Source organism: Lichenostomus cassidix, chromosome 10 (assembly GCF_008360975.1).
Source record: "Lichenostomus cassidix isolate B80296 chromosome 10, HeHo_3.0, whole genome shotgun sequence".
Classification (NCBI taxonomy): Eukaryota; Metazoa; Chordata; class Aves; order Passeriformes; family Meliphagidae; genus Lichenostomus; species Lichenostomus cassidix.
This window is the reverse complement of record NC_139491.1, coordinates 18,886,171-20,010,073: the sequence shown is the minus strand read 5'-3', so window position 1 is coordinate 20,010,073 and position 1,123,903 is coordinate 18,886,171. Positions and strand designations below refer to the sequence as shown.

At 49.0% G+C, this 1,123,903-nt stretch overlaps 33 protein-coding genes, 3 long non-coding RNA genes and 2 other non-coding genes across 115 annotated transcripts; 18 read left to right on the top strand and 20 right to left on the bottom strand.

Moving 5' to 3' along the window:
* Positions 1–949: 949 nt before the first annotated feature.
* NMB (neuromedin B) lies at positions 950–13,173 on the top strand. The gene is made up of 3 exons (XM_085071190.1): positions 950–9,428; positions 9,917–10,119; positions 12,892–13,173. The coding sequence occupies exons 1-3, from the start codon at positions 9,047–9,049 to the stop codon at positions 12,937–12,939; spliced, it is 633 nt and encodes a 210-aa protein (XP_084927316.1). The 5' UTR covers positions 950–9,046; the 3' UTR covers positions 12,940–13,173.
* Positions 13,174–21,503: 8,330 nt separating this feature from the next.
* On the top strand, positions 21,504–30,528 carry LOC146432951 (dual oxidase maturation factor 1-like). Of its 2 annotated transcripts, none has more exons than XM_085071188.1 (7): positions 21,504–23,067; positions 23,824–23,987; positions 24,883–24,940; positions 25,511–25,645; positions 25,789–26,002; positions 28,564–28,778; positions 29,410–30,528. In XM_085071188.1, the coding sequence occupies exons 1-7, from the start codon at positions 22,959–22,961 to the stop codon at positions 29,616–29,618; spliced, it is 1,104 nt and encodes a 367-aa protein (XP_084927314.1). In that variant the 5' UTR covers positions 21,504–22,958; the 3' UTR covers positions 29,619–30,528. The 2 variants fall into 2 exon arrangements, with proteins under 2 accessions (XP_084927314.1, XP_084927315.1); XM_085071189.1 differs by having other exon boundaries at positions 21,505–23,067; positions 23,833–23,987.
* Positions 30,529–33,769: 3,241 nt separating this feature from the next.
* Positions 33,770–41,357, bottom strand: DUOXA2 (dual oxidase maturation factor 2). The gene is made up of 8 exons (XM_085071171.1): positions 41,336–41,357; positions 40,177–40,252; positions 38,620–38,783; positions 38,421–38,478; positions 36,060–36,194; positions 35,669–35,882; positions 34,360–34,574; positions 33,770–33,963 (listed from the first exon to the last, which is right to left on the bottom strand). Exons 3-8 carry the CDS (start codon positions 38,764–38,766, stop codon positions 33,770–33,772), a joined length of 963 nt encoding a protein of 320 aa, XP_084927297.1. The 5' UTR covers positions 38,767–38,783; positions 40,177–40,252; positions 41,336–41,357.
* DUOX2 (dual oxidase 2) lies at positions 36,192–63,368 on the top strand. 4 transcript variants are annotated; one of them, XM_085071167.1, is made up of 34 exons: positions 36,192–36,573; positions 45,231–45,322; positions 46,070–46,153; positions 47,631–47,795; positions 48,441–48,628; positions 49,652–49,853; positions 50,399–50,565; positions 50,650–50,710; positions 50,832–50,928; positions 51,148–51,235; positions 51,580–51,682; positions 51,968–52,131; positions 52,599–52,765; positions 52,925–53,043; positions 53,505–53,642; positions 53,859–53,972; positions 54,568–54,773; positions 54,958–55,143; positions 55,562–55,787; positions 56,391–56,484; positions 56,670–56,845; positions 57,094–57,163; positions 57,604–57,699; positions 58,439–58,617; positions 59,435–59,665; positions 59,884–59,983; positions 60,099–60,148; positions 60,279–60,406; positions 60,605–60,758; positions 60,897–61,129; positions 61,283–61,441; positions 61,652–61,807; positions 61,922–62,050; positions 62,499–63,368. In XM_085071167.1, the coding sequence occupies exons 2-34, from the start codon at positions 45,259–45,261 to the stop codon at positions 62,619–62,621; spliced, it is 4,617 nt and encodes a 1,538-aa protein (XP_084927293.1). In that variant the 5' UTR covers positions 36,192–36,573; positions 45,231–45,258; the 3' UTR covers positions 62,622–63,368. The 4 variants fall into 4 exon arrangements, with proteins under 4 accessions (XP_084927293.1, XP_084927292.1, XP_084927294.1 ...); XM_085071166.1 differs by lacking the exon at positions 36,192–36,573 and adding an exon at positions 41,518–41,539; XM_085071168.1 differs by lacking the exon at positions 36,192–36,573 and adding an exon at positions 43,143–43,302 and having other exon boundaries at positions 54,571–54,773.
* An 859-nt stretch (positions 63,369–64,227) lies between these two features.
* On the bottom strand, positions 64,228–84,407 carry SORD (sorbitol dehydrogenase). The gene is made up of 9 exons (XM_085071170.1): positions 84,250–84,407; positions 80,779–80,812; positions 79,890–80,054; positions 77,564–77,723; positions 74,846–74,964; positions 74,536–74,601; positions 66,474–66,649; positions 66,094–66,215; positions 64,228–65,324 (listed from the first exon to the last, which is right to left on the bottom strand). The coding sequence occupies exons 1-9, from the start codon at positions 84,307–84,309 to the stop codon at positions 65,159–65,161; spliced, it is 1,068 nt and encodes a 355-aa protein (XP_084927296.1). The 5' UTR covers positions 84,310–84,407; the 3' UTR covers positions 64,228–65,158.
* Positions 84,408–97,964: 13,557 nt separating this feature from the next.
* On the bottom strand, positions 97,965–122,645 carry RBPMS2 (RNA binding protein, mRNA processing factor 2). Of its 4 annotated transcripts, none has more exons than XR_014854377.1 (10): positions 122,274–122,645; positions 118,585–118,774; positions 110,418–110,495; positions 109,744–109,782; positions 109,186–109,248; positions 108,214–108,364; positions 107,427–107,575; positions 104,549–104,716; positions 99,491–99,560; positions 97,965–99,239 (listed from the first exon to the last, which is right to left on the bottom strand). XR_014854377.1 is itself a non-coding variant. In XM_085071163.1 (9 exons), the coding sequence occupies exons 2-8, from the start codon at positions 118,687–118,689 to the stop codon at positions 99,498–99,500; spliced, it is 648 nt and encodes a 215-aa protein (XP_084927289.1). In that variant the 5' UTR covers positions 118,690–118,774; positions 122,274–122,644; the 3' UTR covers positions 97,965–99,239; positions 99,491–99,497. The 4 variants fall into 4 exon arrangements, 2 of the variants coding, with proteins under 2 accessions (XP_084927289.1, XP_084927291.1); XR_014854376.1 differs by having other exon boundaries at positions 104,554–104,716; XM_085071163.1 differs by lacking the exon at positions 104,549–104,716 and having other exon boundaries at positions 122,274–122,644.
* Positions 122,646–148,945: 26,300 nt separating this feature from the next.
* On the top strand, positions 148,946–161,712 carry OAZ2 (ornithine decarboxylase antizyme 2). The gene is given in 6 exon segments (XM_085071160.1): positions 148,946–149,088; positions 152,297–152,372; positions 152,374–152,454; positions 157,129–157,304; positions 159,106–159,191; positions 160,994–161,712. Coding segments are annotated over 6 exon segments (573 nt in total). The 5' UTR covers positions 148,946–149,068; the 3' UTR covers positions 161,128–161,712.
* ZNF609 (zinc finger protein 609) lies at positions 150,347–227,191 on the bottom strand. Of its 6 annotated transcripts, none has more exons than XM_085071157.1 (10): positions 227,053–227,191; positions 213,012–213,876; positions 177,241–177,466; positions 170,444–170,531; positions 167,713–170,071; positions 166,919–167,285; positions 166,584–166,759; positions 165,876–166,092; positions 165,665–165,743; positions 150,347–153,490 (listed from the first exon to the last, which is right to left on the bottom strand). In XM_085071157.1, exons 2-9 carry the CDS (start codon positions 213,756–213,758, stop codon positions 165,670–165,672), a joined length of 4,254 nt encoding a protein of 1,417 aa, XP_084927283.1. In that variant the 5' UTR covers positions 213,759–213,876; positions 227,053–227,191; the 3' UTR covers positions 150,347–153,490; positions 165,665–165,669. The 6 variants fall into 6 exon arrangements, with proteins under 6 accessions (XP_084927283.1, XP_084927277.1, XP_084927278.1 ...); XM_085071151.1 differs by having other exon boundaries at positions 165,674–165,743; XM_085071152.1 differs by having other exon boundaries at positions 165,674–165,743; positions 213,012–213,873; positions 227,053–227,189.
* Positions 227,192–230,380: 3,189 nt separating this feature from the next.
* TRIP4 (thyroid hormone receptor interactor 4) lies at positions 230,381–258,421 on the bottom strand. Of its 2 annotated transcripts, none has more exons than XM_085071158.1 (13): positions 258,222–258,421; positions 257,658–257,824; positions 257,311–257,447; positions 255,084–255,317; positions 254,212–254,290; positions 252,104–252,233; positions 251,589–251,804; positions 251,139–251,265; positions 250,258–250,445; positions 249,139–249,263; positions 248,671–248,762; positions 234,443–234,545; positions 230,381–230,622 (listed from the first exon to the last, which is right to left on the bottom strand). In XM_085071158.1, the coding sequence occupies exons 1-13, from the start codon at positions 258,407–258,409 to the stop codon at positions 230,555–230,557; spliced, it is 1,854 nt and encodes a 617-aa protein (XP_084927284.1). In that variant the 5' UTR covers positions 258,410–258,421; the 3' UTR covers positions 230,381–230,554. The 2 variants fall into 2 exon arrangements, with proteins under 2 accessions (XP_084927284.1, XP_084927285.1); XM_085071159.1 differs by having other exon boundaries at positions 258,137–258,266.
* PCLAF (PCNA clamp associated factor) lies at positions 258,403–260,932 on the top strand. 2 transcript variants are annotated; one of them, XM_085071162.1, is made up of 4 exons: positions 258,403–258,476; positions 258,924–259,001; positions 259,302–259,443; positions 260,513–260,932. In XM_085071162.1, exons 1-4 carry the CDS (start codon positions 258,473–258,475, stop codon positions 260,568–260,570), a joined length of 282 nt encoding a protein of 93 aa, XP_084927288.1. In that variant the 5' UTR covers positions 258,403–258,472; the 3' UTR covers positions 260,571–260,932. The 2 variants fall into 2 exon arrangements, with proteins under 2 accessions (XP_084927288.1, XP_084927287.1); XM_085071161.1 differs by lacking the exon at positions 258,403–258,476 and adding an exon at positions 258,623–258,782.
* A 5,830-nt stretch (positions 260,933–266,762) lies between these two features.
* On the top strand, positions 266,763–375,355 carry CSNK1G1 (casein kinase 1 gamma 1). Of its 9 annotated transcripts, none has more exons than XM_085071146.1 (17): positions 266,763–266,934; positions 272,891–272,924; positions 287,550–287,638; positions 310,677–311,092; positions 324,501–324,541; positions 328,658–328,727; positions 344,519–344,578; positions 346,514–346,665; positions 352,344–352,578; positions 354,883–354,968; positions 356,934–357,018; positions 358,839–358,987; positions 360,603–360,707; positions 364,275–364,382; positions 366,738–366,844; positions 369,101–369,124; positions 372,070–375,355. In XM_085071146.1, exons 4-17 carry the CDS (start codon positions 310,915–310,917, stop codon positions 372,122–372,124), a joined length of 1,455 nt encoding a protein of 484 aa, XP_084927272.1. In that variant the 5' UTR covers positions 266,763–266,934; positions 272,891–272,924; positions 287,550–287,638; positions 310,677–310,914; the 3' UTR covers positions 372,125–375,355. The 9 variants fall into 9 exon arrangements, with proteins under 9 accessions (XP_084927272.1, XP_084927269.1, XP_084927270.1 ...); XM_085071143.1 differs by having other exon boundaries at positions 287,550–287,657; XM_085071144.1 differs by lacking the exon at positions 272,891–272,924.
* LOC146432942 (small nucleolar RNA SNORD36) lies at positions 329,255–329,320 on the top strand. The gene has a single exon (XR_014854382.1). It is a non-coding gene; the product is annotated as a small nucleolar RNA SNORD36 (small nucleolar RNA).
* A 1,375-nt stretch (positions 375,356–376,730) lies between the features above and the next one.
* PPIB (peptidylprolyl isomerase B) lies at positions 376,731–378,742 on the top strand. The gene is made up of 5 exons (XM_085071137.1): positions 376,731–376,912; positions 377,377–377,490; positions 377,624–377,717; positions 378,115–378,299; positions 378,411–378,742. Exons 1-5 carry the CDS (start codon positions 376,757–376,759, stop codon positions 378,531–378,533), a joined length of 672 nt encoding a protein of 223 aa, XP_084927263.1. The 5' UTR covers positions 376,731–376,756; the 3' UTR covers positions 378,534–378,742.
* A 187-nt stretch (positions 378,743–378,929) lies between these two features.
* On the bottom strand, positions 378,930–383,359 carry SNX22 (sorting nexin 22). 3 transcript variants are annotated; one of them, XM_085071138.1, is made up of 6 exons: positions 383,032–383,343; positions 380,042–380,125; positions 379,847–379,951; positions 379,646–379,740; positions 379,450–379,526; positions 378,930–379,327 (listed from the first exon to the last, which is right to left on the bottom strand). In XM_085071138.1, the coding sequence occupies exons 1-6, from the start codon at positions 383,098–383,100 to the stop codon at positions 379,242–379,244; spliced, it is 516 nt and encodes a 171-aa protein (XP_084927264.1). In that variant the 5' UTR covers positions 383,101–383,343; the 3' UTR covers positions 378,930–379,241. The 3 variants fall into 3 exon arrangements, with proteins under 3 accessions (XP_084927264.1, XP_084927265.1, XP_084927267.1); XM_085071139.1 differs by having other exon boundaries at positions 379,450–379,523; positions 383,032–383,336; XM_085071141.1 differs by lacking the exons at positions 379,450–379,526; positions 379,646–379,740 and having other exon boundaries at positions 383,032–383,359.
* Positions 383,360–383,690: 331 nt separating this feature from the next.
* SNX1 (sorting nexin 1) lies at positions 383,691–396,022 on the bottom strand. Its single transcript, XM_085071136.1, has 15 exons — positions 395,851–396,022; positions 392,660–392,762; positions 391,656–391,792; positions 391,033–391,099; positions 389,945–389,988; positions 388,898–389,039; positions 388,342–388,420; positions 388,014–388,089; positions 387,188–387,301; positions 386,969–387,062; positions 385,841–386,046; positions 385,036–385,179; positions 384,613–384,693; positions 384,236–384,307; positions 383,691–384,110 (listed from the first exon to the last, which is right to left on the bottom strand). Exons 1-15 carry the CDS (start codon positions 395,980–395,982, stop codon positions 384,060–384,062), a joined length of 1,542 nt encoding a protein of 513 aa, XP_084927262.1. The 5' UTR covers positions 395,983–396,022; the 3' UTR covers positions 383,691–384,059.
* Positions 396,023–399,551: 3,529 nt separating this feature from the next.
* PATL2 (PAT1 homolog 2) lies at positions 399,552–406,250 on the bottom strand. 8 transcript variants are annotated; one of them, XM_085071125.1, is made up of 19 exons: positions 405,355–405,510; positions 404,784–404,886; positions 404,362–404,663; positions 404,172–404,240; positions 404,000–404,065; positions 403,433–403,600; positions 403,227–403,316; positions 402,858–403,012; positions 402,656–402,742; positions 402,447–402,585; positions 402,212–402,332; positions 402,033–402,130; positions 401,681–401,725; positions 401,378–401,526; positions 400,970–401,129; positions 400,550–400,690; positions 400,376–400,473; positions 400,131–400,280; positions 399,553–399,928 (listed from the first exon to the last, which is right to left on the bottom strand). In XM_085071125.1, the coding sequence occupies exons 1-19, from the start codon at positions 405,376–405,378 to the stop codon at positions 399,889–399,891; spliced, it is 2,205 nt and encodes a 734-aa protein (XP_084927251.1). In that variant the 5' UTR covers positions 405,379–405,510; the 3' UTR covers positions 399,553–399,888. The 8 variants fall into 8 exon arrangements, with proteins under 8 accessions (XP_084927253.1, XP_084927257.1, XP_084927259.1 ...); XM_085071129.1 differs by lacking the exon at positions 405,355–405,510 and adding an exon at positions 405,665–406,250 and having other exon boundaries at positions 399,554–399,928; XM_085071128.1 differs by having other exon boundaries at positions 399,554–399,928; positions 405,413–405,532.
* Positions 406,251–407,717: 1,467 nt separating this feature from the next.
* On the top strand, positions 407,718–410,295 carry B2M (beta-2-microglobulin). Its single transcript, XM_085071135.1, has 4 exons — positions 407,718–407,877; positions 408,037–408,315; positions 408,791–408,826; positions 410,041–410,295. Exons 1-3 carry the CDS (start codon positions 407,727–407,729, stop codon positions 408,802–408,804), a joined length of 444 nt encoding a protein of 147 aa, XP_084927261.1. The 5' UTR covers positions 407,718–407,726; the 3' UTR covers positions 408,805–408,826; positions 410,041–410,295.
* A 2,001-nt stretch (positions 410,296–412,296) lies between these two features.
* TERB2 (telomere repeat binding bouquet formation protein 2) lies at positions 412,297–418,210 on the top strand. The gene is made up of 7 exons (XM_085071134.1): positions 412,297–412,547; positions 412,959–413,040; positions 414,278–414,423; positions 415,295–415,353; positions 417,508–417,596; positions 417,696–417,784; positions 417,859–418,210. The coding sequence occupies exons 1-7, from the start codon at positions 412,484–412,486 to the stop codon at positions 417,999–418,001; spliced, it is 672 nt and encodes a 223-aa protein (XP_084927260.1). The 5' UTR covers positions 412,297–412,483; the 3' UTR covers positions 418,002–418,210.
* A 453-nt stretch (positions 418,211–418,663) lies between these two features.
* Positions 418,664–422,022, bottom strand: RPS17 (ribosomal protein S17). Its single transcript, XM_085070971.1, has 6 exons — positions 422,007–422,022; positions 421,227–421,552; positions 420,926–421,077; positions 420,374–420,479; positions 419,179–419,244; positions 418,664–418,788 (listed from the first exon to the last, which is right to left on the bottom strand). Exons 1-6 carry the CDS (start codon positions 422,020–422,022, stop codon positions 418,708–418,710), a joined length of 747 nt encoding a protein of 248 aa, XP_084927097.1. The 3' UTR covers positions 418,664–418,707.
* On the bottom strand, positions 420,654–420,786 carry LOC146432934 (small nucleolar RNA SNORA71). The gene has a single exon (XR_014854388.1). It is a non-coding gene; the product is annotated as a small nucleolar RNA SNORA71 (small nucleolar RNA).
* A 100-nt stretch (positions 422,023–422,122) lies between the features above and the next one.
* On the bottom strand, positions 422,123–461,100 carry CPEB1 (cytoplasmic polyadenylation element binding protein 1). Of its 5 annotated transcripts, none has more exons than XM_085071122.1 (12): positions 460,945–461,100; positions 455,185–455,362; positions 445,561–445,749; positions 430,663–430,877; positions 428,954–429,203; positions 428,559–428,672; positions 428,358–428,462; positions 427,417–427,553; positions 426,225–426,423; positions 424,669–424,763; positions 424,364–424,444; positions 422,123–423,609 (listed from the first exon to the last, which is right to left on the bottom strand). In XM_085071122.1, the coding sequence occupies exons 1-12, from the start codon at positions 460,957–460,959 to the stop codon at positions 423,499–423,501; spliced, it is 1,689 nt and encodes a 562-aa protein (XP_084927248.1). In that variant the 5' UTR covers positions 460,960–461,100; the 3' UTR covers positions 422,123–423,498. The 5 variants fall into 5 exon arrangements, with proteins under 5 accessions (XP_084927248.1, XP_084927249.1, XP_084927246.1 ...); XM_085071123.1 differs by having other exon boundaries at positions 428,373–428,462; XM_085071120.1 differs by lacking the exons at positions 455,185–455,362; positions 460,945–461,100 and adding an exon at positions 448,418–448,502 and having other exon boundaries at positions 428,373–428,462.
* Positions 461,101–464,440: 3,340 nt separating this feature from the next.
* On the bottom strand, positions 464,441–476,523 carry AP3B2 (adaptor related protein complex 3 subunit beta 2). 7 transcript variants are annotated; one of them, XM_085071114.1, is made up of 29 exons: positions 476,339–476,519; positions 474,046–474,295; positions 473,374–473,449; positions 473,188–473,262; positions 472,972–473,067; positions 472,725–472,885; positions 472,536–472,602; positions 471,797–471,979; positions 471,504–471,680; positions 471,172–471,269; positions 470,844–470,898; positions 470,625–470,696; positions 470,397–470,459; positions 470,043–470,175; positions 469,851–469,960; positions 469,600–469,776; positions 469,329–469,515; positions 469,109–469,227; positions 468,798–468,876; positions 468,272–468,470; positions 468,023–468,194; positions 467,884–467,938; positions 467,033–467,139; positions 466,672–466,903; positions 466,486–466,570; positions 465,951–466,048; positions 465,827–465,850; positions 465,141–465,279; positions 464,441–464,911 (listed from the first exon to the last, which is right to left on the bottom strand). In XM_085071114.1, exons 1-29 carry the CDS (start codon positions 476,385–476,387, stop codon positions 464,761–464,763), a joined length of 3,489 nt encoding a protein of 1,162 aa, XP_084927240.1. In that variant the 5' UTR covers positions 476,388–476,519; the 3' UTR covers positions 464,441–464,760. The 7 variants fall into 7 exon arrangements, with proteins under 7 accessions (XP_084927240.1, XP_084927238.1, XP_084927243.1 ...); XM_085071112.1 differs by having other exon boundaries at positions 468,765–468,876; positions 476,339–476,516; XM_085071117.1 differs by having other exon boundaries at positions 468,765–468,876; positions 474,046–474,123; positions 476,339–476,500.
* Positions 476,524–478,589: 2,066 nt separating this feature from the next.
* LOC146432930 (uncharacterized) lies at positions 478,590–480,352 on the bottom strand. 2 transcript variants are annotated; one of them, XM_085071111.1, is made up of 7 exons: positions 480,230–480,350; positions 480,064–480,081; positions 479,723–479,797; positions 479,572–479,589; positions 479,127–479,328; positions 478,815–479,047; positions 478,590–478,726 (listed from the first exon to the last, which is right to left on the bottom strand). In XM_085071111.1, exons 2-7 carry the CDS (start codon positions 480,079–480,081, stop codon positions 478,706–478,708), a joined length of 567 nt encoding a protein of 188 aa, XP_084927237.1. In that variant the 5' UTR covers positions 480,230–480,350; the 3' UTR covers positions 478,590–478,705. The 2 variants fall into 2 exon arrangements, with proteins under 2 accessions (XP_084927237.1, XP_084927236.1); XM_085071110.1 differs by having other exon boundaries at positions 479,723–480,081; positions 480,230–480,352.
* A 3,411-nt stretch (positions 480,353–483,763) lies between these two features.
* On the top strand, positions 483,764–487,486 carry NR2E3 (nuclear receptor subfamily 2 group E member 3). Its single transcript, XM_085070085.1, has 8 exons — positions 483,764–483,947; positions 485,031–485,181; positions 485,945–486,048; positions 486,132–486,386; positions 486,471–486,652; positions 486,866–487,097; positions 487,173–487,278; positions 487,354–487,486. The coding sequence occupies exons 1-8, from the start codon at positions 483,890–483,892 to the stop codon at positions 487,484–487,486; spliced, it is 1,221 nt and encodes a 406-aa protein (XP_084926211.1). The 5' UTR covers positions 483,764–483,889.
* A 1,866-nt stretch (positions 487,487–489,352) lies between these two features.
* On the bottom strand, positions 489,353–666,694 carry MYO9A (myosin IXA). 13 transcript variants are annotated; one of them, XM_085071095.1, is made up of 44 exons: positions 666,382–666,694; positions 634,296–635,217; positions 605,314–605,408; positions 601,040–601,102; positions 599,307–599,406; positions 596,587–596,643; positions 592,723–592,820; positions 590,873–590,999; positions 583,638–583,727; positions 561,456–561,572; positions 552,838–552,972; positions 539,848–539,969; positions 538,695–538,836; positions 537,789–537,984; positions 533,326–533,445; positions 528,857–528,932; positions 524,293–524,436; positions 523,599–523,638; positions 522,566–522,688; positions 519,215–519,295; positions 518,232–518,342; positions 517,136–517,258; positions 516,481–516,630; positions 515,948–516,258; positions 513,379–515,007; positions 512,066–512,147; positions 511,349–511,564; positions 506,412–506,524; positions 505,854–506,011; positions 505,239–505,465; positions 504,852–504,968; positions 504,181–504,369; positions 503,274–503,321; positions 502,499–502,610; positions 501,588–501,649; positions 499,510–499,702; positions 498,870–498,998; positions 498,446–498,551; positions 497,892–498,023; positions 496,590–496,713; positions 495,739–495,792; positions 493,491–493,693; positions 493,144–493,286; positions 489,353–492,726 (listed from the first exon to the last, which is right to left on the bottom strand). In XM_085071095.1, exons 2-44 carry the CDS (start codon positions 635,136–635,138, stop codon positions 492,245–492,247), a joined length of 7,983 nt encoding a protein of 2,660 aa, XP_084927221.1. In that variant the 5' UTR covers positions 635,139–635,217; positions 666,382–666,694; the 3' UTR covers positions 489,353–492,244. The 13 variants fall into 13 exon arrangements, with proteins under 13 accessions (XP_084927221.1, XP_084927224.1, XP_084927223.1 ...); XM_085071098.1 differs by having other exon boundaries at positions 505,239–505,462; XM_085071097.1 differs by having other exon boundaries at positions 511,349–511,561.
* Positions 666,695–666,793: 99 nt separating this feature from the next.
* On the top strand, positions 666,794–673,323 carry SENP8 (SUMO peptidase family member, NEDD8 specific). Of its 2 annotated transcripts, XM_085071094.1 has the most exons (3): positions 666,828–666,915; positions 667,446–667,523; positions 671,070–673,323. In XM_085071094.1, exon 3 carries the CDS (start codon positions 671,098–671,100, stop codon positions 671,734–671,736), a length of 639 nt encoding a protein of 212 aa, XP_084927220.1. In that variant the 5' UTR covers positions 666,828–666,915; positions 667,446–667,523; positions 671,070–671,097; the 3' UTR covers positions 671,737–673,323. The 2 variants fall into 2 exon arrangements, with proteins under 2 accessions (XP_084927219.1, XP_084927220.1); XM_085071093.1 differs by lacking the exon at positions 667,446–667,523 and having other exon boundaries at positions 666,794–666,915.
* A 1,373-nt stretch (positions 673,324–674,696) lies between these two features.
* GRAMD2A (GRAM domain containing 2A) lies at positions 674,697–686,458 on the bottom strand. Of its 5 annotated transcripts, none has more exons than XM_085071090.1 (13): positions 686,377–686,458; positions 685,423–685,749; positions 682,927–683,040; positions 682,197–682,254; positions 680,769–680,841; positions 680,584–680,687; positions 679,917–680,015; positions 678,930–679,001; positions 678,015–678,077; positions 676,775–676,931; positions 676,406–676,505; positions 676,205–676,312; positions 674,697–675,743 (listed from the first exon to the last, which is right to left on the bottom strand). In XM_085071090.1, exons 3-13 carry the CDS (start codon positions 683,028–683,030, stop codon positions 675,740–675,742), a joined length of 942 nt encoding a protein of 313 aa, XP_084927216.1. In that variant the 5' UTR covers positions 683,031–683,040; positions 685,423–685,749; positions 686,377–686,458; the 3' UTR covers positions 674,697–675,739. The 5 variants fall into 5 exon arrangements, with proteins under 5 accessions (XP_084927216.1, XP_084927218.1, XP_084927213.1 ...); XM_085071092.1 differs by lacking the exon at positions 686,377–686,458 and adding an exon at positions 685,916–686,313; XM_085071087.1 differs by lacking the exon at positions 685,423–685,749 and having other exon boundaries at positions 686,377–686,395.
* Positions 686,459–687,221: 763 nt separating this feature from the next.
* Positions 687,222–707,173, bottom strand: PKM (pyruvate kinase M1/2). 3 transcript variants are annotated; one of them, XM_085071084.1, is made up of 12 exons: positions 707,014–707,172; positions 701,853–701,912; positions 701,470–701,639; positions 701,009–701,100; positions 698,005–698,136; positions 697,628–697,814; positions 696,589–696,859; positions 696,183–696,333; positions 694,726–694,878; positions 691,424–691,590; positions 688,590–688,771; positions 687,222–688,026 (listed from the first exon to the last, which is right to left on the bottom strand). In XM_085071084.1, the coding sequence occupies exons 2-12, from the start codon at positions 701,891–701,893 to the stop codon at positions 687,920–687,922; spliced, it is 1,653 nt and encodes a 550-aa protein (XP_084927210.1). In that variant the 5' UTR covers positions 701,894–701,912; positions 707,014–707,172; the 3' UTR covers positions 687,222–687,919. The 3 variants fall into 3 exon arrangements, with proteins under 3 accessions (XP_084927210.1, XP_084927212.1, XP_084927209.1); XM_085071086.1 differs by lacking the exon at positions 701,853–701,912 and having other exon boundaries at positions 707,014–707,173; XM_085071083.1 differs by lacking the exons at positions 691,424–691,590; positions 707,014–707,172 and adding an exon at positions 690,821–690,987 and having other exon boundaries at positions 701,853–701,908.
* Positions 707,174–709,282: 2,109 nt separating this feature from the next.
* Positions 709,283–717,563, top strand: PARP6 (poly(ADP-ribose) polymerase family member 6). The gene is made up of 22 exons (XM_085070970.1): positions 709,283–709,384; positions 710,326–710,403; positions 710,524–710,618; positions 711,565–711,625; positions 711,756–711,846; positions 711,938–712,004; positions 712,231–712,380; positions 712,608–712,788; positions 713,586–713,639; positions 714,093–714,188; positions 714,274–714,366; positions 714,440–714,565; positions 714,663–714,728; positions 714,879–714,946; positions 715,166–715,214; positions 715,650–715,762; positions 715,856–715,928; positions 716,108–716,177; positions 716,547–716,626; positions 716,716–716,779; positions 716,931–717,015; positions 717,093–717,563. Exons 1-22 carry the CDS (start codon positions 709,283–709,285, stop codon positions 717,193–717,195), a joined length of 1,965 nt encoding a protein of 654 aa, XP_084927096.1. The 3' UTR covers positions 717,196–717,563.
* Positions 717,564–719,097: 1,534 nt separating this feature from the next.
* Positions 719,098–736,321, bottom strand: CELF6 (CUGBP Elav-like family member 6). Of its 7 annotated transcripts, none has more exons than XM_085071078.1 (13): positions 735,919–736,319; positions 732,307–732,389; positions 725,888–725,936; positions 724,300–724,425; positions 724,136–724,215; positions 723,531–723,674; positions 723,056–723,200; positions 722,825–722,974; positions 722,473–722,535; positions 721,619–721,699; positions 721,365–721,508; positions 720,455–720,604; positions 719,098–720,285 (listed from the first exon to the last, which is right to left on the bottom strand). In XM_085071078.1, exons 1-12 carry the CDS (start codon positions 736,166–736,168, stop codon positions 720,477–720,479), a joined length of 1,443 nt encoding a protein of 480 aa, XP_084927204.1. In that variant the 5' UTR covers positions 736,169–736,319; the 3' UTR covers positions 719,098–720,285; positions 720,455–720,476. The 7 variants fall into 7 exon arrangements, with proteins under 7 accessions (XP_084927204.1, XP_084927202.1, XP_084927203.1 ...); XM_085071076.1 differs by having other exon boundaries at positions 724,300–724,428; positions 735,919–736,317; XM_085071077.1 differs by having other exon boundaries at positions 721,619–721,696; positions 724,300–724,428; positions 735,919–736,317.
* Positions 736,322–739,099: 2,778 nt separating this feature from the next.
* Positions 739,100–748,407, bottom strand: HEXA (hexosaminidase subunit alpha). Its single transcript, XM_085071075.1, has 14 exons — positions 748,118–748,407; positions 745,257–745,355; positions 744,912–744,977; positions 744,707–744,753; positions 744,281–744,391; positions 743,701–743,802; positions 743,474–743,606; positions 742,668–742,848; positions 742,280–742,366; positions 741,879–741,951; positions 741,275–741,455; positions 741,094–741,184; positions 740,603–740,707; positions 739,100–740,131 (listed from the first exon to the last, which is right to left on the bottom strand). Exons 1-14 carry the CDS (start codon positions 748,380–748,382, stop codon positions 740,068–740,070), a joined length of 1,605 nt encoding a protein of 534 aa, XP_084927201.1. The 5' UTR covers positions 748,383–748,407; the 3' UTR covers positions 739,100–740,067.
* Positions 748,408–756,979: 8,572 nt separating this feature from the next.
* ARIH1 (ariadne RBR E3 ubiquitin protein ligase 1) lies at positions 756,980–807,855 on the top strand. Of its 2 annotated transcripts, XM_085071070.1 has the most exons (14): positions 756,983–757,483; positions 778,838–778,905; positions 784,788–784,932; positions 788,967–789,059; positions 789,693–789,748; positions 792,693–792,759; positions 793,458–793,564; positions 794,096–794,138; positions 795,232–795,303; positions 801,822–801,952; positions 802,051–802,108; positions 802,850–803,110; positions 803,561–803,673; positions 806,273–807,855. In XM_085071070.1, the coding sequence occupies exons 1-14, from the start codon at positions 757,124–757,126 to the stop codon at positions 806,355–806,357; spliced, it is 1,659 nt and encodes a 552-aa protein (XP_084927196.1). In that variant the 5' UTR covers positions 756,983–757,123; the 3' UTR covers positions 806,358–807,855. The 2 variants fall into 2 exon arrangements, with proteins under 2 accessions (XP_084927197.1, XP_084927196.1); XM_085071071.1 differs by lacking the exons at positions 801,822–801,952; positions 802,051–802,108 and having other exon boundaries at positions 756,980–757,483.
* A 930-nt stretch (positions 807,856–808,785) lies between these two features.
* BBS4 (Bardet-Biedl syndrome 4) lies at positions 808,786–843,718 on the top strand. 2 transcript variants are annotated; one of them, XM_085071069.1, is made up of 16 exons: positions 808,786–808,880; positions 810,708–810,759; positions 824,495–824,574; positions 827,227–827,290; positions 828,017–828,128; positions 828,686–828,758; positions 830,260–830,313; positions 831,662–831,789; positions 833,261–833,315; positions 834,758–834,826; positions 836,174–836,326; positions 836,459–836,630; positions 837,253–837,322; positions 840,017–840,158; positions 840,529–840,736; positions 842,272–843,718. In XM_085071069.1, exons 1-16 carry the CDS (start codon positions 808,857–808,859, stop codon positions 842,421–842,423), a joined length of 1,608 nt encoding a protein of 535 aa, XP_084927195.1. In that variant the 5' UTR covers positions 808,786–808,856; the 3' UTR covers positions 842,424–843,718. The 2 variants fall into 2 exon arrangements, with proteins under 2 accessions (XP_084927195.1, XP_084927194.1); XM_085071068.1 differs by lacking the exon at positions 808,786–808,880 and having other exon boundaries at positions 810,585–810,759.
* A 4,135-nt stretch (positions 843,719–847,853) lies between these two features.
* On the bottom strand, positions 847,854–856,038 carry ADPGK (ADP dependent glucokinase). Of its 2 annotated transcripts, none has more exons than XM_085071073.1 (7): positions 855,738–856,038; positions 852,858–853,083; positions 851,491–851,553; positions 851,114–851,234; positions 850,644–850,840; positions 849,917–850,015; positions 847,854–849,435 (listed from the first exon to the last, which is right to left on the bottom strand). In XM_085071073.1, the coding sequence occupies exons 1-7, from the start codon at positions 855,950–855,952 to the stop codon at positions 848,884–848,886; spliced, it is 1,473 nt and encodes a 490-aa protein (XP_084927199.1). In that variant the 5' UTR covers positions 855,953–856,038; the 3' UTR covers positions 847,854–848,883. The 2 variants fall into 2 exon arrangements, with proteins under 2 accessions (XP_084927199.1, XP_084927200.1); XM_085071074.1 differs by having other exon boundaries at positions 847,854–849,432.
* A 4,773-nt stretch (positions 856,039–860,811) lies between these two features.
* LOC146432918 (uncharacterized) lies at positions 860,812–903,049 on the top strand. Its single transcript, XR_014854374.1, has 11 exons — positions 860,812–861,320; positions 861,607–861,708; positions 867,056–867,219; positions 873,965–874,060; positions 876,031–876,149; positions 876,271–876,351; positions 876,470–876,591; positions 877,903–878,652; positions 881,940–882,192; positions 899,301–899,453; positions 899,789–903,049. It is a non-coding gene; the product is annotated as an uncharacterized LOC146432918 (long non-coding RNA).
* Positions 903,050–918,277: 15,228 nt separating this feature from the next.
* Positions 918,278–929,923, top strand: LOC146432917 (uncharacterized). Its single transcript, XR_014854373.1, has 2 exons — positions 918,278–924,672; positions 925,619–929,923. It is a non-coding gene; the product is annotated as an uncharacterized LOC146432917 (long non-coding RNA).
* Positions 929,924–954,222: 24,299 nt separating this feature from the next.
* LOC146432916 (uncharacterized) lies at positions 954,223–960,400 on the bottom strand. Of its 3 annotated transcripts, none has more exons than XR_014854371.1 (3): positions 959,602–960,400; positions 958,512–958,840; positions 954,223–955,192 (listed from the first exon to the last, which is right to left on the bottom strand). It is a non-coding gene; the product is annotated as an uncharacterized LOC146432916 (long non-coding RNA). The 3 variants fall into 3 exon arrangements; XR_014854372.1 differs by lacking the exon at positions 954,223–955,192 and having other exon boundaries at positions 957,124–958,840; positions 959,602–959,681; positions 959,940–960,400; XR_014854370.1 differs by lacking the exon at positions 954,223–955,192 and having other exon boundaries at positions 957,124–958,840.
* A 120-nt stretch (positions 960,401–960,520) lies between these two features.
* On the top strand, positions 960,521–1,121,561 carry NEO1 (neogenin 1). Of its 6 annotated transcripts, none has more exons than XM_085071061.1 (29): positions 960,522–960,879; positions 1,013,671–1,013,988; positions 1,029,353–1,029,634; positions 1,033,193–1,033,346; positions 1,040,242–1,040,378; positions 1,064,072–1,064,226; positions 1,065,005–1,065,125; positions 1,082,788–1,083,007; positions 1,088,255–1,088,409; positions 1,088,884–1,089,032; positions 1,089,904–1,090,042; positions 1,093,261–1,093,310; positions 1,093,716–1,093,860; positions 1,094,943–1,095,053; positions 1,097,650–1,097,844; positions 1,098,422–1,098,517; positions 1,099,516–1,099,739; positions 1,102,852–1,102,990; positions 1,105,518–1,105,625; positions 1,108,199–1,108,393; positions 1,109,005–1,109,037; positions 1,112,551–1,112,619; positions 1,113,345–1,113,492; positions 1,114,991–1,115,229; positions 1,115,728–1,115,820; positions 1,117,376–1,117,534; positions 1,118,518–1,118,751; positions 1,119,264–1,119,400; positions 1,120,797–1,121,561. In XM_085071061.1, the coding sequence occupies exons 1-29, from the start codon at positions 960,765–960,767 to the stop codon at positions 1,120,878–1,120,880; spliced, it is 4,404 nt and encodes a 1,467-aa protein (XP_084927187.1). In that variant the 5' UTR covers positions 960,522–960,764; the 3' UTR covers positions 1,120,881–1,121,561. The 6 variants fall into 6 exon arrangements, with proteins under 6 accessions (XP_084927192.1, XP_084927193.1, XP_084927187.1 ...); XM_085071065.1 differs by having other exon boundaries at positions 960,523–960,879; positions 1,082,848–1,083,007; XM_085071064.1 differs by having other exon boundaries at positions 960,523–960,879; positions 1,099,564–1,099,739.
* The last annotated feature ends 2,342 nt before the right edge of the window (positions 1,121,562–1,123,903 follow it).

Below are 1,123,903 nucleotides of genomic sequence, written 5' to 3'. Positions count from 1 at the left end.
GATGATTTAGCAGGATGCAATAATAAAAATTGCATTGTTTCGGGAAAGGGTTTCAGATCTCCAGCTGGCTATGTCTCACAGCTCACCTGAAAGCTACAGACTGCCCTGAGGTCTGGAATAAAAAACCCACTTGTCACCTTGTCCAGCAGCTGTTTTTTCTGAGCTTCTCATTCAGGCTTGTGATCCTGCTGGTGGAGGTGTGGTCAGAGAGGGCCCATGGAAGAGGTGCGAGGCAGTGATGCTGCAGTTTATCAGCTCTTCTCCATGTCTGCTCCAGGATTTCAGAGCAACAGGGATTGTTGCAGATGGTCACTGCAGCCACACACGTGGCTTGTGCAAAGCAAAAGCAGTCAGGAAAGCCAAGGACAAAAGCCAACGGTGTGTTTATGGCTGTTTGCAATTTCTTGCATATGTCCCTCTTAGGGTTTGTCAGGTCTCTCCCATCTCTGGAGGCAAATTGTGCCACTAGTTATGTCCATGGGACTATTTTGCTGGTTTTGGTGTTACCAGATGACTTGTTCCCTATATAGGATAAAGCAAAAATCACCTGTAGGGCACTGCAAAGAGTCTGCAAACAGGTCCAACTCCGAGCACTGAGTCTTAGGCCTGTGGCTCCTAGTAATCATAACTTCATAATAAAAATGGTAATAAAATCTGTGTGTCCTTCCCCCCGTGTTAGAGCCCTTGAGAGAAGAATGTGGTTAGAGTTTCTCTGTAATACTTGAGTTAAGGGTGGGATGTTCAGTCAAAAGTCAAACCCAAGCAGCGGTGAGAGAACACAGAATCTTCGAGAGCTGCCGTCACAGTGGAGCACCTTCCTGAGGGTTGGAGCAGCATTTCTGCCTTTGCAGCTCATGCTGAGCTTGAGTCTGTCTCTCCTTTGCCTTGAACTTAAACAGTTCTTGTGCATAAATGGGTTTTAGACTGAGGCTCACACAAAGGGCAACACCTCCCCATGAGCAATTGCTGGGAGTGCTGCTGCTCTCCGAGTCCTCTCCCTTTCACACCTCCAAAATTCTGAGCATGTGAAAGCAGTTCCTGTCACTGAGTTAACTTAACAAAATAAAAAAAAAAGGCTAAACCACAAAGGATTTTAGAGCAAGGATCAGCTCTCAAACTACTGAGACCCAGTCCTTTGGCAGGATGACATGTCCAGGAGCTGGCAGCTGGTGTTGGGAGTCCCTGGGCTGAGGGACACAGGGCCAAAGCGGGCTCTTGGAGGAGGTGCCCTGCCCTCAAATGGTGCTATGTGAATATGTTGAGCAGAAAGTGCTTAAAAAATGCAGCGTGGTTGGTGTGAGGGCTGACTGGAGCCTGCTGCAGCCCACCTTTGGGGGCTAGTTTCCAGGGCCTGCAGGTGCTTGAGGAACAGGAACAATTGCCCTAAACCAGGGGCTGCCATGTGGCATTTGGGGGTTCATCTCTTCAGCCCCTGTTCTGCCTGTTTTCCACTTTGTGCAGCTGAGAATGTGGTTCAGTTACCTGCAGTCATGCAGTGAGTAGCTTACTCTAATTACGGTGAAGATAAACAAGCACTCAACCCTCTCACAGCTCCAGCACCCACCATGTCCTGTGCCACCTCTGCCTCGCCTCCTGCATTCCAGCAACACCTTTCCTGCCACAGTAGGATGAGAGGGTGCTGGGGATGAGCCTGCACAGGCTGGAAACTGGAGATGTGGGGGCAGGATGACACAGAGTTATTGCTGGCTCCATCCCTGCCAGATTTATTCTGCTTTGCTGAGCAGAAAAGCCAGGGAGCAAGCAGGATCTCTGGCTGGTTGAGTGCTGATGCTGAGGTATTTGGGAGTGTTGCTGAGCTCCTGCAGAGTCAGGGGGGTTGATGGTAAAAATTGATGTGTTTGTGTTTTATTTCAGTTTTATGTTACTTTTTTTTTAAAGATGAATCTGTCAGGGCAGCTTCAGCAAAGCCAGTGACACTGGAGGCTTTGGAAATGGATGGAGATCTTTGTGTCAACACAGGAATGGGATTTACTTGTAAAGTATGTGGGTGTTGATAGGTCTGGTTTATAAAGGAGAAAAAAAATGAGGGAAAAAATCTGCCAGGGCTGATTGCTCCTGTCTCTGTCGTGGTTACAGCCAAACAGGGCAGGTTTTCTGGTAGCAATTCCCATGCTTAATTACTGTTCAGTCACATCTGCAGTTCAGGGCACAGATTCCTTCACGGGCAGGAGCTGTTTGATGGAGCAAAGCCTCTCTGGGGTGTCTGATTGCTGCTGGAATTCTAGTGGGTGATTTTTTTCATATCAAAGCTAAATACATAAGCAAGAACATGACGGCTGGGAGGTGAGCTGTGAGGGGTGACGTGCTGCAAGCTGGAGCTCCATGAGACAGAGGCTGGTTTTGTGTATTTATGATGCTTGAATGCGCAATTGTTGGTTAAACGGCAATGAGCATCATGGTGGTTCACCCAGATCTGTCGCTGCTTATTGCTTTGCAGGGGTTCACAGGGCTCAGATTTGTTAGATGGTCACTTCCCTGCTGTCTTTAATGAGATTGGGTAATTTCATGGTGATTTGCCTGCCCTTAAAATCAGAACAGGTCAACTGTATTTTTTCCAAGGAGCATCTGCAAGATGAAACCTGGTCCATGCATGGTTTGAAGACCACTGTCTGCTGGAGAAATGCACAACGCAAACCCAGCATGCAGCTCCCAGGATGTGTCAAAAATTGGCCAGGAGAGGAGACAGAGGAGGAAAGAAGGAAGAGAGGAGCGGTGCTTAGAGCATGTGCCTTGGGGATGGTTCCTGTGCCAGAGCAGGGGCAGAGCAAAGCAGCTGTTTGTGTGATCCACACAGTGTCAGTGACTCAGTGGCTGAAGGAGTGTCCTGGTTCCGTCCTCCAGGAAGGTGTGCCGGGGTGATGCCAGAAGGGCCCAGCCTGTGCCATTCCCACTGGGTCAGCAGCTCAGGGTGGGAGTTGATGTGTGGTGGGTGACTGATATGACCCTCTCATCACTGGGAGGAGATAAACAACAGCCACAGTGTGCTTTGAGCCAGTTGAACAGCCTCCTGCACGTTTTACCTCTTCCCAGCCTCATAATGCTTCTGTCCCTTTGTCATCTGCACCCAGATTCTCCCATGTTAGGAGCCACAGGTCTCTGCAGAGCTAGATACACCAGTCCAAGCATGTTGGATTCAGATGGGGCACAGGGGCTTTCCTTAGAAATCTGTCTTAGTGGCTCTATTTTGCCATAATTGGGTGGCTTTGCTGCTGGTTCCCAGTCTGCCCAGCTGTGAGAGCCCTTCTTCACATTTGCTCATCCCTGCTTATCCCTTTTACAGTTGCTGTAAAAGCCTACCAGCTCTGTCACACACAGTCCTGCTTCCCCATGGAGCAGGACCTGCCTCTATGTGCTGGCCCTGCTGGTTGAGCACATTGTGTGTTAAACCTGTTCCAGCTCATGGGGAAATTCATACGCTTGTTCAATTCTAGCAGGTCCTGTGAATGCCTGATCTAGCAGGGTTCCCTTAACCTTGAGGGAAATAAACATCTTCACAGAGACGAACAGTCTAAATAGGGATGGACTAGAAATCCACCCTCTGTGATTCAGGACATCTGTGATACAGGATGGAGCAGATGCTCTCAATCTAGTGCTCCTTCTGCCCAGCTCCTCATCTTTTGTCTATTTTTGCTCCTTCTGTTTAATAATTCAAAAACCCTTCCTGCATCTCTCTCCACTGAATGTCTTGGTATCATCTTTGTTTTGCAATGTCCCCTTCCCCCATAGAAACAGACCTGAAGGAAAAATAATATGGAGGAAATTAACTTCTCTGAGCCTCGATCACTCAAACTGGGATGTCAGATTTCTGCTGTATAATTCTGGCTGGGACACTTCTGAGGTGAGCCTGCAAGAAAATACGATTTTCTTCTCTAAGTCTTCTTGCAGAGCAGTTACTTGTAATATGTCCAGCAGGCGTGGAGTGAGAGGGAGACCTCAGGGAAAACCACAACTCATTTACAGCTTAAATGAAAATGAGTTGAAAACAAGATGTGCAAGATTTCAAATTTTATCTTTTATAAACAACAGCTATTGCCTGTGAACGAATGGTTGTAACAGAGGGATTTAATCTTTGTAAACAAGAGAAAAATGCATCAAAGTAGACCCTCAGGCATGTGGCAGGACCTGGCTGTGGAAAAGTGGTGAAGAAGAGGCTGAAGCACTTAACTGGTACTAAGAGTTTTATTGGCACTAGGAGCTCTGTGAAGGAAACAAATAGGGGCATTCAAGGCCTTTGCTCTTTGTATTTGTTTTTTATTAGAGCCATCAGTTTTGAGCACACATTTGCTTGCCCAGGTGGATATTTGCAGGGCTTGTGTCGCCTGAACTCCACAGCACGGAGTCTCTCACTGATGAGCCTGGCCACTTCTCTGGGAGATGCAGAGTCAATGCCAAAAGTACCAAAGCATGGAATCTCAGAATGATTGGGGCTGGAAGGGATGTTAAAGCCCATCCAGTCCTAGCCCCTGCTGCGGGTAGGGACACCTTCCACTAGGACCAGGTTGCTCCAAGCCATGTCTAACCTGGCCTTGGACACTTCCTGGGATGAGGCAGCCACAGCTGCTCTGGGCAACCTGTGCCAGGGCCTCACCACCCTCTCAGCCAAGAACCTCTTCCCAATATCCCATCTGACCCTGCCTTCTGGCAGTGGGTAGCCATTACCCCTTATCCTGTCCCTCCAGGCCCTTGTCCCAAGTACCTCTTCAGCTCTCTTGGAGCCACTTTGGGTACTGGCAAGGGCTCTGGTCTCCCCGGAGCCTTCTCTTCTCCAGGTGAACACCCCCAGCTTTCCCAATCTTGGCTCCAGAGCAGAGGGCCTCCAGCCCTCAGAGTATCTTTGTGGCCATGTTTGGACTTGCTCCAGCTGATCTGTGTCTTTCTTGTGCTGAGGGCCCCAGACCTGGATGCAAAGCAGAGAAAAAACAAAACGGACCTTGCTTGAATCAGGGTATTTCCAGGTTGGTCTATTAAATTTGTTAGCAAGGCCCTCTTGGCTGTGCAGTTTTTGCCTCCCTTTATTTTGCTTAGTTGCGGTCTCCTTTCTTTACCTGGTGAAATCCTGCTTCTTCTTTAGGTGTAGTTAGAGGATTTGCTACTAGTGGCTGTTTCACAGGTCTGTTACTGCTCATCTTATCTCTACATGGACAGGAGTTTGATAGACAACAGGACACAGGTGATAAGGAACAGGGCACCCTAAAAGCAGACTTGAAACTTATTGAAAGAATTCAGAGGCTTATGAACAAGGTGAGCCCACAGAGATCATCCACATGGATTTCCCAAAGGTATTTAGCAAGGTCCCGCAGCAAAGGCTCCTGAAGGAAGGAAGCAGCTCTGGAACAGGTGGTGAGATCCTTACAGGGGAAACTGTTTGCTAAAAGGTAAAGAACAAAATGGGGAAGGGAACAGAGAAGAGACTGGGTAATAAAAAAGATGAAATTTAAATGTACATAAATATAAAATGGTGCACAGGGGGAAAAACCAATTTTAACTCTATTTATAAAACAACGGGTTCCAAGTTAAGTGTTACCATCTGGAATGTCAGGGTTGTTACAAATTGTGCTGTGAAAATGTCAGTTCTGTGGTCGGTAGCCATCCAGAGTAAATGGTGTGTGGGGATTGCTGTGGGAAAACACAGCAAAACAACCCTTTCTCCCTCCAGCTGCAGGCATCTGGGAAAGCTAAAGATCCCTGGAACTTCGAGCTGGTTTGGGTGGGAAGGGGTGCTCCTGGAGGGGGGCTGTGCAGGGCTGCTTTCACCCAGCCCTGGAGGGTAAATCCCAGAGAGAGGGGAGGGGTAGTTCTGTGCAGACCCTCCTCTGCCTCGAGGATATAAACATCAGCAGCCTGCCATTTTCCAAGGAGTCACCTCTGGAGCCAACAGCCCCATCTCCTACATCACCTGTGGAAGTCGTTGTGCTGACCTCTGCCAGCAAAATTGATTTATAAAGTAGAATTTCTACAGCTTTTTTTGACGTACAAGCTGGGAAGATTACCTTGAAGGCTGGTAGCTGTTGGGAAAGTGAATCTCTGCTGAGCTGGAGAGAGCAAGTGGTGGAGGAGCACTGCAGTGTCAGTTCCTACCTGGAATGCTGAAAGTCCCATCGGGCTCCAGGTTGGGTGTCTTGCTCTGACTCACCAAAGTAGGACAAAGGCAGAGGCAGAAAATCTACCACAATTCCCATCAGGGTCTGGAGCTCAGGTCCTGGTGCCCTTCCCAAGTAGATCCTGGATGCCTGTTATTTTCCCGAAAATTAGGAGCAACATCACTTCTTTGTGAAGACAGGAAAATCCAGAGAAAACTTGGCGTCACTGTTGGTGTCAGTGGCTGGTATTTGCAAAGGCTGCTATGGAGAAAGGAATTGTTGTTTCCAGAGCCCTGCCTGGACCACAGCGCTGGTGCTGCTGCTGCTTAGTGAGTGCTGAGCTCAGGGTCCTTTCACCAGTTGTTTTCCAGTAAAGTCCCACTGGCTGCCCTGAATTGTGCTCCCCCTTCCAGCCTCCATCATGTCCCTGAGTAGCTGTTCCGTTGCTCTTTCCAGGCTTGAAATCAGGGTTATGGGCTCACATCTCCTACACACGTCGTGGTCAAGCCTCAATACTTAGCAATTAATCCGACATCTCTTTAGTTTCTGAGGGTTTACAGTGACACTGCAACAGGGCAGGAACTCCCTGATTTCCTTTTCCCAGCTTTTCCCAAGCTTGCTTAGCAGTGCCACTGGAATGGACAATACCTGTTCCTCTGCTTCCACCTTGGCTGAGGTAACATAAGCTGACAAAGAAGGAAGATGTGGGTCCGTTTGGTTGTGCATTTAATTAGAGCACTGCAAAAGCCTTCATCCTGTTTGAAACACTGCAGCTTCCCACTGCTCATCCCTTGTCCCTGGGGCTGCCTGTGAGGAGCACTGAAGTAGTGGCACTTAACCCTGTCACGCTTCAGTTGGTGCCGTAATTGCCCAGGCCTCTTTCCTCTGCCTTCTGTAATTGGGATCACTTTATCCCTGGCTTCATCCTCCCTAATCCTACAGGTAACCTTTCAGCTTGCTCTTCCCCACAGTGGAGGATTGCTGCTCGGCTTGCCAAAAAACACCCCTTCCCCAGGGATGAGAAGCCAGACTCAGCTGTGCTAGTACTAGGCAGCACCAGGATCTTCCTTCACATCCAGCACCTTCTCTGGGCCTCACATCCCCCCCCCCCTCCTCCTCCTCCTCCTCCTCCCCTTCCTGCATCCCATGCCTTCTCCAGACTCCCAAAATTTCTATTACTTTGGCCACCATGAGTGAATTTAAAACTGTTTTGAAGAAAAGGCTTGGGATAATGTCCATCCATTTCAAGCTGTGTTTTGTCAGTGCAATGGCAGTGCAGGACACTGGGACAGGGACACAGGCTGGAGGAAATAGAGAAGGGCCAGGGGTGTTTCTGTCTGTCCAGCTGTAGCACCAGCTGTAGCACTGTCATGTAGTCACTGGCAGGGGACACTGGAGTCCATGGTGGTCTCAGCCACCAGCACCATTGGGACGAGGGGCCTCAGGTCTCTCTCTGCTGACTCGATGGGGAAAATGAGGCTCCACAATGTGAATGTGAGTGTTGGAACTGCAGTGCTGCAAATGCCACATCTGGGTTGAGCACTGTATTCATGCACACCATGGCCCCCTAAAGGGTCACCTCCTCAAGTGGCAAGCCCAGCACTGCCTGCTTAGCCATTCTCCTGCTGAACACAGGGAAGGAGCATGGTGAGAGAGTGGAGTGAGAGCCCCCTTTTGAGTCCAGAACCTCCTGTGCACCTGGACACAAGGCTGGAAGAGGCAACTATCTTCCTGATGGGTGAGGGAGGAAAAGGCCCTGTCAATCACCATGGCACATCTCCGGGGCAGTAAGGGAGCCTATGCTGACCTGGCCACCCAAAGGACACTCACACAGTTTGGGAGGATGCCTGGCAACATAGGAACACTTTGGGATTTTTTTCTTTCAGTAAGCTTAGAACTGAGTTTGCAGTTTTGGGCTCAGACTCCCTGGTGCTGAAGGGGAATATGCCACCTCCAGCCCTGTTCTCCTGAACAGTAGCACATACTGAGAAGGGCATTGCTAATTAATTCCCTCTGCCACTTCCCAGGAGAACTGGATCGTCTTAGGCACTGCCTCCCCCACTGACCAGCGCCTCCTTACAAAGTCATGGAACTGTACATCCAGCAAAAGCTGTCAGGGCCTTTAGGACACTAACTGGCTTTCATGGGTCGCACCTGCATCATCCCTCTATCCCCTCGGATGCAGGAACCACTTGAGCTCAGTCCTGGGCTTGTGTCTGGTCTGTGCTGTGGGAGCTCAGCAGTGCCTGACTGAGTGACTGGCTTGACCTGGCCCCAGGCCCTCCTTGTCACTATGGACCTGCCAGGACTGTGTCTGACCATGGTCACCCTCCACCAGACCTCACCCCAGCTGGCTGTGGTCCAGACCCTGAGAGTATCCCTGTGTAAATGTGGAACCCAGAGGAATCCCTGTGAGCTACAGGCAACAGACAAGAAAAAACAGAGCATAACCTGTGTCTTGGAGCCCTCTGACCAAATGCTTCCAGTTTCACCTGGATTTCACTTCACTTGAGCCCTGGGTACACACAGTCTATGTTCCAGGCCCCCACTATCTGTGTCCCTGGCATGGCTGGGCACAGCTCCATCCCATTAATGGAAAAGGAGGAGCTCATGCAGAACTTGGTAATTCATGGGAGGTTTGGGTGTAGTCATCAGGAAAGAGTGGTCTGCAAAATCTCAAAGGGAGTGGAAGAGGTGAGAAGTGATACACGGCTCAGGTGCTCACCCTCTGCAGGGAGATTAAGTGGGATCGTCTGGTAGGCTGCTCTGGAAAGTGAAGGAGCTGGGCAGAGCTGGCAGGTCCTTAAGGACAGGATCCTCGGATTATCCATCCTGATAATCAGGTGCACACGTAGGTGTACTGGGAGATGGGTCTGAGTTTAAACTGGAAATGAAGCTTATGGCTGAGCTCCAGTGCAAAAAAGTGGCATGGAGAACGTGGAAGCATGGACGGGCCACGATGGAGAGATTTGGGAACGGGGATCAGACTTAGTGGTGAGTCTGTTACTGTCCACCTCAGTGGTGGGTCTGTCGCGTCTCCCGCGCCGCCCGGGTGCTGGGACGACACCCGATGGGCACAAGCGGAGGTTCGGGGTGTGTCAGCCCGGGGCGGGGCCGGGCGGGGTGTAGCGAGGTCCCGCCCCCGCTGGTATAAGCGGGAGGCAGCGGCGGCGGGCGCGGGTCCCGCGGTGGCCATGGCGGTGCGCTGCCTCTTGCTGCTGCTGTGCGGAGCCGCGCTGGGACCCGCCGTCCACCTCGACTTCGCCGAGCACCGCAGCCAGGCCGCCAAGATCAAGGTCAACCCCCGCGGCAACCTCTGGGCCACAGGTACCGGGCGGAGGGGGCACAGGGACACGCGGGATATGCGGGGCACGGCGACCTCCTGCCACCGCGAGCGTCCTGTGGCTGCCTGTGCGGAGCCCCCTGCTCTCCCGGGCCCCACGGTGGGAGGGAGATGTTGGCAGGACCACAGTGGGCAGGGGGACACCAGGGCAGGGGTAAAGCCACCTCCAACTGCATCCTCATGTGTTAGGTCCAGCATCCCCGAGCAGCAGGTCCAACATGCCCAGTAGACTGGCTTGTTCGGCATCGCTGGGTAGCAGGTTCACCATTCCTGGGCAGCATCCCTGTAACCCCAGAGATTCTGTCAGCAGAAACAGAGAGGGAAGTTTCCCAAAAATCCCAAGCAGAGTGAGGACCTGGGATTTCTGGGTTTCCCTTGACTCAGCTGGCTTGGCATTAGGTCACTTGGTGCTCCTTACTGATTTGTGCCTGTGCAGAACATCCCCCCAGACACACCATGTGTGATGTTGCAGGTCACTTCATGGGGAAGAAGAGCGTCACAGGCTCCCCACACCTGGAGTCTCCAGAGGAGCCTGCAGTGCCAATGGTCTTTGGTCCTTCTCTAAGAGCCTTGCTGGAGGACATGATGGAACTGCTGACCCGGGAGCTCCTGAAAATTTTCTTGCAGGAAAGGCTATTGGATGAGAACCAAGGGAAATACGACCTCACTGACCAGGTGAATATAGATTTAGATGGAGGGAGATGCTTAGAGCAGGGAGGCAGAGGAGCTGTGCTGGAGATGGGACCACCTGCACAGCTGCTAGAGGTGCATTCCCTCCTTCACCCTCCTTAAACCACTTCTTAAGACCAACCATAAAGGGACAGAGGAGAAGTATCTTGAGGCTTGTATCTAGCTGGGCAGTGACAAATAGTCCCAAGTGCTTGGGAAGGGTGTGAGGATGAGGAAGTAACATTGTGATGGAGCTGTGGCAGTAGTGATCTCCAGCCCAGCGGTTGTTAATAAGTATCTGGATCTTCCTCAGCCAGATACAGAAGAGGATGGTGGCCACTGTGATGAAGTGTCCCCTTTTCCAGGGACAGGGAAATCCTTTCTTCCTCTCATTTCTGCAGACAGAGACCAAGAGGGACACAGTGTGTGAGGGGAAGGACATCTGTCAAGCAAAGAGCTTTGGCGCTGTGTCACTGTGGTTGGGATCCCTCAAACCCTGCCCCCACACCCTTCCTCCAAGTACTGAGGACACAAAACCCTGCAGAGCAGGTTTGGGGGAGCAGGAAGGAGGCAGGAGCTCCACTGGTCCCACTGTGTATCAGTAGATCCTCAGCCTTCTCACTGTGGCTTTTACCTTGGAGCTCACTCAGCTCCTAGTGGAAAACCTGCCCCTGGGAGCAATGCACAGACACAGATCCTCAAGCAGGATGTGGAGATGCTCGGTCCAGAGATGGAATTGCTGCGTCCAGAGATGGAATTACTCAGCCTGTGTGGCTCTGCTTGTCTGTTTCCTCCTGCACAGTTCCCTGGTGTCTCACCCTTTTCAGTCACCACAGGAAGTAACTGGGAGTCTAAAAGAGATGAGATCCTGTCAGGTCAGTCCCACCTGTGCTGTCCCACTGAACCAGGAGCCTGAGGAGCTATCCAGTAACACTGTGCTCAGGTAAAGCTACGCCTGCCATCCAGGGTTAGGCAGGGCTTGCTCCTCTTTGCTTTTTTTGGGAAGGCACGGGTGGAACAGAGTTGCAGGGCTGGGAGCCTGAGTGCCACTGATTGTTCAAGCACCTTTCAGCAGATTAAGGTAAACTGAGGCTTCCTAGAGAGCTGTTCCCATCGGGTAGAGAGCTTTCCACAGTGAAAGCACCAGCCCACCCCACTCCCTGTGTAGTGTGCTGTGCTGCTGCAGTGTTAGCTTCTCGGATGCAGCTGGAAAGGACACAAGGGAGATTCTGGACCCTTCCCCATCCTCCCCGAGGAGACTTTGAGCAGAAGGGCACATGTTGAGAGGATGGGAGAGCTGGTAGATGTGCTGCCCTGCCTTGTTTGTGAATGTGTGCTGTGAGTTTGGTAAAAGTGCACCCTGGGGCTCTCTCCTGCGTAGGTCACTATTCATGTTGCAGATGTGCCTGTGCAGAGGCTGCCCCGAGTGCTGGTGCTGCGCCACAGGTTCCAGCTGGGTGCCAGAGCCCTGTCAGCCCTGCCAGTGCTCATTCCCAGTGCTTAGGGGCAGGTACTGACCAGACGTGGCACTGTGTACCAAAGCTCTGCTGCTGGAGGGCGATTTGGCTGTAGCTATGCTGGCCAGTGCCTGCCTCAGTGCCCAGTGCCTCTCTGGGGGAAGGTGGGATGCCCAGCACACGTGTGGCATCACAACTGAGCTTCTTGATGTGCAGCTGGCTCCTGCCCCTCACTTTCTCTTCCCAAAGCCTGAAGCCTGTTCTTGGCCAGTGCCCTGGTCTCCTTGGTTACCTTCCTGGGTGCTGTTTCTGGTTTTGCTTCTTGGACACCTCTGAGCACCTCATTTCCCCAACTCTTGCCCTCCTACTCTTTTCTTCCACCCATCCCTAGGGCATCCTCACCTCTGTGCTGCTGTGTATATTACAGAACTGCTTCTCCCCAGTGCCTCTGAGTGCTGCCCAGGTTATACTGTTGTGTGTAACTTTATTTTTTCTTGCTCTCATGGTTGACATGGAACAAGTCCAAATTCCTGCCACCCTGACAGCCTTCCCCCTCGGTGTGACTGTTGTTGGACACCAGGTGTAAGCACCCAGCCTGAACTGATCTGTGTGCTGTGTTCCCACCTTCATCACAGGCTTGTTCCTATCTCTGCCCTGTGAAACTCCCTGGCCATGCTCTGCTCAGGATCTGTCACTTCTATCTGAATTTTCCAGCTACTTGTGGCAGACAGGTCTTGGCTTTTAGCATCCTGGGACTTCAGAGTGCTGCCATGTCACTGTGTGTGACAAGGATTGGGCTGGCAGAAGAGGATCCTTCCCATCCTTTGTCATCTCCCTGGGTGTGTGGCATTAATTCTCCAGGATGCAGAAACCATGTGTGTGGAGTGGAACAGCTCCAGGGATGTGGGCAGAGCCCTTCTGCCTGAAGGCAGATGCTGCCCTGCATTACTCTGGGACTTGTGGGCAGTGCCCATCCCACAAATCCCTCTGTGACTCCTCCCTGCTGTGTTTTCTGTCTCTTTTTGCCTTCTCACATTCTCTGCTAAATCAGGCTCTCCCGTGGAGCTCAGCCCAGTGTCTGTTGCTTCACTGGGATGGTGATGTTTCCCTCTAACATCTGACAATCGTGGTTCAGCCATCAGAGCAGAGATGGAGGCTTCTGGCTCTGTCCTTCTTATGTGCTGTCCCAAGCCACCCCTGGAAGTGCCATCATGCTCCAGCATGGGATGTTTGTCTGATATGCCCTGTGGTACCTAGCAGGTGGTGATGGTGGTGGTTGTGTGCACAATCCAGTGTCTCATCATTGTGTCTTGTTTTGTAGGAGACAGGGCTTTTAACAAAGGTGCTGGAGAAGTACTTCTCAAACTGACAAGGTGCAGCTGGGGAGGATGAGGTCTGCAAGGTCGGCTGTTGAACCTGGTGAACAGAAGAGCATTGTCCTTGTGGGTTTCTATAGCAACATCACTTTTATTTATTCTTTCTGTAATATTGTTAATTGTGATGGTGTGTGTGAAAAGTGGAGCCTCCCTGTGTAGTTCCTGTATGTTTTGTGTTTTCTTGACATCTGATGTCCCCTGTGAATAAAACTGGCTCTTTGCACAGACTTTTCTGTGGGGGTGGGAAGGCAGACCCCCAGGGCTTGTGCAGGAAGAATAGGGAGTGGGAGCACCTTGGGGTAGGGTGAAGGGAAGCTCCCAGCTCTCAATAGCTCAGAGGGGTTGGATTCAGTCCCTGCAGCCTCTGCTCACTGAAGGAGATGCTGACATGACAAAACAGCACACTTGGGTGAGCTGATCACACCACTCACCACTGGAGCATCTTCATGACCCTCTTTGCTGGGGCTATTACCAGGAGAATTTTGTCCTGGCAGTAGTAGGATTTCTGGCTCAGTCAGAGTCCGGGCCTTGTGGCACTTCGGGGTTAACTGCCGGCTCGTTGGCCTTGATCATCAAACACTCAGTCTGATTTTGAGGCTGCTTTGGGATGATGACTTGGTGCACCCTCACCGCGTGCATGTAGTTAAACACTCAGGGGCAGAAGTGCAGCCCTGGGGACGCTCTGTTGTTCAGGGTGGCTGGAGGAGGAAGCTGGCTGAAATGGGTGATAGAACAGTCCCATGAGCAGATTCTGATTCTGCACCTTCTGAGAGTGCTGCTCACAGATGCACCCTATGGCTGCCAGACACTTCCAGGGATGGGGCAGCCACAGCTTCTCTGGCCAACCTGTGCCAGGACCTCACTACTGTCACAGGGAACAATTCCTTCCCAATATCCCATCTATCCCTGCCCTCTGGCAGTGAGAATCCATTCCTTGTGTCCTGTCATTCCAGCCCCTTGTCCCAAGTCCCTCTCCAGCTCTCTTGGAGCCCCTTTAGCGACTGGAAGGAGCTCTCAGGTTCCCCCTGAGCCTTCTCCCAGCTGCCCAATTGCTACTGCCTCAGCCTTTCCTCAGAGCATCTCCGTGGCCCTGGGGATGTTCCCAGGAAGAGCTAAACTGGACAGCAGAGCCCAGAGTGATGTCATAAATGAAACCATGAACTTTTACGCTCTGCTCCCCACAATTCTGATGATAAATTCAATATGATCTTTTGATCCCAGAGGAGCAGAGCCCTTCTCTGAAAAACTGGCACCTCAGAGCCAAGTCATACCAAGCCAAGGGATGATCCAGCATCTGAAGATGCTAGTAACTAGTAGAGGGATCAAAGCCATGGTAGGAGACCTACCTTCCCACCATGCTTCCTATCCCTTCAAGGATTGTTCAGATCCTGTGAAGCCTCTTCATCCTCACTGGAGCTGTTCCTTGCCTGCAGCCCCTGGGAAGAGCATCACCTTGAGCCTCCCAGGTTCTACAACCTGCTGATGAATCTGCCACCTGTAGCACCCCCTGTAGCTCTTGCCTTTGTGAGTCCTTAATGGTTTCCTACCCCATCAGCTTTGCTCAACAGGTTTCCCACTGTCCTGCAGTCATTCATGCAGAAATCCTTCCTCTAGCTTGTACTTTTTTCCCAGGCTGGCTTTTGTGAGCTGGGATGTGGGTGACCCCCAGCTCACCTTTTTATTAGCTGGAGCAAAGTGTTAGCTTAAAACTAATTATTAGCAAGAAAAATAATGACACTGTGGATTGTGTTTGACACTGGAGGAAACCAGATGCCCCTCAGCCATCAGTGTGAGGGACTGACAGGCTAATGGGGTTCCTGACCCAATGTGTCATAGGATCACCCTGTCAAGCTCACTGGAGGAGGAGCAACTTTCTGTCCATGAGACACCTCATTCTCCCACTGACCCAGCCAGAACCTATCCAGCTGCTTGTCTGCATGTCTGGTGTCTTGGTGATTGCTGCCATGGGCAGAACAGGTTCACTTTGGGGAATATAAGTTAATTTATTGTCAATTAATTTAAGTATTTGATTCAGGTTTTGGAAACAAACAAACCCCTCCAAGAATTTTCACACCTGGGGAAGGCACCTCCCCTCCCCTTTGCCAGGCACCTCTCCTCCTTCCTGTTGTCGCTGCAGGTGACACTCAGTCGCCTTGTGGAAGCAACAACTGAAAGCAAGAGAGATGTACCTGCTCTGTCATGGATGAGTTTTCCGCAGGCCGTGCCTTTCATGGCATTGGTCCATTGAAGGGGTGCATGTTCCACTGTGGAGCATCTCTTCATCCTCCTCCTCTGAACTGCTGCACAAACTGGAGCAACGTTGACTCCCCTGAGCCCTGAGTGTCCAGCACCTGCCTTGGACACCATCCTACAAGCACAGGAGGAAATTCTCAGCAGATCTCTAGTCCAGCCATTTACCCAAAGCAGGGTGAGCCCTGGGCTCAGACCAGGTTACTCAGGGCTTGAAAACCTCCATGTATGAAGACTGGGTCCACTGCTTGGCTGTTCCAGTGTTTCTCCCTCCCAGGCAAACAACTACTCCAGCCGTAAACCCCCATCCCCTCCTGAATTTAGATTACAAATTGAGAGGGTCAGGAAAGCTTTTGAGGAAGCTCACCATTTTTTGGCAATTTGCTGGCTCTGCCCTGTCATTCAGCTTTCTGACACTTACCTGCAGGCTCACAGCATGGACAGGCTTAGCACAATGTCCTGTCACTCACCAGGTCATGCTCTTTGTAAGGTTCCATGACCAAAGCTTTGAGCCCAGGCTTAGAAAATGAGCAGATTCTTCACTTTGAGTGTTTTCCCAGCTCTGTTTTTTTTTCCTGTTGCTTCTCTGGTTTGAGGATGACCCTCCATGCTGCTGCTGGGGCTCAAGTCCTTGCTCATAGCAGAACTTGCTGTTTCTTCACACCACAAGTGGAGATGCAACGAGACCCCTCAGGGTCACTGGGATGACTTCCCTGGAATGTTCAGACCTGTAACATGGATTCTTGAAAGCCCTGAGAACTCATGGACAGCTGTGACCGTTGCTATTCCTGGGCTTCCTCCACAACCTGAGGCCATGGCATGACACCAAGGATGGGAAAAGAATGTGAAGTGAGAAAAATGGACACAAGTCACCTTCACCATTGACATTTGTGTCTTCGGTTGTGGGACTGACTCAGAGTAGGAGCTGGCTCAGAGGGATGTCAGTAAAAGTCCACTGCCACCACTTGGTGTCATTGCTGTCGCAGGCTTAATGAAGTGTTCCCTGTCATTCTGACACAGGACACTCTCCTGCTGTGTCCTCCCAAAGACATCAGGCCCCAGGTTGGGGTCCTCTCTCCTCTGAGGTGCTTGGAGACTTCTCTTCCACAGGAGACCAACAAGCCAGGCAGTGAGGAAGGAAGGGAAAGAGGCAGAAAGGGAAGCAGGCTGCCATCAGGAAGCGAAATAGTCTCCTAAATTCCATTGCCATCCCCCATGTTTCCCCAGGGAAAGCTCTTCTTATCCTGATATGGACATCAAACCCTGACCTGACCAAGGTAAACCCAGACAGGACAGAGGCTGGGACAATCTGAGGAAGTGGGTGTCCAGAGCTTGTGTCTTGGTTTGAAAGACAGGCATCTGCTAAGGAAGGTGAAAACCTCCCTTGGAATAGAGAATATGATCCTCCTTCCCTCCTAATTATTGTAACTTTGAAATCAAGGGATTTCACGCAAAGATATGGGGAAAGGAATAACAGTTCTTTACTAGTATTTATAACGAAGCAAACAAGCAACAACAACAGTAGCAACAACAAGCAAAACCAGAAACCAAAACCCAGAACAGCCTCCTCTGGGCTGCCAGGCACCCTTCCCGTTGGTGCAGTTACGGTCACAGCCGGCAGGGGCGCTGTTGGCTCCTGGCCAGGCAGGGCAGGTGCGATGATTTCCCCGCGGCTGCAGGGGGCGCTGTGGCGCGAATTCAGTCGCGTCTCTCCCTCAAGCGAAGAATAGCGGGCGGGCTGGATGGGGGAGCGGGGTGCAGCAAGAACCTCGGAGCGGCGGCTGGGGTGGCAGGTCCTGGCTCGCCCGGGGTGGCGGGCAAGAGGTGGCAGAAACTCCGCAGCTGTGGCAGGAGCCGCAGTGTATCCCGGCAGGGGAGGGGTGCGGGGTTACAGTGTAACAGAAACAAGCCCGAGGCAGCGGCAGAAAAGCAGCCGGGGCAGGTTGCGGCAGCTGGGCTCCTCTGTAGCAGCTGCAGTACGCAGCCGGGGAGAGGTGCACTCCGGGAGGGGGAAGGGAGTTGGGGTCCTGGGTTTTCCCCTGAGGCACCCGAATGGATGGTGAAGGTCCTTCCCAGTCAACTTTTCCAACCTCAGTGATCCTGTGATTCTGTCATAAGGGCCTTTTTATCCATCTCACACTGGAGCAAAAGGTCTCCAGTTTCACTTGGAAATGGGAAGCGGCCAAACTTCCTGGACACACCAGCCTGTTCTCACTGCTCTGGTCTTTAGAGGAAACTGTTGTCACCCTGTTTCTCAGTCCACGAGAAATCCCAGCCTTCTGGGGTATGAAGTGACTCCGGTGTTGCTGGTCCCAAGTCAAATCTTCCCCCAAGGGATGTGCTCACCCTGGCCATGCTCTGGACTGGAGTGGGCTGTACTTCAGCAACTACAGCGTGGACACCGCAGAATATGGAGCCTTGAAATCCTGAGTGTTCTGCTGTGAATAACGTAGGGAAAGAGGCACAGGTACTTTGCTGTGTTGGCAGAATCACAGTTCCCCACCTGCCCAGTCCGGGAGGTCTCAGGGCTGTGTCTGACCCAAAGTCCTCTATGTGAACCTGCTCAGGAGATGTTCTTACAGCATATGTGCATCAAGTGCCGCTTCCTGGTACAAGAGACAGGGATCATACCGGTTACAGACCAACAAATTCTTTAATGAGCTTTTTTATAGAGTGGAAACAGCTCTAGATCAGCAGGGATAAAACCAGCCATGGGGTTGGATGAGAGCCTTCCGGCCACAGGATCCTCCCCATGGGACTCCCAAAATCATCAGGGCGCTGGAATGCAGTGAGAGATGGTCCAACACAATCTCACTGCCATTTTCAATTTGTTTCTATTAATTTTTAACTTCCATATGGGGCTAAGAAGCCAAGGACTACAACAGGAATAAAGTATTCATATATTTATTGGTTCTTCAGGCTCGTGGTGTATAAAATACAGTAAGAAGGATAACCTGACATAACACTGGGAAATTGCACTGGTTACAGCTTGTGGTCCCACTGTGCTGCAGAGGAACGTGTTGTAAACCAGCTCCTGCCATGTCCACCAGCCAACCTTTGGACTCCTTGTACAGTGTTGAGACTATGCCAGGAATTGTAGAGCTGCAGAATTGCCATGGAATTGATGAATTTTATAAAATATGTGTAGCTCAGTACCACCACATTGAGGTGTATTCCTACTGTGGGAAGCTAAACCAAGCAGTGATTCAGGCAAATCTTCCTGAAGGAGTAGACAGAGGTGGATACAGACCCCTTCCCACTCCAGGTAGGATATAGAAAGAGTGAACTTAGGACACTCCTTTCTTTCCATTTCCTGGTCTCACTGTTCCCACAGTCTTGTTGACATCCCCCATCCTCTCATGTGCCAAGGAGCACCTTTGCCTTCAGGAGTGAATCTGTACCTGTTCCAAGTACCCCCTCTCAAGCCAAAACCAGCAAAAACTTGTCCAGAGTGGGGGTACTGATAAGGGAGATACCAGCCTCCAGCATGGCCTCAGGAAGCAGCTCCAGCCTGGCTGTGCTGCTGGTGTGGGAGGCAGCAACCTGCTCCCGGACCTGGATCCAAGTGCCATAGGAAGGGATAAGGGAGCTCCCAGCAGGGAGAGAAGACTTGTGGGAATACTTACCTGGGACTTAGGACAAGGGGATCTCTGTTTCTTTTGCCTGGGAACATTTGTGTGGCAGCTCTAGACCGCAAAAGACCATATCCTTTCATGAAGGGCCAGTTTCCCAGCTCCCTGCCATGTGTCCTTTCCCTGGAAGGATGTGAGACATATACCCTGGAAGGTTTTAGGGAACTAGCTCTGCTATGGTGGGAGAAACAGGGCCTTCAGCCTTGTGTAAATGCTAGTGGGTGACTGCTGAACCAGTTCAACCCCTCACTCACAGCAGGACTGTCACCAACTGCAAGACACCATCCCAGGGTGATGTTTGGTGGGACAGGACCACTGGGTGGGACAAGCGCTGAACATCATCCATCAAAGCTCTTGTGCCACCCAGCTCTTGTGACACTCTATCTTGTGGTAGAGAGTGTGCATGGGAGACCTGGCCAACCCCAAATCTGCCTTGGAGATCTTCCACCACAGTGTTCACTCTGCTGATCCAAGATCTGGAAGCTCACACCCCACAGCAGATGGTGTGAAGGGATTCCAAGGCTGGCAGACAGATATAAGACAAAGGAGTTTCCATGGAAAAATGTTTATTGCTTAAAATTGGCCTCTAACGTAAGGGATTACAAGAGAAAGCTTCTCTCTAAGCTGCAGCCAGGAATGAACGTGCTAATTACCACACAGTGCATCATTAACAAGCCCCAGCAAAGACGGGAAAAGTTCAATTCTATGATGATTACATCAAACTGGCAGGAATGGCTGTTATCTGTGGGGACAGGGTTCCCCAAGTTGGGACAGTAAAATCCCTGATGGGATGCATCCCAAAGCTAATGCACTTCCTGAGACTCATGCCGGGGCAGAAGAGCTCTGTTGGATGAGGGAGACACTCTGGGATGAGCCTGGAGAGGCAGTGTGGGAGCTGGCAAATCCCTTTGCTCTCTGATGGAAACACCTGCAACATAGATGCAAGATGGGAAGTGACATCCTTCCCTTCTCCTCTCACCTCCCAGGGCTTCAGGTTATCAGTTTAGACTCTCGCATGATCCCTCCACATACCCCTGTTGCAGAGCTGAGCATCTTGGAAGGGGCACTTAGTGTCTGTGGACAGCAGAGAAGGGCTGGGCCTGCAGCCCCTCATCCAAGCTGGGCAGCCCCAGGAAAGAGCAGGGGAAAGAGTGGGACCTTCCTAGCCCCAGCCCCTTCCCCACCCAGACATAGGTTTTAGTGCCCATGGGGTCAAACACAGAGTCTCTTGAGTGGGATGGAAATATTTGGGAGGGCAATGGGACAGCTGGGTTTCTGTGCCCTGGCTCTCTGAGAACACATGGAACCTGTAACACTGGCAGGAACTGAAAAGGGCTATTTGGGACTGGAAGTAGAGATGATCAAGTACCCAAAACAAGATACTCTTCCTGTCATGTGCCGCAGAAGGTCCAGGCCATGTCCAGAGACTTGTCTCTTTCCTGCACGATGGCTCTTGGAAGGGGCAGAGGGCTGAACACTCAACACAATTTTGAGATGTGGATTCCCTTGAAGTGTGACTGAAACCTTTCCTGTTTCAGCTCCCACTGGGATGATGTGTGGCTCCTGCTGAGCTCTGCCTCCGTCTCCCAGCAGCCCTTTCTCTTGACCCTGAACTGTCTCCATCACAAGATATGAAACCCACTGCTATGTGTAGTGTAGCGTAGTAGAAGCAACACCTTCTCCTTCTCTCAAAATTTGTAACTTCCATATAGAGCTGGAAAAATAGATCTTTCTTGCAAATATATCTAGAGCCAAACCAAGGCCACAGCAAGCTCTCTGCTCATCAAGGTGGAACTGATCAGAGGGGTTCCCTCCTTCCTTCCTACTGTTCTTCCCTTCAAGCTGCTCCATCATGGGCCATTCAGCTGTGGCAAAGATTCCTGGGCAAGGATCCACAGGATTGGCTTCATCACATCAGAGCCTCAGCTCAACCCCACCATTGTCCCTATCAGGGAAGAGGATAGAGGGGTGATGGGGACAGCTATGAGGCAGGGGGACACCTGGACACAAGCACCCCATCTGTCTCTCTGAATCCAATGGGTCAGGCAGAAATCTTCCTGGTCCATCCCCAGAATCACCTCCCTGCCCAGGCATGTACCCACACCTCCACTGCACTTTGCAGTCCTGAGAGAGGCGGCTGATCAAACAGGCAGCTGATCCAGCCCTAAGAGAGTCGGCTGATCCAGCACTAAATGCCTGCTTGCACAAGAGGTGATGGGTGCTGCTCCCCTCTCCCCCACCTCCCTCCATTGACCTGGATCAGGTGACTCATCCCTATTCAAGCGATTCATCTTTCCTGAGGGAGTGAAGCAGAAGCTGCCCAAGGAAGAGGGCTGCCCCAGCAAGGGCAGGGTGCTGAGGGTGGGAGAAGACACTCCCTGGAAAATGTGTAATGTCCCCTGGAAACTGTGTGATGAAATACACACCTTTTCTACCTGCAGAAATAAACAGAAAATTTAAAATTCAAAATGGAGGGAAAACCATGAACACCCAGTTGTAATAATGGCTTCTTCCTAAATGCAGAGTGCTGGGTGAGGGGTTAATCAAGCAGTTTTCCCACACTTCCCAGGATATGATGTCATCAGTGCTCCAGGGCAGGAGAGCATCCTACTGCCACCATCACGCCCCATTTCCATCACTGCTTTGGGGAGATAAGGGAGCCAGAGAAGCTCTGGGAGTTCCCTTCATGTCCTTGCACACCAACTGTGTATTGCTAGGCACCTTCTTTAGAGAAGATGGGGAACTCCCTTCCCCTTGTTTTCATTTTTGGCAATAGGGTATCTCCTCAAAGGACATGTTAGTGATGCTCGTCTGAACAGCCCCAAACCACCATACCTCAATCTCTTCTGAAGGCAAACTCCAAATGTTGGTTTATCCAAGCCCGTGTAGGGCTCATCCCTCTCCTGCCTTTGCCAGCTCCAGGGAGTGCAATGGGGATGGTTTAGACCCTCATCCCCGCACATCACTTCACATGGTTGCATCTTCCCCATCTTGATTAATCTTATCCTGTCAGTTACCAGCCACCTCCTCAGTTATCCTCTCCCACACTGCAGGGAGAGGTGTTTCCACCCTTCCAACAGGACCAAAGCCCCACAGGTGTCCAAGTGATCACCCCTAAGGATCTGCTCCTTTTGCTGTGAAGTCTCCCTTTACTTTGCAGAGGCTGTCAGAGTTTGAGCTGGTGCCACATCCCCACAGCACATCTCTGTACACACATTCCTCAGCCACATCACCCTTGCCACCCTTTAATTTTTTTTAAAAAACCCCTGGGGAGGGTTTTAGTGTTCAGATTGGGTAGGACCAGTCTGGGACTTGAGGGGAAATGGCAAAATCTTTGCCCCCAAAATGCCTTTATTTCCTGCTGGGCCTGAGTGAAAACTTGTTTTTACCTCCCTCTGCCAAGGAGGTAGGCACCCAGCCAGCCCATTCACTAGGATGCAAAAAGAAATACCCAGTGGCTTTGCCAGTTTCAGAGGGAAGACCCCAAACACGGGTCAGGAGAGTATTTCTGCCACGCTGGTCCCTCTCAGCATCAATACAACCTTCTTCAGCTAACCAAAATGCCAAAGTACAAGAGCAAACCCCAAGAGCTTGAATTTCCTCAATTTCCATGCCATGGCCAGGTTACCAACCTGAGCATCTTCTGCATAATGGGGCTGGGAGCACCTTTAGAACTGTGCGTTTCTGCTGGTCCCCTGTGCCAGTCACTGTGTCACCTTGCCTAGTAACCTACAGCTGAGCCAGGACCTTCCCAGGGAAGCTCCCCCAAGGATGGAGTCAGGAGCAGGGTCAACGAGGAAGCCACGCAGCCACAGCGTGCACTCGATGATTTCAGCTGGGAGCCTTCACCAGGCAGTGCAGCCCTCTGCTCTCCACCACTAGGGTCCAGAGGAGCCTGGCAGCTCCAGGGGATTCGTGACGTATGGAACTGGACTTTTCACTGTTCTGAAGGAAAAGTCAAGGAGAAGAAGGCAAACCCTTTTTGTGTGCCAGCCTATGGCTGCCCTGCGTGCCCTGGGGCTCAGCAGAAGTGCCGGAGGGGCTGGCCGTTGTGGGTTAGCTTGGATGATCCAATCACCTTTGGAGGCGGGCACTCTAAAAAACACTGGGAGAAACACAGCCGTGGCTCCATGCCAGGCTGGCTCCTCGCCCGCAGCCCTGGGAGGAAGCGCGAGCACGCGGGCAAGCAACATCGCGGCGCACGCCGCAGCTCCCAGCCCGGGGCCGGCCGCAGCGGAGGTAGGCTCGGGGTGGGGAAGGGGATATGGGTGTTTCTGGTGCTGCTGCTGCCCTTATTCCGGGGGGATGCTGAGCAGCCCTTTCCTAGCGGCAAAGTTGATCAAGCGCTGTGGTAAAATCAAGATTTGGTCTCCCAAGCAGCGTCCCACTGTCACCCCACAGCTGGCTCGTGAGTGGTTGGCACACCGCTGCCACGGGCAGGCAGTTTCTCTGTCCTCTCCCGGTTATTCCCGTTTCCTTGGACGATGAGGAGTTAACTCCGTCGGGGGTCAGCGAGGAGCAGCCTGATGGGGCTCAGCCTGTGTTTGTGCAGTGATTCACCCAGAGCCCCGAGCACAGCGGGAGCCAGGCTGTTGGATGAAGAGCTGAACTAGGGAGGGTGGGAGCACAGGAAAACCTCCAGGGATGAAAAACAGGCAGAGGAGGGGAGTGAGCGGCTCAGCGGTGTTTGTGTGTCTTACTGTCCTTCTTTGAGGACAGTCTGAGCATTGCAGCAAATACCATGGTGGCTCCGACCCAGCTTTGCTGTGGGCTGTACCGTGGGAAGATGGAGAGCTCCCATGGGAGATGCCTCAGTGCATGCACAGTGTAGGATTGCAGTGTCCACAGGCACTGGGATGCACACACAGCCATGCCCAGGACAACTGGGCAGAGTTCTGGCAAGGGGGCAGGAGATGGTTCTGTGGAGAAGGCTGGGTGGGGTGGAAGTGTGGATGTGATTTTCTCTCCACTGTCTCTCTGGGTGCCAATTTCCAGTCCTTCCAGGCAGCAGGATGACACTGTGGAATGGCTCCTACCCTTTCTACCCTGGAGCCAATGCCTGCTTCCCCTTTGACACCAGCCGGGCTGTCATTGTCACTGTCTTCCTCTCCATGATGGTCATGTTCATCATCATCCTGCCAGGGATCCGGGGCAGGGGGGTAAGTGGAAGGGTAGAGGCAGTTCAGACCTTGGTTCCTGCCTATGCGTCCCACTTTCCTTCTCCTTCCCAGCCTCAATAACAGATTTGGTGAGCAAACCTGCCCACAGGTTCATGGCCAGGGCTCTAGGATTTCTAGAGAGCCATGGGGCTGAGCTCCAGCCCATCCCAACATGAAAACCCATCCCAGAGACACGAAACTCCACCACTCCAGATTTCTGAGGAAGCTAGATCTGAGCTTGGCTGGTTTTCTCTGTGAACAAGCCTGAATGTATTCACCGGAGTGGAACAGTAGGGTGAGGCTCAAAGATCTCACCCCACCTTCCCAGAAACCTCAATAAAAGAAGAAGGTGTGTACCGGGCATGTCCCAGCACTGCTCACTGGGCTCTGTGTCGCCAACAGATCCTGCTGTGACCCACGTCAGATGCTGATTGTGTGCCTGGTTTTGCAGCAGGGCTGGCTGAGGGGCTTCTGTCCCCCAGGGGACACTCTACAAATGCCCAGTCACTCCCTTTGTCTCCAGCTATGGCCAGCTGTCAAAACGTTCAAACACATGAGGTTTACATAAGTGTGGAAATTCCAGCTGAAGACTGTTAGTGAGAATGTCTCCACCCTCCTTCCTGAGAAAGAGATGTCACAGCTTTCTTCAATGGGTTGTTTTGATCTTCTTGCTCTGTCTGGGTCTCCCTGCTGCCTCCCCCCCACCACGGCAGGGATGCCCCGGCCACATGTGTCTCCCATGCCACCCACCCACAAAGCACATGGGGTGGCTCCCCAGGGGAGGGACAGGTCTGTTTCTCATCAGCTGATGTTTTTAAATTACATGCTTGGTGCTGAGGTTCCCATGGCAAAATCTGACTGAGACCTGCCCCTCCACTCTGCTCACCCTTTGCAGCGACTCTTCTGGTTCCTGCGGTTGGTGTTGGGACTCTTCGTGGGAGCAGTGGTCCTCAGTGAGTACTGGGATCCTGGGGGGAAGCCCATGGATGCCTAAGACATGGCGGAGAAAGGTGGGGGTGGGTGAATAGATCAGTCAAAGGCCAAGTCCAGCCTGTAGAATGAGTTCATGAGGAAGACAGGCACATGTCTTGTGTCTGGGACCTGGTTCCAGCAATTGGTGGAAGGTGCAGGCACCCATCTCTCTCCAGTCTGAAGACTGGTGGGCATATCGAGGGCAGTCACCAAAAGCCCACCACTAATTGTGAGAGGATTCAGACAAATTGGCAGGTGCTTAGATGAGCAGTGGTGCCCAGACAGTGCCCACACATCAGCCCCAATTACTCCAGGGTTCGGATCTGCACCAGGGCTGGGGAGAAACCAACCCAAGTGGGGCTTTCAGGGTCATGGGTTGGGGTTGATATCAGGGAAGAACCTACAGGACTTCTGCCCCTTGGAGCTCACAGCCCAGCCTTGACCATGGGATAAGGTAGGCAATGCTCAGACCATGGTGACCATCCTGGCAGATGCTTCCAGCACCAGTTGTCTTGCTGCCAGGGTGTAATTAACCCCTGAAGTCTTCACAGCTGTACAGTTCACCAGAGACTGGGAGACTGGCTGGGTGCAAGCAAACACCTCCTACAAGTCCTTCAGCCCTGTCCAGGTGAACGCGGACATTGGACTGCACATCGGCCTGGCTGGGGTGAACATCACACTCAGGGGTGAGTGCATATCCCCGCAGGAGTGGGCTGGGTGCAGGTTTGGCACCTGTGCACCTGGATACTGGGGCTGTGAGCTCCACACCAGGAAGCCTTGAAGCTGCCTCCAACGCTGAGAAATGTCCTTTGTCTTCATCACCCGGCAGGAAACCCAGTGAACCAGATCAGTGAGACCATCAACTACAATGAGCACTTTCCCTGGAACTTCGGAGCGGATTATGACCGCAGCTACAGCGAGGGGCTGGACAAGGGGCTGCCCAGCCCCATCCTCTATGTGGCAGAGAAGTTCAGCACACAGAGCCCCTGCGCCGTGCACAGGCAGTATCGCATTGCCGGCCACTATGCGTCCCTCACTCTGTGGTGAGTTACCGCAAGGGGTCAGCCCTGTCCTGCGCGGTGGGGAGCTGGAAAGAACCAGGGTCAGCAGAGGGAGCTTGATGGAGCCACCCTTGTTGCTGTAAGGCCATGCCAAAGCCTTGGCTTTCTGCAGAATCTGGGGTGCTTGTGCTTCCTGGCCTTTCATAGATTCAAAGAATTGTGGAATCACACAGTGATTTGGGTTGGAAGGGATCTTAAGGCTTCTGTTGCTCCAGCCTCCTGCTGTGGGAAGACACACCTTCCACTGTCCCAGGCTGCTCCAAGCCCTACCTAACCTGACCTGGAACATTTCCAGGAATGGGGCAGCCACATCTGCTCTGAGCAGCCTGTGCCAGGGCCTCACCATCCTCACAGGGAACAATTCCTTCTCAATATCCCATTTACCCCTGCCCTCTGGCAGTTTGAAGCCTTTCTCCTTTGTCCTGTTCCTCCATCCCTTGTCCCAAGTCCCTCTCCAGTTCTCTTGAAGCCCCTTTAGGCACTGGAAGGGGCTCTGAGGTCTCCCTGGAATATCCATTCCTTGCTGTACACCCCCAGCTCTCCCAGCCTGGCTCCAGAGCAGAGGGACTCCAGCCCTTGGAGCATCTTTTGTCCATGTCACCAGACTCCTCTTAAGTGCCCTCTGCCTTGATGTACAAAACTGCAGTCTGAGAAAAATTATTTTTCATTTGAGGGAAAACAGACTCAACTGTGGGGCTCACAGTTCGAGATCTCTCCCAGTATAAAGAGTCCCAGTCAAGACCTGCTGTGAAGGGTCTTCTTTTGCACATCCAAGTGGGCACAGGTCTGCCCGAGGGGAGCAGGCGGGACCATCAAGACGGTGCTCAGAACTCATCTCTTGGTGTGAAGCTGAGAGCTCTTTTGTGTGCTGTGATTGTGGAATCTCAGAGCACCCTCATGAGTCTCAGAGGTGGTGGGAAAGGCACTGCAGGGAAGAGTGAGCCTTGCAATTCCCCCATGCATGTAGACTCCAGGTCCCTGTACCCATCTTCTTTTTTATTTTCAGGAAAAGTAATTATCCCCACCCAAACATTCCTGTATTTCAAGGCAGAAATGTTCACAAAAACTTCTTTTTTGTTACTTTTTTTTTGAATCAGAATGATTTGTTAGGTCCACTTCCCCCGGGAGCTAAACCCAAGCCCCAAGCACAGGGTAGGACAGGCAGCTGGGTGCACTCCAGGTGCTGAATCAGGTGTGGGCACGGCTCATGGTGCACTTCTCCAAACAAGTGTCCCTTGATGCTATTGTCCCACTGAACACGTGGGAACTGCCTGGGGGTGGCCAGTAGCAGACAATCACAAGAATCAAGAAAAAAGTTACTTTGGAGGAACTGTTAAGATCCGATTATTAGAGAGATGCCTCTGTCCAAATTAATGTGCAAACAAGACCATATGCTGAAGTCAATAGTATGGATTTTATGTCACAGTAAATATGAGGTAGAAAAAGACAGAAAGAAATAGAGAAGGAAAGGGGGGAAGAGAGAAAGAGAGAGACAGACAGATTAAGTAAAAAGGTATGACCACCCGTGAAACCAGACAGTGTCCCATTGACCTTTTCTTCTGTTCTTCTCAGTGGTGGGGGTCCTATGAAACTCAGGGTTCAACTCAGGTTCAGGTTTAGGTGAGAACACCAGGTACCTTCCATGGGGGGGGTACACGACACTTTTACACTTTGTAACACTATGGATCTGTTGCAACACTGTGGATCAGGTGTATTTCTCCTGTGGAAGGGCTCAGAGTCTGGGGGTGCTTTGGGGGTCCTTGATGACCCCTTCTAAGACATAACCCCACCTCTCAAGCCAGCGTTGAGCCAGATCTCCTTCAGAAGGGATGAAAACCCTCAGACCAAGGTGTGAACAGGAACTGGAAAGTCCCGTGTGAAGGGAACCTTCCTAGGAAGGGAAGGGGAGTTCTCCAGCTGAGGCAGTTGTGTAAGGGAGGACATTGGCATGAGAGTTGGCCACCCTGACTCTCTACCCTGCTTCTTATCAGTCTTCTCCCTCATCTGGCTCAAAACCCAGACCTTCTGGGGTGGGTCGTCTGTCTTACGCGCATCAGAGGGTTTGCCACCACATGCCCCGAATCCCTCCTTCCCCCCTCATGGGGTTCAAACCTGGCACCAGCAAAGAACCTGCTGCCTCTGCAAATGGCCAAATGTTTGAGCTATGAAACATTAACACTTCAGTCTCTCACAGGAGCCTCCAGAGATTTCTACTCCAGTCCCACACCCAGGGCAGGGTTAATGCCAAAGCCATACTAAGGCGCTTGGGGACTTTGGGAAATTCAAGACTTAACGTTCCCAAGTGTGGAGATCCCTCTCCACTGCTGTGGTATCTGTCCCACAGCTCCACCATTTTTGACATTACAGAATTGTTTGGGTTGTAAGGGACCTCATTAGATCAGGTTGTCCAGCTACCTGCTGAAGCAAGGCCAGCTAGACCAAGTTGCCCAGGGCTTTATCCCTCCATTGGGATGGGGAGAGGAGACCCTGAGTAGATACTCTAAGCCTGATGTTTTTTGCTCTGTTTTGTGGTCCTTTTTCAGGCTGGCCTTTTGCACATGGCTCATTTCCATCCTGCTCTTCTCCATGTCCACCCTGCTCTATGGTGGCTACATGCTTCTGCTCACTGCTGCACTGATCCACCTCTCGCTGCTCTGCTTCCTCTCTGCGAGGAACTCCCTGAAGTGCCCCATCCAGTTCGGCCCAGTTTCCTTGAGAACAGACTATGGTGAATCCTTTTGGCTGACGTTAGCGACAGGTGAGTGCTCAGCTTGCTCCCAGGGCTTTTCTTCTCCATCTCTTCAGAGATGATGCCCCAACAGTGCCTCATCCCTTCTTTCTCCATGTCTGGTCACAGAAAATGATAATTCTGGGTTAGAAGATTTTAGATTAGAATTATCAAGTTTGGGGAGAAAAAGAGATGAACAGTCAAGAGATTTGAATGCCTGAATTTACCTGCTGGATAGAGATTCCCCCTGCCTTTCAGGACCTGCCCCACATCTGGGTAGCAATTGTTTCCTTTGATCAAACCAAAATTTTCCATGTTACAACATCCACCTCCAGGAATACCAACCCTTTTCCAGTAGCAGATGGTAATTAATTCCCCCTGGATACTCCTCTTTTTCAGGCCAAACAAGCCCAGGTCCTCCAGCCTTTCCCTGTCTGTGGTGGACTCCAGCCCCAGTTCTCTGCCCCAGTTCACTGACCTCTCTTTTTGTACTGGGGAGCCCAAAGTGATGCTAGAATTGAGATGGGGAAAGGCAAATCAACACCTTCCCTGACCTGCTGGGTGATGCCACATGTCCCTGGTGTCCAGCTGGGTCTGGATGGAGCTGGGACCCAGCAGGACTCCTCCAGTTGTGTCACTGTGTGTCCCTGTGCATTTGCAGGACTGCTGTGCCTGGTCCTGGGGCTGGGCATCATCATCCTCAACTCCGTGCAGCCAGAGAAGCTGAAGCTCATCTTTAGCCTAGACAAGAGCAGTGAAGAGGAAGTGTGGGACAAGTCCTGCCTGCCAGCTGAGCCCAGCTGCTCTGCGCAGGACATGCTCATGGTCTCCCTGGGCGAGCTCTGCCAGGTGACAGCCACCCACCTCTGAGGCACAGGGGTGGCAGGGTAAGGCCTGGAGATGCTGCTCCTGAAATCACCAGATCCATCAGGAGCCCAGGTGGGAAGAGACATGACAAGAGCCAGGTGATGAGAATATCCAAATCTGAAAAGATGTCTCTAATGCAACAGTTTGGGGTTTTTTCGCTTTTTTTTTTTTAACTTTTGTGGTGAAGAGAATCCACTCCCAATTCCTGACTGTCCAGTTCCAGGCACTGGGTTACTGCCCTGCCCCTCAGTCCATGCCAACAAACCCTGAGTGTTCCCCAGGATACAGAGATTAAATCAGAAGAAACTGGGGAGAAACCAAGAAACTGCAGACTCATAGATATGAACCAAAGGAGAAGTAGAGCCTCCACAACAGCCCACTCACCCTGCAGACCCTCAAAAAGTCGCCCCGCCCTTGGATGCTCTTCCCATCAGCATTCAGGAAGTGCAGATGGAGCTGCTGTCCCCAGGGTGCTCTGTACCCAGGACCTCCTCTTGATATGGGATGAAGAGCAGGATGGTAAGGAGGACCACGATTTAGTAGGATGCTGAAGGTACCAGACATGGGGGGAAGGAAGGAGAGGAGGAGGTGGGAACAGAGGTGCAACAGTGCCTTGGAGATGAGCTATAACCAATTAGGGAGAGGTGAGCAGCACCTCCAGTCTGGGTTCCTCCTGCTCAGCTGTGGAAATATTCATGTCAGGGGCAAGAGACATTGAAATTCTCCATGTCCAAGGCAGCCACCCACTCCTGACTGCTGGCAGTCAGCAGGACCCTTGCCCACACAGGAAGGGAGGACACACACTTCAGCTTTGCACCCCTTCACCTCTCTTAGAGTCACCAAGTTTTTTTCTGTTTTGTGCTCACTTCTTTTCCCTTCTGTCTCAGTAAAATAAGTTTGACCTAGTCTTTCACTTGTCTGTTGATAGAGGTGTTCCTCTGAGAACTGTTGCTGTGACATGGCAGCCACAGGGAGGGGATAAAGAAAAGGCAGAGCCTGTTTGTAGTCTAGAATGGGGCACCTGACCACAGCCAGCCAGTGCAGGGCAATGAAGTCTAGTCAGTGCGCCCTAAATAGGGTATTGGAATATCCCCAGCAAACAAGCAGAGGAAATATGGGAAGACTTTAGTTCTTGGCATGCCCCTGGGCATGTGGGAGGTTTGATGGGAGCAATCGCCAGCCTTGTGGAAAGGTTTGCAGAGGAACCACCATGGGCCAGGCCCTCAGGGGAGCTCAGGCCCTCAGTACAAGCTCAGCCGTGGCATGCTCTCCCATCCCATTCCAGTGGAAAGAACCTTCAGTGAGAACCGAGAGGACCCAATAGGGTTTGGAGCTGAACTCCTTAGGCTTGGGAGATCTCAGCCAGGATGTTCCCAATAACATCTATCAGGAGATGCTTCAACCTATGGATGGACTAGATCTAAAGTTCAACAAACCCCTTTGATTTAGTCAATTGAAAGTCAGGCCTCATAAACCTTTCCCTGATGTGTTCCTGCCTGGGGAGCAGGGCAGTGGTTGCCTGCCGGATTCCATGATGGGTGCCACCAGGGCAGGGGACCACAGTCCTTGCAGAGCCTCAGGCTGTGCTCCTTGAGATGCTCACAGTGTTTGTTCCATTGCTGGCATTAACTCCAGCTGGATGCCAGATTCTCTGGACACTGTGGGGACAGAGTCCACCTGGACAAGGAGCCAGGGATTTAGTGGTGATTATTTTACCTCTTGTTGTCCAGCAACAAGACCTGTCTGACCTAAGTCCAGACAGGAAACTGAGCTGGAAGCTGCAGTGGAGGGAGGAGGTGGGACTTGCTGCAGCACAATCCGGGGGCTGCTCAACCACAGCTTTTAAAGGGCAAGTGAAGTAGCTGCTGCGACCTAGTGAGGCAAAATAATCACTCCCAAGCAATGGCCCTTTGTGTGCCCCTCAGTGTGGTGCCAAAGGAAGAACTCCTCCACCTGGAAATGTTCTTGCAGGTGGCCAGTCCCCGTGGCACACCCAGTCCCATCTGTCCTGACCTGCCACTGCAGTGCATGAAGCATTCTTTGCATCCCCCATCATGTCACTGTTACAGCTCAGCTGGCCCCATACAAAAACTGCTGAAGAAATCCTGGCTATCATGTGCTTGCTAGGAAGCAGACAAGACACACAGAGATCTAGTGTCTTGGTGCTTCAAACAGATAAAATTTTATTTATGTTTTGTTTATTTGGGTTCATGGTTCTTTATGTCTGATATAAGAGGACAAAGTTTTCTTTCTGGTGAGGATGCTCTTGGGTGGGAATCATACCATAAAGCAGGAGATGAAGCTGGAGAGAGCCAGATGCAATGAACAAAAGGCTGGGAAACCCCCCAGCCTCTTGTGTCTTCAGGTCGTGGGATCTGTCCCACACCAGCTGCAAAATGTTGTGGGTGGCTGTACCATCTTCCCTTCAATGCCTTCAGACCTGATGTGTCAGGATGCAAGAAATTCTCAGGGAAGGATCGTCCTTTTCCTAAGGGACTTTTGGTGGTTTAATCCTACAGCTTTAGTCCCAGCACTCAGCTAGTTAAAAAGTCCTTTTGAGGCTCTCCTACCTCCTCACAGCTCCTCATGACAAAGATTTCTGAGTGGCTGACCTTGAAATGTGCCATCGAGACTTGTCCTTCCTTAGGAGCATCATCCCCATGGGAAGGATGCTGCTGCTGGGGGCTTGCCAGAAATGACCTTCAGATGTGCCCCGTGGCCCCTTCTTAGGAAACCAGACCCCCAAATATCTACAGTGGTTCAAAGGAGAGGGGTTTTAGTAAAGTTTTATTGAAAATAATTCCTGCACAGAACAAACCACATTAGTGACACACAAATATCTGACAGAAATGGGTAACTTAACAGCAAGGGTCTTTTCTGAGAAAGAAAAGTCAAATTTGGAATGAAAGTGCTCAGGTTTCCAGCATTCAGATATACAATCCCAGAATAGTTTGGGTTGGAAGGGACCTTAAGGCTCACCTCATTCCACCCCCTGCCATGGGCAGGGACACCTTCCACTAGACAAGGTTACTCTGTCCAACGTGGCCTGTAATGCTTCCAGGGATGGTGCAGCCACATCTTCTCTGGGCAACCTGTGCCAGGGCCTCACCATTCTCACAGGGAACAATTTCTTCCCAATATTCCATCTATCCCTGCCCTCTGGCAATGGGAAGCCATTCCCCTTGTCTGTCATTCCAGGGCCTTGTTTGAAGTCCCTCTCCAGCTCTCTTGGAGCTCCTTTAGGCACTGGAAGAGGCTCTGAGGTCTCCCCAGAGCCTTCTCTTCTACAGCTGAACACCCCCAGCTCTCCCAGCCTGGCTCCAGAGCAGAGGGGCTCCAGCCCTTGGACCATCTCCATGGCCTCCTCTGGACTCACTACAGCTCCGTGTCCTTCTGCTGGTGGACCCAGGGTTGGAGGGACAGATTCCCCTCCCTCCCCTGCTGCCCAGCCAGTCCAAGTGTGCTCCAGCTGGACAAGAATAACTTCATTCTTCAGTCTCCTTCCTTTCTTATGGCATCTTTTTGGCCTACACTAGGTTATAATTTTGTCTAATAAAGGCCAAATCTGAAAGTGAAAAGAATCACATCACCACATCCCCCACAGCAAACTCTGTGGTACAAAGACATACTCAGTCTGTTTCTGGAGCAGTTTTTTTTATTTCAGCTCCCGCAGCATCCAGCCTGCAGAAACTGGATCTGTATCTGGCTTTCCTGGATACACCAAAACCACAAAATGTCGTGTCTGGGAAAGAAATGAGCAGGTTTGGAGTGGCAGGCGGTCCCAGCGAGAAATGTCACTCATGAACTGTTTCGCAGTTTCAGTGGGAACAGACCATTGGAGAATCCCTGCACTGTGCCATGGCAGGGCATGGAGCAGGAAGGGCATTCCTCCTGGGACAGGGATCCCCAGGTGAGTGTGCAGCTCAAGTCTCTGGGGCTGTGAGCTGCTCCGATGGCAGCTGGCCAGCACAGCCTGCCCCTTGCAGAGGGCACCATCAGGGAGATACAGTCTGTGAAAATACATCCCAACAAGGTTCTACCCAATGCAGATTTCAAAGGCAGTTGGATGAGGAAATGGGTCTCTGGGGTCATCAGGAAGAGTTTGTGTTCTGCCCATTTGGATGCACCTTCAGGGAAGGAGTGAGAACTTTCCTCTAGACGCTGTTGATTTCAGAAGGCTGAGAAGGAGACAGGCCCTTGTGTACAAAATGAGGGTTGACGAACACCTCAGACATTTCCTGGTACCCCTCTGCTTTGTCCTCACGTAGATTAAAGAAAGCTTTCAGCAGGTCCAAATTGAGGTGGTGCATTGCAACAATGGTGATCCCAGCCACAAAACAGAGCAGGCCTGGAAACAAACATGCTCTCTGATTGGGTTCCTGTCACTCCAGCACTGTCCCCACCCCACCGCTCTCCTCGGATGGTCCTCTGCCAGAGAACAATGCCTTTGCTTATGGAAGGTGGCCTTCTATTGTATGAGCTGTTCTGAGCATCTTAGAACCCAGGCACAGGTCTGAAAACCCAAGCAAGTGATCCCAATGTCTTTGCACCTCAGGAACTATAAATCCCTCCACTGCCCTTGAGATGAGCATGGCGTTCCCTCTTTTCCTATCCCTCTCCTCATCTCTGCCAGGATCTGCTTTGCCAAGGCCGAGGCTCTGGGGAGCTGTACTTCCCACTTGGGAGGGAAGCACTGGGACTCTTGTACAGCCAGATGTGACCCGGGGCACCCTGATGTTCTTACCAATCGCCAGCATGAGCCAGAAAGATCCCCCATAGGCTACGTGCAGGGTCTTGGTCCCAATCTGGATCAGGCACATCGGGTTGTTCCTCACAGTGGAGAATGAAAGCAGTGAGAAGATCATGAAGGCTCCCGTGACCAGAAGCATGTATCCTCCATAAATGAGGACAGGCATAGAGAAGAGAATGTTGGAAATGATCCATGTGCAAAAGGCTACCCTGGACACAAGAGAAGACCAACAGACGAGTGGGTGTGAGTGCCATGGATCAGGATGCTCTATGTGAGGATTTCCATGTGGGAGGAGGAGTCTGGGCTCCAGAGAACACCGTATGAGGTGGAGAAGCTCTGTGGGCAGGCAGAAACAATTCCTAATCCCCAGGCTGAGCAAGCAGATATTCAAGGCTCACACTGCTGCACCCAGAAGGTAGAAACACAGATTTCTTCTTTGCATTGCTCAGCCCACAGACAATACCAGCCTCAAGGCATCTGCACCAGCCCACTCAGTGTCTCTGGACCATCCTAGTTCCCTGCCCTTCCACATGAGGGGCAGTGCAGACCCTGAGAGCAGCACCCAGACTGAGATAATGCAGGAGCAGGCAAAGGTCATTTGCAGTAGCTCTGCACTTGCTGAGGAGTTGGGCTACAGGGGAAGCTGTGGACCAGGAGCTCTTGCTCCATGGCATCACCAGGCTCCTTCCCTAGTTTCTGTGTCTCTACTGTCAAACACCAAGCCGGGAGAACTGCACTGCAATGGCCCTTGATGGCCAACATGTTTTGGAAGGGACCATCTCCTGACAGCTGGGGACCAGCTCTCCCCCAGCCCAAGTGGGCAGTAATGTATTTCTGACCTTGCCAAAGAGTCAAGATCAACTCCACATTAACAGCAGCAGCATCTTTTCCTCACCTGATCCCACTTCCAGGTACCAAATACACTCACGGGTGGGGTTGGAGAGTTCTTCATGTGTCCAAGGGTCTCTCTGGACAACCAAGGACAGCAGCTTCAACTCCATCCATGGTGTTGGACTTCTGCCATCATCACCACATCACAGCAAGGACCTGCACCATGTTCCTCTCTCCTGTTTCCAGCCCTGGTGGATTTGTCCAGCAGAGAGAACCAGGACTTCCTCTCTGCTCATCCCAAAGTGTCTACAGTGCCTGGCAGCGACCCTTCTATGCACACAGCTTCCCTTCTCGTAGGATGCAATCCCACCCATCTCAGAGGCCTAAGGGAAAGGCAGCTGAGCCCTTTGCATCCCTGCATCTCCTGTGCCTGCAACAGGACAGAAGGGCTCACAACGACAGGAGAGCTCACCAGAGCATGGCCGAGGCATAGTGGCCAGCAATGCGGTACTGCCTGTGCACGGCGCAGGGGCTCTGTGTGCTGAACTTCTCTGCCACGTAGAGGATGGGGCTGGGCAGCCCCTTGTCCAGCCCCTCGCTGTAGCTGCGGTCATAATCCGCTCCGAAGTTCCAGGGAAAGTGCTCATTGTAGTTGATGGTCTCACTGATCTGGCTCACTGGGTTTCCTGCAGGAGGGACATGCGGAGATCCTGCTGTGCCAGCACATGAGCACTGCCAGCCAGGAGCATGGGCACAGCAGGGTCCCAGGGGCCTCCAGATAGACCAAGGGCCCCTACACAGCAGCTGGAGGCCTCCTGAGGCCATGGTCACTCCAGAGCTCCAGATGGGGATGTCAGACTCACCCGTGAGTGTGATGTTCACCCCAGCCAGGCCGATGTGCAGTCCAATGTCCACGTTCACCTGGACGGGGCTGAAGGACTTGTAGGAGGTGTTTGCTTGCACCCAGCCAGTCTCCCAATCCCCTGTGAACTGGACAACTACCAGGAAAAAATAAAGCTGGGGTTAAAGCAGGGCCATGTTTCAGGCTTTGCTGTGCTCAAGGGGAGAATCAGGGTGAGTGGCAGCATTCCCACCATGGCAGTGGAAGGGAGTGTTAGGAGGGCAGGAGTGCTGACTCAGCCACCAGGACGTGCCCCAACCAGCTTCCACACCCTGCAGAGCTCAAGTGCTCCCCTTGCTAAGCATCCACTCCCTGGATCTGGGAGCAGCGGAGCTCAGATCCCCAGGGGTGAACATCATGACCTGATTTCTCCTTGGACATCCTCTCCAGGACATCCCTGCAACCTCCCCACCATGGCAAGCACCAGAGCACCCAGGGACAGGGCTCAGAAATGAGCCTGTTCGTCAGCCACAGGGGTAAGTCTTATTTCACACATTCAGCTCCCTAAATTGCACTATTAGAGAATAGTAAAAGTCATTGTCAAATGGAGATGGTGGAGAGGGGTGGGAAGTGCCATCACAGCTCAGACAGTCATTCCAGCTGGGAGAGAAAGAAAAATTTGAAGCATTTCTGGTATATGTTTTTTAGAACAAGGTATGCTTTTCTGAAGCACTTCCACTTTGCAGTGGGCTTCATTTTCCAGCAGAGAAAATAAAGCCAATGATTTGATCTTGAGCTGAGCAACACTTTCCTGAGAAAAAGTTCAGTTGCTGAATCCACTTGTGAGGGCACTGATCCAGTGGCAGCTCCACAGGAATGTTTTTTGGCTGCAGGGGTGAGTGTGCCCTGCTGCTCCCAGACAAACTCTGACTCTGGCTTCAGAACAATTCGTTCCTCCCGTGTGCCCAAGCAGTGCATGGCTGCAGCCTTGTCAGGGGGTGGTGCTGGATGGCTCTCCGGGACTGGACTGGATACAGCTGTGGAGTCAGCCCTGACCTCCACCCGTCTGTCACCTCCAGCCTGGCACCATGGTCTCAGGTGGCTCTGGTGGCATCTCCCAGAACCTGAACATCTCCAGGGTGGCAACTGCATGCTGGGGTGGTCCATGTATCCCGCAGCTGGTCCCAGCCTGGCCACTTACTTGTAGTGCCTGGTCAAATCAGGGCTGAATCTTTTATATTATCATTATCCCTCTCCCCTCATCATCCCTTTCTGAGCAGTCCTGTAATGCATCTTGTCCTTCACAGCTGGAGGGTTTCTTTAATTTAGGGTTAGGTCTGGTTTCTCTCACCCCCTGGCATCTTCTATCTGCTCAGTACATCTTTTCTTACCCATCCTGTTGCCCTGTCCAAGTTGGAAATCCCACTGCCTGGTTTTCACCATCAGTTACTACAGAAGATTTCCTAGTTTTTACTGAATTAAATCCGCTCCTTCATCTCCTCCAACAACATCTCCTCCAACTGCTCCTTGGGAGGTTTCCTCCTACTGCTGCAACCTCTGCCCTGCCTGTGTTTTATTCCAACCTGCTCCCTCCACATCACTGCAAGGCGCCTCACATCCTCCAAACATGCCTGGCTGCAGCCCCAGGCAGAACAAGAGGGCTCACACAGTGGGGGGAAATAATGGAAAATTGGTGAGGAGGGTTGTAAACAAACTCAACCAACGTGTAACTGGGGTGTAGAAAAACCCATAGATCACAGTAACCACTGTCTAGCTTTGTGTGTTGAAGAAGTGGAACACTTGTATTTAGACAGGTCAGAAGGAAGCACCTATTGAACAGGCTTGAGATCCTGCCCTGCTACAGGAAAGATCAAAGTACACCACTGAATTACATCTGCATGAATCCCTGAAATACAGGTGAAGACAGCAGGTTTGGTCATCCTCTGGCACGGACCAAGCCCTGTAGTGCCTGTCCCCTCCCTGTCTCTGCCCAGCGCTGCTTTGGGGATCCCCCAGAGGGCCAGGTAATGAAAATAAATCTGCTCTTTGCATTTCATCCATGCTTTTGAGGCTGTCACACACAAAGTCGGAGGATCATGGGGCTGTGCAGCCTGATGGAGCTTGGGCTGTTCGAGTTACAGCCAGCAAAGCTCACAGAAGTAACTATGGGCACCTCTGAGTGCCCTCAGCCCCTGCACCATGGATGGAAAAGTCGTTTTGGGATGCTGTGTGACTGCTTTGCAGAGCAGGGGTAAGGTAGACCCCCAATCAGCCTCCACCAAGCCACAGCTGTGACTCCCAGCTCACATTTCCCAGACACAGACCCTGCCCCAGGGTTTAATCCTGCCCCCTGGCTCATCCCCGAGGGCTGTGCAGCACTTACCGACAATCACCACTCCCACGAAGAGGCTGAGGAGAACACGGAGAGTCCAATACAACCTCTGCAGGGAAAGAGATGGGACATCAGGCAGGGAGGAATAGCCCCTCCTGCCAGGCTCTCCTCCTGCCTCACCCAGAGCTGCCTGGGAGGGTCCCAGCATCCAGAACATGGGAAGCAGCTGCCCATTCCCAGGGTCACGCACCGCCCGTCCACGGATGCCAGGGATGATGAGTAAGAAGCTGCAAGCCAGTGTCAGGAAGACCACGATGACTATGATGGTGTTGATGTTGAACACGGCAGCCTTCCTCTGCTGCGGGTAGAAGGGGTACACGCCATCAAAGAGAGTCATCCTGAACCTCCAGGAACCTGCGGGAGAGAACTGATCACAGTGGGGACCCTGTACTGCCCTGCCCAGATGCCTCCAGCCTGTGGTGGTTCAGCTCTGGAGCAACCAGCCGAGGGAGGTTCACCTAAAGAATCTCCAGAGGGATGAGGAAATGTGACACTGCAAGGAAACAGGTGGGTGAAATACTCCCCAGAGGAGAACATGCCACCCAAAAGCCCTCAGTGAGGAGAGGAGGGGCCTGGGGCAGGGCTCCAGCAGTCCAAGGGACTGTGGCAGCCCAAGGAACCACAAGCCCCTGTCCTGCTGCAGTGTGAGGAGCAGCCCCAGAGCAGGAACCTGTTGAGCAGCTCCTGCCCGGACGGAGCCAGGTCTTTCCCTCCAGCAGGTGCAGCCAGAACTTTCCACTTTGTGGTGCACCCTTAGGGGAAGTCCCCAAGCCAGTAACCATGGCAGAAACATTTTCCTTCAAAATTACAAGCAACCCCTGAAAACATGGATTTCACAGTAGCAAAATTATCCCCAGCCAAGGGCCACCAAGTGGAACAAAGGCCACTGTTCCCATTCGTGGCTATCTCCTCCAAAAAGCTTTTCCCCAGAAGTTGCTGATATGGTGAAGGAGGAGGAGGGAGGATTAGTCCTGTTGTTGGCCTGGAGGGGCCAGAAGCAGCCCCTAGTCCCAGGATGAGAGTCCAAAGAACATACAGACACTGTGAGCACACCTCAAAGATAAAGGAAGCTGAATTATATAGGATGACATGGTGTGTTATTCCCACACGTGAGTTCAAACTCCCTCTGACACTCCAGTTCTAGCAATTACACACCTTCTCCCTGTGCTCAGGTTAGATCTTTTCTACCAAAGCTGATTGCATGCTTAGTACTCTTGTTTTGCTTATTTAATAGCCTCTCTGCATGTAAGTACCCTGGGAAATTTACTGAAGTCAGGCAATGCCAAAGCTAATCTGACTCATGACTGAACATCATTTTACTCTGTCCCTGTACAGAGCAAGTGATTTTATTCTCATTTTCCAAAGACAGTATTAATCACATTTTTAGGTAAGATCCAACCCAGAGCAATTCAGCTGGTCCCAAATCCCTATAAGTGAGTGGGGATCACAGTAACTATCATAAACCAGTTTGCTTGGACAGCTGAATTGCTTTTCAATACATAAAGCAATATTTGATTTGAGAATAATTTCCTGTCCAGTAACCCAGACAATGACTGTGAAGAGTTTAATGGAGCATGGAATTTTACAATGGATCTGGACCTGACTCTATCTTTACTCTGCTCCAGACTAACAGAGCTGTCATGTGCTCTTACAAATCTTCTTCGGGGCTAATTTGCAATAACAGCTTTGGGTTATTTCCTTGGAAAGCCAAACCCGGAGAAGAGTAGCCTTCAAGTGTTATGATTACCTGGCAAGCAGGAGCTATAGCTGATTCCCGATGCTACCAAAGTCCAGCAAAAATGCCCACAAAACAGTCAGAGATGCTGGGGGAAAAAAAAAATTAACAGTTTAACCTAGGACAGATTAAATCTTAATGGCTTAAATTGAATTTGTTTCCTGGTATCTTTGTCCAAATTTCCTATGAGATAAAATGAAGCAAGGAAATATTTACAAGTCTACTTTCACCAAAACACAACTCTTCACAGCTTAAAAAAATAAAAACCAGAACATAACATGGAGAATGCTGCCTTGTTAAATCTAAATTTAACTTTCAACCAACACCAGGGGATGTTTGCATTTCTGTACACTTTGCAACTACTGGGACATGGTTTATAGAGAATTTCCAGGGAAACAATTCTTTCGCTGTCTGCCCATCTTTCTCCCTTGGTTGCCCTTCACATAAGACCAGCTCTTTGGCATTTTTGCGGCTTTCAAGTGGAAAAGTGGTGCCTACAGCTCATGGTAGGAGAAACTGAATTTGTTGCACCTTGGAAAGCATCCTCCATGCTGAAGCACTGCTGTGACCTTAGAGCCCTTGCAGTTTCCCTGTCACAGTGTATGGAGTGGGGAAAAACTTGAAACATCTTCAAGGAAGGATCAGCAGAATTCAGCATAAATAGAAAATATATCTTATGTTTAAAAATATTCTGGACTTCCAGGAGAGAAAGACAAAGGAGGCAGAAAATTTGCCCAAACCCCAGAAGTTTCTCCTTACAGAAACCCCATTTTCCTGCTCCAGGTTGAATCAAGGTACAAGAATTTTTTGGAAGTGTAAAGCCAAAAACTCCTGGTGGCAGAGCCAGTAGCAATCCTAGTTGGGTTGCTCAAGGCTGCAGGTTGGTATTATCCAAAGAAAAAAGAGAAATCCTGTCCCCTGGAAACTGAGCCATCAGAGCTGCAATTCGCAGATGGGGAAGGAGGGGCGAGGGGAGCAGCCTCGTCGCTCTTTACTGGCCCCGTAAGAGGGTGGAAAAGGAGAAACAGAGGGTTAACTCCACATGGGAAGCATCCTCCCCTCGCGGTCCCTGCCAGCCGGGACCCCCGGAGCGGGACGGGCAACGCCGGGGACGCTCGCAAAGAGAGGGCCCGGGGCGAGCGAGGGGCTGCCGCCCCCTCCCACCACCTACCTGCTGCTGCTGCTGCTGCTGCGGGGTGCTGCTGCGGGCTGCTGCTGCGGGCTGCTGCTGCGGGCTGCTGCTGCGGGCGGCGGCTCGGGCGTCGGCTCGGGCGGCTCCGTCCCGCACCGCGTTCTTATAGGCGGCGGCGGGCGCGGGCCGTATGTAACCCGCGGCACCGCCCGCCCTGCCGCACTCCCGCCGCGCCGCACGCAGGTGAGGCTGCTGCCGTAAGCGTGTCCCACCTGCGGGGGGACAGTCGTCACGGGGGACCGGGGACACGCGTGTCACCTCCTGCAGGGGGTGCCGATGGGGGATTGGGGACGCGTATGTCACTGCCTGTGAGGGGGGTTGGACACGCGTGTAGCCGTCTGCGTGGGGGCTCTAAGGAATCGAGGACACGCGTTTCACCGCCTGCGTGGGGAGATTCGGGGATGGACGACACTCTTGTCCTCCTGTCCCCGCTTGCGTGGAGAAAATGCAGATAGAAGGATTGGGGATATGTATGTCGCTGCTTGAGGGATCACTCGTGCTCCCCGTCGGAGGTGTGTCTGAGGGGTCGGGGCCACGCGTGTCCACACTTGGAAGGGTGTCTGAGGGACCGAGGCCACACGTGTCCCTGCCTGAGTGGGTGGGGTGCGTCCGCAGGGTCGGGGCCGTGCGTGTTCCAACTTGCATGGAAGCTGCGGAACCGGGAGCGCGCGTGATCCCCCTGCACCCGCAACAAGGCCGTGCACGTGTTACCTGCGGGAGGTTCGGCTGTCACTTGTGGGGGGGAAAGGGGCTGGTGCTGCTTCTCCTTTCTCCTGCTGTGAGGACACGTTGGGATGGGGCCGTGCCTGGGGAATGGAAGGGGTCAGGCCGTATCCCCATGTCAATGCCAGTCCTGAGGGCTGGGGGGCTCTGGGTGATGAATGAGGACGGTGGGATGGGGACGTGCATGTTCTCACCTGTAGGGTGCGGTGGAGCCACGCACATCCCTGCCGGCCAGGGAGCAGGCGCAGGACAGAGAATGTCCCTGCGTGGGTACATGACACCGAGGCACAGGCAGAGACTCCTCATGTCCCTCCAGGGGACAGAGTGCCTGCTATGCTCTGGAGCATTGGGGCATCTGGCCCCAGGGGGAAACTGGAGACACTCCTCGTCCCTGTGTGCAGGTTGTCCATGGAGTGTGCATACGTCTAGGATACTATGGGATCCCAGGCTGGGGAAATGTAGCCTGTTCTGAAATCCCAGGACTGACTGGTGGTTGGGGGAAGGCAGCAGCCCCCAGCTGTGTCCCACCAGCACTGGGAAGAGATAGAAATTAGCTGTGACTCACAAGGACCATAGGGATCAGCCTTCTGGAATGTCCTGGATCTGCTGTCCTTTATCTGTGTGACCACATTCTGCAGTGGGGCTGATGCTCTCTCAGGATGCTGGCATGTTCCACAGTCCCAGCTGACCTGTGGCTCTGGGAAGAGCCCAGGAAAATTTTGGATGCTGAATCCTTAGCTTTAGGGGAGCCAAACCTGCTAGGATCAGGTGGAACAGGAGATCCTTGCTTTGTGGGAAGATGTGTGTTCACCATTTTTGGAGGGGTGTGAAACTCCAGGCTTTGACAGGGCACAGGGATCTTCTCTGATGGGAGAAGAAAAAGCTGACAAGCCTAATTTCACTAGATGCAGAGGGAGACAATGACTTTTCAAAGGTGGCACAGGGAATCTTTGGAAAAGCAGAGTCTGGTGGACTCATCATTCCAATATACCTTCAAAGTTGGCAAGGCTGTGGAACTAACCCACACTTGCCAAACTTTCCCTCAGCAAGCTGCACCATGGGCTTTCAAGGTCAGTCTGTAAGAAAAGTTCCATTTTGGTGGGAAAGACCCTCAGGAGTCTGTGGTCCAACCTACTTTTTGGAGCAAGATCACCACTGTTACTATATCACATTGGTCATGATCCCAGGCTGGAAAACCTCCAGAATCTTGGATTGATAAGGCAGTAAGTGGATTTTAATTGCTGGGGCATGGAGAGATAAAGGGTTCCTGAGAACTGGCATCTCATCCCACATCTTGAAACAAGAGCAATTGCCATATCGGAGGAAAAGGGAGGTGTGCTCAGTGACAGAAGGAATTTTAAAACACTTGTTCTGCTGGAACTCTATGAGAAGAGCCGGGGGAAGGGGGACACGATCTGCGCTGTGGCTGTGGTGATGTTCTTTGAGCCTTGGCTTCACTCCATGCCTCCTGAGCCACTTCTGTGGCACCTTCAGACCTCACTCTGGATGGGGGTTGCAACTCTGTACATTTTGAGTGAGGACAAGATAAATCCAGCTGTGTCTCTGGGGTCTCGCTTCCTACAGCACAGGAGGTTGTGTGGACCTCTGTGCACAAGTCAACCCCACCGGCTGCCGATGCTCAGGGAGGGGGCTGTTTCAACATGGTGAGCTCTCAGGCAGGAGAGTCCCATGTGGTGATGGTGATAGGGCTCTGCCGCTCCTGCCAGAGGTCACAGCCATCTCCATGTGTCACCATTGGCCAAACTTCCATGTTCTTTGTATGGGGTGGTTCCTACCAGCTGCACAACCCAATTCTCACATCCATCAGACCATGCTAAGCACAGGGCTGTGGGATGGAAGGGATGTGGTATGGAAGAGCTGTTGTGATGGTGAAGGAGCATAGAAATGTCACTTCTTGAGACATAAATTATTTTCTAATGCAAAAGACCAAAAGTACAGGAATCTCTGGCAGAAGGACTGACCATTGGGTTACATGATCTACTCACAGCCTGGTGATGAGTATTTAAATTGATGAACGTGATTAATGTGACTGCAAATGATATTATTGAAGTCTCAAAGCACTTTGTTTGCCAAGGAGACAGTGCATTTAGCAACTCAAGTTTTGCAATTTGCTCCACTGGGAGTTACAGGTGACAAATCCCCACTGCAATTTCCAGTAAATCCAAAATAAAACCTACAGAGATATTGATAATGTGTAAGCCTTTCCAAACCCAGATTTTCTTTAAGTTTTAATTAAAATAATGAAAAAAATTAAAACCATCACTTTGAATGTGACAGAGCCGTATAGGAAAAGCTGAAACCTGTGCATTGCTGCATCCCTTGGAAGCACAGCTCTTCTTAAATAGTGCTGGTCTTTGGATACACACTGAAACAGCGACAAAGAGCCATATTTAGCAGAAAACCCTCTCTTGGAGGTAAATTCAGGTTTGGCATTTTTATGCATGGAAAGCCAGTGACTGTAAATCACTTCACTCTTCCGGGCTGGGGATCCCTCTCTTCTGCCAAGTGTTGCCTGGGATTTTAAAGGTTCAGCTCTCAGAGATGAAATCTGTCCTGGATCCAGGGCTTTTGTGGACAGGGGGGTGGTAAAGCATCATGAGAAAAGTTGGTCAGGAGGGATAGCCATCAGGTTAGCTCAGAGGGCATCAAGATGTCTTGTCTGCAGTACTTGCACAGTTTGGGATGTCTGACCTTGTGCTGAGGCTTTTCCATTGTGCTCACAGCTGGATTTTGCTTGAATGGGTCAATGCCAGAAAAATTTCCTGCTGAAATGTGCCTTTTTCTGTAATGAAGGGCTTTCAGTAACAGAGCTAGCATAATTGGATGATAAGCTGTGAGTCTATAGCTAGGATACCCCAAGGCAGGGCCACTGGTCCTGCTCTAGCAGGAAGGTATTCTCAGGTCAGCTGACACATCCTGACAGAACTTTCCCAAGGTGACAAGGTCTCACATGACCCCTGCCAACTTCCCACAGCCCAGACTGGGAGACAGTGCTGATGTGTGATGGCAGCAACGGGGTTTTACCCAGCAGCAGAAAGCACAAGAAAGAGCTGAGGTTTCGGTCTGTGCATATTCCCAGTGTCCGGGAGCAGCCAACCTCCAGCTCCCTCGCTCTCCTCTCTGTTTGCAGGTCCCTGCTTCCAAAGACCCAGTGGCTCATGCAACCTGCAGCAATGATGTTGAGTTTGGTTATGGTTCTGGTGGGGACATGGACCTTGGGGAGTAAGTGTGGTTTTGGGGAAGGGAACCCAAGGGGAGATCCTGGATGGTTGATGCCCCTCAGGGAAATTTCCTCTGACCCATAGAGCATCGTGTCAGAGCCACCTGATCTAGTGGAAGGTGTCTCTGCCCATGGCAGGGTAAATGGAACCAGGTTATGTTTATGGTCCCTTCCAACCCAAACCATTATATGATTCTATGATTCTATGATTCTATGATGCAGTTTGTGAGGAGATAAGAAAAAATTGGAGCAAAGTGCATGTTGATAGACTGCCCTACTGCAGCTGAGATGAGTACATAGCTTGTAAGCAGGAGCTGGAAGTCTTTGCTACTATTAGGAAAGTAAAAAGTGAAAGCAATAAAATTTAACCTGAAGGAAATAAGGCTGATGTTGACACTAAAGTGCAATTCCAGTGCCAAGGTCTTTCCTTGGCTCTCATGGACATTGTAGGAGTCAAAAGTAAGGAGAGGTTTCTGATTCAGTGAGAGAGAAGAAGAAAAGGAATGTCTTTTGGGATTAGACTGGTGGTGGCCACAAATTGGTCTGGGGACATCGGGATCACAAGCATGAATTCCTGATTTTAGCTAATATCCCTCAAAAGGAGTGCAAAACCTGTCTAAAAACTGCATATTTGGAAAGTTTAAGGAAGAATATGGGAAAATATCACAATATAAATATAATTCTCTAGTGGAGATGCTTGTTCCATGCTTTTTTCTTGCTGCTCATCAACTGGGTCTGGTCTCTTCCAGGAGCCCAGGAGAGCATCTCCTGGGAGGTCCAGCGCTATGACGGCTGGTACAACAATCTGCTGCATCACAGCTGTGGCTCTGTGGGTGAGTGCCAGGCCTTGGTATGGGAATGGTGGGATGGGGCAAGGTGAGCTGCCCTTTGGGCATCTGGCTTGCTTTGTGGCTGAGATAGAAACCTTTCTGACCTGAGCATGAACCAAGCAGGTGAGCAGACAATGCCACCTCCCATGGCCCTCAATGGTCCCTAGATGCACCTGAGAGCCATGTTAGAGCAGTGTGAAGGGGCCAGGCAGCCCATGTCTGGGCATTGCCACATTTAGCTGCTGCCCAGGCACAATCTGCAGGTCATGCTGATGTTGGATCAGTCCCAGAGCAAAGCTGTGCCTTTGTGAGATCACTCAGAATATCCAAGGCAAGAGGGACCCAGCTCTTTTCAATAGGTGTGTCGGTAGTGGTGAGGGATCCTAGAGCTGCAAAAAGCCATCTTTAGCCAAAATCAGCATGCAGTTTAACCAGGATTCAACACAAGGCTAGTGATGAAAGAGTTCAGGATGCTCCAGGCATGCTGGTCCAGGCATGCTGGACCTATTGATTTTCTGCCCTGTGCAGAGCTGATGTCATGTACTGTTTGGTACTGGGAGAGGCATTTGGAATTTCCCTCTGCCAGCGGTGAACAGCTTCCTCATGCCTACATCTGGTCCATGGGCTCAGCTCTAGGTGTTCCTGAGCCAGGGACCAGGGCAGATCAGGCAGGACCTTCAAAGTTTTCATTGGAGATTCTGAATCCTCATTTCTGGCAGCTCAGGTTGGTCACTGATGTGGTGACACAGTACAAGGTGCAGTCGCAGTTGCACAGTTTCCTCTGAGTCCAAATGGCTCTCCAACATGACATGTGTCACCAGCCCTGTGGTAACATCAATGCCTTCCAGGAAAATAGAGCTCTGGCAGACCAAGTCTTCTTCTTCTAGAGCAGAGAGATCAGACCTTAACTTTTGGAAAAGAATATATGAAACTAAGCCCCAGACTAAGACAAGAATTCAGGATTTCCCTCAGCTCTGGGGAGCTCCAGAAAATGGAGCCCACCACACTGGTGACAAGCCTTTCAAAATCAGTGAGAAATTACCTCCTGCCTCTGGCTTTTCAGTTTTGGGACCAGCAGTGTGTGCAAAGTAAGGGTGTTTCTCATTTTTGCACCTGTCTCGCTGCCTCTCTGGCTGCTCTTTGTCCTATTCCCTATGGTGCTGGCAAACACCACACTTGTTTAGGATGGCATAGTCAACATGGGGCAGCTTAACATCACTCCAGTCACCCACTGGAGCACCACCCCAGACCTCCAGGAGGCAACAGAGATGCACACAGACAAGAGAAGGACAACTGGAAGAGAGGAAGATGGAGGATCCCTCCTGGTTTTAAGAGGACTGATCCCAGTGTTGCATGTTCTTGGCCACTCTAAGAACCTATACCATCCTCTTGCTCTCTTCTGGGACCTGCACACACGTCCATGCATCCTGCTCTGGCTGTGCCTCCCACAGGACCCATTCCATGTTTTTTCATGCTGCAGGAGCCAGGCTGCTGCGTCTCCTGCCAGCCAACTACGCAGATGGCGTCTACCAGGCACTGCAGGAGCCCCGTGTGCCCAACGCTCGCCAGCTCAGCAACACGGTCGCACGAGGACCCTCGGGGCTGCCCTCCCGCAGGAACACAACAGTGCTGGCTGTCTTCTTTGGTAAGACCTGGGGCCTGACACTGACTTGAAAAATGGTGGTTTGGGTGGAAAAATGTTGGTTTCTCACACACCCAGGGCCATTCATCAGAGAGGTCCTCACCCAGCCCTCCACAATAGACCCACATGTGGATATCAGACCTACAAAACCTTGGGTACCACTGTACCACAGCACTTTCCAGCCAAGAGAGTTTGTGTGGATTTTCAGTGACCTTTGCCAGTTGAACCAAGTGCTGATATTTGTCATTTGGGAACTTCCTCATTTGTTTTAGCAGTGGCTTGCTAAACAAATGTTTTTGTTTTAGCATGGCAAAAACATGGAACAGATCTGATGAGAGCCATGCTGGGCTGAACTGCTGCAAGTCAGAGCAGATTTTTCTGTCTCTCAGGAGCTTAGTGGGGTCTTGGGTCTCCAGGCCCAGAGATGTCTGTCTCTGGGAAATCATAAAATTCCAGAATGATTGCGTTGGAACGGACCTCAACCGTCACCTTGTTCCATTAGGCCAGGTTTCTACAAGCCCTGTTCAACCAGGTCTTGATCACCCTTGCTGCATATGGTGATGCCCTCAGCCCACCCACAGCTGCCCACCCTCATGTCCTGCTGGGGACAGTCCTCCCAGTTGGTGACAGTGCTTCGGTCTCTGTCAGGTTTCCATGTGCTCTTGGACATCCTGGAGATGGAGAAACCCGGCTGCCCTGCTGAGTTCCTCAACATCTACATCCCATCTGGAGACCCAGTGTTTGACCCTGCTGGCACTGGAGATGTGGTCCTGCCCTTCCAGCGCATCCACTGGGCAGCAGAGACAGGACAGAGTCCCAACAACCCCAGGGAACAGGTAGGTGTGGTTTCTTCTGCTCTTTGTCTTTAGTCTAAATTCCTCTTCACCCACCATCAGGATCTGTAGCAGCCAAGAGAGTTTATAAAAATAAAATGAGAGCACCACTATTTCCCTAAAAAGATACGTCTCTCAAGTGTTTGAACCAATGAAATGAACCCATAGTAAACCTCCAAGTTTCACATTGAGCAACAGTAGTGGGTGCCCGAGGTCAAAGCATTTCCTGGTCAAAGAAAAGGTAATTAGGTCCGTTAATTATCATACACTGTTTTAGGCACTAACTCCTATCTTTAATAATGTATCACAAAGCTGAGCTGGCACTATGCTTCCCTGAATTTCAGTAATTTTGGAAAATTAAGCCAGGTTTTCCCTCAATTTCTCTGGATTTTACTGTGCTGCTTTGTGTTCCCTAGATTTTGTTCATGCTGGAGAGCTTCCCAGCCAAAATCACCAATGTGAAATAACCCCCAGAACCCTGTATGTGACAAACCCTGATGAGACCAGTTTAGCAAGTCATGTTTTTAGCAAAATTTAAAAGCTTAGAAAAATGGAAACTTCAGCATGTTTTCAGAATAAAAAAGGATGTTTTGAAGCAAACATTCGGCAGGGGAGATACTCAGCATGGTGCCAGGAGAGTGGGACTTCCTGCTGCAAGGTCAGAGGGGACAGCTCTGATGTTCCAGGTTTCCCCAGAGATGGGTTTAGTCCCCTTCCAGCCTACCTAAGGACTCACAGATATCTGTTTCTGGGCATAGTCAAAATAATTGGGGAAAAAACACCCCCAAATGTACTTTTAAAAAGCCTGGACCTGTTCTTCTCCTATACCTGGCACTAATTCTCAAAGTTTGTACAGACATTGTCTGTGTATTTATTTGCATTTTGAAAGCTCTGGTTAAAACATGGTTAAAACAGACCTCTTTGCAAGAACAGAAGAGACAGACTGGGGCTTTCCAGGCCTCTTTTTTACACCTTTCTGCTGAAATCCCAGCACCTGTTAATGCCTGTTCCCTGTGCCTGCCCTAGACCAACGAGGTGACGGGCTGGCTGGACGGCAGCTCCATCTATGGCCCATCGCACTCCTGGAGCGATGCCCTGAGAAGCTTCTCAGGGGGACAGCTGGCATCAGGGCCCAACAGGAACCTCCCAAGGCAGACAGATGGGAGGGTTCCCATGTGGAAGGCATTGGATCCATCCACGGGACAGGGTGGTCCCCAAGGGATCTATGGTAATGGTGGCAGTCCAATAGCTTTTCATCCTTGACTGGGAGCAGGGGGAGCAGGAGGTCCCTGGAGCTAAACCCAGAGTGGACCCCAGGAAAGGCTAAAGGGCAAGGGGTGGAGGGAGGCAGGACACATGGGTCAGGAGGGTGGTGGGAGAGCAGTCCATTTCCCAAGGGGGTGGAAGATTCAAGCCCCAGTGAAACCATCCCAGCAAGGGCACACCATGAACTCCGGAGGCCACATGCCCACAAGGCAACGTCAGAGACCAGCTCTGATCCCAGACAATCTCCTCTGGGGAAAAGGGCTGCTGCTGGTACAAACCTGCTCAGCTTGCTTTGAATTCCTCACCTGCCCAACCTTTGGTCCATGCTGAGGGCCTGGTGCTGATTCTCGCTCACTCAGGTTGCTGGTCTCCCTGGGGAGGAAGGAAAGGCAAAGGGACAAGGGGACACTGGGCTGTATCCACAGACCTGGATGTGCTCCTCCAGCCATGGGCAAAGCTAGACCCAGTGGTAACATCCCCCACTGATGGTCATGGTGGCTCTTGCAGACCTGGGGAGTGCCTGGGGGAACGAGAACCCCTTCCTGCAGGCTGAGACCATTGCCTGGTTTCGGTACCACAACCACCTGGCCACAGCACTGGCCCAGAAGCATCCTGCCTGGTCCGATGAGGATCTCTTCCAGCACACTCGCAAGAGGGTCATCGCCACTTTCCAGGTGAGGGATGGGACCCCCCAGTCCTGCTGGGACCCCCACCATCCTGCATGGCTCTGGCCCTGACTCAGCTTCCCTGTTTCCTAGAGCATCGTTCTGTATGAGTGGCTGCCAACCCTGCTGGGGACACAGGTCCCAGAGTACCAAGGTGAGGGGTAGGGAAGCAACTGAATGTTGGAAGCAGGGGTGGGGGGACCAGGGCAGCTGGTGGGTGGAGAAGGAGAGGGAGCTTGGCCCCTTTTCCCTCCAGCCTGGCTGCTGCCCCACAGGTTACCAGCAGCACCTGGACCCAAGCCTCTCGCCAGAGTTTGTAGCAGCTGCAGGGCAATTCCTGGCCACCATGGTGCCTCCAGGTGTTTACAAGAGGTAGGACCAGCCTGGCAGGACTGTGGGACTGCAGTGCCTGTGTCAGGAGAGGGGATGCCCGAGCTGTGTTGGTGCCTGGGGATGGTCTTTTTCCGATGGTCTTTTTTTGGATGGTCTCTGTCCCTTTTCCATGTCCTGCCATGGGCTGGGGCAGCCAAGCCTTGTCTTTGGGTAGCCCTGACTGGGGGCTATGGGTCTAATCCTCTTCTGTTGTTCCAGAGACACCAAGTGCCAGTTCCAGAATGTGTCTGGCTCCAGTGGCTCATTCCCAGCAGTGCGGCTCTGTAACAGCTACTGGAGCAGAGAGGTACGGGGGAAGGGAGCACAGGATGTTGCAGGCTGGCAAGGGGGCTTCATCCCTTGTTCTGTGTTATGGAGGACCCCACAGGGGTCTGAAAGGGAAATTGGGTGCAGAGCATGACAGCCAGGCCAGGGGTGAGAAATCCTCCCCATCCAGCATCCCCAGCCTTCAGCCGTGTCAGGCTCAGACCTCAAGTTTGAGCTGATGTAAAGAAAATGAGCCGGGAAGAAGTCCCCAGTTCCTCTACATCCAGGGTCTGCACCCCTGGGGGCACCAGTTTAGGGTTGTGGGGCTACCTCCCATCCTTGGTCATGTAAGAGGAATCACTTGGTCTTCCCATGTCCTCCCAGAGCTCTGGGCTGCAGCAGGCAGAAGATGTGGACAACCTCCTGCTGGGGATGGGCTCACAGATTGCAGAGCAGGAGGACAATATTGTGGTGGAAGATCTCCAAGGTCTGTACTGCAGCTGTGCCTTGGTGGGGTACTTCTACTCTTGAGGTGGGGGGGGGGGGGCAAAGAGGGGAAGGAGATCCCATTGCCTCCTCCAGGAACACCCAACCACATGCTTCAGCTTCAGCCTTATTAATGGAGGTGCAGAGAAGCTAACAGGACACACTAAGCGTGTCTGTGGGACCATTCTGGCAAACACATGGAGATGATCTCCATGTTTGGTATAGCTCATGGCGTGGTTCCTCCAGCTCTGCCTTGTCATCACCATGGCTTCACATCCACTCACAGATTACTGGTACGGGCCCCTGAAGTACTCCCGCACTGACTATGTGGCCAGCTGGGTTCAGCGTGGGAGAGACCTTGGCCTGCCAACCTATAACCAGGCCCGGGAGAGATTTGGGTTGAAACCTCTCCAAAACTGGTCAAACCTTGCCCCACACCTGGAGCCACAGGTAACAGGGAACTGGTCTAGGTAAGGAATGTGTGTGGGCCAAAGGATGATGGAACATTCCAGGCAGGAATTGAATTCTGCAGCATTGTAGGAAGAGGGAGATCAGTGCATGTCCTGCCCTGGCTGATTTTCATGCCTGCAGGGGGATAACTGTGTTATTTTCATTCTTGCGTTGGGGTAACTGTGTAATTACATGGCATGAATAAACCATCCTGCCCCAGTGCTAAACTCCTGTTCTACCAGGCACTCTGCTTCTCCTGCAGCTGAGATGCTCTGGGAGTGATGCTCAGTTGTTCAAGTTCAAACCATGAGCTTGAGGTTGTGTGGGGCTCAGCATCCTCCCAGCCCACAGATGTGTGATGCCTGGGAAATGCACATTCCTTACTCCTCCTAAGGCTTGCCAAGACTTTCTGATGCCCTGGCAGAATTCCCTGTGCTCACATATGTGCGATGGTGGTTTTTCACCAGGTCCTGCAGAAGGTCGCTGCCCTGTATGCCAACAATGTGGCTGGGCTGGAGCTGCTCCCGGGTGGCATGCTGGAGGCTGATGGCTCCCTCTTCTCTACCATCATCCTGGACCAGTTTGTGCGCCTGCGTGATGGTGACAGGTTTTGGTTTGAAAATACCAAGAATGGGTAAAGGCCTCTTCCCTATCTGGCAGCTGCTCTGCAAACCCCAGTAACACATGGAAACTGGGGCTGGAGGAAAAAGTATCCTCCAGCTTTCTCAGTTCCCTCCTGTTGCTGCTCAGTAGCACCTGGGGCCACCACTTGTCTCCACGTCCTTTTCCTCAGGCTGTTCACAGAGGAGGAAATCAGGGAGATCCGTAACACCACTTTTCATAGCGTTCTGACTGCCATCACCTATGCCAAATCCACAGACCTCCAGCCCCATGTGTTCATCTGGAGAGATGGTGAGTGCACTGTGTCCATTTACTGTAAGCATTTCATTTGGGTTACATTCCAGCCCTTGCAAAGTGTTTTTGTTTCCCTGGTGTGCATTCCTTTTAATCACACCAGGAGGACGCCCTAGATTTGGAACATCTGGATGAGCAGAGGCTCTGAGCCTCAGTTTGCTGGGGCCCAGGGTACCTCTTGCTCAGCCCATCCCGTCGGGAGAGGTGATAGTGCTGAACCTCCAGAGCACTTGAGTCCAGTTTTGTGCTTGGTTTGCAGTGGCAGGCAAAGGTTTACCCCAAACCCAAAGGCCTGTCCCCAAGATCTGGAGTTTAACACAAGCACCCAAATTTTGCAGTGCTCCCTGGGTCACTCAGCCATGAACCCCATCAGCATCTTAAAGCAGAGATTTCTGGGGGTGATGCAGGTGAGATGGGTACAAGGTCAAGGACACTCACAATCTATGCTATCCTTGCAGGGGACCCATGCCCCCAGCCCCAGCAGCTGACAGCTCAACACCTGGCCAACTGCACACCCATGATAGTGCTGGACTACTTTGCAGGCAGCGGCGCAGGCTTCGGGATCATCATTGTTGTCCTCTGCTGTCTGCCCTTGGGTTTGTCACTCTGTTTCTTAACCCCTCTCCTCTTCAACCTCTCCACCAGAGAAAGGGGCCGAGTGCCCATGGACAAAGAACCTCCCAGCAGGAGCTGCTGAGTCCTGGTCACTTCTGAGGTGCTTGAGCTGACAGGGTCCTTGGGCACCAGGAGGGAGCCAAAAGTGGGAAGGAGCTTTGTGATCTCTCATGCCTCCTTCTCCCATGTGTCCCCAGTGACTCTGTTCATTGCCTGGGTTGTTGCTGCATTCCGCAAGAGAGATTTCAAGAAGCTGCAGAGGAAGCAGGGCACCAGCGTGCGCAGGGAGGTGTCCAGCGAGACTGTACAAGGTGAGGTGGCACTATCAACCCTGTGATGGCATCTGGTGATGCTGCTGCAGTCAGGGATCAAGGCAGGGCTGGGCCTGGGGCTTATACCTAGATGGTATGTAAGGAGGAACTGTTTTTCCAGGAGCATAATCAAACAGGGGAACAGTGAGCCCAGAGAGTTTGGTAACCCATCCTATCCAAGACCTGACCAGAAAAAGTCTTGAGCAGACCGACCTGTGGCTGGTCCTACATTGGGCAGGAGGTTGGGAAAGAGACCCTTTCAACCTGAGTCTTTTCCAACTTGAGTCATCCTATGACCCTCTAATTCCAGTCCTCCCCAGAGCACACCTTGCCTGAAGGAAACCTGTGTAGAGTAATTTCACCAGTAGCTCCAGGACAGGAACTGTATCTCCTTGCTCTGGACACTGGAAAAATCCTACCTCCCTCCATAGTCTGTACTCCTCCTTTGTCCATGTGCTTGAGCTCTGCAGCTGGGAGATAATCATTATTCCTTTAAGATGTGACTGTGCACGAAATCACTCCCAAACTGCATCTCAGTGAAAGAGTTTTGGGATGAGTAGGAGCCTTTCCAGTTAAGTCCTGTGCTCTCTCCCAGCAGCCATGGAGTGGCATGGGCCCAAGACAGAAAACTCTCCTGTCTACATTCAACTCCAAAGTGACAAAGTGCTCAAAGTGCTGGATAGCAGAGGGTCTGTGCTCCGGAGCATCAACCTGAAAGCCCATCAAAGAGTGGAGGTGATCCTCTCCAACAACAAAGGGAACAAAGCTCTGCTCCTGAAGAGCCCCAAGGAGTACGACCTGGTGAGTACCATGGTGCTCATCTTCCCCTGGATCCTCCATAGTCCTCTGTGTCACTCAGCTGGAGGCACTGGGAGCAGTGTAAGTTCTTGAAGGGAGGTTGTGGCCTCCTGAGAACCACCAGGTCCAGCAAATACCATGGAGCTGAGTGTCTGATGATCACAGCTAGTCGGTGGGTCCTTTGCAGGTGCTGCTCTTCAGTGAGGAGGCTGGGAGGAGCATCTTTGTAGGGAAGCTACAAGACTATTTGAAGGAGAGCGGCTTTGACCTGCATCTGTCTGAGATGAAGGAGCAGAACCTGATGAAATGGGCAGTCACCCAGGAGCAGAGAAAACAAATTCTGGAGACTTTCTTCAGGCACCTGTTTGCTCAGGTGTGTAGAGGTGTAACAAACTCTGATGTGTGGGGGGAAGACATTTTTGATTAAGCAATGAATGTTGGGACTGGAGCTCTCTGTAAGAGCTGGTAAGCCACGCACAAGGAAGCTGCCCATACTTCCAGGACTGAGGGACATTTTCCTTTGCAGAAGACGAAGGGAGATTTGCTGCAGTGACACAAGTGTCTACGGTACCAGAGAGTTTTGGGTGCTGTAACAGGTCTCCAGAGTGATCAGTGGCACAGAGTGTGAAAAGTCAACATTGTGTAGAAGGGACATGGGAGTTTCCCATGGTATCTGCCATGAGTTTTGTGCCAAGGAGCCACCAGTCTTTGTGCAATAGGTCAGAAAGAAAACACCAGCCTTCTGCTCTGCTATCACTCACAGGATTTCTTTTGTGGGACACAACCTGCAGGTGCTGGAAATCGATAGATCTGATGCCGGGGAGCTCAGCTTTGAATCTTCGCAGAAGGCAAGGGAGTCTCTAACGTGTGAGCTGAGCAGGACTGAGTTTGCTGAAGCCCTGGGGCTCAAAGCCCACTCCATGTTTGTGGAGTCCATGTTCTCCCTGGCTGACAAAGATGGCAATGGCTACATCTCCTTCCGGGAATTCCTGGACATCTTGGTGGTCTTCATGAAAGGTGGGAGCTGGAGCTGGTTAATGCCTCCACCTGCTGCCCTTGGTCCTGTTTCTAGGCTCTGGCAGAGTGAAGGACAAGATTCACCCACTAGGTCAACCTGTAGGCACTGCTACTGCTTAAAATTCCCTTTATTCAGGACAGCTTCAACTTGGGTTATAGGGCATGACAATGCAATTGTGTTTTCTTGAAGATGATTCATGAGGGCAGCTGTTTTCCACCACCACAGATGTGTCTACCCTGTCTCCTGAAGGGACTATGCATCCTGTACTTGAGAGATCAAAGCAACTATGTCTGAGATTCTCCCTAAATGACCACTGGAAAGATGGATTCATAGGGGAGGTGTTGAATGACAGATTCAATCAAAACAACTCCTAGAAAACTCATTGCTGTGCAAAAGCACATTTTGACTTTCCAAAATAATGCACAGGAAAGAATGTGTATCTACCCAATATTTCACCTTGCACTTGAGAGTCAAGTGGAAGGGTGAGGTTTCACTGCTGCAGGTCCAGACCCTAAAAACAATGTACAAAAACATGTACAAAAACATGTTTGTTGATGAAAATAGGATATTGTTTTTACTTTGCCTCTCTCCCTCCCCACCAGGGTCCCCAGAGGAGAAGTCAAAGGTGATGTTCAGGATGTATGACATTGATGAGAATGGGTTCCTCTCCAAAGAGGAGTTTCTGAGGATGCTCAGGTACTCTTCCTCCTCTCTCCTAATGTTTTCACAATGTTTATTAGACATGTCTTCAGAAATAGCTCCCAGTTTCTGTGCCTCAGGCCCCAAGAAGCCATGGGCTCAACACTCGCAACCAAGAGTCAATTTCTCCCTGCATTATTTGAGAGATCAGCTGATGTTCCCATCTCTCCTGCTTGCTGCAGGTCCTTCATTGAGATCTCCAACAACTGCCTGTCAAGAGAACAGGCAGAGCAGGTGACTGAGTCCATGTTCCGGGCCTCGGGGTTTCAGGACAAGGATGAGCTGACATGGGAAAATTTCCACTACATGCTGCGGGACCACGACAGCGAGCTTCGGCTCACCCAGCTCTGTGTCAAAGGTCAGTGGGCACGAGCACTGGGTCACCCCAGGTCCTGCAAGGCTGGAAGCAACGGGCAGCACCCAATAAGGAACTCTCAAATCCTGGCCCATTCAATCTCCCTAACCCAACTGCAGTAATAGGGCATCAGCTGTTGCTTCATGTGTGACACGTTTGGGTCAGTTCAGAGCTTCTCCCTGCCCACAGGAGATTCCTAAACTTTGTCTTGCACACTCTGAAAGGCTGTTTGTCCTTTTGGCTCCTCAAAGGTGTCCCTGAGGTGTTCAAGCAAAACCTGCACAACTGTGTCTCCTTCATAAAAAAGAAAGAGCCAAAAGGGTAAGCTCCCCTCCTTAGTGTCACTGTTGCTATTCCTTCTCTTTCGGCCCTGGCTCACATCTATCCTTCACCCCAACCCTTCCAACAAATGGTCCCACCAGATGTTGGAACTCAGTGCTGGGGAAGGGGTGGGAGGTGCACACTGGGCACTGCAGTGGGACTGCCATCCTCTGCCCCAGGCACAGCCAGAGGGGAGGAACTGCCTCCTGCAGAGCCCTGTTGCATCCTCTGTGTGGAGATGGGAGTCCCGCCTTGCTTTTCAGAGGGAGGGGCTATTTTGGAGTGAATCCAGACCATGTGCAATTACAGTTAATGCAAGCGGGAAAGAGCTGGACATGTTCCCAGCTGAGCCTGAGATGGGAAGTGGAGAAAAAGGGAAAAGTTTGGCAAGAACTTCCAGCAAATAGAGCTTTGGGCTAGACATAGCTCTATTTCCACAGAACCATCTCAGACGAGAAGAAAGACCCAAATCTGGACCCTGTGAGTCACTACATGGAGCAAAAAGGGCAAGAACTGAGGAAGAGAGCAGGAAGAAAGTGAGTTGCCTCTCCAGGTGTGCCTCTGGGATTTGGGCTCAGCCTGCTTGCTGTTTCTCACATCTCCATGTCAGACAAGGTAGCCCTCCAGTCAAATGGCACTGCTCCAAGGAGGCACTCACTGACCAAGGAGCTACAGGAACAGACCCACCTTGGCAGGATGGTGCCGTACCTGGCTCTGGGTGATGTGTCTCTACAAAAAAAACAAATTAAGTGGCCAGCTCCAGAGGCTGGGATAGTGGTTTGTAGAGAGGGGTCTTGTCTGACAGTTCCTGTCTGTGCTCCTCTGCCCCTTGGGATGCTACTGGTTTGCCTGGGCTGCCTACAAGAGCTGCAGGAGAGAATTTGGTCCTCCCTGCTGTGGCAGCAACAAGTATTTCTTCAAGGAAGTAGTTCAGCCATTGTTATTGATAGCCAGAATATCTCAGTTTGCCTTAATTGCACCAATTAAGGAAATACCCCTTTTGTGGGATAATTTTTGACAGTGGAATATTACTGTGAAATTATATTTTACAGTTCTTATCTTATGGTTTCATTACTGAGTCACTGTATCCACATTTGTTAACAGTTTTTTAAGGCCTTGTAGAGCAGGCTGACCTGAGATCACCCTCTGGTGTGCTCTGCATCACTGATGTGCAGGGGTGATCGCGGTACTTTGGGAGACAGCCCAAAACTGGGCCCTCAGCCATTTCTTGCTGGGGAAACCTCGCAGTGACACCAGCACTCTTGTATTTGCTAGGGCAAACCAGTACCAGCTGCATCTGTACACAGAAGCACAACGGAAGAAGTACGAAAGGAACAGAGTTCACCAGAAGATCCAGGAGTTCAAGCGCTTTGTTGAGAATTACCGGCGCCACATTGTCTGTGTTGTCCTCTTCTCCGCTATCACCGCCGGCGTCTTCGCAGAGAGAGCCTACTGTGAGTGCCCACCCAGTCTTGCTGCAGGAGTTGTGGGCTGGTGCCTCAAAGCTGGTGGTTGCCTGGGGCATGATGGGGAATTGCCCAGCACAACTTCGGGCAACAGTTTTAGTCCTCCCCTGGAATGACCAAAGGATCACTGAGGTTGAAAGGGATCTCTGGAAGGGTCTGGTCCAGTGCCCTGCTCAGAGCAAGCCCACTTCCAAAGCTGAATGAGGCTGCTGAAGGTCTTGTCTAGAGAAGGTGTGAAGAGTTCCAAGGCTGGTGATTCAAACACCTTGCTGGGCCTGTGCTAGTTTTTGACCATCCTCCCTGTGAAGAGTTTTTATTTTACATCAAACCTGAACTTCCTACAGTGAAACTCATGCTCTTACCTCACATCCTTCCACTGTGTATCTCTGAAAAAGATTTGATCTGTGTGCCCATGAAATGGCTGCAGACAGCCAGCTTCCCTGACCTGTCTCCTCCAGCCTGAACAAGCCCTTTCCTTTGCCTTTCCCTCAGCCTTTCCCTTGCATGATGTCCTCCAGCTCCCACCCATCCTGGTGGTCTCCACTGGACTTGTTCCAGTTTATGGACACCTCTTATATTGGATTCTCCAGCTGAGGCCACAGTCCCAAGGTGCACATTCCCCAGTGGACATTCTTCTCCCTGGATCTCCTTGTCATCCAGCAGTTCTAGGGCCCTTTCCCCATGCAAACCCATCCCTGGTGTCCTCTTTTTGGAGGAACCATACAGGTGGCTGTCCCCTTGTTCCAGGAAGGGTCATGGCCCTCAGCACTGGGCAAGTGATACCCCCTCTGCTTTCTCTCCCCAGACTATGCCTTTGCATCCCCCAGCACTGGAATTGCACAGACCACCTTTGTGGGGATCATCATCTCCCGGGGATCAGCTGCCTCCATCTCCTTCATGTACTCCTACATCCTGCTTACTATGTGCCGCAACCTCATCACTGTCCTGCGGGAGACCTTCCTCAACCATTACATCCCCTTTGATGCCGCCGTTGACTTCCACCGCTGGATTGCTATGGCAGCCCTGATTTTCTCAGGTAGGTGGGCTGCTGGGGGATGTACCACCCACAAGAAGAAGACCCGCCCATCACACTATGGCAGGACCAGACAGAAGCCTAAAGACCTTGCAGAGACATAGATGCCTTGTACTACAGAAGAGGAGGAATCTCTGGGTCCCTGGGGACATCAGCAAAGTCTGACACATCTCCATCCACATCAAAGGATGCTTCTTTCACTGTGTTTTTGTCTCTTACAGTGCTCCACACTGCAGGTCACGTGGTGAACGTCTACATCTTCTCAGTCACACCTCTCAGTGTGCTGTCCTGCCTCTTCTCCAGTGTCTTTACAAATGATGGGTAGGTGGAATTGAAATCAGAGTCCAGACAGTGTCCTGGGCATGGAGACAAATGAAAATGGAAACCATGACTTCACTCTGGTCACTACATGGTGCAATCTCTTGTCCTTCTCCAGGTCACAGCTCCCACAGAAGTATTACTGGTGGTTCTTCCAGACTGTTCCAGGTGCAAACACCTAGCAGACAAACCTGCATGCCTGTGCCTAGGATGGGCAGCCCTCTGCCCTGTCCAGGTAGAACCCCTATGGGGCTGCCCTGTTCCCCACCACAGGGCTTCCCAACTCTTCCTCTCACAGGCATGACAGGAGTGCTGCTTCTCATGGTCCTTGCTGTGATGTACGTGTTTGCCACCCACCACTTCCGACGTGTCAGCTTTCAGGGCTTTTGGATCACTCACCACCTCTACATGCTACTCTACATCCTGGTAAAGGATTTGGGCTGGGAGGAAGGGAGGGATGGTGCTGATGCACTGCAAGCCTGTAGGTCAAGTCAGTGTAGCTGATGAGATGGAACTGCAGGGGTGGTCCCAAGGGAGATGGTGGCCCCAGTCCTGGCTCCCCATTGCTGTTGAGCTGCCACCAAATCACCCCTGGGGTGATGACTTGCCTTGCCCCCTGCCCAGGTCATCGTCCATGGCAGTTACGCATTGATCCAGCAGCCCCGTTTCTACATCTACTTCATCATCCCAGCTCTTATCTACAGTGCGGACAAGCTGCTCAGCCTAAGCAGGAAGAAGGTGGAGATCAGTGTGGTGAAAGCTGAGCTCCTGCCCTCAGGTACCACAACATCCCTGGCCACACAGCACCAGCCCAGCCCAGGCTCCCCGCAAGAGCATCAGGGGCTGCAGTGATGCAAGAACATCAACTCCTAAATATCTCCACCTTAACAGAGCCTCTGTTCCCATATCCCCACAGGTGTCACCCACCTGCAGTTCCAGCGGCCACAGGACTTTGACTACAAGTCCGGGCAGTGGGTGCGCATCGCATGCGTGGCCCTGGGCACCACTGAGTACCACCCCTTCACACTGACCTCGGCGCCACATGATGACACGTTGAGCCTGCACATCCGCGCCGTGGGGCCCTGGACCACCCGCCTGCGGGAGCTCTACTCTCCAGAGAGCCTGGCCCTCCTCGGCACACTGCCCAAGGTGAGCCCTGCGCATGATGTTACCCAAGGGGACATCTGAGCCTGAGAGCATCTCGGCAACTGGTTGTGCCAAGCCTGAGGCACTTCTCCAGCCCTGAGGGCAGCCAAAACCTGGGCAAGGAGAGCCTTCTGCTAACAGCTGACTCCCTTCCAGCTCTACCTGGATGGGCCATTTGGGGAAGGCCACCAGGAGTGGAACAAGTTTGAGGTGTCGGTGCTGGTGGGAGGAGGCATCGGGGTAACACCCTTCGCATCCATTCTTAAGGACTTGGTCTTCAAGTCATCCATAAACTCCAAGCTGCTGTGTAAGAAGGTAAGAGGAGGCATCTGAAAGACATGCTGTCCTGAGAGGTCGGACTCAATGATCTCAGAGGTCTTTTCCAACTAATTGATTCTGTGATTCCATGATTCTGAGATGCCCCCTGCTGCTGCTGGCCTCTTTGGGGGTAAAATCCTCTGTGGAGCCCATGGACATGCATAAGGATGCTGGCCCCACTTTGAGCCTCATCCTCGTTTGCCACAGATCTACTTCATCTGGGTGACACGCACACAGCGGCAGTTTGAGTGGCTGACGGACATCATCCGGGAGGTGGAAGAGTCCGACAAGAACAACTTGGTCTCCGTGCACATCTATATCACACAACTGGCTGAGAAGTTCGATCTGCGCACAACCATGCTGGTGAGCCTGGACACCCAATGGGGAGGATGCCAGGCCAGGCCAGGCCGGGCCATGCCATGATGGGCTGTGCAGGGCTATGCTGGGCCATCTGAGGTGGACTGATCTCTCTTTCAGTACATCTGTGAGCGGCACTTCCAGAAGGTGCTGAACAAAAGCCTGTTCACAGGGCTGCACTCCATCACCCACTTTGGGCGCCCTCCCTTTGTACCATTCTTCAATTCGCTGCAGGAGGTGCACCCTGAGGTCAGTGTCCAACTGGGGATGGGAGGAGGTGGACCCACTGGGCAGTGTGTAGGACTGGTCCCAACCTGTCCCTAAGGTGCTGGAGACATCAGTGGCATCTGCAGCAAGAACAGGGCAGAAGGGGAATGAATCCTGCTTTCCCTCTGCAGCCAGGCTGAGCTGCAAGAGTCAGCAATGCTCCATACCAACCAAGCTATACCAGCTCCCCTGCTATTGCAGGACCCCAGCTGCAACTACTCACCAGAGCTGGGGGCTTCCATCCTTCCTCCATTGCCCTGGCAGCTCTGTGGGGAGGTGACAACCTCCTCAAAGCCTTCAGAGGCTGAGATAGACTGCTCAGCCAGCATCCATGCCCAAAGCTGTCAGAGGGCAAGGGATCAAGGGGAGCTGGACTGTGGAGAAAACCAGGGCTGCAGAGTCTGACTCCTTTGGCTCCCTCCTTCCCCAGGTGCAGAAGATCGGAGTGTTCAGCTGTGGCCCGCCTGGGATGACAAAGAGCGTGGAACAGGCTTGCCGGCAGATGAACAAGAAGGACCAGACCTACTTTGCACATCACTATGAGAATTTCTGACCCTACCCCACACTGTTTCACCCTCTGGCTGCAGTTTGCATTGTTCCACCACAGCACCTGCCAGCAATGCTTCAGGTGGACATAGTCCCAGGCTCTTACCCACCACCATCCCCAGTGGAAAGCCATCCACAGCCGAGAGTAGGGATGCTGAGACCCACAGAGCTGAGACTGGTGGCCAGTAAAGCCTTGCCATCTAATCATCACGCCACATGGCCATGGCCCCAGTGTGAACCCCTGAGCCCAGGGCATCCTGCTACCATCCACACAACCCTGCAGTCCCACGCCCAGGGTCAGGCTGGTATTTCCCAATTCAGAAAACCCAATGTTTGAGTTAAGCCCAGCTCTGCCACCTTAATCCCCCAAGACAGAGCTTGTGCTCTGCTGAGGCACTCAAGGAATGTCTCTGACCAGCTTTGGGGAACAACTTGGTGCCTGCAAAACCTGAATTCACCGCACTTTATTCCAAGACCTGGGTGATGAACAGATGGGGTGAGGAGCCAGAGAGCTCCCCACCTTCCCTTTTGAAACAGCTTTCCTCACACGCTTCAGTGCTTGCTTGTTAACTTAACTCTCCAAGCCTTCCCTGGGTTTGCTTAGGGCCTTAGTTGTGTTTGCACTGGCTTCTTCCAGCAGTGTCACTGTCCTTCAGAAATCAGTTGTGCTTGTCTAAATAATGCCTGGCTTTGCATTGCTGCTGCTTTTGTAGGCTGCAGTTGAGCTTAAATAAAGGTGATTGAAGTATTAAAACGCTTTCTTGCCTCCTGTAGTTGGGTCTCAGTCACTTGGAGACTTGTAATACTTGTGGCATAGTGCTGGCCTTGCTTCTGGCAGAGAGCATTAACTCCAGCCACTGGGAAATAGGCTAAACTGGAGTGAATTTCCACTGCACTGATGACGTACATGTGGTCAGAGTTGGGGGATTACAGTCCCCAGGGTTGGGGGATTACACTGACTGTGTCCACCAGACCTATCACCCCCAGCAATCCCCCCACAGTGTCAATGCCCCCAGCAAGGCCTAATGAGGGAGCAGATCAGACAAGGAGCCCAACCAGGCTGAGCTGTGGGAATAAGTGGAATAATAGACCTTGGGATGCTAAACAGCCCCCCAAGAATACAGGGAGCAAGTTTCCATTTTCCAATAAGAACAGTCTTACAATGCTCACTGGTCCCCTAGCCATGCAAACAGGGATCCCCACAGGACAGGAGTAGGGATGGCCAGTGGATCCCCAGCCATGCCAATCACGATTGCCCCAGAACAGGAGTTGGGATGGCTAGTGAATTCCCAGCCATACCAACGGAGTTTGTCCCAGCATGGGAATGAGCTGAGCACATGTTTTGCCCACTTCTTGTGGCTACAGAAAGTTCCCCAGGGTTATGTCTCATCCCTGTAAAATTCAGCATGGACTTGGGGCCTTCCATCTCTGCCAGGATTAACTTGGCCATGTCTGGAATAAACACGAAATTTGATTTGCAAGCAGTTGGGTCATTTGAGATTTCTCAGTCCTGTCACTGCTGAGCTCACCCTGCAGCCTGGCGAGGCCTAGGTCTGGATAGTCCCCCACAAACCCCTCCAAGTCACCACTCCACACTTTAAGGGACACATCTGGAAGGTCTCAGGTAGCCAGCATTTATTGAGAAAAGTTCAGTACCAGCCCAAGGAAAGAACTGATCTCTCAGTACTAGAATTAACATGACTGTAATCAAACATCAGATTTTCTCCGCAACCTGGTACCTTGTTAGTACCTTGTTCATGGCTCACAAACTCAGCAGGAAGGTTTGATATTCCCAAATAATTATGATTTGTTCACAGTGCTAAAACCTTTGAGTGATGTTGTCCCCTCAGGTCTCATCTGTGCTCCCCTCCATGCCAAAAGCAGCTGTGCTCCCCAACAGCCCCTTCACAGGAGCCACATAAGGACAGGGCTCTCAGCACTCCCAGTTTCCCTGCTTGCAGTGGTCCCACGAGGACCAGCTGGGGGGGGTCACACAGCAGATGTGGTCCCAGCTGGCCTCCAAGTTTCACAAAAACCCCAGGTTCTGAGCTTTGCAAAGAGCGTGGAGAGAATAACACGAATGTGCCTGTGCTACCCATGGAGGGAGGATGGCCAGACTTTGTTCCACAGGCTGTGCAGTCCCTGAGCACCCATGAGGGAAGGTGCCACAGGAAGGGGGGATATTCACATAGTGCTATCTTACATCCAGGGAATCCTTGCCATGCAGGAAATGCTGCAGCCAGGGCAAAGTGGGGTGGGAAGGTAGAGTGCCAGCACCTCCACCCTTTGCTGTGCCACATGCTGGTGACACACTCCCCGACACAGAGATACCTGGCCAGGCTCTCCTGCATGTGGGGTCTGCAGAGAATAGCGACCAACTGTGCAAACCATCATGTCTAACCCAGCATTTTGATTCAAACTATTGGCTGTCCATTTGTAGTTACCTGTCAATGCTCTAATGGTGTATCCCGGTGCCATTCACCCTCATTATGTGTGATTCTCTAATTACAAGCAGCAGGGATGAGGGCTGGACACTGGGACAGCTCAGGGGCGCTGATCAGTGGGGTCACACTTCAGCATGACCTTGACCCCCTCACCCCTCCTGGTGGTCTCAAAGGCCTCCAGAGCCTTCTCCAGGGGAAAACGGTGTGTAACCAAGGGCTTGATGTTGATCCGCTTGGATGCGAGGAGAGCGATGGCCACAGGCCAACTGCAAGGGAAGCGGAGAGAATGGGATGAGAGCAGCCACTAGTTTGGAGTTTAAGGAAAGACCATGGAGCAGCGTGGATAATCACAGTTATTTCCTCAGCCCAGGGAAGTTTTGCCTGCAAAGAATCTTCTGCAGAGGGAATCTCAAGTGACTGGTATGGGAGATTGGACAAGCCAGCTGCTCTGGGCTGTTGAATGCTGAGAAGGCAGGCACTGCTACACAGACGAGCTGGGAGAGTAAGTAAAGACACAAGAAACAAGCAAAAATCGCAGGAAACAACTACTTTGGAAGCCCTGAATGAAAACCAAAACTGCCGTGCTTTGCTCTCCTCTCGCCTGGCCTCCTTGCCTCCGCATTGACCATGGTGGAGCTCAAACTCATAGACTCAGTGCAGGGAGAAAAAAGGAAAAGACTCAGTCAGCTCCCAGCCTCTTCTCTAGCACAGACTCTCTCAAATGGATTGCCTTGTCACTCCATTTAGAATCACAGAATCACTGAGGTTGAAAAAGACCTCCAAGATCATCAAGTCCAACTATGAATGTGCCAAGTTAGAGCAATAGGGATACAAAGGGAGGCAGCAGCTGATCTAGTTCCCAAACTGCCTACATAATAATACTTCTCATTGTAAGAAGGACCTTGCCAATATCCCATAAATCCTTTCTGAAGATCTACAGATTAAGCAAAGGTACTTGCTCCACTAGCAAGAAAGTAAAGCTCTGAAGAATTTTAACTTGGAGACACATCAGCCCCACCCCGCCCCGAGACTCACGTGTTGCAGTAGCGGAATATCCCGCGGATATCCACCTCCCGCACAGCAGCATTCACGATGGGCACTGTCACCATCTCAGGCCCCAGCCCCACCAGCACCAAGGTCCCACCAGAACGAGTGGCCTGGAAAGCAAACACACTACCAGGTTACACTTGTAACACAGTTATAGGAGAACATAGTTGCAGAAGCCTGTGCAGAGCCAGTTAAAAATAAAGCCACCCTTTGTGGCTGCAATGGACTACCTGAGGCACAGTAGAGAAGCCAGGGAGAGGCAGGATGAAATTGAGCACTATGGGAGTGAAATAGCTCGTTCACTGCAGCCCCCCAGAAAAAACGACCAACACCATCACTGGTCTGCCTTGGGAAGAAGAGGTACTCACATAAATTCCAGCCTGGATACAGGTTTGCACTCCTGTGCACTCCACAGTTATCTCAGGCATGCTGCCAAGCACACTTTCCACTTTGGAGGCCACCTCCTGCGGGGTCTCATTCTTCACCTGAATGGTGAAATCTGCCCCCACCTCCTTGGCTTTTTGCAGGCGAGAGGCAGATAAATCTGTAGAAAGAAAAGTGAGTCAAGAACTGGAGCATTACATGAAAGGGGAGGAAGAACCTGAACCTGGCATCTGCTCCCTGCATGCGTGCACAGGGTAGTGCACAACCAGTAGAGGTGATGGCTTACTCCTTGGCAGGCAGAGAGTGATCATAAAATCCTGGAATGGTTTGAGTTGAAAGGGACTAAAGCTCATCCCATTTCGTTCCCTGCCATGGGCAGGGACACCTTCCACTAGACAAGGTTGCTCTGTCCAGCCTCGAACTCTTCCAGAGATGGGGCTGCTCTGGACAACCTGTGCCAGGGCCTCATCAAACACACAGGGAAGAATTTCTTCCCAATATCCCATCTAACCCTGCCCTCTGGCAGTGGGAAGCCATTCTCCCTTGTTCTGTCCCTCAAGGCCCTTATTCCAAGTCCCTCTCCAGCTCTCATGGAGTCCCTTTAGGCACTGGAAGGGGCTCTAAGGTCTCCCTGGAGCCTTCTCCAGGTGAACACCCCCAGCTCTTCCAGCCTGGCTCCAGAGCAGAGGGGCTCCAGCTCTCCCCCTTTATTATCTTCATGTCCCTTCTTTGCACCTGCTTCAACAGGCCTACATCTTTCTTGCGCTAGGGACTCCAGATGATGATAATGACAAACAAATATAAACACCCTCAGCTGCAGAAGAGGCTGATGCACAAACCCATAAATGAAACCCATACGTTGCAGAACAATGTCCAAGTGAAGGAACAGTCACCACCTCTAGACTGCACAAGTGTCTTCTTGGCCTTCTAAGGCCATCAGTTCGTAGATCGCCCAATTTCTCTTTGGTACTGCAGGAACACTGAGAGTGTGTCAAGACAAACCAGAGGGCCAAGCTTAACTCCAAAGCATGCTGGAGAGATGCTGCAGGAAGGAACCAGATCAGGAACAACTGTGGCCAAGATTGGTTGTCCTGGTTGCTGACCCAACATAGCAAAGCGGAGGAACCTCAGCGCAGGCAAAGGCAAAAGGCAGCAGGAGTCCAGGATGGACAGGGCACCTACTCCAGTGTCAGCTGTGTACTACCTAATGCTGCCTCTGGCTGTGGCTGCACTGCCCAGTGTCTCTCTGGCAATGACTCTTTGATGAAGCAGCTTCACTAATTCCCACAGGACCTCATCCTCTGGTGAGAATGGACTGTAAGAAACCCCATTGCACACACTCAGCGAGTTAGCCTAGGGATGAGTCTACAGTGAGGCAAAACCCCACCACTCTTGTATTTTCCCTCCTTGGCTTTCCACATTATTTACTCCCACCCTCAAGGACACCTCTCGAAGGGCACAATCCACAGGCAAGGTTGCTCTGACCCTGCTCCTTGATGGCCCAGAAATCACCTGGCTATGGACAGCTACAAGAATTTTTTCCAACAGGAGACAACAGGCTTGGACAATCAGTAATGTGGCCATTTCACGTGTAACAGTACCAGATGAGAACAGACCATGAGCTCTCCGAGGGCTTTCTCAAGGAACCCTCAGCAGGTGCTTTCACCTGAGCAAACTGCAGAACGCATTAGTTGTCAACGCTTAGTGCGTCCCTGCTGTCACAGATCTGTCTTTTTCTTCCACCCTCCTTGTAGCAGCTCTAGAGGCTGCTGAGCATCTCTCAGACAGTTTCTGTCACAGATGAATGAGCAGGCAAGCCCATAAAGAAAAAAGGGAGTGGATCTGGTAATAGGGTGGACCTGAGACACCCTATTAACACAGAGCAACAAAGCTGGTAATGATAAGCATCTGTGAGGGCATGGGTGTACTCCTGTACTCTGTCCTGAGGGATTTTGTCAAGGCTGTAAATATCTCCTGAAGATGCACAGGGTGGTTTGTACCACAGAGCAACCTGCCCTGCTGGGTAGCTACGCTGCCTCTTCCACGTCCCCTGGAAGAAAATCCACGTATCCTCCTCCAGGCACCACTGGTGACCAGACCACCTCTGGTCTGTGAGATACCATCTGGAGATACAGAGGTGGACCGCTGAGAAGAAGAGTGGCATTTCCCAGGAATAAATCACCTCTTTTCCCTGCACTAAAGCAGTGGTCTATAGGGGTGTGCATGCTAGCACTGGAAAAGATGTAACAGCCAAAATTCCCTAGAGAGCAAGAAACCCACCAGGAACCCCTGAAGAAGCACTCCAAAGAAAACAAGGACCCAAACAAACAGAAATACCCACAGGGTAGTAGACCCCCGGAAAAAGAAATAAAAAGCAAAGGAAAGGAGACCACAGCAGAAAAAAAAAATTACATAGACCAAAAACAGAAAAGAAAAAAAAAATAAAGGTGGCAAGAAGTGTAAATGAGAAGCAGAGCAATGAAGTACAGGTTCTAAAACAAACCAGCAGCTGATGGCAATAATGTATGACATGGTAATTGTCTTCATTACTTCAGTGCTTAAGGGAAAGTTTCCTTTTGTAAAAGGTTGCAATTAATAAAGAGGTGTAGAAATATTATGTTGAAGTTGTGGTTTGGGCATTGGTCTGCCATGACAGTGTTTGGTACTGGTGTGTAGTGCTGGTACACAGGTAATGTTCCTCCTTCTTTTCCCTTAGCAGGTTTCCTAGAGAAGAAGTGCTCTAAAGGCTTTGAACTGCAAGACAGGCTGGCAGTGAGGTATGTGCACTCATACAGTGTCCTGTTATATGCAGGCAATATTTATTATCAAAATTATAAGGTTCTTTAAAAAAACGTGTGAGTGAATTAAGGTGCAAAGGAGACCCTATGACAGTCTGTAGTCTGAGTTTCATTTGGTAGTAAATATCAGAGAGAGAGAGAGAGAGAGAAGAAAACAGAGAGAGAAGAGTAGAAAGAGAGGTGGGGGGACAGAAAAGGACAGGGACAAAGCAATATCACCGCTCTGTGGGTCCCAGAGGTCCTGGGCTTGAAGACTCAGAAAACAATGTCTTTGCTAGAGGCACACACAGCAAAGAGGAAAACACCCCTCTCACCAGGGCACAGTCTTCAGAGAAGTCAGAGATGGGGTGGGGTGAAAGTATTGAGGGAAGAGGAGTAAGATAAGGCCAGTAAATATCGAGGGAAGAGGAGTAAGATAAGGTCAGTTCTCCAACACGAGCTGCTCTGACTCAGCCACAGTCCTGGGAGCAAGCCAGGCCAGAGGCTCTACCCTGCCCAACCCACAGAGAAAATGATGGCACTCACTAGCAGGGCAGGGGATGGACAGGCACTCACTGGCAAGGCAGGTGATGGACAAGCCCCCACAGGCAGCTGGAAGAGTTGGGATGCCAAGTGTGGGCACACCCACCAAGCTGAGCACCCAGGAGAGCTGTGGACAGTGTTTTGAGAAGGAGTAAAAATGGGTAATAAAATGCAGACAAAAGAGGAAAAGCCAAGGCTGAAGAGAAAGGGCAGCTCAACATGGGCTTGTTCCTGTGGCTGCAGGAGTCACATCTGTCCCTCCCAAGCTCTGGGCATTAGGCTCCAGGCCATGTGTGGGGTCATGCTCGACCCCAGCTGAGCTACACTCAGACACCTCCCATGCACCAAGAGCATGGCCAGGGGCTTTTTGAGGCACTTCAAGTGCTATGAAACACTTCTGCCCAGCATGGTTAGTGTCTCCCAAATCTCAGTGTATTGCAAGGAACCCACAGGGGCTCAACAGTGCTCTCAGCAATGACTAAATGCCTGTGAAGTTAGGTCTCACAACACCAGCTCAAAGCAGAAACAGCTGGATTCTGCCATTTTTAGCATCTGCTCAGTCACTAATATATTTTAAATTATAAAGATATATTATATATATGTATAATATATATAAATAGGTAAAGTATTATATAAATTATATTCTGTGTTTTACATATTTTATATATTTTACATATTTTATACTGTCTCTCTGTCAGAAATAATCCACAGGTAGTGTCCCAGAGTAACAGGGCAGGTAGTGCATTTCAAAGTGGTCACAAAAATCACTCTCAAGCAGCAAAAGACCCTACGCCTTTCCTGTAGCTGGCCTCTGGTTTGCTGGGAAGGAAGCCCTGGGCTGGGAAGCAAGCCCTGGGTCCAAGCAGCACATACAATGCAACAGCAACACTGTCAGGCCAGGGCTGCGATAAGATCTCAGTACACCTGAATCACCATGAAGATCTTACTGAAGGAGACAGATCTGCAGGTCACTGTTCAGAGCTCCAGACACTTGTGAGTCTTGTGAAGGATCAAGTCATTTGGTCTTTAAACCTTACAGTGGCTGAACTCCACACAGCTCTTGGGAAACTGGTCAATTATACAATTAAAGGCTTGCATCTTGCCTCTAGTCAGAAATTTGTTTTCACTTCCTGGCCACAGGAGCTAATTAAAGCTTTGGCTGCCAGAATAAGAACAGCCCTGTGTCTCTGCTTCCACAGAAGTTATCAAATTACCCTTAAGCTCCTCATGATGGTTTATGAACCAACTTAACAGGAAAACAAATACTCTTGATTATTCGCAGATTTTCTGTGTTGATCTTCTTTCTCAAAGGAGTTGAATTCTCCACAGTTACCCCCTCCCATAACATTGTTCCAGGATTTCTGGAGACATCAACACCCAGAACTTTGGATTCAGATAGAACATGGGGAATAATTTCCCTTAAGTAGGAATTACTAAGTGCACCTTTAGTGACAGCAAAGCAAGACAACCCAACATGAATGCTTAAACTGTCCCCTCACTTGCTGGGGAGGAAAGCTGACCTTTCACATGTATCTAAGGAGAAAAGCAGCTTTTTAGAGCAACAGCAAGGCAGAAGAACAGGGGGAGGTTGTCCATAAATATTAATCACACCCACTCAGGAGTGGAGTGGAGAAAGACATAGACCATTGGGAAGAGTAAATGAGGACCCATGAAACAAACTGATCTTCTCATCCAACTGAGTGCATTAAATACATCAAACACTCCAGGTGAGCCAAAGACAGAAGCTGTAGGAGGTGAGTTCTTGTGAAAAAGCTTTTCTAAATATTTCTATACCTGTGAGCAGTCAAAACAAACACAAATATTTAAAGCTGTAAGTGCTACACAGACAAAGCTCCTCACAGACAAACATATGATAAAAACTCGGGTCAATTAATTCAAATAATCTGGTAGCAAAGTACAAGAGGGCCTCTGTGGGCAGACAGGCGCCTCACAGGTGCTGGCTCCTAAAGCTGACACAAAAAGCAATTCCCTAAGACGGTCAGCAAAATCCCCAGTGGCAACGATCCAAACCAAACCCATTCCTCAGCTCATGTCACACACAAATATTTGACTTGGGACAGCACCTTCATGGGTGTCTCTGAGTACCTCAGCCAAATCCCTCTCATGTGGAAGACATCTACGAGTCAGAATCAGTACCTAGGCCAGCATGTAAAGATAAGAATGGGTAATTCCATGTATCCAAGCTTGCTGATACAAAAAAGGCACCAGGAACCTCCTGTGGCCCAGCACAGCCAGATCAGCTTGCCCAAGGTCCCCAACAGCAGCAGCTCCTGGTACTATAGGGAAAATACACGCAGACTGCAGCAGGAATGGGGGACAGGCTCAGACAGCTGCCTCAGCCCAACCAACCCCTGCCAGTGCACCAAGCTTTCCCCACCCAGGGAGCGGGTCACCCCCAGCCCCTGTACCAACCCAGCTGGGCACAAGGTTCCTCGTGCGTGATTCAGGAGGCAGAGCTGTTTTTCCTGCTACAGCAAACATCATCCTCAAATGACAAAACTTCACAAAATCTGAGGTGTGGACTGATCACATCCATCAAGCACACACACCTGTAGGGTGAGGCCAGCAGAGCTAAAAATGCCCTAGACTTGGCAGCAAAAGGATTAAGGGAGGAGAAGGCAATAATGCGCCTTGCGTTTTGACCTGAGCTACTACTGAAGGATGTTTCCGTGAAGGCTAGAGGGTGGGACCTGAATTTTATCTCTTGACCCAAAGATGGAAACACAGTAATGGAGAGGTCAAAAATACACCTGGCTCAAAGTATGGTAGGTGAGTATTAACCTTCTGAGAGGTCCAGATCCTTTAGGGCTCTGACATTAAAAAAAAATGTGCAAATTTGCAACAAACTGTGCTCAATGTCCAGTGGCACCTCTAACTGCTCCTCCTGGCCATCACCACTCAAAAAGGTCAAAGAGTCACAGTGGGAGCTGGAAGCATCACAGGTGGAAATTTCAACCAGAGAGCATGCAGAGATTACTCCAGCTTTCCATCCTTCTGGGCAAGCTAGAGAGAGAAAGCCTGAACCTTGGAGGAGAGGTGCAGGGAGCTGCGCTAGGTTAGCATGGCAAAAAAAGGTGGGAATGGAATGGCTCTCTCAAGAAACAACCTGAAGGGCAGCTGCAAAGGTGATAAAGATTCATTTCAGATCTTGCCTAAAGGGGAAATCTCCGCAAGTTAGTTTGTGAGTGGACCCTAGAAAAAGCTTCATCATTAAAAGGTGCAAACCTGGAGAAGATATCTAGAAAAGTGGGATCTCTTACCACAGAGGGTTTCCAGACACAGCTGGACAAGAACATTCCTGGAAGCAGCAGCTGGACTAGAAACGCCCAGGATACAGTTATGCAAGGAAAGTGCATTTCTGAAATGCAAGGACCCTGAAAAGGCTATTTCAGTCACTGAGGATAACTGGTGGAAAATGAAGCCCCCAGCAGGAGCAAAGAGAAGGCCAGAGAAAGATAAGTGGAGAAGCACAGTGTGGCTGCACACAACAAAAAGCATGCAAACACTGTCCAGGCCATCACCCAGCACTACCAGAGGACGAAATACCCTACTAAGATCAAACCTCCAAGAAAAGCCCTGAAGGGATATTAAAATACACTGTGTTGCCTAGACCCCTAGTGGTCTAGGGGAACACTAGAAGCAGATATAATCAAGGCCTAAGATTTAAGCACTATAGGGAACACAAAACCTGATTCTCAAGACTTGATCTATGAGCCAAAGGCAAACCACAAAATTAAGAGCCCAAAATTATGGGGGTAAAAACCCAAGTAAACAGCCAGTCACCAGAGGCACCAAGAGCAAGTGGAAGTTCTGGAACTCAGAACTGACATACAGATACATTGCCTCTTCTCAAAAGACCTGCACAAAGTCTGAATAAGGTCTCCAGGCTTCATCCACGGATAACTCATTAGCCTCTTTATTCTGGATTGTTCTCCTTGAAGCACTGTAGCTACTCCATCCACACAACCTGTCTTTGCTGGGCAGCAGAAGCTACAAGGCTAGTCCGCTAACCTCACAGAAAGATTGTAACTGCGTCTTCTCAGAGATCCTAATTAGGGCAGAGATTAAAGTCTTGTCCCAGGGAATAAGATGTTTGATAGGATTCCCTCCAGACAGGCACTTGCTACTACTCCAGTCACAGCCAGACTTTCCATTGTGCCTGGGCTGCCTTCCCCAGCAGTTACCTTGAAGGAGTAGTCTGGAACTAGTCAAAGTGCTGGAGCGTGTGCAGAGAAGGGAACAGAGCTGGGGAAGGGGCTGGAGCACTACGAGAGGCTGAGGGAGCTGGAGGGGGATTTGGCCTGGAGAAAAGGGGGTTCACAGGGGACCTTCTCACTCGCCACAACTCCCTGACAGAAGGGTATAGCCAGGTGGGGGTTGGGCTCTGCTCCCACGGAACAAGAGACAGGATGAGACGAAATGGTCTCAATCTGCGCCAAAGGAGGTTCAGGTTGGATATTAGGGAAAAATTTCCTCCCTGAAAGGGTGGTCAGGTACTGGAACAGGCTATCCAGGAAAGTGGTGGAATCACCATCTCTGGAATTGTTCAAAAAATATTTGGATGTGGCACTTATGGACATGGTTGGGCTTGGCAGTGCTGGGTTAATGGCTGGACTCAATCTAAGAGGTTTTTTCCAACCCTAATGATTCTATGATTCTGTATGGTGGGAAACAGGCACATTCTGAAAGGGCTCAAAGGACTTACCTGTAACTACCACAGCTGCTGCACCCATCATCTTAGCAACAATTACATTAACTAGGCCAATTGGTCCTGTGTATAAAGGAGAGAAAGAGAACATGTACCACTGCCAGGAAGCATCACCCCGCCTCTGAACATGCCCAGAGCTCAGCATGTTCCTGGCCAAATGAGGCTCTGGCAGCCCCAATGTCCCCCTCGGCACCTCCGTGGGCTCTGCCATGACCCACCCTTACAGCAGAGCCCAGAAGCAGAGCCTGAGCCTGTCCATCCTCTCCCAGGAGGCAGGAAACCCAAGGACTGACTATGATCACTGTACCAGAGCCAGACACAAAGACTTTGCTTCCCAGAGTGACTCCCGCTCTTTGGCAGGCATGGATTCCCACTGACAGGGGCTCAATAAGCGCTCCTTCTTCAAAGGTGACATTATCTGGAAGCCTGCAAGAATGGGACACAAGAAAAAGTAATCAATTACATTATTACTAAATTATAATTACTTAGTTTATCAGGAAAGCCATGATACTTGAAGACCAAACATAGATATAAACCACAGAGGCAAACACAGTCACCCTTGGTCAGAGAAATGCTGGGCTGAAACGTGCTTCAAGAGGTTTCATTGCTTCTTTTCCTCCTCTGAAGCAGCATCAAGTGTACCTGAAACATTTATCAGTGAGGTTTGCCCAAGCACCACACACAGGGACCCACAAACTTCCTCACATCAACTCTCCAGTACTTGGTGAGTCAACCCAAGGACTCCTTTGCCACTCATTCCCTTTGGAATAAATGCCCTACTTGCATATGTACCACCCTGAAGCTGCCCTATGGCTCACCCACCTGTGAGCTCCCAGACCACTCACCAGGGTTGAATCAGCTTTTAGAAAACATCTCACTGCCAAAGGCGATGCCACCAGGAAAGACAGTCAGATCCAGGTCTCCCTGTAACACCTAGGATCTCTTCCCCTGATGCACCAACTGTTTTAACCCATGGACTGGTCCCAGCACGCAGCCTCCCAGCAGTCAGGGACTATGTGTGCAGTAGGTATCAAACACATTTTGGACAGAAAGAGCACCATAATGCAGCCAACATAAGTAATGGAAAAAAGCAGAGGAATTGAAATCCTTCTGAACTGATGGAAGAAATAAATCCCAGCCTCACAACGCTGTCCACCAGTGAGCCACCAGTGTGGGCTCTCACACAGCTCTGGGAGCTGTGTCTGCCAGGAGAGTCTTTGTGACAGCACTGGGAAGTTCAAGGTCAGATTTCAGCCAGGCCAACGTAAAGCCAAAGAAATGGAAATTATGGTTGTGGGAAGACAGCTTAATATATCTGCATGTGCCTTATTTCCAGGGTGCTTTAAAGGTCTGAATCCAAGAGTTCAGTTGTCACAGAGTTTGGCATCACATTTGCTACTGCTGGGACAAGGCACTGCCCTGTCAATGGGGAGGGCAGCTTCACAGCAGGATCCCACCTCCGTCAAGTTACTCAGAGCACCCAACATGGAGTCTGTCCAGCAGCAGGACACAACGTAACTGGCTAAATGTACAAGAGCTCACCGACCTCAACCATCATCTGTTCTTAGCAAATCTGCACTGACAGAATGACTGCATGCCAGGGAATCTGCTCTACATGAGCCAGCCGCAGCACTGATTATCTGAAATTGGGAGCACCACATCCAGGCTTTGCAACCCAAGGCAATAAAATAAATAAACTAAAAATAAAATAAAATATACAGCCAAAGTTATATTTTCTCAAATTGGAGAAAAAAAGCAAAAGCTTGGAAGAAGCCAGCTACAAACCAGCCGCTTCCTCTCAAGCAAAAACTTGTGATGTTGTCAGAAAATGTTATTTTGATACACAGGAAATCAATGACAGTGGGTCTGGACAGTGAGATGTTACTCCCATCCAGAACAGCACCTCATCCTACAGCAGCTGCTTGGGATCTGCTTTGAAAGCTTCCTGCCTGAGGACTCTCAGGAGAAGAGCAGTCAAATGCCTCCTTCTGACTGATGTGATCCTGAACGCTTCCCCTGCAGACATCAAAGATCAATCTCAAGGACACTCCTGCTCATGGAACTACCAGCTACATACACACTGAAACAGAACAAGCTCCACAGGTAGCGCAGCCTCAGGGGGGCGCTACTTGGGCTATTTTTAACTCCTGGTTGAAGCCACTTAAGTGGGCATGTAACATTGCACCGGGTTTTTTCCAGGTCTTAAGAGTATTAGAGACCCTGGCATTGGCTGCCCAGAGAAGATGTGGCTGTCCCATCCCTGGAAGTGCTCAAGGACAGGCTGAATGGGGCTTGGAGGAGCCTGGTTTAATGGAAGGTGTCTGTGCCCATGGTAGGGGGTGGAATGGGTGAGCTTTAAGGTCCCTCCCAAACCAAACCCTTTTGGGATTCTACTATTTGCCACAGTGTTTAAGCACAGATTTGCTTCTAAGCAAATGTGTCAGTGCTGCCACAATTAATAACATAGTCAAGTTTGCTGAACTAGACATGAAAACAGATGTGTAATGCTGGCAGCTTAGTGGGGACACTCAGAGTCACATGAAAAAACATCTCAGCAGGGCCACTGCTTTCTGTTCCCGCTCTGCTGGAAGTGGGACAGAGAGAAGTGTCAGCAGTCATGCTGGTGTTTTCTGAAAAGCAGGAGCAAAACTCAGCTCAAAGAACCAGACAAAGACCTTCAGGCACCAGCCTAAGAAGGCAAGGATATAAAAAGACACGGGAAAGAAACCAGCAGCAGGGAACAAATGGGAAAAGGAAAATAATTAAAGGGTAAACCAGTGGTGACATTCCAGGAGACATGCAAGACATGTTTATGTCTGGCACTGAAGAGGATAAACTACGTCTGCCTGACAAACCCTTTGCAAAGTGGCGACCATCCAAGCTTAGGCATGTTATTTATGGAACAAAAAGCAATAAAACCTGTTGGGATCACATAAAGAGTACTCTAAAGGGCCAAGAGGTGATTGCTGCAGCTAATCTCCCCCCAGGAGGTGTATATTTCTCTGCGGAGGGAGCAGGGACTAACTTGTAGCAGTAGCTTGCATTGTGCTTGTAGAAGCGGCAGAGGTTCCCGTCGTCAGGGGGTGTTGCACAGAAGAAGATGGTCGGGGATAGGTTGTAGCGGCCAGTTTTGCAGAACTCATCCATTTCCCTCGGGACACCTGGCTCAATGGCCACACGGTCACCTGCCAGAGTGAAAGCAGACGGAGTGGGTCAGGGACAGGTTGGCACATAGGTAGGAGTAGCACCAAAAAACACAGAAACCCTGGTATCATAGAGAAAGGACGGACATGCGGAAGGTCTTGCTGCACACACCAGGCTGGTTCCCAATGCTCCCTCCCCTGCAGCCTCATCCCCAAGATCTTCCCAGGTACTTGAAAAGAGATGGTGTTTCAGAGGCACAGGCACAGATGGAAGCTCAGCCACACACACACCTCCCTCCAGCTGCCTTGCCCCAACCTCACCAGATGAAAGGGCAGCTCCCAGACAATCACACCATGACCAGGTATTTTGCTGTACCTGTAGTAATCAGAAGAGGAAATACTGAGGATGGAGCAGGTGAGCTCAGCTGGCCACCATGCAGCCAGCTGGAAAGCGCTGTTCCTTGGGAACCATAGAATCATGGAGGGATTTGTGTTGGAAGGGACGTTAAAACTCAGCTTGTTCCACCCCTGCTGTGGGCAGGGACAACTTCCACTAGACTGGGTAGTTCCAAGCCCTGTCCAACCCGGCACTGAACACTTCCAGGAATGGGGCAGCCACAACTTCTTCCAGGCAACCTGTGGCAGGGCCTCACCACCCTCACAGGGAAGGAAGCTTATGGTGCAGAACACCTAGGAGCCTGGCAGGATTTATCTGGGAACAGAGACAGCTTGGTGCTGGAAGGACATTTGCTGCAGGACAAAGAGCAATTATTTAATTGCAGTCACCAAGCAGGATGGACTAGAGAAAACAGTGTGAGCACAGAACAACTTGCAAGTACACAAGAACACAAAGCAGCACATTTACTTGGCAGAGGAAGCCAATAAGAGCCAAACCTCACAGCAAAGCTCTCCACCAACAAGCTTTCAGGCAGACATGGGAATAAGCAGAAGGATGGAAGTAAAGAGCCATCTAGGCCACTGCATCCCCTGAGCTGGCCAACAATGGGTGTCTGACAGGACAGAGGCAGGAAAAGCACATGCTGAACACTCTACCAGCCTCCCATTATACTCACCTGTGAGGCCTTCCAAGTTGCAGGTGGTTTGTTTGTATTTAGTAAGACTCAACAACTTCTCCTCCTTCCACCATGTGAACTATATGGTCTGCTGCATCTCAGGTGAATGCTGCAGCTCACTGTGCCTTGCTCTGGTGCTGGAGCAACCAGAGAACGGGCAATCTGTTCTCCCAGCCCTCCACAAGCTGTCTCTCCAGCTCCCAGCTCAAGTTCCTGACTTAGGCATTTGTCAAAGATGCTGCCCCACATCTCATTATCTCCTTGTCCTCCTCTGAAACTTTCTCACTTATGTTTAATATTCTTTTGGAAAGGAGGAGACCAGAACTGCATGCAGAGATCCAGATGTGCACTGACTCCCTCTGAGTCTCTGTCCCCTTCCTAACAGTGATTTGCATTTTCACCACTGCTGAGCCAATGCTCCCATGCACAGTGTCAGAACCAAACGTCTCACCCTTCAGCAGTGATGGTCAGCACAACATTTTAGATATAAAGCTGATTTTGTTTCTTCTGTCGTGGACATCACTTTGTGTTTGCCTGCATTGGATCTCACCTGCACTTTACTGGCATGCCTCAGTTCTCTCTGTAACTCTTGCTGGCTATCCCCCACATCCTCTCCACCCTGCCTAAGCCGGTCTCATCAGCAAACTTTTCAAAATTCCCTGTTCACTTCATTTTCTAGGACATTCATGTGCACAGCGAGCTGTGGAGGTCCCACTACAGAGCCTGGAGCAGTTGCTCCAGTGACCTCTGCACTGCCAGGATGCCATTTGCTCCTTCAAGAACACACACACAGAAGACACACTCACAGCAGGTCACTGGCAAGAGCTACAGATGTGGCATCTGAAGCTTTATCAAGCTTCCTTAAAAAGCACCTTGTACCAGCACACACTCTGCTCTGCATTAAAATATAGCCAGACCAGCTCAAGACATCCCAGGATAAAGCTACCTAAGGAATAGCATATACTAGTGGCCAAGCTGGGTGACTAATAGCAGTGCTCTCCTTTTTGAAGGAGAAGGTCACACTGTGAGTTCAGAACCTCAGATAAATTTATGTGACAGAAAAAAATGCAGGCCGTTATCAGCACATTCTCAGGAACTGATTAGGAGGAAAACAAACAGTTTTGATTCCAGATACCTGGTTTCAGATGAGTCACCCCTGAGCCCACTTTGACAACAGTCCCAGAAGCTTCATGTCCCAAAACCATGGGATCCTTGACAACAAAATCCCCAATTCGACCATGCTGCCAGTAGTGAACGTCAGAGCCGCAGATCCCAACAGAATGCATGCGCAGGAGGACCTCTGCCAGAAAAGGAGGGAAAGTTCCTTGTAGAGAAATTGACCTTCTTCGGCACCGTGAGAGCAGCACACGGGCTGTCCCTGGGCCCCAGAGCAAAGGCCAAGCCATTATCAACACATCCAAATTTGCTGGCATTCAATCAACACACCAGAATTGTGTCTGCATGTATTAGAGGAGTGCATGTATTCATGAACCATGTGCTTAAATGCAAAACTGTGCAATGATTCACAAAGTAAGACAATAAAATAATTAAAATAGGGTAAGACAAAAGCTAATGTCAGTTAAAAATATGGTCAACAAAATAATACAATTTAAGAGGGACATTATTATTGCTGGAGCAGGAATAAAATAGCAAGTCCATTTAATTTTTCCTTCTCCCTAAGCTATGATTTCAGCCCTGGAGAGTTAGTGAATCAAATTTCTATCAGCCCATCCTATTAATGTTTAGTCCTGCATAAGATCATCAACGCCCAAGAGACATTTACTGTGACATACACAAACTGATGTAACAGGAAGCAAAAAAAGCCAGATAAAGGGATTTATCTGTGACTGCTCCAGCTCTTATTTTCAGCTGGAAAAGCAACATCTGTTTCAGCCACACAACCTTTTTTTGGATAATTTTGTACTTCCTCAAAAATATTTTATAATACCAAGGGGCAGCAAAAGAGAATGAGATAACAAAGAGAGAAGTAAAGAAAGCAGACAGTCAGTCATCTGTAGACCTACCATTGTGACCTGGTTCTGGGATCGGACGGTTTTCCTATGGACAAAAGGAAAAAATAACATTTAGCTGCTTTTTCATATCCCTGGGTATATCTGTGGACACTCAGCCCAGGTTAGCTCAGGTCAATCCACAAGCAGATGAGGGTTTTGGTTCTGTCTGCTCCATGGGACACAGCTGTGCCACAGGGAGCCTGCTCCTAAGCTCCCCTCATTTTCCATGCTCAGCGGAGTAACACAGGCAGCTGTAGGAGTGAGCACAGTGCCAGTTTGTAAATCCACTCTCCAAATTATTTTGCAGAAAATTCCCTTACCCTGCCCAGGCAAGAGACACATACTAAATTTCCCTGCATTGGAGCAGCCCCAAGTTTCAGCTGAATCCTTCATCCCACTGGCTGACAAAAAAATCACCATCTGTAACCGGGAAGATTCTGAACCACCTGTTCTGTAAAGCCTTAATATTGCAGTGCTTATATTATTATTTATATAATACAATTTTTTTTTTTTTACTACATAATCGCAGAATAACAGCATCACAGAATGGTTTGGGTTGGAAAGGACCTTAAAGCTCATCTCACTCTACACCCTGCCATGGGCAGGGATACCTTTCCCTAGACCAGGCTGCTCCAAGCCCCATCCTTGAACACTTCCAGGGGTGGGACACCCACAGCTTCTCTAGGCAACCTGTGCCAGGGCCTCACCACCCTGTGCCAGTAATACACAATTTATACATAATATTCGTACATAATAATGTATACATCAAATATACATAATTATTTATAACTGATAACGTATACATTCACCTTCTCTTGTAATTGCCATGGCACGTCTTTATGGGATGAATTATGAAATCAGTTAGAATATCACCTTTCCACCCAAAAGGTCTGCAGGGCTTTTGCCTTCACAGAGCTCCCTCAGCTGCCTCAAAAGTCAAAGGAATAAATTTTTTGGGTTTTACAACATCAGGACTATACAATACCCACCCTGAGGATCATGTGTCTAAGAAAAGCACCCCAGAGCTTTTTTCCCAAAGCTCCCCAGTGCCAACAATAAATGCTTAAAAATTCATTTGCTACCCAAACTTTGAGGAGCACTGTTCTGCATTTTAACTATTTAAATCCCAGCATAGTCCTCAATTCCTACTTTGTACTTTAGCATTCTAAACATCATGAAAAGACAAACTCTGGAAACATGTTCTCATACAACTCAACCAACTGAAATCTTCCATGTTCAGACCTGAATCTGCAATTTTTCTGTGTGGGGGGTTTGTTTTGTTCCACTGAGGACACAGCCCAGAGCATTATTTCTAAAAGGGGTCAATCTAGATGTAACCTCTTCTACAGAAAATGCAATAAGCACAGGATCTGGTGACACATCAGAGGTACAGACCATCTCAGACTGAACAGAACAGTACATGGTTAGAGACAAAGCCAACTTCTAGCTGAAAATGTGTATGTGTGAAAAAAAAACCCAAACCACTTTTTTTTTTCCTCCCCCAGCCACAACAACTGTGCCAAAAAAACCCTGACATCTTGGTGACCAATTCTCCAGCCAGATTTGGAGTGACCGAAGTGGAGAACACCAAAGACATAAATTCTGCTTGTTGTCTGTTGTTCACTGATAAGTTCAGAAATGGTGACTGGTAAAGTAAACACAGCAAATATTTCCTGTGAAAGAAGACATGGAAAGTCAGGCCATGGTACAAGTATAAAATCAATAAATCCTTAATGGGCAGTGAAGAAAAGCCTGTGCAACTACCTAAGGACAAGAGAAGAGTCAACAAAAACAAAGCAAACACATTTTCACACAGCTCAGGGGTCACAGTGACTCTGCCCATGGGAAACATGTCCAAGAATCAAGAAAGGTGTGGGAATTACTGGAAGACGGCGTCACCCAGCTTTGGGTATCAATAACAGATAACAAGTTCAGAGTTCACTGCCGAGACTACTCCTGTGATCAGTAGGTCAATACAGTGATCACCATCCACATAATGAAGAAACTTCAGCAGAGCCCAGGAGGATCACACAAGCTGCTGACAGTGAGGCAGGAGGGCACTGGCAACCAGCTCTAAGGTCTCTAGCAGTACAAATATCCAAGGAAAACTCACACGTCCAGGTATAAACCAGTTTAGAGAAACAGCAACACAGCAACTCAGATGTGATGGAGCCAGTATCCACCTTCACAAGTCTCAGACATATTTCTAAATCACAGGGGTTTGGAAACATGTTCTTGAACTAGAGGGACCACCTCAATCCTCTAGCCATTTTGATTTCTTTTGTTATACAGGCAACATGTAGTAGCCTGTAGATTGTAGTGAAAGTGCAGTTGCGTCAAAGGTGCGTGGGAACCGCCTGGGAGCCACCAGGAGCCGCCCACATGGCACTGCTCAGGCTTTGGCAAGTGTTGCTTGAGCTGCGCAGGAATGGTAAAAAATCAACTGCTTTCCTGGTAATCATCCCCCAAACAAGGCATGCATCCAAGGTCTTTGTGTTCCCGAGAGCCCTCCTGCCAGGACTCTGTGTACAGAAACCTGCCTGCCAGTGTTTGCCCATGGAAATCTTCCTTCCCCCATTTGGCACTGGCCAAACTGGCAAACGTGGATCTTCAGCAGCACAGTGATGAATCAGTAGCCAGGAAGAGACAGCAGCCAGAGAGGCAGAATGAGCCTAAAGTACTAAAAAATTACAAAATAAAAGCCCCCCTTGTCCAGGAGGCTCCTCCAGCACCTGCTTCCCAAAACCTTCTGTCCTGTTGCTCACCTGGGCCCTGCCAGCCCAAAGAAGTAACAACCACCCTCCACCCCGTGTCCCTGGGAGAGCCTATCTCAGCTGTGAAAATGGCTAACTGGAAGGGAATGAGTTTCTGGGGATTCTGGATGTCACGGATAAGAGGTTTTCCACCCAAACGCAGCTGGCAAAGATCTCAACATTATCCCCTCCTGTGTCCCCTAAGGGCATTCTGCAGCTGAAACCTGCCCAAGGTTGGAAAACCAGAAAATGTACACGATAGGATACACAAAGTTGCCAGAAGCAGCTAAAAATAGGCTGTGCTTCTAATAACTGTTGCATTTTCCTACTTGGATGAATAAGTGTATAAATTTATTCCCCTTCTAAAAATGTTGCACCTCCCAGGCACACCGAGGGCTGGTGCCTTTTTCCCGCCCCCCCCACCTCGTCTGGGTCATTCCCTATAATGCCGTGAAGAGCCCGAAGCGGTTACCCCGCAGAGAGCGGATGGGAGGGCCCAGCCACGGGATACCCTCGAATTTGGGACCCCGCTCTCCCCAGGTCACCCCTCCTGCCATGGGGCAGCCGCGGCCCGTCCGCACTGCCAGCCAGGGGTCAGTTCAAGCTCCCCCAGAACCGGGTGGAACCGGGGGTGCCGGACACCCCCAGTGCCGCGGGCTCAACCCCAGGGCCCGTGGGAGCCGCCCCCGCCCAGCCGCTCCCGCCCGGCCCTGGCTCCTCCCGACCGTACCAGGCGCAACTCCCCGGCTCGGTGAACCACCACGGCCACGTTCTGCCCCGGCGTCGCCATGGCTCGGCTCGGCTCGGCTCGGCGCGGTGCGGCCCCGGGTCCAAGGGCCGCCGCCGGGGGGCCGCCCCTGCCCCGGCCCCCGCCCGCCCGCCGGACCCGGCACCGCCCCCCCGGCACCGAGCGGTCACGGCCGGTCGACCCCGGGCACGGCTGCAGCTCCAACTCTAGCGCCAGGCCTAGCTCCAGTTCCAGCCCCGACCCCGGCGCCAGGCCCAGTTCCAGCCCCAGGCCCAGTTCCAGCCCCAGGCCCATCTCTGAGCCCAGGTTCCCCAGCTCCAGGCCACAGCTCCAGCTCCAATTCCAGGCCTCAGCCCCTGCTCCCAGCATCAGCTCCAGCCCCAGCAGCAGACACAGCTCCAGGTCCCAACCCCAGCTCCAGCCCCAGCTCCAAGCTCTGGGTCCAGCCTCAGCTCCAGCTCCAATGCCTGCTCCAGCCCTGGCTCTAGGCCCAGTCTCAGCCTCAGCCCCTGCTCCAGCTCCAATCTCACCCCTGCTCCGGGCACAGCTCCAGACCCAGGTGCTGCTCGAGGCCCAGTCCCAGCCTCAGTCCCGGCTCCAGGCCACGCTGATAAGAACACTGCACCCTGCACTTCGACTAAGTGGTGTGTCGGCTTGCCTGATCGTGGCACTATTTGAATGTAATTATCTGAGCTGAAGAAATAGCTTATTGGGGAAAAAATGGAGATTTCAGGGGTTCTGGGTGGTGGGGAGAAGCAGTTTTCTGCTCAAATGGAATTGATTAACATCTCAAATAGATTGTTCTCTCCAGTGTCATTGAATCATGGAATATCCTGGGCTTTAAGGGATCATCAAGCCCAAGTCCTGGCCCTGCACAGGACACCCCAGCAATCCCACACTGTGCCTGAGAGCACTGTCCAAAAGCTCCTGGAGCTCTGACAGCCTTGGGGCTGTGACCATTCCCTGGGGAGCCTGTTTAGTCCCCAACCACCCTCTGGAGAAGAACCTTTCCCTGATATCTAGCCTAACCCACCCCCAACACAGCTCCAGCTGTTCCCCCGGGTCCTGTCATTGGTCACAAGAGAGAAGAGAATTCTAAGAACATTCTGCAGCTGAAAGCTTTCCAAGCTTGACTTCCTTAGAAAAATACAAAATACACAGGATTTATTATATAAAATTGCCAGAACCAGCTAAAAGTAGCCTGTGTTTCTAATATTATTTTGTCCTCCTCCTTGCATGGATAGATATATCTATGATTTTTTTTTCCCTAAACATGTTTCACAGCCCAGGCCTTCGGAGACTCCCATGGAGACTGATGCATTTTTTTTCCATTTTGGGGCCATTCCCTGGAAAATTCAGTGGAGTCAGAGTCAGCACCACCACTGTGGTTACTCTGAGCGCAGGGGAAAGAGTTCATGGGAAGCCATGACAAATCACCTTACTTAGTGTTTACATAGCAATGTAATTCCTGACACATCCATGGAAGCAGGAATATTTGCGTTTTATGGAAAGGTGGGGAACAGCTGTCTCTTCCTGGATATGCTTGTTTTCTCAAGGTGTCTGCTTGTGCCTTTCCTTTTTAGGGTGTATCTTCCTCCAGACTTGACTTGCCACTCAAATTATCTGCATGAGATTCACTGTGAAATCCTGCAGCTCTACCAGCATGGAGCAGCCTGACACCTGGGCTCCCTAAATCTGAAAAAATGCTGGAGCTGTGGACTGGGAGCTCCACTGGGAAGTCAGGGCTCTTGCTATGACACAAGTCCTTTGAGTTCTCATGTCAGTTTTGCTCCTCAAGTGCATTGCAGGGTGTTGAGGGCTCCACTGGGAGCTGTCACAGGAGTCATCTTCATCTCCTGCAGCACCAGATCCTGAGTTCCTGATAGAATCTCCTCCCCAGTATTGCTGATCTTCAGCTAAAATCCTGAATAAGCGGAGTTCCCTAGAATGAATCATGGCTAGGAATGCATGGGAAGCTGGCCATTCCTGTCTAACCTTATACCTCCTTCTCTCGAGAAATTTCTCCCAGGCTCAGTGTTTGCTCTGGATAATTTCTCTCCATTTGAACTCCTTACATTTCCTGGAGCACACGTGCAGACTGCATTGCCAAAGCCATGCCAGTTCCTTACAACCAGGGATTTCCTCTGTAGGTGTCACATAGACCAGACCAATGGCAGCTGTGTTGGGCAGCCCAGAAAAAAGTGTGTTTCAACCACCACGGGGTTTGTCCTGCTGTGAAAGTGGCTGCTGTACTCACCAGGGGATGCTCTGAGAACCAGCCTGGGCTGCTGCTGTTCCCTTGGGAGGGCAGGGTGGCAGGTTTAAAGTGCGGTGGTTCTCTCTTTGCTCTTCTGTCTCTTCTCAAGGTGCAGTCATGCCAACACAGCCCTATGGCTGTGGCCTCAGTTCCTGCCCTGCAGCAAGGATGAGTGAAGGAGGTTCCTTGCCAGCCTTTGACCAAAAAGTGACTTTTTGCTGGGGCAAGGGAACTGGTTCCTTCAGCTCTTCTGCTCCTCCCTGTCATGACTGCCAGCACTTTGCCTTCAGTTTTCTCCTCTTTCCCACGTCCTTTCTGAATCAGATTCACTTCACAATTCCATGTTTTCTCTGCCAGAGTTTGCTGCCTGTGCCTGCTGGGCCTGCTCTTCCTTCAGGACCACAAGGGCTTCACTAGCCACTACAAATCCTCCAAGATCCTCCTGTGAAAGGTGTTTTGAAGGCCTTGCTATGGTCCATTTCTCTTTGTTTGCATTGAGCACTGCCTGACAAGCCCTTTTGACTACCAACCAAAGACAAACCACACTTAGGACTCAGTCCTAATTAATTTCTCTTTCACCTGTGTGTGTGGGTGTCTGGTTTTCATTGGTGGGGTAGTTGTTCACGTTCCTCCAGGCACACAAGAGCAGTGCTGTGGGATTATGTCATGGCCATGGTGGCCTCGCTAGATAAAGAGGTGGATGCTTTGTTGACATAAAAGTAACTCAGTTGAAACTGAGTAGTCAAACTCAGTGTGTATTTTCCTTGTTTGCAAGTTATGAAACACCTCAGAACTAACTCATTGAGGAGACGCAGGGGATGCATCTGCATGTCTTGGAGGATGAACTCCCCAAAATAAAGAGCAGCATTGCAGGTTACACACCCACTGGTCCCAGTGGAGGGGGAGGACAGTGCTTAGGACCCTGGGCTCCCTGCAGTGATCCTTCTGCAGTCCCACAGCTGGGGCAGCCTTAGGGTGATGTTGTCCTGGGAACCCTGAGTGTAGCGGCCAAATAGCCACTGTAAGTTCACACGTCAGGGTAAGCCTCTGCCTGGTCCAAAATGCAACCAAAGGGTTGACTTCTCTGTAGCCTGGGCTAAATCTCTCCATCTCCATGACCTCTCCATCTCCAGGCACAGCTCAAGTGGGACTCACATTTGACGCAGCTGTTCCTATTCCCCTCCTGTCAGTTACCTTGTAAATGATTCTCATGTTTGCCTAGGAAGTGTTGTCACCCTTAACAGGGTCCCTCTGCAGCTTCTCCCACATCCCAACACTGCAATTCTATTTCTGACCAACTACATCAAAGTGTTTTCTCCCAAAATGATGCAGAAAATTCTAAGGTGCCTGTCCAAGATCTACCATCACCTTTGACAGAGTTGGAAAAATAAATCAATTAATTATTACAGTACTAAATGTGATAACTGTACTTCAACTGTAAAGCCACCATCCTGTGACTGCTTGATCTCACCTCTGAACCAAAGGGACCTGGAGTGGTAGGGCTGCATAAGGTAGTGACCTACCACCCAACCTATATTAGGATGAAGTTCAGTAATCCTGTGTAGCTCAAAGTGGGACAATTAGATTCTGAAAAAATAATCCAGTAATCCAATGGGAGGAGAAGGCCCTAGAAGCCTTTGTGGCTGCTGGTTGTACATTTTTACGTTATTATTCTCTTCTGGGTGAAGACTTGCATCCATCCCTTCACGTACATGCCACCACTCCCTCCACCTCTTCTATAAATGCCATGACTCCATCAGTCAGGTATTTACTAAACATGGAGTTATTTGCATACACAGATTTGTGATTTCCACAGAAGCCATCCTCAGCCCTGACTTCCTTGTCCACCCCAGCTCTCAGCTCTACCTGCTGATAAGGCATGACACCTTATATCATCCCATCAATTAATATTTAACACAACTGTCCCCAGGAAAACACCACTCAGGAAATCATTTTAAATGTCCTCATGAGACAAACGCTTAGGGACCAAGTGTCAGATTTGAGCATGAAGATGCATATGTTTCTCCTCCCTGGGAGAGGTGGCTGTTCCCTGCAGGACAACCACCCTGTCCCCAAGCTGAGGTGGGACAGGAGCCCGGTGGCTGACAGTCCCTCTGCACTGTGTGTTAGCCCCCAGAAATACAGCGCTCACAATCAAAGTCTTCTGCAAACAAGCTTTTTCTGAATGGCAGTGGTGGATCTGGGATAGGTGTTGATGTTTGACACCAGGGCAATGTATCCACCTATTTTTGTGTGTGCTTTCCTGGAAAATCCTGTAGCTGTGTGAGTCACCCTGGAGACTGGCAGGCTATGTCAGGGCAGGGTGCAGACTGCAAGAGTCACCCAGGAGTTTTGGTGGAGTTTGGGGTCAGGGTCATAACCCACAGAATCACTGCTTTGCTTTGTGATTAATTCCTACTCTGTGTGCCCACAAACAGCCCTTCTCCATTCTCTCAGGTATCTGGTTTAAAACTGCTTTACAATCAGCAAGATCTTCTTGATAATCTATTTTGAAGCCTCCCATTACTCTTCCTTCCTTGTTTTGACATTGCCACCCCAAGAGCAGGCAAATCCCACCCTTCCACATCCATGCACCAGCATCGTTCTCTTCGTGGTGTTGCTGTGCCCCCACGTGCCTGGTCTGATCCCTTTCTCTTTGAAGCACAATTGTAGTGATGTTACAGCCACTTTTCACTCAAGTGACTGCTAAAATTCCTCTGGCAACTTCATCGCCAGCCTCTATGGGAGCCAAGCACTGTCCCAGTTCCCCAGGCTCACAGACTGCATATTGTGGACTATCACCAGATGCATATTGGCAATGCTCTCAGACACGTGGGGAGATTCTTGGGTTGTCCTGTGCAGGGCCAAGAGTTGGACTTGATCCCTTCCAACTCAGGATATTCCAAGACTCCATGATTCTATGATCTACTTTTTGATTCAAATCAACAAAACAAGGCATTCAGGCCAAGCTTTGCTCTTAAAGGCCTCATTCACATAAGTGTCAGTGCTGGTGTAAAGTCTGTATTTGCTCTTCCCTAGAGGAACATTTTCAAAATTATCTAAAACAGGTGACCACTTTCTCCCACAAAGAGTTTACACATCTTTTAATAGTGACGAGAAATATCACAGTAGCAGAGATTGTAGAAAAGGAATAAAAGAGTGGGATGCAAGTGACAGAGAAAAGGGATATATGTAAATCAGTCCAAAATCCTTGGGAGGGGGAGGTAAGGAAGATGTACCTAGAAACACTCTCTGGACATGAGCATGTGTGTCCCTCTAGCCCCAGAATTTCCACTGAGCAGGTTGGGTTTGTCCATGTTTACCCAAAGGCTCTGCTTTGAGAAGCAGTGGGATTTCTGTGGACAAGTCAGGGCACCTCAAGGCACATCTCTAATTACAAAACAAAGACTGTCGAATCCTTTCTTGATACCAGTGGCATTTCTGAGGAGTGTCAATCCTAAAAATCTGTTACTGGGCATGACTGGGACCCCACACGGTTTGCTGGGCTGACATGGAGCTGGTTCCCCCCAGTCAAGTCCTCTGTTCTTTCTGGGAGGGTTTTGTAGAACAGCTTCTCCAAGGAAAGGAGAAAGGGAAAGGAAAAGTAGCATTCATCCTTGCTCCTCTGTCTCCGGGAGGAGATGTCTCTTCTCCTTGCATCTGTCTTTCATCATGGGCTCTGGAGATGCTGTTCCTTGCTACTCCTAGCAGTGTTCCACCTATTGGCTTTTCTTCTGGAGCTGTCCCAAAACGCTGCCTTGTGTCCTGCCTCATATACACAAAGCTATGCTGGGAGAAAGAGACATGAATTTAAGTGGAAGTCGTTACAAAAATACTATTTTCCACAGTCCACTGCACAAAGTATTTGATGTAGTGGCTGCGGGATGTTTTCACCCTGAACAGCTCAGCCCAACTCTCACCCTGATGGCTTTGATCAGTCTCTCTCCATCCTTGGAACTGCAAGATCTGATATTCATGTCTAAAACTTTCCCTGGAAAGGAAAAGTCCATAGTTCTGATTATTTCCACTGAGAAAAACATGAGAAAACCTTTTGTTTTTTCATTGTTCACCCCAAAGCACATTCTGTGAATGTCACCAGTGTTTGCTTCCACTTTCTAGCTCAAGAACCTTCTGTGCATGGCAGCTTTGCTCTGATCCCATACACAAACACACACTGCTGGGAGATCAGCTTTCTCTTCACCACAACATATTTGCTTTAGAAACCCAAGGTTTACTTACTGGCTTGGGATTTTTGTGTCTGTTTATAATAATCTTTTTTAAGAACGCAAACAGATTAAAAAGAAGTTGTTACCTTCCTTTTTTGTTTTATATAATGCTTTTTTTTTTTAATGGATGGGCATGAAGAGAGCACCAAGAAGTGCTCAAACACTCCAGCAATGTTTAAACCTTCTGGGAAACATTGTCTGCATTCAATATCATATATTTAATCCCTAAAACAGTTGCTATTTTTCATTCTAGCTAGAAAACTTATTTTTTTAAGCAAAAAATGTGGCCCGAGACACCAGCCTAGCCAGAGTTATTCCCCCTCCCATGTAACATCCCCTAAATTGCAATAAACAGGGAAAGCTTGAGGAGGAGGGAATTCTGGAGGTTTTCAAGGATGAAGAGACCCCTTCACCATTGCTCCATACTCTATCCAGTCACTCCACCAGTCTCATGGTGAAATTTTTTCCCTTGTATCCAATTGGAATTCCTCCCATTTCCCACCAAGGTTTCTCCCAACCCACAGGCCCTCTCCACCAGAAATGAAAAATAATAATATGAAACTGTTAAATGCTAAGAAAGGATTTTTAGCCTTCAATAAATGCTAATACCCTGGAACATTTGGATCTGTGGCAAGAACAAATTTTTCAGAATCTGTGCTTTTTTTAAAAAAAAACCAAGACAACAGGCACAGTGGTCCCTTGGATTTCCAGGTAAACCTTTTTTTGGTAAATAGTAAGGAAGTAGGTCCATGTCAAAGTGCTCAGTTCAAGCCAAGAAAGGGTCATTTTAAGGTGCATCTGTTGAAATCCAGTTACTGCATTTCAGGAGGACAGTGGCACACCAGGCTGATCCACATGAGAAATATTTCTCTCCAATTCCCAAAAAGTGCCCCTAAAGAGGCAACTACCTATAAGTGGCAACTTCCATGGAAAAAAATATTTTCTGGCTCATTCTCAGCCCACATCTAAGTGTTATACCAGAGGGGCAATCTAAAATAGGGGTATTTAATTAAACTTTAATCAAATCTTACCCTGTCTGGTCCTTGTCAGCCTTTTAATGTGCTTGGGGCACAAAGACAAGGCTGGAACAAGATCACAGAATTATGCAATCATTTAAGCTGGGAAGGGCCTCTGAAATCATCAAGTCCAATCGTTACCCCAACACTGCTATGTTCACCATTAAATCTTAGCCCCAAGTGCCACATCCACACACTTCTTGAACATTTCCAGGGATGGTGACTCCAACTACTTCCCTGGGCATCCTGTTCCTGTGTTTGACCATCCTTTCAATGAGGAGATTTTGCCTAATATCCAATCTAACCCTCCCCTGGTGTGACTTGAGGCCATTTCCTCTCATCCTGTCCCTTGTTCTCTGGGAGCAGAGCCCAAATCCCACCTGTCTGCACCCTCTCGTCAGGAAGCTGTGGAGAATGAGAAGGTCCCCACTGAGCCTCCTTTTCTCCAGGCTGAGCCCCTCAGCTCACTCAACTCTCCTGGTGCTCAAAACTCTTCCCCATATTTCCTCATTGCATCCAGGTGAGATTTGGGAAGCAGAGGAGCAGCTGCAGGTCTGGCAGGACAGCAGGAGAAGCTACAGGAGGCTTTTGTGATGTGGAAGGTGTTATCAGGTGTTTCTCACCCCATCAGTGGGGCCCTGCCGAGCCAAGCACACGGAAGTCACACTGAAGGCTGTTGACTTTGGCCAACGTTGGCTCCTGTGGCTCAGACTGTCTGCCTTGGCAGAACTTGTCCCCAAGGAAAGGTGTTGGGATCGGTTGGTTGGCATCCACCTGCGCCAGCAGACACCTTGGGAAATGCCACACAGGGCTACCCGCCAGTGCAGAGAACTCAGGGCGGGGGGGGCAGAGGGGCATTGGCGGAGACAAACCAACCCGTGGGCAGGGAGGAGGTGGCAAATATTTGGAACTAGGAAACCATAACACTTCTTTCCAAGGGAAGAATGATCCAGCACAGGCTGACACCAGGGACACTGGACACAGAGTAGTTGACAGCCTTTCCCAGACTTTTGCAAGGATCAGGTTCTTCTGCCAAAACCTTGCTCATGATCCCTAAGAGTGACAGATCCCTGGGAAACTCTAGCATATCCTGAGTGGCTCCAGTTGCGGGTAGGCAGGTCTTGCTGTCTTTACCACCAGAGAGGGAAAAGCACTTGTGGCTGTCCCATGAGAGGTACGATGCTGTCACCCATAGACCCCTTAGCAACCAACCCAGACCTCAGCTCAGCATGATGCCAAGGACAGTGATAGGACAAAGGGCCGAGGGAAGAGACAGGAAGACTTTGGTGGTGGGACCAGCCTGTTTCACCAGCCATTGGCTTTGATATGCTGGCACAAGTTGGCATCCTCCCTTTGCCTGCTAGAACACCTGTCCTGGCTGAGCAGCATGGAGACTTGGAACCCAGAAAAGATTAAGGAGCTCCCACTCACTCCTGGCACCCAGAGGAGAATGAAAGCCACAATGTGTCAGCCCCAATGAAGCCCAGCAGATGAAGCCCAGGGATGAAGCCCACTGGATGAAGCCCAGGAGATGAGGCATGCTCTGCCATGCATAGGAAACATGGGAAATGGAGGGAATGGGAGAGCTCTGGATTCCCATAGCAGAACAAACAACCTAGAAACTCCAACCCATATGCATCCCAGAGGAAAATCTGTGAGAATCACAGGAGGAGAAATCCTGATTTGAGAACAGAACATTTTGGATGTATTTGGAAACCATTCCAGGTTTTTATCAGGAGACGGTGTTCCCTTGTCCCAGGGCTTGCTGCAGCTCATTCTTCTCCGTCTCCTGCCTACACTGGGCTGTGACCTGCAAGTGCAGCAGTGGCCTCTGCTCCCTCCGGGCATCCCAGCTTGTCCCGGGCTAATTTCCCAGTGCCATCTGTTGTCTGTCCCGACAGATGGCACTGGGACAGATGGAGAAGGTGACAGTGGTGCTCCTGACACCCCCGCATGGTGATAGTGGTACTCCTGCCCATCTCAGGCTCACTGGCCAAAGGAGCTGCACAGGTTGCCAGTGTCTTGCTAGGGTGGCTCCCACCACCTGTGCTGGTAAAGAGCCGAGTGTGTCATGGCTGTGTCATCACAGAAGACATCACATTTCTTCTTCTTTTTGAGTAAAATGAGTAATACCAGGAGCTATGCATGGGAGAGGCACACAGAAGAGGGACAGCTCCAGCCTCAGGGGATTCCCAGGCTCAGCTGGAACAAGCCAGGACCGGCCTGAGTGGTGATAGTCCCACCACAGCAAGGTTGGACTACGGAGCAACACCACCACCACCACCCCACCCCATCCTGTCCCAGCACAAATTCAGTGTATTTTTGGTAATAACACTGTAGCTGACTGGAAAAATAAAAATATTTTCCTCTATTAACTCAATATAGAGATTCTTTGCCTGACTTGTTGCCACTCTCCCCATCCCAAGAAGAAGAACATGGATGTCAAAATCCATGCGTTTCCACCACTGTCCGGAGCTGCAAACTGCTGTTGAGCTCCTGCTAGAGGTGTCCTGGTTTCCTGTGCTCAGGTCTCGGATGCCACCTTCTGGCTTTCCCGCTAAACTGTGCACGCCGTGACAGCGCAGACCGGAAGCACCCTTCCCATCACACTACGCAAACAACGTCGTTAAAGCCTGACTGGTTCATAGCAGTTTTTGTTCTTTAAGGGTCTGACCCGATCCCATGTATCTTTGAATCGTGATGGAGGTACCTCCTGTAATTAATAACCCTCAGGATCCCATCGCAACAGCACCTTGACTCCCAAGGCACCTCTGGGATGACATCCATCACTTTGGAGGTGGGACCTGGCACCTCTCGCCTTTCCCTAACAGGTTCTTTTTTGGGGTGCATTTTGTTACATGATTCCTGTGCCATCCGTTGTTTATCACCTATGTCTCCATGGGGGATTGGGATGCCACTTCCAAGTCTCTACAGCCTTCTTGCTGGGTTGGGGAATAATTCAACAGACAGGTGTTTGGCAGGGGGAGAGCAGAGGTAGTTTTGGAGCTGTGAGAGTGTGGTGATATCTAATCAAAACTCCTGAGAGGGGGCACTGTGCAATAAGGAATTGTGAGGCAGCCAGGACACTGTCCCCTCCCTTCTTAGTGTCCAAGATTCTCTACCTCTTCCTGCCCTCCTGGTGATATTTCAGGCCTGGCTGTGCCTGCTTGTTCTCCTGCCAGCCCAACCTGCCTGTTCCAGAGGTGTTACCGAGTTTATCCATCATTATACAGCTTGGCCAGTCGTTTTATCTGGCCATATGCCATGGGCTGGGGGCCCACAGGTGCCTGATGCTCCCTGACCACAGCAGACCTGCTCCTCACCCTCACGGGGGTGGACAACACATATATGCCAGGGGAGTCCCAGCAACGCTGCATGAGCTGCAGCTTCTTGCCACAGCTCAAGTCCTGCATTCAGCTTTGGGCCACTTATGACACTGAGGGGCTGGAGCATGTCTAAGGAAGAGAATGGAGCTGGGGAAGGGTCTGGAGCACCAAGAGTGGCTGAGGGAGCTGGAGAGGTTCAGCCTGGAGAAAAGGAGGCTTGGGGGGACCCGCTCACTCTCCACAACTCCCTGATGGGAGGGGCCAACCAGGTGGGGGTTGAGCTCTTGCCCCAGGGAACAAAGGACAGGATGAGAGGAAAAAGCCCCAGTTTGTGCCCAGGGGAGGTTTAGGTTGAGTGTTGGGGAAAATGTTGTTCCCTGAAAGGGTGGTCAGGCATTGGAAGAGGCTGCCCAGCACAGTGGTGGAGTCACCATCCCTTGAACTGCTCAGAGATGTGGCGCTTGGGAATGTGGTTTAGTGGTGGACCTGGTAGTGCTGGGGAATGGAAGAATTTGATAGTCTTAGAGGGCTTTTCCAAACTAAATAATTCTGTGATTCTATAGTTCATGGAAATCAGCAGGGAGCAGTAGCTGCAAAATCCTGCTGCAGGATGGAGCTGGGGCTCTCTGAGACGTTTCTTCACGGTTGAGGCCATCGTTCTCTGCCTGGTGGACAAACAGTGATGTTTGTCATCAGTGATGTTCAAAATTATCTCCAGCCATGACAGGCTTTGGCCTGAGAGGACAGAAGAGGGAATGGTGGCAGCAGTGCTGGCAGAGACCAGCAGATGGGAGTTGCTGGGGTTTGGTCCTTTACAAAATCCATTTGTATTGTTCGTCATCACATTTTCTGGAGAAATGGGCAGAAGACACTGATCATCACCTGCACGACTGAGCTGCATGTGAGGACCCTTAACCATCAGCAAAGGTGTGTGGGATGTCAGCACGGTGGGAGGCTCCTGACTCGGAGACAGGAGCTCCTGTGACCAGCATATCCGGAGATGAATGCTGGTGTGAGATGACCTGAATCTTTTCCTACTTCTCTGGTTCCAGCAGGGATGGAGTTTTGGATCTGGCCCCCCTGACCGGTTGTGAACATGTCTAATCACCTCCAATGGGAGCAGCTTATCCAGCACAGCTGTTCAAGAGGCCCTTTTACATCACAAAAGCTGGATTTTCTATTCCCAAAGTGTTCCTTACCTCAATGCCCAGACCACACATCATGGCAAAGCACAGCACATGCGGGAGAAAACAGTCCAAAAGCTCAAAGATTTATCTTTTTTCCCACCTTCAAAACAAGGAAAAGGGGGGGAGTTTCCAGTAAAAAGTAAAATGAAAGCATGACAAAAGCAGCCTTTTTCCCCTATATTTTTTCCAGCCTCGGTGTCTTCTTCTCTATTCCCTGCTGGGTTTGTCCTTTGGCCACTGGCTGACAGGCAGCACAAGGACCAAAGGTGCCATGACCTGCACCCTTTCCCTGGTGATGCCAACAGCTTGTGTCCTGCACCCAGAGCTTCCCTGCACCTAGAGCTTCATCGTGCCTGGAGATGTGGATATTTTGGGGACATTCCCTGTCCCCAAATCACCTCCCAGAGCACCCAAATCACCCCCATGGGAGCAGCCAGCACAGCGCAGGGGCAGTGCACACACGGTCAGGCTAGGGCACCTGTGTGTCCACACGCCTGCACTGGCCTCGCTCCGGCCAGGGAAGGGATGCCCAGGGACCCTTGGAGCAGACGTGACCTACTTTAGCTCCAAGGCAAGCGGGTCCCAGTGTAAAAGCTTAATAGACCCAGGCGTAAATTATTCATGGCCTGGCCATGTTAATGCATGTGCTAAAGGCTTTTTAAAAAAAAAAAAAAATCTCCAGGAAAAAGTCTGCTCTATAATTTAAAGCCTTTCACCCTCCCATCAACAGGCCCTGCTGCTCTCTGGAGTGTTTCCACTCAGGTAAGCAGAGCTGCGAGATGAGGACAGACCCAGCAGGGAAGAGCCAACCCACTGAATCTGGTATTGGGGCAGGAGCCGAGATGCAGGCAAATGCCTGGATGGCAGGCAGTGGGAATCCCATGGGAAGGGGCTGGCAGCCCTGCTCTGGTGTAGGCAACCCACAGCAAGTCACTTCCTGGAGCAGCAGCACTTGCTCAAGTCCATTCCCAGGCACAGTGGCCAGCAGGGCTATTTTTAGACCTGCCTTTTGCTTTTTCTAATTTTTTTCCTTGCTTTCGCTCAGCGCTGCCCTCGAAGCCCTGGGGAGAGAAGAAAACACTGATCCCTGGTGGGGGGGAAGCTGGGTGGGAGGGCTCTGGAGTGCCCCAGTGCAGGGGTCAGCAAGCTGGGCCATGGAGACTCCTGAGGCACAGTGGGGAGAGCCTCTGGTCCCCACATGGAGATTCCCACCGGGACAACCACCCCCTGCCCCAGGACTGCAGTTCCCACAGCTACTTTAGCCAGTACAGATAAGGCCATAGAAAGGTTTGGGCAGCCCAGGCACCAGAGCAGGAGCTGGGTGGGGGCAGGGTGATTCTCCAGCCACAGAGAACATTTGCCTTCTATGGAGATCTCCTTCTGCATTGCTGGCACAGAGGAGAGGCCCTCAGCCTCTGCAGACACTGGGAGGGGGAACGAAAACACCCAAAAAAAAGCACAGGGCTGCCCTCTCAGAGGCCTCCAGCAGAGCTCAGCACCACCTGCAGGCCAGGACGTGTCCTTCTCCAGGGGGGGTAGGGAAAATCCCATCCCCCGGTCCTCAGCTGCATCCCAAACCATCCTCCCTCCTTCAAGCCTGGGAACGGGGACCAGGGAGGGGCCAAGCTGTACCTGAAGCATCCCACTCCCTTCCCCCAAGAAAACACACAAGACCACAGAAAAAGTCACAGCAGCCTCTGGGTATATATTTTGTCTTTTTTTTTTTGTTTTGGTTTCATTTCATATATTATCATCCAGTTTCACATTCTCATAGGATCAGCAATTATAGAGCAACTTATTCTCAAATCTTTTAATACAAGCAAGACAGCCATGGTCAGATAATACTTAAAGCACTTCAATACCAAGCAATAAGATGCTGAAACAAAAATTGCACAATTTCTTATTTACTATGCCTGACTGAATCTTAGGTACAGAAGACAACCCTTCTTTTTCAAGCTTTTAAACTAAACATTAACTTATTACAGGATTACAATTTCTCTTTAATAATAATAATAATTAATTGCACACAAACACACAAGAAATTCTTTATGATGCATAAATATTTCCTTATTACACATGGTACAAAAATACTCATACTTTTTTTTTTGTTCGGTATTCCCATAAGGATGGCTGATTATTTGGCAGGACTGGATGCTCTCCAATCAGAAGGACATGGGGGGGAAAAAAAAAGTTAGATATTTTACAGCTGTTCTATATATAGAAGTCTGACAGAGGAAAAAATAATATAATAACCCGACTTTAAAACCAGAGCAGAATGGATGAGAACAGAAACCCAGTGCATCGTACTTTGGAGAGAAAAAAAAAGAAAAAGAAAAAAGTAAAGTGTTTTTCAAATTTTTCTGGTCGTCCTGGGGAGGGGAGGGTGGAGGTGGGAGAAGGGGTGAGACAAGGACAGTTAGTATTTCTCAAAGCCAAGTCTTCACCGAAGCAAGAGGAAAACCTTGATGGATCAATCCATTGGGCCAAGACCTGTTACTAACGGTTATACAAACGCTAGAACAAACAAACTTACACTCACACAGACACAAGTTAAGTGTTTTAATTCATGCCAGAAAACATGCAAAACCCATTTTGCCTTTCGATTCCTTCAGCCGAGCTGCCCCCAGGGCGGGGCGAGCCCTGGGAAGCCCAGGACTGAGCCCCCCGGCTGGGTTTCGTGCAGCCAGATGGCGAAGCTCCGTCAGGGAGGAGGAGGTCCTGGGGATGGCTTGAGGGAGAGAGGGAGGGTGGAATGGATGGAGGCAGCGCACAGCCCATGGCTGGAACCGTGGTAGCTTCACAATGCAGGGAAGGGGGTGCTGGCAGCCCCGGGGGCAGCGCGGCGGGGCCGGGCGCGTTGCCGCTGGCCGCAAACCAAACCCAGAGGAGTCGGAGCAATCGTCCCTGGCATATCCCTCCGCGGAGAGGCAGGGAGGAGGAACACAAGCCGAGGAGAGACACTGCGAAGAGGAGCGTGGTGAACAGGGATAGCTGGAAGCTGGACCTGTGTCCTGAGCGTCTCCCACAGCACCCCCCCACCCCTTGGGGCTCGGAGTATCTCCCTGCTCCCATCACCCATCCTGCAAACCCAAACACATCCTTGGGTGGATGTGTGGGGCTGAGCCCAAGCTCCCATCCCTCCCCCCCACAGGGTCCGAAAGAAGAACAGAACAAAGACACAAAAGACCTGACTTCAAGAGTAATTACTTACTAATGAACTAACAAAACTGACGAGACTTCCATCCTTGCTGGGTAGCTTCGGAGGGAGGATACCAGCGCATCTGGAAAAGAAAGCCATGGCAGAGGTCCGTGACCCAGGATTTTCTCAACCCGAGCACAAACCTTCAGCTCCTTCAAGCCATATGCAAGGTTCACGGAGCAAAGATGTCTCCAGCATGAGAAAGGAGGCTCCAGGGTAAGCCCCAAATTCTACTTGAGTAGCTCCACCCTCAGCCAGCCAAAGAAAGCATCTCAAAGACCACACATTAAAACCAAACAACCTCTACAGGACATGTGTAGGGGAAGAAGCGGCTCATCCCCCACAGTAGAGGTCCACAGAGTTTTCCAAGCCCCAACCCTGCTACCAGGAGCAGCTCCAGGCAAACCAAACCATGGGAAGGACTTGGTAGAGCTGCAAACCAGCAAGACCTGGAGGCTTTCCTGGCGGGTGCTTGCTACCACATCCATTTCTCAGACCTGCTCCTTGCCAAGGAAGGGTCTGGATAGGGCCCTAACAAGAAAACAAGGGACAGTAACTGAACACTTTCTAGCCCCTTAGACAACATGTAGCCCCCCCAGCCCTGAACATGCAGATGATCCCATTTGGTCAGCAGGGCCAGTGCGTCCCCAGCTGGGCTGCATCAGCAGCTCTGGGCCTGAGAGCAGTGGGAGATGGGCTCATGCCACTTGACTGAGCATAGATCCAGCAGCTGGAGCAGCGACTGGAGCTTGGTCCTACTGCTGGAGCACAGCAGCCAACCCCACTCCTCCTCCCTAGCTGCCAGGAGGGAATAACGGCCTCAGTACATTCAGGGCTCTGGTGAACCAGCACAATGATGGATTTGGCTCTAAGATGGGGAGAAAAGCAGCAGAAAACCCCCTGGAGCCCCATGTGAGCCGTTCCCCGTATCCCATTCATCCTGGCACAGCTGTCCCCTCACCCAAACAAGCCTGGCTAGATGCTCCTCTCCTAAGGACGTGCAGAGATGTGTAGCAAACTGCCACAACCTCGGCACTGCTGCCTGCAGTGGCCAAGTCCTCCCTCACAGGCATGAGGGCTGCGATGCCAGGAACTGCAGCCACACGAGCTCAGGGCCTCCAGTCCCTCTCCAGGAGATTGTTCCTATAGGAAGGAGCCCTGCCAGTCTGCAGAAGCTCTGTCCTCACAGAAGCCTCTCATCAGCTCAGAGCAAGGCCAGTTTGGACATGACTTGGAGCAACCTGGTCTAGTGGAGGGTGTCCTTTTATGTGGCATGGGGGTGGAATGAGATTGGTTTAAGGTTCTTTCCAACTCAAACCGTTCCATGGTTCCACAATCTGCTGGACTCTTGCCAGACATCTTCACAAGGCAAATGGGTGCCACTAAATCAGCTTCCAGTTGGCCCTATACCTCACTCCATGGCACAGCAGTCACATGCACCCCAGTCAGTCCAGCCTGGGACAGAGGAAATCAAGGGCATGGACATTACCAAGACCCTCCTCCCCAGTGAGGGGTCCCATGTAGTGCCAGGACCAAAGTGCCACACACAGAATGTTTTCACTTCTCCTTTAGCCTGGGGGAGGGACCTTTGCTGCCCAGCCACGGCCACCACACTGTGCATAGATACCACCCAGGAAGGCTTGGAAAGGGCAGCAGCACCACTGACAACTTACAGGGCCACCACAGCAGCTGCCAGAGCAAGAACAGGGGTTTCTTGCTCCCCCACAAGCCCTGTCACCAGGAGGTGCTTGCTTAGCAGAGCCACATCTCCTCTCCAGCCATCCTCCCTGTCCAGTGTCTCTAACTCCACACCCCTCCCCTTGACAGCTGGAAACAGTTTTCTCCTACCCAGCAGCAATAGGAAAATCCCTCTTCATTCACAATGCTGAGTGCTTAAACCCGAGAGCTGCCTCCATCCCATGCAGGCTCAGCCAAGCAGCATGGCCAGGCCATATGTGAGACAGTACCACTCAGCCTGGTGGCCCTCCATTCTGTCCTCAGAACCACCTTCTGCCCTACCTGCACAGCCTCACTGTCTCCACTTTCAACAGAAATCTTGGTTTTCTATTAACACATGCACTGTTTGTAGCTCTCGCGCTAATAAACCATCACTGCAATGGACCATCCATCCTTGCCTTCCCTCCTGCAGATCTCCAATGCTCACACACCAAACCCACCCAGCCTGACCCACCGTGGCCCCACGGGCCACTAGGCCAACCCTGCATTCAGAGGTGTCAGCCTAAAGCCCAGCAGGAGCTCCTACAGAGGTGACAATCCTGGGTACAATCCAAGGCTCTGACTTGCCGGCAGAGTGAGGGAACAACCTGCTAGATCTTCCAGCCCACAGAAAGATTAAGGGCTTGATGGGATGAGGCAGGAACTCAAAGATGAGTTAAGGAGAGATGTTCCTTAAGCCAGCAGAAAGCCCTGGAAGCAGCAGATTGGAGGCAGCAGATAGCCAAGACAACACTCTCTAGGCACCTGCCAAAGCAGTTTTCTCTTCACACCCCTCAAAATACTACATCTGTGACAGGAGAAGCTGAGAACAAATGGAGATGTCCAGCACTGGGTGAGGAAAGCAGAGCAAGAGAGGCTTTTACTGGAAGAGACACAGTTGTTTCTGGAGAGGCATTAGCTCCCAGTTGGAAAGGAGTCTGGTCACATCACTGAAACATCTGCTCACAGGGACAAGGCAGCCACTGCTGGCTGACAGCAGCAGCCTCGTGCTGCTGCCTTCAACATCTGTCCCAGAAAACAGCTGGAGAGGAGAAATGTGTGCCTCTGCCTGCTACCTCCCAAAGGCCAAGAACCTCTTCCTTGCTGCAGCACAACACCAGCAGCTGCCTAATAATCACAATGAAATTATAAATGGGGCAGAGAAACACCCCATCAGAGCTTCACTCTCCTTGTTCAAAACCTCCTGTCTCTCCCCATTGCCCTCAGAATTTAGGTATCCAATTGCCCACCATCCTCGTGGAGAGCAATTCACTCAGAAGGAAAAAGAAGGGAAGCAAGGACCAAGTACACAGGTCCCTCCTCAGACCACTTTTGGCGTGGAGGACCTGCCTGTCCTCCTTAGTTACCTCTAGGTCTGTAGCCAGCCCCAGCAAATCTTGGAGCTCCAATCTATCTCTACAGCTGGAATGGTCCCCAGCGATCAAAGACCCCCAGTATAGGCAGGGACAAAGCACTCCTTTTTGCTCCCAGGAGCTGGTAGTATCCAACCAACATGTCCAAGAGCTGCATCTTGCTGTCAGCTGCTGAAGTGCAGAGCAGCATCTTCACTGGTGCTACTGAGATCCTCAGATCCTCCACCCAGTGGACCATGAGCACCTTGCAGGCAGTGCCGCGGGTCACCCAGTGCAAGCCCTGGGCAGCCACTGCTGGCAGCCAGCAAGAGCTGCTCTGCTCCAGCTAGAAACACAGCCCATGGGAATGTGACCCAGGCAGTCAAGGACAGGACAGGTGGCACAGACACCACCTCACCCACTGGTGTGTGTTGGACACACCCCCACCCTAGCAGCAGGCAGCGCACCCAGGCAGTGCCCCTCAGGAGGCTGGCATGGGGGGATGACGAAGTGTAGGACCAGAGCAGCTCAGCCCACCACCAGGAAAATCAGATGCAGTGGGATCGAACGTGTTCATCTCCCTAAGCAGCTCTGGTGAGGGAGAGCTGGAGGATCAGCACATCATCCCACACCAGGGTGAAGAGCACACGAGAGAAGACAGGCACTGATCCATCCTCTTGTTTAGGACCATCTTAACGGGCATGCATCCATCCATCAATCCAATGCCTTGTACCCCGATGGCTCAGCTGTGTCCCCAGCAGCACCATGTGGCCATGTTCTTATAAGCCAATCCTGCATCCATCCCCTGCTTCCCAGGGCAAGTCTTGCCCAGAGCAGAGTCCTGCACCCACAGGTGCTGCCACAGCTGGAAGCATTTCTTTGCAGAAGAGCTCTGGGAGCACGGATAGCCCTGGCATCCCCTGCTGCTGACTCAGAGTCTGGCTTAGAGGCACCCCAAAACCAGTGGTTTCACCTCAGAGATACAACGCAGCCCAACTCCATTCCACCAGCAGTGGATGAACCTGTCTACCAGGACCAAGCAGAACAAGAGAAGCTGTTGTCTCCATGCCTCTCTCAAGCTCTTCCCACCTTCCCAGAACGTCAGCTCTGCACATCTTCGCACCTCACAGTTTTCCAAGGGCAAAAGGCCGACCTGGGCCCTCACCTTTGGCGGCTTCTTTCCCCAACATCACTTCCACAGAGAGGAAAAAAGTCTGCTCAGAACCACTGCAGAGAGAACTGAACCAGAACTCGTTTCCTTCAGTGAAACATCAAGCAACCCCTTGCCAACCAGTCCCAGGCCCTTCCCACTCCCCAAGCTCCCAGTCTCCTATGCCACTCCCCTTTCTCCCAAGCTGCTGATTCCCTCCATTATGGCTCACACGACCTGTGTCCTGCCTGTGATTTCAGGTTGCAAGAGAGAAGCCAAGCTCCAGGTAGGAGCGGGCTCCATTTCCAGTAACTGGAGAGGAAAGAGGTAAGATTAGACCCACGATTAAGGACAGGGTCTGTCCTGGTATGCGATTCTGGAACAAAGTGACCGGCAAGTGCTGTTGTCTAAGGTGCCCACTAAAATTTAGTCGTGTGCTATCACTACCACATCACTCACCTCCCCCACCGTGTGCCAGGAGTGAGGTCAAGGTGTATTTCTGGTTGCCCTCAAAGGGTCAAGGTTGGGGAGAAACCAGGTTTCTTTCAGGCCGAGTGGCAGGGTGGTCTCTGCCCTGGCTCAACCGGGCTGCTCCCCTCCCACCGGCGGGGCCTGGCCGAGCCTGGCTCAGCTGGGAGGAGCTGATGTAAGATGGTGCCATGCTGTGTGCGCCATGTCATGTGCTGCCAAGTTGGAGATGTGGGTTAGAAAGAAGGCCTGGCATCTCATTCCCCAGGCTCGGGTGGGTGGGTAGCGTGAGGCCCATGCACTGGGTTGCCAAGGAGATATGGGCTACAGAGATGGGCAGAAGCTTGCAAATCCCATGGTGCACCTTGGAGGGGAGATGGTTACCTTACCAGTCTTTCCAGACGTGGCTGCCATCATGCTTAACACTTCTAGGAATGGAGCTGTAGTACAGCCACTCCACTAGCTGCAATAAGGCATCACTAGGGTGTCCCATCTCCAGGGACAGCTCTGAGCTTCGGGGCTAGCCTGCGCTGGCATCATGGCTGGAGTTCACTATGGACATCAAAGGAGGGATTTGAGAGAAGGTGGGAGGGAGGGAAGGCAGATGGGACAATCTTAAAGTCAGAGAAGTCCCCAGTGGGGCAGGGTCAGGGTGCAGTCACAGCTACAGTGGCCTGATGCCTGCCCAGAGCATCACGAGGGTGCCAGGAGCAGCAGCCATCAGTCTCGGCTGGCAGTGGCTTACCAAGGGTTCCTGAGGCCTGGCCAGCCTCTCACCACCTCCTGCCCCTGATTCCTCCTGCCAGCCCTTTGGGCAGCTCTTCAGGAGGCCAGGCCACCTCCTCTTCCCCCTTGCTGAACTCAGGGCTGCAAGAGTATGAGCCCCTCAGGTTTAAGTCTCTTGTGACAAGATCTTGGCTTAGCTACAGCCTCCAACTTCTTGCCTGCCTCAAGGCTGATCACTATGGAGCTGCTACAGCTCTGGCCATCCCCATGGATGCCCTCCAGCCAACACCAGTTTTGGGAGGAAGAACTTTGGCTGTTCTGGGGAATAATCCATGAGCCCACCACATGGGTGAGCAAGCCCCTCCCAATGAGGGCAGAGGGCTCAGCATACCAGGACTAAGGGAACAGTTTTTAGCCCTGTTTTTGAGCAAAAGTCACCTTCCCATCGAGCTCCACCCTCAGCTCTGCAAGGGACAGGGCTCCAGCCCAGAGCTGCCATCATGAGTAATGTTTAACCCCACTAAACTTTATTGGTAACATATCCTGTGCCAGGACATGCCCCTGCAGGGTCAGCACCAGCTCAGCACAGCCAGGAGTGGCTGGGACTGCCCCGTGGCCTCTTTGGAAAAGAGCTGGGTCTAGCCACAGCCTGGAAGGGCTGGCTTCCTAAGGCTTGGAGGCCCATCACCACCCATGGACCCTGTTGGGCAGGGAGCTCCTCAGGGTCTCATGGTGAGGCCAGACAACCTCTTTGGAAACCAGTAGCTCACCAGCTGGAAGGCAGGAACTAAAACCCCCAAGGAGAAAATATGTGGCTGGAGGCCTCCTTAATACCCTCCATTCTACAAGAGCAGAGTTTTCTCCCTGACCATGCACCATAAAGTTTTGGTGCCTAACCCTCACGCTCAGGGTCCCCATACAGTCACCCATGACCATCCTGGAAGAAACTGCAATAAAGGTTTCACCTCCCTCAGCCACCTCAGACAGGCTAGAGGGATTTTTTTCCTGGTCCTCCCTTCCAGGGACAATTCAAACTTCACCACCACCCTATACACACAAGGGGCAAGAAGACACCTCTCTCCTGGGCCACTGAGGAGCACACCACAGCCCTGTAGTTGTGGGCACCACCAATAACTTTTGGAAAATACCAGCAAGCACAACGTTCCCACTGAAGGACCAGCCTGGCTCTGGAGGTCCTTGGAAGAACATTTCAGTGCCGGTCCTGTCCTGAACCCCAATGTACTTCTCCCTACCCCATAGGAGTTTCAGCTCAACACCAGCTCACCTGGGGCTGGACAGGTGGCTGGAGAAGGACAAAAGCAGGAGAGGTCTGCTGGTGTGAGAGGGGCAGGACAGACGCCAGGAGCTGGCATCCACTCCACATGGCATTTGGGAAGCAAGCTTGGCTTGAAGCTAGGCAGTTACCATCACAAAGCTTGCGGGAAGCAAGACAGCCAACATAGCTCACTGCCAGCCAGGACAGCAAGGTGAGAGGACACAGCTCCTCTTCCTCTTCATTTAAGCAGAAAAGAGTAGGAGTCAACACCCTGCTTAGCAGGGCAGAGAGCAGAGGTAAAGCCCCAACGCTCAGTCCCACTGCCCCAGTCCCCTATGGCACCACTACAGAAGCAGAGACTGAAGCAGGCAGAGCACAGCTGGCTGGTAACACTGAGCAGGGCAGGGACAGGGGCTCCAGCTTCTCCTGGACAAGTGCTTCAAGCCAAGTGACTTAACTTGGAATTAGGGCACTGTTTCTCTTTTTTGGCTTCCCTCTTGCATGTCCATGGTTTCAAGGACTTTGTGTGGTCTCTGTACATTAAAGCATCCCAGTGTCAGACCAGTACAGGCATCCCTACATCCCCAGCTGTCAGCAAACAAACACTAGGACACCAGGCAGCTGGTTGCACCACCACTTGCACTTCCAGAGGCTTGTGCATGGAATGATCCTCCTCACTAGCCTGTATCCAGTGTGGCTAACATGCTGTTCCACCACAGTTCATCGCTCTGGCAAGGTTCTGGTCACTCATCTCCTGCAGGACACCTTCCTCCAGCTTTGGAAGTGTTTGAGTCACTCGGCCCAAGGAATCCCAGCTGAGCCCCTCACTTTAGCACAGAGCTAAGCCCACTGCTTTCACTGTGACTTGGGATGACATTTCATAGCTATGCTACTTGCTGGCAAAGAGTGTTTCCTCTCAGCAGTCCCTCAGTGTAGTTCTTTGGCCATGGGGAGCAACAGAGCCAGCCAGAAATTGAGCCCTGACTTTTTTCCAACCCCTGCCCCTCACAGGGACACAGGTTGGACCTGCATGGTTCGAAATCATCAGCCAGCTCTACCTGCTCTCGGCCACACAGACCCCCTCCCCCTGGGCTGGCTCGGGGCTGGGCCCCCCTGCCCTGCAGCCAGAAGCAGGCTCCGCCCAGGAGCCAAGGTGCAGAGGCCGGGATCGAACCAGCCAAGCGGAGACTGCGGGAACGAGCACTGTGGCGGGAAGAGAGGAGGGCCGAGACCCGGCACGGGAGGCGGGGAGCGACTCACCTGAGCGTGAAGAGCAGCGGCCGCAGCAGCGGCCGCCGGGTACGTGAAGGCGGCGTGGGGAATGGCAGGGGTCAGCTCCGTGGTGTACAGTGGGTAGGGAGCCCACGCTTCTGGGGACGCTGGGATGAGAGCTGCTCCAGTCAGGTCATCTAGATAGGAGGAGGAGATAAGAGGACAGCATCTCAGTAGCTGGCCCCAACAGCCTGTTTTGGGAACAGGCTCCAGACTCCCCACCCTAGGCTAAAGCTTTGCACTACCATCTTGGTGAGGTATAAAATCTGTGTGCACAGCTGCTCCTCGGGCCTCCCAAACCTACTAGGAACGTGTTGCATTACAGCCCCACGTGGGCTTTGGACAGACTGGTCCACACAGGCAGCCCAGGGCTGCTGCCACAGGATGCAGGACAGGGGATGGGGGGCTCAGAACCACGTTGCAAGTCACCCTGTGAGCCTCAGCAGGACTACTCACCCCACCAAGCTACACAGAGGGTGATGGCACAGAACTCATCATTTATGCTTCACAATTAGGGACAATTTAAAGGATTTATGGTATCAGTTGAGCTACCAAATCCAACTTTCCTGTCTCAACAATTCTGTGCTGGCCAGAAGCCTTAGCAGATGCCTGTTATTCTCCTATGGCTCCGACATCGTGCTGGCCTCCCTGCCCCAGGCAGATTTCAGGCAGAGCAGAGGTGAGTCTGGGTTCCTTTCTACCCTGGCAGCATTCCCAGGGTTGGGCATCTCCCAGGTTGGAGCTATGACCGCCAAGCTCCTCCCAGCATACTCACAGGGGTCCCGTGCAATGAAATGTGCACCCAAGGCAGGGTGGATGTTGGTGGGGTTCGGTGTGGCCATCAGCTTGCTCTTGGCCATCTTTGTGTTGGCTTTAGCAAACTCTAACCTCAAGGTCTGGGGGTTCTCAGGATCGAAGCGGATGCCCTGTCACAGGAGAGAGCACAGGAGTCTCAGAGGCAAAGCTCCAGTCCAAGAATGGGCTGTGGCTATTTGTGGAGCAAAGCCCAGCTGAGGAACCAAGGCCACCACACTGCAGTCATATGCCCAGATTTTTGTCACCTCACCGCAACACTCAAGCTCTCGTGCTTTTGTTTTGTTGTTTAGCTGGCCCAGGACCACTGCTTCCAACAGAAGGGACACAGTTCTGCTCCTTATGTGCAGTTCACCAACCACAATAGCAGACAGAGATAGCTACTATACCAACACAGGTCAGGAAGGATCTTCCAGCAGGAGCTGGGATAACCCTACCTATACTGGAGTTGGAACAACCCCCATCTGGGTGGGAGCTCCCATCTGTAGTGCTACTACATCTTCCGCCAGCCTGAGCAAACACATTAGCAGGTGTCATAAAGCCCAAGGCAAGGTCTACAGTGCAGCGGAACCAGACCTGCTAACCAGATCCCACCAACACTCCTGCAAGATGGTGATTATTTTGGGTGTCCCTTCCATGTTAACCATCCTCAAGACATTTTCTTGAGTCACAGCAGTTACCCACACTCTCAGAGGCCCTGGAGCTGTCCTCCAGTGGTCAAAAACCACATGGAGACAGCTTGCATCCATTTGCCCAGGCTGATGTCAGCCTTGAACAGCTCTCCTGCTTCCCTGGTGGAATGCTGCAGGACCCTTTTGTTTCCATAGTCGAGGCCACAGTTGGGAGACCCTGCCCATTCCCTGCCCTCAGCTCTGGATGCAGCAAGGTGTGTGGCACCCAGCCCCCTGAGTCCCTCAGCTCTTTGGGTACTCACATTCAAGGCATTCTTCGCTGCTTCAGCACCAGCACGGCTGTCGAAGGTCACAAAACCCACTGGCTAAAAGAAATAACAGTGATTTCAGTTTGGAAGTCTCTTCCAGCTCCTCCCCGCCACACCCCCCCCCCCGCCCCAGACAACCAGCAGAAGAGACCATCCAAAGCTGCAGTGGGGCTGCAAGCAGAGCTTGGGTTATTGGCCCAAGATTCCTTCTCTGCACCTGCTCCCACCACAAATGCTTTGGCATTCCTACATGTGGGGACAGCGCTCACCCTGACAGCCCCCAGAATGGGTACCCTTGCCTTGATCAGCATGGGAGTGGGGAAGGCTGATGGTTGCACAAGATTTGAGGCTGAAGCCTCAGATCTCACCCAGGGCAGCAAGAGAAGACACGGAGACATTCAGCACATGCTGGGTCAGTAAAACCCAGCAGTGTACCTGGTGTTGGCCCCAGACAGTGATTTACACAGTTAAAATGGGATTTTTCTCCTCTCCCCTCCTGGCATGTCCAGTCTTCTAGCAAAAGTCAAAAATACACAGGCTGGAAGGAGGTACCTGCTTTGAAGTCAGCTTGATCAGTGACCCTTCATAACCCTGCAGGAGGAAAGAGAGCAAGTCAGTGTCAGGCTCCTGAAGAGACCACACTACAACCAAGACACAACACGACAGCTCCAGGAGTTCCTGTAGCACCAAGCCCTCCATGAGGCAGGGGCTGCAGCAGGAACAAGGACAGTAACATTTCTTTCCCACCAGTGGAGAAGACTGGGGGCAGAGCAGGTATTTTAGCTGTCCATCCTGGCCCTTTGGGAAGGAATCGCATTTTCTAGCTCTTCATCCAGCTACAAAGATGAGCACCCTGCCCTGGCTAGTGCCTAGAGAAAGCAAAGCACCCACCCTTTGCTAGAGGAGTGCAGACAAGAAAATCCCCCTTCCCCAGAGACAGGTTATTAGAGAAGGATGGATAGTTTGGGGGATGAGGACACATCCTCAAGGAAGGGCTGGTCCAGCTGGGCAGCAGGGCTGACCAAGCAGGCTTCACCAAGCTGTGAGACAACACAATTCCAAAGGCAGGTTCCTGGGGAGGTTTCCCAGCTGAGCACAAGTCATAGGATCCCATGCTGGCTTCAGGTTCCCATGTCATCGCTACTTCCCCTGACAGGCCTTTGCTGCCAGATCATCCACAAAACAGTATCTTTCCCACCAAAAACCAGATTTGAAGACCTTCTTACCTTGAATGGTCGGAAGAGAAGGTAGAGCTCTCTGGGTTTGATATCCACAGGAAGGCCACTGACAAACAGTGTCCGTACCTAGGGGAGAGGCCAACCAGCTGTACTGATAAGAGATGTTTGGTGCCAAAGAAAGAGTACAGAGCACAGCTCAGAAGATTAAGTGCAGCAAGAACAGCACACCTTGGAGCAAAGGTCCACTAACCCTTCCCTGCATTAGAGGAGCATTGTCCGTGATAAAACACATCCAGCCCTTTAGTCTCTGCCTCAAATGATCAAGTCCTTTACTAAAACCCTGGCATCATGGCCTGGGTTGATCAAGGCATGGACACCAGCTCCTCAGTCTGACAGGACCTTGATGGCTAAACTGGAAAAGACCACCCACTGCCACAAGAACTAAGCTGGACGCATTCCAAAGGTCCAGAAGGGACCACTACAAACTCCAGCTCTCTCCAGCTCTTTCTACAGATCATGTACTAGATCTCCTCTCCTCAACCTACCTCGGCACTTTACTTCAGTCACCAATTCAAAGGCAACCCTCAATTTTGAGAAACACCTCACTGCCCCACTCGTAGCTTTTGATTTCTGCAACAGCCCTAGATAATTACTGCAGTAAGATTTTGGGTCTGCCTCAGCTCCTTCCCCAGCATACCTCAGACCCTTCAAAAGTTGCTTCCAAACCTGCTCTCAGAGCCATTGTTCTGTTGTGCCCAGCCAAGAGCAGCTATGCTGGGCCAAACCCCTTTGGCCTGCTGCTCTTCCCAGGCTGTTCAAGTCATGAACCAAGTTCAAACACACTCATGTCCAAGCAAAAGATACAGTGCCAGGGGAGGATTTCAATAGATAATCCATTAAAATTATAGATAATAGTTCACTTGAATAACTAGGAAGAAGAAAGTGCTGAAGGCTCATGGCCTTGGAGACCTCTGCTCAACAGTCAGACTACCATGAGCACCTTCTCCCTGCACACTGGCTGGCAGACAATTTCCATAGGAAGCAGCATGATGAAGCTGCAGAGACTTCTTGTAAATCAACACAGAGCTGAAAAGGGAAGTTACGCACAACAGAGGTCATGAAGATGCTTGTCATTATTAAAATGGAGCAGGAGCCCCATGCCAGAACTCATCTCCTGGCCTGCTTCCAGCATGGAGTGACCCCCATGTGCAGGGCAGAAGGACTGTGCTCCCACATTTTTGGTTTTGCTCAGCCATTTTCCCTTCCCATTATGGATACAGCCATAGTGGGCTGTATCCAAAACCTCTTTTGCCACCAAACTCAGCAGCATGTGCTTGCCCTGCTCCTGGGCTGGAGACAGACCTAGAAACACAGGAGCCCCTGCCTCCTGCAACTCTTTGGGGGCAGCCAGATCCACACTCCTCCACACAGGGGAGTTTCTCTCTTTTACAGATGAAAATTCACCTCCTTGAGCTCCGGCGCTCAGGACAGTCCTGGCAAGGAAGACAAACGCCCTTTTCATGGTAAAGCCCCCACAGGATGGACAGTGATTGCGAAAGACTTGGGGTGTTCCTGCTCTCTAGTGCATGCTGAGACTGTCCCCCACTAGTGTGAGGAGCCCTTCTCCAGCCCAGCACATCTCAAGAGCAGAGCCAGAGCATCTTTCCCATCCCCTGACCACTCAACATGGATGGCTCTACAACACGCTCTTGCTGTGCCCTGCCTTGGGAAGCAGGATGCTATGTGGAGCGCTCCAGAAACACTTTCAAAGGCCAGGCTCAGGCTGACAGGCTCCCCAACCATACCACCCCTCATGTGATGCTTCAAGACACCACTCCAAGGCCAACCCATGCCCAGACAGAGGGGACAATGCCACTATTTCTTGGCTTCCTGGCTGCCTCAAAGACCTCAGCGCTTGCACTTCAGCATCAGCTCCACAGAGCGCCTGCAGAGCATTCCCAGAAGGCCCACGGCCATCTCTTGCAGGGGAGGACTGCAGAGTGTGGTGGCACACATGTGCCTCAGCCATGTGAAAGCACCATCCCTTTTCAATATTTCAGGATCCGAGTACGCTCAGCCCCCAAGATGGATGTTTCTTCTGAGCAGATAGAAATCTGCATCGCTTTTGGGTCTCTAAATGGTCCTGTGATGTGTCTCTTCATAAGTCCTTGCGACAGGCGTGACAGGATGGAAGACGCGTGGTAGCTCAGGGAATGGGGAGTCGGAGCTGGAGCCCTCACAACAGCCTAAACAGAGCAAGGAAGGTGCCCAGGAAAGCTCTTTGTTGGGGTAACAGGCTCTCAGTGCCAGCCCCATATGATGCTGTCAAGGACAGGAGCAAGAAACCGTCTCTTGCTGGCCAAAAGCTTCCCTTGGCCTCCAAGTCCTGTTTGTCACCATCCACAGCATTGGAAAGGCATTGGAAAGACAAGCCACAGCACCCATCAAGGGCTGCCATTGCTCAAAAGCCTGGGCAATAATAAATGCCACCAACCAACCTCTTCAAAGAGGGTCTCAAGACATACTAATGAAGTCCCTACTCAGAAGAGCTTGTTGGAAGGGACAAGACCAGGTGGTTGGTTTTACAAGATCTCTGCAATTCAACACATCCATAAGTCACCTAGAGAAGGGTAAGGAAAATGGAAGACCAAGTTATTCAGAGAAGGGAGGGTGAGGCTGGTGAGAGACCTGAGCAATACTTTCAAGGGACAAAGTAAGCTAAGCCAGAGGGATATTACTTTCAAGACCAGGAATAAAGATAAGGAGATTTGAGTTATCCCACAGGAGAAAAGCAGGATGCAGCTCACCAGTCTGAGCCTCTTGTGCACTGCGGACAACTTTCCCCTGCTCTACAGAGAAGAAACTGTAGATGAGGGCAACAGGGTCTAGACAAGCATCTTGCAGTAGATTGACCAAACTGGGACTCTCCAGGCAGCCCGAGTCCTGCAGGCTTTGACCACCCAGAGTTGACAAATCCAGGCATCCAGCCCCTACATTCAACATGCCACAACAGGGTAGCTTCTGCTAAAATATATTTGCCCTACTTCAAGTCCCTGCCACCAAACACAGCTTCCCCAAAGTGCATCTAGAAAAGGCACAGGACTAAAAACACTAAACCAAACCAATAAAAACACCCTCAAAAATATCCATCCAGGGCTGGATCAGGAACTCCCTGGGCCAAACTGCATGTCTAGACATCCAGCAGGAGCAGATCTCCAGGAACACCATGTTTTTTTGCTCATTCTTAGGCTCTCCTGCCAGCCACTTAAGGGGAGATGCCAGGCGAGAGCAGCCTCATCCCACCCATGACTGATCCAAACTGGACATACAACACAGAGAGAAGCAGGACACAGAGCAGCTCTTGCCTAGAATAGCCCAGTAGGGTCACACTTCTGCAAGCCCTGCACAAAATATTCTCCCTTCCCCATCCCTGCCCCTCTGGGGATGCCCCCAGTCCAAACACCTGGCAGAGATGGAGGAGAGCCATGGAAAACAGGATTCATGTCAGGAGAGACAAGACCATCTAGGCCATATCTTAGAGAGGGAGGATCCCAACATAGCTTCCCACACAGGAGGAGGGAGCGACAAGGACAAACCACTTAGCCCTCGAGTTCTCAGTGTTAGTCCTTGAACAGCTGCATCTCCCCAAAGACATACACACCTTTGTGCCAGCCTAGCTATGAGCTTTGCAGGGAGGCGAAGGCTCCCTGCCGCAAGGGAGCCAAACAGCAGCTCCTGCCTTGTGCTGCTGCAGCCCCAGCACTGCCAGGAGACAGCACAGCATCCACAACTCCTGTCCACAGCTGCTTTGGAATAAGAGCTCTCAAAAGGGTGTTCTGAGGTGCCTGCAGCCCAAAAACAGTCAAGCTATGCTGGAAATGTCCAATGCAAGGCCACAGGTACCCAACCCCCTGTGAGGCTGCAGTGATTGGCAATTTTTTGTTAGAAGACTGCTCCGAATTCCTCCCACCCCCCCAACCTGGAGCCAGCAAGGCTGACCCTCACCTTTGGAGAGATTAGCCCTTTAACTACATCACCCACAGCACAGCTTGGGCTACTCCAGCCCCCCAGAACTGGCCTAGTCCCAGATCCATACTTCTGGCACATGGAACACACAAGCCTTTACCAGCAGTGGTTCAGAGATACCTGAGGACAAGCACAGCAGGAATGTGCTCTAATGCCTCCCCCACACTGTGCTGCAGGACATTCCCCCTCTCCCGGAAGCCAGTCCAGCTGCATGCCAGTTTTTCCTAGAAACAAGCCATTTCCCACTAGTTCACACCAATTTGTTCACTGAGCCTTATTCCTATGCCACTAGCCCGTGCCACCCTGCTGAAGACAGGGACTAGCTCTGCCACAGCATCCCAAAGGCACTTCCCACTCCTGGCAGCCACCCTGAGGTGCCAGGAGCTCGGGGACATGTACTACAGTTTTTCCCATGGGAGAGCATCCCATGGGGCGCCTCCCTGGCATCTGGGGCCACCAGCGAGGCTACAGGGGGACACAGAGCCCAGGTCCTGGCCATCATGATGCAGCCAGGGCCACTTGACGCGAGGCCGCTGGAATGCGGCGAGTCTGCGGCTGCCCTGGGAGCCAGGACTTATAAGGCACGGGAGCGGAATGGGGCGGCAAGCTTGCACAACAGGGCTGCGGGGAGAGGAACGCGCAGAGTCCAGCGGCGGGGCTGAAAAACGGGACATCCTGCTCTCGGTGTCCCACACGGGCCGCGGGGCTGCAGGGTCCTGCCACTGCAGCCCAGGGCTGCTTTGTTCCTCAGCACAAAGTCCCAGGAACCACAAGAGAGGGGAAATTGGGAGAGAGAGATGTGTGGTCTGTGTGAGGGACAGTTCAGCAGGAAAGCAGAGCAGCCTCCACACCACAGGGCAAAAATCCCGAGAGAAGGGGCTTGTAACAGGCTATTTCACTGCCCCATGCCTCAGATTCCCCTTCACTAATCAGCAGAGAGGTGGCAAGAGCTGGGGGCCTACTGCCATTCCAGCCCAAGCAGAGCTCCGATGGCCTCAGGCAGGGTCACACTAAGCCCCAGCAAAGGATCAGGCCAGGAACTGCTCCAACCAGGAAGCACCAGGCAGACACTCAGCTTCCCACTCTCTGGAAAGATGTTCACCCATCCCCAGAGGGAAAAGAGGGCCTTGAACCTCCCATAGCACTTGAAGCAAGGAGAGCTTCATGCATTTCCCTCCAAAAACAGCCTTTTACACAAAAGGCATCCAAGGACCAACATCCTGCTCGCCCAGAGGGAAGAAGGCTGACCACAAGCTAGCCCAAGTGTACCAGCATTTTGTCCCCAAGGCTGGGGTGTTTCACACCGCTCACACCCAAAGCAGCTCCTCCCCAGCACTGCTCTTCCCTCACATCAGGCAGGGGATGTCAACCGGGTTCAGCCATCCCTGTGGTCACGGGAGGGAGACACTCCAACAAGGGGGAAGCAGGGAGAGGCACCAGCCCAATTCTGGGGCAGCAGGAAGCTAATGGAAGCTGATAAGTCCAGGCACAACAGGACAGCACTCAAGAATAGCCCTTGGCCCTGGCAGAGGAAGCACTGCTAGTGTGGCTTTGCCATGGACACTTCCTCCTGCTATCAAGTCCTGTCACCCGTGTCTCTGCAGCATCTCATGGAAAGGGCAGCACCCAGATGAGTTTGGACCACAACAGGGGCTCAGAGCTGATGAAACATTTGGAAAGGTCAGCCTCACAATTCCCAAGACATTACTGTCCAACGGGGCAGCTCCCCAGCACATGGAGATGCTGGCTGAGCACTTCAGGATGCCATAATCACATTTCACCTTGCCCAAAAGCTAGAGGAGAACAGCACAAGTGACATAGCCAATGTGCTGAAGAACACTCACATCCACACTGGTCCTGCCCAGCCACCACGCTAAGCACTGGGCTCCAGAGACCCTCACCTGCCACCTTCTGATGTTGGGGACCTGCAAATAATTGTCACCATCAGCTGGAGCATGGACTTTACCTGCTATGAATCAGCTCTTTCTGCCCACACCCAGGCACCTATTCTGGCAGGAGACAGAGTTGAAACGAGCTCCTCCTCAGGGCAGAGGCTGGCAGGAGACATGGATCTGGAAGCAGGACCCTGACAAGAAATGTTCCCATCTCAGATCTTGCAGTGAGTACATCTCTATCTGCTTCACCACACCACACAATGATTCCTGGGCACTTTTCAGTCCTGTGCCTCCCAGGACACATCCAGAGATAGAGGAATTTCTCCTCAAAAGAACCCAATTCGGGGCAGCACACCAATGGCCATGCCCCAGCCCCATGTAGCAGGTCAGGTACCTCCACAGCCCAACAAGCAAGTACTCCACAAAACCCAGGTGATGGAGAGCTGAAAGCTCACAGCAGCTCTCCACTGTGGACACCAGTCATTAGTGTCACCCCCAACACAGGGATACCCTTGGGGACACCAGGAGGATGACAAGCACCCACAGGACTAAGCCAACATTGCATCAGTCCAGCTCTTGGCAAGACAGGGCCACTAGGCAGCAGGGAAGGACAGTGCTACCAAAATATGGACCAAAAATGGCAACCCTAACCCACAACACACCCTCTGGCTGCTCTCTTCCAACCCATAGCTCTTCATGCTGCACTTCAGGCCATGGTTACAGGTGACCCAGGGCAGTTACATGTTGAGGGAGACATTGGCCTCCTGCCCTTGGAAGCAGATGGGAAGGACACACATTCCCAGGCCAACAGCATCTGACCCATGGACACATACCAAGACTGACCCCACAGCAATGCAAGAACCTGTCACCACCTCCTGCAGAACAGGAGGGAAGGCACCATTCCAGACTGGGAGGTCAAACATTTCCACAGCCTCTCCTGAGCTGTGCAGCAGGGCTGGAAAACTACAAGGGTAAGACCACCCACTGGCCCTCAGGTTTCTAGCCACCCCAGCACACAATGACCCTATGGGGCAGTGGCGAGAGCATCCTTGCCAGGCCTGTAGCACCCACTTCTGTTATGCCAAGGACAGGGTCACCTGGTGCCACTACTCCCTTCTCATCAGATGTGCTGGGCTGGCTCAGGATCACCCCTCAGTATGGGCCAGGTTCAGCAGCTCCAATGCTGGGGCTGTGTCCCACTGCCCTTCCCCTCATCAGGTCCACCTTCACAGGGCTAGGCACACAGGAGAAACTTGGTTTCCACCATCCTACATGGTGCAGGAAGATGCTGAGTATTGTAGTGAGGTCTGCCCGCCTCACTTTACACTCATACCACAGTGAAACTTCAAGCTGAAGCCTCTATTTCAGGCAGAGCTCCAGAACCAGCAGCAGCATTGCTCATTGCTCCATAATCCATGATTTGGCGTGGCCAAGACCAGCAAACTCAAAGGATCTTTTCACTCCACAGCCTTCCACATCAGTTCCGGCAAGAGACACTCTTGAATTCCCACAGTGCCAGATTCTCAAGCAGAGCTATGAGGAAGACCAGCAAAGCCTGAACTACTCCTAGCTACCTCCCAGACATCTCCAAGGGCACCCTTCCTACTTTGGTGAGGGAAAAGCAGAGATCTAGCAAGGGAACCTTTGGGTTTGGCCCTTCGTAACTTCCACAGGCACCACCAAAAACCCCTTAATGCTGAGGCAAAGTAGGGAAAGGTCCGTTCAGCAATTCCTCAGATTAACCAAGGAGGAAGACTCATTTCGGAAGCTGGGTCTCATTTAATTAGCCCAGATGGCAGGAGGAAGAAGTTACCCCATCATGTGGACTAGTCGGAATGTCGACGAGTCAGGATGTCGATGTTCAGACTCGTGCCTAAGAAACTTGGATTTGAAAGAGCAAGAAAGGAAAAGGAAGCTCCTTCAGAGGGTGTTCACAGGTACCAGGACACAAGGAGATAAAGAGGAGATTCCCACATCCCTCCTTCTGTCAGAGCAACTTAGTGCTCAACTCAAGACCAAGAGGATGTCTGGGAACACACTAGTTCCCAGAACCTCTGTGTGTGTGGTGACTCCAGGGTGCCTGCTCAGCCAACAATCTGTCACTGACAGAAAGCTGCATCTAACACTTAGGGTACTTTTAGGATGCATGAAAACAGCTCTGAGGCACCATCCTGCTTCAGCCAGGACAAGTGCAAGAGGATTAGCAAGTGGGGACTGTAACTACCACAGCCTCACGTTCTTCAGTGCGAAGAGCAGCATCAGAGGAGACATTTGACTCCAGAACTTACACTAACCTTATTTATTTGCAGCCGGAGAGCTGGAATCCACACATGCACGAGGTATCTAGGTCCACTCAGGCAGAGATTACAGAAGTCAAGAGATGCCTGGCAGCAGTCCATGAAGCACTACAGACATCCAGCACATAACACAGCCCGCTCACCAGTGGCATTCCCAGGAAGTTCTGGCAGCCCTGGAGTGCAGCAGCTAAGAAAAAAGGGATGAAGGACTCGCTACTGAGGAGGTTGCCTGAAAGCCAAAAGCCTTCTGCCTCCCCAGCATGGAGTTTCCTAACCCACAGCCTTCTGTGGACCAACAGGGAAGATCACAGAATTACAGAACAGTTTGGGTTAAAAGGGGCCTTGAAGACATTCTCATTCCACCCCCTGCCATGGGCAGGGACACCTTCCACTAGACCAGGTTGCTCCAAGCCCCATCCAACCTGGCCCTGAGTGAGAACACTCCAGCTTCTCTGGGCAACCTGTGCCAGGGCCTCACCCCATCACATGGAAGGGTTTCTTCCTAAAATGATCCTCTCTGGCAAAGCTTAGCCAGGTCCTCACTTGGGCTCTGCCCACAACTTCACATTTAATGCTTTCCACCTTCAGCAGTCCAGGAAGCCCAAGCTCTACCTCAAGAGCAGCAGCCACTACCCATGGAGCTGCAAACAGGCCCTTGAGACCAGCCAAGAGGACACACGGGATAACAACAGACTTCAACTGCCTGGTTTGGGCATCTACACAGCCAGCTCCAGATTTCTCCCACTCTTAGTGGACCTACAGCTTCCCAGTGACTTCCTGGGAGAGCAAGGATGAATTTCAAGCATAGAACCAACATGTCTGCATCAGGCACTCCAGAGAGCAAGGTGAACTCGCAGGGTTTTATTGCAATACTCCCATGGACACAGCATGCAGTGTCCAAGAGAAGCACAAAAGCTCCTCCAGCTGCCAGAAAAAGCTCTGCCTGCCACAGGGGTGGGAGTGCAGCACCTAGGCAGCTGCCCATCCCACACTACCCCTCAGGACTGCCAGGACAGATGCTGTCACACAGATTGGCGGCTGCCTGGAAAATTAAACAGAAGATAGCAGCAAGCGGGGAGAGATCGCGTTTGGGGAGGTGTCTGGTGAAGAACAGCAGGGACTGACATTAGGCCCTGTTTGTTTAACATTCCCGTTAACGACCTCGAGAGGAGCAAGAGGCATTCCTGTCCTCCTCATGTCACCGGCCAGGAAGCGGCTGTGAGATCCAGGGGCTTGCAGATAAGATAAAGGGAAAGGCAGAATTTGGAAGCTTCACCCCACTGTATCTGGGGCACACAGTGCCCTTCTGTGAATGCTCAGAGAGGCAGCAAAGGAGGCACGTGGTGGGGGGGATGGAGGAGTGTTTGCAGCGCCAGGATCTGGTGGTGTTATCCATGCAGTGTGGGAAAATATTCCAGCACACCCTCCTGCATTTGTTGGGACTGAGGGATTCCACTTTGCACTGAATGTATTTACCACTCTGTATCAAGGGGAGCTCTGGGCAAGAATTTGGGCCCCCAGACCTTGCTGGGATCCTGAACACAAGGTCACTCCTTATGCCTCCATTAGTTTCTGCACTGAGGAACAGCTCCTGGTCAGCCAGGAGGAGGTACCGGAAAAACAAGCGTTCAGAGCAGGCTCAGTGTAGCCACCATGGAACCCAAACTCTACTCACCACCCACAGCACTATTTCTGGTGGATTTTGGTAGACAGACGACTTTCCAACAACAATCCCAGCTGAGACTAGGACATTAACCCCCCACCAGTCTCAGCTAACCAAAGCACTGAGTCCTTTGCTGCAGCCCTGGGTGCAGGGTGACAGACACAGCCAGCAAGGCCAGAGACCATCCAACAGGGTGGAGAGACCATCCCCCTCCCTGCATGCTCCTGGAGGCTGCACAGCAGAAAATTGGAGCTGCTTCCGTCCAACCCCTGCCCATTCCCCAGGGATGCCATCTTTAACGCAGTTTTCCAGCCATCAAGCTCTACTCCTGGGAGGACCAGCCTCTCCAGAGGTTGAGGATTTCCACGCTCCTCAAATGCTCTAGCACCCACTTTACCAAACAACCACCAGGCAGTGGGGAACAGACCGGCTCTGCCCCAGCACCAAAAGCTCATCCAACCACCACCTGTGAGGCACCAGCCCAACTGGAGCAATGCCACTGGGATGGGATGCGCCAAGCAGCATTGACCTCGGAGAGCTTTGCAGGCCAGTGAATAATTGGATCAAGAAGCCGCATTGAGTCTTCTGCGCACGCGTGTGCAGCCTGTGAAACCCCCAGGTACAAAACCTCCCTCCACTGGGAGTGACCCAGGGCCCCAGGTGCTCCAGCTCTCAACCCACCCACACCAGTGCAACCGCTGAGGCTGGGACATCCCACCAGCATCATTACATCCACATCCCATTTCATCATCACATCATCTATGCCCTGCTCCACGATGGGGACAGAATCGCTACAGCCACCACCTGCCAATCCATTCCACCCCATTACTCGGGTCCCCCTTGCCGGGGTTAAAGCCCAGGGGACCTGATGGCCCTGAGTCAGCTGGTGCACAGGGCCCATACAGCCCCGGTGGGTGGTGGAGCAAGCCAGGCGCCATGTTGCGGCGGCGCGAGCGCACGGAGGACAGCAAGGGGAGGGGACTGAGCACCTCCCCGATCCTGAGGGCCAGACACGGAGGACTGCAGCAAAACATTTCCAAGGCAGGGCATTTTCCAAGATGGAGGGCAGCTGCACTATGCCAATACCTGCTCAAGGGGTGCAGTGATGACATCAGCCAATGGCTCCGACAGCCAAAGTCCAAATGTGGAGGGCTGCAAACTCAGCTCTGGCATGTGGCTACAGACAACCGATGCTTACTAGCCTTCCCAGCCTGGAGTCCAGCAGCATCCAGACTCCGGCTTGCAATGGCATCCAGAAGAAGGGGACTGCTGACCGGGCAGCTCACAGTCCTCCAGCCCCAGCCGGGCTCCCAGCACACAGGGAGCAGGGCAGGGGCTCCTCCACTAGTAGCCCACACAGGCAGAACGGTGCTGGATCCAGGAGCCCTCCATCTGCAGGGACTTGGCGATAAGACACCATGCCCACAGGCACCGACTGCACTGGACGGAGCAAGGACCTGCCAGCCCCCTGCCCCACAGGGCTACAGGGGCCCAGGGCTAAGCACGGGACTCCCCCTGCCTGGCCCCAGCCTCTCCTCGGGACGGCTCGGGGACTCCAGCGCCGGCTCCCCGTCACCTCCGTACTCTGGTTCCCACAGCCCAGCCCCAGCTTCCCAGCCCTGGGCAGCCCCAGCACCCGGGCTCCGGTTCCCCGACGACCCGGGGGTTCAGCCCTGACGCCAGGTCCTCTGTTTCCCGAACAAGGCGCTGCGCTCCTTCCCGGCTTCCCCGACGTCCCGGTGCCGCCTCCGCAGTCCCCGACGCCGCTCTGCTTAATCCCCAAAACCCCAGACCCGGTTCCCCGACGCCGCCGCTCACCATCCGCCGTTTCCCGACACCCCAGCGCTCCATTCCCGCCACCCCGTCCCTAGTCCCGCTGCCGCTCCCAGTTCTCCGCCGCCGTCGCGACCCAGCCCCAGCCCCGTCCCCCTATCCCCAGCCACCCCGGAGTCCCAGTGCCGGCACCGCTCCCAGGTCCCCGCCGCACCGGTGTCCCATCTCCGATCCCCAGCCCGGCGCCCACCTCCTCCTCGACGGTGCCGCCGCCGTTGGTGTGCTCGGTGTCCTTGTTGAGGTTGCTCATGGTGCGGTGCTGGGGCGGGGGGGTGGTGCCGGTTGCTCCGGAGCTCCGCGGGACCGAGCCGGGGTGCCGGGGCCGCTGTGGTGCCGGTGTGCGGGGGCGGTGCGGGGCGGTGTGGGGCGGTGCGGCGCTACCCTCCCGGCTCACATGCGGCGTCCCGGGACGGCGCCGCTGTTAAGGGCCGGGCCGGGCTGGGCCGGGCCGGGCGGAGCGGGGCCGAGCGGAGCGCAACGAGCCGCAGCTGCGGGGCCGACGCGCCCCAGCCCCCGCTCCCGCCGCTCCCGGTGCCGCCGCCGCGCACCGAGCAGCGGGGCCGGGACCCGCCCGCCTGCCCCGCCCGGGGCCGCCCCCGGCCGCTACCGCCGCCAATCCCGGCCCGGCACGGCCCCCCGGGACCGTGGGGAGGTTTTTTGTGTTGTTGGGATCGAGTTATTTTAATTCTTTTTTTCCCCTCCTTTCCACGAAAAACTTTGTCAACTTTGATGAACTTTCGGGTTTCGACTTTCTTAAAGGGCCCGCCGGGCTCTGAGCCCGCGGTGGGACCGGGCCGTTCCCTCCGCGCATCCCCGGAGCGGGGAGACGTGGCTCACGCCCGCGGGCGTCCGAGAGCACCGGGACGGCACCTTTGTGACCCCCGTTGAGAGCCCCGAGCCTCAAGAACAGCAGCCCTGAGAGCTCAGGACGGGGATCCTGTAAATCCGGGACAGCGGCCCTGAACCTCCGGACAGCAGCGCCAAATCTGCCCCGACTGCAGTCCCCGGTCTGCTGGGGACAGCACCCTGGTTCTTCCTGCCAGGGCAGCCCCACATCCATCCTCACGGACATCGATGTGCGCCCGGTGCAGAGAGCCCTGTTCTTGGGCCTGGGAGGAGGAGCAGGGTTGAGTCATAGAATCATGGAATCCCAGAGTGGTTTGCGTGGAAAGGGACCTTACATTTCATCTCGTTCTATCCCCTGCCATGGGCAGGGACACTTTCCACTATGCCAGGTTGCTCCAAACCTCATCCAACCTGGCCCTGGAAATTTCTAGGGATGGGAAAGACTCAACTTTTCTGGGCATCCTGAGCCAGGGTCTCACCACCTTCATTATCCATCTCCTTTCCTTTCTCCCTGCCCATACAGGTGCCCAATTGGCCAAATCCTAAAGTACAGACCACGGCTGGATAACATGAACAGAAAATGGAATACATAGCCTGTTCCTCCACAGAGCATCCCAAACCTTGGAGGCAAAAGTGTAAAACCCCAAGAGTTGGTGTCGACCTGTTAAGTGGGAGATATCCAGGAATCTGAGCCCCATTATCTTAACCTGCGTTTCTTGTGCCTAGTCCTTGCTGCTTCCCCAGCACTGAGGACAGGTGAAAGAGGGGAGGCATCAGCCCTGCCCTGCCCTGGGGGGTCCCACAGCCTCCCCCCCCACCTCCCCACCTCCCCCCTCCCCTCCCAACACTGCAAAAGCCATGTGTGCTCCCTGTCCTCCATTGGCCCTGGCTGGAGACACCAGTGCTGTCCCTGTGCTGTCCCCGCTGCACTGAATGTCACTTCAAAATCAAACTGAGTCCACACCTGGCTCTGAGTGACTTTTTCCTTCCAGCAGAAGCTCAGGAATACATGGTTTTGCTCATGTGCATGTTGTGAAGAGGTGTGAGCCTGGCTGGGGGTAACCACAGCTGGTTTCCCACCACACCTGGGTCCACTGCCCCGTTCAAGCCCCAGACTCTGACTCCGTTTGCCACCTGGCTACACAGAGGCTGCCTGTGAAAATGTAACCCTAAACTCAGCCATCCTCATGCAGAAGCTTCATCCAGCACAACCTACAGCACTCCGGGTCTGGCACCAGAGAGGTAATACAGGGAACACCATCACTGAGATGGTGCCCACAATCAAGTGCATGTGGAGCCAAGTAGTTCCATCACAGGAGGGGTGTTGGAGGGGGTGAAACATGCTCCTGGGAGCATTGGCTTTATGTTTTCCTGCTTTCTGGATTATGGCTTTTAGCAGAAGCAGCTGTTTGCATGTGCCAGAGGGTTTGCGTACGGAGTCCTCACACAGACAGCAGCAAAGCAACCACTTCTTTTTCCAAGACTTTGTAATGAACCAATAAGCCAGAAAGCCTGATCCCTGCCAGGTCCTGCATGAGGGGAGAAAACTCTCACTTTTTGACTAAAATACCCAGTTTATTTCTTTTAAATGCTGTCATACAGAATTGTTTTTGAGAGACTTTTCATAGGCCAGCTCTAAGCAAGAGCCCCCCCCCAACCCACCCATGGAGTTCAGCACAGACAGGTCCAGATCAGAGCAAGGACTTTCTCCAGTCTTCAGGGATGCTGCCCTTCACTATAACTTTGTCCCCAAGGCTGGAGGACAGCCCCATGCAGCTGTGCAGGAATAACTCCCAGGAATAGTGTTGCCTGCCATGCCTCATAGATTTGAAGCAAGCCTGCCCCGATGAAGAGCAGGAATACTTGCTTCCTGTGCTACTTGAGCAAAAGCCAGCATAACCTCACAGCACTTTCTCTGTGTTTAGGTTTGGTGTTTCATTTTCTACAGACTTTGAGTGCAGAGCCTGAGGCAAGCACAGGAAGGCACAAAAGGGTGAAAGTCAGGAGCAGCAGCAGGTTTTCATCAGACCCCCAAGGAAGCCAAGCTGCACACACATGAACAGGAGACATTCTGCCTCTTCCAGAGCAGGAAAACCCTGGCCACATGTGGAAGAGTTTCTGTATCCATCACGCAATAATGGCAGGTCCACCACGTCACTGTTGCGATGATGGCCACAGCCTGTGGTTTATTTTGTAGCAAGTCCATGGCATTGGGCTGGAGATAAGAATTCTCCTTGCACACCCACCCCTTAGAGCTGTATGTTGTGGCAGCATCCCTACATCCCAGTATCTTGTGGCTCTTAGTCCGTTTGATATCTTCATAAACATCACACCCTGGCAGCCTCTCCCCTCCCAAAGCACTGCAGCCATGTGCATTAACACACGGAGCCCTTGATGGTCCAGCCAGCTGCATGGAGAGGGAATGTTTCCTCCCCTCAGGAATTTACAGGGATGAACAGAAGGTGGAACAAATGAAGCAGTCGCTGCTACCAGCTTGTGCAGGTGAGCCAGTCCAACAAAAAATGGTGATGTCTCTGCAGAGATTTTGGCTGAGGATTCCACTTCCATGTGGGGATGCTCAGGTTTAAGTGTGCGATCCAAGGCCCCACCAGCTGAAGCAGTGCAGGACCAAGCAACACTTTTGTTTGGACTTTGCTTACCCACATCTTACAGTGATGTATTTTTACACCAACATTTTTCCTCCTAAGGTATCTTCCACTCAACAGCACCTGGCTCCGCATTCTGGCCAAGGCCTGTACCAGAGCCTTGTCCTTGCCATAGCATGTCCACCGAGATGTGATGGTTAGAAGAGCAGAGGTGATGCTGTCGTCCATCCAGCATCCACCTACCTCTCCCACATCAATTCCTCATCAGGGTGGACAAGCTGACAGTGAACCCTGTGACAATGTCCCACACAAGCAGCCCCAAACATGCTGTCCTGCCTGCAAATGATGGGAACTGCAGAGCCTCACCACGGAAAAGGAGTAAAAGCTGTGAGGTGCTCACAACCAACAAGCAGGTCCTAGAAAGGGGGTTAACAAAGTGCTTGGGATAGAAACAGGTTGGAATCAGATAAGAAATGAGAGTGGAACTTCAAATGACAACCAGTGGGCACTCTTGTGTTTTCACAGTTTCTCAGCTTTGCATTATCCAAGGGCTCTTTCTCACTCTTGAACAAGCAGGTGACCAGCTCAGGACACTGGTTAAGGTGATAACGAGGGACATCTCTCTCCAGCTGGGCTCCTGCATTCTGCCCACTCATTTTGTGATCGCAGACCTCCTTCACCCACCTGCAGAGAGGTGATGAACTTTATTTTGGGCATCATGGTCATTGTCATAGGGGGTACTTTATGTTTCTGCCAAGCCCCTCAGAGGTGGTGCCACACTTTGGCTGAGGTGCTGGATTGTTTTTGCTGTTTCTCAATGCTTATCTGGGACAACAACTGAACCTTGGTGCTCATCCAAGGTTCATCCAACTGAACCTTGGTGCTCATCCAGGGCAAGGAGGACATTCCCATGCCACTTCCAACATTTCTGAGGTACAGAGAAGGGAGGATTTCCTCTGCTTGCCACTGGTGCCTATTTCTCTTCTCCCTGTCCTTATCCAGGAGGTTCCATGTCTCCCCAGACTGCTCTGCTGCTGCTGCTCTCCTCCATCTGTACATTCCAGCTGCTCTTGCCTCATGCTCTTAGTTTTTCTGGTTAATTATTCTGGGCTGGGATTTGCTATGCTGGCTGGAAAGAGGCTGCCAACCGTGGGACATGGAGGAGCCCCGATTTCCAAGCAAGCAGTGAGACCAGACCAGTGAAGGGCACATGCAAGATGAATGCTGGTATCACCAAAGACTCTTCACAGGGCCTCAGGTGAGTTCTCAGAGGCCATTCTGGCCACAGGAAGGTGAAGGCTTTGGGGCCGAGATGCTGCTTTTGGTATGGATCAGCACCCAATCATCTGGAGACTTGTTATAGCAAAGGTGGGAAGGGACCTCAAGACTCTTCCATCCAACATCCTGCAGAACTCTCACCAGCACTGGGTCAGGTTGGTCCTGCCTTGGTAACCTTTAAGGATGGATCAACCCCACCTCTCCAGGTGTCCATCCCAAGGTTGCACCATGCAGCAGGGAAGAAGTCTTCCTTAACACCTATCCTGACCCTCTCAAGCCACCATGTGTGGCTGCTGCCCCATGTTACATCATCAGCTGCCCCTATCAAGGAAAGTGTAACTGCACCATCTTTGTAACTACCCCTCTAAGAGAGGTAAGCTGCAAGTAGACCCCTGTTCAACCTCTTTTGGCCAGACTAACCCAGCCCTGTTCCTTGCTGACCCCTCACCAGCACATTCTGCCTTTCCCCCGGTCTGCACCTCTGCCTGACACAGAGTCCACCCAGCCATTCCTCCAGCCCTGCAGCCTCTTTTGGTTTATCTGCCTCCAAACAGCAGGGATGGCACTTGGCCAAGGCCAGGCTGAAGAGGAGCTCCAGCTCCCAGCAACAAATCCTTTCCATGGATTTGTTCCTTCCATTGGACCAAATGCCATGTGGCTACAACAGCCCTAAGCACCGCAAAGGGCAGAGAATAAAAGGTGTGACAGAAAAATTAGTACCAGAGACCACTGACATTTGGGTACTGAGTGACAGGATGCAGTTAGCCCCATCCTGGGAACTGTGCAAGACTTTGAGTGGTCCAGTGGGTGCAGGGCAGAGTGGTCCAGTGGGTGCCGCAGAGACAAGCGGCAGTGGAATTGCAGGGCTCATCTAGCATCACATGCCTGGAGTAGCTGCTTTGAGGACGACAGTGAGCACTTTCAAACTTTAATTCCTTTCTGTACGTCACTGCTCATCTTCTCCAGCTCTGTCTTCCCCCAGGAGGACAAGCTGAAGCTAACTGAGAGAGACAAGGGCTCAGAGGTGTGCACAAATGTTTGCTCAGACGCATCGGATTGCTGCAAAGCTGCTTTTATGGGCATTTCAGAGCGGCTCCTGACAGCACCGCCCAAGCCAAGCTCCACAGACGCTGCGGTGCCCCATGACGTGAACCCCCCGAGAGTGCTTCCAACCAAAAACGGGTGAGGAGAGCTTGTGTTTACACTATTTGAATAAAAAGATAGCACGAAACAGAAAAGTGTGTTTCGAGCCAGGAGTGGGAACAATAAACCCAAACGCTTTCTCTGATGGGTTGCAGATGCAGCATTGACAGCGATCTCCTGGTGGAAAAAGCACGGCTGCATGGAGAGATTTGCCACTTAGTCACCTAGGAAATGAAGACAGGACTTTAGTCTACCCCAAAACTCATACTTTTTTTGCCTAGAGGATGAAATACAGAAAAGGCAGTGCTCCTCCTTGCTTGTACAGCACTGAAACACTGCACTGTTATCTCTTTAGTTTCACAATTAATATGTCATTTGCACTGCTGGGCATATTAATTATGAAGGAATGAACCAGGGGGAATCCTTTATAAAGAATTTGTTAACTAAAGGCCCCAAAGCTAGCTCAGCCCCATGCACGGGATGGCCACAAACCTGGCTCTAGAACTCCTGCACTGAGCTGCTGCCCAAAGGGCATACATAGCTGATCCTTAACAGGACTTTTCAAAATGTGGGGGGCAGGCTGTCTCAGCTCCAAGTCGAGAAGATGTGCCCAGACCTGGTGGACACGTTGGAGCATTGGGGCTCTCCCTCTGTGTCCATCCCCTGCATCTCCTTCCACCACCATTCAGCCATGAGAGCAGCTGAAGCTGCCACCACCACAGTGCTCTTGTGGGCTAAAATTCTACTCATAGTGCAGCTGCACCTCACCAACAACAGGATCATTCTGTTGCCTCGTCCACAGAGGAGCTAGGAGCAGCCCAGGTTGCTGTGGTCCCATGCCAGCTGTAATGGAAGGATTTCTGCAGTTGAATCTGTCCCTCTTCGCTGGAGCCATGTCAGGAGCTGCCCCGCTGGCAGATGGAGAGGCTTAAGGCTCCCCACTCCCACTATCACTACCCCCATCAGCAGGCACAGCTCTGCTCCAGCACCTGGCACTCAGCACAAACAAAGTGGCACCAACAGTCTCCAGACCTGTCCCGGCAGCAGGGAGGAGGCAGAGCACCTCTGGCAAGTCCTGCCAGGCCAGATCCTGGCCCTTTCCCACTCTGCAACTGTTTGAGTGAGTTTTTGACCAGGTGCTCCATGAGTACATCGGCCAATGGGGGTGTGGAGCAGCAGGGACAGAACATGGCTTGACCCAGGGCACTGAGAGATGATCAGTGTCACTGGTGTCCTGAGCCCTCATGTGCGGTCCCACCCCCAGGATCTGGCCCAGGCCCCAGGGTGTCAGAAGAGCCAGCTTTGGATCCCTCAGCGACCAAGTAGAGGAGCCATGTCCCATCTTGCTCTCCAGAGACTCCTCTGACCATCAACAGGCCTCTGCAAGCCTCATTCTCTGCTAAATCATCTTCATCCCTAATTAACAGACATTGTGGATCATATAGAGGGGAGAAATGCTCCCAAAGTTTGCCATTAGCTATCTGGACTGCCGAAGAGGGCCACCCCTGTAAGGGAAGAGGTGGGCAGCTTCAAGCCATACCATGTGATACGTCCCCTGGTCACAGCAGAATGCACCAACCTGAACTCCCCAAGAGAAAGGCGTCTCATTTTCACCAAGGTTATTAATGTCCAGCCCCTCTGCACACTGGAGACCTTGTCAAACAAAACAAAAGGACTTGTTGTGGAGGAATCCTTGGCAACACGACCAACATACACATGACCTTCTGACTTGGAAAACAGATTGTCAAAAACCCAAGTAAGCGATCCCACCACACACAGTACAGCTCAGCTCCCCTGCTGCCAGCGTTGGCCTGGGATGCACCGCAGGTCCCAAAGCCTGCTGGAGCAAGCCAGAGAGCAGGAGGGGACATGTGGGATGAGCATCACTCCAGTCTGGATGTGACACTTTCTCTGTGGCAGCCACAAGCTCGGAAAAGCCCTTTATCAGCTCATTTATCATGTCCTTCCACAGGACGCTCCCAGCTCCCAGCTCCCATGGGTTCCCCTCAGGCAGCTCTCTGTACATGACACTGGGGTATATGTCCAGGGGTGCCCTCGAGGGTAGGGAAGAAGTCTTCTTTCAGCTTCCTGCCTCCTCCCTGCTGTTCTCCAGGCACTGAGCACCGTGGAGGACAGCCTGGGACACCTCCATTGTTAGATAACCTGTGTAATACTGCCCAGCACAGGGGAGATCCCAGCAAGGATGTGGCACAGAGTAGACTTCCTGCCAACTCCAGCCTCCCATCTCCTCTGGCCAAGCAGGACCCATGCCCTCCTTCTGCAGACGAAACTGCCTACCCAAAGGTGAAACCTGCCATGTAAAAGCCGCTGCCAGAACTCTGAAGGCTGCTCCTTAGTCATGTGAATAACAAGATGTCGCTGTTGAACAGCTAGCAGAGTAATGAAGGCACCAGTTCTCAGTGGCAAGAAGGAATGACCTTTATTGTTTTGATTTCATCACATATATAGAGTTCTCAAAAGTCACCCAGATTGGTCAGTCAGAAGCCTTCCCCCAGGCCTGATTGGCCAGGCCTGCACTGTCCAAGTTCTGGGACACTGTTCCAATAACATCCAAACTTTATTTATAAAACACAAGAAAAATTCTCATGGGAAAAACCTGTGCTAGCCACAGTAAGAAGGATTAGCAAGTCAGGGGAGGATGAGAGCTAAATGAAGCATTGCCTTGCAAGAAGCTGCTCCATATCCATCCTGCTTGTCTTTGGGCAGAGAAGCAAAGGTGGAGGGCAGTGCTGGGGCAGGCCAGGAATGGCAGCATGGCTCCACCATCCCTCCTGCCCTCCTTGGGCTTGGGGGTACAATGAAAGCTAATGTGCCACAGCAACACCCTTCCCAGTGCTGTTCCCACCTGGGGAATGCACACAGCTGAGGCTCCTGCATCACCTGCAGGGTTTTCAAGGACTCCTCAGCTTGACCACAGCCCGGAGTTCCCAACAGACACTCTTAGTGGCCTGTCTCCATCACCAGGGCACCCCAAGTCTCACCCCTTGGAGCTTCCAGCCTTGGCAGCAAACCAACACAATACATCTTCTCAATTTCCAATCCCAGCAAGGCCAGACTTGTTTAAACTCAGTTGTTTAGATGACTTGGCACATGTTGGACACCCAGCTCACGATGAAAGTTTGGCAAAGCCTGAAAACCAGGGAAAACAAAGAGTTTTATCATGGGAAGTGCTAGTCTCTGAGATGAGCTGTAATTACTTCTGTCTTGCTTCGACCACAGTGCATAAACACCGAGGACTGATGGCCCAAGGGCCAATTTTCTGGAGCTGATCACTTTGGCTGATGGGACAAGCTATGGTACAAAGCACCCATGTCCCTGCAAGTAACATGCTGGGCTTTCACCTGCAGCACCGGCATTTTCCCCCAAATCCCTACGAAACACCCATTGCATCACTGACCATCACCAGCACAAACTTCCCTGGAAAAATTCATTTTCATGCAGGAAATACAGCTTGGAAAATTCCAGCCTCAGTGGAGAATGACAAGCAAGGGGCTGTGATGGAAACTATTTTGCAACTTTAATTATTTTACCCCAAAGGTTGGCAGCTTGTAATCGCATTAGTCTCCTTGGGAACGCCTGCCCCACCAGAGCCCCTCTTGCCCTCTTATCACTCCCCCCAGGCCCTGAAAAGAGCTCCTGGGGAAGCTCGGGGGCCTGGTGAGCCCTCCGCATGCAGCCTGCCAGGCAGATCCCAGGAATGCCTGATTTATAGTGTTATGCCTCATTCTGTTTACGCCAGGCGAGTTATTTAAAACGAGAAGAGCGAGAGGAGCCCGGGTTTTGTTTAAAAGTCCAGCGAGGAGATTTGCCTTAAATAGTCAAGAGCTGAGGTTGGAGGGGAGGCCGCTCAGCAGCATGGACCTCCGGGATGGGAGTGGAGCTGGCACCCGTGGGGGGAGCTGGCTGGCTGCAGGAGAGGTGGCAGAAGCCTCCCGTTTAACACTGGGGAATTAAATCATCCTTGCAGCCCTGGCTTTGCGTGGACTGTGGCACCGGGGACATGGCTCACCTCCACAACATGAAACACAGTCTCAGAGGAGAAATGGCACCGGTCTCACAAGCCAGCATTCACTCTGAACCCTAGTGATGACAATCCAGAAAGCTGCTCCACGGCCAGAATTGGCACAGCTATCCCAAAGGAAGCTGTGCTTAGCCTGGCGCAGGCCCAGCTCTGAACCCTCTGGGCAGCCCCTGCCAGCTCTCGAGGCCTCCTCCTCGGGGCAAGACTCAATATCACACTGCTGGAAGGGCCTCCCTCAGGGGACTGACATGAGCTTGGTTTGCTTGGTGCTGAGCACAGATCTGATTGCTCTCTATAAATACATCCGGGGTCAACACCAGGGACGAAGAAGAACTATTTAAACTCAAGGGGGATGCTGGCAAAAACAAAAGGCTATATATAAACTTTCCATGATCAACGCCAGGCTGGAGGGAAGGTTTTAACTCCTGGAGCAGGGGGGTGGAGAAAGAGCCCCCCAAGGAGTGAGGTGAGGCAGTGGGATGGGGTCATACATGTTTAACTGTGCCCTCGGGGTGAGTAACCTCAGTTTCCCTCCATCCCCAAGACAAGTAAAACCAGCTGAGGAGCCAGCAACTGGCCTTGGCACCACAGGGAGAGCTTTCAGCCCTGTCCCAGGCAGGACAGCAAGGGGGAAGAAGCTCTTCAGATATTTTTCCACTTTCTTGACTTATTTGGTCAAAACTGCTGACAAATTAATCAGAATAATGAGTAACTCAGGTGCCTCAACATACTCAGCAGTGAGGGTCAACTGCTGAAAGGCCGAGCTGTTGTGCCAAGCCTGGCACCCTTTGCTATTCCCTGCATTGCTGCTAATGCCTGTATCCCACATAATCCTTATTCCTCCTGCCCATCCTGCACCCCGAAGTTCTGCATCCACTGTTAGCATATACATCATCTGCTAATCCTTAATCCTGGCAACCTTGCCCATCCCTGAACCTCTCTGATCCCTGCACCCCAAGGAGCTGTGATGTCTGCTCCCGGTGTACCCGCTGGATCCACCTGCTTTAAATACCAACAGTGGCTTGTGGCATCAGCATGGGTGAGAAACACTGTGTATGGGGAGGTGTTAGGGAGATGGTGAGGAGAAGGAACTACATGGCAGGGCAGGCTGGTGTCATGGCCCCAGGCTACAGGCAGGCTTGTGGGACACTAACCTGACTTTTTTGGAGCTTGTCTCAGATAGAACTGCAGCTGGGGCATCACCAGGCCCAGCAGAACCATTTGCAGGGTGGGGGATGAAATATTCAGAGAGGTTTAAAGCAATTCAGCGTCTTCCATGGAGCACTGATGTATATTTCAGAGGAATGGGTACCTGAAGGAGGGCTGGGAGCCAGCTCAGCATTCCAACAAACAGCCACCCAGTCACCACAGTGGCCATGGTGTGGTCTGGTGGGGATGCTGCTGGGGATCAACTGGGAGAAGCTTGTTAGAACAGTGGCCAAGGAGGACACCGCTTCTGGAGGTGTCCCATGTCTTCCTGTTCTGACCCCAGGGGCCTCTGCAACAGCAGTGAGGGCTTGTTCCCTTGCACAAATCCACGATAGCCATCCATTAGGTACCCCATGTCACTGCAAAGTGGCTTCCTGGCAAGCACCAAGGCAGACTCCATCTTACCAGCTCCTCCCACCTCCCCCCATCTTGCTTATCCCCTCCAAGCAGCATGGACACTTTGCTCCCACACTGTCACCCCACATGCTGGGCTTTCCATTATGGGAAATCCCTCTCCCCAGCCCAGTCCACACAATCTGTTCCTTTCCAGGCTGTACGAAGTGGAATCTGGCCACATGGATAGTGAAGTGTGGGCTCTAGCAAGACCCATAAACACTTGTCACTGTAAATTAAAGCAGAGCTGCCCATATCTGCCACTCTCCCAAATCCCCTAAGACACAGCCCTGAGAGCAGCCCCACTGCTGCTGGTTTTGCAATGACCAAGGGAGTGTGGGTAGTCATGTCCTGGGTGAAAAGTTCAGGTCCGAGCTGGGAGAGCCTCTGGAGTAAAGGCTGTGGGGTTTGGGATGCACTGCCCAAGGATGCACTGGCACCCCACTGTCCCCGGTCCAGCATGGAGCTGCAAGCCGCCATCAGACACGTGCCCTCTTTGCTCCCAGTGGAGTCAGTGCAGGGCAGGACTCCAGTGTACTGGTAAGGAGTTTTTAACTTCTGCTACATCAGGAATGGCAGGAGCAGGTCCAGGAGCCAGCAGAGCAGGGATGTGGCTGGCTGATGGGAAATTTTGGGGTAGCAGGAGGGAAGGCAGCAGGGCTGTCGGCACTGCTGCCACAGACTCAGCCAGCACTGGGGCCGCATTCCCCAGGGACAGATAAAAGCTACCGTAAAAGGGGAGACCTGTCACTCGAGTTGGCCTGGCTTGTCTCAGCACAGCAGGGAGAGTGGAGCACCACTCAGCAAGCGGGTGCCACTGCAGCTTCAGGGACTGAGGGCCACCTTATCGGCAGCATGCCATGGCCCCAGCACTCAGGGATTGTTGAGTGATGCCAGAGAAGGCACCAGCTTACCAGGCACCTATGAGCAGCCTCAGCTCTGTTCCCTGTGATGGCAATCTGCAGCCGTATGCCTAGCTGGAGCCATCACATCCCATGAAGCTCCACTGGCCTTCGGGTCTGCACACCATCCCTGTGCCACTGTAGCCCTTCGGTGGGAAGCTGGGATGGCTCCTGGGTGAGCACAGGGTTTTCAGGGGTACAGCCATGCTTGACTCCCTCCACCACTGTCTGCACACAAGAGAGAGGGAGCTCAGACAAAGGGAAGGCAGGAGAGACCAGCCCCCTCCAAAGGTATAAGAAATGAGACCTTCAGTGCTCCCACTGCAGAGCAGATCCAGCAGGAGCTGGGAGGAAGCCACCGGCTGCTGCAAATTTTGCTTATGATGAGCAAAACACTCAAGATCCATAAGCAGGAAGAGGCTCTGTCTTTGCACAGCCAAACTCCCCCGCTCGTGCCTTCTCCTTGAGGCCTCGGCAGCTCTAGGGTAGAAGGTTCCTTCCTGCTCACCCCTCCGCAAAGGGCAGGGTTCCTCCCCACAGCCAATTAGTGAGCTGGGGTCAGGGGTCAATGGGCTTCCCGAGTTCATGGCACTAATCTCCAAACTGCTGCCAAGTGGAGCCAGCACCAAGCAGAGCATACAGGGCAGTCCCCGTGGTCATCCTGGGACACTCTGGGGACAGCCAAGTTGTGTGTGTCCCCCAAGGTCTGCAAATTCCCCTCCTCATCACCCACTGCCAGATTTCCCCCTGCGCCGGGCTCCCTGCTTCATTCCTCCGTCGACCTGACAGCCTCCAGCTGCCGGCCCGGCCCCCACGCATCCCTCTGTGAAGCCTTTGCGGCTTCATCTTATCACTGGCAGGTTTGCAAGGGCTGAGGAGGAGTCCACATCTCTCCAGCCCCATCTCAGCACCACCACACTGACCTAGGCTGCCCCACTGCATGCCAGCCCCACTGCCAGCCTCATTGCCCAGCCCCACACAGCCCCATGCCAGCCCCATCCCCTTCCTCTGCAGGCCACGCTGCAGCGTGCCGGTGGCCACTATAAAATATTGATGGCACTGCATGGTAAATAAGCATTATGAATTTATGACTTGCTGAATTAAACAGGCCCTGTTTGGGCTGGCTGCTGTTCGGTGAGGCAGAAGGAACAGTGGCATTGCTGGCACACGCAGCAGCAAAGGCATGGCCCCACAGCCAACTGCGTTCAGACCCAAACCAAGCTCAGGCTTCGGGAACACCCAGAGCCCTGAAGTCCTGGAGAGCTTGCACCAGGCAAGGGTTCCTTCCCCTCCAGCAAGTGCCTCACCGCTCTCTGCATCTCAGCTCTCCCCAGGGCAGCTGGCGGTGCAAACTTCCCCCTCCTCGGAGCTGCAGGATCTCAGAGCAGAGAGAAGGGAGTGAATTGAGGCTTGGGTTCACTGGTTTAAACAATATTGAGTCCAGCATTACGATTATGTGAGTAACCAGGTTAATTAATAACGTAGTGACTGTTGCCTGATGCGGGAAAGAAGCACAAAATGATTCTGCTTGGCACAAAGGAAAACCCCCGGCAATGGGAAGGAGAGATGCCCAGCTCTGTTAGAAGAGGCTGTTTTCCCACAGCCAATCCAACATACTGGGTGCAAGGAGAGTCATAGACTGGTTTGGGTTGGGAGGGACCTTAAAACCCACCTCATTCCAACCCCCTGCCACAGGCAGGGACACCTTTCACTTGACCAGGTTGATTAGAAACCTGTCCAACCTGGCCTTGAACACTTACAGGGATAGGTGTGAGAGGGTGGCATGGCTTGACATCTGAGCCTGGCTGCCTCTCTGGAAGACATTTGGGTGTCCTTGTGAAGATCTTCACAAGAAGCGAGATGTAAGAACAGGATGGCAGGAAAAGAGATGGGATAAACACTGCAGCAGAGTGTAAGACATCACCTAAGGTGAGCCAGGGAGTAAGTGCTAAAGGAAAAGCCAGGAGATGGGATTTCCAGGACTGACACAAGAGGGAGCACAGGGAAATATAAAAGCAGTGAGAAAGGCTCCCTGCCAGCACCATTTCCCAAGGGAGCACCATACAGGGCTGGTCCTATGAGAGTATCATAGAATCACAGAATGGTTTGGCTTGGAAGAGACCTTCAAGATCATCTTGTTCCATCCCCCTGCCCGTGGTGGGACACTTTACACTAGACCAGGTCACTCTAAACTCCATCCAGCCTGACCTTGGATCAAGTCCAGAGAAGGAAATATTTTTGCCCATGCAAATATGGCCCTTTACACCTCCCTACCACATGACAGATTGGCCACTGGGACATTGCTATCATCATCTCCCCTGTGAGGTGGCAGCAGGATGTCACCAGGCCTGGCTGGTCCCCACGCTCAGCAGATGGGACCCCCACCCTCGCTGTTAACAAAGCAAATGATCTCCTCAACCCCTCCTTGGCATGCCAGGCTGGCACTGGCTCCCAGCACCAGGCACATACTTCAAGGACCAGCATGGCCAGGCCCTGGTGTGACACCACAAAGCCGCTATCCTGGAATTGCAAAGCACCCTGTGCTTGAGTGACCTGGTTCCCAAATCAGCCCTGGCATGTCTTCTCCAAACTCCTCTTCCTTAAGGGACAGCAGAGCCACCAAGGAGGATCGGCAAAGGAGCTGGCTGAGGTTGCATGGGTCACTGCTACTCCCTTCCCACCCCATCTTCCTGTCCCCATTGGGTGTTCAGGGCTCTGCCACCCAATGACAGTAGGAACCACAGACACTCCTGGCACACTTGGCTCATCACACATCAGGCAGAGCCAGCTGGGCTCTTTCACCACCACTTAATTTATCCCTGAAGACCCCCTCCCCGGTACAATCAGTTCCCATCACTGGGAACTGATGCTTCAGTCCCACCCCCGCAGTTCCCCCACTGATCCCCCCACCTCCTACACCAAGACAGAACATTCCCACATGCTCGCACATGAGCCGGCTGGGCTGCGAGCAGCCACGTTCACACGGGACAGCAGTGGGGCTGGACCCCTTGAGGATGCTCCAGGCTGACTACGAGGAAAGAGCCCACAGCCTTCAGCCCAGTGCCAGGGGGAACCTTGCTGTGCCCAGCACAAGCCAGCCCCACACACCACAATAGCATCAACTCCTATCCCCGGCTGGGCCAGGCGCCGCTGGGCATGTGATGGCAGACCAGGCACGGACTTGGTGGGACGGTGCCCTGTTCACACCAACAAGAGGGGGAAACCAAACATGGGATAAGACCTACCCACAGAAAGCCCAGCAGGGTCCTGACATCACCTCACACTCCCCCTGATGGAACCATGGAAGGTTTGGGGTGCTAAGGAGGCTGCAATTAATGCCATGATGTGTGTTCACATGCCAGACCTGGGGATGACACTGTGAGCTTAAGCCACATCACTCCCTCCCCACTGATGGCAGCTGGAAAAAGCCAAAGAGCAGACTCCATCTCTCTTGCTGGATCCACACCCAGAGAAGCCCAGGGAGCTTGAGCGTAAATTTATCGAGGTTCCAAGGCCACAGAAAAAGCTTATTCCTACATGGCTGCAGTATTAAAATCAGAGATATTGCTGGCCCAGCATTTGTCCAGTGAAGAGTCGTGGGAGCAGGAAATCCCAGCCAGCACAGGATGCAATGCTCAGAGCTCATCCTATTGGAAAGCACAACTGGAGCTCAAGAGGAAAACGCTCGTTGTGAAAGAGTGACCCCAACTGTTGTGATGAAAGGAAACCTCTGCTGGAAAGCTCAGCTGGGAACCTCTGCTGTCGCTCAGCTGTTTGATGCCAGACAGAGAGAGTCAAAATCTCTGGGTCAAAGCATGAAACCACTACAGGGAGACACAAGACAGGAACAGAAGTTACAGGGTATCATAGCGGAGTCTGCTCCCTGTCCTTCTCCAGCAGGAGTTTGCTGCAGGGGGAGTAAAGCATGCTGGTGAGAACCTGGTTCGGCACTAAAACATTGAGAAATATATTTGAGTCCCTAAAGCTCAGCTGGGATTTAAAGGCATTAAACTCTCCATTTTCTCTGCCGGCCGCACTGAGACATAGCACTGTGCCTGGTGTCACCTTCCTGGGACTGGGAACCCTCCTGGCCCACACCAGCCACCTGTGCCCCTAGAGAGTCACAGGAGTTGATAAGAACTCCAAAAAGGAGAATACAGTCACTAGTGGGAATGTAGGAGACAGAGGACCAAGGGAGGAACAAAAGACCAGGTAATGGATGAGGTGACAAGTGACACTGACAGGGGCTGCCTGGAGATGTGGCACAGCAGGAACCGAGTGGCTGCGGGGTGAAGATGAGGCCTGGGTTTGGTGCCATGGACCCTTCACCCCACAGTGCCAGGGAGATATGGAACAGCCTGGGAATGCCACAGAATATAACCCACCAATTGCCTGGAAATCCATCCCACACCTCACAGAGGCTGTGATCATTGTCCCGTGTCCCAAGGACCTATGAACAGGGCAACCACAGCTTTGGGTTTTTTCACTGCCACAAATAGAAATTTCTACAGGAAAAATTCTGTCTGCATCTTGGCATTGCTTCCCTGATCTGTTGTTGCTCCCTTTGACTTCCAAGCAATCCCATAATCCTGTCCCAAATAAACCACCTTCCTCGCATGCATCCAGCCCCACTGCAAGAGAGTGACCTGGAGATGCATAGAAAAAACAGCTGGAAGATGGTGGCTGACCTGAATATCTCATAAAAGCCCCATAGGGCCGTTGGTGGAAGCAGGCCCAGCAAAGCTGTGCTCGGGGACAAGGACAAAGCACTGCTGCACTCATGTTTCCAGGGCTTTTCCTTCAGGATCATGGCCCCAGCAAGTCCTGGGAGAGATCTGGAGGACAAGGAACTCCACAAAAATAGTCCTTTTTGATCAGTTGAAAGGGAAACTTGGCAAATAGTTTTTAAAATGCTTTAACAAAAATGCTGTCAGGGCTAAAAGGGACACTTTAATAATTCCCAAGCACTTGGAGGTTTTAGTGTTCAGAAGGGGCACCTCACTCAATAAAAAGGAGGAAAACACTAAAAGACATGTGAGGTGTTTCAGCAGGTCCATAACAACCTGCCCAGCTTCACGCAGCACCCAGTGCCTGCTAGGACGGGACATGGCGGGGGAGCGATGGCTGAGGAGGAAACAGGGTGAAGGGGGTGCTGGGCACCCACACTTTGGCAAGGGGCATGTGGGGTGCAATGGTGGAAACGCAAGGCTGGGCGGTGAGGGGCTGTGTGCCTGAGCTGGGGGTGTGTGTGCCCCATGCACCCCAGCTCCCTGCAATGTTCTGTACTTCCTCACCAGGGGAGCGGAGGCAGCATGCCGGGTGCTGCTCTTGGCTCCTGCAGCAGCTCAGCCTGCTGTCCTCGGGCTGGTTCCCACGACCTGCTGCACTTCCTGTGGCTGGCGGCTGCTAGATGGCTCCGGGATGTGGTGGCGGAAGCGCTGGAGGTGAAAGATTCGGGTGGAAGGAGAGGCTGAGAGCTGGCCCCAGCCTGGGAATGGCCTCCATGTGGCATTCCCCACGGCCATGACACTCAGGGTGGGATCTGCTGGCAGTCAGGAACTGCTCTGCCTGCCTCCAGTGGGTCCATGGATGCCCTGGGAGGCAGGGCTTGGGAAACTTGGTCCCCAGTGATTTCTGCTCCATGTCCAGCGCAAGGCTGCACCCTGAGCAGAGCCTTTACATGAGTTTGTAAAATGCTTAGGGTTGGCTCCAGCCCAAAACCACTTCTGCTTGCTCCTGACAGGCCGGCTGAAAGGGGGCACTCGAGGAGGTGGGTGTTGGTGCTCCTGGCCTTGCAGTGGTTCCCATCCCTTCTTCCAGAGATGCGCAGGAGAAGGCAGGGAGCAGTGGTGTCTCTCTGCTCATAGAGGCATCTATCTTAGGCATGTTCCACACCACCCATCACACACATGGCAGGGCAGAGCTATCCAAAAACCAAATTTGGGAATGCCCTCCATGTAGGTGTCTTGGGAAGTTTTTTATCAGTGTTTCAGAGCACTACAGATGCCAGACCATGAATCCCTGACTCAGCTCTTTGATGGGCATGTTCTCAAGTTTCTTCTTGCAAAACATTTAGACTTTTCCGGAGCTTAGGATCACTTGGAGGTTGGAATTGGAGCTCCAGGACAGCAGGCTGCCCCTGCACATGGTAACAACAGTTACAGCCCAGACTGCACCTGGTCTGGGTCTCCTGAAGGAGAGAGGTCTCTGGAAATCTGTTTAGTTATGGGCTCTTGAAGACAAAGGCTTCTCAGGGACACCTCCTGATGCCCAAATCACCAGGATGAATCCAGCTGGAGTGACCTGCAACACAAACGTGTTCCTGTCCCAAATCACAGGCAAAGCCATGCAGAGCCCTTTTCCTGTCTCCCTCTTGTTTCTTTCCTCTCCATTCTTTGAGCAAAGCTGTGTTCAAATAGCACTTCCGTGGAACAAGGAGAACTGCAAGGTAATCGGGATGAAAAGGTTTGGCATCTGGCTGTGTTCTTGAGCTGACAAACCCTCACCCTGTTTTCCACTGCTGTTATAACAACACTGGAAAACTACATTCAGAACACACCCCTGCCACGAGCCCTCCAGCCCAAGTGCCCATAGGAGACTGGGCAGGGGCTGCCCAACAGGCAGAGAAGCACAGAATGTCACTGCAAGTACCCACAAATGCTCATGGGAGCTCTGAGAATAGAAGATCCTCCCATCCCACCTCATGGGAACACACCTTCCCAGCTGTGTTCCCTGCTCCCAGGCAGAAACATACCCGCTCAGCATGCTGCAGATATGTGCCAACAACCCCCAAAAGGATTGCAGTCATCTTTGCGAGGTAAAAAACAAGTCATTCATAATCTATCATAACAGGAAACTGCATGAGAAACCCTGATTTTACTTTCTTTGTATCAGTTTGCCCCCAGAGTTCCATGTGAGGGGAGTTTTGAGATTTTGAGTCTTCTATGATGGTAGCGTAAACCTTTCTCTGTAAAAGAGCTCATGCCATTTTTCTCATTCTTCTCCCAAACTGCCCTCTCAAAATTAAACTTTCAGCTCCTCCAGAATCCAAACCTTTTCTCTGCCTCTGCATGCCCAAGCAGTGATTTCTTTGAGAGATTCAAATAAAGAATATAATTTTATAAGAGTAAATTAATTGCATCTTAAAAAAACCAAAACCAGAGTAACTTTGAATCACAAGGGAAAGGCATATTTGGTGGGTTTGAAACAGGAAAGGATTGTAAGTTTATATCAGATGAAGGAATTTAGCATATTGTGAATAAATATGTGATCTGCATCACTTGGAAAAATACCTGTTAGACCATAAAGCTCAAAATTCAAGGAGACAAGTGTGGCTAGCACAGGTCTTTCCCATGAGAATTTTCTCCTGTGTTTTATAAACAAAGATAAAGTTTGGATGTTATTAAAACAGTGTCTCGAGATTTGGACAGTTCAGGCCTGGCCAATCAGGCCTAGGGGGAGGTTTCTGACTGACCAATCTGGGTGACCTCTGAAAAGTCTATATAGGTTAGAATCAAAATAATAAAGCTCTCTTTTCTATGCCACGCTGAGAATCCAGGTCTTCTTCTCTGCTAGCGGCTCAACAGCGACAGACAAGCACCTACATACACACACATTCATAATAAAACTATCCAGAGGACAATTTTAACAGTATTTGGATATTATAAAGGAGCTCACCTCCAGAAAATGAGCAACCTGAGGAATAGCAGCACCTTGGCTTGTGGTTAACACACTGCAGCTGCTGACAGAAGCCAGAAGCTGGAGCAGGGCAGGCAGCTTTGCAGAAAAATTTTCTTCCATCAGCCCTTTGCCTCTGCTCACAAATGATGCGGAGGGCTAACACCCAGCCAGCCTTTGCAGGGAGCCCCCAGCGATTTCATTGAGCCTGCAAATTCCTGTGGGGCTTCGAAAACAGGAGCTTTATGAATCTGACTGCACCGGAACACAAACGTGCCTGGCAGATGTCTCACACATACAGAGCCACAGAAGAGAAGAATCCACACAGATCTGGGCATTTTGCAGGGACTGCATCCACAAACCCAGTTGGCAAAACCCATGTTTGCATGTGTGACATGGAAAGAGAGAAACAACACTACCTTTTTTCCAGAGGATGGAACAGAGGCATGATCATGCTCTAGAAATATCTGGATCTCTGAACCCTCTGAGTGATCCAGTGCAGTGAAACAGGCCTGGACACATTATTATGGGGGTGTAGAATTGAGAAAAACAAAATTATTAAAGCAAAAGGAGGTGTTTTGCCTGGACAGGTCCTTGAGCTTCTTGGCTCTTTGTTTCCAATGGCTTCACTGCCAGCACAGGAGGTGTCACCAGACAAGAGCTCTGCAGCCGGGGGTGAATCCTTGGCCCCAAACCACTGCCACTGCCTTGCAGTGTTCCCAAGACATGTCATAAATCTCTCTGGAGGACGGGACGAACCCCCTGTGTCAGATCCATGGGACCCGCTCCTTGGCTCAGTTGGCTTCAATCAAACACGTGGGGAGAGTGAGGCTTATGGTGCTGCTGGTGTCACCTCACCAGGGAGCACCCTCTGCTCAGGGAGCTTTGGGGCAGCACTTTAAGGATTTCAGATCTTCAGGGAGTCCAGATTTCCAGAATGGGATTCCAGAGATTTCTTATTTTATGTACAGCCATAGGTTAAGATGAATGATACAAAACAAGCTCCCCCAAGACACAGTTCTGAGTTCTTGACATGTGGAATTTCTAAGAAGCCTCACTCAGGTACTGTGAATGCCATATGCAGACACAAGGCTTTAATTTTTTTACTGTCCTCACAGTGTGCAGTCAGCTCATGGTCTTAAAAATACAACTCCAAGAGGCCTTTTGGATTTTTGGCTGGAGTAGCAGTGGCTCATCACCATGTGCCAACACACCTCTCAGTCTTTTCCACAACTCTTTCTCAGGAGTTCACGGGAACATTTCCCATAGTATTGACCACAGAAAACCAGCTTCTGTGCAAGTCCCACTACAGGAGGCAGCACACAGGCCCCATTTTGGCTAAGTTCAGGCAGCTTCATCAGAAACACCTCCAGCTCCATCCATCCCATCTTCACACAGTGCCTACAAGGAGCTAAGGCCAGACCTGTTTTTCTCCAAGGACAAGCAGCAGAGCTGCTCTTCCCATCTTACAGAGAGGTGAACAACACCTGCCATGTCAGTGTGTAATGAACAGGGAGCAAGGATGTGCCAGGAAAAATGAGCTCATTGCAAAAATAATTGAAAGGGATTTTAAAGGAATCAATACAAAGCCCTGGCTGGACTCAGATGTGCAAATGCCAGCAGCAAGGCACCTCCCCACCACCTGAGAGCTTTCCTGTATGCTCTTTTTTACCAATTAGTCCTTGATTTTTCCCCTTTTTTGTCTCTTCATGCCACCCACCAGACCCTGCACTGAGTATTCTGGAGTGTGTCCTACTCCATGAGCAGCCAAGGAAAAGAGCTCAGGGCACAGAGCAGCAGGGATGACACAGAGAAGCTACAGGCAGTGAAAACAGGGGCAGGGAATCACAGAAGTATTTATTTTGGCCAAGGAAGAAGTGACCTCCAGAGCAAACCCCAGCTCCCACAGATACTCCTCGCTGCCAGCTCAGCTGACACAGTCCAGAGCCGGGAGCTGCATGCCTGAACCTCACACCTACATGTTCCTGGCTTGTTGGAGGCTCTGTACTCCATGGATTACTTTCTCCATCACACCCCATTCCCAGGTTCTGTTGCACCGAATCACCACAGGTGGAGAATCTGCCTATTTTTTTCCAGTGTTTGCCAGTAAAACCCCTGCTTTCTTCTCCAGGGCAACCCATCCCAACACTCAGTGCTTGGAGGGACAGTCAGGGACTTGCTCTGGCATGTCTTGCACATGGCCATCTCATCATCCCAGCAGAGCCCTCTCCAAAGGCATTGGTGCTAGCCTACAGCATCCTTCTGGAGCACAGGGCTTATCAATGACACAAGTTTGTGACAGACCCCTCTCAGGGTGGGCCACTATGTCACATCACCAGCTCATACCCCTGACACCTCCAACTCCTCAGCCCACCCCAATACCCCCCAAATTCTGGCTGCATGGGAACACCTGTGCTTGGTACTGATGCACATCCCACTGGCATGAGGAGGGACAATGCCTCCTCAGAGCACAGCAGTGAGAATTCATCTCTTGTCATGATTTCTAAGTTTTCTTCTGCCCATTTCCTGGTTCCAGGCCTTGGACATTCCAGTTACCACCATTCTCTAAAACAAGATGTTCCCTGACCTCCTTTTCCCTCATCACTAATTCACATCGAGCAGGTTTCAGCTCAGCTCATGCATGAACTCTGCACTTGCACTGCTTAATGGCTAAAGAATGAATTCTAACAAAGCTCATTAAAAAAGAAAGCCACTGATGTCAGCAACGTGCCTTAAATCTAGCCCTCAGCTCCAGGCAGGTCTGCCAAGGAATCAACTCATCCTGCTGGAAATATGAAGGGAGAGCAGAAAATTATCAGTCCGATTTAGAAGGAACCTCTTTTGTCTTCACAGATGTGAAACAGATCGAAGATATGAGTGAGAGACACCAATCAGTTCGACTATTCAAACAATTAAAACCCACCTTGCAGATGGACACTCATGACACAATTCCAGATGCACAGATGGGCCAGTTTCAGGGATTTTATGCACAGCTCACCTCAAAACACAGGAAGCCAAAATCCCAGGAATGCTCCTGGTGCTGTTGTGGTTTTAACAGACACAGACATGTCAGCACAGGAATACCAAGCTGGCAGGAGGGCTGGGACTGAGGTATGAAAACAAAATTCCCTGAGAGCATTCATTTTTGGTTTTCCCTTAGGAAAACAAGATCCTCGTATTTATTTTTTAAAAAAGAAAAGAAAAGGAAAAAAAAAAAAGAAAGAAAAAAGCAGTCACAGAAGGAGGATGAAAAGGCACTGTTGAAAACTTAATTATATCCCCAGATATGTGTCCAACCCCAGAAAGTTCTGAATGTCACATTTCTAATTATGTTTTTAAATAACTACAGGGTATTAATTTCATTTAAAGCTACCAACCCTTTTCTCTCTTTGTGTGGAAACCTCTGGAACTGTTTTCCATTAGGCAACACTTTTAAGCACAGCCAGCTATGCAACGCTGCTGCAGGTACCAAAGAATTGTGTTTGTGGAATGTAGTGCCCATCACACACCCCAACACTGCCCACATTCCGCTGCACGGGGAGGGCACAGCCGACGGACAGACGTGCCGTACTCCCTGTGGTAACAGGCACAGGGAAGGGCTGCATCCCATTGCTTCTCTGCTACAACCCCCTCTGTAGCAGGGCTGTTTCCCTTATCTGAGCCGGCTGCGTCACCGCGAGGTCGGCAAGAGCCGTTGTGACTGCACGGCCACAGAGCCGCCGAGCCGGTGAACTCGCTCCTGGCGCTTTCTCACAGGCAGAGCCAGGACGGCAGCCAAGCGAAAGCACGGAACGAATGTTGGAGGGACAGTCTGTCCTGCAGGGACCCTACTTGCCTCCATGGCCCCGAACATCTGGGCAGTGTCTCTGCTGTCAGCCCTGTGCTCAAGAGGGCTGTGACAGGGTGATCTCGCCTTGGCCTCGCCTCTCTCCCATCTAGGAGCTTCCGTCCCGGCATCAGGCAGCTCCAAGGGGCTGGAGCCACCTGCACAGCCCCAGCCCATGAATGTCACCAGCTACAGGCACAGAGGGGCTCCGAGTCTCCATTCCCTATCTGGGGAAAAATTTACGACTTCTTTCCATAGTTTGTCTGCATGGAAAGTATTTTTAAGAGTGACACAGTTCACACTTAATCACAATAATTAAGGAGATGCTCAATTAGTGTTTGCAAACTTCCAAAATAGAGAGGTTGCAGATTGCATCTGTTCTGCACATAGAATTTGGGATAGTCAACCCCAGAACTCAGCGTGACAAAAAGTAAAGCTATCTGGAGGTGCCTGTCCTTCAGCAGACTAGCTGTGGCAAAAAGAAACTGTCCAAAAATATGGTGCAACAACATTTCTCACTGCCAAAATCCTGGGCAGGGTGATAAAACCCAGGGGCAGCAGGAAGGCCTTGCAGCACAGAGAGAATGGAGTGGTGCAAGGCCTTGCAGGGCAGGGGAAGAAAGAGCCAGAAGCACTGCAGGCAGTGCGGCCAGGTGACAGTGACAAGGAAGAGCACAGGCAGCACCTGAGTCCAAGCGAGGTGATTTTTGCTCTGTGAAATACTTGCCTGCCCGGGGGTGTGGGAGCTCAGGGACAGCGTGGAGCTGCCACAGCCCAGCTGTGCTCAGAATATCCACAGCAGCTCTGTGCAGGGAGCAGCCTCGCATGGCCAAGAAAGGCAAATAAAGAACCCACTGGCCTCCGCTGGCACCAGCACCACACAAACACCAACTACCCGGCCTGGCTGTCATGTCTAGCCTCATGTGGCAGCTCTGCCACTCCAAAACTGTGGTGGAAGGGCACATCTCAATGCCAAACCCCAGGCAGAGCAGGAATGATGAGCCCATTGCTCCCAGCAGGGTTCTTGGTGTTCTCTCCTCCACACATGGGGGACACTGAGGCACAGAACAAGCGACATGATGGGTGCTCCCAGGATTTGGCACTGACACAGGGGCTACCTGTCTCAAGGACAATGACCCTCTTTGGCTTCCATCCCCATGGCTTGTCAGGACACCTCTCAGAGTACCCAGCACCCTCCCCAAAAGAAGCTCATGGACAGACACCCAAACCAGCAGTGGCAAAGCGTTCGAGAGCTGTAAGCAGCACCAGACACTTTGTGCTTCACACACTCTCCTCCTCAGCACAGATGGGGACACAGAGTGACATGCAATAAAAAATAAAAACCCTTCCCAAGGGGATGCAAAAATAATACTATGTACATTCCAGCTTCCCGAACAACAATCGCCTGAGAAGCCGGCACTGTGGGAAAGTCTCAGCTTGCTTTTCCTGGGCATTATAAATAGAATCAGGGCTACAAGCAGGGCTGGAAATGTGGAGGATGGGGGAAAAGGCCATTTAATGGGCTCTGTTTGAACTTGGGCCCTGGCTGATGTCCAGCTTTCTGTAGAACAGCTGGTCCCTTCCTGCTGAGTGAGGGGCAGCACTGCTGCACTGGGAACCGGCAAGCCCCGGCCCAGGGCTGCCTGTGAGATCCCAGAGTTCCTGAGCCCACCAGGGCATCACACCTCAGGGTGCCGCAGGTGTCACTCAGGAGCCTACGCTGTCACGCACAGCTGCCTGTGCTACACCCAGGTGTGAGACCAGGTGGGTCAGTGTGAGATTCGCCAGGACTCCAACCCTGACGGACTCCAGAGCTTCTCTTCGAGAGGGCTGCTCAGTCCCTGACCCCATGTGAAGGCTCAGCACCCACCAAGCTCTCTGCAGAACTGAACCCCACAAGTTCTTCAATCTGCCTGGTTCTCCAGAAGCCTAATCTTTGTCTGTGTGACTGATTTTCCCTTGTGGATACACTGCTCACAAAAAGCCCCTGCAGAACCCTGCCATGGGCAGCTTCACATCCTGTTATCCATGTGTTCATTCTTTACTCCAGCTCCTACTTATCTGGGTTATGAGCCTATTGTATCCCAGGCTACATTTTATGCATCAGCAACATACTTTGAGCAGGATATAGAATCACGTGTCATGGAATGGTTTGGGTTGGAAGGGACCTTAAATCCCATCTAGTTGCAACCCCTCTGCCATGGGCAGGGACACCTCTCAGTAGACCAGGTTGCTTCAAGCCACACCTAACTCAGCTTTGAACACTTCGAGGGATGGGGCAGCCACAGATTTTCTGGACAACCTGTGGCAGGTGGTGACCTTCACACGGAGGAATCTCTTCCCAGCCTCTTATATCTACACCAATGGCTTCTTCTGTGTGGCTCCACCACAGCTGCTCATTCCTCCGCCCTGTTCCCAAACCTCTTCTCCCATCACCTCTGCCCCACTTCCTGACTGGGCCTTGTCACTTCCCGCAGCCCAGGGTGCTGGCATGGGGCTACCTGAGACCTGCCCCACAGAGGTCTGGGGGGAGAACCGGGAGCCCGAGGAGAATTGGGAGCATGACGGGAGGACTTGGGAGCCCATGGGGAGAACCAGGACCCAAGAGACAACCAGGAGTCCGAGGAGAGAAGCAGGAGCCTGGGGGGAAAACGGGCACCCTGGAGATAAACGGGAGCCCGAGGAGAGCCGGGAGTCTGAGAGGAAAACCGGGATCCTATGGACAACCGGGAGCCTCAGGCGCACTCTCCTCACCCCATCGGAGGCACAGAAGGCGCGCGCACGCGGCTCGCTGACGTCACCGGCGAAGGGCGGTGCGAGGCGACGGCGTTGCCGGGCGCGCGCCTTTGTTTGGGGCGGTGGATTCCCAGGCTGCCCGCGCGCCGGGGGGCGGGGCAGGGCGGGGGCGGGGCAGAGGCGGGGCCAGGCGCGCGCGAAGCGGGGGGCGTGTCCGCGCGCGGGCCCGCGGGGTCAGTCGGAGCGCGGCGCCGACCGGAGCGTGGAGGGGGCAGAGCCGGGTACCAGCGCAAGCAGCGACTGCAGCCGCACCGGAGCGAGCCCAGGATGATAAACACCCAGGACAGGTGCGCGGCGCGCTCATCGCCCTCCCTTGCTCCTCAGCGCAGCGGCAGCGGGTGGGCCCGGGGCGCGGACGGGCGCGCGGTGAGGCGGCGGTGAGGCCGCAGGGAGGCCGCGGGATGTGAGGAGGCCGCTCCGCCTTTCCCCCTTAAAATCCCCATCAAGGCGTCGCTTTGCCATGGAGGAATCCCCCGGCGGGTGGGTCTGGGCTCGTCGGCGTTTGAGCACCTCTCGCCGAGCAGCCCTCGCCGCGGCGGGGTCCGAGCACTCCCCCTCCGCACCTCTCCCTGCCTGGAGGAAGGTGGCTTTTCTAGGCAGGTTGGGTGTCAGCAGGCACGATCGTGTAAGATCTGTGTATTTTTCTAAGCTGACCGATTTATCTCGTGTGTCTGTTCCTTGTTTAGAGTCCCCCGAGTGTCATTTCCTGCGCCTCTGTCGCCGATAAGAACCCAGAGGATGCATACGAAGCAGCCTCGGTTCTTGGCCGCTGCCTGTGTGGGAGATGCTTGAGCTGTGCTGTGTTCATCAGATGGTTATTTACAATTTACTCCTCAAATTGGGCTCTTGGATATTTGTCTTGAAATAATAATATATGATGATATGATTATTATTATTATTATTATTATTATTTCGGGCCAAGTGCAGCTGCATCTCCAGAGCCTGTTTCGGGAAGGGGCAAAAGGGAAAACAAACAAAACAGTAATTTCTCCAGCGTCAGGGGAGCTCTGGGGATCCTTCCGTCTGGTCTAGGTGTTCAAAACAAATAAAACCCCCAAAACACAGAAAATGCACCGATTTCAGCCCCTGATGTGCTGGTCGTGGTCCCAGCCTGGGCTCCGTGTGCCAGGGCTGCTGAGGAGCAGCTGTGACTGGCTTCTGAAGTTGCCGAGCTGCCCTTTGCACTTCCCGAGAACAGGGCACGGGGTTGGGATCCCTGGGAGCGTAGTGAGTTAAAATTACACCCGCGGGATGAGAGCGTAACGCGGGGTTCCAGCTTCCCTTTCGGGCAGGGCTCAGCCTAGCAGCTTTTACTGAGGAGTTTCTCCAGGGAGAGGCCTTGGTGATCTAAATGCATCTTAATCTCAACCGAGCTGCAGGAAAACAGCTTCTCCAAGGAGGAGAGACGTCAGAAGGGAGCACAAGCCTAACTTTTAAGCTATAAACATGCCTCGGGGAGAGTTGCCGTTTGCACAAGGATGCATGAAGGGATCAGACGTTGTCGGGTGTTTGCATGAATTTCTTCCCATGGAGCTGAAGCACAGCTGGAGAAAGCAAAAGCTGTTTTAATCTGTGCCCCACACACTCTCTTCCCTAAAGGTGCTGCTCTCAGAACCCTGATCCTGAGGGGGATAGTGGTGGCGTGCAGAGACTCTGATTTTGGGGGGAATAGTGGAGATGTGCAGGTTTGGGCCAGGGATGTGCAGGCAGCAGCCGAAGGGGGCTGGTGTTTTGACTTCTGCATGTGCCAGAGGAAGTGAAACTGGGAAGCGTCTTGGGCTGCTTTGCATGAAATCTGCTTCTCTGGTTTTTTTTACCCACAACTCTACTTCATTATCCAGCTTCTCCATGCCTTGGCCACAAGTTGGAAAGAGCTATCAATAGTACATTGTTGGCTGGAGGGGTGAGGGAGGAGGGAAGGGAATAACAAAGCTACTAACAGCTTTCTGGGGGTGGGGACAGCACAAACTGCTTTGTCATCCTCTCGACATCCACTACTACTGAACACACACTGGCTCATTGATAGCCCCAGGCACACCAGGGAGCACAGAACGCTGGCTTTGCCCAACCTGGACACCTCCTGGTGTATTTAAACAGCCTTTTCTCCAAGAAGACCCGCTCTAGCACATGGGAATGCTGCCCCAGAGCCCTGTCTAGCAAACACGGGGAAGGGAACATGTGGAGGAAGAATATTAGTGTTTCCTGTAGAAAGATGATTTTGGTGGGCGGTGGTAAGCAGAGATCCATGGTGAATTCTGCCTTGTGCAATTTGTGACTTGTGTTTTTGGCACTCAGAATGCCAAATTTTACTAGGTTGTTTGCAGCTGGTACAGGCAAGTTGGATGGGGCTTGGAGCAGCCTGGGATAGTGGAAGATGTCCCTGCCCATAGCAGAGAGATTGCAACTAGATGGGCTTTTAGGTCCCTCCCAGCCCAAACCAGTGTGATTCCACGTTTCTAGGTGGCTCAGGTGGTTCTGACAGTGCAGCTCTGTACTTGGTGTTTGTATACTTAAGCCTGTCTGCCCCCTGGAGAGGGATTAGAGTGGAAAAACACTGCATTGGGAACAGCTCAAGTGAGAAGTTTCGGGACACACAATGAGTTGTTGGTACAGCTGCAGAATTTATCCACTTTAGCCTCATTCCTCACTCCATGCTCATGAAAACCCTCTCTCACCCTGTTGTTCTGGTGGTGCTTCCATAGCTTTGTGCCAGCATGTTTCCTAGTAGATGCACTGGGGAAGGACTCATTTCCTTGCATGGCTTTTGCAGGCTGTGCTAGAGGAACTTTGTTGGGCCTCAGCACAGAGCTTTTGTGTGCTGAGAGGAACCAAGGCTCCAGAAGTGAAATAATTTTCTCTGATGAGCTTCCTAAAAGCCGGAGCAGCTATTAAAGCCTGTGTCCAAAGTGATCCTGGAAGACTCCGTGTAGGTCTTCCAAACAAACTTGGAAACTGCAAGGGAAATGTGTTTTCTTGCTGTTCAACGTAGCTCTGTAGAGTGAATTTGTAATTATTAGGGTTAGGGTGGAGGATGCTTGCATGACGCTTCATGTGCGTGTGAAAACGTTGCCGTGGATGTTGTGGAGCACATTGAAGGCATCTGAAGAATGCGCCCTTTCACTCCTCCTGGGTTTGAAAACGTGAAACTTAAACCTTCTCCTCCTGGGCCTTGTTGATCTATTTGTAGATATTTGTCTCTAGAAAATGTGTTCTCGTCTGGTCATGTGTTCCCAGCCATCTGCTCCTGGCAGCCTTCCAGGCCTCCCTTATTAGCATGAGGTTGCTCAGCACTCTCTCTGGGTTCCTCGCTCCAGCCCCTCCTCCATTCCTAACAAAACACCACGAGTTCTGGTGCCACTGGGGCAGAGGGTGGTTTCGATGTTGCCATCTGGGAGAGAAGCAGGGATACGAATGAGTTGGGGTTTTGAGAAGCTGGAGCCTCCGAAAAATGATCTCTGCTAATATAACCTGGTATTCTCTCTCTTTTTCTTGCAGTAGTATTTTACCTTTGAGTAACTGTCCCCAGCTGCAGTGCTGCAGGCACATCGTTCCAGGGCCTCTGTGGTGCTCCTGATGCCCCTCACCCACTGTCGAAGATCCCCGGTGGGCGAGGGGGTAGCAGGGATCCTTCTCTTTCAGCCCTGATATATAAGGTGAGAAAGATATAACATCTAAACATTGACCTGTACCTGTGTTACAACTGTGTTCAGTTCCTTTCTCACACTGATGGGAAAAAACACTAAGAACTCCAAGATAATAAGTGGGAGAACAGGTAATTTTTCAGGGGCTGAGCTGCAGGCAGGGCTCTCCTGCTTAAATATCACCTGTTTATTAAGAAATGAGAGACCATTGTGCAGCAGATCATTCACCAGCCTGTCCCCAGGGGCCTGCTGCAGCTATTGTATGCAGAGTCTGCATTATCAAAACATGAAAGGGCTTCTGAAATGTCTGGCAGAAAGAGGAAGCAGAAAGGTGAAATGCAGCGAGGGAAGGGTTGATAAGCTCCTTCCTGTGCCCTGGTCTGGAAGGTGAAGCTGTCAGGGCCTGGGAGCTGCCTGAACCAAGGTGCAGATGGGAGAGACAGCCATCCAGCTTCCAGACATGGGTGTTTCTAGAGCATGAGCACAGGCAGGGCAAGATCAGGAAGGGTTTGTGTCTGCAGACTTGCAGCTCTCTCATTTTGTGTCCCTCTTCATTCCATGGGACCATTCCTTTTGAATGAGGAGACCTGGCTCCTCCTTTCTATAGAGTAATTGGCACTTGTGTGACTTGGCTTACATCTGTGTCCTTTCTAGGACAAGGGCTGCTCTTCAGATGAGGCAGCCTGAATTTATGCTCACCTTGCAGATCTGGCTGTTGAGCCAGGGGTGTTGTCATAGGTGTTAGACCTATGATTAGATTTTTAATTAACCTGTGGGTGGCACACAGACCTTACATAATGAAAAGATACAGACCCTTTTGGGCCACAGCTCCCAGAGTCTCCTCTTGGAGTTCCTGAGAAAATCACAGACTGGTTGCTTTCAGAGTTTCCCTTGGTGAATTTTTAGTACTTTTGTCACCTGCATCCCTTGCAAAATGTTGACCTCCAAGCCTCCAGTGACAAGGTCCGATCAGTTTAATGCTCGAGGTGAATTGTCACAGATATTTGGGGGGTGGTACAAACTCCAGAGAAGCAGCACAATGGGCTTCCTGTTACAGAAAGAAGGTACAAAAATAGATTAAAGAGGGCTCAGGACAAGTAATGGATCCCCTCTGGGTGGGAAATGGGACCTTGCGGCTGGAACGCCAGCCAGCTTTGCCAAGGCTTGTGTGTGCACCAGGACAGGCCCAGAGGCAGAAAATGGGCTCAGCATGGAGGAGGAAGGTGGAATCACGGTTTGGAGACTTTGGAGTGTTTGATTTCAATACAGCCTTGAACTTGCACAGATTTTGGCAGTGCTGTGTAGGCAGGGGGAGTGTCATCCAGATAGCTGCATCCCATAAATATGGATGGAATTCTTCATGGATTTATATTCTTTTTGCTTGACAAAACTAGCAGAATCTGTCAGAAAATCAGCCTCTTCTGTAACAATGAATCATGGAATTGTTTGTGTTGGAAAAACTGTCTAAAGCCATTGAGTCCAGCTGTTCCCCCAGCTCTGTCATGTTTACCGCTAACCCATGTCCCCAGGTGCCAAATCCACAGGGCTTTTAAATCCATCCAGAGATGGTGACTTGACCACTTCTCTGGGCAGCCTGTGTCAGGGCTGGACAACCCTTTTGGTGTAAACATTCTCTCTAATAACCAGCTTCCCCTGGCACAAGTTAAGGCCATTTTCTCTCATCCTATCCCTTGATCCCTGGGAGCAGAGCCTGACTCCCACCTGGCTGCACCCTCCTGTCTGGGAGTTGTGGAGACCCAGAAGGTCCCTGCTGAGCCTCCTTTTCGCCAGGATGAGCCCTCTCAGCTCCTCATCACACTTGTGCTCCAGACCCTTCCCCACCTCTGTTCCCTTCTCTGGACACACTCCAGCCCCTCAGTGTCTGTCCTGGAAGGAGAGGCCCAGAACTGACCCCAGGATTTGAGGTGTGTCAGTCCTCAGCAGGGTTTACAGGCTTCTGCCCCATCAGTCGCCTGCTCAGTCTGGCAGTGCTGTAGTTACAGCAGCATGAGCTTTTCAGCCAGCCGTCACCAGCATGACCTGGAAAGGCATCTGGATCTAAAAGCTTAAGTCCTTTTTCCAGCTGTATCAGCTGTTCCAGTCCAAGGGATGACCTTTCTGAACATGCCTGCCTCTGCTGGTGCACGCAGCACTCGGATACAACACTGCTATAAATTAGGACTAAATTAGGACTTTCTCTAAGTGTTGGCATTTTTGTGTTAAGAGACTTAAGGTTCAGCCCTCGAACCAGGGAGCTTTGCTGGAGCTTGGAATGCCACAATGACCGGTGCCAGTGCCGCGCAGCCAGGAAGTGCCCTGGCTGGCAAACTTGGCAGGAGGCTGCAGGTGTAGCACATGCCAGCAACTGGTGCTTCCGTGGCTTTCTTCAGCCACTTGGCCAGGGTGGATCATAACATCCTTACTTCTGACCCTGCCAACATGCAGGGCCTCTCCTCATCCTTCCCAGGACATCTGAGGAGTGGAGCTGTGCTGGAAAATCTTGTGTTCAGTGAACTGGAACCAAGGGGAAGTTGGTCCTTGTGGCGTTGCTTTGCTGAAATGGAGCCAAGGGCTGGGGACCCAGGAGTTTGGGCAGCTGGGTAAAAGAGTCTGGTGGCGGGGGGTTTTGTCCACAGGAACATGGCAGGGGGATTTTGTGTGGGGATTTTTCCAGGGTGAGCTAAAACCAAGAGTTTGTTGTGTAAACAGGATTTTGCTTTGAGCAGCTTCCAAAGAATTTTGGGCTGCTGCTGCTTCACATGAGCAGCCCGCAGAGTCCTTCTCTTCCCCTGCATCTCTGTTTGGATGGCTAGAAATGGTCAGCTGGCCCAGCCAGGCCGTGTAAATGTAATTCCCACTGAACCAGGGGAACTGGTTCTGTTAATCCCTGTGGTCGTGCTGCCTTTGGCTCCTGGGCTGTCACAGCAGGGTTTCAGTGGAGCAACCTCACTGGGTTTAGAGCACTGGACATAACTTCTGGTGACAAGGAAGTTCTGAACCAAATGGCTCTGAATGCTTTTCCCTCCCTATGGCAGTGCCAGTCTTCCCACCCAAAAGGCACACCTCCCATGTGTCAATCCCAGCCTGCTTTCCTTGCCTTCCTCTCCCTGGTTTTGGTTTTGTGAGCATGGGAAAAGCATCATCTGTGACCTTTTTTGGAGAGAGGGATGTTTTCTGGAACACAAACACTTTCTGCACTGAAAAAACAACTGTAAAGGCTCCCATAAAGTCACTGCTGAAGGATACGTACGTAACCCCCTTGGATTTGTTTTTATTAAGTACTTCTGTACTCAGCCCTGCCTCTCTGCTGGCTCCATCGCAGCCTGACCTCACTGGAACAGCTCTCAGTGCATTTCTTGGTGCACTCAGCCACTCAGACGTCCTTCAAATTGGATGAATAAACTTATTTCCTACAGGATATTTATTCTGGTGAAGTGTAACTTGTTTTTCAGCTCAGCTTTGTGGGCTTTCAATGAATTGCAGCTTCCTCTGCTCTACTTTCTGAGGCCAAGCAGCACCCAATTTGGACATGGTGTTACTTTGTCACCAATGGTAATGTTCTCAGTTGCTTCTCTGTCATACAATAGTCAGACCAAGGGACATCTATTTTAAGACACGAGGTAATAGGACTTAAAGCACTGGGCCAATGGCTTGAGGAGCCTGGAAAGGCTTGTAAGGAGCTGCTGCATTAAGCACCCTGTTAAAATATAATACCTGGAGGCTGGACAGCTGCTCACCCAATGAGCCGGTGGAGCGAACCACTGCCCACCTGCTGAGGTAGGAGGGACACTCTCCAGGTGCTCTCGTGACTCGGGAGCAGAGCAGACATGATGCTGGATATCTGCTTTACTTCTGCTTTTCAAAGCTGTGCAGGTGCCTGTGAATGCTAGGAACATGAACACACGAGTGTCACCAAGCACAAGGGACAATTTAGCTTCACTGCAATAACAGCTTTAATTCAGGGCTCTGCTGTTTCACTGGGGCTCTTTGCACTGAAATATGGAAGTAATTACTGGGCAAGCAGAGTGCGTGCAGGAGTTGTCTGAAGGAATGGAGCTTTAACCACGAATTGTTTTCTAGGAGCTGCTGAGCTGATCCCAAGCAATCTGCATGCTTGGCATTCTCATGGGGCAGCACTGGGGAGGGATGTGTGTGTTTGTGGTCTCTGGAGAAGACCTCCTCACAAGCTTCAGATCTGCTCTGGGATCTCCCTGTGCTCTGTGTTTCCCTCCTTACACCAGGAGGCAAACCATTGGTTATAAAATCTGGGAAAGCAATTTGTGGTCACTCCTGGAACAGAAAGGCTGTGTTGGGGATGGCAGAGGCACTGAAACTGGTTGGGCTGCGGCAGCAGAAGCTCGGCCAGTATGTTGGGTCCAATTGTGTTCTTGGAGGGGCAGTTCATGAATCACCACCAGATGTGGCTGGAGCCTGCAGTGAGGGAGTGGAGTCTTGTACTCAGAAATTTAATATTATGTCAATATGTAAAACTATATTCCCTTAACAGGAAGATATGGCTAGAAATCAATCTGTGGGCTGAGAACTGTGTGATGTGCTCCTGAGCCAGCAAAAGGGGAAGGGAAAAGCATAATCCCCTTCTCAGTAAAACCCTAAGACCGTTCCTTTGCATTTGCTCTCTCCAGTTGTCCCCTGGCTATTCAGGACTTCACATTTTTGTTTTCTCAGGATGAGAAGATCACTGTTAGCCAAGATGTCCCAGTGCACGAAGGGAAGCCTCACATTGTCCACTTCCAGTACAAGGTGACAGAGGTGAAGACCTCCTCCTGGGATGCAGTGCTATCAAACCAGAGCCTCTTTGTGGAAATCCCTGATGGATTATTAGCTGATGGAAGCAAAGAAGGGTAAGTTCTGGATCCCAAAGCTGCAGCTGTGGCTTCTGGGAGGCAGGACTTTGCTTACATGGGTGATTGTGGGTGGACGCTCCATCCCTGGAAGTGTTCCAGGCCAGGCTGGATGGGGTTTGGCACAACCTGGTCTAGTTGAAGGTGTCCTTGCACATGGCAGGGGTTGGAACGAGATGAGCTTTAAGGTCCCTTCAAACCCAGACCATCCTGGGATTCCATGCTGTGTGCAGGGAGAATGGGTTGTGCAATGGCAGCTCCATTCGTGGTTTGTGCACATTCTACTCCCTTGTCTACAGAGTCCCCCATAGGAATATTTCACCCCAGTGATAATCCAGATGAGTTACCATTTTTTGAGTCCCAATACTAATGAAAAGCAAATGAATGAGCAGAGTGAATCTCTGCATACTTTAGTATGAAAAGCCAACAAGCTTTTTTTTGATACTGTATTATTTTTTCATTTTATTTTTCTGCTGGCCACTTGGCCACGTTTTCCTTCTCTTTCAGGGAAGGAAAAAACCCTCCATCCTATTGATGCTCTCCTCGTGAATAGGTGGATCTGCTCTTGGAGTGCTGCTGCACTGGCACCAGGCTCTGCCAGGAGCTCTGATTTTTCACTTGGCAGAATCTGGTCATGTTTTGTCCAGACAGCTCTGCTCTGGGATGTTTGCGTAAACGCAGCTTCCAGAGCAGCTCCTTCCTGTCAACTGCTGTGCCAGAGGTCTCTGCTGCAGCATAGATGTGGCTTTGCTGGATTCCTCTGCAGAGCAATCAGCTCCTCCTAAACATCCAAGTAGGCTTCATCCCTCAGTGACACAAGCTAATTAAGGAAAAACCCATCGTAGGGCACCTTCAGAAAGTGGCAGTGTTGTTGCTGTCTCACACATGTCTCATTTGACTCTGAGTCCAGATAAATGTTTGTGTAAATTCTCTGGTTGGCCCGTAAATCTCTGAGCTCTCCGGGGAGTGAGTCCTGCCGGGAGGGGATTTATTTGCCAGTGTCATTATGACTTAAAGCACAGTTTTGTCAGGTTATTTTTAGCTGGGTGAAACAGCCAAGGAGAGGCCATAATTAAAGTAGTTCATTAACATATTAACAGGACCCTTGCAAATTTAATCTCCTGCACTGCGCTGACAGCTGGTTAATGAAATGTGGAGTGAAGGCCTGTTTGTCACTGCTCTGGCAGTGCCAGTGGTTACTAGTGACAGCAGCAGCTCCGTGTGCCACCCTGGAGGCTCACAGAGGGGTTAGTGCAGCACTGCTTCCAAGAGGTGGCAGAAGTAATCCAACTGGAAAGGCAGGAAGTGAGGATTTAGGGGGCAGCAGCTGTGCCATCCAGCTGATACGCTCAGGAAATGGCTTTGCCTGCACACACGTTGCCTAGGGATTGTTTGTTCTCCTTTTCTGCCTGCCATGAGCTCAGTTCTGGGTGGTTTTTTTTCCCAAAAGGCACAGAACTCCCAGATCCCCCATGTGCGTTGCAGGGGAACGCAGCCTGGCCGGGGAGCAGCTGCGATACTCCACTTCCTGCCCACGAAGGCTTCAGTCTCAAAGCACCACGGGTGGGGAGGGTGTTAGTGGCTGCAAGGACAGTGACTTGTGACACGGAGCAAGGACAGCTCTTGGATCTGCAGGGCAGGAAGCCCATTGTTTCAGCACCCATTGTTCACTGGAAGGGGGCTGTAAACATCTTTGTGCCCGAAAACATCCAAACAGTTGATAATTCAATAATGCTTAGGGGCTTCCTTGGGACAGAACTTCCCAGAGCTGATGTCCTTTTGTCTTCCCCCTCCTTGGCAGGTTGTCAGCACTGCTGGAGTTTGCTGAAGAAAAAATGAAAGTCAACTATGTCTTCATCTGCTTCAGAAAAAACCGAGAAGATCGAGGTGAGGGCTGGCCCTGCACTCGGGTTTGCTTCTGACATCCCACACAGTGCTGCTGAAGCTGTAGAGAAACTAGGAGGGCAAGACCCACAGGACCCTCCTAGTGTAGGGGTTGTTATGTGTATAATTCTTAGAGGAATCGTTTCCTGTGAAGGAAATAAGCCCTTTTTGGAGGGTAAGGGTGAGGGAGTCTTGTGGTTTCTCCAGCAGACCTGCTGAATGGGGTTTGGAGCAACCTGGTCTAGTGGAAGTTGTCCCTGCCCATGGCACTGGGGTGGAACTGGATGAGCTTTCAGTCCAAACCAGTCTGGGATTCCATGGTAAGATCTGCTTTGTTGTCCTGCCATTTAATACTCTGGTGCACCTGAATGCTCGTGAAAAAAAGCTGCTCCTGAATTATCTGGGGGGGTTTTCTCATCCAGAATGAGTTAATATTCCCCTTTTGGTGAGCAGTGAAGGCTCTGTCTGGCAGCAGGCTGCTGTGACATGGAAAGTGAAACCAGGGAGGAGTTATTAGATGGAAAACACACACTTAAAGCCTGTTGCTCTGAAATTCATCAGCTTTTTAAAGATCTCCTGGCACTTTTGTCCTTCCCAGGCTTACAGGTAATCCTGGCCCTGGCTCAAGATGCATATAGCTTCGGGGGCTGCATTAGGATCTAAAGATAGACGTGTTGGATGAGGGATTAGAGCCCAGGGGAGCTGGGGGAGGTACCAGGCTGGGGACGTGTCACTCTAAATCTCACCAGACTCAGGCTGTATCCTAGCAAGTAATTCCAGCCCCAAATCTATTTTTACTCTGCAGCTTCATGAGCTGCACTGGCTTCTCTGAAATGAAGGGCCTTAGTAGAGCTAAGCTGAGCTGGGCCCAGGAAGATGTCATCATCCCGTATTACCATGCCAAGAATAATTTCCAAATCAAGTCCTGGCTGTTATGTCACCATCCGCACTAGTTGCATAGCTGGCCCCTGTGGAGGCTGGGGACAGAGGACAGCCAATGGTTGTTTTAGGAGTTCTGGAGTGCTCCAAATCCGAGGTCCTTGTCTATGCAGCTGAAATTCAGTACTGCCAGGAAAATAGCTCCAGGAGCTTCTCTACATGGTCATTTTTTGTCCTGGAGCTGATCACTCAAGGGTGCCAGAGGGATGGGATGCTGCACTAGGGTGAGTGTCACAGATCACAGGGAAGCCATTGCTTCAGTGACACAGGCACAGCGTCATAGAACCGTATTTGACAGCCCCAAGGTGTAGGGGCTTCTGGGCTGGCCCCGCTCTGAATTCCCACATCTAACCCACAGTGGCTTTCCTGGGGTCCCACCCCGAGCTGTGCAGAGCTGTCTGGAGTTTTCACTGAGCTCCAGGACTTCTCTATGGAGACAGTAAATGTCTGCCTCATCCCTAAGCAGACTCCTCTTTGCTGCTGTCTGTCCCACTCTAGGCGCTCAAGGTATGCTGGGGCAGGATAAAACATGGGATGCCCACATGCATCCTGGGAAAGCAGGGATGTGCACTTGGTGCAGGCAGATAACCAACCATTGCTGTTTCTCACAGGGGACATAAACATTGCAGGAGAAACATGAACAAAGCTGCTCAGCTGCACAGCTAAAATCCCTTCATACTTAGGAGCACATTGCAATGAGCACAGGTGGAGACAAACCCCCCTTGTTGGAGATGGCTGTGTTTCTCTGCACGAGAAGCTCTGGATGCACTCACAGAGGGTGTCCCATGCACTTGGATATTCATGGCTCAAGGGAGAGGCAGGTAAAGAGGATTATTCCTGGTGGTAACAGATCTTCTCTTTGGTAGCTCCACTCTTGAAGACATTCAGCTTCCTGGGCTTTGAGATCGTGCGGCCTGGCCATCCTGCTGTCCCATCGCGGCCGGACGTGATGTTCATGGTGTACCCTCTGGATCAGAGCTCTTCCTCTGATGAAGAATAGCTGCCGAGGGGGACTCCACCGGGACCCCAACATGCTGTGGAGGGGAGAGAGGGTTCCACCTCCTTTCCTGAGGAAAGGGAAGCCAAGCTTCCATTGGACTGCAAGTGCATTTCTCATTGTTAGATTGGGCTGTGTATCCCGAGTTGACTCTCATTGAAACGCGTTGCCTAGAGAACTATCTATCACACATGTAATCATCACTAGGAAAAGGAAGATGTTTATGAACTGGCATAGGAGCTCTGGGGTCAGTACCACCTCCGGGACTCCTCCAAACCCGTGTCAGTGCCTCCTGCCCACCCGGCGTGGGCTCAGCTGGGACACAACCCATTCATTTCCCACTCAAGACTTTACAAACAGCCTGATTTGGTGTGGGGCTTGTGCAGGAGACGCTCAAGGTTATCCTTTAACACTACATTAAAACCCCCATGCGTCTCTGCTCCGATGCTGGTTTAACTGGTCTAACTTTTTTTTCTTTTTTGAAACTTACTGGTATTTCAGCTTTTGTTTTATGCAGTCTTAACCCTGTTCCATGTTCCCACTGCACTATCACAGCGTTCAATAAAAGGGGCATTCAGATGAACTTCACACACATAGGGCTGCTTATTTGTGAGGAACGGTTTCCTGGCCACCAAGTTGGTTGGGATGGTCCAAAGAACCAAGAAAAACTTGTGCCTTTAGCCTCCACCCTAGGATGGGTCCGGAGCAATGCTAAGCCCTTGCCTCTGCTCCTGCTCACCTTCCCACAGGGATGAGCTCAAGGCTTGAGATGCCACCAATGGCTGTATCCAAACCAAAGGGTTGTGTGGGGGCAAGGCGGTGGGATGCTCTCCCCATCCAGGGGCTTTTCTGGGAAGGGGCCACAGTGCCAGCAGTGGGGCACAGCTCAGCCCAGCCCTGTCCAATACTGAAGAAGGTGCCCTGTCCCTGTGCCATGGGACTGTATGTATCCTGGCTGGCTATCTGACAGGCTACAGGGAAGGGGGATGTGCCCCAGGGCTGTGACCTCAGCTCTTCCTAGCCTGGCTTCTTGGTTGTGGGATTGTCCCTGCTGCACTCTCACCCTTCAGCGGAGGATTCCGTTGGAAGCTGGACCTGAGTCATTCCATATCCACCATGGTCAGTCAGGGAGAGAGGCAGGGCTGGGATATGAGTGTGTGTGAATAAATTATCTTAAACTTCAGGTCTCTTTTGCCCTCCTTCCCTTCCATGAAACCAATGAGCCAAAGGGAGTTCTGCTCCCTCCACCAGGGCATTAGACCCTATATCAGCTTAAAATCAGAGCTGGGCTGTGCTGATGGACCTCTGACAGAGGAGCCTTCGGGAATGGGTGTTCCCTGGCTGAAACTGCTGAGCGCTGCTTCTGGCTTGAGAAGAGCCCAGTTTTGTCCCTTCTTGTAGCTGGAGCCTTCAGCCTCTCTGGCCTGAAACTAACAGGTGCTTCCTGGGTGTCCCTTGCATGCGCCAGGGGCCTGCTGGCACCCCATGGTGCTCCAGGCTGGCACATCCCAGGTGACAGCGTGGGAATCACGTTGCTCCTTCTTACTGGTAAAACTGAGTGGTAAAGTGAAGAATTCTGGTCACAGGAGCTGGAGTGAAGCTGATTTGAGCTCTTTATTGTGCTGGAACTATGAGCCGTGCCACTGCACGTGCTCTCTGACAATTCCAAATCCTCTCCTGCCCTGCCTCAAGTAAAAGTAGGCAAATATGGATTTCTCAGATCATCAAATGCTGTCAGAAACATCCTCTGGAGAACCTGGAAGGTGCCTCTGATGTCTCTGGGTGCTGCATCCCACAGAGATCACCTCTGGGGCGAAGCTGGAGGAGCCAAGCCCTGCCCTGTGGCCACCCTGCTGTTCAGTACCTCCTCTACCCTGGGGCCATGGTGTAGGGCAGGGCGTTGGTGCCCAGGGGTTCAAGCCTGGGGGGGTTCTGCCTCAAATTATCAGGTCTGAGTTCAGCTGCAGCACCAGCTGGAACCATCAGTGCTGGGGCAGGGGCAGAGGAGGGTAAGAAGCTTGGATTAGTGAGCACCAGGAGCCCTCTCAGATGACTGAGATGGGGGAACCCACTCTCCCACCCCCAAAAATCACTGGCCATGGCTTTCGGGGATAAAGGACCAGACCTGGGGGACCAGGAAGAAAAAGCCACCCTCACAGGTTTGTGATTGTCTCTTAAAAAGATTTATTCTCCCTCCTTGCCTAAATGTACAAAGGCAAGAAGAGTACAGTTTGTATATATATATATTTATATATATATATATATATAAAAAAACAAGGAACTTGGTAATAATGTACACTTTACAGAAGGGCAGAGTCAAGAAGACTGAAATGAAACCCAACACAGCAACGCCAATGGAAACGAGCTATGAACACCAAGGGTCTGACGCCAGGGCTGGGGGCAGCCCCGTAGGCAACAACTGGCCCAGAGAACCCAGGAAACGTCAAACCTCAAACCTATTCAGCATAAACCGTTGTTTCATTTAACACCTAAAGGGAGACTCAACTGGGACCCAACTGGGAAGGTGGGGAGCAGCCCCCTGACCCCCTCCAACTGCCAGCAAAGACTGAAGCACACCCCAACACCCCCAGGCACCTCCTCCACGCCCCTGGAGCCACTGTGGGCCCTGGCTGTGCTGGGAGCGAGGCTGTGCTGGGCTGGCCAAGGCTGGAGGTAGGAGCAGCCAGCAGGACGCTCCTCCACGGGTGGGACGTGGGGCTCTCCAAAGCACCCTGACTCCACCGGTCCCCAGCCCCGTGGCTGCACGTGGCTCCGTGACCAGCACAGGGTGGGTCCATCACCCACCCTGTCCCTGTGCTGTGTGCCAGGCCACACGGCCCTGTCTCCTTCCAAAGACAACGAAGAGTGGAAGAAAAATGAGTCAAACAACAAGAGCAGGCTGGGGTCACTGTGCTGCCAGCACCTGACCGGGGCCGAAAGCAGCCAGCGCCTCCTTTCCAACTGGGTACGGTGGGATGGGGGAGAAATGGGGGAAAGAAAACAAAACCCAAAACAACAGCTTTCAAACAATTGCTTTTTACAATATGTACAGAGCCCGGCGGGCAGAGCATCCCCGTACAGCGGCCCTCGGGGCCGGGTGCGACACAGACACACACAACCGAGACCGATGGCCCCCATGTCCCCCAGCCAGGCAGCAGGAGAGGCGAGGGGAGAGTGGGGGCGGCCTGGCCGCTGCGGGGCCGAGGTAGAGTGTCGGCCTGGGGAGAGCCATTCTGGGGCTGGGGGCAGAGGACCAGAAAGCCCCTGTCCTCAGAGCTGGGGGGCAGCTAGGGGTGGGGATAGTCTTCCTCCAGGACCTCATGACCCCAGCTCTGGCACAAGGCCGGAGAGGGGACCAGCACAACCCCACGTGCCTCTGGCAGAACCTAAGTGTGCTTGCTCTTCACTGTGCCCTGCCCGCAGCCTGGGGAAGCCACCATAAAAGCAAAAGGTGGATGAAAAGGGGAGCCACAGCCCCCCACAGCAGAATGTGCTGCCCCAGGGTTTGGGGGGCACTTGCCAGTGTAGTGGGGCAGAGGAAAGGCTGGGATTTGTAGAGTTGCAGCTCAGAAACCAACGCAAAAGCCACGGGCACAAGTTTCAGACAGGTCTGGACTGTGCATGGCCTGGGGGGCCCTGGCAGCCTGTGGCGTGACAGACACAGCCCCCAGCTCTGTGGCCTGCTGCCCCAAGCCCCATGGAGCCCCAGCTCCCAAGAGCTGACGCTGCTTTGCCAGGGCCAAGAGCTCCCCCAGCCCTGCTACAGCCATCGGCCATGCACTGGCAGCTCCTGCCCACAGGCACAGAGTGGTGGGTGCGGGACCAGATGAGGGACTGGGAGAGCCCCATGGCTGCTTCTGGGCAGGCTGACACCCACCCACCTGGCTCGCATCAGCCCCCAGACACCTACCAAGGCTCCATGAGCCAGCCTTTCCTTTCCTGAGACTGTGGCCCCACGGCAGGCTTGGCCCCGTGCTCCAAGTCCCCACCTGCTCCCAGTCCTGTCATGAAGCAGCAGCTCTCAGAGACACGGTGGGGTCCCAAATTCATCGAGAAACCTCAGTGCTTCTGTTTCCTCTTCATATGCACCAGGCAGGCAAGTCAATTCCACCCCGAGCACTGGTGCCCAGTAGAATAAATATTTCTGCAGGTACCAGCTTGCCCACTCACCAAAGAGGGGTGGGGGGGGAGTCAGTGTGTGTCCGACGGGGGAGGGGAGGGACGGGGGGGTGGGGGGGAGAAGACAGAGTCTGCCTCAGATCACGGCAGGAACGTCAAGCAGAACAATTAACACCATTCAACTGATGTCTAAAGGAGTCTCCAGCACTTCCCCATGTGAGCCAGTCACATGTCTTGTACAGCCCAGGCATCCTGGCGTGTCACATCCTGCCATGACCCAAGGGCAAGGGCAAGTCACTATGAGCCCCGGCTCCACAGGCAAACCCTAAACCCTCGAGGGCACCCGGTGAGCACCCATCCCAGCCACCTCTGGCCCAGCCCAGCTGCCCGAGGGAAGGTGCAGCAGGAGCAGAGCCCTTACCGTTCTCACCTCCGGGGAGGTGGGTATAGGGAGGGAGCAGAGCCTTGCTGGCTGGCAACAATGGCTGTGGAGGAGAGACCTGCAGGGGAGAAGTAGTGTCAGTAGCTGGCAGACAGGGCCAGGCACCTCGCCAGGGACAGTGCGAGGGTCCTGCAGCCAAAGGCAGGTGCAGCTAGCCCCCTGGCTCCCCCATGCCCAGCCGTGCTCTCACCTGTTGCATAGGGCAGGTTGTACTGCGCCGGCAGCAGCGAGTACCCGAGGTGGTGGTGGTGGTGATGCGTGGAGAGCAGGCGCTGGGAGGGTGACGTGCGAGGCCGGTCACTGCTCCTCTCCCCCGCGCCTGCTCCCCCGACGCTGCTGCAGCTCCCGCCGCCCCCCACCACCCCGCAGCCACCACGGTCCCGCTCCTGAGACGTCTTCTCGCTTATCTGGAGAGGGGAAAGCAGATACATGCTGAGGGATGCAACCAGCTACCCCGGGACACATATTGGGATTATATTTCCTCTGCCTTTGCCCAAAAGCCTCCCATGATGCTGACAGGAGGTGGTGGGATGGCCCAAGCCACGTGGAGGATGCAGGGCCTGTTTGAGGACAACTCTTTCCTAAGTGTGTCCAAGCTGCATCTCCCAGCTCAGCCTAGGACAAGCCATTGGATGGAGACAGCCCCCACATCCCACCTGCCAGCTCCAGGGCTGAGGACAAGTGTCACCTGGCTGCTGCAGGGCCTAGAGAAGCCCCAGTCCTGGGGCACAGGTTTGGCTGGTCCATCCCAAAGGATGGAATACTCCATGGCTGCAGGTCTCCCACAGCAGCAGAAACAGCAAAACCACACAGCCAAGTGGAGCTGCTCCCGCCTGGTAATACAATCCAGGGACTATCCCACAGAGCTGGGCAAAGCCAGCGCCCTCCTGACCCTCACCGTGGGTGATTTGCTCTTGTAGTGGCTGGCATGCTGTTGCAGGATGTCCAGGGCCTTGGACTCTGAGCTGGATTTACAGCTCACGCTGGGGCTGGCTCGGGACTTGTCACTGTCATCACTGCCAGACGCCTTGCTCCCATACGGAGAGAAGGAATAGCTGGAGGGTAGGTATGATCCTGGGGGGAGAAGAGCAGTCAGGGCACCTGGAGTATTCGGGCAGCACAGTGGGAGCATGTGGCTCTGAATGTGTGTGACAGGATGTCCTGCAGCCATCTCCCACCCTGGGAACAGGGACAGCTGGGAAGGGACACCTCTGGAAGCCTCTGGCTCCCTACCTGGGTAATTCTGCATCATGACGGTGGGCATAGCGCGGTAGCTGGGGTGGTTGGGGTCGTACGACTGGCTGTAGGAGTAGCCGTGCATGTAGGGGATGTAGGACTGATGCTGTGTGAGGGGTGAGGACACAGGGACATGGACGCTGGGCCTGGGGTCCTTCCCCACCATGCGAGCCTCCTCAGTGGGGGTCAGCTTGCACTCGGAGCTGGTGCTCTCCTTCCCGTCCTCCTTGGCTGAGGTGTCTTTGCTTCGATTTCTTTCTTCCTTCAACTTTCGGTCCCGCTCCTCTTTCCACCGCTCATCCTCTGTCTTGATGTCTGAGTACTTTGCTGGGTATACGTAGGTCCACATCCGGGGCTCAGCTTCCTACAAGAACAGCCAGCCATGAGAGCAGCTGCCTCCCCCTGGCCCTGCCTTTCCTAAACCCAGCCTGCATTTGGAGGAGGCTGGCGAACCCCACCCCCCTTCCCTGGGCCCTCCTTGGCTCACCCATGGCCTCTGCTTCCTGCAAGAAGAGCCAACCACCAGAGCAGCTGCCTCCCCCCAGCCTCACTTGTTTCAAACCCAGGCTGGGTTTGGAGGAGACCTGCAAACCCCACTCCCTTTCCCTGGGCTCTCCCTGGCTCATCCATGGCCTCACAGCCTTTTCTGGCCCCAAGGGAATCTCATGCAGTCCCAGCACAAGCAGAGGACAACACGTGTTCTCCAAGGTGATGGCCCCTGCAAAGCCCAGTGAGGGGCTTCCTCCAGGAGCAAACCCATGGCTGGGCTGGCAGACAGGGCAGGGCATTACCTGTCTATACCAGAGCACAGGGTCCACCTCTGCTTGCCGGCCACACTCGGAGCCAGCCTTCGTCTCAGCTGTCTCCTTCCCAAGGTGACCAGACTCACTCAGCTTCACCTTGAGCCCCTCAGCGACCTGGCTGCCAGACAGCTTGGATGAGTCCTCCAGCTTGGGGATGATGACAGATTTGGCCATATCAGGACCTCCCTGCTCTTTGGGCTTGCTCAGCCCTGACTTGACGAGGTCCGTGAGGCTTGGTGCTTTGGTCAGCGTTGGGGGCATGGGTGGCTTCTGCTTCCACTCCTCCTTGAGTGCTGCCTCCCTCTCTTTCAATCCCAGCTCTACCTTCTTCTCCAGCCCTCGCTGCTGCTGCTGCTGCTCAAGGCTCTGCCGCTGCTTCTGCTGCTCCTCGTACTGCTGGCGGTAGGCAGGGTTGGTGCTCAGCAGGTGAGCGTGGTAGCCCTGCTCATTGTAGCCATAAGGTGGCACGTAGGCATACTGGTTGTAGTAGAGGGACTGCATGTACATGTTGGGACGCTGTTGGATGACTGAGGGCTGCTGGCTGGAGCTGCTGCCAAGCTCTGTCTTCTTCTCTTCACAGCCTTCGCTCTTCACCTTCACCTCCGGGTTCTCCTGCTCCTCGTCCTTCTTCAGCTTCAAGGCTTGTGTCTCAGCCACAGACTGCCCGCTGGGATTCAGGGACCCCGGGCTGGCCTGGGGGTAGCCAGGGGAATAGTAAGTTTCAAAGCCTTGGTAGTAGGGAGACTCTTTGCTCTGTGGTTGTGGTGGGAAAAGAGCTTTTTTGGCACCTTCCTTGACCAGCTGCTCCGGATCCTTTCCCTTCACACTCTCCAACTTGCCCTCCCCATCCTCCCCAGCATCAGAGATGTCTGAATAAGCTGGGCTGTTGGTCTTCACCGAGCTGGCCTCTGCTCCATTCTGGGTGACTACGTGCAGTGGGGTAAGGGGCTGAGCTGGGTTGGTGTTCTCCAGCCTGCTGGCCCCACCGATGGAGGGGCTGGGCGCGTTGTCGCTGAAACTGTAGATTTTATCCGCCTCGGCCTTGATGCTGGCGAGCCGGCTCTGGTGGGGGTCAGATGAGCCGTTCAGCAGCCCCTCGCCTTTCATCCCCAGCTCACTGGATTCCCCCCGGAAAGGGCTCTTACCTTCCTCTGCTCTGCAGGCTTTGCCGGGAGTCAAAGGATTTTCCACCTCTTTGGGCTCTTTCTTCTTCTTGTCTTTCTTCTTCTTCTCCTTGGAAGGGGTGAGGGCAGGATTGACTGTGAAGGGCTCTCCCATCACCGTGGGCTTGGGCTGGATGGGCTTGAGCTGGGGGCTGCTGGGCATGGTCTGGACCACAGTTGTGGCAAGGCCACCAGAGGAGCCAGGGCTGGCTGTGGTAAGCGTGGCAGTCTGGAAGGTGTAAATCGGCTGTGGGGGGATGGCTGGTGCAATGGGTCTTGCAGACTTAAAGCTTTTGGAAGGGATCTTCTCCTGTTTAGCACCAGAGGCTTTCTTTGACTTGTCCTTATCAACACATCGCTTTTCTAGAGAGTCAAAGTCATCATTACTCATCTCATCCGCCACTGAGGGACCATCCTCAGAGCCATCATTGGACAGCGCACCTGGGTCTGTGTCCCCTTCCCCACCCACCTTCTTCTTGCAGGGAACCTTGGCGCTGAACTTGCTGGATGGAGAGGGGCTGTGGGGCTCCATCAAACGCACCTTGGGGGTGGCCGAGCGAGCGGGTGAGAGGGAGCCCTTCTGCGAGCTGGCAGCACCGTTGCAGTTCCCAGCATCGGCATGCAGGGAGGACTCCTCACCATATTCACTGTCCACATCTGCTTCCAGCTTGCTATCATCATCTGTGTGGGCGTGGGCCTGGTGGTACTTCAGTCCATTGATGTGCTTGTACTTCTTGTTACAGTTGGGGTGGGGACAGTCAATGAGGATGGGAGAGGGGCAGTTGCGATCCAGGACAGCTGGCTCCAACTTGACCACAGCAGGTGGCACCGTGGCTGAGCCCATCGAGTTTGTGCGGATGCGTTTGCTGCCCTTGGAGTCCTCTGAGCTAGAGTTCAGCTCCATGTCGGAGAGGGGTTTGCTCTTCCGCTTGGTGACGGAGGAGGGACTGGCCTTCACGTCCTCGGTGGCGCCACCAGGTGGGGGGCGGTGGTCCGAGGAGTTCTGGCTGCCCCGGCGCCCCTTGCTGTTGGCTCCTGCCCGGGTCTTGCTGCTGTTGCTGGTCCCTTTGGTCTCCGAGGCAGCAGCTGTCTCATTGACCGGCGTGTTGCTGTTGGGGCGCATGCGCTTGCCCCTGCCTCGGCCGTTGCGCATCTCCAGGTCACTAGTGGGAGAGTCACAGAACCTGCAGGGAGGAAAACACAGAGGTTTTAATGGAGAAATGGCTGTGCTGGGCTGTGCCTTGCCCAAGGCACAGTGGGGACTCCCTTACTCCCCTAACTACCATCCTTCAGACTTATCTCCCCCACTGACCAGTAAAGAGGAACCAGACGAGCTCCCCTGGGATGTGCTCAACCATCTCCAGTCCACAGGACAAGGGACATGTGACTGCACGGGCAAAGAGTCATGGGAGCAGTTGGGTTGGGCAAGGAGAAGATGCCAATCCCCGTGGCAGCCCTGCGGGCACACGGCAGCGTGTCCCAGGTGCCGTGGGAGTCGTACAGGGCTGGATTTGCCCTCAGCACTGAGAACCCACCGGAGCTCCCTGCCCACTTACCGGGGAGGTGCCCAGTCATGCTGCGTGCAGTCCAGCAACGTCCCCACGTATGTCTTGTTCCTCCAGGTGACATTGACCACCAGCATCCCTGCAAGGCAAGGGGAAAGGGTCCAACAGGGCTAGGTGTGACCCCACAGCACCAGGAACCTGCCCCTTGAGATAGGCAGGGGGAAGAGCTCAGCTCTAGGGCTGAAGGATGGTGGAAAAGGGGTCTTGGGCTCTCAGAAGAGGTGAGACATGGGGCTCAGGGCTGGAGGGGTAACAAGATGGGAGCTGGAGACTCCCAGCTCTTCCCTTCCTTGGGCATGGCTTATCTAACCTCTCTTCCTGTTCCCTACTTTCATGGGCATGTTAAAACCCAGTGACCCCCACAGGGCTGTGAGATTTCAGGGTGGGCCTGAAGATCCACATTGGCTCCATGTGTGCTCAGGTAGGGTAGGGAAGGTGATGTCTGGGGAAAAAGAGCTGGGAAGCCCCTGGGGGAAACACAGAAAGCCGCCAGCAAGGCTGTGGACCCCAAAGTGGAGCTGCAGACATCCCAGCAGGTCTACAAACCAGCATGGCCATGAACCTCATGACGTCCAGAAAAGGCTGTTACTGCCACTAGATGGCAAGCTGAGCCCAGCATTCCCACTCAGGCGACTGTCCCTGCCAGGAAAGCCCAATCCTGGTGGAATAACCCCATCACCCTGCGCCGCTTTGCTCCAGCACCTGCAGGGACATCCCTCTGCCTAGTATCTCCATCTGGAGAAGCGTCCATGGGGCTACATCCTCCCATCATGGAGCAAAGTCACTGGGTATTCAGAAAATTTTGGAGTTTCAGCTTTTCCACACTAATTCAGAAGAGAAACTGCCTGGCTCACACCCATGCCGAGGCTGTGGACTCTCAGCACCCCTTTTGCAAAGGCAGAGGGGTCTTCCACAGCATCCCTCAGTGTTGGGGTGTCTCCTCCCTGCCACAGACTGCTCTGATTTCTGCACAACTATAGCAGAGTCCATTGTGCCTGGCACATTTATCCAAGCAAGGTAAAACTTGGGAAATAGGAAATGCGTTTGCAAGGGTTGACGAGCACAGGGAGATATATGGCCCTTGAGATGGATGGAGCCGAGGGAGCCCGGAGCAGCTGTGCCTGAAGCATGTTTATAAATCTCAGCTCACATCCCCCGTTGTGCTGTGCCAGCAGCCAGCTGCAGGCTTCGGCACAGATAATACATGGAGTCGAGGCCAGACACGTGGGGCTCCTTCAGAAAGAGAAATGTAATGCAGATCTTCTCTTTCCCCTTTTCCTCGCAGAAAACTTTGGGAGCAGGTCATGGGAAGACAAGGTGCCAGCACATGGCCAAGAGCCACAACCGGCTCATCACAGTGAGCATGAGAGGCTGGGTCTTGCCTTCAAAGGAAGGTGCTGGGGACCTGCCTTAACACAGACATGACCAAGATGTGATGATGGAGACAACCTGAGGGAGAAACCAATTGCTGGGAGCCCATGGCCCCACGCATGAGAAGATTGATGGGAAGAGTGGGATGCTGGTTCCAGGCATGCCAAAGTGGGCTCATGGAGTGTGGTCTTATGCTTCTCCTAATGCATTGTTTTTTGGCAGGCAGGAGGAGCCTGTCCCCCTTTCTTTAAAACCCAAAGAAGCTCTTGGATGCATTCTGCATCCCAAACCATCCCCACCACTCCCAGGACACTTCTGGGGAGCTGCTGTGGGATGCTCCCAGGAGCTGCCCAAGGACCTGGCAGCCACTGAGGGACAAGCAGCACTAACCCAGACCCCATCCCTCCCGGTCCCTCTGCTCTCCCCACCAGTTCAATCCTTCTTTGAAGCCAGAGAAGACCACGTGTGCTGCTGGAATTTACCTGCACAACAAACCACCGGAGTCTCTTGTGCACTCCAGGGCCAGTGTGTGATATTAGAAAGAAAGAAAGGTGCTGGCATTTTTTCCTCCCTACCACCACAGTCACCAGAGAGAGATGAAAGAGGAAGGGGCAAAGCAAGCCAGCACCGTCCCTCCTTCCCTGTTGGAACGCCAGCCCTGCAACACACACCAGCCTATATTTAACCCACTGCAACCAATCATACCAAATCCCCTCCTAATCCTCCAGCAACAGCCCAGGACAATTTAAACCCCAGGATAGATCCTAAGCAGCTTTTTTCACCCACTGTGTGCCCCTCCTGCAGCAGGATGATGAGCAGGCACAGGCATGACAAGGGCAGCAGTGAGGAGGCAATGCCCTCGTGTCTCTGAGAATGGAGATGCTCTTGAACAGAAGGAATCCCACTTGGGTAAAGTCCATCCCACCTGTTTTCATGGGAAGGTGACATCTTTGAAGCTCTTAAGGAATTGATACCACACAAATCTGGGTGCAAACCACTCAGCATCCTGGTTACCAAGTGTCACATCAGACTTGTATCCTGCCCAGAAAAATTAAAGGTGAGCAACGGTACAGATTTGCCATCAAGGAAGGCAACGTACAAGAAAACCCCAGGAGTAGATGGCACAGAGGAAAATGCTGCTGTGGCACCAGGAGCCATTGTATTGAGGCACATTTCCTCATTTTCAAAGATTAATCACCCAAGCCCAACCAAGAACATGTCCATGAATTCCTCCTTAAGCTGCATCACTTCCAGGATTGCCCTCACTTGGGATGCCCCTTCTTCCATTTATTTCTTCCCCGGCTGCATCATCTTTGAGATAATCTTCGTCATTTCCCCTCCAGCTGCATCACTTTCAGGATGCTCCAGCTCTTCCATAAACCCTGCCCATGTCCAGAGATCCCACCTGATGCACAGTGCCCAGGCTTTGGGACACAATACTCAAAGTTGTTCATGGCCATCATGCTCCAGCCAGGAGACAGGGGACACCACGGGACCAGGGATGGCCAGCACGACGGTCACCTCATCCAGTGAGGAGAGATCACTCACCAATTACCATCATGGGCAAAAGAGACTCACGTTGGGGAAATTAATTTAATTTACTGCCAATCAAATCGCAGTAGGGTAATAAGAAATAAACCCACATGTTAGAACACTTTTTTGTGACATCTTCCCAGGCTCAGCATCATTCCTGATTTCTACACCTTTGCCCCCAAACAGCACAGGGGGATGGGGAATGGGGACTGCTTTTTCTCCACTACCTAAATATGTTATCCCAGAGGCACTGCCCTCACTGCTGATAGGCTCGGCCTTGGCTGACTCTGTCCAACATGGAGGAAGTTTCTCATGTCTCCTCTAAGAAAAGTCCCCTCTACCAAACCTTGCCAGGCAACATGAACACAGTTTCCCCAGCAGGGCCAGAGGGAGACAGGATCATCCCACCATACCATGCAGGGATGGATGCTCAGGATCATCCTATCATACCAGGCAGGGATCATACCAGGCAGGGATGGATGCTCATCAAAGACAGTTGGACTGTCTCTGACCATCCAACATGAGGCTTTCCAGGGACTGGAGCACACAGAAAGATCACTGCCCTGGACTCCAGGAGAGAAGGCTTTGGCATCTTCAGAGACCTGATTGACTGAGTGCCAGGGGATAGAGCCCTGGAGGGAAGTGAAACCCAAAGAAGCTGGCTGATATTCAAGTATCATCTCCAAATTCAGGAGCAATGCATCTCAACAAAGAGAAGTCAGGCAGAAATGCCAGGAGGCCTGATGGATTAACAAGGAGTTCTTGGAGAAACTCAAAGGAATCCTGCAGTCGGGGTAGCCCACAGCAGAGGGACTCAATGACTTGTTTGCCTTGATCTTCACCACTAGGTGCTCCAGTCACACCACCTGAGTCACAGGAGGCAAAGACAAGGTACTGGGAGAAGGAAGAACCACCTGCTGTAGGAGAAGTTCACGGTGTGCAAGCCCATGACACCTGATGAGATGCATTCACAGCTCCTGTGGAAACTGGCAGAGGAAGCATCTAAGCCACTACCCATTATATTTGAGGAGTCTTTGCTCTCACCGTCCCATCTTCTCCATTCTATCCCCATCTGTTGCCTTTTCCTCCTGCTCCAAGGAGCTGGAGGAAGGGATGTGGAGTGTGCTGACATTTTCCAGGTGCTGCCACACTGCCATCCTCATTGCTCAGAGGGTTTGTGCTTGTTTTGGCTCCCATCAGCACCAGCGTGGCACCATGACAGGGTGAGGAGGTGATGTGGTCCAAGCCAGGTGACACCAGCTGTACTGAGGGGGATGGAGGAGACCCAGCAGCTCATGAGGCAGCAGAGAGAGCAATGCTTCCCAGTGTGATCAGATCAATTAATAGTTCTTGGATCAGAATCACACCTAAGAGCACTAGGGGAGCTGCCAAGACAGCTGCTCCCCACCAAGTGTCCTGATTAAACACATCCCTGTGCAAACCAGGTTCAGCAAAGGGACAGTGTCACCAGCATGGCTGCAAGAGAGAATGAACAACGGCGTCCACCATCAGCTAGATCAGACCTAAGGCCAACACCAACCTGGAATGGTGGAGGAGAGGTTGGACCAAGAGCCCAGAGTCAGATCATTGGTGGTGGGAGCCCTCTGGGATGCCTTTGGCCAGAATCATGGATTCATGGCAGGTTTTCTAGTGGGGGATGAGGACAAAGTTGGTGTTCAAGGCAGGAGGGACATCATCAGGTTCCTCAGAGCTTCATGCTTCCATCTCAGATGAACTTGTCCTTCTTGTCCAACTTATCCTTCCAAGCATTGCCAGGCTTTGGCTTTAGAAGGTTTTCTCCATGATTTTGCAGCCCCATATGGAGAGGAGAAGGCTGGCTTTGGGGAGACCTTCGAGTCCCTACCAGTGCATAAAGGGGATCTAAAGAAAGGCTGAAGAGGGACTTTTTGCAAGGCCAAGAAGTGACAGGCCAAGGGCTAATGGCTTTAAGCCGAAAGAGGAGAGATTTAGATTGGATATTAGGAAAAATTCTGCTCTGTGAGGGTGGTGAGGCACTGGAACAGGTTGTCCAGAGAAGCTCTGGCTGCCCCATCCATAAAAGTGTTCAAGGCCAGGTTGGATGGGACTTGGAGCAACCTGGGATAGTGGAAGGTATCCCCACCCATGGCAGGGTGTGGAGTGAACTGGGCTTTAAGTTCCCTTCCAAACCAATTCATTCCTCAGTACTGTGATTCTAAACTTGATGCAAGCCAAGAGCTGCTCCACTGCCCTGGGTTCCTACTAAGCAGTCCAACGAGGCTGCTACATCCCAAGGGGCAAGGGGAGAGATGGATCCCTCCGGGTGAGGTGCTGAGATCCCTCTGGAGATCTTGAGGAGAGTCTTCAGGTGCTGGAAGCACTTCATCTGGCTTTGCAGACATGCCCTTTCTCCTCTGTATCCTTTGGGCAAGGGATGATCAGCTGGTAGATCAGTGCAGACCTTCCGCAGGTTTCCTTGGAGCAGATCCACCCCGCAGATCCCCTGGGATGCGCAGAGCAGGGCTCCTGAACTCTCCTGCTTTGTGTTTCCTTCTCACAGATTTTACAACATGTGACACCCTTCTGCCTTGGACAGCAGAAAAAACCACACAGCTCCCAGGTGCCTCAATCTGGGTGAATTTTTTCCATATGGAATGGACAGTTAAAGCAGAGGGCATAGGAGTGTGGAGGTCCCCATCCCAAGCTAGGCATCCCAATCTTCCCCAGCATGGTCCATCCACTGCTCTCTTCCCAAACAGCTCAGGTGCTATTTCTCAGGGGAACAATTTCAGTCCTCACACTGGGGGCTACTGCAGCACTCAATCCTGCGGCAACCACTGTTTCAAAACCAGTTTCCCAATAGGAAGAGAGAAAAGGCAAACTGGGCCCACCCCCACCTTCCCAAAGCATGGGATAAGAAGACCACCCCACTGGAAGCAGCTCATGGGAATGGAAGTTTCAGTTCAGCTTCCACCATAGATAATAAAGAGTCTCAATGAGGAGTGGCTGGGATAAATGCCAACGGCTTCATTCTACACACATAACAGAGATGAAGAGCGGGAGCAGATATCCAAGAGGAGTACATGGATACTTGGCTGAGGTGACCCATCAACCAGCCTCCACCACCACTGCTCTCTCTCACCTTTGTGCTTCTGGACTGTTTCTGCTTCCAGACACAAATACAAGGAGCTCACCCCGCCCCTCCCAAGGCAGAAACCTCCAGCATCCTACTGAGGCTGGAGGGAAGGCCAGGTTCCAGCACTCTCTGTGGGCTGCTGAGCCACCTATTCATCCCTGCATTCCTTGGCAGAGCCCCAAGAGCAACGAAAACCCATCAAACGACCTGGGAAAGCAAACCAAGCTGTGCACGGATGAGATGAGCTCCAGTGGAAAAAAAGGATTGCATTGGCTTGGCAAGAGAGCTGAGAGGCTGATCTCCCGCCGAGTCGATTTTGAGAGTTCCGCTGGGGTTTTTTAATCCAGCAGGAGATTTCTGCCGTCTCCCAGGGTTTGAGCGTTTTTGTGACAGACCTACAGGTTGCCAAGCAAAAATGAAGTCAACTCTGTTGAATTCCTGTGTTGGCTGGCACAGCCTTTTCCCTGGCACCTCCAGAACAAGTCAGCTCTTGTTGAAGGGCAGAGAAATGGCAGCTTAGATTTTTGCCTGCTGTCTGGGAAAGGGGATAACGCAATACATGGGGCTGACACGAGTATTGGCCCATTACTCTCTGTGCTGGTCAGATTATGGGCTGCTCCCACACGGCTCCTCTGTCCTGACCACCCAACTGGTGGCAGGAAAGCCCATGACATGCCAACAAATGACACAGCAGGGACATGAGAAGGAAGGGACTTGCCATAACTCCCCTGTGACACTGTCGGAGAGTGAAAAGCTTCGTGACACTCACCATCCTCTGTCTCTTGCCAAACAATGCCCTCCAGGTTCACGCTGGTCCCAGGCTCACAGGGGCCCAGGCACTCGGGCTCAGTGGCCAGGGCCACATCGCAGGTGTTCACCCCCACAGAGCGGGTGCGTACCATAATCTGCTCACACGGCGACGAGATATCATTGTTGACAACGGGGACAAGGAGGTGCAAGGGCAACACCGCAGGTGTCGAGACCGGAGACTCCATCTGTGGGGAAAAAGAAATATGTGGTCACCATCAGGAATGCTGTCAGGAACACAGAAGGGAGAACAAGTATCAACAGGCATTTTCATTCCTGGAGAACCTCAAGCTCAGAGCTGCTACCTTTGTTTCACATCCTGCACTCCATCAGAGGACAAGGATCTTGCAGGGCTCTCGCACCCTGGTGTGCCTGTACCCACATAACCTTGGGGAGCTCTGTAGTCACAGAGATCACACCCAAAAGTCCTTATGCAGGAGATACCTGTGCTCCTGCTTGAAAGAGCTTGTGCCAAGTTCCTTCCCTGACAGCTTCTGTAATCGCGCGTGGTGAGGATGCCTCTTGGCTATAGCTCAGATGTTAATGCAGCCAGTGACTTTGGACCCGATGGCTCACTAGAAGAGCTTCTGCTCAACTGGCAGGACAGGACAAACGAGTAGCAGACTCCCTCCAGTACCCACGGAAACCAACATCCTTCTCCTTCCAGATCTACCCTGTGACCACTTGAAGACACAGCACTTGGATCTTATCCCTCTTCCCTACACAAGTATCTGCTTCCAAGCCTGATCCAACCACTGTGCTCTCTTTGCACATGGAAATCAGATTCCACAGCCAGAGCCAGCCTTGGAAAGCCAACAAGCCAACATGCCAAGTGGAAGCCCAGCCAAGCCGTCCTGCTGCTGAGAAGCCAAGGTCTTTGGCCACTCTGCCACGCAAGCAGATTACAGCAGTGTCAGGAGGAGGATAGCTGACAGGCTGATTCTCTGGCTGGCCAAGACGAGGGCAGGGTGGAGATCTTCCCATCCTTCCGGGTGCATCAGCCAAGCCAGCCACCCCCACATCTTGGCTTGCAAGGACCTGCAGCAGCTCTGGGGCAAGCAGCTCCTCTTCAGCTCAGACATCCACTCTTCACCATTTGAGATCTTTAGACACTGGGCTACCTCAGAAAAGAAGACTGAGGAAACTCATCACATCAGCAGCACGTTCTAACCTGGGTTCTGGTTTTGAGCAGGGTATAAGATCCCTCTAGAGCACCCAGTGCTACTTGCAGATTCCCCCTAAAATCTCTGCTGAGGAGAAACACGATACACCGGGAGAGCCCAAGTTTGTGGTTACCAAGTGTGGACACAGGCACCAGTCCATAATCACTTCCAACCTTGCTGCTGACTCCCATCCTGGTCCTCAACAGCTGCCAAATTTGCCTGCTCCTTCTCTTGCTCACACACCTTCATCCTTTAAGCAAAGCAAACAACTCCAGCAGAACCTTGCATGTCCAAATTTGCCTGTCACACCCAATATGGTGCCCACAACAGCAGCAAGATGCCTGGAGCATCCCACCTTCCCACCAATCCCTGACCCTAGAGATCCTCTCCACATCCCTGGTGACACAAACCTCTAGGCAGAGGAGCAGAGAGGAGGACATCCTGGCTCTGACAGAGCAAGTGGATTTGCTCTTCCAGCAGGAGAACACAAAGCACCTTCTGTCTGCAGCCCTCTCCTTGTCCTGCATCCATCCTCTCTCCAGACAGCTCATCAGAGCACATGCAGCCCGCTCAGCACTAAAGATGGCCTGGAGATCTTAAGCAGCAGCGGTTGGACCCCACAGCCCCCTCTCCAGCAGCACAGCTTGTGATCCACAACCACCTCCAATCTCCCACTGACAGGACCAGCTCTCACCCAGGAGTCCATCTCCAGACCACCCACCTCTGAGGCTGCCCCATGGCCAGTGGCCCAACTTCATCCCATAGGATTCAAAAAGGGTGGTTTTGGCAGAAAACAACCCCAGGAGGCTGCCAGAGGAGCTTCCAGAAGACTCCCACAGGAAAATCACCCCCAAAACACAGCAACCTCATCAGCAGATCTAAGGCCAGATGCTCCAAGCAAGCACAAGGCTCCTTTGAAGGGGCTCTTCAATGCCCCATTCTGAAACCACAAGCCAGTCTCCAGCAAAGGAAGAGCTAGGGAGGAAACGGGCAGGGCTGCCTGGCTTAGGTGGGCAGCAGGAACAGCCCAGGGGGTGGCAGGGACCACTTGCCCCCATCACCCTGGGAGCTGTGGCTGTATGTGCGCATTGGGGACCTGCGGGTTCTGAGACCATTCAGCTTCCCTCCACTCTGCAACAGAAACCACAGTGCAGCACAGGAGCGTTTAATTACAGCTCCAGCTCTGCTAATTATCGCCCGGTCACACTCGTAATCTGCATTATGCCATGGTGCATAATAAGCAGCTCACTGAGATCTCTCTAATAAGCAAGGAAGCTTGATGGGATTTCATATCTCACCCTGCTCTGGAACAAGCAGCCTCTTTCAGCAGCCATGGGGAGACAAGGCAGCTCTTCTGCTCCCTTGCCCAAAGCTCTAGAGCAAAATAAATAGGCCCAGGGTGGTTCTTCAGGGGTGAGGGGAGGAACAAAGGTTCCCCACCGGGACACAACCAAAGAAAGCTAAAAGCCATGCTGGAAGAAAAGACAAATGGATCAATCCCTAAAATTTCCCTCCCCCTCTACGTGTGTCTTATCTCTTGCTGCCATGGTCTTTTCACCCTCCTGCTTTCCAAGCAAGGTCAGGAAATGCAGGATGGCTGGGAGAGCCCTGCGTACCACAGGGCAGCTCTGCTGGCTGCTCTTCCCCTCAGCAGACACCCAGCTCCCTCTGCCTAGGGAGGCCAGGGCGATGCTGGCCTGGGGTGGTGGGCAGCACTCACATTCCACAGCAGTAGCTTTCATATCACTTCCAGGGCTGTGTTAGCCAATTCCCAGCTCCCAAAGCGGGCCCTGAACCTCCTGGCCACCCCCCTTATCACTTCTGGGCCCTAAATCCCCTTTGCAGAAGGAAAATTTATTTCTCTTTCCATGCTGGGTAGGCTCTAAGATTAAATACCAGCTACACGCTGGTTGCTGGAGGGGGCTGGCATGTCTCCAGCCACCCCCTGTGGGAGTTACGTGGAGTGAAGCTTCCCTGTGCCGGCACTGGCCGTCCATGTCCGCCTGGCACTGCCTCTCCTAATGAAAGTCCTTTGTGTTTCTGGCAGAGGCTTACCCATCACGAGGAACGTGCTTTCACCACCGCCGAGGACAGAAGTGGAATGGAGCCAAGCCTGGGCGGCAGCGGCCAGCAGAGGCATTGCTCGATGTGGGAAAAGCAAATCCCATGAGAGTCCAGGGCGATGCCAATGGTGCCATGGGATGCCAGGCTCCAGGGGGATAATTAAAACCTACCCCTCGTTATAGGTCCCCTGGAAGGTGGGACGGGGTCCCACCTGAAGGGAAGCACGGCAGTGGATGCTGGAATGGGGAGATGCACACAAAGCACTTTCTGCCATCTTAGCAGCACTGGCTCTTTAGTATCAGCCGCCCTCAAGGGGACATCACAGAATCAATTAATAATAGGAGAGAGAGGAGAGGGTAAACCAGAAATAAAAACACCCCACTGATTTTAATGCCACTTCCTGGACCATCCAGACCACCCATTCATATTTATGAGAATTTTGGTTTGTCCCCAGTAATCAAAGTCAGGCAAAAAAAGCAAAAAGTGATGCCAAGACCCCTGAGAAGAGTAACCAGCAGAGATATCTGTGGTGCATCTCCAAGGGCAGAGAGGGTGTGAAGGTGTAGGGCACCCCCAGAGCTGCATCCAGTCTGTCAGCCAGGACCTTGCAGGGAACAGGGTGAGACCACCAAAAATATCTGAGATGGTTCTAGGCTCCGGTGTATCCCCATGTGACGAAGCTATGCAGCATGTGGACCATTTTGCTCACCTACAAGGTTCTTCCGCTCCTGCAGACACAAAGAAGAGCCAAGAGGGAGCCTCGTTACTGGTCACAAACTCATGTCTGTGTGTGTCAGGAGACAGAACATGGACCAAAACTGCTCCATTACAGGACTGTTGCTCGAGGCTGCAGCCAACATATCTCACATCACTGGCCAGCTCAGCCCAACCTTTGGGAGCTTTGATGTTGTCACTCCTGTCCTGCTCTGTCACCACATCCCCCACAGCTTTGCTTTTTCAGAGTAGGAGCTGGAAGAGTTAGCTTCCAGCTCCTTGGAGAGAGATCACCAGGGAGCAGATCCATCCAGTTGAGAAGCGTCTTTGGTGGGCATCTCCAAACCCCAAAACTGCAGCACCCACAGTGCCTCTTCCCCTCCACTGACCTCAGTAGGGATTTCAAAGAGCCTTCTCCAACCTGAACCCCAAAGCCGGGTATGCAGAGCCTGAAGACAAAGCCAGCCCTTTGCTGGCTCTGGTGCCCATCATACCTACGATTTCATCTTAAATCCACCTGCAAGCAGAGCTCCCAGTCACATTCTCCAGCAACAACATCCCAGCACATGGGAGATACTCAAACCCAGGCCATGTGGAGCAGTCTCCAGAAGATCCCCTCCCCAAACAGCACAGGTGTCACTCAACACTGTCTGCTGGCTGGATTTCTCCATTAAGAAAACAGCCAACAAGAAATTCCAACAAACACCCACATGCAGGAAAATAATGATGGCACAAGCGTCAGGTCCAGGGATGGAGCCAGGAGTGTGGTCTGGGGCAGTGATCCCAACACTGTTGCCCATTGCTCTTCCCTCTTGCTACAGCGGGAGGCTAAGGTCACTGACACTGAGATGTGAAAAAAGGATTCTGCTCTAGAAAAGTCCCTGGATAAACACCAGATCAAATAAACAAAGCCACTTCTACAGACCACAGGAACACACTTGGGGAATATACTGGGTTCCTTAGTTGGTAAATCTGAGCCCACAGAGCAACAGGGCAGCTGCTCCAAGAAAAAATGATTGACATTTCCAACAGCCCCACCTACCAAGATGCAGTAAATGCCACAAGGAAGGATTAATGCTTCCATGTGCTTCCAAGTGTGCAGAGTGGAGTGGGCTCAGCATTGCACTCCCTGAGTTCACTCCACAGAGAAGACATGCAAGGGCCACCACCCAAGAGCCAGGCAAGTTGGATGGGAAGTAAGGATTTTTAAGGAGCAGAGGTCCCAGTTTCCCAGTCTCAGGGCTTTATAGCATCTCCCTGAAACCAAACCAAGAGAGGTCAATTCCCCACCACTCTCCTTGACAACTTGTTCCTGGTGCTCCTCACTGTCTGCTCCCACCCCACAGACTTGGGATTCATGGCATCTCCCAGCCGTGGGGCTGTTAACGCCAAGGTGTAACGGGAATGCTCTGCCTACAAAAGGTGCCTCTGTGTCCTCTCCTGGCCACAGCAAGCACCTGCGCCCCAGCTCTGAGATCCAGGGGGGGGTTTGCCTCCATCCATGCAAATGCCTTTCCTAGCCAGCAAGTTCCTGCAGGATGGCCAGAGGAGATAGTAGCCAAAAGGATGAGATAATGCAAGCACAATGCAGGGGTTGGCAGCAAATTCCCAACTCAGAGTCATCTTTATCTGGGCATTTTGGAGAGGACCTGCCTGGAGAAGTCTGTTCTGGCCACAGGAGAGTGGGCCATGGGAATCAAAGCCTGGAAGACGATTTCTGTACAAAGCTCCCAGCCCCACCACCAGCACCACCAAAACCAGACCTGGTCACATTTAATGCGATTACTGGGGTGAGACATACCACACAGTGACACTGGAGGCACAATCTCCCTCCACGCCAGTGATGGGGGACTGATTCGAACAACCAGGTGATGTAGACAGCCAGATGCTATCAACCCCAGCCACACTGCTGGAGAAATGCAAATACAACCCAGCATGACCTATGATGAGCTACTTTCTCTCTGCAACAGAGAGGGGAATAAAATCCCTGCTTGAACACAGCTGGTCTTATCTCAGTGCTTGCAGCATTTTGAGATCAAGAGGAGACAGACACCGCAGAGAAATAGTCTTGCATATTACCATGTCTTCAATAAAGCCAGGAATAGTATCCAAGGCAGACATGCTGGCACCAAGTCACCTGCTCCAACCACTTACAAGACTATCAGATCTGCTCTTGGAAGGGAAAAAAAGGTGTCTCCAGCAGGAGAGAGGTAGCAAAGAGCAGTGATGAAAGGGGACAGGTGACATCAGTGAGAGACACAGGAAAGAAAATCAAGCTGGGACCTCTGCATCAGTCCCACCACACATCACTGGGTCTCTCAGCCATCATCTACCACTGATATCCCACAGAATGGCCACAATGGGTCTCCTCCTTTATTGAATTAAAACGTGAAGCAGCTCTGTTGGTGGAGAAAAGAGGAAAGATCCCACGTGGAAAAGGACTGGAGATGCATCTGGGTCATGGGAGAGCAAAGATGGTTGGAAACACAGAGCCTGACCATGGATGGCTACAAGCATCCTTAACAACGACCAGGCCAGCCTCTGACCCCTTCTTCAGCACTACTGCTGCCATGGTCACCAGAGTTATCCTCACCTCTGGCAGTGCTGTCAGAGCAGAAAAGCTCTGATGACCGCAATTGACTTCTCACTGGGAACTCAGGTCTCCTATTAAGCCCCACAACCTGTGCCCACCCTGCTGTCAACATGGCCACCATCACAGATATGTGGTTGGCTTCTCACATTGCTGCTTCCTGCATCTCCATCCTCCAGAATCCCCTGCACTGCCAACACTAGCCACGTGTCCTGCAAGCCAGGTTTCTACATGGGATAACTACAATGAGGGAAAGTCTTGCTCTTACTTATATTCTTTCTACCAAAATAACCAGGCAGCTGTACCCAAGGATCCGAGCAGTGCTCAATGGCTGCCATTAACACCAGCACTCTGACCAGCACACTGAAGCAGGCAAAAGAGAACATAAAAGGTTTCATAAGCGCCTCAGCGCATCAATCTCCTGGAAAGAGGATATAAATCCATGAGACCTTTCACGAAACACTGGCAGTTCTGGCCACTGTTAAAAGCCCTCTGATAACCACCAGCTCCACAAACCTGGCCAAATGACACAGAGGTTGCAAACAACCAAGCTACAGACATCCCTAAACCCCAAATCTGCAAGGCAGGCAAGACAAATCAAAGCAGCACTTTTTGTGGCCAATGGCTTTAACCTGCCTACAGGGTCTGCCTTGTGCTACACAGCACCCTGGCCTGGATCCTGAGCACCAAGCACAGGCCCCACCACCCAACCAGCTCCCGGGATGAAGAACATATTGCAGAGCTTGGCATCCCCATTTCAACAGATCAACAGATCAGTCTGAAAGAGACTGAAAAACAGGCTCCTGGAGACAGCAAGAACACAAAAGTTATTAACAAACGTGGGCCATGATTGGCAACCAAGGACTGCCAGCCAAAGCTGACACTTGATAGGTCAGGGCTGAGCACAAGTTGGCAAAGCAGCTCAGCTCTCTGTTAGGGAATGGCACAGCTCCACCTGCCTGCCTCAACCATTCCTTCCATTTTTTCATGCAGTTTTTCCTCTACCTCACTCTCAACAAACCTAAACCTCTAAAATATCGACACTGTGGCTGCTGGGCCTCCAGCAATTCAAGCCAGGGCACGGCCACACACACGCGCACACACACACACACTCACCCGCCCCTACGTGCAAACTCAGAGCATTAATAATTCAATCACTTAATTAGTGCTTATCCAGGCACAAAGTCCTTACCTTTGGAAAGCTGCAGTATGTAGGAGTCAACCAGAGGGGAGACAGCTCGGGATTTACAAACCATTTCAGCTCAAAATTGGATTTTTGTAAAAGTAGAAGGGAGGAGATGGATCCAAGCCTTGAAGTAAAAATGAGCTGAGCTCAGACCTGTCTCTTCTAGGATGGGTTCCTCTGCTTGATCGATACACAGGACAGGGACCAGCTCTGTCCACATCCATCACCATATCCAGTGCCCACTTCCAAGTGAGAATGGACAAAGCCACCTCAACCACTCTGTCATTGTGGACCCATGGTGGACAGCACAACCATATACATGGATGTGGTTTTATTACACCACTAAAACCATTTACACCATTATTACACCATTTACACTGGTAAAGCACAAGAGACGATGTGATAAAGAGCCCTGGTGTTTCCAGAGCAGACCCCAGAAAGAAGAGATGGAGTGTGGGGTAAAAGATGGGCTTCGTTTGGAGGTGTTTTCATCAACCAAGCTGTGACTGTGGCATGGGGACAGCTGGACCTTCCACAACAGCCAAAGCTGTGGCATTGGGATGTGCCTCCAACATCCAAGGCCTCAAACGGGGCCAAAGCAAGTGTCAGTCATATTCGGAGTCACTGTGCAAGAAAACTGGGGGAATACGGGGTTACAGACATATATAGAACAGTCAAGCACCACCCCAAGATGATCCTTCCAATGGCCTAGAGGGGATCATCTCCAAGATCCCATCTTAATATCGCAGAATGGTTTGGGTTGGAAGGGACCTTAAAGCTTACCTGATTCCACCCCCCCTGCCATCGGCAGGGACACCTTTCACTAGCCCGTTCATGACAGAAAAGGACATAAGAGACAAACTGAAGGAAGTTCAGAGAAGAGACACAAAAATAACGAGGCTGAGGGGATTGGTTTGGAAGAGGAGATTAGAAGAGCTAAATATGGATAGCTTGGTTCAGTGACAGTTATGTGGGGACACAGCCGTAATCTACAAATACATGGGGGATGAAAACATCAAAGGAGAGAGAATTATGCAGGATGATGCAGTGGAGCAAGGAGGAAATGGGATGAATCAAGGACAGCAACATTTAAGACAGACATTGGCCACAGCTTCCTGGCAGGGAAATTGTTCCTAAGCACACCAGTATTTTCCAAGTGAGAAAATCCTTCATCCTCCCATTGCTCTGTTCTCTCCCTCTTTCTTTCCTACAACACTCCATTAATACCATACAACATACATCACTCCCCACAACACCCCCTAAGTGCTGCTGACACTCCGGATCCACCTCATGCCAGGCTCCAAATTGCCAACAAGCCACATTCAAGGTTTTCCCAAGACATGGCAACAGCCCTTCTCCTTTGAGAGAGCCAATATCCAGCAGTCTTGGAACTGCCCAAGTAAAGATAGATTTGCCAGGCTTTGGCAGGGTTTTACTCAAATTTTGGCAGGGTTATTTTTCCTTGATGTTGTTCCACAGCGCAGCCATGAAAAGAAGCATCTCCAATGAGAGAGTAGCTTCAGCTCTATCGTCCACCTCCATGGCTTGACCAGGAGATCCATGGCCAAGCAGATAAGGAAAAATTCCTTCTCTTATCCCATCAACCTTCCCAAAAATGGCAGTGGCAAGATGGAGAGTTTTCTAAGCAGTTCTTCTGCACAAGAAGCTATCTGCCCATGGCTACAAACAGCGTTTGGTCCTGAAGGTCCTGTGGAGTGCGGATGAGAAGCCAACCCATGTGCTCAGGGCTCACGCCTGTAAAATTTGTTTGGGGAAGGGGTGGGAGGGAAGGAGACAACATTCAGTTCCTGCAAAGCAGGATACACCTTCTGAGGCACCCACACAGCTCCTGGATGAGGTCTAGCACTGGGAGGGCACCAGGGTACCACAGCTGTGACACTTGCCTTGGTGGCACCGTGAGAAGTGTCACGTCCAGACCATGGTGTGCACGTAGCTATGGACTGGGGGAAAAGGAGCCAAATCCATTCATTGGATGCATCTTGCAGAGACTTTCTGTCACATTCCACATACACCACAAACACTGGTGCATTTTTACACATGAGCTGTAGCCAGGTATTGGCGGCTCCTGGAGAGGCTCAATTCCAGGGCAAGACACACATATTTCAGATGCAACAAGCAGCAAAGTCTAGGAGGAGTTTCAGATCTGTTTAACCCTCAGGCAAAAGGAGACATCTTCCTTCCATCTATTTAATATTAAAGACCTTGCTTTTAGTATGATGTGCACGTCCCAGCCCCCGCAGGCTGCACATTTAGGAAGCCGCCCGCTTGGCTCTCATCTCCTCTTCTTTGTAGGTTTTGCTCCAGTTGCCAGGAGAGATCCTGGTGCTTTCCAGACACAAAGCCAGCTCTGTTCCACAGCCTGATGGGGAGGCTACAGGAGGAGAGAGAGCAAGGAATGAGTCCAATCACATGATACACAAGGATATGGGTGAGGAAGACTGTGTCACCACATGTGTCCCATACCAGTGGCCACAGTGAGAGGACTCATGTCTGGAATGTGTCTCTGTCTCCCAGCACACAAGATGGAAACCTCATGCTGACATGGGAATGACAAATGTGCTGTGTCCTATGACCGCATCACCCCCCACTCCCCAAACCGCACATTTCCAGCAAATTCTTTCAATCATGCTATTTTTAAAGCAGCACAAGTCAATATTCCTATTCTGGCTGGCACATGCTAGGCTCACCAAATTCCTTCAAGCAACATTTTGTACCTGTGTCCATCAGCTCCCATCGGGAACATGCAGGAAAAGGTGCCTGCAGGACACAGCCATTTCCATAGTAAGTTTTTCAAGCCAATGCCCAAGGTTTTATTAATTCTTGAAATCAAGCTGCTGCCTCACTATCCCTGAGCAGAATAGTGCCCGGGCACCGACCCCAAAGCAGCACAACACGTGCTCATATTGCCATGAAATATCTAGACAAGTTGCAAGAGGAAGAGGAATGAGCTTTCCACATGAACCACAGGCTGCCATCACCTACAATCACTCCAGATTTTAATTCCATCCCCGGGCATGAAAAGCAGTTTTCCTGTCTTTGGCGTAAATGCCTCTCAGTGCCTCTGCTCTGATCACAGAATCACACACTGGTTTGGGTTGGAAGGGATCTTAAAGCTCATCTAAATCCAAGCCCCCACTGTGGGCATAGACATTTGCTAGGAGGAAGAAGAGCCGATGCTCCTGGGGGAGCCAGTGCCGGGCTGCTGGACACAGCTAGGCTGTGATGCATAAACGTCTCACCTGGCAGGTTTTCTGCTGATGACCAGCAGCCGCCAGCGGTCGAGCAGCACGGCTGGGGAGGATCAGTCGCTCCTCGCAGAGAAGTTGAGCAGCCGGGGAGAAGAGGGGCTGAGTCAGAGCCAAGCCAGACCGTAACTCATCACCTGCAGGCCACCTACAGCTGGGGAGCAGTGGAGCCACAGTGGGGCTTTCAGCACATCTCAGGGAGTGGAGCTTCATGATTTGCATCACAGGACTGTGCCGCCTGCAGCCATGCTCCTCCTTGAGAGCACTCCATGTAAAAATAGAAAAATAGCTTCAAGTAGCTGCTTCATCAGCTCCTCCGGACTGCAGCGAGGGGAAGAGCTTGGATCTGAAATCCAAATCAGCCCTCATCAAACGGGGATGCTGACACCACCCACAGCTGAAGCTTTCTGCCAGCCCAATTAAGCTCCAGGAAGGTTTTTAGCCTCTAACCTTGTGTTTCTCAGGCTACATGCAAGGATACCCAAGAGTCACCGAATCCCTGCTAACAAGAAATTGTTTCCCTTTGCCAGGAGACAAAGCAAAATGAGACAGAAAACAGTCACCACTGAAAAAATACTGTCAGACACCAGCAGTTGCTGAGCCTCCTTCCATCCAGCAGCACCTTAGACAGCACGCAGACATGTAAAAATGAGATGCCAGGGGCTGGTAGACACATAAATCAGGGGAGTAGCAGGGCCAAGTTTATATTCAATCAACACTGGATTTTTAGCTGGCATCCCTAAAATAAGACAAAGATAATGTTGGAGATAGACCCATCACAAGCAAGCCCAGATCTTTATAAATTTCATTTTATGCTTTGCTGAAATTTCTTTGATTCTTCAAATTATCAGACAGCTATGGCAGAGAAATCCTAACGGCATGAGAAAGAGTGGAATAATAATAAATAAGGGCATTTTAGCCCCAAGGATGCCATGCTCAAGTATTGTGGTTTGCTGGCCACTGCAGCCCTGAACTTGGCAACACATCATTAAAAATCAACCGTTCCCCTGGGGGCCAGAGGGACCACGGTGCTCTCAGCTCATATAGGTAGCCCATGGAGGATAACACACACCCTGTTTGGAAAGACATGACAGAGTCATAAGTCAGAGACTGGAGGATTTTTACTCCCAGCAAGGGGGGCATAAATCGAGGGAGGCCTTGGCAGGAACGGGGAGTGCCAGTGCTGCACCGTGGGCATCCCAGATGGCCTGGGAAAGCAGCTGTAGGTTCAGCAATGGATAAGCCTACAGTGGTCATTAAGCACCCCCATGCCTGCATGCGGAGGGTCCCAGCTGCAGAGAGCTCTTCTGAAGCAAGAAAAGTCAACAAGGAGCCAGCACTGGGGTCAATGACCTACTGGCTGCATGTTTCCACCTCCTCCACCTCCCCTTCTGCCTTGGTGAGAGGTGGGAAGGGATCAGGGAGTTCTACTTCTCCTCCCCAGGGCTTTCCATGCCCAATGGTTGGCTTCAAGGGACAAAAAAAGAGTCGTTTTGACCAAGAAATACTGAGGGTTTGGGGTCGCATCCATAAAAGGATGCTGTTAGCACAGGGGAAGCCACCACCCCACAACTCCACATGTCCAGGTTCTTTGGGAAGATGGTCCCACAGTGTTTCTTGGCATTTAATTCTAAACTAGTGATATATCTCTTTTTCATAGTCCAGGATTTCGGAGAGTTAAAGGAAAAAGGAACCACAAAAATACAAAGTCAAGGCAAGTAGGACAAGGCAGAATACCAGAGTCCCTCTAAGGAATGCCACTGGATCAGTGTCATGATCTAATGGAACAGAGGATTCCTCATTACCAGTGGGACAAACCTCCAGAGTCTACACTTGGAAGTTCCAAGTGTAGTTGGACTCCCGCAATGGTTGTCCAACAGCTTTTGATACCTTTACTCCAGCCTGAAGCTGCCAAAATGCATTTCTGTCTGTAATAAACCCATCTGACCTTTAATCACACCATCCCTCCTGAAAACATGAAGGCAGCATGTCCATACACATAATCTACTCCTGCTCATACCTGAGGGAAAGGAGCAACAGCTTTTTATTGACAATAATCACACAACACATTGTTCGGACAGAGGAAGAAGTTCCCCAACGTGCCAACCAGCAGCTCCAGGATGGCCAGGACATGCTAATGAGCATGTCTGCAGGTCAGGGCCAGGAAAGCAAGCACTGGCCGGCTCTACAACACCCAGGAGCAGGCAAGAAGGTGCATACGAAGGCAAGATGTAGATAGCTGGATGCATGGCATGGATGGATGGATGGATGGATGGATGGACGGACATTTGTGTAACCTCTCTGCTCAGAGTGGTGTGGGCAGCAAAAGCCCTCCTTGCTCACTCTTCCCATCATTTGGGATCTCTGTCAACATCTGACCTGATGGTGGCTTTTACCAAGCCAAAGCAGGTTATACCCTGCTGCCTGCCTGAACACTGTCCAGGTCTTCTCTACAGCAGAGACTATGGCACGGTCCCCTAAACATCACATAGCTCATGTGGGGACAACCAAAGAGCTTCTCAAGGGCCTCTAAGAAGCTGCTGGGAAAGGAGAGGGGCATGGCTCATACGGCAGATCCCAGAGGTGCTTCTTGGCCATGAAGACTGAAGAACAAACACTGGCATTTGAAAAGCAGTGCCTCAGAGAAGGAAGCTGATATCTGCAGAGATGAAAGCCTGAGCAAAGTGACATGGGCACTAGGAAAGGACTTGGGGCTGGGAGGGGCTCAACAACCAGGAAATCACTCCCTTCACATGGAGGAACACCAACAGACAGGATGAAGAAGGGGACCAGAAGAACATTCCTGAATAAGGTAACAGTAGCCAGGCAAAAAAGTAACAAATAAGCAAGAGAAAAGCCAACGGGATGCACCAAAGCCAAGGGTCAATGCTGGTGTAGAAGTACCGACATTCTGGAGGAGCAAGTGAAGAGACTAAAAGACAGGGCTGGCATGCAGCTGGAGTCATGCCGGGGACACTGCCTTGGGCAGTGCTACACAGGCAGGGAGAGACGTGGGAGGTAGCTTGGAGGAAGGAAAAAGACTTTCTCCATCATATCAGCAACTTCTCATCCCACCCAAAGCAGAGCAAGTGCCCTCTCTGCCCTCTGTGCCGGTAGCCTTCACAGCTGCCATTCTTGGAGATCATTGGGCTGGGGTCCTGCTCCTTTACCTAAGAATCTCCCATGGTCCACGACTGTCATTCTCTTCCCTTGAAAGCCCACAGACCGTAACTCATTGCTCAGCTGGCTCTAGCTGCTGCGCAGATGATCCCCAGCCCAGCAAGATGTCCTGCCCGTCAGTCATCGCCACCTCAGCCCGGCAGCTATTGCCGTTACACATCAGCTGCAGGAAGCCAGGGGGTCCCTACTTCCAGCGTCCCTCCTTGGGAGCGCTGGAAGTCAGCCAGCCACATTTCCAGGCCAGGAGAGACATCCCTGTGACAGCCTTGGCTCAGCCACCTTCCCTCTTTGGGGACCATTGCTATGGGCACAAGCCAGCCAACATGGAGACCTGCCCTTCAAAGTGGAGACCTGCCCTTCAAAGTAGAGACCTGCCCTTTCCCGACCCAGCAGTTCCCACCTCCTCACACGCAGACAGAGGAAGACCTTCGAAAAGGGAGGTGAGCACCAAGGCTGCAGGCACATCTTGTTTTCATTGCATTAGCAAAACCTAAGCAACTAATGGCAGGGAGGAAGAGGAGGAGAGAACAGGGCACTGGAAGAAAGGGATGCAGCAAGCAATGGGAACCAGCTGCAGCTGCAGTGGCCTCACCGGCTGCGTCCCATTCCTGGAGCATCTCTTGTGCTGTACCCGGATCACTACCATGCCTTGTTTTGTGCTTTAAATCCCAAAGTCATCTCTTAGCCCCAAGAAGAGGTCTCCAACCCCTCCACACCCACAAACCGTTCCACATGCTTCCCAAGAGCCACAAGCTAGGCAAACACCCCTGCCAAGGGCAAACAGGGACTGGAGACAGAGCCTCCCACCACCACCCTGGAACTCTGGTCTACAATGGCACTGTCGCTCCTACCCAAAGCACAGCCCAGTCCCTGTCATTACCCCTGCCCATCCCACCAAACACAGCAGGAAAGACACTCACTCCTGGGAGATGTCATCCTTCAAAGCCTCCATGGCTTGATCCCAGAGATCACAGCTCCCCAAACACAACCTGGAAAGGGGAGGTGCTGGGACGCCAGGAAAGCATTGTCATCAAAAAGCAGCCAAATAAGCACCAGGATGTGACGACCTGGGCTGCATCTTTAGCCATGGGAAGCAAAGCTTAAGAAAAAGCCTTAACACAGTGGCACCAACAGCTGGATTAAAAAAACCTTCCAGGAAGGGGAAATCGAGGAGATGCTGTCCTGCTCCCCCAGCTGGAAAACTCAGCTCTGAAAGGACAGCAGACAGATGAGGAAAGCATCCACGGGAATAGTCCACCAATGGTTTGCAGCAGTCTCACCTAACATTGCTTTTTGTCCTGCTGGCAGCCCAGCCTGCTCCAGGATGGCAAAGCCAGGCAGAGGCAGCCTCCCCGGCGGCTCCGCTTGCCCCTGCTCCCGCTGTTGGAATAATGAGCTACAGCAATTTTTTACTCTCTTTAGTGAGTGCTAGGACTGCCAGCACTCACGAGGCTCAGGGCCTGGCCATGCTCCCTCCAAGCAAGCCCATGGTGCTTCACCCCACACTGGAAAACGGCTTTTGGATCATTAGCAAGCCTGTGCCAAGATTAGGGGATTCATACTCCCTGCTCCCTACAATCTCAAGCACCCCAAAACTCAGTGCTGGTAATTCCAAGCACGGATCCAACAAAGCCCTTGGCCAGATCCCAAGTTCTTCACCTGCTCATGAGTAAACCTCAAAAATCCAAGGAGCTCGACTTGTGAATTCAGATGTACTTGGAGGAGAGGCATGAGGGGCTCCATGTCAGAAAGCTGCCAGCTGGAGCAGGGTGCTGGCAGAAGCAGCTTCTCTCTGAGGATACTCCCAGGAATGGCCCATTTGGCACCCCCAAAGGGTGATTTCATTGCTTCTAGAAAAAGGCTCAGCAGCACAGATCCCATTCCCAGCACATGGTGGCTCCCAGGACAGTTCAGGACCAAGCACAGCAGAGCAGTGGAGACCAGGGTAAGTTTAACCCCCATGAAGTAGAAACTTGATGCACCCCATGACAGCACCAGGTAACTACTCAAAACCCAGAAAACCAACTCTTCATCACCAATCCTTGGTTGTTAAAGACTCAGGCTGTAAGTAGGATTGGGCAGCAGTCCTGGTGTCCATAAGGAGCTATGCTCCCCAGCACAAGGAACACAGCTAGAAGGGCAAGACAGCAGTTTATCCAAGTTATTTTCTCTGCCCATCCTTTAAGGAATAACATTAAAGGGGGTGTGGGGACTGGACAGAAGCCTGTCCTGCCTCCTCACTCAGCACAGATGCCGATGGCACACTCAACCCATGGCTAGGAGACATCCGGAGCCTCCCAGCGGCTATCCAATTTGCCAAGAAGCTGAAGAGAGGCGCGAGGCACTGGCAGCAGCAGGCAGTGATTTATGGAGCTAACGCGCCTTCCCAGGTCACACATCGATGGGAGCCTCACCTCCTCTGCGGGCCAGCAGCCAGGCCGATTATCTGTCATATGCTGCAGGATGTGGTGCCAACAGCTGAGCCCAGATCACCCAGCTTGTTTGCAAAAAAAATAATAATAATAAATAAAACCCTGTAGATGCAGGCGACCGGCTTTTGTTCAAGCCAGTGCTTGCCGGTGGTAGGTGAGCAAGCACATCAGCCTGCAAGAAAGCATGTAATGCCTAGAGGCTGATCCTCCCTGGAGCTCCCGGAAAGCGCAATGGCAGCCACCAGCAGGAGCAGTGCTCATGGGAGCAGCTCTGCAGCTGCCTGGCATCTGCCCATGGGTGTTCTCCCACCTTGACTCACCCCAAAGTCGGCCTCAAGGTTTTCACAGTGTTACAGGCATCGGGGCAGAGCTGGCTGTTCCATGAATCCCAACGCTGTGCAGAGCTAGGAAAGCAGGCTGTGCAAAGAGGGTGCTCAGAGGGCCGCGCGCACAAACCACGTGCCTTTTGCAATTAGCCCCTGCTGGCAAATGCACTTTTTTTCAAAAAAAATCAATTTTAAGAAATCAATTTTTCAGAAATTTAGATTGAATACAGTATTTCCTCCAAACCCCTTTTCCTCTGGCAGATCTGAGGGTTAAGCTTGAGAACCACCTGCACTCGCGTCACTGAGCTGAACCACGGCAGCCTGAAGGACAAGAGCTTCTGCAGCTGCTGGCTGCCAATGCTGCATTAACCATTTTTCCCTTTCCTTCTGTTTTAGTGAATAATCCCCAGACACAGCCACTCCGTGGCAAGATGCCATTCAATATTCCTCAGGGAGTCTCAGAATCTTTCCTCCCTCTGTGATGAACAGTGGGAAAAGGTTTGTGGTTCTTGTATGACAGTCCTGTAATGAGAAACCCATAAATTCCTAAGTGTATTTCATCAGGAGTTTCCAGGGAGAAACCAAATTTCACAGGAGAGAAGCTCAAGATGTGGGTTGAGACTTCAAGAAACTAATTTTTTGTTCTCTTGGATACTGCCAAATGCCTTGGAGGATGACAGTTTTCAAAGGAAGGGATATTCAGAGATCCTCCAAAAGAAGACATGCAACAACCTAATAACCAATGAAAATGCAGCCCAAAACAGCGATCCAACCTTGTATTTTTACAGCAATAAACAAACCTGACAAAGCCAAACAGTTAATGCACCATCACCATGGCTGAGAGCAAAACAGCAAAGATATGAGAGTTTGGGTGCAGACAGGTGAGCATGACCATAAAAGCTTTACTCTCATTTTTTAGCCCATTTTGGCCCCATCAGCTGCATGTCCAGCTCATGTAGACAAGAAACAGGGCCAACACACTCTGTCCCACAGGACAGGTGGCTCCTCAGAGAGTTGAGTTCTCATGCACATGGAATCTAAGGAACAAATTCTCACCCGTGACTTGAAATCACCTAACACACCTGGAACCCACCCCTCATTAGGTAATTCAGAACCTGAATGTTTTTACACCTCAGATGTATCTGAGGCCACACACAAGCATGAGCCATCCACTGCTCCACAGCCATGGTGGGAGCCTGAAGTGCCAGTCAAAACTGGGACAAGGAAGAACCAGGAGCTGATAATCTAGGAACAAAAATAAAACTTTGGGGTTGTGAGCCAGGCTCCATCCCAGCCGAGCTTGCGTGCTAGAAGAAGGGGGTTGTTTGCTGAGAGCTTAAAGGATTTATGGGAAGGATTAACCATGGCTTTACTGATGAGGGAACCAGTGGCAAACTCAGAGCAATCCCCATGAGCATGGGGAGAAGCTGGAAGAGGACAGGGAAAGGGCAGATGAGCCTATGACAGCAAAACCAGTGGCAGTTTGCTTTGTACAGTGAATGTGACTGGAAGCAGCTTTTCCTGGCATTTACAACCATAGTTTGCTGCCCACCAAACATGGGACAGCCAGCTCTGGAGTCCCACCTTCGCAGCGCTTCATCACTAGGGCAATCAGAGGCACCCAGAAGCTGTACAAGTGAGAACATTGTAGACCTCAGCCTTGAGGAAAGGCGCCCAAGAAGAAGAGAGTGCGGAGGACTGGGAGGAGAAGGATGTGGTGGTGGGAGTCCTGCTCTGGAAGTGGGGCAGGAGGGAAATCCTGCTATGAGCAGCAGGCAGCAAGGAACCACAGATCTGCAGCACTGGTTGCTTCAGGAAGGCTTCATATTGTTGCCTAAGAACTCCATGAAGTTTCTACAGCCGAATCATGCTTATATCCAGGTGAACAACACAGATAAAAAGCAGGAGGCAACAGATATGCTGCAGACCAGCAGAGGAACACAAACCTGGAGGGGTTTGCTCCAGCAAGCACGGGACGCTAGTCACCAGGAACATATGCAGACGGATCAATGGACTTGTCTGGCAAGCTGAAGCCCAGCAACAAGGGCATGATCCAGCTGGGAACAGCTAATCCACCCTCTCAACCCAGTGCAGCTGCTCGGCAAACAAGCACGGTCCCCTTAAGAGAAAGCGCAATCAGCCCAGATTTAGCTGGAAGAGGGTGGGGATATCGCTGAGCTCCAAGCCATGGTCTGAACCTTATCTACTGCTTTAATACCTATCAGTGTTGATACAGATTAAAGGATTAGTCAGGATTACTGAAGGCAGCCCCCCCTCACCCCAGGCAGTGAGGATAGGCATGGGCAGCTCCAGCCTTCCCCTTCGACCACAGCCCTTGGAGAGAAGGAGCTTGAGAAATGCCTAGTAAGAGGCTCTCCATGAGCGATGGCAGCCATGGAACGGCTACAAGGGAGTGAGACTAGGGTCTCTGGGAAGAAAACAAAGATGCCAGAATCCCAGTGGGAGTCTGGTTTGTTGTCCCTACAGCTGCCTGCCAACACAGCAAGCCTTCAGGGACCAGCACCACCACCAGAAGAAACCATCCCACCGCAATCCATCCATTGCTGTTTATTCCTGCTCTGCCCCAAAGCCCTTTTTTCCCAACACAGGCATCTGTGCACTGTCGGAAAACTGCCTAGTTAAAACCTGCTTTCGATGTCGCTCAGCACAGCTTTTAATTGGATCATGTCCCTGACCCAGTTCTCCACACGGTTGCCTTGAGCATTGGTGTGGGAAGGGGTGGTCAGAAGCAGGCTGCTCCTGGGGGAGCAGTGAAGCTCCAGTGACTGCACAAGGAGGCAGGAAGGTTCCTGTGACCATGTTTAGGCAGAACACAAATGCGTGTGAGGCAGCTCCCCTCTGTGATCTCCCACCATCCACAAGATCCTCACTAAATACCAGCTGTGTCCAGAGAACTAGGTCCCAAAATATGCCTGGGCTGAAAGTGGTTCAGGACAATGGCAAGACGAGAGATCCCAAAGTAGAACAATCCCCCAGTGCTGCCTCCCATCACCAGGTATTCTGCTCCCTTCTCCAAGCAGGAGCTATTAAGCAGGAAGACCATGGCTGTCATCTTCTCCTGGGCAGCAGGACCTCACATCCCAGCCTGCAATCCAGGAGAGCCCAACTCTTAAAGGACACTGGTGGAAGAAAGTGCGTTTTGCCAAGGTCAAGGTTGCCCAGAGAAGCTGCGCCTGCCAGGTCAGGTTGGACACAGCTTGGAGAAACCTGGTCTAGTAGAAGGTGTCCCAGCCCACCGCACAGGGTAGAATGAACTGAGTTTGAAAGTCCCTTCCAACCCAAACCAGCCTGTGAGCCTATGAAACACCAAGATGGAACCAAACCTGGCTCCTCCAGCTTCCTTGCTTCTCCCAACAGGACAACGGAAGGGAATAGCAGAGGCACGGAAGCTGTCAGCAACAGGAAGACAGGCAATGCTGGAGCAAAGATCTGCAGAGAAGGACACCACTGTTCTGAAACAATCACCTGACAGAGCCAAGCATAGCTTACAGAACCGTAGAAGGGTTCGGTTTGGAGGGAACCTTAAAGCTCATCCAGTTCCAAACCCCTGCCATATGGGCAGGGACACCTTCCAACTTCCCCAGGCAGTGAGTGCACTGACATCCACATGCCAACATTGCATATCCTGCAGTGATTCTGGGATGAACCCTTGGATCAAGCTGCAATCCCAACGCAGTCCCTCTGTCCATCCCCACTCCCCCCAAACCATCTCTTCTGCAGGCTGAAGCCCAGGCAGCTGCTCCAGTCAATAGTTTCTTCCCAGCAAAACACTACCAGGCTACATGGTTCTACTACATGGTTCAGGAAGGAATGTGGAGCCCTGGCCACAAAAAGTACACTCAGAGAAAAGACTCCTTTCCCCTGTGCGGAGAGCATCGGAGTAAGAAGACTAAAACCTTTACCAAATTGGCCACACTTCACTCAAAAGCACACACAGTATGATCACCTCCCCATAAGAAACAAGTTGAAGACCTGCAGTGTTGGCCATTCAAATGATATTAAAAACGTATCATTAACTATGCTGACATGTTAGTTTTGGTTCCATAAAAGCAAGCATGGTTTGCCCCACTGGAAACACACCAGCTGAAGAAGCTGCACTGGGCACTCAGGGGCCAAGAGCAAATCTGACAAGAGTAAATCTGACATTGGAAGAGAGTTCCAGCCCAATGCCAGGACAGGGTGATTAAACCCCTACAAATTCTTGGCCCAGATGGAAGAGCAGCTGCTTTCAGCCTCACTGGATCACAGACCAGCTGGAGTCCTCCAGTGAGTCCCCAGAGCCAGGTTACTCCATCCTGCCCCATAAGCCCAGGCAGCAGCCAGAACAGCTCCCAGCCAAGCATGCATGCGTTCAGCCATCCTGGGAATTTCAGGAGCTCTGCGGGCAGAGCCACCAAGGTGGTTTTTGATGATGCTTTCTGATGGCACTTTCCAGAGTTCATGTTTCTAGAGCCAAGAGAAACCCCTGAGTAGGAACACTCTGTCTCCTCAACACAACCTCCTCCAAGTTACTATTGTAATTGTTTATGGAGTCCAGCGTACCAAGAGTTGGACTTGATGATTCTTGTGGGTCCCTTCCAATTCAGGATATTCAATGGGTCATGACTTCAATCCTCTGCTCATGGGCCATGGTGTGATTCCCAGATGGAAGACACGAGCCACTAGCCAAGAGCCTCAGAAGAAAGTCCTCCTACAAGCATGCTTTTAATAGAGCCTTGCTAACTGTGAATTAACCAAATTGACCCAGAGCAGCTAATCCCAGGTCCTTTGGGACAGGCAGAGGGCAACACACAGCCCACAGAAGCGTGTTAAGCTTCCTCCAGCAGCTCTAACTCTGCCCTTTAGGAAGCAGATGGCATCCAAACCATATTTTGCTTCAGGGCCATGTAAGTTTGGAGAACACATGCCGCGTATACCTACACATCTCATCTCCCTGTCACTGCACAACTTGTCAAACAAAGTCACAGCACACGGACATGTGATTTTTAGAGAAAACACCGCCAGAAGGAGGATGATAAAGGGGGCAGCATTAAGCCTTCTGCGCTCCACCAAGCTCAGCACTTCCCAGATGCCAAGAGCCAAACAACTCCAATGCTGCACCAATCTACTTTCAGATGGATCTTCATACAAAACCTCACGGATCATCTTTATCACATTACCACCACCACATCCTCAACATCTAAAGCTACACCAGCTATCATGCTCATTACATCAGCTCATCACAGGAGATGATGACCCATACATGAGCAATCCATTGTGGGGTGTGAGGAAGATGGATGTACGCATCAGCAGTGTTCCTGTCAATCCAACCACACTGCATGCAGATCTCTCCTCTCAAGGATTCAGTCACCTCAACCACAAATTCCTATAACTTCCCTGACTGCTATTAGATCACCTCAGGCAGCATGTGACAAACACTCTTGTGGAAAATGTATAGTCCTCCAACCCCTCAGCAGAAATGACCATGTGGAGCATTTGGGGCTTCCTAGGATTGTTCTTCATGCTCACCCACAAATTGTTTTACAAGACAAAGTCCAGAGAGCGGTACTTAGTCTCAAGCAAAGATTATTTTTGGCAGCTTTATCAGAACAGTTCTCACTCCCTTAATCTCTCCTTGGATGAAAGCACGTTTAGGAAAACAGTCCAGATGTTGGAATATCAATGAAACAAAAGGCTGTGGTACAACGCAGTCTTGAAGAGCCCTTTACAAATAAACACAATCTGGGGGGGTTTCTGCTCAGCAACGCCAGGCCTGTGCTCATAAACCAGAACTACATGCTCCCCTCTCCAGGAATCAGAAAACAAAAGCTGGTTTGGGTTACCCAGCTTCAGGACACGCAAGCAAGAACTGCTCTTGCAGCTCTCCTGCCCCTAAATGGTCAAGCTGCTCATACCACTCCATGGATTTTTAATAGAATTTTCCAAAATAACAATTTACAGAAGGAGTTACAGCCGAGCCAAGAAACTTAGGCTAAGAAGATGTTATGGGAAACTCGCTGTCAGCTCTAAGTGAGGATCTGGAGAGCTGATGAAATCTCCCATCACAAGCAACAGGTTTGTCCACTCCTCACATGTCTTAGTTTGAAACTGAACATCATCCATGAGGGCTTTGAACCTCACAGCAGCATTTCTCACTCCCAGCAGCACTCACCAGCAACAGCTGAGCACCACTGAATCATACAAGAATTTGGGTTGGAAGGGACCTTCAAACTCATCTCATTCCAATCCCTTGCCATGGGCAGGGACACCTTCCACTATCCCAGGTTGCTCCAAGCCCCATCAAACCTGGCCTGGAACACTTGCAGGAATCCAGGGGCAGTCACAGCCGCTCTGGGAAACCTGTGCCAGGGCCTCACCACCCTCTCAGCCAAGAATCTCTTCCCAAAATCCCATCTGACCCTGCCCTCTGGCAGTGGGAAGCCATTTCACCTTGTCCTGGCACCCCAGGCCCTTGTCCCAAGTCCCTGTCCAGCTCTCTTGGAGTCCCTTTAGGCACTGGAAGGGATTTGAAGGTCTCCCCAGAGCCTTCTCTCCTCCAGGCTGAACACCCCCCAGCTCTCCCAGCCTGGCTCCAGCTCTCAGAGTGGCATTCTCTGGACTCACTCCAGCAGCTTCTGATGTTGGACCTCCAGGCTGGAGGCAGCTCTGAAGGAGTGGTCTCACCTGTAGGAGGCAGAGCCCCCTCCCTCCACTTGCCAGATCCCCTCCTCTGGATGCAGCCCAGGTTGGATTTCTGGGCTACAAGCAGACATTGCCAGGTCACGTCCAATTTATCACGCACCAGTATCCCCAGGTCCTTCACCTCAGGGCTGTGCTCAATCCATTCTCCACCCAACCTGTGTTTGTGCTTGGGATGGCCCTAGCCCAGGGACAGGACCTTGCAGTTGGCCTTGCAGAACTTCATGAGGTTTGCACAGACCTACCTCTACAGCCTGCCAAGATAAACCTCTTGAAGAAATCCAAACATACCACAGGACTGTCCTGAACTCCAAGGCTACTATTACTAAAAATTACTCACATTCCTCCTCCTATGCCATGTGGGTCATCTCCAGCAGGTCTGGGATGACTTTCATCATCTACTTCCAGAGGACTCAGCCTCATTTCCAGCTGAGAAGTCTCCAGCATATTGAAGAATATTTTCTCCCTCCTCTCCCTGCCAGGGGGACAGGAATGCTAATGGCATCACATTAAACGAGCCAGAAGAAACCCAACCCACCTGAGCCACGGCCCTGTGTTGTAACGTGTGTCCTTCCAGTCCCTGACCCCGCCCCCCTGACCCCTTCTGACTGGATGTGAGTCAGGACCGCCTCCCATCCCTAGAGATAAAAACCCCAGTAAGATCCGGAATGGGCCTCTTTGGTTCTGGGCTCGTATGGAACCTGTACCCTCGCTTTTCTTCCCTTCCACCTCCTCAGTCTCCCCACTCCTCCCCTGTTTTCCACAATAAAAACACCATGGAGACCAGGAACCAAACAGCTGCCTTTCTAAACCTGCGACGCTTCTACAAGGACCGCGTCTGACCAGTCCCACAGCTCGTGGCCAAGGAGAAACCATCCTGCGTGTTCCGGTTCTGGGGCAGCCCTCCCCCCGCAGCAGGGGAGAGCTGCCTTTCGGTTTTGCACTGCTGCAGCCCTGTCTTTGCCCCTTTCCATTCACTGGCAATCTCAGCATGAAGTGCGGTTGTCAGAAGATTCTTGGGTTTCCTTAAGTTCTTCTGCCAAGTTCTGATTAAAATCATCCTAAGTGGCTTACTCTTTATTCCATTTCCTAGAACTGAGAAGCAAAGCAGACTTGAGAGCAGCTCTAAGTGCTGGAGCTAACAGCCCCCAACACAGACAGGCCATCCGAGTCTCCCACACCGTCTCCTTAGGATCAATGGGAAATTGAAAGCAATGCTCTTCCCATCTCCCATATCAGCTCCCAGAGGAGACTGGGTTTTAATGGCCTCACTCACTGGCAGGAGGCTGGGATTGCTCAGTCGACAGGGGCTGCTGAGGCACCTCACTGAGAGCTGCTTCAGTGTCCCATTTGAAACAGGTCAACCAGGAAGGAACATTCCCAAAGGCTTTTAGGCAATATGCAACAGTGGAGCAGTGGGTGATGAGCAAAGCACCGCACTGTAACACAGGTCTTCATGCCCAAAAAGGTCCAATTTACCAAAATACCGGTCTCTCACCCCCACTCAATATACTCTGGTTCATGACGGTGGCTTCAAAAGAGGAAGCAACCTCTCATCACAGGCTCCTTGTGCTACCTGGAGGCTTGGGATCTGCAACAAATTGGATCCCCCTTTGCTCAGAAAAATCTGGCTGGAGGATGAAACCATTGGTTTCTTGCCCAGAAACAACAGGCATCCACAAGTCTGGTTGCTCTTGTTCCTGCGGCCAAAGGCTGGAGACCATCGGGACACCACGAAGATGGCTCCTGTCCTCCTAGCCAAAAGTAGTTGAGGAGAGCCCCTTCCCTGCAGGAAGGCAGATGCATTTGGCCCCAGGGCTCAAGCACACTGAGAGCACTGTACAGGGGTGGTGCAAGGGAGCCCCCAAACAGCATTTGTATATACGAGAAAAAACAGAACCAGATCTGCTGCTGCTCTCTCTGCTGTGTCTTCCACCTTTGCAGGGCCCCACATGGGCAGCTGCTCCTGCCAGAGCCAAGGCATTACTAATGAGTACACAGCCTGGAAATTCCAACATATCAATTTGTTAATGCCATGAACCTCCTCATGACCCTGGAGGAACAGGTCAACACTGACCCTACTGAGAGACCAGGAGGACAGGACATACACCAATCCAAGCTACCATTGAGGGATCTATCACAGGGAACACCAACTCCTCCTGTTTTCCTGGTCTGGAGGAAGCAGAAGGGAGGAGCACAGGCTGTGAGCCCCTCTAAAGCAGGGACTTTGCCTGGGATGTGGCTCCTCAACAAGCCAGGCAGTGATCTGGCAAAGCCATGGCACATTTGGTCACCTTCGGGCATGGTTGCACAGGCAGCCTTGGTTTTTTGGATGTTAAGATCCAGACCCAGCCTGAGAGCTGAAGCACCCACTCTCCACACTACCAAGGGGCTTCGACTCTTCCCCCAGGCAGCTCTGCTCATGGTCGTAGGGATTTGACCAAAAGGCTGGTTTCCTTCAAAGGGTCATTCACCACTCAGCCCATGCAGCTCCCTCACCCTGCCCACAAGGCAGAGCATTAATAGCCAGCCTGTGAGACCATAAAACTCTAAATACCCAGAGAGTTCCTGCACCTTGAAATGTTAATGCCAAGCAAAGAAAGAAACCTTCCTGTCAGCAAACCAGCTCCAGATATATAGACACAGTCGCCTTCCTCCCCTCCAAGCCACAGAACAGCAAAGAGCCCTGGAAACCCTGAAACCTCGGTGTACAAGGCACCCCATAGAATCACTGGTCGCACCCACGCCTGGGCAGTAGATGCTTCTCCAGCACGGGCCAGCTCTCCTTGATGACTTTGTCACCACCTCAAAGAGCTGCCTGGCACCCAGCCATCCTCCCCTTTCAGCCTTGGAAAGCAATTTCCCCTGGCCCCTGAGCACACAGAGCCCAGACCCAGTGTTCTCCTGTTCTTCCAAGCCTCTCTTGCCCATTCGATTCCCGAAATTCAGCTCCAGCTTTCACAGAATCATAAAGGCTGAAGAAGACCTGAAGTCCAACCATTAACCCAGCACCACCGTGCTCACAACCAAACTCCAAGTGCCACATCCACACACTTTTCAAACACTTCCAAGGATGGTGATTCCAACACTTCCCTGAGCAGCCTGTTCCAATGCCTGATCACCATTTCAGCAAACCCTTTCTTTGCTCCCTTCTCCTTGCAAAGAGGCATCCATTCTTTACACCATGGAGGGTCAAGAGGGACACAGAAGCACAGACCTCAGATTTGGTGTCCTGCCAGGGTGGGTGGGTGGGTGGGTCTGGATCCCAGGCTGGCAGGGCAGCACCAGCTGGAAATACTTGCTTGGAGCTGGTGTAGTCACATTAGCCATGGCTCATGGTATGCACCATGTCTGGTGTGGTACCACACAGACACTGCAGCCCTTCCACTGCACCACAATAGTGATGGAACATCCCAGCTGCAGTGCTACCGATGATTTTTGGGATGGCCTCCCCCTTCAGACAACACACCCCAGGACTTCACGTGCCACCACCCACAGATAAGCCACCGGGTGAGTGCAGCTCTCCCTCCTCCAGTCCAGCTTGAACCCAGGAGCAAGACCCAGGGTCCTTTTCTGAGGACTGATCCTAGGATGGCAACCGCCAGCCACAGGGCACACAATTCACTCCAGAACATGCCACAGCCATCTGTTAAACAGATTAGAGGGCCATTCCCAGCACAGGAGGCAGCATACATGCATCCCAACGAGTGGAGGGAGGGATGGGGGAGCAAGCAGGGGAAGTCTGGGAATGGTGTTCGTTTGCACAGCACCTGGGGAAAATATCACAACACTGCATGTCCATGGCTAATTGTGGGAGCGAGCAAGCTCCTGGAATGAAATTACTTTCTGGCTTGGGGAAAAAAGAAAAAAAGCCACAGTGCCACAACCACTGGATTTGTAGCTGCAACAGTGCCTTCCCTGCCCAAAGCATCCTGGTGCTCCCCCCAGCAAAGCCCATGCTCGAGCCTAATGGGAGCAACTGATCCATGCAGAGGACTGGGGAAACTGAGGCACACAAGCTCCAGCATTTGCACTAAAGGAGGGCAGACCACGAGGCTCTCTCTTACTCCATCAGCACTGGACAAAATCCACTTTTGAGCTTCATCACATCCCACCCCCCAAGAGGACATAAAACATGGTGACCTCTACATCCCAACCAGAGTTCCAGCTCAGGCGTGCAGAGCAGGCATGCTCTCCGCAATATTCATCATGACACATTTCAAGACACCCCAAGTGAATGAGGGCCAGACAGTAGTTTCAAGTAAATCTAGATACCAAGTTTTAAACCTGCTTCCATGTCAAGAACAGGGGAAAATTCAGCAGATGTGAGTACATGCCACCATCACACTGTTCAAAAGCTCTGTGGTAGCACCTTACTGCAAAGGGATTTATCCTGACCACAGAACACTGGCATGGAGGTGGCACCATTTAGCTGGCAAGGCTGGGGGCACAGGAAGAGGAGAGATGGGGAGCACAAGCACCACATGCCCTCCTGGGTTCAGCAGAGTTGGTCAAAGCCACTGTGAGCCCTGCAAGAGACCAGTGAGCCCCTAAAACCTTTACACCACAGCACGGCCCCAGCAATGCCCTCAACTCCAGCCCCAGGTGTCACCACCACTGCCATGCCCCCATCTCCAGCCCCAGGTGCCACCACCGCCATGTCCCCATCTCCAGCCCCCATTGCTGCTGCCCATGCCCCATCCATCCTAGATTGTCCACCATCGATGCCAGCCCACAACCCGAGCTCACCCCAGAAAACCCCAAGCGCGTTTATTTACATCAGATCAGTTCCCTGATCTGGTCCGTGGGCAGGAATGAGTAACAGGGACAGGAATATCTCAAACAGATGTTGTCACCAAATACAACATATCGTCAGGCTGCTGATGGCTTTAAATCATTCTGGAGCCCGGCAGTTGCTTCCCAGCCCTGGGCTGCTCTCCCAGCTGCTGCTCAACAGCTCTGAGCCCTGGGGTGGCTCCTTTTGCACCCAAAAAGGACTCGAGCTCCAGGCACTAATCATCACAAGGTAGGAACGTCACCAAGCCACCCCAGAAAGTCCGCTGAGATCACCACTGTCTTTTCTCCTGCCCACCTTCAGCTCTGGGGATTTAAGTGCCTTCTTGCCCAACACATCTCCAGGGCTGCCTGCACACGAGGATCCACAGAGAACATGGATTTCAGAGCTCCAGCCCAAAGCATCCTCGAGAGCAGCAGCAAAGCAATGCAGCACCATGACAGCAGTGGCACAGAAGATGTCATGCCTGCAGAAAATGGGGAAAAGGCAGCAAATGCCCAACCAAGGAGCTTTTAAAAGCACAGGAGGGGACATGCAGACAGCCTGTGCTCTACAGCCCTTTCCCGCAGCCTCCCTAGCTGCTGGGTGGAGGAGCAGCTTTGCTCATTAGCGGGTTATTCCTGGCACACTCCCCCTGCATTAGCTCCTCAGCAGGGCCGCGGGAGCAGCTCACTGGGTTTTGAAGCCTTTGGGGTCACACGGCACTCCAGAGGTGCAAATCTTCCTTTACTGAAATCTCCTTCGGCAGATAAATGGTGCTGGGTAACTGGGGTCATTAGGCTAATGAGCAACTACGCCAGCCTGGAAGCAAAGCAAAAAACACCACAGAGTGTACCCAAGCCCGTTAGCCTCAAAATCTGACCCATCTACAGCAGATCTCGTCGCTCTCAGGACAGGAATCAGGTCCATGAGTCAGCATGATCAATCACCCGCCAGCCTTCCAAGCAAAATCTCTCATCAAAGCACTGGGGGAGCGGATTTGCAGGTCACTTGTGCCAAGGAAGCAGAGAAGGGGCTGTTCCCCCTCTGTCCACCCTCCATCAGCCCCCTCATTACCACGGTATCATTCCGCTCTCAAGCTTCAGGAGCAGGGAGATTCTTTTTTTCCCCAGTGTTGCTCCATTTCCTACCACCATGTCCTTGATGGGGAGGCACATCCTGCTCCCTGTTCCAGTGGAGACTGGGCTGCGTTTCAGCATGACAGCCAATTCACTCGGATACAGCAACACTGATGGGTTGGGCATCAAAGCTAACTCAGCCCTTTAGTCCTTCCTAAGGCTGCCATCTAGGAATGCAACCAGGGAGAGATGCAATTTTCACTTTGTAAAGCCTTCAGAGGTGGGATCAGCTGAAACTCCCAGCCTGCTACATCCAGCAGTTATAAAAAAAAAGCCTACATATAAATAACCTCTCAGCAGGAGCCAAAACTCCAGGACTAACCCCATGGTTTGAAGTGAACGAGGCCAATTTCCTCCTTTGTAGCTCTTGACACGTGTTGGCTGCGTGCCCCCTTCTTGCCTTGTTCCTAGAGCAGAAGGCTCTGGGCGGGCAGGGCTGGGGACAATAAGGAAATGAGTGGTGTCATTCCCAAGGACTCCCAACACAGCCCTGTCAGCAGCTCTGGAGGCGGCTGATTCCAGCGTGGCTGGAGAAGAGGAATCACCGTGAGTGGATCAGGCAAGAGCCGGTAGCTGCCTGCACATCCCTGCCAGGTCCCTGAGCTGCCAATGTTACACTGACTGCCATTCCCCAGAAAGAGCCAAGCCCTGCAGAGCAAGGGCTGGGAAACAACTTGCCCCAGGGTTTTGGGCATGAGCAGGTCCCTACCCAAGCACTGGGCTTCCCACATGCCCGAAAAATCCCTGGGGAAAATGAAGCACAGGGTGAACATCAGCTCCAAAGCCAGCTTTGGAGGGGCTGTAAAGCAACAATTGTTTCCACCAGAACAGCTCCACTGGGAGTTTCTCCACCCAAACTCTGGCCCCAATACAAGGAACCCCACACCAATCAAACTCCTAAGAACATCTTCAAAGCGCAAGACTGGGACCAGCCTGCAACATCTCGTCTTGGCTCTTCCCCACATCAAGAAATGTCCTTAAGAGAGTCTATGGCTTGGACCCAGCAGAGGGACTGGGAGATCTCATCTCTTTAAGATGGAGTCACACAGGAATCCCTCACCCAAATCCTTGTCACTGCATCCACAACCAAGTTTCATCCCTCCCCCCTACAACAAAAAAATGGCTAAAAAACCAGGAAATCATACTTTCGCTCCAAGTAAAGGATGAGTGGTGCAGGACACCTCGCACCTGGTCTATCCCACATCCCACTGAAGCTGTAGGACCAGCTGTAGAACCAGCATCATGCAGGTTTATATCCCCAAGTTAGGGCAAGGTCTGCAAACATGACACCAAAGCTACTCTGCGAACTGCCAGACAAGCCAGCAGCTGCAAGGACAGTGCAGGGATGTATTTTTTGGGGTTATTTCTTTTTTGGCAGCTACCACTGGCGTGGTGTCACCACCCCACTGCCTCCATTGACACCTGACCCCAAGCACTCCCTCTGCCACAATGCTGTCCTCCCATGGAACCACCTCACTGGCACCCACCAGTTTTGGTGTGAAACACCACACTGCAATGAATATACTGCAGTGTCCCCCATCTTGCACAAGCCCCTCTCTATCAGGTCACCCATAGCAGGGATGTCTGCTCTGAGCACACACAAGGCATCACCGCAATGTGGTTAGGGAGAAATTCTGGGGAAAAAATGCACCGGTGGCTTCCACCCTCTCTCCCACAGAGGGACACGGGTGAATCCACCTTCCTGGCTGCCTGAAACCACAGTGCACGTGACCCAGACGGGCTTTTCAGAAGACCCAAGTCTCCAGTGGCTTCTGTTTGCCTTTCCCTTGTTTGCAGCAGCATAGCATCTGGATGCTTGTCAGAAGAGAAGGGAAAAAAAAAACCCTCCCTCCTCCTGCTGAACAACCTCTCAATCAAAACAAAGCCGGAGCAGCAGCCAAGAGCTGGGAGGCTCTTTTGTTTAATGTTCAACATCCCCCGGCTGGGCCAGCATGCCCCCGAGTGCAGGGAGCGGGTGCAGGGGCCCGGTGTGGGCAGTCTGGTGGGTGAGGGCTGGCGAAGAAGGGGCCAGCTCGGCCACCAGCCCCAGGGCCAGCTTGGCCATGCAACAGTGGCCGGTGGGGCAAAGCCGGCACTGCTCCTCTATGCACGGCCATTTTGCTGAGCTCGGCTGCTCATCAAGAGCTGCCATTCCCTCCCAGCACCAGTGTCCCCCCAAACCAAACACTAACTCAGCTCCAGCCATGCCCAGTGACCCAGGGACTGACCCAGCCACTGGACCCCATGCTTATGGGTCCAGCAGCACAAGTTCTTTTTCCTCCCTGCTGCAAGTATTTTGAGCTCCAACTGCTGCCCCTCCAAATACTTTTGGGGGCTCCAAGGAGCTGCCCAGACACTGACTACAGCCCAAGGCAAACCTGCTGGAGGTGCTCAGCCCATCCCAGAGACCCTGGAAGGTCTCAGCAGGGTTATTGCCAGTGTGTTTCATCAAGATCAGCCCCATCCCTGGAGAAGTTATCACCTGTGTCCAAACACAGCCGAGATTCACACCAAGAAAAAGGGTATTTAGGGTATTCAGCTCCTGAGGCTTCACCCCAGGAAGCAGCAACCAGAGCCATATGCCATGGGCCATGTCCACAGACACCATCACTGGCTGTTGAACACGGGAGTGAATGTGAACTCGCCTGTGGACACAGAGTCACGGAGCACCAGCTGACATGGAAAAGTGTCTGGCAAAACCCAAAGCAAAGCTCCTTCTTGCACCCAAGGAGGACTCAACAGCTGCCAAACCCTACAGCAAGATACTGGACAAACACAAAAGCAGAAATAGAGGCAAGTAGGGTGAGCTGACTGGGACACAGGCTCACTGTGGCACTGAAGCACCTCATCAAAGAAAAGCACTCCCTGCTAAAGTGCTCATTATTCCAGCCAGAGAGATACAACAGAACCTCTTGGCTAGCAGCTGCCAGCTCAGCATGCACCTACTATGGGGAGGTCGCCTACCCTGGGCTGAAGGCAGTGGAGGGACAGTCTCCCTTTCTTCATCCACAGATGGACACCAGCTTCCCTGCCTGAAAGGGAAGTGGGAGCAACACAGGGTTAAGCAGAGGGCAAGCTGACGGAAACCAAAGGTTGGGCTGAGTCACGTTGTGGCCGTTCCTGTTTCAGTCTGAGCAAGTTCCTCGCTTCCCAGGCAGGCTTTGTCCCCAGGCCAGAATGAACCCGCCATCTCCATCCTCTTGATGCACTGCCTGGAGGAGCTGCCCTCCCTCCCACAGCCAGCACGTACCTCTGCTCTTGGCTTGTCCTTTGGACTCCACATGCAGGTTTTGGGGCATTGCTGCAGTTTTCAGGAGACACGATGAGCCCAACACCAAATCCCCCACTGCATCCCACTGGTCCTCCACCCAGCCTCAGGCTCCTCTTCCAGACACAAAACTGATTTCCCATCCCTTACCATGCAGACATCTTCCTCCTCCTTGCCCACAGCTTTCCCGACCCAAAGAAAGCCATCCAGCTGCAGCCAGGAGGCTGACGAAACACACACAATGCTTCCTCCTAAGTGTAAACGTGACACATGCTCCTGCAGATCCAGACATCAAACCCCTTCTCAAAACAGGGATCAGCCCTCCAGGCTGAGCCTTCACTGAGGGGGTTGTACTTGAATCTGGACAAGTAAAATGGCAGAGCTGTCCTCACCAGATGTCTGCATGGAGAAGAGAGAACCATTTGGGTTGAAAGGGACCTTAATGCCCATCTTTTTCTACCCCCTGCCATGGGCAGGGACACCTTCCACTATCCCAGGTTGCTTTAAGCCCCATCCAACCTGGCCTGGAACACTTCCAGGGATGGGGGAGCCACAGTTTCTCTGGGAAAGCTGTGCCAGGGCCCCATTACACTCACAGGAAAGTATTTCTTCCCCATATCCCATCTAACTTAGTCTTCTGCAAGTGAGAAGCCATTCCCCCATGCCCTGGCACTCCCTGTCCAAAGTTCCTGTCACTCCAGGCACTTGTCCCAAGTCCCTCTCCAGCTCTCCTGGCGCCCCTTTAGGCACTGGAAGGAGCTCTAAGGTCTCCCCAGAGCCTTCTCTTCTACAGCTGAACATCCCCAGCTCTCCCAGCCTGGCTCCAGAGCAGAGCGGTTCCAGTCCTCGGAGCATCTCCATGGCCTCCTCTGGACTCACTTCAGCAGCTCCACATCCTTCTGATGTTGGGCCTCCATGGCTGGAGGCAGCTCTGCAGGTGGGGTCTCATCTGAGCAGGGCAGAGGGGCAAAATGCCCCCCTCTCCTGCTGCCCACGCTGGGGGATGAGCCCAGGACACGGAGGGGTTTCCAGGTGCCAGCACACATAACCAGGGGTGTGGAGCTTCTCACCCACTAACACCACACCTCACATTGGCATCTCCAATTGCAGAGGGTTTCTGCAGTTGAATCAGTGAAAGAAATAAATCGTTAATAGTAGCAACACAGCAAAGCTGTGCAGGGTACAACCTAAGGTCCAGCCAACGCCAGTGCTGGCTGTCACAGCACCCAACACAGACGGCTACGAGGGAACATAACAGCCAAGCATTTTGAGGTATTTCCCAAACCAATTCCCAAGCTTCTATCCTCCTCATGCTTTTCCCAAGCCAAAACACATTGCCCTGTACACCCCCGCAATGAGTTTCTCCTCCACAAACCCACCCAGATGCCCCAAATGTGGACTTCCAGCACCCACAGCCTTTAGCAGGGGCATGTTAGTCCATCACGCAAAAGGCCATCTACTGTTCTTCCTGGTTTCATTCACTTTGGTTCCACTGCCAGAACGGACAAAGGAACAAAACTGAATTTTACAGGCTTCAATTACCTGCCTCAGGAGTCTTCTTCTCAAGAGGAGGAAGCACCAACCTCTTCAGCAGCCCTTGTCCCAGAGCCATCCTACAGCTGACCATCCCCACCACCCATTTCTCCGTATATGCTCCCCACCACATCTCTGGTCTCAGCACTTCTCCCAGCGTCACTGTGCCCTCCCCACTCATCCCAGCGCCCCACACTGTGATCCCCACACCACAGCAGAAATCCTCCCAGGGAACCTCTGGCTGCAAACACAGTGACGTTTCTTATACTCCCCAGCCACTCTCCTGACACGCCAACACATGTTGATGGCAATAGGGCCAAGCCAACCCAAACGCACACACTTGTGATACTCACCTTGTGCGTGACAAACAGGTGGCTTCACAGGCACACACCAGTGACACCCTGTGTGCTGCTGGCACTGAGGAAAGCACAGACCTCCACGTGCTCAAAGTCTTCCTCCTCTGCACCAGAACTCGCATCAGCCACTGAGATTGCCCAGAAACCAGCAAGGAGTCCTGAAATGGCCATGTCCAGACACAGCCACGCAGCCACCCAGAGCCCAGCACCGCCTGGATGGACAGGCGGTCACTCACCCTGTTGGCTGTGTGCTGCTGGCAGGGCTTTTTGTGCCCCTGGTGACCTGGAGGAGCAGCTTGGCCAGCTCAGCGTCACTGCCACATGTTAACAGAGGAGTGACACATCAAACATCACCCACAGCCACCCACCAGCCCAGGCTGTATCATCACCACAAGTGGGACAGAGCCCATGTACCATCAGCAGACCCGGGAATGAGGTGGTGACTCCTGTCAGCCCTGCTCCTTGTGCTCACCCACATGCCCACGCAGATCCCACATCCACTAATATGTTAAGGGATCCTTCTCTGCACATGACGCAAGCACAGAGAAACAAATTCCTTCAGGAGCTGCAAGGAGCCTTGACATACAAGGAGAAGTTAGAGGGATGCAGAGCACAGCACGGACTCTTTGTGTCCCCTTGGGAGATGGAGCAGGGAAAGCACCAGGATATCACCTTGACTTCAGAGTGACAGAGGCCACAGAGGCCTGGACCCCCTCAGCACAGCCACAGCACCGAGGAAACCAGATCTCAGAGGGTAGAGCAGGATGGTACACGGAGCACAGTGTCTGCATGTGATTTGCTCACACGTGCTTCCTGACAGCCAGGCTTGACCAGTATCATTCCACTGCCACATCCAGATGCCAGCACATCATCATATGGTCAAACCACCTTCACGCCAGATCCAGGAGGCACCAGCCACACGTCAGTGCTGGCCCCAGCAGTACAAGACACACAGTCTTGCTCTCTTGTCACCCAAAACATCATGTCCCAGCAACATCATGTGAGCAGCAGCAACAGCACCTGCACCCCAACACCTTTCTTACCTTCTCCGACTTCACCTTTTTCAGCTGCCGGCACTCACTTTCTCCATCCTCCAGCTCTGACTTTACTCCCAAGGGATTGAGCGCAGCTCCCGTGTCAATAGCTATACTCCCAAGCTGCTCAGCAGCAGCAGGCTCTGTCCCCTGGCCCCCATCGTACTGTCCCACCCTCACTGCCAGGGCCAGGGGCTGCAGCACACTGGGCTCCTTCTCCACTGCAGCCCCTGCACCCTCACTCCTTTCCTTCTTGCTTTTGGATGAGCCACCCTCCTTCTCCTTCTTGGAGCCAGCCACACTGCGAGATGCCTTGGCTGACTTCTCCGAGCCCTTCGGGGTGACGGTGGGCACCAAAGCACCCGAGTTCACGCCATCCCCAGAACGTCCTTGAGCCTCCTTCTTGCCACCAGCTCCCTCATTGGGAGTGAACAGGGAAGACCCCGGGGTCGGCTTCCCACTGTCCTTGCCAGTCTTGCTCCTTTTTGACTTGGATTTGCCCTCCTTGCCCTGCGGGCCCGGCACTGGGCTCACAAACTTGATGTTATCCGGTAGAGTCGCAACGGCGTTGGGTGCCGGGAGCCCCACCTCCTTGGAGCCCGACATTTCCAATTTCTGCTGATCCTTCTCCAAATCAGCGTCCAGGTCAATGATGAGATTCCCTACACCAATGTCCCACTCATCCCCGCTGTCATACGTCTCAACCGGGTTCGCATCAATTCCTTTCCCTCCGGAAGCTCCGCTGCTCAAGGACATCTTAGACTTAACGGCCCCTCACGGTTCAAGGCTCTTCCCTGCCTCTACACCCTGGGGGTCACCTACGTCCTTGGAGGGCTTCCAGTGGTTGGGGTCTGCCCAGGTGACGGCATCGCTGCTGAAAGGCAGAGCAAAGAGAACAGGGTTACTCACACACAAAGAGCCATGTGTAGGTAGATCACTGACAGCCACACCTGCGGACAGGAGAGATATGGGCAGGGTGAAAACCCCAACCTCTCAAATCCCCCTTGCAGCTTCCTTCTGCCACCCCCTGTGCTGGGGCTGCTTCACGGCCGTCTCCACAGCAGCGACCATCTGGCACCGGTCCTCAATCAATATCAGCCCTGGCAGGTCATGGCTCTCGACTCCAACAAGACATTACTCACACATTTCCCCGATCACCATTTCCCTCTGAATTATCGAGCGCAGCCCCTGGGAGGGAGGATTGACTCTTCTCCTGCCAATGCCACCCGGAGGGAGGGCTCCTCTCCACGCCAGCCTCGCTGCAAGGGACAAGAGCTGCTCGCCAGGGAAGTTGAGTGCCTTGGTGGGAAATAAATCCCAGGCTTCAGAGTGCCTGTGACACTAGGGTCACATCAGAGTGGCCATGGCCAAAGGCCAAATCACAGTGGGAAGAAAAAGGTTCCCATCCCGGATCTCCAGGCAGCGCAACACAGCACCCAGATTTGGGGTGTTTACCACCATCACCTCTGGCCATGATAAGCTTCCAATGGGAAACGGAGATGCAATTGTACAGGTACCCAGTCTTAACTGGGAAGAGGGGGTTCAGAACTACCTGCCGATGCCACAGCTGGCCCCAATGAGCCCAAAATATCTCTTCCATGCTTCCCAGCCCCTCACCCAGGGAAAGCAACAAAAAAGACTCCCACGCGCAACCTGACACAGCACCCGAGTCATGGCAATTATCCTGACGAGACATAATTAACACACGTAACAGCTTCTTCCCAGCACCACCCAGCCAGGCCGCCACCTCTCCAGAATCCTCAAGAAACCCTTGACCACCCATTTGGATGAGGCTCCTACGCAGCGGCACTGTCCTCCCCTTCCCCACCAAGCTCCAGGACCGCCTGCTCCTGGTACAATTTACAAGCAACACTTCAAACACAGGTGACTTAAAGAGAAATGAGAAGGAAAAAAAAAACCAAACTACACACAAATTTCTTCAAACCCCAGCAGGCAGGAGCCTGGAAAGCAGCTTCATGGTGCGTTTCCAGAGATGCAAACGCTACAAATGCCAGGGATTCTTTCATCAGCCAGGCTGCCGCAGCCAGACCATTTTCCATCTGCTCCCCACAGCATCCTCAGCTCTGTACAGCTAATAATCTGCTCTCTGACAGGTCATTACAGAGATTTTTAACCCCAGGAGCTGGGGGCTTGCATGCAAGCTGGAAATGAAAAGCACTGACCTCTCATTTCAGCGGCAGGGAAAGTGCCGAATCAGGAGATCACTTTGTGCACCAGAGTCGCTAACGGCTTCCCAAAGCTGCTCTGGGTGTTCCTGTGGCCTCCTCCTCTTCCTTCTCCTGCCCCAGCATCTGCTCCCCAGTTTCAAGCTGGGGTGTCCAACCCAACCCAACCTCTCCAGAGCCTCTCTCCAAATCACCAGTGGGGCTGCAGATTGGCAGCAACCACCTCACCTCTGCACAACACTCTGTGTCACGGATCCGCAGCAATTCTTTTGTGCGGGTAGGCAAAGCCAGTAACTAGCTGGATGAACCAGATTTTTGGCTGGTAACAGGCCCTTCCCAGCCTTAAGCTGAGGCATGGAATCTAGGAACAATCCCAGTGGTGCACCACTGATAACCACTGATGCACGGGAGCAACCCACTGGAACTGCCAGCGGAACATGAAATTCAGTCTCCAAATCCAAAAGTTGCCAACCCAAAGTTGGAGCACACGAAGGGCCATGGCAAGCTCAGGTCAGAGGGACAAACAGACAAGGATCTGACCTTGCAGTGGCAGGAGAACAACAGACAATCTGCAGGGTTGTACTGCAACATGCATAGCATCACCTGCTCCATGCAACACCTGCACAACGCCAGCTCAGCCAGCTCTCCACTCTCACCAGGGAATTCACCTTGCTGCTCCAAACGTGCACATACACACGCACACACAGCTCCATAAATACGATTTATACATGTGGAATAAGCAGAGCAGATGAGCGGGACTTGGGTCTGAAACTCTGCAAACAGCAGCAGCTTTTGCCAATTCCTACCACAACAAAAGGAAAAAGGACCCCAGAAGTCCACTGGGTCCCCAGCAATTAGAGAGCCAGAAACAATCAGAGGGTTAGAAAACAAGAGGAGCAAAAACCCTCACCCGACGGAGAAGGTGCCAAGAGACCCCAGGCTCTGCTAATGCAGACAGAAGGGTACGACAAACAGGACAGACAGGAACATGCTGTATTGGCAAGAGCAGGGTAAAAGCACATCGTGCCAAGAGTGGGATAGGGAACTCAAGACATGCCACCACAGGAGGAGGGACTAGAGCAGGGATCACCCCTTTCCAGACCAGAGTTGAAGGCTGGGACCCTGGAATGAGATCTAGAGGGATCTCCTGAACATCTTCCATTGCATGTTGCTCTAAAAGCATTTTCCATAGCTTTTTCCTCTCCCCAAAACTCCCATCCCAGTTCCCCATTTCTGTACTCCACTATTACAGGCTCAATCTCTGCAGCCAGAGGAGCATTTTGGGTCCCTCTCTCAAGCCAGACCCCCAAGGGACTCCAAACTGCCACATTGTCATTATTTTGGGTGCAAAGGAACCCCTGGCTACTGCACCCCATGGCCTAGAGAACGAGGTGACTTTCCTACTGCCTGCTTTGCCCAAGCTAAAGAAGCACCAGGTGGTATCCAGACCCTCCCCACTCTCCTGCCAGGGGAGTAATGCTGCCACAAATCACAGCATCTCAGAAAACAGTGAGGAGATTGATTCAGCTGTAAACATGTCCTTCCCCTTACATCCTGCCATCGAACGATTGATCCCCACACAACATGAAAAGCATGTGCTCACTTGTTGGCCTGGAGACCTGCCAACAAAGCATTTTAAGAGCAGTCCTGAAGCACAGATCCTACAAGGAGACAGCTTTCTGCTTGGGAATGCTGCACACACACAGCATCAGACATGAATAATTCAGCTCCATTAGGTGCTGAGACCTCTATAATCCACATCTATGGGCTGGGACACAGCCAAACTGTATTCAGAGACAAACCTGAAAGTTCACTTTCAGGGCTGCACACACACCGAGAGACAGCTCTTCCACCAGAACAGCTCCACTTCCAAAAGGCAGCAAGGAAACCACACCAGCCCACAGCTCTTTGTGCTAAAACTGGTGCAGGATGCTCAGAACCCGCCAAGCCCTTGCCACTCCAGCTTCCTCTGCTGGTTACTGGAGGCCAGGAGACCAAAGCTGGAAAGGACTGACTGCCCAAGCGCAGCGAGATGTAGGAGAAAGCTCTTCTCCTGGCAGCAGCCAGCCCACACATAGAGAGACTGTCTCATAGCCATGTGCTCCAGCCTGCAGCACTCCAGGATCAGCCTCTGGTGGCTTCCAGACACGACCGACTGCAATTTTCACCCGATTAACTTTCAGGAATGCCCGCAAGAAGGAGCAGCAAAGTGGACAGAGAAGGGAGGGAGAGAGAAAATCTGCAGGACGCAGCATTTCTTCCGGCGGGTACAAGGCAGGGAGCAGAGGGGTTTGATGAGATGGCTGCTCCAGCTGGGAGCAACCCTGGAGAGCAGAGCCCTCTGCTTCCTCCCGAAAGAGCCAAAGGCAGCAGCATGGAAGGGATGCTGCCCCTCCAGCTTGCCAAACCCCCAAAGGGCTCCCCATGAGCCCCCTCGCTGACCCAGCAGAACGAGGGGACGCAGTACTGAGGCCCTTCCTCCCACTGCTGGCAGCCAGCCGGCTGCTCTCCCCATCCACTGCCTCTGCACAAGATCCCTTTTTGTTTCCTTTTACGACTAAAGAAACTCAGGGCAGTCGGGGGGAACATACTGCCTTCCCCGTGCTGCTGCGCCCACTCCCCACTCAGCTCCTACCGCCTTGCCTGTAATCCCCCAGCTGGGCTTGTTTGGGTTGGATTTTTGTTAAGTAACTCCCATGTCTTTTCTGCAGATTTCTTTTAAAGATGTTCCTTTCTCCCTGCCCCCTCTCTCTAGAGCCGGGGAAGAGAGAAGAGAAAAAAAAGAGAGAGAAAAAAAAGAGAAATGTTGAACGTGAGCCAGCTGGCACGAACAAGAGGAGACGGAGAAATCTGCACAAAGGAGCTTCCTCACTCACTTGCTGCTTTCAGCTCAAGAAATCACGCAGGGGAGGAGGGTTCGCTCTCCCCCAGACATCAGTCAGACCATAGCAGACAAAGGAGATTTGCCATGACACCCTCCAGAACTTGCCACCCAATGGGGGCAGGATCCCTCCACAGCCTGCGCCCTGCGGGAGTCCGAGCTGTTGCAAAACACACCGAGGCGCAGGGCTTCAAAACAAGCTGTTCAATGTGGAATTAAGCAAGATTTTGAATGGAGAAGCTGCACTCCTGCCTCCGTGCTCGCACAAGGCGCTGGGAGAACTTCGGTGGCTCTCGGGGCTGAGCAGGACGGCGCCGGCAAGCTGCCAGGAGGGAGAAGGCTGAGCCCAATTTGAATAAAATGGAGCCACCCTTCTTTTTTTAATATGGAGGTGCACCCTGTCAAGACTACATCTTCCAGCATGCACTGCAAACAGAGTGCCCAGAGAGACAGAGACAAACTTAGGCCAGAACTCCCAAGTTTCCAAAGGCTGAGCCTTGACACTGGAGATGAACCTGACACAGGGCAGCACTCAAGTGATGAATCATTTGTTGGCATTCTTGGGAAAAGCTTGAAATATTTCAGTCTAGGCATGACAAAAGTAGGACAGATGAAGTCACTGGAAGAGGCTGGAGATAGAGGAAAGTGGAGAGGTGAGCTGAGACCACTTTGGTGGAGGGGAAGCCAGGCAATCACCCTACCTCGAGAAATTTATCAGCCACAACAACCACCTGCTCCCAAATACACACTCAGGCCTCAACTTTACATTCATCATCAGGCAAAAGACGCTCCTGGGATCAAAATTCAACCTCACACCCACTCCCATTCATGCATGACCTTAAAAAAAGACTTTTATAGCAACATTCTACACAACTGCAGCACATGACAATGTCCAGCAAAGCTGTTGATACAAAAGATAGGCACACAGTGCCCATGTGTTTGAAGAAAATACCAAAATAGCTAAAACCTAGAGTTTGCTTCTTATTGACACTTCTATAACCTCAACACCATGAGGATCAACTCAATCTAGGGCTGAAAAACCCAGGGTTCTTGAACATGTCTGGCAAAGACACCCTCATCAGAACACCTCGCTTCCCTCAACTCCCATACACAACCCTGATACACAAAGCACACAGAAAGGGGGAACACAAAAAGGACCAAGCATTTCAGGCTTTCCTTTATATCGGGGAAAACCGGAACAAGTACCTCTTTAATCCTCCCATCAGTTTTGCAAGTGTCATCACCAAAGTCCCAATTTTTTGTCTGTTCGTGCCTCAAGAGCCCACAGTTCTTCAGATTTACAATTATTTGATTTTAATGTCTCTCAACTTGTGCATTTTTATCAAGGTACTACTTCTGTACTGAATAAAACATAGCTCACATTTCCTCCACCAACTTACAAGGAAGTCCAAGAGCTTCGTATTTCAAGGAAACTATCAGTGAGAGAACCATCACATGTTCCTTAGGTCAATCAGGAGGCACATTGCCCCTTGATTTCTCTATAGGTCTCCTCTTTGTAGCTGCCCGTAAGTCCAGCAACATTCCTATACACACACAGCACCCCTGCCGAGAGCTGGCAGACCTCCTGCTAGGCAGGAGCCAAGTTTGCAGGAAAGGCCGTGGTGCTGGGGTAAAACAATGGCATGGATTGAAGGACGATCAAGCACAGTGTGAGCAAGCAAGAGTCATGCCAGAGCTTTGTTACAGCTCTGACAGCACTGTCCGGTGTGAGCCACGTCCCCTTTCCAAGCCTCTGCCATGGAGATGAGCAGGGTGCAGCAAGGTTCAGGCTCTGGATCACAGCCTGCTCATCCAAAAATGCCAGGACAGACATCTTGCAGCAAGCATGACCCTGCAGACACTAAAATCTCTGGCAGCTGAAAATGGCCAAGATCTTTCTCAGCACCCAAATCCACAAGCGCAAACTAGTGCCCAGTGTCTAAACTTTTGCCTGTACAGGGAAAGAGGAATTGAAAAACCCACACGTGTGGGAGAAAAAGTACTCAGTAGGTAAAATGACAGAACAGCTTCCTTCCGGCAAGCTCAACTCCCAGCTCTACCCTGAATCAGGGCTGTCCAACAAGGATTTACCCCTCACTCCTGTGTCTGCATGCTGGAAGATGCCCCTATGTAACTGCCATGCCCAGACCTGCACAAAATGGTTTAATAATAACCAGAAACACAGCCCTGTCTTCACCCAAAATCTGCATCCCCTGCTCACCCCACGATCTTCATGTGACACCCTGTGGGTGTCACGGCATCACTGGCACCCAGCATGTGCCCAGCAGGCACTGGCAGTGCCACAGGAGCAGAGCGGTGTCACCACAGGGTTTGGCTGTGGAAGACTGACACATGGACCATTGGCAGCTACACAGTGGCAAAAGCAAAAAGCAACACTGTGAGCAATAACTACCCAGGATTAACTGGGAAGTGCCTTGGGTGAGTCTACCCCAGACAAACCAGTACCTCCCGGCAGCACCAGACACAGCCCCGGTGCTCCCCTACCACCACAAAGGCCATTCTTGTTGAGCCCAGCCAGCCATGTCGCTGCTGGCTAGTGCCAGAAATAACATTAAACACTCAAAACTAGATATCTGAGCTAATCTGCTTGGCACTGCAATGCTCCCCACTGGAATAAACTTGGGGAATGACTGTCCCTTCAACAGAGAGCTGGTTTCCACTGGGAAAGTGGAACTGCCATGTGGATTTAAAACCAGTGCGGTCACATCCTTGCTAACCCCAACACATAAGTGAACTGATTTATGAGGCTTAAAGGTATCTGAAGTGGTGGCCTGCCCTAACACACAGCCTAGAAGGGGGTAGAGGGCACATAAAAATAACCCAAGAGGTTCCCAAACTTCAGCACTCCATGCAGGCTGGAAGATTGCCAGCAGCAAGAGGAAGCAGTAAGATGGATGTGACCAGGAAAGATCCTCAAAGCATCAGTCACATTGATGGGAAGAAAGAAGACCTGGCGAACACTGAAGACAACCAACAGGCATAAATAACCACCGGAGTAAGTGCCAGAAAATGGAGCTTGCCCTTTTCTCCTGCTCACCCAAGGCTGCCAGCAGGGATGCAGGAAGGCACCCAGGTGTTGGCAGCATCCCGAGCTCAGGGCGTCAGTGAGAGCAGGGCAGGCACTACTGAACCAGCCGTTTGCTCCCTTTCCTTACAGGGCTCTGGAGGCAGTAAGGCTCCTCACCTTGCTCCTGGTCTCCCTGCCATCCGCCAGCCCCATGGTGGGCCCAGTCCCAAACTGGGTTCTATTGGTCACAGACATGCAGGTATCCAACAAGGATCACCCTCCTCCACAGAGATACAGCAGGAACAGCAAATCACTGGCTGCACTACCACACCAAAGTTGGTATCTCTCTTCCATCTTCTTCATCAAAAGGAAGAGCACCGGAGTGATCCCAGCTGAGCAGTGTCTCCCAGCCACAGTACTGCCTCGACAGGAGAGGGGTACAGCAGCACAGGTCGGAGAGGACAGCCAGACACTGGCTTGCTTGCTCCTAAATTGCTCCCAGGGAAGGGAGAGCTTCTGGGCTTTACTTCCTTTATCTCTCCTTTTAGGAGCAGAGCACACAGCCAGCCTTGGCTGTTTCCCAGCCTTCAGAAGGGGATGAACATCTCTCCACCGCTCCAAAACCAAAGGAGCTGCCACTTCACCTATTAATGCCTTTAATTCCCTTCATTCGATAACCAATTAGGGCACCTTGGCTCCCAAAGCTGAGGCTCCGTTTGCAGCAAGGCCAGTGCTTGCGGCTGTAATCCCTCTTCCTGTCACATCATCAGCCTGGGAACACTTTGGGAAAAAAACAACCAGACTGTGAAGTAAAGGAGGAGGGAAGGCAGATGCAGACAGGGACAAATGCAAGCAGAGCAAGTACCATGCCAAGAAATCCCCTTTTTTTTCCCTGGGAGGGATAATAAATAGGTGTATCTCCTAGATTAATACGGCACATTTGCGGAACTCTGATATCCATCAGAAAGTTGCTAATTTGTGCTAATGACCCATTGCAAATTGCCGAATTTTGTGAATTAGCCAGCGTACAGGAATACAATAAAACCCAGGGAAAACCATGCATCAAAGCAGGCTGGGGTTATTTGGGGAGTCCTAGTGCACTTGGAATTACTTGTGTCAATGGATGCAGAGGGAAGGCATAGGTTAGATGTGAAAAAACAAACCAGACATCCTCAGGACAAGAAGAAATGTCAATAAGGCTACCAAACCTTTGGGGAAGGAGTAGTAATTCTCCCAGAGATGAGCAAGATTCTTCCTCTCCTATTGGGTTCATGGTGGCTACTGTTAGTGAAGTCATTACACACCTCATTTTCACTCCTTTAAAGCTGCACAGCACACTCCTCCTGATGCATCCTTCATTCCCTTGGAGAAGCACCAGGAAAACTCCAAATCAAATCTCTGGACCCACTTGAACCAACCATGCTCTGTTTAATCCAAACCACAAATGGGCTCAGCAAATTCATTAAAATCAATTTTGTCATCAATAAATCAGAGTAGCCCCGTCGCACATGATGGAGCACTGTAGAGATCTCATCATTCCAGCCACTGGAAGAATGAGCAGCCCAAGAACAGCTCAGAGAGAAAATCCAATACCACAAAATCCTTTTGTGCTTGGGGAAAGAGCAACATAAAGTGACATCATCTTTCCTTTCATTACACCATGAACACAGCAATGAATTGTAGAAGTTGAGCATCTAACGTTTCAATACAAAATATCAAGGTTCTCCTGAAATTGTCTTTATTCCTCCACAAAAAACTGCACTTGCATCCTTTCATACCACTCACACCACATCTGAGTTGACGCTCAGCAGCTACGTCAGTGGGTTTTGTGTGCGTGAAGGACACTCAGCTGCAGCGGAAACAAAACAACCTCTTGGGCTTGTCTCAAAAACTGATTTTTCACCCAAATGCAGACAAGAATTGGTTTCCTTTAAAGAAAAAAATCAATCACAAGAGCAACTGGAGTCCCAGAGCAAGTTTCCTGGTCAGGCAGCCATTCCCTATTTTCTTACTGTAAGATTGTTCAAGCTCAACCTCACTGCTTCCTCTGACACCACGTCATACCTCAAGGCACTGACCCTCAGTAGCAGGAAAGTGCATCTGCATGGCAAAATAAGCCATGTCCCAGTGGGATCTCTTTTCCTGCCCTTTCCCAATACAAAGCAACACCCTTCCTCATCCAAGTCAACCCAGCATAGGGACACAGAGCAGACCAGCTGCTGCCAGGGTTGTCAAAGTTCTGGTTCAGGAGCCACACATGGCCACCAGTGAGCTCCCAGGGCAGCTGCATGCTCCAAGCCAGCTCATCTACCTAACACTGATCTTAGAAAAAGTCCTTCATATCCACATAGGCTCCTCAACACACCTCCAACCCAACCCCGATGGAGTCAGACACCTCTCTGCAATGGCATTCTCATCCCTCCACCCGCTGCCACAAGCACCCAAATTAGGATGTTCTCAAGTAAGCAGGCAAGATCCAAGGGAAAAGGACAGGCTCTCCCCATGCCCAGAGAGCCCATGAAGCATCAGAAGAGGCATCATGGGAGAACTGCAGACAGCCCGGACCACCTCAAGGTGCTTCAGGGGCTTTGGTGCTTCCCAAAAACTCTCTCAACAAACCACCATCAGCTGCAATGGAAAACAGGTTTGGGAACAGACATGTGACTGCTCCAACCCCAAGCTTGGGGAACCAGCAGTCCATGTGCTGCAAGAAGCCTGCTATGATAACCGTGGACTTGACTTCTCTATGACCTTGGTAGGTGGCCACCCCATGGACTCCAGCACTGACCCACTCACTGCCTTCACCACATACAAGCAACTGAGCGCAGTTAAACTGTCACCAGCTCCTGGAAGGTCACATGCAGCCTCACCTCCTCTCTGTAGGGAGCCAGCACGTGATGCACTCCCCAGGAGCATCTGCCCACTCACTGCCTGCCCTCGGCAGGTCCATGACTCTGGCCAGGAACACTGGCAGCAGAGCCAGCACTCATATCACTGTGCACACAGGATGTCATACAGCCCCAGAACAACATACCTGGGACCATAAATACCATCTTATTTACATAATGCTCTGGATAAAGGGGACAAAGAGGCTTATTGCATTACATCTGGGACTAGTATTGCATCAGTGCCCACAGGTCCTAATCCCAATGAGAGCTGTGCTGCACAATGAACAGTGGGACAGTGCCGAGGTGCATCCCCATTCCCAGCCCAGACAAGGTCGAGCTCAAGGCTTTCTCTCTTCCCACCACAAGCACACAGAGAAAGATCCCTACACCTGGGAAATGCCAATTAAATCAGGCACGACATGTGACTTTGATCCCTCACCACCATCAGCTGAGCCCAGGAGTCCCAAACCCAGACATGGGTCTCCACCTATCCTGGCCTGGACACAACACACAGACATTGACTTTGGGGAAAGGTACCCCCATGCACTAGAAAGACTAGGCAGCTCCTGGTTTTCTTTAATTTATGTAATCACAATTAAAAATACACTGTAAATATAACCTGGAGGCAATTTTTGATTCAAGGCAGCCCTATTCTCCAAGAGAATAAACCAGACAGAGCAAACTCTGCTCTGTCCTTCCTGTTAATTCAAAATAAAGACACCCAAGCTGTTAGGTAGCTCCAACACAATGTGAGAACACCTCAACCACCTTTGAGAGCCCTTTTTTCTCAGAAATTACACCTTTTCAGCTCGATCTACCAGGAAAAAGCTTTTGAGGCAGCAGAAGCAATGCTATGACCACCACCATCTGACAAGCCGGGTGCAAGGGAGCATGAGGAGACTTTGCAACTGAGGCAAGGGAAGAATTATTTGGAGTTACCACCTAGCATGGGGCTACAGACGATCAAATAGATCCCCCCAAATAATCATGCCACTTTCAGCACCCGCAGAGGTAACAAGTGTGTTAAGAAACACCTCCATGCACACACACACCGGCCCCTGAGGCTAACGAGCAGCCTAATGGCGACTCACTAAACACACAGACGAGGTCCTGGCGTCTGGCTTGGAAAAAGGAATAAAACCCCCTCCCTGTGCTCTGGCCATACTCAATTACAGGTCATTACCACTTGCTTGATAATTAATTTCCTCCAGCGGCTCTAACCAGAGGCAGCCCTTATCCTGCACGTCAAGCCAGTCCAGGTGAAACATTAAATCCTTGTCCTTTCACACCACAGCGACGCTGTGCTCCCAGCACTGCACACGTCTCCCTTCTCCTCCTCACAGGAAAGGAGAAAACCTCTCTGGATGAACAAGGGCATAAAAGGGCAAGGATTTGTGTTTTGCGACTGAAACAGCTTCAAAACAATAAATTATTAATTATTTCTGGTCAAGAGTTAATCAATAAAATCAGCTGCCTGGATTTTCTGCCGTGCGTGTGTGGCCGTGTACCGCCAACAAAGAGCTAGAAATGTGCAGCATAATCTGATGCTAGAGTCATCGCACAAAGCGTGGAAATAGGTTTTCCTGAGGATGTCCAGGCGAGGAACTGCCTGTGCATGATGGAGCCCAAAAGACAGCCCTCACGCTGGCATCCTCGGATCTTCTGGAGGGGGAAAGAGCCCATGGAGCTCTTCGGTGTGTGCTTCGGAAAATGAATGTCTAACGCCTCCTCCGAGGGAACGGGCCTTCCCAGAAAGGGGGGGAAAAGGAAACGAAAGGCAAGAGGAGGGCTGCTGGGAGATGGAGGGAAGCCAAGTCTCGCAGACCAGACCTGAACCTGTGACCTTCTCCGTGTACACAACGGGCGGGAGAGCGCACGGCAGGAGTGCTTGCCCCGGCCGGCCGCTCCAGTGCTCGCGGACCCGGCCACGTTGTCACCGGCGGGGTCACCCTCAGATAGGCCCCGCTGGCCAACGGGGACTCGAAGGAGGGCGACTCGTCCTGCAACACCGGGCCGACGGCACACAGCCCGGCCCCAGGGGTGATGCCCGGACGGGCTCCGCTCTCGGGTTCTGACCCCCCACCCCAAACTCACAGGGACTTCCTAAATGCACTGGGAAACATTTAATCTTCCGGGATTTGTACCGACAATCGCCTGCTGGCACGCCAAAAGAGCTGGGGTCCAGAGAACCTTGGCTCCCGCGGTCCCTCTACTCCTGTGCCCCCCAAACCCTCCCTGCACAGAGATCGGGGTGAAGAGGGGTAACCCCGCCTCAGCCCAGAACACCGCTGTCCCCACGGGAACTCCCTCCCCGCCTGCATCACCTCCCCCAGTCCCGATCCTTCCCGCAAAACCTGGCAGAACGGTGACCCCAGGCAGGGGACACCCCCTCCCTACAGCCAAGGGGACGCTGAGACTCTGAGCGCGACCCTCGCGATGGCAAAGGTGGGCCCCGCATCCCTCGGGGACACCCGACCCCCAACGGCCACGACACCCGCGGAGGCTCGTTCGCAACGGCCACGGACAGGACCCGCAACCGCCCCCTAGTCACGGGGGATGGGGGGGAGGAGGGGGCCGAAGGGCACACACACCCTCGTCCCCAATGGTCCCAGGCGGAGCCACCCAGAGCCCCGGTCCCAAGGGTCACGGGGGCGGCACAGCCTTGTCCCCACGGGCACAGGTGAGGGAGGGCACATATCCCCGTCCCCAGGTGGCCCGGGGGGGGACGACGACGACGACTGCCCCATCCCCAGGGGTCACAAAGGAGATGGAGGGCCATTGAAACCCCTGTTCCCAATGGTGCCGGGGGAGGGGCACTCAGAGCCCCGTCCCCAAGGGTCACGGGGGGGGCAAAGCCGCGTTCCCGAGGGTCACAGGAAACAAGGGGGGAGAGCACATATTCCCGTGCTGGCGGTCGCGGCCCACGGCGGCGGCCCCGGGCCCAGCCCGTGTGGAAGGGCGTGGGGGGGCGGCGGTTGGGGCTCCCCTCGGGCCTCGGGGCCCCCCCCCCACGCCCTCCCTTCGCGACGGGGCGGCGCGGAGCGGGGCCGGCCGGGCGCGCACTCACCCGGTCGCTGGGTTGTCCGCCCTAGGTGCGCTCCATGCGGGCCGCGCCGTGGCCGGCGCTGAGGGCCGGGGCCGGGGCCGGGCCGGGCCGGCCGAGGCCGCCACGCGCTGAGGCCGCGCCGCGCAGGCCGCGCCGGGTCCGCCGGGCGGGGCGGGGCGGGCGCGGCGCAAAACGCGGAGGGTGGAACGTGGAGCGGCGTCCCCGGCCGGCGGGAAAACCCGGAGCTATATCCCGCCCGAAGGATCGGGAACCGGAGCAGGACAAAGCCCGGAGCGGTGCACTCCCTGGCTGAGGAGCCGGAGCCGCCGTGGTGCCACCTCTGACATGGCGAGGGGCATTTTTGGTCGGTGTTTCACGCTCTGAGCGGTGTCTTGTCCCCCCCAAGGCCAAGCTTTTAGCTCCCTGAGCCAGCATAGGAAGGCCGGGGGAAGAGTGGGCCATCACCACCCCAGGGCTTCCACACCTACTTCAAAACCCACCACATCGTGCCCCATGCTCCCACCTTTCCTCTCCAAAGACTCTTCCGGATGGAAGCAGCACATGAGTCCCAGCCGTTCTCATGCCCTGCAAGTGACATGTCCCCTAACTGCTCTGCTTCCCACCCAAAGACTCAGCACCGGCCCCGCTGACTGGGGAGGAAATTCCAGCTCATCTCAACCCTGTCCCCTGGACACCCCAAAACCTCCACTCCTTTTCTTAAAGCCTCAGAATCAGCCCCACTGTTCAGTGGGGAAATTTCACCTCACCTCAGTGAGGATGTCCCAGCTCTGTGACCAGGACACCCCAAAACCAGCAAGGTGAACTGGTGTGGCAAGCTGTGCCAATGAGAGATGGGATGCAGGATCCAACCTAGCATCTGGCAGTGCCGAGCATGGAGCAGAACATGGTCCTGCAGATGGAGAGGGGAACACCAGCTCCATCCACCCAGCCAGGGTCTGCTCTGGGTATTCCAGCCCAGAGAGCTGCCACCACTCCTCAAGTGTGCCACCATCCAGTGTGGTTTCAGGAGGGCACCAAAGGAGATGCCAATTTCTTTTGATGCTTTTTGCCCCAAACAAGGACAACGCAAGGCCCAAATCCCTGGCAAAGGAGGTGATGCCAAGAAGGCCAGAAGTTTGTGTGTCTCTCTGGCTTTTGGGGCTCGGGCAGGTGGGAGGGAGCCAGAAAAGGAAAAGAGAGGAGAGAAAGAGGAGAAATCTTTCCTTATACTGATGAAGAAGGGAAACTGCTCTCGCACAGCACAGAGCCAATGCTGACAGGTTCCAAGACAACCTGTATTAGTAAAACCACGTTTCCACTGAAATATTTTCCAGGATTGGGTAAAAGGTTTTCTGGGCATTTGGTGTTGATGTTCAGCAAATCTCAAACCAGGAATGGTGCTTCCGAGGGTGGAAAAACCAGCATCAGACAGGAATGCAGGATGAACTAGGGATGCATCTTTCAGTCGGTGCATCTTTCCCAGCAACTGTGATGCCACTAATACATGAGGAAAATAAAACCCCTGCCAGGCAAGGCAGTTCCATTGGGAATGATCTCAGCATCTCTCCAATGACATGTTCTGCCATGACCATGAGTAGGGCCTGTGATCCAGCCTGCCTGTGGCTGTCAGAGATCCCATGGAATCCTACAGACGACGGTGGACGCGAAACCCTTGGGAATGAAATCTGCAGGCATCATGTAGATGTGAGTTGTGAGTGACAAAGGACAGGGAGGTGACAAGGCAGCTGCCACTGTCGGAGGTGGATGCAGGAGATGGATCTGGTTTAATACAGAGCCAAATCATGGGATGGGTAATCCATCTGAGGAAGCAGTACCTTAGGATGAGGATTTCAACGGACACTAGGTGTGATGGGCAGATGGGATTTTGTGGGATCATAGGGATGGTACAAGATACCACTATGCCACAGCCTTGTCTGATGGTGCTGCAGTCCTGGGACAGGAGCAGGAGCTGGAGCCACTGGGGCTGCACCACCTGGAGTCAGCCTGGCACCTCCTCCCTGAGTGCTCAGACTTCCAACCCTCTGTGTCCCGCCCCTCCCACATAGCCCCCAAGGAAGGCCTCTCCTGCCTCCTTCTCCCCAAAGCACCAGGACCCTAAGACGACCCCCCAAGTACCCTATTTCTCTCCAGCTCCACCCCTACTGGCACCATAGATTTTTCCCATCACTCTCAAGGGACAGTAGGATCTCCATGTAACAAGAGTGCAGGGAAATCTTCAGGAATCCCAGCGCAGCCGACTGGACCATAGTGGTAGGACACAAGGGACAGAGTGGATGGGGGGATGCAGCCAGAGGAGGAAAGAAGCAAGAGAATCCCATCATCCTTGGCCACACTGAACAACAGCTCTTACACCATAACGTCTGTGTCAACTGCGGGCAGTTCAGAGCTGAAACACCTGTGAGGGTTTTCCCACTACGGAATAATGTGGGTAGGCATTGGATTCAGCCCCACCATTTCCAGCACCCCAGAGGTCCCACAGGCTTAAAATGGAGCCAAAAGACAGTTCCCAGGGCAAATGGCATGGGACAATTTCTAGTGCTGCAGCATGAAGGCTTCACACCCTCCTCCTCCTCCTCCTCTCCCATGCAGCAGAGGGCTGGGACAACCTATGCCCAGGGACTGTACCAAGCAGCCAAGCTGTCAGCTCCCACCACATTCCTGGGAAAGAGGAGGAGGGATGCTGGCAGTGCTGGGGGGTAACTCTGTCCCCCCACAGAGCAGGGTGGGCTCAGGGTAATGAGGAGGAGCTCTTAGACCATGGCAAGGCAGAGCCCAGTGCACACCAGTACGTGATGAGCACAGACAGAGCAATGTGGGGAGAGGCTCATTGTGAGGGAGTATAGAAAAAGGCAAAATTCAGCTTATGCCAAAGGTGTTCTACACACAGCTGCTGGGAGCCAGGTTTTTGGGAGCTGGCTGCTGCTTTGGCTCAAATCAGGAGAGAAGGATGCAAGGTTAGGCATTCAGCAGTGATTCCAAAGGGCTGGAAGAGCACCTGTGAGGAGACACACAGACCACCTCTAACCCCAAGCCTCCCATCCCCCTTGGCAGGGCTCAAGCTCTCTGGCTGTTGGGATCCATCCCCCTCAACCTCTCCGCTTCTCTGACCCCATCCAGTCAAAAACACCTCAAGGCACACTTTGGAGAGGGAGATGCTGCCAAAGCCAGGGGGGAGCTGGGCTGGCTGCTCCCAGTGAGCTCCCCATGCTCATCCAGCTCCTGGGGCTGCCAGTGATTGTTGAACTCCATCCTGTCAAGCTCCATCTCCCACCCACCCTTACCTGCAGTGCAGGACTTCCCAGGAAGCACAGGGCTGTTGGGGCAGGTCTTGGTGAAAACACATCTCTTTTAATGCTTTTGGAATGCAAAAGAAAAAACAATACCCAGAAACAATCTGGGATCAGGAATCCGTCCTGCACCTGCTTTCCGGAGTCGAGGACCACCCTGGCACCCCTCAGGGGCAGTTAGGTGCTGCGTGGGAGCCACTGCTGCTCCTCGGCGCTCACACCACGGCTTTCTGCTTCATTAACCCCTTCTTCGCTCCCTGATGGATCTTTGCATCCAGCTTCCCTGTAAGGAGGGGATTAAAGAAAAAAACACCACAACAAACCCTCATCACTCTTTATTTTTAAATGTTATTTGCAATGCAAATGAGCTGGAGGCAGCAAGGTCTCCTAGTTAGTGTGTTCCTGTCACATCCAATTATCCTGCTTGAAGAGCCAGGCATTTCCAGCCGCAGAGGCCTCCCTCCACAGGCACGACACCGGGGAGCCAGGGGCAAGCATGTCCGACATGGCCAAGAGACGCGGGAGAGGGGGAAATTCAGCAGGGAGGACAGTAAATTAACATCCAGCCTGCGACTACCAGGGGGGAAACCGATCCCTGCGCCTGCCTGTGGGATGCATGTTGACACGCTCCAAGGAGATGGAGGATTGTCAAGCACTGTGTCGAGGATGTGTTTCTCCACAGCGAGGCAAAAGCCACGTCTGGGGACAACAAACCCTCAGCTTGGGATGATGGTGCAATGGGCACCCAGTGTGTTGGGGACACCTGCTTCACACTGCCAAGTTCCAGGCTGGTGGTCTCCAAGGCCACCTGCTGCCTTTGCCACCAGGGAGAACCTCAGCCAGCAGCTCCAGTGGGACCTGGAGCAAACACTGCCTCCCCTTGTCCTTCACAGCCCTCAGTGGCTTCACTGCCAGCTCTGCTTTCCCACCTGGGAGAGGAGCGGGACACCAAAAACATAGGATTTTGGGCAACTCCTGCTGAAGAAGCCGAAGACAGGCATGGTGATGCACTGCCTCAGAGGAGTGTCCCTGTCCTCTTCTTCCTGACTGTAAAAACTCAAGGATGCTCCCGCCCTCCTAGACAAAGCCCTGCTCCCAAGAGCCAGCTTCCCTGAAAGGCTCTGCCAGCAGCCAGCACTGGTCACCTCCTCTAATGCCACATCCCACCAAGTTCCTGCTACTCCTCTTCGCCTTCCCATCCTCTAAATGCCAGCCTCATCCTGCCCCCATAGCTGGGAACAGGGATAGGGCAAGATACATCACATTCCAAAGAAGTTCGACTTTGGTCACTGCTCCAAAATCTGCTGGTAAATGCCCGTGTGCCACAAGAACGAGGTGCTTCTCCAGAGAAAATGGCTCCTAACCAGCCACTGACCATCATCTTCTCTGCAAACCAAGAAAACATCTCAATTCCAGCTCAACAAAGAGGGTTTGCAGGTCACTTGCCACAGATTCACAAATTGAAACACAGCTTGGAAGATGATCTGGGAGATCCTCCATCCCCTTGGCCACTTCAGAGAAGACTTCCCCCCTACCTAAGGATGGGGAAGAAGCCCCCTCCTTGCAATGGCTGTTTCCGGACATTGGCACCCGAGGAGGCTGAGCCAGCCCATCCAGAAGCAGCGCGTCAGACCACCCTGTCCCCATGCCGGGGACGGTTCTGGGAGGAGAAAGGCAGGAAGTTCACACTCTCTTCATGCTCTGGTCCCCCACCACCACTAGTGTCACCAGGGCTGTCATATTTCATGAGCCTGCATGCTCCTCCTGGACCCCAAAAACATTGGGAAGCTCCTCTGCCCTTCCAGCTGGCAAACATCACACACCGCACCAGTAACCTTTAACAAAAGGCTAAAAATAAGGCAAAGCCTCAGGGTCTCCTGCTCTTTCTGCTCAATGATTTAAAGCCTCCCATCTCACACTGTGTCCTCTGCTCCTCCGCACTCTTCCAGCCCCCGGCTGTGGGAGAGAAGTTTCTAAGTGATGCTTCAGGGAAGCTTTGCCTGGATTCAAGGAAACCTCCCATGAGAAAAGCCAGCAAGCTTTGTCCTCATGCGCTAAAACTATGTGGGGACGTGTTTGGGGAGAGCTGCTCTCCCAGATGCAACACTGTGCCCATCCCTTCCACACAAACAATGACCCTGGCAGCAAAAATTCAGCCACGTTAGGGGTTTTTTCCCATCCCCAGGCTGCTAGAAACAACTAATTTGCAACAGAGAAGCATCCGGATGTCATTGTGGAGAGGTCCATACTGTTATCTGGCAAGGAAAACTGCTCTGGCTTGGCTTCCCAACAAGACAAACTGGCATTTTGTCGTGGTTTGAGCCAGGTTTCAAGGAGACCAGGGCAGCCAGCAAGCCCAGGTGGGGATGTGAGCCGGCATCTTCCCTCTGCTCTGCTTCCAGCTGGGAGAATTAAGCTTCTGACTGCCTGGGATGCAATGCCAGCTTCTATTAAAACAGCGCCTTGTGCCAATGAAAGGTCAAAGGCTTCCCTGCTCCTTCCCTAGGCTGTCACAAATATCACCCAGATGGACCATGTCCCTTCCGGGAAGTGAACATGCAGCTCTACAGCTTCCCCTCTCTGCTCCCGTGACAACTCCTATTGGGATAGAGGGCAGAGAAGACAGGGCCAACAGCAGGAGTGGGAGCACAGGCAGCCGCCAGCACAGCCGGCTTCCTTCCAGGCTGTTAGACTGATCCTTCTCCAAGCAGGAAAGTGTCACAACACAAAGGAGACAATGTGACAGATGGGGAGGGGACTGGCAGCACCTGCACCCTTTGAGGCCGACGTGCAGGAGCCACCCAGCAGCTTCCCCCTCTTCCATCCAATAGCTGGACAGAGGCAGAGGTGGGGAGTGAAGGGGCATGAGAGAGCCTTGGCGAGCAAGGAGAGGTTAAAACAAGGGAAAAAAAGGATGCAGTGGCTGCGCCAGCACGCAATGGCCATGAGGCTGTTCTCCCACAGCCAAGATGTCTGCATGCTAAATAACTCCTGCCTGCTCACTGGCACTGGAAATAACCCATCTAGGGGGAGGACTGTGGAGATCTGAGCACTTGCAGCTCTCCGAGTGCTGGTGCATTGGCTGAATGCACCTCCCAGGTGCTGCTCCAAAAGACAAGGAAGAAACCAAATGGTTTTGCAGGAATACCCCGACACCCAGCTGTGGGAGAAAGGTGCTTCCCTGAGCAGAGAGGGGAAAAAACCCTCAAAGCCAACAAAAATAACCCTCCACTGTACTTCAAAAAGCCCTTAGTAACCAGTCCTGAGAAATCCCAACACTCCTGAGCCCCAGGTACTAGCCTCAAGGAACCATGTGGAAAGGAGGGAGATCACTCAGTTGTCAGCTCTGCTGAACAAACAGCCAAGACTCTTCCTGCTTCTGCTGCTTTTAGCCCGTCAAATTAATTTTTCACATCCTCTGCAAGCGCGTGCTTTGCCTTCCCCAGGCTGTGTGGTGGGGAGGCTGCTAATAAGGACAGAGCTGACTGCAGGCTCTGCAGCTGCTGCATCCCTCCTCCATCCTTTTTACGGCAGCGGGCAGGAATAACTGGCAGCCTGCGGAGGGGCTGGTGGCTCGTAAAAGGGACTAACGACGCTGGCAAGTGGAGCGCAGACAGATGCTGTGGCGCTTCCCTGTGCAGTCTGCTAGGACATCCCATCCCATAAACCTGCGGATGGGGCACACCCATCTGGCCCTGCAGCTCTTGCTGTTCAAGCCCTCACTGTCCTCAGGGGCAAGAGGGTGACTTGGAACTATGGGACACAAAGTTTGCCTGGATCTGCCTGGGCATTGCTGCACCGACTCCTGTCCTGATCCAGGCTGATGCCAGCAGCAGATCAGCCGCCAACATGGACACTTTTTGACTCCCCAAATGTTTGCAGAGGCAGGAAGAGGCACGTATTTGGAAGGAAGCAACATCTGGGAAAAGGGGAACCGAAGACAAAAAAAATATTACAGATGTTTTTGAGCCATTAAACAAACACCTCCAGATCAAAGAACAGAGGGCAAAGGTTGGGAACTCATCTGGCAAAGGCAAGCTGGGGTGGCAAGGGGAACTGGCTCTGAGGGCCAGAGGGGCATCTGGGGAAACTTTACTACTTACAGATTTTGTGTTTTCCTTTGATGGGAAACTTCACAACCATCTCCTGGGGATTAGTGCAGATAAAGACAAATGGAGACCCAGACTCCTGGCTCAGGTCCGGATACTGTGAAACACAGAGAGACACAGAGAGCAGAGTCAGGGCAGCTGCGCAGGTGTGGAAGGAGCTCAGTGGGCAAGAACAGAGGGATCTTAGCCAAGACATAGGTTATATGGAGGCTGCAGCAGCTCAAACTAAACCACTTCAGGAACTTTTCATGAAAAAAACACAAACAATTTCAGGTTTGGGTCTTACTCTGCAAGCCCCTTGCTCAACCTCTTCCCACCGCGCCTCTGCGGGAGCTCACTGCCTCTTCAGATCCGCTCACCCTGGGTGTTCCCAAAACCCTTTCAGCCCCCTTTAGCACCAATTTGTGTTACCCATGTGGTTTCACTTTTGATTCAGGCTGATCAGAAGCCTGGGGTGTTGACAGGGAGGCGGTTGGGGCCCTGCCATCACCAGCCCACCTTTCACTGGGACAAGCAAGGCACAGATTTTCAGTCTGATGCATCCCCAGATTCAGCTGACCAGGAATGTGAGTATTCCCACTAATCCCTAGCTGGTAATGGACAGCACACCAGCACCTCAACCAAAACAACCTGCCAAACCCAGCCTGAAATGACCACCAGAACAGTGACCACCACCAGCTGTCCCAGCTACAGATACATCCCCAAGTGTTCCCCACAAAGCTCAGTCCCAATACAAGGATTTGAGATTTGGAGAGTGTGCACTGTCCTGCTGTGGGACACGTGTCCCTTGATATTCACTTGCATTTAAAGGGTGAGCAACACACCTGCTACATGCCAAGGCAATGGCTCAGAGAGGCCAGCTCAGGGCTGGCTCTGTGCATGGAGTCAACAGAGGGATTTCACCACACTGAAGACATGGGGGAATTTCATAGGAAGAGAATAAGGAGATTATAGTATCATAGAAGCATTTAGGTTGGAAAAGATTGTTTTTCTCATTAGGCATGTGGGGAAAAAGGAGAAAAAACCCACTCCATGCAGGAAGCACACCAAGATCCTGGCTGGCTGCAGCTCAGCCTCTCTGGCATTCAGAGGTGAAATGCAAAACAGTCATAAAAAATGTGTATCTCAGCTCCCACCTCAGATTGTCCATGAGCTGCAGAGCTGGTGCTGACAGGCGTGGAGGCCAGCTACATGCCATGAGGGTGCTCCAGCCCAGGAAACCCTGCTCAAACAGACTGCAGAAGTGGTTTTCCTTCCATGGGAGAACTGCTTTCCTTTTTTTCCTGCTCCTCTGCCTTCCTCGAGCAGATCTGTCAAGGCTGCTGGAGGGGACAGGATGCCAGACCAGATGGAGCTGCATGTCCTGGCAAATCCCCCATTTGTTACTAACAAATGATTCCTAGGCCGAGTATTTGAAATGCTCTCACCGACCTGCCAAGATGAGTTTGGATTTGCCCTGGAACAGCTGGGCACGGCAAGGGAAGCAGGGAGTGACCTCTTCTCCCCACGCTGCAGTGGGGCTTAGCAGTGTTGCCAGCAGTTCAGGGATATTTACAGAAGCCCAACACTGGGATTGGATCAACCAGAGGAGCATTTCCAAGCCCTCTTGTTTTAAAACAGCGTGTAAGAGCTGTGCACTGAGTAAGAGAGATGTACAAGCACTCAGCTGCTCCGTGCAGCTGTCGGGGAGGAGGAGCCGCACCGATCTGCATCGCACACCAATGCCCTGCTGCACTGTCCTGGGCTTGGACAGGTTTCTTCCTTTCTATTTTTTTTGGCTGAGTCACTTGACTTGCTTCCACTGCTCCATGCTTATGCCAAGGATTTTCATTTCCCATCTGCAGGGAAGGTGGATCTTGGAAGGTTAGGAAGAGCCAAAGTGAATATCCCCAGCCAGTGCCTGGAGAGTGTGAAATGCTGGCACCGCTTTGTCGCTCTCAGCATCACGCGGGTGACTGGTGGCACCTCCATGGCCGGAGGACCTGAGGACAAGCATGGCCTCCAAAGGCCACACAAACCTAGCTGCAGAGGTGATCCATCCCTGCTCCACTACACCTGGTTCAGCCCATGGCTTCTTCAGCCAGGTGGGGCAGCCAGGACAGGTGTGTTGCAGAGGTCCTGCTGCTGGAATACAGCTGCTTCCCAAATCCCCTCAGCCACCATGTCCCAGGTGGACCTGGATACCACCAAGTCCCCCTCAAACCCCTTACAGTCCCATCCAGTAAACATCTCCCAAACAGGCATCAGCAGTGAAAGGAATAGCCAGGTAGGTTTCTCCACTGACAGCTTTCATCTAAAACCAGGATCAAGTCTTCTTCAGCTCCAACAGTTCCAGATCAATCTGATCCCAAGGCCAAGGTGGATGCCACAGCTGTGACTTGGATTCATGCTTCTGCACCACAGCTCCCAGGGTGCATTTCTGTCCGTGAGCCAAATCCCCTCATGTCCTCATTTTAGAAAGCTTTGGTCCTTCCTCTGGCATCTCACTCCCAGGAGGCAGAGAAGGAGTCCCTTGTCCAGCCGCTACATTTAAGGCTTCCTATTGTACCTACCCCAGAAACCTCTTACCCCACCCTGGTGAACAAAAAACCGGAATACTCCTGCATGCAGGAGCTGAGAAGGAGCCATAACCCTTTCCTCTGCCTAGAGCGGGATGCTCCCAGGTGAGGAAGATGAGGCTGAGCTCCCACAAGATGCCCAGCCAAGCCAACAGCCCAGTTCCCTTCTTCCCACAGTCCCATCCATGAGTACATTCCATTCATTCATCCCACACAAATTTAGGGAGCTCCACTGTCAATGAAGACGCTGTCACCAAGACACCAAACAGGTTTGCCTCCATTACGTTTTTCAAAGCTCCCCAAGTTTGAGTACAAAAACCTCATTTTTCACTGTTTCTGCTGTCAGAGGTTAGTCAAGTCACTCTACAGTGTGCAATACAGGAAGTTTAGGAGACGAAGAACAAATTTATTCCCAACTACTCCACCCTACCGGCAGCCCATCACCACTTCAGCAAACCTGAGCTTGGAACTAAAGCTCAAAACCTGCAGCTGGTGTGGCAGAGAGAGAGGACAGAGCATCACCTGTCACATTGGTCAGGTTGTATGGGGCTTGGCACAACCTGGTCTAGTGGAAGGTGTGTTTCACCCATGGCAGGGGTGAAATGAGATGAAATTTAAGGTCGCTCCCAACCCAAACCAGTCTGGGATTCTGCAATTCCCAGTAAAGACAATCTTCTACAGCAGCTTTTAAAATAAAAGGTCAATTCAGAGGGAAACCATGTTCCCTTGCCTCTGGAGACCAAGAATCAAACCCAGCCAGAAGTCTGATGGAGGATGTCTCTTAAATTCAACAGCACTCATCATTCTCATCTTGGGGGTGTTAATAAGACAGGTGCTGGTACTCCAGGTTTTACACTGCCTCCACCTGGAAGCAACTTGGCATTTAGGAGAAGGTGGCTACAACAAACACAGTTCAGAGGCCAGATTGTCCCTCAAGAAGGGGCAAACCCACCCTCCTCCAATCCTGCAGATGAGCATGGAAGCTCAAGAGGGGTTCTGTAATGCAATAACAGTGTGAAAAAAATATGATTCAGCCTCCTTTAAGACCTTCTGCCACCTCGTAGCCAGCTGGCGATGAGGCAGGTGGGAGGCCAGTGGGCTCTGTGGGCTGCAAACAGCCGTCACAGCTCACCAAGAGCTGCTCCTCCCACTGCTTCACACCAACACCCCGCAGACACAATCCACACACGGCCTCCACACGCCCACCTCCCCCCCCCACCCCATCTCTCCAGCTGGACTTCAGTTTGCTGCTAACAGGTTTGGAAGATCCCAACTGTGGGGAAATTAGTTGGGAGGGAAGAGAAAAGCAGATCTCAAGACAGCTTAACACCCGCAGGAAGAGCTCGAGGTTAAATGCAGCTGGAAAAGGAAGCTGAGTGCTGGACTCCTCTGAAAACCGACCACCCGAACGCCAGAGCCAGCACTTTGAACATGCGTTAAGTGGCTATCAGATGTCCCCAACAGCCACCCAGCTCAAGCTGCAAGCAGGGACAATTGCTAATGAATGTTCCCTACACTTTGTTTTTGCCATCCCTCATCTCCCATCACCAGCTTGTCACCACCAGGAATAGCAGCAGGGCTGCCAGCCTCCTGCTCCACAGCCCACAGCAAAAGAGCAAAGAAGAGGACGAGCCAGCTCAGAGCCAGCAGAGACACGAACCCACCTTCTCTGACATCTGAGAAAAAAAAATTCCTGCTATATTCCCCCCCCCCACCAATCTGTTAAATGTTTCTTTTTTCCCAATTTGGGTAAAGGCTGCAGCAGGATGCTGGGGCCGTGCAGGCTCACCCAGCATTGCTGATACCAATGTGGCATTTGAGATCCTTTGCTCATCCTGATTCCATCTCCACAGGAGAAGAAAAAAGCATGGAGAAGAGCCATCCTGAACCCCTTGTTTGCTGCACCCCTCCCCAACAAGCTGTGCTGGTTTGAACCTGACTGCTGTGACCCAAAGGCAGGAGAATGGGAAGAGCAGAAGGAAAATGTCCTGGGGGAAAGCCAAACCATCACTAACAAGATGAGCTCTGCTCCAGTGCATCTGAGGCAGGAACAAAGCCACCGCATCCACAGAGCAGCAGCTCTGCACAGAACAAAACCCCAGCACTCCCAGCAGCTTCGTTAGCGACCTTCCAGGAGCATTCCTGCTCTCATTAAGGCTTGGGGACACAAGGGGGTGGGAATAGTCCCAGTTTCACACACGCTGGCCTACAGAGCCCTGCAACTCAGCCTCAGCTCTCCTCTGCTCTCCCTGCTGTGGAGCGCACATCCCAGTTAGCTAGAGCGCGGCAGAGAATTGCACGCTGGAACCTGTAGTCCTTCCCCAGGTCACTGGCACTCTCTCCATCTTAAAGCTGCCGAGGGCACCAGCAGCGAGGAGGTGCTTGAGATGCTCCGCAAGGTTCATAATGGAAAGGGGTGAATCATTTTCCTGGCGTGGCTCCTCAGTGAACAACAAGAAAAACACAGCTTGCTCTGCCAGGCAGTGCTGGGCCAGGACACCCGCTCCAGCCTTCATTTCCCTGCTGCTCTCCAAGAGCTTCGGAATAGAACAGGCAGCACTGGAAAGCAACGCTGTCTGGAAAGAATAAAAGCAAGCCCATGTGTTGGCAAGAGACTTCACTGTAAAATGCATTCAAAGGGGAAAAAAATCATCCTGGTGAAGGCAGCGTTCCCTCTGAAAGAGCGGGGCTGCTGGAACCAGCAGTGGCAATAAAACAACACCCCCCAGCAGGCAAAACCACACACTGAGCTCTTCCTGGGTGTTGGAGACACCCCTTGGCCACGTGCAAAAAGGGGAGTGGGATGCAAGGCATTCCCTGGGAGCCCAGCTTCCTTCAACCCGTTTTCTTGGTGATTTGTGGGAGGGGCGGATCCACTCTTCTTTCATGCCTCATAAACTTCATCACTGTCAGAGCAACGTAACAGGTAATTAACTACTTAACAGCCATTTTCTCCTCCTCTCCGGAGGGAAATTGCTCACCATCCAGCTAGAAAATGTTTCTTTCATGGTTTGCAAGCAGGAAAAGAAAATGGACAGTTTTTTGGCAGTGACAGGGGTGCTGCAGCCAAAGAAGGGCACTTGCAGCCAAAGAAGGGCACTTGCAGCAATGCCTGCACCACAAACATGTGAATCTAGGAGAAATGAAGCCATCCAAAATGAGAGATGATGCTTAACTGGATGTGGGTGCCACTGTGTCCAAGCCACATCTGGCCTGTGACTTTTCCAAGGAAAGTGGTTTAGGAGCATCAGTTCCCTGTCTCTTGTTCTGACAGCAGTGGTCTCAGTCATCTCTTTACAAGGACGTTCCCTTTGGGGAATTATCCAGCCAATTTTCCCAACACAGCCTTCCCCCTGGGTGCTCCATGGTACGTTCACCCAATGGTGACACCCAACTGCAAACAGCAGACCCAGGTTTGCCAGGTGTGTCACCTCCTGACTCAGCCCTCCAGTCCTGGAAAGCACTTGCAGAGCACCAAGTGCTTCACTTCGAGCTTTGATCCCCCTCATGACAGAGTCTTGCATCACACTTCCAACTTTAAGCATGTTCTCAAGCACCCTCTTTCAAAGTCATAGGCCAACCAGTCTTTGGCCCATGAGGAATGTAACATTTTCCTAAACAGAAACCCTAAAGCAGATCCAAGTTTCTAGAAATGCCAAATTTTCTAGCTTGAGGCAGAAATATCCAGAACATGCACCCAAGGAACACTACAAGCTGTCCTTGGCCATGGAAGAGCTCGAGGATGCAGTGAAGCCAGTCCACAGAGGCTGCGTTGGTAAAGGGATACAGGTCAATGTTCAATCCAAATCAACAGAATGCAAAAAGAAGGAAAAAAGGCAGGATCACAAAGAAATCCAAACAAAAGCCGTCAGCCAAACTTTTGTTTGAAAGCCTGTCAGGTCTAGACTGCAACGTGTGAGGAAAGAACAGCTCGAAACCACAGCTGCTAATGGTTATGGATTTGGCAATCAAAATGTCTTTGTTAAAAAAAAGAGGAAAAAAAAGTTAACTGCCTGACTATTGAGGTTACAAACCGCAGCCTTGATGCATTGTTGCAGTCAACATCCTCCCTGCTGTTCCTGAGCACTTACAGCTGCTGCTGGCAGCTCGTGTGCTGGCACATGTTCCCTGCACCAGGATGCACACGGAATTTCGTGAGCCTGCCTCTCTTTCCCCTTCTTCCCACCACGATGCCTGGCAGCCCTCGCCTGCTCTGCCCCTCACATGCCTGGCTGGTGTGCGACCAGATCCAGGAACAGCAGGCTGGGATTGCCACGGGATCCTTCCCTGGCCGGGCGGATCCATCCAGTGGGTGTTCTCTGCCTCCAGCCTGGAGCCCGGCTCTCATCATGGTGTTCTTACACCACAGGCTGTACTTTGATTTGAAGGGCAGGGGAAGGACTTAAACCACAGTAAGTAATAACAGGACTTTGAAATGTAGATTTAAAATTCCAACTTGTGCTGGTGCACTCCAAGAAGTCTGCCAGAGCTCCACTCTGCGGGAGACCTGGAGGACCCAGCAGTGCCAGCAACAGCCACTGCATCCCCCAGCTCTCCCTGAACCGGCATCACAAGACCTACAGCCATCAACACCCTCCCGCAGCTCCAATCCCAGCCCAGGACAACACCCGCCCATGGTAAACCTTGGAAGGGCTGGAGATGTTTATAGAGTGCCTGACGACCGGTTCGGGAGAAACTGGGTGGACTTGGAAAATTATTTGGGAGGATACTAGGCTGAAAGAGCTGTTTTCATTCCCCCCCCCCCCGTGCCAAAGGACAGCAGGGGCAAGGCTAAGCTCAGCTCCAATGTGGCCCCACCACCCGCACCATCAGACAGACTCAGCATGGAGAAAGGAAAAGCGATGTGGAGGAGGAGACGAGGGGGAGCCAGGGCACCTCATGAACCTGCAGCCAGACAGATACAGTCAGACTTCAAGCAGCTTCACAAAGTCCTTTCATAATCCGAGCTTGGAAGCACAGGGGTAGGACATGCAACCTAGCCGGAACACCCAAACTTTGGGAACACAGCCCTGCGCACCTGTGTCCCTGCCCTGGTTCACTTGGGCAGCTGACTCTCCCCATGCTGACCCTGGCTGCTTCTCCCCGAGGAGGCGTGATGCCGGCAACTGCTCCCACAATTGATTCAACCCCCTGAACGGGATGGGATTTCTCACAGGACCAGGAAATGCATCGGAGCAACCAGTCTGTTCAGGGTTAGGAAATCAATGACACACCAACAAAAGCTTAAGCAAGCAGAATCCTTGGGCATTCTACATACAGAGTGGAGGTTGCACTTTGCAGCTGACACATCATTTGGGGTCACCCCGGAAAGGGTGGTCACAGCTCAACCTGGATGGGGAGGCAGTGGGGACCTGACCTGGGGCTCCAGGTCAGTTTTATCTAACCCTCAGTTTCAGGATTAAATAAAACCTAAACACTGAGAAGGCAGCAAATATCAATGACCACATCTGAGAGAGGGAAAAGGCCCTGCCAGCTCATGAGTAGTTTGCTGAAATGGTAGCAGAGGCGAAGTCCACAGTCATCATTAATTAAGTCATTTGTTTCAGCCTTGGCTTCACTTTCTCCCTTGGGTCTAGGAAACCAGAGGAGAGGGCAAGCAGGCCTCTATCATTCGATTTCTTTGGCATGTTAATGCATTCCTATATTAATCATCATCAAGTGACAATCTCGCCTTCATCTTAACAGCCTGAGCAGTGGCCTGAGCAAACCTGCTGGCTTATGCAAGGCCGCTGGAGCCTCAGAAGAGCCTCTGATGAAAACCAAAGCACTTCCCATACGGAAAAACTCCCCCATCTCTTACTGTCTCTAATCCAAACCAGCTGCATTCCTGCTCTGCTTGCAGAACCACGAACCAGGGGATTTTGTGGGGTGAGAACCCAAATTAAAGAGATGCATCTCTTTAATGTGAGCCAGCCTAATGCCTGACACTACTGGATCTGGCATCTGGCTACACAGAAAACACAAATTCAGCTCAGGAGAATGCAGGGACCTGTAAAGTTCAAAGGCCTTTCACGGGTTGCAGTCATTAACAGCCACCTAGACTGATCCAGAAGGAAGGATATCTGACCTAGCTAAAAATTATTCACTGGGAGAGGTGCATCAGGAATGAGAAGGCAAATATCCCAGTGGTGGAGCCAAGAAAGGTGCCAGGACAGCCAAGGCACCACACAAACAGGCATTTGTGTTGCTCAGAGCCTGCACTAGGAAACCTTTCCTTCAGGGACAAGGTCCTCATAAAAAGTCTCTACGCATTTATATTGTTCTTAGAAGTACACGTCAATGTCTATGTTTGTGTTTCTCCCTCTCATTAGCTCCTTAGGAAAATATTCCCAGAGGGCTATTGTTCCTTTATTTGGAGATCATCTAAACAGGCACCTTCTGGAGTCTAAATATAGAAACTCTCTACCCTTCTTCACTCCTATTTGAGAGTTTAAAGTGAGTTCTGCACACTGGGCACCTGAGTCTCATTTTTTTTGTTGTTCTTTTCACCAGGGAGGGAAGAGGGGGCCAAGAGTTTAAACCCAAATTTCCTGAATGGGAAAGCTGGAGCCTATTTAAATGATAGTTGCAATCTCGTGGCACAAAAATAGCTTCTACCTGTTCTCCTGTGCAGGTTTAGGACACTAAGTGATCACCTAGAAATGAAAAATAAACACTTAACTGCCATCAAACATAATTAGCCAATATTTCAGCCTGGGATAATAGCTCCATCCAGATATCGGCGTGTGTATGTCTGCACTCAAAGTAAGCCAAACACACCTATCAACCACCAAAATAGCAGCAGGAAATGCTCTTTTTCCAGTTAAATAGTCTCTCAGATCAAAGTCATTAGCAAAATGAACATGGACTTCAGAGCACATGGAAATGGCATCAATGTAAACACTTCCCTGCTGGCTTTAGTCCCGTGCCAAGCCCTGCCTGCCCCATCCCACAAATCCCAAGTGGGTGCTGCTGAAGTCAGTGACACCTTGTGCAGGAAAACAAGGGCAGCTCCTTGCTCTGCTCAAGGTGTTGGTGACGTCAGCCCCGGAGCAAGGAAAAGCCTTAGTGAATGCTCGGATCTTCAAGGGGGAAAAAGTTTCCAGGTCACCTCTAGCTGAAAAGTGTAACAAAGGGATCATTCTGGTCTTGAGCAGGGATTTTTGGGTGGCTGCCAGGGAGAGAAGGAAATGAGCCCAGAATGCGCTCTGAGGAAGGGCGAGATGTGTAAAGCTCAACTGGAAATCCTGAGATTTCAGAGCAGTCTCCAGGCACCAGGCAACGAGGGCTGAGTTCAGCAAGTAGCTCCTGCTTCAGTACCCCGCGAACAAAGCAGATGATGCTGGACAATGGGCTGGACTCTCCTACCTGAGCACAACTTCTGCTGCCAGAGCAGCTCCAAGCCAAAGATCACAGCTCTGAGCAGTAAAATGTAGTGTAAATAACCTGTGACTGGAAGACCTGCTTTATTTTCCACGTGGGAAAGAGACCCAGAGGAACAGATTTAACTAGATCATGCAATAGACAGCACAACTGGGATTAGGGCACCCGACGTGCCGGTGATCCTAATCCCAAGGACATCTCTACTCTTTCTCTGCTCCCTGCCAGCTCCAGCGCTCCAGATCCTGTTTTGTGATCACTTCCCACAGGATCTGCAAACCATCTCAACGTCAGTCGGGCCTCAAATGCTGCAGGTAGGGCAGAGGAAGGTAGGACTGCCTCCTCTGAGTGGTGATGAAAGGCCAGGCTTACGTGTGCAGTAAAAATGTGGATAAATGACCCCTCCTTGGTCATAATGCAAGAGCTCTGGCAGGGAATGGCTCTGACTCTGCTGGGGCAGCATTGCCTAATTTTGGTTTTTTGAGCATAAGTGTGGGAAAAAAAAAAAAAAAATTAGGATAATGATAGACAAATACCAGCGGGGTGCCACAACATCTTCATTAGCAACGTGAGAGAGGATGCAAACAGCAGGGAAATTAAATCCGCAGACACTGCTAAATAGGGAGTGGGTGACAGCAGTGAAAGGGCTGACAGATAACGGGAGAGTCACAATGGGGAAAGACCATAAAACCATGGAATCACAGACTGGTTTGGGTTGGAAGGACCTTAAAGCCCATCTCATTCCACCCCCTGCCATGGGCAGAGACACCTTCCACTATCCCGCGTTGCTCCAAGCCCCGTCCAGCCTGGTCTTGGTCACTTGCAAGGATGCAGGGGCAGCCACAGCTTCTCTGGACAACCTGTGCCAGGGCCTCACCACCCTCACAGGGAACAATTCCTTCCCAATATCCCATCGAACCCTGCAATCTGGCAGCAGGAAGCCATTTCCCCCACGTCCTGGCACTCCCTGTCCAAAGTCCCTCTCCAGCTTTCTTGCAGTCCCTTTAGGCACTGGAAGGGCTCTGAGGCCTCCCTGGAGCTTTCCTTTCTCCAGGTTGAACTGCCCCAGTATGAAGAAAAACAGACCCAAGACCAGGAAGAATCTCCCTTGCCTATGGGAACAAATAGTCACAAGAGTGAAATCAAGCTTCTGTCGCTGCCAAAAAAAACCACTGGATCACCATCAAAACAGCAGGAGCAAGACAGGAACTATTTCATCCTCAGGAGGTTGGTATAACCTGCAAGCGAGGCTCACCCTGCACTCGTGAAATGATTTCTTCTGGAACACGCAGGAACCTCAAATGGGAGGTGGTGAGGAGGAGAGGTGTGAGTCAAAGCACAGCACCTGGAAAAGTTCCATGGCGGCTCGGTCCCCAAGAGGTCTCTGCTCTGTATCACTTCCCCTCGCCTGCTCACACATGCCTCGAAAACATCCAATGTTTCTGTACAGCCTAAGTGGTGAAAAAGCATCACGTTCCTTGTCTCTCTATTGACCTACAAGGAATCTTTGCACAGTGGGAAATGGGAGGATCACAGTGCTGATGCTGCTGATGATGCCAGGCTGAAACGCACACATGAGGAACAGGAATTTCTCACTCGTGGTGAGATCCAACTCAGATTTCTGAGCTGCACACTTTGCACTTGCTGCACACTTTGTCATCTTGCTGACATTTGCAATTAAATTCAGCTCAGCTTCCTTCAGATGCACTTGCTGCTCCTGAGAGCCCACAAAATCAGACAGTTCCTCAGAATGAACTGCATAAAGGCTCAAATCTCTGGATTTAAGCTCACAAGTGAGGGAAATGAATGCTGCTTAAAGGAATCGCATGAAAAACAGACAAAACCACCATAAAAAGGCAAGAAATTAGGAATTGTAAGTAGTTTGCAATATGGGAGCAGCAAAAAGTCAGAGAAATGCAAACTGGGAAATGCCACGGCATTGAGAAGAAAGGGAAGTCTGTCACTAACAGGTTGGATAATGGTGCTCCTGGAATACACAGCTCTGCCTCTAGTGCCTCTGTGGCCAAGCAGTGCCAGCAAACTGGGAGGTATGTCCAGAGAACATGGCTAATTGTGAGGGTCCTCCATGGGAAGATTAAAGCTAGTTACCTACAGCACAATTCCCAGACCAGAGATGCGTCACAGCCATTCCACTGATGCCTGAAGAACATATCCACAAAGGAAGAGGAGGGATTGTGACAGACAGAAAAGTACTTGTAAGAGACCAGGATCTACTTTTCCACCACTGTTACAGACAGCAGGAGATGGATAGGAATCTCCAGTGAAGCCTAAACTGCAAATTAGTGGATGCTGCAAAAGAAAAACCCTACAATGGCTTCAGTGTCCCTTCTTCTCTCTCTCCCAAGGCTTGTTCCCATACAAGGCCAAATACTCCTATAGATTTCATAGCATTCCAGTCCCAAAGCTCCCTCTGCTGCTCATACTCCAACCTCTCTGCCTTCCTCCTGTGACTAAGAGACACAACCTCACCAGAAGCACACTCCCTGTCTTTCCAGGCATCTCTGCCTGCTAAAAACCTCACTGGGCTTGGGAAAGCCAGAGAAGCACTTCCTGAGAAACAGCCCCAGCTGCTGCTGCTCCCTCTCCAGCTCTTCACAGCAAGATCATCCTGGTGGATTCCTTAGGAAGGAATCCATCTATTCCATCCCACAAGATGGTCATGGTTCACTATCAAGCCCTGCATGGTTTGGCGATTCCCACCAGACCAAACCTGATGTGCACAGGGGGCAGTGGAGTGAACAGGGATGAAATGGGATTGGGAACAGCCATGCTGTGCTTGGCGTTAAGTACAAGTTTTGTAAGTCCATAAAACACACCCCAAGGAAAGCTCCTGCCCCAGATTTTGGGCATGGAGTCAGTCACAGTATCAGACTCGGGCCTCAGGAGGTCTCTAGTCCAACCTCCCAGAGAAAGCAGGGCCAACACTGAATTCAGGTGAGGCTGCTCATTGCTTTGTCCTCTTGGGTCTTGAAAACCTTCCCAGGTGGAGACTGTCCAACCCCTTGTGCAATGCCTGCTCCATTGCTGGGCCATCCTCATGGTAATTTGTTTCCTTAAGCCACATTGAACCCTCCCCTTTCAATTTATGACCCTCCTGCTGTGTATGTCAGCACAGAGCCTGGCTCTGTCTCCCAGTAATCTCCTTGCAGGAAGTGGAAGATCTCTCTGTCTCCTGCCTTTCCTCACAGGGCTCCAGCCCCCAACCACCCTTGTGGTCTCCATGGGATTCACTCCAGTTTATCAACAATTTCACGGTGACCCAAGTATTCCAGTTGTGGTTTAACCAATGCAAAGAGGAATAATCACTTATACTGGCTGTAACTCCTCTTGGATTCATGCCTACTCCAGGACAGCAGGTTAATAGATACTCTCCACTCTAACTATGGGATCCAAGAAGGTCATCAGGTTAGTCAAGCATGAGTTTATCCGTAGGTAAATCCACACTGGCTATTCCTAATGTCCTCCTCCTCCATGTGGCCAAAACTGGCTTCCGAGAGCAATCTTCCTATGAGGTTCCCAGAGACCAAAGTGAAGCTGACTGGCCTGAAGCATCCAGATCTCCTTCCTTCCCTTTCTAACCACAGGTGCCAACAGTTTATTACAACAGTTACCAGGGTCCTCTCCCGATTTCCATAACCACCCCAAGGTAAGAGCGTGGCCTTGTGAGACCACCTGCCAACACTCTCAGCACATCTGGACCACACACCATCATCAGCCATGGATGGTTTCCAATTTCTCAAAAGACTTCTGATTCCAACCTTGCTTCACTACAGGTAGTCCTGTGGCTCTTCTGTCCCTGGTGGGAGAGAGTTCACCTCCTCCCATGGGTCCTTCTCCAGGTCACTCAGTGCCACAACCAGGGTACAATATGCACCAGTTAGGCCACTGTGACACCACCAGTGAGGCCCCTGTGACTTCCAGCTCCTGGAAGAAGCACTAGGCAGATCCATGCCAGGATCCCTCTGCATAGGCCAAGCCACCCTCTCCTATACCAGGCCAGTCAATGCCACTGGCACCACAGGGCAGGGACAAGGTCCCATGGTACAGCACCACCACTGCTGCAGAGTCTTCTACACATCCACACTGTCCTGGGTTTCCAGGCTCCCTCACGTCCTCTGCCACACAAATCCCTGCAATAACTTGTGTCTTCTCTCAACGCAATCTAAAATTTCCATCCAATTTCCACTCGCCAAGAGGTGAGTTCCACCACTTTAAAAACCTGCTGGTTAATGCAATCTTTGAAAGGTTCATTTCTGTACTCACCTGCTCCTGAAATTGCTCTTGTGATAAACAATCAGTCATGTCCACACAGCCCAGGAGGCATCCTGAGGGATAATCACTTGGAAAGTCCACATCTGCACCAAAAGAAACATCTCTTCAGGGAGCCCACATTCACACACACAGCTGGGGTCTTCCAGTCCCCAGGTGCCCTTCCCTCTCCTCCAGGCACCTCTACTTTTTGAGGCACAAGAACCCATACAGCAATTTAACATTTTTTTGTCCCTTTTCCAGGTCAAGACCTTTCCCATGAAGGACTAAGGCTGAGAAATTTAATTTTATATATAGCTTTTCCTGCTTCTCACAGGAATGCAGAAAGGATGAAGAGAATTTCCAGACCAGAAGGTTAAAAGCAAAGCAGCAATAACTGCTCAGCAGAGAGAGATTTTTGACACTGCTCATTACATGGCTCAGTGTACCAAATCATTCCAATATCCAAGGAGAGGAGTTCACCTTTCTGGAGCAGCATTCTGTAGGTGGCCTCCAGTTCAGAGATTTCCTGAGGTGAAGGTCTTTTAGCAGTAGCTGCAATCCATAACCTCCCTCGATGAGATGTGTACCAGGTCCTGCCCTCGACCCTAAAGAACAGAGGAGAATTTAGGACTAAAACTCCAGCAGAAATCACCCACATGGACATACTTTTCACTCAAGTATACCCAATTCCTGCTGCTAAGCTTTGCCCTGATAATCCCAACTCAAGCAATGTGTCAGGACCACAAAGAAAAGCTGAGATGGGCAAAAAATAATGTCACAAATAAAGCAGAGTGTGTCCTGAGGGCTTTAGAGGACATCAATCCCCAGGAGGCCCAGCAGAACAGCAGAACACATGTGCAGGACAATCGGCTCATAAAATTCCCTTATAAGCTCCTAAAGTCACACAGAGCAATCAAGGGAGCAATAAGGGAGCAGGTATCTGCATGGAGCAGTTGTCTGGAGATCCTGCAATTCTGCAGCTGTATCAGAGTGGCTGGAGCACCCCCAGAACACCTGGATGCAGAATCTGCACACATCAAGATTTACAGCATGTTTAGCTTGGGAAGTGAAAAAGCTTTGCTCTCCAAAATGTGAAACATGGTGAAGTGAAAAAAAGGCTAAAGAAGAATCTTTGCTCACTATTAACTTTAGGAGCTTCTTTTTCTAACCCAATTCCCAGCTCAGAGAGGGAAGGTAGTAGTGGCAAGGGTTGGGTTTCTTTTAAACAGAGCCTGGTGACACTGTTGCCTTCTTTATGCCAAACAAAAATGCAGCATAACATATTTCAAGTGATTACCTCATTTACTTTTCAGATTCCACACAGGAATGCCCCAACTATAGCAGAAAAATCTCAGCCTCTCTCTACATTCACCCACTGTGAAGAAACTTGTCCCTTCCAGGTTATGTACTATCCCAAAAAAGAAACTCTCCAGCTCCTCAACCCATCATTACACTACTGGGAGAGGAAGCACAGCTTCCAAACCTGGAGTTATCACAGGTATCAGTTGTTGCATAGAGCCAGTGGGTCCACAGAGATCCTCTGAGGAACACAACTTCCCACCTCCCCTGTGGAGCAGGAGCTGCCTGGGATATCTTCACCTTTTGATTCCTCTCACAAGCAAGGAAGCCCAAGGTTGGTGCAGGCTGAGGCACCAACCATCATCCGAGATCTCCTGCAGCTCTCGGTCCTGAATCCGCAGCCTGTTTCGCTCCAAGCCAGACTCATTTCCAGCCTCCATGCAATGAATGGTTTTCCTTTGTGGGAACAAACCACTTTGGTCCACCCACTCAAGAGTGTTCAAAAAAAAACATGGAAAAGGTTAGCACCTCTTCAGGAATAATGTGTATCAAGTGCAAATTCTACTTGAAGTTTTCCTTCATTACCCTAATGCCCTTTGGAAAATGGGAATCTGTCAGAAAAGGCTTCATAAAATAGAGCTGAAAGGGTGATACAGCCTTAGGCTCCCAGAAACTTCTGCATTCCTGAAAAGGAGGTAGAAGGCTAAAACTCCAATAAACCAACCCATCAGGAGCAGGGAACAGAGCAGGGCATTGGCAAACCTTCTCTATCCCAAACTGAGATATCCAGTGAGGGACACAGGGGAGGAAGAAGGGGATGAGAAACAAAGGGAAATGGGGAATGGCTTCCCACTAGCAGAGGGCAGGGTTAGATTCAATATTAGGGAGAAATTCTTCACTGGGAAAGCTGTGATATGCTGAAACAGGTTGTCTAGAGAAGTCATCCCATCTCTGGAAGCATTCTTGGACAAGTTGGACGAGACTTGGAGTAATGTGGGAGAGTGGAAGGTGTCCCTGCCCATGGCAGGGGATGGAATGAGATGGTCTTTAAAGTCCCTTTCAACTCAAACCATCCTGTGATCCTTTGGGATACTACAGATGTGCTGGAGTTGACATATCTTAAGCTGAAGTCTCCCAGAATTAGTCACTACTCTGGAATAAACCACTGAAACCCCACTGACCAAAGGAGCAGGCTGGAGGAGACGGGGATTCACCAAAACCCCAGAGTTTGGTGTCATCTCTGCCCCAGGGGTCCCAGCTGGCTCACTCAGAGCACCACAGCTCATGGCTTCAACGGTCTCATCCAGTCTGCAAACAAAAATGAGAGGCATGAACATTCCCTGCTTCCCCTGGCAACATCTCCCTTCTCCCCACACACTCTGACCCAAAGCATTTTTTCTCCCATTCCCCCCAACTAAATGATTCCCTTGCTCAGTATGATTTCCAATTTGAGCAGTCACTGCTCTCTACTGCAGAAACTCTGCTTGGTGTGAATTTGAGCTGAACTGGTTCTGTTCAGACAGGCCTTCTGCAACACCTCTTTCCTGGGCAGCTATATCAGGCATGTCAGACCACTCTCCATAAGGATTTGCACCACCCTGCTCTCAGGCATGCTGCCAGCCCTCACTCACTTGCTGTGGTACTCAGCCATGCTGTTGTCTTCCTCCCGGATCTGCCTGCCAGCGAAGTCAATGGTGATTTTCTTAGCAAGCCGAGAGGCGTGGCGCAGCTCCCGTAGCTCCTGCTCCTTCTTCTGGAGCGCTTCCCTTTCTTGCTTGGAGAGCCACTGGTTGGAGTCTGTGGCAAAGTAATCTGACTCGTCATCAATGACCTGGGTCCGGCGTACGCTGAGAGAGCAACCCCAATGGGAGAAGATGAGCACAGTGGGACCATGGCAGAGCCCCGAACCCACCCTCCAACCTGCTTCTTTCCCATATCTCCAAGAGCTGGGCTGTCAGGGACACAAAGAAAGGAATTGAAAAGGGATCAATTCCAGAGACTCATTCTTGTCACACCAAATGCCATCGCTAAGGTGTCTGAGCCTGCAGTCTGCGTTTTAGAAAGAATTCCCAATGTTTCTGCTAAAGGCACCTCACCTGCCAGGTCACTTACGTTATTCATGACAGTCTCCCACCTGGTATCTTACCTTGTCCTGTCAAATTCCAACAACTTGTCTTTGTGCTTCACAGCCATCTCCAGGCCTGCTTTGAGTCTTGCTTCCTGGTGAGGCAGCAAGCCTTTACTTATGGCATCCAAATTCCCTGAACTTTCAGCACCTGAGACACAAAACAAACCACAGCTCAGCAGCCAGTGGGTTAAAGCCATTTGGGTGGGCCAGGCTGCAGAAATGCCCCCCAAACCAAATGTCATCCCAGGAGCTTTGCAGCAAGATCAGCATCCTTCCAAGGAGGTTGAAGCCACAGTTTTCCCTCAAGCCCATTTCACAGACTCCTTCCTCCAAAGAGGAGGAATCGTTTAAATATCACAGTGACAAAGTCTGGGTAGAGTTTAGGGAGAAGCTCTTGGTCTTTGGTTCTCCTTCACCCTTCCGTAACAATTTGGGCAGTCAAAATTCCTCCCGTCGCCAACCATATATATAATCATAGAATCATGGAATGGTTTGAGTTGAAACGGACCTTAAAGCCCATCTCATTCCACTCCCTGCCATGGGCAGAGATACCTTCCACTAGACCATGGTGTTCCAAGCCCCATCCAACCTGGCCTTACATCCCTTACAGGGATGGGGAAGCCACAGCTTCTCTGGACAACCTGTGCCAGGGCCTCACCACCCTCACAGAGAAGGATTTCTTCCTAATATCCTATCTAAATTTCTCCTCTTTTAGCTCACAACCATTCCTTCTTGTCCTATCACTATCTGCCCATTTAAATAGTCCCTCTCTCTCCTTTGCATAAGCTCCTTTAGGCACTGGGAGGGGTTCTGAGGTCTGGAGGCTTTTCTTCTTCAGCAACAACCTTGGCTTTTTTAGGAGTCCCCCTCTAAAAGCCAAACCCTCCCTACATGTTGTTACCCTCACAAAGTGCCTCTTGCCCAGGACAGATTCCAGAGAGACCCAGAGCCTTCCACCTGCTTCTGTTTATGCTTCCCATGAACAAAATCCTGACATACCACACCTGGTTCCCCAAACCAGCTGTTTCCAGAGATGAAGAAATCTGTTCCCAGCAAATGCTCTTCCTGCTTACCCCTCCTGGCAAGGGTCCTAAACCCAACCAAGCAAACAACAGGGAGCAACAAAACAAAACAAAACAAAACAAAACCAAAAACAAAAAAAAAACCCACAAAAGGTTTGAACCAAAGTCATGATGGAACAAACCAGTGTATTTCACCACACTGGGAAATGCCTTCATTTCAGGGAAATAATTGCCTGTATTTCCCTGCGGTCACTGATCCACAATTTTTACTCCCAAGACAACAGCAAATCACATTCCAGCTTTTACCTACGTGGATAACAAAGCAAGAGCTGACAGAGGCAGGAGAGAAGAGAAATAAAACAGGTAAGAAATGGGATTGTGAAATACACCAGGATCTGTATGGGAAAGATAGAACAGCCTGGCTCTACGACCAGCTGGTGCACTCAAGGACTTCCATTCTCCTGCCATCTCCATAGCTCTAAGGAGAAGCCCAGACCTGGAGTAACTATTTTCCCAGTTCCTCAGCAAAGTGTATTCTCCAACGAAGAACACCATGACCTTGGCTGTAGTTCAGCTAAACTCAGACAAACATCCCCACAATGTACAGGTCTTCACTGGGATGCTGGGTATTACTTCCTCTTGCTTTCCTTGGCTCTGTTCTTATTTTCAGCTTCCAAGATAAGTGTGAGATAAAACAAGCCATTAGGAAATATTAACTATCACCTCTCTAAGCCCAGCAAATCAGGCAGCAGCACTTCATCTTCCACAGCACACATTCCACAGGAGACTTATCCTAATTTCCAAGGACTGCTACAATGACCCAGGTCATGTGATTGATTCTGGAATGCTGAATGAACAGCCTTGGGGCCTCAGGGGAAGGACACCACATGCTGCCATTTGACACTCGTTTGTCACCTCTGCTGAAGCTCAGGAATGCTGCTGAGGGCTTGCAGGAGGATCCAAGGAGCCAACTTCCAAGCCATCCCTCTAATGCCTACCACAGACACAGAGCAGCAATGAAGGCAAGCAGCTCAGTGAAGTCTGAAGGAAATAACTCACACTATTTTGGATTCATTCTATTCCAGGTATGGAACTGCAACTGACCTGCCATGAGCTTCTTCAGCAGCTTCTGGCTCTTGTTGGAGTCCCGCTGAAGAATGTCCTGCTCTTCTTTAGTGCACACCTGAGGAAAAGAAGGAAATGAAGACTTGGGAAGGACATCACATGGGAAGGATGTGACAGCTTGACCAGTTTCAAAGCCCTGGAAACACATCAGGCTGTTTAAAGTGGCAATGACACTCCCACCTCCTTCTCTTCCCCACTGACACAGGAAGAATCCTGGAAGCTTGTTCTTCACTAAAAGAGAAATTTAGAGTTTGATTTTTCCCTGTTCTTTGGGTGGATATGTTGTTGGCTGAGCTCAAAGGACGAGAGATGAGTTCAGAACCATCCAAGGAAGAGCCATAACCCTTAACTCAGAGATTTTCTCTCCTTCTTGGCCACTGGGAGTTAAACAGATCTTCCAAAATAGCAAGCAATCAGCTTTAAAACATGTTGTTCTACCTAACCAGTATTTTCCTCTCACATGAAGAGGAATTTCCACTTATCTGCCATCAACAACTTGCCCCCTTTCTCCAAAAGGTGTCCTTTGAACTGAATCCAGGTGTAACAGGTATCCCAAAGGATCCATTATTGCACAAATGTTGAAGGAAAGGCAGGACACTGCTCCTGACAAAGCAATCAGGGATGTGCCCACAATGGGGCCAAAGCCTTGGAGAGATTTTGGACACTGGTGTGACACACAGGAGACTGTCAGAAACCAGACAAACTCCAAAGCTATGTAAATTATGAGGGAAACCTCCTAAGAGGCTCTTTCCTTCCCTGTTTTAGAACTCTGCAAGGGGACCTTTGTCAAAAGGGCTAATTCAGCCAACTTCTCCAGGACCAAGTGGGGCAGTAATTCCCCGGTTACTCACCAGGGCCCCGCAGAACAGGCAGGGCCCAGAGCCCTCCTGCTCGCAGACAATGCGCCCACACTCCAGGCAGTTGTTGATGAGCTTGTGCTTCTGGCCTAGGCACTCGCAGGTGTGGCGGCCCGGGATGAGCACAGCCAGCCTGTCCTGACCCTCCCTCGTGTACAGGTTGACATACTTGGGCTTCTTCTTAGAGGAAATGCTACTGCTGCTGACTCTGCTGCTGCTCTCCTGGGCCTGGAAAGCAAAAAAGTAAACAAACAAACAGTACTCCCAGAGCAGCACTGCCAGCAGAGAGCGAGCACTGACCCCCTGGCAGGCTGGGAGGCTCAGACAAATGTTATTCTGCCTCACTGGAATGAAACTTGGACCCAACCCCAGACTGAGCAGAAGGACAAGCCCAGGCCTGCCAGAAATGCTCCAAGGAATCCAAACAAAGCAAGGACACAAGGATGCACTCAAAGTTTGCTGCCCACGCCACCTGGAGCTGCTGGGATTTGGGCAGCCAGTGCTGCTGTCCGTGCTTTGCACCTGCGGGAGAGCCTAATGCCTGTTTAACAGCTCCAAACAACAGCTCAGCTACTCCCAAGTTCATTTCCAAGGATTATTTAGACTCCCTGTTTGTAGCTATGCACCCTGTATGTTCCTGTCCCCAGACACAGCCGGTGGTGGCAACAGGGACACTGCATTCACAGCCATGTCACCTCCCAGCAGCTTTTCCACCCAGCACAGCTACCTCAGTGTTTTTTCATAAATAAAGGTTCAAGTATTGAGCTATAAAATAAATTCTGCTCCTCCTTCCATGATCTGGCTTTAGTGATTTCATGATTCACCTCTGAGTTTCAATCTGGTTTAATGACAAGCGAATGCAGCATTTCCAGTCCCCCCAATAAAGCCCAACTGGTTTTAGTGCTACTGCCAGATCCAAACACTGCCACCATGAAAAAAACTCAAAATAAGATAAAGTAACTTTGGCAGTTATTTCTCACTTTTTTTTTTTCATTTTAATCAAGTTAAAAGGTAACTACAAGGAAGTGGAACATCACTGTCCATTTTCAATCCTCCAGTTCAAAAACATGGCGTTTTATCCTACAAACGTTTTACACTTTCAGCCATTGCAGCCTCCCTGCTCCAAGAGTTCCATCTAAAAACATGAATTCAAGTTCTGCTCCTCAGTCAGGAATAGCAGCATTTCTCAGGTTTAGTGCTTCTCTGCTCTTCTTCCACAGTTTCTTTCTGAAATATTTTAGTTGCCAATTAAAGCTTTAATCAGTCTTACTGGGAAGGTTTAAATACATCAGAAAAGGATGTTCTACCCTCTTCGTGGCTTCAACTCCCCACCCTTGCATCTGATTTAAAGAAATCCCTTTTATTCCTAATTACAGCCTCGACTTCCTTTACCTGCTCTCCTCTCAGGCTTTTTGGGGCAAGAAAAATCCATGCTGGTATATTTGCTACCTGATGATTATTTTACTCCTAGTTATAGACACAAACAGACACAACCTTTCTCCCCAGCCTGGGCATCATAGACATATGGAAATGGTTAGGTTGGAAAAGCCCTCCAAGATCACAGAGTCCCATTACTAACTCCCCTTCTTTCTTCTCACTCTCTATCCCCCTCCCCCCTCTTCCATCTTCCCTTCTTTCCTTCCTCTCTCTCTGCATTCCTCCTCCCTTCCTCCCTCCTCAAATGCCACATCCTCCAAGGATGGTGACTCCACCACTGCCCTGGACAGCCCATTCCAGTACCTGACCACCCTTTCCACAAAAAAATTTTCCCCAGTATCCAACCTAAACCTTCCCAGGCACAGTTGAGGCCATTTCCTTGTATCCTGTCCCCTGCTCCCTGGGAGGAGATCCTGATCCCCAGCTGGCTGCACCCTCCTGTCAGGGACTTGTGCAAAGCCAGAAGGTCCCCCGCAAGCCTCCTTTTCTCCAGGCTGAGCCCCTCAGCTCCCTCAGCTGCTCCTGGTGACCCAGCCCTTTCCCCAGCTCTGCTCCCTTCTCTGGACATGCACCTCACTGTCTTTCTTCTGAGGGTCCAAAACTAACCCCAGGATTTGAGGTGTGGCCTCAGCAGTGTCCACCTGGGCACCCCAGTCTGACATATCCTAGACACTCATTTCCACTTTCCAATCACATCTTTACCAGTGTCTGACATCCCCTTTCCCCAGACCCCAGGTTTCAAGTGATCCCCAGACTCCCTGACATCCCCACCCCCTCCACTCACCTTGGCCAGGTCCAAAGGGGTTTTCACCTCCTCCCCGTGAGCACTGGGCTCGGCATACACTGGCATCTCTTGCTTGTTCCGCCCTTTGCGTTTCCCCTTCTTTCCTTGGTCCCCAGCCCGCGGCACTTCCAAAGCCTCTGGAAGTGTGAGCAAGCATACAGAGAGGCTGGGTAAGCGCCAGCAAGAGAAAGATGTCCCTGGACTCTCCTTGGTCATTGAAAAGGGGCTTTAAACTGTCCCGACAATCACGAATGGGACCGGTACCCATACAGGGATTCATGGTATGGAATTCTTTAACATCACAATAACCAAGTTTATTTGAGAGTTTTCCACTCTGCACCGCTCACCGTCCTTTTTCCAATATGCTGGGAAAGGCTCGGAGGGCAGCTGCGCAGATTTCCTCCACCTGGCCAGCAGTTCTTCCACAAACCAGCTCTTCTTCCCGTCAGTGCCCTGAACGAGGTCAACAACGTACTCCCGGATCTCATCCTCGTTTGTGATTGACAAGATGTACCTGCGAGGGGCCGGAGTGGATACAAATGGGTGAGGGGGCTGATGTTCCGAGGCCTACTCGAGTGGTCTCACGGCACAAGTGTGTCATTTAGCCACAGGTATGTAATTTATCTCTCCTTTCCGGATCAGGGTTCTGTACAGACCGTGGTAAGACCACAGCAGGAGGTGGAACGAGATGAGCTTTAAAGTCCCTCCCAGCCCAGAGCAATCTGTGATTCTCTGAGCCGACAACCCTCCACACCACCTCCCGTCCGCAAATCTCCACCCCAGGGACAATCCTGGGCACAGATTCCCGACAGCTGCTGTGACACACCCTGTTTCCTCCATGCTGGACCGAGAGGCCCCCGCGGCCCGTGCCAGAGGGCAGGAGGGTCCCGCCCGGCCCCGACCCCGCTCACCGCACCACCTCCTCGCCCACGTCCAGCCCGAAGTCCCCGCGCAGGTGTTGGATGCACCAGGCCAGGAGCGCGCTGGGCGCTGCCATCTTCAGCGGGGGACGGGAAACGCAACCGCACCGCCCGACACCCTCCGCTTCCCTTCCCCCCGGGAACGCGGCCACGGCGCGACCGTTCCGGGACCCGTTCATAGAGTCCGGGAATGGTCTGGGTTGGAAGAGACCGCAAATCCAATCCCAGTTCAACCCCGTGCCATGGGTAGGGACACCTTCCACTAAGCCAGGTTATTCCAATTCTCGTTCAGCATGGCCTTGAACACTTCCAGGAATAGAGCAGTCACAAATTCTCTGGGCAATCTTTGTCAGGGCCTCCACCACCCTCGCAGGGAATTTCTTCCCAATATCCCGCTTGGCCAGCAGAGAGCGGGAAGGGGAGCGGGACGGCGACGGCCCCGCGTTCCATTGGCGGGCTGTGGCCAATGATGCTGCCGGGGCGGGGCCGGGCAGTGCTGAGCCGCGATGGCGCGGACCAAGGCGGACCAGGGCGGCCGCGCCTTTCGCAAGGGTGCGGGGCCGCGGGAATGGGGGGAATGGAGTGGGAGGGACTGGACGGGACGGGACGGGAGTGGATCGGGATGGGACGGGCAGGGGAGGGCAGGGTTCCGGGTGCTGCCGCTGACCCCACGCTGTCCCCCTGTTTCCGCAGTGTTGGTCGCCCGCGCTCCCCGGAAGGCGCTGGGCTCCATCAGTATCAACGCCGGACCGCCGCCCGCCAAATGGAGAGGTGAGCGCGGCGGGGATCGGCCCTTCCTCCTACCTTCCTTCCGTCGGTTTTTCCTTTCCTTCTTTCCCTCTCTCCTTCTCTCCCTCACTACGTCCTTCCTTTCTTCTTTACTTCCCTTCACGCCTCCCTTCCCTTTTCCTCCTCTTCGTTCCGTTTTCCTTCTCATCTTCCTCTCTCCCTTCCTCTTCCCTTCCCCTTTCTTCCTTCTTTCGCTCTTTTCCTCCCTCCCTTCTTGTTTGCCTCCTTCCTTCCCTCCCCACTGCCCTCCCTCCCCCAGGACTGATATCATGCTCCCCGCAGGTGTCAAGCGCCCTGTGGGGCTGAACCGGGCGTGTGTGAGGCCGGTGCCCGCCTGGCAAAAGGGCATCGGCGACTTCTTGAAGCTCCCGTCCAAGGAGAACCGAGCACCCGACGGAGACGCGCCCGGGAGCAGCGGCCTGGGGTGGGTGTTGGGACAAGTGGAGGCACAAGTTGGGGGAAACAAGTTGAGATTCTTTTTCCTCCGTGAAACTCCAGCTTATTTTTTGAAGGAGCAAGTGACTGCTGAAAAGCTGACGGTGTGTCTCCTGACGTCCCTATCTTCATGGAAATTATGTTTCTCAGCAAAGTCTGACAAAGTTTTTGGGGACCTCGTGGAGTTACTGATAGTTGGTTCTCAGTGCTCAGACATAACTTTGCCTGCAGAGCAGAGCGAAGTTTTGGAAAGGCCTAAGAGAGCACTAGCACTTTCCACGTGCCAGGAATTGAATGGCTTTTCCAAGCTGAAACCTCGGAGGTTAACCTGTAGACTGCACTACTGACTAAAACACAGCAGTATAAAATGTTGTCTTGCAGACACTGTTTTCCATAGAGAATTCTGGGTTGAACCTCCATTTTTCTACCAAATATAGATATTCCCAAACTGCTAGGGAGGGGCCCATAAGAATCAGCCCCAACCTGTCCTGCAGAACAAGCAGACAAAGGCTTTTAAGTGCATCCCACTTGTTGGTGAAACACAAAACATTTGCTGTAGCACAGGAAAACTTCCATTAAACTGGAGGTTGTTGGGCTGACTAAGAACCAGGTGGTGAGAAGAGCACACAGAGTGTCCCCATGCAAAACAATTTGCAACTTCCTAGTGTGTTCTGGAAGAAGCAAGAACTACTCGCTCAACTGCACAAGCTTTTTGTTCCATAAGTTAGTCAGATGGAAACTCAGGTGTGAGATAGGAGTTATGTGGCTTCCAAAGAAAGGTGTGGAACTTGCCCTTGGGGTTCAGGACATGCAGGGACCATTCAGGGATATCTTAGTGTGAGATTTTTTCTCTCCAGTTTGGAAGGAATGTCTCTGCAGCTACATCTGGGCTCAGAGCACTTGGGATAAAGTAGCCCCTGTCAGTCCTGAGGCCTCAAGGTTCTGTCTGAGGCTAATTAAACTCATTTGGGTCACCTGGGCTCTGGGGAAAAGTCTTTGCTAGCCATTCAAACCTGAGGTGGGTTCTGCTAATGCTTCTGAAATAATGTTTCTTACAGAGCTCGGCCCCTGCCACCGGATCCTGCTGAAGATGGAGAGTCCTTGGAGGAAGAGTAGACATCTGACCTCAGTTTTCATGTTACAATGCCCCTCCTACTCGAGCTGGGCTTTGTAAGCTTGTATAGTTTTTTAAAATTTTTTATGGCTTCCTTTCAGGTGTTGTACAGGATTAAAAGTCTGAGAGACGGCATGAACACTGGAGAAATTAATTCGTTTATACTATTTGGCATTTAATGTTCAGTGTAAACCACTGGTTTAATTTTTATCTTGGTTTGCTTGAATTCCTCCTGCATGTCGGGCAGCTTTGTCTTTCATCTTCTGGCTGCCTTGTGCTTGTCCAAGACTTACATGATCGTGGTTGTTCTGTTTCTAAAAAGCAGATCCTCATTTTTTTAATAAACTGAAGCCTTGTGACCACACACCCATGTTGTGTCTTTATTGTAGTAAAAGTTGTTAATGAAGATTTCTTTGTCCAAAGGTGGGAAACTGGATTTGGAAAGACACTGGAGAGGTAGGTGGGCAGCTGGAGCTAGAGGTAATTAGAGATGAAGTTTAATTAAAACAGACTGGTGGTTCTAAAGAATCAGAACCCTGAGAGCTGGGGGAGCAATAAATGGCTAAAATGATACAAAACTTGTTCTTGTGGCTGTTACGGAGGTTGCCAAACAACTTGTGGGGCAATTCCTAGGAAAAAAGCAAGTGCGGCCTTGTGATGCATGTTAATCTCAGGAGTTCTGCTTCTGCTCTTCCTCAGAAGCTCCATTGAAGATCAGAGTATTGTTGAGCAGATGAAAAGGGAAATTTAGGAGGAGATTTAAATTTAAATCTAGCACAAGGAAAGTTTAGTGTCAGATGTTGTAGGTCCCCAGCCTTGTGGGGACAGCAGTTAATGCTGTAAAAACCTCTTCCTAAAATGTCTGGATAAAAATGAGGATTGTTATAGAGAAGCAGTTCAAGTTTTAAAAGTAGCAATTGATTTCTCTGTAACAGAAGTTTTAAAAGATTATGTAAATTAAGGGGAAAAATCTGAATAAGCCACAGACTTCAGTGACAGAACATCATCACAGTGACAGGTCCCATGGTGGCACTAAAGGTGGTTCTTTCCCTTTGACCTGCCAAACCAGTGTATCAATTCCATTTCTCCTCTAAAAACACCTGGGAGACAGTAAAAACCTCTGAGCTGTGATCAGATCTTCTCACCTGCATCCCCCCAGGTGTTGTCCATGCTCAGCTGCTCTGTGAGGGCTGTTCAGCTGCCAGGTGGGAAGGGGACAGGATGAGGAGCTGCTTGTCGAGCAGTGGCTGGTGGAGACCTGAATCACAGATCCCAGAACGGTTTGGGTTGGAGGGGACCTCACAGCTCATTCCCTTCCACCCCCTGCCATGGGCAGAGCATCTTCCACTACCTCAGAGTGCTCCAAGCCCTGTCCAGCCTGGCCTTGGACACTTCCAAGGATCCAGGGGCAGCCACAGCTTCTGTGGGCCACCTGTGCCAGGGCCTCCCCACCCTTACAGGGAAGAATTTCTTCCCAATATCCCATCTATCCCTGCCCTCTGGCAGTGGGAAGCCATTCCCCCTTGTCCTGGCACTCCAGGCCCTTGTAAACAGTCTCTCTCTGTGTTCCTTGTCCGCTCCTTCAGGTCCTGGAAGGCCACAAATAGCTCACACTGAAGCTTCTCTTCTCCAGGCTGAACAACCCCAATTCTCCCAGCCTTTCTTCCCAGCAGAGCTGCTCCATCCTCTGATCATCTTGGTGCCTCCTCTGGAGTCCATGTCCTTCCTGTGCTGGATTGCTCTCACACATCATTAAACAGATAAAATCTGATGGAGCTGGAACACACAGGGCTGTGGAGGGATATGAGGTACACAGAAGGAGCTTGGGATTAAATATGTGCCTCTGTGGTACACATCCACCCTGCTGGGAACCTTAGGAAAGAGCAACACTTTGTATTAAGGAGCAGCTAAACCTGCTTTTGCCTCTAATAAACAAATAAATATGCTCCCTTTGCTCAGATAGAATCCGGACGTTTATGTCAGGACCGGCAGCCTTAAAGCTGAGTTTTTATGAGAACAAAATGCAGGAGAAGTTGTTTACTTGGATGCCTTCCTGTCTCAGTGGGAATATGGGAGGGTGACCTTCAGTCCACGCTCACTGGGGCTGGAGCTGATTTAGCTCCAGCTGTGCCCCTGCTGCTAATCTTTGAGTCCATAGGGAAACAGGAACAGCACACAGCTCTTCTGAAAATGAGGGACAAAATCAGAAAGGGAGGGAGTGCTAAAGCTCAGGAGCTTCAGACAACCCAAAATAAAATCTATGGGTAAGACCAGACTTGCAGAAGGTTTCCATGTCCAAAAGCTTACCTGGTTATTTGGGTTTTTTTCCCAGCTATTGTTGCTCCAATAAAAATATGCTTAAAATGGCACTGTGCAGGTCTTAGAATGCTGAAGGAGTTTCACCTGTGCTGACACACATTACTGAAGGATTTCCATCAATCTCAAGACGTGCTTCAATCCAACAATATAATTAATAGTGAAGTATAGTGTGGTAAAGAAAGGTCATGCACAGTGTTGAAAATAAAATATGGATAAATTGTTTCTATCACTGTACTGGGTGTAATGTTACAGCATTAACTGAGATTTTCCCCGTGAAAGGGATTTTCTAGACTTTTAGGGCAGGAGGTGTAATCCAGAGAACCTCCTAGGGCGATGAATCATCTGGAAATCCAGCCAGTATTACTTTTATATCTTCAAAGTGGATTTCATTTCTTAGGTAATTTCTTGTAATTTAAGGGATTATTTGATAATGATGTTATTTTGGTTAAATCCATATGAACACCACAACTCATTGACAGCCTCTTCCAGTGCCTAAAGGAGCCCCAGGAGAGCTGGAGAGAGACTTGGGACAAGGGCCTGCAGTGACAGGAACGGCTTCCCACTGCCAGAGGGCAGGGTTAGACGGGATATTGGGAAGAAAATCTTTTCTGTGAGGGTGATGAGGCCCTGGCACAGGGTGCCCAGAGAAGCTGTGGCTGCCTCTGGATCCTTGGAAGTGTCCAAGGCCAGGCTGGATATGGTTTGGAGCAACCTGGGATAGTGGAAGGTGTCCTTGCCCATGGCAGAGGGGTGGATTGAGAGGAACTTAAAGATGTTTTCCAACCCAATACAGCCTGTGATTCCAACGTTTTTAAACACCAGTACCCCAGGCTGACCATAGATGTCAGCAGCATCTTCAGCTACAAACGCTGGGCTGTGCCAGGGACCAGGCAAGGCTCCTTCTGCCTTGGACCAGTTTATTTACTTAGGAAATGTGAAGAGAATATATAAATGTATGGATGAGAGACTGGAATTGCTCATTTCCTGAGAATCTGTATTATCTTGTCAGGTAAGGAAAGGCTTCAGCAAAATCACTCACTGTGTCACTGGCTGACTCCCCATGGCCTCCTCAAACCCAGCACTGTTGGAGGGACAGGGGTGGGCTGTGAGAGCAACCCATTTCCCCCCGCAGAGTTTATTCCCACTCCAACATGTGGAATTTTCTGCCAATAGTCAAAATTATTTATCCGACCCCCAACCTGGAGAACATCACAGCCCTGAGAGCATTAATGAGCAACAAATTGTTCTCAGCTGAGCCCCCCATAGATGTCTGAAGGTCCAAGAGCTCCTCTTGACCCAGGCTGGGGCACCCACATTTTTCCCCAGGGGATGTTGGATGTACCTACATCACAAATGAGAGCTCAGGGGTTCACTGCTGGAACAACTGGATGTGTGTTTTGGCAGGAGCTCTTGGATGCTCCAAAAGCAGCTGCAAAGTGAGCACACAAAGTGATTAGGAAAGGAGCTGGAAGTGTTTAAGAAATAAGAATTCCCGAGGGTCTAATATGTTGAATTTTAAATCTTCCAGGGCAAAATTATCTTTCTTTGGGCAAGAGAGAGTGATGGAACAGATGCCATCCTATCTCATCCCCGTAGCCTAAGGCTTTTCCTTCTTCACATAGGGATAATTACAAATTGCTGCTGCCCCAAAGCATTTTTGAGCTTTTCCTGGCAGACCCCTTCTCCCCTTGTGCCCGAAACAGGACAGACGGTACATTTCTGTTGGATTTAGCTGGAAGGAAGGATCTCCTACTGCCGTCCCGCAGCCGGGGTTGCGCAGGGGGGCAGCTGGTCGGCGGGGACAGCAGATGTCTGAGCCATGGGGACACAGACGGAGGGGAGGGGGACAGGGCCATCAGCTGTCGGGCTGCCGACTTCTCACCCTGCCATGCAAAATCCAGTGCCAAACCTCAGGGACTTCATCCCCAGATGAGGGGTTTTCATCGCTTTTTCTGATTTTCAAGGCTTTTCCTAAAAAGAAAATCTGTTACCAGACCACATCCAATTTATATCCATGACTGTTTACTCTCTTACTGTTTGGACTGCAGCCTCCCTCCTGCAGACACCGGGGTTTGTAGTTCAGGTGTTGCCTGCTTTATGTTAAGGCAGTTACACTTGTCTCCTTCTAGAGCACTATTAATTTAGGTAAATTCCAAGCTTGTTCATGTATATTCCTGCCCTGGATTGGGTACAGGGATGTTTCTATTGGAAGAGAGAAGGGTGAGACTTTGGCTGGTACCTTCTTGCTTTAAGTAGTTGCTCCTCTGCTCTCACCTCTCTGCCAAAAAATGTGCTTTTTTGCTTTGTTTTTCCTCTGACTTCGTTTTTTCCCCCTTTGCATGTTACCCAGAAAGATCTGAGCTCTGTGTCTGCAGGGTCCCCCCTGCCCACGCTGCCGTATCGGGGTGGTGCCTCCCTGTGCCTGATCCTCAACAGGAGCTTCATTGTCCTTCTCGCTGCTCCGGACAAAGGGGGATTGTCCTGCCCAGCAGCTCCAGCCGCCCTGCGGCCACGAGCTGCTTCATCCCGAGGGGAGATGCAAGAAGAAAAGCAGGATGTTTCCTTTCTGTTCGTAACAAGGCAGTTTGAAATTGGGCTGGAATCTCACCTGTCTGGACTGAGGATAAGGAGGCGAGTAGAACCTCTGTTGGGGTTCTCCTCACCCACCCCAAACGTTCTCGGGTCAGCTTTGATGCCCCTTCATTCAGTACACAGGCTGGTGTTTGTGTAAACTCCCAAGGGATTATCACAGGGCTAATGAGAATCTGCATGTTTAATAGGGCTTAGCAAAAGAACTACTTGGACTAAAATTGATGATAAATAATTTTTCAGAATTAAGATGCCTCTTGGGAGTGCCCAGATGGTTCAGAACAGAAAAAATGGGAGCTGAATTGCAAAAGTGCTTCTCCCTTTGATCAAAGACAATATTGTCAATATTGTGATATCCACATTATTATTATTTTCCATGGATAATAGCACAAAGAATAAGCAAAATAAACTCATTCCAGAGCAGTGCTCTAGGCAGGGTTTGACAAGATGCTTCCAGGACAGGCTTTTCAGGTGGCTGGATTGAGACATTCTAATTTTGATATTGACAAGTTGAAAGGTTTAATAAAAATATTAAGCCTTTATTAGGCTTTATGTGAGTAAGCAGACTGCACATAGATTTTAAAAGAAAATGGAAAAAACAACGGAAGTGAAATATTATCCATTTTTATTAGAACTGGGCTTCATTTTCAGGTTAATTATGGCACCAGGGGAAAATTTCCATGCTTGGCCTCAGGATTACGAGATAGTAGGGGAAATAAATAATTTTAATGCCTAAATTCTGGATCGGAACATATTTTCCAAGTGATTTTTCCAAATAAACCTGTCGTTCATCCTTGGTGGGGCCTATATGCTGGTGAGCTGCGATGTGTATGGCTGGATAATGGGATTGTCCCCAGGCTGAGGGTCGCACACCACGGAGGAACGTTTTCCTCACGGCGTTTTTTAATCATTTTCAAGGAATAAGCAACCTGGTCTGGCGGAAGGTGCCTAAGGCAGGGGGGAACGAGGTAGTTTTTATGGTTCCTTCCAACCCAAAGCAGTCTATGATTCCATGTGCTGAGCCCCAGTGGGGTGCTGAACCCCCCAGGATGCTGAGCTCCGGCTGATACTGAGCCCCAGCGGGTGCTGAGCCCCAGTGGGGTGCTGATTCCGGCGGATGCTGAGCCCCGCCGGGAGCGGAGCCCCGGTGCCCACTGTCCCGGTGCCCACTGTCCCGCCGCACTCTCCGCCCGCCGCTTCCTCCTGGCAACGCCACGCGGTTTCCAGGGCCCGCGGTGCCCCGGAAGCGGCGCGGGCGCGGCGCGGCCATAGGGCGGAGCCGCGCGGGGCGGTGCCGGCGTCGAGCGCTGCCGGGTCGGGCCGTGCCCGTCGAGCGCCGTGAGGGAGGAGCCGCGGCGGGCGCGGGGAGAGCAGCGGTGGCTCCGGCCCGGCCCAGCCCAGCCCGGCCCGGCCCGGCCCGGCCCGGCCCTCCCGCGGAGCGCAGCGCCGACGGAGCAGGTACGGCCGCGGGGCGCGGGCGGCGGCGCCCGGGCGAGGGGCGGTTCTCGCGGCCCGCCCGCGGCGGAGGCTCCGCCGGCTGGGCGCTCCAGCCCTCCCGGTGCGGCGGGAGCGGCTCCGGCCGGGCGGAGAAGCCGCCGTGGGACGGCCCGAGGGACCGCGGGGAGGGCGGAGGCTGCCGGGGCGTGAGCGAGGGGAACAGGGGCGGGTTCGGGGTGCGGGGCTGATGCTGCCCGGTGGGGCGGAACGGCGGGATTTGTGTCGGGTGAAAGTGGCAGCCCGCTCTGTCCCGGGAGTGTGGGGCAGGGATCTGCCGGGGAAGGAGCTGGAGCTGCCTTGGGAACTCCTGAATGTGGTGGTGTTCCCAGTGTAAGGAAGCGAATTGCTGTGTGTAACTGGGGGTGTATCAGCAACTTATTTGTGTGAAGAAGTTCTATAGCCCTCTATGTCAGGAAAGCTTGTATGTCCATGTGCTGTTTGGCACAGTGTGAAACTCTATTGGGGTTTGTTGTCTTGTCCAAGTCGTGGAATCAGGATGGTTTGGGTTGAAGGATCATAAAACTCATCTCATTCCACCTCCTGCCATGGGCAGAGACACATTTCAGTAGATCAGGCTGCTCCAAACCACCTTCAGGCTGGTTTGGACACTTCCAGGGATGGGGCAGCCTCGACTGCCTCAGAAGCGTGACATCTTCCCTTCCCCATGTTTTACTGTTGCCAACAGTCCTCTTTAGCCTTTCTTTACGGTTACTTCTCAGTTCGTGGGAAGCCTTCTGAGCAGAGTCCAAGCTTGCAGTCTTTTGAGCTGCCTCCCGTGCCCCTACTTCGTGTTTTCTACCTTCACCGTTTCTTGGCTCACCGTGACCTGCTTGAAGTCCAACTGTCACGGGTGTGACCTCAGACTTGATTTTTTTTTAAATCAGTGACCTAATGCCTGTCAGCTTGTACAGCCACTCCCCAAGTTCTTCAGGACTTGCCTTTTCCTTCTCTCAGCTCCCCAGCTGCCAGCTGTGATTTGCCCAGATAATCCATCTCTGCATCCCTGGTTCCGTGCTGTGTCGGTAATTTGGTCTCTGCTGGGAGAGGATGGTGGGTGAACTGGGAATCATGAGCTTTGTTCCCTTTGAGAAGCTCTTATCAAATATTAGCAGCATTTTCCCACAGACACATTCCAAAAAATACAAAGTGCCTTTGAGGTATGAGTTTGTGGAGATTCAGACTGCAAAATCCGTGGAGGCATTCCTTACTGCTTGCCAGTGGCTCCAGTTTTGGAAGTGCCACTGGGGTGGTGAAGTGTTACTGATGGCAGAATTCAGGTTTCATGACATTGTTGTACAGAGATGCATAGACTGGTTATTTCCATGTGAAGCTGGGCTCATACTAGAGCTCTTGGAGTCAGGGATGAGCTGGAGGTGCTGCCAATGGTAACTATCAGCAGGAGTTTTTGTGCGGGGAAGGTGACTGCTGACAAGGTGTGACCAGATAAGAAAAGAATTTAAATACTGTAGTGTATAATAAAAAAAAATCATTCTCAGTAAAAAACCCCACAGATGTATTTAGGAAGCGTGGAGGATGGAGGTGAGACCTGCCAGGGAAATCTGTTTCTATGTTGAAGTTCCGGCTGCCAGTGTAGCAGCACCCTGGCACCACTGATATTCCAGCCTTTTGGCAAAAATCTTACCAACTCCAGTGAAATTTTAGACTATTGGCTTGATAAAATCAGGGCTTTATGCTTACACCCTGCATAAACACCTAAGCTTTTTTCAGATACAAGTGTTTCTTCAAACGGTGCCTTCCCTGAAATCACTTTTTCTGGACTCGTGCCTTTTTTATTTTTTACAAGCTGTTGGATGGTGAGGAAGAGGAGGCTCAGCTCTCTGCTTTCCTCTGCAAGTCTCTAACTGTGTGTTTTCAACTGCTGGCCAGAAGTCCTCACAAGTTTGGGCTCCTTGCTGTGTTTTGTGTAAGTTCTGTTTTCTGGCCATAAGGGCTGGACACTCGCACCAGATTCTCACAGTAAATTTATCCGTGGCTCATACATACCTGCCTGTGTTTATGCCAGAGATGCTTCCTATAAATCAGCTCTTCTCTCTGTTGGTGCTTCCGTAAAGCTTGGCTCAAGTGTTGGCTCCTTATTTTCAAACCACACAGTTGCCCTTTTCCATGTTCTCTGTCACTCTCTTTCCTGCACATGTTTGCTCAAAGCTAATCGCTGAGGGGAGCAGGGCACAGAATGGCGGGGAGGGCTCTCTGGAATGCTGTGCTGTGCTGTGCTGTGCTGTGCCACGGGGAATTCCTTTGTGCCAGTATCCTTCATGTCTGAGTCAGGTTGGTGGCTCATGGGTCACGGCAACAACCTAATATCCTATCTCTCTTTCTTTTTGCTTGGATAAAAGAGCTTTCCAGTTCATAGTAATGTTTCTTGTGAAGTATGAAGTGTGTGACCTTGCCTCATTCCAGCCCGTCTGTCTTACTCTTCTGTAAGAGTTTTCATGCTGTTCTGGTTCTCTGTATTGGCAACAACTTGGTTTGCTATGCCAGAGTCACCAATGGAAAATATTCAGGCAAGTTCAAGGCTCTGCTGTGAGGGGAGCTGTGAGCTGGGCAAGATCCTAAATCCATTCTAGTCCATAGCCACTTGCTGCTTTCCCTGCCCTGACACTGCCCCCCTTTTTTGTGGTTTTTAAACTAATTTCCAGCTCTTTGGAAGCAATCAGCCACTGTGTATTTTCAGGTTAACAGATGAAATCCTGTGTAATGCCTTAAAAAGTGCTACCAGATGAGACCAGGAATCCATCTGGCCTGCTATCCTGTTCAGTGGTAACGAGGAGCAGATGCCTGGGGAGGGGAGAGCACAAAAACAGCAGATCTAATCCAGGGAAATAGTGCTTTATTTTTCTCTCTTCAGCAGTTCATGACCCCCCTGTGCCAGGTGTTGAATTTAGGAACCTTCACACTTCTCTTCATGATATTAATGATTTTAGGAAAATACTTTTTCTGTTCCTGGTAGTCTCTTGGCTGAATTGTCCTCATATCTTTAGACTTTCCGTGGCTCTTCTCCTTGTGTTACTTGTCATTGCCAGCTCTGCTCCAGCCTCCTTGAGACAGGTGTGGCAGGAGGAGTGGCAAAGGAGAACGGGAGATGTTCACAGAGGTGCTGGGTTATATTTATGGTGCAGGTACCTCTTTAAAGGTATTTCATCCTATATTATTGTCTCTGTAACATAATAATCATTACAGAGATTGTTCACGAGTGATCTAAAAACTGTGGAGCCATGGTTTTTGTGGAGTATTGTGCTGTAGTCCTGCTTCCCAAGGTTGGCTTGAGTTCAGTCTGTCATGTTTTTTGAAGCTGACGTTTGGGTGGTTGTTCCTGATGTGCTCTGCTGTGAATTGTATCACCCACTCATATCACGAGATTTTACTGCAATTCTTTAGAGTCATGGCTCTTATTTACTGATCATTCTGAATTATTCAGAGTAGCAAATGTTGTCATCTTAGTAACTGCACAGCTCAGTGTCGTTGTGCAGAAGCCTTTGGTGAGTCCCTTCTGCTGCAAAACCAACCAGTGATATGTTCTTCCCCCTTCCTTACCATTTTTTACCAGTTATTTACGTACATGAAGGATTTTTCCTTTTATCCTGCAGAGTTTTTCTCTCCAAAGAGCTTTGATGGATCCTGCCATGTAATATTCTTTCTTTTTTCAATGGAGTATATCAGCTGCCTTTGCCTTGTTCATGTGCTCTGTCCACTGCAAAAGGAAGAAGGAAAAGGAAGAAAAAGACTCCTGACTCCTGAGACACGACTTCATTTTGAACAATATAATTAGCCCTGCAGCAATTAAGGCTGGTTGTTAGGTCAGCTCTGGTTTGTCCAGTGTGGCCACCTGGGCTGGGGTTGCCCAAACGCCACTGAATCGCTCTGTGAAAGCTGGCCAAGAGTCTTTCAGGTACCAGCTTTAACCAAGGGTGCTTCCTCATCCTCCTGTGTGACTTTGCAGCTAAAGTGAGGCTGTTGTTGTCACCTCATCATCTTTTGCCACCTAAAGCCTGGTTTGTGGGGTCAAGCAGGGAGAGAAGAGATGGCCAAGCTCAGCACAGCATGTGTAAAACAGTTTTAATTTTTGGGAGATGTTATCTGATGATTCATTAACCATTGTGGCTTCTAACCTTTTTTTTTCCTTACTAAAATCTTGTAAATTTAGATTTTGTTTCCTTCTTGGACATTTAGCCTTGCTGTACAGAAGGGTTGGCTTTGATTACTTGGTCAGATCGCACCATAGGGCTCACACCAATATTTCAGCTGCCATCTAAGGTGAAGGCAGGAATTAGTTTAGATTAGATGTTAAGGTGAAATTCTTGTCTTTGAGAGTGGTGAGGGCCTGGCACAGGTTGTCCAGAGAAGCTGTGGCTACCCCATCCCTGTAAGTGTTCAAGGCCAGGTTGGACAGGTTTTGGCACAATCTGGTCTGGTGGAAGGTGTCCCTGCCTGTGGCAGGGAGTGGAACTAGATGAGCTTTAAGGTCCCTTCCCATCCAGACATAATCAGTGGTTGTATGGGTTGCTGCTTCTCTCATCCACTCCTGGGGAGGAATAATTTTTTGCTGTTTAGGAATTTGGTCCTAGTGTCACACACTGATCTGGCATTTGCTCTGGTGACACAGAGGCATGTGGAGCCTGGTTAATGCTGTGTGTCCTGCTTGTGCAGCCTGCTGGTGACAGTGTGACAATTGCTGTTGCTGCTTGGGTGGCTGAGGCTCTGTTTTTCTGCTTTAAACTTGGAATTCTGATTTACAGGGGGTTTTTTGCTGTCACAAAAAACTAAAGTTGCTCTAGTGGTGGTGTCAGCTTAGGTCGTCTAAATGTTTGCTTAGTCCTTGCGTTCTTTTAATGTCCAGTGGCTTGTCTACTCTCCATTGTGTTTTGAAGGAACTTGCTATATCCACTTGCAAAACAGATGTTTGAGTTTTTCCATCATACTTTCAGACTTCCAGCATTTGTGTAGAAACACTCCCGTTCCTTGGTTTTGTCTTTACATCTGACTTGTACGGTGTTGATTTTTTTCTAGCTGTGGATTTTCACATGGCTAATTCTCGTCCCATCTGTAGGAGTTTTTGAGGAGATGAGGTTCTTATGAATCACCTTCTTTCCCCCCAGATATACTCATCCTCCTCAAATATACTCCGTATCTGCAGGCTTTCTCTGCTCCTCTTACGCAGTGCGAGAGGAGCCTTTGATTTTGATTGCAGGGGCCACTGTCCTGGTGTTGTTTTGATCCATTCAGTCCTTGTTCTTGTACAGGCTTCCAGTTGTCTCAAAACCTTCTCAGATCCTGATGAATCCAAGCCTGATTGTGGGAGCCGTTCTTTGAGATGCTGTCCCACAACTCTTGGTTATTGCCTTCCTATTCTTACCCTGAATTTTGCCTCTGAAGGCTTCCCTCTACCCTTTGCTGGCTGTACCTTTGCGGACAAGGGCCTGGACTGCCAGGACAAGAGGGAATGGCTTCCCACTGTCAGAGGGAAAGGTTATATGGGTTTTATTGGTTATATTGGGAAGAAATTCCTCCTTGTGAGGGTGGTGAGGCCCTGGCACAGATTCCCAGAGCAGCTGTGGCTGCCCCTATATCCCTGGAAGTGTCCAAGGCCAGGTTGGACATGGCTTGGAGTACCCTGAGATAGTGGAAGGTGTCCCTGCCCATGGCAGGGGTGGAATGGGATAGGCTTTAAGATCCTTCAAACCCAACCCATTCTGGAATTCTTTGGAGAGGTAAAATCTCAGAATTCTTGTACGTACTTCGTCTCTATGTTCCACATTAACACCCACCGCCACCCCCCAACCTTTGTTTTTCACTAGAGGGAGGAGGTATTTGGACTCCTCGTCAAGTGGCCCATTTGATTTCTGGTTCATCAGACACTCCCTACCCTTTAAACAGTCCTTTTTTTTTTTTCTTCTAGAAATTGGCAAAAGCAACAATGAAACTCAGTCGGGGTGAGGTTACCACCATTTTCTCCTGGCTTTTCATATTTTCTTCCTGCCTGTTGGATCTATTTGGAGCAGCCTGTCTCCTGCAATGGATAGGTGTCTATTACCTGTCTGAATCTTCTGGTTTGCTTTGCTCATCTGTGAGCAAAGCTCTTCCGGAGAGCAGCTTAATAGCCTGAAGAGCTGACAGTGATTCCACCCTCAAGATCAGCCTGACAGTTTCTGTGTTGAGGAAGACAATTCAATAGCTTGGATTTCCTGCTCCAAGGATTTAACACAGGAATTGGGGATGTTCACTGGGGAGATGGGAAAACTGTTTTCCTGTCTGCCTCTGCTCTCCTGCTCCTTTTTTTTTTCCTCTTTATGATTATATTGTGACATTCCTTTAGGCTGGGAAAATTGTGGCTGTTTACAAAGAGGTGAAGGTTTCTCTGCAGTCCCAATTTTTTTTTTTTCCTGAAGCCATCATGTTTCAATAACTCTGTGAGAGGAGTTGACCATGTTGTGTGGGGTGCATTAGAGGAGGCTACATCATTTATTAAATATCCTGAGTAGCTGCTGTCCTATATATGTATTTTAATGTCCGGTGATAAAGCCTGGGGAGTTCATGCAGTTTATGCTGAGGTTAAGAAAACTCTGGAATACCTGCTTCCTATAAAGCTACTTCTTTTTCCCAGCCCACAAGGAATCGCTTTGCGTCAGTGCCAAAGGAGAAACCTATTTGAACTCTGTGAAACCAACCTGTCTGATGTGTTCCCTGGAGCTATTTATTTTGTGTTGGAAAATATGGTCACTTGCATCTTAGCGATTTGCTGTGGAGCTTAGTGCATGATTTAACACCCCCTCCCCGGGCTGATCCCCCATTGTGAGCAGTGGGGGAGGGAGGGGATTCTGTCCCTCTGCCCCACCCAGATGAGACCCCACCTGCAGAGCTGCCTCCAGCCCTGGAATCCAGCATGAGAAGGACATGGAGCTGCTGGAGCAAGTCCCAAGGAGGGCATGGAGATTTTACAAGGGTTGGAGCCCCTCTGCTCTGGATCCAGGCTGGGAGAGCTGGGGGTGTTCACCTGGAGAGGAGAAGGCTCCAGGGAGACCTTAGAGCTCCTGCCAGTGCCTAAAGGGGCTCCAAGAGAGCTGGAGGGGGACGTGGGACAAGGGCCTGGAGTGCCAGGACAAGGGGTAATGGCTTCCCACTGCCAGAGGGCAGGGTTAGATGGGATATTGGGAAGAGATTCTTGGCTGAGACGATGGTGAGACCCTACCACAGGTAACATCTTGCTTGTAGAAATAGGCCAAACTCAGTGTTCCTTTGTTTTACACATTCATTTCTGATTTACAAGTCAGAGGATAGATGCAAATCCCATCATTGTCATCCTTCATGTTCATGTAGGGCTCACAGCAGGAAAAACTAATGCAGGAAATCTGTCTGCATCTAGTCTTGCTCTCAGCAAGGAGGGGTGTATGAATGACCATAGACTCATTGACTTGTTCAGCTTGGAACGGCCTTTAAGATCATGGAGCCCAACCATTAACATTACTTCTCTTGGATAAAATTCTTTAGGTGGATTTTGGAAGAGTAGAAATTTCAAGCATCTCAGACTTGCTGGAGCTTCAAGCTTTCATTCCTCCTCACTCAAAATTCCTTCCAGATCTGACTGCTGCTTGTTTGGGTCTATTACAATGAATGAGAGGAAGTTCTCTAAAATACAGCTTTAATATTGGTTATTGATGGTGGCAGTTCTGGAAAGTGTAGTGGAAGAGTTTGACTCTTGGCAAGGTTCAAACGAGCTGCTTCATTTTGCAGCAATCCCACCCTGCCCACTGTGGCTGTCCTTAGTTACCTTGTAACTGTCTTCCTTTGTAATGTACAAGGCCAGTTTACTTTCTGCAGCTTGTTTTTGTTTCGTAGATCTTAGAAGAACACGTTTCAATGAGCAAATGAAACTTAAGAACCTTTAACATCTTATTTTAATGAAGCAGAGGCCACAGGCTTTGTAGTTGTCTCTTTTCAAGTCCAGGTTAGACTTCAAAGGTCTCGCCTTTAGGAGTTTCACGCCAACTAGTTCTTGCTGTTGCCTTTCAGCAGGTCACAGCACTCTGATTTGTGCTGAGGAGAGGGATTGGGGCAGCACATGCTTTAAGCAACTTCTTAGATAGAAGTAAACACTTCCAAAATACCTGCTAGTGTGTAGCAGTTAAAGCTACAGACCACATTTCTGGGCATACAAGCAAGCAATAGGGAATACAGGATTATCATAACATCACCCAGAGACATTCCTCCAGGTAGTGAGGTTCTTGGAAGCGTTCAAAACTATGCTGGATGGGGCTTGGAGCAACCTGGTCTAGTGGAAGGTGTCCCTGCCTGTTGCTGTTGAGCCACTAGCAGAGAAAAGGACCCAAGTTCTCAGTGTGGCAAGAAAGAGTGTTAATTATTTTGATTTCAATATATATATAGACTTTTCAGAGGTCGCCCAGATTGGTCAGCCAGAAACCTCCCCCTAGGCCTGATTGGCCAGGCCTGAACTGTCCAAATCTCGAGACACTGTTTTAAAAAACATCCAAACTTTATCTTTGTTTATAAAACACAGCGGAATGTTCTCACGAGAAAGACCTGTGCTAGCCACACCTGCCCATGGCAGGAGGTGGAACAAGGTGGTCATTAGTGTCCATTCCAACCCAAATCAGCCTATGATTTTATGATTCTTCCCCACCCTGAATAATTCTCACTCCCTGGTTGCACTCTCATTTTTCTACCCACAGACTACCTCACCTGGCTTGCCTTTAGTGCCAGGTTCAATGCTTTGGAGAGCCTTGGATTCTCCAAATGATCATCCTGCTGTTGAGAGCAGGCCTGTAGCCACTTAGGCATCTGATACTGCTTCCCAGCTGTCCTCTGTTTGGAAAGGTTTTGACAGGTTTCCTGTTCTGAAGCAGCTTTGTGCAGCGTTTGCAGCACTGAGGCTTCAGTTTGACTCGTGATAGAAGCAACACCAGTGTGGTAAATCATCGCTGGGCTGTGCTTTGCATCTCTGGGGGGAAATATCTCTTCTCAGATCCCTGATATTCTGTGATTAAGGTCCAAAACTGGTATTATGTTCCAAAACAATTCACAGCCCTTTGGTTTCGTGTGGATTTGCTGGGTAGAGTGCTGGTACTTGGTGTTTTATATCCCTTCTAAATATTAGGAGTTGCTGCATGTGCCAGAGTGCCTTTGCCTGTCAAGATCCATGACTGGGAGTGGGGTGTTTTGGAACCACTTGTTCTGTTCTTGTTGGTGTGTCAGCTTTAAGGAGACGACTTGTGATTGAGGAGAGGGGTTTAGGGGGAACTTGGCTGCTGTGCAGAAGGCTGTGGATTTTGGCTGGGGGACCTGGAGGTCTCAGCATCCTCCCAGCTGGGGACACTGCAGGGACAGGTTTGGTAAAAGCAGCAATGTGCAAGGTGACTGTTGGATGTTCAGGCAACCTTCTGTGTCACCATCTGCTTACAGAGGCAAGAGGGGATGGAGCATGACTTCCAGATGCGTCTTGGACCATATACACTAAATATCTAATGCAAGAAACCTTGTGCCCAGTTGGACTTGATGCGGTCATCTTAGTAATCCTGGCTTTGTCTGCTTGAGCTAATGCTCCTGTTTGGGTTTTCTGGCACCGAAATAGGTTCTTGAGCATCTCTGAAGGCCTGCAGGGCTGAGGCAGACAGTTCAGAAATTCCCCAGCGATCTTGAAACCAGGTTCTTTAGCTTATTTTTTCTTACGGGTAGGTTCTTGCAGTGATCCTGGACATCAAACCTCACTTGAGCACTGGGGTACTTCTGTGGGCTCGTGGCTGATACTGATCCTAAGACCTTACATAGCTGTCACCCCTGCCTTTTTGGCGTGGAAAATTATTAAATGTTTGACAAAACTGTTGGCTGAGGCATTTTTTGGTAAAGTGGGGCTTGTCTCCACAAACTCTTCAATCAGCCTCTGCTAACATTTACAAAAGCTTGGAATAATCCCCAAGTTCTTATCGATCTGCTCTTGCATAGCTGTTAGAACTGTAGTGTGACGTGTGGTAGAAGAGGAAATGTGCTTGCTAAGGAGGTGTTCTAAAATGCATTTGCACTGAAACCCCATCTGTTAAATCTTCTTTTGCTCCTCCTGCTGACTCTGAATGTAGTAGTTTACACATTCGAGCAAACCAGCCTTAACAGGATCACGGTGTCTTGGTGCCAGGTTTGTGGGGTACTCAGAGACATCTCCTCTGATGGATTGGGATTGGGATCACCATTAATAGCTTCAAGATCATTTGCAGTTAAATGGAGTCGAGTCTTCCATGGGATTTACCCTGGGACCAGTGCTCCACGCCAGTATCTAAGCTTCCCATAACTAACAGACTTGGCTGAGGCACAGGTGGCTAAATTTAGTCTTCCAGCGAGCTTGGTATGACCTTGTGGTGCAAGGACTTTTTTTACTTGTATCTATCTCAACACGTAAATGCTGTTTTTGTGTGCTGGACAGAGCCTTGAGGCTCAATGATGCCAAACAGCTTTTTGTGTTTGTCATTGGCTGATGCTTCCAGTGTGGCTGTTGGCAGGAATTAACTCCGGAGCTGAATGCAGTGCAAAAGGTCAGTGCAAAAGAGTGATCTACTGGTACAAAGCCATCCTCACCGGTGGGTATTAAGGCTTCAGAGGAGACAGACACGATGTGGTGCGTAGAGCAGATTACGTGTTAATGAACATTTCTAATTGGTAGCTATGCTGAAGATTAGGGCTTGAAAGTGGAAGTTGAATCAAAGCAGCTTCATACAGATGCAATTTCCAAACTGTGAGACGGGTGATGTTTGCCTTCGAGGTAACATGAAGATTATCTGTGCAAAATAGCACTTTACTTCAGCTTCTGGGAGAATTTTGTAGTGTGTGTGAGACAGTGCACAGAGGTGGCCAGTTCTGGCATCTGTTTCCTTGCGTGGGTTTCCCTCCTTGTGTGAAGTGAGACTTATCCTCCGTGTTCAACTTTAGCAACTTCTCGTTGAAACTGCTTCTAATTAAATACATAATTCATCCTACGAGCATAATGAAGAAGATGCCTTCAGTGTGTACTCAGGCTTATGGAGCTCTTCTGCTATCCTCCAAAAATGCCAGACTCCCCTGAAGTTGGCAGCATGCTGCCAGCTGAACGGGAAAAGTTTCTGGGAAGTCGAACAGGATTTTCAGGTGTCTGCCATGCTGTTCAGGGGCACAGTGAGTGGTGTGGTTTTTTTGGCTCGTGAAAGAAACTCTTTTGAGTGGGCAGACCCCTTTTTGTTGGTATGGGCATGGCTTGGAGCTGTCAAGATTCGTCTACCTGACATTGACTTTGTTGTTGTTGTCACACTGGTCTCTTGCTTGCTACAGGTAATACACATTTTATTTTTTGGAGGGCTGACGTATTAACCTGATGAAGAATTAGGGTCGTTGACACTGAGTGAATTGCAGTGGGTGAGTGTGTGGCTACATCTATTGTGTTGCACATTTCTGGTCATTGCATCTTCACCAGGGCATGGAGAAAGGAAGTAGAGTTGAAGGCAGGCAAGGAGCTGCCTGTCCTGGGGAGTCTGAAATGCCTGCAAGTGCTAGGATTGGGAGGATTTCTTTAAAAAGCAGACAACAAACTTCTGGATGTTGTTCTGGGGCTGTGTAGAAGCTGCTGGTTTAGGAAATTGGACAAAAGAAAAAAGCAGTTGAACAAACCCAGGATCAGCATGTCCATAAAATGAACTGTGTTAGGACCGGGCAGTTGCGTCCATGCCAACATCTGTAATCCAGCGATGGCAGATCCTGGAGCAGACTGCAGAAGTTTGCTGCTCCCTGGATCATCTTCGATTGTCATGGACAGAGTTGACACAAGTGTTCTCCTGCTATCAATCCCACCTTTATGAACCTCCAGCCTTTCCAGAATCCTGGGGCAGCATGAGGTGGTGGTATTTCTGAAGAGCTCTGGAGGATGCCTTAGGGATTCTTACAAGAGGGGAAGTCTCCAGCTGTTTCCAGGATACTGTCCATACCTACAGGTCTCCCATGCTGTGCTGTTCAAAGAAGGTTTGCAGTACAGTGTACTGCAAATTATGAGCAAAAGCATTCCTGGGGGGATAGGTAGAAATGGAAAGGAGGGAAATAAAATTAGAAATTAGGGATGAAGAAAGGAATTGAACATAAAGTTCTTGGTCCCTTTAAAAGGGAAAAATTCTTGAAATTTCAACTTTTTATGCAGAAAGTGGGAGGAGGTGATCATAATGCCTCTCTTCAGCTTTCCCAGTGTGGGATCCAGCAGGCAGCCAGGCTGGCAATCAGCTGATAGGCCAAAACAGGGCAGGGACAGCCAGGAGTGAAGTAGCACATGTTAATGTCCCACTCTTTGTCATACTAATTACATGCAGTGTGTGTGTGTATGTGTGTGTATATATATATACATATATATATATATATATATAAAAGGATAATCCCGATGTGTCCCTGAGGCTATTTTGTTTGTGCTCATGTCATGGCTGATCAACTGTGGGTTGCTATTTTAGCTTCCTGCTCTGTGCCTGCTAAAAATCTAGTTTTAATCAGACATTGACCTATTGAACCAGTAATTTTAAACTGTTAATGTAGTTTCATACCTAAACATGAAACCTGGTGTTTCAATACTTTGCCTGGGATTGAAACATCGTGTTTCGGAATGTTCACAGCTTGAAGCCTTTTTTGTTACCTCCACAGAGTTATGTGCTGTGCCCAGAAGGGGATGTTTTGTCCTGCCTTTCCCATATACTGCTTGTCAAACCTGTTCCTGAACTGGCCTAAGTTTCTAACCTGGCACAGAGCTCTCCAGGTATTGTTGGGCTGGTTTTCTCCTGTTGCTTTACTGAGTTGTACTTGCTCAGCAATAGGTCGTATAAGGGGAAAAGCCACCAGGAATTCTTCCTGGGGGTTCCTGCAGCTCTTTAGTCACTCTGTCTTACAGAGAGTATGTGTGGGTTTTCCTTCAGAGATGCTGTTTCATCCTAGTGTCAGTTCTAGACTGCAGGCATCTTCCCAGCTTTTGGGGCACGTGGATTGTTGTGGGATTAACATGTGGATGAGGAGAACCAGGAGGGAGAACAAGAAGCAGCAGAAAACTTGAGGTCTCCTAAAACTCTTGAGGAACAGCAGAGGTGCTGAGGAATGTAGGCGACTCAGCTTAACTTAGTGTCACTCCCTCTCTTTAGAGAGCCATGGTGTCACCTGAGCATGTGATGAGCTTTCTGCATCTCTGGGGTAGGGGAAAAGGATTTTAAATATCTGCATTTGGGTTACTGGCTTATGCTTAGATCTGAGGAGGAGTATGATCTGAGCTGGCTGTGAAAGAGTATTAAATCAAGAGTCTATTAATGACTGAGTAAACCTGTGTAGTGAAGGGAGGAATGTGGAGCAAATCATCATTGCTGCACAGGTTGGGAGCAGGAAGTGCCTCAAACAGCTCCATTATCCTTTCTTCGAGAGCATGTGTAGAACTGAAGCAGCTCATCTTCAGATGTGAATCAAAGGGATCTTGTAAGAAAACTCCTTAGACTATAGGGGATTATGTTTTTATTTTTCTTTTAAAATGCATGATGATCCGGGTTGGCATTGACACCTGGAGTGTGAACTCAGCCATGTCTAAGACAGCAAATGCCATTTATCATGACTTTTAACTTAAGAGAACTTTATCCCTCTTCCCAGGGGCATTGGGAATGGGAACATTTCTTGTGCAGATGCTAGAAGGCTATTAACTGTGTGATTCATGTAACCTGTAAAGGGATCCTTGGAAAAGAAGAAAATAATAATAATAATAATACAAAATACGAGCAAAGTGCACTGTGATAATGGTAATAAGGTAGTGTGTGAGCCACATACTGTGTGTTTCAGAGGGGGCTATAAGATAAGTGAGTGCTGTGTAGAGCCACTTTGGGGAGATCATGATCAGTGTTCCTCAAAGCCTTTCTCCAAACAATGGTGAGAGTTCAAAATCCCACTTTAAAATATTTTTCATAACTCAGTGTTTAGTCAAGATGGATGCTCCCTGAACTTGGGGCACCCAGACCCTTACTTGATCCTGTGTTGTGAGTACCCTCTGCTCTTGCTGCAGGGGAAGCCAAAAAGGAAAAAAACTCTCTTTCTTTACCATAAAAAAGAGTAAAATGCAGATGTTTCACATTAAGATATGTGCTTGTTTTTCCCTGAGCCACATGCTCTCTTTCTTCCAGGCTACTGTTCCTTGCACAGTATCTGCAGCTGCTCCAGGGGAAAAGGTTAAATCATCTCAAAGTGAAAAGTAAAATACTCCTTGGGTGGGCCTTCCCTGTTTGAGTTTCAGGCTCTGGAAACTATACCAGACAGGTCAGGGTTAGGAAGCAGAGGCTCACGTTGAAAGGATAAAATAGAGTTCTTGTCATGAGCGTCCTCAGCAGAGCCCTCACATCTCTGTGCTCCCAGACTGAGGTGTCACCAAACAACATCATATGGAATGATTGCTGCTGGAAGCACATAGTGCAGCTCCGTGCTGGGAGTACCTCAGGTATGGTCAGGGAAAACATATAGTGAAATTTAATTTAGAATAACCAGGACTCTGTTCCTGATGAGTCAAAAGATTTAAAGAACCTCATTCCATGATATTCCTGTGTTGCAAGTAGACTCTACCTGAACTTGCCTTCATGTTTTCTCTAAATTTTGTATTCTTGTGTTAATTGAGGCACTGTTCTGTTCTCATTCATCACAAAGATTGTTGGCATCAGTTTTGAAGCCTTCAGTATTTTGCTTTTAACGAAGTGTAGGCTCCTGTTTTGCATTAGGGGTACATGCGGCTTACTGGGAATATCAAACCTTCATGTGCTGGGATTGCACTGGGCATGGCACTAGGTACCTGCAAAAAAAATTTGCTGTTTTCCTTTTGTAAAGACGGAATTGAGATCTAGACCTTCTTGCGGCAGTCCATTGCTCCGTTGGAAGTGTGTGGGCTACTCATGAGTTAAGGGAATTGGGAGAGAGATGTCAAATAAGTTTTGTAAGTCACAGGTTTGTGCAGTTTTATTTTTTTACCTTGGTGTAAGCTGAAAAAGGCTGTTCTGAGCAGTGCCTAAGTACAGTGTGGGATAAAGGCTGACTCTTTTCTCCAGCTGAGCAGAATGAACGTAGATATCGGCTTTGGGGTGTATTCAGGGGGGAATTTGCAAATTACTGAGTCCAAGCGGGAGATTTGCTTCAAGTGCAGTCATGAAGGCATTCATCTTTCTGTCCAGCTCTTCCTCAGGCATTGAATGTGTTTGGTTTTGGCAAAAAGGCAGCCAAATCCTCTCAAAAAGGTATGACTTTTCCCCTTTTGACTATTTTCCATGTTTTGAGGGCAGACAGCCTTAATGTGTCATTGCAGTCCTTTTTGCTTCACTGCTGCTCTGCTGGTTTTGATATCTATTGATAATCAGCAGATAATGCCACTGATTTATACACAGCAAAATGCTGCTTATTGATTCTTGTGCAGTCAAAGTTCGTGTCTCACTCTTCCCCTTCTGCCAAGAAGTGGTTATTTGCACCTGTCTGACTTTAAAGGGTCAGCAGGGGAGTAAGTCAGGTCATGAAACCATCAGTGGTGCATGTGGGAGGACAGTCCACTCCTGCTGCTGTGAGTTTCAGAGAGGATCAAATGGAGCAGACAGGAGGTGGATTCAGATGTTGTTCAGGCAGCCAGGCACTGTTGCGGTTACAAAAAGTTTGTGTGACTCTGGAGAAGAACTGGACATGCTCATGAAGAGATTGCACTGAGTGTTCTTCAAAGAATTGTAGAATGGCCTGAGTTGGAAGGGATGCACAAAGATCAGCAAAATCCAGCTCCTGGTCTTGCACAGGACAATCCCAGCAATCATGCTCAGAACACCCAGATGCCCAAACTGACTTGGGGAGGCCCAGAAATACAAACCACAGGAAGTGGAAAAATGCAGGGAGAAGTTTAATATTCTTATTCCATCCTTCCCTTCCCAAAAATCTGTGCACTGCTGCTGTTCCAAACTGGAGGTCAAGCTAGATGTGCCCTAATGTTTGGTTCACCTCTTTGACTCTTGGAGGAGGCAACTTGAGGTGTTTCACCTCTGAACTGGATCATCAAATCCTGCTCCTGGCCCTGCACAGGACATCCCAACAATCCTACCCTATGCCTGAGAGCATTGTCCCAACACTCCTTGAGCTGGGGTGGCCTTGGAGCCATGACCATTCCCTGGCAAGCTTGTTCAGCGCACCATCACCCTGTGGGGGATGAGCCTTTTCCTGATATCCAACTTAACTCTCCCCTGACACAGTTTCAGATTCATATGTTTAAAGGTTTACGCCAAAGCTGTCTGGCAGAGTTGAGGTGCCCTGAAGAGGCTTTACCTCACACCAGAAATGGTCTGAAGGGATCTTATATTTTTACATATGGGTGTGGAATGCTTTGGTTGAGAGTCTGCTCATGTGAACTTCCAGTGGTCCAGGACTGACGGGTTGCTTTTCAGATAAGTCAATAATTTCTGGAGAGTTACACATCCTATTTTCAGAGAATTGCACATCCTAGGCACTGCTGAGCCAAGTTCTCATTGTCTGAGCTCAACACAAGTGCTGGAGCATCCTGTTGGCTCTTGAGGTTGCATTCCATCTTGGTGAGAGCCATTGTACCTTTTCTGCTGTGCTAGATAGTATGAACACTTTGGATTAGGGCAGTGTCCATTAGGTTGGAATTTTAATACTGTTCTTGTGCTTTAATTTGGGAAGAGTACAAACACCTCAAGCCTAAAGTTGAAAAGCTTTTTTATAGTGTTATCCAGAGTTTTGTGCTGCTAACTGGTAATAAAATAGTAATGAGCTGAAGTACAAAAGATCCAAAAACTGTCAGTGTACCAGCTTCCCAAGAGAACCGCGGAGGAGTGGATTTGTAGTGTCGCCTTCCCTGCTGTGGCAGAAGCCACGTCCTCCTTGGGGAGCCAGAAAGTGGCTGTGCTGTACCCCCACCTTGGAAGCACTGCACCACAGAAGTCACACCTCCCGGTTCAAGCTGGCACATGTTTCCCCGGCCCCTGTAGGAGATGAAAGACCTGGTTGTGTACTCTGGGTAGCAAATACCAGCTTTTCAGACAATGCCTCCAAGGCCATTTGTCTTTACTCTGAAACTGAAACAAGCTTCTCATCTGCTCCTTGCTTTGAAAAGTAATAGGGAAAATATCTAGCAAGGTTTAAAGCTGTAGTGCCTTGTTCTCTCAGATTGACAGCTCAAAGAGGTTTGGGGGTCTGTGGGGCTTCTCCAGCCAGTATAATGGTGTTTCTGAGATTCTGTGATACTCAGATAATGGTTTAGGTTGGAAGGGACCTCAAAGCTCATCTTGTTCCAACCCCTGCCAGGGGCAGGCACGCCTTCCACTAGACCAGTGCCCTGTCCAGCCTAGTCTTGAATACTTCCAGGGGTGGAAAGTCCACAGCTTCTCTGTTCCAGTGCCTCACTTCCCTTATAAGAGTAAAGGATGTCTTGCTAAAGTGGCCTTTGAGGGCCAGTTAATATGCTACTTGTTGGCTGCGTACTGGGAAGAGACAGCTTTGCTGTGGTTCTGTTGACTGATGCAGAGAGGCTTGTCCTGAATACGGGTGTATGAGACCTGTGCCCAGCTCCACACTCCTGAATGCTTCATGTCCTCCTGCCTTTGGCACTCCAGAAAATAAGTAACTCTTCTTGCTGAAGTGCTTGGTACAAAGCAGAGCATCCTCACGGAAGGATCCTGCATGATTCCTGCATGGTGGTACAGTGTCAAGGCCTGTTCAGCTCCTGGTGTGTGTCTCTAGGCCTAAGGCCATGCTGGAGTGGTCCATGCCAGGATGTGCACAGGAAATGGACTCAGTGTCCGGAGGTGCTAATTAAGCTCAAAAAAAATATTTGTCAAGAGCTAGAAAAGATCATTCTTGCTATTCATAGTTTTGTACTTCCTCTTTCATTGTCATTCTTCATTCTGCCTTAGTCTTCCCTTCACCCAGGGACGTGCTCCCTGGACTCTCCATAACCTCAGCTTTTGGGCAGTGAGGCTGGATGGAAAAGGAGAGGCTGGAGCTCATTACCATGATGAACTGGTGCTCCAGGCAGGCTGTCTACATATTCTCACTTGCTAGCCATTGCTTTCTGGTGCTGCCAGAAGTGTGTCGCTGTTGAGCAGCTAGCAGAGTAATGAATGCATCAGTTCTCAGTGGCAAGAAGGAATGACCTTTATTGTTTTGATTTCATCACATATATAGAGTTCTCAAAAGTTACCCAGATTGGTCAGTCAGAAGCCTTCCCCCAGGCCTGATTGGCCAGGCCTGCACTGCCCAAGTTCTGGGACACTGTTCCAACAACATCCAACCTTTATCTTTATTTATAAAACACAAGAAAATTTCTCATGGGAAAAACCTGTGCTAGCCACAGAAGTGCCTTTCTGTTCCATGCCATGTTTGCAGCTAAACATGGTTCATGCTTTCCCAGCCACGTTTAACATGGACAGGATTTCTGGGTACATGGCCAGGGAAAGGATGGGAGACCAAGGTCTGTGTTTTGAACCTCAAGTTCTCCCGAGATGCTGGAGTCCCGTCTATGTGAACGTGGGAGTTGTGTTTGCTGTACTTGAAGTCAAAAGCTCTGTTAGAAAAGGCCTTGAATGAGGTGGGGATGGATTTTGTCACTTGGCCTTGCCAGTAGGAAATGGCAGAACCTGGCCAGCATGGGGATTTTACTTTGATACTCTGTAACGTGACAGTCGTCTTGTTCTGCAAGCAGAACATGAATAATGCCTAACCTCTGGTCCAAACCTGAAACTTAGGATGGCATGAGATGATTTATCTACCTTTATTCCTAAGTGAATCATTGTACCATGGAGCATGTTTTAGAGTCTTCTGTTTTGCTTCCTTGTTTGGAGTCACCACTGAATGTTGGGATCAGTGTAAGGAAACTGTGTATATTTCTGGCCAGTTAACCCCATTTGGAATTCTTATGCACTGCTTTCAGTTTTCTTTCTTAAGTTTATGTGGGACATGTTTCAAGTGGCAAGAGAGCAGTGCTGGAAGGATGTTCAGCATTTAAATATGTGGACTGTCAAGTTAATGGGATGCACCAGTTCTTTGCCCAGGAGTGGATGACAGGTGACTAGATAAAGTCACTAATACAATCCCTCTTTTCCTGTGAATAGGTGCTTGTGTTTTCCCTTTCTTGGTTTGGTACAAGTTTGGCTGGTTCTTCCTTGCTGCAGCCTCTGACCCGGTCAAATATCTTGGAATGACTTTAATGTCGACTAGAACAAAAGTTGGCCTTAAATGCTTCACAATAAACTTAATATTGAGGGCTACATTCAGCTCCCTAATGCCTTTTCATTTGAGAGGAATAGGTGTCACTGCTTGTACGCTGGAGTGGTGGTGTGTGTTCCTCATGCCGGTGGTTGGCTTCATTCTGGAGCTGATGCTGGGTAATTGTAGAGGAGGATTAATTAATGATAGCTGTTGGGAGCTTGTGGGAACTTTTGAAGTCGGCTACAACACCACTGAGCAATCCTCCAGGTTTCTTGAGGACGGAAGCCATGAACAACATCTGAAGGTCACAGATGTGACTAGGACTGGACTGACCACAAGTTCCTGAAAGGACCGGGCAGAGGTGGACACCAAATTCTCACCTGCTTTGGTCAAAGTGGTGTCACTCAGCACCACAGCCACAGTGGCTTCGGTCTGTCTTGCATTTCATGTTGGAAAAAGAAAAAAAGCTGTCTGGTTTAAGTTATTAATATGGACCTCTACCTTGCTGTAAGGGTTGGAAAGATAAGGATGAAGTCCTAACTTAGCTTGGAATGCCTGTTGGGGAGCCAGTTGCTTGTAGCCTGTGTAATAGAGTCTCCCATGCTGTTTCAGGAGAACCTTCTTTAGGTGACAGTCAGAGCTTCTCAGAACTTTAAGTTGCTTTTTAAAATTTTTGGTTTTGTTAGAACTATCCTTGTGTTTTCTTGCAAAGGACATTACACGCCCAAGTTTTGAGTGCAGAACAACGGGCTGTCTCTGGTTGCTCTGGGCAGAGTTACCCAGAAATAGTTTCATTTGGGTTTGACTTCCACACCCCTGTTACAGTGCACTCACCCTCCGAAATTGCTGTTTGGGCCCTGTGCTCTGGAGGGTGTTTTTTAAGGAGAAAAAGTCACAAACAAAAGCCCCCTTTTGCTTCCTTCTGACCAAAGTGCTTAGAGCACAGCAGGAGATGGAGCCAGCCCAGGGATGCTGTGTCAAGGGAGTTCAGGTTTGCGAACCTGTCTCCCAAGGTGGGGAAACACCATTTACCAAAAACAAAACCTCAAATTACTGAAGAGGCAGAAGCATCTATTTTTTAAGAAAACACTGTCTTCTGAACTAAAGTTCACACTATTTGATGCATGGAAAGCTATGAGTTTGCCCTGATATGGGGTAAGGAGAATGATTTTCCTGTGAGCAGTGGCATTTGGCTCTGTTTCCTCCCCCCGTACTTGGAAGCTGCCATATCCAGCTGAAACCAAACAATACCTTTTTTGTTTTTAAGCAGAATACAGTAAGATTGGAAGTCACTGGTGTGAACTGTTGCATGGAGACTTCCTAAAATGTGCTTTCTACCTTGCCAGGTTCAGTACAGATATGAGTGCCTGGCTGCTCTGCTGCTCCTGTGCCCTGGCACTCAGTGCCCTGTGATTTTGGATAACGAGCCTAAGAAGTGAGTTACACATGGTGTGGTGAGTATCATGTGCCTTTGATACTCTGGAGTGTCTTAGCTTGGAGGTCAAATATTCCTTCCTAAAAAACCCAAACTCACCTGTATTTTATAAGAGGCACCTCCTCTGTGGAAATTGGGACAACTGAGGCTGTTCAGCCTGGAGAAGGGAAGGTTGCGTGGGCAACTCACAGCACCTTTCAGGATCTGAAGGGGTTACAGAGAAGCCGGAGAGGGGCTGTTCATCCAGAACTATAGTGACAGGACAAGGGGAAGTGACTTCAAACTGACAAAGGGGAAATTTAGCTTAAATACAAGGAAGAAGTTGTACCCTGTGAATGTGATGAGGCCCTGGCATAGGATTGCCCAGAGAAGCTGTGGCTGGCCCTGGATCCCTGGAAGTGTTCCAGGCCAGGTTGGACAGGGCTTGGAGCAACCTGGGATAGTGGAAGGTGTCCCTGCTTGTGGCAGGGGGTGGAACAAGCTGAGCTTTAAGGTCCCTTCCAACCCAACCCGTTCTGTGATTCTTTGATTCTCTATATAAGGCAAGACACTAAAACTGTAGTATTTTACCTGGATTATCAGTGAAATATTTGCCGAGCCTGCGGAAGGATGCTTAGTGACCAAAATGCAAGTTGTTCAATTCCTATTCCTTATTTCCATTTTGATTTTTTTTTCCTCTCAGTTTTGTCAGCATTTTTCATCTGAAGTAACTTATCTGAGAACTTACATACCTGATTTCCTTTCCCTGGCTTTATTTTTAGAAAGACACATGTAGAGCTGAGAAGTAGGTAGCTGCAGTGCTGCTTTCCAGCGATGAATAGTTCCAACAAGAAAATTAGGCAGGATTAAAGGCAGGGAGAGTCTGGAGTCTTTTGTAGTGAACTGAGAGGAGAGTTGATATGTTCTGTGTATAAGCATTTGTGTGACAAATAAAATAAGGGCCAGGTTGCCTATTCTATAACAGCTGACCTATGGAATGAGCAGAAAACTCAAAACTGAAGTTGTTGGGAAAGTTTTCCTCACCAGAGATCAAAAGGAATAGTATTTTTAGATGAGACTGATTCCAGTGGGGATAGACCCCTTGATTTCATGTGAATAAACCAGCGAGTGTTCCGGTTTGTCGACCTTCAAGGAGTGCAAGTTCCCTTTCTGGACTTCTGAAAAAGCACTTATATAGTGATAAACTATTTTTTTTTGTGCAGACTAAATGATCCTGATTAAGTCATTGGGGTGTTTTGTTTAGGGCCATAATTGTGCAGCACCCTTTGGGAATGTTGTTTCTATTTTTGGCCAAAGTGACATGACGAAAAAGATCTTTTAAAATTATGATTTCCATTTAGAATTTTCTCTCTAGAAAGTTTCATGACCTCTTGCCTTTTGGTAATTTCAGGTGGGGGATGGGGAGACAATGAATGGACCACAGTTTCATCCACTCAGCAGCTTCCAGCCTGGAGGGGAAATCTGGTTCCACTTCTGCTTGATATTGTATCTCAAATTATTTTTGCAGCTTCATTCTCTAAAACCAATTTGTCTATTTTTGGTGACAGTAGTAGGAGTGTCATTAATTGTTGAAAAGTCTTTTGCTTGAGCAATTCAGGCTGGTGCAGTACAGTGCTTTAATATCTTCTATAAGCCCAGCAGAGGCTGTGTCATCTGCCTGGGCCTTGTTTCACATTATTTTTTTCCTCAAAGAGGAGCCCCTGCAGTCCAAAGCTTTGCTGTTGTGATGTTGTGGAGGGCTTCTTCTGGGACTGAAGTCACGGGCTTGTTTTTCTGTATCCTGCCTTTAAGATGACTAGGATTTTGGGAAGTTTTTTTGACTCAGATAAACCTATTTCCATGAGCTTTGGGTTTGTAGCATGCTTTTGCAGTTGGGTGAAGCTTGTTTCCTGTTCCTGCCTCCTTTTATCTTTTTGTATATTTTAATTTAATATTTAAAGAATATTAAGTTTTCCATGACTTTTACAGGTGCTCCTGTGAGCCAGGAGCCATTACTTGCCTGTCATTACTTGTCTGTGTATGTCCTCAACTGCATGTTCCCTGCCTCAGGATCCCCAAGGTGCACTGGCCTGACTTCTTCCCAGCTCCAGTGAAACCAGTGCCAGGTGCTTCCCACCTGCATTTGTGCTGCAGAGCCAGGTGTTATCCCTGTGAGTGAGGAGCTGGCTCTTGGCACTGCTGTGGTGACCTCAGTGTGCTTGGTCAGCCATGTCCAGCTTGAGGAATTTGGCCTTAGGAGCAAATTTTTTTTCCCTGGATGGCATAAATGAACAAGAGCAACAGCAGCTGCAGCCTCAAGCCAATGTCCAAAACCAGAGAGAGGGCAGTGAGGGCCATAGGTGCCTCCTCTGTTCCCAGATTGCATCCTGAGAGCTGCCCTGGTGATGTGTGGAAGCCAAAATTTCTTTCTCTACGTGGAGCTTTCTAGTTGTATTAGTCATCCATCAGGCTTCTGGATTATTTAAGTGCTGAAGCTCTCCTCAAAGAACAGCAATATCTATTTGTAGAAAGGTACATCATGTGCAATTCCAGTATATTAGATCTGCCTGCTGGAGATGTTTTTGGGAAGGCTGCCCCTCCAGTTGTGGAACCTGGGGAGCTGGAGAGCTCCCATCAAAGATCTCAAATCCTGAAGGCTCCTGGTTGGTCTTGGGGACATGAATGGTGATACATTAGAGCTCCTCTCAACTTCTCCCACAAAATCCCTCCTCCTGTTCAGCCCAGTGCAGCCTCAGCTTGTGAGTGTTGGTCTCCAGACACTGAAAAACCCTGAGGAAAATGTGATCTGTAGCATTAAGGGAAAATACTCTTCCGTTAGGCATGGGAGAGCTCCTTACTCAAATAGTTAAAGACCAAAACCTTCTTCTCTAACTCTTGAACTTGTCCTGACTTGAACTAAGTCTGAAAGTGCCTAGAGCTGAACTGGTCCATTTTTAAGCTGTAATTCATCTGTCTGTGCTGTTTGCAGAAAATCTTCAGGACAGTCGCTAGCTACAAAGTTAATTCCAATACAGCATGATTATATCCTCATAAACTTAGAGAAAACTCAAATCTTTGTGGATTTTGTAATGTGTATGAGTTCACCTTGTTGTATTCTAACCCAAAAATTAAATGTGAGGTTTCGTGTAATGTTTTGATATTCACAGACTGGCAAAACACTTGTCCTTGCTTATGCAGTCTGGCTTTTATGTAACTCATTATTTTTGTTCAAATGTTGCAGATAGTTGGTTTCCTCTAGCAACAGCCACCAGATGTTTCACTGAACAAGACTTAATTCTTTAAAATTGACCTGTGAGAAATGTGTGAAGGCGACCAGGGGGGCGGAACAATTGTATGTCAGCATGATTTCCATTTCCTTGCTAAAATCCCATTGCAAGCCTTGCAGTTTGATTCCAGCAGCGATGGATCCTGATTTTTGTGGTGCGCTATGAGGCCTTTTCCATCGTTTTTAGTGTTTCCATAAATGTGGTGTTGGGAGTGGGGGGATGGGATCAAGCTGTCTTAAAACAATTAGTGTTACTTGGGCAATTAGCACTGTATGGATTCATTCTATTTGGTGCATATGCCACCATGGATATGCAGATGGGAATCCTGCTGTCTGTAGGTCTTCTACGATCATCCCTGTGCTTTGCTAGACTGTTTCATATTTCTCTATTTCATAGTTCCAGGGGAAACCAACTCCTGCTTCAGTTTTCCAGCTGGGGGAAGAGAGTGACCCAGTGTTTTACTGGGGAACATGGGGTGAGTGGTCCTGGTTTGGGGGTCACTCCAGCAGCTCTTGTCTCTGAAACACCCCCCTTCTGGGTGTTTGTCCTGTCCGTCCAGGACCCCTTTGTGTGGGAGAAGATTGCACAGGGATTCTTTGCTGGGGATGAATGATCTGCAGCCTGGATTTTTGGGTCTGTTGTTTTCTTGTCCAGGTCTGCAGAGGTTGCAGAGATGTAAATCAAAGCAGAGCTGTGCCATTACCCTCCCCTACAAGGATATCTTGCTCCCACTGTGCTTCTTCTCTTGCAGTTTGGACACGGAGGTGTGCACTGGATAGATGATCTTCAGGAGGAAATTTACTGGTCTGGAACTGGGGGGTACTGGTGACTGCTCTGAACCTGAGAAGTAAGGAGCGGGTTGAGAAGTTCAGCTCCACAGATATTTTCAAGCTTTTGGAGGTCAAAGAATCTCCTAGTTTAGGCTAAAGATGCTTCTGCTGGAAATAAGAGTTTTCCAGTGCTGGAAATGCTTCAGGACACAGTGTAGGTGCTCCAGTCTTCAAAATTAGGGATTTTGGTACGTGTTAGACATGTTTTGGTGATTTTTCAGAAGTTCTAGGTGTCTGCCACAAAATTTTGGTATCACTTAAACCAGAGGTAACTTGAATGTCCTTTTCTTGTAGAAAGATGTGCAACTGGTACTCAAAGTAGCATCTTGAACTCCTTTCCCTTATGCTGCTTCTGCCAATTTTGAAATTCAGCGTTTCCTGTCCTGGTTTCTCCTGGTGGGATGGTGGAGGGAGGCTGTGCTACATCCCAGTGTTCCAGAAACTTGTGAGGATGGAAGATGTCGCTGCAGTTTGAGGAAGGCTGTTGCTGCTTAACATAACTAATGCGTTCAGCATAACACAAATGAGAGCCTTTATGTTCTGGCATTGTTATACAGAGCTACTGAAAGTTACCAAAAGGCAGGGGAAGCAGAACTCCTTAAGTTTGTGTGTTTATTGTGGGGTGTTAGAAGAATCATAAATGTCCAATTGTCCCCAAGTTCTTTCTCTATCCAGTTAATGGAGAAACAGTGTGTGACAACCTGCTCCTAGTGGGAAAGATGGTGGTATCTACCTGTGCCTTTCCTTGTGCTGCTTCTGAGCCTTCTTTTAATCGCTCAGTAGGATGGTGAGGCCCTGACACAGGTTGCCCAGAGCAGCTGTGGCTGCTCCATCCCTGGAAGTATTCCAGGCCGGGTTGGACAGGGCTTGGAGCACCCTTGGATAGTGGAAGGTGTCCCTACCCATGGCATGGGGGTGGAACTGGGTGAGCTTTAAGGTCCTTCTAACCCAATCCAGCGCTGCCAGCCCTGCATTCCTGGAGTTGACTCAGTGAGAGGTCAAATGAGTGCCAGAGCTGTTGAAAAGGAGAGACTTGAGGGTGTTTGATGGACAGAGGAACAGGAAGGTGCCTTTTGGGGTAGCTGGATGTTAGTTGGGATACACGTCTGATGTGTGCATACCAGGTATACCTGTTTGGTAACCTGGGGTCTGCTCAGGAATTACCTTCTCCCAGAATAACAGAATTATTTAGGTAGGAAAAGACCTTTAAGGTGAAGTCCAACTTTTGACCAATTGCCACCTTTTCAACTAGAACAGAGCACTTCAGTCATTTCTCAAACACCTTCAGGGGATGGTGACTCCACCATCTCCCTGGTCAGCCTGTTGCAATACCTTACAACTCCTTCTGTGAAGGAATTTGTCTTGATGTCCAGCTTGAACCTCCCCTGGCACAGCTTGAGGCCATGTCCTCTCATCCTGTCATTCCCTCAGCCCCAGTCAGACACCTAAAGCCTGGATTTGCCTCCCACTCTGTCCTTCCTCATTGTGGCTGTGCCAGTGTGGGGCTGTCACTGCTCATGAAGCCACCCTGTCCCCTATGGCAGTGTGGGAGGTGTGACCCTGACCCACAGCTGCCTGTGCTCAGAGGCTCCACTGGACTGGAGTTGCCTTGTCTTTGCCTAATTTCAATTTTTAGCTTGTCTCAGCCTGGCTTCTCAACTACTAATGCTCTGCTCATGGTCTGTTACATGCCTGGAATGGGCTAGAGGAGCCTGAGCTACTCTGTGCTGTGGAAGCAGCATTTCAGGCTGGTGGGAAGCTGTGTGGTCATTTGAGGGTTCACCTGAAGGCAGCTGCTGGGAAGCGCTTGTAAAGGGGATAGAAGATGTTGCTAAAATAAACTGATTTTTATCTGGGAAGGTTTCCTTGCTGCTCACTTCCTTTGGGTCATGAGGAATCTGGAGTTTAATGCTTAATTGTTTCAATTCTAAGGATTTGGAGGTTTTTCTCATTACCTCAACCTGTGCTTCAGCACTTGCAGATGTTTGAGTATGAAACATCTGTGTGTCTGAGAGACTAAGATCAAATCTAGAAGGGACCTGACATAGTGAGTGGCGTCCCTGTCTGTGGCAGGGGGTTGGAACGATACGAGCTGTAAGGATCCTTTGCACCCAAACCATTCCATGATTCCATGAGTCTGTGGAGTGCTGTATGTGTGGAGCTTTGTCTCACACCCAAACTCTGTGGTTGTGCAGTTGTAAACAGAACTGGGAAGGCTGGCTTTGAGCCGTGCTGGAGGCTTGGTCTCACTGATGGCTTTCCTGGGAAAAAAACCCACTACCAGCAAAACTAAAGCTTAATTGCTAAATTTTGTGTCTGGTCACCTCCTAGATCAGGTATAAGCTGTTTTTTATATATGTACATGAATTGAGAAAATTGTCATACAGTACGATTTCCTTAGAACAACCAAACCCCACTGCAAAGATGTACCTACCACAGTAATACAGGGAATAATCCCTGGAAAAGACTGTAAAATCATAATAATCCTTTCATTTTCTCAGCATGCATATGTGTAAGAGATGTCAGAGGATACTTGGGCATCATCACCTGTATCTGGTGGCATTTCAGGGGACACCAGAAGAGCTGGCTCCTGAAATAGCATTTCCTGTTTCCTGTCTGAAGTCCTCTGGTGTGAGAGGTCCCAGATTATGCTGTGTAGCACTTGCATGCATGGCCTGTGGAAGAGATCAGCTGCAGACCCAGACTATCTGGCCTCCTTCCTGGCCAGCTGGCAGATGATGTGATTTCTACAGGCAAATACATGGTTGTTGTCATCTTCTCTTCCTCAAGCAGAAGCAGAGGTTTGCAGGGCTGTAAATCACTTCAGAGTGTGCAGGTAATGAAGCCAGGTTCCCTGGGGACATCAGACTGGTACTTCATAGATGTGGTCAAGCAATGATCCATCGCAAACAAGGGGTTAATTATAATTTAGGTAGGTTGTTTCCTTTTCCATGTGCAGCTTCACCTTGTCCTGTGATGCATCCTGAGAGGGATGATGGCCAGACTGGCACGGTCAAGGGTTTATTTTCCATTTTAATGTTGCCTTCAGGTGTTGGGAGGTCTAATATTAGACATTTCCTGTAGCAGGTGGCAGATAGCTCTCAGTTTCCTTCTCACCTAAAATTTCTTCTCCAGGTGAATGAGAATCAGATTTGGACAGTTTCTGTGACAAAACAGTATTATTCCGGTTCTTGTTCTCTCGCCCAGCAATGGAAATGGAAAATGGGTTAAAAAGACCTTTCTGATGTAGATGTCTAAGTTGGCCATGGTGAATTGTATCAAGTTTTGCTTTTTCTTGGGATGCCGTCTTTGGGGACATGGAGCTGCTCCTGTGAACAAGGATGGTGGTTGACCTCAAATAAGCTCTGAAGGTCAGAGGCTCTAGAAGGGATGAGCTACGTTGCATGGCCCAAGCTGCAGGGCACCATTCCATGAGCTGCAGGGACAGGAAGCTGCACGAATTCAGCCAGAGCAGGATGAGTTCAGTCAGGTGGTGAGAACCAGTCCAGCACCATTGCATTGACGTTCTCACAAGCCCTGAGATGGTTGTCAAGTCCTTCACTCCTACACGGAGCATTGCTGTGTGCTTCCAGCGCTCCCAGCAGCTTGGCTGGGTGGTGCTTCACACCTGCACTCTCATGGCATCAGTTTCTCCTGAAAAATCTGAAATGCCCTTGTGCCACCTGCCTGTTTTTATGATCTGACTGAGAAAACTCAGCTAGGCATAGCCTGAATTTTCTTCCGCATTCAAAAAGGTATTTTGTGGCTGAGCACAGAGCCATTTTTGGGTTTCAAACCACAAAAGATGATGTTTGAAAAAGTGCCTGAAGTAGTGGGATGTTGTCTAGAGATGCAATCAGAGGTGCTGTCTTTCCTTGTTCAAGAACTGCCTTGTAGGCAGAAGAATTTGGCTTGTTTTTCCAGCTTTCTCAAGGTCGTAGTATTGGCATGGGAAAGGGAACAGGTGCTGTAATGGAGTAATTCATCTTGGAAATACAGTTTAAGGTAGCACCTAAGGGGGATCTGTAGTTGAGGGAGGCAGGGTTCCAGCAAAGGATTCTTAGAGCTCAGCCTGTATTTAAGTGAACAGTTGGTGGTGGGGGACGATTTGGACAGGAGGTTGGTGCCTGTCAGAGGACAGAGGCTTGGTCCGAGCATCTCTGACTTCTCCTGTTGTTTGGAGGCAAGTCCTGCATGGGACAAACCCCCACTTATTGTTTTAAATAATGGTATTAAAACTAATAGAGTGGAAAAAGGTGTTTTGTCATGCTCAGTGAGGTTGGTGCCTGTAAAATAAGTGCTGAAGCTCAATGTGAAGCAATGTGCCAGTTGTGATTACTCCATGGCTGTGCAGTGCAGGACAGAGGAATGTTACCATCACGATATGCCTGGTTCTACAGATCTCTGGGAGTACCTCTGTGGTATCTCTGCTTCATTTTAAAAGATAAATTTAACTCTGAAGTCCAGATAAATGTGAGAGGTAGAATAAACAGGTTTCTCCTCCAGCTCCAGAGACTTCTTCTGGTCATCTCTCCTTGTTCACTGTTTCTTTGCAGGGCATTGGCTTTGGTTTCTCCTGGTGGTAATTGGCTTTGGTTTCTCTTGGTGCTAATCCAGGGAGTCCATAAGGTGTTTTCTAATCTATCCACACCAAACTGTTTTTATATCACAGTTTTGATTCTTGAGGAAACTTTGGTCTTCTCTCTGCAGTGTCACTAATTTTGAAGTCATTCATGGGTGGGAAATACAGTTTCATGGAGCCACACGCACTTCCTATAGCTTCTGCTGCTGGAGTAAGTGAATTCAAAGATGGTGTAGGAAATGTGGTTTCAGTGTTTGGATAATCCAGTATCTAATAAGGCCCAAGCTATGAAGCTTTTTCTGTCGACAGGGATGAGCAGCTCCACTCCCATGTGGATTACTTTGTGTTAGGCTTCACAACTGAGCTGCTACTTTATTATTTTCCTCACTGAGGGAATATGTGTGCATAGGTCTTCTACCATAATCGTGGAGAAATTCAAGGTCTTTGAATTCTTTAAGTGGGATTAATGCCAACTTTATGTTGTGGTCAGTAGGCTGGAGGGAAGGGATGGCATCTAGAGGGATCTGGAGAGGTGGGGCTGTGGGAAACTCATGGGGCCCAACAAGGCTAAGTGCAAGGTCCTGGCTCTGGGCCGGTACCATCCCAAGTGCAAGCCTAGGCTGGATGGAGAAGGGATTGAGGACAGCCCTGGCAGCCCCAACACCCCAGTGCCCAGGCTGATTCCCCAGCGTGGACAGCAGGGCAGGGGGAGATTCTGCCCCACTCAGGTGAGACCCCACCTGCAGAGCTGTCTCCAGACCTGGAGTCTCAGCACAGAAAGGATGTGGAGCTATTGGAGCAAGTCCAGGGGTGGGCACAGAGGTGCTGCAAGGACTGGAGCTTCTCTGCTCTGGAGACAAGATTGGGAGAGCTGAGGGTGTTCACCTGGAGAAAAGAAGGCTCCGGGGAGACCTTGGAGCCCTTCCAGGGCCTAAAGGGGCTCCAGGAGAGCTGGAGAGGGACTTGGGACAAGTGCCTGCAGTGCCAGGACAAGGGGAAATGGCTTCCCACTGCTAGAGGGCAGGGTTAGATGGGATTTTGGGAAGAGATTCTTGGCTGAGAGGGTGGGGAGGCCCTGGCACAGGTTGCCCAGAGAAGTTGTGCTTACCCCCGGATTCCTGGAAGTGTCCAAGGCCAGGCTGGACAGGGCTTGGAGCACTCTGGGATAGTGTAAGGTGTCCCTGTCCATGGCAGGAGGTGGAACAAGCTGAGCATTGAGGTTCCTCCAGCCCAAACCAGTCTATGAATATATGAAAGGGTTAGAAACTTTTGAAGTAAGAGTGTTGAGACGTAAGTCTAATTCCTTGAGGAATGGAGCAAATCCTTCTTTTTGTTAACCACAAGCCTTCACTCCTGTCCATACTAAGGGGTATTTATAGTTTCAGTGGTGTGTGCTTTGCCTTTCCTTCCTAATGGATTGCTGGACCACAAGTGGGTGGAATATTTGTTTGTTTTGGCACAGTATTCCCTTTATATAGGCATGTCTGGAGTTTACAGCAAACAGAGGAGCCAGGCCGTGAACTGTGCAAAGTCCTTAACACGAGGGAAAGAAGAGAAGCAGGAAAAGTTATGTAAAATTACATCTCCAAAACTGAACCATCTCTTCAGTTTATTTCCCTGCTGGCTTACAGGCTACTTCCTTAAGATGACATTGCTCCATCGGCTGCACTGGGAGCTTGAGCATTTGTGTCAGCACTGCCTGTTCCTGGCACTTACCCTCACTGGATGTGCTATGGGTCGAGAATCCAGTATCCTCCTTCAGGGCATTGAGCAGCTCCAGTGGTGAGGCTCTTTGGCACAAATCAGAATGGAAGTAACCAAAACAGCAAGGTGACCTCAGAAAGAGAGCTCAGGTGTTTACTCACTGCTGAAGTGCCTTTTATTGACCTTTCAGATACGAATCAGGTGCTGGGGCAGTGCTGAGATGCACGTAAAGGGTTATCAGTGTTTTCAATGTTGGTGGCAGAGGCTGACAAGAATTAGATCTACTGTCATGACCTTAACACAGCAGCATTACTGAATATTAGGCTTAATAATGAACATAAATGTGCTGTGGAAGCTGGATATGGCTTTGGAGTTACTGCTTGTGGGTTGAAAAATCGTAGCTCATGGAATATCCTGAGTTGGAAGAGACCCACAGGGATCATCGAGTCCAACCCCAGGCCCTGCACAGACACCCCAACAATCCCACCCTTTCCCTGAGAGAGTTGTCCAAACACTCCTTGAGCTCTGGCAGCCTTGGGGCTGTGACCATTCCCTGGGAAGCCTGTTCAGTGCCCCAGCACCCTCTGGGGGAAGAACTTTTTCCTGATATTCAATCTAACCCACCCCTACCACAGCTTCATGGTATTTTTCTTGGTATGTGGGGATTTTGGGGATTGCAGATGTCCTTGTAGGCATTAACACCTTCTTGGGCACACTGTCCATCACCTGGCACATGATGTCTGACCACCCCTGTTTGTCAGCCTGTGTTCGGAAGAGCCAGGAAGGAATGGTGATGTTTCAACCAGTCTCAACCTTCAAAAATTTAAATGGTGATGTTTCAACCAGTCTGATCCTTCAAAAATTTAAATTTTTCTTTTACTATGAGCTTGAGGGGGGAAATTTTATGACTTTGGTGATGCCCATGTGTAAGCTGGATGGGTACAGGCAGAAGACATCTCCAAAGCTTCTCCAGACTGTCACTGTGAGAAATCAGACAGTGTTTGTTGCCATCTCTGGTGCTGCATGTGCCACCCAGTTGTGTTCTGGTGTGCAGGATACCTTTATAGGAATGCCAGTGCAGAGATTCCATCTCTACTGATGCTGCTCCACTTGGAACACATGGACCTCATCTTGGGGTCATTTTACAAAGAAGCTGCATCTGTGAAAGCACAGGTAGGAAAAACGACAGGTGTGGGATGGTACTTTGTAATACACTTGGAAGAAGCTAAAACACCCATCCACTGTGCAAAGACTTTTAAGGAGCTGACAACTTGAAATATGAGGAAGAAAAACCCAGAAAACCAACCAACCGATCAACAGCACAAACCTTCAAGTATTATAATTTATTTGAAGCCATGTGCCTGCTCTTGGAGTGTTGGTGGCTTTTACTTGGCTTCCCCCTGTGGGCGGGTGCCACGGGCCACTTCCTTGCCAGATTGAGGAAGGAACTTGGCACATACATTTACTTTCTGTGAACAAACGCAACTGTCTTACTGTGTATCTTGGGATTATAGTGCCTAACTGCCCTGCTGAGGAAGTGCAGATTTTTATGGAGCTGATGGTGTTTATGTGGGTGTAGCCACCAGTGCAGAATGAAACCAGTAACCAGGACTGGACCTTGCACTGGGGAGGAGGCGGCTCAGCTGCCTGCAAATGGAGCAACCTTTGCTTCATTTAGAAATAAATAAAGAAAAATAAAATAAATGAAATTTTAAAAGGCAAGAGACAGGATCTAAACATCTTCTGGCCTGCCTGCAAGGGAGTTGCGCTTCTCCAGCAGGTATTTTGCATGGTCTGGATGTAATTCCTGGCACCTTTCAATTGCATTGGTAGTCCAAATTCTTCTGACAGCTGTACTGCTTTTTTAGGAAACACAGCTGGGAGATCTGAGACAATTTAGGGGGTCCTGCATCTCAGAGAGGAAGGAAAAGGTGGCTCTTCATGTGCTGTGAGGATGCTGCCTTGTGGGATAGGTGGGTTTTGGGGTGGGACAGCTTGTTTTGGGGCTGCAGTGTTGCCATCATGGTGTTTTTATAATCCCGTAACAGGAAGACAAATTGCTGCAGAAGGTTTCAGGCTTTGAGCATAACAGTGCCTTAAATACCAATCTCTAGCAGTTTTTAATGGGCATGATCTATCCCAATAAAAACCTTTCCCTCCCAAACAGAGCTGGCAGGGAATCAGGGTGCTGGCCAACAGCATTGGATTGCTTAGGCTGAGGCATTGTTTTTATTAAGCCCAAATAAGCAGGATTTATTACTCAGGGGTCGTGGTTCTCACCTTCCCAACTCCCTTTTGCTCTGACCTTTGTAAACAGGTGAGTGGTCAGTCACCCCTGTCTGTTCGCCTCCAAAAAAGCAGCCCATTAAAGGCTGGGGCAGATTTCTCTCCCTGTGTAGGTCTCAGGTACATAGTTTCCTCTTCAAGACATGGCTTAGTTGCAAACAAAATATATAGGCGATGTCAGTTGAATTCCTGCCAAATGTCTCATTATATGAAGTGACAGTGTGGTCTGATCCTCTCTGCATAACTGCCAGAAAAGGCAGTATCTTCACGTAAGGAAAAGGTGAAGTAAAGGCATTAAAAGGAAAAGATGTACATGAAATCATGAACTATCAGGTTTTCTTGTGTTTTCCCTTAATACACTCCATGTCCCTCCTGCTGGCATCACCATTACTGTTTTTTTAAGAGGAGCTGCTGTTCCAGCTCACCATCTCTTACATCACCATGTTTCCAGTTTATTACCCAGCTCTTACAAGGAGTTTCTAGTGATGAGCAACCTCAAGTCTGTTGGGCAATTTGAGAGTCTGTGGGATGAAGTGACGCAGCCTTGGCAGAATTCTCCTCTTCCCCGTTTGCTGTGGGGCATTTGGGCTTTGCCTACCTGGCTAGGTCTTAAAGTTCAGCTGCACAGAGTGTACTTGAGACTTCCACCCGCCTCCACTGTTCTTGGTCATGTTCCTTTCTTCTCTTTTCATCTTCTCTTCGTCTAGGCTGTGTAGTGATGGAGAACAGCTGCTTGAGTTACTGTGCAGTCATACCTGGAATCACAGAAGGACACGGATGTGCAGTCTCTTACAGCCACATGAGCTTTGGCTGGTGGCTGCTGTTCATACCTGTGGGACACACATGAGCCAGGCTGAATCTTGCCCAGTTCATGGTGCATTTTGCAGTCAGTGCCCAAATCCTCTCGCTGAATTATGTACTTGCATGAAAATGCCTTTCTGAAGGCACCTACTTTTGGTGCACCTTTGTAACTTCACTCCTGCTGCGTGGAAGTGGAATTCTCTCCCAGGCTTTGCTACTCTGTAGTGGACACATGGACACTGAGAGAGACCTTACACCCATGTTTACAGCTCAGTACTGTTTTCCTGTCATCTGAGGCATCAGAAGCAAATGCTGAGCGCCAGTTGGCTGGCTGATCCTGAATCTGACCAGTGGTGTCTGAAGCTCATTTTAGGAGCTGATATGAGACTTAGTAGACGTTTGGTCATTTTGAGCTGAGGCAACAAAGAAACCATTCTGCTATTCTGTCCTCCGCTTTTTGAGGTGCTCTGGGTATTGATGGGACAGAGAGGAGATAACCTGTTCCCATCAGGTAGCCACAAGCCGACCCTGGGGACTTGGAGCATTCTCAAGTTGGGATACAAAGAATCCCACTGCTGCTGTGTTACGACTGTATGGATACCAGAATGCACCGACAGGAATGTGTCCTTCCACAGGGGAAACACGTACCTGTTGAGTGCTGGATTCACCTTGGAACACAGCCAAAAGCCTCTCAGCACCTCAGGGCTCCCTGTTAGCCCAAGCTGGGTTCCAGTAGTGCAGCTTCTACCTACCCTTGCTGTCCAGGTGTCTTCAGTTTCCTTTGACCCATCTCCTCAACTTTCCAAGGACTTTTCTTCTAGTGAGTGGCTTTTCCCCACCCCACACGTGCTGTGAAGGCTGCCTTGGCTCTGAACTTGATACTTGCATTCCTTTCTGAAGGCAGAAAAAAGCACTTCATGGTTCGGATACTACCAAAGTTTGGGGGGTGGGGGTGTGTGTTTGTGTTTAGCTGCCAAGTTCACCAGTCTTGTCAGGCTGTTTGAGCCTGTCTGCAATTCATCCTCAGGGCTGCTTTTCCTTGCCAGGCAGAGCGCAGATAAAACAGTTGTAGATTATTAAGGTGCATCTGTGTTAAATTAGGCCGTAAATCTGTAAAAGTGATGCTGCTGCCAGTGATCCAAGGCTGCTCCTGAGTCCAAGCTCCTGTGGTGGTCTTGTTGAGGACTTTGATACCATTAACTGCAAACTACACCCATCACCCACCATGGATGCGCCTGAATCCATGTGCTGTGGGTTATTCCTTGATGATGGATGCACATGGCTGTCTAGAAGTCATCTTTGCCCCTTCCTCAGATCCATTGCCTGGAAGGAAGGGGATGGCGTAGGGACATCTGCACCTCTTTTTGCTGTTAAACAACCTGGTATTTTAAGAGGAAAAAAACCAAACCTACTCGTTTATGCTGCCTGGATATCAGAGAAGAGGACTTCTGCAGGGTCTATTGTAGAACTTTTGCTGCTGGGAGGTTTTTCCCCATTTCCTCTGTAGCATCCCCATAAATACCTGTTTCTGGTGGAAGCTGATCTCACATGGCCTTATACAGCCTGTTTTGTGAGCAGAGCTGGTATCCTGACCATCAGGCTCTTTGGGAAGCCTATCAAAAGTTGGACTTGATGATCTTGGAAGTCCTTTCTGAGCTTAGTGATTCTAAACACGGGATTGTAAAGCTGGAGTCAGTTGCTGTACTGTCAGAAGGTAGATCCCAAAAATGCTGTCAGTGTGAGGGTCCCCTCTGGGCAGGGGCTGCAGGATGCAGGGTATGCAGCCCTGGGGCTGGTGAGGTGTGTGGGCTGAGCACCTGTGCGGGTTGCAGGCTTTGGCACTCGGATGGGATTTCTGCAGAGGGATGCAAGTCTGACGTCTGCTCAGGCCCCAGAAGATACAGGGGAGCTGACGGGGCAGTTGCACTTCAGTTTTTTCACTGCCCACCCTAAAAAAACCCAAAAAATATGCAGAGATCATGTTTCATGAGGGGATTTTTTCATTTTATTCCAGCATTCAACCATTCCTTTAGCTGTTCCAGCATAACCTACCTCTTCATAACCCTCCTTTTCTGGCAGATCATGGTCTCTAGTTCTTTCTACATCTATAGGAATGTGCATCCATGGCTGCTGGCAGACATTGGCTGTAACTCAGTCAGGGGAGAGAAGTCGATGAATTGAACTCACATCACACAAACCACTTCCCTGAAAAATGCTCTATGCTTTGTTTTGATGCTGCTTGTGTGGAAGAAATAAATTACCAATGAAATTAGTTTTTCCCTTCCTAACATTCCTGGCTTTCTTGCTGAGCTTCTGTAGAGGGGATTGGGAGCAGAGTTCAGGAATGAACATAGAGAATGGGTGCTTGGATCACTCTCAGTGAAACAATCAACTGAGATAACTTGGAAAAGTAACTTGCCAATGTATTTAGTTGGGGATTATGTAATTAATGTGTCTTAGCATGTTCACAAGGTCTTCAAGGAAAAGAGCTCTTCAAAGTTCACTTCCCTCAGATGAAAAAAGACATGAGTTTGTGTGGATTCATCCCTGTCTGTAAAAACCATAATTGGAGGATGCAGATTTGACAGTCCTGGGCATTCACGAGTAATGAATGAGTGTAGTGATCCGCAGTTGTCTGTACTTCTCCCTTCCCAGCAATTCAGACTTAAATACTGTTTGTGTGCCTCCCTCTTTTCTGCCTGTGAAGCACTGAACAAAAGTAACTGCACAAGCTGAAGATTAAATTGTTGGGTCAAATGATTCAACAGAAGCAATTCGTATTGTTAAAAAGGAATTTGCAGCCTCCAACATTGGGAAGAATCTCCCAAGTGAGGGGCATCCGACGTGATGTGCACCTGCTTGCTGTAGTCAGCAGCCAGCTTTGTCACTGCTGTTCATAGCTGTAAATTGCAACAGAGAATTTTGACCTACTTTTTCAGTTTTTCTGTTGTTTTGCACAACATTGAGGGCACTGAAACCAGGTCAGGGTAGTGCTGATTGGGGAAGCACAGATAAATGCTGATCTTTGTGTGGAAGTGCTGATGGGGGTACAGGGAGGGAGTTGGAATACATCCAGTAGAAGATCCTCCAAGTAACCAGAGAGCTCTTGAGTGGGAGATGAAAAGGCAAAAAAAACCCCAAAAAGGGTATTTCTCATGTCTTGAGTGGGGAAAGGATTTGGCCTTCCATCCTCCCTTCCTTGACTTGTATAATAGCCAAGCACCAAAGCAGGGCCCTCTTCCAGGTCACACCAAGAGTGTGGATCTGCTGGAGGGCAGGAAGGCTCAGCAGAGGGATCTGGACAGGGTGGATCCATAGGACAAGGCCAGCAGTGTGAGTGTCAGCAGGGCCAAGTACCAGGTCCAGCACTTGGGTCGCAGCAACCCCATGGAACACTCCAGGCTTGGAGTTGAGTGTCTGGGAGGCTGCCTGGCAGGAGAGGACCTGGGGGTGCTGGTCAGCATGAGCCCAGCTATGGCCAAAACACTGACAGTGTTCTGGCTTGTGTCAGCAGTAGTGTGACTAGCAGCACCAGGATAAGGATTGTCCCCTTGTGCTGGGCACTGCTGAGGCCACACCTGGAATTCTGGTGTCAGTTTAGGACCCATCAAAGCAAGAAAAATATTGAGGTGCTGGAGCGTGTCCAGAGGAGGGAACAGAATTGGGGAAGTGGCTGGAGCACCAGGACTGGCTGAGGGAGCTGGGGAGGCTCAGCCTGGAGAAAAGGAGGCTTGGGGGGGGGCCTTCTTGCTCTCCACAAGTCCCTGACAGGTGGGTGCAGCCAGCTACGGGTCAGGCTTTGCTCCCAGGGAGCAGGAGACAGGACAAGAGGAAACAGCCTCATGCTGTGCCAGGGGAGGGTTAGTTAAAAGTTCTTCATGGAAAGGGTGGTCAAGGATTGGAACAGGCTGCCCATGGTCATGGTAGAGTCACCATCCCTGGAAGTGTTCAAAAGATGTGTGGATGTGGCATTCGAGGACATGGTTAGTGGTAGCCTTGGCAGTGCTGGGTTAATGGTTGGACTTCATGACCTTAGAGGGCTTTTCCAACTTTAAGGATTCTGTGATTCCAAGATAGAATATTTGGTAATCTGTTCATTTGTCTCCTCAGGAGCAGCGCAGATCTCAAAACTTTATTTTCTCATTAGTAGAACAGAAGTGAGTAATGGGATGGCTGCAGAAAAAAATTTTGTTGTGGCCAGTTGAAAGGACAGAAGCAGGATGAGAAGTGCAACTACATGAAAGAAGACAGATAAAGGCAAAGGGATGAGAAGGCTTAAAGGGGGCTGAAGCCAGTGGAGATGCATGTCCGTGCAGAAGAGAGCAGAGCTGTAAATGAAGGCTTTACTAATTGTATTTTAATAAAGAGAGAGCATTCACGCTTTGGAAGCTGTTAATGCACACAGTGAGGCAGAGCGCACAAAGCCAGCTTGTTCCTCTAAATTTAGGGGTGTAAGCTCATAAAATGAGTTGGCAGATGCTGAGAACGTGAGCAAACACATCATGTATGTCCTGGTTTCAAAATGTTCCTCCTTGCTTGCAGCCTGGCTGCTGTCTTTTTTTAGAGGGTGAGCCTTTTGTCCCAATCTGTGGCGAAGCCAGTGAAGTTTTCTGCTGCTGAAGGCTCTACTTTTTCACACAGTGTGAGGGTGGAAGCTGATGAGCTCATATCTGTGTGTTTGTAACATGTCAGTTGAGAGCCCTGGAGGATTTTCTACTCTTGGAAGTCATGTGGAAAGTAGCAGATCTTGTCTGGAAAGCGCTCTCCAGATCAGGAGACTTACCAGACGTATTACACAGGTACCTGGGATGGATGTTGGAAAAGGCAGAGGGAAGGCATGTGCCTTGTCTGAAAGCAATGATCTTGGAGCTGCTTTCAGCAATTGTGGTCCTGTGTCTGTAGAGAGTGGGGTGAGATCACCCATCTCAACACAAAATGGCACTTTCTGGGAAGTCTCTTCTTAAAAGAAGAAAAAAGGAATTATGGAGCTGAATTCCTGCTTTTTTGGGGTGTTGCTCCATCCACCAGGCATTTGCAGTTTTATTTGTGGCATGTATTGACGACAAAACAACACACAGACTTGGACCAGGCCTGCTTGCTTCAATTTGAAGAAAGTGGGGTTCATTGCCTATTTCAGTTGGACAGATTTCTGAAACTGTGCCACAAACCAAGAATTTGACAAAACTTGTTCCTATCGTGGAAGAGTCTCCAGAATAACTCAAGGAGGTCAAAGAAGTTTTGAGTTCAAGGGAAGAGAGATTTTCCTTTGAAGAGGGTGGACAAGGATGACTTTGGCTTCTTTACACCAACCTCTTGTTTGCATTGTCCTTCCCTACGGCTGCTCTCAGACTGAAGGACTCCCCTGAGAAGCTGTGTGGCTGAGAGCAGTGTCGCTGTGCCATTTATTGAACACTCCTTTGCACTAGACTGTGGATCTTAACACAAACAGCAGCTGCATTCCAAGACTGCCTGGAAGAAGTGTTCCAGGCCAGGCTGGACAGGGCTTGGAGCAACCTGGCCTAGTGGAAGGTGTCTGTGCCCATAGCCAGGATGAGCTTTAAGCTCCTATCCAACCCAAACCATTCCATGATTTAACACTGTCGAGAAGCTGGTTTTTAGCTGTAGAGCTGCAGGTTTATTGATGGAGGTGAGGTCGTGACTTAGATTTGGATCTAAGTGTTTGGAAGCGTGTAGGATACGTTGCTATTGTTTTTTACTTAACTAACTGTGCTGCAAGTAGTTTCCTTTCAAGCCTGTGTCCTTCATTAAATAACTCTTCCTGTGTCTCCAACTGTGTTCTAGTGAAATCAATCCTGGAATTGGGCTGAGTCACCAGTAGGGAAATATCTTCATCCATCTCTGTTCAAATGGAAGTAACTTTGAGGAGCAATCTTGCTGAGTGGGTGGAAAGGTAGGAAGGAAAATCATTATCAAAAAGTTTGAATTGTGGCAGGAAGTCATCCTGGTGTTCTGAGCAGCCTTTAAATATTAATGTCACTGACAGTCTGGTCTTCATTCTTCTGCCGCTTCTCCTCCAAAGCCAAGTGCTGTGCTGGTCCTTGAAGGCCATATTTGATGCCATGTACTGTTGTTTTTAATAGGTGGTAATGGTGGTGTAAGATCTTTGTGTGATCCAGTGTGCCAGCAGCTGGGCTCTGCTCCTCAGAGGCATGGCTCACTCATCCATTGCTGCTCTGAATTCCTATTTGCAGGAGGGTTTCAGCTGAGAGAGGATGTTTAGTGTTTGCAGACTGTCAGGCATGACCTTTCCATCCTTCTCTCTGGGGAGACCTGATCCAGATGGGGAGCAGGGGAAGGACGGGAGCCATAGGAGCTCATAACCATTAACATCTTATTTTGTGAGCCAGGAAATGTGTGGTGGGACTCTGTGCCTAATTTGCCTGGGGATAACGGAGTTGCTTGTCCCATCTGAGATGTGCTGAGCAAAGTATAAACTGGGCAGGGTTTGTGCTCTTGCTGGGGATTTCTTTCTGTTTCCATTTCTTAAATTGTAGGTAGTTCTTTGGCTTAAATTATTCAGCCTTAATTAACATAATGACTTTGATCTCCAGGGGAAAAAAAATTCTTCCCTGGCTTTTGTGGGATCGACCGGGTTTTCCAAAGTGTTACTGGTTTTTAGTCGCAAAATTCTGGTGTTCTGCTCATCTTTCTTAGTGATCCAGCCCTAGGAACACTCCAGCATCATGGAATCATTTAGGTGGGAAAAGCCCTCTGAGATCACCAAGTCCTACCATTCTCTCAGCACTGCCAAGCCCATCACTAAGCCATGTCCCCAAGTGTCACACCTGTATGTTTTATTACATGGAAGATGATAGCTTTAACTGGAAAGAAAACAGCATTTGGCTGGAATATTCTGTGTCTACTTCTCTTGCCATAGCAGAGATAGACCAAATAGACAGACCAAAACTTCCTGTGTGTCAGTTCTATCTTTTCAAAATTTTATCAGAAATAACCTGTGTGAGTAGATCCACCAACTATTAGAAATCATTCTCATGTTTGGTTTGAGTTCAGCAGTAAAACTCCGTAGTTTCACTGCTGGTTCTTTTTCATGATGTTTGTTTTGAAGCCAGTCTCTTCTCCCAGGACGGCCTGGGGTGGGGTCCAGTCAAAGTGATTTTCTGATAACTGATCAAGCCTCATCACTGCTCCTACAGACTGGTTTCACAGGGCAAACACAACTGTGCTGTGTCTGCACCGAGCTGCTGAGAGTACTTGGGGATGTCTGTGATGAAAAACCAGTTCAACCAGTTCACCGGTAAATGGTGCTTTGTGCTTATCCATATTCTGTTCTGAGTATTAAATCTGGAATTAATTTGAGGGACAAGTAAAGCTTGGTAATGCTAAATAATTTCTTCTACATGAACATCCCCAGTGCTTCTGTGTAGGCCAGAGGTGCTGAATTGCAAATGATGTTTCATACATTGCTTGGGAGCACGTTAGGAGCTTGTCACTTCAGTTTATGGCCAAACCGGTAGTGTGGTTGTGCCATGGAGGTTCTCAGGTGACCTGGTGATTGTCAGATTTCCTGGATGTGCTGCAGACATGCTGTGTAACATTTTCTGCAGGGATTCACAACTATCCCAAGTGACAGGAAGAATTCCACAACCTAAAGGGGACCTACACAGGAAGGCTGAAGAGGGACACGTTGCAAGAGCAACAAGTAATAGGACAAAAGGGCTTTAAGCTGAAAGAATATGTTTAGATTGGATATTAGGGAGAAATTGTTCCCTGTGAGGGTGGGGAGGCCCTGGCACAAGTTTCCCAGAGCAGATGTGGCTGCCCCTGGATCCCTGGAAGTGTCCAAGGCCAAGTTGGATGGGGCTTGGAGCAAATCCCTGCATTTTCTGGATCCAGCACGAGTGACTTCTGCCTTCTATCCAGATGCCTTCAGTCAAACCAAAGGTCTCCAGAAATAGAAGTGTTCCACAGCTGGAGGCCAGGGAAAGCATACTCAGATTTTAGAAGGACTTATGCTTCTGTTCCTTGTGCATGGGTAATAATCCTTGTCTTTTATTTTTGGATAACTGGAAGTAGGTATCTTAGCTTCATCCTCTGGTGGACCAGAGGACCATCATTGAATGACAGGTTAATGGTTGGACTTGATCATCTTGGAGGTCTTTTCCAACCGTAATGATTCTATGGCAAAGTGAACAGAAGGAACTCTTGCTAAGCCTTCTGCAAAGGTATTGCTGCAGGAGGACTGAGCCAGTTGCCTGAGTAACTTCTGGGCCCTCGTTTGTGTGGTTGTGTTTCAGGGTGTCTTCTGCAGGGCCCTTTGTTGGGTGGTCTGAGCACTGAGCACTTCCCTGCTGAGTTTGGAAGCATCAGAAGTAGAGCACAAACCTTGCCGGTAAAATTATTCAGGCACTGTTCCATTCACATTTGGAAAAACTGAATGCAGTCCTGTAGGGCTACAATTCAGTACCTTTAGATTCTGGGATGTGGGGGGTAGTTCCAGGTGTGTTTGTTCTAATTTTTGCTTGAGAACTGCACCACCAGAGTGCCTGATACCATCTCCTAATGCAGCACCTGTGCAGACAAGACATCCTTCAGACTTTCCCTTTATTGTGCTGATTTCTTGGGAAGTGAGGGGAAGCTCAACCACCCCACTGGTACCTCTGGATTGCACTTGTGGGGCAGGACCTCCTGGGCCCATGCACCTGTTGCCAGTCTCCTTTGGGCTTGTTCTTGAGCATGGAAGAGCCACATGGCCTGCAGGGACTGAGAAGCATCTTGTCCCCTTTTGACTGGATTACCAGCTTTTTAAAAACAGTTAATCATGCTTTTGCTCCTCATTTTGGTCATTTCTGTAGGACAGCAGTTTGAATTAGCAAGTACATTTGAGGTCTATTTGGAGCTGGACTTCAGTGATTCTTGTGGGTCCTGTCCAACTCAGGTTATTCAGGATAATCTAGATCAATTTGAAAAGAGGTGAAAGAAAGGAGAATTTTTTTTAAGTGCTACAAAATTTCCTTCTCTTGGCACCTTTCATTGGCCCCTTTGTATTTTTTGTCTGGCTTTTGTGTATGTATGTATACACATATTAATGTATGAAGTGAGAAGAAACCAAATTTTCACTTCACAGGGCTTTAAAGGTGGAATGCAGTTTCCTCGCAGTGTCCACCTGGCATGCTGGCATAGTTGGAATGGTTTTGGTTACTGTGTGTGGTGTCCATCCTGATAACTCCTGTGGAATCATGGAATTACAGACTTGTTTGGGTTGGAAGGGACCTTAAAGTTCAGGTAGATCCACCTGCTCCCATGGGCAGGGACACCTTCCACTAGACCAGGTTGCTCCAAGCCTCATCCGACCAGGCCTGAGACACTTCCAAGGAAGAGACAAGTAGCAACAGTGGATGGGCAGCACTTACATTTCTTCATGATATCAGGGCATTTTTCTGAAGACTGTTAAGAAAATTATAAAGTTCTCATATAGCTGTTAAATTCCTCGAGGCCAGGAAAGTTCTGGATATTGGCCCTGTTGTACCTTTCTCACTTGGTATTTTAAAATAATGATTTTTATTTCATATATCTCTTCTTTTCCCTAGGTAAGAAACCAAAAGTAACCTGCCTTTATTGAGTTCTCAAGAACACAATCGACCCTTTGGTACATTATCAAGATGCATTAGGAAACTGGATCTGGTGCCAAAATAACTCCATGAGTTTCCATGACTCTCTTGAACCCCGACGCAGATACTTTTGGATATAAATTTCTGTTCTAAGGAGAAGAGTGTGTACTCCAACTCCTTTCTGCCAGCTTGCTGGCAGAGGTATTTCACTAAGATCATGGACCATCCTAATAGGGATAAGGATGAAAGGCAGCGGACGACAAAAGGAATGCCGGGAAGGAGTGGGCACGGTTCTCGGCCAAGCTCATCGGCGTCTTCCGGCGTTCTTATGGTGGGACCCAACTTCAGAGTGGGCAAGAAGATTGGGTGTGGGAACTTTGGAGAACTCAGACTAGGTAAGAAGTAAGCGTTTTAGTGGCCTGCATTATGCAAATTAGCATTTCACCACTGGAATATAAATACATAAAAACTTACTCTGGCTCGAGAAACGCATGTGCTTCTTTTGTTTCTCAAGTATCGAGCTGCCTTACCCGAAGCTTCTGACTCAGAAGATGTAACTCTTAGCATGATTTTGATTTGTATAAAGTCAAAGGGAATACACTGCAGAGGCCAAGGATGCAAATTTTGAACAATCCCAACAAATGAAGACTGTTCACAGCACTGAATGTCTTGCCTAAGGTGAAAAAAATCTTAACTGTGTGCATTGGTAAATCTTGCTCTCCATTTTGTGTTTATAAGCTAGAATGCCCTTTTAAAGGGATGGATGAGACACTTTCGCAGCACTCAGACTCAATTCCATGTCCTTCTCTAGCCTCACTACCCTAATTTCAGCCCCATCACCCTCTCTCTACTCTGTCCATGTGCAGGACTCACTGGCAAGGAGCAGGATGTGCCGAGTGGCCATCTGGCTCCCTCAGCCAGCCCGGCAGCCCAAGATTTGTTCATGGTCTGTTAGTTTCCTAGCCACGTCTTGCAGCTGGTTGCCCAAACAGATGGTTCCACTAATGCATTGTTTGTTTAGGACAACTTAGGAGCCCAATGCAGAGCAGTGCACTGGGTTCTTAAGTCATCCTAAACAATAGTTGTGTTTTAAATGAGGTGGGGGAAGCAGCCAGTGTTGCTTCACATAATTCAAGGGTCCTAACACTACTGATAGTATCTTTGAAGATTCCTGCTCAGAACATCATCGTAAATGAATCTGTGTAATCTCCCACTCTGAGGTTGGGTTACTGCATGGACATGTTGTGCTGCTGCTCTACGATGTGAAGATCAGCCAGCTCACTTCTGGTGTGCCTCAGTAAATGGGTATTTTAGTTTCAGCACTACATCAGAGAAGTTTTATTGATTCACCCAAGCAGAGATAATGCTCCAAGGAAACGTTGGGGCAGAACGTTTCCTTGGGCAGAAAGGGCAGAAACTCCCACCTTCCTGCACGTGAGTCTAACAGGCAGCTAATTTGGATCCTTACAGTGACATAACATGAATTACTCAATTTCATTCTCAAAGTCCCCTCAACAACAAACGTCACAATCTCAGGATCCCCAGAGAGATGTTGAATTGCTTTTGTAGTCCAAGCTCTGCTCTGAGGTTCAGCAGACGTAGTGGATCCCTTGGTGTCCTAGGTTGCAATATTGATGTAGTTAAGTATTCTATTACCACCAGCTGTGGGCCATTAGCTGCTATCACCCACTCCGGATGACAGGCAATGGGCCATCCGTTAGCTATTATCACTTGCTAACGACCCACCCCGCATGACAGGCAATGAGCCATCAGAAACCCACCGTGTAACTCATGAACTTATCTCATCCCATTGTGAGATGCTCTGCCGAGGAAGGAGGAGCCAGGTGTTCCCACCTAGATATAACCTGGCCCTAAAACTGCCTGAGCTAGCCCTGTCTACTGGGTTCCCAGAGGACCAGAGCTACTACTAGATCTTCAGCTAGAGACTAAACCTTCACAAGATCACCGCTTCAACTAGACTACTTCAGTTAGACTGCTACTACCACCCTAACAGGGTGTTAGGTTGTATCTAACTTTGTCAGTGCTTTTCCTTATATTATTTCACTTATTTTTAATTTCAATCTTAACTTATAATCTCCCACTAGTTTGTTTTCAAACCAAAACATATTTTGGCGCCCAACGTGGGGCACGACCTGGGGAAACTCAGAAAATCCTATCACCATGATGATCAGCCTGTCTATGTGGGTAATGTATCTTACCCTTTATATTTTCCCTCAAATGGGAAACTATCTACCCGTTGCATTGCTCCTGTTGCGACCAGGGAATGGCATGAGAATTGCTGTATTGATTTATTATGCCTATTGCATGGTAACGTGTGAAGCGATGAATACCATTCGGAATATATACTCGACTTTGTCTGCCTGGCCTAACCTGAGCTGCTTCGTCTGGGACCTGCTCAGCAATCGCACCCACCCTCTGGGGCTAGGAGGAGAGAGTGGTTTCTTCCAGCATTTCAGGCCAGGCACAGCCATCTTTAACAACATTGAGTTCTCTCTGGATGCTAAGGATGGCATAATCTTCCTGTTAGTTCTGTTTTCTTTCTTCTCTGTGACCAGCACAGTGTACCTCATGCTGAGAAACAGAACAATACTTGGTGTTGTACAGCGTCTTCTCGAAGAGGAGGAGAAAAGAAACAAGTCAGCAAGCAAGAAGAAAAGAACCAAAGGAGCAGTCAATGTCTCAACACAGACCATTGCCGAGTCAAAACAGCCAAAGCCAGTAGCGGTTGCCCCCGTCCAGAAAAAGAAATCCAAGAGCAAATCAGTCCGCACAGCGACTGATGAAGATGCGGCAGGACCATCTCACCCAGCAGAAGAGACAGAGCCGAAGATCATCACTCGCTCTCTATCCCTGGGGGAGCTGCGGGACCTACGGAAGGAATTCACCCGGCAGGCGAATGAGTCCATCTTGACCTAGCTGCTCCGTATCTGGGACGCCGCAGCTAATGACACTATTCTGGATGGAAGTGAGGCCAGACAACTGAGATCCCTGTCTCAGGATGTGGTCATTGACCAGGGGATTGGGAAAACCCAAAAAACTCTCAGCCTCTGGCGGCGATTGCTGCTGAGTGTACGGGACAGATACCTGTGCAAAGAAGACCTCCAGATGCACCAAAGGAAATGGAACACAATAAAACAAGGTATCCGATGCCTGAGAGAATTGGCCGTGCTAGAAATCATTTTCTCAGACAACGAGAGATTCCCCAAGAGCCCAGATAATGTCCGGTGCACTTCACAAATGTGGCTAAGATTCGCGCGGCTTAGACCAGAGATATACTCTCGTTACCTGGCAACATTGCAGTGGAGGGAAGGCAAAGACCAGGTGAGCGTGTTAGCAAACAAACTAAGAATTTATGAGGACACTGTCACCGCTCCACTACGTACCCAAGTCTCATCAGTGGAAACAAACCTGGCAGAGCAAGTCCGGAGCTTAATTGAAGAGAGCCTCCAAAAACTAAGGAAAGAGTTCAAAAAAGGATTTTTCCATATCACACCGAAACCAACCAGAGTCTCTGCCATCAGGAGCAGACGTACTCCAGTCAGAAAAAGAAAACAAACTCCACGACGTGACCTCTGGTTTTTCCTTCAAGAGCATGGGGAAGACATGAGGAAGTGGGATAGGAAACCCACCTCCACCTTAGCAGCCCGGGTACGTGAATTGAAAACAAAAACATCCACTTCAGGAGGCTCATCTAGGTACAACACTGCCCCAGTCTCTTGTGGACAAAACCCCCGACAGAATGGAAAGGATAATATGACTGATCCTCTTGAAGAAACCTCAAGAACACATTTACGGAAGAAGAACATCGTGCACCAAAAACAGGATTAGAGGAGCCCTGCCTCTAGCCAGGTAGAGGAAAGGGATAATCGGATCTATTAGACTGTGTGGATCCGATAGCCTGGCACGTCTAACCCACAAAGATACATGGCTTTGGTTGACACCGGCGCTCAGTGCACCCTGATGCCATCCAGGTATGTGGGGACCGAATCCATTTCTATTTCTGGGGTGACAAGAGAATCCCAGCAGCTGACTGTACTGGAAGCTAAAGTGAGTTTAACTGAGAACGAGTAGCAGAAACACCCCATTGTGACTGGTCCAGATGCCCCGTGCATCCTCGGCATAGATTATCTCAGGAGTGGATATTTCAAAGACCCGAAGAGACATCGCTGGGCTTTTGGGATAGCAGCCGTAGAGACAGAAGACATAAGACAACTAAATACCCTGCCTGGTCTCTCAGACAACCCATCTGCTGTGAGACTACTGAGAATTAAAGACCAGCGTGTACCAATTGCTACAGCTACAATGCACCGCCGGCAATACCGCACTGACAGAGACTCTGTGGCCCCCATCCATAAGATGATTCAGAAACTGGAGAGCCAAGGAGTGGTCAGCAAGGCTCACTCACCCTTTAACAACCCCATATGGCCAGTGCGTAAGTCCAGTGAAGAATAGAGACTGACGGTGGATTACCGTAGCCTGAATGAAGTCACACCACCACTGAGTGCTGCTGTACCGGACATGTTAGAACTTCAGTACGAGCTGGAATCCAAAGCAGCAAAGTGGTATGCGACCATCGACATTGCCAATGCCTTTTTCTCCATTCCTCTGGCAGCAGAGTGCAGGCCTCAGTTTGCTTTCACCTAGAGAGGTGTGCAGTACACGTGAAACCGACTGCCCCAGGGGTAGAAGCACAGTCCCACCATCTGCCATAGACTGATCCAGGCTGCACTAGAAAAGGGTGAGGCTCCAGAACATCTGCAGTATATTGATGACATCATTGTGTGGGAAGACACAGCAACAGAAATATTTGGGAAAGGAGAGAAAATCATCAGAATTCTCCTGAAAGCCAATTTCGCCATCAAGAAGAGCAAAGTCAAGAGACCTGCCCGAGAGATCCAGTTCCTGGGAGTAAAGTGGCAAGACAGACGGCGTCAGATTCCTTCTGAGGTCATCAATAAGATCATCGCGATGTCTCCACCAACCAACAAGAAAGAAACGCAAGCTTTCCTAGGCGCCATAGGTTTTTGGAGAATGCACATCCCTGAGTACAGCCAGATCGTGAGTCCTCTCTACCTCATAACCCGCAAGAAGAATGATTTCCACTGGGGCCCTGAACAGCAGCAAGCCTTCACCCAAATCAAACAAGAGATCGCTCATGCGGTAGCCCTTGGACCAGTCAAGACAGGACCAGAAATAAAGAATGTGCTTTACTCTGCAGCCGAGAACCATAGTCTGTCCTAGAGCCTTTGGCAGAAGGTGCCTGGTGAGACCCGAGGTCGACCACTGGGATTCTGGAGTCGAAGTTACAGAAAGTCTGAAGTCAACTACACTCCCACCGAGAAAGAAATCTTGGCAGCTTACGAAAGAGTCCAAGCCGCCTCAGAGGTGATCGGCACAGAAACACAACTTCTCCTTGCACCCCGACTGCCAGTGCTGGGGTGGATGTTCAAAAGAAGAGTTCCCTCTACTCACCATACCACTGATGCCACGTGAAGCAAATGGATTGCCCTCATCACACAGCGCGCCCGTATTGGAAACCCGAATCGCCCTGAGATTCTAAAAATCATAACAAACTAGCCTGAAGGTGAGACTTTTAAATTATCTTCAGAAAAAGCAGAAGAGCAAGTAGCACGTGCCGAAAAAGCACCCCCGTATAACGAGCTGCCGGAGAGTGAAAGACGCTATGCCCTCTTCACCGATAGATCCTGCCGAATTGTAGGCGCAAATCGGAAATGAAAAGCTGCAGTATAGAGCCCCACACGACAAGCTGTACAGGCTACCGAGGGACAAGGTGGATCGAGTCAGGTCGCAGAGCTTAAAGCCATCCAACTGGCTTTAAATATTGCCGAGCGAGAAAAATGGCCAAAGCTCTATCTCTACACTGACTCCTGGATGGTAGCCAACGCGCTATGAAGATGGTTAGATCGCTAGAAAAAGGCTAACTAACAGCGCAGAAGAAAACCCATCTGGGCCGCTGAGATTTGGCAAAACATCGCCGCCCGGGCAGAAAAGCTAACTGTGAAAGTTCAACACGTAGATGCACATGTACCTAAGAGTCGGGCTAATGAAGAGCATCGTAACAACGAGCAGGTAGACCGAACTGCCAAGGTGGAAGTGTCACAAATGAATCTAGACTGGCAGCACAAAGAAAAATTATTTCTAGCTCGTTGAGCCCATGATGCCTCTAGTCATCAAGGGAGAAATGCGACATACAGGTGGGCTCGTGACCGAGAGGTAGACTTAACCATGAACAACATCTCACAGGTCATCCACAGCTGTGAGACTTGCACTGCAATCAAACAAGCCAAGCGGGTGAAGCCTCTGTGGTATGGTGGACGATGGTCAAAGTACAGGTATGGAGAAGTATAGCAAGTTAACTACATCACACTTCCCCAAACCCGCCAAGGAAAGCGCTACGTGTTGACCATGGTAGAAGCAACCACAGGATAATTAGAGACCTACCCTGTGCCTCATGCTACTGCCCAGAACACCATCTTGAGTCTAGAAAAGCAAGTCCTGTAGAGACATAGTACCCCTGAGAGAATCGAGTCTGACAATAGAACCCATTTCAAAAATGAGCTCATAAGCACCTGGGCTAGAGAACACGGAATTGAATGGATATACCACATCCCCTATCATGCACCAGCTGCCGGGAAAGTTGAACGGTGCAACGAACTACTTAAAACAACTTTAAAAGCACTTGGCGGGGGAACCTTCAAAAATTGGAAACTAAACTTAGCAAAAGCCACCTAGATTGTTAACACAAGAAGTTCTATCAATCGAGCCAGTCCTGCCGAGTCCAAACCTTTGCACACAGTGGATAAAGATAAAGTCCCTGTAGTACACGTAAGAGGTTTTTTAGAAAAGACTGTTTAAATTAGTCCCACCTCAGAGAAAGGCAAACCCATCCGTGGAGTGGTTTTTGCCCAAAGACCTGGTTATACTTAGTGGGTGATGCAAGCAGATAGAAAAACCCGTTGTGTCCCACAAAGAGACCTTATCTTAAGTGAAAACTGTGTAGTTGGTAATAGAATAAGGAGTGGATAATGTCCTAGGTTGCAATATTGATGTAGTTAAGTATTCTATTACCACCAGCTGTGGGCCATTAGCTGCTATCACCCACTCCGGATGACAGGCAATGGGCCATCCGTTAGCTATTATCACTTGCTAACGACCCACCCCGCATGACAGGCAATGAGCCATCAGAAACCCACCGTGTAACTCATGAACTTATCTCATCCCATTGTGAGATGCTCTGCCGAAAAAAAAGAGCCAGGTATTCCCACCTAGATATAACCTGGCCCTAAAACTGCCTGAGCTAGCCCTGTCTACTGGGTTCCCAGAAGACCAGAGCTACTACTAGATCTTCAGCTAGAGACTAAACCTTCACAAGATCACCGCTTCAACTAGACTACTTCAGTTAAACTGCTACTACCACCCTAACAGGGTGTTAGGTTGTATCTAACTTTGTCAGTGCTTTTCCTTATATTATTTCACTTATTTTTAATTTCAATCTTAACTTATAATCTCCCACTAGTTTGTTTTCAAACCAAAACACTTGGGTATACAGCTCTTGAGTTTATTCAGGTGGTGCCCAAATCACAGAATCACAGACTGGTTTGGGTTGAAAGGCACCTTAAAGCTCATCTCATTCCACCCCTGCCATGGGCAGGGAGACCTCCCACTATCCCAGGGTGCTCCAAGCCCCGTCCAGCCTGGCCTTGGACACTTCCAGGGATCCAGGGGCAGCCACAGCTGCTCTGGACAACCTGTGCCAGGGCCTCCCCACCCTCACAGAGAAGAATCTCTTCCCAATATCCCATCTAATCCTACTCCCTGTCAGTGAGAAGCCATTCTCCCTTGTCCTGGCAGTCCTTATCCCAAGTCCCTCTCCAGCTCTCTTGGAGCCCCTTTAGGCACTGGCAGGAGCTCTGAGGTCCCCCCAGAGCCTTCTCTTCTACAGCTGAACACCCCCAGCTCTCCCAGCCTGGCTCCAGAGCAGAGGATGCTCCAGTCCTTGGAACATCTCCATGGCCTCCTCTGGACTTGCTCCAGCAGCTCCACATCCTGCTGATGCTGGGGACCTCAGGGCTGGAGGCAGCTCTGCAAGTGGGGGTCTCAGCTGAGTGGGGCAGAGGGGCAGAATCCTCCCCTCCCCTGCTGTCCAGACTGGGAGGATACAGCTCCTGTTTCCATTATTCTTTTTCACATTTCTCAAAATTTTAGCGGTATTAGGTTTGTGACTCATATACAGTTTCATGGCATGGATTTTACAGAAGAGATTTCACTTCTGAAAAAGTCAATTTACAGGGAAATTCAGTTTTAAATATGGAAATACAACTCCTGCTGATTGAGTGGCTTTTTTTTTTTTTTTTTTTTTTTTTACTAATACATGTATTGTTAATGCTGCTTAACTAAAAATTTAAGCAATGAGCCACATGTACTGATACCAATGATTTGTTGTAAGGTCCTTACAGAAGCTCTATTACTCTTTTTTTTTTTAACTTGTCTTGCTTTTTGCCAGTCACTATCACTTTAAGAGCTCCTGTTTGCCCAAATAGCAGCTATTTCTCTTACACAGCCCATCGTAGATATTGCTGGGGGGAAGGAGAAACAGCAGCTGAAATCCGAGCGCACAAGTCTCTGATAACAATTTTGTCCTGCGAAGATGAATGATGTGCCCTCTGCTTTTTGCATTTTTTATGTGGTTTCAGAGTAGTTAAGAACCAATATCACAGGCAGAACAAAGTCATGCGCTGATAAGCAAGGGGAAAACAGACTTTTCCAGTTCTCTGAAGAATTTCTCTTTTTCCAGGTGTTGTGTTTTCAGTTTAAACTGCTCTTATATCAAGGACTGATTGTTCAGGGAGGAGATGGCACTTACCTATGGAAGCTGTTTGATGTAAATATCCAGCTCACTGCTCAAGGTTAATCTTTCTTCCTGAAGATACACATCACCCAAGGATATGACTATTTTTGAGCACATGGGAGCAGCACAGTTGAATTCCAGCCCTCAGGGAACTGAGATGGGCTGAGATGAACACAAAACTCAGCATTTGATAGGACAGGGGAAATGACCACAAGTTGTACCAGGAGAAGTTCAGGCTGGATATTACAAAAACATTTCTTCACTGAAAGGGTGGCTGAGTATTGGAACAGGCTCCTCAGGGAAGTGTTGGGGTCACAATCCCTGGAAGTGTTCAGAAAAGGAAGAGACATGCCACTGCTCCAAGCCCTGTCCAACCTGGCCTGGGACACTTCCAGTGATCCAGGGGCAGCCACAGCTGCTCTGGGCAACCTGTGCCAGGGCCTCATCACCCTCACAGAGAAGAATTCCTTCCCAATATCCCATCTAATCCTACTCTCTGTCAGTGAGAAGCCATTCCCCCTTGTCCTGGCAGTCCTTGTGCCAAGTCCCTTTCCAGCTCTCCTGGAGCCCCTTTAGGCCCTGGAAGCAGCTCTGAGGTCTCCCTGGAGCCTTCTCTTCTCCAGGTGAACACCCCCAGCTCTCCCAGCCTGGCTCCCAAGCAGAGGGGCTCCAGCCCTTGGAGTGTGTATGCCCCTCTGGCCTTGTTCCAGCAGCTCCACATCCTGATGTTGGGGGCCCCAGAGCTGTAGGCTTGAGCCTAAATCTTTTTGCTCTAGTTCATTAATCTAAAACATTATCTGGCATTTTCAAAACTGTGTGTCCAGGTATCAGTTAAAAATGGCAGTTAACGCAGCTTTTTACCCTGCTTGAAACTAGAAAAAAATATTAGGAAAGCAGCAAGCCCCAAACCAGCAGAAAAGCTGCTGCTTTGTAGATTTCCAGGTCAGAGCAGTTCAGTCAGAACTGGGAAGTTGCTCCCAAAACTGAAAACCACCCAGCTGCCTCCCAGGCTGCAGTTTGAAGTCAGGAGCTCAGCTTCAAAACAAGTAAACCAGTAAAATAGGTGCTTAAAGGTGATAATAGCATACTGGGGCTGTAGTTCCAAAATAACAAGTCATCATGAGACTGGAATAATATTAGATGTGGTGAGCAGGGTAGGAGTAGATCCTGGGAAGCACCTACACCAGGAGCTGTTAGTTGGAGACCTGCTTTAGCAGGGACAGCAAATCAGCCATGTCCCAGGTGCCTAGGGATCTGGTCTCTGTGTGAATGCATCACTGGAGATGGATCATTTTGGGCTCCTTTGCTGTCTTCAATCCATCTGTACATTCACTACATCTCACTGCCAGGCCTTGAGAAATCCACTCGGGGAGATTTCCCATGTGAATGCTGGTGATGTAATGCATCACTTCTCCTTTGGAATATGTAGTTCATAATTGTCGGTAGACCTATCCAAAACTGAGGCATAGACTTATTGCTCCATCAAAAGTTTTGCCTCAACTTGAAAGGTTTTTGCCACCATGGTTACATCCCCTCACTAAGGATCTTTGGTCATGCTAAGTGAAGGTGCAGCTTCTGCTCAGGGCATGTTTCAGTGGGCGGGTCATTGTCTCCTGTGAACCTTTGCTCTTCCATCCAACCTGTGCTGCCTGGGAGGAGGAGGAAGAGTAAACCGTTGCAGTTTGGACAGTATGACAGCAAAACCAAGGGGGAGATCTCAGTCTGGAGCAAGCCAGCAGAGAGATTTTTGGAATTTACTTTCCTAGAGCAGCTGGCAAAGCAAGCATCTTGGGCTGCAGCTTTGGGAAGGGTTTGAAGTTCAGAGGCTGGACTCATGAATGTTCAGGATCTCCCCATAGCATGTACTCCAAAGGGGTTAAACTGAAGGATGAATTAGTTCATTTACCTTTGGCTGCTGGCCTGACATCCAGGTCAGTATGGTGCTAATCCCAGTTGTTTAACTGAGGAATTTCATTACCAGAAGTACATTCTGCCTAGTCCTCAGCCTCACGAAACAGACCATAATAGACTGGATTGTGGCTCTACATACAAGGAGGGTATTGGCCTTGCCTTGAAACAAGTTTGGAAGAGTACTGTTTCCCCAATGCCTTTATCCTGCATTGGCGAGAGAGCACAAGTGTTGATGGAAGGTCTGTGGGGCATCACTGCCTGGCTGCAGGTGCATCTCCAAGGCTGTGTTGAGGTCATAGGGAGTGGAATTCTCATGCCTCCCTCCTTGCGGTTTCATTTAGTTCTTCAAAGCATCTGTCTTCCTCAGGGATTTGGGATGGAAGTTCCCTGGCTCAGTGCCCTCAAACCGAGCATCTCTCCATGTCCTGAGCTGATCCCCCAGTCTGGGCAGCAGGGGAGGGGAGGATTCTGCCCCTCTGCCCCACTCAGCTGAGACCCCACCTGCAGAGCTGCCTCCAGCCCTGAGGTCCCCAGCATCAGCAGGATGTGGAGCTGCTGGAGCAAGTCCAGAGACTCTGGACAACGTGGAGATGTTACGAGGACTGGAGCTCTGCTCTGGAGCCAGGCTGGGAGAGCTGGGGATGTTCAGCTGTAGAAGAGAAGGCTCTGGGGGGACCTCAGAGCTCCTGCCAGTGCCTAAAGGGGCTCCAAGAGAGCTGGAGAGGGACTTGGGATAAGGACTGCCAGGACAAGGGAGAATGGCTTCTCACTGGCAGGGAGTAGGATTAGATGGGATATTGGGAAGAGATTCTTCTCTGTGAGGGTGGGGAGGCCCTGGCACAGGTTGCCCAGAGAAGTTGTGCTTATCCCCGAATTCCTGGAAGTGTCCCAGGCCAGGCTGGACAGAGCTTGGAGCACCCTGGGATAGTGGGAGGTCTCCCTGCCCATGGCAGGGGTGGAATGAGATGAGCTTTAAGGTGCCTTTCAACCCAAACCATTCTGGAATTTTGGTAGGAGCAATGTCTTTGTCCAAGGAGGGGAAGAGGTGGTTTCAGGGAACAAGATACAGCTGGAGCTGTCAATGGGGCTCATTTGCTGGTAGCTAATATGGAGCAGATAATCCAAGTGTATTTAGGTTTCCTTCCCTTAATGTCCTCACGTCTTTTTCCCCCCCAGCTGTTGGCTGGAGCCCTGGTCTGTCTCAGCGGGTGGAGGGGTTTATCTGCCACCTGCTTTTCCATGGATTTGGCCTGTGAGCTCTTTCAATACTTTCTGGTGTCAGAGGGTTCCTGATGAAACTACAAAACCTCCTTTCTATCATTAGTTTCCCATCTGGGCATAACGTCTTTTTTCTAAAAGATGGAAAGAAATAGATGGAAACTTCTTTGTGTGTCAGGGGTTAACACTGGGGCTCAGCTTTCAGCTCTGCTGGCAGAAAACACTCCCTCTGAGGATATTTAACTTCACAGGTAACTCCCTGCCCTGTGTTAAAGAGCATCACCAGCTACCAAAACAGGTTGGTGCTATGATACATTGTATTCCTGCGGGATGTTAAAACAATCTGCTTGGTGGAGACTGGCCCTGGGAACACCCAATCCCAGATTTAGAGGCCAGAAGTACCCTGAGTGATACAGCAGGGAAAGCATCAAAAGAAGTTACATGCAGAAAACATGAAGCTGTTGTAAAGTAAACTAAATTTCCCCTGATATTTCAGGATTTAAAGATGACTCTGTGTCTTCTCTCATGTTCATAATGTTTTTAATTTTATTGAGTTTCCCAGTGCTGTTGTAGCTGTGTGCTGAGGAGGACATGTCATGTTTTTTAATGCTGCCATATGGATATGGAAGAACTGCTCCAGTTCCTGCCTGCTTTGAATGATGTCACTCTCTGTCCTGGGCTTTCTCAAGAGCTTGATGGTCCAAGTATCAATATCCATTACAGGAACTGGAAAATAAATGAGTAACAGAGACGGGCAAACCTGATGCTGCAAATAAGTCCTGATAACTTCCGTCCTGGATTGCTCCTGAATTTTGGAGTTGCTTAGTAAAAGCATGACTTGTACTGTGGAAGTGATAAGCAAAGGTCAACGCTTCCCTGAATAAATCCATAGGGAGCTTTTGTGGTGGGGGCTTCCCTCCTCCAAGGAGACAGTGGGGCTAGAGGAGGTCAGGAAAGTGTCAGGATGGTGGGACAGAGCGGGTACGGGGACTGCCTGGGCGTCCTTCCCAGTGTTATCCCTTCCAAGAGAGTTTCCTGTCAGACGTGAGCCATGTGGAGGTGGAGTGATTGTTCAAATTCCCTGTCAGAGGAAGCAGAGGACGTTGAGTAATACGATAACTGCCAGTGTCAGAATGCGGGGAGAGATTCTCTGTGACACAGAGCTGTGCATCGCTGCCTCAGACCACTGACGAGGCCCTGGGCACACTTCAAACACCAGACAAGCTCCTGGAGGAAAATTCCCCTCCAGCTGTGGCACACATGGGTCCCGGCTCCAGCTCAGTGCACCAGGAGCTGCATTTGAGCTCAGCTGGTTGTGCTCATCCCACGCTCTTGCCCTTCGTGCTTCCCAGAGCATGATCAACCTAGTGAAACATCCTGTACAACCAAGGATGAAGTTGTTCAGTGTCCAGCAGATCCAAGATGTTTTCAAAAGCAGTGATGCTCTGACTCATTTTTTGTTCGCCAGACTTTTTTGGCACAATGTGGATAATGAACCCTAGTGTCTGAGATACCTCCTGTAACATGTGTATGGAGTGAAAGTGCTGCCATAAAATACAATTATCTTGTGCTGAGTAGAAGGTGATATTTGCCTGCCCTGCTGAACTGCTGCAAACTGTTATTATTTTGATTATTCTGAGGCTTGTACTTTGTTGAAGGCAGAAACTTCAGGGGGAGGAATTGGGAAAACAGCCTTTCGGCATCAGTGTCACTCTTCCTCATTTTGCCTTGAGCTGCAAGTGTTGAATGTGAAACTAAAAGATTCTTTTCTTCTCCCTTTGCAGGTAAGAATCTCTACACCAATGAATATGTAGCGATCAAACTGGTAAGTTGAAGCTTCAGGTGTCCTTAAATGACTTGTATTTCATGTTAAAAATCCAGACCAAAAGCAAGTTTCTCACCTTGGGCTCAGTGCTGCTCTCACCCTCAGCTGGGAATGACTTATTTAAACGAAGATAAGTTCTTAAAAGCACTGAAAGGAGGGAAAGAACCCATCCTTCCACTGGCTGAAGGTTTTTGGTACATGAATGGTCTCTAGCTGTCTTAAAGCAGCAAGAGCCTTGTTCCTTGTCCATGCCTTTGGAGTTGAGAGCCAGGAAAGAGAGTGTTCCTGTGGTTAAAATTCCCTGGGGGAGCAGAGCACAGCTTGGTCTGGTACGGTGCCGAGAGACTGCAGATGCAACAGGCAAAACAAGGTCTAATTTGGTGAAGGTCGGTCTTTCCTCTGGCTGGCTTGGGTTGCAGATACAGTCGTGGAATCTGAGGAATGGGGAATTCCCTAACTTGTAGCTCTTCCGCATTTATAAACTCACAGGCCAATAATTCGTGTTTCAGCCTTAACTTTCCCTATCTGTAAACTCAGGCTTTCATTAGTCCTTTGGGGTTTCAGATTTGATATCTTCACCTGATGTGCTGCATTCTCATCCAAACACTCTTTAATCATGATCCAAACTCTAAAATCTGAAGTTAAAAATGTGGTACTGATTTGATATTGCAGCAAACCCTCTGGTTTGCCCAGTTGATGCTGTCTGGCAAAATGACAGGGATCACTCTGGTTACAGAAAATCAGGATGGACTTGGTGCATTATTTGGGATCACGTTTGAGTGCCCAGATTCCATATCTCTGGCATTCCCCTTATGATATGTAGTAGATGAAAAATAATTACAGCATTGCAGGAGGGACTTGTTTTCACACTTGTTGGCAAATGTCAGGAGATGTTCTTCAAAGTAAATAAATAAATGCCTGCAGAGGAGTTCAGGAACACATAATCCCAGACTGGTTTGGGTTTCCTGGGAGGGATCTTAAAGCCCATCTCATTCCACCCCCTGCCATTGTGGAACATCAAGGATACCTTCCACTATCCCCATCCAACCTGGCCTTGGACACTTCTAGGGATCCAGGGGCAGCCACAGCTGTTCTGGGCAACCTGTGTCAGGGCCTCACCATCTTCACAGGGAAGAATTTCATCCTAATATCCCATCTAACCCTGCTCTCCATCAGTGGGAAGCCCCTCATCCCCCTTGTCCTGGCACTCTTTATCCCAAGTCCCTCTCCAGTTCTCCTGGAGCCCCTTTAGGCACTGGCAGGGGCTCCAAGTTCTCCTCAGAGCCTCCTTCAGACTGAACATCCCCAGCTCATCCCAGCCTCCCATCCATAGGAGATGCCCTTGATACGGATCCACATCAGGAAGTAGGACTGTTGCTTTTTAGGCAGTAGAAAATGTGCTGTGTACACAGATTAGGTGTTTTATTGAGTCAATGATGCTTCTAATTTGCTTCCAAAGATAATCCCACAAAGTTGTTGCATTGGAAACCATATTAGTAAACGGTTAGTAAAACACAGCTGTACTAATCCAAAGGGTGCTTTCCCCTCAAAAAAGTGGCTGCAGTGATACCTCCCAGTAACCTGAAGCTTTTCCATATGGTAGGACTCAATGACATTGCCTCATGGCTGTCTCAAGCTGACCTTTCTTTCTTACTTTTTTTTTTCCCCAAATAACTGAGCGTTAAAGCCATCACTCTGCAACACACTCCAATTTAATTTGCCCTGTTGTGATCCAGGTTTAAAAATCTCAGGTCCTTCTTGTGTGAAGGGCTGGAATGGCCATCTGAAGGACATCCAGGTGTCCACATACCTGCTCAATTTTGGAGGAGGTTGAGGAGGGAACAGTAGGAGAAATGAGGGTTTCTTGGTCTAATCTTAGACAAAATTCCACAGGAATAAGAATGACTCAGCCTCCTCAGAAGCATATTTGCTTCTCTTACATGTGGACTTAACTGCTGTTTTCTTTATCCTTCAAATAATTCATGGATTAGTGGTGGAGTAGCTCCTTTAATGTACTTATGGGCAACATTTTCTTTTATCTCTATTGTTGGTCTGAGTCAAAGCTCTGCCCCAAGTCCTTCAAGCTGTGAGATCATCTTCTGCCACTGCAGAAGATTGCTGTATCAGCTATTCCTTCCTCCTGTCACAACATTGGAGCTGGAAAATTAAGGAATTGTGCGATGTATAAGAACCCATCAGAAAGTGCTGGGAAATTTCATGCTAATGCCTCATGGTTTCTTTTTGGGACTGAGGCTACACCTTGGAAAACTGCTGACAGTGGAGATTGGTCCCTGTGTTGACTTGTGTGGTGTCACCATGTAGCTCCTGGTCGTGCTCTTCAGCTGACTTACTTGGTCAGGGGCATCTGGTCTATTCTTCTGAGAGTTCAAAGCTGGACTGCCCACAGTAGGAATTTTCTCCCTGGGAGAAGCCAGCCTGATGCCATCCAGCTGCAGTCAGAGTGCAGGTACTGAGCGATCCCCTCTTGTAGCGACAATGATGCCGTTGGTTCAAGCTGTGGATTTTCTCCATGCGGCAATAGCAGTTCAGTTATTTTTGCTACAAACACAACATCTGCCAGCAACCCTAAGCCCTTGGCCTACAAGACAGCAATCTGTGCTGGTATGATCTTCTTGGAAGCTGCCACCACTCTGGCAAGTCCAGAGCTCCAGCTCCAGCAGCTCCTGATGTCAGAAGTAGCTAGGGGCTACCTCCCCTGGTTTCATCACAAGCAGCATCACGTTCTGCTACATCAATCCTTCCCCTTTACTTGTTTGGATAAATAAACTACTCCCTAAACAGGCTGAATTCCTGTTGCCCTGAATGCCTGTGCTCTACAGGTGTCTGTAGACTTTCCCTCAAGCCACCAGCAACAATTATCTTAATTTAAACGTGACTTATACTACAAACTTGTTCATGTGTTGCTTTGTATTTGCCTTCGGTGCAGGTTGAGTTTTGCCTCCAGAATGTTGTTCCACATTGTTTTCTAAGTAGTTGGTCATATTTGTCTTCTGGAGCTTTAAAACATCAGGAATTCAATGACCTTGGGGGCCTTTTCCAGTCTCAGTGATTCTATGATTAATTTGAGAAGCAATCAGAAGCATTCGTTCCCCTTGCTGGGAAATGGATGGGATGACTTGAGCTGGTGAGGAACAGCTCAGCTGCAAGTCAGATTGCCTGAATTCCTGTACTGAATTCCTTCTCCACACTTACAAGGAAGTCTTGACTGTGGAGTTCACACCCAGTGTGAACATCATTCTTACAGTGCAGACCAGAGGGCAACAAAAATCCAGGCCAGTATTAACTTCCATCTCCAGGCTGCCTGGGCAGTCAGTGACCCCACATCCCTGCCTATCCCAAGTGCACAGTTTTATTGCAGATGTAATTACTCCAGCCCTTTAATCCTCTCCATATTAACTTCATATTTTTAGAAGCTCTGTAATCTTGCACGTTAATGCCTTGATGGATCGTAGGCATTAAGTCTTGTGCGTAAAGCGCGGATGAGTAACAGTTGACAAATTGGGTGGTTTGGGTGCATTGCAGACTTACCCATTTTATTTTTTTGTATTTTGTGGATAAAAATAAAATATTCTTGAGTGTTTCAAGGTGTTTTACTGACACTAGAAGGGGGCGACTTCTTCCTTTTTCCCAGCTGTCTGGCTGCACTGTGGTACTCGCTGTGAACACCTGTGGTCTGACCTAAAACACACTTGTATGACTCAACATTTTTCAAAAATACAGGCTAGAGACCAGCAAAATCCCTGTGGGCAACCACAGTGCCCACAGAGTGAACTTGGAGCTTGAGCTTTGCAACCTTCACTTCCTTGACCTCTGCCAATGTTTAGGGTCATTCTTCAAGGACCAGCAGCTTTGCGGACTGATTCTTGAATTTCACTGCAATGAGTGAGCTTTGTATTTCAATGAGGAGGTTATTTTTCCTCCAGAGAGCAAATCTTACTGCTTTTTGTTCTCTTCTTATTTAAATGACATGTAATAGTGAAGTCTGTTGTTAGACTTTCAGCCTGGGATGTTTTAATTATGCACAAATCTTCAAGCATAGGATAGAACTTCTTTCAATCAAACTGATTTTAACCAATTTATTTATTTTTGTTCTAGGAACCAATTAAATCCCGGGCACCACAGCTTCATTTAGAGTACAGATTTTATAAACAACTTGGAAGTGTGGGTGAGTAAACCTACCTTAAGTTTATCAAAAGTTTGTGATTTCTTTATTAAATCAAACATTACCATGGTATTTGTTGTGTAACTCTGACTTGAACTTAGGGATCTGGGCCGATTCCTTTTATCCTCACACAAGTTTTGGAAGAGATTTGGTGAAAATGAGATCATAACGATGATATTGAGTAATTGTGTGGAGCTAAACCCTTGAGTTAGTGAGGATTTGCTGATATGGAAATATCCCTGTAAGTGTGTTTGTAAAAAGTAGGAATCATAAGTGGATGGAAAGTTATTTTGTATAGAACAACATACCTTAAGTAGGTGATCTAAAGTCTTAAAAACTGGGAAATTGTTTTCATTTTTACTTGCTAGATCATAAGCGTGTCCAAAAGCCCCTGGGCTCAGTATCCTCTATGCAACCATGGTCTACAGCAAATAGGAGAAAAATAAAACAGGATCAGTCAAACGTGGAATTTTTTTGTACTTTTTTTTTTCTGGCAGTCTCTGATTTCCCTGATACAGAGCTTGAGTTATGGCTAATAATGTTTGGATTTTTCTTCCCTGAATTTATGTTTGTGGTTTTTTTTAAACCTGAAGATACTTTTAGCATGTGCTGTTTCCCATGCCAAGGATTTCCGCAGCCTCATGCAGGCTGTTCCACTGTTCGAGGAAATCTTTGTGAAGCAACAGCCTTCTTTGCTCCTTCTGTGCCTTGATCATATATTGACTTTGGGTTTTGATAAGTTTCCTGCATTACTGTAATATTATTATACTTCTGATTTTATTTGTCCTCTTTTCCCTGAATGGACCAAACTTCCACTTGCAGAGGGTGTCTGGTGGACATCCAGAAATACTTTGGTAATAATATATTAACAAAATACTAAGTTGAACTCCCTGCTGGAGTTCTGTTGGTGCTTGAGATTTTTGGGATACCCCAGCCCACATATCTTTTGACACATGAATGAATCCCAATATGCTTTTCTATACCACGGTGCTTCCTACTGCTCTTTAAAGATGTTATTAAGGAGTTATAAAACTGATGAAAATTTGAAGTCATGGCTTTATTTTGGGTAGATTAAGTAGTTTTACGGGTTTTCTCCTGTTCCTGATGAATTTAAACTTTTCATCCTGTAATACTTACCCACTCAAAGCATTCATGGAATCATGGAATAGTTTGGGTTGAATGGGACCTTAAAGTTCATCCTGTCCCACCCCCTGCCATGGGCAGAGACACCTTCCACTATCCCAGGTTGCTCCAAGCCCCATCCAGCCTGGCCTTGGACACTTCCACGGATCCAGGGGCAGTTTCTCTGGGCAACCTGTGCCAAGGCCTCCCCACCCTTGTGGCTAGCACAGGCTTTTCCCATGAGAATTCTTTTTGTGTTTTATAAATAAAGATAAAGTTTGGATGTTATTGGAACAGTGTCCCAAGACTTGGACGGTGCAGGCCTGGCCAATCACGCCTAGGGGAAGGTTTCTGACTGACCAATCTGGGAGACTTTTGAAAACTCCATATATATGATGAAATCAAAACAATAAGGGTCATTCCTTCTTGCCACTGAGAACTGACTTCTTTACTCTGCTAGCTGCGCAACAGCGACAACCCTGACAGGGAACAATTCCTTCCTAGTCTCTAATCTTGTGTCTTGGAGCATTTGTCAAGGGACTGTTGAGAAGTCTCCTAGACAACCTGACTCTGTTTCTCTCTGTGTGGTCCCACGGGTGTGGCACGCCCAGCTCTGATGAGCTTTTGGATGCCATTAGAAGCTCTTGTGCTACAGTTTTGCTAAAACAACTGGCAATTGGCCAGGTCTCAAGTGGAGGATGTGACCTACAGTGCTGGTCTCACCATGAAACCTGGAATCCGAACAAAACAAATTTTGGTGGAGTCAGGCTGCCAGGAGCAGGGAGCCTTGACTTGGTGCCTGCAGCTGGGATTAGGGTAAGAGTGTCTGTCTGGAAAAACAGATCAGAGCTAAGTAATTTGTGGAAATAGAGGGATCTGTTCTCAGTGATGTTGTTAGTGCCAGGCTCCCTGTAATGGTCCTTGCTCCAAAATTGCTTGAACAGCCAGGCTTGAACTTCCAGTCTAGCTACTTGGAATTGTCGTACCCTCGCCAAATGAAGACCAGAAATGTCCAAACCCATGGTGTGCATGACTCAGAGAGAACAACATTAGTGTTGCATGTGACATTCTGCTCAATAAATTAGCTAATTAATCCTGCCAAATGACGTGGCTGGCTGAAGCTCCCACTGTTAGCCGAAGGAGGGAGAGCAGAGGGAGCCTGGCTGAGAAACCACAGGAGCTGCCTCGTCCCCTCAGCAGTGCAGAGACAGTGTTCAACTGCGTGTGCAGCCAGATGGTCCCAGTGAGCTCTGAAACATCAAAATTGTCATCACGTGCAGCTTTGGGAGAAAAATGGGGTTTTCTTTCCTAATGAGAAGAGTTTTAATGGTGATTTCCTTCTTGGATGTTCAGAATAAACATTTTTAAATGTGTTACTCTAGGGTAGTAGTCAGAGGAAAATTTAGGTTGGAAGGGACTGACCTACTTGGCCAATGCCTAAAGGATGTATGTGGGTATCAATTACCTGCTTCACTTGTCGTCATCAAAAACTAGGGAAAACAGTCTTTTTTTCCTTTTTCTAAGATACTCAGTCTAGTTTTGCATTTCCCTTGGTGCAACTGGACAGAGCAGCAAATAGCCCAATAATTCAGAAGCTAAATCCTGGTATGAGCCTCCATGTGAGATATTTCCACATGAACAGAGGACGTGATAGCTGCCTCTTCCTTTAGCAGTGACTTTGTGGCTCCCTGTGCCACGTGCTCCATCAGCTTTGATATTCCAAGACTTTGTGACAGAGCACCAAAGTTACATCTCTTCCCTCCCAGCAGCACCAGTTTCTCAGCTTGCCACGGGGCTCGGATGAGGATCCCTAGTCAGCTTGGATTAGCCAAGGAGCAGACTGGATTTCATGTGTCTCATACATCTTAAGATGCTTCACACTAGATTAAGTGAGGAAGCAGCAGGGAGAAGTTTGCCCAAGGGATCTAAACTGTAGTAATGCGGCTCTTCTTGGTGCTTCTCAGAACAGCTCAATCCACTGGATCCAGTGGATTCAGAGAAAGTCCTGGGTCAGGAGTAACCAACTAACAGACATCTCTGATGTGCTTCTTTGGATATTTGATGCTGTCTCTGATGTTTTAGTGCCTCCTTGTTTTATGGAAACTAACAGCTCCCCTATCATTCCCTTCCTCTTCCTCTAACTGGAGGAATGTTTGCTCATAGAAACAGATTTTCGTGATTCTTCCTTGAACTTTTCTCCCCCCAGAAATCGAGTGAGGCCCTGCTGCACAGTGACCATCTGCTGGCTTCTTCTGTCTTGCTGTGGAATTAAATATTTAATAACCTAAAATAGTGTCTGAGTGCTTTACCTTCATGTGAGCAGTAAAAGAGAACGACAAAGCATGGGCACAGAATCAGAGACCTGATGGTCAGTCCGTAGGGTGTCTTAGGAAAGGACATCTTTCTTTTAGGAAATGTAATTCCTTTAGGTTTTAGGTAGTCTGGGATACAATACATTTGCTCACCAAGGTAATTGAAGTAGTTTTAACAACCTCTGTGCAAACTAGTTGAATTCCTCTCATCAATCCTCTAATACCAGTGTTGTACTGAACTGTTTCATGATCATTCTTTGTCCTAAAACCAACATGAGCTTGCACCAGCATCCTGACTGGATTCATCCTGGCCTGGGCTATCCTCAGGATCTTGCTTTACTGGTAGCAGCACAGTCAGTCCTGACGGCAGCACCATGAACACGAACATGAGTAGCACAGTCCCAAGTGTGGTAGTTATTCCCCAGAATTAGGCTCTTGCTCTGTGATCTTCCTTGAGGACTGGCTGTTCCAGGTGTTCCTCCCCAAGGCTGGTTCCTTCTCTCCTGAGCTTCTCCTTGCTCTGAGGCTTCGTACAGCTGCTTGAATCTACTGTTTCCATACTTTGGGGACAAGAGGAGCTCCACCTCTGACTTGACCAGATGCTTTTGCATCTCCAAGGGCTGCCAGAAGCAGTTCAAGTCTCCAGCATCTTCCTGGTATTGGATAAGTCACTTGAGCATGTCATTTGTTCTCTGTACTAGAAGTTTGTGGAATAAACTGAGTTATTTGTCCATGATCAAACAGACCCAGCTCCTGGCTCCTGGAATCGTTCTACTTCCCAAGCAGTTACCAAAGGACAAAGCTTTGGCTTTGCGTGAACTGCCTCCTGCTCACCTAGCAGCATCCCAGGACCCTCCTGCTTAGTTTGGGAGGAATAAAAGCACCTGCTTTTCCCGTGGCTTGCAGGAATCCTGCAGCAGCTGGGTCCTGCTGGTGGCACAGCAAGTTCTCAGTGATTCCATTGGCTCTGTCCTGTGGGCTCTCTTTGCTTGTGGATAGCAGGAAGGGTCTTCTTGTTTTAAGGCTGATTCCAGATTAGAAGAATCGAATCTTCTCTTCAGGAGCTGCTGGAACAAGTCCAGAGGAGGCCGTAGAAATGCTCCAAGGGCTGGAGCACCTCTGCTCTGGAACCGGGCTGGGACAGCTGGTGGTATCCAGCCTGGAGAAAAAAAGACTCCAGAGAGACTGTAGAGCCCCTTCCAGTGCCCAAAGGTGCTCCAAGAGAGCTGGAGAAGACTTAGACCAGGGCCTGGAGTGCCAGGACAAGGGGGAATGGTTTCCCACTGCCAGAGGGCTGGGATAGATGGGATATTGGGAGGGAATACTTGGCTGTGAGGGTGGTGAGGCCCTGGCACAGGTGGCCCCTGGAAGTGTCCAAGACCAGGTTGGATGGGGCTTGGAGCAACCTGGGATAGTGGAAGGTGTCCCTGCCCATGGCAGGGGGTGAAATGAGATGGGCTTTAAGGTCCCTTCCAGCCCAAACCATTCTGGGATTTGTTACTACATTTCAAAGCACCTCTGGCATCTCTCCCTGTTGAGGCCATATGTAATGCCTTCCCTCTAAGCATCACCTTTGAATGGTAAAACGGAGCACTGCATGCTTCCAGGCTTCTTTTGGCTGCATGGAGCTGATGCTCAAGTTTCCACATAGTGACAGTTTCTGCCTGTGCACATCGTGTGCAAAAGTCATGCATTTTTGATTCAGTAGTAGTTTATTTTTATATCAGCTGGCAGATGAGTCACACCTTCCCCCACCCTTTGCAGGCCCACCTTGGCACATGTGATTCATTCAGACACGTGTCACCACGCGTTGAGTTCTGTGCCATGGCTCTGTAGCCAGTGCTCATCCCCAGCATGGGCAGGTGACATTGGCAAGTGGATGTAGAGACGTCATGAGCCTCCACGGTGGCGTGGTGGGGAGCAGAAGAGGAGTCTGATACACTGGAGAATCCCAGGAAACCGAGATCTCTGCTGTCCCCAGCCCACACAGTGGATGAGTCACAGCGTAGGAGCAGAATGTTCTGAATCAGGGAGGAGTATGTCAGTACATATAGAATATTGACGGATTCTGTGGTTTTGTTTTAATTGCTGCTCTGTAAACAAGTTCACCTCTAATGAAGTATGGAGTCGGTGTGTTTACTTTGGGACCTCTCTGTGTTGCACAACTTGCCAGAGCGAAGCAGTCTGTTTACTTGTCGGGAGGTAGGACCGAGGAAAATGAAGATGGCATAAATAAATGAGCCTTTGCATAGTGTAGTCAATATTTGCATATATATTCCTCAGTGTGGCTGAGCTGTCTGCTATCCATGCTGCCTATGGAGCTCTCTTGTTGAGATTGGCTGCGTTGAGCACGTTTTTCTGTGTTGCTCTTGCTTTACCCACACATACTTTGTATGTATCGATGTCCTTTATGAAGACATTCTTTCCGTGCTGGTTGCACAATGCTGCCATTCACGTGGCAATTAGGGGTCATTTTGGTAAAGCTCGTTATAGGATGGATGTAAACAAGTCTCCTTGGTGGAGCTGCCAACACCACGATTTCACAGGGAGGTCGTTGTGCACAACACTCTTCCCCAAGGGAGCTGCAGTAACTCGAGGCTATGTGAGGGAGGGTTAGTGCAAGAGGTCCCCACCCCTGTTTAATTAAGAAGTCTGGACATGCCCATTAACCGTGGCCACAGTCACTTTAATCTTCAGAATTCCCACTTGTATTTGCTACCTGGATGGAAACATCACTGTGGCTGGGTGCTGAGCCAGGTCACCCCTCAGCAGGGGGCTGGTTTGGGGGAGGATGGAGCTGCCGGGTGGGGATGATCATAAAATCCTAGAATGGTTTGGGTTGGAAGGGACCTTAAAGCTCATCTTGTAGCCATATGGTCAGGGACACCTTCCACTAGCCCAGCTTGCTCAGAGCTCTGTCCAACCTGGCCTTGAAAACTTCCAGGGATTGCCCCTCTGCACCCCAAAGTGGATTTGGACTGGTGTGGAGCAACATGTGGCCATCAGCTGAGGTATTTTGTGTCCTGCTTATTTTTGGAAAGGTTTGTTCATACCTGTCACGCTACAATGCTCTGGATGAGCACTGCAGACTCCTCCTTTGAAATACTGGAAGTGCTTTAGATTGTCAGTGTTCAGTGACCATAAGTATTTAATAAGTGACTCCTCTGTGCAAGGTGATACAAAATTGACATCCATTTGCAAGGAAACCAATTTTGGGACACATCTCATGTCAGTCATTCCCTACCTCAGATCCCTGCAACATACCTGAAGGTTTTGAGATGTTTGGTTAATTTTCTACCAGCAAGAAAAAACTTCTCCATTCTCAAATCCTGCACAGAAACGTGCCCTTGGCCATATGTGGGAGATGTTCAACATAGAGATACCATTTCATTCTCTTGAAAATGTTTCTTTTGGGCAAAAAGTGGAGACCCTCAAGCTGAGCTGCACCTTAAGAAATGGTGATCGGTGGCTTCATTGTAAAGTCAGGGTAGTACTAGAAGCTTGAACATGAGGGATCCCAGACTTTCAAGCTTTGAATTGCAGTATGAAATGTAGTGGATTACTGTAAAGTGCCCAGTTAGACCCTGCTGCTTTCAGAGCTGGCTTGCTGTTGATCTCCAGAGAATTATGTTTTACTGTTTAAAAATACTTGGCTTTTTTTTCACAGGGCCATTCCCTTCTTAGGAAGGGCTTCCTTAATGTGCACATTTCAGCATCTCAGCATCAGAAGTTTTAACTTCCTTGGGCTAAATTTAGGTTTTGTCAATTGAAAGCTATCAGATGCTTTTAAAGCAAGGCCATTAATATTTGAATATGAGATTAAGGCAGTTTCCTTTTTATATACTGAAAAGTCCTCGTGCATCTCGCACTCTTCCAGTATTCGTGGCAGTAATCACAAATCAAGTGCCAGTGACTCAGGGCAGTGCACAGAGGAGAACAGCAGGATGCTGGGAAGCTGGAAAATGCCTTTCCTGCAGACACTTTTCCTTGAAGCCTGACATGGCCATAAACCTGTAGCGGTTGGACTCATCCAAGTCATCCCAGATGCCTCACTAGATTCTCCTCATTGTCAGCAGTGTCCATTAAGAGCAGGCTGTGGGTTGTGGGATGTGCTGCTGCTCTGAGGATCCATCAGGGCTCGAGGAGAAGGACGGACATTTAATCATGAAGGTCTCTGTGCTGCTTCTGGTGCTTTCTAGCAAACCCAGAGTTGAAATATCTCCTGCTGGCTATCAGCCCAGGCGGTGCCTGGGAACTGGAGTGCCTCAGCTGTTGAAGTTGGCAGGTGAAGACCACAGAACCACAGACTGGTTTGGGTTGGGAGGGACCTTAATGCTCACTCATTCCACCCCCTTCAAAGATCTAATCCCACCCCCCACTGCCATGGGCAGGGATGCCTTCCACTATCCCGCGTTGCTCCAAGCCCTGTCCAACCTGGACTTGAACTCCTCTGGGGATGGGAAGTCCACATAATGCATGATGTTTGAAGATAAACTTTGGAATTTATATTTACATTAAATGAGAAACCCAGTTTGGCAATGAGGGCCAAGATAATTAATAAGGGTGTAGGAGCCTGCTGGCTGTTCTATTTGTCCCACTTTCCTACCCCTTCTGTGAACATTCTTCAAGCCGTGGGGATGCTGCACTTAAAAACTAATTGAGATCTAAAGCTATAAAATTTGTTTTTAGGGGGGCTGTAGTGTCAGGTGTTGAGCACTGCCTTGATCCAAACAAAATTAATTGCCTTTTGGAAGGTGGGTGCCTGATTTAGTGGGATCCCTTCCAGTGCAACAGAGGCATCCTACACACACTGGAGGTTTTTAAGGTGAAAACTGAGCTGTGCCGGGGAGGTTTGACACCAGTGAAGTCCTGGTACAGAGGGCTGCCCACCTCCCAGACCGGCTCTCCTGTGGGTTTGGAGTTTGTATTTTGGAGCTATGCCCTGCCTGCTATTGAAAAACCTCCTCCCATCACTAAATGATAAGCCACAGGCTCTGCCCCTGAGTCTTTGATGGGTCAGGCTGAAGTTCTGAAGTTTTGTAATAATTTTTCTGTTTGAAAGTAGCAGTTTTCCCTTTAAAATTCCATTCCTACCCATTTGTACTCGTCTCTCTTAAGGTGAAACAGAGATGATATCTGGAGGTAGGATCTGACTTAGCGCCTCAGAACTTCTGTTTGGTGGCAGCTTCTCCTGTGGGAGGTTTTCCCTCAGTCTGGAAGGACCGTGTGGGTAACACTTTCCTACTCATGCGAAAAATCTGTTTTTCCCTCCAATCCTACAGTAATTGTGGGACTGATGGATGCCCGTGTCTTGGCTTGTTGTGGAGGGTTGACATGCATTTGATTCTCATCCATCACTTTCTAGTTTGATGCTGCTGCAGGAGCAAACATCCACCCTCCCAGTGGGACCAGTATGAGTGATGGGGGCCCAAGCTGCACCCACAGCCTTGCAGGCAAATCCCAGCACAGCTCTGGAATTGCACAGAGGGCTGTGCTGCCAAAAATGGCACCGGATTGTCCCACCACAGTCTAGTGAGAATCTGGCCTTCAATTGCCTGAGCAAGGCCAAGCGTCATGTTTCTCCTGAGTGCCCAAAGGTACATATCCAATACCAGCGTCCGCTTTATCCAGCTGAATCTGACCCACTGATCTGCTCTCCCAGTTAAAAATGCTGTTGGATCGAGGATGAATCCTGCTTGTTTGTGTGCCTGTTTTGCCTTATGTTGCTGTGTCATCCTGGCAAGAGTGACTGTGGTCACTGCTCAGTGTTGTGCTGTCAGCACTCACTGTCGCTGTGGCAGTGTCACCCTGGTGTGCAGCTGGAAAGAAGCAGGGAGTTGGGAAAAGCTCTGCCTCTAGCTGACAGTCTCCAGTGAAGGGAGACGAGCCAAGGAAGGGCCACCTGAGACTTGGTGTGATGAGACCAAAGTGGTTCTTTGGGCAGCAGAGGAGCAATTCAGCACGAGCATTTTAGTTTCGCTGCTTTTGCAGCATTTTTCATCTGCCCAGAAGTAGCCTCTTGACTGACACTGCTTCTGGAGTTAAATTTGGGTGCTGCTGAGCACCTTCTCACAGCCAAGAACTTCTGTTGTTGGTTTTTCTTAAGGTTATACCTGTAATGTCATTAATACACATCACTTCATGTGCATAACGTGTTGCTGAGGGGCAGTTCTGATCTCTGCTCCCTGTGACCAGGAACATCACCTGAGGGAGTGACTGGGGCTGCATTAGGGAGGTTTAGGCTGGATATTGGGAAAAAGCTCTTCTTCCAGAGGGTGGTGGGGCACTGAACAGGCTCCCCAGGGAATGGTCATGGCTCCAAGGCTGCTACAGCTCAGGGAATGTTTGGACGACACTGTCAGGGACAGGGTGAGATTGTTGGGATGTCCTGTGCAGGGCCAGGAGTTGGACTCATTGGTCGTTGTTAGTCCCTTCCAGCTCAGGATATTCCATGATTCTATGAACTTGTTCTCAAAAGAAAAGAAAATGACCCTGTGATTTCATCTCAGCTTCTCTGTTACCTGGTTCAAATGAAAGAGCCCAAACCTGCCACTGAACTCCCTCTTAGGTAGAGCTGAGGAATTACACAGCCAAGGAAATCTGATCAGGAAACAATTTTTCCTTAGATTTTCTTCGGGGTAGTGAGTTTCTCTTCCTTCCTTCCTTCCTTCCTTCCTTCCTTCCTTCCTTCCTTCCATCCATCCATCCATCCATCCATCCATGTGGTCTGGCTTTGAACAGTCTGGCAGCACTCACCCAGCTCTGTGACCGGCAGCGGAACAGAATCACAGACCCATTTAGGTTGGAAAAGCCCTCTCAGGCTATCAAGTCCAACAATACCCCAGCACTGACAAGGCCACCATGAACCCATGTTGCCAAGTGCTGCGTCCACATGCCTTTTAAATCCCTCCAGAGATGTTGTTGAGTGACTTCATCACTGCCCTGGGCCAATGGTTTTCTTCCATCTTTGTCCTTGTATTGCAGGTGTGTGGGAAAAGGTCATCAAGCTAGAACTTAAGCTGGAACTTTTTTGGGTGGTTTAAAATAGCTCTTCTAAAATTCTATTCTGGTTTTAGCCTTCTCTTAAGGTGTTGCTCTATATGCCAGCAGCCGTCATCACTGGAGCAAGAGGTTGTTGTGTTGGATATAAAATCCAGCAGTAACATGGAGATTTGCCTTCAGTCCTTTACCTTGAGCCCTAAAAATGTGAATTCAATGTTTCAAAACCTGCCAAAAAAGCAATTTATTGTGCTGTGTTTTATTATTTTGTGTTTGTCAAGAATTGAAACTATTTCACTTGACTAGGTTAGTTGTTAGAGCTTACAAACTGCCTGTGAATGGGTATTTTTCCCAGATTTTTTAAGTTTTCCTGCATTCGACCTTTCCAGCTAAGGCTGATTCTCCTCCCAATCTTTTCTTATCTTTATGAATACAAATATGAATGTTTCTTTGGTACCCCATCTGCAAGTGCTTCTTGCTTTGTGGATGTGTAGAGTTGTTTAATAAAGTGAAGCCATGATGTCAAGAAACCAGCTTGTACCACTCAAGGAAGATGAAATGCCACCCCGTTCTAATAACACGGCAATCCTGAGATTTGTTTTTCTGCCATTGAAGTAAAAATCAAATTGTTTGGATTTTTACCAGCAGCAAGAAAAAATATGCTCTTCCTTCTGTCCTTCCCGGGTCTGTTTTTCTTCTATTCCTTTTCCCATGCCTTTTCTTTTTGTAGATTCAAATACTCAAATATGCCGAGTGTCATCTCTTCGCATAAAAAGCTTGGCTTTCTCTGCCATCATGAGGGGAGAAGATGTTGATCCAGTATCTTCCTGTGGCTTCCCCATCCCTGGAAATGTTCAAGGCCAGGTTGGACGGGGCTTGGAGCAACCTGGGATGGTGGAAGGTGGCCCTGCCCATGGCAGCTTTGAGGTCCCTTCCAACTTCCAATGTTCTCTCTTGAGTTATTTCCTCTTGAGTTCAGAGAGTGTTTGAGCTGCACCTTTTCCACATCCAAGGGCAGGAAAGGGCCTTGCTCTGCCTCTCCTCCTCCTTACCCACTGATGGGCTAAAGGGGAAAGTCCTGCCACAGAAATTCCTGCTGGGCAGTGGTGCCAGAGCATTCAGCATTTGCTGGGAGAAATGATTTATTGCCCAGGCAAAGCAGGGGAAAGACGTTGTAAAAAGCTGGCAGCAAACAGCCAAATGTCTGGCAGCAGTTGGAGCAAATGGAGCAGGAGGATGTTTGGGGACAGGAGAAGTGCCAGGGCTTCTGGACGGGTGTGGTTGCTCTTCACCCTGTTCAAATGAGTGCGAAAGAACTAAAGGTAAATTGTGGGCTCTCAAACCACAATATGAAAGCTCAAGAGAGCAAGGAAATTATTCAGGAGCTTTACAGGCTGGAAACACTCATGCATGGTGGTGATCTCTGTGGATCACCATCAGAGCTGCCATAGTGCTGGCCATCCTCCAGCTCCTCCAACCCCACTTCTTCACACTTTCTGTGTGTGGTTGTTGGATCAGATCACTATTTTTAGGTTCTTTCCCTAATCTTATGCCAGTCCAAGGTTTGTGAAGCCTTGGAGTGGTTGGCGAGATTGTGGCAGACCTTTTCCACCACCTCCTTTTCCACCTGCAAGTGAGCTGGTGCTGGAGTCACAAATTGCATTTTCTGATTGGTTTCCTTTATGTCTCGACTGCTGTTTCTCAAACGAGAAAACACTCTCAGTCACTCAAAATCTCTGTCTTTCCCTAAGCTCTTCCAGATAAGATTGAAGATGAAGGCCTGTATCACAAATCTTTTGCAGCCTTACTTTGAAGGAAGACATCTCTGAAAGGCATCTGATCAAATACATGAAAGACCCTTAGGGCAACTTTATTCCCAGTAACAAGCCCAATCTCAACTTTTCTTCCATCTTTCTATTTTTGGAGCAGACTATTCCAAAACCTGAAGGTCAGGATGAGTCTTTTTACTTCCAGCTCACAGACATAACCTGTGAACAAACGTGCTCAGGTAGATTTACATGGGGCATGTTTGAAGAGGTTAAAAGCTGAGATCTTGGCCCAGTTGATGTTGATCACTAATCTTCTCTTTCAGCCAGGATTTTATTCTGATTTGAAAATTAAGAGAAGGGTAGATCCTCATTAGTGTAATCAGCTTAAATGGGTTGACTACTCTAAAGCAATTTGTTTAATTTGTTTGGAACATGTTTAATTTTAGCTGTAGATATTCAGCCCTGTCACTGTTGCTATTTATGCTGTTCATCATGTAATTTTGTGTTCTGTGATTTGTAAAAATAAACTTTCTGCTCTGAATGAGAATTTTGTCACAATCTACGGCCCATTCATCAGTGCCTCTTTAAAACCGCACAGAACTTTCTGTGCACTGATGCTGCTGGTGTGTGTCTGTATCTCTTTCAATCAGAAAGAGTTCTTCCTGCCCACACAGAGCGTGGGTTTGCATCAAGCATCAGGCCTTTGCTGGGCCTTGGATTGCTCCTCCCTTCCTCTTTGGGTGTGGTCTTTGGGTGTGGAATTTGGGGTTCCTCAGGAGTGTCTCCCCTCTGCAACAGAGCTCAGTGTCAAAACCTGCATGAAGAGAGGGTCTGAAATTCTTCTGTAATTCTTGAAATTGAAGACATCAGCTTCTCTATTTGGCCATTCCTCATCGAAGGGCAGTGGAAACCAGTTCTCCATGGGAGCAAAAACCACGGGTGGCTCAGAAACTACCGATACTGATTAAAAGCTCTGGATGTCTCCTGGTGATTTGCTGTATTGGGATGTGGCACTTGACCTTCCATTGATGTGGGTGCCACATGCAGCTTCCTGCACTTGCTCCCTCATCCCTCATTGTGTGTAATTTACTCGCTGTTGATGAGGTTAATTTGTAACCTCTCACAATGCTCATGCAGAACATGAGTCCAGAACATCCAGAACATCTGCTTCCTGTGCCTTCCATGCCGGGCAGGTGCTGAAAACTCTTGATTTCCCTCAGGCATAACCTTTGATTGGCATCTCTGCTGATTGCCATTTCATAACCAGTCCTGGAAATAGTTTTTAGGATGCCTGTGTGCCTGAACTAATGTGGTTTTTTGGAGTATGTTGGATGTCTGAGGAGTTTAGGGGCCATTACTGGTGCTGTAAAACATGTGGCAGCAAGATAACTTTAGTTGAATCAACCAGGACACTTGATCTTGTGATGGAAGTTTGTTGAAAGATGTTGTTCTGGGTGTTCATCCAGCTCGGATGAAGCTCTCTGGAAGAGCAGTGATCCTGCTGTGTGTTACTGTTCCCATTCTTGTGTTCAAGCTCAAGCCAAGGATTTTTTGGGTTGATCCAATGGCTATTGCTCAGCCACAGAGCATGAGGAAGGATGGGAAAGTCCCTTTTGATGGCAACCCAGGAGCAGTGAGAGTTTAGCATCCCCAGAAAGCCGAGGCCAGTCTCAGGTGTGGGGGGGAAGCAAAGTCCAAGTTTTTGCCTTTGACGTCTGTGTTTGCTCTCGTTCCAGCCGTGATGCTTTAATCTACAAAATGCTTTGCTGGGTTTTCGCTGTGCTCAGCTTGAATTTCTTCCAAGACATCGCTCTGCTGAAATAGCAGAATTTGCCTGTGGATTCCAGTGCAGCAATCAGTCTGTGTTTATTGGGGTGATAAACTTCCTGTGAGAGTGAGGGTGGAGTGGGGCCTTTTCCATGTAGCTGAGCCAAATCACTCAGCAGCGAGACCAAAGCTGTTAAACAAATTGAGATGATTTCTGCTTGCAGCAGTCTTTGCTGTAATAAACTCTTTTTCCTCCAAAGGAGAACCTGCACATGTCATGCCTGGATTTTCTTCCCTTTTCTTCTTCCCTTTTCTTCTTCCCTTTTCTTCCCTTAGCTCCTGTTTAATACCATGGAGAAATTCCTAGTTCTGATGTGATTTCATGCATTAATTGCATTAAACACGTCATGGTTTGTACTTCAGGTGTTGAGTTGTACCTTTGAATCCTCAAGATGAGACTCTGCTCTGATGGTGGCTTTTCATCCAACAGTCTCTGAATCGAAAACTGCTCACCTACAGCATGACACTGTGGCTTTGTGTGACCTTTCCAGTCCTCTCCCAATGCGATTACTCACCATTAAAAACCTCAACTCCAACTGCCCAGGCAAAAAAGCCCTTTTCCCTCCATCACTCCTTTTAGTTAGCAACATCCTTCTTAAGTATTTACGGATCTGCTGGTGATATTCATGGAGTTCCTGGGGTTCACTGTGACAATGGACTTGGTGGCACCAGGACACAATGCTTGTAGCTGAAATAGAGCCAAGCTACATCATAAATTATGCAGATGGGCTGTGACTGAATCAAATTTTATGCAGACTTTCTTAGGCTGACCCTTTTTACTGTTCAGAATGGCTCTAGAGCTGCCTGTATCTCAAGTTTCAAGTCTTATCTGCCAACACACCCTTTAATGAGTACATCAAGTTCATCTTTCAAGCTTTGCCCCTTCCCAAAAAGATGGTGAATGTTGAGTTGAGTTTGAGTGAGCTGAGGACATGTTACCCTGAGTCCCTCCCAACATTATTTCCATAACTAGTGTGGAGTTGAGGATCCTTGGCTTGGGCTGGGAGCTCCTCAGGGCTTATGAGCAATGCTCCTTTGGATCCGGGACACAGCAGTGCAGCCTGGCTCTGGAAATCAGAGAGATATTACAGCAGCTTTATTCTGGCAAAGGCAGGAGGGAAGTCCTTGACTGCAGAGCTGGCAGCACTGCTGAAAGCCCTTAGGGAAAAATTGAACCCTAAAAATATGCGTGAAGCCAATGATGTCTCTTGTATTCTGACATTTAGGATGCTTTTTTTATGTTCTTCGCTAAGGCCTTACCTTCTCAGAGCTCCCACAGAAAGGAGAGCCTTCCTGACGATTTAAGACAAGGCGGGTACTCCAAGCTCTTCGCTGTAAGCTCTGAGTGGGTAACACTGAAGGAATTGAGATCCCAGAGGGCACTAAATAGTGTTGCTTCCTTCCCTACATGAAATCCCCACCTTTTGGGTCTTGCTGCAATCTGTCTTCCAGGTTCTTATGCCGAGTAGGAATTTCATTTTAATTGCAATGCTTGCTCCTTACCAAGTGAGGCTGCAAATGTTCTCATCTTCCCCTTTTCTGGGAACAAGATCCTTCACCTTCCTTAAGAGCCTTTCTGCAGTTTTATTCTCCTGCATACCTTAATTAGCAGAGTCCTAATCCTAATTCCCTCCTCAGTTCCACTACTTCAGACTTGTAGAAATTGTGCTAGAGGTACTCAATATCTGTCTGTATCTATAATCTATAATGGGCTCAGGTTTAAACTTTGCATAAAATACTCTGTTATTCTCTTATTCTCTATTAGGCTTCCATTATTCTCTAAAAAGCAGAGATGCTGATCTTGGTGTTAGAGGTGATTATGTAGGTAAGTCTTCATCAGACTTTACTGAAAATGCAGTGGCTCACCATGAGTCATTTCAAGAGCTGTTGCAATTATTCCAGCCTTCAACACTAAGCTGATGGCATTAAATTACCATTTGTTTTGATTTGGGGATATTTGAAAGCATTTTGGAGCTGCCTGGATCATATCCCATCATTGTTTGGCTTTCTGAATTGCTCCTGCGTCAAACCATCCTGTCTTCCTAGAGGATTTAATGACTGTTACTGCTTCCTAAAGCATGGAGCTCTGTTAGGAGCAGCAGCCTCCCAAACCCAGGTTGAGTCAGCGTTTTACATGGGATGCACAACTCTGGTTAGACAGGGAATTCCTGCAATACTCTGTAATAACCCATTAATGCATCCCGATGACAAATTCCCTGAGCATGTGAGTTAATGAGATTAAAACCTCCTAGAGTAATCTTTGTCAAGCTGTATTTTCTTCTTTTGGAGCAATGCTTGGGAGCACAAGTTCTGTGATATCTAAGCTCTAATAATCTCAGTGCTGCATTTGTTACATGGTTGGCAGGTTGCGGAGTTCCGCGTGCCATTGGGTGGATTAACAAGGCTTTCCTAAATCTGGAGTAGGACATGCACTTGGTGTGTTGCTGACACACTCCAGCCTGAAGTGTTTCCCCGCCTGAGCATCTCTCAGAGCCAACACCAAACCATGCACTTAATTACTCAAGTATTTTGCTATATCTAATATTGATCTCTTATGTAAATGCAGGTGTGTACCTGCACCTACTTAAAACATGCCATAAAATTAATAATCACAGTGCTTTCAGGTCCCATGCCCTATAATTTATGGATCTCTGTGAGAAAAAAGGCTGCACACGTAGCAGTGCTCCCCATGCTCAGCCTTTATGCTGAATAGCAGGGTGCCATACCTTTGGGCATTCAAGCAAATATCTTGTTTTGACATAAGATAAAGCCCCATATTTCAAAGCAAAACCCTTCTGTTGTGTTTTGGAGCTGCATATGAAGTGTAGACTGGAAATACATAGGTATTTAAAAGTGTTACCCAGCTTGACGCTGATGCCAGGACACCGAGCGCTGGTGCAGGTGCTGGTTAGCAAAATGAGCAGTTGGGCCTGCACTGAATTCCTCCTATATGGGCTGCTCTGGTTTCCTTTTTGAATAAAAGGTGGTTCCCAAGAGTGCTGTGCACCTCCGTGAGTGTTCCAACATCAAGGCTGTTTTTTCCCTTTCCTTCAGATGCCTTTCAGAAAGCTGATCCACCCAAAAATCCCCTGCCAGCTGAGTATCAACACTGTACTCCCACAGTGGGAAGATAGGTTCTGGCTCCTACCAGTTGGATGTTGATAGTTGTGTGTGTGCACATATGCTAATGACCATGATCACCTATCTTTATGTGGTGATTGGTTAAAATTTAAAACTATTCCCTATTTTAAAGGAAAGGGTTTTTTTCCTTTTTTCTGAGTGTAAACTTTGTGTAAGGTTGTGCTGAAAAGTAAGTGCTGGGTGTTATCTTTGGTGACAAAGCAGCCCTTTTTTGGCCATGCCTCATGTTCTCGAAGGACTATCATCTTCCTAACTGCTCTGATGAGTGCCAGCCCACATCTGGGGCTGTTCTTTGCCTGGTGTTTAGTGGAACATGCGGAACTCCGTGTCTTGTTCCCTAAATCCAAGCCTTTAAGCTGCCAAAGCTCAATGCTTTCATGTGGTCTTGGTATTGCTCTGAAATCCATTTGTCCAAGGGTGTAGCTGAGCAGAGCCTGCACTGGCTTGGCCTTCAGTTCAGTCACAGTTTGTGCTGGAACTTATTTCCTTGCTGGGCAGCATCCAAGTGAATACTCAAGAGGTGACAATAAAACTCTGCCTAATGAAAGGTGTGCATGCAGGAGGAGGGGAATTAACCTTGTTCCATTGACTGATTCCAGTTCTTTTCCTATTCTTCCAGCTGAAGGGCTCCCTCAGGTGTATTACTTCGGACCGTGTGGAAAGTACAACGCCATGGTACTGGAGCTGCTTGGTCCGAGCTTGGAAGATCTGTTTGACCTCTGTGACAGGACGTTCACTCTGAAGACAGTGTTAATGATTGCCATTCAGCTGGTGAGTGACGAGCAGGGCCCTGCCCTGGGGCCTCCTTGGGTGTCCATCCATCCTGGGGTCAGCACAGTGTGAGGTTCAGGACTGAAAGAATCTTCTTCCATCACAGAATCACCAGGTGGTTTGTGTTGGAAGAAACCTTCAAAGATCTAATCCCACCCGCCCCGCCATGGGCAGGGACACCTTCCGCTATCCCAGGTTGCTCCAAGCCCCATCCAACCTGGCGTGGAGCACATCCAGGGATGGGGCAGCCTCAGCTTCTCTGGACAACCTGTGCCAGGGCCTTACCACCCTCACATTTTTCCCAATATCCCATCTAACCCTCTGTTCTGGCAGCAGGAAGCAATTCCCCCTTGTCCTGTTGCTCCAGTCCCTTGTCCAAAGTCTCTCTCCACCATTCTTAGAAAACTTCTCAGGAGTAAGAAGGACTCCTGCCTATGAAAGGAAGGTCAAATTATGCTTATGAGAAACTGGCTCCCTGCACAGCAGAACCAGTGAAGCTGGATTCCTATGGACTTGCGTCTCATGTCCCCTACACGCCCCTGCCCCGGTACCTGCCCCAGCTCCCTCCCTCTGTTTGGACATCCCAGGAATATCTCATTTCTCACCTGCTCCCTGGGTCACACAGAGCACAGCACCCTCCCACACTCCTACCAGTTCTACTTGTTTGGTGCTACTGGGCTGACTGAAACCTTGTGGGGCAATGGGAGCTGAGCCCTCCTTAGCCAATGTACCAGCATTTGAGGGCCCTTGGTCAAATTTGGTCAAAATTGGCCAATGGGTTTAAATTACTGACACTTGGAAAGTAATAGTTCTATGGGCAGCATCACCAGAGCATTTAATGTACCTGAAAAGGAAAGGAAATCTGGAAGGGACCCAAGCTTGGATTTGGGTTTGTGTTAAAAGTGGGCAGTGTGAAAGCTGAACATACTAAATGCGGTTAAGGAACTTCTACAAGTCAGTGGGGCCAGTCAGTTTGTCTTTTTGGTTTTCAGACTGGTTTGCAGATTCCCAAGTATCTGGGTATCTGCAGATATCCAGATCTTGGGTAGCTGTACCTTGGGATCACCCGGATACCCCACAGCAGAGTTGGGGTTGTATATTCACATTAACAGCTCCCGGATAGAAGCATGGTGGTGAAAAAGAGATTTAAGGGATGAGGAACACAGTCCTTTCCAGATAAACTGAAGTTTGCCACAGCAGAATCTCAAATGGAAAATTGATGTCAGAACTGCGGAAGTTTGAACAACACCTGCCTTGTACTGAGGCCTCCCACAGCAGAGCAGTCCGATTCTCTTGGTTTTGAGTATTCCTTCATCAATGGAAAACCAGTTTATAGTATTGGTTTTGATTAAATCAAGTGGCAGCAGCTGGCAAAGCCTCAAGATATGGCTTGTGTGACCTTTGGAGGGAAAGCGTAAAGATGTAAATTCAGTCCCAAAGGACTGCTGGGGAAATTGGGACAGTCACAGCCATGGCTGCTGCCTTTTGCCAAGTCCCAGGGCTGCAGCTCAGCCTAGGTTTGGATGTTCTTCACTGGTATCACCTGCTGATCTTGTGGCCAGGCTGCCACTCACTGGGGTATTGGTTCCAGTTGGAAAACACATGCTGAGGGTGATGCAGGAGGACAGCAAAAGCAGTCAGAAATGGAGGAGGTGATGGTCTCTCAAAGGATCAGGTGCTCCTTTGGCCATGGGGAGATGTTGTAGGACCTTCTCAGTCTCCTCAGGGAGGTTATGTGAGTTGCCAGCTTGGAGTGTGCACATTTAAGGAGACAGATTCAGCATCCTCAGGTGTGCCCCATCACCTTGGAGAAGTGTTTTCCAAAGGGACTGGCACTTAATTGCTCAACTGAAATGAAAACACTCCAGCCACCTGGCTTTAGGGAAAATTGTCTTTGATTTATCTTTTTCCCACACTAAATGATTGCAGTTGCTGTGTCATGCTCCAGTGTGAGACACATCAGAAAGGAAAGTTGGACCCTCAAACTCCGTCAGTTCAATATCCATGAATTACATTTTGTTGTTGCTTCTGACTGGCCAAGTCTCCTTAAGCTGCTGTAATTCTAACTATGGGCATTTGTTCCCTGATCTTTCTCCTCACTCTTGGATGATCCCTGTGCCTGTAAAGAGCGTCCAGTCCCTTCCCTTTGTGCCAGGTGGTCAATTTTTAACCAGAGACATCCTGGAAACGTATTTTTTAATACATATTTCTGTTTAGCTGGTGTGGTTGAGTTTGACAGGTCGCAGCGTCTTAGGACTGGATGGATCCTTTAGGATGTGGATCCTTTGTAGATATTTGAAGAAAGAGAAGGAGTTTCTCTAGGAAAAACAAGGACAGTGTCATTTTAAGAAGTGCCATGTGGGATTACGGGAGAATTTAAACAGTTTTACATCAGGAAGGCTTTCCTGGCTGAGGGAGAGAGAGACTGTATGATAGTAAGTCTTCAACAAAGGCAGCCTTCTTGGGAATTGTTCAAACTGGAGCTGTTTCCTCCATGCTCCACATGGAGCTGAAGAGATCCAGTGGATCAGATCCAATGGGTGAAGCTCTTGAACAAAGCCAAGCTTGGCAATTAACACGTGGTCACTATGTCAATCCCTACAACCCATAAATTGGGGGAGAATGTTTTTTATTCAGGCTTCTGTTTTTCACTCTTGGTCAGGTCCAGCCTGTATGATGCTCTTTGACAGCTCAGCACAAGCTCTGTTGTGCCACCAGGCACTGGAAAAATATTCTGTATGTGATCTTGACCAAGTCGTGGCAAGTTTTTCTACTGGTGACCATCAAAATTGCTTTTGAACGAGAGTAATTTCATATCTTTGCTGATCTGATCTATATTCAAGCAGGTGATATGTGGAAGAAGAGCTCAAATTTATCAGGAAACTCTAGAGATGGAACTGTTGTCAAGATCAGCCCCTTAAGAGTTACCTTTCTGGGAGATGAGGGTTTGTTACACTTGCTGTCTTAGCAGGAGGAAGGCAAATGAAAGCACGGGTTTCTTTGGCACCTGCTAAATGTCACAATATCCTCTCATTTCTCCACTGTAGAGCAAGGGTCCTGCTGTGTGCCAAGGGATTCTTCCCCCTCCTAAGGTTTTCTCAAACATCTGAAGTGGAGATTTGTGGCTCCAGGGATGGACTCGGCCGGCCGTGGCCGTGGAAATCCCTCTGTAATTTACAGTCTTCCATCTACCCCTAGTGCTCCTGTTCTTGCTGTTTTTCCAGCATTAGAGCAATTTCAAGTTGGTCCCAGCTCCTCAAGTGGTTTCTCTGCCCATAAAAGAATGAATTCAGAGTGTTTGAGCCTGTAGTTCAAACCCAAAGGAGTGGGCACTGTATCTCTGCATCCAGCACATTTCTGGAGTGGGAACTCCACTTTCCCTCTCCTTCAGCCACGCAATGGGTTTGTTGCCAGGGTCATGTCACAGCACCACTGCTCTTCTGTGTTCAGGCAGAGTCTGGAAGGGAGATGCAGCCCAGACACTCCCCATCACAGCAGCCACGAGCCGGGGGAGCGTCTTGTCAGGGTGAATAAAGCATGGAAGCTGCTCCAGGAAACATCTTTCTGACTCGGAGAGTCAGCTGCCATGGCTGAGCAAAGCTCTCCAGCATGAAACATCCAGGCAGGTGGAAGTAAAGAAGGAATATGAAAGACCCCTCAGCATCTGTGTATGCGCGTGGTGGAAGCAAAAAAGGCAGGTGGGAGGAAAAAAGGCAGGAAAATAAGTACCTCTGAGTGCTGCTGGAGCATATTGGCTCATCTGACACCTCAGCTGTCCAGGTTGTTGTCCTGCCTGCTGCAACTTGCCATCAGTTTTTAAAGAGGAAAAAAATGAGCTCTTTTCAGTTTCTCTAATTGCTGTTGGGATTTCAACAACTGAGCTGCTCTGGTAGCAGGAACAAATCAAATGAGCCAGTCAGGCTCTGCTTGGAAGCTTGTTATGTGTGGAGAGGCGAGGAAGCTCTTTGTTCCACTTTCAAGGGTTGCATCTTCATTTGAATTGCATCCCGACATAGCTTTTTGTCTCCCAACCTGCTGCTGTGTCCTGTAGGTGATCGAAAGTATGAAGAATGACTGAAGAGCATCTGCTCTGCTCTGCACCAGCCTGTAATTGATTGGAAATAATGGCTGTTAGCCGTGAAACCCATTTTCTCAGCACATTGGAATCAATCACTGTGTTGAGGGGAGGGAGCAGCAGCACGTGCTGTTCCCTTCTTTGAAGAGTCTTTGAGCAAGTTCTATTTTTTAAGCCTGATTCTCCTGCAGCCAGTTTTCTCCTGTCTGCTGCCCCCCCTGCACAGCTGTTTGTTTTATAAGGAGGGCTGCCCCCTCCTGCCTGCTACTTCTTTCTGAGAGGTGGAAATGTAGCAGATTTTCCTTTGAAATAGAGTGCATGAAAAGGGCCTGGGAGTGGGATGGAGGATCACATGCATATGGACTTTTAAAACAAGGTGTGGGTTCAAGATCTGTAAAGAGAAAGAGTGGTCTGGGTTTGGCAGCTGGGAATGTGTCTGGATTCAGTGAGAAATGAAGGAGCAGCTAGGGTCTGTCAACTCAACGGAGTGAGCAGGGGGTTGGAAGGGCTGACAGGGGGTCCCTGCTGTTTGGCTGGGGGAATGCTGGCTCCATGATCTGGAGCTCCAGCCTACAGAGCTTTCCTGCCAGGATCCACCCAGTGCGGGGTGACCAGCTAGTGGCCCTCACCCTGAATGTTCCCCGGCATGCTGGCACTGCGCTGTCCCTCTCAGTGGTGTGGCAGTGACCTCTGGGGACTAAGGTTTGTTAGTGCAAAGCTGGCAGTTGGTGGAGCTTTGCAGAGGTTTTGTAGCGTTGCCAGCCCACAAATATCTGGGTCAATCCCAGTGGCCTTTCTAAAGAAGCATCTTGTTTAACAAAGCCACCATGCCCTCAGGCATGTGGGCAGCTGCAACCCGGACAGCCATAAATGGGGGTTCATGTGTGTTCATTTGAAAACTAAAAAGGCAATTAAAGGTACTAAAGGAAATTAAATTGAGAGTTATTTCCAGTTGGAATCATCTCTTAAGTTAGGCTGAATAGGCTGCTTGGCAGCCTATTCAGACATCACCTGCAATATGTTTGGTTTCAAAAGCAATTTTAATGATGACCTCCTCAATAAGGTGTGTTGTTAGAGGCCCTCCATCACCTCAGGAAGCTTCCTGCCCTTTCACCTTCCCTTTCAGTCAAACTTCCAGAAAAACATTAGTCAAAAGCTGAAAAATATTCCAGCTATTCCTAGTTGACAGCAATGAGATTAATTATTATTTTAGTCAACTTTGAAGATTGTAAAGTTTCTGCATGCCCAAAAATCTCCCTCCATGAAAAATCTTGCAGGTCTAAGACAACATATGGGTCGAGGGAGGAAGGTGGTAAGACACAGAGCAACAGGAGAAGGCGGTGGGCAAGGGAATAGCTCTTGGTAACCTGTTTTGTATGTTTGAAATCAATACAAAGAGGCTGCTGCAGCTCCCCATGGCATCCTGCCAAGAGCTGCATCCCAGCAGTAGCGCCTCAGAAACAGCCTTTGCCATTTCCGTGAGAATAAAGTCAGGGAGCACAGCATGATAGCCTTGGAAAGGAGGGGATGACAAATTCTTCTTCCAGCTCTTCTGGTAGACGGGGCTCTGCTTACAAATAACGTTTCCCTTGTCAATTTGCAGATCTCTCGGATGGAGTATGTGCATTCCAAGAACCTCATCTACCGAGATGTAAAGCCAGAGAATTTCCTCATTGGCCGGCAGGGCAATAAGAAGGAGCACGTCATTCACATCATAGACTTTGGATTGGCCAAGGAGTACATCGACCCGGAAACCAAAAAACACATTCCCTACCGGGAGCACAAGAGCCTCACTGGAACAGCGAGATACATGTCCATCAACACACACCTTGGCAAAGGTCTGTCTGGGCAGGGAGAGCTTGCGGAGCCCTTTAGGCTGGAAAAGCCCTCTAAGGTCACTGAGTCCAACCATTGACCAGCACTGTTGTGTTCACCACTAAAGCGTATCCCCAAGTGCCACATTCACACATCTTTTGAACACTTCCAGGTGTGGTGGCTCCACCACTGCCCTGGGCAGCCTGTTCAGTCCTTGACAACCCTTTCGGTGAATTATTTGCCCTAATATCCAACCTAAACCTCCCCTAGTGCTATTTGAGGCTGTTTCCTTGTGTCCTGTCCTTTGTTCCCTGGGAGCAGAGCCTGACCCCCAGCTGGCTGCACCCTCCTGTCAGGGAGTTGTGCAGAGCCAGAAGGTCCTCCTGAGCCTCCTTTTTTCCAGGCTGAGCCCCTTTCTCAGCTCTCTCAGCCACTCCTGTTGCTCCAGCCCCTTCCCCAGCTCTGTTCCCTTCCCTGGACACATTCCATCTTGCCATTTGAATCCTGTAGACCTCCCATGGCATCTTGGCTCACAGCTTTCTCGCACCCTTTGAGCTATTTGTGAACCTCCCAATGCTGTTTACAGTTGTGAGGCTTTTTTTCCTCCCCTCTTTTGAGGAAACGAGCCAGCTGAAATGTTGGAAGACTCATAATTATAGTTTTTATAAGGAACTAAATAACTGGGAGCAGCCCTGCACTGATAGAAGACAAGCAGGCAGGCAGTGATTGCTGCACTGGGTGATGGACAAATAGATTTTTATAGCACAGCACTGTCCCAATGTCTTCCAGTTCCAGGTGTTAAGAGTTGGATGTTCCCTGACCTAGTAATTGGTTGGAGAAAATGAATTATTTAAATAACTTTAAACCTGGCTTTCATCTCCTTTCCTCGCTGCTTTCTTTCCTGCTAGAAGATTGCATTTCTGTGGCTGAAAGGCAAAAAAAAAATCCTTATTAAATGTTTATATTCTCTTAAATCCATACGAGCAGTGAGATAATGGAATACTCTCTGGGAGGCCTCCCAGCATGTTGGCTCCCACTTGGAGAGCTCACTGTCCTTGGGGAGTAAGGAGGGATGAGCCCAGCTTCTAATTTTGGAAAGTGGAGAGTCAGGAAGGGATGGAGGAATGGGAGGGCACAGTGGGAGCTGGCTGGGAAGCTGCTGGTGCAGGCGATGTGTAGGGAAGATGTGCTCATGTTTGAAAGCACCATGTGCCTTCCTTAGGACCCATTTCCCACAGGACTTCAGCTCCTGCCATAGGTCGTGCAGGGGAAGAGTCCAAATCAGTTCTGGGGATGTATTTGAGGGGGCTGTCCCTGCCCAGAGGGCCTGTGAGGAGCTGATACTTAGGCAGAATCAGCCCAGGCAGAATCCGTCCTTTTGTATTTCAAACTCAGGAGTCTGACTGCATGTTTTCTGAGAGATGAGTCCACTCAAGCATCTTCCTGGAAGTCCGTCTGCATCACTGCCCTAAATTACTCAGGACATCCTCTTTTTTCCCCCTTTTTATCAGGATAACCTGTAGGAACTGTCATTTCAGTTATTTTCTCCCGAGTGTTCTCACTCCCAGCATCTCCTGCAGGTTAACTGGCCACAGTGTCATGGGCTGGATCTGCTCCAGATCATGGAGCATTGTTTGGAGCAGGTGGGATTCAGAGGAGAGGAGGTTGCACCAAACAGGTCTGTGAGCTCAGTGAACCCAAGGATGGAGCTCAACCCAATCCAGCATTGCCTCCACATTTATTGTTCTCTTCTGTCCTCCTCTGGAGTTTTGGTTACATTTTGGCAGCTTGTTTTAAGGATACCTTTTCCTTTGGCTCCATGCCCTCTTTTCCCCTCTTCATTTATAACATCTGCATGGCAACAGCAGCAAGTGTTCCCCAAGGCTGGAGGGAGCTAGTTTTGATCTGCTCTGATCAGCTGCAGAGGCAATTGGGAAAGGGTTGGCACTGTGCAAGGGTAGATCTCTGCAGCTGGTTGTGAGTATCCCCTGTTCCCAGGGAAATGATCCACCACCACATGGCATCATTGACTCTGGCAGGCCGGAGAAGAACTGTGGCACTGCAATTCCTCTGCAATTGAGAGTTGTCTGTTATACCTCAGTCTGGGCTGTGTGGCATGCAGCTCCCATGTTATCTCACGGCTTCTGGCTGATTTTACACACTCTCTGGTTCTCTGAAACAGCTTCTCGGTGGTTTTGCACAAGATCTGAGCTGCAGACAGCAAGTTAACGTCCCTGTGGTACCTTTATCTCAGATACAGGTGTGGCTGCTGCTGAGATCTCAGAGCCATTTCTGCCTCTGCAGCAATAATTTGTCATCTCTTTTAGAGCAAAGTCGTCGAGATGACTTGGAAGCCCTTGGCCATATGTTCATGTATTTCCTCCGAGGCAGCCTGCCCTGGCAAGGATTAAAGGTAGGTTTGAGCTTTAGGTTTTGTCCTTTAAAACTGTGGCTGGTCTCTGCCCAAAGGAGAATCCGCTGGGGAAACATTGGCAAAATCCAGCCAGAAACACTGTCCTCTCCTTTGTGTCCTTGAAGCCTAACAGCAAGGCATTAACTTCAGCTGCAGGGAAGATTTTAAGGTAGAAATACATTACCTGGCACTTCAAGTTGCCAAATAGGTACAATTTTGGAGAGAAGGTTGAGCAGAGGGACAGGAACAGCAAAAAGAGAGCTGTGATTGGAAGCTGCCCCAAGCTGGAGTATGACTGGGGCACAGTGGTTGTTTATGAAATTCCAGTTACAGCACACAATCCCCCAGCTGCATCTGTGATCCATGTTTATAATGGGAGCAGTATGATGGGTTTAGAGGCACAGATGGACTTCAGCTTGAAAAACTGGTTTTCTGGCACAAGTATTGGGCTTGGCTTCCCTCCAGAGGCACTGGACACTCAGTGCTGGGGAGTTTATGAGATGCTGTGTACAATGTGGAGAGCTGCAAGTAATTGAGTTACTGACTGCCGCCAACATCCATCAGCTGAGCTAACCAGGAGTAAGTCATTTGCTGGCTCTGGAGCTGTTGGAAGCTGCATCTTCACTTCTCCATCACCTCCCTGATTATTAAGCTACTGTGTTCAGCTTTGGAATTGCAGGGAGTGAAGGGATTGAATGTGATCAGGTTAGGAGAAGGTTTATCAGGGAAGACAGGAGCTCCTGTTGGAAAAAGGAGACAAGGGTATGGTCTCAGGAGCTGCTCAGCAGAGCTCTGCAGTGGTCAGTGGGTTAGCGACCTAGCTTGGGTGATAGACCTTATTCAGCTGTCACCACCTATCCAGAGTTAGTCTCAGCTCAGCCTCTTCAGGCACCTGCCAAAAATGTTGGCAAGAGCTCATAAAAGCAAAGAAAGGGTTTTTCAAGCATGAAAGGGATTGTGAAAGAAATCAGATTCTCTGATTTTATGTCCATGCCTCTGTAAGTGTGTTCTTCTAATACATATTTTATTACTGGCTTAGTTGAACTCATCTGCTTTAAATTAATCCTGTAAATTATTCTGAAATAATTCCAAGTTTATGCAAGGTTCTACAAAAGTTCCTCAGTTCAGTGCTGAACTTGCTAAGAATTAGTTGACCCATTTTGAGGTCCAGGGCAAGCACAGACTCTCCAGCTGGATTTAGAATGTGGTATCTTTGCTCTTCTAGGTTTCCTCAACTTACACTTTTGGTCTGTAATGTCAGGGCTGTGGCTGCAGAGAACATTTGATGGTGTTAATTATGCTACTGCCAGGTCTAAGTGACATACATTGAAATTGAGGCAAGAAACTCCATTTTTAGGGTGCCAACTGAAACAGAATTCTCTGCTTCAGGGAAGGATTTAGGTGGGAAATCCAATTGCAAATGGTTTCATTTCCTTGTTGACCAGATATTAAATGAGTGCTGAGTGATGGGAGGTTTGGGGGTGAAAGGAGAGGGAACAGCCTGGGATTTGGGAGACGTGTGGCTGGCTGATGTAGAGTCATTACCAATGTGGTGACATACTGTTGCACACAGGAAGACCCAAGTTGCTGTGTAATTGGTCTGTTTTGCAGTTGTTTGTGAAGGCCCTAAGCCTGGGGAGGTCCTGATGTGCCATCACAGTTCATGCATCTTTCTTTCTTCCATGAACTCCTCAGGACTGGGCTGTGAGAAATAGCTTGTAAAACACTAATAAGGGTCCTGCCTTTCATTACCGAAGATGTTTTGAACATCCTTGGATTTTCTCTGCTGATAGCCTGTGAAATGTTCCTACTGGTGTAGTCCAGGATGCAGTTCAGTTACATGTAACATCTCCTGATGTCACCTAGAATAGGCATTAAATACCTTGTTTTTCTTCCCATACAGCATGTCCTTTCTCACATGGTTGAACTCTTTCTCCACAACTGTTTTGTCTTTGTGCGCTGCAGGCTGACACCTTAAAAGAGAGGTATCAGAAGATTGGGGACACAAAGAGAAACACTCCGGTTGAAGTTCTCTGTGAGAACTTTCCAGGTAAAACCCTGATGGGACTGTGTGAGTGCAGCTGGAGGTGGCCATGACTTGTTAAATAGGATGGGCCTGAGCTCCTCTGGCAGAAAGTATTTGGACGACATGTATCCATCATGTTGCTCCTCAAGCTGGCAAACAACTGGAGCTGCCGCTATAAATTAGCAGAGCCTGAGGTCTTAAAATGAACAAAACTCTTCTCATCAAGGAGGCTGGACAATGCTCAAAGGCTTCGTGTGCCTGCTTTACTTCTTGGCTTCCTTCCAAAAGAGCTCCTCATTATTTTCCCTCTCCCAAATGGCCATGTTGGAACTACCAAGTTAATTCTTTTCCAAATGGAAGGTTTTACAGGTGTTGCAGGTGTAGGTGGCCAGCTTGGAAGATGGGATGGTGTATGAGTCCATGAATTCCACATTCTGGGAGCAGTTTTAAGGAGAGTGCTCTAAGGATATGCTTCTAGCCAAGCCCAACACCTTATCTCCAGTTAAACAGATGTTGGAGCTGGGAAAGCAGAGTACAGAGTTAGAGCTTTCCCCAGGGTCCCCTGGCCACAGAGTGGGCCTGGGAGGTTTTGGGGGTGGCAGTTTCTGAATTCCTGACACCAGGGAGAGCACCCACAATTAATCCCATTCCTGTAGGAGCCACTGTGCCACACGGCTCTTTCCCAGCATCAGGAGCAGCAAGCCTGGAACAGGATCATTGTTCATTTAAGTCACTGTAATTCCCCAGATGTGTCATTCCAAAATCCACCTGATTCCAAGCAGGACAGTTTCAGGTTGATTGTTCTCATCTTTTTCCCAATACTTCTCCTCACATTTCCTTCAGGTCTGGGCTGATGGGAGATGAGAGAACTGACTTCTGTCTCTTCCTTGCCTGAAAGTGGCTGTTCTCCACCTTCTGGAGGTACTTGAAAGAGGGGATTCTTTCTTCTCCTTTTTTTTCCCCTCTTTACCTCCATGGAAAAGCAAGCCACAGACAGAGTTAAGTATCAATAAGCAGTTCTATTCTCACTTTTGTCAGCTGAAGGCAAGGCCACTCTTCGTATCCATACATGAACCAAGGGAAACCTGTGAAGGGACAGGACATGAGTTCCCAAAGCTCAACATTCTGTGCATGCAAAGTGTGACCCAGATGCAGGAAAGCAATTAATTAGCTTAAAACCAAACCCTGGTCTATAAATTAACCCTCTTCAGGTAAATGAACCTTGGAGCCTCCCCTCTAATCTAGTTTTGAATATTCAGGCACTGTCAATGTCATGACATCAGGCACCACCATGCTCTGGGCAGCCAGACCCTGGTTGCTGCTGGAGCCTCAGGCATGCCTTGGGAGCCCACCAACATCTTCTGCTTTCCTTCCCTAGATGAATGTCTGGCTATTTTATAGAAACATGGCATCACAGAATCCCAGACTTACTTGGGTCGGAAGGGATCTTAAAGCTCATTCCAAGCCCACCCCTGCCATGGGCAGGGACACCTTCCAGGTTGCTCCAACCCCCATCCAACCTGGCCTTGGACACTTCCAGGGATCCAGGGGCAGCCACAGCTGCTCTGGGCAACAAGATTCTAAATGGCTGTGAGCAGCCTGTTGCCACGTTCAGTGAGTTTATTTCTCACTCTGTTAATTTTTATACAAATATATAGCATAGACTTCCATCTTTGCTTGAGAAGTGGAATTGTTTGAATTGTTTTCCACTGGGGACTGTTACTAAAAACTACAACTTGTAGGGGAAAAGCCAGAGGTAGCGCTGGCAGCCCAGACCTTGGTTTCTATCAACTTATTTGGAAGATTCAGAATAAAAGCTGCTGCTTTTTCCCCTTCTCCCACAGAGGAGATGGCCACATACCTCCGCTACGTCCGGCGATTAGACTTCTTTGAGAGACCAGACTACGATTACCTACGGACCATCTTCACGGAGCTGTTTGAAAAGAAAGGCTACACCTTTGACTACGCCTACGACTGGGTCGGCAGGCCAATTGTGAGTTGTCCTCGCAAAATCTCATGCCTTGCCTTCCAGGTGCTGCTTCCTGACCACTGCCTCTTTGTTCCCCGTAATGCCAATTAGTGCCAGTGGGGGTTTACGATCAAATCTTTCGATCCTCAATACGGTGAGAAGTCCTGACATTGTGTTCAGGGAGTTCTTGCAGTGCCTCGGAATTTTCCTGAAGGACAGAGGCCCCTTCTCACCTCTCTGGACATTCAAGGCTCATTTTCCTGCTGGTGACAACGAACATGATGAGAGTGAATTCCCTCTAGTCTAGCACAGGATGGGAGACCAATATCTAAAATCCATCTTAGAGCAGGAGAATCATTGAAAACCCCTATAATGGGGTTTCATGGTCATGTTCTCATCAAAAAGGTACAGGAGATCCAGACAGGACTCTGATGGATATTCAGTGAATAGTAGAATCCCAGAATGGTTTGGGTTGCTACGGATCTTAAGGCCCACCTTGTTCCAACCCCCTGCCACAGGCAGGAACACCTTCCACTATCCCAGGCTGCTCCAAGCCCCATGCAGCCTGGCCTTGGACACTTCCAGGGATCCAGGGGCAGCCACAGCTTCTCTGGGCATCCTGTGCCAGGGCTTCACCACCCTCACAGGGAGGAATTTCTCCCAAATATTTAATCTAAACTTGCCATCCTGAGCTCTGAATATCTTGGAGGACAGTCCAGAGGCTGAACCAGCTCTGTACAACACCTGTCAAGGAAATGTGGGAGTAATCAACTTCTGTTTAGCAGTTCCATGACTCCATGGGGACCATGACCCTGATCTCGTTGCATCATTTTTATTGTCAAAAGCCAGTTAAACTCAGGAAGACCTTGGCGCAAAGGATGTGTCATGGGAAAATACGGTATGAGACTCTAAAGCTCTTTGGTTTGGGTCCTTCTGCTCATGACCCACCCCAAAGACCAGTAATGACATCTGTAAATGAATTGTCACTGGTGCCAGATCAAGTGCCGTCAGTGCTAAACTTGGTACCTCTGCCAGTGCTTTATTGTCCCAACCATATTTTAGCATTCCCAGTGCTTACTGTGCTCAACAGAGTTCCTAAGAAATCATTCCCTTTGTGAATCAAGATTTCCTCCTCATTTTTCTTTAATTACAAAGGCAATTGATAAAGAGCACCTTGTAAGACAAGCGTGCTGTTGCTGACAACCGCGGTGGTTGCCATGGAGATCTTGATGTTGGGAGCGGGGATTATGACTTTGGTGAGAAGAGAGCAGATGAAGCTTTAATTTTAACACACCCTGTTTCTATGCAAGCATGATTTTTACAAGTGGTGAGACGATGGGATGAGGAAAACAAGACTGTACCTTTTCAGTTGTAATAATCCTGTGTGAGAAGCACTAGGTGTGATCTGACATCAAGAGAGGCACCTAACTGTATCTTCTTAATTTTTATACAAGACATTTGGCACTGGTGTCCATCATCAAATCTCCTGTCCGTCAATCGCGGGGATTTTATAGCCCTGGCTGTAATTCTCCTTGGCTCCTTTGGGCAGTGTTTCGATGTTTTTCTGCTTCCTACCGGCTTGACAAGGTGGGTTTGTGCACGTGACAGTCTTTGCCCTAACCAACAACTTGTTTTCTAGCCTACTCCTGTGGGATCTGTCCATGTAGATTCTGGGACATCTGCAGTGACAAGAGACAGCCATGTCCACCGGGATCGACCATCGCAACAGGCCCTTCGCAATCAGGTGCATTGCTTGGCTCCTCTCCCAATTCCTCTGGCACTGGAGAAGCAGAAGCCACATGGCGTTAGAGATGGCTGGGACTGATTCTTGGTCGTGGCAGAGACAATTCCTGCTTAGTTTAGAGATGGTGGTTTGAGAATTTTGTCAAAGCAACAGGTTGTTAAAATTAGGTATTGACCAGTGGAATTCCTCAGGATCGTGAGCCAGCCGCAGTCCAGTTTGGAACAGGTTGTTTTTCTGTAGTTTGTGGGTAAACAGGTTAAGTCAATGATCCCGCCTGGTCCTGAATACCATATTTTTTGGGGTGCTTTTACTCATAGTATGTGGAGTATGGAGCAGACTGAGAGTTGTGCTGATGGCAGCCTGTTCCCAGGTGCCCTCTGCCCACGGAGCGTGCGGCTGTGATAGAAATGTGTGTCCCAAGAGCACCCATATGTTCTTCTCAGAGTGTCCAGTTCACAGTGTGAGTGTTGCAGAGCACAAAGGACTGGCAGACCAGAGACAGAAGGAAGACATTATGGTATGGATGAGCTGCAACATTTGGAAGTTGAATTTCCCATTTTTTCCTTTCTCATTGTACTCTTTTGTTGGTGTTGAGAGTTTGGATTTTTTGTGTTACCAGAATTCTCAGACATTCAGTAGGTCTCCAACTGCAGCTCCCAGCTGGAGCTGTTGCTGCTTTTATTCCCAGGGAGTGTTTCCAGGCTCATTCTGCTCCTCCAACCTCCATGTTCTACTCAGTTCCTCGAGCTGGTGTTTGTGGTTGCAGAACCAAGCATGGGGTGTAACAACCTTTCCGGGCTCAGCTTTCCTTGGCTCTGAAAGGGTCACGCAGCTGACACAGAGTAGGAGACATCCCAGTCCGTCAGGTACAGTCAAGATGACCCCTCCTTGGAAGTGTTGCTGTAGGAAGCTGGGTTGTTTGCAGCATGGTGATAATTGTGGGCTGGTGTGTGAGCCTTGATGCAGTTTTCTGCTTTAATAAATTCCCTGATGGATGCATTAACCCCCTGTTTTTTGGGGGGGCTTGTCCAGCCAGTCTGCCATTGTCCACCTTGACCACAGGACTTCATGCCATGTACGTGTGAAGCATTGCGTTTCCTTGACTGGACAGTGACACCTGGTTTAATTTTCAGGCATTTTAGTTCACAAAGGCCCAAAGAAATCCCAAAATATGCAGGCAGCCTACTGGCCTTGTTCTCCTGAGCTGCACAGATAGTCCAGATGCTGGATTGCACAGCAAGTTTTGTCATATTTTCACCTAAACAGTACTTAGGATGATAATGATGTCATTTAATATAACATGGGGGAAATCAGGTTTTTCTCACCAAAACACAAACAACTCTCTTCCGAGGGATGTTCCTTTAAAGTCTTGTGCAGAGTATTTCTCTAAAGAAAAAAGGGAAAAAATTAACATCTCAAGCAGTGAATTGGAGGCATTTGGGTCTCCAGATTGAATGGCCTGATTTTTGATCATGGGTGTAATAACTGCATATTCTCTCTTACGTTATTTGACTCCCAGTAAAGAGCTGATATGGGATCTCCTCCTTGTAGACTTTTCCTCTGGAAAGTGAAGGGTTTTAATCAAAGATGGGTGAGTTCTTTCCCCTCTGTCTTTAGTCCTACCATGTGATTTGGAAGCTGGTAGGAGGTAATAAGTGTTACTGGGAACTTGATGCTCCCAAGCTGTGTCAGGGGACATTTAGGTTGGATATCAGGAAAAGGCTCTTCCCCCGGAGCGAGGTTGGGTAGTGATCAGGCCCCCCAGGGAATGGTCACAGCCCCGAGGCTGCCAGAGCTCCAGGAGTGTTTGGACAGTGCTCCAGGGATGCACAGGGTGGGATTGCTGGGATGTCCTGTGCAGGGCCAGGAGTCGGACTGATGGTCCTTGTGGGTCCCTTCCAGCTCGGGATATTCTATTCTATTCTATTCTAAATTTCAAAGCATCGCTTCCTCGGTGTCACTTCTTGGGTTGCGTTGGGCTCAGCTCAAGCCAACTTCAAACATGGTTTGTCACCATGTACAACTTTTAGCTGTAAAGCTAAAAGAGATGAATATGTCTCTGGTGGCTACTGGAGCCTTTCCTGGAAACGGTTTCCAGGCAGGAGCCTGCTTCTCCCAGCACTGATGTGGCTTCATTCCCTGGGCTAGTCAAGCCACCTGATGCTTTGGAGGAGCAGCACTCAAGATGTGCATTCCACTAGCTCGTAAAACCTGTATTTAAATTTTCCAGTTGTTCCTAATCTTGTGAAACACAGCCATGAAAAAATGTTCCAAGGGAGACGCTTCTCCTTTGGGCATCACCAAGGACAAAAGGTGTGAGCAGTGTCTCAGGCTGATGGGAGGAATATATAGTGAGAAGATTTGATAAAATGAGATAATCTTTAAGATCCCTTCCAACCCACTCTGTTCTGTGATCCTACAACAAAACCACCTCTAGGGAAATAGCACTTGGTTTTGGTGCATGCTTGGAAGAGCAGCCGGATCACTTGGGGAGGGAGTCAGAGCAAAGGGAACAGTGATGGATGTTTTATGGAGACTTCTCTTTTAATTCTCCTACTTTTTGCATGTGCTGCTGCTCTAGTTGAATGACAATTTACTAGTGATTGTTGAAGTTTATTCCAAAGTTTCTCGAGTCTTTCTCTGGGTGCACCTTCACTGCTGATAACCTGGGTTTATTCACTGGAACCTCTTGTTTCCTGGACAGATCTGTAGTATCTCATTCAGATGAGGCCTGAGGCTAACACAGATCTGTTTGTCCCACACTTCCCAGCTTTGGGAAGCGTTCTTTCCACTGGTCAGTTGGATTCAGGTTTGCTGAGATCCTCCTGGGTCTTAGGTGAGCGCTGGATGTGTTGTCATCAAAGCTGGGTGACCCACCAGAGCTTCACATGCAAGTGCAAAGTGATTCTTCTAATAAAACAAATGAAATTCTTATAATTTAAATCACCTGATGTTTGCATCTGCTGGGGACGAAGAGGAAACTTGCTAGCCAAAGTTTCTTATCTACTTTTCTGCAGAAACACAAAAAGCCCCCAACCCTCTCTCCAGTCACGCAGGTGTGGTGGATGTTTCCTTCTACACTGTTCAGGTGAATCAGTGTGTAGAACTGCCTTTGAGTGAAATGAAATGTTTGGCTTTGGTTTATGTTGCAAATTTGAGTTTAAAAAGATGTATTCAAGGGAGGGTGAGCTTGTGAATCCCATCCTGCTGCCATGCCAAGTGCTCTGGTGTGTGTGGCCTGACAGACGTAAATACTGTCAGTGATTGTGGCTGTGCTGAAATCCATGGAAGGGAAGCTATGTAAAGAAATAAATTCCAGTATAGACCTTTCCCTTCATGCAGCAGCTAGAGGAGACGAAATCCACTCCCACAGTGGATCACTGCAGCCACCATGGAAGTAAATAATGAGGTGCAGTTGGGAGAGGGGAATTTTAGCCCAGCTAAAAGTGTAAGTGCCTTGCTTTTTGCAAAGAAACTAACTCACTAACCAACGCACTTTTGTTTTTTCTCCTCATTCACCTTTGGCCCTCTCTTCTGTTTCTCTCATACTCCTGAACTCCTGAGCAGGCGTCATCGGATCGCCGAGGGGAATGGGAGATCCAGCCAAGCCGCCAGACAAATACCTCGTACTTGACATCTCATTTGGCTGCAGATCGACACGGAGGATCAGTACAGGTACCTCATCCTCCTGTTGTGTGTAGTCCTTGTGTTAAACCCCCTGAATTCTCCTCAAATTGCAGCAATGTCATGGTCAGTAGAGCGATTTCACTGGTCCTGTGCTCTATGTCACTCTCAAGCTGTGCTTTGGGAGGGACCTGCACCATGGTTTTTATGGTTTCAGTGAAATTTTTTGATCTGTTTTGAATCCAATTCGTTAAACTGAAGACAGAAAGGAGTGTGTATTAGTAGGTCTGGTCTATAAAGCACCTTTTACCTTATCTTGGAGGTGCTCTAGGGCAGTACAAGCAGCTGAAGTAGGGTTTGTTGGACATAATTCCCATTAATGTTGTGAAAAGAGTTGAGCTGTTCCAAAGCAGACCACCACCACCAATGTGAGGGCTTGGTGGGCACAAGGTGGGTATCCGGATGGTTGCACTGAAAGGGGATGAGCAGAGGATGTGCAACAGTGTTAGAACTCGCACTACCAGTGTTTTTAAATTCCTGAAAAATTCCTGTTTGTGAAGCCCTACCTGTCCTGGTTGTCACTCAGGCTTGCTGAGGGACCTTCTGGGTTCAATGTGGTTTTGGCTTGATTAGCCATGGTCCATTTTTTCATTTAAAGGTATTTTACTGAGTAGCACAGAAACAAAGATAAGGAAGAACTGATGAATGTGTAGCTCTGATCTCAGATGTGAGCAGAGAGGGACCTGGAGAATTGTCCAAGGTCAGTCTGGACAGGGCTTGGAGCAACCAGGTCTAGTGGAAGGTGCCCCTGCCCATGGCAGAGGGTTGGATTAGATGAACTGTGAAGGTCCTTTCTGATCCAAACTATTCTGTGTTTGTACAACTTCAGTACAGAGTAGATGATTTTATTCATATTTTTTTATGTGAGGGGAATATTTCCTTGTAACAGCAGCACTGAAGCAGCCCTAGGAATCAGAGGGGAAGGGTTGCCAATCTGAGCAGTGTATGAGCTCCTTGTGCCACTGCAAGGATTAAAATTCTGCTTATCTGCAGCTGAGAACAGGAAATGTGCTGTGTGTGGCTGCTGGGCTGCAGAGGCTGGAATTGTTCCTTAGCAGACGCCCCACTTGTGCTGGACCCTGGCAGGTCAGCACGTTTGAGCTGCCGTTCCCTTTAAGATGAAATTTGCCACATGAAAATGAAGTGGCAGCACGTGAAAAGCGAGGAGGAAAATCAAAGCCTTTTGTAAAATGGAGTTTAACAAATAGCTGAACAAAGTGTGGGAAGAGCCCTGGGAACAGCGCGATTAAGTGCCAGTGTTCTGCAGAGCTGCGTGGGAAGCGTGGGGGTCTGGAGAACCCAGGGCAGCCCAGGGTTGATGAGTCTGAGAAGGAGTGAAGACCAAGGGGTTGTCACTCGAGGATAGCTCTGAGCACCACATGAGCCAAGTCCTGGTTAGCAAAAACAGCAGCTCCTGGTAGGACTGAAGTGTTCAAAATCAAGGTAATATGCTGACTAGGGGACATCTGCTCAGAGGGCTTCCTTCCCTTTATCCCTGGTGGGATATCCTGGTCAGGTCATCTGGAGCCACCAGGAGTTCTGGGTACCACGCCTATCCCCACCCCATGGGAGATGCCCCTTTTACTTTGTAGAAAGGTGAAGAGGAGGAGCGGGGCGTGGACCCAGGTATCCTTTCAGCTCTGGAGCCAGGAGCAGCTCCTGGTTTTCACAGCAAGGTGCAGGAGCCTGTGCCAACAGCCAGGTGAAGCACGGAATGGCCAGCCAAACTTTCGTACCATCCAGGATGCTTTGGGGGTTGTTGTGGTAATGGAGCAGTGATTAATTATCCTGAAAATTATGTGGAGCTGCTGGGAGCTGGGGAGCTGGATGGTTATCCCTGTAATGGAAAAGCTGGAGTGAGCCATCATGGCAGGTGTGAGGCAAAAAGAGATGAGAGACTGTGTCCGTAGCTTTGGGGCGAAGACGTAATTCACAAAATTGGCCATGTAAGGAATGAGACTTAAGGAATGAGGCTTCTCCCCATGGTGCTGGCAGGCAACAGGACCGAGCTGCTCACCTGTAAAAGTGTCAGTAGAAAATAATCCGCATCCTACAGCTCATGTGTATAGGCAAGGCTGGCAGTCAGTGCTCACACCAGTGCGTGCGCTCCCGGAGGGGCCAAGTCGTGTGCTGGGCACAGGAATGTGGGTTAGGGAACACAAAACAGGCCCCTGCCTGCTCCTCTGCTTGGGCTGCTCCAGCCTGGAAACTTCAAGGCACCCAGGAAACCCAGCAGCCTCTGAGAGGGTGCAGAGACAGGAGCAAACAGTTATTCCACAGATTTCCCATTCCCACAGCATCCCTTGCCAGGGAGCCTCGTGAACGGGGTGTTCCTTTGTGTTGCAGGTGGTGAGCTCGACCAATGGGGAGCTGAATGTGGACGACCCGACGGGAGCACACTCCAATGCACCCATCACAGCTCAGGCAGAGGTGGAGGTGGTGGAGGAAGCTAAGTATGTTTGCTTTATAACAGGCTTTCCACTGGTTGGTCATTAATCCTTCTCCTGGGAAGCGAGTGGGGACATTTTCCTGTGACAAAGTCCTCGATGCTCATGTCCCGTGCCCTTTTCCTTGCATATTGCTGCTTTTGTGCATGGTGCCTTCAGTGCTGCTGCTGCTGCTTCTCTTTGACACTTGTCATGCCTGGAAAACCTAACTCTTACTCAGAGCGTGTATTACCAGATAGACATTTCAGTAGCACAGATACCAAAATACCAGGAGCTGATCTGAGGAATCCTGGTGAGCGTCCCCAATTCCAGAGGGAGAACATGCTGTGCTCTCGTGCTCAGAGTGTAGGAGTAGCTCGAGCACAGCTCAGCAAACGGATTGTTGGTCTGAGAGTTGTCACTTCATTTCTGGCTGTGAGAGGTGGGTGCCAGGTATCCAGAACAGTCCAGAAGTAACTCCTGCAGGGATGAGTAGTTCTCCCTGGGGGTTCTCTTGGTGCAGCCCTGTGAAAGCTGAGTGAGAGGAACCAGAAGCAGCTTGTGGAGGAGAACGTGCTTCCTCTAAGCTGACGTCTCTTGTAGCTTGTGGTCAGGAGTGAAACTGCTGTCAGAGTTGCTGCTTTGACCATTTTGGCTCCTGTGCTGCACCCAGCTCCATCGTGTCACCTTTTGCATGATCCTCAACGTGGCACCTTCTCACTGCCTCTGAGCTAGACCAGGACACTGTGGTCACTGCAGGGTCACCACAGAATCCTGGGACTGCCCAAGGAAGGGGCCAGTAGGCCCAGGGCTGCCTTTGAACTGGTCAGTGCTGGGACATGGCCCAGCTGCCTGGTTATTATTTGACTGGGTGATACTAGCGCCACTTGTCCTCCATTTTTTCTTCAACCTGTGTGGGCATTTCTGGGTGGAGAGGAAAAGTGACAGGTGTGAGGACGGGTGTGTGGATGGAAAAGGTCCCTAGATATGTGTCATATGTGCTGGTTGTCCTGAAGGTCTTCTGCTCTCTACTCCCCAATCCCTTAGGAAGCATCTGTGTGGGATCTTGCTCACTGGTAGCTGGCCTGGCCTTGATCCCAGCAGCAACAGACACACCTTCTCCTCCCCAGGAAGCTTTGGATTTGGTGCAGGCTCCTCATCAAGCACAGCAGGGTAGGAGACATCTTGAAGAGCAGCTTCTGGAGTGGGCAACATTCCTGGCAGATACGGGTTGTGTGGCCAGCAGAGACGGCAGACTTCAGTTTGGCATCATGGGTTCTGCAGGGGGTCCTCCCAGACATGTAGATGGGGGGGATTGTCACCCTCAATAGGGTGACAACAGGCCCCCTAGGATGGGGCAACAGTTCCTCATCCAACAACCCAGTGCAAGGAAGAACCAGGAACGTCTCCAGCCTATGTTTGTGCAGTGAGGCCAGGTCCAGCCCCCACTCTGTGTACAGGGGAGACATCAAGGCAGGTGGGAAGGGGCTGTGCAGCCCAGGCCGTGTCCCACAGCACATGGAGCTGTCCTGTCTCTCTCCAGCCCTTGTTTGTATGCTCCTAGATTGGTTTTGGAGGTGTTGACAAGCAGAGCATAAGCTGCTTTGCACTGACAGGTTTGGGGTCTCTTGTAATTCCCAAGCATAAATCACTTCGTTCTGCTTGCCACAGAGAGCTTCATCTTCCGTCACATCTCTGATCACGAATCCCCTCAGGCACGCGAGAAAGGCAAAGGACTCTGGGATTCTGCTCTGCAGAAAAGGGTGCCAGAGAGAGCTGGCTGGAGCTGGAGCTGGAGCTGGGCTCTGGGTTTTGAGATGATGTGCAGTAGTGGGAAGGGCTTTCCCTGTCACTCCACAGGCAGAGCCATGCCAATGCTTCTGCTTGGGATGTGCTGGAGAAAAGCTCTGGATTCTGGCTGTGGGTTTCGCTAGCGGGTAGGTCCCACATGTAGATCGATCATCAGGGCCTTCTGCTGCTGGAACTGCAGGGGACAAGAGCAGATGGTGGCCTGAAGTCCATTTCTGATCCCAGCCCCAGATAAGAACCCAACGGGGCTGGTGCCTCCGTGGAGAACGGATGTTTGTCGGAGGCCTCGTGCCCCTGGAAGAGGAGGCGAGGGCAGAGTGGTGTGAGTGCTGGGGCGGGCGGCGGGCAGGCCTGGTGTGTGTCTGCCGCTCTGCACTGCATGTTTGCATGGCTGCGGTGACTCGTTTCCATCCCACCTCTGTGAACTAATCGCTCTTTCTTCCTTTCTGTGTTTTTTCTCTACACTCTCTGTAGCTGCCTGAAAATGCTCAACTTGTGGTGAGTCCCTCTCTCCAGTCCACATACAAGGGGGAGCGGACCAGGCTAGACTGGGGTTGGCAAAACCAAACCCACCAAATGCTAAAAAGGCACAAAGTCAAAGCCAACCCAGAGCTGTTTTGATTTTAGGACCACATGCAATATTGGGGAGGGCATGGGCTGTGTCCGACCGGCCACACTAGGCCAAGGGATTTGGCTGATCTCTGAATGGATGGATGCAAAATCAGATTTTAATCCTTTCCTATTTGGCTTTCCATCTCCCCCAAACTTTTATGTCTGTGAGCAGATGATGCCTGATGGAGTTGGGCAGAGTCAGCCCAGGTTGGCTGAGCCTCTTGCAGGAATTCCACATGCAGACGGTTACAAAGGGAAAACCCTGCACTGGGTATCGAGGAGAGGAGCCAGTCGCTTCTTTGGAAAGTCTGCTCTTGGAGAAGCACAGGCCAGAGACGATGGAAAGAGGAGGCCAGGGAGTCCTCATTAGTGACAGAGTCCCTACTCAGAGGTGATAGGTGGGAGGTGGCTCCTTTCCATCCAGCTGAGGTGCAGGTGAATGGGTTTCTCCAGGAAAGAAGGGGTGGAAAGGGTGGGATTAGCACTGGTCCAAGCCCAGCTTGGGGCTTTATCAGGGTATTGAAGCTGCACCTGTGGTGTCTCAGTCTCGAGTTATCCCAGGAAGTGCCCCCTGGGGAAACCACATACCCAGTAAGTGGAGGACCAAGCTGACATTCTGATGAGTTTGTAGGTGCCAGGGAGGGCTGATGAGTGGGAATTGCCACAGAGCAAGAGGACCAAACCCGTGTGCGGCGAGGAATGTCCTTGTCGGATGGGAGACTGACTCTGCCCTGCTCTCCATAGGCATTGCCTCCAATATCTCTGGCATCTCTGGCTTCTCTGTGTGTCGTAGTCTGGGGCTGTTCTCTTGGGCATCGTCTGCATGCAGAGAGATCACGTTCTGTAATTGTCAGCCTGCCTTATCCTTTTATTTTGGTGTTTTGCCTCTGCCTGTCTGAACTGCCAGGACTTCCTTTCCTGAACCCTTCCCTGGACCTCTGAGTAAGAGCCCAAAAAGACAGTCACAAGGAAAACCAGCCAGAAGTCAGTCAGCTCCCTTCTTTCAGTGCCCGAGGAGTCAAGTGCTGCTCAGCCCCTTCTTCCCTTACCGGCTGCATGCAAAACCATCACTCGTGCATCCTCCATTCTCTCCCTGTGACGTTCCCCTAACTCACCATCGCACAAGCCATGAAGGAAGGTGGCTGCTGTGGGAGAGAAATACTGCGACAGGCTAAAGCAGGAGATGCGGACAGATGGCCCGGGACAACAGAATGCCAGAGCAGTCCTGGGGTGGGAGTTCCAGCCTGGCCCAGGGGTGCTGAGATGGCACACAAACACCTCAGGGTGGGTAGGCAGCAATGGAGGTGTCATTTGTCCTGTAAGGGCAAGGGCTTTGCATTTCTCCGTGTCCCACCTCCAAACTGTTCAGGGGCCTAGAGACAAATCATGGATGTGAGTCCATGTGGTAGGAGGGGTCCCTCCTCTTGGGGGCCTGTGGGAGTTCTCCATGTCACAGGGAGAGTTGTTTGTTCTCCCCAGCAGTTGATCTGTGCTGGCAGGCTCGGCTCACGGCGGGTGGTGCTCACCCATCGCTTTTGCACCCCAGAATGAGGCTTGTGCACCGAGGGACAACCACCTGGTTGAGAGTGAGAGTTTCTCCAGCTCTGAGAGGACAGGGGTGTAATGCTGACATTCCATGAAGGACCCAGTGGAAAATAGTTTGGAGAAGTTGTTAGAGTGGTTTTGAATGTTTTTAGCCTACAACTCATGGTTGTAGGGAAAAAATGGTGTTTGTATCTTCATGTTTACCTTCCAGAGCACAGGGAGTGTTTGAACAACATTTTCAGGCGCATGGTTGGATTCTTGGGGCTATCGTGTGCAGGGCCAGGAGTTGGACTCTATGATCCTTGTGGCTCTCTTCCAACTCAGGATCTTCTATGATTCAGTGGTCTACTATGACAGGGATCCCTTCCAGCAGCCTGGAAGAGCAATCTTCCAGCATCATGTGGGCTTCTCTGGGGACGGCTGTCCTGGCAGATGGAGAAAGACACGCAGCTTGGGAGAACTTGCACGGATGTGCAGAGCATTCCTGACAGTGTGCTGAGGGTAGAAAGGTACATAAATGTTCAACATGAAGGAATTCCGTAGGAAGCCAGCAGGACTATAGGATCTGGGCAACTGCTCCCAGTGTATCCCACAGGGAAACCACCGCTCTTCACGGTTCAGCTGCGTTGGGCGTTCCTCTCCCCACCTCAGCCTCCACTCTCCATCCTTCTTGCTTCCCCTAATCCTGTGCACCACCCTCGCATTGGATGGGGGAAGAAGCAAGGGTTCTGCATCCCAGCACTAAGTGATTGATCCGAGGTGGAAGCTCTGGTTATCATGAAACGTTCAGTAAAGAAACCTGGTCCCTGAGCCGAGGTCTCTTTGGAACTTGTCTTTTTAGTGAACAGTGGTGAAAACCATGTGTCTTGTGGCTGGGAAGAGCAGCCAGGGCTCGCTGTCCCAGTCCACTTCCTTTGGGGTGGGACAGAGGGAGTGAAGAACATGGTCCCTTTTTTACTGCTTTCCCAGATGGCTCCTTGTGTTCCTGCTCCAGTGGAGTCTGGGAGGGAGAAGCCCGGCTGGGAGGGAGAAGCCCAGGTGGCACTGTGGGGCCTGGCAGAGGGACACCCCAGCTTGCTGTGGCTGGTCGCCCAGTCCGGGCTGGTGGTGTCACCCACCAGCACCCACCTCCCGTCCCGGCAGCATGGTGGGGCCCAGGCCAGGGCCCAGGCCGGGCAGGCAGAGGTGCTGTTGCATGAGGACAAGTGGGGGGACAGTGGGAACATTGTGGGGACATCGCAGGGTGCTGAGCACGGGGCTGACTCTCCTTGTCCTTTGTGCCCCAGGTGCTGCTGCTTCTTTAAGAGGAAACGGAAGAAGACGGCTCAGCGTCACAAGTGACCAGTGCCTCCTGGGCCTTGCAGGAACCACCGCGCCTGCAGCTCCTGCCCTGTCTCACTGGAAGGGGCTTCTCTTTAGGGGGGAGGAGGAGGAGGCATAGGAGGAAGAGAGAAAAACAAAAAAACAAACAAAAAAAACCCAACAAAAAAAAAGTGACATTTTAAACCAAAAAGAGAAGAAAAAGTTCCAAAACAAACCACTCGGGCGGATCTGCTGAATGGTCTCCCTCGTTCACTCCAAGCCTGAAGCTCCTTTTGGGACCAGGACTGTGGCTGGCTCAGGTCTTGGTTGCCCTGGGAGGGGGGCTGGCTGGCTGACCCTCCTTCCCGTTGTTTACGGCGAAGGCATTGTTCACGCAAACCTGAGGACTGTGCTTCGTTCCTGCTCACTTTCCTCCCCTCCCTCCCCTGTGCTCTCTGCTCCCCCATCCTCCTCCCTCCTTAATTAAGTGGAGAAATCCCATAGGCTCGATTGGCTGTGGAGAGGGCAGGAGGATGTGGGGCAAGCAGGAGAGTTGATGGGAGAAGCGCCTGACTGCTGCAGCAGGAAGAGACAGGTTCCCTCTGCAGCTCCTTGGGAACAGTTACACTGTAATGTGCAAGCTGTGAGAAATTTGCAATCTACTGTTCCGGTTAGGGTTTTTTTCCTGGCTCCCTTGACACCTCCCTCCTCTGACAGTAACAGAGTAGTGTGGATTGTTTTAAAGAAGCTGATGTCGTTGCACTTTTTATTATTTTTAGCATTTACAGATGCACATTGTATCTGTGGATCTCTGCGTGGCCGCGCCAGCGCATACAGACATCCAGCGGGGAGGACGGTGGGGTGCACGGAATGCCCTTGAGTGGGAATGTCCACAACCCTCGTGCCAGTCTGGGGCTCCCCATGCCCACCTTGGGCCGCGCGCTGAGGAAAGCATACTTGAATTACCAATCACCCTTCCTAGCTGCCGGTGAATGTCCTTTCCATGGTTTCCTACACCGTGCCTGACCCAGCTGGCCGGGAGACGCAAGGCTGTCGCCCGGCATGGGCCAGAGGGAGCAGCATCAGCTTTGCTGAGTTGGATGAATTTGTGCTGGTTTAAGAGGTAGATCAGGACTAAGGTTCCTGGGAAACAGACGTTTCCTGAAGCATGGGTGTTTCTCAGTGTGGACAGCCAGACAGCCATCCCAAATCCCTCCTTGGGGTGGTTGGGAACCTTCTGCAAGAGCACGTCAGTGGGAGCAAAGCTTCCCCAGCAGGGGAGAGGATGCTTCATGCCTTAACACTGATCCCATCTCCCAATGGTCTGATAGGTTTGATTGGAATCGCCTTCACGTTCCCTCTATGAGCATGGGACAGGTGCAAGTTCACCTGCATGATCCCCCTCTGGAGCAGCCCCGGTTCTCCTGCACCCCTTTGAGCCAAACCAATAGCAAGGAAAGGGCTTGGGGTACTTTGCACATTCACAAAAGCAGCAAAATCTTGCATCCAATTGCCGCATTACCCAAACTGGAAGAGACTGAGGCTGCCAGGGGTTACTGGAGAGGTGGCAGGGCTGTGGGGAGAACTCAAGCAGCTTTGGGGAGGTTGTGAATAGGTTCCTTGGACTTTGTCTTTCCATGTCTGTTTCCATGTTCCAGGCTGGAACTGTTCACTTGAGGGACTTGGCTTGTCATAAACTTGGGCCTGGCTTACACCAAAATCCTGGAGAGCAAGAAGGGAGGAGAAGGAAAGACTAGATCTCATTGTCGTTTATTTGATTTAATGATAATCTGTATAGCTTGGAGTTTACAAAGTGGCATTCCCATGATGTTCAGTTTCCATGGCTGGGTAGGAGCAGACCTAGAGGGCAGGAGATTAGCCTGGGCAGGGAGCTCTGGTCTTGCTTCTCATGCGTTCCTGAGTCAGGCAGACTTTGGTGTGGTGCCAGGGTGGAAAAGCCTAACTCCTGGCTGAGATCCCCACGGGGTGTCTCTTCTTCGTTCTCCGCTGCATTCTCTCCATGCCTTATCCCAACAAGCGCAGTGGAGGCACAGAGCCCTTGGCTCACGCGTGCACCTCCTTCCCTCTTAGCAAAGTGTTTTCCTCCAGCCATGTCGTGGGCCGGGGCAGGAATGGGGCAGGAAGGGCACTGCTCACCTCCCAGAGGCACGTGCCGGGCATGCGGCCCTGTCCCCTCCTGCCACAGGGAGGACGCGGCCGTGGCCACGTTCCACCTTTCTCTTTCCAAACTGCTCTGCTGTCAGTGGCTCCCAGGAGCCACATCTCTGGCACAGGTGTTCCCCTCTCTGCTGCAGGAAACCATGGTTTGGCATCTTGGGAGGGGGGTCCAGGGGCACAGGTGCTCCCCAGGGAGCCACCTTGCCTGCTGCTGATGGAGCCGGGCCCTGAGACACTTCTGTTGCTGCCCCTCCCAAGCCCCACTAAGTGCCTGTCACCAGAACTCGATTCCTTCTGCATCTCCTGCCGTGTTTGGTCATTCCTCGCTGCCTCCACTCAAGGAGCAGCTTGTAGTTGCAGCATATGTAAGTGTTTGCAGGGTGAGGGAGGGCTGGGGGAAAAGGGCCATCTCAACAGGTTTTGTTCTTAAATGTTTTTGGTTTCGTTTCATTTTGTTTTTGTTTTTTTTAAGTGAATGTATTTGATTGTTTAGAAACTTTCCTGACCTTGTTTTTAAGTGGGTTGGTTTGAAAGCTGTTTCACAGTGACCCACTACAGCTTCTCTCCGGAGATACGGTGTTCTTTTAATCCTACAATGATGTGTTTGTAGGGGAGGACTGTCCCCCCACAGCATGCTGGTAATGCTCACTTGTACCAAGCCCTCTTGCACTATAATCGTACGTTGGACTCTTCAAAAAAGGGCAAAGATGTGGGGTGGCTTTTTAACAAAAAAAAAAAAAAAAAAAAAAAAAAAAAAAAAAAAAAAAAAAAGCAGGTTAACAGCAAGTCCTGTGCTTGAGGGAACCGCTGTCCCCAGGGAGCTCCGAGGTGACGAGGAGACGCAGCCAGACTGAGCCAGCCATGCTGTGGTAGGACGCAGGGCATTAACCTGGGCAATCCCTCCTCTCCTTGCTGGAGTGGTTGGCAGCCAGGAGACCCGGGGCGAGGGGAGGGCTCTCAGGGGCACCCAGCACGAGTGCCTCTGACATGGCTGTCAGCCCACCAACGTTGCGATGCAGTCTTCTGAGGTATCAAGTGAGATGATTTTTTTTTTCCAATAAAACATTGCACTGCTGCATTGTTCTCCATGAATAGATGTATTTATTACCTCAGCCTGACCATGGCGCTTGTGTTTTGTCTTCCTTTGGTTCCATTGGGCTCTTGTGTCACCCTCTGCTCCCCTTGGAGGGGACAACGCATGGGTGGGACCTTGTGGGAGCTTCTTAACACTTTGTGCTTTACAGCCATGGGGGGTTCGGCCCCAAGGAGCTCAGCCAAGGCACAGTGGCACCTATTTCCCTTCTCCCTGGGTCCACACATTCCCACTTGAGCCATCCTGGGTAGCAGGATGCCTTGTCCTGAGGCAGCCCTTGAGAGGGACCAGAGGGAGAGGGGTGCTGGGGTCTGCCCCCCTGGTAAGGCTGTGGGATAGAAACTGAAGGAAGGAGTGAGAGAAGCCCGAATTCCTCTTAAATACCAGGAGAGGCCAGGCTGGAAGCACACAGGAGTGTCTGTGGTGTTGCAGGTGTCCATGTTCATCTTAGCACCATCAGTGAAGGTGTCACTGCCCATGGCAGGGGTTGGACCTGTGAAGGTCCCTTCCAACCCAAACCAGTCCACGATTACAAATCCTGGAGTAAGCTGAACATGTGGGAATTAGGTTTTTATTAGGTCTGGGGCAGCATCAATTTCCAAGAAGATAAATATCAAACCAAGGTGGAGATGCAGGTTCCAAGGGTCAGGGAGGGAACACTTGAGGTCCACCTCCTTATCAGGGTACACATGTCCCAAGACAAATTTTTGGGAACAGGAAATGAAAGTGCATACTAAAAATGGTACATTTAAGGCTGGGAATTAGGGGAAAAAATGTGTCACATGAGAGATCACAGCGTGGAGCGGGTTCCAGGCATGGGAACATGCTGGTTCGGGTGCAGGTGTTCCTGCGTGGGGACAGTGACAGCTGCTCTCAAAGGTGGTTTGGCTCTCGGGTGGCATCTCTTTAACGCGACTGTTCACACATTGACCCGCAGCCATTTGGCTCGCCGGGGGCTCGGCTCGTCACTCACGGCCTTCAGCCGCTCCATGTCCCCCTGGCCCGGGAGACGCGGCTGCTGCTACCGAGGACACGCCGGGCCCGGGGAAACACGCGGGACACACCAGGGACACGCCGGGCCGGGGACATGGCAGCACAATAACGCCAATTCCCCTCAGCTCCCGCCCCCCAGCCGCGCCCATTGGCCGCCACCACCTCTCGTCTCCGCCCCCTTCCCCCTCCTCACCTTAGTGGCCAATCACCGCGGTGTTCCGCTTCTGATTGACAGTACCGCTGCCGCCCAGCGAGGGGCAACGTGGCAGACGCCTGCGTTCCGCCCGGCCGGAAGGTCCCACCTTCCCCCCCTGCGGCCGCGGTTGGTCGCGCCCGGGCGGGCGGGCGCACAGCGCGGGCGGTACCACGGCGCCGTGCAGGCGGGGGTGCGCAGCGGGCGTGGCCGGATGCCGGCGGCGCGGCGGGCGCTGTGGCCGGGCTGCGAGCGGCGCAGGATGAAGGTGCTGGTGGCGGCGGCGGCGCTGGGCGCGGCCCTCCTGCTCCTGCTGCCCGCGGCCTCCCGCGCGGACGAGCGCAAGAAGGGACCCAAGGTCACCGCCAAGGTCGGAGGGGGCCGAGGCGGGGCCAGCGGGGGGAGATTGAGAGAGGCTTGGGGTGGGGGTAGGCCCGGATGGGGCGTGGGAGAGCGGGGGAAGTGGGGGTGAGGGACCTTGAATGGGCTGGAGGGGTCTGGAATTGAGGGGGCACGGATGGGGAGGGAGGGTCCAGCGGGGGGGGCCATGGCGGAGGGCTTCTGAAAGGGGGAGGAGGCCTGGGGACAGCTTGGCCCAGTTCTGAGGAAGCTGAGGTGGGGAGGCCTGGGCTGAAGGCTTGAATTGCGGGGAACCCAGCTGGAGTGACTGGTGAGGCTGGTATGGGGGGATGCGGCCAGGGAGGTCGGGACACCAAGCAGCCTCACCCAGTGAGGTTTTGGGTCTGGTTGGAGTTGGTGGATTGGCCTTTGTGGGGTGGGTTGGTCCAGCAATCAGCTCCCCTGATCCCCCCTAACCTTCCTCTGCCCCCCAAGGTGTTCTTTGACCTGCGGATTGGTGAGGAGGATGTGGGCCGTGTTGTCATTGGGCTCTTTGGCAAGACAGTGCCCAAGACAGTGGAAAACTTCATGGCCTTGGCCACTGGAGAGGTGAGGGGCCCACGGTGCCCTGGCCCTGACCTGCCCCTGCTTGGCTCCTGCTCAGTATCCTGGAGCTGTGCTGGGGCCACAGAGCTCTGGTCCATCCCTTCACCTCACTCCATGTTCACCCTCCCCACCCCAGAAAGGATTTGGCTTCAAGGGCAGCAAGTTCCACCGTGTGATCAAGGACTTTATGATCCAGGGAGGAGACTTCACCCGTGGCGATGGCACTGGAGGTAACTTGGTGGATACCAGCCACTGTCTTGGAGTGAGACAGCAGCCACAATTCCAACCACTGCAGGGCTGTCCCTGGGAGCAGTATGGAGCTGGAGCACAGTGGGAACAAGTGGGCATGGAGTTCACAGAGAGCTGCCCTCAGGGCAGAGCTGAGTGCTGGGGTACTGGGAGCCTCGTGCTCCAGTCCCTCAGGGGCATGACCCCACTGCTCAGCTCATGGTTCTTCCAGCTTCCTCCAGCAGCCCATGTTTCATGCATGCCTGTGGCATCGGTGCTAGTCCCTGCTCAGGAATTGCCCATTCCCCCCAGCCAACCTGTGTTGGAGCTGCCACCACCATCACCCCTATCCTGACATATTCCACAAGACCAATGTGGCCTTTTTGTCCCCACCTTTAGGAAAAAGCATCTATGGGGACCGTTTCCCTGATGAGAACTTCAAGCTGAAGCACTATGGGCCAGGCTGGGTGAGCATGGCCAATGCTGGCAAGGACACCAATGGCTCCCAGTTCTTCATCACCACCGTGAAGACGCCGTGGCTGGATGGAAAGCATGTGGTGTTCGGCAAAGTGCTGGAGGGCATGGTGAGGGATCGGAGAGGGAAAGGGGTTGGTGGTCCGGGGAGAGCAGGACCAGGCAGGGGGTGGCTGAGCTAGCTTGGCCCACGTGTCCCACTCACACTCTGGTCTGCCCAGGATGTGGTGCGGAAGGTGGAGAACACGAAAACAGACAGCCGGGACAAGCCTCTGAAGGATGTCACCATCGTCGACTGTGGCACCATTGAGGTGGAGAAGCCGTTTGCCATCGCCAAAGAGTGACGGGACCAGGCCCTGCCAGGCTGTGAGGGGCTGTGGGACGGGGGCTGCTGTGCTCCCCCTGCCCCAGGGCCACTGGGTCCTGCTGTAATCACAGTGCCTGGCCCCTCTCCTTGCTGCCTCACAGCCAGTGGGACAGGGCACAGGCTGCTCTTCCCTCACTTTTGTAAGAAGCACATGCACCAATAAATGTGACCAATGTGTTTTTTAAAGAGCTGCCTCTCTCCTGCCTTTGGAGGGGTGCAGATCACTCCACATCCCTCACCCAGATGCACCCCTCAACCTTTACACCCCCATTCCATTCTTCATTCTTCCATGTCTCATCCAGCTGGGAGCAGTGCCACAGTTGGCCCTGGGTTTGCTTTGTGGAATTCCACAGCACAGCATTTTGCCAGTCAGTCAAATCCAAGAGATTTATTGTACCAAAGCCTGGATGCAGAGAGGTTTTCCAGCACTGTTTGGCATCCAAAGGCTCCTACTGCAAGCCCAAAACATCAGGGGGAAGGCAGGGTTCCTGCTCTCCCAACAAAGGCACTTTGTATGGTGGTGAGAGAGCAGGTCCCGACATCCCTGTGGTTTCTCCGACTGTCCCCTTGGGTTCTCCTACCATTTCACCCAGTGAGGCAGAGTGAGATTCACCACAAAGATCCCTTCCTCCCAGTGCATTCCTGGGTGCTGGATTGCTGTCTGGGAACCTGGCATTCCAGAGGTTCAGGGTGCTGCCTGGCCAGGGTCACAGCTTGAGTGGAGGTAGAGGCCCTGCAGGACCCCAGTGAGGACAGTGTTGGGGAGCAAGTCTGCAAGGAAAGGGGGAAGCTGGAACAGCTTGTTTCCTCCTGAGCCCTGTTAAATAAGCACCTCTGGGACCCAGAAGAGCCTTTTGGAGGTATTGGGGACCCTCCATGGCCCTGCTACTTACCAGTGCTGTGGGGCTGCACATAGGGGTCAGAGCAGAAGCCAACAATGGGGCGCTGGGAGGGCAGGAGTCTGGTCCTGCTGTGGAAGAGAGGACATCAGACCCCAGCCTGTCCCCATCGGCCCCAACCCTGTGTACTTAGGGTGCCTAACACAGGGCAGGGGGACAATCCTAGTGCCAGCAGAACTCATCTACTCACGGGGGGCTGCTGGCCTTAGGGTTCTGCTGGCACCACCGCACCTTCAGGAAGTCCAGCACATCCTGGGGCAGCTCCTCGTTGTGGTACAGCACACCCTGCAGTGCCCCAGAGGGGTCAGCACCCCAAAAACCCATCCCAAACCCACTGCCATGTGTTCCTCACCCCAAAACTCCCACCCAGAATCCACCATGCACTCCTCACCCGCAGGTAGAGCTCCAGGCCCTGCCGGCGCTGCTCCAGCACTTTGGGCATCCAGTTGGGGACATGGCGTGGGGGGAAGTCTGGGACCTTGCAGGTCTTCTTGATCTGGGGTAGAGTGCAGGGCCATCAGGGCAGGCCACAGAGGACAGGGCCGGGCCTCTCATGTCCCCGACCCACGGAGCTGGGGGGTCTCACCCGCTTGTGCAGTGCCTGGAACTCACTGTAGCGCTTAGTCACCGTGTGCCGCCGGCCATTGCACAGCACCTCCACCCGGAACACCTGTGATGGGGACAGACACCACAGCCTCCTCATCAACCCCATCATTGTTCTCATCAGCCTTAGACCATCCCCATTGTTTTCACTGTACTCACCACCCTCACCGTCCTTATTACTCCCATCATCTTCATTATCCTCACCACACTTATCATCCTCCCAGGGGAGGCAGGAGCCTCTAACTCACCCACACCTGGGGAGGGTACTTGGGACCTTCCACACTGTCCAGGACAGGCAAAGATCCTCAACCTCCAGGGCAGAGCCTGAACATGCCCAGGGCCAATGGGGGCACCAAAGGACCAGGCAGAACCCCCAAGAGCAGATGGAACACTTCCCCCACCCCAAGGGGAGCACAGTAAGGTGTGACATCCCATCTCCCCACCAAACACCACCTGTCAGGACCCTGGGGCTGGCAGGCAGCCCCACCACCCCTGGGACACCAGGAAGCAGCACATGGGGATTTCAAACCAATGGGACAAGGGGAGACAAGCCATCCTTCCCCAAGGCAGGTGAGGCCCCCTAACTAGGGATAGTAAAGGATTTCCACCCTCCTGGGAAAGGCAGAGGAATCCCTTCTTTCCCCACAGGGCCAGAGGAAGCCCCCAGACCAAGGGCCCCCCCTCCACTCCCCAGGTCCAGTGGGGATCCCCCAGGCCAGGAATACCCCCTGCTTTCAAGGGTGGACCCCTGAGGACAGATAGGTGCCACAGGGGACCCCCCAGACCAAGGTAGAAGGGCAGAGGACCCATCTCAGAAAGGAGCCCTGTGGGCACCTCTGCTCAGCACCCCCTGGGCCAAGGACCCCCATCCCTCTCTCCTTCCAGGACTGTGTGTCCCCCTCCCCATAAAGGGATCCATGAGGACAGCTGGGGACCTCCCCTCCTCAGGGCAGATGGTCCCATCTGCTGTTCTCTCCCGCCTCCTCCCCACTCACCTGGATAGTTGGGACCCCTGAGAGCAGGTAGGATTGTTGGGAACCCCCCAAGCACCCGAAGGATGTGGGGACATCCTGATTGGGCACATTAGAACCCCCACATCCTCCACTATCCACGGCAAGGAGTGACCCTCGCCCAGGGCAGAGGGGACACCCAGAGACAGGCAGGGACCCACCAAGACCGTGGGGCCAGAGGGGACCCCATGGGCCAGGGTTCCCTTCACCATTCCAGGGGTAGCTCTGACAGGGATCTCTCAGGGGCACTCAGGAGTGCTGTCCTGCACTACTGAGGCAAGGACACATTGCCTCCCTGGGAGCACAGGGGTAGGACAAGGACCCCCTGGGAACACATGGGACACCCTTGCCAGAGATGCTCCTTCCCCACTCCTTCCAGGGGCAGAGGAGCACTGTCTTTCCTTCCCTCTCGCCCCAGCAGGGATCCCCTGCGTGCAGACAGGGACAGCCACTTCTGGGGACACCCAAAGGGGAGCCTGGGGACATCCCACCCCCAGGGCTGATGTGTGACACACATCCCTGGGGCAGATGGGGGTACTCAGGGATAGACAGGGACCGTGTACCCCTCTGGGGTTAGAGGGGATTCCCAGGGTAGAGAAACATCCCCAATATCAAGGACAGAGGGTGCCCTTAGGCTACCCATGGGACAAGTGAGGATCCTCAAGGACACCTGGAGACCCCCAGTCCCTGACACACATGGAGACACATTCCCTCCTGTGCAGGTGGGGACCCCCTGGGAGCAACGGGACCCCCAGAATGGGACCCCCATGACAGGACCCCATGGTGGGCCAGAAGAGCCTCCAACCCCTGGGGCAGGGGGAGGCACCCCCAGGATGTGGGGACCCCTGGGGACAAGGCAGGACCCTGCACCCCCTGGGCCATGGGGGACCTGTGGGACAGAGACACCCCCAATTTCAAGGCCAGAGGGTGCCCCCGGCAGGGACCCAGGGCAGGCAGAGACCCCTGGGGCAGGTGAGAACCCCCCGAGAATACTTGAGGACCTCCAACCTTGAAGGCTGCGACACTTCAGGATTACTTGGGGGAACTAGGGAACCTCCAGCCCCGGTGAAGGAAAGGAACCCCCCCTTTCAAAGGTAGAGGGTCTGTGCTCCCATCAGCTGGGACCCCCCAGGGACAGACAGAGACCCCCACACCCCTCACCCTCCCCAAGCCAAAATAATCTCACCCTGTCCCTGCCCCCCACCCCCTCCTTTCCTTCAAGGAAACTGGGTCTCCATCGGCAGAGACCCCTATGGGGACCTCCACCTGGAACCTCCGGGTCAGGGACGCCCCTGTGTCTGTCAGGGATTCTCCCAGGAATATTTGGGGTCTTCCAACCCCGGGGGCAGGGGGCTACCTGGGGACGGACAGGACACGGGTGAGGTGGGACAGGCAGAGCCCTCGAGCCCCTGGGGTAGGATAGAGGCACCGCGGGCAGAGGGGAGATCCCTGGAGACAGACGGGAACCTCCAATCCCTTGGGAAAAGGGGGCCCACAGTCACGCCCCTATCCTCGCAGCCACGGGGGATGGGGGCAGGCAGGATCCCGCACGTACGGAGCCAGAGGGTACCCCCGGACCAGGGACACCTCCGTGTCAGAGGTAGAGGGTCTGTGTCTGCCACCGGCAGGGACTCTCCACGGACAGGCAGCGACCTCCACAGCCGGGGCACGCGGGGGACCCCTGGAGCAGAGGGAGAAAAATCCTCCCCGTGCACGGCGTGACTCCCCCGTGGCAACTTGGGCACCTGCAGTCCTGGGGCAGCTGGGATCCCCCAGACCAGGGACACCTCCCCAACCGCAAGGACCTACACTCCCGGGGCAGGGGGGGACGCCTGGGGACAAATGGGGACCCCTAGCCCCCGGGGCAGAGGGAGACATCCCCATCCACCCTTCCCTGTGGGCAGCTAAACTCCCACCCCCGCGGCAGAGGGACTCCCGAGCCCCGCACAGCCCCGTCCCTCACCGTGTGCGCCCGCTCGGGGCTGCGCGCAGCCGCCGGGGGCTCCGCCGCGGGGATGGAGACGGCGATCATGGCCCGGGGCGCGGGGGGGCCGCGGGCGGGAAGGGCCGGAGCAGAGGAGGGACCGCCCCGGGCGCCCACGGCAGGGACACGATCCCCAAACACCCCGGACACGGTCCTGCGGCCCCAGGACAGCACAGGGGGACAGGGCAGCGGAGGCGCCGCAGGGACCCGGCTTTACAGGGATAAAGGGAAAGGAAAGTGGGAAGTCAGCCCAAGCTGCCTTTTCTCTTAAGGCAGAAAGGGTATCGGTTTTGATAAAATCCACACGCGAGGCTGAGGAGGGGAGAAAGGGGGAAACTTAACCCGGGGTAAGGGCGGGCAGGAGCACCACACCCCTAAAAGCTCCACCATGGATTTCAGGGGAATGCCACCATGTGGGATTGCTACAGAGCCCCACTGAGCTCAGATCCTAAAAACAGCTCCTGCTGGGAGCAAGGCAAAGAGCCAAAGCCTAATCAGGAACGGGGACAGGTGGCCAGAGCAGTGTCCAAGGTCACCTCTGTCCCGTCACAACACGAGGGAGGCTTCACTGCCTCCCTCGCCGTCCACAGGATGCACCGTTATCCCTCCCCACTCCCACCTCCAACACCCAGAGCCTGTTTGCCCTGATAGAAGTTTTATTACAGAATTTTAATGGCACTGCAGGAGTAAGATAATTCATTAGAGCCCTAAAACCCAGCCTGAAAAATAGATATTTGCCAGATCTCATTAACCCCCTGGCTGCGGGTCTGGTCTGGAAGCAGGAAAACTAGTTTCTCTTCAGTAAGAAAATATATGTTGCTAAATGAAAAATATAGTTAGAAGAGTTACTGGCTCACAAGCTGCTCACCTGGTGGGGGTGACACCTCTACCAGCTCCAGCATGTGGAACGAGGGGTCGCTCACATGGAAAAAAGGAGGAGGTATAGTGTATATATATATTTAAAAAAAAAAAAAAAGGCAAAATTCAGGTTTGTTCACTTGGTCTGATTAAGAAATGGCCTTGGCTTCGGGCAGGAACGCTTCCCAGTACTTCACCAGCTGCACGGAGGAGAGGAAGAGAGTCAGGAGCCTTCAAGATGGAGCTGCAGTGGGGGAGGTCATGCTTGAGGGGTTCACAAGCTTGGCCTGAACTTGGAGGTAAAACCACATCAGGGACCACTCACCTGTTGCTGAGAGTTCAGTAACGTCTCAAGGTATTTTGTGACGTGGTTTCTGAAGTCCTTGGATTTCTCTTTCTGCAAGAGATGGGCATGAGGCTGGACCAAGCACCAAAACCCTCCAGATTTTGGAAAGGGGAAGGAGAAACCACTGGGATTTTCCTGTTCCTCCCAGGGTCCCACGAGGAGACCAGCACAAGGCACACAGAGGATTTTTGCCCACCCACCTTCATTTTCACAGATACCCTGTAGAAAGCCCCCTTAGTCAAAAGCCCTCAGCGATGCCCCAGCTCATGTGATAGGATTTAGGGATGCTGCTGTGCCAGGAGCAGGGGAAGGAGCCCAGGTCAGCTCCAAGGCGCCGAGGGCTGCCCCAAACGTACCTCAAACCGTATCACTTCCTTGCGGATGACAGCGGAAATGCGCTCAAAGTCCCTTTCGTACTGTGTCACCCGGGACTCCCACTGCAGAGAGAGGAAGTGCGCTGTTTTGGGGCAGGGGAAGGAACTCTTGCCCCCTCTCCACAGGGGTTTGGAGCCATGACTGTACATGTGAGAGGTGTTGCTGGAGCAGAACCCGCCAGGTCTTGTCATCACCTTGGCATGGAAGTCACGGGAGGTGTGACCACGAGCAGCCCCTCCCGCAGCCTCGCTCAAGGCTGGCTTAGCCCTTGGTGCTAAGGACACCTGTCCCTCCTGCTCAGGAGGTGCTCCCCAGCACAGAACTTCCATTTCCCAGGCCAGATGATTCCCCACTGGATCACAGAGGGCAGGAGCAGCACAGAGACCCCATGCTCCATTCCCTACCTCGGAGATCTCATCCTTGGCCTGCTGCAGCTTGTCAGGTTTGTTGGCCCACAGCAGCCTGGCCTCCATCTCCCTCTTCTTCTGGAGCATGGTCTGGGCATCCTGCCACCGCTGCCAGGTCTTCATGCGCTGGTCAAAGGCTCCCTGGAGGGAAGGAGGGGCAGAGATTGAGCTCTGTGCTGCCGCTACACTGGCAATGGCTCCAAGGGGTTCTCCCAGCAAGGGGACACTAGAGGTCCTGGACCAAAGCTGAGCCAGAACACAGACCAGGTCCTGTTCTGGAGCATCCACAGCTCCCATACGGACCAGTGGATCAAGGATATGGCATTCTGGCCTCCGTGACAGGATGTGTTTGGGGCAGGAAAGGGTCAGCCTGCTGCACTTGCTGCTCCCATGGGATTGCTTCTTCCCAGTGCACCAGATAGGCTGCATGGACTTGATGCCCAAGTCCAGGAAAATCAAGACTTAGGCTCTGCCCCAGCAGGCACTTGGCAGGTTTATTTTTACCACCTGGATCATAGGTTCCCAGCTCACCGCCTCAGCTTTCACCTCTGGAATGGCTGGGGTCCCTCATAAGCCATGAACTTGCTCCACATCCCCTCTGAAGAACAGCAGCATGGCCAGGCCTCACTTACAACCATTTTCCAACCTAAGTGCACACCTGGACAATCAGCAAGTTTTCCTTCTGCCTGAAGAGGCCATGCCCTGTGTGCCCTCTGCCATGTCCTGTGCTTGAGCTTGGAAGACCTCCTGGCATCCCTAAGCCTAAGATGGGTAGGGGGAGCAGGAGCAAAGGAGTCCTTACCCTTACAACCGAGAGAAGGCGGATGTAGTCCCCCAGGAGCTCAGCCAGGAGGAAGAAGTCATTGTTAGCCTGTTCATGGTGCAGCTGCTCAATCTTCTCCTCCACCTCAGCAAGCTGGGACAATGCCCGGGATAGGGCTGTGTTGTCCTCTGAGCTTCCCAGCATGGCCAGACTCTTGGCAAACTGGGCTGTGTTCAACGCCAGCTCTGGGGAACAGGATGAAAGTCAGGAGATGCACCAGGTGCTCCCCAGCCCAGGATTCAGCCCTTGGAGCTGCTTTTGCATAGCCCCAGGAGATACCAGCTGGAAGAGCCAGCAGCTTCCAGCCATGAGGGGAAGAGAAGCAGCAGAGCAGAAGGACAGGCACAGCTTTGCAGAGGTCAGTCAAAACATTCAGAGGAAGGAAAATATCCCCACTCCCAGAGGATGTCTGGGAAGGAATAAATAAGGCCAGCTCTGATCAGGTTTGCTGCAGCAGCCTTCATTCCCATGAGGATAGGCTAAGGGAATTTGGGTTGTTCAACCTGGAGAAAAGAAGGCTCCAGGGAGACCTCAGAGCCCCTTCCAACGCCTAAAGGAGCTCCAGGAGAGCTGGAGAGGGACTTGGGACAAGGGACTAAAGTGACAGCACAGGGAGAATTGTTTCCCACTACCAGAGAGCAGGGATAGATGAGATATGGGGAAGGAATTGTTCCTTGTGAGGGTGGGGAGGCCCTGGCACAGGTTGCCTAGAGAAGCTGTGGCTGCCCCTGGATCCCTGGAAGTGCCCAAGGCCAGGCTGGATGGGGCTTGGAGCAGCCTGGGACAGTGGAAGGTGTCCCTGTCCATGGGAGGCAGGGGGAGACAAGATGGACTTTAAGGTCCATTCCAGCCCCAAGCCATCCTAGGATTCTATAATCCCACAGGATACAGGCTCCCTTCCACACTACCACCCCAAGCTTTTGGAGTGGGACAGAAGAATTGGGGTGACCATTTTACATCTGTCTCCCATGAGGAAGAGACAGAGTCCTTTACAGCACTGTCCCACCTCCTTGGAAGTGTGCCGGGGACACCTGGCCTTGGTGACCTCCCCCAGGCATGGCACTGTCCCAGCCCAAACGCCAGAGCACAAGGTGCTGCTCTGGTCACCTTTCCGGTGGTTCACCAGCGTCTCCACCACAGCGTGCAGCTTCCGCAGCCGCTGGTCCTCGCACTCCACCTCCTGCAGCTTCTCCTCGAACCACTGCAATGGGTAAATCCAGAGCTAATTCCCACAGGTGGGGTTTTTTCCCTGCACCCAGAGCTGGAGCTGGGAAGAACACATGGCTCCAGACTGAGGACAGGGACAGCCCAGAGGTCAACACTTACAATATCTGATTCATTCATCTTGATGGTCATTTTACTGACAGCATCCGTGGCTTTGTTGAACATCTTCATTATTCCTGCTCCACTCAGGGTCTGCGTGCTTACTGCTCTTGGGAGCTAGAAAGGAATGGAAAAGTTTGCTTTGCCATAGGAGGAGACAGAGACAGGCTGGGAAAGCTGGGGGTGTTCAGCCTGGAGAAGAGAAGGATCCAGGGAGACCTCAGAGTCCCTTCCAGTGCCTAAAGAGACTCCAGGAGAGATGGAGAAGGACTCTGAAACAAGGCCTGCAGGACAAGAGGAAATGGCTTTCCACTGCCAGAGGGCAGGGACAGATGAGATATTGGGAAGAAATTCTTGGCTGTGAGGGTGGTGAGGCCATAGCACAGGTTTCCCAGAGAAGCTGTGGCTGCCCCTGGTACCCTGGAAGTGTCCAAGGCCAGCCTGGATGAGGCTTGGAGCAACCTGGGATAGTGGGAGGTGTCCCTGTCCATGGCAGGGGGTGTAATGAGATGGGCTTTAAGGTACCTTCCAGCCCAAGTCATTCCATGACTCCGTTTTGCCCGTGAGGTAATTGTTGAGTGATCTCTCCCTGACCTTACCTCAACCCACAAGCCTTTTGTTTATTTTCTCCCTCATGTCTAGCTGAGGGGATGGTTCAGCAGCTTTGGTGGATACCTGGTATCAACCCACCACACTAGTTCCCACTCCCATTCCCATTCTTACAGGGTTCTGCTGCTGCCTGCTGAGCTTTGCAGGATCCTGCCTCATTAACTGCTCATGTACCATTTCCTTCAGCATTTCCAAGGATGCCTTACTCCACCCTACTGACCTCCTCCTTTTCCAAGAACTCCCTGACATCCGGGTCCTGCAGCATGGTTGGATGGCTGACCACTCTCCGAAGGTACCTGTGGGAGGAACAACTCCAGGAGTTACTTACGCTGTAGCAAACCTGGCTCTGAGCCATCACAGCAACACAGCTCGGTATTTACTCCAGAATAGCAGTTGGGAAGCTGGAAATCAGAACCAACAACTGTTCTAATTCACCCACCAATTTTCCTACCTCCCTGGGGAGTTTAGAGATGCCACCATGAAGACCAGACCTGCCAGACCTCTCTGAGGTCCCTCACTTGGTTCGGGAACAGCCGATGGGGTCGTACCTCTCTAGAGCAGCCCGACGTTTTTCTAGGAACTCTGCAGAGGAGGAATCTTCTTTCCCAACCTTCACTTTGGTCATGCCTAGCACAGAAGGAAGATGTGATGAATGAGCTGCTTTAAACTCCATACACAAGGTAAAGCAGTTTATTACAGACTATCAGGGTGACAGTGGAGGAGAGGAATCTTACAACAGGAACTACACTTTGGAAATTTGAAATCTGTTCATACCTAAGGAATTGACATGCCGGAAAGAGGCAAAGCAATGGGGCTGGACTCAAGTGAACAGCAATTCAGTGACACTATATACATTTTATTCCTCAAAGCAGGTGTGGAGGCATCTGTGAACTCCATGAACGATTTAAGGCCAGAGCTCCAAGTATGTCCCCAGAGCTTTGTCTGTGCCATAGAACCCAGATTATTTTCCCTGGCTCCTCTGCAGCTTCCCTGTCACAGCTCCAAGACTGCTGCAGGCCTGTCCTCAGGCACAGAGCTCACCATCAGAAGGATCCACGAGAGCTGTCAAGGACCAGCAATGGTGCTGTGCAGCTCATCACTCACCAATAAGGCTCTTCTCAGGCGGCGGAGGGACAATGAAACCGTTCTGGGCGTGTTTCTCCGACAGCTTCTCATAGAGCCCCAGGAAGTCACTGAACCTCCTTTTGACTGAGAACTGCTTGCTCCTGAACATCGGCATGCTGGTCTGGGGGAGAGATGACACTTGGGTCACACTCCCCTGGGAAGCCTGGCCCTGCCAGCTGTGCCTGCTGACACCTCTGGTATGAAGTGGGACAGCACCAGTTCTGCAAGAGGTGAGCAGCAAACAGAGCAAGTTTTGGCCCAGGTTTTCCACAGTTTCCCTCCCAACTGGGCTCTCCTTGGAGCCAGCAGCAGCATTAATGGCACTTAATAACGAGCAGCTGTTCCTACAGCCACGGGTTGTTTAGTAAGCCCTGCCCACTGCCTAATCCCATCATCCCTGGTCCACATGGGAACAGGGACACACACCCCTCAGGGACACCTAAGGACTACAGAGGCCACCGGTGCTTTGGACTGTGTTTGCACAGCAGGAATTAAGGATAAAAAGTGCTCTAGTCTCTTCTTCATACCACAGGGTATGAAGCTGGAGCAACTTTCCAGCGCCCAGAGCAGGACTCCAAAGCCCTCCAGCAGCTACATTTCTCATGGAAACTGAGGGGAGCAGGTCCTGACACAAATCCAACTGCAGCAGCAGCAGCTCTGCAGCGAGTGCTGAGGTCAGGTCAGCTCAACCTGATGATGCCTCTGGCACAGAACCTTCAGCAGCAGCCCCAGGCTCCAGGACTCTCCCAATGGATGTCATTCCTGCTGTTCCCTCCAACGCTAAGCATCCCTATCAGCCAGGACTGCAAAGAGGTAACTGGCTGAGAAAATAAAGCCAGTTTTCCTTTCAATAGATTCCAACCCTATTCCTCAGCTAGGCTCAGCCTTTGTGGATTATAACTCCTGAATCCATGGAACAAGGCATTCAGGCCTCCTGTTTATTTAGGTCATTGCTGGCTTGGCTAAGGACAGACAGTCCAGCTGCCTTTAAGCATGGAAAAACAGACATAGAGGGGTTAGACATACCTGTGTTGACACTTTGTAGGCTACATAGGCATTCATGCCATCCCCTACAGAAAACAGAAACAAGGTGTTGGGATCACAACTCCAGCACTTTCCACTATTCCCTGAACACAAAGAACAAGGCTCCTGACCTTTTCCTGCCTCAGTGATCTGATTTTGGGTCTGATGGATTCCTGGATCTTCCCGCAGAACCACAGGCAGCACCCTGCTGTGTGGCCCTGGACTCCTGCCCAGCAGCCACTTCCCAACCTGCTTATCCCTCCCCACACTTCCTATGGGAGCCAGCGCTGACAATTGGGCACTTGTTGTGCTGGCAGCGTCTGGGCTGGCTCCACGCATCTGCTCAGACCCCAACAATTCGGAGGCTGTGGGGCACATAAAACAGTCTATTCATAGGATGCAAGTCAGGCTGCATGGAGCTGGATCCTGGAACACCACAGGCAGTTTGCTCCAGCTCACACAGAAATCCCCTTGTTCACCTGGCAGTTCAACAGAAGGGCATCCTGTGAGCTCTGGTGCTACCCGTAAGATATGTCTGATTTACACCTTCCAGCTCCAGAGATCACAAGCCATGGAGTGGGAACAAGCTGCCACTCGTGAGCCTGCTCTGCTGGCTGGGATCAGATGTTACCTTCCACGTGGCTGGTCATGACACTCTGACCCCACTTTCAATAGACAGAAACCCTCTTGCTTCCCACTTTGAAGCCAGAGTTGCTTCTCTGGCAAGCACAGCTTCCAGGGAATATGCCAGAGCATGGAATAATGCACTTAGTTTCAGGTTAAGGGAATTTTGCCTACCCCATGCCAGCTCCACCCAGGGCAGTGATGCCTGGAAGTCACACCAAGTTGGTCAACACAGTGCCAGGAACCAAGAATCCCAAAAACCTGGCTCCAGGCTTTTCAGAACCTGGCTCTGCCTTGCTTGTTCTCACCCTAGGCTTCGTGCAGCATCATTTCTTTGAGATGCTAGAGGAAGTTTTACAGAAGTTATTCTGGGATAAAGTTTGTGCTTGGGGACAGCCCAGAGGCCACAGCTGCAGGGCCAAGCCTGGCTCATCTAACCCTGTTCACCGTGCAGGACAGTAACTCACCAACTTTCTCCGGGTCACTCACACCCACAGTTAGGTCAAATTTGTCCTCCTGCTCCTCTTCTTCCAGCTGTTTGGAGAAAGCACACAGGGACAGCAAATCAAACCCAGGAAATCAGAGTTCAACCCACCCCAAACCATTACGGTGAGCTTGTCCCCCTGCCAAGGCACCTCTGGCACCTCAGTTTGGCCAAGGCCATTCTATAAAGCCTTCCAGCTCCTCATTGTGTCCCCGCAAGGATCCCAAACTGGGTTTGTCATTCCTACCCCACTATTTGCCCAGACTGATGCGCAAAGTGCTCAGCCCCAAGATGAAACTGCAGAGCTCTGCTTCACAGCTTGGACTTCAGGACCAGATCCACCACTATCAGAGCTTCAGAAGCAGTCTGGACCTCCACATGAGCAGGAATGAGCTCCACACCAGCAGGTCAGTGGGGCTCACTTGAGCCCCAAGTCAGTGGTATCAGTCCCAGACTGATGGCCCAAGATACAAATCAGGGCATTCAATAAGGCAATTATATATTAATTACATCATTTAGGATTCATGTTTTCAACTGAGTACACAGACAGATTCCTGCCAAAAACAGCTTGAAATCTGCAGGACAGTTTGGAAGAGTAATTCTCACCTCCTCATAGCTCTTTGAAAGGTTTCTAGTAGAAGAACTTGCAGCTATGTCTAATGAGGGTGAAGGATTCGATGCTTTGGCCACCTCCTTCTTCTGGTTGTTCTGTGTGTTGTCAAGGGACAGTTCCACAGTGGCATCTGTCAAGATAAGTTTGCAAGGGTCAGCCTCTCTCTTGGAGTTTCTGGAAAGGCAATTGCAATATTCTTGCATTCGTGGGATCTAAGGAGTAACAACAGTCTTAATTAGCAAAGAAATACATAGGGAGGACACCTGTAAGCGCTGGGAAGAGCATGACAAAGCATCATCACTGCAATAAGAGCATTTGATCAATCCTGCTGGAGAACATTATGTTAATCCAATGAACTTCTTATTCCAGAAGGAGCCAGGCATCACCTCTCACTGATCACATCATTGCTGTGTGCTAGAGGAGCTGCACCCTGGAACAGCTAAAGCCAAGCTGGATTTTACCTGGCACATGGGCCAGCCTGGGAGGAAGGCTGCTTCCCAGGCCACTTCTCCACCTGGAGGATGTAAAAACTTCCATCTCTTAGCAAATGTGCCCAGAATTCACTCTCAGCCCATCATGCTAGGTCTGGGGAAGGTCTGACCCTCCTCATTTTCCCCTGATGAGGAGGGTTGTGTTTCCTGTTTCCTGGGAACAGCCAGGTCTCTACTAGAGATGTTTTCTCCACTGGCACAGAGGCAGGAGAAGGTGCAGAAGGAAAATCCTTTAACTCTGAGGAGACACTCACCACCGCAGGGCTAAAGCAAACACAAGCAACCCCCATTTTAACGCTCTTCAGCTCCTAAACAGTTAGTCCTGTGGCAGGATTATCCTAGAGATCTGGAGGAGGCTGCTCCAACCTTCCCAAACACAACACCAGAGCAAGCAAACTCGAACATGAGTCTGAGATAAGGACTTGTGATCTGCATTTGGTTATGGATATTTTAGGTCAATCACTCCAGGCCTGGAGCTGAGAGAGGCCCAGCGCACACAGACTCACCTGCAAATAGGTCCTGATCATCCTGCTCCACATGAACCCCATTCTCTTTGGAGGAGCTGCTCACAGGGAGAGGAGATTCTGCTTTCGGGGCCAGGGAGTTGCTCTGTGAGAGCATTAAAAGCACAAAAACATGAGGTCATTTATGCTGAGAGATGGAAGGGCAAGCATGCCACCTTCCTCATCACCCCACCCTGTGCTCTTCCACCCACCCTTCAGCATCACCCTCTCTGTCACTTTTAAGGACAAGTGTCACACTGAACTCTGGAGCCAGTTTCCACCCAAAAAGGACCATCTTGGCTGTTGGGAGCAGGCTTGGGGACAAGGGGACAGCTAATCCAAGAGCTTTTATGCCAACCAGTCCTCCCCACAAGAAGACAGAACTGCCCCTGCATTTCTGTTACGGGTGTCTGCATCCCAAATCATCTCTCATTTTGCAGGCAGAGAGATATTCCAAGGAAGAAGGGGACAGCAAGTGCTATCCTGTAGGTCCTGGCAGAGAACAGAACAGGTCTTTGACAGGCAGTAAATGCAGCTCTATTAGAGACTCCGAACCAACAGCTCCTTGGCACTCTCTCCAGCAAGGAAGCACCATCGGATCCTGTCACTTCTGAAGCAGTGGAGCCGTGCTGATGTAGCTCTTCTTTGAGGTGGGCTCATGTCTTTGGGTGGTAAAAAAAAAAAATAACCATCGAAACATTCACTTGATGGAAAGTTCTCCTGTACTTCAGGATATTTTCCTAGAGGAGGGACTGCTCCCAGCTTGGATCACAGCAGTCAAAGGCACGAGCTATGTTTGTTAGTGATGGAGAGCAGGGAGCAGAGACCCCCATGCCAAACATCCCCCCAGGCTCCAGGGTCCCTCAGACTAGTGTCCAAGCCAACAAGAGGACCACTACCAGTGGTGATCTATGAGTAGAGGGCTCACACAGCTCCTCTGCTCCCCCAGGAAATCTTCAGGCTCATAGAGAACCCCACTGCACATGGACAAAGTGTTTTCCTACCATAACTGCTTCCCAGTTTGCCTTAAATTTAGTTCCTCAGACATGAAAGCACCACACCCTGTTCCTACTTCTCCATCTGCTGCTACAGAGGAGCTGTGGCCTCGTTAGATCAGCCCACGACAAGACACCAGCCATCTCTGGGGCCAGATTCAGCACCCCTGTGTGTGGGCAGACATCTGTCCCCCTGCGCTGGCCTGATGCTCACCACAGGGAAGCAGAACTTGTTTGGGAAGAGCTGATCCTTTGGGGCATCCGTAGAAAGGGCTGTGATCACATAGGGATCCAACCTCTGTCAACAGACAGGTGAGGTCCAGCTCTGGTTCCATTCAGGTCTGACCCAAACGCTTCCTTGCTGGCGATGCCCAGTGGTTGTTGAGCCACCTGAACGCCGCCAGCCGGGCGGATCTGCCTCCCCTACTTCCCAGAAAGTGTTTTTCTAGCGTTCAAGGGCAGAGACAAGCAAAGCCACCAGGTCACAAGAACAGCCAAATATTAGTTACGATAGTGGCTTCCACAACAAAACCAAACATCTGATAAGCTGCTGTGGCTCACCAGCCTCCCTTTCCAGCACAGGGATGTGTAATTCCCATGAAGTCACACAGCACTTGGTGCTCTCCTCATTTGGTGATCCACAAACCATCAAGCCACCTACTACATCCTCCAATTCTTCACCGAAGAAAGGTCCTGAGAAGTTCCAGACCATCTCCATGACCAGGTGCCTGCCATAGGTACCAGCACCTTCCTCTTGCAAGACCCAGGGTTGAACTTTCCCAGGTTATTTTACAAACATGCAACCCAGCTGCTGTTTTGCCCAGAGCAGTGTGAGTTTCACCCTCACAAGGTCACAATCTACCCACATTCCCCCAAATCTACCTTGTTCCCTGCTGCAAACCCACTGGAAATGCAAGCATGACTCAAGGACACCAGGCAGGAGCTGCACCAGAAGAGGAGCAGAAACAGCTCTGGCTTTGTGACAGTGGCAGGAGAAGCTTGGTCAGGCCATTCACAGCAGGTTCATTTGGTCATGGCCACAGTCCACTCGAGGCATCCCTGGGCTGGAAAACTGTAGAATGTTCCTGGAGAGCTTTCTGCCACAGACAGATCAGGCAGGCTAGAAAAAATCTAGGTGAGTTGGGCAGGGGCTCACAGAGCTCAGAAAATCAACCCCACAGCATTCCAGCCTCCAGCCTGATGGAAGAGTTTCCACAGCCCCGCCAGCTGAGATCCTTGCTCCATGAAGACACTGATCCTAAGGACCAGAGGCCAGTGGCTGACTGGGGAGGTATTCAGCTTGGGAAAGCACCAGTCAGTGCTTTACCTCCCCTCCTGCCTGGAGCAAAGCTGAGACAATGCCAGCACAAGTCAATGCCAACAGCCTTCAGCAACCTGGACTTTCTGCACAGGAGACTGCTGGAAACAAAGAAAGACACTGACACCCTTCACACCTCCACCTTCAGCATGGACTTATGCAGCAGCACCTGGTTTGCTGAACAAACACCACCAAGCCCTCCAAGACCCTCCTACAGCCCAGTACAAGGCCCTAGTGAGCAGAGGACACCAGATGCCTCCTGTCACCTCACCCCCCACACCACCCTCAGTCTCAAACTAAGAGTGCCATGCCAGCACCCCCTGGATTTTGAGGGGACTAGAGCTGATGATGCTGGGGGAAAGCACAGGAGACTTCTCCTCCCCCGTGAAGCCTAACAAACTGCACAGCAAAGAGGCTGAGCTGTGGCTGCCACTGTGGGATGGTCGTGAGTGATCTTGAAGCCCATCTCGTTCTACCCCCTGCAGTGGGCAAGGACACCTTCCATCAGAGCAAGCTGCTCCAAGTCCCATCCAACCTGGCCTTAGGCAGCAGTTCTATAGGAACGGAGAGGTTACAATCTCGGAGAAACGGGGGAGCAGCCGAGCATGAGCCCTTTTTCAATTCCACAGCCACGGGAGCCGCTCCGTGACCCCGACTCGGCCCCGCGGCTCTCTCTCTTCGCAGCCCCCCGAGATCCCTCTTGAAGGGACACGAATCCAGAGGCATCGCTCCTCCTTTATAGTGGGGGATTTGAGAGTGTTCCTCCCTATTTTTTCACCAAGCCCGGAGGACGCCCCGCCGGGGACAGGGGGCAACCCCTGGCACACGGGCCCGGCCCCGCAGCGCCCCTGGGGCGGCGCCCCGCCCGCGGCCGCACTCACGCTGCCGGTGAAGATGTCCTCGCCCTCCGAGTCGCTGTCGGGGGCCCCCGGCCCGCGCTGCTCGGGGAAGGGCGGCGGGCGACGCTCGGCCGGGGAGGGCGAGCGGGAGCCGCGGCCGCCGCCTGACGCCATCGCCGCCGCTTCCGCCCGCGCCCGCCCCGCCGGAAGCGCCCGCCGCGCCTTAACTCGCGGGGCGGGGCCTCGGCTGCGGACGGGCTTCGGATTGGGCACCGCCTCTGCCCGCCCCGCCCCCACCGGCAGCGACAGCCAATGAGCACCGCCACAGGCAGGCGTCGCGCCGTCACCATGGAAACAGGGGTGCCGGCCGTACCATTGTGCCGCGGAGAGGGGAGCGTTTCTACTCCCCCGGGGAAAAGTGGGCGAACTCGGGGCGCCGTGTCTCCTCAGCGGTCCGATTCAGATGGCTGCGGTCCCTCGACAGCCCGGGCAGTGATCCCGTGTCTCCTCGAAAGCCTGGGGAGAGGTCCCGTGTCCTCTCGATACCCCGGGGAGTGGTACACTGTCTCCTCCATACTTCAGGGAGTGGTCCCGTATCGCCCAGAACATCCCGGGTTGAGTCCCTTTCCCCCCCAGAAAAACATTCCAGGATGAGCCCCGTACTCCCTGAAAACATCCCAGGATGAGCCACATAACCTGGAGATGTCCCAGAATGAACCCCGTACAACCTCCAAGACATCCCAGAATGAGCCCTACCGTGTTGCCACACTACAGCACTTCAGACATCCCAGGATGAGCCATATAGCCCCCAAGATGTCCCAGGATGGGCCTCACACCCTGAGGATATCACAGGGTGAACTCATACAACCTCCAAGACATCTCAGGATAAGTCCTATACCCAAAACATACCAGGATAAGCCACATGCACCCACCAAGAGAGTCCATACCCTGCTCCATACCTTGGAAATGGCCCAGGTTGAGCCCTGTAACCCACAAAAATGTCCCAGGATGAGCCTCATACCTCAAGACGTCTCCGGATGAACCCCATACCCTGAATATGTCCCAGGATGAACTCTGTACATACTTTGAAGATGTCCCAAGATGAGCCATATACCCACCCAAGATGTTCCAGGATAAGTCGCAGACCCTGAAGATGTCACAGGGTGAACCCCACACAGCCACAAAGACATCCCAGGATGAGACATATACCCGCCAAGATGTTGAAGGATGAGCCCCAGACCTTGAAAACGCCCAGAATATACCCCAAGACATCCCAGGATGAGACTCATACACCTCAAAACATCTCAGATTAAGTCCTGTATCACCAAAAACATCCCAGGATGAGCCCCATACCCTGAAGATTTCCAGGATGAACCCCACACACCTACAAAAACATCCCAGGATAAACCCCATACAACCCCCAAGATATCCCAGGATGAGTTCCATAACCTCAAGACATCGCAGGATGAACCACATACTCCCAAAAAGACATCCCAGGACGAGCGCTATAACCCCCAGGACATCCCAAGATAAGCCCTGTGCCACCCAAGATGTCCCAGAATAAGTCCCATAACCCCCCCCAAAAAATCTCAGGATGACCCACATACTCCCCCTCCAAGACATCCTAGGATGAGCCATGTACCTTAAAGATGTCTCAGGATTAACCCCCCACAACATCCAAGATGTTTCATGATGAGCCCTACAACCCCCAAGATCCAGAATGGTCTCATATCCTGAAAAGGGCCCAGGATGAGCCCTGTACCCTTGAGACAACCCAAGATTAACTCCATATTAACCCCCAGACATCCCAGGATGAGCCCCATACACAGCCCCCAAGACATCCTACGATAAGCTCTATACCCTCCAAGATATCCCAGGATGAGACAAATACCTTGAAGATGCTTCAGGATTAACCCCATACAACACCCAGGACATCCCTGGATGAACTCCATACACCCCAAAACATTCCAGGATGAGCCCCATACCCTCAAGACATCCCATGATTAGCCTGATACATTATTAGCTCCATACCCCCAAGACGAGCCCCATATCCCCATGACAGGGACAACCCACTCAGAGTCATGGGTCACCACCATCCTGTGGGACCAGCAACCTTCTCAGGAGAGCATCAGGAGGAACTGGGCAGGGCAGCAGGAAAAGCAGAGCTGTCTGAGACACCCTGGACTTCTATCATCTCTGGAATGAGGGAGAATATTCAGATGCAGGTGAACAATTTGGGCATCCCTGACCTTCAAGACACCCTTCAGCTGGATTCATTCCTGGGTGCTGCCCCATGGAGAGGGTCTGTTTCTCCAGGGGGGAAGCACTGGGTGCTGTGAGCCCCTTGGCTATGGGACAGTAGCAGAGATGGATTTTCCTTCTTTTCCCTCAGCTGTCTCCTGTAATGAAGCAGCAAAATCCAGCAGACACCTCCAACCCTTCCATGCTAGAGAACTTGGTCTAGGTACATACTTGCAGCCAGGTCACACTTCCATCCTTCCTCTGTGCTGGCTCCCAGGCAAGGAGCAAACAGAAAACATAACACAGCTTATCCTTATCTAAAGGACTTGCCGGTGTCCTCCCCCATTCCTGCTATCAACAAGCAGCTGTTAATTCCCTCCTGCCTGAAATTCTCTCTGGGATATGTAACAGCAAGGTCCATTCTTTCACTGGCATGTGAGACCCCACACTGGAATCCTCCCAGACTGCCTCACTGGATTTGGAACGAAGGGTTCATCCCACAGAGAACCTGCCAATGTCATTTTTTGAAGAGGATGGCTAGGGATGAACACAGCTGTCCCAGAAAACTCCTTAAGGATAAAGTGTGAGGAGCATATACATCCTTTCAGATGGGCAGGAGGGGCAGCAGGAGGAGATGCAGCTGCCAGAAGGATTGGGAGGTCCTGCCAGATGGACTTTGCACTCTGAAGCAGAGGAAACTGAGCTACCTTGATAAGTAGTGGAGATAAATCCCACCCAACTCCTCACATCCTTATTCTTTGTAAACTCTCCCTTTAGTCCCTGAAGAATGCCCTTTTAAAGGAATAGTTTCTTCCACTAGGAGTAAGAGCTTGGGCAGTCTGAGGATGAGACCACTTTCTACTGCAAACCTCTTTTGAATAAACACCAGGCTTTGGGCGTCAGGTTTAGACCTCTAGATGGGTGGCAGTGACCTGCTCCCAGCTGTCCTATAGGATTAGGGGAAATGCCCCCATAAAACCAGGCAGGAGCTACAAAGATTGCCACAGTGGGAGTAGACATTGCACCTGCTCAGCCTCAGATGCAAAAGTGAAAATCAGCTTGGACTAGTCAAAATTGCTCAGAAAGATGCCTCAAGCTACATCATTGTGGCCGTGACTAGAAGACTTCAGACTGAATAGCCTTTGGGAGCTCATCAGAGACAACAGGTCCTTTATTACACACCCATATATGTTTAAGAACCCCCACCACATCTTTCCCATGTGCTGCCAGATGCCTGCATAGATCTTTACTTCCCTATCAGGATGAGCTCTAACTCATCTCACCCAACAACATCCCTTCTTTTCCAGCCCATTCCACTCCCTGGGTGCTCAGTTCCCAGGTATGTGAGTCCTCTGATCCCCTCTCCAAGCACTCCTCTCTCCCCCTTGACCCACTGAGCATCCCTCCCTTCTTCTCCTTGCTCTTTGCTGGATCCCCATCCCAGGCCAGGGGTCTTCATTGCCAACAATGCACCCAATATAAGCTGCCCCCAGGAGCCAGAGGAGCTCATTAATCACCTTTTTATTTCAAGTGCTGTACACAATGTGCTGTAAACAACCCCCCCCTGCCACGAGGCATTGCCAGCACCCCTGTGCAGACCCTGCCTCAGCCCCCATGGTGACCCAGCACCCACCGCTGCCAGAGGCGAGGCCAAAATAGGTTACACCCCCCCACCCCCGTGCTCCCGGGCACTGGGACAGGGTGGCATAGCCCCTCAGCGCCAGCCCTACCACTGCCCGTGTCACCCAGAGTGCCCCACACCAGAGTAAGTGTTCGCTTCCAAAGCCATGGCATCAGGCCCTGCCTGGCCCCAACACGGCCAGCCCCAGCTACCGGGCTTCAGCATAACATGGCAGCCTCTGAGGACAGTGGGGAGCACCTGCAAGGAAAGGATGAGGCTGGAATATTGGGTTGCTGACCTGTCCCAAAGAAGTGGGACAAAGGCACCAGGATCAGCTCAGCCCAGTGGAGGTCTGGAGATAATTCCAAGGGGCTATGGAAGCAATGAGCTCCCAGTGCTGGCTGCTCATCTTCCGGGGGATCCCCAGGAGAGGCAGGGAGCCATTCCAGGTGGGACTCACTCCATCTTAGCTTCCAGGTGGTGGACAGTCTGCTTGTCCAGGTAGCGGCAGAAGAGCGAGAGAAGGTTGCTGGGCAAGAAGAGAGGCTCCACCAGCAAGGCCTTGGGCAGCTGTGACAGCTCCCGGGCCACCAGGTACACCGTGTCTGTCCTGGGGGCACCAGAACAGGGGGTAAGCACCCAGCACAGGGGTGAGCACCCCATGGAGCAGTGACAAAACTCCCCTCAGCTCACACAGTCCCTCACCATGCCTCGAAGTCCCCTCTGCGTGGCTTCAGTGGCGCATCTGATGAGAGCAGCCTCTCTCCATGGCTCAGCAGAGAGTAGAGCAAGGAGATGCCGAACTGCAGGGAAGCACCAGGAGTGTCACAGCCAACAGCAGTGGCACCCAGGGACATGATGAGGCTCGGGGCCACATACCTGGTTCTTCAAGGCCATGGTAAGGGGGAGTTCCGGAGACTCGGGCAGAGGATGGGTCAGCTCCTGCAGGACCTCGATGAGTTTGCTGAAGGTCATCCCACCCACCACTGCATTCAATGGGCTGTAGAGCAGGGGGAGAGACTGGGCAGGGCAGAGGAGAGAGCAGGAATCTGAGACCCTTCAACCAGTCACAGCCACAGCCCCATCCCAGCACCTGGGGGTGAGGAGCACTGCCACCGGGACTGCTGGTGACCAACTCCTGGAGACCTTTCTCCTCCTCCCCAAGGATGGGAAGAGGCTCCTATTTCATGCTAACCCCACAAGATAGGCCCACTTCACTGCCCAGGGTGCCCCCCCCAGCAAGAACAGAGGAAGAAAGAGACAGCCTGGGCCATCCCTGCCCTGGCTGGAGGTGCTCGCCTCATCCAGCATGTCTTTCTTCATGAGGAAAGGCAGGTGGTGGGTGATGGTCAGCAGGATCTTCTCCCCATGCTCTTGGGTCAGGTGGGGCAGCAGCCGGGCCGTGAGCTTCTTGCCCTTCCGCACACACAGCAGTTGCAGGAATTCATCTTCTGCCTCCCTGGAAACAAAGGCTCTATTGGCACAAATCCTGAGGGACCTGGAGCATCTCTGTCCATCCAAAAGGACCAGCATCAGTTCCACGGGAGGATGAGGTTCATGGGCAGGGTCAGCACAGGCCGCGGTGACTCATGGAGGGAAGGACCCAACCCTCCTGTAAGACCCAGACCTGCTCCATCCATGACCATCTCAGATCCATAAGGACCAGGACATGCTACCCACTCCCCTCTCCCCACAGCACAGACTCACTCTTCGCTGCTGCAAGCCCTGATTTTCAAGGCTTGGTAGATATTCTCTACTTCTTGTCTCTTCTGCTCCTGCCTGGGGGGCTGTTTCTCCCCCAGGCCCAGGGACATTTTCTGTTGTGCCTCCTCCACTTCCATCAGCTGCAGGAAGAGCTGGAGAAACAGCACAGGCTAAGGAGGAAGCTTGGAGCATCTTCTACCAAACGGCTATCCAGGACCCTGCCCAAGATGTCCCCTTAGAGAAATCCCTGGATGAAAATGGAGCACCTGGACCATCCTGCCCTGCCCCAAATCACCACTCACTCACCTTCTCGATCCTGTGCAGCGCCCGCAGCCGGTGGCTCCCTGCAGCCTTTTGGAGCGGAGAAAGGAAAGCATAAGTGTTACAGCCAGCCCCAGACATTGCCACCAGCCCAGCTCTGGGCCAGGTGCTCCTTGGGGATCAGAAGTAGCTTCAGGACACAGAGCAGTTCCATGGGGAAACCATAGCCAGTTACAACTGGCCAGAGCCTGATCCCACCCCTTGGCCAGGCACAAGCTGCCACTGCTGAGGTGGCACCTCCTCCAACAGTGTGCCCCATCCCACTGAGCAGGGCAGCTCCTAAAGCAGCATTCCTTGCAATTCAGGGCACAAACCAGCCCAGCTTTCCTTCACCTACCTCCTCCACGAGGGAATGGTGCACAGCATCTATGGCCCGGCGAGGGCTGTAGCAGGTGGACACTGCGACCTGGCCCAGGGAGCCGGCAATGCGCACCACTGCAGGAGAGGGGGAACACAGTGACACCACGCCTCAGAACTCCTCACCCAGCCCCCCCAGTACCTGCCCCAGCCCCTCACCAGAGTCATAGGTCTCCACTTTCTGGATGAATGGCGTGACCAGCTTGGGGGCCTCCTGTTTGTTGCGCCCGCCCAGCAGCTCCTCCTCTGCCTGTTTGCACTCCAGCCGGTGGTAATAGGACTGTAACAACAGGCATAGCCAGGAGTCCCCACCACGAGCCCTAGAGGGTTCCTCAGACTCCCAAAGCCCTGCCCTGAGGCAAACAAGCTGCAGGTGCTGCCAGCAGGAGCTCACCTGGTAGTAGTAGTCATCATCCATGTTCTCACTCTGCAGCTGGATCATCTCCACCTTGACGACCCAGTCCTTCTCCTTGGAAGTCATCAGCCCAGCATGAGGGTCCACTTTACGAGACCACAGCTTCTTGGGGGAGACACTGGCACAGAAGAAGACCTCAGCCCACTGTGACTGCCCAGAGTCCCCCCTGCACCCCACAGACCCCGTACCTCTGTGCCTGCCTGCCCTGCTGCTGCCGCTGAGTCAGGATGCGCTGGTGCTGGGGGTGCAGCTGGGTCATGTGGCTGGGTGTGCTGCTGGGGACACCAGACAAGGGTCAAGGGGAATTTTGGGACACCCCCAGAGTGGGGTGACCCCCCAGCTGCTTTGTGGGGCCTTTCCAGTCCCACCCCAACACCCCACTCCTGCTACCTGAGGTTCAGCTGGCCCATGGCTGAGGGGCTGAAGAAGAGAGCAGGGTCCAAAGATGGGGACATGGGCCCAAAGTGCATGGCCAGGGGCCGCGGTGGGCTGCCCACGGTGGGGGACCCAGGCTGGAAAGAGGTCGGAGGTGCATACCCTGCAGTCTGAGAGAGAAAGGGGAGATCAAGGGTCTGAGCATTCCCCTCTGAGCATCCCAGAGGGGTCAGCCAGCTCCGTGCTGGCTTCTGGCTCCCATCCCCACTGGGGCCACCCTCTGACAAAGTGGTACCTCCCAGAAACCACCACTATCCCTATACCCTGCCACTCCAGGGCCACCTCAGTGGGGCCATGGCAATGGCTCAAAGCCCACCACATTACCTGGCTGGGAGTGAAGAGTGGAGGGGGTCTGCAAGCTGGCAGGAAGGGCCGAGGGGAGCATGGGGAGCGAGGAAGCATCAGGGGTGCCTGCTGCAGAGCAGGAGACAGGAGGTGTCACTGGGACAAGCCAGTCCTCAAAGCTGCACCTCCAGGGAGGGGAGGAAGAGAAAGAAAGGATGCAAGACCTCCCCCCCACACCCTGTTACCTGCTGGACAAAGCACTGGGGGAAGGAACCAGGGGACATCTGCCTTAAGTGAGGGCGCTTGAGCCGAGGAGAGCCCCCATAGCCCCTCTGCACAGGGGAGCCGAGGAAGTCAAGGGCCATGTTAGTGGATGGTGGGGGCCTCTCCAGGATCTGGAGGATGGCTTTATCCTGTGGGGAAGAGGTAGCAGCAGGTGGGACTGAGACACAGCTGGGAACAGTTTAGCTCCCCCAGCATCAGGCAGCTCACCAAAACCTTTGGTCATTGCTCAACCAAGACCATGCACCAGCTGGACTCCCACCCTGGTAGTGTGGAGCAGCTGGGGACCCACAGGAACACCCAGCATGGGGGTCCCAGTCCCCACAAACTCAACAATTTTGCCTTCAAACGCAGGCTCTACTTTGGGTGGGTACCCACAGCCTTGGCACCCAAGACACATCCATGAACCTCCAAAGCCATGATGAGGGTTTTGAGATGCCCCAGTTGCACCAAATTCCCTGTGTGACCCTTGTACTAGAGTAGTGGGGAGCCCTTGGCCTCTCCCTGAAGGTCTGGCTGGGGGTACCCACCTCCAGCACAAGGTGGGGTGGGACACTGCCAGGGCAGGAGGCCCATGCCGTGGGATCCATCACCAGCTGGAAAACAGGGAGATGGTTGGCATGAGGCAAGTGAACAGAAGAGGGCAGGGGATACCACAGGGGCCACTCAGCCTCATCACCAGACAGGAGGGGACATTTTTACCATGTCCTCCTTGCCAAACTCCCCCCAGCAAGTACCAATCTTGCTGTCCAGCACTGCCGAGTCCTGGCTCTGCAAGGAAAGGGGAGTTAAAAGCCTGCCTCCCTCCCCCAGTGCCCTCTGTGGGGCAGGACCCACAGGTGTGGGGATGGAAGGGGAAGCAGCAGGACCCCCCTCTCCCCTCACACGTCACCTCCAGTGTGGGTTTGCTCTGCACAGCTCTCATCACTGCCGGGTCTCCCAGCTTGTTGGGCTCCTCAAAGCACTCCTCCTCTTCCTCCTGTTCCTCAGTCCCCAGCTCCTCTACCTCTTCCTCCAACTCAGAGCTAACCTGCTCCACCTCCAGTTCTATTCCACCTTCCTCCTGGGGCTCTCCCAGCTCCTCCAGCTGCTCAGCTGTTCTTCCAGTTGCCTCAGCCAATGCTTTGGCCACCTCAGGGCTTATCTCCGGTGGCACCAAGAGTTTTGGGACATCCTCCTCTGTGGAGTCTCGGTCTTGGAGGAGGGAAGCAGAGCACAACAGGGTGGGTGAATGCTTGAGACCACTATGGTCTCTGCTTCCCCTGTGGGCTGCTGGCTGGTCTCCTCAACACCAGGGCTCCCCTGAGGCCTTACCTAACCCAAAAGTCATCTCGTTGTACAGGTCAAGCTCCTCATCCTCCTCAGCCATCTCTTCCAGCAGAAGCGCATCTTCCACCAGCAGGAAATCCTCGAGGATCTGGATTTGGAAGCAGCAGAGTCCTCACTAAGGGAGAGGTAACCTTAACGTGCTCCCAAAGCTGGGAGCACCCAACCTCCCCCCCCCGCCTCTACTAGGGGTGCCAGGCAGCCCTCAGGGTTCACAGCTGGAAAAGGGAAAAGCAGGAGCCCGTGGCACTGCCAGCGAGGGCAGGACCCACAGGCTCAGCCCACGGAAGCTGCCGGCACCAGCGAATGCCGGCACGGGACGGCACCAGCGTGGTGCCGAGACACCATTAGGCTTCAGAGTAAACACCCGCTACGAGGGCAGGAGCGGCATGCGAGTACAAAGCAGGGAAGAGCATCCCACCAGCACCTCCAGGGCAGCGTCTGCTCCGGGACCGACCGCTCCGGGGAGCGCCAGCCTCGGAGAACGAGCACCGCGGAGGGGGCAGTACGCCGGGAGGTGGCAGCGTGGAGGGGGTAGCGGAGCAGGGCGGGCACTCACAACGGGCTGGCCGCCCTCTGCCATCCCGCGGCGCCTCCTCCTCCTCCCGTACACCCACCCTCCGTCCGTCCCGGGTCCCTCTACGGGGCCGCGCTGCCCCCGCCGCCGCCTTTTACGGGCCGCCCCCGTCACCCCGGCATGCGCTTGCCGTACAGCATGGCGGCGCCTAGTGGGGCCTCGCACCTGTGTCTGCCGTACAGTATGGCGGCGCCCATGGGGACCCTGCGCCTGCGCACTCGCCTCGCCATTCCCCCACGCGAGGAATTCCCGGGGCCGAGGAAATGAGAATGAGGAGGTTTAGTAACCCCACCTGCGGCTCTCGGAGCACAGAACACTCCAGCTTGGCTTTTCCAACTGCTCCCGTCGCTCCCTGCCTGCCATGGTGTTCTCAGAGATGATACTCTTCTGAGGAATTATGGAAAACTGGTGGGATGTGGTCTGTCCAGCTGGAATATTCTGGTAGTGTCTAGATGACACCGGGCACAGGTGTCAACACTAACACTGTAAATTTCTGCATCACATAAAGCATAGCAGGTTTCCCTTATTCCCCTGAATGCCAGAAGCACTTTGGTCATGTCATCCACTGCAAAATAATTTTCCCAATATTCTGCCAATAAAATAAGAAATGCCCCCAAAAATGGAAGATTTGGCTGCTCTAACCAAATCATTGTGGCTTTTTAAAAACATAATGGGAAAATAGTTGTGCTTCTCTTTGGAGGGAAAATCTGACAGGTGTTGCAGGTTATGGTAGAGTCATTGCCAGGGATTCATGTCCCAAAGGGCATGGAAAGGATCCATGTCCTGCCATCCCCTCCCCGAGGGGATTGTCCACTTGGGCAGAGCCAGATTCGCCTGGAGGTCAGCTGGGCCAGGGTGGTGACTCCCAGGGTGGTGACCCTGATAACAACTCCTCCACCGATGGAGCACTCAGGGATTATTTCTACCGGAGCCCTGAGATCACTGATAAGGCTCTGGCTGCAGCTGCATCTGTTTATCTCACACTGAGAAAAACATTGCGTGTTTTCAGCTGTCTGGCCAGCATTGCTCACTGGGTGAGCAGCAAACCCAGAAGGAGCTAGGCCAGTGGGAACTGATAACAAGTGTTTTCAGGATTTTCCTTTGCTTCATCTTTCCTGATTTACCTGCTGCCTTTGGGATGTTCTCCATACACACTTTGTTGATTTGTGTTTTAAAGAGTAGCATTAAGAAAGCAGGTTCTAAAGGGACTTAGTGTTTTGGTACTTACATCATGCTGCTGTTCTCTCCCCATTAGTAGTGACTTTCCTTTCTTTTCCCTTTTTTTTCCCTCCAAGCAGCCTTACTGGGACACTCAGCGGCATTCCCAGCCTAGCTGGGCTTTGGTGTTTACAGTGCTTCTGGAGGAGGCACCAGAAAACCTGGTTCTTTGGTGTTGGAATTCTCAGGTTTTATGTCAGGGATTCTGCGCTGTGCTCAAACAACAGTCAGTCCCTCACCCCATGGCCACTGGACTAAGACACTCCGCACAGTCTTTGAAAGAGGTTAATAAAGGAAGGTGCACAGCCTACTCCACCATAGTAGAGTACTCCACCACTGGCCCTGGATGCAAAATCTTCTGCAACTGGTTTCTTCTACCCCTATTTAGGTTGGAAAAGCCCTTTATAACCATCAGGTCCAATCATTCCTCCAGCACTGCAGCAAGGCCACCACTAACCCGTGTCCCCAGTTACCACATCCACACCGCTTTTAAATCCCTTTAGGGATGGGGACTCCACCACTGCCCTGGCAGCCTCTGGATAGTCCTTTCAGAAAAGAAATTTTCCCTGTGATCCAACCAAAACCTTCCCCGGTGCCACTTGAAGCTGTTTCCTCTTCTCCGGTCCTTTGTTCCCTGGGAGCAGAGTCCAACCCTGCCTGGCTGTATCCTCCTGTCAGGGTGTTACAGACAAAGAAGATCGCCCCGAGCCTCCTTTTCTCCAGGCTGAGCCTTCGCCAGCTCCCTAAGCTGCTTCTGTTGCTCCAGCCCCTTCCCCAGCTCCGTTCCCTTCCCTGGACACGCTCCAGCCCCTCAATGTCCTTCTTCTTGTGAAGGGCGTAGAACTGACCCCACGATTTGGGGTGTGGCCTCAGCAGTGCCCAGCACAGGCGACGGACGCTGCCCTGGGCCTGTGGCCACACCAGGGCTGGTCCAAACCAGGTGCCATTGTAGTTATGGCACACCTGAGCTCATGTTCAGCCGCTGTCCGCCCGACGCCCCCGGGTCGTTGCCCGGGTCTCATCCCCACCCAGCCCGGAAGCGAAAGCGAAAGCACCGTTCTGGCTCGCACAACCTCGGAGTTCCCGTTCTGCCCGGAGACTGGTGATGCGGCGGCTGCTCCGCGTCCCGATTGGCCATGGGTTCCGGAGGCTATAAAAGGCGGAGAGCGAGCTGGGCTGGGACATTCCGGGAAACGGCGGGACAGCGAGAGGTGGCAATGGCGCGGAGGACCCTGGCGTTCGGCATGCTGGCGCTGCTGGCTCTGCTCAGCCTGGGGGCCGCCGGTGGTGAGTGCCTAGGGCGGCGTGAAGGGTCCTGCCGGGGATGAGGGGCTGCGGGGTCTCGGCGGGTCCCCGTCACTGTGCTGTGGTGGGTGGGCGAGCGTTGGCATCGAAGCGATGCCCACCGCAGCCCCGCTTCTCACACGCCCTTTCCCCTCTCTCCAGAGGCGCCGAAGGTCGAAGTCTACGCCCGTTCACGCGCCGAGGAGGGAAAGGAGAACACCCTCCACTGCTTCGTCGCCGGCTTTCACCCACCCGAAATTGACATCGAGCTCCTGAAGAACGGGGAGCCCATTCCCGATGTCAAGTACGGGGACTTGTCCTTCAACGATAAGTGGCAGTTCCAGCGCCTGGTCTATGCGCCCTTCACCCCCACAAGGGATGACACCTTCATTTGTAGGGTGGCTCATTCCACTATGCCGGAGCCACGGACTTACCGGTGGGGTACGTTGTGCCTTCCTCCTGCATGCTGGAGCTCTTTGTTTTTTATCCATGCTATCTCTGTTCCTTTTCCTGAGAGGCAGGGTGTTGTAATGGAGTGGGGTTTGAAGGTTTTGTGTTAGAAATGGAAAATTAGCTTGGGTTTAGCTGAAAAGGCTGTTACACGTACCTGTGAAGGATTCAGGGAGAACATGCGTTGGTGTTAATCCATTTGGTGATGCTGTGTCATCTGATCTCTGCCTAGGTTAACTTATCTAGAAGGTGATGGGTCATGCAGTGAATTGTGGCTTTGTATTGCGTGAATATAAAGAAAGATGCAGCGGTTGGGGCTGATGGTGGTGGCCCAGCCTCAGCTACAACTGAGGGCAGCTCTCTGATTACCGCACTGGGGCTGTTTCTGGGGGAGAATCTTGTGGGGACAGGGGAGAGGGGGTGCCATTTGCACCCAAGTCTAACACTCTGCCATTCTTTCCTGCAGAGCCAGACTTCTGAGCTGTGTCTGGGATAATCCATGGTGAGTTATTCTGATGCTATGTGCCATGCTGGGAAGGGGAACATAGACCCATTTCTGTGAAGGGGGAGGGACGTAGCTTGAAAAGTTGAGGAACAGAAGCAACCACACCCAAAAAGTAGAGCATGTTAGTGCTGATGTGGGGCACAGAACTCTCCCCATACCCCTTCTGCCCACTATTTTGGTCTGGTTTTGGCCATCCCTTGTCTACAAAGAGTCCTTTGCGCCAAAGAAAGGAGAACTTTGGAGTTTCAGCTTCCCTAAATGTCGTTGCTGTGTCACCTAGACACCACAGAGAGCTGTTGGAGGTCCCCTAAAGCTTCCTCAGTTCCTGCAGTGCTGTTTCCTGTCAGGGGAGGAGGAGGAAGTCACTGTACTGGAGATCCCCATGCCTCAGGGGGAGGCAGGCTGATTAACAAGGCAGCACCATGTGGGATTAGTGAGGCACAAGGTGTACTTCTGTACACAGAAGTACTTTTGGGTTTATTCACAGGTGTCTCAGAGTGTGAGGACTCCATGTTCTTCAAACTATCTGCATATACCTGATCCGGATTAAGCAATGGAGAAATTATATTTTAACACTTGATAAGGAGAAGAAACTGAGTATGTGGCCCAGTTGACATAACCCTGGCTGAAACACTGTAGTTAATGGGCTCTGTTAAAGGTTGGATAATGATTAACCATGTCTGGGACAAGCCTAGGCAGGACCTTACTCAAAATTCTCCAATTCCTGTAGAGCTCTAAAAAGTTGCATACAGTCACTCCTCTGATTTGTCACTCACTTTTGGGCAGCAGGGGTGCAAACCTGGCCCCAAGGCAGGGTTTGGAATGTGCTGTGCCCACGCAGCACCATGGCTTCGGTCGGTAGGACATTGTCACCAACGGTGAGGGATGCCAAATCTGGCTGGAGGTGGGATGTGGGTGACTTCACTGTGGTCTGGGGACAAGGATTTACTGAGCTGACATGGAAGGAGTTGAGAGCAGGACAAGCTCCCTGGGGTGGAGAACAAGGATCCTCTTGACTTGTTGAACTCTGAACCCAGCATGGAGAGGACAGAAAAACAGTTTCTGCAGGATTTTTACCTAAATCTCACTGGAAGGTGGGTCTGCAGAGATGCTGCAGTACGTGCTGTGAGGAAACCATTTTTTAGTTCTAAAATAATTACAGTTGAAGGCGTGACCAGGGTGATTGATGTGAATTTCCTCTCTCCATGCAGGTCTGAGATCTTCTGCTTGCAAGTGAAAGTCTTCTCAAGCTTCTGTCCATTCTTCATCATACCCACAAGAGTGATCAATTTGCTTTCAGAAATTCGCTAATAAGCCTCGTTAAAAGTATTGCTTACCCAAAGCATCAAGGGAACTCTGCAGGCTTTTTGAGCATGTAACTATAAATGCCCACATTACTGCTTAAAAAACAATTCCTCCAAATTTTGCAGAATGTTTATACCTTAATAAACTCCTAGTCCTTAAAATGTTTCTTCAGAGTTATTTGACAGCCCAAGCTGATTTCACAGGCTCTGATGGCCACTGGGTTGTGGGTGGATATGTAGCCTTGGTGGCATGATGGTCCATTGTGCTTTTTTATCCCACTGAGAAAATGCAAGGGCACTTTTCCATCAATAAAAAAAAAGATTTTTCTGGCTGATGTGGTATCTGCCTGGCTGGAGACTCCTGTGTGGCTCTGAAGGGAGGGCACAAGGTTTAAAAAAGGGATAAAGAACCTTGGGGACACAGGGTGAGACACAGAAGGAGTGATGGCAGGGAATGGTACCCACTTCAAGGAGGAGAGTTCCAGCTGATATATCTTGGGGTGTGTGGTATAAAGCTGAGCCTGGGGGAAGCATGTGTGTGTTGGCGGATTTCAGTTCTGCTTTTCTCTGTGGCTGATCCCGTGGTGAAGCGCGGTTGGGGCCAATCCTCTGTTGTACTGTGGGGAGTTGATGGCTCTACCCAAAACTGGTGCTCTTTCCATCAGCCCATTTTTATTCTAGGAAGAAATCAGAATAATTGCTTGAGGAATATTGGATCAAGATGGATTTAACCAGGATCATGTGTATGGGATGAAAGGCTGTTGGTGACCCAGGGGATCCCATGTCTCTTCTGGGTATAGTAAGATTTGCTGTGATTGTGTCACAGAACACCCACTTGAGATTTTTGAGGGATATTGTCTTGTTCCATAGCTTTTTTCATTTTAATAATATATTTTGTTAGGGATTAGGAAAATCCAGGCTCTTGCAGTTCCAACACCTGCATGGGCTCATCAGAGCAGTGTTCAAGGCAGGACAGGTGGGGCTGTCACAGCTGGGTGGTCATGGACAGTGCTCATCATCCAACATGGGACAGCAGGACACACCACACAATGCTTCCTGCAGCACCAGATGCACTCTTGGGACCAGGCAGCCCCAGCAGTGATCCCTGTGTGGAAGAAGGTGGCCTGGGAGAAGGGAAAAGGTTTCGGCTTCTCCCCCAGAGTCCCCAGAGGAGCAGCACAAACTGCTGTGTGAGCCGAAGGAGCTGTGCAGCATGTCCTGGCCTCTTCCCCTGGATCACAAAGGGCCCCCAAAGTGCGTTCCACCATCTCAGCCTCCACCTTTCCTATCCTCAAGAGAACCAGATCAATGGCTGGGTAACCACTCTGCCAGGAAAGCTTCATCCTAGTTAGGACAGGAGGGGAGTCGCCTGTAGAAGCTCAAGGTTCTGTGAAGGCGATGTGAAACTACTCCATCTCCAAAGGACATTTAATCATCTTCCCACACTGGGGAAGTCTGCCCTGATTGCATCTGTGGGACTTTTCTGGTCTTTAGAAATATTTTGATGGTTTACTCAAAAATCCCGTCTGTGGGACAACACCACATGCCTGTACTGGAGGCTGATTTCCTTTAACAGCTCGATTTCAAGACCATGTCCAGAAACACCGTCTCTGTTTTATCTGGTATCTGTGGGGTTCTGAGGTACCCAGGATGTTGCTGCACTGCTGCTGCTGGTGACAGTTCCCAGGCGATGGGGTATCCTGAGGGATATCTTAGGAAGCTTGAAGTACGAAACAAGCCTCATTTGTGTTTATGAAATACAAGCAATTTTTCTGCAAGCAAACAGTCTTGAGTCAGACAAATGCAAGGGGTTTTTTTGAGAAAAACTTCTAGGATAACAAGAAGGATCAAGTCCAACTCCTAACCCTGCACAGGACACCCCAAAACCCCACCCTGTGCCTCAGGGCATTGTGCAAGTGCCCTTTGAGCTCTGTCAGGCTTGGGGCTGCCCGGGGGGGGGCCTGTTCCAGTGCTCGGCCACACCGTGGGGGAAGAACCTTTCCCCAATTAACCAGTCTAAACCTCCCCGACACAGCTCCAGCCGTTCTCCCTCTCGCTGGCTTTTCCCACCACCTCAGGGAAAAACCAACACCCTCAGGGCAGTTCCCGCCTCCCCTCAGCCCCTCACGGCCCGTCCCGCCCTCGTCTCCCCTCAGGGCGGTGCCCGCCTCCCCCAGCCCCTCGGGGCCGTTCCCGCCTCCCCACAGCCCCTCAGGGCCGTTCCCGCCTCCCCCAGCCCCTCGGGGCCGTTCCCGCCTCCCCACAGCCCCTCAGGGCCGTTCCCGCCTCCCCACAGCCCCTCGGGGCCGTTCCCGCCTCCCCACAGCCCCTCGGGGCCGTTCCCGCCGCGATGTTCCGCGGGCACCGCGCATGGTTCTCCCAGAGCGTCAGCCCGGGCCCGCGGGAGCTCTGGGGTGAGGGGGCCCGGCGGCAGCGAAGTCCAGGGGAGCCCCGGGGCACCGAGCTGGCAGGAAGCCGCGTGGGAATTGAGGGGGGCACAGCCCTGTCACCAGGGGGAATTAGGAGGGGAGCACATCCCCATAATTTCTCAGCAAGGCTCAGCCGTGTCACACCTTGGTGGGTCTGAGACCCGCACACCCGGGCAGAGCATGGGGTTTGGCCAGTTCACGATGCCTCCACACTGAGAAAAAGCCCCCAGTAGCCCTCAGGGAAGCAACAGGAGTCCCACAGCCATGGGGAGCTATCACAGCTTCTACTTCAGGGCCCATCCCTGTGGCCCCACAACCAGCTGTCCCCATCCCAGCTCACCCCGAGGTGGGGACTCCCTGGATGCCCACTCTAATCTAACCCCTTGTCCCCTGCAGTGGATGGTGGCGGGACAATTGCCCACTGGCTGGACGCCGACTACCTCTTCAGCAGCGACGCCGCCCACCCCGACACCCGCAGGTGGGCAAAGGAGGCTTTAATGTATTTAGTGGAAAGTATTTGATGGATACTGACATCCTGTAAAAGTCAATGGGTTGTTTTTTAAGTCATGGTGTGGATCTGTCAGGATCTTATTGCCTAGTGGGTTCAGGAAACTCACACCTCCACTAAACTGGAGATAGAATAAAGAAAAAACATCCATGTGTTGAGAGGGGCTTAACTGTGATATCAGTTAAATTAACTGTGCTGGTTAATTGCTGACTGTGGATTATCTGCTGGAAAATCATCATCTCAAACAGAGGTGACACAATCCCCAAGGGAGGAAACTGGTACTAAAAAGCCAGTGCGAATTAATGCTAAAAGGAAGCACTGGGGTAAAAATGGATGTAAAAGGTCTGAAAAACTTGAGATTAAAAATTAGAGAGCTCCAGAACATTTGTGCAAATAAAAGGAAAGACTTCAGGATCCTCCTCATTTCCTCAATATCAGCGAATATTTTTATTTATTAATTATTTAGTAATGTAAACATATTTATGGGAAAGGAAATGGTGTTTCTTCTAGGCTTTGCTAGGCTGGATTAAGCAGTTTCTTTTTAACACACCAGTGCTTAAAACTGGTTTAGAATTTTGAAATCTTTCAGCCACCCGCTCCACCTAAGGGAGGGGAATTCTGAGAAACACAGAGTAACAACTTTCCTTCTGCAACAACATCCTGCAGGACTGGGCTATTCCCCCACGGGAATTCTGAGTAATTATATATATATACATATATTCAATGTGTATAGTTAGATAGTTTCTTGTGAAAAAAATGAAATCATTTTACACACCCTTAAACCCAGCAAACAATATTTAATTCCCCTCTAAGGACGACAGTGAGGGTTGGAGCACCTTCCACCTCCACTTCCATGCTCAGCTATGCGAGCAGGGACCAGTGTGGTGAAAGATAATTAAAGAAAAATCCTGGCTTTGCCCTCCCCGAAGAAATAGTTGCACCTCAGGAGCAGAGTGGGACCCTGTAATCCCTAAAAATATGTTTATCCTGCTCTTCCTCCAGGCTGCCCCTGGGAGGTGCCGGCAGCAGGGACTGTAAGGGGACGTGACTGGTAGAGTCTCACAGTTAGAAAATCACAGAAAATTAGGTGCTTGTGGCAAAAATATCAGAGCAGGTTTCATGACAACACCCCTCTAAAGGTTTCGGTTTGGATTTTGGTTTGCTTCCAGGTTGTCCTTTGGAAACCAGCTCTTTTTCTCTCTTCCAGCATACACGAGAGCCTCAGATACTTGGAGGGCAGAGCCACAGTGTTTCACTCCGGTTACCTCTCGGTGTGGGCGGGCACGGGCGCGGCAGAAAAGCCCTCGGTGGTTCTGGGCCAGTTCGTCCTGCCCCCTGCCTGCCTGCAAGAAGGTCAGGGAAAAAAGTCATCTGGTGATTTTTTTTCAGGGAAATCCCCCATGAGTGCAAACCAGAACCGACAGTTACTTGTCTGCAGAAAGGGACTCTCCTTCTGCTTGGGAGTGGCTCTTCCTGCCAGAGGGCAGAGTATGATCCACCTATTCTCACTGAATGACTTGACCTTGAACATTTCCAGGAATGGGGCAGCCACAACTGCCCTGGGCAGCCTGTGCCAGGCCCTCACCACCCTCACAGGGAAGACTTTCTTCCTAGTATCCCATCGAACCCTATCTTCTGTCAGTTTGAAGCCTTTCCCCTTTGTCCTGGCACTCCAGGCACTTGTCCCAAATCCCTCTCTAGCTCTCTTCGAGCCCCTTTAGGCACTGGAAGGGGCTCTAAGGTCTCCCCAGAGCCTTCTCCTCTCCAGGGGAACACCCCCAGCTCTTCCAGCCTGGCTCCAGAGCAGAGGGGCTCCAGTCCTTGGAGCATCTCCATGGCCTCCTCTGGGGTCTCTCTGGCAGCTCCACATCCTGCTGATGCTGTTGGGGACCCCAGAATTGGGGGAGCACTGCTGCCCCTGAGCAGGCCAGAGGAGCAGAATCCTCCCCTCACCTGCTGCACACACTGTGGGACAAGCCCAGGACACATGGCCCCCATCCATGGGCTTCTCATCCACCAGCACCCCCAAGTCCTTCTCCTCAGCGCTGCTCTCAAGCCATTCTTTCCCACCCTGAATTTGTGCTTGGGATTGCCCTGGCCCAGGGGCAGGACCTTGCATTTGGGTTTGTCCCCAGAGGAAGCAGCAGGGCATCACACTGGCAATGACTGCTACAGTCCCCTTCTTCGATTCTCTCATGGTCACTTGTTGTTTTGTTCTTGGCAGAAATCAGAAGGAAAATTGGTCGGTTTATCTGGGAGAAGGCAGATACCCTTGAAGAACAGGTATGATGAAAAATTTGTACTACACAGGTATGTGCTGAAGGATGAGCTTGTATTGAGCAGGAGCTTTCACAGGAATTTAGGGCGAAAAAGGGCATGTATCACCTTTGGGAAAAGAGGCAGGCAGCTCAGTAAGTGTTTAAGCATGTCCTTAGGTCATGCAAGAAAGCAAATTAGAGAGATGAAAGCTCAGTTAGAACTTAATCTGGCTGCCTCTGTAAAGGATATTTCTATAAATAATAACCACAGACAAAGAAAGGGCTGAGGTACTTAACACCTTCTTTGCCACAGTCTTTAACACTAAGACTGGTTACATCAGCACAAAGGACCCCCTGAGCTGGTACAACAGGGACAGGGAACAGAATGGATCCCCAGAAATCCAGGAGGAGGCAGTCAGTGACCTGCTGTGCCACTTAGATGCTCACAAGTCCATGGGCCTGGATGGCAACCATCCCAGGGTGATGAGGGATCTGGAGGCAGAGCTTGCTAAGCCACTCTATGATAGCCATTTACCATTAGTTCTGGCTCACTGGGGAGGTCCCAGGTGATGAAGTGTCAATGTGGCACCCATCCAGAAGAAGGGCTGGAAGGAGGAGCCAGGGAAGTACAGGCTTGTCAGGGTAACTTGTGTACCAGGGAAGGTTATGGAGCAGATCAGCTTGAGTACCATCACACAGCACATACAGGAAAACCAAGGGATCAGACACAGCCAGCACAGACTTAGGAGAGGCAGGGCCTACTTGACCAACCTGAGCTCCTTTTATGACCAGGGCACCCACCTGATGGATGAGGGAAAGACTGTGGATGTACCTACCTGGATGTCAGCAAAGCCTTTGACACCATTTCCCACAGCATTTCCTGGAAAACTGCAGCCCATGGTTTGGACAGTTGGGATCAGTGTTGGGCCCAGTCTTGTTCAATATCTTTATTGATGATGTGAATGAGGGGATTGAGACCACCATTAGCAGATACACAGATGACACCAAGTTGGGTGGGAGTGTGGGTCTACTGGAACGGCGTGGGTCTAGGAAGGCTTTGGTGAGGGACTTGGACAAGCTGGATCCATGGGCCAAGGTCATTTGTATGAGGGTCAACAAGGCCAAGCTCTGGGTCCTGCGCTTGGGCCACAGTAACACCTGCAGAGCTACAGGCTGGGATGAGTGGCTGGAAAGTGGCCCAGCAAGAAAGGCCCTGGAAGTGCTGATCAACAGCAGCTGAAGATGAGCTCAGGCAGCCAAGAATGCCAATGGCACCTGTGTCAGGAGTAGTGTGGCCAGCAGGACCAGGAAGATTTTTCCCCTGTATTGGGCCCCAACTCGAGTGCTGTGTCCAGTTTTGGACCCCTCAATTCAATTCAGGACATTTTGGTGCTGGAGCAGGTCCAGAGAAGGGAACGGAGCTGGGAAAGGGTCTGGAGCAGCAGGAGCGGCTGAGGGAGCTGGGTGCGGGGAAGATCAGGTCAGCCTGGAGAAAAGGAGGCTCAGAGGGGACCTTCTCATGCTCTACACCTCCCTGACAGGAGCATGGAGCTGGGTGGGGGCTGGGCTCTGCTCCCAGAAAACAAAGGACAGGAGGAGAGGACATGGTGCAGCTTAAGACAAGTAGAGGTTCAGGTTACATGCACATCAGGAAGAATTTCTTCACAGAAGGGGTGATTAGACATTGGAATAGGCTGCACATGGATGTGGTGTCCCTGGAGGTGTTTAAAGATGTGGCCCTCCGTGCTCTGGTCTGGTTGAGAAACCGATGATCGGTCACTGGTTGGACTCGATCTTTTCTAACCTAAATAATTCTGATTCCTCGTGCTTGATGTGCTGTGTCCCTCCCAGCACGACACCCCATGGGGAATGGCACTGGAAGGATTGTCTCCCAGACATTTCCAGTCTCCCAGCACAATCTCACAGATTCCAATTGCCACAGGTTGAGCTCAGCCCTTTGGTGCAGCTTTGGTTTTCCTTTCCCAGGAGAGTGCTGCTGCCCACTCCCCTCTCAAAGCAACTTCCCAGCACTTTTGATGCAGAAATGCCTTTATGATTTAACTGCAAATTACATTTGAAATCACGAGCCCTAAAATTCCATGCACTTGGAATGTGTCCAAGGTGCTCTGCAGGTTACCCAGGGCACAATTTTAACTCAGCCTTGCGCTGACATTCACAGCCCAATGAAAAGTTGATAGAGGAACTGGAAGCGGCAAGAAATAGCTGTGAGGAAGAACCAGAGGAGGAAGTGCTAGACCTGGCCGACAGGTATTTTCCTACCTTGGGTGGTGGGATTTGGATGTGCTCCCAATTCCAAGCAATCCTAACACATAGGAACTAACACAATTTTTTTCCCTCCTGATACAGTAGCGAAGAAACAGACTCCGAAGCACCTGCCCAGGGAGAATTTCCATACCGTGCCCTCCAGGAATACCCGATAAATAACATGGTGACAGGTAAATACACCTGGAAAGGACTACGGATGGGGCAGATGGAGCAAGGACCCAGAGAAACTGTTTTCCCTCCACAGGCTATGCCTCTGCACGAGACATGAAGAAATATGAGGGGGAACTCCATGACTTCATTCCCGGCACCTCAGGCTATGCAGCATACTGGGTTCAACCCAAATTTAGCATTTACTGCAAGAAGACCAAAATGAAAAGGAAATTGTAAGGAATAGGTGGCTGGAGCAGCAAAAGCTTTAATTTAAGAGCTGCCAGGTGATTTATAAATTATCTGACTGCAGCTAAGAGTGTTCGATGCATATTTAAAGTACTGGCTACAGTTATTGTAGTATTTGTTCCTTTAAGTAACTACTTAAATTTCATAACAAACATTAATACAGACATTTCTCCCCGAAACCTAAATATTTTGTTTTTATCCCTGGGGGGCAGTTTAAGCTGCGTTTCACTTGTTTAAGTAAGTTTTCCTTGGAGGGACTGCACCAAGGTCTCCTTGCTTTCATTTAATCAAGGGATTTTAAGACATTTCCCTTTCATTTAAGCACTTGAAAGTGACCAGTGGGGTTATAAAAGCAACTTTTATTGAAGCACAGCTTGACCCCTGGGCTGTCCACTTGGAGGAAGCACAGGCAAGCAAACCTGGGACATGATCCCACAAGCTCCAAGGAGCCAACACGGTTGTCCCCTCCCACTGCCCCAAAGGCAGGAGCGCCTCTAAAATAACAGCTTTGCACCTCATACCCCAAACCACCAAGAACCCAAAAAGATGCTGGCACACACAAAGGGCTTGAGTCCTCTGCATGCTCTGATGTGGCAACCTGAGAACCCACCCTCCCTCATCCCTCGGGTGTTCAGAGATCAGGCAGGCCAAGATGGTTTCCTCACTTTTATTGGAAAAGCGACACACAGGGACAGACTCAGAGCGCTCCTCGGGGCGTCTTGAAGTTCATCCCCACCGTCGGCTGTGTCACCTGCAAGTTGGACAGGCTGCCAAAGTCCTGGAAAACAGCAAGGGAACAACAGGATCAGTCACAGCACCCTGTCCACTGACAGTGGGGGCAGGTTCCTCTGGGAAGGCATAGGAAGGTACTGTGGCAGCACAAAGGGTGGACTCGGGTCTCCTAAGAAGGGGAAGAGCACCCTGACCCAGAGATCACCTCCTTGGTGAGGGAATCATCAGAATGGAACTCAAGGAGCACACCCACCCTGCTAGTGGTAAAGCCCCCATGCTGCTGCCCTCCCAAAAGCCATACAGGAATTAATCCTCCCACAGGACCCAGGGCAGAGGGACCCTCTCCACACCACCCAGCCACTCAGGGCAGCAGGAGCTGTGCTAGCAATGGGCCAGCGGGCCAGCAGATGGGCAGGGAACAGCTGTGGCTACTCACCAGGAGTTTCAGCATTTCCTTGGTGTCTGGGTCCACTTCAATGATCTCCTGGTCTAGGGCAGAGACCTAGGAATGGAGGGATGAGAAAGGTGTGATTGATAATACCCCACAACTGCCAAGGTGTCCCCATACCCAGTCTGGTATCATGCCACTGCTGCAGGGAACAGCTCCAGCAGCAGCACCAGGATGATCCAGATGGAACACAGCTCTCCTAACAGAACACTAGGAGAGGCCAACAGCAGTAGGGGGAGAAGCCTGTTCTATGGCAAATCTTTGGAAACTGAGGCCCAACCTGCTCCAGGCAAAGATTGCTGAGGAGCTGGCACTGGACCGCCAACTGCACCAATCCTAGCAGTCATCAGTGAGAATCTTAGTTGCCTTGCGACACAAGTCCACCACAGTGGACTGTCCCAAGGCCTTTAAGACCTGTGCTCTCTTGCTCTTTAATCCCAGAGAAACTTCTTCCAGCCTTCTCCAGACCCCTAATCTCCACCTCCAGAGGATTCCTTCCGCAAGAGCCACATAACACCAGGATTTTTCTAAGAAACCACAAACAGTAGAGGTTTGTGCACTGACACTGCACCAACAGCTGCAGCACAGACACTCCTTGAATGCTTGGAGTCCCTTCTTTGTAACCCCACCCTAGTACCAGCACTGTGGGAGTGCTAAGTTAACAGAACTGAGCAGGCTTGTGCAGCATAGAAACCAGCAGCTCTGCCAGGAGCCAACTGGGAATATCTGGGAAAGCTGCAAGATGTGCTGTGCCTGAAAGCTACACGATTTGGAAGCAACAGGATCATATCCCTGGAACACAGAAAGCACTCCTGGAGCACCTCGCCCATGGGACAGGTGAGATCTTCAGCCTGCTCAAACAGAGGGTTAAGGCAAGAGAATTTCACCAAAACCCTCTCTCTGGGGACACCGGCTGCAGGACAGGTTTTCAGCCACTCTGAAATATCCTCCTGTCTCCCATTAAATTATTATTCTCCCCTTTTTGAAGTTAGGAAAACCAAACCACAAGAAGCCAGGTACCCTTCCTGCCCCAGGTAGCAGGTTTGGAGTGATCTACCTCAGCTCCCTTGATCCAAACCCTCCTCAGCTTCTCCCGACTGAGGGTTTGTTTAAAAGAAACTTAGGACCATTTTACAGAGATATGCCGAGGCAGGCCAGGGCAATAGGGAAGCTGGAGCCTCACCTCGGGGACGTAGTTGTCCCTCCTCTCCCTCTCCTCCTCCTGCAGTTTGATGGAGATGCCACGGACGGGGCCCCTCTGGATTCGCTTCATCAAGTGGGTGACATACCTGCGGGAATACGGGACTGTCCAGGGCTTCCCCGGGGCTCATGTCACCCTTATCCACACCCCAAAATCCCAGAACCGCAGCAGGATGAGGACAGCTGCCACCACCCACCCCGGCGACGTCCCGCCACTGACTCCGGCATCATCTCACCATTTCCAGGGGACATCAGAGACAAAGTGTCCGATAGCAACAGGGTTTGGGGGGGACACAGACCCCCCCCCCCCAAACACGGGAAAGCTTTCGCACTCCTTTCCCTGCACTATCAATGACCCGGCCACGAGTGGGACCGTGATCACTTTCGAATGCAGGTCCCAGCAAGAAGCCCCACGCCATGCCCGAACGCCCCAGGCCCTTCCAATGCCCAAACCGCTCGGGACACACCAAGCTGCCCAAAGCCCATCCGGGCCCCCGCGATGTCCAAAGCCCACCCGGGACGCCGAGTCCCTCACCCCGCGATCTTGTTGCGCAGCTTCTTGCTGGGGATGATGGCGATCTCCTCGCACACGCGTTTGTTGGTGTGGAAGTCATTTCCCAGGCGCGTGTAGTACTTCTCGATGATCACCCGCGCCGCTTTCTTCACCGTCTTCGTCCGGACGCGTCCCTGCGCGGGGGCGGGCGGGCGGGAAGGCCGCTGGTCAGGCCCCACCGAGCCCGGGCCCAGCGTCCCCCGCCCCGGTGCCCCTTTTTCCCAGCCATCCCGGCCCCCGCTGTCCCCCGCAGACCCTCGCCCCGGACCCGCCCTGTGCCCACCGCCGCTCCGCGCCGCGGGGCCGCGGGCCCGCCCGAGGATGGCGGCGGATGGCGAGACCCAGACCCACCATGTCGGCGGCGGCCGCGGAAAGAGAGCAGAGGAAGGCGAGAGGCGCCGGAAACCCACTTCGCCCACAGCGGCCCCTGGCGGCTCGGAGGGTTGCAGCGGAGGGGAGGTGTTGCCACTGTGGGCGTGGCCGCAGCCGGCTCTCGCCAGGGCCGGATCCCGAGCGCTCCGCAGCGCCCCGGGACACGATGGAGGCGCCCGGAAGGGCAATTTGGGGGAGCAGCTGTGCCAGGGGCCCCAGCCCCTCCCACACCGAGCCCTGAGAGAAGACACTGAGAACTCACAAACTCACACCACCCATGGGAGCAGCACCCAGCCCCAAAGGAGGAGGGGTGACCACAACAAGCCTGCTGCAGCATTACCACTATGGGACATGGAAGCAGTCCAAAGCCCTTCCTGCTCCAGGGACACGGGGCACATAGGGTGTCCACTGTGGCAGCACAAGTTCAACTCAGCCCTCCCCAGCCCCGGAGAGAAGCCCTGAGGTCCCTCTCCCATCACAGCCCTGCAGAGTGTCACCCTTCCACTGCCACAGTGGGAGCACACAGGGCAACACAGCCCACTCCAGTCAGCCTCACTAACTTGCTGTTGCAATTAGGGGCACTCCAGCTGGAGCCCAGGATCCCACGGGCCTCACGTAAGTGAAACTTAAAAATGCATCTCTAAGCAGAGTTATCTTCCTCCCAACCAAGTCATCTACAGCATCCCACAACCCATAGCCCCAGCCATGCCCGCAAAAATACATCCATGGCTTCCTCACCTTGGGGAAATGGTACCACAGCCCTCCCAGTCGCAAAGATTCCCCCGTGAAGCACAAGGCACAACAAAGTTTGGTTTTTTTGCTGCAACGTGTTTATTATGTGCCAAAAACTACACCACAGCTTACTCCACGCGTCTGTAGGAGAGTGCAGTCTTGCCTGCATATACTACAATGAGGTAGAGACTTCACACACAGCTTCACAAAACCCCACAAAGAGCAGCTGGGATATGCAACAATGCAACATCAGCTCAGCAGGAAAGAAAAAAAAAATCATAGTAAAGAAGGAGAAATTATGACACTGGTTCTTTGGCACACAGCTTCCAATAGAGGGGAAAGTAACAAAAAATAATAGTAATTGGCATAATTAAAGGTCTCAAATCCCAGCAGCAGCATTTCAGTCGACTGCACTGATACTCCAAACATCTCGGGAAGGAAAGGAAAATTACTTGTCCCCTCTAAGAGAAAGGGCTCCCAGGAACCTTCATTGTCCACCAAAACGCAGCCCTTTTTTAGCTTGTTACAAAAGAAAAGGTAAGTCCTGTGACTTTGTGTGATTAAAAACCTCTATCAACCCCCCATAAGTGCAACTTAAAAAAGTGCAACAAACTATTTAAAACTATATACAGCAGCTCAGAGATCCTTATCCCATCCAGTTTCAAATCCAAAAAACAAAAACAAAGCCCAGCCTGTCCCGTTGCAAACCCCTGGATTTACAACGTCCTGCCAGCAGCCCCCAGACACAAATTGCAATAATGTTAAAAGCTGCCAGGAAAGAAAAAAAATCTCTCGTTTCAAACGACTTAAAAACTGTTTTTAAGAGTGTAAAAAGGAACTCGTAAAAACCCTCGAGCGTAAAATATGAAATATGATTTGGTTTAAATGAAGAGCAAAGTCTCCTTGTTGTTACAGTAAAAAACACCAGCTGAACACCCAGGTCACACCATCCAGGTGGGGGTAAATGAATGGAAAGGCACTGTATGGCAACGGCAAAACAATGACCAATGAGACCTGCGCTCTCTCCACCAGTATTGCAAGGAATGTAAAAAAGCGCCTTTAAAAAATAAAAAAACCAGTACGGAGGCACCTGTGGTGATGCCTCCACAACACGTGGCCCTTGGTTGGTTGGGTTTATTCATTTTCAATTTTTGCTTCTCGTCAGCAAACCAGGAACCAAAGTCTGGGAACTGCAGAATGGCTTGAGGGGCACTCCCCCCCTCAAAACACCCCCAAACAAACCCCAACAAAACTCACTGTGCATTAGTGCAGAAACAAAAAGACCAGCAAGTGCAAACATGAATGTAAGATTTTTGTTTTTTCCCCATCAGTCCTCAGGAAGAACGTTCCCAGCCGGGCCTGGCTCCGGCAGGCGCTGCTGCGCTCTCCTTGTGGCAGGTTCTCCCAGGACTCTGCCCGCGCCTGCGGCAGCCCCACACCCCGGCGGCCCCTTAGCTGGAGTCCCGATTCTTCTGGTTGCGCATCAGCGGGCGGTGGTGGCGAAGGACCTCCATGGAGTGCTGCCAGTGCCAGCACGAGCGGCAGAAGTACTTGAAGCAGATCTGTGGGCAGAGCAGAGGAGAAACTAGTGGGTGTCCAGCAGCAAAGGGACACAAGCTACTGGCAGAGCTGCTCCCTCCCTGCTCGGTTTCACACCCCCACCAGCAGAGTGGCTCTATGGGTTGGAGAGAAGGAATGCCAGCAATGCTGTGAAGGGCATGTTGTGCCCAGCTCAGCTTCCATCTTTTGAAGAGATTTGAAAATCAGGGCCTGGGCACTGGGGCAGCAGCAGGGCTCTGCCACTGCTCCACTCATTCCCATGGCATTCCTGCCTGCTGCTCATCTCCCATCCCAACTCTGCAGGAAGCTGCCAAGCTTCTTTGCCTGCAGCAAGGTGAGGCCAGCCAGAGTTCTCTGTGCCTCAGGCAGCTCCAGGACCAACCCCAGAGGGATGCACCCTGACCCCAAGTTCATCACAGCTCAAAAAGGAGCAGCCTCCCCTCCCCTTGGGGGCACCAGCCCATCCCACACTAGACCCCAGAGCTGGCAGAGCACCAGTGACCTGCAGCACTCCTAGCTCAGAGCCAGGTGAAACATTGCCTGCCAAGGCCACCTGCTTGCTGAGTAAGAGTTGTCCTCCCCAGGAGGGCTACACCTCCTCCAAAACAAGGCCACTCTCCCAGCTGGGCTCCATCTTGCCCACCAGGGAAGAGACTGTATATGCCCAAAATCCAACACAAACACCACTGCCAGCAGCAGGGCCTGCTCCTTCTTGAGGAATGCCCCAAGCACAGGTTGCAGGAGAACTGGCCTTACCTGGTCTCTGCAGAAGAATGGACCAGGCTGGGCATTGCACACTTGGCACATGGAATCCTCCAGGTACGGGTCGATCTGAACCTGCAGGAGAACCAGGCACTGGGCATGGAGCAGAACCAGGCTGACTGCCCTCTCCCTGGATACCCCAAAATCCATCTAGCAGCACCCCTTGGTAGAGCAGCAGCTCCCCACATCCCTCTCCCTGAGTAGGGATATGGGACAGGCTCCATGGACATTGGTGCTCCCAGCAGTACCACCCATCACACAGACCCTCCCGCCCAGGCTGCCTCACCAGCCCCACTCACCTTCTTGGTAAACTTGGTGGTTTTGATCTCCACAAATGCAGCAGTCACAGCTTTCAGGTAACTGCGCTGGTTGTTGAAGGTGACACGGCCTGACCCTGGAATGAGCCAGACCACAACTGTTAGACAGGAACAGCAGAGATCGAGAGTGAACCACTGCCAGTGACCACCCCTTCCCTAGTGCCACTCAGCCAGGGAAGCAGCTTTCGCAGAGATAGTATCCAGAGCCTTGGAGGCTCTTCCTGCCTCCCTCCCCAAGTACCACATTGCCAGGAGCAGCAGGAGTGGCTTCACTCTGCACCTGAAATACGCCAGTGTTGAGACAGCTCAGCAGCTTCTATTCCCAGCCTCCCCCTCATCCCAGAGCCTTGTGTTCTGCAGCCTCATTGCAAGCCAGCAGCATTCCTGCACCACTCACTTCCAGCCAAGGTCTGTTAAGCGCCACAACTCATACCTGCAGATCCCTACAGCTCAACCACAGTACAAGATGCCACCCAAACCCATCTATTTATTCCCCTCCTGGAGCATCACACAGGACACAGGTGGGAGGGCCTGAGTCCTGTTTGGACTTACAAGAGATGCTTCAATCAGCACAACCAAACAGGGCACAGCTTAGTTACCTAAACTGAGCTCTGACTGCTGTGACTTTAGGACAGCTCCAAGTGTGCAAGTGCCACTGAGGTGCTAAGAGATGGATCTTGCCTACTTGGAGCAATCTGGGCTCTGCATGCACCACAGGAGGTTGGGGTCATGCCCTGGGATCTCACAGGGCCAGCGCAGGGAGGGTCTGCAACACATCCACAGTTCACACTGAGAATTTGCCTGAAGCCTCATACTCCCATTCCTACCCTCTTGGGACTGTCCCCCTAAAGGCACTTCAGCAGCTTTGCAGCACCACAGGCATGTCCTAAACCTAAGCCTTGCCCGGAAAAGCCTGACTGCTGTCCAAGGACAGTGCCAAGCAGTGACAGCTCTGCACTACCAAGCTCTGACACTGTTACTGCCTGGCAACACCAGGAGATTCACAGTCTCTCCAAGTTTGTGACTTGCTGCAGCCTGAGCCTGGAAAGCTGGTCCTCAGGCTCAGGCTGTGGTGTTTTTCCAACAGACCAGCCACCTGAATGCTGTCCCCTGGCCCATGAGGCCTCCAGGGAGGCACGTGAGTTGTGACATGCCATGTTTCAGCTCTGGTGACAAGAGCCCAAGAGTGGGTAACACCCTCTGCTCTGGGAATGAAAAAGCAGCTACAGCAGCATCCAACAATTACTAACAGCATTGAACAAGGACAGAGAAACCTTCAAAAATGCCTAAAGGGATGTTAAAAACTTCAGTCTGCTCTGGAATGATCCCAGGCACATCAGCTCTGCCAGTGCTCCCCAAGGCTGGTCTTGCCTCCCAGGGGCCAGGAGATGAAAAGCACAGACTGTGGAGGAGGTTGGACAGCATCTGCTTCCCAAGCTTGGCACCTGGGCAGTTTTCCAACAGAAGGACAAGCCAAGGTAACACTACAGCCTCCTCACAGCAGGGATAGCCACCAAACCTGATGGATCATCACTTACCTATGGGATACTTGTGCTTGTCAGTGTCGATGCCAGCGTAGACCACCCCTCCGAACAGGTCACACATGACAGCTGCCAGGGCCTCTGCATTCAGCATCCCATGCAGGGCCCCCACAAACACAGTCTTGCTGGGGTCCAGCCGCTGTGAGGGGCTGCGCACAAAGTTGCTGTCGGCCAGCACCCATGGGATCACCTGCACCTGCAACCAGGAGTACCCCCAACCATCAGACTTCACCCCAAGCTGCAAATGTCATTTCTTATCTATTCTACATCTACATCCATCTGGAGCTCCAGACATCTCTGGAGAGCCCACAAGGGGACAAAACAAACACTGCTTCCAGCCAAACTGGAACCCAAGCCAGCAGTCCCTTGGGTTTGGCAGCCAGAGGACAATCCACATCCCTACATCTGTATTTACAGCCCAGTCAGGTACCTCCCAGCATAGAAGCCTGATGCTGCAGGGGACCACTGCAATAACCCCCCCCACTGCCAGCTCCATCAGGAACTCCCATCTGCTCTGCAGCTGATGGAGGGCTCAGGAGAGGAGAAACTTCTGGCAGAGCTAAATCACCGAGCACAGAAGCACTGCCAATTGCCAGACACCAGGAGAGCTGTTTGGAGCACAATTAGTTTGTGCCTGTCTACATTAAGTGCTGCATCTCCATCCTGCAACTCCCCAAACTCAGGCAGTCATCTCTTATTTGAGGTCCCCCTTTCCTGGAAGCCCAAGAAGAGCCTCCAGCAGCCCCAGCACACCCACAGCATAGGTCAGCCAGCCAAGGCCACACCAGGGGGCAGCCTGGAATCCAAAATATCTGCCTGGTAAGTGTGAAAGCCATTTGTTCTGCAAGCAGAGGAGGCCTGACGAAGCACCTGAGGGATCCCAGTCTGTCTCTGCAAGCAAAGGCGTGCTGGAAGCAGCACAGAGCAGTAAAATCCCTGTTTTCATGCTTTGTCCCTGCTACCTGAAGCCTGAAGGCAGGGTCTGCCACCATCCCAGGAGCCCCAGGTTGGTTTGACACAAGCTGTTACGAAGGACACAAACACTGACCTGACACATCCCTACCACAGGCACAGAGCAGTCAGAGCCACCATGCCTCCAGCTGCTGTTCCAGCCCTGCTTTCCTTTCCTCCAGGGATCTCCTCTGCATCCCCTGCTGCCATGTCAGGCTGCTCTCACAGCTTTGCTCACCTCTTTGCAGCGCATCCTGCGGCTGGACATCTTGAAGTAGTACTCACTGAGCCCATCGGGACTCAGCAGGTCCTGGGAGCATGCCTGGAGCAGCGCACGCACTGACTTCTCCGACTCAAACACCAGGTACACGTATCCTTTGGAGGGGAAAGGAAAGAAGCAGCTGTTAGAACTGTGGTGGAGGAGGAATGCATCATCCCAGTTTGTAGACATCCTCAAAATCGCTCTTTGGTGCCACCTGAAGTATCTGTGTGGCAGCTCTTGCTGTTCCCAGCAAACTCAGATATAAGCCCAGCTAGGAAGAGCCCAAACCCAAGCACAGCATGAGGGGCAGGTTGCCCAGGTCCAGAGCCAGATGGGCCACTGGCCCTCACACACAGATCACCACACTTTGACATGCCAGGTGGGCACCACCAACCTGGCCACATTGAGGTTTGCAGGAAAATAGATCCTGCTTCACATTTAGGATTGCCTGGCTCAGAAATAAAGTCCAGGGTTTTAAAGTCCCTTCCATGGGTGCCAGTGCTCTACCTCATATTGCTCCGGTGACTGCTGAATGAGGCCATCAGGCATCACAGGGCCTCCAAACCAGCCACTTCCTACCCTGTAACTCATTCCTACATACACAATAACATCAGCCCAGCTGCACATGCTGGCAGTAGGACCACTAGCTGTCCTGGAGCCACAGCCCCACACGGGGCTCCAGAAACACCCAGAGAGTTCTCCCCCAGACCATAGTTCTGTCCAACCCTGCTAGGAATAGGTGGGGACACTGGGTTTGGGGTGCCAGTGCTCTGCAGCCCAGGTGCAGACCCAAGTGAGGGCAGGACATTACCCCAGGTGCTCTGTACCATCCAGTCACCAGCATGCAGCTGTACCATCCCAGCATCCGTGCTGTAACATAGCATGGGAAAAAAGTAACCCTACCGTGTCGCTATTACCTTTAGGCATATTACCTTTGGGAGGACAGCGTGGGTGTTTGCCATCCTTACCAGGCCACTCCACACTCAGAGAGCCAAAAACACGGAAAGTGTTGATCAACCCAGCTACAGACAGAAGGAGAGAGGTCAGTGTTCCCCCAAAAAGCTCCATCCTGCACCCTCCCAACAAGGCCTTGGCCTCATCTTCCAGGGGCTGCTTACCTTCTGTAATGTCCCATGGGACTCCTCCCAGGAACACTTTGCAGGAGTAAACGGGGTTCTTGTAGTTTCGGGGAGGCAGCTGCCCGCTCCAGGTGCAGGTTGCTTCATTCACAGCTTGGACAAGACACCAGTAATACTCAGTACAGTATCATTTCCTTCCCACTCTCCCACAGGTCTCCCCATATTCCCCAACTACAGGCTGAGCAGAGCTGCACAGTCATAGCAGCTGCCGGTCCTGTCTGTTCTCTCAGCAGGTAGAGCCACAGTCACACTTGGGCCTGGAGAAAACTCTGCTCTGCCGAAAACTCCATGTCCAGCCATAGTGTCTGCACAGAGGCCAACTGCCCTCCCCCCAAGTGTGGGACCATCCCCTGCAGCCCACTCTCTCAACTCACCTGCTGCCTGCCGATGAAGCCGGGCTTCTCTTTCAATACTGAAGGGGTCTTCTGGAGAGTCCAGAAGATCCCAGGAAGGCCACGCAGATGCTCCAGGCCATCTTTTTGATGCACTGGCAGGGGAGGAAGTTACTGCAGCCAGGGCAGCTTGATCTTGATCCAGCTGGGATCCCACTCCCATCTTCAGGGGGTCTCTTGACACCCCACTGAGAGGCAGGAAGGGCAGAGGAGGGGAAATGCGAAGGCTTGACTGCAAGAGAAAAGCTACACTGAAGTCCAGCTCCAAGTAAGAGCATGTGATGCCAGAGGTGAGGCATCACACTGAGATCCTGTCCTTGCCTATGGCAAGAGAGGGAGCTCTCAGAGATCCCCTGAGACCTGGCAGAGGCAGGAAAGCAGCCACCCCAACATATCCTGGCACTCTGGGGAAAGCCCTGCAGCCATTCCCCAGCGAACCCATGCCCATGGATCAGCAGCAAAGAGCATTAAGCAGGAGGCACCTCACAGACCACCAAGCCAACAGCTACACAGGCTGTGCAGCCTCAAGGACAGTGTCACCCCTGGGGAGCACCTGCCACCCCAGAAGGGGCCTTGGGCTCTGTGCTGTGCCCTGCAGCAGGCAAAGCTCACTGGAAGTGCCCGCAGGCAGCAGCTAGATCTCATTCTCACAGCCCAGTTCCAGGACTGCCTGACTGGGGAGTGGGCACCAAGGACCACAGCCCCTCCCCAGGGCAAGAGGACAGAAAGCTCGGATTAATGGAACAGCAGGGAGACGAGATGCTGCACGGCTCACTGCCAGTGGTGCTGCAGATCTGTTCCGGCACTGCCGTCCACGCCAGGGCCATACTGGGAGTCCTGCCCTTCACAAACAATACCAGCACAAAGCCCTGCGCCCAGCACTGCCTGCCACCATCACTGCCCGGGTGCTGCAGCCACTCAGCACATCCTGGTTCTCCAGGGTGGATCACAGCAGAATCAACCCCACATCCAGTCAGCTCAGTCCTTTACACCCACTGCAACACAGGGGTCAAGGCCACAGCCACACCTCAGCCAAGCCTGGAACACCACCTGGCTTTATCCTCCTGGCCAAGGCCAGGCCATGCAGCAGCACCCCAGAGCTGGGCTGTCCTGTTGGCACCTGGAGTTGCCACTTGCACCCGCCGCAGCCCTGGCAGCACAGACTGGAGCAGCCAGACAGGCACTCACTCCCTGCCTTCCAAATTTAGCTGTGCTTTAGGGAATGGGGGCAGGCTAGACCCAGTTTACTCTGGAAGAAACTGCCCTGAGATGGAGAAGCGCAGTCAGCAAATGGGAAGGACAATGAAAGGCAGGGACAGTGGTTCCTGAGAAGTCCAGGCTGGATCATCCACCTCCCTGCTGGGATCAGGGCACAGACACCCCCCTGCCACACACCAGCTCAAGCACTCAAGATCCCTCTGGGAGCTACTGTAACCCATTAGGGCTGCAAGCACAGAGCCAAAAGGCCAAAATATTAATTTAGAAGAAAAAAATGCAAGGACATTGCTGGATTGTGCTGAAGGACTGCATGAGCAGCCTTTCTCCCAAACCCTGGGCTGTGCCAGTGTGGGCACAACAGCTCCCCCCAGCATTACCTCCCATTCCTGAGCAGGCAGGGCTCTGGCTGGCAGCTCCACTCAGCTATTCCATGCTTCCCAAAAACATGGCAAGACCCCGGGACCCAAACTTACAATCAAGTCTGAGAGGTGGTCGGAACCAGAGCTGAACCCACTGGTGTCTGAGTCCGAGGGGCTGCTGGAGCGGGAGTCCAGGAGGGAGCGGGAGTTCCTCAGTGATGGCGTGGAAAACTTTTCTGGCAGGTCTGAACCAATGGGGTCTAAAGGCAGAAAACCCAGTGGGGGCTTCCCCAGAACGTTCCCGAGAGGGTTACTCAGCATGCTGAGAACTGCAACAGAGAGAGACAGTCTGTCAGGGCTGCAGCACGGCACTACTCCATCCTCCAGGCTCCTGTGGCCCAGGAGGCCACCAAGCTCCTGCCAGCCCACAAATGGCACATCTGGGAGGCAGCACCTCTGGGTGTTTGTCATCAGTCGGGCTGTGGTGATTCACAGCTGAAACCTGCAGCAGCAGCCTGCTGTGGCTGACAAACATGAGGGTGGGTTATGAGACAGATTAGCCAGAAGACCCCACTTCATTGGGGAGAAGTTCAGAGACCCCACATCCCAGTTTATGGATGTCAGAGGTGCTCAAGACAGGGCTCTCTGCCCAGTCTGTGTCATTCCTTGCAACTTGTTCTGGTGCCAGCTGGGGGTCAGGGGAGCAGCTCCTCAGGGATACAGGCACACATCAATGGCAGGCACACCTGGCCCACCAGCAGGAATATTCAGGCTCAGAGGTGCGACACAGCTCACATCAGCCCTGCCAGGAGCTGGCTGTGGGCAGCCAGGAAGGTGCCAGCCTGGGCTGCTGACAGAGAGGCTTCACTGTCCCTGGTGTGTGCTCACAGCAAGCCTGTCTGGTCAGGCCTCTGCCCCAGAGCCTGCAGACAAGGATGTGCCAGACTGCTTCCCTCACACTGCAGGCTTTCCTCCCACTGAGGAGAATCCAAGAAAATGCCTCCCTACAAACAAAGCTGCTTCTGAGCATAGGACCAGGCCACCCAAAGGTCATAAAGTCACATCCTGGTCAATGATGTGGGGGCAGCTGCCACCCAGAAGGAGAGGGAACACGGGGCAGGGATCCCACAGGGGCACAATACCAGCCAGTCTATTCAAAAGGAGCAAGTCTCAGCAAGCTGAATGCATCCCCAAACCCAGTAAAAAGAGCAAGCATTCAGAAATGGTTTCAATTATTCAGAGGCTGCGAAACAAGGCATCTTGCCCAGAAGCTTTATGTTTTCAGCAAAGCAAATTTGGGATCCACTTGAGATCCTCCAACCCCACCTGATCTCAGCAAGCTGAACCACAAAGTTTTAACCTAGATTATCAGCAGCTCCTGAGCAAATGAGGATTAATAATCCAAGCCACCACCCAAACCAGGAGAGTGACAACACCATCATGCTCGAGTACACTATGGTCAGACACCAGGACAGTGCAGTGTCAGCGCCAGGGAGAGCTGCTGAGCATGACTGAGGCGAGATGCTGGGATGTAGCTATCTCCACACCTGCTGTAAAGCTGGCATCTCCAGCCTCACACTTGGGGAAAAACTTCACCACACCAGAGACTTCACACAGGTACAGGTGGGTCCTTGAAGCATCTCCCTTAACTCAAGGCAGAATCCCCAACAACAGTCATAACATCTTCCCACATTTGCAGAGCCTTATCCCTGCGAGATTCCCCTATTCTGGCTACATCACAGGACTAGGAACACACCTCTGACCACACTGAGAAAGGGACCTTCTGCCCTTGGCTCTCCCCAGCAGCAGCACCTGTGCTCACACCCAGCCCTGCAGCTACAGGAAATCCTGGCCAGCCCAGCAGGCCTTACCTGGGCAGAGCCAGAGCAGCAGCAGCAGCCCCAGAACCGAGGGAATGTGGCACAGCCAGGGAGGAGACGTTCCCTCCTATTCACAGCTCCAAGCAGGGCACAGCATCACCCAGCCCTGACGAGCTGCACTCAATGCTCTGCCGACTTCTCTGAAGCCACGTGATGTGTTTAAAAATACAGCCGGCGTATTGTTCCGGGGAGACAGCTGAATCTGTCCGACAGGCTCCAAAATCTGATTAGTCACTAAACAGCACAAGAGGCAAAGCAAAGCAGCTGATCCTACGGCCCAAGTCTTGCTGCCAACAAACACTCCTGTGCTGACACCCTCCACCTCCCCAGCCAGCGAGGACCGTGGGTTTGGAATGCCGGCAGCCCTGTGCTGACCCTGGCTGTGCAGCATTCCAGAGACCTGGAGCACCTAAAGCCAGGGAGGCTGCTACCAGGCAATGCTGTTCTGCCCCTCATCTCCTAGTTAGCAGAGAATGCAGGACGAGAACTCCATTTGGGATGCAACAGCAAGGGTTTGGGGGCTCATCAGGAGCTCCCAGTGGCATTACAGAGTCCAGCTGCTCTGCCCCACTGAATGTCACCCTCATCTCTGCCATCACTTACACATTTCCCCCAGGATTTCTCAGCTCTGCACAGGCAGCTACAAAACCAGTAAGGCCAGTATGAGCACATTCGAGTGGCAAGATTACTGGCCTTTAAAGGGATCTACTGTCTGGACATTTATGACCAAAGTCCGGTCAGCTTTAACAGCCCCAATTCTAACCTCATGTCCTGGAAGCGCTGACATCCTGCTGTTAACGCAGATGGATTCCATCCACTCCAGCAGCTTTGACAGCTCTGCACAGGCAGCACTTGATTACACGCTCTGCAGGACACAGAGCTCATGGGAGACCCCACATCACCCCAGTGGGCCTGACTTAGCTTCACCTGGTACCCACAGCCACTCATAGGGACATCAGGAGGAAAAGCCACAAGTCAAACTCAGCATTTCCTCTTATCCTTACTCAGTGACCAGGCTGTGTGCCCTGATACCAGGCTGTGCAGGTAGCCTAGGAAATGGCAGCATGAGACACCCAGATCTTATTCCTCAGCACCACCCCAAAGGCATCCTCCTCTAACTCCCAGCTCCAACCCATCAAGCCCCTCCTGGGGAATGGGGCATAGGAGGCCAACAAAGGCTGCCCACCAAAAAAAAGCCTTCAAGGCACTGGGGCCACAGCTCTTCCTGGGAAGTTGGCCTTATCTCCCCACCCCAGCAGACAGCTTGCAGAAGGGAAAAACCATTCCCAACACACACACAAGATGCAATTCCTGGAGTCAAGAGCATCCCTGAAAGTCCCAAAGTGAAGAAGCAAGCATCATGGAACTACTCAGGGTAAGAAAAGAACATGAGCACAAAGAAGTATTTTTCACACCTAGAGGGGAAATTTCAACTGAGGGGTCAACGTGACTCCCATTCACCTCTTGCACACCAAGAGCTTCTGGAACTTTTCCTGCCTCCGCTCAGTGCTGCAAGGGAGGCACATGGCAACACTCCTCTGCAGGGGACAGCAGAAAAAGAGCTTTTAATAGAAACTCAGCACTGACTTTTGACTCACTGCTGCAGCTCTAATGCCTGACACAGAGCCAGCACACTCCGCTCCATCTCCGGGCAGGCCAGCCCAGCGCTGGCACGTTTAAGCTCTAAGGAGCAGCTGTGACACCCTGTGGCACTGCCAGGTCCTGGGCACACAGGCCATGCTCTGGAGAAGGAGCATTTTCCAAACCACTCCTTCTCAGCTGAGCTTTCCCTAGTAAACACTGTTTGGAAGCATCTTATCTCCTGTGTCATCCCAGGGCCCCTAAAGATGCTGAGCGGAGCATGCACAAGACTCCTGGACCCACCACACCTGAGCCAGACACTTCACAGAAACAAGCAGCTACACTAAGCCCCCAGTGGTGGTTTCAACTCTTGAGGTCAACTCTACCCCATAGACCCCAAATTATCCTTTAAATCCTATTACCAACCACTGAACTACTGCATTTAGTGTGAATTTACCTCTCAAGCAGATTACCAATGTGTGGTATGAATTGCAGCTTGTGCTGGTGGAGTAAAGTGCCCCAACAGCAAGATGTACAACCCAAGCACTCAAAACAGCTTTTACTATTCCATCCACTGGTTAAGACACACAATTTAAGATTTCCAGCACCTGTCCAGGACCTTGGAGCACACAGTTCTTCCTTGCACACTGTAATTTATTCCTTGCACACAGTAATCCCTTGCACATTGCACAGCCATTTGGTATTTAGACCTTCCTGGTAGCTTTGCCCACACCCATTCTGTAAGAGACAGATGTAAAGATGAGCCCCAAGGAGCTGGATTACTGGTGCTGACAGCTCCAGGAAAGAAGGGCTCTGGGAAAACAGCCACTATGCTGATGACAAATGACACTTTAATGCCTTGGCTAACACCTTAAGATCAACAGAATAATTTAGGTTGGGAAGACCCCCAGTATGGAGTTTAACCTTTGATCAGCCACCATCTTGCCAGCTAGACCAGAGCTAGCTAGACCAAGTGCCACATCCAGACATTTCATGGGGAGCATCCACTGAATTTACCCCTGATGGACAGAGCTGACCAGAACCTCAGCCACCTCCACACTGCCCTTTGAACAAAGTGCTTCAGCTCAGCTCTGTGGGACACAACCCAGACAACAGAATGAGAGATCAGTGCTGACGCTCTTTGCTCCCTGGTGCATCAGTTTAGTCAAATTATCCAGAAACTGAGTCTTGCCCAAAGCAAAAATCCCTCTCATCCACCAGCTGCCCAGTTCCTTCCCCACACTCAGAACATTAGTGGTAGCTCCCCCACGGCTGAGAACGGCATTAACCACAGAGCTGCACCCCTTGGAGCCTGGAGACACATGGAGAGTGGGCAAAAGGAGCTCCTGTTGCAGAGCAGCATGCCACGCCTGGTCCTTGAGCTGCCAGCCACATCTGGCACCCGCAGGCTCTGTGTGCAGGCGGCTCAGTACCGCACTGGCAGCGCCCCAGGGCCAGAAGAGCATATGCACTTTTGGAAGTCATGCTCCAGAGAAGTGCTCCAGCTTTTACAAACTCATTGCAGGGCTGGAAAAAGCCTACTTTGAAGAGTCCAGGACTTGTCTGAGCAAAGCCTTCAGAAGTTTATCTGCTCAGAGATTACTCAGGACAAGGAGGATTGCAAGCTGTTAAGATCTTCCCTGCACCCACCAACTACTACATAGGCTGGAAGTCCACCCTTCTGCCTGGATCTCCACAGAGGGATCAACAGCAATGCCCTTACCAGGAGAAATAAGGCGTAAGAGCCAGGTTTCAGTGACACCTGCATGCCCAGAAGTAGCAGCACCATAGTAACATTTGGGGCAAGGCAGCAGAGGAGGGAAGCAGTGTGACTGAGGCCCTAGAGACTGAATACAGTGCACTTTCTTTTGTCATGCATCAAATAAGCTTGAAAAGTAAAAAAAAAAAAGCTGTTGTCCTGAACAATAGCCTGCTGCAATTCCAGAAAAACAGCTTGTCTGCAGTTTTTACCACCCAGCCAAGCTCTGCCCCAGTGGGGTGGGAGCAAGCTGAATGTTTTAGTCAGCCAAAAAGCAGTACCTCCTACAGACACTGAGAAACTCCATGGCAAGAGAAACATTTGCATGTCTGAAAAGCAAATGGGCACCTCAACTACCTCCTAACAGCTGTAGTTCAGCAGTGACACAGCCAGATAGGCTGCCAGGGTGAGCTTACCCTCCTCACACACAAGCACCAAGCAGCTCAAAGCTCGTGGAGGGAAGGAGTAACCAATATCCCAGTCTAATCCTAAATTTCAGCACTTCTCACCTGCAGCTGTGGGACCTGGAGCTGCCTGTAAGGAGCCAGCAGGGCCATAGCACAGGGACATTGACTGAACCATGGCCAGCAGCACCAGCTGCAGCAGCAGATGTGGGGCTGGAGCACACAGGACAGGGAAAGGCTTTGCTTGGCACAGGAAAGGCAGACACTAGATTCTCCCTGACCATCGAACTCTTACAAGGGCACCAAAAAAAATCCCAAAAAACCAAGTAAAAGCTGCAACAACAGTAGTGGCACTTCCTTTTGAGTGGAGCAGCCATGGAACAAGGCCCAGAGGTGGAGAGAAACTGTCCTTGGGCCCTTGGAGCTCACCTGAGCAGCACACTGGATACCTCCAGAGGATCTGCCCAGCTCAAATCCTCCCAACTTCATTATATTCCCATTACTCCACTGAAAAAACCCAGTCATTGCCATTATGAGAAGAGCCACATAAAATCCAAGGCATACAATCTTCTCCAGGCTATATCACCACAGAAGCCCCAAGACTCTTGGGGCCAACTACCAGCACTGGAGAAAAGCAGCTCCCAGTACTGCAGATGTCAAACCAGCAGCAACCACCATCTAAATAGGACCTACAGCAGAGCCCACTTTGTTTCTGAACTACAAAAGAGGAACCTCTGCCCTCAGATTCTTCATTTGGGGCAAAGAAGAACTGAGGATATTCGGGCAGCTATTTCTGGTTTGCTAAGAAGGGGGCAGGGGAATAAAAAAAGGCAGCATGATCCCACAGCTGAACCACAGAATTAGAGTCAGGACACCTGAGGTCTATTCTTGGTTCTGGCACCAACATGGTAAGTCACTTGCCCTGATAAATGGAAACAGCAGCAGAACTGGGAACACACGGAAGATTATTGCATTAACATCTGAGAGCACTGGTTCTCCTCTGGTATTGAGAGCAGGACCCAGCTGACAACAAGGCTCACAGCTTCCCGAGGCAGGGAATTTACTCCTGTGTGTTTCTAGGAAGGGAAACAGCTGCCCGAGGTAAATATAAAAATCAGAAAAGACAGCTAAAATGCAATTCAGGATTACAAGTGCCCAGGTAATTGAATTCACTAAGCAGGCTGCCACAACCATGATTGTCTTTAAAAAGATCAGAACACTGAAGTACAGCAGGTTTTAACATGTATCAGTCCCAGAGAGATTCAAAAGCCAACATATTCAGGTCAAATTCTGCACAACAAGCTTCAGCTTCGCAAGCCCCAAGAACAAACACTTCTATATTTAAGTACCAAACTACTCTCAATTATCTGCTGCAACATCTACAGTGCAAACTGCTCTGTGCATTACCTGACGTGGTAACAGGGGTGAGTGACTCATCCTTAGCTGCATCACAGTTTGGGGGTGTCAAGGCCAGGATACCACCTTTAGAAGGGGAGATCTCTGGAGAAGGGGTAGGCTGCTGGCCAGACCCCTCTGCAGGCTGCAGTAAAGGAAGAACAACTGAAAAAAAGACAGACTTTAGTCCCAAACTCAATTTTCTTCAGGAAATGGCACACAAGCCTCACTGAGGCCTTCAGCTGGCATAAAAAGCCACTGCTAGGCTGGCACTCACAACCCCACCAGTGATGCCTGCAGGTTGCCAGTTACCTTCCAGAGGTCTGCACCCCTTAGCATTGCAACCTGGGAGTTTGCCTCACCTTCCCTCCACACTCTTGGAGAGAAAAATCAGGCAGAGGGGCAAGGAAGAACCAAGCATTTCCCCATGGCCATCTCAAACGCGTGGCAGCAGCTGCCATGCCCAAGAGCAGCCTCTGCACTAGCAGCAGCACAGACAGCACCTGTGATTCAGCTATTTTGCCAGCGCCTAGGGGACCAGGCACAGGGGGAGTGAGCTTGGAGACATGGATGGAAGATGCGACTTTGGCCAGAGATGCCCTGCACAGTGTACCCCCCAGCCCTACAGCAGCACCACTCAGCCTCTGTGCAGTGACAGCTCAAGGACCATGGCATCCTTGGGAAGGAGATCATTTCTGAGCCAGCTCAGGGGAGGTGCCCACTTGAAAGGGTGCTCTTGTGGGAATGCCAAGGCAGAATTAGTTTCTGAAGCCCCAGTGGGTTACATTATTTCTCCCACCCTCCAGCAGTTTTCCTACCCTGCTTAAGCAACGATAACCTCAAGAGGTCCCTTCCAATTGGAGTTACCCTAAAAAGCTCAGCCTGCAAAGAGCACTGCAGAGGGCCCAGGAGCTCTCTTAAAGCAGCTCCACACACAGTCCCCACATGAAACTCTGCTGGAGGGACTTCAGCTGTACAAACAAGCCAGATGCTCTCCACTGGCTGCCTGGCCCTGGTGATGATAGAATGACATGTCACCCCACAATGTCACATGGCATGGCCTGGTTATCACCACGGCAAGGCACCACACAGCGCCAGGGACAAACTCAGGCCAAAGGCAGCTGGAGATGCTGAGTTCTGGAATTGTCACACCAGAGCTAGGGAAGAGTGGGCATCACTACTACCCTCTGCTACAGGCATGCTGGGAGAACAGCTCCAAAAGCTGTTTTCTACCCAGCTCCATGTGGAAGCACTCAGGCCAGCATGTGCTGTGCAGTTTGCAGTGAACGCACCAAGTTGAAAACACATTCAGGGCTTCTTCTAGAGAGCTCCCATGCTCCTGATGGTGCTGCAGCAGTCTTTTGGATCAGCTCTGCCCAGCAAGGCACCCTCCCATCCACTGTTTACACACGCAGTGGGCACAAGGGCTGGAGGAAAACCTTATTTCTTGTTTGACAGGCACAATTTTGGGGATGAATCTTACCCTAGACCTGGGCTTGCACGCACTAAACCACCCCACTGCTACCTCCAATATCGATCACAGGGGAAAGACTAAGCCACCAGTTGCCTGGGGCAGTTCAGACCCACCAAACAGTAGCTCCAATGCTCTCCTCAGAAAGGAACATGCCTTTTAAGGCTCAATTCTGGAGTGAGCCAAGAGACATGCTCTCCAGACACTGACACTGGGCACTGTCACTGGGTTGCTCCAGAGGCCACAATCAAACACCCCTCCCTGACAGAAGCCAAAGGGAGGGTTTTGGGTGGTACATGTCAGCTCCCACAAGCTGCCTCCAGCACAAGACTGCAGCTGCCCTGACCCACTTCAGTTCTGGCTGGATATAAGCAGAGATGCTGGTTGGGCTCCTGTTCCAGTTAGTCCTCTATTTGCATCTACTGTTCTACAGTATCAGCACAGATAAAAATAAATCTGTTTTGGGAGAAGCTGCTCAAATGGAAGCTTTAAGAGGTGGATTAAGAGCAACTTCCACTAGAAACCAATTGCAAGCTCAGGTTTGATACTTCTTTTACGTATTTGATACATATTTTAATCTGTTAAGGATCAAATACTGCTACCACATGAGCAGCATGCAGCTATTAAGTGCTTCCCTGCTTCCCACTCCCCAGTATGGCTGTCTGGAGCCAGGCACTGAGGAATCAGCCCACAAAGTGTGAGCAGCTCTTATAGAAACACGCTCAAGGAACAAGTGCCCATAAAGTATCTGAATTGAGTCCTTCGTAAAGCTCTGCAAGCTCTAGGGTGGCACAGGACAAGCTTTTACTAAGGCTGTCTCAGGTGCTTCTGGAATACCAGCACCTAGCAGGAGACCAGGAGAGTCCCCAGGTTTGTGCCCTCACACTGTTATCATCCACAACCTCCACATTTCAACTACACTCTGAACACCAGCAGGCTGCTGGGAAAGCCTGTCCTCCTTTCAAGGGAGCAAAAACCACTAATGTGGAATTCAGGACCACCACCAAAACTCTGGATACCTGTTTTCCTGAACCAGGGCACAGGTCCAAGGTCAGCAGGAGTAGCCCTTCCCTCCTCATCCCAGCAGCCACACCACCAGAAGCACAAAGGAACCTTTTACTGAGTTTTCTAGGCACACTTGGGCTTAGATGTGAGCAAGTCTCACTCAGGCAAAGTGCACTCCCTGATACCCAAAACAGTCCTTTCAATACAAAGCAGGAAAAATCATCCTTGGATACCCTGATGCCAACCTAGTGTTGTCCAGGCACTGAGATCTCCATCAAGATGAGCCTCTGAAACCATTCTCTAGCACAAAGAGAAGGATTTACACACAGCCAAGCAGGAATACACAGGAGACAAGGACACACCTAGGTATCAGGTATCCTGCAGCCACTTGTCCAGAAGACAGCAGGAAGAACAGCAGGGAGAGACCTGGACATGCACAAAGGAGAGCTCTATGGAGCTTGGCATGGGTTAGCCGAGCAGCAAATTAATCAGATGGAGAACTGGGGACCCAAATCCCCTGCCCCAAGCACTACATCCAAGCACTTAAACCCACAGCTCAAGGAAGGCCAGTGACTGCCATGCTGTATTTATTAACAGCAGCAGCTCTTCCCTGCGGGCCTCAGCCCTCCACCACACACAGCATTTGAGGACACTCTGAAAACAGCCTGACCTGAGGAGGCAGCTTATGAATCCCTCCTGCTTTTATCAAGAAGAAAGGCAAGGAGACCATGACAACAACCGTTTTTCCTGTGCAACAGGTCTTTTCTTTCATCCTCCAGACGGGGTTTTGCCTCAAATACTTCAGAGAGATTCATGCTCTGAGGCCTCCGCTATCTGCCAGGCAACTTATAACAGACTGCCCGCAGCTCCAGACTGGCAGAGATTTTTAACAACTACAGATAAGCAAGTTTATTGCAAAAATGAGTTGCTGTGCTCTGGGAAGCAGGAGACCCAAGAGCTGGGAAGACTCAGCAGCATTTTCCTACCACAGGCCATTTCCCCAGCACTAAAGTGACAGAAGCTGCAACCTTGCAGGCTGGAGAATGAGACAGCAGCAGCAACCCCGCAGAGGGCACAGATGAGGCTGGAGCTGCAGTCTCAAGAGCAAATCCAAGGAAAAGCTCAAATCTGTTGCTGCACCAGCAGCAGCTTTAGGGTCACACAACAAGCAGAGAGGCAGACACCACAAGGTGCTCCATCAGACACCATCAGGAAAAGCTTACCTGCTGGGCTCACCCAGAGAGGTGGATAGCCTCTCTAGAAGACCCGATCCTGGTGAAAACACACTCTCAGGTTAGCATTGCAAACTTAGTGCTAACAGACCGGTTTTAGGACGATTTCCCAGTGGGCAAGTCTGGTGTCCCACATAGGGATGGCTCCCAATGTAGGGCAGGACAGACCAGCCAGACCAAGCAGCTGGCACACAGGCTGAAAGCCAGGCAGAGAGACCCAAAATCTGCACACAGATCTGTTGTGCACAGCTGCTCTCCAGGCAAAAACTGGATCAAGACCCCATTTGCTTGTGCCCCTTGAGGAACAGGGTAGTGAAGGTAAAGGATATCATCAAGGGCAGTACCACATCGCTGCCTCTTAACCCCTCCTTGGCTCTGAACTCTGAGATCTCAACACACGTCTGCCTACTGTGAGGCTACTTTAAAAACAGGGAAACACTGCCTCAAGAAATAAAGCCAGGAATGGCAGGACTGGAAGTGTTCAAGGCCAGTTTCCTGCAGAAGTCCCTCCCCAGGCCACAGAGCAGGTTGCTGGGACTTGCTGAAATATTTCCAGCCTGACAGATCTAGTGGCAGCAGAGGGTTTGAGACGTTTTGCCTGCTGTGAGACAGCAGTTCAATCCTACAGCCAGGAAGTGCCGGCAGCTCGAGCCTGCAGCAGCCGCTGCCTCTGGAAAGCCTCTCCAGGCGCCAGGGGCTGGCAGTGCCTCTGGCACACTCCCCAGGGCTGAGCACACACCCTCTGGTGTGTTATAGGCCAGGTGCAGAAGGAAAACTCCTCACAAATAACCCTGTGTGGGTGCAAGGGAATGCTCAGTGGCCCCTTGGGAACAGGGATATAGGCAGGATTGGGGCATACAAACCAGTCCCGCTGCTCTTCAGCCTCCAATCAGCAGGCATCTGCTCCTACTGCACCAAGCTGCATGGTGACAACGCCCTGGGAGCACAAGGTGACACCAGAAGGCTTTGCAGCCAAAGGTCCTTCCCCGGCTGAGAAAGCTCCGTGCTGGCAGAGACTACACAGAGGAGGTCCCAGCTCATCAGTACTCAAGCACAGCACTGCAGGGGACCACATCAGCAATATTTTTAGCCTGATTGTTAGCTTTTTTGTTGCATTTCCACCCTTCCAGCCACCTCCCCGTGGGTTCGCTAAGCTGAGTCACTGCTGGAACCTTCCAAACGCTTGGGTGCCAGTGGCACAACAACTCTGCTTGGCAGCACCAGCCCTCCCCAGCGCCCAGGCACAGCCCAGCACTGCCGCAGCCTTATCTGTCCACCAAACACCCAGATGGAAACCCCAGCCCTGGGGACAGGGTCAGCTGTGGCCTCCCATGCCTCAGCAGCACCCAGACACAGCAGCATCCTCTCCATGTCCTCCCTCTTTCCATCACAGCACAGACAGGCCACCTGGAAATACCAGCATCTGCCAGCTCCTCAGGTACACACAGCTTTCAGACACAGGACACTTCTCTGCCCCTCCCAGAGTGTTCCACAACCTTTCAGAAGAGACTCCTAAACTACAAGCTCTCCCTTCCCAATGAGTTCCACCTGCCATTCCAGGGCCCTGAGGAAGGGCTAAGACCCCACAGACACAGGAGTTGTGGGCAGCTGAAGCAATACAAAGCTGTGCACACGGATCAGCCTTACACCTCTCCAGCCAGCACACACCATCCCCACAGCTCCCAGAGAAGGAAAGTAATGCAGCCCAGACCATGGAGCACTCGTGGCCCAGCTGCTGCTCACCTGGGAAGAGTGTGGAAAGAAGAGGGAGTACATTGTCTCAGGATCACAACACCCCCAGCCAGAGGGCACTGGACCCTCTACACAGCCACTGAAGGCCAGAGGCTGCTCTATACAAGCAGTACAGCTGCACTTGGGCAGGTCTGACATCCCAGCCATCCCCTCTTCAGGTACCAATAGGAATACCAGGACTGAGAAGTGAGGAAATAGGCTCCCCGGACAGCACTGGGTGTCATCTCCCAGCAGCTGTTACCACACTTGTCACAAGCACCCAGTGGGCACAGGTCATCGGAGCCCAGGGCCTTGCCTGAGGCAAGATCCTTTCCACAGCTCTTCCCAGACCTCTGCGGCAGACAGAAGCTCCAGCACAACGCACTGCAGTCAGCGGGGGCACCTGACACCAGGTACACCCTCTGTGAGCAGAGAGGTCACTGGGGCACCTTCAAATCCTCTCCAACTCAACCTCTCGCCTGAAACCAGCAGCCCTTCCACCCTTGGCAGTGAATCGCCACCACCAGCAAAACCACGCCAGCCCCACCAGCCGACCCACGAGGCGCAGAGCCCGCCCCAGGCTCATGCCAGCGCTGCTCGCCTGCCTGCCAGAGCACTGCAGAGACATCTGCGCTTCTGCCAAGGCAGCCTGGCAGGAAGCCGGCCAAGACAGCTCTGGAGATGGCTACAGAGTAGCAGGTGGGACTGGGACATCCGCACCAAGCAGCTTCCTCCGTGTGCCACAGCCTCGTTCCGCAGCAGGCAGAGCTCAGTGCTGGGGCTGTGAGCAACAGAGCCACTCTGGGATGTCACCTGCTCCTGGTGTGCTCTTTATCCATTCAAGACCCTGTGACACAGGGACTGGTAGGGCCCCAGTCTGCTAGGAGGGGCTCAGAGCAGAGCTCTGAGGCACGTGGCCAACCCACTGCCACAGTAACAACTTCTTTCTCCCTTCTCCTTCAAGGTCTCAGCTGGCAATGAAAGTACAGGCAGGAGTGTGTGGTATTCCCTGGTTTGTTAGGGGAAGCCCACAAGACAATGTGGAGGTTTGCTCACTGGAGCAGAGCAAGGCTTAATAAAGCTACCACAGCCAGGCTGCAGGCAGTCCCCCGTGCCCATGCCAGGCCCCACATGCCAAGTCTTGTGGAAATTAGATGCAGAAACTCAAGTGAACTATGCTGATAGAGCTGTTCAAACTCTGCTACCCCACTAGTGCCTTTTTTTGCTGTTTTACAACTCATGCAGCAACTCAAGGCTGTGTCCCAGAAGCTCTTCCTATGCTCAGGACAGCACCCCCTTGTCCCTCCAAACATCTACATGGGCAAATCCCACTGCCCAGCCCCTCCAGAAGCCATCTATATTTCTGTCAGCACCAACTCCAAGCCTCGGGCCTCTGTGTCACCCAACTCCTCACAGCAATGCACTCCCCTTTTAACAAAGCAGCAGCATGCTGCTATAAAGGGATGAGTTTCTGTAGCAACCAGGCTGAACTTGTACAAACTCTGCCAAAGCACTAGATCTTTCCACAGACTGATACTTGAATGAACACACCACCATTTGTGAAACTGATTTTTACAGTGCTCTAAGGCTAGCTAGCGAACTCTTCCCTGTTTTACCCCTCTGCTCCAAAACCAGGCTGAGGAGATGCATTAAGCTCATGCACACAGCACCCCTTTCTCCTCGGATTTTACAGGGAAGGTTGGTGTCTCAAACAGTTAACTGGGGCCCACATCACTCCAGGGGATAAACCCAGCACCCCAGGAATTCCCAGCTGCAAAAGCAGACTGGCAAAGATCGAGGGGGAAGGGCACACCAGCCAGCAGCGTGTGGCTGCAAGCCCGCACCCTGCCCATCACATAGGTTTGCGCTGGACCAGAAGAGTTAAAACAAGAAGCCATTCCACTGCATCTCCCTGCAGCCCACTGCCAGGCACAGCCCGCTATTTCTAGTTGAGCGTGGGAGTGGAGAAGGATCCCTCCAAGTCTCCCACCCAGCCAGTGAGCTGCCGGCTGAAGTTGTCGGGTGCTGGCTGTACCACACCCCGCGGCAGAGTCGGGTGAGCAGGGCTGCTGGGACACTGGCAGTCAGGCAGGGTTTCTCTCTGCAAGCACACCCCCCTTCCCCCCCACCACCTGCAGAGCTCCCTGCCACCAGGGATTTCCTCAGGCTGCAGGAGCAAAGTTCAGCCTCACTCCTACCCAGTGTGTCCATCCTCCTGACACCACACCCCCCCACCCACTCCCTCCAAGCACAGCAAGAGGATTTCTCCTCTCCTGGTGAGGTTATTCCTCCAGCTGTGTTACAGCTCCAAGCAAAACAACCCTGGGCACTTCTTGTCTGCAGTGAACTGACAGCAGAGCAGAGGGGGCTGTGGCATAGGCAGCCACAGCCTCCCTAACTCAGCCGTCACATTACACAAGCATCACAGGTCGAGAAGACCCTGTCAGCCCCTGCCAGCGCCCTGTTACACAAGCACATTGCTTCATGCTAGCTTGAAACCAGCCAAAAACGTACACAGAATCCAACAACTGTTGCTGTGTGTCAGCAGACTCACCGGACTGTGTGCTGGTTTGTGCTGCAGCATCAGAGTCCTGGGTGCTCCAGGGTCTGTCCCACCCTGTCAGGTTGAGGGACTGCAGGCCAAGGCACAGATCGTTGGTGTCTGGGAGGCCACGGGAAGACTCTTGCGTGGATGTAGGGAAGAGCATCCTGCTTGCCACTGCTTCTTCAGAGTCCTGGATGTCTGCTCAGATGGAGAACAAACAGAAGCTTGAGAGTTCAGGGCCGCTTTTTTCTCTTTTAAAGCAGGAGTTTTCCAAAGCGTTAAGCCCCGAGCCAGGTCTCGTGCTGCTCTGAAGCCACCAGCAGTTGCACCCCAAAAGGGAGGGCTACCATATGTCCAGAATCCAGCCCCCCACCCCCCTCAGCCCCTCCACCTTCCTATCCCGTCTGCATTACTGACTGGGTCAGCATGTGACCAGGCTGCTGATGCTTACTGTGCTGACAGTGACGTCACTCAGCCATGCAAGAGAACTGCATCAGCTCTTACAAAATAAAGGTAAGAAGAAAGGACAAGATTTCCCCTGACAGACAAGACGGCAGCAGGAGGAGAGAGGAGCAGCTCCAGTAAATCAGGGGAGGCAGGCAGCACAAAGCAGGGCTCCTCAGCACAGTAGACGCCAAGTTGGAGGCAGCAATCCCCCCAGCAACGACAAGAGCAGCAGCGACAGAGCACAGTTAGTTTTAGTGCTACCCAGCTCTCCTGTCCCCGCCTCCCTCCACCCACAAAACCCAAAAACACTTTAGTCCTGGCCAGCCTCCAGCTGCTGGCTCCAATTCAGAGCCGATGCAAAGCTTTGCAATTCTGCTGGCATAATGTGTTTGGTTCAGCCCGGCCACTGTGCCTCACTGACTCGGCATTGTTTACCCCTGAGTAACAAGGATAACCTTCAACCCCCACTACCCCGAGAGCAGCCCATTATCTCTGGCCCGAGCGGGCATATGCCGCTGGTATACAGGAGGAGGAAGACTGACCAGACCCATTTCACATCAGGAATTTTTCACGGCCTGTTTACCTTCCACCCGCCTGGTCCTCTCTTCCCCAGCCCTCCCCTCCCATGCAGGGTGTTCAGAAGCCTACTGTACTGGAGACACCAGATTCTCGCCTTGGTTTAAGCCGTTGCCAACAGCCTAAGGAAACACAGCAGGTTCATAGTCTGAGAATTCCAGTTTAATGCAGGGATCTGGGGGCTGGTGAAACCACAAGATGCTCAGCTGTGCTACTCGAAATCTGAGTCAGAGGGCATTTATAAGCCAGCTCCCAAGCAGCAGCTGCTGTCTCCTCCTCCTCCCCCTGCCCCCACAGCCTCCCACTGTGCCATCAGATGTACACCTCACTCCACACACGGCTCCCGGCTCTTCCGCGGGCGATGCAGTCGCTCCAGCCTGTCACGTTATCCCTCACGTGCAGCCCCGGCCATCCCAGATAGTCTGACTGTGCTCCTGGCCTCCTTTTCCACATCCATATCCCGTGCCACTCAAATGCCTGTAAGCAAAGCCCAGGCAAGGGCTGGTGGCAAACTATGTATGACACAGGCCACCGCTGCCACCAGAGATGGGACTCTTGCCTTCACCCCACAGTAATTTGGGAGTGCCAGCATTCCCAGATCCCAGTGAGGGGACTGTGGCACCACAGGTAGGATCAGAACAGCTAAAACCATAACCTGCTGGCAACGTGTCACCTTCCTCACTCCTAGCTGCAGCCTCCTCCACAGCACTCCACCAGGATAGCATCCACCAGGGTGTTTCCTACTCCTAGTAGTACCAGTACAAGCTGTAGTGCCAATTCAGTCACATTACTACCAAGCACCTGTAACAGCATCTATTCCTCCAAGAGCATCACACTGCATCTCCAGCAGGGTATTTCACCACATTAATTCTTCCCAAATAATTTTCTGATTGCTTGTTTTGGATATCTCTAATGTAGGGAGGAGAGGATCAAGGCACAGTGCTCAGCCAGCTCAGTTCCCACAGCAACCATAACTTATCCATATGAATATGTAACATTCCTGCCTTTATGAAAATGCACAAATGCTGTGTACAGATCCCTGGCAGCAGGAGACTCACTTCCCTTTGGGGACCAGGGATCTTGCTAGGTCTCAAAAGAATAATTCCCACCAAGCTTTATCTGCTGGGAAGCATGGATACAGTAGTGACACACAGTACAACTTGAATCCCAACAGCTTGGATGAAACCCACGACTGAAGAAATAAGGAAAATAGGGAACAAATTTATCTGCAACAGGAAGTGCTCACTCCACAGCATCCAGCCCCATTTTCCCTCACTACCTGCGTTTTTCAGGAAATAAGCTGTTGTGTTTAACTGAACCAAATCAGATCCAAGTAAAAGATCCATGATTCCCCCGATGACTTCAATCCACATTAAAGACAAGCTCCCTGCAATCCAGTTACAGCTCTAACTGCGGAAGCACAGAGCAGAAGCTACTCAGATAACCAGCAGTTTTTAATTAGACCTTTTCCCATTGGAAACCAACAGCCAGCCCAAGCTGCTTCCCCTTTAACACTCCCAGCCAGGCTGAAAGATAGATACAGGTCATCCAGGCAAAATACCAACTTTAAAAAAGGGAACTTAAACAGATTACTGGAATATTTATTTTTAAAAGTCAAGAGCCTAGAGATTTGTTACAACTGTAGGCAGATGAAACTAATCAGAACTAGAGCAGGAAGAATTAAATTTTCAACAAAAATTCAGTCTAAAGACTCAATCTCAAGTTATTCACTAAATGTCTACCAAATACTAAATAACTTCACTTTGCAACCTGACACAGCCCAACCCAAATGCTTTACTGCAGATTTTTCCAAGCACCAACCACCAGCACAAGCCCTTCCAACCTGGATTTTTCCCTGGAGTTGCCACTGGAAGCCAACCATCCTGGCAGAGGGAGCAGCACTGCGCTGGGCTCGTGCCCGAGAGTCTGGGAGAGACTGAGCTACTGCCTCCCAAGCCGGTTTGGTTTGATTTTGACAGCATCATGAGAACAAAGCCCTTAGTAAAACACTCCCTTGATGGCCTTGAAGCAGGTGTCTCTCCTGGGTGACTCCCTCCTGCCTGCCTGTCCAGGAGATGCCTGGATCCAGCCCATACCATAGCACAGGCAGGACAGCTTTCCACACCACTGCCCTCACGAAAAGCTGCATTTTCCAGACTTTAACTGTCAGACCTGGATTTAAGACATTCCAAAGGCTTTTAAAGGTGAGGATCTCCAGAGTGCAGCTCTCACCTGCAGGCAAGGACAACTCCCACAGCCCCAATTCCTGTCCCCACCCCTCCCTCCCCACTCACACCAATTTAGGCAGCTGAGTTCCACACAGGAAGCTGAGAGAGCTCATCTGGTTAAAACCAAGCCACAGGGAGTTAGTTTTAAGCCTGGTTCACTCCCCTGATCTGGTATGCACCATGGCTGCACCAACTAGGCACTTCAAACAGGAAAATATTTAGGAAATTACAGCCTAAGCCTATACGGGAAGGATCCACAGCGCCTGGCAGCAGGAGCTGTGATCCACAGGCAGGTTGTGGGTTAAGGGAACAGAAGGAGCAGGCATGATTCAGTCAGTCCCCATTCCATAGCAGCAGCCTCTCTGCACCATCAGTCTGGAAAGGTGGTGCTTCAACCAAGCACAAACGTCTTCAGATGTTTGAGCCTTACAGATCTGGGAAGGCCAGCTAACAATCCAGCAAATGGGGATTTTCTTCATTTGGATTTTCTCAGAATGGTTAAGCAAACAGGAACCAACCAAGTCAGATCCCACTCCTACCACCTCCACAGCCAGGAGAGTGCTCCCTTTGCTCCCACATTCTGGCTTCCAGCAGAGCCTGAATATAGATGAAGCCCTAGCATGAATGAGAGCCCCAAGTGTTGAGGTAAGGGAAGGATAAGCCCAGCTCAGCTGTAAGCTCCATTCACTGACAAAGGCAAACTCACCCCATGGACTAGAGCTCTGACTGAGGCTGAACTTCCAAACCAAATCTGGAGAAGCCACAGGCAGGGGGAGAAGCCTTCAGATCACAAATGCGAAGGCAGCTGCCAGCAGCAGCACTGCTTTGCCTTTCACACCTCTCTACACTTACAATTGTACAATTGTAAAGGCTGGAACTGCATCCTTAAAAATTAAGCCTTTTGCACAGAAGACAAACAATCAAAGTGAAAGCTTTCAGATGAGCCAGTTTTCCCAAAGTGCAGTGGAGATAATCAAGGACTTAGAAAAGCACTTGCTGGGCATAAACCTACCAGTTACAAGAGGTTTTTCTGAAACATAACTATGCACCTCCCCTCTAATCTGAAAAGTTCCTGAAGTGGAGACACTTGCTGCTTCATGACCTGTTTCACAGCCAGATGAAGGAGTCTGTCCTATTCTGTAACCACAAACGCTTGAGCAGCTGGCAAATAGCTACTTCAGAAACCAAGGAAGAGGCACTGCAACAGTCTTGCTGCTCTACCTCCCTCTTCCAAGAGTAACAGAGACTGTCACAGAATTACAGTACCAAAACGTGAGTGACAGAGCTCAGTACACATCAGGAAACTGCCAGATCTTCAGGAACAGCACCAATCTGAGACCACTGCAGAGTACAACAGCTCTAGGCCAAGTCCCTGCTCTGCAGTACACTGACCTGCTTCCATCCACAGATCTGATACAAAACCCTATTGCTAGAGCCACTTTCCAATGCAGAGAAGCATCATGCTTGTGTAGGCAAAGGCCTGGCAATGTGACACTTTAAATCAAAAGACCAAGGTCAAAGGCAGTAGCTGTGCTCCTCTTCTGGGGCACAGATGTGCCATTTCCCTATTCCGGATATAAGCGTGGCATCCAGCATTTGTTTGGGGCAGGCAGAACAGTTCTGCCAGCTCCGGGTGAGCTCCTGCTGACAGTCTCACTCCACCTCAGGACCTCAAAGTAAGCAGAGTCTTTTGGGTCTCTGCATCCTACAACATTTTGTTCCAAGATCATGCACATCAGGTCAGCCGAATCCAGCACTTGTCTGCAATGTTTCCTTGGGGCTGCAAGGCAGGGAAGAGAAGAGGAATTTACAGTCTCAGAAACACTTTTTGGACCTAAACAAGTGATAGGTCATTAATTGACTGTCGTTAAGAGCAAACAGGAAGCTGATTTAGTCATCAGCTAGTCTGGGTTTGCATTTGTTCCTTCAGTTTTCCTTAAATAAAGCAGCCACAGTGTCATTAGAGCCTGATGGACCACAACTAACAGCCTTTACACTGAACTTGGCACCTGAAGCCTCTCCCATCTAAAGGAAGTCACTTAAGCATCTCGCCTTTCTTTACACAATGGGCTGTCAAGTTAGAGCAAAATAATGGCTGCTTTGTCGCTGTTAAATGAGCAAAGCTTAATGAAAGAGAGATCAATGTTGCTGGGACATCTGGGGTACCTACATGCCTTCAGAGTTCCTTTTAAGCAAGCATTAGCTTCAGCTGAAACCAGCAACAGGCATGCAAAAGCTCCAGTGGGAGTTTTACTCCCAGTTCCGCTTAAGCTGGAAGTCGTGCCTACAGAAAGAACAGAGTGATTTCAAAAGCTGGTATAGGCTTTTTTAAACCAAATCTGGTAGCAGCACCTTCCACCCAGCAAGGCCCAGCTTTCAAGCCTGGCAAACAAACCACCAGTCCGCTGAGAAACTGGCCTTGCTCGCATTGTTACTCAGGGGGGTGATGAACATGCAGAGCAGCTTTAAAACCACATTCTTTGTGAAGCAGCTGCTCAAGGACAAGCAGCTGCTCCAGCAGCACCGGCAGGAGATGTTGACTCCTGCCTCTGTCAAGGCCACACTGCCTCTCCCATCTCCAGCACCACACTAAAAGCCACTACAGGTTAAGGCCTGCACTAAGGAGGCTCTGCCTTCCTCCAGAGAGGACTGAGGCAGTCAGACAGCTGTTCTGAAGCACCACAACCCTGTCCCAGAAGCCACCAGACAGGTTCTACAACGACAGCTCTCCCCACACTGCTGCACTGTATACCACAGTTTAGGAGAACACCCTGAGCCTGGTGCTTGGGGAGCTCCTGGAGCAGCCACCCACAAACCTCGGGGTGGGGGGTGGTCAGCCTGGGCACCACAGCACAGCTGGCTTTGACGAGGCACTCAAGTTCACCAAGGATTATCATCAGCTGCAAACTGATCTTTACAGAGATCCAACACTAGGTGTGGCAAGCTGAACCTGCAGCAGCAGTCCACTCCGTGTGGATTCAGGAGTGTTGAATCAGCACATCCTCTCACAATGCTCAGGCTGCTGCTGGACGATCCCAGCACACACGGCCTCGCTGTGAGCCCAGTAAGGTGTCTCCACACGTGCTTCCCCAATAACATTAGTGAAAGGTCACAAACTTCTGCCATCCGTTCTCCACCACGTGTAATCCTCTTAGTACTCTAAGGGGCTTCTTCAACTCAAGTCCAAGCCAGGATAAATTTAGTTTGACCTGAACATGACAACTGAAAAGCTTGAGGGACCACAAATAGATTAAAGTCCAAGCATTTACACTGTTGGAATAAAATCTCTTCCCCAAGCTCTGCCATTGAGTTTAAGTTATGAAAAAAGAGTCCTTTCACCTGTTAATAGCTACTACATTCAGGGTGGATCTCCAGATTCACTAAGCCTGCCCAAGCAAGGGGTTCCATGATAACCCAGCCTAAATACAGTACACCAGTTGTTCCTGGACAAAGTAAAAGCACCACAGGCTCTGGAATCTTCAGAAGTGACTTGACTTGGAGCAATGACAAGACATCACACAAGATTAAGGGTCTCTGTCTCCACTGGTCACCTACCCAGAGGTTCACTCAAGGGCAAGGCAAACAGCTCCATCAACCTGTTCCAGGCTTAACCACCTGCCCACTGTATTCTGAATTTTAGCCATCAGCTGCTCAGCCTTACGGCCATCACGTGTGAATTTCTGCACAACACAGGCAGGGTTCAGGTGTCAAAGCACCTCCCCCATTTATAGATCATAGATACCCCAGGATTCACATCCTTGCTGACAATGTCAGCTTTTTCATGGAGAAGACTCTCATTAGCAACCTATTAAAAGCAGCTCCTGGACTTTTCAGTTCCGTAGACAGGACAAAGCTTGCAGAGCAGATGCATTCAGACCCTCCTTACCTACCACCCAGAGGTCCCAGCTCCAACATTAAGGAAACATGGCTGGGACTGCAAGGAGACCAGTAACTCTGAGCTGCAGGCACTCTGGCAGATGCTGACTCATCCACGAATTTACAGCTGATAACTGCTGGCCCAGGTTGTTCTCCTATCAGTCTGTACAGCCCAGAGGTACCTTCCCATTTCCATCAGCCCACACAGTGAAGGCACCCAAGGCAGCCCTCTTCCAGCCCTGGCTCAGCAGGGCCCAGTATCCTTCAGGAAGCGAGGAATTCTTTCCTCACACCATCATAAGCATTTGTGTCACTGTACAAGGAATGTGATACAAGCTAAAACCCTCCTGGTCAGGGTAACTACTGCTGAGCAGGGCCCCCGCCCTGGTCCCCAGCACTCACTGGTAAGACTGCCCTTAGCTGCCACAATAGGAAAAAAGCTGCTTGGGATGTCCCCAAAGCACAAAACTTTGGCTCCCCTGCAGCAAAAATAACATTTGCTAAAGGAAGGTGCTGGTTTTTTTACATGCAAGTCCCAGTGTACTTGTCCTACAAGGTGTTTTCCACAGGACTTACTGATCACCTGAAACAAGCAGTTTAACACCACTGAAGGGAAACTCAAAGTTTCCAGACAAGGCATCACCTCTCAGCATCTCCAGCAAGACCCTCTGGTTCACACATCCCTAAGAAAAAACAGTAAATGACAGAACAAGCAGAGACAAGCAGCAGGTTAGGAAGAAGTTCTATTTCAGCGCCAGGCACACACCCCCATCCCTCAGAGGAGAGTTTTTAAAGTCAAATACAGTACTGCAAGTTAAAATTGCTGTGCCAGCTCTTAAGCCAAGACCTAAAACCAGAACTATGCCTTCACAGGATCAATCTGCTCTAGCAGGCAGAGGCAGCTCATTTATAAACCAGGTTAACCCTGGCAAGCTGAAACCTAATTAGGAAATACCATGAACATGTTCTATGATTCTACAAAATAGTCCCATTCCAAATGGACTATGAAGGGCTATAGCTAAGATTTCAACAGAGCAGCCGGAAACAACTTTCATTAACCCACTGCAAGGAGATAAAGGAAAGTATTTCTTTCTCCTTTATGCTTCCAGTGCATTCAGATCAGATACAGCACCTGCCACCACTGTGCCAGGGGACAAACCAACCCCAAACAGTCAAACCAGATCAACCCAACAGCAAATCTGTAAAAATGCACCACTAACCTGAATTGGTTAATATTTACTACACCACTGCTTAGGAGTAGTAGCCAGCACAGCCTCCAGTGCCACTTCACCAGGCACATTTCAAGCCATGCTGGCCATGGATTCAGGCCTTGAAGCAAAGGATTCACTTCCTCTGGTATTTCTGCAGTGCCAGCACAGGATCACATGGCCAGATCAGCCCCTGCTCCACAGTGCTAAGCCCTCAAATACCCGGGAGATTAAGCTGCACTGGAAGTCATCTGGTAGCAGTCATTTTGCTAGCCCAGAACAAAGTTGCACTGTGCAGTCATCAAACAGACGCAAAGGGTGCCCACATACTCGTTTGGAGCTTTTTTCCCCACAGCCATTTGATTAAAACTCAGATTATCCACGAGGCCAAGGCAACCCTCTCTCCAAGTGACTGCTGAGAAAGCTGCTCTACCCTCAGCAGCCTGCAAGGTCATCAGCTGTGGAGGTTCAGCCTTTTACTTCCCACTTAGTTCTGGGACACATCCAGAGGGTCAGTTTGTTTCCAGTAACAGCCAAAGTGTCTATTGACCCTATAATTCAGAGACCGGAGAGAAAGGAGCAATCCCTTTCAAGTGCCCAAATCCTTGGCACAAGCACCGCTGCTCAGAGGTGTGCTGTCAAGAGGAATATCAGGCACAGGTACACTTACTGGCAGACCTGGGCTGCTGCAGAGGGACAAAAGCACGTCCTTCCCTTGAATAAAAATAAGACCAGACCCAACACTCTTTGCTTTGGCACAGAACTTCTGTTTTGAGGCAGCAGAACATGCCCACTCCCCTCAGCCCAGAGGAAACAGAAGCTTGCAGCAATGATTTCATCACACCAAGCTTGCTTTGCAGGAAAGTCTGCACCCACCTGTGCTCTTACATACAGGTTAACTGACCTGTGGCAAACATGGCTATTCAAAATTCTTCTGCAATTTCAATGTATGCAGCAACCCAGCCTTGCTAACCCTGTGAGCAGATGAATCTTGCCTCCAGGAAAGGCACACTAAAGGAGTCTGCCAGAGGGATTCACACCAGGAGTTGGCAGGTCAGGCAGGGAGCACTCACATCCTGCCCACAGTGACCCACAGCACCACAGGGAGGCAAGCAAGCCTTCCAAGGCACCTCTACACTGCTGGAAAACACACGGATTATTCACTTCAGTCACACAAGAAAAGCCCCCGGATAGCAAACATGCCAAAACCCACACCACCAAGGATTACCACTACTACCGTCACCTGCTCACCATGTCCCACCACATGCCTCCCCCCTCCAGCAGCCCCCCTCCATCACCTGGCAGAGTGTCACATTTGCTTTTTGTGACAGGCGTGGTGCAGACTCCACTGAAATCCAGAGAGTTGTCCAACATGGCATTTATTCGGCGGAATATATCTGCATTGCTGCAAGTGGAAAGTGCAGGGGCATTCGGGCTATCCCAGCAGTCTTTTATGCTCCTCCCAGGATCTTCTTTCTGGTAAAAGAGAACCAGTATTTGTGTCAAACAGCCAAGTACTCAGCACTCAGCTTTCAACACATTGTGGAAAGCCTGGACTGCCTCCAATACTCATATTAGCTTAGGTCTTAGAAAAACTCAAGCCCAATTCTTGGCATAGAAGAAGCAGTTAAGCAAACGGGTCAGCAATTTTCAGCACAGCACACTGGAACAGACTGCCCATCACACACAGGTACCAGGGATGGACTTCAGACTGACATCCACAGCACCCAAACCAGCTGGGTTATGAGCACAGCTCCCTGCTGCTTTCCTCCAGGACATCACAAAGTTAGCAGAGATCTGATTAACAGGGGCATGCACCTTCTCCCCAGAATCAGTCTCCTAACACCAGGGGACAAGCAAGATGCTCATGCTCCAGGCAGACACCACAAGGAGCCACAGCAGCTCTTTTTATGCAGGCAGAGGAGTACAGGGCTCACCTACCTACCTTTTGCAGAGTTCAGAACAGTATCTTAGAATGATCCAAGTCAGCAGCAATCACTTCAAAGTTTGCAGAAAAAACCAAACAACACTGCTTCCCAGCTAATCAAACAGCCTCAAATCCTGAGGAAAGGCAGAAGATAAAATCCTGATCTTCCCTTCAGGCAGCAGCTCCTCACCACAAAGGTGGTTGCCCCAAACCAGCTCTGCTTTAGCACAACACTCCATGGGCCTAGATATACCAGAATCAAGGCTTTGGGACCATCCTAAACAAGGATTACATCTTTCAATGCTTCTGCCTGAGAAAGATCAAACCCCTCCTGCCTGCACTCTGGTGCCGGTCCAGAGAACTGGGAAGAGCAGCTGCTTTCCAGCTCTGCTTGCAAGCAAGCCACTGACATGCAGGCTCGTTTGGGAGCAGCTGTACCACACTCAAGCCTCTACCAACTCAGAAGCCACTAAGCTTCACCTCTACCAGCGTTTTGGTGCCGAGGACAGGTCTACCGGCCACTCATAAGCCACTGCAGAACTCTGCTACCGAATGTGCTGAGCAATCGGTATTGCCGGCAATTAAGACCGGCATTAAAGAGAGGAGCAGGAAGGCACAGCCCCGCCAGTCCTGGCCTCAAGAGCAGAACCCTGGCCATTACGAAAATCAAGTTAAATCCAAATCCAAAGAACTGAATAGTATCAAGGCTAGCAAACGAGCACCTGTGCTCCTCCAACACATACCGAAGCTCTAAATGGGGCCAATTTGTACTTGTCAAGGAGACATTTAATACAAGCACCTCTTGGATGTTCTCCTGCCAGTTTTAGGCCTCACTTACCCTCCAGTTCTGCTGCTTCACTCGCAAACAAGTCTGAAGCGCCGAGCTGGTTGTACTTTCAAATTACCCCTTGCTGAGCTTTCAGGAGGCAGGTCCAAACTGACCTTCCCATGGAGACGGGAATATTAGCCCAGCCCATGTCTGGCACTTCCATTCCCCACCCCCCACCTAGTCAGCAGGAGCGCACGATTTGATCGTTTTCTCCAGCCCCACCACCATTTAGCTGAAAAGTCCTGGAAGCAGGAGAAATACGCTACTGAAGCGTCAACTCGCACCTGGCGGGACCTGAACAATTGCTGGAGAACTCCAGCCCGTTTAGGACCATTAGCATCTCTTCAGCGCTGAAGGCTGGGATCTTTGGCTATTGAAATGCCCAGAGCTGTGCAGAAACCCACGCTATGAAAAGCCAGTATCCATAAGGAGACAGAGGAGTTCTGCAACTTTATTCGAATAAAGGGAGAGTCCGCTGGGATGGACTCGCCCGCGGGGGGGGTTTTCTCAAGGTTATGGAGGGCACAGCCCACTTTGACCCCAAACTCCTGGCCACATGTTGAGCTCTTCCTTTCCCCATCGGCTGAGCTACTAGGAATGTACAGCCTTCCTAAACTGCCTACTACATGCTTCCCCCGCCCTTAAACCTATAATTTCCCCCCAAAGTTCAGAAAGTCAGGCTTGTGCGGACCTATGTTTCTGGGTTCTGAAACAAACCTGCGACTTGAAGTTGGTAGAGACATTAAGACCCATTTCAAAGACGTTAAAACCCATACTCTCACTCATGGAATTGTTTGTAAAGACATTAGCACACATCTTTTCTATCAGAGCCCACCGCCAGACAGGGAACATTTGCAAGAGTGGAACAGGTAAGGCTAAAAGAGAGCTGCGGGATGAGAGAACAGGCAGAGCAAGCTGTAAGTCATCTTTATAAAGAGCAGCTGGCGTACGGAAGCTCAATTTACAGAAGTACTGCCAGTCATGTTTGATAAAAAGGAGTGCCGTATCAGGCTGCTTGGCACAAATGTGCAACTCCACATTCTACTCCTGTTCCCGCTGAAGAATCACTTACAGGGGGAGGCAAAGCTTTTCCCTAGGAGTCTGTTCTAGGGAGACAAAATAACCCGGAGCAGGCAGCCAAACGAACGCCCCACCCATTCCTGCTCATTTAGCCTCCACAACTGGCAGCACCAGTCCTGCTCCAAACAAGAACAGAAACCAGCGAGTGCACAGCCAAGGCTTTCCACAAAAATCCCTTCTGCTAGAGAGCTTTTAACCCTAGACTGTCAAGGATGTCCTTGGGATACTGCAAACATCCTAGACACAGGAGCTCTGCAACCCCTTGTAGGAAGGGGCTCGGGGCTCACCCTCCATCCTCAACCCCTATAATAAAGATACTCATTTTAGAAGAGCTCTGCAGGTCTCCAGAGCACGCAGAGCCCAAACCACCGCCAGCAGCCTGGAGAGGACGGTGGAAAGACTTTGCAAACTGGAGAATCCGCCCAAATCCTTTCGTCTCGGAATCAATACCAAAGCAAAAGGAAGCACCACGCCTGAGGCTGCGTCCTCAGAGCCGGCGCCGCCCTCGCATCCCCAGCCAAGATGAGCAACGCAGCACTCCGGAGCCCAGCTCGGATTCGCTTTCCCTGCCCCACCTGGAAGGATTTGGCAAATTTAACACGCTGCCTCTCCAGGCTTCCCTGGAAGCCCTCCACACAGCAGCTACGAACTACATATCCCCTCTGCTTCCAGAGGCACTAGTCCAGCAGCACTGGTGGAGCCTCCTGGCACCATGAGAGACACCCCGGGGTGTAACCGGTGACCCAACAGCCATTCTCAGCCATTCCATCCTGCTACACCTCACAGTCCCAATCCAGAGGCATACACAGTTTTATAAGGCGATGAACAAATCAATGAATAAACTGATCCAGGTGACAGATGCTTTAAAGCCACCAGGAGTTAAACACTATTTTCTGGTATTTGGTAAGACATCCAGCATGTCTTACAGAGCTTTAAGTTTCTAGCGAAATCCCTGGATCAGAAACAAAGAAGGGAAATTCAGTTCCCTGCAGTAGACACACAGTGCCACAGAACAAAGGATTCTGAGACTGTAGTTCAAGTCATTGAGGTCAGAAACACAAACCCAAGCAGCACCACACACAGACACACAGCAAGGTGAAGCTCAGACAGGAGGGCAGTCCTCCACACCCTGGTTCAACTAAGAATCTATGTCCAAGCAAGAAAATTCATCCCCAGACCACTGAGGCTTCAAGGAGGGTATTGTAAGGCTCCACACCCCTCTAGCGCCCCAAAAAACCACACGTAGTTGAGAAAAGGAATGCCAAGAAACAGAGGATTTCCTCTCCCCTCAGAGAGACCACCGGCAAGCCTTGCCACCATAGCAGACAGCTCTTGTTTGCCAGCTGTGCCTCAGGAAGCTGGCAGGTCCCATCCCACCAGCCCCAAGCAGACCTCACAGCCTGCAGTCTACCTGCGGGAGAGCCCATTCCATGCACAACCGGCAGCACTCAGTCTGTGGGACAACATGCATACCTGTGCAGCAGAACACCCCAAAGCTGTCCAAGGCAAGTAAAAATGGGGCACCTCCACAGCCCCGAAGCACACACACCTGCAGGAAACCTAGAGATAATGAAATGCCAGGGCTAGGCAGAACCTGCAGCATCACAGCACTGGCACAGGATTATGATATCCTAATCCTTAGGGAAGTCATTAAACACAGCTTGGCTGCCGGTATGGCCAAGATGTGCATTAGCTCCTGGGGATGCTGTGAAGCAGATAAGCCTCAGCCACCTCAGCTACAATCCAGCCTTTGGTTTTTACATCTTCCATAGAAATCTCACTCAGGCAGCACCATGCCGATGCCCAGAGGGGCTGTAGCTACAGCCAAGAGGGCCTTAAATCCCAAAACAAAATTTAAGGTGCTGTTAAAACGGTACCCACGTCAACATAACCAAGCCAAGATGGCTCCATACTGCAATGAAAGGCAGCTCAAAAAGTCCTTTTTTGTTGGTATGTTTTTCTTAAACTGAAGTCGGCTACACCCATGCAAAACACGACATTGGTGTAACTGTTTCCACCAAGCAACGCACTCCCACCCCCAGCTCATCCCAAAAAGGGTTAGGTAAGGGTGCACCAGCTCTCCCACTGTCAGCAAGGCTAAACTTAAGCACCTGTGCCGGGGTTTACTGGGTAGAGACATATGTAACACACCTGGATGGAATTAAGACTGGAAGGGACTGTGATGGTCTTAATTCAGAGTGAAGCACTGACTTCAGAACACCAATTTTGCCAAAATCCATGTTTTTAAAGGCATTTCACCATCAAGGCAGCTATTTTTGGGGGGGGGGGTTCGGAACAAAACATTTTGAAGCCATCTCACACAAGCACTACCCACAGCTGCCTGTTACAGCACATTGTCAAAGCTGAGTAAGGTTTTAATTGGTTTAGGGAAACTGTTCCAGTTGCGACAAACTACAGCAAAACAGAGCCCAGCTCCCACCCTGTGCACAGCGGCACCTGAAGCACATCACCAGCGCTCCAGGTGCCAGCACACCTTGTTAGCCCATCACACAGGCACCTGTAACGAGCTTTAATTAGTTCCAGCTAGGGAATAACGAACAGTTAAAAAAAGTACTTGTTCTTCAACAGATTGTCTCGCTCTGAAGAGTCACCTTTGTCCCCACTCAGTTACAAACTGAGTCTCCTGTGTCACGCCCCACAGTCAGATACTACTACATGGAGCTTTCAGTACATGGCTTAAGAAAAAAACAACACCTTTGTTCACTTTATACACCAAAAAAAGGCAGTTAGAAGTGTGCAAAAATACTACTTCTATGAGTACAAGCGCCCAGTCCAGCCAAAACCCGCCCTACCATCGAAACCCGAGCTCAGCACCTCCAGCTCAGGTTCATCCCCCCAAAAAACCCAGGAAAAGGGGAACAAGAGGTTGCTTGGTGAGGGTCCGGTTTCCTCCAGCATTTCCCTGAAGGCAGTGCAGGTCAGTTGAGGGGCTCACTAAACCTGAGCTCCGTCAGAACTCCCTGTTCCCCGGGGCTACCTCAGCAGCAGGACCCCCTCGAGGGCGGTCCAAAGGGAATGGAGATCCCATTCCCGCTCCCCAACAGGAAGCACGGCTACTCCATCCGCTGTTGTCCTGAGGGCTGGGGGTCCCCATTCCCTCTCCACACAGGTAAAACAGGCGGGAACGCCCGCCAGGCAGCAACCACCGCGTGGAACCACGTGGCGGGGCGGCCTCGCGAGGCGGCACGTGCTCGCACTTACCGGCGGGAAGGCCATGGGCAACACTGCGGGCGGGCGGTCCCGGGAGGCGGCAAAAGTGAACGAGAATGGTAGCGCAGCACCGGGAGCGGCGGGGGCACCTGCCCGGCCCGCGGCTTTTATGGGCCGGCACGGGCCGGGGGCGGGGGCTCGGGGCACGCAGGGAGGGCAGGGGGCGCCGCTGAGGGGCGGGGCCGCAGCGCATGCGCGCGGCGCGCGCCGGCCGCGTGGCGTCTGTCCGCCGCCATCGGCCCGTTCCCGCCACCGCCCCGCGGAGCCGGCTCGCCCCGGCTGCCCTGAGAGGGCGAGGCACCCACGGGTTAACGTGGCCACCCGAGGGATTCAATCAGCCCCCTGAGGGATGAGGCGGCGGCGGCAGTGCGCTGCCCGGCTGCAGCCGCCCTCCCAGGGACAGCTCAGCGCTGGCAGGTCCCGCTTGTAGGATGTGGTACTCGCTGTGCTCCAGCCGTGAGGGGAATGGGATCCCGAAGGCATTAAATTGGGGTCCCCAAGGGCGGGCCTAACATCATCATTTTTTCACACATGGGATCACTAAGCCCCCTCAGAGGGGATGGGACCCCCAAGGGGTTAAATCAACCCCATAAGTGGAATGGGGTGGTGGTGGCACTGGTGCCTGGCTGTAGCCCATCGGGGACACCTCAGTGCCAGCAGCTCTCCACTCACCGGCTGTGACGCTCACTGAACACCCCATGAGGGAATGGGAGTCCTGAGAGGCTAAATCAGCCCCTCTAAGGGGTGTGGCGTGGTAGTGGTACTGACCAGCTGGAGCCCCTCGGGGATAGCTCAGCGCTGGCAACACTCCACGCTGCTCTGAGGGGAATGTGACCTCAAGGGCCAATGTCGAGACCTGTAAGGACTTAAATCAGTTCCTCTGAGGGGTCTAGGATGGTGGTGGTGCTGACTCTTAGCTTCAGCACCTCCGGGGCCACTGACCACAAGTAGGCTGAGTGCCCTGTGAGGGTGTGTGGAAAATCGCTCCGTGACAATCCAGTGTCCATGAAGGAGACAGAGGAGTCCTGCAACTTTATTTGAATAAAGGGAGAACGTCCACTGGGGCATATGCTCACGGGGGGTTTTCTCTCTCAAGGTTATGGAGGGCACAGCCCACTTTGACCCCAAACTCCTGGCCACATGTTGAGCTCTTCCTTTCCCCATCGACTGAGCTACTAGGAATGTACAGCCTTCCTAAACTGCCTACTACATATTTTCCCCGCCCTTAAACCTATAATTTCCCCCCAAAGTTCAGAAAGTCAGGCTTGTGCGGACCCATTTGTTTATTTCTGGGTTCTGTAACAAACCTGCGGCTTGAAGTTGGTAGAGACATTAAGACCCATTTCAAAGACGTTAACACCCATACCCTCACTCATGGAATAGTTTGTAAAGGCATTAGCACACATCTTTTCTATCAAGGGGAATGGGTTTCCCCAAGATCAGCCTCAGTGCTGGCAGCTCACACACATGGGCTGTGGTGCTCACTGAGCTCCCTGTGAGTACATGGGACCTCCAAGGACTTAAGTCAGTCCCCCTAATGGGAATGCAATGGTGGCACTGCCTGGCTGGAGCCCCTCTGAGGACATCTTAGTGCCAGCAGCTCTCCATGCATGGGCTATGGCACTCACTGTGCTCCTTCTGAGGGGATGAGACTCCCAAAGGTCTCTTAAATGAGCCCCGCCATGAGAGCAGTGTGTTGGTGGCAGTGTTACAGTGACCAGCTGAAGACCCCCAGGGACACCTCAGCACCAGCATCTCGCCACACACAGGTTGTGGCACTCACTGAGGCCCCTCTGAGGGGATGGGACACCCCACCATTATAAATGGGGTTCCCTTAGGACAGCCTCAGTGCATGGGCAGCTTCTATGCATGGGCCGTGGCACCCACTGTGACCTCTGTGAAAGGGTGGGACGCCCAAGGAGTTAAACGAGCCCCTCGAAGGGGATTGGGGTGATGGCACTGGATGGAGCCATCTGGGGGACACCTCAGTGCCAGTAGCTCTCTACTCACTGGCTGCGGTGCTCACTGAGCACCCTATGAAGAAATGGGACCCCCGATAGGTTAAATAAGCCCCCATAAGGGGAATGGGGTGGTGGTGGCACTGCAGTGTCCATCTAGAGCCTTCACAGGGACACTTTGGTGCTGTCAGCTCCCACACATGGGCTGTGGTGCTTGCCGAACCCACTCTGAAGGGCATGGGACCCCCAAGAGCTAAAACTGTGACCCCTAATCAGCTCCTCTGAGGTACTGGGATGGTGGTGGTGCTGTGGGTCTCGGTTTCAGCACCCCCAGGGCCACCTCAATGCCAGCCACTTGCCACGCACAGGCTGGGTACTCACTGAGCCCATTCTGAAGGGAATGGGACCCGAAGGGGTTAAAATGGCTTCCCCAAGGGAAATGGGGTGGTAGCAGTTCTGTGGTGCCTGGCTTGGCTCCAGCAGCTCTCCACACACAGTCTCAACACTCTCTGGGCTCTCCATGAGGGAATGAGACCCCCAAGAGCTTAAATCAGTCCCCCTACGGGTAATGGGGTGGTGTCACTGTGATGCCTGGCTGCAGCTTCCCTCCCAGGGACACCTCAGTGCTGGCAGCTCCCACTCACAGACTGTGGTGCTTGCTGAGCCCATGAAAGGTTGGGACCCCAAGGGTTAAATCAGCCTGTCTAAGGGAAATAGGGTGGTGGCATCATAATGACTCCCATCTGCATCCTCCCCTCTTAAGTTTGAGGCAGCTGAGGCTCCAGCCCCTGTCCTTGGGGGAAGGGTCTTTTCCCTATGGAACAAGCTCTTGACACCCAGTGGTTGGTGATGCTGCTCCAGCCAGGCATTCCTCACCCACCAGAAAACATAAAGGTGGTTTTCCCATTTCTTACCCGGAAAAAGCAGAAAGCCCCTCACCCTTTTTGTGGCAGTGGAGGCATTTTGGGGTTCAGACCTTCCTGCCCATCCTTTGCTCATCCTCTGCCTCTGGTGCTGGGCCTGGCTCTGTGCTGGGCTGCAGCTTTGGATGGAGAGAGACAGCAGTCTCTGAAATCCCACCCAGCCTGTGCTGGGAGGAGAGATCTTAATAAAGAGTCTATCTTTTTTTAAAATCCTTGTTTGGAGATGAAAAGCCTCCAGAGCTGGCCCCAGGAATCCCTCCAGTGACACTGCAGAATAGACCCAGTCCTGACGTAGCAGGTATTTCTGCGTTGGAAGCATGAGCAATTCTGCCTTGAATAAATAGCTGGAACCCTCCCAGGACTCCTCAGATCCCTGGTCCAACTGAGAACCTCGTGCCCTGTAGGGGTTCACCCTGACACCCTGTGCCAGGTTTTCTCCTGGAGCCAGCAGCCACCCACCCCTGGGAAACTCCACATGTTTCTAGTTGCCTAAGGGATGGCTGGTCCCCTGATGTCCCCTGTGGCTGCCCTGGGGAGGCTGGCAGAGCCCGGCAATGGGGGGGAGTCTGGGGCTGATGTGCAGAGAGACCAGAGGAAGGAAATGGAGCAGGTTGGAGAAGAGCTTTATTGGGAGATCCTGGACATAATAAATAAGGGTTACATTGGGAGACAGTGATGAGAGACTGGGGGCACACTGTGCTCCATGCTGCTGCCCTTCTGAGTAGGACATCTCCCTGCATCTCATCTGCCCCATCCCACTCCTTCCACCCAGCAGCAAAGCCAGCCCAGGTGTCGCTGCCTGTCGCCCCTTTTGGGATCAGGGCAGGGGATAACCTGGCAGAAACGGTGGCAGGGAGCGTTTTGGGGAGCAGCGTGGGCCAGAGGAGGTGGGAGGGCAGGGCTGTGGGTGTGACAGGGCCCAGCTGTCACTGTGCCAGGGCCTGGATGATGTCCTTCACCAGCATGGTGCCGATGACCATCTTCTCGCTGTTGATGGTCAGCTGGGCCGCAGAGCCCTCCTGCCGTTCCAGGGTGATGAGCACCAGGCTCCCGCTTGTCACTGTCTTGGCTGCAAACCTGTTGGGTGGTGAACACAGGGCTTCAGGGCAAGCTGTGCCCTGTAACCCTCTGGTCCCATGGGATGCTCCAGTGGGGACAAGCAGGTGCCTGCCACCCATGCCCGCTGTCACATTTGGGTTCATGCAGGCTCCTTGTCCTAAAGGAAGCCCTGAATGTCCCCGCTGTGATTTGTGTGGGAAAGGAGAGGTGACAGTGCCTGCCTGATCCAGGTGTGGGTTCCAGCTACCTGTACTCGTTGCTGGCACCGCAGGGCACGCGGCCCACATTGGCAGCCGAGGTCACTTGCTGGACAATGGCGTGGTCACTCCGGCATTTCTCGGGCAGTGTCAGCTTCTCCGTGATCTCACTCATGCCCATCAGCTTCCCTGGAGCAGGTAACAGAAGCACCTGCCCGTCTCCAGCCACACACCCTGCTGGGCCCCGCTTTGACATCCCCAAAGCAAGCTGCTTCAGCTCCCTGCATTGGGGTTCCCCATGACATCCTGAGCTGGCTGCCTTGCTTGCTCTTGGTTCAAGATTCAGTGGACTTCAGAAAATCCTTCATAACCCTTTCCGGGCTCATCCCCATGTCCCTGCCTGGTGGCAGCAGCCACATCCCTGGGGATGGACTCCTCTGGACAGTGGCAGCAATGGGGCCGGGTGCTGCAGGGCACCGAGCATCCCCCACTCAGCACAGCCCCCATCCATGGGGCCAGGGTGGGGACGTGCTGATCCAGGAGCGCAGGGACACAGAGCATCACTCACCGGAAACAGTTCTGGGAGCGCCAGAGGTGGCATGAGCCCTTCACACTTTGTGGGGACCCAACAAGGACACCCCAGCACCAGGGTGGTCACCCCAACCTGCAGGCTGGGGGTGCAGGAGGGAGTGAGGGGAGCAGAGCTACTCTAGGGGCCAGCCAAGAGGCCACTTACCCTCACCCGGCCGTGCCAGGTGCTCTAGTGCCACAGCAAGGGCGGCAGAGGGGACAAAATTGGGGGTGAGTATCAGTGGTGGATGCCTGTGCAGCACCCTGTCCCCGTCCCTGACCGCACTCACCCTGCTCCTTCTTGAACTCGTTCTCGCTCATGAAGACGGGTGCCATGAGCTCCCCCACAGGCGGCTGGATGCAGACGTAGAACTGGCGTGTGTGGGTGCTGGGGAGACAGGCAGGTGAGCGGGGCACATGCTCAGAATGTGTCCCCTTTCCATGTCCTGCTTCCAGTCCCTGCCCTGAGCAGGGATGACCAGGGGGAAACTGTGGCACAAAAGGGCTCAGGAAGGGGGGGAACCTGTCAGGCTGTACTTGGAGCTGCTGCTTGCTGCTGCCTCCTTGTCCCCTACAGGGAGCCCTGTGCATTTTCTGCTGTCCCCTGACTACCCCATGCCTATCCCAGTGTCCTTTCTTCCCTGGAAGGACCCTGGTGTCTGTCCTGCTGTCCTCCATTCCCTAGGGTACCCCATGCCCTGTTTTTGCTGTCCCCTCTCCCCCGCTACTTGGAGGGACATTGGTACTTGTCCCACTTTCCCCATCTCTGGAGCACCTGATGCCCTGATCCCTGGGGGTACCTATCCTGCCCTGTCAGATGCTCACCACAGCTGGAAGTTTGCTGCCTGGGTGGAGTCACAGAAGTCGATGCCCATCACCACGCTGGCTGTGTCCCCCGGCGCCAGGCGCTCTGGAACCACAGGGCTGCCACTACATCCCACGTTCCCTCCACAGGCCAACCCCTGTCCCCATTCTCCCACAGCATCGTAGCCATGCTATGCCATGCCGTACCGATCTCAGGGAACTCCTGGATCCGCATGCCAGAGAGAGGCTTGGGCTCATTGACCCGTAGGTTCTTCACCTCGGTGTCAGTGTTGTTGGAGATCTGGATCTGGACGGCCACCATGTGGGGGTCCCCTGGGAAGGGCCGGCGGCTGAAACAGTACTCAACCGCGAGCCCCTCGCCTGCCATGCGATGCAGCAGCTCGTAGGTCTTCACCGTGCCAAATGCAGGGCTCAGTAGCTGCACCAAGGGACAGCAGGGACTGCTGAGTGCACCCTGCTGCCCCTGCAGGTGGAAGGGGCCCTGGGAGCCCCTCGTGGATGATAGGGGCCCTGGGATCCCCCCAGGGATGGCATATGGAACACTTACGGTGGGTGTCAGGGAGGTGTCGGTGAGAGTGAGGCCCTCCAGGTCAGTCACTAGGCTGGTGGAGACTATGCTGCTGGAGGGGATGGGGTGGGGAGGAGGAGGAGTGACTGCAGGGTGGGGAGGAGGGAGGAAAGGGTTAACAGAACTCACAGCCCCATGAGGACAGCCCTGGTGGCATAACCCCATGGGGATGCCCACACAGGGACTGTTCTAATAGCTCAGCTCCATGGGGACAAGGACATGGGGACAGCCCTGGTGGCACAGCCCCATGGGAACAGCCACACAGGGATAGGCCCAGTGGCACAGCTCCATGGTGACAAGGGCACGGGGACAGCTCTGGTGGCACAGCTCCATGGGTGTAGACAGAACCGTGCAGTCACCCCATGTGCACAGCTGTTTTTCCCATGAGAATTTTCTTGTGTTTTGTAAATAAAGATAAAGTTTGGATGTCATTGGAACAGTGTCCCAGTACTTGGACGGTGCAGGCCTGGCCAATCAGGCCTGGGGGAAGGCTTCTGACCGACCAATCTGGGTGACTTTTGAATACTCTATATATATGATGAAATCAAAACAATAAAGGTCATTCCTTCTTGCCACTGAGAACTGGTGCCTTCATTACTCTGCTAGCTGCTCAACAGTGACACACAGCCACAGAGGGACCATCCCATGGGCACAGCTGCCTGTGCCACAACTATCCTCTGGAGATAAGGACCCCTCACCACACCTGCCCCTGTCCCAACTCCCCAGCTCCCAAAGGACCTGTGGGGTCCTGATCACACTGGGGTGAGTGCTCATGCCTCAGTTTCCCCAACACCACCACCACAGCCCATGTGTTCTGGGCAATCACTCACAGTCATCCAGGTCAAGCAGGGAGATCTCCTTGGTGCCAGCCTTGCTGCTGGGGGGCTGCAGGGGGCAGAGATGGGGGGTTCAACAGGGTGTCCAGATACCCTGTGCTTCCCCCTCCCCCCAGTCCATCCCAGCCCTTACCGCCTTCCTCCCCCTGGCCTCTGCCTCGGAGCCCGAGTCGGAGCCAGAGGAGCTGCTCTCAGAGGTGCTGGCCTCCTCTGAGGAAGTCTCGGCACGGCCCTTCCTCCCCTGCAGGGCATTCTTCTTCTTGGCCTTCTTTGCCCTTTCCTCCTCCCCCTCTTCCTCGCTGGGGCTGAAGGGAGAGCCCAGCTCAGTGGGGCTGGGGCAGGGATTTTGCTGGGAGCAATCCCCCACCATCCCAGGGGGTACCTGCCCGCACTCCCTGGGACTGCCTTCCGGGAACCTTCCTTCTCCTTCCTCTTCGGCCTCTTCTCCTCCTCCTTGTCCTCTGACTGCTCCCCACTGCCTTCCTCTTCCTCTTCCTCCTCCTCCTCCTCCTCACTGCCAGAGCTGGAGCTGCCGGAGCTGCTGCTGCCGCTGCCGCTCTCTTCACTGCCGGACTCGGGCTCTGTGGGGCGCACAGCTCAGCCCTGCTGCTGTATCCCTCCACATTCCCCATCATCCCACTGCGTCCCCACACCTGCTGCTACTTCTCCACTGCATCCACCCACTGCATTCCTGCATCGTCCTGCTGCCTTCCCCTGCATCCCCCACCACTGCAACCCTCCACATCTCCTGCTATGCTCTCCCCACAATGGGATGTCCCCACTGTCATGTCCTCTGTCCAATGCCCCACCATTGTGGCATCTGCCTGATGGCTACAGTGACCACTGCCCAATGTCTCATGCCATCAGGTCCTCACCACTGTCTGCCGACTCTGTGGGCCCCGACTCGCCTTCTGAGTCAGAGTAGAAAGGCTTCTCCACCTTCTCCTTCCTCTTCTCCCGGCTGGTGCACTTGGTCCACTCAGGAACCTGCTGGCACAGGGTTGATGGAGCAGGGCCATTACCCATTACTGGGGGACCCAAACAGCCACCCTTGTCCCCCCGACCCCAAGCAGATGTGTGAGACACTAGAGGAGACATAGGGCAGGTGAGCAGCACCTGGGCACCTTCTTGGGCTCTTCCAAGACCTTGAGACAGTGCCCCCACCTTGCCCCCTCACCCAGGGTGGCCCTTGGCCATGCACCCGGGGTGCTCCACGCACCTCCACATTCCTCACAGAGGGGTCAGGGGCCTCATCTGGCCAGTCGGGCAGCTCCTGGTAACCCACAGCCTTAGCATTGAGCAGGTGAGACAGGGAGCCCAGCTGGAAATGGTCCCGATCTACAACAAGGTGAGAGGTGGCAGCAGCTCGGAGACAGCCATGCAGCACTGCCATGACAGCTGGCCCCATGTCTCCACGCCCTGTGACCAGGGAGGGGTACCTTTGAAGGAGGACTCCAAGATGGGAGCGGGTTTTTGGGCCAGGAAGAGCTTCTTGGCATACTTATTGAGGGCCCCACTCTTCTCAGTGGGCACGATGAGCTGGCGGATGAAGCGAGCCCGGTCACGGATGTCATAATTCTGGTCATACTTGGCCAAGTTGAGGACGTACTGGGTCAGCAGCTTGCTCTGTGCCAAAGAACATACTCAGGGCTGGCCTCTCCCTCCCTGACGGGGAAATTGAGGCACACCATAGGAAGACATCCCTGGTACCTGCTTGGAGTTGGTCAAGTAGAGCTTAGCCGCCAGGTTGATGACCTGCAGCTTGACGATGTCCTCCTCATTGGTGAAGGACTTGGCCATCTTGCGCAGCACATCAGGCGCAATCTTGGGCACATGCTCACAGTACTCACCGATGAGCCACAAGATGCTGGCCCGCGCCATCGGCACCTGTGAAATGCCCTTGTACATGCAGCACTGTTGCCACTCCCCCACTCCTGTGTGTCAACAACGCCCCAACCCACCTGGATGTTGTCAGTGAGCTTGGCCATGTGCTTGATGATCTCACTGTGCTGGGCTGGCTGCATCTGCAGCAGCTTTTTGATGACCACCACGGATTCGGCCACCACCAGCTCTGCAGGCAGAGACCCAGCCTCAGTGGGGTCCTGCCCCGAGAGTGATGGAGCCCCCATTTCACCCCCACCGCGTGCACTCACCATCCCGGTTGGAGAGGAGCTGGACCAGGCCATTGAGGCAGGTGTCCCGCACCTTCCCGATGTTGGTGGCACAGCGCCCAATGGCTTGGATGGTGGCTGCCACAAAATCCTTGTCCATACTGCGTATGTAGGTCTGCACAGGCATGGAGGGCACAAACAACATGTCACCCACATGCCAGTGCAAGGCATCCTCCCTGGTGGTGGTCACATGTTGGGGCCCTTTGGAGCCACCAATTGCGTTAGCATAGCCTCAGCCCACCCCTTCTGGAGGGGCTCTGCTCTGTCCCCTCCATGGTGGTGGTTTGGCACCAAGAGTCATGGCAGGGTGGTAACCTCAGCATGGCAATGGCATACCTGGAACTCCCGCAGGATGGTGGAGATGTTGGTCTCATTGGCCAGATTGGTGAGGACCTCCAGCTATGGGAAAGAGGAAGAGATGGGCAGCACAGGAGCATGGTGACAGGGTATGGGGGCTTTGCTGTCCTCCTATCCCCAGGGCATGAGGACAGCTGACCCAAGGAAAGGGCTGCATGAAGCCCCAAAGCCACCCCTGATGGGTTCTGCCGAGTGTTTCCAGCTTACCTTGAGGATCTTGATCTGTGTGGGGTCTGTGGACCGGATGTAGAAACTCTTCAGATAGGGTTCAAACATCCCCTGCATACACAGAGAGTGACATTAGTGCCATGTCTGTCCCCCCGCTTGCCAAGGCCACCTCCAGGTTCTCATGACTCTGCTGACTAATCCTCATCTCGCTCAAGAGTCAAGAGGGCCAACCCCTCCCACACTAAGTCTGAGACTTACCCGTCGCTTGATGGACATGGTGGCCACGTTCTGTAGCACAACATACTGCACCTCACTGTGGGGACAAAGAGAGGACCACCACCAGTGGGTCAGGGCCAGACAGCCCAACAAGTCCCTGTGAATACAGGGCAGGACCCACCACCAGGCTGGTGCCACCAAGATGCTGTCACCCCATGTGTGGATTGGGACAGCCCAAAAAGGCCTCCAATCTGATGTCCCTCTAGGGATGGGTTTTTTGGGGATCTCTCACAGGGTTTTGGAGCTCCCCATGGGTCCCACCAACTGGGGTGGAGGGGTAGGAGACCACCACAACGCAGGTGTCACAGACCTGTGACTCCGTAGGAGCCGCACCAGTGCCTTGGCGATGACTCCAACCTCTGCCTTGGGTGCCAGGTGGAAGTAGAGTTGTGCCACAGCCATCACCACCTATGGGGACACACCCAAGCATCACCTGGTGGGCATGGGGACATACTGAGGAACGGCCATGTCCTCCAGTCCCACCCTCAGCACCCTGGAGGTAGCCTGACCCTGAGGAAGACCATCCCTGGGTGTCCCTCAAGCACCCCAGTGAGTCCTTCACTGTGGGGATATCATAAGCCCAGGCTGATGGACACCACTGGTATCCTCAGGGGACCAGCAGGGTGGGAGTGAGGGTCTCACCGCAGCGTTGCGGCTCTGCAGCAGCGGCTTGGTGTTGCGCAGGAGCAGGCGGTGGTCAGGGTCCATGACATAGGGCTTGCGCTTGGCCAACGAGGATGCCTCTGCCTTGGCATCCTTGGCGTCCTCCTCCTCGGAGCCGTAGAAAGCCTTCTCAGTATTCTCCTCCAGCAAGGACTCCTGCTGGCAGGTGGGAACCTTTGTATCCCCAAGAGAACTCCCCCTTCACCCCCACCTCCCTGGGGGCTCCCAGGGCACCTTGAGGCTCTTGGGGCACCCTGTGCCCCTGAACTCACGTTCTGGTTGGGGCTGAGGAACTGGGTGCGGGCATAGCGAGTCAGCATGTTGATGATGACCACCTGCCCCCACTCCTCCACGTCGATGAGCAGGTTGCAGAGCTTGCGGTAGTTCTTGTGGATGAGGTCGATACGCTCCGGGCACACCTCCTCGAATGCCATCACCACACTGCCAGCCACCAGCTGCAGAGGGAAAGCCCAGGGTGACTCTCTGGAGAGGTGGCATCATCAATAAGACGCTGATTTGGTGGGGATGGTGGCATCTCAATGAGGGTGCTGGTTCAGTGGGGAACCCTTCCTTGTAGGGATGCCAGCTCAGTGGTGCTGGTGGATTCTCTATGGGGATATTGGCCTGTTAGGGACAGCAGCATTCTCACAAGGACGCCAGCTCTCCAGGGATGGCTGCATTCCCACAGGGACACCAATTTGGTGGGAACATCTGCAAACCTGTGAGGATGCTGGAGCAGTTGGAACAGTGGTATTCCCGTGAGGATTCTGTCTTGCTAGGGACAGTGACATCCCTGCAAAGATGTTGGCTTGGGAGATAGCTGCATCCCTTCATGGATGCAGGACAATGTGAGGACAGTGAGGACAATGGCATCCCATGAGGATCCCCTGTGGGGGTGGCTGCATCCCCAAGGGGACACTGATTTGGTGGGAGCATCTCCATCCCCATGAGGACACCAGGCCACTGATGTTCCCCAATTTAGAGGTGGGGGAGACTCAGTGCCCTGCTCACTGTGGTCTTGTCTGCCAGCAGCTTCTCAATCACTTCAATGAGCTGGTCCTTCTGGTCGGAGTCAAGGCTGTGAGGGAGAAGCAGGGTAGGTGAAGCTGGACCGAACTCCTCCCCATCCCTGCTTGTACCAAGCAGCCGAGACCCTTTACGATACCCCCCCAAATTTAGCAACTGACCCCCCCCCATTACCTGTAAAGCTTGGGGATAGCGTGGGCAGCCGTCTTGCGCACGTATGGGGACATGTCTGAGGCAGCCTCCTTGATGGCCAACATCATGATAGGCACGATGATGGGCACGCGGATGCTGGACAGGACCCGCAGGGCACTGGCACGTATCAGCTGGTTGGGGTCCTATGGGGACATATGGGGGGCTGCAGTGCAGCTGTGGGGGGCTCAGTGCTCCCGTAGAACCCCCCTGGGTCCTCAAACCAGCCCACCTTGAGTCCTCGCTGGAAGGTGGAGATGGAGAGCAGGGCCAGATCCTGCTGCTCCTCTGCGTAGCGCACCAGGTAGACGTACACCAGCTTCTTCACCTGCAGGGTGAAGGTGCCACCTCAGAGCCACCCAAAACCCAGCCAATGCCCAAAACTCTCCCACAGGGAAAGCATCAGAGGATCATGGATGCCACCAGGGCCACGCACAATCTTCCTTACCTCAATGTTCTTGCAAGCAACGTTTTTCACCACAGCTGGGAAAAGATCAGAGGCGTTTTTACCCCGGGCAATCATCTAGGGGGTAAAGAAGTGGTGTGACACTGGGCAACTGGCACGGCACAGCTCGGTACAACATGACACAGCTCAGCAACAGCAGCGGTCCCCACCAGTGACAGCAACACCCACCGCCACAATCCTCTTCATGGCCTCCAGCTTGAGCGAATCCTTGTTGCTGTCGAGCATCTCCTTGAGGTCATCATGCCTGCACCACACCAGGGGGAAAAAAGTTCCCATTTTCACATTTTTACCTGGTTTTAGTATTTTCTCCTGGTCCTGGCCTGCCATCAGGCCAGCAATCCAACTCTTCATCATGAAATATTTATGTGGACAGGAGTTGGGTTACAGCCAGGTGAAAGAGGAACCTGAGGGACCGGCAAGATGCTGGCACCCAGTGCCATCCCCATCCCAGGCAATGGGACAAGAATCCCGTCCCATCCTGGCTGTGATTGTCACCCTACATTGTCCCCAAATCACAGGTGACCATCACCAGTTCCATCCCAGCTTGGCTGTGTGTCCCTTGTCCCCTTATGGACACAGTGGCATGGATCTACCAGCATGCCCCAATGCAAAGCTCTTCTCTAGTCCCCTCCCTGGACTGGGAAAATGCCACCAGCCTTTTGTAAGACTGGTTGTCACCACTGTCCTCTTTTCTAAGGGACCTTGGTCCCCACCAAACTAGGGGCATCTGCAAGGCTGTGTCCACCCACAGCAGCTGGGGGTGACACCCATGGGATGATGCTTGGCCCGAGCCATGGTCACCAGAGGGTCCTGGGGGGTGGCTCCTCGGGGGAGTCTTACCACAGCGGTGGCCCGGTGCCAGTGTCCACTGCAGGCTCAGTGCCGGCGAGTGGCCGCAGCTCATCGGCTCGCAGGGCGCTGTAGCAGGCGGGTTGTTCAGCCTCGGTGGCCAGCACTGGGCTCGTCACCTCCTCAGCCACATCACCACCCTCTGGTGTTTTTGGCCGGCCAGCCGGCCCCCCTGGTAGCTGCTGCAGCAGCTTCTGCACTGGTGGCAGGGACAGCATGGCTTTGACCAGGGGTAGTGGCCCTGGGGACAGTGACAGAGCTGTGGTCCCGCTCTGCTGCCCAGCACAGCCAGCTGAAACCTGATGCTGTGGTTGGGGTTGGGTTGCAGCCTCGATCACAGCACCGTTCCCAGCGGATGAGGCCACCTTGGGATGTCACATCCCAAGTGACATCTGACCTGCAGTTGGGACGTGGGGACAGTGCAGGGATATTCTTCCTCTGGTGCTAAGTGGCTCAGTCCTGGGCAGGGAACCCACATCATGGTGGGACACCCATCTGGGTGGCAGGGTGGCATGATGGGGCACCTGTGGGTATCCCACCGGGGTGGTAGGGTCACACTTGGTGCATTTGTCTTGCCCCATGTGCCATGGATGGCTCACAGGGATGGTGACAGTACTGGTGTGGCTCCGGTGGAGGGCAGCACACAGATTATAGGGACACTGGGTGTGGGGGACACTGCCAGGAGGTCAGGGGTAAGGGGACACTGCTATGAGGTTGGCGATGCTGCCAGAGTGGGAGACACTGATGGCAGATCACTGAGGGAACCTGGACAGACTGGGGAACACAGCCAGGGTGTCAGGGCTGGGGGATGCTTCCAGAGTGGGGGACACTGCCAGTGGCGGTCAGGGGACACTGGCAGACTTGGGAGCAGGGGAACACTTCCAGGCTGGGAGATATTGCCAAGGAGGGGTCAGAGAGAGGGAGACTTGGACAAATGGGGAGACTTGGACAAGTTGGTGGACACTGCCAGGGGCTCATGGGAGGGATACCCTCTGAGATGGTGACACTACCAGTTGGTCATGGATGGAGGGCACTGCCAGACTGGAGAACAGAGCCAGTGGATCAGGGTTGGGGGACACTGTCATACTGGGGGACACAGCCAGGTGTAGGGAGTGTGACACTGCCAGGCAGGGGCAAGGGACATTGCCAAGGGGTCAGGAAAGGTGGTACAATATGAGATAAGGATACTGCTGGCAGGTAATGGATGGAGGACACATCCAGAGTGGGGCACAGTGCCAGGGGCTCAGGACTGGGCGGACATTGTCATACTGAAGTACAGTACCAGAACATCAGAGAGAAGGGGACACTGCCAGAGGTTCAGGAAAGCAGGACCCAGTGAGATGGGGGACACTGCCAGCACATCACAGATCAGGGACATATCCACAATGGGGGACACTCTCTGAGGCAATAGGGAGGAGTACAGGGAGAGGGGACATTGCCAGACTGGGGCCACTGCCAAGATGGGCTACACATTCAAAGTGGGTGACACTGACAGGGAATCAGGACTGGAGGCCCACTGTCATACCAGGGGACGCTGCCAGAGGAGCAGGGATGGGCGGACACTGCTGGACTGGGAAACGTGGCCAGAGGTAGAGAGAGTGACACTGCCAGACAGTGATTTCCTGCTGGGGCATGGGGGGGGGGGGGGCGGGGCAGAGGATACGGACACTGCCTGAGTCGGGGACACTGACACGGTAGGGGGGGCAAAGACATTCCTGCAGCTCCAGGAGTACACACATCCACATAGCCCTCCTCTTCACCCCTGCGTCCCCCCAGCAGCCTCTCCCACGCAGGGGTGACATTTCTCAATGCCCTCCCCCCACGCTGGGGACCTCGATGCGGTGGGGGAGGGTGAGGGGGGGTGGTGGTGGTGTCACCTCAGGAGAGCCACAAGAGCCAGCAGATCCAGTGGTGGGAACACCGTGCCCGGGATGCCCTAGCCCGAGGGTGTGGGGTGCAAGGGGGGAATCCCTGCACATCCCCCGAACCGCACCATCTCCAAAATCCCGCTGTGTTCCCACAAAACCCTCTCCGGCCTTTCCAACCTGCAGTGACGGTGGCGGCACCATGACCTCATCCTCTGTCCCTATCTCTGTCCCCACCTTCATCCTTATCCCTATCCACATCCCCATTCCCACCCTTATCCCCATCCCTATCCCCAGGCCGGGGGCCGCTCCAGCCCCGGCTCGGGTACCACGTCTCCGCCGAGGACGGCGGCCAAGGCCTGCGGTGGCGGCCACCCGGGCAGGCTCGTCCTTGTCCCTTGCGCCCGCATTGTCCTCACCTCTTGTAGTCGGAGGAGAAGATGCCGCCGCTGGCCGGGTCGTGGCCATACTCGGGCTCGCCCAGGCTGGAGGAGCCGCCCTTCTCCTCGCCGTAGGCCGGGCTGGCGGCCATGGCGGCGGGAGGGATGCGGGATGCGGGATGCGGGGGGGACGCGGGAACTGATGTCAGCGCGGGCGGGGACGGGCCCGGCCTCGGCCCCGGCTGGATCGACCCCCGCCGGCATCAAGAACGGGAGCGCCGGGGGAGCTTTGCATCCCCAGAAGGGTCGCTGCCCCGCAGCCCCTGCACCCGCACAGGTTTGGGAGCGGGCCACGGGCGATTTTAGGAGGAGCAATGCTGGGCACATAATCTATGGTATAGTGACTGCCACTGAGCTCCCAGCATCTACATCATACCAGAGCAGAATAATGAAAATCTGTAGTTATAGCAATAGACATTATTGTGTCTGAATATAATTAGACATATTTAATATAGATTAAATTATAGCAAATAATATTATATATTAGGATGTCATAATATGTATTATTATACCATAGTGTATTACATTATATTATTGTTTTATACATCATACAGTCTGCACTATACAAAATACACATTTGTATATATAATATATTATAAAATATATATTATATATTATATATTATATATATTCTATTACATGCTGCATACTGCATGCCATACATTGCATGGTATTTATTACATTACATTATTATATATTACAGATTACATTAATTGTACAGTACTCTCTACATATGCAATATTCAATGATACCATATTGTACATAATCGATAAACCATTCCACATTCTACAGTCTATAAATGATATAATATATGCAATATGTTATATACACTATATGTTATACTATGTTATATTACACTGGAGAAAATATTAATTTTATTATGTATTGTATAGTATACAGTACATGAGGTAGTACATATTATATATTGTGTGTTATATATCGGGTTATATAATTCAATATTTTTATGATTTATATTCCACATGATTGTATATATGATGTATGATATCTGAATTATTATATATAATATATTAGGTATTGTATTAATTTGTATTATTTTAATAGATATTGTTATAGATACTATAGCTTACATTGTATATTATTATCAATAACATGGTAGGTATTATTACATGTTAGATTTATTATTATATATTAACTGTACTACAGGTGTTATTAGAAAAAATTATTTATTAGATATTATTATAGACATGACTATACTTGTTATGATGTTTCATCTATATTTTCTATATAATATATTAATATAATTTATATCTATTATAGATATCATTATTATACTCTTATAGTTGAGATTTTGTTTGCATTTCTTTGATTTTTCCCAGGTACTTTATGCTATCGGCAGATACTCCTGTTATTATTTTTCCAGGCATCTGATCAGCCCCGGAGCTGGTGTGGATGGGGCAGCTCTCACCCCATTCCATAGGAGTGAGGCAGCGAGGGAAAGTGGCCATGGTTCAGGTGGCAGAATTGAATAAAGCACCTAATTAATGCACAGCAATTAATCTTCAGTACAGAGAAAGGGGACACAGTCACTCCAGCCCTCCCAGGGACCCCAACCCTGTTTTCATCTCAGACCTCTGTGGGGACCCTGCTGCTCTCCTGGAGACCCCAACCCCCAGGAAACATGGAGAAGAGCCAGACTCCACCTTCTTTCCCCCCCATAAATACTGATAAAATCCGGCTGGACATTCCCTTCTCCAGGCTGAGTTGCCCCAGCTCTTCCAGCTTCCCTTCCTACAGGAGATGCTCCAGACCCTTAGTAGCTCTTTGTGGTGTCTCTCTGGTATGGCCCTGTCTCTCTCATGCTGGAGAGCCCAGCACAGGACCAGCACTGCAGAGGTGCCAGGATCACCATGGGTTGCTGACTCACTCTGCCCTCACAACAGGTACAGTCTACCTCATCAGCTGGAGGAGCAATGAAGGTATTAACCAGGACTGGACTCAGAGTTGACCCCTGGGGTACACCACTAGTGACTGGGCTCCATCCAGACCCGATCCAGCCTTTTGGCTCGTTTTCAACCCAACAGCCCACAGAATATTAATTTTTAGTCTCAAAATTAAATGCCAGCAATGAAAGAGGCAGATGTTTGTCTCAGGAGGCCATGAGAAGCAAAGAGCAGCCTTTCTCTTCAACATGTGTCAAGGTGGGACATCACTTGACAGCAGCTTCTAGGAAAAGTGAGAAAACAGCAAATCAAACATGGCTGGCACAGGGTTTCCATGCAACTCTTTATTGCCACACAGCAGGACTGACAAATCACTGGTGCAATCCTGCCCCCCAGGGAAGGATGCTCCAGCCCCACATGTTCCCCAGGAGCACCGTCACCTCCATCACTGCAGCGCTGGGGACACCTGGGAGAAAATGGTTTGGTGACACTTGGCTGGAGCAGGTACCAAGGTGTCCCAGGGTGGTGGCACCAGCTCTGGTGGTGGCACCCACCATGGCATCAGCGAGGTGGCCCAGCCCCAGCAGGGCGAGGGCGAAATGGATGCAGTTGCAGGTGATGGTGTTGTACTCCACCGGCTGGTCCATGGCTGCCCGGATCCGCTGCTGCAGGGCAGCCATGTCCAGCCTTCCCTTCCTCCGGAGCACCTTGGCTGGGCCCCGTGCCCGCAGGAGGTGGCTCTTGCCATGCTTGGCCACGATCCCTGATGGTGACGCCCCTGAGCTGCCTGCGGGGCAAAGGGGACTCTATACCCCATGTCCCTTCCATGGGGATGTCCCCATGCCATGACACTTCCTGGGGCTCACCTTCCAGGTGGATGATCTCCCCATCACCACAGTAGATGCCAGCATGGGCACCCCACCAGCCAGGGCCCCCAGAGGCCAGTGGGAAGAGGAAGAGGTCCCCGGGCTGGGGCTCGACCACCCCGTTGGGGACCATGTCGAAGTGTTGTCCCAGCAGCCTCTCACAGAGGAAGAACTCTGCCGTGGTCACTGCTCCAGCCACTGCCTGGGGACCCAGCCATGTTTCAGGGCCACTGGGACACCTGCAGCATCACTGACCCACTGACTCATCCCACATCCTTGGTGGCTTAAACACAGCTTGAGTCTTCATGGATTGAAACTTTCCAGGAAGGGGCCAGCCTCTCTAGGTGCTGAAGCACCCATGGGTGCCAAGGAAAAGGCAGGGTGTGCAGGATTCAGCCCAGTTGTGCCGGGGTGAGGTGGGCACAGGGGAAATTCCATCACTTACCTGCCTGGAGCTGCTCACCTGGAGGGACAAACATCTTGCATCAGCCCCAGTGGCACCAGTGTTATGGCTCAGCCCTTGCCTGGGCTGCTGCCACCCCCTGCCCAAGCACCTGGCCAGGGTCACCATGCCAGCACCCCCAAACCTGCCGCACCCAGGAGCCCAGCCAGTGCCAGGGCTGGAGGAACAGCCAGTCTGGAGCTTGCAGGGTCTGCAGGAGGGAGCTTACCTGTGGGGAGATGTGGCAGAACAAGACAGGTACCCAGAGACCCTGCTGACACCCATCCCTGCTGACACCCATCCCTGCAGCACCCATCCCTGCAGCACCCAGCACAGCCCACCCCAGCCTCTCAGGCTGAGCCCCCCACCCTCCTGCCCTGCCCAGAGCCCAGCACTACGCAGGTCCCAGCTGTGGGGTCCAGGGGCACTGGGTGCTACATCACAGGGGTGGGATCACCTGGGTGCAGGTGTCCTCCCTGCTGGCTCCCCCTTTACCTGGGCAAGAAGGTTCATCTGCAAGGAGAAAACATGATGTCCTGAGATCTGAGGACAGGTAGCCCATACCTTGGGGACTTATCCGTCCTCACAGTTGTGGTGATATGTCGCCCTACTGAAACCCAAGCTGCAGCCTCACTACTCGTTCTGTGCCCTGCTGCCTCACCTTGGGGTCACCTCCAAGGTTCCCTCACTTCACCGTGGTTCCCAAGCCGCAGCTGCTCCAAAGGTGGCTGTGGGGCAGGACCTCAGCCTGCCCCGGCGAGCACCGCGGTGGTTTTTGGCACCAGCACATGGCTCCACCGGTGCCTGGGAATGTGCCCAGACCGGCTGCACCATGGCACTGTGCCCATCCTGTAGGGCCAGTCCCAGGGGGACAAACCCAACCTGGTGTGACATTTCATCCACAAGCCTCCTGGGTGACCCCAAAGGAGTCATGAAACAGCCCCATGGCCACAGTGCCCTGGTAACCAGTGACTACCAGGCTGGCGACAAATCACCTCTTGATGCCAAAACCCTCTGGCCCTGGGAGGCCATCAGCACATACCCAGCACAGTGTCCTAGGGATGGCCACCAGTCTGTCCCCACCCCTGTGTCCCCAGGACAGTGCATGCCTGGGGTCAGCTCTGGAGTGACATTAAACTTTAATCCTGGTGCTGGGGGTCAGTGAAGGCTTTAGCACGGCTCAGGTGGGTGACTGTCACCCTCTGTCATCGGGCAACCTCCAAAGAATCATTTATCAAGGAGCCTCCAATAAACAGGAGCTAATTACAGGTGAAACCCGAGCCTGGCCTGGACCCGGATCAGTGCAGGCGATCACATTAACCCTTCCCAGCCACCTCCAGTCCTACAGCCACCCTCACAGAATTTCATGTTGTCTTCCTCTTAATCTTGTCCCCTCCTGATCTCCATCAGCCTCTCCTGGTCTCTGCTGTCTTGTCCACATATATCCATCACACTCTTCTCATTCCCATCCTCCCCTCCAAGTCCCCATCATCCCATCTCAGTCCTCACTATCCCCTCATGATCTCCATCCACCCCTATTGCATCCCACCGCCCCCTGATGATCCCCATCACACCTGCCTGGTCCTCATCATCATCATTTGGTCCATATTGTCATGTTCTGGTTTCCATCATCCCTTCCTGGTGACTGCTGTCACCTGCTCTCCATATTCATCATTGTCTCCAGATCACTGTCAAAACATCCAGGTTCCCACTGTCCTCTCCTGATCCTCATTATCACCTCCATGTCCTCATCAACTCCTCCTTGTTCCCATCACCCCCTCCTGATCCTTGTTGTCACCTTCTGGCTCCCATCATCTCCCCTCCACCCCCATTGGCTCCTCCTGGTCTCCATCATCATCTCCTGGTCCCCATTGTCTCCCCTTGACCCCGAATATCTCCTCCTGATTCCCATCATCTTCTCTTTGTCCCTTCCTTGTCCTCACTGTCCTGTCCCATTCCCCATCACACCCTCTCATCACCAACAGGAGCAGGACTGCTGGGACAGTGATGCCTCCCTGGGTCACTCAATGTCCCTAGCCGAGCTGTCCCTGGCCAGGGTGCATCCACCAGCTCCCCACAGCCAGTGGAATTAGGGTGACTGGAGCCTTGGGGCTGGCTGCAGGTCTCAAGCCCATAGCCAGCATCTTTGGGTAATTAGTAAATTAGTAATTAAATGCTCTCTGCCTGCTGGGGGGAAGGGGGGCAGATCCCAAGGTTTTAGGCTGGGTAATCCCACGGCATCTGCCCCAGCGTCTGTCACCGAGCCGAGTCACGACCCTGCCGCGGGCTTTAACATTTGCTCCTTCACCCCCACCCACTGCCCACAGCCCCTCGGCCGTGGTGCCAGGCCCACTCGGGTCACACCCAGAATGGGCTGGGTAGGGCCCTCATGGGTGCCCAGCTGGGTGCTCATGGAACCCTCATCCCTAGGAAGAGGACAGGGTGCTGCTCCACGGGGACCCCACCTTGGGGACAGCACCCAGCTGGGTGTAATGGGGAAACAGGGCGGGAAACTGTATTTTTGTAATTATTGGCTTTCCTGGTGGTGCTGATGATTGGCTGGCAGCAGATGGTTGGCCCAGCTAATCCCCCTCCCAAATCCCTGCTCCGGAGCTGGCTTTTACCCGACGGCGAGGAGGGGATGGGCAAATTAGCCGACTCAGCTGTATCGCCACGCTGGCCGCTCCCGGTGTCCCTGGCACTGGCCACTTCTGTCCCCACGTCCCCACAGGTGGGCTGTCACCCCGGGATGCAGGTGTTCCCGGCACTCCCGACTAAGACACTGGGGGGTGTTTCACCCATGGGTGAGAGGTGTGGAGGCACCCAAGAGCCAGGCAGGGAGGTGACAGCTTGCTCCCACGGCATTAGTCCAGCGTCATAATTCTGCCACGGGAGGAGGCGGCCACAGCCGCAGATGGTGGCGGTCGGAGATCTGGGTCAGGACAGGGGCTGCGGGTGGGACAGAGCATCCTAGGGGGATGGCAGGTCCCAGAGTGGAAGGGTGCTGGAGGCAGGGGAAGCATGGAGCCATGGTGTAGGCAGGAATGAAGCCGTGGTGCAGGCAGGGATGGGGTCAGGGTGCAGGCAGGAAGGATGGTGCAGCCACGTGGAGCCAGGAAGGGTGATGGAATGATGCTGTGCATGGGAACATGGAGCCATGGTGCAGGCAAGGCTGATGGAGTCACCGTGCACACAGTGAGGATGGAGGAATGCTGCAGGCATGGAACATGGAAGGAAGTTGTACTCAGGGTGATGGAGCCATGCAGTGGACAGGGAGGATGCAGGAATGCTGCAGGCAGTGGGGATGGAGTCACACAACAGTCAGGGATGCTTGACGGGTGACCCCCAGTCCCTGGATCCACTAGAGTCACTGTCCCTAGCCCTCCACAGGGACTTGCTGCAAGTGTTTGTCCCCTGGGACACCTTCACGGCATCAACACTGGTGAGCTCCCTCCGGAAGGAACACAGCAGGCCGGGAACCCCCGTCCTCAGCCTGGCCCATCACTGGGGACACTGCGGGCCGGTGACGGTGGCCACCTGCCACCCCCCTGAGCTGGATGGGGGGGTTTAGCGGCTAAAGCCCACAAATCCCAAATTGTGCTGCCCTGTCACCGCGAGGGTTTAGCAGTGGTTGCGTAACCCCGGGGGCCACCTGGCCCCCACCCGCTGCGATGTCAGCAGCCGCAACATCCATGGGGCCCCTCCGTCCCCGAGAGGGGATGCTGAGGCACAGCAGGACCCCCACCGAGGATCCCCCCTCCTCTCGCCATCAGGGCCGGTAATTAATTACTTGGGGGCAGGGAAATTACCCCCCTTAATTACCACTTTTCGTTATTCCCCTCTAACCGCCTTAGTGAAGGGCTTATGCGCTTACAGGACCCGGTGGGTCCCAAGGGGGGGACGACACATATGGGGGGTCCCCACCCCAAGCCCCGTCTCCCACCTCTGCCGCAATCTCGGCCTCGCAGTGCTGGGGGGGTACACGTGGTGGCAGGGTGACACCCCCACGGTGTCACCGGCGGTGCGCGGGGGTGGTGGCTTGGGTGTCGCCGGGTTTAGGGTTACAGGACTGGGGCTCAGCACCTTTTTAATTCTTCATCGCGTGGCTGATTGATCCCCCCCGCCCCGCGCAGACACTAAAGATTAAGAGGGTGACAAAGAGGTGGCTGCTTACACAGCGCCTGCCGCTAAGCCGCCTTGAAGAGACCAAGGCAAGAGCCCCGCTGGCCGCAGAGCTGCCGGAGCACCCACCGCCTGGCCAGACCCTCCACGGGAATCCAGAGGGACAGCACAGGGACAGGTCTGGAACGCCGGGTGAGGGATGGCTGCGTCCCCGACGGGGTCGGTAGTGAGCGCCGGGCTGGATGAGAGCCCCACGGGTAAGAATTGGTCCTGCTGGAGTGGGTGTGACACGGCAGGACATGGGTCTGTCTCTGGGATGGCTGGGCCACTGCTGTAGTCATTCCCCAAGATGCCTGGGAGTCCTCTTGATGGTTCTCCTGTGGGATACTTGGATTCCCCATCATTGTCAATCTCCAAGCTACTTGGGGTCCTCCATTGCAGTTTTTCTCTGAGATGGCTGGGATCATCATGGCCTTCTTCTGGATGCCTTTAGTTCCCATCGTGGTCCTTCTCTTGGGTATCTGGGGGTCCCTATTGTAGTCCTTCTCCAAGACACCCAGTGTCCCCATCATAGTTCTTGTTTGGGGTGTTTGGGTTCTCCATTGCCAACCTTCTCCAGACTGGCTTGGCTTCTCCTCATGGTTTTTCTGTGCGCCCAGGGTCCCCATCATGGTCCTCTGGGATGCCTGGGGTTTTCAGCTGTCATCCTCCAAGATGCTGAGAGTCCTCATCATGGTCCTTCCCCAGGCCGGGATGCCTGCAATGCCTGACCCTCTCTATGGTGTCCATAGTCCTCATTTGTGTTCCTCCTCCAGGATCCCTGAGGTCCCAGCTATGCCCCTTCTCCAGGATTCCTTGTGTCCCCAGTCATAACCCTCTCCTGGATGCCCTTGGTGCCTGGCCCTTCACCAGGGTCCCCACAGTTCCCTGCTGTGACTCTTGTCTGGAGTGCCCCACATCCCCAGAGCTATCCCTTCTCCAGGCCACCTCCTGTCCCTGATTGCAGCCCATCTCTGATTGCAGCCCTTCTCTGGGATGCTCAGTCCCCTTTCTGGGACTCCTGGTGTCCCCATCCCTAAGAACACCCTTTCATCCCTTTTCTATTTTTCAAAATTCCTTTGAGAGCTCATCCTGCATCACCCTGTGTGCTAGGGTGTGGGGAGATGGTAAACCCCATATGGAGTCCCTGAGGGGTCTCCATCCACGTCCCTGAGCTGAACCAGCGGAGACGGGAGCCACCTCATCTCCAGGATGCTGGGAGGCAACAGAGACTGGGGGGAGGGACAAGGGATATTGGCATGCCCAGAGTCACCCCAGATACAACTGCTCCACTCCTGCAGGGCTGAGCCCCGCCCCCGGGAAGGCGCTGAGCCCGGTGCTGCTGTGCAAGGTGTGTGGGGACACCAGCAGTGGGAAGCACTATGGCATCTACGCCTGCAATGGCTGCAGTGGCTTCTTCAAGCGCAGTGTCCGCAGGAAGCTCATCTACAGGTGGGAACAGGATGGGTCCCCATGGGGCAGGGGATGGGGGATGGGCAGCTAGAGGGGCAGGGACCCAGAAGATGGGGATCCAGGGGGTCAAGAACCAGAGTCCCATGCACAGACATCGTGGAGGAAAGGACACCATGCAGGGCAAGGACCCCAGGGTTGGCCACCCAGAGAGGCAGAGAACCAGAGGATGGACACTCAGTGGGGCAGGAGTGGGAGGGACAGGCACCTAGCAGGGACATCCAGCAGAGCAGGGACTCTAGGGGATGGGCAGCCTGTGGGGTGGGAGCCAGGTGGACATGAAGCCGGTAGGATAGGGAGCCATGGGATGGGCACCCTGCAGGCAAGGGATGGACACCCTGTGGGACAGGGACCTTGGAGATGGACACTCAGCAGGACAGGGAGCTTGGGGACAGGTACCCACAGGCAACCAGTGGGTCTCATGGGATGGACACTCAGCAGGTCAGGGACCCCAGGGCATGGGCAATGAGTGGGGCAGAGACCCAGGGGCACTGGAACCCATGCAGGGGACAGGCATCCAGGTAGAGAGGCACCTGTGGAGATGGTGTCCAGAGCCTGCCCATCAAGGCAGGGCATTCACTGGGACAGGGCACCCACTGGGAACAGGACACCTGCTGGGGACAGGGTGCCCACAGTGGTGGGGCACTTGTTGGGTGGAGGGAACCCATGCAGAGAGGAGGCAGGACCCTCCTTGGGGAGGGGGGCCACCCCAGGGGCTGCAGCCAGGTGCCACCTCTCCCCATAGGTGCCAGGCTGGGACAGGACTGTGCCCGGTGGACAAGGCTCACCGCAACCAGTGCCAGGCCTGTCGACTCAAGAAGTGCCTGCAGGCCGGCATGAACAAGGATGGTGAGACGTGCGGGGACACATGGTGATGAATAGCAGGGGGTGACAGCAGGGCAGCTGGTGCTAATGCCATCTTGTTCCCACAGCTGTGCAAAATGAGCGTCAGCCCCGCAGCACGGCCCAGGTGCGGCTGGACAGCATCGAGCTGGATGCAGAGCTGCCCCCTGAGCATGTGGCCACCACACGTGAGGTCCCCCCGTCACCCTGTCCAGCTCCTCGTGGTCCCAGTGCCACTGTTGCTGTCACCCCGGGTCCCCGAGCACCCACACCACCCACCAACCATCGCTTCATGGCCAGCCTGATGACAGCCGAGACCTGCGCCAAGCTGGAGCCTGAGGACGGTGGGTGGCTGCCGGTGGAGAGGGGGTGGGTGGGGGATGTCCCAATGGTGTGGTGACAACCAGTGTCGTCTTCCTCCCCTGCAGCTGATGAGACGGTGGATGTGACGGGCAGTGAACCAGAGCGGGCGACCAGCGAGTACCAGGTGGCGCCCTACCCAGCAGCCAGCCCCGAAAACATCTATGAGACCTCAGCACGCCTCCTCTTCATGGCAGTGAAATGGGCCAAGAACTTGCCCGTCTTCTCCAACCTGCCCTTCCGCGACCAGGTGGGGTTAGGAATCTGCATGAGCAATTGGGGGCCTGCCTATGGGGCAATGGGAACCTGTCAAAAAGTAGCCACCAGTGGGGATGGGTGGAGCATCTCCACAACATTTTTAGGGTTCCCCGGCAGATTCTCTTCAGCCCAACCAGCTGCAGTGGCTGCAGATCCTGGAGGCTTTGGGGGTGATGGGTTTTGGGGTTCTCCCTGCTCTCCCCAGGTGATCCTGCTGGAGGAAGCATGGAGTGAGCTGTTCCTGCTCTGTGCCATCCAGTGGTCCATGCCCCTGGAAAGCTGCCCACTGCTGGCTGTCCCTGAGCCAGCCCCCGGGAAGCTGCTGCCAGCTGCCCTGGATGTGCGAGCACTGCAGGAGACCCTTGGCCGCTTCAAGGCGTTGGCTGTTGACCCCACGGAATTTGCCTGCATGAAGGCCGTGGTGCTCTTCAAACCAGGTGAGGCCAACCCTAGCACCCACCACTGGCCATCCCCATGTCCCTCTCCAGCCTGTCACCCCCTTGTCGCTGCAGAGACCCGCGGCCTGAAGGACCCCGAGCAGGTGGAGAACCTGCAGGACCAGTCGCAGGTGATGCTTGGCCAGCACAACCGTTCCCACTACCCTGGGCAACCTGTCAGGTACTGCTGTCCCCACATCCTCACAGGTGACACCAGGGTGGGACACCCACTCATGGCCACCACTTTGTCACCCAGGTTTGGGAAGCTGCTGCTGCTCCTCCCGGCGCTGCGCTTCATCTCCTCGGAGCGCGTGGAGCTGCTGTTCTTCCGTCGCACCATCGGCAACACCCCCATGGAGAAGCTGCTGTGTGACATGTTCAAGAACTGAACCCCCTTTCCCGCTGCCACCTGGCTTGTCACCCTGTACTGGCACCCTGTCACCCCCACCCTGGGTCTCCTCGCCCTAGGGTGTGAAGGTGCCCGTGGTCCCATCTCTGGGGCGATGGCCAGGACTGTGGAGCACTGCCAGCAGCCAGGAGGTGGGACTAGCTTCCCTAGGCGTGGCAGCAGGATGTCCCCAAGGGAGTGCCCAATGCACTGGCAGCACCTCACTGGGTGGGTCTCGATAGTGTCCCAAATGCTGGAGGAACTCAGGCAAAGGCCTCAGCAACACAGGTACCTGCTGCCACCCAGGCGTCTCCAGCCTGGAGGGACACTCACCCAGGGATGATGCCAACTTGGGGCATGACATCAGCCAGGGGTGACAACGGCCAAGGGTGGTGCCAGCTTGGGGGTGACCCCAGCCCAGGGGTGACATTGGCAAAAGGTGGTGCCCCCTGGGATGACACCAGCCTGGGGGTGATGCTGGTCTGGCGATGACCCCAGCCCAGAGTGACCCCAGCCTGGGACGTCGTTGGGTTGATCCCAGCCTGGTGGTGACACTGGACACGGGTGACCCCAGCCCAGGGTGGCACCGGCTGGGGATGATGCTGTCCCAGGGCCCCCCGGCTGCGACTTCAGCTCTGCGATCCTGGAGGATGTTTGGTGACAAACCCTGATTCCCATGTCCCGGCGTGTCCCGCTTGTGTCCCCCATTTTATACTCGGAATAAAGAGGGATTTGCAGCTGGAGTCCCTGTGCCAATGACTTGGGTCCCCTTGGATGGGGGACAGGGGAGAGACCAGCTGAATGTTAATAACCTGAATAGGAATACCTTGAAAATAAATTATCTGAATGGAAATAAAATAAATATAAGTAAAATTAGTATAAACAATTTGAATTAAATAATCAATATAAATCAGATTAATAGAAATAATAGGAATAAAAATAAAAATGAATAACCTGAAATTATCTGAATATAAAAAAGATAAATATGAATAATCTCTTTCAAAATAATCTATTGGAAATAATCTGAATTAAATAATTTGAGAAGAAATATAATGAATCTAAATAATCTGAAATAGTCTGAATAGAAATTAACTGAAAATAAACTGCCTTAATATAAGTGAGATGAATATAAATAATCTGACTGGATAGAACTGGAATTAAATAATGCAAAGAGAAATAAAACAAAATTAAATAATATGAATAGAAACAAAATGCATGTAAATTATTGGAATATAAATAATCTGCTTTGAAATATCCTTAACTAAGTAATCTGAATAGAAAGAAAATAAAACTAAATAACCTGAAATAAACTGGATAGAAATAAATTGAAAATAAAAAAACCCTGCATATAAATAAGAGAAACATAATTAATCTTATTGGAAATAATCTGAATCAAATTGTGTAGACAGAAGCAAAATTAAATAATCTGAATAGAAATAAATTCAAAGACATTTTCTGAATATAAACAATCTACCTAGAAGTAATCTGAATAGAAATTATCTGAAAACAGAGAAATTGAAAATAAATTATCTAAATATAAACAAACAATAAATTATCAGATTAAAATAATTTGTATATAAATTATCTGTATAAACATAAATAAAAATAATGTGAATATCAAGTAAGATAAATAGAAATTCTCTGAACATCAGTAATGAAAATGTGAGTAACCAATGTTAAACAATCCGAAGGGAAGTGATCTGGAGCCCCACCTCCCTGTCCCAGCACCTCAATCCTGCGGGATCAGGCTGTTCAGCTGCTCTGTCTGCATGGGGAGCGGGAAAATCCACAACTTTGTAACCCCAATGAAACAAACGGATCAACCCCTAGAGCCCTGGAATGTGGAGGGTGGGGCAGGAGGGGGAAGTGTAGAATGACACTTTTATTTGTCCGTTTTTGTCGGTTTGTACACGATTCCGAGCGCGGGCGACGCGGGATAATATATCCTCTTACATACAGACTTTGTTTAATTTACACGCAGCAACTTTATAAATTACTTATAAAACTTTCCATGAAAAATAACAATAATTCCTCTCGCAGCCCCCCAGTAGTTAGTGCTCCGGAAAACCCTCCAGGACCCCAAATCCTGCCAGGGAAGGGCTGGGAAGGAGTGGGGGAGATGCCGGGGGAAGGGGACCCTGGAACATCCCATGATCCTTCCAGTCCTGCTCAGCTCCTGCCAGGATTTTATATATATATATGTATATATATATGTATATATCTCTTTTACATATGTTTATACAGATAACCACAAACATTATATATATAAAGAAATATATTTCCTATATATTCTATATTTATTCCCTACATTTATCTATATCAAGAAGTCTATTTTCTCTACATTCCATACATTTTTATATATATTAAGAAATAGAGAGAAAACATATATTCTTTATATATACTATATATTTCCTTTATATATTTCTTTACAGAGAAATGCACTCTTTATATAAAGAAATATATAAATATATGTCAAGAAACATATAAAAACATATACATTAAACATATATTAAATATATGTTTAAACCATATAACATTAAATATGTTTCTACATAGAGAAGAAATACATTAAAATATATATAAAGTAATAAATATTCTTTATATATAGTACATATTTCTTTTATATATATACTTCCTTATATATATAGAAATATGTAAAACACATACATAAGGAACTATATAATTAATTTCCCTTATATATTTCTTTATATATATAAAAATATATAAACATATATACATAAAGAAATATATATTCTTTATATATAGGATATCTCATACGTTTATATATAAATATGTACTATATATAAAAGAAATAGAAAATACATAAATGCATTTTGTCTTTATATTCTTTTATGTATTTTTAATTATATAGAGAATATTTATTCTTTTGTGTGCATATTTTTAATATATAGAATATATATTGTTATATAAATTCTTTATATATATAAATATAATTTAAATATATTTTCCTTATATAGAGATTAAATATATATAAGGAAAATAAATATATCCCAAATGAAATTAGATCGATACATACAAATATATACATATATATATATATATATTTGCCTGAGCCAGATCCGCTGTTCCTGCTCTCAGCCCACTGGGATGAGGAACCTGAGGATGAGGCTGGACCCTTCACCCATGCCCAGGACCTCCTCCCCTGGAGCCGTTTTAAGGGCAATTCCGGGGTTTTTAGTTGAAGAGACTCAAAAGGCTGGTTTGGCGCCAAACACCCAGGTGCTCCCAGCAATCCCAGCTCTTGGAGGATTCAGGGTGGCTCCCCAGGAGCTTCCACTGTCATGGTCACCACGCACCTTCCCAGTGCATCCCGGTCTGTCCCCAAAGCCCCGTTGTGCCCTCTGGGGATGGGAAAATCCCATTTCCCCATGGATGGGGGTCATTGACCTGGTCTTGCTCTGCTCCTGGGATGCAGTGCCAAGGCCAATGCTAATTCCACTCTCCCTGCGGCATCTGTTGTTTCCCCCATTGGAAAAAAATTAAAGATAACATGAAAAAAAGTTAAATTTCAAATATCAAATAAAAAATAACCCAAATAAATAAAGCATCCCTGGAATGGGCAGCGGGAGAGGGGATGAAGAGGCAGCTTGGCCAAACCCAGGGATGACAGGACAAAATACTCAGGAAAACTAAATTTTTTGTTATTTTCCCCATTTTTGATAGCATTTTGGGAAAGAACGAGCCCAAGGCCAGCCCACCTGGAAGGACAGATCCAGCCATTATAAATCTAATTAGTGCCCCGGAGCTCCCAATTTTGCCTTTCCAGAGGTTTTCTGGTACCCGGAGCTTCTCCAGGCGTCACCAAGGATAATGATGATGACGATAGGGGAGGGATTACTAGATGAATCATTAACTAGCATTATTAATTAGTCCTATGATGAGCTGATTACACCTCCAGGGATTTCTTGCTGAAAATAAAACTCCATTTTTTATTGAGTGATGGTCGGTGACACTGGAGGTGACACCAAGGATGGCTCAGCCCATCGCTCCCCTCCTCCCCGGCCCAAAAGAAAAAAAATTAAAAATAAAAATAATAAAATTTAAAAAAAGAAAAAGAAGAAAAAGAAGTTCTGTGCGGGGAAAAATATTTTTAAAAATAATAAAAATATATATATTTACACTAAACTCCAGGAACCAGCATATAAACAAATATCGCTTCAAGTAGTCCTCGATTATTACTAATTATTATTATTTTTTAATACTGATGGTCTTCAAAAAAAAAAAAGAAAAAAGAAAAAAGAAAAAAGAAAAAAGAAAAAAAAAGAAAGGTTAGGTCTTGTTAAAAAATAAAAAACTGAAGGGAAAAGGTGATTTTTGGCAGATTTTAACGCTTTTCCATGCACTTGGCATTGGCGTGGATGAGGTGGTTAAAGCGTGGAGGGCTTGGCTGCAGTGGAGCCGGCACTGGCTCAGGATGCTCCCGCGGGATTTTTAGGCTTGGTTTGCTCCTACCGACAGGTGACGGCAACTCGGCACAAGGATTTGGCGGGTGGATGCTCCGAGATGTGGAATGCTCCAAGGGGAAGGGCCAGGAGCTGGCCAGTGCCTCCCATCCTGGTCCACCCCCTAGCCACCTGAAGGTCTCAACTCCCCCTAACCATTAAGGCCACCATTAAAACCGTCCCATCCCTGCCTTTTTAATTAAGAATTCAACCCCCTGGCATTAGCGAGGAAGCCATCAGAGCACTGCCGACAGGGAGGATGCCCCGGCATGGACATGGCCCTGAGGTGGAGCATCTCAGACCATGAACTCGTTGCTCCCCAGGAGGACGAGGGGTTGGGCGGCAGCGCAATCAGCCTCGGGGTTCCTCTTGCGTCCCCCTCCAGGCCCCCCATCCAGGGGCTCTTTGGTTTTTGGGGGGGACGTTTTCACACTCTTCAGTTTCTGTTTGCCTTTCTCCGGGTTGAAGGTCCCACGCGTGGTGAACTGCGGCCGGTCCTCGGGATAACGGAGAGGCCCCGCCAGGCTCTCGGGGCTTGCCCGGGTGTCGGGGGCCTCACCGTGCCCCCCGGCTCGGTAGAAAGGCGATTTGGAGTACATCTGGAAGCGCTTCCGGGGCAGGTGGGGCAAGCAGGATGTGGACGACTGGGAGGAGGAAGAGGTGGAGATGGGGGTGTCGGTTGGCTCCGCCGGGTCCGGCCGCATCCTGGGGTGCCGTCGCAGCCGGCTCGGCCCCTCAGCCTTGGCGGGCCGCAGGGAGGTAAGTGCTACACTTCTCTCTGCAGGGGCAGAAGGATCATGGATAGTCAGCACCCCGACACCACCCAGCATCCAACCACCCCACTCCCTGGGGACATGTGCCATTGAAGGCAAGCCAACGTTCCCAGCATCTCAGTGGAGGCAGAACCATCCCGGATGATATGGTGGTGCTGGAGGACTGTTCACCTCCTCACCAATCCTGGCTGCTCCCACCCAGCCCCCAGGGCCACATGCTCAAACACTTAACCTGCCCCCTCCACCCATTTAAACTGTCAACTTCAAATAAACTCAAAAACCCCAAATAACCCTTCCCAAAGCAATAGAAAAACCTGGTGGAAGGTGTCCCTGCCCATGGCAGGAGGATGGACTTCATGACTTTTGAAGGTCCCTTCCAACCCAAGCAAATCCACCAGAATCTCAAGAACACCTGGATTTACCCGAGCGATCGGAGATGGCTCCTTCAGAGTCAAAGTTCAAATTTTCGGAGCTGTCAGCGGTGCCAATGGAGGCTTCAGACTCAAGGGTTTCATCGTCGGAGGCACGGGGCTCCAGTGTCAGCATCTCGAATGTCAGCTCCTCTCTGCAAAACCAACCCAGCCCCATTGACCCAACAGGACCAAAAAGGTGGAAAGGAGAAAGGGATGCACATGCGCCAAGTGATCATGGAGGGGTGGAACCCTCCAGTCATCAACCACGTGATGTCAAGCGACATCATGCTGGGGACACGGCTCGAGCAAACAACACAGGTTGGGGATGTGGCTCGAGCCCTCGGCCACAGACTCACTTTTCCTTTTGCAGGCTCTCAATCTGCTCGGTCAGCACCTTCTCCTCCTGCTGCATGGCCACCTGCTGCTGCTCTGTCACCTCCATCTCCATGGCCTCCTCACTGCTCATGGTCTCTTCAGGGACATCCGTCACAGAGGGCAAGCGCCCAGTGACAGGGGACGCTGGGCTGGGGTAGGCACTGCGCCGCACGCGTCCTTTGCCCTGAAGAGGGACAAGAGTGTCACCACCACCAGCTGAGGTGATGTGGCAAACACTCAGGTACCAACCACACTGCTCTCCCAAGGAGCAAAGAAGATGGCCCCAGCCATCGGTCCTCGGTGTGCCGCCGCCGGATGCAAGCTAGACCCTCCAAAACCTCACTTCAGGCTGGGAGAGGTACCAGAAGGACTCAACACATTGGAGGGGCTGAGGATGTAGGTGGTGAGGATGGCAGTGGTGAGGATGACACTGACAGACCAAGTGCAACCTGGACTCTAAGCAAGCCCAGCTGGCAGCAGGATGGGTTCTCACAAAGCCCAGAGCCCGTGCGATGGGAAGCTTGATGGTGGCTTTGGGTGGGAGCATCACCAAAACTTTGATTTCAGGGCACCTGGCTGCCTCTTTATCCTTGGATCAAGACTCACATCCTTTCCTCATCCACCCTCGGTACTTCCTGAGCATCACTGACCCCTTCAGCAAACAGGAACTCCCACCTAATCATGTTGTCCATGCTCTGATCTCATGTACAGGAGATTGAGAAACCAGGACCACCTTCAGTGGTCCATTATAAGACAATAAATGTGGATCATTGTGCCCACAGCTAAACTCACCCTGATTTAATGCAGCTCTGAAGAACCATCTCATTTTTTTAATACTGAAACCAACACCAAAATAGGACTTAAACTGGGGTTTGAGTACTGATGGAGGGCTATTATATATATAGCTATTTTAATCTTCTGAGGTGCAGCTCTACAGATCTGCTCCATGGAGCAGAAGAAAAAGATGGATTCTTGGAGATGAGGGACACAGCAGACATGAAACAACTTTTATCTTAACCGTTATCATGACCAGACATCTCACCTCTTACATTCCAGATCCTGACATATCCAGGACTAGATGTCCATCACTTGCTGCGCTCCCCTGACAATGGTTACCCAGGAAGAACCTGCGTCTCCTTGGGGTTGAAGAGCTCATTGCAGCTCGACTTTGCTCCCTGTATTTAACCCCTGCAAACTGCAACATCCCCAGGTCTTCCTGACAACCCATGTGCCCAGAGCAGGTTTGCAGGATAAAGGATCCTCCCTTTTTCCCCTTAAAAGACAGATTTCCTCCATTTTAGCCCTTTCATGTTTTAATGTCACATCTCAGAGATCTTTCTTCCCCAGCAAAGCCGCTGCTGCGCCCTTCTGATGACACCTTTCACGTGGGCTTCTGAGCTGAAGCACAGTTCCCTGAATCCTATTAGCCAAAACCCCTGAGATCCCAAAGATCCCACTGGCTCGTGGACTCGAGCCCCTGAGAAATGCCATGCTCAGCATCAGGGGAGTAGAGCTTGAATTTTGCTCTTCTTCACTTCCTGACACCGACGGATGTGGAAGAATGGGGAAACTTGAGGGAACCTTCATCATGGGCTGAGCCTGTTAGGAAAGGAGATGGCTCTATGAGCATTCTCAAAACCCTGCAGGTGCTTTTTTTGCCTGTCACAATCTCACAGAACTCAAACTCAAGCTGGGACGGAGTTGGGGAATACAGGGGCTGCTGGACTCCTCCTCATTCAAACCTTGGCATCCTGACCTTGTGTTCAGGGTGGTGGTGCTCCTCCTCCAACAAAGTGGAGGATACCTTTGAACACCTCGCGGTCTCTGAGGCATCTAAGCTGAGGGTTTTATCCACCACCTCCAGAAACAGCAGCGCTGTAAAAGCAACTTGATGCTGAAACTCATCCTGAGCAAGGAGAAACTGAGGTGGGAAGGGATGAGTCAAGCAAAGTAAAAAAGAAGGAAGCACAGGATGAAAAAAGAAAATAAAATAGAAAATTAAAGTAAGTAGGAAGAGAAAAGGGGTGGGAAGCATTTTTCCGAGGAGCTGCGTTCAGGGATGGCTGAGCGCTGGCCCTGAACTCCTGCGCCCAGGGAACCTGCGGGAGGAACGGCAGCTCCGAGGAGCGGCGGGACCGGACAGGTCACGGACAATGGCTGGTGTGACAGAGCTGGAATGAGCGGCAGTGACACACAACGAGGGACACGGCGGCCGCCGTTGATACATACCGGGATTGAACTGCGGGTTATGCTCATAAATCTAACTGCAATTAGTACGGGCTTCTGGATTAGAGAGGAGATGAAAAGGAAAGCAGAAGGTTAGAGTGCACATGCCGCCGCCCCTCCAAAAACCCGCTCTGCTCAGTTTGAGTTTTTTTTGGTTAACTGAGATGAGTGGGGCAGCTCTGCAGCACCAGCTCCACAATCTTGGGCAGCCCCTGCTTGGATTTCATCCCCAAAAAACAGAAGCAATGTGTCCCTGAGGATCACAACAGGGCAGGTCCAAGCAGAGGGGCTGCTCATCTCCTCAGCCCAAGCCTGTGCTGACGGTGCTGCATGGAGTCTGTCCCTCTCCCGCAGCCCAACAAGCCAAGCACAGGAGCATCTGCAGCCCGCCGGCCCCCCGCAAGCATGGAAGCTCAATGAGATGGGTTTGAGGCTCCCAAAAAGGCAATGCAGGAGCAGAGAGAGCCTTTGGGGACGTCATTTTGGGCTCAGATAATGTGACTGAGCACGCAAAACAACGGTCCAGGTCACCCATGGGGTGATGTTGAGCTGGTCAGTGAAAGGTTTGACTCAATTCAGGACCAAACAAGCTTAAATGAAGGTGGAAACACTGATCAGGAATATCTGAGCAGGAACGACCACGTTTCCATGGACCGTTCCCACCTCCTCATGCTTTGGTATGATTCCCTGCAAAGGTGAGGAGCCACCACAGGGCTGAGGGTCCCTGCCCTGGGGGAGATGGTGTGGGAGGTTGTGAGGGATTTGGGGGGCTGGGATAAACAGGAGAAGATAAGGTCGGGTGGCCACAGGGGCAAGAAGAGGACAGGAGGGGACAGAGGGCTTTGGCATCTCACCATGGATCTGCGGATCAAGGAGAGGCGGCTCTTGGCTTTGTTCTCTGCAAACTCCAGGCTGTTGATGTCCTTGAGACGAGCCTTGTACTTGTTCATCTGCTCGATGACAATTAATTCTACGCAACTAAGGGGGAAAAAACCCAAAAGAAGACAAAATGGGAGGAGGAAGCCATTTGATTCGAGCTCTTCTGTCTTGTCTTGGCTTGTCCTCCAACAGGATTTCCTGGTAGCTTCTCCCTCAGCTCCAGCACATCCTCTCATTTTATTATGAAGAAAGGATTATTTTGAAGATCTGCCCAGATGGAAGAGCACAGAGGAGAAGGCTCCAGCGGGAAGCCAGAGGGTGGTGGGAATTGTCCTAAAAAGAGTGATCACAGGCTATGGATGGATCGGGGAACTCAGACTAGAGATATTAAAGATCGCCAAGAATTCTAGCAGAGAAATCACGCCTCCGGAAAAGGGAGTAGTGGAATACAAACCTGGAGAAAGCAGGCTGTGTCCAAATTGCTTGCACACAGTAACTGCAGCAGCTTGTGCAAACTGTTTAATGTTTTCAGGAGAGTGCTTGGGGTAAATAATAGTCCTTTCCTTGTAGTAAAATGATTGCATGTGCTGGAACTGAGGTGTGAGGGAGAAGCTACAATGAAATCCTGTTGAAGGACAAGGGCTCCTACCAGCTGGGTCTCCAAGCATGTTCTGGTCTTCCACAATTTTAATACTTATTGGACTTAAAACCACCTCTTTCAGAAGCCCAGACCTTCACTGGAGGGTTTTCATTATTGTAATTGACTCCAGTATCTATTTTTAAATCTATTTAATATGAGCCAAACTGAATCTGGGCAAGTGCTTCACTTTTTCTCTGTAAAACCTTAAATACACCATAAATAAATCTCAATATATTAATACCAATATTGCTGCAGACCAAACAATTCACCTCCTTCAATAAAAAAGCCAAAATTAAGTAAGAATCAAGATCTGCTTGCCAAAAATTGACTATATTAACTATAAAACCATGTCAGCACAAGCTCCACCTTTTCCTGCTGAGATGTGCCAGGCAGGAGCAGAAGCTGATCCACTCTTGGGGATCCTCCAAACCCCCTGTTTAACAATTTCTTGGGGATTGAGAGAACATGAAATATCTTCATGCAGAGGCATTTATTTGCATTTAGATGCATAAATTACATGTTTATAATTTCCATGCCAATGTTCTCAATTTTTGAGCCATTTGCCCATCCCAGGGATTATCAAGATGTGAGAGGTAACGTGGTGATGGAGCTGGCTCACCCAGCCTCAGGCTCTTACGTGGTGGTTTTGCTGATGTCCTGAACGCTCTGTAGTGGGTCCGTTGTGTCAGGGCAGCGGAGGATGCAGGGAGCGAACACAATGGCCAAGGCGTTGGCTGACATCCGGTTCGTTTCTTCTTGTAGGGCAATCCTGAAAAAATAGGGATTAAGAGAGAAGTCAGAGGTGGAGGCACCTCCAGCACACCTCTTGCACATGGGCATGGATGATGACATTTCTATGGTGCGATCTTGCTTTGAGGGAGCAAGCCAAACCTCAAGACATCTCAGATATTCCCAAGGCAACGACGAGCGCTTTCCATCCAAAAACATGCCCCTGTAGTGGTGAGAGGCACCACAGACCTGCAGGAACCACAAATGACCAGAGCACAGCAGAGGTCACTCATTAACACAACATCCTTTGGAGAAACAGCTCCGCAGCCACCTCCTGGAAGACATGGCGGATCCAAAAGATCTTCCCTGTCCCTTGCCCACCTGCCTCAAGCCTCAGCTATTCCAGTGAGAAGGATGCCTGATCATCCTGCCCTTGCCTAAAGCTGCCCAGGCCCAGTGTACCTGACCAGGTGGAAGATGAGGCGCTCCAAGGTGCTGAGGTGGGTCCGGGAGAGCTGGTCGATGACCGAGTACACCCCACGCACTGTCTCCTTCCTCTCCTGGAGGCCTGTGGAGAAACCACCAGCATTTAGGGGCAGTTTCTACTTCTTCCTCCTATTTAAAATGGTACTTCTTAACACTTAATTTTAATACTTAAAAGATAGAACTTTGGGGGCTGAAAAAAGTCACCAAAATTGAGACCAAGTTGCCTGTGGTTTTGCAAAAAAAAACCCCTTACTGCCAAAAAATCAGACTTTGAAACCAGGTAAATATAATTTGGCAAAACCAGCTGGTTTGGACCCAAAGAGTGAATTGAAAGTTTGGCACTAAAACTGGCCACCATTTGCTCTACTGAGGAAATGGGATAGTGAGGGAGGCTCCTCACCCATCACCCGCAGGAACTCCTCATAGAGCTCGAAGGTCATGAGGGGGTTGGGCAGGTCTCGAAGCCACTGCTTGAACACACTGGCGATGACGTGGATGTTGTAGTCATCTAAATTCACATTCTCGATGTCTGGGTTTGGCACAAGATGGAGGAAGAAGGAAAAGAACAAGAGACAACAATCAATATGAAGCCTGAGCCTGGACAAGGTGATCTTTAAAAGTCCCTTCCAACCCAAACTGTTCTATGATAAACGATTCTAAAATAAAAAATGTTTACATGCTTTTAATGGCAACAAATCCAGCACCTGATTTCATGGTTTCTACTTCTACATGGTAGAAGTAGAGAGCAATACATTCTCCAGTGCAAATAACTTCAGGTGGGACCAGGATTTCTTTTCTCACTGTCATCGACTGGTGGGGTGTAAGTAAGGCAGCATTTTCCTCCAATCAGAACGTCTTTTTTTCATGGATTGCTCCCAAAAAAACATGAGTTGGTGACCTGAGTTATGGCCGCTGACATGAAATCATTGCTGGCACAGCCCAGAGTCAGGAATGCTGAAGCATCCCACCTTTCTCCCATCCAACTTTACTGGTGCGGAGATTTTCCTCCCCATGTAGGGTTTTGTACCCCCTCCTCTTACCTGTATCGAGACCTTGCCGCAGCTCCTTGATCTTGTTGGTGGATCCCGATTTCCTGTAGATGCCCTCCGTGTACAGCCCGTGCATTTCGATGTAATTGATGAGCTTCTCCACCAGCAGGGGCACTGCTCGCTCCTCACTGGTCAGCCGGGACAGCTCCACACCGAACTGCCGCGGTGAGAGCTCGGGGTCATGCTGCACAGGAGAAGGGAAAAAGGGGTTAAAATCCATCTGGGAGGCAATGCTGGTGCTCCTTTGGATCCGACTATTCTGAGTCCTTCAGCTGATCCAGGAGATACATGAGTCTAATGAAGGAGGACAGGACATAGGTCTTGCTATGCTAACCTGGTCTCTAGATGTGTACTTGAAGGAAAAAAAGTTTGGATTTTCTTTCTTTAACCACCCCATTGTGGTTATATTCCCAGCCTAGCAGAGCCATGGGCATGGTCCTCCTCCACCTCCTGCCCCTCTGGCACAAATCATCCAGGGATGATTTCAACCCCCAAAGATGCACGAAGCAGAACAGGCAAGTCTAAATCTTGGGTGTTTAAATCAACTCACATCATTGACAGTTACAAAGTATCAGTGAACAAACAAGATGCCAAAAAAAGAACATGAAAAGATCCATCTACATCTACGTGTCAGGAAGGATCCTTTTGCCAGCTGCAAATGCTCACTGGAAAGTTGATATCTGGCAAATTCAGATGTGAAGAAAGTCTTCCTGCACAGGAGATTCCAGGGAGGAAAAGTCAAAAGATCCAATAAAATAGTGACACAAACTCTCAGCCCTAGCTAAAGGAAGGTGAGCTGCAACTCTGCCTTCAGCAAGGCAGTGGTGACCACGACCCAGGTCCCAACTCCCCTTACAATCCACTCCTGCATTTTTCCTTTTGCCACTCAATGTCGTCCTTTCATTGATCCTGCAAACCTTAGGGGCAGATGTGTGGAAGGTCCCCTTGTTTCTTTCTCATGATTGATGGTTTGTGGCTCCCTGTCACTGAAAACAATGCTGAAAACATGAATCCACCAAGCACAGAGAAGCTGGAGCCTTCCTAGAGAATTTCTACCTGCCCAGTGCAAAGCTACCTGTGAAGACACAGTGAACTCGCTTCCCTGGGTGCGGCACAAAAACCTTCCTGTGCAGAGAATTCACAACAAAGAAGGCGGCTCCAAGAGTCTCTGAAAAAATTAATCAGAGATCTCAATGAACTTCCAAGATTTTAGAGCACAAACTCCTATGACATGTTCCCAGCTCTCGCAGAAATAGTGCCAGAAAGGGAAAGAGTGCAGCAAAAGTTCTATATATATTCAAAATACAAATATATTAATATATATATATGCACACATACACACACACATGCACACACACATCTTCAATGTATATATTCAGATTGGGAAGATGGACTTGGGAAGAATGGACTTATGTAGCTTTCTGGGAGCTGTGTATTATGGAGGTTGTTCTCCCCTGAGAAACCTTGCAGGGAGCTGATACAACTTTCCACTCATTATTATCCTCACTCTATTTCCTTCCTCTGGGCACAAAATAAGCTATTTTTAAAAAATCCACCAAATCCTGATGATTCATTGTTAGCTGGAATGACCTGCTGCGCTCATTCCCTGTTCCACATACCCTCAAATCCAGTAAACAATATTTAATTCCCCTCTAAGGAGGGCAGTGAACATCTTCCACCTGCCCTTCCTCGCTCAGCTGCAGAAAGCAGGGACTGTTGGCATGAGAAATAACCTGTATTTCCAAGAATAATCCCACATTTCCAAATCCTTAAAAGCTAGAAAGTGAGAGGAAATTCCTATTATTCTGTGTGGTTACAAGGCAGGGAACAACACTGCAACATCTGCTGCATGACTGGGGAGATCTACAGTGACTCATCACTGCGTAATTCCCAAAATACCTACAAAACTCCAGCTGGAGAGACCTCTGGGGATCTCTGGTCCAATCTCCTGCTCAAAGGAGAGTTATTGCCAGTATTCTAGCAAGTTTTGCACCTCCAGTAATTTTTATACAAACTGGGATCACTGTCTGAAGGTCTTTAATGAAAGCAAAACAATGAGAGACATTTACCTTTTTGGAGCACTTGGTTGTGGTTTTAAGACAGCACTTCTTGTGACAAGCATATTTACATACTGCAACAGAGAAAAGGAGTGTTTAATCATCCCAAAAGTCACACTGCTGGAGAAATAGGAATTAATATGAATTGAGTAGCTCTTCTCAGATCTACTAAGTCAAAAGCATGTTGGATTTGCAGTTTCTATGGGCCGAGTCTGTATTAGATCCACTCAAACAAAAATAATGAAGCCTTCAAATACAAGTCCGTGAAACATTAAACTCTACCCCCTGACAGATCAATTCAGAGTATAATTCATGAGTCACTCTGAGCTATCAGACCCTATCAGCTATAGATACCCTTAGAGACTGGAAATGGCACCTAATTTGTATTCTTCCTGCACTGGGCCTAAAATGCTCCAGGGTTGATGCTGCCAACCTCATCACAGAAATGTTGGAAAAACCCAAGAGATGGATCAACCGTTTCAATCGTCCCTCCTCCATTTTCCTGATCTTCCCAAAAATTCACATGCCTGGAGGTCGAACAGGTGAGGCCAAATGAGTCTGCCAAGGTCAGGATCCCCACAGGCAGGATCCCCACAAGATCCCAAGGATATATTTCCATACCTGACTTTATTGTCCTATTGGTACACTTAAATGTGGTTTGACCTTATGGGATGACCACATGACCTGATGGGATAAGATGTGTAACATAAAGCTCATTAACTGTGCCAAGAAGGACTGCTGGGATGGACTTACTTGTTGGCTTCAGAAACCTTAGGAACTGTCCCAAAAGTTCTTCAGATGTGACAAAAATTCAAATTATTTGAGCATGGGGTTGGAGGAAACAGCAGTGAACACATTATAAAATCCCCAAACTCATCACTGTGACATAAGCACAAGAAAAGGACTAAAGAAAGGATGCTTACATTTACAAACAGAAGCCCTGTCCATGATCCAGATTAAGGAGGAACAATATTCACAGTATGTGGGGATGCTGTACTGGGTTGCCTTGAAAATGTGACCATTGTGCTCTTCCACCTGCAGGATAAAGGTTAGGTGGTGAGAAAAGGGAGCTGGTGCTCCGACTGCTGCAAAATGGGGAGATGAACACAGTCAGCTCTTCAACTTTAGCTCTTACTTGCTTTTATTTGCTATTTTTGGTTCCTTTTCAACCTAACAACCCCATAGACAACCCAATCCAACATCCAGATTGTATGGGAACCAAACCATCATGGAAGCAGGTTGGAAACTCTTTGATTGAGGTTGGCTGGTCAACTTCTCCATGTTAAGAAGGTCTTCTATGCATCCATGGCCCCTTTTTTTGGCTCTGCACCTGCACCCTCCCTAGTACCATCATATCCCTTAGGAAAACAGGACATGTAATGTCCTACACCTCTAATCCCAGAGATGTAAAACAATCACTATCAATTTATGCAGAAACCCGGAGCAAGACTTCGATTTGCTCTCAGCTCTTCTCTAACAACCCTCAGCATTACATTTATGTCTTGGCTGAGGAGGGAAGTGTTTTCAGAGCCAACCCAAATGATCCTTGATCAAGCAAAGCAAATCCACCTCAAGCATCTTTCTAACATGTCCTTTCATGGCTGATATTCAGATCTCAGCCCAGGACGCGTCATGAGCTAGTCTCTTGTCATTCTGGCCCCAAGGACATTGATTTTTTAATGTGCAGGCACCACTCACCACATCCGCTTCCTTTTTCCTTCTCTTTTTTCGTTCTGTTTTTGGCACCTGGTGTGGAAAAGAGATTTAAGTGAATTTTCGGGCAGTTTCACCAGGTCAAGAGTACAGTGGGCTCATATCTAACATTGCCCAGTGCCTTCCAGCCCCATCCTCCACCGCACCTGAAGCCCCAGGGGAGTCACTCTAGACAACTCTCCAATGGATCACTCAATTTTTGGAATTTCCCTGGAAAGCTCTCCCCATTTGCACCTCGGAGCTGGGAGTAGCTGCTGCTCCAGCTCTGACCCCACCATCAGCGACCCAAGAACACAATGCTCAGCTTGCCCTGAAGAAAACCTGCCTGGAGAGGAGGCTGGAGAGGACTTGGAGCAGAAGAGCCAGGAGATGGGATACTTGTACAATAGACACCATTTCCCAAGCCCAGCCTCAGATCCTGTGGTTGGCCTCGCAGACAGTATGCGGCAGAAAGTGAGGAGATCAGGTCTGGGACACAATGAAGGCTCTGACTGCTCTAAGAACTGTGCCTAGACCTGAGCCACTGCCCATGTCCCCTTCTCGGCAACCCAGCCCATGGTGATGTGTGCGGTCATTTGGGAAGTGGTCAGGAGACCTGAGAGGGTGTATCTCACTGTCCCTCAAAGGTTGAACAAACCCCCGAGAAGCTGCTTTTCCAGCCAGCGAGTTGCAGCTTTGCCCTGGAGACAACATCTAATCCTTGGCCAAGCCTAGCTCAGCCCAGACGTGAACTGTGAGCCCATGACACACAACCAGTGAGTCACACCTTGCTTTGTCCAGCTCAGCTTAAAGCAGAGAAGACAACAGAGGGTCCCCGGTGTCTACAGAGGCACAACTCCATGGAAAGACAGTTCCCAAACCTTCAAGGGAGTTTAAGAAAAGTGCTGAGTACCTTCCCTGCGGTGTAGTCCAGGGGTTTGTACTCTATCATATATTCATCCAGGAAGACTTTGAAGGTATTGACCCAGACTTTAACTGGAGACTCACTCCAGTCCCTCTGCTCAAGCCTCATGGTCTTCTCCAGAATCTGCTCAAATAAGGCATAGAGGTCCTTGTAGCGGATACTCTTCCCATCATCCATCTTTTAAGGACACAGAAACAGAAAGAAAAGTGATTTTTATACAGCCCAGATTTCGCTGTAGACTTTTTCTTCTCCAGAAAATTATTTCAACCTCACTGGCTTCCAGCTGTTCGGGGAAAGCCCAAACATGATAAAGAGAAGGAAAAAAGGATCAGACATCTCCACTACTCGCAAAGATTACACAAAGGTTTCCAGGCACTTTCGGTAGCAAATTTGAGTTTATTGATGTTCTGTCATCTCCCCTTTGGCTGGGAGCAAAGTTGTGATGAGGATCAGGAATCTACACCCAACGTATCCTGAGAGCTGGCTCATGAGGGAGAGTTAGTCCAAATTTAGATCATGGGACTGAATACAGAGAAAGCACATCCATCCTTTGGGATGAACAGCCCAGGAATAGAAGGCTTGGCAACACCTGTACCACCAGGAGGACCCAGAATGTCCTGTTTCTCCTGAAGGTGGAAGTCCCACCGCTGGTCACTTACCGCCAATGCTGAGGAGTAAAAACTGAAGATGTTTTGTCGGAATTCCTTCAGTGCTTTCTTGAACACGACATCCACCAGTGTGTCCTTCTTGCTATCCTCGTTGTCCAGTTCACTAATCTGGGAAAACAAGGGGGTTTTTGCACCTATGTCCCTTTTTCTGGAGCAGAGCTGGTGTGAGATGAGGCAGCATTAAGAAGTGCTGCTTCACCATGATCACCAGGTGGTTTCTCCTGCATGAAAACCAAAAATTTCTCCCAGCCCTGCCCTGGTACCCTTGGATGAATTATTAGGATTGCTACAGCTGCCCACAGGATCATTTTGACTTTATTGCCTCCTTCTGCTCCTGGTCTCTGTGCTGATTTATAGAGCAGTGAAAGCAGGAGTTACCTTTTTCAGGAGGAACTCATCCATGCTCTTCAGGTCACTGGCGCTGGTTATGATCTGCAGGGAGTCATTCTGCCACTGCACAGGCTCCAGAGCCACGTTGCTGATCTTGACACTGCGCTTGCGCTTCACTTTGGGAGATGGTTCCTTGTTCTCCTTGAACTCCCTTCGATAGATGCCAGAGAGCTCAGGACTCCGTGGGGGTGTCAGGTGGTGCGGACCCAGCTCTGCTGGTGGTAAATGAAAGGAGGGAAAGAGATGTAGGAGCAGATTAAAAATAACTGCGCCACTAAAAAACGGAGACTGGCATTGGAATAAACCTGTGGAGGAGAAAAGCCCAGTGTAGAACTCACAGGAAGATTAAATGTCATTTCTGCTTTGGTTATTTCCTCTCTCAAGAGCGGAAACATCTGTCCATGTCCAGATGGTGGTCGGGAGGATTAGTAACATGGAATTCCTTGAGATCTGTTATGGATCCCACCCTCTAACCTACTTGCCATCGCTCTGGGTTGACACCATCCATGAATTAAGAGACATGAACCAGCAAGGACATATCCCGACTTCTCAACCCAGTTTCTCTGCTCCTTACAACTGGTCCCATGTCCCCCCACCACATACCTTCACCAAGCTGTAAGCCAGGAATGACCTCCCTGCCAGGGGCTTCCTGCTCTGCGTACAGCTCCAGCAGCTCAGACTGGGTAGCGAGCTTCTCCCGGGGGGTCTTCTTCTCCCCCTGCTTTCCCTTCACCCAGAACCTCATCTTGGCTCGTTGAGGCCTGGATATAAATCATGAAAAGAGGAACTGCCTTAATTAGGAATTGCCTTTCTACCCAAAACTACCCCAACCTCCTGGACCTTCCTGGTGTTTGAGGAGATAAATCCATGGAATTTCTACCACGGAAAGATGGATACTTGTCCTCAACAAAGGTGAGTTTCATGCATGAGATTAGGTGGTTTGGGACAGGATATGTGGCCCATATCATCAAAACTTAATTGCAGTGTGAGCAGGACACCTCTCTAATTGGGCATGGCCATGGTCTTGTATGAAAGGTGGAACGAGTAACTCATGCTGGCCTTGGCAGGTAGAGCTCCAGAGAAGCCTGGGTGGCTCAAGGTGATGGAGAGCAAGAGGGACATGGGAGGGACTTGTCTCCCATCTCCAGTCATTATTCCTACCTCCCATCCGGAGTCAGACTCTTCTGTGTGGCCGCCAGCTTCCCAATCTCCCCCTGGGACATGGTTTTGTGCAGCTTGGCCTGGCCTTCCCCAGAGGCAAATCGCTGCACTGTCTGTAATGATTCCAAGCATGAAGCATTTAAAAACAAGACAGCTCTTGGGATATCAGATGATTTTTTTTTCCCCTATAAAAAATCGGTTATTTAGTCTCCTACATCTTTATTTCTATTTGCCTACAGGTGCAAATCTACAGTCCTGGTGAGCCCCCAGAGAAATATTCTAATGGCTCCTAATAAAGAGAGACATTTTCCTTGCTCCAACTCTTCATCCAGGTCCAACCTTCTTCTTCCTTGAGCAACCAGTGATGAAAATCAGTTTGCACCAAGCCACGTGTCATTGCATAGCCTGTACAGCTCTTCCACCATCTTCATCCAGACATTCCATCTCTCCATCCCAGAGTGTCCCATCAGCCATGATGAAGTTATTCTCCAAGGGAACCTTCAACTTCCTGGATCTGTCCCAGTAAAGATTCCTCCTCCAATTCTTGTTGAGGACTTTACAGAAAAATAGACCAAAGCCTTTGTGCCAAGGACACACCAAAATGGACCCTTTAACAAAGAAATTTTGTAGCTTTAATAGAAAATATCTCCACCTTTGCCATCATTTAAAATGTCCTTGGATCATTTTTAAGGGTAGGATGAATTTGCAATAATTCAACCTAACAGGATCCCATGAAGTAGCCCAGAAACAGACTTGCCATATTTAAAAAATATATAAATTTTTTGTTCTGTTTTCCAATTGTAGTCATGATTTGGGAGCTGGACTCCTGGAGGAGAGACTTTCAGCATGAGGAAAGCGGATAATTAGGCTGAACAAAAGGATTTGGGAGATGATGGTCAAATATCTCCTGTAGCCTTCCTATCACCTCAGTGTCTCAACTGAATGCTCTGTGTTTTAAAACATTCATTTTACTTCTATTAAAAGTATTTTAAATAAAATTCTATAAAAAATAAGCTGCAGAGATGTGGCTAGCACAGGTTTTTCCCATGGGAAATTTTATTGTGTTTTATAAATATAGATAAAGTTTGGATGTTGTTGGAACAGTGTCCCAGAACTTGGACAGTGCAGGCCTGGCCAATCAGGCCTGGGGGAAGGCTTCTGACTGACCAATCTGGGTAACTTTTGAGAACTCTATATATGTAATGAAATCAAAACAATAAAGGTCATTCCTTCTTGCCACTGAGAACTGGTGCTTTCATTACTCTGCTAGCTGCTCAACAGCGACACAGAGAGGGTCACATTTGCCATATTTACCCTTTTCCCATGTTTTATTTTTCCCTCCTGGACTAACCTCTCTTCCAGCCAGGAGATGGCAGCATGTAAGGCAAAATTACCACTGGGAAAGTCAGGAGCTGCCTAAACCACAAAAGATGTTTTTGTTTCTGTCATTCTTGCATTTAGGTGATGATCACACAGAAATTATGGATGGACACTCGGAAAAAAACAATTCAAAACTGATAAAAGTGATCTCCATCCAGCCCAAACCTACTACTTGTAAAAATGATCTGTTAAATATTTGCACCCACAATATGGTTTTGTTCTTGAGTAATTTCAACCTTTTGAGTTTCCAGCATTAGTAAATAAAGGCTAAAAGACATTTTTTGGTACTAGATCCTTCTGGTTTAGGTTCTCTGCCAGGGAACTCTTAAGGGAAAGGATGGGAAGCCTTCTCAGATGTCAATATGAGCATCTGCACCAGAAAATCCCCTGTTAGGGAACACCACAAAGTATCATGAGGGCAAATGGCAATAACTAAGGGTCTTGAGTTGTCTCCTGGATGAAGAGGGGACAAGTATTTTTTCTCTGTAAGAGCAACCTGTGCTTCACCCACCCATAAGTTAACTATGGCCAAAGGACTCATCCTAGCAGGCAGCAGTGCTGTGTGATGCATGGAAAAACTTCCGGAAGCTCCCTCTGAATGGCTTAGGACAAGAGATCTTTCATTGCTGGTTCTTCAGCTGCGCTTGGGATCAGCTGGTGGCAGGTACTTGGACTGATGTTTGTTAATTCATGGCTTTACTGTGGAGGGTGAAACAAAATGACTGGTTTATTATCCAGGTCCCACTCTCTAAGGATGTTTCCAGAGAGTATTTCTGGTGTGGTTCCTCTAGCCAAGGCTTTTCATTTATGCGGCTGCTCGCAGGAAAGCTCTCCAGGCTTAGGTGCCAAACCAAAGTGGTGTTAACGTGCTGACCACAGCCAGGAGCTGTTCCTCCCACTTGTGTCTCACCACAAGGGAGGTTAATCCGTGGCTATTCGCCAGCCAAAAAATTTGGTGTCAGGAAGCCCTTAATCCTTAAAGAACTTCGGAGTCAATTGCACCTGCAGCAGCCACCTCACATAGTGGTGCCCCTCAGGTTTCAGCTCTGGCTGCAGATGCTCTAGGTGTCTGATGCTCTGGGATACCAGAGCTGTGGGTCAGGAGCATTGGATTCCGGTGGGCCTCTACTCACCAGCTGGGATACACAATCAGTGACTTGAAGGCCAAGAAAAAAATGGGCAAAACAGACGGTGCAGCTGGCAACCTATCACATGCTCGACTCCATAGGGCTGCACATGATCTCTCATCCATCCATTCATCCAGCAGCCTTGGCTACTGAGCAGAACATGGAAAGAGGCTGTTTTGGAAAGTTATAGCTGGAGGCAGGAGCTGCATGAAGGAGCTATTCACTGGCACAGGAACTAGACCACACACGGCAGCTGCCACACTCGCCATCATGTGACCATCACAAGACATGACCAATGCGTTTCCACAGACATCAACCTCCTGAGTTTGTACCCAAACCACCCCAACAGGCACCAGTCTGGCATTATCACAGGCTGCTCCACCATCTGCCACACCCAACAGGGCTCTGCCAATAAATACAAATAAACAGTCCCTAAAATTTCACTATTTGTGATGATCCTGACCCAAAAAAGCCCCAAGCCAAAGGGCTGGTCCCAAACCTGCAACACAGAATACAGATGGAAACACTGGACATATTGTCAGGATACACAGACAGAGGGTAGCGTGGTGCACACGATATCATGGGTAGTGTTGGCCTAGAAAGCAGAATTCAACCACACAAGGGGTAAAAGTGCTTATCACCAGTTAGAACCAGTGCTGGAGAGAAGAGGGACACAGCAGCGAAAGGAGAGAGGTGGCACCTACTGCTACTTGCATGCGGTGAGAGCGGTTAAACCAGGTGAGCAGAATCCCAAGGAGCACTTCCAAGGAGTGCAATGAGCCAAGATGCTCCCAAGGATGGAGCTTGCCAAGCACCAGCATAGCACTTCTCACACCCCAGTGCGAATGATTCCTACAGCTACAATTCCCCTTTGTACATGGGCAGCCTCCAGGAGCACAGCACTGCACTCCAAGTACAGCACGTGGGTCCATGGTCTGGTGGTCAGCAAGGTGGTGCTGGGCTCATGGTAGGACTCAACAATCTTAGAAGTCTTTTCCAACCTAAACATTCCTATGATTCTACATAAAAAGGTACACTTTACTATGTAAAATTCTCCCTTTCCCAATCCACAAGCAGGGACATGATCAAAGGTGCAGCCAAGTGATCTCAGTCCATAGAGATGTGTCTTTCAGTCAGGTTTAAAGTATTCCTGTCTCAAATCCCCAGCAAATTTATCAAGAGCAGTCTTAAAAATTCATGGAATTTGTAAATCTTTGCCCTCTTCCAGTGAGGAAATTATGCTGGGAAAAGTTATCCTTTATATTAAGAGCTGCTAAAAAAAAGTCACGAAAAGCCCTCCTCAGCTACCTGCTTTTCTTGGAAAAGCAGATTTAAGGATCGCATGGGATGGTTGCCAGACCCACAGCAATGGTGTGGCACAAAACAAATCTGTGGCTTTCATGCTGGGTTTCACGCTTTTTTTTTTTGGTTTTATACTCAGCTCCACGTTCCATACTGCAGCTTGAGAGGAACAAGGCAGCCCTACGCAATGCTCCACCTGAACTCTCACAGCAGGAGATGATTCCTGGTGTTTATCCACACTCCTATGTGAACATCTCCACCACCTCAGGAAAAAATTGTGAGTGGGTTTGGATCTGTTGGTCTTTCCCACTCCTGAAACCTCTTGGTTTGTGATTTTCCAGAAGCAGCTTATGTGGGTGGGAGATTAAGCCTGAGATGCAAAAGCTCCACGGCGCAGGCTCATGTTGGACCCGCCAAGGGATACTCATCACTGTGCTTGGAAAAATCACTCAGGTTGGTTGCCTTTGTTTTAAACCCACTGTTTCACTCTCACTATGCTTTTGTTGCCCAATTTCCATGGTTTTGCTTTCTCTGAGCTGCTGTCTGCCAGCATCACTCTGATAATTGAGGACTGAATAATCATTGGATATTGTGGCTAAGGATGAAAAATCAAAAGTAAAAGAAGATGCAGGATTTATATCTCTTTGTTGTCTATTGCTTTTTGGACAATGTTTATTTTCATTTTTTTTACTGATGTGTATAGACCATTTTTAGACCCAAAGGTTCCAACGGGAGGATTGTGGTTAAAGCCCCCAAAATATGTAGTTGTGCAATACAAGTTGTAATGCTCCAGGAAAACTGGGGAACTGTGGCAGATACTGAATCAACCCAGGATTAAGAAATATATTTTGGATGGAGCACCCTGGTCTAGTGGAAGGTGTCCCTGCCCTTGGCAGGGGGTTGGAATTAGATGAGATTTTAAGTCCCATCCAATCCAAACCATTCTGTGATTCCATGGTTTTGCCTCCACTTTTGCTATGTTTGCCAAATTTACCCATCTACAGCATCCTTGGGAGTGGGAAAAGAAGCATTGGAGGGATCAGTGCAGCTAAGGTTAGCAAAGAAAGGCTCCCGCAGCTCCGCTCACTCCCTGGGTTTCATTTCCCCCGCCACATTGGACACAATTACCATTTCGGAGTCACTGTAACAGGCCTGCCCCAGGCGGGCTGCGGGTATCTCCTCAGCGTGAGGAGGGTGCTCAGAGGAGAGAAGGAACTCAAAACTGCCATCGTAATCCTCTTCCTCCGTATCCCCCTCCCCATCAGCAAAAGTACCTCTAGTCAAGAAATCGGAGCGTGTCCGCGCCATGCGGGCTTTCTTTTTATGGCTCGGTCTGGGCACCTGCTTGACCAAAGGATAAAACAAAACAAAACAAAACAAAACGAAAAGAAGGGTTTTAAAGTAAAAAGGAGACTCTACCCATGTAGCCTTAAGACATCTCTGAGTGACATTGCACTCCACAGAAGGGATGCAGTATTATGTCTAGTGAAAACAGCGAAGGACCAGGAAGAACAAAAACCAAGACAGGACAGTGAAAATGGACAATCATGGATGTTACTCAAACGGACGTTACGTCAAACCAAGACAAGACGGCGTTGGACAGTGTTTGCCATCAGGATCACATGATCCTTTTTTCCAGAGCCGCTCCAAATTATTCCTACAGGGCCTTTTATTTTAAGAGAAGATGTGGAGATTACTGTGCTGTCATATCCCCCTTCCCTATCCATGTCTAGCAGCCCTTATGCTTCAGAGTACACTTCTTTGAAGTCTTTGAGGGAAAACTGGCAGAGTAAGTTATTTTTCTCCCTTTCAATGAAAAGAGAAAATAAACAAGTCACAACTCACCTCTCCTCTGCCAGACCCTGGCATCTTAAACGGCTTCCGTGCTGGTTCACCCTTGGAAAGGCACTGATGATTTGCCTCTCTGCTGAAACACAACAGAACAGAGATGCTTCATCCTCTCCCAAAAACCTTCCCACTGCGCCAGCCCGGGTCCCGGGAGCACGCAGTCCAAGCAGTCAAGATCAAATTGCAAGCCTGAGGTCACGGGGTTTCAGAATTGCTTGGAATTCTTCAGGATTGGACTTAATACCAAAAAACAAGAAGAGAAAACAGTCTGCCTGTCAACTTTATCCAACAAGGTGGTTACGGATTCTACTTTTGTACTTTGGGGTTCTCAAATGTGACTGTTCTGTTGCAGAACAAAAATTAAAATAAAGCAATTTTTATGTCTTTTTTTCCTGTTGTTGGTTCTGCGCATGAACCAGGAAAAGAAATTTTAAATGGGAATCTTGTCCCGTCACAATGGCACAGAAACCACAAGACTACACCTGGAGGTACCCGGAGTTACGAACAGTCATTCACTGGGAGCTTTTGCCCTGGGAAGGGTGCAGCACGATTTGGGGGTGCGGGGTTTATGTCCTTTTTGAGCTACACAGCCAAAACCACCCCAAAAATAGGCAAGGCACCTTAAGCAACACAAGAGTGGGAGCAAACATTGTCCCAGGATCTTGCTGCCATCTCAAGACCCTGGTGCAGCCCAAGGTTAAGCAATGCAACAGAGCTGAGCGACTGCTAAGCCCATTACAGGTGTAATTAATTACATATGTGAGTGATACAGTCTCAAAAGTGCATTCACTTCCAAACTCTCTCTGGAGAGCTGCTGTTTTTTCTTCTGCAATGGTCAGTGTCCAAATGGCTTTGCTGGATGTGTTAATTATATGGTAAACAAGGAAAATCCTGAGGTTTTTTGCCTCATAGGGTCATTTCTATGCCAACCACCCAAAAATCCTAAGAACTTTTTCATCATCTATTACCTTGAGAAATAAACTGTCACCATTCATGTGGTGTAAATGAAAACAGTATTGAGCCTCCTTATTGACTCCCTTCACCTGCTAATGTCCATGATTATCTCCTCTGGATTATATAATGCTTTAAGAGAGTGAGAAATTGTATTCCAGCTCTTCTTCCTTCCCCTTTCTACCTGCTCATTGCTAGAAGATCAAGAAACCTGTTTTTGTTTCACTGTGGGTTTTGTGCAGACTTCAGAAATTATGTTCTGGACCCTTTTTGTATAAAAAGGTCCCTAGCAGAAGAAAGAGCCTATGGAGAAAGCCTAGGAGAAAGTGTAGGAGAAAGCCCACCATCTCCTTACTCACTGGAGGCCGAAGGGATTGTCTTTTGGCGTGAAGAACATGGAACTTGCCCTCGTCTCCTCAGTGGCCTGGCTGGGCATTCGAGGTTGCCAGAGGCGCTCCGTCCTTGAGAAATGGCTGCCTGGGTGGTCCTTGGGGTCCAGAGCTGGTTTGGAATGGCAGCGGGGTTCCAGACCTTCTCTCCGCTCCACAAACATGCTGACAGGTCGGTCTTTTGGGGCACTGTGGGCTGGAGAGCTTCCCCTGGTCCCAACAGTGAGACCTTTGATGTCCACTGTTGAGGTTGGAGCCATACCTGGGGTGGGGCTGTGCTCCCTTCTGCCCTGGGGGTGCAGGATAAGGACCGACTGAGGCCGGCTGTCTGCTTTTTTGGCTGGTTTGAGGGACAAGTCCTTCATTCTGCTCTGCTCCGTCCTCTGCAAAGCCTCTACCCTCCCTTGCTGCTCGAAGGCTTTGCGTTGTCTCTCCAAAATTTCCTTCTGCTGACGGATCTGCTCCATCATCTCCCTCTCATTTTGCAGCTGAAGCTGCTTTTGCCGTTCCTCCTTCTCCACGTTGAGCTTTTCCAGTCTCTTGATGACAGAGTCTGGAGAAAGGGCCTGTGCTGCTGTTACTGTCCCATGCTCCTCTCTCTTGGTAGAGGGTTTCTGCTCTTCCTCCTCTTTTCCCAAGGCTTTGCCCTGGTCTGGCTCAGCATCCTTCCTGACCTTGGAGAACGTAACTGTCCTCTCCTCTCTTTCCACTCCTTTATTCCTCAGGTTATTCTCCACCAGCTTCCCCTTCATGTTGTCTTGTGGTGGAACGTAGAAAGTTGGGAGGTTGCTGGAAAGGAGGGTTTCTCTTGGATGAGCCTTTATGACATTCTGGGGGTCACTGACCCCACGGTCCTTCCCGGTGAGGTTATCAGGCAGCTCTGTGTCTGCTGCAGTCTGTCTGCAGCCGGGCAAATCGCTGTTCCCATCTGCTGCACAGAAAGGCTTCTCCTGCAGCTGACCCTGGGGACTGCTGGGCAGGGAGTCCGTGGAAAAGAACTGCCTGTCGTGCTCATCTAAGACTAAAGAAACAAGTTTACTGCTTGGAGTATCTTCACAGCTTAACAACTCAAAGCTCCCTTGAGAGCACTCGCTCTCTGGGGTTCCCTGAGGGGAATGCAGTGCCTCAGACACCAGCTCAGTGGACCAGCGCCGCTCTTCCGAAGGTGACAGCCTGCCAGTGGAGCGGACCTTGAGCAGCTCCAAGCTGAATTTTGCCTGTTCCAGTTCACGCATCCTCCGGCTTTCCCTCTTTGCACGAACCACTTTTTTCTGGTTGAGATCCTCCAGTGACTTGGGCCTCTCTCTCACAACAACCTCCTCCTCGGTGTCCATCCCACTCTGGCTGCTGGCTCTCTCATGCCTTTTGTACAGAGAAGTATCCAGTGAGTCCATGTGATTCACTCGATTGTTCTCCATCAGCGATTTATGTTGTTCTACAGCTCTCACTCGCTCTTCAAATGAGCTATCCTCCCACTTAGATGGGTCAGAGCCCTTAATTTCCAAAACATCATCTGCTTCCAGTCCATCCTCTTCTCTACCTGCCAGGCCATTCTCCAGCTGCATCTCTTTTAATCGCTGCTCTTTCAAAGCTCTAAACCTGGAAGAGAGCAGAAAAACAGGGCATTAATTCCTGGGCCCACTCAGAAGCCTTCAAGGTGCTGCACCAGTGGTGTCTCATCACCACCACCACCACCACCATCACCTCACCACCATCAGCATCTCAAGCAACCCTTCTTGCACATCTGGTGCGAGGCAAGGCGAGGCAAATTCTATTTTCAACCTTCTCCTCCTCTGCCATCTCTGCTACCCAAGGGCTGCCCCAACGCACCTGAAAGCTCCCCTTGTGCTGATGGCAGCGGGTTCAACCTCCATCCCTGGTCTAGCACCTTCATAAGCTGTCGGAGCCAGAAAAGCTTAACCCATCACACCCCCTTGGCATCTCCATCTTCGCCATCGTGCTTGGTCTGCCTCTGGAACAACTAGCAGGGACTTGTGCCCGGCACTAAGAGCTCTTTGCATCTCCCAAATGTTCCACGCTATGTTAAGGTGCTCCACACCTTGCAGGCAGCACCTCCGGAGGGTGAATCGTGACCTTCCCAGCAGCCAGTGAACCAAGGCATGGCTGGAAAGCCTGTGCCCTCCGCAGCGGCGGGCTCCAGTATTCCTTGTCCTTGTGAGCCAGCACAGTAACCAGATCGGTGAGGCAATCTGAGTTAAAAATAGGCTACTTAAACTGGTGCTGCTGCCAAGGGGAAAAAAAAAAGCCTTGTGTGTATTTATGGCCTTGGCTTTGCACTGCCTACGTGCTCCAACCTGAAATAGGCTTTGCTTATTCCAAGAGCAGGACGTGCAGATAAATTGTTAGAAAGTGTGGGCAAACGAAGGACTAGGGCAGGTTGGGAGAGGGTCATGGATGCTACGAGGGGACACTGCCCTGTGCAAGTCACTGTAGTGCCCCGATTTACACCAAGCACCTCCCTCCACAGTGAGTATCACCAAAAAACATGTTCCTCTTTACCCAAGGCCAATGGCGTTACCTTTGCCGTGCCAAATACCCCCGGCATGCGGCCTGCAGGCACACGGCTCTGCTCCTGCTGGCTGCGTATGCCTGCCGGGCGCAGTGCCCCCGCCAGGCCGCCTGGATGCTGGTGGCTGCAGCATGCCGGCGCCTGGTGTGCTCCCGCCAGCAGCTCTGGATCAGATGGGCTGCAAACTGCATCTGCAGGAACCTCCGCCGCTCCACGAAGCCTCGCCAGTGGGTCTGCAGGATGATGGCGGCTTTGCTGAGAACCAGAGAGTCTGGGGATGGTTTGCCTTGTTTTCGGCTCTGGTAGCTACGCCAAAATCTCTGCAACACAGCAGGGGGGCTCCTTGTAACAGGTGTTGTGTGAGGGTGGGACAGCACCTGCCTTCATGCAGCCTTTCCAGCTCCCCTCCATTCACAACTTGTTATGGCAGTAAGAGTCCAATCCTGACTCTTCCTTGGACAGAAGACCTGATTTTACCCATGGGCTCTGTCTGTAGGATTTGGGGATGGCAATTTGCAGTGGAATTCAGCACCAGCACCCACCTGTATGCTGATGGCTGCGTGCCGCAGGCTCATGAACTGCCTCCTGCAGAGCAGGCTGCGGAACCAGCGCTGCAGCAGCGTGATCCTCCGCAGCACCTCCTGGTGCAGCAGGTCCTGCAGAAGCTGCCGCTCCCGTTCCTTCATGAAAACCTGACCAAAACAACCCAAAAAAATACTAGCATGGAAAGCTTCCCAGACCATGAGTCAAATGATTTCATCCTCCTGGTTTTTGTTTCCTGGATGCTCCCAGGAAAGTCGAAGAGCTGATTTTTGTGAAGGCACTTCTAACTGGTTTCGGCAGTTTCACAACAGCCTATGACTGTCTAAGCTCTGAATTACAGAGTCTCTACTTTCCCAGCAAGATAGGCAAAATGAGAACCATTGTATTGAGCTGGGTCTACACACAGACATAGTTTTTTGGAGGACATGAGTTTTTTGAGGCTGCCTCATTACAACCAGTAAGACAAACCAATATTATTCCTTACTCTTTTATGTTAATAATATTTAAAGTTTCATTTAAACAATTGATTTTTGGCAAACAGAAGAAAAATAGTTTCATTAATTAAAAACATATATACATATTAATTCATCAGACAGAAATACAGGCAAAGGTTGTATCTGTGTCTTAAAAGCCGAGCTTAGGATGAACATTTACCATTGTTCTTCCAACTTGGTAATTGTCTGGATCGAGTTTTATCTTCTGGAAGAAATCATGGATATTGTGCTTAGATGGGCTGATCCCTTGTGGCAATAGGACATGGAAATGGTTCACAAAATCCTGAGAAGGAAGAAAAAGGCAATACCAAGATTTGGTTAGTTGGGTCCTGCTGTCTCTTTCTCCCATAAATAACAGATTTCCTCCACTGGGCACATAAAACGGGATCTCTGGAGAGAGCAGAGGGACAGACAACATTTTATGCACTGGGGAACACCAAGTTTCATCAATCATTTGTGGTTTGATGGGAAACAGATCAAAGCAGGAACCCAGCAAGGTTCAAATGTTTTTCAGAGTGGGAGGAGAGGTTCTTCAGGAGCCATGGGGTCATCCCAAGCAAAAAATGTTCCAAATTCCCAGCAAGGGCCACTACGGAAGGCAGATACCAACATCTGCAAAACATCTCTGAGATGCTCCAGCTATTACTGCTGTGAGGATTCAAGGAGTGAAGGAGGTACAAGAGAAGAGATCCTCCCAAGAAAGACTGGGATCCTTGCTCCCGGCAAAAAAAAATTGAGTGTTTTTCCTTTCTTAAACAGCTGCTGTGCAGGACACTACGTCTTGCCCCAAAGCAGCCACCAGCAGGAAACCAATCGGCACCGGCAAAGCATGAAAGGACTGACATGTGCACAAAACCTGGCAAACACATGGAAAAGAAGAAAACAGGAAAAGCTGCTAACTCCTGAGCAGTTCAGAGGATGCCGATCACCCTCCCAATGGGAAACAGCCAACACCGACATGACACTGCTCCCAGAAATTCCATGTGTAGAAGAGAACATGCAAATTAGACACTTTTTTTTCCAAAAGGGAGTCCACATTGCAAAAAAATACTGGTTTTGCTCAAATATCATGGTGCAGAGAGCTCACAGCCCTGCCCAAGTTCTAGAGCGGCTCATAGGCAGAGAACAGCCTGTTACACCCACTGCCTTGCGGGAGCTCAAAATTAATTACCCTGAAAGAAAACAAGCCAGCAACACGCAGACAACTCTGATAATGATGCTAAAGGTGGTGGAAGGCAAAACCCATTGTACTCAACCTGGAAGGAGTATTTGCAGCTGTATCCCGACTGGCGAATGCGGACAGTCTCCAGCATCCCTGTGTAGCGCAGCTGCCGGAGCACCAGGCTGTCATTGAACCGCAGGGGCAGCTGGAAGGGAAAAAGCAGGCCAAGGATGACCAGATAGTTCCTTTCACTGAAGCTTTTAAGCGCATGGATGGGTAAAGAGTTCAGCAGATGTAGCACATCTGCATGACACACATGTTGGCAGCAATGCTACAGGAGGGAGGGAATGTCTTCAGAGTCTTCAGGAACCGTACTAATCCCACTGGGATGGAATCCTGTTTGCTTCCGAGACTTTCAAGCAGCTAACTAGATAAATAAAGCCATAAAAAATGATTTTTTGAATTTGAATTGAGTAAGACCCCCCCCCAAGAGCACAGTTAATGGGTGAGATTTCAAACAACTAAATAATCTCCAAGGCAAAAAACTTCAGCTTTAAATGCCTGGGTAAAACCCCAAATGATTAATCCACAAAACATCCCTCCTGTAGCCTGCATTTTGAACTAAGGGTCCTCAGTCCATGAGACAATTACCTAAAATCAAATTCAAGAAATATGCGTTGGTTTGATCAATGTAGTTTATTCTAAAAGTGTCTGCTTTTTCTTATGGAAACTTTATTTTAAGGAAGCTTTAGGGCTCAGACTCAGCACAAGTGAATTCATGGTTCTATAAATCTCTCTTATGGCTGTCAGGAGCTTCAAAGGAGTCAAATTCGTTTATTAAAGCCAATATATTTTTCATACATATAAATTAAAATAATATATTTTCATATATGTGTTTCTACAAATATAAGAAGAGCTGGTGCAGTTTATCAAAAGCAATACCCGAGTGATAAATCCATGCTTCCCCTTACTCATATTTTCTAAATCCAGCTCCATTTGAGGCTTTGTTTCCTTTATAACTCCCTGAAAAAATGGGCAAGAGATTCCCAAGCTGATTTCTAGCAGGACGGGATTTACCTTCTCGGCATTGGATCGGATGCACTTGACAAAGTACGGCTCTGCTTGGCCGAGGGTCTCCATCAGTTTGTTGAGGGATGCCTGAAACAGAGGAGACACAGGGAAGGGAGAGGAGACCATAGAGGATAATGAAAATCCAAACACTTGTATCATAAACCAACATAAATTGGAATAAACTATGAGTAAATGGGGCAGATGGGAAATTATTCCTCCAAATTAGTGTTTTAGCCCAAGCAACTTGGCTGGTTTTGTCTTTGTACTCAGCGAAGTAACCAAAGATTAATATAATGCTGGGCTGGATTTTGAGATCCCTGGCTCCCCTGGAGCCCAAATTCCCACCACACTCCACACCACAAGCCTCTTCAGCCATGAATGGGAGCTCCAAGACAAGAATTTACACCTGGCATCAACCAACCACTGATGTTTTTTAAACACAAATCAAATTTTCCTTTATCAGAAGTGACCCTAGGCAGGATTTATTCCTGATTTTTAATTGTCAAAACCTTACTGTTGGCCTAAAAATGAATTTTTTAAATGACAGTTTTACCAAGGGAAGATCAGGTATTCACTATAAGTTTTGAAGCCTGTAACCCTGAACACTTCAGACGTTGTTTCTACAAAAGAGCTTCAATGCTGGCATGTTCCTGACTGAAGGATCACTGAGAATCGGGGGTTTTCTGGCTCCATTCTTCTATTTCCCCTTATTTCCTCACTACCATTAAAAGTCTATCCCATAAAAATGAATTTACATCTGCATTGCTCTACAGCCAGCTGCTCCAGTGGGGTGTCACGCTGAGTTATCCCTTCACCCTGCAAACCTTTGACTTTTTAGGATGCAACACAACCTCTTGGAATAAAACCAGGCTTGAAACCAGAGTGTGCCAGGTCCATTGGCTCTGGCCAGGCTCCTCAGCCACATTTTCTTTGCTGTGTCCTATAAATACCTTGGATATCTCTAATTGCTGAGCACATTACAAACATGGCATTGTTAATGTGCTCCAGAGTTGATTACTCCTGATTTTAGTAGAGTTTAAAACTCAGTCATGTAAAGGATATTCTGTCACATTTACTACAAGCAGAGTTATAAATTTAGGAATACAGGAGTTTATTAACTGGTGTGATTGTACAAAGAAGTATTTTGCCCACAGATCTGCTCACAGGAAGCCTTTTTTTCCTTCTGATCATTTCAAAGATGTCTTTATGGGAAGCCTTTCATGTTTAGAAAAATGTTTCCACATCCAGGATTTGGGAAGGAGGAAGGGATGGATCCCAGGCATGTGTGATGCAGCTGTGTTATGCACATTAACTTCATGCAAATATCCCTGTTCCTGTGCCTGGGAGCAGCAGGAATGCCATGACATGGCAGACCTCTGCTGGCATGCTCCTGTTTTTCTTAAAATCTGAAATTACTCTTTCTTACACAAAAAAAACTACTGGGAGCTTTCAATCAGCAGCAATGCTGCAGCATCCCACTGTGCCCACACAGGCTGGTGGGAGTGAAAGGGGGTACTCAAGGGACACAACCCCTTTGCCAAAAGTCCAGCAAGCAGAGTGTTCCCAGCACTAGAAATGGTGGGAATGGGATGTGCTGGCCCTGTGGGAGGGGGCATTTCCATTCCCTCAGTGCCCTCCTGTGTGTGGCAGATGGTCCCGCATCCTCTGCCATCTGGTCATCGGGAATCCGCAAAGGACATGCGAGGTCGCTGGATTAACCCCGTACCCAGCTCCTTTGTCCCTCTGCCAGCAAAACTTTCCAGCCACCCACTCCTCCACCCCCTGTACTTGGCCTTTCAGGAATTGTTCCATCCCTGTCTCCAGGGCACCACCTGCATGTGGGTTAAAGGGGAGCTCTACATTTTTAGGTACAGGTGGTTTAGTTCTCCATTGTGTAAGCCATCCCTGCTCCCCGAGCACACTCTGAGGCAGCTATTTCCCCTATAGATTACCCTAAGTATAGGGATAGTGGAAATCCATAGGAGATGGAGCAGCTGCAAGCCTGGTGTTGAGGCATTAGCCACAAAGCAGTGTTTATCCGCAAAAAAACCATGATAGGAAACATTTGTGTTTCCTGCCTGTGACCCAGTTCCATGCACCACAATTTTATTAGTCTGCTCTTGATTAAAAAAGCAATGCTGCTGCTTTCTCCTTCAAAATACTTCTAACAAGTGCTCAATGAAATTAGGGGTCTTTGATTTGAATGTGCTTTGATATGAATTTTTTGGTAAAAATATACCAAAAAATATCAACTGTGTCCCCCAGGGCTTTTCAGAATTTCATAGAGAGCATAAACAGGTTTTGGGAAGATCTTTCACTCCAAGACATCTCTGTTTTAACCCCACCACAGTTATCAATAAACTCTGCAAGAGTGAATTTTGACCAGAATACCATTAGGTTAGACAATGCTAAATATATAAATATATAAATATATAAATATATAAATATGTAAACAAATATATAAATATATAAATATAAATATATAAGCATATAAATATACAGATGTGGCATTCTGCACATTATATATATTTATACATGTGCATGTGTGCATATATTTTAAATTATTTAATCTTACCCACACCTACACATGGAGACTTTCCAAATATAAACCACAACTCCAAAAAAACCCCAAAGCAGTCAAAATTACAAGTCAAGACCAACCCAGACTTGCTTAGGACCCAAATTTTAAGTGAAAAGCTGCTTTCTTTACCACTAGCTCATGCATGTGTGTTGTAGCAGTTTCCAAGCTGTGATGCACATATAGAACAATCACAGACTCATTTAGGTTGGAAAAGACCTTTAAGATCATTGAGTCCAACTGTGAGCCCAGCACTGCCAAGTCCTTGGAGGATTATTTTTCCTGCAGCAATCCCCAGTGCACACAGCATTGACAATACAGGATCGATCCCTCGTCTGAATTCCTCTGTCTGCCTGGAGATAATGCAGCAGGATTCTGACCTTTCTGCACCTATTAAAATTCCCATTCTGACTCAGAACAGATTATGCTGGATGCAAGCAGGAAGACTGCAAAAAAAGTGATTTGGGGATTTTGCAGTTTCTGGATTTTGGGGAGAAAGCGCCACAATGCAATGGCTGGGAATGTGAGGTACCAGAGGACAGGGGTGCATCAACATCTCCCTCCGCAGCTCATCCTCACATCCCACCTTGCTACACAGTATCATCCCCCCAATACCCACCCTCATTCTTACTTCTCATCATTGGCACCCTGGCAATACCTGCATCTCCCAGCTCGCTCAAGCCCTCAGTGAGATTTGTGGCCTAAATGGCGCAGGGGATGGGGCAGGACTGCACTTGGAGCAGGTGATTCCCCTCTCTCCATCAAAGGGAAGGGCTCACCTGGAACTGGGCACTGATGCTGGGGGGCTTTTTCTTCTTATGGAGGTGGAGGAGAGATTTAGTGATGCGGTCATGCAGTGTCAGATTTGTGAGGTGCTTGAGGGACTTCACATCCAGCAAATGCTGCAGGAAAAGAGAGAATCCATAGAAAGTCCAGACGTTATCATCACACCATTTGCTATATCCCTCCTTTATCCTCACTGGGCTTCCTTAGGTGATGTAATCTCAACAGGGAATGCTGAGGGATGGCTTCCCTGAGAGGGTGGGGAGGCCCTGCCACAGGTTGCCCAGAGAAGCCGTGGCTGCCCCATCCCTAGAAGTATCCAAGGCCAGGGTGGACAGGGCTTGGAGCAACATGGGATAGTGGAAGGTGTCCCTGCCCATGGCAGGGATAGAACTGCACGACCTTTAAAGTCCCTTCCAACACAAACCATTCCATTCTCCATCCAACAGTGATTCTCTTCACTGTTAATGAGCTGGTCATCGATAAATTGCATCAGTGCCTCTCTAGGTGCAACATGGACACAGAGAGGAGTAAAAACAATGTTTGCTCCTCCTGTTCCTCTGTTCCCGACCACCAATGTAGCACCAGCAAGGACCACAACAAGCATTATTCTTCTAGGAGCAACAGATATCTTGGCATGTCCTAAAATATAATAAATGCAGCCAAGATGGAGGGAAAGTGAACATTAGACAAGTCTGTTGTCTATCAGGCATCAACCCTCCAGCATCACCTATTTCTCATTTTAATTTAGAGTTTCAATTATAGAATTTCACCAGCATGTAGGTACTCCTTCCCAGAAGGAAGGAAAAAGGAGCCAGAGCAGCTCCAAGGACTTCCAAAGTGCTCATCCCTCTCTCTCCCAGCAGAAATCAGGGCTGAAATCCTTTGGGTTTCTTTGAATTAAAGAGCCCCAAACAGAACTGAGTTGACCAAGGTCTTGGTGTAGACACAATATCCAGCAGCATTGCATCACTGTGCTACAGCCTTAACCCACAGACCACAAGGGGAAAAATACTGCTTCTCACTCACCTTTGGGAGGTTGGGTTTGGCTTTGAAGTTCTTATTTCGCCTGGGGAGATAACAAACGGCTCAAATTAATCCACAGCACAATTGTGGAACGGAGGAGTTTATGAAACCAACCCTTACAAATACCCTTGAGCACCTGCTGCCCACAGCCTGCACTGAAACCGGGCTCAAGCTGCAGACTGAGAGGAAGGTATCCAATTAATGGGAATGATTACATTGGAAATGATGGGGTATCGTGAATTTGGGAAGAATAAGGAAGCAGTGTGGCAGAACGATTGACCAGCCTCCTGCTTTCCAAACCCGATGTTCATTCCAGCCACTCAGGGACGTTCTCTGAACCTTCTGATGAGGCTGTAGTGTGAATCATCAACATCATGTCCCCAGCTGATTTATAATGGAAACTTTGATATCACATTAAAAGTATGACTGCATTACATGGCTGCCATATCTTCAGACTGGAGTGACCAGCAGGTTTGCTCCTTCTCTTTCTTCCCTATGTCTGTCACTCCAAATGAATGATAAGAGTTAAATCAGACATGTCAAATGTACTGGGGTTGCTTTGACCCAACTGGAAAATGCCTCCAAGTCTACTTGGCACCCCGAGAGTTTTATATCCTGGCTATTTACATTCCCTTAACTACCCATGCTGCTCATAATGCTCCACAAGGAAAGCCCAGATCCCCTGTTGGGTACTGACATGAGGATGCCATGGGCCCTCTCCAGCAGTTTGCTGTTGGTTGTGTTGATGAATATCCCATCTTTGTCCAGGAAGGTGCTGGGGCTGGTGAGTCTGTTGTGCCTCATCCCCATCCGGCCATTCCAGCCAACTGCATAGGCATCCCTGAAACATCAAACACCATTAGGAAGAGATAAAAACCACAGTTTCATGATATAATAAAAAAACAGATTGTAAAATAGTCTATCAGTTTAAAATGAGCTGCTGCTTTATTCTTTCCACTGCTCATTGACTCCCATGGGATGAGTCCCTGGTGCCAGACAGCGTGTGAAGCCATCAGCTACTTAAGCACCTCTCAAAGATCAACTACTCATAAAAGGATCCAATTATCAGCAGGACAATAACAGCTTCTACCTCCCCCAGACAAAAACCCTGAGTCCGCAGATACCTCTAGATACCTTTGCTGGTCTGAAAGATACATGGCCATGCATGACCTCTGGTGCCGACTCTGTCTCCTCAAATTCACACAATCATTCCATTAGGAAAAGAAAAAGCAAACCTAATTTGCAATAAACTCATTATTTGCCACAAAGATGGATTTCAGCCCCATATAGATTGACGCGTTGGCCCAGAATCACTCTCTGGGACCTGATCACAAATCAGTCACCCAATCTCGTCCTCTCTGCCATGGAGCAAAGTGCTGTGGTCTCCAGAAAAGCTCACCTGGCTTCAGAAGGCCTGAAGGGAACAGTGAGACAAAACAAAATGCTCTCTTGGAGGGACGGAAATGGACACTTGACCAAACTACACATCAGGGCAAACAGTTTCCAGAGCTGAGGAGTCTTCCAGAGGTGTCTGGGGGACATGAAGCCTGTCATGGACAGCACCCAACCACAATACTTTTGGCTTGGTGGGTTTTTAATGGTTTATTGGGTTTTTTTAATTCAAAAATTTTTATCAACCTTACAGAAACCATCATATGAAATGAAAGTGATGTAAGGAAGGATGGGGGACTGCAAACCACCACCCCTCCAAGTTATCTCAGAAAGGAGGAAAAGGAACAGGAGGAGACTTCAGGCTGCACCAGATCATGAGGATGCTGAAGGACACGGTGGTTTAAATGTGGCCTCAGGCGCTGGTTACTTCTGAGGTCTGACAAGGCAGCCTTTTGCCTTAAAGCCTTGCTTTGGAGGAAAGGCAAATCTCAAGTGTCACAGGGAAATTAAAAAATAAAGGATGTAAAGCTGCTTGTTCAGCTAGCTCAAAAGCTGGAGCCAGATCCTTGGAGCAATGTCGCCTCGCTGCCTCATCTCAGTGCTTCCCAAATTCCTTCCTGGCCCCATTAAATGAGCATTTTCACATGGAACACTATTATAAGGAGGGATGAATCACAGCAAAGTAAAACCTCTGGCTGAGCACTCCAGGACCTGGTTTTTTAAGCATTCCATTACAGGACTGTCAATGAGAAGCCTGAATATCCAGATGATTCCTCCTGTTCACCTTCCTTCTTTTTATATCTCAGGAACCATCCACCAAAAACCTCCTGTTTGCAAGTGGGAAAAAAAAAATCACCAGTTGATGAGAACCACTAAACCTCAACAGCCACTTTTTTACGTCATTAATCCTGGCCAAGTTCTCTGGCTTGAGACCAGGTGTGGATCTATGGACTGAGCAAGACCAGAGAATGGAAAACCCTAGCAATTCCCATGTGGTTTTGAAAAACCCAAGAGATAAATGACAGCTCTGTTTGTTATGGACACTTTACAATGGACACGTTCACATGGCAACAGATGCAGGTTTTTGGTACTTCAGGGTCAATCATCTCACCAAGCCCAACCAGCTGTTTCCAGACCAACACCTGTTCAGACATTCCTGCACATAAAAGTGTCACTAGTGAGCACAAACCAGCAGGATCCCAACCAGCCCAAGTGGTTTGGGTTAAGCATGGCCTGGCTTTCATTTCTAAGCAGCTGGGGAAGGCACTTCCTGACGCTCCTCTGAAGCCTGGTTTTCCCCCTCGGCATGTGCAAACCACCCGTCCACTTTCTTCTGAGATCAGAGGAGAGCACTTGGCTCCCTAAATGCTCCACCGTGACTTCCTCAGTGATGTCATGCCTCAAAATTGCTTTTAGAAACAGGCCCCGGGCTATCCTGTGGGTTGGATGCACAACTAGACTTATCAGCAACCACATGATCATGAGATGGCTTTGAAAGCAATTCCTGTTTAATTTGGAGCTGTAAATCACTTGCTGGTCAGTCTGCTGGGAAGCTGCTAAAGCCAATCTCTCCTCCAGACGTGTTACTTGCACCACTGTACTCACCTCCTCTTGCTCAACAAGTGCCATTTGACTGAAATACCAACATTTATCAAGTGTGACACAACTCTTTGGATCAAAATCAGTCTGAAGTGATGAAAGCAATCAAAAGTAGCTGCTTATTCTGAAAGCACAGGCTGGACTTTGGAGATCTTATGAGACACCTGGTTTGTGCTTCCAGAAGGAAGGGGCACAGGTGACATTTGGGGACCCATCCCTGATGACGCCCAAGGGAAGCAAAAATCACAGACCATGCCATTGAGGCACCACAGCAGGAGGAACAGGAGTTAGGACAGCTCCAAAAGCACTTTTCCTGCAAATAAAAGCTCAGAATGAGGCTGCTGGTAGGACAGAGCTGCTAAGGATGAAGAAGGAACACTAAGTTCCTCAATTCTGGCTGTTTAGGATGACTTGTCTGTTGTGCTGGCGTGGGTTAAGCCACATAACCAGAGCCAACCACACAGACAGTAAATTAACATCCCCCTCCTTGCCTGGGCTGGGAGGAGTTTCCCTGCCTTTACAATGTCCCCTTGCTGAAATAATTGAAATATTTTGGCCTATGAAAATGTTGGCAGCCCAAGATCCTGCACTAAAGCGTCTCCAAAGCTGGAGCTGGGCAGTCAAGAAAAGCCCTGTCGCAGTTCACAGATGTTCCTCACGTGCTGAAGGTTGGAGAGAGAAACTGCAAGAATCCTCTTATCTACACAGCAAGATCTCCACAGGTACAAAGTTTCATGTTACGTTATCTTGAGAGAAACTTGCACAATCAGAGCTGCTGGAAACAGGGAACGTCACCTCTGGAGACACCAACCTCCACTGGCTCGAGCGTTACCAAGGACTGACCGTCATTGCAACCCAACCCATCAGAGCCCCAGCAGCTGCAGCATTAGGAGAAAGGAAAAGACGGTGGCAAAGACTGAGGTGGGGACAGCCAGGGTTGCATCATCTTCCCAGGATAGGGTGGGATTGCTTGTACCACCTGGATATCTGCTAAAACTTCAGAAGTGGCACAAATTTATGAATTCAATCCAACCATTTTAAGTAAATCCCATCCTCTCTGACCACTGAAATCGACTTGTAATGATGTGAGAACATTCAGTTCTCCTTCCGTAGGATGCCACTGCCTCTCTCAAAGGGTAGGAGTTCAGAGGAAGAAGGATATTCTAGTATTGATGGCACTCAGAGAGCATGTGGTGAACAAAACCAGGCAAAAGAAGCCCCTTTTCTTAGTCTAGAAGAAAAGGAATTATGTGTATCTAATTATTGTCATGGCCATTTGGAATTAAAGCCATTAAAAATGAGGCTTAATAATATCCTTGAAGGATATTTAATTTTGTGTGGAAAAAAATCCACTGAGATGCAAGGACTGGTTTGATGGACACATTTCAGGAGACAATCTCAGACTCCTCTTGACTCCTTCTGGGCTTTTCATTAGCCTCAGAGCAGCCATAAAGTCACATCTGGCTATCTGCAGCTCCAAGCAGTGGTTTTAGGAGCTGCGGATGCTCCTATCACATCCTTCCCCAGCACACACATCCGCTCAGAGGGAAGGTGAGAGGCACCATACCCCTTTAGAGGGGTATTGGGAAAATCAGACTTCCTGGGGCGTGCTGAGGAATAGCACAAGAGTAGCTGGGAAAAGGATCAGCACTCAAACGTCCCTTGTAAATGAAAACTTTGGCTTCACAAGCAACTTAATTTTGGAATGGGGATGGAGAAGGCTTTCCAGAAGAGGCACAGATCTGCATCTCAAGTGTAGACCTAAGTCTCATTCAGTAGCTGCTTAAATGACCAGAACCTTCAAGGAAGGATTAAAAAATAAAACTGTACATAAAATCTGTAAAAGACAATCCATTTTGAAGCAAATGTGCTTTTTTTCCCCCCTAAAAACAAGCAAGCATTTGGCAAAGTACCATCTCAAACCCCATTACTTCCAGGATGCCTGGAGCCACCACATGCTGTATGCAGTTCTGCACCGAAACCTATCCTCTTTAAATGATTATTCACATTCATTCATTTTTTTAAGCTTCTTCCCCCCTCGTACACCCACCACCACCAACTGCTGCCTTTCGCACAGGGAAGTTGCTTTTCCTGCCTGCCGTTTAGTCAAGAAAGCTGTTTAGATCCGATCACATGGCAGAGAAAGAACACAGAGAAGGTAAGATTGATAGGTGAGATGGGAGGAATGTCAATACAGCCATTTTTAGGTTCAGACAGTGCCCTCCCATCCCAGACCCCAGGACGCACCAAGGTAAAAGCAGGAGCCTTACCGTGGGCTCCTCTCGTTGATGGTGTTGACTCCCTGGAGGTCTGAGAGCGGTGTCCGTGGGCTCTTCCGAGTGATACCTGAAGCAGCACATGAAAAGGTTGTTTCCAGCTGGCTCATCCCCAACAATTAGCAGAGCCATAGCTGAGCCCTGACTCCAGTGCAGACGTGTCCTGGCACATGCCGGGCACAGCTGGGTGCCAGGGATGCCATTGCTCTGCAGTCCCACCTCCCTGCCAGAGTCATCACCCTTGTGAGTAACACTGCTCCCGCCTCTAATTCCCCTCCCACACATGCACGGGGTGTCTCAGGGACATGCTGTCCTGGCCAGCAAACGGGGTAGGGAAAGAGCTGATGGGGGACAGCAGCCACCCGTGTTCTCCATGTCGAAGAGATTCCTAAGCTTTCCACTGCTCATGGGATAACTCAGTTGCATGGGCAGAACACCTGGGCATGATTAGAGTGCTTGGAAAAACGGTCATTTATTCCTTAGACACTTCTTCCCTCCCTCCCTCCCTCCAAACATGGACATGTGCAGCAAGTAGGAAATACTTTATATACTATTTTATAAAGGCTTGATTGCCTACTGAACCTATAGCCTTTGATACCTAGAATAATTTGTTTGTAATAAAATACATCTAATGAAATAACATATTAAATAAAGTATCTGTTTTGTATTCAGCCAAGGAAGCTGCCACACATGGTTACAGTAGCAGCTGATATCTTGCATGAAGTGGAAATGTTTTGTAACCAAGCATTAGGAAGACAGGAGACAATTTAGTAGACAACAAAACACTTTTCAAGTCACTAAACTACAGAAATGTAAAGATCTGATAATACGGAGTTTGACGTGAAAACAGCTGAGCAATTTCATAACTGCCTTGAAATCACTGCTGTGAGACAGGAAAAATCACAGCTCTCACCTCAGCGTGGGGAAAATGTATTTTATTCTATCCAGAGATGTCTACAGTTGAAAAAAAAGGGGGGGAAAAGCTTTCTGGAAAGAAAAAAATTTAAACTATGGTTTGTAGCAGGACAGGAAGAAGCACTGGCATATCCCCTCTTCCATACATTTATAATTCCCCTATTCCATGCAGCCCAGGTGCTGAGCTAAAAGGTATCCTGGGGATCTTTTTACTCTGAAAGATGGACCCAAAGCAAATATGCTGAGACCTGAGCCCCTCCTGCTGCTCTGAGTCTGGAATTCCTCAGGAGAAGATGAATTGCTATCAAAGTCAATGGGTAACATCCCTTTAACAGGACATATACTGCCCTCCTTACCCTGTTGAGATGTTATAAAAGCTAACCTTGGAGCTGAACACTGGGAAGGAGATCCCTGAAAAGGCTGATGGTCCACTTGGTTAGGTTTTTGCATCTAAAGGTGCCCAAATTCTGGAAATGTGAGCAAAAGAAAATTTGGGAGTGCACTGCCCCAGGTCACCTTTGAACCCTCCTGTGCTCCAAGGCAGGACTCCTGTTGAAAAGGTTTGGCATCTCCAGCACTGGAGGTTTTTGGAAAGCAAGCCAGGTAATGTATCCAAGTGCTTAACAATGCCCAGAGCTCAAAACTCTCTTTTCAATCCCTCTTTTTACCTTTTAAGCCCTTTTTTTGGCTACATTTCTTGTCCTGAGAGTGTTTTTTTATCTCTTTCAAGACTGGCATTTCTATGCCCAAAGTTGCTGGTTTAAAGCACCAGAAACCCATTTGTAAAGAGGGAAAAAATGGGAATAATCAGAAATCTACGTAAAACATTGTGTTAGTACTTTGTGTAGCTAGTTTTAGACTAGGAAAGCAGCTAGTATCTATCTGGGTCTATTTTTAATACAGATTAAATTAATATATTTTAATATGCCTGGATGCTTCCTCATTAAGGCACAGAAGACTTCCAGCCTAAAGCATTCCATGAAAAATGGGCTTTCATTGGTATTTCCAAGATTTTTTTAATCCATGCCCTTCTTTTTGGAGCAAAATCTATCTTCATTCCCTTTCCTGCACTCCCCACTAAAGAAAGAAAAGGCATAAAACACCTTTCAACCCAACAAGTCCAGCTGAAGTGACAAAGACAAGGTGGTATCAAATTATCCCTGTATCCACAACTGGCATTGCTTGGGAAAAGAGAATTTCTATTTCAGGCTTCCAGGTAACTGCTGCATCTAAACTGCACTGTGTTTCTGCCATCTCAGCACCTTAAGTGACTTGTTGATTAATAAAGGTCTCAGTACACAAACTGGGTTAAAGTGAATTGTTTTAGATACACCAAAAATAAAGACTTTACTATATTGTGCCATCACTTGGTTCTTTAAAGAAGGAATACAGGCAATAAAAGCTGCCATGTTGATGTAGCCCCCTTTCTGGGAAATAACGGGGGTTTTATAACTAGAAGGTAAAAAGGTCTTAGATTCCAGCTGCTGAGTTGCACATGATCTTTAAAATTCTGTATAGTCAATAGGGGCTATTAAATTGTAGGGATTGATACTCTGCAGGAAAGAACAACCTCTCACTCCCTTCATCCAGCTCAGGCACAGCTTGATTTGGTTTACACTTCAGGCAGAAAACTATTCTGATTTTTCAAGCATATTCTCTTCTCCTCAGCCAGAGTGTTTCAGAAAGAGGACTGATTTGCCTAACAAGACTTTGCCCTTATTGAGAAGAGCTTTGGATAATCTCTGTCTACTCCCTATGGACGAACATCAACCAGCAGAGCTCCAGTCTTGAATCAGAGGTGTCTAAACCCAGATCCTTGCTCCGGAGGAAATGGTGGATTCCAAGGCACCAGGGAAGCAGCTGATGGCAAGGGAAGAGGGACCAATTGTTTCCAGAAGCTGAATACCAAGGGACCTACAGAGAATCTCAATAAACTAATCAAATCAATTCATTTTTTCCCTTTGTTCAGAACTAATTGCACAGTTCAAGACAGGGAGATGACCTGGGGCCGCTCTCAAGGACTACATGGATGTATAACCTCATCTGACTTGAGCGAAAAGCCAGGTTCCCGGGGCCCAAAACCTGCTGGGTTCCCAACCAGAACGTTACACATGCTCCAAGCCCACTCCAACCTGCCAAAGCTGGGAGCCAGGGGAGCCAGGAGACACTCCGTGGGAAGATGGGAATGATCTTTGAATGCAGAACAGGAATTACTCGTTTGCTTGGTCAGATGCCAGTTCACAAACTATGGCAACCTTCTTCTTGGATCCACTGACTGGATTTATCCTAAGAGAGCCCAAACTGTATGGACAGACTACATAAGTGAGGTTTTAAGGTGTTGAGCTCAACACTGAGCTCAACTTCCTGCTTCCCACTAAATTTAAGCTCTAAATTTAAGCTCTTGAATTGTATGAATTTCCTTCTTCCCACCTAAGGAACTGCAGACTAAAGCCCCCAAAATCTCCTATATTGGTGAGCCAACATAAAAATTAAAATTCATTCATTAATTCAAAGTAAAATTACTCCGCTGATAATCATCTTCCTTTCCAATAGTTTCTTAGTAGTATCAGTAAGGTCATTTGGCACAACACCAATTAATAAAATCTAAAATCAAATAAAATTTAGTATCACTCCTTTGTATTTTTTTATAGCAGTGTTGGGAACTTGTAGGGGAAAATAACATAGTTAAATTAAGAATGAAAGCCTATAAACCACTGCTGCTCCCCCAACCCTACATGCTGCAGAAAGCACAGACACCTGATGAAAGGTTTCTAACAGGAAAACCATATTTGTGAAGATTTAACATGCACCTACTGTACTTACCGTGCTCAGCTCTGCAGAAAAAAAGTGGTTTGCACCTACACCTAAATTTCAGGAAGTTTAAGCAAGTTGAGCTGAAGCTTTGCTCATGCAAAGCAGCTCTAGTTCTGTCAGCTTTAACACACGACATGAAGGAAGAGAATAATGGCAGGAAAATGATGTATCTAAACATGAGAGCACCAAATATCTATTTAAATATAAAAATAAAATAGAGTAGTGCAGGCAAGAGTGTCCATGTTGTCATGCAGGATGAGTTTATTACATGACAGAGGAGTGAGGATGAAGAAATGGAGACCAAGTGCATTTTTACTCGACTCATTCTGTAAAATAATATTGACAACGCCTCTGTTTTAAGTAAAAGCCCTGGGAGACAGTATTTTCATAAGCTAAAGATATTTTTAAAGTCCAATGAAATCCAAATGAAGTAAAATTCCAGTTATATCAGCCTTATATCAGGAATATTCCTTATTAATGCCAGCGAGTAAATGGGAAAACCACCAACAAAATGATGCAAGATCTCAAGAGATGTGGGTTTGCTTTTAATTTGACTCTTCCAACTCTACCTAATCATTTCCCAACAGTATCAAAACTGCTCTAAGGCAGCTGGTTTGATCCTGGCAGGCTCCTCGGGCACTGTTTTTCACCCTTACAACAAGGAATGCACCTGGTTTCCATTCCTGGACATGTGAGTGTGATATCAGAGGGGAGGGCAGGTGGTGGAGCCTTACTGTACTTCTCCTCCTTGCACCTCTGCAGGATCTCTAAGCTCCTCTGATGCACTGGGTGGTGGAGAAAGCTAAAACTATCCACACTTTTCAAAACCGCACATGGCACTGCATCATCATGCCCTTGGGAAGCAAAATAAAAACAAACAAAAAAAAAATGGAGAGAAGAGAAAGATTATACAAGCAGAAATCAGGAGAGGGGAAGAACAAGCCTGAAGGAGCTTGTGGTTTGCATGTTTTTCATGCTTGACACAATTTAACTGCAATTTCCTCCGCACGGCGCCATGGCACGGGAGCAAAGGGCTGGACCACATCCCAATCCTAATTATAATCCTCATTAGCCAGAGCATAATCATTTGATAATCAGTCTGAGATTATTTGGGCAAAAAGTAGATTATTAGGTAAATCTTTACTTTTATTAACTTATTTTTTAAATCCTTTCTGTGCCTCTGCCCAGTGTTACCTGCAAATCCTTGCCCAGATGCTTTGTAACACCTGGAATTCTCATCTCGCATCCCAGTGCCACATTTTGCTCAGATTTTGGCAATTAAAAGGAAAAATGTAATTATTTGCATTAAGCATGGGTTCCATATTCCCTGAGGGCAGAGAACACAGTCTGGAGTTCAGCAGGATAGGTTTGAGCTGGAAGAAACCAGCTCAAACCTATCAGTGTGTGGCCAAGAGGACTTCCGATGGCCCAGCTGTGAGCACAGGGTGGAGGAGAGGTGACACCAGTGACAATGTACCAACAGGCAGCACTTCTCCATCATTGTTGGCCAAGTTCAGGATGTGTCTGATGCTCCTGATGAGGCGTGGGGAGGTCACTGCAGAGTCACCTTGTGTCAGCATGTATGGGAGCATTTCATACCAACACATCAAACCATCGCAAAGGACTGATCTGAACTTCCCACAGGAACACTGTCAAGGGGCATCTTCCTAACCTTAACACCACTGAGACCTCAAACACCAAGTTTTTGATTGCTGTCACCTTTATTTGGCAAATGCAATATTTTTTACTGATTATTTTGGGGGCAGCGGTTTTTTTGGTGACCAGCTTCGGGAATAAATCTGCAGAAACCAGTGGGATTATCTTTAAGTAGGAATTACCCAAGGAGCAATCCTCATTGGGCAAATCCAACTGCAAAGCCCACTGAGGGCAGCCACAGCCCCAGGATCATGAAACCTTCATCAGAGCAAGGATTTAGATCCAGCAAAACCAAATCTACACAGCCTGGATTGTATGAATGGTACAATTTTTTCCATTTTTAAGTTTTTACTAATGAAGAATTAAGAGGGTTTTGCATAATACATGTGCATTGATGACACAACAAAAAAAGTAAATCAGCTAAATTTCCTTCCAAAAAAGCTTGATAGTGTTCCTCTAATCTAAGTTCATTAACAAATCCAGTTCAAATATGTAGCTCTATTGAACCATTTCAAGCCTCATTGATAAACTTAGTAATAAAAACAATTAAAAATCAAATTATTGTCAAATTCCACCCTTCAGCTAAGTGCAGATTGCCTAATCCTGGCATCTTTCATTCGAGGAGTGTTGGCAACACCGTAAGAAGCATCACTCAGGCAGAACACAGAGGTACCAAACAAAATTCACAGTGACACCACTTTGCTGCTCTTCACCTTCAAGTTAACGAGGACAATCAAACAATCACCAAAAGCTGCACTATCAAAAGCACAAAAAAAGAAGAGTCCCCAAAGCCAGCAAGAAAAAATGCTGATTATCCTTCCAGAAGCATATGCTTGGCATGGAGGAGATGGACAAAAGGATGATGCAGAAAGGAAAAGCAAAATTTTGCAGAGCTGCTTACACATAAGCCAGGGATTTTTCTGAAAAATCCCCATTGGGTATTGCAAGCGTAAAAGCATGAGAGATCCAGTTGGGGTTCAGGCAAAGAGTGCAAAGAGCCTTTAATTGAAAGAAGCCACATTTTGGACATTTCCTTGCTCCCTCACTTCACCTGCCTGATGGACAGGGAAAGGACCTCAGAAACCAAGAATGGGCACCACGTCTTGAAAAAATATCTGTACAAATATGAAGTGCGTGCATGTGGATGAACGTATGAGAGAAGCTTTTCTTACTCTACCGTCATTTTATCAGAAGCTCTATGTCTGTGGGTAGGTAGATGCTCAAATCAGGCTAGTTAAAGCCATCAAGGTTTGATAAAAACCAAAATAAGCCTCAAATGTGTGCTATCTTTGGTTCTCTGCTTCTGTCTATCAAGATGGGGGAATTTTAGTGATACTTTGATAACCCACAAATGTTTTCTGCCGTAGAGGCAAAGCATCAATTTGGGCCTTTTCTGCATTATTTTGGAGAAAAGAAGGGACTTCCAGCACCCAGCAGTGGATGTTTCAGTCCACACCAGCCCATCCCACTGTCCTGGCACTGGTGAGCCTTCTGTCCATGTTCACCTCTTCCACAGCCACCTGCTTTGGTGATGGGATTTTGGAGGAGCACAACAGAATGGGAGATGGGTGTGAGGTCACACCAGCAAAAACACAACGAAAACATTGCTGCTGATCTCCCCTTGCTAAGTGTGACCTGGGCAAAGTCAGAATCCCAGAATGGTTTTGAGTTGGAAGAGACCTTAAAAATCATCCAGTCCCACCCCGTGCCATGGGCAGGGACACTTCCACTTGACCAGGTCGCTCCAAGCCCTGTCCAACTTGGATGGTCATGCTGGGACATGGTGGGTAGCTCTCCAAAGAGGGCAAGGACAGCTTAGTGATCCCAGCACGGCCACTGCTTGTAGGCCAAGTTTTCCCCATGGATAAGGTGTATCTCAGTATGGAATTTAGATTTGGGTAATCTTCTCCCAGGAAAGATGTCTGTATAATGGAGACTTTCTCACGACTTTTTCCCAGTTTGGTGCATACAGAAGTTCAGGGCATAAATGATCTGAGGATTGTTGGGAAGTTCAAGACAAACATTACCCAGCTTTCTGAGGGTTTGTTTGTTTTGCCTTTGACTCAAAACCCAGAAGGTACAAAGCACGAAGACATTTGAACACAGGCTAAAGGACATGGACAGATAAAGGAGCAGCAAAATGAAAAGGTTTAGAAATTCAGCCATCACCACATATTAGTTAATTTTGGTATGGAAAGAGAAGACTGCAAGAACTGAGTCTCAGAATTGTCTCAAAACCTCCTGGACTCACCCAGTTATATATATATATATCTATAATTATATCTACATATTGATATAGATATATATAGAGTGAGATATAAGTAAGTTTCTGTTACAAAGTCTGGACTGAAAAGCAGGAGTGAGGAGACAAGCATGGCAGTGAGCACGACCCGTTGCCAGAGACATAGAAAGCCAAGCAGGGCTTGAAATCATCTCTTGCTTCCCACAACTGAATAAATTTTTCCTGGATCGGCTCACTTGAGTTCAGCCTGGGGTTTATGCAAGATGAAAATGCAAAGATGGATTTTGGAAGTCACCTCTTTAGAGTGGCCTTTCTCCCAATGCAAAACACCTTTGCCATCCACCTCTTCAGTTACTCTGTCCAAAAATGCTGCCTTGATATGCCGGACAGACCCAGGCTTATGAGAATCAGCTTTTCTGCTGTGCCACATCTGAGAGGGGTCAAAGGAAGGACCTCAAGAGCTGATAGCTGACTTTTTGCCTCCTGCTCTTCTTGGGATTTGCTCCCAAAGAAATTATTCTTCCTGTTTGAAGAGTTTCCATCCCTATGCTCCTTGTCCCAGCCTCCCCGGCTCTCCATGATGCAGACTGATTACAAAATAATTCATGGTGCGGCTCTGCGCTTAATTTTAACCCAGCTGACATTTTCCCTGCTGAGGCTCTAATGCCATCATGGATTTCAAGCCCTCTTGTGCCCAGAAATGAATAGTAATAGCTTGTACCCATCTTCCCGAAATTGCTTTATGCAGAGAAATGGTCTAAAAGCACAGCCAGGTCTTGCCTGCCACAGCATGATGATGCACCATCACTTTCCTTTAATTTAATGCCCCCGTGATCACTGGTTCTGGATGACTGCAAAGCCATGAATTTTCCTAGACAAGAGACACGCTCTCCTGCAGCTGAAAGAGTGAACAGCTTGGAAAATTATAGGAAGATTTATTGCCTTTTCTTGTTTCCAGATGTAACTAATGGCCCAGGAACTCTTACAAAAATGATTTTCCTTTTTTGCTGGATAATTTGTATGTCTCTGTTTGAATGATTCGGGTTTTCCTATCCATGCATCCTACAAAAAGGAAAAATTAAAGCAGCAGTAAAATGAAAACATTTCCTTATGATTTGTTAAAATCCAAATGTACCTTTAAATGTGACTTTTGCAAAAAATCTACCTGTTATTTTAATGAGTTCTCTAATAGATTAAAAGCTCCGAATAAGTCAGGCTACTCCAAACAGTGCAATAACATATTAGACCTAAACTGCTGCTAGAAAACAGGTGCCAGGAGCAAGTGATGGACACACGTACCAGTTTTCTTCTCCACATATCGTTTTCCAGCCTCCCTAAACGCGACCATGGCCCTGAAGAAGGCCCTCAGAACAGCCCAGCGGAAAACAGCCACGGGATCAATGCTGATCATCCCACAGATGAAGGCGTTCTTGCTGCTCCTCAGGAGAGCAACGATGTCTGGGCGCATGTGATCCGTGTTCTTCTCTCGGAAATCCTAGGGAGGGAGAATGAAAAGGGAGAGAAAAGAGGAAAATTAACAATATCCACAAGATACTCCAGGTAGGATCTTCCAGTCTATCCCTGGGCCAGCAAAACTATTGAATCTGCTTATGCCTTTCTCTCCTGCTCCCATATCAGATATCTCTTTATGACCATCATCTCTTATCACGTGCATTTATTGCATCAGAAATATGATGAGAGATTTGCAGCTGCAAATCCAGAGGCTGTTTCTCACACAGGCTCATCTGCCCACCAGAATTCCTTCTGCTAATAACTGGCATGAATAGAAATAGGATCAGCTTTAGAATCGTTTGTGTGGAATTCCAGAAAGCACCTGTGGCAGTGGAATGCTGAGACCTAAGCACACATAACCTGTATTAGAAGTGACTAATGATAAGTAAAACATTGGGTTTTCTACACCAATCAAGCCCAGAAAGGCCACCAGACATCCAATTTCAACTCCTTTTTAGGGCGTAGCACTCAACTCAGTGCTCATCCCTGAATTCTTCCCAAAATGCCCATGTGGAGGAGAACAGGAAAACCCAGTCCCTACCACCTTTTCATTTCACCAAACACTTCTCTCCTGACCCTCACGTCTTCTCGAGTCAAGTCCTCTCCAAAACATATCTGTGGAGCCTCTGGGGCTCTCCTTCCCCACCCCAGATTTAGATGAAAGCAGTTCTGGGGAACAGCTGGGTGACAGACCTTGACTCCGTACTTCACTTTGCCTGCGTAGTGTTTGATGATGAAAGCTGGCTCCATCACCGCTGGGAATTCAATGTAGGAGTTCCCTTCATGTTGACGCTTGAATTTGTCCAGCAGTGTCTGGTTTGTGGCTTGAGGAAAACTGAGCGGAGAGAATTGAAAGAAAGAAGCTGTAAACACAATGCGAAAACTTTTCCACTTCTTTCTTGGTCACGAAAGGGAAAACAGAAACATTCTGAACTTCCACATCCGTGTCTACTTGAGCTGAGCCTCTTGGTAAGAGAAAGCCAGTCCTCCATCCTCCAACTTCATGGAAATCTGCAGCATGGTGATGTATTTCACAATGTTACTGAATTTAATTTGTTTTAGACCAGTACAGTATCACTGGGAGAGCATCACTGCTGGTCTCTGGTCAGCGAGACAAATAGAGGAAAAACCTGCAGGCAAATGGTGGGAAGAGATCTTGTGCCCTGGGCCACGTGGACCTGAGGTGACCTCAGCAAAACACCCTGGCCCTTCCCTGCCTTTCACATGGAGGGAACTGGCACAAGCATCCAATGGGAGAAGTGTTCTGCTCTGAAGTGTCCACACCAAGGCAGCCCCAGAAGCCACACGTTCACCCAAGAACTTCTCCCAAGACAGATGGATGCAATGAAGGATGCAAATCTGATCAAAATCCCTGATGCCCACGAAACCCTGTGGAAGTGCAGCCCCTATGGACGAGTGCCCTCACTTCCCTATGGTTCAATTTTCACCAGTCAATTGATAAATCCACCTTGTATCTCAATAACAGCACCTACATATCCTTCTTTAACTCATGCACTTGAGTGCAGCATCTTCACATTGTCACACCCCAAGAGACAAGGAGAGAAATGAAGAGTGAAGCAAAGAATACCTTTTCCCTTCCCTTTAATGGAAAAAATTCTGGAAAGGAATTTTAATTATTATTTTTTAAGGTTTTGTTCTCAGCTGGCTGATTCTCCACTCTGTGTGTTGCCACCTTGAAAACAACACTAGAGACACCAATCAGGCCAGTGAGCTATTAGCACCTTTCTGGGAAGGATTTTTTTCCAGAAAACTGAAGGATTTTAACTGAAAATGTTTTAACTGAAAAAACAAATCTCATTTCCAAAGCCAGCAGTTTACTACTCACTTGCTTTCTTCATCCAGCAGATGGAGCAGCCCTGTTGGCTTCTTGCTGATCAGGTTGATGCAGCTGGAGTTGTCTATGTAGTCGATGTTGTGCCAGCTAATTCCTTCTGCTCTATATTCCTCCTAAAAAAAAACAACCCACAGATGAAACAATGATGATTTGGTGCAAGCAAAAATAAAAGACAAAATCCAAAAGATTTTGTGGAAACTGATACACCATTTACCAAAACAAACATCTCTACTGTTATTATTCCATCAGGTCTTTGTGATGCCAAAGAAAAGGATAAAGAACCACTGCAAAAACCTGAACCAACGGGAGCCACAGAGCATTTTACAATTTCAGGCGCACCAGATGTTTGCTCAGACATGGGGTGGCTGTGTGGGAGTCCAGGCCTACCTGGCACTTGTGGATTCCCATTTTCCATTTCCTGGCTTGCTGCTAAATCACAGCACAGCTTGGGCTAGAAGAGACCTTACAGCTCATCTCGTTCTACCCCCTGCCATGGGCAGGGACACCTTCCACTAGACCAGGCTGCTCCAAGCCCTGTCTAACCTGGCCTTGGACACTTCCAGGGATCCAGGGGCAGCCACAGCTGCTCTGGGAAACCTGTGCCAGGGCCTCATCATCCTCACAGCCAAGAATTCCTTCCCCATATCCCATCTATCCCTGCCCTCTGGCAGTGGGAAGCCATTTCCCCTTGTCCTGGCACTCCAGGCCCTTGTCCCAAGTCCCTCTCCAGCTCTCCTGAAGCCCCTCTAGGCACTGGAAGGCACTTTTCTTCTCCAGGTGAACACCCCCAGCTCTCCCAGCCTGGCTCCAGAGCAGAGCAGAGCAGCTTCCGCCCTGGAATAGTTCCATTGCCTCCTCTGGACTCACTCCAGGAGCTCCACATCCTGCTGATGCTGGACCCCATGGATGGAGGTAGCTCTGCAGGTGAGGTCTCACCTGAGGGGGCAGAGGGGCAGATTCTCCTATTTCCCATACTTGGGGATCTGGGGGGTTTTGGAGTCTCAGCACACATGGCTGGGGTGTGTGGAGCCTCCTACCCATCAAAGTGTTACACAATTTGCATCAATTAATATTTAGTATTCAGCTGCTGGAGGGAAATGGTGGTACATCATATTAATTACACAGAAAAAGCAGTAAACCTCCCTTTCTTGCTTCCCTGGGCTCTGCTCTTCCATATCTCCCACTATTAATGGCTGGTACTCTACAGACTAATGAAGAGACCTCCAGCTGCACAAAGCCACTGCTCCAGGGCCAGCAGAACCACCTCTCTCTACAGTAAAGTGAGGATCTGCCCCCAAATTCAAGCTGAGGCAAAAAATGCTATTTTCCGCCAAAACAGCTCTAACCCTTGCTCTCCTCCTCTAACCTCATCTCCTCCAAGACAGACTTTCAACTGGATTACTTCAAGAAGTCTTATGCAGAAATTATTTTAGGGCATCTGGATGAAAGTGGAGTTTAAAAATTGTAATTTTTATCATATGTTTCAAGACTTATGACTCACTGTGTAAACAGAGATACTGGAACATGCACCTTACTCCATGTGTTGGGCAAAGTCCTACTGATCCAGCTGCATTTTTACTTCTCTATCACAGGACATTTTGATGGCAGAATTTAAGATAAAAAGGAAACAAGCCTCAAAATCTTAATATGATACATCTTTCTAACAGTCAGATTCATTATTTTTGTTGCCTCTGCCTTTATTTTGAATCTGAGCAGACAACTTTAAAAAAAGTATGTCCATCCAAAATTAACATGAACTCTACAGATATTCTTAGAACTAAAGAGCCTGAAGAGCTTTGAGACATTTCACAAGGAAATTTTTGCTAAAACAATCCCTACAAGGTCCTGAATTCAGTATTGGAGACATTGTATAATCTTACACCAACAATACAGACTTGTGTGCTGCCTTAGAAGGAGATTTTAACATCCCTAAAGCCTTTTGGGTTCAAAATATACAACATCCCATTGGGAAAAAAAATCCTGAAAATGAGGAATGACTCTGCATTATGAATTTTGTTTTCTCTTTTAATTTTTTAATCTTTTTCTTTTAGTTATTGTGGAGCAACCAGGACACAGCAGAACCTCACAACAACATTGCCGAGTCCCTGCTGAACAACAGGCAATCAAAAATCATAGATTTTATTAAAACTCGTGGCATTTTCAGTGCAAGCCAGAGAGAAGTCTCTACCCCGCAATTGCAGGCTGTGTATTTTGGAGCAGACATGAGCTTCTCCCAAGGGATTTCCCAGAGAGTCACTGGGAGTCAGCACCATCCATCAACCGCCTGCTTCCGACAGCCCCTTAATGGAGTGCAGGGTCCATTAGGCCCAGCTTTGCCAGCTCAAGAATGGTCAGGAGCACACGGAGAGCCATAAAACCTTGTTGTGATGAGACAAGAGCAGCAATATTTCAGTGGTGACAGGTGGGTGTTACTGGACTTACATATTTATTATCATGACTCCTTGTTGAATTACTTGTTGGGGAGCATTACATTTTTTGCCCACACAAAAACCCCTCAATTATGTAGCGTTTTAAGCCTTCACACATCAAAATGGGGCACAAACTGTTGCTCTGCTCTAAAAGGCCTCTAGACATCCATAACTCCTCATGGGACATTCAGCAGCTGCGCAGCAAATGTGCTGTGAAATTCTTCTGACCACATTAAAAACCTGTGCTGCTCCTGAGATCGATGCAAAAGCACTGATTAGCAATGCCAGATATGGAATTTTTTAAAATAGTCCAGTAAATGACCACAAAAGGCCAGAGTTCAAGGTCTCTACTTCTCTGGGCTCATTTTCAGCTGCTCCACAGACCTGATGGTCAGTCATCATATCCCTTCTGGCCTCGCTTCCTTCAGCTGCAGGATTTTGGCTAATTCCCCCTCCTCTGCTCCTTTTTCCTCTGGGCTGGGTCAGAAACACTCACTCCCAGGCTCTGGGGTTGTTCCCTCCCTTCCATCCCCACTTCCCACTGTGGCCAAATGAGAAGACAGATTCAAGTCCTCAACGAACAACCTTTTCCACAATAATTCAGAGATTTGCTCTCTTTTCAAGACAGGCAGCAGGAACCACTCCAGAGCAACTACTCCAAAGCTTAAATGGAAATAAATTCCACTTATTCACTTTTTCCTAGCATTTTTCCAGTTCTTGGTTTCGTTGCCTTCAGGAACTCAGCTCAGGAGATACAACTATGGCTTTGGGATCGGCTGATGTAATTTCTGGGGTGTTTGCTGGTCTGCAGAACGCCCTGGAGACTGTCCACAGAAAGGCAGAAGCTTCAGGATAAAATCACTGCTGTCCATTAAATGTAACTAAATTGCAGTTGTTAATATTCCATATGATTCCTATATTCATCTTCTAATGACCACCCTCCTGCAGAATTCAGGAGATACCTTTAAAAGTTACCTCCAAACTATTCCTTCACCTCTGAGTAGGACAACAAAGCCTCTGCCATCCTTTGATGGATGCAGGGTCCTGGAGCACTGGAATATTTAGGAATTCCATTCAAACAACATGAGGTTTTCATTTAACAAGACAAAGACAGCATGAAACACTTTCAGTCCATCCAAACACAAACCCCTAAAGCTGGAGGCTGATTAAAAATCAGCTTAAATTTATACCTTGATTTAAAACTAAGTTATATTTAGGGGCAAATCCAAATGTCCTATTCCTGGAAGACCATCTTTACATTAAGAACCAAATTGTTGACATTACCACTATACGCAAAAGTTTCTAGTGCAGTGAAGTCCATGGAGCCCCACTTTTGGCATCCTCACTGCCAATAACAACATGAGGATTTACTCCTCCCATCCCTGGATACCTGAAACCTGGTCTGCTGGAAGGTGGAATAATGTAAGGTCACTGGAGAGAAGAGTACTGAGATCCCAGGCTTGGCAAAAGAAATGGAGCAAAGAACTAAAAAAAAAGACATTTGGGGTTTTTTAGAGTTCAGCAGTTCCATATTTTCATTTAATTATTGGGTGAGATGCTACAGATTGTTCTCCAGGTCACCTGTGTGGACTCCACGAGGAGATTCGTGCTTCCCAAGTGGGAATTCACAAACAGCTTTGCTGCCCTGAGCATGAAGTGAGATATTGGTAGTATGTCAGTGTGGGGTCACTGAAGGGATCTGAATAAAACACAATTTATGATGTTCAAATATATTAAAAAAAGATATAAAATGGGGATGCAGACTTTGAAATGCTTGTGGAATACAAAGTCTAATCTTTACTCTCACACAGCGTTACCTGAGGCAAAGCAGCATGTAAAATTTGGGGTACCAAACAAATAGAATGATGCAGAACATCCAGTATTTTAAAGTAGGAAAATTACAGGAATTCTAGGAAAGGGAGAGCTGTTAAAGCCCTATTAAAGAGAAACCCTGACTGCCTACACTGACCCAGACTGTGAATGCTGTCCATGACACAGAATAATGAGTTTAAAACTAAAATACATATGCTAAGCATCAGGAAAACCTTCCCAACAGGGCTGCAAGGCCTGATGGAACCCCTCCTGCTAGGAACAGAAAATCCTGTAATTTTATAGTTGGAGGTGTTGAGAACCAAGTCCTGTTATCTTTACAGGAGTGTTGGACCAGTTCTGTTATCAGGACTTTATTTCGGTGCTAAACCAAACCAAAACACCCCAATCCAGGGTGGAATTAAAGATTTCTTTATCCTGAGTAGGAGAAAACACCCACAAGCTCAACAAAATCTTGGAGGTGCTGGAAAATGTCTTTACACCTCCACATATGATCATCAATTACTCCATATCCAGTCACAGTCATCAGTAAATAACTTCAAATGCTAAAAAGCACAATTAGGGGAGAAAATATTAAATACTATTTTAAAACTCACACTTATCTAGATATGGTACCTAACTGTGATAAATATGATACCTAAATAAAATACCTGAACTCTCTTTTTGGAGTGTGATATTCCCTGGGGGCTGCTGCTCCCCAGAATCATGCGGTAAAATTCAGAGGTAGTTGGAGGGAGGGACCAGGGCCTTAAAAACTTCGGAGAAGAAGAAATGCAGAGAAGAAATGAAACATGATAAAAATACAAAATAAAAGTAATAACAAATTCCCCATCTGTCTAAAAGCACAAAACTCAGGGTTTAGCAAATTTATATCAAAAGATGGTGAAAAATCCCACCTAAAGATAAAGGTTTTGCCACAATATATGAAATCTGTTGCCCTATCATGGGATATCAAAGATGCAAATTTTCCCATGATTTAAAGAGGTCTGGAGGGCTTTGGGCATCCATCCACACATCTTGCAAGCCCAAAGCTCTTGAAAATCCCTCAGTGTTTCAGTGCCCTGAAGGCAGATGTCTTATCCCACAGGGATATTGCTATTAGTCACAGTGAGAATTGAGAAACAGCCCCCAAAATAACATTTAAAAACCCCAAGAGCAGCAGAAACCCCTATCAGCTCATTCACCTTCTCCCAGGCAGAGCTAGACCAGATCTAGGAGTTTATCTACTCCAGCCTTTCCTTACTGAGGCATAGAAATATGTACCTTGTTTACATAATGAAAATTCCCGAATTAAAGTGAGAAATCAACTGAAAAATCCCTTTTCCCAGCGTAATTCCATGTGGGAACATTTCCCATCGTGCTCCTGTCATAAAAACTCATGTAATCCAGAGACATATGATCAACAGGCAGCTACTTTTGGATGTCTAAATGTATATATTTGGCATAAAAATTCCCGACTAAACAGAAGGGTGTGAAATTCCTCTCTTCTTGCCTTGAACACCATCTGCTTCAGCTTCAGGCAGCATTTGCAAAGTGAGAAACTAGGAATTAACCCCCCCTTCCACATCTCTCTCCATTTCTAGCTGAATTCCTCATCTTAAAATAATCCCAAAATATTTTTGTATGATATGTTCAAAAGGGTCATCAGTATATGAAAAATTAAAGAAGCTAAACCTCATAAAAGCTCTTTTCTGGATATGTCTGGACACATTTGCATCCTAAAATCCATCCTGAGAAGCTTGGGAAAACTTGTCCACAGCTGGAAATGGCAACAAGGTGTGGGGGAATCTCTCCACTAAGGATTCATACATCCAGGAATGAACCCATCCCATGGAGGATTAATTGCTTGTTGAGCAAATGGGCACCGTAAGCCAGGCCCAGTAGAATCATCCCAGCATAAACTGATGATTAAAATGAGTTAGATATAATAAATCCATGGGAAAACATAATTATTGGAAAGTTCATGAATGAGTGAGACCAACGGCTGGTCCTTGGTCTGCTTGTGCTGCAGACAGGGTGGATGCCTTGAGTTCCTCACATCCCTCCAGGAGAAGATGCTGAGGCTTTCATTTAGGAATGAGAATTTTTATGTTTGTTTTCAATTTCAGTAGAAAAGGAATTTATACATGCAGCCATATATATAGACATATACATAACACATATATTTTTTAACTGTGTGCCCACAGACACAACAAGTGTAAATACTTAGCCACATTCTCTAGGAATACACAATCTATAAACAGGTTTTTAAGGCCCCCTCTGTCCATAATAATGGGGGTCAGGGCAGGGGATCTGATGAGCCTTCCCTTGGTCCAAGGTTCTCCTTGAGATGGTTGCCTTCCAGGTGACCAGTTCAGCAGCTCCTCAGCAAATGCCAAGTGAATTTGGTTTTATTCTAAGGCTGATGCTTCACCCACTGATAACCTCCTCCCTGCTGTACATAGGCAGATTTGAATTTATTGGAATTTGGACTGTCCATCATGAAAGTGTTATAAACCAGCAGGTTCAGCCCAGGAAACCATGTGCCAGCTCCACATCATCCATCTCTGACCTCACATCAGCTATCTCTGAGCTCCACTGGCAACAGGGTTTCAATAATAAATTATATTTTGCTCTCAAAATGGGCAGAATTGGGTTTGCATGGTTCAGCTGGCAGCATGCACACTGCCATGATCCCACGGGCTCCCTTTGCAGGAGCATCTTCTTCCCAAGCTGCCCTTATACAGCCAGGAGAAGTGTGAGATTAACATTGCTGCGTGATCTGCGGGTGGATCAATTCCTTTAATTTCTTGCCATCAAGATTTACGAGGAAAAGAAATATCTCTATCTGCACCTAGCAACACCTTGGAAGACGGATCAAAATTAGAAGATGTGAAGGGACATCCACAGTGGTCATGGTGAGCACCAGACTGGTCTTTGATGCTGAACATCTCCTCCCCCTTCCTGTTCTACTCCACACTTGTGTCAATTAACACACTAACTCCTGATTCCAATCCTGCCACAACAGGACAATTTTTAGGTCAGTTGAAGTATTTTAGAGGCTTTTAGAGATTTCTTGCTCATCATCTTGTTTAAGGAGAGAGGTCACATTGCCCAACTCTGTCCTATAAAAATCCACCAGCAGAAACACAGAATGGTTTCAAGATCTTCTGATTCCAAGATCTCCTAGTGTGGACATCTTCCACTAAACCAGGTTGCTCCAAGTCCCATCTAACCTGGCCTTGGACACTTCAGGGATGGGGCAGCCACAGCTTCTCTGGGCAACCTGTGCCAGGTCTCCAACCTTCACAGAGAAGAGCTTCTTCCCACTATCCCACCTATCCCTGTCCTCTGGCAGTGGGAAGCCTTTCCCCTTGTCCTGGCACTTCCAACCCCCTTTCATACCATTAATAAACAAAAATTGGTATCCCTAGTAGTCTGCGCATTTATTTAGCCACTACATCTGAGTAGGCGCCAGGTTTAGCAGAAAACATCATCTAACCGGAAAAAGGAAGGAACCAGCTCAGAGGAGAGGAAAAAAGCTCAAGAGATCATGGTGACTCGGGAGAGGGATAAGGGCACTGAGAGCAAGGCACCTGGGACTTGGGGAGTTACAGCAAGGAGCATGGGATGAGGGATGGGCTTGACAGATACAGCACTTCCCTGCACCAGGATTAAATTAAAGGACAGGAAATTACACATGAGGAGAATTGAAACTGGATGATCTTTCAGGTCCCTTCCTACTCAATCTAATCTATGTAGCAGAACATATATAAATAACAGATTAGGATATATCTTAATACGTGTTATACATTATATATTATATTTACATATAATGACTGCTCATCATCTGCAGAAACCCAGAAATAAGTGGGTGGCAAATGAAGGCCTCTCAGACCCAGTCCCAGACATGCAACAACCATGGACTCAAGGATGCTGGAAGGACCCAAGACAAAACTTTGGGGGACTGATGATGGATTCCAGAATCACTGAGCCTGGAAAAGCCTTCCAGACCTTAGAGTCTAACCAATGACTGATCCCCACCTTGCCACCAGCCCAGAGCACTGAGTGCCATGTCCAGTCCTTCCTTGGACATCTCCAGGGATGGCAACTCCACCACCTCCCTGGGCAGCTCCTTCCAATGCCTGACCAGCATTTCCAGGAAGAAATTCCTCCTGATGTCCAAGCTAAACCTGCCCTGGCACAGCTCTGACCAGAGTTGTCTTTCATTTCACTCTGTGGTTCGAAATCTTCCTACCCTGCAGATACAAATTAAACAGCTCTCGGCATCCTGATTTTTATTAGTATGATTTATGTGCTCTAAGCATCCTCCTCTTCCCCCAAATGTGAGTTGCATTCAATGGCATTCTGCCAAATAATAAATCAATAACTAGTGCAGCTTGTTCTTTCTCCACGGGTCATGTGGCACGCAGCTGATGGCAGCATTTCTCAGAGGGCAGCCGCTCTGCCATCTCCAAGGAAAACAGAAATTTGAACTGAGCCTCCCAGGCCTCAATGGTTGACTTCTGATGGTTGGCTTTTGTCTTCAGAAGCAATAAAGAGATGTTAATGCCTAACCAGTGATGAGATACAGAAAAAACCCTGGCTGGAAGGAAGGGAAGAGTGTTCCAAGCAGTAGGAGAAAGACCCTTTTTCATAATTTAAGTATTTTAAATTGATGGTTTTTTTAAATTAACTTGTTCCCACTGTGATGAATGAACTGTTGCAATGTTCACAGAGCCACAGAATCATCAAGGTTGGAAAACTTTATTGATTAAACTCACACTTATTTAAATATGATATCTAAATACAATATCTAAGCATGATAAATATTATATTCAAGTAAGATATCTAAACTCATTGTAGAGCATCACGTTCCCTGGGTACTGCTGCTCCTCAAAATCATGAGGTGAAATTCAGAGGCGGTTGGAGGGAGTGACCAGACCTCCGAGACCATCAAATCACACCTTCAACTAAGCTCTGCCATGATTTAGTCCAGGCTGTCAGATCTCTCCACCTATTGAGCAGGACCAGAAAACCCTATAGACCTCCCAAAATATTTATGGAGCTTTGGACAGCTGAGTAAACATTCCATATGAGGCATTATCCTGATGAAATTCAGTTTTTCAATCTGAGCAGGCTGGTATCTGCTGGCTGGGACATCAAGCTCACCAGGGACCCCACCAGAAAACAGACTTCACTGAACACCTGAGCTCCTGACAGTTGATTGTACTCCAAATTATGTATTTTTTCAGCCTCAACCTTGGTTATTTATTGATTTTTTTAAACAGTAAGAGCATGCCCTTGAAACTGAGGTTTGGTGGGTAAACAAAAGCTGGAAAATGAAGAAGAAAGGAAACTAAATAGCAGTGGATGGAAAGCTACAAGGTAAGTCCTCAATCTTTACAAAGCATCAGCTGAAACAGGGAAAGGTGGGTGAGGTGGGGAGAACCAGATGCACCACAGCAGGGATGGGGGAAGATCAGTGAGGACAAAGACAATAAAGTTGGGAGAATGGGATACATGAAGAAATGAAAACTTGTACTCTTGACTCTTAAACTACCAAAGACATGGAAACTTGGAGGAAACTCTGATGATGGGTGGTATGGTACTGTGACCTCCAAACTACATCTTCATCCCCAGCAATTGTTTAGTGCAGTGCCCTTAAAATAAACAAACCCAAGCAAAAGGCAAGGTGCAATGCAAAGCCACTGTCTTCCTATTTCGGAAGCACCTGGGTGTTCTGATTTTTAGGGCAGCTCTGGGCTTATCTGATCTGCACAGGAGGCCACTTGATGAGGGCACAGGGATGAAGCAGGGCTGGGGAACTGAGAATCACTGCTGAGGTGATGCTCTGACAGCACCCAATGAGTCCAAGAGTGACGGGGACATGTCACCTGAAGACACTACCCCAAGGGAGGGATGGTGAAGGACTCCCCACCTTTGTGCTGCCCAGAGCAAACTCCACGAGGCAGCACTGAGCACTACCAACCCCTTACCCAATCTCCCTCCAGGAACCTGTGAGATACATGGGGAGGAGAAAACCACATTACCTCTGTGATGGGGCAAGGTCACAACTCCTGCCATAGCTACCTTTCTACATTAATAAATGGCTTGTCATTGATCTGAATCCAAGAGCAGACCAGGATTTATAAGGTCTTTACCCCTATCCCATGATCAGCTCCAAGAGAAGAGGTTGCTCCGGCAAAGGCCTTTGCAGCCCCTCAGTCACAGCAAAAGAGCTGTTGTATTTTTGGGAGGCACCAGGCTGAAGCCCGAGGATGCCTCAGTGGTTGTTTGCAAACCCCTGGAAATAGAGCTGTCTTCAGACAGAAGGTTTAAAAAAAGATTTACCAGACACATTGTATTAGATTTCACCATGAAAAAAGGGGAAAAGATGTTAAAATAATCCCATGGTTCTCCTAGAGGACTGTGGAGGGTATTTTGCTTTCCATAATGTCAGCAGCATGTCACGGCAACAATTCCATCGCGGCTAAATGCTGTTTTGGCCAACAAATTCAACTAGAATTTCAAGAAAAATTGTGACTATTTAAATTTGTCTTTTTTGTTTTTAGCAGAAGTGTCTGAGTATCTCAGCAGTCTCTCTTCAGCCTCCTGAAAGCTTTGGAAAACCAAGAAGGATTCAGAGGAGGTTCTATCCACTTCAGGTCCTCATCATCAAGACATCAAAGAAACCATTATAAAGCCACGGTACTTCAGACGAATTCACATTTTGAAGTAACAGAACTATTTTGGTGTCCAGAAACACAGTATTAATTCCCTGGTCTTTATCTGTAGACTTGTGACTATCATTAAATGCCCAGTTGATCTTTGGGCCAGTGAGGAAGGAAGGAAATTCTGAAGACCCAAGATCTGCATATGCATCCTCAAGCTTTCTATCCATTGAATCCACTCCTCCACACACAGCTGGAATTCCAGGGAAAGTAAATGGTTAAACCATTCAATTCATTTGCCCAAGAATCAGCGCTCGTGCAGCTGCACAGCTTATTTGTATTTATAGACTCAAACTATGCCAAGATGCCTGAATTTTCCAGCAGCAGAGTTGCAGTGCTCCAGCCAGGATCCAGGATGACATGCTCCGGCATTAAGAACTGGAACACGCCCTTTGCAGTTCTATGGCTCTGCAACTGCTCCACGTATCCATACAGCAAATACTGACTCCAGTGACTTCACGTGCTTGACAGATTTCCAGGAGAAAGCTAATTACCTCTGAAGCTGCTCCAAGAATTATGGATTACTGCACTCAGGACCTCTGTGTATACCTCAGGCTTGGGGGAAGCACTGACCTGCTAAGAAATCTCAGCCCAGTAACAGGAATTCCCTCATGGATGACAGCATCTTGGCAGAAGCTGCCGAAACCCCACCTCACCAAGGAATCATCTGTCTCCAGCTTTCAGCAAGGGTCCTCCTTCCCAGAGTCTCTTCTAGGAAGTGTATGATAATGTTTAGAAAAAATCCAGCTGGTTTGGCTTTGCAATAGTATCAGAGTTTGCATTTTTATGGTGGATAATGGGAAAATAAACCTGTTCCTAGAAATAGATAAATTTTCCCATTCTTGGAGCATCTATTGAGTAGGGTGCACACGCATACATACAAAGGCCACTTGAAAAACTGAAATTAAATGGGTTTGAGCAGCTCTGCTCCACCTAATTGACCAAAACCAAAGAGATTTAACAGAAACCATCAAATTCATGAGCAAACATTCCCCAAGTGACCCACTCAGGGATATATTACTTGTTTTTGAATATTCTCATATTCAAGGCAACTTTTCCTTCTGAATTTTCCAATCTTGGATAACAATGGAAAGGCCCTAAATAAAACTACCAGGGTTTTTGGGAAGGGCTGGGTTAATTCTGTAATGATGATAAGGAGGGTACCCCTTGGCTTCCCCCAAGAAGGATTTCAACTGCAGGGAGGACATGCAGACTGGAAAGTCCAAACAAAGGCATTTTGAAGGTCTCTAACATATTTCCTTTATTATACAGCCCAATAATAGTTGCCCATCCATGAAACAACACATACTTTCCGTTTTCGCGTCCTGCTTGTTATTGGATAATAAATAGAGAACCTCCTCCCATCAATCTAATCTATCTTGTGTATGTTACCTGCTGGATTGCAGCCTGTATTTTTGTTATCTCTCTTAAGTGCATTAATTTGAGGCTGGAAAGCAGCACCTGTCTTAATAAACCTAAAGCAAAGCTGAAAGTTCAGCCTTTCCTAATCTGCCAGGGCTATTGAAGGTTTTAACGCTCTCAAGTCTGACCTTGGAGAATGCATGAGAGTGACATTTCCCCTCACCTCCCCAAATCAACAGTGGAAAGCAAAAAAATACTGGAAGACTGGGAAGACTTTTTCATTAGATACCAAAAAATAACTTCAATGTGATATTAAATGACACAGCAGCAAGTCCAGGCAAAGGCAAGGAAGGAATTGCTCATGGACGAGCCTTCTGAGCACATGTCAAAGAGACAACAGAGCAATGGTTAAGGTATTAATGCTGTTTTTGGAACCCAAAATGTTTATTTTAAACCAGCAAATGTCTGGCTGCATTTTATTCTACAGGTGGTAGCTTGTCATATCATCAATTAGAAGTTAAATTTGAATAATTCAGTGTACACTCCTTAACAAAACAGAATTAAAGGGACAATTTAAGAACTTTATCAGGGCCACAAAGTCATGTCAACACTCAATGGCATCAGAGAGTAAATACTTCCAGACTTACCTGTTCCAGTTTAAAGATGTGTTGGTTGAAGTAGTGTTGCAAGCGCTCATTGGCAAAGTTAATGCAGAATTGTTCAAAACTATTGTTTTCATAGTCTTCAAACCCAAAAATATCAAGTACTCCAATGGATAAAGTCTGCAAGAAAAGTAAGAGTGAAGATTAGAATAAAATAACATAAAGTGGATTATTTGTACACGGTACATAATCAAAAGTATACAGGCAGAATTAAATATACTTAATACCAGGAATTTTAGTGGAATTGTTGATATTGTGCCATCTGGAAGACCTCCCCAAATCAGAGAGATAACATGTAACTTTAGATATCTGGACAGAAGGGCTCATTCTAAGAGAAAAGCCCTTTGAGAGGTGAAGTTTTTCTTAATCACAAAAAAAAATGGCCATCTCTGAAGTAACCTGAGGCCCATTCCAAGTCTTCCATTGGATTTAACAGTATTGATCTTTACAGGCGAAGAACGGGGATAGGCTTGGGAAACAAAGCTTGCACCGTGAACACAACTCACAAGGTAAGTGCAGTGTCCAAGCAAACTAAAATAGTATCACAAATAATGCATCCACCTCATGGATCAGATGATGGATGTTTGGGTGCGCCGAGTTGCTCCCGCCTCACCGAAAGGGGGAATTAATGCAAAAATAATACTGCTGCTGGAAAAGAGGGTCCAAAGCCCTACTTAACACTCAGCCCTAACTGCTGTCCTAGACCTGCCCACATGATCTTCCCCTGTGACACCTGGCTGTGTCCACATGGCTCTTCTGCTCTCTGGCACCTTTTCCCACCAGCTCCTGCCAGTCTGGGATGACGGATATGGAGAGGCGCTGTGGCTAGCACAGGTTTTTCCCATGAGAAATTTTCTTGTGTTTTATAAATAAAGATAAAGTTTGGATGTTGTTGGAACAGTGTCTCAGAACTTGGACAGTGCAGGCCTGGCCAATCAGGCCTGGGGGAAGGCTTCTGACTGACCAATCTGGGTGACTTTTGAGAACTCTATATATGTGATGAAATCAAAACAATAAAGGTCATTCCTTCTTGCCACTGAGAACTGGTGCTTTCATTACTCTGCTAGCTGCTCAACAGCGACAAGGCACCTCTGTGCTTCTTTAGTTCATGGGCAAAGGAGGTGTAAAGAGGGACCCATCCCACTTTTTTGGAACCCATTGGCACTATGATATCCCTTACATCCTCTCAGGCCAACTTCCACAAGTTCACAATAGTGAGGTTTTTTCTTTTACTAAACCCATAACCCATAATATAAATTATAATATAATATAAATAAAGGATTTAGTGAGTTACAGTTCAAAATCGTCTTTTTTTCCATCACTTTGATGACTTTATGAACCTTATCCATATCCCACCCCAGGCCTTTCCCCAAACTGAAAAGCCAAGGCCTGTTTGGTCTCTAATCTACAACGACCCCTTGAGATGCTCATCAAGATGTGAGTGCACCAAGATTTCCTATGTTGGCAAAGCAAGGCCAACACTGCTGTGAATTCTCAGCTTACTTTGCATCCTCCTGGCCCCCTCCTCTCTCCACAACCAACCCCATTCCCCCCACACCAGCCAGCCAAGGGGAGGCAGTGGACCCTTGCCAGTGGCCAGGCATTTGTTGGTCATCAAGGGAGTGGAACCCATCACCTCCTGGCTCAGACTGTGCTTCCTACCCTTGATGGGAGTAGAAATGTGGAACTTCCTCCTTTGTATAGGTACTGGTTTTCATAAAACTTGACCTTTCTGCCTGTTGGACGGATTTGGGAAACCCAGAGGAAGAGGGACATGGGAATGTGTCAGCAGATAAACCTCATCCACAGAGGGAGACGAGGCAAAAAACAAGCTCAAGATACAATTTCTGCTGCAGCTTCCAAGCCTGTACATGACTGTCATGTTAAACATCTTATTAATAGTAAGTTATAAATAAAACTCAGACTATGCCCATCCAACAAGGCTGCTGTCATCAGAAAATGAGTGAAAAGCCTGAAGGACAAGTCCACAAAGAGCTCCACCAGGAGCCTCTTAGAGCACCATGCTTCAGGGTCCAACCAAAGCCACCTCACTTACGCAAATACTCCGTTCACCCATGACAATTAATTAAATAAATCAACAAGAGAGGTAAAAGCATTAGCACTGGTCAAATTAACCAAACCTTAAGTAAGGAAGAGAAACACCGCCCCCCCCCACCTCAAAAGACCTGAGAGCTGCCAGGTGCCCTGGTTTTAGTTTTATTGGTGTTATCTGCACTCTGGATTTTCTAAGACTTCCTTGCTAAGACCAGCTTAATTCCACTGCCAGGAATATAAACCAGACTGTCCACAAGCCTCTCCATGCTGCCTTTTGTCCATTTTCAACAGATCACATAATGTGGGAGGAAAACATTCCTTCTGTGCCTGACGCCTGACCAGGGAACCACCTACGGCTGGAGCATGCATAGCTGCCGTGGGCAGCTCAGCCATTCAGCTGAGAATTGGAGCTTTGTTATGATCCAGACCTTGGCCACTGGGACAAGTGAAAACACAACAAAAAAGGCATTTAAGCACAAAGATAAGTCTCTAACCCATTTTCCCAAGAGCACTTTGGCTACTTCATCCTTTGTCCAGGCTTTTCTCCCTGTTCCAGGGCCAGGCAGACTCTACCTCCCCGATGCCATTGCAAGAATGAAGGCCTTTGGCCACTTCCCCAGAAGTTTGCATCACTTGGCAAAACACCCATGAGAAACAGCCCTTTGACCAGAAGATGGAAATTGGGAACCACTGGAACAAGGACTGAGCCTGGCAGAGGGATTCACTCTCACCTGCTGCTTCCCAAGGTCCAGTATCTTCTCCTGTTTGCTCCAAGGGATGTGGTAACCCTTTTCGTCACAGCTATGTTCATTAACCGGGCAGAAATCTGCCTCATCTCTTATTTAAACACATCTCAGTAAGAATTCTTCTTAAACTCTCTGTAATTAACAGATCATATTTTATCTATATTATCCATGGAAAAATTGATGATGGAAACAGGACGAAGTGACGACTTTTTCTCATGTCACTTCACATCACCCTTGCAAATCCTGACCCCAACCACCCCACTGCTGCTCAAACTCATCCCTACAATCCACAAGAGCTCCCTAAAACTCCCCTATATAAAAGTTGCTATTCCAGCACATACAAACAAGACCTGAAGATAAAATGCTCACACTTCCAGAATATTTATGGATTTACTGACACCAGCTCTCGCAAACATCGCATTGATACTCTGTGGAAATAGTTAGGACCCTGCCATGAGGGAAGACTTTAAGCTGAGCAAGGTTTTTAAGCTCTCACAAACTTAATTTAATATGAAATAACTGATCACAAAATCCTCTCCCTTTTTTTCCAGTCCTGGTTCATTTACTGCATTGAAACTGCTACCAAATTTATTTCAGTGTGGGTGTGGAAATATATTTATACAGCAAAGCAGAAGAGTCATATATAGTAAAAAATAGTCATGTCATTTATAAAAGAATCCTATTAAAATACTGTATTTTAAAACTGCATTTTTTTTTCTGATACCCAAAATGAAACATGCACAGAACTATAAAAATAATCTGTATTTAACAAACCACTGCAGGTATCAAACCACAACTCCAGGAGAAGGATGGTTAATTCTGCTGTGGTTGCTACCCAGAGCAAAACAGCATTTTTCTCACATCCTTGTGTTTGTAACTCTTAAACTCCTTCAGAATACAGATTTTAAGTTGTGTGGCTTTCTGCAGAGTTTCACGCCAGAGAAATCCAGGCAGAGCTCTACAGTGGATCAGTCATTTGTCCCTTGCTCCTGAAAGAACGAAGCCAATGGATGCCACTTGAGAAAACTTTAAAACCCAAGAAATTTGGAATTTAGGGCTGTTTTTCTGCTCTCTGTCCCTGATAAAGAAGCACAAATCTACCAGTATAGAGTCCATTCTTGTAGCAAGGTGAAAAAACACCATTGACATATACCGAAATTAATTTTGCTAAACTGCCTGCAAAAAGCATGTAATATGGGTGGGTTTAAGATTTAATTTGCAGCCCAATATATAAAAAAATAAAGGAGTTTTACATTTACAAATCTTTTAAGTCTTCAGTTTCAAATCCATTCTTTGAACAGGTGACATAAGGAAATAACACAAAGACGATTTAGACCTCAACTTACCAAGTCTAGTTTGTGTGTTAATGCTGTTTCTTTATCAAAACTAACATTTAAATTTAAAAATGTGACTGTATTAATTAGCGCATCAAAATTCCTGTGATTAAAAGAGCATGTCTATGAGGATTTTTAAAATATGGGTGAAACCTGGGTCAGTGAGCACTTTCTGCTTGAGATGATGAAACATGACCTCATGCTTTTCTAAAAATGTCCCAGCCATGACATTTGAACACAGAGCGTGAGTTGAAAGGGCTTTTGGCAAATGATGGCCTTGAAGCTCCATGCTCTCCAATTCCCAAAGTGCTAATAAATAGGGATCCCTGGAGCTGATTTATGTTGCCCCAAATGCACGCTGGTGATGTCATTCCACCATGGAGGTAAATTTTTTCAATCACAAATAGGTTTGCTTCAAATTCAGGGGGAAAATCTTGTTTATTACTATTTCCTAACTTTTGATATATTTTCATTTTATTAGTTTCTTTTGTTTTACGGTATTCCAAACCAAATATTGTAAAAAATCCCTCCCCAAAACAACCCAAAAATCCATCACCACTTCATGTAAAAGACCACTCCAACCTACATCATCCCAATATACAAGATGACCTATTACATAATGTGAGAGGCAGTGCTTTGCTACAAACTTGGAAGTTGGGACCTAAAATTAATGAACTGATGCACATTAAACATATTGCATGTTCAGCAATTCTTCCTCTGCTTCAGGTCACAAAGCCAAGAATTAACTGGTTGGTTAAATTTAAATGAATTTTCTTCATGGCCATGAGTTCTTCATGAATTCAACCATGAATTTTCTGTATGGCCATTAATTTAAATGAATTTTCTTCATGGCCATGAGTTCTTCATGAATTCAACCACAAATTTTTCTTCATGGCCATTAATTTTAATGGATTTTCTTCATGGCCATGAGTTTTTCATGAGTTCAACCACAAATTTTTCTTCATGGCCACTGAGTTTAATTTTCTTCACAGCTATGAGCTCACCATCATCCCCATGTACACAGGACATCATCCAGAAACAGCAGCAGGGTGATTTAGGAAGAAATTAGGACACTTCACAAGAACCAAATGGGAAAAGATTAAAAACACCCTTGGAAATGCCTTTTGATCCACCACAATCTCCACTCTATCATTGTTTTAAGCAATGAGATGGACTTCTAACAATTCCTAACCTGATTTACAGAAGGGGAATTCAGTAAGAGGCTCTGGGAGGTTTAGTAATCTAGTTCTCAAGAGAAAGAAAAGTCTCTGACCTCATTAATAAAGGTCAAATTTCAGACAGTTTGTAGAGGTTCATGAGAACATAAAAGGAACTAAAAGCAGTTGAGAGACGATGAAGGAAAAGGGAGTCAGAGCGAATCCAACCCATGGCAGCTCTGCCATTACCATAAACCAGGAGGTATCGAATAACTTATTCACAACTTGGGTCAGAAATAATACACTACAGATCCTGTCACTAAGCAAGATAAGCCAAATCCCACTGTGTTTTCCCAAAATAATTCACTGTACATTTAACTAAATTTGGATATCAAAGATCTGATTTACATCTTCCAAATATTTGCTGGACAATATGGAAGAACAACGGCTGAGTGTTTATTTTTCTTTGCCCAGCTTCATCTTTTGATCTTCTCCTTACTGCTGACATCAAATAAACACATATTGGGATCTGAAAATGGTCTCAGTTCCCATTGTCCCACTGAAATCAAATCTACACTCATGAAGAGAGAATCTTCTGTATTAATTTTCCTCATCAGCTTTCCCCAAACACACTCTGAATTCAGACGGTTTTGAGTCTTATTTTATCTCTGCATAATGGGATTTTCATAAAAGAAAGCTCTCTGCCCCAAATCCACCATCTGATACTTTCTGAACCTTCCCAACCTGCAGGATTGTTTCAAAATATATCTTAAAAGTCAGAGGAGTATCAGTGGCAAGCGTAGGCTGGGATTAATCCAGGACATTTGCCACAGGTTGAGTCACACATTGTTCACCCACTGCACACTCAGGAGTTTGTGAGGTGCAAGGCTGTATTTTGCTCTCATAAATCACAGACTCACAGACACTGTTTAAGAGATTTTTTTGGCTGGTAGATGCCAGCAGGGAGATATCATCCATGTGCTGAGGTCCTGCCTTGCAACAAGGAGTTATTCCCAGGGTTTGGAGATGCCACTGCTCCCAGTCCACCTCCCAGTTACTCACTGGTGTTCCCCAACCTTGAAACAACATATGGGAGTCAAAGAAGAACCTACATCCTCATCTGGGGTTTCTCCAAACATGAGCTGAAAAGGATTTCAAGAGGATTGGGAAGTGGTAGGAAAAAACAGATTAATTGGCATCAGGTCTGCTCCTCCAGGGTGGTGATTCTTGGTTGGTGCCTCAGTGGCAGCTGCAAGGCCCAGGATGCCCTCGGGCACTTGTTGGCAGCAACGTTATTCCTCAAGGGCAAAAGAGCAGCTATTCCCAGCCCTGCCCAGTCCAGGGAGACATCTCTCCTCCCTCTGTGCTGGAAGGACCCAAGTCAGGGGCTGAAAAAAGGGCTGAGGACGTGATGTGGTAGAACCACTCAAGGGAAAATTGGCTGGTCAATGTTTAACAAAGCTCCTTTGAAATGCATATAAATCTCTTATTCACGTTCTCCACCCTAAAACAGGGAGGATTTGTGCATTTTCGTGATTTCTGGGGGATTTGTGGGAATCAATCCAATTCACAGAGGACTCTGAAGAGAAACTGAACTACGCTCCTGCCCAGAGCAGCAGATATTTCCTGGTGTTTTGTGTGCTGCCTTCCTGCTTCAGAAACCTTGGCCCACGTACAGCCTGGGATTGCCTCCCTGGATCTGGGTACAAGCACACTCCTGCAGCTCTGGGCCCTGGGTGTTTGCCAGCATGGGTGGATCTGCTCTGGCATGGGCAACACCGCTCCTAGCTCCCAGCACCTGCGGCTGGATATTACTGCTCCAATTTGGGGCAAGAAAAAGGGTCAGAAACCTGGGAATTGGGAATTCATGAGATGACAGGTAGACTGGCAAGGGAGAAGGTGGTTACATTCCATAGGAGTCTTGGCTGCAGGAAGCACAGGGTTAATATGCAGCAGCAATGCTGGAAAACAGAAGGAATTTGGGCTGTTCTGGCTCTTACCTGCTGAGATTTGAGGTTGGGAACCAAAGTTTAATGGCCCATAAACACCTACTGTGGTGCCTCACTTTCACAGCCATGCTGACTATGCACACAAGAGTGTCCTGGTCTGATTTGTATTTAAATACTACAGAACAGATAATAATTTAAAAAAATCACTGCGTCATTAATAAAAAAATAATTAGCATTTGAGATGCATTTCCCTGTCAAAACAAATCCACTATTCTGCTTCACCAAATATGCAAACAGTGTGGTTTGTTTTTTCCTGACAGCCCAGACAAAACTTTTTGATGAGCTGGGAAAAAAATCAGGAAAGAACACAACATTTCTGGTAAAATATTAGACAGAGGGAAAGGCAGCATGTGCAGTCAGAAGGCTCACTGGATGTTATCACTGTAACAATCCTTCTTTGTAAGAAGAGCATACAACCAGATTTCATAGGCATGTTTTTATTTCCGGTCCATAATTACTCTCAACAAGCATTTTTTGGAATTATATAGAGGAGTGACCACACCGAGAGCCTCTGCAACTTCAGTCCTATGGCACAATCCAAATGTCAGTGCTTAGCAAAAATTCCTCCTTTTGCCAGCTGTGACTTTAGTTTGGATGCAAAACCCCCCAAAAACCCCACATGCTGCTGGACCATGTCCCATATTCCCAAGCCAAGGGTAGCTGGAAGCACATGTGTGCATGGACACGGATTTTGGTGTCAGTATCCCCCAGCCATGAGGAGTGTGGATGAATCCACGAGAGGGATGGGGAGGATGTCCTGGGTCACGGCATCCAGACCCTGCTATGGCAAGAAACTTCATGTCATTCCTTCCATCAATTCTTTGGGAAGGTGGCACAGCACCAACCAGCTTCACCCTTCGCATCATGACTTTTTTTTCCTTTAATTTAATTTTTCTACTCTGCTACCTCAGTACATACAGACACCCAGCTCATTCATCATTTCCTCATGGAGCAACTTCACCAAAATGCAGTAGCAAGAACTTCTCTTCTCCCCCTCAATTATACATGGTCCTCTAGTTTTACACACAAGAAGGAAAATTATTTGCCATTGCTCCTGAAGAGGGTGGGGAAACAGCCTTTTGTGACTATGACAAAATCTCTTCCCTGGTTGCTTTGAGATGAAAATACCTGAGGTGCTTCGCCCTTCTCAGCTCAGCAAACACTGCTTAAAATAATGTACTCAGTTATTATTGAAGGAAAAATTAACTTTATGTTAAGCAATATGCCTGGGCAATGTTTTATCACGTAGTTACGTATTTTAAAAGCCCAAGAAAGGAGCCAAAAGAGCTGTTGAGACATTACCTTGGTGCTCTCCTCCATGTCCTTGGAGTTGAGGAGTGCATGATTGATCCTGAACACGATCCAGTCAAAAAGGGCACTGTACAACGACTTGGCCATGGAATTCCGCACAGTCACAGCCTGAAAGAGTTAAGAAAAAAAGTGATTGGAAAAGATTCCTGCTCCGTACTAAAATGGCTTTTGCTTCTCAAGCTCCCACATCCAACATTCATATTTCTCCCTTGCCAAAGTGTTTGTCTGCTATTTTAATTTATGCCACATATGTCAACAGTCCTGACGGCACTGGGAATTGGGAGTAATCCCAGGGCTGTGAGATGTGCCCCTGACTTTGGTTTCTTGTGTGCATTCGAGCGGGTGATGCATGAGATCACACCACAAATCCCATCACTGGTGGCGAAAGGAAAGAAAATAAATGCATACATTAAATATATAAATAATAAATTCACCAAGATCCTTGGAAGGTTTCATGGGGGAGAAAGAAAGAGTAGGGCAGATATTGCACAGGAGGGACAGTAAGCGATGTGAAAGCACTGGCTGGGACAGGCAGAGCCTGGCACCAGCAGAAGGGCTACAAAAGGGGAGGCTAAAAACCCTCTAGTAAATCTGAGTGTTCCTGAAAACTTGAAGTTTTCCAGGTACTGCCAGCAGCAGCTACAAATCACGGCAGGCAGGTTGAGCGCTCCTCCAGCAGCTCTGCCAGAGAGAGGAGTTACAGCGCCGAGGAAGGGCCATCCCCACCAGGGCTGCGATCAAAGAGATTCCGCTTGATGGGATGAAAGCTGAGATCAAAGGCGGGTCCCTGGGCTTTGGGACAGGCACCTACATAGAGACCCAGAAAGCAGGAATTCCTATTTAAAGGTTATCTTTGTTCTTGCTGCTTGAGATTCTTCCTTGGTTCCAATTATCACCGAGTAGAGCTTTGGTACATATTAACTACCTAAAATCTTACGGTACCAGCCACAACTGCTACATTTCGGTTCATTTTAGCCACTGCAGAAGAACAGAAATGGAACCAGAAGGCTCCCACATAATTATTTCAATTAAACCCTGCACTGTAACAAATCAGTGGCTTGTCACACATTGCCTTGAAATCCCTCTCAGCAAGCCTCCCTTCAAGGAACATCATCTGAGTGGCCTCATGTCATTGACCCCAACTGAAGGAATAAAGCTCATGTAGCATCATTTATCTTCTATCAGCTTATTCCCATCTCTTTTTCCCTTGATTTTTGGAGATAGCAGCATTTAGTGTGAACACAAGCTGTTCAGCCAATACTTTACTCTTAAAATGCAATTAAGCACATGGTCTCACTTCCTTTCCCTGTCCAGCTGGAATAGGAGAAGGGAGTAACACAGTCCACACCAGGGGAGGTTTAGGTTGGATATTACGAAAAAATTATTCATGGAAAGGATTGTCAGGCATTGGAGCAGCTGCCCATGATAGGAGTGGAGTCCCCATCCCTGGAAAGATTTAATAGATATATGTATGTGACACTTGCAGACATGGGTTAGTGGTGGCATTGGCACTGCTGGGGGGATGGCTGGACTCGATGGGCTCAAGAGGGATTTTCCAACCTGAACAATTGCATGGTTCTATGACTGAGGATGCTCACAGCCACCATATGCTGTGAACCTTAACTTGGTTGCAATAAAAAGTGACATCACAAGGTAAAATATGGCCTTAAATAACAAGGAATTACCCCTCACCCAAAAAACAACTGAAAAAAAGCATATGATGAAAATAGGTAACAGGATCAAGAGGATTTTGGTGTAGCTAAGACTAAAAGTGCACTTTTAAAGAGTGAGCTCTTGAAATGCCCTTGTTCTCTTAACAAGGGCTGGAAAGCAACTGGCATTTCAAACACAAAGAGCTCTAGTTCCCACTAACTGCTTTTTCTTCCCTTTAGTCATGAAAAGTGTTTGGGGAGGGTTTTTTGGCTGTTTTAAATAAATGCAACATGGGTTGTTTGGGGGGGGTTTTGCTGTCTAATTTTTTAAAAAATTTTCCTCAAGTGTGTGAGAATAGTTCAGCAATTAATAACTCAAGGCAAATTTTCTATCCCTATGTTCCATCTACACTTTTTTGATTAAGCTGGAAGACAATCAGTGCCACTGTCACACCAGAAAAATCTGTCTCTGGGGAAAGATGACGGCCAAGAACCATGAATGCTTCTCGCTGCCGTAATGCTTTGTCCAGGCATAAACCAGCCCAATTAATTGCTCCAACATGCAATTAAAAAAAACCTGCGCTTCTATTTAAAGCCAAAAAGAAAGTCATTGTTTCCCCTACAGAATCATATATGGGTTTCTATCACAATACTTTTCATTCCCCCTTTTATTAGAGGCTACAGGGATGTGCAGGACTTCATCCTCGAATTTCCCTTTTTTTTCCCCCAAAATAAACGAGGGTATCATTAAGCCTGCACCACTCCAGTGTTGAGGAATGTTGGGAGTGTGACTGCCCTGAGTCTTGTGAATGGTCAGACTGGGAAGTTGCCCTGACACCAGCACTGCCCAGTTTCCTCCAGGAAGTGCAGGGTGCTGGGAAGCTCATAGAAAGGTGATTTCCTTGCTATGCCTGGGACCCAAACCCACAATAAGTGGCCCAGATCTCAAATAGTTCAACAGCTACTTTTAGAAGTGGTGGCTGTTGGTAAGAGCTGGTAGGAAACTCCTGGCAAAGCAACATATGGAGAATACAGGGAGGATGAAGCACTTTGCCTTCGTCTATTTAAAAAATACCTGCACTGAAATGAAGCTATTTTAAATGACTCAGGGTTTAGGGGGGGCTTTTTTGTTTGATTTTTTTCTTTCATTTCAATAAAATACCTAGCATTAAAATAGATGCCAGGTGATGTTACATTATAAATAAAGTCCCTCATCCTAAATAGATACCAAAACTACCCAATCTGAAGACCATCAGGGAATATTATTTCTTTTCAAATTCAGGAGCTGCAGCAGAGCATTTAAAATAAGGTCTTATCCTGTATTTATCAGGTAGTTATTTATTCCTGTATTATCCTACATATCTTAAATCAATTCTAGTCTCTGACCTATATCCCATACATCATGCAGAATTCGTCTTCAGTTCATCTACTACAGCTTCTGGTTTCTTCCACAAGTCTCCTTACATGACATTTAAGCAGATCTGGAACATGGTGACACTCACCAAACCATTTTTATTTCCCTCACAAAGCAAAATAAAAATAGCTGCTGCAATGACAAAACAAATCTCTGGGGATCAAAGGCAGTGGGACATGCTGCACCCACACAAAAATATTGCTGATTCCAAACCGAGACAGATCAAACGTGCTTTGGCTCAGCGAGTCAGGAAATAAGCCACAGACAAGGTTTTAATCAATAGTTTCCTGCCTATCAAGCTAGAAAGGATCTTTATATTATTTATTATGTGCCAGAAACTCCACTTGTTGGGTTGGCCAACTTGTGTTAAGATCCTGATACAACATATTTGAGTTTTTTGTAAGACTTCATTGCCAAATTAATTGTGTCTGAAAGTTGTCATTATTAGCACCAGATTCAGGCCACCTTAAAAATATATAAACTTCTGGAAACATCTTTTGCCAAAAGGAACAAGGGGAAGACAGGCTTAAGAATTAAAATCTGCCTTTGAAGTGTTTTGAAACAAGGACTTACAGTTCCGGCAGTGGCAGCCTGTGTTTTAGAGGCTGGAAAAGATATAATCTCAGGAACCCAAATTTGCTCAAATTAAAAGTCTCTGTAAAACACATTTGCACATGTACAGGAGATTCTTAAGAACTGAGATTGCAAAGTCACTAAACATATTTGAGCAAACAATCTGCCTGCTGCCATCTCACAGCATCCCCTGTTCCAGGCAGAATCCCTCATTCCTGCCCTTCTGCACTTAGCTGAGGGCTGAAATTCCAAGCTGGAATTATTCAAAATATTTGTTTGTACCTAGAAAATCCAGGGGCAGTAGACATGTTAAAACCTCCACCAAGCTTATCCGTGGAAAACTACAAGAAAAACATTGAGGGGCTGGAGCCAGAGATGGGAATGGAGCTGGGAAGGGTCTGGAGCACCAGGAGTGGCTGAGGGAGCTGGGGGAGCTCAGCCTGGAGGAAAGGAGGCTCAGGGAGAACTTCAGGCTCTGCACAACTCTCTGACAGGAGGGTGCAGCCAGGGGGGTGGGTTGGGCTCTGCTCCCAGGGAACAAGGGACAGGATGAGAGGAAACGGTCTCAAATTGAGCCAGGGGAGGTTCAGGTTGAATATTAGCAAAAATTTCTTCATGGATAGGGTGGTCTGGCACTGGCATAGGATGCTCAGGGAAATGGTGGAGTCCCCAGCCCTGGAGGGATTTAAAAGCTGTGTGGATGTGGCACTTGGGGATATGGGTCAGCAGTGGCCTTGGCATTGCTGGGAAATGGCTGGACTTGATGATCTTAGAGGTCTTTTCCAACCTAACTGATTCCATGGGTCCAAGATGCCCAGCTAACCTTTTACAGACATTTTCACATGATTTTGCTGGAAGTTCCCCCCATGCTCCTTATTGGATTCAGTGTTTCTATTGCTGGCTAACCTAATGCACAGTAAGAGAAGCAATAGCTCAATTCTAACAACAAAACCTCAAATATTTATACACTTTTCAGACTAAGGGGAATAAACAAAGCCTGGAGAACAGAAGATGGGTGGAAGCAAGTGCTGAAGGGCTTTGAAAGGCAAAGAGCAAAAATTGCAGCGATATCCCAGTGACTGCATGCCCTAAGGAGCAGAAGTCAAGGAGATCCTACTGAGTTGGACTAGATGATCCTTGTGGGCCTCTTCCAACTCAGGAGATTCTCTGAGAAAAATAACATCAAGATGCTGCTGGAAGCTCCATGGTTTTAGTCACACCCTTCCATAGCCAAGAGGAACATTTTCTGGAGTGTGGACCCCAGTAACTACAGGAAGATCCAGACTGGGATGGAAACACAAGAGCGAGACCCTCTCTTCAATGACTCCATCAAACCAACCCAATCATGGAGCCATCTGGAACAGCAACTGGCCCCTGGCATTCACCTTTAAGCATTTTTGACCCAAACAAAATCCATGGGATGAAGGGCTCTTGTAACCAATAAACACTTCCCCTAACATTTTGCTTCAAAAGAGCCTGTCTAAAAAGAACTGTTTCTGTTCAGAGCATTGCTTGACACAGACACTCAGAAAATCTGAAGACAGATGCAAAGCAAAGCTCATCACTTTCGGATCACTTAGGAAGAACAGGGTGTCAGTGCACTGATCAATTCCAAGTAAGAATCATTCCAAAGCAGTAATTATGAGACAGATAGAGGTCTCTAAAGATTTCAAACACCTCAGCTAATGCAGAGGATGGGACAGACTGACCCAGCACAGAGAAGAAAGGTGGAGGAAGGATATCTGGTTTAGGCAGCTCTTGTGACCATCAAAACGCAAGGTAATATTACATTTGCATAGCCATTTAAACATCTGAGTTTGCCCAGGATGGTTTCTGAGCATCACTCCATCACTGGAACCTCCGGAGCACAGCTGGCACCACATGCTGCTCTCTAGAAAAGCAAGGCAGAAAAACACAAACCCATTTTTCATAGACAAGAATGCCCTTTAACACACACACATTGGACATCACAATGTATTTGGGGTCACAGCTGAAAAACCACCTTAGGAAAGGCACAGTGATCAGAGTTGGGGTTTAGATTCCAGTCCCTGAGCACAGACTCAGTTAATGAGAAGTGGATTTAAGTACAACTGGAAAGTGAGCATGAGCACCAAAACAACTTAAAGCCCTAATGAGGATTAAACACCCATGGAGTGTATTAACTGTGACAACCCTTATCCCATCTCTCAGCATTATACAAATCTAGGGAGTATCCATAAAGACATGCTGATGGACTCAGTTGGTCAGTTGGTTTACTGCACCTTCAACAATTTCGGTCAACATCGTGCTGTCAAATCCCAGTTTGTCACTGGGGGACATCACGGATGTGGGGGCAAGGTCAGCACTCCTAATCCAGATTTCCTGCAAGTTATGAGGACTTGAAAAGGGGTTATTTAAATGACATTTTACAAACACAATTCTGGAAAATTCCTTGGACCTAGAAAAGAAGACTTGTTAGAAAGCAGCCTGACTTGTTAGGCAACTTGGCGCTCTGCTGTTCAGTCCACAAGACTTGTTGCATTGTTGGTCAGGATCCCTTTTTCCTCCAGTTTTCCAGCATTTTCCCAGGAGACTGTGTGTGTGTATCCCATGATGGACATTATCAGTGTTACTTGTTCACACTGAAAATACCCACTGCCAGCACCAGCATTCCCTACAAATGCAGAACTCCCACCCATCCCAAAAAATCTGGCTTTACAAGCAACCCTCCTTATAATTTTCCCAAGAACCTGCAATAGCTCCAAAAATTCATTTTTAAACTAAGAATTATCTCAATACAGCCATAGAAACTACCTATGGATTCCTTCTCTCCTGATGACCCCCCAGCTTTTCCAGAGCATGAGGACATGTGTGAGGCTGTTTCCTACCCTCCAGGAGGAAAACAAGCAACACATTCCCCTTTCACACTCTTATCAACAAATACTGGATAATTACAGTAATTTCAAGGTGATTAAAAATGCTTCTTTCCAGGTGTGAAGTTTGCAGGATTTGGTGCAAAACACAAAAACCAGGAGTTCTATTATTTGAGTAAAGTTTGGCACCACTAAATACATTTTCTGCTGGTAGAGAGAAGAAACAGATTTCTCTTCAGGAAATCAGATCTGAACACAGGAAGAGAGGAAATATCCCCTTTTCCCTTAGGGCCTTTGATGGGCTTCCTATCATTTCTATACAAGGATGAAAGGTGCTTCCAATGAAATAATCAGGAAGAAAAAAGCAGCAGTAGAATTCCTCCTCTTCAGGAAATCCCTCCAAAAATCTAATCTGGATATATGTTTTTAGTGGCTTTATGGGAGCTTTATTTGTTTGCTTTTCACCTAATATGTGAAATAAATTTTCAGTGCACTCTCTGATTAATCAATTGATGTTTCTGCTCACAGGGATCTGGCACTAAATCCCAGGAACCTGTTGATATTCTAGAACAGAAATGATTTAGTGAGTTATTACCACACATAGAATTTTATTTTTGTTATCATTTGATGTCTGGTTTGAAATTCTTATCAGCCATTCCCATTCTTCCCTCATTTATTCTCAAAGGTGAAATTTGGCTTCATAATTACATTTGTACTTACTGTAACACAAATGTCTCCTTCCAAGATGGCTCAGAGGAAAAAAACATATTTTAACACCTAGTGAATTTTGCCCATGGTATTTACCTAAGATTTTCAGGTGAGAATTCCCCTCTTTCAATCACTTCTGTGGGTTCAAGTGACGTATTTAATTTCCAAGTAGGGGAAAAATCAGGGAAAGAGTGTACTTGTTTTCTTATTTGCCTCAAAGTATCTATTCTACAAAATCATGCTGCATGCAAGTAAATGATTAAAGAAATCAGTTTGTATGCTAAAAAGAAAAAAAGAAAATTATGCTTCCTTTTTGTTTAAAAATACACATATTAACAATGCTTGGCCACTGTGAAGAGGGATAGGATTTACTGAAGATTAGAACAAGCAAAAGCAGGAGGAATTCAGGCTTTCCTAATGCACTTGGTTTGGATCACCCAGAGGGATCTAGTGAGCAGGAACAGAAGCCCCTGACCCGTTCTTAGTGAGCCTTGGACATGCAGACAATTGAAAACAGCCCACATGGGCATCTTGGAGATGATGATCTGCACCAATCACTAATTAGGGGATTGAACAAAGCAAGCTGAAAATACACTTTTATTTGAATAGGGTTTAAGGCTGCCAGATACTACTCCTAGTGCTCGTGTCGGAGGAGTAGGGACCATGTGTACTAAAATACTACAAAATCCCATTTTTATCTCTGACACTGCTACTGCTCCACGAGGGCTGAAAAAACCCACATGGAAGGTGGCTGCAGCTTGGGTTTGTGGTTGCAGGGAGAGGAGAACTGCTGAGGGTGGTTTGTTGGGTCTGACATTCCTGTTCCAACATGGAGTAGTAGTGATGAAGGAAGGGAGAGATGTAGCTGTGAGAGCTAAATTGGGAAGGAGCAGAAAGCGAGGAGGATGGTGAGAAAGGAGAGCAACACCACACACAAAACCTGCTGGAGCATCTACGGCTCATCACCGAAACTGGGGCACATTTCTGGGTTTGAAAAAGACAGAAACCTCTCAGTTGCTAGAATCAGACAAGGACTAATCTCTCTTCTGGTCCAAACAGAGGTTTTAGTGCCTCATTTATGCAATCCTAGAAGGGCTAGGACTAGGAAAAAACCTTAAGGATCATCCCTACCATGGGCAGGGACAACTTCCACCGGACAAGGTTGCTCCAAGCCTTGTCCAACCTGGCCTGGAACACTTCCACAGATCCAGGGGCAGCCACAGCTGCTCTGGGCACCCTGTGCCAGGGCCTCTCCACCCTTACAGCCAAGAATTCCTTCCCAATATCCCATCTATCCCTGCCCTCTGGCAATGGGACGTCATTTCCCCTTGTCCTGTCACTTCAGACCCTTGTCGCCATGTCCCTCTCCAGCTCTTCTGGAGCCTCTTTAGGCACTGGCAGGAGCTCTGAGGTCTCCCTGCAGCCTTCTCCTCTCCAGGTGAACACCCCCAGCTCTCCCAGCCTGGATCCAGAGCAGAGGGGCTCCAACCTTCGGAACATCTCCATGGCCTCCTCTGGGCTCACTCCAGCAGCTCAATGTCCTCCTGCTGGTGAACCCCAGGGCTGGCGGCAGCTCTGCAGGTGAGGTCTCATGAGAGCAGAGTAGAGGGAGAGAATCCCCTCCCATGCCATGTGTCCTACTCCATCCACAGCCAGCAGGATGAACACACTAATCTGGGATGAAAACACTGTGACATAAAAATATTTTAAATTACATTTTTTTAAAATAATAATTTCTAAAAATAATGAGTTATTAGTGGTTTATAATTTCTTAGAGTTGCAAGTAAGCAAGTAGCTCTGAAGGACTTCCTTGTCAACCTAATGATATGCTGACACTGGGAAATCGTGTCTCTGGATAAACCTGTTGAATTTACTTCTCCCATTGGGATTTTTGGGAAGGGTGTTGGTGTGGTTTGAGAACTCCCCTCAGAGTGCATCTGAGTAATACAGACTGCAGGTTGGAGAAGGACCTTTGTCCAAGGAAGGTGATTGTGAAGGTACCAATTGTCCCAAGGCGATCATGGAAGGTACTGGGAAATTGGTACAAGAGCAGGGAGAGCACAAAAGGAATTAGAAAAAGGGTATTACATAAAATTTGAAACTAATACCTAAAACCTCTCTATAAATGTGAGAACTTTATACCTGACTTAGAGACAAAATGCTGCAATGCCTTCATGTTCCAGTGCTGTGTTGGGGCACAACGCAGCATTGTATGGTAATGACATTCCAGGCTATTTTTTCTCATTGGAAAATCCACCCATAAGTTCTGGAAAACATCATTGACACTTACATCTCTTGGATAAAATCCATTGGCAGGACACCCTGTTGCCTCCCAGCTCCAGGGCGATAGTGGAAGGTTTCTGCCAGGATGTGGCAGCCAGCTGGGAGGGCAGGAGCCAGGGATAGTGCAAGGCTTCAGCGCTTTGTTGCTATTTTTTAAAGAATTTCCTTTGCAGGTACATTTATAGAATTAAAGCATAAAAATGAGCCTTTACAGCAAAGTTCACACTAATTTTAAACCAATTTTTCCTCTTTTTTGTTGCAATTGAGAATTTAAAAATGAGTTTTTCACCCCTTTCCTGTCAATGATGCTTTTAAGCTATTTTTCCTCCTCCTTAATTGTACATAAAAATAATTTTAAAACCGTTTTTGCAGGCTGAAGCCAGGATGGTGCATTAATGATCCGAATTCTCTTAGGGAAAGCACACAAGAGAATGACAGGATTTTAATAAGATGTTCAGATAAAATATGAGTGTGGAAAATGACATCATAGTTCTCCAGTCTGAGCATGATATAATACTCTTGGATGCCAAGTCAGGGATTAAGCTTGAGTCTGATATCCTGCAAGGCTACTTTCCTCTGGGTGTTAAGCCTCTGTTTTAAAAAAACCCTAATCCAGCTTGTATCAGCCCATGTCCTGTGAGCCAAAGGGGAAGCCCAAAGGCTGCTCAATCCATGCCGGCTGCAGGACACGGATGCAGATAGAAACCAGACATGTCGAGTCACAAACTGGGAAGGGAGCAGAACAGCGGGAAACCACAATTCCCCCCCCACACACAGTGGTGACTTGTGACCCACTCAATGGGCTGAATGTGGTGGGACATCAATTTTGGATCATGAAAAAGCTCAATGTGAGCCATCCATGTGCTCTGGGAGCCCCGAACCACCCCCCATGCCCTGGGCTGACTCTCCAGTGTGAGCAGTGGGGAGCGGGGGGATTCTGCCCTGAAGTCCAACATAAGAAGGATATGGAACTGATGGAGTGAGCCCAGAGGAGGCCATAGAGATGCTCCAAGGGCTGGAGCATTCTCTGCTCTGGAGCCAGGCTGGGAGAGCTGGGGGTGTTCACCTGGAGAAGAGAAGGCTCTGGGAAGATCTCAGAGCTCCTGCCAGTGCCTAAAGAAGCTCTAGGAGAGCTGGACAGGGACTTGGGACAAGGGATAGAGGAAATTTGGACAAGGGGAAATGGCTTCCCATTGCCAGAGGGCAAGGATAGATGGGATATTGGGAAGGAATTCTTGGCTGTGAGGGTGGAGAGGCCCTGGCACAGGGTGCCCAGAGCAGCTGTGGCTGCCTCTGGATCCCTGGAAGTGCTCCAGGCCAGGCTGGACATGGCTTGGAGCACCCTGAAATAGTGGAAAGCATCCCTGCCCATGGTAAGGGGGGAAATCAGCTGATCCTTAAGGTCCCTTCCAGCCCAATCCATCCTGTGATCCTCACACTCACATGCATTCCCATTGAAATGGTTTGTGTTGTTCCTGTGCTAATGTGATTCCTGAGGAGTAACATGGGAAGTATCTATGCTCTTGCAACTGCCCTCTCCTTACTCATCCTCCTGTCATTAGATGGAGGCAAACATGGAAAATGAAGCGGAAAACCTCAAACAAGAATATCTTTCGTGGTTGTGTTGAACACCCAGCTATTGTGTCCCCACTGGTGGCAGGCAGGTTTGGAAAAGGACAGATGGGAGACCTGTCATTCCCATTCCCATCCCAGGCCAGAGCCTGCCTGCTGTTTATTTTTAGAGATGATTTCAAGTCCTGTCTCTGATATTGTCACTTTGCAGCTGATGAGTGGAACACGCGGTGGTTACGCTTTTCAGAAACAGCCTCCAAATACAGCCAGGAGCAAAGGAAACCAACACAAATCTTGTTAGAGATTTTCTCCCAAGTCCTGACCATGGAGTCAGGCGGTTACGAGCATCATCTTCCTAAAAAGATTTCACTCATAGCCTTTGGATTTGGGCAGAGCACTTAGAAAATGTCATCTGTAACAAATCAAAACCAAAAAGGAAAAAAACCCACTCTTTCTTCCTTAAATTAAACCCTTCCAGAAAATAAGGCTGTGGTTTTCACTTCTCCTTGTGGATGAAAGGAGACACGTGGATCATCCCTTAGGGAAAGGTGCTCACACAGAGCCATGCTGAGCCCACCACAGAGCTGCAGGAGAACAGAGTCACCAGGCAGCCAAGTGGGAAGGGTGTGCTGATGACAAAATGTCTTCTCCTCCACCTTGGTGCATTCAGAGTCTGTTCTGCCAACGGCAGGAACTGAGCTCCCTTCCGCCCATGCTTTCACAGTAAAACCAGTACAAAAACCAATTTATAAATTACTTTATGGCATGAGAAGAAGTTGTGTGACCTGATGTGAGGAGGCCACATTTAGGGAAATTTGCCCAACATTTACAGGCACAACACATATTGGGATCCTCACCGAGGAGTCTGATCCATTGCCAAAACCAGCACTCAAGCCTTTAAAAGCCAAATCCTGCCTTTCTATTGAACCTTCCCAAGCAGAGGGCGAGCACAGAAAACTTGTTCTGCCAGTGCACCATCGTCATCATTCCAGGCTATTTTTCCCTTTTTTTTTTTGGCAAGCTTCCCCAAAGAAAAATTATTTCTCATCACACCTCAGCTGTTACTGCTGTAGAGGCAAAGTCTGTGCACTAGACCCTGTCCAGCCACGGAGCTTCTACACCTCCTCCTCCATCAGCCACTGACCAACAGCCCTGGGCTCAGGAAAAAAGTCAACCTGAATTTACTCAGATTGGGATTACACAGGAAAATCCAATATTCCAAGCAACTGTACTGAAATGACATCCTGTGTGGGAAGAGCTGGCTTCCTAACCCAGGAATGGTTTGCTTGCATTCCTTGAACACTTTTCACACTATTTTAATAGAAATTTAAGTAACTTAAAGGACACTGAAATTAAAGCGTCTTTTGAGTAATCAAATGTAATTAAAAGAATCCTTTGAAGAGCTGAGAATGGATTTGATGACAGAAAGGGCAGCTGGAGGTGGGCTACAGGCAGAGCAGTCCATGGAAAGTCAGCATTTCCCTTCCTAAAATCCTGATTTTGGACTTTGTTCAGGAATCTTGAAATCCCTATGTCTTCTTTGTTTTTCCAGACATCAGTGACAAATAAATAGCAGGAACACAGCTAACACACAGGCATTTCCATGGTGGCACAGAGCAGAAGAGTGACTGCAGCTGCTTTTGCACATGAGGATGTGGCTGCCCCATCCCTGGAAGTGTCCAAGGCCAGGTTGGATGGAGCTTGGAGCAACCTGGGACAGTGGAAGGTGTCCCTGCCCATGGAGTGGGATGAGAACAGAGAATCACAGAATATCCTCAGTTGGACGAGATCCACAATGATATCAAAGTCCAACTCCTGGCCCTGCATGGGACACTCCAAGAATGTGCCTTTAAAGATGATCCTTCAGGTCCCTTCCAACCCAAACTGTTCTGAGATTCTAAGAAGTTCAGTAGGTCAGGAAGATCCTCAGACACAAACTATTCAGTGAGATCTCAGACCACCGCCCACCACCATTCTCTGGGAATGGGAGGGCACAGATTCACATCATAATGTGAAAACACCATGAAAACAGGTAAAAAACCCCCAGTGTTGATGAACTCACTCTGTAGAAAATGCAGGATGCTGCATGCCATGAAAGAATTAATCAGTCTGTTAAAACCACTGCTTATCTAATCCCTACTCTGTCACCAGGCACAGCTGTTCCTCGCATTTCCAAGGAAAATGTGAGAAACCTCATCCCACAAAAAGGTTTCTTTTGAAGTTCTACCCTCCTAGGTTGCCCTCATGTCCTGAAGCAGAGACACTTGCTTGGCTCTTAAAAGCTTTGTGGGGTTTCAGTTTTATTCCATTAATATTTTTCTGTGAATTCTGAATCCACTCATCAACGCAGCAGCTCTTCAAAGGGCTCCTGCTGAGCTCCTCACGTTAATAACTCGTGGTGACAACAAGTCTCCTCAGCTAATGGGCTTTGGGATAAGTAGGTGCTTCCAGCAGTTCTGCTGCTTTCTATTTCATTAAGTACCTCCGGACTGAGAATTTTCATTCCACTTTCTTCATGCTATTAATTATTTTGTCTCCTTCCCACTTTTTCTCCTTGAATATTTTCAGGCTTGTGATTAATTGCAACTATGATCTTTCCTTTGTTGTTTTTTTTTTTTAATCTTAGGTAATGTTCTTCCATTTGGCCCTGGAACTCCATTCCTTCTCCCTTATAATGGTCTGAAAAAGGCATCAGCCAGTTCCACTACAAGGATATAGAGAATGAAACATCACTCAGTTCTTTGCTGTAATGAAATACTTTTTTCCTCTCATTACAGTTGACTCCACAAGGCTTCTCTGCCTTGTGTCTCTGCCAATTAACTGTTACTGTGCTGAAAATTAGGTGCTTGTGCTGAAAATGAAATGTACTCCCCAGTTTCAGGTCTCTAACACAGCAGAGTTTATCATCCCAAATAACCATCCTGTGATGGTCATTCCATGTCAGCAAACATTCACCCCAGGTAAAGAAAGTCCAGGTAAAGTGACACTTGGTGACATGAAAAAATAAAATCTAATGGTTTTGTGGCCAGAAGAGAAAGATGTGCCTGCCCCATCACTCCTGGGCAAAGGTTCCCTCCTCTGCCCTTCTCCTAAAGGACACAAATCCAACTCTCCTCCCACTCCAAGAAGTCTCTCTGGCTCTGCTGAGCCAGAACAGACCAAGGGACAATGAACATGAGAGGGTGAAAGGACAAGGAAAGTAAAGCTGTGGAGCCCTCAGCAAATGCTGCCGGAAGATCTGGACTGTCCTCTCCTGCTTTGCCGTCACCAAATACACAAGGTTCAATGCTTGTCACCCCCTTACTAATCCTGCACATCTCAGATTGCCAGGAGCCTCAGTATTTTGGTTTGTAAATTTGACCTGAATTGTATCAGTGCTTTCCTAACTATTTGCGAGCTGATTTCACATGGACTTACAGCTGCACCTATTTATGCAGAATAAAAAACATTTCACAGATTTAATTGTAATTTGGGTACTTTGGACACAGTCACAGAACAGCTCCATGGCGACCTTCCATGGCCACATAACAACAGCATGGAGCACCCAGCTGCTAAAGAGCATCCAGCCATTTGAACAAAGACATGATCATGGAATCCCAGACTGGTTTTGCTTGGAGGGAACCTTCAAGGTCATCCCATTCCACCCCCTGCCATGGGCAGGGAAACTTTGCACTAGACCAGGCTGCTCCAAGCCATGTCCAACCTGGCCTGGAACACTTCCACAGATCCAGGGGCAGCCACAGCTGCTCTGGGCACCCTGTGCCAGGGCCTCCCCACCCTCACAGCCAAGAATTCCTTCCCAATATCCCATCTATCCCTGCCCTCTGGCAGTGGGAAGCCATTTCCCCTTGTCCAAAGTCCCTCCAGGCCCTTGTCCCAAGTCCCTCTCCAGCTCTCCTAGAGCTCCTTTAGGCACTGGCAGGAGCTCTGAGATCTCCCCAGAGCCTTCTCCTCTCCAGGTGATCACCCCCAGCTCTCCCAGCCTGGATCCAGAGCAGAGGAGCTCCAGCCCTCAGAACATCTCCATGGCTTCCTCTGGACTCACTCCATCAGTTCCACATCCTGCTGATGCTGGGGACCCCAGGGCTGGCAGCAGCTCTGCAGGTGGGGTCTCACCTGAGTGGGACAGAGAACTCCCCTTCCCTGCTGCCCTGGGATGACTGCAGGGCATGGGGGGTGGTTTGGGGCTGCTGGTCCAACATCTGCTCCACAGCACCTGCTTGCAGGGCCTTGCTGGAGGAACAACTCAGTCCCTTTCAGTTCCTCTGAGTTTTCAGACACACATTTCCCACTTACAATTCTGAACACATATTCAGTTAAATACAAGGCATGCTTATAGTGGCACCCATCACATCCAAGAACCAGGTCCCAAGAGCTCTCCAGAATTAAAGGAAGGCAAGAATAAGGTCAGTTGTTGCCCAAGAAGTTGTCTCACATCTTTTATTTCCCTTCTGTTGCACAAGTTCAGAGCAGATTTCTCCCGAAAGTGTGAATTAATTCACTTTCTAACCCTTAGGGGTAAAATGTCCTTGATCACAAATGGCTGAAAATTATAAAGATCTGTTAAAATAATTCTCTTAGCAAAGTCATTTGCTTAAGAAATAGCAACCAAGTTAAATGAATTGAAAACATCATGGAAAAAAATTTCTTTTCTAGAGGAATGTAAAAGAGGGCTCACTGACAGATGTATTTACTTTGATAACAAGTTTTTCCTCATCAGATGAAGAACAGGGGAAAAATGCAGACTGGTGAAAAACAGACAAGCAGGTGCTGGACACCAGCCTGATAAAAAGCACAGATGGGATGGAAACCAGGCAGAGATGGTTGGGGAGCTCAGCCACAGGCTTGTCTTCGGCATGATGGAAATAGGGATGGAACCACCAACCAAGATGGGTGTGAGAGAGGTAAATGAATAGATGAGTCAAGACATACTCTAATGGCCTTGGAGCCCTGCAGCGAGCAGAAATGGAAAAAACCTGAATTCCTTGGATTATTTAGATTGAAGCAGAAAGACAGACAAGGCCCAGGAGGGGAGTTCCTCACATGGATTAAGATGTTACTCAGATTACAAACAGGATCAAGAGAATGATTTTTAACAACTCCCAAGTTCTCCACAGAGATGTGACTGAAGTGCTCTGCTCCCACATGTTTCCTACCAAACATCAATCAAGTCCCTTGATATTTAGTGCATCTGGCTTCTTTTAAATACTGGAATTGTGGCTTGTCAAGCTTTCCTACCTCAGGAAAACTGCAAAAATGCCCATATGAAAGTGTGAAAAAAAGCCCAGTGGCTGGAGTTGAGGGGCACTTTGAGAAGGACAACAGCAATCCACTGAGTGTTACTTTGCTGCCATTAAAATCCCATTTTCTCCTATTTCAGCTACATGCCTGCTGTATTTTACCTTATCAGGAAGAAGATTGCTGTGGCTGCAGAGATGCCCAATGTTCCAGACAGATCTGAATCAAAATAGTTCAATCACCCCTCCCACTACTGATGGCTCTATTGCTCCCATAGCATTTTCTAAGGGTCCTTCCCATTGCTAAAAGAAATGGAATTCTCCAGCTCACTGTTACCAAACACTGCACTGTGATTTCTCTGGAAACCAATGAAGTGCTGTTGGCTCCATTAATGCACCATTTCATTCCTGATAGAGTTGTTGGCAGCTGTTTTGGACAACAGCCCAAGACCTCAGCACACAAGTGCAGCCTTTCATGTCCGTGCAGCCTTTTCCTAAGGTTATCTCTGGCCTAAAGCTTTGAAACCTTCGCGCTCATTTCAAACACTGCATTAAAACACCATCCAGTGCTATAAAAGGAAAAATGGATAGTTCCAGGAGGCAGCTCTGCGGCAGATGAGCTGGCGTGGCTCAGGAGATAAGAGGTAGCTGCCAGAGGTGAATATAAGCATTATTTATGGATGCGGTATCATTGACTTCCAGAGGCGCTGGGAGGTGCAGCTGGAGCGGACGGCAGCTCCCCTGCAGGGTTCTCAAATCAAGCCCATGTTTGCCATCGGTGCCATGCCCAGGAGAGGAAAACAAAGCAGTGCTGATTTTCCCCTTCAAAACCAGGTCCTCCTTTACTGCCTTCTCCTTAATTCCAGAAAGAGCTGTAGCTCCAGTGACATGGGGATGTACTGGAATGTTAATACTATGGTTAGACACAACTTCTTAACAATAAACCGTGAGTTCTTGAATTATGAGAAAAGCTGATGGGATATTATGCTTTGTAGGGTCTTCCTGAAGAACAAGCTCATCCCATAATCCCTGCAATATACCAAGGATGAGCACTGACTACACATCAAGATCCCACAATCAACCGATCCCACCCTGAAATGAGAGTTTAGTTCACAACTATTCATTAGCTCCTACCTATGGCCATGCTCGAGCAGGTGCTGCTGTCACACACCTTGAACCCTCCTGGGTGGAAAAAAGTAAAATGAAATCTTCTCTGTGCTGGGAAGAACATGCTCAGCCAAAGATGACAGCACCAGCAACTGCTGGCACCAGAAGAGGGGCACCAAAGAGGCACCAATTTTCCTTTGCTGGAATCCTAACTCCTCACTGGACTTCAGTGTAACATTTAACCTGTCATCTGATTTAGATCAAAGATTCACAGACCGGTTTGAGTTGGGAGAGACCTTAAAGCCCATCCAGTCCAACCCCTGCCATGGGCAGGGACACCTTCCACTGTCCCAGGTTGCTCCAAGCTCCATCCAACCCGGCCTTGGATACTTCCAGGGATGGGAAGTGGCACAGCTGGCATAGCTTCTCTGGGCACCCTGTGCCAGGGCCTCACCACCCTCACAGCCAGGAATTCTTTCCAATATCCCATCTAACCCTGCCCTCTTTTAGTCTAAAGGCATTTCTCCTTGTCCTGTTACTCCGGACCCTTGTAAAAAGTCACTCTGGAGCCTTCTTGTAAGCCCCCTTTAGGCACTGGAATCCAATCCTTGGATCCTCCAAGATCATCCAGCAGAAAGATTGTATGTGGGCAAGAATCAGGAAGTCTTGACTTATTAAAAGGAACACAGTTGACAAAGTCATTATATCTGCCTAACTTAAAAATGGCTCATTATTCCTGAGGGAAAAGCCCAACTTGATTCCCAGGGCAAAGCCATCAAGGAAAGTCCTAAGAGAAGAAGTAAAATATGAATAAACGTGGTTGCCAGTTGGAGCTTCTCCTTCAACACTGGAGGCTTCCAGCTGCTGGGAGAAAAGAAGGCCCTGGGGAGAGCTCAGAACCCCTTCCAGTGCCTAAAGGGGCTCTAGGAGAGCTGCACAGGGACTTGGGACAAGGGATGGAGGGACTTTGGACAAGGGGAAATGGCTTCCCACTGTCAGAGGGCAGGGATAGATGGGATACTGGGAAGAAAGTCTTCCCTGTGAGGGTGGTGAGGCCCTGGCATAGGGTGCCCAGAGCAGCTGTGGCTGCCCCTGGATCCCTGGAAGTGTCCCAGGCCAGGCTGGACAGGGCTTGGAGCAGCCTGGGACAGTGGATGGTGTCCCTGCCCATGGCAGGGGGTGGAATAAGATGAGCTTTAATGTCCCTCCTAACTCAAACCAGTCTGTGATCCCATGATGTCCATCCACAAGTTGTCCCACTTTGCAGTACCTTCTACCCAAAACATGCCAGAAATAAAAGGTGTAGCTTTACTCAAATTACTGTAAAGATGAACAGAACCAGAAGAGTCAGTCTGGTATCAATTCATAACTGAAGGAGAATGTTTCTAAAAAATTGCCAAGCGTTCAAACCACCGTTTCTAAAAAAAAGCCCCAAACCACAGGACTGTGTTTCCAATCAGCGCACAACAACAAGGCAGGAGTGAGCAGACAGCCAGGAATGTGACATCACTGCAAATCCAACAAAGGCGGCCTCTCCGTGTGCTCGAGGGCTGCAGCTCGGGAAAGGGGAAGAGAAAAGGCTTGGCTTAGACAATAAAACTCCAATCTCAGCTCTGATGCCTCCAAAACACCAAAGGGAAGGATCCCTCCAGGTCAACTCTGCCCATTCAAGATTATTAAGGAGAGTGACAGTTGTCACAGCAGGACTCTGAGGGCACAGATCTCTCAGAAGTCAGGCTGGGGTCATGGAAAGATAGCACTCACTTTCCATGAAAAGCATTTCTGCGTGGAATTGTCATCTCCACAAACTCCAACACTGATGAAAGTGATCAGCAAACGTCAGCCCCTGCGCCAAGCACAGAAACTGAAACATTCCAGAATGGAGCAGATGCACATGGGAACCTCATCAAAGCTCAAAACCCATCCCTAACCTAAGATCTCAAAGCTTTTTATGTGGAATCCCAGACTGGTTTGGGATGGAGGAGACCTTAAAGATCATCTCGATCCACCCCCTGCCATAGGCAGGGAGACCTTCCACCAGACCAGGCTACACCAAGTCCCATCCAACCTGGCCTTGGACATGTCCAGGGATGTGGCATCTACCACCTCTCTTGTAACCTGAAGACTGGTAGATCCAATCTGCTCTTCTTGACGGTGTAGAGAATCAAGGACATGCCAAAATGACATTATCCAATCCTTTCTTTGAGAGCCACTGCAGCAGAGTCCTTTCCAGCAAACTCCACTGAAACTTTCAGTGTACCAAGCTATGAAAAAACCCTCAGACATCTGAAGAATAAAATAGCTGCAGTATCCATAAGGAAAGTCATCTGCCCATGAGCTACAGAGGTCATGGTGGGAGAGCCATAACTGTAAATCCTCATACCCTCAACGGCTCCATCCATTGGAGCCAACTATAATGCTCCTTTGTTAAATACACAGGAATAACCAGTCCATTGGTTCCCAACAGTCCAGTGAGTCATAAGTGGGGATTATCAGACATCAACAGTCTTTGTGAAGTCCTAAAATGTCAAATGAATCCCAGTCTTCCTTTCTGATTCAGATGGATCTGAATTTAAGTCACTCCTCCTACTCCCTGAGCCAGAGGAAAACCAGGAGAAGACCTCTTACCATGGGGAAGCTCCAGTTGGTGAATCTCAAATTCTGCTCTGTGAGCAGTGAGCCTGCTCCCAGAGTGAGGTCACTGCTGGATAAAATTTGGTGGTCAGGATGCTGATAATGTAAGGAGGTGAACAAAAAGCATTGGAGGTGCCCTTCTTAACACAATTCACAGCTTCTTCCAAAGTTATTTCATTATGGAGATCACAGCAACCATTCTCAAGGGAGCCTTGTGTTCTCCCACAGCCACCACACCCTGATCTTTCCTTTCTTCTGCTGATATTGGTGACAGATCTTTCTAAGGGGACATCTGAGATTTGCAAGCAGCCATATCACCAAAAACATTTTGGAAAGCACTTAAGAAACTCATGCTGAGCCACTGTAGGTCTCAAGAGGTTTCTTCCATCTCGACAAGAAAGAGCATCAAGGTAAGACTGTTCCCAGCAGTGTCAATACACTACAGATGTTGGGCAGCAGGTCAAGGATACTGCCCTCTGTCCTGCCCAGGTGAAACCCTACCTGCAGAGCTGCCTCCAGCTCTGGAGTTCACCAGCACAAGGATGTGGAGCTGTTGGAGCAAGTCCAGAGGAGGCACCAGGATGATCAGAGGATGGAGCAGCTCTGCTGTGAGGAAAGGCTGGGATTGTTCAGTCTGGAGAAGACTGCCTAAAGGGGCTCCAGAAGAGCTGGAGAGGGACTTGGGATAAGGGCCTGGAGGGACAGGACAAGAGAGAATGGCTTCAAACTGTCAGAGAGTAGGATTAGATGGGATACTGGGCAGATATTGTTGGCTGGGAGGGTGGTGAGGCCCTGGAACAGGTTGCTCAGAGAAGCTGTGGCTGCTCCATCCCTGGAGGTGTTCCAGGCCAGGTTGGATGGGGCTTGGGAATCACCTGGGATAGTGGCAGGTATCCCTGCCAATGGCAGGAGCTTGGAACAAGATCATCTTTAGGGTCTCTTCCAACCCAAACCACTCTATGATTCCATGATTCTAAGGACCCTCCAGCAGAAGGGTGGTTCTGCTGGAATAGCTGAATTCTAAACTTTTCTAGCCATTTTTTTAAAGTCTGTGACCACAATGCAGGGAAAAAGTATTAACACCACATCAATTAAATGTCCATCACAAAGACCTGGTGAGAGCCCTTGTGTGCCCTTTGTTAGGGGACATTCAAGCATTGCACAAAGGCAACACAACTTCTAAAGATTAAAGCTTGGTCACAGTGACTGAGCTTAAACACACCCTCAGAGTGGGAGAAAATATAATGGTTTTTTCTGCCCTGGAAAAAGGAATCAAAACATCTCCAGCTGATCCCAGTGACAACACGACATGTGTTTATTTATTTGTGACACAAAAGGCTGCTCTCGAGATGCTACTTAAGGTGTTGTAAATTCTCACACAACCCTACAACAAGAGGGAACAGAGGGACCAAGCGTGGTGTGATGCTCAGTGTTCCTAATCTGGAGGATACAAGAACATTAGAGGTGGAAATAGCAAAACAAGTAGTTCAGCAGAACAGAAATTATGTATTTTCAAGAATGTAAGAGTAAAAAAAGGTGCTTCTGTTCACCAGCCACAGAATAGAATTCAGAATTCCTGAAAATTATATCTAGATCCCATATAACTACACTGGAGTCTGAGAGCAGCTGATGGAGCTGTGGCTGCTCCAAAGTAACACCCATGGACCCAGGTTGTGAATGCGCTGAGGAAAAGCTAACAGGAATCTCCTATGGAGATGCGCAGCTCCTGCCATGCAAGAACCACCACTAACACGGGCACTTAGGAAGCCAGTAAAAATTTCCTGGAGCCTTGGATCAGCACCCTGCTGTGGAGGAATCAGTGCTCCAGCTTAAGGAATGATGTCTGGAGATGAACACCTGTGCCACACACACTCAGTAATGCACAGCTCTGCTTTGGACAACTTTCACAAAAACCACAAGTCATTAAAGCTCCTTCAAACCATAGAAAAAGTACAAACCTGCCTTCCAGGAATGGCATAAGAGAAAAGTCAATAATTTCCTAGATTAGGACACCCATTAGCTTCTCCCATGTTATTTTGACATAAATAAATAAAAACTGAAAGAAATTCTGAGTGTGCATCTCAAAAGTATTAAAAACCATCCCATGAGATGCCTTTTAATAACAAACATCATGTACTGACCTCTGTCAGTTTGTATGGTAAAATCAGCTTCTCTCCCACTGTCACTGTCTTCCTGGTCACCAGGGCCTCAAACAGCATCTCTTCTTTCACCTAAAACAGAAATACTGATGTAAACAATTATTCGAAGAATCTTCTTTTATTTTAAATCCAGTTTAAAAAAATGCTAACATATAAATGTAAAAAATAAGAAAATTCAGTGCAAACACTTTCAAATTTCAAACTTTAATTAAAAAAATAATTAAAGCCCTTTTGCCAGCCCTTGCAGAATTAAGTTCAATGGGTAAAAACATGCCATTGGGAGGAGCCAACTCAGCACATAAATTCAGCATCAGAAACCCAACACCAGGGTATTCAAAGGAACCTGATTTTCCGCATTCAGGCGTCCCAGTTGCAGCAATTTCCCATTCGTTTTCTTATTCCCGATGCAGCTCTTCACTCCCACACTTTTTCTTGGCAAAATAAGTCAACTTTCTAGTGTTGTCAAGATGAAATCATACAAATTTCTCTAGGATAAGCCAAGCAGTATCACGAGTTTCAGAGATATCCACATGGAGGAGGAGTTTTGGGTGCTTTTCAGGGTTGGGAGGAGTCAGGAGGAAGAAACCTTTGGAAAAGCACCTGCTGTTTGCTCTGCAATTGGCACCTGATGTTTACTCCCTAAAGACCCAGGTCCTGGTGAGGTGAGAGTCTCTAATCAGCCCTCACAGGTTTGCAGAACAAAAGCCAGTTGTGTGAACACAGACACTTCAGCAAAGAGGCAAACGGTGCCAACAAATTAAGTGGTACCTGGAACTGCTGGGAAAAAACATCTTTTCCAATCAGTTTCAAGCCCCTATTACTTTGAGGTGCCCTGGAGGAATTCTGAAGGTGTCCTCTCTCCCAGAATACATCAGTTAGCCCTAAAGAGTTCAAGTCGTTGACAGAACTTTGCTAAATTTAGTTAGGCTGGGGGAAAATCTTGGAGCCCAGAATTAGTGGATAGGGATTGATACAGTGAAGCCGCACGGAGGTCTCTACAAGCTTCTTATCCTGCCTGAAGGACTCCATGCAGACATCAGACCTCCTCTGAATGTGTCTGAATTTTGGAGACCAAAATCCACATTCCTGAAGCCATCCAAGGCCACGATTTTATCACATGGAAACCATTTATGCTTTGACACGGAAAATGGGAAACGTAGTGGTCTAATGAGCGGACTCAATAATTTTAGACATCTTTTCCAACCAAAACAATTCTATGATTGTATGCACTTTGACTTAATCGTTTAATCCAGGAATCAGTAGGAAGACAAAATGCAAACAAGCCAGTGGCAGCTCAGGAATCTCACAAAGCATCGCAATAGCGACGCCCTTCTGTACAAAAATTTCCTTCTACCAAAACCAAAAATCTCCTTCTACCATCGTGGGAGTCTCCCTGATAAAATCCAGGGCGTTTTTATGTTACTGATTCTTCTTGAAACAAGTACTTGTTGCTGTGGAAATCAGAACACATAAAATCACCTGTATATGATGTCACCCACCAGCAAGATCTAAGTCACCAGAAATGAAACATTAACACCTTGAGGTTTTCAGTGCTCAGCAGTACTCAGGAGCCCCTGGTTCCTACAATCTGATTTCACCTTTCCAAATCAAGCAGGAAAAAAATAATCTCCTGGTTCATCCAGAGATCCACAGCAAGACTTCCCGTTTGGTTTCTAATCCTCTACTTTCACAAAAATAAGTGATTTTGTAATTTTCAGCTCTGTGGACACTTTTCCAGTAGCTCTCGACTGCGGGACCATCGGCTGCTCTCCCTCAACTGCACAGCTTGGAACAAAAGTGAGTTTCACACCATCCATTATCCCACTTCAGGGATGCTGCAAACCCGCAGCTGGCATGCCAGCTTTTTTTAATTATCCAAGGCAACAAGGCAGAGGGGTGTCAGATGGTTCCTAATCAAAACAGTCCAAAGAAATATTCCTAAACAACATAAACGCTTCCAAGTCCCAGATTTGTCAGCAAACACAGGGCTTTTAAACAATTCAAACAACTACCTACACCATCCTTCACCATCCCTACCTCATGGTCACCCCAGTTTCTTCTCCCTCTGCTCTCCAGATGGAGGGAACCTGTGGATGTGCATCCTTCATCTTCTGCCCCAGGGAGATCATATCAAATCATCTTCCTTTACAAAAACACTTTTGGCAAGGATGGGAATGTAATCCCTGCTGTCCCCAGGCCTCTGCCTGCAATTGCCACCCCATGCAGCTTGATCTTGATTCCTTCATCGCCTCTGATGAACACCACAGGTGCAGCCAAATCATCCTGATTTTTATTCAAGGTCACAGCATGAAGGTAGCTGACTCCTGATGCCAGGGAGGAGCCACTGGAGCTTTCTAAAGATAAACTCAGCACGTGTCAATGACTAAGGATGTGGAGATACTTGCAGCTTCCCCACATCCTACACTTCCTCCTCCAGTAAGAGTGAAACACTAAAATAGGGACAAGCCCCATTGGCGCAGAGTAGCAAAGAGGAGAAGACTACTTATTCCTTTACTTTGTGCCCTGGGAGTTTCACTATTAAGTCACATTTCATGGATTTTTGCTTTCTGGTGTTAAAGAGGGCCTGCTCTTCCTCTTAAACATGGCCTGCAGGAATTTAGATCTTAATGACAGGGACAAAATGCAGATTTAAGACTTCGTTGCCACAAGCAGGCCCAGAGAGGGCTGGATGCTTTGAGCTCCACGAGCCAGTGAAGGGTGACCCGCAGTGCCATGGCTGGGAACGTCAGAGGAGCACGTTGGGAGCAGGGAGCCAGCAAGGGCTGGGCTGGAGCCAAGGCAGGCAGAGATGGCTCCTCCAGTAATGCTGGGGTATTATGTTAGAGCAGCTGAAGGAAAATAAACCATTTCCAACTGGAGAGCAAGAAAACATCAGGTTTTGTCACTCCTCCCATATTTGAGAAAGGCATTACAGCTTTGAGTCCTCATTCTAAAGCCGCCTCGTGTAGAGTAACAGAAAATAATTCAGATTTCTATCAGCTCTTCTTGGAAAAGAGCTGAACGTTTTCCTCAGACTTTCTTTCCAATAACCAGAGAGTTAGAAAGGATGGGAGGGAGGGAATGGCTGGAGCTGTGTCAGGGAGGTTTAGGCTGGATGTTGGCTCTTCCACTGAACAGGCTCCCCAGGGAATGGTCATGGCCCCAAGGCTGCCACAGCTCAGGGAATGTTTGGATGACACTCTCAGGCACAGGGTGGGATCGTTGGGGTGTCTGTGCAGGGCCTGGAGCTGGACTCAATGGACCTCATTGGTCCCTTCCAACTCAGCATATTCTATGATTCTCTGAAGTTTTCTGACTCAAGTTCTGACTCAAACTTTGCATTTGATGAAGATGTCCCTACTCATTGCTGGGTGTTGGACCAGATGAACTTTAGAGGTCACTTCCAACTCAAATCATTCTGTGATTCTACAAAACTTCATCTGGAAAACAGATCCAGAAGAAAAAGCTGGATGCAAGCACTGTCTGCTTCATAATCCTCACCCCCTCCCCAATTAACTTCCAAGACATTTATCACAGGAGGAGCTCAGTGCCTGTGGGATCCCTCTGAGAAGCCGAAGGCCATTTTTTAGTGGAAGAAGAACTTGGGCACATAAATCTTCCACAGAGGCCGACTTCAGCTCCAAATACAAATGTGCACTGGGAGATCTGGCAAAACTAATTTAGGGTACTTGGTAACTTATATTTACCTTTATTTGCATCAAGGCTACCTAAACCTAAAAACTGAATATAAAACTGCTCCACTGAGCAAAGACAGAATTTATCTCCTTTCTCAGTGCTCCATCCATGGAAATAATTTCCCATGTTATTAAATACACACAATTTAAATGTTCCTGCTCTTCTAATGGAAAACAAAAAGTCTCTTTTAAGGTCAACCAGATAATTTCTAATATATTATTTTTGTTAATAAGCCCACAATTAGCTTTTCCAAGCTTTTCCCCCAGAAACACAAGGTTTTCCCCAGTTGTACACAACCCTCTATGATTTCTGCCCAGGCCCTGGGATATTTGCAGTGCTTGCACAGAACTCCACGTCTGCTTGATCCATCAGGCAGCCTTGACATCACTCCCCGGCACAGCATTTCAGCAGAGTTTAAACAAAGGCCCTGAAAAACCTGCCAAAAGCATCACATAATCCACACGCTATGTCTATTCCCGAAAAAAAAATGGAATCAGGGTTTTACTGTAAAGGAAACAATGATCTGCAGAGTCTGGCCAAAATCCTATATTGCTGTTTGCTGTTTCAACAAATGCTGCTCTGGATGGTTTAATAAAGCAAAAGCATATTGGATGGGCTTGTTGGTATCTAAGAAAAAGCAAATCCACCGCAGGTCATCATCTCCTCCCAGATTCCTTCCAAAAATCTCCATATTAGCTTCATTTCATAGGGATACAAATCTCATTACACAGAGGGAGGATAGTTGTGCAGTGGTGTTGCATTAACTGGTGCAGCAGGGAAATTCTGGCAGTTGTCCTTAGCGGTTGCAACACAAACCAATCAGCTCACAAGAATCTGGGCCAGATTTCCCTTCACAGTGGAGCAGACCTCAGTTTTGCCTAAGTTTTTAATTTCAGCCATGCTGGTGGTTCCCTCCTGCCCTTGGAGGCTACACCCCGACCAGAGCAATGCCAGAGCACCTCTGCATCCTCTCTTGGCTGCTCTCAGATGCCAACCCAGCTGCAGTGGGATTTTTCCCTTCTCTTTGCCTTTTCAAATCCTTGACTGAGCAAATCTAATTAGTCATTTGAGTACAAAAATCAACCCAAAAGTTCCCCTAAGAAAAGGAAGTACCAGATCACAGTTTCTTCCATCCCTTGCTGTGCTTAGGACAGTCCCACCAGGCACCTGGTGACTGTAGGAAAGGAAGTTCAACTCTTTGTCTGCTCATATTACTTTTATTCTGAGATGATTTTTCAGTTCTTAGTGTCTAATGCCAAGATCTGGAGAGGGGATTAACAACTTTTTCAAGCCAATTCATAATTTTCGCAACAATGGGAAAAGCAAAGCTGTTCAGTGACTGCAAAAAATGAAAAGTAATAAAAATAATTACCCAAATGAGACAAAATACAAAGTGTCAAATGTTTCAAGCAGTATTTTTGGTCTCCGGATGAGAAGAATTCATTACACTTAATATGGAGAGTTCTAAGTAGCCAACTAATGAATAAAGAGTAGTGGCTGCTTTTTACAATAATGTTTCATCTGTTTGAACCCTTTGGTTCTCCCTTTGGGTCAAGTCTGAATAAGCAACATCTGTTGAGGTCTGCAAAGAGAAACATGGCATTTCAGAAAGGGATATCAAGTCTGAAAATGAAATTATTGGCTTTATTTCAGCTGATTTCAGTGGGTCTATTGAAAGGTTTACCCTTGGGGGCAGCCAGTATCTCCAGTTCCATGGATAAATTATCACCTAAATGCAACTTCAGGGACAAACAACGCCACTTACCCAAACCCAGTGATGTATTTCACAAGATCACATTGTCCTGATCTAATTAACAAGCATTTTATGTTCTAGATGGTCATTTAGCTTGCAAAAGAACTACTAAGACGAAGAGAAATCGATCACTTTCCTCAGCTACATCAGATTCTAGTGTTGGTTTTTTTTCCAAATGGTGAAAAATAAATATTTATTTTGACATCTTGTTGACACTACCTGGGGATGCTGTTCCAGCCCATGGTATTAAGGCACCGTTGGATTGACATGGCTCAGCCAATGCCTCATTTCACATAATCATGTGTAAAACCACCCTGTGACCTCCCCACGTGCAGATGTTGCAGAAGGGTTTGTTTGCAAAGGCAAAGACCCAAAGCCTGGAACTTTTTCAGATCTTTAAGTCGCTCTCTTACTCAAAGCTTTTTTAAAAAACAATTACTTAACAGACTTGGCCACATTTAACAGGGTAAAATCAACAATATTCTTCTCCCAACTCATATTTTCCTTCTGTTTATTTCTGCAAATTCCAAGGCCAAGATGCAAAGTGCATCCAGCTGCTCAGATCATATTTTACAGAAGCCTTCCCCTCCCTAAATTCGAGGCATTAATGAAGTGCTATGAAAATCCCTGAGAGCCAATTCCTAAGTTTTTTAAGTAGGGAGATAACACAACTGTTATTTAATGTAAGAAATGGGAAGAGCACCACGAGTACACAAAAAGATGAGTCACCTTCTGATTTTACCATAAAATCAGAACAAATTCACCTTCCAGACCATCCAGGGAGTACCGAGGGGTAAAGATAATTGTTGCTATGACCAACTACAAGAAAGACATTTCAGTTACAAGAGGTTTAGAGCATTTTAAGCAAAGTGAGACAGCAAGGGGAGCTTCTGGCCACCTCAATCCAAGTCAGGAGGTGTTTGAGCTCAGCTCTTGAAGGCTGAAGGCCAGCAGAACAAGTTGGCTCGTTCAAGACTTTCCTCATGAAAAGAAATGCCACAGCTTCATAACCTGCTTGGGCTGACAGAGCAGATCTCCTAAGAACGTATTTACTGCTTTTGCATTGATTGACAGAGCAGGACATGGCCTGGGCCAGCTGGGCTGATACCTATAAACCCTTCCCAAGGGACACAGGCACAACACTCGCTCACAGAGGACAAGGTGCCAGATCCTAAACAACAGATGATCAACAGATGCACCAAAGAACTCCATAACAGGCCCATAAATAGGGACTAGAGGGATAAGATGGGCCTCCAGCACCTCAAACCCAGCCATTACAGATGCTGGTAGGTAACAACAGACAAAAAACATGGTGAGAGAGCTCAGGACAGCCAGCATGGAACCACAATGTGGGGCTGATGGTCATACAACTGCTTGAGTTCCTCAGACAGACCTTGGAACAGATTTGAGGAGTGCCAGTGGAGGGTGAGGGAGCTGAGGGCTGGCGATTGAAGAAACTGCTACATCAGACAGCAGGTTTGCTTTGCACCTAGACCAGCTCTGCAAACTTTCACATTTAATCACAGAAACAGGATTTTCAGTCAATGAAACCTGAAGCTGAAGAGTAGAGGCAAAAACCCTATATGGAAAACCTCATTAAAAAAGTTCCTGTACCTTTTCCCTGGCAAACATGAACAGCCCATAGGAATGGAAACACAGGAGGACTCACTCATTGGTGAAACTGGAAATATATTGCAGATGTTTTGTGTTCTAGACCAGAGGTGGCTTGTTAGGCATGAACTTTTCAGGAGGGAAAGCAGAGCCTTACCTCCAGCAGCTCCGACACAATAGGAAGTATTTCAGGGTTACAGATATCGATGGAGTCATCCCGGTAGGTTTTCTTTTTGTACCGGATATTCCCCAGGTGCAGGATTGCCGACAGCAGAGAGAAAATCCTAAATAGAGAGGATTCATTGTCACTCTGTTGTTTTTTCATAAAGTGAATGAAAAAGCAAATTTCACCCCCAAGGGCCATCTCCCTCTTCAGCTCATTCCTCTGATTTTCAATCCAAAGCATCCACTTTGCCTCACATCAAAAAGATCTTCCCTTAATCAAGTACCAAACTTGCATCCTTACACTTTCCTTGAAAATTCTTTAACACATCAAACCCCACAGTTACCAAATGACAGCCCCATGGTCATTTTTAAGTTATCTCCCCTCCAAAACACGGGATCAGAGACTCAGAGAATATCCTGAGTTGAAAGAGACCCACAAGGTTCATCAAGCCCAACTACTGGGCCATGGTTGACTTCAGATACAAACCCTGTTTGTCCCTATTTCTACACTCCCTTCAGAGTTAAAATGAATAAAACCAAATTTGATTCCTAGCTATGCCACCAGGTTGTCTGGACAACACACCTTCACCTCTCCAAGTCATCCTTTAATCCCCAAAACAGAGATGTTGAGTCCTTATTGTGAATTACAGGATGCAATTATAAAAATTTCTCCTCTCTGTTTCCACAAAGGTGAAACCACATATTTTGCTATAAAGAAATTACTTTTTAAAGTATAGTAGTATTTAAAACATCCTTCTTATAGCTCAGCTGAAGGTGGTTCCTTATTTGTGCTGCAATTGTACAACGCCAAGCAAAATAAATCTGCTCGTGTAGTGAAGAATCCATTTTACTTTTGACAAGCAAAATTCAGCAGGAGCAACTTGTGCGCCAAGAAAAATCATTGCACAGTAAATCAGAAGTGTGAATTTACTGCACCACCCAACTCTGCTCAGTCCTGACACTTCCTGATTGCTTTGCTCAGGCAATTAAATCCCTCAACAGGCTTTAGACAAACCTTGTCCTGAAACCTGATAAAGCAGCCTCTGACACAGAACATATTCACACAACTTTGCATCCTTGGATTTATCCATGTGTGTGGGAAAGATAGAGAAAAAGCAGTTTTAATTTCATAATTGATTTGTTACAAGTGAGGGATAAAGGACAAGCTTCTGGAAATTCTCAGCTGGGTGTAAATAATTTTGAGATAATATTTAATGTCAAATTCTTCCCAACCTACTCAAGCCTTTCAAGCCAAAAATCAATACAGAAGGGATTATTTTGTGGGTTTGGTTAGAGATGGCCCTTTATGAACCCTGTAATTCCATGGTGTCAGTGGTGTTGCAACCCAGGTGATGTCCAGTTTTCGAACCAACACTTCCAGTGAATTAGTAAATGAGGCCACTTGGAAATGAGTCTACAGACCTGAAACTGCATGCAAAGAGTTAAGTTTGATGAGTGATAATGAGGATTTCTGATTAAACTAGGCTCTGGATTCATGGCATGCAGAGTGAGGCACGATTATTCATGAACACTTGAGAAATACTTCAAGACATCAACTTCTGCCAACACTCCATTTGCATGAAGGGAATCATTAAGTACAGCAATGATCATGGAATCACGGAATGGTTTGGGTTATAAGGGACCTTAAACTCATCTGGCTCTATCCTGCCATGGGCAGGGACAGCTTTCACTATCACAGGGTGCTCCAAGCCCCACCCAACCTGGCCCATAACATTTGCAGGGATCCAGGGGCAGCCACAGCTTCTCTGGACAACGTTCTTTCAATGTGGGTGGCATTAACCAGGCTAATATCCAAGCTATTAATATGGAAAATAAACTCACTGTCTGCGTGTCTTGGGCAGAAACCCCACCATCTCCATGGCGAGCTGCAGCCGCTCAAAGTCGTGCTTCAGGTCCTCACCTTCCACAGAGAAACAATCCTGTTGGATCAAACACACAGAGGAAGCACCGACAGAAATTAACACCAGATCAGCTCCACATGGCTATGTCAGTACTCTGTAAATATCTCTGAGTGATCTCCAGGTCTTTTATCAGCAACATTTCCAACCTGGCACTGACAAAACAATATTTTTGACTAATTTTTCCTGGAGACACATCCTTGCTTCCCAGGTTTAGCCTCTAAGGAAAGAGGTGAGTCACCCCATTCCAACAGTACGGTGAGAGTTGGTCAGTGTGGGACAACTGACACATAGAAGGGATGGGAAATAACAACAAGAAGAAATTTGTTCCACATTAACAGGCAGTTTATTCCACATTCAGTTCTGGTCCATTAGAAGTTCTTATAACTAAAGAGGGAATTTCAGTTTTTAAACAGAATTCAGTAACTTCATGTAAATGACCAGTGCATTCAATCCTGTCTGGGAAAGGCAAAGCTTTAAGTATATTTTTCAGCAACTTTATTCAAACTGCCAAGAAATTATTTCAATATTGGGAGAATTTGAAATCCAGAATATTTTATACTGCTTGGAGGCTCATGTGCCTGAACAGTTGAGTTTTTCCTTGATATCAGTCACTGACATGTTCAGAAAAATCCAGTGACATTCCAGATCCAGCCACTGTTGTCCTGCACCAATATTTAGGGAACAGAAATGCTCTTTAAATGACTATATAGATCATTCATGCCAAATTCCTTCTGCTTTGGCTCACTGTAGGCCTCCCATGGATTATTTATTCTTCTCTCTGGCTTCCTAGCCTATATTTAATATTTTGCCCATTGCCCTATAAAAATTCACCATCTCTGAATCAAAATTAGTTTATTGTGTATCACACAATATACTGTTATTTTAAACCTCAGAGTATTTTACTAACACCTAAATTGAGACTTTCCACAAGTAATTAGAGACTTTCAACAAGTTAATCCAAGTGTAAGTAAATATAAATAAAAATTGTATAAAATTCTATTAAAAGTCTATTAAAACAATACAAATAAAATTGTAGCTGCAGTTGGAACTAATTAAGCAGCTGAATGCACATAGTTTATTTTGTTCATTTCCTGTAAATCATATTTCTCACACAAGCAAACGTGCAGAAAATTTTGCACAAATAATTGGGAAAGCCGGGATTAAACACGGTTATGTGAATCATTGAAAAGCCACTTGTACTCACTGATAGTACAGAAAAGGAATAATAAATACAGAATATACAGAATGAAGTTATTTTATAGTATCAGCTTTCTGGTTTGCAGCATTTAAAGCCTCACAACCATGTCAGCAAAGTTCTTCCCACTCCAGAGCATCATTACAGCCATAGCTATGACTGAAGTGGAAGATCATTATTTAAGATACTAATTTATATTATTTATATAGGTAAATGTTAGTATTATTATTTATTATAATGTATATATATAAAAAAAATTTATTGCAACATAGGAGATTCCCACACAACTGCACTAAAAGCCAGAGATGCACAACTGGACAAGACAACTGACTTTTTTTTATCAATTGTCCTCAGGGATAAGTTAATGCTCCATGGGCAAAGTGAATTTGGAGCTGTTGAACAGTAAAACCATTTAAAACCACGCACAGCATCGATGAAGGCAGGGATTGAAATTCCAGCAGAAAACACCAGCCTGTTTTAGGAAGCAGCCGTTAAAAAAGGACATTTTCACCTTCCATTACACGGTGATTGGAAATGACCCCATTCCAGAGCTGTCCAAAGGAACACAGCAATGACATCTCCACCAAGAGAGGGAAACCACAGGCACCAGCACTGATTATTTACACCATAAAGCCTTGGGATAAGACCTTGTCCCTCCTGAACTCCAACCTTGGCATCCTCAGCCACTGCAGAGCTTCCCCGCCTCATTCCTGGACTTGGCAGGACAACACACCCACAAATCCTGCAAATTAGGCTGATTTAAACCTTTTTTTTTAAAGGTACCAAGTGGTGCTGCCAGTGGTACATCACATCCCAGGAGATATTTTCATTTTCTGGCATCATTCCTCCAAAATTAAGTCACGAGTCAACAGCAAAATACCCCGGACAACTCCAAAGTAGCACAATCTATGCTGAAGGCAATTTAATTAACGATTTACATAACAATTGCCCAACTCATTAATCCGCATGGAAAGGCTTTTAGCAAATTCTCTCCTTAAAAGCGGATGCTCTCTGCAGTGCTCCAGCATGGGACCGCTTCCTAATGGATGATAAATGGAGGATAATTATTAAAAAGAGGAGTTTCTTTGATATTAGAGCAGACAAGCATCACAAAGTCCATCCCCAAAGACCTAACTTGCCGTTAACATCCTGCCAGAGCAATTAGTTTCCCCGCAAAAGTGAGTCCCCTGCTTCCTATGGTCACATCGAAGCAATCCGCTGATTTCCACAGAAAATTTAAAGAGGATAAAACAGAGTTTCTTTATAAACCCAGCATCTGCAGCAGGTTGAGTCCATGGATATGAGGAGAAGCCCAAGGTGGGCTTAAAAGTGAATAATCAATTGAAGCAAAGATGTGATTTACCAGGAATATAATGGAAAATGATCCCAAATAAAATTATCCTGAATCAATTAATAGATAAATAGCTAAACAGCAACACCACGTGGTTTTGCCAAGCAGAATAAGGACACAAACAAAGCACTCCCCAGGCTGGCAAGGTGTTCTTGGTCAATCCAGGAGAACATACCAAATTTCAGGGTTGTTTTAATTGTAATTCCTTCAGCAAATTGTCCCAACCCATTCCTAAAGCAATTACAGGCTTTCCAACTTATAAAGGGTATTAAGGTCTAGAACAGTATCTGCTCAGTCCCTGTTCCTGCTGGACCCCTAAAGATGCTGATGGATTAAGGATGCCAATCCAATATTCAATATTTTTAACCTTGTGAGGGAAATTCCCTCCTCCACTCCTACAGATTTTGCAGGGAAATGTTGCTGTTAAGACGCTTGTTTAGCCCAAGTGAATCCCAGCTCCTTCCCAGATCACCTCTCACTCTTCCAGATGCATCAGCAAGACTTTGGCAACCATCAAGCACATGGCAGAACTAGTAAGAAGGACATGCAGATCCAAAACATGCTTCCACATGCAGGACACACCCATGGGGAGCACCATGAGACACACAGACAGCCGAGCACATTGGTGGCACAGGAGGAGCCAGAGGAGGGGGAGAAGCTTCACCATTCCCTTTTTTGGGGCGATCCGTTTGGAAAGGATGATCATGTCAGCAGAAGTATTTTAGGAGAAGGAATTGTTTTTGCACTCTGAACAATATCAGGATTTGATTTTCTCACAGATGGCTGGGGAGATGTTTTTAGGTTTGTCTGGTTTTTCCTGGAAGCTGGAGAGCAGATACACCACTACAACCAGCATGAGCTGATGCATCTCTTGGGGCTTCAAGACACCGATTTGCTGTTTTACTGGAATGGAATTTCAATATTCACATTGCTGCCACATCACAATTTCCATAAATGATCACGTATTCCATCAGGATGGAATGAAAACCCCCTTAGTTTGCTCAAAATGAGATGACTGTAGAGAGGTGACCATCTCCAACTGCTGAAGAAGCTTTCCAGATGGAAGCAACCAAAAAAGGGCAAGGCAAAAACATCTGTACTGTCATGAGCAACACCTCTGGCAAAGGGTGGTTAATGGGTTAAACTTCATTGGATTTGGCTTTCTTGGTGTCCCTAAAACACTCAAGTGAGAGCAGCCCTGCACCAGCAACACGGAAGAGGCAGGTTCTTGTACTGACCGGCTCCGAGTCATAGCAATAATCATCCCAGCTCTGTTTGAGGGGTTTCTTTGTCATCTGAAAGCAAGGCAGAGTGGGTTAAGTGGTGTTCCCAGCCCAAATCACCCCCACGACCTGCTTCCTAACCAGGAAAATAACTGTCGTTATTCTGCAGAGTCATTCCCTAGTTTTATTTGTTTTAAGGGAAGATTTATGATGCTTTTGCATTCCTGGTGCTGGTTCCTGCTCACAGTGAATCAGCAAGGCCCTCTCATCAATAATCCTAATGGATACTAAAACCCTTTCTTCTTCTCCAGAGTTGGAGAAACCCTTGGTTTACCTGGAGCTGATGAATCACTGATGCCAAAATCCCACTGAAGTGCAGATTTGGTTTGTTTCTGCTCTCAACCTCAGCTCCAGACACACACAAGTGCAGCAAAAGTGAGACTCTTCCAAGCAACACTCTAAAGCATTTTAGGAATTTTTTTCTTTTTCCAATCAGAGATGGAGCTGACAGGAGTCAAAGCATGTGTCAGTGACCTGTCCCAAGAGGGAGAGATATGGCACTGGAGCTCCTGAGGAGCTGAAAATAAGGATCTAATCCTGCAAATAACTGATTTCAAAATGGATAAAAGTTAACAACCAGCACAGAAAATACTCAGCGAGTCGCAGGGTGTGCAGGGGTGGGTGCACCCGCCATTGGGGGAGGGATAGAGAAGTCCCCTATACTCAGGGGATACTTTGAGTAAATTTGCATTTAAAAATAAATTTAAATCTTTATTTCAACCTGCTTTCTGCATTTACAGAGCACATTTTGGTGAAGTATCAGAGTAGATTATTTCTCATCTGCCAAACAAACTCCACATTTGTTTTGCATATCACAACGTGAGCCAAGGAACCTGGGAGGAGGAAAGTAAAGTCTGACTCAGGACTGAGTCATGCCTTCACTTCGGTGCAATATTTTATGGCTTCTCTATATGAATATTTGATTTCCAGTAAAACACTTTGGTTCACTTCTGAACTGATTCTTTTTCTTTTTAAAAAGGCAGGGGTTTCTCCAGGACACACTTAAGAAGAGACTGCAAGTGGGCAAGGGTCATTTTATAATTTTCCCCTTAGATGTTTCCCAAGTTTTTTTTTCCATTTCTTCACTACCTCATTTCTCTTTTTTCTCCTTATTTTCCTTTTTCTTTCTCCTACAGGGCAGGGAAAAGCTGCTACTACACTGTCAGATGGTCTTCATGTGAAACCATGCCCTGACCACATCTAAAGGCGCTGTTTTCCCATAGCTGTCAGTGTTAACTCTAATCCTAATTATTAAAAAATTATTTAAAGAACTCCTTAAAACTCAGAGTGTCACTACTGTCCATACACTGTGTTCAGGGAAGTCCAGAGTCTGCATCCCTGCTCCACTGGACTGATGTCAGCAGCCTTCTCCAGCTTACTTTCCCCACAGCACCTTAATTTAGATTAAAATAAACATTTCACCCTAAATTATAACATTCCTACTGGTTCCCCACTCTATGTGCTGTTATATTTCTAATTTTCCTTGAAATATCAACCCATTTAAACTGTTATGTAAAAAAAAAAAAGGACTGCAATTAAAAGCAATGTTTTCAACTAACAGAAAGTGACTGGATGGCCCAACAAAACCTGGGAATCTGACAAAACATTCCATCTTGCCACTTTCCCACAGCAAAACTGCAGCACAGATGGTGCTGAAGATCACACCACGTTCCCCAACCAGCGCCTGAGGCATGGAGAGCAAAGAGCCTCCAGCACTCAGAGTGTTCCTCACTTGGGAATATTTCCAAATCCTGCAACGGGTGGGTGGGAGTCCTTAATATACAATGGATTTTGGTGCTGATTGCCAGCTTTAAAAACATCCTTAAAAAGCCCCTGGTAATTGAGAGCTATTCCTGAGTGAAGTTATATTTCTGAAAAGACTAAAGGCTATTTGGGTTGGGCTGTGGCTCCAAGTTTCTCTCCAGCTTAGGGGTTAAATCAGTCTTTATTGCTCCTCATGCTTCAGTGACAAGAAAATTGCAATTAGTTAAAATCAATGTGTAACTTAACTCCTCCTCCACATATTCCTCCTCTTTTTTGTCTTTTTGAAGTCCCTATTCACAGGAGTCACTGGATAACTGCTTAAATACTTGGAGCAAATCAGTTTATTACAATATTATCATAATGTAAACTGAGTTTATTTGGCTGTTGGTAACACCTCATCCATCATTAATTCCCAGATTTTCAATGGTTGCTGTTGTTTTAGTTATATTAGACTTGTTCTTTTGTTAAATTCAAAGGGTCGTGCTAAAAGCCAGCCAGAAACTACAGAATTAGGACTTCCTCATGCAAGATGTTATATTCCAGTATCCCACATTTTCCCCTTCTCTCCTGCTTAGCAGACAAATGTTAATGAGTAAATGACATTCACACAGAGAGCAGAGAAATTCTGACTATTTCTCCATCCAACAATCAAAACCTCAATACATTTAACGTATCCCAGGTACAGAAAACGCTGATTATTTTTCCCTGAAACACTACCAGGTGTTCAGATTGCTAATGCAGAATTATTGCAGTGATGGAAGACTTCCTATAAACCATTAAAACCCACTTTTACTACCCCACACCATTAAAAAACCCCACCTTTACTACTCCACACCTCTTCTTTATTAGTATTAAATATCAGCAGAAGAAAAGGCAAGGCCATGGATTGTATTCATGTATAGTATTCCCACCTGGTTGAGGTAATGATATTCCTCCGGCTGCTTCAGGTGAAATGCTGATCTCTCCTCCTCGCTTGCTCCTGCCAGGAGGTAATAAAATACATGGTAGTTCCTGGTGACAAATGAAAAACAAAAGCTGTTAGACTCGAAAACGAGCAGCAGTACTGAGCAGAGACACATGGAAACCTCCCAACCTGATTTTCCAGCTCCAAAACCCGGGCCTGGCACCGTTTAGAGCTGGTCCATACCTGCTGTGCAGGGATGGAAGAGATTCAATTATGTCATGGAGAATGAAATCTCTCTTCTCCATCCAAGGACAGCCACTGCCCTAAAATGTACTTGAAGGATTTCTCTGTGGGATGATCAGGTTTTCCTTCAGAACCATGTGCAATGCCTACATATTTCACAGAATCACAGAGGTTGCAAGCCCATCAAGTCCAAGCTGTGCCCAATGCCCACCTTGTCACCAGCCCAGAGCACTGAGTGCCACAACCAGGAATTTCTTGGACACCTCCTGGGATGGGGACTCCACCACCTCCCCTGGCAGCCCCTCCCAATGCCTGACCACCCCTACCAGGAAGAAATTCCTCCTGATGTCCCCTGGCACAGCTTGAGGCCATTTCATCTTGTCCTGTCACTTGCTCTCTGTGAGCGGAGCCTGACCCCCACCTGGCTGCACCTCCTTTATTTATTAGAATCACAACACATTTCCTTGCAATGCAGAAGTAACAATTTTTAATACCTTATTACCCTTAGAAAGGTAACAACTTTGCAGTTGCTGTTCCATGAGACACAACTGAAAAACCTTCAAGTATTCAAAAACGCAAATATTCAAAATACCTGAATATCACTAATATTAAACCCACCCGCAGGGACACTCATCTGTTCTGCTTCCAGACAACTCTAACACAGATCAACACCATTTGTCTCTAAAATTAAAACTGTGCTTTTATGTTGGATGTTTTCCAAGACGATCCAAGCTTAATCATCTTGCAACACCCAAGAGGATGCTTGTCAAGGCTGTAGATGCTCTTTAACTCCAGCAACAGCCCTGGAGCATTCCAGAAAACTCACACATCTGTCTCCAAAGGGAAACACAGCCAGAAGTGCCAAGAGTTGAAAGACAACTAAAGGCAGCAAAATTATTTAAAAGTGGAATAAAAAATACTGAGAGAGGAGGGGAATATGCAACAAATAATATGCTTCAATTAGAAAAGAACGCTTCATGTAAGTTTGCTCTCTTTATAATTTTGGCTCTTTCTAGAGGCCCCTCTGAATGCTTCAGTGAACTGCAAAGAAGAATGAAAATACCACGTTTCTCTCCTAAAATGACAAATTAAGCAGTACACAAGTTGCACCAGAATGAAGTGGTACATAATAAACCATATGCCATAAAGGCAATGACAATTAAATTAAATGTGACAATATTGTAGTGGAAGGTCCCCTGCTCATCGCAGGGGTTGGAACAAGACGGTCTTTAGAGTCCTTTCCAACCCAAACCATTCTATGATTCCATGCTAAGTCAAAGACTGTTGATAAAACAATGCAGTTTATTCTCTCCATTAGCACATTTCTCCCTAAACAACAAAATATTCAAATATAAAACACATCATTAATTTTTGCAGCACAGGGGTAGGAAAATGAAAATCCTGATCCTCCGTGCCAGCTCCACCAGGGGTTTAAGTTCTCTGTGCCATGTATAGGAGGAGTTAAACCCAAGCCTTGAGCAAAACAGAGGCACCCACCGCTCGTTGTGCTCCTGATAGACCAGTCGGGACTTCTCCAGGAGGTATTTTTCAACATAAGCTCTGCAAGGAAAAAATCAAAGCATCATTCATTGACCTGATACTCAGCTTCAATGAACGCAGCTTTACCGGGGGTTTCAGTACCCACACAAAGAAGTTTCAGCCTTGTTTCACTTAGTTATATAAATTTCTTCCTCAGCAGAACAAGCCCAATATTATGTTTGGCTTTTGAGGTTTTTTTGGTTTGATACCAAGCCAACACTAACTTGGATCTGAAAAACATGATCTCAGATGCGTCAGCCTATGGGCAGGAGAAATGTTGACAGCAAGGAAGGATCTTGGATCCCTATTTCATCCAAAGCCAGCAAAATCCCATTGCCTGCAGCACAGGAGTCATGCACACAGAAATACATCCATGTGCAAAAGTGTGCAAGATGCCATTTAGCTGCAGAATCAATCCCCAGATCCTCATTCCCTCTTCTAAAAGAGCCATTTCTGACCAGAAATTTGGATTATTAACTTGTGGCTCCAGTCAAAAAAAAATAAACAGTTGCAAAAGTTCCTCATTGCAGTTTACATTTTCTGCTAAGAGCCTCCACAACAAACATGCTCAATTTACATATTAAATACCTTTTTTAAGTTTGTCGAGTTAAACAAAGCTTCCACAGGTTTTTTTCTTCCAAACAATTCTAACCAGTAATGACAGGGATTTAGAAGCTGGAGCTCTAAGTGGCAGTTTGGATGATGGAGCTTTGCTTTCCCAGTGACATGGCACTGACAGTTGGAGCCACGTAGGAATTGGGAAACCCAACCAGCCTTGGGCATAGTGGGACAAGGAGGTGCCTCCACACTTGCTGCTCCACCATAGATGGGAAAGCCAGATCTAATTATTACCTCCAGCACAGTCTCCCAGTCTCCGTTCCTTCCATAAAAAATAAATCACTTGGACATACTGCAGAGGTTTTGTGAAAATTCTTATGGCAACTTTTGGGAGAGGCTACTGAAGTGGCAAATCCAGCTCCCCACAGGATGATCTTGCTGGACAGGAGGAGTAAAGGAAGACAGACAGCAAAGCTCTGTTATTCCTGTTTATTCCCTGGGAGGAAGCTGGGAACAATCAATGGATATTTCTCACTGACAGGTTGGTGGGGTTTTTATGTTCCCTTTCTAACCTGAACTCAACTTTTCCTTCCCAAGCCATGAATTCATTGCAAGGTTGGAGAACACCAGAGCATCCCAGATCCCACTGGTGGGGTCCCACAGGAAAATGACTCAGACACTGCTGTACAACAATCTGCACTGCATCCACACCTTGGCATTCATCCCCACCCCTGTCATTTCTGCACTTATTATAAACCACCCCAAAAATCATTCTTATGCAACAACTTAGGCTGGGAAGGTCTTCTGGAGGTCATCTGGTGCCAACCACTATTCAAATCAGGGGAATTTTTTTTTTCTTTTTAAATTTTAGGTTCACTTTTAAAATCTTATTTTAGAAAGTTTCTAATTTTAAAATTTTATCTTTAAGTTTTTTTTTTTTAATTTAAATAGATGCAACTACAATGCTTTTTTGGTGAAATGCTCCCTACTTAGTGCAAATTCACAGTGAATCCATGTCGCAAGAACAACATCTGTCCCCTCTTGCAACAGGACAGTGAATAGGAAAACCAATTTATATCTTAAAAAGCTGATGTCTCCAAATTTCTTTCTATTTACCATTGTCAACTATGTCAGTTCTACCTCTAAGAGCAAAGAAAAGGAGCTCTAAGGGGACAATCTTGTGTAAAACACTGATTTATACACAGAGAGGCTGTATTTCACAGTGCTTTGATTAAAACCTCTCCTATCTGGCTCTAAAACCTCTTCTGTCTGTCTCTTCTGCCATTTCAGGTAGCCTGTCAGGTGCTGAAGCTTTTGATCAACCCATGGGGACTGAGCAGGTTGCAAAGATCTTCCTCCAGGCCTGGCTTATCATGGACAGGGACACCCAAAATTCAGGAAGCCTGAACTGCAGCACTGCTCCTGTTCCATCTGAGAGACACTCAAGGCTTCATCTCATGGGATGGGGTTGGGTCCTGCTCAACCTCCTGCCTGTTCCATCTCTTCACGTTTTGGATGATTATATTCATAGGGGTTGTAAGCAAATATCCAACTGCTATTTTCAACCTCCGAAGATAGGAAAGCTCTGATGTGGGGCAGTATATTATAATTACATTAATAAAGCTAATGATAAGCAGAACACAGGGTGATAATTGACTTGGGTTGTGCTTAAAATCTATGCTAAGTTTTTACAAAAATTTTCTTTCCTTGAAAAAAAAAGTGGCCTTTTATGCCACATATACCTTTTGTTCTTTGAATGCTTACATTTTTCTTTAAACATCTTTTATTTTCACTGGGAGAGCCCTGCAAGCTCATAACAGAGTACAGTCAAATCACACTATGCAACCAAAGACCAAGAAAGCTAATTTTTTAAAAAGCAAAGAAAATTCCTCCTATTTTATGAACCAGAATATATGAATATAATGTTATTTGCACCTCTCTGCCAAGTAAAAATAGAGGCCACAACCACAGCACTGACACATCATGCCAAGATAATAAATAGTTAAGGCATTTGTTGGATTCTTGTTACCCAGGAGGTATTAAAAAAATGAGGTTTATCCTTTTAAGAAAACTGTGCACCAGAATTAAATAAGGTGGAAAAAAAAGAACATCAGGTTTGACGTAGGATGCAAAACCAGCAGGAAGGGACACGGAGTACCCGAGCTCATTGAAAAATTAATGGCAGCTCTTTGTGTGATACTGTTCTGCTGGAAAATAAGAAAGCAAAAAAATTTAAAAGCAATTCTCTAAAATAACAACAAAGTCCCAGCAAGAGGTCTCTTTGCCAGCTGCAGAAATTATACAGCCCCTGGAATGCTGCTTCTACTCCTCATTTTTCCAACTGACCCAATCAACCTGGACAAAAAGGGGAGTTAATGAAGCCCTGATCATTTACAGCACCTTGGTGATGATTTGATGCTATGGAAATTATCTAAAGCCAGAGAGAAAGCTGGGTTTGGGTAGTTCCAGCCCCTGCCATGGGCAGGGACACCTTCCACTAGACAAGGTTACTTAAAGCCCTGTCCAGCCTAGCCTTGGACACTTCCAGGGATCCAGGGGCAGCCACAGCTGCTCTGGGCACCCTGTGCCAGGGCCTCATCACCCTCATAGCCAAGAACTCCTTCCCCATATCCCATCTATCCCTGCCTTCCAGTTGGAAGCCCATTTCCCCTTGTCCCAAGTCCCTCTCCAGCTCTCTTGGAGCCCCTTTAGGCACTGGAGGGGGATCTGAGGTCTCCCCAGAGCCTTCTCTCCAGGTGAACACCCCCAGCTCTCCCAGCCTGGATCCAGAGCAGAGGAGCTCCAGCCCTCTGAACATCTCTATGGCTTCCTCTGGACTCACTCCAGCAGCTCCACATCCTGCTGATGCTGGGGACCCCAGGGCTGGAGGCAGCTCTGCAGGTGGGGTCTCAGCTGAGTGGGGCAGAGGGGCAGAATCCTCCGCTCCCCTGCTGCCCATGCGGAGGGATCAGCCCAGGCCATGGGGGGATTCTGGGTTCAAAGTGCACATGTCCGTGAGCTTCTCATCAACCACCACCTTTGCATCAACCACCAAAATTCTTCTCCTCAGGTCTGCTCTCAAATTTCCAATGCTGAAATAAACTGAAGAGAACCACAATGGAGACAAGGATCTCCTTGCAATGACCTGGGAGGAAAAAGAGACCTTCACTGATCAAGGGCTGGGTTAAGGAGAGACTTGCAGGGAGAGCCTGGGGTTAATCAGGCAGTGAGCAAGGTGAGTGTGGCTCAATGGCCTCCGGAACTCCCAGCCAGAGATTAAATCCTCCCCTTGGCTTTCTCTTCCTGAGCCTGAGCCAAACCTTTCACTCCACATTTGCTGCTCCAGCCCCCACCCCATTCCAGCTAAAACATTCCCCTTTCCTGCCTTAACTCCTGTCTGAGGATGAAAAGTTGCTTTTCAGCTTCATTATAAATTTAACATCAAGCTTAAGGAGAGCTCAACTGGCTTGAAGCCAGCTCAGTGTATCCACATCTCAGCACCCTCCTCAGATGCACCAATATTTCCATACCAGTAGATTTCAATATGCTAAAACCTATGTATTTTTCTTTCCCTATCTCCATTTTGGGAAATATAGTAGCCAAAACAATTAACCCCCTCCTGCAGCCTGCTGAGGTTTGAGTACACCGAGAACCCTCCCCTGGTTCGCACTTACCCTCGCACGGTGCCCGTCTCCTGGTAATTCACTTGGATGAATTTGCCGAAGCGACTGGAGTTGTTGTTATGGGCTGTTTTTGCATTTCCAAATGCCTGTGAAAAGAGGGAGATGTCATTGTTATGCTGGAAAAGCCACTGCATTGCCCTATTTCCATGGGCATCACTCACAACTGAACTTGAGGGATTTTCCTATCATTTCGCATTTAAAAAAATGGGGATAGGGAAAGTTTGTTGAATTCAGAAAATAATCCAATGAACTGCTGGGGACCATATTCCTTTGCAAGCTGGTGTTCATATAAGAGCAGCTAAACACGGGTTAAAAATCAAGTGCAAGCTGCACTAAAGAGATTGAATGTTTGAAGTTGTTACAGTCTGCATTAAGGCTGTGCTTTATTCATTTAAATAAATATACAAGTACACTGCTCCAACAGGACTCTACATTTTAATGAGCTAGAGGAAGCTGCTTTTTAATTATACGTGGAGTTAGGGGGCGAAAATGCTTTGAAGGCTACTCAGACGTTAGACGATGTCATACACAGCACCGGCATAACCCAGGCTATTTTCAGCATTTCAGACACCCTTGTTTCCATTTGCCGCTGTTGCTTTTCCAAAATAAAAAAGCTTTTAAGTCTTTATTATGCAAAGCTTTTATTCCAACCCTGCCTTACCAAAGCACTGACTGGAGAGAGTCATTTATTGCCATTTAAAAGAAATCTCTGAATTGAAACTGCTATTTTCAATTGTGCCTAAATCACCTTAATAAATCATCTGGACCACGGTGACAGAATCTGTCAAGCCACCAGGTCCAATTAATGCTTCATTTATTAAACCAGTTTTCATAATGACACACCTTTTCTTCTAAGCCAAATTTATTTAAGGTAATTATAATTTCTGAGATAATTTCCAAGTGTTGCTCATGTATGGACATCTTGTGCTGAGGCTAAACATCAGAGCTCAGCTCCCAATAGATTTATTCCCTGCTCAGCTATTTATTAGAAAAGATTAAAAGGGCTTTCCATCTATAATCTGAAGCTTTTCAAATGACCTGTGTGGATTTAACTTCCCAACTAAAAGTAGAATATAAAAGCCAAAGGAAATGAGACCTTGGTGAAAGGGCATTGGACACGTCCCATCCGTGCATGATCCAGTTCCCTGCCCAGGCTGATTTATTACCCAATCTGCTCAGATTTAATGACTTAAGAACCCACAGAAGTTTGCCACGGCATAATGACATGATTTCCCCCCCAGTTTGAATACAGGGATTTGTTTAAACTCAAACTGTTGCATATGAATCTGCTTTAGTTGACTAAAGCAGGTTCTGGGAGAGCCAAAACCTGCTGAGCAAACAGGTTATTCTGGAGGGATGATTCCAGAGCTGTAGCTCAGGAACCCTGTAGAGGATTCACATCTTTTCAGGCTGTTTACACTTCTTTCCAGCTTATTCCCCCCAGAAATCCTCCCTGCACCTAGCACCCCCCTCAACCCACCCCCCGGAGCACATGGAATGTGCCCACACCTCCCCTGAAGCCCCAAACCTCTCCCAGAGATGAAAATCCAGCCATCCTCTCCCCAAACCAGGAATTTGGTATTGAAGATGGGATGGTGTTTAAGATTTCCAAAGGATTTACCTCCAGGTATTTCAGCGAACAGAGACACAGCAACAAGTTTTTAAGCAGAATATTCAAGACACGCAAATGCATCGCCTTATATTTAAGTATTAGTTTTAAATTGTATTAATTACGTTATGAGCATTTCCCTGCTATAGGATCACTCGTGTTCTAAAGAAACCATCTTTAGGATATGAAACAAATTTTCTATACACTTAATTAAGATTGCTCATTAGAGAAGCAGCAAGATGAACCTCAACAGACCAAACAGGAGGCAGCACAACTTTGTATCATCTCATATAATAAATTTTCACATAATTTAATACAGAATTTAAGCAAAGAACAAAATTAAAAGGATTTTCTAGTTAGATTCCTTGTATTTATATCCTAAGTAATCGCTCAGAGACAAACAAGGTCTATTCATTAGGATTCCTTTGGGAAGAGCCTTGCTTAGGAATCAATCTTTTTATTCTCTAATGAGGAAATTTAGAAGAAAATGCTTCAAATACAGGAGTGGGGAACAGTGAGACTCCTCTTTTTTTATGAGCTTTTTTCAGGATGAACATGCCAGCTCACATGATTTGTTATAACCCAAATGCCTCCAGAACTCACAGCCCATAATGTCCCTCTTTCATGCATTTTTCTTTCGTGCTGATGTAAATGAGAAAGGTCTTTGGATCCCTTCTTGTGCAAACTCCGGGTGACTCCCTGGGCCCAGCATGCTGGGAATGGGCCAACAAGTAGCTGGAGAAACGTCTGGTGTTTGATTTGAGACAACTTAATACATTTTTGTTTGCTTTACTCACAGGGTTTCTTTAGCAGGACTGTTGGGCTATAAAAAAGTGCCATTAATTCAATTTATACATGTCTAATCCATACAGACCTGACCAGGACACCTCGTCCCCTGCAAGCAGGGCAGAATATAATAGTTCAGCGTCAGAAAATGAGTTATAACTTCTCTAAAACAGATTATCTTCTGTTCATATTATTGCCCTTTACTGACTCATTGATTCAAGGCTGCTGAGCAGCTCAACGGACAAAACTCAGTAACAGCATTCCGAGGATTCTTGGGGAGACCAAAGCTTTTACTGGCCAGGGCTCAACATTTGGAAGCAAATAAAATTCAATACGTTCCTCTGTAGGAGCTGGGCGTCCCTCTGGACCCAGAGGGTGATCCAACAGTTTGGAGAAGGTAGGAGCAAGCTGCTCCATTCCTCCTCCTCCAGCCCTCCTGCACAAAGAGATGCCTATCAGGACCGAGGGAAAAAAAGGGATTAACAGTTTCCTGGCTAAATGCTCCATGTTCCTTCTGATCCCAGAGGCTCACAGCCTCCTCATTCTCAACTGAATATTGATGCAATCTGGATTAACTCCAGATTACAGCCAGAATGAGGATTATTTTAATGTCTTTCCTGAAAAGAGGTTATTTTCCAAACCTTTGCATCTGGGAAAACACCACAGTGACTTGTTCTTATCTGGCAATAAAATGTTGTTCTATAGATAATCCAAACTCTATTCCTCTATAGAATAACTGCAGTATTATCCTATAGAATAACAGCTGCATTTCCCTATGGAATAACAGCTTCTGTGGTGAAAGAACAAGTGGAAATACAGGCCTTTGCCAGCATATTTTAGGTCCCCAGCCCTCAGAGAAGCCTTTAGCCCTCACCCTCAGAGGGAAAAATAAAAACATCATCATCTTCTCTTTGCTGTATAGAATAAGAAATATATTAATAAACAAGAGTTTTTAAATGGTTCCCCATTAACCTGATGGTGGGGGTTGGGCTCTGCTCCCAGGGAACAAGGCACAGGACAAGAGGAAATGTGGTCAAGTTGTGCCAAGACAAGTTTAGGCTGGATATCAGGAAAAGAATTTCCACATAAAGGTTGGTCAAGCATTGGAACAGGCTGCCCAGGGGTGTGGTGGAGGCCCCATGCCTGGAAGTGTTGAAAAAAAGACTGGATGGGGCACTTGAGGACATGGTTTGGTCCAACACAGTGATGGTAGAGGGTGATGGCTGTATTGAAGATCTTAAAGATTTGCCCACCTTAACCACTCCATGATTTGGTGATGCACAGAAACCCAGTGTGTGCATCCACAAAGAGAGATGGTTTCAAACACCCCCTGTGATTTATTTCCAGATCTGAGGGCTGTTTATCCCAGTATTCTATACATTATGCGTCCAAAAAAAAAAAAAAAAAAGAAAATCTGTAAACACCTTCATTCCAAGTGGAAAAAAATGCACAGGGTAGAAAAATAACATCTTGGAATTTTTGAAATTTAATGTCTTTTTTTATGTGTCCAGGGCATTCACAAATTCCTTCCTCCTCCTGAAACATAAACAGCAGGATGATAAACATCATTTTCCCTAGTTTTCATTCCACCTGCAATCAAGCTCCGAGCACTCTTCTTGCCCTGTTCTATTGCAGTTTAACAGAAATACATTGAATTATGGCCAGAACATAAACTGCACGTACGCTACTTAAGTTAGAGTCATGTTAAATCCCTTCCCATTATTGCTCCTGTCCTGGGAAGTGCTTTTAAGCCTGCAGCTCCCACCTCCTGAAAAAACCTCCCAGGCTAAATTGCTCTGCGAAAACAGTACCACTTTGATGGGTCTTTCCAACTTTCAATGCTCCTGAAGAGCCACCTTGATGGAGAAAGACCACAGCCTCTAAAGAAGCACCCAAGTCAGAATGTATGAGCTACAGCGTGAATTCCAGCAAAGAAAAATAGCTTTTATGGGAACTCTCAAGCTGTGGTTCAACAGTAATACTGAAAATCTAATTTACAGCAGCTAAACACAGCTTGAAGCACCGACACCTCAGGGTTTTGCTCTCTTGGTTGTGGCTCCGTGTCCCACACGCCGGACGAACCCAGCAGCACTTTTGTGGTCAAAAGTACAAACCACAGATTATTTATAGTGTTAGTGCTGCGATGCCTGAGCAGGGCCTGAGCCTGCCCTGCAGCCCTCAGCTGCCACACACTGACCTTTATAGACCTGCAAACTTTCCTATCTTGCTGTTCTTTTCTTCAAGGGGCCACTGCAGCGCCTTGCAGAGCAATCACGGGTTTCCCATTTCACAGAATCACAGAACCACAGAGCGATTAGGGTTGGAATGGACCTGGAACATCATCCAGTGCCACCCTCTGCCATGGGCAGGGACACCTTCCACTGCACCAGATTGCTCCAAGCCCTGTCCAACCTGGCCTGGAACACTTCCACGGATCCAGGGGCAGCCACAGCTGCTCTGGACAACCTGTGCCAGGGCCTCACCACCCTCACAGCCAAGAACTCCTTCCTAATATCCAATCTAAATCTCTCATTTTCAGTTTAAAACCATTCCCCCTTCATGCTGTCACTCCATGCCTTGTCCCAAGTCCCTCTCCAGCTCTCCTGGAGCCCCTTTAGGCACTGGAAGGGGGTCTAAGGTCTCCCCAGAGCCTTCTCTTCTCCAGCTCTCCCAGCCTGGCTCCAGAGCAGAGGAGCTCCAGCCCTTGGAGCATCTCTATGGCCTCCTCTGTACCCTTGTGTCGCTGTTGAGCCGCTAGCAGAGAAGAAGACCTGGATTCTCAGCGTGGCATAGAAAAGAGAGCTTTATTATTTTGAATCCAACCTATATAAACTTTTCAGAGGTCACCCAGATTGGTCAGTCAGAAACCTCCCCCTAGGCCTGATTGGCCAGGCCTGAACTGTCCAAATCTCAAGACACTGTTTTAACAACATCCAAACTTTATCTTTGTTTATAAAACACAGGAAAAAGTTCTCATGGGAAAGACCTGTGCTAGCCTAACCCTTGAACCACAACATGACAAAGCAACTTAAGGTCTGCAATGACAAAACATGGGGTTTTTTGTTTAAAAAATGGTAGTATTTGTCTCCAACATTTTAGAGAAAGCTTGTCCTGGCTGTGGACATGAACATAATCTAATCCTACACCAGTCTTTGACAGCAAACATAGCAGAACATCTCCTCAGTGGTGTTTGCTTACTGTGGTAGCTCCCATTGCCTGATTTTTTTTGCTTATGAGCTTCTCAGACCCATGGAGTTTCCTGTTTCTTCCCAAAACATCAATACTCAATTTTTAAGCAGGTGCACCCCTGTCTTCTTCCTGCTCTTTACTCCCCACTAAAGAACCACTCAAATACACAACCTACAAGTACTTCAGATGGGGAAAGTCCAGAGGATGAAGACACCTGGGAAGTGCTGATGAGACCTTTCCTCCCCCTCCTGCCCCTGTGGAGCACATGGAGATGGGTTTGCACATGGAGACATAGAGACAGGCTTGAAAAGGCTGCCCAAATGGCCAAAACCTTATTTAAGGAGCCCTCCCCACACCAACCAAATATACCATTTGTTGCATTTATCAAGGTTTAAACGCTCTTCATCCCTTCACTGGCACTTCACTGCCAATGACAGCGCAGCCACCGCTACGTGGAATTAAACTCAGCAGGATTCTTCCAATAAAAAGCACAGCAAATCCTTCATTCCATAATTACAATTACTGAACGGCAGCCAAGTGAGTTCTACCCATTAACAGACAAACCCTCTCGTAATTAAACTGATGTATAAAATAGTACTCTCATGATACAAACTATAAAACATATTTTTAATTTTTTTTTTCTTGTTACAACAGTTTATGCCAGCTAAAAATGTCTTGTCACAGTAAGACACTTGCAGTAGCCCTACCTGGGTGAAAACTGAGACTATTCAAGGTCAGCACATCCCTTCTCTGTGGAATCCTGTCAACATTGGCATCCCAGAATGGAGAATCATAGAATGTGTTGAGTGTGAAGGAACCCACAGGGATCATCGAGTCTAACCCCTGGCCCTGCACAGACACCCCAACAACCCCACCCTGTGCATCCCTGGAGCATTGTCTAAATGCTCCTGGAGCTCTGGCAGCCTCGGGGCTGTGCCCATTCCCTGGGGAGCCTGGGCAGTGCCCAGCACCCTCTGGGGGAAGAACCTTTTCCTGATATCCATCATAACCCTCCCTGACACAGCTCCAGCCATCCCCTCAGGTCCTGTCCCTGATCACCACAGAGGAGCTCAGTGCCTGGAGCAATTAAACAACAAATCTTTGGCAACAACTTGGCATAAAATACAGGCTGAGCTATGACCATGTGCCTTGGTGCACGTCAAGTTCGCACTCCCCAATACAAATATGGAAGAGGACTTTTAATTGGAAAACAGTGACTTGGAGAAGGTTTAGGAGTCAATTTAGTGGAAGTGCCAGTGTAATGGAAATATCCAGAGCACCATTATGGGATAAAATACCTGAGATATAGCCTATAAGCGTCACTACAACACACCCTTGTTTGGGAGATTTAAAGCTGTGCTGATACAGGGGCTCTATCAGCCAAATAAGAAATAGGATTTAGTGTCTGCGTTCCTGCCAAATGCTTCAATGTTGGCAGAATATTCCTCCTTTTCCCATATTTAAGTACAAGATCAGACCATTGCAGCTTCTTCCTTTTAAGTGATGCTCTGGAAAAAAAGGAATTGCCATGAAACCACAATGCAAGAAAGCAAAAACCCAAAACCCAACCAAAGCCTCCAACCAAGTCCTTTTCCCGAACAGGGGCAGTTTTCCTACACAAGTGCACTAATGGGAAAAAAACCCCGTCTGAGCTGGCAGCCACCAGAAAACGCCTGTAGGATGGATCCTGGAGGCAGAGGCTGCCAAATCCCTACGGTCTGGCCGACATTCCTGCTCCTCTGCTCAGACATTCATGTTTTTGTGAGCAGGGTGGACAACCCTGGGAAGAACAGCCAAAGGCTCGTGTTTTCCAGCAGACGAGCACACATCGGCCAGCAAACATTTGGGTGGAAAAAATCTTCATCCCCGGTTGAGCTTTGGATTTACAGAAGTATCCCAAAATGAAGTTGGGAAGCTTGGAGTTATTACAGTGTCTCTCCAGCCAAAGAACAAACTTCACTCCGTCTAATGCAGACAGCAAGTGTCCAGCAGGTCCTAGGACTGAGCAAAATCTCCTTAATTGGAGCTTTAAATCACCTTTTTTATAGGACAGAGATATAAAATAATCAGAATAAAATAGCAATAGCAATGAAGTGACCAGTTGGAAACAAGTCATGGCTAAAGGAGGAGGTTTTACACTCCCCCAGTCAGCAATACAAGTACTGTAAACAAGCACTGCAGTAGGAATAAAGCAGCAGTGATAGAATGCTGACAGATAAAAACCCATTAATGTATATATTTCAAGTGATGACTGAGGAGGGTATAATTTACATAACAGATTATATTATGTATTGCAACATCCAGCCATATCATGATTTCCTCACCTTTCATAATCCCCTTATGCAGACCTGGATGCAGTGCAGCAGTGCAGCACAAACTGCAGCTGCTGCAAATAAAACTTCCCTGCCATTGCTATAAACAACCTCACATGATGCCAGGAGCACTGCAGTCTTCTTTTACTTTCAATAAAATCATACTGCAAATAACGGAGTGAAAGCAGCCCTGAGGGGAATTTTGGGGGTGCTGGTGGAGGAGAAGCTCAACCTGCCCTGGCAGCCCCAAACTCCTCCATGCCCTGGGCTGATTCCTCAGCATGGGTGGCAGGAGAGGGGAGGATTCTGTCCCTCTGCCCTGCTCAGCTGAGACCCCACCTGCAGAGCTGCCTCCAGCCCTGAGGCCAACATCAGCAGGATGTGGAGCTGCTGGACCAAGTCCAGAGGAGGCCATGGAGATGCTCCCAGGGCTGGAGCTCCTCTGCTCTGGAGCCAGGCTGGGAGAGTTGGGGGTGTTCACCTGGAGAAGAAAAAGCTCTGGGGAGACCTTAGAGACTCTTCCAGTGCCTAAAGGCAGCAAACCGTGCTGTAATTCCATGATGATACATCCTTTGAGTTGAACAGGTAACAACATTCTCAGCACGACATTTGCCTTTTTTTTCCAAGGCTAAGGCTTCTGAGTCTCTAAAGCTCTTGACCACTTGTGTCTCACCTGTCCCAAAGCCTCTGAAAAAGAAAATACTACTTTTCCACTTTTAGTCAGTGAAACATCCACATATTTCCGCAGTGTTCTGCAGAAGACAGGTGTAAATTCCCATCTCCAAAGCATCTCCCAGTTTTTAGCACATGGAGCATTACATCCACCTGCAGAAAGCCACCCGTCACCCATGGCTTCACATCCTTCCCAAAATAAGACGGTTTGGGGTCTTTTTGGCCTGTTGTCTTGGAAACATTGATGTTTCAAATGACACAACACACCAATCAAGTGCTACTTTTTAAGACATAATTTCATTATGCAAAAACATCCACACAGGAAACTACATCCTTAGGAGAACGCTGTAGGACAACATTTTGCTGAGTTCTTGTCGCTGTTGTCACCTGCTGACAGCTCTCGTAGCACTCAGAGGCACTTGCTGAAGCTGTGACTCACTGATTTGAGGAGCTGGTGATGACAGATTGGCATCGCCTGAGCCCGGCTGTGGCTCCTGCTGCCATACTGCTCACTTCAGATGGAGGGGCTGTAGACCCTCCGCCCAAGGGTAAGTCTGGAAACAACCCAACAAAGTCCTGGGAGGTCTTCTTGAAGAAGACACAACTCCAACCCCAGCTGGAGCCACAGCCCCTGCCCAGCACAGAAATGAAACATCACCCATCAGCAAGAGACTCATCCCTTGCAAAGGCATCTTCACCAGCTTCCATTCCCTCCTTCCCAGCCATCAGCCACTAATTTACGGAGAGGGATGTGGTCTGGTGGACAAGGCTTGGACACTTTCCAGCCCCTGGAGGAGGCCTCTCAAAGTCCCTTCAAAACTCTAGTTTTTTCCCTTTTTTATATATATAATGATTCAATGTGGGGCCATAAATGACTGAAAATGAAGTTTCAACTCCTATTGCATACTTGGATAGCCCAAAAAATGCTCAAAAGAAAAAGAAAAAGAAAAAGAAAAAGAAAAAGAAAAAGAAAAAGAAAAAGAAAAAGAAGCATTTACTGCACACTCTGGGCTCGATATAAGTTTTCCTGCAGTTTGTCACCAAAATTAATGCCACAAAGCGTAAGGCAGGAGAAAGTGTCCCTGTCATAATGCTCCCCATCTGGAACCTCTCAGCAGAGGCACGGAGCCCTCATGTATATTTGACACACACAGTTTTTCCTGCTTTTCCCAAGAGAAATATGTGTAATGAAGAAAAACAAAAACACGTTAGGCAGCAACCAAAACATACCAGTGTAACCCGAGCCCCAGCTTGGCTCCCGCCCCTGCTGTCCTTCCTCTCAGACCTCAGCCACTTTCTGCTTCTTACAAAAAATCATCCACACCCTCCCCTCCAACAAATAAAAACCAACCAAATCAGAGCTCTGCCACTAAATCAACACAATAAAAACCACATTTGTTTTCTGCCACGTAAAAATCTCACGAGTAAGGAGAGGGTTAAACATGAATCCACATTATCTCCAGCCCTTCCCTGCTTTTCTGTGGGATTATATGAATAATCTACAACTCTTCTTGACGCAATTCCAAAATTTCAAGCGCCATTGAGCAGCAGCATCAAATTTCCATGCCTTGTACGCAACTCGGATGAGTTGCTTCCACCACGGCAGTGCTGCTGGGCTCGTGTTTTCCAGCTTTCATAATGTTTCAGTAGCCATAGGCAGCTTCAGATGTCTGACTTACCCATAAAAACACCTTTCCCCTTATTTCCACAGTTTAAACGGTGAAATAAGAGCTTAAAAATACTTATTAGTAAGTATTGGGATGGACCAGAACACCTGCAGGAGTCAGACCAAGGTGTAGCACTGAAAAAAATTGTTATCTCACTGGATCAATGGGAAGCATTGAAAAATAAATGTCTTATCAGGGACCAGAATACTTGATAAGCACCAGGAAAAACAACAGCTGTCAGTGGTTATTTTTAGGGAGCAAAACAGAAGTCTCAAAAATCGATGTGTTCCTATCAGCTGTTTGTGTTAGGGGAGGGTGTCTATTTTCAGCCATTAGGTAAAGCAAAACAGGACAATTCAACAGGTACTGCCTGTCACCTTCCCAGAGGAATTAACGAGGGATTTCCTTGAGGCCACCATGGAGAGGTTTCCTATGAACTGAACCAGGTTCCTGAGCTGGGGTTATATCTGACACCACTTCATCTGTTCCCTGCAGAGGATGAACAGCTGCGAAGCGAGCGTGGAACAGCTGATGCCCCATGGAATGAAACAGGCACGGCACTGCAATTCTGTTTGTAATGAGAGAGGACTCCAGGCAGGTAAGGAGCTTTCTGTTCCAACGTTATCCTGCCAAAACCACCTATTTAGCTTTGTGCAATGTTCCTCGACAGTGCCAAGGCTGGTATTTCTGAGAACAGTGCAGTGGGGTTTAAAGGACAAGAAAATCCAACCAAAGAAAAGAAAGCCCTGAATGAATGAAATTAAGGGAAACACAGTGAGATTTTATACTCCAACTTTCCACATCGCAGAAAACATTTCAAAACCAACATGAGTGTCTTTCTGCTGTCCACCTCTTCCTAGCTTGGCTCTGTGAAATGCCAAGCAGTTGGGATGGATGTTGGTAGCATGTTTTCCTTTTCCTTTCTGGAATGGGTAGGAGTCAAACCGAGCCCAGGCCCAGTGTGCCAGGGCAGATGCACTGCCAGCGTGCCAAGGATGCAGAGCCCGCACTGCTCCTTCTCTCTGCACCAAGATGAGCAGCAGCTCTTCGTCATCCACCTCGGCCAAGCTGGAGAGATCATGAAGTGGGGATTCAAAAGCACCTTCCTTCAATTCCATGTTTTCATGTATGTATTTAGAAATGTAATTTGAGGCTGTATCTTCCACAGAGGGGCAGGATTTTCAACAACACTTCAAATATTAATTCTTACAGCAGCCACATGCATCCAATATCGTTGCAAGACTTCCAGGAGCAAAGAGCAGGACCAAACCACCCACTCTGCTTTGATTTGACCCAAAATGGAGCAAACCAGAGGAAGGAACACAGTCCCGATTTTTATAGCAGCATCTGAACACCACTGAAGCTCCTTCTGGGATCTCCCCCCACCAGCTGCTGAGGTCTTTCCAGATGTGAGGAGGGCAGGGAAGGGAAGCGAGAGGAGGACTCTGTGTCACTGAGAATGCCTTAGAACAAATTCAGTGTCCAAAGGAATTTATTAGCATTTAATTTTGCCATCTCCTTGGTCTGCATGCATAATAGTTTGGGGAGCACCAGCTTTTCAAACCTTCCTACCCTCCAGAAGAACACAGGATAATGTGTATGTGCAATAATGCATTGAAAGTACAAATATTCCAAAGAAAGGTGTGTTGGATGAAGCGCCAGTGACCTGCTGTGCTGGAAGCTGTGCATTAGTGTTTCCCACTACAGCTGCCAGCAGGAGAGACACAGCAGACACACTTGGAAAATCCACAGGGGCATTGCTTGCCAGAGCAAATGGCAAACCAGGCTTCGTTATCCAATTAATTTCATGCGAATACAAGGCAAGGCTTCATTGGAACACAAGCCTTCCCTCTTCCCACAACTTCCCACAACTTCCCTCTCCTCTGATTTCCTGAAGCACTGGTTTCCAGTACACAGGTATTGTACATCTCATTTCTTTTAACACCTTTTTTGTTTCCTTGCCACCACACAGCCTTACAAACCCTCCCCGATCATTCCTGACTCTGATGATACACAGTCCCTCTCCATGGTGGTATTAAATAAAAAATTTACAACTCCCCTTGTAGAAATTTGCAGCCTCTACTACAGTAGAATTCAGACCAGCATTTCTTCGTTCAACCTTTGAAGAATCATTACAGTGTGTTTAAGCCTTTTAGTAAACCTTCTGTAACTAAACATATAGAAAATAAACTAAAATCACAACATGATATTGGTATCAAAATAGCTGTGATGAGACATACAGAGAGATGGGAAATTTTATAGACAAATGTAAGAGTATCTTTAACCAGCCTAACTGGAATAGCTGGAAAACCTAACCAGGATTTGAGTACACGTCTTCTGCCAGGCTGAGACAAACTGCAAAGATCAAGTACAAATCCTGAGTATTTTTTCTCAATTTAGCAAGAGATTCATTAGTTGAACTTAATGGTAGAAAAGGATCCTTAACCAGAGGAGCCCAAGGATGTGAAAAGACAGAGGAGAAACAAGCACTCCCTGCGCTAAGCAGCAATACATAATTTATAACCCAAATAAAACCACATTTTCATCTATTATTTGGAAGTGAGTGGTGACCTAACACGCTGCAGCACAGCGGAATGAAGAGTGGGCTGTTACTAATTAAACTTGGTTTGTGAAAATGAACTGAGAATCAGTGTTTATTTGCAAGAAAAGGAGCTGTTGGCACTCTGGCACTTGCTCCAGGAGCGAGGCTGGAATGCTGGAGCATCCCTCCCTGCAGGGCTGAGGGCAGAACTATGCCTAGGGGCACAATCCCAGTTCCCCCCAGGACAAATATCACCCTTACATGACACAGCGTTTCCAGAGGGTGAATGTCTTGGATCACAATGACTGATCCTAGACATAATTTTGTCTTTTTGATGAAAAACATAGGAACACATCCAAACCTACTGTTTTGATGCTGGGTGTCACTTCACATGGCAGAGCAACAGAGGTGATGGTTTACAGGATTTTAGTCAAACTCAGTCGAGTGTACGTGGAGGAACCAGACCTACCAATGAAAACCAGTCTGGAGGGTGTCTTAGATGCAGATCTCACTTTCTCCAGCACCTATTATCCACTTCCAAAACCTTTATTCCATACATAGAGCTATAAAGTCACTGCTGAGAGGCAACAACCTCATCATACACCACCCAAATCTCAAGATGCTGAGAACAACAAGAACGTGATCACTCAAGTGGTGAAAATATCTCCACAAATATCTCCTGGAGTGGAGGGATTTGGAAAGATTTATGGGTGTAGAGATGAAAGACTCCTCCCTTAAATAACAATGAACACATCATTCTGGAAGTGGGATTAAAGCAAGGAGCTCAACCACTCTGACTGCATTTGGGTTTATGTGAATTTATTATTATTTCAACCTGTTTATTATTCCTTCCTTTTTGCATTAAAAAAATGCATGTAGGATGTAGCAGGAATTGCAGGATGTAGCAGGAATTGCAGGATTGCATCTGTTTATCCCAGCTGAAGAAGATGGGGATGCTGCTCCTGCTGGCTTAGTCAAAGCAGCTTTATAAACATCAACAAGAACACCGTCAGTGCTAACTAAGGAGGGAGTTGTTTACATCTTTCAAGAGAATATTAAATGTATTTCTTTATTGACCTTAATCAGCAAGTAAAATACTACATAAAAAAATTAAACTCATGAAAACAGCATTTCTTCTCTAAATAGGTCTGCTTGCAGTTCAGCAGGAGGGTGGAAAAGGAAACTAAAACAATGACAGAAAGGCAAACCACAGAAAGAAACCTTTCTTTCTCTTGCTGAGCCTCATCCTCTTGTTTGTAACTCCCGAGGAGAACAGCAGCACGATTGTCCTACCTAGTGCTGGCCGGATTTCAGCAGGAAGGCTTCGCTCAGCTGGCCTCCAGAATCCGATAGCAAGGCCCTTCCCTGGTCATCTCTCCTTTTCACTGGCCCTTCTTCCCTGTCTCCCGCTCTGGATGGCATCCAGGATAGGGGAGCTACTGGTAATTCACCAACTGCCCAGGCTGAAGTCACTATCATAATTAAAACCCAGGTGGGAATTGTAACAAGGCATGGAAAAATATCCCATTGTATCAGGGACTGGACAAAAAAAAAGGGAGAAAAAGAAGGGATTTGGTGTTAAGGAGCTCTAAAATTTAAGTTTGGTGGTAAGTGATGCTGATTTTAAATCAGCATCACCTTCAGAGGTTCCCACCTCTACTCTGCTGTTCACTGGGACACATGGCACAAATACATGGGGGAACCTATTCCCAACTGGATCAAGATCCTGATTCAGCCTACAAACATATGGTTTTGGGGTTGCTACTGCATTTGCAATCCTTCCAATGCCACTTTAGAAAACAAATGCTTCAAAGATTATTCATGTAGGAGGTAGAAAGAGGGAGGGAAATATCCACGTTGAATTAGCCACACATGTAAGTCCTAACTCACTGAACTGCTCTCCTTGTGCATTCCCTTAATGCCATCCCCAGCACCAGTCCCCAGCAAGATACACAAAATTAAATGGAGCAGATTCCATGGCAAAGAATGGGATGGGAGAGAAAAATAAAAGACCGTAATTTTTCCTGAAAACACTCCGAGCAATTGTAAGTGCCCTCCTCCAACTGCATCCTTGTCCAGAGAAATTTGGCTCCTAAGAAACTGAAGTGCAGCTCTGGCCATCAGGAGTGAAGTTGAATTAACTGTGGTTTGAATCAGGTCAAATAAATTAAAGTCCTTCTAACCCAGCCCATTCCAAAGTTCTATTAAATGCAATGACTTTTCTCAAAGCAAGAAACCTAATAGAAAGCTCAAACCTATTTTTTATTTTGAATTTCCAATTGAAAGCTCAAAATTTAATTAAACTCTTTGGAAAAATTAGCGGTTAAGATCTTACGACATGAAAACCATAAAGCAATTTAACTATTACAACCATTAAATCATAATATAAACTTATGGCTCCTTCAATATTTGCTCTTACAGATCCTCATGCCTTAAGCCAGGAGGTGAGACGTTCTACTTATTCAAAAAGCTTCTCCCAGCTCTACATCTCTTGCTGAACAGACCCGATTAACATGGAAAACCAGAAATATTTTGCTTACTCATAATTCTATCTTAATGAAGCTTTCCCAGCACCAAAAACCCACTGAGGGAAGATGATCTAACAACCCACAAGAGTTTTGCAGCCTAAATGGAAAAAACAGCCAGCCTATTCCTTAAGAATTCCCCCTGCCACCACCTGATGGGGTCGATATATGTGGAGCAAGACAAACACTCCATTTGCTGAGAGCTCATGGACGTCTTTAAAAGCCCAGCGATCAATAAAGTGCAATTAAAAAACTTAGTCCAGGGGGGCTCTAATGTGATGGGAATTAAGCAGACGCTGATTCACGCTGGTCTAAACTTGAAAATGGGCCTCAATTACAAGCTTAGTCAGATTTAGAGGAGCAGACGGAAAGAAAATATGGTATTTTTATTTCATATTTCTATATCTCATGTATATATTATACTTATGTTTTTATATGTGTTCTACGTCAATTTTTATTAATATATTCTGTACACCTATTATATATTTATTTTCTTTCAATATATCTAATATTTGACAAGTTAGGGAATGCATTTTTGTTGTCAGCTAACACAATGCAGGTATTCCTATGTCCTTAATCCTGGAGCAACCGTGGCCATTCCCACTGAACCAAGGCTGTTTGAACCAGTAAAATCCCCTCCGTGCCCCAGTGCTCTGCTGAGGTGCATCCACATCACCTGGGGGATGCACCAAAATGCAGAATAATCTCAACTCACGTTATTTATAATTTCAGGCTCTTCCAAGGAAAAACGTGGCACTTGGCCCTCGTTAATCGCATTGTCCATCAGATGATGCATTAACTCAAGCATCCAAGTGAGCGTCCGCTCTGTCGATAAACACTGCTGATAAATCTAATTATTAACGCCAGCTGAAAGCCAGGCTAACATCAATATGTTGTCTTTTTTTTTAAAGCATTATGTTTTCTTCCACTTTCATTGAAATTATTTGGCTTTCCTGCAGCAGATGAAAACCAGATGCTGCAGAGCGGGAAGGGCTGCGCGAGCCAGAACGAAAAACCAGGACGGCAATAGGCAGGTCGCACCCATTCATTACCCACATATTTCCCATCTGCCAGGAGGTTATTTCTATTGCATCTCTGTGATTACAAATATTATAATTGTGATGTAACTCTAGAAAGGCCCGGGTTGTCCCTCGCAGCGCAGGGCCGCACGCGAGCCAAAAGGCGCCAGCAGAGTTTCTTTGTGCTGCGTAAGCACTTTGGAAAGCCTCGCTCCCACCTCCCAGCCTTAATGCCAATAATATGCTTTGTAATCCCTCCTGGAGCAGCCCAAACCCAGGATTAATCCAGGCTTAACAGCTCTTGGATGCCCACATGTTACACTGAGAATATTCAAGAAGACAAGGAGCTTGTGTGCATGGACAGAAGGCAATTTAGAAAGTTTCACTGAGCAATATCAAAGATGCATCCTCGTTCCCCTAATTTGCAGCACAAGTGGAGGAGCAGGAGTTGGATTATTTATCATTTTAAGCAGCTACATGATGCAAAAATGGGGACTATAAATAAATTATGGGTAAACTTACACTGACTGGCCATATGCACCAGGAATGGAAATGGCAGGTGACCCTGTGCTGAATTTTCAGACATATTTCCCAAGCCAGAAACGACTTTGAAGTTCTTTGCTCTCTCCACAGTATTATTTTTAACCATTTAATGTTAATCTAACATGTCTAGCAATAGAATGTTCTGATTTAGAGCAAACATCCAGTGGCAATCAGGACAGGATGCAGGAGCAGGTCCTTCCATGCTTCAATTTGCAGGAAAAAAACAAGAAGGAAGGGGGAAAATGAGCCTTGTGCTTGATTTGCTACACAAAAATCACCACTGAGCAACACTGACAGCACTGCTGGGAACTATACATCATCAGCATCCCCGTGCTGAGCAGCTGCTATTCCAAGGAATTCACTGAAATTCCTTTGAAACTGACTTAATACATATTAATTTCACCTCCCAGCAATGTAGCCAAGTACTGGAGCAGCATCTCCACTCATACCCAACGTACAACAAACACACCTCACCCTTCATTAAGAGATGTGGTAATTAACATATTGGATATATTTCCATTGTTAAATACTCTCCAGAATTTTTAACTGTCCATCACAGCTGTTCTTTTCCACAGATAAAGGTTTTACTTGTGTTATAACTTGAGAATTAAGCTAAAATAAAGCTTTTTACATTCATATTAAGCCACGACCCAGAGAATGCAGTGGGGTTTTACCTAAGTAATTGTTTGGGGATTCTATATGACACCTGATATGCAGTTGTAGCAGTAGTAGTAGTAATAATAATAATAGTATCAATTATTATTATATGTAATTATGAACACCTATGACACCAGCAATGCAGATTTCTTTCTGTACATATGTATATAGATATATTGCTATTACATAGATTATTACAGGACATATTAATATATATTAATTTGAACTTCTTTGTGTCACCTGCAGTACAGATTTTTCTCTGTATCTATACATTATTATACTTTTATTACATTACAAATATTAATATTAAAAATATTATTATAGATGTTATTTTGAACTTCTCTGACACCTGCAATGCAGATTGGGGTGTGTGTATATATGCAATTACATTACTATTACACATATTATTATGGCAGATATTATAACATATATATTATTTTGGACTTTTATGTGACACCTGCAATACAGATTTGTGTGTGTATTCATATAATTAATATTATATTACATATTTTAGCATTATAGGAGATACTAACATTTTATTAGTAGTACTACAGAAGATATTAACATATATTATTATATGAGTTGCTGCTGGTGGTGGTTTGTTTTTTGGGGGTTTTTTTGACTTTGATATGACACCTGCAATGCAGATTTCTATTTGCTTGTGTATGAAGTGTCCCAAAAGTTCCAACATCCTGCCTCAGATTTTCCTCTAGCTCTTATTTGGAGGAACTAAAACGAGCTGCTCGTTATAATTTTCCCTGGACAGCACATCCCAGTGCTGGTCATTGCCTGCAATGCGCAGCGAGGCTTTTGCAGGCTGATTGTGTGCATTCATCCACTCCTGATCAACAGCTCGGGGAAAAGCGCGGAGCAGAGGCAATCGAGCGATCTGGAATATGATGGACAAAACAAAGAGACAGCAACGAAACGCCAGAAAACAACTCCCAGGTCGGGTTTGGCAGCGGACAGGGATTAGATCACCGCGAATCCCAGCTTAAGGAAAGCTCCAGCATGAATTTCCTGACTAAGGTAAAAAAGCCTGGCTCAAATTTATGACCTGCTGGCAAGGTTACCTCTCTCCCAGAGGCCTCCAAATACCAGGAACACTCTGGCCCAGAAATGCAGAGTTCAGCCTAATAATTCAAACACATTCCTCTGAGCATCGCCAGCTCTGCGGCCGTAGCCTTGGAGATAAAGACAAACTCCAATGCTTCCAACCCTGCATTTTTCAGAGCCTTAAACTAAACCAGGAAAGTGTATTTCCAAAATTTGCAAAGTTCCCTTTCAATGAATAAGTGGATGTGAGCCTTGTAGAGAAGGTTGTTTTAAGGAGACAATACCAAATCTTCCCCATCTCCATCAGATGGAAACCACTCTACCTGTATTTGTTGAACAACAAAAAAATATGGAATTTTCTGCTCTTCAGGAATATTTTCAGAATCTCCTTATATAGAGGATAATTCAATTTGTAGATATAAGAAGAACACCCTCAACTGAGCCCCACACTTCCCACAGGGGATACTCAGGACTACTCCTTACACCCACCAGTCTGTATGTAGAATATTCATAATCTTGAGAAAGCATTAATTCTTAAAAAAAGGATTTTGCATTATAAAATCTGCCTTGTGTCTTTTTCTTTTGTTTCTTTATTTATTTCTTTTTATTTCTTCTCCAAACATATCAATGCTTTGCTGAAGTCTGAATCTGCTCTGCTTTGGAAAGCACTCAAGCAACAAATATTTGGGATACAGCTCCCACCCAATCCACCACACCAAAGCTTTGCTCACCAAACCTGTTGTTTCTCAAAAAAAAAAATTTCCTTGATGATAAAGCAAATTAAGTATAAACATTTTATCCTTACAATGGATGTGAGAATTTTTATCCAGATGCTTTCATTCTCCTTTGGTAACCTTCACAGAGATCATTGGCCAAGATTTTTCCCCCAGTTAAAAACCTTAAGTAAATCTGCCTGTTTTGGGAGCATCAGTAAATCTTTGATCATTGCCACAAAGTCACTGCACAGGAATCACATTCCTTTGTTCTTATTTCCTCCTATCAAATGAGAATATTGTGGATATGCACAACATGGCAAAAAAAATTAGGTATTTTTAAAATTACATTATGGGCAGAAATTGCTGAACTTTTCCTTTTATATATATACACACACATGTATATGTTCTATAAGTAATGTTTTTCATAACAGCAAGAATTCTTATTTGTCTTGTGCGGTGATAAACTTTAAATTATTTTATATATATGTAATAATATTTTACCATATTTTCCTCTATTCTGCCTTTTCTTATGGCCATTGGCAGCCAAGTTGACCCCAAAAACACCCATCCAGACTTAGTAGATGGAGATTGTGCCAATTTAGGAGATCCCTGAGCAGGTGGTGGGAGTGGCAGGAAAGCATCATCCTGTCCTGCCTCATGTCCTCCCAGGGATGGGATGAGGGTGAGTTGAAGCCTTCGTCTGTAGGAGCACAGAGATCCTTGTGGGCACAGGAGGAAGACCTCGCTCTCCAAGGCTCTTCACTGCAAAACAGGAGGTGCTTCCCTTCACCGAAAGGCTTCATGGGAGCAGGGAGAAACGGTGGGATACCAACCACCCAGGGAGAGAAAGCTTTGTTAACCCGCTGATGCAAGATGGACATAATTTGTTTTTCATGCTTTCTATGTTAAAATAAATGATCTGCAAAAGGTGTTTTAAACTCTTGAGATTCTGCTTGTCCTTTCATCTTCCCTATCGCAGCCTCTGCCCAGAGAAGGCCAGTCACAGTGATAAAGCCAAAGGCTCAACTGTCTCGCACAACGTTTATCCCTCATCTGTCTCAATTAAGGGAATAGAAAGGAGATGCAATCTGCTGCTGCCGTTAGGGCAGATCCCTTCCGCAAACATGGCAAACAATGATTTTATTTGCCTATCCTGAATTGCTGCCATGAGCTCCTGCAAGACTTGTGCAACGTGGGACTGGAAGAGGATTGTTCCACCTCCCTCCACTGAGCTTTAACTTAACCTCTACATAATATTTAACCCTAAACAGCAAACAAATAGAATAGGAGCAGCTCCCTTCCCCTGCCTCCCTGGAGCACCTTACTTCTTTTAACCAATTCCTGCTGCATTTGGCAAAGCATTGGGGAAAATCAGGAGGCACTTGGTTAAACTTCTTTATATCCATCAGATGTTGGAACAACAAAATGTACACACACCCTGTAGAAGAGGAGGACAACAATACACATTCCAGTGTTTTCTGGGTTAAGGCATTTTCAGTGACATGACCCTAAACAATGACCATCGTTGCCACTTCTCAATGAATGCACTGACTTCTTCCCATACGCATCATTTGGGGAAAGAAGATGTACACATTGCATTGCTTCAGGACTGTAGTTATCACAGAATCATGGAATCACTGAGGTTGGAAAATACCTCTGAGATTATCAAATCCAACCAGCAACCAATCCCACCCTGTCAGTCAGACCAGGACACTGAGTGCCACGTCCAGTCATTCCTTAAATGCCTTCTGGGATGGGGACTCCACCACCTCCCTGGACAGCCTATTCCAACATGTAATCACCCCTTCTCTGAAGAAATTCTTCCTGATGTCCAACCTGAACCTCCCCTGATGCAGCTTAAGACAATGTCCTCTTGTCCTGTCCCCTGTTTCGTGGGAGCACCCTCCTGTCAGAGTGAAGCAGGTTCAGCAGAGGCTTTGGAGATGAGGAGGGGCCTGGAACCCTGGAGCAGGGAGGTGGGACCAGGTGACCACTGTGGCCGCTTCGGTAAGTAACCACACTTTCTCTGTCTACCCACTGTATAAGTGACAGTAACAATTTCTGTGTTACAAGTAACAATTCCTGCCCTATAAATAAGAAGGGGGCACCTCTCTCCCTTGAAGACATGGAGGAGAGTCAGAAAATTGTATTTGCTGCCTTGGGATAGAATTTCAGAGCTCAGTAGGACACCTTATGATTGAGCAGTCAAGAGAGGGATTTGCTCCTGGAGCAGCAAACCCAAATGCTCTCCCAGAGGTGTTAAGGGGACAGCACACATGTTCCAGGCCTGGAAAAGCCTCAGGGATGGCAGAAACTGCTAAAAAAGCCCAAATTTGCCAACTGCTACCTGGAGGTGGGTGTAGTCCCTGTCCTACAAAGGCTCCTTGTTCCCAGGCTCTCCTGTTCCCAACCAAGAGGTGCAGCACAGCACCCACCTGGCACCCATCCAGCACCCAGCCCAGCATGTCGAATCCAATACAGGCTCTCCAGCCATGAGAAAAGTCAAAAGGGCCTCAGTAAATACTCCTGAAAACCAAAAAACTGTATTTTGACTGGGAGAAAGGGGGAGGAGGGAAGAAACAAAATCCCTACTAGGGCATTAACTTCTCATTCCGTACTAGAAAAACACAGTGCTGTATTAACTATGTACATTAGGGATAAAAAGTCCTTGTCTTGGTTATTAAACCCTCATGGAAGCCTTACGGAACAGAAGCAACATGATCTTTGATCAAAAACATTATTTATCAGAGTGCAACATTATAATTACAGCAGTTGATAAATAGAGAGAGGTAAAAAGGAAAAATTAGGGTGTTAGAAAATGGGCCCTTCCTTAATGTTTTGTTAAATGTGCACCTTCATATTCAAGTTTTACCAGAAAAACTGAATACAAATCCAAATAAAAGACACATTGCTGGAATAGGACAGAGAAAAATATGAAAAAAAATTGTATTAAGAAAGTAAATTGTTCTCTAATACCATATAATGCTGAGCATCATCTGGGTTTGCAGGAACACATGGTCCCAGCCAAGGTCAGACTCGGGTTATATTGTATAGATACATAAATATTTATAGAATCTGGAAAGCCAGAGATCCTGATACTTAGGGGTCCATAAAGTCTGCCTATCTAGGGGTCCATAAAGTTAGGGTATCTTGCAAGGTGAGCACTCCACCCAGCAAGGGCAGGGTTTATTTGGCATTTCCCTCCTGGAAACAAAATAGCTCCTAATTCTTAAGGGTGGAGAAGAAGCAGCTTCATATAAATCTGCTTTAATAACAAATCCATCTCCCTGCTGTCATCTCAGGGCAGAAACACCAATTTTTGTCATTCAAGTGCAATAATCTGGAGTTTGGAGTAATGAAATATTTGCTGAAGACAGCAAGTAATGAAAAATAGTAATAATATTAGACCCAGGCACTGATACAGCCCATCTGGATATGGCAGAAAGACTCTACAGTGAAAATCTTGAATAATTCAGCCTCAGAAAAAGGGATGAACAAGACACTATTTGATCCAAAGCCTGAAACTGTAAAACCTCCCCAGCTGAAGAATCCCAGCATTTTGCAAGCGCTGGTGAAAAGCAGTTGGTGCCTGAGCCTTGCTGTGGGAGTCCTTTGTGTCAGGCCTGCACGAATTCTTCCCACATTAGGCATCAGCTGGATAATCTCCGTGTGCTGCTCCCTCTCTAACCTTTCCAGGCACCGGGGAGGCAAGAATGCAAAGGGAAAAAATCCTAGCTGCTGCGTTCACACCTACCCCACACTCAGCGATAATTGCGCATATTATAGGTTAAAAATAATCAAAAGTGAGTAGGGAACAGAAGAATAAATCTTCCCTCTCCGCTTCATATAAATCCTTTTTTTTTGGATATAAAACTTTCAGAGCCACAGGATACAACCCAGTAAATTAAAAATCAGTGTGTTGGAAACTGAATGTTGTGAACTGAATCGGAGAATTGATTTCTTTTGTAAAGTCCACTTTACTAGAATTTGGTTACCTCCCATTAATACTGTTCCAAGTAGGGGGTAAAAATGTAAATATACTGAAATTTATCTCCCATTAATACTGTTTCAAGCAGGAATAGGGGAAAAAAGGGAATATACTCAAAGTTCACAACCCATTAGCACTGTTCAAGGTAATAATATGAATATGGTCTGTTTGCAAATGTCGTTTCTCACAGGCACCATAATTCCTACACGAAGAGCGTATCCCCTTATCCTGACTCCACAGAGCAGGAGTTAACACGGTGGGATCTGCCAGTGGAGCTGGGTCCTACCTGGGATAACTCCAGGTCGGGCACACATGGGAGAAGCAGCGGAGGCTGCGTGCACAGGGAGCTTTGGCCCCTCCGCGTTGTCCAATGCCACCCGATTCTACTGAAGTCCAGGACACTCCTTATCCTTCCAGTTAATTGATTTTTTTAACTCCACTCAATGGCTCTTTGTTTGGCTCTGGAAACATTCAGCAGCATCCACTGCAATTCCGGCAGCACGGAGTCGTTCCACTAACACCTCGCAGGGCCGCAGCTCCAGCTGCTGTTGCCAGGGCTGAATTCTGCTGCGAGGATGCTGGGCATTACCACAAAGTACTGGAAAATAACATTCAGCATCTTCTAGATGCTGCCTGCATTTCCCTCTAACAGTCCAATAACCAGGATTAAAAAAAACCCCTAAAACTAAGGGTTTTCAGCCTCCCAGACCTTCAGGTTGCAGCTCTGACTTCTCTACACAAGCAAAACGCACACATTGCCCAATACTGCTGCAGAAACCAAAAAGCAACTCCAGCTGCTGTTCCTAAGGTTCCTGTGCAAACCACCACAATCGGGAATGCAAACAGTGGGGCCATCTCTACAAAAAGCTCACTGCAATTCTTTCCAAAGCAATTCAAGGAATCAATTCCTTCTTTTTTTTTTTTTTTCTGGCAGAGATGCTGCAGATGCACATCAGCTGTGACGGGCAGCAGCAGCTCCCTTTGGCCACTGCTGGTGCTCCGAGGCCTCTCCCAGGAACAGGATCTTGGCTTTTTTCTTTTTTTTTTTTAAGCAATTGAGAGATCTCCTCTGGGATGTTTAAAAAGGCAAATAAACAGATGCTCAGACAACACATCTGGTGTGTGTAGCTGCCATGGCTGTACGCCTGCGACAAATGAGATGCTGAGACAGGGATGGATGATAAAATAATCTAGTGCAGACTCCTTTAGACCAAGGCTCATCCAATACCTGTGTGAGGACCTTTGGGCATACCTGATCCAGGGAGAAATTTCCTACTTCTGCAGTTTTAAGGAGAATTGAAAAACAAACTAGCAAGATGTAGCAAATTAACTTGCATTCAGAGCTCCCAAGAAAGCTGAAGCAGGTTTCAGCAGGAGGAGAAAGGAGATGTTCAGGAGCACGGAGGAGAATGCTCACGGGCTGCACATGCACTGACACAGGGTGATGATCCCATCCACATCCTGTAAGAGTTACAGTCCACGAAAACAGCTGGGATTCCAATATAAAGTTCATCTGGATGTTTCTAGCTAATCTAATTAAAGAGAAAAGAGGGTTTTAAAACACCATTCCAAGTTCACATCAACAAGTTCCCTAGATCTGGATAAAAATCCCTGTGTCTAAAGCACAGTTCTCCAAGTAGAGCGTGAATTGAATCATGGAGTGATTTAGATCAGAAGGGCCATCTAATCCAACCCCCTGCCCTGGGCAGGAACACCTTCCACTAGGCCTGGTGTGCAACCTCACACCTGACCTTGAATGCCTCCAAGGATGGGGCAGCCACATCTCTTCCAGTGTGAAGAAATTTTTCCAACCTAAACCTCCCCTGGCACAACTTGAGAACATTTCTTCTTGTCCTGTCCCTTGTTCCTTGGGAGCAGAGCCTGACTCCCACCTGGCTGCACCCTCCTGTGAGGGAGTTGTGGAGAGCCTTAAGGTCCCTCCGAGCCTCCTTTTCTCCAGGCTGAGCCCCTCCAGCTGCCTCTGCTGCTTCTGGTGCCCCTGCCCCTTCTCTGGAACAGAAGTTTTCACCTCAAGTATTGCATGGAGTCAATCAGAAACAGAATGGAATTCCAGCACAAGCAAGTCTTCCTCAATTAACCATATGAAATTATTAATTTTGAGAAGCTCAGTCTTGAAACTAAAGAGCCAGAGTGCAAAATTTCGGTAAGCTCAGCTCTGCTGAAAAAGCAAGTTGCCATAAAAATGTGCTTTACAAGAAAATGGGAGGAAATAGAGGAGAAATATAAAGAAAATCACCAGATTTTAAAACAATTGGAATCTTTTTACTGGAAAAAATAGTATGGTATTTAAGGGGTATAATTTATGACAAAATATATATAAATATGCAAATATTTTATAATATCATTTTTCACCAAAACAAGCATATTGCAATCATTCCAAGGAACACCACTACAACAAAATTTTCCTATTAAATCCCAGTGGAGGAAAAAGAAAATCCATAGGACTTACATCAAATACACTTTAAAAGGACATGCCTGGTCTCAGTACACACCTCAAACTATGTGCAACTAGTGGATGATGTCACCATGTTTAGATGGCAGTAACAGCTTGTCTTGACAGCTGTCCTCAAAAGTCCAATTTGGACGAGACTCAGGAATCTCATGCAACAAAAAAAAAATCTCAAACAATAGCCCAAAGCTGTTCAAGAAAGGTAAATTAGGAAAACAGAGAAGCTGCAGGAAAAAAAAAATCTTAATTTTGCTCTGCTTCCGCTCCTGCTGTGTGAGCACGACAGCAAAGGCATTCCCAGGAACAGGAGGTTTCACAAACTTGTCCTGCCAGAGACACTTTTCAAGCAGGGAAAGAGATCAACAGGTTCAAGTGAGCTGTTGGTTGCTCTGTTCCCTAAATCAAAAGTCTCAGCACAAAGAGCTGCGTTGCTGCCTCTGAAAAACAAACCTGAGCTGAATGCCATCTGATCTTAAATACGCAGAGGCAAAAGAAGTAGATCAAAGAAGGTGTCTGGAGAAGAGGAAAAGAACAAAGGGAAAGAAAAAAAACCCCAAAAGTTTGGCATCTAAACTTCCAGAGTTTATACAGTTTATTTCAACCACAACTCAAAAGGTCAAATCTGCAAATGCTTTGCAGGGTAACACAACCCAAAGCTCAGCTCTGATGATCCCTTTCTTGGGAAATTCTAGGTAGAGAAGGAAAAGCAGAAATATGGCCACTTTATCTTTAAGGGTGCCTGGTTTTTGACTATTTGGGACTGATGCTGGCAAAGCAGAAGAAATTCTGGATTACCCCCACTTTCTCCAAGAGGCCTGGAAGCAGACGAAGCACAACAGCAGCCGTCCAGCTGCTGGAGCGAAGGAATGCAAACTTCTGTTCCAACAGCAAGAAAAATATAACAGATATGATTCAGGATCTTTCTCCCCTCAGAAACAGCTGCAGATCTTGCGAAAGGAAAGCAGAAAGCTGGAGTGCATCCCTGCCGTCCACCTCATCCCAATACATGCAACTTGCCAGGACACTGAGGCTTTGAGCAGCCTAGTCTAGTGGAAAGGGAACCAAGGAGAGAAACTACGAAGTTGCATTTTAAAGGAAAAGAAGATTAAAAATTAGGAAGGAATTCTTCCCTGTCATGGTGGTGAGGGCCTGGCACAGGTTGCCCAGAGAAGCTGTGGCTGCCCCTGGATCCCTGGAAGTGTTCCAGGCCAGGTTGGATGGGGTTTGGAGGAAGGTGTCCCTGCCCATGGCAGGGGTGGAATGGTCCCAGCCCAAGCCATTTTGGGAATAGTCCCCAGAAGAAGTGAGTAGCCACCACCAGAGCAGGATTCCCAGTAAACCATTTGTGCCGCCTCTCTCCATCCAAGAGCCAAGCAAGTAGATAATCTATTCCTGTGAAAAGCAGAATCTAAGGAAAAAAACAATTCCCCTAACTTCCTTCTACCTTCCCTTTCATAGAGATCTCTCTTCTCCACCTCTAAAAATCTAACCTAGACAGAGATGTTCCCTCTGACACTGCTAAAGAGAACTATAAAGTGACCTTGGTCCAACATGACACATTAAGCAATGTACCAAAAACTAAACAGCATGGAAATGTTTGAAATAAATAACAGGATTACAGGTGGAATAACAGGATTGGAGGTGGAATGCAGTAGTTTTCATACTGGTTTTCTGAAATTGATGTGGTCACCAACGTGGGTCACCGCAGTAACCACCATTAATTTTAGGCTATGGGAGCCTTGGTATGATGTTTTCTCATCAACTCCAGCAAGAAACAGCGGGGCGGGGGCGGGGCGGGGCGGGGCGGGGCGGGAGGGAGGGAGGGGAGGGAGGGGAGGGGAGGGAGGGGAGGGAGGGGAGGGGAGGGAGGGGAGGAGGGAGGGAGGGAGGGAGGGAGGGAGGGGAGGGGAGGGAGGGAGGGAGGGGGGGGAGGGAGGGAGGGGAGGGAGGGGAGGGGAGGGAGGGGGAGGGGGAGGGGAGGGGAGGGGAGGGAGGGAGGGGAGGGGAGGGGAGGGGAGGGGGAGGGGGAGGGGAGGGAGGGGGAGGAGGGAGGGGAGGAGAGGGAGAGGAGAGGGAGAGGAGAGGAGAGGAGAGGGAGAGGAGAGGAGGAGGAGAGGAGGAGAGGAGGAGAGGAGAGGGGAGGAGAGAGGAGAGGGAGAGGAGAGGGAGAGAGAGGAGGAGAGGGAGAGGAGAGGAGAGGAGAGGGAGGAGGAGAGGAGAGGAGAGAGGAGAGGAGAGAGGAGAGAGGAGGGAGGAGAGGAGAGAGGAGAGGGAGAGAGGAGAGAGGGAGAGGAGAGGAGAGGAGAGGAGAGGAGAGGAGAGGAGAGGAGAGGAGAGGAGAGGAGAGGAGAGGAGAGGAGAGGAGAGGAGAGGAGAGGAGAGGAGAGGAGAGGAGAGGAGAGGAGAGGAGAGGAGAGGAGAGGAGAGGAGAGGAGAGGAGAGGAGAGGAGAGAGCCACCAAACCACCTCCATGCATCATGGCTTCCAAGGATAACAGTACAGCTGAAGCTGACACATCACCCATGTGCAGATGGGCTTTAACCAACAAAACTCTAACAAGCAAAGCTGGCAATTCCAAGGAAAACTATCTTAAAGACTGTGGGGCAGACTTAAGACAAATTAATTAATATATGCTGGTATCCCACTTCGGAGTTTCATACCTGCAAAGCTGATAGCCCAGATCATCTAATCTCTAATACACAGGAAGAGTCCTCATAAAGTAACCAGTCACACTAGCCAAATCAAGCCCTCATGGTTAGAAAGGAGAATTTTGACCATGGAAGTTACCTTTGATTTCTTCCCCAGCTCAAAGAAGTCGAACACACAGAAACCCCATAAATACAACATTATCAATACACTGTGTGCAACGAAGTCTCTTTTCAATGTACTAGAAAATAGCTACTGATGAATCTCATTTCCATTTTCCCACTGAGAAACCACCAAGATAAACCAGCATTAAGAAACACTTGAGTGAAAACAAAGCATTAACAAATTTGGCAGCAAGCCATGTGCTGTACTTTTATTTTTATCTTCTGTTTTTTTTGGAAGCAGGTAGGATTCTATAGGTGGAAGCACAACCTTCTCTCATTGCTACTGCTGTTGTCACTTTATTATCAGTATTTAGCAGATAACCCCAGAGTAGTGTCACAATAAAACCCCAACCACTCGGGTTTGGTTTTTTACCATTAAAACATTTCCACCCTACTATCGTTTCCATCTTACCTCAAGCACTGGGCCAGCTCCAAGAATAATCTGTTCTACTCCACTAGCAAATCCCTTCTGGCTGAGGGCAGTGAGGTGATGAATCAGAAAGTTGGTGCTCTGTGTCTTTCCTGAGCCACTCTCTCCTGAAATCACGATGCACTGGTTCTTCTTCCTCTGGAGCATAGCATGGTAAGCCACGTCTGCCACAGCATAAATGTGGGGCTCTAGCTTCCCCAGCTGATGGTTATCATACATCTTGACATACTTGGGGTTATAAATAGGTAGAAACTTGAAGGGATTAATAACAATGAGGATGCTGCCGACATAGGTGTAGATTTTTTCCTGCTTGAAGCGGTTTCTGAGATTTTCCAGGAGCGTTTTCTCATTCAGGTCCGGCAGACCACACAAGTCATCATAGTCCTTCTGCTGGGGCTGGGGGAGGAAGCCCCGCTCCACCATCCTGCGCCGCTCCTCTGTCACGCGCAGCCAGGACTGGAGGCTCCCGTAGTGGATGGAGCCATCCAGGTTCTTCTCCCGCAGCAGGAAGCGATAATCCTCTCCGCTGATGCGGTTCTCCAATGCCATGCGTGGCCACAGCATCATGCGCTGCACCGGGCAGTCCGTGGGGTTGAGGATCCATTCCTCCCCTCCAAACTCCTTCACTTCGGCCAGCACATAACATTTTGTTTTCTCAAGCTGGAGTTTGTTGATGAGCGAATCGATCACCTCGGCGGCCGTGGACGTTTTCCTGGCAGTGATGGGGCAGTAGATTGTCCCTTCTGCGATGCTCCCAGGGTAGATGTGCAGCGTGTATTCGCTATCTTCAAAGCGTCGTCTGCCTCCAACATCATTTACACTCATATTGGATCCTTTCCCATCAGTTCCTGTGCTGCATAGTCAGGACCGTGCTGTATCTTGTCAGGTCATCATGCTAGCAAGGCTAAAAAAAGCCAAAATAAAACCAGGTTAGGTGTTACTCTCCAAACACCCCAAAGCTGTAGCAGATAAAGGTATTTGACCCCCAAACACTACACACACAACACAGGCTCCCCTTACTCAGACGTAACTCCCACAGCACCTCAGCTTTTGATAATTTTGTCCCCAGTCTGAGGTATCAGAAAGACCCTCTGACTTTCAGTGAAAATTTTGTGAGCAACACACCAACCTCCTGAATCAACCTCATGTGTGAAATACTCAGCACCCACAAATTTTAGCTGCTAAAACAAAAAAAGCTGCTAAAACTAAATTACCATCAACTTCCCCTGCACACCTGGGGGCCCTTGCCCCAGATATATTTTTCCATGGTCCTGTGCCAGTGAAGAGTAGATAAACTCCTTTCCTTCCTGTTCGGGAGATTTTGAACCTATGAAGATTTAATAAGCAGCACTTTTTTCACTTGGTGACTGCTAAGTCACCTTTTTTTGGAGATGTTCACATCTGACACCAGATTTGCATTATTGCAACCAACTCCTTCCTACAACCACACCTTTTATTTCTCTTGTACTGCTTAAAACCAAACAAACACATTTCTCTGGCACTGAAACATCAAATGTGCAGCTGATTTCTCAAATTTCACCACTACAAGAAAATGACAGCCCACCAGCAGCCCCAAATGAAAGCAAATCCAGAGTTAAAGGGCCTCAGTTCTCCATCAGTTGGCTCTAACAAGCTCCAAACTGCCCTGGAAGATGTTAAGAGTTATTCCAACATAAAGACAAAAGGGAACTACAAGAAATGCAGGACCCTTAGAGCTGGGATCTGGGCAATCAATTATACAGATTAAAATTTACATGATGCACATCCTAACATTTCATATAACACTGAGCTTTTTGTTGAGCACTGCCCCGCTGGAGCAAGACCTCACAACTATGACAGTTCCCTCATGGCACCAAAATGCTCAAGAAGGGTCAAAAAACATGAAGTCAAAACCCATGACAGGTTTAGGGAACTTCATATAGTTGATGCTGGGAAGGGTATTCAGAGAAAGCATTCCACTCGTCACACTGTCCTTGTGCTCTCTCCCAAATTCCCAGATCCAGGACCTTCAGTCTGAGCACAGCTACCCTCATCTTTTACATCCACTGCAGGCTGGATTTGGAGATTTGGCTCATTTCTGAGGGCCTCAAATGAACAGCACTATTTTATGCTGTATTGTTTCTCGCTCCAATATTTCATTAAGTGTATTATCCCCAGCCACGTGCTCTTCAAAGCACAGAAATTAATATGTCCCAGTGAAATACATCTGGCAGGGATTCACGGCACATTGCTTGGTAGCAGGACATACATTATACACCGGGAAGCATTCCAGCTGCTTTCCTATGGCTTTACTACAGGCACAGATGCAACAGGGGTGATGTCAGGAAGTGCTGGGTTGGGCTTGCTTTGTGTAGCTCTGCAACTCCAGCATCAGCTTTTCATCAAGAAGGGGGGAACAAATCCCCCACCATACTTAAGCTCAATGATTCTTCACCCAGATTTTACTTCAAAGCTCAGGTCAAGAGGGCTGGCTATTTTTATTGGTGTTATCAGAGCGTATCCAAGACTGCTGACTCACGTGAGAAGTGCAAACAGGACTTTAGGTTGGTTACCCTGAGTAGACTGACCTTCCCTCCTCCCTCCTCCCTCCTGCACGCTCAATAAATACTCTATAAAGCATCAGGCCTCTCCACCCCCCCCACCCAAACGTCTCCAGAGATGTTTATTCTGCATGGAATTGTATAACAACAAACATCTGTGCCTTCTGCATCCAAACAACTTGAATCCAGCAGGATCGCGAGCCAAGTGTGAACCCCATGGAGAGGCTAAAAGCCTCAGCAACGCTGGGGATGCAGAAGAGCCAAATCCCCCCCACAAAACCACTCAAAGACCAGAAGCTTCTGAGATCATAATGTAAAGGGGTGTTAACTTGAGTCTTGTAAATCCCAGGGGTGCCACAGGGTTTACTGGTAACAACCCCAAACATGGCTTGGAGTGTTGTGGGAGGTCAAAGCAACGTCCATGAAATTAATTTGTTGTGGTCTCCCAAGCCCTGCTGCACACAATCCTGGCCCTGCTTAGCATCCAACACATCTCGTGCACGCAGTAGGCTTTTCCACAGAATTTTGGAGAAAATAATGCAATGAAATATCCATCCTGAGGTAATTAGCACATGTCAGGGAGAAAGACTCTCCTAATGATAACCATCCAGCAGGCTGTTGTATTAGCTATTATATGACTTGAAAAATGAATAATATTTTTGCATTTAGATATTAAAAATTAAATAGGAATGTAAAAAGAATGACACACGGTTTGTAGTTTGCCACCCATTAATACTTGCTCTATGCACTATTTTAATTAAAGGCCCTTCAAGTTGCTACGCGCTTACATTTACTTGAGAGCATATAAAAATGATGCTACATATCAGTCATTTATACATTTTGTCTATTGCAAACTCCTAGGAAAACACTGGCCAAAAATGTATGGACTCTGCATGCCTGTGAAAGGAAACATTTATGGCATTTTAAATCAATATGGAATCATGGAATGGTTTGTGTTGGAAGAGGCTTTGAAGCTCATCTCATTCCACCCCCTGCCATGGGCAGGAACATCTTCCACTAGACCAGGCTGCTCCAAGCCCTGTCCAACCTGGCCTGGAACACTTCCAGGCATACAGGGACAGCCACAGCTGCTCTGGGCACTCTGTGCCAGGGCCTCCCCACCCTCATGGGGATCAGTTTCTTTCCAATATCCTGTCTATTCCTGCCCTCTGGCAGTGGGAAGCCATTTCCCCTTGTCCTGTCCCTCCATCCCTTTTTCCAAGTCCCTCTCCAGCTCACCTGGAGCCCCTTTAGGCACTGGAAGGGGCTCTGAGCTCCCCCTGGATTCTTCTCCTCTCCAGGTGAACACCCCCAGCTTTCCCAGCCTGGCTCCAGAGCAGAAAAGCTAAAGCCCTCTGACCATATACTTTCAGCCTCATATTTTCTATATCCTTTTCCATTTTCTAGGTTTGAGCAAAGGTTCTTCTCAAATTAACCCTGAATGCTGGTTTTGCTCAATTTTGCTATGCTCACATATTCCCAACTATTCTATTTCCAACTTTAAAAAGCACAATCTCCAAACATGATTAAAAACTAATTAAATTACTTGGGTTCTCCTACATAACAAAATTAATTAATATTTCCAAAGGGAAGGCTCAGAGGCCCTCATAAAAATTACAATAATTATCTGATTATCAGCAAGTTGACAGAAAAAGACTAAAACTTTGATTGTCAATTAGGCTTTGTACAGACACTAAACATGTAAACTGGTTGATTTTTACATTCTATGTGATCTTTTGCTATCTGACCACAGTTTAACAGACATTCAGAAAGACCATTCTCAGTATGTTCATTTTCAGGGACAGCATTAGCAACATGTGGCAAAAATCCAAAACAAACTGTCCACTGGAAGCATCCAAACCCGGCATAAATAATCTGTGACAGCTAAAGCTTGAAATCACGGGCAGAGTTTGCCAAATACTGAATGATTTGGAAAAAACAGGGATCAGTGTCAGTGTTGAGGCTGCTAAAGGGGCAATTCTGGAAGCAAAGTTCACTGGGTTTATTATAACATCCCCTAACCTGACACGGGAATACAGAAACAGTGAAACTTTCTCCCCGTTCCCAATCCTCAGGTTCAGTTCTCAGAACAGCCTGGATTTATCCATCCACTGGCATGTCCCAACACACACTGTGCAGGGCAGTAATTCCTGGTATAGAGAACTCATAAAATCTGATAAAGAGGCTGCCAATCTAAACACACGTCACTGCTTAATCTGAATATATCGGCACAAGAGCTCTCCAGATGTTTCTCCTGCAGCAGCCAACAGCCCCATGCTGCTGGTACCCAAAACAACACCTTGGTGACATCAAAACTGATGCCAGACTGACACATCTGTGACAGCTACAAACAGGAAGCTCAACGTCTTGGTTTTCACTGCACTGTTTCACGTGTCAGTTCCTTTCAGAATCTGCATAATGCTTAACCCTCTCCCTTTATCATCTTTCTTTTCCATGCTCACTGTGTTTTTCTCTTCCCACTGTTTGCTGATGGGAGAGAAACATCATTATTGTCACTTAATCACCTACGTGTGCCCCTCTCAAAGAACCTCGTGTGCAAGTGCAGGAGGTGGTGGTACCCAAAACAAAGATTTATGCACCCAGCTATTGGTGTGGGGAAGGTGTGAGGTGTAAAATTTCTCTAAAATTATTTCATCCAAAAGAATGAAAGTTCTATCACAGGAAAAATAAGATTTGGAAGCGTTACAGAGATCTTGGAATGGTTTGTTCTGAAGGAGACCTTTAAAGGTCATCAAGTCCAACTCTCCTGCAATGAGCAGGGATGTCTTCAACCAGATCTGCAGTCACAATTCAAATTTACTTCTTAAGGGATGATAAGCTTGGATGGGGGGAAAAAATACCCATTAGCACCCCAGGATTGTCCACACACAGAAGGAAGGTCTTTTGGCTGCATTTCAGAGCGGTTTATTTGGACTGAGGCACCTAAGCAAAATGCCAAAGCAGTGAGACAATTTAAATTAGCACAGAAAATGAAAGCAGAAGTGGAGACACGCTCCCGGAGGCTCTGCAGCAATGCAGGACCCTGCTGGACCCGGCCCTGAGCCAAAACAAAGCCCCGCAGGCACTGACAGTAAGGACATGCAGGCGATGGCAGCAACATCCCAACGACACATCTGACTGCTTCGGGGGCTTCTTTCCTCTGCCCTTAAAATTTCCCATTTGGTCCCAATTCCTTTAAAAGAAAGAAATCCTTCTCCTTTGTTAAACCTGCTTTGTCTTGCTCAGAGTTCAAGACAAATGTGGGTGAACCTAAAACTTTGGTGCCCTTTCACTTTCTGCAAACCCAAGTGATTCTGAGTTAAAACTTCTAGATGTCCCCAGTCTAAGTCATATTTGCAACGTGGGGTTTGGCTGTTATTATCAAAAGCCATAATAAAAGAAATGTCAACCCTTGGTCAGTGTCAACCATCCTGCCTCAAGCAGAAGGGAATATTTCTGGAAGTAAAGATGTCTGTACAGCCAGAGATGCCTACTCAGCCTCTGAGGGGGGTTACCAGAACATAAAAGAAGCACTGAATCCACAGCTCACCAGTCCCGAAGACCCACAGTTGCCCACACTGGAACTAAAATAGGTTGCAAGTGCTCTCTAAGTTGTTCTTGAGCTCAATAGCTTCTTCCATGGCCTGAAAAATTTCAGACAAGTCATATCAGGCTGGTTTTCCCCTGTGTCTTTCATTTTATTCAGCACTTCAAGCAACTCTGTCACCTCCTGGTCTGCTCACTTCAATAGAGGAGAATGACTCTTGAGTTTCAGTTTGGCACCTGGAAGCTCCTTGCTGGGGACCAGAGGTGTTTCCTCCTCTCTTTCAGAGATGGGCTCGTTTCCCCACACTTTAATCTGACATTTCTTGATATTAAAAAGTCGATGGATACATAAAGCACCTCAGTGAACGATAATCCCTTCCAGAGCCTGGAATCACCTTGTCTTGAAGTTTTGGTATTTCCCTATGGTATGACAACCACTCTGTGGTTCCTCTTCTTCTAGAAACTGGGAGGTGGGTGAGGAAGTTGCTATCCATCACATTCTTGCTGATGTATCTCCTGTGGAAATCTCTCAGCTTCTACTGGACCTTTTAGCTGACACAAAATGAAAATGGGAAGAAAAAAACCCCAAACTAAAAAAATTACTAGAAAAGCTGTTGTGAAACAAGTTACTCCTAAAATGTTACAAACATTTCTGATGAAGGAGGAACTGAATTGGGATATGATTAACAACACAATCACTTATTCTCTCCATTAAGGTCAAAGCACTTTCTGTGCAGGGAATGAATCAGCATCCAAAGAATTAATTTGGGCTACACAGTGAATGGAACTCTTGCCTGCACAATTCCTGCCTCACCAGCTGGAGATGCCGCCAAAGGCACAGACAGGGGCCAAAGAAATGAAGATTAAATAAAGGGACTACAAGAAGCCTCGCTGAGGTCTTGACTAAAGCAGCTACATGGGAGAAGTGACTTCCATCTTTGCTTCTGTCATGGCATCTCTGTGTGGTGTGGGGAAACCCAAAAAAATGGTGCAAAGAAAATCCTACCCTAGATTATTCCTCTTTCTTGAGCTCCGGATTTGAGTCACTGAATCTTGACTTCTGGAAACACTTCTGTCCTCCCAAAACATGCCCCTACACAGAGAATGGGGTCCTTCAGATGCTCCTTTGGCTTTTTTTTTTTTCCCAAAACCCAGCAAAACAGTAATATAGAAAACAAAATTTAAAGAAACGAAGGGAATTGCTGAATCTTCTCCCAGGCTGCAATGGTGACACCTGTTTAACTCAATTCATTGCTCCCACATTCCCTATATGACTAATGAGAACTGTCAGTGAATGGCAAGGACTAACAAAAAAGGCAGAAACTAAGGAAGAGCCTGGTGTATCCCAAGTGTTTCATGTTCTCCAGGGAGAAAAATCCTTGCTACAGGTTGTTTTGCTGCTTCTCATGACTAATGAAGTAGTCACTGCCGAGACGTGGGACAACCCTGCTCCAAACACCAAGACAAATCTGTCATTTATAAAACTGACAGAATTACATTTACAGCCCCTTCAGGTTTTCCTGGATTAACTTCAGGCTCCAGCATCATCATCAGACAGAGCATCCCTCACCGGCACAGCAATTCTGTTCACATGAATGGCCAAAATATCACATTTTCCACCCTGATTGGTTGGATTTGCTCCTCACAGGTGGACACAGAGGAGTTCAGCCTGTGGAAATCCATCTGGAAACAAATCTGGAGTTGATATCCACAAAACACAGATTACTGTCAAATCCCACACTGATGCAGGCACAGAGCAGAGCCAGAAAGGATGGAGACGGCTGCAGAAACTGTAAATGGACTCAGGATCTCCCTCTTAGTTCTCCAAACATGTGCCAAGCTATTTATATTTTAGTTTGCAGCTAAAATTTCACATAGAGAGCCTGAAAACCAGCAGCACTTACAATAAAAATATTTTTGAAGCTGCTAAAAATGAAGGATATGAAGTGTAAGAGCAGAGTGACGGTGCCAAGGACTAAAGGAATTCACACTGAGGAGTGTCTTCCAGCCCCAAAATAACTGCAGAAAATAGCTTTCGAGAACTCAGGAATCACACCAGCGTTAAGGACAAGGTGCTTCTGCTCTAGGGGAGCTCAAGAGCTTTCAGAGAACAAAACCTGGGGAAATCAAGGAATCCTTTTCCTCCTAATGTGGAGCTGCAGGTGGTGGGAGCAGCCTGAGGACTGTCGCGCCAAAAAGGAAGCTCACTGAAGGATGTGGAGGCACTCCAGGACTGCTTGCAGCTCCACAAGCATCACACTTGAAATAACAGCTGAGCAAAAGGCAGAAGAATTTCCAGAAGCACCAAGGATTGCACACATACATTGTGCTGGCACCTAATGCCACCAAATCGCTGCATTGGGAAGTTTCCAAAGATAACTGAAATAAAGGGCAGCTCATTTGAAAAAAAATGTTATATTTATATGCCATCACCAAGAAATTATTTCTGACCTTTACGATGAAATGGCAAAGTATTTTGAATATTGCCATATAAATATATATCCATCTATATCAACTACATATATCAATATACTGATAAATATCAATATATAGATCCATGCCAAAGGATTTTGGTGGGTTAAAGAATCATGTACTCCCATAGATCCTCAGTATGGATCCTTCCTCAACATTCTCTGTCCTTGGGAAACTCAACCCACTTCCAGCACAAGCCAAGACAAACACCAACACCTCTCAGCTTTGCTTATTGAGGATCCCAGGGACACAGGAAAATAAACATTAAATCACCATGGAAGTGACAATACCTGCACTGCATTTCCCTAAAAATATAAAATTATGGACAATATACATAATTGAATGTCAGTATGATATTTTTGAATACTGGGTCAAATAATAATTAATAATTTTAGATGTTTTTCTTGTAGTCTTAGGAGCTTTGAAATTATTTTGAAGAAGACAATTCAGCTTAGGAGCAAAGTCAAATTTAAGTGCAATAGCACCAGGAGAAGACATAATAATGTGGTTACTGATGTTCTCCCTTTCCTCATTTTATGGAGGATTATGAACCATGACTGATAGTGAGGAAGGGATGGTTTTAAAGCCTTCTCACAGAAAACTCTTTTTGGCAAACAGTCCATTTCAAATAAAATTTTCCACTGTTCCCTATACAATTTTATTGCATTTCACAAGAATTATTACCTGTGACCCACCAACACAAACCCATGAGCTTTCTCTTCTGCCAAGATGATTCCAACTTTCCTCCTGATAGGACATACACTGCTCAAGATTAAAATGGACGATAAAAATGAAATCTGGCTAGGCAGCAGCCAAATCCCACTTTTTCCCATTTTAGGTAGAAGACACCTGTAATTGAACAAGAGTTTAAAAGGCTGATTCTCCAATTTTTCAGGTCGGTCTTCTACTTTTAAAGCGACACTACAATCCAGCTTTTCTCAAGCATCTGAATAGGAATAAAGTTATTTTTGGGAATCCATATTCTTACAGTGCCATGTGCCGCTGCAGCTGCTGGTTTCTTCTCCTACAAGTCAGATTTTCCAAACAAAATGACTGAGGCTTCCACTCGAGCGCATCCTCATTCTTTTAAACCCTGCCTTAAATGAATACGACCCTCAGCTAACTTCACCCTCCGGCTGCCTCTTGTCCTTGCACCTCCTTCCCGTTTTCCACAGGCAATGAAATCACTTCCCCACAGAGAATCATCTCGGCACTCAGTGAAGGTCAGCCCTCAACAGCAGGAGCTGCAGCCTCATCAGGAAATCAAGAGACTTCTCCTGACTGGATTCAGTTTCATATTAAGTAAGAGGTGATGCCATTTGTTATCTGTGTCCTCTCCACGGTCACTGTCTCAAACAGCTTAGTGATATTTAATGACCTAAAGATTCTAGCAGACTAATATAAATAACTTATTCATAAGTTATTTATATGATATCTTTTAGGGATTTGATTTCTGTAGCCAGACCAAATACAGGTACCTTCCACTCCTTTAAACCAAGCAGCTCAAAATCCTCCAAAATTAGTGCTTCTTTTCTATGTAGAACTGCCGAAATCCTGTAGTACCAACGTGAAAGCATCCTTCTGCTCTCTGGTCCCTGCAGAAGCAGGATTCCGTTATCCAGAGACTGATTCCAGGTTGGTAGCAATCTATACATTCTTTGCACAGCCCACACAGCACAAGGAATAGATTTCAGAGCGCTCAGAATTGTGCTGTCGAAGATGAAAGGGAAAACAATATTAAAACTGTACTGCCAGATCTGCACAGTTACCTTACAAATGAAAAAAAACCAAAAAATATCCAAAACCAAAACAAACACCAAACAGTGTGAGTCATACTTTAAACAAGACTTTCAGCAACTAGTTCACAGAAAAAAAAGTCTTTTTCCTCTAAAGGACATATTTATAAAAAATATTCAGCCCACAGATGATGATAATTTACAAGCAAAGCAGGAATAGGATGTTGGATTTAAATGAACCAGAAAACAATATATTATATCTGAAAATTAAACTGACAGATAAATGCCACAACACAAGAGTGGCTTTTAAACTTGAAGAGTGTTCTGAAAGCATCATCATGAAATCAAAAACAAAAGCCTTCCCACAATGGAAGAAGTACTGAAAAATCCCTTGAATTAGAGCTGACAGCTCCAGTAAAAATAGTTCTTGGCAGCTACCTGAAACACAGGCTTTGCAGTTCTTTGAAAACACTGACAACAGACAAAGAAAAAAAAAACAAACAAAAAAAGCAGGTGCTAATCAAGTTTTTAATTGAAATATTTCCCTTGTCCCCAGTCCCTCTCCAGCTCTCCTAGAGCTCCTTTAGGCACTGGCAGGAGCTCTAAAGTCTCCCCAGAGCCTTCTCCTCTCCAGGTGAACACCCCCAGCTCTCCCAGCCTGGATCCAGAGCAGAGGAGCTCCAGCCCTCGGAACATCTCCATGGCCTCCTCTGGGCTCACTCCAGCAGCTCCACATCCTGTTGATGCTGGACCCCAGGGCTGGAGGCAGCTCCGCAGGTGAGGTCCCACCTGAGCAGAACTTGAAGCCCTGGACAAGCTAAATTCAGCTTCTCCTTAAGGTCCTAAGGTGCAGATGCTCTGACCCAGCATTTTGCTGTAATAAACATGTATTTTAGGGTGCCCCTGGGGGTTTATGGGGGTTCCCACACCTTGTGCTAATCACACATCACTGATAGGACTAGGAGGAAACCATCCCTGATTTCCAAACCTGGCAAACAGGTATGTCCCTACAGCCACCCAACACAAAGAAGGACAGACAGAACCTACAAACAAGGACTAAGATGACACCAGGGGACAAAGAGGCTTTGCATTTCAATTGAATCTTCCCAGTTTGGGGCAAAAGTGGGAACAACATCACAGCTGGGATCTGGATTTCATCCTGCATCTGGGTAAGAGTTTCCGCCTCACCCAGCCATGCTACAGCTCGACACCAACTTGGGGAGCAGAGGAATGTGGCTGGGGAGAAAATAAAATTCAAAAGCACATTCTGAAAAATAAAATTATTTTATAAATCACTGTACTTATCCAATAAGGTAAGAAAGAAGTCAAATGAGATAACAGTCTGTGCCTCATTATATTCTCTGGAAGAAAACCACATCTTGTCTGGAAGCTGACAATCTAGTTTCTTGGGAGATCAAGCAGCAAAAATTGAAATATTCACCAGACTGGCAGTGGAACGATTTCAGTGCTTCAGTGGGCACAAACTAAACCTGAGCATATTCAAACTAGCACAATGCTAGCTTTTTCTCAGTACTTCCATGTGTCCTCCCCTGTCTTTAGGACTATTTTTCCATCCAGAATATGATGTGCAGGGTGAATTTTCCAATTTTTTTCCATTGACAGGCATGATTTTTCATTAGAATAGAGCACTACTATGAAAAAGAAATTCTGACCTGGTCCATCCTCAAAAGGGAAGATTAAAACAAAGGGAAAACAAATGGCTCCAGAACACAGAGCACAGAGAGAGGGCAGGCATCCTCAGATGGCTGAAGAAATGAGATGACAGATTGCAGCAGCCCAGTATTAAACATCTCCAAGATAATTCCCCATTCCAAGCAGACCCACCACGAGGAGAAAGAGAAGCTCCTCTAAGCCAGGTCTGCCAGAGTGCTTCTCCGACATCTGCTCCTGCATTTTCTGCCGATCGCTCCCAATCGGCTCCAGTGACGGATTTGCCCTAATTGCAGGCGGCGGATAATCACCCTTATCCCGAAATGGGGCGCCCAGTGCAATGTGAAAACATCCCCTTTCCACCTCCTCTGCTCATTTCCTACAAAACCTGCTCTAAATCTAAAGCCTCCCACGGGATACCTTGGCTTTGAACATGTCTGAGGTGATTCTATAATTATTGAAGGACTATAAGCTTCAGTTGCTGGTTATTCCCAGAGAAAGTCATAGGGCCCTCTCACCTTTTACTTTCCACTATGTGCCATCCTGTCTCTCCCAGTTTTTGTCTTCCATGTTCAGGCGAAAGCAGAGGCACCTCCTTCCCACAAAACACACAGAGAGCTCCCTATCTTAGTGCAGAAAACCACTGATTACACCTAACACAGGACGTAAGATACCAAATCCCTCCAAAAACTGCAGCACAAATGGGTTTTAAGCCTCTTCCTTAATAAAAAATATTAAGTATATTTTAGATACTTTCTGTGCCATCAGTACAGAAAAAGACAATTGCGCATTGAGCAAACTTAGAGTGAAGAAGTAATTGTAAACATAATCCTGAAGTTTCTTGAAGCTCTTTATAAATCATTATGAGCAACCAAATAGATTTCGCAAGCTTGAAACAATTCCTAAACCTGGCATCCTTGCCCTTGGGAGGGGACAGGACACAGCCAAGGTCAGCCGTGTGTTATCTGGAGAAACTGAAACGCGATGCTGATCCTGGTGGAACAGGCTCAGGTGACACAGCTGGCCTCATTTCCACCTTTTATTTGCATGAAGGACAACTGAAATGGGAATGACAGACCCTCCAGATACCCAGATCTCGTGGTTTTCCATCACTTAGAAAATACTCTCCAATACTGGAACCTGGTTTAGGAGAATCCAACATCGATCATAAAACAGAACCCGTACTTTCTGCCACACTAAAATACAATGTTACATCACAAACCTCTCCCTGAAGTTCACAAACACTTTCCAAAATCCTGCCAAAAAATATCACACAATTTACTTTTCTCAAGCTATTAAATCTTCATTCATATTCACCACATTGCAAATATTCCAGTTGAAAGTATTTCCAGTCCTGTGAATGTGTCTTATCTTTTTCATACTCAAATGATTTCAAAACGTTCATCTCCCCAACTACCAATACCTCAAAGTTTCCCGGGAATTGTTTTATGTAAAGCAGAAGTTTGGGGAGGGGGACGATAAATCCTTTTAACCAAACGCTTTCAGATTACGACGAATTATTCCACTGGCACAAGGCCAGCACAACTCTCCACAGCAGAAAAAGAGGTCGGGCAAATCCAATAACGAGTATTTAAAAAGACAAGTCAACAAAATTAGTTCAATTTTCTCACTGGAGGCAAAGTAAGGTCATTATGGAACAGGGAGGGGTGGGGGACGAAGAGGAGATTCAGCAATAAAATAATAAAAAAATCCCAGAATATTCAACCTATTGAGTTTTGAAATTACATCCACTCCATTTCACTGGCAGAATTAGAAACATTAGGACAGCGGTGCTGCCACAACAGGCAGGTGCCCGGGGCCATGACATGCAGCAATCCACCCCCTCTCCCTTCGCCCCGCAGCCATTGGAGTGGCCGGAGCAGATGCCACCTCTCAGATCTCATCAGCCACGGGAAGACACAGCGTGGGTCCGACATGCCCAGAACTCCTGGGATCAGCTGCCGGCATGAGCATGGTGGGAGGAATGTGCAGGTGTGTCACCCCTTCAAATTATAAAGTACACTAAGGAAAAATGCAAAGTGCCCTAAAAGGGAAATTATGACATAGGGATCTCAGCAGAAAGGTTTGGAGGACTCATCTGGGTTGGTCGGATGAACACCAGGTTATTGCTCCTTGTTCAGACAGGACCAAAACAGACCTGATTTCTTTACCATGCTTGATATTTTCACACCATCTGTATTTGTGTGGGGCTTTTTTGAGACATAAAATGATATGGATGGGCCTTCTGTTCACAACAGGCCCACCCTCATGCACCCCCCTATAAAACTCTGTCCTCAGTATACCAAGCCCACGTATACTATAAGCACAGGAAACACAGACCACAATTCAGACTGGAAACCAGAGACTTATCTGACTTTTCAGGACAGAAAACTTGTTTTCTACCCTATCCTTTCATCCTCAGTCAAAAGTCGCTTTCAGCAGAAAAACGCATTTTAACCAGCCTAGGATTGTTATCCTTGTCTACACCTTGGCTGCAGACAGAAAGCAATCCAAAGTTTCCCAGACATTTAAGGGCATAAATGGGCTTGTGCTGTCAGTGTTTGAGGTCTGACAGACACAGAGGGACCCACTTGTTGTATTCCTGCTTGTCCTTGCTGACTTTACACCTGAGCCTTAGGGATTTTCCACTTTCCTTGAGCCTTTCCAATCAAGTCTGTGGTAAAACTCATCAGCAATTTGACTTAAACAAACATCCTTAACCCTGACCTTTAAAGGATGATCCAGTTTGAAGGGTAATTTTTTAACGGATGATGGATTTGGGTTGTTGCGCTTTTTAAAACATGTTTCTCTGAAATAGAGGTTTGGGGATTTTTAGAATTTTATTTATTTTAATGAAGTGTGAAAGACAAGACCAAGTTCCTTGTCCTCACATTCCATAACCTGCTGGTTTGGGATTCCCCCATCAAAAGTCACCCCAGGCTCTCATGTTGCCATAAGCAAAGTACATCCTGCATCTCCACCTTCCAAACTGTTACCACTGAAGGGATTCTCTGATTTATCATGTAATCATTGACATCCCTCCTTGGAAGTCTCCCTTATCACCTTTATCGCTGTATCACTTAGATCCCAGACACAGTCCTGAAATCAACTGGGTAGAGGTTTCAGCCTCAATTGCCTAAAATACAGCACTGGATATGATGAAATAAAGCTACTCCCAGTGATTAGAGAATCCCAGAATTGTTTGATTTGGAAGGGACCTTAGAGATCATCTTGTTCCAACTCCATCATGGGCAGGGACACCATCCATTATACACCATCCCTTTTTAATTGTTCCATCTCTTTTAAAATGCCCGTTATCAGCAGGAATATTTTCAAAACATTTCTGCTCTACTAAGACCACGAATTCATCGTTTGTATTAAAGGACAATGATTTTTAAAAATGCAGTAAAAATAAGTCCTGTGTGGGAAATAAGTGCTCTAACTGCGCTGTTTTGTCAAGTTAAAAAATATGCTGGCATTCTGGTTTGCATTCATTCTGTCTCCATTCATCATTCAAAAATCAAATTTTAATTTAAAAAAACCACAAACCTTAAAGAAGTGTGTGCAAGGAAGAGATTTTCCAGCCTAAATCACCAAATAATCCAACTGCAAACTTCAGTCACGTCTTTAGTCCAAGGACAACCTGTTCACCTCTAACACAAACCAATTGAAACAAACTTTGTTTAAAGACAGTTGTAAAACAGATTTGTTTAAAAAATGAAAGTTTCAGCTTTTTTACTACCTTCCAGATGCTGCTAAATTTGTCAATTTCAGTGCACTGTTCCAGTAATTTGGGTAAATCAGTGAAGCCTTGGCAGCCCCTCGCAATTGCAGCTGAGTTTGTTCTTCACAATTTGTTAGATAGGAAAAAACCCAAAAGAGATTGGGCTTTCTCCAAGTACATAATTCAGTTTTATAATTAACACTTAACTATAGGGGGATTTGAGCAGAAAAGATCCTCAATCCCTTAAATTCACCACAGTATTTACACTCCTACCTTTCGCAATAATTAATGTTATGGAAATGGTGGTTTAGAAGTTGCTCTTTAAGGAAAACATCCCACTAGCAGGATGGGGGGGGTTAAAAAAGTCTAATAAACATTCCAGAGTGAGTACATGATCTCCTTGTCCTCACGTTCATTCTTCCTGACTCCTGTAAAAGACAACAGGAGACGGAACCTTCAGAAAGTCATCCAAGACTTCAACAACTTCCCAAGTCACCTCAGAGCTTCTCAGAGGACACATGTACCCTCCCCCTGTACCTGAAAAGCAGAGTACATCTTGGCATCACACTGGAAAGTAAATTATATCCGCATAATTATCCCTGCAGAATGCCTTGGAGAACATATGGTATGGAAATGAAACTGCCTGAAATGGATTAACTCAGCTGCGTGATGAGATCCACAGAAGGAAGCGTGAAAAAAAATGTTTCAAAATGTATTCAGTGTAGGATCCCACAACTACAGCACATTCATCATCTGGATAAGGTAATGACACCAGGAAATGAGCTAAGTAAATCCAAGATTGAAGTTTCATTTTCTGAAGTGCATCTGTTTGGCTCATATCCCCCTGAACCTCATAGTTCAGCCACGCTGGGTCTCCTCTCGGAAGCAAGAGATGCAAGAACATAAATCAAAACAGCTCCTCTGACGAGCAGCCATGGAGAACGTGTTTTTAATTTGATTTTATAAATAAATAAACTGCATCCCAGCAGAACCTTGCCACAGCCCTCCATGACATCTCCTTTCAGGTTGTCCTTTACTGCTGGGTTCAGGGTTTTTTTGGATGATAGTGTCAGCCTTTGGTAAGTGACGTTAAACCACCTGGTTTTTCAGAAGCAAATGAGAAGCACTGGATTGAACCAAAAAAATTAACAGGGATGGCACATTCCTGCAGAGGAGGTCACATCCTCCAACATTCCTTCCCTGGTATCATCGGGCCACTGCTTATGTCAGTGGAAATGAGGAAAGCCAAAACTGAGGTGGGCTTACCATGGAGACAACCAGCCAACTCAAAACATTTCTAGGGATGGCAAGTATTTTTTACAGTTCATGTTCCAACAGCACAAGCAAACAACCAAAACTCTGGCTGAAAATGTCCATGGTGGGACTCTGACTTTGGATCAGGCTGGTGGAAAAGGGGTTGACTCGTACAAACAAGTCAAGTGGAGGCCCATCACACCAACCACCAGAAATCCTGCCAGGCTTAGACACCTACAAACTATCCGACATCAAGATCTGAGGAAAATTCCAAAGGAGAGCATTCATATTCTCTGTGCCTAAGGACTCTGCTCACCAGTTCAGGTTTAAGGTGAACAATGAAGGCAGGTGATTACTAGATCAAGACCAGCCAGACGTTAGGAAGTTTTAGTCCTACGAGTTCTGTTGGCAAACATCTGCAGGAGCACAAATGAGAGAGGAAAACCGAGCGAGAACCAGATACACAGAAGCTTTCAAAATTAACATTATGATCTGTTCAAATTGAATTTTGAATTGGATCCACCAAAATTACCCAAGCTGATGACTACTTTGTATGTCCCACTTGACTGCAAATACTGATCAGGACTGATTTTGTCCAACTACAGCCTCCTACATCCCCCTCCCCTCTCTCTCAGCACCATGTTCTGTCCCCAAGGTTTTGCAGGTCCCTCCACACCGCAACTGGAGCAAACCAAAGCACTGTTACAAACCAACACAAAGAATGATTCAATCAGATGGGTATTGAAGTCACCAAATGGCCCATTAGGGCTGTGAAAATACGAATTAGGAGAAATATAAAGTGGAGAAGGTCAGTTAATGAGTTTCTATAGAAATAGGATGAAGTGAAAATAGGTATTTTATTTCCTGTAATATGATGAAGAACCCCTATAAAGGGTTTTTTTCAGATTCATCTTGAGCATGGCCATGTCATGGGCTGGCTTTGCAAGAGGTTAACATAAGGGGAGCTCTCCAAGGGGTGTCCTGGTGTTACTTTGCAAAAACTTCCCTCATAACATAAGGCTTCAACAGGAATTATATATAAGGACAGGAGGAAACTTCCTCTATTTATTAACTCTACTGTCATTGCTATTCTAGTGCACCCTACCACCAGCTGCAAGACCACCTCTGGAAGCAATTTCCCTCCACTTTTTTTACCCATAAAGCCAAAAAATCCACATCACAATGACCAACACTCTGGAAAGTCATAAAGACACTTCAACAGTACCCAACTTATATAATTTTTATCTTCCCTCTTTCCAACACCAGCCACCTTCCAACACCGACCCCACATGTCACTCAGGTTTTGAGGCTTGGGGCAGCTCAACTCACTCGTTCCATTCCAAGGCAGAAGGTGCTGGACCTGCAGGATCCCTCCGCTCCAGGACTGCAGGATGAACAAAAGGTTTTATTTGCAAGGGCAGTAATCTCCTTCTGACCCTTGCCATCCTCCTCCTCCTCCTCGCCAGGTCGCCAGATCGTGTAGGCACTGAGGGAACAGGCTGCACTTTTTTCAGCCATGGGGCTAGAAACCCTGGTCTGACATGGGATCTGCCCACGGACACCGGATTCTTTACGCATTGTCTGCATGCACGCCGTAGGCAGCAGCAGAAATACCAGCCACATGGGAAAATGGGAAAATATTTTATTCCTGGGCTAGGGAAGAAGCCTAAATGCAAGCTAAATGCAGCTTTGTTCAGGGGCAGGAGTGCCTGCCCTCTGCAACAGGGGCAATTCAGGAATGCTGATAAGTCTGTTTTCCCTGCGTAAATAACCTACGTTCGATCCCAACCGCTTTATCTCAGGGAAGGATAAAGCCCTCGGTGGCAAGGCCCCAATATTTGTCTACTCACTTATCAAGCAGGAGCCTTATTACAAAGGCTAATTCAAGTGGAGATTAGATTTCCCGTATGAAGGAACAGACAACAACATCAGATATTCTTCAAATACCAGTAAGTAAGATTAATGAAGTGCTGCTGCCATGGGCTTTCACCTCAACAGTGCCTTAAAAAACAGAAAAAAACCCATCCTGGTAGCTCCAAACAAATCTGTCCAAGGGTTTCATCATACTTCAGTGTGTAGACATCACCTCACTTCAGTCAGCCAGCAGCAACTACAAATAGCCTGCAGGAAGCCACTGATTTCCTGAAAAGAGGGTTAACCGAGAATCATAGGAAACAGAGAAAATTAAAGCTAACATCTTGACTAGGCTGAGGAGGGGAAAAAATATAGCAGCAGTGGTGCTGAGCATGATCAGACACCTGAATCTGTGCAAAATTAAATGAGACTCTTAAAAATCACAGACCTAACAAATAATTACCTCCTTCAGCACACTGTACCCAGGCAGGGGCTTTTTCCAGGCAGTTTTCACATACAACCACCTACAGGTGACCATCTAAAATCCTAATTAGAAATAAACCCAACTCAGCAGGGAGATCCACCGAGCACATCACAAATTGCAATACTTTGCATTTAAGCGCTCTCGCCTAAAGGACTAATTCAAAAACTGAACAGCAAAACAGAACTCGGCAATCCGTGAAGCTTCGCGTGCTCAACAGTTGTGCTGACTGATCAGACAAAAAATCAGCTCAGGGCTCTGCAGGAAACAATCTGAAATAAAAATGTCAACTGGATGACTTTACCCAAAAAAGTTGTGAGCTTGGTTTTAAAACGTCCTGAGCTGTGACAAAATGTTGCACAATAGAAAGGAGGGAAAGCACAGACTTATGCATCGACAGCAACTGAAAAAAATTAGAAAAATTGCTGAAATATAAGTATTGTAGCAGCCCTCCAAAACTCCAGGGACTGCAGGAGATAGATGCAGAACAAAGAGGTGATATGAAAACCACAACTGCACCCATGTGCTGCGGACACTGTCACACATATGGAATAACTACAAGGACAGAAATGTGTATGTGAAACAGAAGTAAAAGAGGAATCAGAGCAATCTGATATTTAAAATGTCACTGTATAAATTAAAAAATGAGGGGGCTAAATCCTTCCCAGGAAAAAAAAGAAGTAGAACTCCCTTTCCAGGCAGTTATGCAAGCCAGCAGAGCAGCTTCCTTCTGATCCAGGAAAGACAATCTTGCCCTGCCCCAACCTGCCAGGACATTGCAGCAAAAGCCATTGTTTTGTATTACTTTGTTGCTCTTCTCTTGCATCCCAATAGATCCTCACTGCATTAACTTTGCATTTTTAGTCCGTACTCTGAGGCTCTTCCTCGTGTAGAACTCTAGATCACTATCAAGAGGTTGACTCCTCTGCCAGCTCAAGATGCTGATCTCCAGTTCCAAACCTTTCAGGAATGAAAAAAAAAAAAAAAAAAAGGAAAACCACCACTTTTCATGACATTCCAAGATTGTCCTGTCACCCATTTGAAAGAAACAGCCTCTAAGTATTTATACATCTCTTTCATATTCTCTCCAGCTTTTCTGCCCCTTACATGACATCTACAAACAAGGAATATCCCACAGCCAAGGCTGTAGGTGTGCCAAGATCTACATCTTCTTGACAGACCCTACAGATCCATCTCAAACAATAAAAGTATTCACAACTTCACAAGAGACCTGGGACTCTAATTTGGGCACACAGGCAATAAAATAAAAAGGTAGAAAAAGCCTAAAAATACTATTTAATACTGTAAATAATTTATAAAACAATGTTGAAACCTACAAAACATTTGAAAATGTACTTCAATTGGAAAAATTTCCTAAAAAGAAGAGTACAGTTCATGAGGGGGTTCTCACATCCAACCACCAGTGACATCCTGCTGGCTCTCCTAGGTCCAGCCATGTCTTTTCCTGGTGGCACAATCCTAAACTCCTAGTAGAGCTGTTCACACTCTTTGCTCTGAATAAAAAAAATTAGTCTTTCAAAAATTTAGAACTAAGCTGGTTGAACCAAAACCAAGGGAGAAGTATTTATATTGTCAGTTCTACCAGGAGAAGGAAGAAGAGGAGGGAGGGAGTCTGCTGCACCACAGCCCTGAGCAAAGAGCACCTCTACCTACGACCTCAGGAAAAATAAAACTAAAAATCCCCTTCTTAGTTGAAGAATTTCCTAACTGCCACACTAAATCCCTGCATATCAGCTCTACCCAAGAAACTAGAATTGAACAAACTGTTCTGCTGGTTGTGTCATTGACCTCTAAGGGCTCTTCCCAACCCATCCCCAGTCAGGCAGAATCCTCTGGACAGGCACTTGCCTTGCTCAAAGCAGCAAGAAGAAATCCTTCTCAGCCTCAGGATGAATTAATCGAGTTTGTCATCAATTCCCTTGATATCTGAGAGCATCTCACTACATTCTGTACATCGAGAGATCCCAGGACCAGAAAAACAGCCCTCACTTCAGGAAGGTCCTGGTTCAGCTCGGGTCTGCAAGCACGGGCTGCTTCTTTGATGCCCTGCCAGAAGTGGCCTCCAGTGAGGAAGCCTGGCATGAGTCACACCACCAGCAGAAGGAATTTGCCAATCTGGATTGATACATTCAGATGAAACTATGGGATTTTTCTCCCTGCTCTGCCATCTCCCTTTGTGTACAGCAATTCCCCGTAATTGCATGCTGCCAGGCAGGCAGACTGGCAAAAGGGAAGCAAAAATAGACAGCAGACACGGGCAGGGTCTGCCAATCATGGCTGTGTCCTAAAAACTGAGGTAAAATGGTGTTAAGGGACTGAGAGGATCATCTGGGAAGAGCACCATAAAACCTCTTTTGGTTTTTCACTGACTTGCATGAATTCCAGTTGGCATTGGGGTTTATTGCTTTCCACACCTGCAGAGCTCAGAGCCAAGAGCTTGTACCGTGTCTGCACCACATCTTCAAATACTGTGTCCGTTAATCCAAGTTAGCTTATACATAAATCCAGAGAAAAAAACTTTTAAACCCGTAAGACAGCTCCAAGAAAAAGAAGTTTAGCCCTAGTGGCCTCTCCAACAAGGGATAAAACACATACGAAACTGATCCATTTTACATGTACACAGATGCTGGTGGTTTTGTTATGAAAATATAACATTCTGAGTGTTAAAGAATTAAAATTAATTCATTTTTCCCACAAAATCCATTTTACTCAATGAAGAGGACAAGGTATTTCTTTGTTTCATTCACTATCTTGACCTGTTGTGAGCCAAAAGCATATTAAAGAATAAAAGCAGTAGCAACATCTCCCCTGTCTTTTCAGTTCAATTTGACAATTCTGGCAATAAAACTCCTAATTCCACATGTTCTTAACTTAAAGTTGAAATTGCAGGACATCGGCTGTAGCTGCCGAGCTCACTGCACACCAGAGCATTTCAAATCTCACTGTGCCTCTTTAATGTTGGGGTTGGGTTTTTTTTATCTCTCCAGCCCAACCTCTAATTTAAAGGAAACTGTGCTGGATGCTCTAATTGACCCCGTTCTCTTCCTTCCCCAGTTTGTCTCTATAATTAGCCCTTCCCAGTGAAGGGAATCAGAAACAAGACCTTTCCGAGCTCCACCCTGTAGACCACAGCAACTGCCTCGTATTGTTTTTGCCCAAAAATCAACAGCGTCAGGACAACAAAAGGTTTAAAAAACGAAAGAAAAAAAGCAAGATCAAATGTGTAGTGATAAGTTTTCAGCACATTATGGTGAGTGAAGCAGGTGACACAAAAATTTCACCTGCAACACGAATCCCTCAGCAGTACTTTGAGCAAAATACTTGTTTTCCTCAAAATAACACACCGTTGCAAAGCTGCCCAGCCAAAATTCACCCACTCAGGACTTCCACTGCAGATGAAAGCGCATGCACCAAACAGAGAATTCTAACCTCCACTCTGGCACCAGAAGGCCCCACACCTTGTTTCTTGAGGAATTAAAAGGTATGTTGAGAATGAGGAAAGGAAATGCATTAAAAAAATATTCTTATCAGTGAGCAAATGCCACCACAGAGAATTTACTTCCCTCCTTGCCTGTACAATAGGCAGCAATTCCTACCAGGTTACCGGAGCTGGGGGTATTTTTACGTACTTAGGGAAAAAAAGAACGAACAAAAAACCAACCACAACAGCAGGAAAAAAAGCAAACCAAAACAAAAAACAATTTTAAAAAACCCCAAACAGAACGCTAAAGCCAAAACAACCCCCCAAAATCGAGTTTAGGTCCAGATTTCAGAGCTGCTGAGCACCAGGAAATGCAGGATGAAGCAGAAAATTCCAGCTATGCTGACAAAAACACATGGGATGATCTCAGGTTTAACCTGGCCTGACACAGGTCCTTGGTGCTACCATGGCATCTTCCATCTCAGTCTTCCCTAAAGGATGATACTCCAGCTAACACAGTCCAGAACTACACCAGAGGAATTTCTCTGGTAAGTTTTGAGCTTTGTTTTCTCCCCAAGGTTCCAAGGACACCCATCTCAAGGAGCTGGCCTGCTCCTGAATGTGATGCCCACCAGGAGAAGCATCTCAAGATCTCCTGGTGTGCACCAAGTCCCTAACTCACTATTTTCCTCTCAGTTTTCCCACTTGACTCGGCAGCTTTACAATCATTTTGCACCTCACATTACAAGGAGCTTAGAAACCACACAGGCTGAATTTTTTGATGAATAATTTCTCAGAATGAAGTTCTCTTCAAAACCATCAATGCTGTTTGCTAAGTATTATCACAGCACCCCAGAGCTCCAGCCTCCCAAAGCACACCAACACACATACTTGTGTAACAATCTGGAATTTCAACATTTAGACATTTAGAAAATTAAACTGCAGCTGGCAGGAGTCTCGCTAATAATGGCAGCACCTGAACCTGTAATGATCCTTCACCTAAGGAAAATAGTTCAAGTTTTTTGAATACCTGTCCCCTTGCAGCCCCTGAAGAGCATACCTGAAAGGAAAGTATGTAGATTAATGCTCCCAAAACAGAAAAGAAAGGTGTTGGATTTTTTGTCTCTTCTTGTAGGGCTGGGTCAACTTTCTCGGTGCACAGGATAGTCCATGCTCAGGGAAAAATAACTTAAAAGTATGCAGAAAAACTGCACCTGAACCACTGTAAATCCATGTCTCCAGGTTTTAATTTTCAATTATTTTTCTGAGATATTCTCTCACGGATCCCATTTTTACTAAAAATAGACCCAACACAAGACAGAAGATCACAATGTCCCCACCACACAGTCTGAACCATGAGTATCAGACTGAGCTACTTTTAGACTGAGTGTTCAAACTAGTTTTGTGTGCAATTGAAAAAGTTTCACACAGGGCCACTCCTTAGACTGCAACAACTGCATAAAATGTCTCGTTCAGTTTTTGCTCCTCAGGTTTCACATTTTTCCCAACAAAACAAAAATGAAAGCAGCCTTCAAGCAGCTGAGCTGCAGAGAAAAAAAAACAGAGGAGGAAACCCCTAATGTTGCTAAAATCCAGCCAGCGAATGCTGGGTGAGATTCACACCTCCCCTCATGGTGGGAAATACTCAGGCAGGGATTTTTTCCTTCCTTGTTTCAGCAAAGATCTTTAGGTGTGAGAAAGAATTCTCAGTCCCTCAGACATGGACTTTTGTGCTCATTTTTTGTCCTTACCCCATTTGCTGGAAGTGCTCTTTTTTCTTTTTAAATATATTTTTCTCCTCATTTTTTGGTACTGTTCACCACAGACAAACAGCAATGGCTCTAGAGGGGTGATTAACTCATGTAAACGAAGAAACACAGCATAGGACAGCTGAATTCAGAAACAACACATCAGAAGGCAGCAGCTTCCACCTCGAATTATCAAGAGATTGGAGCCTGGAACAATGCACATGAGTCCATGTCTTTTCCACAGAACTGGTGGGGCAAGGAGCAGGTAACAGCTGCCAAGTCATCTTTCTTGGCAAGTTATTTCGTAGAGGTACCACTTCAGCCTCAGAAGAAGAAATATTGCTGCTAATGTTTATCAATGCTAATAAATTCCTTAATCAAATCCCTGTGGATTGCAGTGAGATCGGAGATGCATGTGGAGAAGGGAACTACGCTTTGAAACAAGTGCTCTGGCAAATCAAGGTGCACTCAGCAGTCCCTGGAGTCGAGCGGGGTTATCCAGCAAGCAGCAAAAGGAATTGTGGGTTTATCCAATCTTCCCTGCAGACTCCTCAGTCGCTTTCGGTAAAGTTCATTCTCTTCATAGCTGAGGAGAACTCGCAAGATTCCTCGTTATCTGCTGCAGGCACCTCAAACCTGACCTCTGCTCTGCATTGTCCTCCTATCTCCTCACCTACCTGCGAGGCACAGTGAAGCGCCTCCGGATAAGATTATCCGCGGCGATGGCCACCCCAGCTCTCCTGGCAGAGAATGCCGGCGCCTGCCTGTGCAGGTTATTTGTGCCACAGTCTGGCCAGGAAGGAGAAAACCCAGAGTGTGCCCTCGTTGCTCAGCCAGACGTTTCGCCGCGCTCCGCAAACGCGGGGCCCGAATCCCGAGGGAGGCGCCTGGGCAGCTGCATCCCTTGGCAGCAGGGCTGGATCTTTATTTTCGAATGAAAAGAAGCAAAAGAAACAGTGGCTCTGCTTTTAAACGTCTCTCCAAGTCCCTTTGTAGAGCCGGAGTCGTTCGGCCATCCTTGCCACCCCCAGCAGCAACAAATTCCACAGAATGATGTCCCATTTATGGAGCAATTGGTGAATTAAGGAGCAGAGACCAGCTCTCCTGCACTCAGAGAAACCCCTAGAAGGGTTATTTACCCACATAACCTCCCTCTTCCAAAAAAACCCATTTATTTCAAAAAATCATTACAAATTGCTCAGCATTGTTTCAATCAAGCGCAACATTTCTAATGATCCGCTGCGGTCCATTATTTATTTATTTTTTGCCTAATGGGACCACATTCCTTAACAATTAAATCATTTACTAATTCTTCCCCGGGGAAGCTGTCCTGTGCACCCAACAAACACAAACCAACCTAACAGCTCATAGACAAGTACCATAAAAGTTAAAATGGCAACATTTAGAAGAATTTTTTTTTCAGACTATGTATTTATGTGAAGAATGAAAAGACAGTAGAGTTATGGAAGTCTCCAAAAGTAAATATTTTCAGTTAACTTGTTTTAAGTTCATCAAAACCAACCATGTAGATGCTGAATACAATAAAAGAGTTCTTGGCAGTCTGTCAAAAACATTTGTAGTCTGGGTTGGTTTTAAAGCTCAGGTTTTCCAAAGATGGATCTATCTGGATTAAACACACCTCTTCCATCAGTGCTCAGCCATGATACAGCATTTCTAGGATCCTCTACCTTTTTAAAGGTCATACTTTGCAAGAAATAGAAGACAGTCCAAAGAATTCTGATTAAAAAACAGTACAGAGGCTGTCAGATTATCTGTGCATGATGGAAAAAAGCCGAGACCTGGAACAGGCAACCAAAGAGTAACTCTAGGATTCAAGGTCATTTGGGCAATGCCAGAAGTGATTCAAGGTGAAGAGACCAGAAAATAAGACTCAAAAATTATATTGAAACCCACATACTTTGGCTATTTTTACATTCAAAAGAGGTAACCAAGACATTTGTATATTTTAAACCATATTTTTCCTTTGCTTATCCATGCAGCAACCAAGTGGGACGGACCCCTGCTCTGCTCCCCCCTGCTCCCAACAAGGATTTGCAGTAACTCCTATGAGTCACAGGGATGGAAACCAAGATGCTTTTTCCAAGAGAAGCTGAGCAGCCAGTTGGAACCACCAAAACTACCAGGGTTGAAAGGGTCCAATCCAGTCCTCCCCTCAGAGAGGATCACCTACACACAGAGCCAACCTATTGCTGCTGAGCCTTGACACCAACAGGGATTTCATAAACTTCCTCCATGACCTGGAGGAGAGATCTTTAAAAGATCTTTAAAAGCACACCAGAACCCAACAGTGAGATGACAGGAGACCACAGCAGAGCTATGCCTGTATTTTGCTTTAAGCCAGGCATGTAGCTGCAAAAAAAAGCAACAACTCTGTAGGTGTGTGAGACGAGAGTTTGGATGAGACACAGCTGGCTGAGCTCCCCATGTGATGATCTCACATCAACAGAGAGAGGATCCAACTAAGGAATTTCAGTATTCCTCGGGAGGATGGAGAGACTGATCTCAAAGGATCCAAGCAAACTCCAAGCGTGTATCTGGGTACTTAATGCAGAGACAACACAAGTATCTATATCTGAATTTGGACACACTGTGTACCTGCTCAGGATAATTTGCTGCCTCATCAGCTCTCATAGCTCCTACCCTCTTGTTTTCCATGATGGCATCGACATGACCCACCCTCACTGCCATCCTACCCCCAGCATTCTCAGTGCACCATGGCCTTTCTACTCCTGAGCCCCATCTCTTCCTTGGCAAAAAACTGGCTTGGCTGAAGACCTCACTCTGTCTCTTCATGAGGCTCTCAGCAAAACTCTAAAGGCTGACAAAAACCACCAACAGAGCCCAAAACTACAACCCACTGCTTTGTCTCACCATGGTTTGGCATGGTGTGAACAGCCAAAGGCATATGAGAACCCTACACAAAGAGATGTCTCATCCCTCTCCAAACGGATGCCCATCCGTGCCTAATGAGAAACTGCAATGCAAGACTTTAATGACAGAAAGTAATCAAAGGAGTAACAAAAATCTTTAAATCACAGGTATTTATTTATTTCATTTGGCCTAGAAAAACTCTGAGGAGTTTCCATCAAAACGCTGCCGAGCCACTTGCCAGCTTCACGCTGATTCTCAGCAAATGAACATGGACTATCCCTGTTCTTCTCCCAGGATTAACTTCAGCTAGACTAGATCCTCTTTCAACTGGAGCCTGTGACTAGATCAGCTTAAGGAACTCATGGAAAGGCAGTGGGAAGAAGCAGTTTAATAGGCTGCAAAAGGATGGCAGTGCTCTGCAAGCAATAGATCACGGGTAATCTCGTTCTCCTTGGACACTTCCCACCCAACACAGCTCAAACCAACTCCCTTCCCTTCTCCTGCAGCCCACAGGTGGAGGACAACCAACATGAGACACCTAAAGCCATGAGGAACCCAACCTGACTTTGCAGACGATCCTGTTGGGAGCAGGATTTTGGACCAAGTGACCTCTTGAGCTCCCTTCTGACCCAAGCAATCCTACATTCCTCTATCAGAGGTAGGATTAAGATTATGAGGGTTTTGTTAGGAATAAAAAGCATTTGTGGCAAAGACATGGAACGCTCACCTCATCTATAAGACTTTTCCACAGGTACCTGTGGAAAAGGGATCCATAGATTCCTCCCCACAGACAGAACAACGCTACCACAAAGTCTAACAAAACTGCAACTCTTGATAATATTTTAAAAACAGACACAAAAGTTAGTTCAACTCTAAAAATCGCTGTTCAATACCCTTCCCTCCTGAATTTCTGTATTTTCTGAGGTCAAGTGGTTTGTTGAGTTCCACTTTTAAAAGTTTAATTCCAAGACACAGAGATGAAGACATCAACACAATCACAGGAGCAGGACACACATCACCATGATGTTCAACCTGTCAAACATGGCACAAGATTTAATATTAAAGAGTCACGCAAAGAAAACAAAGACTATTCCATTTCCCTTTTTTCCTGTTTTTATCCATTATCTGGCAAGAGTTACACATGTTCAGTTTCTATAGTCTCAACTCTGAACACCTGTGCCTTCACACGTATACCAAAAACCTACGGAAAAGTTTGGCCTGCGTAAAAGAAAAACAAAATCCCACAAAAACAATCTCAATTCCAATGATCCATAGACATCCCATCAATGCCATTTCAGCCTTACAATTCCATAAGAAACCCAAGATTTGTGATAATCCCAGCCATCTAACCTGCAAACACAGTGGAGCATTTTTGCAGCATGAAGCCCAAAGAATTACCAGGTTTCTCGGAGCAGGGAAGTACCCAGACACATCCCAAATCTCCGACGTTACTGCTTTTGTCCAAAGGAATGCCAGAGAAAGTCTCCAATTTGAAAACTTGAGCTGTGATCCTTTAAATATTTATGCTCATGTTTACTTTGTCGAGAGGGGAGAAATCCCGTTTGCTCGAGAGGAAGTGAAGCAAAAGGCATGCAGGACAAAGCCTGAGAAATGCTCAACACAAAAAAATCACCCTGATCCAAAGCTGAAACCTGCTCCCTGCCATCTCAGGGATGAGAGAGATGAGAGTCCAGGACCAGGCTGGGAGCTTCATCAATGACACAATGAACGTGCCTTCAACCTCAGTGTTTCGCATGCAAGCAGGAACACCAATTTCCTTTTTATTTACAAACTGAGGGGACACAGGAATTTCTGAAATCGAGTTTGACCGGCTAAGATGCTTCCAGTGGTTCAATGACCTAGCTTGCTCCCTCATAAATGTATTTTTAAAGGAACTGAGTTCAAAAGTTGCACAGTTTAGTGCAAGAACTAGAATTGGGCAGAGTATGGCCACATTATGCTCACCAAAACCAACCACCCAAATGACTTTAGAAACTCTCCAGTCATGCTTGAGCAACAAAATCCCAGACTGGTTTGGGCTAGAAGGGAAGTTAAAAGCTGACCTTGTTTCACCCTCTGCCATGGGCAGGGACACCTTCCACTGTGCCGGGTTGCTCCAAGCCCTGTCCAGCCTGGCCTTGGATGGCCCTTCCAGGAATGGGGCAGCAACACCTTCTCTGGACAACCCATGCCAGGGCTTTACAACCCTCTCAGCCAACCATTTCTTCCCAATACCCCACCTAACCCTGCTCTCTGGCAGAGGGAAGCCACTCCCCCTGGTCCTGGTACTACAGTTCTTGATGAAGAGTCCCTCTCCAACTTCCTTGTTCAGACTTCAGACACTTCAACTTCAGACACTGAAAGTTTGCTCCCAGTTTCCCCAGACTCGAGGTATTTAAGCTCCAGAACTACAGGATGCATGTGGTCCCAAGGCTATAATGGTGAACCCTGGTCTTCCTCACCAGCTCACCGGTGCCAAGGTGCAAAACTAGTAGAGGGACCAGCACCATCCCTGTGCTGCCAGTACTCCCCCTGTTGACTGGCAGACATGTGGAGGAGCAATCAGCTCTTCCATTCAGAGCCAGAAACTGTTCTCCCAGAAATCAAGCAGGGGATGAGGATTTCAAGTCCAGCCATACCTCAACACGAGCTAAATTAAGGTTGCACAGGTAACGTGGTTTCACCTTTCCCAAGTGCCTGACCTCAGGCACTTCACATTCTCAGGGGTTTTCCTGCAAACCTGATCAATGCTCACAAAAGTCACCATAAACATCCCAGACAAAAGTAATTTAGGCACAAAGCATTCAGATTTTCCTAGCAAATGATTCCAAAGGTGGTTCAGTATCAGTGTTTGTGAAAGATGCTGCAACAGCAGACGTCATGTCAGACATTTGATACCTTAAATCCTAAAATGCATCTCCCCCACCCAAAAATAAAGACAAAAAAGGTAGAAGTATGGAGTTTACAAATCGTAACAGAAGCAGTGGATGCACAGAACAAATAACTTTGCAAAACTGATCTATGTTTTAAATACATTAATTCAAATAAAGCTTTTTCCAAGTGCTGCTGATGGGCACCAGACCTTTCAACACAGAGGAAAAATCTCTAAAGCCACCCTGATTTAGGCATTGATTGCAATGAATAAATAAAAAAATATGAAGTTGCATCATCATTGATAGCCCAGGAAACAAAAGCTTATTAGTTGTGTGCTGGGGCTGCTCAATTACCTTCCCTGCCATCAGCAGCCTGATTGACAGGGTCCAAAATGGTATTGGGGATCAAAAATCACAGCCAAGAGGAAGGGCAAAGGCTGAGAGAGCCTTCATGAGGGAAAAAGGCATAGAAAAGCCTCTTATTTTAGTAAATAAAATGTAAAAATAAGAAAAGCCATTGAAATGGGTGAGTTTACTCAAGGACATAGGGGAAATCGCGTGACTGCAGGGCAAGGGGCTGAAAAGATGATGCTCTTCAGGGATAACGCAGGCTCTGACCCAGACAGAGTTTGGTGCACGCATGGATAAGCTCAGCTTTGTAGGGTCGTGCTTAAGGATTCACAGCCCATCACCGCAGCATCCAAGCACCTCTCCAAGGGAATACAACGTTCCCCTGTCATTTCATAGCAGTCCCATGGGAAAAGAGTCAGGAAAGCACTTGAGCCTGCCAGAGACCCAATTCTCCACCTAACAATCTATTTACAGAGCGATTTAATACAGTGCTTGGTTGTCGACTGAGCGAGACACCGCGCTGGTTTTCCTCCCGTAGCAGCAGATCTCCTTCCTCTGCCGCTACGTGATTATTTTTCTGATCTGCCGATGGGCAGGAATCGTGCTGCAGCGAGAGATGGGAAAGCCATGATTTCTGCTGAGCTCACGCTCCCCACTTTATCACCCTCGGCTTGATCTGGGGATAGGAAAAATGCAGGAGGAGGAAGGCGATCCAGGAGCAGAAGGGCGGCAAAACGCTCGGCTCCGAACCCACGGCAGGTCCTAGCGTAGGTCACGTCGGAGGAGGGTTGTTTTTTTGGGATAAAGCAAAGGCCGTTTTGGCTACATTTAGGAAAATTCCAGAAAGAAATATCGACTGTTTTAACCTTCGGAGGAGAAGTGCTCCCACAGAGGTCCGGCGTGCCAGGGTGGGAACTGCCGTGAAGTCCAACACTGTGCTAAAAACCAGGGGGTTTTAAATTCCGACGGGTGGGAATTGCTGATGGGGACTCAGGAATGGCTCTGCGTAGCGTACCGGGCTGCCGGGGCGACGGCGACCTGCTCCCGTCGCGATGCCCACCGCCGTGGCCTCAGGGCTACTGCCACACGCAGGGCGGGGGTGCCACCAGCCCCAGGAGGACACTGGGGACGCCACTAAGGTAGATCTCCAACCCCCAGGCTGTTTTTTCCATGTTCTGCGTGTCCAAGCCACCCGCGATGGGGGTGAGCGGCACCGGGCGGTGAAAGCCCGCTCATGAGGGGGGCGCGGGGCCTCCCCGCACCGCGCACCCACAGCGGGCGGCTCAGGTGGGGAGGACCCCACACCATCGGGTGCCTCCGCGACACCGGGGGGACTCACCCTTCTCCGCCGAACAAAGGCTCTCGCCGGCCCCGCGATGCTCCGGCGGGGTTCGCCTCACGACCTCCGCCCGCTGTTCCCACCTCCCGCGCGCACCGGAGGTCCCCGCCCCGCTCCGCTCCCCGCTGCCGCCGCCACCGCTCACCTGGGTGTCGGGGCGCGGCGCATCCCTCGCCCGCAGCCGCAGCCGCCGCTGAGGGGGATCCTGAGGGTCGTTGTCTGAGGGGGGTCGGTTCTGAAAAGAGGTCCCGGGGATCTGTGCTGAGGAGGGTCGGTGCTGATGAGGGTCCCAAGGGTCGGTGCTGAGGGGGATCGGTGCTGAAGGAGGTCCTGGGGTCCCAGGGATCGGTGCCGAGAGCGGTCCCGGGGAGGGGGGTACGGACGGGCGATCCCGCCGCCGCCGCCGCCGCCGCCGCCCGGGCGCTGCCCGACTGCCCGCGCGCGCGCGCCGCCCTCACGCGCCCGCCCGGCGGAGGCAGGACGGAGGGACCGGGGGAGGGAGGGAGGGAGGAAGGGAAGGGCGGGAGGCGCGCGCACCGCCCCGCCCCGCGCCTCCGTGGACACGCCTACGCACACGCCCCCCGGGCACGCCCCCTGGCGTTACGACGCGGCCGCGGCCGCTTTACGGCAGCGCGAGGCAACCGGGAGGCTGCGGCGGCGACGGGCGATGAGGCGGCGGGTGAGAGCCGGGGGGACACGGGAGCATGGAGGGGTACATGGCTGGAAAACGGGGGGACACGGAGGGACACGGTGCCGGTAAGGCCCCGGCGCTGAGCGCCGTGCTCGGGGCTCGCGCCGGCCGCAGCCGTCGGGGTCCGTGCCGGTCGGCCCCGGGCCCCTATTTATTAAAGCTTCAGCGCGCGTTTTAAGGGGAAGAAACGGTAAAACGGGTAAAGGAGGAATGGAGGTGTGTTACGGTGATGTGGGTGGTCCCTGCTGCCACCCCAGCCAGGCCCTGACCTGCGCCCGGCCCGGATGCACCCTCTCCTGGCGCCGTAGTTCCCGTTTATTCCCGCAAAAGCAGTTCGTTGGGATGAGCGAGCTCTTCCCGGGGCTGCTGGCGTACCCCGATCCAGGGACCTGAGCGCTGGGAGACGCTCGGGGTCAGGCTCGGGGTCAGCACGTCGCTCCTCCTCCCGTGGGGCGTGGGACACCCCGAATCCCTTCCTACCCCATTTCCACTCCTGACCAAATTCCTGTGACCTCCAGGTCTTTCAGGCAAGTGATATTCCCTCCTCGTGCTTCCCACTGCTCCGTGGATTAGACCCTTTCTGTGGGCGGTGAGAGGTGAGTGCATCGGCATTCGCGTTAAGGATCTGAGGTGGGATCCCGTCATACCCATCCCACCGCTACCTCTGGGACATTCCCGGTGCCTTCGCTCATCCTTACGCGTTCTGGTCGCTGAGGGGTTTTTTCCTATTAAACTCCAGGTTTTGGCCAAACTCATTCTGGGGAGGAAAAACCATTGGGTGTTGTTCCTGTGGTTCTCGGTTTTGTGCCCTGGGAGATGCTGTGATACCAAGAGTTTGGTTGCAGTGTCTGGTTTAGGCAATTTGTCCAGAATGGAGAAGTTCGGGCATTGCGAGTACAGAGCTTTTTGGGCATTCCTGTACAGAGCGAGTACAGGAATATTTTCCTTTGATTTCAGCACTCAGGGCCTGTTGAACCTGAAGAGGTGGGATGTTCTTGATCATACAGGGATTATAACCTACAGCTACAGAGAGATTGTTTATATTTAACAAAAAAAGGAAACAACTGTGCTTCTGTTCTGTTGAGTTTAATTTTCCTTGAGTTTCTCCTCTGGCTCCATCAGGAAACACATAAGTCCAGAGATTCAGGTGTCACCTAGTCTGGCTCCCGCTGGTAAATAGAAATTAATGTTCCTTGTCTGATCTTGCTCCATTAACAACTAACCAGACATGGTATCTAAACCCCATATTTCCAGCAAAAGAGAATAGTTTGGGGGTTAAACCATAGGGTCTTTTGCTCTTGATCTTTAGAAGACAAAACCTTCTCTGTCCCTCCTCCTGTTCCCTGGTAAAGTCTGGATTTTTTGTATTCCAGGTGATGTTTTCTTATTTGCCTCCATGTTCTTTAAATTAGGAACAGGACTCTAGTGATGTGTCACCTTAAACTATTCATTCTTAGCACCTTTAATTTGTTGAAATAGGCTTTAGGAATCTGATTCATCCTTAATTCACGCTCCCTTTGCTCGTCACTGCCTTTTCACACTCAGTTAGTGGGGAGTCTCATTCCTTGGCTCTCAAGTGTCTTCAACAATTACCTGCAGAGGGTTGTTGTCAATAATGGTGTGAAAATGACAGGTTTGGGGTGTTTTTTGGCCAAGTCTTGGAAAACACGGGCTTTGCTTTATGTCTGGACACAAAGGAGCCCCATCTGTTTGTGGATCGAACTCATGCTAATGACAGCAGCTCATTTGTTAAATTATTATAACTTCAGTGAGGGAAACTTGACCTCTTGCCCTGTTGATGCAACACAGCACCGTTTTCAAATCTGTAAATGAAATTATGATGTTTGTATTAAAATGCTCCTTTCTCTGTCCCTGGTGTTCTCAATCTCAGCACTGGAAACGGGGCAGCTGAAATCCCTTGGAGGAGCTGAGGATTCCAGGCAGTTTGCACAAATTCCAACTAGTAATATGCAAATAAAATGAACCAGCAAGACACTTGTTGGCAACCTCCAACAAATGTTCCAGGCCTGTGCCAGTATTTATTGCTATTTTTATAAAAACTCCTGAACAGAGTGTGCCTGAGCCTTCAGGAAGAGAGTCCTGGCTGTGGCTGAGCAGAGCTGCTCCCAATCCACAGTGGGATTTCAACACCCTTCAGAGGCTTGGATCCACATCCTGGCTCCTCTGCAGATCCATCTGTAGCTCTAATGAGAGGTTCTCCCAAACAAAGCCACCTCACTGGTGGCTTTTCACAGCTCCACCACGTTGTTTCAGTCCTCGACACTTACCTGACCTGGCTCTGAGGGAGCCTCCCAAGGGTTTTCCTTGGAGCTGCATGTGGTGAGTCATCCTGCAGAACCCACAGGCAGTTTCACAAATACCAGATGGCAATAAAATTAAAAGTAGTAGCTAGTGGCAATTAAGCACTTGCTAAAGCCATTCTGCTTCCTGACTGGAGGAACCTGCCAAATGTCCTGACAGGAAAAAAAAACCAACTGTGTTTCTGCAGTGTGGAAAATTAACAGAGCACGGGACACACACTTCCCTTGCCCCTAATCCCATTTGGACTGGAGTGGAAAGCTGTTGGCTGGAATTCTGCATCTCCAGGAGAAGATAAAGCAAAAAGAACACGATGCAAAGGAAAATTTGGGGCATTTTATGGGCACATATAAGAAGTATTTCAGCAGTGCCCATGTTAAACCCCCAAACAGGGTTTTTTGGAGGATGTCCAGATCTTTAAATGAGGCTGTATGCGGGCAGGCTAAGCAGTTACTGGGATTCCATTTGGATTTCTTGCTCTGTACTACAGGAGTTTGCACCATGAGCTTGGAAATAGTTGGAGCTCATTAAGGTCGGAAGCGTGTCCAAATACCATTGTGTTTGGCTCAGCATAAACAAGGGCTGCTCCCTTCCTCCGGTGACTCCTGCTGCTCGGCATCTCCGGGATCCACCAGGCATACACACTCACTGGCTGTTTCATGTTCCAAACACTCACCTCGGCCCTTCCTTCCAACATGTTACACATGGGCCATGTCTCATCCATTCTGTTCGTTGCCTGTCACGTGCCAGGGGACCTTGCCAAGATTTTTGAGAGATAAATCCCATAATTTATGCATCCCAGGCCAGGAAGGATTATTCCTCATGATTCATGTCACAGTAAGAAGCGTGAAACTACTTCTTCCTAACAGAACACTCCATTTGCTTCATTCGTCCTTACCATGATGGAAAATTAGTGACTTATTTATAGTGAATCATATTAAAGTGACCTCATCATTCTGAGCTTTCACACGAGACTTTCAAAAATCTGAAGATGTTTTCATTCTACCTTTGGGACAGAGGAGGGATGGGTGAGGCCAAACCAGCTCCGTGTCACTGCTGTCCCAAGTTGTGGTATTTCCAGCCCTGTCCTGGCCAGGACAGGAGCTGGAGGCTGAGGATGCATCACAGTACTGAGCAGCCCGGAAGGGCTGTGGGGTGTCAGAGCTGAAGGAAAACCAGGGTGGATATACGGGCTTTAAATCAAATTTCCCTATGGAAAATCTCCTAAATCCTACTCTGGCTAGGTAGAGAGTTGTCGTAAAGATTCCCACGATCGGGAACTGGTTTGTTTGTGATCTCATCTTGCTTTGTTACTCCTTACTCATGGCTGTGCCTCCTGTGCTGGCGGCCCAGCAGGTTCTCCTGGAACAGGTCGTGCCTCTGGCATGGAGCTGGGGCACTCTGTGCTTGGAGAAAGGGACCATGTGTCTGTCAGACAGCCCAAAAAGGCTTTTATTTAGGGAATACCAGCGATGCAAAGAACTCCAGTGATTGTCACTGCACAGGTAAAACACTGAGATGCCCGAACACCACCTGACTTCTCCTGGATCACTTCTGGTTTCTGTGCAGGAACTGCACTGAAACTCCTTTGCTGTGAGGTTCAGATCCTCAGGATGGAAGGTTGATCTCATTGGAGCCATAGCAGATTGCTGCTCAGCCCAACACCATGTGTTCTCCATCTGTTCATGGTCCTTCAAATATCCATCTGGGAATCCTGGGCTCTCACTCACTGCTGCTGAGAAGGAACTCGAGGTGTTTGTTGGGCTGTATCGCATCCCAGGAGTGATCCAATTCCTAACCCCTGTTCCCTTTCTCTGTTGCAGCTCTGGCGGTTCCCCGGGGCGGCGCAGGATGGATCCTGTGGTTCTCAGCTATATGGACAGCCTGCTGAGGCAGTCGGACGTGGCCCTGCTGGAGCCCCCGAACTGGCTCAATGACCACATCATCGGCTTCGCCTTCGAGTACTTCGCCAACCAGCAGTTCCAGGAGTTCAATCACCGGGTTTGTTTCATCGGCCCCGAGGTGGCTCAGTTCATCAAGTGTGCCCTTAGTCAGGAAGAAATAGCCATATTCCTCCAGCCACTGGACCTTCTTTGCAAGGAGCTGGTGTTCTTGCCTGTCAATGACAACTCCAGCCAGGCGGCTGGGGGCACCCACTGGAGCTTACTGGTTTATTTCAGGGACAAGAAGTGCTTTGCCCATTATGACTCGCACAGTAAATGCAACTCTGTCCATGCCAAGCAAGTGGCGGGGAAGCTGGAGGCCTTTCTGGGAAAAAGAGGGGGCAAAGCCACTTTTGTGGAGGAGAAGGCACCGGCGCAGCAGAACAGCTATGACTGTGGGATGTACGTGATCTGCAATGCCGAGGCTCTGTGCCACGGGTACTTCCAGGGGCGGATGGAGCCTCTGCTGCAGCTCCTTACCCCTGCCTACATCACGCAGAAGAGGTCAGAGTGGAAAGCTCTCATCACGAAACTGGCACAGAAGTGATGGGGATGCACTTCCAGCCCCGCAAAAACTGCCTTCCCGGTCCACGAGGCAGCACCCCCAGTGCCTGAGGGAGATGCCCATGCGCAGGATTGTCCCAAAGAAAAAGAACGTAACCCCTCTAGCATGGCTACACCCCCCAAATGTCCCATTCCCTCCAGGAAAAGCCTTATTCTCCTCTGGAAATCACCATCCTTTCAACTTCTAATGACAAAAGTCACTTTGCTTTCAAAGAAACCCTCTCCATAGTAAATTTTTACAGTAATGGCTGTGGCAAAACAAGTTGCTGAGGAGACTTCTCCACCTGTGCCCAGCAGGCATTACACCCTCATTAGGTGGCTTTAGTTGGCTCCAGGCCAGGTTTAGCAAATGCCCTTTAAACCCCAGCCCCGAGTGCTTTATCATGGACAGTTCTAGTTTGTGCCTCCTGCTAACGGAGCAATCTAGGATTTAGCAGCCAGGATTTTATACCCCTGAAAACCTGACATTGAGATGTCACTGCAAAAAGATGAGACTCCAAAGGAAATGTTACAATTAATTAAAGAACAGGGCAAAAACAAAGTCAGTTTTCATCAGCCAGGTGCTCCTAGGCCACACAGCAATGGCTTTTTAATGTCCCCTGTCCCTGCTTGTTCTTACTGCAAATTAAAACCCAACTCTGAACTGCTGGAAGATTAATAGGAAGCTGAGAAAGCCAATCCTAGGAAAGGAAACTTAATTGAGATGAAAAGTGACACTCACTCTTTGAAGTTTGGGGATTTTCATTAGGATTTTAGGTCGTCTCTGCAGGGAGGGTTCATCAGCACTCCCCAACCCTCGTTAGCGTTGCTGCACACGGCGGTCGCTGCTCTAACACAAAACCAGTTCTGTTACTTGAGAGAAAAAAAATCACACCAGGGAGAACAAAAGGACAGAGCTATATGAGGTATAAAAGCCAAAGATAACTGCGGGCTCCTTGAAGTCCTCAATGCACTTCAAACTGAAAGATTTCCCCTCCCGTGCTGGATGATGGCTGGGATCCCAGAGCAGATCTTCTCCTTAAAGACAGGCTTAGCAGTGCAGAAATAAAAATTAAACTGAGATGTCATTGAAGGATAAGGAATAATCTCTCACCAGGTAAGAAGCAAAGAGCAGGTTGCTCAGGTGGTGTCTAGCAGAGCAACCACACCCTGACCTGATCAGGGAAATCCAGGTTAAATACAACCCTTGGAAAAGGGGGAAGGATTGTTTTTAACCTGAAGCTCTTCAGCAGCAGTGTTTGCAGCAGCACAGCACTGAGGGGATGGATGGATGGCTTTGCCTTCCCTTGCTCCAAGTGAAAGGCAAGAAGCCAGGCCAGACTGCCCCAAAACACTCCCATGGCAGCACTGGGGTCTGGCAAGGGTTGGAGTCGTTCCCCTGCCTCCTAACACTGCCTGGATGGGAGAGCAGCCTCCAGCACCAGCCCTCCCTGGGAAACCCACTCGGCTGGAGCCAGAATGGGATTGAGCTGCTTGCCGAAGGGGATTCAGTTTGGACTCTGGGGAGCTTTGCTAGAGCAACATCACTGCCAATCCCAAAACCTGAATAAAACTCAGACCAAATCATGCAGTTGCTGGCGTCGTCCCATTCTTGGTGTCCCTGCTAATGCTGTGGCTCCTGCTGCCTTGAGGAGTGTCATGGCATGATGGCTCTGACTTGTCCGTCTGGCAGTGCTGCCTTGGTTGATTTAATCTCCCAGTCCTATTTTTAGATGTTGGATTGGGCTGGGGAGGGAGGAAGACAGGACAGTGGGTGTGACTGGGGGAGCAGCAGGGGGATTTGAGGGCAGGGGCTGTGCTCATCCAGCACCATCCTGTGCTCCCTGTTCCCAAGCCAGCAAGGTGAGCATCCAGGGACATTCCCTGCACCCAAGGCTTATATGTTTTTTTTCTTTTACACAAAGAAAAGCAAATAGGCTCAAGCAGGGCGTCACCGGGAGAGTCAATGCACACTGAACCAGGTGGGCAGACACTGTCTGGGAAACAAAACCAGAACTCTGGAACCACATCCTGGCAGCATGGACTCCCCAAAGCACGCTGAGGGCTTATCCCAGTGCTCCTCCAAACCTCCTCCACATCACTGTGGAGGCTGGTCTCACCACTTTCTTTAACCTAAGAGTCCTGAGAGAAGACCACATTCCTGGCTCAGGCTTGGCATGAGGATCCCAAGCACCTGCTGTGGAGCACTAAAAAAGCACCAGGTTGGGTACATCAGATTAAAATCCCCCCCAGCCCTGAACCGCTAAACCTTTATTGGGGTCAGGAGCCCCACTTTGAGGTTGCACACACTGAACACCAATTTGTTTGTTGGAAAAACAACCCCAAACCTATTTCCACCAGGAAAACGAGCTGGGTGAGTCCCTGGCAGGGACAGGACGGCACCTTTCATCCTGCAGGTCACCCTTGGAATCAAAGGCTCTGACAGCCCCGTAACGCTGGCGCTTTGAAGAAACCAGACCACCACCCCAGGCACCCAGGTTACTAAATCCCCCCCAAAACGGGTGACACCACTCCTGCCCCCCTTAACCAGTGCCACCATGGTTTTCAAACTGGGCCATTTTCAGGCATTTTGCTGCATGGGCCAGGCCGGGGAAAGGGGCAGAACTGGGTTGCGGATCTGCACTGAGGAGGAGGAGAAAGAGGAAGGCTTACCCTGCCCACCCCCAGCAGGGTGGGGCTGCAGACCAGCTCCCTCCCCAGGCACAGCTGTCCCCAGGGTGGCCCTACTGCCAGCACGTGTCACGTCCCGCAGTCTCTGCTGCCATCTAGCGCAATAACCTCCCTGGCCTCTGTCGGAAGCATCTCTGTCCCCTTGTCCCCAAGAGAGAATGGGCTGTTCCCACACCCTGAAGGGGGTACTGGGACAGCCCAGATTTTGGGGTGCCCGGTGTCGGGGCTAACAGCCCGGCACCGGTGTGGCAACACTGGTGAGAGACAGTGACATGCTAGAAAATCCTGGGTTTATTTTCATTTCATTTAAAAGCCATTCAAAGCCTGGAACGAGCAGCGAGCTATTCCCCAGGGCACAGGGATTTGGCCCCATCAGCACTTGTAGTTCCCAAAAAAACAGCAAAAAAACCCCAAAGGAATCACACAGGTATCACCTGCTGCGCCGGTGTGCTCCTGGGGGGGGCTGTGGGACATACCCTGCAGCACTCAGCTCCATGCGTTGACAAGTTTAACACAAACCAGGGCACAGATATTCCCTAATGCCAGCCATAGGCTCCTTTGCCACATCTTAACAGGGTGAGCAGGACTGACGCAGTCTTGACCCAGTGCCAGGTGTGGACCCCCGTGAGGACACCTTGTCTGGGGGACCCTAAAGTGCTTTGCAAGGGACACACACACACACACACACACACACACTCCTCTCTGAGCCCAGTGCTCCAGGAGAGAAGAGCCGGGGGGCCCTGGATTGTACCCCCACTCTTGGGTGTTGGATAGATGACATCCCACAGTGGCCCCTTTCTTCCTATCCCTACAGATCCCCGCATTTGGGGCCATTCCTCCAGGCACATTCCTGGGGTACCGAGATAGGGACAAACGTGGGCTCTCCCAGAGCAGCAGTGGCAACTCATCCACATTTTGGGGGGTTCCTGGTGAGCCCAAGGTCATCTTTTAAAAAGAAAAAAACAAGCCTGGAATAAAAACCGGCGTCCATTTTAGCAGCAAGTCCTACGGGAAGGTCCAAGCGCTCAGTAGCTCCAAGCCATCGTCCGGTGCTACAGCACAGCAGTGTCCAAGGGAGAAAATGGGTTTCCAGTGGGATGGGGTGTTGTTGGCACTGGTGGCCAGGACCTGGCTGGAAAGTCCCACCAGGAGCAAGTGCCCATAGGAAGAGAGAAAATACTTGGTCCCATTTCACTGGCCGAGGGAAAGCCGAGACACGTGTAACAGCTGCAGTCGAGAGGACGCAGCACCAGGATTCGTGGGTAAGCTGCCATCACCTCCTCAGTGTCTATCCTCAGCCAGCACCAGGGGAACAGTCACCTGCAAGCAGGGAATGGGGTAAGATGGAATGAGTGACTGCAGAGGCTCCGTATGCCATTCTGATGTCCTCAGCCCAAGGAGATCCTGCTCCTGTCAATCCCATGCTGATGCCCATGGCCTTAGCCCTCAGGCACAGCCCAGCTCCCAGCAAAATGGTGCTTCCTACAACTGGAGAACCAGCCCCAAACCAATGAGGAAACCTCTTCCCAAGCTCCAAAGTCTCAGAGATAGCAGAGCTTTCCAGAGTGACTCAAACCAGCAGTTGATGGGATCAGCCCCAGTGTGGTGTTGGCACTGTGGGTTCTGTCACTGACCAGCCCAACAGCAGGCACAGGATAAAGGACAAAGCATTCCTTAGACATATCACAGAGTGGAGTCATTCGTCTTTGCACCCACATCCCTCGGGTCCTCCACTCATGGCATGACTTGTGTGCCACAAAGTGTCCTCGAGGGTCACTCACCTCCTGTGCCCACGGGAGAGGTAATCCCGGTTCAGAGAGCAGAGCTGCTGCTCCAGACGGAAGATGCGGAATGCCAGGTACGAGGAGGACACGACCAGGAGGCAGATGCTGGGAGCAAGGAAACAAGCCAAACACTCAGTTGAGACTGAGACCGATATTCCTGGTGTCCCCCCAGCCTCCCCATGCCCTCAGCACACTCACAGCACAATGAAGATCTTCAGGAGCTGGTAGTCAGAGGGTCTCAGCTCTGCCACACAGCTCTGCTCCACCTCCAGCTCCTCCTCAGTGTTTATTGCACTTTCTGAAAGATAAACCCAGAGTCAGTGGCACAGCCACGCTTTGCTGATGCTCCTGCTTCTCCAGCAACCAGGAAACATCAGATATTCCTCCCTCATGGGCTCAGACCCCACAGCAAGGAGACACTAATCCATCCCCAGGACTCCATCGTTGACTCCCAGCCTAATCTGCAAGGCAGAATTCTCCTCCACAAGAGCAGAGGATGGATGAACACTTTTACGGAGGTTATCACCCGGCACCATGTGGAGCAGGGCACAAACCCATGCCCCTCACCTGAAACCAGGGGTTCCTCAGAGGTGAAGGAGCTCTCCTTGGCGCTCAGGCTGCTGACAGAGGTCCGGTGGATACACTGATAGTTGGCATCTGGCAGTGACAGTGACAGTGAGGCAGGTGACACCTTCCTCCATTTGCCCTCGGGGACAATCACCTCCTGTGGGAACAGTACCAGGTGAGCCGTGAATGAAACCAGCAATGCCAAGGATACGGTGGGGCCAGATTAAAACTCAAACCTGACAGCATCTCCATGGAGCACCAGCACATTCAAAACATCATCCTAAGGGAGAGCTGGTCCTCTGTGACAGCTCCATGGGAATGCAGATTCCTACTGCCAGAGAAGGACATGCACCATGCACCCCACACCTGCCCAAATACCAACTGCTGCCTCCTCCACCCCTTGAGTCTCAGGGCAGCCACCTGGCATTATCCAGTATGCCCCAAAAAGGGACAAAAAGTGCCCCAAAAAGGCACCAAATCAAGCAGGCTGGCAGCTGGCACAGAGAGGGGCTCCTCCAATGGAGAGTTCCCAGGGATGGAGCTGCAAAAGGGCTACATTCTACCAAAGCACCAGGAGATGCTGCCAGATCAGCCTGGATCACTCCCAGTTCAGCCCTTGAAATGAATCTTTAATCTCTGGGATGCCACCAGACCATGGGTAACATCCTGCCTGTCACCTCCTCGTTTACCCCGACTGTCACCTCCTGCACCCAGCCCGAGGCTCAGGATCAGCAGCCATGGAGGACACCCTGCTCCAAAGGTGCAGGATGCGGCCCTCCTGTGCTCCCTGGATCATGCCATGGTTCAGCAGATGTTTCCCTCTTCAGCCATCCTACTCATCCCACAGATCTTTGGATAACTCAACTATGTTCCCAGCCTGTTATCCACATTCCCGGCTGTGAACAGCATCGACCATCGGGGAGTAGAGTGGCAGTATTTTTCACATCACTCTGCAGTTTCTCCATCTATAAACAGACAGTCACTAGCTGTGCTCAGCTGGGTCCTCCTGAGCCATCTGCTCCTGCCAAGTCTGGGGATGAGGGTTCCAGAGGATGAGGTATGATGATAGGCGCGTTCTTGCACAACCTTTGACGGCACTCACAGAAGAACTGACTCTCTCCCGACTCTCCAAACAGCCACAAGGGTCAAACCCCCAAAGGGGGCCAGGCAGGCCCTCTCCACCACTCATGGCACAAAATCAGGAGGTCTTTCCCTCTCCCAGAGCTGCCCTGACCCTCACCAGTGACACAGAGTCTGGCTCCTCCGACAGCTCCTTCAGACTCAAGCTCTTCTTACTGGAAACCTGGAAGAGGGGGAAAGCATCAGGCATTACAGTGCCACCTCTCCCTGCTTCAGGCTCAGCCACAAAATGGAATTTGGGCTTTTCTGCTGAGACTATGAAGAAGCTGCTAGAACTTATAATCATGGGGATTTTGGGGATGAGAAAGGGCACCACATCACTGCTTCCCATCACCAAAAACCTGGTGGGGCCATGGTTGAACAAAGGGCTTCAGTGGATGGGATAAAACATCAGGGGTAGAAAAAAGAAGGGAATGTCTGGGCAGAGTCCAGCACATTTCAAAGAATAAATCCCCCAGTTTGGCAATGGGACTGAATCACCCAAATCACTGCCCTGGCACAGCTGGCACACACCCTCCTGGGCGGGGCAGGGCTCCAGCAGGGCTTCCCAGGTGCTTCAAAGGCAGGGAGAAGAGGTCCTCACAGTCCTCCTCTCCAGCTCGAGGGCTGATGGATGTCTTCCCCCGCTTAATTTAAATCCTTTTTTAACTTTCTACCATTTATCCTCCCCTTAATACTTTAGATCTGGGCAAAAGGCATCAATGTGTAGAGTGGCAGAACTAGTATTACCACCAGATTATAAACAATTCATACCCACGCCCTGAGAGAGAGCAAAAACTCAGGGCTCTGCCTCATCCATGACCCAGAAAAGCCCACAGGGATAGGATGTGCCCAAGGCATGGCTCCTGCCCCTCTTCCCATGCCTTGCTGCAGAGCAAGGATACTGGGAATTGGAGAGGGCTTTGAGAGCATTCCAAAGCCTTGGAGGCAGTGATGAAGAGCTGTGCTCAGACCAGAGAGCAAATGCAGAGCCCCAGGGCCATGGACATACAGTGGGACACTGAGTGGGAGGTACCTGCAGGTGGGTGCAGACTCTCCTCAGGACATCGTAGACGCTGTCACGAGATATGAGGGACACAAAGATGTACTGCAAGAGAAAGAGAGGATCTGTTGGGAGAGATTCCCCTCATCCGGAGTCCAGTTCTCCACAGGCAGGGACTGGCAGAGACGTCCTGCCCTTGAATCTCCCCATTTTCAGGAGCCATGTCTCCCCCACAGGCATTTCCCTGCAGAGTTTCCCTGCTGTTATTTTTGCAGCCTGCTAAAACCTGGACCAGATTTTTTTGGGGCCAGTCTCATTCAGTTGCTGTTCCTACGGCTTTCCCATGCTCAACCCAGAGGGACATCGCAGCAAATGGGGCCATGACCTATGGAAAATATCCCCAGGGAGGGAAGGGACACAGGGCCACACTCACCATGCCTGACACAGAGCGCACAGGGGATGTGCAGGGTAGCCACACATGGCTTTGAATGCCCAAATCCTGCCCTGTGCCACTCCCCGCTAAAACCTACCTCACAAAATTCCACAGAAATAACTGCCCCCCAAAATCCTGCAGGAACAATCCCCTCCCAGGCAGGGACAGGCAACACACAGTGCTGGCAGCAGGCGAGGCGAGGACTTGGACACACTACGTCAGCTCACTGCAGCCAACAACATCCAACAGGATTTAAAAGCTGGAAATTCAGCCCTGTATCCAAGTTTTCCACCAGCTCCGGCTGAATGCCAGCCCAAACCCTTTCCCTACTTATGTTTAAGGAGTTCAAAGGTTTTATGTGAGCCTGACACGGATTTGTCAGGCTCGGCCGAGTTTCACTTGGGCTTTGCTTCGTCCAGGAACAAAGTGAAATTCAGGAACAAAAGCAAAGCTCTGGTGTTTGCCCTGGCTGGCAGCCAGCATGGAGAGCAGCACTCACTTCCCAACCAGGGATGGGAATTGCTTCATTCCCTGCTCTCAAACCAGATCCAGCTCAGACCTGGGTGTCTGCTGGGTGCTGGTGTTACCTTTCTGCTGGCGGTGGTGGTGATGGCCAGGCCATTGGGCAGCAGCCGAGCCGTCTTGTGCTTCTTTATCAGCTGTACAGACACCACTGGGATCACAACCTGTGGGGCAGGAACACGGGGATGGGCACAGCACAAGCACCATCCAGCCAGCCTCCCACCAGGAAAGCCTCCTCTGCAAGCCCAGGGAGGGTGAAAAGTAAGGCATGATGTTATTTTTGGCAGGGTAACTTTGCTGAAACCTCGAGCCTCTTTCAGGTATTTGTTTAAAGCATCACATATAAATAATTTAGTCCTTCAGCCCAGTTTTAAAGTCGTCTCTCCCTAAGATCCCCGTCAGCCACAAGACTAATGGGGAAACATCAAATTGTAAATCAAGAAGAAAAGCCAACAGAGATTCAAATCTTGCCCCCCCTAAAACCTTTGATCTTCCTTCAAGCGCCATTGCGGCTGGAAGGAGGTTTTGCATCAGGGAATTTTAAACCAAACCAGAATTTGGTTTCCCCAGGCTGATGGTGCAGGTCATCACGGGGCGGGGGGGGGGGGCATGGCCATACTCCCCTTCCCATTGGAGGCTTCCATTGGGGATTTTGGTGGTATTTGCGTGCAGGAGGGGATAAGCTGTGGTTACAAGCCCTAAGGGACTAGGGTGAGCTGGTTCCCACGTTACCTTGATGTCCTTCCCGAAAAGGTTTGCGTAAAAGCAGAGCCAGTTAGGGGAGATGTAAAGCCTTCCCTGGATGAGGATGTCTCTCTGGAGTGCACAGGAACAAACTGAGAGGCAGAGAGAGAGCCATGGCAATCCCTGTGCCAGATCCTGTCACCTCCCTGCCCATCCCTTGCCCTGCCACCCACCTTTCAGCACGCTCTCCTCCGTCGGGATGTCCTTGAACAGCTTATGGTACTGGGAGTTGTACTTGCTAGCAGCCTGAAAGCAAAGCAGTGCAAAGTTATCCGGTGACCTTGCCAATAAGGAGACCCAAAAATCCCTCTCCTGCAAGAAAACCTCCCTCTGCCCGCACCCGGGACCGGCGCAGGGGGGTCCCACCAGGCTGGGGACGGGAGCCCCGATGGATTAGAGGAAGGTTGGATGATCCAGCACCCGGCGAAGGCTGTGCCATCCTCCCAGATGAACATTTCCCTTAATATCTACAGAGGCTGCTGAGCCTCGGCGAGGAGCTGGTTTTCTGCCGGGCTCATCAGCAGGCAGTTTATTTTGCCCAGTGGTTTCTCTCCTCCTCCTCCTCCTCTTCCCTTATCCGGGACACGGTGACAACACTTGCTTTGCGCCCATCGCGCCGCGCCATCCAGCTATTTATATTCCCAGCGCCGCTTCAAAGCCTGCCGGCAGCCGCGGCAGGAGACTCAGCAAGTCGGCCCTGAAATGCTCCTGTGGTGAAGGTAAAGCTCTGAAACACTTCAATGCCTTCCATAAATCCGTGCAACTGGTCCTGTAAGGCAGATTTGTGCCCTCTGCCCTCGGGATGCTCCCCAGGGATAAGGCTGTCCCACAGCGGTGACAGCTGCCCCCCAAGTTCCAAGGGAATCTGCTTTGCCAGGATGTGGAGAAGGCTGGCACAGCAAGGCTGGCACAGCAAGGCTGGCTTGTGGCAGAGCCCTCCTGCCCACGGGGACAAGGTCACCTTTGCTCTGCGCACCTCTGTCACCGGATGAGCTGGGACCTAAGAGGATCAAGGCTCAGCAGCACCTGGAGTTGGCTCAGACACCTCCCAGAGGGATGCTGAACGGTGGGGGTGCCAGTGGGAGCGTTCCAGGGAAACAGAGAAGGCATTACCACCAAGAAACACCCTCTGGACACTGCACAAACCCACTGCCAACCCTGTCACCCTCCTAGATGCCTCTGAGGAACTGGAAAAATGTTGATCTCCTCCATTTCATTCATGAGGAAAGGAAAAATGCCCCTTCCTGTCACTCCTTCCTCTTCCAGAGCATCTCTTGTCTGTAGATGGACCAAAACCATCTACTTCAGGTATGATTTAAATAACCAAAAAGGTTCATACTAACAGAAATTTAACTGCTCTCGGTCAACATTTCCACTCGTTCCTTTGCTCTAGATGGAAAATCCTGGAAGTGTTTGCAAGGCAGAGCATGAGCCACACAAAACCATTACCAGGTCCCCTGAAATTAAACGCAGGAGGCTCTGCCCCACACCAGGAGCCACCTCCAGCTCCCTTAGGCCACATCCGAGACCCCAGGTGAGCTCCTCCTGGGACAACAGGCTACAACACACCAGCCTGGTCATTGCCAAAACCAAAGGCTTACCACTTCCCGGTGGCATTTCTTGATGTCCTCATCCTTGAGAGCTTCATTCAGGCGGATGCTGGAAGGAAAAGTGATAATAATCATCAGGTAAGCAAAGAGCCACAGGTCTCTCACCCACTCCCTAAAACACATGTGCTGAAAGATGAGACAGAAAAATGTAAAGGACTGAAGAGAGACCCCAGGAAGCCACATTTTGGGTGTCTCCATGATTTATCATGGCATTGGGCATTGCTAAGGCTCAGTATTGGCTGCTTGAGGGCTGATCTCTGATGGCAACCAGCGGAGGCATCAGGACCAGGGTCCCAAACACACCCCAGTTCTGGGGGAAGGAGACCAGAGCTGCCCCAGCAGCAGCCTGGGATAGGTTGAGATCTGGAAATGTGCAGCTTTGGCTGGGTCAAGGATTCCCACAGGAAAGGAGAGACAAATTTGGGAATGTGGCTGGGCAGGAGGGTGGACTCAGCTTTGGCCATGCACAGGGACATCCATCCACATCCATCCCACAGACAGATGAAGGGACAAACCATGGGAATATCATCCCCCTCCCCAAACCCCTCTCACTTCCCTGCTTTTATAACTGCAATATTTCAGGGGCAAAACAAAGTTGAGGCTCGCCTGTGCCCTGCCCCAGCTGGCAAGCAGGATTTGGGGCTCAAAGGCAGCAGGAATGCCACAGCAGGAGGGAAAAGAGAGAATACTCAACCGCAGACCCTGGGATACTGCTCCTCACCTGCCGTCGAGGGAATCCAAACTCTTCTGCTTGTGGGATACCTCCAGCTTCTCGCGGCCGTGCCTGGGCTCAGGGCTCTTCAGGGGAGCTGCCTTCTCATGCATCGGCGTGGCACTGCAAGGAGATGCCTGTCAGCCCCCAACAGAACGGGGAAGAGGGGTCTGGAGCTGTAAATCTGTTCCCTTCAATCCCAGACTGCACAGAGACGTTGGAATCTGCCGCTCAAGGACAGTGAGAATATTTCTGCTATTTCTTGTCACGTGGGGAGAAGAAAAAATAGCCATTTTTTTGCCAGGGACTCCCCAGTGCTCACAACAGAGCAGCCAGATTGCTGCAGCTCCCTGGGATAACACACTCCAAAGCAGAGCCTCTACTCCTCAAGGGCTGGAGGTTGGGCTGGGTAAAACCACAGGTCTACGAAACTCCTAGGGGGATAGATTTCAGCCAGGGTCTGCTTCTCCCGGTCAGCAAAACATCGTCTTCCCAGGGCAGAGCCATCACCAGGCACTTAGAGCCGGCTATTTACCATCGGGAATGTTATCAGAGGTCTTTATCAGTCACAGCAGGTAAAGTAAACACAGGCCCAGCGCCGCGGGCAGGTTATCACCTGGCAGGCCACAAAGGTGACACTTCCACCCTCAGCAAAACACCACCGGAGATTGCCGCGGCACCCGCAGCCAAGCAGAGCGCGATCCCAGGGGACAGGCGGCTCGGCAGAGCCGGCAAACAGCCACAGAGAGGAAATTATTCCAGGGAAAGAGCTCGGCTCACCAGGCAGGGGGTGATGCCGGAGCAGGTGGGGCGCCGGCAGGACAGGATGAGTGCCAGCGGGCGGAACGAGTGTGGAGCTGGAGTGCATCCCGGTGCCCGCGGGGATGTTGCCGTGGCAGTGCGGCAGAGCCCAGGTGGAGAAGCCATACCAAACTTCCTACACTCACCTCCTTCACCGCCCGCACTTCCCTGACACACCCTGCTCCTGCTCTGAGGACCTCATCTGAAGGGAAACCCATGGAAATAATCCCCCCCTGGCTCGGAGAGAGCCAGGATGGAGGTGCTGTATCCCAACAGCTGTGCCCTAATGGGATGAGAGCTGAAACCACTTGAGTATCCACACCCCCACAGCCTCAGAGCCCTGACCAAAATGCTGTCCAGATACAACGGAGCCAGGCTGAATCCCGGCTGCAGGCACAGGGAATGCTCCCACAACAGGCAGCACATACATGGGGGTGCAGGAGAACCAAACACAAGTCACTGGCGCCATGTGGTTGGAAACAGGCTGGGAACCAGCTCCTGGATCCCCACAGCCAGCACTGGCAAACACCTGCCTGCACAGCCCCGGAGTTCGAGCACTGCAGATGGGATGGACATGCCAAGACTGTGGGGTTTTAGGAGCTCAGGTCAAAAGACATGTCTGGAAGGGAAGGGAGACCTCACTGATAAGATGCACCAAAACAGTATCCCTTGGCATTGCACAAAAAGGTGTTTTCCCTGCCTGATTCCTCAGATACCCTCTGCCAGGGGATGCCATGCTGCCCTGAAGCTGAAACTCCTATCATGGAGGCAGCAAAGCATGAAGGCTGCCCTTCTGCCCTTCTCCCATGCTGGCAAAGGGGCTCTGACCCAATCTGGAGCCTCCTTGTCCAGAGCTCAGCATGCTCTGCCTTCCCTCACGTCATCCCTTAAATCCCCAAGTGCTCGCACTGCTTAATCCGGGTGAGCCGATTTATCCCTAACCAGAGCTGACACTAAGGGGCACCACACAGGGCTTGGGGAGAGGAAAAGGCATCAGAACTCCGCCAAGGTCACCAAACACACAGAAACCCCCTAAAATGAGAAAAAAACACAGGCTGGGGAGCACTTGGAAGTGCTGCATACTTGTTTTCTCTCCCTCCCTGGCCACCACCAGGGACAACTCCGGAGTAAGATGATCCTGGACACAGTGCCGGCACTGGGCTGCTCCAGGGAGAGTCTAGGAGCTGTGAGGAGCATCCTCAGCCCCACTGGGGACATCACAGGAGCTGCTTTGTCTCCCCTGTCCAGATCTTGCTCCATCCTGGCTACCAGATGCATCAGGGATACACATCCAGGTTTTGGGAGCACAGGATAAGGTTAGGCTCCAGGTGCAGGGATTTTTTCCCTTCCAAGAAGTGCTCCCAGTGCCAGTACAGTGAGAAAAACACTTTCTCGCACCTCATACTGTCACCCTCCTCAAGGAATTTGTTCAGCAGGAAGTCGTTCCTGAGGGAAACTCCCCATCCCAAGTGTCCCAAAATACAAGTGGAACAAGAACAGCTGGAGTTCAGAGCTCCTGACAGGAGGCAGAGAGGGTGGGTGGAGGAGTTCCCAGCAAAGGGAAAACAATCCAGCGACCTGGTGCCCCTCTGCCCACTCCTGACACCCCCTCCCCGCCCACACCGGCTCCTTGAGCCCCCAGGCTTTGCCAGGCGAAGCCTGGTGCTTCTCCCTCCCACGGGATCGCCATCTCCCTTCCCTTACGCGGCGCTCGGATCCAGCCTGGAAAAGGTCCGGCGCAAGCCCCTCCGTCGGCGGGCGATTTTCGCTGGATCCCTTCCCCGCTGCCGGGGAAGCGCGCGGCGGAGGCCGGAGCGAGCCAGGCAGGGATCCCACCTCCCAAAAAACCCTAGGAGGATCAGAGGCGGAGGGAGGCACCGGCGGGCGGGCGGCCGCGGCCCGAGCGAGCCCGGGCGGGATCCGGAGAGCTGCCCTTGGTCCCGGCGTCCAAGGTCATTTCAGTCCCGCGTGTCGGAGCTGGAGCGGAGCCACCCCGGGATGCTGGAGGGGAATGGCCGGAGCCGAGCGGCGCTGGCAGGAGAGAATGAGGCGGAAAGTCAAGGCTGGAGGGAGCCTCGCGTGTTCCTCCCGCGGTGTCTCCGGTGTTCCCCGCCCCGGGAAACGGGGCGTCACGGGCGGGACAGAACCGAGACCGCGGTCCCGGGATGTCGGCAGCGCCCGGGGTGCTGGCTCTCACCAGGAGCCGCTCCGAGCGCCCCGCGGCACGGAGGGAGCACGGAGGGAGGCGGCCCCCGGCCCGGCGGGGCTGTGCGGGGCACGGTGGGACCGGGAGTCTCGGCCACCGCTGGGGCCACCGCTGGGGCCGCGCCCGGGGCAGCCCCGGGACAGGTCCCACCCCCGCCCGCCCTCGGAGCTCCCCAGGCAAAGCCGGCGGGTCCCCGGTGGGCAGCGGCGGGACCTCTCCCCGGTCCCGTCCGGCCCGTCTGTTCAGGGAAGGAGCGAGGGGGTGTCGGTGTTTCCGCACTCCCCTCAGCGCGGCGCCGCCGGCCGGGACAGGCCGAGGGGCAGCACCGGCTCCGCGGCGGCGGCTGGACGGTCGCGCCCCCGCCGCCCCCCGGCTCCGAGCCCCTCCCCGGTCCCGACCCCCCTCAGTCCCGGGTCCCCGCCGTCACGGAGCCCCCTGACCCCCCCGGCTACCTGCGCGCGGCCCCGCGCGCCGCCGTCATACCCCGCGCGCCCCGGCCTCCTCGCGCCGCCACGGCGCCAGCCCATTGGCCGGCCGCCGCTAAGCCCTGCCCCCCTCCGATCCACCATTGGCCGCATGCCGCCGAGCCGCGCCCCCTTCCGCTAGCCCATTGGCTGCCCGCCCCAAGCCCCTCCTCCGCAGTGGCCGAGCTCCACCTCCCGCCCCGCACACAGGCCACGCCCACAAGCGGGAGGGGCCGGAGCCACGCGTGGTCCCGTCCCTTAAAGGGGCCGCGAGCGGGCGGAGCTCCGGGGTACCACTGCCACGGACGGGTCTCAAGCCCCGCGGGGAGGCACCCCTGCGCTCCCGGAGAAAACGGCCGGGGACAATCACGCCCCAGGTCGCCTCCTGACTCTCTCGCCCCCAGACAAGGAAGCCCCAACTCACAAAGACCCCCCCCAACAACCCCTGTAGAGGCTTCAGCTCCACAGACTCCCCCTCCAGTCCCCTTCCAGCTCCAACATATGCCTCCAGCCCTGCCGACCCCTCCATCGGATCCCTAACCGCTGTTGAACCCCTCCCGTCAGCTCCCCCTTCAGCCCTTACAAGCGCCCCCAGCCCTAGCAAACTCCACCCCTGGAACACCCCCCATACTCCAGCAGATCCCCCCCATGCCCGCAGATCCCTCACCAGACATACCAATCCCTGCACATCCCTTCACCAGAGCACCACCCCATACCCTGAGCCTTTCCCAACCCTTGCACACCTCTCCAGCTCCTGTAGCCCTTTCTCCACCAGATCGCCACCTACCCCTGCAGACCCCTCACCATCCCCCAGGGAGCAGCTCAGCCAGGCAGGTGCTTCAGCTTCTCTTTATTGATGGACAGTTGTGCTCTCCCACCCCAGGGCCCGTCGGAGTGCTGGGTGAAGGGAGGACTCTGGGGCGGTGGGGGGACACGACTAACACAGGAGACAACGCTGCAAGGGGAGCACGGGAAGCTCTTCGCACAGAGCCAGCACCCTTCTCCTGCCTCCAACCCGAAACAGCCAGCTGATAAAGGCTGGATTTGCCTTGGATTGGGGCTGGGGAGGGGTGTGGCCATATACAGGAAGGGGGAGTAGCAGCTTGCCTCGAGCGCGGAGGGGTCCAGCAGAACCGTTGACCACACATCACCTCTCTCTTTCCCCAACACCACACATCAGGGCTGGGAAAAGACACATTTCACACCCTGAGGACAGTCACCGGAAAAGAGGAGTCCCAGCAGCAGGTAGGAACCTCCTACACCGACTCCAACACACATCAAGGCAGGACTTTTAACTACAGGGAGAGGTTTTTTAAAAAACTAAACACTTCAAGTATATTTTTTTAGTGATTTAAGGTCTCTTGCCCCTGCTGCTGCTGCACTGGGTGGTGTTTAGCAACCTATATCCACTCTAGGGACAAGGAGAACAGCGCAAGCAATGCCTGGTCTAATGCAAGGGGAGAGGGGGCAGTGGGAGGGGAGTGGGGTGTGGAGGGGGAGTGGGGCAGGGGAAGGAAGGCCGAGTGGGCACTCAGGGCACGGGCACCACACGCATGGTGTTGGTGTAGCCGGAGCCAGGGCGCCAGCCCGTCAGCACGATCACCAAGTCGCCGCTCTTGAAGAACCCACGAGCTTTGCCTGGGAGAGAAGAGGGAGGTGTCAGAGCCCAGCCCATGGGGGACAATGCCTATCACCCGCTCCTCAAGTCACCAAGGCTGCCTATGCCATGGCAGTCAGGGCTCCAGGAGGGTATCGAGACCCCACCTTCCTGCTGCCCACCCATCTGAGACCCTTCACCTCTGCTTTGGGGTTCTCGGCCACAGAGCTTGAAATTCCACAGCACAGGACTTGGAGGTGCTGCAGGAGAGTGACCCCCACTCCAGGCTCCCCTTGTCCCTCAGGACTGGTGAGGGTCACAGCTCCATCACTCACCACCTTAAACCCCAACCTGGTCTTCTGCTGGAACCTCTTTAAAGGCAGATGTGCCAAACACACCACCCCATTTCCCAATCGGATGTGGCTGTGTTCATGCAATCACGGCCCGTTTCCTGTCCGGATCCAGTTACCTACCACACAGGCAGCCAGCTTCCCTCTTCCCATTGCTGGTCCCCATGGGTGACCCCAAAGCACCACGCCAGCTCTGAGGGCCACCACATCCCACCAGAGCCATGATCTGGTGGAGGGGGAGGAGGGCCACTCACCAACATTCATGCCCAGGGTGACACGCAGGTCCACGTCCTCAGCCCAGGCGTCATGGGCAGGGTCTTTGCAGAGCACGGGGAAGATGCCACGGTACAGGTGGGCCTGGCGCGCCGTCTGCTCATTGCGGGTGATGGCGATGATGGGAGCCCGTGGGCGATACCGCGACACCAGGTGTGCCGACCTGTGGGCAAACAGCCACGGTGGGGCTCCACACACCCAACACAGCCTCCGCAAAGGATGCCTGGGAAAGGCCAGTGGGAGCACAGCAGCCCCAAGTTTGTCACCCACGAGGGCTCCCCAAAACCCCTGGAGGGACATGACCAGTCTCCACGAGAGCCACTCACCGAACAGATGATGCTCTGCTGGATTCCCAGTTCGGCAACTGGGCAGACCACCAATGGCTGTCCCCACTGGTGGTGACAATCTCCTTGCCTCCCAGTTTAGCAAGTGCCATCAGGGTGTTTTGCTCCCCGAACAAGTCTTTACTTGTCTCTGTTGCTATGTTAAGGTGGCGAGGTGCCATTTATGCCGGCCTCTGCAAGCAGGCCTTGGCATCTCAACAGGGGTCCCTGAAAGTTCCCTGTTTGAGGAGCTCCCGGGTTTATGGGGTGGAAAGAGCCGGCGTCAGCAGTGCTGCCTGAAGCGTGCCAAGGAGGAAGCCATCTGCCTCCCAGCCACCTGCTGAAGCCAGCAAACAGGCCAGTTCCTCCACACAGAGCTCTGCTCCTGCACCCAACGGGAAGCAAGTGCAACAGAAGCCAAAATTTATATTGGGAAGTTGAGCAGAGTCCTTAAAACATTTTAAAATGCCTTAAAATAGCAGCAGCACAGCCTGGGTGGGGACTAGACTACAGCTTCCCTTTCCCTGGGCACTGCTGAGAGAGAACATCAGCACACAGACAGATTCAAACTGCAAGGCCATGGCATCTGCAGCTCCATCTTTCCGACAGACATGCCAGTGTCTCCACTTACTTTTGCAGCTTTGTTTAGTGGAGCCAAGCTCAGCAACACTCAGATGCAAAGTTTGCTGCTTAAAGCGGGGACCAGCAGACTGCTCCAAGCACCCAACCACACGTGCCAGCTCTCAGACAATCCTTCCCACACTGTCCGAGCCGCCTCCCAGGAGATCCAGGTACTCACAAGAGTTAACCAAATCCACAGCTAAAAATATTCAAGTATCAGAGTTCAAATCTCTTTAAAAAGGTCAAGTGTAAGGTTAGAACGTTTGACAAAGAAACATTAGAACCACAAGGGTATCCAGAATTCGGTGCTTATAGTTCCCTCCTCATCTCTGCAGAAAGTGGCTGCTCAAAATCATTTCAAGATGTACATTTTGGTGAAGGTTTCACCGATGGTCCAGATCTTCAGGTAGGTGGTGCCCAGCACACACAACCACATCTCAGCTGCTGCACTACTGTTCTGATGTGAATCCAGTCTGAGAAATTCTGATTTCCTTCCACAAGGCGGTCTGGGAATTAGTCAGACGCACTGTGGGAGCAGGCAGCCCACTTCCTCTAGATGGAAGACCTGATCCATAAGGCTTCAGCTCCCTTTCCACCAACTGGAAGAACAAGTCTCTGCTTGGCAGCTGTCACTGTTGCTGGACAGAAATCCCAAACTGCATTGCTCCAGTGCATCTCACCTGCAACCACTGAGCTCACCTGGTGCCTGCCAGATGCCTGCCTGTGCAGATATTACCTGCAGGCAGGCACAAGGAATCCTTCCAATGCTTTCTATTTCCCTGCCTACCAATCCCAGGCTGTGCAGTGCCTCTTCGCCCCTTGAGCTAAGGCAAGCAGGGCTGATGACTGCAAAGTCCAGCAAGGGACCAAAAATTTGGATGCTGCTACAAAAGGCAAAAGCCTTGATTAAAAAAAAAAACCAAAAAACAACTGCACCCATTGAACTTCTGCCTCACTGTTACATCGATGATTTCTTGCCAAGAAGTTTGAATTGAAGCTGCAACACTTATTTTCCCTTGGCTCTTCCAGCTGGCACTGCTGCCACTCACAGCAGCAAGGGGAGGCCAGGCTCAGACGCGATGCCACGCTGGCAGAGGCAGGCCGAGGACTCTGAATGTAGGGATGAGTGTCCCTCTCCTGAGGAACCAGCACCGAAGGCACTGCCAGAGCCTGATTCCACCAGTCTCACAAAGCCATGTTTTTGGGATTCTCCTTCCCCCACCCTGTCACGAAGCAGGCTTGACCTGGGGGCACCTGTCCCCTCCTACCTTCCAGACTTGGTGAGGACAATAATGGCCCCGCTGCAGCACTTGAAGGACGCTTCCACAGCGCCAACTGCAGCGGCCTCGGTGGGGTCGCAGTTGAGGGGAGTCAGACGACGCAGTTCCTCAAACAACTGCCTGTGAAAGATGGCGGCTTCGGCCTCCCGGGCAATCTACGAGAGCAACACGCGTTCGGAGACAACACTCACAGCAGGCACTCGGGCACAGGGCAGGGCAAGGTGCTCCAGACCAGGGTACCACATTGGTACTGCCACAATTTGACACTGTCACCAATCAGTGAGCCCAGACTGAGCTCACCCCAACAGCACATCCCTGCAGAGGAACTCCTCGATTCCCAAGGGGTCTTTTTGGACTGATGGCACCTTGCCCTGCCAAGCCCACACTCAGGTGACACTCATGCCAACTGCCAGGCACTCTCGCTCTGCTCCTGCCTGCTGGGGTCCCTCCCTAGCACAGGGTCAGCTCACATGGCAGCAGTTCCGCAAGGCTGGCGTGGGCAGCGAGCCACTAGCCAAAGACTGCAGCGTTAGGATGGAGTGTGTTTTTGCCACAGAAAGGGCTGGCCCAAGCCCTGTCTCTGAGCCCTACCTGCCGGACTCAGTCAGGACTATCAGGGCTGCAGCTAAGCACTTAAAAGAGGCCTCCACCGCGCCTGCTGCCATGGCATCGGCAGGGTCCCTGTTGTTAACATTGAGGCGTAAAATTTCTTCGAACAGCTGACGATGAAACATTGCGGCCTCAGCCTCTCGTGCGATCTGCAGGCCCGAGTGGGAGGGAAGGAGGAGAACAGAGGAAAGAAAAGAAGGAAAGATATACCAGAGGAACATGAGATCACGTTAATTTGCTTAATTGTCATAGTAATGCATGCAAAAGGGTATTAAGATGAAGCTGTGAAGCTTTTTGGCTCTCAGGTTTGGATTTTGCTAAATGCAACCCACAGAAACATTCACCATACCATGGAACTGGCAGGCCCCAGTCACTGGGCACGCATTTCAAAGGTGGCATTTTTGTTGTATTTGAGAGTTCCAGCAGAACAGACAAACACAAATTACTTTTCAAGGACCAGAAAAAGCCAGCTCAGAGCCAGACTGTGCTTTGTCACGGCTGCTTATGACTTCCTTGAGAGACTCGTGTGCCACCTACCTATGGTCCCGCTTGCAATTCCTCAAGAGGGAATCTCTGGCTTCCTTTCCTAGGCTCCCAATACCACAGACTGCTGCTGGAACACTGTTCATGGAGCCAACATACAAGCAAACGCACTTTGAACACCACCCCTGAAGGTGGGAGACTGTTTTCTCAGCCTTGCTAGAATTAACTAGAAGTTAACAAGTTTAACTTCAGGGTCAATGAAGACTTAGTTTAACTTCAGAGTCAATGAAGATTTAGTTTACTTTTAGAGCAAAGAAAGATTTAGTTTGTGAGCCAATAAAGATTTAGTTTAACTTGAAAGTCAATAAAGCTTCACATCCAAGTGGGATACCAACTTCCCTTTGGTAATAGGGAAATAAACAGGAACAAGTCTTCGTTAAAGGGTTGTAACAGTGTGGATGTTGCGGTGTTGCCAGACACGGACAGATGAGAGGAACAGAGGCACAGCTCTGTGTTCCGGCTGAGCATTGGCAACAGGTTCAGCAACCTGTTCATCCCAGAATCCTAGGAATCATCACGTTTAATCATCTTGGAAGGCCAGACAACCCAATAAAGAAGGCTTGCAGAGACTAGAAAAGCATGCAAAGGTTCATGATCTTCTCAAGGAAAACTTCATTCAGTTACTCCACAAAGTGAGCAGCTGCTACACAAAGCATGACAAGTTCACATTTAATTAGAGACTCATGTGCCATTATAGTGAAAGCTCTGGAGTTAGAAAAATCATAATTTTGCTATTCTAACATTAAAGAATTATTTTATGTGATGCTGGGAATTATCCCTTCCACAGTTATCAGTTTAAGCCAAAGTAGTTAAGTATCTTATGTCTAAAAATAACAGGACACAGGCAGCAGGCCGGAACAGCAGGCTGATGCTAACTTGTCCTAATGCATTTTGTTACTGCTGGATTTAGATAAAATGGGAGTATTTGCATCACAACACTTACTCCAAATGCAGGAGCTGGAAGCCAGGCAGTTTATTTTCAGCTCCTGGTATAAAGGGAGCAGCTCCACGTAACACAGAGAGCACAGCTGGTTTTAGAAGGAAGTCTGTATTCCCCAGGTGTAATGGAACATGGGACTAACAGGTGTCTGCTTTGACAGCAGCTGCAGAGGGGCACAGCAATCCTAAACTTCACCCCACAGCAGAATCTGCTCAGACAGGAATGGCTAAGAGGGTTTCCAGTTGGTGCATGGGTGGAGATATTGGGGAGGTGGGAGAAAGAAAAATGGAGAGGCTGTTTAAACCTTGGTCCCATCAGGCAGCATAGCATGACCAGGCTGGGCTTTGAAGTGTGGATCCTGGAGTGGAATGGGAAGAAGCCCACTCCCACATGCAGGAATCAGCCTGCCCAGTATTTGGAAGATTCCTACTGCCCACTTTGGACAGAAACATCCATCTGCTCCAGCCATGCTGCAGATCTCCAGACCATGGGTACTCAGGGCAGTGTTGCCGGGCTTGACTAACACCAAGTGAATTAGTTCAGAGGCAAGATCCTCACTGTACTGGGATGTGCTCCTACCGTAAGAGTTGGCACCTTGCTGCCTGAAACATCTTACATTTAGTCAATTGGTATTTCAGTTTCTGCACTGGGTGTTAAAGCCTTCAGAGCTTCCCCGGGGCCTGGTGTAATGAGCACCACACCACCATGCCCAGGTCTGTAGGAAGCAGGAAGCACATGCGACAGATCTTTAACTCAGGCTACAGATACAACACAACCTGCCCAGCCCAAAGAATTACTGCCAGGATGGGAACCCAGCTGTAAGGTTTGCTGCAGCAAGTTCCCAAGTCTTGGTAGGAAGTGTGTCCTTGTGATTTAGGGGTTGGAAAAGGAGGAAGAAGCTTTAAGGTGCACCATTAGCATTTGGCCTGTAAAGGAGCATCACTGCCTAGTGATTGTAAGTCATATTTTGCATTTGCCTCGTGCAAAGAACACTACTCCATATTGAGGTAAAAGAGGTTTAGGTAACACACTGCAAACCAACACTGGCTGAAGTTGATTTATCTATAGAACCTGAATTGCAAATAGAACTGGTGAGAGTTAGAACTGGTGAGTTATCACTGCTGTGATTCACAGCACTGGTAACTGGGGAGCAGCAATGCTCATGGGTACTTGACATCAGGCTTTTATCAGCTGAAACACGAACTTGAAGCAGAGCAGAGGTTTCTGGCAGTTCAGGCATGTAAAAATACGGTGCTGTCAGTACTCATGCAACAAACTCCCCAACCCCCAGTACACACCAGGTGCTGAATGCAACAGTTCTGTAAATCACCCTCAGGAGCCTCCCCACCCCCTCCCATGCAAGACTCAGCCAAAACCTTTCACTATCTATAGATAAACTGCTTAAGCAGCTCCTTGACCTTGCAGAAGTTTAAGGCATTTAATATGCCACTCCAGGAGGACACTGGATGAAATTTCTATCAAGGCAATGGCAAAAATCCCTTTACCTTGCCTCAAACAAAAAGAAATGGGAAATTTTTTATCTCAGAGCAATGCAAAGAATTTCTCAGCTCTGCCTGGCAAGTCTGGAGCACACAAACTGAGGTGTCAGGCCCTCAGCTCTGTGTTTGGTCAAAAAAAACCAAAAAACCACCCACAGCAGAGTGTGAGTAAAGAAATAGCTATTTTGGAAGGTTGGGTGCTTCCAGCTCAGACTGGGCACATTTAGGCCTTTGAGTGGTCGGCTCAGGTGGGCGATGGCAAGGTGTTGTCCCTGTCCCCAGCAGGGCAGGACAGTACTCACAGCGTGCTGCATGCGCACAGCCTCCAGGGGATAGTCTCCCTTGGCAGTTTCCCCGGAGAGCATGATGCAGTCTGCTCCGTCCAGGACGGCATTGGCAACGTCGCTGCCCTCAGCACGCGTTGGGCGAGGTTTCTTGATCATGCTTTCCAGCATCTGGGAGAGAACAAACCCACAGGGATTAACACACTGCCAGGGGAAGCAGCTGCACTTCAATACTCCTTATAGCTTGTGAAGAAAGTGGGATGCAAACTAAGGACTCCAAGAGTTCTCCATGGGTATGGAACAGAGAGGGGGCCTGGTCCCTAAACCAATTCTGATTTAAAGCTTCCACCAGTGAGGAAAAGAACCCATTCCATTTTACACCCATTCCACATTTACTTATTTTCCAGGGAGATTTATGCCACACAACATCCCAGACACAATACTCCAACTTCCCAATTTAACATTTCAGCACAAGGCTCAGCCCAAAGAACTCAGAGCTCTTTAGAGCAGAGTGTGGCATTAGGAGTATTTATGGAAAGCTCAAATCCAGTCGCATGTTCTCAAATTTGGGGATTTCATCTACTAATCATAAAGAGCAAGGTCTGTACCAATGAAGTCACCTTCATCCAACACAAGACTTCAAATGCTTTAGACAATGTGTAGAGGGTAGTAAACTCAAAACAGTTAACACCACCAGCTTCCTAAGCATTCCCACTTAAAAGAGTGGAAAACAGGACAGCTTTCCATGAGATTAGCTCTTCCAAATCCTTTTCCACACCTCCAAGTCTGGCCAGCTCTCCTGTCTTCCTCAGGTGCTCAACTTCCCCCCACCTAGAGCTCAACACTTGTTAAACAAGCCCTGCTTGCTTCCCACGAGACATTGCCTGAGGTTGTGTTCCAGCTGCATTTCTGTAGCAATAGAGCAATATGGAGCATTTACCACTATAAATCTGGAATCTTGTTTAATGACTACTGTCTAAGAGAGTTTTCACTTCCACTGTCTGTGTGCAGAGCAACAACAGCCAGGAAATCAGTCTTCCCAGTGCCCAAGGACTGTGCACATGATCCCTACCACTCCCAGAAAAAGTTCCCTTTACTCAGTTCCTTCTGATACTGCAGCGTGGGTGAGTTTTCTAAGATGCATGGGAAACCCAGCAAACCTTCCCTGTCAGGCACAGATGTGCTGCCTCAAGATGCTAAGGGAAAGCATGTGCCATTTTTCCCACGAATTTGCAAGGTCAGCCCCAAAGGCTCATTACCATGTGACATTTTGAGGTGTAAAACCTTTAGCAAGAGGTCCCATAACCTGATTGGGAAAGATCCCAAACACAGAAATGCCTAAATATGAGCTTTTCAGCTATGAGCAAAACTCTTTGTGTTTTACTCTTCAACCAACGCCATCAAGCCATGGCTGCCCCAACATTCCCTCCTGGCCAGACTCCAGCAGTATGGAGCCAATGGCACATTTCCAGTACCTGAGTGGCACAGATGATGGGTTTGCCAGCCCTGTTGCAGCGCCCAATCATCATCTTCTGAGCAAGGAAAACTTTTTCAGCTGGGATCTCTATTCCCAGGTCACCACGGGCCACCATAATGCCATCACTGGCCTCCATGATCTCATCAAACCTGACGGCGAGAGAAGAGCTGTGTTACCCCATTGGTTCTGCAAAGGCCTTCCCATCTGTCCTCCTCTGAAAGGAGCACACTGGCTTTCCATGGGCTGTTTGGGTTCCTGCAATGCCAAGGAAGGAGGAAGAAAACCAGGAGCAAAGCACAGCACATATTCAGTGCTACACAAAGCTGTCTGAAGCTACAAAAAAGGAGTGTGAGGTGCTTTATTTCAGTGTGACAAACCTAAAGCGTCCCCTCCACAAAGCTCACCTGCGCACACCCTCGTGGTTCTCGATCTTGCTGATGATCTTGATGTTCTTTCCTTTTTCCCCCAGCACCTTTCTGACAGCATGGACATCAGCAGCCTTACGGATGAAGGAAGCAAATACCATGTCCACGTTCTGCTCCACACCGAATTTTAGGTCCTGAATGTCCTTTTCTGAGACGGCGGGCAGGTCAACGGCAGCACCAGGCAGGTTCACGCCCTTCTTGCTGCCGAGCATGCCCCCGTTCTCGACCTCCGTCATGACGCAGTCCTTCCCTGAAACGTGTTCCCATGGTCAGCGTTTACGGGACAGCTCCCACTGCTGCCTCCCACACCATCTCCCTGCCTGAGAACTGCAGTTTATCGGCACATGCGATAAAAAGCACATCCCATCTCTTCAGAACGTTTCTGTCCCACATGAGCTTGCAGCTTACCCTTGGGAACACAACAGATTGGGCCAAAACAACTTCTAGGTTGTTCCTGGACAAGATACCAGCTGTTCCCTGTTGAGATTGCCTCCCCCAAGAAAAGCTAGCAGGTTGCAATTCTGCACACAAGCCCTGCAACACCAAAGTGAGCACCCCAAAAGCATCACCTCTGACTCCCTATATACTCATGGATTAGAGGCTTGAGGCTAGAGCAGTTTAGACAGCACTATAAAGGGAGTACAATGGAAGTAACCTTGCCTCTACATTATCAGTTAAAGCTAGTTCTGTCTCTAACTACAGGGTCCATGCTGTAAAACTATTTAAATCCAACATTAAGAGCATAAATTAGCCTGGCTCATCATAAACAGTGGCACACACTCCTTTTTGAAGATGGGGTTTAGATGCCAGCCCAGTGAAACCCAACTAAAATTAGTTTTTGGAAAGTTCCTGCACTTGAGGTAGAGAAATTTAGCTCAAAGTCTCACTAGAGCATCAAGAACCATGTTCTCTTTTCTTTAACACACAAGTGCAAGCTAAGAAACAGTTACTGGAGGGAAAACACAGATATGTCCTAAGGAAAAACCAAACAGGTAGAGGAGCAATGGCTGTTACCCACCTTTCTCCTTAACCAGCAAGGAAATCAGACCATCATCCACATAGATTTTGCTGCCAACTTCTACAACCTTGATGAGATTCTTGTAGTCCACCCAGAGTGTGTTCTCATCACAGTTCTCCATGAAGGCATCGTCCAGGGTCACTTTGAGCGGTGCACCCTTCTTCAGCTCCACTTCTGCTGTGCCACTCTGTGTGACAACAAAATCAGTAAAAACCAGCACACCACCACCTCCCAGATCACAGTAGTTCATCCAGACTTTTGAGGTGGTTTGTTCCCTCCTTTCCTTTCCAAATTTTTTTGTTTGGAATGGGCCATGGGCTTAACACAGTATCAAGTCTATGTAGTGAAAAAAGTAGGGATAAAAAAAAAGAACTTACTCCCTTAATGAGTCCAGTTCGGATTTCAGGTCCCTTGGTGTCCAGTGCAATAGCCACAGGTCTGTAGGTGATGGGATCAGAGGCAAAGCTCTCTGTGGCTTCTCGCACATTCTTGATTGTCTCCGCATGATACTGGAAAGTAAGAAGATGAAAATATTAAAGCTGGTTTTATTCTGCTGCTTACAGAAAAGATCCCTGCGCACCTCAGAGGCTGCCCAAGCTGACAGCTCTGCTCTCAGTTTCAGTTCTACTTTCAAAATTTAACCCAGACAAAGTTTACAGGAAAGCAGAGTGCAAGGATATAAAGGCCTTCCTGCCATGAAGGTGGAGCCTGAAGTTATCTGGCTATGCCCTCAGTGCCCTCAGCTCTAATTCCAGAAGGACAATTCAAGGAGACAGCCCAGAGGCCTGGCTGAAGTGATTGTCCCTGAGGACACACATCTGCCAACTGAACGTGGCTCGCCAACCAACAGGCCTTTAAAAGTAACTTTTCCAAAAGCTTTCCTGAACACGTGCCTATTCAACACAGCAAAATATTCACAGCACCAGCAGCTGAATAATTGTGTGCACTGGAAGACACCTGATGGCAGAAGAATGTCACAGTGCCACACACAGCTGTGTTCCTCCTCCTGTCAGAGCATGGAAGGGAAGATGCCTCTCTGCACCACCAGCTCCCACTTCTAGCCTGACCTACTGTCAATCCTGCAGGAAGACAGATTTTTTCACTCTTTGGCTTAAATTCCCACAGATAAAGAATTTGCTAAAAGAAAATTATCCATGTAAATATTTACAAGTTATTTCCAGAGCCAAAGCAATCACAGACAGGAGTTCAATATTCCAGCATCACACACCTGGCTTCCAAACCTTGTCTGCAACAGCATTTTGCTAAATGCTGTCAGTTTCAAGATAGTTTTGTGGGAATACCCATCCCAGCTCCCTCAAATGTGCTACAGATGGCCAGATCAGTTTACTTTACTTGTTTAAACAACATTAAGAGATAACCTTAACTACTTACAACTAGTAAGAGTTGTGTAACACCTGACAGACTTCAGTAGATAAGAAATACCCTTTTCCCTCTGTGCCACACGGACTGACGGAGTTTGACCTGACTCACCTGGAACACCTGGCTCCCCCGTGCCACTCACGCACCCCAACATGAGCCCTGCACACCGACTTGGGTGTCTCAGGGATGATAAGCCAGCACCAGGAAGCTGATGCTGTAAAAGCCATGCTAAAGTTCACATGTGTGCCCTTGACCAGTGATACCCAACAGCTGATAACTCTTTATAGCAGGAAAATGAGTCCGTTTATTGACTGAGTGTGCAAGCTGGGGCTGAGACAGCCCCGACCCTTCCAGGCACTGCAGCTGGGGTGGATGCAGAAAACATACCCCAACATTGCTATTACACTTATCTCATTCAAATCATCTGGGATTTTTCCATTTTAGCTCAATATCAAGGACTAACTGGCTCCTAGGGAACCAAACTTCCTGAAGAGCTGTGCATGCAGAATGGGAATGCAGGCAGAGCTGGAGGTAAAAGCCATTTTTATTTTATGTAAAAAGGTGGCAGGCAGGTGACAAAGCACCTCTGTTAAAGCTGAAGCCCCATTAAATGCTTTGGGGTTGACACAAGAACTGAAGCACTTGTGACAGATGGAAGCTCTTTGGAGCTTCACTGGAAACTGGAGTGTTCTGGAGGAGCCAAGAAGGGACACAAACTTAGGACTAGCTATGGCTGACTGTCACGCTCTGCAGGCAACAGCCAAACCAGACTCATCGGTGTGAAATGTGCAATTAGACCACTCCCAAAGCAGAAAGCCACACTCCCTTTCCTCAACCTCAGCCAACAAGCTCACAGACCACAGCAACTAGGCAATAACGGTGTGAGAATTCACAGCTTCAGCCTGGCCACCAACTCCCTGATGCGTCACTCAGCCCAACAGCCACCTGGATACAGGGTTTGACTCCTGGGAGGCAGAGTTACTCCACACTACACTTTCTCTAGGCCAATTTCCCAATTCTAAGGCATGCACTGACACTATCCCAGGGTGGTTAGTCAAGGTCTGATGGTTGCCCACAGTTAAGCATCAGCCCTTTAGATCCTGACACTGCCCTGTGACCCTTAAAGGCCATGAGGGTGAGAGGCCAAGCTGTTACACACCACGAGGCTCATGGGTCACTAAGTAAAGCCACCTACAGCTGCTACTGGGTGACATTTTGAAAGCTGGAAAGCAGCCAGGGTTTAAAAAAAAAAAAAACCTCAGCAGAAACGCTCAGAGTGGCATTCCAGGCAACCTGGAATGGGATCCCTGAGGATCTCAGCTATTTATAGATGTAAGGGCTTGACTGTCATGCAGTGTTGATTTCTTTTGACCTTACTCTTCTAAGCTCATCATACCACAACCCAAGCTCCATGGCAGGACCTTCCAGAGTGCCAGGAACACACCCTGAGCAGCTGGTTAGCCAGAAAACCCGGGAGTCCCTCCTTCCCACTGGGCACAGTAATTACATCAAATCACTAATAACAGATGCCTTTTCATCAAGGTTATTCATTGATCGCGTGCTTGTGAAACCCCCAGCAACAGAACAAGAAGTGAGATTAACTGATATAGTGTGGCCTCCTGTAGAGGTGCAAAACACAGACAGGTTTTCTCAGCTTCTGCTGCTCACTGGGGAATTGGCAGCTCTGGCAACAGCAGGATGTGAGGAGAAACTGAAGGATTTAATGCCAATTGGCACACAGAGTCAAATACCAGTTACCTGGCTCCCTGCTACAAGACAGGGTGTGGAATTGAACTGCTTTCAAAACAGTTCAGAAAAAACCCCTTAATATTATCAGCAATGACACAGGCTTGGTATGAACAACCAGCATGCTTTTCCCAAAAGCAGCTATTTCACCTTCCCACACCAAGGCTGGTCTGGACGAAGCTGGATCTCCGTTTTCCATGAGGGACAGGATCAGCAGACACACAGGGACCGTAGCAGCTCAGACCCCACCCTTACCTCATGGGTGCCGTGAGAGAAGTTGAGGCGCGCAACATTCATTCCAGATTTAATCATTTCCTTCAGCTTCTCCACAGCACGGGAGGCCGGGCCTAGGAGGAAGAAACAGTTTGAACATTAACTTTGGAAAAATAATGAGGTAACCCACACAGACCAGGCTGTTTCATGTGGAAGAGAAAAGGTAAATGGATACAGCATTGCTCAGCACGGCAGCAGCAAATATTGTTTTAACTTGCCCACGGAGTGCAGCAGAACCCAAGCGATTCCCATTTCCCTGGATACTGGATTCACTCCCAGCAGTAACACAGGTTAGGCAAACATGGGAAAAGTCATGTTCCCTCACCACACAGGTTCAGCCCTGGCAAGGGATGAAAGCCAGATCCCTCTCACAATTTCCCTAACAAGTTTCACCATGGTGTGGGCTCTCAGCTGCAATTCCCTCCTATCTAGGAATGTCCTACCAATGGTGCAGATGATGCCGGTGTTTCTGGCGATGGTTGGCTCCGAGTCGATGTCCAGGCGGCACATGTGCTCCAGAAAGGTGTCTGCCATGGCAGCATGCAGCTGCTGGGTCTGGATGAAAGCGGTCCCTGCATCGTGATGCTTCGACATGGTTGCTCGATTCCTGTGTCTGGAAGGGAAGAAAGCGGTGCCAGGTTTGGGAATCACCCACCCCAACTTGCCCATCAAGCAGTGACACCAACACACCCATGTGATGAGTATGGAGGCAACAAGAAAGCTGCTACTGGGTCAAACTATCTTTATACTCCTACTCGAGAGTCTTAACAGGCAAGACACATTTCTATTTCCATGTCATCCCCCACATGGACCACCCAAGGCTCACCTGCCTTCTATGCAGATGTTCCCTTCATAGCTTCTCTTCATTGCCAGTCTTCCCTTGGAGCTACACAACGCAACAAAATTCAAGCACTTGAGTGCGCAGGCAGAGGTTCTGCCTCCTCCCTCCCAGCTCTCCACTCGTTTTTCCTACAGGCCTCGACTGCACTTCCCATCCCACTTGGGAGAGGGGCAGCTCGGCGCTGGCGTGACTACAGCACGCCTGGACACAGGCAACCTTCTGCCCAGGAGCACCTAATCACAGCAACGTCCAACTAAGCCTAAACCCCATCCTTTAAGCCTGGACAAGCAAGCAGACTTGAGTTGATTAACCACAACACCTTGGCAGAGAATACGTAAAAGACTGAACATCTAATACACTCCAAGTCCCTCTTCAACTGAAGACGCTGTGGGTCTCCTCTGCCCCCAGCACTCCCCTTCACCCACAGCAGCAAAAATCTATCATGAGGTTTAAAACTAATTGTATTTTTAAACGTTTGGATTAAAAAAAATTCTCTGAACCCAGGCTGTTTACCACCTCTGGACTAGAGAGTCCCCGAAACAGCAACAAGGAACAGCTTGTAATCCCAAGAGGAAGCTGAGCTGAAGCTTAACAGTCCACTGGGATGGGAGGACACTCATTTCCCAACAGTGCCAGTGCCCCATCCATTTCTAATTGCAATAATTTTGCTCTCAAGTAACAGTGGCAGCTAAAAGCCCTTTGTCTCTTGGACCTGCCCAGGCTGGAATCCCAGCATTCCAAAAGCCTCCAGTAAAAGAGTTATGCAAGGTGGTGGCTACTGGCATGAGCAGATCACTCGTTTTGCCTTTAAAGATTGGCTTGACTTCAAACTCCATGTCCTGGGCACACGGGGTATATTCAGAGCAGGCATGAGTTGCCTTTATCTCCAAGGTGTGCTTATAGAAACGTGGGCTGGGGCTCAGCTAAAAGCTGGGACAGAGCAGGGATAGAGCTGGGCTTTTGTTCTGCTGGCCCCAAGGCAGACAAAGCCCCCCAGTAAACCACAGAATGGTGCGAGGGGCACACACCAGCCAGCTCAGCACACCCAGCTTTGATACAGTAAAATGAACTGTGTCAATAAACCCAAAAGCTCTGCCAGAGCTGGCAGGACTGAGCGCAGTGAAGGGCAGGCCATGCCCTGCCAGCCTACCCGATGCCATCCCCGTGCCGCAGCGGCCCGGCTGGCCCCGATGCTCCTCCCCTGCTCCACAGACCTTCCTCACGTACGTGCAGATCCTCTCGAAGGCAGCCCTGACTCACCCTTGCCGTGCTGCCATGCGCCACAGAGCAGCCAGGCCAGCAAAAACCATAATTTGACCTGGCAAAGATTCTTTTCCCCTCAGCCCTGCCAGAAGCTGCTGATTCACTGGAGTCACTACAAGAAGGTCTGCCCACATAAAAAGCCCAACAAAGTCTCATTATTGTAGGAAAACCCTCTGGTCAGTGCTGAAACATTGTGTTTCAGACCTCTAACACTTGCTGCTGCACCCTCCAACACCTGCAGCGTCAGCTTCCTTAGATGCCAACAAAAACAAGCCTTTGCTGGGAAATCACCTCCACACACAGGGAAGCAGGTTTGCAGAGCTTCTAGGAACAACAGGAATACGGAACAACGGTATCCTGACATAGAAACTGCATTCAGAGCATGACTTCGAAGTTTATAAAAAATAGTCAGGTGAATTCTCCCTGCCTCATGGAAATCCCCCACCCACTCAAGTCATTGCAAATATAATTTTAACACCCCTGAAGTCTTCATAAAAAAGGAAGGAAAAGTTCACTTCCCAGCCAGAATCCCCTTCACAAGATTTTCCAGCAGTTCAGAGGGCTCAGAAAAATTAACCGGAGACGCCATGACCTTGTCCAGGAGCGAGAGCAGAAACGCAGGAGCCAGAAAGTATCGGAAACACCCATCTGTCCACAGCACCATGCCCATGACCACCAAGAGTTACTTTTTAATATACCCTCCTGCCTCCCATCACCGTGCATTTACAAGGCACCGATTGAATTCTACCGGAATGACCAGTCTCACATTTATAACAGGAATGTCTGGCATTTGCCACTACTCTGCTTTTTTTTAAAATCGAACAGAGGAGCAAGGACTTCAAGGACACCAGAAAACACGGAGCACTCAGTCTGGTCAGAGCAAGGAATGGGGAGTGAGCAATATCCCACAAAGCCTGAATGTTTCTAGCACGGAATGAACCTGAATTCTTTCCTGGAGGAATAATGATTAAATTCCCAAATTTATTGCTCAGCCTGCCCATGCTTCAGGTAGGGTGTCGCAATGACATCTGGTATCTCCCCAGCTCCTGAATATTCCAGACTGGGACATCTGAGGTCAGGACTGGTTTTACTGTAGCCAGGTGACTAATTCCAGTCAGCTCATCCCATGGATCATCTAAGAGAAAGCCTACAATCACGGTTTCTATGGATGTGCCCCTTGGGGATGGAAAAAGGAGAAGGACCAGCAATCCCCACCCAGGGCCAAGTCTTTGCTGTTACCAGTGACTAAGGGAAGTGGAAACTGCAGCAGGGGCTGTCCCCAGGCCACACCAGCAGAGCTGTGTCACTGCCTGCAGGAATTGCAGCCAGGAGGCTCCCTGGAGGTGATGATTTGGGATTTACTGGCCAACCCCACTTACACAACCTCCTGGATGCTGCAGAACAAGCCTGCTTGTGCCCAATGTCCCTGCCCAGAGGCAGAAATGGTTTGAGTTAGTGCTCAGGGCAGGGTTATGAAATCAGGCAGGCCTTCAGATTCCCAAAAAAAGCCTAGAAAAACATCAGCTTTGCTCATTCCAGAAGCTAAAGGCATTTAACGACAGAGAAATGCAGCTGTGCAGAGAAGCAGACTTTTACCCTGGCCTGGTATCCCCTCTCCCAGGGAGGGAGGACAGCACATTCCTGCCAGGCAGCCGGTGCCGGAGGTGGTGTCTCGCCGTTACGTAAGGACAAAATGGCCACCCCAAAATTCCACCTCTTTTCTGCAAGCCTGGATGGGACCCAGGAGCCACCACCTGCTCCCAGCTGGCCGACGCTCTCCCCGGCACTGAGCTGCAGATCCACGGGAGGAGAGATCCACATCGGAGATGCCTCTCCAGCTTTTTGGCAATGGAGAGTAGGAAGGTCAGACTCGCTCTGGCACTTTCTGTGTGCTGCTGGCTCAGCCTTGCCTTAGCTGAGCTGCCCTCCCTGGAAGGCTTAACTAGAATAAAGAGGAGGTGACAAGCATCAGATGTTTGTTGACGAAAAGACTTATCTCGAGGATATTTGTAGGACACTCCTAAAGGCTTAACCTTGCAGAGGACAAGGAGCCTTTCAGCCTGGCAAAAAGCACCTGGCTGCCTTCGGGCAAGCTGTAAAAACTAGCTTTACACGATAAAAGAAAGCTTGGGGGTTTTCTTTTTACATTTAACTAGGCGGAACTGTAGACCACTGTGCTGCATTCCTACTCCAGGATGGAGATTGCTGCACGTGGCAGCGCCCCGGTACTGCAGCCCCATTCCCTACGTGCCATCCATCACCACCCGCTGCGGCTCCATCTTCCCCCGGGAGAACAAGGGCCAGGCGGGAGATAAAGGACCAGCACGTGCTCCAGCCGGCCTGGGAAACGTCTTCTTCCCATCAAATTAAATTATCAGCTTGTTGGGTGGAAAGGGAATTAAGACCGGCAGTGGATCACTCTGGCAAACAGCAATAAATTACGGTTTTAGTAATATTTACAGCTTCGGATAGATAAAAGGGTAGGTAATCAAAAAACGCAAGCTGCTGCAGACTCCCCAAGCTCTTTATCTAATGAAAGCAAAGTTTCTCGGAAGGGTTTCACAGGCAGAAGTGCCCGGTAACAGCACGTGGCTTGCAGCAGCGCTTCCTGCCTCGCACAAAAACCTTCTGCTTAATCCGGTGATGGGCTGGAAACCTGCTGGCACCAGCCCGGCTCATTAACCCATCGAGCTCCTTTATATTAGCCAGAATTCTGCTCTATATAAGGGATGTCGGCCATGAAATTATACTTTTAAGACTAATTTTTTTGTTTAATTAAGCACTTCTAGTTGCACAAGTCCGTGGAGGTGTCTGAGTAACGAAAAACCTCTTCGTCATCGCATTTATGAGCCAAGGCAAGTCACGATGAGCAGCAGTAGGAAAGCTAACACTTTAACATGACAAAAACCTACATAAAACAGTGATTTTTTTGTTAACCTGGGCCTCGCCGATACCGAGTTGCCTTATCAGAACAAAGCAGGGTTTCAGAGATTGCCGTCTACTCTTAGAGTAGTCTGAGAAGACAGTCTGGAGGTTGCCATTGTCCACCGACAAAAGCGCTATTCATGCCCTGGTAGCCCTGCCAAGGGGGTTTAAACACGTTTCAAAGGTTTTCACAGCTCAAGAGACTGTCCCAATCAATTGGACGCGTTTCAGCAGGCACAACTAGGGGAGGAGATTAATTTAGAAGGGGCCTTCTCTTCTCGGGGGGAGCGGATAGAGGCTGCAGCATCAGTGGTGGGTGCAGTGAACCGGACGCTGATTTAAACTCATGCCCTTCGGGGCACCGCCGGCTTTTACGTGAGTGCGGGCACGGGTGGGGGGGGGGGCAGGGCGGCCCAGCGCTTCGCTCCGACTGCCTCTGACTCAGCCTCCCGGCAGCTCCTCCGGCACAGCCCGGCCAGCAGGAACCGGGCGGCAGCCGCAGCAGGGCCCCGCGCTCCGTTTAACGGCGCGGCCGCGGGGCACACACGGGGCTCCCCGCTCGTGCGTGTCCGCCTCCATTCACCCGGGCCCTCGCACCACGGACCGGCCCCCCGCCGCCTCCCCGTGCCCAGAGCGGCCGTTTCCCGGTGCGGGCCGCGGGAGGATGCTCGGGACGGGCGTTGCCCAGTGCTGGGTCACGGGGCGATGCTCGGAACGGGTGTTCCCCGGTGGGATGCTTGAGGTGGGGGGGCCGGGGAATGCGGGGCCGCGGCCGCCCGGCGGCCACGTGCTCGCTACCGCGAGCCCCCTCCTCAACCGTCCCACGGGGCCCCCTCCCCTTCAGCCGCCGCCTGGGGGACCCTCTCCGGGCGGCGGAAACACGGGAATAACGGCAAAACCAGCGCGGCCGGCCCCGCCGCTCACCGCCCCTCAGGCCGCCGTTACCTGCCGCCGTTACCTGCCGCTGTTCAGTGACGCGCCGAAGTCTTCCTCTCTCCCCGAGCGCCACAGCCGCTCTGCGCGCCGCCCCCACGGCCCGCCAAGGTGATCCCGACTGGCCGCAGCACCACCCGCACAGATCCCTCCGCCGCCCGCCCCGCCGCGGGCCACAAGGGCGGGGCGCCGGAGCTACTTTCACGGGCGGACGCACAAAGCCTGGGGGAAGGCGCTGAGTCCCATCACGCGCCCGGCCGGCCAATGAGGAGGCCGCGCAACCGCCGCGCGCGCGGACGGAGAGTGATCGCCGCCTTAAAGGGATCGCGGCCCACAACTCACACCGCGGCCCACAACTCACACCGCGTCCCCCAATTCACACTGACCCCGCCCCGCTCACACCGACACCCTAACTCACACCATCCCCCGACTCACACCTCAGGGCTCCCTCGCTCTGGGGGAGCAACGGCTGTGGGTGTTTTGGAGTGCTTTGGAGGGTCCTGGTACTCTCCAATTGGGACACTTGAGACCAATGTGCATGCTTTGTAGTGGGGCCGTGAGGACACACTGCTGGCAGCACTGGGGACACCAGGCTGCAGATGTTGGGGACATGGTGCTGGGGATGCTGAGGACACTATGCTGGGGTCAAAGGGAGACCAGGCTGGAGATTCTGGGGACATGGGGGCCACTGTGCTAGGGACAGTCGAGACACCGTCCCAGCTGTGTGGGGACCCAGGATGGACACCCAAGATGGACACCCTACGCCAGATCATGAAGGCTCTTGGCTGGGAATATTGGGGACGCCATGCTGGAGATGCTGGGGACACTGTCCCTAAACCGTGGAGACCCTTTGCCAGTGACCCATGACAGTGGCTCCATACTGGGACCGTGGTGACACTGGGGACATGCCACTCAAACGGGCCTGCGACACAGACCCTCTGCTGGACTGTAGAGAAATTGTGACAGCCATCTGGGGACCCAAAATGGTCACTGTGTGCAGGGACAACAGAGGGATCCTGTACTGCAGATACTGGGGACCGTGTGGTCCACGGTAGGGACCAAAAGTGGTCACCCTGTACTTACTGGGGGTGCTGGAGGCCCTGTGCTGGGGATACAGTGGACTATGTACTGGGGACATTGGGAGCCCTTTGCTGCGCTGTGGGGACACTGTGACAGACATGGAAGGGACCCAAAATGGTCACCCCATGCTGAGGACACTGGGGACCCTGTGCTGGGGACATGGGACACTGTGCTGGACCACGGGAACAGAATCACAGAATGCACTAGGTTGGAAAAGACCTTTGAGATCATCAAGTCCAAACTATGACCTAACATCACCTTATCAATTAAACCATGGCACTGAGTGTCACGTTGAGTCTATTTTTATACACCACTAGGGACAGTGACTCCACGACCTCCCTGGGCAGACGATTGCAGTGCCCAATCACTCTTTCAGCAAAGAATTTTTTCCCAATGTTTAACCTAACCTTCCCCTGGCACAGCTTAAGCGTGTGTCCTCTCCTTCTGACATTGGGGGAAAGCCAGACATGGCTGCCCCGAGGAGCAGCCTGTGCTGGGGACACTGGACATGCTGGGGACACTAGGCTGGGCTGTGGGGACATTGTGACAGACATGGAAGGGACCCAAAATGGTCACCCCATGCTGAGGACACTGGGGACCCTGTGTTGGGGACATGGGACACAGTGTTGGACCATGGGGACAGAATCACAGAATGCACTAGGTTGGAAAAGACCTTTGAGATCATCAAGTCCAAACTATGACCTAACATCACCTTATCAATTAAACCATGGCACTGAGTGTCACGTTGAGTCTATTTTTATACACCACTAGGGACAGTGACTCCACGACCTCCCTGGGCAGACGATTGCAGTGCCCAATCACTCTTTCAGCAAAGAATTTTTTCCCAATGTTTAACCTAACCTTCCCCTGGCACAGCTTAAGCGTGTGTCCTCTCCTTCTGACATTGGGGGGAAGCCAGACATGGCTGCCCCGAGGAGCAGCCTGTGCTGGGGACACTGGACATGCTGGGGACACTGGGCTGGGCTGTGGGGACACGAAGTGGTCACCCTGTGCTGAGGACACTGGGGACTCTGTGCTGAGGACACTGGGGACACTGTAGGGGAGACCCAACATGGCCACCCCGCGGGGCACCCTGTGCTGGGGACTGCCGTGCCCCCGAGCTGGGCCGCGGGGCACTCTGGGCTCGGCGAGCTCTCCCGTCCCCGCGGCGCTCTCCCGCCCCAGGGCTACCGGGGGTCCCCGGCGGTGACGTCATGGCGGCGCCGCTGGGTGCCGCGCGCGGCGGCTCTGACGTCAGGCCCGGCCCCCCGGCAGCATGGCGGCCGTGCCCGCGCCGGCCGGCCCGCGCTGACATGGTGAGGGGCCGGGGCGCGGCAGGGGACGCGGGGACACGGCCACGGCCGCGGGGGGAGCGCCCGGCGGGGGGTGGGGACGGACCTGCGGGGGTGCGGGGCGGGGGAGGGGCAGCGGCCCTCGGTGTTCCCCCGTGTCCCGGGGTCCCCCGGCTCGGGGCGGGGATGGGGCTGGAGGAGGAGGGACCCCGTCGTCGCCGTCGGCCGGGTCCCCCCTCCCGGCAGCTCCGTGCGCGGTCCCCGTCCTGCTCCTCCATCCTGGTCCTCCATCCCCCTATTCCCATCCTGCTCCTCCGTCCTGCTGTTCTCATCCTGCTTCCCAATCCTGCTGTCCCATCCTGTTCCCCCACAATTGCCCTCCATCTCTCTGTTCCCATCTTGCTCCCCCCTCCTGTTGTTCCCAATCTTGTTCCCTCATCCCAGTGTCCCCATCCTTCAGGTCCATCCTGCTGTCTCCATCTTGCTCCCCCATCCCGGTCCGCCATCCCGCTGTCCCATCGCTCTGTCCCATCCTGTTCCCCATTCCTGGTTCCCCATTCTGTTCACCCATCCTGCACTCCCATCCCACTATCTCCATCCCGCTGTCCCCATCCGGCTCCCTTCTAATCTGGTACCCCCATCCTCCCTCTTCCAACCTGCTGCTCCATCCCGCTGCCCCCCCAAATTATTCCTCCCATCCTCCTTCCCACATCCCACTGCCCACATCCCACCTCCCCACCCATCTGCCCCCAAACACTCCCCCCATCCCACATCATTCTCCCTATCCCACTGTTCCCCCCAAACTGCTTCCCCAAATCATTCCCTAAGTCCACTGTCCCCACCCTCTTCCCAGAACCAGCTCCCCCAGTTTGCTCCCCCTACTTTCCTCCCTGCTAATGTGTTCCCCCAATCCACTTCCCACCCCTCTCCCCCATCCCTGCTGCCTCCCGACCCTCTGCCCCCAGGACCTCAAGGGCCAGTACTGGACGGACGATGACTCCGACGGGGACAACGAGTCCGAGGAGTTCCTCTATGGCGTCCAGGTGGGTGCTGGGTGCCACAGGGTCTCGGGAACTCCCAGCCTGAGCCCGATCCCAGGCCTGGGGCTGTGGGAGGCTGCCGGAGACTGTGGGTGTGACAGTGCTGTGGGCGCTGTGCCACAGGGGAGCTGCGCCGCCGACCTGTACCGGCACCCGCAGCTGGACGCCGACATCGAGGCTGTGAAGGAGATCTACAGCGAGAATGCCGTGGCCGTCAGGTGGGTGTCCTTGCTGCCCCCTGCACCGGGCAGTGCCATCCCCAGGCACACAGCTGGGCCATGCCAGGAGCCCAGCTGTGCTGTCCCTGGGTACCCACCTGTGCCATGCCCAGGCATCCAGCCATGCCATCAGAGATGGACACCTGGACATGGCATCCCCAGGCCATGTGGCTGTGGTATTACCTGAACATCTGGCCATCTTGTGCCATCTCTGGGGCACCTGACCATCGCATCCCTGGGGTACCTGGCTGTGCCAACCCTCAGACACACCCTCCCCAGGACACTGGCCACAGCATCCCCCAGGCACTTGGCTGCACTGTTCTTGGGCACCCAGACATGGCATTCCTGGAGCATCCAGGAGTGGCAGCCCCAGGCATTCATCCATGCCATCTTCAGACACCCAGTTGTACCATTCCTGGGCACCCAGCTGTGGCATTAGTGGGTCACTTGGCCATAGCATCACCAGACAACTGGCAGTACCACCCCTGGAGTGCCTGGCTGTGCCATCCTCAGGCATCCATCCAGCAGTGCCATCCCAAGCACACCTGGATATGCCATTCCCAGGCCCTTGACCATGCCATCTTGGAGTACCCAGTCGTGACACCCCTGCATAACCAGCTGCGCCATCCTCGGGATACCTGACTATGGCATTACCAAGGCACCTGGCTGTGGCATCTCCAGGCATCCAGCTGTGCCATTGCAGGGCAGTCAGCCATGGCACCCCTGGGACAGCTGGCCATGCCATCCCCTGACCACCTGCATGTGCCATTCCCAGGCTCACATCCACATTCCAGGCACTTCCCCCATGCAGACACTTGATACATGGGGAGCCACTCGTGCCAGTGTCACTGTCCCACAGGCCTGCCCATCCTGTCACGGTGGGCACTGGGCTGCTGTTCCAGCACTGTGCCAGCCCCCTGTGCCACAGCACCATGTGTCTTCACAGGGAGTACGGGACCATCGATGATGTGGACATTGACCTCCATGTGAACATCAGCTTCCTCGATGTGAGTTCCCGGGGTGCCCCCAGCAGCGCTGGCATGGGGTGGGTGGGCACATTCGGCCAGGGTGTCCCCAGATCCCCCTGCCGAGGTTGAGGTCCCATGGCTGTGCCAAAATGCATCTCTCCCTTGGCAGGAGGAGGTGGCGACGGCGTGGAAGGTGCTGCGGACGGAGCCCATCGTCCTCCGCCTGCGCTTCTCCCTCTCCCAATACCTCGATGGCCCCGGTGAGTGGGGATGGGTGGCATGAGGTGTCCCTGTGCCCTTGGGACAGGCACAATGGTGGCACCAGTGGCTCATCCTCCTCTCTTCCCTCAGAACCTTCCATCGAGGTTTTCCAGCCGTCAAACAAGGAGGGCTTCGGGCTGGGTCTGCAGCTGAAGAAGTAAGAGCTGAAACATGGTGGGCACCCGAGGGTGGTGGGTGGGTGGTCCACAGAGTCAGTGTGCTGTCCCAAAGCCGGCCATGTGCCACATGTCCCCATGCCACCACCTTTTATCCACCACATAGCCTGTGACAGACTCACCATCATCTGTGTGTGGGGAAGAGGAGGGGCTAGGGGTGGTATGGATCACCAAACACCCACGGGTTCTCTCCCCCCTCTCTGCCAGGATCCTGGGCATGTTCACATCCCAGCAATGGAAACATCTCAGCAACGATTTCTTGAAGACTCAGCAGGAGAAGCGGCACAGTTGGTTCAAGACAAGCGGCACCATCAAGAAGTTCCGTGCTGGCCTCAGCATCTTCTCCCCCATCCCCAAGTAAGGTCCTGATGCTGTCCCCAAGGTACCAGCCCTCTGTCCCCTCATCCTGGGTGAGGCCTGGCACTGTGCCTCAGTTTCCCCACTTGGATGCTGCTGCTCCCTACCAGAACCCAAGGCGGTGGATGTTGCTTCCAACAAACAGCTGATGGGTGAATCCGGTGCTGTGTGATGGAGGAGCAGGGAATGGGGACAAACAGGTGCTCAGGGGGATTCTGTGCCTGCAGGTCTCCCAGCTTCCCTGTTATCCAAGATTCAGTGCTGAAGGGCAAACTGGGCATCCCCGAGCCACGTGTGAACCGGCTGATGAACCGCTCCGTGTCCTGCATGGTGAAAAATCCCAAGGTGGAAGTTTTTGGCTACCCCCCCGCCAGCACCCAGGCAGGTGTTGCCCCCTTCAACATCCTGGTGGGTGCCACCCCGCCTTGGGGTTTGCTTTCCTCTTCTTCCTCTTCCCAGGGGTTCCTCCGGGGTTGGATTATTAGTCGTGGGGTGCTGGGACCCCTGTGGGATGGGGGGAGCCCCTGCAGGATTTCTTGTCCCCACTCTGGGGTACTCTTGGGGAGCTGGGGCCTGGCTGTGGGGTCTGGTGAGATTTTACCGTTTTCCTGGTACTGTGTCCCTGCTGTGCCAGGGGATGTTGGCATGTTGTCCTGCTGTGACAATGGGTATTGGGATGTTGGGAATCCTCCTATGCCAGGGGGCATTGGGATGTCCAGGGTCCCACTGAGCTGGGAGGGGTGTTGGGATGTCTGTGGTCCCGCTGTGCCAGGGGAAGGTTGGATGTTGTGGGTCCCGCTGTGCTGGGAGGAGTTTGGCCTGTCAGGGGTCCCACTATACCAGGGGATGTTGACATAGTGGGGTGGTCTTGCTGTGCCAGGGGGTGTTGGGATATCAGGGTTCCTACTGTGCCGGGAGGGTTTGGCATTTTGGGCTTCCCACTGTGCCAGGGGATGTTGGCATGTCAAGGGTCCCACTGTGCTGGGGGTATTGGGATATTGGGGGTCCTGCTGTGTTGGGAGGGGTTTGGCATACTGGGGGTCCTGCTGTGCTGGGAAACGTTGGAATGTAGAGGTCCTACTGTGCCAGGGTTTTGGCATGTTAGGGTCCCCCTGTGGAGTTGGGGGTTACCTGTGCCAGGCAGAGCTGGGGGTGCATGTGGGAAAGGGAATAACCCAGCTGGCTCCGCTCTGACTCCGTCACAGGTTGGCGGCCACTGCAAGAACATCCCCACGCTGGAGTATGGCTTCCTTGTCCAGGTGACGGTCCTGCATGCTGCTCCTCCTCAGCCTGCTGTGGAGCATCCTCCCCACTGCTCCACGTCCCACTTATCCACATCCTACTGCCTGGAGCATCCTCCCCACTGCCCCATGTCCTGCTGGGCTCCATTGTGCCTCCCAGAGCATCCTCCCCTCTGTCCTACGTCCCACTTACCCACATTCTACTACCTGGAATATCCTCCCTGCTGCCCCATGTCCTGCTCATCCTTATCCTGCTGCCCAGAGTATCCTTCTTTGCTGTTTCCCACTCAGCCCTGTCCCTCTGCTCAGAACATCTTCCCCAGTGCCCCACATCCCACTTATCCACACTCCACTGTCTGCATCATCCTCTCCACTGCCCAGAGTCCCACTCATCCCCATCCCCCTGCCTGGAGCATCCTCCCAAGCTCTGTGTCCACGGCAGGGCCTGACTCCCCCCGTCCTGCCCCTCAGATCATGAAGTATGCGGAGCAGCGGATCCCGACGCTCAACGAGTACTGCGTGGTGTGTGACGAGCAGCACGTCTTCCAGAACGGCTCCATGCTCAAGGTGGGGTGGCAGGGCCAGGTCAGGTGCAGGCCGTGCGCCCGTGTCGCCGTCCCTGACCCTCGCCACTCTCCTGTCCCCTCCACAGCCAGCTGTGTGCACCCGGGAGCTCTGTGTCTTCTCCTTCTACACCCTGGGCGTCATGTCTGGCGCGGCTGAGGAGGTGGCCACGGGTGCCGAGGTAGGGCTGGGTGCAGTGGTGACTCCTCTGGCCCCACGGGGGGCTGCCCCTTCACTCCCTGCTCTGCCCCAAGGTGGTGGACCTGCTCGTGGCCATGTGCCGCGCTGCCCTTGAGTCGCCTCGCAAGAGCATCATCTTCGAGCCTTACCCCTCTGTGGTGGACCCCAACGACCCTAAAACTCTGGCCTTCAACCCCAAGGTAAGTTCTGGTGGGGGCAGCACTCCCCCAGAGCAGGGGGTGATGGGGAGCCCCAAGGACCCCTCTGATGGCCATCCCTCTCCTGCCCCATGTGCAGAAGAAGAACTACGAGCGGCTGCAGAAGGCCCTGGACAGTGTAATGTCCATTCGGGAGATGACCCAGGTATGTGGTGTGGCCCCACACCCCTGTGGCCCCATGTTACCTTCTCCACGTGGGATCCAATCTAGGGGTGGCATTTGGGTGCGGATCGCCACCCATCCATGGCTGGGTGAGTGCTGGGGGACTCCTCTGCCCCCCTCTTGCCTCTACCAGGGGTCCTACCTGGAGATCAAGAAGCAGATGGACAAGCTGGATCCCCTGGCGCATCCCCTCCTGCAGTGGTAAGGCTGAAGGTGCTGTGGCCCTATGCCGCTGCTGCTTGTCCCTCCTACCACCCCACATCCCCCGGGACATGGGATGGGGTGGGGGACAGCTGGGCATCCAGGGCGCAGCCTCCTCATCTTCTTTCCCCTGGGGGGCGTCACAAACGTCCAATGGCCTTGGGGCAGATTGGGATCACCCTTTCTGACCCTCCTCCTTTTTCTCATCCTCTTCCTAAGGATAATCTCCAGCAACAGATCCCACATTGTCAAGCTGCCTCTCAGCAGGGTAAGGGGCCAGACCAGGCTCCAGGAGGGGGCTGCGGGATGGAATGTGGGAGACGGGATATGGGAGGTGGGATGGAGGGGTACAGGAGGTGAGATGCAGGATGTAGGCTCTATGCTGTGGGACGCAGGATGAGGCATATAAGGATATGGGATGGGCCATGGAAGGGTCTGGGATGTAGGATGGATCCCTGTGGGTGGGGTCTGAGCCTGGGAGACGTGAGAGGCAGGACGTGGGATATAGGTAGAGGGATGTTTGAGACGAGCTGTGGGATGGGGACAAGACAGGGATGCCAAGGACCTTTCTGGCAAACTTGGAGTGGCCAAAGCCGGGCTGGGCCGGACCCGGGGCCGGACAGCCGTGCATGATCTCTGTCTGTCTGTCTGTCTGTCCTCTCTCCTGCCGGCTCTGCCGTTGCTCTGTTCGTTCCCCTGGTAGCAGCTGAAGTTCATGCACACCTCCCACCAGTTCCTCCTGCTCAGCAGCCCCCCGGCCAAGGAAGCTCGGTTCCGCACGGCCAAGAAACTCTATGGCAGCACCTTTGCTTTCCAGTGAGTTGCCAAGGCGGGGGATGGTGGGAGCCCCCCGGGTGGGCGCCGTGGGGCTGGTGGTCAAGGGGCTGATGTGGGGCTGGCTCTTTCCAGTGGCTCTCACATTGAGAACTGGCATTCCATCCTTCGGAACGGGCTGGTCAACGCCTCCTACACCAAACTGCAGGTACCGCTCAGCTCCCTGCACCTGGCGTACCCTGGGGCAGCAGGCAGGCAGGGATGGGGCAGGGAGGGGGCAGGAAGGTAGGGAGGGGGCAGACATTGGGATGCAGGCTTCCTCCACTACGACCGTGCCCGAGCTGTCGGGGTGATCCCACCATGCTCACCCTGATATTTTCCCACAAGCTGCATGGAGCAGCCTATGGCAAGGGCATCTATCTGAGCCCCATCTCCAGTATTTCCTTTGGATACTCAGGTAAGAGGTTCCCTGCACTGCCTGGTCCTGCCTGCACTGCCCGGTCTTGCCTGTGCTCCCGTTCCCACTCTCTGCATGGGCCCGGGGAGGTTCAGCATTGTGCTGGCTGGAGAAGCTGCACGGGAGAGGCAGCATCCCATATCCATCCTCTTCCCAGCCAGCTTGGGGCTTTCCCACATGCCAGGGAATCCAAACCCCAACATTTTCTAGGCTTCAGAAGCTGCTGTGCACACTTTTGGGGCATTCCGAGGGCTCAGCTGCAGGGTGGGAGCACTGAGGGTGGCCATCCCTGTCTGTGGCATGTGTCCCCACATCACCCTAGGGTGTTCCCTGCTGGGCGTGACGGCCACCACCTTGCTTCTTCCACAGGGATGGGGAAAGGGCAGCACCGGATGCCGTCGAAGGATGAGCTGGTGCAGCGGTACAACCGGATGAACACCATCCCCCAGGTGATGGGTCGGGGCAGGATGGGGACAGGGAGATGGCACCCGTGGGTGCTGGGGACCGGGTGGTGTAACACCAGCTGCTCTTCCCACAGACCCGCTCCATCCAGTCCCGCTTCCTCCAGAGCCGCAACCTGAACTGCATTGCGCTTTGCGAAGGTGTGGGGATATGGAGGGAACAATAGGAGGGTGTAGGCAGCACCTGCAGGGTCACTGGATGGGTGGAGGGATGGAGGGTCCCCACAATGGGCTGTGCCCAGAAGGGCCCTCTGTTCCCCATCCCGCATACAACAGCTCCTTTCCCCAGCAGTGATCACCTCCAAGGACCTGCAGAAACACGGCAACATCTGGGTCTGCCCCGTCTCGGACCACGTCTGCACCCGCTTCTTCTTTGTGTGAGTCCGGCTGCGCCCACCCTGAGGCACCTGCGGGACCCCCACAGGACCTCTCTCACCCCCTTCTACCCTTCCAGGTACGAAGACGGCCAAGTGGGAGATGCCAATATCAATACTCAGGACCCCAAAATCCAGAAGGAGATCATGCGTGTGATCGGGACTCAGGTGTACACAAACTGAGCGGTGGCGGTGGGATCCCGGGAGCCCCGGGCACCGAGCGAGCCCCTGGGCGAGGCTAGGCAGGGGCTGAGTGGGTTTTGAGCCCCCTGGCCACGGCAGAGCTGGGCCGATGCCAGCGGCCCCACCTGTACATAGGCGTCGGGCATCCCGTGAGCACCAGGCGGGTTCGACGGTCCCTTGTCCCCTCCCTGTCCCCTTCGTACTGTCCCTAACCCTGTGGCAGCGTGGAGAAGGAGCCGCGGGTCCAGTGTGGCCAGGGGCCGCCCCTCCTGGCGTTGGAAGTGATGGCGTTTTTATCAATGATGAGAAACTGAAGCAAAAAAAAAATAACCAAAACAAACCCAAAAACATAGCAAAAGAAAAAGGAATCAGTGTCTGGATTTAACTGGGATTAAAGTGTGGGGTATGGGAAGGGGATGGTGGGGAAGGGGTGAGAGCACAGGGAGGGAATGGGATTGTGAGGAAAGGACAGGGACACAGAAGAGGGATGGGGTCACAGGAAAGGGATGGGATGAGGCCATGGGGAAGGAATGGGGTTCAGGGGAAAGGTGGGATGTGGCAAAGGAATGGGGACACAGGGAAGGCATGGGATCATGAAAGGGATAGGATTGTGGAGAAGGGATAGTAAACAGAAGGGATGGTATCTTGGGGAAGTGATGGGATTGAAAGAAAGGGGGTCTTAGAGAGAAAGGATGGGATTGAAAGAAAGGGGGGCTTAGGGAGAAAGGATGGGATGTTGGGGATCATGCATAAGAATAGGTTCAGAGGGAAGGGGTAGAATTGAGGGGAAGGGATGCAATGGTTGGGAAGTGTCACAGAGAATTGATGCAGCTTTGGGCTAGGGATGCAGGGAGGGAACCACTGCCCCATCACACCATGGCAAAGGGACGCTGCTGTGGAGTGGGGAAGACACAATGGAGAAGGGATTGTGCTTCAGGGATGGGGACATGGGACCCCACCAAGGGGCCCCTCAGGCACCAGTGCTGCAGCAGAGACTCAAACAAGAACCTCTCAGGGACAGTGTTTTATTTCAGCCCAAGCTGATTCCAGGAACTCCATGGACCCAGAAACAGCGCCGGCATGGCTGCGTCCTGCTACACCCCAACCTGGACGGAAACCCAGCAGAGAAACCCAGAGGCTGCCAAGGCTCAGCACAGGCAGAGGGGGCTGGGTACTGCAGGTCCCCACAGTCCAGGGACTCTCCAGGTCGGTCACGGCAGCGCAAGGCCACAATTTCAGTCAGGATTTATGATGGAATTTAAGAATCCATGTAAGAATTATCCTGGTTTTGGTACAGTCACCACCTGAATCCTGACAGGCTCATCACACCAGTGCGTGCACTCAGTGTCACCTCTGTCATGTCCCTGCCTTCTGTCGCCCCTGGACAGATCCCAACATCTGTCCATCCCCACCTGTCCCACACCAGCTGCTCCATGTTCCCAAGGGCATCCCAAACCTGGGCCAGCGGCCATTCCCTTGCCTTGGCCCTGCCACCCACGCCTTGGGGGGGCTTTTGCTTAAATTTGTGGGGTTAGGGGTTTTTCTCCCTCCTCAAATGAAAAATAAATCCCTTTCCCAGGATCACAACAGTTGCTCTGCTGTACCCACAGGTGTGAAGGGACATCCCATGGGACATGGCCACATCCCTCTGAAGCTCCTCTGTCTCTTGAAAGATGAATGAAACCATAGGGCTGTGTCCTGTCCTGATCCCCTCTGCAGCCAGGGTGAATTCCTCCAAAAAATAGCAACTTCTGGGACAAAGCAAATAAAAAGAGAGGCCTGTGGTCCTTTCACAATTCCTGATGCTCTGGCCCAGATGGAGCTGAGCTGGCCATAAACAATCCCCAGTGTTGCGTTTGGGTGGTGGACATGGCAATGATTACTCCAAAGAACCAACCAAGGTGACGATTTTGACAAAATAAGTTTATTTAGCTTTGCTTAGTTTCAGCCGAAACCTCACATTTTTCTCTTTTTTTTAAGTTTTTTTTGGCTGAAAAAAAAACCCCAACCCAAAATCCCCCCAAACCAACCCAAAATGCAAAGAACCACATCACTCCACCCTCTGCCAGAGGCAACCGAGGGGCTCTGACTCCCCTGGGCCGTGGAGCTGGGGGAGCCACTGCAGCCCCCCCAAAAAATCCCCTCTGCATCCCCCCAGTCCCCAGCCACGAATTGGCCCCAAAACCGAGCCCTTGAGCCCCCCAAATCCAAGCCCTGTAGGAAACACTCGTGGCTCTGAATGCCCGAGGGTTTTACTCAACCGTCTGAATTTTTGTTGGATTTTCTCCTCCTTTCCCGACTTTTTTTGTGTGTTTTGTTTGTTTTTTTTTAAATTAATTTATTTATAGATATATTTAAAAAAAGCAATAGTCCTTTGGTCCCTAAACTCTAAGGAATGATATGACTCTGAAACAAGTAATCCTATGTCCCTGTGCCAGTGACAAGCAGGGGAAGCGCGTGTCCCGCCACCCTGCTCCATGGGATATATATATATATATACTTATTTATATATATCTTCTATAAGTCCAACATACTTTGATCCATCTTTTTTTCCCCCAATGCAGGGAAAAAGGAAAATCTTGCCGTTTTTCTTTATTTTCCAAACAAGCATCCTCCAGGTGAAGCGCCCGAGGCTGGTCCCGTCCCACCGGCTTTGGTTTAAGAATCCATTTGGAGCCTCTTTTCCTCGTTTCTCCTGGGAAATCGGTAGCAGCAAATGAGTGCTTTAAAAAAAACCCCAAAAAACAAAGGTAGATCGTGGCCCGGCTGCCCGGAGCCATCGGCCTTGCTCCCGGCGAGGGATCTGGTGAGTCCTGGCGAGCGGCCGGCAGCGAATCGCAGCCCCAGCACCGCATCGCTCCCCTGCTTCCTCATCTTCCTCTCGTTCTCATTAAACAACAAACAAGACCAGTTCGGGAAAAAATTCAAAAAAGGAAAAGCTACGACCAAAACACTCTCTTCTTTGCTGTTTTCTTCACCTCTTCCTCCTCCTCTTCCTCCTCCGGGATGTGTTGCAAAGAAAGAGAGTTACGGGTTTGGATACTGCACTTGGGGAAGGGGAAAGTCGTCAGACACCGCGGGACGTCCGACCTGAAACAGAAGGAAGGGGCTGTCAGTCTGTTCCTGGGGGATGGAGGGAGGGAAGGACAGGGGGAGAGACTGGGTGGGTGGTCCCAGGCAGAGATCCCTGCACACGCTTGGGGGTGTAACGTGAGGACACTCCATGACCGCCACATCCCCCAGGGCCAGGCCCCCTCACCTCTCCGCAGGCTGAGCTGGGGTCAGTAGGGTCTGTTGGCGTCTTTCGGCCGCTTTAGCTGCACTTTTAGCCTCTTCATGCCGATCTGGAAGCCATTCATAGCCTGAATGGCCGCCTGAGCGCTCGTCGGATTGTCAAAACTGACGAAACCTGGTGGCGAGGGGACACGGGGCTGTCACCGCACACATCACAGGCAGCTGCCTTGCCTGAACCCAGGCACTGAAATCCTGCGGGATGCTCCTGGTTTGGGTGTGCTAGGAGAGGGGCTCCCGGGGTAAAAGCACAGCCCCATATTGCAGCAGACTGGGTGATAGGTGATGGAACTGCAGGGACACTGAGGCCTGCAGGGACACTGAGATGACAGGGCTGTGAGGACAGCAGCATAAGAGGGTCCACAGGACACTGGAGTGCTCTGCAGGGACACTACAGGATGGGATTTGTGGGGTCACTGGGGTGACAGGGTCTGTTAAAGTGATAGGGGCTGCCAGGATACTGAGGTGATGGGGTCTGTGGGGACACCAAGGTGATGGAGGCTGCAGGGACACTGAGGTGACAGGGTCTGTGGGGACACCAAGGTCTACAGGTCTGTGGAGATACCAGGGTGATGGGGTCTGTGGGGACACCAAAATGGGATATGTGGGCTCAGGGGACATCTGGAGGCCAGGTCTGCAGAGACCCTGAGGTGATGTGGCCTCCAAAGACACCACAGTGAAAGAGTCTATGGGAACACGAAGCTGACAGGGTCTGTGGGGACACTGAGGTCTATGAGAGGGATATACAAATCCCTGAGCTGGAGTTGGGATGTTGAGGAAGAGCCAGAGCTCCAAGCTGCAATGTTAAGGATAGCTGGAACCTCAAGCTGGGGACTGGGAAGAGCTGGAGCCCTGAGCTGGGACACCCCGAGACTTACCAAAGCATTTACTCTGGTTGGTGGCACGGTCCACAAAGACTTTGGCAGAGATGACGTTGCCAAAAGGCAGAAACATCTGCGTGAGCTCCGCATCCCCGAACTCCTGGGGCAGGTGATAAATAAACAGGTTACAGCCCTCGGGACCTGGGTGACACACAAAGAACAGGACACGTCAGCCACGAGGTGGGGTCACCCCAGGGGGACACTGAGGAGCCACCACTGAGGCCCCACGCAGGGTGACCCCCACCCCTCACCTTCTCGCTGCTGCTGCGGGATGAGGGGTGCTTGCTGGGGAAAGGCTTGGCTGATGGGTGCGTAGGCAGTGGGATAAGCTGCTGGAAGAGAGAAACACGGAGCTGAGGCCACAGCACCTGCCCCAGCCATGGAAAGGGCTGGGACAGGCATGTCCCCTGCTGCCACCTGCCCCAGGGCTGCTGGCTCTGCCTTTCCCACCCCTCCTGACACACCAGGGATGTGGGAACAGCTCTCCCAGGAGGGATGCTGGTGATAGCAGTAACATGGCCTCAAAGCTGAGGAAAGATGGTACTTCTGGTTGAAAACCCCCAAAAATTTGGGGTCCAAAACTTGATTTTCTGTTCCAAATCCAGACGTTGCTGTCAGTGCTCCTAATTAAATGGCTCCTGGGCTTGGTGTACTTCCATGGGAGGTTCTGACTCCCTTCCCTCCGTGGCCCATGTCCTTGGCCATCAGATTTGGTCATGTGATGGACATCCAAAGACTTTTGGTGTCTTGGTGTGGAACTGGCTCACTGTCACTTCCCAAACCTCACCCCCTCTCTTCAGTACCACTGCCAGGTGTCCCTCACAGAGTTCTCTCAGCCCCATGGGTATTAAAATTCACTTTGCACTATCCAAAATTTGCACTGGGGGACATGGCAGGAGCCAGTGGGATGAGGGGACGGTGCTTTCATCAGCATCGTCATGATGGAGCTCCTGACAGGGCACAGCATCTGGTGCTCCCCTCATTAATCCGTGCCCAAATACACTGCCCCAATTCAGCGTTCCACCCCAGGGTGTTCACCTCCCAAAAATAAGGGTGAGGAGCAAAGAGGGCAGAAAGGGAAGGAGTGGAAAGCAAAGTTTGAGACCTGCATAGTGCTGCATGCCGGCATAGGCCTGCTGGAGGGGGTCTGCCACCGTGGGGCTTTGAGCTGGAAAGAGAAGAGAAAGCAGAAAGAAGACAGAATAAGCCAGAGAAAGTCAGGGATGCATGCACAGCTCCCACGGGAAAGGCTCCTGGCCAAGCACCGCCACGGAGGGGCAGAGCTGCTCCTGGGCCGAATTCCCTCCTCCCAGCAGTAATGCCACAGGAACACAGGGCTGGCTCATCCAGCTTCTTCCTGGGACGGGGAGCAGCCCTGGATCGTCTGGCACGAACCAAGCACACACCCCCAGCCCCGGGGGCTGCGGCGGAAACCCGGGCGGGCAGGAGGAGGGTACCTGGGTAGGGGTGGATGCCGTTGGTGTAGATGGTCTCGGAGGCAGGCTGCCCGTTGGTCTGGGGCGGCAGCGGGCTGAAGCCGTTCACCCCGATGGGCGTGGCGATGCTGGGCACCGGCGCCGTGCTGATCCCCGGAGGGGTGCTCGTACCTGCGGGAGCACGGCGTCAGCGCCGGCATCACCCCGAGAGCGCCCCCCGAAGGTGCCAAGAGGCAAACGCGGGAGTCCTACCTGAAGAGGGGGTGAGCGGGGCAGCCACCAGCCCGCTGACGTTGAAGGCGGCCATTTGTTGCATCTGGGCGGCGGCGATAGCGGCCATGGGATTGAGGCAGGTGCCCTGCGCAGCCGCCATCAGGGCTGCCTGCTGCTGCATGATCTTTGGGAAAGAAAGGGGGAAAGGGGACAGAGAGTGAGAGGCGGAATGAAGGAGTGAGAGGGGAGGGTAAATCAGCATCTCCGCTTTGGATGGATTCGGAGGGATAAATGCCACCCGCTGCCTCCTGGGGACAGGAGGAGGTCTTGGTGATGCTAAATATGGGACCACTGCACCTTACAGCCACCCTCAGCTCAGCTGTGTGTGCCCCTAAACAGGGATACACCAGCCCTAACATGCATCCACACCCCCTGGCACAGGTGCTATTATGGGCTAAACAGCCTGCCCACCCATGGGGCTCCCCCAAAGCCCCCGGTCTGCACCAGCTCCTACCGCTTGCGTGTAGGCCCCGTAGGCGCCGAACTGGATGGTCATGGGGTTGAAGATACCCAGCTGCCCTGCCATCTGATGCATCCGCCGCAGGGTCCTCTCCTTATCTGTGTCCGCAAACTTCACCACCAGGCTGGATGAGGCGCCCTGAGGCAGGGGGAAGATGGGGCTGATGGTGGGACCACGGCAATGCCCCCAGAATGTGTCCTTGCCAGGGGTGCTGGCTCACAGCATCGGCAGCATCCTCAGCCTGGGGACGCTGCCCAGCTTGGCAGCAGCAACCAACGATCAATGTGAAGTTCAATTATAGCCGTTTTTTCTCCCCGGTGGCAGCTCCCTGACCTCTGCTTCCTTTCCCCTTCCTTGTTCATAATTCTGACCTTCAGCATTAATTAAAATGCCCCTTTCTCTGGCATGGAGAGAATTAGCCCTACGCTCCCACCTCTGGGGCTCAGCACCCTGGCAAGGAGGAACCTGGGGTGATGTGGCCAACAAATTGCCGGTCTGTAGGATTTTGATCCAATTAGACTGAGGATCAAATTAGTTGGTGATTGGATTAGGCAGGCAGCGCGGGGTTGGCTGGGGCAGGGTGCGAGCCTGGCACTTACCGGCATGGTTTGGCTGCCGTGCAGGCTGTTGATGGCAGCCTGTGCCTCGGCGTGGCTGCCATACTTCACAAAGGCACAACCTAAGGGAACAGAGGGAACATGGGACAGGTTGGATTTGGCCATTGCGGGTCCACAGGGTGCCCACTCAGTGCCACAAAGCCCACCTTTGCTGGCTCCATCAGGCCCTCGGAGGATGGTGCACTCCTCAATCTGGCCAAAGGGCTCGAAGAGGCGGCGGACATCGTCCTCGCTCTGCTGCTTCCCCAGCATGCCCACAAAGAGCTTCCTGTCTTCTAAAAACAAAACCAAGCCCGTCAGAGAATGGGAGGTCACTCACCATCCCAACCCCTCATCACAAATGGTGTAGGGAGGGGAAAGAGCCGAGTGACACCAGAGAGAGGGAGCAACACCGATCCTATGGAGAAGGTGCTGGGTTTATCATCTCCATCCTACTAAACACTTAGAGTGGGAAAGCCTCTCCTGTGGAAAAATTGCTGAGGTGTGAATATTGGAAGAGCCACTGCTTTAGGGAGTAGAGTTGGGGCTTTCCCAGGGATGGGGGGAGGCTGGCTCCCCCAGCACTGGGGTAGGATGCGGTGGGAACAAAGAGAACCCACAAACCAGCAGCGATCGCCTTCGTATGATCGACTCACAGAACAACCCGCAGCCTCCGGCCGTGCCCAGGGGACATCAATAACCCAAACACAAGAAAAGGGAGAGTAAATAATGAGAATTTCATTATTATTACCAGCATCTGTCTTGTGCGGCCGCACGCTCCTGCCGCACGCTAATGGCATTTGACAAAGAAAATAAGGTGCCCTGTCAAGAGCGTTGCCGGGGAAATAAATAAATAATGGCAGGAGACGATGAATGCTCTGTCTGTTAAGGTACCAGGAAAATTAGTTAAGGGAATAGGGCTCGTGTGTTGTCTAGTTAAACATAAGCCATCTTCCGGGGGGAGCAGGCTGGGCAGCCCAGCATCGCCTCCTGGGTGAGGGGGCCGGAGCTGGGAGCCCCAGCTCACCCATCGATTTTTAGTCCTTCACCAATTACACTCAGTAAATGGGTAATTTATTTGCCAGCTCCCTCTGGGACATGCTGGGACCAGCTCCCGGTGTGTTTAATAACAGGGTTTGGATAGGGAGGGCATCTACCCTGGCCATCCTGCCAAGGGCAGGCAGCCCCACGGGAACATGCTGCATGTCCGATAGTGCCTACCTGCCCAGCAACACAGCAGATGTGGGATTTTGATCCAATTCCTACGATTTTGCCCAAATGATCACCTCAGCCTGGCAGTGCCACAGCCCCATGAGTGGCAAATGCTCACAAAGAATTTGGGGTGGTGGTAGCCTGAGAGGGGCTTGGGCCATGTGCAGCCAACTTCTGCCCCAGAGTCCCCACAGGCAGCTCTGCACAGGGAATTGGGTTGTTTGGTAAATCAAGGTAGTGAGAGAGAGTGGTTGGCTGGCGTTCTGTCCCCCAGGATGTTGGGATGCTCATAGTATGATGTCAGGACATTCCCAGGATGATGTCAGGGTGTTCCCCCCAGCTGACCAGGCAAGGGGAGAGGCGATAGCATTTGCTCTGCACTCATGTTTGGATGCCACCAGCAAAGGCAGCTCCTTTCCTGGGTTTCTCTGCAAACCAACCTTTACGCAGCAGCCCCCATGATGCCACCGTGTCCCCCATCATCCCCTGGGTGACCCTGTGCCCCGCTGCCTGTGCCAGGCAGCTGGGGAATGGGGGACCTACCTCCTCGGCCTTCGCTGTCGGCCGGCTTCACCTGGATGGGGCGGTTCATCTGCAACAAAGTGAGAACGGGTGGTCAGTGCCCCCTGAACCCGTTCCATGGGGATCAGCAGGATTTGGCCAACGACTGGCACAGGGAGCCAGGGAAAAGGGGAAGGACTTGCAAGAACAGGTTCAGGGCTTGTGGCCAGGGCGACCTGGGAATGCCATGTGCGGAGGGTGATGCTCTGACCCCAGAGATGGGCACCTAGTGCTGCAGGCGCCCGCGGGGCCACTGGTGCCAGGCTTGGCCGCCTGCCTACTTTCCTCGACTGCAAAGGACTGCAGAGGCAGCAGCAGCACCCTGCCTGCCCCGGTCCCTCCGGCACCACCCTCCTTTTCCCAAACCTCACTCAAATCTGGCCTCCTCCTCGTCACCGCTGTGTGCACCTGTGAGCGTGACACCCATGTGCAGCAGGACACACCGGGCTGACAGGCACATCCCTGGCCCGCTGCCCCATGGAGCCATTTCTCCTCTTCTCTCCCCCTCCTTTTCCCCCTCTTTTAGCCGAAAAATGCTACAATTATGGCCGTTTCCATGGCAACAAGCGTGCTTCCCCCGCGATGCTGCGGCGCCTGAGCCATGTGCTCGATGGGGTCGCCACGGCAACGGTGAGATGTCACACATGACAGCGCGGGGGTGTGCACATGAACACGCCTTGAGCACACACGGGGACAGTCACCCCCATGTGCGTGTGCACCCCCATCCCAGGTGCCCCCCACCGCACCCCTGAAGGGGGTCCCTAAATTTCAGTGCTGGGTGGGGGCAGAGCCAGTCCTCCCTACATCAGGGTGAGGAAGAGGATGGAGAAGAGAGAAGAGGAGGGAGGTTTCCACAGCAACCACCTCGTCTCCAGGGAAACATGGAGAAAAATGTCAGTGCAGAATTGGGGATGGTCCAGGGAAGGGATTGAGTCTCGAGGAGTCATGGGGTGGCCAAGGGCGGCACTGAGGGACACCTCACAGTGTCACCCATTATGTCACCAGTCCCCCAAATATCCACCCTGTGCCGGGGCAGGATTTGGCTCACCGCAAACTAACGAAGCTGTGACAGCACCAAGACCCTAAACTCAGCACCCTGCTGTCCCTCACACCCTTGCCATGGCCAGGACGAGGGAACCTCGTTTTGGGGGGGCTGCCCCTCTCCACTGACCCACCAGCCCCATTTGCCAGCATGATGGCCTTTGATGGAATAAATTTCCCATGCGCGCTGCTGTATGCTTAATGTAATAAACCCAGTGAGGATGATTTAGAATAACATTTACGGAGCCGCAGAGTGTCATTTTGATGTGTCTCCCGTCTCCGCTTGCCGGTTATTAAACAGTATTGATTCCCCGGGAGCGGCTGATGTTTATAAATGTCAGGCCTCAGGGACCAGCTAACCTACCCCAGGGGTGCTACACCACACCAGGGATAAACCACCCTGGCGGTTCTAGACACCCCCAGAAGGGAGTTTTGGCACCCTTGGCATCACCATGTGCCTACCATGGGGTGCTCGGTGACCCCCTGTGGCACCCAGACCTCCTGATTGTCCCCACAGCACCCCTGCACCCTGTCCACACAGCCACCAGCCACCAGCCACAGCCATCCATCCATCCTCCCACAGCTAAACAGCCACACAGGCATCTCCCCCAGCTCCTGACACCCACCTGCCCACCCTACAACACCCGTCCATCCATTCATCCATCCTGGGCACCAGCACCCATACACCCATCTTCCCCCAGGATTCATCCAGCCATCCTCCAACATCCATTCCCATAGCACCTAACCATCCCCATAGCACCCATCCATGCCCATAGCACCCATCCATATACCTAAAACCTATCCATCCCTGTAGCACCCTTACACCTGCCTGTCTCCCATCTCACCACCCACCTTTCAATCCCCACAGCATCCACCCATCCATCCATTCATCCCCCCCCAACTGCCAGCCATCTCCCCCACCCCAAGGATATAGTGACACCCTGCTTGGGGTGTTCCAGCACCTACCATCACCAGCAGCCCACAAAGCCCCAGCTACCGCATCCCATGGTCAAACCATTGGTGTTCCATAGCTAAGGGGGTCACCAGTCGTTGTTAAACCACCTCTTGACTTGCTCAGGCACTGTTCCCCACCCAAATTTGGAGCCTCCCAAGAGCCTGGGTGTCAGACAGAGCCAGCCCATGGTGAATCACTGCTGGGGGATGTGTCCAGTGGGACATGGTCACTTCTGGCCTTTGATCCTTCCTCAGCATCACCCTCTTCCTCCTTGTCCTCACAAACCAACAGCAAGAGGATCTGGCAGGCCACCATGCATCCAAATGAGACAGAGGTGGCGGGTGACACTGGAACAGTGAGTGCCTGTGAGAGCCTGGTGTCCATGTCACTTCAGGGTCCCCTGGCCCCTCTGTACCCAGTGCAGGGAGACAGGAACCATGGTACTGGCAGTCACTCATCATGGGAACCTTGCCAGTACCCTGGGGGTGACCCACAGTGAGGGAACACAGCCGGACTGGGGATAACACACAATCCTGCACGTGCATGACCATCCTGGAACACCCCGCACATCTCTGAGCACAACCACAGACCCCCAGCACCCTCCAAGCACACCCAGCCCCGATCCCCCCAGCACAGCCATACACCTCTGGAGCTGCACACTTGTGTCCATGCAGCGCTGCGCACACGACACGTCTGTCCCAGCACCGCTGCGCACCCACGTGTGGCCACGCACCACCGTACCCAGCCCCGCAGGCAACTGGATGGCCCCAGTCCTCATGGGCACCCACACACCCATGCAATACTCAAAGAACCTTCCCTGCTACCATGGATCCTGCACAACCACGGGCATGCACGCCGGGATGCACAGCCAGTGCTGAGGATACAATGCCCTTGCCTCAGTTTCCCTGTTGCAGCAGCAGAACCCACAGCGGGGCCCCCAGGCGCCCTCTGCGGACACATGTACACCTTGGGCAGGCTCATGGGCACCCCCAGCAGCACCCACACCGCATCCCCACCGCCACCACGCACACCTGAGCCTGGCACAACACCTGTGCACACCTGCACTCCCTGTCACACCCGGTGTGCCCACACACCCTCTCTGCTGCCACTCCCCCAGACCACGTGCACCTACTCCTGTCACCACCTCTGGGGGCAAAGACACCCTCAGCTCCTCTTAACACACACACAGACACCCACGTGCTTGCACACCCAACACCCACCTGCGCACACCCAGCGGAGCAAAGCTGTACCCCTGCCAATGCACACATGCACCCCTGCACTGCCGGTGGGTGCAACACCCCCCAAGCACTGCCCCTTGCACACCTGCACCACACACACAAAAAACCCCAGCGGAAAAATACACCCTCCAGCCAACACACACCGCAGACCATCCCTGGGGGCAGACACACCTCCTCACCATCATCCTCCATCCCTGCCTGCAAACACAGCCCCCCCAGCAAACACCCCAGTCATTCCCTGGGTGCTTGTACACCCTCCTCACTGACACCCACACCACACACAGCCCCCCGGTGCAGACACACCTCTCCACCAACACCCCCTGCTGACACCTTCCCCGTCCCTGGGTGCAGATACAACCTCTTGGCAACACACAAACACACAGAAATAGTCACAACCCCCATTTCTGAGTGCAAATACACCCTCATCACCAACAACCACCCGCCAACACATGCACTCCATCCCTGGGTGCAGATACACCCTACTCAGCAACACTCACACCTACACACCCCATCTGTGGGTGCAGATACATCCCCTCACCAACACCCTTCCAACCCCATTCCTCTGTGCAAATACACCCTCCTCACCATCACTCCTCCATCTCCAACACCCACCCCTGAGAGCAGATACACCCTGTCACCAACACCCCCAGTCTTCATCCCTGGGTACAGATCCATCCTGCAACACCCATATCCACCCACCCCATCCCTGGGAGCAGATACACCCCCTCATCAACACCCCTCCATCCTCATCCCTGGGTGCAGATACACCCTGCAACACGCCCACTCATACACTCTGTGTGCACATTCAGCCTCCTCATCAACACCTCTCCATCTCCATCCCTGTGTGCAAATACACCCTGATCACCAACATTGCTGCATCCCCATCCTATGCTTGGGAGCAGATACACCCCCTCACCAACAGTGCTCCATCCTCATTCCCATCCCCATCCCTGGGTTCAGATACACTCCATCACCAACACCCACACTCACAACCCCCATCCCTGTGTGCGAATACACCTGATCACCAACACTGCTCTATCCCCAGCTCATCCCTGGAAGCAGATGCACCCCCTCACCAACACCCCTATATCCACATCCCCGTGTGCAGATACGCCCTGCTCACCATCATCCCCCCGCCAACACCCCTCCATGCCCATCGCCGGGAGCAAGGATCCACACCCTTGCCATCACCCCCACTCCCACACAGCATCCCCGGGAGCAGATACACCCCTTCGCCATCACCCACATCCCTCCTACAGCCCCCCCCCCGGTGTAGCTCCCCCACTCCGGCACGGGCAGAGGCTGCCGGGCGGTGCCGGGCCGGGCCGGGTCGGGCGGAGCGGAGGTGGCGGCAGACAAAGGCGGGGCCCTACCTCGATGCAGAGAATCTTGGACCCGGCGGGCACCCACAGCACGGGCGGCCGCGGCCCGGGCGCCGGCACTTGCGGCAGCTGCATGGCCGGACCGGCCGGACCGGCGGCTCCACCGAGGCGGTTCGGCTGCGCTCGGTTCCACCCGAGGCGGCTCGGCCAGGCTCAGCTCAGCTCGGCTCGGCTCAGCTCGGCTCGGCTCGGTTCGGCCTGGCTCAGCTCGGCTGGGTTCGGCTCGGCACGGCTGGGTTCGGTTCGGCTCGGCTGGATTCAGCTGGGCTCGCGCAGCGGCGCGCGGGGGGCGGGGCACAGGGCGGGGCGACAGCAGCCCCACCTAGCCGAGCCGGGGGCGTGGCCTAAATGGGGACACGCCCACCGCCGCCTGGAGACGCTCCTGGTCCCCCGACACGCCGGAGGCGGGGCCTGGCCGGAGCTGGGGGGGCGAGGGTGGGAACATGGGGGGTGTGCAGGTACAGGGGGTCACCAGGTACAGGGGTGTGAATACAGGTACAGGTGTGAGCACAGGGGAAGGTGTGAGTCCAGCTACAGGGGATGAGCAGGTACAGGGGTTGTGCAGATGCAGGTGTGTGAATACATGTACAGGGGGTGCTTAGATACGGGCTGAGCACAGGTGGTATGAGCAGTTACAGGGAGTGCTCAGACGCAGGTGTCGGTGTGCGAGTACAGGTACAAGGTGTGTGAGCACAGATACGGAGGTGCACAGGTACAGGGTGTAAGCACAGGTACAGCTGTTTGAGCAGGTACAGGTGTGTGAGCAGGTATGGGGCTGAGCACAGGTACAAGAGGGATGCACAAGTATGGAGGGGTGTGCACAGGTGTGCTTGTGTGCACAAGCAGAGAGGTGTGCACAGACACAGGTGTGCTCACAGGCACACACAGGTGTGTGCCCAAGTGTACACATGTGCATACATGGGGGTGTGCACAAGCACAGAAGGGGTGCTCAGGCACAGACAGGTGAGCATATGCAGGTGTGAGCACCTTCACAGGGTGTGCTCAGGCACAGATGGGAGCACATGCAAGTGAAAGCACTGGCATGGGCACAGGCGTGTGAGCTCCCCCTGCACTGCCGTATGCACACACATGGAGGGGCGAACACAGCTGTGAGCCCCCGCGGGGCGTGTGCCGCACACCCACGTGCACACTTGAGCTTACACACACACCCCCACCCCCTTGAGCGAGAGGCCGTGGCAGCAGCCATACACACACGTGTGTGCCTGATGAGCACCCCCAGGCAGGGTCTGATCCCGGCCTCCTTTAGGCTGCTTAGGTGGGCTGTTAACTCTTGAATCTACTGATGCACGCCCCCCGGTGAGAGCATGGCTCAGGAAGTCACATCCCCACAAACCTCGTCCCCCTCTGCCAGCTCCATGCACCCGCGGCAGGAATTGATATTCACAGGCCCCGGCTCTTTCCCCAGCCAACCCGCGGGCCTATTGATTTTTATTTAGGCGAATAATTAAATATTTATTTTCACTTTGTTAAGCTCGGGAGGTCGGAGCCCACAGAAAGCGCAACAGCACGGGGCGGCTGGAAAATCGATGCCTCGGTTTGCGGCCACTGAAAGTGGCTCCTGCGCCTCAGGGAGGTGTCACCAGCCCCCACCCTGCCTCACCTCGATCCCCTGGTGTCACTTAAGGCTCCCATGCCTTGGGCAGGTGTCACCAGGCACTGTTCCAGCTCAACTCGCCCACCTCAGTGTCACTTAAGTCTCCTGTGCTTCAGGGAGGTGTCACCAGCCCCTGCCCCAACTCACCCTGACCCCCTGGTGTCACTTACCCCTGGCAGTGTCTTCTGCTCGTGCAGGGCACTCTGTGCCTTCAGTGCAGAGTCGCGGGCGCAGTAGGTGAGGAAGGCACAGCCTGTGAAGACAGGGAAATGGGTCAGTGTCTGGCCTGGCATTGCCCCACAGCCCCAGGCACACAGGGAGCTGGTGCCATGGCTGGTGGCACTGTGGTGTCTCAGCACCTTGGCATCCAGCACTGTGATACCCAGCATCCCAGCACCCTGGTACTGTGGCATCCAACACCCCAGCACCATGGCACTTGATACCCTGGCATCCAGAACCCTGGCACTGTGGCATCTGGCATCCCAGCACTCTGGTACCCTGGCATGCTGGCACGCAGCACCCCAGCAACCTGGCATGGTGGCATGCAGCACCTCAGCACCATGGCATCCAGCATCTCAGCACCCTGACATCCTGGCACCCTGGCAGTCTACAACCTGGGATCTGGCACCCTACCACTGTGGCATCCATCACCTCAGCACCACAGCATCTAGCACCCTGACACTCTGGCACCATGGCATCCAGCATCCAGCATCCTGGTACACTGGCACTCTACACCCAGATGGGCACATACAGGGTCAGAGCTCACCCCCAGAACAGGGTGGGAGATGGAGCAACGGGTGGAGGAAGGAGCCAGGGAGGAGCAGGCAGCATACGGACAGCAGTGCTCCAGTCCCAGCCCTGGAGAAAGCCACAGCCCAAGTGCTCCAGGAAGCAGATCTCCAGGCGTCAAGGCTGTGCACCCTGTCTTGCCATCACACTTCTCCCAGCCCTGAGCATCCTCCTTGGGATGAGATTTATGTGGCAAAGGCGCTCCGGCTCCTTCGACATCATGGCGCTTTGGGAATTGGGAATACGCCTGGGGTGAGGTTTTCCCACGCTGACTCACGCTGCCGAGCCACTCGCTCGCACAGAGCTGGCAGCAACGAGAGAGCCCTGGGGACAGGGTCCGGTCCTCTTCCCTCCATCTCTCCTGAAGCATTCCTGGTCCCTGTGCCACCACTGTGCCGCTCCCTCCCCGAGGGCTCCCCCCCAGTTTGCTGGGGTCACATCCAAAAGCATCAGAAAGCAGTATTAAAACAGCAGCAAAACAGTTTCCCTTCAACAAAGTAAATATTTAATGAATAAAATTGACATTGATGCATTTTTAATATTGGCACAATTAAATCTGCCAGCTGATTAAGTATTAATAACTCTTAATAAGTACAATCAGCGTGCCTGGGAGGAGAGGGAGCATGGCGGCAGGGTGGGGGGATGCGGCGGGATGGGGTCCCTTGCCCACCTTGGGATGTTGGGGACATCTGCCCTCGTGGTGAACAAGTAGAGATCCCCCTGGATCAATATTCTCCCGCTGTGGGTGGGAAGGGGAGATCAGCACAGCAGCTCGCCTCAGTGCTGGTGCCATTTCCAGTGTTTACCATCTGTAATCATGTTGGCTTCCTGCTCTCCGCTCTTCTTTCTCGCTTTTTTTCCCTGTTTTTCCTGCAGGCGACAATGTGGACGATGCCCAGGCATTCCGGAGAAGTTCGGAGGGCTGGCGCAGGAGCGGTTCTGCTCCGGAGGCTCGCGGGGAGGGAGGATGCTCTTCAAATTAGAGGAGTGTCCGCAATTAAATCATGCGGCTGGGCCGCAGACGTTGAAGCCCGCACTGGAGGAAATGCCGAGGGGGCCTGGAAAGGTGCAAATCCCATTGATCCAGGCACACAAGCAGCTTCAGAGACACCTGGAGAAATGTTGGAGGCCACCGTGCCAAGAATGACAGAGTCCAGGCAGCTGCCCCATGGCTGAAGGGCATCGATGTGGCAGCATCCACAGGCACCAAGTTTTGGCTTCCCAGGAAAGTCCCAGCAAACCAGGTGCTGCCCGTGGCATGGGGGCTTGGTGACAGCCTGTGGCTCCTGTCTGGGTCACACCTGGGCTGCCCTGACCCTGCTCTGGTGCTGCACACCCCAGAGAGCAGTGGAGAGCCTCAGCAGTACCTGTGTCACCCCTGTCGGTGCGTCACTGCTCTGGATGCTGGTACTCCACATGCCGTGTCATGGTGCCACGGCACATGGGACACAATGCAGACATGGGGTGCCCCCATCCACATTGGGGGCCTGTATCCCAAGGTGCTTCAGGGGTGCACAAAACTCATGTGAGTGCACTGATGCCAGACAGGTGCCCCCAAGCCAGGCAGATGTCCTAAAATCCACTCAGGTGCTCCCTGCCCTGGGGCGCTCTGATCCCAGGGGTGCCCCCAGGTCAGACAGCAGCACCCTGACCCCAGGTGAGTGCCCCCCTCTTCCTCAGGAGGACCCCAATCTTAGGGGGGACCATATATCAGGATGTGCCATACTGGGGTGTTCCTACCTCAGGGTGCTCAAACCCAAGGGTGCTGACAACTCGGGGATACCTTCAGCCCACGGGTTTCCCCTCCTTGGGGTGCCCCACACTTATAGGTACCTTCCAGGTAAAGGGTACCTCCAGCTCATGTGTAACTCAACTGAGGGGTGCCCCATATTTGGGTGCCCCACCTCTGGGTGTCCCACCTCAGGAGTACCTCCACTTCGGCAGTGCATCACCTCATGGGTACCCCTATCTCAGAGGTGCCCCCATACCAGCGTGTCCCACCTCAGGGGTACTTCCAGATCGTGGTGCCCCCTCTCAAAGCATCCCATATGTACCTCAGCTTATCCCACCTCATGGATGCCTCCACCTCAGGGATATCCCACCTTAGGTACTCCTGTCTCAGGGTGCTCCATCTCAGGATGTCCCACACAAGAGGTATCTCTATTTCAGGGCATCCCACCTCAGTGGTGCCCCACACTTAGGTGCCAAACCTCAGCTTGTCTCATCTGAGGGGCACCTCATATCACAGATGCCTTCACCTCAGGGATGTCCTACCTCAGGCTGTCCCATATAACGGGTGCCCCATACTTGGGTGCCTTTGCTTCAGGGTGTCCCACTTCAGGGGTATCTTCACCCCCAAGATCCCCCTACATACCAGGGTGCTCCACCTTGGTTTGTCCCACCTCAGGGGTACCACAACTGAGGGTCCCCACCCTCAGGGCATCCCATCTGAGGGGTACCCCTATGTCAGGATGCTCCATCTCAGGCTGTCCCAACTGAGGGCTACCTCCTCTCAGGGGTGTCCCACCTGAGGGATTGGACCCCTTACCTGAGGGGCTCCCCCCACCTCAGGCTGTCCTGCCTCACGGTGGCCCATGCTCAGGTGCCACGTCACAGTGGTGTCCCACCAGAGCAGTACCTTACTGAGGGGTCCCCCCACCTCAGGGCATCCCAACAGAGCAGTACCTCGCTGAGGGGTCCCCCACACCTCAGAGCGCCCCATCAGAGCAGTACCTTAGTGAGGGGTCCCCCCCACCTCAGGGCATCCCAACAGAGCACTACCTTACTGAGGGGTCCCCCCCACCTCAGGGCATCCCATCAGAGCAGTACCTTAGTGAGGGGTCCCCCCACCTCAGCGCATCCCACCAGAGCGGTACCTCACTGACGGCCCCCCACCTCAGGGTGTCCCACCTCACCTCAGGACAGCCCCACACCTGGGTGCCCCATGTCAGGGCATCACACCCGGGGGGTCCCCCGGCCCGCCGCCCCCGCACCTTTGTGCATGCCGGTGAAGCGATCCTTGAGCACGGTGAGCTCGTAAATGCGGCCGAACTCCTCGAAGAGAGGCTTGAGGTCGCTCTCCTCCAGGTTGCGCGGGATCTGCCCCACGAACAGCTTGATGGCGTCGTGGTCCTTCATGGCGATGGCGCCGGGCGGGCGGCTCAGCCCGTTCACCCGGCCGCTGTTCGCGGTGCTGAACGCCGCCGCCGCCGCCGCCGCCTCGCCCGCCGCCGCCGCCGCCATGGCCCGTTCCGCGCCCCGCCCCGCCCGACGGGCACCGCTCGGCACCGCCCGGCACCGCTCGGCACCGCTCGGCACCGCTCGGCTCGCCTCGGCACCGCTCGGCACCGCCCCGCTCGGCACCTCTCGGCTCGGCTCGGCTCGGCCCGCGCCCGCCAGCGGGCCCGTGACGTCAGCCGAACGGCCCCGCCCAGGAGCGCTGTATTAGCATAATGAGGGGGCGGTGACCAATCATAAGCGGGGGGCGGGAAGAGGGGCGGGGAGCGGCCCGGCTCCGCCCACTGCTGTCCCCCGCCGGGCTGACCCCGACCCCCCCCGACTCCCCCCGCCCCGTCACCCTCCCGCATCCATCGTCTCCCGTGCACCCCCCATTCGCCCCCCGTCACCCCCATCAACCCCGTCATCCCCATCACCCTCCATCAACCGCCGTCATTACCATCACCACCATCCCCTCCACCGAGAATCCTTGTCACCCCCCATCATCCCCCAGCATCGCCATCACCCCTATCACCCCATTACCCCTATCACCACCACCCTCCCCCATCGTCCCCCGTCATCCTCAACATCCCCATCACCCCCATCACGACCGTCATACTCCTCACCCCCCATCACCTCCCATCACCCCACATCACCCTCCCTCATCATCTCCATCACGCCCATCAACCCCTATGATCCCCCATGACCCCCGTCCTCCCCATCATCCCTGTCCTCCTCCCCATCCCTCGCATCACTTCCCATGGCCCCCATGACCCCCTGTCATGCCCTGCGACCCTTCATCCCCCTATCGCCCGCCATGTATCCCCTTTCCCCTCATTCCCCGATCACCCCCATCACTTCCTATGTCCCTCCCCTTCCCCCTTCTCCTCATCACCCCCATCATACCCCCCCACCTCCATCCCTCCTCCACTCCCTCAACCCCCTCCATCCCCCTTTTGCCCCGTCATTCCCCCAGCCCCAGTCAGGGCTGGCCAAGGGCTGAGCAGCCTCCCACCTTCCCTACTGCAGCTCTCAGTAGGCTCCAGACTTAACCCCTCTGTCTTCCCCACCTCAGAGCAAGGTTTAAAAACACGGAAGAGGTGGCTCAAAAAGGGTTTTTTTTGGACACTTTGTTGAAATTTTCACCTTCATGGACTTCACACTGCCACCGTTGCCCCCCCTGGGGCTACCCCAGAAGGGGGAGGAGGGAAGCACTGCCCTCCTGCATTCCGTGTAACCCCGAAAGATCTGTAATTAGACTGAGCGGCTTTAATACCTGGTGCTGTCATTAATTAATTAATTAGTCCCAAAGCAGCAGCCAGGTGGGGGGAGGCCTGGCTTCCCCGGCGTGCTGCCACCCCTGTGCAGAGGAGTGCGAGAGTGGGGAGGGGTGTGAGTGTGTGCAACTGTGTGCACGTGTGTGAGCATGTGTGCAAACGTATGCAAGTCCACACAAATGTGTGCATATGTGTTCAAGCATGTGTGAGCACATACAGGTGCTGCAAGAATGCACACGTGTGTAAGTACATGCAAAGGGACTGGCTTCAGGCCTGTGACTCTGTGCAATGATGTGTGGGGGCATTTGCATGTGCATGCAAGTGTGCAAGTGTCTACAGGAATGTATGTGTTTGTAAGGACCCACAGGCACATGTGTACAAGCGTGTGCAAGGACCCCTTAGCATGAGGGCAAGTGCGTATGTGTGTGCGTGCATATACATGTGTGTGCAAGCATGTGCATGAGTCCATGTGTGCAAGGACCCACAACCATGTATGTGCAAGTGTGCAAGGATCCATATGAACATGTGTGCCATCACGTGCACAAGTGTATGTATGCAGAGACATCTATGCACATGTGTGAGGTGTGCATAGGTGTGAGGGCATGTGTGCAAGGACTCCCATCCAAGCACATTTGTGCATGTGTGACCAAGCGCATTTGTGCATGTGTGCACACATGCAAGGGCCCTTAATGCAGGTGTGCAAGCCTGTACACAAGTGCATGTATGTGCAAGGACCCTTATGCATGTGTCACAAGTGCATGTGTGAGGACCCATAATCATGTGTATGCAAGCACGTGCATGTGTTCACAAGCACACACATGATGCATACACACAATGCACACGTTTACAAGCATGCACTTTTCAAGCATACATATGTTTACAAGCACACACACAATGCACACACGTGCCTGCCACTGCAAGTGTGTCCCAATAAACCCCCCTGGCTAGTGCCGTGTCCACAGGTGGGTTTGGGACGTGTGGATCACAATCCTGCCGGAATCCGGGGGCTTGGCGGCTGCTCCTCGCCGCCGCTTGGGTTTATTTTTAAACCCGTTGGCCCCGAGTGATTCACACGCTGCCTGTTCCCTGTTCCCTGCTCCCCAGCAAGTTTTACGCGACCAAAATAGATGTTCTGGAAGGAACGGGCCACCCAGCAAAGCCGCGGCAGGGAAAGCGGGATCCCGGGATCCCGGCCCTTCCAGGGTGGGAACGTCACTGAGCCACCTCCACGATGGTGGCTTTGGCAATATGCTGGTGCAGTCGCCCCGGAAAACAGGATCATGGGTGATGTTTAACGTGGATCACAATACCAGGCTTCAGTGGAAGGTGCTGTGTTGGGGGGTCCTCCATGGGTATCCCAAGCCCTGGGGGCTCTCACACTTGGCCGTGGGGGAAAGGGAGCCTGGCAAGGCAGAAGGGCAGGTGGAATAAGGGCAGAGAGCTGGGATGGGATAGGATGGGATGGGATGGTGAAGAGCCTGTCTTGCAGAGCATCATCCATGGGAACAGAGAATCCTCGAAACAAAGCACCCTTCCCAGGGCCAGGGTCCCTTTTGCCCCAGCCTTGCTGGCAGCAGCTCCCTGCAGTGACAAAAGTACACAGCCAAGGTACCACTTTACAGCACATTGGGAAAACAAAAAAAAGGGGAAAAATCCAACTTTTAAAAACAGGAAGCATTAGTAACTATTAATTGACAATTTTTAATTTAAAGGTCAGTCATAAAAGGTTTCCAGCCATAACACCACATCTCATTCAGTTAAGACCAAGACACACAACAGTCCCATCCAGCCAGGGTCTCTCCCTGAGAAACTGCCTGCTTTCAGCTGAATGCCATTCCCAGCATGGAAATCCCAACCATCAAAGGACAGCAGTCATACCTGTCCCAGTTCTATGGGACAGCAGCACCACTGGTTTCTTCTGCAAGAAAAGCACCATCCAAACCAACCCCTCTGGATGGAGTAGACCTGGAGTTGAGCTTCTCACCCTGAGGATGGCAGAGCAGGAGAACGGGTCAGCTGGCCAAACCCAGGGAGAGGTGACAGCCTGAAGAGCTGAGCAGAGATTCCATAATGTCCGTGCACCACTCAGCAGATTTGCAAGGGCTCCTCCGAGACGCTCCAGGGTATCATCTGCTGAGGAGAAGGCAGACGAGGTGGCAGCAGCCAGGCTTTGGGGCAGCCAAGGTGGTAGCTTGCTGGCTGGGCCATCAGAGGAAAGGGACAGGGACAGGACCACACAGCACAACGTAACTGCAGAAGCAAACCCTGGGACAGCAGCAGAGACTAAGCACAGTTTATCCAGCTGAGCAGCCACACTGCAAGCTCCAGACCTACCAGGATGATGCTTCTCCACCAGCATCTCTGGAGTAAGCCCTACCCATCTCCTACTAACTACTAATAATGCTTGCATGGTCTCCCAAGCCCCAGCTGAGCAGGAATAGGCACCTTTTTCCTCTTTGGGGTCATTTATTTATAGATTTAAAGAAATGAAAATAGAAAGAGGCAAAAAGTGCATGCCAAGGGAAAAACATGTTCATTGCAACCAAGCCAGAGCAGAAGATGGAGTGGGAAGGGGTCCCTCTGCCCTTCTGGTGGGTGGGGGGGACATTCCTCCTGCATGAAGAGACTGAGTGTAGCGGGGCTCTCTCTTCAAACTCCACCGAATTCATGGTCACAGTATCCCACGTAGAGAGGCTCTGCTTGGACACCACGCCTGGGAAGAGAAGGATGGCATCAGGAAGAGGGCACAGGCAGCGCCACCACCAGGTTTGAGTGGTTCCAGTAGCACAGGGTAGCCATGGGTGCCCTGTTTCAGGTGTGACAAGGAGGGAGCAGTTTTCATCCTGTGTTTATAAACTTGGTTTTTTGCTCATGTGTGGGAGCACAGGGTGAAGACAGGTTTCCTGGGGAAGCTGGTGCTGCAGGAGCGGTGGCAAGAGCTGAGAAGTCCCCTCCTTCCTCAGCACAAAGCCCTCTCCTCGCCAGAGCCACCAGCCCACACTGGCAGCAGGAGCGCTCTTCCAGTGCTGCACAAAGCAAGCTCTGCCCATGCACAGGCATCAGGAAAACCAGGACTTTCCAGAGGAACAAGGGTCATTTTGCAGCAGGACCCTTATCCCCCGCTGCCCTCTCAGGGCTGAGCCCAGAGCAGTTGTGCCAGGGCGAGTTGTCCCAACATGGTTACCCGAGCAGTGTGCAGCGGAACTCCACCAGCCGGGCATATGCATCTTCCATGCTTGTCACAGTTTTGTTGCTCCAGAGTCTTTCAGCTACAGCCCCAGCTCTTGGCCTTGAGGACGAGGGACAGGCAGTCAGGACAGGGGAGAGCTCAAAAGCTTCTCACATGAAGCCCTGAGCTCCCAAACACTTCCCTGACCAGCATCCTTCCACACACAAAGGCTTCAGTGTATCCCAAGATCCACTCCTGGACACATGCAGATCAGGAGCAGACCAGGGTGACAGGACAGATGGATGTTAAACACAACCTAGTTGCAGCAGCAGGTTGTTACAGCCTTGTAAACCCTCATTTCAGCCTCAGTGAAGCTGTTACCAGCACAGACGGGACAGGGACGAGCACCACACACAGACCAAATGCAGAGTTTGACACATTCAGTGGTAAAGGGACGTGAGCCCAGCCCCACACAATCTGAGTAACCTCCCTGTGGCCTCTCTTACCACAGCCTGGGGGTCAGGTTGGTGACATCCACATATTCACCCCACATGCAGGCCTCGCCACCCAAAACCAGGGCCTTCTGCTCAGGGCTGCCTGTGGAGGGGACAGCAAGACAGCCAGTCCTGGCGCTACCTCCAAGTGCCAAGCCAGCTGCCATGCAGGAAGAGGACACAAGGAACACACCTTTGAAGTTCAAGGGCTCCACTTTATAGGCTTCTATCCAGTCCTGTCCATAGGAGATGCGGTTGAGGTACCAGGGTGCAGAGAGCAGAGCATGGTAGCCAGCCCTGGTGACATTGGCCATCTCGTTCAGGTAGAGCATGGCATTCTCCTTCCACACGTGAATGATGGTGTTGGGCTTCAGCTGAGGAGCACAGGTGAACATGGTGCAGGGGACTGGTGTGGTGTGTGCTACCCCAGGCAGAATGCCCTGACCCCTCCACATCCCCAAAAGGAAGCTGAGACAGACTTGGGCTCAATTCTTGAGCCAGTTCCTGTCTGGCTTGCAGGAGAACAGAGGGAGTGATAAGGCCATTTTCAGAGTGTCCTGGGCAGAGCTAAAACCTGCATCTTGCAGGTGAATATACAAGAACCTGGAGGGAGAACAGCATTGGCAGCAGTGTGACAAAGCTACCACAAAGACAGCTCACGGGCAGCACCATCTCAAAATCAACCCCAGTCCTGTAACTGAGTAACCCCCACCAGCCCCAGCACGGACGCACCAGAACACACCAGTGTGTCAGACTGGGGTGCTGGCACTGTTCACCCCAACACAGGCAGCTCTTACCTTCACATCGTTGTCAAACACCTCCTGCCACACAATATAACCTTTGCCAAGGGAAGAGACGATGTCCAGAAGCCTGGAGCGGAAAAAGTACCAAGTTCTGGGTGATTCCACTGACCCTCTGATACATACAGCCAAAGCAGCAGCACTCATATTGCCTACACTCTCAGTGTGATGTGGAGGTGCTTCTGAAGAAAAAGGAGAGAGCACAGCCTCTTATGGGGCTTCTTTCTCCTCAGTCCCATGCTTTTTTGTGGTCAATCTCCCACTAAAATGCTCCCTTTTTGGGGTCAGGGAAACATGACCAATGGAGATTCTCCTGAAAAGATCTGGTGTCCTCAAGACAGGAGACCTGTGTGCTAGTCGCACAGTGCAGCTGCAAGCCCTGGATGCCCTGTCCTTACCTCTGGATGTAGAAAGACTCTAATTTTTTGTAATCCTCACCAAAGCCCATCTCCTCCATGAAAGCACGGATTTCTGGATTGGATTTCCTGTGCACCAAAGAGAAGGAACAAAACCATCGCAACCTGAGCTGTGGAGTAAGGCCAAGGCATGGTCAAGTCTTTCCCACATGAGTCCAAGGCTTGCCCAGGCACTCCCAGAGCTGTGGCTGGACTGGCACCAGCAGTTCCCTACATCCAGCATCCCTATGAGCTCAGAAATCCCAAGCACCACCACTCCCCATAGCCTGGGAGAGCAGGACACCAAAGATCATGACCAAGAAGCAATGGGCTGGGACTCCAACGCCAAATACTTCCCCCAAGTCCCCATCCTGACTGATTTCAGACTCACCAGCATGTGAAATCCACCTCATCACCACCAAGGTGCAGAAAGAAGTCTGGGAACACAGAGCTGACCTCTTGGAACAAACTGCTCACAAACTGGTAGGTGCTGTTAACGATGGGGTTGATGGGCCCATAGACTCCTGAAGGAGCCTTGCCCAAATAGCAGGGAGTCAGGAGGCCTGGAGCACCTGGATGGTAACAAATGCAGGACGGTGAGGAAGAGTCAAAGTGTGACTGTGTCACCCTCTACAATGCTCCTCAGCATGACTCAGGGCCTGTCAGGGGACAGGGAAGGAGGGACAGTCATAGTTTTAGCTGTGACCACACACATGGTGAATTCTAGCATGGACCTTGGCATTTGGAGGCAGAGGAAGGGGAGAAAAAGACAATGGAATGTTTTCCTGGAGCTTCTTGCACTTCCACACGTGGAGGCAGTCCATGGAGAAGAGAGCAGTGTGTCAGGACTGGGGCATTGCTGAGCAGAGCAAGGAAGCTTGGCTAGCTGTACCCTCAATTAAACAAAAGATCCTTGCAATAGCTGTGATGTTAGTTTTGGCAGAGCAGATGTTCCCGCAAAAAAAATCACCCAGCTTGCACCCAAGAAGACATGGAAATGTTTCCCTTTGGATTTTGTTCTAGAAGTTGGACCATTGGGTCTCGTGTTCCCCAGATTATGGTTTGCTCCTCCTCAAAGCCAGCCCATGGGACACTGCTGCCCACAGCCAGCCTTTAGGGTCCAGATTGCAGATTCCATTCCTGCCCCTGGGACAACTCCAACTCTCCTCACAGCAGCAGGCAGGGTGTGCTCCTCACCTGGCCCCCAGGAGAGGGTGTGGCCAGGGGTGTCGAACTCAGCGATGACCCTGATGCCGCGCAGCCGGGCGTATTCGATCACAGCGCGCACGTCGCTGGCTGTGTACACGTGGGTCATGGGGTTGAAGGCTCCCTGGGAACATGGGAAAGCTCAGTGCCTCGTTCAGGAGCAGAGGCAGGGATCTGCTCACCTGGGACAGGAACACACAGTGATCAGGGAGTGTTACCTGCTTGCTGAGCTCTGGGAATGTGGAGCTCTCATAGGGGAACGATGGGTCATCCACAATGTGCCAGTGAAACACGTTAAACTTGTTGTAAGCCATGACATCCTGGGAAGGAACAGGGACAAAGATGAAGTGCCTCGCCCCTTCCGAAAGGTCACCCAGCTTGCCACAGATAGGGGACAAGGTCCTCCTGCTCCAAAAGGACAAGGCAAAGTCCCTAAGGACCCCTCTCCAGGATTCAAGAGGGATTCAGACACGTCTCTCTAAACACAAAAAGCTGCACAGGGCCAGGAATACTTCTGCTCACAGTAAAATCCCTGTTCTCCCTATAATTGGTGAAGATCTGGAAGTTTAATTCTGCTTGGGATGAGCACAGAACCACCATGCACCTTTACCAGAGTTTTCCCTTGTCTTAGAAACAGCCCAGCCTTGGAGAGTAAGCTGGATTGCAGGTATCCAAGATACCTCAGGGTTTTCTCTTTCACAAAGGCAGCTGAAAAATCACCCAAACAAGGGAGTTCAGTTGCCACAGGGGAAGGGATACCCAATTAAACCACCTCATCTCCCAGCATGAGTGCCCTACCAGAGTTTCCAGGATGGCTCTCAGAGGCAGGTAGTGACGAGAGGTGTCCAGCAACAGTCCCCGGTGAGGGAAACGGGGAAAGTCCACGATTTCTGTCTCATTGATGTAGTACTGCACACAGTGGACACAAGGAAGACATGAGCAGGATGTTGGGCAAATGGCCATTAGCAAGAGACACTGAGAGTCACCACTGTCCTGAGGGCTGGCAGGACAGGGGTGCCCTCACTGCCCAGAGCGTAAATTGGCCACAAAGAGCTGCAGCACTTCTTTACCCATTCAGAAGGCAGGGATCTGACTGGATCCGTGAATCTCCACTTGACCCTTGCCAAGCCTGTGCCCACTCATCCCAAGCATCCCAGCAACCCTCAGCCTGCCCCATGGAGGCAGGGGCTCTGCCTGCCCCCAGGAGATGAGGCCAGGACTCACCGTGCCATTCTCGTCTCTCCCAACGAGCTGGCTGAATGTTTCCAGGCCTGCAGGAAAACACACAGCCCCTTTCTCAGCAGAGACACCCCCAAAGGAGCAGAGCTCAATTAACAAAGAAGTCAGTGGAAAGACAGAGGCACTGAGAGACATCCCCACAGGCCCGAGGCAGGGAGAGTGGGGATGCCCTGCGGGAAGCAAAGCTCACCTCGGAGAGCTCCCCAGACGGTCTCTGCAGAGAGCAGCATGGAGCCTTTGGAGACGGACAGCTTATCTGAAACACAGCATCAGGGGGCTGTCACACACAGCCACGACAGCACTGGGCAGGGCTCAGGTACAGGGCTGCACCCCGGGACCCTGGAGAACTGAATTTTGGGCCTCTCTTGCTGTTTTAAATCTCTCCCCACTGCTTTATCAGCACCCTCATGTACGTCCCTCCTGCTTCTGCCCCAGTGTCTCAACAATGGGGGATTGGTGCTCTCCCCAAAACCAGGGGTAATTGACAGGCACGGAAACAGCCACATTTCCTCCTACTCCCAACCCCCACACTTACAGCTCTCCTTGGAGTCCAGGCTGGGAAACCCGTCACAGCCCGGTGTGGAAACGTAGACCAGAAGCTCACTGCAGGGTGTTTCCCAGGACAGCTCATTCTCTGCAAAGGACACAGACATAGCACATCAACCCCATCAGAGCTCTTCTCCCTGCTTACAAGCCCACCACCATCCTCCCAGCCCAGGTACAGATGGAGGCAGAAACAGGCACCCCTTCCTGCACCTCAGAACAGGCACTGGGGTGTTCAGCAGGGGCTAATTTCAACACAGCCAACTAGGAGAACATGAGCTGATCCCAACCTGTGAGGAAGCCCCCAGGAAATCTTAAAGGAGTGCACAAGAGAGGAGAGACATGAGAATATGGACTAGCAGCGGCCCCCGAGGCTTCATGGACACCAGTGCTGGCTCTAAGTTAAATCAATGACTAGTCAAAGCTTCTCCATGAAGAGCTTCTTGTTTCCAAGCTCTCTCACCACTTGAAAGAAGTACAAGCCCAAGAGCCCTGCCCTACCCACACTTCTTGGAAAGGGCAAAGAAAATCTGTAAAAAAGGGTGGAGAATCAATCTGCTAAGCTGGGCTGAGTTAGAGGCAATCAAAAGATCTCACCCAGCTCAGACAAGCTCCCAACTGACTTCACCTTCTGCAGAGCATGTCCCATGTGAAGCAGCCAGAGAAACAAACCCAGTCACATTCAGACCTTATGAAGGAGCTCTGGGTGCACTTCCCTAACTGAGGAACACTTCCAAGCATGCACAAGCCTGAATCCCCACTAAAATCACTCCCCCATTCCAAAGGGATATTCAACCTTCGCTGGGACGCAAGGGACTACTCACAGCAGTCTGTTGCCCGGAGTGTGGGGTAGCAGAGCAGGACCCTGCTCATCCCAGCCAAGGTCCATGCCTACACCCCCATAGCATTCCCAGAACAGTCAATGTTTAATGTGGTCACTAAATAGCTTGGCTTTGAAAGAGCCAAGAGCACCAAGAAGTTTCCAGAGACTGCGGCACTGCCAGCGTTCCGGTGAAATGCAGAGAGCCCCTGCTCCACAGCTCACAGGAGCCAGAACCCCCTGATAGCTCCATGAAGGGATGACGAAACCTCTGCGGAGAGAAGGAAAACAGCTTGAAGCCAGCCCTGTTTTGAGCTTTCCTCTCGGTTGCAGACAAGCTGGTAGCCAAGGCAACCTCGCAGATGTGCAAGCAGCACAGCAAGACCTGCTCCCTCTGCTCGGGAAGGCAGCAGCTCACTGGGAACAGCCGTTCTCAGGCCTGGGCACACAGGGAACACTCATCCTGCTGAAGACCCTCAGCAGAATTGGCCCCACCACCACATACTGCATTTGAACCTGCGCAGGATGACAGTTCCCAAACCAAACACAGCCTCCTAGGCCAAGGTGAAGGCAGGCACCTCCGCCACCACACCTGCAAGGCAGCGCAGCCAGAAAATGGTTTCTGCCATTATTTCCACTATTAATAGAAATTACTTCCTTTCATCCAGAGTTTCCCTTGCCTGCTCTTACTAACCACCCATGCAGAAAAGAAGACCAAAACAAAAAGAAGGCAAAGAGGGGAAAAAAAACCTTAAAATAATTTGTGTCGTTTGAGCATCAGAAAGCAGGGCATATGGAAAGTGATGAGTGTGAGCTGGGTCTTGTGATCACAACGTTGCTCGAAGTGATTTGATGGTCACATTTCCCCTCTGAGTGGAACAGGAGAGCGTGAATAATTAGATCAGCTGTTTTTAGTTCCTAGCAGCAAAAGAGAACCAAGAGGAGTCTTCTTGGCTCCCAAATCAGAATTTATTTCTACTGCTACTCACAAGAGCTGAAGAAATAAAATAAGCCAAAGGGTTCTCTGTTTCAAACCTGCTTTTTTCAAAGTATGATGTACTCAAGATGAAGCCAAGCGGCTTCTAACACCACCACCCTTCTCTGCTTTGATCAGCAGTGAAAGAGTTCACACTGACATTTAAAACACTCGGGAGCAGAGTTACTAGCTCTTTTTGATGAATGAAGTGCTTCACATTCCCTGGATATAGCACTTCAAGCTGCAGCAGACCCACGCAGCCACTGAGCATCCCTGTGCGTCAGCTCCGCAGCCAAGACGTTTCCTGCAGTTCATCCCAGACAAGCAATGGGTGTTATCATGAAGAAGTCTGGGTTCAAGAAACCTTTAGTACTTGTCCCAAAGCAAACCCAGGCTTTCAAAGCTTTTGCCTTTCCTCATCTTACCCTACAATTTCAGGATGAATCCAGGAGCTAATCCCTCCCTGGCAGAAATGCCACGTTCCTTCAGGACATTTAACAGCTCTGCTTTGGCAGAGGTGCCCCGTGGCACAAGTACGTACTCGGAAGCACACACACGAAGCAGCAAGTCTTTCCTAAGGCGAGACCTCACACAGAACACCGAGAGCTGCTAGGAATGGGAAGAGCCAAGACTTAGCAGTAACCCTGGAGCAGAAACGGTTGCGAGACCAGCAGCGGCTCTCCCTGCAGCCACAAGGAAGCGAAATGAAGCAATGGGGAGCTGAAACACTATCCGGAGGAAGTAAAAATGAGATGGAGGAAACCCTTGATAGCAAAAGCCTAAATCCTGGAAGGAAGACAGCTAGTGCTGTGCCAAACTCGGTTAGATTTATTCTATATATGCCACAGGCATTGCCCTCATCAAACCCCAACGCATCGCTGCCCTTGCAATCCGACTCCATCCAAGCCACACCTCCCACCCCACTTGCCCCCGTCGAACTGAGGGGAGGCAGACGGCCACCAAACCCCGTGGTCTGACCCCAAAATAAGCGAGGGTGTTGGGGGTGTTAAGCTCAAAGCCACCGGATGGAAGGGTCAGCGCCCGCCGCGGCCCTCACCAGTGGGGCGGCCGAAGAGCAGCGGCCGGTACCGCTGGAAGGCGGCGTCCAGCACGGCGCAGCCCGGCCCCACGGCCGAGCCGTCCGCCGCGGCGAAGCGGAACCGGCGGGCCGGCACCGGGCAGCGGCAGTCGCCGGGCGGGGAGCTCTGGGCCTGGGGCTGCGGCCACACGGCCCCCGCCGGGCCCGGCAGCAGTACCATCAGCAGCAGCGGGAGCAGCAGCAGCCGGAGCAGCGACAGCTGCAGCGCCCGCGCCGCCGCCATGTCGCGCCCGAGCCTGAGGGAGGCGGCACCGCCCGACAGCGGGGGGCCGGGCGGCCGCGAAATGGCAGCTCGGGCCCGCCCTCACGGCCTACCCCGCGCTGCCCCCTTGCCCCACCGCCTCTTCCAGTGCTCCAGGGTCGCCTCGTTCTCTTCAAATAAATCACCCAGACCCCTCCGGCTCCCCACCGAGAGTCATTTCTGCCCCAGCCCTCTGGGCTTAGAAGCCCCCCACCCCGGCCATGCTTCCTGCCCTCAGGGAGCCTCAGCAGCCTGGCTCGGGGTTTGAGGAGATTAATGAGTTAAAACTCGTTTTTCACCCTTGCTGCTTTGGTAGAATCATGGAGTGTTTTGGGTTGGAAGGGATCTTAAAGACCATTTAATTCCACCCCCTGCCAAAAGCAGAGACATCTTCTGCTATCCCAGGTTGCTCCAAGGCCAGTGTCCGACCTGGCCTGGAACACTTGCAGGAATGGGGGTAGCCACAGCTTCTCTGGGCAACCTGTGCCAGGGCCTCACCACCCTCATTATAAATAAATTCTTCCTCATATCTAACCTAACTAGACCCTCTTTCAGTTTGAAACCAGCACATCTTGCCCATGCTTTGGATCCACCTCGGGTTTGGGCATCTTCTGTTGGTGCTGTGAGCAATACTTAATATAAATCACCCCTTGCATAGGTGTCCAGGGATATTTTATATGTGGCCAGTGAAATACTGATTGTACAAAAAAAAGGGGCTTTATTCCATCATGAATCCTCACAGGGAAGTGTTGCAGGGATGCTTTCCATACAGCTCTTGACTTTTCCAAGGAAAGCCTTAACCTCAGATGAACTCTTTTTAATTTTGCTTCCTCTCTCCAGCTCTGCTTTCCTTAGCAATCCCCAACTCAAATAAGGGCCTTAAGCCCAGGTCTTACCCATCTAATTGCCAGCACAAACCTCCCAGGGAACCCACTCCATCAAATTATTAAAAACCTGTTGTCCCAGAAAACACCAAGGTATCAGGAATAGTGGGAGACAAGCCAGAGGCATGGGAGCAAGCAGGAAATGAAACAAATAGCACAGGAGAAAGTGTGATGGGGTAGATGGCCCCATCACACAAGAGGAATAACCACCCTGTGTGAGTAGGACACAGCTGCGGACAGGTCTGGTGGGGAATGTAAGGGGTTGTCCCTCATGGGAGCAGTGTAGAAAGAACAGAATCAACAGGAAAAAAAGCATTTTTAGAAAAAAACCTCAAGAACCTTTTTGTCAAAGATTAGAATAGCAACAGCACAAAGCTGGGGACTGATGGTGAAAGGAAAAGAGCTGGGAGGACATAGAAGGGTTTCAGTGGAGCTGGGGAGAGAGGGAGGGAGGTGCTTTCCAAGGTTGAAGGAGGCTGTGAGGTTCCAATGAAGGTTTTGGAGGTGACATGGAGGTGAAAAAGTTGTGGGGAGACTGGGCACTAGGAGGAGATCACAGTTAGGTTTGGGTCTAAATGGGATTGTGGGAATTTAATGGGGTTAGTGAAAATTAATTGGGGGACTTATGGTGAGGAAGGCAGGGAGGGTACTAAGGGTCACCTAGAGATAGAGAAGCTGGGCTCCGTCAAGGAATGAGGTCAAAGAGAGCCAGATGGTGTTGCCATGAACTCAACACCTACACAGCACCGCATCCTTCTCCAGCCCTGTAGAACGGTAAAGTCCACCTGTGGGAAGGTAAGCCAGGAGCCAAGGACAGGCACAGCCTTACCAGGTGGGTGTACCTCCACAGCCAGGCTAGCAGAGCACAGCAGTGGACCAACACCTCAGATATCACCCGGAGAATTAAAGGCACCAAGTGAAGCCCAACATCAATCTAGGAATACCTAGGAGCAGGTACACTCGAAGGTGAGATCAGGAAGAATTGGTTGCCTGGACCTCAGATTGAATGGAGCTTATGGAGTTCATGGGTGGAGGTCCCAGGAGAGGTTGACTGGGGCAATTAAAGCCTGTTGGTTCCCTCAGGCTCCTGACAATCCTCCCTTGTTTTCCCTACAGAGGTGGCAGGACCCAAATTCAACACGATGGCACATGCCAGGCTCCTTTCTCACGATTTCTCCAGGATGTTGTGGCCCTTCTCTGTCTCTCTCCTCATCACACAGCAGGGAGTGAAATCACCTATATTCCAGCCTGTGTCAGCCCTCTGGGAAAGTGGCCCCTGTCATTCCTTGTGTTCAAGTTTTCCTGCTGCCAGTCTACATAAAGCCTCCATGGTCTTGAGCTGGGTTTGTTGCTTTTCCCTGTGCAAACCTCTGGAGCACCAGCTGTTGCCAGCGTTTTCTGGCAAAAACTGACTATGTTTGATTGGTTCCAGTGTCTCTGGCCTTATCCTCAAGTAGTTTCCTTGTATTAAAATTTTAGTGGAAGGAAAAACACCCCAAACAAGTCAGTTTGTTGCTGTGTTGCATCAGGCAATGTCAGGACTGCACTTCCCAGCACATGAGACAGAATTGTGGGAGTGCCCTGGCCTGAGGCGAATCCTCATTTCAGCCTGGGGAAGGTGGCGTGTTTGCCAGCTTATGTAAAGCATTGTGATCAGAGCTTTCAGTCCAAATATCCCAGCCTTTCTACAGATTCAGTTGCTGTTGCTATTTTAGGGGACCTGATGTCTCTGGGGGATGACTCATTGAAGTTCATCTGTAGCTGGCCGGCATTAGTCCAGACTAACAGTCTGATTTGGGAATGTTTCTTTACATAAGAAGACTGCTTAAGCGTGTGTTTAACTGTGGAGCTGGGCTGAAAGAACCTGGATTACACTCTGTCCTGCAGCAGGCATGGAGCACCAACAGCCAGAAGTTGCTGATGCTCTTCAGTAATCCTTCAATAGGCCAGTCTGTGGGCTCAGAGCATATCTCCAGGGTGATATATCCACCTGGGAGGCCTTTTCCAGCTTAGTTCAGCAAGGAACATGCAGGGAGGGAACCTGAGGCTGTACCGGTGAGACCTGTGGTGGGGGTACCTACAAATCCCTCTTGTCATCTCTCTGACTGCAGAAGCTGGGACTTGCTGGGGGACTGCAGGAAACTGCTGCCCCAGGACACTGCTGGATTACCTGCTTGCTACCAACAATGAATTTGGTAGCAATCCAAATTAATTATTCTGATATAAATTGTTATAAAACCTGCCTGGTGTCACACTTGAGTCTTTCTGTTTTGTTTGCCTTCGGGGCACAAAGGGCTTTGGGCTGTTGGTGCAGTTGTACTACAGCATTTTTTAAAGATATAAGTCCATTTATTATGCTCTCTAATTCACAATAATGTTGGCAGCTTCTGCATTTAACCAGGAGGGTGCTTTGCACACAGATTCTTCCGCTGGTGAGAAGTGTCCGAGCCAGTGAAGTGGGAATGGAGGAAGCCATTCATGAATACCTTCACAGGGCATGAGTCTTCTATTTGCTTTGCTCTTTACACCAATGCTGCCTAGGAAAACTTGCAGCAGAATGAAGCAACTCCCAGCTCAAGGGACTTGCTGGTGGTGTGACTAGAGGAGGGCTTTGGAAAACATAGATAATCTCCTGGAAATACCTGTAGACCTCTAACTTGAATTTTGGCATCTCAGAGCCTTCTGGGCAAAACTACTGTCTCCATTTGCTTGTTTACCTTCCCTTTAATGCATGGTAAAATAATGATGGGATTTGGACTGCAACCACAAGCATTGGAGGGTTGAAGCATCCTTACTTGTGGTGGTGGTCTGGAGAGAGTGTGATCAGCATGTACCAGGTCCTTTCAGGTGTGGGCCCTCCTCTTGCACATCTTCATATTTCAGGGATGATGGTGCTCATCATCAAGCAGAGGGGTGCTCCCATTTAAACACCCAGCAGGAATCCCCAGAGACATTTGGTGGAGCTTTAGCACATGCACAATGAAGATCCTGAACACGAGATGCCCCTAAATTCACATCCAGGGAATTTTCATTAGCTCTCACAGATCAGCCCATGAGGAACTTTGATGCTTTAGGGCGCTGAAGCAGGCTGGTGTATGGCAGGATGCTTTTGGAGCCACAAGGATTCATTCCAGCGCTTTTCAAAGCACAGGATGACTCACTTCCATATCCCTACCTTCCCACCTAGACCACCACATATTGATGCTGCCATCAAATGGTTTAGCCGGTGCACATGGTGAATGAACTCCTAGCAAAGATAGGGTTGAACAGAAGGGACCTCTTCAGCTGGGAGAGCATGTATGAGGGGCATGAGGCCTGGGAGACTTGGAGCAAGCAGGCAGCAGTGATAAATATTTCAACAATTATGAGCTTGAGAGTGGAGTTTAAGGCAAAAAGCTTGAAGTGAGATGTGTTAATCAGTGTGGAGGATTTGGGGTCCTGAACTGAGCTCAGCCTGGTGGTTTTTCCACTGCTGGCATTATCACTGAGCCTTTCTCTTCTTGGTTATCTCCAGCTCGCACAGCTTTGGGGTGGTGATCCGAGGGGCAGCTCAGCCCATACTCACAAGCTGAGGTTGTTAAGGAGTATGCAGACACCCAAAATCAAACCCTAGGCACTGAGAAATCTCCTGGATTTCCTTTCTCCCAGCGTGGGAGCTCTGTGTGTCTCCGGTGATGGAGAAGAAAGGCTTTTTCCAGACATCCTGCCTTGCCTGCCTCAAGGAAAGCGGGAGCAGGAAAGAGGCTGGGTGGGATGGCAGCTTCACCCCGAATCTGCAGGCGGATTGTGGTGTGGGGCACCAGCACTTTCACAGCATTTTGGTATCACGAATCAGGGCTTGTCACGAGGAGATACTGCAAGTTCCTGCGGAGGCTGAGTACATGTGGCTGCTGTCCCTGGCTGCTCCCAGTCACGGCTGTGGGGCTGAGCTGGAATCAATCAGAGCCCATGGATGTGCTGTGACAAACTTCCCGTGCCCAGAGGCGCTGCTCCCATAAATCCTGTAAGCATGTGCTTAACTTCGGGGAGCAAGGTGATTGCAAGGCAATATTTTATTCTTGTCAGCTTCAGTGTTAACAGTTACCAGAATCACTTGGGTAATTAAGCTTTTGCAAGAATAAAGTGAAAAAGCGCCAGGTGTCTATGGAGATCTAAATCATTTTTCAGAGTGGGCAGAAGAGCAGTTTTTGGCTTTTCTCAGTAGCTGGAATCCTAGAATCCCCAGAGGCAGCGCAGATCCCCTTGGAATCAGCTGAAGGCAGCAGCCCTGCTTTTCTCAGCTACCTTTTGCCAACCACCTACAACCACCTCCTTCACCTGCAAGAAGCTGGTGGGTGACCAGAGCTTTGTATGTGACCATTGGTTGGAAACTTCAAAATGAAGACCTTTTGCAAAAGGCATGGCTAAAATTTCATTCCAAAGAGTATTTTTGAGATATAAATTAGCGTAAGTGTTGCTGGAGTAACCGGCTGCAAAGTGCTGATCCCTGTCTTGCAGTTGGGAAAGATAAGGCTGGGACTATAGGAGGGGAGGTGGTTTCCTGTGTCTGTGGGATGCCATTGGGAAGATCCCATCACTGTTAATAAATATTTATTACTGGGATCATAGAACCATAATGGAATCATAGCATGGTTTGGGTAGAAAAGGGACCTTTAAAGATCATCCCATTCCACCCCCCTGTCATGGGCAGGCATACCTTCCGCTATCCCAGGGTGCACCAAGCCACATCCAGCCTGGCCTGGAGCACTTCCAAGCATCCAGGGGCAGCCACATCTTCTCAGGACACCCTCACTGGGAAGAATTCCTTCCTAATATCCAATCTATCCCTGCCATCTGGCAGTGGGAAGCCATTCCCCCTTGTCCTGTCTCTCCAGGCCCTTGTCCCAAGTCCCTCTCCATCACTCCTGGAGCCCCTTAAGGCCCTGGAAGGGGCTTTAAGGTCTCCTGGAGCCTTCTCTTCTCCAGGTGAACACCCCCAGCTCTCCCAGCCTGGCTCCAGAGAACCTCCTCTTGCTGGGCTCCGTGCAAGGCTCCAGGCTGAGCTCTGCAGCCTTAGCTGGGGCCAGGACAGGGTGGTGGGGAGATGGTCAGAGCAGCTGGAGATGGCCAGTCCCTGCTCCCAGGAGCAGCTGCTTCCCAAACACACTCTCGGGCCTGTCCCCAAGGGGAACATCACCTCAGCCAAGGGTTTTTGTGTCCAGAGCTGCCAAAATTCAATAAAGCAAAACCCTGCAGTTTGGTCAGTGCCTTTCTTAGGGTCCTGTGGGCAGATGAGCAGCCCCAAAATGGCTTGTGTCTTGTCACTCTTGGCCAGGAGCTGGGAATGTCACCAGCTGGGCAGGACTAGCTCAGAGTCCCAGGGTGTGACACACAGTCTCCCTTGGGAATGAAGCATGGGGCAAGGACCTGGGGCAACCACCTGAGCCCCCATGGCTTGACGTGTGAGGTAGGACCAGCCTGGCAGATGTCCAGATGGTGCGTCTGGAGCTAAACCAAGGCAAGGCTACTTAGATTTATGTAGGGCAGGATGATTAAAGCTCTGGCCTTTGCAATTCCACATAAGTAGGGTAATTAGAGAACTGGCTTTAGTGACTAGGTAGCGTGGCATGATGCAACGTGCGTGCCTGGTCCACACCCCCTGTGTGCTCCTGACCCAGGCAGAGCAGAGCTCGGGAACCACAGGGCCATACAAATGCTCAGAGCTGCCTGTGTGTCTGAAGATGCAGCCAGGTACCGAGTGAGGGCTCTAGAGACATCTACCACTGGACACTGAATATCCCTGGGTCCCCAAGGGCACCTCCCTGTTGCTATGGCCATCGTTATGCTTTCTGTGCTCCAGCAGGAAATAAAACACACTTTTGGATGTGGCTTCTAATTTTCTTCCTGCTTCATAAGGGATTTGTATTGAGACAGAAGCAGGAAGCAGGATCCCACTGCACCAGATGACTCCTGCCCCAAAGAGCTGATGAAATTTGTCACACCTACACCACATACCGCCCTGGTGAGTCTCATCTTCATCTGGGCAGAGCGCGTGAATAACGTCCCCACATCCAAATGGCCCCACTTCACCCTGGGAAGAAATGATTCCCCAGGGCATGAGGAAGTGGAGGGTGAGCACCAGTGGGAGAAGATGGCCCTGAAGCCCTTCCGGGGCTGTGCCAGGCTCTCACATCCACAGTGAACAGCAGTGGAGGGGTGGGAGCAGCTGGTTCTCCTCTGGGCCAGGCTGCAGCCTTGTTTCCAAGCCAACCGGAGTTCTGTGAGCTCCCTGAATGGCTGCAGACAATGAGCCCAGCAAGCCTCCTCCGTTCCAGGCTGAACACAGCTGATGCTGGAGGCAGGGAAAGCTGAGGCAAAGGGTGCTCAGCTCTTGCAGCACCTCAGGGTCTATCCTGCCCTTTGCTGGTGGCTCAGTGTCCAGGCAAGAGGCTCTGGCACCTGGGAATGCCCAGGGCTCTTGTCAATGCCAGGAAATAAAAAACTCTATCCCTGGTCTGGGGATGAAACCACTCATGGGTGTTCTTCCCCCTGCAAAATATCAAATTAACAAAGAATAAAGGAAATCAAGCCTGGCATTAGTGAAAATCCAGGCAGTACCATCTTCACTGACCAGAAGGCAATGCTGGAGCTTGGAGATGCCACTTGGCACAGTCAGGGTCCCTCCAAAGATGGTGGGCTCATATTTATCGCATTGATGACTGGGAATTTCTGCACACAGGGTCTCAGTGCAATTTCATTCTGATTTTGAGGCAGAGCAATCTATTTTCCCATACATTTCCCTCCCATTCCCCTCTCATTTCCATCACATTGCCCTCACAAGTCGCTTGCCAGAGACCCCATACCTCTCCAGCATTCTCAGGAAATGCGAAGATAGGGGAGAGTAATGGGTACAAACTGAAAAGGGAAAATTTAAGTTAGATATTGGGAAGAAATTCCTCCCTGTGAGGGTGCTGAGGCCCTGGCACAGGGTGCCCAGAGAAGCTGTGGCTGCCCCTGGATCCCTGGCAATGTCCGAGGCCAGGCTTGGATGGGGCTTGGGGCAACCTGGGATAGTGGAAGGTGTCCCTGCCCATGGCAGGGATGGAATGAGATAAGCCATTTCAACCCTTAATATTGTGTAGCACCAGGAGCAAATGAGGGAGTCGGGAAAGGCGCTCAGCCTGGAGAAAAGGGGGCTCAGAGGGACCTTAAGGCTCTCCACCAACTCCTGAGAGGAGAGTGCAGCCAGGTGGGGATGGGGCACTGCTCCCAGGGAACAAAGGACAGGACAAGAGGTAAAGTCCTCAAGCTGTGCGAGGTTGGACATCAGGAGGAATTTCTTCGTGGAAAGGGTGCTCAGACACAGGAAGGGGCTGCCTGGGGAGATGGTGGAGTCCTCCTCCCTGGAAGTGTTCAAGGAACGACTGGACGTGGCACTCAGTGCTCTGGTCTGGTTGAAAGGATGGTGTTGGGTGTCAGGTTGGACTCGATGCTCTCGAAGGTCTTTTCCACCCCAGCGGGACGGCGGTTCCGCGGTGCCTATGCGCCGCATCCACCCTGGCGCCGTGCCACACTCAACATGGCGGCGGCGGCGTGAAGCGGGCGGGGGCTGGGCGGGGGCGTGTCGCACACCCAAGATGGCGGCGGCGGCGGGCGGGGTGAGATGGCGGCGGGCGCGCAGGCGCGGGCGGGTGGCGGTGACGCGCGGGGCGCGCGGTGACGGAGCGCGGCGGCCGCGGCCCTTTGTTGGCGGCGGTTGAGGCGCGGCGGGGCCGGGCCGGGCCGGGGCCAACGGCGGCGGCGGCGGGGCCGGGCGCGGGGAGGCCGCGGGAGCCGCCGCCGCTCCCTCAGCGCCTCGCCATGGACTCGGACGAGGGGTACAACTACGAGTTCGACGAGGACGAGGAGTGCAGCGAGGACAGCGGCGCGGAGGAGGACGAGGAGGACGAGGAGGAAGACGAGCCCGACGATAACCTGGACCTGGGCGAAGTGGAGCTGGTGGAGCCCGGGCTGCGCGTCGGCGGGGAGCGTGACGGGCTGTTAGGCAGCGAGACGGGCGGGCTGGGCCCCGGCGGCGGCGGCGGCGGCGGCCTGGGCGGCGGGCCGGGCCCCGGCGGCGGCCCCGAGCAGGAGGAGGATTATCGCTACGAGGTGCTGACGGCCGAGCAGATCCTGCAGCACATGGTGGAGTGCATCCGCGAGGTCAACGAGGTCATCCAGGTGCGGCCCCCGGCACCGGGATTGGGGGTTACACATCGGGGAAGGGGCGTGGGGGGGCGGCGGGACGGGCCAGCGGCCTCCTGAGGGGCACCGGACCCGGCCCTTCCGCGGGCCACGGCCTCACTCACACTTGTCGGTACTCCCCGGGGCTGGAGGGAGCTCCTCGGTACCCCCTGGGGCTGGAGGGGTCTCTCCTCGGTATAACCCGACGCTGGAGGGCGGGGGTCCTCTCGGTACACCCGGGGCATGGAGGGGGCTCCTCGTCACCTCGTTCTCCTGGGAGGCCCCTTGGGCCCGGCCAGGATCTCGCTTCCTGCCGTGGAAGCGTCGGGAACGAGGCCTTTGGCACTGAAAGGGCTCCTCTTTCTTTGTGTGGTTGCGAGCTGGGGACTGTAATCTGTGTTTTTTGCTTTATCCCCCTCCGTTCTCATGGTGTTTGGCCGGGTGTAGCTCCTCCAGCTCCTTCGCTAACTCGCGGAGTCTGTGGCAAGCTCTGGAATTCCAGGAGAGGCACCGCTCTGGTTTTGTTGCCGTCTCCCTTCCCTTCCCCCCCGCCACACACCGAGGTTGAACCTTGTGTTTATTTCCAGCACAGATCAGGAGGGGTACGATCAATCCATTCACAACCGTAACTTTTTTTACCGTTGGTTTTTAAGCGACGCTTTAAAACTGAAATGGAGTTTGAAATAACATTTACGCTGTTTAGATCAAGTATCTAAGTCTTATCTCTTGGCTCCTGAGCTTTGGAGGAAAAAAATTCAAGCTGCTGAAGCGATTTGGCATCCCTTTCTAAATATTCGTGGCAAAGTTTGGCTCCAGCTCACCATCAAGTTTCTGATGCAGTTCACTTTTCTTCAGGTGGTGGGTTTTCTTTTGTTCTCGTTTACTTACTGTTATTCCGAGTAAATAGGAAGTGCTACCCTTTTCCAGTATGCCAACAGGAATGGCATGAGACATCTGTGGATATTAAATATTGAGGAATCCAGTGCCCAGAAAGCAGTTGTTTTGCTGGTTGTGTGTGTTAGTAAATCCCTGTAAACACGAGATGCCTCAGCGAGTGCTTTTTCTCCAACTGTCCTGTGCTCTGCAGTGTCAGTAAGAACAGCTTGAAAATGTTGCTTTATGTGCTATAAATCCCCTGTAGTTTATATGGACCTTGATGCCAACAGCTGTAAAAGTATTTGCGTGCTAAATTAGTAAATGGCATTCCTTGAGTCAAATTAAAGTTTATAACTTTAATGATAGCATTGCCCATGTAAAGCTGAATAAAGGAGTCTGCCCGGATTAGGTGATTACCCTGCAGTTAAAGAAGATCTCATGGTTAAGCAGGGATGTTTCTTTGCTCCCAGTTATTGATCCTGATACAGGGAGGGGAACAATTGGCAGGCAGACATGCAAGCAGTTGGGAATTTCAGGTTTTAACTCTCTCAAATAGCCATTAAAATGGTGACTCTGTGTTTAATGATTAAGATTGCAAACTGTTTGTATTGAACAGATTCTGACGTTTTCCTTATCTTTGCATAAGAAAAGTGGTGGAAAAGTTGCTTCCAGTAAGGAATTGTGAGTGTTACTGCTCTTGATTTTCCAGACCTGGCTGGTGGACTCACCTGCATGTTCTTTGTAAACTACTTTGTTAGAGAAGGTCTGGATTTCTGGTCTGAGTGGATTGCCCCCTCCTCTTATACTACCCTGAAGCTGTTTGACTTGTGTACTCGACCTGTGAGTTGAAGAACTAATGGAGAGAAAAAGAATTTAGGTGACAAGCCCCTTGTTCTGCCCCTGTCCCCGGGGTGGCAGCGGGAGGTCTGACCCTGTGCTGGGCTCTGCAGAACCACTGCCCCAGACCCTCTCATGGCTGCTCTTGTACTCCAGTTGCTGGCTGGGGTTTGCAGTAGTTCCTCCTGGTTTAGCAGAGCAGAGTGCACAGAGCCAGTCTGTTCAGAATGTCATGGGTAAACTTGGGGACCTAAAGCCAACTTAGGCCCTGGAGTGCATCAGAAGAGAGTAGAAAAATACTCAGTTGCCGTGAATGGCTGTTAAATGCCAGCTTCCTGCCATCAGATTTCTGTGCTTTTCTGAGGTAAGTGGCCTGACTTCGGCTGAGGCTTCAAGATTTGCTCATCCCCACTCCTGTGGCTGCTGATGAAATCTTCCAAGGCTCTGTTCTGTTTATTTCCTTGTGTTTGGCGCCCAACCAGGATTGCTGCTGCTGCGTTTCTGGTTCAGTAAACCTTTTCTGGAGTCACATTGGCTCGGGATCCTGCTGCGGATCCTCAGTTGCTGAGCTGTGATTCACTTGTTCCAGTCAAATACTGGATGGCTTCGGTCCCTGTGTATCTGCCATGGGTTCTTGGTAGGAAATAGTAATGGTTGTGCTTACGTCTTCGAGTGCTCTGAACTTACTTATTCAAGGGAGGATGTAATGCACAGCCTGAAAACTTCAGTTGTAGGCCTTGTGCTCTCTAATGAGTGATTTTTTGGATGATCAAGTGTAAGGTATAAATGGGGTTTTGTTTTGCAGCTGCAGTGAAAGGAAAATGGAACAGGGAACCACTGAGTATTTGCAAGGAGGTATCTGAGCCATGGCAGGCGTAACTCTATATTAAAACACTTAATTTGAGTAGTTGTTAGCTGACAGGGCTATAGTTGAAGGGACTAAATTAAATTTATTTTCCATCCATTTGGTCATTTCCAAATACAATCTATGTAAGAAAAAACATGAACTTTTCAGGACAGGGATTTGATCTGCATGAGACTTGGCAGAAGTAGTAGCTAACTTGTGGCAAAGTTGCTACTCACAGAGCCTGTGGTTCGCCCTGTAGCATGGAATGGGCTCTTGGAGACATCTGCTCAGTGCTAAACTCTGCTGTCACTTGGCCTCCCTAAGACCATTGAACCTGCAGTGAACCAGGCAGATTTCAGAATGCCTCAAGTATTCAGAATATTTTACACTTGCTCTTTCTTGTCTGAGCATAAGCAGGATTTCAGGTGTTTAATGGTGGTTTTTGCACAGTATTTGGCACTTACACTCATAATCTGATTTGTCTCAGTGTGTCTCACGACAAGAATTCCCCTTGCTCTTCGAATGCAAAAATAGGGGTATGAATAACCCCTTAACCTTGTGCTGTTGGTTGGCTGAGATTTGTAAACTTCAGCTCAGACTGTTCCTCCCATCCTCTCCCTGTGATAAAGTGGAGCAGAGAGCCGTTTGCCATGGTATTTGGAATTTTAGTTGTCTAAATAACTGGCGGATTTCTGGTGGTTTTCCAGCCGCTGGCAGAATAACTTAGCAAAGGACTGTAAAAACCTAGACATAGAGGTGCTATGGAACAAAAGGCTTCCTCCATCAAAAGGCATTTTCCCACAGTTGAATGTCTTCCCCATATTCTTAGTTTCTAAACTTTTGTCCAAATAATCCACTACCTTTTTTTTTTTAATATCAGATTGCTACTTCAATTTTTGTACTAGATTTTTTTCTGAAAATAAACTTGAAAAATGTTTAGAATGGCATATTTATTTCTGCTCTGAGTAGAGCACATGATGTGTCTCTGTAGCGTGGCTTGGCCCAGTGTCCTCCTTGCCTTGTTGCAACCTTGTGCAATTCCAGTATTTCCAGGTTGGATTCATTTCCCCTTTTTGTCTGCCTTTTTCTGGAGCATTCCAATGACATTGTTGTGATGTCACTGACCATATTCATTCCTCCTGGACTTTGTAATGGTGAGGTGTTGAAAATACTGGGGTGAAGCTCTGAGGTGGCAGAAAAAGCAGCTGAGCCTCTTGTTTTCTTTTTCCACCCCACAGCAGGGATCAGGATCCTGGATGTGGCCTGACCTGCTGTGTGATTGTGAGCATGTTGAGCTTCAAACCTGAGCTTTCTCTGGAAGGACGGGGCATTACAGGGTACAACAAAACTTAGTTTAGCTCAAAAAGGCATTTTCTTTTGATTAAAGGCTTTAAATTAGGTTTTTCAGAGCAAACCAGGTAAGGTATAGCATCAGCAGCAGGTACAGGTTTCTTATTTACATGATGGAGCTGGGTGACTTCTTTGGAAGTGAGGTCAGGTCCTTGCTGGTAGAAGCTTTGCCATTAAAATAGGCCCAAACCCCAGGCCACTCTGAAGTTAAAAAGCCATGTTTGTTGAGGAATGGCTTTTCCCAGAGGCCGCCAGAGTTCCACAGGCCTGGTGAAATAGAGCTCTGTCACGGTAAGTGCAAACCCATTGTTACAGGAGGCATCTTGTTAAACAGTGGCTTCGCTTGCTTAGACATAACATCCCAATTTCCAGGCAGAACTTAGGAAATTTTCCCAATGCTGTTGTAATTCAACATACTGTGGGCAGTACATTCCAAAGGTATTGTCCAAAACAGGGATGACTTGCCAGTGAGCAACAGGAATTGCTGCTTGTTTCACAGGGTCGTGCTTAAAATGGTATTTAATGTTAGAGATGACATCTTGGAAACTTGGAGTGCTTGGAGCTGCCTGACAAGCATTAGGTGGGAGTCTGTGGGTGGAAGCACTCCAGGCTGGTGCTGCTTCCATCCGGGTCTGCTTGCAGCGTGAGGTGCGTTTGCAAACCTCCCCGTGTGGTTACTTACTTGATAATACAATTCATGTCAGGGGCCTAAATATTATGATGCTGTAAGGAAATGCTTTGCTAAATCCTATGTTTCTGTCATGTGGTGTTTATAAGATGTTTCATTATAGCGGAAATGCATTTAATATTTCCAAGGAATGGAATACACTTTGTTGTGACAAAGCATTCCTGGAATCTTGTGTAAGCAGTCACTCCAAAGCTTTTGGAAATGACATGGTGTCTATTCTTTACTGCCAGGTAATTCTGAGTATAGTAGCATTTTTTAAATATTACTTTAAATTTCAGCATTACCAGGTAGAAAAGTCTTGTTAAGTGTCCAGAGGAATTTCGGCTTTGTACCTAAATGACCCATTTGCTTTGTGCTTTACATTTCTGTTAGGCCAAATGCAAATCTCATGGTTGGCCATGTGTGAAAACATTTGATGCTGGTTGCTTTTGTCTCAATGTAATTTTCCCAAAATCACAGCAAGGCAGCCTTTTTCTCAGGGGCCTTGGGGTGCAGATGGGGAATTGCATGTACTGGATGTTTTCAAAGTGAAACTGAAAACACTAGTTGTTTTTTAGCTACTTTGAAACATTTGTTTCCGGAAAACTAAAACCAAATAGTAAATGCAGTTGTTGCTATTCCCTGTGGGTTTAATTTCAGTGAGCAGGACCATTCCTGCTATGCAAAGTAGAAGGGTTGTTTCTGCTATAAATTGGAAGCTGTGTCACAGAGAAGTCAGAGTTGAGATTGCAGTTGATGCAAAATGAGAACTATTTGTGGGTGTTAAAGCATCATTAAAAATGGAAACATGGATTCCCCTTTTACAATTGTCCCAAACTCTGATGCCTTAGTTTTAACCTTGCACAAGCTCAAGTTCCTAATAGCAAGTAAACCCGAGAGCTCCAATGCCCTTTGGAAGGGTAGGGCAGTCCTGTGTCTTTGGCAATCATTGAATGGTTTTCAGTTTTCTGTTTTGAAACTAATTTCTCTTCTCTTTTTTTCCATGAATAAAACAAACAAGAATGTGGTTCTGCTGTTAGTGTCAAGTGTGATAGTTGAGGGAAGTGATGGTTAATCTCCACACTGCTTGTTTTAACAGTGAGTCAAGGTTTTCATCCAGAATTTCTTTGTAGGAGCCTTTTTTTTCTGGAGCATGTAGCTACTCATTCTTTTGCTTAGGAAATCTGGGAACTGGGAAAAGAATCTGGTATTTGTCATTAGCTGTGAAAGCTGGAAGTCCCTTCTACATAGCTCAGTCCCAAAGTCACCTGTTTAGGGTCCTCCAGACATCTGGTACTTGTGGAATTAGCGGGATCTGAATATTGTAAGTGATGTTTTCTCTTCATGGCTGTCTGTGCTGGATCCCTGACAGCCACAAAGGATGTTTGGAGGCTTTTGGGTGCGTACAAGCACATAGTGCTGCTGAATTTCATCAAGTCATTCAGTAGCTGCAGCAACTGCAAGGAAATTGCAGCCTCATTTGTTGTAAAACACCCTGGGAGGGTTTGTAGCTGCTCACTAGTGCCAAATGGTGCATTTGAGCACAGCCCGGAATACAGATGCTTGAGGTTTGGGAGAGGGCAGCTGGCTTTGTGTGGGATGTTGGTGCAGGAGGCTCTGAGGGGGTGAGGCAGTCAGCTGGAGGAAAAATCATTAGTAATTTGATAATGGAAATGCTGATAATATTTAAGTATCTTCACCATCCTGTGTGTTTGGTGTTGGTAGTGTTGGAAACCCTGAGCTTGGCCTGTATAGGATTCCTTGCCTTGCTCTTAGCTTTTGATCTTGGGCTGTGGTGGAAACACTGTTTAAATAAATGCTCTGAAAACTGCCATCCAAGGCATCCTCAGTGGTTGTTTCAGGTGTAAGAGAGTTTAGACTTCACAAGTTTGTGCATTTTCTGAATTTGGAGTGCCTGTGTAAGTGGAAGGGCTCTTGCAGGAGTGATCCCTTGTTCACGTGGGGTAGCAATGCCAGGTGATTATGCTGGTACTCAGAGCAGCTCACTGTGTACATTCACAACACTCAAATAGAACTGTCAGCATCAAGTCTTTTCCTTGTTTTTAGAGACTGAGAACTTTTTCCAGATGTCAGGAATAATTTCAGATCCAAAGCCCGACATAGCTAGCTTTTGAGAGCATCAAAGTCACTTGGAAGAAGTGAGTAGGCCCTTGTGAAAGTGTCTTGGGCAGTTGTGGTGCACTTTGGCGTTGCCAGTGGTCTTGCCTTGAGTTCTGGACAACTTTTGAGAGCTGGTGGGGCACAAAGCTAGTAGGCATTGCCACTGCCTAGTAAAAAGGAAGAAACTCAGAAATAGTTGGCTTTGGAGGGACACATGTTCCCCCTTGGTGTCCTCCCTCTGGAAAAGCATGAAGCCCAGACAGCTGGAGTGGAGAGCACAGCTTCTCCTTGGCTGTGTTACAGTGCCTGTACTTGTCAGGCTCCGGCTTGTCTGTGTGATGGCAAAAGGTTGTGGTCCTTTGCGGATGTATTTGGGAGAGGAGCCAAATACAGCTGCTGGGGACAGGGCAGCAACTGAGAGCCCTGTGAGCCAGTGGCTCTTGGCTGTAATCAGGTAGTAATTGAGCGTACAACCTACCTCAAATTGGGCTTCTTGGTCTTCTCCTGATCGTTTCCACTGGTGCCCACTTACTGATGCTGGCACATTAAGATCCTTCTTCCCAGTCTTTCTGAGACATTGCAGGTTTTGTATCTTCCTTGGTTAAAAACTTAGATCCTAGAGCTTGTCCTCTTGTTTCCAGGGACAAGCAGTGGAAGGATCATGTCTTGACCATCTGCTTCAAAATTAGGTCTTGTGGGAGAGTACTTGTGTCTGAAACATGAAGGTGTGAAAGGAACTTCTTGGTTTGAGGGGAGGGACTCTCTGTGTTCTGTGACTCCACAAATAGGCCTTTTCATGTGCATTTTAATTCACAACAGATGAAGCTTTCATTGCTTTGTGATTTGAGGAATTTGGGAGCTGGAGGGAGATAATCCCAGTGTTGGTAATTAAAAGCTTGGATATTTGCTTATTGCCTTTACAGCCCCTCAGAAAAATTGTTTGTGATTGTTGGCGTTATTTCACCAGATGAGTGATGCAGACTCTAAACTCTGTTTTCCAGCAGATAATCAGGATACAGTAGGAGTTCCTGTTCAAAAGGATTCTACTTGGGCACAGTCAAAGTCCTCTCAAAGTGGAGAAGACACAGTAAAAACTCAGTAGCACCAGAAGAATCTGTATAATTGCGCCTGAAGGTAGTCAAATGGCAAAATAACTGCCTTCTTTGGGTGTTAGTTCAAAGATTTTCTTTTTAAACTAATATTTGCTATTCCTATTAAGGAGGAAGCCTGAAGAGACTTTCTTCCAAGGAAAAGAAATGAAAATTTGAGGTGGTTCTGAAGGTTCCCACTTCCTGCTTGGTGTTAGTGAGCTGGGTCGGCCTCTGAAGGAATATGTCAGGTGCTGCCCTGCAAAGGGTGGGGGTTTTTTTTGCTGTTTTCTTCAGCAGCCACAGAGGAAGGGGCTGGTATTTGAACAACACACTCGTATAAAAATCTCAGCAGGACATGGCAGTTTTTACTGTCCTGTGCTGCTTTGATGTGTGTGTGGGCCCGGTGCAGTAATGACAGTGCAGTGCTTTGCTCCAGATCACTTCTTCGAGGTTTACCTTTGGTTTTCTGAGTTGGGGCACTAAGTATGTGCTTGGTCAGCTTGAAAGACCAACGCACTTGAGCTATTCTGGTGTTTCAGTGTATGACACTCATCCCCAGTGGTGCTTTTTGGGATGTACGGACACATGCACCCCCAACAGGGCCATGGTTGTGTAGATGTTGGTCTTGAGCAGTTCCCATTCCCTGACTGTCTGGATACAGCTGTTTGCAGGGCCATAGAATGCAGGGGATCAGGGAACTGTCCAATTAAAAGTGTCTCCTCCTCTGTTCTTCTTGCTCAACCCTCTGACCCCATGAGCAACCTCTTTGTTCCAGTTGCCAGAAATGATGGTGTTTGAGTGTTTCAACTCTGTCAGCAAAACAAATGGATGTGCATCCACACCTCAACATTTCTGTGGCCTCTTTCGTGTGCACATCTAGTTAGACATGCATATTTAACTTTGGAAAGAGCTCTGGAGAGTTTTTCAAAATTTTGATCCCCTCTGCAGCTGGTAACTGCGGGCTTGGTGTGTTCTTGTGCAACAAAACACGAATGCAATCAGCATTCCTTTGTCTGGCAGATAGAAATGTGGAGAGGGATTAGGGGAAACTGGGAGGACTCACATGAATAAACAGTCTCCCTTGCAATGAGCTTTCCTGTGTGGGAAGAAAAGCTTAAGACTGAGTTAACTCCTAGTAATCTTCATCCTAGTCATCCAGGATCTGAGAAATAGGGAGTGAAAGGAAGAGTGTAGAAAGAAGAGTGTGGGAGAGCCATGTCTTGAGGTTGCATTCCAGAGCAGGAGCTTGGAAGTGACAGAGCTTTATTGACCATTGTGTATTAAAACCAGGCTGAACAGCAGCTTTTTAATAAAAAGGGAGTAAGAGCAACCTTCCAGGTCTTTCTTAGTAGCATAATTTTTCTTCTTGGAGCAACAGTGGAAAGTGGAAGGTCCTTGGAGTAAAATCTCACCTAGTATGCATTGAGGAAAATAACTATAATACAAAATAACAATTTCATTTAAAAAATTAACAATTTCTATACACTATGAAGATCTGATGTGTCAGATGTCTTTTTGATAGTTTTTAATACTTCTGCAATGACTGAAAGGCCATCTGAGCAAATTGAGATGATACTCTTTGATTTATAAACATTTTGGATATGCATTAGCTTGTTCTGTAATAACCAGTCTTTATTTTACTTGGTAATATGACATGCTTGAAATGTCCTTATTTGTATTGTTAGTAGAGCTGAAATTGATGCTTGAAAATGTGCACAAAACCATTTCTAGCTGGGATGATGACTTCTAGGAGGGGAACAGTGCAAGGACTTGGAGTTGTCTTTAGGGATGATGGATACTGAAACTCACTGGAGGGAGTTTGGGATCTGTGTCAGTCTCGTGTGCTGTGGTGTAATTCCCTGCTGTCCCTTGCCAGGGTATCTCTGCAGGCAGTGCTGGGATTTGGAGGAGGCTGGGTGCCAGCCTGTTCAGTGCACTCAATTATTCACCAGTCATTAGTGTAATTATTCCTCTTGCTGTCCTGCACAGTAGTTACAAGGCAGGGCTGATTAGGTGGGTTTTTCCTCTTGCAGAGGCCCAGTGTCTTGATGACAATAGTGTTTTAATAGGAGGGGAGCAAGGGATATCCTTGTCAGCTAGTGTACAGTCCATCAAATGGAAAATTGCACATCCAGGTTTGTTTCCCATTCCCTACCGAAAGGGAGTAGAGAGAGGGATCTGCACCTACTTGCTGGTTTGACTCACCTGCTATAGAAACACTTCTGATTAAATGAGTGCAAGTCTGTGTAGAGGCAAGTCTTCAAAGCCCTTAAATGAGAAAAGGTGAAAACACTGGAAGTTTCCTATTCTCCCTCACTGCTGCATGACTTGTGTTCTGCTATTTCTGTATCAGATCCCACCAGACTATTTTCTCTTAACTCGAGGGAGCTCAGGTAGCGCGTTAAAAATACCTGCAGCAATTAGAGACTGCAGTTAGACTTTGAGGTATATCTTGTTGGGAACAAGAGCGAACAAGTGATTGGTAAACTCCTCATGCCTCCAGAATATCCTTTCTTCAAAGGTGGTTTCTGCAGAGCCCTTGGAGGAAAAAGTTTTGGGGTGTAAACAGGCAAAATTACTTCTTGTAGCGGAAATCCCAGCTTATAAAATAACATGTTGCCAGGGCTGTGTTTTGTTGGCTGTAAAACTAAGTAAGAATAAGTGAGCAGAGTGTGGTAAATAAAGTGCGAAGTCATCATTAAAAAATGATCTGAGCTAGAAGAGGCTTGTTGGGAAAAGGATGCTGGCAGGTTTTCCAAGTGCAGATGCAGGTTGTGCCAGCAGAACAAAGTGCTTTTGCAGGTAAAGCTGCTTTTTGCAGGGAAGTGGTACAAGCCACAACCACATCTGCGCTGGGGCTGCTGCCAGCGTCAAGATCTTGCCAAAGATTACATCCCCCAGTCACTGCTGCATTAGCAGTGGTTTCTTGGGCCTAAAGAATTTCTTAAGACAGCTAAATTATTTTTTTTTTTCTTGATTAAGAGTTGAAGACAAAGGCATAGGCATCACTGGAATGGATTTCCTGCCTGTTTGTCAGGGTGACATTGGGTATTTAAAACATATTTTGCCTGTGATGGGGAGATGAAGTCAGCCCAAGGGAGGTGTTTTTTTCCTTCCAAAAATACTATGGAGTGTGATGATGCTTCACTGAGAGGGGAAAACTTCCTCTTTGTCCAAGTGAAGAGGGAATGGATCATAAAAGTGGGTGTTCCTTTGACTAAGGGACAAAATCAGAAGCAATGAGGGACAGAGAACTGAAGAAAAGTACCAAGTGTTCACCACACTGGGGCCTGGAGGAGAAAGAGAAGATGGAAGAATGTTAAGGATTTTTCCCTCCAAAAATGCTCGTGTAAATCGCCCCTTGCTAAAAATTCTCATGCTAAGCCTGCCATCAGTCACGATGTTGTTGAAGGGGTTAACACTTGCATGCCACCAGTGACTATGTATCCAGATTTTTGAAGTAACCTGGCCATTGCCTTGAGCGAAGTTACTCATTGCGATGGGTTTTGTTTATTTACCATGGTAGATCTTTAACTTGCAGGGTTTTGTGGGTGCCACCTCATTGTGCTCATGGAAGAAGTTATCATCCCCTACCATTTTCTTCTTCATGTCTGTATATTAGTTGGAAAATGTTAATTATAATGTTCTGAACTGGAAGTCAGGAGTCAGGGCAGGCTGCACAGGCATGTTGTTTTGAGATTTGCATAGTGAGTTATTTCCTCCAAGTACCTGGAGTCTGAGGACTCTAATTTCTGGGGGTAAAGCACTGTTCACAATGAGTGTATCCTGTGATTTTTAGAAATCGCCAGGTGATAAGCAGTTTGGCTGGATTATATCCTCGGGATTAAACAGCTCATCTGTCTTTGTGCCCAAGCACCCTAGGGCAGATGTTCTCCAGCAGTGCCCAGTAACAAAAGCAGGTGCGAGGCGTATCACCCAAAACCTGAACTTAACCAGCAGTGTTCGAGACGTTTATGCTGAACATCCCTGGGGGTTGGTCCTCTGCTTGCACACTGTCTAAAGAGGGAACATGCTCAAATAATCATCTGGAAGGAAATTTGAGAGCTCTTTGCTGAGAACTTATAAAAGTTAACCTAGAAAATCAATTAGTCGTTTTCTTGGCACATGTTTGAGCCTACAGACAGACCTGCCGTGGAAAATAGTCTGTGGAAAAAAATCCAAAGGTTGCTGGGAATTCACCCTTCCCAGTATAACTGTGATGCTGAGTGTTAGAAAAACACCTTCAATCCTCTCAGAGTTTGTCTGATTTCTTCTAAACATTTCAAGTATGCCACAGTATTATTATTTCTTTAAGTTGCTTCTGATACTTCCTCCGCTGGTCTGCTCATAGCAGCCTCCTAACACTGCCCTGGACTGGGTGGTGCCTTTCAATGTGCTTAAAGCAGCAAAACCAAAGTTCTATTGTCCTAAAGGTGTGCAAAATCTATGAAGTGCTGGGTCCTGTTAACTGGGAAATCATTCACTGGCCAGGACTGAGGTGCCTGTTCCGTATGCTGCTGGAGCTGCTGAAAGCAGAAGCCAGCAGAGCCAGCAGTTTTCCTCTCTGGTGTGGAGGAGCAGTGCCAGTCTCCTACAGATTTATAAATCTCAGGATGCGGGTGCAGCCCTTTGGGTGCCTCTGGCTCTGGGCCAGACCCTGGCAGTGCACAATGCAGTTAAAGAGCCTAGTCAATGCACTGATACGTTTTGGAGTGAGGGAAAAGAGCAGGGAAAGCTTTTTTGAGACTCCAGAAGACTTGTACAAAATGATATAAAGGAAGAAAGCAGATGTACTGTTCACCTTTCAGCTTAATTCCTTTAACATCCATTTCTGCCTGCAAACAGGACAGTTTCTGGAGCTCACATCGGCAGACCTGTACTTTCCCAGAAATATGGTTCCTTCAGGAGTTGAGTCACTGAAGACAGCGTTCCCTTGAAACCCAAATGTGGTGCTTTGGGTTGTTTTCCTTTTATCAACTTGATGGGTAGCTGACCTGACATATGCCACTTCCAGTCTTTCCTACATTGACTAATAAAAGACCTTTAAAAAAAAAGCGTATTTCTGTCAGGTTCACGTGGTTACAGTGAGGACACCTGGTAGTAGATATTGGCAGTATTCCCACAGTTTACTATCAAAATCTGGTATTTGGTAGCCCAGGTGAACACAGTCATCAGGCACTGAGGTGAAGAGGGTGAGGGCCTGCTCTTCGTAGCTGGTAGGATTAATGGAGGAAAAAAAGTGAGACCTCTGGCTGTACCTGGCATCAAATTATACCCCAATATGCTTTAAAGTCTTTGGGACAAGAAGATTTGGGGATCTCTTGATATGGGAAGACCCAACTTAAACATGCTTGACATGTTGCTGTTGGCAGACTGAGACAAACAGATTTCTTGGAAGCAAGTCCCTGTTGTCCAGGTTGTACCAACTCAGCTGTTGGTGACATGGTGATCCCGTCTGGGTTAAAATAAACCAGTGACCCCCTTCACCCAGTCAGTTCCTCTGTCTGGTCACTCGTGTTCCCATCACTGACTGGCTGGTGGCAAGTCCAGGAGCCAGTGCTTGTGTGAGCTTGTGTTGCTGCTGAATAAATACTTTGAGCTGGTCTGGTCTTGTCCAGTTACTGCCCTGTTTCAGATTAAAATCATAACCCAAGTAGCTGTCACTTCATCTCATCGGCAAAAATAGAGCTGGTGCACAGCTAAGCCGTTCTGGGTGTCTAGAGCTTTCCTTGGCCTCTTTGGAATCTTGTGCAAAGGGAGAGATTTCTGACCTGTGCTCTTGGGCCAAGCTATGGTGTTTTGGTACATATTGGCAGTCACTGCTTTAATTCAGCATAGTTTCTGTGGCAGAATGTGCTTTTGCTTTCCTCTTGAAGCAGCACAGTGTATTTTATTCAAGTCAGGCATTAGTGAGTTGTTATATAGGTCTGAGAGAAGAATTGAAACTGTCATTGTGTGGTTTTCTAGTCTTCTAGAGACTGTGTAGAACTGAAGGTATCTAATGATGTTCTTTCTGTCTTTGGGATGCTTGTGATCTGGAGAAAACTCAGGTTTTTCTGTCTGATGGTGCCGGATACATTTGTGATCCGTGTATAAGATCAGTGTAGTAACTGTGTGGTGGGGTGAGAATTTCAATAGGATTGGGGTCATGTTGGATAGAAGAGGAAAAATAGAGCCTGGTGGTGTGGAAGAGCAGTAATATCAAGAGAGAAGGGGGCTCAAATGTGCTTTGTGGATACTGGTTGTGGGAGTGGTGTTCTGTGGACGAGCAGGGAAGGTGACTGTGTGTCATTTGTGATGAAGACACAGAGGTCTGTTACTGATTTCCTAAATATCCATTTCTGTTTCATGGACTCTCATCCTATCAGAGTAGCTCTGGGGCACTGGGTGTTGACTGAAGGTTTGACTTGAGGGGGAAATTAGAGATTACCAGGGCCTTGGGGTTTATCTGGATGAACCCACAGGCCCTTTAAATCCACAGTAGCCAAAACTTGTGGGGTTTTTGCTCTCACCTTGTGCCCAGCCTGGCTGCAGCACTGGGGGCTGTTTGCTTCTTCCACAATGGGAGCGGAGATATTACGGAGCTGCTGAAATAGTAAACTGGAAGAATTATATGGAAATGATGCCATCACCTTCTCCTACTCTTTTAAGGCATGTCTTTGCAAATCCTTGAGTGGGAGGCACTGGGTTGAATAAAGCTGTTGTGCAGCGTACTCCGGCACCCATGTGCTACCACTCCGGTGCTCAGCACGGCAGCTGCAGTCGCTCCGTGGAGACTCTGGAAGTCAGAGCTGGGGCTGAGCTTCTGCTCATATGTTGGAATTTCTTGTGCTGGGAGACACCAGGAAGAGAGAAATACTTTGGGTGATACTGCTGTTGTGGGCAGTAAAACATCAGCTCAGGACCTGTGGGTCCTTCCTCTTTAAAGGGTTAGCTTTATACTCCAGAACTGTAGCAAAAGGAAGTAGAAATCAGAATGTTCTTCAGATTAAATGTATAAAATAAGGGTTAAGATCTCTCTCTGTCCTGTCATCAAACCATAGCTCTCCTGCTATGGAAGCAAGCATAGCTCAAAGAGGCCTTCCCTGGTAGTTTTTAATTTGTGTTGAGTTGGTGGTAGAGCTTCTGCAGTAATCTGAGAGCAGCAGGGCAAATCCATGCCATCTTCTTTTATGTAGAAGTATTACAGTGTGAATCCAGTTTTTGCATTTCCAAATTTGCTAATTCATCTTGGAATTGTTGCTTCAGTATTTTTTTTTTAATTTTAAAAGCTCTGTTAGACAGTGGCTCTTCGTTGCAGCTCGTAATCATTAACCTGAAAGCTTTCCAAAAGGCTCTGAGAAAATGTAAAGCAGCTGACTGTTTCATTTCTGTCTCTTGAACCAATTAACTGAAGTAACAGAGTTTCTGCCGAAGTTGCTTTTTAGTATCTTCCCCTGCTAGAAAAGCGTACATTCATCAGAGCTGGAAACTTTCAGTGGAGTGCAGGTAAGTTACTACAAACTGAGATCATCAGATCAAGCTGCCATTTGGTGCCATCATATAATGGTACTAATTTAGCAACTCTGTAAAACTTAATTTTCAGAATTAGGAGACGATGTGTGAAGGGAAGTTAATGAGATGAAGAAAGATGTGGGGAGCTAAGGAGCCTGATTGGTATCGAAGCTCAGGGCCTTGTATGTGTTAGTGGGAAGTTATAGTGAGGTGGCAAATGCCAGATGGAGGACAGCAGATTACAGCAGCCACAGGGAGTAGCCTGGCTTCTTGTGGAGTTGTTTGGAAATGGCAGGAAACTAGTACATTTTCAGGTGGTTTAGAGCTTCAACTCAAGTCTTCTAATATGGCTTCAGCAGTAGGTAGGGTGCAAAGAATGTACCCTCAGTGGGGTACAGAGAATGAGCGGTACTGATGTTGTTACTGTCTCTAACAGGAAGATGAAAAGGATGTGAGATCCACCAGCATGTTGTGCTGTCCCTGTAAACCCTGAGATGGCCAATGGCAGAAACGTCCCATGGTGTGATTCTCTCCCAGACCCCAGGGAGTGGCAAAGGGGGAGAACACAGATAGGTTGGCAGATTGATCCATTTAGCTGCTGTCCTCTTCTCACAGCAGCCCTCTCGTGTTCTGGCTGTAATCGAACCGGGGAATATTAGATTACATGGATGTTTTCCAGCAGCTTCTCAAAGTGCTCAGTTGGTGGTGGTTAAAAACTAGCAAGTTTGAGATCATGTCCTGGAAGTACTCAATGCTTGGATCTCATCTTCTGTGCTGGGTTCCTGGGAATATTGTTAAGCTGCTAGAATGAGGTTTTGTGCTTGTAAGATTTCCTGTAATTGTCTCCTGGAAGAATGGATGTGAATGGATCTCCATGAATGAAGGTCACTCAGTGCACTTGCAGAACAGTACAAACCTTTTGCTGACAGTTGTACTGTGATGTGTTTTAGCAGGTTAAAAGCTTATTTAAGACACTTTCTAGCTCTGTCTTTATAACTGAGATTACCTGTGTGGAGCTGGGAGAGGTGCGGGTGAAGAGCAGAGGCTTCAAGTGGAGTAGATATCAGGTTATTGCATAATTTTGGGCTGGTCCCCCTTGGTTGGTATGTGATGAAGCAGCTCTTTGGTGCCTGGTGTGTGATGTTGGTCACAGTCTCTCATGGTGGGGTTGCTCCTCCTCTCCCTGCTGCCATAAAACGTGACCTGTGGGTTATTTATCAGCGCTTCTCCCATGGCATGGTGTGCACGTGACAAACCTTGGAGATGATGGGCAGCGGGAATTTCCACTTGGTGCTCTACTGTTGCAAACACTGGGGGTTTGGCTGGTTAAATATTTACAGTGGTGGTGTGACGGCTGTCCCCAGGTGCCACTTCACTGGAGTAGATGTTTGCTGCTTGGCTTCGGACCGGTGTCAGCTTGTGACAGCTCTTTGCTTCTCCACCAAGCCAAACCCTCAGTCTTTGCTGTCAGCTGATGTGAAACCATTGGTTTCCTTCTGAGGAATATAAACCCAGCCTTGTGTCCCCATGGAGTACAGCAGTGGACATTGCTGAGGTTTAAACCCTGTACAGAGGTCTGAGGCTTGAGCAAAGCCAGGGTTTCAGGAACGTCTGCTTGAATTCATGAGTACAAAGCAGTTGTGTAGAAAACCCAACTGGAAGCATCATCAAACCCTTATTGCTGTGAAAGCCTCTGTTATTGGGATGGAGATACTGCAGTTGGGATGAAAACTATCGGAATGCAGAAGCTGCCATGGGTAGAAAACAAAACCAGCCATGACGTGGAAAGAAAACAAAGAATTTATTGATACCATTTCTCCAGGAGGTGTGAAAGGATTTTGCTGGAGAACTGAGCTTAAGTTGTTCTTAAATGGCTTTTATTTGCAATAAATGCTGAAACTGAACCAGGAGCTGACTCCCAGCATGTGAGGAGAAGCTGAACTGTAAAATGTGCTTTTCTTGGTAATAACGTGAAGAATTAGCTGCGCAGCTCATCTTGATGGATGGAAACATGAATGGCTGAAGTGCTCCCAACTGTCATTCAGCAAATTGTGCTGCTTGGAAATTCTGATTCAAGCTAATGTTCTAATAATATTTAATTTATAATTCATTTATGCATTTAAGTGCATCCAGATTCCTCCTTCAGATTCATACTTATTTTGACAGCAAAAAGAATTCTAACTGTTATCACTGATGAAGCTTCCAGCTGAATTAAATTAAGGAGTTTTATTTGAATTAATAATGCTTCTTTGGTGGAGTCCAGACTTTCGTAGGGCTTCCTATTCCTGTATCTCTTGCTTGCATTGGTGTGCTGGAGCATGGCAACATAGATAAGGACAGTAAATATAAATACCTCCAGTGAAAAGCTGTGGCGGAGTGGGATCTGTTTGAAGCCTGTGAGGGACTTGACTGCTTTGTTAAACCAAAAAAAAAAAAAAAAATCATCCCTGCTGAAGGACTGAGGGTGTTTCTCTCTGGGCAGAGCTTTATTCAGAATGTTTTGTTAGGGAATCTTTTGAAGTGCCCAGAGAATTTCAACAAAATGGCTGCTTTGCTCGGGTTTGTTCCTATCTGGATATCAACAGGCTTGCTGCCCTTGGCTCCAGGCAATCCGCTTCGGCTCCGGCATGTAAAATTTAATAGGAGGCTGTTGTAAGTGAGATCTGCTGTTTCAGCTTTCATCAGACCACATTGGGAGGAGAACGTGTTGGCTGTTCCCTTGCTTGCTGTCCGTTCTGGCTGCTTTCTGTAGGAAAATTTGTCTTTGTAAACAGAAAATAGCCTTAGTAGGAGCGCGCTCTCCCAGCCTTGGGAGTAATCCTGTCTGAGCATCAGTGGAGCCTGTTTATAACTACTCTGTGTGGTGTCAGTTGTAGGAAATAATCCCGTGTGCCAAATGAGGAGGCAGAACAGAGCCTGTGACTTCCCAGTGCTGTGCAACCCAGTGTTTGGATATTCCATTGATTTTTGCAGTGTGAGTATCCAAAGTAATGGATGAGAGTTGGTGCAGGGCTGGAGTACTAGTGTTGAAATTCCAGATTATTTTGGTGATGCTTTAACCCTGTGTGCCCAAGGTACAGGACACAGCTCTTACTGGGGTGGATGCTGTGGTTGACTCCTCCAGCTCTACTCCCGAATAATTGTGAGGGAAGTGTGTGCATGTTAGCTATTCCCATGTTAGCTGTTCTGTTGGTGTGCCTAGCCTTAGACGGGAACAATCCTTCATGCCAGATCTTCAGGTATTTGTATTTAACTCTGGTTTTCCCCTTAGCTGTGTCCCTCCCAGTCTTCTGTGCTCCATGTGTGCTGCCAGCTAAGACTGTATCCCTGTCCAGGGATGAGCAAGGGTAGGGCTGTGTTAATCCTTGCCTTCTGTATCTGGGAAACAGCCAGGGGAGGTTTGCATGCTACATCTGGGATGTGGCAGGCAACGAAAGCAGGCAGCCCAGCTATTTCTGGTGGGAGCTTGTCATGCTGCTGGCGTTTCCTTTCTTTTTTAAACGTTTAACCAACAGTGCTGGAGGAAGCTGGGCGCCAGCAAACCAGGAGAAGGTGATAGTACACTGAGCCAACAGTATAATCCTAAATAGTGCCCACTTTTGTACCCTGACCTTGCAGTGCTGGGATACCTGGGGGGTCTGACCTAGGGAAACTTATACTGGAAAGCCAGTGTATTGGGAAAATGCCACAGGTAAAACCCTTTCCAACCACATGTCCTTTGGGGAGTGGTATTTGCTGGATCAACCTTGTTCTACTTAATAATCCTTGTAGACTGCTCGAGTTTCTTATCCATGTGCCATAACTTTGCTTCAGTGCAGGGGAAGCCTTTTGTCTTTTTAAAAAGTCAGCCAGAGACCACTACTGTAGCTGCCTCTTAGCCTGTTAAGTGATTAATAGGTATTCCCAGAAGCCTTAATAAGTGGCCAAGTGGGCTGCTGTGGCAGAAGGTAGGACAAAACTTCAGGCTGATTTTAATTAAAGCTCTCTCAATCCCTTTGCTTGAGAAATGGAGAAAATGGTGTTTCTCTGTACAGCTGGCAGATCTCTGGGCTGAATGAAGACTCCTTGTGTTGAAGAGCTGTGTGCTTGGCTGTCTGAAACTCATAACTGGAGAATTACAAGAGCTGATATCATAACCAAGATAATCTAGAGATAAGATTGGTTTATTTACTAAGGTATATTTTCATCTTTGATTAAATTGCTCTAGGAATTGTGTCTAAGTGAGCTTTTAAGAGCTCCTTTAGGTACTGCTCCATAATACAGACAGAGGTGCAGAAAAGGATGTTGTGGAGACTCAAATACAAAATAACCTAGAAAGACAAAAAATGAAACCCTGAAAGAGGCTGCTGGAGGAGCCTTTTGGTGAAGGAGACGCTTAAATTCCTCTAGAGCTTCTTGTTGGCAGGACTGACTTAAAAGAGGTAAACTGCTTGCTCTGCTCTGCAGAGCTGGATGAAGGATGGGTGCTGTTGGAGAGCTGGTGACACGTGTTGTCAGCCAGGCACCTGGTGTTGCTGCAGGGAAGAGCTTGGATTCTTGTCACCTGGGAGACTGCTTCAGATATGGACCAGAGCCACACTGTCGCCATGCAGTGTTAGACAATATCCATTTCTGATATCTTCTGCCCCATACTGCATAGGTCTGCTGTTCCAGCTGTTTATGGAGCTCCACAGGGACTGGATCAGGGATCTGGTGTAACCTTTCTAAAGCTGCTTTGGTTCACATGGGCTCTTTAAGCTGGAAAAAATTCTTAATTTGGCCTTAAACAATCTGTGCTGGCATTAATAAGAGTCAGAACATGTTGCAGAAGAAGAGGAATGTCACTTTTTATAGTATAAACAACAAGACTGGTTCTTTGTGCTTGTTACACTGTCACCCGAGGGCTTTATTTCGGTGAAGGTTGTGTTGGTGGTGAAAGAGGCTGTCCTGCTTTCCCCTTGTGCTAATGCAGCTGTTTGTGTGGTCAGGAATCAAACAGATTAGAGAACTCATTCCATAAAAAACCAGCCTAAAGGAAAAGAGAAGATCAGCTTCTGAGCCAGTATTTTCAGCATAAAATGGCTGTAGTTGTATGGACTGGTGAGAGCAGGACATGCAGCAATGGGGTGGGATTGCTGCTGTGGATGACAGCATTGGCTTTTGGCAGCATCAAGTCGTGGCTGTAGCTCCAGGGCTCAGGAAATCGCATTGCTGGTTTATGTCCTACTTTTCAACAGCCTCAGAGCGTCCATTGAACATTGGCCCTGAGGCAAACTTCCATTTTGGTGTCAAATGGCAAAGTACACACAGCCGCTCTCTCAGCGTGCTGCTCTTGTTTCCTTTGCACGTAAATGGTCCTAAAAGTGAGCCCAGAGAGTGGATTTGGGAAGCTGAGACTTGGTTCTGGGGTGTAACAAAGCCATATGGTCCAGTGTGTTTCTCATGTAACCAAACCTTTGGCTGATACAGATTTAGTTGGAAGAAAAACTTGTACACGAGTGAAAATCGGCTCTTCCATCTTCTTTCTGACCTTTCTAGGCTGTATTTCTTTCCTTAGCTGTACGGCTCCATGAGTGTTTTCTGGACTTCATGGTGCTGCAGGAACATCTGGGGTCTTCCAAGGACTTTGGCATCTTACACTGGCATCTAGTTGTGTTTTGGGAGAGTGTTCAGCCCAAGCATTCTGGTGGTCAGGGCTGGAATACTCTTGCTCTGCAGGTATTGTGAAGGTTGTGGCAAAAATGGTTATGATGGGTGGAAATCAGCCCTTCCTGTGTTTTACAGACATCCTGGAATTGCATTGTGTGGGAATGCTGAATGTAGAGAGCTGCTGTGTTAGCTGTAATTAAACTGATCCTTAAATCTTCAACCAAGTTCTCATTTTATATAGACACTTGGATTTATAGAGTTAGGTTTTACTTTTCTGCAACATTTTTCTGTCAAGTCCAGCTATTTCCCAGTCCAAGGCAGTAAACATGTATTTTCTGAAGAGATGATGTTATCAGACACCCTGATTTTCCCTTTGCCTATTCAAAGTTCTCCTCGGTGTTCTCGCTCAATTATTGATGATTTTTCTCTTCTTTCTCCAGAATCCAGCGACTATCACCCGAATACTGCTTAGCCATTTCAACTGGGATAAGGAGAAGCTGATGGAGAGGTAAGCAGCCACCTTAGCATGCAACCATCTTGTGCTACAGAGCTGGAAAAAAATGTTTGTTCTGGTTTGATTGAGGTTGGATAGATGGATGAATGCAGTGTGTCGCAGGAGAATCTTTTGTGTAAACTCTAAATGTTTCCCCTTTCCCAGCTAAGAGTGATTCCTTGTTTTAATATTATTAATGCCTGTTAGGCATAGAAGTTGTGAAAGTTAAGTTGCCTATTGGAAAGAGGGATTTCCAGTTTGAACACATACAGGCACAGCATTTGGACAGACTCTGGAAAAAAGCAAGCAGGAACAGGTTTTTGTTATCTAGCAACTGTTTTGGATTTGGGTTTAGCTGCTCTTGCTTGTCATGCTGGCATGTGTATTCCTGACATGTTTATTCTCTGGTCTGGCCAATGCTAAATTGTTCCTGACTGATAATGGTCCTGCCTTCATCTCTGCAGCTCCAGGTTTTCTTCAGTGTGTGTAAATAATGGCTTGAATTTTCCCTCTCCCTCCCCCTCAGAGCAGAGTGTTTTTTGGTTATTTCCCATCTTTGATTCCCAGCTTTTGGAATGTTGCTGGTAAAGGTACTTTTCAGTTTGTTGTTACACAGTGGAGTCCAAATTCAGCTGCATTTGGTTTATTCCAATGCCAGTGTTGGTGTTGAAGAGAGATGAGGGAGCTGGAGAATTTAATTTACTTTAGAAACTGGGAGGAGAATTAATCTGGACTAAAAGGAACAGTAAAGGCTGTACAGGGACTTGCTGGTTGCTGTGGTCTTTGTTAGTCTTACCAGGTGTGAAGTGACCAATAGGTGGGTGACGAGGGCTTGGTGGGATCATTAGTTTGACTTTCTCTTAATTACTATTTCCTTTGCCTGATGATCAGGGTGTGGGAAGATGGGATGTGGTCTGTAAACCAGGAGCAATTGTTGGTGTTCCAATGAATTGCTAAATGTCACTTCACTGAGCCTTGGACTGAGCCTCTGGAGCTTGGCACTCTGTCACCCATGGAAAGAGGAGCAAAGGTTTTCACACTGTTAGTAATTACTTTGGAGTATAAATATTTCTGCTACCCAGGCCTAATGGATTTAGGACACCTTTAGCCCGCTTTCTGTAATATTTTTGGTTAGTGATGGTGCCTAGGTATCTCTTATGCTTTGTTTAACCTAGATTTTTTTTTTCTGAAGTGATTGTATTTTTTTACAGCTTTCTAGTCCTTATTTTTCTGAGATGGACCTGTTTGAGTTGGACGTCTGAAAGCTTTGTGTTACAAATGTAGTCACTATTTAACTCTGACTACAGCTGTTAAGCATTCTGATTTAATTCCTGCTCTGCAACATGTCTGTTCACTTGGTATTTGAGTTTCTTGGGCTGGTTCTCTTGGTCAGGCTAAAGTTCACTCTCCTTGGCTGCCTGTGTCTTCCTGTGAGATACCTCTACACTCTACACCAGTGCACTGAAAAGTCATCCCTTTATTCAGTAGATTTTGTCTCTTCTCGTTGAAAGCTTGTTTAGAACTGCCATCAATTCAAAAATAAAAATAGGGCTGTGGTTTTGTTTTTGTATTTTTATTCCAAGGGAGGTGCCCGCCAGGTCAATGTGAGTTATTATTGTTAAGGCTTTTACAGTTTAAGTACACATTATATTTACAAATCCATAGGGTAAACATATTCATTAAAATACTTAACACTCACCAAGATTACCCCTGTAAGTAATAGAATACATTACTTGCTTAGGCAGACCTGTTGTGCATTGGTCCCAGATTTGGTGCGAATTGATGTCCTGTTGTTTTAGAAAAACACCAAAACATTATCTCTCGAGTACCTGGTGCTGCTTTTTGTCACTTCTGCACCAAATAACTTCCATGAAATCCTTTGGAGTGCTGAGCTGTATTAAAGCAGGAGTAGGAAGCTGGGGAGGAGGCTGAGAGCAGGCTCTTGGTGTTCAAGAGGGTTTGGTCATTGCTGTGGTGACAGGTGAGGTTTAAGGGCAAAGCCCCCCCCAAATACACATTTTGCTTGAAAGTCCCTGTTGTTTTATAGTATTTGCTGTTCCTAATCAGTCTCTGTTTTCCCTTAGCTCATGGTGAGTCAGCACGACCTCCCAGCAGCCTTATCAGACCTGGCCTGGAGGAAAGCACTTTAACCAAGTGGCTTCTCTTTTTTTTTGATAAGTGGGGAGGTCTGAGCTTGTGAAGTGAAAATTTACCTGTTTTACCCACTTTTTTTTAGCCTTGTTTTTAATCAGGTTGTTACTTTCTGTGCCAGCTTTGTCATGGAGTAATTGCCCAGTAGTGTTGAGAGGGCAGATGTGCTACAGGTATTTATTCCACTCACAGTAAAGTAATAACAGTCAGAATTGAAAAACTGCCCTGTCCTACTGGTGAAAAACAAACTGTTTGTATGTAAAAGCAAACTGGGGGTTTGTAGGATGGAAGTGGGGAGTGGAGGAAACAGTAGTAGTAGTTCAGCCTCTGATACATTGCATACATTTTGGAGAATAAAGATGTCAAAATTATGTTTTCCGCTGTCTCGTAAGGTTCATTCCCAGAGACAGGAGAGCAGGAGGTGCAGAGTGTCCACATCACCTCAAAAATGAGTGAAGGAAGTGTTGTAGCTTATAACTTTTTCTTGATTGCCTTCCAATTTTACTGTGGCTGATGGTGTCCTGAGGGGAGTTTGGGGAGGAATCTCTGTGTAATGAAGAGGTTAAAATACAGCTCTCCTGCTTTATGTGCCTTCCCTTGGTCATTTTGTTGAGAAAAGTGTCTCAGCATGTCCCCAAGGCCAAATTTAATCCCTGAAGGCAGAGCCAGAGGTGCAGCAGTCCCTTGTAGCTGCTTATCTTGGTAGCCACATGTTCCTGTTCCCTCTGAGCGGAGGAGGGATGTCAGGAATGCCCAGATTGCCTCTTCTCCAGGACCTGGCTGCCTGCTTTCCTTGGAACAAATAAATACTTTAGGCTCTTCAGCAGAGGCTGAACAGGTGAAAAATGGTGCATGGCAGGAGTTTTGATGTGGAGATATCTTTTATTGCAAGTATATTGATGCACGGACACTCACAAATGCTCTTCCATGGAAGTAAACATCCCAAAGTGTGTACTAGAAGAAATTTTTTTCAGTGAAAAGGCTTTTTATCTTTGATACTCCCATGGGTAGGATTTGATTATGTCTGGAAAATGGCGATTAGGCAGTTACAAACTGCAGGAGGGAATTTTGGGGAGATAAAGGAGCTGACAGCTTGATCCCTCTGCCAACAAGACTTGGTAGTGTTATAGGTTTGGTCTTGCTAAGAAGAAAGGCTTGAAAATAATTCACTGGTTTGTCCATTAATTTTAAAATAGCAGAAAAAACCCAACTTTGTGATGAAGAGAATGTGCTTTGAAGAATTAATAGAAGAAATTTTTATGTGCCAGAAATGCTGGAATTACTCAATGTCTGCATTGTGAAGGGACAGGAGGGCAGAGAATTAAAAAAGCTGTTAAAGGTGCTGTGCTCCTCCCTAGGTTTCTTTGCCCTACAAACAAGTTGGAGCCTATAGGAAAACTAAAATTTATTATTTCTACTGTAAAAGGATGTAGTGTCTGTGTCTAAGGTGATTGAAATCTGTTTTGAAGCTGTTTTCATTAATGTTTTAATAAATTCTAGGATTATGTTTATGTTCAATGCCCAACCTAAAATCTTGAAAATAAGAATGGAAGTACCAAGAACCAAGCCTTTTAACAGAGGGGATTTGAGGAAAAATCAGGATTCTTGGAATTGTGAAAGAAGTGAGGAGGGGTGCTGACGTGGAGGAGCTCTGGAGAAATGTAGCCATCTTTTGCCTTGCATTAGGTGAGATCTGCAGGAGAAATCTAGGTGAAATTGTATGAGGTCAGGGTCAGATCTGGACTGGGATTGCATGAGTTTTGGCTTCCTTGGATTCAAGGAGGATGAATGGAAATGGAAATTGATGGTGGAGAAGGTTTGCTGGCCAGGGAAGTAAGGGAATGTCACGTGAAGCTCACCTGCTGTGGGAGGGAAGGGTGTTAGAGCTGCTGCCTGGGAACATGGGAAGGGCAAAGGGAGATCTGCCTACATGGATGGTTGTGCTGGAACAAGTGGGAAAAAGGAATGGTAATTGGAATTAGGAGTTGTTCCTAACTACTGAAGGATCTGCAAGAGTCTTCTGACTGAACCCTTGGTGTGTTTGCATAAGGAGTGGTGTAGCAGTTAGAGAGCTGGTGGACTTTGGAGTATCCACTGGAACTCTGTGTTTTCACAGAGATCCAAGTTCTCTTCTGCAGTTTCTGGAGTTCTTATGGCCCAGTGGCAGCATGAATTTGAGTCTGAGAGACACACATGCAAATAAATGTGGAAATTACTTACTCAGAATGAAAATGCTGAAAAGAAAACAGCATGGAGAACAGAATACTATCCATAGGTATTTAAAGGGGATAGGTAATTCCAAGTGAAAAAAGTCAACTTCCTGACGTGGATATTCACCCTTAAAACCAGCCCACTACTACAAATACCTCTGGTATTTCCATTAGCATTTAGCTGGCCATGAATACCAGGGTTCAAGTTGCATCATAGCATTTGTATACAAAATTGTTTTCCTTGCAAACTTCATGCTCAACTGTGTGTCTTCTCTCCTCAGAGCATGTCCTGTGCTTCTCCTGCTGCCTCTAAGAGCAGCTGAAAGGCTGGAAAACTTCATAGACTTAATATTCATCCATGATTCTTAATAAAAAATTCTGCCTATAATGGCACTGCACTGAATTCACTTGCTAAAATCTTCTAAATATATAATTTTGTATGTTTTTATTTTAATATAACATATAAGTTTCTAAATATAATCCTCTAAGCAAACAAAAGAAGTTGGTTGAGTTAAATCCTGGCTAACACTGAAGAACAGTGGCAAAGCCTCGTGGATGCTGCAATGCCAGAATTCACCACTTCCTTCCAGATTCAGTGTCTTGAAATTTAAGATCTAAAGTACGTGAACTGCATTAAGAAACATATGAAACAGCAGGAAAATTAATGTTTTTTTCATTATAAACCAAGCCTTGTTGGTAGGTAGAGCTGTAAGGGAGCAGGGAGAACGACGTACCGGGTTTGGCTGGGGGATACGTGCAGGTGATGGGGCTGGTTAATTGTCCGGTTTAATTAGTTCTTTGCACCTGCTGCAGGCTGGAGAAAGGTGTGTGAAGGATTCTGGGAAGAGACTGAGCTTCTTGATAATGATTCTCCCCAGTTTGGTCCTCCTCTCCAAGTTGAAGAGCTTTTTATAAGCCTTGAAAGCAAACCAGTATTGTTTTTCTTAAGGGAGTAGGAAATAGAAAGGAAGTGATATTTTTTTCTCCCCCCAGGCAGTTTTGTATCCTCCTTTCCAATAGGTACCTAATCTTTGGAGGCATTGTAAACCTTGAAAAGTATTTTTTGGGAGGTTGTTAAGTCACCTCAGGTTGACTGAAGGCAAAAGATGCTCAAATGGCTAATGATCAGAATATTAGGAAAAAGGGAAGGCTTAAACTGAAAAGAATTGAGCTTGGAGGCATCAAACTTCTGCTTCAGGAAGGTGTTCCAATGCCTGGACTGCGAAGTGAGGTGTTCTTGCTCTAGTTTCCTGTCCTGAAATTCTAATGCAAAACAGTCACTGGGGAGAGCAATGAATTACTTGAAATGCAGCTGAAGAATTGAAGGTACCTGAATTTCAGGAATGTGTAATTCAAGTGAGAGTCTCTCAAATTATGTAGTTGTCTAATATCCACCGCTGTGTTGTGTTAGCGAAGAGTTTGTTGGAAGTAGTGGGTGTGTGAGTTTTGAAATATTAAAAGCAACTTAACTGCCAAATAGAATGGAAAAATTACTTACAAGGTGGTTAAATTTTCATACTCTCCTTTTTTGTGCAGGTACTTCGATGGTAACTTGGAGAAGCTCTTCGCAGAGTGTCACGTAATTAATCCAAGTAAAAAGTCTCGAACGCGCCAGATGAACACCAGGTCATCAGCCCAGGACATGTCCTGTCAGATCTGCTATCTGAACTACCCAAACTCAGTGAGTACCTGGCAGCCTCACTGCTGCTTGACCAGCAACTCCCCACATGTCCTACCTGAAACTTCACATTTTCCTGCAAAACACCTCTGGGGCCTGGGCAGCAGTGTAGTAAAGTTCAGGAAAAAGCAAGCAGGTGATGTTTGCAAAGGTTAGATACCAACTATGTAAAGATAAATGATATGTGAAATTAAAAATTTGTGAAAAGCATGATGGGCAAAGGGATTCACTTAAATAGAAAAACAAGGCATGAAACAGCTTTTAAAAGCAGTCAGTAATGCTACAAAATACTCAGACGAGGAGGTCTAGAATAAAAGTGAGTAGAAATAAAGTGTGCATATCTTTGGATCTTTAGAATGTCTGGATGGGGACAATACCCTCTTGGTCAGAGATCTGGGTTGTGTTACCCAGTGCTTGCTGCGACTCTGCATTGGTGTTCTGGGTGATGGTGGTGCTTTTTTTGTAGCTGTTGACCAAATCAAAGCATTCCCATACACTGCTCAGAGGTCCAGGCTCTGCTGGGGCTCCCTGGGGCAAGACATACTGTTGGAAGATCTGGGAGAAAAGGAGATGAGTGGAAAAGCTCAAATAGGAGAGTTCATCAAAAGGGCAAAGTGCTGATAGTGAGGAATTCTTCTTTTATTGGAATTTGCTCCTAGGGGGGCTGCCCTCCCACAACTCCCTAAAACATGTGCTGGGCCTTTCCAAGCAAAGCTGCCCTGACACACAGGGATTTGCTCTTGCTCTGGGTGTGTTTTCAGCAAGGATGGGAATCATGATGAGCTTTGGGGTTCAGGAGTAGCCTGAAGTCCCCTGGTTGTGGCCTTCTCCTTGCTCTGGATCTTCCTTCCCTGGAGTGGGCAGAGCCAAGCAAAGCCCAGCTTCAGGCCTTCCATTCTCAGGATTAAGGTCCCTGTTGCTCTTGAGCCAGGAACCACGAGGCTACCTTCTGCCTTGTGTGCCCCAACTTCCTTCTTGGACATTAGCTGCAAAGGCAAATTCCTGCTTTGTATGAGGAGGTGCTTTGAAAAAGAAAGGCAGTATATCACAATATGTTGTTCTCTCCTTTTTAACGTAGTTGCTGTGCTGGGTGGAGGGTAGAACTCAAAGTGACAGGCCTGTCGTCTGGCTGGGGGTACTCTGCTGCCTGGGAAGCAGAATTGTAGAATCATGGAATACCTTGAGCTGGAACAGGTCTACAAGAATCATTGAGTCCAGCTCCTGGCCCTGCACAGGACAACCTCCAAAATCACACTGGAGCATTGTCCAGAGTTTTGAATCTGGAAAGAACAGCACAAAACACACTAATACTTCTTGACTTACTTGCTCAAATGGCACATTAGTAGTGCAAATAGCAGTGGCCCTGTTATTAGAAGAGCAGATTTTTAGCTGGAGCAGAGAGATGTTGCAGGTGAGGAGGGCTGTCTGTTATTGGTGTTAAGTTAAAAGACATCAGAGGGGAACCTCGGTTTCTTTGCCCTACAAAAAGGTTGGAGCCTATAGGAAAACTAATATTTATTATTTCTTCTGTAAAAGGCTGTAGTGTCTGTGTCTAAGGTGGTTGAAATCTGTTTTGAAGCTGTTTTCGTCAATATGAACTATAAATTCTAGGATTATGTTTATGTTCAATGCCCAGCCTGGAATCTCACCTTTGAAAACCCTCTAGCAATGATCAGCTGATTTTTTTTTTTTTCCCCCACATAAAAGCTGGGTGTTTTTTGCCCTGAGAGCCCTTTCGGCTTATGGAAAGCTGAAAGTTTGGAGTTAAGTTTTACAGTGTGCAGTTGTTGCAGAAATGTTAGTCTTGAGTATTCCCTCTCTCCTGTCTGTGAAGTCTCTGTAGCTCTTCAGTCATCTCCAAACAGCTGTAGTTTGAGTTTTGGGAAACACCTGCCAAACGAGGCATTTGATGCTCTCACCCTGCAAGTTTGAGGACTTAAGTGAGATGTTTCACCTGCTCTGTGTCCACCTGCTCTGTGTCCCTGCCAAGCAGTGTCAGGTCCCAGCAGTTATTTTGGGTGACACCTTTATTGGTAAGACAGGAATTGAGAGGGTTGTGGCTTTGCCTTCCTCCTCTCTTGCCTCTCACCCTCAGGTTCCTCGGAGGGTGGGCTGGGGGTGTTTTTGGGAACATCCTGCATTGTTCAGACTGTGGGTGATGAGCACAGATGTGGTCCCAGCAGAGCTGTCCCCTGGGCTAATGTGCTGCGTATGGAATCACTGCCCCCTCTGCCCTTGGTGGTTTTTACTTGCTCCCTTGACATCTGCTGTCAGCTGAGCCAAAAATAATTGGGAACTCCCTCAAAGTAAAGAAAAGAGTTGAGAGATTCTCTGCATTCCTTGCAGCCTGGGAGGAAGTGTGGTGGTGGCTGCCTTTCTGTGGGCATTTAGCAAACCTTTTCCCTGCCTGAAATAACCAAAACAGGTCTTACATGAAGATGTGTTCTGTGCTGGTTCCTTATGTCTGCCTTCTGCAGGAGTATTTGGGTGCAGTAAAGGGTGATTCCCTTGTCTACATTTGCTTCCCATCACATGTGGAGAAGCCAAAATTCAGGGAAAAGTCAGAGCTGTCTTTGGGATGGTTTCATGCTGTGGCATCCCAAAAGTTGCAGACGTTAAGTTGTTTTTACTCTAACTCTGCACCTCCAGGAGATGTCACTTGGCCACAGCCACATCTGTGGAGCATTAGATACCTTGTTTGCTGGCTCAGTAAAGGTTCAGAAATTGGAAGGTGTCTTTTTTCACTCTTGGAGCGGGTGTACCTAGCACCATGTAGATGTCAGCCTCCTCTCGGATCTCTTTGTTGGGTTTTTTTGGGGATGATGTCTCTATTTTTACCTGGCATCAATTCAGATGCTCAGGTTAGGTTCCGCCTTGTTGGTGCTCACAGGTTGCAGCCTGTGCTGGTGGCAGGAGTGTCAGAGCAGTGTGATCACAGCCTGCCAGCCCATGGGAAAAGGGTGCTGACAGGCACCTCCTCTGGGCAATCCCATGCCAGAGCAGCCAGAGACAGCACAACCCAGCTGTTACACCTCTGTGGGATGGACAGAATAAATCTGTCTTGGTTAAGGAGGTGGTTTGGGAAGAACATTTCCCTCAAGTGGACTTCCTCAATTACCACCATCCTGCTGTTGTTTTGGGCTGTTCCACAGAGGATTCTGGGCTCTTTCCTCTGTGGAGTTTTGTAGTTTGATGTCTGAGGGTGGAGTTCTGATTTTATCTCCCTGGCTGAGAAGCTGGTTTGAAAAGCTGAGCCAGCAAATATTGTACCTCTATAGTAGTACAAGTGAGGTGTTTTAAATACAGTTTTCCTTGGTGCTGACTCTGGATGTAAAATAACTTTAGGCTGACCAGAGAAAAGTACTTTAATTTCAGTCTTTACTCAGCAGTGTTTGCTTCTCCAGCCCTTTTGTAACCATTCAGTCTCAGATGATATCTTGACAGCTCTGTGCAGAAGATGCAGACAAGGATGGAGTTGTCCCTGTTGTCTGTGACAGCTGATCATTATTGAATTTTATTTAGCAATTTACACCTGCCAATTAGGATCTTTAGTGTCCTCATTTGATGAGCATCTGGGTTTCAGGGGGAAGTTCCCTGAGGAGGTCTGGAACTTTTGGGCAGCACCCACATGTGTCAAGTGGAAAAGATAGGAGGAGTGAAGACTGTGTATCATCTTATCCCTGTGACCTGTTTGGTATTGCATTTATTTGATTGATTCCCAGAGTAAAATGGGAGAGAGCCGTGCTGTGCTCCATATTCACTCCTAAAACAAGGATAAATTTTAATGGGCAGGATGGAAACATAGGCCACACCTTTTCTTGCTGCTAGGGTTGGGGATTAAAGTCTGGCTCTGGAAGAGTGACTGCCCTGGCAATGTTCTGTAGTGGTGATGATGCAAAATAAATAGCAGTGTCCCAAGTTCTGTGTGGGGAATGAGGGATGGGATGGATGAGCTGCACAGCACCAAGAAGGATGAAATTATGGAGTGAATCCATGTGATAAAATGATGCAATGTCTTGTGTTCTTTGTTATTGCAGTACTTCACTGGCCTAGAGTGTGGACACAAGTTCTGTATGCAGTGCTGGAGTGAATATTTAACTACCAAAATAATGGAAGAAGGCATGGGACAGGTAAAATGTCAACTCAACTCATGGCTTATTTCTGGAAATTCTGTGTATTGGAGAGAAGGGAGAGAGTTTTCCCTGCTAAAGTTTAAAAACCCAAAAGAACAACAGAGAAAACCCAAACGACAAAGGTTTGGGGGCTGCAGGCTCTGCCACAGGTGAATCTGGAGGGAATTTTTTGGAGTTGGTAGAGGTGTCTGGGGTGTGGAAGGGGGAACCAGTGGCACACCTGGGATACGGTGGGAGAGGCAAGGTGTGGCAAGCACAGACTCTTTCCCATGGGAATTTTTCTCTTCTTCTTCCTATGTTCTATAAACAAAGATAAAGTTTAGATGTTATTGAAACGGTCTCTGGAAAGATAGGCAGTTCAAGCCTGGCCAGTCGGCCTAGGGGGAGGTTTTGAACTGACCCAATCCGGATGATCTGTGAAAGTCTATATAAGTTTTGGAATTAATTAATAAAATCAGAAATTTGTCATATTTGACTCGGCTCTGTTCTTGCACTCTGCTAGCGGTTCAACAGCGACAGCAAGGCACTCCTTTTGCTATGGATTGTAGTGAAGTCTGTTGCCTTGGAATTCTTTGTGATGCAAAACCAGGATAACCACTGTTCCTTCTATGACCTTTTTGTGTTTTTCAGACCATTTCATGCCCTGCCCATGGCTGTGATATCTTAGTGGACGACAATACAGTAATGTAAGTGATGCTCTTGGCTTTGCTCTCTCTTTCCATTGTGTTACTGTTGTGCCATTCAGATCTATTCAAATGCTTAGAGTAAACTGCACAGAGGCTTTTAGGCGGCAGAGAAGCCCCTCTTGAACTGTGTGTTTTGATACCAGAATGTCTCTTAACTTCCTGTTTAGGTGTGAAAAGCCCATGTGACAGCACTGGGAGGAAAGACTCCCTGACCAGTTTAGTCAGTGTGACATGAGGATTTCCAAACCCTGTTCCACAGCTTTGTGTCTTTTGTTTCCTTTGATTTACATAGGAATTTAGGACTTCTACCCAGGTAAACCCACTGGTTACCCAAGTCTATAGCTGTAGTTAGTAGGTGAGTCAGAGGACAGGAGTCCTAAGGGCTGATGCAGGCTGTGCTTTTTGCCCTCTGATAGGAAGCAGTTGACCCTCAAACATGAGATTTGATTAAGCTGGTGTGTCAGCCTGTGTCCTTGGAGTTACTAAGTTGTCCAGCTATAGAGAATGACTGTTATTTCATGGTGGAGCAGTGAATTCCATGAGCTTCCTTCTCTTTTATACTGGGGGAGGTTGTTGCATGAGCAATATCCTTCATAATTCTAAACTTTGTTCAAGTTCGCTTTAATTCTTCTTGCTAAAAAGCATCTCAATAGAGACTTATTCTGTTACCTTACTCTTTCCTTCCTGAAGCCTGACTCACTCATTGATATTAATTTACTGTTTTTTATTATCAGTTGCTTTCAGAGTAGTGATTTTCCCAATTTTGGCTCTTGGTTACTCATGGAGTGTAGGCTGGATGGAAGTGGAAGTAGCTAAAGTGTTTTCCTGCCCTGTTAGGGGGTGGTTTGTAGAGCCCAGTGGGTGGAAACTGAGCTGAAGTTGGCATATCTTGAGTGACTTGATTGAGATTTTTGTTTACCAGAGGTTGAACTTCAATTTGTGGCGTTGAATGCTCTCAGCAGGACTTTCTTGAGTGTTTTCTTGATTGCAACAGTTGGAATGAGCTGTTGAAACAGTATATGTGAAATTGAGTAGCTGAAACCATTTGAGGCTGCAATGGCAGGAGAAGCAAGGAAAGGATGGAAGAAAAGGAGAGCAGTGCTGTGGGATTCCCCTTGCCTGGAGAGGGCAGGGATGAGGTCTGGGATAGTGCAGTGACAGCTGGGTGCCAAAGCAAACAAGTCTCCTTTGTCTGAAAAAAACCAGAAACTGTTTCTAGAGGTAAAAATCCACCTTTCCCTGATTTACCTGGGTTTCTGTGGGGAGGAAGGTGCATTTTTTGCAAAACTCATTCCTTTAAAAGCCAAGACGGACAACTGTGGCAATCTTAGGATATGGCATGAATAAAGATGTAAATGAGCTCAGCTGGAACCTGCACCCACTTCTGTGGCCTTAATTATTACATTTTAGGTATTTTCCTGTTTACAAAGTCTCCAGCTCTCAGTTTCCAAGCGATACAAACACAACATTAATATGATTTATAATATGATTTATGGGCTCTGGGCATGGGTTTAATCTCTTAATTTGTCTAGTTTCATTTATGATTTGCCAAAACCCCATAATATTCAAAGAAATATTCTTGAAGATTGTGACCTGGTGATGGCGATTAGAGCAAACAAAGCATTTTGATAAACAAAAAACCAGTGGATTATGTGCTCTGGTTAGTTATGGCATGACTATTAATTTAAATACCAGTTCCTGATATATTGTTATAATACAGTACATTTTTAAGTGATTTTTAGTATGTCTTGAAGCTCAGGTATGGGGTAAAATAAAAAGAAATTTATAATTCATACTAAATTCCAATTGTTTTCGCATTCTTCAGTAAGTTTGACTCCAGAATTGCAAGAGAGATGCTTTGTCAGCTGATTTGTTTTATTTTAGCCCTGGGAATTGAGCTGCCACGTGCTGTGATTTATGTAACAACCAGCATGTGCTTGGGTGAGGAGCTCCCCAGCTGCCCAGGGCTGGGATTTGTGCACATCCCATGGGCACAGGCTGCTCCTCAGTGAAGCAGGATAACATGCAGGAGTGCACTGAGTCTTGACTGCACCTGGAATGGAAAATCCTTTAATTCCAATATTTATCCATGGTGTGGCCTGTATAAAGCTGTATTCCACAGTAGATTTAAGCCAGGAATGCCACAAAGGGTGTGCTAGTCCAGCCTTATATTTAGATATATTGGGAAGATGATGCAGTCATAGCTAAAAGACATTTATAGAAGTGCTCAGCAATCCATAATTAAGTTATTTTGGATGTATTTAGACTGGGCAGTCTGCAAATGCCAGCTAGGATGGTGTGCCCAGGAGAAAAGTGGTCACCATGCTTGTCAAGGGTTCCCATCATTCAGTTTTCCTCTGCTCTCCCAATTCCAAGCAGACTGGAATTAATTCAAAGTCCATGTTGTGTACACTGCTAGTGATGTTAAATTCAAATCAACTTTGTTTTTATGGTAAATAGATTAAAACACTATTAATTTTTAAAGTGAAGCTGTAGCATTCCACTTAAACCCAGCTAACATGAGGCTTCCCAAAGTTACTAACCACACAAAGGTTGTTCTGGGGCTTTTTAAAGGGATTTGCCACAAAATGTGCATGTTTTATGTAAATGAACTGATTAAATTATTTGCTTTGTTTCTTGAGCTCTTCTGGAAAGTGTTTTTAAATAAAAATCCTCACACCAAGAGGTTCAGTTCTTCTGAAGTGCGGGAGCTTTCTGTTTTTGAAGCTAATATATTTATATATATATTTATGTATTGAATACATTGCATGTAGTTTTCATAATAGAAAAAGATCTATCAAATAAATAGAGAACAAATTAGTAGAAAAAGTACGTGCAAGTGTAGAAGGATGAATCAAACCTGTTTGTCTGTCTCAACTTACTGGCTGTGTATGGGAAAAATGAGATTTATAGTATGATTTTTCTGTTTCTTCCCTTCCCACAGGCGTCTGATCACAGATTCCAAGGTTAAATTAAAGTACCAGCATTTAATAACCAATAGTTTTGTAGAGGTGAGTTTTTATTTGAAATTTTTAATGGCTTGTAGGTTGTTTTTGTCTTACACATGTACCCAGCCAGAGACTGGAGGCTTGTTTAGAACTGCAGAGCAGGTGTTTTTGCATAGTCTCGGATCAAGTGTGAATGCAGGGGTTGTTTTATAGTCCTTTGCATTACAGGGATAGTAGTGGGAAAATATTAAAAAAACTTTAGGACAAAGGACCTAAAGAGAATGTAAGAGCTTTTGCTTAATATCTAGGTTCTGAGAAGCAGAATTACATAGTTATAATAGTTATATAATAGTTATATAATATTTATAACTCTTGAATGTTACCTGAGATACTTCAGATTGAAAACCAGGAAATGCTGTAAACAAGAACATGCCTTAAACATTTTGCCAGTTGAAGCAGAACTGCAGAAGTGCTTTTAGCAAAATACTGATAGTTTTGCAGCCTCAAAATAAACTCGGAGAAAGGTGCTTTGGAAGATGTTTGCACTGTCCCAGTTTCCCCATTGTGCAGCTTCAGCTGTGCTGTAGAACCCAGGGAGGAAATTGTTGTGGAATCAAGCTTTCAGTCCTTTCTCAAAGTGATGTGTGCAGTGGATTTGGGTTTAATTTCTTAGCTATTTGCAGCCACGACAAAGGAATGCAGGGCAGGAGGTGTCCTGGAGCACCTTCCTCTGTGATGCGGGTTTGTGCTTTGTTTCACAGTGTAATCGACTGTTAAAGTGGTGTCCTGCCCCTGACTGTCACCACGTTGTTAAAGTCCAATACCCGGATGCTAAACCTGTGCGCTGCAAATGTGGGCGTCAGTTCTGGTAAGAACAATCACGGAAACGGTGCTGATACTGTTTTGTACTCACTGCCCTGCAAGTGTTAATGTGTGTTCATGGAATTACAGACTGCTTTGGTTGGGGAGGGATCTTAAAGGTAATCAAGTTCCATGCCCTGCCATGGGCAGGGACAACTTCCACTATCCTGGGGCGCTCCAAGCCCTGTCCAGCCTGGCCTCAGACGCTTTGAGGGGTGGGGTGACTTCTCTAGAAACCAGTTTCAGTGTCTCTCAGCTTTCACAGTAAAGAATTTCTCCCTAATATCCCATCTAACTCTGCCCTCCTGCAGTGGAAAGCCATTCCCCCTTGTCCTGGCACTGTTTTGAAGTGGCGCATGAGCGATTTCAGGATTGAAGGGGGGGTGTGTTCAGTTTTATAAAATTTCCTTTTTAATTTCAAATTTCAAATTTCAAAGACAGGACTGTCTTTGAACAACCCAGAAGAAAACTTCCCCTGTTGAATTATAAGTACAATCATCTACCCTCTTGGCTTATTTTTGCTTTCTTTCCCTTACAGCTTTAACTGTGGTGAAAACTGGCATGATCCTGTTAAATGCAAGGTGAGCATGTCAAAATTCTTTTAAAATCTGTGACTTGAAAAAGGTTAAAGGCAATTTATGTGCAAGACTTAGAAATGAAGCTCATGTTTTTGTGGCTGTCTATAGAATTTGTAGAATATCTTGAGGTGGAAGGGACCCCAGGAATCATCGAGTCCAATTCTTGTTCCCATCAGGGAGCAGAGAAGCTCACCTGTTTAAATCATACGGTGGGTTCCAGCAGGGAAATCCTATTGGGTGCCTTTAACTGGGTGCCTCACAATTGGATGTTGTGAGGGAACAGGGCCTCAGCCAGGTGGGAATTGTCTGGAGGAGGAGGCTATTACACCTGGGACCCTCTGCAGAGGAGTGAAGGTGCTTTCCGGACAAGGAGCATTCCTGTACAAGGCATTCTGTAGGTGTTCGGTGCTTTGTCAGACGTGTGATGTTTTGTGCTGAGGGAACTAATTTGGTTTTGTTGGTTTGGGTTGGAAGGCACCTCAGAGATTATGCAGTGCCACCCTCTGCCATGGGCAGGAACACCTTCCACTGTCCCAGGGTGCGCCAAGCCACATCCAGCCTGGCCTTGGACACTGCCAGGGATCCAGGGGCAGCCACAGCTTCTCTGGGCACCCTGTGCCAGGGCCTCAGCACCCTCACAGGGAAGAATTTCTTCCAAATGTCCCATCTACCCCTGCCCTGTGGCCATTGGGAAGCCATTCCCCCTTGTCCTGGCACTCCAGGCCCTTGTAAACAGTCCCTCTCTGTCTTTTTTGTGGGCTCCTTTCAGGTAATGGAAGGCCACAATTAGGTCACCTAAAGCTAAAATATCCTTATTATTTAAGAGTCTACCATGAAGTTTGTGCTGATTGAACTTAAGAGCGGCAAACTCATTGCAGGAGTGTTTGTGCCAGGTGCTTGTGCTTGCTGGATCAGGATGGAGCTGCAGGAACTGTCTGCCACTAAATTAGTGGCTGTTTGCACAGTTTTCCAGCACCAACACCCCCTATTCCCATGTGGTTGGTTGTACCTTTCCTTAATGTGAGCAGGTGTCTTCAGAACATTTGCAGTTCTTCCAGTTAGATTAAATGCTCTTCTTCCATCATTTTTCTGACAGTGGTTAAAGAAATGGATTAAGAAGTGTGATGATGACAGTGAAACCTCCAATTGGATTGCAGCCAACACAAAGGTGAGAGGTTTTCTCATATTTTATATAGAGATTTTATATAGATTTGTCAGGTGAAAAGGACATCAGTCTAGTTCTTTGCACTCGACTATTTTTTGAAATTATATTTTCTGTTCCATGTTAAGAGCAAGCCTTAAAAACCACAATACACTGAAGTGCTCTTGTTTGAAGAGCAAACAGGCATTAATGCCTGGAATCAGGTGAGTTTCTTCAGGTTCAGTGAAGGAAGGTGTTTGGAAGAAACAGTTAATTGGAGATCCAAAGGAAGCTCAAGATTTAAGTCTTTAGGCCCCTGTCTGGCACCAGTGTCTTCCCTAAGCAAATGCATGCCCCTTTCCATGTGTGGAACATGTTACCACCACCCATGGCTCAGTTTGGCTGGGATCATTTACATCTGCCTTCAGATCCCTGGGATTGGCCTCTGGAGGAGCCTTCATTTCCGCTGGGCAGCTTTCCAGGTGGAGACTGGCAGAACAGCTGTTTGGGATTTCATTATGTAAAGGTTTTCCTTCTACTTAGCCCAACGTTGCCTGAAACTTTTAACATTTGATCATTTTGGGGCAAAACCAAGATTGTCATGGTGGCAAGGAAACAAAAGCAGCAGATCCCATGAGGGGTGAGGAGCAGGTCTGAGGCTCCCAGCTGAAGGAGGAAGGTGGGGAGGGAGTGGGGAAATGGCTGCTTTGTTTTCTTAGCTCTGTTGTGTAACTGGTTAATGGCATTGTTTGCAGCAGCCTCGCTGCTTTCCGGGGCTGGCTGCCTGGTTTTCATCGAGCTGGAATGTTGTGTTATGGCGGCAGAGAAACACTCACTGTGCAGCTCTGATCAGGCTGGAGTGGGGCTCTGGGGGCCCTGCTCAGAGCTCACGGTGTCACCAAAGGGAATTTGGCTTTGTCTCAGTGTGTTCCAACGTGGCTCAGGGACTGAACCAGATCTGTTTGGAGTTTGCTGCGTCTTCAGGTACTGCTCTTATTAAACCTGAGGAAGAGCAGCCAATAGCTTGGAAAAGGCAGAGTGTAAGCACTGCTAGCCTTGGGTCTCATATTTGGGACATTGGAACAGCCACGGCCCTGTTTGGCCTGTCAAAGCCCTCAGGAGGTGCTGCTGCCCCTCAGGAAGCTGATCTTGGCCATGGCATTAGTGTTCCCCATCTTGTACCTGCCCCTGCCTTGGGAACAAGAAGATTTTTGGCGGTGGGGAACACCCGTGCAGAGGGTGGAATCTGGTACCAGCCCTACTTCTCTGTTGGTCCCTGTAGTCAGCAGAGCTGTCCTTGGACATCAGTGTCTAAACTGTTTCCTCTAATACTGTCCCAGACACTCCCAAATGGGGAATACTTAGGAGCGCAGGCTGCAACAGGGAGCAAAATTGCCATCAGGGCTCCAGACATTTGAGCAAGCCAGCTGCCCTGGAGTCTTGTGGCATCCATAGCCACTGAATTAGCTGAAGGACAATGTGGCATTCTTCTCTCCAAGCTGGATTCAATTGAGGGGAAAGTTGGCAGGAAGAGTAACCCACCCTCATGCTCATCTCTGCCTTGGGAAAGGTGGGAATTTCCAGCTTTGGCTGCTGAGGTGTGTGCCCTGGGAGCTTTGCAGCCTCCAGAGAGCCAGCTCAGCCCAGGATTGTGGGGCTGCAGCCACCTCCCTCCTGCCTCAGTTCCCTGCTGGTCCCTGGCCAGAGGCATGGAGAATCCCAAGTGCTGTCTGGGTGTGGGGCTGTAGCGATAGACTAGCATTGGAATTGTGCAGTTGAAGCGTGGATCCATCCCTCCTTTCTCTCTGTATTATTCCTAGCAGGAAAGCAAGGCGGCATGTTTGGTGAGGCATGTCTTGTGCCTGCACTGTTGGCTTCACAGCCTAAATTCTGTGTTGAATTTTTTCATTTTGAAGAACCTAGAAAGGAATTGGGTACCATCAGATGCAAAAATCCCTTTTTTCAGTGGGAACAGCTCTCCAAGGAATTCAGTTGCGACTACTGGCTCCGTTGCTGTTTCTGGCTTTTGGAAAGCACTTTCTGGAGCCATCCAGGTGTGAGTCCTGTCCCATGTGGGCTCCTCTCAGGGAAGGAGACTTCCTGTCATACCAAGATGAAGGTGTAAGAGAAAAATATCAATCCTCTGGAATGTGGGCTTGAAATCTGGATAATCCTTTGCAACAGGAGAATGTGAGATACCTTTGTTCCAGCTTGTCCTGGGAGACGGAGTTGGAAAGCAAAATTAGGCAATTGTGGGAGAGAATAGAAAAGTGAAACCCAGCTGAATTGGATTCTGTTCCCAAACTGGAATGATGTGATGCATTTTTTGATGAATTATGTAGAGTGGTCTGAATGAAAAACAAGGAGATTGGAGTAGTGAGTTCTGTGGTTCCCGATATGATTTTTTTATTCTTTTGCATTCATTTACTTGCACTTAGGAGACCTAAATTCCTTCTACAACAGATACAGACCTTGCAGCAGAGTGTGCTGGAGTAGATGGTTTTTTTCTTAAAATAAGCTACTTTCACATGAGTTCAGCTTAACTAGATTAATTTAAAGTTGAGATAAGGTAATACAAGTTCTTTACCAGGCCTGTAATTCTCAGTCTTCTTGAGGAATGGGGTTGAATCGTCCAAGGATTTGCACATTTCTTCCTTTTTCAGTTTATTGGATGAACTTGGTTCTTTGGTAGTTCCTTTCTTGAGTTAAACTAGGCAGGTTTCAGGTATTTAGGAATAAAGAAACCACAGAGATCTGTTACTTTTGTAAAGTGGACATTCAAAGGAGTGAAAAACAGGGAAAACTCGGATTTGTGCATTTATTTTGGGTTCTTAAGGTGTGTATCAAGACTATCTGAAAGTATATTAAAAGGAGGAGGGGAAGCCTGTTTGGAACCTGAGTGTCAGTGATGTTAATCTCTGCCTCTCGGAATACCAAAGGGAGAAGAACACAGCCGGTAACGGTGCCGGCCCTCACCCAAGGCTCTGTTTTTTATTGTGGAACTTAAATTGGTGTTAATGAAAGTTGTGAATCTGATCCTAAAAACGCCCCAGCCTTGCTGCTTCTGGCTCCTGGCACATCCATCCCCATCCTTGCCTTCTGGGCCAGACGGGGCTTGAAGGGCTGATGGACAAACCAGCCACGTTTTCTTCTCCAAAAAAACCATTGGCTGTTTTTCTCCTCTGCACAAGATAAAATGGCATGAACCCACATCTCTCCCTGTTCAGGTCACTTTTTAATGGCTGAACACGTGTTCCCTTTGTACTTTCTGGAGATCATACATTTGCTCTAATGTGTGGAAATTCTGGCAGGACATGGGATCCTCCCGGGCACCAGCACCAAACTGTGCTCCTTCATTTCCCACATGCCAGAGGCCTTATCAGTGTTTTTCTAAACGTCTCCAAGTGCCATGTCCTCCTCTCAGATGAACTAATGTTTAAAAAGGCTTTGCTCTGTGATTCCAGGTGTTGTCACTGTGTACTGTTTTGTGCTAACCATGATTAAGTTCAGCATTTTTGGGGGTTGTTGAAATGCATTACAAAATTCCTGTGGTTTTTGAGGATTCTTTTTATAGGATGGGTTAGGGGTGAAGGTATTGCTGTGAATGTGGCTGTAGAAGGATGATGTCCAGCAGTTCCTCTGGGAGTTCTGAAGAGGACTAATCTCTTTCACCTGCCCTGAAATAAGAAACATGTTTCTATTTAGCTTCCTGTTTGTAAAAGAGCAGCTGAGGTTTATGGTGCTTTATGTATGCATGGACTTCTACAACAAAATCAGGATTGTTCTCCGTAGCCAGGTTTGCCCAGGCTTTTGTTTCCAAGCCCAGCACGGAATTGTTTGGAGTGGAACAATGTTAATGAGGTCACTTCTGTGTTGTGCTGAGGCTGATAACGTGCACAATAATCTGCAGGTTTAGTCACTTGATTTGCTGCCTATTGGGTTGTTGCGTAGCTGTAATTCTCAGGGAGATCTTCCTTCCCTATCCTCCTTAATCTATAAATCTTTCCCACTGGTTGTGTTGGTGACTTGAGTAGTTACTACTTTTTTTTCTGCTGGTGTCCAGCATTTCTTTAGTATGTGCTTTTCCATGAAAAGCTTTAATTTTTAATAATATTCAACTTCTACACTTCTATACAGCTTCAGGGATCTGCACAGATACTGTGTCACCTCTTCCTTGTGCTTTGCTAGACAGGAGTATAAATGCTTGGAAAGGATGGCATTCCCTGTGAGAAAAAAGCTGGAATCAGATAATGGAATTCCAGAATGTTTTGGTTTGGAAGGACCTTAAAGATAATCGAGTTCCAGCCCCTGCCATGGGCAGGGATACTTCCCACTATCCCAGGTTGCTCTGAGCTCCATCCAGCCTGGCCTTGGACACTTCTAGGGATCCAGGGGCAGCCACAGCTGTTCTGGGCAACACTGTGCCAGGGCCTCCCCACCCTCACAAGGAAGACTTTCTTAATATCCCATCTATCCCTGCCCTGTGGCAGTGGGAATCCATTCCCCCTTGTGCAAAGTCCCTGTTCAGCTCTCTTGGAGCCCCTTCAGGCAATGGAAGGGTCTTTTTGTCCTAGCTTGCATCCCGGAACTCAAAGCCCTGAGCACTGTGGGCACACTGGAGAGCTCAGTCCCACCTCAAAGAAAGGAAGGCAGAATTTCCATGCTCCTGATTGAGTCTTGCTGTGGGTGAGATGGCTCCACATCCCTGTGATGTGGATGTGCCCACGGCACCTTTACAGCTTGGCAGATCACCTGGGAGCTGTTCTCCCTCTCTTGCAGCTGTAGGATTTTGCTCAGCAGGATCAGCTGCGTCTCCCACGGGTGATGTCAGCACCTGGTGGGATGAGATGTGTCTGGAAGAACTGCACAGCACCACAACCTCTTCCGGAAAACCATCCAGGCTGTGTGCCCTGAGGTCATCGTGGTGTGACAGGGACAGGGCCACTGTCTGTACGTACAGCTACTCTGGCCGATGAGCAGACTGAGCCTGCAGGGATCTGCACAGTTGGGAAGGCCACTGCTGGCATAAACCTAAATTGGAGTCTTGACTTGTTGGTGCAGGATTGGAAGAGGGAGGAGGGCTGCCTGGAAAAGGGAAATAGATACTGCACTGAGTGCTCTGCTCGAAGGACAGACCATTTTTGACTCTGATGTTTGCAGAACTGCACCGACTAACTGGGAACAAGCTTCCCTGGTTTAGTATGCATCTGTGGACACTGCTAGGGGACATCTTGGTGTTGTGTCCAGAGGGGACCAGCACAGGAGCTACTGTGCTGCACTTACTCTGTAGTACAGTTACTGAGTTTGAAGGACGAACACAGGTGACTGGGAAGAAGGCAGGTCTTTTTGTGCTTGGTTGCTGCTTGATCCCATTGGCTTGACGTGCAAAGTCTTATGTCCTTGACAGCCCAAATAGGCAAACTTGTATAAAATGTAGTAATAGTAGGGACACTCAGAGTGAGTGTACAGGAACCTGTTGGATTGTGTCCTGTATAGAAGTAGCAGTTATGGAGTGATTTTGCGTGTTGGTTTCTTCCTTTACTGAGAGTTTATCTGAATGCCATGGTAGGAGCTGGTTCCTCTGGTTAACAAAGACATGCTCAAAACTGGGGAGGGGACTTCACTCTTCTGACCCAAAAGCTGCAGCTGATTTTACAGGTGTGTGTGTCACTGGTTTGGATATGTTTGTTATTGTCTTATATATAAAAACTGGCTTCTGCAGACACGCCATGAAGGCTGGTGTGGTTGTGGGATGAGCTGGATGAAGAGCTGATTCAGCCTAAAATGATTTTGGTTTTATTTATGGAGTATTTTTCTCCCTACTTGCTGCTTTGTTGATTTCTAAGCTCATGGATACCAGGACACTGGTGTTATATTCCCCTGATATTTCCCTGTGCAGAGCTGCTCTTTGAGATCCTCACATTTGTCAAAGGCCTCACTCCTGAAAGGGAAACCCCATGTGAGCTTTTATGGAAAAGTCTTCAGTGAGGTGTCACATGAAGGGAAAAAAGGGACCTGATGGGAAACGTGGAAACACCTCAGGAGGAGAACTGTCTTTTTAGCTGACAGCAGCTTCTTTGAAGCACACTAGAGTCTTGCTGCATGTTTTCAGCTTCTCTCTGGATGGCATTTTACAGCTGCAGGTGTCTTGGATTGGTAACAGCGTGATTCCAGCTCAGTCTCAAGTCCCAGAGTGGACCAGACACTTGGTGGTGAGGAAAGCCAGATGCTTCTCAGGCTCTTACAGACCATCCCTCTGCTGGGATTTTGGGAAAGGTCATGAAGTGACTCACCCAGTGTCCCTCAGTGAGAGCAGCGTAGATAAAATGTGTTATTCCTTGAGTTTTTTGCTATCTAACTGCTCCGGGTTTGGAAGTATTTTAAGGCCTGACTCTGAAGAGGATCTCGATGTCCAAAGGGAAGAATTAAATCATGTATTTCACTTGACGTGCTCTGTCTGACTGCCGTGGGAACCCTTCCAAGTTCCCCAGGCTGTTGGGGTTCCGTGCTTGCCCTGCTAACGGTGCTCTCCGTCCTGTGGACAGGAATGCCCGAAATGCCACGTCACCATCGAGAAGGACGGGGGCTGCAACCACATGGTCTGTCGGAACCAGAACTGCAAGGCGGAGTTCTGCTGGGTGTGTCTGGGCCCCTGGGAGCCCCACGGATCTGCCTGGTGAGTTCGGGAGCGTGCCTTGCTGGAAGGCGAGGAGGTCGTGGTGCAAACAGCATGGATTTGGACTGAAATCTGTGGAATCGGTGTCCCCGTTACAGGTACAACTGTAATCGCTACAATGAGGATGATGCAAAGGCAGCAAGGGATGCACAGGAGGTGAGTCCATAACCTTTGGTGATGAGGGAGATCACCGGCCCTGTGGTGTGCTTTCTGTAAACCTACACATCTGCTCTGAAGGAATTCATGGATTTGGGCACAAATCCAAGGGACAGTTAAGTCTTTTAAGATAGGGATGGCTTTGCGTGGTACGTGCTACCTTTTGTACATCCACAGCACACAAGTTGAACCATGCCTGTGGTGTTACTTTTTTACAGCTGGTCTGTCAGTGTGAAGAAAATAAGATTAATGACTGTGTATTGAGTCATCTTGGTTCTCCTGCACTATTTAGCACACGGTGCCTTTCCCCTGCTCTGTAATCAACCTGAGATTGCCCTCTTGGCATGAGCACAGTAATTGTTTAATTAGAATTACTTATTAGAAAAAAAAAACCAAAACAAATCATCATCTTCTCACTTTTGTCATGACACTGAAAGCATTTGAGTGCTGTACCTTGAGTTGAGAGGCTGAAATACAAAAGTGATGAGGCTTGAGCAGTATGATTGTAATTAAGGCTGGGAGCGAAAATGTCAGAGCTGTGCTGGGAAGTGCCCAGGGCGCTGCCCAGGGTTAGCAGGGCTCTGTGGAGCCGTTTGCCCAACGTGACAGGAGAGGAAGCTCCTTTGGAAAGGAAGCTCGTTCTCTGAGTCAGGAAGAGCCCTGTGAAAGGTTTACTTCTCTTGCAGCCATTACTTTGTTTTAACTATTTGTTTTCTTTCTCCCTAATGGGAATTAACACAGCGATCCCGAGCAGCCCTGCAGAGGTACCTGTTCTACTGCAACCGCTACATGAACCACATGCAGAGCCTGCGCTTCGAGCACAAGCTCTACGCTCAGGTGAAGCAGAAGATGGAGGAGATGCAGCAGCACAACATGTCATGGATCGAGGTGCAGTTCCTGAAGAAAGCAGTCGACGTCCTCTGCCAGTGTCGTGCCACACTCATGTACACTTACGTCTTTGCCTTCTACCTCAAAAAGAATAATCAGTCCATTATCTTTGAGGTAGGAGAAAATGGGCTTGTCAGGAATACAGATTGCAACGCTGAGGAAATAAGATTTAACACTTGGAGGCTTCTTTGCCCCCACTTTTGCCCAAGTTAGACTGGTTTAATACTCTGTTGTGCAAAATTTAGAGGCTCTCTGGGCATTGTGTAGGATTGTCTGCCACAGGAGTCACAAAATTGTGGCTGCCCCATCCCTGGAAGTGTCCAAGGCCATGTTGGATGGGGCTTGGAGACACCTGGGATAGTGAAGGTGTCTCTGCCAATGGCAGGGGGTGCAACTGGATGAATTTTAATGTTCCTTGCCTCCCAAAACCATTCTGGGATTCTGTGATATCTAATCCCCCTTTGTATTTTTGTACTGATTCCAATTGTGCTTAAATAAAAATCTCCTCCTTTCCTTTACCCTGCCCCCCCTTCCAAAATACTTCTTTTTCTTTTGTCTTTACAGAATAACCAAGCAGACTTAGAGAATGCTACAGAGGTGCTTTCTGGGTACCTGGAGCGAGATATATCCCAAGATTCGCTGCAAGACATAAAGCAGAAAGTACAGGATAAGTACAGGTTGGTGTTGGAATACTCCTCTCTCTCAAAGCTGTGTGAATGTTGCCATGCCTTGTAGTAGGGTAGTGATCTACAGTACAGACCTGTAGCGAAATACAGTTTCTCCAGAGCCACATCCCTGGGAAGCTGTTTGCTCTTGGCTTTGTGCCATCCATTGTGATCAGCCAGTCCCTGGATATCCGAGAGCAGCAGCGCTGTCCTGTGCCAGCCCTGAATCCTCCCAGAGAAGCCCTCCTGCAGATGCTGGCAATGTGTTTTTGTGTCCCTGCTGGGACCAGCTCTCGGGGGAGGTGACAGCCTGCGGGGAGAAGCTCCCAGCTCTGCCTTCCATCTGCTCGGCAGAGCAGGAGCTGGAAGGTCCAACCCCAGAATGGAAAAAATCTTGTGTCCAGAAGCAATGGCTCTCAGTACTTCTGTTTCTGCACAGAAGGAGCATGTGGGAATGGCCAGCACCAGGATGGGATCTGCATAGCGAGGGCCAAAGAACAAGGAGTGACTTAGTTGTTCCAAGCTGCCAGCTCTGGCCTAGGATGAGCTGCCAGCAGAGAGCATTCAGCTTTTTAATTGTCTGTTGGGTACGTTTGTGCAAAATGCGGGTGTAGGAAAGCTGTCCTTAAGGAAGAGGGAGAGAGCAGCCTGCCCATCTGGGAAGGGGAGCAGGGGACTGGGGTCCAGGTGACACCGATGCCAGTGCTTTGTTCAGTCCCAGGGGAATGATTTCTGCACAGTGGAAAAGTACAAAGCTGAAAATGCAGATGACTCACAGGATTAGGGCTTGCATTTCTGAGGCATTTTGCCAAAATCCCTGAATTTGTTATGCCTGGTTTAGGGGGAAGAAAAAATCCAAAGTAGGGTGAGCCATAGGACTCAATGGACTGTGGGGAGTGGCAGGAGCTGTTAAGCTTTGGTGTGCCTGTGGCTCATCCTGCCTGAGTTCGGCAGCACAGCTAGGGCTGGACAAGACTTTCCTGACCTTCTTTTTGAAGATGTTTTGTAATTTACCCTTTAAGGCCACCAATTATTTGGTATTTCAGATCAAGCTGCTTGTTTACTTCAGCCCTCTGAACCTGGATGCTCTTGTAGAGATGAAATTAAAACCTAATATAGCCTGAATTGCTTGGAAACAGTATCTCAAACCTGCCTTCCCATTTCTGGGAAGAAAGAATGCATCTGTCAAGCCTGTGCAGGTCCCTAATTAACCAGTTCAGTCATGTCTTAATCATGTCCTGCACAGTGCCCTTTGATGCAAGACTGGGAGCAGGATGTCATCGAGGTGGGTTTAAAAAGCACCGAGGAAGCTGCAGGAGCTGCCCTCCGGGCTGGTTTGGTTTCAGCTGTTTGGATCTCTTTGCTTGCAAAGACATTTCTAGAAAACAGGATTAACCCCCCCTCACCAAACCAGCAGAAAAATAACTAAAGTTGGGAAAGCAGAGACTGCGTGTTTGCCATCACATGCTTCCGAAAATCAATGGGACTTTGTGTACAGGGGTTTCTGTTGCACCAGCTGACAGCAGTTAGGGGAGCCAGGGCTGCTCTGATGGATAAATCAGTCACTCTGATCAGGTCCTAAGCAGTAGGTGAGAAATTCCTTCCAGGTGTTAGTGTGTGTAGTGATCAGGGATAGCTTCCCACTGGGAGATTCCTCCTGAAGGATGTTTGACCACTGCCAAGCAAGCCAGGTTCCCAGCAGCCAGAGCCTCTCAGATGCTTATTTAGAATTTGCTCTTGGAACCTGAATTCTTCAAATGTTTTTGTGCTTTTTGTCTTCCAACGCATCCAAAATGACCATGGCATCTTTTGCTCTGTGTTATGATACCCCTTTCCCTCAGTGATCCTGGGAGGACTGGACTCTGGGATCAGTTTTATGTGCAGCTTTGTTTCAGTGAGCATAGCTGGGAGGACTCTGAGGGTGTAGTGTCCGTCTGAGAGCCACGTGTTGGGATGTGATGTGAAACCTGCTCTCCAGCCAGCCTAGTAACCCTTTGGACTGCTTCCATCTCCACTGGGAAATAAAACTCTGTCAGCACTCCTGAGGATTTCATCATGGAGTGGTTTGGATTGGAAGGGACCTTAAAGTAAATTTTGTTCCACTTCCCGCCATGGGCAGGGACACCTTCCACCAGACCAGGTGGCCTCATCCCACCTGGCCTTGAACACTTCCAGCTAGTTTCTCCCGGCTAACTCATGGATTTTTGTTGTCCTGATGGGGCTCAGAGCAGGCAGCAACCCACGTTTGAGGAGAGCTCATCCCATTCCACATGTCACCACCAACCTGTGCTCAGGCTTTTTCAAACCACAGATGCTGCTTCCTCCTTTTCCAGTTATTCCTGAAGCTTTCTCACCCATAGGGGCTCTGGGGATACTTTTGCCTGGAAAACTCCCAGTTTGCACAGTGGTTTTCCAGCTGGGCACTTGGAGCTGAGTGACTGGAGTAACTAAAGTCTTAATTAGCAATGTTAAGGGGCTGCAAATACAAACTCCCTTCTCAGGGGATCTCCTGTTTTGGAAGTGAGGTGTGCTGTAGGTTTGGACTACTCGGGGCCAAGGATGTGCCATGATTGCTGACATGCCTTTTCCATGCTGTCCCTGTCCCCTGCAGATACTGCGAGAGCCGGCGGAGGGTTTTGTTGCAGCACGTGCATGAAGGCTACGAGAAGGACCTGTGGGAGTACATCGAGGACTGAGCCCAGCCCCGCAGCAATGAACTCTGAACCCTTTCCCATCCTAGAGTGCTCATGCAATTCCAATAAAACCCACCCAGGGCGCTGCTCCGCCTCTTACACCGCTGGTCTGTAGTACCGGGATTCTGTTTTGTTAACAGAAAAATTAAGTAAATTATATTGTAATAAAAAAAAAGGTAGATAAACCATTGTACAACAGTATTCTAGGCGGCCAAGAGTGTGACAGACGCACTAAAAAACCCTCCAACTTTAACTTGTAACGTAGCTTCATCCTCCAAGCCGACTCCTTTTTCTTTTCTCTCTTTCTTTTCCTGTGTGTAGTACAGATGAAACTTAAACCAGTTTCTTGACACTGCTTTTCATGTCCAAACCAGCCATTTTGATGGACTTTGGTAAGGGGGGGTGGCTCTCCCGCCCCCCTCCTCCTCTCTGCCACCCAAGTACATGGATGAATGTGGATTGGCTTGTTGTAAAGAGGATTTTTGGGGAGGGGAGGAGGGGGGTACACAGCAAGGAAAATAAAAACAACCTTTGTATATGACTTTTAAAACGAAAAGAGGACAACACAGTATTTTTCAAAGTTGTATATAGCGCATATGCATGGACAAAGAGCAAGCGTGGCACGTGTTTGCATAATGTTTAATTACAAAAAAATATTTATTCTTTAAAAATCTTCAAGATTATGTCTATTTGCTGTGCATTTTCTTTCAGTTTGATTCTTTTGTTTGGTTTTGGTTTTTTTTCCCTGGGCTGGGGTGGGGGAAGCGTGTGCTGGTGTAGTGAATATATCTATATATATTTTATTTTTTTTTCTTTTTGGAAGGCTTTTTCCAGAGAAGTTGGGTTTCTCCTCTTCCTGCAGTTCCTTTCTGTCCAGGGCCTCCCCCAGGTCTGTGTGTGTATCCATTGCTGGCGAAGGACACGGCCCCTCGCAGCTCCTGGAGCTCTGGTTCAGGATGCTTTGCTTTTTTCTGGGTTTATTTTTGGCCCCGGATCTTTACCTGCCCAAATCCAGCTCTCTGTTCCCACCTGTGCACGCAGGACACGTGCTCTGATCCCAGAGGAGGCGTGTGTGTGTTTAGAGGTTTGTTTTGAATCCCGAGGCAGGACAAGGAGCGGTGTTTGGCACCACTTCTCCAAAGACTTCCGGCGAGATTTCGGCTGTGGATCTCCTCTCCCTCCCCTTTTCATCTGTCAAATGGACCCTTCCTTGCTGTTTTAATTTTCATTTCATTATAACGAGTCGTAACATTGAAAAGGAAAGCTATGGAATTGTCTTTGTGTTTGTTTTGGGCTCAATCACTGGGCATCCTGTCCTGGCAATTATTTAACACTCCATCTAGTGCAGTAGAAGCTGAAATCAGCGGAGTATTTTTCAATTGAAAGGGGAAAGAACTAATGAGTTTAGCTACTTGAGTCCATTTTTATGATTTCTGTAACAAGAGCTATGTTAAAGTAAACAATTGGTGGTGGTTTTATTAAATTTACTCCTGTATAGGAATTCCTTCTGTGGTATTTTTCGCCAGGCAAGTGTCCTCCAAGCCTCCTGCTGCTCTGCCAGCTTCCAGGGGACTGAAGTTGTGAAGGGATCAAATAAAAAAAGGCAGATCCCAAGCAGGGCTGTAACATGGGTGCTGTTTCCAGCTGGCAGCGGAGTCCTTTCGGCTCCCTCACCACTCCTACCGACCTTCCAGGGACGTGGTTTTGTCCCTCTGTGCGTACTTTCCCCCTTATTTGCCCTGGCAATCACACATGAGAGGGTGCAGCCACTTTCCCTGTGCTTTTCCTGCTGCTGCTGGAGGGGAGGGATGGCGCAGGGCTGCGGGGGAGTGGCCCTGCCCGTATCCGTGCCTGCCGTTCCCCTGGGGAAATCTCCGTCCATGCACTGAAACGCTGGAAAGCTGGAGCATGGTGAGCTGGGCAGCTGCAAGCACAGAGGCGTAGGGTTTTTACTCCGCGTTCCCTAAAATGAATCCGCTGAGGATGTGGGCGCTCCACCCCAAAGGCAGCAGGGTCTGTGGCGTCCTCCGTCCCCATGGCTGCTGGCAAACCTAGAGACAATGAGAATTAAAGCCTTGTTCTGTGCAAGAACCTGCTGCTGTTTCTCTCCTCGGGGTTTCAGGCACTCGCAGGTGCATTGCCTGGCTGGCTGGATACTAGACAGACACTGCAGCATTCTAAAGGCAAATAAACAAAATCCGCCATCCCAGCCGCCCTCCCTGCTGCTGCTGTGGGGGGCGGGGGGAGCGGGGCCGCGGCCGCTCAGCGCTTCCCGGGCCCTCCTTCTCACTGGCGGCCTCATTCCCCCCTACACCGCGGAGTTCCCAATAAAACCTTCCAAAAGCTGGACATTTTATTATTTCTGTGCTTATTCGGGTGTTTTCCACATTAAACGAGGCCAGTGGGGACGGGAGGGGCGATGTCCTCCCGCCGTGCCCCGCGCTACATGGCCGCGCCGGAAGTGGCGGGCGGTTGCCATGGCAACCCCGGCCCGCCGCGGTCATGGCGGAGCCGCAGGACGCCACGGTGAGGGCCGAGAGCTGCGGGGCCGAGAGGGACTGGCGGGGCGAGGGGCGGGAGGGGAGGTGAAGGGAGGTGAGGGGCGGCGGGGGCGGGAAGTTCTTTTGAAGAGCGAGTTTTTAATCTTGGCACACTTCCTATGGAAAACTTGAGGGAAATTTTCCCTTTGCTGAAGTAATTAACATTAATAATCCATTATTAGGCGCTGGAAGAGGGGAAGGATGATGGAGCTGGGGAAGGGGCTGCAGCACGAGGAGCGACAGAGGGAGTTGGCGTGTTCAGCCTGGAGAAAAGGAGGCTCAGAGAGACCTCAGAGCCCTTCCAGTGCCTAAAGGGGCTCCAGGAGAGCTGCAGAGGGACTGGGGACAAGGGATGGAGGGACAGGACACAGGGAATGGCTTCCCACTGCCAGAGGGCAGGGATAGACGGGATATTGGGGAGGAATTCCTGGCTGTGAGGATGGTGAGGCCCTGGCACAGGGTGCCCAGAGCAGCTGTGGTGCCCCTGGATCCCTGGCAGTGTCCAAGGCCAGGCTGGATGGGGCTTGGGGCAGCCTGGGATAGTGGCAGGTGTCCCTGCCCATGGCAGGGGTGGGATGAGATGAACTTTAAGGCCCCTTCTGACCCAAACCATTCCATAATTCCCTAAGTTGTTTGTGGTGGAGCAGGGCTGCTGTGAAACCCTGCAGGGATCAGTGCCAGGCCTGGGTTGTTGAGTGCAGTTAGAAATTATCTGGACAAAAGGATGGAAGAGAAAGTTACTCAGGTGAGGAGGAAACAGGAGAAACACCAGGAACGTCATAACAAAGCCAAGTGAGAGGACTTGGAATTGGAATGATGTGTGTGCGAATTAGAAAAATTGCAATATATAAAAAAATGAGAGCTTTGTGCTCGTTATTCCTGCTGAGGATGGAGTTCTTGGAGGTGGGTAATTCTGTGAAAATACTAACTCAGTTTTTCACAACGGGAATCAGAAAAGTCAATAAAATTTTAGAAACTGTTAAGAAGCAAAAAAGTAAACATTAAAAAAGAAAAAAGAAAAAAAAAAGCCTTTTGAGGGTTATTTTTCATGTCTCATCATCTCTGATCTGCCCCATCTCCAGTTAAAAACGATGCAACTAGAAAATATTCCCCAAACATTGCAAGGAACAAAGATTGACTGAATCTCTGATTTTAAAAATTACTTATTAAGGAGAGGGGAGGTGACATGGGTGTATAAAATCCTGTGTTGTGTCTTCCCAAAAAACAAAGTTAAAAAAAAGAAATACTTAGTGTAATGCCATTTCTCTTCTGTGACAGTTTGATGGCTGATGCAAAGTAAGAAAATAGTATAAAATGAATTAATTTTCCCATGGGCTTGGAGCTCTGGACAGTGTTTGCAAGGGAAGGTTCCCTGCCCTCCGTGTGATGAGACGTCCCTGCACTCACACCCTGCACACTCAGATGGTTCCCCGGGAACAGCTTTGCCCTAATTAACTTCATAAATATTTTATAATAAATGTTTTTTGATTTCTTTTCCATGTGATCTCTAATTAGCTTCTTAAATGCTCCAGCATTGTTTTGTTCCAAGGTAAAGATCACTTTCTAGGGTGCTGGTGGTCAGCAGTGACCCCACAAACAGGGATGAGCTGCACAATGAGGGGGTTTATTTAATTGAGCTGTGGAGCAGAAATCTTTGCCTTGCTTGGCAGGGCAGAGTTTGTCCAGCAGCAATGCTGCTATTTTTATGCCATCCTTTGGGATTTGCCAGTTGTCCTTTCTGATTATTTTCTGGAATAGAGCTTCAAGAAACCTTGCCTGGTATATTTACTACTCCTGGTTTCTGTCTTTTCAGGTTTCTTCATCGCCGGCGGCTACAGAACCAACAAAACCCCGTCCTAAAAAAGGTTTGTTTGGAGATATGATTGTGTTTCTTGGGCAGGTTGGTTTTAAGGTTTCTTCTATTGTGTGTGCAGCTGTCTAGGAGGAAATAAATGTCCTCTGGGAAAAGAGGAGACTGTCTAGACTGTAATTTGCTGAGTACCAGTATTTTTCCAGGGTCTCTGTGAGCTCAGTGCTGTTCCTGGCTGACTTATCATACCCGTAGCCTGTATCATGTTTGCTTATAATCTGTGAGACTCTTTTATTGTATACTTACTTATGGGGTTATTAATGAGTTTGATAGTAATGTATCCTCTCAAATAATAACGGGTTTGTTTGTTTTGGGTTCTTCAGAATGATGTCTTGCTCTGGAAATAATCTTGGGAAGCAAACATTGTGTCTTGTGGGGCTTTTTTATGTTACATGTTCCAATTTTTGAAGTAAAAGTGTTATCAATTTAGGCAGGTTGTGACTGGGTTTAATTATTGTTTCTTTGCTTTCATTTGTTTCTTTTTAATTTTGAAAACATGTTAATTTGCTCAGTGCAAATTGTTGTTTTGAAGCCTTGGTAAATTTGAACTGGAACAGGTACAATTTCTGTTGTTGGTTCAAAATGTTTGACCAAATCCTGCTGCTTTTTGAGGGATCTGGTAAATCCTTCAGCCTCTCCTTTCCCCCTTTCCCTCGTTCTTGAGGCACGACTTGTCCTGACACACACAGTGAGCGTTTCCTTCTCTGTAGCACTTCTCCCCTTTCAGCACAGATCTGGGCACTGCAGACCTTCTGTGCCCACCTGAGCTGAGCTTTGGGATGGTTTTTAATTGAGTCTCCTTTCTCAAGTATGCAGAGGGTCTCATCAATTCAAATCATAATTAAGAGTATGTACTCCCAATGGCAAGCAGAAGCAGTCCTCCTTTTCCCTTGCCTTTGCATTCAGAGAAGCTCAGCTGGTGGGCACACTGTTTTCTGCCCTGATGTGCCTGTCACAGTATTCCTTGGGATGGAGACTACTTTGGGATAATGCTGGCTATGAAAAGGAGTTTGATTGGTGACTGGGCACTGCATTGACATTCTGCCTAAAAATAGGGTACTTTTTTGCATGCAGACTTTTTGCATGCATGCAGGCCTTGGGAAGCTGGAAAAGCCACTTTGCTTTTGGGGAGCTCAGGCCAACCTCACATAGTCCCAATTCCTGGTAGGAGAATTCCAGCCCTTGAGCAGAGTATGGCTGTCCTGGAGATGGGGCTTGAGGTCTCAGCACAAGCCCAGGTTTCTTTGGTTGCTTGCCCAGAGCTGAGGAGAATATTGCTACTGCTTCAGGCCTGCATGCAAGTAAAAATAACTCCCAAATTTACTTTTATCTTGACCCTCAACTCTTTTAGAGCAAGGATTGCTCCAAAATGACTTTAAATTGGTTACTTTGAAGCAATTAGTGTGACTTCCATGGAGGCACAGATGGGTTCCCTGGTGAGATGGTTCATCTCCATCCCTTTCTGTAAAGGTTACGACTCCCATCTCCTCATCCTCCGTAACCCCCACCCTGCTCTGCCTCGTTGTGCAAGTCCCATTTATTTGTGGCACTGGATCTCCATTTTATACTGACACAAGCCTTGACTCCAAGAAAATGATGATGAATTTTAAAAAATCCTCTAGCCTGTGACTTTTGTAATTCTCTTTTCTGTCCCTTAAAGGTAAATTGAGGCATCTCCAGTGCCTGGCACACCTCAGGTCATTCTGACTGAAACACCTTGCAAGCCTTTGGGCTTTGCCATTTAATATTTGACTTCAGGGCAGCGGGGAAAGCTGATTTGAGCTGCCTGATTGTTAATCTCTGGGAAATGAGGGCAGGAAAAAGATTTGTACTTGGAGTGATGTAACAGTGTCCTTTATGTGTGGGTGGGGGACTGGGGGCATGGAAAAGAGGAGGAGGGAGAACGAAAGGATGTTGGATTTGTTTTTGTGGAATTTGGCAGGAAAGAGCAGCATCTTTTTTCCCATGACAGTTGGGTTTTTTAATAGAATATTTGTAGAACATCTTAATTAAATATCTCATCCTATTTTAGTTTGGCTGAGGAGAATTTTGATGAACTTTAGGAGCCAGGCTACATCAGCGGTGTTTGAACAGAAGAGCGCTGCTAAACTTATTTTAAACTGACATTTTAAACACTGAATGGCCACTTTCTGTTGCAGGAATTTGCCTTTTTATATTTGCATTGTGTTTTCAAGCAGAATAAAGCTGTGGTATCGGTGTTTTCTCAGGCAAGAGAGATCCTGTACCCAACATCAGCACAAACAGGTCTGTGAAATGCAGAGACCATGTGAACAGTTTGGTGTGGCTAAAATTCGTGCCCAAACAGAGCAATAATGAATAATATGGTTGCACACAGATATAGCAGTGTTAAGTCATTGATGAAGCCCTATTTTAACCATCACAGTGCTGCATTCAGCCTGTAATAACTTGTCTGTGTTTGTACTGGGCAGGAGTGAGGTATTAAATGTATGTTTCTGAGAATGGAATCTCAAACTTGCCAGAAGTCACTGGAATAACAAAATACATATGTGAGGCTTGTAACTTTAACCAGAAGACCACATTTTCAGCGATGCGGGTGAGAATACATTGGATACTGTTCAGCCTAGGTGGAGCAGTTTCCCCTCACTATTCCCTGCTTTCCTTCTGTGATCCTGCCCGTGAGCCAGGAAGTGGAAACCTACAACCAGTATTTAGCAACCTGATTTTATGGCTCTCAAAACGATAACTTTGAGTTGGGAGGCAGAATTTGCTCGTGAAATAGCTGATCCATCATGTGGCTGTTGGGCTGCGAAAGCCTGAAAGTTGGGATTTGGGAGAGTCTGGTTTGCAGGCAGCCTGCAACGGAGTCTGTTTTTCAGGCCAGCCCTGAAGGAAGAGGATGAGTGTTCAACGAGCTTGAAGGAGGTCTAAAGGTTCTGGAGCAGATGGTGCTGGTGAAATTGGGTTCAAAACCTCCATCCAACAATCTGAATTAACGGCATGGGTGGATCCGACTCCTGCCGAGTATCTTGTGGCCACACTTGGTGACAATCGTTCCTCAGCAGCTGACACAGGAGCAGCAAAACCGTTCATTATTTTGTCCTTTACCCCCTGTGGGGAGAGCTGCTCCAAAAATCAATTCCCTTTGTTGCTCCATCAAGATCCATAACTCTCCCTGTGTTGATCCCCAAGTGACTGAGGGTGAAATAAAGGGAGCTCAGTTCCTCGAAGCAATAAGGAATTAATGTCAGCCGGCTGAGGTGGGGTTTTAATCTCCCTCCTGCATTCTAAATTAATCAGATATTTTCCTAAATGCTTTACTGGTTCGGAATTGAGATAGGCTGTCTCCCATCTTCCCACTTCCTTTTTCCCACACAGGCAAATCAAGTCATTTTATAGGATCTGATAGTACTGGAGTGGAGAAGTGCTTTTACCAGCTTGTATTGCTGATTTTTATGGAACATAACTTGAATTTATATCCCTTTATTGTTGAAAAATGTTTAGAAAGTAAGTTCTGAGCTCATGTTTGTCCAATAACAGTTCAGAGGTTAATGGGACCAATTTTGAATGCATTTGGATTTCTACATGAATATGAGACCTCAGACTTTCTGAGATGCACTGATGGTGTTTTAATGACAAGGAAGAATCTTAAATATGTACATAATATAATAAACTCACTGAAGCAAAATGTATTTCACTTGAATCACTGGGAAGAACTTGTCCTAAAAATCCATTAATCTGTCAAGAATGAGAATTCTGAACTGTCACCACCTACCTCTACACACCCCTTACCACAGCGAGGGTCAGGTAGATAAATTTCAAAATGAAAACCCTGGAAGAGTATTAGCAGGGATCAAGTGTTCTCCCCAGCCTGGGCATTGGGGTAGGTATGTTTTTTCTAGGGTTTGAAGCAAGGAATTAACTGTGACCTTTGGCAAAGTGCTTTGGCTTTTGTTTCTTTCCATTTATCAACCACAAACTTAGCCTGATATCCAGTGACAGATTTTGGATGCTGCAGGCTTTTGGTTAATAAAACATTTAGAGACATGAAATGAAAAGTATCGTATAAATGGATACATTGCAATGCACTGCTTGGCCCATTGGGTGGTGACTCTGGTTAGGAAGTGCCAGTGACAATAAACAATCTCAAAATGTGGCTCTTAGATAATAAATAGTGCTCAGATTATGCAGAGGTAGATAAGTGGCTTTTGATGAGCTGTCCTGTCTCTCTCCGGGTGGCTTCTGCTCTCCCAGATGAACCAGTGGGGATCTCTCCTGCTCCTGCAGATGTTTTAAGGGATTCTGTGAGTATTTAATCTGAAGAGCAGGAACTCTCTACCCTGATGAGTTGATTCCATGCACTTGCAGTGCTGATCATTTCTGAATTTCTGATACATTTTCTTAAATCAATATAAATCCATTCTTTGAGCTGGCTTCAAAGCTGCCTTTGAACTTGTGAGAGTGAAGCTGCCTGAGAAATCCAGATAAAAACAACCCCCTTGAGTTAAATTAATTAATACTTCTAAGTGTGTCAGAAAGAAAAGGCCTTAGTGGCAATGTTGTGGTAGGGGGGAGCCAATCCAGCCCTTATCTGTCCTTACCCATTCGCTTTAATTTGGCCATGTGCAAACCAAGATCTTTTAGTCCATTTGAACCTCCAACCTTGTGGGAAGAAAACTGGTTTCTAAATAAGCTAGATTAGTTGGTAATTACATCATTGTTTTATGTAAGAGACTTGGGTATTTCCATTTTGCCGATAAGTGGGGAGCAGTGAGTGCTGTGTGTGATGCTCAGGATCTGATGCAGCTGCTAGTTTTGAGTAGTGAGATTAAAAAATGGATTATCATTTCTGGGTAATTAAATTCTATAATATCCTTCACTTCATCCTCTTCTCCCCAAAATAACAGCCCAGTAATCCCTGCATGGCAAAGAACTGGTAATATTTAAGTTGGAATGTGCTAGCACAGCTCTGCCCTCTTGTGTGTGTACATTAATATCTGCTGATGGAAGCAGGGAATCCTTTGCAGGCAGCACAGCAGGAACATTTTAGTGCCAGCTTTTAAACCAGGTAAATTCATTTTTTTGAAGTTCCTTTTAAAGTTGTTGGTGCCAGGCAAGTTCATTTTGATTTTAAAGCCTTCAGCTCCAGTTCGTTGGCGTGCTGCATACAGATAAAATGGCATCTCCTGGTGGGAATTTAAAAATAATTCTGTAAAAATAGTAAGTGACAAATTCAGGAAGGGTGGGATTCATCTTTCTGCATTGAGATCTCTGATGTAGAACAAGTCTCAGCAGATCACCCGTGCTCCATGTTTAGTCAGTGGGAAGGGCATCTCTGCCATTCCTTGACTTTTCCCAGCCTCTTGTGCTGGGATGAATCCCTTCCTAAGGATCTCTATTCCTCTCCTTTTACCTTGGAGACAGCCCAAGGCAAGTCACTCATGTCTTCATTTTCAGACACTTGAAGGAGATGCAGCTCACTCAAGAGTCAGAATTCCTGTTGTCTGTGCAGCTGGAATTTGAGCATCTGAGTCTTTAGTGACATAATCACCTGTTAGATTTAGCCCAGCTCTCCAACAGCATCTGTGGCACAGGAATGATGGGACTTGCTGACCAAGGAGCAGCTCACTGAGGGCTTTTTGAATAAAAAATATCTCCATTCACTCCTTCCAGGGCCTGTCCCCTTTGCTGCCAACGCTTCCAGCTGCGTTACACACGCTGCAAGTCCTGGGATTTAGTCACTAGTTTATTCATAATTCTCAACAATTTCATTCCCTGCCTGACTGTGATTCATTTTCATACGCATAATTAGAAGGAGGCAGGGTGTGCTTCTGTGACTGTGTAATTAAAGGCTGTGTGATTAACACATCTGTGCAGTAGGGAAGAGTGAAGGTGCACAGGCAAATGTTCATCCCGAGATAGACTGGAAAACTTTATCCTAAGGCAATGAGGCTGGAAGAACTCAAACTATATGGTCTTGTAGTAGGGAGTGCTGAAATGTTAGCAAGACCAGCTTCTATATTTTTTTTTGTGTGTGTGTATATATATTATTATAATATTCCTCCAGTGTAACATTCTTTGGTGGTGGATGAACTAAGGACAGGTTCTAGGGTCTATTCCCCATGGAGTGGGAAGTTTCAAAGACTGTCATGGCTGGCTTGTGGTCCTCTCCCTGCTGAAATTTTTTTTGCTTTCTAAAGGAAAGGCTTTTCTTACAAATGCCTTACAACAATTTTAGTTCAAATTTCCATGTAAAATACCTGATGCTGTAGACAGAAAAAGACTAAGCATAGGAATTAAAGCCAAAGGAAGGATTAGACTGGAAATCCCCAAACTACTGTGCTCCTGATGCTGGAATTAATGAGAAGCTGGTTATTTTGGGAATGCTTGCAGCCACTTTGCGAGGGAAGTATCTCCCATCCCAGTGCTGCTGTGGGAGGAGACAGTGAGGAGCCAGCAGGGAGTATCTCGGACTGCCTCTGCTGTTCACAAGGCATTTTCTTCCCAAGACTTTCCAATGGTGTTCTCTGCTTCCCAAGTCTGGGAACAGCATTGGCAAGCAGCCACCCGGAGAGAGCTCAGACTCCACTTGCCTACAAGGGCACAAGGCATCAAGCAGGAAGCCATGTCATGCCAGGGCTTGGATCCTTGAGTATCTCCAAACGCAGTGTGCTCAGGGACTTGAGAACCCTCATGTAAAAGCCTGGGTTTTGGGGGTTTTCCCCCATTTTTTAGTTCTCCTGTGTTCCGAGCCCATCTCTGCTCAGCAGTCAGCTCTGATGGTCAAAATTGGCTTGTGCAGAGCAAACAGACTTTCAGTTCTTTTTCAGCAAAGACCACACTTTTTCAAATTTCTTTTTGAAGGCATTTGTTACTAAATTTGTCCCTGGTGTTATTTGTTTGAATCAAATTTTAGATGTGAATTGAGTGGTATCAGGCCTGAATCGAACTTTTTATGTAATAATGATCAGGATCATGTACTTGTGTTAAGGTGTGTAAGTCTCATGCCCCCAGATGGATTCAGGACTACAGTGGTATCTCACCAGCCTCCTACTTCTGACGGAGATTTCCCAGTCAGCAAACTGGTTCTGCCCCTGGGAGCCTCACTGGCACTGGGAGGTCCAGGGGGATCACAAGTGTGTGTTAATTTACACATCATCCCACTTCACCTTAAGGCTGAACTGAGCAGCACATGGTAGAAGACAAATAATTGAATAAATTAATTCTGTTTATAAGGCAAAATCATTTAATAATCAGTGTATTAGACCATCTTCCTTTAACTCAGAACTGTAAATGTCTTAAATCAGAAAACACAAATTTGAGCAAGCAACTCTTGAGATTTATGCAGTGCAAAGTAGCAAGAGAAAATGCCCTTTTCCCCCATGCCCTAGAGTATAAATCAGATTTAAGATACAATTTTGAACTCTTCCATCTATCCTTGGCTAATTTTCCTGCAGGGGGAGGTGGAGAGTCAGAAATGGTGCTTTTTTTGTTGTTTAAACCGCTGTTTTCTAGCCTCCTTCCAGCTTTCCCTGCGCCTCGTGGAGCTATTAAACAACGGGAGGCAGCTCCGGGGATGAGTTACGGCTCCTCGCCAGCGCCGGGCTGTGTGTGATGAGTTTTATTAACCCCAGCTGGCTGTAAATAACGAGCAACCACACGGCTTTAGGGCTTGATTTAAAGGTATTCCAGCAACAATTTGCAAATGGGAGAACAGAGGGAAAAGGGATTAAACAGAGAATGGCTAGAGGAGAAAGCTGCTCCTTTTTTTGTTGTCGTTTATATCCATTTTAGAGGGATTTGTGCACACAAACACCTCGATTCTCACATCTATTCACTCACACATGGTGAGTGAAATACAGCTCGTAGAGCCTCCTCTGAGTGCTGGGCTTTGGGGTTATTTTTCATTATTACTGAGTTTTGGATACATTAATAGCTCCATTTTCAAACTCCAAGGATGGGTCTGGGCGTAGGAAGAGCAATGTTCCTGTGCTAGTTTTCTTTCAAAGCTCTAATGTATTTATACTGCCACAGTCTCAGTAAAAGAGTCTGAGGAAGGAAGAGGATTTCTTGTTAAATTTGGCTCTGCTAGGAATTTGTAGGATGCTCCTCTCACACCAAGGCAATCTGTTAGTTTTAAATCTTGATAAAGAAATTGGTATTAGAGCTTACAAATGCTTTCCATCCATGATCATACCTTGTTTTGGAAAATGCAATTCCCTGCAGTGCTGTGTTGTTCTGTAGAAGCTGTTTGAGTTTGTGCCCTAGTATTTTAATGTTATTTTTGCGCAGAAGATGCTCATTCCCTCCCTGTCACTGGATTTACAAACGGTAGCAGAACTCCTGGCGTTGGCAGCTTGTGAAGCTCAAGGCAAAAAGGAGACAGGCACAGATGGGCTCATCCTCCCTATCCATGTTTATTTAACATGGATATGAGAGCACGGAGCTGCGTTTAGGCTGTAAGCACAGCTATGCCTGACAGCGAACCTTCCCCAAGCTCTGTGAGTGGCAGTAATGGTAACCCTGGCAATAATGTCAGCACACGTCCGCAGGGGGCTGGGCTGGGACTGCGGGATGGGGCGGGCGGTGCTCCGCAGAGAATTCCATGTGTTCCCTCTCCGATGTGGATGCTCTCCTGCAGCGACGAGTGAATTGTCTTTATGCCATTGGGAGTTTGCTGTTAAGGCAGTGACCGGAATTACTTGGAAATGGGGATTGAATCTCCAATCCAGTCCAGTCCTGCTGCTTGTACATCCGAGCGAGCCTTGCCCAATGATGGGAGCTGATAACCTCCATCCCTCTGGCTTTGCCACAGCCCAGCTTCCTGCTTTGATTTCTTTGGAGCAAGGTGCAGTGGTTTTAAACTGCTAGAGGGCAGGGTCAGATGGGATATTGGGAAGGAATTCTTCTCTGTGAAGGTGGTGAGGCCCTGGCCCAGGGTGTCCAGAGAGGCTGTGGCTGCCCCTGGATCCTGGGAAGTGTCCAAGGCCAGGCTGGACAGGGCTTGGAGCAGCTTGGGATAGTGGAAGGTGTCCCTGCCCATGACAGGAGTTTGGAACTTGATGATTTTTAAGGTCCTTCCAACCCATGCTATCCTGCGATTCTAAGATTCTCTTTATCAAAATCTTCTGTGGTGACACTCCCTCAATATCAAAATGTTGCAACAGAAGCTTGAGGCACTGCCTGTATGTTTGTTAGTTTTGAAAACACCTCTGTGCTTGGATGATGCTGTTTTACAACATGAATTTTGAATTTGAACTTTGAAAGGGACAACTGAGTCCTTTTGGATAACCTTTCTCACGTACCTGGTACCTACCACAATGGATCTAGACTGTGGCTTGTGAAGCTACTGCAGAATAAAAAAATTAAAAATACTTCTATTTAATTGCCTTTCTGAAGCTTTTCTGTTCTCTCCTTGTGCTCTATGTTATGTGTGCCTTAGGTTATTGTGGATTTTGGTACAAAACAAGTTCTTCCTTGTGTTTTCTTGAGTTTCTTGCCCCTTTGCTGCCCCTGCTCAGTTTGGATTTGGAGATGAAGGGGGTGAACTGGGGCTTGCACCTTTTCCCAGTAATCTGGGTTGGAAGGAGGGCTGGGCTCTGAACTGTTTTTTTTCCTCTGAGATGACTAAAACATGTTCTTGAGCTCTTTCTCAGTGCTGGTGCTTTAGCAGTAATTTCCCACACAAAATCTCATAAAAGCTTCTGGGGCTTTTTTTCCCCTCTTCTCTTTACAGCAATTTAAAGCCCTTTTATTAAATCTGAACCCCACTGTTTGATAGTCCATCTCTAAGCTATAATTACCCAATATGAAGATGCAAGCACAAAATAAATTCCTAGGGAGGTTTACACAAAAGGGAATAACTCATTATTATTTTTTTCAGTCCTTTGAAAAAATCTATAAGAGGATGAATAAAGGGAAGAGTGATGATAGAGCAGCACAGATACAAACCTGATGATCTTACTCCGATTCTGTCGGTGTTTCCGCTCCAGTGGCTTCCTTAAAGGAGCACTGTCAGAAAGAAAAATCACACTGCTGGAAGTGGCTCATGCAATCAATCACTGGCCAGCGAGGAGGTGGGGGATCAGATGGATTCCCTTTTGAATTCAATCAAAACACACTTCAAAGGCATTTAATCATATATTTGGTGCCTGATTCCCTGGTGCAGGACTTTTGTAATCCCACAAAAGAGAGGCCAAAAGACAATTATGCAAGTTATAAACTCTTTTTGTTGTAGTTACCAAGTTTTTTGGATGATTGTGTTTTCCTGGACTGGCCCTTGGGCAGATTGATTTACTGAAAATAATGGCTTTGTGTTTCTTCACTGCTGGAAGGATCTAAACTACTCTTTTCCAACCTGTGCCTGTGCAGTATCTGGATTATTGCCAGAGGTGACAAAGAAAAGTGTCTTCATAGAGCAGAGACATAGGAGAAATTCCTGAAGGTCCATATATTGAAGAAGGTGTTTTATTCCCATTCTCTGGAGCTAGAGACCCAAATAGCCAGGGATTGTATTTCCATTTTCTTCAGGAGAAGGCAGTGACCCGTTGCACTGTGACAGCCTTTATCAGCAGGCTGGGGGAGCAAACCTGAGGGAGATAAATGCACTAGGAGCAGGTATCCACTGCTTTGTGAGAAAGCAGAAATGCAGATTAAGATGGTTGTGGCTCTGGAGAGGTGTATAAATAATTTCCATTAATTCTTTCGGCATCTGAATAGAGCATAGTAATAATCCTTTACTTCCCATGACCACTTTTGGGGGGATCATATATGTTCCTGTGTCAAATTTAATCATGGATTTAGACACAGATTTTGAAAAACATCAGAATTGTTTGCTGGCTTTCAATTTGTTTGTCTTAGGGAGAAAGAAGAAAAAAAGTGAGTCGTGTCTCCTCAGCCTTGTTGATATTTCCAAATGAGTTTTAGGAGCATAAAATCTCCCGGTGTTTTCCCAATCCCACATAGTTATCCTTAGCTCAGTGCATCACTGGGGGAAGAAGAGCTGGTTTGTCTCTGCAGATGTGAATGTTGCTCACTCCTGGAGCTCATGGTGGGTTTTGATTTCTCTGTTTTCTCTCCATCCCAGCACTTTCAGGCAACTTCTCGTGTTTTCCCCTTTTTCTTTGCAGCCTGATGTTCTACTCAGCCCTCACTCTGACTTTAAGCATTTCTTCCTTCCCAGCCCTGTTCCCAGCAGGCATTCCATGGCATGGGAGTGGAGTATAACATCCCTCTTGTCTCATAAGTGTGAAAAAACTCTTTCCTTCAGGAATTAAACAACCAATCCTCCATCCCGCTGCTGGTGTACTGTCCTCTTATCTTAGCCCACAACATTGGTGTATATTTAAACCTTTAATGGTGCTTTTTCTTTTTAACCTCCCAGTAAGGCATGGACAGATGGTTGGAGACCTGGTGGGGTCTGTCTGGAGATGTTTTGATTATTCCCTGTGTCAGACAGCTGCAGGATTTTTTAATTTGAGGCTGCATTAATAGGCACAAAATGGTGAAGGTTACTTCTGACTGTTAGTGGAATGTTGGTGGATAAATAGAGTTTGCAGTGTTTGCTCATAAATCCATATTTACAGAAGAAGGTGGGAAGTGCCCAGGTGTGTCAGGTTTGGTGTTTTATATTGGATAGTGGCACCAGGAGATGCCAGGCAGGAAGGTCTCACAAGTCCAGCTGCTTTTATAGAATTCCAGACTGGTCTGGGTTGGAAGGGACCTTAAAGCCTACTTGTTCCACCCCCTGCCGTGGGCAGGGACAACTTCCACTATCCCAGGGTGCTCCAAGCCCTGTCCAGCCTGGCCTTGGACACTTCCAGGGATGGGAGCAGTGCATTTCCAGCACCCGCAAGTGCTGTGTTTCTGTCACACCCTGGCACCCATAATAACTTACACAGCGAAATAATTACAGAGTGTTAATGAATTAGGGAGCCTTTGAATGGGCTGCTGAACAGCAGTGCTCCAGATGTGAAATAGTGGAGTTTCAGGTCCATTTGTAGCTGTTTAGGCACCCTCTTGACTCTTCCCTTCATGGTTTTACTCTAAGAAGGACAAATGGAAAACACGAAGCTATCAGAAATCAATCCATCTGATCTGGGAACATGCTTATTAAAATGCTTTATTTAAAAAGATCCAGATATTCCACAGCAGAGCAGAATTTGGGAACATTTGGATCCCTGATTTGTGAATTTCTGTAAGCTTAGCCTGTTTGCATTACTCTTTTGTTTGGATTACTTCTTTGCTTGGATTGCTCTTTTGTTTGTTTGGATTACTTTTTTGTTTGGACTGCGAGTTTTCTATTTGTTTTACGGTAGTTGAACCTTCTTTAGAAGGTACTTGACCTTAAATTGCTGGTGTGCACACTTAATTCTCAGCTCTAATATTAATCTAGCTGGATAGTCTGGAATTTAAGAAAGAAAACCCAAGAAAATGAGAATGGCTTTGCGAAATGTTTTCCAAATTCAACAGCTGCAGGAATTCCAGTTCGTTTGAGGAGCTCTTAGTGATACTGGACTTGATGTGGGTTGTGGGGGAGAGCCTGGTGTGCTCCAGAAGTGATTAAAGCGCACCCATGCCAAAAGATAATCGCTCTTGGCACCTGTCTCCCAACGTGATCCAGCCCTTCCCCCTGCAGGGTTTCTTCTTCCTCACCTCTGCTGGCAGAGGGGACCGCGGCCCCTCAGTGCCACCTTCTGCTCGGTGTCCCTGGGCTGCGAAGGGCTGCAGGAGGTGTCCCTGCGCCGGCTCCCCCCAGCTCTGCCCCAGCCCTCGCCTGCCTTTGCCTCTGCACTCGTGTCACAATATTGACTTGCAAACACGGAGCTTTTGGGCCAGTTGCTATGGTTACCCCTCGGCATGGAGACACCAGTCCCAGGCAATACATTCCCAGCCTTAATGAAATGCACAGCAGTGTGTTCAACTTGTAAACCCGCCGTGGATATCGCTAAGCAACATCCATCCGTGATTTGCCATAATTACTGCTGCAAGCGCCGCACCATTGAAATGCTGGAGCACAAGGCTTCCTCCTCCACTGCATCAAATGCTTTTCTGCAGTAGCTTCACAGTGTCTCAGACCTGTGATGTTTCCTAGTCCCTTTACAGTTTCAAAGAACTCAGTTTGACCTCTTTAAATTATTCACACCTTCAGCCTGGCAGCATCTCCCCAATCTTCTATTGTGTGTATCACCTGTTTCCTGCTCATTCACTCCCAGAAATTTATCTTAAAGACCTTTGATTCTTCTGCCCTAGTTTCAAAATGTGAATCCAGCTTATTTCCTCCAAGCCGCTTCTTGTGTATTTGAAAAAATCCAATTCCACCAACCAGTGTTGGTGTTGAATTAAAATGTGTGTGTGGAGCTGTTTACTCCAGGACCTGCTCCGGGAGGAGCTGATGCCTCAAGCCTTTTAGAGTCCCAGACTGGTTTCAGTTGGAAGAGACCTTAAAACCCATCTTGTTTCAACCCCCTGCTGTGGGCAGGGACACCTTACACTAGACCAAGTGGAAGTTTTCTGCTTAGAGCTTTTATTTAGTGTCTATCCTGAATAAGGTGTTCTATCCACCAGTTTGAGAAGTAGAATAAAACCAGACCATGGTTAGAAGTCCACACTCCAGCCTTCAAGTCAAATCATCAATTGCAATTGCAGTTCTTGAATTACTTGCCTTGTGCTGGCAGTTGGGGTGGTTGGGAATCTCTCTCCCAGATTCTCAGTCTGATTCCCTGTGTTCTGTGAATATTTTCCATGTACAGTACCTGAGCTGCCAATCCTAGAGAGGAAGAACTGGTTGATTTATCTGCTCTATGTCCGCAGAGACTACGAGGAGTGTAAGGTAAGAGTTGCCTCCAGAACTTGGGAATTATTATACTGATGTCATGAAGAAATAGTTTTCTTGACAGTTTCCAAACCACCCTCTTTCCTGACTTCTTTTGGAATAAGGGGACCAAGAGAAAACACAAGTAAAATGTCTTCAGTGTTCTCCAATCCTTGACTACCTTCAGGATCCCACAACTCTCTGGAGTAATCTGTGAGCTCAGGATGTCACTGGGAGGGGAAAACTGGAAAGAACTACAAACCTCAGTTGTTCAAAGTGATGGATAGGGTTTTCCAAACTGATAACAGCACAGTTCCACAGTGCAGGTTTCTCGATGGTACTACAAAGGTGCTATGAAAACACTTCAGTTGAGGGAAACATTACTACCAAGTGTAAATAAAAAATATTCTGGTCACCCTTGAGCAAAATTCTTTCATTTTACACATGATCCATGGCACCTTTTAATTCATCTTGGGTTTGTTGAGTAGCTTGGAAGTGGTTGTTTGTTTGGGACTATAAGGGTAAGTGGACTAACAAAATGGCAAATTATTATTTAACTGTGTTTTCCTGATAAAATTACCACAAGAAGATGATGTGCCCACGGGCAGGAGGAGGGGACAAGAGTTGCCTTTCTGATTCTGGCATGTGCAACAAAGATCTGGAAAGACTTTTTGGCTTCTGAAACACTATGTTGGTCAGGACTTGCCTCTGCTGGAGAGGTCCTGGGTGTAGTTAGGAAATAGGTGGGCTGGAGGAAATTAATTTAGGTGTTAATTAACAGAGCCAGGGGGTTGTATCATCAGCACAGTGGTTTCCTCTCAGATTTCAGTTTGCATGGATACAAACACAAGTTGCACTAGCCCTCAAAACAGAAAATTGGTTTCCTTTTTTGCTGACTGACTGGATTTTTTTGGTGTGATTCCGTGTGTTGATTGTTTCTGTGATGGGATGCGAAATCAGACTACAGAAAAGAAAAATCTATGCAGCTCAGGAAACCAGAGAAAACAAGTGGATGATATAAGGGCAGCACTGATGTCTGCACGTCTTCATCAGTCATGGAAGCAAGGAAATAGCAGGGAAAATCGAGAGAAGACAGCTAATAAATACTCCTGCTTGGCAGGCCAGCTTTGTTTTTCCTCAGAGCTCACAAAGCGGTGTTTCTGCAGTAAAATTGGAACATTCCAGGACAGTTTGGGCATTTGTTTAAATGCATTAGTTTAGCCTCAGCAAGAAATAAGTGACCTGTGTTAATTAATTTTAGTCTTTACCACTCAGTGCTTTGAAATGCTCCCTCTCTAACACAGTTTTAAAATCTCCCATAGTTTTCAATGAACTGAAAGGCCACTAAAAACTGTTTATTTACTAACATCAGCTCCCCACAGTGAAGGCATTAAAGTGATTTTGACCCTTTCAGTGCCACTCCAGCAAGGTGCCAGGCAGACATCCCTCAGGCTCTGCAGCTGCAGCATCCCCTGGGATCACACAGGGACTGGTTGGTCTCCTGCCAGTTGTGTCTAAATTCTGTCATCAGCAGCTTAAATAAACTTGGGGGGGGGGGGAAATCTGGGATTACAGATCATATTTCTCAGATGAAGGCCTTTTGCTGTGGGACTTTTTAGGGTTTATAGAATTAATCAGATCTCTCTAAAAGATAGCTCTCTATTGCCCTCTCTTGCTCTGAGAATTTGGGTTTGTGTAGATGGAGCAATCCAGAGTATCAGAATGGAGGAGATGTTGGTTATTTCTGAGTTGAATGTTTTATAATAATGAACTTTGTAAAGAGTTACATAGATAACTCAGCAGGTACAGGTGAGAGAAGAGCAGCCCAGACCTGTTCTTCCTTTTCCTTCCTATTTTTACAAGTGAGGATTGTCAATAAGATCTTTCCTTCTTCTTAATAATAACTTCTCAATTAATACCTTCTCAAGAATATCTTTCTCAATAATAGTTTTCCTTCTGTGTGCTGTATTTGAGGTTCAGTTTTCAGGTCCTTCACTTCTGTTCCTCTTGGAGGCAGGGGATGCTGGTACTGACCATACACATCTGGAATGCCAGATGAGCACCGGGTCACTGCTCACCCTGAAATTATTCTTAACCCCCTAAGTGTCTCTCTTCCACTTCTGCACAGAAGAGGAATCTCAGAGCAGAAATTATGCTCTTGGCTCATATCCAGGGTGTTCATCCTGCCAAAGGTGGGACCAGTTTTTGGGTTGTGGGTGGCTGTGGAATATATCCAATCTGAACCCACCCCAAACTGGGAGCTCCATGGATGCAACCAGCAAGAATATGCATTTTCATCAGGTTTTTTTCCCCATGCACTTCTCATTTGTTCATTTGGCTTTCATTGACTCAGCTGCAGTTGCTTCAGTTCAATTTATTTCTTCACAAAGGGTCTGGAGTAGATATCCTTATCAGGAGAGGATGCTTTCAGAGATGCCTTGTGGCATTTTCCCCAGGTAGTATCTAATTATCTTTGGGAAGAGGAATGAACAGAGGAATGCTAAAAGGGCCACAGTGTTCCTGGCACAGAGCTCCGTCCTGTGCACTGTGTGATTGTCCCAGTCATGGTTCAGTGCCTTTGGTACAGGTGGGGTTGTAGTTTTTGTGACTGGAACCAAATCTCTGGAATTATTATTAAAATAATGTGAGTTTACAATTTTGTCCTTCCAGGCTGTCATCAAAGAGCAGCTCCAGGAGTCCCAAGGGCTCTGTGAATACGCTGTCTACGTTCAAGGTGTGTCCAAAAATCTTCTTTTTGCTAAAGCGGGTCACCTCTGATTTGAGATACAGAGAACAATTCAGGGGATAGATGAGTGAAACATAAGATTGTTATGTAAAAAACACATTCCCCCCCCCCCCCGCATGCTCCATCTAGTTTTGAAGTTTGGGATTTTCACATGAAATGGGCAGATCAGATGTCCCCTTTTCTCTGTATTTGTCACCAGTTCCCCCTTGGGTTACAGGCTCCTGGCCTTCAGTGTGTTGGTGTGTGTTTGACTGTGTTACAGATGCATGTTTTCTGTTCGGTTCCCACCCCAGGTGATTGTTGTCTCACTCCTTGCTCTTAGGATGGTATTCCTCTTCCTGCCCTGCCCTCTGGCCCCTAAAACATGCCCCCAAAACGTGGCATTCCAATTCCAAGTGCTGTGGTGGGGCACAGTGGAGATTCACTGGCAGGGACATACTGCAGCCTGGAGGGGCTGGGGAGGAGGGGAATTCAGACTGCATCTGTACAAGCAACTGCCCCAGGTTTAAAGCTTAAAGCTTTAATTCTGACCCCCAAATTTCTTATGGCACACAGAGTGCTGCCCTCAGACACAACCTGCGGGTGCTGCAGGAGGGGGAAGCACCAGAGGAGCATCGTTGTGATATATCTGTACTCCCCCTCTTTCCCTGCAGTCAGAGGCATGTTTTTCCTGCTGATAATGGATTCATTTGCTTGCTGTATGTTGTCTTACAGCTTTGATATTTCGCTTGGAGGGGAAAATTCAAGAATCTCTTGAACTTTTCCAGACATGTTCCATTCTGAACCCTCGAAGTGCTGACAACCTCAAGCAGGTGGCACGATCCCTGTGAGTGGTGTTTTATTTATTGTTTCTCTTGGATGTGCCACCCAGGACCTTCCATGCTTTGTTTTTCTCTTAGGCTGCTTAATTCCAGACATGTTTCCTCCGTATCAACACTTGGCTTGGCTTCCAGAAGCGTGGGCTGTCCTTTAAGCAGAATCTCTGTTATCTGCCTGGCTGCTGTTGTGTTTTCTCTTTCTTTGGGCTTCAAGCAGAAGGGTGCTACTGATTTCAAGGTCCACAGCTACAGGTGCTGACCTGAGCTGGGCAGACTTGCCCTACAGAGCCTTTTTTGTCTCTGAATGTTGGTCACCTATCTCTTTCCTTGAAGACAAAAGGAGGCTGCAGAGCCTGGGAATTTGTTCTTTACATCTCCAGTAACGTCAGGATGGATGACCTTGGCCCTCAGAGGGAGCAATGCTGAGATTGCTGAGATTGTGAACTTCTCCTGCAGATTTCTAGAGAAGCAGCAAATAGGATAATTTCTCTCTGGCAAAGATGGTAGTGGCTGCACAGCAGGGTCTGAAAACAGGAAACACATAAGAGTTGCAATCCTTTTGCAGGTTTCTCCTGGGGAAGCACAAGGCAGCCATTGAAGTGTACAATGAAGCAGCAAAACTCGATGAGAAGGACTGGGTGAGTGTTCAGGGAGCTGCAGATCCTTGCAGTAGCTGCAAACTAGTCCCAAGCCAAGGTGTGCTCACACTGCCTGTGGTCTGAGCCTGGTTGGGATCACAGGAGCCAAATCCCACACCTTGGCTTGGGGCACAGAGAATTGAGCAATGTGTTTGAGCTTTGCGAAGGATCAGTTTTAACATAACCATGTCTATCCTTTAAGGGAAGTAGGGGGAGAGTTTGGAAACCCTCAGTTATTAAAACTTGTTTGAGTAATTGGGAAAGCTTTTGTAATGCAAAACACCATTGAAAATACAGGAGCAGTGATTTAATTAGCTCTTCTGTATAAAAAGACAAAAAGAGAGAAAGAGTAGTGCAAAGGGAAAGGTGTGACAATGGGTGAAAGAGAGGCTGTGCCTTGCAGCCTTCTGCAGGTTGCCTGTTTTGCCTGCAGAAGTGTTTCTAAAGTAGGCTTGCAATGTGTGAGCTCATTCCTTTGTTTCTCACTACATCTAAAATTCAGGATACAAGAATAGCTTTGGTGTTATTCAGCTTACCCTGTGCCAGACAACTCAGAAACCTTTTGTATCATGAGTCTTTCCCACCTGCATTCCCAGTGCTTGGCATGCCTGTAACCCTATTTACAACCCAGCAGGCAGATGCCAGTGGGTATTTTGATTAGTTATTCCCATTCCTGGCTCAGCACTGGAAGCAGAGCCAGGCTGTGCTCTTCCCTTGTTCTACAATCTACAGCAATCCAGAGTCACTGATTCAGTTCTGCACAGCTGGAGAGGCTGTGTGGAGGAAAACAGGTTAATGGGGAAATAAGTGAGTTTTCTGTGAAAGGTCAAGGCTGTATAAACTGGTGAATCAGTGAAAGGCTCACCAGAATAAAATAGCGAATGGGAGGATCGTGCTTTTCAGGGATGTGCTGGGGTGGGGCAGGTGCCTTGTGTGTTAAACTGTGGGTGAGCAATTAGGGGCATGGATGATCCCTACAGTGTCACCAGAGTATTTAGGATCCCTAAGGGATCTTCCTACCCTGTGCAGAATTGTTTAGGATGCCAGAGGGGGGGTATCAGATATTCCAGTGCTCAACTTGTGTTTTGGAAAATTAGTAACATCTTCCAGTTCTGTCCAGCTGGGTTGGACATTGTGCATATCCTCCTGATGTACAGCCAGACCGAGTCACCCATGAGGGCAGCTTCCCTGGTTTTAGAGAGTGACATCATGGGAAAGAAGCCAGTCTGTACTCCTTGTTCTCCGAAGAGAAATTTCTGATCTCTCTAGAAAGAGATTTGTCATTTCTGTGGTTTTTGTCTCAATGGACTGTAATGTTTTGTGTACAACCCCATTTAGTTCTGTAGGTGCCTGAAGTAACTGGAATTTATAGGTTTACTTGTTCTACAAAGCAAGAAGGGTGTGAGCTGGCACCGGGCTCTCCTGCTCTGAGTCAGTGTTGTCAGATTTTATATTTCTTGCCTTGTACAGATTTGGTTATGGGTTTTTCTTTTTCATGCAGGAGATCAGCCACAACCTGGGTGTGTGCTACATGTACCTGAAGCATTTCAACAAGGTAATGCCAGTGGGAAGCAGAAGCATCCCAGAAATTTCACTGTCATTGGTGAAAGAAAGTGTTTTGCTTCAACGTTTGTTTCTGGGAGGAAAAGTTTGTGAGCTGTCTGTTTCCCTTTGTGTGTTGAATTACCTTGAGTCAGCTGCAAGTCAGTGGGGTTGGATAAAGAGAGATCAGCCTGTGGCAGGGCCAGAGGCTTTTTCTGAAATTTAAGATTTTTCAGAGAGCATTTCTAGTTTTAAAGGGAATTTTTGAGAAACCTGAAACTAGACAGAAAACGGGCTGTGCTCCAACACACAGACAGAAGAGCTGCTTCTGTCTCCGAGCCCTTTAAAGCCAAACCCAGGAACACTGCTGGCTTTGTAGGAGTAGCAATCCAGATCCATCCTCTTGAAGCAAGAGAAGGGTGTTGGTAAAACCCAAACCATTTCCCCAGCTCAAACTGTTGCACCTCATGCAGAGAGTTCCTGAAGGAAATCTCTGCCCCTTGGGTCTGGTGGGATTCAGAGGGAAAGAGTTATGGGGTTGTTTGCTGGAGGTGCAGCAGGTCCTTTTTTCCTCCATGGGAAGGTTTTCTTCCTGTGTCTGAAGCTCCCTTTGAACTAAACCTGGAGTTAGTAAAGGAGTTTTGGAGGTTGAAATGCAGTTTTATTCCCAAGTCTGAGCATGCCATTCCCAGCTCCTCACTTAGCCATCCCCTGAGTGCTGGTGGTGAGCACTGAGCTGTCTCTGATCCAGCTGCTTTGTAAGGGAAAAACCAGCATTTAGACCCTTTTTGTTCCCAGTTTGGCCCAGCTGCTCCCTGTTGCTCTTGCTGGTGGGGTGCTGTGGCCCTTGCAGCAGACACCAGCTGTGCTGCCTGTCTGAGGCATCCCTGTAAAACAAGAAGCTCTAGAGTGTGGGTTCACACTTGGGATTTGTTGTCTGTACTAACACCTTCCAAACTGGGACCTGCTCACACCTCTACTGGGATTTTCACTTGCGAACTGCTGGAATAAGCATTTTAAGGAAGAATAAGCTGTAAAGTTCACCCAACAAATCCAGAGCGTCGGTCAAGCCAAACAAACCCAAATCCAGGAACAGGTCTGTGCTCATCTCCTCCTTGGGAAGCCGTTGCCTCTTGCTTGGCTTAAAGCTGTTGCCTTTTGCTGCCCCTGAAAGCAGGTGGCTGCTGGTACAGAGTTTGTTCCAAGGATTAGCTGGGCTGGGGTTTGTGTTCTCTGGGCTCAGGGGGTGTTTGTTGGCTGTCCTCCTTCCCTGGCTGTTGGGGATTACTCGTGGGCTGTTGCTTTGCTGAGGGCTCTGTAATCATTTATTATTTTTTTATTCTCTGTGGTTGTGTTTTTAGGCACGAGACCAGCTCAACAATGCCCTGGAGCTCAACAGACATGATCTGACCTACATGATGCTGGGCAAAATTCACCTATTGGAGGGGAACATGGATAAAGCCATTGAAGTCTATAAGAAAGCTGTAGAGTAAGAAATATCCCTTTTTTCCATCTGCCCATTCGCATCCTATGCCAGGAGAAAATTGATTGGTGTCCCAGATCTGAACTGAGGCCATGATTAAAGAGCTATTGGTAATTACGGAGGCTCTGAGCAAAGCTGGCACTTCCAAGCACTTCAGCTGTCTGTGCTCCTGCTGACAGTGTGGCAGGGAAGAAGGGAACTGTTGGAAGGGCTGCCAGAAAAAAAGGGGAATAACAAATGGACAGAGATGCCTGGGAGCAAAGTGATCCAAAACTGACTTTATCCATCCCAAAGTTTTATCCACCAAAACGATGTAACCCTGAGTGTCCATCCAAAATCCCTGGCTGGGTGTCAGGGGCTGCTTGCCCTCCCAGTTTGTGGCTGAGGGAGATGTGCTGGTGCACAGGGAATTTCTGCCACCCCATCACGGCTCCTCAGTGCCCACCTGTCCTTGTTTTAGGGCATTCCCAAGCATTCCCATTGCTTTGAAATGTAGCTTTGCCATGGAGGCCAACACTCCAAAGAAAATCAGGAGTGTGTTGGGAGCCACTGGAGTATCTCCATAGTGTTCCCTTATATGCCTGCCCTTGGCTGCTGCCTGACAGTGGGTTGGGTTGGGCAGACATCTGGACTAATCTGGAATGTTTATTACGTAAATAATCCTTGTTAAGCATCTTACCAGGGTTATATTCTTATCTTGGTGCTCCCCTGTCCTCCTTTCTTCTTCCTTCCTATTTATGTTTTTTTTTTTTGTTTTCATCTGCCTATTACATTTTTCTTGCTGTTTCCAGCTCCAGGATAGTCTGTCATTCCATGTTTATGTTCCACCAGGCACAGGTGGTTTTGTTCTGGTTGAGGTTTAGAGGTGCGAATGTGAGTGTGCAGATCCAATTTTTTAATTCTTGGTAGCAGGGAATTAAAAACTGACTCCTGTTGAGGTTAGCGAGACCACAAATTGTGTCTCTCCCTGCTTTGTCCTTTTTTGTTGTGGTTTCCCCCCTATTTATTGGTAATCTTTTTATATGGTGAATTAAAATTCTGATGAGGAGTATGTAGGATCCATCAGGAATGCTGAGGATTGCCTGTCCTATGTGGCCCAAGAGGCTTAGGATGGATGGATTTACAGGGTGGTTTATGAGAGATGATGGAAAATCCCATTTTATATTTCCAGGTCACTGATTCAGACTCACTTTGAAGCTTAACAAAACCACATTATCTTATTATGTGTCCAGATCTATTTCACAGAGCCTTGTTGCCTTCTCACTGATACCCAGAAGATATTTGGGAAGCTGAGGTGTGATGTTATTCAAAGGAAGTCCCCGTGATGGCAGTTGCTCTAATCTTTGTGTTTAATAATAACAGTTTAATTTCCTGGAATGATACCACAGTAATGTAGCATCATAATTCCATGTCCTGTTTTTACCCTCTTCTGGAAGGGCTGAAAAGCAAACCCAGCCCTCTGGCTTTTATATTCCAGATTTTCTCCAGAAAACACAGACCTCCTCACAGCCCTGGGCCTACTGTACCTGCAGGTACTAAATGCTGTTACTGTTACAAAAACTTAATTATTTTCAATATAATTGGTACTGGTTTTTTTATAGAGTTAATTTCTATCCACTTTCCCTTGACTTGCACATGTTTCTCTACAGACTGAATTTAACAGGACAGAACTTGCTTTTCTGTATCTTCTCACTGCTGCTAAAAGCAAACTGATTGCCTGGACCAGAGCCAGAGCAGGAATTCTGTTTGGCAACCACCCTAATTCTGTTATAAATCCTGCAAGTATAACAAAACATGACTAGTCATTACCTTGTTTCTGCAGCAGGATTCTTGCAAGTTATCCTGAAAAAGCAGCCATGAAATTGTAAGTGTTAATGCACCATAAAGGAAAATCGGAATCAATTTAAATAACAAAGGTGTGCTTGTACTTGGGTCTGTGAAATGGACAGGAAAGGCTGGATTATTCCAGAAGTAAGCTTCCCAAAGAGCAAACAAGCAAAGAAGAAGAGGCAGTAGTGCCTGAAAGGAGGAGGAGGCCATGAGCCCCTCTGCTCTGGAGCCAGGCTGGGGGAGCTGGGGGTGTTCACCTGGAGAGGAGAAGGCTCTGGGGAGAGCTCAGAGCCCCTGCCAGTGCCTAAAGGGGCTCCAGGTGAGCTGGAGAGGGACTGGGGAGAGGGGATGGAGGGACAGGACACAGGGAATGGTTTCCCACTGCCAGAGGACAGGGATAGATGGGATATTGGGAAGAAATTCCTCCCTGGGAGGGGGGTGAGGCCCTGGCACAGGGTGCCCAGAGCAGCTGTGGCTGCCCCCAGATCCCTGGAAGTGTCCAAGGCCAGGCTGGATGGGGCTTGGAGCAACCTGGGACAGTGGAAGGTGTGCCTGCCCATGGCAGGGGGTGGGAATGGGATGAGCTTTAGGTGAACTCAGTTGAAACCACAGTATCACAGGATGGCTTGGTTTGGAAGAGACCTTAGAGCTCATCTGGTTCCAATCCATAGGGTTTAAGTGTTTCCAAGCTCTCATGTGCTCATGTATGGCCACAGTGATGCAGTCCATGAGAAGACAAGGGAGGCGTTTCTCACCTGAACGGGAGAACCCTGGGGAGTGAGGAATTTATGGTGAGGGAATTGGGGATGTGCAGAATAGCAGTCTGTAGCCTCTTTTCTGATATAGAGAAAGGAGCAGAGGCCTGTGAATCCAGAGCTCGTTTGTGTGTGAAAAAGTCAGAGCACAAACTCTCTGGAAACCTTTAGTTGGGTTAGAGCAGTGAATCCAGCCAAGTCAAATAAATTCTTAGAATCTGTTCTGTGACTCATCAAACAGGAACATGTCTGTGTAATAGGAGCACTGTAGAACTTACTTTTGTGACTAAATTATTGAACCAGAAATGCTGTTGCCCACAAAACCTGTATTTTTCTTTTTAACTCCCCTTACTCCTGAATTTCTGATGCTTATTTACTTCTTTTCCCAGAGTGGGGATTACCAGAAGGCTTTTGAACACCTTGGAAATGCACTCACCTATGACCCAGGCAACTACAAGGTAAGATGAGGAGTGGAAATGAAACAGCTGAACCATGAGGGGACACCTCCTAAAGCTAGTTCCACTGTCAGAGCTCTGCCATCTCCATCTGGGGCCTGGAGAGGCTGGAAAGGATCCTGCCCAGAAAGCTTTTTGTGAAATACATTTCTGGGATATTTCACTGGATAGGGAGTTGGATGTGTGTGGAGGTAGGGAAAGGGGAGGAGGCAGAATAGGGATGTTAAATTGATCCCTTTGGTTTTTAATTTGAAGTTGCACCAAAGCCAGGTGGAATTTACTTTGGAAGGAAGATCTTCTGGATTTTAAAAATCCCAGAAGAGCTGTGCCAGGTCCCTTGTGATCCAAGTGATATTGCATTTTATTATTCTCCCATCTGCTGATATTCTGTGCTTCCAGCTGCTGTGTATATTTCCTTGGCTCTGGCCTAGAAAGCTGAGCTTGGCATCCAGGTTTCTTTCCTCATTGTGGAACTGCTTCCCTTTTTAGGGCTGTTACTTCATTTCATTCCTTTTTTTTCCTGTTAATGATGCCAAGCATTGAAATGTGTGGTTGACAAACACGAGTTGTTGTGAAAACACCTTTACACTTACGAATTTTACTTGTCAGTGTGAAATCTTATAAAGGACTTAACTAGTGTGGTTTAAATATAGTGTGTTGTACTCACTTCTTTCCCCCCCCCATGCATATTCCCATTAATTTGCAGTATCAGCCAGTCAGTGTGAACAGGGAGAGCTTTGCTGCACATGTCTTGCTTGAGTAGATACATTTTCCTCCCCACTTAACTTGCACCAGAACTATTTCTATCTGTGCTCGATTGTAAAAAGAATCTGTTAGTGCAGAGATCTTTTCAGAGCCTCAGACTCTAAGCAGTACTTCTATCACCCCAAAAAAATATCCTAAACAATTGTCATGTTTTAGTATTTATGAAATCACAGACTCACAGAATGGTTTGAGTTGAAAGGGACCTTAAAGCTCATCCCATTCCACCTCCTGCCACGGCAGGGACACCTTTCACTATCTCAGGTTGCTCCAAGCCCCCTCCAGCCTGGCCTGGGACACTTCTAGGGATCCAGGGGCAGCCACAGCTTCTCTGGGTATCCTCATTTCTGAGACAGTTATGACCAAGATAGTGCAGGAAGAAGCAGACTCAGGTCCCTTCAGCTGGTGTTCTGCTCTGGTGGGGGAGATTCCAGAGTCCCCATCTGCTCCCACTGTTGGTCTTGGCAGCCCTTAGAAGTGAAATGGTTGTTCCTGAGATGGTTTTAGTTTAACCATTTTGTCCTCTTGTGTTCTTGCTGTATCTGAGCAAACGGGGCTGTGAGTTGGTCACTGTTGTCTCATCCCCAGGCCACCCTGGCTGCTGGCAGCATGATGCAGGCCCACGGGGATTTTGATGTCGCCCTCTCTAAGTACAAGGTGGTGGCCAGCAGTGTTCCTGAGAGCCCCCCACTCTGGAACAACATTGGGATGTGCTTCTTCGGGAAGAAGAAATATGTAGCAGTAAGCACCCACTTTCCATTTTTCTTCCACCTGCATCAAATTTTGTGCAAGCACAAGATTCCTGTAATGTGGAGGCAGGAGGTCTGTCCTAGGTGGGCTCTGTTCTAGCACATTTATCCCTTTTGTTTCCAGGCTATCAGCTGCCTGAAGAGGGCAAACTACCTGGCTCCCTTTGACTGGAAGATTCTGTACAACCTGGGCTTGGTGCACCTCACGATGCAGCAGTACGCCTCGGCCTTCCACTTCCTCAGCGCTGCCATCAACTTCCAGCCCAAGATGGCAGAGCTCTACATGCTCCTGGCAGGTATGGGATGCTCCATATGCATCCTGCCTGGAATACCACAGCACAGACAGGAGGTGTGGGATTAAGTCAAGAAACATGGCATAAAGGCTGTATTAAGGAGCTGTTCCCCAATCTCTTCTCTCAGGGGGAATAGAAGGGAAAATTGCAGTCACATCCAGATTAAACACTGGAAAGGCTTGACATGTGAGAGTGGGGTTAGGTTGTCTAAGGAGTGGGTGTGAGTTTCCAGCACTGGATATTTTTGGGATGAAATGAGATAAACATGTCAGAAGTGACATTGTAGGGTTAGATGGGATATTGGGAACGAATCCTTCCCTGTGAGGGTGGGCAGGCCCTGGCACAGGGTGCCCAGAGAAGCTGTGGCTGCCCCTGGATCCCTGGAAGTGTGCAAGGCCAGTTGGACAGGGCTTGGAGCAGCCTGGGATAGTGGAAGGTGACCCTGTCCATGGCAGGGGGTGGCACAGGATGGGCTTCAAGGTCCTCCCAACCCAGGCCATTCCATTCAGTTGGGTTAATCCTGACAGCAGTCCAGACAACCCTCCTGGCACCTGTTTTATGACTGAATGATATTCAGAATTGTCCTAAAAAAGGAACTACTCTTGTGTGTTTTACTTTGGTGCAGTTGCTCTGACCAACCTTGAAGACATCGAGAATGCCAAATGTTCCTACAAGCAAGCTGTAGCCCTGGACAAGTAAGTCTTTGTCAGAGCTGTCAGTTGTTTGGTCTTGCTTTGCCTCCTTGCAACTGATTTCCTTTGCCCCTCACTGTACCCTGACCCTAAATGCAGTAAGGAAGCACTTTTATTCTTGTAGCTGTGCAAGAGACAGTGTTAAAACCTTTTTTTAATATTTATTTTTAATTTTTTTTTTAATTAAAGTCAGCTCTGAAAAATGAGAGAGGATTTTATTTCAGACCAACTCAAAGCTGTTTCAGTGGTGATGACTTTGGATGCCACCCCTCCTTTTGGTGAATATTTATACACAGTGGAGCAGATTGGACAGAAGAAAACATAGTCTTTAACCCAAAGTTTGAGCACTGTGCAGAGCAGTGAGATGCCTGGGGTAGAGCCCGTTCTGAATTGGGCAAGGGAAGATTTTGGCTGGGAAAATGTGAGCAGGAAGTTTGTATAAAGCAAATAAAAGGGCAGCTCCTTCATTAAGAACATCTACATTTGCAGTCTAGGTCTTAAAATCAGAGCACTTGGTTTCAGAAATGTTAAGCTGAACCTCAGAGTATGTCATCAGTTCAGGCAGAAAATAAAAATCATCTCAGATTTATTAATAGTTCTGTTTCTCTCCCCAATTTACTGTGAATATTTGCGCACTTAGAGCAACCAGCACTCCTGAGCCCAGAGTCTGTCTGCTGGTGAAAGAGCGGTGCCAAAAGCATTCCATCTGTAGGGGCCACACAAGGTGGTGAGAGATGAGATACGATGGATAAATTCTTCCCTGGGAGGGTGCTGAGTTCCTGGCACAAGGTGCTTAGAGCAGCTGTGGCTGCCCTGGATCCCTGGAAGTGTTCCAGGCCAGATTGGATGGGGCTTAGAGCAGCCTGGGGCAGTGGAAGGTGTCCCTGCCCATGGCAGGGGTAGCACTGGATGAGCTTTAAGGTTTTTTCCCACCCAAACCATTCCATGATTCTATTCCTAGTTGGCTTTCCATGCCTAGCAAGGCAGGACAGGACCTGAAAGGCTGCTTAGACCCTAGTCAGGGGCTTGTGTGCTTTGCTCACAGAGGAGCAGTAAATTGACTCTACAGCTTTGCCCAAGTATTTGGCACTCGAGTGATGCTCCAGCTCTACAGTCTGACCAGGAAAATAAAGGCTCATCAAAGCAGAAATGAATTCCAACAGCCAGGGCTTGCTGGTCGGAACATCCAGGCTGTGAGGCTGGTTCAGCTGACACACTGTGGATTTTAGCCAGTCATTGTGTGGCTGAGCTGTGTCCCCACAGGTTTCCTTTGCTGGCATGTGCGGAGCTGTTTGGGATGAAGGTGGTTGGTTTCCATCACCAGGAATGCTTTTTAGTGGCCTGGGTGCCACACTGGGGGCTGGAATGGAAACATCTTGGAAAACCCTTCAGAAAAAGGTGTTCTCACTCCTGGTTGTGGCTTGTAACTGTCCTCTCTGTGGTTATTCAGCTATTGATTTTTCTTTGACTGTCATATTGCTTCTCAGCTCTTGAAGGCAGTGAAATAGCTCCATCAAGTTCAATTAATTTTAGAACTGGCTGTTCCCAGGACTGTCTGATCTCCTCAGTGTTTTGGCAAAGACAGGGAGGAGGGTTTATTCTGTAGTGGGCTCAGCATTCCAGTTTCCTAGTTAAAGGAGAAGCCATGATTTATAAATGCAGTCAGATTTCTTACAATTGCCTTCCTTGTACTGGGATGGAGAGTCACCAGGACTGGAGAGTCAGGGCCTGCAGGTTACACTTTATTCATTGCCCAGTGCCAGCAGGATCCTTCCCTTCTGCATTGACCCAGAGGATGCTCCCTCTGCCTTGGCCATGGATAGCTCCAGTTATCCCAGCCTTGCTCCAGGAGAGGGCATCAGTCCCTCACTCACTTTTCTTGTCAACCCACGGAGCATCAGAGCGTCCCTGCCTGGCCTGTGTGCAGGGATGCTGCTGTGGGATCCACACAGATGGGCAGGCAGAGCTCCCCCACCCACCCTGGCACTCCTGGCTGGGCCAGATGGATAGGGTTAATGTATCTCAGGGAAGGAAACGGATCTTTTGGAAAATGAGAGTGTATGGAGCAGTTCTGCCTTGTGAAATCTTCATTCAGGAAGGGAGGCAGGAGTGTGCAGGTACCTGTGTTCACCTGTAGCACTACCTACAATTGTGTGTGGGTTTGCTGGGGGAAGGAGAGAGGTGAAGAAATGAAATGTGAACAGCATGTTCTGTGGTGTGTTAGGTTATAAAATAAAACCCATGAGCAGGGCTCTGTTCCACACCTGTCCTGTGACAAGCTGCTCTCCTGCCGACTGGGAATGCTGGGAATCAGGTGAATCAGAGGTCAGTCAGCTGTCTCAGTGTGATGAAAGCCCCCATCACTGCTCTGCCTGTCCCAGGAGGAAGGGGCTGGGAGACCAGGAGGGTCCTGGGATGGCCCTCAGCTGCACAGAGGTGTCTGTTGCAGAGGGATAGGCAGTCAGTGGAGGGATTTCTGTTGTCACTGACACAGGGGGACTTGCAGAGCCCAGCACTGGGTCTGTCATTAGGTGTGAGGGACTCAGCCATGTTCCCAAAGGAGTTTGACTGTGCAGCCTCTCTGTCCATACCAGACAATGAGGTGTGTCCAGCTTTGCTGCTCGGGCACACCTTAGCATCACTCCAGCTAGAAGTGTTGCCACAGGGAACGCGATGCATCCCATCTGTCTGCTGCAGGTGCAACCCTCTCATCAACCTGAACTACGCTGTCCTGCTCTACAACCAGGGTGACAAAGAGGGGGCCCTGAGCCAGTACCAGGAGATGGAGAGGAAAGTCACCGCAGCCAGGGAGAGCAGCGCGCCCGACTTCGACCCCGAGGTTTGTGCCTGAGCTCACGAGCCACCCCAGGGCTGGCAGCAAATGAGGAGGAGGTTTGACTTTGAGTCCAGTTATTAGGAAGAAATTCTACTTATGAGATTTTCTGAGCAGAGCAGTGCCTGCTGAGAGCTGCTTGCTTCCTTTCTGCTCTTTGAAGCCCAGTTCTTCAATCAATACACAGCAAGACAAGATTCCCTCTTAATTAAGGGACTGAATTAGTGTAGATGTTTCCCCCGAGCACCAAGGCTGTAGCCAGCTCTGCACAGCTCTTTTCTTGTAGTTTTTTTTTATGGTGGTGTTGACTTTATTGTTGTCTGGAGTGTCCCTGCTTACAGTGCTCTTCCCTTTTTTTTTTTTGCTTCCTGAGAAGATGGTGGAGATGGCCCAGAAGATGGGAGCAGCCCTGCAGGCTGGGGAGAGCCTGGTCTGGACCAAGCCTTCTAAAGAGTCCAAATCCAAGCAGAAAGCTGCTGTGTCAGGGAAATCGAGCTCTCAGCAGCCTTTGGGCTCCAACCAGGCCCTGGGTCAAGCCATGTCCTCTGCTGCGGGATATGGGAAAACCATGCAGCTCCCCCCAGGTGTGTCTCCTGTGCTGCTCTTTCAAGTAGAGCTGTGGGAGGGGAGAAATCTCTCTTCCCTTGAGAAGAGAGTTACGGCATGTGTTCAGGAAGGGATTGACTTACACAGCAGCGAGGGCAATATTTGGGGATAACTTCTCCAGATTTCTGAGTTCAGGAAGATACTCTGTGGAGTGTATTACACTCTCCTGCTTTTGCAGGGATGTGGGAGGCTGGGATAGTTTCCCTTCCTGTCTGAGCCATGATGGGCAAGATTCCATTAGCATGGGATTGTGATCTGGCTCTGGAAAGGAGGTGATTTCAGCAACTAGACCTCTTGCCTTCCTCTGGAAGAGCCCAGGAGCTGATGTGCACAGACAGGCTGCTGCAGAAAAGGGAAAGGATGGACAATTTTCCAAAGTATTTTCATTATTTCTCTTAGAACGACAGCTGCAGCTGGATTGCTCCGGAGCTGCCCAGCCTTGCAGATGTTGGATTTAGTGGGACTGAGGGTTCTCAGGAGGTGGTGTGAGCCTTAGCAGGCTCAGCCCATGGCTGTACATGCTGGGGCTGGGTAGGAGCATCTCCTGAGCCATGCCAAGGCTGACCCCCTCTCACCCCTCAGCTTCCCAGGAGGAATGCATTGGAGATGTTGCTCACCGTGGTGATTTTCTGTCACTCTTGGTCTTGTTGCCTGTGGACTGAACCAGAAGAGTGGTTGTGTAATCCAGGCCTCTTTCTTTGGCATCCCTAAGGACCTGTTCTATTTCTCACGCATGGAATAAACTTTCCATGCAGGGAAGACTTAATCAGAAAATCTGAAAAATAAAACACACCAAGGGTTTAGGGTTTACCTGAAGGACTTTTATTGTCCAGATCAGAGAAGGAAGCTGGTTCATAACATCAGTTGGCACCCTGAATTTAAGTGTATAAACAACTTGTGTCCTGTTGTGATTTAATTCTGTAAGTAGCTACTTCAACTGCCTCAAAACGCTCCCCACATTTACTAAAGCTGTGAACTGAAAACAACACTTTGGTTTGAGCTCCAGCTTGAGCAGAAACCAGCTGCAGTGGAACTGGAAATGGCACTTCCCTGTGAGGGTGGTGAGGCCCTGGCACAGGTTCCCAGAGAAGCTGTGGCTGCCCCTGGATGCTTGGAAGTGTCCAAGGCCAGGCTGGACAGGGCTTGGAGCAGCCTGGGATAGTGGAAGGTGTCCCTGCCCATGGCAGGGGGTGGGAATGAGATGGGCTTTAAGGTCCCTTTCAACCCAAACCATTCGGAGATTCCGTGGTTCTAGAAAATGCTTTCCCTTCCAGAGCATGAGTTAATTCCTGTTTGTACTGAATTCTGACAGCTGTACCTGAGCTTCCTTTCAGCAGGACTTTGGGCACTGGAAGGTCTGGATAACTCCGTGTCAATAAACTGACATTAGGCAGAAGGAATCTGAGGGTGATTAAAAGCTGTGGTTGTTCTGCATCTCTGTTGCTGGGAAGGGCATAAAGAACAGATAAACACTCGTGGCCATAGAGTAACTTTACCTGTGTTCTCTCCCCAGGTGCTGCAACACCAGCTCTGCCAAAAAAGGCTCCCTCCCTGCCTCTGGAGCCAGATCAGGAGCAGGACTCGAGCCCCGAAGAGAACTCAGCTCCCACAGGGGACGAGGAGCAGAGGAAGGAGAAGCACCAGAGCCAGGAGGCAGTGGAGTAGGGCGCCTGCTCTGGGCAGGACAGGGTGCAGGAGCATCTCCAGGGCTGCCTGGGATTTGGAAAGGGACCTGTTCCCCCTGCCCCATGGTGACTTCTCCCCACTGCCAGTTAGTCTGGATGCAGCTGTTTCCTGTCAGTGATTTTAGCTCGTGGGCTCTGCCTTGTTCCAAGGAGTCATGGCAGGGACCAGAGGTTTCTGTGTAGCTACTCTTAGTGTGGTCACCACAAGACTGGAGGGTCCAGCTCTCCACAGGTTAGGTGTGAGTCCTCCAGAAGGACATTTAGCAAAGCCAGCAGTAGTGATTTAGGATCCTGGACCCTGAGGAAGATCAAACTCTTCCAGTGGCTGAACTGGTGAGCAGCTGATTTTGCATAAAGAACCAGTAAACTGAAGCTTCAGGGCTCTGTGTTTGCTGGTGAAGCTCCCCAGCTATCTGACAATGTATTTCCTGCTTTTAGTACTGCACCGTTGGATTGTATTACTCCGTAATTACCAGTCCAGGAGAGGAACGTTAGTAATGGAAACTTCTTAGAGGCAGCACGAGCAGGGCTCTGGGTACATCCCAGCCTCCTGCTGTGCTTTGTGGTTTGCTGCTCTTACCCAGAATGACATTAATACATCTTTAGAGCCCAGCCAGGAGCTGAAGTGTTCTGCTTCTTGAAGAACACTGAAAGAGTAAGACCCCTCACTTTCCCCTGGGTGCTGATAGCTCAAATACCTGCTTATCTTAAATGTGGCATTCCCCCCCCCCCCCCAGCTGTCCTTTCTGCTGGGTTTTGTGTCAGTTCAGCTGCAGGGCAATCCTCCTGTAAGGATTCCCTCCTGCCAGGAGTTAAAGAAAACAGAATTATTTTGTGGAGCACTGGCAAATTGAAACAAACCAGACAAGAAGCAGTGTAAGTCAGGTACAGTGCAAAGATTTTTATTCACATCTAACTTCTTACACTGAAAGTTCCTGCAACCTAACACAGTGTCTGGGAAGAAGAGGTGAGGATTGCAGGGTGGGCAGGGGCTGGGAATTCTTCACCTCAGCCCCAAAACTTTAATTCAAAGCAGATTTTTCTCCTAGGATGCTTTGATAGGATAAATGTTACACAGGGAGCATGTACTGCATTTGGAGGTACTGTGAAGGGATTTGTTTTAAATACGTATTTTGTGAAAAGCTTATGCAACAATGAACCTATTCTATGAAACGAAGCAGTAGCACCTTCTTACTTCCTTTGAGCCTCGTTTCCAATGGAGCATTTTAAAATATGTAATTCCAGTTGGATAATAAATTGAACTGCAATTCCTCATCCTGTCCCCTCTCCTCCCCTGGGCATGGTGATGGTGGCATTTGCATGCAATGAATTCCTGGGATCTTTCTTTTTATGCTAATGATAATGAGGCTGGACTGCTCTTTCAGTTGGAATTAAGCAAGGGACTCTTGAGCAGGACTGCACTGAGGTATTTAGGGATTTTGGAAATCACACCTTATGTTCCAAAACCTGTTTCTGGCATCAGCCATGATTCTAATCCCCTCTTTTCCCCCCTTAACAGAAAAGAATCATGGACTTAATTTCAAGGGAAGCAGAAACCATCTGCTTTAGGACTTTTCTTCCCCTTTTTAGGAAGAGGTCTGTGATGAACCAGGGTAAATCAAAGAGCTCACAAGGTACTTTGCAGCTTGGCTTCTGCACAGGAGACAAACTAAAAAGCATTCAAACATCAATGCCTGGGCAGCAAGACCTTGTTCCAGCCAAGAGTAATGATCTGTCCATCCAGCAACATATGTTCAACCCAAAAAATGTGGTGTTGAGGTCCCTGAGACAACTGGATGCTGATTTATGGTCCAGGCAGCATTAGTGGGTACGTGCTGTGCTCCTGTACTTGTTTGCTCAGTTGTGACTGAGCAAGGTGGATGTGGGGGCCTTAAAGCTGTTCAGAATTTAGATTTCCCAGTTGGGAAGTGGGTTTCAGTTGGCAAAGCCTCTTGTGCAGAGACAGACAAGCCTCTGTGCTGCATGGGGGAAAACTCTACTCAAATAATAAGCTCCACACATAAACGCACTCAGAAAGAGCCCATGTTATAACAAGTACTCCATCTGCCAAGACTTTTCTGTAAGAGAAGACCCAGTTCTGCTACAAGGAAAGCTTTACCACTCTCACAAACCACACTGCTCCAAAAAATCTTGTTTTTTATAAATGAAGAGGCAGGTGAGATCTGAACCCAGTTTTACCCAGGCTGCACTGAGGGGCAGCTTTCCTGAGAAATTCACAGGAGAGGCTTTCTGGATATTTTTTTCCATTGCCCCCACTTGTATTTTAATGGGATAATTCCTGCCAGATTTGTGTTCCTTAGCTGCTGTGAGATCTGCTCAGTGCAGGCTGATCCCAGGCTGCTGGGAACAGAGCTCCCAAACCACAAGGGAATTGCCATGAGCTATTTCCAACCTGCACCTTTCCTCTGCTGAGAGAAACCCTCCCACCAGAGTCTGCATCAGTGACTCCCTGAGAATTCAACCTGGGTCCTCCTTAGATACCACACAAGGAACAAGTGTGACAGAGGAGAACTTCATCCAATGTCTCCAACAGGCAGAACCAGCATTCCTGGCTTTGAGAGACAAGTTTCACTGCAGAGATTGCTCAGACCCAGTATTTTCCTCTGGTTTTCTCCTGTTTTCCTAAAAATTCAGGGAGGTTCTAGCCCAGGATTAGCAAGGGAGTTGTGTGACACCAATTTGTTCCAGCGTTGCTCCAAACAGATTGTTCCAAACAATAGTGGCACAGGGACACTTCAGCTGTTCACTCAACCCTCAGCTTTCACCTGAGCTGCAAGCTCCAAAAAAACCCCAAACCAATGTTAGGATAACTGGAAATTGAGTTCTGTTGTACCATTTCACAGAACTGTCCCACTGTTCAACTCTTTGCTCAGAACATGGCTGGAAAGGTCACCCTGTGGCACAGAAATCCTGGTAATTCAGTGATTGTTACAGAATAAATAGTAGAAAAAAAAAGCCAAGCACAACTGCTGAGTCTTCCATTGGGTTTTGGAATGCATTTAGTGCTCTGCTGCTCTCCAAGGTTTGGATTCCAGTGGGTAAGGAGTGGAGTCAAGCTCTAAAACATCCAGCACAGGTTAGAGTTGATGAGGTCTTTGCTAAAGGCTGAGGAAGAGCATTTCAGCACCAGTTTTGTAAGAAGGGTTTGGGGAAGGGAAGGCAAACTTAACTGGGTCTCACACATCCCAACAGAAGATAACCAGGAAACCCAAGAAAATCAAGTATTTCTTTAGTAATGCTATGAAACTCCCCTGGAGAGGAAAAAAAAGGTAAAGAGCCTTTAAACTGGCAAGAGTTGGATTTGGGGTTGGCTCACCAAGGGCACAGCAGAGAGGGAACATGTCCTTTGAGACTCTGCCAGGCCCCTGTGATTCACACCTCCCAAATAATCCAGCACTTGACCCTCAGTAAGTGCCATGCATAGAAAACATGTGAAGGATGCTCATTTTGGATCATGGATAAGACAAAGTAAACCCAAGCCAAGGTGGCTGCAGGGACACACACGTGGAAATAGCAACGTGCACAAGTTTTATCATGGAGAGCTCACAGTGCTGAGCTCAGCTGCTGCACCTCCAGCAGAATCTCTGGGAATAAACAATTCCAGTGCAAACCCTGCTCCAGGAGTGTGAGGCTGGCTGAGTTTTGAGTTGTCCATCACTGTGGATTTCAAGGTATGAGTAATACAGGAGAACAAACAGAAGTTGTAGAGACAGAGAGGATCAGGGGAAACAGGGTCAGCTCAAGCCTGGTTTTGAAGCTTTGGTATTTTTGCAGCTGTTGAAGCAGCTTTTCTTTGTTGTCAAAACTGTAGCTGTGCAGAGGTGTGAGACTACAGCTGCAGGGGAAGGATTTCAGGAGCCATGCCTCCCTGTCATTAATCTGGGAAGGCAGAAGGAAGTTAAGCACATCATGTTCACAGCATGTGAAACACAAAGGAAAGGCTGCTGGGCCTGTCCATTCCATTCAGATTTATTATCATATAGATTGTTTCACAACTTAATCAGGGATCCCATTGGCACAGCTGATGAACAGGTCAGGGTAGTTAAGGATTCTCCTTGTTGGGGGCAGGTGAGCTTTGTGTGCCTGAGAAAGCAGATTTGGGTAGAGCAGCAGCCTGGCCCTCCTGAGCTGCTGGGATTTTGAGCTGGGACTCGCCGTGCCAGGAGTTCCCAGCACTTCCACAATGGGCCACAGCAGAAATGCTAACTGTGAGGAGCAGCAGCAAGGAGGAGGTAACAGTAATTACCAGTTCAGATTTTAGACCCAGATGATTTCTTAGCAGTAAACTCCTTTTTTATAATTCTTTACAGCAATTACTCAAAAGTAGATTAAAAAAGGCTAGTTTTGGCCTGTCATATTCCTGTTCAATGCAAGCACAACTGACCCTCAGACAAGGTCTGTAAGTGCAGTCACATGGTTTGAAGTGGCCATAAGGAATGTCAGTCCCATCAGCCTCACATCCCTGGAAGCATTTTGGGAACAAAAAAGTGAAATTCAACAGCAGGGCCGTTGCTGGTGACAGCTTGTGTGTATTTAGTTTTGCCTTGTTTCCAGCTCGAGAATCCGCAGAGCTTGGCCCAGTGTCAGGAAAGTGGGACCCAGCATAACCCAAGGATCAGTTTCCAAAAGGCCACCATCTCAGGCTGCAAAACAGCCTTGCCAATGGCCTTGGACCTCCAAGACAAGGAGAGGTTCTTTTCATTTATTTTCAATTTAGGAAGACTAAACCAGAACTCCAAGTCCTGTGCTACAGTTTATCAATGGTAATAATAATATTACTACTAATAAAAAATAATCTGTGTAGAAATACTTCCAGTCTTAAGATAATCCTGCACCTGGATAAAATACTGAGACTTGAGGGAAGCTCAGGGTGGGATGAGCTGCACGAAGACACAGCACTGACTGTACTTATGCTCTGTACAACATAGAAGGCTTTGCTCAGGGGTAGAGCTGAATACACACGCCAGACAGCTTTGTGTGCTGAGTCAGTGCAAGTACAACAGCTGCCAATTTTCATCCTCTCAGAGCAGTCAGGATGGCTTTTCCCAACAGGAGAGTACCACTGACAGCAGCATGACAGTGTTATTTCAACAGATCACTCCACCCTGAGTGGCACAGACTGTCCTCCCTCCATTCAGGTGCAAAGACTGACCTGGAACAACCTCCCCCAAGCTCTGGTGAGGCACAGGCTTGCACAGACATGCTGATTGCACTTAACCCAGTTCTGCTGAAAACTGTCTCGAGAGCTATGCACATACACTCCAGGTTCCTGAAGTGGCCAGAGACAAAACCATGCTGGAAAGAGAGAAAACCATGCTGGTGCTCTGCAATTCTTAGTGTGTGACTGTAAAGAGGTAAAAATATAGAAGCAAAGTATTTAACAAGGACACATGGTTCTGCTTTTTTAATTTCAAAGGCCAGAGCAAAGAAACTATCAGTGACCTAGTCAAAAAAACCAACATCAAACCCTTAAAAGGCCTTCTCACTTCAGTCAGCTGTTGCAGCTTTTGAGCTCCCAGAGGGACTTTCCCTAATATATTAACCTTTCCTAATAGAGGGCAGGGAGACTGAAGAATTTGGCACAGCCATTCTGAAACCACCAAAAAATGAGTCTCCGGCACTCAAGAGCTTTTCTGTAACACACCAACTGTTAGCAGAGAAGGTACTTAGTGTACAGCAAACACAGGGAATGGTTTGGGGATTCCCTGGCAGGGAAACAGAGCTGTCCCCCAAACAGAAACCCTGATTATCTGCACTCTAGTTTCCAAAAAGCTAAGCACAGGCTGCTGGGGCTCAGTTGAACAGCTTTAGTCACAGATATCCAGAATCACCTGTGCAGCCTGCAGTAGTTTCGGTCTGTGTCACATTTTGGGACTGTGGCTCCCTCTGGGGCTGGGGACACAGAGAGGTCATTTCACCAGGCAATAATTCCATCCTCACCCCAAACAAGGTTTGCAATTTGCTGGGAAGAGAAAACCCATAAGCCTTTTATTTTGAATTTACCAGAGGCAAGGCAGGGCTGGGCACTGCTGTGCTCTCCCTGGGATCCAGGGGCAGGAAATTCTCCTGCTGCTGCACTTTCCAGCACTACCAGAAAAGATCCGTTCTGAGCTACGAACAGCAAACTTTGCCAGCCAGGGATTTTGGTCTTTGTGTCCCTCCCCCCTGCTTAAGACAAAGCCAATTTTCACATTAAATACTAAAACATCTGCACCTGCACGTGAAGCACTCGAGTCACTGCCGAGTGACTGGAATGTGGCCGACAGTTTATACCTGGAATTATTCTTTGGCTCTTTTTCAGTTATACCCGGAAAACACACCACACCCTGGTTCTGTTCCTATACCACCACTGCCTCAAATCCCAATCCACGGGTCTTGGACACCGCGCAGTGTTGGAGAAGAAGGAGGGTCCTGGTTTTCTACTGAGGATACACTTCGGAATAGAGCAGTCCTTCGGCTGAAATGGCATCCCCGAGCCCCACGGTCCGGACGGGATCCTTGCACACCAGCACGGGGGTGAAGTGGAAGGAGATGCCTTCCCTGTGCCAGTGCACCACAGGCTCGTCTGGATTGAGGGAGATTTTGGAAGGCGCCTCCGTGTGTGAGGTGACGAACTCCAGAGGCGCTTTGAGGAAGACCTTGCTGGCGTCGATGGTGTCGGTGGCACAGGCCTGGGTGCCGGCAGCCCTGGCCCCGGCCGCCACGGCTGCCGCCTGGTTGCCCCAGTGGCCGTCCACGGTGACCAGGATGTGGTAGGCCAGCGTGTGGAAGTGGATCCGCGTCAGGTCCGAGGCGCGCTCCGCCGTCTTGCCGTGCTCCTTCAGGATCCAGAAGAGGATGTCGCTGACCACCCCCACGTCGGGAATGCCGCTCCAGGAGGCCAGGGAGGCATGGGGGCCGGAGGCAGACTGGGTGAGGAACAGCAGCTCCTGCTCGTTCAGCCCGATGGAGTTCACCAGGGGAAAGACCTGCTAACAGAAACAGGGAACAGAGGGTTTGCCTTCACAGGCAGAGTCACACCTGGGACTCCTCCCCAGGCTGTGGTTTTTGCAGTGCCCTGTTACTGTTCAGAAACAGCACCCAATTTCCCAGTTGCTGCACTTGCACAAGTTGGAAAGGATTACTTAGCCAAGGAAACATTCCATTTGTTGCAATTAGTTTTCCAGACACACACTTTGACAGTAAAGAGTAACAACACATCAGCTCCACATAAAACATAACACTGAGATCAGAGCTCTGTCAAGCTAAACAAGGAACCACCAGGAAAGAAATTCTGCAAAGAAATCGAGAGATTTTTTAAGTTACAAACTCAGCTCAAATTCAATCCTTGATTTATCTCTGAATATATAGTACATACATATATGTAGAGTTTTGATTTCTATATTCATGCACCAGTGTGTGCACTGTGATACTGACCCTGATAAATGGAGCACATCCTTTCATTTTCCTTACCTGATGCATAATGTTGCTCATAAAATCCTGATCAGTCATACTGGCCAGCTCCAGGTGTATGGGAATGTCAGTAGGGATATCAGAAATGGAGGCCACAGCCTACAGGAAAATAGAAAAAACAATCCAATGGCATATCTGACCTGTGTATGTACTGCTAAAGGAAGGAGATAAAACAACTTCTAGTTTGCAGAATCCCAGGACAAGAAAAGTTTATGTAACCCTAATCTGCTTCCAGCTCAGTACCGTTCTAATGGATTAATTCCAAAACCTCACAAATCTGAAGCAGCTGCAGAAGAGCTGATCCTAGAACACAAAAAAGGCCAGTGCCTTGCATCAGATGAGCCCTTGGCTGTAAAACAGGTGTTGCAAGACAGATGCTGGTTAAGGAATGCAAGTGTTGATTACAGCCTGGATCATCTCAGTATCCAGGATAGCAAAAGTGTGGTTTAGCTGCTAGATAAGCCCAGGAACTACGTCAACACCCTCCAGCCAGGCAACCAGCCCTTTTTTCCCTCCGGACAACCCAGAGAGTCTAGGAAAAACCAGTGTTACAGGACTGGACTGTGGCCACTCCTGCAGCTCCCACTCTCCTTTTGGCATTCAATACTGAGATCTGTGGGAGATCTGAAGGCAGAGCCTTCCTACACCTTCAAACCTGGGAAAACAAGGCCTTGCCACGAAACACTTGGAGTGGAAATTAAGGAGATTCAGGGATTCAGAACCTAACCTCCACGAGTCGCCTCTGTCGCATCTCCTTACTCTGCCCTTCCATCATGTGAAGTCCTGAAAGCACCACCAGGTCTGGCTGGAATTCATCCAAGCTGGACACAAACACTTCCAGCATGTTCAGGGCGCCGTTGGACAGGTCGTGGGAGAAGATGAAGCGGTTGGCAGCAGGAGCCCTCACTCGGCCCCACTCCTCACCTGGGGTGGAGCAAACAGCACCAAGTGTGTGTGAACTGGTTTATTCCCAGGCAAGATCACAAATTCAATGGGCTCCATCAGCAGCAGGAAAACCCATGGAATTGTTTTAGCCTTTACATGAGGATTAGCCCAAGTTTCATCAGCACATGGTTAAATCTGTTTTCAGGGAGCATTTCAGTGTTCACGGAGCTTCAGAATGACAACCCTCAGGCTCTGCATCAATCCTAGTGATGTTCAGGGGTCCCACTGAACACTCAGCCTTTGGCAAGGTACCTGCTTGATATTCCAAGATGAGATGGAATTCATCTCTTTCCTGCATGGACTCAGGCGGCACAACCACATTGTCATCGAGCAGTTCGTGGAGTTTGGGACCAACTGGGCCACAAAGGAGGATCTAGAAAACAAGGAAAAACAAACAAGGTTTTCCCTGCCGTGTCCCTTGCCAAAATTTAAGCATCACCAAGACAATTGGTTTTAAAAAGTTAATAATTCAATTTTTAAAAAATCAGCTTGAAAGTCCAACCATATGTTCCACCACCAGAACCTAGGAAATAACTGCCAGATCCCCAAAACCTACAGGGAAGTAACACGAGACAAGCAAATTGAAGAAGACAAGCAAATGGCATGAAATGTTTGGAACATGTGTGTACCTTCAGGTCTGGATTTGTCGCGAGCTTCTGCCCGATGAGAGCAGCATTTCCTCCCACGTAAAGCTGTAAAACAAACAGAGTTGGGTGTGGGCATCCCCTTGCTTTTGGCACCTTTAAACATGTTCAGTCTTCAGCACAGGCTGAAGATTTTGGCTTTTTAGAACAGAGTTCACCCATACCTAAGTTACTAAAGGTTACTGGGGCTGAAGGCAAAACGATTTTACAATTCTCTGCTCATCCTGTTGAGATCTCACATTCTCTTATTTTAAATCCAAATATTCACCTTCAGTTAACAGCCCTGTAAAAATCAGTCAGTTCATAACATTGACAGTGCTGTAAAAACTGACTCATTCAGCACATCAACAGCCCTTACTCCTGTGCAACCTCTCTGTGGCTAAAACCATGCAGGTTTTTAGCAAGGCTGACAAGGAATCATTTAAAAAATGCAGCAATTCTTCCTCCAGTTTGAGGTTGAGGTGAAATCTGCTGCCTGTGCCCATGTGAAGTGAAAGGAACTGAGAAAGTTTCTTCAGTAGTAAAGATCAAACTTTCCAGTAAAACACTGATTTGAACTGGAAAAGCAGTGAATATGGATTGAGGATCACAAGTGCTCAGAGGAGGCCACAGAGATGTTCCAAGGGCTGGATCCCCTCTGCACTGGAGCCAGGCTGGGAGAGTTGGGGGTGTTCACCTGGAGAGGAGAAGCTCCAGAGAGACCTAAAGGGGCTCCAGGAGAGCTGGAGAGGGACTTGGGACAAGGCATGGAAGGACAGGACAAGGGAGAATAGCTTCCCACTGCCAGAAGACAGCATTAGGATATTGGGAAGAGATTCTTCCCTGTGAGGGTGGGCAGGCCCTGGCACAGGTTGCCTAGAGAAGCTGTGGCTGCCCCTGGATCCCTGGCAGTGTCCAAGGCCAGGCTGGATGGGGCTTGGAGCAGCCTGGGACAGTGGAAGGTGTCCCTGCCACGGCAGGAGGTGGCCCTGGATGGGCTTTAAGGACCCCTTCCAACCCAAACCATTCCTGGCTTCTGTGACAGAAAACAGGCCATATAGCTAAAAGTCAAGTGATTCCCTACTGCCTGCCTCATCCCAAGGTGTTGGAGGCTCTTTTACAGCCTCAGCCCCATCTGGCACCCAAGAGGCATCTTTGACATTTCAGTTTGGAAATGTCAGCATGGCAGGCCCCATTCAAACCCCTCCCATTTGCAGCAGGGGCAGAATACCACAGAAATCCATTAACACAACTCGGGCTACACCACAACTTTCTCCCTAAAAGATCTGCACTCTAGAGGCAGAATGAAAGTCACCACTGCTAAGGAAGCAAGGAGCAGGGTTCCCAAGGCTCCTCTCCTGGTGCAGACCCACCTGTGCCGCGGGGTGCTCTGAGGCTGTCCGTGCGATGTCCTGGAACGCCTCGGCGTCGCTGAAGAACCGCTCGGCAGCTGCCCCTCTCTCCATGAAGTGGGCAAAAGCTTCCCTCAGGTCCTGCCTGGAGTTCAGGACGGCGTGGTTCTTCCCATCGCCGGGCTCCAGGCCCAGCGCCTCCAGCAGCTTCACCCCAGACAGAACCACATCCACGCAGGCGTTGACGCTGCGACAGAGAAGGAAAAGGCGTCCTGGGAAAACCAGACAGACCCCAGGGAGTGCACTGAGGTCACCTCCCTGACTGTGCAGGGGGAGAACAACCAAGCAAAGGGAGAAAACCTCACAAAGGCACAGGAATTTCCTGAAATTCTCTCCTAAAGCTTTCTCCGTTTGACTGGCTTTTATTGTACTCCAGAGAAGAACTGGATTTCTGACTTTCTGCTGAATTAAAACAAGGAAAGCTGCATGGTCCAAATGTGGTTGAGTATGTTACAATAGAGATTTTACCTCATTTCCTGCCTTGGGCTTGCTCAAAAAGAACAGGCATGATAACAGTGGCATTTTAAATTCTTAGAAGCTTTTAAAATATATATGTATTTTGGGTTTTAAAATGGGTATGCGATTCAAAACTGTTAAAAACAAAACTGAAAGTGTTTAAGTCAGCTAGATCAGTCTCTGGAGTTTCAACTACTCCTAATAATACCCAAACCCACACACAAACTCCCCACACAGGCTGGTTCTGTTTCCAAGAAGTCAAGAGAGCAATTTGTCAGCTGAAATATAACAGCAATTTCTAAAGGACCATCCTAAACTTCCAGAAGCAGCAGGCAGGGGAAACAGGAGAAAAATCCTGCAATAGTAAGGGAGGATACATCAGTGTCATCTTCTGAGCCATCTCTGCAGATCCAGGCTTTATGGAAAGTCTAACTTCCAGTCCCCATTTCTCATCGATTTAATCACAGTCTAATTCAGACTAGAGGATAGGAAAGTTTCTGGCTGGAACCAGAACCCCGGGAAGACAATTTATAAACACTTGCCCTTGTCTCACTCTGTGGTTTGAGAGACACCAACATACAGCAAATACTTCCTGAGATGACACCAGCAGTTATTTAAGCATCTTCTGGAGCTGCCATCAAGTGTCATTTCTGCTCCTCTGCCCCACATTTCCCTGACAGGGATCGAAGCCACCCATCAAACTCGTGCAGGATCCTTGACTTTCTTCACATCTCCCCCCACGACACTCCAAGGGTCAGTTTCTGCTCCCAGTCAGTGTGGAGTGCTCAGCACTCAACATTCCCCTGGCAGTGACCTCTCAGGAGTTGGATTTGGGCTGCAACACATGAAAGCTGCAGCACACGAAATAAAGGACATGAAAAACCCTCAGGCTTTCCACTCCACGAAGTAACCAGCCCAGAAATCCTCTGGATGTCCTCCTGCACTAAGGACAGAGAAATCCCCTCACATGGCAGAGAAAAAAACCCATAAGCTCAAGCAGCATTTTAGCCCCAATTTTGTTTTAATGAATTGTTACAGATCCAAGGGGATGAAACCAAGTCATATTCCTCTGCTAAAACAGACCTACACAGCCATGGAGGTGGGTAACTCCTTCCAACACCCAAAGGCTGAATATTCCAGTGAAAGTCAAGTTATTCTGCCATGGCCATCTATTTAAAAGAAAGCGAGTCAAGAGCTAAATATAACGTCTGCATTAATAGTCAGACATAAAGCCAGCATTTAAGATCAATGTGACATTCCTGAACTTTCCTCTTGTTCTCTTCCCCCTTTAAAAAGAGAAAGGGTTTTAAATTTCCCTGTGCTCAACATCCATTGCTTTCCCTCTCCCTTCCCTCCTCATCTCTCTCCAGTGCTGCCTGGACTTGGTTATCTCTTCCTGAAGGCAAAGGCTTTGCTCTCTTCTCTTGTCTCAGGTACATATTTATTGCTAGCCTGTGCTGGATGGACCAGCAGCTCCAACTGACCCTCACCCCAACCCTCCAACTGTACACAGATTTGTTTCGCACACAAGCAAGCTGGGAGTAAGGTCTCTGGAGACAGGCTGCTAACAGGGCCTGAGCCCGGATTAAATCCCCACCACAGGAGTGTTCTGGATCATTGATCCCCTCGGCTGAGGTCCAACTCTGACCCAGCAGCGCTGTGGGAAGCACTGCCCTTGCTGCTGGCTCTCGTCAGGAAATCATGGAATGGTTTGGGTTGGAAGAGACCTTCAAGGTCATCTGGTTCCACCCCCTGCCATGGGCAGGGACACCTTCCACTATCCCAGGCTGCTCCAAGCCCTGTCCAGCCTGGCCTTGGACACTGCCAGGGATCCAGGGGCAGCCACAGCTTCTCTGGGCACCCTGTGCCAGGGCCTCACCACCCTCATAGGGCACAATCTCTCCCCAATATCCCATCTAACCCTGTCCTCTTTCACTTTATAGCCATTTGCCCTTGTCCTGTCCCTCCATCCCTTGTCCCAAGTCCCTCTCCAGCTCTTCTGGAGCCCCTTTAGGCACTGGCAGGGGATCTGAGATCTCCCCAGAGCCTTCTCCTCTCCAGGTGAACACCCCCAGCTCTCCCAGCCTGGATCCAGAGCAGAGGAGCTCCAGCCCTCTGAACATCTCCATGGCCTCCTCTGGGCTCACTCCAGCAGCTCCACGTCCTGCTGCTGTTGGACCCCGGGGCTGGAGGCAGCTCTGCAGGTGAGGTGTCACCTGCGCGGGGCAGATCCATCCCAGATCCATCGCTCTCCACGCCGGGGCACCAGCACATCCGTACGCACACATTCCATACCCACACACGTGGATACCGGGATGCACATCCCGGCCCAGGCGCGCTCCCGCCCCGCCGCCAGGGGCGCTCCCCGCGCGCTCCCGCACCTACCCGACGGCGACGCGCGCCCAGCCACGCGCGGGGCGGACAATGGCCGCCTGCCAGGCCGCCACCGTGCGCGCCTCCAGCGAGCGGGCGCGGCGCAGCGTCCCCAGCAGCGAGGCCGAGAGCTGCCGCAGGGCCGCGGGGGGCAGCTCGGGGCCCAGCACGCACAGGTAGCCCAGCGCCAGGGCCAGCAGGCCCACGCACACCGACCGCTGCCACATCGCGCCGGGCGCGCTCCGCTCCTCCTCCTCCCCCGCCGCCGCGGCTGAGGCGGGGCGCCGCCGGCGGGGGCCTCCTTACGCCGCCTCCGTAGCGCCCCGCCCCCGCCGGCCGCCGGATGGCGTACAGCGCTTCGGGAATCGCGGTGCGCCGCTCCCCTGCGTAACCTGCGTGCGGCGCGGCCGTGCGGCTATGCCACATGCGCAACTCGGTACGAGAATAGCGCTCCCCCTGCGCAATCTGCGTGCGGCCCGGCCGTGCGGCTGCTCCGCCAGCGTTACTCGGTACGAGAATGGCGCTCCCCCTGCGCAATCTGCGTGCGGCCCGGCCGTGCGGCTACGACGCTTGCGTAACTCGGTACGAGAATAGCGTTGGCGGCGCGTCGTGAGGGGAGATGGGGGGGCAGCTGCTCCATCGCGGCACCGCCGGGCTGAGGTCTCCGGGAACGGGCCGGGCCGAGGCAGCCGAGCCCGCGGGGAGCCGGGGCGAGAACCCGCGGTGAGCACTGCCCTGGTGCCGGGGCCTTCAGCGCTGAGCTGGTGTCAGGCTGGGCATCATGTCTGCACCCTCCTATGTACGTGGTACTGCTGCTCCATCCCCTCCCCAGGGTTCGTCCTTACGGTGCTCTTGTTTCTCTGTTTCCCAACACCTGTGTGGGTGTGCGTTGTGTTCCCATTCTGTCCCAGCGGAGGAGTGCCTGAAGTCCCACAGCTCAAATGCCCTGCCTCACACCAAAGTTTCTCTAAAGGCTCACATCCAGAAATCCAATCAAGCCAATCGCCAACCCTAGTATACATTCTTTTTTTGTGGAATAGTTCCTGGTGTGGTCCTCTTCCGTGCCTTCCCCATGGTGAGGTGGCCTCTGGGAACATCCTTTGCTGCCTGGTGCATCCCCCAGAGGTGCTGTAGTGAGCAAGAAGGGAGGTTTCCCTTTTTAATGAAAGGGAGTTTTTCTGGGCTTCTTTAGAAATCACAGGGATCTTCACTCAGAGTCTTCTGACAGAATTTGCAAGAGTTTGACAACTGAGCGCCACAGCGCGTTGGCTGAGGCAGCCGATAATTTTCTTACTCAGTTCTGTGTTGTGAGTGATTGTCATCTCTTCAGACTCTGACAAAGCAAACAGTAAAGGAGATAGAATAGTGGAAGGCTTTTTTGTTGATTTTTCTTTCTATTTAGGATGGTATTTAGTCAGCAGCCATTGTCATGAATTCATGACTGGCCCTCAGGGCTCATTTCATTTGGCTGCCCATCAGGTTCCCTTTCTTACTAGGCACTGCCATAAAGGACTTCCTCGTTTATTTATGTGTTCTCTTCCTCTGAAGTTGTTCCTCAGAGCACTGAGGGTGCAAAGGTGGGCAGGACAGGTGGATGATGGAGGCTGGAGTTGGGGGGGAAGGAGAGAGTAAAAACCCTCCTCACCAGGTAGCTGATGGTGACCTGGAACACTGACTGGGTTGTGAGCCTAAAGTGTTATGATAGTGTCATGATCTTTCAGAACAGAATCCTGAAAACAAACTAGAGGCCTTTTTGCCTTCCCTATTCTTTAACAGATCCTTCAAACAGTTCTTTATCCTCAAATACCTTCCTGCTGTAGTGCCCCTTCACAGAGTGATCATCATGTCCTCCCTGTTCAGCCCACCAGAGTTGCTCTGTTAATGTGTAACCCCCCTTTTCCTTTGCTCAGGTGGTCTTTGGTTTTGTCAGTAGCTTTTTCATTTGAGCAAATCTAATCGTTTCCCCTTCAATGCTTTCCTGGCTGGTGTTTGATCCATCCGGGATCATGAAATCTCGCTGGTTCTGCACTCCCTGTGGGAGAAGCCTGGGAGCCCCTGTGGTTACAAACAGCCCTGCAGCCCAGGCAGGCAGAGAGAACAGAGCAAATACCTGCCCAAAAACCCTGCTGCAATGAGAACTTCACCTGTGGGACCAGGGGTATTTATAGCCTTGTCACAGAACATCATAATTAGATGTGCCTACGGGGCAGCCTCAACCCAGAGCATTGTCACTGCTCAGGGACCCCATTATTAGTCCCATGTCAGGGTGGGGCTGTGAGCAGCAATCTGACATAGATATACGTTGGGGAATTAAGGCACAATTCCACATTGGGGTGATTAGTTTGTCACCCCAAGTTAGTTGTTTTTTTTTTTTACAACAGGTGCAGTTTCCACATCAATGCAATCAAAGCTGCTGAGGAGGAACCTGCTCTCTCTGGCCTCTGTAAGCTGCTGGTGTTCAGCCTCCATGGACAGTTCCATCAGTGCACTTGAACAAGGCTGCAAAGATAATTGTTTCATTTTACAATCTGCCAACAAAAATAGGAGGTTTACAAAAAGACAAATTCCCTCAGAGAACCTGTTCAGTTAAAGAGCTATTTCTTGGTCAACATTTATTTTTAAGCCAGTGGAGATCTAGGTTTGCCTCTAACAGCCAAAACAGAGGTGAAACTGTCAGCTGAGGTCTGAAATCCAGCTCCTTATTGCCTTCCCTTGAGCCACCCCATGAATTCCAGTTAGAGGTAACAGAGAGGGACACAGGGCTGTTGGATTCATAGGAGCTAACTCAGACTGAGTAAAAAATATTCATTAAATACCTGTTAATTAGAAAATAAACAGGAAATAGCAAGCTGAATCCTCGGTCACTGCTGTGTGCCATTTCAAAGATATGACTCACTGATCTCAAGAGTTTTCACTGGGATACTTTTATTAAAAGCATGGGAAGAGAAGGGTAAGAGTGAAGGGATTTTTTTTAGAATGGAAAGAGTTAAAATTTAATGTCAACAGTTTTCCTTCATTTCTTGTCCTTGGTTTTATGAAGTCCTTGTATAAGAAATCTTTTTCTTGATGGTTTTGTGGTATGAGCTGCTTGTGACTTGGGGGGGTGGTAAAAGGACAGTGGTTTTAATCACTCTTCAGTTATTGGAAATGGAACTTGTTCCCTTTAGGAGGAAAAAAGAGAAAAGGTGGGAAAAAAGACATTTTCTGCAGGAAGCAGAAAGACAAGGATGTGTTCCTTGCTTGTTTTAAGGCTGGGTATGGAGAGTTGCACACATGGCACCTGCTCTCAGGCCACTGAGAGCTGACAGACCTGTATGTGTGAGCTTTTGACCTCACTGAATTTGCTTTTTCTGACCTTTTTTTGGTTTGGGCGAATGAAGGTTTGCCAGATCCTCACGAGGCAGAAGGCAAGAGGGGAGGGAACGAGGGAGGGCAAGGGGAGGAAGCAGCAGGCGGGGGTGAAAGCCAAAGCTTCCAGTTCCCAAAGGAGCTCTGCAAACCTGTTTTTTTAACTTTGAAATCACAAGCTTGAAGCAACTGTCTTTACTCCTTTTAAGTTGAATTTCCATATTCAAATGAGCTCATTCCCTTTCACCTACTTTGGCCAGTTAAACTCTAGGCCAGTGCACAATGCAGGGAGGGGAGGGGCCTTCCCAAACTCTGAATTCTTTTATTGTTGCTGGGGTTGGTCATGCGTGTCGGCAGCGCCTGGGATGGAATCTAACTGGACCTAATGAACACTGGGCAGGACCTAGGGCAGGATTTGCATGGCAGGTCCTTGCAGCCCTCTTAGCTCCTGTCCTGTCCAACACTCCCAATGTATTATCCCTTATCTGTGCCTTCCTCAGGCACCCTGGAGTCAGTTATTCAGGTTTTGTGTGTCCAGCTCACTCATCTGTGTGTCATCACACCTTGCTATCGGACTGCCTTTGCTCACAGGCCTCTTTTAATCTGAGCTGGGCTTTCTTTCCAGAACCACACATCACTCCATGCACATGCAATCAGTGCTTACCTGTGACATTCCACGGGAGGCAACAGCAGAACATGTGGGGTGGGTGGTCACTACTGGTGTGGCTTCACTGGGAGAGCAAAAGAAAACAATTGAAGGTAGGCTTTTTGGATGGATCCTAATAAAGGCCTGGAAAATTCTGAAAGTTTCTGCTGAGCCATGCAGCTGAGCAGAGGAGCTCCAATTAAAATACAGACTCTGTGTTGTTCTCAGAAACTGGGCAACATTCCCCATCTGAGCTCTGCCAGCAGATCTCAGTCCTGGACTTCAGCACCCACTGCTGCTCTGCTCTGTGAGACACCCACTCAGCTTGGCCAGCACAGCTCAATCTCCATCTGAAACATCTCATGCTGTTCCAATTCTGGGCCCTTTTCGAGCAGAAATGCCATCTCTCTACTAAATTGTGCCAAATTGCTTAGTTTTGGCTGCAGAACTCATTCTCACTTGTCACCTAATGGGATACCTGGGGACTTCCATCTACACTGTCAGCAGCAGAGGAAGAATCATGTGAATGCCCAGCCCCCTGCTAAGCCCCTAATTATATAGTGATGTGTTAATAACAAACACTCTTTCATGTCTTGGCAGTTGCAAACCTCTCTTCGGTAGTGCAGCACTTCAGAAGTAGAATAGCATGGGAAAGATGCAGGTCCCAGTTTTAAATAATTAGTGTCAGCTTCTCTGGCAACTCTTTTCCCAGAATGAGACTTGAGAAGAGTCTAAAGCTGCCAGATGCCACTTGTGTGGATGTTCTGCGGAATCTGAACCACGTTGGAAACATTTGCTGTTGCAGAAGAGTTTCTGAACAGAGAATCTCTCCCTCCCTCTCTGGTTATGAATCTGCCTTTCTTGGAGACCTTGCCACCTCCCAGTTTTTGAGAGCTCAGCAGTGGGAGGTAGGATGGTTTCCATCTTGCCTGATACACCAGGGCTGGAGCTGGCATCATCCACGTCCAAATTTATGCATTTCTTTCAACTGGAGCCAAATCGCTGGATTTTGCAGTGCTGGTTGCTCACAACCTGTGGTGACCAGCCGGGCTTCCAGAAAATCAGTGGGAGCTGGAGCAGGCGTGAGCCACCACCTGTGCTGGGGAACACCCCGAGTAATCAGAGGTGGTGGCAGTGACTGCTGAGCTGTGTGTTTCTGGAGCAAATGGTTCAGATCAATAGAGGTGGGACAACTATAATTCGTGGGAAGAAGACAGGTTACGAAATTATTGTCAGGAAGTGACAAACTTTGGTAGGAAGGTGTTCTGACTGCATTTCCAGTCTGGCTTCCGTGAGACTCCAGCTGCATTGCTGTCAGGTGCTGAGAGCTGCAGCTAAACCCCTGTTTATCTGTCAGGTGTGGCCCTGTGAACAGTCATGTGAGAGTGATTAGATGTGTTAGAGGTGTGTTGTGTGCTGTTCAGAAGAAAGGATGGGTGTATGTGAGCAGAGCAATGCTTCAAGTGTTTTCATGTATTCTCAACTTGGCAAGGTAGAAGATGGATGACAGATGCTCAGTGTTATCTCTGGGAAGGAGCTCTGAAATCCAAACTCAAATTATTCTACAGTCCCCTACATCCATCCAATTTGCATGCTCATTGGTGAGTGTTCTGTGGGTTGTATCTCATTGTACATACTTTGGATTCTGTGTTATAGTTGTTATAATTTATATTTACATCATTTCAGCACTAACAGCAGTGCCAGGGTTCATGGGAGTGAATGTGCCTTGAAATGTTTGGTCCCTACTGAACCTGACCTAATTCCTGCAATGCAAAGGGCATTGCTAAAACCTCATCATGTACCTCAAACTAACAAACTGATGTAGTACAACCCCAGCAGCAAAATCACATGCCAGAAGGGAAACATTTATTTCTGTTACTGTTGTAGAAAACTTCCCAAAGCTGGATCCTTGAGAAGCCTTTGATTTGCAGCCTTTAGGCTGTGGTTGAAGCCCTTGCTGTGGCAGAGGACTCTGGAAGAAGCATTTAGGTAAGCCTGGAGAGGTGGGAACAGAGAAGCCCAAGTGTTTGCTGTACTGTAGGGTCTGTCAGCTTGCACTGCTGTGTGTGAGAGCTGCTGAGGCCACTTTGCAAGGGACAGGACAGCCTCAGGTCAGATTTCTGTGAGTAGGAGGGAAGAAAAAGGCTTTATTTCTGCCTAAGAGCCCCACAGTTTTACCAGCAGAAATACACTTGTGCTATCAGCATAAAATAGCCTGTTTCTGTTCCTCCCTCAGTGTTTGTCCCATGCATGTCTGGAATAGCCAGTGTGGGTCATGGGCACAGGTATGACTCCGTAGGGAGTGGTTCTTTCCCGCTGGCTCAGCTGTCATTTTGCCACTCCAGTCACCCACACCATTGTGGGAGAACTGCTCAGGGTGGGGATGGTGTAAGGTGACATCAGCTGCTCCTCCCAGGGGATCCTGCCTTTCAGATCACCTCATTTCCCATAGAGCAGTGCCAGGGCCACTTCTGCTCCACCCTCCTGATCCCTGTCTCTTCCTTAGCACTTTCCAGGCTGTGCTGCAGCTGCAGGAAGTGCAGAATGTGCAGTCAGGTGCACGGTCCTGCTCTCTCGGGGACAGCTGATCTGGATAGGATGTGCCTTATGCAATATTGTAAGCTGGGCATATTTGAACATGCCAGCTGAAGCCCTGAATCAGACTTTGCAGTGAATGTGTGTATTGGTCTTCTGAGAGGCAGTTGTTTGAGAATGTCACCGCTGAGACTGCCAAACCTGTTTGTGTATTTCATAGTTCATACTGTAAACTGCTCACACACATCCCCGGGTTGTGTATTAGCACACATGGCTCATAAACAGCAGTGCCTGGCAAAGCTGTCGGCTCTAGATCTGTGCACAGAGGCTTGGGCCACATAAATTGCTGTGACGAAGGTGTCCCTGGTATTTTCCTTTTGTGTGAATACAGGAAGCATAGGACATGGAGTACTTGGTGTAAAATGAGACCAGAGGCAGTGATTGTGGCTGCACATGGAACTGGATTTGTTTAAGTTGGTAAAAGAGGTCTCTAACCTCGTTCATAAAGAGACAACAATCAGAGAAAGAGAAACATGGTTGAGAAAAGTGATGCACAGTCAGAACACCCAGAAAATGTTTTATAAAATAGAGAGGGGGTGGAGAAGCAAAGGGGTGCTAAAACGGCTTGTATGGGGAAGGAAGGTAGATGTCAAAGGAAGTATCTTACTATCTTGAAATAAAGCTGTAAGACACTGGAAAACCACAGAAATCCAGAGCACAATAGGTCCTTTTGTAAGTATTTGGGGTCTCTTTTTTCTTATGTGAGTGTATAGCTAATGCTGAGGCTTTGTGAGCATGAAATCCCTTTTTTCCTTTGTAGTTCTGTGGCACTTAAAAGTCTTATGAGGATGTCATCTTGCCTCTAGGCTGGGCATCATGCATGACAAGGAGAAGTTCTAACCAAGAGAGATCAAAGGGAAACCCAGGTAGATTCCCATGGAAATTGCTGGGTGATCAACCAGCTCAGGCTCCAGAGACTGCCTTTTGCAAGTCTGCATGTGATTGACTCAGTCTCCATTCTGTGAGCTCAGACTGAGCTTTGTTAGTGCTGCAGGACTGACTCCTTCCCTGCAGTGTCCTCAGGCTATTTGGGGTGAGGGGCTGGTTGATCTCCCTGCCTCAGAGCACAGAACATCTTGTGTAGGAATGGCTGTGGGGCACTGATGGACCACAGCTCTGGAAGACAGGCAGGTAAAGAGAAGAGAAAGAGAAGAGAGAAGGCCCCAAAAGCCTCTCCATATGGTGGACATACTGAGAAAGACTCTTCTTCCTTCATCTTCACAAAAGTACAGAAAAAAACAAACTTATACTTCTCTACCTCTGCTGCTCTCTGGATTTCAGAAACTACTGTTGTGACATTTCTCTTCTCAGAAGAGGCCAAGACATTGTCACTTCATTCCTTCCCCTTTTCCTCTAGCTGAAATATCCCACTGCAGAAGACCTCAGCAGTGAATGACTACTCCATCTGCTGTCTGGAGGAGGTCATTCATCTCCAAAGGGAACAACAGACTTTTCAGTGACTTCCTCCTGAGGAATCAGCTGCTGGCAGAACACTCTCCTTAGACAAACTCAGGCTTACAAGGACAGTTTTGGTTGCTTGTTAACCTCAAATTCTATACAGTATTAAAAATAACCATGGAAAAACAGTCTGTTCATCTGGACCAGCTTCTGTACAAGGAAGAGCTGACTAAAAAGGAACCTTTCAGGTCCAGAGCATTGCTGTAGAGGGCTGTGAAGACCTCTGTGTCTAGAGGGTGAGCAGGGGGGGAGGGCTCTCCCAGGTTCTCAGTGTTGGGATAGTGGCCTGTGGGAGTCTGCACTCTGACGTGCTGTGACTTGCTTGTGTCCTGCTCTGGAGAGGAGAGGCATTACTCACTTCAAGTGGAGTGCTGAGGTGCCAAACATGGAGGTGTGTGAGGAAGCCTTTTCTAAACAAAGCTCCCTTACAGGAAAAGAGCTGATAATCTTTGGAGTCTGCTATGGATTTAGCACTTAGCTGGCAGCTGAAGGTGAGAAAGACAGGTCTGGGCAGCTGCACAGCACACAGGGTTGGGAGAGGGCACAGCTATGCCCTGAGCACCTGATGAGCAGCCTTTGAGATTACCCAAGGAGCTGTGCTACCAGATGAGGAGCAGGAGCTCGTGGACAGCTGAGTTTTCAGCCTGCTCCTGTCTCTGTCGAGACACAGGTGCTGAGATGCTTCCCACTGCTGGGCCCTTGAGCTTTCAGCTGGGCACCCGTCCAGCCATCCATCACTGCTTGGATCTGGTCCATGGGAAACCAAATGTGATCTGAGGGTTGCCACTGTGGTGCAGATATCAAACAGACACCTGGCATTTAATATAAATTGAGGGAAATTTGGGCTGAAAATAGAATTGGGCAGTGCCTTGAGTGCCTTGAGTCTGTGCTGGGGCTTCTGCCTGGGGTCATGGCTCTGTGGATCAGCTCAAGGCAGAGCCAGCTGTTTGGGTGTAACTGTGGCAAAATTGATGTGGGGCAGTTTTTGAATTGAAAGCCAGTGCAGGGATTTTCTTTTCCCCAGGATTTGATCACATGAGGAACAATGGAGTGAGCGCTTCTGCACTTTGTGGTACAACTGACAGATAGTGCAGGGGAGGCGAGACTGGCTTTGTTTTCAGCTGTGAAACCCAGGAAGGGATATATTCTTTGTGAATTAATTAATCTGGAGAAAAGGCAGTTTAATTTTTTGACAGAAGATTAATTTCCACCCACTCCCCAGCTGGCAGCTTAGCCATGGACTGTCAGATTTCCATCAGCCTCCAACATTCCGACTGAAATAGCAATTTTTGCTTGGCAGGGCAGAGAGTAACAGTTGTGAGCCCTGTGCTGCTCATGGGTAACAGGTGAGGGAGGTAGGACAAGGGTCTGCCCTGCTCCAGGCAGGGCTGGTCGGTGCTGCATGGCCTGTTTGGCAGATGCCATGAGCAGGAACTAAACTTGAATCCCTCTGAGCAGAGATTTAGGTTCATTTCCTAGGCTAGCAGGTTTCAGGGATTTTTCCCTTGACCTTGTTGTGAAATGAGGGGAGTGACACCGTCCTTCACCCCAAGGGAAGGATTTTCCATGTGGGTTATTCAGTGTCTCAGCAGCACAGCAAGCAGGGAAGCGTGGGAGTCGGTGCTGTGCCCAGTGACATTCTCAGACAGGCACAGAGACATCTTCAGGACAGAAGCTGAGGAAAATCATAATCACAAAGTCATCAGTCTGCTAACAAGAGCTGGGGAAGTAAACCCCAAATGAAATCCAAGTTTGCTGTGATAGCACAGAGCAGATACCTGCTGGATTCCTGAGGCTGGGACTTAGTGCTGCCAGTTCAGAAGCTGTTGGGATGTAAAAACTCCAGGCTCCTTCAAAATATTTGCAAGCCTTGACTCAGCCCTACCAAAGAAACAACTGTTAGGGGGACATTTACATCTACATGACACACCCATAGCAGGTCTTACTCCTCAGTGAGACAGAGAGGTGATCATGTCATCTGTTGCCAGTAAATGGAGTGGCAGCAGAGCAGTGGCTTTCCTGTGCATGTCACCACTATCGACAGAGCAAAGATGTCTCTAAATAGCACAGGAATGCTTAGCAATTGTGGTCTCCTGTGAAAAGTTCAAGCTGTATTTCAAGGACAGAAGGTCTTCTAAGAAGGAGGCGATCAAATCCCCAAGGAGCAGTTGTAAAAAGCCACTGTGAGTGCCCCCCAAATGCCTTTGGCACATTCTGCTGAAGTGACATGCTGCAGCTTGTGCCTGTGTGATGAGAAAAGGACACAAGGGTACAGAGTTGGGACCCTGAGTAACCTCACACATCATAAATACCACGAGGTAATGGCAAAACGAGATCTTTATTCTGAGTAATAGAAAACGCAGAAAAAGAGGGCATCAGCCAAACTTCGGGTGCAGTTAGCAGGAATCTAAGAGCAAACTGTGCAAGGCACATTTACAGTTGTGACTATTTGCTGCTCTGTCAAGATTGAGGGCACCAGAGAAGCCCCAGTGCCTGCAGAGATTTGAACAAATAAGCTACTGCAGCCCCTGGAAAGACTGACTGGGAATTGCACAGTGGGAGACTCAGGTGAGGTGTTTCTGGGGAGGGGAAGGAGTTGGAAGGACAAAGCAAAGAGAAGGACTTGTGTATCTCAGACAAGACTAACCTAAGCCCAGTGAATCTAGATCTGTTCATCCCTTAGCTGCCTAAAAGCAGAAAATGCTTTTTAAAGATTCCTTTTGTCTGTTCTGGCATTTTGATTTTCATCTGCAGTGTCACCCTGGAGGCATAAACTACAAACTCCAGTCCCTGCAAAGCTGGGGCTCTGCAAGTGTCTTCATATTACTGGGATTCACTTCTTTGCTGGAGTAACAGGTGGTGTGAGCTCGGGAGGGAGCTGTGATCAGTGCAGTGGGAGAGGGCAGTTTGGAGCCTCAGGTCAAAGTAAGTGAGGAGGCGTGAGACTGGCAGGGGTTCAGCCAGGCGAGCTCTGTCAGGATAGTGTCACTGTCACCCTCCTGCCATGGTGGTGCCAGTCCAGCAGCTGGGATGACCTAAAATGGAGAGGAGACAGAGTGAACAGAGGGGAGGCTTTGGGGCTGCAAAGCTGGACATGGCACCCTGGCACAATGTTTGATGCTAGGGTGAGTGTATATGTTCAGTGATGGTGTCAGAGGCATGGGGACTTTGCCCATGTCTGCTTTGGATTCAATCTGCTCCTCACCTAGAGCACCAGGAGGGGAATTTCCTCACTTTTTGGTGTCTGCATGCCCTGAAGCTGATGCTCTCAATGTTACCACAGCCAGCAGTGGTGGAAGAACCAAGACAAAGCAGAAAAGTGCTAAGAAAAGCCAAATCTTTTATCCCCAGCACACAGAAGACCACGTGGAACTACCACCAGGATGCCCTGCCGGCATTACACTGCTCTTTGTGGACATTTGGGACCCAGCAGAATCCACTGAACAGGTAAATTCTTGCTTACATGTTTCACTGAGACCACAAATACACACACTCACTGCAGGTGTAGGATGAATGAGACTTGGAGTGCAGGAATATGTGTAGTCTCCTGGGATATGCTCAGCAGCAGGAGGAACAGAGAAGCTGCTGCCTGCCATGGAGCAAGGGGCAGAGTCCCAGCCTCATAACAGCCTCCTCTGACCACAGGACTGCTTGCACCACCCCATCTGACCTCCCACACAGCATGCACAGGAGTTTTCACAATGGCACCAAAAGAAGGAACGACCTTCCCAAGCCTGGAGAAAATCCTTCGGTGCCAAACCCACTGAGGTCAGGAGCAAATCAAGGCTGTGGTGTTGCAAGGGATGTCTTGGCTGGGCAGATCTTTGAGGACATGTAACATGATGTGAGAGGTGTGACATTTATTTTTGCCATCTGAGATGGATGTTGCAGGAAGGAATATTGCAAAAACTCATTTCCCAGCAGCAGGTGCTGGTGCATGAGCCAGGGTAGGGCCTGAGGGCACATCTGGCCAGATGCTGCGAGTGCCCACACTGGAGTGAGCAGGGCTGGGACACAGCACAGTGCTTCTGCTTCTTGCTCATAGGGAGTCCTGGGCTTCTCATTTCCTTTTGGGCCAAATGAAATGTTCTGGTCAATTGAAATCTCATTTTATTTCATTTGTAATTTCTTTTGCTGACTTTATTCCAGGAACCGCAGAGTGGTGCAGAATGTCCTGTGGGTGTAGCTGGTTCTGTCTCTGATGCTGGTGCTTCCTGCTGTCCCTTGCAGTGAAGAAGGGCAGGAATGTTTCCAGTTCTCAAGTGTTTTCATGGCAGCCAGAAACCCTTTGCTTTCTGGGAGTGGTGTTCTCTGGGGTAAGGCTTCTCCAGCACACTGCACTCAGCAGGAAGCACTCAGCCAGGCCAGGCATCTCAGCCTTTTCTTTGTGTCTAATGAAGGGGTGGAAACTTGTTCTGGATCTCATGGGGATGGGACATCTCATTTTCACCCACTTGGAAAGTAAAATGGCAACTGTGGATCAGTTTTATTTATTCTGTCTATGCAATGTATCTGTATTCATGAAGCTCCTTTATTCAAATCCTTGGCTCCCAGCGCTAGGAGCAGTAACTTGCCTTTTAAAATGATAATAATCCCATGCAAACTCCCTAGAGACACAAAATTTGTCATTGCTTTGCCTTTGGCTTTGCAAATATCTCCTGTTTCTCCTCCTAAAGTGCTGTGCTGATGAGTCTGAGGTGAGGTGCAGGGCAGCTTGGTCTGCAGTGGAGATGCCCGGAGCACAGTGCCCAGGGCAGTGTGGGACAGGAGCAGCTGTTGAGATAGGCTTTACAGAACCTCTGTGATGGTGGCACAAGAACAGAACTGGTCAGTTTTTGGCTGTTCAGGACACCCTGAGTTGCAGCCAGACCTTGGGTGATGAGCAGAGACCGTGTCCAAGACAGGGTTAATGGCTTTATTCCACCCTTCTCTGGCAGATGCCAAACTCAGACCCTCAGCAAAGTCTCTGTGGACCTCCTTACCGTCATCTGAAGTGCCCAGCGTTGCTGGAAAGGTGTAGGTAGGCAAAGACTTCTGCCTCCCTCTGCTCACCAGAGTCCCTAAGGGCGCAGAGAAACCGCTGCTGGTTTGGGTGGCGTCAGGGTTAGCCCATGGTGGGCGATGTAGCTGTGTAGCTGTGCGGGAGCAGGGCAGGGCAGCCCCGGTGCGGTGCGGGCCCCGGGGTGCTCCTGTGCCGCGGGAGAGGGCGCTGCGGGGCCGCGCTGCGCAGCCGGGCTGGGCACGGGGAGCCGCCGGGGAAGCGCTGCCACCGCAGCCCTCGGGAGGGGAATGCTGCTGGAAACTTCACCCAAGCCAGCCCGGGGAGAAGAGCGAAGGATCCTCGCTGTCCGCTTGTGAGAAACAAAGAGCTTGTGAATTAGGGCATATTTAGTGCAGCGGTCTCTCTGCCTAGAAGGGTGTTTTGACAGATTAATGCACTTTCGAGTTCAGCTGCTGCTCCCCAGAAAGGATGCTGGGGTTTGATTCATACCATCAGATATCTTTTCCCCCTTCTTGTTCTGTTTTGGTTATGCCTGCAAAATACCTAGTCCTGCAGGTTGTCACTAGAAAGGGGTGTTAGAAGTGATCCAAATGTACATCAGAAAAGGTATGTCGTGTCACAGGCGCATTCTCTTCCCATTTCCATGGAAACATGGACTTCGGTGGTGTCAGGCAGAGCAGCCTGGCAGGGTGTAGTGGACTCTCTCCAGGAGGGGCTGCTGGCACCAGCACACGGAAATGTGCCTTGATGTTTTCAGGTTTGGAAAGACCAGGTAGGCTGGTCCTTTAGAGTACCAGCGCCTGATAGATGGCATCAGAAACAACAGCTGGGACAAACATTAAACTCCCTGCTTCCCCCTTCCTACCCAACCCTTCCGCATCCCAGTGCCCCGTCCAGTCCCGCAGAGAGCACTGCGCACCACAGGCTCCGGTTTTTAATTTCCTGGGGGGCGCAAGGGGTGGAGAGCACATCTTGTGGCGGCTGACAGGCTTTTTGTTCTGCGCTAGTCCTTTTATTAACCCCCTGCTAGATCATTCGCTGTCTGCGCTGAGCTGCCCCCGCTGCGCTGGTGATGAGAGTGTTTGTAGCAGCAGGGCTGCCGGGGGGGATTACGGGGATCCCGCGGACCGGAGCGAGGGGCCGGGCACCGGGACACAGATTGCTGCCGCAGCCTCGCCTCCATCTGCCCTCGCCTCGCCCGAGACGTCGCTCACCATCCCCGCGGCGACAGCAGTTGTGTGTCTGATCCCCCCCGTGGCCATCCCACGCCTCCCGTGTCCCACCTGGGAAGGAGTGGTGGCCGGCAGTCCTGCGGGAGGGGCCTGTTGCACATGGATAGGGAGAGAATGGAGGCGATGGCAAGAGCATCATCTGCTATCCCACACTGCACCATCCCACAGCCTCACCCAGCCCCTTTGATTTATGGCAGGTCGTAGGCAGAAGCAAGTGGTTCCACTCAATAATCTTGCCCAATTCCCCTCCTGTATTTAGGGCCTCAGTTCTGTAAAACATTTATCCCAGACGTGGGACTGCAGAATTTATAGGAGGAATTGAGATCTTTCTGAGCAGTTGTTTCCTTTTCCTTTTGGATCAGACTGCTGTTGGTGGTTGATTATTCAAACAAATTAATTTGGGATACATACACAAGTTCTAATTAGCTGCAATTATTCACTTATTTCCCCCCTGCTTCCCTCCTACATCGCCAGAAATTAAAAAAATATCACCCTAACACAGTGTGCCCTGCAATAATTATACCCCAGGCCAATCCTGAACCTCTCAATCTACGATCAATACCTTCATCTGTTAGCCACAATTAATTAAACACAATCCCACTTTCAGGGCTTTGATTCATATCGCCCCAGAACAGCTTACTGGGTATCATAATCCAGACTGATGCTAATGCTATCCTCAAGTGGAAGGGAGGGGCTGACTGAGATATCAACCCCCAATTTCATTAAAAGCCAAGCGATAGAAGGGCTCTCATTGTGAGGTGAGTGATGAGTAGGTGGGACTGTGTTCTCCTCTTAGAGCCCGGCTGCTTCCTGGGGAAGTAGTGCTGCTGGAGTGAGACTGGGGAAAGGCTGTTGCTCTGGGTTGGGAAGGGAAGCTGAGTTAGGCCCAGCACGAAGGTTTTGTTGTCTGTGCTGTCTGTGTGGTGTGTTCTGTTCTACAGAGGCTTCTTTTTTTGGACCGTGGTTGCAATTTTGGAATTTGATAAGTTTCTGAACAGTAATTCAATATCCAAAGGCTGTTTAGAGCTTCCCGACAATGGCCTGTGGTGGTCTAAGCCAGAGCTCCAGAGATGCTATAACAAAGCTCTTAAAAACAGTAAAATTGTTTTACTTGAGATTCTTCTGGTGCTTTTAATAACCCTCTGTTCTACACACAGAGTGGTAAAAGCAAAGAGGGATGTAGGGCCAAACCACACATTGGCAAAGCAGGGACTAGATCCAAGATTCATGGCTCCCTCCCCTCTCTGCTGTCTCCCTCAGACAGGCAAAGAGGTCAGACCTAAAAGGGGTGATTTGAATCTGTTCCAGGTCTTAAACCTGAGAGCCCATTCCCTTTTTGCTGATGCTGGCCGTGTGTCTCAGCCAGCATCCTCTCCTAGGATTGCAGCCTTCACATTCCTTTCTAACTCAGATTCACAATCAGGCACTCTCCTTCCCGGATGCCTGTTCCTTGCAGCTTCACCCTCAGGACTTCAAAAGCCTCAGATCCAACATCCAGGAGTCTGAGGGCAGCTCCTGTTATCCACAAAGGGCAGGCAGCTCAGAAAATCTTCAGACGATAAGAGAATGATTTCCAACTTCGAGCCACCTGGAATAAAGCAGAGTTGATGATGTTGCAGGGAGTCGTGACCTCAGGACTCAGAACAGCAAATCTAACTATGTTTGAGCTCTCCAGTATCCCTAGGTGTCCAGTTTCATCAGTGCAACTGTCTGGGGGTTTCCAGGACATCTTCCAAGTGATAGATGTGTTTTGTTTTCTGCCCTTGTAGGACAAATGACTTCGGAGCCGTAATCAAAGGGGAATAGGCAGGCGCTGTAGGTCAGCTCCGGATTTGTGCTGGCTCTGTTGGAGGAGAGCCCAGTGTTTGCACAGAACAAGCAGGAGCCTGTTCCCAGGGCTGGAAATGTTACACTTGGCCATCCCAGCAAAATTTACACCTCAGTGGTACAGAACGGAGGAAGGAAGGTATGGAAAACCTTCCCCTCTGCCTGTGTCCAGGTTCAGCAGGGACAGCAGGAGCCCAGAACTGCAGCAGCCTTGCGTGAGGAGCTCCCGAGCTGACCACAGCCGTCACTTGAATTTGGGAGGTCATTCCAGTTCAGGGAGGCGAGGGATGCTTCCATGCCTGCTCTCCACACAGGGCTCTGCTGTTTGAGCTGCAGCAGTGTGCCTGTTGCATCCAGAAATGATTAAAGCTGGAACGTTTTCTAGGCAAATTCTGTAAGTTCAATAGGACATTCAATTAGGGAAGAGGGATGAGAGCGTGCAGTGTGCTGGTCACTGAGTCTGCCTCTCTGACAGACCTCACTGGCAACTCACAGTTGTCAGTGTTTGCAGGGAGGCTTTGCAGGCAGGGAGGAGCAACCATCATGTGAAACTTGGAAAATAAATAATTAGTAGGGATTTTGCTGCCTGTTTTCTACCTCAACCCTGTTCCCACATTCTGATGAGGATCAGAATGCTGTTGCTTTATCTGCACTTTAAGCTTCAGCTTGTAAATAGCAAGATCTCCATGATCAGAATGACTTTAGGGACAATGAAGCCAAAAAAATGCCAATTTCTCTGCTATCCACCTAAGAAAACAGAGTGATGGGTTTGTAATAGAGCAATAAACCACAGTGCCTTTGTGGGTGCAAACTGTTAGCCTGAGGTTCCCTGCAAGACAGAGGAACAAAGGCCACTTTGCTTTCATCAGCCACTTGAGCAGTACAGACCCCCCACCACCCTCCCCCGAGTGAAAGGCTCCACTGGTGAGTCTTTATTGCCAGGAGAAAATGAAAATTATATGCAAAATAGAGACGAGAAAATTCGTATATCTGCGTTTGAGTGCTGTGCTGGGTATGACATCACTGGGAGCCAATCAGCAAGCTCCCTTTGTGTCTGGCTTTCTAATAAAAGCCACTTCATCAGAGTAATTTGCAGTAATAATTTATTCACCTTCTAGGAACAGCACCACCTGACTCCCTGAGCAGCTGGGGAGAGCAAGCAAGCAAAGGTCCTGAGCCCCAGATGTAGCTGTGCCCTGGGTGGGCACAGCTCCAGCTCTGACTTGATAAGAGTTGCCTTCAAGTTGCAGATAATAGAAGTGATCACTTGAGTTCATTAATTACCCCATGGCTGAGCAGCCCTTAAAGGTGCTCGGTGCTGCAGGTTCCCAGAGCAGAGGATGGTTCCCAGCAGAAAAAGGGGCTCTGGGTTTGGATGTGTGGCACTGGGGCCACATAACGGGGCTCTGCAATGCTGGGCAGGGTGGGAGTGATAGGGGACGGGAGACAAGGGGCTGCTTTGCATGGACACAGGGAAGAATTGGGCCTTTTGAATTTGGGGTTTGTCCGAGTGAGGGGCAGGGAAGTCTCTGCTGGAGGCACAGAGAGGAACTGAGGCACCACAGCAGTGTGTGCAGTTCAGATGCCTGGTGCTGTGCAGGGAGGATCCGGAGACACGGGAATGTCATGGATATGGCTTCTGGCAGTTGTGTCATTCGGTGCAGCTCACAGGAACCTTCTTTGCAGGCTGGGATAGCCCAGAGCTCCTTGGTGGCAGCCAGCCTTACAGGCAATGAGTAATAGCTCGGCGAGCAAGGACAGACCCCACAAAAAAGAGCAGCAGTCTGTGGGATCTCTTCCTGAATCCCAAGAAAACGTTGCTTCGAGCAGCACTCTGGGGCTGAATAATCTGGTTGTGCAGGAGACGCGTGGGCTACTCGTCCCATGTGTCTCTAGTAGGAGCTTCACTGTGCCAGTGTGTTGTGTGGGAGGCTCTTCCAGAGCCGTGTGTAACTGCTTGGGAAGAGCACATTGGATGTATGCTCTGGTGGTCTAAACTCCCCATATCAGGCTCTGCACACACTGTGCTGGATTTGGAAATGGAGCCTGGAGCACTGAACAGAGACCAGTCCATGAAGACAACCAAAACAAGAGATCACTTCCACCCTGAATGGTTTATTCTATTTTACAGGGAGCAAAAGCAGGAGAGCTGGGAACAGCAAGCAGATGTCCTGAGTTAGCCCAAGGAAGCCCAGGGAGACACACCAATACATCCATCAGCACACGGGTAATGCAGATCTCAACAGACGATGCAGCCAGGCAAAAACCCAACAATTGTTTGGTGGCAGAGTAAGTGGGTCTTCATTCTCATTGTGTGCAGCAGTAACCCTCCTCTCTGGCTAAGTTGTCAGCATTGTGTCTACACAGCCTTTGGAGATTTTGAAAGTAAAAAAATACAAATAATTCAACCAGTGGAGATAATTTGCTCTGTAAATCCTGCTGTGAGTGCATCCAAGCAGGCTTTGTGTCAGAAGTTTCTCTGGTAGTTCCTTGCCCGTGGGTGTATTGATCCTGGAGATCAGGACAGCTCCTGGTGATGAATAACCCACCTGTCAGCTGTTCTCCAGGGAAGTGTTTAGCCAGCAGTCCATCCTGTGCTTGTGGGGTCCATTATGATTCACCTTGGAGGAGCTGCTTGAGGAGGTGCAACCTTGTTAGAGCTTCCTGGGAGGTTCCCAAGGATCAGATCCTGTGCCCGTATGGCTTTTGGTGTGCTGGGATGTACACAGAGCCACAAGCAGTGTGAAGGAGGATTAGGGGTGAATATGTGCTCCCCTGGGATTCCCAGATAAACCTAGATATGCTTTACTTGGATGTGTTATTCTCTATGTGATAGCAAGCCTGAGGGGCCCTAAATGTCTTCAGTAAGAGTGGGAGGTGCATGGCCCCTTTCTGAATCCAGGCTTTCTGGGTTTGCCATTCCAGTCCCTGACTGGGGTTGAGATGTTTCCTTGGATACCTTCAGGACCACCTGTAGCAACCAGGAGACCCTGGCTGCAGCTCCCCATGGGTACCACAGGCTGGCAGTGAGGGGTGCCCCTGCTGATGATCCCTGGAAGAGCCTCCCCCCAGCCGTGATTGTGCTGTGACACGTGCTCATTTGGTGACTTTAGGGACTTCTGACCACTGGAGGTGCCATTCCAGCTCCAAGGCAGGCCCTGGCCCCTACTCCCATACTGTAAGGCAGCACTGGGTGCTTTGGGAAGTGTTTTCCTGTTTGGATTTTACGCGTTTACTTGGTTAGGTTGAAGTACAGCAGCAATAACTGGGGAGGGGAAGGGCTGTGGTCCTGCCCCCAGCCTCTGTCTGTAGGACCCTTTTAAGCCTTGTTTATTGATTTACTTTGAAACTACATCCTTGGCTCAAATGAGTGCAATCAGAGGTGGCAGAACTCCAGAGCAGAAGAGTTTGTAACATATTTTCTAGGAATTGCTTGTCATATCTGAAGGGAAAATGGAAGGGTAACATAAACACACACAAAGCCTGGGGATAATGGCTATTACTGTGTGGAGACAGTGGTCTCGGAGCCTGGAGTGATCTGATGAAGTCTGGTAGCTGGAATTTGGGCTAAGCTGTGCTTTGCAGACTGGATTCTTTTACAAATGAAGTTGTGTAAAGAAAAATCTGTATTGCTGGGGCAGGTAAGCAGGAAAGCAGGCAGCCTGCAGAGACCAGGCCACCTTGTCCTGACTAGCTCTGCATTTCATGGAGCCTGGCTTTTGGATAACCTCTCCCACTCACCCTGGCACCAGCTCACTGAACTTTGCCTCTGGGGTTTGTACCGGACAGAGATGTAAAGGCTCCTCACCCCATCACAGCACCACATAAGGCCTGGATAATATCTTGCTTCCATCAGAGATTGCACACTTTAAACCTAAAAGTGGTTTGCCTTTGTCATGAACACGCAGACAGAAAGACGAGGTTTAGACCACTTAAGTGCCTCACCCTCTCTTCACCGACTTGACCAGGCATTTCCTTGTTGTAAGACTGATTTATTATTAGCCTCAGATTAGGCAGCAGCAAAATTGCTTAAACCAGGTTTAACTGCCAGAATAGGCCCCTTTAACGTAGCCCTTTTGTTCTGGGACTATTGTCCCAGTAGTCCCTTCCCAGCCCCCCTTCCCCTCACTCTGCCTGGGGCTTGCTGGACTTGCTAAGAGCCTTTCTGTGGCTAGAAATGGATCTGCTTTTTTTCAGGATCTCTTTGTTGTCTTGAGCTCTCGGGGTGACTGCCTAACACCTGCAACACTCCCACATCCCTGTGTAAATTGCCTGCATCCTTTGCTGACAAATGAGAGGCCATTGCCAGCAACAAAGTAACCTGCCATTCCCTTCGTGCTGCCTTCTGCTTCCCAGCCAGCTCCAGGTGAGTAGGTGAGCTCAGGCCTGGCATCTGCCCAGCTGGCTCAGTAACCTGGGGTCAATTGTGCCTTTCAGGATCCCACTGCTTCTGCCCGTGCAATCACAGTCATGAGCTCTGGCTCTTCCAGCGCCTGGGAAGCAGCTGAATAGTGCTGGGTAGGCTCAGCTTCCCACACAGCTCTCTGCCAGCTGCAGCTGTGGGCTTGTCTTTTCCAATCTATGGCTACCACTGACACACTGACATCACAGTTTGCTTTCTCTTTGGGTTTGGTAGTGATGAGTCCACCTGTTGGTGGAGTGGGAGGTTTGTTATTCCCCTCTGCCCCTCAAGGAAGACATGGTTGCCCCTGCCTTGATGGATCTGGGGCTGTGCTTGCCCTGCTTTACAAGCTTCAGGTACTCTCACCTACTTCACCTGCTCCATCCTTGGCCATTCGCCTAGCCCTCCTCTCTTCCTCCTCTGTGTTCCTTCTCGGGGTGACCTTATTTACAAATTTTGCATATTTAATGTCCTGCTGATGACTCACAGAGTGATCACTTTCCTCCTAAACCATCCTGCACTGTCCAAATTAATTCACAGTCTGCTTTCTGACAGCCCTTCCTGAACACCCACCTCCTGCCTTCAGCTCAGGAGTTTTAAATCCCCTCATGCTTGCTCTTCCCAGGTACTTTCTTGATGTCTCTTTCTCACCATCCACTCACCCCCTCCATCCTCTTTGACTTGACCTTTCTCTAAATACCCATATCTGGGCTCTGCTGAAAGCTTGATGGTTCTGCCCAGAGGTTATCTCTAAAATCCAACTCGTCCTCCCTGTGCACCCAGCTGAAATCCCTTTGGAATGCCCAGGTTTTCGAAGCAATCAGATTTCTGCCACATTTATCAGTGCTGTGCAGAGTCCCACACACCTTATCATGGGGATTTTCCTGGGAGCCTCTGGCAGTGCAATGTTAAAGGGTCGTGTGAGCGAGTCTCACCCAACCTGTCACCATCTCCCTCACACTCTCTGTGAAGTGCCTGTGCTTTCTGCAGGTGGCCTGTCCTCCTGGCCCTGCTCCATCCAACCATCAGCTGGATTTTCCACTGCAGAGGTACTGAGTTGTCCTGCCAGCCATGCCAGCTCCTGCCTGCCACCACATGTTTCTCCCAGGTTACTCCCTCTGCAGCAGAGGAGCAACCTGTCAACACTGATAAAGCCTTTTCCCCTTCTTCCAGATCCCTGCTAAAATCTACTGGGCTGCACTGCCTCCCCAGAGCAAATGCTACCCAGTGTCTGCTTTCATGTTTGTGCTCCTTTGCCTGTGTAGGATCTCTTTGTGTCCCCGAAGTGTGTCCTTGGGATGTGGGCACACTTCTGAGCGTGGGACTGTCCCTCCGTGCCATCAGCAAGATGAGACCGTCATACAGCCCATAATGAGGGAGGAAAGTGTAATCATTGGAAGTCTAAATGATGAAGTCTGGACATTTTGGTTTCTGGGGAGCAGCAAACACCAGGCTGGTTTCAGGGCTTGCAAATCTCCCAATTCCCAGGCCCATTGTCGTGGTGTTGCTTCTGTCAAACACAGCGACTCTGGCTCTCCTCCCACAGATTATGTGGGCATGCAAATGACCTCAGACAGATACACTGTCATTTTCTCATGCTGTGATTTTCCTTACACCCCCCTGCGGGACGTGACAATAAAATTACCACTCTCATTCCTTTCCCACAGACAATCTCGCAGCGTGTCAGTCAGTGTCACGTGAGCAGTCCCCCATCCATTGCTCCTGGGACCCAGGGGGTGATTTGAGAAGGATCTGTTGGGCTGTCATTCACCTCCATCTGCCTTTAGGAGAAGGATTCTGGGTTCCATGCTGTTTCCTCTTGTGCCTGGCTGGCTCTTTGATCACAATTTGCTTCTCAGGCCTTCAGAATCACAGCTGCCCTGTAAGGTTTGCCCGTAATCCTGCCGACATGTTGTTCCCTGGCAAGCTCTGTACTTTACTTGTTCCCAATTTGGGATTAACTGCTATTTCTGATGATTCTGCTGTTGCCACAGATGTCCCGTTTCTTACCTGGATTTGAGAGCTGTTTGGATCTAAAGTACTCCTGACCTTCTTTGTCACTGTCATCTGACCATTCACGTTTTCACTTCAAGATTTCACTACTGAGTCCACTTTTCTCTCGCTGTCAGTTTTGTCCCCACTGACCCTTATGCACAACATACAACCAGGTCTGTACCAGGAATCTGTGTGGAGAGCCTGCACGAGCCTGCAGAACTCACCAGCACATGCCAGCAAGGTTTCTGTCTGGAAAACACAAGCAACAGAGCTGTGATGTGCCAGCAAGGTCTATGTCAGATAAACACATGTGCTTTATCATCTTCCTCCCCAAAAGACTTCAGACATGCACTGAAGTTTACGCTCCTGGGGCTGAGCTTGAGCTGGTCAAGCCAGGCTTAAAAATGCTTCCAGGCAGAAAGGTTTGTACTCAAATGTTTCCCTTCTTCCTGCTTATTGCAGTGTGTGCTTCCAGGAGCAGGATATCAGAGTTGGCTGCCAGCTGCAAGCCCATGGCCATGTGGTTCTTTCCAGGCCAAAGCTAATGGTGTGATAGCCCTGTGCCAGTGGGGTGTGGAACTGCTCCAGGAGTCCTCATCTGTAGGAGAACTGTGTCGTGCGAGTGATGGGGACAATGAGTGGTTGTGGTTGGCTGTTACTGCGCCCATCAGTGTGTTCTGTGGCTATGAGCTGTAACAATCAGAGAATCAGAGAATCCCAGCCTGGTTTGGGCTGGAAGGGACCTTAAAGCCCATCCAGTGCCACCTCCTGCCATGGGCAGGGACACCTTCCACTATCCCACGTTGCTCCAAGCCCTGTCCATCCTGGCCTTGGACACTGCCAGGGATCCAGGGGCAGCCACAGCTGCTCTGGGCACCCTGTGCCAGGGCCTGCCCACCTTCACAGGGAACAATTCCTTCCCAGTATCCCATCTAACCCAGCCTCTGGCAGTGAGAAGCCATTCCCTGTGTCCTGTCCCTCCATCCCTTGTCCCAGGTCCCTCTCCAGCTCTCTTGGAGTCCCATTAAGCACTGCAGGGGCTCTGAGACCTTCCTTTTGACCTTCTCTTTGCTCTCCCATCCTGGCTCCAGAGCAGATGGGCTCCAGCCCTTGGAGCAGTTCCATGGCCTCCTCTGGACTCACTTCAGCAGCTCCACATCCTGCTGATGTTGGACCCCAGGGCTGGAGGCAGCTGTGCAGGTGAGGTCTCACCTGAGCGGGACAGAGGGGCAGAATGCCCTCCCTTGACCTGCTGATGCAAAACTCCACTGTGCAGAGGCCGTGTCTAGATCAGGTAACTTTTTAGAGGCTGAAAGGTCTGAGCATAAAAGGATACCCTCTGGAGAGTGGGAAGGGAGCTCAGCCCATGAAGGCTGAGGAAGACAGATTGTCCAGAGCATAGAGGAGGAGTGTCTGGAGTGGAAAAGGCTCCCTGGGTACAGGACGCACTCTCCTTGCACCATCTGCCCCTGAGAAGTGATCGTGCAGGTGAATTCCCCCCCGTGTGTATAATTCACAGCCTGTGTGAATGCTGGAGCTCAGAGTTCCACTCCCCTCCCACATCTCCTGTGTCTGGCAGAGAGGGAAAAGCACTGAGGGAGGAGTACCCCAAGCTTGCCCTGAAAGCGGGGACTAAATCAGACTGCAGTAAGAAATGACTTCCATTTTTCTGTAATATTTTTCATATTTGATAATATCAGGAGTGACCTCCTGGTCAGATGTATCAGGAAATTTAATGACCAGCTGTGAGAGGGGACCTTGGCTTCACCTTCCGTCTTCCAGGCTCACAGAAGCTGCCAGCTCATCACTGGCACGTGCAGCAGCACTGATGTTACCTGGGGGTTAGCAAGGTAAAGTTTTCCTAGGTCCTTCTTCTCCTGCCTGAATTCCGGGCAAACAGGGTTCATGAATCCCTGTTTGTACAGCCAGAAAATGTCATCATTCCCTTCAACTATAATCCCAAACTGAAAAATTAATTGAGGCAGGTATTAAATTAAGCAGGTTTTGCTTGAGTAAATATTTATCATTTGGGAGCCTAATCTATTCACTTAATAATCTAACCCAATTTTTTTTATTTTTGGTTTGCAAAAAAAGAATAATGTCTGTTCCATTAGGAGCTGCCATTGGCTTAAGAGGATTTCACTCCCATTTTATGGTTTGGATCAAAGAAAATTTATTCTTGCAATAGATTTAATGATTCTTAGCTGACATTGTCTTCCCAGCTGCAGTTGGACTGTAATAAAAAAAACTTTGGCTTTTGTTAGACTTGCACATTCTTTGCTGCCAATAATGATTAATCTTTCCCCCTACAAGACCATCTTATTACTTGGGTTTGTCTTAGGAGCTGCCGTTCCCTCTGGAGCTTGGTTGGGGCTTTGTCAACCCAACCCTGCGCTGGAGCAGCGCAGGTGTGACCTCAGTGCCTCCCTTGGCAGTCTGTCTTTGCCCCCTAATTGCTGCTCTGTGGCACTCCTCCACACAGCAGAGCTGGTTTGGGGATGACAGGGAATTAATTGCAAGAATTCCTGAACACTTCCATGCATGGAAGGGCCCTTGGCGTCCCAGAAGGGAGGGTTGTCTAGACAGGGCTGAGGAGATGCAGGGGTGGAGGGCAGCTCCCACTCCTCCCTGACCCTGGGCAAGCATGGGGGGCACAGATCCTCACCCCAAACTAGGCCACTGCCACCTCCCAGCTCTGCTTTTGCCCTTTCCCACAGCTCCCAGGGGCACAGATGGTATCCCAGCCATCCTCTAAATTGACAGGGAGGGCTGTGGATGTCCCTGGAAGGCACAGGAGCAGGCTGAGAGCATAGGGCTTCTCTAGGTAGATGTCTGGGACAGCATTCCAGTGGATGATTTTGGGACATTGCCTGACATATGGGGCTGGAGCTTCATGCTGAGAAAATGTGTGCATTAATTCCTGGCCATTTTGGCTGTTTTTTAATGGTTTGTCATAATAAAACTCCTGGGAAAAGGAAGGGAAGAAATGATCCCTTTGCCATTAGCAGGACACAGGTGCTGACCAGCCTGTCACACCAGGCGTGAGGAAATCTGTGGTAGATGCTATCCCTCTACCTTTGCCTGTGGGATTTTTGGGCAAGGTGCTCACACCAGAGATGTTGCATGAAGGAATCTCTTCTCAATGCCTGTGCTGGTTGGGCGAAGAGAGGTGACCCACAGAAACAACAATTGCAATTGAAGTGGGAAATGCTGCTCACTCACCAAAAATACCTAGCACAGTTCCAAACTGTGCCTACCCACTCCACAGGATGTTTCTCAAGGCTGGGGTATCCCTGTGGGTCAATGCTCCTCTGCAAGGACTGGAATCTGAAGGTGCTTTATCCCTGGGCCTGAGCCATGTGGGGTCAAGCAACAGTATCTGCAAAACTCAAGTCATTTTGAGTCAAGGAAACATGCCCAGCACTCCTGTGGGATTATACCTTCAGTCCTTTCTAACTTAGTTTAAAACAAAATTGCTCCAGTTTTCATTTTGAGGAGCCATTTCATTCAGAAATGTACCTGGCTGATGTTTTTGTAGCTGCACAAAAGCTTCTGAAACCAAAACCAAACAAATTTTCTTTGGAGTTGTCTCTGAAAAATGTTTTTGGATTTGAGTTTTTTTACTTTGGCAAAGGAACTTTATGGTCCTTTGTAATGGCTTGGCCTGACAAAGTTTGGGTATTTTTTTCCTCTGTTGTTTTTCTTTTAGCTCAGTCCTTGAGAGGTCCTGCAGATGCCGCTGACATTCCTGCTGGCTGAGATGTTTGGCTGTGCTGGGAGAATCCTCCATCCTCTTCCTGGTCAGGAAAGGGACACAACTGGGCCCTGGAAGACCGACTGGGTGGATGGTAAAGGTGCTGAGAGTGTAGTTGTTCTGTGTTTGAGATAAATGTGGGTGAACATCCCTTACCTCTTGCTGATGGAGCACTACAGTGCCCCTGCCTGCCCTTCACATCAAAGGGGTGAGTTTGACCACTTCCTTTATTTTAAAAATCATTGTACCTGTATTCACAGAATCCCAGAATGGTTTGGGTTGGAAGTGGCCTTAAAGTTCATCTCATCCCACCCCTGCCATGGACAGGGACACCTTCCACTATCCCAGGGTGCTCCAAGCCCTGTCCAACCTGGCCTTGGACACTTCCAGGGATCCAGGGGCAGCCACAGCTTCTCTGGGCAGCTGGAGTTTGCCCACTTTCTTTTTGTTTTTTTTAATCTGTACCTGTATTCCTCTCCAACCAGCAGGTCAGGGTTTGCCATATCATGTGTGGGGAGGATGTTTTCCCTGTCCTTGCTGCTCCAGCTGGCTGCCCATCCCCATGTACCCTCTGGGACTATTTCTGGGCTCACAGCACTTATCACCTTCCTTGAGTGGAAGCTGTGTTTTCTCACATCCTGCTCAAGTAACAAAACGAACTTTCCAGTGTGAAGGGGATGATCCAGGGCATGTTTGAGGTTTAACCCTTCCATGTCTTCCCCCAGAGCCTTTCCTGCCCCTTGGCAGCCCCCAGGGCTCGGGCAGTCACGCTGTATCACCAGCCCACACTGTGCTGGTCAGCTGGGTCACGGCTGTTGCAGTACTGCCATGAGCACAGGCACTTCAAAGAGCTTTCCATGCACAGGAAGCAGGGAGATTAGAGGCACACTGAGGCTTTTATTTCATGCCAGCACTTTGCAATGTTCTTGCCGGTATTCCTGAGGCCCCATGTTTAACTGTGGATACAACAGAGCAGGAGGCACCACACAGCACATTTCTGAGGGATGAGAGTCACAAGGCTCTTCCCACAGCCTGAGAGCCAAGGGGCTCCAGGGGAGCTTCAGGGCTGGCTCCTTCAGGATGCTTCCTCTGGCAGCTGGGAACAGCTCAGCCTCACCCCCACAGGCACTGCTCAGAGCCTGAGGGTGGCTGTCACTTTGTGTCCCGGGGACAGGCCACCTCCCTCGGAGTGTGCTCTGGGAGGCAGTGCTGAGGTGGCCAGAGCTCCTGGCAGGCTGGGGGAGTGGATGGTGCTGGGGTTTTGCTGCCTCTGCTTTTCTCTCCTGCCTTTGCGCCCTTTCCAGATGTGCATCAGCTCCGCTCCCTCCTGCAGCAATGGAGCAAACAGGAGTGCAGTTCTTCCCACTGGGGAGAACACGCTCCAGCTGCTGTTCCTCCATGCTTTCTCCCCAGCAATGTAAACAGTTTACAGGGGACTTTGTAAACAGCGGATTTGTTTGGGATATTGTCTGCATTCCCCTCGCCTGTGTGTTCCCCTGTTCGGCAGCACAGGGAGTGCTGACCTGCCAGCTGCAGGGCTGGGGCTTGCCTGGTCAGAGGGGACCATGCTGACAAGCAAGAGGAAGGAGTTGTGTGCACTTCTGGGTTCCCTGTGAATTGAGGGGACCATACACAAACACTGCATAGGGATGTTTCTGCATCCAGCAGAGAGGGAAGCTGGCATGGCATGCCCTTTGCCGGACGTGGTTGCGTGGGAGAGCACAGTGAGCAGAAAGCCCCAGGGCACTGGGAGAGATCAGAAACCTTCAAAGGCAGGAGCTTCATCCCAGAAAAGCACTGCCTGTTGGAAAAGCCTCAGAAAGTCGTTGACTCCCTTGGAAAACTGACTGTCCACCCGTGGAAGGGAGGCTGTTAAATCAACTCGGTGGGAGTAACATCTGAGGATGTCTGTGCTCCCTTCAGGGCTGTTCATGCAGGGATCCAGCCTGTGCTCAGCTTCCCTCTTAACCCTTGGAAAGGAGCAGAGGAGGGAGAGGGCAGTTTCCACCCGAGCTTCTGCACCTGCCACAGCAGCTCTGTCAAACATCCCTCCCAGAAAACCATTAAACCTTAGGTGCACACACAGCAGACAGGAGCAGTCACAGGAGGGGATGAGGGGAGCCTCAAGTAGAGGCTGACATGTCAAAAACAGGGTCGGGGTGGGGGGAGCAGCAAACAAAGGTTTAGAAGCAGTCAGGGGATGCTCCTCAAGCCCCAGATGTTTAGTACAGCTGTGGGTAAGTTCAGCCTTCTCTCTGCTTGTGAAAGAACAGATCGTGTGGAGAAGGGAGCAAAGCCCAAATGTTTCCGTATACTTATTGTCTGTTGGTTTTTTAAAATTTTGTCTTGTATTTAAATCTGAGCAGCTTAAATCTGTGACAGGCCCTCGAGCCAGTGCCTCTGTACTCCAACATTCCCCATGGGCAGGAGGGATAACTGTTGCAGGCTGGGCAGTCAGGAGCTGACAGCAGATTGTTTGGCTCTTTGTTTGCCTTTGTTCCCTGCCAACCACAAGTTTGAGGCTTGAATTTAAACATCCTGGACAGAAAGGACAAGATCTCCAAATGACAGCTCCAGTTTGTTGCCAGGGAAGTCTTGCATCCAGGAGACACAAACAGCTCCACAAAGCCAAACACGGGGAGAAGCAATCTGACCCCATTTTCCACAGCATTGGCTTCCCAAGTATGTGGCTGCTGGATGCAGTCCTGAGTGGTCTCCACCTCCTCTGTTCATGTGACCATGTGAGGGGCTGGTGACCTGCTGTGGCTGTGTCCATGTGGGCATGTTATTAAGAAGAAAGGGCAGGCAAGTTCTTCCTGCCTCCCTCAGAGGCATGGATGTATGTCACAGACTCAGCCTGGCCCAAGAACAATCATGAGGGCTTCATTCTGGATGGCTCAAGATGCTTTCAATACCACGTGAAAACCCTGTTTGCCTTTGGGGGATGTGGATAGTTGAGTGTTGTCCGGCAGAATCATGTTGATTTTCTGGTGAGCTTTAAGTGTAAATATTTGAACAAAATTTATCTTGTGTTAACCTTAGAGAAATTTAATCTCTCTGTACATAGTGAAATCTGGCTTGAGTCACAAGTGGAAGTGAGAGTGGTAGTTCCAGATGATTTCCCCAGTGGATGTTCATCCACATTGGCACAGAAACCAGCATGTTGCCCATCATGGATGGCACCTTGTTCATCGGGAAGGGCTGAAAGAAGAGCTGGAATTGCTGGGCAGGATGGAGGTGTGGTTCTGAGCAGGAAAGCAGGAGGGCTCCAGCTCGTGTGGGATGACTGAGGTGGCTGGTGGAAGGCTCAAAGCTGTCAGGATTGTTGCTAGTTCCCAATTCTTTCTATTTCTTTGCAGGGTCTGGAGTTTGTCTGTAGCATGAGACCAGTTTTCCTATAAATCCCAAAGCTCAAGCAGATTTTCAGCTCCACTTTAGGTGAAATTCTACTCTGCTCAGCTCAGCTCACTGATGGGCATTATTCCCTCTTGGGAGGATGGTGGATGTTACAGGAAGAAGTTAGTTCCCTCTTTTCTTTTCTTGGACCTTTGTCACAGTGAAGAGGAGGCAGGAAGCTCCCTGGGAATCTCTGCCTTCCCTCCACCTCCTGTCTGCCTAATTCTTCACTGGAACTCTGCTACAGCCTGGGATAGGGATGCCAGACTCAGAGGGCAGAGCTGAGTCCAGGGGAAGGAAGAAGAGTACAAATTACCAAGGAGAGACTGAGCACATGGCTGAGTGGAGGGAGACAGCAGCAATACCAAAGCAGAAATGGGAAAAGTGGGATGAATTGTCTGTCCAAGGGGAGCTGATGGGCATGAGGAGAGAGCTCCCACAGCCCTGCAGACCTCACTGGCGTGGGAGGGCACTGGCAGTGTTTTGAACATTGATGTTCCAGCTGAGGAGCAGCTGACAGCTGCCCCTGCAGCCCTCAGCTGCCTTGAAATCCCACCTTCATCTACAATCAGCTAGATCCCTGGAGTGGAAACATCTGGAAACTCCCAGCATTCTCCCCACACTCCCCCTGCTTAAGACACCAAGGCAGGCAGGTTTGTTCCTTTTGTGCCCATCCAAAGGGAGTTAGTGCAGGGCTGAGCTGTGTCTGGGATCCCTCTGGGAAGGGAGATATCCTTATGTGGTCCAGCTCAGCCCCATTCCCGGGTTCAAGCCTTGGCTTGGGCATAGCTGCTCCATGTGAGTGTTGGGAGCTCGTGTGCAGGCAGGAGCTCCGGCAGGCTCTGGCAATTCCCATTTAGGCTTGACCTTTTGCTGGATATTAAAGCCTTGCTGTGGCTCAGTGAGATGAACACTGCAGCAAACACAATTCCTCAAGATGAAATATCTCTCCAGAGGGTAATTCCAGCCTCATTTGAGGGTTGTTGTATTTTTTTTTTCCTTTCCCGCTGAATCATTTATTCCTGGTGTCAGGAAGGTGCAGAATGACTTTCCCCACTGGCTTTCAGAGCTTCATTGATTCTTCAACTCCCACTCCTGCAAATCTGCTGGAACAGCAGCCCTTTGCCTCTCCAGCTCTCCCAGGAGGGGAATGGGGAAGGGAGGGGTCTCAGGACTGAGGGAGCTCTTCAGGGAACCCATTCACAATCTGGGGGAGATGCCATCATATTTTAAACTCTGTAATCCAGAGGCAGTGTATTTATCTGTAGATTTTTTGCCTTAAAAGCCTTCTCAGCACTCTGCTGTCTGTGTGGGGAAGGGAGCAGGGCACATTTCACTGAGGACCTTTGGCCCTTCCTGCTTTGTGGTTCGCTGTTGCAGCTGAACCCTGCTCACGATGGGTTTGCATCCCTTCGGCAAAGGAAGGCAGAGTGCTCCCGAAATATGTGTAGTGCACGAATCCAATCAGTGCCTGGCTGCCAGGCAGCAGTGACTGAAGCCAGGCCTCTGCCTGTCATCATCAATCCATTTGCAGCCCCGGATCTGAGTTCACACTTTGTGCTCTCCGGTGCAGATCCTTTCTCTTCTCTGCGCTCCCGGGAGATAGGGCAAGGCTCTGCTTCCCGCTGGGGGCGGGGAGATGGCAGGAGAAGAGGCGATGGAGTGAGACCTGGAGAATAGAGAGTGCCAGAACCCAACCCGAGGGGTGCCATCACATCCCATCGCTCTGGGATGCCGTGTGCGGACGGGAGCAGCCGGAGCAGCGCTGCCGGGCACTGAGGTGTGCAGCTGAGCGAGCCAAGTGGGTGTGAAGGGCAGGGTCCTGCTTGACCCCTCGCCAGAGGAGGAGCAAATGGAGCAGGACTGCTGCCACACGGAGCCCAGCCTTTCCTCGGGGCTGAATGGATCCCTGTGTCCTGCAAAGTTTGTCAGCAGGCGCTGCCTGCCGAGCACAGAGCTTTGATTAAAGGAGTCTGAACCAAGTCCATTAGCACTTACACGATTCCTCTGCCAAGCAGTAGTAAATGTTTCTATTTGTTCTGCACTTGGCCTGGTTCCTCCTGTTTATTATCCTAAATGTGCCCAGGAAATTGGGCTGACCCTGACCCTGCTCCCCTTCTCCAGCACTACCTCCAATTCCATTTATTTTCTGCTGCTTCCCATGAACCCCTGTAATGTAACTACCATTCAAAGGACAGAAAAACGGAGGGAGGTGGATGTTCACAGAGGTGCTGTGCCCTCCTTGGGATCAGGCACTGGCACCAGTGTCAGTAGGAAATGCAGAGCAATGCTGCCAGGGTGCTGGGGGCTGGAAAACGATGGAGGAAGCTCAGTGCTGGCAGACATTTAAGTCACTCTTTATTGCAGTGCTGCACAGGAACAAAAAGGATCAATATTTATTAGTTGCAGAAAGCATAATTTTGCATGAAAAGCATCGATCAGCATGTCAGCCCAGACAATGTCATTACATCTTTATGATCTGGTCAACGTCCCTCTAGGAATAAGGACATTTTTCCCCTAGACAGACAGAGCTAGGGGGTACAGGAAGGGTTCAACAAGGGTTCTGTAATCAGAGTGGAGCACAGAAGGAGTGTTTGGTGTCACAAGGTGGGCTCAGGGGCTCTGGTTTCCTGCCTTATTGTTCTGTATCACATTGTTACGTGCCATCAAAAGGGCCACCAAGAGAAATCTCCTATTTTAGAGTCAGGGCCTAATATTTTAGTCCTCTTTCCCAGTGAATTAAGCAGCATGTGTGAAAGCTCCCCATGAGGTAATGGTGCACAATTATTCGCTTTATGGAAGTGGCTTGGAGGAGGCAGAGGAGCTCCGTGGCAGCCTTCAGTAAGGTGGAGAGGTTCTGGAGAGGATCAGGTGGAAGTAGGAAGATGAGAATGGTGGAAGTTGTTGCAGTTTTACAGTTGGACACAAAGCCAGAGGGAAGAGGCTTCTGAAGCTGCACTGTGGGGGTACATGACTTCTGCTCACATCTCTCCTTTCTGTGGGTCCAGCAGTTCAAATCCTGCCTTTTCCATCCCTGTGCTGGCCCCAACAGAGACACAGGAGCACAAAGATGGGCCTGGAAGCAGCAAGCCCTGTGGTTTTGCCGAATGCCTGAGTCAGGACTCTGGGGTCAGAATTCCCAGCAGTGCCATGGATTCCCTCAGGGCAAGCCACAAGCTAGCCACACACACTACAATTGCAGAGCTCGGCTTCTACTTGTTTACCAAAATAATCAGCTCCACAAAACCAGCCTGCTCCAGTCACTGAGGGCACGGTGTCTGCTCAGAAAAACCCCGGAAAGGTCCTGCTGGGAGCAAGTAGTTCTTCCAGCCTCCAGCACCGTGCTGGATGTGAGCCAGGAAAACATGCCCCTGGCATGGTAAAAGAATCCTGACAGGTTCACAGGCTGGCTCTGAGTCAGTCTAGGTGTTTGTAGATAAAAGGAGTCATCGAGTGAAGATGAGTGGCTCTGTCTGGCTCTCTGAATGATGAACGAGGTGTTGTTCCATACAATCAGAAGGAACCTCTGTGTGGATCCTGAAATGCAGTTTTTGAGACAGCTGTTTCTGCCTAACCTGACAGACAGCCCTTTAGTCAGCAGGAGAGGCTGCTCAAGAGGTGGTACAGTGAGGTTTAAAGTGCCTGCAGCCCACGTGCATGGCAGCTGGTGCTGCAGGGGTGTGTGGGTATGGGAGCTCCGAACTGCAGCCCATCAGGGCCCAGCACCAGAGAGCTGCTCCAGAGAGCATGGGGAGACTGTACTGGTGTAGGTGAGTCAGGGGTCGGGGGGGGGTGAGGGATGTGTTTCATCCAGGAGCATGGGAAGGAATGAGTTTTCAGCCCCACTTCTGCTCTGTCAGTTGCAATGCCTGGAGCAGGCAGCTTTGCCTCATGGAGTCACAGTGAGAGAGCCATTAATTTTGTATTAGGGCATAAAAACTGTTTGAGCTGAACAGACCAATAGTCCTTCCAGCCCAGTATCCTGTCTCCAGCAGAAGCCAAGCCGGATGCCTTAAAGGAAGGCATAAAAATCCCATAATGCCCATAATTGTGCAGTACTACCCTGTGAGGGGAGATTCCCCCCTGACCCCAGCTGGCAGCAGCTTCTCCCCTGGAGTAGGAGAGTCAGGAGCGGCTCTGGTTGTCACTGGAGCTGGAGTCCCTTCAGATGCTGTTCTTGTGCTCATAAATGTCCAATCCTGTGGTGAAGCTCTCTAATTCTGGTTGTTACAGTGCTTTTTTGATATCCTGGAGAAGAGCTGATAGTCTTGGATGACCTGCCACAGGCTGCTCTTAGGAGAGAAGAAGAGGAGCTTTGCCTCTTCCCCACCACCCCTGCCAGTCCCTGCCCCTTCTTGAACTCCGGAATTAATTTAAAAGTGTCCAAGGCCAGGTTGGACAGGGCTTGGAGCAAACTGTTCCAGTGGAAGGTGTCCCTGCCTGTGGCAGGGGTGGAACTGGATGAGCTCTAAGGTCCCTTCCAACCCAAACCATCCTGGGACTGTGTGATTAACTTTCCCTATGGCCACCAGCATGGTGGGGAGGAGCAGTACTGCCCATTCCCATGGCTCTATGGCCTTTTGGCTCAGGTGTTGTTCTACAAGCAGCCGTGTGCCAAAGGTAGGTTTCTATGCCTATGGAATATTTACAGAATGTTCCTTAGAGAGGGAATGTGGGGCTAATGGGAGACTGATTGATCTATGGCTGTAACCTCCTCAGTCTTCAGGTGATGGAAGCACTTGGTTGTCTGGCAGGGCCCTGTCAATCCTCTTTTTCGTTGGACATCCCAGCTGAGCCTCTTGCTGGGAATGCCAGGTGGAGCTGCCGGGGTGCTGAGCAGGTGCTGTGTGACAGAGGCTGGAGCTGCTGGAGACCAGGATGGTGGCTCTCTGTGATGAGAGGAGAGCTTGAAGTGACTGTAAGGAGAATTTTTCCATTAGATTTTTGCTAATTAAGTAAAAACTTAGATTTTCACCCATGGAAGAAGACCAGCTCCCAAACGTCTTTAGGATGAGATACCCATTCCAGAGACCACCTCTTCCACTGGTCTGGCATCCCCAGCCCCCCATCCCTGGGCATGGGAGAAGTTAATTCGAGGACTGCCATGAAGGAGCAGCAAAGGTGTGTTTGCCTGCTGGCAGAGCAGGAGAGGGGAAAGGAGCAGGGAGCAGGTCTGGGCGTGCAGAGCGGGGAGGAGGTGACACTGCCTTCGATAATTGGACCATTAAATCTCACAAAGGCATGACACTCACACAGTGTGGCTCAGGGAAACAATCACTCTCCAATAGCAATTGTAGCTATCTGCAACCATTTTTCTGCTGATCCGGTGCTTAATCCCACTGTTCAGACTCCAGGTTAAATTGTCCTCAACCCGCAGTGCACAGGCCGGGTATGTTTGCAGAGATGTGCAGGCGTGACTGAGGGGAAATTTTGGCTCAGAAATCCATTTGTAAATGTCTCTGAAATGTCTGCCCCTGTTCCCTGTGCCTCCTCTCTGCCAGCCCTTCTCCTCCAGAAATCTCCACATCGGAGGGAGCCATCCCAGTCCTCTGGCCAAGCCCCCTTTATTTTGCCCTGCTTTTCTTAAGTACAAAGAATGCCAGAAGTGCCTAAGACCATCACAAAATTGGCTTCAAATCCTTCTCGTTCACAAAACTGCTTTAGCTCTCTTTATTTACCGTAGGTCTGGGGAGGAGGGGTTTAATCCTTGAGCTGTATTCTCAGACACTTCAGCTGTGGGAGCTCAGAATGCCATTTCTGCAGTAACAAAAGTGGAATTTTGCATGCAGACACAGGGCCCCAGGAGCTGGGGACTGAAGAACACCGTGTTTCTGAAGGCTTTGTAGTAAAGTTGTGGCTCTGGGTGTTTTGAGGCTCCCAGGGCTGATCCTGGATAATATCTTTATAGGTTCTTCATTCACCAGTGCTAATCCACGGAGCACGTCAGACCCTGGCCCTGGATTGTTGTTTGGATGGTGAAGTGCAGGCACGAGGTTTGAGCAAGGCTGCTCACATCCCTGAGTTGGGTTTGTGGTGCTGGGTGTCCCTGGCCAGGGACAAAGCCCTGCTCCCATGGTTGGTCACAGGTCCTGTTCAATTCTGGCGTGTTCAGGGGTGACCGTGCTCATTGCTGGGGTGCTGGCTTGCGTCCTGGGGCTAAGGTACTCTGAGTCTGGGATTAAAACCAAAAGCAATGAGAATTTTACCCGTGTCTTAGGTTTTTGAGCTCTCTCTCAGCTGAATGAGGATGTGGAAGGGCAGAAAACCCTTTCTCAGTCCCACGTCTGGCCAGGCAGGGGATTGCATAATGCTGCAGATGCTCCAGCTGTGCTGCTTAAGTGCTGGGTGTTTCTTCTGTCTTGGTTTACTCTGGGCTTTGATAGAAAGGTGGCCTACAGGTGTTACCTGGCACAGTCACATAGGTGATGGCAGGACAGGGGTGAGACTCTCTGCCTGGAAGGAAAGGGTAGGATTGGGACAGAAAGGAACACCAGATTGTGGGACACCATGTGTGGGACACCAGGCTCAGGGCTGGGCATGAGGTGTGGCTGGAGGCTCCCTGGGGAAGGTGAGGTCGAAAGTTTGTGACTCCCAGTAACTCATTCCCTCCCTGGGGCTGTCTGAGCTCCACTGAGACTATCCAGGGATGCCTGAGGTATATTTCTTTTCCTCTTTTTTCCCTTTCCTCTTTCCTTACTGTGGGAGACTCCTGCAGCAGGGGTTGCCCTTCCCTGCCTGGGCTGGCCTGGACTCCCTTGATGAGCAGATATTAATGGCAGGGGAGGGCAGGACCTGTGATAACTCAGCCTGGCAGCCCCGGCAGCACCAAGCTGATGGAATGGTCTTTGGAGACCCAGAGAGCTTCAGTCAGCACTTCTGCCTGAAAAGAGTTGTTGTGAAAGGGTGAAGGAAAGTCACCCCAGATCCCTGGATACAGGGTTCTTCCTTTGGGAGGGTGTGACTGGATTGCTACCAGCAGCGTGGTTTCATTTTAACATTCATTTGAGCAGAGAGTTAAAGAAGGGAATGGATTTTCCCTCTGCCAAGGATTTATACACATCCGTCTCACCCAGCCCCTCCCACCACTTCGCTGAGCCCCAAGCAGAGTTTTGAGGGCTGGTTGGGGCTCAGTTCCCAGCAGCTTGAGCAAGGAATTGGGCTCTGGGTTCCCCAAATCCAGCTGTGGGGCTCTGTGGCCAAAGCACAGCGTGGAGCACATTCTGTGATGCTCCCGTGTGACTGCAGAAACCTCCTCCTTTGTTCTTCCAGTGGTGCTGATGTCACAGTGCCATCCTGTTCCCTGCAGATGGTTTTCATCACCTCCCATTAAGCCAAGCCAGCCTGTTAGCACAGCACACATCCCAGGACCCAGATCTGTGAACCAGATCAGCTGTTCCAGCTGCAACACCTGGTGGGCTGTTGCAAAATGCTTATTTCCTCATGTCCTATCAGCCTGGAATTATTCCAGGACACCTTAGGGTAGGTAGGAAGCACCTTTATTTTGTGAGCACGATTGTTGCTTATCCCTGTTTCTGATATTTTTATATGCCCTACACAGTGATGAGCCAACTCAGTGTCCAGAAGGGTCAACCCAGCACCTGTCCCCTACCAACTTGGGACACCTTGTCACCACTGTGCATGTGGAGGTGCCTGCCGAGGTCCACTGTCCACTCTGGGATGTGTAACAGGGATCCCAGCTCTTTGTGTCACTGCCCCACATCACCTGCAGCCCCAGCCCTGGTTCCCAGCTGGAAGGGGCTGGTGTGGGGCTGGCAGGGTGAGAGCCAGGACTGGCAGCTGACTGGGCAAGGGAACCACTTCAGGCATCGCACTGGCCTCGGCCCCAGTCAAATATTTTCTGTCACTGATCCTTATGAGTCTTGTGGCATCCCCAAATGAGGCACAGGGGATTACTGAGCAGCCAGCTTTCCTTTAAAGCTTGACCTTGGCATCAGGCTGATAGCATGGCAAGGAAGAGAGATGAGTTAGCTGGCATCCTGCCTGTGTGTGCCAAGGGGTCTTTAAAGCCTCAAAGGATACATTAGTTTGATGTCAGAGGCTTTGTTTGTGGCAATCCCTGGAATAAGCCTCCTCCCTCTGTGTGTATGTGTACATGTATTTCCTGCCTGCATCGCTGATGCTCTCTCATCCCGTGTCCGAAGAGCTCGGCTAGGCAGCACGGACAGCTCCAGAGAGACAGATGGAGGTGGATCCAGGCCTCTGTGGGGACAGCTGTGTCCCTGACAGTCCCCTCTGGTCATGCACCTGTTAGGAACTATACTTAGCATGGGAAAACTTTCCAGAAAGGAGAAAGCAGGGTGGGAGTGGGGAGGCAGAAAGGCTGGGAATTTGGCTTCATTCTCCTCAGCAGGTCCCAAAGCTCCAGAAATGCCTCTCAGTAACAGCATCCCAAAATGCCAATCAGGTGAGAGTGGGCGGTGCTCCGAGGCTGGCTGGCACTGTCTGGAGACAGCCTGAGCGAGTGACAGCTTCATAACTCCTGCCTGGGATGGCAGCGAGTGCCTGCATGTGTCCTGACAGCCCCAGCAGCCCCGAGCACTCGGAGCTGCCATATGGGAGCTGTGGGGATCCTGGGGCAGCCACGTGCAGGGGTCACAGCACAGGCTCCTGTGTCCATCATGGCTCACCCAGGGCTGCTCCAGCCCCTCTGCCTGTTCCTGCCTGCCTGTGCTCCAGCCTGGCTGCCACACTCAGCCATCCGTCCTCAGCCCTGGGCACTGCCAGCTGCTCGTGGAGCTCAGGGGAGATGGATGGATGGGGAGGAAACCTCCTGCTGGTGCTGGGCAGGCCTGTCTGTGAGGAGACAGGCAGATTTTCAGCTCTTCCTCTGATAAAAGAGCCCTAAATGAGGTGCTCATGGCCACATGGCAAATGAATGCGCCTTTCCCCCCACTGTCCCCCCTCTTGCAGCAGGGGCTCCCCGGGAGCCTGGCACAGAGGTAGCAGGTCCAGGTGGGTTTAAAAGGCCACGTTTTCTTTATGTTCTTTTCCTTTGGTAGGTGCTGAACTATATTTTCAGCATCCAAAGTTCCCATTGGCACAGGAGGTGCCCAGTTGCCATCTCTGTTGTGTCACGACTGCAGCCTCTCTGTTCTCCCCCCCATCTTCATCCCTGCAGAGAGACTTCCCTTTCCTGGAGCTCCAGCTGGTGAGGAGTGAAACCCTATCCATGCTTGGTGAGTGCAGGAAGCTTCAGATGAATGAGAGTCCAGCATGGTTGGATGCCTGTGGAGCCGCGGGTGCTGCTGACAGGTGGCACCTCTTCCCTGGAAGAACAGAGTCCCTCTCCAGCTGCTCCCTGCTCTGCCTGGTGCACGGCCTGTCCAATACCTACTGCTGCTCCCCAGTTAGCATTCCAGGAGTTATGGCCACCTGGGCTGGTGCTTAGTGAGGGGATTTGCTGTACTTAGATGAAAAATGCAGCGGGCCCTTAAAACTGCCCTGTGGCTAAATTGAGCTCAGTTTTCCTATCCTGGCAGCTTTCCTGCTCTGCCCTCTTAGCAAGAGGCAAGGAAACGATTAGGTTGCATTTAGGAGTCACCTAAACATCTACTAAATGTCTTCCCTGAGTGATGCTCTCGGTCAGTGCTTCCCCAGCCTCAAGGGGAAGGTTTGGGTGTGAAACCAGGAAAGGAAGAAGCAATACAGGGTGTCATATGGATACCAGCAATGTCTCCAGCTGATAGGAAATAGATCCATGGTATTCCTAACTGCCTAATTGAGATCTCTGTGGTACTGGAACAATTTGCATTTGCACACCTGTGCAGAAATGTGAATAGGTGCATCTTAAAGTTTCCAGGTGCTTGAGCCCTGCTGGTACCAGGGCCAGCTCTGGTGCCCCAGGATTGGTTTCTGTGCCATCAAGAGGTGAGGAAATGCTCATCTCCTTCCAGTGGCCACTCGCAACATTTTCCTCTTAAGATCGGGAAAATCCTCGTCACATGTCCTAACATTTCTGTGTGGCGTGAGGAAGTGATCATAGAGAGAATCATAGAGAGAATCATACCTATTTCTGCTTGGGAGTGGGAGAAACAGGAGGTCTTTCCTCATCTCAGTCCTGGACTTGGATTGAATGAACCTGGTAATCTGGGATAACTGGATAACCTGTGTGATACTTGCCAGGTGCTTAACCCCTCTTCATATGCCAGGAAAGCTTTCTTGGAACTGGAGGCACTGGCCAACATAAATTGCTTCTGTCAATGTGCTTTATTGGACTACATCAAAGTAGAATCAATAGAGAGTTAAAAAAAAACCCAAACAACCAACAAAGTAGGCTTTCTAAGGCAGAGCAAGTCATAAACAGACAGGAGTGTCGTGCAGGTCAGGTTTCACCTGGCAGCCAGGGAAACAGGGGGTTCTGGCTCTGTCAGGGCTGATTCATTGCACTGGAATATTTCAGGGGAGGGGAAGCATCCAAGAGTTGTTACCACACTGCTGCAAGGAGAGGGGCTCCGAGCGGGTCGAGTTTGTGCCTCCAACTTTGCTGTCACAGATTTATACTGATATCATCTCTATCAGTGCAAGTTATCTGTTTCCACTTAACCTAGATGAAAGCCCGAGTGTGGTTATTGCATTCTAAGGTTGCTGGAACTTGTTAATAATTTAGAATAATCAAGTCAAATTAATTCACTCTTAAAATCGAGCTTATTTGCATTGGCTTGTCTGGTTTTTTGTGACAGATCTCTCTGCGGGCATATGTTTGTGTAAGCTTTTTGTGTGTGCTCGTGAGTGTTTGTGTGCATACGTAATTTCCTTCTCCATCTCACAACCAACAGAGGCCGAGGTGGATTTAAATGTTGTGCAGAAAAAATGTGAAGAGGGTCCACCCCAAAGTGCAGCTGAATAGCTGAGGTATAAATCCATGGGGAGAAACGGGGTTTGTAATGGAAATGCTGCCTCGTTTTAAATTATAGCCAGGCATCTGTGAGGCTGGAATTCCTGCTGCAGCATCCAGACGGTGCCTCAAGCTGGCTGCACGTTCCCAGAAATGAAGAGCCCCCCCAGCCTACCTGCAGCCTGACCTTTGTGCTGACACTGCCGTGCAGCTTTTGTGCTGCACGGGGTGGGTGAGAGCGCGCAGTGACAGATTGCTGCTGACAGGGAGAGGCTCCTCCAGCTGCATTTCTCTGCAGCCCCTGCCGTATATCCAGGGGCTTGTTAGAGGAACAACAGCACCAGCCAATAACCAGTTGGTCTGAGCCCCTGGGGCAGACCGTATGGCCCACACTCTGCTCCCTAGGCTGTGAGTGTGGAGTAAATTCATCTGCCGGAGCACTTGCAGCCCTCGTGTTACACAGAGAGGGAACACACCCGGGCGTGCGTCTGTCTGTGGCAGAGCCTGTACCTATAAATAACAGTGTTTGTGTGTGTGTGTGCATATTTATGTGCCTGTGTATTTATTGTGGGTGAGGCTGGTTGTAGAGCAGCCCAGAAAATGGAAATCCTTTTGTGCAAATCTGCTTGCATGGAGGCAAGGAGAGCCAGGAGACCAGGGGTGATGAATTGGCCCTGAACCGCGATGACAGTCCTTTTTTTTTAAAGTCAAAGCAATTTCAGGGAAAGGGTCTCCAAAAAAAGGTCCAGTTTCAGGAGGTAGCTCAATTGAATTTCTGGTTCCTGGCTGCCTGCCTGGAGGGCCTCTTGTCACTTCTACTTTCTTCCAACAAGGCAGAAGGCAGAATTGACAGCAGCCTTCCCGCCAGGCTGTTAGGGAAGCAGGGAAGCCAGATGCTTTGCCTCCCTGCTCCCTCCCCTTCTGCGGCCCGGGAGCCAGAGAGTTAAGTTGCTTAACTCTTCCATTCTCCCTCTCCAGTGTTCCTGGTTTGACCCAGTGAGGATCCTGAGGAATGAAATGCCTGGGAGTGGGCAGAGCCAGGCGTGTGCAGAAAGGGTCCTTGCTCCTGAGGGTGGGAGCATGTGTGTGTCACTGTAAAGTATCCTTATGCTTTGTATAGAACAAGAAAATTAAACTTTTATACAGAAAGATTCTGCAGAGAGGCACATGGTGGGAGTGGGCTGATACTGGAGCGGCTACCCCAGCAAACCCAGGGCAAATGATATGATTTCAGAGCTTCCAGCCCAAACCCAATTCTAAACTCTCCCTCAGCCCCTGCTATTTATGTCACTGCATATAGGGTACACTTTAGGTGAGAGCTGGAATATTCCTGTTATTTCTCCAGCAAGGACAGTATGCTCAGCCCTTTCTTTCCTTTGTGTAGAATGATCATCTTTAGATGATAAGGGATGTGGAAGGTTTTGGTTGCTGTTGAATTAACATTTCTATATGCATCATTTCACTAGATAATTTGCTGACTCTAAAATTTTTGTGTAATCAAATTGGCTGGCTCTTTTAACATTTGTCCAACACCATTTTTAAGTGGTAGTTAAATGAAGTGGAGAATGGAGTCCTTTCTTTAGACTCAGAGCTATCTAGTATTTTCTTTTGAGATGGGACCTGCTCTGAATCAGGGGTTCTGCATTTCCAGCACTCACAACCCACAGAACCCTTTGTAGTCTGCCTACAACTGCAAAATGGGATGACAAAGTGGTATTGGATGGCTGGGAACTGACACCCTCTGCCTCCCCAAGCTCAGCTCATTGCCAAAACCTCGGTACAACAGTTAAGGTGAGAACCCTTTTCCTTCTCTACTAAGGACAAGAGGAAAAGGCCTCAGGTTGTGCCAGGGGAGCTTCAGGTTGGACATCAGAAGGAATTTTTTCCGAGAAAGGGTGATTAGAAGGGGCTGCCCAAGGAGGTGATGGAGTCCCCATCCTTGGATGTTTAAGGAATGACTGGATGTGGCACTCAATGCTCTGGGCTGGTGACAATGTGGGGATCAGTCATAGGTGGGACTCGATGGTCTTGGAGGTCTTTTCCAACCTCAGTGATTATGTGAAATAGCCCCAAATGGGACCAAACCAGGGCCTTGAAGAGAAGATTAGATATCACGAAAAATTTCTCCGCAGAAAGGATGGTCAGGCATTGGAACAGGCTGTCGAGGAAAGTGGTGGAACGACCATCCCAGGAAGTGTTCAAAAATATGTGCATATGGCACTTGAGGACATGGTTTAGCGGTGACCATGGCGGTGGGGCTGGGCTGGACTTGGTGATCTCAGAGGTCTTTCCCAGCCTCCATGGTTTTGAGATTGTGTTTCTGAAACTCATCTACACTGACACAGCCAGGCTGTGGGCAAATGGCTCTGCAACCTGTGGGCTCTGCTGGGGGCCATCCAGGCATCTCCAAGAGCAGGGAAATCATAGGGTTTCCTTAAAATCCGTACAGCTCTTCTCCTCCTGTGTGCCTCTTTATATCTCCCCACACCCAGGAGTTGGATCTCTATGCTTGGACACTCCTCTCTTGTGCCAGCAGTCCTGGGTCACTATGCCACCTTCCCCAGGCTGGGAGGACGGTGATGGAGCAGGCATTCCTCTGGGTTTGGCATGCTCAGCTCAGGCAGGAGGGAACATCAGCCTCAGGCAAACCACAAACATTCGTCACCTGCAGCAAGGCAAAAAGTGTTGCCCAAAACAGCCTTTGGACATATTTTAATTACCCCAGGTTGATCTGGCAATAAATGAACTTGAGGTAAAGATCACAAGTGGAGACAAAGTCTGAGGGGAATTTTATGCTTGGAGTCAAATTTCAGCAATGTTTTTGAAGCATTTCTAATTGGGATGGTTTAAGAGCCATCCCCAAACCTCCCTGAATCCAAACAGTTCTGATGTACGTGGGAAGCAAATCAGTCATGCAGCTCTAGCACAGCACTGAGAGCTGGAGCAACACAGGGCCTCTAAAAGAGCCAGCCTAACCACTGAGGTCTTTCTGAGCAGCTTTATAGTCAGAAAACTTCTTTAATGGACTGTAAATCAAAAAATAAATTTATTTTTTGTTTCTCCAGGCTTAAAAGACGAGTGTGCATCTGCCTGGCAGCTTTCAGAGTGAGCCATCCTTGCCAGCCAAAGCAGATTCTCTGTGCCTGCTTCCAAGCAGCACAAGCTGAAACAACTGGTGGCAGAGTGGGGTGTCTCTGCAGTCCTAGCCATGAAGAGAGGTGATTACTCCTCCCTTCTAATTCCACTTCCCATAAGGAAATTATCCTGTGCTAGAGGCGTGCACTTTCCTCTGTTCTGTTGACATGTGCTGCTAGGAAGATTTATTCCAGTAATAAGGTCCTTGCAGTGAAACTTAACAAAAATGAGGGGGCAAGTTTATTAATTATATATTTTACAGTTAATTAAAGATAATATTTAACAGAAGTAATTGCAGGCATCTGCCTTGATGGCACAATTAATTTCCAGTAATAAACGGGTTGTGTGTCCCTTTGTCGGACTGATCAGAGACAATCCTGCCTCGTGCTAAGCCCCTCTTATCTTTTTCCATTTGCAGGAGATGAAACGTCCTCCTGCTCGGAGCACAGGGAAGAGGCTGCAGCTGGGCTGCCTTCTCCACAACTGTAAAACTGTGGTGAAATAGGGACTCTTTGTTCGTGTTTCATTGGCTTCTCTGAGGAAAACAGTGACCATGAGATGAGGCAGAGCCTCGGGGGAGTGCAGGTCCCAGCACCCAGCTCTGCCAGCTCCCTGCAGCTGGGCCTGCCTCCCTCCATCCCATCCTGCCGTTGCAGCCCTGGCTCTGGGAGGCAGGAAAGCTTTGTTCCACAGGACTCAGGTCTTTCACACCTCAAGCTGCTTCTAAGCAGTCTCTTCCATTTGTGCTGAAAGGCTGTGTAGGAGCACTTGTCACTCACCTCGGCTTGCATTCAGCCTGTTCCCAGAAGCTGGGATGGATGGAGATGAGCTGTCCATGTGGGAGCTTGCTGGGCTCTCAGAGCACCTGCCCATTTGGGATCTGACACAAAGGGTGTCCCGTGTGCCCTGAGGTCTGAGCAGTGGGAAAGTTTATTCTGCACTATCACTGGCAATGTTTCTATTCTCCTAACTCCTTTCAGAGAGGTTGATAGGTTCTACCTCATACAGGTGTCCATCTCCCATGACCTTCCTCCTATCTGAGGTACACACAGAGCCTGTGGCACACAGTTGAGTGATTTTTATTCCCTCCACTTGAGGGAAGTAGCTTACAATGTTTTAACTGGTCCTCTGTGATTGACTCATGCCACCTATTTCTGAAATGCAGCCAAGGTAAGAGAAGATTCAGAAAACTTAACAGTGTCCAGATCCTCTTAGGACAGAAAGGGAGGCCAGAAGTTGGTTAAAATACTGTAAACAGCCAAACCCAGCATGGCAGCTCAACACAGAGCCATCCTGTTAGAGTGTGATGTTCCTTCCTGCCTTTTAAATTTTGTTCTAGAAACTGTTGGTGCAGTTGGATGGGTTCTCACCATGGGGTAAAGGAGCTGCTCTAGGAGCTCTGCACACCACCTGGCAGGGTCTTTCCTATAGAACAGGCGATGGGAGCTGCTCAAGGAGGTGTTTATCCAAGGGGGTGTCACAGGAATCAGGGCTCAGTTCAGCCTTTTTAGTGTCTTCATCAATGAGGAAAAAGATGGGGTAAGCAGCATGTGAATGACATGGAGGGTGGAAGGAAGAGGGGCCATGCCAACAGCCAGTGGGGGTCCCAGGTTCCAGCCTGGCCAAACGGAGCAGGGCTGGGCTGTGTCTGCTGTGGGCTCAGGCTTCATGTCGGCTTGGTTTTGCGAGTAAAAGCAGAGAGCTGGGGCTGAGCCTGGGCTGCCAGAGCAGCGGGCTGGGTTTGTGAGGGCAGCCTTGAGCTGAGTGTTGGCTGCTCTAAAGCCCAGGTTTTCTGCAGGCCCACCTTGTAAATATTTAAATGCAGGAGTAGTGGGCCCAGCAAGTCCAGCTGGGGATTTGCAGGCAGGGACGACAGCAGGGTGTGTGTGAGTTGCACGTCTCCTTCTCACGTGTCTGCACCCGTATGTGCACGTCTCCCAAAGCCTTCCAGAGAGGTTTTCATCCAGAGAGCTCTGACAGCCTTTCAGGCATCAATCAGCCAACGCCGCAACACCCCTGCAAGGTCAGGCAGTGTTATCAGCCTCCCCCTCGGAGCAGCCATTTGTGCCTCAACAGGGAGGGATGGGCAGAAGGAGAGCAGCTCCTGAGTGCGTGCGTGTGATTTCCTGCAGTCTGAGCTTTCCAGATTGCTAGAGCCAGGGCTGGGATCCAGGTCTCCTGGAGCCCCCCGCCCTGCCCTGACCACTGGAAACACTTCCTCCCCACAGAAACCTCACCGTGCAACCACCACCCACCGGAGCAGGGCTTTGGAGTCTGGCAGGCAGAGCACGGGCTCCGCTCTACCCAATCCGCAGGCGCATTTTTGGGGTTGCATGTTTACTGAAATCTTGGCTTTGCTGGTCTGCAGAGAATAAAAGTTGATTGTTGAGCAGCCAGGGCCCGGCGTCGCCCTGCCTGTACGTGTAAATAGCTTGCCCAGCCAGGCCAGGCCAGGGGATGTTTGCGGGGCCACAGCCTGCTCGTGTGAGGAGCCTTGTCTCTGCTCCCTGCTAAACATGTCTCTGGTTACCTGCTCTCACTGGAGCTTTTCTGGCTTCTCCAATCCTTTCCTTGGCAGCTCTGGCTGCAGGGCCTCGTGATAGCTGGCTGGATTTATTTATTTAATAAGAAAACTTAAAGAGCGGGTTGTTTTCCAGGCAGTGGCTGTCTCTGTGGAGTGAGGTCATGATGGGGTTAGTGTGGAGGGAAGCATGGCTGCTTGGGGAGCCTAAAATCTGCCAATCCAAGTATTCCTTCTGCCTCTCAGCCTTCTCCCAGTAACCCCTTCCTCCTGCACGGGCAGGAAAGTTTCTGATGCTGTGCACACTATCCAGACCTTGCCACTTCCATCTCTCTCAGGATGTGGCAGGGATTGTAGAAAAGGGAGTTCACAGCCCGAGGCTACAAACAGGACAATATGACAGTAGAGAGAAGATGATGGAACACAAGGAGTGGGCCTTTCTTTGGTTGTTTCTCTTGTGCAGATCCCTACAGGTGTCACAGCATGTGCCTCCTGTCTCTCACCTTCTTCTGTAAAGGACAATGACATCTTCACCACAGGGCTTAGCAGTGTTGTCTTTATTCTCATAGCTCGGAAGCAACTGCACTCTTTTGGGTGATGGATTAGTCAGGGCTTTAAAACAAAAGTCAGAGGTTTGTGCCCAACCTGAGGCATCTGCTAGTCCTAATCTGAAGGGTTCCTTCACCCCCAGCCTCACACATGGTATCCCCAAATCAAATGGCCACTGTGCTGCTTTAGGAGACTTGATTTCCTTCATCTACCTGAAATCCTGAGTTGTGTGGTACCCTCCTGGCAGCACTGCTTTGGGCAGAGGTCGGTCAAGTCACTCCCACTCCATCACCAGTGCTTTCCTCCCCTTGGCATTTACAGCTGGATGAGGAAACCCACCTCCATCATTCTCTGACCTGGGCTGGGCAGTGTTCAGGTGCATCTTAAAGACTCCACATTCCAAGAGGCAGGAATCTGTCACAGCACAGCTCTGTGCCTCGGGGGGGGTTGTTCCCTGAAGGTTTGGCTTTGGGAATAAATCTGTATCTCCACACTCTGCCCATAAAACTGATAACACTGAGATTGCTTTACACATCAGCAGCAGAATGGAGACAGCAGAAGCAATCAGGACCCAAAATAATTATGTTTATCATCTCTAATCATCACACAGAGTCTAACAGCACATTAACACTTCCAGCAGGCAGTTTGTAGGAGCAGGGAATGCAGGCAGTGTTTTGGAGGATGCTCTGATTATTTTAAAGGGCACCAGCCACAACTGAACATGCCATGGGGGATTCTCTGAGCTGCCAGCACACCCTTTTATTGCATGTGTGGAGAACAGGGGCAGGGCCAGTGCTGAACCATCTTTGTGAAGTGTTACTGGGTGTATTTTCCACAGTCAGGCTGTGGAAACAGCTCAGCCTCTTTCTGACTGATCCCAGGGATTTGGAAGGTGTAATCTGGAAGAGCCTACAGCTGCTTGAGCCCCTCTCCATGGAAGGGATGTTTCCAAGGGAAGTCTCTGATGTTACCCCTTGTGATGCTGCCTCTGTTCCTCCCTGTTTTCCTGCCAGTCCTGGAATACATATCCCCAAACAAGGACTTCAGGGCTGAGCTCCCTGCTGGCAGAACTACCTTCCCCTGTGCTGCTGCAGTCTTGGGGTATGGGGCTACAAATGTCCAAACAAATCCAAGTGATCTCAGTTCAAAACAGGTCCCTGAAAACATTTGCAGGCAGCAAAACCTGACATCCTTCCACCCATGTCCTACAGCATGGTCCTCTCTCCTCGTGCTGCACTGTCAGAGAGGGCCAAGCTTTGCAGCAAGGCAGAAGAGGCCAGAGAAAGTGCTGGCCAGGAGGAATGAAGTCAGTCACTGCATTTAGCCTTTTGGTGGAAGGGCTTGGTAACAGTCTGCTTGGAAGGAGAGGCCTTGGAGCCACATTTGTATGTGGAATTAGCTGGAATCCCATCAGAAACCTGCGCTGCTTCATTTCTTCAGCAGAACATCTGAGGTGCTGCACATTTATTTACTGTGATGTCCAAAGTCATAAAGTGTCTTTATAACCCCTTGTTTTCCATGATGATCTCCAGATGAAGGTGCAAAACCCCTTCTTACAGGATGCCAGTCCCGAGGTGTCTCTGAGTGCAAGGGTGGGGCAGTTCCCATGCTGTGTCTGTCAGTGGAACTGGTGTTTCTCCTGCAGACACCACCTCACTGCCAAGAACCGCTTTAGCAGGCTCTTAGGAACTGCTTTCAAACCTGGAAGGGTTTTTTGGAGCCAAACATTGATCTAAGTGCATTTTTACTGAAATTCAAATGCAAACCAGGCAGCCTTTCACTCCAACCCTTCAGCTTTCCTGTAGATTGTTTTTCCAGAGGCACCCTCTGGCTTATCTGCAAGACTGTGGGAATGCTGTCAAGACAGGAGCCATTCTCCTGTGTGTAAAAGGCACCCAGCTCAGGGACTGGGCCAGAAGGGTCTGTGCTGTGGGTATCTCATGCCAGGCAGCTGAGGAGGAGAGCTGAGCTCCAGGGAGTGCTCTGGGGCTGGCCGGAAGAGCCCTGCTGTTCCTTGTGCAACTGAGGCTTGCCTGTGGTGTCAGGGATGTGTAGTCCTGCAGTCAGAGGATAATGGGGTGGAAGGAGCCTCAGGCAGTCTCCAGAGCCAGCTTCTAAGTGAGGTCCAGTTGGTCTGGACATCATCCAGTCAGCTTTTGTGTGTCTTCAAGGACAGGGATTGTTCTGCCTCTCCGGGCTGCTGTCCCAGATAATTGGGTTTTTCTGGAGTGCAGTGCTCACTACTGAGTGTGAAATCTTTTCCAAAGTCTTGGCCCTTTTCTGTGCTAGCAGAGGTTCTGCTTTCAAAGCAGCTTTATCCCTGACTTAACACCCACCAGGCTTCCCCTGTGCTCCTGCAGCTCCCCCACCCTCTTTGTGGGCTTTGCCAAGTGCGGAGCGGATGATGCCGGCTCCCATCCCAGTGTGTATCCAGGGTGGTTTAGAAAGGCACTTCATAACTTGGAACATCACAGTAAATACATGTACAGCATCTCAGATATTTTGCTGAGGAGATGAAGTGTCGCAGGCTTTTGATGGGATTGCAGCTAATTCCATATACAAATCTGGCTCCAAGACCTTTTCTTTCCTGCAGACCATTACAGAGGACTTGGGGTCAGCCAAGACCACTGCATGCCCTGGCCCAGCTCAACCAGTCTAGGAAGAGACTGGGACCAGTACAGTGAGGGGCCTGAATGTCCCTCCCATGGTCTGTCAGAGGAAGAAATGCAACAGAAGTTGAAGATGCTGAACCAGTGATGCAGCTGGGAGAGCCACTGTGATAGATCCTCAGCATGAGAGCTGCAAAACCAGGCTTTATGGTGTACCAGGGAAAAGGAGGAGGCTTGTCCCGGAGAGCTCCTGCTGAAGTGTGAGACTGGTGGAGGTGAACAGAGGAGCAGTGAAGGGATCCTGACTGTGATCCTGGTGCTGTGCTGGCAAACTTGCTGTAGAGTCACAGCAAAAGGAGGTTTTGAAGACAAGTGAGGAGCTTTGTGGGTGTTTTTCTCTGCTAGAAGCATGAATAAAGAAAAGCATGACAGTGCTGCCTTGGAAATCTGGTGGGTGGCCTGGTGCTACGAGCTGATAGAAGGTGGGGGCTCATTCCTTCATAATGAATGAAAGATGACAGATGGGGAGAGGCAAGGAAAGGCCTTCAGCACTGGTATAATTAACTTACTCCTGAGAACACTGGGATGGGCTCTCTTCCTAATATGATACAGAAAAGAAAGGATGTTTGAGTTTAAGGAGATAATGGGAATTGTAGAGGTGAATGTGGTTGTCCCTCTGTTCCTGAGACACTTGAAGCAAAGCTGCCGTGCCAGCCTCAGGAGCAGACGGAGAGGATGTATTCCCTGGTCTTGGGTGGGGTGGGCTGCACCTCCTGGGGTGCTCCTTTGGGCTTCATCCACAGCCCCGAGCCCTGGGCCTGGAGGAGGAGGTGAGGAGCCAAGCCCCCTTCACAGCAATAATGACTTCACACCCTGACTTTCTCCCCATGAGCCTTTTCTCTTGCACACTAACGAGTCTAAGCCTACTTCATTGTGCCTCGGTAATTGTGCTTTTAATTATGCTGTGTGTCTACCACCATCTGTTGTGCTCTTTTCAGAATCTGTTTCAGTTCTGATATCCCCTTTTGAGATGAAGGGACCACGAGTGCCCGCAGTACCCAAGGTGTGGATGAATCATAGATTTTTCTGTTCTGTTCTTTGCTTTCCAGATGATTCATTCCACTTGATCTGTTTCTCGATGGTTGCTGAGCCTTGAGCTGACATTTTCATGGAACTGACAGCTTTATGTGGAAAAATGAGGGCTGACTGAGAGGAGTGAGAATGGTATCTGGTGGAGAGAAAAATCCTGATCTTTTCAAGATGAGTTTATTTGGACAAGGGCTATCAGAGGACTCCGAAAGGAGAGTTTACAATAGCTCCCAGTGTGGATGTCACCTGGGAGAGGCCAATGTGAAGTTGCTGGTGTCAGGATGATGCTGTGACTTGGGGATAGAGGGATAAGAGCAGCATGACACACGTCCCCCTGGAGCAGGGCTGCAGGGGACAGGGACATTGTGCCAGGAGAGGGAACTGGAAAGGCTCCAGCTGCAATAAAAGAGATGAAGAGAAGCAAAACAAGGTTAACGAGCCAGAGGCTTGTTAGGAAGGGAGGAAAACTGCAAGTTTGGGCAGAGGATGTCCAGCAGCATCTGGGGGTTGCAGTGAAGTGGGATGCACAGAGGGAGAAGCAGCACCCCAGGCTACCCCCCACAGTTCACCTGCATACCCAAGGGAACGGCTGGAGCTGTGCCAGGGAGGGTTAGGTTGGATATCAGGAAAAAGCTCTTCCCCCAGAGGGTGGCGGGCACTGAACAGGCTCCCCAGGCAATGGGCATAGCCCCGAGGCTGCCAGAGCTCCAGGAGCATTTGGACAACTTGTGGGTGCTTTCCAACTCAGGATATTCCATGATTTTGTGAAGTTAAGCCTATGGATCAGATGGTCCTGCTCATCTGGTCCAAGAGGGAATATGGAAGGTGAGAGCAGGGAGGAAAACCTAGCACTTGGTGGGTGAGAGGAACTGGCTTAATGTCAGTGTGTTTGAGGTGTAGGATAAACATGGCTGAACCTAAAGGCTGGAGTCTTGCAGGAACTGGAAGACCAGAAGGTCTGCAAGACCTGCAAGATAACCTGCAAGTGGCCCATTCTTGCTTTTAGGACCAGGGAATAAAACTGTCATCGGGGAACTGTTGATGCACCTTTTGGCTGTGTAAGGAGCATCTTTTCTCTTCATAGGGAGATGTTAAAGCTGAGTGGTTTCCTCTTTATCCTGTCTGTCCCTGCTCCACTCCTTTCTCCTGGTGTGCAGGGCTGTTCTGGCCTGTCTCACTGCTGATGCTGGGTTATGTCTGGCTCTGAGCACCTTGTTCTCAGCAGGGTGACCTCCTTTTCAGTACTCCTTGCCCTCCAGAGCTCTGTTACTGGCTGAGCCCACAAACCCAGCCCCCACACCCAACAGTGTGGCTTTGGCTCACTGCTGTGCACCTGCAGGATGCTGCCATTGGCTCTGGTTTGGTTCCATGGGTGGGATGTGGCAGACCCTTAGAAAAGTCTTATTCCATGCCAGGCCATCCCTTGACCTCTGGCAGCTGTTCCTCATCTTGACTTCTGAGTATCTTTTAAAAATATTTTGTGCTGCCCTGACGTGATTTCCTCATGGCCTTTCTGCCCATGCTCTTTCCCCTGGGCCTGACACCTTGGTGCTTCGATGTCACCCATGGTCACTGCTCCTGTGTGAGCAGTGAAAAAAACCACCTGAGGCTTGGTTTGCTGTCCCTGTTCCAGCAGCTCCTGGACACCTTTCCCCTCCAGCTTCCTCCTGTGGGAAAGGACTGTGGTGTCCTTCTGCTCCTGCTGGTTTCTCAGGGAGGATGGAGAACATAAACAGCTCATAAATCAGCTCAGGGTCCCTCTCTGTCTTTCCTACATTCCACAGGCAGGTTCCTTTCCAATCTCCTGTACCTGCAGGGTGAGGAGCCAAGCACCAATCACAGGACAGGACTGTAAACGAGGTTCCTTCAAAACCCAGTTCTGTTTAGCTCAAGGCTGTAATGGGGAAACTGCTGTGTTTCCATTAAATCCCCTTTGTATCAATCCATGGAGCTGGGCTGTGGGCGAGAGGTGCCATGATCCCAATAGGCCACTAATTAGTTACTAACCCACACTCTTTATTGGCAAGGCAGAGCTCTTCCGATGGTTAATTAGGGTGGGAGCCAAGGAGAGGCTCCATCTCAGCAACGATCCGTTAACATTCCCTCTGGCTTCCTTCCTCGCAGACATGTCCTGGCACTGGGAGGGGAAGCCAAGGCTGAACATATGGCTCACTGTGGAGCCGTGACCTTCCTGGAGCGGGGCAGAGCTGGGCGCCTGGAATTCCCTTCAAGCACCACTCAAAGCCCACCTGATGCTGTGGAAATCCTCTGTGACATATCTGGGAAAACAAAGCCCTGGCCCAAGTGCCAGCAGTTGCTACTCCCTCTTGTTGTTCCTTACTGTGCACCACGGACAGCTGAGAGACTTGGGATGGTGCAGCAGGAGACCACCTGTGACCTCCTTGTGTGCCCAGAGGTGGTGAACAGCAGCACAGCTCCACACAGGGGATCTCCCCTGTCATCAAACACACAAACACATTTGGGGTGAGTCATGGTGGTTCAGAAACTGTCTGGCTGTTCTGGGAGAGAAATCCGTAGCTGGCTGGCCTTGGATAAGTGAAATGTAAATGCTCACAGTGGCCTGCCAAGATCTGAGTGGGAAAACCTTCCTTGGAAGAGGATTTCCTGTCTTGTCCCAAGGAGTCCCAGCTGCTGAGCGTGCTTTGTTGCCATGGCCTCGTGTCTGGGATTTGGTTTTCCCAAGACCTTGAAACCCTTTCCCCTCCCCAACTCCTCGTGGAGCTTGATGTAGCCTGTCTCCAGAAATGCAGCTGTTTGCTCCTTCTCCGGAATGAGAGAATATTTCTACTTTCTTTCCTTGTGCTCTGCAGTGACCTAATTACTTAACTTTGCATAGCAGCCTCTTCCTACGGCTCTTGCCAAAGAGCTCATCAAAGCCTCCCGGCCCGGCACTGGGGGAGCTGGATTATTAATCGGTCTCTGTCAAGGTTAGAGGAGATGTTTCCTCCTCTTGTGGACAACTCTTCCAGACAAATCTTTGGCCTTTCCACTCAAGATCACTCTCAGGCAGCTGGGAGGGTGTTGGAGTGATGCTCATTCTTAACGTAAGGCTCCTCCAGGCTGCACTGGAATATCACACACTTAATTCTTGGCATGACTTGATCCGTTTGGTCTTGGGATGACTGGAGGAGTGTCTGGTCTTCCTCCTTCCTTGATAAAAGGAGGCTCATAAATAGCCATATTCCTCTTGTGTTAGGGAGACTGGTGCCAAAGGCTAATGCAGGCCAGATCTCTCACCTCTGGCTGTGATTCCCCAAACCTGTGATATCCAAGAGCTGTGGCAGTGGACGGAGCAGGGAGACGTGTGAGAGGTGCACGGAGCAGGGAGACATGTGAGAGGTGCTTCAAGCTCATGTCCTGCACTGGGATTTCACGTGTGTGTGCCTGTGCTGTGTGCAGGAACAGCTGCTCGGGCTGGCTCTGACCAGAGTGCTGCTCCACAGGAATGCAGCATCTGGGAAGGAGTGTCCAGCCAGCCCCAGGCACTGCCTCCCTTCTCTGATGGGGTTCTGTGGGGGCAACATGGTACAGACCTGCCCGTGGGACCAGAACCAGCAGTGGGTCTAAATCCACTAAACCCCCCTGGCCACCCAGTGACCCCACTCCAGGAGATCATTTGGAGTAATATCAAAGGACAGGGAAGTAGGAATTGAGCAGGAGACATTTGGGAGGATGCTGGAAGTTGCAGTCAAAGTCGAGGGAGCTGGATCTGACTGGCGCGGGATCCAGGACATGAGTGGGCAGAAGACAAGTGAGGTGGTTTAGAGTCACCCCATCCCTTCCTTCCTTGAGCAGCTCTGCCACTGCCACCTGCTCCCCCAGCACCACCACCCCAGGACCTGTCCCCTGCCCAGGGGCTCCTGCATTGTGCAGTCCTTGGGCTGGAGAGCAGCACCCAGTTCCCCCATCCCACCCTGCACTGTGGACTGCCCATATCCATCATCCTGTGGCTGCTGGTACCCAGCACGTGCCTCTGCTCCTGGGCAGCAGCTGCCAAATCCATTTGCTCAGCAGGTGTGTTCTTGCATTCACTGGGAGAATAGGCTTTTTGGAAGAGAGGGGGGAGAGAACAGAGGAAAAACTGGAGGGGGGACAGAAGGAAATAAAAGGAAGTAGAAGAGAGAGGGAAAAAGTAGCAAATGATTGGAAGAATTAGAGATGGAGTGTGGAAAGGACTGTGTGTCCCCCGTTGCTTTGAGCACTCAGCAGATCCTGTGGTGTGTCTGCTTTATTACTGACAGAGTTCTCCCTTCTGTCGGCTTGTTTCCTAATTGCTGGTCTTGTAAACTGCTTGATTTATGGCTCTGTTCATCAGTTCTGGCCCTCGGGTATAACATGCTTTTCCTTCCAGGCTGGGAAGTGAATAACGAATTAACAGCCTGCCTTAGGTTCAATGAGAAGCTGAGCATTCAGGGATCTTTATTGGGCTGCACGTGCCAAATGGAACTGCTTAATTTTTACTTCTCATTCACGGAGGGTATTCAGGGTATTCAGCGAGTCCTTCCCCAGGGCAGCAGCGGCGCTGTGGCTGCATGGTGCCTTTGAAGTGTCCCACAAGAGATGCCACCAAGGAATGGTTTCGCTGTTGGTTTGCACAGAGAGCTCAATCTGCTTCCTCGCAGCTTGCATTGTGTGCCATACACGTTTGTCTCACACAAACTTCCCTTCAGAACAGCCCAGGAATGAAGATGAAGTCAGACAACAAATGGCCCTGCTGAGCTGGAGCTGTGCCCTGTGCTGTGCCAGCAGCCATCAGCCAGCCCCTGGCTGTCACCCATGCACTCACCCCTGGGAACAGGTTTGTCCTAAACCCTGGAGAAGGCTCCCTACAGTCAGTGTAGTTTAAATCTTCGCTGAGTGACTCAAGTAGCTCTGCTCCCACAGCTCTCCACAGCAGTCCAGTGCCTTCCATGCAGCTCTGATCCTCGTGGCTCCATGGTCACACCACCATGCACCAGGTTTAGGGAGCAACCAGGCCTTGGAATGATAAGCGCAGGGTGGGAGGTCCCTTGGGTGCAGGGCCTGGCTGTTCTCCTTGCCCCATTACAGGACTGTGGGCAGGAAGTCACCTCATGTCACCCCAGCAGCTCTGCACCCCCCAGAGATGCTGTGGGGGACACATCATGAGAAGGAAATGCCTGTAAAACAACACCTTCGTGGAGGAAGAAAATTCTTGTAAAGAACAGAGAACTGCTGTAGCAGTGCATTGTACTCTGTGAGTACAATGCTCCACGAGCTCAGGGCCTGCAGGTCTCCAGCAGATAAAGTTTAAGCTGACACTTCCCCTCAGGGCTTGACAGCTCTGCCCTCCTGCCCTCAACAGCCTCTCAGGATGCTGCTGCTGCCTCTGAGCTGCTTCATGGCTGTGGCAGGTGAATCTGATGTGCCTGGAAGGGCGACCTTGGCATTGTGAGGCTGCAAGTGAAGGACAGCCTGCGAAGTCGAGTGCAGCATTAATGAAAGGCTGCAGCACCTCAGGCACTGTAAAAATTCTGTTAGAGAGAGAGTTTTAACATATCTGCTTAGTCCTGATCCAGCCCTCACTTGTTTGTGGGAGCTCAGCTGGATGGAGTGTTCTCTTCCAAGAATCCTACAGCAGGGAGAGCTGCTGGTGTCTGGTTTTGCTCTTGGGGCACATGGAGTAAAGCAAAGCAGAAATAAACTGCAAGGTGCAGCATTCCTTTCTTCAGAGCATTAGCAGCACACCTTGATTAGATGGTCATGGCCATCCTGTGTGCTCTGCTCCTGCCTTGCTTCCTTCCCCTCATGGGTCTGTGGGTGCAGACACCTGGGAAGCTTCTTAGGAGCAGGGAACAGTGCCTTGGAGCACCATGAGCATCTGGGATCATCATCTTTGACTTCTCACAAGGCTTAGGAACCTGTCCAGCCCTTTCCATCAGGATCCCTCTGTTTTTATTTAAAATCCATGATTTCTCACCCAGCTGCTGCCTTCCAGCAATCCCAGCAGCAGATCTTGGAGTGCAGAGCAGGAGAGGACACAGCAATGTTCTTCACAGGACACAAGCACCCATCTCCCATGGCTGCAGTCATGTGGTTCCTCGTGCCTCATACTCTGGGATCCAGGAGCACGAGAACAGATCAAAAGAGCTCTTGCTTGCACTTCACGCATCCTATCACCGAGAATTCTAACAGCTAATCACTAAACTAGTGTGAATATGTACCCAAAGTCCAGGTGTTATCACTTCCTGATAAAAACCCTTGAACTGTGTTTGGTTCAGTATGTGAGTGTGCTCATGCCCTGCAGAATCCATGCCACACTTCCTAAATTGCATGGCAGGCAGGATGGCTCAGGAACAGGAAAGGTAGAAGGTCCAAGGTCCTGGCTGCTGAGATCAAAGGAGCAATAGTCCAGGATCCATGCTGAGGGTGGGCACAGAAGGTGCCTGCACCCTTCCCCTCCTTGCATGCACAGGTTGGAGTAGTTTCTAAGCTTGAGTCCAAGTCCCCTCCTCTCTGGGTGCTGCTGTGACAGCACAGCACAGGCAGCCTCTCCTCTGGCCTGTTCGTCCTGTTCACACTGCACAAGGGGCTGGAAATGGGATCAGAGGGAGATGCTTCTCTTTAAACTCGATATTCATGTGGTGAGATCCTCCCTCCTCACCTCTGACCTGTTCCTGCCTGGCTGCCAGTGTGGATCTGAGCAGCACAGCGTTTAATCACCTTCTGGACGATTGGGCAGGAGCCGTTCCCAAGCTCTCCCTCCCCTGCCCGTGAGCAGGAATTATCTCGGGCTGGCTGTGGCAGTGTGTTCAGTAACGACTCCATCAGCGAGCGAGTTCCCGTTGCCTGGATGCAGGTTAAAAAAAAGCCTGCTGCTAGGAAGGGGGTATCTTACAGCTGAAGGTGTGATAGATGAGCGTCTGTTCCATCCCCAGAATGGGATTTTTTTAAGTTACTGTATTTCAGCAAAAGGTTATGGCCTCTCTGCTGTCAGGGCTGCTCCCGCAGCTCAGGGAAGTGGCTCTTCTGGTGTGTGTTCTGTGCAGGGCAGAGTCACACAGGGCTGGGTGAGGGCCCTGCTGACAGACTCTTCTGGTGCTGAGTCCAGTGACGCTGGGATCTGACCTCCGGCAGGAGTGGGCTCTGCTGGGCCTGCCCTGGGTCACCACAGCTGCCCCAGGACACTCCCCAGGAGGCACTGGTGGCCATCCAGCCCACTGCAGGAAAGGAAGGAGCTGGGGGGGGTTGGGGGTGAGCCCTGGGTATGAAGCTCAGGAACAGTGTTGATTGTCAGGTCGGAGAGCACAAGCAGGACTGTGCCCTGGGTAGAGGAAACTTCTGGACCAGCTGGGCGAGGAGGTTCTTCCTGGCTGAGCGCTCTAAGAAATGTTTGGTGTTGGAGCTGTGAGGCTCATCTCACCAGGCCTGTGCCCTCCTAGCACAGAGGGCAGGCTGCACACAGCATTTTGGTGGCTCTCACCCACCAAAGACCTTGGCCAGATGCTGTTCCCCAATTCTGAGCTCACGGTGACTGAATTCAGCCTAGGGAGCTCTTGGGGTGAGGGAATAGGGATTGTCACTGCCTTCCTTATCAAGCTGCAATCTCTGGAGACTTTATGGGCCCAGAATCCTTGTGTCCCATGGCTCTATTGTGGTGTCTGACAGTACAGGGCTGCCCTGAAGAGCACAAAGTGGATCCCTCTAAAAATGGCTGTGGCTGAGGGATGTGAGACATAGGTCTGGACTGGGAGTGCTCCTGAGGGACAAGCTGCGCTGTGGTCTTTTAAAACCTTGGAGAGCTATGGATGTGAAACGTGGGACACCAGCAGTATGCTGGTAACTCCTGAGGTGCATTCCCAATCCATCCATCCCTCCCATGGAGGGACAAGGAGGCAGAAGGGCAGTGCTCATGCACCTGCAGGGTATGGAAAAAGACAGCTCGTGTTGGCTGAGCCAGATTAGGGAGCAGTGAGAGGCCACCCCGGCTGGCAGATGGCACAAGGGTGTTCCTCAGGAGGGGGCAGTGACAGAGCTGGAACAGCTGCAGCTGGGCTCTGATTTTGCTGCTCATGTGCTCTCAGTGTGCTCTTCCCTCAGCAGCACTTGGAGCCTCCATCCCTTCTCCCTGCCCACAGGATTGCTTGCAAGCTAGAGGGAGAATCTGGTGGCAGGCCCCACAAATGTTTGAGTGCTTTCCAGATCTCTCCCACTCTCTGTAGCAGCTCTCAGCTTACTTGGAGTGAAGGACACAGATTAACTCCCAGTCTGCCTTTCTCTCCCCCACACCACCCATCAGCTCTGGCTCTGCACCCAGATAGGGATGGGCTTTATTAGGGTACCTGCTGGGTGACAGGAGACTTCTCTGATTGATCCATTTTGAGTTCCCTGGAGCCAAGTCAGGGATGCTGCACTGCAGAATTTGCTCTGGGCATTGCCCCTCCAGGTCCTTGGATAGTATCACACAATCACAAAATCATCCGTGTTGGAAAAGACCTTTAAAACAACCAATCCAACTTGTGTGCATAGAGAAGGGCTCACAGAGAGCTGGTCAGACTGGTAAGGTGTGACTAACCCTCAGCTCAAGCAGCCCAGGCTCCTCCTTTGAGATCCAAGACTTGGTCTCTAAATCGAGCCAGCCCAGCTCTGGTTCTGTGTCCTGCTTGGAATGAAAGGCAGAAGTTGTAGCCTGAGCTCCTGGGCTGGCCAGAGTTGTGCTGCCCCTGGGGCCGGCTGGGGCCACATCGCCTCTCCTTGCTGACAAGCTGGGGCCGCACGGGGACAGGGCAGGGGATGATCCCCTGCCTGGTGACCACCCAGCAGGTCCCCAGCACGCAGAGCCCCTTCCCCCCGGCACCGCTGCTGCGGGGATGCAAAATCCTGGCAAGGCAGGAGCAGAGAAAGGGAGGTGACTTTTCTCTCCGGTTGCTTTGTTTGTTGTTTAGGGATCGGGTGGAAGAAAGACTTTGCCGGCTCCATTAAGGAAGCCATTGTTTAGGTGAGGACTTATTTGTTCTTTGGGAAGAGGATCGTGTTTGCCTTCGGGATGGAAGGGGGGGGGGCATTGTGCAATGTCAGTTCCTTTTAATTAGTTGTTGTTTCATTAGTTGTTGTTTCTTTACCTTGGCTCTGTTTAGCCAGAGAAGAAGATTCTGAAAGGAGAATTTAAAAAAAGACAGGGAGAGGAAATAGAAACACAACCCAAAACTCACATGTGGGGCTGGGATTTGGGATCTGTGCTTCCAGCTTGTCCCTGCTGTGCACCCACTTAGCAAGAAAAGCTTTTACCACAGAGGCTGAGGGAGTGCCTCCTTGCTTTCCCACTATTCCTGGCCTCTCCATCCACTTCAGGGATGAATGAGGGAAGCCTGTGTCTCTCTGTGGTGGGATTCACGGCCATATGGAGATGAGCTGAATGTACAATAGCCCGTTTCCCAGGAGAAGGGGCCTGGAGCAGCAGCCGTTTGGCCCAGATGTCTGGGAGGGTTGTACCTCTCCCCCTTTTATGAGAGCACCTGGTCATTTTCTTTCATTCCTTCTGTCCTTGAGGTGGAGTGGAAAGAGCCGGGGATTAGGGTGGGCTGCTGAGCACAGGGATGTGTCCTGTCACCAGCTTTGAGGGTGTTTAGGCACGTGTTTGTCTGACCTTACCGAGAATGAGGCATTAAAGGGGACAGAGGATCTTTCCCTTCCCTCCATTCACATCCACCCATTTTCTACCCATTTTCCTCCCTCACAGCCTCATGGGGAGGGAGCAGGGGGAAGATTCCCCTCTGTCCTTCCTTCCGTGTCTCCAGGTTGCAGCTGCTCGAGGCTGGGGCAGTGTCGGGGCCCTGTGAGCTCTGGCTGTGCCTCGTCACCACTGCTTGCCCCCGAGCTGGAAGGTGGTGACAGCCGGGGAGCAGGGACAGGCAGCTGGCTCTGGCAAGTTGCAGGTCAGGGCAGGGTTTGCTTTTGTGCAGGCCATAAGGAAAGGAGCCCTCGTGGCACAAAGAGAGTTAAAAACGTCTGCATGAAAGCCCTGGGGCTGCCCGGAGCTCTGCAGCCCCGTTTCCAGGCTGGTGCTTTGCTGGCAGCCCCCGGAGCAGAGCTGGGTGCCTTCTGTCTCCTCTATTCTTCCGAGGGCACCTCCCCGCTGTGCGGGGCTGAGTGAGCTGGGGGTCACTCCCACTTCAAGCCGTGCTTTTCCCTTGCTTTCCAGCTCCTTAAACAACAGAGGTGTTGAGGGAATTTATACCTCTGCCTGGTAACAAGACAGATCAGCGAGACGCTGTCACGGTTTTGTGAGGGCTCCATAGATTTTTATTGCTTTTCAGTCCTTGGGTTCCCAACCTTCCTTTGGCTTGTAAATTGCCCGCAAAATGCAGACACAGCTTCTATTCTGTGAGTCCCTTTGATGATTTTATTTATATCTCTGGCTTTGTCTTGTCTTTTATTACAGGGAGACTGCAATTAATTATTATCCCATCAGCTTCTATTTAGGCTGACAGTACAATGCAGTGCACAGTGCCCAACCTTGCCCTGCCCCTGTGTGCACGAGCAGGACACTATTCTGGGGAGGAACAAAGGCCTGGCAGCTTCAGAAAGGAACGTGCTGCTAAAGGGCAGCTGAGAGGCTTCAATAGCACCAGCAGGGCACAGTTGTGACAGAGCTGAAGTGACCAGACATCCCAATTTAGTTGTGATGCTCCCGATTTTATCTTCTCATCTGCTGTATATTCCAGGCTTTTGCTCTGCTCTGTTCGAGCAGAGACAGGGCTCCTGTGTCTTTTTTCCCATGTCTCTGATTGACCAGATCTTTTCTTTTATTCATAAAATAGAAATTGCACCTGAGAGATCTGTAAACAAGTCCCTGCCTCAGTGGGGAGACAGGAGGTGCACACACTGAGAGAGATGAGCAGCAGCCTGGAGCGATCAGAGATCCAGGGAACATTTGCCTGGGGAGCAGACAGAGGGAACTGGGAGTGTTTGGGCAAGAGACCAACACCTGAGGACACCTGGTGATGATGGTCTGACAAAGAGGGAGGGATTGATCGGTGCTGGGAGGGCAAGAATGAACTGAACAACAAGAGATATTCAGCGTAGGTTCTGGGAAAGTGGTCAGAACAGTAACAGTGTGAGCAGATCTCCTGGGCTGGAGACGGAGAATGCCCAGGGCTGCAGCTTCTTCTGAGCCGTTTTGGATACATTTCTGGCATGTTCCATGTGTATGTGTCAGAAAGAGGTGCTGCCAGGCACAACCCTGAAATAATCATGACTGAAGACCTCCAGAAGAAGCGTCTGTTAGACAGGGAAATGTCTGATGGTAATTTCAGGGCTCATTTCCTATCCAGTCTTTGGTTTTGTACAGGGAATATCAGTTTTCTCCACTGGCCATCCTGTCACTAGAAAACCAGTGAAGCTGTTTTCACTCTTCCCTTTTACCTTCACATCTTGTGAGAAGGTTTGTTTGCCCTACAAGGATGGCACAGCGCTGATGCTGAGCAGTGCTGGTGATGACATAAAGGTGTTTTGACAAGATCCAGGTGAGTCGAAGCTGCTGTTAAAACAAATATTAGTTCACTCCACTCCTGCTTTTTTCTCTGGTTGTTTGATTTGTTCATTTACACCTGATCTTGGCAGCGCAGCTCTCGCTCTGACGCCCTCTGACCAGCTCATGACAATGGAGCAGAATCTCCAGGCCAGTGCCCTTATGAAAATTCCCTGTAGTTCTTCACTGGGATCAGCTCAGTTGGTCAGAGCTTGCTGCTGATAATGCCAGGGTTGTGGGTTTGACCCCTGTTGGGACCATTCATTTAAGAGTGGGACTTGATGATCTTTGTGGGCCCCTTCCAGCTCAGAATGGTTTGTGATTCTGTGATTCTGAATTCTACACCAGCTCCTCTCCTGAGCAGAGTCCACTCCGTGCTTCAGAGGAAGCTGGAAGATTAGGCTACCATGCCCTAAATTCCGAGGTGCTCCTCGCTCCCCAAATAACATGTGCTCACTGGCCCACATGGCTGCCAGCCATTGCCTGCCCGGAGTTTTTCAGTCCAAGGGAATGTGGCTGTGGGGCTGTGTGGGGAAGGAAGGGCACGTCTGGGCAGGGAGGCTGGGCAGACTGAGCTGGCTCTGCCCCTGCCATGGCCAGGGTGGGACAGGGTGGGAGAGCTGGGAGCGGCAGTGCTGGGATGCTGAGCTGGCTGTAGGAAACAGGCTCGGCTCTAGGGGTGTCTCAGTTCACCTCACCTAATTCACCTTCCTGAGAGAGCAGGTTGGGTGCAGTCCTGCCTGGGTGGAGCTGGGATGGCCTGGATCCCTGTCTTGTGGGAGAACTGAGCTCTGCTCTGCCTTGCTCTAGGTCTGCCCCGGGCTTGGAGGATGAAGGTAAAGGCAAGAGCAGTGGCTCCTGATTGCAGGTCTCCCACTCGAACACCTCAATTGGAAGCCAGCTCTTCCACCTCCATCCCAGTGGCATTTCTGCTGGATCTGTGATTGCTGCACTGAAATTACAACTTAATTCTGCCAGCTCTGAAGCCTGAACTAGGAGGGGTGGTCTTTACATCAGACATGTAATTACCTGTCTACAAAATTATGAACGTGTGCAAGGGAAAAAAGAGGGAAAAGCAAGATCTCTGTCAAACGGCAGAAAGGCTGTCATTTTCCCTGTTATTTTTTGGGTTGATTTCCTCCATTCACAGCTGTGCTTAATCCAGCTGGGAACCTGCTCCAGAGATCATTCTGCCTGATAAGCTGCCTTGTCACTGCTGACCCTGAGATCTGTAAGGACACAGGACTCGATGTTTGAAAGGCCTGGAAAAATTCTCCAATCTGAAGCATCTTAGAAACAGGAAAAAGCTGTTCTCCTGCATAAGAACATCTTTTTGTGGTGGCTGAATGCTGGCTGGCAATCAGGATGGCAGCAGTACTTGTTAAATGCAAGTTACTGGAATACTTCATTTTGGGACTAATTACTCAGCGCGTGGCTGCTCCGGCGATGCTGTGTAATTAAGGAGGAGCTTCCTGCAGCACTGCCATGATGGTGATGGTGCTCATCGAGAAGAGACTCAGATCTCCTGGTAGGGCACAGATTATGTGCTAATTAAGGGGTTACATGGAGTGCCATGTGTCCTGTGCTTGGAGACAGTATCTCCTCCTTTCCTAGAGATCCTTGGATTTGACCATGGTCCCAGGTTATCAAAGCCTCCCATCATTTCAAATATGTGCTTAAAACCTTTTGAAGTCAATGGTGCTTAAGGACCAACCTCAGTTGCACTGAGTTTTGCTGGCTGGTGAGAGATGAATCCTCACTGGTGCCTCTTCTCCCTCAAGGACACAACTCATCCCTTGATCAGCACAGCAGGCTGGGAATGCTGCAGTTGCTGTCACACTTAACTTTATTTAAACTCTTCAGAGCTTGAAAAGTTTTTTTCCCCCCAAGAAACTAAATGAGAGTTTATGTAGGAGGAAAAAAGTATCGTCACTAGCTATATTATTTTACCGTGCCAACCAGTGGGGAGGCTTGACAGAGGATTATATAGTGGAAAAGGCCCAGTTTTCCAGTGCTTTCATGAGTGGACCTTTGTTCTGCCTCTCAACTGTGACCATTTAATAACTACTCAACTGACTTTGCCCTCAGCACAATGTTGAATGTGGCTTCACTGTCTTGGAGAACAGGGTTGAAATTAAAAATGTAATTTAATGATTCAGGTGGTTACACAGATTACCCAATAGCTGCCTGTGGAGTGAGCCTTCGTGAGCATCCTTTGATACCAAAATGCTTCCCTTGACAAAATTTAATTCACAGGTGTTATGTGGTTAAGTTCCCAAGTCATGGAATCCCAGAACGGTTTGGGCTGGAAGGACCTTAAAAGCTCATCCCATTCCACCCCCTGCCATGGGCAGGGACACCTTCCACTATCCCAGGTTGCTCCAAGCCCTGTCCAGCCTGGCCTTGGACACTTCCAGGGATCCAGGGGCAGCCACAGCTGCTCTGGGCACCCTGTGCCAGGGCCTCCCCACCCTCCCAGGGAGGAATTCCTTCCTAATATTCCATCTATCCCTACCCTCTGGCAGTTTAAAACCACTGCCCCTTGTCCTGTCACTACCTGCCCATACAGAAAGTCTCTCTCCCTCCTCTCCCATCTTTAAGTCCTGTGTGAGGAATCTCTACTGAATGTTCAGCCAACAGCAAAATGAAAAAAAGTCTCTGCTTTGCCTGAAAGAGTTGGAAGCAGATTTAGACATCTTTGCACAGTGAACTCTGGGAGATGCCCGAGTTGCTCTGTCCTCTGGAGAGCTCTGGGTTGAACCGAGGCAGGCTCAGGGTGGGAGGGGAAGCCTGGGAGGAAGGTGCTGTGCCTAAAGGTGGCACAAGAGGACAGGAGCAGAGCTGGAATTGCACCCCAGGCCCCAGCGAGTGCCTGTGTGCTGTGCCAGCAGCAATCCCTGCAGGCTGGGGCTGCTCCTTGGGGCCTGGCACCTGCATTCTGCTGCGAGCAAACCCTTGAGGGAAGGACATTATTGCCCACGGTGGTGGGGAAAGAACTGTAAGAAACAGTTTTCTGTGCCCTGAATTATTGAGGAAACCTGTCTTTCCAAAAAACCCAAGGCAGTGAATTCCCCTAAAGCCCTGTTTCATTGGAGAAAGATCTCACAAAATCACAGAATCGTTTAGGTTGGAAAAGCCCTCTAAGGACATCAAATCCAACCATTCCCGCAGTATTCCCAAGGCTACCACTAACCCATGTCCCCACGTGTCACATCCACATGGCTTTTAAAACCCTTCAGGAATGGGGACTCCACCACTGCCCTGTGCAGCCTGTTCCAATGCATAAAAACCCTTTCCATGAAGAAATGTACCCCAATATCCAAATCTAAACCTCCCCTGGCTCAACTTGAGGCCATTTCCTCTCATCCTGTCCCTTGTTCCCTGGGAGCAGAGCTCAATCCCTACCTGTCTACACCCTCCTGTCAGGGAGTTGTGCAGAGCCAGAAGGTCCCCCTGAGCCTCCTTTTCTCCAGGCATCTCTTAAGATGATTGGAATGTCATCTGCTCCACAGGTCCCAGCCAGGCAGTGGAACAAGGGACAAGCAAGTTTCACTTTGAGGGAAAATCCTCAGTTTTCTTGAGGTAAAAACAACAGGTTTTTCTGATGGTCTCCCACACCAGATCCTTTGGAACTGACTCTTCTGCCAGTCAGGGATAGGACAAGAAATAGTGGATTTGGGTTGCAGTGGGAAAGATTTAGGCAACATGTCAGAAAATTCCTCCTTTGGGGAGGATAGTCTGGCCATGCAACAGCTTTCTATTATTATTATTTTTGGGGGTTTTTTTAGTAGTTTTTTAGAGGTGAAAGGCAATGGTGGGTCTCTGGTTGGAAGCTCCAAGGTGGACCTGTTCCTCTCTCACTTGCCCATGGTGCTTCATCAGTGTCCACAGAAAATCAGATAAATTCCATTTGGAGTGGTTTTGCCAGGCTTAATTCCTGGTGCTGCATCTCTCTGAAAGGAGTCAAGAGTCCTTGACTGTGGCTGCCCTCTCTGCAGTGATAATTCTTTTGTGCCTCCACTTGTTCCTGTACCCTCTGGCTCACTTTTAGTCTGGCCCATTCCCAAAACAACCCCAAAATTCCTGTGCTTGATCCCAACAGAAATAATAACAGGAGGCAGAGATTCCAGAGGAATGTTGTTCTGAAATCTTCCTTTACAGTTAGTTTGCAGCTTAATTTTTTTTTTAGGATGAAAAAATTTACTGTAATAGCAGTGAGTCAGCATGGATATATTGCAGGTAAATCATGTCAGACTAATTTGATCACTTATGCTAATGAAATAACTATCAGGCTAGATAGTATAAATCTATCTGCTTGTCCACAAGGCTTTAAGAAAATTTTGCCTGATGGATTATGGCCCAAACTCCCTAAATGTAGGTTAAAATAATCTATTATTGAAAAGGGTAAAATACTGGGAAGAAAGCTTGGAGCTAAGGGTGAGAGTCAGCAAGGAGGGGACTGAGCAGCAGATTGTCTGCTGGGGCTCTTTAATATTTTTATTAAAGATTTACGGGACATGACAGCGTGTAGGGTCATTAAATTTGTAGTTATACAGAGCTAAAGGGATCAGGCAAGACTTACTGGTCTTTCTTTGCAGAGAAATTACTTTTTGGCAGTAAAATCTTGCTAAATTATGTAGGGAGACGAAAACATGATCCTGACTGGACCAGGATGCTCCGTGGCAGTTGCAGAGCTGGAGATACAAACTGGGGTGTTTAGGGTGGAGATGGGGAGGTTTGTATAAGGAGTGTGGGGGGAGAGAAACCACCTGCAGGACACAGAGAGAGTTTTCCTTCATTTTAAAATTTTTTGGGGTCCTTAAGACACTCTCACCACTGATATTTGCCCCGCAGTGTTTGATAGAAAGTAACTGGGGGCAGTTTTCTGAGTGGTGTGCTGACTGTGCTGCTCCTGGGGCAGTGGGCTGTGCTCTCCTCCCCCAGCCTCTCCAGGAAAAATGCTCAGTCTTGGGAAGATGTTCTGTAAGTAGCAGCTGATTTGTCGCATGAGATTCTGAGCAGGGGAAGAGTGAAAATAACAGGAGAGTGCTTTTTCCTCTATTTTGGTCTCTGATTTAAATCAGCTCCTGAGGCAGAATTCATTTCTGGGAGAAGAGTGATGCCTTTGAATTGCGATTTCTGCAAAGGGGGAGAACAGCTGTGTTTCAGAGCCAGTGGAAGTGTCTAAAGGAGCCCAGTTACACTTTCAGCATACCCAGATGTCACACTCCTGATTCCTTCACCACTGAGAGACTGGACTGCAAACCTTATCATTAGCAGAAGGGCAAAAATATTAACATCTAACCCAGAAAATAAATCTGTTCAATAAATCAAAGATAGAAGCGAAGATGAAATCTGAAATCCCCGTGGAGTGGGAATAACTCATTCCTGGTGCCAGTTCAAAATCAACCACCACAGGAGAATGTAATGATCCTGATGTTTAGTGAAATTGGACTTGACACTGGCCAGGGCCCTGTTATTTTGGTTGGTTAGGATTGGCAATTGTTTGCCACCCATTAGAAATCCCAGTAACCTGTTCTAAGGGCAGGCAAATTAAGATTCCCTCTCTCTGTGCACGATTACTCATCACACCACAGCTCCACGTTAATTGGAAAATAACTGGTGGCTGAGCACATCTTACCCAGGCTGTCATCACAGCCTGGGAACGCCGCGCTGAGCTCACACACAATTTGTTTTACACACAACAGCTCTCAAAAAACTCGCAGGAAATTAACGCTCCAATAGCTTATCAGATGCAAAGATAATTATTAATTCTTAATGATCCTGGTAATTTCTTTATGGGAATTCACCTCCGTTTCCTTCAGAGCCTCCAATATGAGAACACATGGTTCCCTTCATGAACCTCAGCTCTGGTTTTTCTTTTATTCAGAGCCTGACAGTGAGTTGGAGAAGTCTGAGGGTTTGCTGGTCCAAGCCAAGCTCCCAGAGCATGGACTTCTGAAGGCTGCACTCACAGACAACGTGGAATCACAGAGTGGTTTGGTTTGGAGGGACCTTAAAGCCCATCCAGTCTCAACCACTGCCATGGGCAGGAACACCTTCCACTATCCCATGTTGCTCCAAGCCCTGTCCAACCTGGCCTTGAACACTTCCAGGGATGGGGCAGCCACAGCTGCTCTTGACAACTGTGGGTAACCAATGAGCTCCAATCATACCACCTTCTCTCTCCTGCTAGTGGGAATCTTGTTTGGCTAAAACAGAACAGAGTGGAATGGGAGGAGATTTAGGTAATTGGGATGTGTAAATTCTCTGGGAAACACCAAGAGATCCTGTAGGGAGACAAGCAGGGCCAGAGAGGCTTCCCATAGGTCCCACCTGCACTAGGAAGCAGGAAGGTGCAACAGGAACAGATCCAGGGAGTCAAACATCCAGTGCTGACCCACTCTATTTTTTGGGGGGTCTGGCCCCATAGCTTGGAGCATTTAATAGCAGTGTGGGTTCTGTGGGTCTCTGGAGCTCCTGCCATGGCTGAAAGGACTCCAATTCTGTAGCCTGGACCTGACTGTAGTAACTGGAAAGGTCAGGAGAGTCCCCTCTTAGGGGCTGCCCTGCTCCAGACAAAGCAAAGGCTGACCCAGGCACGGGAGGTGCAGGGAGCTGTCAGAGCAGCTGCTCCATCCCGGAAACAGCAGATGAAAGTTAATCTGGACATGCACAGCCTGGTTTATTGTTTTGATAACACATTCGCTCTGAAATGCTGTTGTTCCAGGGAAGCAATAGCTCGCAGTCAGGAAGTTGCTTGTTTTGTGGTTAGAATCTCTGCAGCTCCCAAGGGAGGGGATGGCACTGTCTGGGCAGACTTGGAATCTGCCAAGAACACTTGCACCTGGTACTCCACCTGGAATGCAGTCTCCAGTAGAAGAGTTGCCATGGATGATGTGGGATTTAGGAGCCAAGAGAGGCTGTGCTGTGTGGGACACAGCACTGAATGGGAGCAGTGAGAAGTGGAGTTCACCCAGTGACTGACACGAGCTCCCAGCTTGCTTTGGCAGGAAGCTGTACAGGTAAGATCAGTTTATTCAATGCATTCACTTTTTTTATCTAGGAAATGCATTCCTTGTACCCCACTGCCTCAGTCCTGGTGTTGTTTCCTGTGCATCCAAACAGCAGCTGTATTTTCACTTGTGACAGTTCAGCTTGCACAAACCAAGGGAGAGATGGAGAAAGACCCTTGTGCTTCAGTGTGATGATAGATTGCTTTTTATTTCTGCTCCAATGCCAGGTCTGGATTTGAAATAGAAAAGCAGGATCCTGTTTTGTGGAGTAACTTTGGGAGGGAGCCCTAAAGGAGGAATGTAAGACAGGGCTGGAGAGATCAGACAGGAAGCAGGAGAACAAAAGCCGCCAGTGTTGGGGATGTGGGAGCTGGTGCTGGATGAAGCAGGGCCTCCCGCTGTTCACCGCTCGCTGCTGCCCTGGCCAGCCTGGCATCCTGAGCAGGGGGAATGCAGGGAAGAGCTAATCTGTGGAAACAGAAGGACAGACTTAGCTTGAGAAGATGAGCATGCTGAGCTGGTTTCTGCTCTGTTACACCCTGAAACCTCACTGATATCCGTGCAGCTCCCCAGCTGGAACTCAGAGCAGACGGGGGTTCTTTATGCATTTTCTCCAGAGCCAGACTGGTGAGGATTTGGTGAGGACTGCAGAAACTGATACTGAGATTTTCAGCTCAGCAGGAGGGAATCTCTGTTTGCTTAATTTGGGAAGAGACAGCCCTATAACTTACAGTATGTAAAGCTTAAGCAGAAGTATCCCCTTGTGTAGAGTTCGAGGCAGCCAGAAAAAGCCTTTCAGGCTGCCCGAGCCATTCCACAGGCTTCCTCCATTCCTTCAAATACAAAGAGATGCCTGCTCCAAACAGTTTGTGCAAGGGCTAGACTCCAGTCTACTGATCCAGGGATTCTGACATCACGTGTAGTGTAACCAAGCCCTGTGTAATTTCTCCCACAGGTGAATTAAAGAGCCCCTTCTGGAGAATACCCGGCCTCATCATTTCACCTAGTGCCCTGGGAAACTCTCCCAGTGCTGGACATCCTGCATGGCTGTTTCTGTTAGGTTTTACTTCAAGCTTCAATTTGCCGTTGTCTTGGAAGAGGTATCGTTCCCAAAAACCCTCCCCACCAAGTGCCATCCCATGTCAGCTCCTGGAGCAGTGGCCAGGTCCCGTGTCAGTCACATCCTTGACAAGCCACCACCTTGGGCTCCTTCAGGAGAACGCTGGGCAGCTTCCCTTTCACAGCTCCAGGGTCACTGTTTGACTTCGCAGAGTCGCTCCTGTAATTTTCCCTCTCTCCATTAAGGAAGGAACAGAGACTGAACATGGCTTTCCAGAGTTCCTGGAGCTGTGAGCCAGAAGGAATCCTTCCTGCTGGAATCGTCCATTGTCCCTTTTAAACACCAAGGGATCACAGTCCCCCCTTTATGGCAGCTTTAGGGCTACAGCAGATCTCCAGTGCCCTCCAAGTCCTTTTCCAGACAATTCCTTTCCAAGGCAGCACCCTGTCAGTGTAGCCTGTGCTTCTGGTTCCAGATTTCTTACCTTGCATTTGACATTTTCAATCATGTTCCATGGCGTTTGGCCAGCTCTCCCTCATGTCAGATCCCAGTGTATTGACAGCCCAGTCCTGCTTCGTGTTCCCCTCCCACCAATCTCATTGGCATCTGCAAACTTCCCCATGACAAGGATTTATACAGAGTCATTTAGATCATTGATAAAAACATTAAATAAAATGGCAATGGGAGTTTCACTCTCCTTTAATCCCAGATATTTTTAGCCAGTGTAATATTGCTGTATGTTTATTGAGTTGTGGCTATTGGAACATCCAGTAAATATGCCTTTGGAGAACAGCCATTTTCCAGGAATGTTTTCCACCTTAAATGTGCATTCCCAATCCATTATGCTGGCAACTGAGGCAAGGCCTGGGAAGACAGAAATGTGGAATGCACAAGGTGTGTGTGTCACTGCTGGTGCAGGTGTTTGCACAAGTGTAACCAGATCATGCTCTGTGCTGTTGAGGCAGCTTGCTGACCTCTGGATCAGGAATTGACTCCTTGGCCTTCCCAGGTTGAGCAGGAGGTTCTCCCATGTGGATTGCAGCAGTTTTTGGGCTGAAGGTGCTGCTGTTTGGGAAGAACTCCTGTTCCTGGCTTTGTGAGTAGGAGGCAGGCCTGGGTTGCAGCTCATCACAGTCACCCAACTCTGCTCTGTGCCATCGTGTGTCAGCCAGGCTGGACATTGTCCCTGTGGTGGTGCCCACCACCTAAAATGGTGTCAATGCACACTTTGAATGTTTCTTTTCAGTTGCCAGCCTGGATCCCAGCAGGGACCAGGGCTGGCCTGACTGCCATGGACTGAGCTGGACCTGCAGGTTTATCTAGAGGCAGGCAGGCATGCATGGATCAGTGCCAGCATTCCCAGTATGGCAGAGTGGCAGGATGATACCTTGGCCACAGACTATACCTTTGCCACCAAGCCTCAGGTTTTGTGGGTTGTTCAGGACCTCTCAAGGGGCAGCCCAGGAGCTCATTCAGATCCCTGGTTATGAGGTTAAAAAGCCAGGGAATTGTTTATAAAACCCCCTTAACCCTCCAAATCTGCAGCTGCCACCTGCCTTTGGGAGGTGTCGGCATGGTAGGATCTGGCTTCCCACTTCCAGAGGGCAGGGTTAGATGGGATACTGGGGAGAAATTCCTCCCTGTGAGTGTGGGGAGGCCCTGGCACAGGGTGCCCAGAGAAGCTGTGGTGCCCCTGGATCCCTGGAAGTGTCCCAGGCCAGGCTGGACAGGGCTTGGGGCAACCTGGAATAGTGGAAGATGTCCCTGCCCATGGCAGGGATGGAATGAAATAATCTTCAAGGACCCATCCAACCCAAGCCAGGCTGGGATTCTGTGGTTTCTGATTCTATGATCTGCCCCCTTTGCAGCAGTTCCCAAGAGCACATGTGTCACTGTTGGAGAGAGGGATGAAGGCACCTCTTCTGCTGGCAGCCAGGTAGCAAATCTCATGGCAGAAATACATCTCAGAGTCTCAGAACTCCTCAGAACTGGTCAGAGATCCCCAGAGCATGAAGGAAATGGTTGATATTCAGACCTTGGTCTTTGGCTACACAGGAGCTGAAAGCACAGGCACAGCTGTGCCTCTGGGAGAGAGGCCTGGGCAGCCTTTGGCACAGGAACAAGAGCTCTCCCGTGCCCAGTGGAAGCAGAGGAGTAATCGTTAAAAGAAGGTGACTTGGCCTGCATGGGTCCTTGGAGCTGCCTTGGTGTGCAGAGCCCTGGTCTCACTGTGGGGTCGGCTCAGCACAGCCAGCTCTGGAGGAGGGTTGTGGCTGGGGAGCTTGGCAGGGCAAAATAAACCAAAGGGAGTCCCTTGGACAGGAATTAGGAATTCTGACTGTACACGGTATTGTCCAACTGCTCCATCTCAGGCTGTTGCTCATGGCAAGAGGGAACAGGAGGGGAAGGCAGCTGAGCTACACTCAGCTCAGTGTGGCCTGGGAAGGCCTTGGGCAGCCTATCCCCCATCCCTGTCTGCTTTTCATTATTGTTTTTATAGCCAGAAATAAGATCTTTATTGGCTTTATTCATCTCCTGTCAGATGTCCAATCAACATCTGGCAACGCAGCAATTCGCAGAAAGTGCTGACCTAGTGAGAGCCAGTGGAGCAGGAGGTGTGCAGGCAGGTCTCCATCCCCCTTCCCACCCCTGGCTGCCCTTTTCATCATCTTCCCAGCCCAAGTGGGATGTGTGCCCCACCTCACTGGATTTCAGAGCACCATGGTCCTGGGAGATCCTGGGGTTAGAAGGTGCCTGAGGAAATCTCTGGGGTATGGAGATAGGGGCAGGAGGAACTGAGGAGGAGACAGGGCATCCCAAAAACTGCTCCTGGGCTGGAGTTGGCCCATGCATGGGGAGGAGATTGGACCAATGGATGAAAGAGGAGCTGACCATTCCTTTGAGCAGTGCTGGGCCAGTGTAAGGGACAGGGCACAGCAGCTCAGCTCTCCCTCCTCCCATTTGCCTTCACTTGGATTTGCACAACACTCGGACCTCAGGCATGAAAATGCAGGGATCCTTCTCGAGGTGTCTTTGATAGAGTTTCCTGTAGATTAGAAGATTTTAAGATCCAGCAAAAGATTCAATAGAGAGGAACCCATTTTTATTTACTTGGGTGCATATTGGCCTCGTAATAAAATGGGGTGTAACAAGCCAGAGGCAAGTTCTGTTCCACTCGGAGATTAGCCGGAGTGTGGCTGCTCCAGCAGGTCCAGCAGGTTCCCTGTCAGATCCCTGGGCTCCCACACTGGATCTCTTGAGCCCCCTTTTCCCACACAGTCCCTCCCTTACTCCTCCCTCAGGTGTGGGTGGCTTGGTTTGTGCTGGATTGCGGTTCCTGCCTTTCCACATCTTGGCTTTGCTTTGCCCCCTCTCCTACATTCCAGCTCCAGCCAGTTAGTCAGGGCAGTTCCTCCCTCCTCTCTGCCAGAGTCTTCTCCCCACCTTTTTGTCTTTTTCTGCTGGCCACCTCTGTGGGAAGTTCTCTCCTGTTGCTGTGGCACTGTTCCTGTCCCTCCAATTGTGCTCCTATCCTGGCCCAGCTGCTGCCCAGGTCTTTGATGTGCTCTCCTGCCCCATAATTCCTCCATGGGCTCTGCAGCCCCTCTGGGAGCCCTTCCCAAACTTCCACCCCGAGACAGCATCTAACCAAGGCCACTTGGTAGCCTCTGGTGGTTTTGTCACCTCGTGCCTGCACTTTGGTGCCTGTGATGAGTGGAGCAGGCTCCCCTTTCCTCCTGCCCCAAAGTGGAGCCAGGGCAGATGGTCTTTGACTTCAGGGGAGAAAATCTGTACCCCAACATGGATATTCCCCCTGGAGTGGCAAACCTTGCCATGAGACAAGGACTCAGGCCCTTGTAGCCCAAAGCAATGCCGGGTACCTGCAGCCTGCTCCCATCCTGCCCTTTTTGGGACACACAGTGTCCCCAAGTCCCCAGAGTTGGGTATGTGTGCCCATCCTCTGCTCCAAACCCACAGCAGGAGACATGGATCACTCAGAGAAAGGTCTCGAACTGCCTCATCAGCTGCCCACTCATGTGAGCAAATGCCACCAGTGGGAGCCGAGGCATCGCAATCCAGCCCAGAATGCTCCTTTAAAGACATTTCAGCAGCTCAATTAAGTTTCCACTTGTGTGTTTTCCTTCCCCCCCCTTTGCTTTCATGGTCATTTAAAACAAATAAAGTGAACAGAACACGGCAGCGTGATAACCACCCTTTAATTCCCTTCCCACGGGTCTCCCGATTATTTGGTGATTCAGCGGCAGCAGGGGGAACGTTTACGGAAAGGAAGGCGGGAGCTTCCCACAGGGCCCCCGAGCACTGGGGAGGAAATACGTGCCTCGGGTTCTCCTTTTCAGCCCATGGATGTGGTGAACGCAGTGCAGAGCCCGGGCCCTGGAAGAGCAGCGGCCCCGCTCTCAGTGCCCTCGTTGTTCTCGCATTGTGCTCTGGGGATGGGCACCAGTGCTCGGGATGTATTTCACGCTTCTGTGCAAACACAATATGAGATGAAGAATTCATACCCTCACACAAGACCAGAGTGGATTTTCTCATAATAAGGAAAGCAGCCAGATCGGAGCCTGCCAATTCCTGCCCCGTGCTCCCTCCTTCCCTAGGAAGTTCAAACAAGCCTGTGCTTTTAAACTGGCGCAGAGAAGTATATTACAGTTTTTTAAAAACCAACACAAATCCTTTTGGATCTTTTTTCCATTATTCCCCCCACCTCTGTCTCGGTAGGTGACTTTTCCAGCCTTCCCCCACTTGGTGTGCTGGGTCTGAGTGGGGGTGGAGGAGAATTCCATGTGTTTTATGTGTGTGAACAATTAATAGTGGGACTGCGTCTCGCTGGAAGAGCGTGTAAAACGCACCCCAGGAGGGGGAAAAGAACAACTGCCCAGCCTGCTAAACACTCCAGAGCTTTTCCTGTCCTGGAGAAAAACATGGTGTGGGGGTTTGCTTATTCATCATCATCAGTAAATAACGGGCCTCACCTTGAGCTCTCCTTCAGCCCTTCTGCTTCTCCCCAGCCTCTGGACTGGCAAGGAAAGGAAATATTTGCCGTCCTCTGGGTGACAGATTGGGGGTTTATAGCTGTTCACATTTTAGCTTTTGTTTCCTCCCTAAAAAGCTCTGTTTTCATCCTTGTGGCTCTGTGTTCCCCAAAGTCTGGAGTGCTTCTGCCAGCCTGACACTGGAGGTGAGTCCTGCCCCAGTGCTGAGCTGTCAATGCCACATCCCAGCCAGGCATTGTGCATGCAGGTGCTTTCCCTGGGCAGCACGCAGGGTGCACCTGAGTCATTCCATACATTTATAATCCCTCGGAACAGCTCTGTCAGCAGCTTCGCCTCCCCTTGTGCTGTTCATGGAGACGTTTCCATCCTTGGGCGCCCTGGAAGTCCCAACAAGCCACGAGTGGCCAGGACCTGCCGAAGCGTGTTGATCCAGACACTGGATCCCTGCAACCTCTGCTTTCCCCAGCACCTTCTAAAGTGTCCTGAGTTAAAGTGGTTCAGGGAGCACATTTCCAGACTGTCAGCGGGCTGCATCCATCACTCCCCTGAACATGCACCAGATTGTTAATGCTTCAGGCCAAATACCACGTCTTTTTTTAATGCCTACCAAATGTAGTGCGTGCTGCTGGCTTTATATTTATAATAATTATTAAAGTAATGGCAGTAGCTGCATTTCTATAGGCTAGAAGTGGCCAGGAACAGACAAAAAAATGATTCATTGTTCCAATTAATGCTCGAGCTCACACCGGTGATTAATTAGCCTGGCGATAGCGTTATGCAAAAGATCAGGGTGAGAATTAATAGGGAGACACGTGCTGACTTTTAAGATGGTTCCAGCACTCTTTAGTGCCCTTCCTTGGGCCTGTTTAATTAGAGGCAGCGGCACAGGCTCGCTCTGCACCGACACCCCCGACAGCAGGAGCTGCAGAATATTTATATGACAGGGTGCCATGGAAAACTTCAAAATTAAATTCCCATCCAGGTCTCTAAATATAATTCTGAAATGTCAGAGATGCTGGGGAGAACACTGGTGCCGGATGAGGCTGCTGTCAGGGAGAGGCAATCGTGTGCCAGATTTATACCGGCCTGAATAGGCAGGTGACTTTTCAGCTCCGGTGTTGAAGGAGCCTGAAGTGCTCTGATGGACGAGTTTCACCTGGTGGGAGGCACAGGATCCAAGGGGAACACATGCTGGAAGCTTGTGTGCCTGGCTTGGCTGGGGGAGATGGAGCAGGAACAGCTCCCAGGAGCCTGCAAGTTATCAGGAGGCACAAACCACCCTGGAACACCAACCTTTGAAGGTGAGCCCTGCTGGCAAAGTTTCTCCTCCCAGTTTTATCCACCACTCCTCCTGCTGCCTCATTATCTCTCCCTTCTGCACACTGGTGCCTCCCACCACCCCAATTCATTTTCCCCAGTTGCAGCAGCTATTGAGTGGTTTATAGAAGTGGGGTTGAGCCAGTCCTCCTGGCTGCTCCCGAATCGCTGACAAGGCTGATTCCTCTGTTCACACATCAATCTGAGAGCACCAGAAAAGTTCCATCTTGGCTGCCTTAATTGTTAGGAGCTACAATCCCAATGTCTTTGTAAATAAAATAGTTTAATCCCATGGGGCCTGCCTGGAGAGAGGGGAATAAATACATCAATATGTAAATGGATCCACAAGAGGAGGATGAACTGGGACTTTGCAAAACTGATAAATCGTCTTAGGAGACGTGTTGTCACTGCACTTTGTGCATATTCTGATGAAGCAGACAGCGAGGCTGGATCTCAGCCTGGGCTGGGGAGGGAGGGAAATGAAGAGGGAGGGGGCAGGGAGAAGTGTGGGCACCAGCACACCGTGACTGAAATTCTTGTATGGATTGATTTGACTTAAATATATTCTGAGGCTGGTCTAATTGCTCCTTTAGTCTCAGGCTTTGATTTTCCTGTTGTTTTCACATCTCTGTCACTGAACCTTTCCTGCATTTCAAGCAGCCTGGCTGGGGCAGTGTCCAGCCCGAGCTGCACCTCTGTGTGACCAAAAGTCAGTCTCTGTCCTTGCCCAGCCCTTCCACAGAGTCTTTGCAGTAAAGTGGGCATGAATTAAAGCAGCAAAGGTCAGGTTTTGCCGGATGGGTGTTTTACCTGTGCAAGAGCATGGGGCTTATTTTGGAAAACAAAGCCTGAAGCTTTTGGGACACCTTGGTCATGATGAGCCTATGCTGGTGTGACCCGCATGGGAGATGGCAGGGGGACAGCAGCTGCACGGAGCAGGGGCAGGAGAAGGTGCAGTGGCCCTGTGCATCCCGCAGGATCCTGCCTGGCTGTCCCTTCCCTTCGCTGCTGTTCCCGCGGTGCCCACCCACGGCAGCGCCGGGGCACTCGCACAGCTCAGGCGGCAGTGCCGAGGTTCGCCTCAGCTCCAGCAGCTCCCCTGGCCCGGGTCGGGCAGAGCCACCCTGTCACCCAGGGCGGGCAGCGGCCTGCTCCTGGCTTTCCAGGCCGGAATATTCATACGAGGGCAGGAGAGCTCTCCCTCCGCCGCGCTGCTCCCCCTCCGCGGCCGCGGCTCCAGCCCTTGTTTTGCAGCGCGCCACGTGGAATTTTATCACCTTCAACAAAGAAATCTGTCACCTTCAAGCTGCCTTATTGTGATCTGGGGACTCGTGCCCGGCCGCTGTAACTGGGCTGTGTCGCAGAGCACCGCTCCCCTCCCCAGCGCTTACGCCCACGACCGACCGGAGGGAACTTTCGGGACCACATCAGTGCTCTTTTCTCCCCGGGATCAGATCATGAATTGATCTTCTTCCTTTCTTTCCCCTCCTTTGCTTCCTCCTGTCTTGCGTGCGTCTCAGTCTCCATCTCCTGATAGCTGCTTTGCCCCCCCTCCAGCTCGGAGAGCAAATCCCATCAGACCCGCAGTTCAGTGTTCAGGAGGAGATCTGCGATGCTCAAGAAACATAAATAGCTGTTTAAAACGATGGCACCTTCTTGTTGCATCAGGTATGAAAACACAGGTGTTTGAGTCACTGACTGCTGGATCTGCTCTGTGAGAAAGCGATCTAACAGTAAAGGCAGGGAGTGGTGCCTCCAGCAGACGTGGCTTGGATGTCACAGCTCTTCAAGTGGGCTTTGTAGGAGCCTTTTTGGGGACAGTTTGGTAATAAATTGACTTTCATTAATCTGCTTTAATTACCTGCTAAGATCAGAATACTTACTGCATTTCTCTGGTTTCCATTGTAGCTACATTTTTGCTTTAGGGGTTGAGTAGTTTCCCCTGAAATGCAGTTATGTGCATTTGCATACACATTTGTGTGGGCTAATTATAAACTCACCATCAGCGCTGCAATATCTGTACAGCAAAAGGGTTGTCACTGCTTGGGAATGTCCGCTTTGGTGCAGAAATCAGACCTTTTTTGTGAGATCATTTGGTCGCATCTTTGGGGTTTAGCTTTTCAATGAACAATCAATACCTGCAACAAAAGATTTAAACAAAAAAAAGGTGTTCATTGAAGTTTCTCTACAGGAAAATAAATCAATCCCATGTATTATTAAATACAAAGAGACTTATGTCTTGAGTTTCATCTCACCACAGCTTATAATAACCTTTCAGAAGCTTGAAGCAGGGCTTTTTTTCATTAAACAAAATGTTGTGTTCCCTTGCTGCCTTCATTACAGGCACGTGTTGGAAGGTGCTTGTGCCCAGCAGCTCTGGCCTGGAGGGCTGAGCTCATCCCTGCCCGTTGATGCCGGGAGCTATTTCAGAAAAAATGGGAATATTTATTTCTGAAGTGGCTGTGTCAGGGATGTCAGCACATGAACAGTGAGAGGGAAGCATATTATCTGGATGGCAGGTTTAGACATCTGCCTCCTGAGCACCTCAGCAGGGAGATGGGCACTTGGAGAGGTCCCTGGTGACAAAAGGTGCAATGGCCAATGCTATAGCTCATCCCCTGGTCCCCCCCAGCCCGTGGTCCCTGACCTCAGAGAAGTCACCCCTCTCTCTGTGCAGTTGCTGTGCACTTGGACACTTTAGGACATGACAGTGTCCTAGGGCTGGGAGTAAAAGGATTTCCAGCACCACCAGCAAGGAGCTGGGGGAAAACCCTCATTACTTTGTCCCTTTATCACTGGATTTTCCAGAGGTGGGACTCCAGGGCATCGCTTCGGCAGCCAGGCAAACTTGGAATAAAGAAATGCTTCAGTCATATTTTCATTCCCCCTGGCCAAGTTTCAATCTCCGAAATGGGATTAGCAGAGTGAGATGCAGCTCAATGTTGCCTCTGCTGACCTTCAGCAGCTCCTGTTCCAGCCCTAGGCCCTTGGAGAGCTCCAGGGATGCACCTCTGTGAGATGTGTCAGGCTGGTATTCCTGACTCCAGCCTGTCCTAAGCTAGGGTGTCCAACTGACTGACCCAACCCAGCTGCAGAGTTTTTGTGACAAGCCAGTGCAAACCGCTCCTCCAGCACATTCAGATTTGTTTTGCAGGGCAAAAATAAGCAGCAGTGCAAATATCATACTCTGTTTTATTTTCCCGTCTTTTTTCCCTCTTTGCTTCAGGAAAGCAGGAAGAGGCGAGGCAGGATTGGCACTTTCTCCTGCTGAGGGCTTTCCCTAAGATGCCTCCTGGGAGCACTCCTGTGTGTTTCTCTTTAGGTGGGAGCTCTTTTGATTTTCTAGCTGCCGAAGTTGCACTGAGGTGCCTGGAGAAGGATTTGCCGCTTGCTTATGAAATCCATTCTCCCTCGAGGATCTGCTCTTTCCAGCCTGATAAACTCTTAATTCTGGCTGTCTAATAACACCGAGGGACTGTGTTTTGTGCCTTGATGAGTGTTTGTTGATTGATGTTCATTTGTGCTTGCAGGAGATCAGTAACCTCATTTCAGTTTTGCCAGAACAGTGGGACAAGAGCTCTGTGTCCTTCTCCCTTCTTGGTCAGGTACAAATGAAAGAGAAAGTGAAGAGGCTGTGGCCTGTCCAGACCCACCTCTCACCATGTGGCTGAGTTCTGAGCCTGTTTGTGCTCCACACGGCACAGGGGCATGTGGGAAAGGAGGCTATTTTTGCTGTCATTGTGTTATCTTGTTTTTAGTCTTGGTTCTGTTCACTGTCTGGGATAGTTGGAAGGAGCTGTTGTAACTTGGCATGGGAGTAGATTGCTTAAATATTACCTCACAGAGTCGATGTAAATTTAGAGTAGATAAGACTTGGACCCCAAATACCTTTTTTAACCCTTTATTGTCTTTTCCAGTTACGTTCTGTCTGCTCTTTCCGAGCTCTTTCTGGCAGTTTTGAGAGGAGCAGGACTCCTGTTTTATCACTTGTCTTTGATATCCAAACAGTTTCTACGTGGCCAGCAGAGAGAGCTTTCACTTGCCTCGGCATGTGCACACACACAGGTACATCCTCTGGGGAAGGATTTGTCAGCAGAAGAAATCCCAGAGGAAAAATGCCCATAGTGATGAATTCACAGAAAATACACGATCCTACACCCAGATAGCCAGGAAACATAATCCACCAAACTGTGACACTGTTCTCAGAGAGTAAATGTCATTTCCCTTTAAAAATCCATTTTCTTTCCTTGGGGGAAAGGACACTTAGAGCACCTGTACTGAAATGCAGAAGGTGGAAGAGCCTGTGAGCATTCCCTGCCTCCTCTGCTCTTATGCAGATTCTAAACACAGGTTTGGTGGTTTCTTATATGTATTTATTTTTCCTCACTGCTTTTTTGCTTTCAAGTATCTGCCTGTGTTCTCAATGAAATACAGCTGAGAGATCAGTAAAATGGCTTAAGAATTCAGCAGGCTGTGAGCTATTTGGATTGAAAACAGTGCCTGGGAGAGAGCTCTTCACACTGCCTTGCTAAACAATGTCCTCCTGTCGCCATCGGAGGTTGCTCTCCTTTGTTTGTCACCTTCCCTCGACTCTCCAGAGCCTCCAAGGAAGGGAAAAGAAGGACGAAGGGGGCTCCTTTTCTTTTTTCTTTGTTAAATCCCTCCAAGCCCTCGTTTAAAAACCCACAGCACAGCCCTTATGGCCCATCTGCTGTTGTTTCAGGTTTGCTCCTTGGCTTTGTTCATCATTTTCCCGTTAAGCAAACCCTGGATCCCTGGGGCCCTGAGCAGGACCTGAGTGCCACCCTGAGCTGCAGCTCTCCCTCTGTGTCCTGCCAACGAGGAGCTGCTCCCAGGACACTCAGGCACAGCTTCAGGAGTGTCTCTAGAGCCATTTTTGTTCAGAAAATCTTGTTGTTGTTGTTCCTGCTGACCTCAGTGGGCTGTATCTTTTCCAAATGTTTCTGACGTTTCGCACAGGGCAATCTGTGAATGTCACAGACAAGGATTCTGCTGACTTCAGTTTGGCTTCTGTTCCCCACTGGATGGGCTTCTCTCTTTATGGGGGAATGCCTCCAGCCAAAAAGAGAGTAAAAAACCCCCAGCCCCTGAGCTAAGTGAAAGCAGGCCTGAAGGGAAGTGCGTTCCAGCCGCAGTGCCTCTCGCTGGCTGGCTTCTGTTCCGTGCTTGGGGATGTGCCAGACTCCAGTGCCTCTGTGCTTTTGATTCCTGTTTATCCCCGGCAACATGATTGTCTATAATTATATGTAATCTCCTGCTTGTTTACTCTTCTTCCTCCAGGTCTGAACGCGAGCTCGATGGCAACTCTCTGCTCTGTCTGCCAGGGCTCCAGCTCTAACCGCTCCTTTCCATCCTCCACCTTCTTTTTCCAAAGTAACAAAGCCATTGGATTTCCTCCCACCCCTTCCCCGCGCTCCCCTCCCCCTCGCTGGCACCCGGGTTATTTATACAGAATGTGGAAACAATTTGCAGGAAAGTGAACAATGTAAGCGGAGCGAGGAAAGGGAGACAAGTTCGTTGTGCACGCTGAGAGCCCCGGCAATGAAACGCTGCCTTTTGGGGGGCACAGGGAACACGCTGTTCTTCTTTCATCCTCCCCTCTCACCATCTCCCTGAGCTCCTTCCATCCTGCCAGAGTCAAGGCCAAACCAGAGCAACCAGATCTGGGTGCGTGTTTTGGAGGCCGGGCAGGTTGGATCCCTCCCTACACCGCAGCTCCATGAGGTGGTATCTGTGTACTTAATCCCCTTGGAGGTTCTGCTCTCGAATCATTCCTGCTCCTGGATTAGCATTAATGAAGAGCATGTGTGCTCCAGGCCTGGGAGCTGCAGCACTGCCTGCAGTTAGACACAGCTATTCCCAGGAACAGTTTGACTCAGAGAGAACGTTCCCAGGAGTGAACGAGGCAGGAACTTTTTGCAAAGCCTAATTTCAGTTTTTCTGCCCTCTCCCACTGAGCATTGCGTTTCCAGGGTATCCCAGCACCTTGCTGGCTCCACTGGGAATGTGTCTGTAAATCCAGCAGTTTGCTGAGTGTTCTGGGGCTGGGGAAGCTGAACCAGTACAGATTCAGCACCTCTGAGCAGTTTGGGGGTCTGCAGACCTTGTTCTGCACTGTGAGGTTCTCAAAGAGAGATAATCCAAACCCACCCATCCTTTGGGGAAGGGCCATTGGCATTGCAGAGGGAAGGGAATGCTATCCCGGGTTCCAGATCAGAGCAGAGGAGCGGCCCTGGCCACAGTGGGGGCCTGAGCCAGCTCCTGCTCTCTGGGGAACCTCCTTTGCCAACAGCCTCCAGCCCTGGGATGGGATCTGTGCCTTGTGCTGAGCTGGTAGGGCAGGGCCAGGAGACTGCCAAGTGGTGTCCCTCCCAAAACCAGGCAGAGTCCTGCCTGAGAACTGGTGCAGCTCATCCACTGTGATCCAGTGGCACAGCGGGACAAGCAGAAGGAACCTCTGGTGGGCCTTTCCTCCCTGAGAATCCATCCTGTCCACCTCCCAGTTCTTCCTGCTCCTTCTCAGTTGTTGTCCATGCACACAGTGTGAACTTTCCGTGGCTGTTTGCTCTGTAACCTGCCAGGTCTACTGTCCCACGTGGAATGGTAGCTGTGTCTGGACAGGCTGGGCCTCCCAGAGCTCACGGCAGAGCAGAGCCCATTCCAAAGGCTGATCACTTCAGCCAGTTCTGGGCTGAGTTCACAGCTCCAGGGGTAAAGCACAGGAAGGGCTGGAGCAAACACACTTTGGCCACCCATGTTTTCTGGTCAGGGCAGTTCAGCTCTTTGGGCTCTCCAGATTTTCACTGGCTCTGAGAAGGGCCCAGGAGAAGAATTTGATTTTCCCTCCCAAGCCAGGCACCAACATGGACTGGGAGGCTGCAGATGGGAGTGGGCAGGACCCAGTCCCAGCAGTGCCAGGTTGGGGCCCAGCGGAGCGGAGGCATCACTGTTTCCCACTGCAGCCACGCCATGTCCGGGAGCACAGCGTGATCCACAGCTTGGCTGCTTCCCATCCCTGCTCCTGGCAGGAGCCTGCTGGTGTCTGAGCACCTGCCCAGGCTTGTTCCACACCATGCTTCCCTGCTGGCAAAGGGAAGGGTAGGACAGAGCTTGAATCCCTCGTCCTCTGGAGAGAGAAGCCCTCCTACAGGCTCAGGAGGGAGGGCAGCAGCTCTGGTTGTTCAGGGGTCTCTCTGGGCACCCCACTGAAGGCCTCAGGGCACACAAACATTTCCAGTCTCTTTCTGACTCCCAAGGGTCTCCTCTTACTCCTGGAGAGATGTGGCCTTGAATTACACTGCCTGGAGAGCTCTCGACTTGCTTTCAACAGGTTTGGGCAAAGTGGAGGCTTGAAGCTCCTATAGAGACTAAACTGCAGGGACCAAAGGGATCAGGGTAATTTCAGGGAAACAGCCATTGGAACACTTGTGCTTTTTTCCTTCTGGTTCTAAGTGTTCAAATTCTCACAAAAATATGAGACAAACTCTTCTTGGAATGACTGTGCTGTTAAAAACATTTGGAATTTCCTCTTTCATCTGCTTCTTTCTTATTTTTTAAAAATTATTTTGAGGGCTCTTTAGATGGCAACAGATTTGTATTCCTCTCTCCCTGCTGCTCACTTCCCACCTGAAATCTTCGGCTGCTCTTTGCAGTTCCCAACACAACGGTGAGCGAAATCCTGAGCAGAGCATTCGAACTTCAGGTGAGGAAAAGCAACAGCAGCAGATGGGCTTGTAAACAGCAGAGCCCTGGCTCAGGCACAGAGGTCCTAGCGGAGTGAGGAGGAGCAGGAGCCTTGGTAAACACTGAGCAATTTCCATTTTCTGGGCTGAAATGTGGGGATCTGGGGAGGGGAGGGAGGTGTAGGAACAGCAACTCTCCCATTCTGGCACAGTCAGCTCTTCCCAGCAGAAGCTGTTCCTGTCAGAACTTGCAGGAAATGGGAGAAGATGGGAAAGTAGGGGACGTTTTCCAGCATCAGGGAATTTGTGGGTGATGAAAACAAGATTTCCAGCAGCCCTTTTGCACTAGTCTTGGTTTCCAAAGAGGTTTTCCTCCATTCTCCCCTCCCCTTGAATTCCTTCCGAAATTATCAGTCAGCAGAGTTGGGAGTAACTTCACTAGTCCAAAATTCCCACAAGTTACCTGAAAGTTTGCAGCTGGACAGAGGAAAAAGAAACCCAGAGCAGAGTCCCCACTGATAGAAGAAAAAAGCAGAATAAGGAGGCTCAGTTCCATAGTTCATTGAGCCCAGAGGGATTTCTACAAACCACATGGCATCAGGTGACAAAGAAATGAGGGCTGATAACCCACGTGGAACAACGGAGCAGCCCAAAACTCCCACAGCCCAGCGAGGCTCCAGAAATGTTGGAGAGGCTTTAACAGCCCCTTAATGTGAACCTCCTGGCCAAGAGCAGCCCCTCCACCTTGTTCCTGTCAGGAGAAAGTCCTGAGTCATGTCAGGGGTGTTCTTTCCTTGGACAGGGAGACTCTGCACACCCTGTGCAGTCCAGGAGTCATGGAGAGCAGAGACTGATGAAAGATGGCTCCAGGCTGGGATTTTGGAGAGGTTTGTGCTTGATCTAGGGTTGAAGGGCTGTTGTTTCTGTTTTTCTTGGGGGTTGGGAGAGGAGAGGTTGCTGAGTCCCTGCCTCTTAATGTAAAATGATTAGAATCTGGAACAGATTCCAAACCAGACATTTAGGGACTACTAAATGCACAAAGCAGCTTGGATACCTATCACCAGAGTTCATCCAGCCCTGGAAAAAGCCTCTGAAATGGGCAGAACTTTAACAAAGTACAGATGTCTGGGGACTCAAAATACATGGAAAAATTAGGAGGAGGAAGAGATAACACTTTCTCCATTTCTTAGAAAGGGAGAAAATGCCAAAACGTTATTAATTTTATTCCCAGGACTGTGTCAGCTGGACAAGTATACAAAGTTAAGGTGATCCCCATGACCTGACACTTGCAGAACAAGTGGGCTCCCTGCATCCTGGCACAAGCACTTCTAGGGAGATCTGTTATCTCCAGTAATAACCTCGGAGGTTAATTGGAGTCTGGAAAAGAGTTTATTTGGTAGGTGGGCTAGAGGGGGCTTAATTATGAGTTTAGATCAGTGTTGCTTCAAGCATGAATGCTGCCTGGGAAAGGAATGTTTCATGTCAGGAGTGCCACTTTCACACTGCTCAGGTTGGGAGACAACCAGGGGGACTGGAGAGAGCCTGTGTCCTCTTCAGGAGGATGGGAATGAGCTCTGAGTAAAAGCATCTCTTTGCTGTTTTGGGCCAAAGTACCTGGACTTCGTGTAAGGCCCAGTTCCCTGAGAATGGCACTCAGCAGTTTTTGGACAGTCAGGCTGTCAGAAGGAATTCCTCTGAAATACACATTGGATTTATTTTTTTGGCCTTATTTCTCTTTTCTGCTTTGTGTCATATTCTCCTCGCAGCTTTTCACAGCAAAGTTACTCTCCCACTTGTTCCCTTTAGCCTCCTGCTGAGTCAATTCCTTTATTTTCCAACATTATTTGTACTGTAGTCACTCCCAGAATCTGGGAAATCATCCTCAGAAGTCTCCCCATCTCCTGAGCTTGCTGCCAACTCTCCCACTAAAGCTTTGAATTCTTTGTTATAAAGAAGAATAAAAGGCCAGCAAAGTGCACCTCGACACCCATTCAGGTGCCATTACCCTGTAATTCTTTAAAACCTCCATGTACATTTATAGTCACTAGGAAGTGCTGGAGTGGGAAGCCTCTGGACTAAATTGGTGTTAGCACATGAAAGAGAACCAGTCCTGCATGGGGCAGTGGGATCTGGGCTGCTTTGGTCACTGACTCACCCGGTGGGCTCGGGGAAATCATCCCTGCCCTGTGCCCATTTGCAGTGCTGAGCTCCAGTTGTGCCAGTGTTTGCAGTTCCCAGCTCCAGCTGTGCCTGTGCTTGCAGTTCCCAGCTCCAGCTGTGCCTGTTTGCTATGCCCAGCTCCAGTTGTGCTGGTGTTTGCAGTGCCCAGTTCCAGCTGTGTCTGTTTGCAGTGCCCAAATCCAGCTGTGCTGGTGTTTGCAGTGCCCAGCTCCAGCTGTGCTGGTGTTTGCAGTGCCCAGCTCCAGCTGTGCCCGTTTGCAGTGCCCAGCTCCAGCTGTGCCCGTGTTTGCAGTTTCCAGCTCCAGCTGTGCTGATTGCAGTGCCCAGCTCCAGCCATGCCCTGTTTGGATGAGGAGCTCCTTGGGACACAGCCACTGGAGCTGCAGTGGAGCCTGAGGTGAGCAGGGAACACAGAGAGGGATGAGAGGAGTGCCCAGACAGCAGGGCAAGGCTCCCAGACGCTGAACCCTGGCTGCTGGGAGCTGTCTCTGTTCCCAGGCCTTGGCTTCTCTCCACCGGCCAGTGAAGCGTTCACCACTTTGAACTGGCACCTTCCCAGCTCCACTGGGAAATGGGGGGAAATCACTGAACTCATTTTGCAGACTCAAGCAGAGCCCCATCGGATCCTCCATCCTGCCTGGAGCTGTGCCACCTCCTCGCAGGTGAAAAGCTCCTTGTGGTTCTCAACCATGACATCCTGTCCCATCTCATCCCACCCCATCCCATCCCATCCCATCCCATCCCATCCCATCCCATCCCATCCCACTCCACCCATGCTCCAGCCTGCTCCAATTTGCCAGCAGAGAAACCCATTTTCTCCCCCTGCTCCCTTGTCTGAGGAGCTGCAAACACATCCCTTGGCTTTCCCTCTTCTCTGCAGGCATTTTCAGAGCCTCTTCCTCCTGTTGTTTGCTCGTTCCCTGCACTCCAGCCCATCTTTTGCCTCCCTCCCTGGTTTGATGCAGCATCTCACTGGTCCTGCCTCACACTCCGAGCAGGGGTATTAGATGGATTCCCCATAGAGTATAAATTGAATGGAGAGAAGTGGCTGGTTTCCCAGCAATAATTTATCTGATAAAAAAAATACTCCCCAAACTCCCCCTCCTCCACCAGTCCTATGCCCCCTCCAAAAAGCACCACTGGCACCAGGGCTGGTGTTTGAACTGTGTTATTCAAATAGCTGGAAGGGGGACTTAGATGGGAAAATAACTGGCAAAGGATGGTTCTCAGGGGATTTTCTCCGGAGCATCGGCACTGAAATTTGGCACCTGGGTTGTTGTGTGGAGGAGGCAGCGAGTAAATAATTCTGAGTCAAGTACCTGGGTGATTTGTACCTTTGCCCCCATGTAACAAACGCCCGGTCCGCATGCACACGCATGTGCTTCCCCACGTTTGCCCACCACACATTTCATGGAGGAGCTGCCAGCAGACTCCATAGCACAGCAAGATGCTCCTGCTGTTCCCTTTCCTCTTTTTTTCTCTTACCTCAGGGCTGATTCCAAATAAAAGAAGGAATCTGCCTCACAAAATGCCTGTTGCCTTGTTTGTTACTTGCATGGGTTTCATTCCTTCCAAATGATTTTCTTCTCCAACATTCCTGTTGTAATTGTGGGATGGAAAAGTCACCCCCAAGACCCTGTTGGGAGGTGCCGGGCAGTGGGTTTGGCTGGTGCCTGTTCTGTGTGGGTGACAGGCAGGTATTTACAGGTATTTAGAGCCCAGAGTGCTGGGATGTACAGCAGGGTCTCCTCGGGATGGCAAGGGCAGCACTGCTGCTGACACCATGCGTCTGCAAACCTTTCCCTGGGCCTGGCATGGCCCCAACTCCCTGTGCTCTGGACACTCCCCTGCTCACAGCTGCTCTCTGCCCACTGGGTGAAATGGGAACAGGCCTGGCTGGAGCCTTGCAGCATCGGAGCACCCTCAAGCCAGTGGTCAGGGCTCAGGTTTCCTGCTTTTTGACAGGAGGGCTGCTCAGATGAAACCTCTCTCTGCTCCTTCTGGAGGATTTACACTGCCACAAGTCCTCATTTTTTCCAGATGTTTTACCTAATAAATCAAGGAGTCTCATCAGAGGATTGGGATCCAAAAGCTGTTACCATGACTTCAAAGGCACAGGCTGCAGTGGAAAGAAGCAGTGCAGACATTTTATGCCACTCTGTACTCACTGATCATGAAAATACACTCTGCTCCCAGGATTTTTTTCCTGTGAGTACCAGAACTCCAACCATGATTAAATAAAATGGTTCTGTGCTCCTTCATCCAGCCTTTGCTGAAAAGAATGGAGCTGCAGGAGCCTTGGGCCATAAGTCTGGCAGGAACCAGGATGGGGCTGGTCCTGAGAGGGACTGAGCTCTGCCAGCCCCTGTCCAAAATCTGGGACTGTTAACTCAGGGCTGAACTCGCTCCATCTTTTCAGATCAATACTCAACCGCATGTTTTCTCCCAGTGCTGGTTTAAGCAATTCCCACATATAGGATTCAGACGTTCATCTTCTTCAGATGTTGGGAGAGAAAAAGATAAAAAGTGTTACATGGCTGCAAAATGTGACTGTGACTATTCAGACCAGTTTGCTCCTTGATCAAGAATGTAACTTTTTTTTTTTTTACTGTAGTGAAGGCTTTATTTTTACAGTGTCTACACAGTGTCATTTTCTTTCGCTGTTCCATTTCTAAAGATAACTGTGTTTGGAGAAGCTGTTACGTGTTTCTATCACTCCGTAGCACACGGTGCTGCAGGAGAACAGAACGAAGCAAAGCAGCTGAAAGAAGGAAAGTTGATCTTGTGGTGGGTTAGCAGCAGGCCCCCCACAGGGCTGGAATTTGGTTTGCTGCTCTCCCAGAGTGCTGGCTTGGCATCGGAGATACCCAAGCTCCTCACACTCTGCCTTCTCTTCCCTTGAATCCTGTTGGATTTGGAATCCCAGAATGGTTTGGGTTGGGAGGGATCTTATAGCTCATCTTATTCCACTCCTGCCATGGGCAGGGACACCTTCCAATATGCCAGGGTGCTCCAAGCCCTCCAAGTTCCAAGGGATCCAGGGGCAGCCACAGCTTTGTGTCATCTCCCCACTCAGTGTTGCAGGATTGAGGGGATGGAGCCAGGCAGGAAGAGGCTGCATGAGGCAAAGGGTGGCCTAGTTGTGGGGAACCTCTTCAGCACGGACTGAGGTGCCCAGGTCGAGTGCTGGGTTTCAGGACAGTTTTTGGGTCATCTCCTTCCCTGGGTTGCCCTGCAGCACAGCCATGGAGAGGGGAACCTCTCACAACCTCCTGGGGGTACCTGCAGCAGATGGTGTGAGCAGAGACTTTGGCTTGTGCAGCCTCAGGATCCTGGGATGTAAATAAGTTGTCACTTAATGGAAGTGGGGACTGTAGAACTTGGAGTGCTGTGAAAACCCTGTGCATCCCCAGTAAGCACTATGGTTATGTAAAACACCCTTGGGACACAGATTCACTTCAGGAAATTGTGTTTTATATCTTATGTGTCCCAGGCAGTAGGGAGCAAGAGGACATTTGGTTCTGCAAGATGTTCAACCAGACCTGAAAACCTCACTATGGCTGCACAAGGGTGAATGTTGACAAAGTGTCCCACTGCAGCCAGGTGGAAGGGAGAACCAGGTATGGATTGCCTGTGTTCTAATGGTGTGTTCAGACAGAAAAATAGCCTCATCTAAATATTAACATTCAAATAACAGTCACTACAAATCCACTTGTTCCTGTCACACATTTCAGAAAAATTACTGCTTGTCTTCCCTCCCCCACGAGGCTGAATCCCAGCACCCCAGACTGTCGTGACTGCCTGGGATTGGTGACATCTCCAGTGAAACGTGTTGGAGCATCAAAACAGAGTGGGAGCAGCACAGCCTGGCTCCGGCAGCCAAAAATAGGTACTATCATTTCTGAGCTGCAGCCTCCCTTCTCCCTCCCCACCCAGCCCTGCCTCTCTGGCACGTGCAGCACATAATCGTGGTGTTCCCATCGGACCGAAGGAAAACCACATTCCCAAAGCAAGCAGGGCATGATGTGGTGGCTGTGCTTTGGAGGCAGAGAATGTTAGGACATGGATCCTAAATTAGGGAACATCAGTGGTGATGGTTTGCAGATTTTCTGCAGGGAATGGGTGTAGAAAGGAACACGGCTCATCTGCTGCAGTGCCATGGGGAAAAGCATCAGAGATGCACCAAAAAATGGGGAGCTTGAATTCCCTTCACTGGACAGTGATCAAATCTTTGTAATTGAATGAGTGAGTGATGAATGTAGCACATGGGATTTCTCTCTGGATCCTTTCTCTCCTTTATTCTGGGACTCTGTGAATCTCTGTCATGCTTTCACCTGGTTTTTTTAAGTCTGTCCACCAGAGCATTTGTCTGCTTCTACCAAACACCAAAAGCTCCATTTCATTTAAAAAAAGAGATCATTTGGGAAGGGTGAAGTTTGATTCACAAAGATAACGCTCTTTGAAGGTGTTGGCTCCTTTGGCAGTGACTGATTCAAAGGAGCTCCATTTCAGGATGTCTGTTCTGCTGCTCCCAAGGCTGCACAGAGGAGGAGGGATTGTGCGAGGCTGTATAAATCAGGGGCTGTTACAGGGATGTCAAATGCAACTGCACCAGGGGGTGTTAATGGTGAGCAGGTGAGGTGTCAGAGCAAGTCAGAACCAACGAAGAAAAGCCACAAAGCTCCTGTGTCTGGTTCTCGATGCTTCCCAAAAGTGCAGTGTCTGCACACTCCTGCTCTGTCCTGGGAAAAGAGCAGGCTGTTCCAGTGATCCATATCACATTTTCAAAGTGCTCCAGTAATTGGATGAGTAGGTTTGGTGGGAACATCTTTGGTTCTCAATTCTCCCATCAGGAAGGATCTAAATGAAGCCATGTGAGCACATCTCCAGCCCAGGTTGCTTTCCCACGTCAGTCCAGGGACTTGTGCTCACTGGAGGCAGTGGTGACCAGGCCTCTAGACACACAGCAAGGGACCTGTTGGATTAAACTTCCACTGGAGTGGAGGAAGAAAACTCCCAGTCTTTGTACATACAAATAGCAGTTTCCTCCTTTTCCAGAAGCAGTTAAATCCCAAGGCTCTGATTTCACTGAGTTCCTGAGTGCTGGAGTAGGAAGTGATTTGGGATCTTGGCATTCAGCTTTTAGAGTAGGGGCTCATGCTTTCCCCTTTCCTCAATCCCATGAGCATTCCAGGTCTCCAGAGGCTCCAGCTGGCTCTTTCCATCCCCTGCTCATTTCTCAGACTCAAGGCTGTGGGATGGACTCTGAGGTTTGTGGGCACAGAGCACAGCGGGATGTCATGGGGGAACAGCTTTCCCTCCCACAATGATCGTGGGATCTTTGCAGCTTCCCAAACACTTGTTAGTCCAGGAGAAAAGCTGAGCTCAAACCAGAATGAAGCTGTTAGAGCTTTAAAACAGGCCACAAGACTCCCTTTTCAGGCTGGAGGAAGGTTTCAGGGATTGGATGTAGGTTGTGAGCCAGGATCGTGGATGACCACGAGTCCGTTGGACAGGCTGTGCCTGTGCATGTCCCTGCAAGCACATTCCACCGTGGTTTCTGCACTAGTTTTTGTTATTTCTCAATATTCCCACTAATATTTCATGTATTGGTTGTGGGTAATTTCAGCAATGAAAGTGCTGACTCTGATGTCCTTCTGGGACACTGGCTTGGGACAACCCAACAGTTTTGTGTGGGCCTGCAGAAAATGTTCTGCCCTCTGGTCTCCAATCCCAAGAACATTCCTGGTTTCTCTGGTAATATCCTTATGCACAGCACTGATAGAAAAACATTTGTGTAGATGAATAACTCAACAACTCCAAATATTATTTATTTCCCAGGGCTTCCGGGTCACTAGAATGATGGGACAGGAAAGACTGAGGTGCATCTGGATAACTCCAGATCCTGGGTTTGTCTCTCACTTCCAAATCAGGCCAAGCAGAACCTGCTCCTTCTCCTCAGCCCAGGGGCCATGTGAGGAAGTGGGAGCTGGGAGATCGGGGAATGTTGGCTGGATCTCATCCTTTCCTCTGGAAGTTTTTAATGATTTTTAGCTTCCATATAGAAAGGCTTCTCCTGGAGCCAGGAGAGCTCCTCGCTCAACTAGCAAGGCCAAGGTCAGCTGCTGCCCTCGTGCCTGAGATTTACCTTTCTCAAGCATCTTACATCTTTCTGGACCCAGGGGTTAGATGGGATACTGGGAAGAGATTCCCTGTGAGGGCAGGGAGGCCCTGGCACAGGGTGCCCAGAGAAGCTGTGGCTGCCCCTGGATCCCTGGCAGTGTCCAAGGCCAGGCTGGACACTGGGGCTTGGAGCAGCCTGGGACACTGAAGGTGGCACATGGCAGGGGTGGCACTGGATGAGCTTTAATGCTCCTTCCAACCCAAACCCTTCTGGGATTCTGTGAATCCTCTCGGTGCTCTCAGGCTGACTCTGCTATTTGATGTCCCATTTCACCTTATTTTAGTTATGAAATAAAGCTTTTTTGTGCTGTACCTTCCATCCTGGCTCTTGAAGAGGGATCACTGGTTTAACAGTGACTGGGAAACACCATGGAAGTATTGCTGCTCTCCACTGGAAAAACAAGGGACATCTAAGGCTGCATCCAAGCAGAGTCTGAAGTGACATTTACACAAAATTTAGGCACCTTAGTCCAAAGTCATGATCCTGGAAAACCTGCTCTTGGCTTTCCCTGCTGTGGGAGCTGCCTGTGCAAGGCACTCTTAATCTTCAGTGTTCAACTTCTTCCTCTGCCTTGTCAAAGGCACTTGAGGGGATGTATTCCCAGACAGACCTTTCCTGCTGACAAGACTGACTGGCATTTCTCCCTAAAATAGTTGGATCAAAATGGCCTTTTGATGGTTCTGGTGGAGGAGGGCAGGAGCTGCTTCTGCTGGGCTGGCCACGTGTCCCACGGCTGGAGCCGTCCAGTCCCCAAAGCAAGTTCATATCTCTTTACCTGTCCTGGCAAAGGCCAAATGACCCCCAGTATGTTGCCCAGGGAACATCCCATGTTCAAGGCCAGCCTTGAAACTCCTCCTAAAGCTCCTTTGAGGGCCCTTATGCTGCACCTCTTGGGAACAAGGAGGATTTCCATGACTTCAGCATCTCCTGCACAGGGTTTGTGTGTTAACTCTGAGTGACATCATCACTTTGCTGGATTTCAGGGTACCAGAGGGTCCCACACTGCACTGCAGACAGTGCAGGTGACACGAATGGAGCTGAGCAGTTGAGTAAAAGAGTCTCAGTTAGTAGGGAATTCACCTCCTAGCAGCCAGAGCATAAGGATAGAGAGGTATCACTTCAGGTGTCACTTCCTGCTCGGAGCGGGACAGGGGAGACCAAAACTACACCCAGCTAAGTCTGTAAGCCAAGACTAAATGATCTCTAATTGCAGCCAGGTGAAACACTTGAGTAGACAGCCTGCAAGTGCTTTACAAAAAGTGGAAAGCAAAAGCTTTTTGTACAAGCATTAATCTTGATGCCTCACTGGGGTCAGCTGGGAGTGCAAGGAGAGAATTCAGCACAGTCAGCACTGGGCTGTAAAGATCTATGTCCAGCTTTGCATTTCATTCTGTTTATCTGGGCTATTAATTAGCTCCCTTCAGTTTCCCTGGGAAGATCTGTGTGTTGGGGCTCCTGAACATTCATAAAGATCTGTCATTGATTTCTTGGGCAGCTAAATTGTGTCGACTCTTCACTACTCAGAGGTGTCTTAACTTTGCATCCTTTTCTGCTGGGGCAGGAATACCAGGGATGACTTCAATCTCCTTGGAATCTGCTTGTACACGTTACTTTCCTAATTTCAGGCCTAGGTATGGCATTTCCATTACAAAGGAGCTGTGTTGTTGCGCGCTGCTTGTCTGGGTCTTTCAATAGCTGATCAGAGCTTCTGGTCATGTGCTTGTGCTCTTTTCCCTCAGAACAAAACATCCTCTACACAGATCCTGGGCTATCAAAGCCCCTGAAACAGTTCAAGTGCCAAACACAACCCCAATGGCAGCCTGAGAAATGATGTGTCCCAGTGGGGCTGTTGAATATGCACAAACGTATGGTCTGTTTTCCAACGTGCCTGTCAGAGCCCTGCTGCTGCCTCCAGCAGAGAGAAATATTTGTCATAGGCCATTTCCCCCAAACTTTACTGCTTGCAGGAAATAGAAAATGTTCTTTTCCAACATATTTATTTGTGTTTGACTGTAATCACAAAGGGTTGAGTTTTTCCCCTTTCTCTGGTGACCCAGCAGTGTCCACTGCTGTCAGTTCTGTAATTTCCTCTTCTCTTTCAGAGTTGGAAGCCTTTTCACCCCTTCCTCTGGCATCAGCTGGACTCCATGTAAAAATTCCGTAGAGGACATGAGCTTTAAGGTGGGTATGCTCCATTCGGGTTTACCGAGCACCCTGTGCAGGTTTCCCTGCTTTTTAAAACCCCTGTTTTCTTGTTCAGGTACATGGGGAAAGTGTTCTGATGTGAACAAGGCTTTCCAACACAATGGAAATGCTGCTAATTTTTCACACCATCTCCTTTGGTGTCTGTGTTTCCACTGACATTGAGCAAGGGATTCCTTTGGTCAGAGGGAAAATCCCCACTGTGGGAGCTGACTTAGAGCAGTGTCACTGCTCAATTCCCAAAGTCTGCTTGTAGCATTTGGCTGGAGTTAATTAAGTTCCTAGAAGTTCATAAGTTGGTGTCAACTCTAATATGCACTTATCTTTGTGGCTTGGACCGTCCTGCTGCAGTGTCACCCCACTCATCCCAGGTCCAGGAATTCTGAACAAGGATTTCATCCACGCTACCAGGCTGTTTTGGCATTCCCACATTCTTGATCACAGAATCCCAGAAAGGTCTGGGTGGGAAGGGACCTTAAACACCACCTTGCTCCATGCCATGGGCAGGGACACCTTCCCAGGCTGCTCCAAGCCCTGTCCAGCCTGGCCGTGGACACTTCCAGGGATGGAGCAGCCACAGCTGCTCTAAGCACCCTGTGCCAGGGCCTCAGCACCAAACACAGCCAAGAATTTCTTCCCAATATCCCATCTAAACCTACCCTTCTTCAGGTGTCAATTTCAGGTGAAGTGCAAGATATCTTACCTTTGTCACTTGTGCTGGGACAGGCATCATTCACTTGTCTCAACTGAGAATTGGTTATCTCTTTCATGTGTCAGAGCCACCTGTAGCCAGGAACAAGACCAAGTTCTTCCTCTTTGTGGTGTGGAAACTGCTCACAGGGTGGTGCTCGCTCTTGTGTCCGAGTTCCCACTGCTCCCTTCCGACAGCAGCAGCATGTGCACAGCATGTGTGTCTTCAGGAGCCTTCTGGAGGCACCACACCCCAGAACTGCTCAATTTGCCTGAAACTGGATGCAGAACTTTAAAAGAAGAAGAAGAAAAAAAAAACCCAAAAAGAATATAAGAACAGGAGTGGTTTTGAGGTTTTTCTTCCTTATGTCTTTCACTGGTACTTTTTTAGAGCTTTCTTTTTAAGCTAAACATAATCCATGAGCTCTGCACTTTAGCAGAAACACATGTTAACAGCAGTAGTAGCAGTAAACATCAAAAAGATGTCAGTCATACTCTTCCTTGTGTTCACCTGTGCTGCCTCCTCCAAAGGCTGTGCTTCCCAGATAGTCCTGGCAGCCTGAGGAGTGGTGGATGCTGTGATGACACCCCAGAAGGAGCAGCTGAGTGCTACTTATTGCTGGAGGTCAGCAGGAAAACGCTGCACTCCTATCTGAAAACACAAACCCAACAGATTGTGGAGCGAGTGCCAGCCTGAAAGAGGGAGAGAGGCAGACTGCAGCCCTTTGGGACTGGGAAAACAGGAGATTTGTGAGAAAGCTTTTCTCCCTCTGTCAAATCACTGTTATTTGTTACCTGCCTCAGAGGGCTCACAGCTGAAAAATGCCATTGCTTTGCTTCGTGGAATCTAAATGTCCACATGATACAGACATAAACCTCAATTTCTTCTCAGCCCTCACCAAAGGCTTTTGGGCATGGAAGGAGAGTCTTTTTGAGAAATTGATTTTTGTTGAATACCTACACTTCTGTGCTTTCAGAAATGAAGGGCACTTCTGATAACAACTTCTGATAGCCTGAACATCTTTCTCTACCAATTCCCCACTTTTAACAATGTAAGTTTGTTCCAAGCATCTAAATTCTCTCCAGTTTTCAGTAGTGATGCTTTTTAGTTGAATTCCTTTGGGAATGTGAGGGCATCTTGCTTGTGCACAAAATGTTCATTGCCCGTATAGCATAAGAGCATTTTCCTCCCAGATTCTCCTGCCAGCACGTACCTTCCACTATGAGAGGATGAGGAAATGCGTTTCAACTTTTGTTCCAAGAGCATCCCTCAAAAAATGGCTATTAGTGGAGAGGGAAGCAGCTGGGGCAACAGCCTGGGCAACATTTACAGCATGGTGGTTCCTGGTCACAAGGAACCTGGATTAGCACCTTCACTTCTTTCTTCTTGGGACAGTGGTGTTCTAAGCCCACTGATCCCTGTCGGAGTGAACTCCCAGCCTTTGGCTTCCTGCCACTCCCTCTGCTCCGTTCAGTATCTCTGAATGCCCTTGTGTCTCACCTGGACACAGAGTCGCATTCTGACCTCTCTGACACATTTCATATTTCTCAGAATCAATAACTTCCGATGCATTCTCAGGAACAGCGGGCAGTCAATAAATCCCGTCAGGTTCTGTTAGGAGGAAAAGCGGAGCATTGTAAGGATGACATTTCTTAAGGAACTGCTATCCAGACATATTTGTTGTTTCAATTAGTCTGACTGTGGGGCTCAGCCAGGGGCTGCAGCCTGTAGCACTCATGTAATTTGATTTTAAAGCTGCCATTCAGGTGCTGAGGGAGTAACATGAGTGGTAAAACCCCTGGGTGACAGCAGACCCAGAGATCCTGACATGCCGAGTGCCCAGACCTGTCAGGGAGATCCGAAGGCTCACGGCTTCACTGCCCACGTTCCACATCCCACTGGAGCCCCTGGTTTGCTCTCCTGGCTTTGATTACTGGTTCCCTGGGATGAGCATAGAAAGGTGGGAGAATGGTGGTGTTTTTGCAGAATTGTTGCCCTGAAGGGATGTTTAAACAAAAAAAAAAAAAAAAAAAAAAGTGAAATGAATGTCTGTGAGAAGCGTCAGACTGGAGCTTGAGGAGTCAGACTCTTCACCTATCTGCCCACATTTTTCCTGCCAGAGCTCTCGGTGCAGCACCCTTCCTTGGCACAAATTGTGTTCTTTGCTTTTTACTGTCCTTGTGTCCCCACAATGCTCAGTCCTGCAGCTGAGAAAGAGTCAGACTGTGCTAATGCGAGTAAGAGGTTGGACTGGTAACACTAGGAAGGAATGTTGGCTAATTTACCCTGGTTTTGGAGATGCTTAAAAATTGCAAGAGGTTAGAAATTATTTAAAAATAAAATTTATATAGAATGAGTCGAGGTGTAGCTCTGCTTTTAAACCAGGAACTGCTGGAAACAGAAGCTTGTTTCTCTCCTTGGCAAATCAGGGCTGTATCCCTTTTATTGCTCCCTGGGAAGAGACCTCCATGCTCTCCTCTGACAGTTGCATCACCAAAGTCTTGTCCAGACTTTTGCAGCCCTCCCAGGTGCTGCAGCACCACCTTTCCTGACAGGAAGGTACTTTAGGAGGCACCACGATCACAGTACACAGACCCTGTGGCAAAAGAAATCCAAAAAAAGGACTTCAGGCATCCTTCAGTGGCATGCGCCTGGGGGAGTGGAAGCCCTTTGTAAACCAGGGCTTGTTCTGAAAAGTTTAATTTTACAACTGTTTGAGCTTGTCCCTTTGTCAGAATGACATGGTAAAAATGAAGAAGTCCAATATTTCTTCCATGAAAACTCCATTATGCTTATAAAAATTCTTTCACAGCATCTGAAAGGGTGATGAGGTTTGTCTGAGCATTCCAGTTGGAGGAAGCAGAGCCAAAACTCTGACTTTAAAGGGCTGTCTGAGAGTGCATGAACGAGATCATTACAGCACACAGGACTCTGTCCCTGTCCCAACCTGTTGTCCAACGTCTTCATTCTTTTGTGGCTCATTGTCTTTACTACATCATAGCAATGACTGGTTTTGAACTATTTAATTAGTGGACTGAGGTAATTTTGTTCATATTTACTCTTCTGTCACAAGGTTCTAATAGAACTCTGTGCCTCCAGTTCCTGCCATTTAAAGCAGAGGGGCACTTCAGCCACTATGTCCAAGCAATGACTCCTGGAATCATTGTTTCTGTATATTCAGTTTTAAACACCTAAAATCACAGCCTGAGATACAGAGCAAAAGGAAGGGCACTTGTGGGAGTTGTAGGTTTTGACATAACAGTCGAGTCTATTTGATCTCAAGTTTTACGTGTGGACTTGCTCACCTAACTCTGGCTGATCTGTTTCTATCTCTCACAGGTAATGTGGCCTTTTCCTTCCATTTCCAGGAGTCCTCCAACATATCTGACTCCAGCCATATGATCCAACACCTCAGCTGGCACTTTCAGGTAACAGAAGGGGCTGGGCTGTGCTACTGTTGGTTCCTGCCATGGGCAAAGGTGAGGTTTGTAAGGTGTGCTGGGATGGGACCCCCAGGAGTGCTGGGCTGTGCGTTTTCCAGGCATCCTCTGCTGTTGGTCTAAGGTTGTTTCTTTGATTTCTCAAGCCCAGAGACGAATGACTGTTTCTTTGTGCTAAGCATCAGTTCTTTTCCTTTTGTTCTTATCTCCTCTCTCCACGGTTTTCCTCTCCCTTTGAATTCTCTCAGACCTCTGCAGTCTCACTTCCCCTGGCACAGGAGAAAATGTGATGGTGTTTACTGAGCACTGAAGCACTGGGACTCAGGAGATGTGAAGGCTGGCCCTGCTGCTCTACCTCCAACACCTGTGGTTCTGCTTTCCTTCTGACTTTCTGCCAGGATAACCTGGACTAAAAGTGCTCCGTGTTTCTCCTGTGCAATCCTACACTGTCTAACACAACAGGACCCAACCTCAGGTAAGACCTTTAGGCGCTCCCATTATATGAATGAGAACAAGATTGTTGGTGTCAGTAATTAACATTCTTGTGGGATTGTTGGAAATGCTTTGGGATAAACACCACCTGGAATCCTTGCCTGGCTTATGTGGTTTTCAAACTGCAGAGGAGACTGATCCTGTTCGCACGAGAGGGCATGGACCATCTGTCTCCTCTCTTCCTGGGTGTGCAGAGAGTCTTTCAATCCAAAGAGGAGTTGCAGTAGCTCAGGGAGAAGTGGGGACACTGGAAAAGCAAGGGCACGGACAGCGGGGAAGAAGAATGGAGACTCAGTGGTCAGTGTCTCCCCTGGAATGACCTCATTTGAGAACAATGACTAATGACAACCACCAAAACAGGAAAATAGTCATTGATAACGCTGTGAGCACCTGTGGCACAGTGTCATCCCATGACAGGCTTCCAGAGATGAAATCTCACTCTGCTGACACAGATGGCAAAAATCCCCTTGACTGCAATAACATCAGGCTTTCCCCTTGGAAGTTACCTGCATTTCTCTCCTTCTGGATGCCTAGAGAATCACATCCCACATCATTATGCACGTCCTGATAACAGATAACTTACCCTTTCTTTTAAATTGTGGATTGGATTCCAGTAAACCCAGCATTTTGGATTCTAGGTTCCCTCCATCTACCTCTGAAATCCCTAAATAAACAAACATTGGATTAGACCTCAGCAGCTCCCTTACTCAGCGAGTGAAGCCTTTAAAAGCATTTTACACCAACTGCCCTGCTCGTGTTTCAGACTCCGTTAACCTCCAGGACTCCAGGAGCTCCACCTTCCTCTCAGACGTCCCAGGGAATTCACCTCAGTGATCGGAAGGTCTGCTTCTATTGATGACCCTCCCTGACTCCGGTGAGGAGGTGGAACTGCTGTTGACATCAGGAATGACAGCAGTACGCGTGCTGGGGTTGGAGGGTTTCTGGCACATGACCTGCTAACCTAGAATTTGCTTGGCAAAGTCCAGAGGGTGACTTTTAACCTCAGAGCAGTTTGCAAAACCACATCCGTGACCAATAAATGTGAAAAATAAATGAAAAAAAAAATCTAGCCCCTACTGAAGGATGAAAGACAGCACACCTTGCTGGGCACTGGTGCTGGAATCAGAATGGAGATTGGGAATAACTGGACAGGTCATGTTGCCAGAAGTTGTCCGTGGATGGAGCCAATGCCTCACACAGTTTAACCTGCTATGTTGCCTCACAAGGGAGGCAGCACAGAAGGTTAAACTGAAGGTATCTCATAGCTCTAAGTCTTAAACTTAATGAGCCACATCTTTATTTGTGCTGCAACCCCTTCTTATCCCAAATTGCCTTAACCAACTGCTAGAGGATGCCTGGTAACGGAAAATTCTCCGGATAACAATAAATTGGTGTAACGATTCAGTGTCACCTCACATCCTGCTAAGCAATAGAGAAATCATGATGAGAAAAATAGGCACGACCACAGTGGCACTGAACAGTGGAATCCTAATTCCATCACCCTTCTTGTGGGCGACAGATAACCCAGTGCAATTTACAGCCGCTCTGAAGCGGCTCCAAGTCTCAGCAGGAGTCGGGAAAGCTCAGCGTAGCCTTGGGACTGAGGACTCGGAAAGATCAGGGGAGTTGTTGTTCCATAACCTTGCCTCTGCACCAAAACCAGGGGGCTATTTTGGAGTGGGAAGCACTCCAAGCAAAACACAAAATTTTAATCACTGAAATGAAGGTCCTCCTCTGGATCCCTCTCTGGAGAATAGTCTGTCTCTGATGATCATGCGCAGACTCCCAAAGAAGGTGAATTTTGGATTTAAATCTGTATGTCAGTGAGTGAATGACAGCATTAAATCTTGGCTGTAAGGCTGAGATATCTCCAAGAAGAGAAAAACACTTTTTCCACTTAAGCAGCTGAGGTAGAGGAGGTAAATATATTGTCTCCCACTATTAAAGGGCAAGGAAATAATTTATACATGTGTATTACACCTTTGCACCTAACAGTGGTGCTTTTCTTAAATTCAAGAGCCTAAAAGTTTACCTATACCAACATTAAGGTGGCATGTGTGACTGTAATTTGTCCCTTCTGTGCACTTGCATTATGATACAGCATTTAATTGTAATTAGATCACACACTGTTCCTTCGACAGGTTCCCGGCCTCACTCATTGTATAGAATAGACCGTGCTCGCTCAGTAATAATTTTATTTTCTCCTCGCTGTTCACTGTGTGGCCCGTGAGCAGACTATTTACAGCAGACTATTCAAATATTGTTCTGAAGACAGATTTATTCATTTCCTCCTGAGCTTTTTGCCATGGGACTCATCACTATGGTATCCAAGTGCTTCACAAACTCTAATTCATTTTCTCAACAGTGGAGTGAGAACTGGTGTTGCCCTTATTTTACAGATGAGGAACTTGGGCGTACAAACAGAATAATAAAAAATATCTTTTCATTTCAGGGATCGAATTAGAAATACTCAATGGCCTGATTTTGTCAGAAAATAGAACATGGCCAAGCATCTAATTGAGTCAAAAGTTGTATAAATTCTCAGTTATTGCAGATTTATCTGCAAGAACTCTTCACTTCTGCATATCAGGCTTCAAAATGTCAGCCCAGGTACCTGGGCAGGCTCTGTTTAGGGACTGTGTTTTGCATCCCACAAATTCCTGAGGCTAAAAATCCTTTCTGGGAGCAGCAGTCACCAGCCCCACCCACAGTGCTGCGCTTGCTTGCCCTGCAGTTCCTCACTAGATGCATAAAATACTTGTCTGATTTTTACAGTAAATGAAGTCAAAGTTGTTGAAGCACTTGTCTGGGTTCCCTGACCTTAGTTCAGTATCTGAGCCTGGTTTATCCTTTTGCACTGGCTGCCTTTATCCTGGTGTTTGATAACTGGGGAGTGTGTTACTGTGCAGCCTGAGTACTCTTGTTTTATTGAATATATTCTTCTTTACCATGTAGAGATAACCCAACAATGTAATCCTGGGCTGACATCGATTCAGGCCATCAGCAATGTGGAAATGTCCCTCTGTGAGTGATGCCATGGTTGGCACAAGCTCCAGCACTCCAAGGGGGTGACGTACATCCTCAGTGTATTTCAGCTGTTTTCAGACTGTTTTTCAGGTGGTCTTCATTCCCATTCCTAAACCCTCACCCTTCTGCTCTGCATCCCTCCCTCTGTCATTCCCATTCCTGCACCACTTTCTCTAAGGAATTTCCTCTTCCCATAGGCCCTGCTGCATCCCACACCCAGCCTTGGGGTCCTCCTTCCTCATCCTATTCCAGCTCTTCTATTCAGTCTCATTTGCCCAGCAAGCTCTCCCTCAGCCCTTGGGCAGACCTCAGGGACAGCTCCCAGTCCTCCTAGCCTGCATGTCCTCCTCCCAGCAACCTCTCCTTTTCCTACTCTGATTTTCAGTCTTCTCCCAGCAGCCTGGCTTCCAGACTCTTCCTCATGAGCTTTGCTTTATCCCTCCCTTCAGGCAGACCTGTTTTTCCTTCTGGCTCCTCGTTCTCCTCCACTGCCCTGGAGAACCTGTCTCTGTCCAGAGCCTCCGTGCCCGCCAACTTACCTGTCCCAGACCCAGTTCCCGTCCCCATCACACGTTTTTCAAGGAGCTTCCTGCTCCATGTTTCCCAATAGGACTGGAAGGACAGGTTCCCTGCTCGCCCTTCCTGCCTGCACACTTGGCATGGTCCGGAGAGCAGCCAAGAACTGGAGCTGCAGACCCAGGTCTGATCCCACAGCCCTGGGCTGTGATGAGGATGGAGCTGCTGGGCAGCGGAAGTGCTGGAAAGCTCCTGCCGAGCACCAGTGGGACTTTCAGGAGGTTGTTCATGGTGGGGTTTGAGGGAACACCTCTGACAACGTGACCGTTCTTGTGTTCAGACTGGAAAATCCCTGACAGAAGGAACAAAAGGAGAAATTTTTATCATTTAACCCGAGGTATGAACTTCAGATGCTTAAATTTCAGCACAGTAGTTAGTCTGGCCCTATTAAACACAACTGAGGGCAGGACTTTATGATGGGAATTGCTAACCAGCTTTAATAGAAGTTACACTACCAGTCCTGCCTTTTAATCACCGCTTCCATTTTCAGGATAAATTGCAGCTGGTTGCTGGTAATCCTTGTGGCATATCAGATAGCAGCGTAACTCGGCAAGGGTAAACTGGAGAAACCCAAACATCCTTCTGAGGAGGTAATTATTCCATTGTGAAAATGCCCCGGGATATTTTTAGTGGCCAAACCCCGTTTCCTGACAGAAACATAAAATAATGATGCAAGTTTCACAAGGAGAGACGCTTCAGACACCTGTATTTGCTGGTGCTTTGCAGTCACGCCAGCATTTAATTCACTGTGTGCATCCCTGCATGGCAAAATCCACACCTGCGTTTGGGGCACTGCGCGCTCTGTCAGCGTCTGCCTGGCAGAAAACCCTCTCCATAAACAAATCTGCAAATCCCGCTGGATCAGGGAGAATTTCACGGGAATATAGAGCTGCCTCCAACAAGAGGGACACCCTTGCCACACACACCGAGGTTATCAAGGGCAACTTTCCTTAATGGGAGTCTCACAACCAGTGTAAAAGCCTGGGTATTTTGGAACAAATAATTTAAAATTAGTTTTAAAATATTTTGCAGCACCTTTTGTGGGGGATGTACCTGTGTTTCACGTGCCGTGGTGCCTCAGGGTCCGGCTCCCTACCGGTTACCTCCAGCCCTGGCCCCGTGTAATTTACGGCCTGAAAGAGACGATTCAATTAGCCAACAATAAAATGAGCAAGGACACTGTGTGCATTGTAAAAATATAATTTAGTGGGTAACAAGCCGAGATGGAAAAAATATCAGGGTACACTCTATATGATTAATGAAGGAGGAATGTATATTTATAGCTTGTATTATGTCCTTCGTAAGGAGACTGGATCCGGCAGTAGGGCTGGAACTGCGTGGCATTCCAGTGATTTGTATTTGAATGGCAAATGCTGTACAAAATTAATTACCCCCATGAGGATGAAAATACATTTCATTTGCCTTTTCGGAACATGCTTGGTCTTTTCTTCACGTTATTTATCTTTGAGAAGCATGTTTACTGGGAGAGGCATTCCGAACGGAGCAGCAGAGTTGCTCTGCAAGCAAACAAGTTTCCGCAAGTTATTTTTCCACGTTTAGTTCGATTTCGGTTTTCCTGACGGCTCTGGATTGCTGGTTCCCAGCACCACGGCAGAGCAGGGCCCCCGCTTCCCACAGCCTCCGGCTCGCCACGCAGCGGGGATACCCGGATTGGTGCCAAACTGTTTGGTTTTCCGTGTTTTTACGCGCAGGTCCCGGACCCATGCTGGGGCTGGTGCTGGAGCGGGAAAACCACGGATTTATTGCATTAAAACCCAACAACTTTACGCACCGAACGCCGGAGGGGAGCGGAGGCAGCTCGACGCCCCTCAGGGCAGGGCGGCGGCCCCGCCCCCCCCCGTGCGCGCGCAGGCGCGGTGGCGCGCGAGGGGGGCGGGCGCGCGCACACCTGGCGCGGGGGTCGGGGGCGGGAGGGGAGGGGCGCGCGCATGCGCGTGGCTCGGGGCGGGCGGGCGGGCGGGAGGCGGCGCGCGCCCCGCGGGGTCCGTGTGAGGGAGGGAGGGACGGAGGGAGCGAGCGGCGGAGCCCGGCCCGCGATGGAGTGAGGGAGGGAGCGCGGCCGCTCCGCCCGCCCGCCGCTCTCCCTCCGCCGCCTCCGCGCAGCCCGCCCGGCAGGCAAGGAAGGCAGGAGGAGCCCCCCGGGGGAGGGGCTGGCGCTGGGTGCAGCCCGGCTGCCGGGCGCGGGGAGCGGAGCGATGGCGGCGCGGAGAGCCCGGCGGCTCCTCGGCTCCCTGTGCATCGCCCTTCTCTTCGCGCAGCCCGCGCCGGCCGGCGCCGCAGCGCGGAGCGGCTCCCGGAGCCTCCTCACGGGTAAGAGCGCGGCGAGAGCCCGGAGGCGGCGGGCGCGAGGCTGTGCGGGGGCGCGGAGGGGCCCCCGGGGCGGCGGGGCCCGGGGCGGCCCCGGCGGGGCAAGCGGTGCTGCGGGGCTGAGTCCGCTCCGCTCCCCCCGAGCGGGCACCAGCAGGGGCCACTGCGCGCCTCGGGGAGCGGCGGCGGTGCCTCCCCGGGAACAAGGGACACCTGGAGCCCCGTCTGCGGGGGACTGAAACGGTTCACCCACCTGTGCTCCCGGCTTGCGGGCACCCGTGAGGGGAGCCGGGCACACCTGAGCGCAGTGGGGCTTTCTGGTTACCCGTGAGGGGAGCCGGGCACTCCTGAGGGCAGTCGGGCTTTCTGCTTACCCGTGAGGGCAGCCGGGCACGGGCGGGCTCTGCCCTGTCTCGGGAGCGGTGCTGGAAGCGGCACGGACTCGGTACCGGCAACCTGTGGAGAGAGAGGAACTTGCCTGGGAATTGCCGCAGTAGCCCAGAAATGAGCGGTCTGGCAGCGTTTCAGCCGCGCTAGTTCTCACACCTTTTACCATTGTTGTCTTTAATGGTCCATGATTGAATCCTGGTTCTTTATAGGCTACGGAAAACGTACTCTCAGCCAGGTGAGGCAGGAGAAGGCTCTCTCAAAAGCCCTTGCATGAGACCATTAATACCACAGAAGCCTCCCTAGCTTTAAAGCGATGTTATCTGCTCGTTTCTCCAAATACTGGCTTTAAAAAGTAACTTCTTTTTTTCCTTCTTGCCAGCAATAAGCTAGTAGGAAGCTTGAAAGAAAATCTGGTCTTGAATGCCGAGTGCTGGGATTTAAAAAAAAAAAATTTCTGTAGGTTGATTGAATCCTGATATTTTAAGAGAAAGCTCTGTGCAAGTGAGATATGGAAAAAACTGCTGGTCAAATCAGCGTTTTTTAGCAACTTGACATTAAATGGTGTAATTGTTCTGTTTCAAGTCACATTAGGCAGGATTGTCCATGGTGGTTCTCATCTTGGATACCACTGATGGAACCATGTGTGCTGACTCCTGTTGACAGGGGATATTTTTATTTGTCCTCTCACACACTACAAGCTTTGCAGATTCCAGGTCTGAAGCAGATTTTTTTTTCTTTTGAAAAATACTGCAGTTTCACTCAGAGATTTGCAGAGTATGTGTAACAGATAAGTTACTTTCTGATGTGTAAAATCTTGCCACGTGGTGATTCTTTTCTGGTATTCCTGCTCTCCTGACAGCTCAGTGGTCTTATGGTTGTGTTGGTAGCTCTTTGCTAGTTCAAAATAATCGTTTATGGTTTGACAAAATCAAGTTAGTAGGTGAAGTTCTGTCTGTTGGAGCCAAATATATGAATTAAGTCTTCAAAGGGGGAGTGGTGTGCTGCAATGATATGGCATAAAACCTTCATTGGAGCTGTTTATTGAAGCAGGAATTTAGGAGTATCGTTGTGGAAATCTTGGAAGTTCTGGTGAGCTCCTCCTCTCCTCTCTCGGTGTCTCTTGTGGAAGGTGCCTTTGTGCTGTGTCTGTGGACCTCATGGGATCCCTGGGGAGGACCAGGAACTGTGTGAGGGTGTTTGTACCAGTTACTTAAAAGGCCAGAAAAAGGCTCCCTTAGTTGTTAGTCTCAGTAAAGAGGAGACACTTCATGTGTAGTGGATGAACTTCATTTTAATTCACACTATTTCCAACCTGAGTGCTACTGTTTTTTCTTAAACAGAGGATGTTCCACATACTTTTATATGGGCAGGTGGGAGAAAGACTTGCAAGTCCCTCCCTGCTCATACAAGAGGGAGTTGGGTTCACATGTTCCATGGCATGAAGGTTCTCCCCACTGAGCTCAGATGTGAGGGGGATAGTGCTGCCTTCTGTCCCATGCTTTGGGTGAAGCTTGATCTCTTCAGGATGCTGGGCAGAGCCTCCTTAGGCTGGTGTTAGGAGAGGAAGAGAAACACCAGGTTTGTAGGTCCAGGTGGAGCTTTAGTTGTGGGACTCACAGCTCTCCTTGTCAAGGCTGAAGTCCTGCTTGCTATGTCCAGAACAGGGGGTTTTAATGCAAAAAAAACTCCCATGCTGGCATTTTGGTGTGGGTAAAAGTGCCATAAATGAGCAGAAGTTGCAGATTTGGAAGCCCATATTCTTTGTATGGAGTCATGTGTGTTAGAGGGACATTTGATCCTATCTATAAATAGCTGGTCATGGCTCTTTGAAAGGAGTGCAGCTGAATTAGTTTAAGAAAAAAACTATAACTTCATTTATTTGTGTGTCTGCATACATTAGTGTGTTTTCCAGTCTAGTTGGTTGCTTTGCAGGTAAGGCGAGATGAGCTGCTGATTTTTAGAATTAGGACAATGTTTCAGTTAGTTGAGGGAATAAAACAAATCAGGAAGAAGCAACAAATTAAGCTAAATCCCGCCTCCTATAACATTTTGTAACTGAGTGGAGATGAGCATAAAAACTTGGATCTATACAGGATTGCATTATTAGGAATAAAAATAAAGCTGGTGTAGCTTAATTTTTAATAGGAAAACTGTGATAGCCTGTATATGCCATTAAGATTGCAAATGAGATTATTCAGAAGCAGGGAATTTGTTCTGTCTCTCCCTGGTATTCTTGAAGTCCTTGGAATCAATATGCATTTTGTTTTTAGAGGACAAACTGCTGGTTTGGGAAGTCTCAATGGAGCAGAATTAGCAATTGGTGAGCCTGGAGCTGCACGAGAAGTCCAGAACTGAAGGGGTCTATGAGCAGCAAGTTGGGAACTGCTTCCAGGTGCTGCTGCCAGGGATGCTCCTCCTGGGGAGTGACAAGGGGTGTGGAAAGCTAAGGATGGCAGCACAGATCGGCTGGGGTCCCTAGAAACAGCAGGTCATCATTTGTTTCTGTTTTGTGTGTGCTGCTTGATTATTTCTAATTATATCCCAAGTTAAAAATAGAGCAGAAATATTCAGGTCTCGATTACGTCCCAGTTCAGTTAAGCACCTGTGCTTAATATCATGCTTGATATTTCTGTTCCATATGGACAGCTTGCATATGGCTTTTGCAGTGCGTGTTTATTAGTCATCTAAAAAATTACTTGACTGGCTTATGAAGCTTTCCTAATAAATTAACACTTCAGTTTCAATATTGTCAGGTGTGTACACACCTGTGCCTAATGTTCATCACAGTAAAAAGCAGCAAACAAAAAATGTCATTAAAAATAAAAGCTTGGCTTAGTTACCTCGTGCAAACTTATCAGTGTAAGTAAGGAAGTTACATACGGTAGATATTTCCTTATACAAATAAGAGTGTATGGTTGTTCCTGATGATAAAGTGCCCTTGTGATTTACATGACATTAACCTCCAGCCAGAGATTTTCAGAGAAGTCTGAAGACTCTGTAGGCACCTAACTTGAGTTTGCTGCATGGCCAAGAGGAGACTGATAATAAATGAGTGTGGAAATGGAGTGGGAGTTTATGAAAATGACACAAAGAGCAGTACGATATTCTTCTTAACCTTTGTTTTCAAGCTATAAAAGCATTTAATTTGGGCAACATCAGCCCGAGTGTCATGGGGGGTTTGAAAGTGAATTTTTGTATCATCATCAGTTTCATGGAGATAATTTGGTGTGTAAAATGTGTGCCAGTGTTTGTAGCCAGCTTTTCTAAGCATGCTGTGGTTTTATAGATGCAGGATGTTTAAAGTTTCACTTTGCATTGCCTATGAGGAGGTATAACTGGAGTTGTTGCCAGTAACTAATTAGTGCTGGTTTCCTGTAAGGAATCAGTGCTAACATCGGGATGTCACTTGGTAGAAGAGAAACTCCATTTCTGTTTAACCAGTTTGTAGTGATCTCAGTGGCTGCAGGACCCAGGCTGCAGCCTCCATGCTGGATCCAGAAGGGTTTATTTACTTTTCTCCGAGGGTTGTGGACTGGGTGTTCAACCCTTGAGAACTCCAGAGTCTTGGTGCAGCCTTTGGGAGTGGCAGTGGAGGTGCAGACCTGTGTTTGCTTCTCCTATGTGCCAGGCTGAGAGGGGAGAGAGCTGCCCAAAACACCAGAGTGCTACTTGGATTGTCCTACCAAAGCACAGCATTGAAACATGCCTGAGGGTATTGATTTTAAAAAAGGCAAAATAGTTCTTAATAGAGAAAATGCCTCAGCACAGTAGAAACAGTCATATTTTACTGATTGGGTGCTATTGATTTCGTCCTCCAGTGAAATTGCCAAGATGAAAGTGGTAATCCTGATTAATTCCATATAAATAGATAAGCCTGATTTGTATGTGTACCATTGCAGGGTTCAGTAGGAAAACTGAAAGCCTGCTTTATATGGTCTGTTAGGTGCTTTAATTTCCAGATTTTTTACGATTTACTATTCATGCAGAGGAGCATCTTAATTTTACAAAATATGCAGACTATCAATTTATGATAAATCATTTTTGCATCAGTTAAGATAGTTGGGTTTTTTTTTCTCATTAAAGCTGCCCTTACCGAAGGCAGTGAAGGAATTGGAATGTTCTGCTGCTAAACTTTCTTGGGATTTTGGGTAATTCCCTGGAGTGCGTAACAACCGCGAGCTGTTTGAGTTGTGCAAAAAGAGAAGGGATTTAATGTTTAATTTTAACGAAAAGTAATAAATTACTCTAAAGGGAAAGGATTTTTTTTTTTAACACAAAGACTAAACTATTTCTCCACTTGTTGCTTCTGGATGTTTTGGGATTGGATGTATTAGTAGGAAAAAATTTGCAACTAAATCCCTAAAGGTGCTGTTCAGCTGGAACTGTCCACCTTGGGAACTCTCTGGGGTCCCAATACATAAACTTAGGTATGTTTTTATGGCATCACTGATTCTCACTGCCAGTGTCTGAACTTTCCTGGTTCATCTTTGGGTTTGCTGTTGTGATGTGACCAGGATCGAGTGTAGCATTTTTGGGAAGGAATGTACTGGTCATTTGGTGGTGTAACAATGTTTTATTTTCCTTTTCCTCTAACATTCTAGTTTTCATAGCTTTTCAGTAAGAAATTTTGTTTTAAGTTGATCTAGAAACAGTGAATTGTACATTAGAGAGAGCTTTTTTCCCCTCAAAATGTGTTGTTCTGCATGTGTTAGCAGTGAATTTTCTTCACTGTGGAGCTGTTTGTGCAGCTGGCTTGGTGCTGGTTGCCACTGAAGAAATTCAGATGTTCTGCTTAGCCTGAATTTCTTAATTTGCACATTTTAATCTACTGATTTAATCTACTTCTTTTCCTTAGTGCATTGCAGAGGTTTTGGCTCATATGACGGACTGTTTTTTGATGGTGTGGATTTTGATGATTCAGTTCTTTTGGGTCTCATCAAAGCATGGCAGCTCGGTGATAATTTTTGGTATCCTGCAGTCATACAGTTTTGTCTTTTAAAAGTGGAAAAGCTGTTTTGTGATTAAATTACCCACTAATTCATCTATCTGCGCCAAGAATTTGTGTACTACTGTAGTTTGCAGTTAGATCAGATTTTAATTGTTACCTATATGGGTGTGAGTCTTACTGTGGTTTTGTTATGTTTTATTTTACTATTCCTTAAAACCCCATGTTTTTATACTTCTGCCAGCTGATCCCTTAAAATTTCCCTTTCTCTCCTAGTTTTCTGATGGCCTATGTACTTTATATCCTTTGGGGTTTCAGTGTTTCATCAGTATAGCTCTGTTGGACTTTGCCATCTGTTTATGTTTTTTAACTTTCTTTTTGGCTTAGAAATACGGGTAGCTTATGAGGGATTTTAGTTCTAACTCATATATATGGACTGTTAATATATTTTACCTTTGTTTTTGTCTGATGCCTGTCTCAGATGTCTTGAAGCTGTCAGGTTTTGTGACACTGGGTGAGCACATGTGTCAGTAGCCAGCACAGTTGTCTGCTGTTATTATTACTATACTTTGATGAATTTATCCTGTTTGATGTGTTTTTAACTTTTGTGACATGTGTCCAGTGTTGCTGCTGACCTCGGGGTGAGCAGCACAGAGCACTCTGTGTGTTTGGTGTTCAGCAGTCTGAGGGCTGGACCAGTGTAGGCTTAGCTGCTGTTCATTGCTTGTTAACATATTTAAGTTACACTTCATCTGGTTTTGGAGAGACATTGTGCTTTTCTACAGCTTCCAGTTATTTCATGTTCGGCAGGAGTTTCCAGCCAGTATTTAATGAGTGTTTTTCTGGGAAAGTTTTGCTTTATTTATTGTGTACTTAAAGATGATATTTTAAGCCATGGTAAATCTCGGTTTGTCTTCATGTTTATAAGACACTATGAATAGATACAGTATCTTTCTATAGTTTAGATTATATATTTATAACACAGCACTTCTTCCTACTTTGTCTGGGAAGTAAAAGCACCAGCTCTGATTGTGTTGGTTCCATTTTTTCCTCTTTCATCTTCCTTTTGGCAGAGTCACCTTTGTGTTACTGCCATCGCTAACAGACTTGAGCACTTGGAGGCAGCTTCCAGGTTTTTTTCATCCCCTAGTTCTTAGTGTAATGGTCCCACAGCTTGCTTCCACTTGGGCTGAGTTGGAGTCAAGTCCTGTATAAGCTTCATCTTTCTTGGCTTTCCTCTGTAGTTAATGAGCCTGAACATCTCCTCTTAACACAGCTCTGTGGTTCGTGCATTCAAACCTTATAATGTAACTGTAGTGAGGAAGGGAGAGCCACAAATAGAGGTGTTTGGATATTCCTTCTAAAAGTAGAACAGGCTGCCAAAAGTAATTTAAGTCATTAGGCCTGTCACGACTTCTAAAATTGAGAAGTGGTGTCTAACTTGTCTTCAAAATTTTAAGAGGTCACATTGCTTAAAAAAAAAAAAATCAAAGAATCACAGAATCATTTAGGTTGGAAAAACCCTCCAAGACTGAGTCTAACCATTTCCCCAGCAATGCCCAGTTGACCACTAAACTATGTCCCCAAGTGCCACATCCATGTGTCTTTTTAATAACTGAATAATTGCTTGAATTATAGCTGTTGTAGTGTTGTGTATAGCAGAGGTGAGAGCTGAGTGTTAACAAGAAGATGAAATATTTCCAAAAGTGATTTATAAAGCCAAATGTTCCTGTTTGAAAACAGGCAAAGAAGGAAGAATAAAAGAACTGGAAATAAAGGAAAACTGTATCCAGAGACATTTTTTTGCTGTGGTAGGACACCTCAGCAGTTTGTCAGTACGCTCCAGTGCAGTTGGGATTGGAATTTTCAGTGGTGGGCCGTCAGTGCTTGCCTTGCAGAAAATCCAGGTATTTTGTTATTGATTTGTGAATCTTTGTTAGAAATGTGCTTGGGCAGATAGGAAACACAGCTGACATGAAGTCGTAGCCAAATGTTAATCTTATTTTGGTGTTTAATTTCAGTGTTTCAAACTGGCAGTGCCACTGCAACAAGGGGGTACTGTGCCCTTCCATTGGCTTTCCTAAGTGTTTGTGGAGGATGTAGAGAATTGGATCAGTTCCCTGCTCTTCTGCCTGCATCACTACTCATGCTGGCAGAAGGGAGAGCGTGACACGGGCACAGGGCACGGTGCCACCGGGAAGCCAGACTGCTTTTCTGGTGGGGGTAGGGATTGGCTTACAGTTGGAGTGTGAAAAGCACTTTGAGCAAAATAACGTTGTCTCATGTCACCGTTTTAGTCTTTAATATTATGTGTTACAGCATATAGATTCCAGATCTATAGTCTGAAACATTCTCACAAAGTGTGCATTATTGTTTTTCAATGAATTTGCTAATAAAATGTTTCACAGAAGTTCATCTTCAGATTGGTAACGAATTCTCAATTCAGCTTTAATTACTGTTTTGGTTTGTTACTTGTTTTCCCACGCTGAAATTTCATTTGTTTGTCTGGTTCTGAAGTGGGAATAAAGCTACAGGTTTCATCTTAAAATACTTAGCCTTGAGGAAAAGAAATGCAAAACTGCTGAACAGGTTACGGTTTCTTAAAAGGATGGAGACCTGACAGCTTCAAGTGCACTCACTTGCTGAAGTCCAGAGGAAACCTTGATTAATGATGCTTGTCTTGTGTAGTGTATCATTTTTAACAGCTGTACTGTAGCTTTTTGGGGCTTAGACTTTCAAAATCATCCCTGTATCAATACTGAAATCCTGTAAGGACAGCACTTCATGGAAACCTGGTTTGAAGCATAAGAAAAGCTTAGATGTCATAGGGTGTAACAATATGGTAGTGAAGAGACATGGGAAGCACTCCTGATGGCCAAACCAGCCCCCCCAGTGTGAGGAGAATGCCAGCCAATATAATGGCTCAGGATGACTTGCTCAGGTTTTCTCAGGGAAAAATGAAGGTCAAAATGAATGAAGTGTTGGAGCTGTGCACATCCTGGGAGGCTGGTGGGGAGCTGAGCTCAGCAGGTGAGGCTCAGGAGGTGGTAAACTGCTCCCTGCCTGCACTGTGGTCTGCTTTGCTGTGTTCTTGGTGGTTCTGCAGAGCAGTTAAGGGGCAGAGTGTTTTGAAGTGTCTTGGTTACCCCTTTTTGCTGAAGGAGGTACTGGTAATACAGAGGCTGATGGACCTGCCTCTGACGACGCCTGTAATGGTACAAAGCACTGTGCCTTGTGTGGGTGCTGGTGAAGGGATAGTCCTAGGGATTCCACCTGAAAGCACAGCAGTCTGTTCTTACTTATTTGCAGCAGCAAATTTAATACATTTTATGGGACACTATTTTTATTAGCATTAAGAGCTCTTAGTGCACCGCAGATTTTGGGTGGGACAGCCCTCCTTCATCATTTTCCTAAGCTGCTTCCTTTTCTGGAATCTGACAAGGCTTGTCTTCTGTTTGAAGTGTAAAATAGCTTATTTATCCGAATCTTCACATGTTCTTGTTTGCTCATACCTGCTTCAGGTCTTCAGAGCTTTAATTTTAGGTTCTGTAGTTCTTTTGTTGCTATGGATTCTTTTTACTTATCTCATTATTTGAAGTTATGGTAGGTTTTGAAAAGTACTTGGGTACTATGAGATAAGAGAAGGCTGAGATACCTGCAGTGATTTGTTAACCAGTGTGTGTTGTGGTTTTATGTAACTTTTTGGAGATGTGGATGAAAGAAAACCCACACAAACCATAGCTGCAGAAAATGGAGTGTCCTGTTGGAACTGCCAGGGTTTTCCAGTTGTGCTGTTGGGTGTAAATGCATGTTCTTCCCCTTTCAATGTGTTGTCTGTGAGTACAGATATATAAGATTTCTTGTAGGTGATGTGAATACTGTAGGTTTACTCTAAACTGAGGGGACAGAATCTGATAGACAATACTACAGGATGTGAATGGAAGTTTTTGTGTTTCAACGTCTGAGACTGCTGGAGGGGGGAGAGAAGTTGACTTGTGAATGTGAAAAGAGGAGAACCATCCAAGACAGGATCTGATACATTCTGCATTCTAGGTAGTGCTGGTTACAGGCTTTTCCTGGTTCAGCTCAATAGGAATCTCATGTGCTCATGGCAACAGCATTAACAGCCCCAAATCTGAAGTGCTGGTTCTCTAAAATGTTTTCTTTGCTGTTGTTGCCAGTTTTTCATTTCACTGAGGAAATCAGTCTGAACGGAAAAAGCCAGCATTCACAGGAGCTGAAAATCTATCTGCGCTAGATCTGTGCAGTTTGGTTTGTGCTGTTTGTTCACTCTGGAGCTTCCTGTGGAGGCACCACTGCTCAGGGCTCCAGAGCAGAGCTTGAGCCTGTGCTTTCGAGTTTCGTCCTTGCTTTCTCATTCATTCTGAGCAGACTTCAGGACTTCAGTGTAGCAGTTTCAAGCATGTCCTTTGCTGATTTATTAAAATAAGGACCTGTACGAAATAGATTTTTACCTTTTATCTTGTGCGATGTTAAAGAAACATTTTCTCCAAGTTTAGCCTATTCAAGTAATTCTTGTTTCTGCAGAAGGCTTTGAAAAATTATCAAATACTTGTTTCTGTTATTACAGATTAATATATGGAGCAGATAAATTGCTTAAATCTAATTTAGTTTGTGTCATGTGAGTAACTTTATCATTCTTAACTTTTGTGTTGAAGGACTGTTGGTTATTGTGTGTGAGCACGACGAGTGGCGGTGATGGTGTTCATTTAAAAAAATAAAATAACTGGCCTTTATAGATCGTGTCTCACAGCTACAGATGGTACTGAGTGCATTGTGGAATCATTACCAAATGCAAAGCTTGATTCCCTGCCTGTCTTGACTGAGATTCCCTTGGAATGTAAAGCTGGATTGAATTAGTAAACTGAACCTCAAATCACAACACATTCAGTGAACTACCTATGTTGCTGGCATCTGATCTCTGGTAACTTTGCATTCTTTCACTATAATAAGTGGATGGTAGGTTGACTTGATGGGTTATATCAGTAGCCCAAAGACTGAAAACTTATTAGGGTGACTCCTGTTGCACACCAAAACCTAGAAGTGGTTTTAAGTACCTTTCAGGTACTGGTAGAATGGGACCAGTCTCTTCCCTCGTAGCCATGGAATTGTCCTGGATGTAACTGCTGGTTTTCTTAAAACTTTCTCTATAGTGAAACAGGACTGCATCTTTTATCAGGGCTCCCAGGGTGTTGTGTGAGTAGGGAGCCATTCCCCATCCTCTGCAAAGTAGCAGGAATATTTCTGTTTTCAGGAAGCTGTTACAGTTTTTTAGGCAGAGTTTTGGAATTCTGCTTACAAGGACACCTTTTACTTCATCACCTGGAAACTTCCTCTTCCGGCAGTTTTCCTCGAGAGTGGTAGGCAGGTGTTAGATGGTGACCAAACTAGATATCACTGTAAAAGCAGAGTCACATTTAATTCATTCTTCAGCCTTTTATGATAATAACAGTTACATTTGTGCAGACTTTGAGCAGTTGGAATCAGAAACATCCATGCTCCTGCTGTAATTGCTTCTATACCCTTTCCAAAGCTATAACACAGCCTTCAGTAGCGGCTGTGCAGATGTAATTTCATTTTGAGGTGCCATTTCCTAAATGCTTTTAGAATAAAAAATATAATACTTGTTTCCAAGCCTTCTGATCTGCATGTGAAGGGAAAGATGGATCGAGGAATGCAGCTGGAATGGTCTCTGCAGGTGTGTCACTGCTCACTGTGAATGGGGGGGAATTAAAGCGTGAGCTTGAATAGACCAATAGGCAAAAAACCAACTTTAAAAAACCCCAACCCCTTTAGTTTATGTAACTGTAACTGCCCTGCATTTTTGTATACCAATGAGCACACACATGACTCAAAACCTGATTAAGATGGTGTATATATTTGGCAAAAATAGCTCATAAATGCTATCTTTGAGCAGGCTTTTGATGCAGGAAAGGAGCAGCTGGACAAATTTGCATTTACAAATCATTTACCTTAGGAGAAAGCTCAAGTTCAGTACCTTATCACAAAGGCATTGCACGTTAATTATTTATTGTGTGCTTTGATGCCGGGGTTCTTGCTTTAATAAACTGTTCTGGGGGAGGTGGCTGCTGCTCCTTTTAGCTCAGCTCCTCCCCTCCGGGTAAACCCTGGAGTGCCTTTTCTCAGAGTTTGCCTCCCAAGTTACTGCTAAGTTGGATTTCACAACTTTTTGTTAAAATTAGAAACATTTCTGTGCTATGTTTTTAATTGCTGTGGCTTTGTCATCCCTCTGTCTAACTTTGTAATCTCTATAAAGATAGAACTGGACCTGATTTAATTTCTCTCTTTTACATATGTCTTTGCACTTTCAGACTTTGCTTTAGAGAAAATGATCAATAAAAAAATGTTTATCATGGAAGTCTGATTAGAACTGTCTGTGCCATCTGGCAGCTAACTGTACTTGGCTTAAAAAAAGGAATTTGGTGGTCTCAACACAGAAAATGTAAACTGCTCTGGTCAATAGGACAGTCACTTCAAGCTTGTAAATTCTTGAGAAACTGCGCTGATAACTTGGAGATATTTTTGAACATGACTGTAACAGCATGTAGGATCTTTCTGAAGTTGCTTCATGATTTTTGGAGTACAAAAATAAAGATTTTTTTTAGACTGTACTTCTGGAATGTGGACATAACCTGGTTTGTGTCATCCACAAGCTAAACTTAAATAGCAATTGGGAAGCTGTAAGTCTTGTAGTTTAAATCTGTGCTGGAGTTTTAATCAGAAATTCTCTGTATGGATCTGTTTGCTGGTGGCTTTTGTTTTCAACCCTGGAAAGATCCTGTATTTCCCTTTGCATCCCCCAGCCGCCAGTGTCTCTGGAAAGGTGTACGAGATGAATAATGTATGCACAGATGAAGAGTCACAGAATTGTTTAGGTTGGAGAAGTCCTCTGCGATTGCTGAGTCCAGCCGTTACCCCAGCACTGCCAAGAGAACACCAGAGAGCACTGAGCCATGTCCCCAAGTTGCCACATCCACATGGCTTTAAAGTCCCTACAGGGCTGGGGACTCCACCAGTGCCCTGGGCACCCTGTGCAGGGCTGGACAACCCCTTAAGTGAAGGAATTTTGCCTAATATCCAACCCTAACCTCCCTTGGGGCAGCTGGAGGCTGTTTCCTGGGTCTCTTGGGGACCGCTAGCTCCACCCTCCTGTCAGGGAGCTGTAGAAGGCAGTAAGGTGCCCCCTGAGCCTCCTTTTCTCCAGGTTTGGTGACAGGCTGCACATCCATGGGGCTCTGTGAGGGTGTTGGAGCTGTAGGGCTCCTGAGAACTGGGCTGGGGAGGGGACAATTCTTCCCCTCCACCCTAGAATTGTGAAGGATCACACGTGCACTCTTTCTAGCTGTCAGCAATTAGCTTTCCAAGTAAACATTGAAAGGATTTTTAAATATGTGAAGAGGACTATAATTATGAGAATGTTACTACCTTAATGTGGCCTGGAAACCACACTGGGATTGAATAATTTTATTTAAATATATTTGCTTGGTGAAGAAGGTGAATGCAAAATCCAAACCTGAAAGCTGTAGTGAGGGCCTCCTTCTCCGGGACTGTTTTCTTTGGTTGTCTGGTGCTCGGAGCCTTTCTCAAGCGTTCCTCATTGTAGAAAAAAGATTTTTCCTTAATGCTTTTTTTTAAAGCACTTTAACCCTTGACCACTCTGTATGAAGTTGAATAGGAGGAGAATAGAGCAGCTGGCTGTGCCTGTGCCCAGGTTGGAAATAGGAAGAGACATTTTGCTTTCTAATTTTGCTTGTTCTTGTGTTTTTCTTCCCTTCGTGTAAGTGCCAGAGCAGGAGTCTGCCCTCCTTGACGAACGCTTCCAAACGTTGGCTGCATCCTGCAGGAATGTGAAAGTACCAGAGGATTTTTAGAGGTCTTAATTTGTCTGAGGCGCAACCCCCTCCGTTAGCGGCTGTAATTGAGGGTCATTCCCGGTATTGTGACCCCCCAGAGCCTTTCCTTGGGCTGGGGATGTTGGCGAGCCGCTCTCTTCCCGAGGGCTGCTCTAATCCTGTTGGGGGTATTTTCATTGCCTGACAGAGCAGAGGAATGTCTGAGGCCGCCGCAGGGGGCTGGGGAGAGCTCTTGGCCATCACTGGAGCGGGCTCCGTGCCGGGAGTGGGTCCCCTGCCCTGGGCAGCACGGCCGAGCCCGGCGCTTTGTCCTTGCCGGGAGGAGGAGGAATAAAACCCACACCCGGCACTGCACACCTGCGGTGCGGGCAGAGACCAGGATGGATTTCTGCAGCTTGCTTTGCCTTTCTGTAACGCTGGGCACAAAGAACCAGGATTGCAACCTTCACCTGCAGCGACCCCTGCCCTGCCCTGCCCTCCCATGCCAGCCCTGGCTGGTGGGAGTCCCGAACCCACAGGCTTTCAGTTGAGAATTCTAGAAAGACAGAACTCAAACTACTGCTTCCAGCGTGGCTATCACAGACAAAGCTTTTCCCAATCCATTGTGCAGCTTTTCTACGTGGTTATTGTTCATAGGGAAGAACTGTTCTGTAGATTTATACAGTGAAATAAATCCTGATTCTTACGTGTTGGGGGGGAAAAAAGTATACTATGAGAGCTAAGTAAGTTTTGTTACCCCAAAGTCGAATGTGGAAAAATCTTGAAGATGTAAATACGTTCAAATTGTCTTTCAGTCAACACAACTGATTTCACACGATGTGCATCAAAAAAGTAATTTTTTTATATTTCTGAGGCTAAACAGTTACAATAGTGTTCTGAAACGTTGCAAAATGCTGTTATGCACAACTTGCAAGAAAATGTAGGTGCTCATTCTTCATGTTGTTTATCCGACCCTTACTCATTGTTGTAGCTCTTTGATGTAGCCTTTGCTTGCAAAATGTTCTGAATCTCACTGTTAGATGTTAATGATGCCAATATTAAGTCAATTCTTTCTGAGTGGCTAATCAATATACAGAATTATTTTTTCCTGTGCCAAAAATTGATTTTAATACTACTTTTCTGTCTCTAGCTTTCCTGGGTTCTCAGGACATTATTATGAGAAACAGGTACAAAAATGTCTTTTACATGGGTATTAGTTTTGTGGCACAATACAGATCTGACAATGGAATTAAACTTATTAAATATATAGTCAGCGCAAGGATTTTTCATGTGGGCTGAGCAATCTAGTTTTTAATATATTAAAGCAGGAGGTTTGTGGGAATACAGCACAGCAAACTGCCTTGTATCCTGAAAGCTCCACGGAAAACTCTGTAATTATGTTCACTACCTTAGAAGAAAACAACCTGTGAATTTGGCTTGACAGCTTCTGTCAGACACAGATGTCACAAAACTATCGAAGTCCTTATTTTGGTACATTTACTAGGCTTCTAGTACCCATCCAAAAGTCTCCATGACATCGAAACTTTAGGATGCTTCTTTAAATGGCATCAGATAGAGATAGAGGATACCATGCATACACATTTGTGCTGTTAAATTTAGAATGAGCCCTAATGTTAGCTCAAAGACCCAGATCAATCCAATTTAAAAACCAGACTTGTCTGTCGCCGTGGGGTGGCCCAGGTGAGCTCACCCGGTGGGGTGCTGCCTGTCTCCAGTCACTGTTCCAGGGATTGCTATGCTGTTTGTTTTGCAGGAAACTGAAAATTAAAATAAGATGTCAGTCTTTCCATAACCGTTCTCATACGGAGGGAAATCGACTTGGCTTGTTACTCTGACAAGTGGATTTTATTGTAATGTGTTGGTGCACTGTTGTTTTGTGCAGATTATACCATTCTTATGCATATAGTTTGGTCACATAATAGTTTATTCATCACTAAAATTGTTCTGGAAAGTGCGGAGCTACCAGCAATTGTCACTTCTCTGAGTCTTTCTGAATGGCTTGAAATCACTCTGAACTCTTGAACTGTCTTTTCTTGTTCCTCGGAATATTAACTTTATCACTTGAGAAACGAGCACAGTTTGTGTGCAGAGAATACACAATATTTCATCCTTTCAATCCCCCAATTTTACTTTGCATGGAAATCAAAATACGAAATTCCAAAAGCTGAGTATTCTCACGTGACCGTGGGGTGTAAGGTGACCTCCTTGGCTCTGGTCCCAGTCCAGGAATGTATCGTTTCTTTGAGTTAGACTTTGAAACAGGTATTACTTTACAATTTAATTGGCTGCATACATCTCGAAAAGGATATAAACCAGTGGGTTTTTCCACTATGGAGACATAAAGGCTTGTTTCACAGGAGAGGAGGCATAAACAAGCTGGTACAAGGAGCCCTGTATGAACTGAGCTATACTGTATACTTCGGGGTGAAAAAAAAATCAGATTTTTTTTTTTGCCTTGTGGGTTTTGGCAGTGTAAAACAAAACAGTCAGTGTTCTCTTATAAAACTGAAGAATTCTTTTATATCTTGAAAACATATTTAAAGACCCCCCATGTCTTTGTGTGTTGCTGCAGATGTTGTTCAGCCTTATTTTTGCTGGAGGTTCTTCCTCAGTGTGGTCACTGCTGGGTTTGGTGTGTGCTGGTGACAATTTCAGAGCTGGGGCAGCAACCAGCTGCTTTGAAACCAAAGGCCACTGCCAATTAGAGACAAGAAAAAAGAGAAATTCAGAATGTTTTGAGCGGTAAACCCTTTGTTTTGGAGGTTTTTTGCTTTTCTCTTTTTTTAATAACTGAAAGTGATCTAATTAGTGTCTGTAGCTGGATCTGAAAGGCTTTTGCTGACCTATATTCAGACCCCTTTCATCAGCTCCTGTGTGGGGAAGATCTGGGTAGAGTTATTTAGCAGTAAGGAGCCAGACATTGCAGGGAGGGTGGATAAGCCTCTTAGTTCTTTGAATCTTGTTTTGCTAGTTGTTTGTTCGTTCCTGACTTCAATATTTGTGGCTTATCTGCAATTTTAATCTGACTTTACTGTTTTGACCCTTCCTTCTTTGTAATCTGTGGCTTTTAATGTCTAAAAGGTCCTAAATATTTGATCAAAATAAGACCTAATTCCCCTTCTGAAGGAATAAATCACTTTAAAAGTGGCAGAAAGAGAAACCATATGCAGGGAAAATGTAGTTTGAGGGGGAAGATAGAATATGCAAGCAGACCTGATCAATTACTGAGGCTTGGCACTAATGTTCCCTCTGCTCCCCACTCAGCCACTTGCAGGCTTCTGGTGCAACTTCGGGAGTTTCCATTAATCTGTTTAACGTTGAGAGCTCTGAGCACAGAGCTTGGGTCTGTACATTCTCTGTACATCTCCTTTTGTCCTGCCTGCCTCCATCCTGGCTGCTGCAGTTTGTGCTCCACTTGCACTCACTGTGCTCGTTCCTTTGGCAGCTGCACCGAGGCTTGTTCTGGAATTCTTTGGAGTGGAGAACTGGTGTCTGATCTAGTGCTTCTTTGGTTCAGAATTCCAAGATAACAGGTCCTCCCTAATGCTGATTTAGCAGAATCTTCCCGCTCTCCACATTTCACCAAAGAGAGTTTGTTAAAGCTGATGGTGAAACCACCACATCTGAGTTATTCAGACATGGGACTAGAGGATAATCTTTCTCCTCTGAAATCCTGAGGGTTGCAGCACTTGACATCTTCAAAGCTCCTTAACAAAAGTGATAAGCAGCCTTCATCCTGGGGCTGAGTTAATCAAACTGATAAACACCCAAAGGAGGGTGTTTGGGTAACATCCATGACTAAATAGCTCCTAGTTATTTGCGGGAGGAAAGACTTTTAGTTATGAGGTTTTTCCCTTGTGGATTTGGTTACGAAGAACAATTCGGAAAAAAAAATAGAAATTATCACTGTTCTTGCTTTTTACAAAATTTTCATTTTCAAGCAATACCTGACCCACTAGCTCCTGGAAATTTTGTTTAATCTTATCTGAATATTTTCTGGCCAAGTAGTTAAAATATTATTTAAACACATGCTATCATTTGTAGCTGATTTTTTTTTTTTAAAGCTAAATGTTTAAAGCTTAGCTTGCTTTAAAGTCAACATTTATATTAATGCATAACTAAATATTCTGGCAGTACAAGCCTGACATTTAAAAGAAATTCATATGAGTAGGAGGGGGAAGTCACTGAATAAGCACTGGCAGTAGAGTTGAAGTAGTAGCTGGATTCTGACAGACATCAGGCTTTATGCTACTGTGAGGAAAGTTCAGTAGATGCTTCGCTCAACCTTAAAATATTCATCAGGAACAGGAAAATCGGGACAACTGTGTCTTCTGCTCCAGTCTGGGAGTGAAGAGGAGTATGTGGGAAGTGGAGATCACAGCACCTTGTGATCAAAGCTCTGCAGCTCCCAACCAGAGAGGCTTTTGTTGAACACATCTCACATCTGCACAGCACGGGAAAACTGGGACTTAGGAGCCTTTCATGTGTGCTGTTTAAAAAAACTCAAACAACACCCAAACAACTTCTCCCTGTGTTTACAGCATTCCAGTTAATTCTCCAGAAAAGCAGCTTGACACTGGTATTAAGTAATTTTATGTCATAAATATTTCTTTCGAATGTAATAAAATGTGAAAAGTAGTACAGATGGGTTTTAAGCAGTCTGATGTACATAAAATATCTTCCTCGCTCCAAAGATTAAGGTTTGGTGCTGTGATTATGGGTTATCATCTTGAAAATTATCAGCCTGGCTTTGAGGGGGAGGAGCTTTGTAATAATACAGTGATGATTTTTAGAACAATCAGAGGATGGGATGACCTAATAAAACTCTCTTTTCTTGTTTTTCAGAGTAATAGGATTAACAGATTGATCCAAATAGATCAATTCTTTAGTCTGACTAAGCACTGAAAGGCCACCTCCTGTGAAATCCTCATTTTAAAGTCCTGGCAATCTAATTGTTTTACTTTCAGGTATAGCACTTCTGTGGAAAAGAAATCTGATGGAATTTAGTAAGTAACTGGTATATTACACAGTAAGATCAGTTGCAGGTAAAACTTTATTATGTAAAACCAGAACAATAAGGGTCTGTTACACATGCAGACACATGGCTGTTTTGGACTTGAAGATGAGGGAAAAACAGGGGTTTGGAGCATGAAGTGTCAGGTTAAATGGGTTATGAAAGAAATCTGTCTCCCCAAAATGACTCCCGTAATTTACTCCATATAACTTTTCTCCTTTCAGACTTTTTCCCCAGCTTTCTTTTCCATTTGTGTTCAGACACCCAGCTGCTTACAGACAAAAAAAGGCCTGAGACATTGGGCATTACCTGACTGGTTTGTTCCTTTTCTCCTCCTTGGAGTGAGAGGTTTGGCCAAAAGAAAAACCCATTGTTAGGGAGCCAGGAATGGGTCTGTGTGCGCTGTATGAATGTGCTTTTAATATTCTTGGACAACTTGCCTCTCAACAAGAATTGTTGGTGTTGGAGCTGCAAAGACTGAATCAACTTCCTGAGGGGAAGCAATTGTAAAATATCCAGGAAGTTGTTGGGAAATGCGAACTTCTGCTCCTGCCTGCTCACTCTGAAGTGCTCAGCCCTCAATAGCACCAGCCTGCACACCACACAGCTCGGGAAAATGGAGCTGTTTTCAGTGATAGAAAACTTCTTTGTAGCCTGGGCGTCAGAAATGTGACATCAGGCACTGTTACAGCTCAGGCTCTTACGAGGGTTTGTAACCACGCTGAGAAAAATGGCTCATGGCAGATCGTGCAGCATGCAGGACTCTGCACTGCTGAGAGAAAGGGATCTCATTGTCATTATTTTCCTTGTTGGTCCAGTTTTGGTTTTGAACACCAGCTTGTCAGCTTCACTGTACTTTTGTCTGGGAAAAAAAGGCAAACCAGAGAAAACAGCCAAGGAAAGTGTACTGAGAGAGGCAGGTCTGAGAAGGGGCAGAAATGAATGTTTACTGTGTATAACATCTGCTTTGATACAGCTGCCCTGGTGGTTTTCCTTATTGGAACTTCACTTTTTCTGGAAACAGCCTTACAGTGGGGGCCTGTGTTGTGCTTTGTCCATTATCATGTATTGTCAGTATCAGATACAAAGTGGTTTCTGTTGGTTTCTTCCCTTCCTGCCCTGTCTCACCTCCCAGCCAGCCCTGGTTGGGCTGCAGCCAGGTGGGAGTCCCTGTGCTGCTGCACTTCGGTCTCTGCGAGCTTTATCCTCACTGCATCACATGGATTTTAAAAGAAAGGAGAATCCTTTGTGTGATTAAACACCCTTTTTTTTTCGTTTTTTTGAGAACTGAAGTCTGTGAGGTGATGGAGTCTGTTTGAGGTGATGAAATGTGTTCTTTGGCTGCTGTAATGGGCATGAGCTCTTTTTTGTGTTTTTAAAGTAAATCAGAGCTGTCAGTTTGTAAGTACATAGTCCCAGGTGGAATAAGGATTGGATAGCAACTGCTACAAAAGTGTATAATCGGTCTGTCCTCCTGCCTTATTATTATGTAGACAAGAAATAACTTTTTTGAATTTGAGTGTGACCATTTTCAAACTCGAGCGAGTTTGACTTCAGATTTTTCCTGAGCCTGGCAACATATAAAATTGTCTCTTGAATTTGAGGATGTTCCGTAGGAGAGCTAAAAGGCATGAGAAGTTTTCAGGGTTGAAGGAAAGCTGTTAACTTGGACTTTAATGTATATTTTGTGGCAGTACTCTCACCGTTTGACGGGTGAAAGTTAACTTGTCCGAGCCGTCTGAGATCACTGCAGGCTTGCAGTCCCTCAGGATTTCCCTGGGGAAATGAGGTGATCCAACCCATATCAGCACTGAGCACCATGCCTCCTTGTCCTGAGACCTGCTGCTGGGGAACTGCAGGTGTGTGGTCACGGTTTCAGAGAGCACCATTCAGGGTTCCTGTTGCTTTGGCCTCTGTAACACAACTCTGTAAGGAAGGAGGGAAGTAATTAATAATCCTGCAAGCCATGGAATAAATACATTTTGCAACATTTATAATTAGCATTGGAGTATTGTGTGGATATTTTCATGGTCTAAAAAGTCACTTTGGTGGCCATTTTCATCTTGAGAGCAGCCAATCCTTCCTTGATTTGATTTGGTTTTTATTAATTTATGAGACTTCTTTGAAATTATCTTTGTCAAATGTGCTCGAGATTTGCAAACCTTGGAGTTTCTGCAAGGAGGGACTGAGTGTGCTCATATATAACATAAATATACATAATGATGATCATAATTAATGTACATATATATGAAATGAGCCTTTTTTAACTTAAAAGCAGCAGCAATATTGGTACAAATATGGCAGTTTGGTGGACAGAAGGATGTTGGACTTGCTGTTTCCATCTCTGACATGCCATTTTCACTGCTCAGCTAAATTACAGTCTGAGCCTGGATTTTGGGGGTTCTTTTTTTAGCCTTGGCCTCTCAGTGGGTTTGGACATTTTTAACAGCTTGTAGAACGAGTTAGCAAATCTCAGTGTTGTTCTGTGCAGTCTCACAGTAGCTGTCCCTGCCTGCTGGAACTGGACTAATTGGGGTCTGATTAAACTGATTTATTTCTGAAGAGAACAGAAGTACATGACTAATGAACTCTAAAAGGTCATTGAATTTGTTTCTTTTCCTTCCTTCTGTGCCTTTTCCTGTATAAACTGGAAACTGTGGGACTTGCGGTGAATTATTTCTGGGCAGCACCAAATTCAGTGATAACCTAACTTTTGAGACTTCCAGGCACAGTGCAGTACAAGTGGTGCTTAAGCTTGAATGTGTAGGATTCATCTCATCCTTCTTGCCCCTCTCACAGGTTAGGAAGTGATTTGATAGAAGAAAAGAACTTTGACAGTTTTTTATTCTAAAATTAATAATGTAAGAAGGGGTGCTAGAGTTTGATCCAATATTTATATATCTCTGCTATCTAAGAGTTAGCAGTCTCATGAGAACAGGCTAAAATCCATATTTTTAGTAATCTCTTAAAGCAGAAAGCTTTGTGGAGTCCTCAAGAAATGTTTTGTAAAGAATTCGGTAATGAGAGCTGTGCATATTCCTATTCTATCCAGTTCTTTGTTTTTACTGGAAATGCTTTTCTTCTGGTGCTTCAGAATGCTGCTGTGTTCCTGCAATATAATCAGTCCTCAGGGAAGGTAATTGGGCTGTTACAGACCAGGTGAGACTTTGGGCTAATAACTCTTGTACTTACCCAGACCCACCTGCTCAGATCACACACTGATGTCTCTTGCTGAACCTTTTTGTTGAGGGCGATCAGGGCTTTTACTGTTGCATTGCTGCTGTGTTGGCACCACTTCAGGCTGAAAGTGAGGAAGTTCTAATGTATCTAATGTGTGGTTTCATCTTTGCATGGATCTGGTTTTTGGTCAAGGATTGGCTTCTGTGGCAATCCTCACTAAGTCCCCAGTCTGGTCCCTTGGGAGATAAGGACTCACAACTGTAACATGCCAAGTATTCTCCACTCAGGTCTCTGACATTTTTTCTCAAAAATGTTACGAAGTGTTGCCCACCTATGTCCTGTGCAGGGCTGGAGTGTCTTGTATTAACGAATGCAGGTCTGAAATCTGCTGGAAGAAGAGGAGTCAGGTCTGCTGTTGGAACTTGAGCTCTCCTAAGTCCACCTGAGAGCCACAAGCACGGGGACATGAGTGTTCTTACAAGGCTTCAATCCATGGTTTCCTTTGGATTACCCAGCGTCTGGGGAGATTCTGTCTCTTGGAATTGCGCTTGTGATGTGCTGAGCCTTGGAGAATCCAGTCTGACACACGTATCTGTGGATTTGGGATGGAAAAGCAAATCTCATGTACAGAAGAACCCATCAGGTGGCTGAGAGAGCCTGGCGTGTGCTGGCCAAGGTGTTGCTCAGGTCCTGGGGAAGCTGCTGAATCCCAACAGAGAGTCCCTGGGATGTGTCCCCATAGAAATGCTGTATTTCCCTGGACTGTCAGGCCATGCTGGCTCTGGTGTCCTTGGGTGACTTGGAGCCTGGCTGTGTTACAGCCAGCACTGCCAATGCTGGTCCAGCACTGAGGAAACGGGCAGCAAACTTTGTCAGGACTATTTTTGGTAATTCTGAAGTAGAGAATGCCTGAGCATAAATAGACTTCCCCGTCCCCTAATGAAAGCACTGGGCTTTAATTTGACTTAGTGTGCTTTCTGGTTATACTAAATTACTTTGATGTGGCCCTTGTGGTTATGTATTGAATTTTTTTTTTTTTTTTTGCAACAAACTGGCTCCCCTGGCTTAAAGCCTGCATGGACCAATGCTGGAGCAGAATTTGCTGGTAAAGCCTCAGTAGGTGTAAGAACAAGAAAAAAAGACTTTGATTTATTCAATTGTAAGTCTAGTAAATATTGACTAAACGTAGTTTGGGGCAGGGGTAGGGCTTTTGAATGAAGAGGCAAATTTCAGCCTGAAAGGAAATTTTAAGTGTAGGCTCTAGCTGTGTTTAAACAGAGTCTCCAGTGGTATGTGAGTAGGACTCTGGCGTGCAGGATTTATTTTAAATTACCACTGGGCTAAAGTTTGCCATGTGTTGGGTTCCCAACAGTGCCAGTGTTGGTGATGATTATGAAAGTTTTCCATGAGGATGAGGTAAGCTTTAGCATGTTTCCAAAATTTTTACCCAAAATACGTTCGAATTTCCACCTTTCTTCTGTGTAAGAGTTTAGTGTGCTGTTTTCCTGCAAGCTTTGTGCCCTTTTGGAAGCCCCTCTTTATGTTTGTAGTGGTTTGTGTTTGAAAGTATTGGGGATTCTCCTCAAGACCTTGTCCTTTTTTTGTCTCCATGTCAGAATGGTGCAAGAGATGTCCTCCTCAAAGAGCAGCACTTACAAACAGTGTCAGGTGGGCAGGGAGCCCCTGCCCCTGAAAAGGTGGTTTTGCAAGATCTCAGGCAACTGCTATAGCTGTTCGGAGCTGCACCAAAGGCAGGTGGATTCGGTTACTTCAGGCTATTTATGGCATAATTCACTGACAAAAATCTCCTGAAGTGATGCACGTTTTTAAACAATCTGTCCTGGGATTCTCCATGAAATAGGGGCTTGACTTTGGATCATATATGAATTGTGCCTATCTTTATGTACTGTTCTTAATCACCACAAAGAACATGAATTATTTGCCTTTGACCATCTTCAACAATTCCTCACCCTCCCGGTGTCTGAGCTGAGTTCACCTGAGGTTAATTGAGAAGAATTGGTCCGGTGTTCATTCTTGCCAGGTGTGTGATGCACAGAGAGGTCCGGGCTTGCACCCTGCTCTTGTAGCTGCTGCGAGGGGGAAGCAAACCTTGGAGTGAAGCTGCAGTTGTTGGCTGAGTGAAGGGGTGGAAAACATGTCTGGAAGGGCAGCCGGGGCTGTGGGATCTGTCACTTCACGGGTCCAGGGGTACAATAGAAATGTGTTTATTTCGTGGGAGCTCAGTGATTTAAGTTAATACTTTGCTGCCCGGCCCTAAGTACCAGAGCACTCTCTTTATCTAAATTTGTCCCAGTCTTCACAAGAAGTCTGCTATTGTCTGGGAAAATAAAAACAGACAGTCTGAATACCTGTTTTGAAGATTGAAAAAAGAACTTTCATGTGTTGCTCTGTAGCAGTTGCATAGATCATGGCTGGACTGCAGCACCTCACATTCCTTGAGGTTGCAAACATCTTTTCCAAAATCAGTAGGTGCACAGTGTCAAGCAGTTGGATTTGGTCATGCAAAAATTCAGGGTTTTAGCAGCTGAAGAACTTCCTGTCCAAATGAGGCATCAGATGTGAAAACTCACAAAAAGTGTTGCAGATTCAGTGCTTTTCTTGTGTCTCAGGGTGGAAATTTGTATTGTTCCAGTTCTACTGATAACCATTGACCTCGGAAGAAATCGGGTCACGTCCTTCAGCAACAGTGGCCTCGTTAAGATGCACACTGAACAAAACAGCTGAAATCCAGGATAATCCAGGAGAGGGGGTTGATTTAAGAAAAATGGCCTCACAAAGGAATTAATTTAGGCTCCAGCTGATTGCATGTCTGCATTTTATTTCATTGTTTGATACTTAATAGTTATTAAAACAATTTTTTAATGATCTGCTAATTTGCAAATTAATTGTTTAGCTTTGAAGCCTTTTGCAGATTTAGTAACTTCAGTAGTTGTTCAGTGCCAACAATATAAACACACAGAGAGGGGATGGGCTGAGCATCCAAATGCTGTCTGTGGCTGTCTGTAGCCATCTCCAGCGAGTGGCACTTCCATCTGATGGACATTCTGCAATTGGTCACTGCCTTAGTGGCAGGGATAATCCCTGCGTTGAGGGTGTATGGAAGGGCTGTCACTGCTTCATCCCGCGTTTCCGAGGACAACGGATCACAATGCCCGAGCCCATGGAATAGCCGGGCTGCTGCCTTTGTTCATTGCTTTCCACTGGCTGCATTAGGATTCTGAAATCCCCGAGGCTTGAAAAGAATTTGTGATTAACATCTTCGATAAGTGTGAGGCTGGTTGAAAAAAGGTATTTGCTACAGTTTCAATTTATTGAGTTGTTACAATAAAAATGCTTATTTTGTAAGGCATTTCTTTGAAGGAAAGGAGGGAAAAAACAATCCTGATGTTCAGAACTCTTACATTAGGGTCATAAATAATCTTGTCCTTTATTAAGTCCTGTGTGTGCACATTCAGCAGGGGTAAAAGCTGGTGTCACAGCAGAAGGGATTTTGGTTAATCTAGCTTGTTGCTGTGCTTTTGCTCTACAGAGCTGTATTAATTATTGACAAGACTGGCCTAATCCAAAGTCACTGCAGGCTGAAGCATTAATTTACCCCATAGCCTGCTGTGAGTAGGGAAAAAAATAAAAATTGAGTATTTCAATAGATGAGTACCAAATTTTGAAGCCAGAAGCATGGTTTGATGTAGTGTTGGGTATAAGCTAGCTTGGGGAAGGCTCAGCCTGGGCTGGAGTGGTGTGTCCACAGCAAAGCTCAGCTCCTATGGCAGAGAACAACTTCCGTGTTCACTGCAGAGCCATCCAGGGCAGCCACTGCTGCTGTGCTGAAGAGGTGGTGAAGCTCAGACAATCTACTGCACAAATGGGACTCAGTATTGGTAATTTCTGGTTGTTGTGGCAGCACTCAAGTTTTGAGCCATCAGCAATCAAAGTTAAGGTAATACAATGTTTTGAGTCTTGGCATTCCAGAGAAATGGTTAATCATGTTTGGAAGGTTGCATTGCCTTGGGTTTTTTTCTGTTGAGCTATGCTGTGTTCTAGAGTCCCAGTAGCTTTAAAACACTTAATTTGCATCACTGAATCAGTTATCCTCTCACTGACTTTTTAATTTGCTTCCTCCCCCCATCTTGTAGATTCACTGCTAATGTGCCCTTCATTTTGAATAAACACCACGAGTACAGGATGCACAATAAACTGGTCAGTCATTTCAGTTACCTTTGTGAGAGCTGCTACAGCGCTGTCACTTGTGGTTTTAGATTAACAGCAGGATATTTCTGTTTATATATGAATTTCAAAGAGTTCCCTTGTTTCATGTATAGTATTTCTTAACATCTAATCCACATCTGGGGAAAAAAAAGCTTTTAGTAGAGGCTGTCAAGAAAGCATACTGCGTATTCTTTATTAGATCTTATAAAGGGATTTAGACAAATTAGGAGAAACTGATTTGGTCTTAGTGATATTTCCGTTATTTAAGTTCTTTGTAAAATTGGATTTGTAATGTGGAACTGGTGAGTGCCTGAGGGAGGTGAGCTTTTTGTAGGTGCCTGAATAGGTTCTTGGATTTTCTTTGAGGAAAGGGCAAAGAACTTACCTGGTGTAGGAGCTGTGGTGCTGAGGAGATGCTGCTGGCTGGACAGGGAATACTGTGGGGAGAAATTGCTCAGGGATGAAGAGGTGTTGGGGAAAAAAATACAAGATTCTGCTGTGAAGTGTAAAAGGAAGGTGAATGAATGTTGGAGCTGCTGCTGCCTCCCATTGTAGTGTGGGTGTGTGCTATTCCATGGTCCTGCTGAGGAGCAGGGATGCAGTTGTTAACCACTGTTAACTGTGATTCTGTGATGGGCTCTTGGTTCTCAGTCCTTCTCCCTTGTTCCATCCTGTTTCCTTCTCTGTCCTAGCCACATTCCTACTCTTCACCCAGTCCTTCCTGTACTTCCAGCCCTGAGGGGCTTTCCACAGCAGCCTCTCCTGTTCCCGAGGCTTCCTGAGTCTGGGCTGGGAGGTCTGTGAAAGCCAGTGGAATTGTAATGCCTCCCTGTAACACCCATTATGCATGAAAAGTCTAGTTCCTGCTTATCAGTGATGGGAATGGTGACTTGGTTGGGATACTACCCTCTCCCAGCCCCATGAATTTGGGCACTGTGCAACTCCAGGGTTTGGAAGCCACCCACACCACCCAGCCCCTTGGAGTGGCACTGCTGCCTCCACAGAATGGTATCCTGTGGTCTCTCTGCCCGTCTTTAACTTCTTGGTGTCCTGGGGGACTTCATAAAGATCACTTCCTCCAGCAAAGCTGCTGACATGGAGCAAAAGCCATCAATAAATTATTCATATGCGGTTCATTTTCTGTGTTTAGGAATTAATGCAGCTTCACTTCAAAATTCTCTTCCTTGGCTGAAGTGAAGTAGAATTGTTGTGTACTAAGTTACTACATCTTCGTTTTGGGTGAATTACTCTGCATTTTGGAACTGTGGTTTTGAAACAAGGTTGCATGAAACCTCCCACTGTAATGTTAAATACTGTAGGTAGGTCCTATTTAAAAGGGTTCGTGGGGTATACTTTAAGGAGGGCTGATTTTTATATACAGTGAAGTTGTGAACTGTTCATAAGATAATTTTGTGATACTTTAATACTTCATGAAGCAGTAGCTTCAAACTAGGTAATTCTGAATTCACAAGACGTTGGTTTCATCAAAGAACGAAACCAAACCCACAAGCCACACACCTCAGCCTCTCCAAATCCCCCACGCCTGTGGTGTTGATTGCTTCTATCAGATTTGTCACGTTATTTTTCAGAAGCGTGTTTTCTTTGTAATTCAAAGACAGTATGAAATTGTGTTCTTTATCTCATTTTAGCAATTATCCAAGAGGCAAAGATATTGATATGCATATAACATATATATTTATGTAATAATTCTGTAAAACTTTCACTCCTCACTTGTCTTTGGTTATTTTTTTTTTCTAAGTCTTGGACCGTGCTTCTTGTGGGAAATAATCATTTTTGTTTAGATCACAGATTTAGTTCATGAAAATGTCCAATTTTTTTCCACAGGCGCTTTATTTCAGGCACTGAAACGCTGTGAAGAGCACACTGTGGAGGTAGATGGGGAATTTATGTCTCTAAAATGACATAAATTTCAAAAGATGTAAAGGTGTTTGAAAGCATCATCCCTTTTGCAAGGACAGCAAATGAGCAGTGCTGCTGGCCTTGCTTATGGGAAGGAGCAGCAAGCATTAGTGTTTCCTCCCTGGTTACTAAAGGAGCACTTTGAAACATCTCAGTCATCTCAAAACCACTTTTATTTTTCAGTGTTAGCACAACTTGTTATTGTAGTTTGCACTGAATTATACAAAAGAAAGGAGAGAGTCAATGTTTAATTGCTGTGATGGCTCTAAAAGGGCTGCTGTGATTTGACAGCATTTGTCCTGTTACTTTTCTGGAGGTGTTTTTCCTTGAGCACATGTAATTCACTGTAGCTTTTAAACCAATTTCCTTCTCTGTCAGGCTGAGGCTGGAGAAGAGCCTGAGGTAGACCCTGGAGTGGGATGAGTCACCCAATGAAACCAATAGCTCTGTTAAGAAGGAGGTACAGAGAACCACATCCCACAGTGGGGATGGAGCTTCTGGAACTTGCTGCCGTGTGAGGCGCAGAGCAGATGGGCAAAGGGCTTGGGTCTGGTCAGGAGGGGCAGCAAAAGTCTGGGCAGCGGTTTAGCCCTGCATTTTCTGTGTGTCAGCTGTAGGTACTGGAGGAGTGCAAGGGGAATGAGTTACAGAGAATGGTCAGGCTCTGGTGTTTTCACTTAAAAAGTAATAATAGAAGAAAGCTGCCGTTGTATTACTGGAACTGAACTGTAGGTCTTGCCCAGTGTGGTGTTACGTGTGTTTTCTTAATCAAAGTGGAGACAACTCTAGGAAATGCATCCTGCTTAAACAAAAATGAGGTTTCCAGCTGGTTCTCATGCATTGCTCTGCATCCTTTTGTGATCCTGTTTTGTACACCTCTCCATTCTGGAGTCGTGTGTTGAAAATCCTGGAGCTGTTGTACCCCAGTGCGCAGGTTCTCTGCTGCAAGGAGTGCTTTCTGCTTTATTAGTGCACTGCTGTGCTGGATCACTTGGAGAACTGGAGTGGGCACTCCCTCCTTTTCCTGACTGGAACTGGGAGCTGTTGATACGCTCCCAGCTTTACAATCTGTTTGCATTCAGTATCTATTAACCAGCAGTTACAGGATTTATGTGTGATTGCTTCCAAAAAACTTCAGTGTGTCTTTACAGGATGCAGGATGTTCTGTGATGGCAAACACATCCCTGAGAATCTTCCCAGTCTCAGTGACGGGGAGCTTTCCACACTTGTTGGTCATCTAGTCAAGTGATCAATCATGTGTGTTAAAACCTGGACTTCCCTAATTAAGGTTTGTGGATAGGGGCAACACAAGGAATTGAAGTACACTCTAATGTTTTATGGCATCCTTCTGTGCAAATAGTTATTGCTTTTGAGTTGCCTTCTAATTCCTAATCCTAAAAATTAGGTTTTCTGGAGGGCCTTTCTGTATCACTGACATTTGTAGGCATTTGTTGTGTTGGCTTCTCAGTTTGTAAGTTCGGCCTCTGTTGAAGGAGTTGGATCTGAATTTAGATTTTTAATCATTTCTTACCCATATTGGGGCAGAATTCATATTTCATGTTAAATTTGTGTGGTGGTGTGACTGTAGAAGGGGGTCACGGCACATGCATTGCCATTTGCACTGGCAGCACTGGACTGTGTGGCACTTGGGGATGTGGTTTAGTGCTGGGTTAGGCTCAGTCTTAACAGTCTTGTACAACCTAAATGATTCGATGATGTTATGATTGTTCAGGATTTGGGGTTTTTTTGAGCACCAGCAGATTGATGCTTGTTTTCTCCAAGTTGTTAGAGGGGAGACATGGAAGGTTGGCCATGTCTTTCATTAAATATTTTGAAACCAGTATTTGTCGTAATCACAAAGCTGTTATTTTGTGCCCTTTTTGAGGTGTTTAGAGTCTCTCACTGCCAAGTGCACCAGAGAGCTCCCATCTCTGAGGAATGAGAAATTGGTATGCAAGGGCTCTGAGGTTAGAGCTGAAGCTGGTGTGAGGGCTGCCATCAGCCCGGGTTCACCTGTGTCACCAGCAGGTCTCATGTTCCCTTTGGCTGAAGCACCTGTCTGGTTTTTCCTGGGAGAGGGACTGGTGTGGCAGTTGTGCTCAGTGTGTGTCACAGAGATGGATGTTGGAAATGGAGCTGTTCCACCCAAACCTTTCAGGCCTGGAACAGGGCTTAGTGCACAGTGTCTTTGAGAGCAGGAGATATTTCCGGTGATTGGAGCTACAAATATGGTAGATCTGAAATGGAGCTTCTACATCTACACCAGGATGAAAAGAAACTCGTGTTTTGGGAGTAGTTGTGTTCAGCTGTGTGCACAGGCCCTGTACAGAGCTCAGAGTGATGGGAGGTGCAGCACCACTTGCAGACACCTAGCTGTAAATTGGAGGAGCTCAGTGTGTGCCCTCCTGCAGGGGTGAAAATGTGAGTCAGTTCTGAATTCTGTCAGAATTACCCACTGTGTGACCTCACTGAAGGATCACCACTTCCATGGTGGGGCAGTCTCTGTCAGGAAAAGCAGTGTTCTTGTTCTGAAGTAATTCACAGATTTGCAGCTGAGGCCTGGGCCATGTCAGACATGCAATACATCACATCCCTGCCAAAGGGTTAAATGAAGAAAGAATAGGCCTTGGGAATGGTGTTGAAGTTGTACAGGAGAGTTTAGCAGAGACTAAGCCCCCTGTTCTTTTCCTGTTTATGTTTAGGAATATGCCAGTGTTTTTGTATAAACATCTGGATGTTTTGTGTTTGCTGGTGCAGCCTCATAGATACGGCGTCTGCTGCTTTTCATTTAAATTTCCCCTGAAGATGCAAATTCAAATGAAAACTCCACAAACTTCCAGCCATTCCTGCTGCATGTTGCCAAGGAATTCTGCTCTTGAAGAGCTTGCTCTTAGGCTTGTGGATTCTTTTCCTGCAGCGACAAAAGAAGAGGCAAGTCTGAAATGCAGGAGAGGAAGTTGGAGTGGCTGAAGGAACAGACTTGTGGGACTGGGAGTGTTCCATAGCAAACACTTCCACGTGGGGTGGGAAGGAATTTAGTCCGCTTAGGGGACAAAGCAACACACTGGAGGGCCTCAAAGGAGAGTTTGGGGTTGGTTTGGGGGACCCTAGTGCAAGCACATCTTTGAGGGACACATTTAGCTGAATTTGGAGAGGAGATTTGCTCCTGGAAAAGGCAGGCTTGACCTTGGAAATAGCTGGAAATGTGTGACTTGCAGTAATGTCTTCCTAGCTGACACTGGATTAACTTGTCAACAGCAGCATTACAGAGCTACTTTATTTTACAAAATTCTCAAGTTCAAGAACACTTATTTCCTGGATGATTAATGTTGTTTGTTTTGGTGACACCCATCTTTGCAGGTGGCTTAAGAACACTTGTTGAGTTGATTTTTTGTTAAAATTGGTTAAATAATAGCTTTACCTTTTTTTCAGTGAGACTCTTTTGAAGGCAGACTGGCATCTGGGGAAAACTAGCAGCTCGCAGTAGCCTTCAGTTTGCACCTAGGAGTTGGGAAATCACTTTCCTTTGAGTGTGTCGTGGTATGCTTAATCCACATCTGGCAGTTCCCTTCTGTACACAGTTAAAATCCCATCACTGTTCTGCAGAGGATGGAAGTATCCAAAACACCATTATTGAAACTCCTACCATGGAAAGCTTGTTGCTGATATCTCCTAATCTTTCATTTTATGTTATGTTCTTTCATTTTTTGAAATTGCACAGCTTAACCCCATTTTGTAAAATACTATTTGAATTATATAAACCAGTTGAACTCGCTAGATATCATTATAAATGTAATTTCAAATGGAAAATACTCTAAGCTTTATCTTCTTTTCAAGAGTGTCCTTTACTTTGGTTAATAACTGTTTGTTTTATTGTCTTTCCCAGAGTATTTTTTTTTAAATGAAAAAAACAACCCCAACAAACCAAATTGTTTGGTTTGGGGTCATCAGCCTGATGAAAGAGGGACAGATAAATCCACCAGATATGAAGCAAGTGAGGGGAAAGTCTGATAAAGCAAACATGGGCATTTTAGGTTGGTATCTGCAGGGAGGAGATAGTCAACAAGGAGTACAAATGCTGTCTCTTTGCAAGCTCTTCTCTTTCTGCTCACACCTCGGGGAAAGTAGATCGTTGTCCAGCATTAGAAAGGCAAGATTGATTATTTCAAAGTGCTTAAAGCAGTGACCTTTCGTAGCAGTAATTGGGATGTGTCTGAGTTTCCATCCAGTCTTACTGGGCCCTGGAACATCCTCAGTGACTCAGCCAAGAAGAGTAGGTAGGGGTGTTTACCTTGATTTCATACAGCAGACTTTACTCTCCCCGCCTTTGCTGTCCAAATCCATTCTCTTCACATTGTGGACCTGATTTTGTTTCCTTTGTGGCATTGCAGTGCTACTCTGAACTGTGTCAGTTTTCATCTGGAGCACTCTAAATTTGTTAGAACACGTGGTCTGGGACTTCCTTTGACATTTTACAAAATTCTGAGTAAGTCTGGTTTTAATTTTGACTACTGCCTTCAGGTTGAGAGAGACAGGAATCCAGTCAAGAATTTAATTACTTTGTCCTGTTTTGACACTATCCTGTCTCTCCTTGCTGTCTCAGTCTTGCCTTTCTCAAAAGTAAGATTACTTCTGGGAGACCTGCCTGGCAAGAGATGATGAGAGCCACTGCCTGAAGATAGTTAGGTTTGTCAATTTGAGTGTCTTGGGAAATGCCTCTCTATAACCTCCATTCCTATATGTTTTTCAGCTTAAGCCTCCCAAAAAATAATAAAACGTCATCAATCTGGTGAAGGCTCAATATTCCGAAGTTGCAGGTGGCCCTGTGTCTGTAACACGGAGTTGTTGTGTTTTAAGCCCCACAGTTGGGATTAGGGAGGCAGTTTCCAGGACCCTTTTCCCCCCCACGAAGAGCCGTTTTGCAGAATGAGGAGCATCCCTCACAGAGGGCACAGCCCATTGTGTTGTTGTGTTGCACTTGTGGCTTGTGAAGTGCTCCAAGGAAGAGAAGAGCTTCCTGATTTTTGTGGCATTCTTGCACTGAGTCCCTGAATGGCTCAGGTCTGAAAAGAGTTCCCTCTTTCCCATTGCTCCTGCTCTGCAGGAGGCCAGGCTGCTCGTGGTCTGGAGCAGGCTGTCCTTACACACCAGCACACAGGAGAGGGCTGCAGCAGCAGTGCCGGTGCTGCACCTCTGCGGGAATGTCATGGACCAGGAACAGAACCTTCCCTGATGAGAATCCTCTTGCAGACACAACAGTGGAAACTTGGTATTTTCCCCACAAGAGAATTCCTAGGGTAAATCTCTTTTCACTCCTTACAGTCACTAGACCTGCGTTTGTCAGTCACTTGGGAGCTTTGGGCCTCTTTGGAGAAAACCCAGAGTCTGTTTCTCTTAATGTTGCTGTGAGAAATGCTGAAATTGCTTTACGTTGCTTAAAGAGAGGAGCATAGGAAGTCTGGAGGCTTGTGCTTTGTTTTGGATATGCTCTCCTGATCCCAGTGGAGGATCCCAAACCTCATAGGAGTTGGGTTTGTTTATTTCTAGGGGAACCTGCTCTTGGAATGTCAACTGCTGTTCTGCTTTGTGCAGGTACAAATAGAGATGTTGGTGTTGGAGATCTGTGTTACAACTGCAGAGGAAACGTCCCCAGCCCTGCCCTTCCTGTGGGAAAGGGATGCTGTGAGGAGCTTCAGGCAGGCCAGAGTGTGTAGAAACAGGAGAGCACATTAGCCTTGCACAAGGAACTTCTGGAAGTCACCTTCCAGACACAGCCACGGGTGTGGGGCTGGGGCTGCTCCAGCCTGAGCAGGAGGTGGAGACTGGGGGATTGAATTTCCCTTAAAAGCTGCCAGGATTTCACTAAGTGGAGTGGTGGAGACTGAAAAGATGAAGGGATTCATTTTTCTTGCATTTCTTTGCTTTTCCTACTAAAGAGTTTTTTTGGGCAACCTCCCCAAAGACCATTAGTGTTAATAAAGTGGCCCTTGGTTTTTATCCCTGTTTGGAGAATTTAACTTTTTTGCTCATATGTTCTGTAAGAGAAACTCCTTGGCTGTGCTCAGTCAGGGGATTCGTGCTACCACCTTCCCTGCCTGCCATTATGGAATCATTAAATGTTCATATTTTATAGGTGACTGGCCAGAAAGGAATCATAGAATTCTCCATGCTAGATAGTTATATAGTATGGAATCATCTCAGCTTAATTGAACTAGAAACATTTTTTCTTATTCTAATATAGAGCTGCTGAAGCTTTACCTTGCTTCTCCTGCATAATTTATTGTTCATAATCATATGTAACCTTATGAACAGTAAGATTTTTTTGTAAGAGAATGGGTTTGCTCCTGATTTGATTTCCAGGGAGCTGGTTACACACTCAGGTTGTACTGTAACAATGTGCAGTAAACATTTCAGCATGAGTGTGAACTCATTATACATCTACTTCATGTGGGTTTATCCTAAAGCTTTATTCAAGTGCGTTTTATTATGGTTACTTCTTGTGCTGATAGCTCTTGTGTTTTTTAATGTACTCACAGCATTGCAAACTGATCTGTAGTTGTCTGGTGAGCTAAACTGTACGTGTTTTCAAAAACATAATTTTTATTATTTTTTGGTAAATAACATGTGTGTATGGCTTGTTTTATCATCTTTTATAATCTTCCTGGACCATAGCTTGAGTTATTATGCCTTTCTTCTTCCAGTTGTAATGAATGAGTCACTTCTGTTTATAAGGATTTGGTTGTTTACTCTGACAAACCCTTGATAGGAGACACTCGACAAGATCTCAGTAAATCAATTTGTTCAGGATCTATAAGCATCTCATTAGCATTTATTTGCAGCGTTCATTGTAAGCTCAGCTGCAGCTGTTGAACACCCTGAATCTCCCAAAGATTTCCAGGATTGTAAGCATATGTTTTGAGATTGTGCTTTAAGTGGAGGAATTTTGTGGGCTTTTTTCCCCTCTTTTCATTGCTGCTGCTAACAAAGATCTTTTTGAATGGAACTGCAGGCTCTGTGTCTATAATCTTTCCCATTTCTGACTGCTGAAAGCTTTGTCAGAAAAAACATTATTGCTGGAGTGGCATGACTGAGAGACCATTCTTCTGCCCGTCTTGCTTTTCATTCCCCCATTGCTGGCAGGACAAGGCTCACATTTGAGCTCTGGTTTGTGCAATAATGGTTAAAAGGAATGGCAAGGCTTTTACCTTGCCCAAATGCCGTGTGGAGCCGAGTGATGTCATTGTTTGGGCCGTGCAGCCGGGATTGCCAGGGCACTGTCAGCCAGGCCCTCTTTGCCTCAGCTGGGCCCATGTGCTGGCAACACAAAAGGAGGCCAGGGCTACCTGCAGCTCCTCAGCATTGATTTCCTATACAAATCTCATAATGGGCTCTTCTAAAGGAGTGGAGCAGAAAACCAGGCAGATCCCAGCAGCTCAAAGGGAACTAATAGGCCCAGTTATCTCTCGCAAGATTTTTACAAGGGGAAGTTGTTCTGGGGTTTATTTTCATTTTGCAAATGAGGCTTCAGGGAATGAGAAAATCGAGTGAAAAAGCAGCTTTTGGAGAGAGCGAGTGGGTAATTGAAATAGTGTCCAACCCAGCTTGGAGCCAGGGCTGTGTCCAGGGTACTTAGAGATCACACTGGTGTCTATTAAAGCTTCCCTGGATTTCTGTCAGTGCCACTCCTGGGAAGGAACGAGTGTGTACCAAAATGGTTCTTTTCTCCTCTCTTGCCATAGCAAATGGCAATGCCTTACTGGCACATCAGATGTGGGGATTTGACACCTATCCTTAATATTTAAATTCCCCTGACTCCCTGCGGTTCGTACCTCCCCTTAACTGAGATAACCAGAGTTTATTTTCATTTTTAGGCTGGGGAGCTGGGGCAGGCTGCCTGCTGCTCAGGGAACAGGCTTCAAAAATCACCTTTGTTCCTGCAAGCGGGGATCACATTCTTTCACTGTAATCAGTACCCAGTCTGCTGACGCTCTCCTGCAAGTACCCTGCACTCCAGCAAGCTGTTTAAATATTATTTTCTAAGTTCCTTTCCTTGTATGGCATCGGAAATACCATGGCTCATTCCAGCTGCTTGCTTGTAGATTCCTGGTACTCCACACATCTTGCTAGGGTTGACCTTGTGTGATCAATAGTTCAGTGACAATTGATAGTGTGTTTTCAGCTTGGCTCAATAATGGATCAATGATTTGGGGAGACTCAAAATACTACCTGGACAAAATACTTCTCATAGAAAAAAAAATAGTATTTATGCCCGTACCAGTTATGCTGAAAAAATAATCTAATAAAAAGACTGAGGCAGAATTACAGGGCAGGATGCTGAGTACTGAATTTGAATGTGCAGCCCTGGAGTGAAGAGGCAAACATTTATATCTTAGATTGTATTAGTGTTCCTTCTCCTGTAACGTAACACAAAAGAGATTGGAGTTTGGAATGGGCACAGAGCTCCAGGGCTGTACTTCGGAAGATTGAACCAAGTTAGCTGTGAAGACAAAGGGCAGTGTCCATTTCTTGAAGTAATGAAGTCAAAAAGGCATGCTCTGACCCTCCAGGAAAGGCCATGTGGGAGAGATCCCTGTCCCAGAGTAGTGCTCCTGTTCAACCAAAGCACTGGAGGGATTTTCCAAAGCCTTTCCCAACCCGCAGTGCTGTTCCCTGTCGCTCTTGTTCACTGGTCCCTGCACTTGCCCCCCTGCCAGCTGGGAGCCTGCCTGGATTCCTGCCTGACCTCTCTCATCCCTGGGCAGTCCTGCTTGGCTACCTGGCATTAGCCAAAGGCTTTTTCCATCCTGGGGGTTGCAAAGGTTAATTCTGGTTGCAGTCACGGTCTAACGTTATCTTCCAGATTTTGGGAGTAGTAGCACATCCTTCTCACAGAGATAAGCCCTGTTGCCTCTTCTGCTTTGCTATTTCATACCAGAAGTGTCTTTGTGTATTAAATTACCACTTTTTAACATCTCATTTTTAATTGTGAAATGCCTGAGCATAGATCTGTCCCACCAGCACCCACAAATAACAGAAGGGTGTCCAAATTCAGCTGTGGCACTTGGTGGTGGAGGTAAGCATAGGAATTGTTTTGTCCTGACACTGGTATCACAAAAAAGTAATGACAGGCATGTGGCTAAAAATGCAGCTCAAATTTAATTTAAATGTATGCTTCAAAATAATGTAGTCTGGTAGGATACTCTAATTGTAGCTTGAAATAATCTCCTTTTTTAAGCCCCTTTGTCTTTCTTTAGTAGCTCCACCTCTTCTCCTTTCAAGGTTACCGGTGTAAGCTGGGAGGAGCTGGCTAACGGGAAATTTGGAGTGAATGAAATAGAGGGGCTTTTGTGTGGTGACTGAAAGTGAGGGTCTGAGGTAGTTCTTAACAGTCCTTGGCGAGCTGCAGTTTAACCTTGAATTGTGTAGTGGGGGAAGAGCTCCCATTTCCCATCTGATCACTTAATGAAGACTCAATTAGATTTTTGGCATAGCATTTAGAGAATGATCTATGAGTTGCATGCAAAATTAATGATATTTAATTTAATCGATGAGATATCAAAGACACCTTTAGTCTAATAGTAAGTTTTGACCATGATTTTTTTCCCTGTGAACTAAAAGCAAGTTCTGCAAACGTAATGAGCTGCTCTTGCAATGTTCTCAACTTGGTGCTTGGACATGAGTGTGGCATCTGTTTGCCTTTTGTTTGGTGGGGTGGTTTGCAGTCCCCAGCCCTTCAGACACTTGGGTTTGGTGCCGAAAGAACTTGGGACAGCTCGTTGTGCCTTGTGCTTGTGGGATCTTGCTCTTCTCACTCACGTGTTCCAGACAGAGCCCTCATTACAGTGTCCTTCTGTAGTCTGTGTAGTCCTGCAGCGTAGACCCAGATTCGCAGTATCTCTAGATAATTATTGTTCTCAGATCTCTGATTACGTAACTTGTGGTAGAAATAGCTCACCTAGATTCTCAGTTTAAAAGAGGTGGCACTGGTATCCAGAGTTACCTTTGTGTCCGTTAACAGTTAACTGGGGAGATGAATGAACGCCAGGGGCTGCAAACATGTCAGAAGTGGTGCTTTGTACCAAGAATCCCTTGGCCAGCTCAGCTCCCACCTCACTGAACAGGTTCATGAGGAGCACTCGGGCTGCTGGAGCAGCAAAATTAATTCGGATGCTGAGGTGGATCTAATACTATTACTGGTTAAGTCTCATATGGTCTTGTCTATGCTTTTTCAAAGCCTGTGGGTTTATCAGCTGCCCTCTTGATAGGTCGAGCTTAATTTTTGCTTTAGAAATCATCTTGTACAGCTGTGCTGGTGTGCATGCTTTTATATATAAGAGTATATAAAAATAAATTTGTATATAACTCAGTGTAAGGTGTTTAAATGCTTGGCTTGGGCTGCCTGCATCGTGTGCAGCTGGGGAGATGCAGGTGACCCAGCTCTGGGGGCCCAGATTTAATATTGTTACATAATGTCTCATTTCATAAGATTCCTGACACACTTCAGCCTGTGCCTCACTGAGCTCTGGCCCATCTGCCTGTCCTGGTTGTGGTTCTTTCATTTATATTATTGGAAAAAGCTCCTGTGACAAATATTTCACAGTCTCCTCCTCAACCTCAGCCCAAGCAGGGATGAAGCCCTGAATGCATTGCTGTGGCTGGGGAGGAGGTGCTGCTAGAACTGAAACTGCTAAGCAGAAAAGCAGAAAAATGTGAATAATTTCTCTCTCCCTCTCATACTTCATGTTTACAAAGATAAAAACAACTTTTATACATGCAAGTCATGTATTTGAAAACTTTGGGAGACAAAGTAATTACATTTTAATATTGGCTGTAAGAAATCTGTGCTGCAGAGAAACCCTAATGAAATAAAGGCAAAGCATCTTACTTTGCTTAATATTCTGTGATTTATATTCCCTCTGATGTGCAAGCAAGGTAATAGTGCAGCAAGGCAAGAAGAATCTCAGTAGTGCCTGGTATTGAGACAAAGCCAGAAAATCCAAGAAAAACGATGTTTTACTCCAACCTAACAGGTTTTTATTTAAAAAAAAAAAAAAAGTGAACATGCTCAGGTTTTGTTTGTATTTGCAGAATGTGCTGCTCAAGTGCATCACCTCCCAGATGCTGCTACTTGTGACCAGTTCCTGACCTCGGTTTTCCCCCTCCACTCATAATCCCATCTGTAGCATGGATGTTTCTGTTACAGAGCCGATACAATGATTTTACATGCTCTTGTCTGGGGCTTTTTCATGGTTGATGGTGACACGAGTGCTTGGTTCTCCTGGAAAGCTGCATTTCACCCGTCCTACAGCTGAAAGGAGCTGCTTCAATAGCTCTGTTTTCTGCTTGTAGTTCCTAAAGCAAACAAAAAACCCCACCAAGAAAAATCAGACATTAAAAACCCCACCACACATTATATGACAATTTTTCTCTTGGAATTTTTTTGTTTAGAAAGTGTAAATTACTCTGCTAGAAAATGGAGCTTCCCCTTTGTGATAGTCATCATGTGCTGTGAATTACTTGAAATAAAGCTTTTTTATCCCCTTAAACATAGCTTGGAAGTGCTAATAGCAGACTTAGAGGGACCGCAATCTAATTATCTGATTATGCCGTGATTTAGGTAGGTTTGGGTTGGGAGAGTTTCTCAGGAGAAGGCTGTGCAGGCTATTTACATAAACCCTCGGCACGGACAGGGAAAACGAGACCAAAGGAATTTTTAGCTCTCTAATGGTGTCTGGTGGTGGTCAGTGGTGGCTCTGCCCTGCAGCTCCCAGCCTTTGTGGCTTTCTCTGAAAGGTGGTGCTTGGGGACTGGGACAAATTACAGCAGGAGTTCTGACAGAACCTGGGAAAAGCTGCATCGTAACATCTTCTGGAACTGTGGAAATGCTTTTTATTTTAATGCGGCCCTATCGATGTGCAGTATTTAAAATAGAAAGCTTGTTGTGGCAGGCACTGACCATGATGCAAATGGGAAGGATGTGCCAAAACCATCACATTGACGCTGCCAGGGACCTCAAATGGAGGAAAAAGGCAGCCCTGGCAGTATGGGGGAGGTTGGATTTAAAGGGAATGAACCAAAGTTGTCAGTGTTTGCTTTGGTGTTTAGGTTCTTGTTCTGTGCTGGTGGTGATGACTGTGCTGACCTGGGACAGAGCAGTCACATCAGAAATTGTAGCAGTTCTCCCCAGATCTGCAGCTGAGGGTTGGGATCAGCCTGTGCCATTTGGAGCTGGACTGGAGTCGGGAGCTGACGGGAAGAGGCATTTGGGTACACTAAGGGACGTCACAGCAGTGAAGAGTTGGTGTCAAGCTTCAGGCCATGGCTCCGTCTGTCTTGTGTGGACTCGTGTGCTGCGCCCTGGGTGTCACAGCAGCCCAGATTACATGGTTAGTGGTACAAACAAACCCATCATTGCAATGCCAGCCAGCTCCACAGTGCAGGGACTGGGTTCAGGTTGTGTGAGGGTGTCACAGCCCCTCGGCTCCTCCAAGAGCTGATGATTGTCCACATAGGAGTTGCAAACCCTCCCCTGGGATGACCTGCCTGGGCAGTTTGAGTGGGGATGAGAGCTGTCTTTCCCTTGCCCCTCTGAACACCTGAAAGGTGTGATTTTTGCAGTGTGTGGGGGTGTTGTGTCCTCCTTGTTACTAAGTGTGGTGACAGACGGCTCAGGCAGTTTGTGTACCTTTTACTGCTGGTTTCCTCAAAAAAGATCTTTGCTAATGTTGCCATAATTGTGGCTTTGTGCTGCTTTCTGTGGCTTTGGAACTTCTTAATTTGTAGATGTTTAACCAAAGCTCACGGTTATGCTATGTCAGGAAGATAATGATGGAAAACCAGTTCGGGGGTGTATCTATCACCATGCTTTCCTGCTTTGGACGCTCACACACTTCTTGCTTACTCCCGCGTATTGTTGTAAAATTTTTCCTTGGAGAAGCTTAAAGCTTGGCTGGCCAGATCCCTGAGCAACCTGATTTAAACAGACCTGCTTGGAGCAGGTGGCTGAGCTAGACGAGCTCCAGAAGACTCTTCCATGCAAAGAACTGCATTCAAATGAAGTTTTATGAAGTATTATCATCCAAAATTTTTCTTTTGGGCAGTGGGTTGCCAGGTAGTTTGCGTCCACTGTCCAAGCAGGTTGAAGAGCTTTATATTGTATAAAGGTCAATGTCTTCTGAAAACACTTTAGATTTGATTGCAGTCTATGAGTTGGAAGAACTTTTGAGTGGTAGATGCTTTATGTGCTGTCTTTCCCTAAAAGCTCCATTCACCCTACGCAGTTGAGCTTTGCATCTTCCAACCAGAGAGAGCCCGAGCCAAGGCTGGTACCACACGGTGTGCCCAGGCCTTGGGAGCCATCTGCCGCACGTCTGGGACTCGGGCAGTTGGCACTGCTGCCAACAGGTACTGCTCTGTTTCTGTGGAGTTGTTACTTCCTTCTGCAGTTCTGTTGCCATAATTAGTCAAATTAATATTTCATCAGGTCTGTCTGTTTGTTTAACAGCTTGGGAATGAAGTGGTGTGAACGGAGTGCTGTTCTCCGACGTGATGTACAGAGTGCAGGTCTGGGGCCTGTTTTGATATTATTATTTCAGCTGAAAGGTTCTGCTTTGTGTTAAGCAGAGCCAAACCTTGCAGAGGAACCTGTCCAATACCCACCCAGGTAGCTGTCAGTGCATGCCAATCCATAGCACAGCCAGGATTAGCTGGAGCAGAGGCTGAGGGAAACAGCATATCCAGAACTGTGCATCCAGTAAGACCCATATCTATATGATAATTCAGTTAATACATGCCGTAATTGTACTTCCACTCTTATGTAAGTTCTTTTGAAACATGCTTTTCCACTTTGAAATAATCTATGTTATAAATGAACAGATAAATCTGTGTTTTTTCTCTCACATCTATAAAACATTTGCCAAGCTAATACTTGCAAATGTTTTTGCTAATATATTTGCAAAGCTACAGTTGAGCTTTTTCTTTCATTCTGACAAAAGCTGCACCAATCAAAGCTCCAGTGGTGCCTGGGAATCGGGGAGGTGAAGGCAGTAAAGAGGGGAGATGAAAGGTGCTGCCTGTCTTCACACACTGCCACAGGAAGTGTTTTCATTAATGTGCTTTGAGGAGAGACAAGAATCTGTGTAAAGCTTTTAAAACTGCTCTTTCACTTCATTTTACTGTACTTTCAACTGAGATCAAATGGGGCAGGGACGGCAGTTCCACACGCTCTAGTTACAGCCCAGGGTTGTGTTACTGGTCCGAGTCAGACAGACAACTCCAGTGCTTTGGGATGGTTTATCCTGGGGCTTCCCCTCGCCCCTTTCCCCACCAGGGAGGGGGAGATAAGTGAGTACCACCCACTTCCCTGGGAAACAAGGAGACACTGAGAATCCAGAAGTTAAATTGAGGCATTTGGTTCTTTTTCTTGTAGCTTTTCTTGGCTTTTGAGGCTTATAAGCATTTACAGCTTAGTAGGAATCTGTTATGGAAAAATGTCAGTTGGGGAAAATAACATGGCTGCAAAGTTACAATAAAGGATTACTGCAATTAGATTTTTTTTTATAGATCTGTTTAGAATACAAATACGCTGTTAATAGGCTGCAGTTGCCTTCCTGAAGTATAGCTGCTTGATTTCCTGTATAGAAAATAATAAACAAAAATCCAGTAATTTGCTCTACTCCACGTATGTTCACTGCACTTGAAATAATTAAGTTGCGGTAAATAAGACTTGGGGATATTTTAGTTTTTATTCCAGATCATTTTTGTGCATTTCATGATGAAGGATCAGGAAGATTTGCAGATACTCCCTCTGGGAGGGAGTGCTGGGCCAGGCAGAGCCCATGGCGTTGGCGATTGGGAGCAGCCAAAGCGTGTAAAAGGCATTAAACGTTTTAGGATCGATATGCAGAGTTCACAGCTGAGAGGATGAGAAAAACAAACGAACCACGGTTTGTTGTGGAGATGGCACAAATGGAGAGTTTCATCCACTGCTCAGGGTAAAGAATGAGTAACTTGAAGGAGCTGTTGACTCCACAACATGAGTTCGAGTTCCTGCTTAAAGTGCTTTCCTGGTGGGCATCAGTCTGGGATGCCATAACTGTGCAAGTCAGAAAAAGAAGCAAAGAAAAAGCGTTTCTCATTTGCATATTGGAGCTGATCTGGCTATCAAAATTAAATTTCTGCATCTGCAAATATTATATACATTTTTACCAGTTCTGGATCTGCTGAATCTTCCTGAATACTGTTGCAGTAACATACTGGTTTTGTAAGCCATGTTATATATTATTTCTTTTAGATTGCTCATTTATTGATAATACTAGTAAGATGTTTGGTTGATATTTTGATAGGTTTTGTAATTTTTAAATGGTCCCGATGCTGTGCTGTGGTCACTGACCAGAGTGGAGCATCTCTGAAGGCTTTAGCTTTGCCCTTTACAGCTTTTAGTCTGGGCTTCTCAAACACAAACCCTTATGCTCAGTGGAAATCCAAGAAAACTGGGGATACTCCTGGCTCTCTCTCATTTCCTCAGGTTCCCCAAGGTGTTACTTTGGTGCTGGTGTGACTAAAATCTGCCCCAGTGTTCTGTGCCACTGAAGGCACCTGCTGCACCCCTCTTTTCCAGGGACTGATGATGTGCCTGCAATCCCACTCTATCCCTTTCTGCTAAAAAACTCTTCAATTTCCAGCTCTCTAGTTGGCCAGCTCACTTTTACAGCAGTGTTACGAGGTAAATTTGTGAGGGGCAGGTTTTATTGCACCTGATTTACCCCAGGGTTAAACCACAACAGCACCTAATGAATTCTGCAACAAAAGTTGAGTTTCATGGGATAGAAAACTACTGTGAATATGTTCTTAAAATGAGATTGCTGGTAACATTGTAGCATCCTTATGGTAGTGTGTATGTGCATCTTTTCCACCTTTCTTACAATTCCTGTTTTTTCACTACTGCCTTGAAAGATCAATAAAATCCTCATTAACACATTGCTAAGGTTATTATATTTTTATATATTGTGGATCAATGGTGTGACTGGGAAGTGGTTGGTAGGAAACCAGAGAAGGAAGGGCTGTACAATTAGATGAACTGAATGTACAGAATTAACTGATTATCCTGATCTTTCTGCACCAGTCCCCTAAATTAGGGACCCTCAAATCAAATGCTGAGCTTGTGTTTGTTTTCCCTCTGTGCCCCCAAGGCAGCTCCGAGGTGCTGGCAGAGGTTACTGGTTGTGCTTTTCCTCCAGGACAGAGGAACAAACCCTGCTGTCCATGGGCTGTGAGTGGGAGGTGCTGGAGCTGCCTGTGGGGAGCTTTGCTGGTGTTGGTTCTGCCCTTGGGTGCTCCCCAGCATCTGCTCTCGGCTGCTGTCACACAACTCTGAGTTAAAGGGATTCTTTCTGCTCTGATCCAGTGCTGCTGTTCTCCTGTTTCCAGCTCCTCTCAGATATTCCTTGCTTGATCTGACATTAAAGGTGTTTGTTAAGAAGTTTTTTCCTCTTTCATGAAGTAGGACAAAGGTCTCTGTCTTTAGAAAGACACTGGAAATGATGTTCAGCAACTTTCCTTTTGGTTCTTCCTTGTATCTTTTTTTCATGTTCTCCTTTTTTTTTTCCCTTTAAGCTTCCCATAGAAACCAAGTTTTTTTTTTTCTTTTCCTCCCAATATTCCTGTGTGGCTTTTCTGACCATTGCTGTGACTGGAGCCCCCCTGAGTTGACAACAGCATCACACCTGTGAGCATCTCTTGGCATCTCTGTGGTCCCCCTGGAGCCCTGGATTGAAGAGGTGGCCTGGGGAAGGGAAATCATTCACTGAGTGCAAGGCTTGCCTTAAGAGGCAAGAGCATCTTTAGCTGAATTAGTTCTGTTGAGTGCCCCATAACCTCGTTGGCATCTGAGAAGTGGTAAAACTGCTTTCCCCTTGATGCATAGTTCTTGGATGCTGCAGCATGTTTACACTTGGGAAATATTTAAGTACTTGGTCTCAGCAAATAATTCTCTTGTGATGTGCGGGGATTTTTTTCTGTATTTATATTCTAAAGCATTTTTGAAGTACAAGTCTGGCAAAAAACCCCACCCTGTCTGAAGCAAGGAATCTTCTCCCTGATTATCTGGGCTTGGTTTGCAAACCATCAGGGAATCTCCATAGGGAGCTTAAGGTCTTGTCTGACCCTGGGAGGGTCTGGGGAACCAGTTCCTCGGGTCTGAGCAGGGTGGTTTCAGTGGAGCCCAGACCAGGGGAAGTGGGGCAGGATGAGGAACCTCCTTGCATTGCGTGCAATGTGTTTTTTGAGCCTTACAAGTGGGTTTTCTGTTTGTCCTTAACCCTTGGAAAGCCACTCTCTCTCACATCTTTGAAGAGGTAAATCAGGTGCTTGAGTACTCAGAAGATTGGAACTCTGGGAGAGGAAATCCTTTACTCCAGGAAAAAAATGGAAATTCCTCTTCACCTGCTGTAACAACTGCAGCATTGTCAGGAGCCAACATCTGGGAGCTATTTCTAGGGAAAAGTCAAAGTACTATTGTTCACTGAGAGGAACAGAAATGCATTTTCTTCCTTTTGTAGTTGTGTCTTTACAGTGCCCTCTAGTAAACCTGTGGAGAAATGCTGGAGGGATGTTTCTCAGCCCAGGTGGAGAAAGTAATGAAAGTGGTCCCTGGAAGAATGAAAAATTAAATAAATAATGGAGCTCTGGTCCCCTGGGACCGAGGTGCTTTTCACAGGAAGCCTTGCTGATAATAAAAACTGATAGTTGCTTGAAATGGGAGAAATTACTTTGGTAATTCCACAAAAAAAAAGGAAAAGCTGGGTAAAATCCTTTAAGCTCTCCCTCTGAAATGGTTACAAGAAGGAATTTTGCAGTTAGAACCTTCAGAGAGGTTCCTTCATTGGCTGAATTCAAATATATGGTATTAGATGGTCTGAGTTGTGTTTCTTTTGATTAATAAAAGCAAAATGTCTTTGAAAGGATGTTTCTTACACAAGGTGAGAGGTTTGTGGGGCTCAGCTTCTGCGTGCGAGTTCTGTAAAACCCAAGGATATTTTTTAACAACCTGAAAGATATCCACATTTTTGGGCTTAGTGCTTAAAAAGGATTTTTTTTCCTGGCACATCAGGAGGAACAAAAAGTGCACCAGAAGTTGTTTTTGAAGCTCAGCTGGTAGGCAGCTTTTTATTTTACTTTTTTTTAAAGTGTGGATTTAAGGCAGGTGAATAAATCTTTGTGAGAAGGAAACTGTTAAAGAGTGGGAATGTGGACTGGACATGAGGGGCATCTCCTTGGTGGAGACTGTTTTGGGGTAAGTTGCACAAAGGTACCAGAAATGGTTCCAGGGAGTCCTGCTTTAGAGGAAGAGGAGTTGGTACCATCTTTGCTCCTGCAGTTTTCCAAGCTGAATGGAACTGCAGCCCCACAGTAAAGGGACAGAGGGGTTATGACCTGACAGTGCTTGCGAGCAGCTGCTGAAGGGAGCCATGGCACAGCACCTGGGACAATTAACTGTGAAGAATAAAATCATTCCACATGTTCCAAATGCAGGTAAAAATGCCCGACTCCCTCGAGGTGTTTGAAGGCGGTGGAACTGAACACTAGATAAATGCATCTCCACAGACATCTGATCTTGGAGATTACAATCTGTGTTTGGATTTGGCTGCTGATCATTATCATGTTTTTCTTGCCATTATTTAATAATATATGAGGTGATGGTATTGCTTACAGAGGGAGTGGTTGGAGTAGATGCAGGGATGCTTCCTTGCAGTGATTTACTGCAGACACACCATGCTATTTGGAGACTTCTTCATTCTATTCCTGCACACATTTTTAACGGGCTAATTTTTTAAAATATAATTTTGTGCTTGAGGTCCATCAAGAAGGTCAGTTAAGGTTAAGCCAAGAAGAATTTTTTATTTAACAAATGAAAAGTAACAGGAAATATAAACAAAGCTCTAAAGGCATCATTGCAAAATATGGTTTACTTTGCATGACTGGTTCTGTGTTTATTGACTGTGCTGTCTGGAAGGCAGGGATACTCCCAAGTAACTAGGGCAAAGTCTTGAAACATATCTCTTTCTTTGTTACAATAATTACTGTAATTATGGTGACTGTCTTGATTTTTGTGTTCTTGTTGGTACATGGTGTGAAAAATCTTCTCAACTCAGTAACATCACAGAATCCTGGAATGGTTTGGGTTGGAAGGGACCTTAAAGCCCATTCAGTGCCACCCCTTCCATGGGCAGGGTCACCTTCCACTGTCCCAGGGAGCTCCAAGCCCTGTCCAACCTGGCCTGGGACACATCCAGGGATCCAGGGGCAGCCACAGCTTCTCTGGGCACCCTGTGCCAGGGCCTGCCTACCTCACAGGGAAGGATTTCTTCCACACATCATCCTATATCCTGAAAGGATCTCTCTCCCTTGGGGATCTCAGAGCAGCCCCCTCCCTTGTGGGCAGGGAGGAATCTGAGGCACCACAGCATTCCCCATGCACAATTCTCAGCCCACAGTTCCCAGCCATGCTGGTGTGAAGAGGAGTTACTCTTCCTCATGGATATCTTTGTCACAGTGTGTTAAATCATCAGAGGAGGAAATCTCTTTAGTTGAAGGAGAGAGGAATCTACTAAGTCTGTGAAAGTCTAGGTTTAAACAAGGCTTTACTTACCTTCTGATGTTACATCACTTGCTCTGCCAGGTTCCACTGTCAGCCCACTGCTAGAATTAGGGAAGTACCAGCAGGATTTATACTCTACCTCTACAGTTGCGGGTAGCTCTTACACTTCTTCCTGTTTTTCTTGATGCGTAAGTGCGTGATAATTTTTGTCTCATATAATTTGTGGATTGCGTAGTCTTTGTGAAGCAGGAGCTGAAGTGGCATTTTGAGAACGCAGTTAAGAAATGTGACCTTGGTTTTTGAGTGTGGTGAACTTGCCAAGCACCCTGTGTATAGTTGGGCTTTGGAAGTGCCCTATGAAGGTAAAATCTAAAGATGCTTGGCTGGTGTAAATTGCTGTCAGAGTTTAATTTGGTCGGGTGGTCTATAATCTCTATTACCTATAAGGGAAAAATGTAATATTAAGCAGAAAATACATCTTTGTCTAAACATTGGTACATTGTAATATCATTGGTGAATGTTACTTATTGGGGAGTGCAGAATCTTCCGATGTTGTCACAGAAGATAAATTACCAAGCTGGTAATATTTACATTTATTTAGAGCTTACCACATGCAGCAATTTGCCCACATAGATAACATGCTCCTTAGCTATGAATATGTGAACAAAACCACAGAACAAGTTCCCTGCTGGCAGCCTGCAGGGAATGGCGTGGGGAACATCTTCACTTAAACTACGTCTGGCTGATTATTGAGGCAGCTTTTTGTAATGATGTGGGTTAGGAAGGGCATGACACTGTCTTTAGGATTACAGGGGCCATTGGGAACGTTAATTAAATTCTGGGGAATAGCTTTAAAAAGTGCAATCCTGCAGCCAGAGAGCTTGGAGCTTTTATCGTTGACTCGCTGTACATGAGATGGGGCTTTAGAACAGTTCCTGCCAGTCTGATCAGGATTTGTCAGGTGCTTCTGTTTTCCACGTCAGGTTTGAAGGGTGTCATATCCATACCCTTCCATTGCCTTGCCTCTAACGTAGAAGGACAGCTATCACACCCTGGTGCCATGTCGTTCCTCAGCTCGGAACAGTCAGCGATATTTCTTCAACAAAGCCTGGGTTGGCTCCTTCCAAACCAAAAGCCTGGTGTACTGCTAGCCTCAGCTCAGCTAACTGTGATGGAAGATGTGTTTGGCTGCCTTTAAATTATCATCCTGTTTGGAAAAAGGAATTCTGAAATTACACCTGTGCTTCACATTTTCCTTCTGGATATGTTGCTTTTGGTCCTTGTGAAATGCAATGCAGTTTCTTTCCAAAATGGTGTGAAATGTGGTGTTGGAGTCCATTGCTTGGGATGTAGCTGATGCTTGTCCTCAGGAGAGCATCACAACTGAACAGTTCTGGTGGCAGCACTGAATCCAAGTCACATCTGGGGCACTGGTGGTAAAATCTCAGGACATGTTGTCGTGCACCAGTTAGAGGTGATTTGTGTGGAGTCAGTAGGACTGAGATCAGAGTGGTTTTGTCTGGAGTTATTTTCCCAACTGCTGTAATTGCTGAGGAGCTTGTGGCAGGCAGTTTTTAATGGACACATTTCAGTGATTTAAGGTGGATATTGGAGTGCTTGTGTCTTCCAGAAATGAGCTGGATAATGAAGAGAAGCTTCTTCTGACTTGTGCAGCTGCTTGGCATTTACTGTTCTAGACATTGCTCACCTGAGGCCTTATAAAAACGTCCCTCTGCACAGAAAATGGTGTAGGACAGGCTGGAAGCACCTCATGGTTAAATACTGTCAGATCACTGCGGGTGGTGGGTAGTGGGTTTTGTCTTGGCTGAAACAGTGTCAGAACTGATGGTTAATTGTGAGAGTTTGAGGAGAGAGGAGCTACAAGGAGGACTAGAACACCTCAGAGTATTTTTAATAGTAAGGGGTAGGAATGTATAAAAGTAGTCAACTGGGCATCACTTCCTGGGCAAACTGGGTGAGTTGAACAAACTCTTACTTCCCTAACTGAGAATCACAGAATCCTGGAATGGTTTGGGTTGGAAGGGACCTTAAAACTCAGCCCATTCCACCCCCTTGTCATGGGCAGGGACACCTTCCACTATCCCAGGGTGTTCCAAGCCCTGTCCAGCCTGGCCTTGGACACTGCCAGGGATTCAGGGACAGCCACAGCTAATTTGGGCACCCTGTGCCAGGGCCTCCCCACCCTCACTGGGAATAATTCCTTCCCAATATCCCATCTATCCCTGCCATCTGGCAGTGGGAAGCCATTTCCCCTTGTCCTGTCCCTCCATCCCTTGTCCCCAGTCCCTCTCCAGCTCACCTAGAGCCCCTTTTGGCCCTGGAAGGGGCTCTGAGGTCTCCCTGGAGCTTCTCCTCTCCAGGTGAACACCCCCAGCTCTCCCAGCCTGGCTCCAGAGCAGAGGGGTTCCAGCCCTTGGAGCAGCTCTGTGGCCTCCTCTGGACTTGCTCCAGCAGCTCCAGGTCCTGGTGTTGATGTTGGGGGCTGCTTTGTGGGGATTTTGCAGTGGTATGTTCTAGGTAGACTTGTATCTGCTGCCTTTCCCTCCCATCCTGGTTGATGGAGTAGACTGCATTTTTTACATTTTCACACCACTTAGGTGAGAGTGGTAAACTTTTTCTTGGAAGGTCGAAAAATTTGGAGGAGCCAAGTGCAATTTAATACAGTTAGGCAGGAATAATTAGCTAGTCTAACATGAAATGGAAAGGAACAAGCCTTACAGCAGCTTCCAAGGACAGGATCTGGGGATTATGGTAGTGATATAGTCAGCAGTGCTGCATTGCTGAACTAAACCTGACTGCCTGTGAGCTGGGATGCGCCCAGGAGGGCTAAACCCGACTGCCTGTGAGCTGGCAGGGCTGAGGAAGGGAGTTGTGGAGCTTCCAGAACATGAGAAATGACTCTGTATCTGCAGCTCATGCAGATGTTGTCTGGGCCAGGGCCCTGTGTCATGTTTTGGCATGGCTTGCTCCCTGCCACTCCTCTCCAGAGCAGATCTAGGGGGAAGTAAACCCAAACCTAGTGGGAATGAGTGAGGTTTACCTGTTCCTGTTACCGAGCAGGCAGACAGACTTGTCTGGCTTTAGTGTCAACTCCTTGGGCCAGTATTAGCACAGATGGAGACAGTGCTGTGTCCATGCCCATGTACATCAGTGTGTGGAAAGGGGAAGAACCCCCTGCACCAAATACACCTCTTCTGCCCAGAATCAGATGCTGTTATCGAGCTGAGTAATCAGTAGGTTGATGGAGTGGGAGAAATGGCTCATTGGCAGAAATAGGAGTTTATTAAGGTCGAGTGTGTACTGACCCTTTTGTGCCGAATCGAGGCTTGAGGGCAGCATGAGCTCAGCTGGCTGCAATGTGGTTCTCCAGAGTGCCCCAAACCCAGACTGCAAATCCTCAGAAAAATGGTCTCAGTCTTGGTTTAACTTCCTTCAAGCTGGGATAGAGTTATTCACTGACTCCTTGCATTTTTCCCCACTGCGTTCAGTGCAGGAGCATGGTGATGTCCTGGGATGAAGCAGCTTGTGCTGTGCCTTCCCAGAGCTCTTGGCAGAATTTGGTACCTCTGAAACCTGGCTGAGAATCTTCCTCCCCATTCTTCCTCAAGGTTTATAATCCCCATTGTGCTGCTTTTAGGTCTTGATGCGTTCTCTCTTGACATCCTCTGCTATGCTCTATTTCCTTGGACACCTTGTTGCTTCCGGGGCAAGACTGATCTTATCCCAGCAATGGGATTGATCTGCCCCAGTCTGCACTGGAGACAGGCAGGGCAAACAAAAAGCTGCCATCCCCCTTTCAAAGGTTTCCTGGGGTTTATTTGAAAAGCCACAGCAAAGGAAAACTCAAACCAGTGTATTTTGTTCTCACAGGGGCCTGGATCTATATTGGAGAAACTTAGAGAAGCTTGTCGTTGAGGGGGGAAAAAAGAAGGTCAATAGCCGGGAGAGAGTGCTTCCCTTGGAAAACCCAGGGACTGTGCAGCTCAATCTTTAATTTTACAAAGACCTTTAGGTTTCTGGGGCACTGGAAGAGATTATAGTGATAAACAAGTCAAAGATTTTCCTGCTGCTCATGGCTCTTGTTTCTGCTCTGCCATTTGGTTCAGGAGAGCTGAGACAGGATTTCAGAGCCTCAGAGAATCGAGAACATCCACACGTAGGTGATGGTACAAACCAGAGTAACATAAGCAGCTCCTAGAAATTGTTTACATTTTTTTGACCTTTTTTTTTCTGTATGTTTGGGCTGGGGGGGTGTTTTGGGTGTCTCTATTATCCTCAAGAAAGACAATCCCAAGGATTTGGATCCCAACCTAACAGGTCTCTGGCCTGATGCTGTAACTAGGGAAACTTCAGTCTTTCTAGAATGTTTTCTTTTATTTCCTGTTTGAATTCTTGAAGGTAAAAGAGCATTTGAGTGCTATCAGCTGCAAAGGCTGATTTATCTGTTGTTTCTTTCACACCACTCCTGCCTTATCTCCAAGTTGCTGTGAATTGTGAGTAGCAGAGACAATGGGCTCAGTGCAGGAAGGCTGGAGTGCCTCTCCAGGGAAGCTGGAGACTCTTTGGAGACCAGGGAGTCTCTGTGTAGTTCAGTGATAGAGGGAATCATATCAATTTGTTAATTAAGGTCATTTTAGAAGATAAATCCCATTTTAAAAACCCCACAAACAACCAAGCAATGGGAGAAGCTGCAGTGATTACAGGACAGCCTTTGTTTGCAAGTAAAGGTCGCTTTCAGAGTTGTGCTTTTTCCTCAAACCCCAGAATTATTCCGTGGCTTAATTAAACCAATTCCATTAATAAGTAAATGCATATTTGTCTTTAAGGTAGTCTTAACATACTTGAGCATTTTTTTATTGACCTGTGAAAGATGAAATGGTTTTGAGCTGAGTGCAGGTGTTTGGTATTGTTATGTGGGTATTATTTATTAATAAGGTGGGCTTTAAAATCCAAGACCCCCTTTTCCCTGAACCCAACGTTATGCTGATGTGGAAAATCGTTCTTCCCTGGAAGAATTTGTCTTCTGGTTTCCTATGGATTATTAAGTTCAGGCAAGTCAAAGTGATATTGACACACAATCGTTCTGCTTGACCAAATACACCAGAAAGACAGTAATTAAAATCCACTTCTTAATGCAAAGGAGATGTTAATTACAGAACTCTTTGGGGAATACTTAAAACGAAAAAGTAATCATGTTTATCATGGGCTAGAATGGAAGTAAAAAAACCACTGTATGACACTTGCAAGATGTGTTAAGCTCAGAATGGGAGACTTTCTCTTGAGGGCTGAATTGTTCTTGATGGTTCCTAATCTTGGTTACACAAACCACAGGACAGCCCTGCTGTGAGGGCACCCATCCCAGAAGAGTTGGGAGCAGAGCAGGGAAATACATTTTGGGGATGAAAATGTCTCAAAATCTGAGAGTCCATTATGTGAATAGTGAAAGCAGAAAACACTGTGATACAGATCAAGCTGGTTTTATTCTATCCAGGGAGAGGATGTGGGTGGTGGTAGTGCTTGTGCTCATTACGGTATCTTGAAGGAGGGTGCGTTTCGTATTAAAATCTGTGGAAAACTAACCCAAAACTTGTGCAATGTTTTCCAGAATCCCTTGTGAGAACCTTCACTCCTTTCTACTTCCTGGTGGAGCCCCTGGACGTGCTGGCAGTGCGTGGAGCATCAGTGATCATGAACTGCTCAGCTCACTGCGAGACCCCTCCCAAAATCGAGTGGAAAAAGGATGGCACTTTCCTCAACTTGGTGTCGGACGACCGCCGCCAGCTGCTGCCTGATGGATCTTTATTAATTAACAGCGTGGTGCATTCCAAGCACAATAAACCTGATGAAGGATATTACCAGTGCGTGGCAACTGTGGACAGCCTGGGGACCATTGTGAGCAGGACAGCAAAGCTCACCGTGGCAGGTAAGGCTCTGGCTTGGGAGTGTGACTGAGAATGTGGTGATGGAGAGGGAATCTCTGCCCTTGGAAAAACAGGAAGGTGCTTCCCAAGGAACATGAGCTGGTTCCATCAGCTGTCAGGAAAACTGGGGCTGTCTCTCATTTTACTGGCTGGAAGTTGGCATGTGTTCTGTTCCTGTAAGCAGCTTAATGTGTGGGTATTTCTCAGGAAATGCTGCAGGTCAGGAAAGCCACAGTGAATGGATTAAGAGAAGTGTCAGGTGTCTGTAATCACAATGGAGATTTACCACAGCTTAGAAGGGGGAAAAAAACCAGGATTTTGATTTCTTTATGCATAAATAACCTTAAAATAACTTTCTGTGCTTGTGTGTGGAGATTTACGTGCTCTGTCTGAAACATCTGGGAAGTTCCTGACAGCACTATGTACAATCCCTACGGGACTGGGAGACAAGTACAGAAAGGAGTGCTGCAGGTTTGTATTTTTGTTTCATGAGTATCAGGTATGAACAAGGAAGTTTGAAAAGTAACAATCAACCAAATGTATAAAAATTGCCTTTAAAAAGCCCAAGTTGTGACCTCAACTTTGGTGTTTCAAGAACCGTTTAGACTTGATAGGTGGTATTGCTTTCTACCCCCTGAATAAAAGCTGAGGGAGTGAAGTTTGCTGGTAAAAATAAAGATTATGGCTGGGGAAAGTGATCTGTTCTGTCACTTGCTTATTTCTCAGGGCTTGGGACTGTCAGTTTGTGTCTTGTAAACAGTAAAGCAAGAAGAGGCTTGTAATTACTGAGCAAGGGTGAGACTTCAAAAACGAACCAAAATGAAAAAAACAAGGTAAACTAAGGCACTGTACTAGGAGAAAAGCCTATGAAGCAATTTTCCTTTGTTTCTCTAATGATGTTTGCCAGCCTTTTTCAAACAGTTTTTTTTTCCTTTGCTTAATAAATGTCTCGGGGTAATGAATTCTTCGTGACTGGTGCTCCTGCATCCCCCAGAGCTGCCGCTTCCATCGTTTGTATTCGGATGTTGTTCCCATTAACTTGGCTTGTATCATTGTTGTGAAACATCAGCAGTGTCAGAAATAGAAAAATTGGGGTTTTATACCTTAAAAGAGTGACTTTGAGAGTCTCTTAATGAGGAATAGATTTCCGAGCTTCTTGGCAATGAGGACAATAAAGGCAGTTCTCCCACACTTCTCTCGAGCAATTACCACCTCCTTGCATCGCTGCTGTCGGGATTAATTCTGCTGCTTTCCACATGAGAGCCTTCAGCCTCCTGCCTCTGCCATCAGCCTGCTCTATATGATCATTAGGTGAGGTTAATGGGGTTAAAAATGAAGGTAAGCCGAAATGTCTGCCGAATTTCCACTTCCATTTTCCCCTATCTGGGTAAAAAGTACTATTTCAATAGATACATTTTTTTTTTCTAAAATGATGGAATCTTTAAAAGCCTTTTAGTACTTGAAAAAGAACCCAAGTACTTGGGAAAAAATACCCCAAGAGCTTACTTGAAAAAAACCCACAACAAACAACAATGCAGTTCTGGTGAGGTTTTTTTTTCCCGAACTATCTTAGCTAGAAAACAACAAATACAGCGTAACACAAAACAATAAGGATCTTTCCCACACAACCAGTTGCCCCTTTGGCACACACTGGCCTGACAGCTGTGTTATAAGATTATTGATTGATTCCATGCAATAAAACGGTAGTTTTATTGCCCAGAACTAGAGGAAAGGCTGGTGATACATGTTGTGCATTGCCTTCTGCCGTCCTGAGCATTGGAAACCTGCCCCAGAGCATCCTCTGGCTGCACTGCTGCAGAAACTTTGGCAGATGTGGGTGTGTGAAAACCTATTTACCACCCCAGCCAAGTGCCAAGAGCTGGGCAAAGCCACACCAAGTTTAATCCTCTTGCTGGGGGAAGGGCACTTTGGTTGCTGAAGGCTTTGCAATAAGAGGTGGAATATTTAAATTCTGGTTTAGTCTATTGCTTTTCTTGTCCTCATTTGAATCCCTCAGTTTTAATAGTGGTTTTTAATATTCCTTCCCACCCTCTTGGTTTTAATTGGCAGCTTTCAGGCTGTGGTGAGTGTGGGCATTGTTAGCATAGTCAGGGCTCCCCTCAGCCTCAACATTCCAGGGGGAGGGAGCTAATTCCCCTCTTAATTGAGCAGTGGTGTGTGCGGTTCCTCTAGTGTGTGTCAGTGTGGTGCTGCCATGCACCTGATGTCTAATAGGGAACATTCTGAAGCATAGGTTGCATGTTTTCACAGCTTCTTACTCATTAAAGAACTCTTGAAAACAAGTTCAGGTGAGTCATGGAGGCCAGGACAAGGAAAACCCAGTAAAAAACATATTGTGTTCCATCATAGGGATGCAGGGTTGGAGTTCTCAGTGTTGGAACTGCACAGCTGATGGATGATCCTCAGCAATCTACCAGAGTCCTACAGGAAGGTGGCCAAATTGGGAAAGTTTCTCAAATTATTTAAAAGACTTCCAATAGATTCTAGTTTGAAGGATCTAAAATTTTTGGGTGTTGGAATCTGAAGCTTTTTTACTGCTATAGGATGATGGGGTTTTGTGAATCCCTGGATGGAGAACTCAGCCCAAAACACAGTCTGAGTGCCTGAGCATGGAGTACTTGGACAGGCACTGAAGGAATTCTGTTAGAGACAGACTTGCTTGGGTTTGCATCAATTTATGTGTTTGACCCTGCTCTGAATGTGCCGTCCAGGGCAGTGGATCATGGCAGGTGCACTGTGTACTTGGCACCGTGCCCTTAAAGGACCTTTTCCAAACGTCATAATCCATGAGAAGACTTTGCTCTTCAGGTTCTTGGAGGTGTGAGGATCAAGAGGTTCCGTGGCAACTGAGCCTCTTAAAGAAACTGATTTTTGCTGTCTTTAGTTTTAAAAAACAAGTCAGAAGATATGATGAAATACTCCATTATGAAGAATGCTTGAATTAGTCTCTAACTTGAAATGTGTACTGCTACACCTTGGTAGTAAAGTGCTGTTCTGCCAGACTTGTAGTGGCAAATTCTTGATTTTTAGGAACTGCAAACAGCAATAAATGTTAGTTTTCTTTAATGAGCAGCAGTTTGGGGCACCGGTATCTCTTTCCCATTCAGAAGTGTGAACCTCCACATTTTGGTTCCTCCAAGCAAAGGAAGGTGGAGTTTGTCATCAGCAGTTTCTTAGGGCAGTGGAGAAGAAGGTGTGGTGGTCGTACAGTCTGTGTAATATATAGGATTTTCCCCATTGTTATGATGGATTTGAAGTAGGGAAAGTCAAAGAAGCTGCCTAATTTATGTAAAGCCACAACACTTTAATCAGTGCCTTGGTACAGTATGTTTTTTAATTGGGTTTTGAAATGCAAATCTGCCTTTGATACTTAAGTGCCAGTTAGATCTTAAGAAGGGTAGAGGGTTTGAAAAAGCTGCTGTAAAACATGGATTAAAAATAGATTTACAAAGTTTTTGAGATCTGTGTCTGTAATTCATCTTGGAAAAATAAATATGTATGTATTTTAATAAAAAGTATAATGACACGAGCTGGAAATATTCCCGAGATGATCTTTCCCCAGTCACTGGTTACTGTGGCTTGGTTAAAGCTTTCCTAAAGCTTTTATTCAGAAAACAGATACTTGAGGATCTAAAAGCTAGGAAGTGTGACAGGGCCACTGAGTTTGATCATGCAGATTTATTTGCTCTATATATCCATTTAAAGACTGCTCACTAAATTATTTGTTTCACCTCCTGTCATCTTCTTTCCTCAAGTGAATCCAGCTGTTTTACTTCCTCTTCTTCCACTTATCCTTGCATTTGATAATCCTTGGCTTTGAGCTTTGTGTCATTGGCTCGGCTGTGATGAGGCAGCTGTGAAGCTGCCTTGGTACAAACTTCAGGTGTGTCTGAGTTTCATTAATTCAAAAGCACTTGGTGAACAACTTCTGATTTGTTTTTTCTCACCTCAACTAAATAATCTCCTTGAATTATTATTTCTCATTTAAGTATTCCCAAAAACTTTATTTTCAAGCCTTCATTTTGTAATTATTTTTAGAAAAAGCACAGACAAATCACTTCTGTTAAGAAATGCTCCTGCCATGGAGTGTCAAACTCTAAAATGCTTCACGAACCAGGAAAATGTGACATGTACTTAGTAAAAGTGTCCTATATCCTTCAGAACCATTGAGCACATTGCAGGGGCAGCACAGCCCAAGAGGAGAACGTTTCTTCCTGAAAAGTGACTCAGGAAATGCCACGGTGAAGCTTCATGTGTTTTTCTGTGTTAAAACCTTGGGAGACTTCCTGTTTTCCACTTACAGCTACTAGGGACACTGGAGCAGGCTGGGGCCCATCGTGTCCATACTTGGAAGAAGGATTTGGAGTTCAATTCCAGGCGTGCTCTTAAGCATGGTGTCTCAGCTCTCCTGCCCTGGGTAAATCCCCTCCTGCTGGCTCATGCAGCACACCCATAGCTCTGGCTCCTCCGGACTGCGGTGCTGCGGCACAGGGCTAGTGACAAAGTGTGTGCTCTCAGAAGTGCACTTTAACCAAGTGTGTGCTCTCACAAGTGCAGTAGAAGCCCCTGTAGCCTGTTGTGTGGGTGAGGTCGGCTGTCCCCACCCCAGACATTGCCGGCGTGACCATGCCGAGTGTCCCTGCGGGGAGGAGGGACCTGGCCGTCGGTTGGGGTTCACTGCTGGGAGCTCCTCCATACGTCGCATGTCAGGAATGGACTTCACTTGGGAAATTGCTCCAGCTTTTAGCTGAGCACATTGCCTTTGCAAGGTTTGTTTGCATCTTGCATGTGTCAGCTTGGAGCTTCCAAACTGATGGCTGGGAGAGCTGTCACTGGAATTGCAGGGGGCCTGGATGGACTGCTGTGGTTCTGTGGCTTGGAGGAGTTAATTGAGTTCTGGACCAGGAGATGCCAGGGTCTCATCCTGCTTCTGGTGCAGCTCATGGCACCAGCTCCAGATCTCCATGCTTTGCCTTTTCTTCACAGGCTAATAAAGGATTTCTCTCCAATAAATTTAAAGTATTACTTTCTATAATGAACCAAGATGCTGCAAATGAGGAGGGCAGGCAGAGATAAGTAATTCTGTATCCAATTACAGATAAGTAATTCTGTATCCACTGGATGATAGGCAGTGGGTGAAGTTGTGGCCAAGAAATGATTGTCCAGGCCATTCCCTGGGCACAGCCTATGGGAGGGAGCAGGACCTGGAGGGATGTGGGCCTGCAGTTAAAGGTAGAGCACTGCAAAGCCCAGCAGCAGAGGTGTGCTGTGTTTCCTTCTGGGGTGCTAGAGAGCTTAGCTATTTAATATCGATCACTTGTTTCTGTGAATATCATGGGGAATAGATAAGGATTTTTTTCAAACATTAATTCGAGCTGACATTTTATCTTTGCTTTTTGCCATGCTTACAAGGAACTTCACAGAAGTAGCCAGGTTGTTTGGCTCTGTTTGCTCTTGCCCTTTGAGAAATTTGTCAAACCTAAAACTACTCAGTTGTAATCTTCCTTTTCTTCCTGGAGTCTGTGGCATACCTAAAAGGTGAGAGCAAAGCACAGGACAAACTGTCCTGGCTCTTTGGAGATGGGGTTGTGTTAGAAGTAACAGCACATTTTTACCCAGGATTGCACATTTCCTCTAACAGCAAAGGGGAAAAAGTAATCTTGATCAGATCTTTATGAATAAAGAACATTCTGTACCTTGGAGTAGGAAGCCTCAGAGCAGAGATACTTCAGAGGAGGGTACTTAAGAGCATTTAGCTAGTAAGTGACACGGGTGATAAATTTTCCTTGCAGAAATATATTTTTCTATGAAAAAAGCATATGTGTTTTTCATAAATTGGCTCAGATCAAAATGCATTTCTTCATGACGGGTAAATGGGAAAGGTGGTTTTAACACAACAGCAGTTTGTACAGGTTCTGTCAAGTGTTACTGAAAGTGTGAGAGTTTAGACATTTAAGATAATAAATGTTCCACCTTGTGTCATTCTCAATTCTTGCAATCCACATTTGTCCAGTTAGAGTAGGGAAGAAAATCTATGTGAGCCTTTGAACTAGTCTTCAGTTCTTGGACTGGGGGCAAAGTTTCAAAACCATTATAAATTTTTAGTCTCGTATTGGGATTTAATACCAGAGCCTCTTGCCATGTCCAGGGCAGAGAAGGGCAGGCCTTGCCTGCAGCTGGATCACCACTGGAATCCTGGGGAAAGCCCAGCAGGGAATGTGACCTGCTTGTTTTGAAACTCTTCTTTGACGTCTAATGACCAAGTTAGAGTCCAGGTGAAGAGACTCTTAATTTGCTTGCTGAATGATATTAAAACTAGTACCTGTTGAAAAATGCAGATTTTCTTAAGCTTTTATATTTCAAATTTATTACACCTTATATCGAACCAAATCCAGGAGTCCATTCTGACTAATACTATCCCTGTCCCAAATTCTGTGGGTCAGTGAGCCAGTTAAAGCTTATTTGTGCTCGCTGGAGGGTGACAAATGATCTGCTGAAGCTGGAGCAGAGGGGGCACAGGGAAATGTGTGGCACTCGTGCCTGAGCTTCTTGCTTTAGTAATGATGTAATAGAGAAAAACTTGGATGTGTTTTCTGGAGTGAAATTTAAGTCCAGTGCAATTCAAGTCTCGTAATTGGCAAAGAGAATATCCTTTGTGCATTTAATTCGTGGCCAAAGTCGTGTTCATATCCTTCGGAATATTATAAACTTCCTGTAAATCATAATAAGTGGGAGCTCTTTTCAGCATACATTCCATCTTGACCTCTGCCTTTGAAAATCTGGCAGGTGATAGACTTAATTTGTGGAGAAACAGGAGTTTTGTGGAAGGGAGATGGAGGGCCAGACCCCTGAAATACCTTAGTCTGACACTCGGTTGGGGTGTCTGGATGGGGAGAGGAGGACAGAGTGATACCATATTGATGGTGCATCAACACCCTAAACAAGAAGCTTGGCCGAGTTTTGTTCAGATTGGATTTGTTAATATTTTGACTCAGATCAGATTTTCCCCTCTTTCTGCTGTGCATGTCAGCCCCAGCAATCCCCATGTAATTCTGTTTGACAAGTTTGCACGGAATCCCGAGCTGTTAGCAGAGTGATGGTTACATCTGCCTCTTCATTCTACGTTCTTCACTCCCTGCCTGCTCCAGTGGACTCGGCCAGAGATTTCAGCTTTATTAGTGTACAGTGAAGGGTCTGTGTGCTGACATTGTTCAGGTTTCTGATTGACTGAATATTGCATTTGAAAATTGTAAGAACCTGTATTGTCACCCCAAGTGAAAGGTGACACAAAACCAGCCAGGGTAAGAAGTACCATGGCACAAGTGTGTTTCTGATTAATGCAGTATTTTTCTGTAACAAAAATTCAAGAGGAAGTTTAATGACCCTGAAAAGGAAACAAAATGGAGGAAAAATTATTTTTAATAAGGAAAAATGAAGTTATGACATTTGCTAGGGTCGATTTCAGTGAGGTTAGTTCTTGGTAATGTCCTTAAAAACATAGGGTATGTCTCACCATTCACATAAATACATAGGAAGTAAAGATGTTGCAAAACACTAAAAACTCTCCAAACTCTCATTTGCATATAGAAACCCCTATTTTGGGGGGAACGTGGGGAAATGTCTCTAGATAATTTATATGTTTCTGTAAAGGTGTTGCTCTTCCTTCTGTAACAGCTTCTGAAGTTAGCCCTGGCTTACATGCACTGTCAGTCTGCTTTTAAATTAAACAGAGTGAAAATTAGGCAAAGAAAGGTTTTGTTATGGAGAGATCTCTCAAACTCTCTCCCTGACACTCTGAGGTCCATGGCAACTGCTGGAGGGGTCAGTGGTGCGCTGACCCCACCTGAGCTGTGCTGCCCCTGTCCCTGGGACCGAGCTGTGCTTGTGTCGGATAATTTGCAGTTATACGGCTCTTAGTGTTCTCCTTTATCATGCCACGCTCCCGTGTTGTCTGCAGGCATCTCTTTGAGCTGCATGTTTGTGTCTGTAGAAGTTCATTGTGCTTTGTGTTTGTCTGCTGTTCTGTCAGCCTTCAAGCACGCTGGTTTTGCAGGGTTTCTTTGCCATTCACGCATCCCGAGGAGCTCGCAGTGAAATTGTTGGTTATTTCCTGTCTCTAAATGCCTGTTGTCAGGTACCAGCTGTCTTTGTCACTGTCTATAGAGTTGCCTGCAAAAGTTTTTCAGATCTTTCCTTTCTTCCAGTTTAGTGATAAATTTATCCTGACAGTCCTCTCTGTGCATTAATCTTCTTTGAATAGCTTGTTCACATGAGCTTCCGTAATTGATAGCCTTGCCTGGATCTAAAATTATTTAACCTGTCAAGCTCTTTTCTTCCACCACAACCCTCGGATCTTATTCTTCCTTTGTTACGGCTCTCGATTTTGTTTTGGAAAGAGTAATTGTGAGCCTGTAGGGTTCTTATTTTTAGGCAGTCTATTGATGAAGACCTGAAGTTCCTTAAATGATGAGGCAATCTGTGTGCCTTATCTTTAGGGCTTCTCATGAAATCCCACAGGGGTTTCTTCACTGGCCTTGCTATTAGAATGTTCTTCAACAGTAGCAAATAAATGACTCCATGGTTTGCATGCTCTCAATTCATTTTTTCTGGCATTAGAATGTTATTTTAGCTGTTTCTTGGTGTCTGTGGAGATCAGATTCATTGTGACTGCTGCAGCTTTTCCTGCTGCTGCTGGAGCTTTTGTGTTGTTTGGCCCTTGAGCTTCCAGTCCTGTTTCCAATTTTCATGGTACTATTTCACTTCTTCTACCAGATATATTTTTTCTTTATTTCTGTGCTGTTCTTTGTAGCACTTCTTGAGCCTGACCGTTTGCCATGGACTGACATCCCCACCTCCCCCCCACTGCTTTTCTCGTAGTTGTGGTTGTCAGCAGTGATGTCTGTATTTTTGAAGATCTTCCTTCAATCATTTTTCTTGCTCCCGTTTCATTCCTGGAATAATTTATTGGTCTCTTCTTGATATCACCTGACTAGAATTTGGATTTGCTTGTTTTGCCAGGTTTCATCATACACACCATACTATGCTGGTGTGTTTTCCTTGTCCAAAGACCCTCTAAAACTTTTGCATGTGTAGTAGATATAAGGGAGAAACTCTTCCCTGTGAGGGTGGGGAGGCCCTGGCAGAGGTTGGCCAGAGAAGCTGTGGCTGCCCTGGATCCCTGGAAGTGTCCAAGGCCAGGTTGGACAATATTTTGTGCAATATTTTGCTATTTCTCACTATGGTTTTTTGTGTACCTTCTCCATGTCATTGGATAATTGAGCTTGGAAGGGGCTTTGGGAGATGCAGAGTTCAGCTGTTTGTTCAGAACAGCTCTGAGGTGTCACCAGGTCACTCCCTGTGTGACTGTGTGTGTATAGTATCCGTGTCTGTAGTGACATCCTCTCCCTTTCCCTCTTTTCCTACATTCCAAAGGACACTGTTTTTAATCAGCATGTGCCATGCTATCCATGCTGTCATGGCTGTGTTCAGCCAAGTCAGGGTTCTAGTTATGCCCTGACATTCCTCATGTGTGTTCTGTATTCCACACACTTTCCACTTCTGGTTGGCCAGCAAGGACATTTGGTAGGTTTTTCTCTCTCCATGTTAGAATCTTTGTAAAAATCCTCTTCCCTTCCCTTAGGAGCTGTCTCCTGCCCAGATTTCTGCTTGTATTCTCCCTGTCTGGTTTGCCTAAGCAAGGGGGGAGAATGATGTGCCGGTTGGTGTTTGTAGCAAGGACTGGAAGCATCTGGCCTTATCCTAATTCAGGTTGTGCTGGACTTGTGTTCTCCAGGAGTGTCTGTAATTATGAAGTCTGTTCCATTTGCCAGTGAGATCCATGAAATACGTCTCATTAACAGGAGTGTATTTTAAGCCGTTTCACACCTCTGCCGCTCCAACAAATGATGCTGAATAATGTTGGAGAGAAGGAGCTGTGATAATTTAATGAAGTGTCCACAGATGGCCGGACTTATTAATTTTTTAGCAGGGTTGGGGTGAGGAGCTGATGCACTAACAAAATATGCGGCGTCTTTGTGGTCGGCTGCGTCGCTGAAGGGTAGCAGATGTTGGAGCTGTCCTAACAATAGGGGATCATGTTCCCATTCTCCAGTACCTCCTTGTGGTGCTGAAATCCTCACACTCCCCAAGAGGCTGTCTGGGGAAAAGAGTTGTAGTTATGGATTTGTCATGAGTTCAAATTTGATCAGGCAGACGGCAATGGGGAAAATTCAAGTGCCTCAAAATTGCAAGCAGTTTGTGGGATCATTCACAGACCAGTTGGATGAATTTCAGATTGAGAGTGGAAGCTGTAGGGTGGAATGTTTAGAGCTGGTGCTGCTGAAGTTAGAGTAGGGTAAGTTAGGAGAAACTTAAGTAAAAGTTAACTCTGGGCAGCAGAGGCTTTTCACAGATGGTATCCAGGAGGGAACAGGATGGAAAACCTGCCAGCTGCTCCTGTGCTTTACTTTTTCCATATTGCAACAGAAAGGGAGGAAAAATGGAAAACATTTGCTGAGAATATCGAGATGTCACAAGAAAGCCTGAAACCAGCTTTGGGGAAATGTTAATTGCACAAACATGTGATGTGTGTGTGTTTAAAGCAGTTTAATGCTTGCACAAAGTGTTACCTTAAATTCCAGTCCAGCAGTGGCAACAGAAGGGAGGCACGTGAGGAAAACACTCACAAAGGCTTGTGACCACTTGTAAAGGTACAGCCCTGCCAGGGCAGGAAAAGGTGATTCCTCCACAGCTCTCTGTTCCATAGAGACAAGGAGATGGTTCTGTCTTCTCACTTTCATCTTGCAGTGTTGATTTGGTGAGTCCCAAAAGGTTGGTGGGACTCTGGGGGGATGAAATGTGTCTATGGCAGTGGCAGCCACGATAAATAGAACAGTGTTCCCAGTGGTGCTGAGCAGAGGCAGGTGTGACTCTGGAGTTACTTCCTACCCTCAGATGAGTGAGTTATTCAGTAATGGTTGATTATGGAAGGTTTTTTCCTTTCAGTCTCCTTGGACATGATTGGCACTGGCTGCAGTCACAGGGAGGCTGCTGAGCTAGATTGGCATCTGGCTCAGGGCAGTGAATTCCCTGCTCCTGCAGACTCCAGGAGATGAAATACTGGCTCCATTGAGGGCAGGAGACTACAGCCAGAATTTTAACCATCTGTGTTTTCCAGGAGCATGGGAATTATTGCTCTTCTAGGCACATCTTTTTCAGAAATGGAGACAATGGGCCACAAATCTAGTAACGCTGAGACTGGGAATGCTGATTGAATGCACTACATTAGCATTAATAGATTGTTCGTTCACAATCGTGCAATTGCTCTGGGCTTCGATGAAGGGAAGGGAGAGACAAAAGGGAAGGAGAAAAGAGGCACAGAGCTGACTTCCCCCCCTTCTCTCCCATTTTCATTGGCCTAGCAGAAACACGGAGTTTGGGATGCATCTAATCCCTGTTAGATGCACGTGAGTGCACTGTTGCTTATGTGTTCTCCTTCCTGTGTTTAGAGAACATTCCAAATGGAAAATCATCCTTCCTAAATTGAGTTTATTAACCTGCATTCTTGCTAGGTCAGTAGTATTTTCCTTTGGTGTCCTAAAATCGATACCTAATGTATGTGCACTGCCACAGAATGATTAATGTGTGTACAAACATGAAAAAATTGTCTTTAATGTCAGAAGCCCAAAGTGTCGTTTATCATGACATTCATTTACCAAAAGATGGGCTGATGTCTTCAACTGATTTCCCTGCAACACGTGGGTGAGGAGTGGGGGCTACTTCCTCCTTAGGAATGTGTCTTCCATCCCTGGAAGTGTCCAAGGCCGGGCTGGGTGGGGCTTGAAGCAGCCTGGGACAGTGGAAGGTGTCCCTGCCCATGGCAGGGGGTGGGACTGGATGAGCTTTAAGGTCCCTTCCAAGTCAAACAGTTCTGGGATTCTGCTCATCATTAGATCTTCTTGCTCAGCCTTCTTGATTGAGGTGTTTTGGGAATAAAAACCACAGAGAAAAAAGTATCAACTTTTAAAAAAGTTAACTTAAAAATTGTTTTTAAAGTGTTTGTAGTTTAACTGGACTGAACTGGCTTACATGGTAATGCATTCAAAAATGATTACACAAAGTTCAGGAAATGCTGGCTTGGAAGTCGATAATTGTTATTTTGAAGAGGGAAGGAGCAGCTCTGTAATGGAAAGGTTCTGGGCTGGGAGATGAAAGGGTATTTTCTAGTGGCTCGCTGCTGCAGGAGGTGTGCCAGCGCTCCAGGACCTGCTCCTGGATTTATAAACAGGTCTCCGAATTAATAGTAATTAAGGCCTGGATTTGGAGTGCTTTTTGTAATGCATTGTGATTGTTTTGTGGTTGTTTGTTGGCTAAAGCAAAGGGTCCTCCTCCACAATGGTGGCTTTTAAGCACTGCAAATTGCCAATAATTGTAGAATAAGAGAAAATTACTCTTTAGGGCAAAATTATAGGCTAGGTTAAAATGTATATTTTAAAAACACACAGGACTATGACGAAATACAGGTTTTAGTGGCATTTAAGATGACTTGGAAAATGAGCTGTAATTTCAGTTCTAGTGAGTAATGAAACCATCTTGAATAAAGCTTATTTAACCTTTGTGGAGCACCTGCATACAACAGAAGGCAGTAGGTCTGTCTTGTCCAGGAAATGAATAGTGCTTGTAAGGGATTTAAATTAAAGCATATTTGAGCTGGATGTGAGAAATTGCAGGGTTTTAGTCCTCCAGGAAGGTTCTCACTTGTGCTTCAGGTTACCGGTGTGGAGCTGGCTGTACCAGTGGTGGTTGCTGGGAGCAAAGAGATGGCAACAGGTGAGGTGTAAACATGAGTCACAGGTGAGGTGAAAACAGAAGTCATGGGGTCACCTGGCAAAAGGAGGTGACCCAGGATTCCTCTCCGTCTGGGGAAAGAACTGGCTTAACATGCTGGGCTCTTAATAAATGAGAATATTGAGAGAGATAAGAATCAGATGTAATTATGAACATTGAATATGTTTTATCAAGAAAGAGGTTTTCAGGAAGGACAGATGCCTCAGAGACTGGAGTTCAGAGGCTCAGGGTTAACAGCCTCATCAGCTGGAAGAACAACCTATTTACCCACTAAATTAGCAAGTGTGGCAAACGAGGGGACCTTGTTACCTTTGCTGTGGCCTCCATGGTCTCACAGGAAGAATTAAATAATGCTGCAGACTGACGAAGGATGGAACTTACGGCACAGTGTGCAAAGCCGGGCAGGTACAGAGATACCCTGGAGTTGTGCCAGGACAGAGGAACAGGTGATTCGGGAGAGGAAGAAGTTACCTGGGTCCTAGGATTGATTGTACGGAGCCACTGAGATGGTTCCATCTTTTGGGAAGGTCTTTTCAATAGACAAAGAAGCAGTTTTGTAATATTTCTGTGGGTGTTTGGGATCTTAAATTATAGCAGGTGCTTGGGTTTGTCCTTCTGCCAGGGGTGCTTGGTGGGAGAACAGGAGGCATTGGGGATCAGTTGGAGCAAAGGAGGTTCTGACGGGATTAAAGGAGGAAGGTCTGCTCCATAAGAACAGTCACAAAGTAGAACAGGTTGCCTGAGTTGTTCAGTCCCCATCCTTGGGGATTTTTGAGGTCTGACTGGACAAATCCCTAAGTAACCAGCTCCGACCTCGTAGCTGACTCTGCTCTGTCGGGGTCCCTTCCTCCCCAAATTATCCTGCCAGTCTGCATCTTTAAAGCTGGACAGGATGTTAGGGGAATGAGGGAAAGAAACTAAAGATCGTAGCTTCATTAAGCAGAAGGAAAGTTGAAAGAAAGAAGTTGTGGTTTTTGTTCCTATGAATACCTCAGAGGGACTAAGGGATAAATATCAAAGATGCAAAATATCAAAACAAGGTCAAGATCAAAGGACTGCAAGTTGGTTGGAAGTACACTGGGAGGGGAAACTAGAAACAGAGTTTCTCAGACGAATGAAGTTAGGGAAGGAGCCTCCAGGTAGGATTCTGAGAGAGGAGAAAATACGTAGCAATTGGAGATGAATTGTACAGGGTTATGGGAGGAACTTGACAGGACAGAAGTGATTTATATGTTAAGATTCTCCTCTGTTAGGATTCAGTATGGCTATCCTGAAGGAATTGTCCTTCTACTGGTACATTTTCAGTGCATTCGTGGTACGTCTTAAGTGAGACTTGTGAAAATACTCGGTTGAACTGTGACAGATTCGGTAATTTCTGTGTGCAAATACCTGGGGTGGGGTGACCGTGGCTGGCTGGCTGTCCAGCTGCTCCCTCATTCTGATCCTCAGCAGGATCGACAGGAAGTAAGATTAAAGTTACTGAGTCAAGATGGGATCTCTCTCAGTTACTGTAATGGCAGGACAACCTTGTCTTGAGGAGAATTAATTTAATTTCTTGACATTTAAGTTGAGTGGTAAAAAACCAAAACCAAACTAAAGCACCTCTCCCTGCTGTCTCCCCATTTTCCAGGCTCAATTCCTTGCCTTCATTCCCAATTCTTCAGTGTCCTGCTCTACCTTGGTCTCCCCAGGGCAACACCCAAAGCTGCCCTTCCTCCTCTCCCTCCTCCTCCTCCGACCTGCTCACTCCAGGCATGTTCCTCACGCTTTCCTCACTGCTGTTGCATGGATGTGCTTTATGGATGTGCCCCCAGCTTCACTGGCTGTCTCAGCTGTGGCTCCATGGAACCAGCTCCAGCTGTGTCCCCAACCCCTTCCCACAGCTCCCCCAAGGGTGTGGCCTCCCCAGCCCAGCTGTGAAGCCATTCAGTGGGCTCTGGGTGTTTCTGGAGAACATTTCAATGAAAAAGGTGACACAAGAGTTGTGCATTGCTGCTGGGTCAGCTCTGTGGTGTGCCCTGGGGAAACTCAGGTCTCAGCCACACTGAGAATGTTCATATGCAAATACTTACCTCAATAATATTTATCTCAATATTTACCCTGTGGCACTGTACAGAGGCTTTTGTAGCTGGAGATGAAGGTGTTGTGTAGGCTGTATTGTAGAAGCTGTGCTGCCCCTGGATCCCTGGAAGTGTTCCAGGCCAGGCTGGATGGGGCTTGGAGTAACCTGGGATTAAGTGGAAGGTGTCACTGCCCATGGCAGGGGGTGGAATGAGGTGGTCTTTAAGGTCCCTTCCAGCCCAAATCAGTCTGGGATTCTGTGATTATTGAGTTTATTTGCCTTTATTCCATCCGTGTTTAGCATTGTCCTGTCAGCTGTTAATGTTTTCAAAGCTTTGGAGAGCAGCTTAATTTTTTAAAGACTACGTTCATGAACCTTGGACTTCCCAGGTTTGGTGAGAACATCTCCAATGTGTTGTTGTTTTGTTTTTCTTGCAGGCCTGCCCAGGTTCACGAGCCAGCCAGAGCCCACCTCCGTGCGCAGAGGCGGCAGCGCCGTGCTGGGCTGCGAGGTGACGGCGGAGCTGGCGCTGCTGCTGCGCTGGGAGCGCGACCGCCAGGCGCTGCCCCTGGAGCCCGAGGGGCGCCTGCTGAAGCTGCCCAGCGGGGCCCTGCTGCTCACCAACGCCTCGGACACGGACGCGGGGCTCTACCGCTGCGCCATCGACAGCGCGGGCAGCCCCAAGTACAGCGACGAGGCCGAGCTCAAAGTCCTGCCAGGTACCTGCAGCTGCTTCTCTCTAGCTCAGCTCCTTCTGCGTCTCCAGGGGCTAGAGACACTCACGGCTTCCTTCCCATATTTAATGGATCCGCTCTTAAGGCATTTTGGGGAAAGACTTCTTTTAAAAAGCCCCCAGTAATACACTTCCATTGTGACGTGTTGCAAAGGGGGAACTGACTGTTTGAGTATAAACGGGGACTTCTACATTTTTTCAGGTTGAATCCCGTGTTCCAAGCCCTGTGGAAGTTTCCCACAGAAATTACTGCTTAGTCCCTTGCTCTTTGGATGCTTAAGCTGAGGTGCTTTTAATTCTTCCCATATTCAGGAAGTTTGGGCCATCTAAACAGTGGGACCTTTGGGGAAGTCTCCAATCCAGGGTCTTTGTCTCCAGCACCTGAGCTCTTTGCTGTGATTGGAGACAGGCTAGAGACACTCACAGCTTCCTTCCCATACTTAATGGCTCCTCTTTTAAGGCATTTTGGGGAAAGACTTCTTTTAAAAAGCCCCCAGTAATACACTTTCATTGTGTCATGATGCAGAAAGGGAACTGGCTGTTTCTATGAGTATAAAAGTTTGCGGATTTCTGAGTTTCTCAGGTTAAATCCCATGTTTCAAAACCTGTTCAAGTTTCCTAAAGAAATTGGTGCTTAGTCCCTTGCTTGTGGGATGCTCAAGCTGAGGTGCTTTTAATTCTTCCCAATATTCAGGAAATTCTTATTGTCTAAGCAATGGGACCTTTTGGGAACTCTCCAACCCCCAGAGGGGGGTGACATTTTCTTTTGGAAGGTTCAGCTTTGCCTGTTGTGCTGAAATGTTGAGATATTTTTGTTAGAACAGAAGTCCAGTGCTGATGTAAACTGTTGGCACATTCAGTCTGTTCTGTTCCCAGTGGCACTGTTGTGTCACCAGCTGTTCTAACACAAAGGTTTGAAAAGTGACCAAAAATAGGACAGGAATGTGGGTCGTGCTTTCCCAAACTAGGGAAATACTGCCTGTGTTTCATATGAGGTTCCTTAATTGTTCCCAGAGCTCTCTCTTCTGGATTGGTCTCCATGTAGGAATTCTGATTCAGTTGTTACTCTTGGAGAGCTGCTGGAGGGAGTGGCTTTTCCATCTCGGGAGGCTCTCAGGGTTAGGCTGGACAGTGCGGTTGGCATGACCTGGTGTGGGTGACAGGTCAACTTCAGGCAGGTGGGGGCACCTTAGGGGTTCCTTTCAAGGAATAGTTCTGTTTCTCCTGACTATGGCCCTTCTCTACTTGAAATACTAAATTATTCTGTAAAATATCCTGATTTTACAATTGCAGCTGTCTTTTGAAATTGGAGGGTTGGAAATGAATCATGCCTAAAATAGGAATTTGTTTCATTCAGCTCTTTAGCCTTTCCAAAGCCTTGTCTTTTCTCCAACTAAGGATACAGGGTTTGAAGGAAAGTGCTTTTGGAAAAGATGCTTAATTGAATTCCTGTAGTTTGGATTGCCTTCATGTTTCTGCAGCCCTTCAAATGCTGAGGATTTTGCTGATTTTTTTGGATACAGAAGATTTCTTGATAAACATCCATATTACACTGGTCTTTTGAATTCTTTTGGCTCCAGCTGTAGTTTTCTTGCTTTTATAATGCTTTGCTGAAGGTGATGAAATAGAGCTGTGTTAGGGAATTCACATGGTGCTGTTTCTTTGCTCAGTCATGAATCTGAAAGTGTCGATAGTGAAGTTTGGTGAAATCTCTCCCACCAGGCTTTTTTTAAAAAGTGGGATTAAGCTGTTGAAGGGAAAGCTCCTTTAGTCTTGAGCGGCCCCATAATTGATTGTTTGGCCTGAGATGTATTTGAAAGGAGGATTTGAATTAATCTGTTCTTTATTCAGTTTATTCCCCTTTTAAATGGTTATCTGATGTGTGGCTGACAGTGAACCCACCACTGCTTCCCAGGCTTTGAAACACACCCAGCACACTCCTGCATCCCAGGAATTTGCATCCCTGGACAACGTTCTGCCTCTTAAATGTTCTGCTTTGTCTCATACCAGGCTGCCACTGGGCAAGAGGATGCATTTCTGGGCTCTGCTGCCTGACAGCAGGTGCTTTCAAACATAGGAGTGCAAGGGAAAAATGTCACTTAATATTTGGATCCAGTTGCCATTTACCTGTGAGCTGAACTCCCTTCTGGGAGCTGGGAGCAGTCAGAGTTGTGTCTCCAGCTCCTCTCCCTGTAAGGATGGCTACCTGGAAATGCTGTATCCCTGCTTTCCTGGAAATGCTGTATCCCTGCTTTCCACCTGGCTGGCTCCACGTTATGTCACTGCGTTATGCCCCCGTTCACAGCAGGGCAGGCAGAGCAGTTCCTGTCAGGAAATGTGGGCAGAGCCACAGGGGTGGGGTTGGTTGACCCAGGACTGCTCAGAGCTTTGCTGCCTCTGCCCACACCAACTCCCACATGGGATTTCCACCTGTTCTGCTACCCCCGAGTGTCATGGCACCTCCTTGTGTTGGACCTTGGAGCTCGTGCATGCCCTGAGCTCAGTGCTGTGAACACTTGGTGTTCTTTTCAGTGTTTTGAGCTGAAAAATACCAAAACAGCAACTTCCAGGAATCCCTGTGAGTATCACCTCAGGCCCAAGTGAGAGAGCAGCCAAATGAGAGACAGAATGTGCTTCATTCAGAGAGCAGGAGTAGAGTATATACAGAGTACTCTGCCCCACTTAGGTCGGCAGCAGTAGTTTGAGGGCTTGGCCATTTGTGGAGCTTTGCTGCCATCACAGCTCCACACACCCCTCAGAGTGCTGGGAATGGGGAATTAGTGCAGGATGAACAAAGGGTGAGCAGAGCTAACTTAGCCCAAACTGCAGCTCAGGAGAACTCTTTTCCTCTGGGTATGGTGCAGGGCACAGACAGAGGCTACACACTGGAGTAGGGGCTGAGTAAACATGCACTCAGCTTGTACTTCTTCTTAAGGGGGGGAGAGAAAGGAACCAGCCCTTCTCCAGCCTAATTCAATGCAAAATTACTTCAGAGGATTCCCTGTTTTTATAAGGATGAAAAGCCATGGTGGGGGAATTTTGTTCTGTATTACTTCAGTGTGCACATTCCCTGGTTGTTGTGTTTGACATGGGCTGAGTCTCTGCTGCAATAATTTCATTTTCTAGCATGTAAAAGCACTTCCTCAGGCAGCTCCCTGATGAAGCCCAAGGCTAGCTGGACAGATGCAAACTTTCTTTCCTAAATCTCTACTGCCTGGTGGAAGTTCCAGTTTCAGGGCTGTGGCTTTGAGCTGGAATAGTTTCCCAGGGAGTTGGAAGAGTGAGAATCCAAAGGTGGGGAATCAGTTTTCCGTGTCTGGAGGAAATATAAAGAGGCTGGGAGAGGCTCTGACAGAGGCTGTGGGTTAGGTGGGGATGGAATCCTGTGGAGGACTCAGGAAGATCTAGGAAAGGAATTAGAGATTTAATTTGTGGTTTTCTTTGGCTGGTTGAGTTTTGGTTCAGGGGGTTTTTTTGGTGGTTTTTAACATGCCCATGAGGTGGTTTTGCACCTGGTGATAGCTGTGCTGTGTAACGTTTGCAGATGCAGAGGAGTCGCAGAGCCTGGTGCTGCTGAAGCCACCCTCGTCCCTCAGCAGGCTGCCGGGGCAGAGCGCTGTGTTCCCCTGTGTCACCACGGGATTCCCAACTCCATCCGTCAGGTGGACAAGGAACGAGGAGGAGCTTCCCACAGATGGGTGAGTCATGGGACAGCCCTGGTTTTGTCTGATGGCAGGAATCCAGCTGGAGCCGCGATTTGGGATTAGTGCACACCTTCCTTTGGGCTCCAAACCTGGAGAGCAGAGGTTGATCCCAAATGCAGGAGGGCTTTGGGACTCAGTGCTGGGACAAGGGAGGGAGTTCAGGAGGCTTTGGAACAGTCTCAGGGTGTTTTATGCAGCCATTTGAAACCAAGAAATCTTGTCTGAAGCAAGGCAAATCTTGTCTGAAGTGAGGTTATTAAGAATAGATTACTTTTAGATTGGCACTGAAGCAGAAGCAGCAATTAAGGGAATAAGACACTGCAGGAGAAGGATGACTTGGTGTTGGGGTATTCTGGGTGAGTGTGAAGCCCTGCACTCATTCTTTCTGCAATGGAAATGTCCACTGTGTGTCAGAATGTCCCATGGGAATTGAAGAAGTGGTGTTTAAAGCAAAGTGACATATTTTCTCATTAAAATAGAATACTAAAATGGTAGGCATGATGGCAAAAAATTAGTGAGCTTTCAGAAATGCTTCAAGTGAAAACTTATACGTTGTCATTGCTGGTGCAGTCAGTCAGAATAATGTGTTAGAAAATCTATATTAAAAAAGTAGAACAAATCTTACCACGGCCATTTTTGTCTGAGTAATGAATGTACATCCCAGAACAGGATTACAAACAGATATTTGAAAGTTTTCCATGTCCCTCAAAGTCAGTGATGAGATTAATGGGGAGCCAAGTTAATCATGGAACAAGGAGAGGTAAATTGTGGTGTGGCTGATGCAGAAAGCAGCTACAGCAATGCACAAGTCTCTGCAGCACCAGGGATATAATATATCTCTTCTTTGGCAACTCCTAAATTAAAAGAATCCAGGGGCTGGTAATTTGAAGTGTCTGTGTTGGGAGGCTGCTGTGGGAAATGACAAACAGCCCTGTGCCCCTGAGAGATGGTGCTGGTGTCAGTCTGAAGGCACATGATTTAAATTCGAGGGTTTTTGTAAATGTAAGAAATCACTCCCCTACGAAGGCTGGTACAGCCTCATTAGAGCTGCACAATCAAATGGGCTGAAATGTCAGAATAAATGTGCCTGGAAAGATCTTAATTTGTTTTTCTTGTATGTAAAGTGATGTCATGTCACATCTTTATGAAGTTTTGCTGCCCCATTCTTCTCTAGGTGGTGGCACATTCAGGGCACAGGGAGGTTCAAGCTCTTTTATTTCCTTGATTTTTGAAACATAAAGCCCAGATTTTCCCACCCCTGAATACAGTGCTGTTAATTCCCTTAGGAATTCCCTCCCCTCATTCCTTGAGGTTGCCACGATAACTTCTGAGGGCTTCACTGGTATTTTTGTTTCTCAAAATTCAGAGTGAGAAATTGGTCTGGAGGGCTGGGGCATAACATTTGTAAATATACTTGATCTTCTAATGTACTCAGTTTGAACCAGGTCTAACCTGATTTTTCAGAATGTTTAGCGTTAATTTTTAGTGTTATGTCCCTTTATCACAAGAACAGGTTCCAGTTGGCTTTTTTCTTCTAGCAACACTCAGCTCTTCTTTTCTTACAGTGAAATGTGTGCTCATTGTAGACTTGACTTTTAAGGTGGGTAAAGGAGGGAATTTGATCCTTTTCCCCTCTGTGGGGGTAAAATTCCTTCATTGTTCCTTCAAGTGATCAAACTGTGCCAAAGCTCCCGAGTCTGCTGCTCTTGACTGTGGCTGAACAGGGAAGAGACTCAAAGAGCAGAGAACAGAAACCTCTTAAACTCCATTTACCCTCCAGCTATTGTGTTATTGGTGTGAATAGAATAACTGGAAAATCTCCAGAAATTAAGATTCTTTGTTGGAGAAAAGCCTGCAGTTACTGTTGCTAAATAGCTACCTTAGCTTGTTATGCATGGTCTGTTAATGTAATTACAAATTAAATCACATTTAATTTGTATTAAAATCCCTTTTTGATGTAAAAGTACAACTTTCTTAGCATGGCTTTTCTTTATCCTAAGAAAAAAATTGATTCTTTTCATCAGGACAGGTTTTAATGTCCCTTCTGCCTGGGAAAGCTCTGAAAGTCTATGTTTGTTTGTGCACTCCCCCACTCCAAACATGAACATAAATATATGTAGGTATTGCCATATATATTGGGACATATCTCTCTGTGTGCCTGGACTGCAGAAACAAAACATGGACAGCATGGGCAGTTTCATCCCTAATTTTGACTCATTGTTAAAGGGTTTTACACAAAACCTTATTCTTACTTTGTCGTAACAGTGGTAAGTAATTAATACAAAATTGAATGATGTTTGCCTTTCAAGCTGTATTCCTAAGGAGAATATGGACACAAGCCTGCATTTTTCGGAAAAATAGATTAATTTTAAGGATAAGGAATGGTGAGGTTTTGAAATTAAATATTTGTTATAAGATCCAGAAAAAAGGGAAGGCGATTAAATTTGACGGAGTATTTGTTGAAGACTGCAATAAAATTTATGTTAATGGATAAATATGAGTAAACTTGAGTGATGGCAGCCTTGGCAGTTGTTCAGACAGCCTGTAACGCAATATATTGTGAAATTAGTTGCTGTGATAAAATATTTTCCAAATTAATTAGAGTGCGAGAGAAGGAAGCTTTGGGTGTTGGGTGAGAGGCGGAAGCTAACGCTCCAAGATTCCATTGGAACAAGGTTGTTAGAACTCCAAGGAATCCTTCAGAACTCACTAACTTGAAGATTTTTAAAGAAATCTGATGGAGAGACTGCTGGTTCTCTGTAAAAAGTCCCATTAAAGACTAAGAAGTTTCCCCTTGAATTTGCTCTCTGGTCCGGCTTGTAATCTGCATATTTTATAGTTTTCCCAAAACTCCACTGTCTGTAAAGAAAGGAAAAGATCAAAACCTGCTCTGGGTTGAGATGTAGCTCCAAATTAGAGCTCTAAAATCCAAAGGAAGCTCCAGCCTCGTGTGTGATCCATGGTGGAGGGAGGGCACCTCGTTGGTCTGTAATGCTGGCACATGGACAGACATCATCTGTGGGTTCAGCACAGGGAATGCCCTCCTGCTTTTGCAGCTGGATTGCCTCCATGGACTCCGAGAGAGTAATAGGAATGGCTCTGAGAGAGCCAGGAATGTGGACAATGCTGAGGGAAGTGGAAGGAAGCAGGGAAGACACTGAAGTACAAAGTTATTGGAGTAAATCTTAGGCCCTTTACGGAAAGTTTCCTGAAGTCAAAAACACTGTAGTGTCAACATTGTTTGGTACAAAAGGTTTGTATGGAAATGTTACATTCAGGTTGAGTAGTTCTTCAGATCTGAGCCAACTTGGAGCCTTTCTCACCGGGTGAATATTTTTTATTTCAGTCTCTAGTCTGGGTGAGGCTCCTGCTGTGGAAGGGTCTGTTCTTCAGCAAGTGCAGGAGTCACTTTTTGCTTTTGACAATTCTGACTTGGAAAGGGAAGTTCCAGGTGGCTGCCAAGGTGGGTTTTCAGAGCCTGGGACACAGGCACAGAGCAGGAAATGTCTGGAAGATGATCTGCTCTGAAAACTTTGCAGTGTGTGGGTCAGTATGTGCTCCAACAGCATATGTTGTGTATCTTCATTTATACTGGGCCATTTCTGCGGGACAAAGTCCAAATGCAGGTGCCACAGGTTCTTAAAAAACCTACAGTGGCTGATATGGTTAATCTGATATTAAAACATTGAAAGGACTTCAGCATTAATATTTTAATAAGGCTGTAAAGCCCAGCAAACTCTGCACCAGGTTTGGGCTGTTCAGTTTAGCAAAATTTCATGTAATTGATAAACTGCTGCACAAACATGGTTGTACAGTTGATGTTTTCCTGCAGTGAGGAGGTGACACAGCTGAGGGCACTTGTGCCATGTTCATTTCTGCTCTGCTGGCTGTGGTCACATGAAGTCTGTGATTGTATGATCACTCTTGATGCAGGGTTTTCCTCAGTGCTTCCTGCAAATGTGTGATATTCCCATTTTTACACATCCCTGTTTGCAGGGCTCTGGGTGATTAGTACAGAGTGAATTACACTTGCCCAGCTCAGGAAAGGTTAAACATAGCAGAGTAATTATGGAGATTTTGCTGGTAGTAGATCCCACAAAATAATCTAATTTACTGTCTAATTTTATCTGCTGTACTTTACTGAGACAGCAAATAGATTATAAGATGTTTGGGGAATAGTAATTTAAAAGAGGGGGGAAAAAGCCCAAACCTCAGGGTATAAGTGACAGTTTGACTACAGTAAATTAATAAAGGCTCACTATATTTTGTGATAATGAAACACAAAGCGCCTGTGAGTGAGGCATCCAGAGTAGCTTGGTAATTGTGTGTTATGGGGTGCAAGTGAGGGCTGTATGGAATGCATATAAAAGGCTGGAATTTGATTTTCCTCTTCCCTGACATCTGAGTGATCAATCTTTGTTGTTTTTAATGACACTTCAAATTATGTTATCACTTTTATATTAAGCTGATCTTTGTCTCCAGTGTCTGAAATCTGATTGCTTCACTCTTTTGTGCAAATGCTTCATTGTCCTTACAAAATTAAGATGTTTTGCTTTATTACAAAAGCAGCTTTCCTTTAAGCCCAGGACTTTTCCACAGCTGATTCATACAGAGGGAACCACCAAGGAATCTGGCAGATTGTTTTCTTCCATTAAACTTCCCCGGAATCACCTATTGGGAAATTGAACTCAACTCTGGGTTTTCTGGAGGAAAATAATCAAAGGGAATTTAAACATGGCACACATTGAGATGGCTGAACAGGAGAATTCCCATAAATGTTCCCATGCTACAAGTAGTTTGTGAGATTCCCTAGGACAAACTTCTGTTGCCTAAAGTGACAATGAGGAGTAATTTTTAATAGTTTTAGTAACAACTGCTGTTAGAGGAGTAATTTTTAATAATTTTAGTAACAAGTGCTGTCAGTAACTTTTCCAGAGGCTGGCAGTGGGAAAAGGAGAGTCCTCAGGCACATGTTGCTTTTAGAGGGTAACAGTGGATATCCTGGAGAAAGCATTAATGTCCTCAGAATGCTGCGGACATCCTGATGGCCTTTGATTCCTTCAGGGTCTGACAGTCTCCATTCTTGGGGCACAGCTCACTCCCTGCTCTGTGTCCCTCTGTCCCTGGCAGATCCAGCTCCCTGCTTTCATCTCAGCCTTCAGCACATTCTGTGCTGCAAGAACAAAAAGTCAGAGCAGCTGTTTTACATAATAAAGGAAGGTAGAAAACCTCATGTATGGATGTGTCAGGGTCCAGGCTCCTCTTACTCTGGTGTTTTTCTTCATGCCTGGTTTTAGAGCATGTCTAATGTGCTGTTCCCACACAAGCCTGGGACATTTTTCCCAGCATTTGGGAAACTCTTAATATTTTTTTTTCAAACTCATATCTTCACTCAGATTCCCTGCACTTCTTCCAAACAAACCTTTCTGTAGTCCTGGTATTACTCACGGGAACTGCATGGCTTTCCTTACAGAGTACCTGGATAGGGACATCTCTATGGATGCTTTTAACACTTACTGCCACTTAGGGTTTTGTTTGCTCTGCTTTTAAATGTATTAATCAGAAAATTTGATCAGCAGTTATAGTAGGATCATAAATCAATATTCATGTGATAAATAATAGTGAGATGAGGCAAAAATCTGTGTCCCAGCAATTTACCTGTTGGTAATTGGTCCTCCTGAGTAATTAAAAGGTTAGTAGAACTACTCAACCTGAATACATTTCCATACTAACCTGAGTACTGGTCCTACTGAGGTAATTCTAGGAAAATTTCAAATGGAGAAAGCAGTGAGGTTGATTTTTGTTCACTGGCCATTCCGAACAGAGACCAAAAAGGGCAATTATTGTAATGTTCATATATGGACAGAATTCAGTCCCCTCCTGCCTACAAGCCATGGCTTGAGAGTGCCAGGCAGGAAGCCACCAGGTTCTCTTCCTTTTCCCCCAGACTCTTCCTTTTCCACCTACAAATAAGAATGGTTCTGGCTCAGCATCCAGGCACAACTTCTTGTCCTGGCTTAGATTTCTCAGCATTTTGCTTTTGGCACTTTATTGTGGGAATCTGGAGTGTTGAAGGATCTAGGAAAAGCCTTGCACCAATTTCTATCAGAGGTGAAGGGGCTGTGATGGCTGCAGTGGGAGGAGGATGTGGCTGGAGGCTGAGTATGCTTGGTTAGAATCAAATGCTGCCTTTATCTGCCACATTTTTCAAAGCGACTACTTTTGAATTAGAAACCCTTCCCCAGCCTTTGCAAGTTGGAGGGGGAGGTTCTGTACAAGACCCTTTGTAACCTGATGAATCTGCATTTTGAATTTCTTTTAACCTGTATCTTATTCTGAAACATTTCACCTCTTAGGGATGGCTTACCTTTTCACAAAAATTCAGTTCATCTACATTGTATAACGTGCATTTCCTCAGCTTTCTGAGCAGTAAGTCATTCCAGCTGGATCTGCAGAATGCCTTTTTTTTAATGATGTGATTACAATACTTCATTTTTCTTTAGTTCTGACCGCTCTTGACTAAATACCTTGGATCACATTTAATTAAGAACAAGTGAAGCTGCAAGTGCAAAAAGATGATCTGCTCTTGGGAATTGATAGGGTTGAACTTAATTTTCATGGTGGAGCTGAAATGTGGGATGTGATGGTGTAATTAAAACTCCTCTGTGGGTTTAAAACACTGCTGGGATGGTGTCCATGGAATGACTGTATCCCTGTGTGTGCAGGTCCAGCTGGGGGTATCCCGGAGATCCGGGACGTGGCTTGGGTGGTGTCCATGGAATGGCCCTGTCCATGGAATGGCCCTGTCCATGGAATGGCCCTGTCCATGGAATGGCGGTGTCCATGGAATGGCCGTGTCCATGGAATGACCCTGTCCCTGTTTGCACAGGTCCAGCCGGTTCCAGCTGCTGGCCGGGGGTACCCTGGAGATCCGGGATGTGACCGAGGCTGATGCTGGGACTTTCACCTGCATCGCTGAGAGCGGCAACGACACCCTGGAGGCCCAGGCAGAGCTGACAGTCCAAGGTAGGTCAGAGACTAGAATTCTCAAAGGGAACAGTTCTCCAGCTGATGAAACACCTATTTTATTCTGTGATCAGTCACAGGCCCTGTTCAGTTTTGTGCCCCGTTAAAAAACAAGCATCCTCCAATTCTGTTACAAAGGTTGTCATTCTGATTTATTATCCAGACTGCTTAGAATTTCCTAAATAGCCAAGTGAGGGAATGTGCTTATATAATACAGCCTGAGCATGGTTAAGTCTGCTCTATCTGCTCCTATAATATTAAATGTGCTTGATGTCACATACTTAAAGGAGGACCAAGGCAACAGTGTGATCCCATCTGAAAGTCAGCCTGTGGTACTGCAACCTTGGTTGTCTTTGGAAAGGACATCTCTAATGCATTTTTCATAATCCTTAAATATATTGTTGTTTTCAATGAGCTTGCAAGAAGATAAAAGCAGAGATATTTGGTAATATGCTGGTTTATTGTGTGTGTAACTGTTTTGCTTATTCTTGCAAACTATTTTTACTAGAAAAAGCACTGAAATATTGATAATGTAGTTTTAAAAGCATCTTACTATACATAAAAAGTAAATAAAGCAGGCTTGGTAAGCAAAGAAAAATAGGCTTGGTAAGGAGTGGGAAAAAAATCCAGGTAGAAGTTTGGCTTCCTGTCCTTTCTTACATTCCATGAGGAAATATGCCTTTTTTCTTAATTGGATGCTAATATGGGTTTACAGTTCTTTCTCTGGAGTTCTATGACATATGCAAGGTCCTTGTAAGAGCTTAACTGACTTGTTTTACTGTGGATTGTGGTTCTACAAAGTTGGTCTAAAAAGTAATTCTGACGGGAGGAATTTATTCACTGAACATCCATAAATGAAGGGTTTTCTATGGACAAAACCTTTCTGGCCAAAAAGGAAGGGCTTGGATTCAATTTGGTAATGCAGAAAATCCCACGTTTTTCTTACCTTGTGTCTTGGGCCAAAAGAATAAAGGTTTGGTGCTCTGGCTTTGGAAATACCTCCAAGCCTGAGGCTGTAGAGCACTCTGTGATGGTGTCACACAGCTCACAATGTGCTGTGTTTAATTCAGTTCCAGCCTCTCTATTTTACAGAATTGGGTTTGTGTTTAATGGGCAGTGACAGCAATTAATAACATTAATGATGTGATGCAATTAGCAGGTTGTGGATAAAGCTGAGAGTAGCCTTAGTGCAGGACACCCAGCCAGGTCTCCTGGGGATGAAAGTGAATTGGAGACAACTCTTCTGCTCCTTATCTGAAGCAATGTAGAGGATTTCCTCACTTGGTTGTGAAGATTTAGAATATGTTCTGCCAGTTCTTCCGTGCTGAATTTTCGTTATGCACCTGGCACTGGCAAGAAAATCCTTTAACGCTCGAATATTAAAATATATTAAAGATTCTACAGAGTGCATTTTGGATAGTGCCATTTCTGATTTTACTTCTTAGTTCTAATCTTAATTCTGCTTTCCTTTGAGAGGTCACTGTAGGGAGTAATTGTATTTCTGCATTACTGTAATTTGGTGCAGGGTTGAATAGCTTGAATAACTGTTACCTGATCCCTGGATCATTTTCTTCTAGACCAGAGAAATTGTCATCTCTCCCCACCTAATAACAGCATGATTCTGCTTAATTTAAGTTCTTTCTGCCATCCTTGGAAATTAGTCTGGCAGCGTTTCAGACAAGAAATCCATTTTTTGGGTACTAACTCCCTTCTCCTGTATTTTTCTGCAGCTCTCCTTGGAGCCTGTGTTTTGTCTAAGAGGTTTCACTCTATACTGGGGATTGTGCTCAGGCAGCCAATCTTTTTCCTTCTATTAACGTTTCCCCATGGCAGTTCAGACATGGACTTCGGTGCCATTGCTTGGCAGTGTTAGGGCAGTGCAACCAGAGAGGTGCTCCTGTGGCTGAGATTTCCTAGCAGTGCCAGGTACAGACTGACTGAAATTTTCAGGCAGAAACAACCTGCTTTATCCAGCTGTAAGATTAATTTGTGCATGAGCTCAAAGGATTGCTCTTAGCTCCATGACCAGCTTTTCTGTGTCCTTTACAAGGATACGAAACCCTGGAAGCAAACGTGTGTCTGATGTGGTGCCAACCAGTGCCTGGGCCTGGATGGAATACTCCTCCTCCCATGGCAGTGGGGATGGAATTCCTGACCATCCCTAGAGGCAGGGTGCCTTCAGGTTTCTCACACTGAGGCTGTGCTCAGCTGGCAGGAAAATACCTGAGATTTACAATGGGTTCAGGGAATGTACGAGGGAGGTGATTGGGGAAAGCTTATTCCAACTGATATGGGAATGTACAGCCACCAATTGTGGGAGTTCCTGGGGTGTTTTCTGTTACTTTTGACACCATTTTCAATTGGGATAAATGGTACCTTCAGTGCAGTGCAGTTACTCAGATCCTACTGGGGACACTTAAGGATATCACCAGTTTCACGTACCTGAAAATAGTTGAACCCCTGTCTCAGAAATAAAAGGTGATAGAGGAGCTTTCTGTTGTCGTCATGTCAGGTTTAAAAAATGATTGGGATTTATTTCCCTACATACGTCACAGAAGGACTGAATCAGGAAAATGGCTTTTAACTTGACTAGAAAGGTGCTAAAGGGTTCAGAAGAATTCTACACAAATTTGTGTCATCAGTCTCTTTATGTACAGTGTGTATCTGGGAGGTGGAGTCATGAAATTTCCTCAACTTTGGAAGAACGTTTTGGCTGCCCCGGATCTCTGGCAGTGTCCGATGCCAGGCTGGACAGGGCTTGGAGCACCCTGGGACAGTGGAAGATGTCCCTGCCCATGGCAGGGGGTGAATGTAGTGATCTGTAAGGTCCTTCCCCCCCAAACCTTGTAGGATTCAGTGATTCTGTGTATGTGCATATTGGAGATTTCATGGACCCTCTGGTCACATGCTGAACCTTTGTCTGGGGCATCTGAAAATGGTTTAAGTTGGAAGAGAACAGGGAATATCTGAGGGAGGACCTGCAGCTGAGAGGGTCCCAAGCCCCTAAAGCTGAGCACTGCTGAATCCTGCCTGTGGCTGAGGTATTGTAGGGCCAAGCACTAAATGGATAAAACGTGTGTGCATCTTTGTACCTGGAATATCACAGAATATGGACAAGGGACCTCCTGGCTTCTCCTTGGGTGCCCAAAGCTGGTGTCACCAGTCCCAGGCCAAGGAGGGCAGGACACTTCCCGTGATGGAGGCAAGAATTTGCCTCTCTTGGCTGTCCTGACAATGCTCTCCCCTCACTGTGGGTGCTGGTATCAGGTTATTTGCAACACCTGGAATGAGCCAAGAGCACTGGAAAAATTTGTTTTGCTCTCCCCAGCCGTGAAAGAATCCGTAGCATTTCCCTCAGATAAGAGTGGGAAGTGATGACAGCACAGCTGGGGAAACAGGTAGTCACTGTATTTAATCTGCTCAGCCTGGGAGAGCCAGAGTGGCAGTTAAATACTGGGAAGGTCATGAGTTCAGTCTTCATCTGGGCAATATTTCAAATTTATGGCTGTGCCCAGTGCTCCAGGGATTTGTGCATGGGCTGGGACTGAGTGAGGTCACCTCAGGGGCTTCCTGTGGCCTGCCTTGGTGCTGGGGTAGGGACCAGCAGCTTGGGGAGAGTGTACTGTCCGTGTTGAAATATTTACTGCAGTTAATAATGAACCAGAAAATTATAAACCAAAAAAATTTCCATTTTCATTCTCCTGTAAAATTGATATGGCAGGTCTGAAGTCTCTAAAATAAATGAGTCCCTGCGTTTGTGGGGGAAGAGTCAGAGTTGCTCTTTATTACTGTTTGTTACTCCCTTTCACTGAGTTTTTGGAATAGCAGAAAGTCAACTTGTGAGTTGTCTAGGACAGCATTCAGTGTCTAATAGTGTATCTTAAATATGATGTGTTACATGCCTCACTGTGTTAATGTAACCAAAATTAAAAATAAGAAAAGAAAAGCTTATTTTGAGGTATCTGTAGTGATAAATCAGAGGCTGGACATGGCAACTGAGAGGCTGATCATGGCCTCATTCATGCCGCCAGAGCAAACTGTATGGAAAAAACCCAATGCAGCACTGTTTTGATGGAATTGTCCATGTTGTGCTTTAGAAGGAAGCGTTGGAAATATTTTCAGTAGAGCTGACAAGGCTTATGCCAATGGCAAAGCCTTATTTTAGCAGAAAATAGATGTATTGCAGCGTTGGACCTGCAGTGTAAGGGAACAGTAATTTCTGCGTTTTGTTGGGTTGGCAGCAATGCCTCACCTTGATTTCCCTGTTCCCTTTGCACTTGCTGGGATGGGGCCTCAAGTACAAGAACACTTTGATTACCCATGTCAGGCAATTACTTAAATTTTTTATTTGAAGACTTTGGCTTAAAAACTAGTTGTGATTATACATCTATTAATATATGACCTGTTATTAAAATAAAGTGAGAATGTGCCAGGATGTGTGAGGCAAGTCAAGACTTTTCTTTCAAACAAAACCAGGACACCTGCAGAAGGAAGAGCCTGAACGAGAAGAATCCTGGGCTTGTTTTCCAGGGTTCTCTGGGGCAGCTGCTTTGATAAAAGCTGATGCCATCCAGCCCCAGAAATTGTAGCTGTTTGCAGAGCACATTAAGTCCTGCAGAAGCAGAGTAATATGTCTGGGTAACTCTTATTTTTGCATTAGACTTTCATTATTATTGGAAACAATTCCAGGGAAGAAATTTGAACCATCACTGAAAATTGCTCAAACCTTTCTCATACCTTCTAGATGATCTTCATCGATTTCCCTCTCTAATTAAGCTCAGTGCTGTATCTTGATAATGGGCTGCCCCTCAATTAGAGATTCAGGAGATGCAGCTGAACCTGAAGCTGTTAATATCTCATGTGGGGGACAAAGTATTGTCCTTTTGGGGGCTCTCGGAATGTGCCGTTTGGGGGAACTCTTGGAAGTAAAAACTGTACCTTGGCTTCCCAGGAGTTATTTCTTACCCTGAAAGTGTAATGATTAGTGATTCTCTTTCTGTAGTGATGCAAACAGGGGCAGTGAGTCCAGGAGTCTGGTGTGGGGAAGGTGGGTGCGCTGAGCTCTCTGGAGTTTGTGTCTCTACCACTGCACTGTTGCCTGAAAAGCCTTTCTAGAAGTCCTCAATGCTCATCCTAAGTGTAGTTTAATGTGTGTGGAGTTCAGGGTTTACTTGTAGATTCAGCTAACTGGGAATTTTTGCCTCTCTCATATTTGTATTCAAGGCAAGTGTTGCTGGTGAAAAAGTTATAAACAGATACTCAGATACTCACACGGGAGAGGAAGGACTTGGGAGCGTTATTTTAACTCTAATCACTTGTTCAGGCTTTACCTGGACACCAGAAAAGACCATCTTCAGGAGAGGTGTAATTTTTAATGCTAAATGTAAACTTCCCCTGAAAGAAAATGTTCTTTGCATCATGCAGAAGTCCCACTCTTGTGTTTAAAGACTCTGTGATCTGACTTCTGTTCCACAGGGCTTGGGCTCAGCAGAACCTGTGCTTTTCCTGCTCAGTGTCTAAATTTTGCCCTGTAGTTGGGCTGTTGTAAGTTTGGCGTTTTTCGGTCTGTCTTGCTGGTTTTCTAAGACCAGGAGGAACATTTGTCCAGTCCTTGACACATTCAGAAGCACAAAGCTTGTTGAAGAGAGCTTGCCACGTTTCTTGGTGGGGGCACCAACATTTATTTTCTTTAGTTGTATTTCCAAAAGTCATGGATGAGCTGTGCTGGAATTTGAAGGAGGATTCCCTGGTAGCAGTGCAGATGGTTAACATTCCATGGTGATGTCAGAGAACAGTGAAATGTGCTGTAGGAGCAGCTCAGAGGAGCCCTGGCAGGCCATGATCTCCCTTGCTGCCGTGTTCCAGGTGGGCAGGCCCTGGGAAGCTCAGGCTGGGAAGGTTTTCCAACTTTTCCCAGGGTTGGGGCTGAGCAGAGGCAGCTGCTGTGTGTGCCTGGGGCTGTGCATGGCAGCACTGGGATCCCTGTGGCAGGAGAAGGCTGGGATGATCCCGGAGCTGGGCAGGGGGAATGTGCAGCCCCTCCATAGGGACCACCCCTGGCTCCATGGGCTGTGGAGGCCACGGATAATCCTGCTGCAAGGAAGGCCTCTCCTCTCCGAAAGTATCAACCGTTAACCATGAGGTTCTTGTACATGAAACATCTGGAATTCCCTGGACAAGTCTATCTGGAAAAGTTGTCTTTGCATTACAGAGGTGCTGCAGAGTTTTCAAACAGATTTTTGTGGCACTGACAAAACAGTTGCAAAAGAGCCCCAAAATGGGCTGGGGTTGATGAGGAGAGGGGTGAGATCCTTTGGGGTGGGTGTCCATAACAGAGTGGTACATTGATTGGGGGTAAGGGCTCTAGACCTGCACGTGCCAGGAAGATGAGGTACACATGGAATTAAACCCTCTTTGTGAGATATATATATATTTAAAAAAAAATACCATTAAGAAAGACAAAACCAAATGATCAGTTACTCATACAATTCACACAAATGGTTTTCCTTGTAAATGTTCTTGAGCAATCCCTGGGGATAATGAAAATGTTACTAAATTAAACAGTAGTGTCTTAAATATCTACAGTGTCGAAACTGATATTGAACTGAGGGAATTGTAAAAGCTGGCTTCTCTTTCGGCCAGAGTTTCTGATAAATTAAGATCATATTAACAGGGTTTGAACCAGCTGCTGCTTTAGGGAGAGAAGTCCTTTTCCCCCCAAATGGCTTTTAAAACAATAAGCTGAGGCTGTGCTTTTGGCCTAGACAGGGCAGTTACAGAAAACACAGGCATTTGCCCAAGGTTCATATTTAGGGGTTCTTTTTTGTTTGGTCTCCAAAGTAAAAATATGCTTTTTAGTTTAGAGCAGGCTTTGCTCAATACAGGATTTACTCTTTTTGAAGTATATTTTTCATGCAAGGCTGTAGGAAAGGTAATCCTAGCTGGCTCATGATCCCAGGTGCTCTAGGATGCTTGTAAGGACTCAAGGATATGGTAGATATATGTACCAGAGATAAGATATAGGGATTTTAATACTGGTTTTATTCCCCATCAAAAGGAGATGACAGATTTTCCATTGCAAACTAAAAGCTGAAGGATTCAGTAGTAATTTTTAAGTTGCACATGCCAGATACTTCCAAGAAATGTGAATGTGTGAACTAAGCAGCTCATTAAAATGCCTTTTTCCTCGAAGTGAGAGCTCTTTTTATAGGAGTTGTGCCCTAAATGGTGAGTACTTTTCTCTGTGCATCAGGGTCATCCTTCCTTTTAAATTGGTCGAAGCAAGCACTAGGTTTAATTTTTCAATTTATGGGATTTATTTTTTTTTCCATTTCAGCAGAAAGTTTTGCACTGTTTTCGCACCACCAGATTTCGTGATGAAAACTGAGGGTGATGTTAAAGTGGAAATGCTGAGGAACACCAGACATCAATCAGTCTTGAGAGAGAGTCCATGCCATAAAGTGAACATAGGCTTGCTTTCAAGTTAAATTTTTATGATGGTTAAGCTGACTCTCATCTACCAGATAATTGATTTCTCTAATGGGAGCCAGATTATTGCCATTACTGGATGTCTCATTATCCCAACTCTAGTCTTGGCAGGGAAGTTTCTCCCAAAGTTGCAGAGATGAAACAATCCAGCAATTTGTGGGAAGGAGGAGGGCTCTTATCTGTGGTGGCTGATTCCCTACTCAGTCTTGCAGTTAATTAGTTTGTCTTTGTGAGGAGAATAATTTAAAGGAAAACCACGGTGCAGTTTGGATTCCTGGAGTAAACAGGGTTTGGTTACAGTGCCAGTGGAAGTGAAACACTTGCAGTGTTCTGGAGGAGATAGGGAGGCTTGCAGGCAGGTGTGAGCTGTGTAATAAAGGTGGGAGCTGCCTCAGGAAGGTGTTCTGTGCTCTGTGAGGTGCCCTCGTGGGGGCAGGTCTGGAGGAAAATGGGAACAGGATCCAGAGTACTCACAGAAGGAATCCAGGCTCATAGCAGGCTGGTTAATGGTTAATAAAGGGCAGAACGCTATTTTTATATTGAATGTTTTTCTGAGCAGTCCCAAATTCTGGCAGCTCTGCTGGTCAAGTGCTGACTCAAAGGTTGCATCTCTGATCTCTCTTTTTCACATCCTTAGGAGCTTAAATATAGTCTCAGTATAACATGAACCAAAGCATTTTGCAGGTGAGGATATAAATTGCAGTGCCATGGTACCTTAAAGCACCCTGTGCTCTGGAGGTGCCATTCCCCAGGTTGTGTGTCTCTCTCATGGCAGATGGTTTTAGCTTCTGTGAACACAATTTGAATAAAAGGGGTTTTGTGTTCATCCTGAGTTAAAATGCTTGGAAGGCTCCTGGAACCTCCTCATCACTGATACGTTAATGCTTACTTAGGATTACTTAGGATTTCCCTTTATGTGTTGCCTGCAGTGGGTGTAGGCATGCAAGTTGCAAAACCTTCCCCAAAAGTGCTGCTTATCAGTCGAGAGCTGGATCTGTAAATACAAGGAGCAGTTCCCTTAGGCAGGACAATGTATGTTTCCACAGGAATGTGGCAGAGTTGAATGGGGCTTGAAGGAGATGCTAAAATTTTGGCAGCCTTTGAAAATAATTGTGCTTTGTGCTCCCTAACTCAGCAAGCTTTGTAGTGTTTTGGAGCACCAACCTTAAATTATTGTTCATTGTTTATCCTGATGGAATAATGTCTATGAAAGACCCCAGGAACTACAGGGCAGTCAATGCCACCCCTGTGCCCAGCAGGGTCATGGAGGTCCTCTGGGAACAGCACTAAGGCACATGGAAAATGAGGAGGTGGGTGAGGGAAGAGCCTGAATCATCTTCCTGGGCTTGTGCAAAGCAACAGACCATGTTCTGGCTCACCTCAGACTCTGGAGAGTCGTGGATTTGATGGATGGGCCACTGGGTGGATGAGGAATTGTGGTCAGCAGGTTCCCTGTGAGTGTGGGGAGGCCCTGGCACACCCTGGGGCTCTGCGACAGGGATGCAGCTGCTGCTGGCTGGGAAGCTCAGGGAGGCTTTGTGCACAGCAAGAACTGAAGAGGCTGAAGTAGAACTTCCAATATGTCACTTTTCTGTACTGAAAGTCTCTTTTGAGATGAGTTTATAGCAGCTCATAGCTCTGAGAGCTGAGTCAGGGCTGCAGAACAAACATTTCACTAAATTCTAATGATTTACAATAAGCTGTGTGCCCCGCTTTGGGGAGAATCTTTAAAACATAATTTTGCCATTCCTTTCCCTTTTGGGCAAATAATTTTTCTTCAGCTTTCCCAGTACATGTATAATTAATAACTTTGTTTACTGACAATGTCAACAATAACATAGCTCTGATTTATAGTGTTTATCTTTTGCCTGTTTCCTGTAGCACATCCTGAAATGCCATATAGAGAAGAAACTGTATTTTAGGAAGGTGCGTCCAATGGGAAGATAACAGAAAAATAAGAGTTCATGACCACTATCCTATTACATTCTCTTGGCTGGAGAACAAAGCATAAAAAAAAAAAGCTCAAATCATTGATCTTTAAATAATTAGCTGAAATTTTGCTTTGGACAACTCTCCAGGAATTTGCATGGAGTGGAAGGGAAAAGAAGCACTGGGAGCTTTGTGGGGCTGGGAAGGAGGTTCAGTTCTGTGAGCTTGGGTTTCTGGGGATGTCCTTGGCGCTAGCTGTGCTCCCAGTCACACACTTCATCTGCACAGTGCATGCTTCTTGCTCTGCTAATTTGCTTAAACGATCATTAGTGTGATTAACCATTAGAGGAGTGATTGCAGAGCTGCTGCTCTCCCTGCTGCTGCTTCAGATTGCAGCTGGAATGGTACAGGCAGCAGCTCAGAGGATTCTGAGCAGGAGATGTGAGGATTTCCACCATTAGTCTGTTAATTCCTGCAAAATTTCACTGAGTGTGAGCAGTGCAGGAGCACAAGGAATAAAGGAGCCTCCAAAAGGTGTGCCTGGACTGCTGGTGCTTCTACCAGAGCTCTGCATCGTCACATCAACCACAGCAACGTTAAATCAGAGCTTGGAGTAGTTGGGTTCAAATCAGTATTGTGGGTTCAAATCTTAAGCTGTTTCTCTTGGAAACTTGAACTTGGCTTCTTTAGTTTCACATGGGATTGCAATTGCTGATTATTGTTTTCCAAGGAAAAGAGAAAATTCTTTGAAGAGCAGGAAAGTATTGAATATTAAAGGAAGTATTTAAATTCTGGATGTAGTGCTTGGGGCTGTGGTTTAGTGATGGATCTGGCAGTGCTGGGGGAATGGTGAGACTCTATGATCTTGGAGGTAATTTCCAGCCCAGAGGTTTCTTTTGTTTGCCTAGAACAGCTCAGAGAAGTAAAATTTCATTTGGAAGAGCATCTTTCCCTTGTAGGGATCCATTGTTGTACCACCTTGCCAAAAATAGTTATGAGATAGTCTTTAGAATTACTGACCAGCTCTTTTCTAGGGAGGCTCCAGAACTTTTGTTCAAGTGGTCACTGTTTAATTTACTGATTTGAAATCTGGGTACTGGACACTCTTTGACCTTCCTAATCTATTACCTGTTACTCATTTGTATTTTAGATGAGTGAATGCTCTGCAGTCTGTTTATCTTTGAAAGAAAAATTCTTTTCCGGAATGTTGGAAATTTAAATATTAAAAACTTCCTTGGATTTGAGGTGTGCACCTGATCCATAATACCCATCTCAATTTCTTTATCTTGAGGAACCCAAATTGCTGTGTTTTATTTAAGAAAAAAGAGTGTTAGTGGGGTCTGTGCTTTCCTGAGCTCCTGTTCAGAATTCCTGCTGCTGTCAGTGGCAGCAGTGCCTCGTGTGCTGGGCCAGGTTTCAGCATGAGACTGTAAAGGCAAATCTGTCCCTGTGCAGTGTGGGAAGAAACAGCCCCAGATTCCAACTTCTGTAATTCTGGAAAGCTGAGAGATTGAGAAGATTTTTGTGCAACTAATGGCACAGTTTACAAAGATTGCCGAGTTTATTTTGTATCTTTCTGTATTTCAGTGGTTGGCATCCAATTAAAGACCAAAAAATAAGTGAAATGAGAATGTGTTTTGGTAGAGCCCCCCACGAGCTCCTGTTTGATGGTGGCACCCAGGCAGGGTGTGGCAGCTCCTGTCCTGCAGTGGCTCTGGAACAGGGAATACTGCAGTTCTTGTGTTCCTGACAGAGGACAGGCAGATGGCTGAGGGAATTTAAGTAAAGGGCAAGAACAGTTGTTATTTCCCCTGAGTAATGTCTCATATCCCAGGCAGATTGGGGTTTCCCCAGCAGTTTCTCCATTATTTATCAATCCCCCATAGATTTCTACTAATCCATTTTCCTCTCCCACCCCCCCCATGTAAGCACTTGTGTCCCCCTCATCCCATGGCTCTGGGACGAACAACACATTTTTTTTTTCTTTATTTTGAGCTAATCTGTTAAATTGATTTGGTTTTTCTTTTCCCAACTTTCACGGGAAAGGCTGAGCCAGTCTGTCCTTATTCCCCCACTACACCAGGCGTGTTTTTCTAGGCCTTTTTTTGAGTCCTTTGCCTTGTTTCTTTTCAGACTGCAGAGTGTTGTTTGCCTGTTCCTTACACGGAAGCTATTATTGACGTGGTTTGTAATTAAGGTTATTTTGGGGATTTGTGAATTAGGAGGGACTTTGATGTGAAGATGGGGCTGCATTCAGTGAGCTGGAAGGGAATTGGAACTGATGTGTAAAGCCAACATGCAGAATTTGTCGTTACACGACAAAAACGTGGAAAAGCAGGAACTCTCTATATTTTCTTTCGAACTTGATCAGAAAAAAGATATTTTTCCTAGTGCCAGGATGTACCTGGATCCTGCAGCAGCCATTGGTGAACATGAGAGGGCCTCAGTTGATCCCATAAATTATTTTTACTGTTCCCAGCCCCAGTTTGTCTTTTCCCGGAGTGATCTGAGGTATTCTGTATTCAGTGAACAAACAGCTTAATATTTGAAATGATCTTAAAATGTGTGTCCTCCCTGGCCTGGGGAGCTCCTCGGTCTGCAGCACACAAATGAACCCTCCCACTGCGGGGGCTGCACTGGGAAATATTCAAAGACATGGGATGTCAAGGCTTGCTGTCTTTAATTTGTCACGTCCTCTTTCCCCTTGTTATGGGATGGAGTTAGGAAATTCTTAAATATGTCTTCTCCTGCTGTTTCTCCCCAGGATCTCACTTCCTGTGCACTGCACAAACTTCACAGTGCTACTCTATTGAGAAAATATTCAATATTTGATACTTTTCCTTATTCAGGGGAGAGGCCCATGATTTATTTATTATGCTCGGTTCAAATCCATATTTATTCCTGTTTTGGTATTCAGCTCCATGGCACCTGAATCATTCATAACCACTAATGAATGTATTTTTGCACTCTGCTGAAATGAAGTGGCATTGAATCCATTTAAAAAATTGACTGGGACACAGAAAAATTAAGAGGAAATGTATCCAGCTGTTTTAGTGCCCAGTGTGAGACACTTCAGCATTGATTTTTCAGAATATGCATCTCATAATCTGTCCCTTCAGAGTTGGGACTGTCCTGGAGAAGGGGCTGAGGGGCCACAGTCACCTCTCAAAACCAGAATTTACTCCATAGACGTCCATCCAGTCCCATCAGAGGTGGAGTCAGGGAAGACACCTGGAATTCCAGGGCACTGTTGGATCCAGGACCATTCATTCCCTATTCATGGTGCCTTTGCCACCCTCCAGTCCCTTCTCCAGGCATCACCCTGTCATCTTTGACAAAGTGAACAATTTTTTTTAGTATTTTTTAATTTAAAAATAGATTTTTTAATCTTTTAATAGATTTTTTTAATCTTCACTTACCAAAATTATTTGAACAATTGTAAACTTAGGATTTGAGCTTTTGAAAGAGGTGACTCAAGGAAGAAAGTACCAGTGGAAAACGTGCCATATTCTCAATTTGCCCAGTTATGAAGCACTTCTTACCAAGGCATTTGGGTGTCATTCCCTGTGGAGGGAGGCCTCAGCCCTATATCCACTGTATACATCCATATATACCCAGAATAAACACCCCTAAATCCTGAAGTAACACTTTATTGTTCACAGTGATCATAGCAGTGCTGCAGGTCCTTCCACTAAATAGTCCCAGGGTAGGTGGAGGATGTCCTGGAGTAGGCTGGAGTTTTATTTGGAAGGGGCAGGAGGGATGTAAATAGACACAAGAGGCAGCATGGTGGGAATGGGGTTGAGGGTTTTGCCTGGAAATAGCTGGAAATGGGAAACAAATGAGCCCCAAAGGCTCGGGGCCTCATCGTGCTCAGGGCTGTCTGAGGCCTCTTCTCCAGCTCGCCTTTGTGCGGAAAGTGAGGGCTCTGGAATTCAATAAAAATTTCATTGCCTTTGGCGCTGCTGTAAGAAGTTTAAATTTTGATGAGCGTTCTTGTTACTCAGATGTTTCCATGGTACTTGGAGTAGATTCAGGGTCAAACAGGCGAGATTTCTCCTAGAAGGGCTGGGGAAGGAGAGCTTAGTAAAACAGAGAAATAATGAATGTAACAGTTTTACATTATTGATGCCCAGATTAAGGTTTTTTCTTCTAAAAATCGCCCGAGAAGTTGCTTGGAAGGCTTGCTTTGAATGATAATCAGTAATACCTTCTGATAAGCATGGACTGAGCTCTGCTTTAGTTTATTACAGTTGATAAGCTTTTCCATATGATCTGGATATCTCATTTCCATATAGAAATCTCTTCTGTCATCTGTTCTTTGTCTGAATTTCTCCTTAATTGGGGAGTTCACCCTGAGAGCAGCAGGTTAATCCCAACCTGTGCCTCTACAGATTTTGGGAGATGTCCTCACCCAAAGAGTGGGCTCAGTCTGACCAAGAAGGAAATAAATCTTTGGTGTCTTTGGTCATGGAGGGGCTTTACTGGAGGGGAGGGGTGACAAGTACAGGAGGTGTTGAGGCAAACACTCTCCCACAGAAGGAAATGGGCATCTGTAAATTTGCACCTCTTCAGTCAGCAGGTGGTTTGACTTTTCACTTGTGTGTTCTCAGGTTAGTGCAGGATGGGCAGTCACTGGTGGGGCTGGGTATTCTTGAGGCAGGCTCACTGTGCAGCTGGGGTTGGAGGGGACCTCTGGATCACCATCCAGGATCACCTGGAGCTGGTGACACAGGAACACTCCCACGTGGCATTTGAATGTCTCCAGCAAGGGAGACTCCACACCCTCCCTGGGCTGCTGTTCCAGGGCTCTGCCACCCTCCATGCCAAGTTCTTCCTCACACTGAGGTGGAACCTGTGATTGAATTTTTGTGCCCATTGTTCCTCACCCTGTCACCGGGCACCACTGAAAAGTGTGATGGAAGCAGCTTTTCCCTGATCTTGGATGGAGTTCAGTGTTTCATTGCTGCAGGGAATAGCAGAGGGAGTTCTGGCACATCTTCCCCCAAGCTCAGCCTGGCTGGGGCATTCCATTGTTCACCTCCCAGTCCATGGGGTGCATTGGGTCAGAGCATCACCCACCTGGGGTGTCCATCATCTCCAGGCACACAGGAATTCCTTCTGCAGATCCTACACCTGCTCCTGCACCTCTGTGGGGCTCCAGGTGGGGTGGTCCCACAGGAACAGCCCTTCCATGGCACTGTGGGCAAAGGGGGTTGTTTGTGTGTTTGCATGGGCACAGAGGTTCTCCAGCCCCAGCTTCCCTCGCTCCCTCTGTTCCTAGTGGATCTCAGCAGTGTTGTGTCACTGAGGGACTCACCAGCCTCTGCCCAAACACCAATGTTCCCAACCCCACGGGACAGGTGATGCCTTGTAGCCAGTGGAACACGTGGAGAATCCAGGCTCAAATCCGAAATTCAGCAGGGTATTAGGGCTGTAAACTGATGGCCATACCAGGGTGGTGCCATCCATCACCACCATCAGCATTTAGTCTGTAGAGGGGGATCTGTATAATAGAAGTTAACTAAAAATTAAATAGTTCGAGGAAGTTTACTAAAAACACAAAGCAAAGGCACAGCCAAAGAGGTTAAATAAATACTGGGCATGTGGTGTTTGTGTTCATAGGGAGCACCCAACAGTAATGACAAGTTACAGTGAGAAGAGAAAAACCTCCAAACTTCCCCAGAGATGTCCTAAGGACAACAGAAAGGAATTATTATCTCCTGTTTATTTGCAAGTAAATTAATACAAAGCTTTCAGTCATTTGCTAATAACATACAAATCTTGTGATAATTTTCTCTGAGCCTGTCAGAGCTGGGACATCTGCCAGGGACAGCACAGGGTCAGCACATGATGGAGTGTGAGGAGAAAGGGGTGAGAAGATGGCCTCAAGCAGAAAAGTTAATTCCTGCTGTCTGTGTTCTTTGCAAAATTGGAGACTTTTGTCTTATATTTTATTTTAGCTTTTCTAATAGAAGGAGGTGGGGGGAGGCCGTACCTGAATTTGCAGTGTTAGTAAAATCTATTTGAGAGCAAATCCCTGAAGTGAACAGTGAGGAATCATCAGGACCAGATGGTCTTCACTCCACATTTCTCGAGGAGCTGAAGTGTGAAATCCTGAGTTCCCAAGTGTGCTGTGTAACCTAGCACCTAAATCAGCAGGCTGAAAAAATCAGACTAAAGAGATTTGGTCAGTGTGACATGAGGGGTTTAGGAGCCTTTTGGGGGTGATACAGGAAACTCTGGGTGAGTTAATCTGATGTCTGGACCTGCTAAATGACAAAAATTAAAATAAAATATAGTGTTGATAGATGCTTGAATCCATCCATGTGTATTTTATGTGGAAAAAGCCACAGTTTGCTATGGAGAACCTTTTGCAGGATGTTGTTGCCCTTCCTTTCCTAGAGCCCTTCTGACAGTGTGATTCACTAAGAGCCTTGAGGGCCACTGGTGGGAGTCAGAGAGAATTCCCTCCTGCAGGAAAAAGGGAATGAATTCATTGTTTATTAGGATATTAGAGTGGGAATAAGGTGTTGTTTTTATCAATGGAGCTGAGTCCTCACTGTGCAGTGTGGAAAAGGGGATTAGGGGTGTCCTGAGTTCATTGGGGTTCTGAAAACAAATCCTGCCAGTGAAGAACCTTGGAAACACCTTGTGGTGTAATTACAGTAATCCAGGTAATTAAATGACAGTAAAGTTCAATGCACTGCACATGGGTTACACAGGTGAATGCAGCTCTATCAATTTCTATAATATAGCCATGGTCTCTGACCTGGGGCTTTTCATGACCCTGAAATACCGCAGCTGGAATATGTGGGTCTTCAGAAAATGAAAGATCTCAAAAACCAAATGGAATGGTAGGAATTGTTAGGAAAGGAATAAAAAGGAATAGACAACTGAGCAGAAAAATCACTGTGGGACTGGATATTAAACAGGATGAGCAGTTCTTGTTCCTTCCTCCCCTAAACATAGCAAAGCTCCTGAGTGTAGTACAGCCAGAGTAGCTGTAGGATGTAACAGGGATCATGGGGTGGTTTGGGTGGGAAGGTGTAGGGTGTACCAGGGATCATGGGGTGGTCTGTGTTGGAAGGGACCTTAAAGCCCATCTAGTCCCACCCCCTGCCCTGGATGGGGACACCTTCCACTGTCCCAGGGTGCTCAGGGCTGTGTCAAAACCAGTTCTGTTCTGTAAATCATGACTGTTACAGGGGGAAGAAGTGGGAAATCAATGCTCTTTTCTCTTCATTGGCAAAAACCAAGAGACATCCTGTGGCTGTTTGACCCCAAAACATGCAAAAGTTGGTAAATTTTCTCTGGGAGCATCACATGGAACTCATCACTGTGAGCTTTAGGGCTGCTGAAGGCTTGCCTGGAGCCAGAAAGCAGCTTTTTAAAGGCAAAATCTAACCAGGAGCAGCAAACACAAGGGTATCTCCTCTTTCTCAGGAAATCCCTCAGCCAGGGGTTGCTCAATGCTGGGGAATATCTGGAGTTACTTTGCTTTTCTGCTTTTCTTTTGCTCCCTCCCAGGCATCTGGCCTTGGCTGCTGAGTGGCACATCCACCCTTGGTGTGTGGATGTCCCTGGATGTGTCCTGCTGCTGAGGAGCCTCTGGGGCTGAGGGCATGGCAGGCACTCACACACCTGCAGCAGTGCTCCGTGGCACCATGGCTGAGCAGGGCTGGCAGGAGGGACATCATTTCATTGTTTCCACTGGGTTTGTGCAGAAGGGATTGAAGGGAGTGTGGGGTGATGGTCCAACCTTGCCAGAGGTTTCCTGCCGACATGCTGTTGGTGTCTGAACAGGGCTGCAACTGCTAAGGCAAATCAAGAGCCCTGAAAGAAAAGTCTTACTCGTGTGCAGGGTGCTCCAAGAACTCACTGTGTGTTTGTGCACCTGGAGAACTTCCCAGGCAATTCCATTTGTGGCTCCATGTCTGTGAGCTCTGCTTTCCTGCAGTGCCAATCCCTGTGCCAGGCTGGAGCTGCCAGCTCTGCATGGGAGCCTTGCTGGAGACGAGGCTGCTGCACACTGCGAGCTTCTGTGTTCAGGGATCATTTGATTTTACTGCAGCTTGTGCTGGGAAGGGAAACCCATTTCCATCCCAATGTGCAAGAGTGAGCAGTTAATTGTTTGGAGTATTATCCTAGGGCAGGGCAGGGATGGAGAAGTTAGTCCATGTGTAGGAGATCTTCCTGCACAGGAGTGATACATAAATATAGATATAGATATGGATATATTTATACACACACACACTGCTTTCCTTTCTGCAGCACTGAACATTTCTCTGTTAAGCTGCTATTTGAGGTGTCCAGTTTCATGACTGCATAATCCTGCCTTTGCTCAAACAACCCATTCCAGCACTTCCATTTTTCTTTTGGAGTCAATTTTCTGAGTCACTGATCATTTTCATTGCTTTCTTGTAAATCAGAGTTCCTGTTTTCCTTGAAATGTGGGGCTCCAATATCACAGTTGGGCGAGGCAAGGAGGGGGAGCTGCTGTCAGACTCCAGTATGGGCAGTTTTTCCATCCCAGTATGACACTGGGACTCATCTCCAGTTCATGATAAAATCCTTGTTTCTCAGGCCTTTCTCTGCAGCCTTTAGTGCTATTACCTCATATTCCATAAATCTACAATTAATTATTTCTCCCTGAAAAAACCCCACATATATTGAATTTCAGCATGAGTTTTTTGCACTAATTGATCAATATAATTTTACTTTATTTTTGTTCTGTACTACTCATCTGGTTTCTTGATCGTTCTTCCAACATTGAATATTGGGTTTTTTAGTTTCTGCCTCTGCGATGTTTATTTAGGGGCAGGTCTCTGAATGAAGCATGGATCATATTTAGCAATTTATGAATGAAAGCTTTTCACTGTAGATGTAAAATAGTTGTTTTAATTCAGGCCTGCCCTTCTGCCACCACTCCATGGTGGAACCAGCTCTCCATGGATCTGGGGTTTGGCACTTGCCAAGGAAATTGTAAAGGACCGAACTGTCCCGAGGAGCAAAACATGGGACATCAGATGCTGCTTTGGGGCCATTCCAGCTGCTGAGCAGAGGTTAACGAGGTCATTAGAGAAGGCAGACCAGGCCCTCTCTCTCTGCTCGGGCTATTAAACAAGTGGGGAAGATTCCCACCACTCAGGATGCCACAGGCACTGCTTCTCTATAGGCTTTGATTCTCTAAAATAGATACAAAAAATAACCATTTACTGAATTAGAGAATGTCACTGCCACCAGAACTGTTCATAAACTGCAATTCTGGTTTTGGTGCAGTAAAAATCGCTGTAGTAGTTTACATTTTTATAACCTTTTTGTGTATTGGTATGCTGATTTTGGTACATTAATTGACACTTTCTTGTATTTCTCTAGAAGAACCCTTTTTGTCAGCTTGTGTTTGCTTTGCAGATTTTGTAGCTGCATATTAAGTATGTTTTAAGGACATCATATCCCTGCTCAGAGGTTGGGAAGAACTTGTCTTGCCTACAACATAGTTTTGGGGTTTAAATCTCTTTTTTTCCTATTATCCATATACTTCTACTCATTTTTAAGGAAGAGAATTGTGACTCCCCATTCCCATTTCAAGTGTAAATTCCTTTTTTTCAGGATACCCTTGAAGAAAACCAACTAATTTGTACACCTAACTTACGGAATTAAAAGATAAAAATCAAAAGTTCTGCTCTCAAACATCAATCCATGCATTTTATCTGTGTGTTGGGGGAATGGCAGGAGGGGATGCATTAACAGGGTGATGGTCATGTTGCAGTTGGGTCCTTTCTAGAAAAAAAATTGCAGTTGTGAAAATTGCATTTACCTTTATAATGATTCTAATAGGATTTGGAGCATATCCTAATGGAATAGGTTGTTATCCCTGGAGGAGGAAATAAAATCCCTGTGGATTTACCATTTTAGGCTGGTATGAAATGGGTTTTGTGGTAAAATGTCAATTTTAAATACTGCTGGTAATCCAGATTTGTAAGTGAAATACAAGCTAGGGATTGTGCCCTCAGCATCCCTCAGGAATGGGTTATAAATGGAACCTACTGGGAATGCTGGAGTCAGGATTATTTGAGAGACACTGAAAATGTGGCCACTCTGCTTAGTTTGTGTTTGTGCTCTTTGGGCTGTGGGGAAACTTCTAGAATGAGTAAATGCTTTGGTAAGGGATGGTGGAGATCCACTGGTCATGGACAAAATGTGGGAGGAGGGGGATGAGGAGGAGTGGCAGGAACTGGGATTTCACTGGTGACTCTGAAAAACACACTCCTGACTTTCAGGGATTGAGGGCACTTGGAGGTGGCTGAGGAGGCAGAAATGGTATTTCTGTGCTGTCCTGAATGTTTCCAATTTGTAAATTCATCCCTTTGGTGGCTGAGGCTGTTACAGAAGCTCTGAGGCTGCTTCAGGAATAGTGCTGGAAGTGTTCCTGTCCCTGGAAGTGTGCAAGGCCAGGCTGGATGGGGCTTGGGGCAGCCTGGGACAGTGGAAGGTGTCCCTGCCATGGCACTGGATGGGCTTTGAGGTCCCTTCCCACCCAAACCACTCTGGGATTCTGTGACTTGAGAGTGTTGGGAGCCACTGTTTGGTCGTGTTTATTTGGGATTTGTTGGATGCTGTGCTTGGACCAGCAGATGATTTATTAATGCTTTTTTAAGAGAGAATGAGTCTTTTTAAAATTATCTTTGCAGCCTGTGTGTCCAAAGTAGACCATTGCTGTGCTCTTCCTGCACAACAGAGCTACACACCTCTGGAATTCATTTCCGTTTCCTTCTGATCACCTGTACATGTGGAATGGGATGCATCTCCAGCATCCATTCCCATTTCCACGTCACCTTGGGTGCAATTCCTGCTTCATGTGTGTAGTTCCTCAGCTCTGCCCATCATTTTAGAGCAGCTGGCTTAAAAAAGCATTTTATTTTTCAAATATTTCACCTTTATTGGGATGTAGCTTAGAAGTTTGAACCAATTGCTGATGTAGGTGGGGGGGGTTCATCTTTTGATCACTGTTGTGATCAAAATATTTTCTTCCATCTCCAAAAGGGTGGCAGATCTTCCTGGGTAGGGCTCCCTGGGGGGTGTGAAATTCTGTTCAAGCATTTTGCCTTTTCAGGAGTTGTTCTGTGCTGACACGAAGAGGGGGCTGAGCTGCCAAGTCTTCAAGGCTTTGAAGTTTAATTGTGTGTTTGGGAACAGAGCACACGATCCTCCCTTACAAATCTGGTTTTCTGGGGTAATTGGCTCGTTTGCTCGCTGGTTATCAATTGAACTTCTCTACCACAAACATCTGTACTTGCATTGTGTTAATGCTAAACATTGATATAGTGAAACCAGAAGAGTGTGTTTGAAAAGCATTTATTAATTCATTAACTGGGAAGTAATTGATAAAATGAGTGCTCCTCATATTATTATCCCTTTGTGAGCAGCTTGCATTTGCTCTGTGAGCCACAGAAGCAAAGTCACTTTGAAAAAATAATGTGTTTAAAATTCTTAATCTCCTAAATCAAAAATAATTGAGAGCAGGAGAATATCTAGTTCAACTTCCATTTTTTCTGTCAAAAATCCTGACTCTTACGATTCAAAATTAATACCTCTTTCTGGATGATGTCCCAAATTGGAGCAATATCAGTTGCCAAAGATATTTGAGTTCTTTCCAAATGTCTTCATTACACGTTAAACATTAGTGGAGAATAAGAACTTTCTTGTGGTTCAGTCTGGGGATTCAGATCTTCCCCGTGAGGGTGGAGAGGCCCTGGCACAGGGTGCCCAGAGAAGCTGTGGCTGCCCCTGGATCCCTGGAAGTGCCCAAGGCCAGGCTGGATGGGGCTTGGAGCAGCCTGGGATAGTGGAAGGTGTCCCTGCCCATGGCAGGGTGGAATGAAATGATCTTTAAGGAACTGTCCAGCCCAAACCATTCTGGGATTCCATGATGAGTTTTTCACACAAGTTTTTGTGCTTTTGACAGTGAATGTTACGGGCTGGTGTCCCTTTGGGTTCCTTTGACAAGATTAATACGTGGCTAAGGAATTAAGGCTCACCTGTAATGAATATTTGGGAAATGGAGGCATTGCACTTTCATGGAAAAACAACTTTTCCAATTCTTGTATTCCCTTTTTTCAACTGTGCAAGCACCGCGGGAATCGATCCGTGCGTGTGAATACAGCCGGAGACAGAGATGGAAGGGAAATGAGAACATAAACTATTGATCAGGCAGGCTGAACAAAATGAGTCATTAGTTAAAAAGGGCTAACGATGAGCGGGCAATGATGTGTCCCAGGCTGGCAGGGATGATGCATGTGGGAAGGGCAGAGGCACAGGGATGCTCTGGTGAGGGATTTGCTGCAGTGCTAACACCGTATTTATGCCATTTTTCAAGGCACTGCTGAGACACAGCTGAAATTGCATGTAAATGATTGAAACTCCACGGGCTCCGAGATGGATTCAGGCTGGAGCACATCCAGGGGGATGTGAGGAATTGTCACAGCACAGCAAAGCAAACACGACTCGTCGAGCCACCCAAAATAAGGCTGGGGTATGGGAAGGGAGGGAGGAGGAGCACAGCAATAAATAACAGTGCCCAGGATAAATACCAGGGAGGAATAAAAATCATTTTGATAGAGAATAAATTACAGCAATTTGGTGGCAAATAAATTCAGGAGAGAGTTTTGAAATGTCAGAGTTGTGTACGGTGGTAGCAGCCATCAGACAGTACACACAGAAATATCTGAGCCTTTTTAAGGTGGAATTTGTGGGGTGTTTGGTAGATTTTGGGGAAGTTAATATGAAAGGGATGTTTGAATTCACAGGCAGCTGGGCTTGACCCCATCCAGGTTTTTGCTCCTGTGTGAGAGTTTGAGCAGTCAATGTGCATCTTCGTGTAGGTTTACACCCTTACCTGAGAGTTAAACCACCTTCTTCCTGTAAAGTATTTCCATATATTAATGTTCTCTTAATTCATTTATAATCTAAAACCTGAGGTGGGTTGGGGGGCTGCTCACCTCCAGCTGTTTTTAGAAGTATTAAATCCACCTACAAACTTTAGGGATCTTTTCACAGGAAGGAGTAAACCTGACCTAGGATTCCTTATCCTCAGCACCAAATAAACCCTGTTGAGAGGCCAAGTGTGTAAATTGTTTGTCTAAGCCCTGTGGCCCTGCCATATTGACTTTCCATGCTAAATATTAAAGGGCAAAAGGCTGCCTTGGGCCTTCCTGGAACTCCAACAATCCGAGCTGCCAGCACAAGTAATGGAATTGCCCTGTGTCTGGGAGTGTAGTAAACACAAATAAACAGGTGGGTGTTCTTTACAAAGAGAATACCCATGGAGTAAGTGCCTGCAGGGCTTGGTGCTGCTGAGCCAGATGAGAGCAGAGGCCCTGGGTGCAGCCAGAGGCTTGGTGGAGGAAGATGGGAAAAACTGTGACGCTGCCACACATTGGGACTGGTGTTACCAAAACATCTGTATCTCCAAGTTGGTATGGTTTTAAATATATTTGATGGAATTAATCTGACTCTGAGGACTTAAGGACATTTCAAAGGCAGGCAAGTCCCAGAGTAACACCTTTGGTGTGTGCTGTAAGTGAAGAACTTCAGTTCTTTGTAGAATTTACGTTCAGAACTTGTGCTGTGTTAGAAATATGCAGCTTCCCTCCTGTATATTTGTGGTGTGTTATCACTGTGGTACAAAGGCACAGGGCTGCTCCTGTCTGTCCTCTTTCCTTGGCTTCTACAGGCCAGAGGAAGAACCCCTGGGATCAGAGCAGCACTGTCTGATAACCTCAGCTGCTTCACAGGAGCATGAAGCTGTGGTGCCCTGGGAAAGTTTCATCTCAATTTTGTGTCCATTCATTTTTAAAAGTACTTTTTGATATAATTGTAGCTTTTGTTTTCCTATTGACTTGAACTACCTGAGGTTTCACCTCAGTTCCATTTCTTTCAGCCTCAACAGGTCATTCCCAATTGGCTGGATCCCAGGGTTGGAGGGAGGGGACCTTAGCGATCATCTCATTTCTACTGCTGCCATGGCCAGGGACACCTTCCACTGCTCCAAGCCCCATCCAACCTGGTCCAAATGTAATTCTGAAAGAACTCCAGGCTTTATCAGTGTCTGTCAGACCTGAGCTGCAGGTTCCTGTCAACTTTGCTGCGCCTGTGCTCAGTCCATCACTGTGTTGAGCTGACTCTGTTTGAGGCTGTAAGCTCTGTAAGCTCTGTAAGCTCTGTTTCTTCAGGTCTAATATCATCTTTTTGTCTTTCTTCCCTTCTCCCTGCAGTTCCCCCCATGTTCCTGAAGCGCCCTGCAAACATCTATGCCCACGAGTCCATGGACATCGTGTTTGAGTGCGAGGTGACTGGGAAACCCATGCCCACTGTGAAGTGGGTCAAGAATGGGGACATGGTCATCCCAAGTGACTACTTCAAAATCGTGGTGAGTGCGTTGGCCATCCTGCAGGTTTGTAGGCAGTTGGCCTGTCAGTTCTACACAGAGTCATGGGAATCAGGTTCTTTTATGGGACCTGCTTCCTGGTTTTGTCCTATTGATGTTCGGAGCCTGGAAGAGGAATGACTTCTTGAATCCTTTAGTGCACGTTGCTTATGTTTTAAGAGTTGATGTCTTTATAGCTTGAGTTTTCCAGCCACGTGGAGTGACTAAATGCACTGTCAGAGTATGAGTTCAACATGACCACTGGCTGTGTGCGCTGCACTCTGTGCTCCATAAAAATTACAATTTCAAGCAGGAGCTCAAATGTAAATGTAACTGAGGTGTGGATGGTGAGTTTGGCACATGGGTGCTTCTACAGGGAGATTTTAGATGCAGTGAAAGGCATTATTGAGACATAGCTGAGAACTTAAAGGCTGTGTAATTTTAATGTTTGTAGAATTGGGAGTGCCAGAGTTGTGGTGCTGTGAGGTTCAGTCAGTGCCCAAAATACCACCAGAATGGCTGGGGAGATGTTAGCATTTGCCAGTGCTGTGTGATGCTAGGCAATGACAGACATTAGTTAGAGCTTCTGCTGCTTTTTGATCCCCTAGAAGGTGAGGATTCAGTGCAAGGGAGGTGAAATCTGGGAACTCCAAACAGACTTTTCCCAGTTGCTGTCAGAAGTTTCTCCTGCCACTCTCCTGTCAGAACATGCCGTGCTGACACTGTTGTTTTGGCAATTGCAGCCCATTTCTAAGCGTTGTTTTCTCCCTTTGCTCCTCAGAAAGAACATAACCTGCAAGTTTTGGGGCTGGTGAAGTCTGATGAAGGATTCTATCAGTGCATTGCAGAAAATGATGTTGGAAATGCACAGGCTGGAGCCCAGCTGATCATACTTGACCTTGGTAAGATAAACTGTGACAGCAGAGAGGCAGAAGTGGGAGGGACCATTCCAAGGGACCTTTCCCACTTGATGGGATTTGTCAATAACTCAGCTAGAGCAGGGTGATTTTTTTTTAATTATGTGAATGATCCAGTGTTGTTTTCTGAACACTAAGTTACTGAGGAGAATTTAAGGAATTCTACAGGATTCACCCTTTGTTTCGGGAAATATTTGGTGCAATAATAAACCATGCCCAGAAATGATCCGTGCTGAGGTTTACAAGCAATAGCACAATAGCCAAAATCAAAATAGTCACTAAAAGCACAAACCTGAAAAAGAAGCACTCATGGAGCACACCCCAAATCACGTATTTTATATCAAAGTCATTCCAGTGTCAGAAGCCTTTTTTCTGCTGTTAGTGTAAAAAATAGTGAACTTTGTCATTCCTGCAACTGCAGCTGCACATCTGGTGGGTTACAGCTGCAGCTTAAGGTACATATTTGTCCCTGTGGTCCAGTCAGTGGAACTGCTGCCGGTGCTCCCCTTGCAGTGTCCTGCATTGCATGGCTGGGATGGCAAAGCAGAACAATTGGTGTTGAGATTAAAGACCCAAAAGAAGAGATGCTAAAAATATTATCACCAAGATAGCACCTTGTTTTGCTCTTTCAGGTCACACAGTTCTTAGAAATAATTTTTAAGAGCCCAAGGAAGAAAACCAATAATGCAGAGGATGAGGGGAGAGCAGTCAGACAAGAAAATACTAAAACCATGCTGGAGGGCAGGGGGAGCTTTTGCATTTGGCATTTTGGGAGAGGATTGTTTTAAATTCTAATTTCTTTCTTATTTGGATGAAGAGGATTTAGGGGAAACACTCTTCCCTGTGGTTGAAGGTTTGATGGAACTTCACACCTGCAATTTAAGAGGTGTGGATCTGCTGTCCCTGGGTTCGGTGTCCAGTGTGCAGAGAGTAAACTTAGGGGCGAGCTATAAAGAGAGATTTCCTGTTTAATTTCCAGTTGTTTTGTTGAGTAGCTGTGTACTTACAACTTCCTCTGAAATCCTGTGTGGATCTGGGTGTGTGGCACTGCTGGCTGAAGAGCCACAGGCAACCCCCCACAATTATTTGGGGAATGCAGTGTGCCCTCTCCTGGGTTCAGGAGCTGTAATGCCACAGAGCCGTGGGATTCCAGCCTCGGAGCAGTGTCAGGAGTCTGCATCCAGCACTGCCCTGCTGTCATCAGCTTGCCAGAAAAATTATTGAAAGTAATTTAATTTCTGCTCCGTGCATTAATCACCTGAGTGGTTTCCAGCCCTTTCCAGCAGAAGCATTATTCCATATTCTGCACGTCTGAAAACACTGAATAATGAATGGCCTTGGCTTTGGGCCCTGCCCAAGCCTGTGCTTGCACCCAGTTCCCAGCAGTGGTTTAGAAATGCCTCTCGCTGTTGTTGTTGTAGTTCCTGCGGTCTCACTCCTCTTCCTTTCCCTGCACTGCTGTTTGTGCTGTGGTTCCTCCTTCCTGCTCTGCTCCAGCCCCTCATCCTGAAGGACTTTGCCTCACGATGTCCTTTCTCTTTTGCACGCTGCCAAGGATTGGGGATGCAGTGCTGGAGTCTCACTGTGGGTGTAGAGACCACCCCGGAGCTCTGGGGTCGCTGAGGTGTTGTTCTCCAGCACTGGGACACCCATGGAACACCTCTGAGGGACAATGGGATTGTGCTGTGCAGTGGGGAATGACAAGGAGTGCCGTGGGGAATGAGTGTGCTGTGTCCTAGCTGTGAGATGTGAAAACTGGCAGTTCACAGGTGGAAATACTGATATTGTGGTTTAAAATATCTTCTCTCAATCCATGAGCAGTGGAGAAGGAAACTGTTGTGGGAAAGAGGGAGAAGGTATCACATGCTGTATTTTTTTTCTAATTTGAGCAAAAACTATTTTGGACATTTCAATCATTAATTCAGGAAGTTGGGGTTTTTTTTATTATTTTGTAGCTGCTGATGAGAAATTCTAACTTTGCCAATTTGAAAAGTAACTTCAGTGAGAAAAATGTTGATTAAGTGTTCATCAAAGTTCTTCCCAGTTAGCAGCGCTTCCCTTCCCGTGCTGCTGTTTTCTCCTTCCTGCTGGAATTGGCAAACATCTGGCTATTTACAAACCATTTCTCATTAGCCCTGTTGCTTATCAAATTGATCTTGAATGAATTGAATGCAAATGAGAAAGTGTAAGCCCTGGAGAGTTTCTCGGGGAGGCCACGTGAGTTCTCTCATCCAAATAAAATCACACATCTGTTTTTTGTGGTGATGGAAGGCTGTGTAAGTTTTAAATGCAGTGAGGGAAGTGCATTTATCTGCTACAACAGGAGGCTGTCTGTGTTTGGACAGATTTCTGACTTGGAGAGAGCAGGAATTTGGTGATTCACCTTCTGCACAGCGTGGGCACAGCCACACAGCAACCTACAGAAAGTCTATATGTGACTCTCATCTTCTACAATGAGCTCAATATAATCATGGATCAGACGTAACCTTCTAGGTTGGGCTTTTTTGTGTTTGGGGTGAGTTCTGGGTAGCTTTTAGTACACAAGAAAGTTCCTTGTGGAAAATGTTAAAACAGGGAATTGAATGGCTGAATTGAAAGTCTTCTTGAGTGGTTTTTCTTCCCAACTTTTGAAATTCTGTTAATAAATATAGAAAAGACTACGCCTGGAAAGGGACTGCCCATACAGAGTCCACAACTCTCACTGTTCCAGGGTTATATGAAAGAATTGTGGCAATGAGAGGAGAGAGTTTTAGGACAAATCTTTGTAATTGAGAAGGTTGGAAGGATCGAAGTGGGAGGAGGATTTGGGTCAGTGGTCTGAGTTAAATCCTCTTTATCCCCTGTACTGAACACCAGGTGTAGGATTCTGCAAGGGACTTGAAAAGCCTCTCATGTGCTTCCCAACCACTTTGGGATTTGAAGCTATGTCCCTGTTTCTCAGATCCTGGCCCTGGACACTCTGTGCCTTTGGGAATTTCCCTGGAACTGCTGCCTGCTCTGCCTTTCAGGGAGACTATGGGAGCTCCCTAAAGGAGGGGAAATTCCTTAATGACCTCACTGCCCTGCACTTGTATATCTCAGTCTCAGTGCTCCTCTCTTTGCCTCCTTGCTGAGGAGATGAGTGGTTTGATGTCCTGCAGGTGCCCCTAAGGAGGACGCCTGTGTATCCCAGAGCCTCCATCATGCCTTGGGAATGACTCTCTCAGCAACCTCAAATCTCTCCTCCCTGTGTTTTACACAAAACCAACTTGCTTTACTTCCAATGCTCATTGCTCAGGCCCTGAATGTCCCAATTATGGAGCAGATACTCTTAATTACACAAAGCCATTCCTTGTCATCACTTCTGCAGCATTTTTGTGTGTGGTGAGTGAGACCCTCGGGGTAGCAGAGGCTTTTGGGGTTTCTTGGTCCTGTAACCCAGCCTTGTCCAGGGAATCTGGCCCTGCTCACGCTGCCATGTGGAGACTGGGAAAAGAACAGGTGGCAACAAGTAGGAGGAGGGAGGCAGATGGTTCCCTGTCACCCTGTGTGAAAGGCATTGATGAGTACTCAGGCACCAGGAAAAACCAGGAGCGATGCCTGAACACTGTGGGAAGCACAGCCTGGACTGGAAACAAATATGCCACACATTGGGAGAGCAATTTCAAACGATCCTTTGAGATGCACTGTGTCACCTTCAGAACTGAAGGCAGGTGCACTGCGGGACCTTTGTACTTTTATACCACAAAATTGGGGTTTATTCAGTTTAGTGGGAGTAGTAGAGGAGTGAGATCTGGGAGAGCATGCATTGGATATGGTGCTGCAGGAACCATGTCAGGATTGTTTGTAGTGGAACGATCCATTTCTTTAAACTCAGCTTTTTCATGAAGAAAGGTCTCTGTCCAAGCAAGGATGTTCTGCATGTGATTTAATATTCCCAGCATGGGAAGCAATGAGGAGGAGGAATTAGAAATCTGGGTGTAGTTGTAGAGCTGTGAGGCCTTTGGGATCACAGAGATGTCTGAGGATGGCTCCAAGGGATTGGGTGCAGGTTCTTTAGGAAGGAGGGGGCAGGGAAGCAGGGAACTGGGTCACACTGGAGGGCTCACTCCAATGGTCCATCACCTTGGAGACAGTGATGAGCCAGCTGGGAGCTTTAGCACAGGGATCAGTGACTGGAAGGACAGCAGGGTCCTGTGTGTGGCTGCTTCAGCCCAAGTCCTGTGCAGCAGGGAGGAGATGGGCCTTTTTACAGTCCTGATACTTGTGTGGGGTTGGAGCGATCTGGGTCTGCTGGGGTGGCAGTTCCCTGTGGGACAGGCAGGACAGGGAGTTTCCACAGCAGGCTGGAATGGAACCAGTCTGTGTCTGGCTGGTGAGTGGAGCTGAGAATTCCAGCCTTGAGCTTCCAGACGAGAGGTTTCAGCTTGTTTGGGATATTATTGGTAGGTTCCCATTGGAGACTGTGTTAATGGACAAGAGGCAAACCATTTGATCCCAAAGGACCAAAGCACAGGAAGGTCTGCTCCAAGGGGCAGGAGTTGAGCATGTGTGTCCAGGAGACAGACGAGGGGGGAGAAAGAAGGAGCTGCCAGCTGGGTTCCAACACAGGGTGAAAGCACAGAGAATCTGGAATCAAAGGCAGAAAATTGCCTGGATGTGGAGGGATGTAGGAAAGACAAAGCTCATCTGGAGCTGGAACATTTTCAAGAAAGGTTATGGAAAGTTTCCTGAAGGTCATGCTTTGGGTACATGAAAGGGATGATGATTGGGAAAATCCAGTGTGGATTTGCCAAGGACAAACTCTGCCCAACTGTTCCTGTGGCCTTCTGAGATGAAATGGTTGGGCCTGTGGCTCAGAGGAGAGAAGTGGAATTTGTTTGCTTTGCCTTTAGCCAGGCCTTTGGTGCTGTCTCCAGGGGTATCCCTGAAGATAAAGTGGGCAAATCCAGACTGGACTGGACTGGGGGGATGTGTGGGATGTCACAAAAACTGGGGAGATGTGATGCACTGGATGTGCTGGTTTTGATTCAGCCTGAAAACATGTTGCTGCTCAGGCAGGCAGGGGGACACAGAGCAGGTGGGGGTGACAAGGGAAAACTGAAAAACATGGGATTTCTGATCAGAGAAAGTGGTTTCACAGGGAGGGGAGCTGGAGTCCAACAGGCTGCCCAGGGAAGTTTGGAAGTTTCTGCTCTTAGACATACTGAAGACACACCTGGACAGGGCCCTGAGCAGCCTGGTCAAAGGTGGCTCTGCCCAAGGGGTTTCAGGTGAGCTCCCAGACCTGTTCTGTGGGGCAGGGGTGGGGATGGACCCTCTTGGTGTCTGTGCTCTGCACGTGATACCAAATAGGACAATTCTGTGGGATGTGTTTCCTGCTGATCTCCTTGGGAGAAACAACTGCCTGGTGCTGTTGTGGTGGCAGCACAAACCCTGTTTGGTTCAAGTCTGATACCACTGAATGATATCAATTCTTCTGCTGAGTCACATTCCAGGGATCATAATTTGGAGGGAGTTTTAAAGACCTCATTTATTTGCCTGAAACTGGGGCTCTCTTAAGCAATTGAATTCTGTCCAGGCCTGTTGCTGCAGGAACAATTCCATTTTATGTTAGTATCTCTCTACCAAGGTTTGGCCATGAGCTGTGTCCAGTTTGGGAGCACTGAAAGGAGCTGGGTGGGCTGGGGGCTTCTCTGACCCCCAGCAGGGTGGAGAACATCAGGATTCTAATCCAAGTTTCCACAGCGAGCTCATTTCAGTTGAGATTGTGCTGGAAATCTATCATTCCTGCACTGCAAGTGGTGCTGTGCTGTTTGAGGTCACTTCAGGCTGACCTGGAGATTTCCATTCCTCACAAGTGACCATTTCAGCTCCCCTGAAGTGACTGAAAAGATTCTCAGCTAGAGCTGGATGTCAAAGGCAATGTCAAAAACTTCATTTCAGTCAGGACATATGAAGTATTCTGTATTTTCCATAACTGTAAGTTTCATGATGCTGTTTGTAGGAGGCAAATAGAAGTTCTTGTTGACGAGTTTTGGCTCCTACTAAAAGAAATGCAAAAGTTGGCACTACCAGGCCTGTGCTGTGCTTTGAAAAACTCAGTTATATGTTTGGGTATTTGCCATGTGTAAAAAATCACATCAATAGAGCCTTGCCTGGTTCAAGCCCTGAGGCAAACACCTCTCATGTCACCTCAGGACCTATTTTGAATGATTTCACAGATATCAAATGCCACTTCCTGGATTCTCTCACTCATGAAGGTGATGCTTTAGAGTATTTTTTAGTCACATATTGTGAATGAAAGCATTTAGTGTTGTTGTCAAGGTAATAAAGTAGAAACTTTTACAGTCCATGCAATTCTCTGGAGTTCTTGGAGACTGCAGAAGTACTTGAAAAATCTGCAGGGTGTTGTGAGTGAAATGCCAGAGCAAGATAAAAAGGGTTCTTTGAAGAATAGAGAAGGACTCTGGGTGTTCCTTTGCAGAGTCTTGTGTTTCTTCTCTCAGACAGAAATGTTCTAATGTTCTTTCTGCCTTGTCCAATTTTGCATGTCTTAATGAAGGAAAATGGGAAGAGGTCCCTGTGGTTTCCAGGAGTGGCTTTCAGGAATCTGTGTCCACTAGGGAGGAAATGATTCGTGGATGAAAACTGAGCAGGGAGGCTGCAAAGCCTTGCAGACAAAAATTCCCATTTTCTGTCAAGAGGAAAAAGTATTTGAAGGAAAGAACTGTGAATTTCAGGGGAGTGGGAGATAGTGACAGACCTGGAGTGGAACTGTGGGTGTTCAAGGTCCCTTCCAGCCTAATCCCATTGTTCTGGGAGAGCAGGTCTGTGCTGAGGGCACCTGGCTCTGCTGGGCTGGAGACCTAGGGACATGAGGGAGAACCTCTGGTCTGGTGGGGGAAAGATCCAAAAGTAGGAGAATGGCAAATCCACTGGGATGAGCGTCATCAGAGCCAGGTGTAGCAGGGGAGCTCCCTCCCTGTAACATCTATTTTATATCCACATATCCACATGGGTTTCCACTCACCAGGATTAAGGTTTGTCCCCAAAAAGCTTTAAAAGCAGCAAATGTCAAATTCCACCTCCACAGGACGCCCCAGTGAACATTTAGGAACTCGTGGCAGTGCCGGGGCTCCCCGGAGCCGAGAGCATTGCCAGAGTCTCTGCCTCCATCCCGGCCCTCCGGCATCCACCCGGCGTCAGATGGATGGAGCAGGAACAGCTTGGAAGCCTCATTTGGAGAGTTGTGCTTCAGGAACATAAACAGCATCTGAAATCACAAACTGACTTCAAACAGTCACAGCCAAAGCCAAACTCGAGGAATGTTTGGTACTGGTTGTGTACACTCCAGTGCTAATTTTCTGTAAACACAGCAGTGTGTGCTCCTCTTTAGTGCTGAAAGAGTGGGGTTTTTGGGTTTAATTTTGATTTTAATTTACATGACTTAGCTATTATTCCTCAGGGAAAGGCAGCATTTGTGTTTCTCATGGCTGCATGTCTGTTCAAAATGGCCTGGGAGCTGTTTGAATTCAGTTGGTTCCATTTCTTGACTCAATTCCTGTTTAATAAATGATCTTTATTTATTCCCTCTTTATGGGCCCTGCTTATATACAGTCTTATTGAGAAGCAGAACTGATTAAACCACCCTAGATCCCAAACTTCTTGAACGTTTAGCTTGATGAAACGGGAGCTAAGCAGTTCTCAGTAGCCTATTCATGTTTAAAGCTGGCACGGGCTTTGAATGAATTGCTCTAATTTAGATTAAATTAGGAACAGATTAATGTTTGCCAGCGCGCCGTGAATCGCAGGGAGGCAGAACAGCATTTATATTGTGCTTATTAGTTCTCATTTCTTGTTTTATGACTGTATTTACAGTTGGCTTGGCAAAGAAATGGGAACCTCCTGATGGAATTCGTACAGGATCAGGCACTGTGGCTCCAGTTTGCCCCACAAATGTGGGGATGTGGGGATGCTGCTTGTGCAACTGTGCTTGGAAACACGGGGACTGGCACCTTGAATTTTGGTTTTCAGGAGGGGAGTTAATGGCTAAAAGGTACTTAAAGAAATTCCATGCCACGTTGGGAAAGGAATGATACGTGAGGAATGTCCAGTGGAGGCAGAGTAGGGGCAAAAAGCTTCGGTATGTTCTGAGACACACAGCACACATTAATACATGTTTGCTGTCCTGCACCTGGCTTATTCCATATTTATTGTACCCCTGCATAAGTGGACTGAGGTAGGATGAGTGTGGAAGGCTCTGAGTCCATTTTGTCTCATCTCTTACGGCTAATCTGGAATTCCCAAGAGAGGTTCTCAGTCCCTTAAAGGCTCTTGGCCAGCGGAAGGGCTGATTAATAACAGCACATACACCTCCCTCAATAGCCCTGAAATCCACCCATTCCAGTCATGTTTATGCTCATATTTTATATATTCCTGGCAGCTTGGCTGGGTGATGTCATGGCAGGAGTGCTTTCTCCTGGGAACAAAGCGGTGCCGCTCCGGACACAAGCCCAGCTCTGGCTGGGCAGTGATGGCTCAGGGCTCCTGTGCCTGGGTCTGGCTCCTGCTTAGAGAGGAAAATACAAATCATCAGGGCAAGAGCAGCCACTGCAGAGGGTCACGAGGGCTGTTGTTTTTAGTGGCTGTGCTTTTTCCATCCCTGGCTGAGTGCAAGGGCAGGATTAGCTGTAGCTTGATATCCGTCACCATTACCCACGGCATTTCCTCTGCCTTTATTCCTCATGGCCAGGGCTGGGAAGATTGACAGAAACACCCTTAATTTGTAATTGAACCCAGGCTCAGGTTGGAAAGGGAAAGATCAGATTTTGTCAGTCTCGCACCAGTGGGGAGAGCAAATGGGTGGGGTTGGTCTTAATTGGTTGCTTATATTTCAGAGTTGCTAAATTACCCATGAATAGCAGAGACAGCTGAATGCGTTTGGAGAGGAGGGAGAGGATTGGTTTTCACTTGGGCTGAGGGGTAACAGGGCTCCTGCAGATGATGATCAGGAGGTGGGAGAAGCCCCTGCTACTTACTGACAGGATAACCTGGATGGGCTCAAGGGGTTTATGCCCTAAGGAAATGGAATAAATCTAACAAAGAAATGCAGTTTTTGATAACGTGGGCTCAGTATTGAAACCAGCTGTAAATGTCACTGTTCTCACCAGGACAGAATAGCCTGGAGTGGGGATTTCTTGTTCTCCTGCTTGTTTCCCCTCTCCTATCATCTCTCTTCTCCCCATAAAGAAGCTCATAATTGTGGATCCAGAGTCTTTAAAGGACAAATGGATTCTGTGTGGTTTTCCTGGTGGCACATCAGCACTGAAGGTACTAAAGGAAAAGAAAGGAGGGGGAGGAAACTCATGCCTGGATCCAGGTCAGAGCTGATTGGGGATGGACAGTCCACCTTGACCGCTCCTCAGCACCAATTTACATTTGTAAACTGCTTTAAAAACGTGGGGTTTAGGCATTTTTAACAGTGGACAGTGACCAGAGTAAGTCCACATTTAAACATTGCATCTCTTGCTATAAACCCCATCACATATATACTTCTGGGGAATAACCTGCAATTCTTGTTTGCTGGGAAGTGCACACCAAATTCCCAAGCCTCTGGGCTGGGAAATGCAGTTGTTCTTTAAAAACACTCATGGGGTTCACTCTTTCTGTTAAAATTATAAACATGAGGAAGTGAGGGAATATTACAGCTTTAAAAATAGAAAGGGAAAAAGTCTTAATTAAGAGTTTGTAAGATTCCCAAACATCCTGAAACTCCTCCAGTTCCTATAAAAATGGGTGGGTCTGAGGTGAGCAGCAAGGAGCAGGTACAAGTGGCCTTTAGCAGAGAAATCCAGTGAAAATTAATACAAAATCCAGTACCACATCTAATAGAGCTGCTCTGTAGGTGGTTATGGACTGAAAGAGGAAATGGGGGTTTCAAGGGGTACCTTCTCTCCCTTAAAGAATAATAATTGTGGGTATATAAACCTGAAGGTAGGAAAATAGAGTGAGGTAGATGTGTGTAAGAAACAAGTAGATAAATAAGTAGTTCATAAGTAGTTGAAATAAGTTTGATGAAGAGCTTGGAGAAATAAGGACAATTTTGCCTACAAACGGCTTGTTCAGCCTCATCTGCTGCAGCTCTGGTTTGGCAGAGTTGGTGCTGCCAAGTTTTTCCAAGCATCAACAGCTCCCAAACAGAGGGAAAAGATCTCCCACTTCCAACGTATTTCATGGAGAAAAGCAGCCATGTAGGGTGACACTGAACTGCACCCTGTGTCCCCCTGCAGGTGGCCCAGATGGGGACAGGATGTCTTACCCAGAGGCACTTTGGGGAGCATGGCAGTCACTTAGAGAAGATACTGCAGATGAAAGTCAGGGGTTCTTAGGGATCTCTGAGCAGCAGCCTGGAACAGCAGCAGGATTTGCTTTTTATGGGCTCATTTATTTCAGTTTAGGCTGTTCCTGTGGTGTTCCTTTGAAAATACATCCTGAAATAGTCGAGGTATGGTCATGGAATCCCAGGGTGGGTTGGGCTGGAAGGACTTTAAAGCCGATCCTGTCCACCTCTGCCATGGGCAGGGACACTTTCCACTGTCCCAGGGTGCCCCAAACCCCATCCAGCCTGGCCTTGGACACTCCAGGGATGGTTGGTCGTGCTCTCCCAGCCCAGCAGTGATTCCTGCCCTGCCTGGCTGGAGGATTCTTGGGGATGATTGCAGCATTCCCAGAGCTCCCAGCACCTCTCACCCTCAGGAGCGCCAGCTGAGCATCCCTGTGGATACCACGGAGGGAGAGGTGGGAAGGGAAGGGAGCTGCTCACGGGGCAAAATGGGTTCTTGGCAGGGCCCAGGGGAACTTGAGAAGAGTGATCCTGAGCTCCTCAGCTGTGCAGTGGCTGGAGCAGAGCTGAGCCCTTTGCACAGCACACAGGGCTTTGTTCATCCCTGCCCCTCCGAGGGCTGTGCTTGAACAAATCACAGCTACTTGGGAATAAAATCACTGCTCTCCTGCTGTTATTAAAGTCACATTGCAGAACGCTGGTGCAGGCTCTGCTGCTCTCAGGAGATTTTTTAATTCTTCAGAGGAGTTCAGCTGATGAATATTTACAGTAAGAGGAGACCCTGGCCTGGGTTCTTTGGCGGCACTTCCAGGCAGTTTTCCTGGCTCAGATTCTATCTCTGGGTTTTGTTTTGGGTTTGGGTTTTTCATTCTTTACTCAAGTAGTGGTTGTTAAAAAAAAAAAAAAAATTGGATATTCACCACTGATTTTGAAGGTCATTTTGAAATATGTGTTATGGTTTGAATTTCTTTCCACTAGCAAAATGCATTTCAAAGCAGTTTTAAACTCCCTGGGGACAGGTGAGGTGTGTTTGGCTTACTTCCATTTTTTTAATAACCTGAGTCTCGTGACTGAAATCCCTGCAGGGCTTTTTCCCTTTGCCTCCTCCCCTGGAGCCCTGGGATGTGGTTGGAACCGAGGGGTTCCTGCTCGGTTTCCCTGGAATGCGTCAGCAGGGCCGTCACGCCTTTTTGAGGGTTGTTTTATGAGACAGGAAAAAATCAAATTGTTTCCTCTCCACCAAAGCATTTCATGGTGAAATGGGAATGGGAGGAGGGCTCGTTATCAGGAGGGGGTTTATGACTTCCTTTAAAGCACAGGCTCCCAGTCAGAATGTGTTTATCACTATATTTATATATCCCAATTTATTGAGCACCCAGCAGTGGCCATTCACAATGCAAAACAGAACCAAGTAAATGCCTAAAAATCAGAATCACTGATGTCAGTTAAACATTTGCTTGGTCTGGAGTTTTGGGGAGTTTTTTGCGATGCTGTGCATTGAGTGAAGAGTAAATAACAGTTCTCGCTCCCAGTGGTGATGTAAATTAATCTAAGGCAATTAAAAATTAAAAATAAGGCATTTTGCCTGCTCTGGGCTAAACGTGTCAGCACAGAGGAATAAATAAGGAAGCATCTTTATTTAATTTCTGAGGAAAATGAAGGATATTTTTGGAGAAGGGTCTGTTCCTCAGGGTGGGGGGTTGAATTTGGCTTTTTAAGTTTGTGAGGGATGAAATTGATTCCAAGTATTGAGCTGGGTTCTTGTCCTCAAACCTCTCCCTTGAGTGAGATGATCCAGGGAAATCCCACATTCTTTGTGTTTCCCATGGATCCTGCAGGTGTAATTCCCAAAGGGATGCCCAGGTCAGCAGCTCCATGTCCAGCTGTGATTCCCTGGAGCTGTTGGTCCCAGCACTGTCTTGTTTCTGACACATTTCCAAGTGCCACACAAAGTTCTGCAGTTTAAATCAGCTCATAAAGAGTAAATATGTCTACAAAATCCTAAATCTGAGGGGGTTTTATGTCAAGCAGATGTGGATCTGTGTCTTACACCAGGGGATTGGGGGTGATGGTGGCTGTCGCTGGAAATCCAGGAGATTCGGGACATTCAGGATTCACATTCCAGGACATTTGTGTTCATTCTGTAATGCAGAAATTATTTTATACCCTCTTCTTTCCACGTCTGTTCAGTCTCTGTTCCAGCTTTGCACAAAATCAGTGGAGGAACAGGAATCCCACAGACTTCCTTAATGGGCTTTTCCCAGGGAAGGAGTTAATTCCATTATTACAACTGATCTGGTGAGACTGACTGGGGCCATTTGTCCTGAGAGGAATTATTAGGGCCAGGTAACGTGGCTTTCGTGGAGTGTGGTGTCATTCAGCGAATAACAAGATGATGGTGTTCTATTGGAAATTTATGTATTGAGCATTTCAACAAGGACAACAATTAGATACAATTTAGAACACGGGGTAAAAATAGGAGAGAACACAAAATTTTGAAGGGTGATGTGTAGTGGGAACTTCCTAATTTTGCCATTTCATTTTTCTTATTGTGTTCCAGTCAAATGCTTTTATTTTCAAATAGTATGAGCTTAATGAAATCAGTGGGATTTGACTCTGAAGCATCCCAGCTCCTTAATCCTGATCCAAGTTGAATCCTTCCATTGGGACACCATGATCTAAAGTTCAAATTTAGGAGAAGAGTGCATTAGGTAAAAGAAAAAGTTTGAAAGTCGTTATTACCTTTCTGGAATCAGTTAAATGGATTTATGGGAAAACTAATACTGAATACACAGTTTTATATGAATAGCCCAAGTCAAAAACATTTTGGTGCCTCTGAGATATTGTTTTCTGAGGCAGTACAGTTAAAATCTTAGAGCTGTTGAGATCTGAATGTCCTTAGGTCATGTTTTTCCAACAGGTTTGTAGACAAAATAGTTACTTGCTGTTTTGAGTTGTAGTAGATCTTTGTTGTTGAAATCAAAGATATATTCATGTTTCAAATCTATTTCAAATCTCTAAAATCCACCCTGAAGTCCTTCCAAGGAGTTCTGTCTCTTCTCCTGTAGGTATGAAGTGGTGCCCCTATTTGTCGTTGTCCCTGTAAATGATTCCCATTGGGAAGATCCTTCTCATTCTCCACGTGTGGAATCCACTCCACCCTGGGAGGGTTCATGGACACAGTTGGCATTCCCAGCCCATTCGTGCTCCTCACCCTCTGACTGCAGCTCAGGGAGTCTTGGATCTCGGTGGCTCTGGGCTGGGAGATGCCCTGGGGTTCCTGCTGGGTGTTTGGGGTGAGCCGCTCCAAAGCTCCATTGGATGCAGGCCCTGGGCTCCAGGAACACCTGGATCTACTGCTTCCAAAATCCCCAGCTCTGTACCTGGGCAGGTGCTGGAACCAGGACTTTGCAAACACCTGGATATGGCCAAAATAGCCTAAATATGGCCATTAACCATTTCCTCGAGTGTTTATAGGTCTGGATCCCTGCATTTCCACACCCCGTCACAAGGCAGGTGGTGGCAGTGCCAGGGGATTGGAGTGTCCCGGTCGTTCAGATAAGGCTAGAGCAGATAACGTTCCTGTTCCCTTCCCCTTTGTCTGTGGAGCCAATGGTGTTGGAATGTTGTTCCAAACAGGAGGAAGCCAACCACCAGAGGGGGGAAGGCAGGAAAAGGGAAATCTGAACCGGAGGGGCTGGACAGCATGGAAAGTATTTCCAGTGATTTCATAACAACCAGAGTGTTTCAATGAGTGGTTTTCAGGTGTGGCAGAGTTGTTTGGAAAAGCTCTCCTGGGCCCCCTGGGTGGTGGCCATGGAGCAGCTCCCCAGGCACAGTCCAGCTCTTTGTTATCCTGCAGTTTTCCTGCAAGATGAAAAGCTGGGACCACACCAGAGCACCCACCCCATGGGCATCTTAACCTCTTGGGTGTCACCAGCCCAGTGTTGGGGCAATTAAAACCTCAGTATTGATTGATTTGAGTCCAAATTCTTGGGAGTGTTTGCACGCCCCGCAGAGTATTTTGATAAAATAGTTGCACTATTTGATGTCTGCTCCGAAAGAGCTCTGGAATGGGCAGCTTGATAGAAGGGGCTTGAGGATTAGCAGTTGGAATGTCCTCTCACCCTGGATCCGTGGGATTCCTGTGGGGCTGCCTTGGCTGGCAGTGTTGGTGTCACACCCAGGCAGTGCAAACATAGATTCTTGCTTCTTGGAGTCCTGGAATCCTCTGGGAAGTGGGGAAAATTATTTCCATGGGGAAGATAATTTCTAGGGCAAGGTTAAGAAGTTCTGCTTCCCATGTTCCTGGGAATTCCTGCCTGCCCTGCAGGGGCTGTGATGCAGGAGTGGAACTCTGCTACCTGGAGTTGTTCAGGAGTTCCAGCATCCTTGTGGTCCCAGTTAATCCACAGCAGGAGATAAATTATCCTGCAAAGCACAAGTCACTTGCAGAATGTGCTTTTTAAAAATGAGATTCATGTGAAGCTGTGCAGGAATAGCTTCAAAGAACAGTCCAGAGTTGGAGTTACTGTTGAGGAAGTGATGAAGGAGATGTGAGAATGGAGACTTGAGCTGCTTCTTCCACAGTGCTGAAGGCTGGAAGTGACAAAGCACCTCCCTGTTTGACGTTAGAGTTAATTTGGGCGTAATTGCTCATTAACAGAGCTCTGACTGCTGAGCTCTGCTCTCCTGGCTGGGGATGAAGCCTCTGTAACATCACTTGAGGACTTGGAGCAAAAATAGGGGGAAAAGGAAGGAAATCCCTTAATCTTCAGAGTATAATCCCCAGCTTGGGCAGTCCCAAAAGCGTTGAAGTGCAGTGTGGGGGGAGTTCTGGGGTCTGGCCCTGCTCACCTCACCTGGAGGGTTTCAGGTCCTGGGTGCTCTCTCTGGGTCACAGCTGATTTTTCAGGCACCATTAGGAGTTTGTTGTCTGTGCCCATTCTCCTGCAGTGCTGTGGGAAGGAACATTCCAGGCTTGAGCCTTGCACGAGGGTAGAACTGGGTGTCTGTTCTCTGGGAAATCCTGGCAGCTCTCCCAGACTCATCAGCTCTGTGTGCACGTCACTTCAGGAGAGATGCATCCATTTCAGGATCTGGGAAGAAAAACACACGAGTGTGTGGGGATGGGGTTTAGACTAAGCAGATGAATTTAAAAAATATTCCATTTTAATGGAATGAATTTTAAAGCTTGGTGTGGGGTGGATTTCACATCAAAACCATGTAATGTGGAGATCACATGACAGTATTGCCAAGAGAGGTGAGAGAAACCCAAGCATAAGCGTTTGAGATTTGAAGTGAACTGCAAGCCAAGCAGGACAGTGGGGAAGGTGCTGAAAAGAGAGTTCTGCAGTTTTTATCCCTTGTTCCTCAGTGGGAACAGAGAAGGATTTGTCAGGTGCAGTGCAAAGGTCTCCAGTCCAAGGGAGCTGTTACAAGGGTTGAGATTTAAACACAGGAAAAGTCTGGTGTGGTACTGGATCAGCACTGGAATTGTTCAGGAGCAGGGAGATGGTTTGGGAAGATCCCCTGGCCCCAGTCAGGGTTCTCCCGAGTGATCTGCAACAGCAGGGGAGGATCCCTGAGGGAATGGGGTCCTGTCTGGGACCAGAAGAGCTAAACATGGTTCATTCCTACAAGAAATCCAATTATGGGACGTAAAAATAGGGGCTTTAGATAAAAATAGATTTTACAATGAATGTGAAATTAATGGTGTCGGGTATTGATCAGGAGGGGCTGCTGGAGAGCACTTAATTGGGATCTTTAGCTATTAGAGTGTGGAAGGATAATTAAGGAGATACCCTGGAGTATGTGTCTCTCTGTGATCCATATTTGGAATACCAAAATGGTGCTGGCTCTGGAAATCTGTGTCCCAGTTCTGCCCACGGACTGACTGGTGTTACAAATTACAAACTGGGCAAATCAAATTAAAACCCGTGGCTGGTTCTTACGTCTCTGTCAGGAGTTCCCTAAGAAACAGAACAGGAAAAATGAGAGTTCTGCCAATTGAGGACCTCCCAAACTGATGCTTGGGATGTCAAGGGGCTCTGTCAGTTTAAAATCAGGTTGTTGCTGATGGAAGACGCCTCAGTGTTTTTCCCTGAAGGTTTGGTCATTCACACAACATTTTCTCCTTGAGTCAGGTTTTTTGGGAGGTTTTCTTCTTGATACCAAGACACAAGTCCACGTGTTCCGGTGGGGATGCTGCAGCTCAGCAACTGGTCTTCAAGTCCTGAACTTCTTTCTGGGGAAAATCACAGCTATTTGAGTTAGTTTCCATAATTAATAAAGGAATAAGTGTATTTGGCAGTGTGGATTCCCATGTGGAAAATGTCATCAGGTGGCTTAAGCCTGGTAAATAGTTAAAAATCCAGAAAAATTCTGGGTATCCTGAGCTTTGGGGGTTTGTTATTAATTGATCTGCTAGGAACACTCAGTGGTAATTGGGGTCCAGCTGCTGGAATCTCACTGTTACATTTACTGGCTGGATTGCTTTAATAGGATTTGGAGAGTGGCTCTTCCTATGGTACAGCTTGTGCTGTTAAATCACCAACCTTTTAATGCAATAATCCCTGGATTTATCCTGGCTTGGAGTAGCAACATAGGAAGACAACATGACTGAGGCTAAAAATTTGGAGAGTGTGGGTATCATCCAGAGCAAGAGTTGTTTCTGCTTGTTAGAGTCGTCGTAAAAGGATGAAATGGGGGTTTGGGGAGGGAGGGAGAGCCCTGATGGAAGGAAAACAGTGGGGAAAAGTTCCAGTGCCATGGGCAGGGGCAGAACCCAGCTGGGTCAGAAGGGTTTGACTGGCTGAGTTTGCACTGGAAGGAATTCTATGTATTCCTTTGTCATTTAGTTACGAGTGAGAATCACAGAAATGAACTGTGCGTGTTAATGAGCCGCAGCAGAAGTGGGCTCTGGGTGTGTATTTGAATCGTTACCCCAGACTGGGTGTGACTGTCACCCGTGTGGCATCAGCTGTGCTCACAAAGCACTGACACTGTTGTTTGCTGCTGGTCTCCTCTCCAGCTCTATTTTACCCCCAGTTCCACCCTCCCCTCCCCTGCCACTTCCATTACAGTGGAGATTTGGTCTGCTTGCCTGACAGTGCCGTGTCCTGTATCCCCATTAGTGGTCAGTAGTTACCTCTGCCTGCATGTCAGCCTTCAGTTTAATGGCCTTTTTTGTGTGTTCATTTTCTTCTGTTTCCCATCGTGGTTTTGTTTATTTCTTTTACGTTTTTTTTTTCTGTTCTCTTTTTTTTTTTAAACCGTGGTGATGTTTGCCCTTCATATTCCCCAATGTTTGCACATGCCAAGATGTTGCCATCCCAACATTACCTCCCACTTCACTGACCAGTGCCACTAATGACCATCTAGCACCAGCCACAGCGGGACCCCTGCCCTCCGCCCCGCGGGACGTCGTGGCCACCCTCGTGTCCACTCGCTTCATCCGGCTCACGTGGCGGCCGCCGGCCTCGGACCCGCAGGGAGACAACCTCACCTACTCCATCTTCTACACCAAGGAGGGCATCAACAGGTAAGCAGGGGGAAAGGGGCTCTCTTGGGACTCCTCTTCCCTCTGGCTTTGCTTGGACACGAAGTCTGTGAGGTGGAGGGGTTGCGCTCCCCTTTCTCCTTCCTGCACCACAGATTTCACAGGCAGTGCTGGTGCATGGTTTGGTTGACTGCAAACAATTCCGGCAGTTGCTAACTGCCTTTAGCAGCCTGTTGGGGACAGCAGGGCTGTCACAGCTCCTCAGGAGGCACAGGAACACCCTCTGGAAGCCACATCAGGCTCCAAACCCCTGCAAATTCCCTCTTATTTCAGGGACAGCCATGTAGTAGGTGTTGTTGAAACACCATGGTCAGTGCTGGTTAAACAGCACAGTCTGTGCTGATTAAACACTGTGGTCAGTGTTTGGTTAAACACCATGGTCAGTGCTGGGTAAACACCAATTCCCTCCTAGTAATCCCTGTAAACAGAAATCTAGTTAATGCCTCACTATCATCAGCTTCTGGATAATATCAATCTACCCCTTCTCTTTCCTGATGGGATCTACTGCTGGGAATTACAGTTTTAAATTGTGATAAGTTTGAGGAAACTGGAGTGAACATTCATTTGGAGCAATGCTTAATTATTGCAAATTAGCTTATCAGATTTATTACTCAAGGTAAAATTATCTGTCACCTTATTGATGAGAGTGTGAGACTCAACAAAGTCATTTGGAACAGAAAACACTCTAGATGGGAGCGTTCCTACTGTTCCTTCATCCTGTGAATAGACATCTTTTCCAGTCTCAGGGCAATTAATTGAGGCAATTAGTAACATTCTATTTGCCTCACAAATGTTTTTCTGCTGCTGCCTTACTTTGGTAATATCCAAGGTGTTCCAGGCCAAGTTGGACAGGGCTTGGAGCAACCTGGTCTTGTGGAAGGTATCCTTGCCCATGGCAGGGGTGGAATTAAATGAGCTTTAAGGCCCCTTCCAACCTGAACCATTCCATGTGATACCATTTGTTCTCATTGGAGACATTTTAAGTGACAGAGGAAGAAGGTGGGATCCTGCCGGCCATCCTAGCTTCCTGCCTCTCCTTCTCCATGTTCCTGGTTGTAACCACTCCACCCGCTGGGCTTTTAGAAAGGGATTTGCTGGGGATGGCTTCATGTCCTTCCCTGTCCTCTTAGAGGAAACAAAATCCACCTCTTTCTGCTCCATACCAAGTTTACAGCAATCCAGAAAGCATTCCTGTTCAGCCAACAACAACACGTGCAGGACACATGGGATCACATGTTTCAGAGACAGGTATGGAAATACTCAAGGTCCTGCCACTCACCCTGGATTTAGAGAATGAGAACAATAATTAAAAAAACAAAAAAAAAGAATAAGAAAGACAAAGGTTCTCTTGGCCATTTTGAGGTTCCATGGGACTTCTGACCACTTGATCAGGCCTGGGGAAATATCACTTGGTGACTGTCACACACCTGAGCAGTCCAAGTCAGAGAGTTTTGAAGTCAAGCCTGGCTGTGCCACTCTGCCTCCTTCCTCAGCAGAACAAAGCCCTGCTTAAGCAGCCACTTTGTAGCTCCTGAATTATGGACGATTAAACATTTGCTGTGGTTTAAGTGCATCTGTGCCAGCTCAGGCTGTTACATCTTGCCCCTCTGTCCCCTTTCATTGCCTGGATTCCTGGCTCCCTGTAGGACCCCAAGTGTTGTCTCCCTTGCTTGCATTTGAGTAGGGGTCTAACCAGGGGTTGGATTTATTTGCCTTTTAAATCAGGCCTGTGGAAATGAAAAAATCCATGTAACAGGAGTGGGTTTGTGGGGACTCTGACATCTCTAAAACATCTGTAAGAGTCACCTTCCTCTTGTGAGTGCAGGAGCCCCCAAATCCCTCTGAGGTTCTGAAGTTTTGACTGCCTCAGCTTCTGCTGGCTCAGCCTCCTTCACTTTTCACCTGTTAAAGGAGAGGAGATTCAGGACCATGGCAAGGCCTCCTCCCCTCTGCCCCTTGCACTTATTCCAGCTGCTGGAGCAAGTCCAGAAGAGACCCCAGAGCTGCCCCAGGTCTGGAGCCCCTCTGCTCTGGAGCCAGGCTGGGAGAGCTGGGGGTGTTCACCTGGAGAGGAGAAGCTCCAGAGAGACCTCAGAGCCCCTGCCAGTGCCTAAAGGGGCTCCAAGAGAGCTGGAGAGGGACTGGGGACAAGGGATGGAGGGACAGGACACAGGGAATGGCTTCTGAGTGCCAGAGGGCAGGGTTGGATGGGATATTGGGGAGGAATTGTTCCCTGTGAGGATGGTGAGGCCCTGGCACAGGGTGCCAGAGAAGCTGTGGCTGCCCCTGGATCCTGGAACATGTCCAAGGGCAAGCTGGACAGGGCTTGGAGCAGCCTGGGACAGTGGAAGGTGTCCCTGCCCATGGCAGGGGTGGCACTGGATCGCCTTTAATTTCCCTTCCAACCCAACCCATTCTGTGATTCCAAGAGGAGCATTTCAAAGTGAGGAAGTAGCTGTGGAGGACACATTTCTGCTCCAGGGGCTGCACAGTGTCACCAGCCATGACTTGTCTCACCTTGGCCTGGTGACATTGCAGTGGCTCCCCTGGAGGCAGTGGCGTGGGAGGAAAGGGGTGTCCTGGGGCTTTCCTGTTTCACCTCCTGGAGATCTCAAGGAATCTGATCAGATGGATGTCACTGTCTCACACAGCTGCAGGGTTATTTCGTCCCCCTGTCAGGTATTTATTTATTCCACACTCAAGGCAGTTCCCCTTGAAAGGGTGTGAAAATTCCAAAATGCTGGAGGGAGGTTTAATTCTGGGAACTTTAGACAAGCACTCAGGCAGAAGAACTGCAGACTTCAAGATCTGGACAAAAATAAAAGAAATGGCAGCATAATGCTGCTCTGAATTACACATATGGGATGTTTAAAACACTCCGAAACTCACAGTTCACTGTGGTGTGCTTCAAACACAGCAAATGGAGCTTAATTGTGTGTAAACACACTCAGAATGCCCCTGGAGATCCCTACTAGGCCCCACAGCTGGCACATCTGGCACACACAATATCCACTCTCTCACAGCTCCCCAAAAGTGCCTTTTTAGGTGTAAGTGCAACTTTACTCTTGGCATTTCCAGCCAAACTCCTGGGGTTGCACTGGAGGCTCTTCCTGTGGGTATGTGAGAGCTCCTGTGAACCTTCACTGGAGTTCCTTAATTGGGGATTAAAGTGGGATCATGGAAAGCCATAACGATCTGCAGGGTAATGCACTTGTTCCCGGGCCCATCTGCTTGGTGCCTGTTATCCCAACCTGAGCATGTTGGGAAAGGTGCTCCAGGCTCCCCAGGAAAGGCCATAAAGGAGGGATTCACACAGCAATTAATTAGATCAATCTCTCCCTATTTTTACCACAGTATTGTGAAGCCACATTCCTGGTTATTACTGAAAATTGCAATACTGTGACATGGCTGTTTATTTTTGGTAAATGTTGCCTTCCCCGTAAAAGAGTTCTGAGGTTTTTTCTAATTTTAAATAATAACCTTGGTTTGCTGATTACCATTTTTTCCTCAATCAAACCAGGGAGTGCACTTCCACTTGAGGCAGAAAATGCAATATTTTGCATGTTAATGGGAGCCGGATGTTACTCCACAGCTGTGAATCCATTGGCATTTAGGCTGGGCTTTCAGACCCCATCCTTGTAGCTACAGCATGTCTTAAAGGAAACTCAATTTGGAAACATGTTTTCAAGAAAACATTCTGGTAGAAGTGGAAAAATTAGCAATGAAAATTAATAAAAAGCTGCAATAAATGAAACTGTTTTATGCAGTGCCATTTTAGCTGAGCTTATGAAGGGGAACATTCTAGAAAATGGGTGTAAATAGGTGTTTAGTTACAGAGAGTGCATTGTTCCCTTCTCTATAGCTACAGGGTAATAGTGCAGAAACCAACAGGGATTTCAGAATGTTTTCAGCCAAATTCTGCTAAATCAACCACACCGGTGGATGTAAAGAGAAATAAATTAAAAATGGGGGGTTTGGCATCTTATTTGTCTGGTAGAAACTGCAGCAGAGAGGTTGGAAGGGAGGAAAGGGAAACTGGCATGGCTCTGCCAGAGTTTCTGTGTCAGAAATGCTCTAATATGTGTTAGTGGGGCTGAGACTGGCCTGTCCCTGCCTGTCCCTGTCCCACGGGGAACCTGGCAGTCCACAGGGGCAGGATGGTGCTCAGAACAGGCACAGTGCCCTGCATTTGCTTGGTGGGAAGTTTCTGATTTCTCCTTCTGGAGTTGTTGGCATTCACAGGGAGTGGGGAGCTCTTTCCCAAGGAAGGGCGGATGGCATCACCCAAACACAGCTCTGAGCAAGCTCAGGTGCACGGCCATGTCGGAAATAAAGGCTGCCCTTAGTTAATGATTAATCTCCTAATCTTCCTCTCAATCCTTGATAAGAACAGATGGAGTTTCCTGGGCGGATTTTGGCAGAGGCCTCGTTCTGCAGGGGTAGTGTCGTGTTCCGGTGCCGGGGGTGCACTGGAGGGTCACTGAGCACCAACACTGACCCTTCTGGTGCCCCCACATTTCCCATGCACTCCCAGCTGGGTTAAAGCTGCCAGCTTGCAAAATGCTGCCCTGACAGGTGCCCTTCCCATGCCACGTGTATTCCTTCCATGGGGAGGGTCTGGTGGCCTGGATCTGTCTGCAGGCATTGCTGGAGGATGGAATCTCCGCTCCGGTCCAACAGAGCCGCTTTGCCTCCACTCCGTATGTAGAACCAGTGTCGGTGCCATGGCCATGCCCTGCATATTCCAAACAAATCCAAACGCCAGCGAGGAGCTGAGGGAAGGCTGGAGGTGGAAGAATACGTTAAAACAGCTCCTTTGAAAAATCCCCAAAAAGCAGCCCTGCAATATTAACAGGAATGCCCTAAATCTCGCCAGACTTTGCGTGCTGCTAAAATAGTTTCTCTGCTGGCTCCCGAGCTGTAGGATAAACTGTCACAGTGAATTCTCACTTACTGTCACGGGAATAGCAAAGAAACCACTCCGAGTTTGGGGGTGTCAAGTGTAATTTATTCTGTTCCTTCAGCACGTTTGGTTTTGTGCAAAGAGAAGTTGCAAAATCGGGAGCAGTTTGTCAGCAGCACTTTTGGCACATGGCTGTGGTGTCGTGCTGTGTAAATCCCACATCGGTTACACAGTGGCTGCCTTCAGACGGGACATGCTGCGGTACAACTACTCCTTATTTACTAATCCGTGCTGGTGTCTGTGCCCAACCCTTCTGTTTCCCAAAGGGAACGTGTGGAAAACACGAGTCGTGCTGGAGAGACACAGGTGATGATCCAGAACCTGATGCCAGAGACAGTGTATGTGTTTCGGGTGGTGGCCCAGAACCGGCATGGCCCTGGCGAGAGCTCAGCACCGCTCAAGGTGGCAACACAGCCTGAGGGTGAGCCAGGATATTCCTGGAGTTTTCCTTGCTTTGGGAGCAATACTGAGTTTATTTTTTATTCTCCTCATTCGTAACCTTTCCCAGAATTTGATGCTGTTTAAAAGTTGTACTTGCAGACCACAGTTTCCAAAGACTTTCCAGGTTGGTGGGCTTGTGGGATTTATTGTCACCATTAAGACTGATGGGACATTCCTTGCTGAATTCTCCAAACTGTTACAAAAGGAATACTTCTAAATTGTTATTCTCTGAAAGAGGGAGAACTGTAAGCCAATATCAAGTCACTTGCTAGAGTCATTCCAGACAAAAGGGACCCTGGGAGTAGGATCTCCTTTGGGAATTGGGTCCCACCTTTCCACCCTGCAGTGGATCTGTGTGGAATGTCACAATGGGAGAAATCCCGGTTTTCCGTGGGGTTGATGGCTAGGGTCGGCAGACTCAGCTTGGCACTAACAATTCCCCCTTGTGCTCCAGTCCAGCTGCCTGGCCCTGCTCCCAACATCCGTGCCTTCTCTGGCTCCCCCACCTCCGTCACTGTCACCTGGGAGACGCCGCTCTCGGGCAACGGCGACATCCAGAACTACAAACTCTACTACATGGAGAAGGGGCAGGACACGGAGCAGGTAAGGGGCCTGATGCACCCACTGAGACTGCCCTGAACTTCTTGGCAAGGGTCTGCTTTCCTGACGGACTGAATCCTTCAGCCTCAAATATGGGAATTATGTAAAATCGGAATTCCAGCATGCAATGTTTGTGTCTGGGAATGAAAACCATTTTTTTCATGATGCCCTGTTTTGGCATTTGTCAACATCAAGTAGCTTTTGGGGAATTCCATCATATCATGGGAGGAGAAGGCAAAGAACAGCCATGTCATCATTGACAGCTCTGGTGCAGATGATTTCAAAGATGCTGCACAGAATTATGGCCTGGGTTTTAGTGATTCAAGCTAACTACTGATTTTGGCATGATCCCTAATCCAAACTTTGAGTTCTTGGACCCAGTGATTGATACTTTGATATTACTGAGCATCTGATTGTTTAAATTTTCTTAGGATTCCACTGAAGCATTCAGTGTGTTCTGTTGAAGCATGGGCTGCCACCTGGAATAATGAGGATTAATCCCAGTCCTCACAGCCACATTCCCATCCAATTGCAGATCAGTATCATTCCAGCTTTAAAAAGCAAAGGGAAGAATATTTTAAAACAGGGCTGTTGCCTCTTCTACTTCTGCATCCCGCTATTCCAATTATAGTGATATATATCGTGATGGTTTTTGAGAGTTTTGATGTCCAGGAACAGCGTCCGTGTTAGGATTTAAATAGGAGAGGGTGAATTTTTTCCTGTAAACTCAGAGCTGACATCCCCATGAGTCCTGGCTGTGCCTAGAGGTGCCTAGAGGTGCCACTGCTGCCATGGGCTCTGAGCTGTGCAGGAGTTTTGGGTGTTGGTGACACTGAGTGCTGACCTGAGCTTGCCTGGGTGTGTGTTGGGGCAGGACGTGGACGTGGCAGGCCTGTCCCACACGGTCACGGGGCTGAAGAAGTTCACCGAGTACAGCTTCCGCGTGGTCGCCTACAACAAGCACGGCCCCGGCGTCTCCACCCACGACGTCGTGGTGCGCACCCTGTCCGACGGTAACGCTGCTCCGCTCCTTTGGCATTGGGGGGTTTTCCGGGAATTATCCACCAATTTCCGACAAGTGAATCTTTAACCAGGCTTTTAGGGGGTTTGCTCGTTGTTGCGTGTGGCTGTTCATGGTCGCAATTCCCCCCGAGGCCTTCCAGAACTGGGTGAAGAAAAATTGCTACACCTGCAGAAGGATCTGGGATTGTGATTCCAGAACAATGGTGTCCTTCATTCCAGCATCAGCCATTTATTTCATGGATTATTGAGCTTACATTGAGCGTGGACAGAAAAAAAAAGTATCCTGAAGGCAGCAACTCTAAATTATTTTTCAGTTCACTCACATTTTTACATATGAGCAGAATCTTGGTTTTGGAGTGGTGTTATTTTAATTGTGTTCCTGTGGTTGCACTCCAGCAGAGATACTGTTAAATCCAGTGCATGGAGTGGTGAGAGCAGGACGTGAGGTCAGGATTTTTTATAAGGCAGATACAGAGGTGATGTGAGCAAACAGAGATACATGAGCAACTGCAGAGTGATCAGAGTTAATGTTAACTTATATTGGTTATAGAGGAGTATATTTATATGTGAGAACACTCCAATGGAAAGGCAACCGAGTGTAGAATCCTCTCTCCAGGAGTGACCAGGAGCAGAGAGGGGTATTGTCCCAAAGTCTGTGGGTCCAGGTTTGTTCCTGGGGCACTTTTTGACTTTGCAGGAGTTTCTGTGTCTTTACTAAGTCATCTTCTGTTCCATGAGCTCCTGTCAGCATCTTCTTGAACCCACCCAGCTTTTATCCACAGCATCAAGTGGACAAAAGTTCTTCTGAAAATTTCCTCTGAAAATTCCCCCTTTGTGTCTGTTCTGTCCCTGCCCTGTGTAGGTGTCCCTTGTTGCCTGGGGCTGTGCTCCTGAGAGAAGGAATGATGAGTGTCCACTGATAATTCCTCTGTCCCCCTCCTCGTTCTGGGGACCTTTCCGTGGTCTCCCTGGTTCATCCATTTTCCAGATTCCAAAGGCACAGGAATGGTTACCCATTTCTCCTGTGGAACTCTTTCAACCTTTAGTGCCCTTTCCTTAACTTTTCTCCAGGTATCTTTTCTCCTTTGCTTTAAAAACGCAAGTAGAGGAGACTAAAATGGTATCAAAGGTACAAGTGAGATGTTACTTGCACTTAAGTGGCTTTTTTGGGTTCCTTCTGAGCACTGAGAGGAAACATCCCAAGGTCTTTGTGCAGTTCTTTAGCACAGGATCATACTGTGGGATGTCCCCAGCTCATTTCCCCCACCTTCCTTCCTGCTCTGAACTTTCTTTCAACCAGGTCTTTACTCCAGTGAGCACTTCCCTCCCATGCCCTCATGGCCTCATTGCTTAAAATAGAAGGGATTCCCCTTGAAAAAGGGAGAGATCCTTCTTACTGCTCCCATTCTCACTCTTGCCCTCTGAATTTCATGTCTTACTGTTGTGTCAGTTGGTTTGCCCCACAGAAGTGTCTGACCCAGCAGGTGGAGTTGGAGTTATCCCGTTTCAATGCTGGCCCCACTTTGCAACCTCCCAGGGTCAAGATAAACTGGGAGGGGTTAAAGAAGTCTTGCAGATATTTCATTCCCCAGTTTCTTGAGGAATTCTGGATGGATAACACAACCCTGGCAGGAGGCTGCTGTTCCCTATGTCTGACTCTTCCATAATCCCTCACATTGACATTTCAGTTGGAGAGACCATGGGAATCCTTTGGGAGGGTGTCATGGAAACCTCTCCTTTCCCTTCCCCTCACCACCAATGCAAAGACAGACTTGTGTGGCCTTATCTGTGTCTTTTTCTGCCTGACCTGACCATTTGCTCACTGATTTCTCTGCAGGGCTGCCAGCTCCTTAGTTGTTTGAAGAAGAATTTATTATTAGCTATCATGTCATTTTGAAGTTTTCCTGGAGTTCTTTCTTGTCCAACTTAGGTTTCACACTCAACCTATAGGTACTTCTTTTCTAAAGCTCTCTGAAGGGTGTCATCTTGCTTCTTACAGCCTGATAACCCTGCAAGCTCTCAAATCTTTCTGAAATGATGCACATTTTCCTCCTGTGTTTTCCTGTTGCGGTGTCCAGGAGCAATCTCCTTGTTCCCAGCAGGGATTTCTCAGTAAGCTTCCTCTAGCCCTGATTTAAAAAAGCATCTGCATTTTTATGTGGGTTTTTGCTCCTAATCTGTTACAGTGCCTTGTTGCAGGGATAACTCTGCAGGTATTACCATTTGAACCCAGGTTTACATGCTGCTCCTGAGGATAGCTTCTCCTCTCCTAGAATTCCTGATCAGGGATTACAGCTGGGAATGGAATCTGAGCATTGAAGTCTGTGAGCATCAGCCTGTTCTGGTGCTCCTGCCTGGCTGCTCTCCCTGTGCTGTCCCACTCCAGGAGATGCCTTTCCATAGGAAATCCCTGTTCTTCCCAGGGAGGTTGGGGAGGCCCTGGGATGGATTTCCCAGAGAAGCTGTGGCTGCCCCTGGATCCCTGGAAATGTCCCAGGCCAGGCTGGATGGGGCTTGGGGTGCCCTGGGATAGTGGAAGGTGTCCCTGCTCATAGCAGGGGTGGCACTGTTTGAGCAAAGAGAGGTTGGCTTTGGATCATCTCCTCTTCACGGGGCTGACTTTTGCTGTGGTGCCACAAGGAATTCCCTGCTCCCAGGGTCTCCCCTCTGCTCCCTTTTTGTGTGGATTTCACTGCCGTGAGCAGCAAGTAAAGAACAAGCAAAGAGTGAGAGTTTAAAGACAGCCCCAGTGTTTGAGGTGCTCTTCACCTCCTCACTGTCACAGGGCCCTGGTGAGTTGGAGCTTTTCTGTCTGAAAATCAGGGTAACAAAACCCACAGCTGGAATTTGAAATGTGGGTCCCCAAATCAAGCAGTGTGTTCATTAAAGATTTGCCTTGGGAAAGAACTGGGTGGGATCTCTTCTCTGAGAGTTTGAGAAGTACTTTTAAATATAAAATATTTTTTATTTAGATAGCTGTGATAAGTAAAGACCTGAATAAAGAGTTTGTTCTTCATGATGAAATACAGAATCCTCCTCAGCCAGTCACTCTGTCAGAAAGTAGCTGTGGAGGATTTGGTAGTTCCTTTATATGGTGTCTTAAACCAGAATAGTCTGTACTTCCTTAGCAAATGAGAGCAGAGGGCAGTTGGGTGTGGAAATACAATACTTGAAAGTTTTGGAGTTGTAATTCCTTCAATGTTTCCAGTCCCCAGTGCTCCACCGCAGAATCTAACACTGGAGGTACGGAATTCCAAGGTAAGATTGGAAGATTTCCTGCTGCCAATGGGTAAATAAAAGACTGGGAGGTCTTAGATTGGCCACATTTTGGAGCTGCTTTGGGTCTTTTTTCTCCCATGCAGCTTTTGAGCTCTTTGTAGAGAATATCTGCATGTGGGGCTTGGAGAAACTCCAGTCCAGCTGTGGATGTCCACGGTGGGATGCATGATGGAAGGGCCAAGAGCCTGAAGGAGCAGAGCTGCAGTCCCTGCTCACTGTTTGCAGTGTGGGCACACACAGACACACTTTTGGGGTGTCCTGGGCACTTGGGAAGAGAAAATCGAATACTTGGCCATTGTGCCTTTGGGATTGTGAGTGGAGATTTTTTTTAATGCCTTTCCCAAAAAGTTTTTTCTGAATACTTTCATGTGCTGCCTTCCCCAGAGCATCCTGCTGCAGTGGCAGCCCCCTCCTGCCGGGACCCACAGTGGGCAAATCACGGGATACAAAATCCGCTACCGGAAAGTTTCCCGCAAGAGTGACGTCACCGAGAGCGTGGGGGGCACCCAGCTGTCCCAGCTCATCGAAGGTGAGGGGGACCTGTCCTCTCCAGGGGTGCCTGGCTGTGTTTGGTGGGCTCAGGGACAGGATTGCATTGGGCTCCTGCTTGGGAAGACAAACAGAAGCAGCTCCCAAAGAAGCTCTGGGGTTGTGTGGGCTGCAAGCAGTGCCTGGGGTCTGGTGACCTGATTTCTGCCCCTGATTTTGCCATGGATTTATGAAGTGGACTGGATGATTCCTTATAAAATGTTTATAAAAGGCCTGGAGAAGGTGACCCTGGGCTCATTGTGTGCCCAAATGCCAGGGATAGAGGTGTGGAGGAGGAGCAAGGGCTGGGCAGGGTTGGCACGGGCACCTGGACCCAGCCCTGAGCCCTGGGAATGGCTGACCTTGGACATGCCTGGAGTATATCACCTCGTGTCCATGGAATATTCTAGAGGGAATGCAGTTTACCCTTTTGTACACTTAAAAATCCAGTCTAGTCCATCCCTTAGTGTCAGTGGCATGTTGCTTCCAGAGCTAGAATTGTGTTCAGCAGGAACAAGCAGTCATGAGAACAGGAGCAACACCACATTGTGTTCCTCTGCAATCTCTGTAAATGAATGGTTGGGCAAAAGAGGAGAAACTGGGAAGTTCTAGAGGAGTTTCTAACAAGATACTCATGATTTTTCCTCAGAAACTCCAGCTGTGACTTAGTAAATCTTAGTAAAACTTAGTAAATAACAGAATTGAGATATTCCTGTAATTTTAGTATATTTTTGCCAGCAACAAAGCCTGTTTAACAGGTTCCATATATCAAATTTTGAAAGCCTTTTCCCAGTGCTCTGATTTTTTAGTACAGACCCTTGCACACATTGAAGAAGGGTGTGAGTTTGCTCACCTGCTGCCTCTGTGCCACCCACAGGTTTGATGATGGTAGGAGTGTTCCTGCAGTTAAAACCAATTAATTAAACTAATTAACAACCATAAATTCAAGCTGGCTGCAGACAGGCCCTCCCCGCGCTGACCTCCCGTGACACTGCAGGGGGTGGAGGGCTGATTGCCCTGGGTTATCCCGGGATTTAAGCGCATGGGTGGGAATTCTGAGCTGATGGGATCGGTGTCCCACAGGGCTGGAGCGAGGCACCGAGTACAGCTTCCGAGTGGCTGCCATGACCATCAACGGCACCGGCCCTGCCACCGACTGGGTGTCGGCAGAGACCTTCGAGAGCGACCTGGATGGTGAGAGACCTGGCTTGGGGGAATTCATCCATTCACTGCACTGACATCCCACTGCCTCTCTGAAAGGCAAACCTCTGCCTTGGCACTGCTGGCCCAGGTGCACAGTGGGGTTTATTTAGGATTCAGTGACATCCATGTCTGTTTTAACAGAAAATTCTTGCCACGTCAATCAGGTGGCTTGAAATGAAACTGTGCTGCTACACTCCTAGTGCTGTAAGTTGGCACCAGGTATTTTCTGCTGAGAAATACTCCTTTATAGTGACAATGAGATGTCAATGGGAAAGAAATCCTGGGAAACATTGTTATCCACAGCTCTTTGCAGCCTTACCCCCATGTTGGTGCTGTGCTTTCTTTGGCCCACAGTAACTGATATTTTGTACAGAAGAGAAGGGAGATAGGTTATATTTTTGTAGTGGTGGACTGGTCTGCACCGTGTCTCCCATCAGGAATTCAGTTGTGGGTATTAAATAATTCCATCAAAATTTGGGGTATTAAACAGTTATATCAGAATTGTGGGTATTAGAATAATGATACTGAAAATTCTGATGATGGCAGAAAGGTTCCTGAGATGGTTAGAGCATTAAAGGGGATATTCCAAAGCTCTTTGCATGTGCTGCAAAGAGCTCTCCTCGACAGAGGGTGTTCCCCCATATCCATGGATCCGTGTCCTGGGTCAGAGCAGGCTCAGTGATCCTGGCAGCCAGGAGGTGAAACAGTGGAAATGTCTGTGCACAGCTGATGCTCAGCTCAGTCCTGGTGCTCCTGCTGCTCGTTCTGCGGTGGGAACAGAGCAGTGCAGGGATGCAGATATGCAAATTCCCTGATCTGTGTGTCTGCCATCCCCTACATGGATATGACACACCCCTGGAGCTGCCAGGGCCCAGAGTGGGGCAGAGCTCTGTGAATGAGCACCTCACAGGGTGATGGAAGTGTCCCTGAGCTGGAGTTAACAGCACTTTGCCAGGGGACAGCCCCAGGATTAAATTTAAATTTAGACAGAGCAGAAGGAGGAAGAAAAAAAGAACCTGTGATTTAGTAATTTGATTTTTTTCACCTCAGAATGTTGTAGGAAATCTGACTTTCTATACATTCTTTCCACTAAATAAAGTAATAAAAATTGACATTTAAGACAACCTAACATCATATTTGTATAACTCTGCATACACCTGTGAGTTCTGTATGTGCACACTGCATTTTTTGGGTTTCTTTCTTTAGAAAGCTCACGTGGATAATTTTAACACCATGCAAATGTATTTACAGCTCATCTTGCATTTCTTAGGTTTAGCAGACACATGAGACATAATTTCTTATTATTCCAGGGCTGCTTTTGGAGTTTAAATAGAAAATAATTCCCAGGAGAGTCCCATGGATGTAAAGGTAGCTGGAGTGTTCCAGTTCCGTGCCGGAGTCAGAGCAGCTCCCCCTGAGTGCAGAGCAGGAGGTGTTGAGCAGTTGTACAAAGTTTGTCCCCAGTGCAGTGGAAATGTCACCTCTCCTTTGCAGTCAGAGCTTTGCTGTGTTTAGCTGGGAGCTGGAATTGCTGGGCTGTGTCAGCAGCAGCCCAAGAGCTCCCCGGGCTGGGGGCCAGGGCTGTGCTGTGATCCAAATAATCCTGTTGTGGTGCTTTATTAAATGTTTGTAGAGAAATGCAGCGTGTTTCATTAAAATGAAATCCCTGCAGGAAGCACAAGGCCTTGATTCCATTTGGAGTGGGGAGCTCAGTTTGCTATTGCAGGGAATTATCCCTAATCCGCCGGCACCCGACAAAAGGATTTATTTCATTCTTGAGAAGTGAACCCAAAGTTAGGGACACTCCAGGGACAGCTGGGAGATTGCTTTTAGGTTCCACTCAGCAGTGGGGAAAAGCCTCTTAGGAAAAATATTATGGGCTTACAGTGGCATGCTGTGGAAGTGTTCTGGAGCTGGGGATCCACATTCCGTGTCTCCGTGGGGTGCGGTGTTACTTTTGGGGAAAGGGTTTGAACATTTGATATGGACTCTTTATTTCTTTAACTTTTAGTATGGCTGTGTAGTTCCCGCATATATTTTGGGAATTATGGGAATCTGAGGATTTTGGCAGCGACACGTGTAGGACAAGCGAGAAGAACCCTTTGCAGTGCAGTTCTTAGAGCTGTGGAATATCCTATTTCATGCTACAACCACCTCAGGAACCTTTCTTTCATCACCAGAATTCTCCATGTAGTTATTGTAATACCCACAAGTAAGGAATATAATGGAATTGAAAGGTGATGAATTTGTGGAGGGGAACGATGGGATAAAACCAGTGCCTGTTTGGAAAAACTGGTGACAACATGCACAACCATCCAAAATGCCTGAGCAGATCTGGTACAAAAACCATCCCACCCCCCTAAGCTTCAGTACGACTGTCCTTACTTTTAAAGGGAGGATCTATTGGAATGTAATGTTAATATTCTGCTGTTGGAGCTCTCTGCTCTCTCCTGCACCCCAAAGCTCTCCATTGGAATGTGCTCATTCCAGCGCAGAGAAATACTTTGTTTGCCCTTCCTGCCTCACTTTCTCCATGTCACTGCCTTTCCTGGAGAGAAAGCCCTGCCATCCCTGCCTTTTCCTGCAGAAAGCCGTGTGCCCGAGGTGCCCAGCTCCCTGCACGTGCGGCCACTGGTCACCAGCATCGTGGTGAGCTGGACGCCCCCCGAGAACCAGGACGTGGTGGTCAGGGGCTACGCCATCGGCTACGGCATCGGCAGCCCCCACGCCCAGACCATCAAGGTGGACTACAAGCAGAGATACTACACCATAGAGAACCTGGGTGAGTGCAGGGGATTTGCTTCTGGGCCCCAGGATGCTCCCTCAGCATCCTCACAGCAGCTTCCCCGGCAGCAGCAGCACGAGTGCCCCGCAGGGAGCTGCGGGAGGAAAAGGGACTGAAATATCACCAGGATTCACTGGTGGCTCCTTCTAAAGGAAAATAAAGATTCACCCCTCTACAGAACTCTCTGTGGGAGGTGGAATAGTCTGAAAGTGAGAGAAACAGCAGTATTGGGAATTCCATCAGATCGGATGTTTGAGTCATTTTGGTTTTGTTCCTTTTAAATTGTTTTTCTCACTCCTAATTTGTCTCTGCTTAAAGGCAGATTTGCTGTGACTGTAGACTTGAGCTGTGGTGTCCCTGCCCCGGGGGTGGAATGAGATAGGCTTTAAGGTCCCTTCCAACCCAAACCAGTCTGGAATTCTGTGAACACAAACAGGGTCTGTGTGGAGACTTTCTCAGCTCAAATCTAGTTGTTTCACATATTCCAGTTCAAAATTAAAATATGGAACAAAGAGGATATGGAGAAGCAGAAAAAGGATTCTTTGGTTGTGCTGATTTTTTTTTTCTCCTTCAGACCCCAGCTCCCACTACGTGATAACCCTGAAAGCCTTCAACAACGTGGGGGAAGGGATCCCCCTGTATGAGAGCGCCGTGACCCGGCCCCACTCGGGTGAGTCCTGCCCAGCAGCTGGAACAGCTGGCGGTGATGGCAGGGCCCTGTTGGGCAGTGCATCCCATGCTCTCTGTCCCTGTCCCTGCTCAGCCTCACACGTTCCTGCTAAACCACCTAAAATTGGGCTCATTTGTAAATCCCAAACTCATCTGGCAGCTACTAATGGATGTTCTCACTCCAGACATTCCCCTCACCTGAGCACAGGTTGTGTGGGTGCAGTTCTGAAGGCCCTGAGCTGGGGTTTCACGCTGAGAGTTTGGAACATGATGCCTGTGTTTGCTTTGTGTGTCTCCCTCTGTTGTCACTCACACCAAACCGGTTCTGGGCAGTTTTTATTTGGCCTTGTCTTCCATAAAGACAAGAGTTTAAGCAGAGGAGCTGCGGGTGAGCTGTTGCCATGCCATGGCTCGCTGGGGTCCCTCCCAGCCTGCTGACACCACCCAGGAATTTGGTGGAGGTGCAACACTTGGGGATAGTCTTGATAAGCTGGAATCCTGGGGATTCTCCAGAGGATGCTGGAATTGCAGTTTCACAGTTACTGCATGTTTGTCTGTGTTGTTGTCATATTTGGAACCTTCCTTTGGAGGTGCCTTTTGGGAGGTCCCCGTGTGTTTGGGAAGTGGCATTTGTCTATCCCGAGCTCCAGCTCTGTTTTCTGGGACAGGACTCAGTGCACACTCCAGGCAAATGAATTTACAGTGACTGTTTGGGGTTCCCAAGTCCTGGCTGAGTGCACTGGGCTCTAATTAGGGATATGCCAACAGGGATGTGTTGTCTGACTGTCTGGAGGAGGGAGGACGATGCAAGAGTGATGTTATTGCCCAGTCTGATGTCACCTATTAACTCTGGCTTTTCTCTCTTTCTCTCCATTCCTCACCTTCCATCTCATTGCACTTCCCTGCATCCCCTCTTTTTTGTTTTGGTTGACATTAAAATGCCACCTCCTCCTCCCTTTTTAATTATAAACCACGGCCTTTCCCCCATGGATTGCACAGACACTTCCGAGGTTGATTTGTTTGTTATTAATGCTCCATACACTCCAGTGCCAGATCCGTCTCCCATGATGCCCCCGGTGGGAGTTCAGGCTTCCATCCTGAGCCATGACACCATCCGGATCACTTGGGCAGACAACTCCCTGCCCAAGAACCAGAAGATCACGGACGCTCGCTTCTACACCGTCCGCTGGAAAACCAACATCCCTGCCAACACCAAGTACAAGGTATTGAGTGCCACAGGACATTCCTGCTCCAGGCAGGGGATAGCACAGCTCTGGGAACGCTGCTGGGGGCTTTGGAGGGGCAGGAGTCCTCCAGGTGCAATGGGAATAGTGGGAAAGGGCTCTGGGGTGCTGTGGGAGTTGGTGGAAGAGCTGGTTCAGGGGAGGAGCAGACGCTTGCAGAGTTTTTCCACTCTGTGGACACAGTGACAGTGTAGTGCTTCCCACTGCCACGATCCCTGGGAGTGGGAGGTGTGGGCTCCCCTGTGGAGAGGCCCTAAAGCATTCCAAGGTGTGTGTGACTGGGGTTCCTCTCTGGGGATGAGTCGTGCAGGGAAAGCAGATTTACCCTGATGGTTTGAAGTTTCCTTTCCAACCTGTTCTGTTCGTGCAAAGTTGATAGTGAACCTTTCCTTTGGGAGCTGACTGAATGCAAAATACACAACAATAACTTTATGATATCCCTGCCTTCCTCTATTTCCATCTGTTTTGATTTGGAGACTGGATTTGGGGTTTGGTTCGGTGCTTGGTTGTATTTTTATTAATTTTCAGAGTTACCTGGAGGGCTCAAAGCTGCTGACTGCAAGTTTCACATTTGCAACAAGGCTCAGAGGAGCTGATTGTTAAAATACCCAGCCAGTGGAGCTCCCTTTATGCTCCTGCAGAGCCATCTTGTTATAATCCAGATTTCTCTGTATTGAAATGAAAAGATGTAAATATGTGTGTATTCCTCCTCTAAAGGCAAGTTACTTCTGAGCCACATTCCTGAGGCATGTGCAGAGGATGTCTCAGGAGTTTAAATAAAGCTACAGTTTCATTAGCTGATTGCTTAAAGGAATGAAATAAAATAGAAAATGGAATGAAATAGCAAATGAAATATTCCAGCTTTTCATGGTGGTCAGTGGGCAACAAGTTTCACTGTGACCAAAACCAACATGGAATGATGGAATATATTTCAAAATTACTCACAACTGTGGAAAGGATTTGCCTGAAGGACAGAAGTTTGAGGTCTTTGCTCTGATCACATGTAATCCGTAATGTCTGGAGAACCCACGTTCTGCTTTTCTTCCCTGGTTTCCATTGGAAATACTCTCCTGCTCTGTTGGATATTTTTAGGGAGGCCAAACCCCTTCCAGGGAGGTGCTGGGTCTCGGTCAGGCTGTGGTGACTTCACTGCAGTGCCTGTCTGGCCCCTCTGCAGCTCCTGCTCCATCCAGAGGCTTTGGAGCATCTCCATACTGCAGCCTTGGGTACAGAAATCCTGTGTCCCCTCTCCAGGATCCAGAGCTGCATGAGCTCAGCTCAGGGAGGTTTTGTCCTCCCTCTCATCCCTAAACTGGGTGCTGAGACCATTCATTGAGATTTTCTGCCTTTGCCCCATTCCTACACCAGCACAAACTGAGGAAGAGGATGAGTGCTCCCAACACGAGTGCTTCCTCCCCAAGGAGTCTGGTTTTCCTCAGTTTGTGCAGGATTGTGCCAGTCTGAGCCTGGGAGCACTGGGACAGATGGGCTGCAGCTCCTGGGCTTTGAGCAGTGTCTCTGCACCAGCAAGGAGCAGTTTTCCAACTCCTCCTTGTTGGTGTGTGGGGTTGGCCTGCAGCTACCTGGGGTCCACCTGGGATAAATGAGAATATTAAATCTTGGATCTTTCAGGATTGCATAAAAGTGAAGCCAATTCTTCAGGGCAGTATTTATGGAGTTTATTTCTAGCAGGTGAGCAGGGCTTGGTACCATGGGATAGGTTGGGATCTTAAAAACGATCAAGTGGTGTTAAATGATGGAGTCTGACCCTGCAGATGGTCTGTGAGGTGTTGTTTACACTCAGTGGGGTGCACAGGGAAACTGAAAGATCCCAAAATTGAAAGCCAGAGATGGAAACCAGAACTTTCACCTGGAGAAGGAGCCACATCAAATAATACTAATATTGGAAAGCTTAAATGCTGCAGGGAATTCCCAGAGGCATCCCAGAGAGGAAGAGCACTTGTTGGGCTAAGGCAGCTGGTAGTGCCAGCTGGGAGGGAAAGGTTCCTGCCTTGGACTTGGCATTCCATCCCTCCTGTCCCAGGGAGCTGAGCCCATCCCAGCTGTGTCACAGCCCCTCACTCCCACCTACCCCAAACTGCAGAGTTTGTACCAAGTCAAGGTTTAAAGCCAATGGAGGATTTAATTTTAATTCCTTTTACTTGTCTTTGTTGTCTGGCCACAGACAGCAAAGCCCTGGGCACAAATCACAACCATCCCCTGGATCACCATTCCCTGAATTCCACCTGGTGTAAGGAAAAAGATATAAAGATACTGAGATCTCAGGGTTTCCCTGTCACTGCTGGAGCCTTCAGGAACGGTGCCTTCACCTTGGCAATAAATCAGCTGCAGTCAGTGGTTTCTGGAGGCAGTGGCTGTGCCAGTTGTTGTATGGCCCTGTCAAATCCTGGAACAACTCCTTAATTCTGTGTTTACAGCACTGCAGGTCAAGGTGAGGATATACATATCTGTAAATACAGCTTTCCTTCTTTTCCATGGGCCCCCAGGACATTCTGTTGGTGCTGAAGCCATTTGTAACAAATACCAAATATTTATAAATGCTGAATTACAAATTCCACTGTGAGACACGTGTAGTTCCCTTGTGTGATCCTAAATAACCATTTTTTCTGAAAAAAATCTATATATTAGTAAAGCTTCATTCTCTTCAAGTCTCAGAAGTGTGATTGTTTATTACATTTAAGGTTGCACTGGAAATTCTAGCAGGAATCTGGGAGGCAGCTCCAGGTTCCAAGCAGGACTGTTCCTTGCTGTGCTTTTTGTTTTCCCCAGCCAGAGGAGTTATGAACCCCCCAGGTAAACAGGGATTTAACCTCTGCAGAACAAGTGAGCCCTGGATCTTATGTTGCCTTTTTTTCATTTCTAATTGACTGCTGCTAAGTGCTGCTGCTGATTGCAGAATTTCCAGTGGAGGATAAACGTTGATATTTGATTAATGAATTGGCATGACAGAGAAGAACCAGTCCCAGATTAATGACTGTGGTTATGGAAATGCTGGGAACACGTGGGCTGGGGCTGTCTGAGGGCTGCAACTGCTGGGTTTGGGAAGTGCTGAGCCTGGTTTTCCTTTCAGACTGCAAATGCCACCACTCTGAGCTACCTGGTGACGGGGCTGAAGCCAAACACCCTCTACGAGTTCTCAGTGATGGTGACCAAGGGCAGGAGGTCCAGCACCTGGAGCATGACAGCACATGGGACAACCTTTGAATTAGGTACTGCTTGCCTCTGCAAGGGCTGGGATTTCATAGAGGAACCACCAGCTCCCTGTTTCTGAAATGGTTCTGCTGATTAGCACTTGCTGGGGAGGTCTGAATAGTTCTGTCAGAAATCCTGATTAAAAAACAACAACATACTTCAAAATTCCAAGGGATGATTGCAGGAGAATTTACATCAAATTACAGAGAAGTCATGAATAATGTACCACAGTTCATGGGCAGGAGAGAACAAAGTCTCACAAGAAGCACATTAGCACCAAATACAAAGAAAACACTTCAGCAAATAATAATTAAAATTTGCTGTAAATGTGATGTTAATTGTTACAGAGTGAGAAGGTGCATGAGGCAAATGAAGACAAAAAGGTCACAGTAGGAATTAAGACATCCAAATGAGCCCTGAATTCCTGTTCAGTGCAGAACAGAGGAGGGCTTGTAGCTGCCAGGGAATACTTGGGCACAGGGAGTGACTGAGGGCCAGACCCTCTCCCCGACCTGCCCCTCATTATCCTTCTGATCCTGCAGTGCTAAATGAACTTCAGGCAATTAAATTTACTGCTTATTATGCTTAGGTTTCTCTTTGGATGGACTGTGGAGGACACAAAGCCCATCCAAATGAGCCTGGAGTTCTCCTGCTAAATTAAAATACTGCCAAAAAATCAAACGTGCCAAGAATTAGTGAGATCTTCCAGATATTCTGGAACAGAAATTCTCTAATTTCTACTTTAGAAAAACAAACCCAGGATAGAATCTGAACTCTCCGAACTTACTCTGAAGTCCCAGTGAGCTTCAGTTGCTTTTGAAAAGATTGTGGTGGTTTTGGGTGGGAATTCCATGATGTGGGGCCAGCTCTGGGCTGGGGCTCCTTTCCCATCCCACTGTTCTCAGCCCACATTAAACACTCCATTTGTTACTTTTGCTGACACATGTTCAATCCTCAGCCCTAACTCTGCACTGAGTGCAGGTTCTGTAAAAGTTGCACAAATAAAGTTTCTAGAGGGAATTTGACACCCACAAAGGGCACAATGCAGGAGGTCTCAGTGCATTTAAATAGAAAGGGCCAGGTGGAAGTGGTTGGAAGGAATATTTACAAATAGGACCCAAAAGCTTGGGAACTAAGAAGAAAATTTTTAAAAACTAAGTTAAAAAAAGACTAAATATATTTTCTCATAGCAGGTCTTGTAATCTATGGAACTGTCCAAATTGCTGAGTGAGTGGCTCATTATTTTGGGATACTCCTGAGTAGTTGTATAGGACTTGGTCCTAAAAGGAAAATATGAAATTCTGAGCTCTTTGTTGTCTGCAGATTCCTGATCTCCTGTGGGCTGCTCCTGATTTTCTCTTTTTGTTTCTTCTGAATCCTGTTTTTACATATTTGGGGCAGTAACTTTTGGGCTTTGGCTGTCCCTGGTTTTCAGCTGTTCATCACAGGGATAATTGGTGGCCATCCCAGTGGATTTATGTATTGATTTCTAATAGGTCATGTACATAAAGCTCAGGAAATGTAGAAAGTTCAATGTTACTGTGGTTGGATAAAATACCCAAGGTGGATTTACTCTGCGTTGCTCCCTCAGAAGCCTCATGGATTTCACGATGTGGCACTGCAGGGATGATCAGTGCCCTCTGGAGCCACAGCTCTGGGTCAGCCCAGCAAGGATTTCAGTTTTCTGCTGGAGAAGTTTGTGCCATTTCTGAATTTTCAGCAGCAGAGGCTGATGGGAGAAGGAAAACTCTCCCCTCCTTTCTTTCCCTTGGTGCTGCTTTCTGGCAACCCAAGGCCAGTTGTGCTCAGCAAATATTTCTGCATTTCAGACATCTCTGTGGTGCAGAATCCTTCCAGATTTCAAATCATTCTTTGGAAAGTCAATCCGCAATTACAGCTTTGCCCAGAGATTGTTCCCCAGCAAAACTATGGCTGCCCCTGGATCCCTGGAAGTCCCCAAGGCCAGACTGGACAGGGCTTGGAGCAACCTGGGATAGTGGAAAGTGTCCCTGCCCATGGCAGGGGTGGCACTGGACAGGCTTTAAGGTCCCTACCAGCCCAAACCATTCCAGGCTGGTGTAATTCTAAATTACTGGTGGATTTACTTTGCTGATTGGGATTTAAGTGGCAAATTGGCATTTCCAGGTCTGAGTCCCACCACAAACCTGAAAACAGATGTTTCAGATGCCTACCTATATAAAATGTATATTTCACAAGTTTGTGTGATTTTTCTGATGCCTGAAAATCCAGGTGAGAGGTGCCAGGTTTTTGAGGACGTTCAGTCCTGGAACACCTGTGGTGCTAGAAGTGCTCTGGGAGGGGGAGCTCCATGTGGGAAGGAGGTGCTGACACTGGACAGCACTGGGCAGTGAGGGAGTAAATCAGTGAGACCCTGCAGGAGGGTGAGGGATTGAGAGCAGTAATCCAGAGAGAATAACCCAACTAGAACTGTATTCCACATCAGATGAAAATCAGAGCCCTGAGGTGGTTGTTCCTCTGCTGGGACAGAGCAGCCATTGCTGACTCTCTGGTTCTGTGTTGCAGTGCCAACCTCGCCCCCCAAGGATGTGACCGTGGTGAGCAAGGAGGGCAAACCTCGCACCATCATCGTCAACTGGCAGCCACCCTCCGAGGCCAATGGCAAAATCACAGGTGGGCCAGGGGCTCTGGGGGCTCAGTGGGGCTCTGGGGCTCCAGGGCTGGATCTCACCAGGGATCATCCCTGGGAACGTGGCCTGGCCTCCCTTAGCCACAGCTGCTCTGCCAATCTCTGCACTAGCTCCGATTCATTATTTACTTCTGGACCTCATCAAGATATATTCAGATCTAAACCGTCTGCAGGGGAAAATAGGAGTGGAACCAGAAATCCAATTGGAAGTTTAAATATCTCCATAACCTTTGCTTGCACTGTTCCAATAGCAGGCCTCCAGAAATGATCCTTGGTGCCTCTGGCACATCAGAGTTTATTTAGGAGAGGCCATCGCAGTGCTCTGTCATCTCTGTGGCATTTTTGTGTCACAGAACAGACTCCAGGGTAGTTTGTTATTCCCCTGACAGAACCATTAGGATTAAACTGTTATTTGCCTTTAACTACATTACTGCCATGTAGGATAAATCACTTTTCAGAAGTAATAATTACTGATTCCCTTCTGTAATTTCTGTTTTGATTCCCATTTGAAAGGCCTTTCTGAAATTACCTACTTCAATTTTAATTCTTTTTTTACCCCAGGTTAAGGTGAAATCAGGTTTTCATGGCATGTTTGCAGTGCCTGGGTTTGGGTCTGAGCTCAGAATGAACCATGGTGCAGAATTAAACCTGGGACACCAACTGATGAGGCAGGACTGAAGGCCAGGCTCTGGACAGGAGACTAAAATCAATTAAATCCCTGGGAAAAGGCAGCAAAATATTTCCTCTCCATGGCAAAGGAGGGTTGGAGACACAGGAGCCTTTGGCTGCCAGTGAGGGGCACAAATGTCTCACACCAGGGCACACCCAAGGAGGGGAGACAGCTACAGAGAGCAGTACTGACCTGCACAGGGTTGGAAAATCATCCCATTACCCAGCTCCAAAATCCCCTGGCAGTGAAGAAAACCCTTGGTTATCCATATGGGGAACAGACCTGTTCAGTATTTATCAGTTTTTGCATACACAGCAGTTAACAGCTTAAAAATGAAATAAAATGGTGATTCAGGGTAAGTCTGAGTGCAGCAGGCACCAGCTCCCCTTTCCCAGATCCCATCCCCAGCTCCCCTTTCCCAGATCCCATCCCCAGCTCCCCTTTCCCAGATCCCATCCCCAGCTCCCCTTTCCCAGATCCCATCCCCAGCTCCCCTTTTCCAGATCCCATCCCCAGCTCCCCTTTCCCAGATCCCATCCCCAGCTCCCCTTTCCCAGATCCCATCCCCAGCTCCCCTTTCCCAGATCCCATCCCCAGCTCCCCTTTCCCAGATCCCATCCCCAGCTCCCCTTTCCCAGATCCCATCCCCAGCTCCCCTTTCCCAGATCCCATCCCCAGCTCCCCTTTTCCAGATCCCATCCCCAGCTCCCCTTTCCCAGATCCTATCCCCAGCTCCCCTTTTCCAGAGCCATCACCAGTTCCCCTTTCCCAGAGCCCAGGCAGTTTTTGGCATGTGGGGCCCGAGTGCCCTCTGGCGGGAACAGCCCTGGCTGAGAACCCAGCACTAATTAATTACTCATTAACTCACTCTGGGCTGTCAGTGGTGCCAGAATTCTGAGTGCTGATGTCATTCCATGTCCATGGAATACTTGGCTTTGCAGCTCCAGTCTCCCTGGCTGAGGATGGGCTGGGCAGGGAATCCTGAGCTGGGCCTGTCTGGGCCCAACATGCTCGGACATCATTAGGGCTGCTGACTAATTAGGACACTCAGAAATTAATTCAGTACTTGTGCCTCTAGACTGTTAAAATGCTTTTAGCATCACTTCAGATATATATATATAGATAGATAGATAGATAGATATTTATGTATATGTTACATATACCTATATCCAGGCTCAAGTATTTAGTTTATAAATAATAGATAAAAATATATAAATAATATATGTAATGTATATTATGTACAGTGTATATATTAAATAGAAGTTCAAGTATTTATTTCTATGTATATATAAATATATAGAGGTTCAAGTATTTATTTTATATTAAAAAGTTATAAAGCTTTTGCTTCATACTGATACGTGATTTCAGTATATTTTAACAACAGAATATAAACTTTTCCCATACCTTTTTTTCTGGGATGTACAAGACAGCCTCAATTCTCTTCAGATTCTTGTTGCCTTTGTCAATACACTGAAAAATAGTGAAATAATTACAAATACAAGTTGTTTAGCTGTGCATGAGAATGGTTTGCTGTTTTAACGTAATTTAAATAATATAATACTAATTTTTTGAGGATGTTTTAATAATGGCAGCTTTCTTTTATTTTGCGTCATTTGGTTTGTGAATAGGTAAAGGGATGGAAATGAGCAATTTGTCCATGTTCAGAGAATGGCACTCAGAAATTCTCTCGATGTTTTAAATGGCTTTTTCCCCTTTACCATCTGCTTTGAAGAGTTCAGCTGGAGGGTGGCAGGGCCGGCTGATGGCTGAGTGTGGTTTGAGTGGCTGACAAAGCCAGAGCAGCCTCGGGCAGGCCCAGTGGTTTCCCGGGGCAAGCAGAACATTCCCTGTGCCGCTGTGGATGCAATGTCCCTCTGTCCTGCCCAGGGTACATCATCTACTACAGCACAGACGTCAACGCTGAGATCCACGACTGGGTCATCGAGCCTGTGGTGGGCAACCGCCTGACGCACCAGATCCAGGAGCTCACCCTGGACACTCCCTACTTCTTCAAGATCCAGGCTCGCAACTCCAAGGGCATGGGGCCCATGTCTGAGGCCGTGCAGTTCCGCACCCCCAAAGGTAACCTGGCTGTCCTGGGGTGAGGCACTGGGAGCAGGGGCTGCACTCACACTGGGGCTGCAGGAGGCATTTCTCATGGGCTTTGTCTTGCATGGAATGAATCCCTGTGGATGCAGCTCAGCTGCTGGGTTAATTGCTGTTCCACAGAGACTGGGAGCACTGGGGTCATTCAGTTGTTACAGACCTGGGGAGGCTGCAGGAAAAGTCCAGGTCCTGAGTGTCACATCTGCTCACTGGGAATGGGGTGGTGCAGGGGAAATTTGTGGGATACAACAGGCCCCTAATTCAGGAACTGATGGCAACAGGCAACTGGTAAATAGTAAAATGTGAGAGAGCTTGGGAAAATAAAGTTACGAGTTGATTGTCATAGAATCCTATCACAGAATTGGGTTGGGAGGGACCTTACAGCCCATCCATGGGCAGGGACACTCCACCAGCCCAGGTTGCTCCAAGCCCTGTCCAGCCTGGCCTTGGACACTTCTCCATGTGAGTTTTAGTGCTGAAAATCAAGAGCTGTACCCTGTGCTGTGGGAAACTTGGAATTCTGTCTCACTCCTTCAAGCCTTGTGATGTGTCTCTTGTTTTTTCCTCCCTGTGCTTGCCCCATTAAGCTGAGTCCTCAGATAAAATGCCCAATGATCAAGGTAAATGAACAGCCACATTTCTATTCTCTCCATCCCTCACTGTTCTGCTCTGCTGTCCATGTGCTGGGACATTTTCTAAGTGAAAAATCCTGCTGCTCCCATGGGAACGGGCGAGTTCCTGCTGTGCTCACGGGCAGAGCTGGAAGTCTGGGTGTGGGTGGTGGGAATGTGAAGTGATCTCTGTAGAGATGTCCCAGGAGGGCCACAGGGGCTGTGCCAATGCTGAATCCTTCTGTGGGAATGGCTTTGGATCCAGAGGTGCCCCATCCAGCCCATCCATGTGTGAGGGGGTGGAAGATCAAAGAGATTCTGATGAGCACAAGTGCTGCTTGTGAGGATTCATTCTGTACTGAAGCAGGGAAGCCCTGGAAAGCTCTGTGCAGGAGAGATTCTGCCTGTCAGCTCATTTGGAGCCCAGACTCTCCTGAGGAGCTTGGCCCTGGCTCCTAAAAGCCTTAAGGTTTTAAAATGTTTGCTTGAAAAATGGGAGCTTTGAGTTTCCTACATCAAATTAGAAGGTGGATGTCCCAGGGCTCTTCTTGCTTTCTTCCAAATAACCTCCAAGCCCCATAAAAAGAGGCAGAATTAGTCTGAAGGGATGAGTTAAAGAGGCCATTGGCAAACAGCTTAGACATGCAATTAAAGAGATCCTACAGGGGCTCTGAGGGAGCTGCTCCTCACTTGGCTCCTCATTGTGGTAGTTGGAGTAATTTATTAAATGTGCTTTTCCTCTGTACCAGGCAGTGCTGGCAGCAGAGGCAGTTTGTGAGCCATTTGATCCCCAGCTCTGTGTCCAGAGGTGGGGATGAGGTTTGGGCTGTCTGGGGAGCAGATACTCCCCAGGGGAAGCTCCAATGTCACTGTCCTGTTCACCTGCAGCGGGAGGGAATCAGGGAAGGTTACGTGGTTTTAGGAAAAAGTTGCTGCTTTCTGTTCCAGCCCCATTTTAGCCACTGTTGCATCCTAAAGTAACATGTTCTCCCAGTAATGATCAATTTTTATCCCATCCCATTTTTTATAAATCATAAAAGCCAAGAATTTTGTTTGGGAATTCCTGTAAGAACACTGGGAGATATGAAATCCTGGCAGTAGCTGAAATGTGGGAAAGGGGAAGGCAGAGGGAGTGCAGGAGAGGAGCTGCAGAGCTGCTCTGTGACAGCAGCACAGAACTGCCAAACTGGGACCTGCAGGAAAGGGCCAGCAAGTCACTCAGGCTGGGGCCAGAACTAAATGGGATTGATCCTCTGCCCCTAATGGTTCTTTTTCTCTCTTTTCTATCTTTAATGTTATCCTTCTGAACTCAGCACACAGTTCTGTTTTCCAACACCCTCCTGGAGCACAGAGCTCCCTGGGTCAGAGCTCAGGGCCTGTTGCTCTCAGGCTTCAGGGGGTGGCACTGCCCTTGTCCTAAAGCAAAGATGAAGGTCTCTGATCAAGTAAAGCCATCCTGAAGTCACCCAAAGTTAAATCTCTTGTCCCATGGATATATTGTAACATGGAGGTTCACAGGCTGAATGGAAAATAATTCCAAGCAAATGCTGTCTTAAACTCTTCCTTAAAATAGGTTGTTCTGCATAAGAGATGGAGCTTCCTGGAATTGAAAGGTTTAAACTGTTGGTCTCTGGGTTTAGGAATTGGATCCTGACAAGCACTTTGGTTGGGTACCTGAATTTCATCCTAAATTCACCAGAAAGGACATGGGTTCCATGAGGATCATTGTGCATTGTCTCTCTTACCTACCCCGGCTTTGTGTCCCCTCCTGACCCCAGGGCAGTTATTCCCTTCTCTTCCATGGTGTTATTCAGGATATTGAGCTGCACTTGGCCAAGCACAAGTCCTTGCAGAATGCATTAGAAACATTCCTTGTGAATAATTCTCATTTTTATCAGTTAATTTGTTGTTAATCTTGTTAATAGGTTCCACATGGCTTTTTTATGGTGCTATTTTAACAAAGCATTGCACAGCACTCTGTCAGATGCTTTCTGGAAGCCTAAATGCAGTATATTTTATATATCCCATTATATATCTGCATAGTTACTGTTACCAGCCCCGTTTATGGGCTGACATTTAGTTTTGTTGAAAATACCTGTTTTCCATAAAACAGAAAGATGGATATAAGGTACATGCCATCTCCTCTTCCTCCCCTTTTCCATCATCTCACCTGCGTTAGAGCTCCAGCTGCTACACCAGAAATGCTCAGGGTGTCTGATTGTTCTCCTAAAACATTGCTGGGTATTCAAATTCCCCCTTCTGCCCCAGCTTCTGTGCCTGGGAGATCTAGCAGCTCCTCAGGGCCAGGCTCAGGGATCCAGAGTCCTTCTAGGGGTTTCCCACCTTCCCAGCGCAGGTTAAGGGATCAAACAAGCAGGAATACATGAAACAGAAACTGTTCCAAAGGCTGTTTCGGTCTGTCAGTGCTGCAGGATGATGAGTTCCCACAAAGGGAGCCCTGGGGCAGTGTCCTCTCCAGCCTGGCAGCTCCATGGGTTTTCCAAGTCATTTGTCCTGCAGTGCATCCTTTCCATCACTGCAGGCTGCAGCACCTCTCTGCACACTCCGAATGTTCTCCTTGTTCCCCCCCAATGTCCCCCCTTGTTCCCTGCCCCTGCCTGCTTTTGCCATTTGTCTTTATTTCAGTCAGGAATTCACAGGCCCTCACTGGAGGTTCAGTTTCCATTTGTTACACATCCTTTAACACTTATTACTTCTTGATTAAAGGGGATTTTTAACTGAAGAAATCCGTCCGGCTACGCAACTGCCGCATTGCCTGACTTCTTGGGGGGCGGGGGGTGTTTGTAGAACAGTGTGAAAATGTGCAGAATATTCTGGGTTCCTGAGACCAGAGGAATATTATTCTTTGCTCCATTGCTGAATGTTTCCCCTACTCCAGTATCTCTCTCCTTAGTTTTGCATTAGTGCATTTTAATGAAAACACAGAGTGAAAGGGCCAGGTTTGGATGTGACTATTTAATTGTTTCCTCAGGTTTCATCCAAACAATTTTTGTGGTGCTTTGTTGGCATTTGTGGTGCACAGGAGAGCACAGGGAGGAGCTGAAAGCAGGTTTTTATGGATAGGCAGGGTCTTAATATTACACTTACTGTCCTTTGCATCCTCCACCCATTTCCAGTCTCCCCCACCTGCTGGTGTTAGGAAGAGAAACCTGGATAGTTCCTGCATGAGGGTGAGGAACTGCCAGTACAAGTGGGGCAAAGCCATTTGTCTCAACATGTCCCTGTGCCTTACTGCAAATGGGCTTTATTATCACTTAAAAATGAAATTAGTAGAGACTCCTCAGCTTAATGAGGAAAATAATAACTGGGAAACTGTTAAAGACCTCCTTTGGCTAAGAGGTTCTTTCCTTGGAGGAACAGGTGCTGTGCAAAGTTGTAAAAATACAGAAAAGGAGGGGAAAAGTTGCTCCTGGGGGTTGGGGAGGTTCTAGAGGAGGACTCAGAGAAGCTGAGCTGTGCCTGTATGTGTGTGTAAAATTCCACTGTGTCCCACCTTTGCAGCCTCGGGATCTGCCGGGAAGGGGAGCCGCCCTGTGGATTTGGGACCAGACTACAAACCACCCCTGGGAGGTGAGTGAGGGCCACAGCTGCTCCATGGCCACAGGTTTGACTCCACTTTGGTATCACGCAGGGAATAAGCCAGCAACAGTTCCACAACTTCTGCTCCCTGGGATGATCCCTGTTCCTCAGGATGATCCCTGAGCCCTGATGGGTTCAGGAAATCCCATCACACTCCTGCCGTGGTGTCCCTGCTGCTGCTGAACCATCACAGCATTTCCATTACCAGATCTACTCCCAGCGTGGTGGTCAGTGGCTGCTGGAGTGTGAAATCAATTCTGTGGGAGCAGATTAGGAAGGAGAAGCCTCCTCTGGCTCCTTCTCCTGGTCAGTGCTGTGTGTTGGGATGCCCTATCCTCAGGGAATGCTCCCTAGTGGTAGATAGAGGGTTTCCTTCAGAGCCAGCTGACCCCTGGAGGATCCTGATCCAATGCCAGCGGGGTTTGGCTCCTGCAGGCTTAGCAGGATCCCATACTGACTCTGCTTAGAGTGGTGAGTTTTTGGTGATAATTGAGTAAGCTGCACTTAAATTCTGATAGACTTAGTAGGAAAAGGATCTATGAATCAACTTCCAGTGGAACAGTTGTAGAGAAACAGTTGGCAAAGGCCAAGGAAATAAATGTTCCCATGAGATCCATCCCCTCCCGCTGACCTGCAGCATTCCGGGTGTCTCTGGTGGGCACTGCTTACTTTTCCTGTGTAACAAATGCCCTTTTCTCCCCTGCCCACCCTCGCAGGCAGTAACAGTCCCCACGGCAGCCCCACGTCCCCCCTGGACAGCAACATGCTGCTGGTGATCATCGTGTCTGTGGGCGTCATCACCATCGTCATCGTCGTCATTGTCGCCGTTTTCTGCACGCGCCGCACCACGTCCCACCAGAAAAAGTAATGGGGCTGGGGGCCTGGGCCTGCCTGCCTTCATTAATCTTATTATTCTGTCTTTTAGGATGCTTTAGAGTTTATTCCTTACAAGTCCTGTAGGTGCTGCTGCTGCTGCTCTGGTTTTCCTGTCGATATCCCAGAGGTCCAAACCCTCAGGAGTTCACACCCAAACTGGGGCAGTGTTTGCAGGTGTACCTGCACTTGCCCCTCTCTGTTGTGTAAAAGTTCCCAAAATGCAGCCAGTCCATGTATTGGCAGCTGGGAGAGCCCAAGAGCTCAGGCAGCTCCTCACTCCTGCATGTGTGGGCTCAGTGCACAGGCTGAGTTTGACAATATCCAGCTTTTAGTAGGATTACAGGAGTGGAATCTGGATGTGGTGCTGGATTCCTTAGAAAAGTACTCCAAAATCCCAAATCCTGGTGTTTGTGTCTGAATTCTTCCCTCATTTAGAGCATCTGCATTAATCCTGCGGCAGTGATGCTCCCATTTAGGGGCTCCTGAAGGTTCTCTTTGCATGTTCTTTGAAAGACCAGTGCTGTGCTTTAGGTTTGAAAAGATGCTGTTATGCAAAACAGGTTTTAAGGAAGTGATTGAAAGCCAGGCTAGGAAGATCATCTGCCCCTGCTGTGCTGCGGCAGGAGCATCCTGCAGAACTGCAGGACAGGGAGCAGGGATGTGACAGTACCTGGCAGCTGGGCCGTGTTGGGGGGAGGGCAGCATGGAGGGGCCTGTGCCAGGAGTTTTATTCTCTGAGCAGAAATAACCCGTGAAATCTCAATTTCTGAGTGCCCCAGCCAGGGAATAACCTGATCCCTGTCACTCATCAGCTCCAGTGGGAGCAGGATGTGGGAGTCACCCCTGTGATGGCTCTGCCAGGGACAGTTAGCCATGTCTGAGCCATTCCCAGGCACTCTGCTCCCAAGGGGACTCCTTCCTCCTCCAGCTTTGCCAAGGTCCAAAGTGAGGAGTGGGCATGGAGGCAGTGCTGGAATCTACACTTTCCCAAAATCCTGCCATCCCAAATCTCTGCCTCACCATGGTTTGCTGCTACTGCTGAACAGGATGGGAACCTCCCCAGTGGGAGATGTCCGACCTGAGTGGGGCAGGAAGGAGTGTTCTGTCATTAATCCTGGGTTCCCATCCTGTTGGCTGTTGACTGTCTGCAGCTCCTTCTCCAGCAGCTGCTGGGCCTTGGTGAGCCTGGGATATGAGCACACCATTGGAATATTCTCTTAACAACCAGAGTTTCTGCAAATGTCATTTTTGCTAATGAAGGCTGGGGCTGCAGAGCCAGGGCTGCACGTGGGGTACCATCGGAGACAAATTCCATGGCACTGGAATTCAGGATGTGCTTTGAGGTGTCACTGGGACTTGTGTGCAAAATTCAAAGCTCCCTGCCCAGTGGGAAACTTGTGCCCAGCTGGATGCAGGATCTGAGGGGAATCTCAAGGAAAAGTCACCTTTTCCAACAAGTGAAGAACATCTCTGTTGTCCTTCCCAGGAAAAGAGCCGCCTGCAAATCCGTGAATGGCTCCCACAAGTACAAAGGGAACTCCAAAGATGTCAAACCCCCAGACCTTTGGATCCATCACGAGAGGCTGGAGCTCAAACCCATTGATAAATCCCCAGATCCCAATCCAATCATGACAGACACCCCGATCCCTCGCAACTCCCAGGACATCACCCCGGTGGATAATTCCATGGACAGCAACATCCATCAGAGGCGCAATTCCTACAGAGGTGAGTGACCATGAGGAGTGAAACACATTTTACTGTGGCTGATGAAATTACTTTATTGACAGATTATTTAGTTACTCTTTTTTGCTCTTATTTTCCAAGTAGTGAATTGGGTTTGTTCCTGGTTTCTGAGACTCCGAAAAGGTTGGATCACATGTTTTAGTGAGGAAATGGAGTATCCAAGAGTTAAATCATTACTTAGTAAATACTCATTGTTAATGGGAAGATCATCTCACTTCATATCAAACCCTTGGAGTTGTGTCTAACCTTCCAGCCCAGAGCTGAACCACTGCCAGAGCTTTGCACTGGGGCCAGTGCCCAAAAATCATCACCCTCACTGTCCTGTTCCCACCTCCCAGCAAAGGGGAAAAAATAGGCTTTTTTTATCAGTGGTGACTGCAGACCTGCCTGGGAACAGGAATGAGGAGAGGAGTGTCGGAATGCTGGTGTGGTTCCCCAGGAGCGTGGCTCAGAGGGAATAACCTGGCTGTTCTCCCCCAGGACACGAGTCCGAGGACAGCATGTCCACGCTGGCGGGAAGAAGGGGCATGAGGCCCAAGATGATGATGCCTTTTGACTCTCAGCCACCTCAGCGTAAGTGAACACCTCTGCTGCTGCTGGAGCTGGGAGCAGCCCCTCCCTGCTCCCCAGAAATCCCATCCTGGGCAGCAGGAACAGCTCAGGGGAGGCTCCTGAGCCCCTCCTGGCCAGGGCAGAGTGAGGCCACAGCAGGAGGGACCAAGAGTGGCTGTGCTGGGGTGAGGGCAGGACAGGGGCAGGGGCAAGAGCATGTCCAGCTCTGTCCATCGCATTCTGGGCTCTCCAGGAGCACCCTGCAGGCCTGGCTGCTTCTTGGAGTTGTTTCCTTGGAACTCTGCCAGCATCCAGCTGCTCCATGGGGGCTGGAGAGAGCTGGAATCTCTGACAGGTTCCCCACTGTTGGTTTTGCTCTCCCAGCCCAAGCGGTCACACCTTTGCAGCCTCTTCATGAGGCTCCATCCCCTTTATCTCTGCAGTTGCTGCTCTCAGAGCCTTCTCTGACTTCGCTCTGAGCTCCTTGAGCCCTCTTTGTCCTGGGATCCTTCTCTGATCCCAAAATTTTCACTACTATTATCATTATTATGAAATATTTTAAGAATTAAACAATATATCTAATTTTCAAATGACTCCAAGGTGGAAAGGGACTTGGCTAAACGTCTGAACAGCCACATCAAAGCCCTGTGTAAGAACACCAGTGAGCAGCTCAGGAGTTACTGTGCAGGGACAGGCCTGGGAGGCAAAATCATCCCAAGCTCCCCTGGGCTGAACTTCAGCCTTCCCTGAGCTCTGGGATTGTGTTCCACCTGTGGCTGCCACAACCCGTTGTGTTTGATGGAATTATTGCAGAGCAGTCCATTACATTCCCACTCCCTTTTTGCCTTAATCAAAAATCAAACTGAGGACTTGGTGTTCTTGATCTCTGCCTACTTTTTCAAGTGTCCTGATGTCCTCATTGCTCAGTTTGTGAATGTTCTTGTTCGACAGCCTTTGTATGTTTGCAGAGTTGGGTGAGAAGCTCACCCTGGCATGAGGCCCTTGCCCAGTGAGCCCCACCAGGGCCATTCCTTGTGTCCCACTCTGGGCCTGCACAATCTTCCATGGCTTTCTTCCACCCACTGCAGCCTTCAGATGCAGTTACAATTTTTTTACCTGTTGGGTACTGAATTGTGATTATCTACTCTGTGCCATTTTAGTCTAATTTGCAGTAATTTTGTGTACCTAATTACTCTCTTCTTTAACTGCTGGAACACAGGAATTCTGGAAGGATATGGGGAAGCAAAGGGCTGTTTCTATTTTCTGTTTTAACACAGCACATTTCCTCTTTATCAATAGAATCGATATTGATAATAGATCTGTATTCTCTTCATTCTTCATCTGGACTTTTCCTTAGAATCAGGCAGTGCATTAGGAGCTGGTGGCACAGTTTTTGGAGCTGTAATTGGGTGTTTTTTTGTTCTAAGCACATTTGAGGTGTGATAGCCCAGGAGTTGAAGCTGGGTTGTGCATCAGCCAGGGGTGTGGCTCCCTTTGGAGCAGGGAGCAGGGAGGGGTGTCCCCAGGCTGTCGTGTGTGTGTGTTAAGTGTTTCTCTGTCTTGTGTTCATCCACAGCCGTGATTAGTGCTCATCCCATCCATTCCCTCGATCCCCCTCACCACCATTTCCACTCCGGCAGCCTCGCCTCTCCAACCCGCAGCTTCCTGCACCACCAGCTCAGCCCGTGGCCCCTGGGCTCTGCCATGTCCCATTCGGACAGGGCCGACTCCACAGGTGAGAGATGAACCCTCAGGGAGGTGCTGCTTTGTGCAAAAGTGCGGGGAACACCTGGAAATCAGAGCCTGAGCTCGGTCAGTCTCCACTGCAGGGCTCCCCGAGGGATGGGCTCAGTGCAGACAGAATCCTGGACAGGCTGGCTCAGATATTGATCGTTGACATCCATCATGGTGTCCTTGGAAAAGGGGGTTGAATGTTGTATACACAGCTCCAAACTGGGGGATCCTCCTGCTAGAGCCTCCAGCCCTGGAGTCCGAAACAGATTATATCTGAGCTGCTTCATTGGATAACTTCGCCCCTAATTAATATCATTTGAAACCAAGAGGAGAGGAAAGTCCAGGCTTGGCTACTGAGCATGGGGGCACACAGAGAATGGGGTGATTTCTGTGTAGCACTTCCAGGCTCGATCAGAATCATTGGCATAGTTCTGGAGAGCACCAGAGTCTCCAGTGCTCTGAAAAATTCCAAGCAGTGGTGTTGCTGAACATGCACATGAAAGTTGGAATGAAGTGAACTCTGAGCTTTTCTGTTTTAAGGCCGACATTTTAAGGTGTCACAGCCAGAAGTGTTGTTTCCATATGAAAACAATTCCTGAGGCTGCAAGGTCCATTCCAACCCAAACCATTCCATGATTCTCAGTAGATGGATTTCAAGTGCAGCTCCTCTGTGACCACCGCAGTGCTGTGTGCTTGAAGCGTTGCTGGTTAAAAATGCCAATACTGGGAGGTGCTCTGGGGTAAAAGGAGGCTGCAGATGTATGTTCTGTGCCGTTTATGTGAAGATTTGAACATGGAGCTGTTCCAGTGCAAAGCGTTGCTGGAGAGCTGGAATCCCTCAGCCCCCAGACAGCCGATGCTTAGCCCGGAGCAGCCGTGGGGGATTCCCCGCACGGACACGGTGCTCCCAGAGGAGGAGCTGCTGCCCCTGCTCGCAGAGCCCATTGCCGTGAGGAACGAGCCCCGGCGCTGTTTGTGTTGCAGAGTCGGTGCGGAACACGCCCAGCACGGACACGATGCCGGCAGCCTCAGCCGCGGCCGGCGCGGAGCTGCCGGAGCCCGAGGGGCCATTCCTGCCCCCTGAGGAGGAGCCCCAGGGTCCCCCCACGGCCCACGTGCGCCCCTCGCACCCCCTCAAGAGCTTCGCCGTGCCCGCCGTGCCCGCAGGGGGACCCTTCGACCCTGCCCTGCCCAGCACCCCGCTGCTGACACAGCAAGGTGAGGCTGGACAACCGCGGTTTTGGGAACAAAGGGTTGGGCATCAACGGGGATGTGGCAGAGGCTGGGGTGAATTTTATTGATGTCATTTTCTGTGCATAGATAAGAGAAAATACAAATCCAGCATTCCATAATTCAGGTGTTCCTTTTCTCCTCATGGAATCCTTTTCCTTCATAGAAACATCCCAGATGGATTTGGGTTGGAGGGGAGCTTTAAAGCCCATCCAGTTCCAGCCCTGCCATGGGCAGGGACACCTCCCACTGTCCCAGGCTGCCCAAGCCCCATCCAACCTGGCCTTGGACACTGCCAGGGATCCAGGGGCAGCCACAGCTTCTCTGGGCAACCTCCCAGGACCTCCCCACCCTCACAGGGAGGAATTACTCCCCAGTATCCTATTCACCCTGGCAGTGGGCAGCCATTCCCTGTGTCCTTCCTCTGCTCCTTTTAGGAGCTTCCTGAGCAGGCAGCAGTCCCAGTGCGCTGAGGCTGAGCCTGTGGCACTCCTTTGCAGCTCCTGGGCACGCAGTGCACGCGGTGAAGACAGCGTCCATCGGCACCCTGGGCAGGAGCCGGCCGCCCATGCCCGTGGTGGTGCCCAGCGCCCCCGAGGTGCAGGAGACCACGCGGATGCTGGAGGACTCGGAGAGCGTAGGTACCACCCTGCCCGGGCTGGGCAGGGCCCTCACCCGGGCTCCGGGGGGAATTGTGCACTGACACCTTCCCAGGCACAGGGAACGGGGCTGGAACTGCAGGAATTGTGCACTGACACCTTCCCAGGCACAGGGAATGGGGCTTGACACCTTTTCAGGCTCTGGGCTTCACCAGCTCCAGTGCCTGTGAATCCGGATGAAAAATGTAGGGGAGACACCTTCTCCAGGGAGGATCCTGCTGAAGTCGTGCAGTTGCAGCTTCCTGAGCTGCTGCACAGCATTCCCAGGGTCACTGCACACAGAACATTGGGCATTAATGCCAAGCCATCACCCCAATTATGTTTGTAGATTTTCAAGGGAAAGTTTCCTGACTTTTGGAAAAGGTGCAGCCAACTGTTATTTTACTTTTCTGATTTTATTTCTGTATGTGCTGGTCTGGAAACTTGATCTGGCTTTTGTCCTTCTGTCACTCCTGTTTTATTCATTTTGTTTGGTCAGTACCAAACCCATATTCTTCAACAAATTTGCAATATTTAAGTGGAGCCATTAATGATTTTTTTCATTAATGAATTAGTGCAAGGTAGAGTCAGCACAAAAACCTGGTTAAATTAAATTGCTGGTTCAACTAGGGGTCTTGAAATATAAATTACAAGTTAAATTATGAGGTTTAGGGTTGGGTAGTATTTGAATTAATTCTGGTTTTTTATGTGAACCTGTAGGAATGAGTTGACTTTCAGCTGCTGCTATTTATCCTTGTCGGTAGTTGGCAGGTAATGTGTTGGACACACATTTATATTATATTACTATGTAGGACTGAGGTGACTTTTCTGGTCCAGTGCAGCTGTTCGGTAAACTGGAAGTTCTTTGCTGTTTAAATGAAGGAGGAGGTTTTTGTGGAGGAGCACAGGAAAGGAGAGCAGGTCAGGGCTGGAAACTGCTCAGAACTGGGAAGGACTTGGTCAGGAAAGGTTTGGAGATGAACCACGCTGTGGTGACAGAAACCAAACAACTGAGCCTAAAAATGTGTGGGTTTGGCAACCACCCTGATCCCAAAACAGCTTTGTTGAAGGGATTCCTTTGGTCTTTTTTCCCATTAAGCTGGAGAGATTCTTCTCAACTTCCTGCTTTGGTTCAAAGGCGGGAATTGAGATGGGGAAACAGGTCAGATGCTCCTGGGGGTGGTCAGTGGAGCTCTGAGCCACAACTGCCCAAAGAGCTGCACTCAAAATAGAGGGATCTTTCACCTAATTGGTTTGTGGGATCATCCATAAACCCATCTGTGCTCATTGAGTCGGGGTCAGGAGGTGCCCCAGGGAGTGCCATTCCCAGGATTCCTGCTCTGTCCCTTGCAAGGGCAGTCGCAGCTCCCTGAGTGACCCTTTCCCTCTCCCCAGAGCTACGAGCCAGACGAGCTGACCAAAGAAATGGCCCACCTGGAAGGACTCATGAAGGACCTCAATGCCATCACCACGGCGTGACCACCTGGACGTGACTCCAAACCACGCCGCCAGTCTTGGACTCAGCCTTGGAACACAAGGAATTGTACAGAGGAAAAACTAAAGGAAAAAAAAGAAAAAGAGGAAAAAAAAAAAAAACAAAGCAGAAAGAGGGACAGCACATGAGAGCAATGGAGAGAGGAAGCAGCCAGGGGTGACCCCAGTGTCACCCATTGTCCTGCAGGAGCCACGTGGGATTCCAGCAGAGCCTGGGCAGGATGGGCCCTGGCAGCCGGGCTGGGAAAAACCCAGCAGGACAAAAGCAAAGCAAAGTGGACTCGCCGTTAAGTTTTTTTCTGGTCAGGTTTTGTCTCAGTGGTGTGATTGCCCTGCCTTTTCAGTGTTGGACATTGGCATTTATGTACAATTTTATTTGTGTTTTTATTTTATCTTTTTTTATAAAAAGGAAAAAAAATATTGTAATAAAAAAAAAGGGAGAAACTGTTGTTTTCCACAGCCTAGGCTGAGGTTTGACTGCTTGTTCTATTGTGTATGAAAATTCATTGCCAGTGTGGGTTGTTCTGTTTTGTTTTTTATTCTGCGTATAATTACGTCCCCTTCTGGCAGTTAATCCATAGCCTTTTGGGATGCTGCACTGCTCTTTGTAAGCTTTTTTTATTATTTTTATATTATAATTATTAAAAGCCTGACTTTCTCCTCTCATCACTGTGAGATTCCCGGTCTGTTTGAGTTGAGGTGTAATTGGAGAGCCTTGTTTGTCACTTTTTGTGCAGTTTAAATATTTTGAGTGGGGGGAGAAGTAGCTGGGGAAGGGGAGGGTATTCAGGGGAGGGTTAATTCCTGGTGTTTTCCTGTCCTTTTCCAGTGACTGGGAAGACTGAAGAGCATGGAAACACCTTCAGCTGTGCTGTCTCTGTCACAGTGCAGGGAGAGGCTCCTTTAGGAACAGTCAGAGAATTCCTCTGGGAAATTGGGGTTCCTCCTGTTCAGGTGACCCTGCAGGAAGCTTCTTTTGGCAGCTGGGCTGGTGGCGTTGGTTTAAAGCTGGAGCAGGAGCCTTGGAAATGCAGTGAGAGCTCAGCAGGGCTGGGGTTGAGTCCCCTAGGTTCAGAACTTTGGGATCTTCCCATTCCCAACAGCCCAGATCCTGCCTGGGAGAGCACTGAGTGCCCACAGGGTCCTGCAGCAGCACCTTCTGTCCCAGGCCATCCAGGGAATCCTGCATCCAAGGATTTCTTAGACACAGAACAAGGCAAAAAGGTATTTTTTTACACTTTGGAAACTGAGTGAGAAGCAAACCCATATTGGTGACTCAGGTGCTGCTCACAGACCTGGCTGGAAAGGGAGAGAGAACAGGGAGCTCCAGGGGGGGAGGGAAGAGGGATTTTCCTTCTCGCTTTGTGGGGTTGCCTGGCTCTGTCCTTCTCTGCATAAAAAAGGGGCTGGAATTCAGTAAAATGAGAGAAAAGTGAGAAACCCCAACCCCCAGCTGCCGTGGAACTCCTGTGCAATTTCACTTCTGGGATGAAAGGAAACTCCAACTTTCTGATGGTTGGTGGGCCAGGATTTGGGGTGTGGGAGGCTCAGGTCCCTCTGTGCCTCTGCCAGGGGGAAATGTGATTTCCACTGCAATGGCAAAAAGAACTTTGCTTCTTTCACTTCCCATTATCCACAGAACTGGAGCTCCCAGTCCTGGCACTGGGAGAGGGGAGAGCCATGGAACCTTGGGGAGCAGCAGGGATTTGGGGTGGGGACACATCCTTTCCCTTCCTGGGCTCTGGGTTGTCATTTCTGGGCCATTTCCTGCATTTATTTATTATTGGAGGGAGGGGAGGGAATTGAATAAATCAGAGCACCATGGGCCACCTGGATAATTAATATTTGGACTTTTGATCAGCACAGTTCAGGGCAAAATAAGCTACAGAATCTGTATTTAAAGAATCAAATCCACCCCCTGGCCTGAAAGGAGGGTGTGGAGCTTTTCCTTTTCCTGTTTTTTACCTATACCCAAAGAAATGCCGTCCTACCCACACAGTATTCCCAGCTGGGGGCCTTTGTGAATATTCCTGATGTAGAACACCATGAATGTTAATATTGTCATTGAATTTGGGGAGGGGGAATATTTTTAATGATTAAAACAACTGTTCAAAGTTGGTTTTTTAAGGTTAAACTGAAAAAAAAAAAAGAAAAAACATTTATTCAATTCAGTGTACAATCTGTATTGCACTTTTTCACATTTTAATGCTACGTTTTCTTCCATATCCTGTGATTTTCCCTTTGGGACATTGTGTATCCTTGTAGTGTCATGGTCCAGCTGTGCAGTGACAGCTTCCCTCAGACTTTTGGGGAAAAGGAACAAACCAAACCTGTACATTGTTTTATGATTCTCATGTAGAAGAATTTCAAGGACTGCTGTAGATGTCGACCTTTCTGTACAATTTTTTTGCTTTTCTGTAGTATTTGCTGTATCCTCTATGGCTTTTTTTAATAACTTCATGTTCATTATTTTGTATTGGGCATCCAATACACTTTTTTTAATCCAATCAACTCCTGGGCTGCTTGAAGAGTTTGTTTGTTTATTCCTACTCAGTACAGTGACCAGGTCTGGAGTTTCACTTGCCCTTTTTTTGGCTGTGGGTTGTGTTCTCCAAAGAAAAAAAGGAAAACTGTTGTCCCTCCCTCAGGCTTTATGCAGACACTGAACATGGAACATCTTCCTGTCTCCCTTTATTTCCAAGATCCATAGTAAAAATATCACCTTTTAATGAGCAAGCAGAGAAGGAAGGGGTTCAAATCAATGAAAATGCAATTAATAGCCTTACTAAACAGGGAAATCATGGAAAAATGGGAAAATCACTCCATAATTCTGGGATTCTGCACTTTCTGTATCTAGATTTTGAAGTGCAAGACTTGATACAGTTGCTGCCACTTCCCAAGCTGATTCCAGGCTCTTCCAGCTGTTTTGTCCTGGAGGCTCTCCCTGCTCATCAGCCCCTTCCCGGCTGTGTCCTGAATCCCAGGAGCAGCAGCCTCTCCCTGCCAGG

Excerpts from the sequence above, each read along its gene's own strand:
- ADPGK (XM_085071073.1), bottom strand. The coding sequence starts at position 855,952 with ATGTGGCAGCGGTCGGTGTGCGTGGGCCTGCTGGCCCTGGCGCTGGGC. Across the intron at positions 850,841-851,113 it reads CATCTTGGAATATCAAGCAG|GTGAGGAGTGGGGCCGAGTG; the intron begins GTACCTTGCCAA and ends GCTCCACCCCAG. Across the intron at positions 850,016-850,643 it reads GACAGAGGCGACTCGTGGAG|GCTGTGGCCTCCATTTCTGA; the intron begins GTTAGGTTCTGA and ends ATTTTCCTGTAG.
- PKM (XM_085071084.1), bottom strand. The coding sequence starts at position 701,893 with ATGAAGAGAAGCTATGAAGGGAACATCTGCATAGAAGGCAG. Across the intron at positions 701,101-701,469 it reads CGGCATCATCTGCACCATTG|GCCCGGCCTCCCGTGCTGTG; the intron begins GTAGGACATTCC and ends TCTTCCTCCTAG. Across the intron at positions 697,815-698,004 it reads GAACTGGACTCATTAAGGGA|AGTGGCACAGCAGAAGTGGA; the intron begins GTAAGTTCTTTT and ends GTTGTCACACAG.
- RPS17 (XM_085070971.1), bottom strand. Across the intron at positions 419,245-420,373 it reads GGGACAACTACGTCCCCGAG|GTCTCTGCCCTAGACCAGGA; the intron begins GTGAGGCTCCAG and ends CTCCATTCCTAG. Across the intron at positions 418,789-419,178 it reads AGGAAATGCTGAAACTCCTG|GACTTTGGCAGCCTGTCCAA; the intron begins GTGAGTAGCCAC and ends GCTGTTTTCCAG.
- AP3B2 (XM_085071112.1), bottom strand. The coding sequence starts at position 476,387 with ATGGCCACGACCCGGCCAGCGGCGGCATCTTCTCCTCCGACTACAAGA. Across the intron at positions 471,681-471,796 it reads TCCTCAGCCCCAACCAGAAC|GAGTCCTTGCTGGAGGAGAA; the intron begins GTGAGTTCAGGG and ends ACCTGCCAGCAG. Across the intron at positions 467,939-468,022 it reads AGGCCAGGGGGAGGAAGGCG|CCCCCCAGCAGCAAGGCTGG; the intron begins GTAAGGGCTGGG and ends TGCCCCCTGCAG.
- SORD (XM_085071170.1), bottom strand. The coding sequence starts at position 84,309 with ATGGCGACGCCGGGGCAGAACGTGGCCGTGGTGGTTCACCGAGCCGGG. Across the intron at positions 77,724-79,889 it reads GGTGACTCATCTGAAACCAG|GTGACCGTGTGGCCATTGAG; the intron begins GTATCTGGAATC and ends TCACTCTGGCAG. Across the intron at positions 66,650-74,535 it reads AGCAGCTGTGGTAGTTACAG|ATTTATCTGCCTCTCGCCTG; the intron begins GTAAGTCCTTTG and ends TTCTTTCTACAG.
- SNX1 (XM_085071136.1), bottom strand. The coding sequence starts at position 395,982 with ATGGCGTCAGGCGGCGGCCGCGGCTCCCGCTCGCCCTCCCCGGCCGAG. Across the intron at positions 388,090-388,341 it reads CGTCGGGCTGCTCTAGAGAG|GTACCTTCGGAGAGTGGTCA; the intron begins GTACGACCCCAT and ends TTCCTCCCACAG. Across the intron at positions 384,694-385,035 it reads CCAAGGATGAGATCTCCGAG|TGGGAGTCCCGGGTGACACA; the intron begins GTAGGGAATGGA and ends CTCTCTCTGCAG.
- PPIB (XM_085071137.1), top strand. The coding sequence starts at position 376,757 with ATGCCGGCGGCGCGGCGGGCGCTGTGGCCGGGCTGCGAGCGGCGCAGG. Across the intron at positions 377,491-377,623 it reads TGGCCTTGGCCACTGGAGAG|AAAGGATTTGGCTTCAAGGG; the intron begins GTGAGGGGCCCA and ends TCCCCACCCCAG. Across the intron at positions 378,300-378,410 it reads GCAAAGTGCTGGAGGGCATG|GATGTGGTGCGGAAGGTGGA; the intron begins GTGAGGGATCGG and ends TGGTCTGCCCAG.
- LOC146432930 (XM_085071110.1), bottom strand. The coding sequence starts at position 479,884 with ATGGGTGCTGCAGGGATGGGTGTCAGCAGGGATGGGTGTCAGCAGGGT. Across the intron at positions 479,048-479,126 it reads GGAGATCATCCACCTGGAAG|GCAGCTCAGGGGCGTCACCA; the intron begins GTGAGCCCCAGG and ends TTTGCCCCGCAG. Across the intron at positions 478,727-478,814 it reads GCCACCTCGCTGATGCCATG|GTGTCCCCAGCGCTGCAGTG; the intron begins GTGGGTGCCACC and ends ATTTTCTCCCAG.
- DUOXA2 (XM_085071171.1), bottom strand. The coding sequence starts at position 38,766 with ATGACTCTCTTTGATGGCGTGTACCCCTTCTACCCGCAGCAGAGGAAG. Across the intron at positions 38,479-38,619 it reads CTGGCATCCGTGGACGGGCG|AGGTTGTATTGGACTCTCCG; the intron begins GTGCGTGACCCT and ends CTTTCCCTGCAG. Across the intron at positions 36,195-38,420 it reads CGTGGGAGTGGTGATTGTCG|TTGTCCAGTTCACAGGGGAT; the intron begins GTAAGTGCTGCA and ends TTTTCCTGGTAG.
- PATL2 (XM_085071125.1), bottom strand. The coding sequence starts at position 405,378 with ATGGCAGAGGGCGGCCAGCCCGTT. Across the intron at positions 404,887-405,354 it reads CAGAGGGCGGCCAGCCCGTT|ATCCTCGAGGATTTCCTGCT; the intron begins GTGAGTGCCCGC and ends TTCCAAATCCAG. Across the intron at positions 401,130-401,377 it reads AGGGCTTGCAGCAGCGAAGA|GGAGGCAGAAGATGAATTCC; the intron begins GTGAGTCTGTGC and ends CTTTGTTTCCAG.
- CSNK1G1 (XM_085071145.1), top strand. The coding sequence starts at position 310,915 with ATGGACCATCCTAATAGGGATAAGGATGAAAGGCAGCGGACGACAAAA. Across the intron at positions 354,969-356,933 it reads TGCCCTGGCAAGGATTAAAG|GCTGACACCTTAAAAGAGAG; the intron begins GTAGGTTTGAGC and ends TGTGCGCTGCAG. Across the intron at positions 364,383-366,737 it reads GACACGGAGGATCAGTACAG|GTGGTGAGCTCGACCAATGG; the intron begins GTACCTCATCCT and ends TTTGTGTTGCAG.
- NEO1 (XM_085071061.1), top strand. The coding sequence starts at position 960,765 with ATGGCGGCGCGGAGAGCCCGGCGGCTCCTCGGCTCCCTGTGCATCGCC. Across the intron at positions 1,090,043-1,093,260 it reads GGTGCGCACCCTGTCCGACG|TCCCCAGTGCTCCACCGCAG; the intron begins GTAACGCTGCTC and ends CAATGTTTCCAG. Across the intron at positions 1,112,620-1,113,344 it reads CTACAAACCACCCCTGGGAG|GCAGTAACAGTCCCCACGGC; the intron begins GTGAGTGAGGGC and ends CCACCCTCGCAG.
- MYO9A (XM_085071095.1), bottom strand. The coding sequence starts at position 635,138 with ATGAGTGTAAATGATGTTGGAGGCAGACGACGCTTTGAAGATAGCGAA. Across the intron at positions 506,525-511,348 it reads GTTACAGTGACTCCGAAATG|ACAGTGCAGCGATTTGCCTC; the intron begins GTAATTGTGTCC and ends GAATCATTACAG. Across the intron at positions 492,727-493,143 it reads AGCCATCTCCGATCGCTCGG|AGAGAAGTGTAGCACTTACC; the intron begins GTAAATCCAGGT and ends CTGCCCCTGCAG.
- CPEB1 (XM_085071122.1), bottom strand. Across the intron at positions 428,463-428,558 it reads CCCATGGGACATTACAGAAG|CTGGGTTGATCAACACTTTC; the intron begins GTAAGCAGCCCC and ends TTCTGTCTGTAG. Across the intron at positions 427,554-428,357 it reads CAAAGGTAATATGCCTAAAG|GATACGTGTACCTGGTGTTT; the intron begins GTAATAGCGACA and ends TCCCCTCCAAAG.
- ARIH1 (XM_085071070.1), top strand. The coding sequence starts at position 757,124 with ATGGACTCGGACGAGGGGTACAACTACGAGTTCGACGAGGACGAGGAG. Across the intron at positions 793,565-794,095 it reads AAATGTGGGCGTCAGTTCTG|CTTTAACTGTGGTGAAAACT; the intron begins GTAAGAACAATC and ends TTTCCCTTACAG. Across the intron at positions 795,304-801,821 it reads GGATTGCAGCCAACACAAAG|GAATGCCCGAAATGCCACGT; the intron begins GTGAGAGGTTTT and ends TCCTGTGGACAG.
- SENP8 (XM_085071093.1), top strand. The coding sequence starts at position 671,098 with ATGGATCCTGTGGTTCTCAGCTATATGGACAGCCTGCTGAGGCAGTCG.
- HEXA (XM_085071075.1), bottom strand. The coding sequence starts at position 748,382 with ATGGCGGCGGCGCGGGCGCTGCAGCTGTCGCTGCTCCGGCTGCTGCTG. Across the intron at positions 742,367-742,667 it reads GAGGTGGATTTCACATGCTG|GAAATCCAATCCAGAAATCC; the intron begins GTGAGTCTGAAA and ends TTTGGTGCACAG. Across the intron at positions 741,456-741,878 it reads TGTTTGACAACGATGTGAAG|CTGAAGCCCAACACCATCAT; the intron begins GTAAGAGCTGCC and ends TGTGCTCCTCAG.
- BBS4 (XM_085071068.1), top strand. The coding sequence starts at position 810,600 with ATGCCATCCTTTGGGATTTGCCAGTTGTCCTTTCTGATTATTTTCTGG. Across the intron at positions 810,760-824,494 it reads AAAACCCCGTCCTAAAAAAG|TACCTGAGCTGCCAATCCTA; the intron begins GTTTGTTTGGAG and ends TTCCATGTACAG. Across the intron at positions 834,827-836,173 it reads ATGACCCAGGCAACTACAAG|GCCACCCTGGCTGCTGGCAG; the intron begins GTAAGATGAGGA and ends TCTCATCCCCAG.
- PCLAF (XM_085071161.1), top strand. The coding sequence starts at position 258,737 with ATGGCGCGGACCAAGGCGGACCAGGGCGGCCGCGCCTTTCGCAAGG. Across the intron at positions 258,783-258,923 it reads CGGCCGCGCCTTTCGCAAGG|TGTTGGTCGCCCGCGCTCCC; the intron begins GTGCGGGGCCGC and ends CTGTTTCCGCAG. Across the intron at positions 259,002-259,301 it reads GCCGCCCGCCAAATGGAGAG|GTGTCAAGCGCCCTGTGGGG; the intron begins GTGAGCGCGGCG and ends TGCTCCCCGCAG.
- DUOX2 (XM_085071167.1), top strand. The coding sequence starts at position 45,259 with ATGCAACCTGCAGCAATGATGTTGAGTTTGGTTATGGTTCTGGTGGGG. Across the intron at positions 50,711-50,831 it reads ACAGGTCCCAGAGTACCAAG|GTTACCAGCAGCACCTGGAC; the intron begins GTGAGGGGTAGG and ends GCTGCCCCACAG. Across the intron at positions 60,407-60,604 it reads ACATGCTACTCTACATCCTG|GTCATCGTCCATGGCAGTTA; the intron begins GTAAAGGATTTG and ends CCCCCTGCCCAG.
- NR2E3 (XM_085070085.1), top strand. The coding sequence starts at position 483,890 with ATGGCTGCGTCCCCGACGGGGTCGGTAGTGAGCGCCGGGCTGGATGAG. Across the intron at positions 485,182-485,944 it reads CGCAGGAAGCTCATCTACAG|GTGCCAGGCTGGGACAGGAC; the intron begins GTGGGAACAGGA and ends CTCTCCCCATAG. Across the intron at positions 487,098-487,172 it reads CGTGGTGCTCTTCAAACCAG|AGACCCGCGGCCTGAAGGAC; the intron begins GTGAGGCCAACC and ends TTGTCGCTGCAG.
- RBPMS2 (XM_085071163.1), bottom strand. The coding sequence starts at position 118,689 with ATGGACTGCTGCCAGGCATCTCTTGACTTCTGTAATCTCTGCCTGAGT. Across the intron at positions 110,496-118,584 it reads TCCGGCTGCAAATAAATAAG|GTACGGACACTGTTTGTCAG; the intron begins GTTAGTGTAAGT and ends CCTCTCCCCTAG. Across the intron at positions 108,365-109,185 it reads CAGCGAAGAATGCCTTGAAT|GGCATCCGCTTCGATCCTGA; the intron begins GTGAGTACCCAA and ends CTCCTGTGACAG.
- ZNF609 (XM_085071151.1), bottom strand. The coding sequence starts at position 213,758 with ATGTCCTTGAGCAGCGGAGCTTCCGGAGGGAAAGGAATTGATGCGAAC. Across the intron at positions 170,072-170,443 it reads CATGACTGGGCACCTCCCCG|GTTCTGTGACTCTCCCACTA; the intron begins GTAAGTGGGCAG and ends TCCTCCCTGCAG. Across the intron at positions 165,744-165,875 it reads CAACCTGCCCTATGCAACAG|GTCTCTCCTCCACAGCCATT; the intron begins GTGAGAGCACGG and ends TCTCCCCTGCAG.
- LOC146432951 (XM_085071188.1), top strand. The coding sequence starts at position 22,959 with ATGCCAGGCTGGCTCCTCGCCCGCAGCCCTGGGAGGAAGCGCGAGCAC. Across the intron at positions 24,941-25,510 it reads CGTGGGAGCAGTGGTCCTCA|CTGTACAGTTCACCAGAGAC; the intron begins GTGAGTACTGGG and ends AAGTCTTCACAG. Across the intron at positions 25,646-25,788 it reads GGTGAACATCACACTCAGGG|GAAACCCAGTGAACCAGATC; the intron begins GTGAGTGCATAT and ends ATCACCCGGCAG.
- PARP6 (XM_085070970.1), top strand. The coding sequence starts at position 709,283 with ATGGCGGCGCCGCTGGGTGCCGCGCGCGGCGGCTCTGACGTCAGGCCC. Across the intron at positions 712,381-712,607 it reads ATCTTCTCCCCCATCCCCAA|GTCTCCCAGCTTCCCTGTTA; the intron begins GTAAGGTCCTGA and ends CTGTGCCTGCAG. Across the intron at positions 714,566-714,662 it reads CTCTGGCCTTCAACCCCAAG|AAGAAGAACTACGAGCGGCT; the intron begins GTAAGTTCTGGT and ends CCCCATGTGCAG.
- CELF6 (XM_085071076.1), bottom strand. The coding sequence starts at position 736,168 with ATGGCGGCGGCGGCGGCGGGCGAGGCGGCGGCGGCGGCGGCGGCGTTC. Across the intron at positions 723,675-724,135 it reads ACGGCAGCCAAACCATGCCG|GGCGCCTCATCCAGCCTGGT; the intron begins GTAAGTGCCAGG and ends CCCCTGCCTCAG. Across the intron at positions 720,605-721,364 it reads CAACCAGAGTAAATGCTTTG|GTTTCGTCAGTTTTGACAAT; the intron begins GTAAGTCTCGGG and ends CCTCGCCACCAG.
- NMB (XM_085071190.1), top strand. The coding sequence starts at position 9,047 with ATGGACGGGCCACGATGGAGAGATTTGGGAACGGGGATCAGACTTAGT. Across the intron at positions 9,429-9,916 it reads CGGCAACCTCTGGGCCACAG|GTCACTTCATGGGGAAGAAG; the intron begins GTACCGGGCGGA and ends GTGATGTTGCAG. Across the intron at positions 10,120-12,891 it reads AATACGACCTCACTGACCAG|GAGACAGGGCTTTTAACAAA; the intron begins GTGAATATAGAT and ends CTTGTTTTGTAG.
- TERB2 (XM_085071134.1), top strand. The coding sequence starts at position 412,484 with ATGTTCCGCGGGCACCGCGCATGGTTCTCCCAGAGCGTCAGCCCGGGC. Across the intron at positions 412,548-412,958 it reads GGGCCCGCGGGAGCTCTGGG|TGGATGGTGGCGGGACAATT; the intron begins GTGAGGGGGCCC and ends TGTCCCCTGCAG. Across the intron at positions 414,424-415,294 it reads CCCTGCCTGCCTGCAAGAAG|AAATCAGAAGGAAAATTGGT; the intron begins GTCAGGGAAAAA and ends TGTTCTTGGCAG.
- B2M (XM_085071135.1), top strand. The coding sequence starts at position 407,727 with ATGGGTTCCGGAGGCTATAAAAGGCGGAGAGCGAGCTGGGCTGGGACA. Across the intron at positions 407,878-408,036 it reads CAGCCTGGGGGCCGCCGGTG|AGGCGCCGAAGGTCGAAGTC; the intron begins GTGAGTGCCTAG and ends CCCTCTCTCCAG.
- GRAMD2A (XM_085071090.1), bottom strand. The coding sequence starts at position 683,030 with ATGCATGAGAAGGCAGCTCCCCTGAAGAGCCCTGAGCCCAGGCACGGC. Across the intron at positions 682,255-682,926 it reads TTGGATTCCCTCGACGGCAG|CATCCGCCTGAATGAAGCTC; the intron begins GTGAGGAGCAGT and ends TTTTCCTTCCAG. Across the intron at positions 678,078-678,929 it reads GAGTCTGCACCCACCTGCAG|GTTTCCAGTAAGAAGAGCTT; the intron begins GTACCTCCCACT and ends CCCCTCTTCCAG.
- TRIP4 (XM_085071158.1), bottom strand. The coding sequence starts at position 258,409 with ATGAACGGGTCCCGGAACGGTCGCGCCGTGGCCGCGTTCCCGGGGGGA. Across the intron at positions 249,264-250,257 it reads CTTGTGAGAGGAATCAAAAG|GGTCGAGGGCAGGACCTGGT; the intron begins GTGAAGATATCC and ends TCTGTTCTTTAG. Across the intron at positions 248,763-249,138 it reads CAGAATGCTGCTCCAGAAAG|ATGTGGACTTTCCAAGTGAT; the intron begins GTGAACTCCTCT and ends CTTTTGGTGCAG.
- SNX22 (XM_085071138.1), bottom strand. The coding sequence starts at position 383,100 with ATGATCGCCGTCTCCATCCCCGCGGCGGAGCCCCCGGCGGCTGCGCGC. Across the intron at positions 380,126-383,031 it reads GCCCCGAGCGGGCGCACACG|GTGTTCCGGGTGGAGGTGCT; the intron begins GTGAGGGACGGG and ends TCCCCATCACAG. Across the intron at positions 379,741-379,846 it reads GCCTGGAGCTCTACCTGCGG|GGTGTGCTGTACCACAACGA; the intron begins GTGAGGAGTGCA and ends GGGGCACTGCAG.